Source organism: Hypanus sabinus, chromosome 13 (genome assembly GCF_030144855.1).
Source record: "Hypanus sabinus isolate sHypSab1 chromosome 13, sHypSab1.hap1, whole genome shotgun sequence".
Classification (NCBI taxonomy): domain Eukaryota; kingdom Metazoa; phylum Chordata; class Chondrichthyes; order Myliobatiformes; family Dasyatidae; genus Hypanus; species Hypanus sabinus.
This window is the reverse complement of record NC_082718.1, coordinates 38,057,628-39,211,060: the sequence shown is the minus strand read 5'-3', so window position 1 is coordinate 39,211,060 and position 1,153,433 is coordinate 38,057,628. Positions and strand designations below refer to the sequence as shown.

At 40.6% G+C, this 1,153,433-nt stretch overlaps 2 protein-coding genes and 1 long non-coding RNA gene across 7 annotated transcripts; 1 reads left to right on the top strand and 2 right to left on the bottom strand.

The window, feature by feature from the left end:
* The first annotated feature begins 299,274 nt into the window (after positions 1 to 299,274).
* On the top strand, positions 299,275 to 1,073,136 carry tafa5a (TAFA chemokine like family member 5a). Of its 5 annotated transcripts, XM_059987458.1 has the most exons (5): positions 491,128 to 492,463; positions 699,604 to 699,753; positions 925,472 to 925,599; positions 951,748 to 951,815; positions 1,070,446 to 1,073,136. In XM_059987458.1, exons 1-4 carry the CDS (start codon positions 492,316 to 492,318, stop codon positions 951,784 to 951,786), a joined length of 465 nt encoding a protein of 154 aa, XP_059843441.1. In that variant the 5' UTR covers positions 491,128 to 492,315; the 3' UTR covers positions 951,787 to 951,815; positions 1,070,446 to 1,073,136. The 5 variants fall into 5 exon arrangements, with proteins under 5 accessions (XP_059843443.1, XP_059843440.1, XP_059843441.1 ...); XM_059987460.1 differs by lacking the exons at positions 491,128 to 492,463; positions 951,748 to 951,815 and adding an exon at positions 299,275 to 300,581 and having other exon boundaries at positions 925,472 to 925,632; XM_059987457.1 differs by lacking the exons at positions 951,748 to 951,815; positions 1,070,446 to 1,073,136 and adding an exon at positions 1,055,878 to 1,055,964 and having other exon boundaries at positions 491,127 to 492,463.
* LOC132403478 (uncharacterized) lies at positions 356,277 to 359,431 on the bottom strand. Its single transcript, XM_059986880.1, has 2 exons — positions 359,169 to 359,431; positions 356,277 to 358,890 (listed from the first exon to the last, which is right to left on the bottom strand). The coding sequence occupies exon 2, from the start codon at positions 358,721 to 358,723 to the stop codon at positions 356,936 to 356,938; it is 1,788 nt and encodes a 595-aa protein (XP_059842863.1). The 5' UTR covers positions 358,724 to 358,890; positions 359,169 to 359,431; the 3' UTR covers positions 356,277 to 356,935.
* Positions 448,442 to 491,226, bottom strand: LOC132403780 (uncharacterized). Its single transcript, XR_009515342.1, has 4 exons — positions 491,091 to 491,226; positions 490,200 to 490,689; positions 471,691 to 471,898; positions 448,442 to 449,628 (listed from the first exon to the last, which is right to left on the bottom strand). It is a non-coding gene; the product is annotated as an uncharacterized LOC132403780 (long non-coding RNA).
* Positions 1,073,137 to 1,153,433: the final 80,297 nt, after the last annotated feature.

Below are 1,153,433 nucleotides of genomic sequence, written 5' to 3'. Positions count from 1 at the left end.
TTTCATATAGGGGGTAATTTCTAATTCCACGGGGGAAGGATTTGAGTCAGAACTGGATAATTCCCAGTTTGCTATATACAAATTTAATTTTCCTTTCACTTGGAAGAATTGAGTTGGATGTATTGGAGAGCTGATTTACACTGGGACTTCTACCGATGCAAAACTTCTCAGTTTTCAATGCATGTATTTCCCAACTGAGAAATGCAGGTTTTACTCACCTGGGAATCACAACAGTTTAACATTGGAAACATTGGAGAGAAGTTACAGCTCAAGAAGAAGGTAAGTTTCTCCTGAATGCAGTGCAGTTAAATTCACTGATTAATAGGGGCCTATTATAAATTGATTGGTGGCAGCTAAAACAAATGTCCACATATTTAGCCATCATCCTCCAAGGAAGTTTTCTGGAAGTTAGCTAGCAACCTGCCCTAAGGCAGACTCACGGCAATGTATAATTATGCCTGACCAAAACAAAGTGAGCACTCCTTGGAAATCTCAGAATCAGAATCAGGTTTAATTTCACTGATATACATCGTGAGATATATTGCTTTGTGCCAGCAGTACATTACCATATAAGTTCAAAGTAAATTTATTATCAAAGTACATATATGTCACCATACCCAAAATGGATATTCAATTTCTTGTGGGCATACTCAATAAATCCAATACTAACTATAACAGAATTAATGAAAGACCACAAGTGTGAAAAGACAATAAACTGTGAAAACACACAAAAGAAAAGAAATACTACTAATAATAATAAATAAGCAGTAATTATTGAGAACATGAGATAAAGAGTCATTGAATGTCAGTCCATAGGTTGTGGTAACATTTCGATGATGACGCAAATGAGTTATCCTCTTTTGTTTAGGAGCCTGGTGGTTGAGAGTTAATAGCTGTTCCTGAACCTGGTGGTGCAAGTCCTGAGGCTATAGTACCTTTTTCCTGATGGCAGCAGTGAGAAAATAGCATGACCTGGGTGGTAGGGATCCCTAGGTGGATGCTACTTTCCTGCGACTGCGTTTATATAAATTACAGTACAACTCAAGAACTATAAATTACAGTGAGGTATATGGATAGTTATGTCTAGGTATCATCAAAGAACAGGAGAGGAACATCTAGAAATGATCAATGTAGCTGATGCAACTGTTAGTGATCATTATCTGGAGGGTGAACAGAGCTGGATAGCATAATTATGGATTAACTAACCAGTCTTCAGGAAGTATTCCTGCCGTTGTCTGTAAGGAGCTTGTATGTTCTCCCTGCGACCACGTGGGTTTCCTCTGGGTGGTCTGGTTTCCTCCCACAGTCCAAACTGGTTGGTGGGTTAATTGGTCATTGTAAGCTGAGTAGGCTAGGATTAATTCAGGGGTTGCTGGGGGGGGGGGGTCTCAAAGGGCCAAAAGGGCCTATTGAATGCTGTATCTCAATAAATAATAAATATATAACTAAATTAAATAAGTAGTGCAGAAAAAGAGCAAAAATAAAACATTGATTAGGAGTGAAGATGAGTGATGATCACGGGAGGTAACTTATCTTCCCAATCAATTCTTCTAGACAAATGCAAAGGTCTTTTCTGAATTCTCCATTTACATTAGCACTTCATTGGAGAATATATTTTTGTATAGTGCTTGTTACTCTCATTTGGAACTGGATTGTGATGTGCGTAATGCCAGGAGTTTTCATCTATGCTTCGAAATGGAGAGAACTTGTTCGGTCTTAAATTGTGCTGTCATTTGAAATGAGACTATATGATGAGGAGGTATCCAGAAATGCAATTAGCAAGGTGATTAGAAGAAAGTTGAAGAGACTATATTTCTACTTCAATAATCAATCTGCTGCAGTCAATATAGCTGCCAACTTAAAATTAGCTTTTTAAAAATTTATTGAGAAAACTAAATCAGGCCCTTCCTGCCCTTTGAGTCACTCTGCCCAGCAAACCCCCAATTAAATTGTAGCCTAATCACAGGACAATTTACAATGAGCAACTAACGTACCAGTCTGTTTGCCTTTGGAGGAAAACGGAGCACGCAGAGGAACCCAGGTGTAAACTCCTTACAGACAGCAACAGGAATTGAACCTGGGTCGCCTGTACCGTAAAGCGTACTGACCACCGTGCTGTTTCCTGTCAAATGTAATCACGGTAACAAACAGAAGCTAAACTTGACAAAATCTGCCCTGCTTCTCGGTGCCTACAAGACCCAGCTACACCAATTAGATCAGAAGATTATTAGTACCTTCAGCAAAAGAACTTTAGCTTTTCCCTCATCAGCTTCCATCAGTACACCAAGTTGATCTTGCCTCAAATTATCCCTTAATTGCTGGCAATTGAAGCTGAAAAATCAGTAAAACCATACATTTGCAACCAACATCTTTTCAAATTTACACCAGCTTCTCAGCACCCTTGGGAGGTCATTGATGGCATACGCTCCACTGGGAGCTAAGGCCCAAGAAAGTGAGTCAAAGCACCCTTATTGCTGATGATGTCTAGTTATCTGAATGTCCTGCTAAAAGGCACCTTATGTTAAAAAGGTGATGCCAAGATACCCATTCTAACTATTCTTGATGTTACATTGCAACACACACAGAATGCTGGAGGAACTCAGCGGGTCGGGCAGCTTCCGTGGAAATGAGTAAGCAGTCAATGTTTCAGACCAAGTCAGGACGAGTAAAAAAAGATGAGAAGTCAGAGCAAGAAGGTGGGGGGGAGGGAAGGAAGAAGTACAAGGTGGAAGTTGATAGGTGAAACTGGGAGGGGAGGGGGAGCTGGGAAGTTGATTAGTTAAAAGATAAATGACTAGGAAAGCGGGTGTCTAATAGGATGTTACATTAGTTGGTTTAAAATAAGCTTATTATGTATTTAATTTGGTAACATACAGTTTTTTGCATGGCAGTTAATAGAATCAGAAGAAATGCTTTTATAATATATTAAGGCACGTATCCATGAACATTTTTAGGAGAAATCATCGGTGATTGTATGATACATCCTTGAGTCCTTTTTTAGCACCACAAATGTAACCATTGTTACTCAGTTAAAAAATTAGGCTGTCAGTTGTAAATAATGACAATAATTTATGCTCAGCACATAATCTAATTTTCAGATCCTTTGCCAGAATTATTATTGTTTTGCATTACCTTGTAGTACTGAATAGAACATGTCATGGTTGCAAATAACTTTGAATATGCTGTGAAAATTAAGCATGTCGTGCAACTATCAAAACATTTGGCAGGCATAAACTACCTAAGTTGTGCATTAAATGGCACAAACGATTCATTAACCGGATAATTTTGTATTAAGCAATAAAAATGGCAAAATCGTATGAAATCAAAAACCACTGATGCTGGTAATCTGAATAAACATTCTGAGTAGGTCAGCAGCATCTCAGCAAAGAGAAACAAGAAGTTTCAGTTTGAAGACCCCTCATTAGAGCTGTTCATTTTGCGCTGACTGTCAAAAACTTTTTTTTTCTGGTTAACTGTCACATCTCAACAGATTACTTTACAAAATTTAAAATTTATCGCATAAAATTTCAATGGAGGAAAAAGCTCGTGCCTCACACTAAATCAGCCACACTCTGCAGTTTTGGGAGAGAGGAGCACTCACAAAATGCTGCAGGTCAGGCAGAATCCAGAGAGAAAGGGGAGGGAATTACCGGAACCCTAATACATGTATAGAAACTAGATTTCTGTGCCTTGTTGGTGCCAACCACAACAATTACCTGTACTGCTCTCAATAGAAATCAATTATTCTTGTTGCGTTAGTGTCTCTTTTGAGATTCAAGCCAGAACAGAACTCCCTGGACGTTACGTTAGTTGAATCAGATTCAGAATCAGGTTTAATATTACCCATACATGTTCTGAAATGTGTTAATTTTGTGGCAGTAGTATAATGCAATACATGAAAATAGAAAAGAAAAAAAACTGTGAATTACATTAAGTAAATACATATATTTAAAATAGTTTAATAAGTCATGCAAAAATAGAAATAAAAATGTAGTGAGGTTCATGGTTCAATGTCCTTTCGGAAATTGGGTGGCAGAGGGGAAGATGCCATTCCTGAATCGTAGAGTGTGTGCCTTCAGGTTTCTGCACCTCCTTCCTGATGGTAGCAATGAGAAGAGGGCTTGCCCTGGTTGATAGAGGTCCTTTATGACGATGCCGCCTTTTTGAGGCGTCACTCCTTAAAGATAAATGGGATTATATCCTGAAAAATTTCTGAATTTTAATGCAGACTGTGGCACATGTATGTAGACAACAGATCACCAGTTAATTATGTGTCCATTGAAGTATTGAATTCTCTTATTAAGAACATAAGTAAACATCTCGCTAATCACTTGCCATATCAAATATTCATATGATAATTTTTTTGGACTCTGAGTGGCTGTAAAGTTGACATCAAGCCCAATGTGTTCTGTTCAGTGACATGTTCCTCCTTCCTTGGAACAAAATTTTCCTCACCAATAAACTATCTCAAAATTGTACTGAATATTGAAAAGAGCATATTTACCAAATGCATATGTTCTGTGAGCATTGAATTTACATGCGATCTAAAAAAGTGCTTAGTACAGGAGAAGTATACATATTGTGGTTTCAGAATAGAATGACAACAGCTCCAGAAATGCCACACTGTAGATTTCACAATGTAATTAATGCTATGTGTAATCAATTAATGTCTGTGGGTTATGGTCTCTTATGAAATTCAGAGCAACACACACTAAATACTGGATGAACTCAGCATCTATGGAAAAGAGTAAACAGTCAATGTTTTAGGCCAAGACACTTCTTCAGGTCTGAGAAGGAAGGGGAAGATGCTAGAATAAAAAAATTGGGGGAAAGGGAAGGAGGCTAATTAGAAGGTGATAGGCAAAGCCATGTGGCAGGGAAAGGTAAAAGATAGAGAAGAAAAAAATCTGATAGGAGAGGAGAGTGGATGATAGGTAAGCAAGCGTTTTTGTATAGCACTTTTCAAACACAAGGCAGTTCAAAGTGCTTTATACAGAGCAAGATATAAAAATCAAACATCAAATTCCAGACAATATATAAGAAAATTTAATCTCACAAAAATAGATATGATAAATAGAAGTTATAGTGCAGGAGGTTCTAATTAAAAGCTATGGCGAAAAGAAAAGCTTTAAGCCTTGATTTAAAGTTGGGGCAGACTTCAGATCCTCTGGAAGGGTATTCCAGATAGCAGCTAAAGGCTGCATCACCATGTTTAGTTTAGTACCTGGGGGCGGTAAGCAGACTGCCCCAGATGACCCGAGAGCTTGGGAAGGTTCACAATGCAGCAAGAGATCAGAGATGTATTTTGACCCGAGACTATTCAGTGCTTTATAAACCAGCAGTAATATTTTATAGTCAATCCTCTGATGGACAGGAGATCAGTGTAGTGATCTGAGAACTGGAGTGATGTATTCTACTTTCTTGGTCTTAGCGAGGACTCTAGCAGCAGTGTTCTGAATGAGCTGCAGATGTCTGAGGGACCTTTTACAGTGACTTGTAAAAATGCCATTGCAGTAGTCAAGCCTACTGAAAATAAATCTATGGACGAGTTTCTCTGGAGCTTATTGAGATATAAGCCCTTTAACTCTCACGATATTTTTATGACTTTGTAATTGTCCTAATGTGGCAATTTAAATTTAAATTGGAGTTCATCACAACACCAAGGTTTCTGGATCAGTTTGTGGTCTGTAACAACAGGGACTCTAAGTGAGTACTGACTTTTAATCATTGTCTTTTGGCACCAAAAACAATTATTTCAGTTTTCTCTTTGTTTAACTGGAGGAAATTTTGCCTCATCCAATCAGTGATTTGTTCAATACATTTTTTGTTTAGATGATAGTATGGGACCATAGTCACTTGATGACACTGATATATAAATTTGAGTGTCAGCTGCATAATTAGGTTAAGATGTTTTGTTGCTAGATGTTTTGAGCTAGAGGGAGCATGTATATTGTTAAACAGAAGAGGCCCTAATATGGACCCTTGAGGCACTCCACCTGTCACTGTGTTCAATCAGATATACAGCTACCAATCGATACAAAATAGTGCCTGTCCTGTAAGTATGATTTAAACCATTTTAGGACTGTACTGGAAATTTCCACCCAGTTTTCCAGTCTGTCTAGTAATATGTGTGGTCAACTGTGTCTACTAAGCAGCACTAAGATCCAGTAACACCAAAAGGGAAATTTAATCATCATCGTGGTATAAGCCAATGTAATTTAAAACTTCGACCAGAGCAGTCTCAGTGCTCTAGTGTTGTCGAGATCCAGACTACAAAACATCCTTCAGTTGTTGAGTGCCAAAAAGCTGTTAAATTGCTGATGAACAACCTTTTCAACGGTTTTACTAAAACATAATTAGTTTGATATAGGCCTGAAGTTATTAATTACTAAGGCATCTAGGTTGTTCTTTTCTAAAAGAGGCTCAATAACTGCAGTTTTCAGGGCTTTTGGGAAGCAGCCTGATAGAAGAGAAGTGTTGACTATTTGCAGAATGTCTAGCGCCATGCAATTAAAAACATTTTTAAAAAACGTTGTAGGTAATATGTCAAGGGAACAAAAGGAGGCTTTCAGGTGTAGCTCAATTTCTTCTAAAGTTTTATAGTCAAAAAGTTTGAATTGTGTCATTTTAACTGTTAGTTCTAAGTGCATGAAAGGATGCCACTGACTTCTGACCTGGCACAGAGACATTGACAGCATGTCTAATCTGAATTTTATCAGTAAAAAAGAACGCAAGGTCATTACATGACTTTGTAGATGGAAGTTCAGGCGCTACTGATGCAGGAGGCTGTGTAAGCCTATCTACTGTAACAAATAAGGCACGTGCATTATTGCTGTTTTTGTTTATAATATCAGAGAAGAACTGCCTTGCATGTCTCAAACTCTAAATTATAGATGTTGTAATGGACCTGGAGTTTTGTTTTCAATCACCTGCGTTCAGCTTTTCAACACGCTCTTTTTTGGAGTTTAACCAGCGAGGTGTTTCTCCATTTTTCCTCCAATTTCCTCCAGTTTCTCCAATTCTCATTCTCCTTCCCAGAAACTTTTATTTTTTTACTTTTGTAGGGGCGATTGCATCACTGACATCTGTAATTTAAGAGTTGAGATGGTCCAGAAGGTCATTGACAGAGGCCGGAGAGAAGGCAGGTGTGGGAGAAAAGACCTGTGTGAATGATGGCTTGGTGTTTACAGTGATATACTGTTTTGTGATTACCTCAGTTTGAGTGCTAGTGAATAGCGACATAATCATTTTAATGAAAACACAGAAGTGATCATTAAGAGCAACATCGGCTACCACAAACTCAGAAATATTAAGACTTTTGGAAAAGTCTAGGTCAAGGGTGTGCCCCTTTCTGTGTGTGAGCCCTGTCACATGCTGTGTCAGTCCATGGATGTCTATGATACAGAGGCTATTTTGCCTCACTTTTATAGACTCTGTGTCTGCCTCCCAAGTAAATACAGGTCAGATTTCCCCCATCTCTGATACTGAACAGCTCCACTGTCCTTGAGGTTATCAGCATGAATATTAAAATCACCAGCAATGACAACCCAGTCAAAGTCAATGTAAATAATAGACAGTAGTTTAGCGAATTCATCAAAAAAGGCTGCACAATATTTTGGTGGCCAGTATATAGTTAAAAATAAAGCACGGCTGGAGGACTTCAGCTGAAAAGCAAGATATTCAAAAGGAGAAAGGGAAGGAGGAGGGGACCCAGGGGAAGTAATAGGCAGGTGAGAAGAAGTGAAAGGTCAGTGTGGGGATAGAGGAAGGGAAGGGGAATTTGTTCAGCAGAAGGAGAAATTGATATTCATGCCAAAGGTTGGAGAGTAGCAGATAGAACAGAAGGTGTTGCTCCTCTACCCTGAGGCTTGCCTCATCCTGGCACAAGAGGAGGCCATGAATTGATACATCAGAATGGGAATGGGAATAGGAATTCAGTCTGGCACAGAATTCCCTCAACACTACAAGGATGAGTGGGAACATGCCCTGAAAAAAAGCAAATGAATTTTAATGCAGGCACTGGAACACGTACTGCACGTGGACAACTAACTAACATGTTACTACAGAGAGATCAGTGGCAGGAGGACCTCATCCCAAATTCCTACGTGTGATTTAGCGTGGGTCAGTTTGGAAGGTGAGCTGCATTTGTTCAAATTCTGTTTCATTAATCTTTACTGAATGGTGTGTCCATCTGTGAGAGACAATTAATTTTCACTAAATGCCAGATTCTATTGGGAGATTGGAACTTTTGTAAATTCTATTTCTCCTCCCTTGTAAGAGAGGTGCTGATAATGCTTTCAATTTGATTTGTCACCATAATGGGCACTTCCTTGCTGCGGAGGGCAATGAACACCACTTGAGAATCCCGAGGTGTTCAGGGAGGACAAGGCATTTCAATCCCGGATGGGAGATAATTGAGTCACACTCTCCATAACCCAGCTAGAGAGAGTGTGGTACTAGATCTCCAATTAGGGAATGAGTCAGGGCAGGGTGACAAAGGTTTGTGCAGGGGAACACCACAACTAATCATCGTAGTGCCATTAGTTTCATGATAAATATGGAGAAGGACAGGTCTGGTCCTTTGGTTCAGATTCTAAATTGGAGAAAGATCAATTTTCGTTCTATCAGAAAGGATTTGGCAAGTGTGGATTGAGACAGATTGTTTTCTGGCAAAGGTGTACTTGGTAAGTGGGAGGCCTTCAAAAGTGAAATTTCGAGAGGACAGAGCTTGTATGTTCCTATCAGAATAAAAGGCAAGGATAACAAATTTAGGGAACCTTGGTTTTTGAGTGATATCAAGGCCCTGGTTAACAAGAAGAAGAAGGTGCGTAGGCAGAAATGAAAGACTTGAGTATAAGAATTGCAAGTGAATACTTAAGAAGGAATTCATGAGGGTGAAAAGAATGCATGAGGTTGTTCCAGCAGACAAGGTCAAGGAGAATTGTAAGGGCTTCTACAGCTATATTAAGAATAATAGGATAGCAAAGAACAAAATCGGTCCTCTTGAAGTTCAGAATGGTCAGCTATGCATTGGGCCAAAACAGATTGGGTGATCTTAAATAGATTTTTTTGCATTGATTTTTACTTGGGAGACAGAGACCAAGTCTATGAAAGTGAGGGAAAATAGTAGTAATGTCATGGACCATGTACAGATTACAGAGGAAGAGATATCTACTCTCTAGAGGCAAATTAGTGTTGATAAATCTCTAGGACCTGCAAAGGTATTCCCTCAGACAATGTGGGAAGCTAGTGCAGAAACTGAAGGGATCCTAGCAGAGATATTTAAAACATCTTTAGCACTGGGTCAGGTGCTGGAGGATTGGATGATAGCTAATGTTGATCCATGGTTTAAGAAAGGCTCCAAGAATAAACTGCAAAATTATGTGCTATTGAACCTGACATCAGCAGTGGGAAAGTTATTGGAAGGTATTCTAAGGGACTGGATATATAAGTATTTGGATAAGCAGGGACTGATTAGGGATAGTCAACAGGGCTTTGTGCATGGTAGGTCATCTCTAACCAATCTTATGGGGGTTTTTTGAGGAAGTTACCAGGAAAGTTGATGAAAGCAAGGTTTTGGATGTTATCTACATGGACTTTAGCAAGGTCTTTGACAAGGTCCTGCATGCAAGGCCGTTCAAGAATGTTCAGTCGTAACGCATTCCGGATATGGTAGTAAATTGGATTAGATATTGGCTTTGCAGAAGAAGCCAGAAAGTGGTAATAAATGGTTTCCTCTCTTACTGGAGGCCTGTGGCTAGTGGTGTGCCACAGAGATCAGTGCTAGGTCTGTTGTTGTTTGTCATCTGTATCAACAGTCTGGATGGTAATGTAGTAAACTGAATCAGCAAATTTGCAGATGACACCAAGTTTGTGGGCATAGGGGACAGCGAGGAAGGTTATCAATTTTTGCAGCTGGATCTGGACCTGCTGGAACAATGGGCTGACATATGGCAGATGGAATTTAATGCAGGCAAGTGTGAGGTATTACACTTTGGAAGGACAAACCAGGGTAGGACTTACATGGTGAACAGTAGGGCATTGAGGAGTCCAATAGAACCTAGGGATTTGGGAACACAGATCCATAATCCTTTGAAAGTGGTATTGTAGATAGATAGGGCCGTAAAGTGAACTTTTGATGCATTGGCCTTCATAAATCAAAGTAATAATGGATGCTGCCTTTCCTTAAAGGTGTCTTGGATACTACAGAGGCTAGTACGCAAGATGGAGATGACTAATTTTGCAACATCCTGTCACTACTTACAATCCTGTGCAGTAACCCACAATACCAGACAGTGACACAGCCTGTCAGAATACTCTCCACGGTATACCTGCAGAAGTTTTCAAATGTTTTAGGGGACAAATCAAATCTCGTCAAACTCCTAATGAAATATAGCTGCTGGTTTTGCCTTCTTTATAGTTGCATTGATAAGTTGAGGCCAGGTTAGATCCTCAGAGATACTGACATACAGGAACTTGCAATTGTTCATTCTCTCCACTTTTGATCCCTCAGTGAGGATTGGTCTTCCCCTTTCTGAAGTCCGCAATCTGCTCTTGGGTATTACTGACATTGAGTTCAATGTTGTTGCTGTGACACCACTCAACTAGCTGGTATATCTTGCTCCTGTACTCCCTCTTGTTTCCAGTGAGTTTATTGTATGAACACAGATTAAGGAGCTGAACAATACTGTCATCCTAGTTTAGAAGAATGAAACCTAAAAATGGGTAAGCAAAGCTGAAGAGCTGATCTTTTCCCCAGTTGTCGAGTCTCAAAGTATGGAGTCAGCCATTCAGAAATTCAGGATAGAGTTGGGAAGATACTTCTTTACCAAGGATAATGAATCTTTAGAATTCTCTGTGGATAGCTAGTGTATATTCAAGAAGCAGACAAACAATTTTATAGTTATTTGGAGATTCAAAGGATATTAGTCCAGTCAAATCAAGTCACTTTTTATTGTCATTTTGACCATAACTGCTGGTACAGTACACAGTAAAAATGAGACAACATTTTTCAAGACCATGGTGCTACATGAAACAGTACAAAAACTACATTAAACTATGTAAAAACAACACAGAAAAAAAACTACACTAGACTACAGACCTACCCAGGACTGCATAAAGTGCACAAAACATTGCAGGCATTACAATAAATAATAAACAAGACAACAGGCACAGTAGAGGGCAGTAAATTGGTGTCAATCCAGGCTCTGGGTATTGAAGAGTCTAATAGCTTGGGGGAAGAAACTGTTACATAGTCTGGTCATACAGCCCGAATGCTATGGTGACTTTTCCCAGATGGCAGGATGGAGAAGAGTTTGTATGAGGGGTATGTGGGGTCCTTCATAATGCTGTTTGCTTTGCGGATACAGCGTGTAGTGTAAATGTCTGTAATGGCAGGAAGAAAGACCCCGATAATCTTCTCTGCTGATCTCACTGTCCGCTGCAGGGTCCTGCGATCCGAGACGGTGCAATTTCCGAACCAGATTCAAAGTGCTGCTGAGGTAAAAGATCAGATATTTCAGTGCATCCCAGAATTTGCTTTATCCTAAAGAAGAGAAGAACTAACTGAAACAATAACTCCTAGATTTCCGCATCAAAATGGATTGATACTAGGACAATACATTCAAAATGCACAGCCTTGCTCATTTAAGAAGCTGCTTATTTCTACTCCTTCGCATCTCCTGTACAATGCGTACTGTTTTTAAATCACTTCTTGTTGATTAGATCATTAGAAGCACTTAAGGTGGAGACAGTAAAATATTTGAAAAATCATGGAATTGAGTCCCAAGGGGGACTGGTGGAGAGAAATTGCAGCCAGCTTTGATCAGCTACAAATCTATTGAAAATCAAGATAGGCTTTAGGAACAAGCTAGCCTCATCATTTTCTTGTGATGTAAATACCTCATCTTCATTGATACCATGTACCTCCAGACATGTCAGCTTGTAGAACTCCTTTGGTTCTCACTTCACCTTTCTCAGAATGAATTAGGAACTAGCATCAGGAAGCAAAGGCCTCTGATTGACTTTTGAAGTAGACATTAAGTGAAGGGCAAAATGCATAAAGGGAGACGATTTCTATTCCTTTTAAAAGCAAGATCAAGTGCAGTAATTGAAGAGAGGAGATATTGCCAAAGTGAAATAACCTCAGTTTGTGTTAGGGGGAAGAATTAAAAGGTAAAAAAAAATCACAAAATAAAGAATTAGCATGATGAATGCTGAGAATGACAATGCATGATCATCACTATCATGTGTTGAGCCATATGACATAGACGATCAAAATCTTTGACCTTGATTGTTCTCTCTAAATATTTCTACAGAAGTGGTTTGTCATCGTCTTTTTCTGGGCAGTGTCTTTACAAGATCAATACTCTTCAGAGGCTGACTGCCTGGTTACATAAGTGGTTACATAACCAGGACAGAGATGTACACCAGCTGTTTGTATGACCATCCACCACCTGTTTCCATGGCTTCACGTGACCTGGATCTTGAGGGGGGGGGGAGTGCTTAGCAAGTGCTACACTTTGCCCAAGGGTGACCTCCAGGCTGGCAGAAGGAAGGAGTGCCTTACAACTCCTTTGGTACAGTTTTATCCCCACCCAGCCACACATACAAGATAGTTTGGTTACAATCTACAGCCATCAGATTAAATGGATCTGGTTCAAAGGGTGCATTTCTGAGTCATGGAATGGTGTCCCACATGCTGGGAACACACTGCAAATCACAGTAATTCTGGGATTTCCAAATGCTCCTTCACAGCATGTGAGCTACTACGCTGTGCATGAGGACTTTGCAAATTTATCCCTAGTTTGGTGCAATTTTCCTCTTTCATTTAAATAATTGGAACAAATTGCATCTCAGAGCACCTCACAGTTATCCATAATGAAATACAGATAGATTCTGAACTAGCAGCTGCTAAAAAAAAAATCTCCTCAGCCCCATCTGTTGCAGGAATGCTTAGCTTTCTACTCCATTAGTCAATAACAAGCACATTCTATGCAGACACCCTGATAACCTTCATTCTCCCCCCAGTAACCTTCCAATGAGTGAAAGAACTTAAGGGTGAAAAGTGAAGGTTAGCAGATTGTGTACACTGCAGGTTGCCAGAATGTAATTGTGCTATATGAGCTTGGAAAATTGTTAATATGTAAGCATCCTTAGCTTCCAGCTAGATATCCAAAAAATATAATTACATGGCAAATTGCAGGTCAACGCAATCTCAACCGATATTCCACCACAGCAACAAAAAATGCATAAGGTAATTATCCTTTGCAAATTGAGTATTATTGATTTAAGAAATATTGCACTTATATTTATTGAGGGCAATCATTGTCAAATAGAATTGTTCATTGAAATTTCAAAACAAAGCTCTTACTGAATCCCTGTCCAGGTCAATTACTTTGATTACTTCTTTGTCCATTGCTAATCTATTTGTTGTAACTACTTAAAGCTCAATTCACAGGGCACCTCTTGAAAATGGATAACTGCTCAGAGCAAAAAACCTTGTCTGTCTGAATCATCTACTGTCTGACTCACCTTTATTCTGAATCAAATTTAATCAAGCAAAAGCTCAATAAATAAACAATTGAGCAAACTTGAGTATATACCTACTTGGTCAAGTTCAATTGTCATCTGCTGTTTTCCAATTTATTCCATTCATTTAATCAACGCACCACAGGAAACTTTGTGCTGGATTATATATTTAGACCATAAGACAAATGAGTAGAATTAGGCCATTTGGCCTATCAAGCCTGCTCTGCCATTCTATTATGGCTGATTTATTATCCCTCTCATCCCCATTCTCCCGCCTTCTTCTGGTAACCTTTGACGCCCTTATTAATCAAGAACCTCTCAACCTCTGCTTTAAGTATATCTATTTACTTGGCATCCACAGCCAACTATGTCAATGAATTCCACAGATTAACCATACTCTGGCTAAAGAAATTCCTCCTCAGTTCTGTTCTAAAGCTGAAGTTCCCAACCTTTTTTATGCCATGGACCAATACCATTAAGCAAGGGGTCTGTGGACTCCAGGTTGGGAACCCCTGTTATAAAGGGTCATCCTTGTATTCTGAGGCTGTGTCCCAGAATTCCACACTATAGGAACCATGCTTTCTGTATCCACATTACCTACGCCTTTCAATATTCCATAGGTTTCATTAAGATTCCTACCCCACCCCCATTCTTCTAAACTCCAGGCTCTGAGCTAGCAAATACCCCTTTTTCAACTTTTGTTTATTTGTGATTTAATTACCATTTCCTTATTCATAACTACAATACCTTTTAAGGATAAACCCACTTTGTATGCATCCATCACAGATGAAAATAAGTTTAGGGTAGATAACTAGATTGATAGCTAGATAAATAGAAGTATTTGAATCTCTTTCACATGTTCATAGGTTTTTGAAGAGGAGCATATTCTTTCAATAGATCTGAGACTTCCTGTAACACGGCTGATCTTGCAATCTCAAATTCCCAGCATGGAAGTAGTCTTGAAATGAGTATCAACGCAAATATGTCATGCTACACAATCTTCTTCAATTGTCCACCAAGAGCGCAATAACATTAAATAACTCATTACCACCTTGCTAGATTTTAGTTAAAAAAATATTTCCATTCTTTTCACTGCAATAGACGTCTAACCCTTCTTTCAGGATTACTGGTGACCTAAGGAGGCATAGTACCATAGTGGTTAGCATGGGCAACCCAGGCTCAATTCCCACTGCATCCTGTAAGGAGTCTGCCCATTCTGCCTGCAACCTCGTGGGGTTTCTCTCAGAGTCCAAAGATGTAGCAGTTGTTAGGTTATTTGGTCATTATCAATTGTCCCGTGATTAGGCTCAGATTAAATCAGGGGATTGCTGGACAGCACAGCTCAAAATGCTGGAAGGGCCTACTCTGTGCTGTATCTAAATAAATAAGCAAACAACAACTAGCAGTTCATATAGCTTGAGTTCCAAATCAAAATTTTGAGTGTTAAAAAGAATAGAGAAACCATTCAACCATTTTGTTTAAATCTACATCTATAGCTATCAGTAAACAGATCTGGTGTGAAAAGGGTGTAATTCTGAGTTGATGTCTCACATGCTTTGAGCAACTACTGAAATTATTCATTTCAATTTTTCAAACACACACTCCCCAGCTGCTATGATGCACAAAAGGATTCTGTGCATCTATTTTCAGATGTTTCTCAAATTCTTCTCTCTATAATAAATAGAGCTCTAAGTACTCTTTCTTTAAAATCCAAATGTCTGAGCCTTAGAAACAAGCTTTTTGCGTCCTTTCCATGGTGGAGAGCATCGGTCCTGATGTGGAACATTTGTTTAACTTCTGCAGCAATCAAGCCACATTGATGTGAAACTTGTTTGAAATCAATGACCAACCAATCTATGTCATACAGTAGATTTAATTAGCTTAATTAGTGTGGAGTAATGCACAAAAAATGCTGGAGGGTCTCGGCAGGTCAGGTGGCATTTATTTATTTATTTATTTATTGAGATACAGTGAGTGACATATTGTTGGCCCTTCGAGCCACACCACTCAACAACCCCTGATTTAATCCGAGCCTAATCGCTGGACAATTTTTACAATGATCAATTAACCTGTTAACTGGTGTGTCTTGGGACTGTGGGATGAAACCAGAGCATCCGGAGGAAACCCACGCCATCACAGGGTACAAACTCCTTGCAGGCAACGGTGAGAATTGAACCTGGGTCACGGGTACTATAAAGTGTTGTGCTGTTTTATGGAGAGGAATAAAGAGTTGTTGTTTCAGACTGAATCCAGATGAAGGGACTTGGCTGAAAACACTCCTTAATGCCGTCTCTAGATGTTGCCTGATCTGCTGACGTCCGCCAACATTTTTGTGTTTGTTACTTGGATATGCAGATTCTAATGTGTTTACTAATTTGTTTGGCACAAATTAGTCAACTGAACGTTCTGTTGCAGTGCTTCTTTATTTTATGTTCGAACCAAAACATTAACTGTTATACAAATCACAGCACAGAAATAGGCCTTACTTCTTCCAGTGTCTGTACTGCATGATAACCAGTTAAACTAATACCATCTGCCCCTGGACATGGAGAACATCTCTTCAATCTCCAGCTGTTACAATTGGATGCTGCTGAGTCTTTCACAGATTCTACCTGACCTATAGAGTATTTGTAATATCTTCTGTTTTATTTCAGACATCCGGCATCTGCAACTTCTTTTTCGGATTTCCACAGTCTGACCACAACACATCTCGCCTGGTTATTGCGTGCAAAAATGATCAGGAGTTGTTGTTGATTATGCCACTACGTGTGTCCAGGTGCCATTGAAACCGAGGAGAGGAACATCTGGCAATGATCAAGCTCTTGTCAGTACCTGGTACAACTGTTAGGGATTATTATTAGGAGGGAGATTGAACTTTGGCTGAGTGGTGTCATAACAACAACCTCTCACTCAGTGTCAGCAAGACCAAGGAACTGATTATAGACTTTGGGAGAGGGAAACCAAAGGTCCATGAGCCAGTCCTCATCAGAGGAGGAGAGGGTTAGAAACTTTAAATTCCTGGATGTAACTACTTTAGAGGACCTACCCTGGAACAAGCACGTAAGTGTAATTATGAAGAAAGCATGACAGTGTTTCTACTTACTCAGGATTAAGTGGAAATTCAGCATTACATCCAAAATTTTGACGAACTTCTATGGAAGTGTAGCGCAGAGTGTAATGACTGGCTGCATCATGGCCTGGTATGGAAACACCAAAAGCTTTGAACGGAACATCCTACAGAAGCTAATGAATTTGGCCAAGCACATCATGAGCAAAGCACTTCCAACCATTGGGCACATCTACATGAAATGCTGTCATAGAAAAGGAGCATCCATCATTAGGGATCCCCACCCCTCTGGTCCTGCTCTCTTCTCACTGCTCCCATCAGGTGGAAGGTACAAGAGCCTCAGGACTGACACCACCAGGTTCAAGAACAGATTCTACCCAACTAGCAGGCTTTTGAATAAAAAGGGATAACTACACTCACTTGCCCCATCATTGAAATGTCCCTCCGACATATCACTTCAACAACCCGATTTTCATTATCTCATGTTCTTGTTATTTATTGATATTTATTTATATTTGCATTTGCACAGTGTGTTGTCTTCTGCACTCTGGTTGATCTTTCATTGATCCTTTTATAGTCACTGTTCTATAGATTTGATGAGTATGCCTACAGGAAAATGCATCTCAGGGCTGCAAATGGAGACATATATGTACTTTGCTAATAAATTTACTTTGAACTTTTATTTAGAAAGTGAACAGAGTTGGATAACATAATATGGATTAACTAAGATGAGTCTTCACCAACCAGTTTTCAGGAAATATTCCCATCGCTATCCATAAGGAGTTTGTATATTCTCCCCATGTCCATGTGGGTTTCCTCCAGTTGCTCCAGTTTCCTCTGACAATCCAAAGATGTACCGGTTGGCAGGTTAATTGGTCATTGTAAATTGTGCTGTGATTAGCTAGGGTTAAATTAAGGGTTGCTTGGTGGCGCAGTTTGAAGGGCTGGAAGGACCCATTCCACGCTGTATCTCAATAAATCTTTTAAAAACCTGTATGCAAATTAATGTCTGACTGATGCTCTGTGGCTAGTAAAACCTATCATTGGGTGCGGGACATTTCTCATTCAGTCCCATTGAAACTACACAGGGAGGACAATAGACGAATCTTCCTCCTATAAGTTTACTGTTAAAGGGGTAACCTTCCATTTAATGCACAGTTCAGGACAGACCTGTTTGGTCACTCACTTTCTGGTTAGCTGTATATTCAAGGAGCGATCCTTCAACACTGAAACTTTGGGTGCTTGTGGTTTGTACTCAGTTGCTTTTGGAACAGGCACCTGTATTGAATATTCAAAGGGGTTCTGCTAACTGGGACGTGCTGCCATTGACAAGGTGGAGATACGTCTCTACCAAATTTGATGTAAAGCACTCCTTCCCTCCGCTCGCCTGCAGGTCACCCTTGGGTGAGGTGTAACACCTGCTTAGCCCCCTGATCAGGCTCACTTGAAGCCATGGGAGCAGTTGGTGGATATTACAAGTCCTGGCTATGCAACTGTTGTCACCAGGCAGACAATCTCTGAAGAGTAATGGCTGGGGTCACCTGTTTTGCTTCTTTGTAATTTATTTTTTTATTGAAGTTCATCAAACAAACATGTCCGTAAGATGTATTTCAGACATTGTACATATATACCATATAATCATATATATCTCAAAACCTCCACAAAGTATTCTTTTCAACCGTTCTTGAGGTATATATCCAAAATATATGGTCTTACTCTCCAAGGGTATTTCACATTTAAAGATGTCTTGTAGGGCATTGTGTATCCCCCTCCAATAGTTTTTGATAACAGGGCAGTCCCAAAAAATATGATAATGATTTGCATTTTGATTTCCACAATTTCTCCAGCAAACAGGGAGGTTACCATCATAATGGGATTTCTGAGAGGGTGTAATAAAATATCTTATCAAGTTTTTCCATCCAAACTCCCTCCATTTCTGTGAATTGGTACACTTCCATTGATATCTCTATATTGTTGTCCCTTCTTCCTCAGATATAATTATCCCTCCTTCCTTCTCCCATTTTGTTTTAATGTATGAAATCGAATGTGTTTTAAGATTTGACAACCCCTTATACATGCTTGAAATGATTCTACTACCATTATCTGAATTATATGCTTTTCTAAAGAGCTCTATCAAGCATGTATTTGGCTTGGTTACATTTTTAAGTGTCTTATTAACATATTGTCGCATCTGTAAATACCGATAAAATTTTGTTTTTCTAATAAGTGCTTCTCTTTAAGCATTTCAAAACTGAACAGTGTTCCTTCTTTCATTATGTTGCAAAGAACTGTTATTCCTTTAGCTGTCCAGTCCTTAAATCTAGCGTCCAATTTATTTGGTGTAAAATCCGAGTCACATGCACACCATTTAAGAATTGCAATATCTCCCTCTAGATTATATTCTTTTATAGTAGTTTTCCATATTTTAGGAGTCCATTTCACCCATGGGTTATCAATAGTATTTATGTACCTTTGCAAGTTGTTATCAGCCAAAATTGCTTGTATGGGGATGGGAAGTACCCGCTCCTCAATGTTTTTCTATTGAGCATCATATGATGGGTTGCACCAACATATCACAGCTCTCAACTGTGCTGCAAAATAATAATCTCTAAGAGAAGGCAAGCCCCATCCCCCCTTTTCCTTTGCTAATTGCAAAGTCTTGAGACGAACTCTAGGCCTTTTACCCTGCCAAATATACCTTGATAGCATCATGTTCCATTCATTGAATTGATTTTGATTAATCTCTATTGGTAGGGTCTGAAAGAGATATAACAGTCTGGCAGTATATTCATTTTAATAGACTCAATTCTTGAACTGAGACTGAAAAAAGGAATCAGGCTCCATCTTGCCATATCTTCCTTAATTATTTTATATAAAGGCTGATAATTACATTCTGATAATTTTGCCAAATCTTTTGGCATAATGATGCCCAAATATTTGAAAGACTCTGTGTGCCATGCCCAGGGGTATTGACTTTCAATTTCTCTTGGTGAGCTATAGTGATATGAAAGTAATTGGGTTTTACCTATGTTGATCTTGTATCCTGATAATTGACTATATTGTTCAAAGGATTGCATCAATTTAGGTAAAGAGTATGTTCCCTAGATACATCAAAATGTCATCCGCATAACAAGCCAGTTTATGCTTTGTCCCTTTAATAGTAATTCCCCCGTTATCTTCATTTTGTCTGATGTATTATGCTAACGGTTCCAGATATAACACAAAGAGTAGTTGTGACCATGCACAACCCTGTCTCGTGCCCCTTTCTAGGGTAAGACTACTTGATAAATATCCATTGATTTTGATCTTAGCAGTAGGATTGTCATATAGCGTCTGTATAGTTTTAATAATTGTGTCTTGGAAACCAAATCTATGTAAAACTCTGTAAATTCCAATTAACCGAATCAAATGCTTTTTCTGCGTCCACACTTATCACTATTGCTTCGATTTTATTTTTTTGTATATGATCCATAATGTGAAGTGTCCTTCATATATTGTCTTGAATCCGGCATTGTCGTATAAAACCTGTCTGATCATTACGTATCAGTATGGTTAGAAACTACTCTAATCGTTTGGTCATGATGGAGGTAAATAACCTATAATCTACATTAAGAACGGATATTGGTCTAAATGACCCGCATTCCATTTTATCCTTGCCTTCTTTCGGTATAGCTGAGATTATCGCTTCCTTCCAACTGGGTGGCATTTGTGACTTTTTTAGAACCCAGTTCAGTGTGGGGAGTAAAACAGGAATTAACTCATTTTTAAATTCTTTGTACCACTCTGCCATATACCCATCTGATCCTGGTGACTTGCTTAATTTAAGCCTACTAATTGCAGTTTTTAATTCAACTTCAGTTATGTCAGCAGTCATCATTCTATTTTGTTCTTCGCTTACAGTGGGTAACTCAAGAGAATTCAAGAAGGTGTCCATTTAGGTTATGCTTTCCCCCTGGAACTTTGGAATATAGCGTTTTGTAAAACACTTCAAAAGCTTCTTGACTTTCACTTAGCTTATTTTTTATCATTTTCGTTCTTGGATCCTTAATTCTATGAATTGTATTTTCTGCTATTTTTTTTTTCAGTTTCCATGCCAGTATTTTCATAGATTTCGATCCACTTTCATAATGTCTCTGTTTCAGAAACATTAAGTTTTTCCTGATTTCTTGCATAGCCAAATTATTTATTTCATTCCTAATTCTTTTAATGTCCCCTGATGTATCCTGTGCCAAATTCAATTTGTGTTTTTTCTCTAGTTCCTTCAGCCTATTTTGTACTTCCTCTAATGTTTTATTCCTTTTTTTTTCTTATATGAAGAAATCGCTATAATTTTCCCTCTTAAGACCGCCTTCAGTGTATCCCATAAAATGGGAGGTGAAAAATCTCCATTATCATTAAATTCTAAGTAGAGACCAATTTCTTTTTTAATTTGTTCCTTAAAGTACAGATCATTGAATAGACTTGCATTTAGTTTCCAAATAGTATTCTTTGGTTGTAGGTCAAAATCAACAGATGAATATATAGGTGCATGGTGACTTACATCTATTGTCCCAATTCCACAGGTGTTTATTTTGTCTTTGTCTTTTCCAAATGTTATGAAATAGTCTATTCTTGTATATACAGAATGTGGAGCAGAATAATGAGTGTAATCCCTTCTGTCAGGAAAAAGGTCTCTCCATATGTCAATTAAACCAACATCCTCAAAAAGTGTATTAACTTTCTTATGTAAAGATTTTGTTTCATAGGTTTTTCTATTGGAAGAGTCTAAGTTTGGTCGCAACTGTAAGCTTAAGTCTCCCCCACATATCAGGAGACCTTCTGTTTCCATTACCATAATATCAGTAATTTTCTGAAAGAAACCAATATCACTTCCCAGGGGTGCATATATATTCAATAGAGTAACTGAATTTCCATCTATATTCCCCCTTACCAGAATATATCTGCCTTCTTTATCTCCCATTTTGAATATTTTTTTTAAAATGTAGCTTACTTGAGATAAGAATAGCAACTCCTCTCCTATGTCCTGATTTATATGAGGAGAAAAACAGATTAGTGAAGCCCATTCTCTTTAGTTTTTTATGCTCATTATCACTTAAATAAGTTTCCTGTAAATATACTACATGGTCTTGTTCTTTTTTCATTTTGGATAAAATTCTCTTATGTTTGATTGGATTTAATAGTCCATTTACATTAAAAGAAATGAATTTTACCTTGTCCTTAGCCATCTGTATTTATCTATCAATGTATCACTGAAATTAGAATAAAACTTAATCGATCTACTCCTAAGAACCAAGAAACTCGAATAATAACAAAAATGGCAACGAGCGTGTGATTCTCAGGCTGAGGTCTCTAGTAAATGACCCTGCGTTGAGCTAGAGGAAATGTCTAGCTGTGGGGGATAATCCCTCCTATTTGTGAGTTGAGGGTCCCCATTGCAGTATTCATAAAAGTCAGTGAACAAATCCATTACACAGAAAAGATTTCCCTGTCTACTCCTCCTACATATATACCTGTGTGTGTGTGTATATATATATATATATACACACACACACACACACACACACACAAACACACATATATATATATATATGTATATATTTTCATTTTGGTGGGGAAAAAGGAGTAAGTGAGTGAATAAAGAATAACAACTAAGTAATATAAAATCCACATTATATTAAGTATTTCTCGAGATAGCTATATCACGGTGTACTTTTGCTTCTGTTTAGCTTCTCAACATTTTTAAAGTTAGCCAAACCTTATGGCTCTTCTGAAGGGGGCGAGGACTGTCTTTGGGAAACTCCCGGTCTCTTCCTGATATGTTTCTCTCGGCCTCCTCCCGTCTCCTGCCTTCTCGTTTCTCGCACTACTTCCCAAGCTGAGCGGGATAATTCCTCAGCCAGGCTTTCTTTTGTTTTGGTCATGCTTATGGGCAACCCTCTGGCCTTCATGTCTGTAGTCGCCTCTTCCACTGTCTGAGTACAACTGCGTCCCGTTTTCATAAAACACTCGAAGTTTAGCAGGGTACTGAGTTTGAAATCTAACCTTATTTTGCTTTAATACTTGCTTTACTTCGGAGTATTCTTTGCATTTCTGGAGGACCGTGGGGGGGGGGGGGTGGAGGGTAATCTTGGTCGAAATATATTAATTTATCCTCTAAAAACACTCTCTTCTTAACCAAGGCCCTTCGTAGAATCTCCGCCTTGGTGCTCTACCAAAGGAATTTAATTATAATTGAGCGTGGCTTTCTATCCTGGGTAGGGTTTGGGACTAACGTGCGGTGCGTTCTCTCGATTTCCAGCTCCATAGCCGGAGGAAGATCCGGAGCGTCCCGCAGTAACTTTCCAACAAACTCCGTCATAGATGGGCCCTCCACTCCTTCGGGAACGTTGTAGATTCTGATATTTTCCCACCATGATCTTCCCTCTAGGTCAAGCGGTTTTCCTTCTTGATGATGTATGATTTTTATTGTCTTGCTCAGTATCCATTCCACGTTTTGAATGCGATCTTCCACCTTCTCAAAGCGAGTCTCTGCCACCGCTATTTTTTGATTAACGCTAGTGAGCTCTGCCTTAATATCACGGAGCTGCTGCTTTATATCTTTCTGGACCTCCATTATTTTTTTCAGGATTTCGAAGACATTTGCCACTTCGACTGAACGAGGCCCAGTGGCCGCCTCGCTAGCACGCGGTCAGGTTGGAGAGCCACTCGGTGCACTGCTCTCGGACACAGGGTCCACAGTGTCACTTCTTTTATTTCCGTTCTTTTTCCCCATTCTTGTCCCTCTTCTCAGTTCAAATATTTTTCGAAAAATACTATATTTGATGGGTTAATGGGGCTTAATACACATTTTTCCGGAGGAGCTAATAATTTAAGCTGCCATTCTCGACGATGAAGTCACCGAGAAACCCCGGGTCACCTGTTTTGTAAAGACACTGCCTGGAGGAAGGCAATGGCAAACTACTACTGTAGAGAAGCTTGCCAAGGACAATCACAGTTCTAGAAAGACCATGATCACCCATGTCATACAACTTTGCACATAATGAATGGACAAACCATTGTAAGTATGTAATTCTGTAATTTACCTGACTATATTCAAAATGTTAAATTTAAGTTTCTGACAATAGGAATGGAATCGTATATTGTTATCTTTGTACTGAAGACGTATAAAATGTCATGTCAGGAGGTGAGATTCTGTTCGCTCTTTCTGTGCTCCCTCTCCTTTGGAGGTTTCGTGTGTGAATAAAGACTTCTTTATTTCCCAGTTACAGCTTGTGCTGGCTCAGTTTTAATCCGTCACAACACAAAAGAGAAGCGATGGGAGGGGTAAGTCCTACCATCTGCTGCAAGAGAATTTGTGTATTCCACACAGAAGAAAACCAGCACGTCTGTTGGTAGATAATGGTCAGCTCAGGGCTGACATTTGGCTCCACCATCTGCAGAACTAAACATGCAGTGGAAAGGTAAGTATAGTGTCTTGTAAATTATTCAGCCCCCAACCCCTTGTTCACATAAATGAGAGTATTACAACCAAGGATTTTGATTAATTTAACCAAGGCTTTTCTTTTGGAGAACCACATACTCCTTCTTTGCAGCAGAGCCTAAAGCAAGAGAAACTAAAATTTCAAACCTGAAATATCAATATTTCAGAAGTATTCATTCCCATTTGCTCAGTACTTAGTTAAACCAATTCTCACAGCTATTACAGCCACAAGTTTTTTTTTTGTTAAGTCTTTATTAGCTTTGCATAATGTATTGGAGCAAGGTTTGCCCATTCCTCTTCACAAAATATTTCAAGTTGTGCCTGATTATCTGGGGAGTGGCACTGGACAGCAGTCTTGTGGTATTGCCAGAGATGTTCAATGGACTCTGACTGGGCCTCTCAAGGACATCAACTTTCTTCATTTGAAGCCACTCCATGGTTGCTCTGGTGGTATATTTTGAGTCATTGTCTTGTTGAAAGTTAAACTTACTCCCCAGTTTAAGCTTTCTGGTTGTGGTGAACTACATATACCTGTCTGGACATGCCCCCTGCTGACTGCTCCTGTGGCTCCTCCCACAGACCCCGGTATAAAGGCGATTGAGGCCTGAGCCCGGCCTCTCAGTCTCCAGGATGTAGTACGGTGGTCACTCACTGCTGGTTCCTTCTTCCAGTCAATAAAAGCCGATATCTCGCCTTTACGTCTCAGAGTGAGTTATTGATGGTGCATCACTGGTAGAGCAGGTTTTTATGTAGAATTTCTCTGTATTTAACAGCATTCATCTTCCCATCAATCCTGACCAGATTTCCAGACCCTACTGCTAAAAAGCATCTCCATAGCATGATGCTACCTTCACCGTACTTTACTATAGGGGAAGTGTTGCTGGCAGTATTAGACTTACACCTCCCATACATCTTAGTGTTGAGGCCATAAAGTTTCACTTTAGTCTCATCTGACCACAAGACCTTCTTGCAGGTCTTTACAGTATCTTCTATGTGACACTTTGCAAAGTCATTTTGGGCAGGGATGTGCTTTTTTTTTATCCAGGGATTGTTCCTTGCCACTCTTCCATTAATATCATTTCTGTGCAAGGACTCAGAGATTGAGGAGCCATGAACTCCATCTCCAGTTGCAGCCACTGACTTCTACAGCTCACTCAGAGTAACTGTTGGTATCACAGTAGACATCCTTGTAAGTGTCATTCGTTTCTGGTGACAACGTTTGGAGTGGCGGCCTAATCCAGGCAGTATGGCTGTGGTTTCATGAAGAACTGCATTGAGTTTTGAGATCTGCTTAGTGCCTGTGAGATGGTATTTTACCCTTCCCCAGATCTGTGTTACTCTACTTCTCTCACATGGCTTGAATGCTCTTTTGTCTTAATTTTTGTTTGGTCTGTTGAAAATCTACCATACTGTTGGATCTTATAGAGCAATGGGGCATTTATTCTTATGAATACATTGAAATTAAGAGATCCCCCATATTTCTACATCAACAAATTGTGTGAGTTGGTAAAGTAATAAATCATATTGCAGCTGAGAAAAGTTAGCATAGTAATTACAAAGGGGATGAATACTTTTTCAGACTCAGAATTCTGCTTTTTTTAATTTTTAATAAATTGTTGACAGGTTTTTGAATTGTTCTCTTGCCTGAACATGACTCATGATGTTTTGTAGATAAGTTAAAAATATCTTACTTAAATATGTTTTAAATTTAGAAAATGAGTCAGTAAAATGTGAAATTAGTTGTTGGGGCTAAATACTTTTTCAAGGCACTGTAAATGCTGAATATGTTGGTCTTTGAATAAGAACTAGATATGTCTGTGGATAGCTTTAAGAACAGTTTTGTTGGGGAGTAGGGAAGAAGGGTTCCCGAATTAGTCAGAGAGTGCTTTTAAAGAGTCCTTACAGAACTGGTGGTTAGTGTAACTCCAGTTCTCTGTGAGTCAAATCTTCTTGACTAGCTGAAGGAATGAATGAATTAGTTAGTTTATTTATCGAGTTATTCATTAATTAATTCATCTGTTTATTTATTTATTGAGATACTATACGGAACAGAGCCTTCTGTCCCTTCTAAGCTGCACCACCCAGCAATCCCCTAATTTAACTCTGGTCTAATCACAGGACAATTTACGATGGCCAATTAACCTGGCACCCAGTACGTCTTTGGACAGTGGGAGGAAACCAGGACACCTGGAGGAAACCCACGTGGTCACAGGGAGAACGTTAAACTCCCCACAGGCAGGAATTGATTCCGGTTTGCTGGTATTGTAAAGTGTTGTTCTAAACACTACACTGCCGTGCTGCCTATCAACCGTGAATCAAACACCCTGGTCAGGATATCCCATTCCTGCCCCTCATTTAAATAACATAACAGTAAGTTACCTGCAAATAGATTTCTATGGCTAAATCTTAACTCAAAAATCAATAGAGTGAATAATTCTGGTATCAATACCTAGCAATTATCCGATAGGGTAGTAGCCTCAGACAACATTATTTTTTTTTACAAATTATCTTCATCTCTCTTCCATAAATATGGTTTTGTATCCAAGTATTTTGATCTCCCTAATTATTAATTACAATTTTGTTTACTAAATTCAAAAGGAATGTGAAGACATTAGCCATAATTAAACTTGTGACTATGGAATCCTGTTCTATGGTCTATTATTTGGAAACAAAGTTTGCTGCAAGACCTTTATTTGGCTTGCACATTCATTACAATATGGTGAGTTATCATTACATTATACTCAATTTAGCAAAATAATGATTTTACATTAGAATTGCAGTCAAAGATATGCATGTGAATAATGTCAGCAGTGTAAAGGTGAAGAAAGCAATTACTTCTAACAACAGTGACAGAGTGATTCATATGTTTGTTCCTGGATTGATTGCTACAGATCAGAGGAATCTAAGCTGCCCTCCACATAAACTCTCTGCCCTCCAATAAAGCAACCTGTTCCACATTTCTTGGTGGTCTTTATCTTTAAATTACCAGTTTCGATCTACCTCACTTACTTTCAAGACTTGTGTAATAATTTACAAAATCCGTTTGTGTCCATGAACTGAATCACTGGTAAGACACTGACATACAGTAAATGGTCTTTATTCATCACAATAAGCAGGCATTCTCCTGGAGAGCCTCTCAGTCGAGTCTTCCAAACTCTAAGGGCGTCAAATGTTTACATTGGCTAGGTTGAGTAGTTCTCTGATCTTGGCAATTTACTTGTAAACATTTTATCACCATACAAGGAGACATCATCACTGTGCTGTTAATTGTGGTGTCCTCCCAATGCTTGGTTTATATATTTATCAATCAGTTGCTTTGTCGTCAATACAGAAACTCAGTTGGGATGCAGGGAGGAAATATTGTTGCTATTGGTTGCGTGACAAATTTTGTATATTGTAGTCTGGGATTTTGCCCTCATTGGCTCCTAATTAGGATCAAAGTCTACATCTCTGTTTACAGAATAGTTCATGGAAATCCAGGTTTCTAGGAATTCTCTAGCGTGCCACATGTTTGCTTGCGCCATGACTTTCACTGATGCCCGGTAAAATTGGTGCCCTTCTCAACCTTCATTGGTAGAGACTAAGGAGAGTTGGAGTTGGTCATGCCACTTTACAGCCAGTTGATGTTCACCGATCCTTGTGCATAGTTTTCTCTCAGCTTGGCCGACATAATGTTTGCTGCAATCTCCACATCCTATTTATGAGCCTATGTGGGGAAAATTGCAGACCACAATGCCTGAAGTTTACCGTGCAACCGATGAGTGATGACACTTCCTCCCCACATCATAATTGGGTTTCCATAATGACAACCATTCACTTGATTGATCAGGATATAAAGGCTAAGCATTTGGATGACACACCACGATTAACAGAGCTCTGATGATGCCTCCTTGCAGAGTGATGAAATGTTTTCAAGTAAATTGCCAAGATCAGAGAACAACCCAACCATCAAACACTGTACTACTCATTTTCCAAATCATTTCCAAATGTTTATACTCTTAAGAACAAAGAAAATGCAGATGAATCAATACAATTTCAATAGCTATAATTACATTGTTTACTTCAATATTTTGCATCTGAAAATGCTTCCATTGATTTACGTTTCCTCAGTGAGAGAGACCTTCGAGCATTCAGACAGTTTTGCCAGGACAGATAATTCACAGGAATGGTCTAAAAACTTACCAAAACGAATAGTGAGGGCTGGGCCTCTAAGTACACAAATATCTGAGCAGTGATAGAACAAGTAAGTCTATGACCTTGTTTGATGTGCTATCTGGTATTGAAAATATTTCTGCTGCTTCTTTTGAATTCTATCACAGTTGTGCAAAATATCAGCCAGTGTTGCCTGGTTTGATATTCGGTAGTTATAGCAATATGTTTGGCTGCTGCATGAGTGAGTATCTCAGCATGGTTACAATTGGAATCTCCTGAGTAGACAGCCCCAATTGTGGGTTAGTCATCTGCGTTCTGTAACCAGCTCTGTATGTTTATAAATCTGCCCTTTTAATGTCAAAACTGATTACTGCTTGCAATTTACTTTATGAACTGAAGAATGTTTTTTGTACATATATTCACATAACGTCATAACTCCAGAATCCCTACCTTATAAAAAGTTCAGGGTTTCCCAGTTTTACGAGGGGTGATTGATAGGTTCATGGCCTAAGGTAAAAGGGGATGAGTTATTAACTTCAAACTTTCTGCAAGACCCTCTCAAGAGTTGACCTGCACGTGTATGTAACGAGAGCATCTTGGACCTCCAGGTGGTCCACAGCAGGGGTGATTGATAAATTTGTGGCCTAAGGTGGAAAGAGATGAGTTATACAGCTCTCGTTACATGCACGTGCAATTCAACTCTTTGAGTGAAGATGCAGAAAATTTGAAGTTAATAACTCATCTGCTTCTACCTTAGGACAGAAACTTATCAATCACCCCTGCTGTGGACCACTTCTGGAGGTCCAAGACGCCGACTTCTACAAGGAAGGGATCCGCATGCTCCACGACCACTGGACTAAGTGTGTAAATGTAGGAAAAATAAATGTGCTAGCTTTTCTAAAATTGACTTCGTCTACCTTAGGCCATGAACTTATCAATCACCTCTCGTAAGTCCTTAGCAGTCAAAGATTGAAAAATAGATCAAAAGGTATTAAAATGATCTACATCTGGAACAGGGCAGTAATAACATAATTTCTCCTGGGCTTTTCCCTAGGCAGGGGAAAATTCATGGAAGACCTCTAAGTCATGTTGAACCTATTTTAGTTCCATTCTTGGCAGAACTTTGGCCATGAAGTGGAGAAACCTGGTGACATAGCAGATGAGACCTTTGGGTTCCCAACCTGGGGTCCATGGACCCCTTGGCTAATGGTAAGTGCCCATGGCATAAAAAAAGGTTAGGAATCCCTTGGAAGATTTAATGAAGTTTTGTTGTTGACCTCTTAGTGTTGTCACTTACAAAACTAACTAATAGAGGTGAGCTATCAACAGAAATTTTTTATTGCAGGCATTAAAATCTCAGGTAGTGAGAATAAAAGTATCTAAAGCCATACCACAAGCAAAATTAGTTCCTAAAGACAGACTTACACCTTTACATTAATGTTAAGAAGTAATATAATTTCTCTGAAGACTGATTATGTTTCAATAAAGTGGCATGTTATTGTTATTGCCTGAAACAAACCACCCCTGGACCCCACTAACCTCCTGAGCCAGAATACACAACCAGACATATACTCAAGGGGCAATGTCTGTCAGATGACCAGAGTGCTTTGATCATTGGCTAGTCCATTGTTAAAGATTACTCCTCCATCTTTATGTTTTGTGCTGATCTGGCTTATAGATTGCAGAAAAATAATCAGAATCAGAATCAGGGCCAATATCACCAGTATATGTTGTGAAAATTGTCATTATGCAGCAGCAGTACATTACAATACATAATTATAAAAAACTGTAAATTACAGCAAATATATATATATATATATGTGTTACATTAAATAAGTAGTGCAAAAAGGGAAGAACAAATGTAGTAAGTCTCCATGGGTTCTTTGTCCATTCAGAAATCTGCTGGCAGAGGGGAAAAAGCAGTTTCTGAATCATTGAGTGTTTGCCTTCAGGGTCCTGTACCTCCTCCCTGATGGTAGCAATGACTAGAGGGCATATCCTGGGTGATGGAGGTCATTAGTGATGGATACCGACTTTTTGAGGCGTTGCTCCTTGAAGATGCAGGGGAGGCTACTGTTCATGATAGAGTTGACATAGTTCACAACTTTCTGCAGATTATTTTGATCCTGCGTAGTGCCCCCCCCCCACCCATACCAGTTGGAAAGCTCTCCACTGTAGAAATTGCAAGCGTCTTTGGTGACATTCCAAATCTCTTCAAACTCCTAAGGAGATATAGCTACTGTTGTGCCTTCTTTGTAATTGCATCAATATGTTGGGCCCAGAACAGATCTTCAGAGATGTTGACATCCTAGAACTTGAAATTTCTCACCCTTTCCACTCCTGATCCCTTGATAAGGTCTGTCTTAAGCTTTCTGAAGTCGTCAATCAATTCTTCAGTCTTACTGATGTTGAGTGCAAAAATATTGTTGCTGTGACACCACTCAGCAAAAATGAAAAATGAAAATGTAGAATGAAAAAGAATGACAAATCATTAATATAGATATAAGTTACAAGTTCTTCACTTGTCAAATGGTGGTCATCTTTGGGCATTATTTCCTGACTGCCTGAATGAACACCTAGGTTTCTGATTTGTATTCCTGTTTGACGGGGTTGTTTGTTAACAACACAATCAAAGGAGATTTTCCTCTGCTTCTTGGTGATTCTTAAAACATAATATTTGAACGATGCTTTTGATGTATTCACTGAATTCTTTATATTGTTTAAGCAGAAAATGAGGTATTTTCTACCCAGAACAGGACAAACTAATAGATTGATTGTGAGTCCTGATGAAGAGTCTTGGCCTGAAACATTGACTGTCTATTCCTCTCCATAGATTGCCTTGGTAAGTTCCTCCAGCATTTTGTATGTTTAGCACAAAATGTTTGCACTTCTTGGGTCAAGGAAAGTTTGCAGATGCTGGAATCTAGAGCAAAGAATAAATAGCTGGAAGAACTTGGGGTCATAACCCAAAATGTTGTCCACCCCTCTACTTCCACAGATGCTGCTAGACCTGCTGAATTCCCAAAAGCTACTTGTATTTTGTTTATTATAAATGAAGTGAAAAGAGCTCTCAAAATGAACTATCATGAAAATATTTTGTGTCGTTTACCTTGAAATAAAAATGCAAATGTGTAAAATGTAAAAATCTCTGCTTATTTTGCAATTAGCTCAAAGCCCTAATATTGTGAATAAAATGCAAGAAGTATAAGTAGAGTTGACCTTTCTTTCATAAGCGATCATGTCTAATTTTCTATTTGAACTACATCATGCTAAATTCCTTGGTTTCTAAAAATCTATTAATCTAATCTCAAAAATGAAAATGTAGATTGACTATTCCTAGCTGATAAGGGAAGAGAATTCAGAAGATTCTCAAGTGCAGGTGAGAAGAAATGTCTGTTTGTCTCATTACTTGTATTAAATTCTGATATGTTGGTTTTGGACACTAACCTATCAATGGATGGTGGGGTGGAGATATGTCTCTACCAAAGAACGTATAAGGCATTACTTCCCTCCGCTAGATTGCAGGTCACCCTTGGGCAAGGTGCACCATCTGCTAAGCCCCACCCCTCCCTGTGCCCCCAATTAGGGTCACATGAAGCCATGGGAGCAGGAGGTGGATTGTCGCATGAGCAGCTGGTGCATATGGCAAGTCCTAAGATGGTGCATTAGGTCTATGTCACCTATCTTATAAAGGCACCGTCCAGAAAAAGGCAATGGAAAACCGCTTATGTAGAAAAAATTTTTACTAACAGTCATAGTCATGGAAAGACCATGTCTGTCTACATCATACAACATGGCACATAACAAACAAACCTATCAAACCCTTGAAGAAACTTATTGTAATGTATGGATCTATTTCTTTTAGAGCCATGATGTCACCACTCCCCCCCCCCCCCAGCACTACGTATTGATCTGCTGTCTGAGCATATGCATTGTTCTCTCTCTCTCTCTCTCTCACTGCAATGTGAATACACCAGTTACATATGTGCGCTTTTATTTAATATACACGTAGTTGAGCACAGACACACCAGTTTGGCAATGAGTACGAACCTGAGAGTCATAAAATATCATGAACCGCAGTTATGTCACGATTATGGGATGAAACAGTGAGAGTTAAACAGTATAGAGAAGGCCGTCACAGATGCTAACAAAGGGGCATATGAGTAAATGCCAACATTGTACACAGTGAAAGACGCGCTGAATTTAAAGTGAAAATAATGTGGTGATGGCTTCAGTCAGGAAAGTGCTAATAGTGCTAATAAAGGCTGGGGGTCGTATATCGAGAGGGTTGAACTACATTGTAATGTGAACAACATGGAGGGACAAAAGAAAGCCTCTACATTTCTTAGCTTAATGGACCCAAGAACATACAGTCTGTTACGCAGCCTAGTAACCCCTGAAAAACCAGCAAGCAAGGTGTTTGATGAAATTGTTATAATTTTCCAAAAACTCTTGAGACCTAATCCATTGGTAATAGCTGAGAGATCTAGATTTTACAAAAGGAACCAGTCAAAAAATGAAAGCCTTCTGAATATATTGCAGAACAGTGCCAACTTTCCCAGTACTGTGACATTAGAGATGGACTTTCTGATGCATTTAGGGATAGGCTTGCATGTGGCATGCATAGTCAAAGCACTCCAAGGAGGGTTTTATCCGAAAGAGACCTAACCTTACAACGGGTATTGACCATTGCAATATCATTAGAGACTGCATCAAAGGATGCAGCAGAAGTACAGGAAAGGTTAGAAAGTGAAATGTACAAAAAGTCCCTGATTGGTGCAAAAAGCCAAAAGTGTTATTGATCTGGAAAATACTCCCATGATGCAAATGACTGTTGTTTCAAAGAAAAATTGTGCAGAATGTGTCCCAGACAAGGAGGCATAGAGAGAATGTGCAAGGCGGACAAAAAGCACAACCAAGTGAAAAGTCTCAAACACAAAACTAAGCAAGTGCTTAAAGTTACCAAGTGTAAAACGGAACCAGACAACATAGAGTCTGACAAAAGTGAATTGTCATGCCTAGAACTGTACAGTCTAACTGAAGCAGATCACAAAATCATCTGGATCACAATAGATGTGTCCAGTGTAAAACTGAAAATGGAGCTGAATACAGGGTCAGCTTCATTTGTACTTACAGAGGCTGACTACAACAGACTGTTTTCTAAGATACCATTAGAGAAGACCTCAGTAATGCTAAAGACTTACAAGTCTCCCAAAGGCAAACTGAAGGTAAGGGTGCTGTATGGAGGACAAATGCAGCAGTCAGAGCTTTATGAAAAGTGGAACGCCAGCACTCTTCAGATGCGAATGGTTGCAAAAAATCCATCTAGACTGGCACTCAATCAAAGCAGCCAGTGTGGCATCAACAGACAATTGCAGCCAAATGGTAGCACTAACCAGAGGCTGTCACATCTGCTTAATGCTAATGAGAAGGTGTTCGAGAAGGGAATAAATAAACAGATCCAAGACTTGGCCAAAATCTGTTCAGGATGTCAAGAGGTTCAAAATGGCCCCACAGACACCATTACACCCATTGGAGTGGCTGTCTTCAGCATGACAAGAGTACAGATTGAATTTCCTGGGCCATTCATGAACTCTGTTTCTGATTTTTGTGGCTGCTCGTTCGAAGTGGCCAGAGGTTACATCAATGAAGTTAACCACCTCAGCAAAGACTGTCTCCACTCTGAGGACCATCTTTGCCAGAAATCGCTTACCTGAAAAATTGTGAGTGACAATGGATCACGATACATGTCAGAAGTGTTCAGACTATGCATGAAGAGAAATAGCATCAAACATTTCAGGTCAGCTCCTCAACATCCAGCAATGAATGAGTTAGCTGAACGGTTTATCCAAATCTTCAAGAAGTCCATCAAAACAATGGACAAGGATGATATTACTATACAGCACAAGGTGGACAACTTCCTTTTTGTGTATTGAAACTTGTTCATGTGACGACAATTCAAATATCTGCAATGCCGTTCATGAACAGGAATCTAAGATCTTGCATAGAGCTCCTGAAATCAGATCTACGAAGGGAAGCACAGAATATATTCGGTCAGTTGCCACGTGAAACAGCAAGGAGTTTTAAGATTGGACAGGAAGTCCTAGCAGATGATTACTGAGAAAAATGTTAGAGATCAGACATGGAGACGTCATGTGGACCAGATACTGGATGCTCAACTGGACCACACCTCAGTCAACTACATCCAACAAGGCAGGCACATTACAGCATTACAGTTAGCAGACTTACCTCTCCGTGATAATGTCACTGAAAGCAATGCAATACCAGAAACTGAGAACGTTTTCTTAGACAAGACACCTACCAAACCCATTGCCACTCCACAGGTCCAGAGGCGCTATCCTGAAAGAAACAGAGCGCCCCCCAAAAGACAACCTTTGGAACGGTGAAGTTAGTTATGGACTGCTATTGTGAAAGCATATTCATTTGGAATATGCGTTTATGAAAGGGAGATTAAATGTTTTGTACATTTACAGTTTTATGTTGCAATAATCCAAAGGAAGAGGAACTGCAAGATTTATTTATTTTAGAGCAATGACCCATCCCCTTAGCACTATGTATTGATCTGTTGTCTGTGCAGTGTTGGCATGTGGCCTAGTAGATAAGGCATCGGACTAGTAATCTGAAGGTCACTGGTTCGAGCCTCAGCTGAGGCAGTGTGTTGTGTCCTTGAGCAAGGCACTTAACAACACATTGCAACGATACTGGTGCCAAGTGCCCTTCCCTTGGACAACATCGGTGGCGTGGAGAGGGGTAAGCTTGCAGGTTGGGCAGCTGCCGATCTCCCATACAACCCTGCCCAGGCCTGTGCCCTGGACACTCCAGGCGCAGATCCATGGTCTCTCAAGACTGACGGATGCCTATAAAGTTGTCTGTGCATGTGCTGTGCATGTACTCTCTCTCTCTCACTCTCTCTCTCTCTCTCACTCTCTCACGGCAATGCGAATACACCAGTTACGTGTGTGTGCTTTTATTTAATATATGTATAGTTGTATACAGACACAACATTTATGTTTCATTGAAATAACCTTTCCACTCTACTGAACTTTGGCCCCATTTTCATTTACGTCAGAAACTCAGTGCATAAATAAATTTAGGGAATATTCATTCAATACTTTCTAAGCCAAGTATGTTCTCCCATAGTAAAGAGACCTGAACTGTTGTCAATATTCCAGATATACCAATACCCTTTGTATTTGAATGACTTGTAAAGGCCTCAATCTTCTGCTTAAAATCTGAAACTTTTACCAACTTCACTAGATGGCAAGTATGGATCCCTTAAAGTGCAACTTTCCCCTTAGCTACATGATAGCTGGCCCTGGAAAGTCATTTATCTTTTGATCAAAGACAGTGGTTTGTGTACTGCTCAAGGAAAACTTGAGTGGAACCAAAATGGACTGTCTCTTGTATGAATGTTTTATGGTTTATTTACTTCCTCACAGGAAATGGAAATGTTGATGATTGAACATGAATTGAGAAAGAGAATTTTAAAATTGAGCTCTTGTTGGACTTTTTGAGGGAGGTGCATAATATAAGTTGTTGAGCAAATCAGGATCAGGTTTAATATCACTGGCATGTGTTGTGAAATTGGTTAACTTTACGGCAGCACTACAATGCAATACACGATAATAGAGAGAAAAAGAAAATTGTGAATTACAGTAATTATTAAAAATAGCTAAATTAAATATGTAGTGCAAAAAAATAGGATATTAAAAGAAGTAGTGAAGTAGTGTTCATGGATTTAATGTCCATTCAGAAATCAGATGGAGGAGCGGAAGAAGCTGTTCCTGAATTGTTGAGTGTGCACCTTCAGGCTCTGGTGTCTCCTCTCTGATGGTAGCAATGAGAAGATCATAAGACATAGGAGCAGAATTAGGCCATTTGACCCATTGAATCTACTCCACCATTCAATCATTAGTGATTTTTCATTTCTCCTCCTCATCCCCACTCCCTGGCCTTCTCCCCTTAATATTCAATGTCATGTCCAATCAAGAACCTCTCAAACTCTGCTTAAATATACACAATGACCTGGCCTCCACAGCTGTCTGTGGTAATAAGAGGGCATGTCTCGTGTGGTGGAGTTCCTTATTGATGGACACCACCTTTCTAGGCACCGTTTCTTGAAAATGACCTGGATACTATGGAGAGAATGGATACACATTGTTTTTTTAGTTAAGCAAAATTGTGTAGAAGGACTACAAGTGGCCAACTAATTCTCAAAAGCATGTAGCATGTTCCACCTCTCCTCAAATTTAGGTTTCAAAGTAACACCATTGGTCACATGTCCAATACTTATCATTGGTTCCCCAGAAAATAGCTCTTCATGGTACATGAAATAATAGCAGCTTTATGAACTGTTTCTGGATCATAGATGACAATTTACAGACATTAACCTTATTGCTTCAGAAAAACTAACTGCACATTCTGTATGCTTACCATTTGTGAGTGGAGCATATCAAGATTTTGATAGTTACATTTCCAATAAGGGATCAGTAGACAGTCTGCCTCCTTTATAATAGTGTGGTGGGAGTCTGGTATAAATAACTGCTATAACCATTGTTTTCTCTGTATTTAAGTCACCTCACAGGCTGTGGTTATGTATAGTGAAAGATACTAGCACAAACAAACGGCAGAATAACTGGCCCTGCACCTGGTGTGCCTGCATCAGAAGGGTGTCGGAGGAGTTGGTGCACAAAGGTGTTGTGTGCAGGCTAACAGCAAGTGGCCATCTTTTGCGCTTCTATTGCGATTGCAAGACCCTGTTGGACATTGCTAATGTGGAATGCAGCAAGTTTGATTCTCTGATTTATAACGGACAGCAGGGGAGGTGTGTGGCCCAGGTCGTGGTGAACATTAGGCCTCAAGCTGCAGTGTTGCCTGTTTACTGCCGCTCAGGAGAGAGGTGTCAGAGGCGGTGTGCTCTACTGGAGGCAGTGAGGTGTGGCTTGATGGGCCAAATGCCTAATTCTGCTCCCATGCCTTATGGTCTTATAGTTGGTTCTTCACTCTCAGACCCAGTTCCCAAGGCTTAATTCGGCCTGTACGTGACAATCTGCAATCATCCAGCACCTTCGAGATTTCAGTTCTCTCCTTGAAAACACCAGGCGGTTCAAAAGCTCTTCACGTAATTAACACAATTGCAATGAAAAAAAAATAGTTGCTTACTGCCATTTAATACTTGTCCTGCTAAAACTTTTTTTTTAAATTGAGCCCTCTGAGTTATTTGACTTTGCCATTGTGAATTCCAAACAGAATAACCATGGTAGTGTAATGGTTAGCATAATGCTATACAGAGCCAGTGACCCAGGTTCAATTCCCACTGTTGCCAGGAAAGAGTTTGATTGTTCTCCCAATGACGTGTGGGTTTCTACCAGGTGCTCCTGTTTCGTCTCTCTGTCCAAAGGTATACCAGCTCAATAGGTTCAATAGGTACATTTAACGTCAGAGAAATGTATACAATATACATCCTGCAATTCTTTTTCTTTGCAAACATCCACAAAACAGAGGATTGCCCCAAAGAATGATTGTCAAAGTTAGAATCCCAAAGCATCCCCCAACACCCCCACACACAAGCAGCTACAAAGCAATGAACCCTACCCCACCACCAGCAAATGGCATCAGCACCCCCCACCAAGCACTCAAGTGTGCAGCAAGTCATTAATAAAGGCAGTACCCCAAAGACTACTCATTCACCCGGTAATTTGAAATACCACAGGCTCTCTCTGTCCCTCATAATGGAAAAAGAGATGCTGTAGCGGTGTGCTACAAGCAGCGCTAAAATTATGACACGGAGTCGGTAACTGCAGTCGAAGGAAAAACTTTATTCGAAATCTTCAGCCTCACTTTTAAGCCTCCCTCAACCTGCCCCCCATGGCGCAGAGGCTCCAAAGCTCTGTGCTCGCAAACCCCCCTAGGCTATCTAATTGTGAGTCGGTTCGGATGTGCCAGGAAATGGGTCACCACATAACCCCCCCCAAGAACCGGCGATACACCCCCCAATGTCCACAGTCTGGGCCAGAACCTGCTTGGGAGGTCGGCCTCTGCGCCGAGGTGCCGGAAACTCGGCCGGTTGCGCCAGGTCCACATGGGCTGGTTTGAGGCGGTCCACCGTGAAAACCTCCTCTTTCCCCCCAACGTCCAGCACGAACGTGGACCCGTTGTTCCGGAGCACCATAAACGGCCCCTCGTATGGCCGCTGCAGCGGTGGCCGATGCCCGCCCCTTCGTACAAACACAAACTTACAGTTCTGTAGGTCTTTGGGTACGCAGGTCGGGTGCCGCCCGTGCTGTGAAGTGGGTATGGGGGCCAGGTTACCGAGCTTCTCGCGTAGTCTGCCCAGGACTGCTGCGGGTTCTTCCTCTTGCCCCCTTGGGGCTGGTAGGAACTCCCCGGGGACGACCAGGGGCACGCCATATACCAACTTGGCCGACGAGGCGTGCAGGTCGTCCTTGGGCGCTGTGCGGATGCTGAGTAGGACCCAGGGAAGCTCGTCCGCCCAGTTGGCTCCTCGCAGGCGGGCCATGAGGGCCGACTTCAGGTGACGGTGGAAACACTCCACTAGCCCATTCGACTGTGGGTGGTAGGCAGTTGTGTGGTGCAGCTGAGTCCCCAAAAGGCTGGCCATAGCTGACCACAGGCTGGAGGTGAACTGGGCACCTCTGTTGGAGGTAATGTGGGCTGGTACACCAAAGCGAGATATCCAGGTGGCGATCAGGGCTCGGGCGCAAGATTCAGAGGTGGTGTCGGTGAGCGGGACCGCCTCTGGCCATCTTGTGAACCGGTCCACAATAGTCAGGAGGTGCCGCGCTCCGCGCGACACTGGCGGGGGGCCCACAATATCCACATGAATGTGGTCGAAACGCTGGTGGGCGGGATGGAACTGCTGCAGTGGGGCTTTGGTGTGCCGTTGCACCTTGGCCGTCTGGCAGTGCATGCATGTTTTGGCCCATTCACTGACCTGTTTGGGGAGTCCGTGCTAAACGAACCTGCTGGAAACCATCCGGACAGTTGTCCGGATGGAGGGATGCGCCAAGTTATGAATGGAGTCGAAAACGCGGCACTGCCAGGCTGTCGGGACGACTGGACGGGGCTGGCCGGTGGCGACGTCACAGAGTAGGGTCCTCTCACCTGGGCCTACGGGGAGGTCCTGGAGCTGCAAACCGGAGACTGCGGTTCTGTAACTCGGAATCTCCTCATCCGCCTACTGCACCTCTGCCAGTGCCTCAAAGTCTACCCCTTGGGAAAGGGCATGAACGGTAGGGCGAGAGAACGCATCCGCCACAACATTGTCCTTACCCGAGACGTGCCGGACATCCGTCGTGTATTCAGAGATGTAGGACAGGTGGCGTTGCTGGTGGGACGACCAGGGGTCGGACGCTTTCATAAACGCAAAGGTAAGCGGTTTGTGGTCCGTGAACGCGGTGAAGGGCCGACCTTCTAGGAAGTACCTGAAATGCCGGATTGCCAGGTAGAGCGCCAACAGTTCCCGGTCGAAAGCACTGTATTTGAGCTCAGGTGGCTGCAGGTGTTTGCTGAAAAACGCCAGGGGTTGCCAGCGACCTGCGATGAGTTGCTCCAGCACCCCACCGACTGCCGTGTTAGATGCGTCCACTGTGAGGGCGGTAGGGGCGTCCATTCTGGGATGTACTAGCATTGCGGCATTCGCCAAAGCTTCCTTCGTTTGAACGAAAGCGGCAGCGGACTCCTCGTCCCAGGTAATGTCCTTGCTCGGACCCGACATCAGGGCGAACAGGGGGCGCATGATCCGGGCAGCTGAAGGGAGGAAGCGACGGTAGAAATTGACCATACCTATGAATTCCTGAAGGCCTTTGATCGTGGTGGGTCGGGGAAAGAGGCGGACCGCATCTACCTTAGCGGGCAGAGGGGTTGCCCCGTCTTTAGTAATCCTGTGGCCCAGGAAGTCAATGGTTTCGAGTCCGAACTGGCATTTGGCGGGGTTGATTGTCAGACCGTACTCACTCAGTCGGGCGCAGAGTTGACGGAGGTGGGACAGATGCTCCTGATGACTGCTGCTGGCTATGAGGATGTCATCCAAATAGATGAACGCGAAGTCCAGGTCCCGTCCCACCGCGTCCATTAACCACTGGAACGTCTGTGCGGCATTCTTCAGGCCGAACGGCATGCGGAGGAACTTGAAAAGGCCAAATGGGGTGATGAGAGCCGTTTTGGGGATGTCGTCAGGATGCATCGGGATTTGATGGTACCCTCGGACGAGGTCTACCTTGGAGAAGATCCGTGCGCCGTGCAGGTTTGCTGCAAAGTCCTGAATGTGCGGCACAGGGTAGCTGTCCGGTGTGGTAGCCTCGTTCAGCCTGCGGTAGTCGCTGCACGGTCTCCAGCCCCCTGTCGCTTTGGGCACCATGTGCAGGGGGGAGGCCCATGGGGACCGCCGGATGATCCCCAATTCCTCCATCCTCTGGAACTCCTCCTTCGCCAGTCGGAGCTTGTCCGGGGGAAGCCGCCGAGCGCGGGTGTGGAGGGGTGGTCCCTGGGTCGGGATGTGGTGCTGTACGCCGTGCCTGGGCATGGCCGCTGTGAACTGCGGTGCCAGAACCGATGGGAAATCCGCCAGGACCCTGGTGAAGTCGTTGTCGGACAGTGTGATGGAGCCGAGGTGAGGGGCTGGCAACTGGGCTGCACCCAGGGAGAACGTCTGAAAGGTCTCGGCGTGTACCAGTCTCTTTCTGGGCAGGTCGACCAGTAGGCTGTGAGCCCGCAAAAAATCCGCACCCAGAAGCGGTTGGGCTACGGCGGCCAGTGTGAAGTTCCACGTGAACTGGCTGGAGCCGAACTGTAGCTGTACCTGACGGGTGCCATAGGTCCTTACTGTGCTGCCATTCACGGCCCTCAGGGGGGGACCCGGTGCCCTGCTGCGGATGTCGTAACTCGTCGGAGGTAAAACGCTGATCTCAACCCCAGTATCGACCAAAAACCGGCGTCCCGACCTTCTATCCCACACATACAGGAGGCTATCCCGATGGCCAGCCACCGTAGCCATCAGCGGCGGCTGGCCCTGGCGTTTCCCGGGAACTTGCAGGGCGGGCGACAACGGCTGGCTTCTGCGCCCCACCGCTGGTGGTAGAAGCACCAGTGTTTATTGGGCCGGGGGTTGGCGGGCTCTGCGGCCGGGCCTGGACTGGTTTGCTGCCGGGAGCGTGGCTGGGAGATCTGTGCGATGGACGCCCCGCTCACCTTTTTGGCGTTCCACAGCAAGTTCGCCCGGGCTGCCACCTTCCGGGGGTCACTGAAATCCGCGTCGGACAGCAGCAGGCGTATGTCCTCGGGCAGCTGCTCCAGGAATGCCTGCTCAAACATGAGGCAGGGTGTGTGTCCGGCGGCTAGAGACAACATCTCATTCATTAAAGCCGATGGAGGTCTGTCGCCCAAGCCATCCAGGTGCAGTAAACGGGCAGCCCGCTTGCGCCGTGAGAGTCCGAAAGTCCTGAGGAGCAGGGCTTTGAATTCTGTGTACTTGCCGTCTGCCAGGTGCGACTGTACGAACTCCGCGACCTGGGCAGCTGTGTCCTGGTCGAGGGAGCTCACCACGTAGTAGTAGCGGGTGTCTTCTGAGGTGATCTGGCGAACGTGGAATTGGGCTTCGGCTTGCTGGAACCATAGGTTCGGGCGCTGTGTCCAGAAACCCGGCAGTTTCAACGAAACCGCATGAACAGTCGGTCATTTCTGGTCCAAAAATCGTTTGGACTGTCGGGGTCACCAATTGTAGCGGTGTGCTACACGCAGCGCTAAAATTATGACACGGAGTCGGTAACTGCAGTCGAAGGAAAAACTTTATTCGAAATCTTCAGCCTCACTTTTAAGCCTCCCTCAACCTGCCCCCCATGGCGCAGAGGCTCCAAAGCTCTGTGCTCGCAAACCCCCGTAGGCTATCTAATTGTGAGTCGGTTCGGATGTGCCAGGAAATGGGTCGCCACAGTGCCCCCGTTTCACAACGAGAGAGGAGGCATAACATAACTCACTTTTGAAAGTCTGTTGCATTGCTTTTTACAAGCTCTGTGCCCAAAGGACTCGGGTTGCTGGGCGCATAGCCGGCTGCCAGCTCACTGCTTTTGATCTTCCGTCTCCCACGATACATGAGGCGGTGGCACCGGCCTTGAATCCACCCTCCTCCAGAGCCACGAAAATCCAGCACCCTGAAGGCCCGCTAGTCTTCTAGGCCGCATCCTTTCCATATCGTTGGTGGTTAATTGGTTATTGTAAATTGTCTCGTGATTAGGCTAGGTTTAAGTCGGAGGATGGCTGGGCAGTGGGGCTCAAAGGGCTAGAAGGGCCTTTTCTGTACTGTACCTCAATTGATTGAATACTTGATTGATTGATTTTATAGTTTACTGCCAATACCACAAATGGGCAGTGCTGGCCACCATTCTGCGTAAGCCTCTTTCAGTGTCTGTCACGTTCTCCTTCGGGTGTAACGAAACGCCGAATTTAACGTCCGGATAAACCACAGTTAATAAGAACCAGATCGCAGTAAGATTAACCATTTACTGTTCACTCTTCACATTAACATATGGTGAAAACTGTTGATAAAACAATACAAGATTGATACAGTATTTGTTCCTTCCTTAATATCACATTTCAAGTGTAAATACTTGCAAAGGTGACTATAACTACATTACACTAAGGTGCAGTATACAGGGAGAGTTTACCTGCTCCATTGACTACTTTAAATACACTTCCATGCAAACTATCCGCGACTCTTTAACTAACAAAAGCATAAACATTATCTACCGTCGTTACCTGTAACAGGATCAGCATTAACATCTTAGTTCAATATATCGATTATCTATTAACTTACAGCGTTGCTCTCACTGTGATTTCTCATGCCTGCAAAACTGCTTGTGCTCAGGTGAGCCTCGTGGAAAGCCCCCACCCTCGCGCTAATTTCAAACCGGTGTTTTCCCACAAGACGCGGCGAAACCGGATGTGACGTCATCGCATGCCGATATATTTTACATGCAATGAATACACTTTAAACACTTCTAATTCTAACTAGAAAATACTATTGAATGAATTACTAAGCGAAAATATTATAAACTAAATAACTGTCGTAAAGACAGCACAGTGTCCTTTGCCTCCTAAGCAGGGTGTATAAAAACCACCGTATCACAAGGTTTGCCACCTTTCAACTCAAACATACCACCCAGCTTTGTTTTTAGACTCCTTTGTCACTGCTTGGTTTAATTGTTCGAATGCTTTGTTAATTAGTCCATCCTCCAACCTTCTTACTTTCATCCCCATTCCCTATCCCAAAGTATTTTTTGAACCTCTACCAACAGTTTCCAACCTGGGGTCCATGGATCTCTTAATTAATGGTAGGGGTCCATGGCATAAAAAGGTTGGGAGTCCCTGCTCTAGTGTTACAGCCAATACACTATTTTAAATTTATCTCAAGAGTTCATGCTACTCAATTACACCCATTTGACCAGTTAACCTGCTAACCCATAGTATATTAGGAATGTGGGAGGAAACTGGAGCTCTTGGAGGAAATCCATGCTGTGACAGGGAGATTATATAAACTCCTTACAGACGGTGGCAGGAATTGAACCCGAGTTGCTGAATCTGTAATTGTGTCATGATAACCTCTACACTGTCATGCCACCCCAAATCTGCCACTCATGTTGAACACCTCTGTTCTCGGGCTCTGAACTCACATTTCATTTTCTCTTCTCATGTTGAGCATTGGCTTATTTGTATTCAGCTTTCTATACTGTATGCTTTGGAATATCTTCTTGAACTCTCTGCACTTTCTCCTTAAATAGCTTTAAGCAAGTTTTTGTCAACATTCTGCCTAATATATGCTTTTGGCTCAACACTCAGATTGTTCTGAATGCGCTGCAGATCAGGCTGTGCCCGTATTTGCTTTGCCAGTGCTTTATAAATGCATGTTTGTGTATATCACTTCTCTGCATGTTTTCCCATTCTATATTAGCCCTCAGATCGTTAACATGGGAATATCTCTTTGCTACTCAGGATATTGATGGGGGTAAGCCATTAGAAACTCCGGCAGTGAACAATTATAAAGTCTATTGAACTCCAGGTCAGATGTGGTATCAACAAAAATAATGGGAAATGTTGATGTATGATCACAGCTTTCAGAGGCTGGTGTTACAGACACTCAATCAATAAAGTTGCACAGCACAGCAATTTATATAAAGGTACGGCTTATGATAATGACTTTTCATCTGTATTAGCCCTCTAGCATCTGACCACAAACTATAGTCCACACACAGGGTCACAGGTAGGAGCCAGAACAACTTTTCTCAGATAACATTGCTTTTGTCTTCCTTACCACTGACTCAATCTGCAAGTTAATCTATAGGGAATCCTGCACAAAGACTACAAAGTCCCTTTGCACCTCTGACTTTTGAATTTTTGCCCTATTTAGAAAATACCAGGTTTCTCATACATGCAGAAGAGAATTTTTGACAATGAGTTTTCTTGATGGGTGGGGTGGGGGGAGGTGAAGCCAGCATGTCATCCCGCACATCAGATTCAGAATATATAACCAATGGAAATAAATGCAGAAAGACTGGCTCAGAGTTTCTGTTAGATGTTGCTTGCATGTTGTCCTAAATCACCAGACTAGTATGACACTGGAAAATAAATTTAGCACATGTTTAACACTAGGCACATCATCTTAATCTTCTGCAATAGCTTAAAAAAATTCCTGATGTAAGTTAGTCCCATTCACAAGGTGGACTACTGCACACCAGTGGAATCGTTATGTAAAAATTATTTTCAGTTTTAATTAAATCAGACCAATAGAATACAATTATATTGGAAGTGCACTCACACCCTGATTAAAACAAAGACAATTATTTTTCTGTACATTCACATAAGATCATAATACATAAGAGCAGGCATTGAGCTTACTTTGTCATTCCATCATGGCTGATTCATTATCCCTCTTATCCCCATTCTTCAGCAATCTTCCTGTCACCTTTGATGTCCTGACTAACCAAGAACCTATCAACCTCTGCTTCAAATATACTCAATGATGTGACTGTGGTGACCCACTTCCCAGCGCACTCGAACCGGCTCACAAAGTGGCACACGCCGGCATTGAGGCCGGTCCCAAAAAGGGGTGCCAAGCCTTCTTCACCAGCAAGGGGAAAAGCCCGTGCCTGGGACGGGACTGTGAATATGTATTCCCGCCCGGGGAGGGCGGGAACAGGAAGGCTTTAAAGCGAGGCCGCGAAGTTTGAATAAACCGCTTTTGCAACTGCAGCTCACCGACTACGTGTCGTTATTTCAGCGCTGCATGTAGCACACCGCTACATGGCCTCCACAGCCATCTGTGGCACTAAATTCCACAAATTCACCACCCTTTGGCAAAGGAAATTCCTTCTTACCTTTGTTCTAAATGGACATCCCTCTACTCTGAGGCTGTGCCCTCTGGTCTAAGACTCCCTCACTAGAGGAAACATCCTGTACACCAGTGGTTCCCAACCTTCTCTATGCCCCACACCCCTAGGAAATGTTTGATTAATGTTCGCACCTCCTACAAAAGTAATGTCACATTTGAAGATGAAGAAGTCTAATTTCTAATTTTTGAATCACATACAATACTGCGGGTGAACAAACTGAATTTAAAAAAAAATAAGCTTTTAAATCAATGCATAAAATGCAAATAAAAATTAAGCAATTAGATTCTAATTTATTCAGAAAAAATTGTAAACAGTAAAATCAATCCCAATTGTGAACATAAAATTCAATGACTTCTTTGTTCCTGCTTCTCATTCATGATTTTGTCAAAATGTGGAACTTTCTTGCTGACTGTGATCCGCAGGTCTACATGTGGATTCAGGCGATTCCTAAGTTTTGTCTTGATTGACAAAAGAGAACTGAATCCAGATTCACACAAGTATGTTGTTGCAAATGGAATGAGGACACGAAGTGCTTTTCCACCAAGCCTTGGGAACATATCCAGTGCTGCACACCAAAACTCCTCCAAAGTCTTGCTTTCAAATTACACTTCAAGAGCTCGATTTGTCCGCAAATCAATAAGATCTTCTTTCAGCTCTTCATCATCAGACATTTTCTCCAAATCGTAGGAATATGGATTCATGATCCATTCTTCTGAAATCTTCAGGTCTCCAGCAGCAAAATATCCATCAAATGATTCTGACAGCATTTCCAAATGAGCCACAATTTCTTCATGTACACGGGAGTTATGGATCCAGCATCGTCAACCATCTCTTCTAGTGAAGGAAAATTTGAGAGACTGCCTCTTTCCATCCTTCGATGCCAAAGACGTAACCTTTTTTTGAAGGCATTCAATTTTTCACAAGCCTTCAATATGTTTATCCCTTTTCCTTGAAGAGAAACACTTAGGTCATTCATATGAATGAAAATGTTAGCTACATAAGCCAGCATTTGGGTGAATTCCTGTGATTCCATTGCCCCAACCAGATCACGTTCACGCTCCTCCAGAAAATCTTTGATTTCTTCCCGCAGTTCAAAGAAGCGGGTTAAAGCTCGTCCTCGTGACAACCAACGGAATTCTGTGTGGAAAAGCAAAACTGAATGCTCACTTCCCAGATCCTCACAAAATGATTTGAAGATGCGATGGTTCAAAGCACGCCTCCTGATCCTGTTGATGATCTTCACACGTATCAAGGACTTTCTTCAAATTTGGAGGCAATGCTTTTGATGTCAAAGCATGCTGATGAAGAAAACAATGGGTAATTTGCAAGTCTGGAATGTTCTTTTTCATCAATGCAGAAAAGCCAGATTTATTTCCAAGCATTGCAGGTGCCCCGTCAGTGCACACTGAACCAATGACTTTGATGTCTAAATCATGTTTGGCAAAGAAGTCTTTCACCAGCTGCATCACATCCTTTGCAGTTGTGTTTGTTTTCAGATCTTTACATAACAGGAAATCTTCCTTCACAGCACCATCATTGACATATCTCACTAATGTGATGAGTTGACTACAACTGGAGACATCAGTTGACTCATCCAACTGAATAGAGATTTTAACAGGACTAGCACTGACATCTGAGATGACTTGGTTCAAAATATCTTCACTCAAATCACTGATTTGGTCGTGAATGACATTATTATATATAGGCACCGTTCAAATTTTTTTCTTGTTTCTTTGCCCAGGATAATTGTTGCCATTTCCAGTGCACATGGCTTGATGAGATCTTCCACAATTGCATGGGGCTTCTTGGATTTGGCCACTTTATATGCCACTTGGTATGAAGCAAGAACTAGTGGTTTTTCAACAGATACAAAACCTAATTTTGGAAGAGCTCCTTGTGAATCAAAATGAGCTCTTTTGACATTCAAAGATCCAACAACATGTCCTTCAACATCAGCTCCACCATGCTTGTTCTTGAAGTGCTCTTGAAGCTCAGATGGCTTCAGATTTGAGTTGGAAAACACAACGCTACAAAGAATGCACTGGGGTTTATGCAAGCCATTATTTCCTGTTGTGCAAGTGAAACCAAAGCAAACATAGTCATCATTCCATTTCCTTATTTTGACATGATGAATGGTTAAGGGTAAAGAGAAAAATATGAGCTAATATGAGAAAAACTATCTGACTAAGTCAGGGATGACCATTTTACTCAACCAGACATGCCTATAGAAAAGTATCGTGAGAAATATGCTTTTGAATATTATAATATTATCTGCGGTTATGCCAAGATAAATCGTCAGGTGGAAATGCTACAGGGATGCAACACGACTTATTAGGCTACTCTCTACTGAATTTACACACCTATTTCCGATGATTACTGGAGATATGAACTCCCATCACATGATTCAAAGTCCTCAGTTCTAACCATGATACCTCCTCAACTAACACAATTCAAAATTATCAACGATTCAAGAAAAAAACCTTTTAAGAGAAAAAACCTTTGAAATTCAAAAACTTCTTCAATGCATTGAGGCAATTATGAATGAGTGACTATAGCTGCTTTTTATCAAAATGCCGCTTTTTAAAATTTTATAATTGAATAATTTAATCTGCCGGTTTGGTTTTAACGCGAAGTTGTTACTCGATGGTTGACTTGGGATGTATGAAGATTTTGGCATTATGAGATGATTTTTAACTCTGAGATGTTACCTTCTAGCTAACATTGATGAGACTCCTCAACTCTGAGGTGCAACTCTCAGGTAACACTGATGAGAATCCTCAATGCTGACTCGGGCAGCGGGAGACTGGATTGAGTTTATGTCTCTCTGCACTAGGGCAGCGGGAGACTGGAGTGTGCTTGGGACAAACATTACTAAAGGCACACTGGCAGCTGGCAGAGTGACGATTCGTGACTCGTCACTCAAGGACACAAGCCACTCTTTGTCGCACCCCCTGAAATTCTATCTCGCACCCCCTGGGGGTGCGGGCACCCCAGGTTGGGAACCCCTGCTCTACACATTCATTCTATCCAGGCCCTTTAATATTTAATAGGGTTCAATGAGACACTCTCATTCTTCTAAACAGTAGTATAGGTTGAGAGCCTACAAATGCTCCTTATATCTTAACTCTTTCATTCCCAAATCATTCTCGTGAACCTCCTCTGGACCATCTCCAATGCCAGCATATCTTTTTGCAAAAACATTGCAATGGTCTTCTGACTCAATCTGTAAGTTAATGTTTAGGGAATCCTGCACAAGGACTCCAAAGTCCCTTTGCATCTCTGATTTCTGAATTTTCTCCCCGTTTAGAAAATAGTATTTGCTTTTATTCCTTCTACTAACGCGCATGACCCTACACTTCCTTGCACTATATTCCATCTGCTACTTTTCCCATTCTCCCAATCTGTTCAAGTCGTTCTGCAGATTCCCTGCTTCCTCAACACTACCTGCCCCTTCACTTACTTTGCATTATCTGCAGACGTGGTCACAAAGCCATCAATTCCCCCTACTGCCTATAAGGAGTTTGTGTGTTCTCCTTGTGACAGGGTGGGATTCCTCCAGGTGCTGCTGTTTCCTCAAACAGTCCATATTGGTTGGTAGATTAATTTGTCATTGTAAATTGTCCTGTGATTAGGCTAGCATTAAATCTGGGGATTGCTGGGTGGTGTTCCTTGATAGACTTCAAGGGCATATTCCGCACAGTATCCCAAGAAAAATAATTCCATCATCCAAATCATTGGTATATAATGTGAAAAGAAGCAGTCTCAACACTGATCCCTGTGGAACACCACCAAACACCAGCAGCTGTCCTTATTCTGTCCTTTGCTTCCTGCCAGTCAACCAATCTTCTATCCATGCCAATATCTTTCCTATAATACCATGGGCTCTTTCTTATCTTGTTAAGCAGCCTCATGTGTGGCATCTTGTAAAAGACCTTCCGAAAATCGAAGTAAACAACATCCACTGACTCTTCTTTGTCTACCCTGCCTGTTACTTCCTCAAATAATTCCAACAAAATTGCCAGATAAGATATCTCTTTAAGGAAACCATGCTGAATTTGGCCTAATTTATCATGTGCGTTCACTGAAACTCCATCCTTAGTAATGGACTCCAATATTTTGCCAACCACTGAAGTCAAAGTAACTGGCCTATAATTCCTTTCTTCTGGCTTGCTGCCTTCCTAAAGACAGGAATGGTATTTGCAATTTTCCAATCCTTCAGAACCATTCAAGAATCTAGTGGTTCTTGAAAGGTCATTAGTAATGCTACTACAATCTCTTCAGCTCCCTCACTCAGAACCCTGGGGCGTAGTCCGCTTGAATCAGCTGACTTATTTATCTTCAGACCTCTCAGCTTCTCAAGCAGCTTCCCCTTAGTAATAACAACTACATTCATTTCTGCTCCCTGACACTCTCATATTTCTGACATGCTACTGACATTTACTACAGTGAAGACTGATACAAAATACTTAAGTTTTCTGCTACTTCTTTGTCCCCCATTAATACCTGTCTAGCATTATTTTCTAGTGGTCCGATACCCACTCTAATGCGACCCCCCCACCTCACCTCACCATCTAGGATATGCTAGCTGCTACCATCAGGAAGAAGGTACAGGAGCCGATGTTGGGCAAGTCCAGAACAAAGGATCACAGTTTAAGGATAAAGGGGAAGCCTTTTAGGATCGAGATGAGGAAAAACTTCTTCACACGGAGAGTGGTGAATCTGTGGAATTCTCTGCCACAGGAAACAGTTGAGGCCGGTTCATTGGCTATACTTAAGAGGAAGTTAGATATGGCCCTTGTGGCGAAAGGGATCGGGGGTATGGAGAGAAAGCAGGTACAGGGTTCTGAGTTGGATGATCAGCCATGATCATACTGAATGGCGGTGCAGGCTCGAAGGGCCGAATGGCCTACTCCTGCACCTATTTTCTACGTTTCTATGTTTTTTTCTATGAGCCTCATCACCACCACCACCAGGTACAGGGACAGTTATTAATACTCAACAATTAGTCTCTTGAGCCAAAAAGGGTACTGTAACTTCACTTAGGTTTGCTTGCCCTATCATCGAAATGCTCCCACAACCTATGGACTCACTTTCAAGGACTCTTCATCTCATGTTCTCAATATTTATTGCTTATTGATTTATGTTTGTCTCTTTTGCATTTACACAATTTGTTGTCTTTTGCACATCAGTACTTTGCCCAAGCTGGTGCAGTCTTTCATTGATTCTTTTATGGTTACTATTCTATTATGTATTTATTGAGTATGCCTGCAAATAAATGAATCTCAGGGTTGTATATGGTGATATATAGGTACTTAGTTAATGAATTTACTTTGAACTTTGAGTAGCCCTGCATTTTCTCACTATTTGTTACAAAATCACTCTGAACCACAATGTCCTGTGATAGAGGAGGTGAATGTTTTGGTTGATGCAATGGGTACCAATCAAGCAGGTTGCTTTATCCTAATGATGTTGAACCTCTTGTGTGTGTTTTAGAGCTACGTTCATCTGAACAAGTGGAAAATATCCCACCTCAAAGATTAAAAATTGTAGCGCAGAAATAAAAATTGAAAATGGTGAAATTATCCAGCAGATCAGGTAACAGCTGTGAGGAAATTTGAAATTCATGTAAATTTATTATCAAAGTGCATATTTGTCACCGTATGCAACCATGAGATCTTCTTGCTTGCAGGCATACACAGTAAATCCAAGTAACACAATAGAATCAATGAATATTGAGAACATGAGATGAGAAGTCCTTGAAAGAGAGTCGATAATTTGTGGAAACAGTTCAGTAATAGAGCGAGTGAAGTTACGTGAAGTTATCACTTCTGGTTCAAGGGCCTGATGGATGAGGGGTAACGACTGTTCCTTAACCTACTGAAGTGGGTCCTGAGACTCCTGCATCTTCTTTCTGGTGGCAGCAGTGAGAAGAGAGGATGGCCTGGGTGGTGGGGGACCTTGATTGTGGACGCTGCTTTCCTGCGACAGCAATCCATGCAGACGTACTCGATGGTAGGAAGGGCTTTACCCATGATGGACAGGACCGTATACATCACTTTTTATAGGACTTCCCATTCAACGATATTGGTGTTTCCATATCAGGCCATGATATAATCAGTCAATATACTCTCTGCCAGACATCTCTAGAAGTTTTTTCAAAGTTTTAGATGTCATGCCGAATCTTAGCAAACTTCTGAGGATGTAGAGACACTGCTGTGTTTTCTTCATAATTGCAATTATGTCCTAGGCCCAAGACAGGTTCTCTGAAATGATAACACCAAGGAATTTAAAGATGCTGATCCTCTACTCCTCTGATTCCTGATGAAGATTGGCTCATAGTTCTCCAGTTTCAACCTCCTGAGATCATAATCCGCTCCTTGTTCTTGCTGTCATTGAGTGAGAAGTTGTTGTTGAAAAGAACAGAGTTATATTTTATGATCTTTTATCAGAGACTACTTAAAATACTTACTGCATTTATTTTTCCCTTGGTGCTACCTAGCCTCTGTGTATTTCCAACACTTTCTATTTGTAGGTCAAGCATTCAATTGTATTCTTTCCCCTCCAACCCTTTATCTTTCCCACCCATCTGGCTTCATCTATCACCCTCTAGCCACCTTCATTCCCCCCCCCCTTCTTTTTATTCTGGAATCTACCCCCTTACTTTTCAATCCTAAAGAAGGGTCTCAGCCCAAAACATTGAGCATTTATTCATTTCTGTAGATGCTGCCTGACCTGCTGACTTCCTCCAGAATTTTGTATGTGTTGCTCTGGATTTCTAGTATCTGCAGAGTTTCCAGTGTTTATGATTTGACACTCTTGATATGCTTTGCTGAGAATGGAAGGGCTTTGGTGAGTCTGAAGGGGATTGTCATTGCAGATACACAGTTTCTGAAATAAAATTGGATCCACTGGACCAATGAAATTCCCATTTATTAGTAACCGCAAGTTGAGTTGATAGTGAGCAACCCGAGAATGAAATGCCACTGAATATCAAGGATATCATGGAGTATTTTGCATCAGTCTTCTCTGTGGAAGACACTAACAGTGTGCCAGCTGTTGTAGTGTGTGAAGGAAGAGGAGTGGGTGCAGTTACTATTGCAAGGGAGAAGATGCTCAAAAAGATGAAATAGCTAAGTGTACATACGACACCTGGACCAGATGAATTGCACCCTAGGGTTTTGTAAAAGGTAGTGTTAGAGATTGTGGAGGCATTTGCAATGATCTTTCAAAAATCATTGGACGCTGGCATAGTGCTAGAAGACTGGAAAATTGCAAATGTTACTCCGCTCTTTAAGAAAGGATGAAGGCAGTAGAAAGGAAATTATAGACCAGTTAGCCTGACCTCAGTGGTAGGGAAGATGTTGGAGTCAATTTTTAAGGATGATATTATGGAGTATTTGAAGACCACAGGACAAGAAAGGACAAAGTCCACATGGCTTTCTCAAGGAAAAATCCTGCCTGATGGGACTGTTGGAATTTTTTGAGGAGATTACAAGTAGTATAGATAAAGGTGATGTAGTCGATGTTGTATATTTGGGCTTTCAGAAGGTCTTTGACAAGGTGCCACACATGAGGCTACTTACCAAGTTAAGAGCCCATGGCATTACAGGAAAGTTACTGGCATGGTTAGAGCATTGGTTGATTGGTAGGAGGCACTGAGTGAGATAAAAGGATCCTTGTCTGGTTGGCTGCTAGTGACTAGTGGTGTTTTGTAGGGGTCAGTGTTGGGTTCTCTTCTTCATATGCTGTATATAAATGATTTAGCTGATGGAATAGATGGCTTTGTTGCTAAGTTTGCAGATGATACAAAGATTGGTGGAGGGGCAGGTAGAGTTGAGGAAACAGGTAGGATGCAGAATGACTTATACAGTAAACACAAAATACACTGCAGATGCTGTGGTCAAATCAACACATACAATCAAACAGCGTGTTTGTACATGTAGGAATTATACAGGTTAGGAGAATGGGCGAGAAAGTGGCAAATGAAATACAATGTCGGAAAATGCATGGTCATGCACTTTAATAGTAGAAATAACTGTGCAGACTATTTTCTAACTGTGCAGAAAATCCAAAAATCTGAGATGCAAAGGGACTTGGGAGTCCTTGTGGAGAACACCCTAAAGGTTAACTTGCAGGTTGAGTTGGTAGAGAGGAAGGCAAATGCAATGTTCAAGAGGTCTTGAATACAAGAGCAGGGATATGCTGCTGAGTTTTTATAAGGCACTGATGAGGCCTCACTTTGAGTATTGTGATCAGTTTTGGCTCCTCATCTCAAAAAAGATGTGCTGGCATTGGAGAGGGTCCAGAGGAGGTTCACAAGGGTGACTCCAAGGATGAAAGAGTTATCATAAAAGGAACATTTCATAGCTCTGGGTTTGTACTTGCTGGAATTTATAAGGATGGGATCTCATTGAAACCTTTTGAATGTTGAAAGGCCTAGACAGAGTAGATGTGGAAAGGATGTTTCCCATGGTGGGGGAGTCTAGGACAAAAGGGCACAGCCTCGGGTTAGAGTGGTGTCCATTTAAAACAGAGATGCGGAGAAATTTCTTTAGCCAGAGGGTGGTGAATTTGTGGAATTGTTGCCACATGCAGCTCTGAAAGCCAGATTGTAGAGTGTATTTAAGGCAAAGATTGATAGGTTCTTGATTGGACACAGCATCAAAGGTTACGGGGAGAAGGCCAGGGAAAGGGGTTTAGGAGGGGATAAAGGGATCAGCCATGATTGAATGGTGGAGTAGACTCGATGGGCCAAATGGCTTAATTCTGATCCTGTGTCTTATGGTCTTATAGTTGTTTGTATGATCATTAATTGAAAAGTTTCTGTAGTGTTGCTGACATCACTTACAACTTTTCAGTCCATTCCTGTATCCTGTCCACATCTTCCTCCTGTGAACTGGGAGTGCTTTATTGCAGCAAAGGGAATACAACATTGTGAACTCAACAGAGTATTCCCACATTTACCCTCCAGATACAGTAAAACAGGAGTTCCCAACCATCATATGCCATGGACCCTTAACATTAACTGAGGAGCCTGTGGCTCCCAGGCTGGGAACCATTGCAGTAAAAGGTCATTGATGAGGTAGCTAAGGATTTCTGGTCCTAGAGCAATGATATAAAGATATCCTGCACCAATATCTGGGAGCTGGGATGATTGACCTCCAATGTACACAACTAATTTCATTACAGCATCATCATGGCTCTGGCCAATAGAATATTTTCCATCTGATTTTCATGTATTTTATTTTTGCTTTCAAAGTATTTGCAATTACATTCATAGAGTTACACTAGGTGGCATGGCAGTGTAATGGTTAGCACAATGCTTTACAGTACAAACAACTCAGGTTCAGTTCTTGGGTTTCCTATGGGCGCCCTGATTTCCTCCTGCAGTCCAAAGATGTACTGGTTGCTAGCTTAATTCATCATTGTAAGTTGTTCCATGATTGGGCCAGGATTAAATTGGGGGTTGCTGGGCAATGTGGCTGAATGGGGCAGGAGGGCCAATTCCATGCTGTATCTCAATACAGTAAATAAGTAAGTAAATAAAACATACTATTGATGTAAGATTTTAAAAATTGCATTCTAAAATACAGCTAGTTTTTTATTGGTTCATAGAAGATGTTACTGTTCAAGGCAATGCCCTTGAGTGGAACTTGAACAAAAATAATCATTTTGGGTGGCTAGCACAATATTAATGGCCATTGGTGGCTGGAAACATTTGACTGGTATTTCCAATTTCCCTTTGTGTTGTTCCCAAAAAAAGCATGTTTCTGTTTCATTGCCACTTTGTAATTATCTTCATAAGATTCCCTTAATGTCTTCAGTGACCAATTGTTTTTCTCATTTCTCTCTGACTTTCTTTAAATTTATTCACCTCTTCTTAGGTGTTCATCATATGAGACTGACTGTTTTACAGGTTTTGTTCCAAGTGCAAAATGGAAAAGTAGAACTGATTTGCGTTTTGCCTTTGGTTGGATTCTGTCCGTTGATTTCTAGCGATTTCCATCGATCTGCGTGGATATTTTACAGTGGTTCACATTTAGTTCCTGTTTTAGTTGCTCAGAAACCTTGGCTTAATAGAAGTCGGTCCATTGAGCCAAGCACAACTTTTTGCTCCAACCTCACACAGCACCATTGAAGTGTGATACCACTGAGAGATATGATAGTGCTAACATCTGCCGGATATATTTCAACAGATTGTGAAAGATGTTTTTTTTCTGTGTTATCTCTGTTCCAACCAATTACCACCCAACCATTATGAAGTTGTTTCCCAAATCTTATGTCCTAGTAACTTGTATCTCCGTCGTTTTGTATAGCTTGGAAATACCTAATACTCCCACAGTGCAGAAATAACTGCAGGCAAAATCCTAAAATAAATTATAACTGAGGTGCATTTCATAACATCTTCACAAGCTTGGTTAAAAACCTACACCACACTCTTCGAATATCCCTTTGGTTTTGCCCTCTCTTTGGTACTTGACTGATGATGCCATAGTCTCTGCACACCACACCACCCTGTCACACTTGAAAAATTGTGCCTTATACAACAGGATGCTGTTTATCTGTTTAATATGATCATCCTTCAGAAGTTGGTGGGTAAATTGTCCTAATTGGATCTCAATGCCTCTCTGTAACTAGGTCTTTGACTTTGTGACAGAAAGGCCATGGTCAGTCCTTGTTGGCAGATACATCTCTTGTTCCATCATGCTGGACAGCAATGTTTCCCAGGGCTATGTGCTCATCCGCTGCTAACAGATGCTAACACTGCTAGATCCAGTTCAAAACAAACCATCAAGTTCACCAACGATACAACGACAGTTGGCCTCTTCAACAATAGCAACAAGACGGTGTACAGGGAGGAATTAGAGTGACTGGTAGAATGATGTGAGCACAATAAGTTGAGTCTCAATGTGGGTAAGGCCAAAGGAGATGATTGTGGAATGTGTAGGTTGACCAATCCTCACTACACATAAACATCTCCTCTGTGGAGAGAGTTAGGAGCACCAGATTTCTGGGAGATGATCTCACAAGGTCCCTCAACACCATCTCTTTTCATTGGAGGAAGGTAAGGCAAATGAGGCTCCACCCCCCCCCCCCCCCCCACCATTCTTAGCAATTTTTACAGGAGCACCATCAAGTATGTCCTGACCAGCTGCATCGATGTCTGGTTTGGGAATTGCTAGATTTCTGATCACAAGTTACACAGGTCATTTAGCATTGTCAATGATTCCTCCCATCCATCCAGCAATCTCTTTAACCCTCCGCCATCAGGCAGGAGGTACCGTAGCATTAGACCAAGAAAATTTAAGATGGGAAACAGCTTCTTCCACCAGGCTACGTCACTCCCTGCCATGACTCAGGCCTGATGCCAGAAGTCTTGGTGGTTCCGATGCCTGAGGCAGAAGTGTCTTGCATATGTCTGCTGGCTGTCTGGATCGCTTCAGTAAAGTGGAGGTCATCCCCAGAATCGAATTTGTGGGATCCTGCTGTAGAACTCTGCAGGTGGGATGATCCAGAATGCCTTGAACTTTCCTTTTGTATACCGCAGAGTATATCAGGACTGTTGCATTTCTTTTATCCGCTGGTAAAATCATGACAACTGGGTTTCTTCATAGTACCTGGAGGGCCAGTCGCTTTCCTTTTGTAAGCAAAACAGCAAAACAGCAAAACAGCTCTTTTGAGAGCGTGCAGACCTCCATCCTTAACTCCTCCGTGTGGTAGCTTTTGGACTGCTTGGTCTATTCTGCCAACGTAGTCCTCATAAGGGGACCGGAGTGAAGTTTATCCCCTTGGCAAGGGCCGATCTAGTTACCCATTTTGATTGATAACAATCCTTCTGGGTCCAGTAGGGTGCTGGCTGCACTTTGTATGGATACCTTGTTGTGTTTCCTGACCCGCCTTGTGGTGTTCCTTCGTAAATCTAGTTCGCCTTGGGCAGTTGTGGACCTGCCAATGTACTCCCAATCTCTAGGAGAGAAGGTGACAGTCCCAGTTGAAGAGACAGTTATCTGTTTGTGTTGATGTTCAGAACGGATCTAATGTAACAGATACCCTCCCTAATCAACACTTGGCTAGTTCACCATAGAAACCATTTAGCTCCTGGAGGAACAACAATGGAACGCAACCTCACAAACTTAGGGATGATATCCTTGGCCGGGCATCTCAGAAGGAAAGCTAAAGAACAAAGAAACCTTGCATTCCCTTTACACAATGATTCGAAGCAATGAATATTGTGGTGAACCTCCTCCCCATAAAAATAAGTGAAAAAGGTCTAGTGCTTTCCCGGCGAATATGATGTATAAACTTTTCTCAGGCTTTCAGAAGAATGGCTGCGTCTTGTTCCTGGGCATACTAATACAATGGAAACCGGATGGTAGCCTTGCACATGGCGTCTATTGGAAGCCCACTCACATGGACTTTTACCTCAACAGTTACAGCCACCATCAAGCCAAAAACTATTTCAGACCCAGTAGAGTCTCCCCGAGAAAATAAAACGTTTTTGCATGATGTTCCTACAGAATGGTGACAAGGTGAGGGAAATCAATCAGGCCCTTAAAAGGCCAATGGGGAAAGCAGGAACCTAACAATGAGGAGGAACTCATCGCTACCGCCTGTCTTTCCTGTATTTCCACAGCTTCTGGAAATATCGCCAGGATTCGGAAGAAATACCAGATTAATACCCGTAAGGAAGCTTAAATCACAGCTTATGCAGATTACAGATGACCTGGGACTCAGGTCGGCTGGCGTTTACAGGATTCCCTGTAAATGCAGAGCAGTGTATATCAGCCAGATGGGATGCAAGGTGGAAACCTGCATCAAGGATCACAGGAGGTGTATCTATTTGAGTTACCCGGAGAAATTGGTGGTAGCAGAACATTGCATTCACAACAGCCATAAGATTCTGGAAGAGATTATTTGTCATATACACTGGGAAAGCACTAGATCCTTTTGGCACTTGATTGCTCACATTTTCCCTATTAATCATAACTAAAGGACCTCCTGCTTCTTTTTCTCTTCTCACTCCAAGACTCTCACCATGGGAACCCATCAACATTGAGATGACACATATGATACAAAAAATGAGGGAAAAAACAGCTATTGCAAGACTTAAGGGGAGCAATTTCACCACCAGTGGGAGGATTATGTAAATTTCTGACCTATATCCAATAGATGGAATGAATTTCATTTACATGTTTTTTTCTGGACATTTTTTAAGTTTTGAAAAGAAATATAAGCAAGATTTTATTTGTAATACAAAATATGTTTTCCAAAATTGTTATATAAGACAATAAGACTGCCTATTTTTGTGGCTAATTTTGTTAAGAGAGGATGCACAGATTGTGGGTGACCTTGCCATTGAGAGCTTTATACTTAACATTAAATGAGAATGGCTGAGGGAATGCTACATTCTGAGTAATGAAACTGATTTCCATCTGTAACAGAGAGGATAAACCTATAAATAACTGATGAACCATTCTTAATATTTTCTATAAAAACAGTCCAGGTTAATGGATTTCTTCTGCTGTTGGTGAATCTTTCTACATTTTACCATGGTTATTTCAGTGGCAAGTCATGCTATCAAACCATATGAAAGTGGTATTTTTTCCCTCCCCTTCTCCTCTTCCTCTATTCCCCACTCTGGCTTTTTACCTCTTTTCACCTGCCTATCACTTCCCCCTGGATAACCTCCTCTTTCCCTTTCTCCTATGGTCTACTGTCTTCTCCTATTAGATTCCTTCTTCCCTTGTCACCTGGTGTGGACATGGCGCAAGTGCTGAGTGAGAGACACTGAAGCAGGTCGATAGTTCACAGACTTTAATGCGAACAGTGTTAAAGGGAAAGGAAAACAATAAACACTAGGCCAAACAGGGCCGTTATCTAAAACTCTCAAATGGAAAGCAAAGCCTACACTGTGGCTGAAAAGAACAACTAAGAATAAAATGAATACCACTAGTCTTCAGAGTCAGTTGACTCGACAGTCCAATTTCTCAGGCAAGGTGGAATGCAAACAGGCAGTGAAGTTTTGCTGTGTCCAAGTCTCAACAAGCACTATGACGACAAGTATGGAGTTAAGTACCATCACAATGAAATAATAATTAGCTGACATGTGCAAATTCACAGGCGCAATTGCTGTATCTATTGCACTGCTGAATCCATGGATGTGACATCTCTAGCCTTTTACCTTCACCACACACCTATCATCTTTCAGCTAGCCTCCTCCTCCTACGCCCATCATTTATTCTGGTGTCTTCCCCTTTCTTTTTCAGTCCTGATGAAGGGTCTCGGCCCAAAACATCGACTGTTTATTCATTGCTATGGATGCTGCCTGGTCTGCTGAGCTCCTCCAGCATTTTGTATGTGTCGCTTTGGATTTCCAGCATTTGCAGACTTTCTTGTGTTTATGAAATTGATATCATTGCATCAATATCAAAAATGATGATGAGAAAAATTGCTTAGAGAAGGGTATGATAGATTCCCTGGAGCAGAATGTTCACCAGTCTCAGCAGAGTCAATGCAAGGAAGACTGAAGGTTTATACTAATTTACTGTCTGTTTAGGGCAGTAATAAAGCTCCTCCATCTTTGTCTGTATGAAGGATTATTCTTTGCTGTTTCTATAACAATTTTTTTTGACCAGTCAGGGATGTTAGCCTTGAGCTGAACACCAAACCTGAAGGGCTGATGGATCACTCTTATTGTCGCCTCTACCTCTGGAGTTTTTGGCATGGGTGCCCCTACTAAGAGCCAAAACACAAGGACCTGACTCCAACCAACATAGCTCTCTGGGTCATTGAGGCACACAAGCCTCCAAACCCAATGACGAGGTTGTGGGCTTCTTAGACGACTGAAGATTTATGAATCTGAATCAGAATTTTTATAAATGACCTGGATGAGGAAGTGGAGGAATGGGTTAGTCAATTTGCTGATGACACAAAGGTTGGAGGTGTTGTGGATAGTGTGGAGGGCTGTCAGAGGTTACAGCAGGACATTGATAGGATGCAAAACTGGGCTGAAATGTGGCAGATGGAGTTCAACCCAGATAAGTGTGAAGTGGTTCATTTTGGTAGGTCAAATATGATGGCAGAATGTAGTATAAATGGTAAGACTCTTGGCAGTGTGGAGGATCAGAGGGATCTTGGAGTTCGAGTCCATTGGACACTCAAAGCTGTTGCACAGGTTGACTCTGTGGTTAAGAAAACATACGGTGCATTGGCCTTCATCAATCATGGGATTGAGCTTTGAAGCTGACAGATAATGTTGCATCTGTAGAAGACTCTGGTCAGACCCCACTTGGAGTATTGTGCTCAGTTCTGGTCGCCTCACCACAGGAAGAACATGGAAATGGTAGAAAGGGTGCAGAGGAGATTTACAAAGATGTGGCCTGGATTGGGGATCATGCCTTATGGGAATAGGTTGAGTGAACTCGGCCTTTTCTCCTTGGAGTGATGGAGGATGAAAGGTGACCTGATAGAGGTGTGTAGCCCCCTGGGCTTATTACACCAATAAGAAACCTCCTTACAGATGTATAAGATGATGAGGGGCATTGATCGTGTGGATAGTCAGAGGCTTTTTCCCAGGGATGAAATGGTTAGCACAAGAGGGCACAGGTTTAAGGTGCTTAGAAATAGGTACAGAGGAGATGTCAGGGGTAAGTTTTCTGGTGAGTGCGTGGGATGGGCTGCAGGCAACGGTGGTGGAGGCAGATATGATAGGATCTTTTAAGAGACTACTGAATAGGTACATGGAGCTCAGAAGAATTGGGGGCTATGGGTAACCCTAAGTAATTTCTAAGGAAAGGACATGTCCAGCACAGCTTTGTGGGCCAAAGGGCCTGTATTGTGCTGTTGGTTTTCTGTGTTTCTATGTAGAATCAGAATCATAATCAGATTTATTATCACTGGCATGTGTTGTGAAATTTGTTAACTTAGCAGTAGCAGTTCAATGCAATACATAATATAGAAGAAGAAGAAGAAGAAGAAGAAGAAAAATAAAATAATAATAATAATAAATATGTAAATCAATGCAGTATAAGTATATTGAATAGATTAAAAATCATGCAAAAAACAGAAATAATATACATTAAAATAGTGAGATAGTGTTCGGGGGTTCAACGTCCATTTAGGAATCAGATGGCAGAGGAGAAGAAGCTGTTCCTGAATCACTGAGTGTGTGCCTTCAGGCTTCTGTACCTCTTACCTGATGGTAACAGTGAGAAAAGGGCATGCCCTAGGTGCTGGAAGTCCTTAATAATGGACGCTACCTTTCTGAGACACCACTCCTTGAAGATGTCCTGGGTACTTTGTAGGCTAGTACCCAAGATGGAGCTGACTAAATTTACAATCCTCTGCAGCTTCTTTCGTCCTGTGCAGTAGCCCCATCCCAAAACCAGTGATGCAGTCCATCAGAATGCTTTCCACAGTATATGTATCGAAGTTTTTGAGTGCATTTGTTGACATTCAAATCTCTTGAAACTCCTAATGAAGTATAGCTGCTGTCTTGCCTTCTTTAGAACTGCATCGATATGTTGGGACCAGGTTAGGTCCTTAGAGATCTTGAAGCTGTTCACTCTCTCCACTTCTGTTGTGTTGTTGATGTGACATCACTCCACTAGTTGGCATATCTCGCTCCTGTATGCCCTCTCGTCTCCATCTCAGTGCAACATCATCATCAAATTTATACCTGGTATTTGAGCTATGCCTAGCCACACAGTCATGGGTATAGAGAGAGTAGAGCAGTGGACTAAGCACACACCCCTGAGGTGCACCAATGTTGATCGTCAGCGAGGAGGAGATGTTATCGCCAATCTGCACATCTTGTGCTCTTCTGGTTAGGAAGTTGAGGATACAATTGAAGAGGGAGGTACAGAGGCCCAGGTTCTGTAACTTTCCAATCAGGATTGTGGGAATGATGGCATTAAATACTGAGCTATAGTCGATGAACAGCATCCTGACATAGCTGGTCTAAAGCCATGTGAAGAGCCATTGAGATTGTGTCTGCTGTTGACCTGTTGTGGCAATAGGCAAATTGCAATGGTTCCAGGTTCCTGATGAGGCAGGAATTCAGTCTAGTCAGGACCAGCCTCTCAAAACATTTCATCACTGTAGATGTGAGTGCTACCAGGCGATAGTCATTAAGGAAGCTCACGTTATTCTTCTTAGGCACTGGTATAATTCTTGCTTTGTTGAAGCAAGTAGGAATTTCTGCCTGTAGCAATGAGAGGTTGAAAATGTCCTTAAATACTCCCAGCAGTTGGTTGGCACAGGTTTTCAGAGCCTAACCAGGTATTCCATCGGGACCTTCCACCTTGCGAGGGTTCACCCTCTTTAAAGAGAGTCTAACATTGGCCTCTGACACAAAAATCACAGGGTCACTGGGTGCAGCAGGGATCTTCACAACTGTAGTTATATCCTCCTTTCAAAGTAGGCATTGAGTTCATCGGGTACTGAAGCAACATTGTCATTCATGCTATTGAGTTTCGCTTTGTAGGAAGTAATCCCTGCCAGACTTGTCAGACATCTGATGTCACCCAACCACTTTTGAAATTGTCTCTTTGCCCTTGAAATAGCCCTCCACAAATCATACCTGGTTTTCTGATACAGACCTGGGTCGACAGACTTGAATACCACAGATCTAGCCTTCAGCAGGCAACATACCACCTGGTTCATCCACGGCTTTTGGTTTGGGAATATACAGCAAGTCTTTGTTGGCACACAATCATCCACTCAGGTTTTAATGATGTTGTTAACAACCACAGCATACTCATCCAGATTTGAAGATGAATCCCTGAATACAGTCCAGGCCACCAATTCAAAGCAGTCCTGTAGGCACTCCTGTGCTTCCCTTGTCCATACCTTCTTGGTCCTCACTGCTGGTGCTGCAGTCTTCAGTCTCTGCCTATACTCAGGGAGTAGAAGTACAGCCAAATGATCAGACTTTCCGAAGTGAGGGTGTGGAATTGCACAGCGGGCATTCTTGATGGTGGTGTAGCAATGGTCCAGTGTGTTGTTTCCTCTGGTACTGCAAGTGACCATCACACACCCCTTTCAGATTGGCCTGGGTAAAATCCCCCAAAACGATGGTGAAGACGTTAGGGTGTGCTGATTTGTGCATGTTGATCCAATTGTTCAGATCATCAATGCCTGATTGACATTGGCCTGAGGTGGAATGTATACCACTACCAAAATGATACTGAAAATCTCAACAATGGATAAAGAGTTCATTGAAGCATCTCTGGTTGCTCTGGTGGAGATGGAGATTCACAGTATAAATGAAGATTTGTACTCAATGGCCAGTGCTGCCCTGTTAATCAGGAAGCATTGACCACACGTTTGAAAATTATGTGAACTAATTCAAGGAGGTTGTAAAACCAATCTGATTGCATGCATCAATACACACAAAATGCTGGAGAAACTCAGCAGGTTAGGCAGGATCTGTGGAAAAGAGTAAATAGTCAACGTTTTGGGCTGAGATTGTTCGTCAGGACTGAGAAAGAAAGGGGAAGATGCCAGAATAAAAAGGTGGGAGGAGTGGAAAGATGTGAGCTGGAAGGTGATAGGTGAAGCCAGGTGGGTGGGAAAGGTCAAGAGCTGGAGAAGTAAGAATCTGATAGGAGAAGATAGTGGACAATTGGAGAAAGGGAAGGAGGAGGGGACCCGGGGGAAGTAATAGGCAGGTGAGAAGAAGTGAAAGGTCAGTGTGGAGAGTAGATGAAGGGAGGGGGAATTTGTTCAGCAGAAGGAGAAATTGATATTCATGCCATCAGGTTGAAGGGTAACCAGGTGGAATACAAAGTGTTTCTCCTCCACCCTGAGGGTCGCATCATCTTGGCACAAGAGGAGGCCATGGGATGGCACATCAGAATGAGAATGGGAATTGGAATTAAAATGTTTGGCCACCAGAATGTCCTACTTGTGGAGGATGGTGTGGAGGTGCTTGACAAAGTGGTCCGCCAATTTACGATGGGTCTCACCAATGTAGAGGACTGCACACATGTTCTTACTGTACTATAGGTCCTGTTCTGAAGAGGATCAATTACAATCAAAAAATCAACAAAAGATTAACTTGAGTGATTCTGTAAACAGAATTGTGACTCCCATCCTGACAAGTTGATCAGTCAGTATAGGGTTAACACACAGTGTAGGCTATTTGCAGGATATAGGTCTGAATAGCAAGAACCAGCCATACTGTTTAAAGAGCTCATCAATTACAGATTGATTGGCTGGGAAATGAATTGGGGGAAAGCTTATTGGGGTCACGGGGCTACATGTTGTAACTGTGTCGAAGGAGGAGATTTTTTCCCCTTTGCTGAAGTGAAGCCATCTTTTACTTTGGCCAAATGAACCTATTAATAATGGTCCCTTTCAGGACTCAAGCACAGCCAGGGTTTTGAAGAAAGAGGATGAGAAAGAGACTTTTATTGATAGAGTTTATGCCCGTGGCAGTAATTCTTGGAGCAATGCAAAGAATGTAGAAGGCAGAGGTTATAAATAATCAGTTTTGCAGTCAGAACTCCAGCCATGCATCTGTGTCTAGAACCTTCCACCTATGAAAATGAAGCCAGTGTTACTGTGAACTGCTAGCCTTTGGATCCTTTTGGGTATACATCTATTGAAATTTGTGACTATTGATTTTGTTGCGTGAATTCATTTTAGCAGCCACTTTGAAAGCATTTCATTTAATATTGTCAAGACTATTCAACATATGGTTCAGTAACTTTGGGACATCATACAGTTTAGACACTAATACGTTTCACTCTAATCACAACTGCAGTCCCACATTCTGTGTGCCTGGCTGCCAAAACAGCTGAGTCATAAGGCAAAAAGGAAGGTAAAGTGGTTGAGGGAAAATGTGAATAGTTTGGAGACTGAAAAGTTAAATGCGGAAATAAGGTTTGGTATTTGTTCCCTTGTGAAATTAATTTTTCAGTTGTCAGAATGCTCAATGCAGAATGCTGCTGTCACATTCTGTTATCAAACACTTGATTACATCTTATCTGCTTTTTTATGGTACAGAAACTTCTCATACAAACATTTTAATCTCTTTTTGAAATACCTCCTGTCTGACCAGCCCTTTTTCTCCCCATAGATTGATTTTTCTTTAGCTCTGTACCTTTACATTTCTAATGTAAAGCCTTCAGTCTGAGGTGCTGATGCACCATCAATAACTCTCGGAGACGGGAGGCGAATGATAGGGTTTTATTAGCTGCAAGAGACCATGATTAGCAGCAAGAGACCACCACACAACATTCTGGAGACTGAGGGAGGAACAGTGCCTCCAATCGCCTTTATACAGGGGTCTGTGGGAGGACCCACAGGAGCAGTCAGCAGAGGGGCGAGTCCAGACAGGTATATATAGTTCACCACAGGTGCTAACTTTTATTTCTCTCTCTACCGATGCTGAATATTCCCATAACATTAGCTTTTACTCTGGGTTTCTGTCACTTGCCTGATGTTTCCTCATCTTGTGGAAAAGCAAGTGGACAGATTGGTTACTTAGAGCATCGGGTTCTAAAGTCTCAGTCCACAAAGCCGAAGGCGGATGAGGGAATTCATCGTACCTGATGAAAGACATCACCTGCAGGTTGTGTATGTGAGCCTCATGTATACAAAAAATTGGTGCTGGATTGTGCACCAGCCTTTCGGGAAAGCTGAGTTTTAGGAAAGGGCCTTCTGAAGGGAGGAGTATTTCAGGATTTGTTTTTAGTTTAATTGGTTCCCATGTATCCTTAGAGACTTGCCCTCTGCCTGAATGAACCTCACAGTGTGTCGTTTTTGGGTTGGCTCAGCTGTAGGTTGCTGGTAAAATATAGAGCGACGTTTTGGGTGGGGGCGTGGTCGACAGCCCGCCCCTGCATTTCTAATGACTAGTGCTGTTTATTGTTCTTGTGTTAAAATACTTTTGTGAGATTATGGCGGAAAGTTCCATTTCATTTATTGTTACATTTTAGTTTGGGTTATACAGTTATTTCCTTGTGTATTTGTGGGCCACCCTAACTGTAAGTGGGGTGTGTGAAGGTCACCTCCCCATCTGTGTGAGACTAGGAAGCTTCACTTTCTGGGTCATGGTGCCTGGTCTATTTTGTGTCTATCACAGTAAAACTGTTGTTGCGTTAAAGAGCTTCCTCGTCTGTCATTATGGATCAAATGCTTGCCACAGTAGACTGTAGGTTTAGATTAGGACAGGCTGGTCTCTCAGTCCAGTTCAGTGCTTTAACCAGGTAAGGATGATTTGCTTAATATTACCACATATGTCCTCTGTTTCTCAGAAATATTTGGGAATTCTGTCCTCAAACTAATTAATAGCCTGCTGAGATTGTTATGATGATAACTTGGCCATGATAGGCCAGGTTGGAGCTGGTAAAAAATAATAGTACTTGAACTAGGTTTAGGATTTTAGCTTCATAACTAATACTTTGCTGGAGTAGACCATTCAGATTCAGATTCAGTTTATTGTCATTTAGAAACCACAAATGCAATGCAGTTAAAAAATGAGACAACATTCCCCCAGAATGATATCACAAAAGCATATGACAAAACAGACTACACCAGAAAATCCACATAACGTTTGGCAATCCCCAATCCAGAGTCCGGAGAGGCTGCTGCGTATTAATATTGCACTACCGTCTTAGCGCGTTTCCTGGAAAGGAGCTCCAAACCCACCAGACAAACAAGACCAAAAACTAAAGCTACAAGACCTGCACAAAACCACATTGTTACAACAGTGCAAACAATAGCATAATTGATAAAAAAAAACAGACTATGGGCACAGTAAAAGTAGTCCAAAGATGTTAAAGGACTGTAAGTTCAAAAGAAATCACCACACAGTTTCCACAAGTCCCCAGGGTCCCGACAGACTCGCCATCCCACACCGGCTGCAGAAGGGAATACCCCCACTATGGACTTCCACGGTGCCGCCCGACTCAGCCTCGCAGACGCAGCACACACTGAAAGCGACCTGACTGCAGCGGACTCTGAGTCTGTCGAACCTCCGAGCCGACGACCATCCCCGCCGGCACAGCTTCTCTGAGCACCATCCTCTGCCGAGCATATTAAGACTACCCCACCAATGGCCATCGGCAACGCGACCCCGAGGACTGGGGGCCTGTTCTTCCCAGCAGAGTCCCGTACCTCACAGCAGCAGCAGCAACAAAGAAGGTCTTCCTGGAGATTTCCCGATGTTCCCCCATGCTCCTATGTCCGTTTTCAATCGATTATGATTGGGCACGGCACCCCACTTCACAAATAATAGATAATCACCTCCGGAGTGGCCGCTGCAGTGATGGAGTGAGTGAAGTTATTCCCTCTGGTTCAAGAGCCTGATGATTGAGGGATAATAATTGTTCCTGAACTCGATGGTGTGAGTTCCAAGGCTCCTGTATATTCCTCCCGATGACAGCATGGAGAAATAAGTATGAGTTAGGTGTTGGAGGTCTATGAAGGATGCTGCTTTCCTATGACAATGCTCTGTAATAAATGTACTCAATGGCAGGGAGGGCTTGACTCGTGATAGACTGGGCTGTATCCAGTACGCTTTGTTGGATATTGGTGTTTCCATACCAGACTGTGATGCAGCCAGAAAATATCTCATGTATATAGAAGTTTGTCTAAGTTTTGGATGTCATGCTGAATCTTTCTAAGTTTCTAATGAAACTTCTAATGATATGTGAGAAAGCAATAGTAGTGAAGATTCAAGGTCAATGGAGATTTATAATAACAATCCAATGCAGACATACAGGAGTTGTTTGAAAAATGTCCACCAAGTTACAGTTTCACTTCTTTCCCATTTAAAAACTGTGCATTCCTCTGACAGTCAAAAATGCAAAAACATGTATTGAGACTCAAAATATTTCCCGCTGAATACTGCACTTTGACGTTGATAACACAGGCAGCTGCAGCAGACTTTTGCACGTTGGTTCTTTTTTAATTGTTAAAGGTGTCCAAGGAAAAAAATCTGTTTAAATATGCACACGACAGGTATGTTACCATTGCTTAAAATTGCCTCAGATATCTTCAGGCCTGAGCAGACTGCTTTGTTTATTCTGGGAATGATGTGTTCCTGGACTGCTGATCAGGTCTTGACCAAAATCCAAGAATGTATTAAATTCTCACTTTGCCAGCTGGGGAATTTTAAATCAGTTCAGAATACAAAGCCAATAACAGTGATTCATATGTGACAAAGGCATGCCCAGTTCAGTTCCTCTGCAGTGTAGCTCTCAGTAACGTTTCAGAATTTCTACCAAGATTGGGAAAGTGCTCCACAAAGTAGTGAACAACATGCCATGCTTTCAGAGTTGTGTCTTTCAGTCAACATCCCAGGCTTCTGCATTGCTGTTTTGATCTCACTGTCAGGATATATTCTTTAGTGATAGCAGTTTGGTCTAAGCAGTTGGGGCATGGCCCTGGGAATGTTGAACATTAATACTGAAACGAGTGGCTTCAACTTCTTTATGGGGGAGGAAGCCTCTTACTGATTACTACTGAACTTTCTCTTTCACCTGATGAATTGGAACTCCTCGCTGGTCAATACCATTTGGATAAGATACTGCAGGCAACGACAGCGTAGACCACAGTCTGTGGAATCTTCACTGTCTATCGCCTACAATGGCTCAGTGATTCCATCATTGACCAAGCCAGCAGAGCAATAAAGAACTAGGCTGACAGCATGAGCCGAGGTAGGTGTTAAATGATAAGAAAAAATGGACTTTTCCTTCTCCAGTTCACTCATTGTAGATGGATCTGTGCAAGCAGTATTGGGAATGGCGATCACTGTGTGGGCCTTAACAAGGCAACTCCAGTCTTCACGCAGAGTCTATTCTCTGTGGCATTGTTGCCGCGTTCAATGCATTTTTCAGAGTGCACCTGGCCTCTAACTTACTGACAAAGCAGTCAAGGGTTTTCTGTCTTCTTGAACATTTAAATCAATTATTTTTTTAAATCATGAGATTTATTAAACATGTTTTAAAGTGAATAATATCAATTTTAATCAAAACCCTTGAAAACAATTATGATTATTACAAATTTAAATTTAAAAAATATTTTTCCCTTAGCTCTAAAATCAAAATCCAAATGAACAGACTTGCATATCCTCTGATGGTGCAGAATTCCGGCGTAAGTGCTGTGGAATTTTGGGAAACTCCCATCCTCGTGTTGGATTCCAGTGCCAGAGTGCAGACTGAAGTTCAGAGTTTTTGCATGTTCTAGGAGTCCTGAACTTCAAGCGCTGATGAAGATAAACTGTACCATGGAGAACTCAATGGTTATGGAGAACGAACAACTCAGAAAATGGATTTGATTGCACTTTAGTTTGATCTTAATAACTGGTAGCGGAGGCTCAAAGGGATGTACATATCTCTGGTCATGTTCCTACTAATTGTGTCCTTCAGCTCTGAAAGACTAGCAACTAGAAACTGCAAGCTAAATCCACCATTCATGCCATAATGTCACTGACTGAGCAGATTCCTGGATATTCTTTTATGAATGAGTGTTCCTTTCCACACCTTGCGGCTTACTTGGTGTCAACCTTGCGGTTTCTTTAGCACTTTTGTCTCTTTTTTTTATGAGGCCGAGTTGCTAGCTTGATGCTCAACCCAGCAGGGATGAAAAGCATGCAAGGAGCTGGCCAGATTTGAACCCGGACCTCTCCGGTGCAGGTGTCACAACACCACCGGCCGCAGGACATGTTGTTTTAGTGGAAGCATTAATCCATTTGAACAGAGAAGCTCAAAAGGGAGGGGCACGTTAAAGCTGTGAAGCACAGGTATATCTTTATCCTCTCATCCTAAATTTATGCCTCACTCATTTCAGACTTCCCTTCCCTGAGGAAATGAGTGTGACTGTCCACTTTATCTATGCCTCTCATAATTTACAACCTTCTAGCCACTGGCCCCCACTGCGAGAAGCAATCTTCAACTTTCTCTCTCTACTCCCTACCTCTGAGTCAATCTTGAATCCACTTATTCTCTGAATTCCATGGGATCTAACTGTTGAGTATTTAATATTTCAGTAATGTTTGAGAGATCTTGCATATTTATTGTTTGATTAAGCATTCTTGCTCATTTAAATAATTAATTACAGGTTATATGCAAAAACGTGTTCATCACGCTACCACTTGATATGTGTGCGCCTCGCTTGAAGTAAAGATGAAGCAACACCTGCATTTTGGACTCTCATCTGCATTTGGATTAGTTTAATGTTTAGAAGTTACAAAACATAAGACCAACCTTCCAGACCAGGTTCCCATGCACAGCCTTTTCAAAGGCCTTGCTAAAGTCCAAACAGAAGGCATCCACAGCCCTACACTCATCTAAATGTTTTGTTATTTTTTTTTAAAAACTCTAAAAAGTGTCAAGCATGACTTCCCATACACAAAGCCATGATGATTCTCATCATGCTCTGCCTATATGGTAGATCCTGTCCCTCGGAATTCTCATCAGTAACTTCCTCACTACTCATGACAGGTTAACCAACTGTAATAATCTGGCTTGTCCTTTGCATCTCTTTTTTAAACTATGAAGCTCCATTAGTCGCTTTAAAATGGGGAATTTCACCAGTGCATATCTCTGCAAGGGCCTCTGCAATTTTCTCTCTACCCTCCCACAAAATCTGAGGATGCACCCATTCAGGCCCTGGAGAACCGTCCACTGTAATGCACTCTAAGGCTCCTTCTTGGTAATATGAATGTCCTCCTAAACATCTCCACTTATTTCCTCCAATTCTTGAGCAACTGTGATTTTCTCCTCAGTAAGCACAGAGGAGAATTATTAATTATAAAACCCACCCACATCCTACGGTTGATGTCTGGGTCCTACTCTCTCCCTAGCCACCCTTTTACTCTTAATATAGCAATAGACTGTCCTGGGATTTTCCTTAATCTTACTTGCTGGATCCATCTCATACTCCCTCTTTGCCCTCCTGATATCCCTGTAAAGTTCTCTCTAACTGCCACTTCAGTTACTTGCATCTACGCTTCTGAGTAGAGTTCTCTCTATATATGATTCAGGAAATGTTTCTGGACATATTTCACACACGTAACCCTGTCCAAATTCTTAAACACTCCAGGCAATCAGATCAATACTAGACAAATTAATATCTCCCAATAATACAACCCTGTATGCTTACAACTATGTACAACTTCTCTGTACATTTGCTCCTCCAGTTCCCACTGGCTATTGTGGGGTCTATAATGCAGTCCCACTAGAGCAGGGGTTCCCAACCTTTTTTTATGCCATTGATCCCTACCATTAACCGAGGGGTCCATGGGTCTCAGGTTGCAAACCCCTGCTCTAGAGTGGAAATCCCTTCTTATTCCTAAGCTCTGCCCATATGACCTCACTGGACCATCTCCCAAGAATGTCATTTCTAAACACCGCTGTTATATCTACCCTATCAAAAAGGCTCCTTGTCGTAGGGCTTGGATGCTTGTGGGATGCAGTGACACAGAGAACCATGTTGGCTGGAGTCAGGGCCTTGAGCTACAACTCTTGGTTGGGTCACCTATAACAAACAGGTCAAAGGCTGGAGGGCAGAATAAGAGTGGTCCACCGGTCCTCCAGGTTTGGCAGTTCAGCTCAGGGCTAACAACTGTGACTGGTCAAAAAAAAAATCGTTACAGAAACAACAATAAGGAATCCTTTATCTGTGTGCAACGATATTCCCGAGTCTTCGCCCAGGTCTTGCATGACCAACATTAGTGAAAGCTGAGAGGAAGTACTGTGTGGCACATGGCCAAGTGGTTAAGGTGCTGGACTAGCGATCTGAAGGCTGTGATTTCAAGCCCCAGCCAAAGCAGTGCATTGTGACCTTGAGCAAGGAACTTAACCACACATTGCTCCAGTCCACCGAGCTAAAAATGGGTACCGGCAAAATGCTGGATGTTAACCTCACAATAGACTGGCGTTCTATCCTGAGGGGGGAGTCTCATACTCTCAGTCGCTTCATGCCACAGAAACCGGCATATGCACTGGCCTAATGAGCCTATAAGGCTCGGGACAGACTTTAACTTTTAAGAGGAAGTACTGGCATGATGATTGAAGGGGACCCCTGACAAAGACCAAAATTTGTTTTGACAGAGATGGAGGACCTTCATTCTTGTCCAAAATGCCAGCAGTGTAACAGGCAGTGTCTAACAAAAAGGCTACAGCCCCTCTTAGAAGACAGATCAAGAGTTGGAAAATTTCTATGTCCTGTCTGTCAAATAATCCATGAGTAGAGAAATAAGTTTTCAATTCTAAAAAGAAAACAGCTTTTTTTTATTAACGTGATGGTATTACAGCTCAGGGCATCGGTGTTCGGGGTTCAATCCTGCCTTCCTCTGTTATCAGTTTGTATATTCTCCCAGTGACTCATGTGGGTTTCCTCCAAGTGCTGTAGTTTCCTCCTACAGTCCAAAGGTGTCACATTTAGTAGGTTAGTTGCTTATTGTAAATTGTCCTACGATTAGGCTGGGGTTGAATGGGTGCCTTGCTGGGAATTGTGGCTCATTTGGTCAGAAGAGCCCGTTCTGCATAGTATCGCTAAACAAATAAATAAAATTTGGATTGCAAAGTTAAGAATGAAGCTAGAATGGATTAAAATGGACTTTTGAACATTGTGATGTAAGACAAGACCACATCAGCAAAAAATAATGAAATAGATAAAGCCATTAATTACAGATGTGTTTACAGCAGTGACCATGGGAATTGATTTTAATGTTTAATATCTCTCTTATTTACCAGGCATTGTGGTTGATAATGCAATGTTTGCTGTTTGCTGTACAAATTACTGTAGCACTTAGACGGAAGGGAAACAGCTGTTTGGGTTTAAACATAATGAATATGTTCAGTCAAACTCCTGTAAGAAAGAGAAACAACTGAACAAAAAGATACTAATTGTTATTATTTTGTGTGTTGAAGAAAGTAGCCTGTGGAGAGATGTTTGTGTTTTTGAGGAGCTAACATACATTGCTTTTTTAATTGGCGAATTTAAAAATACATTTTTACTCCTCCAATGTTTTCATTGTTGCTTGCTCTTCCAAGTGCTCTGCTTGTTTCCTTCACAAATTCCCATGTGAATTCTTCACATCTTTGCAGTCAGTGGTGTCAACAACCAGCAACATGCCCCCTCCCCAATCCTCTCCTTATTTTTCCTTCTCCATCCTTTTTAGCCTCTCGCCTTCCATAAACCCCATCACTGGCGCTGCAATCTGGTGTCTAGCAAGGGCCTAATGACTCTGACATTTACGTTCCACATCTCCCCTAACACCCAATGCTCCTCATCATCGCCCAACTTCATTAGCTTCACCCATCTGTCCCTGCAAAGAGCTGCACTCCAGGATACCCAAAAGCACCATCTTGAAACCTTCCCTTCATCTGCCACCTGTCATCACATCAACGTCTTTGGCAAGTTGCTAAATGGTTGCTTTGCCTCTGCTGTTGACGGCCTTTCACAACCCCGTCATGAATGACCCTGAGCAGTAACCACCTTGGCAGCTTCAAATATCTAGACTGCATGCTTGAGTGCATTTGGCATAAGACCAGTCCTCTCTCCATCATCAGTTGTTTCTACATTCGGCTGTCTTCTTAATAGGGTCAGCCACAGATTAATTAGTTAAACCCTTGCTTCTGGATAAAAATTACTGTGGGATCAATCTCCACTGCAGAGATTTGTTCCTTAAAGTTTAATAGGTCAGTGCGATAGTGAGGGGTGTACAGACGCAGATAAATTTGACTGCACTTATAGGGGCACTTCAAGCATGCTATACACATACTGTATATATGCATTGCCAAAAGTCAGTGTTGTCAATAATTATTGCCCTCTCCCCCTGTTCCACCTCCATTGGAATGCTGTGCTGAGTTCAAACATGGTGAATTACTCCCAGCCAGATGACTTTGCAAAGTCCCCCTCACAACCAAATATCTAAATTGAAGAGTTGTGCCATAGGCTAGCTACACTCACAGAGTAATACCAATGGCCTGAATCAAAGAACAGTCCCTCGTGGTACAACACCACAGAGTCCTGAAAGGTGGCAAAACAGATAGGTGGGATGGTGAAAAAAAATGTACAGGTTGCATGCGTTCACCAGCCATTGCATAGAATGTCAGATTACAACATCAGTAAGGCCACACCTGGAGTAATGTCTAGATTTGTTCGCTATACCATAGTAAGGATATGATTGGACTGTTGTGGGTGCAGAGGAGATCAGGTCATGAAACCATAAGACATAGGGGTAGAATTAGGCCATTCGGTCTATTGAGTGCCCCTGCCATTGAATCATGGCTAATCATTTTCCCTCTCAACCCCATTCTCATGCCTTCTCCTTGTAACCTTTAAAGTCCTCACTAATCAACCTCCACTATAAAATATACCAAATGACTTGACCTTGCAATGAATTCCACAGATTCACCACCATCTGGCTAAAGAAGTTCTCTTTCATCTTTGTTCTAAAGGAACATACTAGCATTCTAATGCTGTGCCCTCCAGTCCTAAACTCTCCCACTATTGGAGAAATCCACTCCACATCCACTCTATCTCAGCCTTCCAATATTCTGTACGTTTCAAGGAGACTCCCCCCATTCCTCTAACCTCCAGCAAGTAAACTCAAATGCACCTCATACATTAATCTTTGCATTGTTGGGATCATTCTTGTAAACTTTATTTGGACCCTCTCCAATACTAGCACATACTTCCTGAGACATGCTACCAAAAATTGTTCAAGATACTCCAAATGTGGTCTGACCAATGACTTATAAAGCTTTAACATTACATCTTTGTTTTTATATTGTAGTCTTATTGAAATGAATGCTAACATTGCATTTACCTTCCTTATGACCGACTCAACCTACAAGTGGAACTTTATGGAATTATGCTCTAAGACACTCAAGTCCCTTTGTATCTCCTAATTTCAGAATTTTCTCCGCATTTAGAAAATAACCTATGGGCTTTATTCCTTCTCACAAAGAGCATGACCCTACATTTCCCTACACTGTATACCATCTGCCACTTCTTTGTCCTTTCTCTTAATCTGACCATGTCCTTCTGCAGCCTCCCTGCTTCTGCAATAATACCTGCACCAATCTTTGCACATATCTGCAAGTTTGGCCACAAAGCCATTGATATTGTCATCTAGACAATTTGTCAGGATGGTGTCTGGATTAGAGAACTTAATTTATTAGAAGAGATGGCATAGGATGCTTGATTTCCCTAGAGCAGAGGAGGTGGATGAGAGGCATGAGGAGGGGGAGAAATGTGGTTAAAAAGTCCCATGGCATGCATGCCTAAAACAAGAACACACTGGTATATGGTGAGAGATTAGAGGTTTAAAGGAGACCTGAAGTGATTTCTTTTCACTAAGATGATGACTGTACTGGAGTCTGGAATACCCAGAATAAGAAGATAGCAGAGGCAGATACTCACACATATGTACCTAGATATGCACTCGAATTGGAAAGGCTACGGATCTAATGTGGGTAAATGGGACTGGAACAGTAGCAGGGTGGAGATAAGTCTCTATCAAAGGAGGTTTATGGTCCTCCTTCCCTCAGCTAGCCTGCAGGTTGCCCATGGGCAAGGTGTAGCACCTGCTTAGCCCCCCGATTAGGGTCACGTGATGCCATGGGAGCAGGTGGTGGATGGTCGCATGAGCACTTTATATGTATCTCAAGTCCTGGTTAAGTGATCACTGATGCCAGGCCAACAATCTCTGAATAGTATTGATAATGGCTGGAGTAACCCATATTGTAAAGACACTGCCTAGAAGAATGTAATGACAAACCTCTTCTGTAGAAAAATCTGCTAAGAACAATCAAAGTTATGAGACCGTGATCACCTACAACATGATATGGCAATTAATAATGATGACAACAGACAACTTAGACATGATGGGTTTTGAAGGTCTTGTTTCTGCACTGTCTGACTGTATGATTCTATTGAACACTGGCTGGGAGATTTCAATGCCCTGTACCAAGAGTTGCTTGTTAACCACATCGCTGTCTGAGCTTTTCCAGTTCTGAAGGGGTGAGCTACCAGATCTCGTCTGTGGTGGGTAGTGAAGAACCAATTTAAGGGATAAACATACCTGACTTTATACTTGCTAATCTCTTTGTGGCGGATAAAAAGAGAAATTGAAATAATAATTGGGGGACTGCTTTGTCGAGCACCTCTGCATCATCTGCCACAAATGGGACTTCCCTGTGGGCAAACATTTCAATTCCAATTCCCAGTTCCGTTCCAACATGTCTGTCCATGGCCTCCTCTTGTGCCAAAAAGAGGCCACTCTCAGGGTGGAAGAGCAACTGGAATTACAAAGGCCACCAGAATAGATAATGGAGTGGTTGTGAAGAAAGATGTTGTTAAGCCTACATACAAGCTCAACAATCGAAAGGATGACCATGGTGGGACTATTATTCTGAGCTCTGTATACTTAAACGCAAGGAGTATTGTCAGAACAGTCTTTGAGCTTTGGGCATGGATCAGCACATGATTGTAGGCATTAGTGAGACTTGGTTGCAGGAGGGGCGGGACTGGTAGCTCAATGTTCTGGGGTTTTGTTGTTTTAGATGTGATAGGGCAGGAGGGATTCAAGTGAGAGAGATGGTGTTACTAGTCAGGGAATATGTCAAAGCAGTGCTCAGTCAGAATGGATGAGAGAGCTTATCTAATGAGACTTAATGGGTAGAACAGATGAAAGGTATGACCACATTAATGGAATTATATTTAGACCACCTAACAGTCTGTGGGATTTGGTGGAAAAAATTTTGTAGAGAGATCACCGACTGTTGCAAGAAATACAAAGTCGAGATAGTAGGTGTTTTTAACTTTCCACATATTAACTGGGACTCTCATAGTGTAAAAGGCTGGATGGGAAACAATTTATCAAACATGTTCAGGAAAGTTTCCTTAATCAGTATATAGAAATCCCAGCTAGAACGAGTGCAATACTAGATCTCCAATTAGGGAATGATGCAGTGCAGGTGATAGAAGCTTTTGTAGGGGAACACTTTGCACCTTGTGATCATAATGCCATTATTAGTTTCAGATGAATTATGGAAACGGATGGTTATGGTCCTCGGGTTGAGATTCTAAATTGGAGAAAGACCAATTTTCATGGTATCAGAAAGGATCTAGCAAGTATGGATTGGGACAGGTTTTCTGACAAAGATGTAGTTTGTAAGTGAGAGACCTTCAAAAGTGAAATTTGGAGAGCACAGAGTATGTTACTGTCAGAATAAAAGGCAAGGATAACAGATTTATGGAAATTTGATTTTTGAGAGATATTGAGACCCTGGATAAGAAGAAGAAGGAGGTGCATGGCAGATATAGGCAGAAATGAAATTTATGATTAGTGGTGACCTGCAGGGATTGGTGCTGCTCTATTGCTGTTTATTGCTGTTTTATTGCTGTTTGCTATACCAATGATCTGAATGATAATGTTGTAAACTGGTTCAGCAAATTTGCAATGCCACAAAAATTGGGGTATAGTCGATAGTAAGGAAGACTATCGATGTTTGCAGTTGGATCTGGGCCAACTGAAAAAAATGGGCTGAAAATGGCAGATGGAATTTAATGCTGACATGTCTGAGGTGTAGCACATGGGAAGGACAAACAGGCAGGTCTTACACAGTGAGGGGTAGGGCACTGAGGATTGTGGTAGGACAGAGGGATCTGGGAATACAGAACTATAACTCCTTGAAAGCAGCATTACAGGCAAATAAGGTTGTAAAGAAGGTTTTTGGCACATTGGCCTCATAAATCAATGTATTGGGTACGGGAGTTGGGATGTTTTGCTGAAGTTATATAAGATGGTGGTGAGGCCTAATTTGGAGTATTGAGTCCAGTTTTGGTCACCTTCCTACAGGAAAAATATAAAAAGATTGAAAGTGTACAGAGCAAATTTACGAGGGTGTTGCCAGGACTGAAGAGCTGAGTTATAAGGAAATATTGAATAGGTAGCAACTTACTTCCCTATAACATAGAAGATTGATGGAAGATTTGATATGGGTATATGAAATTATGAGGCATATAAATAGGGTAACTGGCTTTTTCCACTGAGGTTAGGTGAGACTACAACTGGAGGTCACGGCTAAAGGGTGAAAAGTGAAATATTTAAGGGGAACATGAGAGGGAATTTCATCACTTAGAGAATGGTGAGAATCTAGAATGATCTGCCAGCACAAGTGATGGATGTAGGATCGATTTCAACATTTAAGAGAAATTTGGATAGGAACATGGATGAGAGGGGTATGGAGGGCTATGGTCCCAGTGCAGGTCGATGGCACAGAATGGGTTGGCTGAGGGCCATATTTCTGTACCGCAGTGTTCTGTAACTTTATGAGAAATTATGAGACCATATTTTGTATGGTTTATAAATGAGTTGTGCCAGGGAATACTGGGAGATGTTCACAAGATTTGTAAATGTTTTGTGTAGTGAACTCAGAACAGAGTATTTCCTTCATGCTTAATCACTGTTACTGATCAATAAAGTTATTGGCACTGTGCATTTTCTGTTTATAAAAGCCTGGTAGAAACTATACTTCAAATTCTAGTCAGTTTTATTAAACAACTCACTCCTTTAGCAACACACAATTGTTACACACAGTACATGAAATAGAACAATTGGTGGTCTAAAAGCAGATGGCAAGTTTGATGAAAGGAGTAAACTTTGAGCAACTATGTAGGAAATCATGGTGTTATGATTCTTTATTGCATTTTCTTTGCCAAAATTTGTCAATTTTTTGTTGTCTGTAGCTGTGTAAATGATTTCATCTTCTGAAAATGGATCTGAAAATATTCTCCTTCTTCCAAACATGGATAAATCAGGTTCGTATTTCGTACTGATTGCTTCATTCATTTTTAACTGCTTGCCTTACTTGGTTTGACATTTCTCTGATTTTACCATCTTGGAAACAAACAAGTTCCACGCACTGGGAGCCATTTCTTCCAAACGCTATGTTGCAGCGCACATTGTGAACTAAATGTAGGAGGATTTATTTTGCTTCATTTCTCGTGAAAGTGTAAATGCATTCACAAGTCTGCTGCTTTTTTACCTGCTTTTTTATGTACAATCTGCCTTTCTTGTATTTACCACCAGCCAATGTATATCAAGTCATCAGCAAATTCAATACTTCAAATTCAATTTAATTGTCATTCAACCATCCACATGTATACAGCTAAACGAAACAGTGTTCCTCTGGAGCTAAGGTGCAAAACGCTGTATAGTACTGTGCAAAAGCCTTAGTTATATATATATTTATAGCTAGGATTGCTGTTGTTCCTTTTCACGTCTCGGGAGGCATTTTTGCCATTTGCATAGCATTTGACTGCTTTTTATGAGGCTGAGTTGCAAGCTCGATGCTCAACCCAGCACAGATGAAAAGCATGCAAGGAACCAGCTAGATTCGAACTCGGAACCACTGGCCTTGAAGTCCGGTGCTGATGTCACTACATCACCAGCTGGCAATATAGCTAGGGTCCCTAAGACTCCTGAACAGTACTGTAGTCATTTTATGTAGTGCACTGAACTGCTGTAAAAAAAATAAACAAATTTCATGGTAAATGTGAGTGATGAGAAACCTGATTCTGATTTGGGTCGATATTGTGAAATGAGAGTGGGAAGGGGGCAGGAAGTGGGCAATCATGGTTGGGAAAAGGGGAAGAGAGAGGGGAGAGAGGGGAGAGAGTGGGAAGCACCAGAAAGACATTCTGTGAAGATCAATAATTCAACTGTTTGGAATTAAGTGACTTTGCCCGGTGTCTCAAGTCAGAATGTGTCTGCACCTGCAGCACCAGCCCACCACCCCCCACCAGCACTCATTCTCTGCCATCAGTCCCACACTCCTCCCAAAATGCTCCTCCCTCACCATTCCCAACAACCTTTGCTCCTGCCAGATTTACAAACTTGCTCTCCGCTCCATGTTAACAAAAACAGTAGTGTGCCTACAATCACATACAGCAGATAGCACATATAATTACAATAACACATACAGTCACAAAAAATGTCAGTACAGTTCCCTGTGTGGCATGAGGATTGATAGTGCATGGGATGTTGTCCTGGGGCCACATTTCTGTAAGAACAAGTATGCGGCATCTCGAGCTGATTCAGCAGGTGAAAGCAGATCATCATATCTCATATTGGGTCAGCACAAGAAATCCAGCTGGTCTTCGAGGAAGCAAACACTGGAGTACAGCACCGAAGGGAGAGGCATGGATTCCAGCACAACTGCCACACCTCTGTTCTCTCCTGCATGGCCTAGAGAGCCTCCTCCTCTGGGTGGCTGTACAGGTGACACCACAACGAAGTCTGGTCTGCACAATAAGTCAAGCCATACTGTTCTCCCACCATTAATCTTGCCAAAGAGCCAGTGAACCAAACTTGCAGTATTTTATATAACCAATATCCAAAAGTGTCTTGCAATTATACAGTTGGATAGATTTTTACATATTAAGGGTTATGGGGCAGGTAGATGCAGCTGAGTTTACGGATGGATCAGCCATGATCTTATTGAATGGCGGGGCAGGTTCAATGAGCCGGATGGCCTACTCCTGCTCCTATTTCTTATGTTCTTATATTCTTATATGCAATCACATCTAAGACACACATTTGCACCATATTTTGGACCTGGACAGGCCACTGTGACCAAATGCTTTACCAACTTACTTGAAGCAGAGAATTACACCACAGTTAAAATTTCACTGGAATATATCTTTTTCCAAACCTTTGTAGTTCTAGAAAGGAAGCACGATGCCTTTTAGATCAGCTGATTCCAGTGTGGACAAATCCTTTTCCTTTTAAGTACCAGGTACTTTCTATTGGATTGTTGTAGTCTTCATGAGCTTCTGGTGGCTCGTCATTAAAATTCTTCTCCAAATTCTCATAACTATCTTGTCTGTCCTCAGTCTTCTCTACATCTAGGGTGAAGCTAAATGTAAACTAGAGGAACAGCACATTATCTTCTGCCCGGGTAGGCTACACCCAGTGGCATGAGCACTGGATTCACCAATTTTGCATAACTGCTCCCCTCTTCTTCTTTGCCCTCTCTTCCTGATCTGCTTAATTCCTTCTACACCCATGCGATCATCCTATTTCTTTGCCCTTCCTTCCCCTCCACCATCCACATAATTTACAAATTAACCATAAGTAGTGGTTACAACCCAGTCCATCACAGGTAATACTCTCCCAACCATTGAGCACATGTACATGAAATGTTGTCGCAGGAAATCAGCATCCATCATTAGGGACCCCCACCACCCAGGACATGCTCTTTTATCACTGCTGCCGTCAGAAAAAAGAAGTCTTGGGACTCACACCATCAAGTTTAGGAACAGTTTCCACCCCTCAACCATCAGGGGATAGAGGGCCTGATAGTTGAGGGGTGATAACCATTCCTGTACCTGGTGGTGTGGGTTTCTGATGGCAGTAGTGAGAAGAGAGCATGGCCTGGAAGGTGTTGATCCTTGATAATGGATGCTGCTTTCCTGCAACAGTGCTCCGTGTAAAGATGGGTACTTAATGGGTCCACTTGGTATGGACTAACAATTAAGGTGATTATCTAGATAATTCTTAACTACTTTGAGAGTCGCTACCTGCCCACTTTTTTGGGGTTGTGCAGTGCATTGCAGATCTTAGCTTCTCTTTGAGTGAAGGAGTTCTTCAGATCTCCTCCAAACATTTTTCCCCTTAACTTAAACCAAGAAATGTTCATCTCTTCTGGTCTTGTAGCTGCACTATTTATATGTTGTTTGTGTGCTCCGCGACATTTACTCCGCTAAGTGCTGAAGTGAGGCTGAGGCTGTGGGCCTGCTCTGGCTCCTATGGGCTTCTTGTTTATGGATCTGCTTTCATTCTGAATGCTGTTTGCTTGTTCTTATTGTTTGCATGATTTATGTTTCCCTCTCTGCACATTTGGGGCTTGTTGGATATTTTTAATGGGTTCCTTTGGGTTTCTTGCTTTGTGGTTGCCTGTCAGGAGATGAATTGCAAAGCTATTAATGCAGAGATAATTTGATAATAAATGTACTTTGCACTTTCAATTTCACTTGCCCTATTATTGAAATGCTCCCACAACCAATGGACTCACTTTCAAGGACTCTTTATCTCATGTTCTCGATATTCATTATTTATTTATTTAAATTATTATTTCTTCTTTATGCATTTACACAGTTTGTTGTCTTCTGTGCTCTAGTCGGATGCCAGTTGGGCAGTTTTCCATTGATTCTGTTGTGGTTACTATTCAATAAACTTATTGAAGAAAACAAAACACAAAGTTGTATATGGTGACATACGTGTACTTTGATAATGAAAATTACTTTGAACTATTGTGTTCCTGGCCAGTTTTTGATGATAATGTTGTGGAAGATCATATATTGGTGGATTGACTCTCACTTGTTATTGCCTAGAACTACTGTGTGCAGTTGTCCTGACTAGTTTTCGCATCTTGCAGGATTACAGTGTAAACTCCCTCATCTTCAAATGGAAGTTCATAGGATGAAGAGGAAAATGTTTTCCCCTAAATATTAACAATAAAATCCTTTTTATGAATAAAAATACTTGGCAGAATACGTTTGGGGTGTCAGTAGAAATAACATTCAATGGAACAATTTCTATTGAGATACAATGATTGGTATATCAGTTTCAAAGGAGTGTTTTCTCTTCCATTTGTGGAAGGACACTGTTTTTAAGCCCCTTCCTTGTGACTTATGTAACATATTGAATTGAATTGAATTGACTTTTTCACTTACATCCTTCACATATGTGAAAAGTAAAAATCTTTACGTCATGTCTCCATCTGAATGCGCACTGTACAATTTATAGTAATTTGTAATAAATAGTATGCAAAACAGAACAGTCAATATAGCATTGAAGTACAATTGTATCAGCGTGAATTAATCTGTCTGATGGCCCAGTGGAAGAAGCTGTCACAGAGCCTGTTGGTCCTGGCTTTTATGCTGCGGCACCATTTCCCAGATGGTAGCAGCTGGAACAGTTCATGGTTGGGGTGACTCAGGTCCCAAATGATCCTTCAAGGCCTTTTTACAATATTTAAAAGAGCAGATTTAATGCCATCCAAGCAATTGATCTAAAAATCTGTGTGTAGTTTTTACACCTTAAAAGATTTGATTTTGGGCATGCTGAATTGGAATACATTGCCTATACATGAGTCTAGAAGCCAGTGGGTTCAGAGGAGTTTTACATCAATTGGTTTTATTATTTTAATTCATATCCAGGAGAAAGGTCTCAGTGTGTTGAGGTAAGTCCATATGACATTGGAGCAGAATCATGTCTCCGCCATTTCATCATGCTGATCCATTTCTCTCTAATTCCCATTCTCCTACTTTCTCTCCATAACCCTTCATGGTGTGACTTATCAAGAATTTATCAACCTCCGCCTTAAATACACTCAATATTCTAGCCTCCAGAGGAGCCTGTGGCGACAAATTTCTCAGATTCACCATACTCTGACTAAAGAATTTCCTCCTCATCTCCATTCTAAATGGAAGTCCCCCTATTCTGAGGTTTTACCCTCTGGTCCTAGGCTCCTCTCCACATCCTCTCGATTGATGCCTTTCAACATTTGATAGGTTTCAATGAGATCCCCCTTCATTCTTCTAAATTCCAGTGAGTACCAGCTCAGAGCCACCAAACTCTCCTCATATGACAAGCTCATCAATCCCAGAACCATTTTCATAAATCTCCTTTGAAACCTCTCCAACATCAAAGCATTCTTTCTTCAACAAGGAGGGGAAAACTCCTCACAATATTGCAAGTGAGGTCTCACCAGAGCCTTATCAACCCTCAGCATTACATTCCTGTTTTTATATTCTAGTTCTCTCGAAATGAATGCTAACATTGTAATTGCCTTCCTCATCGCTGACTCAACCAGCAAGTTAACCTTTAGGGAATCCTGCATGAGGACTCCTTTACACATGCATTTTTGAGTTTTTTTTCCTGTTTTAGAATATTGTCTATGATTTTATTCCTTCTACCAAAATACACACCCATACACTTCCCGAAATATTATGTATAAATGGATGTGTTGTCCATTTATACAAAATAACGAGAGTGTAAAAATAAATTGCTGCAAAAATTGCTGTATTTCTTGAATCACGGATGCAGCAGTTTTATGCTTATTTAAAGGATTTTATTCTTGGATCTTAGCTATGGCTCTGTTCATCACACGTTCACCCATGATTTAAACACTGTACATCTAAATGCTCCTTTCAGAGAGTTGATCACAAAAATCTAGACTGACACATCAATATGTTATTGAAAGAATGCTGCTTAGTCAGAGCTGACATCTTTCTGATGAACTATTCGACTGAAGTCGTGCTTGCTCTATCACGTGAATGCACTGCTTTAAAGACAATTGGAATTGCACTGTAGGCATCTTAGCCAACAGTTACATTATAGCCAATATCATTAAAACTAAATGTAATGCCCTGGTTCACGTCTTTACTGTTACGCTGTAAGTAATTCATTTAGCAGTTCTGTAAGGGCAGACTGTTTTGCTTTCAGCCTATTTGGGTTATTGCTGAAGATAAGGGATGATGAAGAATGTGTGCCATCCAGTTAGGATGGTGGAACTGGGGGGAGGATTTTTTTGGGTGAGGGACACTGAGGTTGTTCTTGGGTCTTTTGTTCGGCAGGAGATGAAGAGGGAAGATGCTGGCGAGAACCCGTTGTAGGATCCGACCAGGTGGGAGACCCATTTGTTCGAGATGGATTGTGAGCAACATTCGGCAGGTGGTGTGTGCTTTTGCGCCGACTGAGGGCCCAGTGCGTGAGTGACAGAGAAGTTCAAGATGAGCTCCAACTTGTGCACATTTGACTGTTTAATTATAATGGGTTTCTTTTCTTTCTTTTCTTTACTAACCCTTTAGTTAAATAAGCTTTTTAAATATAACTCCTTTAGTTGTATGCAGTGTGCTGTCTGTTATTTCTTGGCACTGAGTTGCAACAGGGTACCAAACTACACAGCATCCACACAGACCGGGGATTGGGGTGGGAGAGCCCTCTCAATCTCACAGGTCTGGAGTGTGTCTTCCCTAGATTTGCATAGCCAAGGGAACCAGCAGGGTTTCATTTATATGCAGAGTCATAGAGTCATACAGATGAACAGCACAGAACAGAGCTTTCATCCTATCTAGTCCTTGATAAAGCATTTAAACTGCCTACTCCCATCAACCTAACCCTCCCATCCCATGTACCTATCCAAGCATTGCTTAAGCATTGAAATCGAGCTCACTTGCATCATTTGTGCTGGTAGCTCAGTCCATTACCCTCTCGAGTGAAGTTTCCCCTCATGTTCTCCTTAAACATTTCACCTTTCCCCCTTAGCCCATGATCTCTGGTTGTATTCCCACCCAACCTCAGTGGAAAAAGCCAGCTTTTATTTACCCTATCTATACCCCCCATCATTTTGTATACCTCTATCAAATCTCTCAACTTTCTATGTTATAAGGAATAAAGCCCTCATCTAATCAATCTTTCCTTATAAATCAGGTCCTCCAGACCTAGCAGCATTCTTGTAAATTTTCTCTGTACTCATTCAATCTTATTCACATTTTTCCTGTAGGTAGGTGACCAAAGGTACACACAATACTCCAAATGAATTCTCACCAACACCATACACAATTTCAACATAAAATCCCTTCTCCTGTTCTCAATACTTTGATTTATGACCATTTTAAATTTTCTTTTCTGAATACAAATTAATACAAGAGAGAAGAGCTTTATTTTACTTGATGAGCCAACTGAAAAAAGTACCTTATTGGCTATAAAATTGCTTCCATGTGCTTTAAGATTGTGAAAGGCACTGCAGAATTGAAAGCTTATCTTAAGTGGGAAGTGAAAGAAGTGGGAACTCCAAATGCTATTATGCTAAATATCCTTAAATAGAATCTTGGCCTCAGAGCAAAAGTAAAAAAAAGGCTCATTATTAAAAAATGAAATCTCTTGTTTCTTAACTTTTGCAATTATTCTCACTTTCACTAAGAAATGACATTGTCATATTCAAGTGTTCTGGAAGATATTTTGTCTTTACTTTGGTTTACTTAATGAGCATCTTTCATTTTTTGGGTAATTGAAATTTATCTTCAAAAATTCAAATTCAAAATGTATTTTGTTATCAAAGTATGTATGCAGTATACAACCCCGAGATTTGTCCTCCCACAGCCAGATACCAAACAACGAAACACCATGGAACCTGTTCAAAGAAAACCTCAAGCTCCCAACGCGCGCAAAAAAAAGAAGAAATCACACAAGCAGCAAAATGCAAACAAAGGAAACACACAGAATATAAGCAACACACACAAAATGTTGGAAGCCAGGCAGGAATGATGGAAGAGTAAACAGTCAACTTTTTGAGCCGACACCCTTCATTGGACTTCCAGCATCTGAAGAATTTCTTGAGATGCTGAGATAGAATATAAATCGGCAAACCACAGAGTCCTTGAAACAATCTGGGAATTTTCAGTTTAGTTCAGTTAATTTCAATTTAGTGTTGTGTCGTTTGTTGACTGCAGGCCACAGAGTCTGACCACCCCAATCCAAATCACACAAGATAGCAATAAAAGAGGAGAAACTTGAAACACCAATAACATGAACTACAGAGTCCAATCCACAAATGACAACGATTAGACCCAAAACTCCACTACCATCCTCCGGCAGCAGCAAGTGTTTATAAATTTAGTTAAGTGTGCTGTAATGTTCAAATGCTGATGTGGAAGTGTATCAGCTTCTGTCTGAACGGTGACTTGGATCCACGCCAATTCACCTACTAAAGCAACAGGTCAACAGGTCTGTCTCATTGGCTCTTCACACAACTCCAAAACATCTGGACAGCAAGGATACATACATCAGGATGCTCTTTATCGATTACAGCTCAGCATTTAACACCATCATCCCCTCAAAACAAATCAGTAAACTCCAAGACCTGGGTCTCAATACCTCCTTGTGAAATTGGATTCTGGATATTCTCACTTGTAGACCCCAGTCAGTTCAGATTAGCAAAAACAACTGCACAATCTTCATCAGCAGAGGAGCACCACAGGGGTGTGTGCTTACCTCCCTGTGCTACTTGCTTTACACTAACAACTGTGTGATTGAGTACAGCTCCAACACCATATCCAAGTTTGCTGATGACACCACTGCTATAGGCTGTATCAAAGGGGATGATGAATCAGCATACAGGAGGGAGATTGAAAATCTGGCTGAGTGATGAAATAACAACAACTTTTCACTCAATATCAATAAGACCAAGGACCAAATTGTGAGCTTCAGGCAAGGGAAACTAGGGGTCCATGAGAGGAACCCTAGTTTCATCAGAGGATCAGAAGTTGTGGAAGATTTTAAAGGAGTTCGGAAATCCCGAACGATTGGGAAAGTTAATGTCGACGGTGAAACAGATTCGACCTTTGTCTAATCGTCACACGAGGAATTAGTCAAGAGTATCCATGATACCCTGTTCTGCCAGAAGAGTAGAGGGTTGGATACAAAGTTTCATCAAAGAAAGGTCAGTGCCTTTAAGCTGTTTTATTTCCTTTGATCGAAAATCCTCTAGAGAATAACATACTTCAGCTGGGATCAGCAGTAACTCCACGAGAGAGGATTTAAATCATTTCAATAAGACTCTCCTCTAACGGACTGTGTAAATCATTTTGGACTTTCGTATTACTGCTTCTAAGAACTGTTTTCGCATTCTCGCTTTAAGAACTGTTCGAGCTGCCGTATCGCAGCTGACTAGATCTTCTGACTGGAGCTGATCTTCACTAGATCAGAAGTTGAAAGGGGCAGGATAGCACCTCTTCTTCCTCAGGGGTCTGCAGAGGTTTGGCATGTCATTGAAAACCTTAGCAAACTTCCATAGATGTGTGGCGGAAAGTTTACTGACCAGCTGCATTACAGCCTCGTATGGGAACACCAATGTCTCTGAGTGGAAAATCCTAGAAAAGCAGCATGCATTATCAAAGAGCCTCACCACCCAGGCCATGCTCTTTTTCACTGCCGCCATCAGGTAGAAGGTCCAAGTCCCTCAGGACTTGCACCACCAGGTTCAAGAGCAGTTACTACCCCCAAGTACTCAGGGTCATAAACTAAAGGGGATAACTACACTCACTTAAGGACTCTGTTATATAGTTACTTATTGCTATTTATTTATATCTGCATTTGCACAATTTGTTTGCAGTTTATTGCTCCTGATGTCTACCATTTACAGTTACTGTTCTATAGATTTGCCCACAGAAAACAATCTCAGGGTTGTACGCGGTGACATGTATGTACTCAAATAATAAATTTTACTTTTGTTACAAATCAGCAACAATGAATATATAATTGAGGCAGGTTTTTATAACAAATAAAATATTTATTAAACACTGTAAAAAACCCAAAAGTAAACAAATGACTAATGTAACCGGAAGTCAGCTGCGATGCGGCAGCTCGAACGGTTCTTAAAGCGAGAATGTAAAAACAGTTCTTAGAAGTAGTAATGTGAAAGTCCAAAATGATTTACACAGTCCGTTTAAGGAGAGTCTTCTTGAAATGATTTAAATCCTTTTTCGTGGAGTTACTGCTGATCCCAGCCGAAGTATGTTATTCTCTGGAGGATTTACAATTGAAGGAAATAAAACGGCTTAAAGGCACTGACCTTTCTTTGACGAAACTTTGTATCCAACCCTCTATTCTTCTGGCAGAACAGGGTATCATGGATACTCTTGACTAATTCCTCACGTGACGATTAGACAAAGGTCAAATCTGTTTCACAGTCGACATTAGCTTTCCCAATCGTTCGGGATTTCCGAACTCCTTTAAAATCTTCACTCTCCACTGACTAAATTGGCAGTATTATAGCGAAACTGCCGGCAATAACCTTTGAGACTTAAAACAGAAAGTAAAACTCCACTTTTAAACAAAACTGCGTCATAATATCGGAATACGCAGCAGCATGGAGTCAGTGGCGAATTCAGCCATGAACTGCCCACATCACAGGGTAGGGTTCTCCTTTTATACCCGGTTGAAAAAAACTATCACATGACATCTCACTGGCAGGAAAATGACATCACTCCACCATCGCAAGACCATTACCTCATCTCCAGCATAGCTTCAATTACATCATGGTCACGTGACAGGTACAAGATACCCACGGGTACATAACATTTTGAACGTTGAATGTTGAACTCTGTAGTACTAAGTTAAACAGGGTTATTCCCGAATATGGTTGCACTGAAGCTATATAAATAATTGATTAGTTTTGAAAATTATAAACCATTTTATTTTTCGGTAAATTTCCAACTTAATTTCTGAATACAGTGCATAATACTCAACAGTGCATGATGGATAGTAAAACTTAAAAAAAAATCCGTTAACTTTTCATTTGCCACAAAGAGAGAAGAGACAGATCTCAAGGGATATGCCTCATCTGTCACCAGCTACATCTATATGTGTGTAGATGACTTTGGTACCTCAAGAGCGGTCATTCACAGCCCAAACAGAATCTCTGGCAGAACACCTATCAGATAATAATCCCTGGCATATGTGGCTGGGCATTAAGGGTATTATTGACTACCTAAGGAAAAACAATGTTGACTGAGCCAGTGACACTCCCCTCCCTGACACTCTAAACAACTTTTATGCATGCTTTGAGGTATGCAACACCAGCCTCAAAAGCTACCTCAACCCCACCCCCCCCACCCCCCCAGCTGAGCGGCCACTGTCTGTAACAGCAGCAGACGTGAGAAGCACTCTGCGAAGAGTCAACCCTGTAATGCAGACAGGCCGGACAACATTCCAGAACTGTGCACACCAGCTCACTGACATCTTTACGGACATATTCAACACTTCACTCATCCAGGCTGCTGTCTGCATATGTGTCCAATCAACCATAATCATCCCTGTACCAAAAAGTGCTACACCTTCAGAACTAAATGACTACTGTCCAGAGGTACTGACGTCAATCATCATAAAGTGATTTGAACATCTATTAATGGCACATCTCAAGAACTCTATTCCTGCCACACTGGACTCTAACCAATGTACTTACAGATGTCATAGCATCTGTCATGCACCTGGCCCTGACGTACCTAGAAAACAAGGACACTTACGTCAGAATGCTTTTTCTGGATCTCATTTCGGCACTCAACACAATTATCCCGCAGACCTTGGTGAAGAAACTTCTGCTCCTCGATTTAAGTGCACTATTGTGCAACTGGGTGTTGGACTTTCTAACGAACAGACTTCAGATAGTCAGGATTCACACTTGGTCCACTCTTTCCATCATCCTCAACATGGGTGCCCTTCAGGGCTGTGTGCTGAGCCCAATGCAGTACACTCTGCTCACACGTGACTGCATTGCCAAGCACCTGAGTAACCACATGGTCAAGTTTGCCAAAGACACAACACAATAATTATCACCCACAATGATGAGATGGCCTACAGAGAGGAGGTGGAAGAGCTGGTGCCAGATAAATACCCTCTTCCTCAATGTCAACAAGACAAAGGAGTTGGTCGTTGACTTCAGGAGAATTCGCACCACTCTTTACATTGACGGCACAGCAGTGGAAGCTGCAAGCACTTGCAAACTCCTGGGAGTGAACATCTTGAACAGCCTCTCTTGGTCCTGACACATGTTCTCCACAATCAAGAAAGCTCACCAACACCTCTATGTTTTGAGGAGCCTGAAGAGAGCTGGACTTTGCACATCTATACTCACGTCATTCTACAGATACGCAATCGAGACCATCCTGACAAGCAGCATCACTGCACGGTGCGGAAACTGCACTGTGGTGGGCAGGAAAGCTCTGCAATGGTTAGTCAAGACAGGTCAATGCATCGCTGGAACCAGCCTGCCCTTCATCAGGGACATATATACAGTCAGGTGCCGGATAAGGGCCACTACCATCATGACGGATCCCATTTCCCTGCTTTTGTGCTCCTTATCCCACTCCCATCAGAGAGGAGGCTACATAGCATCCATACCAGACTCAAAAACAATTACTTTCCCTAAGCAGTAAGGCAGATCAACAATAAAGACTGTATGAAATACAATGCAAATAACCTAAGTTGTTACTCATTGGTTACTTGCAACATTTTTACTGACGTTACAGGAATGATGTGGCATTTTCAACCATTTTTCACACTGGTTTACTTGCAAATTCATAACTTGTAGAACTGCAGATACGTGATAGCATAATCTTCGGTGATATACAGAGCAAACCAAGGCGGCACGTCACATACATCAGGGAGGTCTTGACATCCTTGCTGTTCCTGCTTGTTTTGTGTGTACCTATAATCGTTCCATCATGTGTAAGCTGTTGGCAGCACGACGACTGCCAACACATTTTAATGTCAAGCCTTAATCACCAACCACAGGACAGAAGAATCAGACTGTTATAGGGATTAAAATAGACTGCAGACTGTGCCATGGCTGTATATTGGAATTCTTTAATAAATGCAAATATAACATTCCTTAACAGAATATATTCTGCTTTGATGGTTTAAGTCCAGTTCAAGCATATCTGAATATTTAAGTTATATTCAACAGCAAAGCAAGTATTTATCTAGTTAAGCTTTCGGGATTATTGAGAACCTTATTAATGCAGTTCATTGCCAATGATTAGACAATATATTGAAACTTTTGGCAACATTTTCTTTCTCTGCGACTCCTGTTAAAAACTAGCAAAATATCTTCCATTGTTGTCTTATTCCCCATGATGTGTTATTGTTCCAACATAGGATGATTGCAGCCTTTGTATGCATCTTTGCAACTTGTTGGGTTGGAAGTGCTCAGCACTTCAAATGATTAATTTTGATGAAAAATATTAATTTCAGTTTGCCAAGTCTCAGTAATACATTTTGCATCCTTAGCCAATCATTCACATCGGAGCAGTTCAAAGTTAAACGTCCAAAATTCAAAGTAAATTTATTAGCAATATATATGTCCCTGAGATTCATTTCTTGCAGGCATCTCCAAGAAAAAAAAAATCAAATACAATAGAATTAATGAAAAAACTATACATAAACAAAGACTGAGAAACAAACAATGTGCAAAATAAGACAAACTCTGCAAATAAAAACAAATACTGGAACATGAGCTGCAAGGAGTCCGTAGCTTGTAGAATCCGTCCAGATTAGTGGTGATTGAAGTTTCCTGGCCAGTTTAGGAACCTGGTGGTTGAAAGGTAATAACTATTCCTGAACCAGGTGGTGAAGGACCAAAGGATGGAGAAACTACTACCATCGGGCAGTAACTCCTGCCTGATAGTAGCAGTGAGAATAGGGTTTGGCCTGGGTGGTGGGCATCCTTGATGATGTTATGCTACTTTTTTGACAGCACTCCAAGTAAATATATTCAATCATGGGGAGAGCTTAGTCTGTGATGGACTGGATTCTGTCCACAACTTACTGTATCCTTTTCCTTTCCTGGGCTTTGCTATTTCCACACATCTGTGATGTGACCAGTTAGGATACTCTTCACTATGCATCTGTAAAATTTTTTAAAGGATTTTGGATGACATGCCAAATCTATGCAAACTTCTACAGTAAGTGTGCCTTCTTTGTGCCAACACTTAAGTGCTGGTCCCAAATTAGTTACAAGAGTTTGTCAAAGCAGCAGTTTAAATGAGAATGTTCTGAAATAAAATACTATGCTCATAGTAAAATGTCCCATTACAGCCTTGAAACAATGGACAGTAAGGAAGACAATCAGAGCTTGCAGCAGGATCTGGAACAGGCTTAAAAATGGGCTGGAAATGGCAACTGGAGTTTAAGGTAGACATGTGTGAGGTGCTGCACTTTGCTAGGACTAACCAGGGTAGATCTTACACAGTAAATGATAGGGCACTAAGGAGTGCTGTAGATCAAAGGGATCTGGAAATGCTGGTCCTTACTTAATTGAAAATGGTGTCACAAGTAGATAGGGTCATAAAGAAAGCTTTTGGTACATTGGCCTTTCTATGACTCTATGACCCTAAATACATTTCAATTAATGGTGTCAAATAAGGATAAATATGAATTAGTTTTGCAACTAGTTTTATGTGGTGACTGCATTTCTCAGATAGCTTTTAAATAAGGATGTGAGTCAACTAAAGTATAAATGATGTTGTGAATAATACCATTTTATAAGGTGTATCAAAAAAGGTTATGTGTTTGTATCTTTTAACTGAATTATAACAACTTGGGTGGCAGTGTGGAGATATGTTTCTACCAAAGGAGGTGTAAGGCACTCCTTTTCCTCTGCTAGCTTGCAGGTATTTATCTAGTTAAACTTTTTGGATTATTGAGAACCTTATTAATGCAATTCACTGCCAACGATGAGACGTTACCTTGAAACTTCTGGCAATTTTTTCCTTCTCTGCTACCCCTGTTAAAAATTAGCAAAATTTCTTCCAATTTGTCTTATTCCCCATGATGTTTTATTGTTCAAAGACAGGAAGAATTGCTATAGCATATGTGTTCATCTTTGCAGCTAGTTGGATTGGAAGTGCTTAACAATTCAACTCATTAGTTTGGATAAAAAATACTGATAATAATAATAATATCAGTTCAGTAAATCTCAGTAATATATTTTGCATCCTCAGCCAATTATTTACATCAGCCCAGATCAAAGTTAGAAGTCCAAAATTCAAAGTAAATTTATTATCAAAATTCATATATGTTACCATATACTGCCTTGTGATTCATTTCTTGCAGGCATTTACAAGAGAAAAAGAAATACAATAGAACTAATGAAAAACTATACATAAACAAAGTCAAAGAAACAAACATCGTGCAAAATAAAACCAAGTGTAAATAAAAGTGAATACTGGAACATGAGTTGCAAAGATTCCTTGAAACTGATTCTGATCAGTCCAGAGTAGTGATAATTGAAGTTATCCAGGCTACTTTAGAAACCTGATGGTTGTAGGGTAATAACTTGGGCAAGTTGTAGCATCTCTTTAGTCCCCTCCCCCCAGTCAGGGTCATGTGAAGCCATGGGAGTAGTTGATGGATGATCGTATGAGCAGCTAGTTCATATCACAAGAATTGGTTATGCGACCTCTGATGCTAAGCAGACAATCTCTGAAGAGGTTGATAATGGCTGGGGTCACCCATCTTGTAATGACACTGCCCAGAAGAAGGGAATGGTAAGCCATTCCATTTGCCGAACACAATCACGGTCATGGGACCATGATCATCTACATCATATGACATGGCACATAGTGATGATGATAATAGTTTACAACTGCATTTTGAAACATACTGCTGTGCCCCTATTTGTATTTCTGGGAACTGATTTGATTTCTCCAGAGCTTTGTTTGTCCCACATAATGACATCCAGCTTCATTTTGCTTTGGGGAGTAGATTTGTTCATCCAAACTTTATGTCTATGGTACTATAGTGACTACATATTGAGACAGCTGCTTTAGAGGTAATTTAGCTGTTCATCTGTCTGTGACATCTGTTTTTCTGGAAGCTTTGGTGGACATCTGCCAAGGACAGCTGTTCCTGGCATGCCAAAAATGCCTTCCTCAATAACCTTGTGTGTTTGTAAATATATTTCAGGTCTGTAAAATGTCAGCAAATTTGCATTCTATCTTTGGAAGGTAAGCTGCAAATTTTTGTGCCTTTGTGTCTATTGAGTTATCCTAATCCAATGCATAATTAAAACAGAAATAATCTTAAATTAATTGGGAATCATAATATTTAACAACCTGTTATGTTGGTGTAGTTAGCATTGAGGTAGCTCTCCTCTATTGTGATTAATTTTTTGTATCCTTTGCAAATGTGGTTTAACTTTTCCAATTAACATTCACTTCTGCCATGAAAATCAAAGTCCTACATCAATAAATCTCCTCCAAGCTTTGTCCAGCATTAATAGCCCTAATTTTACCTGATAATTTGAATTTTTATGCTGGAACTCCCTTGTCACACCACCTTTTCTATTTCAATTTTCTTTGAAACTTATGATTTTAATTATTTGTTTGAGGAATATGCAAAATGCTGGAGAAACTCAGCATCTGTGGAGAGGAATGAACAGTCGATGTTTTGGGCTAAGACAGTCTTGATGATGACTCTCAGCCTGACTATTCATTTCTGTCCATGGATGCTGCTTGACCTACTGAGTTTCTCCAGAATTTTCTGTTTTTTTTTCCCTCTGGTTTTCCAGCATCTGCAGAATCTGCTTTTGAATAACTATTTGTTTGAGTCTCATTTGCCTTGATACCTATTTTGGTCTGATGGTTGGTTGTTTATCAAATCTGATGAAGCCAGGAAACCTGTGTGGGAGGATTTTTGGTATAGCACCAGGGCAGTTCCACTCTCAACCTCAGAAATCCAAGTCCAGTGGTATGGACAAGCATCACAACTGGGGTCTTCCTTGGTTTCAGTAGATGACCATGACGTCTTCTGTACCTCAATGTGCCCTTCATTCTCCATGGAGTGTTGAAGTACCACCTTCCTGGCTGACAGATCTCACTGTAGATCTCATCTGCCCGGTCTACCGGAGCTGACTTCAGATGTCAGGACAGACATACCACCAGGGCGTGAGGCCACTGTCTACCCTCACCTGGTTTAGCCTGCCTATCGGAGCGGTGTACCGGGATTTGGCCACAGGTGAGACCTGAGTGTCTGCTGGGGGCCAAGGGTTAGTGAGTTATCCCAGAATGAACATGACAAGTCCCTTTACCAGAAGTACTATCCTTCCCTGGATACCTCATACACTCCCTTGTTTGATAGTGCCTTATGAAACAAATTGGCTTGTTTGTTGCATTAAGATGCTATTTATTAAAAGGAAATTTTCTGAAACACTTATATCTACAATTATGGACATTATCTATATGTAGAAATATAAATATGGAAAATAGCAGACTGTTACAGTATCCAACCTGTACTTTTTCTGATCAAGGGAGATTCAGTGGCAACTTTCTGTACAGAGTTGTATAAAATCGATACTTTACAGAAAGATAGATCTCAATCAAATGGGGCAGCATGGTGACATGATGGTTAGTACAATGATTTACAGCACAAGCGACCCAGGTTCAATTCCTGCTGTTGCCTGTAAGTAGTTTGTAGGTTCTCCCTGTGATTGTATGAGTTTCTTCTCACAGTCCAAAGATGTACCGAAAGGTGGGTTAATTGGTCATTGTAAATTGTCCTGTGATTAGGCTAGGGCTAAAGCAGGGGATTGCTGGGCAGTGAGGCTCGAAGGGCCTATTCCATGCTGTATCTTAATAAACAAACAAACAAATAAATAAATAATCATGTTGGAGTCAGCACAGGATATCAACACCTTTCCTTGAAAGTAAAATAGACCTTTGATGCACCTGTATCAAATGTATCCATGACATGAATTCATTAAACTGGATCCTGCTAGAAAGACGGAATGATACAGAAGTAAATGTGTAGTCAAAAAAAAGGTTTCAACAAGCGAGTCTTCAATTCTATGATACTTAAAAACTGACAGAAATATAGTGGAGCTTCAATATTTGATTGACAGATGACAGATTGACAGCAAAGCAAAGATTTAAGTGACTGGAGAATGCATGAGGCAAAACAATGCTTCTCAAAATGTCAGTACAGTTGGAATTACTCTCAATCTATTTCACTGGTATTCATTGCCAGTGTTTGCAGTTTTCTTTGATATGTACCTATAATAGAACCATAGAACCATAGAACATTACAACACAGTACAGGCCCTTCAGCCCTCCATGTTGTGCAGACCTATATAATCCTTAAAAAAAGTACTAAACCCACACTACCCCATAACCCTCCATTTTTCTTTCATCCATGTGCCTGTCCAAGAGGCTCTTAATGTTTTAGCCTCCACTGCCACCCCTGGCAAGTCATCCAGGCACTCACAACCCTCTGTGTAAAAAACTTACCCCTAATATCTCCCCTAAACTTCCCTCCCTTAATTTTGTACATATGCCATCTGGTGTTTGCTATTGGTGCCCTGGGAAACAGGTACTGCCTATCCACCCTATCTATGCCTCTTATAATCTTGTAGATCTCTATCAAGTCCCTTCTCATTCTTCTACGCTCCAAAGAGAAAAGTCCCAGTTCTGCTAAGCTTGCTTCATATGACTTGTTCTCCAAACCAGGCAACATTTGTAGAGTTGCAACATGACCTCTCTACTCTTGAACTCATCCCCCGTTAATGAAGGCTAGCATCCCATAGGCTTTCTTAACTACCCTATCAACCTGTGCAGTGGCTTGAGGGATATATGGATTTGAACCCCAAGGTCCCTCTGTTCATCCGCACTCTTAGGTAACTAACCATTAATCCTGTACTCAGTGTTCTGGTTTGTCCTTCCAAAATGCATCACCTCACACTTGTCCAGATTGAACTCCATTTGCCATTTTTCTGCCCAACTCTGCAGCCTGTCTGTATCCTCTTGTAACCTTCAACAACCTACAGCGCCATTCACAACTTCTCCAATCATCGTGTCATCCGCAAACTTACTCACCCATCCTTCCCCCTCTACATCCAGGTCATTTATAAAAATCACAAATAGCAGGGGTCCCAGGACAGATCCCTGCAGCACTCCACTAGTCACCAACCTCCAGCAGAATACTTTCCTTCCACAACTACCCTCTGCTTTCTTCCTTTGAGCCAATTGTTTTTATCCAAACAGCCAAGGTTCCACTTATCCCATGCCTCAGGACTTTCTGGATGAGTCTCTCATGAGGGACCTTGTCAAATGCTTTGCTAAAGTTCATGTAGTATATAATTTGCATCTAGCAATCTCTGTCTGTAGTTTAAGGTATAGTTTGTTTCAAAGGGCGTCTATGTGAGGAATTTGTACTTGATCAATATTTTTGAGATTTCCATCCATTGATTTTTTTTTCCATCTGTCCCACTCAATAATGATTTCCAAAGACTGAGCTGGTCATTGCACATCAGAATAAAGGCAATTCTAAGTCCAGTCAGACAATAAATTTGGAAGGACATATACAGATAATGACATTAATAAGATGTGATACACTGTCAAACATCATGCAGTACCATTAGTTGCTCCTTAAATTTCAAACAACAGCAGTGCTAACTTGAATGGAACTTAACAATATAATGTTTGCCACTTTCTGACATTACTGATGATTTGGATTCTTGTTACAGATCTGAAGTATTTAGCACAAAGTTTTCTGCTCATTTATATCAATATAATTCTTTTGTTCCTGCATTGTCTCAATTCTCAGAAGGGATGTAGATTCCATCTTGTCTTTACAAAGAAATAATAGAAACACAAGGGTGAACTGTATTGCATTGAATCATAGAACGGAGAAAGAGGCCAGTTGTTCTATTGTATTTATCTCTATGAGATTTATTCAATTAGTCCAACTCCTTTGCTCATCCCACTTAGTTTCTGCAAATGTTCCCTTGTCAAGCATATCTCTAATTCCCTGTTGGAAGTTACTCTTTGAAATAGCTTACTACCACCCTTTCACACAGTACATTCCAGGCCTTAACAGTTCCCTGAGCAAAATACAATTCATCATTCATTCCTGCCTTCTTGTCTATTATTCTCAATCTCTATTCCTTGGTTTATTGACTCCTCTGTTGATAGAAGTAATTTCTGTTTACTCTTCAAAAACTCTTTATAATGTTAGACATCTATACATACCTACTCTGCTACAAAAACAAGCATAAGTATTGCATCCCTATCATTCTAGTAAATCTCTCCTGATATCATTCACTAACCCAGAATGGGACATAGTATTCCAGATGCATGGTGGGGTGGAGATATGCTCTGACAAAAGAAACGTAAGGAGCTCCTTCCTTCTGCTGTCCTGCAGGTCAACCTTGGGCAAGCCAAATCACCTGCTTAGTCCCCCCACTCAAGATCAGGTGAAGCCATAGGAGCAGGAGATGGACGGTGGTGTGAGTAGACGGTGCATATCACAAGTCCTGGTTATGCCATCACTGACGTCTGGCAGATAATCTCTGAAGAGTATTGATAATGGCTGAGGTCACCTGTCTTGTAAGACGCTGCCAAGAAGAAGGCAATGGCAAACCATTTCTGTAGAAAAAATCGCCAAGGATAATAATGATTGCCCACGTCATAGGTTACGGCACATAATGATGAAGATGACTCCAAATGAGGCTTAACTTTACAAAGCTTTTATGCACCCCCTTCTTTTTATTAATGAAAATGAAGATGCATCATACATTTAGTGTCTACTTCATTAGATGCCTCCCATACCTAATAAAGTGGCCACTGAGGGTATGTCTGTGGTTTTCTGCTACTGTAGCCAAGTCACTTCAAGGTTCAATGTGTTGTGTATTCAGAGGTGCTCTTCTCACACCACTTTTGTAACATATTGTTCTTTGAGGTACTGTCACCTTCCTGTCAGCTTGAACCAGTCCAGTCATTTTCCTGTGACCTCTCTCATTAATAAGGCATTTTTTTTACCACAGAACTGCTGCTTGCTGGATAGTTTTTTTTTGCACCAGTCTCTGAAAACTCTACAGACCATCATGTGTGAAAATCCCAGGAGATCAGCAGTTTCTGAGATACTCAAACCACCCCTTCTGGCACTAATAATTACTTCATGATCAAAGTCACTTAGATCAGATTTCTTCCCCATTCTAATATTTGGTCTGAACAACAACTGAATATTTTGACCATGTTTGCATGCTTTTACGCATTAAGTTGCTGCCACATGATTGACTGATTAGAGATCTGCATTAATGATCAGGAACACAGGTACATCTAATAAAGTGGCTACTGGGTGTATTTCCCATGTCGTCTGAAAACCAACAATTGTTTATAAAGGCATTTACAGCAGTAAAAAAAAATCTTAAATCTTAGCTAATGGATAGGAAGCTGAAAATATTTATTTTTCTGAGGGGGAAGAACTAAATAATTCAATCCAATCTCTGGTATTTCAAATATGATAGGTTCTTCTGTATCAAAGATATAACATGTTCAACACCTTTCTACCAAGCGAGTTTATTTAGGAATTAAAATAATGCAACTTGATCTTATTTTGTTTCAAAGTGAGCATAGCTTTCAGTTGTACCATGTTGGCTGTTCTATGCTGAGTTTTAACCCTGTGAAGGATTACCATATGTACTATGGTGTGGAGGATGTTCTTTACTTCTTCTGCACTGTGAGGGAGATTGACTGTTATGGTGTGCCAGTGTGTTGTGTGACTCGTCTGTGCTACCTGACAGTACAGAGAGCACAGCAGATACTACAAGGTGCGCGTTGTTATGGTTACAATTGGAGGTTACAGCTACTGTATGTAGGAATCCAATTGTGTAGCAGTTGAAATTCTTCTTTGAACTGCCATTTACACTTCAGAATGTGGTTTTGTACTTGTTTCTCATTATCAGCGGATTATGCCATTTCCATATTTTCCCAAAACATTAATGGCCATCATCCTACTTCATTTTTTGATTTTTGTTTCAACAATGTCCCTGTAATCTCACACATAGGAAATTTAGTAAATAGCCTCTTACGCCAATAATCAACATATGTCCTGAATGTTTATTCTCCTAAGGTATCCGGAAAAAACAAATCTACTAAATTATCCAAATTCTGCAGAAGCCATACTGCACGCAAAAGAGAGAACCTTATTCTGATGCATGCTCTGAGGCTCAGGGTGCCATGACTGATACTAATGCCAGTGCTGTGCTACTCCATCCTATTTTAAATTACAGTGTCCACCATATCAGGTACACTTGAGAAAAGGTGCAGCAGTTACAGCTGCAAAATTGGGCTTGAAACTTCAGTGAGCAGAACCTTGTCTAGATGCTATTGGAAGGATCATTTTCATTTGAACTTGGGAACTCAGAGGCATATAATATAGAGATGAATTCGTTTTATTTACTTATTGAGATACAGCATGGAATAGGCCCTTCCTGGTCCTTCAAGCTGTGCCATGCAGTGATTTCCCAATTCAATCCCAGCCTAATCATGGGACAAGATCTATTTGCCTGCAATTAAGCGATAAAATTGTAAATATGGATTGTACAAAGTTGGCTAGCATTCCCTCAGTTAAGAGATGGTCCAGTTGACGAGGTTCAACAAAGTCAATACAGAGAAGCTATTTGCTCTGCTGGAGAAATGCAGAACAAATTTCAAAATTAAGGGCAGGTCTGTACAGGAACCTGTCTGGAAGAACATTGCTGCACTGAGGTTTAAAGGAATTTGTAATTTATTTCTCAAAGCTTTTTCAAGCTAAAAATGATGGGTCATTGCTTGGGAAGGAAATCGAGAGAAATTATTGCAAAAGTACATAATTAATGTACAAATCTGATATAATCTGTGTGAAAGTCAGAGTGATCTACTGAAGTCTCTTGTATGATGATTTGATGATTATCAATTAAAAACATTCGATTAATGATGTTATGTACAGTGTTGTGAGTGGGTTGTGATCTTAATGTTTTGGTCACTCTGGAGGTAATCCCTCTCCTGATAAATAGATTAAGATGTCTTTCAGCACCCACTTACTCTGCCACATCTGCCTTTCTAAGAAGTTTTCAAAGGAGATGCAAAGAGGCGCTCCATCCCTCTGCTAGCCTGCAGGACTTGACATTGCCTTCTTCTGGGCAGTGTCTTTACAGGACGGGTGACCCCGGGCATTGTCAATGCTCTTCAGAGATTCTCTGCTTGGTGTCACCAGGACTTGAGATATGCACCGGGTGCTCGTGAGACCATCCACCACCTCCTCCCATGGATTTAGGTAACCCTGATCGAGGGACTGAGCAGGTGCTTCACCTTGCCCAAGAGTGATCTGCAGGCTAGCGGAGGGAAGGAGAGGCTTACACCACCTTTGGTAGAGACACGTCTCCAGCCCACCATCCTGAGATAATCTATTGACATGTTTTTGTTCATTTCTCTAATGCTGAGGTTGTATGTTTTATTAGCTCTTTATGCAAGTTTTACTTAAAGCTGTTAACATAAAATATGGCATCTATATAGGACCCGGGCCAGACCCCACTTGGAGTACTGTGCTCAGTTCTGGTCACCTCACTACAGGAAGGATGTGGAAGCCATAGAAAGGGTGCAGAGGAGACTTACAAGGATGTTGCCTGGATTGGGGTGCATGCATTATGAGAATAGGTTGAGTGAACTCTGCCTTTTCTCCTTGGAGCGACGGAGAATGAGAGGTGACCTGATAGAGGTGTATAAGATAATGAGAGACATTGATTGTGTGGATAGTCAGAGGCTTTTCCCCAGGGCTGAAATGGCTAGCATGAGAAGGTATTGTTTTAAGGTGCTTGGAAGTAGGTACAGAGGAGATGTCAGGGGTAAGTTTTTTACACAGAGTGGTGAGTGCTAGGAATGCTGGTGACAGTGGTGGAGGTGGAAACAATAGGGTCTTTTAAGAGACTCCTGGATGGCTACATGGAGCTTAGAGAAATAGAGGGCTATGGCTAAAGCCTAGGTAGTTCTAAGGTAGGAACATGCTCGGCACAGCCACGTGGGCCAAAGGGCTTGTATTGTGCTGTAGGTTTTCTATGTTTCTATGTTAGGAAAGGTGTAAAGTTATTCTACTTACAGCTGGAGGAGAGTGTGAGCTAGGGCATTTGTAGGTTCAGAAGTGGGAGCTGGGAGGTGGAAACACAGAACCACAGATACAATCCCTCTGTCCTTATTCCCATTAGTTATTACGCATACCAAGAGTGACTGCAAATTAATTTACATTTATAAAGCACTTCCTTTTTAAGCTCTCTTCAATAAATGGTTAAGTTTGAGTGCCCGCACATAACCCTGGAGTGAAAAATGTAATTTCGGAATGGTAGAATTCTGAGATGGAGTTGGAAATAGCTGTGTGTTATATTTCTGTCTATATGACAATGTACAATCAATCCATCCTTCCTCAGTCGATCCATCATTGATAGTTCAATGCAATTCTAATCTGCGCATCTTCTGAGCACCAACACTCTGCACATATCCCTTTAGTAAGAAAGGGATATAGAACTGATTTGCAGCTGATTTGTAATCAATTTCTTAATGTGTTTAGCAATATTGAACCTCCTAGCGTTATTGCATTGATAGAAGGAATGAAGGCAGTTTCCGTTTCCTTCCCATAGTCCATAGCTATAATTGATACAAGGGCAGACAAAGTGGAATTACTGATCTGTTTTTATTTATTTATTTATCTACCTATCTACCCATTTATTTATTTATTTATTTATCTATTTATTTATTTATTTATTTATTTATTTATTTATTTATTTATTTATTTATTAATTTTTAGGAAATTACAAAGAATAAATGTGATGATAAATAGTGAGAAAAATAATATTAACCCTCCTCCCTCCCCTTAACCCTTATCTAAAGAAAGAAAAAAAAGAGAAAGATTGCCTGGATATCGGAGGATCCCCACATGCTCCATGGAGTTCAAAATAATTTTAATATTTATTTTTACTTTCCCCAATTACTTTATAATTTTATCTTCAAAGGTCCTATGTATTTAATCCTATCTTTTGTAGGTATGGGAGCCAAATTTTCAAAAATATTTCATATTCCTTTCTTAGATTGTATGTAATTTTTTCAAGTGAAATACAACTATATATTTCATTATTCCAATGATCCATAGCTAAATATAAATCAGATTTCCAAGTAACTGCGATAACTTTTTTGGCTATTGCCAATGCAGTTTTTATAAATCTTTTCTGATACTTATTCAATTTAAGTTTTGGTATTGTCCCTTCAATGTCTCCTAATAAAAATAATACTGGACTATGTGGGAGTTGTACTCCAGTAATTTGTTCCAATAATAGTCTTAGATTTATCCAAAATGGTTGAATTTTAAAACAAGACCAAGTAGAGTGTAAAAAAGTACCAATTTCTTGATTACATCGAAAACATTGGTCAGACATATTTGAATTTAATCTATTTATTTTCTGTGGTGTTATATATAATTGATTGTAAAAATTATATTGTATTAATCTAAGTCAAACATTTATTGTATTTCTCATACTATCAGAACATAATCTTGACCAGTTTTTTCCATCAATTTTAACATTCAAATCAAATTCCCATTTTTGTCTTGATTTATGAATTCCTGATTTAATTGTCTGTTTTTGAATCAAATTCTACATACAAGATGTAATTTTTAAAATTTTTCCTTTTCGAATTAATATTTCTATTTCACTAGATTTTGGCATCAACATTGTTTGACCCAGCTTTTCTCGTAAATAAGCCTTTAATTGAAAATAACAGAAAAGAGTGTTATTTGATATTTTATATTTATTTTTTAATTGATCAAATGACATCAATATACCTCCTTCAAAACAATCACCTATATATTTAATCCCCTTTTGGAACCAATTATGTAAAAGTTTATTATCCATTGTAAAAGGAATAAGCCTATTTTGAATTAAAGTTCTTTTTGCTAATAAAGATTTCTTTATCTCATCGTCCATATTTACCTTATTCCATAAACCAATCAAGTGTCTTAATATAGGAGATTTTTTTTTTCCATATCCATTTAAATTCCCATTTATATATAAAATCTTCTGGTATATCTTCTCCTATCTTATCTAATTCTATTCTAATCCATGCCGGTTTTTCTTCATCAAAAAAAGACGCAATAAATCTAAGTTGATTTGCTTTATAATAATTCTTAAAATTTGGAAGTTGTAACCCTCCTAAATCAAATTTACATGTCAATTTTTCCAGTGATATTCTTGACATCTTTCCTTTCCAAAGAAATTTCCTTACATATTTATTCAGTTCTTGAATAAAACTTCTGAGGTAATTGTATTGGTAAAGTTTGAAATAAATATTGCAATCTAGGAAATATATTCATTTTTAGAGCATTAACTCTACCTATTAATGTTATTGGTAACATCATCCATTTATCAAGATCCTCTTTTTTTTTTTAATAATGGCAAATAATTTTGTTTATATAAATTTTTTACATCATTATCAACTCTTATACCTAAATATTTTATCCCGTTTATTGACCATCGAAATTGAGTTACTAATCGACATTGATTATAATTTCCTTTGGTAAGGGGTAAAATTTCACTTTTATCCCAATTTACTTTATACCCTGATACTTTCCCATATTCTTCCAATCTAAAAGATAATCTTTGCAAAGATTACAATGGGTTTGTTAAATAAATCAAAATATCATCAGCAAATAAATTAATCTCATATTCTTTTTGATTAACTCTAAAGCCCCCAATGTCTGAATCTGTTCTAATTAATTCAGCTAATTGTTCTATTGCCAATACAAATAATGGTGATAATGGGCAGCCTTGTGTAGTTGACCTCGTTAAGCAAAATGGTGTTGAAATCTGACCATTTGTAACTACTTTAACTTGAGGATTAGTATTTAAGGTTTTAATCCATTGTATAAAAGATTTTCCTAACTCATATTTTTCCAATACCTTAAATAAAAAATCCCATTCCAATCTATCAAATGCTTTTTCTGCATCCAAAGCAACTGCCACACTCATTTCCTCTCTTTTTTGTGCCAAATGAATTATATTAAGTAACTGGGTTATATTATCCATTGATTGTCTGTTTTTAATAAAACCTGTTTGATCCATATGTATTAATTTTGGTAAATACTTAGATATTCAATTAGATAAAATTTTTGCTATTATTTTATAGTCTGTATTCAACAAAGAAATAGGCCTATATGATGTTCGTTTTAAAGGATCTCAATCTTTTTTTGGCAATACAGTTATAATTGCTGTTAAAAAAGATTGTGGGAGTTTATCCATTCTTTCCACTTGGTATATTAATTCCATAAAAGGAGGAATTAATAAATCTTTAAATTTTTTTATAAAATTCAGGAGGAAAACCATCTTCTCCTGGGGATTTATTACTCTGAAGTGATCCTAAAGCTTCTTCAACCTCTTTTAATGTAAAGGGCATATCTAATCCTTTCTGTTCTTCCAAATTTAATTTTGGAAGGGTTATTTGTGATAAAAATGTATCTATCTCAGCAATCTTATTTCGTGATTCTGATTGATATAGTTCAGTATAAATTTTTTTTAAAGTTTCATTAATTTCTAAAGGTTTATAAGTAACATTATTTACATTTGTTCTAATTGCATTTATTGTTTTAGAAGCCTGTTCTATTTTCAACTGCCAAGCAAGAATTTTATGTGACCTTTCACCTAATTCGTAATATTTCTGTTTAGTTCTCATAATTACTTTTACTGTACGATATGTCTGGAGTGTATTATATTGTAGTTTTTTATTAACAAGTTGTCTTCGTTTTTCTTCTGTTATATATCTTTGAGATTCTTTTTCTAACTTTATGATATCTTTTTCCAATTGATCTATTTCTGCCATGTATTCCTTCTTAATTTTAGATGTATAACTTATAATCTGACCCCTTAAATATGCTTTTATTGCTTCCCATAATACAATTTTATCCTCAACTGAATGTAAATTTGTATCCAAAAAAATTGAATCTGTTTTTTTCATAAAATCACAAAAATCTTGACGTTTTAATAAAATTGAATTAAATCTCCATCTATAAATCAATTCCTCCTTATCCATCATTATCATTGTCATTGTCAAGGGGGAATGATCTGACAGTATTCTTGCTTTATATTCCACATTTTTCACTCTATCTTGAACATTTTTTGATAATAAAAAAAATCAATCCTTGAGTAAGTTTTATGTCTATTTGAATAAAATGAATAATCTCTTTCTCTTGGATTAATTTTCCTCCATACATCAATCAGGTTTAAATCTTTCATTAATGATAAAGTTACTTTTATTACTTTTGATTTTGTAGCAATTTTAGTTGACCTACCCAAAACTAGATCTAAACAAAAATTAAAATCTCCACCTATTAATATTTTATCATGTGCATCAGCCAAGTTCAAAAAAACTTCTTGTATGAATTTTGCATCATTTTCATTTGGTGCATAAATGTTCATAAAACGAAAAACCTTCTTTCTTCGTTATCCAGGAAAATTATCAATTTTGCTGGATAGCTCAATAAAAATTTATAGCCCTTTTCCCATAAAGATTTTTTCACTGGATTAAATTCCTTCCGCCTCTTCAAAAGATCGTAACTTATGCCTGGATAAAAAAAACCTCTTTTCCCTCCTATTATCAATGGCCCCCGCCGAATTGCTGATCTTTCATGTTTCTAATCTTCCCTTGGTGTACCACTGTGTCAAACACATTTTTTATATTTTTAATCTTTAAATTATTCATCAAAATTAGTGTAACGAGAGACCTAGGCATCGATGGTTAGGGCCCAGCTGCTGAAGTATCCAAGGCCAGAGTGGAAATACGATACTGAAATGATAACAGGGTACTAAACTGAACTGGTAGATGAGAATCCAAGTAGAGGTGACGATTGAGCTCCAAACCTCAGTTCAGGTGCTCTTTAAATATCAAAGTCCTGGTGCCTAAACATGGCTGCCAATTAGCTGGGCAGGCCTGAATCTTTAAAGGGACCATCCCAGCTATCCATATTCTGGAGAGTTAGAGCATCTAAGCCCCAGAAGCTGGTTGGGCGTGTGCCATTACAATTAGTGCCTGAATCCTGTTGCATGAGTTACAAAAGAAATTTAAATGGTAATTAATTTCAAGCCAATGATTTATCTCTGGTCTGATTTGATAATTACAAGAGAACTCCATTAGTCTTTAGGCACATCCTAAGGTGTAAAATTGCACAGAACAGTACAGCACAGGAAAACGAAGTCTGTGTTGAACATGATGACAAATTAAACTGAATCTCTTCTGCCTGTACATGATCCATGTCCCACTCATTCCTGTCTACTCTTAAACAGCACTGTCATATCTACTGGCACCATTATTACCCTGGCAGCCTGTTCTGAGCGCCTACCCTCTCTATATAAATAAAAGCTTGCTTGGTACATCTCATTTCAACTTTCCCATTTTCGCTTTAAATGTATATCCTTTATTTTCAAAGTTCAAGTTCGAAACCTCAAGTAAATTTGTTATCAAAGTGGAAAAAATTTGGAAAATGTGTAGCTCGGGTTATTGATGGTTGGGTTGACTTATTCTCCGACCTTGGCAATCCATTTGCAAATGTTTCATCACCATACGAGCACACTAATGATGTCTCCTCATATGGTGACGAAATCTTTATTATCAAAGCACATAGAGTATATGTCACCAAATACAACACTGAGATTCTCGTGGGCATATTGAATAAATCCAATAACAGTAACAGAATCAGTGAAAGATTATACCAAGAGAATGAACATCCAGTGTGCAAAAGTCAACAAACTGTGCAAATGCAAAAGAAAAGAAAAAAAGGAATAATAATATTATTAATAATAATAACAATAATGAAATCATACCTTACTATAAATACAAGCCTGACCAGTTTTTCAGTTAGAATACCACAAATTAAATTATGACCAATCTGTTATACAGATATATATAATAATAACTACCCAGATATAATAATACAGGACAAACAAGCAAGAATAACTTATTTAATAGATATAACCATTCCAAACACGCACAACTTACAGAAATAAATGTGAAAAACTCCAGAAATATGCTGAATTCAAAGAGGAAATGGAAAGACTTTTGAACATGAACAGGGTATATATTGTCCTAATAGCAACATCTACAATCGTCTTCATCCTGAAGTCCTTACACAACCAGGGCTGCACAACAATACTTATGTAAATCTTCAGAAAGCCACAATACAAAACACCACTGGAATAGTCCAAAAGTTCTCAGCAATTGAGAAATGTGCATGCTTGGCTGTGCCCGTACCTCAGGTTTCAGCAGTTTGAGCTGAAAAAAATAATAACAATAATGATTGAGTATTGAAATGAGGAAACTGAGTAATGAAATGAAAACTCTGAAATAGCAGAAAAGATTAAGACACAGAATAGAAACCTTCAGAGCAGAAATAGCCCACCTATTGAAGTATAAAATGGATATCCTGAGCAAGAAAGTTAAGAGAAAACCTAAGGAAATATAAGGTCCATATAAGGTCCAACGTATGATCAGCCTAACAAAAGCACTGTAGAGTTTATAGATGCACTAAAATTAAAACTTCAAGCATATAGAGCCAGACTAAACAGATACATGAAATGCACCAGATGAAGAAACCAGAATTATCAGTTCAGGAACAATGAAAAAGGTTTTTAGTTTCAAAAAAGAATTTAGTTTCAATTCAGGACATTGAATCTAAATTCAACACTTCAAGCTGTCACCAACCCTGGCACGGAATTACCATTAAACACAGAGATAATGAACTTATGGTCTAATATCTAATCAAACAGGGTGACACACAATCAAGAAGCAATCTGGATTAAGGAGGACACACACACACACACACACACACACCTGAAGTTACAATGGATATGCTAAAAATGGATATAAAAAACTACCCGCAACTTGAAAATACTGGCAGTGATAATATTCATAAATATTGATATAAAATACCTGCCTTGATCCATATCTATTAATACTTATCAACAATATTCTTAAAAATCCTGAAACAGTGCCTGAATGTTTGACAGAAGGTAAAACATATCTCTTACCTAAAGGAGAAAACAAAAAATGACTCATCAAAATATCGTCCTGTTACCTGTTTGCAAACTATATGTAAAATTGTAACATCACGTGTCGCGCAACTGATCACCAATCACTTAAATAACTGCAATATACTTACAAAAGAGCAGAAAGGATGCTGTAAAGGTATGAAAGGATGTAAAGAAAAACTGAGGATAGATTCTGCAATTCAAAACCAAGCCCGGTGGAAAAGCAGAAATCTTTCATTTTGTTATATTGACTACCAAAAAGCATTTGATTCTATCCTACACTCATGGTTAGTGGAAGTTCTTAATAAATATAAACTATATCAAGTACTTGTGAAATTCCTACAACATCTGATGAAGCATTGCATAATATATTCACCCTATCTATTAAAAACCAAAAAAAGAAACAAAAACAGTTATCACCGAGGCATTTTCCAGGTTAACACTCTAAACCCACTATGATTCTGTCTAGCTTTAAACCCACTCTTGAATTTACTGAAATGGATGAAAATAGGGTAGCAAATCAGAAACAATGAAATTAATTTTACTTTGACTCATCTTCTGTACATGGGCGATTTGAAATTAAACACTCCTTCATCAGTAAAGATGAAGCAATTAATTCAAATAGCAGAACTATTTTCTAAAGGTATAAACATGAACTTTAACAAGATAAGTGCAGAACATTAAACATAAAGAAAGGTGCAATGGAGCTAGTAGAATTCAGAACAGGGTAGCCGGATACAATACAATTGATGGATGATTATGAAACATGTAAGTATTTGGGATATCAACAAGCAAAGACAATAGAACATGCTGTGATAAAGGGAAAACTTCCATCAGAATTTATTTCAAGGCCTAAGAAAATCTGCCACATAGAGCTCAATAGTGAAAATATACAAAGGCAATAACAACTTTTGATATACCTATATTAACATATTCCTTCAGCATAATATCTTGATCTGAAACTGATCTGGAAAATTTACAAAGTAAAATAAAAACTAAACTGATAAATTTTTGAAAACACTATGTAAACTGGAATACACTAGATTAGCACTGCCAAGGAGAAAGAGGCATAAAAATTTACACAGCAGTCAGATAAAATTTCTAAGGATATATTTTCATTAACAAAAACAGAATTCAGCAGTCCAGGTGGGCATATGCAATTTTGAATAGAAGTACACACCACTACACTTAAATGAAAATACAACCCAGAAAAACGAAGAAATTATCACTACAGAAGTAAAGGTTAACCAATGAAAGAGCATGACCCTCCATGGAAGACATCCTCACGATCTGAGCAGACTAGGTGTCGACAGAAAAGTATTGAAAGCCTGACTCAGAGTTGGAAACTTCTTCCCAGAACCAGAAGTGTTCCTTATGGCAATACAGGACCAGATGGTTAATACAAAAAAAAATCAAAAATACCTAATAAAAGACTATCAAGTTCTAGACAATAAATTCAGAAAATGAGAAGAGAAACCAGAAATAATTCAATACATTAGAGGATCCTGTAGCAGTTTAACTCAATCTGATTACTTAAGCAGATACAATCAAGTGGCAAACATCATTCACCAAAATCTTGCTTTAAACCTCATAAAGGACACTATTCCTTACTATAAATACAAGCCTAATACAGTTATAGGGTTAAAATCCTACAAATTATATTATGACCAATCCACTATTATAGATAGGACAATCCATAATAGCCACAAGGATATAATAATACAGGTTAAACAAGCAAGAACAACTTATTCAATAGATATAACCATTCCAAACACACATAACATATAGAAATCAGTAAGTGAAAAACACAAGAAATATGCTAAAGTAAAAGAGAAAATTGAAAGAATGTGGAACATGAACATTGTCCCAATAATAACAGCTACAACTGTTTTCATCCTGAAGTCACCACACAATAGCATTAAACAATTAGGGCTACACAACAATACTCACAAAAATCTTCAGAAAGCTACAATACCCTGTACTAAACACCACTAGAATAATCTGAAAGTGCCTAGCAATTGAGAAATGAGTGTGCTTGGCTATGCCTCTACCTCAGGTTTTATCAGCTTGAGCTGAAAAAAATGATAAGGATAAATAATGATAAATTAGCTAGCAATAAATATTGAGAATATTAGATGAAGAATTCTGGAAAGTGAGTCCATAGGTTGTGGGAACAGTTCATTGATGGGCCAGTTAAGTTCCCTCCCTCTGGTTCAAAAGTTTGATGGTTGAGGGGTAATAACTGCTCCTGAACCTGGGGGTGTGCGTCTTGAGGCTCCTAAGTTTTGCTTACCATCTAATACATGAATGTGCTACATATTCTTTCAACAGCATTGTTTAGAATGGTTAGGTTGTTCACTATGTTAGTTAACTACATGGTTCAAGGTGGGGACTGTGTTTATTTCTGTACCTGGAAGATCTGTAACTATCCAAGGAAGGACAGTAGGACAGAGCTGACAGGGTGTGTTTCTGGTAGTGGCAGATGTACTGAGTGAGAAATATTTCAAGTCTGCCTTCTTACGAAGAGTGAAGATTATAGATTAGAGTGGCTGGTCCTATCTCTGGATAAACAGAGATAGTACAGTCCTGACCTAGTTTAACAATCTTATCACTGAGCTCTGCTGCATGTGAAAACATACGGTTGATAATTAATACTTTGGGATGTCCCAATCAGGAAGAACAGTGATATAAAGGAGATTGAATACAAAGTAATATATTGTACAGCTGAACTGAGGGAGGCCAATGCTCAGTAACTAAAACAGTACATTAAATATTTGCTTCAACTTTTATAATAATGGTAATGAGGCAAGTAAAACATTTACATTAGTTGTATTGTTCCAGTTGTGTTAACTTCATTGGAGAAATGGATTAGTAATTAAGGACCACCTTGTTTCATACAATTCAATATTGTAATTATTTCTGTCATTTTAGTTTCCCAAGTTTCTGCAAAGGTGTTAGATTCCACTATTTGATTTTGTCCACTCTTTGATTTGTTAGATATTCTTTAACATTAATGCTGGTTACTTACATGCCCATTACACCACTGGCATTTAGGGCAGCAGTGAAGGTCCTCTATCTCTGTTTGTCCATACCATTGCACACAGATAAAGAAGGATTCTTCATTGCTGTTTCTGTAACAATTTTTTTTTACCAGTCAGAATTGTTAGTCCTGAGCTGAACCCCCGAACGGAGGTCTGGTGGACCACTCAGTCTGGCCTCTACCCTTTGACCTGTTTCGCATAAGTAACCCTGCCAAGATCTAAATCATAAACCCCAACAGAGCTCTCCACAAGCCTTCAATCCAATGACAAGATTGTGGTCCTCTGGGAGGATTAGTTCTGGCTGTTATGTATTTAATATTTCAATGATATTTGAATAATTTTGTAATTATTTTGTTGATTAAGTATTCTTGTTCATTTAAAATAATTCATTATGGATTTTATGTTAAATACATTAATAGCATACGTCATCATGATACGCGATAGGTGCGCATCTTAAAGTAAAGATGAATTTACACCTGCATTTTCGGATTCCTGTGTCTTCCTTTGAATTAATTTAATGTCATGAAAGAACAAAGCATAGCATAGGTTCCTCTTTGTTCCTTTTAGATTCCAATGGTAATTTGACTCTTTTTTTTCTTCAGCTTGCTTGCATTTTATTATAGCTAAAGTTTTGCTGTAACACCAGTCTGTAGTTTATGGAAATGCAAGTGCTGAATATTTTCAGCTTCTGATCAGTGTTGACACCTAACAAGAAGTGGCAGTTCTTCAGGAATCACATGTCTCCTGTGGGAATATGAAAGTCTGCCATGTTGCCGATGATACACATTCGCAGGCCCGAGCACAAGATCATATGGATTGAGTGAATCGAGTTTGATATTCTGATCTCAACCGAATACTGAATGTGGAAAGGGATGTTTAGATCTGAAAGGAAGTCTGAATACATGTGAACATTCTTGTTTTGAAAATCATTGGCTTTGTTTATTGAAGTATTTTTAATGCGTGTTGATAGTAAAATCAGCAATAGAAATTATTTCCCAGCAGTAAAGGTAATGTCATTAAAATGATGCCACCTGGTGGGCTTACTTTGGCAATACAATCAGTAAGAGAAATCCATTGAATACAATTTGTAAACAGCAATATTATGCAAACATACATTAACATGTTAATTATTTAAGCAATTCATTGCAGAGGTTATATGATTATCATTATTGTTATCATAGTATTTTAATGGCAAATGCTAAAACCACAGACAAAGTTGTACACTAGGGATGCCTGGCCTACCATCAACAAGATGTGCTCAGAGAAGATGTGGCCTTATTTAATATTAAGCTTGTATCTTTTTTGAAGTTCCTTATCTAAAGTTGACCACAGTACTCCAGACATGTTCCAGTCAAGGCTTTTCAAATTGAAATGCATCTTTCTCCCTTTTTATGCATAACAAGATGACCAAAAGGGAGACTGGTATGGGGTGTTCAATACATGACCAGAGAGGTTATGACTGAATTGTACAGTACATAGCTTAGACCACAGGTTGTGCACTGCACATAGTTACAAGAACAAGTTAATTGAACTGAGGATGGTACAGGAGAAATGTAAGATGACAAAACTTCAGTAAAGAGGACAGATTAGATGAGCTGCCGCTTGTTTATTTTTTTGACAAATGAGGCTGAAGAAGAATTAATTTTCTATAAAATTAAGAGGAGTCTGGAAAAAGTTTAAAAAAAAGGACTTATCAGCAGGTGGATCAAAAACCAATGCTCATATATTGAAAGTAACTAGCAAAATAGTTAATAGGATAGTGAGGAAAAAGATTTTTATCCAGGGATGGTGGCAGGCTCAAACTTAATGCTTCTAGCATTAAGTTTCAAAATATGAGCATTGATTTTTGATCCAGCTGCAAACATAAGTGTATTATATTCACAGAGGACTAGACTGAGAGCAGAAACCTATGCAGCACACTCCAAGATATTGTGTTCTGTGCTAAAATTTGTTATCCAAAGTGTTCAAGTTCTCCAGTTCCTTATTATTCATCACTGGCTCATCTGCATCCAGAATTGAAAGGACCTCTTTCCCTCAATATATCTTGTAAGGTGTTTACTTTGAGGACTGATTTTGAATCCCAGGAGTAATGCCATTGAGTTAAGCATGTTTCAGGAAAAAAAATCTTTCCCGAGCCTTCACATGGTGGAGTTAGAGATAATGATGGATTTTCAGATCCAGCACTTAACTAGTGGCATTACAGCTATCCAGCCTTAATCAAGGGTTGTTGATCAGAGAAAGGAAAATAAGCTCTTTTATACTGCAGTTAACCAATCACTATGATAAATTATACTTTGAAAACACACCATAGGATATTAATGTATCATTTCTTAATAGGCTCACTTGAAATTCCTTCCTACTTAAGAGATGAGTAGACTTATTAAAAATAAACAGATAAAAAGTAGGATTAAGTCAAAAAATGTGCTGAACAAAATCCAGTTTAGAACATAGAATAGTTATCATTATGTGCTGTGTCATATGATGTGAGTGATAATGACCTTATCGATAAACATATTAGTTCTTGGCAAATTTTGCTACAGGTGTGGTTTGCCATTGTTTTCTTCTGGCCAGTGTCTTTACAAGAAGGGTGGCCCCATGCATTATCAATACTCTTCAGAGATTGTCAGTGGCTGCATAGCAAGGATTGTAAATTTGCCAGCTGCTCATACGACCATTACACCACCTGCTCCAATGGCTTCACGTGATCCTGATCGGGAGACTAAGCAGGTGTTACACTCTGCCCAAGGATGCCCTGCAGGCTAGCGGAGGGAAGGAGCATCTTACACTTCCATTGGTAGAGACGTATCTCCATCCAGCCACCCCATGGAACAGTACTACATAGTAACAGGCCCTTCAGCTCACAAGCAAGCTTTTTCCATTGATGCTGGAAATCCAAGCAACACACACAAAATGCTGGAGGAACTCAGAGGGCCAGGAAAAAGAGCAAACAGTTGATGTTCTGAGCGGAGACCCTTCATCAGGACTGAGGTTGGATGGGACTACAACAAGAGGTTATGGGTTCAATTCCTGCTGCTGTTTGTGCTTTCTCCCTGTGACTGTATCAGTTTCCTCTGGTTGCTCAGGTTTCCTCCCTCAGTTCAAAGACCTACCGGTTGGTAGCTTATTTGGTGATTGTAAATTGTCTAGTGTCGTTCGGATTAATTTGGGGAATAGCTGGGCGGCGTGGCTCGAAGGGCTAGAAATACCTATTCTGCGTGATATCTCAATAAATAAATAAAAGTGCTTAGTGTTGTATTAACTCAGCAGTGTTATGTGTTATTTGTAACTTGAAAGGCATAATACTCAGTATAGTGCAAAATTCTTAGGCACCCTAGCTATATAACTGGAGCCCAAGACTTTTGCATAGTACTGTACAAGCCCAATGTGGTTTGCTGGTTGATGTATTTCACTGTTACGAATGTCATTCCCACAGGAATTATCTTCCCTCCAGTATAAGTTCTTGGCTGAATATCTGCAGTCTTCAGTTCAGTATCTTTGAAATGCTGTTCAAACTCTTTTTGTGGAATGACTGAAACTGCCGAGCCAGTGCCCAATTCTATTTTAATTAATTTGTCGTTGGTGTAAGCCTTTTTGCTTGTCTCTTGTTAGTTTTCAGCTTGTTCATTTTTTCAGCAGAGCAACAGTGCAATACATAAAATTACTACAGCAATTACTGTGCAAAACTCTTAGGCACCCTAGCTACTCTATGTGCATTTGTATTTGTAGCTTAAGATTACTTACAGTATATGTTGTGAATCGATCTTGCTGTGTAGAACAAAAAGTGACTGAGTCTCTGAATGATGCTCAGGTGATTATCGGCTGAAATTTCATCTGAAGCTGCAGAAATATTGTGCAAACCTTCATTGTTTTACACAATAATAATGCTTGCTTATTTTGGCTGGAAAATAAAGCAACTCGAAGCATCAGCTTTCTAGGATTTCTTCTGCAACACATACAAATGATAGAGGATCTCAGCAAGTCAGGCAGCATCTTTGGAAAAGAGTAAACAGTCAACATTTTGGTCAAGACCTTTCATCATGACCCAACAGTCCTGACAAAGGTTTTCAGCTGAAAACATCAACTGTTTTCTCTTTTCCAGAGTTGCTGCCTGACCTGCTGAGTTTCTCCAGCATTTTGTGCGTGTTGCATTGGATTTCCAGCATCTGCAGAATCACTTGTGTATGCAAATGAATAAACAGTTGACATTTCAGGCTGAGACCCTACTTCCGGATTCCTGCTGTTACATCCTGCTGGTTGGGTTCTGTCTTATAGGTGCAAAGCTAAGCTATTTCATAAGTGTGTTGTTATGGATTACAAGGTAATCTCAGTCAGCTTGCTTACCACCTCTTAAATACAGCATTTTAATGCATTCCTGAATGCACTTAATTTTATACATTAAGAAGAACAGGTAAGGAAGACAATAGTTTGTAAATGGAAGGGATTACATTGCATAACTGTTCTTGCATCTGTAGTACATGGAGTTTCATTTATTAATTGAACATCCAAAGAAAAAGTAGAAAATTGAGTAAGTTGACTCCATATTGTGAATATGAAAGTAACATTCTAATCAACTTTGCAGGAGAGTAATGATCTCTTAGAACAAGTCAACAAAAGCCCATTAAGCTCATTTTCTTAAAACAAACCAGACATCCTAGCCATATCACCTTCAAAAAAGTGTCTGTATCAGCCTCTAGGTCTCTATGCTGCTGCACCCCTTTCACAATGAGGTAGGCTATCTTACATAAGCTCTTCTTGACCTTTCTTCGAAACCACATCAAGTTACATTTCTCCTCATCAATTCCCATTCACTAGCAAAGTGCAAATGGACGTTCGTATTATATTCAGAGTTTTTGTTTATGGTTACATGAAATTTACACTGATACTTCAGAAATATTAGAAGAAAATCTCCTTCAGAGATGTCAGAACCAATAATTGTGAATTTATTTCAAACAATATTTCCTTGTAGTATTAAATACTTTGTAGTCTCATTATGTCATACTCTTATATACAAAGTTAGTTTAAATCACAAAATCATTTCTTGTGTTGGTTAGATATTCTTCAGATTAGTGCAATCCAATCAATTATATTTCATAACTTCTACAATTTCTTTCAGTTGTGGTCATGATATTGTTACTCTCCCCCAACTAACATTGACAATGATTTAAATCGTGACAACAGTTGGCAAATGGAAGAGGTACTTTTAGTATAGCTGTATTATTAATTAAACTTCATTTCCAGTTCAATATTATTGATTATCTTTTCTGTCCTCTGAGCATTTTATCATCTGTTGCAGGTTAGTTTTAATTTACACCTCTCTTGGTGTGACTTATAGTATTGGCACGGATAATTACGTTGCTGCTCACTCAATTCATATTTGGTTACTGAGAGAACCTGTGAAACTGGTTGCTAATGCAAGGAGGCTCTGTTTTTTTCTGGAGGCTCTGGAGAAGCAAAAGTGAATGGGATATAACTGCCAAAAAAGGGAGTAACAAAACCATGTCTGCTCAAAGGGGGACTGTTCTATTCTACTGCGGCACTAAACCAGCTCCCGCAGGTTCTTTTCTGAAGAGGTGTGAAAAGAAACTATTTGGGCCAGGAAAATTAGGTCTGTCAGTGTGGCAATAGTATCTTGCTTAAAAATTCTCAGCAGCAATGAACTTTAACTCTACCTGGACTGTCAACAAAGCAGTACATGATTGAGAACTCATTAATCTTTCTCATTCTCCAATTATTTGTGTGTGTATGTGTCTGTGGATGCATTGCACTGGAATTGGTATATTGGTGAATTTGGTAAAAATGCACAGAAATCTTCACTCACATGAGTGGTAGATTTTGATAATTCAATCATTTTAATGGAGTGCAAATATCATTTCTCAGAATTCATTGAGACTCACAAAAGTTTCCAAAGTCCTGTGCTGTCATATTTAAGAATAATTATTTATTTATATACAGCCTTGGGATACAATGCAGAGTAGGCCGTTTTGTCCCTTTGAGCCGCATGGCCCAACAACCTCTGATTTAACCCTAGCCTAATAATCACAAGACAATTTACAACGACCAATTAACCCACTAACTGGTACATCTTTGGACTGTGGAAGGGGACCAGAGCATGCAGAGGAAACACATGTGGTCACAGGACGAATATAGAAACTCAGCGGCGGAAATTGAACCAGGTCACTGGTACTGTAAAGTGTTGAGCCAACAACAATGCCACAACAGCAGACATTCATCCCAATCACTGGGTTTGATGTATTGCCTCAAATGCAATAAAATGCCTCAAGGTTAATTGGTTTGGCACAATATTGTCAGCCATAGAGCCCGTTTCTTGCTGAATGTTATTAAGGTACATCACTTATGTAATCAGACAAATTTCAACAGTGATCAGTGAAAGAAGACAGTAGTGTATGACCAAACTGTAACAACAGAGAGATGGATAGTACAGGTCCACAATCCCTTATCCGAAATTCTGAAATCCAAAAAGCTCCAAAAACCAAAGCTTTTTTCGCCAACAGCTGACATCACTCAGGTGTGACGTGGCAGCACTAGCAGAGGCCGCCAGACGTCAGTTATGGTTCAGCTTTCGTACTGGTTACAAGTGCATTTGCTGTTCACTGATATTTTTTGTTCACTGTTGACTTTGTGTTTAATTTCACTGTGAAAATTTTAAAAAGAGCTGTAGATACCCCTATGAGTAACAACAAGAAAAAGAGAAAGAAGCATCTATCATTATCAATAACGCAAAAAGTGGAGTTATTGCAGAAGCCTGATCGTGGTGTGTCTGTGTAGTGTCTTACTGAAGAATATGGTGTCAAAACTACCACTGTATATGATTTAAAGAAACAGAAAGACAAGTTACTGAAGTTTTATAGTGACAGTGGCGTTCTACATTTATTCCAATAAATTATTTACCATGTGTTTGATTCAGTTCATTTGACACTGTATATTTTTAAGTTTTATTGAATGTTTTTGTTGGAAATAAAAAAAAAATCTTGTCATTATTCCCTCAACAATACAGTTTAATAACTATATACATAGCATTTACATTGTATTAGATATTATAAGTAATCTAGAGATGATTTAAAGTATACGGGAGGATATACGTAGGTCTGGAGCTCTATCGGGTCCTAAAGTCCACCCGCACTGAGACAGGTTAAATAAGGGACTTGAGCATACGTGTCTTCTTTGTATCCACAGGGAGTCCTGGAACCAATAAGGAGGGATTCTGAAATCCGAAAAATTCTGAATTCCGAAATGAAACTGGCCCCAAGGACTTCGGATAAGGGATTGTGGATCTGTAGAAAACACAAGTGAAGAGTAATGGTTCGAATTAACTCAGACTCAGACTAACAATAAACAAGATGACACAAACAGAACCCAAAGGCAAAATCACAAACAGTAGTATTAGAAATGGAACTCAATCATGAGTACTGAGTGCTCATTACAGGTCCTTTAAGTACAGACTTTCCATGAAGGAACGTGGCAGGCAATAATTGGAAGTCTGATTCTAAAAGGACAGCAGCAGCTCACCATACTCTGCTGAAAAGGAGTGCCAAAACTTGGATACCTGCCACTGTTTAGTCAGTACCATGTCACAACTGTTTGCTCAGATAGGTACATTTCTAATCAATGTCTCAAATGACGAGTGAGAACAAATTGGAGTTGAGGATGCAGATGAACGAAAGCCATTGCCATGTGTGTTGGACTGAGGGAACTCTACTATCCAAAAGGGGCCTGCCCTGGAGGAACACAGAGATCTTGATGTGTCCTGAGGCAATACAATGGGATAGAGACAGGCAGGGACAGGAAGTGCCTTGAGAATGAATTATAATTGAAGTACTGAGTTGATTGACAAATATGGAGGGGTTAGTGAAAGGAAGGAAATAACCAGACAGGATGTTCTGTGATTCGGGGTACAGATAATAGAACTTTGGATTTCATGTTTATGGTTTTTCTCGGGTAGGAGGTCACATCCCCCAAAACAATCAAATTGGAACACAGCCGAAAAACATTATCTATTTCATCATTTTAACTTGCAAGATTTCCAATTTTGTGCTCTGTTTTTGTGTGTTTTATATGTCTGTTTGATGTATGATTGTAAAATGCTGGCTGGGGATCTGCGGGTAGGTTTACTGGAATCTCTTTGAGTTTGAAATTCATCAGCAGATGGTTTGAGGCAGGAGTGAAGATGGATGGTGTTATACAGGTGGGATGGTGATGGTCATTATGTTGGAGAGGATGCTCAATTCAATCAAACAATACAATAAAGTTGTGAGCTGGAATCAGTTCACATTCTTTGGGACTATTATCTAACAGCAATCCCAAAATTTTCTTTAAACTGTTCTGACAAGGGGTCATTAGCCTGAAGATTAGCTCTGTTTCTCTTCTCATAGATGCTGCCTGACCTACTGAGTATTATAATCATGTTCCAAAGGTTCAAAGTACATTTATAATCAATTTATAGATACAGAATACAACTCAGAATTTTGTCCTCCCTAGGGCACCAAAGGAACACTATGAAACCTGTTCAAGAAAACACCAAACACTCAACCCATGAAAAAAGGGCAAAACGTGCAAATGGCAAAAACAATAGCAAACAATGCGGAATATGAAAGGTCAAACCAGTCGTATTCAGATTAGTAGAGGTCAACACCTCACTGCTAGCCACTGCAGGCGGCAAGGTCATTCTTCACTGAAGCACCCCAGTCCAGATCGATTACCCCGATCAAACTGCTCAAAAATAGTAAAAATAATTGTGTATCCTAGGGAAAAATACACACACAGGTCAACAAATACTTCTTGGGTCATTAATTCCTTTATCTGTTTTAGATGTTTTAATACAGAAAGAGGGTATCAAAATAAAAACTGCAAAATTAATTTAAAAAGACACAGTTCCTGCTGTTACAATCTCAGTTTATTTTTGATCCACACTCTTATTACATATGCAGTATGAAAATAAATAAAACAAAATATACAAAAACAATAAGGGTAGGGACAATTCTAAAAAAAACAATTCAAATATTAGAATCCCACCAACCCTGTACCTTATACACAACATCAAAAATATGAATAAATACATTTCATCTTAACTAAAAGGTATTCTCACTTTGGCACACACATGCTTAACTTCCAAATACATACAGGCTAGACTCTGAAACAAATTATCCTCACTCATGCTACGGAAACAGGGATTAACACATTCACATTACTCTGTTACATTTACATGTGTTGGCGTGTGGCCAAGTGATTAAGGTGTTTGTCTAGTGATCTGAAGGTCACTAGCTCAAACCTTGGCTGAGGCTGCGTGTGTGTCCTTGAGCAAGGCACTTAACCACACATTGCTCTGCAGTGCCAAGCTGTGTGGGTTCTAATGCCCTTCCCTTGGACAACATCGGTGGTGTGGAGAGGGGAGACTTGCAGCATTGGCAACTGCCGGTCTTCCGTGCAACCTTGTCCAGGCGTGTACCCTGGAAACTTTCCAAGGTGCAAATCCATGGTCTATTGATGCAAACGGAGGCCTACACTGCACATTTACATTTTATCATGAAACAATAAAGAAATACAAAAATAAACATTTACAATATATTGCCTTGAAGTTTAAGTTACTAAAAAGACCAACCTACTAGGCCAGTAAGGAACCACACTATCCAACGCCGACAACTTACTTGCGACAATCTAAAGCATCCACGTGTAAAACGTCAAATTACCGATATTCTAGATTTACAAACAAGTGTAAATGAATTTACATGGATATGTTATTCACCTTTCCTCACCATACAATTAGCAGTCAACATCAATTCCAGAACCTTGCAACTCTTATTTCTACTCCACATGTGCATAATGATATCACCATTTTCTCTTAAAGACACAGCAGCTAGTTTAGCATTACCAGGGTGAAGACATAAGTGCACTTTAACAATAAAAACTGATATTTAACTGTCACCTGGTTACAAGACAGACTACATGCAATATGAACTCAAAGTCCTCCAAAATGAATCCACAACTTCGCTGATCAGTCCTGAAAACATGGATCCCAAAGATCCTGTACTTTCCTTCAACAGCAGCTAGCGAGAGGGAAAATAATTCCAGTCAAGTGCAGGAAGACGCCACTGAACACCCGCCTGTCCTCCTCTCTTGTCCTTGTCAACTCCAACTTTATTTGATGCCTCAGTTGGAGAGAAGGAATAGAGTCAATCATGGGCTTGCACCCCATCTCCAGGCTAGCAGCCCTCCAAGCCGTATATCCACCCCAAACTTCAACAAAGTCCTTCAGAGACAGGAAAGCACCAGGTCGCTCAATCTGTGTTTATTTTAGATTTCCAGCATCGGCTGTTTTTTCCTTTGATTTTCAAGTCTTTTGTATTAATACCAGAGTAGTTTCTGTTTCTTCCAGACTGATGAATGTTTACAAACACAGGAGATCAAAATCAGATGAGCTCTTAATCACTCTTTACCAGCTGATTTTTGGGGGCTGAATTAATCTGTTGCAAGTTCAGACTCAACGGACAGGCAGATTAAACTGTCAGAATATCTCCACTGTTAGATTCTTCATTGAATAGACCAGTAATTGTTGGCAGCAGCAAGGTACAGGCCTGGACTGTTGTTAAGAAAAGCACAGAAAATATCCAATATCATTGAAGGCATCAAGTTTATGTCAGGTGTAAATGAAACAATCCAGCTGAAAGCCAACTTCCAGCTCCCCAGGTTATTAAAGTTCAAGTTACAAAGTAAACTTATTATTGTAGTACATATACAGTAGGTCACCATATACAACCCTGGGATTCCTTTTCTTGCGGGCATTCACCATGAGTGCAAGAAGCACAATAGAATCAGTGAGAGACCACATCCAACAAGACAGACACCAACAAATGTACAGAAGAAAAAAAAGCAAACTGCAAATACAAAAACTAAAGAGAAAAAAACAAAATAATGTGGCTAAGCACAGCTCCTTCACCATATACAAATTTGCTGATGACACCACTGTTGTGGGCAGCACCAAAGGTGGTGACAAATCAGCATGAAGATTGAAAATTTGGCTGAGTGGTATCAACAACTTCTCAATGTCAACAAGAGCAAGGAATTAATTTTAGACTTCAGGAGAGGGAAACCAGAGGTCTATGAGCCAGTTCTCATCAGAGGATCAGAGGTGGAGAGGGTTAGCAAATTTAAATTCCTGGTTGTTACTATTTCAGAGAACCTGTCCTGGACCCAGCACCTAAATGCAATTGCAAAGAAAGCACAGCAGTGTCTTTACATCCTTAGGAGTCTGTGGAGATTTGGTATGACATCAAAAACTGACAAACTTCTAGAGATGTGTGGTGGAGAGTGTAATGACTGGCTGTATCACAGCCTGGTATGAACACAGCTATGCCTTTGAATAGAAAATCCTACAAATAGAACCAAGTACATCACAGGTAAAGCCTTCCCAACCATTGAGCATATCTGCATGAAAGATTGTCATAGGAAAGCAGCATCCATCATCAGAGATCCTCACCACCCAGGCTGTGCTTTTCTCACTGCTGCCATCAAAGAAGGTACAAGAACCTTAGGATCCACACCTCACATTCAAGAACAGTTACTACCGTACAACCATCAGGCTCTTAAACAATGGAGATAACTACACTCACTTGCCCATCCATTGAGATACTCACTCTTTAAGGACTCTTTATCTTGATATTTCATGTTATTTATTGCTATTTATTTATATTTACATTTGCACAGTTTTTTTGTCTTCTGCACTCTGGTTGATCTTTTATTAATTCTGTTACAGTTGCATTTCTATAGATTTGCTGAGTATGCCTTCAGGAATATATATCTGTATTCTGATAATAAAATCAACTTTAAAATTTTAACTTAAATAAATAAGTAAGCAATAAATATCGAGAACATGAGGTGAAGAGTCCTTGAACGTGATTCCAGTTCAGTAGGAACAGTTCAATGATGGGGCAAGTGAAATTGTCCCCTTTGGTTCAAGAGCCTGATTTTTGATAAAGTGCACATTTTAATACTATTTACATACATGAAGGGTATTTTCCTCTATTACCTTTGCAGGGAGCACTGAGTTCTAAATCTCTTCCATCTACAGGATGAAGATGAAATCCTTATTGCACTTCTAATTTTACTAATAATTTCAATGATACAATTGAAGATACTTAACTGATCCATTAATTAAAATAACTTTCCTAATGTATTCTCTTGCATCTCAAGTCTTTCACTCAATTAATATGAATGGAATTTGCTTTTCCTGCCAGAGGTTTAGCAGTAGGTTCCTGCTGCAAGTTCTGGTGAATTTCCAATAGCTTATGTTCCACCACTGCACATGTTGCAATAGATTTAGGGAACTACAAACAAGGACAAGTGCAGAAAGAACATTTACATGAGAATACTGTACTTTGTGACAATTAAAATGAGAACTTTTAACTTAAATAAATAAATAAATAAGCAATAAATATCGAGAACATGAGGTGACGAGTCCTTGAATGTGATTCCAGTTCAGTAGGAACAGTTCAATGTTCAACAGTTTAACTTCAAAAGAAGTTCTATACAGATAACTTGCATTTTCCTGCAAGATCTACAGTAATCCACTGCATGACCATGAGATTAGCTTTAGACTATATTAGCATCACAAGACACAGAGCAAAATTTGGTCATTCAGACCATTGAGACTGCTCCACCATTTTTTCGTAACTGATTTATTCCCCCCCCCCAACCCCATTCTCCTGCCTTCTCCCCATAACCTTTGATGTCCTTACTAATCAGCTTCCACTTCAGTTATACCCAATAACTTGGCCTCCATAGACATCTGTGGAAATAAATTCCAGAGATTTGCCACCTCACCTCTGCTCTAAAGGGACATCCTTCTATTCTGAGTTTGTGCCCTCTGGACCTAGACTCTCCCACTATTGGAAATGGCCTTTCAGTGTCCACTCTATCCAAGTCTTTAAATATTCAGGAGGCTTCAGTGAGATTTCCCCCTTCATTCTAAACACCGTTGAATACAGGCCCAGAGTACGCTTCATATATTAACCCTTTCGTCATTCTCATAAACTGGATCCTCACCAAAGACCTCATCCTTTTTTAGCAATGGAACCCAAAACTGCTCAAAGTACTCCAAATAAAATCTGACCAAAGACCTGTAAAGCATCAGCATTGCATTCTTGCTTGTACATTCTAGTCCTCTTGAAATGAATGCTAACATAGCATTTGGCTTCTTTGCTACCCACTCAATCTGCAAGTTAACCTCAAGGCAATTCTGCATTAGGACTCTCACATCCCTCTGATCCTCCAATTTTTGAATTTGGTCCGCATTTATAAAATAGTCCATGCCTTTATTCCTTCCACCAAAGTGCATGACCATACACTTCCTTACCTGTATTCTATCTGCCACTTCTTTGCCCATTTTCCTAATCTGTCCAAGTCGTTCTGCAGATTCCCTGCTGTATTCCCTTCAGCAATACCTGCTCCTCCACCTATCTATATATCACCAGCACACTTTGCCACAAAATCATCAATTCCATCATCCAGATCATTAATATATAATGTGCAAAATAGCAGACCCTGCACCGACCTCTGGGAAACATTAATAGTCACTGGCAGCCAACCAGAAAAGTCCTCCCTCATTCCCACTTTTTGACTTTAGCCATTCTGCCAGTAATTTATATCCATGCAAGAATCTTTTCTGTAATAGCATGGGTTCTGATCTTGTCTAGTAGTCTCACATGCGGCACCTCAACAAAGGACTGAAAATCCAGGTTCACAATATCCACTGACTCTCCTTTGTCTATCCTGCCTGCTACTTACTAGTAACAGGGATGTCTATTATCTACCTGCAACTTCAGTGATTAGCTTGTATTCTTACTTTTATTTGTATTTCCATGGATTTCACAAAGAAAACTATATGAGTTAGAGTCATAGAGTCAAAGAAAAGTACAGCTCAGAAACAGCCTTTCAGGACATGTAGTCCATGCTGAACTATTCTGTCTGCCTACTCCCGTTGACCAGCACTGGGAATAGAGTCATAGGAAAGTATAGCACAGAAACAGACCCTTTGAGCAATCTGGTCCACATCAAAGTATTAAACCTGTAGGGTTTCAAACCGTACCCATTATATTCACAATAATTTTCCCATCAATTCCTTGTATTTCTGCAACATTCTTGCCATATTGGACCCCAAGAAAGGGAGTTTGTGGTGTGCCTCCGAGATGGATTCTTAGAACAGCTGGTACTGAAGCCTACCAGGGAGAAGGCAATTCTAGATTTAGTGTTGTGCAATGAACCGGAGTTGATCAGGGACCTGGAGGTAAAGGAACCTTTAGGAGGTAGTGACCATAATATGATATGTTTTAACCTACAATTTGAGAAGGAGAAGGGAAAATCAGATGTGTCAGTATTACGGTTGAACAAAGGGAACTATGGAGCTGTGAGGGGGGAGCTGGCCAAAGTTCAATGGAACAATACCCTAGCAGGGAAGACAGTGGAACAAAAATGGCAGGTATTTCTGGGAATAATGCAGAAGGTGCACGATTGGTTCATTCCAAAGAGGAAGAAAGATCCTAAGGGGAGTAAAAGGCTGCCGTGGCTGACAAGAGAAGTAAAGGGCAGTATAAAAAAAAGAGAAGAAGTATAACATAGCAAAAATGAGCGGGAAACCGGAGGACTGGGAAGCTTTTAAAGAGCAACAGAAGATAACAAAAAAAGCCAATACGCTAAGGAAAAATGAGGTACGAAGGTAAACTAGCCAAGAATATAAAGGAGGATAGTAAAAGCTTCTTTAGGTATGTGAATAGCAAAAAAATAGTTAAGACCAAAATTGGACCATTGAAGACAGAAACGAGTGAATTTATTATGGGAAACAAGGAAATGGCAGATGAGTTGAACAAATACATTGGATCTGTCTTTACCAGGGAAGACACAAACAATCTCCCAGATGTAATAGTGGTTAAAGGAACTAGGGTAAAGGATGAACTGAAGGAAATTTATATTAGGCAAGAAACAGTGTTGGATAGACTGTTGAGTCTGAAGGCTATTAAATCCCCGAAACCTGATGGTCTGCATCCCAGGGTACTTAAAGAGGTGGCTCTAGAAATCGTGGACACATTGGTAAACATTTTCTAAGGTTCCATAGATTCAGGAACAGTTCCTGTTGACTGGAGGGTGGCTAATGTTGTCCCACTTTTCAAGAAAGGAGGGAGAGAGAAAACAGGGAATTATAGACTGGTTAGCCTGACATCAGTGGTGGGAAAGATGCTGGAGTCAATTATAAAAGAGGAAATTACGACACATTTGGATAGCAGTAGAAGGATCAGTCTGAGTCAGCATGGATTTATAAAGGGAAAATCCCGCTTGACTAATTTTCTGGAGTTTTTTGAGGATGTAACTATGAAAATGGACAAGGGAGAGCCAGTGGCTGTAGAGTACCTGGACTTCCAGAAAGCTTTTGATGAAGTCCCACATAGGAGATTAGTGGGCAAAATTAGGGCACATGGTGTTGGAGGCAGAGTACTGACATGGATTGAAAATTGGCTGGCTGACAGGAAACAAAGAGTCGTGATTAACGGGTCCCTTTCGGAATGGCAGGCTGTGACCAGTGGGGTACTGCAAGGTTTGGTGCGGGACCGCAGCTGTTTACAATATACATTAATGATTTAGATGAAGGGATTAAAAGTAACATTAGCAAATTTGTTGATGACACAAAGCTGGGTGGCAGTGTGAAATGTCAGGAAGATGTTATGAGAATGCAGGGTGACTTGGACAGGTTGGGTGAGTGGGAAAATGTATGGCAGATGCAGTTTAATGTGGATAAGTGTGAGATTATCCACTTTGGTGGCAAGAACAGGAAGGCAGATTACTATCTAAATGGAGTCAAGTTAGGAAAAGGGGAAGTACGAGATCTGAGTGTTCTTGTACATCAGTCAATGGAAGCAAGCATGCAGGTGCAGCAGGCAGTGAAGAAAGCTAATGGCATGCTGGCTTTTATAACAAGAGGAATTGAGTATAGGAATAAAGAGGTCCTTCTGCAGCTGTACAGGGCCCTGGTGAGACCCCACCTGGAGTATTGTGTGCAGTGTTGGTCTCCAAATTTGAGGAAGGACATTCTTGCTATTGAGGGAGTGCAGCGTAGGTTCACAAGGTTAATTCCCAGAATGGCGGGACTGTCATATGTTGAAAGATTGGAGCGACTGGCCTTGTATACACTGGAATTTCGCAGGTTGAGAGGGGATCTGATTGAGACATTTAAGATTATTAAGGGATTGGACACACTGGAGGCAGGAAGCATGTTCCTGCTGATGGGTGAGTCAAAAACTAGAGGCCACAGTTTAAAAATAAGGGGTAGGCCATTTAGAACTGAGATGCGGAAAAACTTTTTCACCCAGAGAGTGGTGGAGATGTGAAATGCTCTGCCCCAGAAGGCAGTGGAGGCCAAGTCTCTGGATGCATTCAAGAGAGAGTTAGATAGAGTTCAAAGATAGCGGGGTCAAGGGATATGGGGAGAGGGCAGGAACAGGGTACTGATTGTGTATGATCAGCCATGATCACAGTGAATGGTGGTGCTGGCTAGAAGGGCCAAATGGCCTACTCCTGCACCTATTGTCTATTGTCTATTTCATCACTGTTAATATATCTGTGGTTCAATATTCCTGTCCTTTGACTTCTGCTTGAAATTCAAGTTTTGCTTGTGCCCAATTTTCCCAATTTCTAATTTTTCTTTTTACATCTTCTCCTCCATCATGACCTATGGCATTTCTATCTTTGGATTATCAAATTGTAAATTCCTATGATTATTAAATAGTCCTTTTTCTGACTGTGATAGTAGTGCAGCCTGTCCTGTTTGAACAAGGGAAATTACTTTTTTTTAAATAAATAGACCAATGTGATTTTATAAACTGGGTTTGGCTGTTGTATTATTCAGAGAAGTTTTGTTTGTATTTGTAGGGGATATGAAGTCCAGATTTAGCTTTTAATTTTGCATGGGAGCAAATTATCCCTGTGGAAATTTGGATAGTGCATCATCCTGAAGAGTGAGTGCTCCAATCCATGTACTTCTTGGTCTAGACAAACCAAACTTTGTTTATTACTGTTTTCCAATGTAGGCCACTACAGTTGTGGTTAGCTCATGCCAGTAACCATCATAGCATCCCATCCATTTCATATCTAACGACATTTTCTAACCTTGAATGAGTCTTCAGTTCAGAGTTCCCTGCTTGGGGTGCACAGATCTCTTGCTTAATGACATTGGTCCAAGGCATTAAAAAGGTTGGGAACCCCTGTTTTAGATTAACCATATGCTTCACTAAAGATAAATGACTGAAATGCTGACCACATATGTCTGTTCCCATTAACAAACATTCTGCAGTGATGTGATCTGTCTCTCGCATGGTCTACATCAATCAGAACAATGAGATTAAACAGACTATGATTACCTGTGTACAGATACTGTACTCTGTAACCTGCAATATGTCAATCTCTGTGTCAACTGCAATGGTTGCACTATTGTGCAGATTTCCTTTCTCTGATTACTTAAGAGAGGTTTATTCTCTTTGTACGGTGGCAGGGTGGAGATATGTATCTACTAAAGAAGGTGTAAGGTGCTCCTTCCCTGCACTAGCCTGCAGTTGATCTTTGAGGAAGGTGTAGCACCTGCTTAGCCATGTGAAACCTCGACAGAAGGTGGTGGATGGTCACATGAGCAGCTGGTGCATGTCACAGATCCTAGTTATGTGACCACTGACGCTGGGATTATAACTCTGAAGAGCATTGGTAATGGCTGGGGTCACCCATCTTGTAAAGACACTGCTCAGAAAAAGAAAATGACAAACCACTTTTTAAAATTTTTTTAATTGAATTTTCAAACGGTTACAGAAGGAAGGAAACAATCAACCCTTCCCCCCTCCCCTTAACTCCTCCCCCTTAGCATATCCCTGTAAAAAGAGAAAAAAAAAGAAAGAAAGAAAGAAAGAAAGAAAGAAAGAATGTCTGGATATTGGAAGATCCCCACATGCTCCATGGAGTTCATAATAGCTTTAGTATATATATTTATTTCTTTCCCCAAATAAACAATAATTTTATCTTTGGAGTACCTATATATTTAATCCTATCTTTTGTAAATAAGGGCGCCAAACTTTCAGAAATATTTTGTATTTATTTCTTAAATTATAAGTAATTTTTTCAAACAGAATGCAGCTAAAAGCTATATCTATTTTTATTTTCTTAATGTATTTTAAAATTCTTTTTCTTTTCACCAGTCCATTAAGCCCATTAACATTAAAATTTAAAAAATTCAGTAAATTAGTCATTATTTTTAACAGGGTTACTCCAGTCTACAGTAATACCTAACTTCTCAACTTTCGTAGTACCTTGGGGAATCTTTTTAAAATTCTCCATGTTGCTATGTGTCTCCCCACTGATTGTCCAGGCAAAGAAAGAAAGATTAAAGAAAAATAGATTATAAAGAAAAAAAATAACAAAATATCCCCCTACTAATGTTGTGAATAAAGAAAAAACACATTACCCCCCTCCGTTGTACGGGTCATGGCAATCACCATGATTACACATGTGAATCCCGTAGCAATCGATCCAAAGTTCCCCCAGCTCCCCCGTAACATAAAAAAAGTATATATAAGAGAAGAAAAAATATCACTACTCTCGATTAATATTTCTCAAGTTTTTACCTTTCTCCCCCATATCATATAATTAAGAATATATTTAAATATTCTTCTGTCCTTAAACATCCATCAATTCCATTCACTGTCCCTGTCCTCATCTTTAATCCGTTTCACTTTTAAATCTTTGGCTGTGGTTAGCGAATATTTGGGAGTTCTTGTGCAAATTCTTCTGCATATCGATAATCAGTAAAAGATCTTCTTTTTCCGTCATCCAAAAAAATTATCAAGGTTGCCGGGTGGCGCAATATAAATTTATAACCCTTTTACCATAAAACTTTTTTCGCTGGGTTAAATTCTTTCTTTCTCTTCAAAGGGTCATAACTTATATCAGGACAGAAAAGAACTGTTTTCCCTTCGATCATCAATGGCCTGCTTCTCTTTCTGGCACGTTGGGCAGCCGCCTTCAGGATCTTTTCTTTATCTTGATATCTTAAGCATTTTATCAAGATTGATCGTGGGTTTTGATCAACTTGAGGTCTTGATCTTAAGGCTCTGTGAGTCCTTTTAATTTCAATTAACTGGGCTCCTTCTACCATTTCCAAAATTTCCGGAATCCACTTTTGAAAAAAAATTATTGGATCCTCTCCCTCTATACCTTCTTTAGGTCCAACAATCTTAATATTATTTTGTCTGTTAAAATTTTCAAGTACATCCACTTTTTCCAACAACCGTTTTCTTTCTGATGTCCAGGCAGAAATATTATCTTCCATTTTATTCACTCTATCAATGGTGTCTCCCATTGTTTCTTCCAAGTTTTTAATTTTCTTGTCCATTTTGTCCTGTCGTTTCATCATTTTATCAAACATAATCTTCATATTTTAATATATTTTTATTACTTTTAATGCTTTAAATTCATGCATTATTTGCACCAAAGTTTTTTTTTATGTCTCCAATATCACCTCTAACCTTTTCCCATTGCTCTTCTTTGTTTGTCCCTTCATCTTTGTCTGATTTATCCAAAGAATCTGATTCCACTTCATATTCCCTTTCACTTTCAGTTCTGATCATAGCTGGGATTTGTAGTTTGGGTTGCTCGAGTTTGTGCATGCCCTTTGCTTCACGCATGCGCAATTCCTGTTGCTCTTTTTTTTTGGAAACGGTTGATGTTGCCGCAGTTTCTTGTTCTGTATCTTCTGAGATAAAATGCACTTGAGCCCGAGGCTCTTTCACAGCTGCCGGCCTTGATTCTTTTCCAACTTGTGTTGTCTTCAAAGTAGTAGTTTTCTTCTGCTTCTGTTTAGGAGACATATCTTAAGACAATCCTGAGTAGTTTATAAGTAATTTCTAAAAAGTATTTACTAACTTTTCTTCACTTAAACATTATTTTACTTTTTTTTTTACGGGACAGCTGGATTTCCTCGTCTCGATCCTACGTCATCACGTGACGTCCCCCCAACAAACCACTTCTGTAGAAAAATTTGCCAAGAACAATCATGGTAATGGAAAGACAATGATCACCCATGCCATATGACATGGCCCATAACAAACAAATTCTCTTTGTGCTACTATGTGGTTCAAGATTGCACTATTCTGTGGTATTAGTTATCTTTACATAATGCAAGTTTGTGTCCTTCTTTCTGATGAACTTTCTTCTGTAGCTTGTTTAAAAGAATAGCTCTGTATAGGTGCCACAGTAGGGTGTGGTAAGTGCAATGCTATCATAGCTGGGGGCATTGAGGAGTACGGAGCGCAATTCCAGCACACTTTTGTAAGGATTCTCTGTATATCCATTTGCTGTCATTTGATGTCGTCCTTGTTCCTGGGCCAAAGTTGTGACTCCATACTATCATTACGATTATGGCTGGCAAAGGATGGAATTACCAGACATACTTAGCCTTTGCCCTGTTCATCACAGTTGTATTCCTAAACACACAAAAAGAGAGCTTCTGCTGAATAGATTCCATTGGATCCTACATTTTTGGATCATACATGAATTTTCCTCCCCATGACTAGCCCCAAAATTCTACATGTATGAACAATCTTTGCAATCATGAAACCACTCCCAGTTTATTTTTGCTGTGCTAAAACTGTAATTCTCTATTATCTTTAGTGGCTACAAATTGAGGCATTCATCTATCTTCTGAACTACCTCTACAAAGAAGATCCTGTTGCCTTGAGAAAATCTACAAAGTTGCTGAGTGCGTGATAAAGTCTTGAGCCAATTTCCAAAAATAATACCTTTTTCTTCCTTTCCTTTATTGCAACAATTAATGCCTGCATACTTTTGTGCAGTTTTACAGCTCATGAATATTATTGACCTTGAGGAACAATTCCATGTTTTCATTTAGAATGATTCATATCTCGTCAACATTACCTCTAATTCTTTTTACAGCTGTGCGGACCAACCATTGTTCTGAGCAGAATATTTTTACACTGCCTGAAAATTATGTTGTATTTTTTTTGTAATATGCGTATCAAACCAACACAGACTACAACTCACAACACAAGTAAACAATGTCATTCAGTCAAAACAACTGTCAGACACAATGGCAAAAATAAAATGTTTTGACTAGATGGTGTTGGCGTGCAGTGGGCCAGTGGTTTATTAACAATGTTCTACTGACTTCCATTCTGTGTTTATTGTTACATTTTGTAACAGTGCTATAACTTGAAACATTGATAATGTAAATACATTGATGCTCTAAAATGTTTCAAAGTAAAGGCTGTGGTACATTCATTATTTAGAAAATTAATGGGTTATATTCATTAACACATTATTAATTACAGTGTATTTCACAACTATATTAACAGATTGTGAAATTATATAAGCATAATTTAAAAATTATATTAACATTATATAAAAAGAAATTCCGGCTCTGCAGCAGCAAAGGCTATATACGCGGGAGCATTTCAGTCACTGTGTGGCCATACACCCGCATAGCTTAGAGGGAATAATGCTTGTTCAGTTTGCCTACTTGTGTTAAAGGTGTCATTATTTACCTACTAACTCTGTGTAAAAGTACTCAACCCCCACTTGCGTTTGCACCTTTACTCTCATTTTGTTGCACTATTGGCAGATTCAATTTGTCTTGCTACTTTTAACCTTGCCTCAAAACTCTTCTTGTCGAGTCTGATAACAACTACTACAGCTTCACAATCAAACATAACTGCCTGGGGCTGCAGAAGAAGGTTTTCGAACTGAGTGTCGACCGTCCACTTCCACCCACAGATGCTACTTGACCTGCTGGATTCTCCAGCATCTTGCTTGTTGCCTGGAGCTTCTTCTGACTTTCTTTGATCTGACCCACATTTGTGCAGTATGCACTTACCAAACTTTAAAACAGCATGGTCAATGTTCAGCCCATTTACTGTGGATTTTTACCGTTTTTGTGCTTGCAGTTTCTGAACTTTCACAAAATTCACTGGGCTGGGGAAACTTCTTTGAAGGCATCATAATGGTTTATCCTCCCAATTTCATTTCTCATGCCACTGCCAGATCAGTAAAGCCTATTGTATCTCCTGAAGGAACATAATATAGTTTTCTAGACACCACATTGAGTTATAACCATTTAACCATATATATCAATTACAGCATGGAAACAGGCCATCTCAGCCTTTTCTAGTCCACGCTGAATGCTTACTCTCACCTAGTCCCACCTACCTGCACTCAGCCCATAATCCTCCATTCCTTTCCTGTCCATATACCTATCCAATTTTTCTTTTAAATGACAAAATCGAACCTGCCTCTACCACTTCTACTGGAAGCTTGTTCCACACAGCTACCACTCTTTGAGTAAAGAAGTTCCTCCTCATGTTACCCCTAAACTTTTGCCCCTTAACTCTCAACTCATGTCCTCTTGTTTGAATGTCACCTATCCTCAAAGGAAGAAGCCTATCCACGCCAACTCTAAATATCCCCCTCATAATTTTAAATACCTCCATCAAGTCCCCCCTCAACCTTCAATGCTCCAAAGAATAAAGACCTAACTTGTTCAACCTTGCTCTGTAATTTAGGTGCTGAAACCCAGGTAACATTCTAGTAAATCTCCTCTGTACTTTCTCTATTTTGTTGACATCTTTCCTATAATTCAGTGACCAGAACTGTACACACTACTCCAAATTTGGCCTCACCAATGCCTTGTACAATTTTAACATTACATCCTAACTCAGGCATGGGCAAACTACGGCCCTGGGGCCATATGCGGCCCATTAAGCTTTTTAATCCGGCCCGCGGAACTTGATGAAATTATATTAATAAACCTTGTTAACGTTTTTTCCCCGCAATTCTGGCGTTTTCCCAATAGATGACGCACTCTATATAATTGACCTTTGATGAGGTGCAGCGTATTACTCCACATTTGCGCTTTACTCTTTGTTCGGCTCGAACTATTTGTGTGAACAGGCGTTCAACGTCATGAACATCAACAAAGCCAGCCACAGATCCAAGTTAACTGACCAACACCTCAGATCCATCCTGAGAATCGCCACAACAAAACTAAATCCGGACTTTGATGCGCTGGCTAAAAAGGGAGACCAACAACACTGTTCCCACTGAAATTAAAAATAAGTTTCTTCGTTGTGTTATGTAAAAAATGCATTTGAAAATATTTTTTTCAATAAGCCTTACATGTTACATGCCATTTCTGTTAAGTGATGGACATGAGTAGTGCGCAGGTGCACGTACTTTCTCAAAATAAAAAATGCGCTCCAGATCAAATAACGCGCTCCGCATACTGGCGCGCTGTCACTGTTCTCTCCTTGTGCTGGTCGTTGTTGAGTTTTGGCACAGGGGACAATTGAATAAGAAGGAGCAGGACAAGTAGACCTGCATCTCCTACCGTTTTTGAAATAAAGACAGTCAGGAGGAGAGTGATGATGATAATATCTTGAAGGATAACAGAACTTTCAGTGCTTTAAAATAATAACTGTTACTATTAAAAAAAGCTGTATTTTATTCATTTAATTTTCAGTGTTTTAAAAGTCATTTCAATCAATAGCTAAATACCATGGGACTTCAAAGACAGATATTTTGTTGTAATGCATTTGTTCATTTTCAATTGAAATTAAAGCACATGTTTTCTACATATCCCATGATATTTTATTTTCTCTTATGAGGTGTATTACCAAAACACTCCATCAATCTGCTCCTGATCCGGCCCCCCGGTCAAATTTTAGAACCCTTTGTGGCCCTCAAGTCAAAAAGTTTGCCCACCCCTGTCCTAACTCCTATACTCAATGCTCTGATTTATAAAGGCCAGCAAAGCAAAAGCTTTCTTCACCACCCTATCCACATGAGATTCCACCTTCGGGGAACTATGCACCATTATTCCTAGAGCATTCTATTCTACTGTGTTCCTCAATGCCCTAATATTTATCATGTATGTCCTATTTTGATATTCCTAGCAAAATGTAGCACCTCACATTTATCAGCATTAAACTCCATCTGCCATCTTTCAGCCCACTCTTCTAAACCACTCGTCTAAATCTCTCTGCAAGCTTTGAAAACCTACTTCATTATCCACAATGCCACCTATCTTAGTATCATCTGCATACTTACTAATCCAATTTACCACCCCATCATCCAGATCATTAATGTATATGACAAACAACATTGGACCCAGTACAGATCCCTGAGGCACACCACTAGTCTCCGGCCTCCTGGCATCTCCCATTCAGCCACTGTTGAATCCATTTTACTACTTCAATATTAATACCTAACAATTGAACCTTCCTGACTAACCTTCCATGTGGAACCTTGTCAAAGGCCTTACTGAAGTCCATATAGACAACATCCACTGCTTTACCCTTGTCAATTTTCCTGGTATCCTCTTCAAAAAAATTCAAAAAGATTTGTTAAACATGACCTTCCACGCATAAATCCATGTTGACTGTTCCTAATCAGACCCTGTCTATCCAGATAATTATATATACCATCTCTAAGAATACTTTTCATTAATTTACCCACCACTGTCGTCAAACTTACACGCCGATAATTGCTGGGTTTACTCTTAGAACCCTTTTTAAACAATGGAACCACATGAGCAATATGCCAGTCCTCCAGCATCATCCCTGTTTCTCATGACATTTGAAATATTGCTGAGTTCAACAGCTTTCAGTAGTCAGTGTTCTTGGTTTTATACTTCAAATGTCAACATTCACAATATTGTTAATCTATGTTAATAATTTTGTTATTAACTGACCTTTTTTTCTTTATTTTTCCTCTGTTTTACCCTGTCTAATTTTGCACTATTATTCCAGTGAGAAGAGTCACAACCCATTATCAAACAAGTGTAGTATGAGTGTGATAAAGTTCAAAGTTCAAAAGTAAATTGATCATCAAAGTACATCTATGTCACCATATACAACCCAGAGATTCATGTTCTTGGAGGGATACTCAGTAAATCCAAGAACCATAATAGAATCAATGAAAAACCACACCCAACAGGACAGACAAACAATCAATGTGCAAAAGACAACAAACTATACAAATGCAAAAGAAAAAGAAGAAATAATAATAATAACAACAACAAGTAAGCAATAGATCAAGAAGGTTGGATGAAGAGTCCTTGAAAGTGAGTCCATAGGTTGTGGGAATAGTTTAGTAATGGGGCAAGTGAAATTGATTGAAGTTATCCCCGCTGGTTCAAGAGCCTGATGGTTGAGTGTTAATAACTGTTTCTGAACCTGATTGTGTGCATCCTGAGGTTTCTTCCTGATGGCAGCAATGCAAAGAAAGCATGACCTGAGTGGCGGGGGTCCTTGATGATGAGTGATGTTTTCCTGTGACAGTGGTCCGTGTAGATGTGCTCATTGGTGGGAATGATAAACTCAAACTACTGCCCTGGTGCTCTTAAGCAAGGGGCAGCAGGATTCTGATCTTCACAATAAGGGAGCTGAGCAGCTGTATTTACTAATCAGTGTCATTGCTAATTGGTTTCCATCACTTTGCTGATGATTGAAAGTAAATTGATTAGATGGTAGTTAGCTGGATTTAATTTACCCTGCCTTTTATCAACAGGACAGGTCTAGAGAATCTTCCACACTGTTACATAGATTTCAGTATTGTAATTGTTTGACTCTCACTGTGAGAAGATTCAAGCCTTGTTGGTTAAAGTTAGAAGCCAGACTGAGGAGGGAGCCCTTGTCTTCCAAGGTAAGTTCAATAAACTGTGGTAGGAATAAAGTGAAATTTGCTGACCATGAACACCTCTGTTGCTGTCTGCCAAGGAGAATGAAAATAATTTCCAGTTCCTCTTGTAAAGCCTTCATTTTCTCCATTGTCTTCAGTGAGTTGAATGTTGGGATGTTAAGCTGATATCAGTTGCTTCTCTGCATGAAGGCATCAGATGCAAATTTATTATGGGGAAACTATGACTGAACAAGGTCCTGCAATTTGCAGTTAAAATCATATGGAATTCAGATGACATTGTACATTCTCCATTAGAATCAGTATTTGTGCAATGGATGAATATGGAGTGGGGAGAGGTAACACAGGGGAGCACTCCTTGGCTTTGCTTGCTATCTGTTTATTATCACAGATAAAAGATGAAATATTTAGGCAAACCTGAGGGGGAGCTTGTTCACTGAAATGGGCTTTTGAAGATCAACACCTCAGAATTAGCACAAAAGTCATGGTCAGAGAGTCTCAGAGCACCTCAGCACTGAAACTGGACCTTCAGCCCACCCACACTGTGCTTTCCTGGTCTTCTCCCTAGTCCCTTGTATTCCTTGGCATATCAATGTCCGTTTCCAGTCCCAGACCAACATTAAGGCCCTGGTTCAAAAAGTTCAGAGGTTCAAAAGTAAATTTATTATCAATGTGTATTTGTGTGTATATATCCTAATACAGCCCTGAGATTCATTTTCTTATGGGCATACTCAATAAACCTGTAGAATAATAACCATAATAGAATCAATGAAAGACTGCCCAACTTGGGCATTTAACCAGAATGCAGAAGACAACAAACTGTCTAAATACAAAAAGAAAGAAATAATAATAAATAAGCAATAAATATTGAGAACATGAGATGAAGAGTTCTTGAAGGTGTGTCTATAGGTTGCTGGAACATTTCAATGATGGTGCAAGTGAAGTTATCCCCAATGGATCAAGAGTGTGATGGTTGAGAGGTAACAACTGTTCCTGAACCTGGTGGTGTGAGTGCTGAAGCTGTTGTACCTTCTTCCTGATGACAGTTGCAAGAAGAGAGCTACCTTTCGGGATGAGGGTCCTTGATGATGGATGTTGCTTTTCTGTGATAGTGCTTTATGTAAATGTGCTCAGTGTTGGGAAGAATTAACCCACGATGGACTGGGTCGTATCCCCTGCAGGATATTCTGTTCACGGGCATTGGAGTTCCCATACTAGGCTCTGATGCAAAAGTTAAGTATACATAGCAAACCATATTGTTGACCGACACTGAATTCCCAATACTGCCAATTCCTTTCCCTGGCTCTGTTAGTACCAGGCAGATAAAAGAAAATATTCCAGGATGAACTGAAGCACAGTCATATCAGCTTCATAGGAGCTCTGACTTAAGATTACTGAAAGTGAAAATTAAGCTTTGAGGATGATGTAGGAAACCATGAAGTCATGCATTTAAAGCACGTGGAAGCCCTGTGGAAGTGATTTAAAGAAAAAAAAAAGACAACCTCACAAGTTACCTAGCAGCCCAGCCATTCAGCTGCCTCTTGCCCCAACTATGTAAGTCATAAAGTCAAAGAAATGCAAAGCACAAACACAGGCCCTTTGGCCAGTCTTAAGAAGAAGAAAGTCCTTAACTCCGAGTGGAGTCATCAGGACGCTGTCGTGATGGCAATTTTTTTTTTTAGCAGGCTTTCTTGTTTTTACAAAACTGAGTTGCTAGCTCGACGCTCAACCCAGCACGGATGGAAAGTGTGCAAGGGAGCCGGCTGGATTTGAACTCGGGAACCTTCAATCCAAAGTCCAGCGCTGATGCCACTACGCCACCAGCTGGCCAGTCTAGTTCATGCTAAACTAACCAAGCTGCTTACTCCCTTTGACCTGCACCAGGACTATAGCCTTCTGTATGACTACCATCCATGTACCGATCCAAACTTCGCTTCAACAGTGAAACCGAGTTCACATGTGCCACTTGCACTGGCATTTCGCTCCACACTTTCACAACCTTCCAAAAATCAGATGGAATTCAGATGATATTGCACATCTCCTGGTCTTCTGCCTAGTCCAGTCTACACTGAAGGGAATTTCCTTCATTTTCCTTTAAACTCTTTACCCATGCCCTCCAGTTGTAGTCTCACCCAATCTCAGTGGAAAAAGCCTGCTTGCATTTACCCTGTCTATATCCCTCTTAATTTTGCATACTTCGATCAAATTTCCCCATAATCTTCTATTTTCCAAGGAATAAAGTCCTAATCTATTCAATCCTTCCCTATAATTAGGTTCTCCAGACCCAGCAACATCCTTGCAAATTCTCTCTACTCTGTCAACCTTATTTATGTCTTTTCTGTAAACAAATGTCCAACTGTACACAAATTAGGCCTCACCAAAATTCATTGGTTAAGACCAAGCCTGACTGGTCCTACCAAAATGCCACACATCACACTTGTCTACATTAAAATCCTTCTGCCATTTTTCAGCCCATTTTGTCAGCTGGTCCAGATACGGCTGCAAGCCATGATAGTCTTTCTCTCTGTCCACTGTCTTGGTGTCATGAAGTGTTTGGATTTCCCACACTGGTCTCTTTATCCATCTCTGAATCCCCAAAAAACTGGAGAGAAAGCAAGTCATCCTCTGCATCAAGGGACTATACAAGACCCAGAAGATTCTTGTAATGCAACCAAGGTTAACATTCCTATAAGGTAACAAGGTGTCAGGTGAAAGACAGATACCTCTGCATAAGTGGACTCTGGCAGGTCAGATTAAGCTATTAAAATTCCAGTGCAATTGGTAACTTGGATTCAAATTATTTTCAAAATTATGTATGTGATTAATTTGCTTATCTCGTCACAAGTTCATTGATAGAATACTGAAGTAAGTTCTGGTGAGGAGAATCCAATTAGGCAGGGTTTTAGCATCCTTTTGGTTTGCATTTTTCAAGATTTTCCTTCCTATATTTATTGATGTAGCTTGATTAGAAAAGGTAGAAATGCATTGCTGTCATAAACTAAACATTTTAATTGATGTTTTGTCATTACCTCTGAGTAACTGAATCGGAAATAACAGAAAACATATTTGAAAGATCTATGCACAGCTATTTGCTAATTTAATTGAATGTTCTTGCCAAACATTAGCAACTTCTAGTTATTTTTTAAATACCATCTTTAGTTACCTTGCCTTCAACAGAGCTTAATTTTAAGCTAGGAAACACCCAAATGGGAAGCTTTGGAAGCCATGACCGACTTTGCAGATGGATTCAGTGTCTGGCTCAGTGCTTTTTAAAGTGATGCAAAAACTCAGAAATTCAATTTATGCTGAACTTAATACATTTTTGAAATTATTCACAACACACAGCGTTTTGGCTGAATTCAGGTACTAAAAAATATCCCCACCTGAAGATAGTGCAGCTAAATCCAAAACAAATCTCTCTATCATTTATTTCCCATTTTTACATTCCTATTTTGAAATAGGATATATCATATAATTCCATTTGTCTTTCCAGTTAACATAGAAAATTAAAGTATATGGGCTGTATCACATTGTTATGGAATGGTCCCTGATTTGGTTATAAAGAATCTAATATTTGTAAGTGGGTATATAATCTATGTTTTTTGAGTGAATGTTTCTTTACTCACTATTTTGAATGATTTTACTCACTATTTTGAAGTTTGCTTGCTATTTTTGGGTATTTTGCATCTTGGTCCCGGAGGAATGCTGTCTCGTTCAGCTGTATTTGTGCTGAATGATAATTAAACTTGATTTGACTTGAGTTGATTTGGATACACAGTTTGAAGGAATCAAGGAGTGAGTGTAGAAGGTTGTTTCTCAGGCCGGAGGCCCCTGTTGAATGGTATGCCTCAGAGGCAGGTACAGTACTATTCCTGCTGTTATTTCATAATTATATCACTGCTTTGGATAAAAATGTACAAGGCATGGTTAGTAAGCTGGGAGATCACACTAAAATAGGTGGTGTTGAAGATGATAGTTATAGTTACCAAGAATTACAGTGCAAATTTTAAGAATTGTAATGACCAGCTTGGTAAGTTACCCAAGAAATGACAAATAGAGTTAAATTCAGATAATAAAAACATACAAAATAAGGGTAGGCTACCTGGCTCATTGGGCCTGCTCTACCAATTGATATAGTCATGGCTGATCTGGCTGTGGACTCAGATCCTCATACCTTCCTTTTCCCCATAACTCTTAATTCCCCTGCTGTCAAAACTGTGTTTTAAATATATTTGACAAGGGAGCCTCTACTGCTTCCTGGGCAGTGAGCTTCACAGATTCTCCAGGAAAAGCAGTTTCTCCTCATCTACATCTAAATTTATGTACTGCGTATGTTAATCAAAATGGCTTTGTTTGTTAAAAGTAAAACTCATTGTTATGCTAACTGGTGAGAGAGTGTTGTTTTGCAGAGCATTGTCGAAGCTTCTAGCAGTCTGTTTAGGTTTAGAATTGCTGATAACGGGCATTGTATTCATTTGTTAACTAGTGGGGTTGGATGTCAATTTTTTCTTGTGGGTCAGGGAGCTGGGATTTCGCAGTCTTTTCGGGAGTGGGGAAGAAGACACCGAAGAAGGTGGACGTGTGCCACACTGCTCGGTCGATCACTTTGGGTGGTCCTAGGTGTGAGGTCGTGGAGGTTGGAGAGCAATGGGTGGTCGAACAGTTCGATGGTTGAGCTCCCACGATGTACACTAAATTGACTGAACTCTGAAGTTTTGGTGCCTTTTACTTTATTTTCTTTTCCTTCATATATACTGTATTGTTAGTAATCATTTAGTTCTAGTAAAATCTTTGAAGTATGTTCTATAACTGTATCTGGTGTGAGCTTGATATTGTGTGTGCGCCACTGCATTAACTTGTTTTCCATAGCACCTGCGTATACGGGAAGGCGGGGTTGGCAAGTGGCTGGAATTTTTCCCCTAGACATATACCAGCCTGTCGCATAAGCATTGCACTTACTTCCCTCAATCTAGAGATTATGTCTCCTCATTCTTGTTTTACCAGTAGAAGCAATTTTTCTCACACTATCTTATCATAAGTGTATATGTTTCTATAAAACCTGTTCTTCTGAATTGCAGCAAGTATAGTCCAAAACAACTCCATCTCTCCTCTTCAGCAAACCCCCCTCATCTGTGGAATCAACCTGGTGAAGCCCCTCTGCACCATTTCAAAAGCCAGTACATCTTTCCTTCAGTAAAGAGACCACAACTACATGCAACATTCAGGTGCAGTCTCATCAGTAACCTATACAATTGCAGCATAACCTCCCCGCTCTTAAATTCGATCTCTCTTGCAATGAAGGCAAAAGTTCCCCTTGCCCTCTTTATAAGCTGTAGTACCTGCAAACCAACCTTTCTTTGATTAATGCACAGGCACTTTCAAGTCCCTCTGAACAGCTACAGGTTGTAATCTTTCAGTATATAGAAAATAATAAGATTCCTTCTTGTCTGGCCCTTTATCATTCCACCCCACCTGGCTTTACATATCACCTATTAGCTATACTACTTCTCCTCCCCCAGCCTTTTTATTCTGGCATCTTCCCCCTTCCTTTCCAGTCCTGAAGATAGATCTCAGCCTGAAATATTGACTGTTCATTAATTTCCATAGATGCTGCCTGACCTACTGAGCTCCTCCAACATTCTGTGTGTGCTGATATTGTAAATAATAAACTGATCTTTTCTGTATTTCCTTCCAAAGCGACAATCTTACATTTACCAAAATTGTAGCCCATCAGCCAGATACTTGCACACTCATTCAAATGTCAGTTCAATGTCTTACACTCTGGGGAGAGAAATCAGGGTTGGACATTCACAGTGAGCTGTAGAACCGAGTAATTGAGAGTCCAAGTAATGGTCTTCGGTTTCCTGAAAGTGGCATCACAGATGAGGTGGTGGAGAAAGATTTTGTCATGTCAACCTTCGCCAGTCAGATGTTGAGCACAGAAGTTGCGATGTTATGTTGCAATTGGTGAGATTATATTTCGAATACTGTGATGAGAAAAATCTGCAGATGCTGAAAGTCGAAGCAACACACCAAATGCTGGAGGAACTCAGCAGACCAGGCAGCATCTATGGAAATGAGTAAACAGTTGATGTTTCAGGCTGAGACCCTTCATCGGGACTGGAAAAAAAAGATGAGGTTAAGTCAAGAAGTTGGGAGAGGGGAGGAAGAAGTACAAGGTGGTAGGTGATAGGTGAGACCAACAGAGGGGGAAGGGTGACGTAAAGGGCTGGGAAGTTGATTGGTGAAAGAGATACAGGGCAGGTGAAGGAAGAATCTGATAGGAGAGGACAGAAGACAATGGGAGAAAGGGAAGGGAGAGGAGAACCAGAGGGATGTAATGGGCAGATAAGATAAGGTGAGAGAGGGAAATGGAAATGGCGAAATGTGGGGGCCAATTACCAAAAGATTGCAAAATCAATGTCAAAGGTGCTCCTCCAGCCTGAGTGTGACCTCATTGCAGCAGTCGAGGAGGCCATGGACTGACATGTTGGAATGAAAATACGAAGTAGAATTGAAACGTGTGGCCGCCAAGAGATCCCACTTTTCTTGGCGGATGGTGCTTGGCGAAGTGATCTCCGAATCTATGTCGGGTCTCACTGATATACAGGAGCATCGGATACAGTAGATGACCCCAACAGACTCACAGGTAAAGTGTTGCCTCAGCTGGAAGGACTGTTTGAGACTCTGAATGGTAGTGATGGAGGAAGTGTAGGGGTAGGTATGGCACTTGTTCCACTTGCAAGGATAAGTACCAGGAGGGTGATCAGTGGGGAAGGACGAATGGACAAGGGAGTAAGTCGGGATCAATCCGTCTGGGAAGTGGAAAGTGGGGTAGAGAGAAAGTAGTGCATGGTGGTGGAATCCTATTGGAGATGGTGGGAAGTTATGGAGAATTATGTGCTGGATGCAGAGGCTACTGCAGTGGTCGGGAAGACAAGAGGAACCCTACCCCTGGTGAGGTGGCAGTAGAGTGGAGTGAGGGCAGACATATGCGAAATGGAAGAGACACGGTTGAGAGTTGTGTAGATGGTGGAGGAAGGAAAGCCCCTTTCTTTGAAGAAGGAGGACCTCTCATTATATATGGAATAAAAAGCCTCATCCTGGGAGCAGATTTGATGAAGATGGAGAAACTGAGAAGGGGATGGCACTTTCACAAGTGACAGGGTGGGAAGAAGTAGCTGACCAGGTAGCAGTGTGAATCGGTGGGTTTGGAATACTGTATTCGGTTTTGGTCTTTTTGTTATAAGCAGCATGTCATTGAACTGGAAAGAGTGCATTAAAGTTTTGTGGGAATTTTGTCAGGACTTGAAGGACTGACATATAGAGAGGTTAATTCAATGGAGTGTCGGTGAATTAGGAAGTTAAATGTTTATCATCGGCATCATTACCCCAGCCATTATCAATATTCTTCAGGGATTGTCTGCCTGGTTTCAGTAGTTGCATAACCAGGACTTGTGATGTGCACCATCTGCTCATACAACTATCCACCACTTGTCCTCATGGCTTCACCTGACCCTAATTGGGAGAGCTGAACAGGTGTTACACCTTGTGTGAGGGTGATCTGCAAGTTACCAGTGGGAAGGTTTGACCTACACCTCCTTTGGTAGAGACATATCTCCACCCCACTTCCCATAAAGGTATATAGTGGCATATAATATCATGAGAGGTATGGATAGGGGAAATGTCTGGTCATTTTCTCAGTGTTGGGAAATCAGGAACTAGAGGTCATAAATTTAATATGAGAGGGAAGAGATTTGATAGGAACTGGAGGGGCAACTTTTGCACCCAGAGGGTTATACATATATTGAATGAGCTGCCAGAGGAAACTCTGGTACCTGAACAATATTTAAAGAGCACTAGGACAGAAAGGTTCAGAAGGATATGGACCTAACACAGGTGAATAGGACTAACCAAAATGGCCATCTAGTCGGCATGAACAGAAGAGCTTTTTTCCATGTTTTATGACTGTTATGTACCGTGGGTATCTTATGACTGTCACATGACCATGATGTAATTGAGGAGCTGCTGGGCATAATATAATGGTTTTGTCATGGTGGAGTGATGTAATTTTCCCGCCAGTGAGAGGTCATGTGATGGCTTATTTCAACAGGGTACAAAAAGAGAACCCTCCCTGTGACATAGGTCAGTTCATGGCTTAAGTCGTCAGTGACTCCGTTCTGTAGTGTATTTGATTTTATGACGCAGTTTCGTTTTAAAAGAGTAGTTTTAATTTCTACTGTAAGAATTGTTGTGCCGGCAGTTTTGAAAGTCACTGCCAGTTAAAGTCCAGTTGGAGAGTGAAGATTTATCGAAGTTCGGGAAGCTGAAGGATCGAGGGAAGTTGATGTTGTCGGCGGTAAAACAGGTTCGACCTTATTTAATCTTCATACAAGGAGGTAGTAACCTGTATCTGAGTTAGCTCCTGCTAAAAGAGCAGAAAGAGTTGGATGCAGAGTTTCACCAAGTGAAACTTAAAGTCAGTGACTTTAAGCCGTTTTATTTCCTTCATCATAAATCCTTTGGGTAAGGCATATTTCAGCTGGGATCAGCAGTAATGTCATGAAAGAGAATTTATTACTTCAAGGAAAGTCTCTCCTAACTGACTGTAAATTATTTTTGACTTTTTGGAGTACTACTTGGGGGAAAAAAACTGAGTTTGCATTATTGCTTTAAGAACTGTTCGAGCTGCCGCACAGCAGCCCACTTCTGGTTAAGTTAGTCGTTTGTTTACTTTTGGGTTTTTTATTTTAGCAGTGTTTAATAAATGTTAGTTATTTTTTATTTAAAAAAAACCTGTCTCAATTATATATTAATTGTCGCTGGATCATAACATATGGTTCTAGGTTAAGAATCTAGGCCAGGAGTTTCCAACCTTTTTTATACCATGGACCCCCACCATTAACCAAGGGGTTCATGGACCCCAGTTGAGAATCTCTATTCAGGTGCATAACTGAATATAATTAAGTCTCACCAAGAAAGGTTGATGTAAAAAAAAAACCCCGAGCTATGATTAAGCTCACTATTTTTCAAGAGTTTAATAACTTAATTTGCCAGTTTGATTGTGTGTTCCAGGCTTTCTTTTTGCACAACTTAACAGTAGATATCACATCTGAAAATAGAGGGCTTCAAGAGGGGGAGCAATATCTTATGTAAGTTATATGAAACATATAGGGAGCATCATTGTTTTTTTTTATACACATCAATACCAAAGTCACGGAAGTTATTAATGCTGCTTGGGATAGTGGAACATTTTAAGGAAAAAGAGAGGAACATCAGCTGAGGCATCAAGTTCTGAAGGAACTTGAGACATCAGTAACAGCAGATCTGGAGAACTGCTCACTGGATGCTGAGCCAACCACATGCAAACAAAAACTATAGAAGAACTGCAGAAACAAGAAGCACTCCCCTAGGCTGCCTGATGTAGGTTTCTGCAGATTTTGCAACAGGACATGCTGTCGGGAAACTGAGTGGGGTGTTGCGGGTTGAAGATAGAATTGGAGCATAAGTGAAATGGTCTGGTCAGAGCAGAGAGAGGAATTTGCCTTGAGTAAGCTGTGCTGATGCTGTAGATCTCTTTTAGTGGTTGTTGCACCATGTGCATGCACAATCGCTTCCTGCTGATCCAGGCAGGATATATCATTTCTGCGAAGGGATGAAGGTGATCAAAGTCAAGTTTATTGTCCTCTGCTCAAGTACATGTGTAATGAGACACTTATAGCAGCATGCACAAGGAAAATATAAATTATATCTAAATTACAGTGCTGTACAAAAATCTTGGGCACATATAGTTAAGGGGCTTAGGACTTTTGCACAGTACTGTAGTAATTTTATGTATTGCTACCACGGAAAAAAGCAAATTTCATGACATACATGAGTGATGATAAACCCGATTCTGATATGGGTCTCTATAGTGGACTGAGCGGGGAATCATGGTTGGGAAAACGGGTTGAAGCAGGATGCACCAGAGAGTTATTCTCTAATCAATAAATGAATTATTTGGGATATACAGACCCTCTTGGTGTATCAGGACTGGGTGTGTCTGCACCCATGCCCTCCTCCTGCCCCTGGCCATCCTCTGCTACCTGTCCCATGCCTCTCACATGGCACTGCACCCTTTTCATTCACAACATCCTTTGCTCACATCAGTATTACAAACTTATTCTCTACTCTATAGACAGAATATACAATTACACAATTTTTACAAGAAGGAACATAATTAGTACAAAAATAAATCAATGTTGGTGCAAAGTTATCAAAATGGTCATAGTGTTGCTAAACATTAATAATTAGGTTTTGACCAGTTGGTTGAATAATTGAACGATGATTGGAAGTAGCTGTTTGTGAACCTGATGGTGATTTCAGGTTTCTCTACCTCCTGCCCAATGAGCTACAAAAATATAGCATGATCTAGAAAATGGATGTTATCTCCTTGAGACAGTACCTCCTGTATATACCACCAAGAGGGGGAAGAGTGTGTCTATGATGCATCAGGCGGAGTCCATTGCATCTAGGCAGATTGTCAACCCCTTGAGGTATTGCCTTGTGAAAGAGTTGAGAAGAACTGAGAGTATAGAGGAACAAGGGCAGCAAATGCCAGCTGGAATGTAGGCATTTTCAGGTGACAATCTTGAGAATAGAGAATCAATTTGAAAGGTGCATTTATTGTGGTAATAGGCAATGTTCAGGCCATGTGCTGGATTTATCTACCAAATGTTGATCACACAGCAGTCACCATTGATCACCAAAGCCTCCATGACTGAGGGTGATGATGCTGGGAAGTCCACACTCAGTCTTGTTTGGTCTTCGGAGAAATTAATGAATGGAAATGAACTCAAAATCTTTACGTTACTTAATGCCCATTACATGGCTGACAATTTGGGGCAGTGATGAAGATCCTTCATCTCTAGTGGTGTTCAGGACTGACTTCATGTCAGTAGCTGCCTCTCAGTTTTCACTAATGTCAGTCATGCAAGTCTTGGGTGGAGACCCAGGAATACCATTGCACTCAGATGTAGAAGATGCTTTGTTTTACTAGTCAGAGTTGTGAACCCTGAGGAGAACTCCTGAACCAAGTGGACCAGTGGACCACTCTTAGTCTGGCCTCTACACTTTGACCTGTTTGGCTTTGGTGACCCTACCAAGAGCCAATGCATAAAATTCTGACTCCAGCTGGCATATTTCTCTGGGTCATTGAGGCTAGCAAGCCTACAAACTATAACCAGGTTGTGGTCATCTTGGAAGATGAAATCATTAGCTTATGAAAATGGTCTGCAATTTGAATAGCAGATAATGAAATTTCAGTGAAAGTATGGACTATATATGTGAGGAAGGAGTGGTAGGAAGATTGCTTCTTTCTATTTGAATGTGCAAGTGAATAGCATTGTTTTATTACGTATAAAAGGCAAAGGAAGAATTGAGCATTTATGGATTTAGAAAGGCATTACCTTGAAAACGTACTCTGGAGAATGAGAGGGTGAATATTGAAACTAATTTCTGCTTTGCACCCATTCCAGACATGATGCATATGGAATTGCCCAATGCAACCACAACGTTTGTTTCGGTGTGACCCTCAGGATACTCTCAAAGTCCCTGGGGACCAGTTTTTTTTTCCATACTTGATCTCACTTCCTCCTCCAAGCAGGCATTAGCAAAATGAGATGAGGCAGCAGGCAGATAGTCTCTACTATCTAAGCTGCTGCCACAATCAGTTATAGAGTTGTTCCAGTAATATTCAACTCAGCAAATGCAGGGGCTTTCCAAAAGAAGAAGCAGCCTCAGTCAATGAGACATATCGATGCTTAAGCAGGATTCAACAATTGCATTGGCATTAGAGGAGGGTTTGCCAATTCCAGAATAATAAAGTTGTCAGATGGAGAAAAGTTCAATGGTTAAAAATCCCTGTCCTCCTTCCAATGTCCCACCCAGCCCCAAAACAATTTGTGCTTCAACTTAATCCAGCCTTTTAAAAGCATACAAACGGCTTACATTAGAGTGAGGTGAGGTGGGATTAATCTTGAAATTGATTCAAAATGCAGCTTATCTACCTTTATTGTTTTCTTTCTCAATAATAGTTTGTGTTTTTATTTTAAAATTTGGAATTTATGCCTTTTATTTTGGGCAATTTGAATTATTCCTGTGGGTGACTTAATTTAGACATTTTCATTGTATGGTTTGCTGAAATGCTACCTTCTGTTTTTTCTAGTGCAGTAGTTTCATGTTTGCAATACCCTAATGGAAAAAAAGACATCTCATTTTCTTCCTGTTCCACCTGAAATTTAGGTCAGCAGGAGGACAAAATGGTGAAAACTTTATTGTCTGCTTCAATGAAGCTTGTGATCAAAGAGGTAAAAATTTGAACCTTTCAACAAGTGCATGAATTATGTGACAGCTTTTGAGCCATGATGCATTGAATGGGGTGCACTCAGCTCAGTATTTATTGCAGGATAGCTTATCACTGGAGTGATTAGCTGCTACCAATTAACTGTCAGGCTGTATGAACAGTTGAAATACTGTAGTGAAATATTGGGAAGAAGTGCTGTTTCAACTCTGTGCTGAAGAATGCAAGAAAATATTCTGATCTCATTACTTGTGACAACAAGGAACCAAAGTCATGTTAACTTGGGTCATCACTGTCTGGTATGGTGGGTTGGAGGTGGGGGCTACTGCACAGGATTGAAGTAAGCTGCAGAGAATTGTAAAAGTAGTCAGCTCCATCATGGACACAGGCATCCATAGTATCTAAGACATCTTCAAGGAGCGATGCCTCAGAAAGGCAGCATCCAGCATTAAGGACCCCCATCACCCAGTACCAGCCCTTTTCTCACTGTTACCGTCCGGAAGGACTTGTAATAAATGTAACTCTGCTGATGCCTCTTTAATTCATATGTTTTGGTTTTGCCCTAAAATTGAAAAGTTTTGGCGGGAAGTATTCCATACCCTCTCACAACTTTTTAGGGTCCAGTTTGACCCAAATCCCCTTACTGTCTTGTTTGGTATTATTGCAGATGAAGATATAACTTTAAATACTTCTAACCTACAGGTTTTAGTTTTTACCTCTCTTTTAGCAAGGAGAGCAATCTTGCTTAAATGGAAGGAGTCTACCCCTCCTACACATCTTCAATGATATTATGTCTTATTTAAATTTAGAAAAGATCCGCTGCTCAGTCTTAAATTTGAAACAATCTTTTTATGATATCTGGGGACCTTTCCTAAATTACTTGTCCAATTTATAAAGTTTAACAGTGCACAGACTTATGTATATTTTTTATCTTCTCTACTTAAGTGAATATGTTTTCTTCTAATTTATCCATTATCATCCATCAGCTTTTTTCTTTGGTAGTTGGTAGGGGGTTGATTTTCTTTATATAAATTTTTTTTATGATGTATGACTTATCTTTAAATTTTTGATTACAGAGTGGTATACGTTTGCGTTATGCTATAACATTTTGATCAATTTTGTCACAATATAAATGTACACAAGTTATGTTGAGATGTATCTATGTGTTGCACTCTGTAAACCTTTTTTCTTCTGAATAAAAATATTTTTTTTAAAAAAAAGAAAGGAGGTACAGAAGCTTGAAGGCACACACTTATTGATTCAGGGACAGCTTCTTCCCCTCCGCCATCCAACTTCTGAATGGATATTGAACCCGTGAACACTACCTTACTACTTTTTATTACAATTTTTTGCCTACTTAACTATTTAAAATACTTACTGTAATTCAGTTTTTTCTCTATTACATATTGCATTGTACTGCTGCCGCAAAGTTAAATTTCACAATATATGCCAGTGATATTAAACCTGATTCTGATTCTGAAATGCAAAACTACATAGTTACTGTCCTGAAAATCAAAAGTTTGGAGGTATGAAAATCTGGAATAAAAACAAAAAATGCTGAAAATACTCAGCAGGTCAGGCAATCTCTGTGGAAGGAGAAACAACACAAGGGGTCAGTTTATTATTAACGTGCATATATCTCACCATATACAGAACTGTCCAAAAGTCTTAGATGCACATATATATAGATAGTTCAGGTGCCTAAGACTTTTGCACAGTACTCTATTTGTCAATATGGAGCAGACAGTGAGTTTGTAAAGCTGGCAGGTGCAAAGGATGTTGGGATGGCATGGGTGGAGTTCTGCAGGAGGGGTGTGAGATAGGTGGCAGAGAAGGAGTGCCAGGGGCAGAATATGACACACCAAAGCCCAAGACACCAGGTAAGGCCGTTTGATTTGCAATATGAATTGTTTTGTTTCAATGCAGATGTCCTTTCTGTCTGCAGTTTTCCAGGGTCAGCCCCAGAAACCAGCTCAATGTTTTTTCATCAGTACATTTAAGAAAATAAAATTCATCTATTAAATGAACACCCTATCATGTCGAAAAGCTGGATGTTTGGTTGGAAGTTGATGCGGTAGTGTAGCAACTAGCACATCATGTTACAGCTCTACTTGGAAGATGTGGTTCGATTCCTGGCGCTGTCTGTCGGAATTTTGTACTTCCTCTCTGTGACCATGGGGCTCCACCCACATTCTGAAGTCCTACAGTTAGTTAGTGAGTTGTGAGCATGCTCTGTTGGCTTGGAAGCATTTTCAGGCTGCCCAGCACAATCTCAAAGTTTGATTTGATGTAAACGATGCATTTCACTGTACATTTTGATGGATGTGACAAATAATTGGGCAAATCATAGCAGATTGATCCTTCATGCAATTTGCTGGTTTTTGTTGACAGGTTATGAAATATCCTTATTTCCATGTTCAAGGGCTCAAACTACCATTTGAACTAATCATCAGGTATAACTGAGGATCAACAAAGTAATTTGCCATTGACGTTCTGTATTCTTGCACTTCTCTGAGCAAGACACAGTGCATTGAGTACCATTCTTTATTTTTCAATTAATTATCGAAGTACCTATATGCCACCATATGCAATACTGTGCAGAAGTCTTAGGCACACATGTATAGTGAGGGAGACTTTTACACAGTACTGTATTTGTCCATGTGGAGCAGAGAACAAGTTTGTAATCTGACAGGAGCGAAGGGTGTTGTGAATGGTGAGGGTGGAGTGCCATTGGAAGGGTGTAGGACAGGTGGTAGAGAAGGAGTGCCGGGGGGGGGGGGTGGTATTGACTCACCCAATCCTGAGACACCAAGCCAAGTTATTTGATTCCAAACAATTAGTTTATTGCTCATTACAGAATGCCTCTCTGATGCTTCCTGCTCCATCCCCTTTCCCTTCCCCTTTTCCCAACCATGATACCCCTCTCCCTGCCCCCTTCCCACTCTCAATCCACAACAGAGACACATATCAAAATCAGATTTATCATCACTCACATATCCATGAAATTTGGGTTTGTTTTTTTTTTGCGGCAGCAGTACAATGCAATACATAAAATTAGCACAGTAGTGTGCAAAAGTCTTAATCCCCCTGTGTGTGTATGTATATACACATACACTTAAGACTTCTGCACAGTAATGTATTACCTTGAAATTCATTTTCTTGTAGGTTTTCAGAATAGATACAAAGATATACAATCTTTGAAAGCTGCACACAAGAAGAGGTGGACAGACAACCAATGTTTGAAAGAAGACAAATTGTGCAAAAAACAAATAAAACCCAAAAATAATAAATAATATTGAGAACATAAATTGTCAAGTCCTTGAAAGTGAGTGAATAGGCTCTGGAATCAGTTCAATATTGAAGTGAGACAAGTTATCCATGCTGGTTCAGAAGCCTGATGGTTGAAGAGTAATTACGTACCTGGACATGATGGTGTGGGACCTAATACTCCTGTACCCCTTCTCGACAGCAGCAGTGAGAAGAGAGCACAGCCTGGATGGTGTGGCTCCTAGATCATGAATGATGCAGCGCTCCTTGTCGTAGATGTGATCCATGGTGGGGAGGGCTTCTCCTGTGATGGACTTGCCTCCATTCATGGGAATTGGTGTTTCCATACCAGCCTACGATGCAACCAGTCATGATACTCTCCAATTTGCATGTATAGAAGTTTGTTGAGATTTTAGATGACATACCAGACCTGTGCAAACTTCTAAGAAAGTAAAGGTGTTGCCATGCCTTCTTGTAATGGCACTAACATGCTGGTCCCAGGACAGATTGTCTGAAATGATAACAACAATGAATTTAAAGTTGCTGACCCACTCCTGATGAGGAATGACTCCTGGACCTCCAATTTCCTCCTCCTCTGGTCAATAACCAACTCTTTGGTTTTGCTGACATTAAGTGAGAGTCAATTCTATACAGAATTCAATTTAAATACACACTGTTACCAAAGCAAGACATAAATTACTTCATTCTTAGTTTAAGTAGAAAACTTTTTTTTCTTTTTACTTCATACTATGATATTATTAGAAGGGAAAAGAGAGATTTGTAATTACTCCAAGCACATTTCTTAAGTGCAAGATGTGATTATTTGTTGGAAAACAGCCAAAGTTAAAAATAATATTATTGCACTTTGGAATGGCGATAAGTAAATATTACAGCAATAAAGGCAAAAAGGACAAATCTGATGATTTGCAGTTGCAACCAGAGTAGAAATATCCTTGTAGCTATTGGAACCAAGTCAATGCACTGACCTGATGTCTTGAGTGCCTCATAGACTGGTTAAAATAAAGACATCAGAAAATTGGGCACAGTACTGTAAGATGCATCCCATGTAGTTGTATACATGCTGAAATTTTGAAAAGTGGTCTTGTGTTTTTAAGAAAAATGGCAGTGACAATGGAAAACTGGGTGCCCTGGTCTCTTGGGGGAAGGCAAAATTAAGGAAAACTCGAAGGCAGTGCTCTGGTTTGATTGTGGAGCAGCTATTTCTGCCGATGAATATGCTTTCCCAAGACAGCAACCTGGGAGATGTTACTACTGTAACCTGGTGTAACACTGATGAAGCCAGTTGTGTAAATGTTGAGGACTGAGAGATCCTACAAGTCATAGACTATACTGTGCAGACCAGGAGTTCCCAGCCTGTGATCCATGGATCCCTTGATTAATTGGATAACTGAGGCATAAAAAAGGTTGAAACTCAGGTTTAAACCCTGAGTTGATGTCTCTGTTCTGACTGCAGCAGGAGGTAACACTTGGCAAGTAGAAAAACTAAAGAAAACAATAATAGAAACATAGAAAACATACAGCACAATAGCACACCTTCTAATGGAATGGACATTAGCACAGACTTTATGGACTAAGATATCCTACAGCTTGATGTCACAGGATCCCATGATTTGAAGGCTGTTCCCAAGGATACAGTACTCTGCAGAAGACTTAGGCATATATGTATAGCTAGGGTGCCTAAGACTTCTGCGTAGTGCTGTAGAGATTTTAAGCATTGCACAGTACTGCAGCCACAAAAAACATATGTGAGTGATGATAAACCTGATTCTGATATGGGTCTTTATTGTGCACTGACAATGGGAAAGGGGCAGGGAGAGAGGAATTATGGTTAGGAAAAGGGGAAGCGAAAGAAGCATCAGAGAGTCAGCCTGTAATAATCAATAAACCAATTATTTGGAATCAAATTGCTTTGCCTGGTGTCTTAAGGCTGGGTGTGTCTGCACCCGTGCCACTCCCCACCATTGGCAATCCTCTGCCACCTGTCCCACACCCCTCCCGTGGTGCTCCACCCTCACTATTCCCAACATCTTATGCTCCTGCCAGATTTACAGACTCGCTTTCCATTCCACATTGACAAATACAGTACTGTGCAAACGTCTTGGGCATCCTAGGGATATATATGTGCCAGAAAGACCATCAATTCTGATTCTCCAGCTGAAGGAATAATCCAAAATAGGGTGATGTCATTTAGTGTACACCATGATCCAGGAATATGTACTGTGGGATGTTTTTAACTGAAGTATGTATTCAAAATTGGACCCTTGGGAAAGACTGCCCGATAAAAACATTATTCCTCTTCTATCATACTAGTGGATGTACTCTGTGATTTTGTGTTACTTTAAAAATCTGTTGGTACTCTTTATGGTCTGTTAACCAGAAAAAAGGTATTAATTGGAAATAAATTTGGTGTAATATGCACCTTTGCATGTTATTTGAATATATATGCATTTTTGTGCACATAATTTTGTTGAAGAAAGATTTAAAATGGTGCATTGCTGTCCTTTGTGTAATGAAGGTAAAGGGTTGATAAAATAGAGATTGGCTCTATCTGCATCTTCATCTGGTTCCTACAACTGACCTCTCTGTCTCACCTTCCCACTGCTTTCTCCATCCTGATGCAGGGTCTTGAACAGCAACATCGACCATCCCTTTCCATCTATAGAAGATGCTTGATCTGCTGAGATCTTCCACTAGTTTGTTTCTTTTTTTTTCCCTGCAGATTCCAGCATCTATGGTCTCTTGTGTTTCTGTCTATAGAGATGTTGGAAATTCTGACGCACATTCACTTCAGTGCAGATAATTTTCAGCCCTTGCTTATGAAAGAAACTACCTATTTCTTCCTTGAAGTTTACATTTTCCCTAGCCCGTATTTTGTTGTGTCCCTTCAAATTCGATCCTCATTTGAATGGTCAGATATGATACTGGTCAGCTAAGTTCAATATGACAAAATGACAATTTTCTTGCCTATCTTGTTAGGTGGAGTTGCATAATTAATCTTTCAAATTACTGACCAAATATCAAGAAACTACCTCCTGGGCAACAGAGCAACTTTTTAAATAATAGTTCTGTCAAGGTCAGATAGAGAAGACTAACTCAATCTGAATCAGATTCAGGCTGAATATCATTGGCTATGTTGTGAAATTTGTTCTTATGCAGCAGCAGTACTTTACAATACTGTACATAATTTAAAAAACTGAATTAAAGTATACATATAAATTTAAATTCAATATGTAGTATGAAAAGGAAAGAAAGTGAGCTAGTGCTGATGGGTTCAATGTCCATTTAGAAATCTGATGGCAGAGAGGAAGAAGCTGTTCCGGAATAATTGAGTGTGTTCCTTCAGGCTCCCGTACCGCTCCCCCGATAGTAGCAATGAGAACAAGGCATATCCTGGGTGATGGGGGTCTTTAATGCCAGATGCCGCCTTTTTGATACATCGCTCCTTGAAGATGTCCTGGGTGCTGGGGAGTCTAGGGCCCATGATGGAGTTGACTAAGCAGCTGCCAAAAATCTGAATGAAGTTGTTGAGCTTGGACATTAACTGCAAGGTTGCTTATTCTTTCAATGTATAATGGACCAAATAGTGACAACCAAGTAGTGCCCCACAAGGCTGTGTACTCAACCCCCTGATGTACTCACTGTACACCCATGATTGTGTAGCCAAGTTTCCATTGAACTCAATATATAAGTTTGCTGATGACACCACAATTGTAGGCCGTATCTCGGATAATGATGAGTTTAAGTACAGAGAGGAAGTTAAGAACCTGGTGGCATGGTGCAAAGACAATAACCTATCCCTCAACGTCAGCAAGACGAAGGAATTGGTTGTTGACTTCAGAAGGAGTAGCGGACCACTCTACCCCATATACATCGGTGGTGCGCAGGTGGAACAGGTCAAAAGCTTTAAGTTCCTCAGCGTCAATATCACAAATGACCTGACTTGGTCTAACCAAGCAGAGTCCACTGCCAAGAAGGCCCACCAGCGCCTTTACTTCCTGAGAAAGCTGAAGAAATTTGGCCTGTCCCCTAAAACCCTCACTAATTTTTATAGGTGCACCGTAGAAAGCATTCTTCTAGGGTGCATCACAACCTGGTATGGAAGTTGTCCTGTCCAAGACCGTAAGAAGCTGCAGAAGATCGTGAACATAGCCCAGCACATCACATAAACCAATCTTCCATCCTTGGACTCACTTTACACCACACGCTGTTGGAGCAGTGCTGCCAGGATAATCAAGGACACGATCCACCCAGCCAGCACACTTTTTGTCCTTCTTCCTTCCAGTAGAAGGTCCAGGAGCTTGAAGATCCGTACGGCCAGATTTGTGAACAGCTTCTTTCCAACTGTGATAAGACTGCTGAATGGATCCTGACCCGGATCTGGGCCGTACCTTCCAAATATCCAGACCTGTCTCTTGGTTTTTTTGCACTACCTTACTTTCCCTTTTCTATTTATGATTTATAATTTAAGTTTTTATTATATTTACTATCGATTTGTACTCTAGGGAGCGCAAAGTGAAGAATCAAATGTCGCTGTGATGATTGTACGCTCTAGTATCAATTGTTTGGCAGCAAAAAAGAAGTTCATGAAATTAGACACACTGCTTGTAGTGATTGCAAAATCTGAAACATCCTCCTTACTAACCTAACAACTCTCTTGGACCACCCCAACTGCAATAATATGCTGCTTCTTGTGCATGGTGGATAGTTAAGTCAAGTCACTTTTATTGTCATTTCGGCCATAACTGCTGGTACAGTACACAGTAAAAATGAGACAATATTTTTCAGGACCATGGTGTTACATGACACAGTTCAAAAACTAGACTGAACTACGTTTTTAAAAAAACAGAGAAAGCTACACTAGACTACAGACCTACACAGGACTGCATAAAGTGCACAAAACAGTGCAGGCATTACAATAAATAATAAACAGGATAATAGGTCAAGGTGTCAGTCCAGGCTTTGGGTATTGAGGAGTATGATAGCTTGGGGGAAGAAACTGTTACATAGTCTGGTCGTGAGAGCCTGAATGCTTTGGAGCCTTTTCCCAGACGACAGGAGGGAGAAGAGATTGTATGAAGGATGCATGGGGTCCTTCATAATGCTGTTTCTTTTGCAGATGCAGCGTGTAGTGTAAATGTCCATGATGAGGGGGGGGGGGAAGAGAGACCCTGATGACCTTCTCAGCTGACCTCACTATCTGCTGCAGGGTCTTGCGATCTGAGATGGTGCAATTTCCAAACCAGGCAGTGATGCAGCTGCTCAGGATGCTCTCAATACAACCCCTGTAGAATGTGATGAGGATGGGGGGTGGGAAGTGGACTTTCCTCAGCCTTTGCAGAAAGTAGAGATGCTGCTGGGCTTTCTTTGCTATGGAGCTGGTGTTGAGGGACCAAGTGATATTCTCCATCAAGTGAACACCAAGAAACTTGGTGTCTATACACAGTGCAATTGGGAGATCTAGCAATGTGCTATTGTTTATTGCAAGGGGAAATGAAGTTAATCAGCAGTTTAATAAATGGCACCAGTAACAAACTGCCTAGAGTGAATGAGTCATATAATTAGTGCTTCCACTGCCTTTAAAAAAAATTATTGAGTTTTCAAATGATTACAGAAAGAAAGAAAAAATTATCAATCCTTTGCCCCTCCCCTTAACCCCTCCCCCCTAACATATCCCTATAGAAAGAAAGAGAAGAAGAAAGAAAGAAAGAATGCCTGGATATCGGAAGATCCCCACATGCTCCATGGAGTTCATAATAGCTTTAGTATATATATTTATTTCTTTCCCCAAATAACCAATAATTTTATCTTCGGAGCACCTATATATTTAATCCTGACTTTTGTAAATAAGGGTGCCAAATTTGCAGAAATGTTTCATATTTATCTTTTAAATTATAAGTATTTTTTTCAAGTGGAAAACAACTGAAAATTTCGTTCTTCCAATGATCTATACGTAAGTATGAATCTGATTTCCAAGTAACTGCAATAGCCTTTCTGGCTACTGCCAATGCAATTTTTATGAATTCTTTCTGATATTTATTCAATTTGGGCTTCGGTTTTATCCCTTCAATATCACCTGATAAAAATAATATTGGGTTATGTGGAAGTTGTCTTCCAATAATTTGTTCCAGTAAAACTCTTAAATTTGTCCAAAAAGGTTGAATTTTAGAACAAGATCAAGTAGAATGTAAAGAAAAAGTACCAATTTCTTGATTATATCGGAAACACTGAACAGATAAATTTGGGTTCAATTATTTATTTTTTGTGGTGTAATATGTAATTGATGTAAAAAGTTATATTGCACTAATTTTAACCGGACATTTGTTGTATTTGTCATACTGTCAAGACATAGTCTTGACCAACTTGTTTCTTCAATTTTAATATTCAAGTCAGTTTCCCATTTTTGTCTTGACTTATGAATTCCTTGTTTAATTGCCTGTTTTTGAATCAAACTATATATACAAGAAATAATTTTTTAAATTTTTCCTTTTTGAATTAAAGTTTCTATTTCATTAGGTTTCGGCAATAACATTGTTTGACCCAATTTATCTTTTAAATAAGCCCTTAATTGGAAATAACAAAAAAGAGTGTTTGATATTTTGTATTTATTCTTTAATTGATCAAATGACATTAATATACCTCCTTCAAAACAATCTCCTATATATCTAATTCCTTTTTGAAACCAGTTGTATAAAAATTGATTATCCATTGTAAAAGGAATGTTTATTTTGAATTAAAGATCTCTTTGCTAATAAAGATTTCCTTATCTCATCATCAATATTTATTTTATTCCATAGATCAATCAAATGTTTTAATATAGGAGATTCTTTCTTTTCCCGTATCCATTTAGATTCCCATTTATATATAAAATCTTCTGGTGTATTTTCTCCTATTTTATCTAGTTCTATTCTGCCGACTTATCTTTATCAAAAAAAGATGCAATAAATCTAAGTTGATTTGCTTTATAATAATTCTTAAAGTTTGGAAGTTGTAACCCTCCTAGATCAAATTTCCATGTCAATTTTTCCAACGATATTCTTGACATCTTACCTTTCTAAAGGAACTTCCTCACATATTTAACTCTTTTTTAAAAAAAAAAACAACTTCTGGGGTAGTTGTATTGGTAGTGTTTGGAATAAGTTTTGTAATCTATGGAATATATTCATTTTACAGCATTTACTCTGCCTACTAATGTTATTGATAATATCATCAATTTATCAAGATCTTGAATTTTTTTCAATAATGGTAAATAATTTAATTTATATAGGTTCTTTATAACATTATCAACTCTTATACCTAAATATTTTATACCATTTATCAGCCATCTAAATTGAGTTATTAATCGACATTGACTATAATTTCCTTTAGTAAGAGGTAGAATTTTACTTTTATCCCAATTTATTTTGTAGCCTGATATTTTCCCATATTCTTCCAATCTAGAAGATAATTTACGTAGCGAATACAAAGGGTTTGTTAAATAAAGCAGAACATCGTCAGCAAATAAATTAATCTAGTATTCCTCCTGGTTAACTTTTAAACCCTTAATATCTGTGTCCGTTCTAATTAATTCAGCTAATGGTTCTATCGCCAACACAAATAAAGCAGGTGATAATGGACAACCTTGCCTAGTTGACCTTGTTAACTGAAATGGTGTTGAAATTTGACCATTTGTCACTACTTTAGCTTTGGGATTAGTATTTAAGGTTTTAATCCATTTTATAAAGGATACTCTTAATCCATATTTTTCCAATACCTTAAATAAAAAATCCAATTCCAATCTATCAAGTGCTTTTACTGCATCTAAAGCAACTGCCACACTCATTTCCTCCCTCTTTTGTGCCAAATGAATTATGCTAAGTAACTGGGTTACATTATCTGCCGATTGTCTATTTTTGATAAATCCTGTTTGATCCATATGTATTAATTTTGGTAGGTATTTAGATAATCTACTAGATAAAATTTTTGCTATTTTATAGTCAGTGTTTAACAAAGAAATAGGTCTATATAATGTTGGCTTTATAAGATCTCTATCTTTTTTTGGCAATACTATTAAAATAGCTGTCGAAAAAGATTCTGGAAGTTTATGCGTTCTTTCTGCTTGATGAATTAACTCCATAAAAGGAAGAATTAGTAAATCTTTAAACTTTTTGTAAAATTCAGGCGGAAAACCATCTTCTCCTGGGGATTTATTACTCTGAAGTGATTCTAGAGCTTCTTCGACCTCTTTTAATGTAAAAGGCATATCTAATCTCTTCTGTTCTTCTGAATTCAATTTTGGAAGAGTTATTTGTGATATAAGCCTTTCTATCTTGACATTATCATTTTGTGATTCTGATTGATACAGTTTGGAATAAAAATTCTTAAGTTTCATTAATTTGTAAAGGTTTATAAGTAAATTTGTTTACATTTGTTCTAATTGCTTTTATCGTTTTGGAAGTCTGGTCTGTTTGCAACTGCCAAGCAAGAACCTTATGTGATCTTTCACCTAGTTCGTAATATCTCTGTTTAGTTCTCATAATTGCTTTTTCTGTTCGATATGTCTGAAGTATATTATATTGTAACTTCTTGTTAACAAGTTGTCTTCGTTTTTCTTTTGTCATATATCTGAGATTCTTTTTCTAATTTCGTAATTTCTTTTTCCAATTGATCTATTTCTATCATATATTCCTTCTTAATTTTAGAAGTGTAACATTATCTGGCCTCTCAAATATGCCTTCATTGCTTCCCATAATATAAATTTATCATCAACTGAATGTGAATTTGTACCTTTAAAAAAAAAACAATCTGCTTTTTCATAAAATCATAAAAATCTTGACTTAAATCTCCATCTATAAATCGATTCCTCTTTATCTATCATTTTCATTGTCATTATCAAGGGATTCCACTGCCTTCTTGATACATATTGGCACGTTTATTTTCTGAGCAATTGTAAAACATGCTGAGAAAAAAAATCCCTCACCCTCTCCTTCTATTTCCCACTCTGGCCTCTTACCTCACCTCACCTGCCTATCACCACCCCTGGTGCCCCTCCTCCTCCCCTTTCTCCCAGAGTTCACAATCTTCTATCAGATTCCTTCTCCAATTGTTTACCTTCCCTACCCACCTGGCTTCACCTATCACCTTCTTGCTACTCCACTTTCCCCTCCCCCCCACCTTTTTGGTCTGGTGTCTTCTCCCTTTCTTTCCAGTCCTGAAGAAGGTTCTGGGCCTGAAACGTCATTTCTATGGATGTTGTCTGACCTGCTGAGCTCCTCTAGTGCTTCGTGTGTGTTCCTTTTGGATTTCTAGCATCTGCAGATTTCCTCTGTTTATTTAAAAAAAACCTGAGCTAGAACAAACAGATGCTGCAAAGGTACTGCAAATTCCTTGTGTACAAAATTATAACTATACTTTTGGGTCTGCTGTCTCAAATCTCGAATTTTCTGGAGTTCAATCCAAGATGCCTGGTGAAACGTTTTAGCAAGGAATGAGTATGTAAGGTTGACTTCAACCTAGACTTGGGTGTCCTTGCAGCACAATGCAATTTATAGACCTCAGTCTTCACTATAGATCAGGCATTGACCTTCTGTTTCTCTACCTAATGGTTTTATCGTGATACTTTAAAGGTGTTTGGAAGTAGAATGCTCTGCTTATATTCCTTTGCAATTTGGCATTTGGAAAGAGCTACCTTGACCTTGATCAGAAGTAGTGGGCAATATTTCTTAAGGCTGTGCATATTGTGAGCAGCTCTTGATATATTCTGCAGCAGTCTGATTTCACACATCCTTCACCTAAAAAGTCCTATAAATTATCTTAGAAAAATATTTACACCATCAGCGCAATGAGGAGGGTCAGCTATGATGTTCAAGTGGGAAGTTTGGAGATGACAACCAATGACTGATCATAGAATTAGATTCTGTGTGGTCTAATCCATCATCAAAAATCTTCCCTTTGACAACAGTTCACAAAAGAGCTTGGCATTAAATCTCTAGAGAGCTAAGAAGAGAGTGAATAAATGTGTAACCCTGTCCTAAGCTACTGTTAGAAATATCTCCCTTGAAAGAGTTTTTTAATCCTATTATTGAGAGAATTGTTCAATCTGTGACTCCCTGTGCTTGATCTTCCCCCTACCTAGTCTTCTCTGTAGTCTGATTTCTGCAGACTGAAGCACAATCAAGTAAAGCCCTCAGATTATAACAAAAACTGAGAGTACAAATGTATTAACTAGTTGATTATCTGGGAAAGACTTTGGTTAATCTGGATAGCTTCAGTTGCTAAGAAATATTTCTTAAAGACCACCTAGATTTAATAATAAATACATTTCATGTTCAGAAATAATATTAATAAATAATATTCTGCAGATACAAATTCAAAATAAAGATTCAGTAGGACAAGCAACATTTTCGGAGTTTCAAATGAGTATCCCCTGATCAGAACAGAAAAAAATACTAACAATGTCACCTTTTTTGGAATAAAATTGGATGGATTCAAAATAAAATTGATAAAGAGTTTTAATTTGCCCCAACAAAATCTTTCCAATAGATAGTTAGCCCTATTAATTAAATCATTATTTCCAAGTAATATTTTGCATTGCTTCCATCTTTTTATCTCTTCAGAGGAAGCAATAAGTAAGTTCTTGATTTTTTTTTTGAGCTAGAGCAGTGGCAGGAAGATGCAGCTTTACAATTTTTATTTATTTACTGGTCATACAACTAGAGCTGGCAGAATTTCAGATGGTGTCAAGAGGGCTTACAGGAACAAGATATATCAGCTAGTGGAGTGGTGTTGCAGCAACAACCTTACACTCAATGTCAGTTAGACCAAAGAACCGATTGTGGACTTCAGAAAGAGTAAGGCAAGGGAACATACACCGGGCCTCACAGAAGGATCAGAAGTGGGAAGAGTGAGCAATTTCAAGTTCCTGGGTGTCAATATCTCTGAGGAACAGCTTCTTCCCCTCTGCCATCTGATTTCTGGATGGACATTGAACCCATGAACAATACCTCACTACTTTATTTCTATTTTTGCACTAATTTAATTGAACTATTTAATACAAATATACTTAACTGTAATTCATGTTTTGTTCTATTATTATGTATTACATTGTAGCACTGCTGGAAAGGCAAAACATATCATAACATATATATATATAATATCCAGTGATATTAAACCTGATTCTGATACTTTGGAATATGACCCTCTGATGGTCAATGTTAACTTGTGTTGGCTTGTTTGGGTAATTATTTTATTTTCCTTTTTAGCAGGTTTGGCACAACATTATGGGCTGAAGGGCTACTGCACAGGATCAAAGTAAATTGTAAAGGGTTGTAAGCTTAGTGGGCACTAGCCTCCGTATTAGCCAGAACATTTTCATGGAGCGATGGTTCAAAAAGTTGGCATCCATCATTAAGGACCCCCATCATCCAGGTCATGCCTTGTTCTCATTGCTACCATCAAGAAGGAGGTACAGAAGCCTGAAGGCACATACTCAATGATATTGGAACTGTTCCTTCCCCTCTGCCATCCGATTTCTGAATGGACACTGAAACCATGAACACTACCTCACTACTTTTTATCTCCAATTTTGCACTACTTGTTTAATTTAACTATTTACTAAATATATACTTACTGTAATTCATGGTTTCTTTTCTCTATTATTATATATTACATTGTACTGCTGCCACAAAGTCAACAAATTTCATGGTACCAAACCCAATTCTGATATATTGTCACTGGGGAAAAAAATAGTTCTTTGTTTTTCATTTTTTCATTTTTTTTATTCCATTGCTGTTAAAAACAGTAATTTACTCATTGGGAGCTGGTTCCACATTCAATGGTTGGCTTCAATGAACTCACCAATTAAGTCATTATTTGTATGGGAATCTTGGCATTCAGTGACTGGAACTGTTGCTGCCAAGCTCAATTCTATCCATGCCCATAATCCACTCTTCTAATTGCAATCATAATACCACAATCAAATTAGATCCCTCTCTAATCTTCCCCTCCTCAATCAAAAGGTTATTGTCTAATTGAATTGCCCCAATGGTGCAGGAGCTTATAAGGTCACACTCTGAGATTATCCCACCACATATGTCTCATAGATACAGAATTTCAATCTGAGGTATAAAAATGATTCTGAAAATGTCTCTTGCTCATCTTTGTTTGCCATTGGTTGCATGTGTACTTGATATTTTCTTTCCTTATAAGTACATTCATAAAAATTATTATACATTCATTTAGTGAAATAAATACAAAGATTTGAGTCATAAATATTTATGAGTTAATGCCATGATACCCTGAATATAAATTTTGAAGTGTGAAGTCATAATTGGCCTAAAAGTATTATGCTACCTGCCGCACCAAAACTCAAATCAGCAGTCCATGTGAATTCTAATTTCTTGCTACTGAATATCTAGCATTAAATTGGTTTAGAATTTTGAGCTAATGATGTGCCTGTCACGCACACAGAGTATGTAAGGCCTCTTCGTTTCTTCTGCATGCAAAGGGAATTATCATTAAGGAGGAAGTGAGTTAAAATGCCCAATGCTTCACCAGCACCAGACTACCCAACATCAAGGATGTATACACAGACAGGTGCCAGAAGAAGACCAGCAATATAATGAACAATATCACCCATCCCGATCGTCAGGCAGGAGACCACATAGCATCCATGCCAGGACCAGCAGACTCAAAAACAGTTACAGTGCCTATAAAAAAAAATATCTACCCCCCCCCCCCATAGTTTTCATGTTTTATTGTTTGCAACATTAAATCACAGTGATTCAATTTGGCTTGTTTTTTGATACACATCAATAGAAAAAGATTCTTTCATGTCAAAGTGAAAACAGATCTCTGCAAAGTGATCTAAATTATTTACAAACATAAAACACAAAGTAATTGATTGCATAAGTATTCACCCCTTTACTATGACACACCAAATCACTGACACAACCAGATGGTTTTAGAAATCACATAGTTAGAGATCTGTTTTTTTGGAGACGTGTGTGCAGACAAGGTGCTTCAATCGATTGTAGTAAAAATACACATGTATCTGGGAGGTCCAACTGCTGGTGTAACAGTATCCTGGCATAAACTACATCATGAAGACAAAAGAACACTGCAAGCAACTCCACAAAAAGGTGATTGAAAAGCACACGTCAGGAGATGGATACAAGAACATTTCCAAATCACTGAATATCCCTTGGGGTAGAGTTAACTCAATCATCATGTAATGGAAAGAATATGGCACTGCTGTAAGTCTGCCTAGAGCAGGCCGTCCTCAAAAACTAAGCCACTGTGCAAGAAGGGGATGAGTAATGTAGGTCTCCAAGAGACCTATGATAACTCTGGAGTACTTACAAGCTTCAGTGGCTAAGATAGGAGAGATGGCGCATACAACAACTGTTGATCGGGAGCTTCACCGTTCGCAGCTTTATAGGAGAGTGGCAAAAAGAGAACCATTGTTGGACAAAACTCACATGAAATCTCAGGATGTGCATGGGTGACTCTGAAGTCAGCTGGAAAAAGCTTGAATGGTCTGATGAAACCACAATTGAGCTTTTTAGCCATCGACTAAACACTATGTTTGGCATAAGCCGAACACTGCACATCATCAAAAACTCACCATCCCTATGTGAGGCATGGTGGTGGCTCTATCTTGTTGAGGGGATGCTTCACTGCAGTAGACCCTGGAAAGCTTGTGAAGCTGGAGGCTAAAATGAAAGCAGCAAAATATAGGGAAATCCTGGAGGAAAACTGGATGCAGTCTGCAAGAGAACTGTGACTTGGGAGAAGATTTGTTTTCCATTAAGACAATGACCCCAAGCATAAAGTCAAAGTTATACAGGACTGGCTTAAAAACAACAAATGTCCTGGAGTGGCCAATTGAGAATTTGTGGCTGGACTTGAAAAGGGCTGTTCACTCAAGATTCCCATGTAATCTGACAGAGCTTGAGCAGTTTTGTCAAGAAGAATAGGGAAAAATTGTAGTGTTCAGATGTGTAAAACTGATAGAGACCTATCCACACAGACACAAGGCTGCAGTTGCAGCCAAAGTTACATATACTAAATACTGACTTGAAGGCGATATGTAATCATGCAATCAATTATTTTATTTTTAATCATCGTCATTCATTTCGATCACCTTGTAGAGATCTTTTTCATTTTGACATGAAAGTTTTTTTTCTATTGATCAGTGTCAAAAAAAGCTAAATTAACTCCATTGTGATTCAATGTTGTAAAACAATAAAACATGAAAACTTCCAAGGGGGGAGGTTTGAATATTTTATAGGTACTGTGAATGTTTTCATGTTGTCCTTATATTTTTAATATCATTAAGATTTCAAAGAACCTTTATGTTTTATTCATATTATTTTTGAAAATGTAATACATTTTTAACAATGTTATTTGACTTAATTTTGATAGATTGTGGTTTGGTCTATCAAGAGTATTCAGAAGCATTGAAAAAGCTTGACAGCTTTGATAGGCACTAAAGTTGGGAGGGAGTAGCTTTACTGTTTCCTACAACCATCAGGCTCCTGAACCCGTGTGGATAGTTTCATTTCCACTGTTCTGAATACTTCTGCGACCTACAGTCTCGCTTTCGAGATCTCTTTACAACTTATGCTCTTAGTATTATTTTGTTTGCAGAGTTTGTCTTTTTGCACATTGTGCTTGTCAGTCTTTGCTTTTGTATAGCTTTTCATAAAATTATATTGTACTTATTTTTATTCTCATGTAAGTGTCTGCAAGAAAATGAAATTCAAGACAGTAACATATACATGCTTTGATAATACAAATTTGCTTTAATCTTGGTTCCATGGTAGCACCTGTCCTAGTCTATTTGCCTGACTTAGTTATGATTCACATCCACAGACTCTTGTTTAGCAAATGTTTTTCCCCAGATATCTGAGAGGTAAGTGTGGCTAAATTAGGGATTCATGCAATTATGGCTGGCTCTAATCTGAAGCTGCTATGCCTGATCGATTGTGAAGTAAAGGGTCATAAAATGAAAGCTAGTACTTTGTTTCTTTTTGCTCTGTAGCATAGTTGCATGATTCTCCTACAAAAGCTGCACCCATACCTGGCAATCATGGTTCAATAATGGAAGCACAACATAGTCATGATATTGCAAATGCTAAATATAAATAGAAAATGGTAGGAAGGCTCAGCTAGTTCTGCAGTATTTGCAGAGACAGGCACTGAGCTAATGTTTTAAATCTGTGACCTTTTGTCAGAGTGGAGAATTATATCTGATTATAAGCAAACAAGAGTGGGTGGGAAAGGAGGAAACAAAAAGGAAAGCTGGCAGCTGGGTGGGAAGGAGGAATGATTAGATGAGTTATTATGATGCGAGATTGGATGATCTGGGTTTGTTTTCCTTGGAATGCAGGAAGCTATGTGGGAACATGATTAATGTATATACAGTACTGTGCAAAAGTCTTTAGGCACACATATATAACTAGGATGCCAAAGGCTTTTGCACAGTTCTGTATTTGTCAACATGGAGTGGAAAGCAAGTTTGTAAATCTGGCGGGCGCAAAGGATGTTGGGAACGGTGAGGGTGGAGCACTGTGGGAAGGGTGTGAGACAGTTCACAGAGAAGGTGTGTCAGGGGCAGGGGAGGGGGTGGTGCTGGTGCAGACACACCCAGCCCTGAGACACCAAGTAAGGTCGTTTGATTTCAAACTATTGGTTTATTGATCATTAGAAAATGTTTCTCTGGTTCATGCCTCTTCCACCTCTCCTCCTTCCCCTTTTCCCAACCATGATTCCCCTCTCCTTGCACCCTTCCCACTCTCAGTCCACAACAGAGACCCATATCAGAATCAGGTTTATCATCACTCACATATGTCACATTTCACATATGAAATCTTTTTTTTGTGGCAACAGTACAGCGCAATACTTAAGATTACTACAGTACTGAGCAAAAGTCTTACGCATGCTAGCTATATATATCTGCCTAAGACTTGTGCACAGTACTGTAAAATAATGAAGGGCGTAGATGGAGTGGTCAGGACAAAACATTTCTTAGCAGCAGGGATATACCGAAACTGGGAGGTAAGGGCTTAGGATAGGGCATAAGAGGTTTAGGGTAAGGTATGAGAGAATTCATTGAGATATCAGAAAGAAACATTTTACCCAGAAAGTACGTGTAACCTGGGATACGGTGCTTCTAGGTGTAGTAGAGACAAGGCAAGTCAATTTTATTATTACCATATGCATAAGTATGGTAAGGCACAGGTACATTGAAAAACTTGTTTACAACGGCATTGTAGACAAAAAGGTTTAGCCAATATGCAGAAGATTAAGTATATGTCAATTAAATGGGACAGTGAGATTCAAGAAGACTGCAAGCAGGGCATTAGTGCAAACTAAAGCATATCTGGACATAAATCCATGGTAATTCAAGAAGTAGTCCATTGTATTCTGTTATTCATTTGACTTTGGTATGATATGCTGTTTAGACTGTATACAGGAAATACAGGGCATTGGGATCAGAGGTGAGAGCTGATTTCACTCGCTCTCGTGCAATGTTCATTGCTCTCTCCATTGCACTAAGTCCATGAGGATTGCCCCCGGCTGTTGTGCTCAGTGCCCGCTAATATGAGGGACTGATAGCAAGGCTTGGGCCTACTCTGGGCTGCTCCAGTGTTCGGATCTAAGTATTCTTTTAGGTTCAGAATGTTGCTGTTGGCATCATTCATGTTTTTTCCTCCTTTCTCTGCATATTGCATGTTGGTCTTTTTTTAATTGGATTATTTCAGATTTCTTGCTTTGTGGTTGCCTGTAAGCAGACAAATCTCAAAGTTGTATAATTTATACATACTTGGATAATAAATGTACCTTGAATATATGGCCATTGGCCAGCTGCTGGTAAGTAGAATTGATGCTCAGCATGCTGGTCCAGAGGGTTCTCTTTGATGGTTATGACTCCATAAAAACAGGTCCAGGGAAGGTCATCATTTCCCCTGTCCTAGCTGATAAAAGAAATCCCAGGAGTGACTTCAATCCGAAACAGTTGTGTCAGGCAGCTTGTAATGTTTGTAAGATTGGTGATGTGTTCTTTTTCTGGTCACTTTTTTTGTTGTTACTTCTTTTGGGCAATTTTTAATTGTTTTTTTAACAGAGATGAACTGTACTGAAATAAGCCTTTTGATTTTGCGTTTTTATTCTGTGTTTTCACTTTTTTTTGTTGCTGTTTGCATGATTTTTTTATGCCCGTGGGGGGGAAGGGGGGGGGGGATCAGCAGATGTTTGATATCTTTCTTTGAATGGGTTGGTCCATGGTTCTTTGTCTCATGACTGTGCAAAGATGAATCTCAGGATTGTATACTGTTTTACATACTTTGTTAACAAATAGACTTTCAATCTTTGAAGCAAAAGATACACATATCCGAGGTTCCCAACCTGAAGTCCATGGACTTCTTGGTTAATGGTATTGGTCCATTGCATTAAAAAGGTTGGGAACCCCTGGTCTTTTGTTATAGGGCTGGACACCACTGTTCACCTTGGATTCTTGAAAACTTCAACAGCACCCTGGGCCGTAGGAGGTGCTGAACTTGCTATTTATGTGCTGTGGGATGCATAAATGAAAATATAGGCTCAAGCATGCATTAGATCTGAGGGACTGGGTGCAAGAGAAGGCCAATGATTAACTGGCCCATTGAGAGCTGCAAGAGTTAGGTTCAGTGCAGTCAGCCACTACAACTGGAGCTAGAACAAGCAATGGATGGGGTGGTGACAAGCTGGAGTTTACAGCTTGTGGAGGGGTTGGGGGAGCAATCATAAAACTTGCAGGTAGAATCTTACACCGGTGTTGTTGGGACTTGACAACCAGAGTTCCAGGGAGGGGTTGAATAGGTTAGGACTTTATTCACCGGAATGTAGAAGAATGAGGGCAGATCTTGTATGAGGGATATAGAGGGGTGAAAGCAGACAGGCATTTTACCCTGAGACTGGGTGAGTCTAGAAGTAGACGTCATAAGTTTTGAGTGAGAAGTGAAATTTTTAAGGAGAATCTGAGAGGAAACAACATCACTCATGAATAAGCTGGCAGTGGAAGTTTTATATGTGGGTATAATTGCTAGCTTTAAGAGGAGTTTGTATTGCTACAGACATGAAGGATGTGTGGAGGGCTGTGGTCCAGGTCAGGTAAATAGGATTAGGCAAGAAAAAAAGGCCAGCATAGAATAGATTGGCAGAAGAGCCTGTTTCTGTGCTGTATTACTCCATGAGAAGAAAAGTTCTGCCAGATGAATCTCACGATCGCCTGGGATTTTCACACACTACAGTCTCTATAGTTTACAGAGAACAGTGCAAATGAAAACATCCAGTGAGTGAAAATTCTGTGGGAGAAAACACCTTGTTAATGAAAGTGGTTGGAGGAGATTTGCCAGACAGGAAGGTGGCTGGAACTCAAATAATCATGCATTTCAACGGTAGTGTGCAAAAGAGCACACCAAAACATTGAACCTTAAAGTGGCTTGGCTACAGCAGCAAAGACCACAAAATACACTCTATGGCCGCTTTTTTGAGTACCGGTGATTCTGTTCAGCAGCTGATATTGAAAGTTAAGAGGTGGTAATGATACTACAGATTATACAGGAACCTTGGAATTGGCTTGTTTTACTAAGACAGTGAGAAGTATAGACAGGGTCCATGGAAGGGATGCTGGTTTCTGTGATGTACTGAGCTGCGCTCAATATTCTCTACAGTTTTATTGCAATCTCATGTAGAGCAGTTGCTATACCAAGCTATGATACATCCAATAGCGAAGTAAAAAAAATCACCTATTGAGCTCTATGTGCGAATCATAAGACATATTTATTTAAGAACAGAAAGTACTGGAAACACTGAGCAGGTCTGGCGGTAATCAAGGAGAGAGAAACAGTTGACTTTTATTTGCCGGACTGCTAAAGAAGCAACTGAATATACTTGAGGTCTGCCTCCATGAGCTGCGTGGCCTCGGCTGTAGTGAGGACTGGGCCTCAAGCTGTGGTGTCACCTGTTTACAGAGTGGCGTCAGAGTTGGTGCACTCCATCGGAAGCAGTGTAGTGCCATGTCCAAGCTGGAGTGGCTCCTGCCCCTTGGTGTTCGCTTGGCAGAAGACAAACCATATTGTGTCTGATTGCAGGTTTCTGCAACATTCATGGACTCAGGGACCTGGATTATATATGTTTGTGTGATTATATTTACTGATATCTTGTATATGCTCTATGTACTTTGTACTGTGTGTGACTGTTGGTGCTGTGTTTCGTATCTTGGCCCTGGAATAACACTGTCTAGTTTGGCTGTATTCATGTACGGTTGAATGACAATTAAACTGGAACTTGAACTTGAGACCAGGAAGCAAATTATGCAGGCTGATTACTCTTTCTGATTGTGTAACACTGGGCCAAAGGACAATTTAAACAATGATCATGATACCTTTCAATATTACCAGGAGATGCCATGTGCTATGAATCCAATTGCATGCTGCACATTTTAATAGCATGCTTGCTCATGAAGCCCAGTCCTTATACAATGAAATAAAGCTTAACTGTTGCTGGAGATAGAAGGAACTGCAGATCGAAGAAACTGAAGATGCGAGTGGTGATTGATAAGTTTGTGGCCTAAGGTAGAAGGAGATGAGTTATACAGCTCTCGTTACATGCACATTCAGTTCAACTCTTTGAGTGATTATGCAGAAAGTTTGAAGTTCGTAACTCAAGGGGATGATTGATAAGTTTGTGGCCTAAGGTAGAAGGAGATGAGTTATACAGCTCTCGTTACAAGCACATGCAGTTCAACTCTTTGATTATGCAGAAAGTTTGAAGTTAATAACTGATCTCCGTCTACCTTAGGCCACAAACCTATCAATCACCCCTGATGAGTTATTAGATTCAAACTTTCTGCATAATCACTCAAAAGAGTTGAACTGAATGTGCATGTAATGAGAGCTGTATAACTCATCTCCTTCTACCTTAGGCCACAAACTTATCAATCACCCCTGCTGTGGACACTTTCTGGAGGTCCAAGATCTGTATGCTCCACGACCACTGGACTAAGTGTGTAAATGTAGGAGGGGACTATGTTGAAAAATAAATGTGCTAGGATTTCTAAAATTGACTCCTTCGATCTTAGGCCATGAACTTATCAATCACCTGTCGTACATATAAACTGCTGAAGAAACTTAGGATGTCAGGCAGCATCTGTAGTTGTGAATCAACATGATGTTTCCAGTTGAAACCCTTTGTTTGAACTAGTTGAAAGGTCTCAATACAAAACATTGACCATCCATTTTGTTCAACGGATGCTTCCTGAGTTCCTCCAGAATATTGTTTTTACTGGTACTTTCACCTTCATATCCTTCATCTGCCCTTCCTTCCACTGCTTCCGTCTGCCCTGCCCACCTCCATCACTTGATTCCATGTTCCACGGTCCTCTCCTATCATATTCCACCATCTTCAGCTATTTGTCCCTTCCATCTATCACCACGCAGTTTCTGACATTATCCTGCTCTCCTCTTCCCTCGCAGTCTATTATGGCTTTTCAGATAGATCCAGCTATCACCTGCTAGATCTCGTTACCCCTTGCACCTTTTCATGTTAGCTGTCTCCTCTCTATCTTTCAGACTCGATGAAGACTCTTGATTCCCTGAATGGATCTTGCTTCATCTGCTGAGTTACTCCAGCATCTTAAGACTCCACATGCTGCTTTAAACAAGCTTCTTGCCATTCAATCCAACAGTCTCCACAGTTCTGTGGATGTTCATAGACTGGGCAATCGTGTGCCTGGGCAATGCAACCCCAAACTCAACCTTTAATCTTGCCATCCCCCAATGCTTCAATATGTGTGTGGGGCTTATTATATGGTAACTGGCATTTTGGACCTTGTATGATCCATTTTCACTATCTGAGAGTCTTGAATGAGCTTGCACAGATCTCATGCACAGAGTGTTTTTAATACTCCTTTTATGCATCAGAGAATTTTCACTGCTACCACAGTCCCTACACCTCGTCGTTGACTACCATTCAGGGCCCTAAACAGTCCTTCCAGATGAGGCAAAACTTCACCTGTGAGTCTATTATAACCATATAACCATATAAAAATTAAAGCACGGCAACAGGCCATCTTGGCCCTTCTAGTCCATGCCAAATGCTTACTCTCACCTAATCCCACCTACCTGCACTCAGCCCATAACCCTCCATTCCTTTCCTGCCCATAAACCTATCCATTTTTTTTAAATGATAAAATCAAACCTGCCCCTACCACTTCTACTGGAAGCTTGTTCCACACAGCTACCACTCTCTGAGTAAAGAAATTCCCCCTCGTGTTACCCCTAAACTTTTGCCCCTTAACTCTCAACTCATGTCCTTTTGTTTGAATCTCCCCTACTCTCAATGGAAAAAGCCTATCCACGCCAACTCTATCTATCCCCGTCATAATTTTAAATACCTCTATCAAGTCCCCCCTCAACCTTCGACACTCCAAAGAATAAAGACCTAACTTGTTCAACTATTCTCTGTAACTTAGGTGCTGAAACCCAGGTAACATTCTAGTAAATCCCCTCTCTACTCTCTCTATCTTGTTGACATCTTTCCTATAATTCGGTGACCAGAACTGTGCATAATACTCCAAATTTGGCCTCACCAATGCCATGTACAATTTTAACATTACATCCCAACTCCTATACTCAATGCTCTGATTTATAAAGGCCAGCATACCAAAAGCTTTCTTCACCACCCTATCCACATGAGATTCCACCTTCAGGGAACTATGCACCATTATTCCTAGATCATTCTGTTCTATTGCATTCCTCAATGCCCTACCATTTACCATGTATGTTCTATTTTGATTATTCCTACCAAAATGTAGCACCTCACAGTTATCAGCATTAAACTCCATCTTTCAGCCACTCTTCTAACTGGCCTAAATCTCTCTGCAAGCTTTGAAAACCTACTTCAATATCCAAAACGCCACCTTAGTATCTTAGTATCATCTGCATACTTACTAAACCAATTTACCACCCCATCATCCAGATCATTAATGTATATGACAAGCAACATATGGACCCAGTACAGATCCCTGAGGCACACCACTAGTCACCGGCCTCCAACCTGACAAACAGTTATCCACCACTACTCTCTGGCATCTCCCATCCAGCCACTGTTGAATCCATTTTACTACTTCAATATTAATACCTAACAATTGAACCTTCCTAACTAACCTTCCGTGTGGAACCTTGTCAAAGGCCTTACTGAAGTCCATATAGACAACATCCACTGCTTTACCCTTGTCAACTTTCCTAGTAACCTCTTCAAAAAATTCAATAAGATTATTTAAACATGACCTTCCACACACTATTGGGGTCATATACTGTGTTCGATGCTCCCAGTGTGGCCTCCTGTATATCAGTGAGACCCGAAGTAGATTGGGAGACTGCATTGCCCAGCACCTATGCTCCATCTGCCAGAAAAAGCAGGATCTCCCAGTGACCCCATTCTAATTCCTCTTCCCACTTCCATTCGACTATGTCCATCCATGGCCTCTTCCACTGTCGCAATGAGGCCATATTTATGCTGGAGGAACAACACCTTATGGGCACTTCAAACCTGATTGCATGAACATCGATTTCTCAAACTTCTGTTAATGCCCCTACACCCCCCCTTCACTATTTCCCATCCCCTTTTTCCTCTCACACCTTATCTCCTTGCCTGCCCATTGCCTCCCTCTGGCGCTCTTCCCCCCCCCCCCTTTTCTTTCTTCCATGGCCTTCTGTCTCTTTCATCAATCAACTTCTCAGCTCTTTACTTCGTCCCTCCCACTCCAGGTTTCACCTATCAGCTCATACAACAAGCTGGAGGAACTCAGCAGATCGGGCAGCATCCGTGGAAATGAGCAGTCAACGTTTCAGGCCGAGACTCTTTGTCAGGACTGATGAGGGGAGGGTCTTGGCCCAAAATGTTGACAGCTCATTTCCACGGATGCTGCCCAGCCTGCTGAGTTCCTCCAGCTTGTTATACGTGTTGCTTTGACCACAGCAACTTTGTGTACTTTGTGTTCACCTATCAGCTTGTGTTTCTCTCTCATCTCCTTTCACATCTACTCCTCAGCACTTTTTCTCAAGTCCTGCCCAAGGGTTTCAGGCCAAAACGTTGACTGTACTCTTTTTCTAGATGCTGCCTGGCCTGCTGAGTTCCTCCAGCATTTTGTGTGTGTTGCTCAGATTTACAGATCTGCAGATTTTCTCTTGTTTGTCACTGTGAGTAGATTGGCTTCTTTCTTTGTGTCTTCAAAGAAGTGCTCCTATTCAAAGCATGCAGAATTTTTAATTTGATGGAGTGGAAGTTGAGATCTGATTATCCTAGACTGGGAGTTCCCAACCTGGGGCCAACAGACCTCTTCGTAACACACACAGAATGCTGGAGGGACACAGCAAGCCAGGCAGCACCTATGGGGGGAAAAAAAGTAGAGTCGAGGTTTCGGGCCGAGACCCTTTGGCAGACCAATTAGTTAATGGCACAGGTCCATTGCATAAAAAATGTTGTGATCTCCTGCCTTAGATGGAGTTTCACAGAGCAGTGATCTTTGTTCAGAGAGTATCATCTAGCACCAAGGGGAAAATAAATTTCTTCATGGATCTTTGAAAATAGCTACCATGGAGGACAACGGATTTGAGCCTCTGAGCATAATTGAGTCTGAAACTGATAGATTTTCAAAGAATATTGCATTAGAGAGGATTCAAAGGAGATTCACAAAAATGATTCTGGGATTGAAAGTGTTTCATGGATCTGGGCCTCTGTTCACTAGGAATGAGGGATGACCTGATAGAAACCTATCGAATGTTGAGAGAGTGGATGTGGAGAAGACATTTTCTATGATAGAGGGGTCAAAGACCAAAGGACAGCTTCTGAATAGAGCGGCGCCCTTTTAGAACAGAGATGAGGAAAAATGTCTTTATCCTGAGAGTGGTGAATGTGTGGAATTCATTGCTGCAGGCAGCTGTGGAGGCCAAGTCATTAAGCATATTTAAGGCAGAAGTTAATAGATTCTTGATTAGTCAGGGCATGAAGGAATAAGGAGGGAAGGCAGGAGATTGGGGCTGAATGGGAAAGTTGATCAGCCATGATGAAATGACGGAGAAAACTTGATGGGCCAAATGGCCTAATTCTGCTCAAATATCTTATGGTCTTCTAATCTTCAAAGAATGAGAAGTGGTCCTATTCAAAGCATGCATAATTATTTAAGTTGATCAAGTGGAAGTTGAAATCAGATTACCTTAGACTAGTTAATGGTAGGGGTTCATGGCATATAAAAGGTTGGGAATTCCTGCCTTAGATAAAGTGTCAAGAATGAGCGATCATTGCCTCAAAGTGCCATCTAGCACCAAAGTGAAAAGAAATTTCTTCATGGGCCCTTAAAAATGGCTATCAAAGAGGAATGTGATCTGAAGCAACTAAACATAATTGAGGCTGAAACTTCTAGATTTTCAGAAAATATTGCAATTTGGGGGACATGTGGTATTGAGCAGCAAAAGTTGAGGTAGACAATCATCTTTCATCCTATTAAGGAGAGGATGATACTTAATATTAGTTCCATTGTCTGTTGCCTGTATTAATGTGAATAACCAGCAATTTGAGCCAGTGACACATGGGCACACCCACCTCTTCAGTTAAAGCACAGGCTCAAAGCCCAGTAATTGCAAGAACAGGAACACATTTATTATGCTGAATTCTGTCATCTGTCTTATAAAATGTGACATTGACACGCAAGATTACAGAGTGCTATTTCATTACAGCGCCTAAGCTGTCGATGCTTCAAAATGCCCTTGTTCTGTGGTTTATCAGTAAACAGCAGAAAGTAAGAATGCAAAGCCTCAATCAGTTGAAAGTAGGAGCTGTCTTTCATTGATTCTATTATGGTTATTATTCTATTATGGATTTATTAAGTATGCAGGAAAATGAATCTCTGTTTAAAATGGTGCTTCTGAAGGCATACAACAGCTTACTAGTAGTTTGAGAGCAAAGAAATTAGATTAAGAGCATTATTAATAACACTTAAAAAAAAAATTGTGGAAAACTATCTCTGCAAACAATGAAGAGGTGAGCAAAGCCAAAGGGAACTCAGGAAATGTCCCCTGATGGTGTGCTGCAAAATTGACACACCTGGAGCTGGAGCCATGCTGGTTGGAGTGAGCAATTCGGAGAGGAGGAGATGAGGCAGAGGAGTTCCAATGCCCATCCAACTAACTCAGGTACACGCGTGGATTGCTTTATGTACCGAGTTGATTTTTGGAGAGGTTGAGAATGATTTCTTCGCACAGGGAAATCTAAGTCTAAAGCAAATTGTTAGATGACGCAATCCACTGGTCCAGGTAGCAGGTTGGATCACTCTGGGTGCTGAGCTGATTTGGAGAGGTCAAGAACAGCTTCTTCAGCAGCAAAATCTAGGCCCAGAGTGATTCACTGTGGAGGAGTCCAGGTCCTAATATGAGGTACGATCCACTGTTCAGATAATTTAAACACTGGCTCAGATAGACGGGGGCTCCTCTCTCTGCAATGTTAAGGCTGTGAGACTGTCCTGGGCTGCTATGCTTCACGTCTGCGAACTTTGCAGCAATTTGCTCTGCTAATATGATGAACTGAATATTGAGGCTTTGGGCCTACTCCGGGCTGCTTTGGGGATTTGGATCTAAGGATTCAATTTTGTGTAAAATGCTGTTATTTTTGCTCACTTCTATTATTTGCATGATTTCTGTTTTTTTTTCTTTCTCTGTACACATTGGAGTTTGGTTTTTACTTTTTTTAATTGTCTTTATTCAGGTTTCTTGCTTTGTGGCTGTCTGTAAGTAAACAAATCTCAAGATTGTAAAATTTATACATTCTTTGAGAATAAATGTACTTTGAATCATTGTATTTGTTGACATATATGTACTTTGATAATAAAATTACTTTGAAGATGGTAGAAGAAATCCAGAGGACTTAAATAAACAGAAACTATTCCAATTACCTCAGCTAGGCTTTCATTCAAAAACAAGGAGGTTGTAACACAAAAAGGAGATTTACAAGGATGTTGCCTGGATTGGAGGGCATGCCTTATGAGAATAGGTTGAGTGAACTCGGCCTTTTCTCCTTGGAGCAATGGAGGATGAGAGGTGACCTGATAAAGGTGAATAAGATGATGAGAGGTATTGATCGTGTGGATAGTCAGAGGCTTTTCTCAGGGCTGAAATGGTTGCCATAAGAGGACACAGGTTTAAGGTGCTGGGGAGCAGGTACAGAGGAGATGTCAGGGGTAAGTTTTTTACTCAGAGAGTGGTGAGTGCGTGGAATGGGCTGCCGGCAATTGTGGTGGAGGCAGATTCAATGGGGTCTTTTAAGAGACTTTTAGATAGGTACATGGAGCTTAGTAAAATAGAGGGCTATAGGTAAGCCTAGTAATTTCTAAGGTAGGGACATGTTCAGCACTACTTTGTGGGCTGAGGGGCCTGTATTGTGCTATAGGTTTTCTATGTTTCTAAAGAAAGATTTAGTCAATGAAAATTCCATTGAAATACTCCAGTTACACCTTGGTGAACTCTGCATAACTTATTCGATCACCTCAAGAAATTGAAAACTACAGTAAAGTCTCCAAGGAGATAGCCTACTGTGAAACTTCCTTCTAACCTTACAGGCAATTGAGTGAAAACACTGCGAGTATCCATTTATCAAAAATTATTTATCCCTAGCTGATTGCACTTGAATATTATTTTTCACCTTTCTGGGTGCAGGATGATTTGTCTTTGTCGTTTGCAGATAAATCACTTTTCTTCAGACTGTTAGCCCAAAACAGGTTAAAGATTACAATCATTAATAGTTGGACACTTCTGCATCTGATACTTCTCAGCTCAGAAAGCCACATTTTGATGATTGACTAACATATTTTGAATAATCATTAGATTAATCCATAGCACACCTCATTAAAAACATCTGCAAACTACTTTTAATCACCTTGATGAAACAGTTGCTTTTTAATCAGTTTCCTTTCCCCCAGAGCCCTGATTCAATTATCCATACCTGAATTAAACTGCTTATTGGTAACACACTCCAAGAATTGGTTTAATGAAAACCACTTCATACAATGAGTAAGAATAACTGATCCTAACTTGAGAAGTTCTTCTTGCAGTTAGGACAGCTGGTTAAAATTGCCATTGTGATTCATTCAGAATCAGATTCAGGTTTTATATCACCACCATATGTTGTGAAATTTGTTAACTTTACGCCATCTGACAATGAAATTCATGATCAATAAATATAGAGAAAAAACTGTATTGCATTAAGTATATATAGGTCTATTAAATAGTTTAGTTAAAATAAGTAGTGCAAAAAAAAAGAAATTAAAAAAAGTAGTGAGGTAATGCTCATAAGTTCAATGTCTATTTAAAAATTGGATGGCAGGAGGAAGAAGCTGTTCCTGAAATACTGAGAATGCACCTTCAGGCTTCTGTACCTCCATCCCGGGCAACAATGAGAATAGTGCATGTTTTTGGTTGTGGATGCCACCTTCCTAAGGCACCACACCTTGAAGATATCTTGGGTACTTTGATCGAGCTGACGAAGATGCATAATTTCACTATGTTAAATAATATGCCTGTTTCAATATTGTAGATCAAGCTTTCATACGGGCTCATGAAAATATAATTGAACCCTGATGGAATGCACTAGTGTCAACAGAAGTGTCATATGAGATGAGCCATGTTAATATTTTGGATACAGAATTGGGAAATGGAAACTAACAAAGATATTTGTATGACTGATCAAAACCTGAAGAAGAATTAAAGCCTCTGGTTAGTGCTACCATTTGGGCTGCAGTTGCGTATTAATGCCACACTGAGAGCTTTGGATTTTTCTCAACTATTCTCACCTAAAGCCCTCCACTTTTCAATACATAAAGCTGCGATTGCTGTGCTTGGCCTCCATACGTCACGTTTACCTTCAGAATGCCTTTGGGAGACACTTTTTCACTTGTCTTTAGCATCATAGAGGTCTTTTCTAATAGTATCTTAGAACACCATCTATTGTAGTCAGCATCTAAAATTATAGAAAAAGCTGTCCCTGTATCCAGCTCCATTTTCGGTTTGACACCAGACACATCTTTTGTGATCTACTTCAGTAATAATATGCAATTTTAGGCACGGCATGTCAACTTTGTCTGACTCTGTGTTGTCTGTTTTGCACTTTATGCTTTTGCTTAGTTTTGTGTTTGAAATTCTTCACTTGGAAGGTTTTTCTCTTCAGTTGAGCTTTCTGTCTGACTTGCACCCTCTTTCTATGTGACCTTGTCTGTGACACTTTCTGCACCCTTTTTCTTTGAACGGTCATTTGTATCATGAGAAGATTTGTCACATCAATAACATCTCTGGCTTCTTGCACCATTCAGTGACATTTTGTGCATTTCATATTCTAACCTTTTCTGTAGCTCTGTTGCATTCCTTGCTGCAGTCTGTAATGATATCGCAATGGTCAGTGCCCATTCTAAGAGGTTAGGTCTCTTCTGGATAGTAGCCTCTTTTGAGTGTTTTGACTTTGCACACCCCATACAAGTCTGCCCCTTAATGCATCAGAAAGTCTATCTCTAAAGTCACAGTACTAGGAAAGTTTTTGCAGTTCTGCAGTGCATTCAGAAAGGCTTTCAGCGTTTGACTGGTTCCTCTTGTAAAATCAAAATCTCTCAGCTATAACCAGCGGTTTAGGGCTCAAATGATTTTGTAAAATTGTAACAATTTTGTTGAACGTCTTGCTTGCTAGCTTTTCAGGAGTTACTAGGTTGCATGGGGACTATACATCCTTGCACCTTTTAAACTAAGAAGTGTAGGAGTTTTCTTTCATTCCTCCACATTGTTCGCATTACGATACAGCTCAACCCTTTCGATCTATGACTCCTGGCCTTCATTAGTGTTATCAAATTCATCAACTTTCCTAACTGAAGCCATCACCATGTTGCTTCCTCTTTAAATTTGATGCGTCTTTCACTGTTACTATTGCCGATATCACGCTTTTGTTAGCATCCGTGATGACCTTCTCGTGCTGCTTAACTCTTGCTGTAAGTGTCAACACAGTTCATGATATTCTCTGATATTCAGGTTCGTATTCATCACCAATTTGTTGTGTCTGTGCATCAATTAAATAAAAGCACGCACACGGTAGATGGCTTTAACTGGTGTATTATCATTGTAGTGAGAGACAGAATAAAGTGCATGCGCAGACTACAGTACATGTGCAGCCAACAGATCAATGCATAGTGCTGGAGAGGGCATCAGTGCGCTAAAAGAAATAGATCCATACATTACAGAATCCATTGAAAGAAAGACATCAACCCACCCCCCCCCCCATGCACAAGTTAAATACTGTCACGCAGACGGCAACAAAAAATGAGCAATAAACACTGAAAGAAAACATTAAATCAAAGGAGTCCTTGTTCAGTTCAGCTCAGTTTGTTATCCGCAGGACACCTCAATCAAAATCACCCAAAATAGCAATTAACAAAAGGAGTGACTGGAACCACATCATAATGTGAAGTACAGAGCACAATCCACAAACCATGTTGATTAAACTTCATCCAAGATCCAGAACTCTAGCACCATTCTCCAAAAGCATTGAGGGAGAGAGACAGGCCATTCAAACTTAGGGACCTTCCTTTAGGAGCAGCAAGTGTGTGAGAGAGAGAGAGAGAGAAAGAGACCATCACATGCAGACATCTTCCTCCGGCAGTGGTGAGCAAGACGTTGCACTCCCACTCGCCTCGATGTTTTAAATCTTAATCGGCAGGATCAGTGGAAAATGGAGTCAATCGTCAAGGACATTGGGGTTCTTGACCACGAGCCTGCATGAAACTTCACAGAACCCTCCTGGAGGCAGCAAACCGTTAGATCACACAATCATCCTGAAAACACATTACCAAAATGTAGATCATGGGCTATAACAGTAGCAAAACCATACTTGAGAAAAAAAGGGGACATAAAAGACGGCAAAGTAACATCTCAGCAAGGGAATTAAAAGATAAGAAAACTTGGAGTCAAGAAGTTACTATTAGCACTGAAGATGCTGGATTTCATTAAAATCAAACAGGTTCAGCAATATCCAGGGAATCACTTGGTCCTGCCAATATGTCACTCCAAACTCGAGTAATGTGATTGACCCATCATTTCAGTCTTGGTGGTGGGGAAATTATTGGAAATAGCTTTGAGGAACTGTATAATCAGCATTTTAAAAGGCACAGGTTAATCTCGGATAATCAGTCAACAGACAGTTCAGCCTCAGTTAAATATATATTTTTTGTAAAGTAATCAAAAGTTGATGTGGGTAGCACATTCTTTGTTGCCTGCATATTTTTTTCGCAAGACCCACTTGGAATGTTGACCACAGAAGTAAAACCTTATGGGATTAAAAGAAAGTAACATGGGGTTCCGGTGACATCATCATCGAGAATGGCAGCTTAAGTCACCAGCTCCTCCGGAAAAACACGTGTTAAGCCCCGTTATCCCAACAAATATAATAATTTTCAAAAAATATTTGAACTGAAAAGAGGGGCAAGAATGGGGAAACGAACGGAAATAAAAAAAAGCGACACTGTGGAGCCTGCGTCCGAGAGGAGTGCAGTGAGCAGCTCTCTGACCCAACCGCGTGCTAGCGAGACGGATGCTGGGCCTTGTTCAGGCGAAGCAGCGAATATCTTCGAAATCCTGAAAGAAATAATTGCGGTCCAGAAAGAAATAAAGCATCAGCTCCGTGATATTAAGTCAGAGCTCACCAGCGTCAATCAAAAAATAGCGGTGGCAGAGACTCTAATTCAGAAGGTGGAAGATCGCGTTCAAAACGTGGAATGGACACTGAGTAAGACAATAAAAATATTACATCACCAAGAAGGTAAACTGCTTGACCTGGAGGGAAGATCATGGTGGTGAAATTATCAGAATCTACAAAGTCCCAAAGGAGCAGAGGGCTCGTCCATGACGGAGTTTGTTGGAAAGTTACTGCAGGACGTGCTGGATATTCCCTTGGCTATGAAGCTGGAAGTTGAAAGAGCCCACTGCATGTTCGTTCCAAAACCTACCCAGGATAGAAAGCCACACTCAATAATAATTAAATTCCTTCGGGACAGCACCAAGGCGGAGATTCTACAAAGGGCCTGGGGTCAGAAGAAAGTGTTTTTCAATGGTAAATTAATATATTTCAACCAAGATTACCCCACCGTTGTCCTGCAGAAATGCAAAGAATACTCTGAAGTAAAGCGAGTACTAAAGCAAAAAAAGATTAAATTTCAAACTCCGTACCCTGCTAAACTTCAAATGTTTTATGACAATGGGATACGGTTGTACCAGACAGTGGAAGAGGTGACTACAGACATGAAGGCCAGAGGGTTGCCTGTCAGCATGACCAAAATGAAGGAAAGCCTGACTGAGGAATTACCCCGCTCCGCTTGGGAAATAGTGCGAAAATCGAGGAAGCTGACAGAAATATATATCAGGAAGAGACCGAGAGTTTCCTAAAGACAGTTGTCACCCCCTTCAGAAGAGCCATAAGGTTTGGCTAATTTTAAAAATGTTGAGAAGCTAAACGGAATTAAAAGTAGACGGTGATATACCTATCTCAAGAAATACTTATTATAATGCGGATTTTATATTACTTAGTTGTTATCCTTTATTCTCTCACTTACTCCCTTTCCCCACTAAAATGAAAAAAAAAGTGTGTGTGTGTGTCCGTGTGTGTGTCCTCTAGCTCAATGCAGGGTCATTTACTAGAGACCTCAGCCTTGGAATCACATGTTCATTGCCATTTTTGTTATTATTCGAGTTTCTTGGTTCTTATTTGTTCAGGAAGTAGATCGATTAAGTTTTGTTCTAATTTCAATGATACATTGACAGATAAATACAGATGGTTAAGGACAAGGTAAAATTCCTTTCTTTTAATGTCAATGGGCTATTAAATCCAATCAAATGTAAGAGAATTTTATCCAATTTGGAACAATTTGATTCATACTGGGAAAAATGGTTTACTACATAATGCCTCATAGGCCTGATTTTATTCTCACAAATCAATGAATCTGTTGTAAAAAAAAGTCACTCCCTACTTGTACGTAGTTCTTTCCTTTTGCTTGTTTTTACTTTCCACTCTCCACCAACCCAGAAAGCCAACAACCTTCGTCAAAGCAGGGGACCAAGCCCAGCCTTAGCCCAGATCACCAACAGGCTTGCACGCCACAATATCAGACTGGCAACTGAGTTGATCTTGGCAAGCAATTAGTTCCCTGACTTCATGGCATCATCACCCCTGAGGCCTGACGTGGTCATTCTGTCAGAAGCCTCGATGCAAGTGGTCATCGCAGAACCATCAGTGCCTTAAGAAGACTAGTCTGAGGAGGCAGTTGAGTGTAAGAAAGCTAAATGCCAGGAGCTCGTATGGCAGTGCCAGAGACGGGGTGCTGGGCACAATTGAGGTGGGGTGTAGAGGTTTCACTGGCTGCTCACTTTGCAGAACGTACTGTTTCCTTGGTGTTATGGGGACTGCAAAGAAAAGAGCCATCAGGACCATCACAGAGGCTGCTGAGTGAGCCTTCAGATGCCTATGGATCAAGAAATGTGACCCATGGACCAATGCTGTGAGCAAGCCAGGGCCTGATCAACCCTGGCTGAGTTGCCTGGGCGAGGGTATCCGATGTTGTAAGACACAAAACACCTGATAACACCAGGTTACATCACTGATGATGTGTCCCAGTGCATCCTAGAATGTATTCATGGCAGGCAATGGGAACATTAGTGATCAGAGATTTTGTATCTATGGTTTAGGCTAAAATCCAGGGGGTCTTGTCTGAATGTGTGGGTGATTAGGAAGAAGACTGCAGGAATATGTACCACTCATTTTTATGATCCAGTACGTTCTAAAATGACCGACAAGCCAAGAAGTGTTAGTCAAGTCAAAAGTAAGATGAAAGGTAAGATATATTGACAGGATTGCGTGTAAATTGCTGACCTTCATGGAAAGAATGCATGCATCTTGAAGCACTTTTGGTGATATATTGGCTGTGGATCTAAGAACCTGTCTAATGCCAACAGGAAATTAGAACAAATGAGGAAATATTTTGAGGAAAGAACTCACCCTCCAGAAAAGAACAAAAAATTTGACAAGATGATACAGTTGCTTATAGAACCATGCTGTAGCTGTCAGAGATGGTGGAAGGTAATCCTTTTAATGTGGAGCTTATTTGGTTTGAAGGCATAAGTAGGTCCAAAGTACTTTGTGTGCAAATACTGGAAAAAGATTGAATAGATTCGGGAATCTGCCTGGGCAAAAGGAAATTCCAAATAAGGCTTTTCACTTCACATTTAACTTTCCAAACAGTTCCCTCAGACAGGGCTCCTCTCCTTTTTCAAGTTAAGTAAACATGTTTAATACCAGAGGGAATGCATTGAAGCTGAGAGGGGGTAGGTACAGAGGGTTAAGTTTTTTACTTAGAGTGGCGGACTGCCTGGTATGGTGGTGGAGGCAAATACATTAGAGGCTTTTAACAAACATTTAGATAGGCTCTTGAAGGTGAGGAAGATGGAGGAATATGGATATCATGTAGGTAGAAGGGATTAGTTTTTGGGATTTCTGAATTGGTTATTTCTCTGTGTTACACTGTTTTACATTCTATGTCTAAAATGTGGCTGCCCATCTCTTAAACTGCATGATGCACCACTGGACTAAGCTAACTGGCCTAGTTGTCTACCTCTTAAGAAAGAGTGTCAAGCTGTAGAAAACCAGAATTACATAGAAATATGTGCGTCGAAGAACAGTTTGGAAGTTTGGAACACAGATGTCTAATTGGGAGGTGAATCTGCTGTTCCATGTGCTACTGGAATACTATTAGAGGCGATTCAGTATTGCAGGATCTTCCAGAATTAGGTGATAAGCCCTTAAATTTAATTTCATCTATAATGTATTATTTGTGTGTCTAAAATAATTCTAGGAATGCAACATGTTTCTGCTGAAACCTTTAAACCGAAGGGGATGATTTAATGAAATTATTTGACACAATTTATTGCCTAGTAACGGAAATCCTTTTGTGATTTCACAGAAATCCAAAGTTGTCATGATACTTAAATGGAGAATGCCACTAACATGCTCCGCAAAACCCTGCAGGCTCAATCAGAACAATAACATCATGTATTATTTTGAGCAAGTTAAGAAAATTCAACAAGAGTACAGTGCTATGGAAAAATCTTAGGCACATATATATCTAAAATGCCTAGGACTTCTGCACAGTACTGTATTTGTCAATGTGGAGCAGAGAGCGAGTTTGTAAATCTGGTGGGAGCAAAGGATGTTGGAAATGGTGAGGGTGGAGTGCTGTGGGACAGGTAGTAGAGAAGGAGTGCTGTGGCCAGGGTTGGTGCAGGTGTAAATGCTCACAGCCCTGAGACATCAGGCAAGGTCATTTGATTTCAAACAATTGGTTTTTTTGATCATTACAGATGTGATTCCAAGCAATTGGTTCATTGATTGTTACAGAATGTCTCTCTGGTGGTTCCCACTTCCTCCCCTCTACCTTCCCCTTTTCCCAACCATGATCCCCCTCTCCCTGCCCCTTTCCCACTCTCAGTCCACAATAGAGACCTGTATCAGAATCAGGTTTGTCATCACTCATAGATGTCACTAAACTTGCTTAAATGGCAATAGTACAGTGCAGTACATAAAATTACTACAATACTGTGCAAAAGTCTTAGGCAGCCTAGCTATATATGTGTATATATATAGAACAACTATATATAACACTATGCATCATGTTAATCTTGCCACACAAAGTGAAACATGTACACACCAAACCAAAATAGAATGACCAATTAGCAAAACTAATCCATACCTTCTAAAGCAGCTATGTCTTATTTAGATGTTTGAAACATGAAATCAGTACTTTATTAAAATTCACAAGAGATGCAAGTCTTCTACCTGGTAGTTTTATATAGTTACCTGCAATTATATTAATACTTCATCTTGCTCCCAGGTGTTTAATTCATCATTTTTCAAATGCTGCCTCTGAATTCTTCAGGATTTTGCCTTGCGATAGCTATGTATTGGCTAATGACAAGCCTAGCAGATGAATACCTCTTTACTCCAATTGTTACATTAAGGTTTAGTTCACTGGGATTTTAATTTACTTAACAGAATCAGGTATAATGATATACAATAATTTGTTCAACCTATTAAGCAGTTTCTACACAATAACAGAGGACAGCATGTGGTGCATCAAATTAAAATATGCAACACCATATGGGGCATGAACCTGCATTGCCCCTTTGGGAGCAGATGTACCTATAATATTGCAATAATGTGTTGGGCTCTAACTATTTTTAATTAATAATTGCAGATATTCATAAGTGCTGTTGGTGAATGGTTCAGTGCACACACTGCAGCAGGCCTATTGCCTCACGAGAGCAGTGCTGGCTGTAAGATCTTCTGTGGGCCTCGAAACAATCCATTTTACTGTAGCAGCTCTCACATGGGGAAGGTTAATGATGCTCACAGATAACAAGTTTTACTAAACTGGCCCATTCCCCAAGGTACTCTGGAAGTTTTCTAAAGATACAGAACCTTCAGAAGCAAATTAGAAAAATGGCATGAAGTGTTTAGGCACAAAGGTCTCTGAGGCATGTAAAAGCCAATATACAAAATCTCATTTATACTAAATCTGTATTAGTTATTGACTTTGTCACATACTGTGGCTTTAATCAGAGAACAAATGGGTAAGGAGGCAGTAAATGTGTTCTTAAATGAATACATCAGATATTTTTAATACTAATTCATTATTTATTAGCTTTCAAACAAAAGCAGAGAATGCTAAAGATACTAAATTAGTAAAAGTGATATACGTTTTCTGAGTATTTTATGCGATGCATGCACACAAAAGGTTTAGACATAAATGTAGACATAGACATGGAACAGTACAACACAGGAACAGACCACTCAGCCCACAACGTAGAGCTGAACGAATCAATAACACCCACACACTATTCCTCCTAACTACACAACGTCCATTTCCCTCCAGCTTCCTTCCATCCATGTGCCTATCCAATCGTCTTGTAAAATGCTCTAATGTGTTTGCCTCTACCACCATACCAGGCATCCACCTCTCTCTGGGTAAAAACATACCCCTCACATCCCCTTTGAACCTACCCCCTCTCACTTTCAATGCATGCCCACTGGTATTAGACATTTCAATCCTCCAAAACAGATACTCTCTGTGCGCTCTGTCTATGCCTCTCATAGTGTTGTAAACCTCAGTCAGATCTCCCCTCAGACTCTGGTGCTCCACTGAAAACAGCCCTTGCTTACCCAGCCTCTCTTGCCATTTTTTTGTCCATATCTGCAACTGATCTATATTTGCCAGTCCTCTACACTATCCACAACTCTGCCAATCATGGTATCATCCGCAGACTTACTAACACACCCATCTACGTTTTCATCCAGGTCATTTATATACAAACAGCAGAGGCCCCAGCACAGATCCCTGTGGAACACCACTAATTACACACCTCCAGCTTGAATAAGTCCCATTAACCACTACCCTCTGTCTTCTACATGCAAGCCTGTTTTGAATCCAAACAGCTTTAAACCTTTTTTCCTAACCTTGTATAAAAATAATGACAAGTTAATGGTATTCAGAGGATCATTAATCACTGTTGAATTATAAAGGAACAGAACCATATATTATCCCAAATTATAATTTATCACAAATAAACATATGTTGATCTATTCTGCCTGCAGTCAAATTATTTTTGTTATGATTCCCAGTGTTGAAATAAAATAAACAAAACACATTGTGTCACCTCAGAGATGTGAATGTGGCAATTTTAGCTTATTGTCATTGGTAGTCCCAGGCAGGAATTACAGAAAACCATCTTCCTTCTTCAAAAATTGCTTGCCTGGTTAAACTTAGACTGTTAAAAGTGAATTTTTGGGATTTTTAATAAAAAAAATCTTTATTGGAGGGAAATTGTTATGACTACACTAAGCAAGTCACTATATTGATGAGGGGAAATGAACCTACCAATAGAGGTTGGTTCTGAAAGGAAACCCTGGCTATCAGTAGTTAAAGATGATCTCTAGATACCAGTGTATCTGACCTCCCCCCACCGCAGTCCTCCCCTTTGAGCCGGGTGGAGGACTAGTGATATGTTGAGGAGAGGTCAAGTTGTAAAGTGCACCAAGTCCCTTAAGTTTACACCCAGAAGATCTGAGTTATTGCCAGTAAAGCCGTTAAATTGAAGTAATTGAACTCAAGGAAATTAATTGTATATTTAATGAAAGTGTTTTAACAATTCATGTTTTATGAAATTATTTAAATCTAATAAATGGTTTGTAAATGGGTCAATTCAAGTGTATTGTCATTTAACTATATACACGTATACCATCCAATGAGATGTTTCTCCAGACCAGGGTGTAAAACACAGTAATACACATTACACACATATAACACACAATAACTTAGGAATGTAAGAATAAAATTTACAGATGAATTGGGCATAAATAAAGTGCATAAATTAAATATTGTAGGGTAGAGTACAAATTATCCATTGACACTTTGAACGCTATGTGGCAGGTGGCTCAGAAGCCTAATGGCCTGAGGGAAGAAGCTGTTTTCCATCCTGACCGTTCTTGTCTTTATGCATCAGAGCGTAGAGTCTGCATCTGTCACTTGTTCTGTGTACGTGCAACACATGGGTGTGAAGGAACTCAGTGGGTTATGCAGCAACAATGGATGGAAATGGACAGTTGATGGTTTGGGTCATGAAGGGGCAGTTTGACCTTTTAAATCATTCCGGCATCCTGTGTGTTGCTCCAGATTCCAGCATCTGCAGGTGTGTGTGTGTGTTTTGCAGGATTCCATGAATTATGAAGATATAAATTGCTTACACATGGCCATTCTGGCTCCTTTCAGCAAGATTTGTTCTTGGTCCTCAATAAAGTTGGTCTGTGGGCTGAAGAAACCATTAATAAAGTAAGTCAAGTGAAACAGCCTCGGCTTGGTAAAGGTTAGAGTTAGGATAATAGCATCCAAGGTATTTCCTACCATTTCTGGAAAACATTTCAAGTTCCAGAAGATTTAAACTGACGTTTAAAAAGAAATATCTTCAATCTGTATCCTTGCTGTCTCTTCCCTCTGGCTTAGTCAATGGACTGATAGAAGAAAAGTACATTGCAAGCAATACTGGTCTATTTTACAAGGGACAGTTAGCATTCAAAACTGACTAGGTAGAGCAGATTTGATAGGCCCAATTGTCCTTTGTTGCCCTATTCATATATTTATATAACCTAAAGCTAATGGAAATTGTGATAATTGAACCAAATTGTACCCAAAATGTCATCTTATATTCAGTGGTTTTTGGTGAAATTTTCTAAAGATTTAGTATGATTTTTTTTCCACAAAATCGCCTCCAAGCACCAAAAGACCTGTATGCACAAGTGAACATATAAGCCCACAACTTGCTGCTAATTCTTTGCCAGCTTTTTCTGACTTTACTCTGACATTGGGCTTCTTACATTGCTCACTAAAGTAATATCCAACTCATACGTTTCTGAATAAACTCTTCTCAGCCTTCCAGTACACAGCTGGAAGCCCAAGAAGAGTTTATTCATCATATATGCCAGGAGAGCACTAGATCCTTCTTGCATTCATCCAAAAAACAGTTAATAGTTGAAAGCTGTCAAAGGAATATACAGTGTTTCCATTTGTATATGGAGGGAAGGCTAGGTGGAGCCAAATGAATATTACACAATTTATATTTTTAATCAAATTTTAAAGTATTTCAAATGTCTTTTGTATTTTAATTAGTTAAATTACTACTTCATTGATTGCTGATTGGTTGTGAAATTCTGAAACAATTATTGCCAGCTTTTCCAATTGGCTGAGCCAAGGAGTGTGACGTAACCAGCTGCCAACAAATTTCCAGACATTTTCATGGATGAAGCCTGTTTCAGCTTTGGTGAGTGTGGAGCACAGGCAACTTGCCATTACCAGGAAAGTCTAGTCCATTGAATTTTTAAACTAACTCTTACTTACATTGGATGTTACCTGAAAATCCTTTTCATTCCATGGTTTCAGATGCAGCATGTATAAAATGTCTTTTCAGAATATCTTAATTAGTTCACTTTTAATAATTGCATTTCAAAAATATTAATGTGTTAGCTAGAAGCTTTCATTGCCTATATCTTCGTTTGCTCCATATGGTAAAAGCAGTCATTCACTCTTTCATTTTTGGTAAAAATGCAGCACAAACAGTATTGACCGTTGCATTTATGCATTGATTTCTTAAATGTTTTTTTTCAGCATTCTGGATAAGATATGGCAGACATGACTATCCTTCCTATTGATTCCTTGCTTACTCATCAGTCATCTGTACCTCCTACCTTTCTAACCAGCAGTAACAAAAAAAGCCAACATTTGAAAATCTGGGAAATCTGTGATATCTTTTTGCAGACTACATATTACTTTCTTAATAACACATTTTCAAGTAAAATTTCTGGTAATTTTAAGTAAATTTCAAGTAAAATCACCACAAACAATGGGGGGGGGGGGTGAGGAACAAATGAGGGTTAGGAACAACCCAATGTCTGGATGACTCAGGCAGGTTCTGATTGCTGCTCCAGGACATTTACTCAGCTCTTCACTGAACTGAGGCTGTGGCCTGCTCTGGCTGGCTTCGAGCCTGCAGACACACTGTTGTTTTGAATGCTATTTGCCTACATTTATTGTTCACATGATTTTTTTTCCTCTCTGCAGTCTTTTTTTATGGGTTCTTCTGGGTTTCTTTGTTTCATGAGGAGACAAATCTCAAGGTTATATAATGTACACATACTTTGATAATGAACTCTGAACTTTAGCAATCTATCAAGATCCAAAGGATTTCAAACAAATGTTAACTTCAGGAGTAATTCACTTTTTCATTACCCCAATACAACTCAGTTTTCCTTGCCTACAGCATATATATTGAATTCAAAACCAGACTATTTATCCCAACAAGTTCATGTTTTACTTTACCCTCTGCCTGTTCTTTATCTGACTCTATCAGCATAACCCTTATCTATCCTCTCAAAAATGGCTCTACGCTATTCACTTCAATTTATCACAGGGACCCTATTCCTTGGAACGTAGAAGACTGAGAGGAGATTTGATAGAGGCGTACAAAATTTTGTGGGGTATAGATAGGGTAAAGGCAAGCAGGCTTTTTTGCTGAGGTTGGGTGGGACTGCAATTGGATGTCAAGGGTTAAAGGTGAAAGATGAAAAGTTTAAGAGGAAATTAGGTGGAACTTCTTCACTCAGAGGGTCATGAGAGTGCGGAATGACATGTCAGTGCAAGTGGTGCATGTGAGTTCAATTTCAAAGTTGAAGAGAAGTTTGGATAGATACGTGGATAGGAGGTGCCTGGAGGCTTATGGTCTGGATAATGGCAGTAGACAGTTTAAATGGTTCAGCATGGGCTAGCTGGGCTGAAGGGCCTACTTCTATGCTGTACATTTCTATGACTCTAAGACCTCAAATTTCTCCCCAATGCTATTGTGAATCCCTGTAGAAATCTCAGTTTCCAACACCGAGCCAGCCCTAGCGTATTTAGCTCAGCACCTGAGCTGCCAACTGCCTCAAATGCTACACAAGTGACTGGTGGCATGAACTTACATCAACCTCCCAGCTGTTAGACCAGGAGATTTGCTCATTACACCTTTGACAATTCTGACAGTACAAATAAAGCTGATCTGTTAACTTGAATGGGAGAACTTATATGCCAAGAATAATAATAAGCAGTCTTTCTATATTCTCCATTTATGTTAACTTTTATGTTTTTAAGTGCCTATTTGTGTTTATGTATTTTAATACATTAAGTGTAAAAATGAATTGAATTGTTTAAAACGTATGTATATTCACCTAACCAGATTCTTAAATGCTATTAAAATGCTTCTGGGCACCATCAAGAAAGAGACTCATGTGAGCAGCTCCAATAGAAATCATCAAATATTCCTGTTTACCCACTCAACAATTCAGGAATTCGAGGAATTCCTTACGCCAGAAAATGGTGACTCTGTGGAATTCATTGCTACAGGCAGCTGAAGGAGGCCAAGTCATTTGGGTATATTTAAAGCAAAATTTGATAGATTCTTGGTTAGTCAGGACATGAAGGGTTATGGGGAGAAGGCGGGAAATTGGAGCTGAGAGGGAAAATGGATAAGTCATGATGAAATGGCAGAGCAGACTCGATGAGTCAAATGGCCCAATTCTGCTCCTATATCTTATGGTCTTATGTAACAGATTCTTCCCCTCTGCCATCAGATTTTTAAATGCACATTGCACCTATGAACACAGAGTTTCCTCTTTGAAATTTATGGCGGGGTGGGAATAGGTCTCCATCAAAGGAGGTGTAAGGCCCTCCTTCCCTTTGATAGCCTGCAGGACACCCTTGGGCTAGGTGTAGCACCAGCTTAGGCCCCTGATCAGGGTCACGTGAAGTCATGTGACGTGTGAGCAGCTGGTTATGGTTATCACAAGTCCTGGTTATGCGTCCACTGATGCCAGGCAGACAATCTCTGAAGAGTATCGATAACGGTTGGGGTCACCCATCTTGTAAAGACACTGCGCTGAAGAAGGCAATGACAAACCACTTCTGTGGAAGTATCTGCCAGGAACATTCATGGTCATGGAAAGACCATGATTACACATGTCATATGACACTGCCCATAATGAACAAATGAGTACTAATTCGTTTTTCTGTTTCCAAAAAATTCTAAATGAATGCAAATATTGTCAGAAATCAACATTTATTCTCTTTAATAATTTTCTGTCAGAAAGTTTCTTTCAGGAAAAAAGAACAAATATTTGGAAATATGCTCCCAATCTAATTCCTGGATTTGAAGCCCTGAATTTGCATTATTGCAAAGTGTAAATATATATTGCATCCAATCCAGTATTTTGAGATTATTAAAAGACATTGTCAGTGACAAGACAGAGGCACATTGAGTGACCCCCTAATGCATCTGACTCCATATTCCAAAACATATCCATTTGCATGGAGATAAGACTTTTCCATGTCAGTGCCCACGGACACAGTGGCTTGTACAGGGCAAACCAAAGGTGCTATTATTCTTTTTTAACCATGTTTCGTATGATCACAAGAACCTTCCCAAACATTAAGAACTTAAAGTACTGCAGCCGTACCCTGTCACCGAGCTGCTAGCTGGCAGGGAAACTGAAAGAGTTGGACGTGGTGTGGATTGTGCTGTTGGTATGTTAGGGAAGTGATGGAGGGTATGCAGACTAACAGTGAGTGATTATCTCAGGCAATTTTCCTGTGATCACAAGACCTGTTGGATGTTGTTAATGTGGAAAACTGCTAAAATGATTCATTGGCGGGCAGTGGGCACATGACAGACATGGCCTCAGTCATAGCAAGGACAGCCGCCCAGGTGTCAGAATTGGTGCATTCCACTGGAGGTGGTGTGATGTGGTATGAAGCTGGAGTACCCAGTGTCCCCTGGTGTTCACTTGGCAGAGACAAGCTGTGCTCAACTGCAGACTGCTGCAACATTCATGGAGTCAAGGACTTGGGCTATATTTTGTTTTGTGTTTGACTGTATTTTACTGCTATCTTCCATGTGCTAGATATCCTATATGTGCTTGCTATCTTATATGTGCTATATGTTCCTTGTGCTGTGTATAACTGTTTAGCACCTTAGCCCCGATGTAATACTGTTTCATCTGTCCATATTCATAGGTATTCATGCATAATTTATTATCATTAACCTTGAATTTGAACTGGATAATTCATCAGTATGTCTTTAGCAACATTTACCTCATGTTTGGGCTCCTCTTGATCCCTGCCACCATTTCAGTCACTGAAAATCAAAACTTTAAACACTATTTTCAGTTAAGATTAAGTCAAATCCACATACTACCCAAGTATTGTTCTCCAGCAATATAACTAAAAGGATTTTTGTTGATACGCCCTCCTGACACTAAATTTGAAGATCCAATTTATCTAGTTGTCAGATAAAGGAATCTAAGAGAAGACAAGATCACCTCCTATGCACAGAGTAAAGGAGGCACAATAGTGTAGTGGTTAGCACAATGCTTTACAGTACAGACGACACTGCTGCCTGTACAGGGTTTGTACGTTCTCCCCTTCGTGGCTTTCCTTTGGGTGGTCCGGTTTCCTCCCACATTCCAAAGATGCACCAGATGGTGGTTAACTGGTCATTGTAATTCTTCCGTGATTAGCCTGGGGTTAGATTGGGGGGCTTGAAGGGCTGGAAGAGCCTATTCCGCACGGCATCGCGTAAATAAATAAGTCAAATATGCAGTACTTAACCCTTCATTTTACCTTGTACGTCAATATGAATGCAATAACTAAAAGTATAACTAAATGATCCTAACAAAAGAAAGAAATGAATAAATCTGTATTTGATGTCACATCTGCCTGAATAAAGAGGTTCACAATTTTCTTTCAGACGATTTCCCACAATGGTGACAGCAGGAATGTTTATTTGCACAATGTGATGGATTCAATAAGTAGCATTTTGAAACCCAGGGCTAAGAGATTTGTCATCTAAATGGGAAGCTTTTGCCTGCGGCAGAACCCAGTTTGAACTGGTAAAAAATCCATTCTGGCTAAATTTGCTGCTGAGGATATATTACTTTAACAGCAGGCAGAGATAAAGAAGTGTTACATTGCTCCCTTACACTTTATAAATCGCCACAAAATGGCATGGCTCATATTCTGAGTTCCTTTCTTTCAACAAAATGTCAAGCAACATCTGCTACTAAGTACCAAAAGGAAACTATATCCTACTTATAACCTTCAGTCTATGTACACAGGAGAATATGATGAGTAAATCCACTATAAATGTTACAAAATTTAATAAACTGCGAACACTTGATCTGTAATTTTCTCTTCCAAATAAATGTCACTTTGTAAAACGATGTGCATCGAGAAACTTTTAATTCACATTTGCATATGTGTTATCATAGTTCCAAAATGTATTTCAGATCTTACCAGTTTTATTCATTACAATGTAAATTGGTTTTGGGAATCAGCTGCTAACTGCTTTTGACATACTTCATTTAGAGTCTATAAATGCAATTAATAGGGCTTTATTCACAAGGAAGTTAATTGACTGTAGCAAATCTGGATACCTTATCATTGTTTAGATACTTCCAAAACTTGCTCAGTAATGAATTGTTACAATAACTAGGTAGGTTTTACAGACCCTATTATTCAGAATTTGGTCTCCTGCACTCAAAGTACTAAATCAACTAATTAAGCAGCATTAGATTGTCATGCAAAATGGACAATGAACACCTTCCTGTTGTATTAACACAGTTAGCTTTCAGCACATAACATTAAGTCCCTGTACTCGGAACCTTTCATGCAAATTGTTTTCAAATTACTCAAAATTGTTATGTGTAATGGCTACCAATTCAATACACATTGGAAATTTTTAACGCATCTTGTCAGATTTTTAATTTGGTCAACTTATTTATTTATTGAGATACAGCATGGAGTAGGCCCTTCTGGTCCTTTGAACCACGCTGCTCAACAATCCCCAATTTAACCCTAGCCTAATCACGGGACAATTTACAATTGCCATTTAACCTACCAACTGGTATGACTTTGGATTGTGGGAGGTAACCAAAGCACCTGGGGGAAACCCATGCAGTCATGGAGAGAATGTACAAACTCCTTACAGGCAGCAGCGGGAATTGAACCCTGGTCGCTAGTACTGTAATTTCTAGAATTTAACTCTGAATATGTTCCTTTAGATGCACACTGGGGCAAGGAATTATGTTATCCATCAGGAATTACAGCTTTATGCATCATGAAGAATATCTGGTTAGATGGCGTGTTTGGGTGCTGCAGCTTCTATGGGGCCAACAGCTAAACGTATTATTGTCCTCTTTTATTTTTTTTTAATGAACTCAAGACCTTCTTGGACATTTAGTACTTAAAGTATTGTAGGTCTACCCCATCAGTGAGTTGCTTGTTAGTGGAGGAACTGAAACAGATGGGTTTGGTGGGTATCGTGTTGCTGCCCGCTACAGAGCGGCGGCAGATTGGGTGTGCAAAGGAGGTGTGCAGTCCAACAGCGAATAATCATCTTAGTCTCTTTTCTTATGATCAGAAGATCCTGTTGGGCATTGTTAATGTGGAAGGCTGCAAGTCCAATTCATTGGTTTTTTAGCGAATGGTGGCAGTGGATAGTGGGGGAGCTATGCAGCCTTGCTCGTAGTGAAAAATTGGCCTTAAGCCGCATTGTCACCTGGTTGCATCTGCCCAGGAGAGTGGTGTCAGAGCTGTTGCACTCCACCAGTGCCAGAGGCCATGTAGCATGGCGTAAATGCTGGAGTCAGTGTTCAGTCAGCAGAAGACAAGCTGTATTGTGTTCAACAGCAAACTGTTGCAACATTGAAGGATTCTGGGACTTGGACTATATTTTACTGCTGTCTTTCTTGTTCTGGATACCTTGTGCTGTGAATGACTGTTGGTAATGTGTTGGCCCTGGAGTAACACTGATGCGTTTGGATGTACTGATGAATATGGTTGAATGACAATTAAACTTGAACTTAAATGAATGAAAATTTAGCAGAAGCAATTGATAAAACATCAAAGAGCGGATGTGCTTGATGAACTGGTCCATGCTTCTACCTAGTTACTCTAATTATGTGAGGGAGTCATTTTTTTCATTGTCAATGGACTGGGTATTAGATACATCTTAACTTAAAAATATCCACACTGAAAACCCACCATTTTTGTTGCATATTCAATAGACTAAATGAGTGCACGTCTGTGTGGTGAGCAATCACCAAGATCATATCTATTATTCACACTGAATCAGATACTAACCAATTCAATCACTTGTATTTCATATTCCTGAGTGTTAGTATCCCTGAGTATCTGTCCTGGATCCAACACATCGAAGCAGTTACAAAGAAGACATGGCAGCAGCTATATTTCATTCAGAGTCTGAGGAGATTTGGTATTTCACTGTGATACTCCTGAATTTCTACAGATATACCATGGAGAGCATTCTAACTGGCTGCATCGCCGTATAGTATGGGGTGGGGCATGCCGCACAAGATTGAAATAAGCTGCAGAGAGTTGTAATTTACTCAGCTCCACTAGCCTCCGTAGTATCCAGGACATCTTCAAGGAGCGATGCCTCAAAAAGTTGGCATCCGTCATTAAGGACACTCTCCCCATGCCCTGTTCTTATTGCGCCCATCAGAAAGGAGGTACAGAAGCCTGAAGGCACACACTCAATTATTCAGGATCAGCTTCTTCCCCTCTGCCATCCAAGTTCTGAGTGGATATTGAATCCATGAACACTACTTCACTACTTCTATTTATTTTTATTTTTGCATTACTTATTTAACTATTTACTATCTAAGACCATATGGCCATAAGATTTAGGAGAAGAATTAGGCCATTTGACCCATCAAGTCTGCTCTGCCATTATGGCTGATCCATTTTCCCCCTCAGCCCCAATTTCCTGCCTTCCTCCCATATCCCTTACTGCCCGAACTAATCAAGAACCTATCAGCCTCTGCGTTAAGTATACCCAGTGACTTTGCCTCCACAGCTGCCTGTGGCAATGGATTCCAAAGATTTGCCACTCTCTGGTGAAAGAAATTCCTTCTCATCTCTGATCTAAAAGGATGCCCCTTTATTCTGAGGCTGTGTCCTCTGATATTTGACTCCTCCATCATAGGAAACATCCTCTCCACATCCACTCTATCAAGGCCTTCCAATATTCAATAGATTTCAATGAGGTCATCTCCCATTCTTCTGAATTCTAGTGAATACAGGTCCACAACAATCAAGTGCTCCTCATATAACAAGCAGTAAGGAGGAATATTGTGTTCTCTTATGGCATTGCTCAATTTTTAAAACATTAAAAAACTGTATCAAACTTTCCGACTTACTTCCCTTTTGACTTTCTGGGGGACGGATGGCTGAGAAGGTTTGCTAGCGGTTTGGGTTGGGGGGGGGGTTGTGGCATGACATGGGTGCAGATGCATCCAGTCCTGGAACACCAGGCAAGGTCATTTGATTCCAAACAATTGGTTTATTGATCATTACAGAATGTCATTCTGGTGCTTCCTACTCCCTCTCCCCTCCCTTCCCCTTTCTCCCCAACCATGATTCCCCTCTTCCTGTCTCCTTCCCACTCTCAGTCCACAATAGAGACCCATATCAGAATCAGGTTTATCATTACTCACATGTGTCATCGAATTTCTTTTTTTGTGTGGCAGCAGTACAGTACAATACATAAAATTACTACAGTACTTTGTAAAAGTCTTAGACACCCTAGATATACAGTACTGTGCAAAAGTCTTAGGCATACATATTATGTGTTCAAAGAGACCTTGAGGGTTTGTGGTGCATGAATCTCTTGAACTTTCTCCTAGTGATTACATTTGTGCACATCAGTCTTGAAGAAGGGTCATGGCCTGAAACGTCAACTATCTATGATTTTCCATGGACGCTGCCTGACCTGCTGCGATCCTCCAGCATTTTGTATGCTTTCCCCTCCTGCTGCTTCTTGTTGCTTGTTGGCTCAGCAGCCTATGTTGCTGACATTCTCAGCAAAGTGGTCCAGTTTTAATCCAGACCTCAACAGCATTAATGGGCCTCAGTGGAACTGAATTTCAGAAGCAGACTTACAGTATGCTGTCTTGAGTACACGTACGTGTTCTGCACAAGTAACCAAAGCGTATTTCTACCCCCTGCTTGTCTGACATTTTGTTGAGGTCTAGTTCAGTATTACTGGCATCATATCAGCATGGTGCAAGGATTGTCATCAGGAGCTACACAAGTATCACATGCCTCAGTACCCTTACCCAATGACAGATGGCTTGATATGTAGCACAAATGCGCACATGCAAAAAATTCAAAACAAAGCAGTATCTGAGTCACCCAGCAAGCATCTCTGTTATGGAAAAGAGTGAAAACAGGTTATGAATAACCTTGTGTTGTTTTTGTAAACTTTTGTATGTTAAGTTCTTCTCAGTCAAAAAAATGTGCTAATCAGTTAAAGCTGTGGATTCAATTGCACCTTTGATGTTTTTGCATTGTTTGTTGTGGTTTTGCATTATAATTGCTATCAAATTGCTATTAGAAGCATGCTTCAAAACAAAGAAGGGTAAGACAATAAAGAGCCAGATGTCTTGAGCATTGTTAAGCATTTTATAACATTGAGCTTGATGAGTAAAAACTTTTGATATGGCAAGTGAAGGAATTGGTTTGATGATTTTTTTTTCATTTATCAAATGCATTTCTGTCATTTTCCATTCTACCTGCTTATAGCAAGTAGCAAGCAGAACAAGAGCATGAGGAGGGTGAGGCAGAAGTAAGTAATCTTTTATTTCATTATTATTCAGTCCATCATCCAATGCATCACTTAACAGAAGCACTTTGCTTGTTCACAGGGACATTCCAACCTGTTTGACCTCCTAGTTCTCAATCATAGTCTTTTACCTCCAACTGCCTTCAGTTCACGGGAGATCGGTGTGTTCCGCTCTACCCCATGTCACAGTAAAAGCCTTAGGTTTTGAATGTTCTCTACCTCTTCTACTGTGCTAACACAACAATTCCTTACCTAAAATCAGACAAGGACCTCAACAGAAATGAGGCTAAGATGCAGCATCAGCAGGAAGCCACGGTGAACCGCAATATTATCCTGTAATTTCTCAGGCCAGCCAATCACGGCGACCATTGCTTCAGGGGTGCACTAGTTCTCATGCAAAGGTTAAACAAATTTGTGGAAAGAACTTTGCTCAACCATGAAGGGCATCATTATTGAACTCATTTTTTTCATCACAGTATGATGATACATGCACTTCGACACTGAATAGCCATCAAAACAAAGATCACAGTTTCTTTTGCTCTTCTCAGTCAGCTGTTCTGAGGCTGACCATCAGTGTCATCTTGACTGAATTTATGATTACACAATTCAAACCCAGGAACTTAGATCATCCATTTCTCCTCATAGATGCTCCTGAATTGGTGAATTCCTTGAGCCATTTGTGAGTTGCTGGAGCATTGAATTGTTGGCGTACTTGTGTCTTCCACTGAAGCTGAAATTAAGTTGCTGCTACTTCATGAGGTAGCATCAACCATACTCCTGTCTGAACCAAATTGCTGAGGCATAATCCTGTCATTGGTTGGGTAAGTTGTGCAATGAACTAGTTCTATTCATATGTATCCCTTCCATCATTATGTATGGGCTTTTTTTCCCCATCTGCATCTATTTCTGGTGTTCTGGGAGATTAATTTTTGGCCTCTTACTGTTGTTCATCTATGTATAATCACTTGGCAGCATCCAAAGACAGCATTGGGTTCTGTTTGTACCTGAAGCAACTGCCTTTATCTCACCACCACTCCCCTGACCCCTTGACAAACCGTTTTCTCTAAATCTGTCCTTACTTCAGCTCAACTGTTGTCAAAATTCTTATTTATTGTTTTGTTTCTTCTGGACTTAACCATCAAACCCACTCCTAGCCAGCCTTGTTCTTTTTTTGTTGTTATTATGTTTGGCTACATTACAACTCAACTTTAGGAATATTGAACTTCCCAATTACAGGATGCCACATATCACCCTTAATATCAGCAAGATGAAAGAAATGGTTGTCAAAGTTCAAAGTAAATTATCCAAGTACATATATCTTACCATATGCAACCCCAAAATTCATTTTCTTGTGGGCATGCTCATCAAATCTATAGAAATGTAACTATTTACAGAATCAACAAAAGTCTGTCCAACTGGAGTGTTCAACCAGAGCTCAGAAGACAACAAACTGTGCAAATGTAAATATAGGTAAATAGCAATAAATTTTGAGAACATGAGATAAAGAATCCTTGGATGTGAGTCCATTGATAGTGGGAACATTGCAATGATGGGACAAGTTAAGTTGAGTGAAGTTATCCCCTTTGTTCAACAGCCTAATGATTGAGAGATAGTAACTGTTCCTGAACCTGGTGGTCTGAGTCCTGAGACTCCTGTACCTTCTTCCTGAAGGCAACAGTGAGAAGAGAGCATGACCTGGATGGTGGGAGATCCCTAATGAATGCTGCATTCCTACAGCAGCATTTCATGTGGATGTGCTCAGTGGTTGGAAGGACTTTACCCATGATGTATTGGACAGAATCCATTACTTTTTATACGATTTTCTGTTTAAGAGCATTGGTGTTTCCTTACCAGGCTGTACTGCAGCCAGTCAATATACTCTCCACAACACATCTATAAAGGTTTGTTAAAGTTTTAGATGTCATGTCAAATCTCCGCAAACTCCTAAAGATATACAGATACTGCTGTACTTTCTTCATAATTGCACTTATGTGCTGGGCTCTGCACAGGTCCTCTGAAATGGTAACTCCTAGGAATTTAAATTTCCTCTGATCCTCTGATGAAGACTGGCTCATGGACCTATGGTCTCCTTCTCCTGAAGTCTATAATGAGTTCCTTGGTCTTTCTGCCATTGAGTGAGAGTCTGATGTTATGACAGATCCTGATGTCCAGATCTTTGCCATCCAGATATTCTTGGGTTGAGTGAAGAGCCAATAAGATGACTTCTGCTATCGACTTGTTATTCCAGTAGGCAAATTAGAGTGGATCTAAGTTTTTTCTCAGGCAGGAGTTGATATTTTTTATCACCAATCTCTCAAAACACTACATCACTGTGGATGTAGTTGCAACTGGTCAATAAGTCACTGATCCAGGTCACCCTGCTCTTCATAGGCACTGGTATAATTGAAGCCTGCTTGAAACAGCTGGATATCATACACTGTCAAAGTGAGAGGTTGAAGATCTCAGTGAATGCATGCCCATTTGCTCAGCACAGGTCTTTAATAAGTGGCCAGATTGATTACCCAAGTTAGTGCGGTCTTTCATTGACTCTATTATGGTTATTATTCTATTATGGATTTTTGAGTACAGCTGCAAGAAAATAAATCTCATGGTTGTATATGGTGATGTATGTGTATTTTGATAATAAATCTACTTTGAACCTTGAACTATAAAGGTTCCAGCTAAATGCAAGCTGTTGCTGTTGATGGTAAATTGCATAGTGCTCTTCACAGTAGTTGAAAATAGGGCTATTAACATGCAAGGTAACATTAGAATTAACAGATCTCTCTTGAGGCTGCATTGCTTGCAAATGTATGATAAGTTATTCAAACAACTAGTATAAGCAGTGATATTACTTCTGATGCCTTTTTCAATGCTACAATGTAAACAGGTTTATCTGGAAATATTGATACAGACAAAGTGATTGTATTCAATTGTTCAGGATTTAAGGGATGAAAAAAAAACTGATCATTGAGGTTGAATTCCCACAGGGCCTTTAAAACAAAAGATTAATATAAAAACTGAATGGACTGTTTCTTCCCTTAGGACATCCATGAAAATTGGTTCTTTCTCTTTGGATTTTTAAGTCATTGAAAGATGATTAGAATATGACTGGTATAAACTGAATACATTAACAAATCAAAACATGAGCAGAGAAGAACAAAGTAAAGAAATATATGAATATTTTGTACTGTGCAGAGGTTTTAGGCAGAGATATATAGCTAGGGTGCCTAAGACTTTTGCACAGTATTGTAGTAATTATATGCTTTACACTGTACTGCTGGCTCAAAAATCAAATTTCATGAAATATGTGAGTGATGATAAACCTGATTTTGATATGCATCTCTATTGTGGACTGAGAGTGGGAAAGTGACAGGGAGAGGGGAATCATGGCTGGGAAAAAGGGAAGGGAAAGGAGAAGCAGGAAGCACCAGAGAGACATTCTGCAATGATCAGTAAACCAATTGGTTGGAACCAATTTGTTCCTGTTGTCTCAGGGCTTGAGGTGTCTGCACCCACACCACCCCCACGCACACCCACTGTTCCACATTGACAAAATCAGAAATTTGCAAATGTCTTAGGCATCCCCACTATATATATGTGCCTAAGCCCATTGCACAGTACTGTAAATGCTAGAAATCAAAGTAGTACAGGAAATATTGAGAATATGACAAATATATGCTAACTCTCAAATGAGAATTACATTTAAGCAGTTAAGCAGGATTTTCCATTGGAGCATGAAACAGCTGTTTTTCTTTACAGCTGGAACTTGTTGTAGTTGTTGATTTTCTATTTTTGGTAGCCCACATGGACTTAGTTATTTTAATTGATGCCCAACTGCAGGAGCTTGCAATGCCCTAGGTTTTGGTAGTGTGTCTGGATTAATAAAAAGAACTTTGATAAAGTTTGTCAAATGTTTGTGGAGGATAGTGATGTCAAAAAAAATTTGGAGTTGAATAAAGTAGGGGTAGCAGTGCAGGTACCAGGGCGTATTCTGGAGTTAAGGTATATAGTACATATTAATTTGAACAGCAGACATTCTTCAAATTTGAATGCGGATTGCAGATTGAATTTAAAATGCAGCTCAGAACAATGAATTTCCTGGAGCTGCAGTTTGGGGTCAGTTGAAATCAAATAAACACTTCCCTTAGACCTCAGATACCTGCATATGTATGAATGCAGCCAAGAGTCAGTGGGGCTTAACATTCATTTTGGGTGTCTAGAGTGTGGGTTTGAAGATGGAGGTGTTTGAAAACTATCTGTAATTCAAAGGAAGCACTGTAGATACATCGTACATATAGAATTGTCCTGCTGTTGCTTTTTATCTGCAGCACATAAAGATGTCCATGTAATAATGGGCCCAAGCAGGCCTCTTCTTCCTGTTGCTCATTCTTGCTGAATAAAACCTCTCTATGTCCATTAGCTTCAGTGTCTGTCCAGTGACTTTGTTCACAGTAACAACACAGGTGAGAGAAGCAAGGTCAGGAGAAGAGGATGTTTGAGGGGAATGCTCCACATGGAAATAATTTGAGTCAGATATTAGCATATGACTTTTTCCCGTAATAGGACAACAAATTTAGCTCAATCTGCTATCTCTTACAACATTGCTGGAGTTTAATGAACTAAGGATTTTTAGCTTGCAGCCCATCCAGACAGTCTTAATCTACCCCAAGTTATTTTGAATCAAGTGGGAAGAATTCCATCTCCCCGGGAACAGCTTCAGGGCATACTAATTTATAGGTTAGTTACTCAATCAACCACAGTTTGTTCAGATTGCTTCAGGCCTGCTTAAGCTCATTACTATTTTGAAGTCAATGTTACTGTTGTGTGTGCAGGTGCTTGCTTGCAGCACAGTCACAGAACATCATATGAGCAGCATTCAGAAGAAAAACATAAATTAAATATGCTATACCCAACTTTTACATGAAAGCACAATTTGAGTAAAAACAATGTCAAATTTGATGATTTTCCTTAAGTTTCTTTGCTTTGACTTAAAAGCAAAATAAAAGTCAAGGACAGGAGCAAGTTTGAGAAACTTTAGGAACTTTTTTGCCATGTTCATATTAAATGAAATCTAGAAACAGGAGCTATGTTGAGCCCAAGAGTAAGCAATGTTCTGGAATAAACTGATCATCATATTTGATTCAGTGATAGACTATTACAGTGATATTATTTTAATTGTGGAAGGTACTATGTCACCCAAAAATGAAATTGACATTGCATTTGATCCTTTATATGAAGAATATAGGTGGCAGGGTGGAGGTCCATCTCTAACAAAGGAGGTTTAAGGCACTCCTTCTCACCACAAGCCTGTACGTCACTGATGTGCAAAGGGTAGCACCTGCTCAACCCCCTGATCAGGGTCAGGTGAAGCCATGGGAGCAGGTGGTGGATGGTCGTGTGAGCAGCTTTTGCATATCACGAGTCCTGGTTATGCGACCACTGACACCGGGCAGACAATCTCTGAAGAGTATTGATAATGGTTTGGGGTCACCCATATTGTAAAGAAACTGCACAGATGGAAGTAACGGCAAACCACTTCTGTAGAAAAATTTGCCAAGAACAATCATGATCATGAGACCATGATTGACATTGTCAAATGACACAGCACATAATGGTGACGAGGATGTGAAGAATGCTACTGACAAGGTGTTGCTCGTGAGACAATTCTAGACAGTAGAATTGGTATGTGAAGGTTTCCCACCAGCATTGTGCTTGGATGTTTAGACTGATTCTGAGTGTGGTGTACCTGCAGCTGGTGTTGCATGCACTACTGTTATAAATATATGCATTTGTTTTAAGCACCACCAATCCTTGTTTTGCTGTGTAGGTAGATACAGTGTGTGAGTGATACATTGCTGGAGCTCTAGGAGAGACAGACATTGGAGAAAGTCATTTTTTACATTAGGATTCAAATTCATGTTCACATTTCCTTGTCATTCAACCATACAATGATTACCCATGAATACAGCCAAATAAAACAGAATTGTCCTGGGGCCAAGGTGCAAAACACAGCACAAAAGTCGCACAGCATAAGGCATGTTTAAGATAGCAGTAAAATACAGTCACACAAAACAAATGATCCAAGTTCCTGAGTCCATGAATGTTGCAGCATTCTTCGGTTAAACATAACAGAGCTATTTTCTGCTGAGCAAACACTGACAGGGCAAAACTAACTCCAGCATGGACACCGTACCATACCACCTCCAGCACTTCAGTGAAACTCCCATCTCTGACACCACCTTCTTTTTCACTGCAACTGCCAATAAGGCCCATACATCAGATAGAGATGAACCTTAACTGATTATAACTAAGGAAAACAGTAGGACATAGCACAAAGTTTTGCCAACTTGTCCCATGTTCTTTTGGAGGACCTGAAAACATTGTAATCTAGATGTATGTGGGCAATATCTCACAACATGAAAGTTGCCTCACAGGTAGATAGGGTAGTTAAGAAAGCTTATGGGGTGTTAGCTTTCATAAGTTGACGGATAGAGTTTAAGAGTCGTGAGGTAATGATGCAGCTCTACAAAACTCTGGTTAGGCCACACTTGGAGTATTCTGTCCAGTTCTGGTCGCCTCACTACAGGAAGGATGTGGAAGCATTGGAAAGGGTACCAAGGAGATTTATCAGGATGCTGTCTGGTTTAGAGAGTATGCATTATGATCAAAGATTAAGGGAGCTAGGGCTTTAATCATTGGAGAGAATGAAGATGAGAGGAGACATAATAGAGGTATACAAGATATTAAGAGGAATAGATAGAGTGGACAGCCAGCGCCTCCTCCCCAGGGCACCACTGCTCAATACAAGAGGATATGGCTTTAAGGTAAGGGGTGGGAAGTTCAAGGGGATATTAGAGGAAGGTTTTTCACTCAGAGAGTGGTTGGTGCGTGAAATGCACTGCCTGAGTCAGTGGTGGAGGCAGATAGGCTAGTGAAATTTAAGAGACTGCTAGACAGGTATATGGAGGAATTTAAGGTGGGGGGTTATATGGGAGGCAGGGTTTAGGAGCTGGCACAATATTGTGGGCTGAAGGGCCTGTACTGTGCTGTACTATTCTATGTTCTATAAAATGCTGGAGGAACTCAGCAGATCAGGCAACATCTATGGAAATGAATAAACAGTCAATATTTTGGACAAAGACCCTTCATCAGAACTAGAAAAGAAAGGGGGAGAAGCCAGAATGAGAATGTGGGGGAAGGGGAAGGACTACAAGTAAGAAAGTGATAGGTGAAAATAGATGGGTGGGGGAGAGTGTTTGAAGTAAGAAGCTGAGAGGTGATAGATGGCAAAGTTAAAGGGCTGGAGAACAAGGAATCTGATAGAAGAAGCGAGTGGACATGGGAGAAAAGGAAGGAAGAGGGGCACTGGAGAAAGGGCATAGGCAGGGGAGAAGAGAAGAAGTAGGCCAAAGTGGGGAATTGAAGAAAAGGGAATGGACAGGGGAAAAATTACTTGAAGTTGGAGAAATCGATGTTCATGCTAACAGACTCAAGGCTATGCAGATGGAATATGGACTGTTGCTCTTCCGACCTAAGAGAGGCGTTGCCCTAGATTTCCAGTATCTGCAGGATCTTTTGTGTTTCTAATGGGCAATATCTCAGTTGGGATTTCTTAATGACACACACCAAGTGCTGGAGGAACTCAGCAGGTGAGGCAGCATCTATGCAAAGGAATAATATTTTGGGCTGAGATAAGCGCTATTGCCTCAGACTATTATCTTATGGTGGTGTTCAAAAGGCTAGAGGATCCATGCTTAATCCCACCAGAGTAGTGGGGTTTGCTATTTGGGAAATTTCAGACTGGTTTCTCAGAAGCTGTAAAACCTCATAGGTTTCTGCCACAGCTTTTACACTTGAAAGAAAAGATTTTTCTGATCAGCATAATTGTCAGCTTATTTATTTATCTGTCTATCTATCTATCTATTGATTTATTGAGATACAGCATCTAATAGTCCCTTCTGGCCCTTTGAGTTATGCTGCTGAGCAAACGCCAATTAACTCTAGCCTAACAACAGGACAATTTTCAATTAACCTACCAACCAGATTGTGAGTGGAAACCAGAGCACCTGGGTAAACACACACAGTCACAGGGAGACTTATAGGAAGTGGTGGGAATTGAACCCAGGATGCTGGTACTGTAAAGCATTGTGCTAACCAATATACCACCATGCCACCCCACGTCTGGGCACAATTTCTTGCTGATTGTTTTTTAGGGAGGGCTCGTGGTAATTAAGTTCATTTTCTTGGATTTCCAGGAGATATTCTATAAGAGGCTGGGTCCAGTGTGTCAAAATAAATACCAGCTATTTCTGGAGGAACAGCCTGGTGGCCCACGAACTCTGTAACAAAACCAGACATCCAGAGTTCCAGGACTAATGATCCACAGAAAGATATTCAAATCAAAACACAAGCAGCTTAGGAATTCAGCTAATTAATTAAATAAATCTAGATTGAAAAGCGCATGTTACTTATTTACTGTCTGTTACAGCACTGGCCTTTGAGGCAGCAATGAGGGTCCTCCATCTCTGTCTGTCCTTGGCCATCTTCTCTATTGTGCCCCAGGTGTGGTTCAGAGCCCTCATTTCTGCCTCTGTGGTACAGCGCCCAAGTTATTTTTGGTCTGCCTTTTCTCCATCCTTCAGTGGTCCAATGAAGTGCTGTCTTGATGATGAAGTTGGCCTTGCTTCTCATCACACACCCAATCCATCCACAGCTTTTCCTCATGATGATTGTGGCCACGTCCTCTTGATGTCACTGAAGGAGTAGGATGTGGATGGAGATCTTTCCTGGATGGGAAATACGGAGGATTTTCTGGAGGCCCATGGTGTGGAATGATGATAACTTGCAAGGTTACTCTCTGTCATGCAACTTTATAAAACTCACAAGGTGCAGTATGTTGCAACTTTAGAAAACTCTGGAGTGTTGCATGCAGTCCGGGTCACTCCACTATAGGAAGGATGTTGAGGCTTTACAGAGGATGCAGGAGGGGTTTACCAGGATACTGCCTGATTTAGAAGGCAGGTCCTATCATGAGATGCTGGCCAGAATTGGGTTGTTTTCTTTGGAGCGGCGGAGACCGAGGGGGAGATCTGATAGAGGTTTATAAGATGAGAGGCATAGATAAAGTAGACAGGGAGCATCTTCTTCCCAGGACAGAAATATCTAATACCAGAGGGCATACATTGAAAGTGAGAACAGGTAGGTTCAAAGGGAATGTGAGGGATATCTACTCACTCAGTGAGTGATGGGTAGCTGGAATATGCTGCCCACTATGGAGGTAGTGGTATATACATCGGAGGTTTTTAAGAGATGCTTAGTTAGGCAAATGAATGTGAGGAAGATGGAAGGATATAGACATGGTGTAAGTAGGAGGAATTAGTTTTTGGGGTGTTTTTGATTTACTTTTTAGCTGGTTCAGCACAACATTGTGGGCCGAAGGGCCTGTGCCTGTGCTGTACTGGTCTGTGTTCTACGTTCTCTGCACCTGCATTTTGACCTGTACAAGAGAGGGGGGGAGGGGGGAGGGTTAATATTATTTTTCTTACTATTTCATCATCACATTTACTCTTTGTAATTTGTAAAATTTAATAAATAAATAATATTAGGAAAACGAGAGTGGACAGAACACAGCTCTGGTACAGCTTCATTTTGGTGTGGACACTGTACTTGGTTGATGCTAAGTAAAAGAAAAACACATTACTTCACTACTGCCCTCCCTTTCCAAGAAATAAAGCGAGGCTGACCTCTGTTTGACTCCATATCCAGTGAAATGAAGTTAGCTGTAAGAGGCCATCAACAAAATGATTCACTTGTTTCAAATTGTGATGAAAAGCATTAAATCTCATGATAAAAATGGATGAACCAAGCACAAGCACTTGTTGTGAGAGGATTTAACTGAACTGATTAAAATGATATAAATTGATATAGGGAAGATGCTTCCAGTGGTGAGGAAATAGAGCACGAGCGCGATCTTAAAATCAGAGCAAGGCAATTTAAAAGTGGAAATTGAAACACTATTTATTCAGAAGATGGTTGGAAACTGAAATTCTCTCCTCCATCTGTTCAATGAATCAGAATATTCAGGACTGAGGATTTTGGATATTTAGTTGGGAAGGAACAGTTTTGAGAGGCTTAATAAAGAATATTCTTTCATTCATTCTGCAGTTGCTCATCCACTTGGACAATTCTGAACTGCAGTCCTAATTGGCGAAACTAACCCGTTAATAATATCCAGCAGCCAGCAGTCATTCTGAAGCAGGCAAATAACCATTAACGGGGAACAAATGGTCCAACCTTGTCATTGGCACAGTCCTGAAACATGTTGCTACATAGGTTTGTGCAGAATGAATAGTTTCCATTGGGCAAAAGTAGCAAACTTATGAAGCATGATTTGACAGGAGGAAATCCAGATGTTTCCAAAAAATTCATTAGCTTATGCCACTAACAGAAAGAAATGAACAATGCCTGTATCTAAATGAAGACAAATGGCCTGTGCACCTTGTTTACTGAAACCACAGCACTGGATGTACCATCGATGAGACTCAGTGACACATGGGTAGAACGGTAGTGTAGTGGTTAGCACGCTGTTTTACAGTACCAGTGCCCTAGGTTCAAATCCTGCTGCTGCCCATAAGGAGTTTATATGTTCTCCTGTTGCTCCGGTTCCTCCATAGCCCAAATACCTACCGGTTGGTAGGTTGATAGGTCATTATAAATTGTCCCATGTTTAGGCTAGGATTAAATCAGCGGATTGCTGGGCAGGGTTGGAAAGGCCTATTCCATGCTGTGTCACAATAAGTAAGTAAGTAAATATTTCTGTGCTTTCTTTGTCATCTAGCAAATATACGTGGGATGGGGAGCTGTGGGAATTCAGTCATACGGTAGACCTTTTACACTGTGTCCATTCTGCAGAATTTGCACAACAAATAAAGCTGCTGATGCTGGAAATACTCAGCAGCTCAGGTAACACTTGCATAGAGTGGGGAAAAAAAGCAGAATTTGTGTTTTAGATGAAAAGTCATCAAAATAAAACTCCAATTCTGTTTCCCTCTCCACAGGTGCTGCTTCACCTGCTGAGTATTTTCAACTTGATTTGTCCCAGCTAATTTGACACCGGTAAGTTTTCTACTGCTAACTGGATGACAGTGATGTAAAATTATAAATTAATGATGCGGCAGAGATGGAGGAATTGCGAGAAGGCAATGGCATTTTTACAAGTAACGGTGGGAAGAGGTATAGCTCGTGTAGCTGTGAGCATCCCCTTCTCCAAGTTCCATCCCCATCTCCGGTGCATCTGCTCTCAGGATGATGCTTTTAGAAACATAGAAAACCTACAGCTGGATACAGGCCCTTCAGCCCACAAAGCTGTGCCAAACATGTACTTAAATTGTAAATTACCTAGGGTTACCCATAGCCCTCTATTTTTACGAAGCTCAACGTACCTATTCAGGATTCTCTTAAAGACCCTATTGTATCTGCCTCCACCACAGTCACCAGCAGCCCATTCTATGCATTCACCACTCTTTGCATAAAAAAAACTTACCCCTGACATCCCCTCTGTTCCTATTTCCAAGAACCTTAAAATGGTGCCCTCTCGTGTTAGCCATTTCAGCCCTGGGAAAAAGCCTCTGACTATCCACATGATCAATGCCTCTCATCATCTAATACACCTCTATCAGGTCACCTCTCATCCTCTGTCGCTCCAAGGAGAAAAGGCCAAGTTCACTCAACCATTCCAGAATGAATGAGATGGCCTCCTTTTACAAAGCAAGAGGCTTCCCTTCCTCTACCACCAACACTGCTCTCAGCCGCAATTCATCCACTTCCTGCCCATCTGCCCACCAGCTCACCAGCGATAGGGTTCTTCTTGTCCTCATCTACCACCCCACCAGCCTCCACGTCAAGTGCATAATTCTCCGTAACTTCTGTCATCCCCAACAGGATCGCAGCACCAAGAACATCTTTCTCGCCCCCTAACTTTCTACCTTCCAGAGGGATCACTGCCTGTTCAACTCCCTTGTCCATTTATCCCTCCCCACTGATCTCCCTCCTGGAACTTATCCTTACCAGCAGAACAAGTGCCACACCTGCCCCTACTCCTGCTCCCTCACTACCATTCAGGACCCCAGATAGTCCTTGCAGGTGAGTCCGTTGGAGACATCTACTGTGTCTAGTGCTCCCGGTGCGGCCTTCTCTATATCGGTGTGACCTGACGTAGATTGGGAGACTGCTTCATGGAGCATCTATGCTCTGTCCACCAGCAAAAGCGGGATCTCCCAGTGGCCACTCATTTTAATTCTACTTCTCTTTCCCACTCTGACATGTCAGTCCATGGCCTCCTCTGTGGCTGCATTGAGCCCACACTCAAGTTGGAGGAGCAACACCTTCTATTCTGTCTGGAAGGCCTGCATCCTGATGCCACGAATATTGATTTCTCAAATTTCTGGTAATCTCCACCATACCCCACCCCCCACCTCACCATTTCCCTCTCTCACCCATCACATCCCACTGGTGCTCCTCTCTCTTCCTTTTCTCCCATGGCCTTCTGTCCTTACAATTCAGATTCCTCCATCTCCAGCCCTTTATCTCCTTCACCATTCGACTTCCCAGCTCTTTACTTCACTTCCTGGTTTCTCGTAGTTTCACCTCTCACCTACAAATTATATTTCTTCCTTCCACCTTCTTACTCTGACCTCATCCTTTTTCTTCAGTCCAGATGAAGGGTCTCAGCCCAAATTGTCAACCGTTTACTCTTTTCCATAGATGCTGCCTGGCCTGCTGAGTCCTTCAGCATTTGGTGTGTGTTGCTTGGATTTCCAGCAGATTGTTTGTGAAGGTACAAGAGCCTTGGGACTTGCACCACCGAGTTCAGGAACAGTTACAACCACCAGGCTCTTGTCCCAAAGGGGATAACTTCACTCAACTTTACTTGCCCCATCAGTGAAATTTCCCCACAAGCTATGGATTCACTTTCAAGGGTTTTTCATCTTATGACTTTGATATTTATAGCTTATTTATTTATATTATTGTTCCTTCTTTTGCATTTGCACAGTTTGTCGTTTTCTGCATTTTGGTTGAACTCCCTAGTCAGGCAGTCATTGACTGATTCTTTTATAGTTACTATTCTATAGATTTGTTGAGTATACCAACAAGAAAATGAATCTCAGGGTTGTACATGGTGACATATATGTACTTAGATCATAAAATTTACTTTGAAATTTGAAATACAAATTTTGAAAGGTAGATTAACTGTGTCGGGTTAAATGAGGAGGAAAAGTCCTTCAAATTCTTAACTGCATGCTAAGAGGAGGGTTTGAAAGGGTTACGGCAGGTTGGAACTACAGTAGTCCAGTTGATGTATCAGCCAGCATTAGAAGGCAGTTTGAGACGTAAGAGAAATGCTATTGGAACACTGACCCTGTATTGGAGGGAAAATAGTGTGACTCTTAATTCCCACAAAGAGGAGTCATCTTTACAATGGTCAATTGGTCCACGTGCATTGATTCATATAAGGTGAAGTTTGTGCATGACAATACCAAATGTGTTTTAATAATGCAAAGGATGTGACCACTGAATTCAAAGTTCAAATGTTCAAAATACATTTATTATCAAGATATGTATACGTTATACAAACTTGAAATTTATTTCTTTAAATGGATATCAGAAAATTAATGGTTTTTGTTGGGAACAAGATCTGAGTCAGCAGCTTCAGTTTCTTCCAACCACTCACCAACCTACCTATTTAACAGTAGCCTAATCACATGACAATTTACAATGGTCAATTAACTTACCAAACGGTATGTTTTTGGAGGAAACCTATGTGGTTCCCAAGCAGAATGTACCTACTCCTTACTGACGGCACTGGAAATGAACTCTGAAATATGGATCACCCTGAGCTGTAATTGTATCATGTGAACTGCTACATAACTGTGCCAGCCTGTACATCAGATTGAACACAGGCATGGTTTAATATTACAGAAATACTTAAATTCAGAAGAAGCATAAATGAACGATGCAGAAATAATCAATAAAGGAGTGGAATAACATAATTGTCTTAGTTATTCCTGGACTGGAGACAACATTCTGACCTCAAAAAGCAATTGACGCTTCTTTTGCAGAGTTGGTTAAAAATAAAAAGTAGGGGAGCATTTTAATCCCATTACTTTAAAGATAACCAAGGACTAAAAGATTGAAATAGGGATTACAAGGTAGATGGAGGGACAGACAGCATTGAGTAAGCATGGAATCTGTGGAAGGGCCTGGACAGATTAGGAGAATAAGCAAAGAAGTGACAATAGAACATAGCGGAGGGAAGTGTATGGCCTTGCTCTTTGTTAGAAGGAATAAAGGTGTAGACGATATTCTGATCAGAGAGTAAACTCAGGAAGTTGAGACTCAAATGGACTCATGAGTCCTGGTGCAAGATACCTTAGTGGTTAACTTTGCAGGTTGAATTGGTTGTAAAGAAGGCAAATACAATGTTAATATTCATTTTAAAAGGACTAGCGTATAAAAATAAGGATGTATTGCTGAGGCTGTATAAGGCATTGGCCAGGTCAAATTTGGAGTATTAGGAGCAGTTTTAGGCCCCATGTCTAAGTAAGTACATGTTGTCATTGGAGCGTGTAGAAGGAGATTTACAAGTATGATCCTGGGAATGAAAGGGTTAACTTATGAGAAGTATTTGATGACTCTGTGCCTATATTCTCTGGAGTTTAGAAGAATGAGGAAGGATCTCATTGAAACCTAAAAAATATTGAAAGGCCTGAAGAGAGTGGACATGGAGTGGATGTTTTTGATAGAGGGGGAGTTTAGGTTCAAAAGATACAGCGTCAGAATAGAGGGATACTCCAAAAGAACTAAGATGAGGAGGAAATTCTTTACCCAGAGGATGGTGAATCTGTGGAATTTATTGCCACAGACAGCTGTGGAGGCCAAGTCATTGGGCATATTTAAAGAAGAGGTTGGTAGGTTCTTGATTAGTAGTGTGTCAAAGGTTATGGAGAGAAGGCATGAGAATGGTGTTGAAAGGGAATAAAAAGCAGCTATTATCAAATGGCAGGGCAGAATCAATGGGCCAAATAGCCCGATTCTGCTCCTATGTCATATGATCTGATGTTCTTATTCAAAAGTGAGTTTAGTCCATTAATGGTTATATTGTGATATTGAATAGCTTCCCATTAAATTGCAGTTTTGGAGAATTTCCTAATGGGACTTGCTAAGAAAGGTTGATTTGCAAATTGATTGATGAGACAATTCAGTCCAAATTTTGAGTAATTATGTCAAGGAGCAACCTCAAAGGAAGTAACAGAGTTAATTTCCAAAGTGTTTCATCCATGCCAAATGGTCAGTGGTAGATGGGATTACTAAGATAAGGTACATACCTGTGGCTCTGACAATGCATTAGAAACAAAAAAAAAGCACAATACGTTCCTGACTTGCATTTGGGAGATGTAATGATGATCACTTGGAACAACAATATACATTCAAAACGGCCAGTTGTTACAAGTATAAGTTCAAAGGTTCAAGATTCATTTATTATCAGAGTATGTATGCAGTATACAACTCTTGAGATTTGTCTTCTCCAGATAGCCACAAAACAATGAAAACCATGGAAGTCATTCAAAGAAAAACGTCAATCCCCACCCACACACAAAAGAGCAAACCTCCCAACCCTCCTTCCATGCACAAAAAACTAACTGATCTCTCCACACAGAAAACACCAACAAGATTATCAAACTCCAAACCCCCAACCCCATCCCTCACTCACAGAAAACTTCAAAACCCTAAAGTCAGCAACAAGAAGAATGGGTACAGAGACAGAATGTTATAAAAACATAGAACTGAAAGAGACCAATCTGAACTACAGGCATATAGAACAGCTTGCAAGATAAAGACTAAATATGATCCTTTGGTTTCATCTTCAGTTAACGCTGATGGTGTAGAAGTTGATAACAGTAAAGAATCTGATACATAAATTTCCAAAAGGTGGGATAGTTGGAAATATAAGGGTGAATGAAGGATGTCACCCATTGTTATACTATAGTAATATAATTACTCTATTACTTCCAGCCTTTTTTATGCCAACGAGCCTTACCATTAACCAAAGGGTCTATAGACCCCAGGCTGGTAATACTTAGACTAACCTTGATGGATAACAATTAATTTTGAATTTGGAGAAATCTTGTTCAGCTCAGGGATAGCAAAGTTATGTCAGATGTCAAGACATTTACAAATCCCCGTATGGTGATCTTAAGAGTAAAAAGAATTATATTTGCATTAAATCAGGTGTAAAAATGTGTATGAAGAAAATAATAATATAAGAAATGAGAACAGGAGTAGGCCATCTGGCTTGTTAAATTCATTGGTGATGTCTTTGCAGTGAATTAATCCAGGGTCCAGCTCATAAGTGCCTTTACAAAGTAAACATGGCAGAGCTTCTACTTTTTGAGAAGTTTGTGAAGATTTTGCACATCATCGAAAACTGTGACAAACACCTATAGATGTGTGGTGGAGAGTATATTGACTGGTTGCTCCATCACCTGACATAGAAGCTCCAATGTCCTTGAAATACCAAAGATGATGGCTACAGCTCAGTCCATCATGGTTAAAGTCCTTTCCACCATTCGGCACAGCTACACAGAACGTTGTCACGGGAAAATATCAAGCATGCTCACCGTCCATCTTCTCACTGCTGTCATCAGGAAGAACGTATGGGAGTTTCAGGCCTCACACCAACAGGTTCAGGAACAATTATTATGTCTCGATCATCAGGCTCCTGAACCAGAGGGGATAATTTCACTCACCTTCACTCACTCCAATACAGAAATGTTACCACAACCGATGGAATCACTGTCAAGGACTCCTCATTTCAGGTTCTCGATATTTATTGCTCATTTATATATTATTATTTTTATTTATTTTTGTGTTTGCACAGTTTGTTCTCCTTTGCATATTGGTTGTTTGTCCATCCGGTTGGGTGTGGCCTGTCATTGATTCTATTGTGTTTCTTGTACTTACCGTGAATGCCTGTAAGAAAATCAATCTCAGGGTTGTATGTGGTGAACCATTTGTACTTTGATAATAAATTTGCACAGTACTGTATTTGCAACATGGAACAGAGAGCGAGTTTGTAAATCCGGTGGGAAGAAAGGTTGTTGGGAATGGTGAGGTTGGAGCACCACAGGAATGGTGTGGGACAGGTGGTAGAGAAGGAGTGCCAGGGGCAGGGGGTGGTGCAGATGAGGATACACCCAGCCCTGAGACACCAGGCAAGGTGCCTGCTCCCTTCCTCTTTCCCATTCATGATTCCCCTCTCCCTGCCCCCTTTTCACTCTTAGTCCACAATGAAGGTTCATATCAGAGTCAGGTTTATCATCACTCACATATGTCATGAAGTTTTTTTTTGGCTGCAGTACAGTGCAATGCATAAAGTTACTACAGTACTGTGCAAAAGTCTTAAGCACCCTATCTAAATATATGTGCCAAAGACTTTGCACAGTACTGTACTTCGATCTTTTTGAACTTTGAGCCTGCTCCGCCATTCAGTAAGATCATATATTGTATATACTGATAATTTAGTGCTGTGCTGAAGGCTCAAGTTGATTAGGAATTGGATAAAAAGAAAAATAAAAACAATGCATTGGCGTAGGTGATTCAAAGTGTTTGGTTATGCTGTTTGTAAAACAAAGAAAGAAATAAAACCATACGGTTCCAATGCAATTGTAAGATCATATTCAACCAAACTGAAGATGAAGAGCAATGTCCACTGCCAGCATCACAAGACCTTGTGCAGAGCTTGCTAGAGGGAAGGTGTGTACAGACTGGATCTGAGTTTGGAACATGTGCATCTTAGCCGTGAATGGGCATTGTTACCAGGATTTAGCTGTCACTCTGCACAGGGGACCACAGTCTCGTATTGTGTGTTGTTGTCTCCAAAATCTCCATGCCACCATGAACAAAATTTTACAAAGTATTGACTACTGCTTGTATAATGAGAGCAATGTTTAGACAGCTACACATAATGAAGAATTGACTCTTCAAATTCTACAGCACTGTGCAAAAGTCTTAGGTTCATGTATATAGATAGGGTGCCGAAGACTTTTATACAGCACTACAGTAACTTATTACTTATTACACTGTACTGTACTGTAATAAGTAACTTATTACACTGTAACTTAATAAGTAACTGTACCGTAATAAGTAACTTATTACACTGTACTGCTCCTGCAAAAACGAAACACATTTCATGGAATATGTGAGTGATGATAAACCTGATTCTGATATGGATGTTTATTGTGGACTGAGGTTGGGAAATAGGTAGGGAGAGGGAAATTCTGGTTGGGAAAAGGGGAAAGGAGACGGGGAGGGAACGTTAAGCATAGGGAGACATTCTGTAATGATCAATAAATCAATTATTTGACTCAAGGACCACAACAGTAGAATTCGACCATTTGGCCCATCGAGTTTGCTCTGCCATTGCATCATGCTGTCCAAGCACATCTTTTCCACCACATGTCCCACAGCCCAGCCATGGTGCTCCACCCTTGCCAGTCCGATGTCCTTTGCTCCCGTCAGATTTACAAACTTGCTCTCCACTCCACGTTGATAAATACAGTATGGTGCAAAAGCCTTAGGCACTGCAGCTATATATATATGCGCCAAAGGCTTTTGAACAATACTGTAACATAACTGCTGAAGCATTTACATGAGAAATATATTCAAATTAAATTTGCCTTATGCAAATTTTTCTGCATCCAAGAGTGGATGTACATATTCTGCAGTAAATGAGAAAGACCAAACCTCTATTGGGTTTTAAAGCCTGAGGAAAAAAAATCTGAATTGAGATAATTCCTGGGAAGCGGCTTGAGCTGTGTTGCCAAATCTGATTTTCAGCACTATTTGATTAATGATTGATAAAGGATGTACAGCAGAAGAGCAACACTTGCCTATGATACGTACTTGTGAGCAACAGCCCACATGTAGGTCCTCTTAAACTGAGGCTGGTGTGTGATATCTTCATCTAAAGGCAGTGGGGCATAACCATCACATAATGACTGCAAGACCTTAGCAATGTTGATGAGCAGAGGGAACTTAGAGTCCAAGTTCATTGCTCCCTGAAAGTGGCTACACAGGTTGATTGGGTGGTTAAGAAGGCTTATGGTATGGTTGCTTTATAAGTTGAGGCATTGAGTTCAAAAGTCCAGAAGTTATGTTTCATTTTTAAAAATACTTCAGTTAGGCCACATCTGGAGTATTGTGTACAGTTCTGGTTGCCCCATTATAGGAAAGATGCTGAGGCTTTGGAGAGAGTGCACAGGAGGTCGACCAGGATTCTGCGTGGATTAGAGGGCACATGCTATAATGAGAGGTTGGACAAGCTGGTGCGGCCTCTTGTATATCAGTGAGACCCAACATAGTTTGGAAGACCGCTTAGCCGAGCCCCTACACTCCATCCGCCAGTAAAAGTGGGATTTTCCAGTGGCCACCTGTTTTAATTCCACGTCCCATTCAGGTATTTCCATCCATGGCCTCCTCTACTGTCACGATGAGACCAGCCTCATGTTGGAGAAACAACACCTTATACTCCGTCTGGGTAGACTCCAACTTGATGGCATGAATATTGATTTCTCAAACTTCTGTTAATGCCCCCCCCCTTCTTAATTTCCCAACCCCTTTTCACTCTCTCACCTTATCTCCTTGCCTGTACATCACCTCCCTCTGGTGCTCCTCTCCCTTTCTCTTTCTAACATGGCTTTCTGTCCGCTCCTATTAGATTCCCCCTTCTCCAGCCTTGTATCTCTTCCACCAATCAACTTCCCAGCTCTTTATTTATCCCTCTCCTTCCCTATTTCACCAGTCATCTTTTGTTTCTTCCCCCCCTCCCCCCACCTTCTAACTCTGACTCCTCAACTCTTTTTTTCTCTCCAGTCTTACAGAAGGGTCTTAGCCTGAAACACTGACTATACTCTTTTCCATAGATGCTGCCTGGCCTGCTGAGTTCCTCCAGCATTGTGTGTGTGTTGCTTGGATGTCCAGCATCTGCAGATTTTCTCCTGTTTGTGATTGGACAAACTTGGGTTGTTTACTCTCGAGCTGCAGAGGCTGAGGGGGAGAACAGATGGAGATTATGAGAGGCATAGATACTATAGACATAGAGTATCTTCCTCTCAGGATTGAAATGTCAGATATCAGAGGGTATGCATTGAAGGTAAGAAAGGGTTATTCCAAAGAAAACGTGAGGGGCAAGTTTTTTACACAGAGAGTGGCAGCAGAGGCAGATACTTTAGAGAATTTTAAGATGCATCTAAATAGGCACATGAATGTAAGGAAAATGGAAGGATGTGGACATCATGTAGGCAGAGGGAATTAGAATTATTCTGATTGGTTTGGCACAACACTGGGAGCAGAATGTCAAGTTCCTGTGCTGTATCTAACAGATGATTGATAGGATTAATCTACTCACCTCCTCCATTCAGGGCCCCAAACAGTTCTTCCTGATGAGAAAATGCTTCACTTGCGAATCTGGTGGGGTCGAACGTTGTGTTTGGTGTTCCTCTACATTAGTGAGACCCATCATAAATTGGGGGACCAGTTTGTTGAGCACATCCACTCCAACTGCAGAAAGCAGGACCACCCTACGCCCAGACATTTCAATTCCCATTCCGACATATTGGTCCATGGACTACTCTTGTGCTGTGATACGGTCACCTTCCAGGTGCAGGAACAACAACTTATGTTTCTTTTGGGTAGCCTCCAACCTGATGACATGAATATTGATTTCTTCTTCTGATTAAAAGAAGTTTGGCTTCTTACTTCTTCTCACCTACCTATTATCTCCCCCTGGACACCCCCCTTCCTTTTTTCCTATGGTGCACTCTTCTTCCTATCAGATGTCTTCCTCTCCAGCCCTTTATCTTTCCCACCCTCTTGGCTTCACCTCTCACCTTCCAGCTCCCCTCCTTCCCCTCCACCCACCTTTTCAGTCTGGCGTCATCCCCCTCCTTTTTCAGCCCTGAAGCATGATCTTGGCCCAAAATGTTGACAGTTCATTCATTTCCATAGATGCTGCCTGACTTGCTGAGTTCCTCCAGTATTTTGTGTGTGTTGCTTAGAATTAATTTATTGTTTTTGCATCACTTCTTCTGATAAAAATGTCAGCGTTATGCCTAAATAAAGATGAAGCTCTCTTACTGGTGTCAAAATATGTCACCGATTCTTACTTGGAAAGTGGTTTACGTCGGCAAAAGGTCATAAACTACTCACTGGCGAAGCTGGGTTCAAAGTTGGCAGCATCATGAATTCAAAAATAGTCTGTCAATTCAAGTCAAGCTTATTGTCATTTAACTATGTACATGCATACTGTTAAATGAGACAACGTTTCTCCAAACCAGGGTGTTAAGCATGGGAGTGTGCATAAAGACAATAACTTATGAAAGTAAGGATAAAATCTACAAAAAAATTACACACGAATAAAATACACAAATTACATATTGTAAGGTACAGAACAGATTAACCAGTGACACTTTGAAAATGATGGGGCAGGAAATTGAAAAGCATAATGGCTGGAGGGAAGAAACTTTCTCATCCTCACCAATCTTGTTTTTCTGCATCGTAGTCTCCTGCCTGATGGTAGAAAGTCAACGAGGATGCTGCAGAGATGGGTGGGATCTGTGATAATACTAAGGGCCCGGTGTATGCAGCACTCCTGATAAATGTCCCCGATGGATGGCAGGGAGACCCCTATGATCCCCTCAGCCATTCTTGCAGTTCTTTGTTGGGATTTCTGGTCTGATGTTCGGCTGCTCCCATATCACATGGAGAGGCAATTTGTCTGGATGCTCTCAATGGTGCTCTTTTAAAATTCAGTTAAGGTTGGTTGGGAGGGGGGAACTTCACTTGCCTCAGTCTCCTTAGGAAGTGAAGATGCTGCTGTGCCTTCTTGTCTCGTGTTTACAAAATATAAGACAAGGCCTTGAATCAGAATGCAATGATGATTACATTGTCTAGCCAACCTCATCACGAGCTCAACATGGAAGAGATATGCCAATTATGATTTTCCTGTAATAATAAAATTTCCAAACAAACAAGATCCATTTGCAGAACATTTACACAAGAAAGTCTGCAGTTGCAGGAAATCAAAAGCAGCACACACAAAATTCTGGAGGAACTCAGCAAGTCAGGCTGCATCCATGGAAATGAATAAACTGTTGATGTTTTAGGCTGAGACCCTTCTTCAGGACTAAAAAGGAAGGGGGAAGACACCAGAATAAAAATGTGGGTGGAGGGGAAGGAAGCTAGCTTGTAAGTGATAGGTGAAGCCACGTGGGTGGAAAAGAAGGAATCTGATAGGAGATGAGAGTGGACAATAGGGGAAAGGGACAGAAGGGATAGTGATAGGCAAGTAAGAAGAGGTAAAAGGTCAGAATGGGGTTCAGAGAAAAGGGGGTGGAATTTTTTTTACCAGAAGGAGAAATCGATATTCATACCTTCAGGTTGGCAGCTACCCAGATAGAATATAAGGTATTGTTCCTCCACCCTGATGGTAATCGCATCTTGTCACAAGAGGATGCCATGGACTGACATATCGGAATGGGAATAGGAATCGGAATTAAGATGTTTGGCCACTGGAAAGTTCATTTACAGGAAGTATTTATAAAAAGTTGGTTGGAGTCTAAAAGTTGTACAGATAAAATCTTACTTTCAACAAAACAATTTAGCAATCACAGGTGACTAAAACGCAGCACGCATATAGTAACCCCTGCAATCCTAGACATATGTAAAGGGGGTTTCTTTTTTTTTCTTTGTTACTGTTGGGAAAGGGTTTCCTTTTGTTAACTAGCAGGAATGCTAATTTACTGATAACGAGAATGGTATTCCTTTGTAAACCAAATGGGGATTAATGTTCTTTCTTCTGAGTCTGTAAGCTTTTGTTGACGGGCTTTTGGGCAGATCGGCACGAGGGGGTCGAGAGAGAGGATGCAATGCTCTAAGCTGGACGAGGATCGGACCCCAAAGGGGGGTCCGAGGCCGGGAGATTCTCCGAGGAGGTGGGGGGGGGGGATGAAGCTAGATGTGCTTGTTTGACCACTCGGAGGGTCCTGAGCTGCGAGTCGAGGAGTTCGGAGGGGATCGAATGGTGGCCAAAAGACTTCAGTAATTGAGCTCCAACGGTTGTGCACGAAGTGGTTTGGACTTTGATAAGTTTGGCGCCTTTTCTTTAATTTTCTCTTCATATATACTGTATCGTTATTAATCACTTAGTTATAGTAACCTTTATAAATTGTACTCATTTAATCGCATATGGTGTGCTGTCTGTTTTTGGGCGAGGCGGGGACATCACACAGCATCCACACCAGCTGATTACCCAGTTTGGCGGGGCCGAAGGCTGCTCCCCCTAGACAAGAACGAGCTGAGCGAGCCTGAGGCGACCCAGGGAGTTACACATAATTATCAGCAGAGCTAAATATGAAGAACAAAAATAGTGGTGAAGAAGGCAACTGGTGATGAACAAATCAGATTTGGATCATGATCTATAGTAACTGACTGGTCAATACACTATCTGCATATATTAGATCAGTACCTGTGGAAATATCATTGCAAAAGAGGACATGGCCAAAGATACCTTTTTAATAAGAGCATTTACACTCTGTGGCCACTCTACTACGTACAGGAGACACCTAATAAAGTGATAACTGAGTATATATCTCTCTATGCTTGTGGTCTTCTGCTGCTGTAGCCCATCCACTTCAAGGTTTGACATGTTGTGCATTCAGTGGCCAAGATGGCGTCTTGTACGGCAGCCGTGTTGCAAACTCCATACCAGCTTTACAGTGTACTGCTAATTTCTGCAATTTCCTTTGCATTTCTTGTTCAAGAAGTTGATAGTCACGTCAGATGTGATCGACGGACTCTTCCGAATATCGGGAAGATAGCATTTATTCACAACATGCTGCCTACACCGTCGCTACCTCGGAAGTAACATGGGAGGTGAGTGAGAAGGACTGGTGTCCCGGTGAGGCTGAGATGCTGTGCTAATCGGCCTCCACTCCCTGGCATACTCATACATTCAGTCCTTGGACAATAAGCTGTGCAAACTGAGAGCCAAAATCTCCTGTCAGTGGGAAACAAAGGAGTGTAATGTTTTGTGCTTCGTGGACATTTGGTTGATAGAGGAGATACCAGATGATGCCATCGAGCACTCTAGGTTCTCCCTGTTCCAAGCGGACAGGTCTAAAAATCTCTCTGGGAAGAGTAAAGGAGGCGGGATATACTTAATAGCCAATAATGCTTGGTGTGACCCCTGGAACGTGCATGCCCTCAAATCCTTTTGTTCCCTGGATCTGGAGTACCTGGTGCTGCTGTGTAGACCTTTCTGGCTGCCTAGAGGGTTCCCGGCTGTTACTATCACAGCTGTGTATATTCCGCTGCAGGCTGATACTGATCCGGATCTCAGGGAACTGTACGAGACCATCAGCACACCTGGAGGACGCTTTCATCGTTGCCAGAGACTTCAACTGAGCATCGCTGACTAAAGTCTCTCCGAAGTTTAGTCAACACATCCAGGTGAGCAACATACGGGGAGATAACATACTCAACCGCTGCCACTCTCCCTTCCGCAATGCTTACAAAGCGCTCATCTGACCACTTGTCCATCCAGCTTCTGCCCATGTACAGGCAGAAGCTGAAACAAGAAGCGGCCATAGTTAAAACCATCCACTGTTGGTCCAACCAGTCAGTCTCCATACTACAGGACTGCTTTGTTGATGTCAACTGGAATGTCTTTTCTGATGAGGATGTCTCTGAATTCATGGAGGTGGTCACAAGTTTCATCCGGAAGTGCATTGAGGACATTGTCCCCCAAAAATCAATCAGGGTCCATCTGAACCAGAAACCCTGGCTCAACAGTTCCGTGTGCACTGCACCCACCGCATGAGACAGAGTTATTACTGCCAGTAACCTCCAGGAACTCAGGAAAAGCAACTACGATCTACGCAAAGTCATCAAGGCAGCGAAATGGCAATACAAGGACAAGATCCAGACACAACTTCCCACCAACAATACACCCAGCTTATGGCAAGGTCTGCACACCATCGCAGACTTCGAAGCTGAATGTAGTGGTGCTGCCAACATATCTGCCTCTCTCCCAGATGAGCTAAATGTTTTTTAAGCTTGGTTCGATGTCGCCAACACTAAGCCCCCGAGGAGAGCCACCAACGCGATCTGCACATTGGTCATCTCGGAAGCTGAAGTACGCAGGTTTTTACCAACGAGTGAAGAGTCGCAAGGCTGCAGGACTGGATGGCATCCCAGGGTGGGTAGTCAAAGTGTGTGAGGAACTACTGGCTGGTGTGTTTGCAGACATTTTTAATCTCTCCCTCTCCCAGTGCAGAGTGCCCCCCAGCTTCAAAACATTCACCACTGTCCCTGTACCTAAAAAGACCAAGGTAATGTATCTGAGTGACTGGCATCATGTCGCACTCACCTCAATAATAAGCAAATACTTTGAGAGGCTGGTCAAGGACTAAATCCGCAGCATACTATCCCCCACACTGAACACCCTACAATTAGCTAACACAACCAATTGACAGATGACACAATAGCCACAGCTCTACACACCATCCATACACACCAGGAGAAGAGGGATGTTTATGTGAGAATGCTATTCTTGGACTACAGTTCAGCATTCAACACCATAATCCCCTCAAAGCTTGACAAGAAACTGAGAGATCTTGGCCTTCACCCTGCCCTGTGCAGCTGGATCCTGGACTTCCTGTCAGATCACTGGCAGGTGGTAAGAGTGGACTCCTTCACCTTTGCCCCTCTGACCCTCAACACAGGAGCCCCTCAGGTCTGTGTCCTAAACCCCCTTCTTTAATCTCTATACCCATGACTGTGTTGCCACCCACAGCTCCAATCTGCTAATTAAATTTGCTGTTGAAATACATTGATTGGCCTAATCTCAAATATTAATGAGGCACCCTACAGAGAAAAAGTCCTCACCCTGACACAGTGGTCTCAAATAAATAGCCTCTCCATCAATGTTGCAAAAACAAAGGAGCTGGTTGTGGACTACATGAGGAATGGAGATAGGCTCACCCCTATGGACGTCAATGGATCCAGGGTTGAGAGGCTGAACAGCTTCAAGTTCCTCAGTATACACATTACTGAGGACCTCACTTGGTCTGTACGTACCAGCCGTGTGGTGAGAAAAGCACAACAGCGCCTCTTTCACCTCAGACAGTTGAAATAGTTTGGCATGAATTCCCAAATCCTGAGGACTTTGGACAGGGGCACATTTGAGAGCATCCTGACTGGCTGCATCACTACCTGGTATGGGAACTGTACTTTCTTCAACCGCAGGACTCAGAAGAGAATGGTGCGGACAGCCCAGCGCATCTGTGGATGTGAACTTCCCACTATTCATGACATTTACAGTGACAAGTGTGTAAAAAGGGCCCAAGGGATCGCTAGGGACGCAACTCACCCCAACCGCAAAATGTTCCAGCTGTTACCATCTGGGAAACGGTATCGCAGCATTAAAGCCAGGACCAGCAGGCTCTGGGACAGCTTCTTCCGCCAGACAATCAGACTGATTAATTCACGCTGACATGATTGTATTTCTAAGCTGTATTGATTGTTCTGCTGTCTATTTTACTGTACATACTATTACAAATTACTATAATTTGCACATTACACATTCAGATGGAGACGCAACGTAAAGATTTTTACTCCTCACACATGTGAAGGATGTAAGTAATAAAGTCAATTCAAATTCATATTGTACACCACTGTTGTAATATGTGGTTATTTAAGTTACTGTCACTTTCCTGTCCGATTGAACCAGTCTGGCCATTCTACTCCGATATCTCTCATTAATTGCTTTTGTTCACAGAAGTGCCTCTCACCTGGATGTTTCTTAGCTTTTGCACCATTCTCTGTGAACTCTAGAAACTTCTGTGTGGAAATCCCAGGAGATCAGCAACCTCTGAGATGCTCTAGCCACCACATGTGGCACCAAACGCTCAATCTGCAGTTAAGGTCACCTAGATCATATTTCTTCTCCATTTTGATGTTTGGTCTAAACCTCTTGGCTATTGAGTTGCTGCTACATGATTGTCTGATTAGATATTGGCATTAATGAGAAAGTGTATCTAATAAATGGGTCAGGGAGCTATGCTGGCTGGATTAAGGGCTTCAGCTTTGGCTCTTGGTAAGTTCACCTATGCCAAACAGGTCAGACTAAGAGTGATCCACCAAACCTCTGGGATTGGGGGTTCAGATCTGGGCTGGTCAAACCAGACTGTTACAGAAACGCAATGCAGAATGCTTTCACACCTGTGTGCGACTGTATGCCTGAGCCTCTACTCAGAACCTCCATGATTGACAGTAGTGAAGATCGAGCTACTGACACAATGAAGGAAGCCCTGAACACCGCCCAGAGATGGAGGCCCTTCACTGCCCACTACCTAATCGCCCAGTGGCGTAACGAGCAGTAGGTAGGTAGTTACCGAACAACATGGCATTCAGCGTAGATTTCTGTGAAAAGCCTGCAGGTCGTTACAAATGATCATTCCTAGTAATCAAAAATTAAGCACGTTAGCAGAGATCAGCTACATTAAAAAAAACATGCATGTCAGGTCAACTGGAAGCAAATTGGTGAAATACTGAACAACTCTTATAAAGACTCAGCAGACACATTTACCTATAGCTGGTTTTTATCTTGCACTCAAACCCACAATTAATTCTTGTTCCAGAATGATGGCAGATCACTTTAAAATGTTGACAGTGTCATTTATAACTACATAAAGTGAGGCGACTGTAATTTAAGGCAGGCCCACTTTCATTATAATTCCCTTGAGAAATGTAGTTAAATGCTTCCTTGAAGCATGGCCGTCTCACTGTACTGTTAGGTAGGAAGTTTAATCCTGGATTTTAAGCTGCAGTTTGTGAAGCAGCAGTTTGTGAAGCAGCTGCATCATATTCAAAGTCAAAGGGACATGTGAACTCAATGGTTTCATCCACATGCAAAGTTCAATGTTCAGAATAAAGTTAATATAAAAGTACTTGTATGTCACCCTTGCAGGCATTCTCGGTAAATCCAATAACCATAACAAAATCAAAGAAAGAACACACCCAACAGAGTGGACAAATAACAAATGTGCAAAAGACAACAAACTGTGTACACACAATAAAAGGAATAAATATCAATGAGCAATAAATATTGGGAACATGAGATGAAGAGTCTTTGAAAGTGAGTCTATAGGTTGTGGGAACAGTTCAGTAATGGGGCAAGTGAAGCTGAGTGAAGCTATCCCTTCTGCTTCAGGAACCTGATAGTTGAGGTTCCTGCATCCTGAACTTGGTGGTGAGCCCTGAAGCTCCTATACCCTCTTCCTGAAGGGACCAGTGAGAACAGAGCATGACCTGGGTGGCGGGGGGTCCCTGATGATGGACGCTGGTTTCCTGTGACAGATGTGCTCAATGGTAGGGTGGGTTTTACTCGCGGTGGACTGGGCAGTATCCACTACTTTTTGTAAGATTTTCTATTTAAGGGTGGTTCCATGCCAGGCTATAAAGCAATTCCTAAGATTATCATTCTGCACGGCTAACATACTGTTGAGGAAACTTCTGAGTTGCTGCTGCAGTGCATCTTGACGCTCTCACACATTACAGACATGCGGCATGGAGTTGACATTTGATAAAGTAAATGGAGTTATAATTAAGCAGGCTGCTTTGTACTGAATGGCATTGAACTGTTTGAGTGTTATAGGAGCCATACCTATCCACGCAGTTGGCAAAATCTTCATCATACTATTGGCTTGATGTTGCTGCAAAAAATTTGGGTAGATCACCATGTAAACCTTGGCTTTTGATCTTCCCCTAGCAGCAACAATTAAGTTTAAGTTCCTTTGTCAATATTGACTACTATCCATTTTTACAAACTCTCACCCAAGAGTGTTGATGATGGAAATGTCATCGGACATTAAGAATGAACTTTAGAAGTGGCAATTTCTGGAAAAATTATCTCTTGCAGTTCATGTTGTCCAAATTGTGCTGAGAAGTTAATTTAAACTATTTCATTACTTGAGCACTGTAATTATCTGTGAACATCTCCTTTTCTGATTTTACAATGCAGGGAAGGTTGTTAATGAAGTGGCTGAAACTGATTGGATTTTGGAGGAGCTATTGAGTACTATTCTGAGACTGAGATGATTAGCCTTCAAGAAAAAAACAGTCTTGCTTTGCACTGGATGTGACTCTGACCAGAGAAGTGGTTTCTCATTATCTTTAATTTTACTGGCTTTTTTGATACCACATTTGGTCACATGCTCCCTTAATATCAAGCTCAATCACTTTTGCCACACTTCTAGAATTCTACTCCTTAATCCATGTTTAGATCAAGGTATGGTCTGCTTTTCACTACTGGATGTGGTCGGACTGCAGAGATTGGATCTGATCTGTTGATATTGAGATCAGGCTTTTTCGTGCTGCTTTTTCTTTGTTTTGAAATGACTTAATTAAAATACATGAACTGATGTAAAATAATATAAAAATAGCAATTCATCTATTCTGTAACCACCCACAGACTCCATCAGGGAGTGACTAGATATTTGTAGTTCCATTTTGAATCTCTGGCTATTAAGAAGAAGGTCTGGGTCACTGGTTCTTGGTAATTTGGGCATGTGAACATGTTAAACCCATTGGTTCTCTGTAGTTCCTGGTTCCACATTGATAATTATTTTTATTGGTGACCTAATAAATTTTCATTTCAAATGCTGAAGCCAGGCCAGGTGTCAACAGTATCATTGAATACATTTACATGGAGACTACCACAAGAAGGCAACATCCATCATCAAGGACCATCACTGTCTCGGCCATGCCCTCATCTCACTACTACCATTAGGCAGGAAGTACACTAGCTGTAGATCCCACACCAACAGATTCAGAAACAGTTATTACCCTACAACCATCAGGCTCCAGAAGTAGCATGCATAACTTCGCTCACCCCAACTTTGAAAGGATTTCACAAACTGCAGACTCACTTTCAAGAACTTCCAGAACTTGTGTTCTCGGTATTTTTTTTTTAAAATTTGCCTAGTTTGTCTTCTTTTGCACATTGGTTGTTTGCCAGGAACTCAGCAGGTCCTCTTGGCCTAAAATATCAACTATTCATTCTTCTCCATGATGCCACCTGACCTGTTGAGTTCCTCCAGCATTTTGTGCACATCGCTTTGGATTTCCAGCATCCACAGATTTTCTCATGGTTGTTAGTCTTTGTTTATGTCTAGTTTTTCATAGATTCTATTGTATTCCATTTTTCCTGTAAATGCCTGCATGGAAATTTATCTCAAGTAGTGTATGATAACATATACAGTTGATAATAAATTTCCTTTCAACTTTGAACAGTTTTTTTATCACGATTATTTTGGTAAAAGAAATCAAATGTTTGCATTGTTTAGCCTGGCAGTGACATCATCATCGATTCCAACAACAAAAACAACTCGGCTTCCAAGTTCTCCTCAAGCACAAAGTAGGCAATTTTAATAATCAAGCCTTCTGCACAGAAACACGGTTATAAACTGGGCAAGACAGGATAAAGAAGAAACAATGAGGACACAAGAAACTGTGGATGCTAGAGGAACTCTGCAGGCAGGTGGTATTTGTGGAAGGAAATGGATGCTCGGTGTTTGAGGTTGAGACCACAGATGAAAGGTCTTCACCTGAAATGTTGACTGACCAGTTCCCTCTACTGCTTTGACCCACTGAGTCCCTCCTGCATCTTGTATGCTGTTATTAAAAGAACAAGCTGTATTGCCCTGGATGTGGCTCGTTGCCTGGACGCCACCCAGATTCCTGTTTATGCACCCAATGTTATCTCTTCAAGGCAAGAAGGATTGCAACAAGCTGACTCTCTGTAGCTGACAGGCTACTGGAGAGATGGAGTGAGCTTCAAATGGTGGGTAGGCATCAGCTACCCTATCCTATGACCGGCCTGCTGAACACTGTGGCAGACCTTGACAGCTTATTGCTTCTAATAGGCTTTTTAATGCTTTTAAGTGCTTCAGGTACAATCAAGGAGTCGGGCTGATTTAAATAAAGATATTAAACATAGAACTAATAACAAAAACATTAAATACTCATTATAATAAGAAATATTATCATTAAGTTAAGTGAGTAAAGCTTAGTCTTAGTACTGCACTTAGCTTAGTCCAAAGGATTACCATTCGAGGGCTGGACTTGCAGTGAATCCAAGTCTCTCCTCATACTGTCTCTATCTATCCACTGAAGTCAATGGTAGCTCCAGAGATGCAAGGGGCAATAAAATAAATCAAAATACGTCTTCCAAATCTCTACATATATCTAGATTTCCAGAGACCTAAATGTCTGATAGAGCACACGGTTGAATTCAGACCATGTCAATTTCAAGTTCCTGGGAGTCACTGTCTCTGAGGATCTATCCTGCACCCAATATATCGATGCTGCTACGAAGGAAGCACAACAGCAGCTATATATCCTTAGGAGTTTGAGATTTGGTGCATCACCTGAAGACACTCGCAACTTTCTAAAGATGTACCAGGGAGAGGATTCTAACTGGCTGCATCACTGTTTGGTATTGGGGTGGGGTGGCTACTGTACAGGATCAAAATAAGCTGCAGAGAGTATCAACTTAGTCAGCTCCATCATGAGAACTAGCCCTCACGGTATTCAAGACAGCTTCAAGGGGCAATGCCTCAGAAAGGCGGTATCCATCATTAAGGACACCCATCACCCAGATCATGCCTTGTTCTCATTGCTCCGATGAGATCGGGTGTTTTTAGGCTAGTATGGCTGTAGGCGTACTCATTGCTAACAGCAGGAAGGAGGTACAAGAGGCAAACACTACTTACTTAATTTGACTGTTTAATATATATACTTATTATAATTCATATTTTTCTCTATTATTATGTACTGCAATGTACTGCTGCCCCAAAGACATCAAATTTCATGACATATGCCCGTGATGGTTAAACCTGATTCTGATGTTCTGCTGACAGATTTTCTGAATGTGATTTTATTATGGTTCTTATGAAAGTAGTGTGAATGTTTCAGGATTGTAAGCCAGTCACTAAATCCAATCTTAAATCCAAGATTTCAGTAAGGGATTATTATTATTGTCTTAACTATTTGGGAAATATCCAAAGAGAAGATGATCATAATGTTAAAGAAAACAGAAAAAATTGCAGTTTTTAGCACCCTTTTAACTTCAGGACATTCCAAGAGCTAAATGTCCAATTAATTATTTTCTAAAATGGAATTGGGGTTGAAATGTGGCTGTCAATTTGTTGATGACTAGGTAATGAAATCCACTGTTGGTAGTATACAGAAACACTACCCACTGCACATTGTAAGCAGCTGCTCAACTTTGATTCTTTTGACGATTCCCAAATAAATTCATTACTATAAACATCTGCTTAAGGAAAGCTGATGAAGGAATTTTTTTGTAGGATAAACATAGGCCAAGAGAGAGTTCTCCTGCATTTTGAATCAATGCCTTGGAATCTTTTACATTCATCCCTTAGAGGACAAACTCCAAGAGGACCAGAACCTTGCTGCAGTTTGGAGGCTTGCATGCCTCAATGACCCAGAATGCTATGTTGGCTGGAGTCAGAGCTTTATGCTTTTGGTAGGGTCACTCAAGCCAAGCAGGTCAAAGGGTAGAGGCCAGACTAAGAGTGGTCCACTGGTCCTCCAGGTTCGGGAGTTCAGCTCAGGGCTAACAATCTTGACTGTTCAAAAGCAAAATTGTTATGGAAACGGCAATGAAGAATCCTTTTGTATCTGTGTGCGATGATATATGGCCAAGAACGGAGAGAGATGGAGGGCCTTTGTTGGTGCCCTAAACATCAGCGGCATAACAAGCAGTAACGTAGAGGACAAAATTATTTTAATATATGATCTATTAAAAATTGTAAAAGACCAAAGATACCATCCAAAATATCAACCTATGTTTAGTAATTAAATGTCTGAGTAGATTTTGCAACAAAAAATTTCTGATGCAGAGGAAAGAATTCCATTATCTAGCTCTGAGTATATGTATTTATGTGTGAAATATGTTTATATATGTTGATCTGACAGATTAAGTTAAAGCAAATCTTGACAACGAATCTAATTCTTAATACTGCATTGCCTCAAATATAACTGACAGAGACTATAGAACAAGAATTTTTTTCAAAGAATCATCACAGAATATCAGTATATGTCATGACATTACAGGAAAACTGACACATACCTTAAATCGTGCTGAATGGACAATAGTAACTGCATGTGCCACTTTCACAAAGAAAAAATACTGTTGGAGTTAATAACACAGAGGGGTTACTAACAAACATTAAACAAAGGATGATTACCTGCTTCAGTGTGGAGACAGCAAAGAAGTAACCCTGCTGAGGGAGGTGTGCACCATCTGGTGGGTTCCAAATTCAGGCTACCTTTGTCTAATTTGACAGCAGCCAACATGAACAGCCCAGTGCTCTGACAGTGAACAACATTTTCCATATCATTACGTTCATAAATGCACCTTCTGCTCTCTTTGCAGAAGGGCGGTGTAGGAATCACTGGAGCAGGGTAATATACCAGCGTTGTCACTTACCCCGAGAGCATAGATTTCTGCTTTGCCAAGTCCATCTTTTGCCTTACACATGTAATATATCAAGTGGACTGATGGTGATCAAATGTCATAAAGGGTGATAGATTATAGAGGAAGTGGGAAGTTTTAGTGAGCAGTTGTGAACTTTCAAACCGGAGTCCCTGGGACTCCCCCTTGCTTTAAGATGTCACATCATATGGGCTATATATCAAAGGCATTTGACTCCATTCAGTAGGTGAAGGGAATGATGAATGACAGCGATCTTGCAAGGAGTCTTCCAATAACAGGATCATCTGAATTTTAAAAATTTCAAAAATTCCTGTGTTATTTTAAAAATTGATATCATTTGATGGGGAATCGGGGTAAACAGCAGATAAGAAAAATGAGTTTTCCCTCCCATCCCAGATCCAGGATGTCAGGTGTTCCAAAGTGTTAGGTGCTCGTATCACCCTATCCCACTGCTCAAAATCCAGCCTGGCAGCTGCTGGAAGTACAATAGCTGCCCTTTGCTTCCTGAGGTCCAGACATTAAAGTAATTTTAAGCAATTTACCTCCTCTTCTTTCAATTTAGTATAATGTATTCTTACTCATTCACTTGGACCCTTAACTCCTAATTAGAGATAGGGCATCAACAACCTCCCGTCTCCATTGTCCTCTGAGATCGATAGTATGGTTGAAGTTCATCATGAGAGTAGGAATGGAATGAGGTGGAGGATAAATGCATGGCTGAGGGATTGGAGCAGGGGGCAGGGATTCAAGTTTCTGGATCATTGGGACCTCTTTTGGGGCAGGTGTGACCTGTACAAAAAGGACGGGTTATACTTTAATCCTAGGGGGACCAATATCCTGGCGGGAAGGTTTAATACGGCTATTAGGGAGGGTTTAATTTAATTTAGCAGGGGGATGGGAACCAGAATTAATGAGAGGAGGAGAGGGAAAACAGAAATAGATCTAAGGTAGTGAGCAGTAAGGATGTCAGGAAGGACAGGCAGGTGATGCAGCCATTGGGATGAGTTGCAGTGCAATCGTGCAAAACGTACCAAATATTAGACTTAAGGTGTTATACTTAAATGCATGCAGCATTAGGAATAATGTGGATGATCTTGTTGTACAGTTACAGATTGGCAGGTACAATATTGTGGCCATCACTGAGACATGGCTAAAGGATGCATGTCTCTGGGAGCTGAACGTCCAAGGATACACGGAGTATCAGAAAGATAGGCAGGTAGGTAGAGGGGGAAGCATGGCTTTAATGGTAAGAAATGATATTAAATCATTAGAAAGAGTTGACATAGGATCAGAAGGTACAGAATCTTTATGGGTTGAGCTAAGAAATCGCAGGGGTAAAAGGACCCTGATGGCAGTTATCTACAGGCTTCCAAATAGCTGCAGTGATGTGGACTACAAATTACAACAGGAAATAGAAAAGACTTGCCAGAAAGGCAGTGTTATGATAATGGTAGGGGATTTTAACATGTGAGTGGATTGGGAAAATCAGGTCAGCACTGGATCTCAAGAGAGAGAGAATTTGTAGAATGTCTATGAGATGGCTTTTTAGAACAGCTTGTTGTTGAGCCCACTAGGGGATCGGCTGTACTGGATTGGGTGTTGTGTAATGAACCAGAGGTGATTAGAGAGATGGAAGTGAAGGAACCCTTAGGAGACAGTGATCACAACATGATTGAGTTCGCTGTGAAATTTGAGAAAGAGAAGCCGAAATCTGATGTGTCAGTATTTCAGTGGAATAAAGGAAATTACAGTGGCATGAGAGAGGAACTGGCCAAGGTTGACTGGAAAGGGACACTAGCGGGAAGGACAGTAGCAGAGCAGCAGTGGCTGGAGTTTATGCAAGAAGTGAGGAAGGTGCAAGACAGATATATTCCAAAGAAGAAGACAATTTTGAATGGAAAAAGGATGCAACTGTGGCTGACAAGAGAAGTCAAAGCCAAAGTAAAAGCAAAACAGAGGGCATACAAGGAAGCAAGAATTAATGGGACGACAGAGGATTGGGAAGTTTTTAAAAGCTTACAAAAGGAAACTAAGAAGGTCATTAAGAGGGAAAAGATGAACTATGAAAGGAAGCTAGCAAATAATATGAAAAATAATATAAAAACTTTTTCAAGTATATAAAGAGTAAAGGACAGGTGAGAGTAGATATAGGACCAATAGAAAATGGTGCTGGAGAAATTGTAATGGGAGATAAGGAGATGGCGGAGACACTGAACAAGTATTTTGCATCAGTCTTCACTGAGGAAGACATCAGCAATATACCGGACATTCAAGTGTGTCAGGGAAGAGAAATATGCGCAGTCACAATTACGACAGAGAAAGTACTCAGGAAGCTGAATAGTCTAAGGGTAGATAAATCTCCTGGACCAGATGGAATGCATCCTCGTGTTCTGAAGGAAGTAGCAGTGGAGACTGCGGAGGCATTAGCAATGATCTTTCAAAAGTCGATAGATTCTGGCCTGGTTCCGGAGGACTGGAAGATTGCAAATGTCACTCTGTTATTTAAGAAGCAAAAAGGAAATTATAGACCTGTTAGCTTGACATCAGTGGTTGGGAAGTTGTTGGAGTCAATTGTCAAGGATGAGGTTACGGAGTACCTGGAGGCATATGACTAGATAGGCAGAACTCAGCATGGTTTCCTTAAAGGAGAATCCTGCATGACAAACCTAGTGCAAATTTGAGGAAATTACAAGTAGGCTGGACAAGGGGTATACAGTGGATGTTGTGTATTTGGATTTTCAGAAGGCTTTTGACAAGGTGCCACACATGAAGCTGCTAAACAAGATAAGAGCCCATGGAATTATGGGAAAGTTACATACGTGGATACAGCATTGGTTGATTGGCAAGAAACAGAGAGTGGGAATAAAGGGATCCCATTCTGGTTGGCTGCCGGTTACCAGTGGTGTTCCACAGGGTGCGTGTTGGGGCCACTTCTTTTTACATTGTATATCAACAATTTGGATTATGGAATAGATGGCTTAGTGGCTAAGTTTGCTGATGATGCAAAGATAGGTGGAGGGGCCGGTAGTGCTGAGAAAACAGAGAGTCTGCAGAGAGACTTGGATACATTGGGGGAATGGGCAAAGAAGTGGCAAATGAATTACAATGTGGGAAAGTGTACGGTCATGCACTTCGGTAGAAGAAATAAATGGGAAGACTATTATTTAGATAGGGAGAGAATTCAAAGTTCTGAGATGCAGCGGGACTTGGGAGTCCTCATGCAGGATACCCTTAAGGTTAACCTCCAGGTTGAGTTGGTGGTGAAGAAGGCGAATGCAACGTTGGCATTCATTTCTAGAGGAACAGAGTATAGGAGCAGGGATGTGATGTTGAAGCTCTATAAGACACTGGTAAGACCTCACTTGGAATACAGTGTGCAGTTTTGGGCTCCTTATTTAAGAAAGGATGTGCTGACATTGGGGAGGGTTCAGAGAAGATTCACTAGAATGATTCCAGGAATGAGAGGGTTAACATATGAGGAACGTTTGACCGCTCTTGGACTGTACTCCTTGGAGTTTAGAAGAATGAGAGGGGACCTCATAGAAACATTTCGAATGTTGAAAGGCATGGACAGAGTGGATACGGCAAAGTTGTTTCCCATGGTGGGAGAGTCTAGTACGAGAGGATATAACTTGAGGATTGCAGGGCGTCCATTCAGAACAGAGATGCAAAAAAAAATTTTTAGCCAGAGTATGGTGAATCTGTGGAATTTGTTGCCACGGGTGGCAGTGGAGGCCAGGTTATTGGGTGTACTTAAGGCAGAGATTGATAGGTATCTGAGTAGTCAGGGCATCAAAGGTTATAATGAGAAGGTGGGGGAATGGGACTAAAGGGGAGATTGGATCAGCTCATGATGAAATGGTGGAGCAGACTCGATGGGCTGAATGGCCGACTTCTGCTCCTTTGTCTTATGATCTAACACTTCTGCAATCCATTTTATCCACTGGACAGGGGATTGGCCTATACAGCTTCATCGGAGTTCTGTTGGCCAGCCTTACCTGTTTCCACCTCTCACCACAGGAACGTAGAGTTGGACTTTGAGGGGCAAGTATAATGTATTCACTGGTCCGAAAATGGCCTCCTGTACTCCATGGAAACCACTTGCGGCTCTTGTGACCATTTTGAGAAGCACAATGTCTGTTCACAGGCTTCTATTAGCCTGTGGTTTTAATTCTTCATTCTACTCTGAATTTTGTGCACCATTTCAGTAAAGCTTCATGTGAATTGAGGTATGGTACCATTTCTGCTTAGACATATTGAATTGAGTAGTTTCACATGATAGTTCTACTGTTCCAATTCAACCACCTTTGAATCCATCAATTTTCTTTCCAACAACTTTCATCCCAATTTTTCACACTTTCTGTTATTTATAATTTATTGTCTGCCACTTCATCACAGAATTTCTTTTGATTCTTTCTTCCCACCTCCATTCTTTCAGTCTTAAAGTCATAATCTGAGATGTTAGCTCAGTTTCTCTGTATAGATCTTCTGAATATTTGCAGTATGCTCTGTTTCACTTCACAGTTCCAGAATGTTTGCATGTGGTGGTCTCTCAAGGGAAGGTCCTTGCATTCGAGTGATCTCCCCCCCCCCCCCCCCGTGCGCTCACTCTCTCTTTCTCTCCCTCCCTCTCCCTCTCCCTCCCTCTCCCTCTCCCTCTCTCTCCCTCTCTGCCTCTTTCCCTCCCTCCCTCTGGGGAAGACAAATTTCAAGGTTGTACACTACTTTGATAAATAAGTGTACTTAGAACCTTGAATTTTGATTCCAGCTCCTTCCTTTCATCATAATTTTGAAAGTAGGATATTCAAGCCTAGAAATCTAATATAGCATTACTATTACTTTTGTCATTTTCTTGCATACGGATTTCAACATTTAGAAGATCTGCTCCATATCTCAACTTTGAGGTCTTTACTCTGTAGACAGTGTTATCTTCAGCACCACTTTGTATGCAAGAGCAACTTCCAGAAGACCAATTTCACTTTGCCTGATGACCTCTTATCCTGTAAGAAGAGGCCGATGGTGAGAAATAAGTTAATGCAGATAATAGAAGAGAGCTGCAGGCAAGAGAGTCTAGGTATTTTGTTTCAATGGCAGATATGCAGCATTTAATAAAATGTCAACCATGATAGTGTTTTTGTCCTCTATGTAAGTCAACTGCCCTCCAAGGGGACCACAACCTTGCTGTGGTTTGGAGGCTTGTGTGCTTCAATGACCCACAGAGCTATGCCGGCTGGAGTCAGGGTTGGTTCTTGGTAGGGTCACCCATGTCATACAGGTCGATGGGCAGAAGCCTGACTCTAAGTGGTCCACCGGCCCTCCAGGTTTAGGAGTTCAACTCAGGGCTAATGACTCTGGCTGGTAAAACAACATTGTTACGGAAATAGCAATGAAGAATCCTCCTATATGTGAGTATGATGGCATTCCTGAGGCTCCACCTGTGACTCGCATGAGTGACAGTGCTGAAAATCGAGAGGAAGCTACTGACACGATGAAGGAAGCCCTGAACACCACCAGAGATGGAGGTCTTTTACTGTCGTCCCAAACACCAGCAGCATCACGGGCAGTAACAATAGGTCATCTGCCCTGTTGGTAGGTAGGAATCTGGATCCTTCATTCCTACCACTTGCAGAAAGCAGACTTTGATAAAACTCCTGCTTAGTCGTATTTGTGTTATTGTAGTTGGTTCTGTTTTTCCAGTTGAAATAATCAACATTGATCCAGATGCACAACTGCTTGTTCGCATATTTAATTGCACAATCAAACTACATCTTCACATCGTCCATTAGCAAATTATGTACGAGCATGAAGGAAAATAAGTCACAGGATACCAGTTACTTTGAAAGACACTGGTGATGAAAATCCAGTGAGATCGATCAAATCACATTTATGCAGTTCAATGGGCAGGAGCAGCAGCATATTAAACTCAAAATAATAAAAAGGGAATTGTTTTCAAATGTCACAAAATACTAAATAAACAATCTGCAAATAAAGGAATATGCAATAAGTTCAATTAATGACTCGAAGTTCAAAGTAAATTTAATATCAAGGTGCATAAATGTCACCATATACAACCCTGGGATTCATTTTCTTGCAGCCATATTCAATAAATCCATAATACAATAACATCCATAATAGAGGCAATGAAAGATCATGCCAACTCGGACATTCAACCAACGTTCAAAAAGCAACAACCTGTACAAATACAAGAAGCAAGAAATAATAACGATAAATAAATAAGCAATAAATATCGAGAGCATGAGGTGAAGGGCCTTTGATAGTGATTCCATTGCTTGTGGGAGTATTTCAATAATGGGGCAAGTGAACTTGGAGTTCAAGAGCCTGATGGTTGCGAGGGTTGGCAACTCCACTTGAACCTGATGTGAATCCTGAGGCTCCTCTACCTTCTTAATTCCTTCTGGATAATGATTGGCTTATGATATGTCTTCTTTTCTTTGTAATGTTGAATTAAAGAGGTGATGGGCTAATCCTTCCATTCTAATAGACATCAAAATGGGAAAATGTTTGATGTGGACTTGTAATGTCTTCAATTAATGTTGTAAGGCTCTTAGGACCTGGCAACATCTGTTTCATGTCTAGTCTCATACAAAGGAATAGACGTTATAACTTGGAACATAACAATCTGGAATATGTATGGGACAAAGTGAAAGTTCATTGCCTGGCAGAGCATTTTCAGAGGGACAGAAATTATTGGTGTTGTTATCTTCATAACAAAATACCATAAGTGAAACAAAACAGAAAGTGCCCAGAATATTAAATTGGTCGGTTGGTTTCCTCATAATGATTCCCAATCATGGATAATTGATGGAATTCCACAAATTACTGTACTGTGCAAAAGTTTTAGGTACATACAGTGTATGTACATATATAGCTAGAGTGCCTAAGACTTTTGCATAGTACTGTAGACCAAATAAATACACTGGTATTATTTACCCTGAAACAATCAATAAGCACATACCAATTTGCAGCTTTCCAATGAAATTTCTTTGCTTAGGAATGTACCTCCTCTGGGAATCATGCAGAATATGGCTCCACTAAAGTAGTGAGTGTCTGTCATGGTAACATGCTTGCCTTCTGATGTCCTGTTTGCTGGTAACTGAATTCTGCCATACTTACAGAACTTGCTTCATCACAAACACGAGAAAATCTGCAGATGCTGGAAATCTGAGCAAGACACGCAAAATGCTGGAGGAACTCAGCAGGCCAGGCAGCATCTGTGGGAAAAAAGCAGTTGATGTTTCGGGCTGAAACCCTTTGGCAGGACTCGAGAAAAAAAGCTGAGGAGTAGGTTTGAAAGGTGAGAGGACAGGAGAGAGAAACACTGGGTGATGGGTGAAACTTGGAAGGGGAGGGATGAAGGAAAATGCTAGGAAGTTGTTTGGTGAATGAGACAGAAGGCCTTAGAAGAAAGAAAAAAAGGGGGAGGAACACCAGAGGGAGGTGATGGATGGACAACGAGATAACATGAGAGAGGGACAAGGGGATGGGAAGTGGTGAGAAGTGAGGGGGGTGGGGAAGGCATTACTGGAAGTTTGAGAAATCAATGTTTATGCCATCAGGTTGGAAGCTACCCAAACGGAATATAAGGTGTTGTTCCTCCAACCTGAGTGTGGCCTCATTGTGACAGCAGAGGAGGTCATGGACAGACATATCGGAATTGGAATGGGAAATGAAATTAAAATGGGTGGCCAATGGGAGAACCCACTTTCTCTAGCGGACAGAGCGTAGGTGCTCAGCGAACCGGTCTCCCAATTGACGGCGGATCTCACCGATATACAGGAGGCCACACCAGAAGCACCGAATACAATATTTGACTGCAACAGACTCACAGTTAAAGTGTCGCCTCACCTGGAAGGACTGTTTGGAGCCCTGAATGGGAGTGAGGGAGGAGGGGTAGGGGCAGGTGTTGTACTTGTTCCGCTTGCAAGAATAAGTGCCAGGAGGGAGATCAGCGTGGAGGGATGAGTGGACAAGGGAGTTGCTTAGGAAGCGATCCCTGTGGAAAGCGGAAAGTAGGGGGGAGGGAATGATGTGTTTGCAGGTGGCAGGTTTCAAAGGATTATATGCTGGATGCGGAGACTGGTGGGGTGGTAGGTGAGGACAAGAGGAACCCTATCCCTTCCTCTACCATCAACGCTAGAGTGGTGGGAGGATGGCGTAAGAGTAGATGTGCGTGTAATGGAAGAGATGTGGTTGAGGATGGCGTTGATGGTGGAGGAAGGGATAGGGTTCCTCTTGTTCCCAACTACCATGCCACTCTACACTTCCTCCCTCACTACCATTCAAGACCACTTCCAAATCTACTCCTCAGCTTTTTTCATCCAGTCCTGCTGAAGGATTTCAGCCCGAAATGTCGACTGTACTTTTTTCCATAGATGGTGCCTGGCCTGCTGAGTTCCTTCAGCACTTTGTGTGTGAACTTGCTTAATATTCTATTCCTCACACTTTCAAAATTGAGACACATAGCTTTGCTCAGATCTTTGAGTGCATTTCTCTCTTTTCCACTTTATTCAGTATTAAGCTTCTTTAAATTTATGGTGTGTGAGTGTTAACTGGTTCATCCCTGCCAAGTTCTCTATTAAAGAATCTTCATTTCTTGGTTAGAGCTTCCAATTTGTAATTGGTATTGAATAAGATGTTATTCATCTGCTTTTGGTTGGAAAAGACAAAGAATAAGGAAAATACAGTACTGTGCAAAAGTCTGAGGCATATATTTATATAGAGAGTGTGCCCAAGACTTTTGCATAGTACTGTACTTGTCAGCAAGAAACAGAGAGTGAGTTTGTAAAGCTGGCAGGCACAAAGGATATCGGTAACGGCGAGAGTGAAGCTCCGCAGGAGGGTTGTGAGACAGGTGGCAGAGAAGGAGTGCCAGGGCCAGGGATAGTGTGGGTGCAAACGCACCCAGCCCTGAGACAACAGGTAAGGTCATTTGATTCCAAACAACTGGTTTATTGATCATTACAGAATGTCTCCCTGGTGCTTCCCACTCCCTCCCCTCTCCATTCCCCTTTTCCCAACCATGATTTCCCTCTCCTTGCCTCCTTCCCATTTTCAGTCCACAATAGAGACCTGTATCAGAATCCGGTTTATCATCAGTCATGAAATTTGTTTTTTTTTTGTGATAGCATTACAGTGCAGTACATAAAATTACTGCAGTATTGTGCAAAGGTCTTAGGCATTCTAGCTATATGTATGTTTCTAAGACTTTTGCACAGTATTGTACTTTCTACATGATTCAATTTATTCTTGCATTTACACCTCATATTGCAGATGGTAACCAGTTCTGAGTAATAAAAATTAAGCAAATATATTATATGGCATAAAATACTTTCTGAGAATTTACTTATGCTTTATTCTTTCTCTGGTGTGAGCAGCATGATCAGGAAAAGCATTTTGTAATTGCTTTAAAAAACATAATTGCCTTTTGTCTAAATGAGCCATTTCAGGCACTTGGTCAACACATTGTTGTGGGTCGAGAGCACAATGAATAGCAGACTGGATAGGGACAGAGGATTTTCTTCACTGACACTAACTAGTGAACCAGATGGGCCTTTACAACAATCCTGCAATTCATGGTCATTACTGATATTAGCTTTTTAATTCCAGGTTTATTTAAGTAATTGAATGTAAATTCTCCAGCTGCTGAGCTGGGATTTGAACAAATGTCTGTAGAACATTGCTCCAGCCCTCGGATTACTCATCATCAGCCCAATCGCTGTTTGTCCATGCAACACTCTGAAAAAATATTGATTCTTAAATTCTATAAGTGCCCCCTGACTGATGCTCTGTCAGTTTGTACCTCTCGGATCCAACTGAACCGCACTGCCATCAAGTAAAGTAGTGGTCAGCACCACACTATGCAGTGCAGGCAGCCTGGGTTCAATTCCTGCCACTGCCTGTAAGTTTGCATGTTTCCTGACACAGTCCAAAGACATAGCTGCTGGTAGTTTAGTTGGTCATTGTAAATTGTCCCTTAGCAAATTATGTATGAGCATTAAGGAAAATAAATCACAAGATGGTTAGGCTAGGATTAAATCGGCGCTCACACGAATCTTCCACGAAGCCTATCGGCAGCGTCAACAAAGCTCTACCAAGAGGGATTTCTCGCAGGTCGGCGGTGGTTATTTAAAAAGGGAGTTCGACAGCATTTGTCCATTGTCCATTCAGCAGAGCTCTACAAACTAAATAAAAGCACAGAAAGGATAAGTGGAGCAGCCATTGTCAGGAGTAGGCCAGTGGTGAGTAGAAGTGACAGGCTTTGGCTCAAACCAGGTATCGGCTCGAAAGAGGCATTAGCTCTGTGTAAAGCGTCTGTTAAAGTCTTCTTTTTTGTTTTTTTCTCCCCTCTCTTACTCTCCCACTTAAATGGCTGTGGTGTGCTTCTCGTGCTGGATGTTGGAGAACTGGGAGACCCAGAGTCTCCTGTAGAACTACATCTGCGTGAGGTGCATCCGCCTCCTTGAAGACCGTGTTAGGGATCTGGAGCAGCAACTGGATGACCTTCAGCTTGTATGGGAGAGTGAGGATATAATTGATCAAAGTTACAGGGAAGTAATCACTCCAAAGTTGCAGGAGGCGAGTAGCTGGGTGACTGTCAGGAGAGATGGAACTAGGCAATTAGAGCAGAGCACCCCTGTGGCCATTCCCCTCAAAAACAAGTATACCGCTTTGGATACTTTTGTTGGGGATGACCTCCCAGGAGAATGCCACAGCGACCGGATTACAGGCACTGAGCATGTGTTCATGGTGAAGAAGGGAAAGAGAGAGAAGGGAGCAGTAATGATAGGGGTCTCGATAGTGAGGGGAACAGACAGGAGATTCTGTGGACATGAACGGGACACCTGGATGGTACGTTGCCTCCCAGGTGCCAGGGTCAGGGATGTCTCAGATCGCATCCACAGCATTTTGGAGAGGGAGAGGGAGCAGCCAGATGTCTTGGTACATATTGGTACCAATGACATAGGAAGGAATAGCAATGAGGTCCTGAAAAGAGCATTTAGAGAGCTAGGTAGAAAGCTGAAAAGCAGGACTTCCCGGGTAGTAATTTCTGGATTACTGTCTGCGCCATGCACTAGTGAGAGTAGAAACATGATGACTCGGCAGATAACTGTGTGGATGAGAAGCTGCTGCAGGGGGCAGGGCTTCAGGTTTTTGAATAATAGGGATCACTTCTGGGAGGTTTTTGAATAACAGGGATAATTTCTGGGAGAGGTATGACCTGTTCAAAAGTGACGGGTTGCACTGGAACTCAAGGGGGTCCAGCAATCTCATGGGCAGGTTTGTCAGAGCTGTTGGGGAGGGTTTAAAATAACTTGGCTGGAGGTGGGAACCAGAGTGAAAGGACGGATGGTAAAACGGTAAAGACAGCGTGCAGTCAGATTGTCAGGAAGGGCAGACAGTCGACGGGACATAGCTGTAGCCACCAGGCTGAGTATCAAATCATTAGGGATGCAGAGTCAGAAAGGATAGCAAATACGGTACTCAAGGTGTTGTATCTAAATGCACATAGTATAAGAAATAAGGTAGATGATCTTGTTGCAATATTACAGATTGCCAGTTATTATGTTGTGGCCGTCACTGAATCATGACTGAAGGATGGTTGTAATTGGGAGCTGAATGTCCAAGGTTACATGTTATATCAGAGGGATAGGAAGGTAGGCAGAGGGAGGTGTGGCTCTACTGGTAAAGAATGGCATCAAATCAGTAGAAAGATATGACATAGGATAGGAAAATGTTGAATCCTTGTGGGTTGAGTTAAGAAACTCCAAAGGTAAAAGGACGTTGATGGCAGTTATATACAGGCCTCCCAACAGTGGCTCAGAGGTAGACCACAGGTAACATCGGGATATGAAAAAGGTGTGTCAAAACGGCAAAGTTATGGTAGTCACGGGAGATTTTAACATGCTGATCAATTGGAAAAATCAGGTTGGTAATGGATCTCAAGAAAGTGAGTTTGTTGAATGCCTAAGAGATGGCTTTTTACAGCAGTTTGTCATTGAGCCGACTAGGGGATCAGCTATACTGTACTAGATTGAGTGTTAAGTAATGAACCAGAGATGATTAGGGAGCTGAAGGTAAAAGAACCCTTAGGAGCCAATGATCCAATATGATTGTATTCAACTTGAAATTTGATAGCGAGAAAGTAAAATCTGATGTAGCAGTATTTCAATGGAGTAAGGGAAATTACAGTGGTATGAGAGAGGAGTTGGCCAAAGTAAATTAGAAGGGGCTGCTGGCAGGGATATCAGCAGATCAGCAATGACGTGCATTCCTGGGAAAATGAAGAAGGTGTAAGACATATGTATTCCAAACATGAAGAAATAATCAAATGGTAAAATAGTACAAACATGGATGACAAGGGAAGTCAATGTTATTGTAAAAGCAAAAGAAAGGGCATACAACAAAGCAAAAATTCACGGGAAGATAGAGGATTGGAAAGTTTTTAAAAACCTACAGAAAGCAACTAAAAAAATCACTAGAAGAGAAAAGCTGAAATTCATATGAAAGCAAGCGAGCAAATAATATCACAGTGGATAGTAAAAGTGTTTTCAAGTTTGTTAAAGATAAAAGCAAAATGACAGTGGATATATGACCGCTAGAAAATGAGGCAGGAGAAATAATAATGGGAACAAGGAGATGGCTAATGAACTAAATGGGTATTTTGCGTCAGTCTTCACTGTGGAAGACTGTGTAGCAATATGCCTGATAATGTAGTGAGTGAAGGAAAAGAAGTGGGTGCAGTTACTGTTACAAGTGAGAAGGTGGTTAAAAAGCTGAAAGATCTAAAGATACTTAAGTCACCCGGACCTACCTGCACCCTAGGGTTCTGAAAGAGGTAGTGTTAGAGATTGTGGTGGTATTAGAAATGATCTTTCAAACATCATTGGACTCTGGCATGGTCCCAGAGGACTGAAAAATTGTAAATTTCACTTCACTCTTTAAGAAAGGAGAAAGACAGCAGAAAGGAAATTATAGACCAGTTAGCCTGACCTCAGTGGTTAGAGTCAATTGTTAATGATGAGGTGATGGAGTACCTGGTATTAGGCTTTATTCCAGGCAAATCATTTTCAAGAAGTTGCCATTTGCTTTGCCACCAAATGAAACAGCCAATTCACATCCATAGGTTGTAAACTGATTCTGAAACCTGTAGACTCTACAACTAATGTTCTCAGTTTGTTTGTTTGCCTGCTTATTTATTATTTGCTGAGTTTGTCCCTTTTTCACAATGGTTGTTTTCTGTCTTTGTGTGTAGTTTTTATTGATTTTATTGTATTTCTTTGTTCTACTATGAATGCCTGCAAGAAAATGAATCTCAAGGTAGTCATCCTAATCTTTATGTACCGTGTCATATGACATAGATGATCATCATCTCAGGACCATAATTGTTCCTGGCAAAATTTCTACAGAAGTGGTTTGCAATGCCAACTTCTGGGCAATGTCTTTATTGGACGGGTGACCCCAGCCATTATCAATCAAGTTTATAAGTTTAGAAAGGCCAGACATTCAGAGGACATGCTACAAAAGAACAGGGCACTGATGTCTCCTCAGATGGTGATGGAATGTTTACAAATGGATTGCTGAGATTGGAGAACAACTCAACCCCGACTTTAATAAGTTTGCTATTCACTATTCTTTTGGTCCTTGAATATTGGCATTTTATAAATGGGGGGAGGTCACCTTTTAGGTGATAGCACATTTAGGAAGGAATTTCTAAAATGAACAAAGTTTCTCAGCAGCTTATATGGCTGCGCCTTTTTTTTTGAAATAGTTAACACCACGGGGAAAATATAGGCCAATGTCACAATGATGTGATAAATTAGCCAGCAGAACAGTCATACAGTCACATATCACATTATTAGTCCCACAGTTGCTCAATCATGCATTCTCTTAGCCACACATTTACAAATTCCAGTCAGTCACACATTATTTATCTAGTACAGTACTATGCAAAAGTCTTAGGCACCCAAGCGATAGATACAGTATTTAGCCATGCAACTCTCAATCAGCCTGGTGTACTACAAAGTTGTGTGCTTAGTCCCCTCCTCTACTCAATTTCACTAGACTTCACTTCCTCCATCATTGAAATGTTCTCAAATCCAATGGGTTCACTTTCAAGGACTCTTCATCTGGTGTTCCTAACATTTATTTATTATTATTTCTTTCTCTTTGTATTTGCACAGTGTGTTGTCTTCTACACTCTGGTTGAATGCCTTAGTTGGGCAGTTTTTCACTGATCCTGTTGTGGTTATGATTCTATAGATTCTATAGATTTATTGATAATAAATTTACTTTGAATTTTCAACATTGAAATGTGTGTAAGTAGTTAACCAACCTCATAACAGGCAACACAAAAGCTTCCATAGATGTACTGTGGAGAGCATTCTGACAGGCTGCATCACCATCTGGTATGGGAGGTTCTACTGCACAGGATCGAAGTAAGCTGCAAAGAGTTATAAAATTAGTCATCTCCATCATGGGTGCTAGCCTCCACAGTATCCAAGACATCTTTAAGGAGAGGTGCCTCAGAAAATAGGCTTCTATCATCAAGGACCCCCACCACCGAGGACATGCCCTCTTTTCAACGCTTCACATCAGGAAGGAGGTACAGAAGCCTGAAGGCACATGCTCTATGATTCAGGAACAACTGCTGCCCGTCTGCCATCCCATTTCTGAATGGACATTGAACCCATGAACACTACCTCACTACTTACTTTTAAATTTCGGTTTTGCACTGATGATGGCTGGCTCTTCGCTTGCAAAGATCAGGAGGCAAGAAGAGTTCACAGGAACGATGGCAGGATTGTTGGTGACAGTAGAGGCCAATTCTGGATCTGCAGACTCTGGAGCAGTAGGGACACAGTAGAAGCTGGGATGCTAGTATCTTCCCTGTGCCTCCTCTTCTCTTCATCAGTAGCTCTTCTGGATTCCTCAAAGTTCTTGGCTGCTCTGTGGATCAGCATATCAGCGTTCTCCAGCAGTTTCTGCCACAAGCCAGCTGCTGTGACCCTTTGACCTTGACATTTGCCTGAGAGAGCTGCCTTTTAAGTTGGTCTCTTGCCCTGAGAGAGTTCTTTGTAGAGTACTGCTTTTGTAACCAGGAGTTGTCCATGTGAGACACGTGGCCTGGCCAGTGGAGCTGCTTCAGCAGCGAAGTGGTTTCAATGCTTGGAAGTTGAGGCTTCTCCCGAACCTTGTTGTTGGTGACACAATCCTGCCAGCTGATACCCAAGATGGAGCAGAGACAGCACTGATGGAAGTTCTCGAGTAATCGGATTTACTTGCAGTACAAGATCTAGGCTTTGGAACCATATAGCACTGATGTAACATTGGCAGCCCTGTTCACCTGGATTTTTGTGGACAGACACAGCTGGTGGTTCTTCCACAGATGTTTCTGGAGGAGCCCAAAGGCACTGCTGGCTCTGGCAATTTGATTGTCAATGTCCCTTACTACCACAGCATCGTTGAAGATGATGCTGCCCAGGTAGGAGAACAGCTCAACTGTGGGGAGGGAGAGATCGTAAATGATCATCCAAGGTGGGTTGTAAACACTATGAGGGGACCTCTGATGGAGGGTCATTGTTTTCTTCAGACTGACCATTAACCTGACAGCCCTTGCAGCCTTAGCGAACTGAGTGACTGCAGCCTGTAGTGTGTCCTCTGTGAGTGTGAGAAGAGCATAGTAATCTGCATATAATAGCTCAAGAATGGGCTCTTGCATGGGTTTTGTTTGGGTGAGTGTTAGAGCTGGAGATATTTCTGTTGGTGTGCAACTGAGTGTAGATACTCTCCGATGTGGTCTCTTTCGCTTCCCGTAGCAACATGTTGAAATAGATGGCAAAAAGCCTTGGTGCCAAAACACAGCCTTGTTTCACACTGGTACCAATGGGGAGGGGGTTAGACAGGTCACCGTTGTTTTTAACCTGACTGGTTTGGCTTTCGTGGAGCAGCTGCAGAATGGTGAGGAATTCTGGGGGACAGCCAAGCTTCGAGTCTTCCAGAGACCCTGGCGGCTGACTGTATCGAAGGCCCTTGGTTGGGTCATTGAACATCGCGTTAGGTCCAACATTCTGTTCACGACACTCCACCCAAGATGAAGATCATGTCAGAAGTGCCTCTGTTTGCTCCTAATCCGCACTGACTTTCTGTGAGGTTGCCTTTGGCAATGGTTCTGTCCGAGAGAATCCTGGCGAGGACAGTCCCGGCGGTGGACAGCAGGGGAGCTCTTCTGTAGTTTGAGCAGTCCGATTTCACACTTTGTTCTTGTACAGGGAGTCAATTACAGTTTTGTGCAGGTTACATGGACTGAACGTCCTCCCAACAGAGTGTGAACAGGTTTGTGAGTTCATTCAGGAGAATATCTCCACTCATTTTGTACACTTTCACTGGGATCCCTTCAATGTCTGGGGCTTTATGGCATTTCAGCTTGGAAATGGTGGCTTTGACCTCGTCTATCGTTGGTGGGCCATCAAGCTTAAGCCTGACCTTGTGCTGGGGGATCATTTCAATGGATGCTTCTTGCAATTTATGATTATCCCTGAAAAGGCTCTTGTAGTCCTCTGTCCATCACCTCGTCAGCAGGCTGGAGTCATTGGAAGAGTGTAGAGGGGCTTGAAACTGATGATTTGGACCATACACCAGGTGCAGCAATTTGTAGAATGCTTGAGTATTGCCAGCATCTGCAGAGTGCTGTGCTCATTCCACTAGGGCAGTTCACCAGTCGTTTTGTATCTGTCTCAGTTGGCTTGGTGGGTGCCGCATGCAGCTCTGTATTCTGCCTTGACCGCTTGGTCTTCAGACCTAGACAACACCAATGGATGGAAGGAGCGTTTCTTCTGCAGCATGTTTCAGGTTTCAACATCATTTTCATCAAGCCAGTCCTCATTTCTTCTTGAGGAGTACCCAACTACCTCAACGGCAGCAACTTGGATGGCAATCTTCAGGTGCTCCCCTTTCTTTCCTGTGTCTGTGCTTGGGGTGTCTTTGTTGTCCAGTTCCTCCCTTAGCTTGATCAGAAATACATCTTGGAGGCCAAAGAGCTTATTCACCTAGAGTCTCTTCAACTCTGGTCCCTGTGCACTACTTATCTTAATTTAACTATTTAATATACATATATATATTTACTGCAATTCAGTTTTTTCTGTATTTATCATGTATTGCATTGTAGTGCTGTCATAAAGTTAACCAATTTCACAACATATGCTGGCGATATTAAATCCGATTCAGATTCTGACAGTCTTCACGGATTTAATTACATTGCATGCATTTCTTACCAAATGAATAGCGTCTGGAAATTTGGAACGGCAGCCCTGTCAAAATATTAAAGGAAATTGATAAAAGCAATAACAAAGGTGATGGAAAAAGTGTAAAACATTTGTTATTCTCCATTTTTAGAAACTAATGCTTCCTAAGTTATTTCATTTCAGTTATGGATTTAGCTCTGCAATGTAAAAGAGCCACAAGGCATTCAGACGCATGATATAATTCAGCTATTTAAAAACTGTTGGCTAGATCTCCCTTGAAATGTTGTCCTTAGGTATTCTGGTCAGCAAAACAGGGTTCAACTGCATAACAGCAACAATAATATGTATTTATTGCTCCATAAAGGTTTAGCAACATTTTCCAACTAATTCCTGGAGACTTTACGCTTTTGTAAATAACAACATATCATAATTTTACAGCAATATCCAGGTGAATATGAAAAGACTAAAATCCACCCATGACCCCCATTTGTTAATAAGAGCTTAAGCAATCCCTTTAACATTGGATCATTCATTTGATATATGACCTTGCAGAAAAACAGCAATATCTCACAGATCTGAGTGATGACAGATTGTAAAAAGTCATCCATAACTGACAGAGGTTGTTCGTGCCGCTGAAAGATTGAGAGAGGGGACTGAGATAAAAAAGAAACTGATTCGCTGCAGGCATTAATCGCTGAAGATTCTTATTGGATGGATTTCCTTTTGCAAATGGAGCATCCTAAATCCCATTAGAATTACAAATATTCCCATTAGAATATTTGGCTTCTGAACTCACCCAGCAAAATACATATGCAGTTCGGAGCTGCATTGTATCCTGCAGCAAGGCAAATTGAAAACAAACTTGTCTTACTGCAGTTAGAAAGACCGATCGTCAGTGGTACACTCTCATTCTGTCTGAAATGACAAAATAAAATAATTCAATGTCAAAGAAGTCCCCTTTTCCTTTTCTCTCCATTTACCTGATTGGTTTCATCTTCTTACTCCTGTCATTACTTTTTTTAATTCTTTAGGTATATCCTGCTTTTCCTACATTTTCTTGCCTACCATTTTCTTGTTCTCTCTCGCGATAATTTCTAATATAAAAGATTATATGTGTCTTCATTTCCCTCCACTCTCTTACTGGTATTCTCTCACTTATTAATTTATTTTTTGATTGTTTTAACTTTTTTTATTTGCTTCCAGTCTCTGTCCTTTACTGTCTCCAAGCCCTCCTGATGTGTGGGTACCGATCCTCTCCACCAATCAGACATTTCTGTGTTACTTGATGTAAATGTTTGCTTAACAACAGCTGTTGCTGTGTCTACTGAGGTGACTAGAATTAGGAATTGCATTCATTCTTCACACTTGTTTATTTTGTAATGGGCTTTCCATAAATACCTCTGGAGTTATGTTCTGTTTTTTCCTCAGAATAAATAGTTACCTGGATCTATAAGTATTTTGTGCATAAAATTAAAAGAATGTGGTGTAATTGAAGCTATATTAACACAAATTTATACTTGCGACACTCCTTGTCTGATTCTGTTATAGAATTGGATCTAGTCTGCATTGTTTTGATAAGTGAAAAGTTGATTTTAACTCTTCCCAGCTAGAAGAGATCTCCTCTGGTCAAGGACTACATCCACAGCATGCTACCCACCCACACTGGACCTCCTATAATTCACCTACCTACACAACTGACCGACAGATGACGCAGTAGCCACTGCTCTACACACTGACCTTAGACATCTGGAGAACAGGGATACTTATGTGAGAATGCTATTCTTGGACTACAGTTCAGCATTCAACAGCATAAATTCCTCCAGGCTCAACAAGAAGCTCAGAGACCTCGGCTTTCACCCTGCCTTGTGCAGCTGGATCCTGGTCTTCCTGTCAGATCACCGGCAGGTGGCTCCCTCACCTCTGTCCCTCTGACCCTCAGCACAGGTGCTCCTCAGGGCTGTGTCCTGAGCCCCATTCTTTACTGTCTGTATACTCATGACTGTGTTGCTATCCACACCTCCAATCTGCTAATTAAATTTGCTGTTGACACTACATTGATTGGCCTTACTCAAATAATAATGAGGATGCCTATAGAGAAGAAGTTATCACTCTTACACAGTAATGTAAAAAAACAACCTCTCCCACAATGTTGAAGAAACAAAGGAGCTGGTTGTGGACTTCAGGAGGAATGGAGATAGGCTAACCCCTATTGACATTAATGGATCTGGGACTGAGATGGTGAACAGCTTTAAGTTCCTCGACATATACATCACCAAGGATCTCACGTGGTCTGTACATACAGGCTGGGTGGTGAAGAAAGCTCAGCAGCACCTCTTTCACCTCAGACGGTTGAAGGAGTTTGGTATGGCCCCAAATCCTAAGCACTTTCTACAGGGGCACAATTGAGAGCATCCTGACCGGCTGTATCACTGTCTGGTATGGAAACTGTACTTCCTTCAATTGCAGGACTCTGCAGAGAGTGGTGCAGACAACCCAGTGCATCTGTAGTTGTGAACTTCCCACTATTCAAGACATTTACAAAGACAGGTGTGTAAAAAGGGTCCGAAGGATCATTGGGGACCCGAGTCACCCCAACCCCAAACTGTTCCAGCTGCTACCATCTGGGAAATGGTACCGCAGCATAAAAGCCAGGATCAATAGGCAGATTCTCTCACCAGGCCATCAGACTGATTAACTCACGCTGATACAATTCTATTTCTATGTTATATTAACTGTCCTGTTGTAAATACTGTTTATTACATATTACTATAATCTGCACTTTGCACATTTAGACGGAGATGTAACGTAAAGATTTTTACCCCCATGTATGTTAAGGATGTAAGTAATAAAGTCAATTCAATTCAATTCAATTCAAAAATCCCATCCATGCGCTCTGTCTGTACATCTCACTGTCTCAGGCAAAACAGCCAGTATAATCAATGACCCCATTAGCCCAGACATTCTCCCTTCCCCACTCTCCCATTAAGGAGGTGGCTCTAGAAATCGTGGACTCATTGGTAATCATTTTCCAATGTCCTATGGATTCAGGATCAGTTCCTGAAGGTTGGAGGGTAGCTAATGTTATCCCACTTTTTAAGAAAGGAGGGAGAGAGAAAACAGGGAATTATAGGCCAGTTAGCCTGACATCAGTAGTGGGGAAAATGCTGGAGTCAATCATAAAAGATGAAATAGCAGCACATTTAGATAGCAGTAACAGGATCGGTCCGAGTCGGCATGGATTTACGAAGGGAAAATCATGCTTGACTAATCTTCTGGAATTTTTTGAGGATGTAACTATGAAAATGGACAAGGGAGAACCAGTGGATGTAGTGTACCTTGACTTTCCGAAAGCCTTTGATAAAGTCCCACATAGGAGATTAGTGGACAAAATTAGAGTGCATGGTATTGGGGGTAGGGTACTGACACGGATAGAAAATTGGTTGGCAGACAGGAAACAAAGAGTAGGGATTAACAGGCCCCTTTCAGAATGGCAGGCAGTGACTAGTCGGGTACCGCAAGTCTCGGTGCTGAGACCACAGCTATTTACAATATACATTAATGATTTAGATGAAGGGATTAAAAGTAACATTAGCAAATTTGCAGATGACACAAAGCTGGGTGGCAGTGTGAAATATGAGGAGGATGTTAGGTGAATGTCGAGTGACTTGGGTGAGTGGACAGATGCATGGCAGAGGCAGTTTAATGTGGATAAATGTGAGGTTATCCACTTTGGTACTTTGGTGGCAAGAACAGGAAGGCAGATTACTATCTGAATGATGTCAAGTTAGGAAAAGGGGAAGTACAATGAGATCTAGGTGTCCTTGTTCATCAGTCGCTGAAAGTAAGCATGCAGGTACAGCAGGCAGTGAAGAAAGCTAATGGCATGTTGGCCTTCATAACAAGGGGAGTTGAGTATAGGAGCAAAGAGGTCCTTCTGCAGTTGTACAGGGCCTTGGTGAGACCACACCTGGAGTATTGTGTGCAGTTTTGGTCCCCAAATTTGAGGAAGGACATTCTTGCTAATGAGGGAGTGTAGCATAGGTTCATGATGTTAATTCTTGGGATGGCGGGACTGTCATATGTTGAAAGATTGGAGCAACTGGGCTTGTATATACTGGAATTTAGAAGGATGAGGGGGATCTGATTGAAATATATAAGATTATTAAGGGATTGGACACGCTAGAGGCAGGAAATATGTTCCCAATGTTGGGGGAGTCCAGAACCAGAGGCCACAGTTTAATAATAAGGGGTAGGCCATTTAGAACTTTTTCACCCAGAGAGTTGTGGATCTGTGGAATGCTCTGCCTCAGAAGGCAGTGGAGGCCAATTCTCGGGATGCTTTCAGGAAAGATTTGGATAAAGATAGCGGAATCAAGGGATATGGGGAGAAGGCAGGAGCAGGGTACTGATTGTGGATGATCAGCCATGATCATAGTGAATGGCGGTGCTGGCTCAAAGGGCCAAATGGCCTACTCCTGCACCTATTGTCTATTGTCAGACAGAAGATACAAAAGCCTGGAAGTACCTAGCACCAAGATCAAGGACAGCTTTTATCCCACTGTTATCAGACTCTTGAATGGAATTCTTGTATGATAAGATGTGTCCTTGAATTCACAATCTGCCTTGTTATGATCTGGCACTTTATTATTTACCTGCACTGATTTTTTTAGTAGCCTTTATACTTCATTCTGCTTTGTTAGTGTTTTACCGGTTCCTTAAGGTTGTTATAGCTGGGGTGGTGGTGGAGATAAACTCCTGCTCTCCATTAAATGCTCCCAATGGTGTACATCTCAAGTCACCTCTGACAACCAAATCTAGCTTTTGGCTTTCATGTGTGACTTAGCTACTACTAAGCCTGGTGGAACCATTTCTACTGATAGGAGAAGGGGAAAAGGTGGGTTTTGGTGCCTTTAAACAAGATGGGGCTCATCAACTGTGGCTGGCAGCTCACCTGTGTAAAGGAAAACTCTGATCTCAAACTTCTGCTGCCTTGATGCTATACCCACCCATGAGGAAGGCTTCAAGCGTAAACTCTGAGGAAAAGTCTGGAGCTGGAGTCCCTAAGTCAGTTCTACATTGAGGTCTAGGCTGACTGGCAACTTCTGTGACAAAACTCATGACAATCTGTATCAGTCTCTGCTGTTCCTTTGGACTCAACAGCTGTGTGGAGAGGGGGAACCTGCTGCATGGAGAACAGTTTGCTCTCCATATTGTACTGTGCTAGCTTGTGTATCATGTAGTGTAGACAGTAGGGGTGCAACATTGATGGTTGACTCCAACTGATGGAGGGCCTCCTTAATCGTTCTACCTTTCTCTTGCTCAATGCACTGAGTAACTACTTGATCTGTGTGAACAGTATGCAAGACAAGCTTTTCACTGTATCTTTGCACATGTGACAAGAATAAACCAGTTCCAATGCCAATAAAACAATCCATGAATTTATCCAACCTAATCCTACTGTTTTATAGCTTCAGCTGATTTTCTGGATAGAGTACCACAACCTGAAGCAATGGAGCCATCTTCTGATTGCTGATGCCATTGAGTGGCTCAGTTTTTTAAACAGAGGCCTACAGAGGAAGCCAAGTGGATTCACTTCCAAGCCAATCAAACCTCACTAAAAACATCCAAAAAGGCATCTTTCATAAATATTCCAAAAAGTAGGTTTCAGCATTATCCAGCCTCACTTTTTCAACTAACAGGCTTTCCCGTTCCTTTCAATGTCTCTTTAGCATCTCTTTTCAAGTCACTGGCACCTTCCTCTATCAGAAGTCTTGCTCTTACCTGGAATGGCTTCTCATCGGATCTGTGCAAGGGACAAGTTAAAAATTTTACTGCCCCAACCTGCACAATCTTCAGATGAATAGGCATCCGTTAGTCTTGTGAGACCATGGATTTGTGCCTTGGAAGGTTTCCAGGGCGCAGGCCTGGGCAGGGTTGTATGGGGGACCGGCAGTTGCCCAAGCTGCATGCCATTCTGAAGATAATTCTTCCTCACCACCAGTTTAAATTGATTCCTGGAGTGACGGCAGGTCTTTAAACTCATGATCGAATATTGTCTTCACTAAGCATTTACACAGTGGGAAATATTAACGTTTTTACTTATTAACTGAGGGCATTAAAACCACACCCAGCAAAGAAGAGTTAGTCCCGTGCAGAGAGTGAATAGGAACTGATAGACATCTGCTTATCACTGGATACATGAGAAATCTCAGGCCAGTTCCTCTGAAGAATATAAAGCAAAATGATGCAACAAGAGAAAATTGAAGTAAAATCAAGTTGAAATTCTGAGAATCAAATAATACAGAGGAAGGTAGGGTCAGTATTTCGAGTGAATGGCTACTTGTTTGAAGATTATGGCTGAGAAAATCTATCTGGATATTAGCAGTGGGAAGGGTAGGCTGAATCAATGGATAATTGACTGAGCTCCCCTCTCCATAGCCACGGAGAGTGTTTCTTTTTCATTCCACCTAAAGCTGAAGTATCTTTAAAAATTAACTTACACAATTAACTAAAGAGGAGAAGAAAGGATTCAAAGGGGGGAAAGGGGCCACAGTGGTTGACAAAGGAAGTCAGAGATTGCATAGCATTAAAAAAAAGGAAGTATGACAGAGCTAAGGTGAGTGGGAGGACAATGATTGGGAAATTTTTAAGGAACAACAGAACTTAACTAAAAAGGCAATACGGGGAGAAAAAATGAGGTACGAATGCAAGCTAGCCAGGAATATAAAGGAGGATAGCAAAAGCTTTTTTAGGTATGTGAAGAGAAAGAAGGTAGTTAAGAACAATGTTGGGCCCTTGAAGAATGAATTGGGTGAAATTGTTATGGGAAACAGAGAAATGGCAGAAGAATTTAATATAAGTACTTTAGATCTGTCTTCACTAAGGAAGACACAAGCAATCTCCCAGATGTATGGATGGCCCAAGGACATAGGGTAACAGAGGAAATGAAACAGATTGACATTCGGAAGGAAACGGTGATGAGTGGACTGATGGGACTGAAGGCTGACAAATCCCCAGGTCCAGATGGTTTGCATTCTAGAGTACTAAAAGAGGTGGCCCTGGAAATTGCAGATGCATTGGTAATCATTTTCCAATGTTCCTTAGATTCAGGATCAGTTCCTGAGGATTGGAGAATGGCTAATGTTATCCCACTTTTTAAGAAAGGAGGGAGGGAGAAAACGGAGAACTATTGACCTGTCAGCCTAACATCAGTAGTGGGGAAGATGCTAGAGTCCATTATTAAAGATGAAATAGTGGCATATCTAGATAGCAGTGATAGGATTGGGCCGAGCCAGCATGGATTTACCAAGGGTAAATCATGCTTGACTAATCTATTGGAGTTTTTCGAGGATGTAACCAGGAAGTTAGACAAGGGAGATCCAGTGGATGTAGTGTACCTCGATTTTCAGAAGGTATTTGATAAGGTCCCACATAGGAGATTGGTGGGTAAAATCAAAGCTCAGGGCATTGGGGGGAAGACATTGACATGGATAGAAAACTGGTTGGCAGATAGAAAGCAAAGGGTAGAGGTGAATGGGTGTTTCTCGGAATGGCAGGTGCTGACCAGTGGGGTGCCACAGGGATCGGTATTGGGACCACAGCTGTTTACAATTTACGTCAACGATTTAGATGAAAGCATTGAGAATAACATCAGCAAGTTTGCTGATGATACTAAGCTGGGTGGCAGTGTGACATGTGATGAGGATGTTAGGAGAATTCAGGGTGACTTGGATAGGCTGGGTGAGTGGGCAGATACTTGGCAAATGATGCTTAATGTGAATAAGTGTGAGGTTATCCACCTTGGGAGTAAGAACAGGAAGGCAGATTATTATCTGAACGGTGTAGAGTTAGGTAAGGGAGAAATACAAAGAGATCTAGGAGTCCTTGTTCATCAGTCACTGAAGGTGAATGAGCAAGTGCAGCAGGCAGTGAAGAAGGCTAATGGAATGTTGGCCTTTATTACAAAGGGAATTGAGTATAAGAGCAAGGAAATCCTCTTGCATTTGTACAGAGCCTTGGTGAGACCACACCTGGAGTATTGTGTACAGTTTTGGTCTCCAGGGTTAAGGAAGGACATCCTGGCTGTAGAGGAAGTGCAGCGTAGATTCACAAGGTTAATTCCTGGGATGTCCAGACTGTCTTACGCAGAGAGGTTAGAGAGACTGGGCTTGTACACGCTGGAATTAAGGAGATTGAGAGGGGATCTGATTGCAACATATAAGATTATTAAGGGATTGTACAAGATAGAGGCAGGAAATATGTTCCAGATGCTGGGAGAGTCCAGTACCAGAGGGCATGGTTTGAGAATAGGGGTTAGGTCATTTAGGACAGAGTTAAGGAAAAACTACTTCTCCCAGAGAGTTGTGGAGGTGTGGAATGCACTGCCTCGGAAGGTAGTGGAGGCCAATTCTCTGTATACTTTCAAGAAGGAGCTAGATAGGTATCTTATGGATAGGGGAATCAAGGGATATGGGGACAGGACAGGAACCGGGTATTGATAGTAGATGATCAGCCATGATCTCAAAATGGCGGTGCAGACTCGAAGGGCCGAATGGTCTGCTTCTGCACCTATTGTCTATTGTCTATTGTAACTAATGAAAAGAATTCCAGTGCATGCCATTAGCCATAATGCGGTCTGTACTGAGTCCAAGGTAGGCAAGTCCCGTCTCCTCTGGAAATAGTATTCTGTATTCAGAATTAGGAATCTGATCAAAAGAGGATTTTGTTTAGGCATGGCTTGGAGGGTTTCTGTTGATAGATATCTCCAACAATTTCACTGATGTGACTGTGGTTGTTCTGATGGAGTGGATGGAAGTTCAGTGAAGGGCAATGACTCAGACACTGAAGAATACAGCCGGGAATGTTGATACCAGTTTCAATACACCCAGACATCAGTGCAGTGAAGGTAGAAGTTTAATTACCTGATCCATGCAGCAAAAGTGGCCAAAATATGATTCAATCTTTTCTTCTCTGGATGAGGCCATGCTATACAATTGTTTGCTTTGAATAACATCTCAACAATCCAGTATTTCATTCACCTACTCTGCATAATATTTCTACTGCAATAAAAACTGTGTCGACCCTTCCAACTTATTCAAGTCGCACAAAATTCTCCTCTGCAAGTCAGACAAAAACACTTCTGAAGCAACTAAAATGCCTTCAAATTTCTCACACCTTTTCAGACGAAGTTGGCTGAAAACAATCTAAATACGAGCACATCCAGGAGCAGGGTCAAATTTTTAGGGTATGGTTCACAGTACAGCACTGACCTCTGAGATGGAAGGTAATGTTTCAACTCCCAGTTCAGATACCTGAATACCTGTGGAGAAGACAGAAGATGAAACTCTGGTGGAGTATTGAAATGTAGGTTGTACAGCACCTTGCCTGTACATTGTGCAGCACCTTGCCTGTACATTATATTCACCCCACGATCACACTTGCATTTAGTGACTGTGCTTCTCTTAGTATCTTCACAAAGCAGAGTTTACCATTAGAGGCAATGAATATTACAATCAGGGAAAATTACCATCCATCCCTCAGAACCCCTTCTGCACTAATGGCCCTTCTTATAGCTCAAGCTGTCATAGAGTTTTTCTATAGCTTCCAAATGCCCCTGATAACGCTGATGTTGAAGTTGTATGAGACATCAGTAAGACCAAATTTGGAGTATTGTGTTCTTTTCTAGTCAGCAACCAGCAAGAGAGAATATTTACAAAAGGGGTGCTGGGATTTGAGGACCTGAATTATATGAGAGGTTGAATAGATTAAGATTTTATTCTTTGAAGCACTGGAGAATGAGTGGAGATTTGGTACTGAAATACAAAATGGTGGGGGGTATCATCATCATCTTCATTATGTGCCATGTTATATGGTCTATGACCGTGATTGATCTTGGCAAACTTTTCTAGAGAAGTGGGTTACCATTGCCTTCTTCTGGGCAGTGTCTTTACAAGATGGGTGCCCAGCCTTTATTAATACTCTTCAGAGATTGTCTGCTTGGTATCACTGGTTGCATAAACAAGACTTATGATATGCACCAACTGCCCATACAATCATCCAGCATTTGCTGCTATGCCTTCATATGACCCTGATTGGGGTGGTGAGAGGGGGTGCTAAGCAGGTGCTACATCTTGCTCGATGGTGACCTGCAGTCTAGCAGAGGGAATGAGTCCCTTACACCTCCATTGGCAGAGCTATATCCCCACCTCTCCACCCAAATAAGGGTTATAGATAGGGTTTTTCCACTGAAGTTGGGTAACACCAGAACTAGAGTTCATAGGTTAAGGGTGAAATGTGAAATATTTAAGAGGAACCTGAGGGGAAGTTCTTCACTCAGATGGTGGTGTGAGTGTGGAACAGCCTTGAAGCCTAAGTGGTGATCACAGGTCTGATTTCAACACTTAACAGAAGTTTGGATAAGTACAAGGATGAGAGAGGTATGGAGGGCTGTGGCCTAGGTGTGGAATGGGATTAGGCAGCATAGCAGCTCCAGCAATGAACTGGATATGCCAAAGTGCCTATCTCTGTGATGTATTGTCCTTTGACTCTATGACCCACAATATGAAACTTCTTAAAAACTTGTATAACTGAAAGATTAAATATTTAAAAAATATATATTTTCTCTTAAAAGTAGACTGGGTTTCCGAATAACCTGAAATAATTTTAGCCTGAGAAAATTTAAGCTACTTGCATTCACTAAGGAGATTAAGGCAAGTGAGGCTCCCCATCTATCTAGCTTCTTCTTTGACCTTCTCCCATCAGGCAGGAGACCTCAGTGCATAAACACTAGAACACACAAGTTTGGAAAGAGTTTCTTCCCTCAGGTTATTAGGCTCCTTAACTCCTTGCTGCATCACATTCCAAGTGTCACCTGTTAATTTGATCTGTACCCTATAGTACATCATTTATGCACTATACTTTATTTATGAGAAATTCATTGGTAGATTTTATTCTTACTTCCCTAGTTGTTGTCTGTTATATGTATGTTATGTGTGTTACTGTGCTTTGCACCGTGGTCCAGAGAGATGTTGTCTTGTTTGACAGTATACATGTATATAGTTAAATGAAAATAAACTTGACATGGGACTTGTAACTAAATCATTAAAACGTAAAAAGATTCACCATGTTTGGAAGATGCAGTCCCTTGTGAATCTTCTCCTTCTCTTCCTGTGACCATTATTTGACAAGATACTGGAATATAGTGACTGAAATAGGTTTGGCTGGTGGCGCAATGAGATCAGTGCTGGGCTCGAGAACAAAGGTTCTCGACTTCGATCCAGTGATAGACCGCCCCCGAGTGTGCTCTCCATCCGTGCTGGGTTGATGTTGAGCTTGCAACTCAACCTCATAAAAAAAAACACTGCCACCTCCAGTTAAAATTCCCACGTGGAATATTGTGGAGGATGAAATACCCAAACCCAAACTCAAATACTTAATGAGTAATCCACAAACTTAAGTTACTGCTCTATTATTTCACTCTAGCATATAGGGAATTTAAATTCAATTGTAGTAACCAGAATTAAAAAGGTATGGATCAATCATAACTAAGAAACAACTGGATTTTTATAGCAACTCATATGTTCATTACGCGCTATGCTGTATGATCTGGGCAATCATGGTCTTGGCAAATGTTTCTACAGACTGTCTTCACGAGACAGGTGACCCCAGCCATTATCAATACTCTTTAGAGACTGTCTGCCTGGTGTCAGCTCTCCAATCAGTAACCAGGTTGTCATTTATCTACATTTCTGGTTATCTGAACTCTAAATTTAACTACCTCTAGTGTAAAGAGTTGGCTTACCAATTTCCAGTTTACTTCTTTTTGAAATGCTCTTAATTTTTACCCTCTTTGTTATTCTATAAACAAGCATTGCAAATAATCATGTATGATTTACTTGACTAGTATATCCTTCAAAATTCTGAAGACATATATCACTCAATTTTTCACCAAATTGGCTCCAGTTTAAGAAATAGATAAACTCAAGCTTTTCTTCACCCAGGAATCCTGGAAAAGATCTAATGAACCTGCACTGGGCATTTTCCAGTGCTGTAAGCTGTTAATTATGCACATTGATCTTTGTAAGCTGTCCCAATGAATTTTGTACAAGTTCAACAAGAAATTTGGTTTCTCAGTTATGTACTCATTCATCTGGATGTGTCACCACGGATACTGTTTGGTGTTTTATTTACACCTCACCCCTTCTATTTATATTGTGAACTTGGTTCAACATGGCTACAAAACAATCTCCTGAGTTCTGGTTACAATTATGTTAGTTAAAATGTATTCTCTTTGCATTTTCTGCTTTCCAATAACAATGAACTGCAGCTGCCACCTTCCTATCTTTCTTACTTACTCCGTTATGCCGCTGTCATTTAGGGCAGCAATGGAGTTCCTCCAGATCTGCAATGTTCAGGGCTTCCTTCATTACACCAGTAGTTTCCTCTTGGTTTTCACTGCTGTCAGTCATGGAAGTCCTGGGTGGAGAGTCAGGAATACCGTTGCACTCCAGATTCTTCATTGCTGCTTCTGTACCAATTTTGTTTTACCAGTCAGGGTTGTTAGCCCTGAGCTGAACCCCCAAACGTGGATCATTCTTATTCTGGCCTCTATCCTTTGACCAGTTTGTCATGGGTGACCCTGCCAAGAGCAAAGCATAAAACCCTAACTCCAGCCAGCATAGCTCCCCCGGTCACTGACACACGCAAGCCTTCAAACCATGGCAAGGTTGTGGTCCTCTTAAAGGATCTATCTTTCCAGACTTTCTATAATCTCACTTCTCACATTGTCTCCTTGTTTTTAATTATCTACTATTTAATGCCATTTTCTTCAAGGACAGACCAATTATGCCTACAGTAAGTAATAGCTATCTGACAGAGGCTTCTGTAGTTCATCTACACATCCTTCAAGTCTGAGAAATGTGCTTCTATTGTTCCCTTCCTTTTCCTGACCTTTTCACCATTTCATCACTCCTTACAGTTTTTTTTTACCTTATTTATCTTTTATGGTACCTTGCCCAATGTTTTTGAAAACCCATACAGAAGACCTGTGTGCTTTTTTCAATTAATTCAATAACGTTGATCAAACTACACCTATGCTTTGAAATAAAATGTGGTGAAACTGAACTTGCACTTCTCCAGGTGCTTTGTATTTTCGCTTTGTCCTCAAATCTCTAATACTATATCCTTAACCGGAGAAGGGTTAATCAGTTAACTCTAGATTTCTCTCTCCTTTTTTTACAGATGGTATCACATTTGCTATCTCCTTGCCCTCTAATTCATACTCATTTCTTCATTTGATCTTTATTCTCAATTGACTACTGTGCTTCTGTTAAATGAAGACAGATGTCTTCTGGAATATCTAGTGCTGGGTTCTTCCATTTGGAACTAAATTACTTCAGAGTCATCCATAAAACAGGAAGTGTGGAAAATCATAAACAGAAGTTTTGCAGAGGCTGGAAATCCAGAGCAACACCCACAAAATACTGGACACATTTAGCAGGTCAGGCAGCATCTACGGAAATGAATAAGCAGTTGACTTTTCTTCAGGACTTCTTTACTTTTCTTCAGGACTAGAAAGAAAGGAGGAAGATGCCAGAATAAAAAGGTGGGGCAAGAAGAAAGAACACTAGCTGGAAGGTGATAGATGAGGCCAGGTGGGTGGGAAAGGTAAAGAGCTGGAGAAGAAATCTGATGGGAAAGGAGAGTAACCTTCAATGTGATTGCAAGAATATTGATTCCTCTTTTGATCAATTGCTTTCCCCTACCCCTCCCATCTTCTTTTCCCCAACTCTGGCCTCTTACTTCTTCTCATCTGCCTTTCACCTCCTCCGGGTCCACTCTCCATGGTAAAGACTATCAAGCAGCAAAGCTTGATTTCCTTGTTAAACTTCAGAAAGATGAAGATTTTTCATTCCATTTTGCTGCAAGAGCCTCAGCTACACCACTGAGTACCTAATCCCACAATGTCTTCCCTTTCCAGAAACTGATCCAATTGTCTTTTAAGTCTATTCATTCTATCCATTTCAATAGTCTTCTGTAATAACTATTCTAGAAATCAACTCATTTCAGAATACTGAATTATTCTTTTCATTCCTGACATCCTACATGCTGCATTTCTCTAACTACCAAGTCCTTCCATGTGTTGGATCAAACTTGTTAACTCAGTGTTAAAAGAGATATCCAGAAACCTCATTGGTTGGACCAAATGGAGTCTTTATGATACCCCTGATTATGAGCCATGGTTGAGAAATATTGTAGAAAACACTGCAAAACACTTGTAGCACCTGCCAGAATTTCTGATACATAATTTCAGTAAGTGAGACTAAACTGGTTAAGCTGTTATAAAGCCTGATATCAACATAAATGGCTGAAAGTGCAAGTCAGGAAACATCTGTGTAGAGATCACTCTCTACATAGCTCCCTCGTCACTCTCCACTGATCATGCTCTTGGCATGCAAGAGTGATGTTCTACACCTGCCCCTAAAGCTTCTCCCTCACCACCATTAAGAGCCCCAGACAGTCCTTCCAGTTGAGGTGACACTTCACCCACTGGTCTGTTGGGATGTGATGTAGTTTGGGGGAATCATTCCGTCAATTACCTTCACTCTGTTCGTTGCAAAGGCAGGATCTCCTGATGGCCACACATATCAATTCATTTCCCATTTCCATTACAACATGTCAGTCCATGGCTTCTCTACTGCCATGATGAGGCCACTCTCTGGTTGGGGGAGCAACATTTCATTTTCTCTCTGGGTAGTTTCTAAAGTTATGGCACAAACATCAATATTTTAAACTTCCACTAATTTCTCCATTTCTCTTCTTCCATTCCCCATTCTGGTATCTTTCTCACCCCTACTCTTTTCCTTACTTGCCCCTCTCCCCCACTCTGGTTCCTCATCTCCTTCCATTTCATCCACGGTCCATTGTCTTCTCCCATCAAGTTCCTTCTTCTTCATCCCTATGTCTCTTCCACCACTCACATCCCAGCATCTTAATTTATCCTCCCTCCTCCATCTACCCACTTTCTCCCTCACGTGGCTGCTTGTCACATGCCAGCTTTTACTCTGTCCTGTCCCCCCACCTTCTTGTTGAAGTCTCCATCCATTACTTTTAGTTCAGATGAAGAATCTTGACACAATTCATAAAATGCTTATTCCCCTCCATAAAGCAACTAACTTTCTGAGTTCAACCAGCATTTTGTGTGTATTGCTCATGATTTCCAACATCTGCAAAATCTCTCCTGTTTGTGTGTACTAATGTAGGGAGAAAATGATTTAATGGTTCAAGTCCATAGATCTGATTAATCATGGTCTCCCCACTCAACATAAAACAAGTGCAAGGTAAATTTATTATCAAAGTACATATATGTCATATAGTATGTATAAGATTCATTTTCTTGTGGGCATTCTGAATAAATCTATAGCGTGATAACCATAACAGAATCAATGATGGACTGTTCAACTTTGGCATTCAATCAGAGTGCAGAAGATAGTAAACTGTGCAAATACAAAAAGAAAGAATAATAATAATAAATAAATAAGCTATATATATATATATGAAGAGAGAGAGAGAGAGAGAACATGATGAAAGTGAGTCCATTAGCTGTGGGAACATCTCCATGGTGGGAACAAGTGAAGTTGAGTATGGTTATCCCCTTTGCCTGATGGATGGCTGAAGAGTAATAGCTGATCCTGAACCTGGTCATGTGAGTCCTGAGACTCCTGTACTTTCTTCCTGGTGGCAGCAGTGAGAAGAGGGCATGTCCTAGATGAGTATGTTGCAGTTTTTACCGACTCATTAAAACCTGTGTTGATGAGTGTGTGCCTACAAAGATTTACTGTATATTCTCAAACCAAAAGCTGTAGATGAACCAGGAGGTACATCGTCTGCTGAAGGCTAGATTTGTGGCATACAAGTCTGGCAAACCAGGCCTGTACCAGAAAACTAGGTAAGATTTGTGGAGGGCTATTTCAAGGGTGAAGAGACAATTTTGAATGAGGTTGGAGGAGACATCGGATGTATGACAACTCTGGCAGAGTTTGCAAGACACTACTTCCTACAAAGCAAAACCCAATTGCATGAATGGCAGTGATGTTTCACTACCAGATGAACTCAATGCCTTCTAGGCCAGCTATGAAAGGGAGAATACAACTACAGCTGTGAAGATCTCTGCAGCACCTGATGACCCTGTAACCTCTGTCTCAAAGGCCAATGTTAGGCTGTCTTTAAAGAGAGTGAACACTCACAAGGAAGAAGATCTCGATGGAAAAAATGTGCCAAACATCTGGCGGGAGCATTCAAGGACATTTTCTACCTCTCACTGCTATGGGTGGAAGTTCCCACTTGCTTCAAAAAGGCAACAATTATACCTGTGCCTAAGAAGAATATTGTGAGCTGCCTTAATGACTATCGCCCAGTAGCACTCACATCTACAGTGATGAAATGTTTTGAGAGGATCGTCATAACTAGACTGAACTCCTGCCTCAGCATGGACCTGGACCAATTGCAATTTGCCTATTGCCACAATAGGTCAACGGCAGACTCAATCTCAATGACTCTTCACATGGCTTTAGACCACCTGGAGAACACAAACACCTGTGTCAGGATGCTGCTCATCGACTATAGCTCAGCATTTAATGCCATCATTCCCACAATCCTGATTGGGAAGCTAGAGAAGCTGGGCCTCTGTATCTCCCTCTGCAATTGGATCCTTGACTTCCTAACCGGAAGACTACAATCTGGGCAGATTGGTGATAACATCTCCTCTTCGCTGACGATCAACACTGGTGCACCTCAGGGGTGTGTGTTTAGTCTTTTGCTCTACTCTCTCTATACCCATAACTGTGATGTTAGGCATCACTCAAATACCATCTATAAATTTGCTGATGACACAATCATTGTTGGTAGAATCTCAGATGGTGATGATAGGGAGTACAGGAGTGAGATATACCAACTAGTAGAGTGGTGTCACAGCAACAACCTTGCACTCAATGTCAGTAAGATGAAAGAGCTGATTGTGGACTTCCAGAAAGGTAAGACAAAGGAACACATACCAATTCTTATAAGGGGATCAGAAGTGCAGAGAATAGGCTGTTTCAAGTTCCTGGGTGTCAAGATTTCCAAAGTCCTAACCTGGTCCCAACATATCAATGCAGTTATAAAAAAGGCAAAACAGCGACTGTTCTTCAATAGGAGTTTAAAGAGATTTGGTATATCAACAAATATACTCATAAACTTCTATAGCTGTACCGTGGAGAGCATTCTGACAGACTGCATCACTGTCTGGTATGGGGAGGGGAGTGGTACTACTGCACAGGACCGAAAGAAGCTACAGTGGGGTTATAAATTTAGTTGGCTCTATCTTGGGTACCAGCCTACCCAGGATATCTTCAAGCAGTGGTGTCTCAGAAAGGCAGCGTCCATTATTAAGAACCTCCAGCTCCCAGGGCATGTCCTTTTCTCACTGTTACCATCAGGCAGGAGGTACAGAAGCCTGAAGGCACAGACTTAGAGCTTCAGGAACAGCTTCTTCCCCTCTACCATCTAATTCCTAAATGGATATTGAACCCTTGAACACAACCTCACTTTTTAAATATAAATTATTTCCATTTTTTGCATAATTTTTAATCTAGTCAATATACTTATACTGTAATTGATTTACTATTTTTTTCTATATTATGTATTGCATTGATCTACTGCTAAGATAACAAATTTCACGACACATACCGGTGTTAACAAACCTGATTCTGATTCTGCATGGTGGTGATCTCTGATGATGGATGCTGCTTTCCTGCAACAGAGTTTCATGTAGATGTTAGAAAGGGCTTCTCATGTAGGACTGGGCTGCAGCCACTACTTTACAGGAAGAATGCTGAGGGTCAGAAAGTAACATCTACGTGCTTTAACTAAACAAAAGAGACTCAGTCACAGGGTTTTGTACAGTCCCTGTGCAACTGTAAATCCTTATTCTTCCTTTTCCTTCTGCTCCTATTTGGTAGATCCCGCTGGAGTTAGGTAGAGGCACATTCTTGGCCAGTCTCTGAAGGCTATCACCTCTTCCAGTACAGGGGACAATGCCACAGCAAGGTGGTGTGCAGGATGGGGTGTGATCAGTGAAACATGCTAGTATCCAGATTCTGCATGAACAGATTCAAGGTACTGTATGTATGGACTTGTTTACACTGCTCTTTCTATGCATGAAAGTACGTGTAGTACAATTCGTGTGCTTGGTGACATCACCATGCTGCCTGGAAGGTTTTCATTTTCTCCACCATCCTAGTCGCTGTACTTCAAAGATGTATCAGCGTGCTGTACTTTTGCTGCTGATGTTCTAGTAATTTGAGGAGTACAGGCCCTCCTTACAGCTGAATGAGGTGTAGGAGGGCCTGTGCCTGTTGTCACAGAACCTGCACAACCACTCCTGGTACCAGCATCTATTTGGGCATGTTTTTGAATGACTTGGCATAAAGTCAGTTCTCGGGTTCCATTGAAGCATAGGCTTGCGATGTGACTCTTGGTAATTCAGAAAGATGAGGTGAAATGCATGTGGCTACTGTGTATTTCCCTGTGCTAAGAGTAACATGTTGTTTATTGTAATAGAAAACAGCTTTGTAAATCAAAGCCATGGACCTCTGAGAGTTACTGGTGTTGCTGTGAAAATTTGTAAATTAATTGTTTCATAAATTAAGGGAACACTGTACATCATATTTCTAGCATTTACAGTTTCCAGTTGGCTTTAATATCACTCAGCCAGATTTGTGTTGTTCCCTTTTGTGCCTTGTGGCACATCTGGTGGCATTTTTTGCCATTTTCATAGCATCGGACTGTTTTTTTTTATGAGACTAAGTTGCTAGCTCTACACTCAAACCAGCAGGATGGAAAGTGTGCAAGGAGCCAAATTTTATTTATTTTTCAATTAACTAATTCCCTCTTAAAATTTGACCAAAAAAGTTCAAAAGATACTTTGCTGATTACCCATTTATTTATGGTAAAAGGGAGGGATGATAATGCTTTTTCTTCTAAGGCTTTCAGAAATAAAATCAGCAAATAAAATGTTAATAACATCACCAAACAAAGCATTTTAATGGAAGTTCATCACCTGCCATTGGGATCAAATATCACATATAGTAGTGGCAGTTTGCTGCCTTCAGCATGCATATTTCTGTCATTGGCCTCTATGGTGTGAACTTCTGAGTAAGGAAAGAATTTCTGACATCTTATCCTCTAATGCTAGGAAATTACATCTTCCCCCTTATCTTCCTATATCTCAAGTTCCATTACTTGGTAATGCACGTTCTTAATGATGTATGAAGTGTTGCTTGTGCAACTTGTTGTTGAATCTTGAATTTTCTGCCATACTGGAAAATTAGTTGATCAAGCTTCTTTCAGCAATGAAAAGTATATTCAGAAGTGTTTCATAGTTATGAAAAGCACAAACTCTGCATGATTTCCTCTTGACCTGTGTCTATTCATACAAAAAACTTTGAAGGCGGAGAAATGCATGCTGACTAAAAAGTTAAAAGAAAAAATATCCATCATTTAAATGTTAGTTATGCTTTGTAACCCCAAGACATAAAACAAAACTGAAAGGAAAACAATGGAGTCAGGAATGCGAGTCTAACTTCAGTTTTTACTTTAGGCGATGTGTGCACATATGACATGGTGGCATAATGACGTATGCCATTTACACACTTTTATGTGCAACCCACAATGCATTATGAAATTAACAAATTTTGCTTAATCTAACAATATATTTTTCCAATATTATTCAAATATTGCTGACATATTAAAACACAACACTCCTCCGTTTAGTTGTAAACTTCCACTCGATATAGAATGCAGTTCAACTTATATACAGAGAATACTATATGATCTATATGATACAACTACTATATAGGAATCCACAGCAGAGCAAATTTTTAATTGTCCCATCCAGATCTAAGGATTTAATTGATGTGGAGGCTTTCTTACTCTTGTGGGATAACATCTTTCCTGGCAAGGTGGATCACTTTGTTTGGCTGTGATAACAATCTCAGGTTCAGGGATTTCCCCCATTGTGGTTGCAGGAGTTGATCCTGGGACTGCAGCAAGTGCTTTCCTCAGCTCTGGCCACCTTTCTTCTCTAACAACTGACTCTGCTCTCCTCAGCTGATAAATGTGTTGTGTATATATGATATTAGATGCCCTCTCCACTGTGTAGGACAGTGGTCCATTTGGGTCCTTAACTTTTCCGAGTGCCCACCTTTGATGACCTCTGTAATCCCTCACCAGGACTGTTTGTCCAGAAGTGAAATATCAAACCTCCTTGTTTGAGGGACCCTCAGTTTGTCTCAGAATAGGTATGTCCTGCATACCTCTTCTGAGATTGGATTTGAGGAGATCCAAGCATGAACACAAGTGATAACCCAGCAATGCTAGTGAGTTTTTGGTTGTGGAGTGTGCTGCATTGCAAGGAGGAAATTGGCAGACTGCTAATTCAGTATCAGTGTAGTGTGTTCTACTGACATTGCTCACAGTGCATTGTTTAGACTCTGGATAAATCTTTCTGCCCAGCTATTTGTAATTGGGTGGTACAGTACAGATGAAATAAGTCTTATTTCATCCATTTTCAAAAATGCAACACTTTGCAAAAATGCAACACTTTGCAACACTTCAACGGTCAGTGAGGCTATAGTGACTATTGGGAATACTTCTGGCAGCTGCGTAGCTGCAGCCACGACTACCAAGAAATTCATGCCGATAAATGGTGCGGTAAAGTCTACATGAATTGGCAATAAAGGCTATTCCAAAGGATGCAGACGCACTGCTCTTGGCATCTTCTAGACATGTTGGCATCCTGAACAATGCATGACAAGCTGCTCAATCTACTGGTCTATCCCAGGCCACCAGACAAAACTTCAAGCCAATGCTTTCATTTTGATATATTTCACTGTAATGAATGTCTTTCCCACAGGAGTTGTCTTTTTCTATTGTAAGTTTTCAGCTGAGTATCTGCAGTATTCAGTTCAGTATCTTTGAAATGCCATTCAAACTGATTTCGTGGAATGACTAAAACAGCCTAGTCAGTGTCTAATTCTACTTTAATTAATTTGCTGTTCACTTCTAGTGTAAACCATATTACTAGTCTATTGTTAATTTTTATACTGTAAATCTTAAGGCTACACAGTCCTATGTCACTTTCGTTATTATCAGATTTTTCATCAGCAGCATGCAGATCAGTGATCTTTTTGAAACAGCAACTTGACTTTCTATCTTTTTCTCTTTCTTGAGCAGTACATTATTTTTGTCGGCCTGACATTCGCTTTGCATGTGTTCTATTTTGGATCATTTTATGCAAGCTTTGCCATTAAATCTGCATTGTTGTGATGCATCTGAACCCCTGCTACAACAGTCACACTATTTGTTTGGTCAGGCTGGTTACTGTTTTTATGTTGTAATTTTGTTCACACTTATTTTCATTCCTGACTGCAATTCAATTGCATCTCTCTCTGCTGTAAATGTAAATGTGCTTGTGAGGAGCCATTTTTTGAATGCTTTCTTGTAAGATTCCACAAACTAAACAATCTCTCAGTGCATTATTAAGCTCTTAACTGAACTGATAATGCTCAGGCATCTCTTCAATTCAGCCACATATCCTGAAATGGACATCCCTTTTTTTTCATTCCACTTATAACACCTAAAGCATTCTGTAATCAACAATGGTTATGGTTCTAAATGTTCCTGGTTTACTTTCATGATGTCAGCAAAGCTCACTTCAGCTGGTTTGGTAGAAGCAGTCAAATTTTTAAGCAAACTGCATGCCTTTGAACCCAATGTACTCAGCAAAACTAGTACTCACTTCTCTTTGGCTATTTCATTTGCTTCAATATACTGCTCAAGTACCTCAGTATACATGAGCCATGAATCTGTTGTGCAATCGAACGTGTCTATCTTTCTGATGTAACCAACGATTTCCACTCTTTTTTAAAAATGATTATTATTACTTGGTACTCCCTGTTTATGAACCCACAAATTCTTCTGTTTCCTGCTTTGTTTAACTCAACAGTCTTGGTCCCTTCCCATAGAAGCACGTTATGTGCTGTTTTTTTAATATGACCATATCTCAGTGCACTTTTTTAAAACTCCAGCATCTCACTGCCCTTCAACTGTAGGTAGTCGTCTGATGTTCATTTTAAAAATACCTCATATCCACTGTTATATTTTGTAACTCCAAAACATAAAAACTAACTGAAAGAAAAACAAGAGAGTGAGAAATGCGAGTCCAACTTCAATTCTACTTTAACCGAAGCATAATTACATATGCTATTTACATAGTTTTACATATCACATGCAAAGCATTATGTAAACAACAAATAATGCTTAATCAAACTGTATATTTATAATATTACTCAAATATTACTGAAATATTAAATACAAAACTGTTCCTTTCTGTTCTTTATGATGTAATTGATTTGCCTCATTCCTGGGCCCAAGCTCTTGTCCTTCTGGATATTTGTTACAAAGCCATCCAGACTATTCATGAACATAATACCATATTTATTTGGCCTCAGCTTTGAATACTATAGGAAACTATTTGAGACAAGTGGGCAACTCCACACACATATTGAAGATAGTTCAGTGAATCTGTGTGGTGGCAGATCGCTTGGCTGTATCACCTACAGTTAGAGCTTTATACAGGATAGGAATAGGCCCTTATGCCCTTCTGGTCCATGCTGACAAAAACACCCCAATCAAGCTCATCCTATTTCCCAGTATTTTGTTGAGAACCTAAATCTTTCAAGTCCATCTATCTGGCCACTGTCTTTCAAAAGTTATTATTGGACCTGCCTCAACTACTTCCTCCGGTACCTCTTTCCACATAGATATTCTAATGCCCTCGCTGTGTGGATATACAAAGCCATGCAGTGACTTAAACACCTTCTCAAAATTCATCTGAAACAGAAGCTTCCCTCAATGTTTCAATGAGATCTTACTTGTGAAACTGTGGAAAGTTAAGTTAAATACACATCCAATTCAATACACAATTGTCACATTCCTGAATATATTAATACTGTCAATTATTCTCACACATGCAACACTCCATAACTCTGTCATAACTCATGGGACAATACTATCACAATAGCCATAAATGCTAAACACAATATTTCCTTCAAAATATATCTACTAAATATTTACTGATATTAACAAACTTTAAGATTCACAGATACTACCATTTCAAGGGCAAATAAAGGGAGGATAGAGACTGATGTCTTTCCACTGTGTGCTTCAAACAAAAACAAAACACATTTGTTACAGGAAGTGATGTTTATACAAAATTAACTGCATCTCTAGAGGCCAGAACAGTTATCACTCTTTCTGTAATAATATTACCGTCAAGTTTTTCCTAAATCGTTCCCCTCTAACTTTTAATTTCTAGTTCTTGTTACCCAATTCTAGAAAAAAGACTGATTGAATTCCCCCATCATGGCGCCTCATGATTTTATACACCTCTATAAGAATCACCTCTCAATCTCCCACGTGCTAAGAAATGAAGATCTAGCCTGTTCAATTTCTCCCTGTAACTCAGTTCCTCTTGGCTTGTCAGCACAATTGTAAATCTTGCTGTATTCATTCCAGTTTGATAACATCTTTCCTGCTGCAGGATAACCAAAACCAAGACAATGCTCCAAGTGCAGCCTCACAAATATCTTAGAATATAGAAAAGAACACAGAAAACCTACAGCACAATACAGCTCCTTCGGCCCACAAAGTTGTGCCGAACATTTCACTACCTTAGAAATTACTAGGCTTACCTATAGCTCTCTATTTTACTAAGTCACCTCACTCCAGGAAGGATGTGGAAGCAATAGAAGGAATGCAGAGGAGATTTACAAGGATGTTGCTTGGATTGGGGGAGCATGCCTTATGAGAATAGGTTGAGCGAACTCGGCCTTTTCTCCTTGGAGCGACAGAAGATGAGAGGTGATCTGATAGAAGTGTATAAGATGATGAGAGGCATCGATCGTGAGGATAGTCAGAGGCTTTTTGCCAGGGCTGAAATGGTTACCACAAGAGGACACAGGTTGAAGGTGTTGGGGAGTAGGTACAGAGGAGATATCAGGGGTAAGTTTTTTACTCAGAGAATGGTGAGTGCATGCAATGGGCTGCCAGCAACGGTGGTGGAGGTGGATACGATAGGGTCTTTTAAGAGACTTTTGGATAGGTACATGGAGCTTAGAAAAATAGGGGGCTATAGGTAAGCCTAGTAATTTCTAAGTTGGGGTCATGATCGGCACAACTTTGTGGGCTGAAGGGCCTATATTGTGCTGTAGGTTTTCTATGTTTCTAAGACCAGGGAACCTCAGCAGAGCCCTGAAGAGGAGGCTTGGGAGTGCTTGAGACGGGGAGGATTCACAGGACCCCAAAGCTTGCAACTCGAAAAGCTTGGAATGGAAACTGGAGATGCTCAAAATGTAAACCAGAGAAGCTCGGAGCATACATGTGGAACACAGACTTGGGACTCTTGGAATATAGACTAGTGAAACTTGGAACGTACACGGGGACACTCAGAACATCGACTTGGAATGTGCACTGAGAATAGAAGGCACCCTCACCTCCAGCTCCAATGTCAAAAGGCCGCTGTTCAGCCTCCTACTTGGCAAGGTCTTTTTTCCACAATGTGCGCTGGTAATATTGGAGTCCAAGTGTGGAGGAAAGTTAGACTGCGATGAAGAGGTGGCAACAAGAGTTTATTCATAATAATTCCAAAACAAAATCAGTAGTTCAGCTGAGCAACACCTTGAGAAGTAACATTCTCAAAACCCCGCAATTAGCCTTAATTGGGCATCCGCTTAAATAATACAAGTAACACAGATTCCCTGAGTCTCTCAAAATAAACTTAACAAACTACAACAGAAGGCAGCAGGAGACCATATTACAAGGAGCAAATTGCTCAAGAAAAACACAAGGAACTCTAAACAATTAACAACAATTAACTAATTCAGGTGTTCTAAAAACCTTAGAGTACGTACACAACGCTGGAAGAACGCAGCAGGTCAGGCAGCATCCTGATGACGGGTCTCGGCCTGAAACGTTGGCTACTCTTTTCTCACGGATGCTGCCTGACCTGCTGAGTTCTTCCAGCGTTGTGCACGTATTGTTTGATCCACAGCATCAGCAGTTGTATTTTTGTGTTCTAAAAACCTTGGAGCCCAATGCTCTCTGGTGCCCCACACAGGCCTGAAGAACTCATTACAGGAGCCAATTTACCACAACTTGCATGTCTTGGGATAAGTGGGAGGAAAGCAGTGCACTTGCAGAAAGAATATCAAAATCCATAGAGACAGTACAAGAGGTTAAAATCAAACTCAGGCCAGTTGTGTCAGGGACATTACTGCCCTTATTATATGAAGTGAACTAAGTTAGCGAGAGACAGGCTTCTATGTTGCCGGGGTTCTCAAGATTAGGCCAAAATGGATCGATTATTCAGCACTTCAGGTTGAATGTAATTGTACATCCTTTTTGTTAGAAGTTATCTAGTGGGTTCTTCCACTACTGAGGAAGAAGATGTCCTTGGGGCTTCTTCATTCAGATAGCTATTTAGTTATCCATTCACGTAGCTGCTTTGGTCTGACTTTTGTGTTGATCCTTCAAGTTTGCTCGGCCATTTTGCAAAACCAAGGCTGATATGACAGTAACATGAACCTGCAATTCCCACCTACGGATGTCAACCTGCTTAAACTTAGATGATCAAGTGTCTACACGAGGAAATCTGCAGATGCTTGAAATTCAAGCAACACACACAAAACATTGGTGGAACACAGCTGGCCAGGCAGCATCTATAGGAAGAAGCACTGTTGACGTTTTGGGCCGAGACCCTTCGTCAGGACTGATGAAGGGTCTCGGCCTGAAACATCGACAGTGTTTCTCCCTATAGGTGCTGCCTGGTCTGCTGTGTTCCACCAGCATTTTGAGTGTTATCAAGTGTCTGTCCACCTCTGCATTAAAATCATGAAAGATCCTGCTTCCACTGCGCTCTGAGGAAGTGAACTATAAAAACTCGCAAACTTCTGACCATTACAAAGAAATGGAGTTTAAAAGGCTAATTGGTCACATGGGTATAATTAGGCCTGAATGGCATGTTACTATGCTGTATGATCTAAAAGATCATTCCTTATCTCGGTTGTAAATGGGCTAGTCTTACTTTTAATCTGTCATCCCCAGTTTTAGATTCCCCCATGGAAAGAAACATCTTCTCCGCATCCACTCTGTGCCAGAATCACTCAGGATCTTACATATTTCAATCAGGTCCCCTCACAACACTAAACTCCAGTGAATGTACAGTATGTTTGGCCTTTCCAATTTTTATTTCAAAGAACATTACACCCTTTCCAGGCATTGGTCCAGTGAACTTTCTCTGAACTGACTCAAATGCATTAACACTTTCCTTAAAAAAGATTAATATTGCACATGATACTATCTCAACAAAACCCTTTGTAATAAAAAGGTGACTTCTTTAGTTTTGTATTGAATTCCTCTAAAAATAAGCGTTAACATTCCTTTAGCTTTCTCAATTATTTACTCCAGTAGCTTTTTGCAAATCCAGCACCCAGTTTCTAGATCTCTGTGTATCTAAGATCTCCACAGTCAATCATCACTTAAATATCTTGCTTTTATTTCATTTTTCCTATCCAAGTAAACAATTTATATTGTCTCACATTATATTCTTTGCCATCTCTTTGCTTTCTTAACTGTTCAAAATATAATCCAAGATTGATGGAAATACTCAGCAGGTCAGGCAGCATCTATAGAGAGTGAAAGACAGAGTTAATTTTTGAGGCTGATGATTTTTCATTTGAACAAGTTACTACAGAGACAAACTGGACAGGGTGGTTATCTGAAATTGTTAAATTCAATGTTTGAAAGCTGAGAAGTGGCATGTACCAAGATGTAGGGTGAGATGTTGTTCCTTGAGCTTACATTGGGCTCCACCGGAATAGTCAGCATAAGACGTAAACTCAACAAATATTGAAACAGGACTTTGACAAGTGCTTTTTGCTGTTCAATCTCTGCCAGTAAAGCCATTTGCAAACCGTGGAAATTAAACAAACAAAAATGTGGATTTTCCTAGTTGCTTTATTAAAACTACAATATATGCACAATTAATCCATTATGCACCGAAAAGGGAAACTATAAATATAGTAACATGAAAATTATGCTTTGCTGATAAATCCACAAATCAATGTTATATGTTGGAGCATAGTTTTAACAACAGGATACTTAACTGTAAACTTAATAATGAAAATTTGAATTTATTCTTGATTGCTAGCCATGGGTGGTAGCAGAAAGGTTAGCACAAGCTTTACCATACAGGAGATCCTGATTCAATTCACACTGCTGCCTGTAAGGAGTTTGTACATTATTTCCGTGACTGTGTGGGTTTCCTCCAGGTTCTCCAGTTTCCTCCTACAGTCCAAAGAAGTACCAGTTGTTAGGCTAATTGGTCATTGAAAATTGTCCCATGATTAGGCTGGGATTACTTCAGGGGTTTGCTGGGCAGCACAGCTCGAAGGGTATCCCATATTGCATCTCAATAAATAAATAAATTCCTAAAGTTGACATCTACAGCCTCAACTGAACTGACTAAGAAATGTTCTCTATTGCTGCCATTAAATCATACATACTGACCAAGGAAATAGAGTGAAAGATTTGGTCATCGTATTTATTGACACTGCAATCCATCCAGATGGATGAAAATGCTACTGGGTTTTTAGAGAATAGGTTGAAAACAGTAGAAGAGCAGTTGCAAGACTAATCATCCTTTTACAATGAGCATTAGATTGAAACAAGTGATAAAAGGTCAAATATTGAAGGCATATTAATGTCATTGTCATGTCTTGGTTTAAGGAGCTTTCAGTCCAAAGATGTTGGCGCTTCTCCTTAACATAAGTGAAATGGAAATTAGTCAGACAGGTTTCCTCAGTTACAATATAGAGACTAGTGCACTGAGATTGCACATCATTACACATTGGTAAATCATTTTTACTGCCTGCTTAAAACCAATTTATTCTTCCAGGTGTATTTTTGTTTTAATTATCAGCACAAATATATAAATAGTGAAGGCGGTTAAGTCAATTGAACGGATTAAATTCAGAAGAAATCAGAAAGAATAGATTTCATTTTGAGGATCGTTAAAACTCAATGAAAGGAGCTGTGGACTAACAAAGGAACACAGTGAGAGTAAATGACATCACATAATTAATCACACAGCTCACGAACATCACTTTTATGCCTCAATGGCAGCTCTGAAGGTTCAGGCAGCTGCAGCCTTGCAAAAGTTGCATTATATGACAACTGCCAAGATTTGTTCTCTTGGATTCCTGGAGGAGGCCAAATTCTGGTGGAAACCTTTCTCCCAGGATCAAATAGAACTGTGGAAAGTGTAGTGATTGACAAAATTTATACAAGACCATAAGACATGGAAGCCCAATTAGGCAATTTGGCCCATCATGGCTGATTCTTTTCCCTCTGATCCCTGTTCTTCTACCTGATCACCATAACCATTCACACCCTGACTAATCAAGAACCTATCAACCTCCACCTTAAATGATTCCCATAACCTGGCCTCAGTAAAGTATACACCTTCCTCTTGGTTGCTTTGCAGCACTTTGTAAGGATGCTTTGGACATGTACAACAGCTTTCAATTTGATGAGACAGACTCTAAACTGGAAACTCTGATGACAAAATTTGAGGAGTATTTTGTCACAAGTAAAATCATCACGTTTGAAAGATATAAATTCTTCTCCTGTGAAATAGAAGCAATGTGTTAGCTTTGACCAATACTTAGCTCACACATCAAGTAAGTCCTGTGAGTTTGGAGATTTGAGGGACTCACTGTCATGGTCCGGTCCATGAAGTCTGCATTCTTGGTCACGGTCCAGTCCATGGATTCCTGAATCTGGGTCGTCCCTTGTTGTCCCTTGTTTCAGTTGGGTTTAATCATAGGCAACTGATGCTGGTCTTGGGGCTGGGAATATAAGTGGCCCTGGGGTCAAGTGTGGGTGCTGGTTTGTCTTGTCAGTATTCCCTTGGAGCAACCCACCGGTGGAAGGCTAGAGCAGCCCTTCATGATCTCTAGGCCTGGTTGGAGGACCACCGCTTCATGGAGCCTTGTTGTCTCTAGTCGGAACAGTCATCGGGGTTTGGATTCGGCCGTTTCCGGGGCCAGCTGAGTGGCCGTCTGCCAATCTGACCTAGATATTGATTCGGCTGTTTCCGTAGCCAGCCAAGGTTGCTGGCCACCCCAAGACGCAGAGCCACTCCAGATTGAGCTCCCTTCCTGTCCTCGCCTCCGTGGGGTAAATCAGACTGTGCCTAGCTGTTACCCTGTGGTTGGATCTGTCCTTTCCCATCCTCACCTCCATTGGGTAAGTCAGGCTGTTTTTGCTGTTACCCTGAGGCTGGTCTGTTCCCTTCCCCTCCCCATCTGAATCCCTGAAAGTTTCCTTGCCGGTTTACCTCGGCAGTCATCCCGGTCCCGCATCCTGGTTAGCATCCCAGCCCCATGTCCTAGGAAGGGCTGGACAGCCCTGCGAAAGCATCCCAGCCTGGCAACCTTGGAAGGGGCCCGGCCCTGCAAAAGCATCCCGGCCCTGCGTCCTAGGAAGGGGCCTGGCCCTGTGTTCCAAGAAGGAGTACCTCATCGTGCCCAGGAAAGCTTCGAAGAATCCAAGCCTCGTCCAGTCCTGTAGCCATGTCATGTTTTCACCTAGTTCTAGAATCCGAGCCCAAGTCAAGACCAAAGTTCTGAATCCTTGCCCAGTCTCTGGCTCGGAGTCCATACCCTAGCCTCAAAGAACCCTAGCCTCGTCATGTCCTCGCTTAGTTCCGGGATCCAAGCACAAGTCAAGACCCAGGTTCTGGGTCCTTATCCAGTCTCTGACTCGGCGTCCAAGTCCAAGCTCCTAGTTCACAGTTCCTTGTCTTGGTCCTGCTTTTCTAGCCCTAGTCTGTGTCCAGTCCCATCCCTAACTTTAGTCCAGTCCATTTCCCAGTACTTCACTGTTTGTGTCTTGCATTTGGGTCCATTCCCAATGGCCCCTGTATGACACTCATCAGTTAAAGACAGTATACTCTGCGGAATCACAAGTAATGAACTCAGAGAAAGATTGCTCCAAGATTGCACTAGGAAAGTCTGTGAATATGTGTAGGGCAGTGGAGACCACAAGAACACAAGCTAAAGAGCTGCACAGGGTAGAAACGAAGCAGTGGGGCAGAGCACAAGATGTTTCCAAAACCAACAGCTCAGCAAAGAGGTAAGCTCAAAAAGAAGCTGCAACAAATGTAGAGGTAGGCACATCCCAAAGAAGTGTAGGAAGAGGAATCACTTTGCTAAGTGCTGCAAAGCTACCAAGAGAAAGGTACATACATTGCTGAGGAGATGGAGGAAGTCTTTGTAGATTCTCTGCAGACTGCTGGGGCTGGTAAAACAAAATGGATCATTCCACTGACTATGAACGAGACAGTAATTCCATTGACACTGGAGCCCAGGTAAATCTGTGAATTAAGACAGAATCAGATGGAACTTGTGCAAAGACTCGCTGATCACATGGATGTAGTCCAGGGCTCCATTATGAGGTATGTGTAGTGGATTATGATCACAAAGCAAGAACAAGAATGGAGACAAACACGATGGAATCTTGGCAGAAAGATGTGAAAGAATTGAACACAGAGATCAAAGCTCTCGAATGAACATTGGCATTAAGGTAGCAAGTGAAAGCAAAACATCTGTGGAAACAAATAGCAGTCCAAAAGGGATTATTAAGCCACCCCAAAGATGGACTGAGAGGAGATAAGTGAATAAGGGACTGTATTTGCTCACTACAATTGAAGTTAATGTAAATATCTTTGTTGGAAGGCATTATTGTTCCTTGTAGGTTTATGACATACTATTGTGTTTATTTCCTTTAAACAGGGAAGAAGTGTTACATAATAAAGAACTTCTGTTCCCAGTGTGCAATGCAGATGGTTCACCTGGAACTGGAAGCAACATCGGTGAATGGGATTTACAGAGGCTCTTGCTAGGCTATGGAGTCCTGAGTAAAATGTTGTCTACTGAAGCCATTCTGTAAATCCATAAATAAAATAGTTCTAGCATTTTTACCTGTACAAGTTTGTCTTTGTTAAAGAACAAGTATAACAGGTAGCATAGTGGCTAGCACAATGCTTTGCAGTACCAGTGACCTGGGTTCTATTCCTGCCACTGCCTGTAAGGAGCTTGGAAATTCACCTTGTGGCCGTATGGGTTTCCTCCGGGTGCTCCAGTTTCCTCCCACAGTTCAAAGACCCACCAGTTGGTAGGTTAATTAGTCATTGTCAATTGTCCCGTGATTAGGCTAGGGGTAAATCAGGTGTAGTGGGGTGCAGTGGCTTGAAGGCCTGGAATAGCCTACTCCATGCTGCATCCCCAATTAAAAAAAGTAAACAAATAGATAAATGTTGGGGGGGCGCAGATGAGATTCACCAGGATAATGATGAAAGAGATGCAGACCAGAGATTCAGCAGAAAGTTGCCTGGGAGAGAGTTATGAGAACAGAGTGCAGAAGTTAGGTTTGTTTCCCTGGAGCAGGAGGTGATTAAGAAGGTATATGATTGAGATATATAAAATTATGAGGGTTGTACTTCAGTAAACTGCTCCCCACATCAATGTCAGAGAACACTAGAGAGCACAGATACTGACTGAAGAGTAAGAGGTTTAGAGTGGACCAAAGAGGAGTGAATATCTGGAACACTCATACTGAGAGAGTTGTGGAAGCAGAATCATTGACAGTATTTAAGAAATGTCAAAAAGAGCACTGAATCACTTAGACACCACAGTAGGATCATGGTTAGTATGATGCTATTACTTCTCGGGGCTTTGTGGAGTTCAGAATTCAATTCTGGTGCCATTCTATAAAGAGTTCCTACACCTCCTCCCTGTGGAATGGGTGGGCTTTACCTAGGGCCTCCAGTTTCCTCCCACAGACCAAAGACGTACTGGGTGGATTAATTGGTCATTGTAAATTGTCCTGTGAGTCATCACCATCATTATTATGTGCCATATCGTATGACATAGATGATCATGGTCTCATGATTCTTATTGTTCTTAGCAAATTTTTCTACAGAAGTGATTTGCCATTGCCTTCTTCTGGGCAGTGTCTTTACAAGTCAGGTACACACAAGAGTATCATCAATACTCTTCAGAGATTGTCTGACTGGAGTCAGAGGTTGCATAACCAGGACTTGTGATATGCACCAGCTGTTCATGTGACCATCCACCACCTGCTCCCATGGCTTCACATGACCCTGTTCGAGGGGCTAAGCAGGAGCTACACCTTGCCCAAGAGTGACCTGCAAGCTAGCGGTGGGAAGGAGTGCCTTACACCTCCTTTGGCAGGGACATATCTCCACGTGCCACCAAATGTCCCATGATTAGGTCTGAGTTTTGTTGGGTTGTCGGGGTTTGCTCGAGTGGCCTGGCTCGAAGGGCAGTAAGGGCCTATTCCACGCTGTATCACTAAACAAGTACATTAATAAATAAATAGGTAGATAGATAGACAAATAAATATACAAATAAATAAACAGGTAAATGAATGAATAAGTGAATAAATAGATAAATAAATAAATAAACAAACAGACGTCTGAGGATTAAGTTTTAGGCAATAGGATTAAAATGGATGTGTTGGCATTGACGTGTTGAGTTGAATGGCCTATTTTCTTGCTGTTTGATTCCAATTCTAACCTCCTTTTTACTTAAAAGATTGGTTGCCCATATGATTCCTCACTTCTTCAAAATCTTTTCTACCTATACATGACCTCTATATTTTAGATCTCTCTATCAGTCACAGCACCAGAATATACCATGTTTCTCATCGAGCCCATTGCCATTGCTTGTCAGTAAACAGCTTGTCGATTACCTGAAATAGGTTAACCAATTCCTTAATATTTAAAGTATATTAATCATTAAAATATATCCCATTTTTCAAAATTCAAAAGAGCACAGAATATATATTAAACGTATATCTTGATGTGGGGAAAGAGAAATGTTCCCTATACTTGTGGTATTTTTCCATTGGCCACATTAAAGTTCATACACATAATGGTTTTCTATTAGTTATATTTATGAACTGAATTTTCTATTTCATCTCATAGAACTGTTTTTCAGACTGAAGACAGTTCTATAAGATCTCTCCTCATCTTGCACCATTTTGTGGGCATTCCATCTAATGCATTTTAAATAAATAAATATTTAATAATTTGAGTCATTTGTCACCTTAAGTGCTGTCGTCTTGACTTTAAGCCAGGCGATTGTGGGTTCAGTTCCCATTCCAAGGGCAAGAGGTCAAAAAACATTGTTGGAGGTTCCATCTTTTTGATGAACTAGTAAATTAATCTGCCTTCTTCTCTCTTGCAAGAAAATAAATTATTGCTTGAACTCTTCTGATGCCTGAAAAGGACTTCCATTACCCAGGTCATGCATTGTTCTTATTGGTACCATTTGGAAGGCGGTAGAGAAGCCTGAAGGTACAATTCAACATTTCAGAAACAGCTTCTTCCCCTCTGCCATCCGATTTCTGAATGGACATTGATCCCATGAGCATCCCTTTGTTATTTCTATTTTTGGATTTATTTAGTTTACTGTAATTCAGAGTTTTTTTTTCTCTGTCATTATGTATCGCATTGTACAGCTGCTGCAAAGACAACAAATTTCATGACATATGCCAGTGATATTAAACCTGGTTCTGATAAAAAATAGGGAAGCAGCCAAAAGCAGCTGCATAGCTGCTGACCAAAATTTAGTGATGTAGCAATGTGACATGATTAAAAAGTAGATTATCATTCCCCCTTCTTTTGTGGGATTTGTGTACAAATTGATTGTTCTCTTCCCTTTATTGCTAGATTGCCTCGTGCTTCAAAGTATGTCACTTAACTGTATAAATATTGGGAAGTTTTGAAATAGTTGAATACATGAAAATAAGTGCTTCTTTCACCATTCCCCAATTTTATAATTTCCTCAAAACTTTTTTAGCAAGAATCCACACGCACAAGAAGTGTTGGAAACTGCTGTCTTTGTGCTCTTTCTTTAGTTGCTTTGTACTTGTCTGCCTAGAAAGTTCTCTATGGCAGCAAGCTCAGCTCCTTTCCCCTTCCTTTACAGTCGCGATGAAGGGTCCCATCCTGAAACATCGACTGTTTTCATTTTCATAGATGCTGCCTGATCTTTTGAGTTCCTCCAGCATTTTGTGTGTGTTGCTTCAGACTTCCAGCATCTGCAGACATTCTCATGTTTATTATTCACCAAGAAAGTTGATCTTTTTTCTAGAAAATATGCTGTAGTTCATTAATAGCTCTATTTTTCTTTTTCTGGACTCTTATATAATAATGCAGCCTACTTGCAACCTTACCATCTAAAGTTAAAACATTGTCATAATAGATACCAGTATGAGTACAGTCTATTTTAAATTTCCATGCAAAGGAGCACATGCAATACACTGTCCTACATATGGCAAATCCTGGGACATCTAAAAAGGAGAAATCACTCTTTCAGAGAGGCAGTTAAGTTCCACTGATAGTGCTGACTCGTTTTGCCTTAAACCTAGTTACAATGTCAATTTTCAACAGAGATGATGACTGTGCATATGGACTGCAGCTTAATATGCTTGCTCGTTCCTTTTATCTATATTGCTATTTTGTTGTTCTAGAAGTGACTGTGACTGCTTTTGCAGGTAAATGCTTAGTCCAGCAATCAGATGCACTTAATTGCATTAAAAACCTGTTGAATTCAAAAGGAAATTGCCTCCTGAAGGTTAACATTTGCTTTATCAATGTAGCTTGAAAATTAAGTTTCCGGATAGTGCATTTAACATTCAATGCCATCACTCATCCTAAACAGAGCCTGTTTATATACATTATTTATTTTTATGATAAATGTTTTAGATCACTGTTTAATAGCATTGACAATTGATATACACTTACAGTACTGTTCAAGAGTCCTAGGCACATATACAGTATATAGCTAGAGTGTCTAAGATTTTTATACAGTACTGTATTTGTCAATGTGGAACGGAGAGCAAGTTTGTAAACTTGATGGGAGCAAAGGATGTTGGGAATGAAGAGGGTAGAGTGCCATGGTTGGAGTGTGGGACAGGTAGCAGAGAAGGAGTTCCAACAGCAGACACACCCAACCTTGCGACACCAGGAAAGGTTATTTGATGCCAAACAATTGGTTAATTGATCATTACACGCTGTCTCTCTGGTTTTTCCTGCTCCCTCCCCTCCCTCTTCCTCTATTCCCAACCATGATTCCCCTCTCCCTGCCCCCACCCCATTCAGCACACATTAGAGACCCATATCAGAATCAGGTTTATCATCACTCACATATGCCATGAGATCTGTTCTTTTGTACAATGCAATATGTCAAATTACTACAGTACTGTGCAGAAGTCTTAGTCACCTGAGCTACATATACGAGCCTAAAACTGTTACACACAGTAGTGTAAACTATTGATTCATTATATAGGCAATGATGTATTCATTGTTTTTTGTTTATCATCAGTTCATTTAGTTGAAGGTGTTTTTGAGGCACAAAGATGAACTAATTTTCTACTCAACACAATTTCCAAAACTTCATCAGTTAGTACTCTGAAATCCACTCACTTCCCTAATTGTTATAAGACCATATGACTTAGGAGCAGAATTAGGCTGTATGTCTCATTGAGTCTGCTCTGCCATTTTATCACGCCAGATTAATTTTTCCTCCCAACCCCCTTCTCCTGCTTTCTCCCTGTAATCTTTGAAGCCCGTCAACTAATCAAGATCCTAACAGCTACCATTTTAAATATACTTAATGACTTAGCCTCCACATTCTTCTATGGCAGTGAATTCCACAGATTCACCACATGCTGGCTAAAAAAAAATCCTCCTCATCTCTGTTCTAAAGGTACATCCTTGTGTTCTGAGATTGTGCCTTCTGGTCCTAGACTCTCCAACTCTTAGTACCATCCACTCCATGTCCCACTCTATCTAGGCCAGTGGTCCCCAGTCTAAGGTCCATGGACCCCTCACTTAATGGCATTGGTCCTTGGCATGCGAAAGGTTAGGTACCCCTGATATATGTAGGCCTTTCAATATTTGATATTAAGATTCCCCCTCATTCTTCTAAATTCCAGCGAGTGCCATCAAATGCTCTTCTGGACCCTCTCCAATGCAAGCACATACTTGCTTTGATATTTGTACCCAAACTGTTCTCAGTACTCCAAATGAGGTCTGACCGATGCCTTATAAAGCCTTAGCATATTAACCATTAGGGAATCTTGCATCTCTGATTTCTGAACTCAGTTTAAAAATAGCCTACACCTTTCTTCCTTCTAACAAGGTGCAAGCCCATACATCTCCATATGCTGTATTCTATCTACTTCTTTGCCCAGTCCCCTAATCTGTCCAGTCCATCTGCAGTCATCTTGCTTTCTCTGCTCCTCTACCTATATTTGTATTATCTGCAAAGCTGGCCACAAATGCATCAATTCCATCATCCAGATCATTAATCTATACTGTGGATTGTAGCAGACCTAATACCAACACCTGCAGAACACTACTAGTCACTGGCAGCCAACCAGAAAAGGCCTCTTGTACAGTGTTTTGGCACTTCTATTAAATACAGATGGAAATTCAAAAGTTCTAATACAAAAAAATGTTACTGTGGTTTTGAAAGTGCTGATACAATTTCACAATAGCACTTACTTACTGCCCATTATGCCACTGGTGTTTAGGTCTTCAATCTCTGGCAGTGTTCAGGGCTTCCTTCATCATGTCAATAGCTTCCTCTCGGTTTTCACTACAGTCAGTCATACAAATCCCTGGTGGTCTGTCACGAATTCTGTTGCACTCAGGTGTAGAGGGACTCTTCATTGCTGTTTCTGTAACAGTCAGGGTTGTTAGCCCTGAGCTGAACCTCAGAACCTGGAGGACCGGAGGACCACTCTTAGTCTGGCCTCTACCCTTTGACTTGTTTGGCATGGGTGACGCTACCAAGGACCAAAGCATAAAGCCTTGACTCCAGCTATGATAGCTCTCCAGATCTTTGAGGCACACAAGCCTTCAAACCTATCAACAAGGTTGTGGTTTTCTTTAAGGATATTAGCACTGATAGAATATATTTAGATCCTTCTTGTGATTTAAGGTGCTAAGTAGTCATGGATATAAATATTCAAATCTGGATCCATAGTGAGCCAATAAAGATAAATGATTTATTAAGCTGGAGCTACTCAACATTTTTCACCTCATTCGTACTGCTGAAATTTTTAAGGTACCAGTCAAAGTCATACAATTGAAATTAGAGCATTCATGGCAGTCTGATGTAAGTTTAATTACAAAATCCTTCTCTCTTACTGAATTTTATTTAATGCTTATGGTGTAAACAGAATACTTAATGAAATTAAATTGAGAAGTCATTACCCTGTAAGGTACTGTGTCAAGTGAAGCTACCCCAAAGCACTCTTTGCATATAATTGTCAATATTTATACTACAGAAGGTAATATTCATTTAGTGTATAAAACAAATGGTGGAAATGCTCAGCATGTCTCAAAATTCAAAGTAAAATTTATTATCTGAGTACATAAATGTCACCACATACAACCCTGAGATTCTTTTCTTTTTCTGCGGCATAGTGAGCAAATCTACAGAAAGGCAGCTGTAAATAGGATCTGTAAACTGTATACACCAGAAACTGTGGACAAACTGTGAAAATGGAGATAATAAATAAATAACAATAAATAATGAAAATGAAATAAGGTAAAAGGGTCCTTAAATGAGTGTATTTTTCCTCTTTTATTCAAAAGCCTGATGGTAGAGGAGTAGTAATTGTTCTTGACCTGGTGGTGCAAGTCCTGAGGCATCTGTACCTTCTACCTGATGGCAGCGGTGAGAAAAGAACATGCCCTGGGCGATGAGGATATTTGATGATGAATACTACTTTTCTATGGCAATGTTTCATGAAGATGTATTCAATGTTTGGGAGGGTTTTACCTGTGATGTACTGTCATTACTCTAATATGGAAATAAAGAGTTCATCAAAACTTTATCATCTGTTTCTACTAATTAGTTTACCAATTCTTTTTGAGAAATAATAGACAACACAAAAACGGATTTCCTAGACATTCATGAGCTTTCTGATAAGGGCTTTGAAGGTTTGCCAAGTACTGGGGAATTCTTACCAAGGACAAAATGCCCCAGAGATAGATTTACAACAGCAGTCCCATGCTCAAGGATGGAATGGACACTCATCTACAATCAAGCTGGATTAAAATTGTCACTGGTCTTCTTGTAGGCTGTATATTTTCTGGTCTTGGTTTGGATAACTTGATTGTGGAAAGAAAATTGTCAGTAAGATATTATTATGTTTTGCACAGAGTGGCATGTGCTGCATTTAACCACCTTATGTAAAATGACAATCAAATTATTAATCTTATTTTTAATTTGAAACATTGTTTCTGTCTACATCAAACTGCACAAAAGAAATTATAATGCTGCCATAAAATTATATTGAAACCAAAAATGGTATTGAGTATAAAATATTCAAAGTTCAATATATTTTTTAATATTCTGCGCTTCTTATCATATCTTGATCATCTGTTCAAAATCACTTCTGCCTCAGTACCCTGTACTGCAATTTACCTCCCTGTAGGCATTAAATGATTGGATGAAGCAGCATCTGAAAGAATGACGAGTTTGTCAGAGACATGGGAAAAGGCTCCATGTTGTTAAAAAACAGAATGCAAAGATGCAGCCTCAAGGGAAACCACATCACTGGCATCTTATTAATAATAAGCTTACCCATTGAATCAACTCCTGGCGGATTCTCATCTGCATAAAAATAGGCAAACTTACTCTTATTTTTGGACTTAAATTCAGGCATTTGCTGAAGGGAAGAGGAGAATCATAATCCACTGTTTACAGAGCATTTTTATTAAAGTTATCTTCTTGATTTGTGTACATTAATTTGTTGTCATCAGTGTTGGTAAATTTTAATAAATATAGAACAAATAAATATACTTACAATTGTGAAATGAAATGCAAGATAATCTTTCTTGTGCTAAATGTTGAAGCATGCTTTCAGCTTAACTGATGATCTGTCATTTTGTAATTTGCAAATTTCATCTTGGCTCTGATATCATTTTCCTAGAAATACAAACAACGTGAATGCCCTTTAAGTTCTAAATACTATGAATTCCATAAATAAAATAATAACAAAATTAAGAACATAAGTTTGTAATAAAATACTGGTCCTTAATTCTAACACTGTAATTATTATTTGAACTATTGAAATGTAAAAGATATCACCAGTATGTTTAATCATAATGTTAGAATTGTTCAAGAATAGTAAGCAATTCCAAACCCTTACTTTGCTCCCACCAAAAACTCTGTACCTTGTCCAATACGTTTCTACCTGACTGAATGAGATGATTTGCAGCCTTAATTGTTGTGTGTGACCTTGACCTGAGTTTCAAATCTGTAACCTAAACCTTATCAGCACTTACTTTTATTACTTCCCACTGGTCTGTTTCAAGGACTCTGCAGTTTGATGTTTAATATTCTGAGTCTTATTTACTAATTTTTTGCCATTTGCACAATTTGTTCCTTTTTTGTGTGTGTTGGTTGTTTGTTTGAACACATACTTTGCTTCATGGCTGACTGCAGGAAGACAAATCTCAGGGTTGTACATTGCATACATACTTTAATAATAAATGTACTTTCAGTCTTTGGATTTCTTAATCTTTATGCATTGCAACACTGAAAGGCACTGTAAGCTCCAATGTCTTTGATACTCTAAATCTAACTTGAACTAACATTAATCCATTCAGAGGCATCCTACCTGTACTTTATCCTCCACTAAGTTTCAACCCTTTCCTTTAGTTGTCAAATAGCTCTTACTCCCAGTCATTCTCTGCAGATCAATTCATGATGCTGCTAATTTTGACCCCTGCAATAATTTTCAATCCCACACCTCATCCTCAATCCTTTTATACAGTTTTAAAATACTGAGCAGCATAGGAACCCATTTGCTTCATCATGTAAGCTCCAATGTTTTTGTAAAACAAAATATTTTCTCCCATTTTAAGCACATTCCCCTTATGCCTACAAAGTATCCTTCTCACACATATCTAATCCCTGGAAAAAGCTAGTGCTGTAGCTGCTTCCATTACCCTTTCAGTGATTCCAAATCCTGGTCGTGTTTTGTAAAAAAAAATGCTTCCTGTATTAACCACATTAAATCTGTTCCTTTTGATCACTGGAATTGATCTCTTTTAACATAATCTACCCAAACCCTTCTTGACTTTAAATTTCTCAGGCAATTGTTCTTCGAACCTTTCCAACTCTAATGGGAATTACCATAGCTTGTCTAGTTTATCCCTGAGAGCTCAATCCCTCGACTGTGAAAGCCTTCTGGTAAATAATCTCTCTGAAGCTGTCAAGTCTTCTTAAAATGCAGTGCATGGAAATGGACATTTTACTTTAGCAGGAACCAGTCAAATAGTTTTAGTATTTTTGTCTTAGTGCTCAGGCCCTCCGATCAAGAATTAGAATCATTTGGAGCTGTACAACATGAGACAGGACCTCTCAAAGGCAGCAATGGCCCTAGAAATGCACAATAATAAATAAATTCCATTGAATACTTCCATTCAATCCCAAAAAACAGCTATTGATCAAAATTCTGATTGTCTTAATCTTATTATTGTCTAACGCCATGTTGTTGTCTAATTGACCTTGTATTGTTTGAAGAACAAGTTGTAACATTTGCTATCAGCCATCTGAACACCACCCTTGTGTCTAAGAAGAGGAACATTGTGACTGGGATCGCTGTAGTTTTTACACTCACTTACTGTATTTCTCAAGCTTGGATACAGCCCACCTGAGTTAGGTAATTTATCACTACATATTAATAACTCTCAACTTCCCCTTTATAGATTTTATCTCAGCTAGAATCCCTATACATTCTGTTTGTTATAACTTAATGGAGTCTTTTACTTGTTAGACAGTAATGCAAGCTACTCATTTAGAACTTCAGTCAAGTCTTCTCTGTTTCTCTCTTTTTCTCCATCTCTCTATTCTCTCTCTCTCCTGCCCCTCTCCCCCTCTCTCTCTCCTCCTTCTCTCTCCTTCTCTCTGTTAATATAACATTTTAATGCAAACAGACTTCGCTATTCTTTGTTACACTCAATATGATTACAGAAGGCTTTTGGATTCCTTTTTAGATTAGCTGACAATCTATTCTTCCAGAATTTATTTAACACTCTTATTTTCTTTATGGCTTCATTTCTATATTTTATAGGTTCTCTGCGATATGATGTCTGTCCTTCCTCCCCCTCTTTGCCTTTTCATTTAATGTGTCATAGGTAGGAATTATTTCAAGGTTGTATTTGTAGAAATGTATCTGGCCTATACCCAAGTCATTTTTTCAATATAATCCATTGTATTTACTTATGTGCTGAAGAAGAGTCTCGGCCCAAACATCGACTCTTTATTCTTTTCCATAGGTGCTGCCTGAGCTGCAGTATTTTGTGTGTTGCTGCAGAATAGGCCCTTCCAGCCCTTCAGGCTGCGGTGCCCAACAACCCCCGACAACCTTGATTTATCCCTAAAGTAATGACAAGACAAGTTACAATGAACACTGTCTTGGGACTGTGGGAGAAAACCAGAACATCCAGAGAAAACACACACATTCCATGGGGAGGATATACAGAGACTCCTTACGGAGAACACCAGGAATGAACTCTGATGCCTCGAGCTTTAATAACCATTGCGCTACCATGGCGCCCAAGAAACTGGAGCACTCAGAGGAATCCCAGGTGGAAAACTTACATGCTCCTCACAGAAACCAGCAGGAATCGAACCCCTATCTGTGACCATTGGCATTGTAAGGCAACCATTGGGCTACCATACCATCCATATATACTCTTATATCTGTCAAATTTAGCTCTAATATACTTTGGCCAGTTCCCTCCTCAAGGTGTTGAAATTACCCCTTCTCCAATTATCGCTGTTGCTTCTCGCTCTTCTCCAAAACTTGTTTTAACCTTGTTCCTCAATGATCAATATTTGCAAGATGCTTCCCCCGCTTTGACATTTCTCACTTCATTTTTAGCAATGCAAAGGCATCTGACAATTCCTTCTTCCTCTTGGAGGAAGCTTTCTTGTTCAGGAAAGCTCTCTTTCATAAAGTTCGCAGCCCCTCACTGCCCTTTACAAATACTGCTTCATTTAACATTGGAGCAATTAGTTAAGTGGCATGGGCCTGACTTAACAGTGGCAGGCATCCAAGTGTCAGTGCTCCAGTCCCCCAGAGTATGCTTAGCTGCTGCTGTCCCTTTAAGACACAGACTGCCAGTTACTACCTGCCACATTCCTCCATGGAAAGTCTGTATTTAAAGGCCTTATGCTGAGCACTCAGTGCTCAACTGTAGGAGTTCCATCTCTAGTATTACTGTCTGTGACTTTTCCTTTGGCCTTCATTTGTATTGAGAGTCTGAGTCTATTCTAGACCTTAATATGCACTTTGGTTCACCACCATCCACAGCTCTCTCATTACAGAAAAGTCCAGCAGGACTTCCATTCCACCACCAGTTAAGCCTCCAGCAGTAATTTCTTCTTTATAAAGCTCCTGATTTAAAAAAAAAACCTCAGTTTTAACTCTGCTTTCAGAAACTTCTTCAAAACTTTATTCCTAACCATCATTTTATGACACTTTTTCTACTGGGCAGACATTGGCTTACATGGTATTCATTACATTGATATTGATATATAAGTGAAGCTTATTTTGACAATTATGGTCAAAAGTCAATGATCACCCATGACATGTCACAGCACATAATGATGATGACTGTACATCAAATACTTAATTTGCAAAACTTATTATAGGTTGATCGGGCTGGTGAAATTGTTATTATTCATTCACTGGCTTTAGAAGTCATTGGCAATACTGGCATTTACTCTCTATTGCTTACTGTGTCCTGAATTGCAGAGGCAGTTAAGAGTCCAATCACAAACAGAGAAAATCTGCAGATGCCGGAAATCCAAGAAATACACACAAAGTACAGGAGGAACTCAGCAGGTCAGGCAACATCTATAGAAAAGAGTACAGTCGAAGTTTCATCGGGACTGGAGAAAAAACGATGAGGAACCAGAGTAAGAAAGTGGGGGAGGGGCAGTTAAGTGTCTCCAATGTTATTGGCTGTGAGTAACTAGACTGGGTTAGAATGACAGATTTCCTTTCCTGATGGACATCAGTAAATCATATGGATTTTTACGACAATTTCATATTTTCAGGGTCCCCATTACTGAGATTTGTTCAAATTTCTAAATTATTAAACAATTTTAATTTACAATTGCCAAAGTGATATTCAAATCTCTAATTGAAGAGCCTGGACTCTGGCTGCCGATCTACTAATTTAGCAACTACACTGAAGTACAGATTGTACTGCATTGTAAGACATTTACAGAAATGGTTTTAGAAATGCTTGTGCATTTAACATGATCGCATTTTGTGTTTTCATATTGCGAGGATGGTCAGAATCTGGTAACATATTCTGTTTGCTCTAAGCCTATGAAGAGTGGAAGTGAATATCTCACTTCTGAAAAATGTCATGAATTTTCTCTTCACTTATTTCAGGAATCTTTTCTCCTGTTTAGAGTTGATCTGCGCTATTAAGATTTCCCTGCTGACATATGCTCTAAATGAAAGGTGACAATTGGCTGGGAGTGAGTTAACTCACTGTTCAATTATATTTTTCTCTCTCTTCTTAATGAAGAAAAAGTGCATTGCCACTGTTCATTTGTGTTACCTCATCACCAATCCATCTACAGTCAGTACTGCTTGGGAAATTGGCAGCAAGATGCTAACCTGCCACATTAGTGAATGCTTCCATGATCACTTTATGTGCTTACGGTCCACGGTCATCAGTGAAATATTGATCCTTTCAAAGCATTATTTCTCTCTGCTGGCTGATTTAAGATACAAACAGATATGTGTCCACATCCCATCTGAACATCTTTTAATCAGTTCTAGCTGAACCATGTGCTACATTATTTCATGTGTATGAAAGAGCAATTCTACGGACTGTGAAATTACCTGTCATCCTGATTATATACATTCTCATCTATAACCTGCGGGCTGATCCAATGAAAGACAGCAAGGTAATTTAAGTGATCAGTATTTTTACCCAAGCAAATCACTTAGCCAGGGATTCCTGCAATCTGCTGTAGAGAAAAGCTACAGGTTGGGTACAATTTTTGAGCACAACCTACTTCAGGCAACTACACAATTCCTCATGATGACATGTTGCCAGAGCAACATGCATAAACATCAGTCCCTTGGAGCTTCTAACCTTTATTGGCTCTATTAGGCAGTGAAGATGGTGATCAGCCAATCATCTGGTGACTCCCCAGTAACCCATAGACAAGGCAGTGATCAGGTCAGGGACACTGAATATCTCACTTCCTCCATTTTCAGAGACAGACCTCTGTATATATTGCCTGTAACATGGAGTGCCCAGAGTACTGGCATTTTTGATGAAAGGTGTATTTTTATTGTAATGGTTGCTTTGGTTCTTATCCATTTGAAATTGGATGAACCTGACGCGACCGGAATGAAGAATTGAGAATGTAGCTGATGATGGTTCTGTCTCCTGCAATCCAAACTGAAACTACAGTACTTTAAAGCATTTTAAGAGCGACAGGAAAGAGTTGTGAATTTAGTCAGCACCATCATGGGCATCTTCAAGGAGCGATGCCTCAAAAATGCGGCATCCAGCATTAATGACCCCCATCTCCCAGGACGTGGCATCTTCTCATTGCCACCATCAGGATGGAAGTATGGAATTCTGAAGCCACGCGCTCAACGATTCAAGAACAGCTTCTTGCCCTCTGCCATCTGATTTCTGAATGGACATTAAATCCACGAACAGTACCTGACTACTTTTATTTACATATACACTTACCGTAATTCACGGCTTTTTCTTTCCGTTATTACAAATTGCATTGTACCGCTGCCGCAGAGACAACACATTTCACCATGTATGCCAGTAATATTAAACCTGATTTTCCTTGCTGTAGATGACATTAACCTGCCCTCATAGAAAGTTTCTCAGCCGGTGCATGGCCAGCAATAGTGCAAATGGCATCATGGGACTCCATTATCACAGGAGACCACCTGGTACGGAATATTTGAAGAAAACATTATTTTTATTCCGCAAAAAGAGCCTAATCTGTAGCAAAGTGACAGGTGAGTATTTACAACAGGACAAATACCCGGAATCACGGTGGCCTACCGGGAAAACGTTTGTCAAATCAGTCTCAGGCTCTGCAGCCTGGCATAGGTCTGAAGCGTCATTGTCAGAATGCTGTGACCCGCGCAGTGATACGTCCAGTATCTCATTTAATCCACTGTATTAAGACACAAAACTTTATATTTTGAATCACTTCATACCTTGTGTTGCTCGTGTATGCCCCGTTATACAACGATTAGGCGCAAAATATTCCATTTATAAAGTTATGGTTCTGCTACTGAGGCATGATTTTGGGATCTCAGCGATGTTCCCACTTGCAAGTTATGAGCCCGCCTAACGACGCTCGGAGCGGAGTACGATCTTTACTCTGAAACGCTGACCCCGGTTCTTTTGCCACAGATGCTGCCTATCCCGCTGACGGGTTTCCAGCGTCTCTCTTGTTTTATTTCGAACAGAGCAGATTTAATGTTCAGTGAGTAATAAACGGGCGTTAAATTGCTAGGAAATTAAATGGGTTAGGATGATCTTTTCCAGGCTTACCCGCGGCGAATTTTGTGGGCGTGCTCGGACACGGGAATGTTATTCCTCGCTTTAAGAGGCAGCTGCGTCAGATGCTGCGAGAGGCTTGAATTCTACGCTCCAGTCCGGAACAGCGTTACTGGCGGGAGCCTTTCTGAAACACCTTGCAAACTTTGGATCAACGCCGTCCCTCGGGGCCGCTCGAAACAAACCGAAGCTGACTGAAAACGCTCTGTCGCCGACCACGTCTGGGGAGCTGGAGCTGTATCTCGACGGGGAGCTGTTAACAGGGGGCTCTCAACGTCAGCTGGTGGACGGATGTGATATTGTAACACGGCCTCTTGAAGTGTGTGTGTGTTTGTGTGTGTGTCGCCATCCACGGGCACCAGGCTCTCTCCGGAGCACACCTGGAGTCACTGTGTTGTTCTACGGCCAGGCTCTGTCTGATTTCATTCTCTTTAAATGGGTGTTACAAGTCATTGTCATCACGAAGCTCGTCTCCGGCCCCCAGCGTGTTGGGATGTTTTATAAGGTTAGGATCTGTAACGAGAGTCCCATACCTAGATACCCCTGAGCTGCAAGCGACCAAACCCGGGGCTTTAGTCAATGATAAATATTTTATATCTTCAAGGAGTTTGAATAAGTGTAAATAAAGTGGCTCGGGAAATCATTATATTGTTATTATTCATAATAAGCTGCCGAGAAACCTAACACGGAGGTCCGGCCCTGACTGCGGTCGGCTGCCGAAGGAGCGGGTGGAACTTCTGCATTGTGCGTAGGCAATGGACGGCGGAAGGCGACAGCGATGCTGAGCGGAGATCCCACAGGAGGGTCATGTCCCTGCTAGGGTTTACACGAGGAGGAAGGGTCTCTTTGGACAGGTGAATTGGTTTGTGAAGCGAAACAGACAGAACCCCCTTCCATGGCTCCACCAAACACCCGTAAGGATGCCAATACTTGGCCAAGCATGCCCTCAACTTTCTGGGCGGTGATCATCCTGGCTAGCCTCCTGATCGCATACTGCAGTGAGTATAGGTTTTCTTTTCATTTCTTTGCTACGGCCAATTAATCGACTAATAGCCTTGTATTAAATATCAATTCCTTGCATGTCCTTGAGCAACTCGGTGGTCAGATGTTGCTGAAATATGAAGATGTGTGTGTGCGCGCACGTTGTCTATTGATCGGTCCCGCTCCAGAGGAGCTCTGAGACCATGCTGAAAGAAGGCGAGAGCTGGGGCACTGATGTGTTTGTTACCTTGGTGTGGTCAGGTTGACAATTTGCTCAACTCGGACCAATCTATCAAGGCCCGAGTTCAAATTTCACCCGGACTCTTCCGCGTTTTGTTGAAATCGTATTGGCAAGTTGCGCTCAGTTATCGGGGCTGAGAATAACGGTAACCTCCTTCAAGGCCGATATACTGTCAGGGCTGCGTGACCAATTTCACCGCCTGTGGCCAAGAGCCGAGACCGTGTCACTACCCAGGAAGCTGATCTGATGCCCGCTGTCCATTTTACAGAAAACGATGATTATTCCCAAAGAAATGTTGGCACAGGAATGCTGAACTCTTGCCCGATTTTCCGAACGCCGTTTATGGGTTAAATCTGGACATGATCAGTTTGCGTTTAGTGTCGAAGTGACGTGGTAATTTTGAAGTAAAGTGCTCAGTTCGTTGGAGTGCAAATATCTAAATAAATCTAACTTTTCTGTAGTGCTGCGCTAGTGACATTATCGAACTGTCGCACCAGGGGCACGCAAGCATGAAAACGGAAAATTATATGCTGTTAATCTTCAGCTCAGTCGATATAATCTCGGCGAGATTCCATCTGTCCAAGTGTCTGGTGTGACCACCTTCGCGCTGTTTCTTTCTTCACCGACGCTGCTTGACTCGATGAGTGTTCCCGGCCTAGATTTTGGCTCAGCCGTTCAGCATCTGCAGTATTTTGCTTTTGAGGAAGTAAAGCCGCCGCATTTGGTTCAGTAAAATAGATTCATAGAGTTGTTGCAAACTACAGCACAGAAACAGGCCCTTTGGCCCATCTAGTCCGTGCCGAACCATGTAAAGTGCCTAGTCCCATTGACGGGCACCCTGACCATAGCCCTCCATACTCCCTACCATCGATGGCACACTGGGAAGTAATTGCATCTGGTCTGAGATTAAACCTGTTTTATTTTGTGCCTTGAGACCGCCAACGTTTTGTTTCAGCCCAGTTCTTTCTGTGGTGGCCACTGTTAACCCTTAAGATTACGCCAATGAATTGGCGCTTCTGTCCCCGACTTCATGCACGCTTCGCTTCTGGGAATGGAAGCGGCCAAGCTATGCAGAGAATCGCTTCATCTTCTTCCACAAATCTTATTAGTGTGTTTGCGTGTCCGTTTGTTATAAATCGGGACCGCGGAGCTTGACACAGTGACACAGATACAAATGATAAAATTACATCGTCTCACGCAAACATTTGAAAATGAAATCTCCCTATATGTAAACCAAACAGTACTTTATCAAATCCCATCAGAATAGAAGATATACGTATCCAGATGTTAAATTTAGTAATTATTTTATTTCATGGAATCGGCTCTTCAATATTGATGTTCGTAGTTAACTTTTCTAAACTAACGGGCTCAAAGCACATAGGCAGCTGAACTTTAAACTTCAGATTAAGATCCGCCACAGAAGCAGTCTATTTAAGCGATAAACCGGCCGCTGGCAAGTTGGCTTGAGGTCATTACAGCCGGCTGGAAATTAAATGATCCAAAAGAGATCGAGTGTGCGGTTAGTTTGACGCCGGGCTCGATGGCTGGAATGTAGTCGTGGAGCACGGAGAAATTGTACAGTACCCCGCATTTGCTCTCCAGTGCGGCGTGTCGCTTCGGATTTCACCGTCAAGGAGCAAGACGGGATAATATAAATCTGGAAATAAGAGTACAGAGCAGGTGTCGCTTTCGAGATATACTTGGATAAAACCTTCCCAAATTAAAACAAAAAACACACACACAACAGGAATATTTGGCATGGTTAACCATTTGAGAAGGCAAGGGTAATTGGTGCAGAGACAGCTACAGAGACAGGACTTAATTATCTACTGCCGTGATCAAATTCATATTGTTACAAACCAATATAATCAATTTAATTAAAACAAGAAAGCAGTGGACCGTCGGGTCGCAGGGTTTCCCAAACTTTGTTTTATATCAGCTATGCATCCCGACCATAGGTCCGGAACACCTGGAAGAAATGAGCTGATGTCCCGCAGGAGAGTCTCGGCTCGAAGCGCCGCTGAGCTCCTCCAGCATTTTGTGTGTGTTCTTCGGATTTCCAGCATCTGCAGACTTTCTCGTGTTTATCATATTCCGGTCGAGCATTTCAGATGGGTTCTTATATAAGCAGGCGGCGGGAACGGGGTGGTGATGAGGGGATGCAGATGGGTGAAGAGCCTGGTAAAATGCTCGGCTTACGTGCCTTGCAATTCTGTGTTCATTTGGCGCTGGCAGTTTGCGTAGAATAGAGAGTGTGAACGGTGAAGAAAATTAGCATAAGTTAAAGTTTTATCTGTGTTATAGAATGGGGTTGGGAGCTTAGCAGAAATCTAAAGTAACCCCTTAACTACTTTCATCCCAATTCTTTGTAGAATTACGGCGATTTGGTGAACTTCCTTACAGGAAGCTGAAACCTCTATAAAATGAAGGATCCATTGGTGCCTTCCGCTGGTTGGATTTAAAAGTGCACTTTTCTCAGTTGCTATAGTGACACAATGCAGACTTAAACGATAGGATTCAGCTGCCTGAGTTCAGCTCAGCTTTAAAAGAGCCAAGGTTATTTTCGTGTGAACAATATGGAGTATATAAAAAATATTTTTGACTATAAAATATCTTCATCTTTCCTGTGTGAATAATGGACGTCCTTAAAACTAGTAAGGTTCAAAGATACCTCCTGTGCATTTAATCATACGGCCCAGCCATCATGGGTAAAGCCCCCTCACCGGTGAGCACATCTACACGGAGCATTGTCGCAGGAAAGCAGCATCCATCGTTAGGGAACCTCACCACCCAGGTCATGCTCTCTTCCCGCTGCTGTCATCAGGAAGAAGGTACAGCAGCCTCAGGACTCACAGCACCAGGTTCAGGAACACTTATTACCCCTCAACCATCAGGCTCTTGAACCAAAGTGGATAACTTCACTTGCCCCATCACTGAAATGTTCCCGCAACTTGTGAACTCACTTTCAAAGACTCTTCATGTCATCTCTGTTTCTTTCTTTGCACAGTTTGTTGTCTTTTGCATGGTGGTTGATGCCCAGTTGGTGTGGTCTTTCATTGGTTCTGTTATGGATTAATTGAGAATGCCCACAAGAAAAAGAATTTCAGGGTTGTACATAGTGACATGTATATATATATATATTTGATATTAAATTTACTTTGAAATTTAGTAAGGCTATTTAAGATATTTCATATATTAACAAGCAAACATCAACTGAACAGCACCTAAACAAACCACAAGGAACGTGTGCTTCTGCACAGATAAATCTAGGTCAGCATATAAATTGTAACAATAAGTAAGAAGGTTGGTCGGCTGTATTTTTGTTTACGTTTGCTAGATTCATTTGCTTATAGGCATTTGAAGTGCATGCACAAAATGCTGGAGGAACTTAGCAAGTCAGGCAGCGTCCATGGAGGGGAAAAAAACAGTTGATGTTTTGGGTGGAGATCCTTTATCAGGACTGGAAAGGAAGGGGGCAGAAGCCAGAGTAAGAAGATGAGGAGCTGGTAGGTTGTAGCACTGAGACTAGGTGAAGGTGGGTGGAAGGGAAGGAGGAGGGGCACCAGAGGGAGGAGATGGGCAGATGACGAGAGGAGAAGAAGTGATCAGGGAACCAGTTCCTGCCTCTGGTGATCCCTTCCTTCCCTTTCTTCCATAATTCACTGTCCTTTCTTATCAGGTTCCTTCTTCTTCAGCTCTTCACTCCTTCCACCTATCGTATCTCTATCTCCACTGTGCCACCCACCTTCCCCCTCACCAGGTCCAACCTATCATTTGCCAACTTGTACTCCTTCCTCTCCCCCATCTTCTTATTCTGGCTTCTTCCCCCTTCCTTTTCAGTCCCACTGAAGGGTCTCAGTCCAAAATGTTGACAATTTATTCCCCTCCATAGATGTTGTCTGACTTGCTGAGTTCCTCCAGCATTGTGCATGTAATTCCAAATTCCCAGGATTTCTTGTGTTTAGACATTTGAAGTTGCTAAGTTAGTTGTGATTTTTACAGGTAAACGAAAAATGTAGATAAATAAGATAATGGGTTATCCAGAATTAATATATTATTTTGGAATATGATACTTTCTACCAAACCGGAAGAATCTTTAATGTGAAATGTAGTAATGATGAATAACTATTCTTTGTTTAAAAAAACTCTTCTTTGCTTCATTTGCTCTGAAGTAACAGCATTTCTGTGCTTTGAAACAACCCCTATTTCTGTCAAAGTTATGCAGGGTATCTGACAGCTATTGTGACACAGGTTACTATTGGTAATAAAACTGTAATACCTGAATATAACTAACAAAACAAATCCTAGTTATGCCAACAGCTGCAAGATTGATATTTGAATGATGGTAAATTCAATCTCACAATTTATGACATCAGCCAAGTTGTTTATCCCCTCATGCAATCAGTTTAATCTGCCCTAGCAACAAACACACTGTGTGTTTACATGCATTGGCTGTGTCAGTGCATTTTCTGCTTCAGAGCACCTTGCTGCATTAACCACCCACATAACCAGCTAGTCGATAGAAGGACTTGTTTTACAGTGATACTACTAGCCCATATATAAAAACGTTGATGTGCTACTGATGCAGTATTTCAGAGACGTGTGCTTTTATCTCAACTGAATATCTCTTTCTGGTTGTTAACATCACAATGATGTAAATCAAGGCCTTTAAAATTACTATTTGATGCAATTACCCCTTAAAGAATCATATGCATCTTTTTGGAATAATTACTTCATAAATTGCGCATGCTATAACTACTAACATTTTGCCAAATGCCAATGAAAAATATGAAATGACTGCAGACTAAAAGCTATATTTTATCCAAGAAGTACAATGCGCCTGCTGAGCCCACACTTCAGCATGGCTTAACAGTACAGTTTTATTTCTTCTTTGTATGTCTGCCAGCTGAGTGCATTTCTTAGAGAGTGACACACCTGATAAGATTGAATGTGATTTTTGCCATTGCTGGGGAGCAGGTTAGTGAACAAGTTCTCAAGGGAACAAAAATTATTTAAACTATTTGTTTGGTTCGTACATTTCCAACTATACATTTTTGAGAATACATCAAAAACGTGAATTAAAATTGCATACCCATTAGAGTGAAGATGTTAGCATTGGAGAATGAGGTGCATTCTTTTCCAAGCCCATAGATTAGTGCCCCATGGTTTACAACTAGCAGGTGGAACCCACAGTCCATTTCACCGCACGAGGCTTCTCTTCGGGCCTCAGCAGAGCGTCCCCACTTATCACACAATCGCCCTTCAGATCTATTATGAGTTCACTTGGAAGTTCGGAACAGTTTTGGGATCATGTATTCAATGAGTAGTTTCAATCTGCAGTACTTGTTCTTCATAATGAGGAGACTTTCATTTTAGCAAGTGGAACCCTTATACCATTGTATCTAGGTGCCAGAGACACAACAGAATCAGAATCAGGTTTAATATTATTGGCATATATCATGAAATCTGTTAACTTTGCAACAGCAGTACAATGCAATACATGATAATATAGAGAAATAATACTGAGAATTACAGTAAATATGTCTACTATAACTAAATATATATATATATATATATATATATATAAAACTTAAATATGTAGTACAAAAATATAGAAATAAAAGGTGGTAGGGTAGTGTTCATAGGTTCAATGTCAATTCAGAAATCGGATGGCAGAGGGGAGGAACCTGTTCCTGAATCACTGAATGTGTGCCTTTAGGTTGTGTACCTCCTTCCTGATGGTAACAATGAGAAGGGGTCATATCCTGGGTGGTGGGGGTCCTTAATGATGGATACTGCCTTTTTGAGGCACCATTCCTTGGAGATGTTCTGGATACTACAGAGGCTAGTGCCAATGATGGAGCTGACTAATTTTTACAATTCTCTGCAGCTTACTTTGATCCTGTGCAGTAGCCCCCACCTCCACATACCAGACAGCAGTACAGCCAGTTAGGATCTTCTCCATGGTACTTCTGTAGAAATTTGGGAGTGTTTTAGGTGAGATACTAAATCTCCACAAACTCCTAATGAAATATAGCTGCTGTCTTATTTATAGTTGCATCTATATGATAGATCCAGGTTAGGTCCTCAGAGATTTTGACACCCAGAAACTTGAAATCACTCACTTTCTCCACTTCTGATTCCTCAGTGAGAACAGGTGTGTGTTCCCTCATCTTATCATTTCTTAAGTCAACAATCAGCTCTTTAGTTTTACTGACATTGAGTGCAAGGTTGTTGCTGCAACACCACTCAGCTGACTGTTATATCTCGCTCCTGTCTATCTGAGATTTTGCCAATGATAGTTGTGACATCAGCAAATCTATAAATGGCATTTGAGTTGTGCCTTGCCACACAGTCATGGGTGGAGAGAAGGCAGAGCAGTGGGCTAAGTGCATAATCCTTGTGGTGCGGAGATTTGATTGTCAGCAATGTGGAGATGTTATTTCCAATCTGCACCGATGGTGGTCTTCCCGTTAGGAAGTCTAAGGGTCCAGTTGCAGAGGGAGGTACAGAGGTCTAGGTTCTGGACCTTTTCAATCAGAATTTTAGGAATGATGGTGTTAAACACTGAGATTTTAATTACTATTTATCCTGGGCATCTTTCCATACATCAAAATGTTTGACAAACAAACAGAATCTAAGTTGACTATTAAATCAATGATAGATTTGAAATTTCAGAAAATGTGGACTCCTTCATTACTCACTGTAATTGAAAGATAGTAAGGTTGGCATTTAGAAAGGATTTGATTAAATGGTAAAAGACTTTACTCATCTGAATCCTGATGATGTTCTAAAATATTACTGCAGTGATCATACATATGAATGGTTATCACCTTCTAGCTATGCAGTTAAGATTTCATCCTATCATTGTACAGATCACAAGGTAGGAAAGAGAAAACACTCTTAGTATACAGTATATCATTCTATGCAGGAAATTGAACAGTGTACATTTATTTTTCTGGGCTGTTGACAAAAGATTAGAATGAACCCTGAGCATAGATGCACAGTAAGGCATCAAACAATGTATCATGAAATGGTACTGTTCTGGTTTGCAGCCAGAATATGTCTTACAGAAGGTTTCCAACAGAGAGTTCCCATTTTCAATTGTCATCAGATATCAGACAAGAACTGCATTTGTAATGAAAGGATAACACAGCTCCTCAAGGCTACCATTAGATCTTATCAACTAATTTAAGGTCTGCATTTACAGCCATTTGAAGCAGTGATTTTCACTGTAGGAACAACTTAGAAACAGTAAAATGTTTATGTACACATTAAGTTGGGAGGAAAAATAAAACATGAATACAAAAACCAGAAACTCATCATGAAGAGCAGTAATTCCTTGAATTTATGGAACTAACATGCTGAACATAAAGCATAATGTTAAAAAGACACTGCTTTCCATAGTTTGCTGAAAGGTACCCCACTAGCATATTTTATTAATAACATCTAGAATATTTATGTTGGAATTCATTAAATATTGTAGCATTATTTCTGTTCTACCAACATTTGAAACAATACTAATGCTGCAGTTTTTTACACATTTTTTGCAGTGTGACATGATTTACGTCTATGTTTTTCAATGACCCTCATACTATTCGATCTGTTTATTCATCCTGTGCCTCTTCATGTGATTCCTTTTGTTTAATTTGTTTATGGTCAAACATGCATGAACGGACCACTGAAAATGTTTGATTGGCTGTGTGAAAGCAGATGGTGAGAAATGTAGATATGGTCAACATGTTCCCAACAATTAGATAAATTTGGTCATTGGTAATGGTTTCAATAAGTAATTTGCATTTGGTGATACTCCTTCTGGCTGGTATCTTAATAACAAACATTTCGTATTAATAATTCAACAATTCATGGACAGTTCCAATCTCATTTCTTGCATTCTGAACCACAATGGATTTAGCTGCTGCTCAGAAAAAAACTTTGCAAAACGGATCAAATGATGATGGTGTGGTTCTGTTGCAGAATTGTAATCGAGATTCTATAGGATTAATAAATCGGAGATGTGAGTTCATAGCTCACAATAACAGCTACCACACTACACCTCAACCACCAGGCTCTTGAACAAAGGAGGTAACTACACTCATTTGCCCATCCTTTGAGATGTTCCCACAACCAATGATCTCACTTTAGGGCTCTTCACTTTGTTATCTCATGTTCCCAATATTTATTACTGTTTATTTATATTTGTATTTGCACAGTTTGTTGTTTTCTGCATCCTAGTTGATTTGTCATTGATCCTTTTATAGCAACTATTCTATAGATTTGCTCAGTATGCTCACAGGAAAATAAATCTCAAGGTTGTATATGGTGACATTTATGTACTTTGATAATAAATTTTATTTTGAACTTTATATAATTTCAATTTAGATTGATCATCTAGAATCTGTGAAACCAAAAATTACCAACTGGTCTTAATAAAATGACAATGACTGCTTGTCCAACCATTTCACTAATGCCCTTAAAAACAGGCAATCGGCATCCTTTCCTGGCCTGACCCAGGATATATGACACGTAACTTCAGACTCAGCACATGTAGCTGACACTTAAAAGTTAACTGAAGTGAGGTACCACATCATTCGTTGTACCAATAATATTACCCTCAAATTGAGAAGGAGTCTACATAGAAGGACCACCTGACCTTGACCTAGGCTCAAAATTCAGATGCATCAAATTCTCTCCTAGTCCAAATGATGATGCAAAGTCCTCGTAAACATACAGAAGCTGGTGCCTAAATTGGGAGAGCTATCGTATAGACTAGTGAACAAACAGCCTGACTGCTTCATTGCAATCCCCAAAGATGATGCACACGTGACTGTTAAACAAGGTAACAGCCCCTGATAATACAGGAAATCTACTCGCATACACAGACAATTGGCTGACTGGCAAGAGGCAAAGAGTGGGAACAATGTGGGCCTTTTCACATTGGCAGCAGGTGACTAGTTATGTCTTGCAGGGGTTGATGTTGGATCCATACCTTCCACGTTATACGTTAATGATCTGGATGATGGAATTGATGTCTTTGTGGTCAAGTTTGCAGATGATACAGAGACCAGCAGTGTTGAGGAAACAGTTGTCTCCAGAAGCACTGGACTCATTAGAAGAAAGGGAGATGATAGTTGAGTGGCAGAGCAGTCTGGTTGGGCCAAATGGCTAAATTCTGCTCCTATTAATTATGGCCTTATAGTCTTATGGTCAAATATCCCTGTCTCATCAGCAGAACAGATCTACCAACAGTTAAATACAGACATTGAAACCTCTTCCTCATTGCCACCTACCTCCACTATCAGTTGAATAGCACTTGGAAGACAAACTGAGAACAGCAAGAACAGAGAATGTATCCTGGGCAGGGACCTGATTGTCCATCACCAAAATTAGTATGATTATAGACTGAGCTAGCTGAGTCAAGAAAGACAGTACTGCCAGATTGTTGGTGGGAGGTTGAGAGCAAACCAGCACGTGGTTTAAATCTACCTGTTGATGATGGATCTATTCAAGTCATCATTAATAGAAGTGACCATTGCACAGATCTTATGGAGACAATTTCTCATCTTCATACTAGAGACACCCTCTATCATTTATACTGCACAATAGACATGCCTAGTGGGATGGACTATGATAATATAGAGGAAGCTCGAAGCTGGCCATCCAGCAGCTGCTGAGAATCATCTGCAATCAAAGGAATGTGCACCACCAAATCTGTAAACCTATGGCCCACCGCATCCGTCAATGAATCAAGACAGGGCTCCAGTCATGCCCAACAACAAAGACATCTTCCAATCAACATAGGTAAGGTCAAACTCCTGCAGTTAAACCACTTCTAGTCAAGAATGATGTTGGATAATTAAGCAACCAATATGAAGAGGGTGATCTAAAAACATCCTCATTCTTAACAACAGTTAATATGAAAAAAGGCTAAAAAATGCCGAATAGATGATATAAATCTGCTTCTTTCCCCACCACTACAAGAGTCAATCTTTAGGAATTCTAATGCACACATTATGATACCAAAGGAAGTCAGAGAGATTTAGATACATCGAGGCAATGGGACAAGACAACATCTAAACTGTAGTACTGAAGGCCTGCACCTCAGAATTAGCTCGACCTATATCCAAGGTGTTCCAGTCAATCTGCAAGATTGGCTGCTACCCAACAATGTGAAGAATTACATAGGCGTGTCCTATTCACAAGTAGAAGAAATCAGATCTGACAGATCTGATTTAGACCAATTACTGCCCCATTGGTCTACTCGGAATCATCAGCTCTTGCAGTGCTGGAAGCTATTGTCAACACAGCTGTCAAGTAGTATTTACTCACCAATAATATGCTTGCACGTGTCCTGTCTTTGACTTCTCTAGGACTCCTCAGCTCCACACTTGACTACAGTCCTCTTCCAAACATTGATCAAAGCGACATACTCCAGAGGTAAGATGTAAGTGACCGCTCTTGGCATCAAGGCAGAATTTGAGCAAATAGAGTTACTAAGATTGAAACTGTGTCAATGGATATTATAGAGAAAACAATCTGGTGGCACAATGGAGGATTCTGCTGATGGCTCTCAGCCCAAAATGTTGACTGTACTCTTTTCCATAGATGCTGCCTGGCCTGCTGAGTTCCTCCAGCATTTCGTGTGTGTTACTTGGATTTCAAGCATCTGCAGGTTTTCTCTTGTCTGCACAATGGAAGATAGTTGTGGTCATCAGAAGTCAAACATCCCAATTCGATAACATCATTGTTGCAGTTCCTCAGTGTAGTGTCCTAGGCCGTCAGCTGCTTCAAAAATAACTTTAATTCCATGATGCAGTCAAGTAGGGCTGTTTGCCAATTGCTCAATGTTTAATACCATTCATGGCTCCTTAGTCAATGAAGGAGCCCGTTTCTTCTCACAGAAAGAGTTTCAACATTTTAATTCGGCCTGATAAAAGGCAAGTAACATTCATACTGCCAAGCAATGCAGCCGTTCAGGAAGACACATCACCACCACCTTATTAAGTGTAGTGGATTCTGCTTTTGCCAGTGATGGCCAGGTCCCAAAAATGAGCTTAACAAAAATGTTCTGTTAATGCGAAGGTATGATTGATGCAAGATAGCTCTGGTGAGACACGGTGACATTTTGTAGGGAGCAAATAAAATTACAAACTATGCTATTCAGAACAGCTTTTCTGGACTACAGTCATTGCAATCTGTAGCCTATAATTGCCCTTTGTGAGTTGTGCCAATTTGTACGACCTGGCATTTTTGTGGTATCGAGAAGAATTCGGCGAACTGGACTCTCAAGAATGCAGGTATAATCATAGCGGCCATTGCTGGAGCAAATTTTGGACCAGGTCGAAGTGGTGGGACACAGGCCCAAGAGTAAAAAATGAACCAATTTAAGCATTGAGCCAAATTAAAAAGAGGCTGAGGCATAAGAACAAACAGATGTTTAGCTCACTGCTCTGTGAGGATTTACTTACCTCAGTGCTGAACTGACTCTGTAGCTGCAGCCTGCAGCACTAAACTGGCCCCATAGCTTTTGTGGACTTTGTATTTCATGGTCTGTGTGTTATTTGTTTACTTTTTCTTATCGTTTGGACAATTTGTTCTTTTTTGAGATCTTACTCCTCCATTGCACTGTGGCTGCAAAATATACCACTTACGAAAGGCAGCGGAGTTAGTTGAACCAGCTTTTCATTTCAAGTGCCTGAATGTCTTCACCAAGAAAAGCAGAACCAGCAGATGCAAGGGAACAGCATATTCTGCATATTCCCAACTGGAGTGACACATTATCCTGACGTGGGAATCAATCACTGGTCTTTTATCAGAATCAGGTCTAAATCCTAGACTCCTCAAGAAGGGAAAAAAGCAGATCACCACCACCTGTCAAGTCTGATTAGAGGTTGACAATAAATTCTGGCCTTGAGAGCAATACAGCTATCCCAACTTAATTTTTAAAAAAGTCATGAACTATTAATTTGCAGAAAAGCTCTACAATGTCCCTTTTTGCATGAAATAATACAGCTTGGTAATAATGTTGAAAAATTATACCATACTTAGATTGTTAAGAAGATTCAATGTGAAGTGGTCACCACAAAAAGTATCTTCTCTGCCAGCTGCAGCTTGATGTTTGTAAGCTTTAGGGTTACCGCAAAGGAGACTTTCATATCTTGAATATATTTTGAATAAAAATAAATGTAGATTCTTATAACCTAACAAATGAATGATGTTGCCCTGGTAGAACTATAAATTCTTGGCAGAAAGCAGATAGATACCTCTTGGGATTTGAGGCGAGTGCTGAATATTTTTGAACTGTATCATTACTTGCCAGAAAGTCAATAGGGAATTGAACTAGTTTGGCAGCATTTAGTCAGAGCACTTGGCATAAGCAACAAATGATTTCTCGAGGGGTTTTACTTGGACTGATCATCAGCATTGATAAGCAGTGTGTATTATGGTTTAACACTTGCATTTCCAGGAAAACAATGATCTCTAGACATCTTCGTCATATCTCTACTTCCTCTTACTTTGTGTATTTGTTAGCGGTGTCATCGTTAATTGCTCTTATACGTTAATTTGTTTCTCTGCTTCTTTTCTCTGACTTGAGGCTCAAATGCTCCCCCATCCATCACCTGACTGAATTTGTCCATATATTGAATAGTGTCTTATTTGAGTCCACTAATTCCAAATAAGGCTGTGGTTTAGAGAAGCTGTATGGAACCTGGTTATGTTGCCTTTTCTATACAATTCTTTGCTTCATTCACTGAAGGGTGTCCAACTTTGGTTCAGGAATGCCAGATTGTTGTGATCTGGAAAATATTAACAGCACTGATTTCATTTTTGTACTTCTGGTTCTTTTCTCGTCTCCTCTTATTACTTCAACTCAACATTTTACAGCCTCTGAAATTAATATTGAAGTCAGCAATTACATATAATAATTCTGCTGTTCTATTTTATAATTCCGGCAGATTATTCCATGAAAGGTTATCACCTTATTAGTGAAATGCTTGCATTCATTTTGTCCCTTACTGTTTTCTCTCATCTCCTCACCTCTGAACTTGTTTCTAGATACCATATGGTAGGTGCTGTATTTCAATAAAATTTGAGTAATCTTGTATGTATCTTATTTGATTAAGCATTCTTGTTCATTTACATAATTAATTAAGTGTTATATGTAAAAATACGTCATTATGCTACCACATGATTTGTGCACTCCTTGCTTTAAGTTCAGACCTACATTCCCAGACTCCTGTGTCTTCTTTTGAATTAATTTAATGCTTTAAAGTTACAAAACATAACAGCGGCATCTATTCCAGTGGCTGGGCATTATTGGGTAACAGCAAATCTATTTATCACATTGCTGTAAGGTTTTATGCTTAACTATCATCTCCTCACTATTTTGGCAAAATACTCTGTATTTATTGGGAACATTTTCTGCAGTTCTGTCATAAGTTCATCTTCTTCTGTCGTTTACTCTGTTTACTGCAAAAATTAAGTTTCTTTGCTGTACAATTTTAGCTGTATATATATTCCTTTGAAATTTTGTTGTAGATATTGATAATTGGGGAGCAACTTGTTTGTAGATCGAGTTCACCCTAAATTGGAGGCAATTTTTCCTGGGAGAGTTCCAACTGGTAGCTGAGGTTTGACATGTGTAAACATTTCATAATGTTCAATCACTGAAGAAAAATTAATTTATTTTAATTAAAATATGATATGTTTTTAAATGCTCAGCAGAGTAGTCGGCGTCTGTGAAAAGGGAAACAGAATTAATGTTTGGGGTCAAAGATCCTTCATCAGAGTTCTGGACATTTTCTCTCATTCACTTTCCACTGAAGTTGCTTGTCCTGAGGAATATTTCCAGAATTCACTGTTTTTATTTCAGACTTCCAGCATCTGCAGTTTTTGATTTTCCAAATGCCATTAATCAATTTACTAAGTTTAAAGTTCAAAGTCAATTTTATTATCAAAGTACATATATGTTACCATATACAACCCTGAGATTCATTTTCTTATGGGCACACTCAATAAATCTACAGAATAGTAACAATAATGGGATGAATGACAGATCACCCAACCAAGGTGATCAACCAAAGTGCAGAAGACAACAACTATGCAAATACAAATATAAATAAATAGCGAAGAATAATGAGAACATGAGATGAGAGTCCTTGAAAGTGAGTCCATTGGTTGTAGGAACATTTCACTGATGAGGCAAGTGAAGTTGAGTGAACTTAATCCTATGTTAAAGAGCCTGATGGTTGAGGCGCGGTAACTGTGCTTGAACCTGGCAGTGCAAAATTAATGAAACAGTAAATAATAAGCTTCACTCACGAATCTGTCAGGGTCATTTATTGCACTGGTGCTCCTGGTCTGGCTGAGTCTACACTGGAAAGAACAGATATAGGTTGGGGACCACTCTACTGAGCATCTTCATACTGCAGCAGAAGGCAAGGTCTCCTGGTAGTCACCTATTTCAATTTGGCTTCCCATTACCCCACTGACATGGCTGTCCATGGCCTCCTCTACTGCCACAATGAGGTCAAACTGAGGTTAGAGGAGCAACACCTCTTATTCCTGATGGTATGAACATAGATTTCTCTAGCCTCGCCCCCTCTGATCCACCTCCTGTACCTTTTTCTCTGTTTTTCCCATTCTCAAAACCCTCTCACTCCTGCTCTTCTTCTCTGGCTTTATGACCTACCTAACCAATGGTTAGATTCCCTATATCCCTCCCTTTATTTCACTGTTCTCTCCAATGATTGCTTCCTCTTCTTCTGTCCCATACCTCTTCCACCTATCAGATTCCTTCTTCTTTAGCCCTTTACCTCTTTCACTATCCCCTCCCAGCTTCTCATGGCTTCCCTCCTCCCCCACCCACCCACCTTCATCACAGCTGTCACCTGCCAGCTTGTACTTCACCCCCTCCCGCCACCTTCTTAATCTGGCTTCTACACCCTTCATTTCCAGTCCTGATGGAGGGTCTCAGCCCAGGTTGTTGTTTTATTTTCCCCATTGATGCTGCATCCTGAGTTCCTCCTGCATTCTGTGTGTGCTGCTGAAGTATTCATATACCATGTGATTTTAAAATAAATTGATGTATGTTCAGTTTGTTCTTTTGGTAAGTGTATTTTTATTGAAAGTCAATGTCAATTTGTAGCCATTTCTCAACAACGTTCCCTGTGTTCTCTTTAGCTGAAGAGCAGCTCATGGGCGAGAAACATTTTCTGATATACTACTTATGTGGAGGGACTTGCTTTCAATTCCTTTAGTCCAGGGGTTCCCAACCTGGGGTCCATGGACCCCTTGCGTAATGGTATAGGTCCAAGGCATAAAATGAGTTGGGAACCCCTGCTGGTATGTGCAATGCATGAGAGCAGATGCAGCACAATTTGTTGCATTTTGCATGAAAGTCATGGAAATCCTTTAGGAGTTCCTTTTGCTTAGAGTTCAAAGTTCAAAGTAAATTTTATTATCAATGTACATATATGTCACCATATGTAGCCCTGAGATTCATTTTTCCATTGGGCACACTCAGCAAATCAGTAGAATATTAACAATAACAGGATCAATGAAAGATCAACCAAAGTGCAGAAGACAACAAACAGTGCAAATGCAAATATAAATAAATAATGAGAACATGAATTAAATAGACCTTAAAGTGAGATAATTGGTTATAGGAATATTTAAATGATAGAGCCAAGTGAGTTTTTATTCAAGTGAGCTTTTATTCAAGAGCCTGATGGTTGAGGAGTAGTAACTGTTCTTGAACTTGGTGGTGAGAGTTCTGAGGCTCTTGTACCTTCTACCTGGTGGCCACACGAGAAGAGAGCATGAGCTGGGTGGTGAGGATCACTGATGTTGGATGCTGCTTACCTGCGACAGCATTTCATGTAGATGTTCTTCATAAGTGGTATTCTACACTGTTTTGATAATTGACATCGGCATGATGTTTTGTGATTGGTTATGCATGTTTCAAGGTGGCTTGAAACTGACTTTAAATCTAGTCTGAAGAAAAATAGTTTCCATAACTAAGATTCCCCACAGGTTGATGTTGTCTCCTGTTGCTTTTCGAAACTGTCAGAAATTTATGTGCATTAATATGTTCCTCTCCAGTGTAAACAACCAAGGAAAATGTTGATGTATTATTGCAATAATTTACCAACAGGCTGCTCTTTATTTCATGTGTAAACATCTTTCACAAACATAATACTTTCATTTCCTGTAGTTAAAAAAATGCTGGTGATATGTATAATATCTAAGTATGGATAACTGGAAGAGGCAGTGGCAAACTAATTGACAGTATGAAAATGAGATACAGAGGTATTCAGCTGGAGAAAAAAGATAAATTAATGCAAGAATGAAAAACATTTGAAATAAACTTAGCAGATCATTTCTTACTTAGGTTTGGTACATTATATTTTAACAAATAACTTTAGTACCATGAATTGTAAATTAAAACACTGAAACGAAATCAAAGCTGACAGGGTAATTTTTCATATAACTGCTGAGGCTATTTACATTCAGAGCCACTACATATTATTGATATATAATGTAAGTGAAAAAATGATATTGAGCTTAATTAAATTTCAATTTCATTATGCATTCATAGGTTTGGAGTCATCATCTAAGTAGTTTTGTGGCTGACTTTCTGAATCTTTGACTAACATATTTCCCTGTCACTTTTGAACGTAAAAGTAAACATTACATTTTGCAAAAAATAAAACTGAGTTATGGTGGATAGGATATACATGGATTGAGACATAAGATTTTTGACCTGATTGAAATAAATCCTAATTCCCACTACTGGTGTGTTGTAGAACTATTGATTAGGAGCAAAGGATCCGGTGACAAAACTCACTAGGGTTATCAGGCACACTCTAAACCTTTTTTGTGCCATGGACTCTGTAGTGACCTCGAACAAAGTCACTGAAGAGACTTTGAAGCTTGTGGATATAGAAGTCTTTATTCAGCAAAACAAGCAGCAGACATCATACCTGAGGCACTCGTGGAAGAAGATGCCTAACTGGCCCAATATTAAATGATATTTTTATATGCTAACAATCAAAGATAACTGCAGTTCTATAGTTATAATGTATCTACAGTGCTTCCTTTGAATCATATATATGTTATCAAAATCATGTTATATGGTTATATTATGGACAGGAAAGGAATGGAGGTTTATGGGCTGAGTGCGGGCCAGTGGGACTAGATGAGAGTAAGCGTTTGGTACGGACTAGAAGGGCCGAGATGGCCTGTTTCCGTGCTGTAATTGTTATATGGTTATATATAATTTTCAAACATTTCCATTTTCACACCCACACTCCAGACACCCAAAATTAATGTTAAATCCCATTCACTCTGGGCAGCATTCGTGCATATGTAGGCATGTGAGGTCAAGTGAAGTGTTTCTTTCTTTACAATCAACCCTAATTACCATTGTTCAGAGCTGCATTTTAAATTCAATCAACAATCTATGTTAATGTCTGAGGATGGGCTGCTATTGAAATCAATATTTGCTCTCTACCACAACTCCAGAATATATCCTAACAGACCCCTGCCATTAACTGAGGGGTCTGTGGACTCCAGGTTTGGAACCACTGCTCTAAACTGGGATTTTGCAATCAGTGACTGGTACATAACCTGGGTGCCAGAAGCAACACATGGTTGGAACCTTGTACATTAGTGTTATGTTCAGTACTTGTGTGGGAGTGGAAATGATTGGTTCTGCTAAAGAGAAGAGAGGGAGAAATCAATAATAAGAGCGGGAAGAAGTGAAGACAAATTAAAGGAGTTGGTGGAGATGGCCCCTGGCAAATTGGTGAATGGGGAAATCTAAAGGAGAGCAAGAGGCGGTAGTGCCATCTTGAAATGGGGAGGGAAATGATTGTGATTTTTCTCTATAAGTTCAATAATGCTTATCGTACTCTGGAATTCAAGGTACAGTTTCTGTAATATAGTCTGAGTTACGATTGCCTCAAAATTCTTTTGCACAAACAAACAAAATCAGGTGCAAGTGAAAATCACTGATGTTGGAATAAGTTGTGTTGCACACACATTTTAGCACAGCACCCCACCACAGTAACACACACAAAATGCTGGAGGAACTCAGCAGGTCAGGCAGCATCACTGAAACGGAATGAGCAGCCAATGTTTCGGGCCAAGATCCTTGTTCAGAACCACCACACCACAGTGACTACTACGGTTGCTATCTCGGAACTATGGGCTTTGGTGAGATGGGGAACTGATGAAAGGTCCAATGGAAGAGTGTAGAAGCTGATGGAAACCACTAAGATCTATGGATATGACAACTGTAGGGAGTCTCTGCATTAAAATGAATTCTCAAGTCAAAGATTCAAACAGTGTGATGCATCAAAGGGAGATATGGATGCCTGGACACCTTGTACCATTTAGTTTGAGAGGGACTGCATCAGTCAGTTGGCCATAGATTTTGCGACCGAGCTGTCTAGGTACGCAAGCCTGGGCAATACTATATGTAGAGACTGATACAGTTTGATACCGGCAGCATCACAAGAGTTGCCAGCCAGCATTCGACTCAAAGTAGGGACTCCACCTCTGGAACGTTCCCTCAGGGTTTACTCCCGAAGCCTTCCCCATGAGTGGGTATAGCCGCAAGGCAGCCAAGGTTTGGGCTCAGAGTTTTCCTTCTCCTAGATGAGCTGGCAACCATGGCTGACAAGCCCCATCTGCTCAAAGTAACTGGTTTTAGGACACCTGTAACCTGCCTTCACCTGTCAATAGAAATAGTTCCACTGGGCTTTGTAGCTAAGCCACACATGAAGGTCAGGGGCTGGACTTAGTTGTCCAAGGCCACGCTGTTGGGAGCATTTAATAGGTAATGTGAGCTTGTCCTCATAACCAATCCTGACTATAATAACCTTAAGGAACCAACCATTTTGAATACAGACTGCAGAACTCATAAGGCCATGTATGGAGGGCTACACAGGTGTGGATCTAGAAGTCAATGCTTATTGGAGCATTAGCCCATGCACCTGTCCACTCAGATAAGTGTGTTGTTGCTGTATAGATTAGACCCAAATTCCTCATACTAATTCAATAGTATGCCCTTCGTTTTCCTAGCCCTTTGGTTATCACAGGGACCATAACAACCAGACATTGGAATGCTTCAATAAAATTAAACACATGAGTGAATTTCATGTGTGATTTGGAGAATCTACTGGCATGAACTGAGCATAACAGAGAGAACCTGATTAAAAGGCTCATTTGGGTTTGGGTGACACAGAGTCAATGCTGATCCTCAAGAGTTGGATGTGGAAGAGAAATAGCCTAATTGGGAATCAAACTCAGGTCACTGGGTTTAAAGTCCAGCACTCTACAACTGAAGATTGTGAGTGAAGCCAATTGCAGGAACCAACTTGCAAACAGGAGTTGATGTGCAAATTCAAAAGCAAGTTTACTTTATTTTAGCCAAAACAGACATGGGCAAAATATAAGCAAACAATCCAACCCAAAAATGCAATAATCCAAACACAAATTCAGTAATGCAATATCTTGATGCACAAAGAAGATCCAAAAATGTCAGACAATAAGCAGAGATACAAAAACACAGACCCACTCAGAAAAGACACACAAACATATACCAGAGGCTCATGCGACTTACAAAATCACACATTTCTAAGACAGAGCAAAGTAAAGTACAGGATGCAGGGTTTAAATACACAGACATTAAATGGGAACATATGCAGTCAATGATCAATAACAAGAAAGTCCAATCAGTTCTGAAAAAAACTCCAAGGGAACTATGTCTGCCCCGGCTTGGCAACCCCAGAATAGATCAGAGTCCTAGCAAGATGGCATTGTGACTGTGATATATTACTGAGCTGGCCAGTAAAAATACACAATTAATATACAGTGAGGTGGATGCAGAGATTATTCAGTTAGATATAGACAGGCTAGTAAATAAATGAGGATGTCATATGCGATGTAATGTGGAAAATATAAGGTTACCCATTTCAATAGGAAAACTGGAAATGTGTATTTGTTAAATGCTGGGAGTTAAAAAGTTGTTGCTGCTCTGAAATATCAGGATGTCCCTGAACATGAACCATTGGATGAAAACATGCAGGTTCTGCAACTAATTAGAAAGTTTCGACTTTATTGCAAAAAAAATTGAGTATAAGACCAAAGATTTTGCATTAAGACACCGTTCATGAAATTACACCTGATTTATTGTGCACAGGTCAGGTTTCCCTGCTGAAGGAAGAACATACTTACAAAAGGGGGGAGTACCACCAAAGTCCACACAAGTGACTTCTCGATGATGCTTTTCCTATGAGGAGGAATTAAGCTATGTGCTTCCAAGAGTGAATCATGACATCATTAAAACATGGAAAATTCTGCTGAGGCACGATGGAGCAGATGCAGGTGTAACGATCACAAGCCATCATGTTACTGATTGAAAGTGCAAAGTAATGGATCTGATTGGCCTGCTCCTTTAGTGTCTTATGTTCTTACAGAATTGTGCAAAAGTCTTAGGCACATATACAGTACATACTGTAGTTAGGGTACCTAAGACATTTTGCACAGTACTGTGGTCATTTTATGTATTGCTCTATGTTGTTGAGACAAAAAGCACATTTCATAATAGATGTAAGTTATGATAAATCTGATTCTAATATGGGTCTCCATTGCAGATTGAGAATGGGAACAGGGCAGGGAGTGGGGTATCATGCTTGGGAAGAGGGGATGGAATGGAAAGTACCAGAGAGACATTCTGTAATGATCTGTAAAACCAATTGTTTGGAATCAAATTACCTTGCCTGGTGTCTCATGGCCGGGTGCGTCTGCATCAGGGCCACCGCCTATCCGCTGGTGGCATTCCTTCCTTGCCACCTGTCCCAAATCCCTTCCACAGCATTTCATCTTCACCATTCTCAACATCCTTTGCTCCCATCAGATTTACAAACTCACTCTCCATTCCACATTGACAAATACAGTACTGTGCAAAAGTCTGAGATACCCTAGTTGTGTATATATGTGCCTGCTTTTGCACAGTACTGTACATATTGAGGGTCTCTGCACTCAGCAGCATTTTTGACTCTTGACTTTTTGGCAAAAAGGATTATTGATCTATCACTATAGTTCCAATGTTACACTCTTCAAATTTGATAAAGTTTGTAATTTGATGTTGAGCTTATCTGGTTTCCAAAGCAACAATGTTTGTCTACCCATGGAACCACCAGGTTTCATGAACCCATTCCCCTTGAAACCATCCTATTTAAAGAACGAGCATTCAAATTGCTTATTTTGACCTCAATTCTGACTTCCTGTGACCTCATATACAGCCTCATTCATCTGGTTTAACTGCATTGCACATGGAGGTCAATGCCACAGTCACCCTCAGCTTCAAATCTCCAGAACATTCCAGGCTACTTTTGTTGGTCTCAATCACATGTCACTGCTACGGAAGGGTGAACACCCTGAAGTGCCACAGTGAAGGAGAGAAAGCTTCATGAGCTGTCTCTTCAGTCTACGGGAGCAAGCAAGGTATGTACGCATGAGTTTGTGGAGTTTGAAGGTATCCCCAAAGTTCAGGCATTGATAAGCACACGTACTGTATAGTTGTATTCTTTGAGAGGAATTGTGTGATAAGCTCCTGCAAAGACTGCCTAGCGATGTCTACTGAAATTTAATATTACCCCCTTGCATAAAGAGCATGCCTTCTGTTGGTAGTGTTCCCCAACAGTAATTTCCCATGACCCCTCCATCTTATCTGGCTTTGCAGCATCTATTTGCTCAGTAGCACCACTTCCCTGTGCCTGGAAGAATGTTGTTCACGTTTTAGTATGTACCTGCATTACCTGCTGTACCTCGTGCCAAGCTTTTGGTAGAACCCTCAGATCCATGTGTACTCCGACATTTTATAATTTCACTCCATTTACATAACAATTTGCTTTTTAATTCTTAATTGCAAATACTTACATCAAATTCTATTTATCAGCTCATTTCCCATACACTTAGCCTACTTACACTATACCTCTTTGCAATCTCTTCATGTCTTCCTCCAAACTTGCTAACCTGCCTGTCTTTGCATCATCAACAAATTTGCTCACAGTACGATCAGTCATGTCAATGATTTCAAGTCAATCAGTCCTAACATTGATGTCTCTGGCAGCCTATTAGTCATTGACTGCCAATCCAAAAATGAGGCATTTATCCAGACTCTATTTTTGTTCATTGGCCATTCCCCTACCTATGCCAAAACACTATACTCAAACTCATTTATTTTTGTGTAGTAACATTTCATGCAACAATATCTTCTTAAAATCTGAATATACTATATCTGCAGGTTTCCATGTATTTATCATGTTTGTTACATTCTCAAGGAACTTTGATAAATGTATTAAAACTATTGCCTTTCATAAAACCATGTTGAATTATTTCTAAAAGCCCTACTTTTCCTTTTGTAACAATGGATTCTAGCAATTTTCTGAGGATAGGTTTTAGGCTAAATTCCATGTTTTCTGTCTTCTTCCTACCTTGAATACTGGTGTTGCATTTGCAGTTTTACAGACCTATGATCTTTCCAGAATCCAGAGAACTTTGGTATACTATAACCAATGTGTCGACTACTTATGCTGCCAATTCATTTAAGACTCTAGATTACAGGCCAACGGATCCAGGAGCAGGATGTCATCAGTATTTAATTCTATTATTTTTCTTCTTTTTTTTATTGATTGCTTTAAGATCCTTCCTTACAATACACCCTTAATTATCCTTTGCTATTGGGATGCTTTTAGTGATTTCTCCTGTGAAGACTGATGGAAGTTAACTGTGAATTCAATCGGTGTGAGAAGAAAGGGCCACATACAGATCCTATCATTTGTTGTCTCCACTTCCCACTTCCCAGCCTTTGCCGCTAACTCTACAGGGTAATGTAATTGGTGGAAATGTACATAATTCACAGCCACTGACATTGAGTTGGGGTTCAATTTAAGATGCTGTTCTGATCTGCTTGACTTAATTACATGAAGTACTTTTACTACCCTTTGGGTCCAGTGTTTGGAGTACAATAAATTTTGCTACAGTTTTTCTTAAATATAAAATGCCTCAGCCATTTTTATTTGCAAAAATCTACAACTCTGTCCTGCCCGTTCCAGCTTAGCTCCATCTGCCCATCATCCCCTCCCTTACCCAGATTCACTTATCGCTTGCCAGTTTCTGCCTCACCCCTCACTTTCGCCTCTTTAAAATGGCTACCTTTTTTTTACGCTCTCAGTTCTGATACTCAAAATGTCGACTGTCCATTTGCATCCACAGCTGTTGCATGATCTGCTGATTTTTTCCAGCAACTTGTATGTTTTTGTTCTAGATTCTGGCAACTACAGTTGAATGTGTCTGCACATGCAGAAACCTATCTCTTCCTGGAGACAATGTATGATGGACAGCTCTTGGTAAAAGCATTCTGTACATATGTATATTTCTACACACACACACAAACATTGCCATGTCATACTGCTGTTGTTATGTTGAGCGTGCAAACTTTTCTGTCTCTTCCCCCCCCCCACCCCCCAGTATACTCCTAATGGGTCCTAAAGGGTTGGGCTTTATCAAAGGTTCAAAGGTTGATTTTATTATCAAAGTATGAATGCAGAATACAAATCTGAAATTTGTCTTCTCCAGATAGCCATAGAATACAGCTTGCTTAAACAAGCAAAATCTAGTGTCTAAAATGTTCTGCAAATTTTTGTCTTTGGTCCTTTACACCAACAGTCTGTTCTACACAGTTCAATTAATAACCCCCAAGAGAACCATATTGTTTAAATATTAAACATTTGGAAAGTGTATTGAAAGTGCTTTATGGTGCCTTTTCTGTCAAACATGGTGGAACATTCAATTTATTTCATAATGGGGATATGTAAATCATCTGTATATATTGTTTGTATACTGTATTTTAGATAAATCTGTTTATTTTGTAATGTGATTGTAACTACATTCTGCATCATATTCTGCATCATATGTAGTCATATGTTAACGCTGCAGGCAATTAATGATGTATGTGTTAGTGCTTATAAAGGGGCAGATCACTCTTAGTAGGTGCAAGAGAGAGAGAGATGGAGCTGCCAGGAGTTCACACTAGACATAGATTGTAGCTATAATTTTGTTTTCTGGTAGATATCTTTTTCCAAATATTGGCGGTTTTCTTTTTACTATTTTCACTAATTTTAGTAAGTTTGACTTTTGACACACCTAATAAACACCCTTGCACTTTAGTGCTAAGCAACTCCAGCTGCCTTCAGTTAAAACCCCACATATTGTACCAAATGGTTAAGCATAATTTCTCCTACAAACCAAAAGATACAAAATTCAGTCTGCTTTATGTAAATGTCTTGCTCTGCTACTTTCAGTATGCTAATTTACATATTTTGCCAAGTTTGTATCCCTCCTATTTTCACTGATGATATTATTAACATAGAATGTTCTCTCTATGTTGTTACCATATTTTGCTCTTTCTAGAAGCCATGCTGCTAAATTTGAGAAGAGCTTCCCTCTACCTCATAGTTTTACTCCTACCTCTCAATATGTGTTTTGACTGTTAGCTATTATGTTTTCATATGCAGTGATGTATCTTCATTTACCATGCCTCCTTCCTTTATTGAAGAAATTCTTTTTATGCGGTTTGCTTAAACCAGCACAATCTAGTATTTAAAATGTTCTGCAAATTTTTTCTTCAGTGCTCTCTACAACAGTTCTGCACAGTTCAATTAATAACCCTCAAGAGATCCATATTGTTTAAATATTAAACATTTGGAAAGTGTATTGAATCTTGATGACAGGTATGAATGATTGATTGATCTTTTAGGCCAATTAACTCGTGACATGCAAAATAATGAAAATTAAGATTCATGTGACCATGATTCGATAATATCAAAGCTTGCAGTGGAAAATCAGGAATTCTGAGATCTGAGTAAGGCGTCCAGTGCTTCCAGTCTCCTATTGGCACTCGCATCATGCAAGGCTCCATGATCCGATCTTTCAAAGCTAGACCTACTGGGTTGTAGATTGTGATCAGAAGAGAAGCATATAATCTCCAATAAGACAGCAATGGGATTAAACAAGCAGACTGAAAATTTCTGGTTTAGTAAGGCACCCCTGCCAACTGTCAGACTATAACAGCTCTGAACATCTCAGATTTCCTGATGGAGTGCAGCTGCAAGCACTCCGAGGACAGGAGCTGAGAGCAGGTCATATCTGACCCCTCAGCTTAGTGTATGAACACAAGCCATGGAGATGCAGTTCAATGCAAAAGTGAAGTGCAGATAAATCTTTGAGTTATTCTATATTCTTTCAGTGTTACTTTGTTATATGTTAGAGTTTTCAATACATATTTTAGCAGGTTAAAAAGCTAATTTTTTAAGTGTTTTAGACTATAAAGACTATAAACTACAGGAGCAGAGTCAGGCCATTTGGCCCATTGAGTTTACTTTGCCTTTCATCTTGACTTCCCGACTTTCCCTCTCAACCACATTCCTCTGTCTTCTCCAAGTAACCTTTTCCAGCCTAACGAATCAAGAACCTATCATCCTCCATCTTAAAAGCACCTGTGAGCTGGCCTCTGCTGCCATTTGTGGCAGTGAATTCCACAGATTCATCACCCTCTGGGTGAAGAAGATCTTCCTCATCTCTGTTCTAAATGGATGTCCCTCTATTTTGAGGCAGTGCCCTCTGGTCCTAGGCTCCCCCACCATAGGAAACATCCTCTTCTCTGAACTTCCTCTGAACCCTCCAAATTTTATCAAAGTTATTTAAGGAGTTTGCAAACCTTTAACAGTATCAAGCTGACCACTCTTTTGTCTCAGACTTCTGAATATTTTCGGAGAAACACGGTTGCCCAAGGTGGCCAGGCTCGGCCAGGAATGAGCCATTAAAGGTTGTCAGGGAATTCCAAGTCAAGGCCTTGATGCCCACTGAGGCTAAGTTTATCCAGTCCTCCACATTTTGAAAATGCAGCTCTGGAAATGTGTTCACCAAGCCTAAATGATCCATTGTGAACTCCCCACATCCAGAATAGTCAGAACTAATAAAATAACATATAGAAACATAGAAAATAGGTGCAGGAGTAGGCCATTCAGCCCTTCGAGCCTGCACCACCATTCAGTATGATCATGGCTGATCATCCAACTCAGAACCCTGTACCTGCTTTCTCTCCATACCCCCGATACCTTTAGCCACAAGGGCCATATCTAACTTCCTATTAAATATAGCCAATGAACCGGCCTCAACTGCTTCCTGTGGCAGAGAATTCCACAGATTCACCACTCTCTGTGGGAAGAAGTTTTCCCTCATCTCGGTCCTAAAAGGCTTCTCCTTTATCCTTAAACTGTGACCCCTCGTTCTGGACTTCCCCAACATCTGAAACAATCTTCCAACTTCTAGCCTGTCCAATCCCTTTAGAATTTTATACGTTTCAATAAGATCCCCCCTCAATCTTCTAAATTCCAGTGAGTATAAGCCTAGTCGATCCAGTCTTTCTTCATATGAAAGTCCTGCCATCCCAGGAATCAATCTGGTGAACCTTCTCTGTACTCCCTCTATGGCAAGAATGTCTTTCCTCAGATTAGGGGACCAAAACTGCACACAATATTCTAGGTGCGGTCTCACCAAGGCCTTGTACAACTGCAGTAGAACCTCCCTGCTCCTATACTCAAATCCTTTTGCTATGAATGCCAACATACCATTTGCCTTTTTCACCACCTACTGTACCTGCATGCCCACCTTCAATGACTGGTGTACAATGACACCCAGATCTCGTTGCATCTCCCCTTTTCCTAATCGGCCACTGTTCAGATAATAATCTGTTTTCCTGTTCTTGCAACCGAAGTGGATAACCTCACATTTATTCACATTAAATTGCATCTGCCATGAATTTGCCCACTCACCTAACCTATCCAAGTCACCCTGCATCCTCTTAGCATCCTCCTCACAGCTAGCACCGCCGCCCAGCTTTGTGTCATCCGCAAACTTGGAGATGCTGCATTTAATTCCTTCGTCTAAATCATTAATATATATTGTAAACAACTGGGGTCCCAGCACTGAGCCTTGCGGTACCCCACTAGTCACTGCCTGCCATTCTGAAAAGGTCCCGTTTACTCCCACTCTTTGCTTCCTGTCTACCAACCAATCCTCTATCCACATCAATACCATACCCCCAATACCGTGTGCTTTAAGTTTGCACACTAATCTCCTGTGTGGGACCTTGTCAAAAGCCTTTTGAAAATCTAAATATACCACATCCACTGGCTCTCCCCTATCCACTCTACTAGTTACATCTTCAAAAAATTCTATAAGATTCGTCAGACATGATTTTCCTTTCACAAATCCATGCTGACTTTGTCCGATGATTTCACCTCTTTCCAAATGTGCTGTTATCACAACTTTGATAACTGACTCTAGCATTTTCCCCACCACCGATGTCAGACTAACCGGTCTATAATTCCCCGGTTTCTCTCTCCCTCCTTTTTTAAAAAGTGGGGTTACATTAGCCACCCTCCAATCCTCAGGAACTAATCCAGAATCTAAGGAGTTTTGAAAAATTATCACTAATGCATCCACTATTTCTTGGGCTACTTCCTGAAGCACTCTGGGATGCAGACCATCTGGCCCTGGGGAATTATCTGCCTTTAATCCCTTCAATTTACCTAACACCACTTCTCTACTAACATGTATTTCCCTCAGTTCCTCCATCTCACTAGACCCTCGGTCCTCTACTATTTCCGGAAGATTATTTATGACCTCCTTAGTGAAGACAGAACCAAAGTAGTTATTCAATTGGTCTGCCATGTCTTTGTTCCCTATGATCAATTCACCTGTTTCTGACTGTAAGGGACCTACATTTGTCTTGACCAATCTTTTTCTTTTCACGTATCTGTAAAAGCTTTTACAGTCAGTTTTTATGTTCCCTGCCAGCTTTCTCTCATAATCTTTTTTCCCTTTCCTAATTAAGCCCTTTGTCCTCCTCTGCTGCACTCTGAATTTCTCCCAGTCCTCAGGTGTGCCGCTCTTTTTTGCTAATTTATATGTTTCTTCTTTGGACTTGATACTATCCCTAATTTCCCTTGTCGGCCACGGTGCACTATATGGAGCCAATCTCAAGGTGCAAGTTAAATAAAGAAAGTAATTGCATTCGGCATAACTCAATACTGGAGTTACTTTTTTGAATTTTATGCTAATCCATATAAAGTTTAAAAATGACAATGTTTCTTCCTGGTGTTTATTTTTCAGCAAATTATATATGGTAATCTGAAAAAAAAACATGCTCAGCAACAGCTTCAAGAAAGCTGACATTTACTTCCCCAGATCCCTAGAAACCGAAAATGCAATCATTGTCTTTGATGTGAAAAAGCACAGCATAAGCTTTGGGGTAATCTTGTGTTTTCAAAAAAGTTCAAAGTAAGTTTATGATTAATGTAAATATGCAGCCCTGAAATTCATTTTCATGTGGGCATACTCCATAAATATATAGAATAATAACCATAACAGAATCAATGAAAGACCACCCAGCCTGGGCATTCAACCAGAGTGCAGAACACAAGAAACTGTCCAAGTACAAAAAGAAGGAAATAGTAATAAAAATAAATAAGCAATACATATCAGGATTATGAGATGAAGTGTCATTGAAAGTGAGTCTATCGGTTCTGGGAACATTTCAATGATGGGGCAAGTGCAGTAGAGTGGTTTTGATTCAAGAGCCTGATGATTTCTGGTTGCAAGTAATTTATGGTGCTTGAGGCAAGGCAGAACTTATTAGCCATCCCAAGCCGTCATTAGAAGGTATTGAGCATTCATGGGCAACTGAGAAGGAAGTACAAGATTTGACCAGCTCTGGTTGGTCTTTGGTTTGTAAGGGACATTAGGAGTGATTGAGTTCCTCTTTCTTTTCCACCTTTCTCTTTCAAATTACTGCAGGCTCTATAGTTTGAGATGTGTTTGTTGCATTTGAAGTCATGGTGAACTGACAATGTTAATGTCACCCAATTTCAAGGTAAAGTGTTCAGTTTCTCTCTTTTGGTAAATGTTGTGACTGCGAACTAAGTCACTGGAGAGACACTGAAGCTGGTGGATTTAGAAGTTGTTATTCAGCAAAGCAAGCAGCCATTGTACTCAAGACACTCTTGGAAGAAGAGGCCTCCTGACTTAATACTATATCACATTTTATATGTTAAAGAATAAAGATAACAACAGGGCAATTTCTATAGTTACTAATCATTCATAATACTTCCATTGAATTGTGCATAATTTCAAATATCCAGATCTTCACATACCACATCCAAAATCACCTCTGTCTGAGCTGCATTCATGGATATGCAGAAATCTCAGGTGAACGGGTGTTTCCTGATTTGCAATCATCACAGTCTGTGGGCCCGGGAAAACCATTGTTCTAAGCTGCACTTTAATTTCTATCTACAGTCCACAATCAGATTCCAAAACTGGTTGCTGTTGAAATTAGCATCTGCTCTATTCCATATCTCCAGAATGTGCCTTCTCAACAGTAACGTTGGCTTCCATGCACTCGTGTAACTGAGTTTTCATCACACCTAAGAATGGATATGGTCCAGGCCTTCCTGCTTGAAGGCCAGTGCTGTTTTGTTTCCTAAGTAACTGCAAGTGAATCTGTATGCGGTCAGTTCCCTTTCTTTGATTCAGTGTAATAGCTCTACTACCTTTGCTGTTGAAACAGTGTTATGGGTCACTCTGATGCTGTTTGTTAAAGGCACCTAAAGAATAAAACCTTAAAATGCAGGGATGCATTGAACAATGCACTCTGCAATAGTGAATTGGCAATGTTAATGTCACTCATTAGCAATGATGTCAGGTCTCACTGTGAAACATTGCACTTTCAGTTCCAGCACATACTTCACTATTGCATTGTAAGTTTTCACAATAACCCACATTTCACTTTGTAGGTATATACTCTACTGACATCTGGCGTGTACAGCAAATAATGAGAAGACCTAATAGAATGTTGGCTTTTATTATCAGGGATTTCACTTGTATTGCTTGAGATATGGAGTATCAAAGTAGGGGAGAGTGTTGGTGAGACTGCATCTGGAGTAATACAACCATTCTATTTGCCATTTAATATATATAGGCTAATGTATATTTAGTGCCCACTTGTTAGGCTCCTATCAAAGTGGCCACTGCATGTACGTTCATGGTCTTGGTATTGCTCATCCATTTCAAGAGAAGACCTTCCGCACACCACTGTTGTAACATGTGGTTATATGGGTTACTGTCACTTTCTTGAACAGGTTTGGCCATTCTCCTCTGATCTCCCTGATTATCAGAATAGAGTCACTTACAGAACTGTCACTCACTTAATGTTTTGCTCACCATTCTCTGTAAACTCTAGAGCAAGGAGGGTTCCCACACTTTTTGTGCCATGCACACCTACCTTTAATCAAGGGGTCTGTGGACCCCAGGTTAGGAACCCCCTGCTCTAGAGACTGTGGTGCATGAAAACCCCAGGGGATCAGCAGATTCTGAGATACTTAAACCACACTGTCTGGCACCAATAATCATTCCACAGATGAAGTCACTAAAATCACTTTTGTTCCCCATTCTGATGTTTGGTCTGAACAACAACTGAACCTCTTAACCACGTCTCCATGTTTATATGTATTGAGTTGCTACCATATGTCTGGCTGATTAGATGTTTGCATTAACCAACAGGTGTGCAGGTGGAGCTAAAAACAGTGGCCACTGAGAAAATGAGAAATGTCCTTGTTGAAACATAAGGTTCTGAAGGAAGGACAGACTGAGAAGATAATTTCCTCCTTGGGGTATCTAGACCTTGGTTACGGTTTCAATATAAAGGGCTGCCCATTTTAGACAGAGGTGAAGAGTAATTTCTTCACTTTGGAAATAGTCATTTTACATCCGATAGTGGGGAAGGTGGAGTAAGCAAAAATATCTGAGATGGAGATTTATGTTACTCTGAATTACAAGGGAGTCATTGTGTATCAGGATAGAGTGGGTGTGATGATTGGAAACTGCTGAGAAAAAAAATCCATCATAAGCACTTCCCCTGAAGTTTATAGAAGTCTCTCAAAGTACCTTGAATGCCACAGCTTCTAAGCAGTGGAAGTGACTCTTTGGATGGCCTTTGATCTGCTTAACGTTCTCAAGTGGAGCACCCCACAAGCTCAGCACAGCCAGCCTTCTTGGAAAAATGATTGACAAGGTAAACACAAAAGAAGCCTTCCAACCCACCTCCCCATCTTCTCCGTTCTACCTTTCAACTACGATTGGCTCTATTAGTTACCTCAGAGACATGAATGAAAAACTGTAGTGATGTAATATTTTGGGGAGGTAGTTTGGTGGAAAAGTCTGTGGTATCTAAATGGGTCAGCAAAAAGAAAAGCTAAACTCTGTTCTCTCTGCTCATCCACAACCTTTGATCATGAACTCAGCTTCCTCATTCTTGTCAATATCCACCTTCTGGCCCTCCAGTTATACAATAATTTTTGCTTTCAACTTAATGTACACTCGTTCCTTTCCTTTTTCAATTGAGTGTACATCTATCCTTCAATTACTGAGTTGACACGTCCATTGCTCATTTGTCACCCAGAAAGGGGTATATTGCTTGGGGATATATGACTAAGTCTTCTGAATTTTTTCTCATTGGGTCATCAGATACAAAGTTTGATGCCAAGTCAGTCAGCACGTTCCCTGGGTAAGTGCTTTGGTTTGCTGAATCAAGGTGGAGATGTTCTGAAATGGCAGTCGCTCACCTAGAGCTAAGGTAATCTGAGCAGGTTAACCAGTGCAAACATCTGTTTGCTTTATGTGGGAGGCAATGTAATATTTAAATTGATGACAAGATAGGACCCTGATTCTGATAGCAAAATAAGATCATAGCAGGGATTTTCAGTACACAAGGGTGGAACTGGCAATGCTGATTTATTTATTTATTGATTTGTTGGGACAGGCCCTTCTGGGCCTTCAAGCCGCACTGCCCAGCCACCCTTGATTTAATCTTAACCGCGGGATAATTTACATTGACACAGGACAACCTCCCAACCAGTGTGGGAGAAAGCTGGAATGCCCCGAGGAACCCAGCATTCGGTGAAGAGAACCTACAAACACCTTATGGTCGGCGGCGGGAATTGAACTGGTGTCGCTAACAGTTTTGCTAACCACTATGTCCATATAATTGTCTCAGTATAGAGTCTACTCCAAGTGGCTGTAAGAATTGGGTATAATTTATGTTGAATTTATGTTTCCCTTGTGAATGCTGCTTTGATGATGTTTTGCACCTGTGATGCTGCTGCAAATAAGCTTTGCTTTGCACCTCTGCATATATGTGCAAATTTGTTTGATTTGTGCCTTGTCTTATGACATGGGCGACCATGTCTTTCCATGACCTTGATTTCTCTTGGCAATTTTTTCCACAGAAGTGGTATGCCATTGCCTTTTTCTAGGCAGTGTCTTCACAAGATAAGTGATCCCAGTCATTATCAATATTCTTCAGAGATTGTCTGACTGGTGTCAGTGGTCGCATAACCAGGACTTGTGGTATGCACCAGCTGCTCATACGACCATCCAGCACCTGCTCCTATGGCTTCATGTGACCCTGATCAGGGGTCTAAGCAAGTGCTACAGCTTGCCCAAGGGTGACCTACAGGCTAATGGAGGGTAATAGCACCTTATGCCTCCTTTGGTAGAGACGTATCTCCACTCTGCCACCCCACATGTACTAGAGCATGCGGTAATAAACCTGAATGTTGACCAAACACCAACTGCTCACTGTTTGCCTAAAGTTAAAATTTATTGCCGCTTTCAGATTTAGTGATTAAGACCATGAGACTGTAAGATGTAGATGTAGAATTAGGCCATTTGGCCCATTGAGTCTGCTTCTCCATCTCATCATGTCTGATCCATTTTCCCTCTCAGCCCCAATCTCCTGCCTTCTCCACATATCTCTTCATGCCCTGATTAAGCCAGTGGGAATGAATTTACCATTCTTTGGCTGAAGAAATTCCTGCTCATCTCCATTTTAAAATGATGCCACTCTATTCTGAGGCTGTGTCCTCTGATCTTGGACTCTCCCACCACAGGAAACATCCTCTCCACATCCCCTCTATTGAGGCCTTCCAAAATTCAATTGGTTTCAATGAGGTCACCCCTCATTCTTCTGAATTTCAGTGTGTAGAGGCCCAGAACCACCAAATGCTCCTCATGCGATGAACCTTCCATAAGTTAAAGATGAACGAATCCATCAAAGCATTTGGACGGAATTCTATTATCTAAAGAACAGTTAGAAAAAGAGAGTAGTGTCATGTAAATTAGATGAGGGAACAGCATAAATACTTTGATGCATACATTGTTAAAGGGAAGCTAGAAATAGACACGATGGAGAAAGATCTAGAAGGACTGTGATGATAGAGTAAAGTTAAATACATTGAAATGATTCTTGTGTGGATTTGAACCAGTTGACCCAAATAGTCTGTGTATTTGTAAACAAAATGGGAGAAAGATGCACAGTGTATGACAAATTTACTCCACTGGCATTGAGATATTGATGAGTGAACACTAAATGGTGCTTACTGTGACACTCTTACAGCTTAGGGCGTACCAGAGTTCCGAGCTCATTTCTGACACCAGCTGTAAAGTGGCTGTTCGTCCTCCCCATGGAATGAATGGGCTTTTCCCGGGTGCTGTGGTTTCCTCCCACAGTACAAAGATGTACCGGGCAGGTTAACTGGTCATTGTAAGTTGACCCATGATGAGGATAAGGTTAATCGGGTTTGTCAGGAGTTGCTGGGGCGGCATGATTCAAAGGGCTGGAAGGCCTTCACCATGTATCACTATATAAATAAATAAAATCACTGGTGGGCTGGCCAAAAGGGTAGTGGTTTCTGAGGAAGCAGGATGGAAATTCATTCTCTTCTTTCTATCGTTTAATAGGATGCCCTCAGATGTTCTTTCGCAGTGTGAAATTTGTACATTACAATTGTACCCGGCACTATTCCCAGTGTGAGTAGCTACGTTTTAGAGAAATGACTTACTCGAATATCAAGTTCTAGTTCATGACTTGTGATGTCTTCAGAATACAACACATACATATCTAAAAAACGTAATTTGTTTACAAGGCAGTGCATTTATCAGTACATGTGGAATTTTTAAGACTTGCTGCTAACTCAGTGTCAGTGACACTGTTGCATTATTGAGAAGCAGGCACACAATGTGACTCTGGTACAATCAATTTACAGTATAAGCACATATAAATACAGAGAGACCATTGTGTTCCATGTTTCAAGATGTATTACAGAGGCCTTCAGCAGTCAGGGTTGCCCATGGATATTATGTCCTGGCTGTCTAGACTCGCAAGCCTGGGCAGTACGACATGGAGAGCAAGCTGCTGCCCATGTAGCCAGCCCCCCCCCCCTCCATTCATCTGATGAACCCAAAGGAATGGTAGAGTCTGATACAGTTTGGTACCAGCAGTGTTGCATGAGTTGCCAGTCAGCGTTGAACTGCCTTAGGGACTCCAGCTCAAGATCTTACCTCGAGGTTTATTCCTGAAGCATTCCCCATGAGTGGGTATAGCCACAAGACGGTAGAGATTTGAGATCAGAGTTGTCTTTCTCCTGGATGGACTACCAACCAATGACGACGAGCCCCATGTGCCCAGAGCAACTGGTGTTAAGGTGTCAGTGACTTGCCTTTGTCCCTTCTTCTGTCAGTAGAAATGGTTCTGCCAGGCTTAGTAGCTGAGCTTCATGTAAATGCCAGGAGCTGGGCTTGAGACTATTTGAGATGCACACCACACTGGGAGCAGTTAATAGGTAGTGGGAGCTTGTCCCTATTATCATCCCTGGCTATAACAACCTTAATGAATTACAGAATGCAAAGATAAATATGAAGAAGTAAGTGTAAATTAGAAAGGAAGAAAATAATTTTCATTTGGGGAAAAAGCTATTGTGCAGTAACAAGTTTTAAAATAAACTCCTGATATTAGAAATTCCAATGAAGTAGGGTCACATATATTTTTAAAATGTAATAAGTAATTTAACAGATCAGAATATATCCTTAGTTTAGTTTTCCACTTTTTATGCTTCGATTTGAAAGGGGATTCATTCACAAGTTACTGTTAAATAATAATCTAAAAACTTGATGCAAAGGCAAATCTCAGACAGAATTCTGCAAGTTTCATCTTGTCATTGGTAATGAAAGCCGCAGGCAAACACCAGTAACATTTTTGCACCCTAGACAGTAGGTGGTGACAGTTTGCATGAACTCAACTCTTCTGGTTTGCTGCGGTGAGGTTTCTCAGAGACTGGTGGTTCAGTCACAGCATCACTGCTAGTCTGTGATGCATGGGAATTTCACGTTTTTGTAGTTGTGCTGTTGTAGAAATTCCAATTTCTGAAGTGGTGAAGAGTTTTTCACAAACCTTTGTGGGGACTGGGGTGTGCCTATAAAGGACTGTGAGAACGGCTGAGAGGATCATAGTTCCCTACCATCAATCGGGGGCATTTATCAGGAGCACTGTACACAGGGCCATTAGTATTATCAAGGATCCCACCCATCCATCCAGCATCCTCTTTGACTTTCCACCATCAGGCAGGTGACTCTGATGCATAAAGACAAGAATGGTCAGCATGGGAAACAACTTTTGTCCCTGAGGTCATTAGCCTTCTGTGCTCCTTACCATGTTGCATTCGAAATGTCACCGGATAATCTGCACTGTACCCTATCATGTTTAATTTGTGCTCTTTAGTTTGTTTGTCTATGCGTTACTTCATTTGTAAATTAATTCTTTCTTTCCTAAGTTGTTGTGTGTTATATGTGAGTTAATTGTACCACCGTGTTTTACACCCAGGTCCAGAGAAACATCTTGTTTGGCAGTACACATGCATATAGTTAAATGACAATAAACTTGACTTGATTTGACTAATTTGCAGAATGTGACATTCGACTGCTGGATGAGATGCGAATAACCCAATGCCCAACATCTGATTTAACTGATTTCAAACAGTGCACAAGTGCTCCAGTAAGCCGTAACTAGAGGGCTAGTGATGGAAAAGCTGGCTTGCCCCATATTCTTAAACCCATGGCTGTGCTGCTAGCTCATGTGAACATATTCCCAATATTTGAGGTCTCTTGCATTGAACCCTATTCGCTCTGACACACTGAATTTTAGTCTTAGAGCGTGTAAATTTCCACCCACATTGATCATCAAACATCAGTTTGCTCTATTCATACACAAATCTTATTAATGTTCTTTTCTCCCTACATTCCAAAAAACTCCTTTCAGATTCTAACACTGTTTGAGCAAATTACAATAGCCATTTAATGGGTAAAACCCTCCCAACCATTGAGCACAATTACACAAACAGATTTTGCAGAAAAGCAGCATCCATCATTAGGGACACCCACCACCCAGGTTATGATCTCTTCTAGCTTCTGTCATCAGGAAGAAGGCACAGGAGCTTCAGGACTCACACCACCAGGTTCAGGAACAGCTACTACTCCTCATACATCAGACTCTTAAACCAAATGGGATAACTTCACTTGCCCAATCATTGAAATGTTCCCATTACAAATGGACTCTTTCAAGGACTCTTCATCTCATGGATTTGATATTTATTACTTACTTATTATTATTGTTTCTCCATTTTGTATTTGCATTTGTTGTCTTCTGCACTCTGGTTGAATGTCCTAGTTGGGTCATCTTTCACTGATTCTGTTACGGTTATTATTCTGTAGATTTATTGTGAATAACCACAAGAAAGTGAATATTAGGATTGAATATAGTGACATGTATGTACTTTGATAATAAAATTTACTTTGAATTTTAATAAATAAATATTGAGAACTGGTCAACCCACATGGCTTAGTAATGTGGTAGGAAACTAGGGAGCCTGGAGGAAACCCATAGAGTCACAGGGAAAACAGATATGTTCTCCACACAGACAGGACAGCATTGAATCTGGGATGTTGCCTCTACAAGGTAGCAGCACAACTTGTTGAGCAATTGCTTTACCTCAGCCTGTAATTTTCAGGCCCTGAACTTTAATAACTTCGTATGAGGTGAGAATAATATTAAATTACCACATTGTTGGGTTCTGGCTGGATTCAATTTAAATAGAAGAAATGTTATCTCAACTGAAAGATTATAATACCTGCTAATGATAAAAGATAAATGCTTATTCCATCATGATTCTTTTCTTCATTAGTGTAATACAAAACATGGTACATTAATTTATGTGGGTGGATGGTCAATTAGAAGAGAAGATGTATTATTTCTATGAAAGTATTAATTAAATAATCTTCTTTATTAATTTTGCTGACTGCAAAATCCAAATGTGGAGTTTATTTTAAAATTATCAAAAGCGTAATTGTTCCTTTAAATTCATCCATCATAGATGGAGATGCCTCTCTACTAAAGGAGGTGTAAGGTGCTCCTTCCCTCCACTAGCCAGCGGGTTACCCTCGGGCAAGGTGTAGGGCCTGCTTAGCTTCACTTCCCCCCCTCCACCCAGTTCAGAGTCACGAGAAGCCATGGAAGCACGTAGTGGATGGTTGTATGAGCAGCTGTAGCATGTCACAAGTCCTAGTTTTGCAACCGCCAGGCAGACAAACTCTGAAGAATATTAATAATGGCTGGTGTCACCGTCTTGTAAAGATGCTTGGCAGGAAAATTTGCCAAGAAATATTGTGATCATGGAAAGACTGTGGCGCATAATAAACAAACTCATTGTTTGTCCATGCCATGAATTGTACAGACAGGTGGGGTTAACTTTTACCACATAAACTGTGAGTCCATTACAAGGTTTAAGGTTTTGATTTTAGAGCGTTAATTTCCATGCATGCTGGAATACTGGAAATGGGGTGGTTGGTGGTGGTGTTCTTTACTGAGATGGAATCACAAGGTATGGATGGAAGGTGATACACATTTCACAGATACTGGTCTATGGCCATTTCACAGATACTATCTGTGGTCTATAGTCTCTGGCCTAAGCTGTATGGTCTGTAGTCTAACGTCTCTGGACAAATCTCTTTGGTCTGTGGTCTACTGTCTCTGATCTAGGAAGAAGAGTATCATGTAGCAGAGGTATTCAGGTATAAGGCTCATTCTCCAATATGCTCCAGTGAATGAGTCTGAAGTTTGGAAGCAATGGAGGTTGAACTATTTCCCATTTGTCTTGGAGATTAGTTTCACTTTAGTAGTAAGTTTGTTGAAGGTAAACTGAAACACTGCATTGAGAAACATTGAGATGAATGTTGGAGCCAAACCTTGCTTGACTGTAGTTTCTGTAAATGCAGGATCTGTTTATTAGATCTGAAGTGTGCATGCTTTGCAGTGATTTGGCCTGCTAATATGAGGAACTGAGCCTGAGGCCTTGGGCCTACTCCAGATGCTCCAGGGATTCAAATCCACTGACTCAATTTGGTTTGGAATGCTGTTGCTTTCTTCTATTGTTTGCATGATTTGCATTTTTTCCTTTTTCTCTGTGCATTGGGTGTTGCTCTTTCTTTTTCGAATTGGTTTATTTTGGGTTTCACAGCCTGTAAACAGACAAATCACAGCTTATGTAATTTATTTGTAGCTTGATAATAAAAGAACTCTGAATCCTTTGAATCATGTAGCAGCCACAGAAGAGACCTCTGCATCCAATGCAGGTGTGTGGAGGGCACAGGTGGTGATTTTGAGCTGGAAGATTGATGCTAAATTTCCATTCCATAGTCCTATGAGAAAGCCAAAACGTTCAACAGAGCAGCATTCCCTCAGCAGTGCACTGGAGCCTAATATTTGACTGTGATCCTCTGCAATAGGACTTGTATTCACAACATTCTGAATCAAAAACAAGTGTTACCATCTGAATTAGCCAAATTATGCTAGAGTTAGTTTGCTTAACATTTTCGTTATTCTGTTTGCAGTTTTATTTAGTCATGTGGTGCTTCATCCCCGAGGCTGTTTTAAAATACATATCACATTTTTGAAGAATGCCATTAATTCACTGCAGTTCCTGCATAACTCATACTAGCCTTCCACAATTCCTATTGGTTGATCCTGGACCTGATTCTGGCACATACTTACTCAGTGGATTGGATGTGGGCTGCTTTGAAACTGCTTTTTCTATTTCCCACAGCTCCTTGGCTCTCTCATATTCTCCACTTCCATTTCCTGCTCATCACTTTTGCTTAGAGGCCCACCTTTCCTGACAGCTGCACTTCTAAACTGCTTCAATTCCAAGTAGAGCTGATAATTGATCAAAGCTTGATCATGCTACAACACTTCCACTTACCCCAAACTGCTTAAACTCCTTTGCATTTCCAGTGCCTAGCAATAATCCTTGCTCTCTCTGAGTAAAAATTCAAAAGAGACCTAATCCTCTCCTCAGCTTTGCTGTAATCTGAAATTTTGCATTATTATTCTAGATATCCGATATTGGGTGAAACATCATCTTAGTATATGTTTTCCACATTATATTCTGTCTGCTGTATCGTGACCCATTCACTTAACCTATGGGTGTCTCCTTGGAGTCATTTGAATCCTCTTCATAATTCCCTTTCCCACCAGCTTGAAGTGTCCTCTGTAAGAAAATAACACATTTATCTTCTGGAATGAAGACGTTCCTCCTTGTTAGATGACCTACCTTATGATCATGTCCCCTAGCTTTAGTTTCTCTAGCTCAAGAAGAGGGGTTAGCATCCACCTTGCCCAAATTCTACACTTCAGTAAGATCTCCTTTAAGTGGCTGGACAATGTGAGAGGTGCGTTGGAGATACATCTCTACCAAAGGAGGTGCAAGGTGTTGCTAGTGTTTAGGCCATCCTTCGGCAAGGTGTAGCACCTGATTAGACCCCGATTAGGGTGACGTGAAGCCATGGGAGCAGGAGACGGATAGTCATGTGAGCAGCTGGTGTCATGGTCCCTTCTGGCGATCACCCACCTGGCTATTTTCTTCAGGAATTGGGCCTCAATCACCTTGTTTAGTTTCCAATCATTCTCAGGTCCCACTAACTACAAACACCTGCTTTCCATCAGTAAATGCAGTATAAAAACCCGTGACCACAACAAGGAGCTGCCAGTTCATTGGTTGACTCGTATATGAGTGACCTTGTTTCATGGTTCTTCGGGCTATCAGTTTGAAGTCTAGTAACGTTCCTGAATTCTCTACTAAAGCCAAGACCCCAGGTAAAGACTCCCTTGGCACCAATTCCACACTCACTACAACCATAATGCCTCCTGACTTGGCCTCCGAGCCTGTGTTCAGCACTTGGGTTCGTTTCACCCCATGTCCTTGTGACAGCAGGTGCATATCACAAGTCCGGGTTATGTGACCTCTGACACCAGGCAGACAATCTCTGAAGAGTATTGATAATGACTGGGGTCACCTGTCCTGTAAAGACACTGCCCAGAAGAACCACTTCTGTAGAAAAATCTGCCAAGAACAATCCTGGATGATGGGAGCATGCTCGCCCACATTATTCAACACGGCACATTATGATGATGATGACTCCTTTAAATCTTCTAAATCCCTGAGTAGGGCTTATTTCTTTCAATTGCTCCTAGTATTGCGATCCCCTTATCACAGCAGTTACTGGAGAAAATGAGTGGAGTAAAACAGTTGTACTGCCTCACTAACTTTCCCACATATACATTGGACTATATGTGTCTCTCTAAACCCCTGCATGATTGCAGCCAGTATTCATTACCCTTGCACTCCACCTCCCTCATAATAAGGGCCTAATGTAATTTATAGTCATGCAGCCAAACTGTTTACCATTTGGAAAACAAAGTCAGTGGTTTTAATAGAAAATGTTGACGCAAAAGTATGACAAAATATGATGACAACAAGCAGGATTTCAGTTGGCAGGAAATACCAGAGATAGAAAAGTAATAGTTGTTGGAAAACCAATGAAAACTAACTAGCTATAGTGAAAAGTCCCAGCTTAATACTTCTTCTTTTCCCATTACGCCCTAACATTTTGGGCAGCAATGAAGGTCCTTCATCTCTGGCACCATTCATGGTTTCCTTCATTGTGCCAGTAGCTTCCTATCAGTTTTCACTACTGTCAGCCATGTAAGTCCCAGGTGGAGACTCAGGAATACCATCACACTCAGATATGGAAGGATTATTCATTGCTCTATCCATAACAGTCTTGTTTGACCAATCAGGGTTGTTAGCCCCGAGATGAACCCCCGAATCTGAAGTACCAGTGGACCACTCTTAATCTGGCTCTTAATCCTTTAACTTGTTTGGCATGTGAGACCCCACTGACAGCCAAAGCATAAAGCTGTGACTCCAGCCAGTATAGCTCTCTGGGTCATTAAGACACACACTTCTTCAAGGTTGTGGTCCTCTTGGAGGCAGTTTTATACAGGGACAAAGAAAATTATCTGTTTCAACCGGCTAAGGCTCTCCTGTTCCCCACTTATGCTGAGCATGGCTGTAAGTTTGGCTGTGCTTAAACTGTTTGCAGTGGTGTAATTTGATGGATATGTTATCCCAGAAAAGGGTTTCAAACTGGTAACCTTAGTGAAGTACATCAATAAGATCACAGGATGGAGTTTGTGTTTCAATTTGCACAGCTGGTTTTCTCGCACCACCCTAATCCCACTCTCCTCCAAGCGTAGAAAGTGCCTGCGTCTGACAAACTAGCAAAGGAAATGCTGAGATGAAGCATCATGGAGAAGACTAGGATTCAATTCTTCCTAAAGAAGCCACAAAGCAAAGGTAGTAAAACAGTTTGCCAATAACAAATGATGTGGAAGGACAGTGTGGCAAAAAGGAAGACTATCAACATAGTGGGCAAAGTAGAGAATATAGAAAGAAGTACAAAAATTCAAAATGTTCAAAGTTTGATTTAGTATCAGATATATACAGTACACAACCTGAAATTTATACTCTTCATAGACGTCTACCTCACACATCAGACTTCATAGGCACATTAAGAAAATGCCTCTATAGAAAGTTTGCTTATCAATTCTGTAATTTTTTAATGAATATTTGCCATTCAAATCCTTAGCCTTTATGTAAATTAGTCAGGATAAAATGAGGTTTCTTATCCTATCACAGTGATTGCCAGTCTCTGAAACAGAGCCCTCAATTTGGTCCCTGCCGAACACTCAGCTCTCACCCGTGACTCCAAGTAACTATTTACATGCGACTGCGGCCACACCCTGGTACACTGCTTTAGCAGGCAGGCTGCACCAGGCGAGGGTGGCCGGTGAGGTAGGGACATGCCTGTCCCAGCATGCAAACTCAGCTCCAATGGACTGGGCAGATGTCATCCACAGTGAGATCCATCAGCCAGGAAGGCAGTATGGCCACACTCTGTGGAGAGCGAAAGGCATGACAAGGGCATAATAGACATCCGCTGCAGCTAAGGGAGACCCCAGCACGTGACGCTTGTCTGTTAATATTGACCGGACTTCTGAGGTTGAGAGAGTGGAAGTGCTCCAACATGAAAACTCTCTTGTCCAGGGTTCCTGTCATCTGTGGACGTGATGGACAGCCACCATGTTTACAGCATATCACGATGACCTTTCTTCAATTGATTTCAATTTTGTTTTATTTCATAGTATCACAATTTTCTGCCAGTGTCTCCAGCCTGTGTGCGGGTTAGGAAATTCATTCCAGTACCATATATAACAGGGTTACTAAGCACAGACACTCAGACAGATTATTCACTAACCCAGATGCTTACTTTGTTTTTGAATATAGCTGTAAACATAAATAAGTGGCTTTTCAGTGGCAGAGGGTGAGGTCACAGATATTGCATCCAGGTTATTTAACTCTGCAAATTGTTGATGCCAGGATCGATACAAGCTGCAGAAAGATGTAAACTCAGTCGGCTCTATCATGGGCACTAGGCTCCCCGGCATCCAGGACATCCAGAAGCAGCAATGCCTCAAAAAGGTGGCATCAGTCATTAAGGATCCCCAACTCCCAGGGCATGCCATGTTCTCCTTGCTCCCTTCAGGACGGAGGTACAAGAGCTTAAAGGCATACTCAGTGATTCAAGAACAGCTTCTTCCCTTCTGTCATCAAATTTCTGAGTGGACATTGAACCCATGTATACTATTTCACTACTTTTTGCACGACTTAATAAACATATATACTATAACATATATATACTTAATAAAAACTTCCACTGTAATCCTGTAAGCATGTCTACAGTATAGTTTATTTCTAGGTTTATAATATAGACCTACAGAAATCTAATGACAGAGGGGAGGAAGCTGTTCCTGAATCATTGAGTGTGTGCCTTCAGGCTCCTGTAGCTCCTTCCTAAAGGTAACTTTGAGAAGAGAGCACGTCCTGGGTGATGGTGGTCCTTAATGATGGACGCTGCTTTTTTAAGACATCGCTCCATGAAGATGACCTGGATGCTAGACTCTATGTGGAATTTCAGCTCTGAATAAATAAATAGAATGGGTACATTGTGTTTAGTAGGGAGTTTGAACTAAAACCCATTTGATAAACCAATAACTATACTTGCTGAGATTGAAAACTGGTGTGTTTTGCAGCACACTCATTAATTTTGATCACACTAAGCCCCTGTCCCATGATTTATTTTTGTTTGCCCTGCCACACCCCAACCCTCCTTTCTGGGTCAGTTTGTTTTTCTTATTCACTCACTGCTCTCAATTACCTTGTCCAGAATGTGTATTCAGACCCACAATTTAAACTGAAGTTGCTTCATCTCTGCAGCTGGAATTGATGTCTGTCCGTCAGAACTAAACACAATTTCGTCCAAAGCATTTCCCAGATCAATACATAAGCCAAAAGGTAGCTTACTTGGGCCCTTTGTAAAACTTTGACTTCAAGGTCTCATTTACCCATCAGCAAAGGCACAAACAGCTGAATGAACTCAGTAGACCAGGCAGCATCCGTGGAGGGAAAAAGGGATAGTTGATGTTTTGGCCTGGGATCCTGAATGAGGAAGGACTTGTCCCAAAATATCGACCACCTCTTTGCCTCCACAGATACTGTCCGACCTACTGAGTGCTTCCATCAGATTGTTTTTTTCCCACTCCAATCTCTTGCCTCTGATTTATTTAATCCTTGTTTGTGCTGATGAAAATGAAAGTAGATCAGTGGAGCTTCATATGTCATGTGCAGTCACCAAAAATGTAAATTTATATCTCCCTAATAATGACCCTGGCCCACATAAATCCTTCTCCTTATTTTTCTAAATTTTTTTCTCCTCATCCATCTTTCAAGCTGTGCCACATGTTCAGTTCGTACATTACTCTTATCTGGATATTGCACTAGATATTACATGAGCTGCAGTGTGACAAAGCAAAGAGAGCAACTGTCTCACAGCTCACGTGACCGTGTCCATTCCTGACCTCCAGTGCTCAATACGTCTGGACATTCACCCTTTTCAAAGCAATGCTTTCACTGCCATGTACTGTCTTATACATAGCTAGGGTGCCTAAGACTCATGTACAGTACTGTATTTATCGAAGTGGAGCAGAGATTGAGTTTGTAAAACTGGCAGGAACAAAGGATGTTGAGAATGGTGAGGGTGGAGAGCCACGGGAGGGGTGTATGACAGGTGTCGTAGAACATGTGTAGGAGCAATGGCATGACTGCAGACACACCCAGCCCTGAGACACCAGGCAAGGTCATTTGATTCCAAGCAATTAGTTTACTGATCATTACAGAATGTCTCTCTGGTGCTTCCCACTTCCTCCTCTCTCCCATCCCCTTTTATCAACCGTCATCCCCCCTCTCTCTGCCCCATTCCCGCATTCAGTCCACAACAGACACTCATATCGGAATCCCATTTATCATCTCTCACTGTCATGAAATATGTTTTTTTTATGGTAGCTGTGGTAACTTCTACTTTACAAAGGACCACTCAACAATTTTATTGCCAAAAGAACATCTTTATCTGGGACGGCAAATGATGTTTACAATACAGAGGCTTTCAGGTACCTAGTGTGGCATGGGTGATGGAACTATATACAACGCACACCGGAAGTAAAACCCCATCAATCCAGGAACCTGCCTCTTTTTACCAACAGCTTCCCGATTAGTATTAACTTACTTTTAATAATACTCACATTACAACAGTAGCAGTACAGTGTAATACATAAAATTACTACAGTACTGTGCAAAAGTCTTAGGAGCCCAGTTTAAAAAAGATCAACACCCAATCAGCAGAGAGAGAGGTAAGTAAAACACAAATTGTGCAACCGATAAAAGCTAGCAACAGCATCAGAACCAGTAGACCTGAAGCCTCATGCAGCCGGAGAAGGCCCACAGCATCTGCCTCAGATCATCGCACAGCGGGGCAAATCCACGTGAAGCTCAGTGATACAGAGCCTGGAGTACCTGGACCAGTCTCACAGCTTCAGCATCACGGGGAGAAGAGTAAGCATCGCAGAAGAGAGGGCTGCATCAGCCCTATCTTCGCCTCCTGTCCCAATGTATATGTGCCTAAGAATTTTGCACAGTTCTATAGGTAAAATCTGGGGAGAATTGAGGGGATGTAAGGCGAATAAATTGAGATTGGAGTAAAATGGTGCTTGATGTTTGTCATGCATGGTTGGCTGAAGGGCATACTCCAAGCTGTCGTACTCGATGATCCCTTCTAATACCCTTCCTGAACTCCTTTAGTCTATTCCATTTAGCTCTAAATCTTTTCTTGCTTCATTCCATCCCGTTGATGTATTTTCCTACCAGAATCAGGTTTAATCAGAATCAAGTTTAATAACATTGGCATGTATCGTGAAATTTGTTGTTTTGCGGCAACAATACAATGCAATATATTGAAAAAAGATTTTAAACTGTAAATTACAGTACTATACAGTATAGGCATTAAACAGTTAAATTAAATAAGTAGTACAAAAAAACTAGTGAGGTAGTGCTCATATATGGCAGAGGAGTAGAAGCTGTTCCTGAATTGTTGAATGTGTGCCTTCAGGTTCCCGTTCCCCCTTCCTAATGGTAGCCTTGAGAAGAGGGCATGTCCTGGATAATGAGGGTCTTTAATGATGGATGCTGCCTTTTTGAGGCATCACTTCTTGAAGGTGTCCTAAATCTTGGGGAGGCTAGTGCCCATGATGGATCTGACTGAGGTCACAACTTCCTGCAGCTTATATCGATTGTGTGCAGTAGCACCCACTCCCCTACCCCACCGTACCAGACAGTTAGAATGCTCTCCATGGTATATCTTTAGAAATTTGCGAGTGTCTTTGATGACCTACCAACTCCCCTCAAACTCCTAATGACATACAGCCACTGTTGTGCCTTCTTTGTAGCTGTGTCATATCCTGGGCCCAGGATAGATCCTCAGAGACGTTGACACCCAGGAACTTGAAATTGCTCACCCTTTCCTCTACTAATCCCTCAATGAAGGCTGGTGTGTGTGCCTCCACCTTACCCTTTCTGAAGCCCACAACCAATTCTCTGTTCTTACTGATATTGAGTGCAATGTTGTTGCTGCAACACCACACAGCCAGCTGATCAATCTCGCTGCTGTTCCCCTTCACAACACCATCTGAAATTCTGCCAACAAAATAAATCTTTTACTCCCTACTATTTATCTCTGCCCCCTTTTCCCTCTGACATTCTGTTGTTGTATTTGTACTTTATCTCACCCTGGGGTACAATTGGTAAAACGCCTCACTTTGAACCCTTTTTCTCTTGTTCATTTGTGGTCTGAACTGCCCTTTTACTTCTATACCTCTTCCTACATTCATTTTAACACCCTCTTTTAAGTAACTTCTGAAGTTTCATTATAAAAATTGCCTTATAAATGTGAGTTATTGTTTTTGTAGTCTCTGAGGAATTAGGTTTGAATGGTTTTACATCTTATCCCTCTGTGAATTATTGCTAGAATCTCCTTACATCCATGTTCAAAGGTAGGACGAATCCTAGAGGTTGTCTTTCATAACATTTTAATCAGTAATGATGTTACAATTTGAGAGCAAGGATTGTGGGTTGCTATGCATGACAATAGCATCAATAACGTCTCTAAAATAGAATATAAGATGGGAAAACCGATTTAGGAATGGGAAAAATTGATCATTGTTGCTGTTTTCTCACATAATATAGTCTTTTTAAAGATTCAATTTCAAAGTACCCTTATTATCAAAGTATGTATGCAGTACACAACCCTGAGATTTGTCTTCTCTCAGACAGCTATGGAACAAAGAAATCCATGAAGTCCAATCAAAGAAAAACACCAAACCCCTCTACATGCAAAAGAAGAACAAATCGTGCAAATGGAAAAAATCTAATACAGGATATAAAACATAAAACACAAATTCAATTAATTGCACAAACAGCAAAATGAAGGACAAAAAACATAGTATGAAACGTCAAGCACAAAGTTAACTAAACAGTCCAGGAATGTCCAGCTTGAACTCAGCTTTGTCCAATCAAGAGCTGTGCTGTTCGCTGACCGCAGGTCCCGGGGCCAGTCGGCCCCAATCAGCATCACACAAAACAGCAACAGAAAGCACATTTGGTGACCTGATCCCTCAGATCTTAAGGAAGTCATTTATACAAACAATATGAAGACCGGTATGTTTATTGATCAATCTATCCCTGATGAGGTAGGATTTTGGCCAAATCTTTGCAAGTTTTGTTTTCGGGTGTGTGAATTCTGGCAAAGCTAGATTGGAATCATTAGTGTTTGGACATCAATGTGGTAAAGGTACTCCACAGTGCTGTCAAACAAAGAGCTTCAGGGGTTTCCAGTTTCAGTTTGCAAACACAGAGCAACTAAAGTGTATTTTCCAGGTTGAGATGGTGCTTCATTTAGTTGGTGGAGAGGTGCATGGAAGGGTGGGGGCGGAGGATGCTTACAGATGATGATTAGCTTATGCACCTGCTATTGTCACCTTTTGCCCTGCATGTGCTAAAGCTATGGACTTTACACCTGCCCCTCCTCTGGCTTGTACATGCTGAGGAGCTCTGCTTTCCAGCTTCTGTATCTATTACTGAAATTGGAAACAGAGAGACTAAATGCTGAAATAACAGAAAGAAAGCCTTTTACATTAATCCTCTTTCAAAGATAAAATGATAAAATGCCATCTTAGTTATAATATCTACAGTTCACATCTACAGTCTGTGTGGGTTATTCAAAAACGTATGGTGACTCCCTGCTCCGTACAGATGAGCATGATGATTGTTATCAAGTAGGAGGAATTTCACTGAGCAATTGTCAACTTCCATTTGGAAGTTTCATGTACCTTGTTAGCAGAAGCATTACTCTGCAGTGCTCTGCTGGTGCTGGGATATGTGTGTTTTGTGTCCTGAAGTTGTGAATTGCAGTGCACCGTAACTGATACATTGTAAACTCAGATGACAATTGTGGAAAACTGCCACACTTCCATGTCCAAATTAGATGTTTTAGGATGTAGGAGTTCAGATTGATCGTCCAACTTTGCTGGCAGACAATCATGTTTGAAGCACAGATGGGAAGCGTAGCTATATTTAGCTGATATACATGTTCCAGTGTTGACAGCTGACAAGCAGAATTTGTGCACCATCTTTCAGGTTTGTTAAAAATTCCAATTCTTTTTCCCAGGGCTTATTTTTAATTGGTTTCCTTGCTTGATTCTGTGTGTTTTGAACAAACATGCTGAAGGTATAGATAAAAATATTTCAAGCATTGCAATTCTTTTCTTCACTCTAGATCTGAAGAGATGGAGCATCCCTGTTTGGTGTGTCAGCAATGTCCCTTAAAATTCTGGCTGTAGCTGTCCGACATGGTGAGAAGGATTAAGAAAAATCCAAAGGCATCCTTTTACAAGTACTAAAACAAGAGGGTAGCAAGGGAGAGAGAGCAACCATCAAGAACAAGTGATGAAATTTAGGACTAGAGACAGAGGCTGCAGGCAAAGTACTAAATGACTATGTCACATTGGTTTTCAACAGTGAAGGATAGAGAGATCAAGATAGGCTACACTAATAATCCAGGCCTTTCAGCGGTCAAGATAGAGGTGATATTAGGTCTATTGAAGAAATTTAAAGTGGAAAAGTACCCATGGTTTGATGGGATCTATTCCAGATTATTGAATGAGCAGAGAGGGGATTGCTGGAGCCTTGACAAAAATCTTTATTTCCTCTCTGGCTACAGGTGAAGTACCAAAGGACTGCACGTGAACCTATGTTGTTCCTTTGCTTAAGAAAAAGAAAACAATAATCTCGGAAATTATAGGTTGTTGAGCCTCACATCAGTGATAGGGAAGCTATTGGAGAGAATTCTGAGGGATAGGATTTATTCAAGTTTGGAAATGTATGGATTTATTAAGTCGTGTCAAGTTTATTGTGATTTAACTACATACTTGTACTGTATGTCATCAAATGAGATAACATTTCTCCAAATCGGGGAGTAAATCACAGTAGTACACATAACACACTATAACTTAATAAAATAAGAATTAAATCTACAAGTGTATTACACATAGATAAACAAAATAAAGTGCCAAAATTAAATATTGTAGGGTACAGTACAAATTATTCGGTGACACTTCAAATGCAATGCGGCAGGGAGTTCAGAAGCCTGATGGCCTGAGGGAAGAAGTTGTTTCCCACCTTGACTGTTCTTGTCTTTATGCTTTGTGTGAGACAGGTAATGTCTTACAAAGCTGTTTGACTGTTTTGAGGAGGTGATGATGATGATGATGATTGATGAAGGCAGGCCAGAGGATGGCGCCTACGTTCATTTTTAATAAGCCGTGTGACAAGGTACCTTATGGTAGGCTGATCCAGAGGATTACAATGCTTGAGATTCATTGTGACTTGGTAGATTTGGATCCAAAATTGGCTTAGCCGTAGCAGACAGAGAGGAGGGTGAAAGTGTGTTATTCTGACTGGAAGTATGTGATTAGTAGTGTTCAGTAGGGATCAGTGTTGGGATCTTTGTTGTTTGTGATTTATATATAAATGGCGTAAATGAAAATGTAGATGAAATGATAAGTAACTATCTGGATGACAGTGAAATTGGGGAGGTTGTGGATCATGAAGAAGATCGTCAAAGGTTATAGCAGCAAATTGATCAGTTGCAGATCTGCACAGAGAAATGGTAAGATTTTAATCTTGGCAAGTGAAAGGTGTTATACTTTGGGAGGTCAATTGTGAGGAGAATGGCAGTAACTGAATGTACAGTATGTTGTAGTACCATAAACAGAGGGATGTACAGAGGGATCTTGTGGCCTAAGTCCATAGCTCCAAGAAGCAGTAACACAAGTAGATAGGGTGGTAAAGGGGGCAAATGACATGCCTGTCTATATAAGTTGAGGCATTGAAACTGAGAGTCAGGAAGTCATGTTGCAGTTGTGTAAAACTTTGGTTAGACTGCATTTGGAGTATTTTCATGCAGACCTGATCACCCCATTACAGGAAACACATGGAGGCTTTAGAGAGTATGCAGAAGAGGTTCACTAGAGGGTGAGAGTTATAAGAAGAAGTTGGAGAACTTCGGATCGCTATCTGTAGAGACATTTATAAGATTATGAGATGCATAGGTAAGGTAAATAGTCACAGTCTTTCTCCCAAGATAGACATGTCAAGTACTAGAGGGCATAGCTTTATGGTGAGAGGGGAAAGTTAACAGATTTTGCTTGTTAAGTATTTTTACATAGAAAGCAGCAGGTGCCTAGAACGCTCTACTAGGGCCGGTGGTGAACACTGTTCCCTCTAACCTGCACAGTACGGCCACGCAGTAATGGAATGCTCCTGCACACATAGCCTTTTATGCCACACAGTTGGAATAAGGACGGATGAGAAAAAATTTACGAGGCCTGAATGATTTTCTTTGTTGCACTCTATTTCATTATATCCTTTAATTAATAAATAAAATGAAAAGTATGTGATTTTTTCTGTTTTCATTCTAAATATTCATAGTATGCATATTTGAAAAAAATGACTTCAAGTGCTGCACAGTTTTCAGGCCATGTAAAAATTTCCTGGTCAGAGCAATGGTTGGTCCACACAGCTGTAAAGTAAACTAGAGGGAATGTTGAAGGTGAAAGCAAACGTGATAGTGGAGTTTAAGAAGCACTTAGATCAGCCCATAAACATGCCAGGAATGGAGGGATATGGATCACACAGAGGCAGATGTGATTTGTTTAATTTGGCATCACGGTCAGCTCAGATGTTGTGGGGCTTAGGGGGTTGTTCTTGTACTGCACTATGTTCAAATACATTGCAAGGTATGACAACTGTAAGTGATTCCACATGGTTCTAACAATTACCCCCAATCACAAAATGGCACTGTTGCTCTAAACTTGTGCCTGTTCGGGCATATTCTGGAGTTATGGAAATGTAGCAAATATTAACTTCAACAGCAACCAGTCTTCAGACCGGAACGTGGGCTGTAGATTGAGTTTAAAATGCACCCAGAACAACGGTGTTCTTGGAGCTGCAGAATGAGGATTGCAAACAATGAAACACTCCATTTGACCGCGGATGCCTGTATATGCATGAATGCAGCTCAGTCAGTAGGGATTAACATTCATTTTGGGTGTATGGAGTGCTCGTGTGAAGATGGAGGTGTTTGAAAATTATATGTAATTCAAAGGAGACACTGTAGATACATTTTAATTATAGAATTGTCCTGCTATTGTTTTTGATCTTTGGTATATAAAAATGTCATGTAATATTGGGTCAGGCAGGCCTCTACTTCCGAGAGTGTCTTTAGTGTGATGGCTGCTTGTGTACTGAATATAGACTTCTATTTCACCAGCTTCAGTGTCTCGCAGTGACATTTTTCCCATCACAACAGTGCATAATTGATCTTTTCTCTTTTGCACATGGAGTCCATGGGACACGTACTGAGAGAAGAGAAGCTCGAACATCTTGCAGTAACAGGAAAATCTGATGGAAGAAAAAGTCGTGGTCAAGAGTGCATGACGTTCATGAGTTACATCAAGGGATGGAGAGGCAAAAGTTTTGAAGAGCTTATTAGAACTTCTCAGACTGAAGACAGATGGAAGACCATGATCGCCCATGTCATACGACACAGCACATAATAATGATGATGACATGGAGTCAGGTGATATAAACTGTATCAAAATTCATCAGTGGGTCACTTGGACAATAGAAGAAAATGTTCTAGCATCTTGTACTGTTCTTATAGTTCTACAGATTATAGAGACACAAATGACATGATCTTCATCACGTGAACTCCAGAAGAAATGTGAGAGCAGTATCCTTGGGCATAGTTGACCTACAAAAAGTTTTTGAGCTCGTCAAGCATGAGGAACTATGGAGCATTCTTCTCATATTTAATTGCCAACAGCAGTTCTTTTTCCCAGTTCATGTTCTCTTCATCTTGGAATGCCAGCTCCACAACAAAAGTAATCTCAGTGCAGCCTGGCTTTAGCAAGCCAGCATAGTTGATCCATAGCTTTTTTTTAAGTTTTGCTCCCTGGAATGCTTCACCTCACTCCAAACAAGCCTTGTTTACAGGTGATCACATCTGTAGGACAAATGGGAAACTACTCAATCTAGATCACTTCCACCTTAGAACCAAGGTCAATTCAATTCAATGATGAGACCCTAAAAAACGAGGACCATTTCTGATGTTTTGGGAGTCACAGAGCAGTGAAGGCAGACATCGATGGAGGATTTTTACCACAGCCTCTTATATGTGGCTAAATGTGGAAAAGGAGGTTTTTAAGATCAAAGCTCACAGCCTTCTGTGCGGTAGTTGTCGGCTTCCTTCAGCATGCCCTCAAAACATTGAAGAGGTATGAACAAGACTATTTCTGTAAGATCCCATAATCCTTAAACAAATTTCCTAACTCAATTATCTCCAGCAAGAATTCACTAATTATACGCACTTGGCTCCGAAGGACAAGTCATATTGTTTGCATGCCCAGCATCAGACACTCAGAACAAATGCTCTGTTCTGAAATCCATTATAGCAAGAGATAGTTGGATGTGCAGAGAAGGCTGACACTAAGAAACTCAAGTACGTGCAACAAGAACTCACAAAAGCACAACTTCAGTGGCAGAAGGAATGCAATACCTCCTAAAGTACCCATCCACCTGCCTTTTCAAATACCTTCTGCTCCTTTAGTCTTTCTCCTAAATGCACAGAAGAAAACTATGCAAGTATAACCATTGAAGTGGCAATCAATCACTTGAATCATCTTTATACTTCAGGAGTATAAAACCTTAATGTTTTTTTTGAGAGTGATTCTCCTATGAGTTCTTGTCCTGACTGTGCTGAATAAAGACCTGTTACATCTACACCACCAGTTGCAATGTGGCTCATTTATAGTCAGATATAAAGGCATACTTTGCTTAGAGATAAATTAATAAATAGAATGCAGGGCAAAATTATAAGAAGGGCTACAGCAAACAGAGCCTCCATTAATGAAGTGGCACATTTGCCCACAGCACTGCATTCGGTAGCCTTGCGCACAGTTCCTTTAACATTTTGAGTGTGGATCACAACTGTTAAGGAAGAAAGGTACATGTCTACCTAGACTGCATTTTTGGGTGTGGACAAGGAGTTCTCTAGAATTACATGTTTACAAGGGGAGCACTCTAAATTGATAAAACTACTTCTAAACATTTAAACATCTTTGTTGAGAATCCAGACACATGAAACAGATTTCTTTTAAGACTTGTAGTGAGAGATGGCTCTCCGGATACACAAACTCTCCAAATATTAAATATAAAAAAGTCTGCAGATGCTGGAAATCCAAAGCAATGCACACAAATGCCGGAGGAACTCAGCAGATAAGGTGGCATCTATGGGAATGAATGAACAATCAATGATTCGGGCCAAGACCCTTCTTCAAGACTGGAAAGGAAGAGAGGAAGATGCCAGAATAAAAAAAGTGGGGGAAGGGGAAGGACAACAGCTAGAAGGTGCAAGGTGGAGCCAGGTAGGTGAAATAGGTAAAGGGCTAGAGAGGAAGGAGTATGATAGGAGAGTGGAACACAGGAGAAAGGGAAGAAGAAGAGAACCCAGGGGAGGTGCCCAAATATTGATTCACTGTATGTCTATGAACATGTGTTAACTGGGAAGATAAACACTTAATTTCTTTTCAGATCTCGTCCTAGGGATCCCAATTCTGTCAGATTTACATAACCATTTTTTCTGTTTTCCTGTGTGATTCAGAGTGGTGTACATTCAGAATGCCCCACACCTAATGGCTGGTGTCAATGCATTTATTGTATTAATGATTGTTAGATTATTTAACAAGGTCCTTTTTAAAGAGAATAGATTGTTTTGTCAGTATCCAAGGTAAAGATTTGAAGTGACTTCCCATTGTGAGCAACAGCCTGCTCTCTTCTCAGACAATGGTGTTTGTTCACGCAGCTGTTTCTGTCATTTTGAACCAATTTCTGATTGTAGTTACATTTGAGCAGTTTCACAACTTGATCTTGTTCGTATTACCTACTATTAACCCCCGAACCCATGATTAAATTTACTGAACAATTCCTAACTATTATCCCTGTCGAAGAAGAAGCAATTAGTTAATCACTATTAATGTGACTTTGGCATAAAATTGATAGTTTTCAAATGAGTGGCTCTTACGTTCCTGTAATACAAGTTTTCTGCAACATAAGAATTCCACCATAACCAGCACATAGTTAATAACACTGAGTACATGGAATGAATTCATTCTCAAGCGGTGATTCAGGTTTCAGTCCAGTTCCATTCAACTCAGCATAAAAATCTCAGCTAACCCTCTGGTGGCAGTATTGAGGGATGCTGCAGCTCCTCAGTCCCAAGTGCATTTATCTCTACCACCAACCCTAGCACCAAAAAAAAAGACGGCAATTGAGTTTGATTTTTATTCCAAAATCCACACCGGTTTATTTGTTTCAGTTAGGAAAAACAACTTAAAACATATAGCTGACCTAGTTATCTTTATTTCTAAACTATTATAAACATTTAATTGTTAATGTTCTCTTAACTCACCCAGCTATAAAACCAGTGAAGGAGAATATATGTGGTTGTGGCATTCTAACTGAATACCAAAGACTTACTTTTAAAAAAATCTTGATTGACTATTACCTTGCCTGTCAATTTAAAGATAATGCAGTGCCCCTTTAATTAAATTCAGCATGTTAGTGTATCTCTATCCTGCAATAGATGCAGAGGTGTGCAGCAGCTCATCATGAGAGCTAGTTAAATGATAATAGCACATCATCTCCAACTGTGAAGCTCGACCTCATTTGATTGTTATTCTCGCATTAAATGAATTGCGTAAAAGCAAATTGGCAAGTGCAGTGAGATCAGCAGAAGAAAAGTATCATTTAACTGTGCAGTTTGTTTCTGCCTTGATCATTTTGTTTTGATAAAAGAAAATGCCAAGATAAGGCCACACTCAGGTTGGAGGAACAACATGTTATATTCCGTCTGTCTAGACTCTGACCTAATGGTATGAACATCAATTTCTTGAGCTTCCAGTAATTGTCCCTGTCACGTTCTCCTTCGGGTGTAACGAAACGCCGAATTTAACGTCCGGATAAACCACAGCCAATGCAAACCAGATCGCAGTAAGATTAACCATTTACTGTTCACTCTTCACATTAACATATGGTGAAAACTGTTGATAAAACAATACAAGATTGATACAGTATTTGTTCCTTCCTTAATATCACATTTCAAGTGTAAATACTTGCAAAGGTGACTATAACTACATTACACTAAGGTGCAGTATACAGGGAGAGTTTACCTGCTCCATTGACTACTTTAAATACACTTCCATGCAAACTATCCGCGACTCTTTAACTAACGAAAGCATAAACATTATCTACCGTCGTTACCTCTAACAGGATCAGCATTAATATCTTAGTTCAATATATTGATTATCTATTAACTTACAGCGTTGCTCTCACTGTGATTTCTCATGCCTGCAAAACTGCTTGTGCTCAGGTGAGCCTCGTGGAAAGCCCCCACCCTCGCGCTAATTTCAAACCGGTATTTTCCCACAAGACGCGGCGAAACCGGATGTGACGTCATCGCATGCCGATATATTTTACATGCAATGAATACACTTTAAACACTTCTAATTCTAACTAGAAAATACTATTGAATGAATTACTAAGCGAAAATATTATAAACTAAATAACTGTCGTAAAGACAGCACACTCCCCGCTTGACCTTCGTAAGGTCACAATGAGCAGAGTACGAAACTTAGTCTCTTAATCAGTCATTGGGTAGAAGTAGAATAACTTCTGTAACCGGCCCTTGGTAAATTTTCACATCGCCTTGGTCGGTAGTCTTCAATTCGATCTTCCTGACATGTCCATCCCCGCTAGGGAATGTAGCAGTGATTCTGGCCGTTGGCCAGCTGTTGCGAGCGACTTGCTTGTCCCTGAGCAGGACTAAGTCTTCAACTTGAAGATTCCTTCGGGGTTCTGTCCACTTTTGTCTCTGTTGCAACAAAGGTAGATATTTTTGTCTCCAGCGAGGCCAGAACTGATTTGCCAGAGCCTGGACTTGTCTCCATTGCTTTGTGTACAAATCCTTGTCTGAGAAGTCTCCTGGTGGAGGAGGTGCTCCTGCCTTCTGCGTAAGGAGCGTTGATGGCGAAAGTATAAAGGGGTTTTCTGGGTCAGAAGACACAGGTAGGAATGATTGTGCGTTTATAATGGCTGTGACCTCTGCCATTAGGGTGCACAGTACCTCGTGGGCCAATCGGGTGCGTTGCTGTATCTCAGGTTTCCTTTTCCAGGTTTTCCGTAAGGACGTGAACCGTTTGACTGCCTGCTCTTTGTTATCTGGTGAGCGCTGGCATGGTTCTCTGATAGGCAATGGGGCAACCCCATTATTTGCTTCATCTCTGAAGACCTTGGTGTCTTTGGTTTTTAAAGAAATGGTATCTTGAGCTGATTGTGCAAGTTTGATGTCATACTTCGTTAGAGCGAAGACTGACTGGCCCAGCGACTCGTCGCTTGCCTCGCGCTTGTTAACGCCTTGTTGTGCTTCTTTAGGGTACACCTCAGTGAGGCAGATCTCGGAACAAGAACGGCTTGACTGAGTTTGACCGCAAACTTCTGTACAGTTCGAGCTGACAATTGTTGTCCTGGAGTGAACCTCTCCCTCCCCGCCGTCCTGTTGTGGGGGTGAAGGAGCGTTGTCGGTTCTTTCATTCTTGACTTCATCACGGAGCCGTGAGGGTAAATTTCCTTCCTCGTATGGATGTGATGCAATCGTGACTCTCTGAGGTTCCTCGTAGCTGGGGAAGTCATCGAATACGTATGGAGAGGGGAGACGAGCCTGCCTGTCTATTTGAGATTGTACATAGTCGCTTGTGCGTTCCAGTCTGGTCCTTTCTAAAGTAGATCTTGCTGCGGTCAGATCACGCGACCCTTCAGCTTCTTCTATGTACTTTGCTTCCGCCATGGCAGCAGCTTCTTCTCTTTCTAGCTGCAGCACTTGCAACTCTGTCGATATTTTTGCCATTTCCAACTGGATTTCGGCTTCTCGGGCGGCCCTTTCTTTCTGGATTTCGGCTTCTCTGGCGGCCCTTTCTTTCTGGATTTCGGCTTCTCTGGCAGCCTCTTCTCTTTGTCTGGCGGCCCTTTCTTTCTGGATTTCGGCTTCTCTGGCGGCCCTTTCTTTCTGGATTTCGGCTTCTCTGGCAGCCTCTTCTCTTTGTCTGGCGGCCCTTTCTTTCTGGATTTCGGCTTCTCTGGCAGCCTCTTCTTTCTGGATTTCGGCTTCTCTGGTGGCCAGTTTCATTTTCAAAACTGCTTCTTGTCTGGCGTAATGCAGTCGCACCTTGGCGGCTTCTGCCTTGGCTCTTGCCTGTGCGGACTTACTTGATGTCGTTCTACTGCCCTTGTCGCTGGGCGCCATCGACTTGATCCCGGATCGAGCTGACATTGCAGCACTTGGAACACCTGATAACGCCCGGGTGGGCTTACTTGATGTCGGTTTACTGCCCTTGTCGCTGGGCGGCGTCGACTTGATGCTGGATTGAGCTGACATTGCAGCACTTGAAACACCTGATAATGCCGCTTTTTCACTGTCACGTTCTCCTTCGGGTGTAACGAAACGCCGAATTTAACGTCCGGATAAACCACAGCCAATGCAAACCAGATCGCAGTAAGATTAACCATTTACTGTTCACTCTTCACATTAACATATGGTGAAAACTGTTGATAAAACAATACAAGATTGATACAGTATTTGTTCCTTCCTTAATATCACATTTCAAGTGTAAATACTTGCAAAGGTGACTATAACTACATTACACTAAGGTGCAGTATACAGGGAGAGTTTACCTGCTCCATTGACTACTTTAAATACACTTCCATGCAAACTATCCGCGACTCTTTAACTAACGAAAGCATAAACATTATCTACCGTCATTACCTCTAACAGGATCAGCATTAATATCTTAGTTCAATATATCGATTATCTATTAACTTACAGCGTTGCTCTCACTGTGATTTCTCATGCCTGCAAAACTGCTTGTGCTCAGGTGAGCCTCGTGGAAAGCCCCCACCCTCGCGCTAATTTCAAACCGGTATTTTCCCACAAGACGCGGCGAAACCGGATGTGACGTCATCGCATGCCGATATATTTTACATGCAATGAATACACTTTAAACACTTCTAATTCTAACTAGAAAATACTATTGAATGAATTACTAAGCGAAAATATTATAAACTAAATAACTGTCGTAAAGACAGCACAGTCCCCCTCCTTTCCTTCACCATTCCGCATTCGTGTTTCCTTTTCACACCTTCACTTCTTCCCTGACCATCACCTCCCTGTGGTGCTCCCTCCCCTTCCTCTTCTTCCATGGTCTTCTGTCCTCTCTTATCAGATTCCCCCTTCTCCAGCTCCTTATCTCTTCCAACAATCAACTTCCCATCTCTTTTTCTTTTTCAATCTTTTTATTGATTTTCACATATACACAAAAAAAATAACATAGTAATAAGTAAATTATAAATACAATAGACTTGAAATCACATTGATAATAAGATAATAATATCCTACTAAACATCAACAAAAGAAAATACCTTAATCAAGTCCACATGATTATATGAAAAAAAAACAAATAACCATTAAAAAAGAAAAAAAAAATTAAAAAAATATGTGAGAAAAAAATATATTAAAAAAAATAAAACACTAAACTAAACTAACATAGGCAATAATAACAGTTTACAAGTATAAGATAGTGTCAAAGAACTCCGGAACTCCATACCTGAACATGAATAAGCAGAAAGGTCTGGAAAAGGCCAAATTAATTCATATGAAAATGTCGAATAAACGGTCTCCAAGTTTCTTCAAATTTAATTGATGAGTCAAAAATAGTGCTTCTAATTTTTTCCAAACTCAGATAAGAAATAGTTTGAGAAAGCCATTGAAATGTAGTAGGAGGATTTACTTCTTTCCAATTTTGTAGTATAAACTTCCCATCTCTTTACTTCACTTCCTCCCTCACTCACTCACTTATCACCTGCTACTTTGTATTTCTTCCTCCCCTCTTAACCTTCTTAATCTGACTTCTTCTCCACTGTAGGAAACATCCTCTCCACATCCACTCTATCTTGGCTTGTCATTGCTCAATAGATTTCCATGAGGACCCCCTCCCCCCATTCTTCTAAATCTTTGATGAAATTCACCACAGTCTTCAATGGGTCTACAACAGTCTTTGACAGATTGAATGAAAGGTGTATTTGAAGCTCAAACCTCAGTCTTGGCAGAAAATTGGGAGAGGTGGAGCCTGCAGATTCCGAATGGTCCACCTCACTGATTTCAAAATTGAAAAATCAAGTCCTGAGAGATTGCCTGTGGGAAAGATTTCAATAGTCCATGTAAATTTTTTCCACTCATCTAAAGTTCCTGTTAGTCTGCTAAAGTGTGGAGAGTGTGTTCTGCTGAGTACTCAGATAACATCAAAAGAAATGCAAAGTGTATGTGTTGCTGAAAGCCATTAATGCCTGAGGGCAAAGGAACATCTCAAAACACAGTCTGTCTCTATGGTTAACATAGAGGAGTTATTTATATTTTTCAACATTAGGTTCTTCACTTGTCTTCATTCTAGTACTCTACTTTTCACCATTGCAGTGGTAGCCATCAGTTACAGAGGCTATCAGAGGTCAAGAAGTGTGCAATATCACGTTATAGTTACAGTGATCTATTAATCATTCCTAGAATTAAGTATAAGCAGTGCATTAAGAGCAAGCATATGTGCTGAGGAAAAGGCAACTGGAAGATTACAGTTATTGCATCTAAAATTTTCTGTTTGTTATGTGATCTTTGTTCTAATTTCAACTGTATGAATCTGAAAATTCAAACTGTACTTATTAATGGTCTGTTCCAGACTACTCCCTGGAACTGTCTTGCGCAAGTTTCCCTGTGCTGCACAATGCTGGGGGTGGCACAGTAGCATAGTGGTTAGCACAATGCCTTACAGTACCAGTGACCTGGGTTCAATTCCCGCCGCTATGCGTAAGAGTTTGACATTCTCTCCATGACTGCGTGGGTTTCCTCCCACAGTCCAAAGATGTACCGGTTTGTAGGTTAATTGTTTATTGTAAATTGTCCCGTGATTAGGATGGGGTTAAATTGGGGGTTTGCTGAGTGCAGTGGCTTGAAAGACTAGAATGGCCTATTCTGAGCTCTATCTCAATTAATAAAAATAAATGAATGAATGCTTCCTGTGAAAATAAAAGCTGGACAAAAATTAAAGGGCACGTACAGATAGATCATTAGTGTATGGTTTTATTTTTGCTACTCCTTTGCATTTCATTTGCAAAGTGACCTGGAAGTACACAATTCTATGTACATATCTGGAATTCATGACTGCGATTTTCATTTGCATTGGTGAAGCTTATTCCTGAAAGACCAGGCTTCTGCTACTACTGGGACAAATCTGAGTCTGTCAAGAGCCCACTGGGAAATGACTCAGAGTTTTTTGTTATTTTTTTGCCCTACAGTTTTCCAGACACTCACAATTCATCATGATCAAGTTTAAATGATATTTGGACCCAGCATTTCCCAATCACCTCGATCTGTGGTTAATGCAAACCAATGCATTGACCTCCACCCTATACCATCACCTATGTCCTGCTTCGATCAAACCCTAATAAACTCCAAATCCCCTTTCAATACGCCACCATCTTTACTACCCACAGCCTTTCCAGAGGACCAGGCCTGATTGTAAGTCCACCTGCTCTCTTCTGCATGGCCTGACATTGTGTAAAATGTAGAGGAAAGGCCTTGGTCCTCATATACTGTTGCATTTCCAAGTGATTCTCTCACAAACTATCAGTTATGAGCCCACAGTATGAAGGTTATTTAAATCTCCTTTGCAGGCTCTGATCAAGTTCGAGGCCAATGTGTGTTACCTACGACGAAGAAACTTTAATTTTGATTAATAACCGAAGCTCATAATCAAACTAATAAATTACTTTACTCCAGCAGAGAGATCTGGAGAAATTATTGAACCTAATATACTTAGCTTTGATACATATGTTTAGCAACTGCTGGACTAATCAAGCTGCCTTGCTTCCATGGATGTCCCTTAGACAGAGCAGGACAAGTGAGGTGGATTCCTGCCCCTCTCCTTAGAAGCTCTCATAACTTTTTGTCAACTCATTACCACCAAAATCCATGAATACTTTTTATGCATGTCTGAATTTTCTCAAAAACACTAATCCAGTAATGGGTTAAAGTATAAAGATAAATTAAAATAATGAAAATAAATTCCTTTGTACTTTCCTTTTCAATCAAGGTCGTGACCTTCTTTAAACCAATGATGTCATAGAACATGTCACAGAGCCACAGAAATAGGCCCTTCGGCACATGTTGAACCATTTAAACTGCCTACTCCCACTGACCTGCACCAGGATCATTGTCCTCTGTACCACTACCATCCATGTACCTATCCAAATTTCTCTTAAAAATTGAAATGAGCTTGCATTCATCACTTGTGCTGTCATCTCATTCTATACTCTCACGAGTGAAGACATGCTGAGTGAAGAAGTTTACCCTTATTTTCTCTTAAACATTTCACCTTTCACCCTTAACCGATGACCTCTAGTTGTTGTGTCACCCGACCTTAGTGGACAAAGCCTGCTTGTATTTACCCTATTTATACACCGTCATAAGATAGATAGATAGATACTTTATTGAACAGAAAAGAAATTGCAGTGTCACAATAGCATTACAAGTGCACAGATATACAAATATTAGAAGAGAAATGAGTAAGAATATATTTTTTAAAAAGTTACCTTAAAAATAAGGTGTACAAGATTAACAAGTCAAATACGACAAGATTTCCAAGTTCATACTGATAAGCTGGTAGTGCACGAATTACCATAATTTTATACGGTAATGGGTGCACATTCACACCATCCAGGTAAGTGATGGTAGTATTGCACAGGGTGTCCATGCTAGCAGGGTGAGGTAAACAGAGTTAAACAGAGCTTAACTAGAGGTTAATAACAGTCTATCAGGAGGGGGTTATCACTTCCCCAGCTACAGGTTGACTCATTACAGAGCCTGATGGCAAAGGGTAACCATGGCTTCATATAGCGCTCTTTAGAACATTATATTTGTCTTGGCCTAATACTGAAAGTGCTCCTCTGTTCAGCCAAGGAGGCATGCAGAGGGAGAGAAACATTGTCCAGAATTGTCAGGATTTTCCGGAGTGTCCTTTGCTTTACCAGCAGTCAGTGTAGCATTTGTGCATGTTGAAAGTATTCAGCGTAGGCAGATCCTGGCTTTGATCCTGACACAGAATTTAACTCAGCACAACTCAGAGAAACAACCTACAAACTTGATGTCAAATAAAATTGACATATTAAATGCAGTATCACATCATTCAGAAATCTTTCTCACAACGTGATGACTATATCTGAATTATAATTTTATCCCCATTAGGGAAATTCTGGCAATTTAAGGCTGCAGATCAAACATATCCCAAGTAATAATTCTGACTGAAAATTCCTACTCATCTCCTTTGTTCTACCACAGCCTCTTGCGTGTCCGGTTTGATTCTTATAACACATCCAGCCTTTCTAATCAGTTTGTTCAGCCTGTTGACATTACCCATGCTGATGCCATTGTCCCAGCACACCACTGCATAGAAGATTGTACTGGTGACAACAGATGATAGAATATGTGAAGGAGCGGCCTGCATAGTCCAAGGGACCTCAGTCTCCTCAGGAAGTAGAGGTGATTCTGGCCCTTCTTGAACAGCCTCTGTGTTGGTGCTCCACTCAAGTCTGTCATCCAGGTGCACCCCCAGATACTTGTAGGTCCTCACCTCACCCTGTGGGGCCCTTGTGCTACTTATAGCTGTGTCTGACAGACTGTTCTGAAGCCACACAAGCTGTAGTCTGTAAGTCTGATAATTTTGTATACCTCCAAATCATATGTGACAACCATCTCTGGTAGAAGGCTGATGAAGCGTATCTGCGCCCTCAGCTCAGGGGGTTTTGCCCAACTCTAAACCCAATGCTGAATCTTCAATGGAGCAGGAGGTCATATGTGTTGTTATCTCACCTCCAGCTTGTTTTGGCCTTGCAATGTCTAGCAGAAAAGCCAGGCTATAAACTATAAACTATAGAGCGAAAGTGATTCCCTATGAAACCCCTAACGAGAGGTAAGCATAATTCAGTCCATTAGTTTCTAATATTCTTGTTATAAACAAAGTCAGGCCACAGAACTTTGTCTCAGTTCCTAACATATCCTCCTTTCAGTGACTACAATGTGGTAGTAAGTCACTTTGTTTTTCATGTCTCGTTGATGAGCATTAATTAAGGCATTATTAATGATCTCGGTATAAGAATGAGGAATTAAACAGGTCCAGTTTGAAGTTCACACATCGCTGCAATTTTAATGTGACTCCAAACCTAAAGGATTAAGTAGGCAAAGGTGACTCTTATGGATGTAGAAATAAATCGTTGCTGACTGTAATAAAAGAAAGATGGATTCTTGTTCGCTTTGCGACATTTTATGAAGAAAGCCAGTTTTCTTTGTAATGTAGCTACAGCTTTGATGTAGGGGACCAATTCTCTGGTGCGAATCTTGACACTTACGCACAGCCCACCAACCCTCGAAGGAAAGGTTAGGCGATAATTGAGACCAAAAAGTAGAAATTGGAATTGATTTGAAATTTTTTGACATCCAACTCCAATTAAAGTCCAATCATGCAGATTTCTAGTAAACTGATTCAATTGATTTCTTTCTTTTAACTATTTTGCGCAGGAGCCTATTACAGCATAATTGCATTGAATCAGATGTGCTGAATCAAGTGAGAACTGCTGTGATTATTAAAAATTTTGAATGATAAAGTGAAGCATGGCAATATCTTCCAATTTTGGGCTTTGCAATGCTTATATGAAATTGAGCCCAGGAAAATACCCCAAGCTTCACTTCCTTAACTCCCAGCTGATGTGTACAACACTACTTTACTCAAGAATAAAATAGTGAATATTGTAATCATTTATCAGTCATGTACTTGCTTATTTTGCAGAGCTGCTTCATATACTATTATTCTTGTTGATTATTAAGGGATCTGAGCATCACTGACAACCAGCTCTTATTGACTTTGAGAAAGTCCTTTTGGAGTAACTGCAGTCCTGGAGATGTTGTTGGGTAGTAGGTTCTGCACCAGTATCAGTGCCCCTCAGCAACTAAGTAAGTCAAATAGAAACCCTTGTGCTGTGGGTGACTATATAGTTGTTGCATTATATACACATATATAGTAATTTTATGCATTGATCTGTACTGCTGTCTCAAAAAAGTAACAAATTTCATGTTGTATCTGAATAATGATCAACCTGATACCGGTCCCTATTGTGGACTGAGAGTGGGAAGGGGGTATGGAGAGGGGAGTCATGATTAGAAAAAGAGAGAGGGGGGAGAGCAGGAAGCACCAAAGAGACGTTCTTTAATGGCCAATAAACTAAATGTTTGGAATCAAATGATCTTGCCTGGTGTCTCAGGGCTGGGTGTATCTGCACTCATGCCACCCCCCCCCCCCCCGCACCGATCCTGGCACTTCTTCTCTGTCACTTGTCACACACACCTCCCGGGGTGCTCCACCCTTGTCATTCCAAATATCCTTTGCTCCACCAGATTTACAAACTCGCTCTATGCCCCACATTGTCTAATACCGTACTGTTCAAAAGTCTTTGGCACCTTAACTAAATATGTATACCCCTAAGACATTTGCACAGTACTATAGAGATTGAGATACAGATAACTACAGATAACTAGATAACAGATAACTACATAATTGAGTCGAGATGCATTCTATATTGAATTGGAGTTTATAGCTAAGCGAGGAAGAGTATTAAGTATTTAATATTTCAGAAATATATGAGTAGTGTTATAAATACACTGTATAATTTAGCATTCCTTCTTTATTTACATACTTCATTACGGGTTATATGTAAAGGTATGTGAATGGCATACATCATTGTGTCACCATGTCATATGCAAGCACCTCAATAAAGTAAAATAAAGTAGACATCTTTATCACGCCAGGCAGCATATATAGGGAGAAGCGCTGTCAACGTTTCGGGCCGAGTCCTGACGAAGGGTCTCGGCCCAAAACATCGACAGTGCTTCTCCCTATAGATGCTGCCTGGCCTGCTGTGTTCCACCAGCATTTTGTGTGTGTTGCTTGAATTTCCAGCATCTGCAGATTTCCTCGTGTTTGACACCTTTATCCCCAGCTCCTGTGTTTGTCTTTTGAATAGTTTCTGGAGATACAGAACATAACACTTTGGTTTTAATTTAGGGGAGTTTTGTTATGAATGAACCCAGTTATAGTAGAAGTTGTTGTTTCTCAAGTTAGTTATATGCCTTTCCTCTTTGCAAGCTGTTACTGACATCACAGAGAGGACATCTGATTACTGGGACATGTGTCAAGGTGGAAAGTGGATTGAAATCAAGAGTGCAGAGCTGGGCAGCAAATAATTAGTATGATTACATATCAATTTGGGTGAAAAAGGAAAATTATTGTAGAAGGAAAGGAAACGTATTGTAGATTAAGAGCGAGGGAGGAAAAAACAAAGAAATTAATGCAAAACATTCTACCTCTATCTAAAAATATGGCAAATCAGTATTTTAACCTGTATAGGTTGCATGTGTGATCATCCACAGGTGAAATTACACCCAGTGTAAAATTGGTCCAAGTACTTTTAATGCATCTCACTTCAACACATGCCATTTTAATAACCTGATATCTAATCAAGCCCAGTGAAGGCATCAGATGTGAGATTATTAAAATGTCATGTGTTAAAGTGAAATGCACAAAACAAGTGCCTGGGCTAATTAAACACAGGGTGCAACTCTCTCCTGCCAACAGCCATGGGTAGACTCAATGCCAACTCTCTGAAGGACAAAGGCACACGCTAGATCTGTTCCAGAGGATTCAGATGGAAACTTTGGTTAGCCTTCAGATAAAGATGTATTATTACAATTGTACCACACTGTGTACAATTATGGCCCAATCTTCAAGAAAGGATTACAAGCATTGGAGGCAACCCAAAGGAGATTCATCTGGATAATTCCTAAAATAAGAGGGTTGTCTTATCATGAACTGCTGAAGTAGTTGGATATTCTCTTTCGAGTTCAGAAGAATGAGGAATAACCTTAGCAAAAACTGAAAAATCCTGGATGTTGACTGAATAGATGCTGAGATGTTTCTACTAATGGGAGTGGCTTGAATGAGGGGACACAATTACAAGAGGAGAAGAATAGCATTTAAAACTGAAGTACTGAGGAACTTCTTCCTGCAGAGGCTCATGAATCTCTAGAATTCCTTACCTCAGTAGGTTGTGGAGTCTAGGTCATTTGAGATCTTTAAAGAGGAGGAACACAAATATGTGAATAATTGTGGAATTGAGGGTTTTGGCATGGAAGAGGCAGAACTTCAATGAATGTGTGAATGATGTGTTGGGCTTGTATTCTAAAATGCTAAGGATATGCATGAGGTACCAGCTGATGCTCTGGTAGAGTTGCCTGAAAACATGTACAGTATAACACATCAAGGAGCAGTAGGCAATTCAACACTCAGCTTGCCCTGAGTGTACCCTTTTTCAACATGAAAGTGAAGGGCAGCTCCATTTCAACACTACTGATTCAGCTTTCAAGCATCCTCTGATTGCTGGTATCTCAGATCTCTTCCAGTAGGAGGAAGCCATTCAGTGCCCAGAAAGTCATGAGGCATGGGATAAGTGGAACCTTGGCTGTTTGGATAAAAAATTGGCTTAAAGGAAGAAAGCAGAAGGTAGTTGTGGAAAGAAAGTATTCTGCCTGGAGGTCGGTGACTAGTGGAGTGCTGCAGGGATCTGTCCTGGGACCCCTGCTATTTGTGATTTTTATAAATGACCTGGATGTAGAGGCAGAAGAATGGGTGAGTAAGTTTGCAGATGACACGAAGATTGGAGGAGTTGTGGATGGAGCTGTAGGTTGTTGAAGGTTCCAAGAGGATATAGACAGGCTGCAGAGTTGGACAGAAAAATGGCAGATAAAGTTCAATCCGGACAAGTGTGAGGTGATGCATTTTGGAAGGACAAACCAGAACACTGAGTACAGGGTTAATGGTCAGATACTTAAGAGTGTGGATGAACAGAGGGACCTTGGGGTTCAAATCCATATATCCCTCAAGGTCACTGCACAGGTTGATAGGGTAGTTAAGAAGGCCTATGGGATGCTAGGCTTCATTAACAGGGGGATTGAGTTCAAAAGTAGAGAGGTCATGTTGCAACTCTACAAATCTCTGGTGAGACCGCACTTAGAGTATTGTGTTCATTTCTGGTCACCTCATTATAGGAAGGATGTGGAAGCTATGGAGAGAGTGCAGAGGAGATTTACCAGGATGTTGCCTGGTTTGGAGAACAAGTCATATGAAACAAGGTTAGCAGAGCTAGGACTTTTCGCTTTGGTGTGTAGAAGAATGAGAGGGGACTTGATAGAGGTCTACAAGATTATAAAAGGCATAGATAGGGTAGATAGTCAGTACCTGTTTCCCAGAGCACCAGTAGCAAACACCAGAGGGCATAGGTACAAAATTAAGTGAGGGAAGTTTAGGGGAGACATCAGGGGTAAGTTTTTTACACAGAGAGTTGTGAGTGCCTGGAATGACTTGCCAGGGATGGTGGTGGAGGCTGAAACATTAGGGGTATTTAAGAGCCTCTTGGACAGGCACATGGATGAAAGAAAAATGGAGGGTTATGAGGTAGTGTGGGTTTAGTACTTTTTTTAAGGATTATATGGGTCAGCACAACATGGAGGGCTGAAGGGCCTGTACTGTGCTGTAGTGTGTTCTATGGTTCTATGGTTCTATTGCAGTAGAAACTCTGAAATTTGCTATGGTGGCACAGTGTGCTGATATGCAGGCTAAAACTGCTTCCATTGTGGATTTCCAAGAGTTTGAAAGTTAAGCATAAGTTTTCCATGTCTGATAGAAATATGATGTCAGCTGGATCGTCATAAGCTTGTTACTCAAGTTGTGCTGAGTTAAATTCTGTGTCAGAATCAAAGCCAGGATCTGCCTACACTGAATACATTCAACATTCAAGACTGCTGCACCAACTGCTGCATTATTCAATCTACCAGATGCAAAATTGTGCAAAATTTGCTCCACACAAAAATTCAAAGCAAATTAGCACCAGCTGTACTGAAAGCCAGTACCTTTGGATCCTTCAATTCCTGTCTCTTCAGAATAAATTGGAATGTTTTAACCCTACAAAATTTACCAAACCTTTTGTCAAATATCAACTGTTTGACAGACATGCTGAATGCAGATTCAATTCTTTCTGAAATCTTTCTTACAACTTGATTACTGTATCTGAATTATAATTTTATCCCCCATTAGGGGAAACTCTGGCCATTTAAGGTTGCAGATTAAACATATCCCAAGTAACAACTCTGCCTAAAAATTCCTACTCATCTCCTTTGCCAGACAACATTCTTTAAGACATTTAATAAAGGGTAGGCAAAGATGACAGAGTTGGCAAAGACTGCTGATTTCTTTCAAACCTCAGAACCTCTTTTTTGGTTTTGTAACTCCCAGTGGTTTCCTGCAACCTCACTAATTAGTCTGGATCAGTCTGTAACTAGATAGTTGTTTCCAAGGGAGAAGCTCGATTTACGGTGTCAAGTAGGATCTTTAATGAGATGTGGTGAGGTGTCAGGAAATATTAACATATTAGACACTGACTTTTGAAGTTCAAGTTTATTGTTTTTCAACCATACAGATATATACCGCCATACGAGACAACATTCCTCTGGACCAAGGTGCACAACACAGTTCATATAACTCACACGCAACACTTAAAGTAATACTACCACAAATAACCTCCAAAAGGACCACAACCTTGTCATAGGATTTGGAGGTGTGCGTGCCTCATTGACCCCGGAGCACTATATGGGCTGGAGCGGCACCTGGAGCTTTGATTCTTGATAGGGTCACCCATGCCAAACAGGCCAAAGGGTAAAGGCCAAACTGAGAGTGGTCCCCTGGTCCTCTGGGTTTGGGTTTCAGCGCAGGGCTAACAATCCTGATTGGTCAAAAAATATAATGATATAAGCGGCAATGAAGATGGAGGAACCTTGTTGCTGCTCTACGTGACAGTGGCATTTTGAGCAGTAAGTTAGTAAGTACCACTGATAAATTAATAAATAATAAGTTATATATATATATATATACATATGACACAAGTTAAAAAGTGAACGGTATAATGCTTCATATGTATTGAGATGTGGGTGGTGGCAGGGAGTTCAGTAGTCTTATAGCTGGGGGAGGAAGCTGTTTCCCATCCTAACAGTTCTTGTCCTAATGATATGGTACCTCCTGCCTGATAGTTGGTGGTCAAAGAGATTATTGGATTGATGGGAGGGATCGCTGACAATGCTAAGAGGCTTGTGTATGCAGCACTCCTGACCTCAATAATCATCTCAGCAGTCCTCGTAATCCTCCGTAGGGAATTGTGGTCAGGTGGCTTGCATTTCCTGTATTAGCTGGTGATGCATCTGGTCAGGACACTCTCAGTGTACTCCTGTAAAAACTGGTTAAAATGCAGGCGGGGCGAGAGGCTCACTCAACTCAATCTCGTCAGGAAATGGAGACAATGCTGTGCTTGCTTGACCAAAGAGGTGGTGTTGAGGGACCAGGTGAAATTGTCCATTATGCGCACTCACAAAAGCTTGGTGCTCTTGGCTCTCTTCACAGAGGAGCCATGTATGTGTAGGGAGCAGTGGTCAGCCTGCAGTTTCTTAAAGTCAGCAGTCTTATCTTTGATCTTGTCCAGACCATTCTATCAGCTACTTCCCTGTACGCCGACTCATCTTTGTCTTTGACGTGGACACTGCTGTTGCGTCATCAGTGAACTTGATGATTTGGTTTAAACTGGATCTAACATCAGCAAAGTGAACCACAGCAGCCTGAGAACAAAACCCTGAGGAATGCCCGTGCTCAGTGCGATTGAGCTAGAGATGCTTCTGCCAATGTAGACTGACTGTGACTTTTGGCCTTTCTGTCAAGAAGTCCAGGATCCCATCACAGAGGGAGATGCCGAGACCCAATGAGGACAGCTTACCCACCATTTTCTGAGGTATGATCATATTGAACACTGAGCTGAAGTCGATATACAGCGTCCTGGTATATGAGGCACTGTCTTCCAGCTGGGACAGGACATAGAAGAATGCAGAGACTATGGCATCATTGGTGGACCAATTTGAGCAACAAGCAAACTGGAAAGGGTCCAATTTCGGAGGATGATGAAATTTAATGTGATGCATAACCAGCCACTCAAAGCAGCTCGCTGCTGTTGGGGTCAGTCCCACTGGACAGTAGTTGTTGAGGCAGGTTACTGTTGCCCTCTTAGGGACCTGGAAGGTCGTGGCCAACCTGAAGCCTGAGGGGACAGTGGTCTGTTCCAAAGAGATGTTGAAGATTTCTGTTGGAACCTCAGTTAACAGGTCTTCACAGTCCCTCGGCACATGGCCAGGTATGTTATCAGGCCTCACAACGTTATGGTGCGTGGGTTGTATTTTTTTATTTAGAGACACAGCACACAATAGCCCTCCTGACCCTTCATGCCATGCTGCCCCAGCAACCCCAATTTAGAACTACCCTAAATATGGGACAGTTTACAATGTCCAAGTACATCTTTGGACGGTGGGAGGAAACCGGTGCACTGGGGAGAGCCCACGCATTCCACAGGGAGGACATATAGAGAATCCTTACAGAACGGTGCCGGAATTGAACTCTGACATCCCCAGCTGTAACAACGTCACACTGAACACCACACTACCATGGGCTAGAGTCTTCCTCACACCAGTTGTGCCAGCTCCTCGGGAGTGGGGTGGGTGGGGAGGGGCCTTGCTGACCCGCACATTGTTCTGTGCATCAAACAGAGCGTAAAAGACTTTCAGTCTATCAGGAAGAGAAGCATCACTGTCATCGACAGGCAGCGTGGTCTCGTAATCCGCCTGCCACATGTGCCTTGTATCTATGGTGTGACAAAAATGACTGAATATTCTCTGTGAATAATCCTGACTTGCCTTCCCAATGCTGCAGGAAAGCGCAACTCTTGCTTACTTGGAGAGATGTCTTATACCCCGATTTGAAGGCAGCATCCTGATCTCTCAGCCGGGCTTAGATCTCTGCTGTCGACTATGGTTTTGGATTTGTCGTAACAGAGATTTGTTTAATAACGGACACATCTTCAGTCTGCTTCTTTATGTAGCCAGTCATAGATCTCGCATATTAATCAGTTAATGTGATGTTGACACGCCACCTGCCTGAACATATTCTAGTCTGTGTTTATAAAACAGCCCTGTTAAGACTGATCTATACTTGTGCGTACGGGCTACGCCGCAGCCTATGCTGTAACCCTGATTTTCACCTCTGCATCGCTCTACACCGTAGCGAGCATGCGTTGGTGTGCGCCAGAGCGCTAGTTGGTGGTGGAGTTTCTATGCCACTGTGTCGAGTTTCTTCCTGAGAGACATGGACGAGGAAATGCATTTCAAACATTTTTGCATGTCGGCAGGTAGATTTGACTATTTGGTTCATCTATACAGCCTACAGACATAGTGGAGAAGAAGCAACTGGAAATGCGTAGGAGAAAATGCGATGCTACCAAGTGGACCAATCACAGTTGTTGCGGTCTGCATCGCCGCAGCGCGAGTAACTTTTCTGGAGAGGTGCACGTCGCCCTACGGTGTAGGGTACATTATGCGTTTCCTATGGCGTCGATGCGACGCACAAGTATAAATCAGCCTTAACACTGAGGCTGCTCTTTTTGACCAAGTCTTTACTTCCCTTTCAACTGGTTTGACAGATTTAATCAGTAGGCGGTATGCAGGAAGTAGCATAACAGCTAAGTGTCAGAGAATCCAATGTGGTGACCAAGAGCAGCTTTGTACACACCAGAGATGTTAGTTAAACCGGGTATAATGTGTTCTCACCTCTGGTAGTGAAGTCAACATGCTGATAGAATTTAGGCTCAAAGGTTCAAAGAATAGTTTTATTGCCAAAGTATGGATGCACAATACAACTCTGATATTTGTCCTCCCCAGATAGCCATGAAATACAGAAGAAAAAAATCACAGGTGTTGTTGAAAGAAAAGACATCAATCCCTTCCCACATGAAAAGGAAAAAGAAAGAAAACTCGTAAACCCCAAAACCCCCAACCCCTCCCTTGCACAAAAGCTAACAATTTGCCCACACGGAAAATGGTAACTGGAATGCCAAACCCCAAACCCCTTCCTCACAAAAAAAACTGCAACAAGAACAGGATGGTTTTTACATTGGCATGGTTGAAGGACACATACAAAATGCTGGAGGAACTCAGCAGATCAGGCTGTGTTTAAGGAAATGAATAGTCAGCGTTTTGGACCTTCTTCAGGACTGAGAAGGAAGGGGGAAAATGCTGGCATAAAAAGGTGGAGGGGGCATGGGAATGGACTAGTCAGACAGGGATAGGTGAAGCCAGGTGAGTGGGAAAGGTCAAGAGCTGGAAAAGAAGGAATCGGCTAGGAGAGGAATAGGAGAAAGGGAAGAAGGAGAGGATGCAGGGGGAAATAATAGGCAAGTGAGAAGAGGTGAAAGGTTAGAATGGGGAATAGAAGAAGGAGAGAGGGGGGAATTACTTTACTGGAGGAAGAAATCAATAACCATGCCTCTGGAACCAGCTCAGTTCCTTCAGCATTTTGTGTGTTTTGCTTTGGATTTCTAGCATCTGCAGACTTGCTCTTGCTTGGTGTGGCTGAAGCCAATAGCAATAGAGAAACCATCGGGGTGCGTGGTTTGTGAATCACTAATGGCGCCGTAAAGCTTTTGCAGTGCTTTCCCAGTATTAGCAGAGGGGCCAAGGTCTAAAGCCACATTCACAATAGCATTAACTCCTTCGGTCAGTGGAAAGGCCTATACTTCACCATTAACAACTCCACCTGAGACAAGCAGTGCATTGCCACAAACAAAGCATTCACACATGTTCTCATTAATATATATATACCTTGACCATGGGTCTTGTTTGGCCCGAAAAACCCAGCCTAGCTGGATTGCTGCTTCTTGATGACATAGAAATTAAGCGTTTCAAACATCCGCGGCACTGAAAACCTGGATGAGAAATATTGATAATGACTGAAGGGGCAAACAGTTGAAATTTCTCAAATTTCACATTTCGTTTTACACAATCTGAATATTAATGGGCAAATTAACTTGATTTGTGAATTTAAATACCTTCTTATGGGCAAAGAGCTCCCATAGGCTATAGATCTGTGAATAAGGTAAGGGTAAGGAGAAGAAGTAATCAGTGATAAAGATAATTGAATTTGGGGCCCACTCAATAGCCCTCACAAGAAATGTTGCCACAGGCAGAAGGAAACAGAAGTTCATCTTGTGTTACAGTACTTGCTTCATGTATAATGGACGGAGCTGGTGACAGAAACTTTCCTTGCCGTAGGACAGAAATGTTATGGCCATATGTAATGATAGTAATAGCCAAGAATTGACTAGATAAATCTTCCTGTGCATTACATATTTCTGGCAACCTATAGCCTTACAGAAGATGGAAGAGCAATATGATGAGATTTTTTTTTATCATTATCCTGTGGGATGCGATATGGCTGCATTTCATCTGATTATCAGATCACTAGAAATGTACGGTCCTTTTAGTGTAATCATTCTAGCAGTATAGAAATGATGGAATAAAAAATAGATTGGAATAAATATGTTAAGCTTAAGTATGAAAAATTCACTGTCGGGGCAAAAAAACATAAATTGAAAAATCGCCAGTGCATGTCTTCTTGCAGATAAACTACGCAGATTATTTTTTAAAATCCGAGTCTTAACCTGGAAACCATCTTCAGCTATCCACAGGCCCTGAGACATTTGGATCATGTCCATCCCTGGTACGAAAAGCCAAGAAGATATCACTTTAATTAGTTTTTTTTCCTAGATAGTTGGATGAACATCCACTGAGCTGCATATATTGAACCGTTGCACATAGGAGTCTTGGTGTGTGTGTATCCTTTCCTGTAGATATTATCACATTAAGTTACAGCATAAAGTTGTAAATTGCGAGTGTCAGTTTGTCTGAGAAATGAAATCCGGAGAGCAAGCCAGGCATCTGTTGATCACATCATTGTGACTCCCACTGTCATTATTCAAACGGCTGAACTTCGAATGTCAATTTAAATTGAATGTGACCCCAAGATGCCCTTGTGTCAACTTTCAAAACAAAAAAAAATGCAGTGCACCATCCAACACATGCTTGCTTCAGCCATGGCAATCTACCACTACTAAAAGCAATCAAAATGATTTACTCCCGTATTTAAATAAGATAACATTCTCTCTCTGGTGGCTGGATCTCGTTATCCGCTACAGTGTGCATGGCTTTTTCAAGAATGCACTATTACTAATATGCAGTGATATAGGTTGTGATCTACAGAAATGCACATTGATATGTTGATATTGAATTAGTTGGCCTAAAGAAATTAATTTAAATCTCATTTAAATGTTGCCCTCTTCAGAATTTTTCATTGCAAAGTGCTCTTAATTTGTAACTGAAATGTCTGAGTTGCTATCAAAAAATGATTCATTGCCTTACATAAATAGAAAGTGTTCAAGTGCATCTTTGGTAACTGTCCAGAGTGCAATGCTACAGGAAATCATTCTATAATATTCCAGCTCATTCCATTCCATCTACTTATACATCTTAATGTGCATGACAGTATGAGTTTTATATACATGGAAAACACGTATTCAGTGCTATTTTATTAGCTACTGGATATATTTTAATGTGAAACTGAACGTGGTCAGCAGCTTACAATTGCAGTGGAGATTACATGGAGTCTCAGGGGCTAACTGTCATTTGAATCTATCTGTCACACTTGGGATGACTTTTGTCAGTTCTTGGCTGTGCTGCTGGGTAGAGAGCTTCATGCAGAGATAACATTACATCTCAGTGGAAAGGGAGCCCATTAGAACACATCCTTGAACACATTTCCTATTGACAAAATTCAAAGGTAAAAAAAAAGAGCAGAGCTTCAACTTGCTCTGGGCAGAATGTTTGCTATTTTCCTCTTGAAGGAAATATCTTTTGTCATGTTATAAGAACAGTTTTAATTTTCAAAATAAAGTTAGGTTTAGTACTAAGTTATTACCCACGAAATTAAAGAAAATAAAGGTGTTCTCTGATACCGGATGAATATAAACTCAATAAATGTGGCAACTGGAATTAGACCTCAGACTTAATCAGAATAATTGGGCCAAGACTCTTCTCATAGCTTTAAAGGCAGCTTCTCAATGAAGCTACCTCCAAAGGACCACAAACTCATTGTAGGGATTGGAGGCTTGCACGCCTCATTGACCCAGAGAGCAACGTTGGCTGGAGTCAGGGTCTTGTGCTTTGGCTCTTGGTAGGGTCTCCTATGTCAAACGGGTCAAAGGGTAGAGGCCAGACTAAGAGTGAATCCTGGTCTTCCAGGATTGGGGGTTCAGCTCAGGGCTAACAACCCTGACTGGTCAAAAAAATTATTACGGAAATAGCAATGAAGAATCCTTCTATATCTGTGTGCATTGGTATGGACAGACAGAGATGGAGGGCTTTCATTGCTGCCCTAAATGCCAGTGGTGTAATGGGCAGTAAGTTCTCAATGAAGCTTGATTCGGTTTCATCTGCTTGTGCTGAAAAGACCCATAAGGGGTATGGGGGAGAAGTCCACACTACCTCCGAGATAGTTTCAATCGTACATTCTAAGCACCTTATATACTGTAGTAACACACAGAAAATGGTGGAGGAACCTAGCAGGTCAGGCAGCATCTTTGGAAATGAATAAACATTTGATGTTTCCAGCCAAGACCCTTCTTCAGGACTGAGAAGGAAAGGGGAAGATGCCAGAATAAAAAAGGTGGGGGGGGGGGACAGAGGATAGCTAGACAGGTAAAGCCAGGTGGGTGGGAAAGGTCAAAGGTTGGAGAAGAAGGAATCTGATAGTATAGGAGAGTGAACCATGAGAGAAATGGAAGGAGGAGAGGACCCAAGGTGAGAAGAGGATAATGGTCAGAGTATAGAATGCAGGAAAAGAAGAAGGAAAAGAGTTTTCACCGGAAGTAGGAATTGATATTCATGCCATCAGGTTGGAGGCTGCCCAGACAGAATATAAGATGTTGTCCCCCCCACCCCCACCCTCTTGTCCCAAGAGGAGGCCATGGCCGACATATCAGAATAGGAATAGGAATTAAAATGTTTGGCCCCACCTGAAGTAATGCTTGTGGTGGATGGACCAGTGGTCTTGATGAAGCTATCCGGCCCCCCGATTTACGATGGGACTCACCAATGTAGAGGAGGCCACATTGGGAGCACTGGACACAGTAGATGACCCCAGCAGCTTTGCAAATGGAAGGACTGTTTTGAGGTGAGGGAGGAAGTGTATGGGCAGGTATAGAACTTAGGTCACTTCCAGGGATATGTTCCAGGAGGGAGATTAGTGGGGAGGGTTGAATAGACAAGGGAATACCTTATATATAGTACACTATATTGACTTGAATAGGGCTTATATTTTCAAATGTCAAAACATGAAAGAAGAACATTTTCATTTGCTATTTGCTATTTATATCCTCTCTGTCTCCAAACTCCTAGATTATCATACTTGCTTTCGTCTTGTCCTCTTATTATTTACTCATACGGATGTAGGCAGAAATTGCCTGTTATTTCAGAGGAAGCAGAAATGTCGGGGGGGGGGGGGGGGAATGTGGGTTGCTAGAGATTCCAGCCTGCCCGCTCCACGTACATAAATTTTCAAGAAGGAAACTATTAAGCAGCTTTATCATTGAGTTAACTTTATACTAATGTCCATGCACAGCTAGCCTTGCCTTTGAACATATTGAAATAGTTGCACCAATTTATTTCCCAGCTGTTAAAATGATTTGAAATTATATGTAGCCAGCAAATTTCCTAAAATACAAATTTAAATGCTTCGTATCAGCTGAGTTCAATTTTCAGCAGGAGAGCAATGTATAAATTTTCAGTAAGGGTTAAATTGATCCACGTCAACAAATATGATTCTTGAGTGCACGTTAAAATTTTCAACATTTACAGACAACTTTTCCTATTTTAAAGTTGTATATTTACGTATTCAGTGCTTAACAGAAATAATTATTCAATGAATCTGAAATTTTTATGCAACTTTTATTCCAAGAAACATATTTAGGAGTTAATTGTTTTCTATTAGGGTTCACTCTAGAGCTTGGATATGGAACAAATACTAATTTCACCAGCTACCAATCTTCAGATTTGAATGTGGATTGCAGATTGGATTTAAAACACAGCTCAGAACAATTAGACTTCAGATGCCTGAGTATGCATGAATGCGGACAGTAGTCAGTGGAGATTTCATTTTCTGTGTCTGGAGAGTGGGTGCAAAGAAAGAAGTGTGTGGAAAATTATATGTAATTCAAAGGAAGCACTCTAGATACATTGCAACTATAGAATTGCCCTACTGTTAACTTTGATCTTTAGCATATAAAAGTGTCATGTAAATTGGTTCAAGAGTGTCTGCTGCTCAAATTTGTTGAATAAAACACATCGACTAACTTCAGTGTCTGTTCAGTGACTTCGTTTAGATCACAGCAATACCTTCCATTGCATCTACTCATTTCTGCAGATGATTCACGTGCGGTATTTGGAAGTTTGACCCGTTCAGTGGCATTGACTTGCTTCATTTCCCTTCAAGAAGCTTTCTGGTAGGTTCTTTTCCAATGTCTGGAAGGATCAGATTGTGTTATAAAGACCAGTTGGACAACAAATCCTGACCCTGCTGGAGTTTGGATCAGTGGGAAGGAATTTGATTGGAACATAAGATACTGAGGGATATTATGTACATGAAGACACTGATCTGGTGGGAAACTGTTGAATTGGGGTTTAAAAAATTGCCATCCATTTAAGACTGACTTGAGGCAATATTTTTGCACTCAGAGAGTAATTAACTTTGAGTGAGGAACTTGACAGTGGAAGGAGAGTCTGAATAGGAGTGGCCCGGTTGTGTAGTGGTTAGCTCAATGCTTTACAATACAGGTAACCCAGGTTCAATTCCTGCTTCTGCTTGTAAGAAGTTTGTACGTTCTCCCTCTGACTGCATGAGTTTCCTCTGGGAGCTCCAGTTTCCTCCCATAGTTCAAAGATTACCAGGCGGTAAGTTAATTGGTCACTGTAAATTGTCCCATGATTAGGCTAGGGTATAATCGGGGGTTGCTGGGTAGCGGGGCTAGAAGGGCTGGAAGGACCTATTGTGTGCTGTGTTTCAATAGATAAAAATTAAATACAGTTGGCCCTCCTCATTCGCAGGATCCGCATGCGTAGATTCAACCAACCACGGATCGGGAAAACCCAGAAGCTGAGCATTGTTCGCCTCGCATCTCATTCGTCCACTACTTGTGTTGTGAGCGAGAGGAAGGAGTTTAAGGCTAGTAAGGGATGGCTGGCTAGCTATGTAAAGTGCTACAGCCTCAGGAACTTTAAGATCATGGGAGAATCGGGATCAGCTGATGCTGAGGTGACATCAGCGTTCCCAGAAGAGCTACAATGGTTGTGTCTGTATTGAGCATGCACAGACTTCTTTTCTTGTCATTATTCCCTAAACAATACAGTATAACAACTATTTCCATAGCATTTACATTGTCTGTGTGTGTGTGTGTGTGTGTGTGTGTGTGTGTGTGTGTGTGTGTGTGTCTGTGTGCGTGCGTGTGTATGTGTGTGTGTGTGTGTGTGTGTGTGTGTGTGTGTGTGTGTGTGTGCGTGTGTGTGTCTGTGTGTATGTGTGTGCGCACGCGCCCTTAACCCTTGACACAGTCGTCGGGGCGCTGTCATGACAAGCTTTTGTACCAATCTTTTTGGTGTGCTCATCATACGGCCTGTCTTGGGCATCTGAAACCTGGCAGAGCCCAACCCTCTCCAGGTTATTTACATTGTATTAGGTATTATAGGTAATCTAGAGATGACTTAAAGTATATGGGAGGATGTACGTAGGTTATATGCAAATACTACGCCATTTTATATAAGGGACTTGAGCATCCATGTTTTTTGGTATTCGCGGGGGGTCCTGGAACCAATTCCCCATGAATAAGGAGAGCTGACTGCAGAAGGAATACATTTTTAAGATAGGGTAGATTCATAATGAGCAGGGGTTTGAAAGGTTACCAGGGAACTGGAAATTTGGGTTTGAGGTTACAGACAGATCAACCATAACCCTGTTGAATGGCAAAGAAGGCCAGAGAGGCTGGTGATTCCAACTCATGATAGGAATCCACCAAATCATTGCACTATACTTGCCAGCAATTGCAATTACTCATTTTTTGTGCTTCTCCTTTCTGAATGAGATCACATTGACTACCAATACAGAAAAAATACCACTTGCACGTTTCCTTCCAAGCTGCACACGATCCTGATCTGAAAATATGTCACCTTTCTGATATTGTAAGTGGGTCAAAGTCACGGAACGTGATACCTAGTGCATTCTGTGAGTACTTTTAGCAGAATTACTGTGTGCTGCTACATTCTGAAAGGCCAAGTGCCAGTAACACCCAGATACCATCATCACTATTATGTGTCCTATTGTATGATGTGGGTGATCGTGTTCTTTCCATGACCATGATTGCACTTGACCAATTTTTTTACAGAAGTGGTTTGCCATTGCCTTCTTCTGGACAGGGTCCTTACAAGAAACATGGTTGCAGGAAGGGTGTGATTGGCCACTAAATATTCCTGGATTTAGTTGCTTCAGGTGTGATAGAGTAGGAGGGGCCAGAGGAGGAGGTGTTGCATTGCTTGTCCGAGAAAATCTTATGGCGGTGCTTTGGAAGGATAGATTAGAGAGCTCCTCTAGGGAGGCTATCTGGGTGGAATTGAGGAATGGGAAGGGTGTAGTAACACTAATAGGAGTATTTTATAGGCCACTTAAGGGGAGCGTGAGTTGGAAGAGCAAATGTGTAAGGAGATAGCAGATATTTGTAGTAAACACAAGGTGGTGATTGTGGGAGATTTTAGTTTTCCACACGTAGATTGGGAAGCTCATTCTGTAAAAGGGCTGGATGGTTTAGAGTTTGTGAAATGTGTGCAGGATAGTTTTTTGCAACAATACATAGAAGTACCGACTAGAGATGGGGCAGTGTTGGATGTCCTGTTAGGGAATGCGATAGGTCAGATGACAGATGTATGTGTTGGGGAGCACTTCGGGTCCAGTGATCACAATAGCATTAGCTTCAATATAATTATGGAGAAGGACAGGACTGGACCTAGAGTTGAGATTTTTGATTGGAGAAAGGCTAACTTTGAGGAGATGCGAAGGGATTTAGAGAGAGTGGATTGAGTCAAGTTGTTTTATGGGAAGGATGTAATAGAGAAATGGAGGTCATTTAAGGGTGAAATTATGAGGGTACAGAATCTTTATGTTCCTGTTAGGGTGAAAGGAAAGGTTAAAGGTTTGAAAGCACCATGGTTTTCAAGGGATATTAGAAACTTGGTTCAGAAAAAGAGGGATGTCTACAATAGATATAGGCAGCATGGAGTAAAGGAATTGCTCGAGCAGTATAAAGAATGTAAAAGGAATCTTAAGAAAGAGATTAGAAAAGCTAAAAGAAGATACGAGGTTGGTTTGGCAAATAAGGTGAAAGTAAATCCGAAAGGTTTCTACAGTTATATTAAAAGCAAGAGGATAGTGAGGGATAAAATTGGTCCCTTAGAGAATCAGGGTGGCCAGCTATGTGTGGAGCCAAGGGAGATGGGAGAGATTTTGAATGATTTCTTCTCTTCGGTATTCACTAAGGAGAAGGATATTAAATTGTGTAAGGTGTGGGAAACAAGTAAGGAAGTTATGGAACCTATGACAATTAAAGAGGTGGAAGTACTGGCGCTTTTAAGAAATTTAAAAGTGGATAAATCTCTGTGTCCTGACAGGATATTCCCCAGGACCTTGAGAGAAGTTTGTGTAGAGATGGCAGGAGCTCTGACAGAGATCTTTCGGATGTCATTAGAAATGGGGATTGTGCCGGAGGATTGGCGTATTGCTCATGTGGTTCCATTATTTAAAAAGGGTTCTAGATGTAAGCCTAGCAATTATAGACCTGTCAGTTTGACATCAGTGGTGGGTAAATTAATGGAAAGTATTCTTAGTGATAGTATTTATAATTATCTGGATAGAGAGGATCTGATTAGGAGAAGCCAGCATGGATTTGTGCATGGAAGGTCATGTTTGACAAACCTTATTGAATTTTTTGAAGAAGTTATGAGGAATGTTGACGAGGGTAAGGCAGTGGATGTAGTCTATATGGACTTCAGCAAGGCCTTTGACAAAGTTCCACATGGAAGGTTAGTTAAGAAGGTTCAGTCATTAGGTATTAGTGCTGGAGTAATAAAATGGATTCAGCAGTGGCTAGATGGGAGATGCCAGAGAGTAGTGGTGGATAACTGTTTATCGGGATGGAGGCCAGTGACTAGCGGGGTGCCTCAGGGATCTGTTTTGGGCCCAATGTCATTTGTAATATACATAAATGATCTGGATGATGGGTTGGTAAATTGGATTAGTAAGTATGCTGATTATACTAAGGTAGGAGGTGTTGTGGATAATGAGGTGGGTTTTTAAAGCTTGCAGGGAGATTTATGCCAGTTAGAAGAATGGGCTGAATGTTGGCAGATGGAGTTTAATGCTGAGAAGTGTGAAGTTCTACACTTTGGCAGGAATAATCCAAATAGAACATACAGGGTAAATGGTAGGGTATTGAGGAATGCAGTGGAACAGAGAGATCTAGGAATAACACTGCGGAGTTCCCTGAAGGTGGAGCCTCATGTAGATAGGGTGGTGAAGAAGGCTTTTGGAAGGCTGGCCTTTATAAATCAGAGCATTGAGTACAGAAGTTGGGATGTAATGTTAAAATTGTACAAGGCATTGGTAAGGCCAAATTTGGAATATTGTGTACAGTTCTGGTCACCGAATTATAGGAAAGATATCAATAAATGAGAGTGCAGAGACGATTTACTAGGATGTTACCTGGGTTTCAGCACTTAAGTTACAGAGAAAGGTTGAACAAGTTAGGTCTCTATTCATTGGAGCGTAGAAGGTTGAGGGGGGATTTGATCGAGGTATTTAAAATTTTGAGAGGGATAGATAGAGTTGACGTGAATAGGCTGTTTCCATTGAGAGTAGGGGAGATTCAAACGAGAGGACATGAGTTGAGAGTTAGGGGGCAGAAGTTTAAGGGAAACATGAGGGGGTATTTCTTTACTCAGACAGTGATAGCTGTGTGGAATGAGCTTCCTGTAGAAGTAGTAGAGGCCAGTTCAGTTGTGTCATTTAAGGTAAAATTGGATAGGTATATGGACAGGAAAGGAGTGGAGGGTTATGGGCTGAGTGCGGGTAGGTGGGACTAGGTGAGATTAAGAGCTCGGCACGGACTAGGAGGGCTGAGATGGCCTGTTTCCGTGCTGTGATTGTTATATGGTTATATGGTTAAGACAGGTGACCCCAGCTGTTATCAATACTCTTCGGAGATTGTCTGATGTCAGTGGTCATATAACCAGGATTTGTGATAGGCACCATCTGCTCATATGACCAGCCACCAAATACTCCCATGACATCATGTGATCCAGATTGGGGGGCAAAGTAAGGGCTACACCTTGCTTACGGGTGACCTATAGGCTAGCGGAGGAAAGGAGTGCCTTACACCTATCTTCACCCCGCCACCAGATGCGAAGAAATTCAAGGAAAAATACATTCTCAACCATAAGTTAACCAATTGCATTTTATGCCAAATAATGACAAATTCATTCATGACTTTGAAATGGAAAATCTTGAAAGCCGAGGCAAACAATTACTTAGTGCTTGAAAATCAAGGAGCTGTTCAATTAGTGCCAAAGGCCTTACGTTTTGGGAGGGGGAGGGGTGGGGGATGTGCCATGGGTCATTCGGGACCATTATAATGGTGACACACAGAAATACAGTAACCACGAAGATTTATTTATGTCAACTATGTATTTACTGGTATCCCAAAAAAAAGGGTAAACTCAAAAGAGTAGCTTCATGAGCAAAATGCTCTGTGAAGACAGGGAGACTGGAAGATTCATTCAGCTTGGTTATAATTAAGGCACGCATATTTATATTTTGCAGATAAAGAAATGTATTACAAGAAACCATGATCCATTTATGATGAAATGAATATTTATTCCAGGACAATGTGGACACCATTGGGGCGACATGGGAGCATAATGGTTAGCACTATGCTTTACAGTACAACTAATTCATGTAGTTGCCTGTAAGGAATTTGTACTTTCTCCCCTGTGAGTGGGTTTCCACTGGGTGCACCGCATTCCTCTCCGTCCAAAGGCATATTGGTTGATAGGTTAATTGGTCATTATAAATTGCCCGGGGATTAGGCTAGGATTAAATTGGGGGTTTGCTGAGCAGTGTAGCTCAAAGTGCTGGATGGGCCTACAATATGATTTAACTCAACAAATAAAAAAAAACAATATACCAAAGTACTATAATTTTTCCCTAATTGAATATTTTAATTTCCATTATTAGGATGGTGGTGAATATTAGTAGCATGGGTTGAGGCATTTGATGTTTCAGTGTTTGCTGAGCTTGGCAATTAGCTTGCAGACATTTCTACCCCAGTCAAGGTGACATCCTCAGTACGCAGCTGTTGGTGTTTCTCTCTGCGAGTGCTCGCATTTATGTAGGCCCTCGTATACTTTCCTTGGTCTTGATTGGCTACCCCTTCAGTTGACCTTTGAATTCTATTGGTTTATGTTTCCTTAGCTCTTAAGTGTTTTTATATGCTGTCTATTTTAATATGTTTGTTTATGGAGTTATCAGAAGATAATATTAATTTAATATTAATATCTGAAGATCTAAAGACTTCTTTGAAATGGTGGGCGTAGCAGAGAAACACGAAAGACTATTTTAAGAAATCCTATTGAAGTTACAATGTTTAGCACATCTTTAAAGGCGTACTAATGATTTGACTTCATGGAGCGAATAAGAAATGCCACTGATTTCATTGTAGCAAGTGTTAGACTTTCCCTGCGGGGAATCAATAGTTTGGGAAGCTTCCGTTTCCACCATGCACTTTACTGATGTACTCTTAGGGGAATGTTCAATCCATCATCTTACATTGTGTAGTTGGCAAAGGATCTGATCCATACTAGTTGTTTTTTCTGTATAAATCACTCTCCTCCAACCTGCCATGTCAGTGTGCTAAAACCACAAAATAATTACATATATATATATATATATATAAATGTCAGCTTTTTAGGGGAGCATTAGTGTTTGTTCTTTGTTTTAAAATGATAGAATCATTGAAATTTAACCAAAGAAGGGATGTCTGTGGGCCCATTATGCCCATGCCAGACAGGTGGTGGTTGAGGAGCACTGTAACTACAAAGCAAAATCAAATGTAGCTGAGCCTCTGGGAAACTTAGGCTTTGTTGAAGGAAGCTTATTATGGAATGGAGAGATGAGAGGTGTTTTGGCATTTCTCTGAAGACACTGGCATCCTTGCATTGTTAATGGTGTGGTTGTAGCTTTTCTGTCATTGGCATCTTACTGCTGCAGTAGTAGTAAATAGCTGACAATTTCCTTTCACGGCTGACATGGGAACTGAGGCATTAGTGGCTGCTCAATGGTGGTACGTTCATCTTCTGGTCATAATGTTATTGGTTATAATCCAATGCAAAATCAGACTGATTCTCCCAATGATGGAATATTGCAGCGAAGAGATACCCTCTTTGGGTCAGATATTGAACAATACACCCTTTGTGCTACTATTTCAAAGAAGATAAAGGAGTTCATTTTGGTAAACAGGTCAGTTGATGAAAATAAATTTATCTGGCCATTATTTTTCTCCCTGTATATGTAAACCTGTTGTGTGTAAATAGTGTGTAATGTCAAGGAGCAATGACTTAAAAAGGTGGCATCCATCATTAAGGACCCCCATCATCCAAGATGTGCCTTGCTCACATTGCTGCCAACAGAGAGGAGGTAGGGAAGCCTTAAGTCACACACTCGATTCAGGAACAGCTTATTTCTGTCTGCCATCTGATTTCTGAATGGACATTGAGCCCATGAACACCACCTCACATCTTTTTTTACATTTCTTATTTAATTTAACTTTTATACATATACTTCTTACAGTAATTCACAGTTTTTATTATAATGTATTGCAATGTACTGCTGCCACAGAATAACAAATTTCATGACATTTGTCAGTGATATTAAACCTGATTTTGATTCACTTTCTCTCCTTTGCAGGGATGGCCTTCATTTACTCTAAAGATCTCTTTTTGTGAGATGTCCTCACATTTGAAGGAAGTTCTACAGATACATTTTATTTTGCAGTCACGATGCTGTGATTCAAACCCTGACTGAGTACAATTCCATGTGTTTTGTTGCATGCGCAGAATACGTTTAGGAAAGGAATAGACTTTGATGCAGGAATTTAATAATAAACTGCCCACGCTGAAATAATAGTTACCTAGCTTTTGAGAAAGATAGATGTTTTTTCTCTGTGTGGTAGGATTGCCTCAAAGTCATGAGGAAGTATTTTGCTGCTGAAAATGAGATTCTTCCTGGTGGAGTTTGTATTTTTTTCCTCAACCTGATTTTGATGTAGATAGTTTGTTATTGTTAACAAAGGCTGTGCTGTCTTTGAAATGGACTATGTGGATGAGAATTTGTTGTAAAGTAAAAAATCCTTTTGCTAACATGCATTCTGTTGTTTTCAGTTTTTAACATTTTCTATTAACCCTTTCGACTCCGGAAGTTTCTGGTAATTTTTCATACCCCCATAATGCTACCTAATAATCTATCACACCCTGTTACTCTGCAGGGTAATCCTTCACAAGCCCATTGCCCTGTCCAGTGTCCCTTCATATTTTCATGTTGTCTGATCACCAATGTTCCCTCTAATTTGTAACGACTAGTGTGCGCAAAAATCTTGTGCTGTGCAATTTTTTACCCAGTGACAAGAACATGTGCACACTGAATCTTTAAGTGGAAGTAAACCTGAAGCTATTCTAAGGATAATAACGCCATGTTGTTGGACTAAGTGTGGGATATCCTCTTTTAGTCACGCTGCGACCCCATTGACTTTGCCCAACATCACTGATGCTCCACCAGATATGAAATTTACCATTTAATGGAGGTCGAGTTTGTACTTTTCATAAACTCTTTGATCACCATAATGACGGAGGAAGCATCAGATGCCATCAGCTGAACTACTCCACTAAAGGTAGTTCTATACTGAGTACAGCTTTTAGATCTGAATCTGAAATACAGAATGAGACATTAGTTGACAGATAATTCTGTGGATTCATTCAATGTTAACTTGTGAAAATCTGCTGATGCTATTTCTTCAAACATGTTGATAACGTCAAGTAATTCAAAGGCATAATTTTTGCTTCTCCAGCTGTTTGGGATTTGACCCATTTTCCATATGTTCATCAATGTGCTGAACTGAACGTATAGAAATATTCATTTTAACAGCTAGCAAAACACTGTCTATAAGAACTTTGATCTTCTCTGGGTGTGGTTGTTTTTGCTCTTGCTCATGTGCACTCTCACAAAACATACATTGCAGGCCTGTAGCGGGTAATGAAGGATTTTCTTACTGGAGCTTTTGCTCCGATAATTTTTTCAATAAAAACAGTATAAGTAAGCCAGTTCTAAATTCTGCAGATAAATCATTGCAAGCTGCACGTTGTCAACACTGTCCACATCAGAAACTGGAAATGGAAATGTGATTGTGTATGACCTGAATTATTTGGTAGAATATGCTGAAATTTGAGATATGACTTTAATATGTTGAAATATACTTAACAAATGTAAAGGTTAAAGGTCTTACTGCAAATGTTGCAGGGTATTTCATGTAATGGGTTTTCTGTCGAAGCAGTGCGTTCTCCTGGCAGGTTTTGGGTAACAATCAAAAATAAGGGATGCTTAGGAATGTGTGTGTCATCCAGTCAGGAGGGTGGAACTAGAAGGTTCTAGAGATGGCTTGGGGAGCTGCTTTTGTGACTGATACCAGTGTGGGTCAAGGTCCTTTTCAACAGGAAATGGAGAAAGAAGGAGCTCAAGAGAACTGGCCCAGGAGTTGGTGCAGTGAGTATATCAAAAACAATGGCTTCTGGAATATTTTAGTTCCAATGTGCACATGAAACTGTTTAATTATAAGTGACCTTTTCAGTTTTTTTCTTTTCTTTAATAACCCTGTGGTTAAGTTAGCATCCATAAATATACTTTCTTCATAATTGTACATAGTGTAGAACATAGAACATAGAATAGTACAGCATATTACAGGCCCTTTGGCCCACAATGTTGTGCCAACCCTCAAACCCTGCCTCCCATATAACCCCCTATGATCTGTTATTTCTTGCGACAGGCATCTGCAGGGAGCGGTAAATTACTCAGCATTCACACAAACCAGGGCTTGGGTAGACGAGACATACCAGCCTCACAGTTTTGGTGGGAACCAAGTTGTATCTACCATAGGCGTACAGTAGCCTGAAAAAAGGTGGTTTTCTCACTGCTGTTAGCAAGGGGCTAACAAGACACACATCCAGTGATGCCCAGTAAAACTAGTTTCACATGTCATCGAGCTGAGGGGGACGACCTTTTGTGGACAGTTTAAATTCCTTTGAATTGAATTGACTTTATTACTTACATCTTTTGTATACATGAGGAATAAAAATCTTTATGTTACTTCTCTGTCTAAATGTGTAATGTGCAATTTATAGCAATTTATAATAAATAGCACATACAACAGGATAGTCAACATAACAGAGAAATACAGTTGTGTCAGCACGAGTTAAGCAGTCTGATGCCCTGGTAGAAGAAGCTGTCCTGACTTTTATGCTGTGGTACCATTTCCCGGATGGTAGCAGCTGGAACAGTTTGTGGTTGGGGTGACTCAGGTACCCAATGATCCTTTGGTTCCTTTTCACACACCTGTGCCAGTCCATCCTATATAGTAACTACTCACATTTCCATCTGTTTCCTTTCAGTCCCTGTAGAGTGTGTAGTTCCAGAGCTTAATGATTCTCCTCAGAGTGGAAAAATGAATGCTCCTTTTCGCATAGTGATGGTGGACTAGAAGTTCGACAAGCTAACCTGTAAAATTCGGATTGAACCAGACTGAAACTGTGAATTGTTGTTTCGCTGCACTTTTGTATAGTAATTGAAATAGTTACAAGCAGAGTAGCTCTGAAAAAAATTGAAATAATACTGCAAAGGAAATGTGAACTGTAGTGTATCAGTAGCATTACCATTTGTATTGAGCTCCAGATTTAGCACAGCCTCTCTGCAGAACACAAAAGCTAAACAATAAAATAGCATAATGGAGGTGAAAAGTGTAACATTGTGCTTCCTTTCATTAAAGATGTTGTCTCTTATCTTGCAGCTACAATGAGGTGGAATCTACAGAATATATTTAGCTGGGCTGATTACTTGCAAATTAATAATACCTGCCACTGTGTGTAAGGAGTTCGTATGTTTTCCCCGATGTAGAATTCCTCTGGGTTCCTTTTCCAAAGACTTACAGGTTAGGGTTAGTAAGTGGTGGACATGCCTTGTTGGTATCAGAAGTATGACAATGCTTGTGGACTGCCCCCATCACATCCTTGGACTATGTAGATCATTGACACAAATGATGCATTTCATTATATTTCAATGTGCATGTGAGAAGTAAAGCTAATTTTTTTTTTAAGTCTTCAACGGGCTGCATTGCAACCCCTAAACACATTTGGTCTATCAAGAAAAACATTTCATAAAATCTGAAATAATGTCCCAATCTATCCAAAAACCATCCACTAGGTTGTAACCAAGGTACATAAGAATGTAAGAAATAGGAGCAGGAGTAGGCCACCTGGCCCATCGAGCCTGCTCTGTATTCAGTAAGATGATGGCTGATCTGGCCATGGACTCACCTCCACCTACCTGCCTGTTCCCCATAACCCTTAATACCCCTACTATGCAAAAATCTATCCAACCTTGTCTTAAAAATATTTACTGAGGTAACCTCTACTGCATCATTGGGCAGAGAATTCCACAGATTCACCACTCTCAGAGAAAAGCAGTTCCTCCTCATCTCCGTCCGAAATCTATTCCCCAAATCTTGAGGCTATGTCCCCGAGTTCTCGTCTCATCTACCAGTGGAAACATTTTCTTGCCTCTATCTTATTTATCCCTTTTATAACTTTATATGTTTCTATAAGATCTCCTCTCATTCTTCTGAATTCTAGCGAGTTCAGTTCCAGGGGATTCAATCTCTCCTCATAGTCTAGCCCACTCATCTCTGGAATTAACCTGATGAACCTTCCCTGCATTGCCTCCAAGGCCAGTATATCCTTCCTCAAGTAAGGAGACCAGAACTGCACGCAGTACTCCAGATATGGCCTCACCAGTACCCTGTACAGTTGCAGCACAACCTCCCTGCTCTTAAATTCAATCCCTCTAGTAATGAAGGCCAACATTCCATTTGGCTTCTTGATACCCTGCTGCACCTGAAAACCAACCTTTTGTGATTCATGCACAATCGCTCCCAAGTCCCTGTGCACAGTAGCACGCTGCAATTTTTTTTACCATATAAATAATAATCTGATCAAATACAATTTTGTTATTCAGAGATGAACCACGATAACAGGCCCTTCTAGCCCAATGAGCCTGCACTGTGCAGTTACATCCATTTGACCAATTAACCTATTAAACCTCATGTCGTTTGATTGTGGGAGGACACCCACGCGGTCACATGGGGAACGTTCAAGCTTCTTACAGACAGCAATGAAACTGAACACAGGTGTCACTGGCACTGTAGCAACATTACACAAACTGCTTCACTAACAACTAATGATAATTAAGGTCCCTCTGTGTTAGAAATAGTTACTTGAATTAAATGATGCCTGCAGTGCTCAGAAATATGAACCTTTGAGGAAATCTACAGGGAGAATGGTTCAACAAAAACATGAAATACTGAGGAATTGTCTTGAAGGAGAGATGTTCTCCTGCAGAACACCTTGGAGCAATATTTATTGCCCAGTAAAATGTAAATTAAATACGTGATGCCAGTAAATGAAGGTCATAACCAGGTAGTGAAATTCCCTTCCTGGTTGAATCTCCAGACCTGAGGCAAGATTCCAGGCCCATAGCCAATGCTACTGGACAGAGGGTAAGAACACCATCTGGGGACTAGGTTTGACATTGGAAGCACCAGGGGACTACAAATCCAGACTAAGAACAAGGCCAAGTATTGAGATTCCAAGCTCCAGAGCAAAGAGTGAGGTTTGGATAAGGGGCTTATCATCTGGCAAAAGAAATTGACTTCCAGCAAGGGCCGTCTCTCCCAGCTGGAGAAGAGGCTGACAAGCGGGGTAGGGATCCATTGGTCCAGAGATTTCTAGAAATACCCACCAGCCAGTAGCCTTGCATAAACTAAATAATTCCTTCATCAAGTTTACCTTTTTATAGCACCCTTAATATAGCCAAACTTTTTGAAAGTCCTACACAGGTGTTTAATCAAACAGTAATCAGGGTAGGTGATCAAAATCTTCGTTGGCAGATGTTAACAATCTGATTTAATGTCACCGTCATATGTCATGAAATTTATTGTCTTTGTGGCAGTAGTACAAAGCAATATATAACAATAGACGAAAAAAAAACTTTGGATTGCATTGTGTGTGTGTATATACACACACACACACACACACACACACACACACATATATATGTTAAATTATCTAGTGCAACTAAAAAGTAGTGAGGTATGTATGTGGATTCCTTGTCCTTTCAAAAATCAGACAGCAGAGCAGAAGAAACTGTTCTGAATCGTTGGGTGTGTGGTGTGTGCCTTCAGGCTCCTGTACCTTCTTCCTGATGGTGGCAATGAGAACAAGGCATACCCTGGGTGATGTGGGTCCTTAATGATGGATGCCACCTTTTTGAGGTATCACTCCTTGAAGCTGCCCTGGACACGATGCCGAAGTACCAAAGTACTGAGTGATCAGTCCAGCTCTCACAGTCGCTTTCCCAACATGTTTCAGGAGACTGACATTTAGTGCTGAGTGACTTCATATTCTATCAGATTTTGTTTAACCATCAAGAACTAGAATGCAAGTAACTCAATTTATTCCAAGCAGAAATCTCATCAATCAAAACTGAATTCAAATGCTGGTCTCAGACAAGAAAGGACACCGTTCAAGCTGGCTGTCCATCTTGCTCCACTTTGCAAAATTACTATTTACTACCGTTCAACTCTTTGAAAATAATCTCTGGACTGCAATTGTCTCCACTAATTTTCCTTAATTTCTTTTAGATTTTGATTTATAGTTCAATCATCTGTCTTTTCAGGGGTTGCTTTTTTAACATCTTTCTCACTATCACAGAATTGGTTGGCAAACTAATTTTAACTGCACTAAATATAACTCTAAATTCTTTATGGTGTGGAACATCTTCCACTGTCAGCAGTTACTACAACCTGGAACAGAAACTGATCTTTAAGTACAGTTGGCTCCAACTATTGTCTATCTGTTTTTTTCCCAATGGGATCAATGCTGAAATAAAAATTTCATCACCTTCCTAAACAGATGAATCTATTTGTAAGCATACTGTAATTTAATAGCCAGTAGATCTTTATTTACATTTGAGACCTCTTTTAACTCTACAGAGTAAGCTCCTGTAATGTAATTTGAGCCCTCTCACCATTTTTTTGAATAGTTAGTGTGTTGGCTTATTTGTTCTCAGGTTTCTACAGATGCCCCTTATTCATAATCCTCCTCACTACATTTGCTGGCATATCTACTGCCCTCTCAAAAGAAAGATAGCTGTAGGTGATGGAGGTCAGTTGTCTCTGTCCCAAGGCTTCTTCAGGACAGTGTCCTAGTTCTAGCCATCTTCAATTATTTCATCAGTGACTTAACTTCTATCTTGTGTTTGTGCCATGTTTAATTGGGTCATCAGGGACCCCCACCGCCCAGGTCATGCTCTCTTCTTACTTCTGCCATTAGGAAGAAGGTACAAGAGTCCAGGACTCACACCACCAGGTTCAAGAAGAGTTATAAGACCATAAGATATAGGAGAAGTAGGCCATTCAGCCCATCAAGTTTGCTCCACCATTCAATCATGGGCTGATTCAATTCTTCCAGTCATCCCCACTCCCCTGCCTTCTCCCCATATTCTTTGATGCCCTGGCTAATCAAGAACCTATCTATCTCTGCCTTAAATGCATCCAATGACTTGGCCTCCACAGCCGCTTGTGGCAACAAATTCCATAGATATACCACCCTCTGACTAAAGTAATTTCTCCGCATCTCTGTTCTAAATGGACGTCCTTCAATCCTGAAGTCATGCCCTTTTGTCCTAGGCTCTACCATGGGAAATAACTTTTCCATATCTAATCTGTTCAGGCCTTTTAACATTCAGAAGGTTTCTTTGAGATCCCCCCTCATTCTCCTGAACTCCAGGGAATACAGCCCAAGAGCTGCCAGATGTTACTCATATGGTAACCCTCTCATTCCTGGAATCATTCTTGTGAATCTTCTCTGAACCCTCTCCAATATCAGTTGATAAAATAAGGAGCTCAAAACTGCACACAATACTCCAAGTGTGGTCTCACGACTGCCTTATAGAGCCTCAAATTACATCCCTGCTCTTATATTCTATGCCTCTAGAAATGAATGCCAACATTGTATTTGCTTTCTTCACCACCAACTCAACTTAGAGGTTAAACTTCAGGGTATCATGCACAAGGACTCCCAATTCCCTTTGCATCTTTTCATTTTGAATTCTCTCCCATCTGAATAAGTCTGCCTGTTTATTTCTTCCACAAAAGTGCATGGCCATACGCTTTCCAACATTGTATTTCATTTGCCACTTATTTGCCCATTCCCCTAAACTATCTAAGTCTCTCTGCAGGCAATCTGTTTCCTCAACACTACCTGCTCCTCCGCCTATCTTTGTATCATTGGCAAATTTAGCCACAAATCCATTAATCCCACAGTCCAAATCATTGACAAACATCATAAAAATCAGTGGTCCCAACACCGACCCCTGTAGAACTCCACTGGTAACTGACAGCCAGCCAGAATAGGATCCATTTATTCCCACTCTCTGTTTTCTACCGATCAGCCAATGCTCTACCCATGCCAGTAATTTCCATGTAATTCCATGGGCTCTTATCTTGCTAAGCAGCCTCATGTGTGGCACCTTGTTAAAGGCCTTCTGAAAATCCAAGTACACCACATCTACTGCATCTTCTTTGTCTACCCTGCTTGTAATTTCCTCAAAAATTGCAGCAGGTTTTCCTTTCAGGAAACCATGCTGGCTTTGGCCTATTATGTCATGTGCCTCCAGGTACACTGTAATCTCATCCCGAACAATTGATTCCAAAAACTTTCCAACCACTGATGTCAGGCTAACAGGTCTATAGTTTCCTTTCTACTGCCTCCTAACCTTCTTAAATAGGAGAGTAACATTTGCAATTTTCCAGTAATGTGATACAATGTCAGAATCTACTGATTCTTGAAAGATCATTGTTAATGCCTCCACAATCTCTCCAGCTACTTCCTTCAGAACCTCAGGGTGCATTCAATCAGGTCCTGGAGATTTATCCACCCTCAGACCATTAAGCTTCCTGAGCATCTTCTCAGTCATAATTTTCACTGCACAAACCTCACTTCCCTGACACTCTTGAATGTCTGGTATACTGCAGAAGTCTTCTAAAGACTGATGCAAAAATACGCACTCAGTTCCTCTGCCATCTTTGCATCTCTCATTTCAATATCTCCAGTGTCATTTTCTATTGGTCCTATATCTACACTCAACTCTCTTTTACTCTTTATATACATAAAAAAGCTATTATTATCTTCTTTGATATTAGTCACCAGTTTCCTTTCATAATTCATCTTTTCCTTCCTAATGACCTTCTTAGTTTCCTTCTGCTAGTTTTTAAAATCTTCCCAATCCTCTATCTTCCCACTAGCTTTGGCTTCCTTGAATGCACTCTCTTTTGCTTTTACTTTGGCTTTGACTTCACTTGTCAGCCACGGTAGTGTCCTTCCTTTCAAAAATTTCTTCTTATTTGGAATGTATCTGTCTTGCACTTCCCTCATTTTTTGCAGAAACCCCAGCCATTGCTGCTCTACTGTCCTTCCTGCTAGTGTCCCTTTCCAGTCAACCTTGGCCAGTTCATCTGTCATGCCATTGTAATTTCCTTTATTCCACTGAATTACTGACACATTGGAATTTAGTTTCTCCTTCTCAAATTTCAAAGTGAACTCAATCATATTGTGATCTTTGTTCCCCAAGGGTTCTTTAACTTTAAGCTCTTTCATCACTTCCAGATCATTACACAACACCCAATTCAGCACAGCCAATCCCCTAGTGGGCTCAACAACAAGCTGTTCTAAAAAGTCATTCCTTAGACATTCTACAAATTCTGGCCTGGTTTTCCCAACCCACTTTCATGTTAAAATCCCCAACAATTATCATGACACACCTTTTCCATCTCCTGCTGTAATTTGTAATCCATATCCCGGCTGCTGTTTGGAGGCCTGTATACAACTGCCATTAGGGCCTTTTACCCTTGCCATTTATTAACTCAACCCATAGAGACTCTACACCTTCCAATTCTATGTCATCCCTTTCTAATGATTTAATATTATTTATTATACAGAGGGCCACACCACCCCCTCTGCCTACTAACCTGTCTTTCTGATACACTGTATATCCTTGGATGTTCAGCTCCCAATGGTAGCCGTCCTTCAGTCAAGTTTCGGCGATGGCCACAATGTCATACTTGTCAATCTGTAGCTGAATTTCAAGATCGTCCATTATATTTCTTATGCTGTGTGCTTTCAAATATAACACTTTCAGTCCGGTATTTGTTGCGTTCTGCTTTAACTGCACCACACCTCTATTGCCCTGTAACTCTTCCCACTGGCTATGATTGTGCCTCATCTCCTGCCTGTCCTTTCTATCATCTCTGTTGCATGCTATCTTTGATTTATTTCTGTTTTCCCCTTCTTCAACCCTATCACTCCAGTTTCCATTCCCCTGCCAAATTAGTTTAAACCCTCCCCAACAGCTCTATTAAACCAGCCTGCTAGGATATTGGACCCGTTTGGGGGGTTCAGGTGTAACCCATCCTTTTTGTACAGGTCATACCCCCCCCCCCCCCCCCAGAAGAGGCCTCAGTGATCCAGGAACCTGAAGCCCTGCACCAGTCTTTCAGCCACGCATTAATATGCCTGATAGTGCTATTCTTGCACTCATTAGCACATGGCACAGGCAGCAATCCTGAGATGACTACCATGGAGGTCCTGCTTTTCAGCTTCCTACCCAACTCTCTGAATTCTCTCTTCAGGACCTTGTCCCTTTTTCTACCTATGTCATTGGTACCAACGTGTATCAAGACTTCTGGCTGTTCAGCCTCTCCCTTCAGAATATTCTGCACCCAGTTTGAGACATCCGTACCCTGGCACCTGGAAGGCAACACACCATGTGGGTATCTCTATCAGGCTGACAGAAACTCCTGTCTGTTCCCCTCACTAAGGTATACCACATTCCTCATCTTCTTCCCCCCCTTCTGGACCATGGAACCAGGCTCAGTGTCAGAGACCTGATCGCCATGGTCGTCCTCTGTCAGGTCACCCCCTCAACAGCATCCAAATCAAGATAACGATTGTTGAGAGGGACGGCCACAGGGGTGCTCTCTACTATCTGAGCTCTTCCCACCCCTTCCCTGACAGTCACCCACTTATCTAACTCCTGCAACCTGGGGATGACTGACTCCTTGTAGCTCCTATCTATCTCCTGCTCCCTTTTCCTAATAAGCTGTAGGTCATCAAGCCACAGTCTCTCAGGAGCTGCATCTCGGTGCACCTGGTGCAGATGAGGCCATCTGGGAGACTGGGAGATTCCCAGGATTCCCAAATCTGACCCCCAGGACAAAGTACTAACCCTACAGACATTCTGTCTAGTCCTCCAAAAAAAAACGCAAGGAAAAACCGAAGTCCACTTACCCACTTACCTCGCTGAGTCCCGAATGAGCCAAAGCCCTACCACTCCGTTGATGACTGCTCCACTAGGCAGTGTCTCCCATTTATGCCTGAACCTTTCCTGCTCTCCAATTCACAATTGGTGTGCTGGTGAAAGCTGAGTTCCAACGAAGCTTTCCCCTTTTAAACTTTGCCCCCGGACCTGTGCACCACCTCCTCTCTCGGAGCTCTCCATCTCCCAGTGGGTGAGCTGAGTTACCACCCCTCTACCATCAGGCTCCTGAACAAATGGAGTTAATGTCACTCAACTTCACTTGATCCATCATTAAAGTGTTCCCACAGCCTGCGGACTCTCTTTCAAGGACTCTTCATCTGAATGTTCCTGAGGTTATATTGCTTCTTTCTTTCAGTATGCATTTGCACAGTTTGTTTTCTTTTACACTCTGGATGAATGCCCTAGTTGGGAAACCTTTCATTGATTCTGTTATAGTAACTATTCTATAGATTTGTTGAGTGTGCCCAGAGGAAAATGAATCTTACAGTTGCATATGGTGATATGTATGCATGTTGATAATAAACTTTACTTTGAACTTTTTGGACTTTGAATTCCATTTGAAACTCCTCAGCAAGTGATACTGCCCATGAACACTTGCAGAAAGAGTGAGACAATATTTGGATGTTGGCTGATGAACATGCCAGACAATAGCCACCTCCAGGAAAAGTGTTGAACGAATTATCCTTGATCTGGAATGGTATTACTATTGCTGAGACACTTGGCCAGAAATTCAGCCAGAGCTGTCACAAATACCATGGCTGTGAGTGAAGATGAAAGGCAGGGTAATCTTTGCTGACTTGCCTTCTGACATCCAAAAGAGTCTCTGTGATCTAAAAAGTAAGAAGTGTGATGGAACATTCACCAATTGAGTAGATGAGTGCAGCACTAACACTAGAAGCAATTCACCTTCCAGGACAAAGTACACTTTATTGACATATCCTGAACCGGGGTTCCCAACCTGACGTTCACGGACCCCTCAGTTAATGGTAATGATCCAATGCATGAAAAGGTTGGGAACCCCTGCCTTAAACATTCATTAACCTCACTACTGGCACTCATTGGCTGCTGCCTGTCCCATCCACAAAATGCACTGCTCTTACCCACCCAGGCTAATCAGGCAGCACCTCTTGAGCTCTCAATCTCTGCCCCCAGAAGGGCAAGGACCTCAGGAACAAGTACACTCACACAGCTCTCCTGCCACATTCATACTCCACAGAACACTTTGAGATGTATTTGCACTCTGACTAGAACATGTTTCAGATTTATTCACACTCTCATTAAGCCATATTTGTACATAGCAGAGGCCCTTGAGAACCCTTCACAATTTCACTGGGACTCCTGAAGACCTGCTTTCACATTTACTGCAGCTCCTTGAGATCAGTTCACTATCTTAATGGAGCACATTGTCTGTAAATCATACTCTGGAAGTCTCTTGTGATGCGATTATTTTCCTTCCCATGTTTACAACATAAAACCACTGTGCCAACTAAAAATTGCAATCACAGAAAATCTATGAAGAACATGCAAACATTCAGTGCATGATGACTGCACTAACAAGAAAGAAGGTGGCATCAGGGTAGCGTAACGGTTAGTACAATACTTTACAGTACCAGTGACACGGGTTCAATTCCTGCCATGCCACTGCTTATCAGGAGTTTGTATGTCCTTCCTGTGACCACATGAGTTTCCTTCAGGTGCTCCAGTTTCCTCCCACTGTCCAAAAACATACCATTTGGTAGGTTGGTCATTGTTAATTGTCCCGTGATTAAGCCAGGGTTAAATCGGGACTTGCTGGGTGGCAAGGGCTAGAAGGGCATATTCCACGCTCTATCTTTAAGTAAAATTAATAACTAAAAAGCCAGCCAGTCCAAGCCCACTTTTCAGCACCAGGTGGGAAGCCTGTGGGACCTGTTTTCATCAGAACTGGAAAGGAAGAGGGAATGACAAAAGGAAGAAGGTGAGGGAAGAGGAAGGAGTGCAACCTGCAAAGTTATTATGGCTTCTACCTCATTCCTTTCCAGTCCTAATGAAGGTTCTCTTCCCTTAACGTTGACTGTTCATTCCTCTCCACAGATGCGGACTGACCTGCTAAGTTCCTCCAGTATTTTGTGCACTCAGATCTTGATAATACATTTGTAAATTTTCTCTACGTCCTCTTCAGGAACATTCAAACATAAATTGAAAACAGAAGTAGGCTCTTTGCTACCTCAAGCTTATTCTGCTATTTAGTCAAGTCAAGTCACTTTTTATTGTCATTTCGACCATAAACTGCTGGTACAGTACACAGTAAAAACGAAACAACATTCCTCCAGGACCATGGTGCTACATGAAACAACACAAGACTACACTAGACTATGTAAGACAACTCAAGGCTGCACTAGACTATGTAAAACAACACAAAAACTACACTAGACTACAGACCTACACAGAACTACATAAAGTGCACAAAACAGTGCAGGGAAGTACAATAACTAATTAATAAATAAGACAATAGGCATAGTAGAGGACAATTTTCAATATAATAATAAATGATGTAGATGTCAGTCTAGTATTGAAGAGTCTGATGGCTTGGGGGAAGAAACTGTTGCACAGTCTGGTCGTGAGAGCCCGAATGCTTCGGTATCTTTTGCCAGATGGCAGGAGGGAGAAGAGGTAATGACAAGGTATAAGAGTTTTCCTGCCTGCTCCCAGTAACCTCTCAGTTCTTTGCTTATTACAAATTTATCTAAATCTGCTTTTAAAATATTAAAAGGTGCTATGACCACTTGTCCAGCAGGAAGTTACAAAAATTCACAACCCTGAAATTAAAAATATAAATTACACCGGACAACTATGATTTTGCTCCCTAAATACATTTGGGCTGCTGATCATGAAAGTCACCATGACATTTCCATATCGTGCACCATTTTTTTCAAAAATGCCTACATTTGTTATTTCAGTTCATAACTCAAGTTAGAATAACTGATGCCAAAATTTAGGAAGGCATTTTTGTTGGTCCACATATCAAGCAGGTCAAGAATGAAAAGCAACTCGAAGAACTTCTAGTGGGACTGGAGAAAATCGCATGGAAGACATTCAAGAATGTTGGTGAAAAATTTCTTGGCAACTACAGAGCACCAAACTACGTGCAGCTGGTTGCCAACATGTTTTGAACATACAAAACCTTGAAGTGAAACATGTCACTGAAGATTCACTTTTTGCATTCCCATTTAAAGTTCTTCCTTGCAAATCTTGGTGCTGTCAGTGACGAGCATGGTGAACAGTTTCACCAGGACATTGGGATCATGGGGAAATGGTATCAGGGCAACTGGAATCCATCAATGCTGCATCAATGTTATTGTTGCACAGTTAATCTAGAAGACTCAGACACAATTGAAAATCATCAAGAAAACATTTTCAGCTTAGTTGAACTATTGCAACGTGTCAGCACTGTTATGCAATTAAAAGTATTATAGTCAATAAAAGGTAATTTCTTTTTTGTCCAAATTCCTACATGATACAAGTAGTCTGAAATTATATTTGTGCTCAGCTTCAAGCAGTCTATTATAAACAAAAAAAAAGTTCTGAGGAAGCAAACCTTCCAAAAAATTTGTTATCCAATGTTTTCTGGCTTTACAGAGACCCTCTGTTCTAGAAGAAACATCGCCTCCACATCTATCCTTTCAAGACGTTTCAAGATCTTGCTTGTTTCAATCAATCTGCCTCCAAAATCTAAAGCTAAGTTCCAGCTGTTTGTTTTCTGAAGCTAAATTTAAATAGTGTCAAAGCTGTCTACTTAGATTAATAGGATAATCACAGTTTATTGATGTAATTCATGAGATCCCATTAATCACAATGATTGACAGATAGAAAAGCATTGTCAGATCTCAGAGCACTCTAATACAGAAATGACCTTTCCCACTTCAAATGTTTCTAACCTTAATAATGAAACTGGTTGTATGAGAATGCCTGTTAACATACACTCAACCAAACTGCTATGCCTCCCCCCCTACACCCTCCCCATAGCCACAGGCACAGATATGAACTGTTAAATAGGCAAAGAGGATTCTAATGGGTCAGTAGATTCTGAGGTTTGTTTGCTATCATTAACTGTATTGTAGATGCAGAAGGTAAAACAGATTCAGAATCAGAATCTGTCCTCTGGTGGTTCTTTTAAAAGGTACTTAATACATTCCTGTATTGACTCCATTTGTACATCTGCTTTCTACAATTGACATTGCTTACGGGTCAGTGAGTATGACTGTTTAATGCGTATGTTCAAGATGAATAAAAACATTTTAAAGTGGTGTTTGCAATTTGGTAAGTAGCGCTGTCATCCAAACTATGATTTACACACAGAGGGAGATGAATGCTTACATGGTAACATCAGTCTCCAGCAGCCTTTTAGCTTGTGTGACACAAGGTTTTTATCAGTTTACAGTACATCTCGGCAGTATGGAGACATCGCATTCCTAGAAAACTGCCATGTTGTGATTCTTTTATGGAACTAAAATCAGGTTTAATAACCCTGGCATATGTCGTGACATTTGGCGTTTTATAACACAACCCTTGACAAAAAATGACCAAATCTGTTGTTAAAAAATAGAATTCTGTATTTATTTAGTCTTTTTTGTCACTTATATTCTATAAAAGTGAATTTTCATTCTGTATCTCAAAGTTTATGGGAATGATTTATGAATTCCAAAAGAGCAAATATCCATTACTCAAGCTGCCGCAATGTGGGACATGCTGTCCAATGAAGCTTCCCTGGTTTTATTTACTGGGATGCAGTACAGAATAGGCCCTATCAGCCCTTTGAGCTGTCCAGCTTTGGGCTGTGGGAGGAAACCAGAGCACCCAAAGGAAACCCATGCAGCCACGAGGAGAATGTACAAACTCCTTACTGGCAGCAACGGGAGTTGAACCCAGGTCTCCTGCACTGTAAGGTGTTGTGCTAATTGGCTAGATTTCACTTGTCTAGCTGGCTCACACATACTCCAAGTGCCTGGTGTGCAAACTGCCAGCACTTAGGAAACCCAGTACAAGAACCAGATACCACACAAAGATTTACACCTGAAATGACAAAGGTCCTGCCCGTCTTATCACCTCAGTAGGAATTAAAGTCCAAGTCGGGTGCACAAACCTGGGGTGAACTCACAGAGAACATTGAATTAATGAACTTGACCTACTGATCTATCAAAGCTCCTCTCTCAAACACCTGTACATGTGCCTGGATTGGGAGCACAATCTTCCAAATAACAATTTGACCTAGACACGCTCTTAAGGTCTTCCCTCTCAGACAACATCCCAGACATAACTGTCACCATCCTTGGGTAAGAATAGTCTCACTGGGGGTCAGACCAGTGCTGTATACTATTATATGCAGATGAGAAGGAGGAGAAGTGATTGATCCCCAACATTGTTTCTGGACTCCTGGTTATCTTATGGTAACACATTGGACATTGATAAGGAAATAGCTCTTAAATGGGATAGAATCTGAACATGTAAGGTTACGAAGTGCCGTCGGTATCTAGCAACAGCAGAATTCCTTTGCAATCTGTTACTTTGTCATGATTGAGTCAGGGCACCAGCCAGAATTTAATGAGCAATGAAATGGGGACACCGAGAGCAACTCAGTAGGTAGTCGCAAATGAATTCCAAATGCAGTGAAGCTATGACGTCGAGAACCATTGGAGTGGGACCAGACCCTCACTGGACTTTGAATCATATGAAAGCAGAATGCCATTGTAGTGGGGACTGTGTACTTTTTTTTCCATGTGTGACCAGGAACAATGGACTGGAATGAGGCCTCTGCTGGAAACATTCCAGTTGCTAAAGTTTAAGGATATTAACAGCAAATATTGTCGGGTGGAGCAACATAAACTCATCTCACGGAGGTTGTATAGGAGTGCTGGTTGGTAGGGTTGGACTGAATGATAAACATTTGTGGAGAACCAGCTCTTAAATTTCTTCACATTGCAACACCACCTGGTAAACTTCTGGCTCTGTGTGCTGGTGATGACAGCACATGAAGGCATCCAAAACAATATCCTGAAATTATAAAGACTTTCCTCTCCTATATTTACAGTAATATGCAAAACTCTTAGACATATATATATATAAAGAGAGAGAGAGAGAGAGAGAGAGAGAGAGAGAGAGAGAGAGAGAGAGATACACACATACATAGCTACAGTGCCTAAGACTTTTGCACGATACTCTACTCCCCTCTCCCTTCCCCTTTTCCCAACCATGATTTCACTCTCCCTGCTCCCTTCCCACTCTCAGTCCAGAACAGAGACCCATATCAGAATCAGGTTTACCTTCACTTCCATACGTCAAGAAATTTGTGGCAGCAGTACAGTGCAATACATAAAATGACTACAGTACTGTGCAAATATCTCAGGCACCCTGACTATCTATATGTACCTAAGGCTTTTGCACAGTACTGTATAATGACACAGGAGGCCATTCAGCCTGTCTGGCTCATGATGGCCTCCAAGGCATCAATACTATTAGGCCCATTGCTCATCTCTTATTGCCCCATACTCCTGCAGCTTATTTTCTCGCACACATGCTCATCAATTCACCTTTAATTCTTGTTGCCATTAGCCAACAGTAAGAGGTAACCTGCAGTGGCCAGTTATCCCATTGGCATGTGTCTGTGATGTAGGGGGAAACTCGAGCACCCAGTGGAGATCTACATGGTCACAGAGAGAAAGTGCAAATCCCCAGGCATAGACAGACTTGAGGCCAGGTGGAACCTTGGCCCTTAGAGCTACAAAACAGTAGCACTATCTGCAGCAGTTCACTTGCAAGACCGATGGGATCTATGGTGCAATCTCAAGAACCCCAACTTCTATGATATGGCAAAGTCAAGGCTGATCAATTTCAACTTCCTGGGTGTCAATACCTCTGAGGATCTATCCGGGAGCTAACATATTCATGCAGTTACAAAGAAGGCATGACAGTGGCTATATTTTGTTGTAAGTTTAAGGAGATTTGGTATGTCACCAAATACATTTGTAAATTTGTATGAAGGGTGGATGGGTGGGGAGAGGGTGGGCTTTGGGGCTTCAATGTTCCTATCACTCATTCTCTGGGTTTTTGGTTTCTTGGATGTCTCTGAAGAGTACTAATTTTAGGTTGTACACTGTATATATTCTTTGATATTAAATGAGCCTCTGAATCTTTGAAATTTATACAGATGTAACATGGAGAATATTTCAACTGGCTGCATCACCATCTAGTATGGGGGCATTTTCTTTCTTTTCCCTCTGCAAAAATGCCATTCAAATGATGACAAAATTACCTTTTGCCAACAAAAATCAGGCTGGTATGAAGGTTGTTGACCTAAAATGTTGACTGTGTATTTCCTTCCACAAGTGCTGCCTGACCTGCTGAGCTCCTCTAGCAATGTGTTCTTTATTCACTCAAGATTCCAGCAAGCGCATTCTCCGCATCAATTGGGGTAAGCTGGAACTCAAGCTTCCAACAACTCTGCCAACCTATTATTTTACTTTGAGAAAAGATGCCTTTTCAGATTTACTTACTGTGTAATTTTAAGTTAAATTCAGTTTTGGCTTTAATGGTAAACACTTCTAAAAGGAATACAAACATAATCATCCTGAGAGTGAATGTGCAGGGTTGCATTGCCTTGTTATTCTCAACTCAGTTGCTAGATGGCAACCTACTATTGAAAGAACCCCAGAAACAAAACGCATCTGGATGAAATGGGAAAAAATGCCTTAGTTAACACATTGCTAGAACTCCATTTACGCTATTCCTAGTATTATATTCTCGAAAGTCTGATCTATTTGACTCTTTTAAAAAAAATTCTGAATGATATGAAGTCCAGGCCTTGTGTTGATAATCTTGAACCAAACATCAGAACAAAAATTAGCAACATATAAATGTCATAATTATTTGGACATAAAGCTGCTAATTTTGGGATAAAATGTGTGATGACTTCTTATTTGTTTATGCTGTGGTTGAAATTTATAGTTAAATCATTTTAGGCTGCATCTCATGGTGATGCTGAAGCTAACCAGAATGGATGTGATCGAAATATTTTCAACAGTGATCAGATTTCACTGTTTGGGATTGATTTAATGATCAGAATTTATACATTTGCTGTATTTTTCATAAAGTTATCTAGCTTTTATTAGGAGAAGACACCGCAGCTTTTACTGGTCCTTTAATAGTTGTTTTTATAACAAAATAGCTTTATTTGGTGTATGATAGAATGTTTGCCATGAACCATAAAGTCCTCTAGCTGCTTCTGTGGTCAATAAATATCCTAATCATTATAATGCATGAAGTCGCACATTAATATGTTAGCTAATACATCGGTATCCATCTTGCAGGCTAAAACCAGCTGGTGTGCCTTTTATTTTAATCCAGCAATACGATTTGATGCCATTTGACCCAAAAGATCAGTGCTTCACTTCAGTATTTTTTGTAAGGGAGATAGGTATTGTTAGAGGTGAGCAGGATAGAACAGAAAAAGGCAGACATGAAACCCAGTACGAGGGCACAAACATGAAATTGTTTTAAATCACTGACAGCATGTGATTTCTGGAAGTAAAAATGTCAACTAAAACAAGAGGGAAATCAAAATCCCTCTTGGAGAATTTGAAAACAAGAACTGAATTTTGCAACTATTATTCCCAGGTTTGGAATAATTTACTCCTGTAGTCAAATAGAGCTGCAGGTCCCACCTAACTGACTGTTGAAATCCTTATTTTAGAAATAATACAGGTCTTGATAAATTGCATTCTGCCCAAAGGAGGAATTGTCATCTGCTGCACATTAAGAAGATAAAAAGAAATGACTTGACACAAGCACAAATTATGGTTAAGGACTATGGAATGAATTTTATATCAGAAACAGAGTATTAGAAGAGCCTTGCTGGTGCCTCAATTTGAATTAGTATGCTGATGGGACAACTGGAGCAGTAGCATAGACTTGCTGCGTTGCTATGTGCAGTACGCTTAAGCACACTGTAACTTGCCAAGTCACACAATCAGAATCTCAATTGAAATATGAAAAGCAAGAGGATTTATTTTCTCTTGTCACTAATACCAATAATAAATTTGACGCTAGAACACTCTTCTGTTCATATGCATTTGCAGAAATTTCAGAAGTGTTTGATTCCTTTAAATTCATAAAGAATTCTTTGAGCAAAGCTTTCAACGGACCTCACTCTGTACATTTGATCTGCTTGCAGCTTGAGAGAGATACTGTGAGCTCTTGGAATTCCCATGTTAGCATAGACATCTTCGCTTTCTTTTTGATGTTGTAAACTTTTCATGCTGATTTTGTGGTAATCCAATGAGATTTTTGAATAATAGAAATATTAAAAGGAGCAATATAACTCGGGAGATATCACCAATTTCACAGTGCTTGCACTCAGAGTGGGCAAAGACCATAATGGTAAAAAAGCCTTTCAACTTTCAACTTCATACCAATTTCAGTATAAAGGCAAACTGAAAACTGAACTTTCATCTGTTCCCAGTCAGTTAAGCTACTTAAACGCACAATGGTATATTTCAGCAATAGAAAGAACATTGGCTCTTTGAACATGCAATGTTAAAATTATAACTGCAAATTCAGAATTAGTGAATGGATCTTTGCTTTTGCATGAAAGCACACAAGCGAGAACCTCATATCAAGTGAGGTTTACTGTCATTTAACTATGTACATTTATACCGTGAAACAAGACAACGTTCCTCCGAACCAGAGTGAAAAGCACTACAGTACACAAAACACTCATAACCCACAATAATTTATGAAAGTAAGGATGAAATCTACAGATGGATTACACATAAACAAACTAATGTGCATAAATCAAATATTGTAAGGTACAGGGCAGATAAAGCAGTGACACTTTGAAAGCAATGCAGCAGGGAGTTCAGAAGCCTAATGACCTGAGGGAAGGAACTGTTTCCCATCCTGACCGTTCTTGTTTCTATGCATCGTAGTCTCCTGCATGATGATGAAGGTCAAAGCGTTTCTGGATGGATGGGTGAGATCTTTAATAATACTAAGGGCCCTTTCCCCAACAACAAGAACAATACAAAATCAACACTGGCTTATTTCTCAATAAACTGTTTTGCTTCAAACCAATAATCTTACTTTGCACAAATTCAGGGCATAGCATACTTGTATGGTTTGTTCTTTCCAGAGTCGGGATATGGACTGACACTGAAACAAAAAGACAGGAGACATCATGGGTGAGACAGTCTCATTTGTCTCTTTTCAAAGAGAGCTCAAGTCTTGGACAACAATATTACGCTCCACCAACAGAGCCCTGCTGCAAGCATCGAAACAACTTTGCTTTGACATGACATTTACAGTATAAAGTAGTATTGATGCCAAACCAATAATATGTACAAGTGTAATCTCCAGTCCTTAACCTATATATCAGCTTGTCAGCATTTAACAAGAAATATCAATATATTCTGTACTGGGGTAGAGGGTTGTCAGTTTCAACCAGTCAGGATTGGTTGATGGTTGATCTGAACACTAATAGAAGCAATTAATCAAATGTTTACTTGCCCCACTCGCAAACAGTTTTAACCAGATGTGCTTTCAAAAGAGCTGATGGCGTCTGAGATTTTCAGTCATTTATTGTTCGACTCTAGGAATATTACCTCTTGAGATTTAAGCTGACATAGTTTCATTATAAATTATATTTGGGCTGTTTCTGTACATTCCTATAACAGTGACTTGCTGAATTACCAAGATTTAACCATAAAACAGAAATAGTCTAATAATACATATTTCTTAAATTTGCACTGCAATTCTCATTTAGGGTTTTAGTGGTGAAATGTTCACACTGGACACAGGCAGACCGTGGATGATTTGTGATGTTTGTTGTCTTCGGTAGCTTGGATAGTCAATTGTAATTGCAAGCTTCCTGTAATAGTCCCTTTATTACATATTAGTTCATTATTTATGAGGCCACATTCAGGTTAGAAGAGCAGAAACTTCTATTCGGTTTAGGTAGCATCCAACTTGACAACAAGAACATAGATTATTACAACTTCCGATAATTCTTCTCCCCCTCCCCCTTCCCACTTCTTCATTTCCCCACTCTTACCTCTTCTCTTCAACGTCCTATCACCTCCTCTGGTGCCCTTCCTCCTTTCCTTTCTCCCGTAGTCCATTCCCCTCTGCTATCAGGCTCCTCTTTCTCCATTCCTTTCTCTTTTCCACCTATCCCCTCTCAGCTTCTTACTTCATCCCCCTCCCCCACCCACCTGGATTCACCTATTACCTTCTCGCTTGTATTCTTTCCCTTCCCTCCACCTTCTTATTCTGGCACCTTCCCCATTCCTTTCCAGTCCTGATGAAGGATCTCGACCTGAAACATTGATCGTTTAGTCATTTCCATGAATGGTGCCTGACCTGCTGAGTTTCTCCAAGGAGAGGAGACTTGTTCAAGCTGACAAGAAGACGATGGTATCTCCTCAGGAGGCTGAAGAAATCCAGCATGTCTCCATTGACTCTTAACCAATTTTTATTGATGCACCATAGAAAGCATTCTGTCTGGATGTATAAGAGCTGCTGTGTATGTGACTACAAATAACTGCACAGAGTTATGGACACAGATGAGCGCATCACAGGAACCAGCCTCCACTCTTTCCACTCTGTTTGCACTTCTCGCTGCCTTGGTACAGCAGCCAGCATCATCAAAAAACCCACCCACCTTGGACTGTTCTGTTCTGTCCTCTACCGCCAAAGCTCAGTATACAAAGTAAATTTATTATCAAAGTACATATCTGTCACCAGATACTACCCTGAGATTCATTTTCTTGTGTGTATTCACAGTAAGCACGAAGAAACACAATCAAATCGATGAAGAGGTGCACAGAACAAGATAGATAAGCAACCAATGTGTGGAAGACAACAAACTGTGCAAATACAAAAAGAAAAATAAGCAAATAAATAAATAAATAAATAATAAATATCAAGAACATGAGATGAAGAGTCATTGAAAATGCATCCATAGGTTGTGGAAACAGTTCAGGTAGTTGAGTGAAGTTGTCCCCTCTGGTTCCAGAGCCTGATGGTTGAGAGGTGGTGAACCTGGGCCTGGTGGCATGGGTTAAGAGGCTTCTGCATCTCCTTTCCTGATGGCAGCAATGAGAAGAAAGCAGAGCCTGGATGGTGTGGGTCCTTGACGATGGATGCTGCGATAGTGTCTGTGTAGGTGTGCTTAATGGCTCAAGGACAGCTTCTGTTTCACTTGTTACCAGACTCGTGAATGGACCTCTGGTACAATAAGATGGGCTCTTGACCTCACAATATTCATTGTGTGATCTTGCGCATAAGTGCTTACCTGCACTGCATGTTTTTTGTAGCATTTACACACTTTATTCTGCATTGTTTACCTTAGTCTAGCTCAATGCACTGTGTAATGATTTGATCTGTATATACAGTATACAAGACAATATTTTCACTGCATCTTAATATATGTGACAATTAATAAAATTATACCAATATGTATATCAGAGACCAAATCAATAAAGACTACAAATTCACACTGCTGTGTTTTTTGTGACATGAAGTTACAAATAACACAGGAATATTCTAAAAATACATAATTCTTGAAGGGGTTCTGGCAGGTTAGATCCAAGCACCTGCTCTTTTTTTCTGAGGCTTTGGTGTTTGAGTCTTTGAAATGCAGTTTGCATTAACTTTTATTTCTACTACAAGAGCATAAATATTTTTCAAGAGCATTGAGAGTGAAAATGTGTCACAGACTACTGCTGGTAGTAACAGCAGATAAGTAATGAACACACTGGTCTGACATTAATGAAGACCATTAAGCCACTTATTTCAAATGTTAAAAATAGCATAAAGAGGAATGCTGTTATCACCAACAGTAATTACAAGCCCTATGTTAGAAAACATTTGAAATGCGCAGGCTGATCGTTTTCTAAGAGAGAGGAAAAAGCAGGTTAATATTTGGCTGTGAATCCCACAGATTGTTTTGCAATGATATTGACTTGTCCTTGTCTCTTCAGAAGCTACTTAAACATCCAAGTTATTCATTTAAAATAGTTAAATCAGCATGCTCTCAATTCATGTAATCCCGCGCCTGACTGAGCTTCCGTGGGGTCAGGGACAGAGACAGATGTAGTGGTGAGTCACTCCAGCTTTATGCATAAAGAGAGCTTTGCTGCTTCAGATTATTGAAAATGCATGGTGTAAAATATTTTATTTTTTGCAGATTAGCATGGAGCACCTTGTGTTAGATTACTGAGAGAAATGTATTTTAAGTATCTGTAATCCAAGGTGAATTTGAATTGAAAGGAAAAAAAATTACAGGCAGCTCCAAACTGGCTAGGATTATCAAAAATAACATCATTGGTTATGTCCCCAGCTGACTGCTTCCTTCAACACTTGCACTGGTCTGGAAATTCCAAATCTGCTACATGTCTGGGTAACGACTGACTTTCCTTTGATATTATGTGTGCTGCAATGTTCAGGGTGTATAGTCACAGGTTAAATTAGAAGTACAGTGAGTTCAATCAGTCCTTGGGCAGTTAAAAGAATGACAAGATGAAGGTGGAGGTTTGACAGATTAGTTAAACACTTGCAAATGGGAAACTTTGCCGTGGGTTTTTGCTTAAACTGTAGAGAGCTGGGAATTGCCGTGGTTGGACAGGTGAGAAAGCTGTCCTTGAGACAGAGGATAGTAATGATTATGAAATAGGTGTTGCCAACCCCTAGCGGTCATATGGATTGCCTCTGTCACAATACATATGTATACTAAGGAAAGGCAAGATTCAGCAGGGTTAGTGCACACCAGGACATGGCTTATGCATCAAGAGGGTCAGTAGAAGTGACCTGCCCACCCAACTAGATTTTTTTTATTGAGATACAGTATAAAATAGGCCCTTCTGACCCTTTGAGGCTAGCTGCCCAGCAAACCATGTGTTAACCCTAGCCTAATCATGGGACAATTTACAATGACCGAATAACCTACCAACTGGTACATCTTTGGACTATGGGACGATACTGGAGCACCAGGAGGAAACCCAGTCACAAGGAGAATGTACAAGCTCCTTACAGACAGTGGTGGGAATTGAACCTGGGTCACTGGTACTATAAAGAGTTGTGCTACCACTATGGCACATTCTGTCTCCTTCCCTGCAACCTACAGGCAGTCTCCTCAATACCCAATCTATCTGTGATCACATCAACCCACAGTGTTTCCTCATCTCTTCATTCTGAGATCTCTCCTTGGGGGAAGTATCACCACTGGGATCTTCCCACCCTGCATGTTAATCATCTCCATTTTTAAAACCATAGCTTTAGCCCTCCATGTTGATTTATCCCCCTAGAAGAAAACATAAATCTAACCTAATGCTATGCAGAAAATGACTCATGATAAAAACTATGGTTAACTCCTTGCATTTCCTTCAAAGGTATTTATGTGTTTTCTGAATTTTTCAGATCTTAGAATTAGCTCATGTCTCCTAGAAGTTCCAAAGAATATTGGGGCATTGGGTCATATTTTTAAATTTCCACCCAGCTTTGAAGTTTTCGAATTTGACATTAAGTGTACATTACAGTGGAAATGAAAATCATATAATTCTACATTGAAAATCTACCTCCATATCTCAGAACATCTCAATCTGGTGCTTTTATATAATTAATTTGCATTAATTTGTGTCAGATATTTGAAGCAATCTGTCAGTTTGTTCCAATTTCATATATTGGTATATTTAGTAAATACAACATTAGTATTAAGATCCATAAAATTTACAGAACTGTGTAAAAGTCCAAGGTGTGTGTGTGTATATATATATAGCTAGCTTGCATAAGACTTTTACACAGTACCATAGTACTTTTATGTATTGCACAGAACTGGTGCTAGAAAAAAAACATATTTCATAATATATATAAGTAATGATAAAATTGATATCTCTATGGGTCTCTGTTGTGGACTGGGAATGGGAAAGGGGCAGGGAGAGGGCATATTGTGGTTGGGTGGGAATGGGAAGTACCAGAAAGACATTCTATAATGACCAATAAAGGTTCAAAGGTTCACCTATTATCAAAGTATACAACTCTAAAATTCTTCTCCAGATAGCCACGAAACTAAAATGAAACGAGTGGCAGCATGATCATAAACCCCCAAATCCCCCACCCCCACACACATAAGAACAAAAAGGATCGGATGAAAAACACAGAATAAATCCGAATAAAAAAGTCTATAGTCCAAGTCCATACTCAAAACACAGAACACTTGAGTAATATTTTCCAAGCACCTCAGCAGGCCTTTCCCTCTCCGGCAGCTGAGCGATCGTACCAGCAATCAAAAATCAGGCAGCTTGTCCTCACCTTCCACATTTGCCTCAATGTTTCAATTTCTCTAATCAGCAAACAATGGAAGCTTTAATTGGCAGAATGGGGTCAAACATGGACTCGTGCCATAAGGTTTGCTCATGCTGTCTCTGTCTCCCGGAGTCCTCTTGGTGACTGCAGAGGACTGAAACACTCTCCAAACCACAAATCATAGGCTCCAGCTGTTCCAGCATCGCATTCAAGACTAAAAAGAAATGTAAAAAACATTAAAGAAGTGAAATATATTGGTTCATGATCTATCTAGATGTTCACCTAAGGACCATTGTATGCAGGCGTCATCTTGATTAGACGATAAACAATAATCCAATTGTTTGGAATCAAATGACCTTACCCGGTGTCTCAAGGCTGGGTGTGTCCGTACCCGGGCCACTCCCACCCATGGTGTTCCATCCTCACCATTCCCAATATTTTTGCTCCTGCCACTCATTGCTTCAAGTTAACAAATACAATATTGTGCCAAAGTCTTAGGCACTCGAGCTATATATATTGGAAATATGCCCAAGACTTTTGAACTGTACTGTATTTGTAAACGTGGAGTAGAGAGCAAGGTTATATATTGTCTTTACTGTGATTTCCTATACTCTGTCGAAAAAGTTAGTTCCTTATCATTTTAATTTTCCATCCTACTTCCATTCTGACCTTCATTTTAAATCTTCTACACTGCAAGTAAGCTTGAGGAACAACATCCTGTTACAATTCCAGAAAAACATATTTGTCTATTATTTCAAAGGCAACACAAGTGAATCTGCTGATGCTGGAAATAAATAAAAAGCACAAAATGCTGGCAGAACTCAGCAGGCCAGACAGCATCTATGGGAGGAGGTAATAACAACGTTTTGGGCTGAAACCCTTCATCAGGAGTGAAGTAACATGGGATGGTCGAGGGGGGGATAAGAAGTGGGGGCAGGGATGAAATAGAGAGCTGGGAAGTGATAGGCTGGAGGGAAATGGGCTAGGGGAAGGTGGAGAATTATGGGAAATAAAAGAGAAAGAAAAATAGGGCTGGGAGGAGAGATTATAGTGAGGGGGGGAAAAGAGAGAGAAAGAGAACCAGACTAAAATAATAGATAGGGATGGGGGTAAGAGTGGGGGGCAGGGGTATCAATGGAGGTCAGTGAGTTGGATGTTCATGCTGGCAGGAAGGAGGCTACCTAGGCGGGAGATAAGGTATTGCTCCATCAACCTGCGTGTGGCCTCATCTTGACGGTAGAGGAGGCCATGGACAGACATATCAGAGTGGGAGTGGTCTGTGGAATTGAAGTGTGTGGCCACAGGGAGATCCCGCCACTGCTGGAGGACCGAGCGCCAGTGTTCAGCGAAACGGTCTCCCAGTCTGCGGCGGGTCTCCCCAATGTATAAATGGCCACATCGGGAGCACCGGATACAGTATATCACCCCAGTTGTCTCGCAGGTGAATTGGTGCCTCACCTGAAAGGACTGTCTGGGGCCTGGGATGGTGGTGAGGGAAGAAGTGTGGGGGCAGGTGTAGCACTTCTTCCGTTTGCAGGGGTGAGTGCCCGGAGGGAGGTCCATGGGGAGGGATGGGGGGGGATGAATGGACAAGGGAGTCGCGTAGGGAGCGATCCCTGCGGAAAGACGAGCGTGGGGGGGAGGGGAAGATGTGGTTGGTGGTGGGATCACGTAGGAGGTGGCGAAAGTTACGGAGGATTATACGTTGGATCTGTAGGCTGGTAGGGTGATAGCTGAGGAGCAGGGGGACTCTATCCCTGGTGGGCTGGCAGGGGGATGGGGTGAGGGCAGAGGTGCGTGAAATACGGGAGACGCGACGGAGGGCAGAGTTGATAGTAGACGAAGGGAAGCCCCTTTCTTTAAAAAAGGAAGACATCTCCTTTGTCCTAGAATGAAAGGCCTCATCCTGAGAGCAGATGCAGTGGAGATGGAGGAATTGAGAGAAAGGGATAGCAAGGGATATGATCATCATCTCATATACTTGATACTAATTGCTTATTTATTTATTATTCTTATTTCTTTTTTTTTGTGTATTTGCAGTTTGTTGTATTTTGCACACTGGTTGAAAGTCCTGTTAGTGTCTTCCATTGATTCTATTATGGTTATTATTCTATTATGGATTTATTGAGTATGCGCACAAGAAATTGAATCTCAGGGTTGTATATGGTGACATATATGTACTTTGATAATAAAATTTACTTTTAAGCTTGAACTGGCGGTGCAATGAAGGCGAATAAGAGCTAAGTTCAGCTTAGAGGCATTTTTTCTGATGACTTCTAGAAATAATTATTGATTGGTTTACTGTTTCCCTGAAAACAATTGATTAGGCACGGGTTGTCTGAGTTCTTTTTAGAGGGAGATTATTTTCCAGAGCAGACATTTAGAGACCAAAGTTGTCCATTGACACCATTGCTTTAGGTGCCATCTCAGAGAGGGAAATGAGTGCTTGCTGAGTTCAGGAAGATTCTGCAAGAACTGAATGATAAGTCTTGCACTCTGATCACCATCACAGCTGTGGAGAGAGAAACCAGTTCTTCCTGCATTCTGAGACAGTAAGGAAACATGAACTCCTTTGTACTCTGCTTTTTATGGAGTTGTGCACAAGAGGATTCAGTTACCATGGCATTTATGTGATTGCCTATGTCGGATACCAAATCATCTTAACTTAGGGAATGCATTGGTCTACTTTTCATTCCTAAATGTTAGCATTGAACAATGTCTTGGGAGCTGCTTCTAATCAACTAATATTACTTTAATCGAATTGGAGTTTCTTCTAATCTTCTGCAATATTTGCAGTGACCGATGGAAAGAATTTGTATACAAAAGCTTTTTCCCATCTTAGTTGGGAATTGTACAATATGCCTGAATAAGCAGAGCTGCAGTTTTGTGGCATTCTCAAGCACTTTCTGTTAAATGCACACATGTTATACAGACTGCATCTGTATTTCACTGGGCACATTTTTACAATTAAGCCCCACAAGTTAAAATATTTTCATTTGAGCACCAGCTGACCACGCTTTTTCCTGCAATTACAGTACTGTGCAAAAGTCTTAGGCACATGTATATAGCTATGGTGCCTAAGCCTTTTGCACAGTACTGTATTTGTCAACGTGGAACGGAGAGCGAGTTTGTAAATCTGGTGGGAGCAAAGGATGTTGAGAATGTAGAGGGTAGAGTGCTATGCTGTGGTGGGAGGGGGTGATGAACACGTGACAGAGAGGAGTGCCAAGGGTGGGGGGGTGGTACAGCTATGAGACACCAGGAAAGGTCAATTGATTACAAAACAATTGGTTCATTGATGATTACAGAATGTCTCAATTATAGTTCCCACTCCCTCTGCTCCGCCTTCCCCTTTTCCCAACCATGATTTCCCTCTGCCTGCCCCCTTCCCACTCTCAGTCCACATAGAGACCTGTATCAGAATCATGACTCGCATACGTCATGATATCTTTTTGCAGCAGCAGCGCAGTGCAATATGTAGAATTACTACAGTACTGTGCAAAAGTCTTACATACATAGACATATATGTCTAAGACTTTTGCACAGCACTGTATAGCAATGATATACTGTATGAAATTAAATTATAGTCTTAAAATCAGCCCTGAGAATCTGCTTGTGTTAGTATATATACAGTTATTTTTTGTAAAGTGACATAATATGTTTGTTTTTTTCTTGTCAGCAATTGTCAATACAAAGAACATTTATCAATATAAAACCGGAAAATGCAGGAAGCGCTCAGCATTTCAGGCCACATCTGTGGGACAAAAAAGAGAGCTAACATATCACATAGCTGGCTCTATGTCCACCTGCCGTTTTGTATAGTGAATTATTGAGCTACCATTACTGTCCATCCTTAAGATATCATGATTAAGTAATAAGACCATAAGACTATAAAACATAGGAATAGAATTAGGCCATTGAGCCCATGGAGTCTACTCTGCCATTCAATCATAGCTGATATACTATCCCTCTCAACTCCGATCTCCAGCCTTCTCCCCATAACCTTTGATGCCCTGATAACCAATCAACCTTCAGTATGACTATAGAGTAATACAGCACAAAAACAGGCCTTTCTGTCCAACGTGTCCATTTTCAACATGGTGCCCAAGCTAGTCCCATTTGCCTGTATCTCTCTAAACATTTCCTCTGTCTATTTATCAAAATGTCTCAAAGGTTGTTATTGTATCTGTCTTAACCATTTTCTCAGGCACCAATATGCACTGCCTTCTCTGTGAAGAAGTTGCCCCTCAGGCGACTTTAAATCTTTCATCTCTCACCTTGAACTTGTCCCCTCCAGTTTTAATCTTCCCTTTTTTGAGGAGACAGACTATGTGCTGGTGACAATATCACCCTCACACATTTATCTTTGTCCTCACTTCATCAGTGGTATTTGCTGCACTGCTTTCATGAAAATAGATACAATTTAGTGCTGTAAAAACTACCTACCAAACTTGTTAAATAATTTAGAGACGCAAGAGGTCGTGCAGATGTTGGAAATCTTGAGCAACACATGAACAATGCTGCAGGAATTCAGCAAGTCAAGAAGCATCTATGGAGGGAAATGAACAGTTGATGTTTCGGGTCCATCATCAGGACTGGAAAGGAAAGGGGTAGAACTTTTCAGTCTTGATAAAGGGTCTTGGTGCAAAATGTGGACTGTTCATTTCCCTCCATAGATGCTGCCAGACTTGCTCCACAATTTAAGTGTATTGTTGAGTAAGTCCCTCCCTTCTACATCCAATTTTGCCTCCTTCCCTTCTGAAACCACTTTAAGTTCCATGATCCTGTCAAGCTTGTTCCTCAGAACATTATTAAAACCCTTGAAAGGGCTATCTTCCTGGTGCACTGTGATGGAACCAGTTTGGCTCCACATGAACTAGTTCCAGAGTCTAAAGCAGGATTTCCCATCTTGGGTCTAAGGACCCCTTGCTTAGTGGTATCGGTCCATGGCATAAAAATGTTGGGAGCCCTTGTTCTAAAGTTATCTCTCCTGCAACATTTGTTCTGTACTCTCCAGTGTTCTTCCCAACATTGATGGCTGATGTTTGTTTTAAATTTCCTCCCAGATTCCCAGTAACCAACCTACAGCACTTTATTCTGACTTTTGCATTACCACTGTTTCTGAAGTGGAGAACTACTAGTTTACGCAGAAGGAAGGATGGCACTTTACCCTCCTCTCATTCAGTGATGGCCTTGACCCTATCGTGAGGGAAGCAGCATACCACCCCCAATTCATACCTGTGGCTACAGAATCAGCCATCTTCCTCCCCTCGTTATTGAATCCTCCAACCCTGATGATCTCCCAACCTTCCTCCACCCCTTAGCACAGCTGAACCATCCACGGTGTTATGAACCCAACTTTGGCACACCTTTGAGAAACGTATGCCTTCTCTAGGTTTTAAAGCTGAATACCAGTAAGAGAATGTAATGTGCATGGGGAATACTTGCCTAACCTTCCTTATCTGTCTGATAATCATCTATTCTCTTTATACGTGTGCATGGATCCTCGAGGAAGACCACAATCTTGTTGGGTTTTGGAGGACTGCATGCCTCAATGACTCAGAGAGCTATATTGGCTAGAGTCAGGGACTTGTGCTTTGGTTCTTGGTAGGGTCACCCATGCCAAACAGGTCAAAGTGTGGAGGCCAGACTAAGAGAGGTCCACTGGTCCTCCTGGTTCGGGGGTTCAGCTCAGGGCTTGTCAAAAAAAGTTGTTATGGAAACAGCAATGAAGAATCCTTGCGTATCTGTGTGTGATGGTATGGACTGATAAGGATAGAAAACCTTCATTGCTGCCCTAAACGCCAGCGGCGTAAGGGACAGTAAGAAGTGTGCATGGGAGACTAGTCCTTGAAATCTAGCTACATAACTCTCAACCTCCCAGATGACCGGAAGGCAGGCAGCTGGTGCTCATGTTCCGAGACCTGTAACTCAGTCCTTCAGCTGATGCCATAGCTTGCGTTCGCGTCTGCTTGGAATGCACGAAGAACCGTGCCACTGCTAGGGTCTTGCATCAGTAGATGCCTTATCTACTACTTGGTCCATTGTGCCTTATCAAATCTTTGCAAAATGCCCAAATGACTTGCGAGACAATGAATTACTTTCAGGGGTAGCCAAAGTTGTACAGCAAGATACAGCGTCCAATTCATGAGCAGCAAGAAAGTAAATCACCAGCTGATCTTTCCAAACACGCTGCTTGCAACCTGCTCCCTTCTGATGGAAAATTATTTGCCTAATGTAGTTAAAATACCATTTACATGGAAATTACATACCACACATGAGTGGACACACGAAAAATAACTCGGCTGGAGTAAATTTGTGTGTACTTTTCTTACAGCACCATGGACAGAGCATGACTTTTAGCCCACTGGGAATGTAGTCTGAGTAAGAGGATAATGGGCATTTCTCCATAACTGACAAGGCACTGAGAGGCCCAAGGGAAGAAGTTGAAATGACAGATTAGAGATACTTAGTAAATGCTCTGCAGGTCACTCTTAACACTTGAGTGGCTTTATTGCAGTCCTGAGTCTGGGTCAGATCCAGCCCTATGCGTCCCATTCTTTTCTCTGCTGATATTCTCTTTTGTTCTGTTAGTTAGAGTCAGACAGTCATAGAAAAGTACAGTACAGAAACAGGCCTTTCAGCCTATCTAGTCCATGCTGAACTATTTAAACTGGCTAGTCCCACCGATCTGCGCTGCAATAGCCCCCCATACCCCTATAGTCCATGTACTTATCCAAATGCCTCTTCAATTTTGAAATCGAGCTTGCATGCACCACTTGTTCTAGCAGCTCATTCCATGCTCTTATGATCCTCTGAGTGAAGAAGTTTTCCCACATGTTCCCTTTAAACTTCTCACCTTTCACCCTTAACCCATGACCCCTCTAGTTGTATTCCCACCCAGCCTCAGTGGAAAAAGCCTGCTTGCATTTATCCTATCTATGCCCCTTATAATTTTGTACACCTCTATCAAATCTACTCTCAATCTTCTATGTTACAAGGAATAAAGTTCTAATCTATTCCATCTTCCTGAATAACTCAGATCTTCCAGACCTGGCAACATCCTTGTAAATTTTCATGGTACTCTTTCAACCTTATTTACATCCTTCCTGTAGGTAGGTGACTAAAACTTCACACAATACTCCAAATTTGTCCTCACCAATGTCTTATACAACTTCTCTGAGAGGAGGACCCTCACAAAAGCTACAATGAATCTAAGGGAAAGATACCCCCAGGGGTGCCCGGGGGTGGGGGGGAAGAATGAGCACCCCAGTCAGATGGACACAATGGCAACAGACCCAGGCAATGAACAAATGACTATGAGCAAACAGTGTGCATGTGGCAAAATCTGCAAGAACGATCGCGGCTTGAAGATCCACCGAGCGAGGATGAAGTGTCTGGCGGGAGCAGAAGCAGCACAAAGTGCAGGTGTCCAACCCGGTGAGACAAAGGAGGTGCCAGGCCCGGAGTCATTCTATAGTGCCCGGAACCTCCAAGTGTTGCAAACCGATCCCTCTAACAGCAAGTCTAACAGGAGGTGGATCAAAAGGTCTGCAGCTAACATGACGTCACTGTGGAAACAGTTTGACGAAGATGTCAAACAAATTCTGGAGGCAACAGTGAAGGGAGATGTTGATAGGAAGCTTATGGGATTTGCAGCCCGTTCCTTAGCCGGAGCCTTCAGCAATTTGGGCATTGAGGGAGAGAGGAAGAGGAGAGCCATCCGCAGTACCAACAATGCGGCAGAGGGGACCTCAAGATGGCTGTGGCTCAAGAGAGGGGAGCCATAGATTCATATGTAGCTAGCCATCTGGACACAAGCTGGGGTCTGATCAGCCCCGGCTGGGTCACCTGGAGGAGGGTGTATGATGTTGAAAGACCTGAAACACTCGATAATTCCAGGAACATCACTGATGATGTGTCCAGAAGCATCAGTAGATGTAAGCACACAGCAACATAACATCCCACCTCCTGTACTCAATACTTTGATTTATGAAGACCAACGTGCCAAAAGCTTTCTTTGTGACCCTATTGACCTGTAACGCCACTTTCAATGAATTATGGACCTGTATTCCCAGATTCCTTAGCTCTACGGCACTTCTCAGTGTCCTATCTCCTGTTAACACCTGGACCTATTCATATCTGAGCAAAGCTGCTCAAGCAACTCTCATGTTTCTCCTGTTTACACAACTACTAATCTAGAGTACAAACTCTTTAACAGCACTCACGCCAAGCATCCAGCCTCTGAGTTATTGCTTGCAGCAGAATCAGAATCTGAATCAGGTTTATTATCATGGCACGTGTCGGCAAATTTGCTAACTTAGCAGCAGCAGTACAATGCAATGTAGAATATAAAAGAAGAAAAGAAAACAATAGTAATAAATAAATAAATAAATCAATTATAGTATACATATATTGAATAGATTAAAAATTGTGCAAAAACAAAATAATATATGTTAAAGAAAGTGAGGTAGTGTTCATGGGTTCAATGTCCATTTAGGATTCGAATGGCAAAGGGGAAGAAGCTGTTCCTGAATTGCTGAGTGTGTGCATTCAGGCTTCTGTACCTCCTACCTGATGGTAACAGTGAGAAAAGGGCATGCCCTGGGTGCTGGGGGTCCTTAATAATGGACACTGCCTTTCTGAGACAACACTCCTTGAAGATGTCCTGGGTACTTAGTAGGCAAGTACCCAAGATGGAACTGACTAAATTTACAGCCCTCTGCAGCTTCTTTCAGTCCTGTGCAGTAGCGCCCCCCACCCCCCTCCCTACCAGACAGTGATGCAGCCTGTCAGAATGCTCTCTGTGGTACACCTAAAGAGGTTTTTGAGTATTTTTGTTGACATACCAAATCTCTTCAAACTCCTAATGAAGTATAGTTGTTGTCTTGCCTTCTTTTTAGCTGCATCGATATGTTGGGACCAGGTTAGTTCCTCAGAGATCTTGACACCCACGAACTTAAAATTGCTCACACTCTCCACTAATGATCGCTCTATGAGTTCCTTCGTCTTACCCTTCCTGAAGTCCACAATCAGTTCTTTTGTCTTACTGATGTTGAGTGCAAGGTGCCATTTAATGCTTTAATTACTGATGTCTACCCAACATAATACTTTTTCTTCCCATCCTAGTTCCAGGTGCCACATTCATGGTTGATCTTACGCACATTGCCAAAACAGAAGAATACTATTTTTTTTTTGCATCATGATTGATTTGAAGGTGTTTTCCCTATAATTTGCTCATTTGCCCTCTCATCCCTCTTGATATTGACTTGAGTTATGTGGAATGGAGTGTATTTGTATACAAAAGTTTAATTATTCACCTATTAAAATATTGCTTTTGAACTAAATCATGTGTTTCTGGACATTGAATCCTGCAGACAGGTATCAAATTTTATGCAGACTTCTATTAAATGTCATGCCCAAGTGCCTCTTAAGAGTTCTTCTCTCCCTGTCTTGTATGTCTGTCCCTATCTTGTGAGTCTGTCTGTCTCTCTCGAATTTCTGCCTTTGTCTTGGTGTCTGCCTCTCTTGCATGTCTCTGAGCTTTCATCTTTTTGCATCAGATGCTGCCCTCCTCAGTCAGAATAGCTAAAAAGAATAAAGGAACCCTGGAGCTGCAGAAAAATTCTAACAGCTTCTGGCAAATTCCCTCTTAATTATAACTTACCACACAGTCCTGATGGACCAGTATGCAAAATAAAAAGAGTAACATGCATAGTTTTATTTCAAATAAATGTTTTAAATATCATGCAGACAGTAACATTGATAAAATATAAATAATTCTATAAATTAAAATTAATTTTAAGATTTTGTAAAAACAAATAATAATATGAAAGCAAAGCAAAGCTAAATTTAAAAATTTGAATAAAGAATGAACTTAAAATTCTTCAAAAGTGACTTTATTTGAGACGAACTAAAATTTACAAAATACAAGCTGATTGTTTTACGAATTCCAGTTCTGCCATAGAAACTGACAGTTGATGCAATTAGTCATCCGTATAAATTGTCAGCCTTTTTATGAGAGTTGATTCACAATGTTCCATACCTATTTTCATAATTACATAATGACATAACCCTATTGTGACTTGAATCAGATATTTATCACATTTGTGCATGTTCTTTTCAATCTTGCTAAAGGTGAACCAAGCAAATATTTACTAGGACTGGGCCAGATGCCAATCATTATTCAGCTTTAATGAACACCTCATGAATATAAAGAGTACCAGTTCCAATCGAAAGCTACTCACTCTTCTCATTTCATTTTGCTTCTCTCACAGTAAAAGGAAACAATGAGTTCATCATGTTATACAAGGCAGAACACAACTAAGGTTGAAAAGGCTAAAAGAGAAAACAAAATAAATTAGTAAGTATTGATTAAGAGATGCAAACTTGAAGTCTCAAGATCACAGAAGTGAGGAAATATTGAGTGGAAAAGAATGAGGTGAGAGCAGGAGATTCCACACTGAATCTTGATTTCAATTTGTGAAAATATAGCATATAGTAAATCGATTACTGTTAGCTAATTTTATTTATTTATTGGGGTACAGCATAGAATAGGTCCTTCTGGTCCCTCGAGCCACATTGCACAACCATCCCCTGATTTAACCCTAGCCTAATTATGAGACACTTTACAATGACCAATTAACCTACCAACCGTATGTCTTTGTACTGTGAGAAGAAATCGGAGCATCCGGTGGAAACCCATGTGGTCAAGGAGAGATCATACAAACCCCTTACAGGCAGCCGTGGGATTTGAACCTGGTTGTCTGTACTGTGATGCGTCATGCTAACCACTATGCTGCCTTGCCAACCCAATGACCATGTTATCGATTGATCACACGACTAATTACCCTCTGGAAAGTTAGTCTGTGTCTAGTGAAGATGATTGTAGATATGTTAGGCATTTTGTTTTGTTTTAATATTTTCGGTCTGTGTTCCAAATTATTTTCCAGTATCTTAGTACTGTGAGACAAAAGCATTGTGGATCTGAAGCATAAACAGAACAAGATACAAAAGTTCAGCAATGCTCTGAATTTTTGATAGAAGACAGAAAATCAAGAGGAAAAAATCTGTTGAGTGAAGGAGAAAGAGAGAGAACAGCTGGGTTTAAATGAGCACACAATCCACTATCACGCAAATCTTGCTTAAATCCAGGCTTTATTGAAAATCATGATTTGTTCAGCGAGAAGGAAGATTAAAGAGGAAGGTAAGCTTTCTGGAGAGATGCTTTGGAGGAGAAGCAGAGATCTGAGAGTACCACAAGGTCAAAAGAGATGGGGAAATTGGGAAAGTCAAATAATAAAGAGAGACGAACTGCCTAATACTGACTGATTTAATGTTTAATTTATGGATACTGAAGCTATGATGATATCATGATTCAGCAATGATATTGGAAAAGGACTTTCAGTTCTATGTTCAATGGCTCAGTAGCTCAGTGGTTCTATCTAATATCAGAGAATGTATAGACTATACAACCTGAAATTCTTACTCTCTGCCGACATCCTTGAAACAGAAAACCCCAAAGAATGAATGACAGGGGAAAAAGTGAGAACCCCAAAGCCCCCTATAACCTTCCCATGCACAAGCAGTAACACTTCTTCTCCCTCCCTGTAGTTATTGTAGCATAAAGCATCACAATTCCCAACATCCACTGTGGAAGCAGCAGCAAAGCCTCCAAAGAGAGACCATGGCTTACAGTCCATCAAAAACTAGCCGTTCAATCAAGGAGGCCTGAAGGAAACTGACAAATCTACAAGTACATCAGGTAAAAAGGTAACTGATATGAAGAATGAAATGAACTTAGCAGGCAAAAGGTCTCCAGGTCTAGAGGTGGGTAACAACATCAATAATGGGAAAAAACAATGTCATAAACATAGTGGAGGTCATAGAGTGCTTTCAATCATTATTTAGTTCTTAACATTAATAGCAGTTACCGAACCTTAGTCCTCATGTAGATTACTCAGCAAACAAGCTTCCAAGCAGAATTATAAATGAATCACAATTAAACAGTTTAAGGGACAAAGGTTTTTTCTGCCACACACTTTGCTGAAGAATATTGCGGAGGAGTATTATCAGCAGCCATAGATGCATTCTCTCTGGCTTGCTCGTTCATTATGTGCCATGTCATATGCTGTAGGTGATCATGGTCTTTCTGTAACCATGACTGTTCTTGGCAAATTTTTCTACAGAAGTGGTTTGCCATTGCTTTCTTCTGACCAGTGTTATCGATATTCTGCCTGACATCAGTGATTGCATAACCAGGACTTGTGATATGCACCAGCTGCTCATACGACCATCCACCACCTGCTCCCATGGCTTCTTGTGACCTTGATCGGGCGGTGGGGGGCTAAGCAGGGGGTACATCTTTCCCAAGGGTGTCCTGCAGATTAGTGAACAGAAGAAATAACTTACACCTTCTTTGGAAGAGACACATCTCCACCCCAACACCCTTTGTGGCAAACTATCCAAAACAAAGAGATGTTTTCATTTATGTTGCTCCAAGTCAACAAACTGATATTCAGATAGATCTGGGTTTGAGTAACAAGGGTTCCACCAATAGTTATCTAACATTATAGAGTGATATATGTTAACCAATTTAAAAATTTGATTCCAAGTTTCCTCAGAAATTAAAGTCTGTAAATCTTGTTCCAAAAGGTTTTTAATTTTATCTAAAGGAACACTTCTCATTCCCAGCAGCATATTATATATAGATCCATTATAAAAAATTTCAAATTAAAAATTGGTTAACGCTTCATCGTTATGTGCCGGCCACTCTCTCCTACAATTTAAAGTGGTCCATAGGGCCCATATGACCAAGGATAAATTGTCTCGTTTTTATTTAGATATATCTCTGTATTGTGATAAATGTAATAATGGAGAAGCTTCGCTCATTCATATGGTTTGGACATGTCAGATTCTTGGAAAATATTGGAAAGAAGTATTTCAAACTTTCTCAATACTTTTCAAAGTAAACTTTAAGCCTAATCCTTTGACCGCTTTATTTGTTATTGTTGGAGGAAAGGATATTATTTTGGAGTTATCTGACTTGCACATCTTGGCTTCTATTTCTCTTATGGCCAGAAGGACGCCCTTGCTTAAATGGAAAGATGTGGCCCCTCCTATTTACGCCCAATGGTTACGTGATGTGATGTCATGTTTAAATTTAGAGAAGATTCGATATTCAATCTTTGAATCTAGTCAAAACTTTCCAACATTGTGGGGACCTTTTATGAATTATTTTCAAAACCTTTGATTTGCTGTTAAAGCACAGATGATGACTAATAATTTTTTTTTCCTTTTCTCTTCACTAATCAGGTTTGGTCTTGGTAGTGGGTTAGATTTTTTTAGATAATAAAATTACTATATTTCAATGTTACAAATTAATTAATCTGTATGAATATAGGGTAAGGAGTCTTTATATGCAATTTAGTATAATGTATTGATATATTTTTTATTGTACTCTGTATTCTTATATGTAAATTATACAAATATTGGAAAGATATATATATATATATATAATTTGCTTTAGGATAATGGAATGGTATGATAGGTATCTGACATCATCCTAATAATTATATTTCAAATATATTTCACAGGTTGTAAAGGATTTTGTAGATTAACTTGAGAAATAACAGATATATTACAAGTAGAAGTATTTCTCTATTCTCTATTTTCTACTCTGACCTTTTACCTCTTCTCACCTGTCTATAATCTCCTTCCTTTCTCCTGTGCACAACTCTACTTTATCACATTCTTCCTGTCCAGCCTTTGACCTTTCCCACCCACTGGCTTCACCAATCACCTTCCAACCCGCCCTCTTCTCCTCACCTCACCTTTTTATTCTGAGGTCTTCCCTCTCCTGAAGGCTGTTTACAACATTGACTGTTTATTCATTTCCATAGCTGCTGCCTGACCTGCTAAGTTCCTCCAATATTTTGTGTGTGTTGCTTAGCCATGTTTTGCCTTTTCTTTATGAGGATATGGTTCATTCAGGATGAAAACAAGTACAGGTTGTAAGCAACATTCACATTAAAAAGGTAGATAATCAATAGGCACCAGAGAGTATGTTCTATCAATGGATAAGTATAATTCACAACATCAAATGTATCCTTGAAGATGTATTCTAAGTATCTGCAACCCTGCTGGTATGGGGAGGCTGAGGGTGGGGGAGAGTGCTACTGCACAGGATTGAAATAAGCTGTAAAGTGTTGTAAACTCAGTGTGCTCCATCATGGGAACCAGCATGCAGGACATCTTCAAGAAGCGATGCCTCAAAAAGGCAGTGCCCATCAGTAAGGAAGGAAGTTTAGAAGCCTGAAAGAACACACTCAGTGATTCAGGAACAGCTTCTTGCCCTCTGTCATCCAATTTCTGAATGGACATTGAACCCACGAACACTACCTCACTGCTTTTTTATTTCTATTTTTGAAATACTTACTTAATTTAACTATTTAACAGCTATACTTACAATAATTCAGTTTTTTCTCTTTTTTTGTATTGCAATGTACTGCTACTGCAAAGTCAACAAATTCTATGATATATGCTGATGAATTTAAACCTGATTCTAATTCTGAATAATGAAATTTTGATGATCGAGATTTATTCCTTAAAGCAGATAAACACATTTTAGTTGAAGTGCCAAACAGGACGGGATTGTGATATGCATCAGGAATTATTTTGTCATGATAATTATCCATTCCAGTTATTGGTTGTCACAGATATGAGCTAAATCCTCAAAAAACTCTTCTTTATCTTTTTTGGTCCTAACATAACAATATCCTCATTACTGCAAGGTGGTTTAATCATTGATAATGAATAATAATGAGGCCTTTAAAATGCTAATTTCAGTTGTTTAATTGCAGTTTGAATGGCTTTAATTATCCATTCTTGCTCTTCTTTGAAGCCTCTACTCACTCTCTGTATAAATTCTTCTGGTGACTGCTCTGTCAGGAGCACAGCCATACACTCTTTCCCCATCCAGGGTTCTAGCAGAGATTTGACAATGTACCCCCCATGCCATCTCCTCGCCATAGTTTTAAATTAACCCCCAAGTTATTACAGCTAAATCAGCTATTTAGTTACTTTTTGAAGTATCCACTCCTGCTTATGGAACTAAATCCCCAAACTCATGGCTTTAAACTACCCAGTTAAATCATAGCAATGGGAGTTGCTTCAAGAAGGTGGCCTAGATACAGTACTGTGAAGAAGACTTTGCACACTTCTCTGGTACTGCTGCCACAGAACAAAAACAGACTTCCAAACATACGTGAGTGATGATAAACCTGATTCTAATATGGGTCTCTACTGTGGACTGAGAGATGAAAGGTGACAAGGAGAGGGGAATCATGGTTGAGAAAAGGGGAAGCAAGAGGGGAGAGAGCGGGAAGCACTAGAGAATCATTATGCAATGTTTAATAAAGCAGTACTGTGCAAAAGTCATAAGCACATATACTGTGTTTACTGTAGCTAGTAGACTTTTGCACCATACTCTACTTGTCAACGTAGAGTGGAGAGTGAGTTTGTAAATCTCGTTGAGAGCAAAGGGTGTTGGGAATGGCGAGTGTGGAGCACCATGGGAGGGGTGTGGGACAGGTGGCAGAGAAGGAGTGCCAGGTGCAGAGGTTGCAATGGGTCCAGACACACCCAGCCCTGAGACACCAGACAAGATCATTTGATTGCAAACAATTGGTTTCCGGATCGTTATAGAATGTCTCTCTGGTGCTTCCCTCTCCCTTCCCTTTTTCCCAACCATGATTCCCCTCTCCCTGCCCCCTTCCCACTCTCAGTCTACAATAGAGACCCATATCAGAATCAGGTTTATCATCACACATATGGCATGAAATAGGATATACATATATAGGCCTAAGACTTTTTGCCCAGTACTGTACATCCCATAAATAATGGTGTTACTGGGAAATTCTAACTAATTAAGAAATAGTTCACTAGGAAAGTTTCACAAGTTTTGCTAAAGATTAATTTAAATAGCATCACATTACTTGCAGCTGAGTGTTATGATATATGCGATGATTCCCTAGTCAGTAAAAACTGATGGCTAACGATGAAGCAGTTATTCTGTTGTCAGTATTTGCATTCCCAGAAGGTAATTCATCTCAGAAACAATCACTGTTAATTTATTACCGCACATCAGACCAATCATTGCCATTAGCAAACCTTGTCCCCACAATCCTCTGCCCATTTACTTAAGTCATGCAGTTTTACTTCAGACGTGACCTCTTTAACATTTACATTGACAGTGGTGATCAAAAATTTCAACAAATCTTATTAATTCAAACAAAATTTTTGAGATTTCCAAACTATACTTCAGAATCAGAATCATGTGTAATATTCTAATATGCCGTAATATCAGGTGTAATATGTCGTGAAATTTCTTGACTATGTGGCAGAAGTACAATACAATATGTAATAATAGGAAAAAACTGTAAATAGTTAAATACATAGTTGAAAAATAAAAATTAAAAAAAAGTAGTGAGGTTGTATTCATGGGTTCAATGTCCATTCAGAAATTGGATGGCAGAGAGCAGGAAGCTGTTACTGTATCGGTGACTGCGTGCCTTCTGAAATTTTGAAACTAGACTTATTGGTAAATACCGAATTCTTTTTGAAAAGATTCTCTGATACTGTGATCTGTGTGCGGTATTCATCCATGTTTCTTTTTGTGTGTAAATTGAATGGACTGAGAATGTACATACTCTCTGAGGATGTGGAAGATAACTGTGAAGAACTCCTCAAAGGAAAGCTCCTTCCTCTTGTATGTACCCACAGTTTGCAGCATTTAACTCTAAACAAAACTGAGTTGGTTCCATTCTCAGTAACTAGGCTCAGTACTGAGTCTAGGCCCTAGACACGATGGCAAGAGCACAAGAGTCATGAGTTGAGGGACTAATTACGTGATTTCTCTGGCTCCAAGCTTAATGCCATCTGTAGCTATTGCTTCCAATTCACCCAGTGGTGTTGCCAAACTCAATAGAAAACATAAGTGGTTTGCTTATTTTATTGGAATTATAAACTTTTAACACTTTAAATAGTGCAATGGTTTTACTGTCTTTATCAACCACTTATCAAAGCATATTTAAATGAGTTGACAACATGACCTGTAAAAATACTGCTAGGGGATCTGGAGGAGGGTCTAACTGATGCTCACAGGCCACTCCAAGAAGCAGAGCAGACGTGGTAAACTTGCAATTGGGATTGTGATATTGGGGTGTGGGATGAAGTGCAGGTCGGATCAAATTCAATCCAACTTAAATAGTTTTAAATGGTTTCTTCAATAAAGAAAAATTAAAACAGAAATTGTTGCTGTTCTCGTTTTTTACAGAAGTATACCTTAATTCTCATTTTATCTTTTCCACTCTGGTTAAATTTAATGAGTTAAAATGTATCAATTTTAATAAACATGACTTTGAATCTGGGAGTACAAAGAGGTGACACTGGTGGTGTGAGAGCTGAGGAGGAGTCCAACTGAACACTCCCTATCGAGGAGGGAGGTATGAAGTCCAGAACGAGGGGGTCGCAGTTTAAGGATAAAGGGGAAGCCTTTCAGGACCGAGATGAGGAAAAACTTCTTCACACAGAGAGTGGTGAATCTGTGGAATTCTCTGCCACAGGAAACAATTGAGACTGGTTCATTGGCTATATTTAAGAGGAAGTTAGATATGGCCCTTGTGGCTAAAGGGATCAGGGGGTATGGAGAGAAAGCAGGTACAGGGTTCTGAGTTGGATGATCAGCCATGATCATACGGAATAGCAGTGCAGGCTCGAAGGGCTGAATGGCCTACTCCTGCACCTATTTTCTATGTTTCTCTGATACAGGAGAGGAGGAGGATAGCACCTCTTCTTAAGTGATCAACAGTCTAATGACATCTGCACAGGAGCAAGATCGGGGTGGAACCAAGCTGCAGTAGTTCAAGACAGCAGCCCACTACCATGGTCCCAAGGCCTATAAGGGATCAGCAATAAATGTGTGCTTTGTCACTTTTAGAAGTGTGGGTATGACTAAAGAAAGAAATGGCTGGTGTCGCTTAGCACTTTAGTCCGAGGTTACCTATTCGTGCATCAAAAATCAAACTAACAAAAATTAGTGAAAATAGTGAAAAGAAAAATACCAAAAGGTACAAAAAGATATCTTCAAGAAAACACAACAATAGCTCTATACTTATTCTTGACTAGCATGAACTCCTGGCAGTCCATCCCCCATACTGAAGGGTGACGAATTCCTTTTAATAGGCACTAAGGCATATCATCATTAGTTACCAACAAAGTTAACTTAAGACTACCCATGAATTAGAAAATGATGCACCCCACAATGTTGTTGCAATCATATTACAAAGTAAACATGAGTATCTGCCTTGAGCACAATATACTTACTTCCTGTTATGCCACTGGCATTTAGGGCAGCAATGAAGGTCCTCCATCTCTGTCTGAATAGAAGGATTCTTCATTGCTGTTTCCATAACATCTGCTTTTGACCAGTCAGGGTTGTTAGCCCTAAACTGAACACCTGATCCTGAAGGTTCACTCTTAATCTGGCCTCTATCCTTTGACCTGTTTGGTGTGGTGATCCTACCAAGAGCCAAAACCTAAGACCCTGACTCCAGCCAACATATCTCTCCGGGTCACTGAGGAACGCAAGCCTTCAAACCCTTTGGACAAGATTGTGGTCCTCACGGATGTAAATGCAGTGAACAAACAACATACAGTATACACACCCCCATTACTAAAGAAATAGAATATTCGCTGTGTGTGGCGGGAAAGGCACCATAAAGCCAACCCAGCACATTAGTATGGTTGAGGACCCAGCGGGCGCCATGTGACTGCTGGAAAACAACAGCATGGAACAGCAGAACTCTTAACGCCATTACACACTTACAGTTAGGTACAATTAAAGAGAGAAATTTAACCAATCTTTGGTTTATGACTCTGAGTAAGGAGGGAAAGTAGTAAGTCAATTGTGTGAATATACTGAGGAAGAGATTGCAGTGCATACTCAGCGCAATGTCAGCAGAATGACAAGGCAGCAGGTGTGAGTGAATGCGCGTGTGTGTAAGGAGTGCATTTTCCGAGTCCCCATCCCAAAAAATTATGGAGCAGATTCTAAGAGCCACAGCAGGTGGAACCATGAAGCAGTTGTTAGTTGCTCTAGACAGGAATATAATACTTTGCTGCTGCATGTGTGGAATGGTTTAAAAATATAAAAGGGACGTATGCAGTAAAAAAGTCAATAGTTTGAAAAGGCAAGTTGAATCCCATGTTCCTGAAGGAGGGTAGATTTTTCATGACACATCTATCTAGTTGAACTTCTAACTTCAGTGGAAAATTGTTGAAGCTCATTTTATTAATTATCTGTGTTCCTTCACAATGTACCTAAAGGCAACATTTCCTTTGGGCAATTGTGCAAGCTGAGGAATGTGGGTTCATGTGTTGCTTTAGATCAGGGGATCAGTGGTATGCCATGGACCAATACCATCAAGCATGGGGTCCAGGTTGGGAACCGTGCTTTAGATTTTCTCAATTTTCTTGACTTCAGTGCTAGCTATTGTGCTCATCACCAAGACGGGGTTCACTCTCACTACCTTTTGTAATCTATACTTCTGACCTTTCAACCTTGCTTCTGTGTTTTTTTTGTAAAGTCATTAGCCTGGACAATATGTAGACACTCCAAGGAGGTGGTGGACATTTTCATGAGTGGTTTGGTTGATCAGTTCTGTGACAGTTGCCAGTTCTTGATTAGAACTTTGGGTAAGCATTGATTGATGAATTGGTTGGTTCTATGTACATTGCTATATTGTCATACGAATTGTTCCTGGCTTTTTATTGCTATTTTGTGCAATTTTGATCAGGGCAGATTGGCTCTGCAGCCTGCAGTCAATGACAACACAGCACTAGATTGAAGTCAGCTGAGCTGAAATTGAACATTCCTGGACTGTTTCTTTGACATTGTGGTTTGATGTTTTTTATTCTGTGTTTTTCATTCATTTGCTTTTTTCTTTTTTAGTGCATTAGGGGCTGGACGTTTTTCTTGTTACTGGGTTCCATGATCTTTAGTTCGTGACGGTCTGTGGGTAGACAAATCTCAGGGATGTATACTGCATACATACTTCAATAATAAATGTACTTTGAATCTTTGAATGTGCCAGTTGGGAAAATAAAATAGAAATTGTCATATCACAAGTTCATTGGTTCTGATTTTAATTCGCAGTGAGAACTGCTTAGGTCCAGGCCAAGGCAGATAAGAAACGAGCTCATGTTATTTGATCATCAAGGGTCTTTCCAGTCACCACGGGATGTCAGCTACTCAATGGGCTGGAGACGGATTTTGCATGGTGGTAGGATCTCAAAGAACTGTGCCACTTTAATGTTAGGAGGATGTCTGGGAAATAGTGACAAGGGTGCACAAAGTGGGGGAGACCAAAGATTTCATTGTAGAATCTCCACCTAGAAACAATATCAAAAAATATAACCAGCTTTCCTTTCCGAAGGACAGTCAGCGGTTAAGACTGGCAGAGGTGCATAAGAAGGAACGGCCTTACATGCATATCTCAGGTTTTAGACAAGACCTAATTAAACTATCACATGCATATGTAAAGAAAGGAAGACCTCTGCAGGTATCCCTCTGGTTGCTCAAAGCAACGTAGAATTACAGCCTCTGGGAACACAGGAAAGCTGTTTTAATCTTCTCATCTGTCTCGTTTCTACCTGGCAGCCTGGTTTAATACACATCCTAATCAATATGTCAGCTGAAAGTTAGTTCACTGTATGTTTTATAAAATTTAGATCGATAAAAGGACAAATGCATAGCAAGCACCTTACACTAATATTTTGAGCTTTTCCAGATACTTCAAAGCATTTTTCTTGGCTGCACACACTAAGTGCTCCAGGAACTCAGCAGGTCAGGCAGCATCTATGGAAATGAATAAAGAGTCGACGTTTCGGGCTGAGACCCTTCAGAACTGGAAAGGAAGGGGGAAGATAAAAAGAAGTGAGGAGGCTAAAATAGGCTGTGAATAATATCCACTCAGACCCAGTTAGCTGCTTTGACGCGAGGAACTTCAGTCTCAAGTCGCTCTGGTGCTTCCAGGTTGAAGGCTGTCGACACAGAATGCGAGCAGGATTAGGTTCTGTTTTAATTTTGTTTTTGCCCTAACATGTTCCCATGGCAAAAGGAAAGGCAGCCAGCTCTCCTTGTCTGTGCTCACAAATGAAGAACGATCATTTGGGCAACTTACTGACAAGCTGCCAGCAACTGTGGGAATGAGACTTCAGTCAGGCATAAGTCTCTGCCTTGAGCAGGTGAGGAAAGGAGAGAAAATTTGACAGAGAAGCACTGACTGTTGTGCATTGGAAGCCAAGTTCAGAGGCTCCTGGCTTAAATACTTTGCCTTTTTGCCCCTGGGCTCTTGCCAATCACAAAGCTGGAATCAGGTACAAACAACAGAAGTCACCAGCATGGGAACACAAATCATGCATGTCTTAGAACTGACTGCTGCTGCCAACACTTTCAGAATGGATGGCTTGGAAAAAAAATCATTTTAACAGATTGTCTTCTTTTGCTCGGACCTGCACAATAGAAATAACAGAACATGTTTGTAACAACTGAGTGGTTCTGTAACTTTGATGATTAAACTATAGTTGTGTATATTATTTGTCTAAAAATTATTGACAGACACTTAAAACTCTTGCACTTTCACTTACAGTCTTGTCATTATTGGGATTAAAAATAAATCTAAAAGTAATTGCAAACATCTGTTTTTTAAGCTGTGCTCATCTAATGTCCCAAATTTCAAAAGATCAGAGGAAAATTCTATTGCTTGTGAAGAGATTTGACTATGTGTAATGGACTCATGTCATCTTTATAAATCTTTGTTGGTAGCATAGTGGTTAGCACAATGCTTTACAGTAAAACTAGGCTAAAGTTAAATCAGATGATTGCTGTCAGCCCAGACTCAAAGGGCCAGAATGGTCTATCCACACTCTTTCTCAATAAATAAAAACATGAAGATACACTATAATCTTTGTGGCCTGTTCTTCATTCATCATCTGATGACAGAATTCTGATCTCCAATATGAAGTATACACTCCTAATAAAAATCTGGACTTCGTTTCTTGCTTGTTCGAATAATGACTAATGGGAGAATTTTATCTGTTCTACCAAGTAACAGCTAAAATAATCTAAATGACCTCAAGCTTTTCCTTTCTATGTGTCTACTCCATCATGCAAAACAGTTTGACAACTGCTTGAAGAAAGCTGGGTCCTTTCTCTAAGTACTCAATTCAGGTTTTGATAACATTGCTGTGGCCTTACTCAAATATCAACCCTACAAGTTCAAGGGAAACTCCATGTGCTTTCCCAGGACTGGAAAAATCTAACAGAAAATGAGAGCACAAGAGGAGGCCATAGACCAACATGTTGGAATGGGAAATGGAATTTTAAAAATTGGCCACCAAGAAGTTCTGCTTGTGGAATCTAATAGTGTTGGAATTCAGTTGAAATTTTAAATATTTAATTGAAAGGAATCACTTAATTGCTTGGGGGTGGGTTTATGCAGTATATATGGGGTAATTTTATCATCTGAAAATCATATTATATTAAAAATGTTATAATTTAGATATGAGGACCAGCATTGTGCTTCATGAGGGAGCTGTGGTGTTTGCTTGAGAATAATCTGTGAACAACTTCACCATGCTGTCCATAAACAAGGCCATCACTGTTCAGAACTTCAATGCCTCAAGCTTATTGCAAACAGCACAGGGGACCTCAGTACATCACTATCAAATGTGCACAGATGCATTGTGAAGTCACTCAGGTACTCACTTCGACCTCCTAAGGCTGCCAGCAAAAGGAAGTTTCACTGTAGATGACTCTTGAGGGCTGAGCATTGTTTAAGACACCGATTACGGTCGTTCAATTCTGGCTCCTGCGCAGGGCGAAGGGATGTAGCCTTTGGTGGTCAGTGGCTATTAACACAGGATTATTCATGCCGGTTCCTTTCTCCCTGGCACATGTTCCAAGTTCAAAGTTGAAAGCACAGTTTACTTTCAGAGTGCAGACGTGTCACCAAATACAACACTGAGATTCTCTTTCCTGCAGACATACTCAGCAAATCTATAGTACAGTAACTGTAAACAGGATCAATGAAAAATAAACTGTGCAAATGCAATTTCAATAAATAGCAATAAATAACATTAGCATGAAATAACAAGATAAAGAATCCTTAAAGTGAGACTATTCGTGGTGGGAACACCAGAAATAGAATGAGTGTAGTTATCCTCTTTTATTCAAGAGCCTGATGATTGATGGGGAGTAACTGTTCTTGAACCTGGTAGTGTGAGTCCTGAAGCACCTGTACCTTCTCCCTGATGGCAACAGTGAGAAAGGAGCATGGCCTGGATTGTGAGGATCTTTGATGATGGATGCTGCTTTCCTATGACAATGTTTCATATACTGTAGATGTGCTCAATGGTTGGGAGGGCTTTACCCATGATGTACTGGGTCGAGTCCACTACCTTTTGTAGGATTTTCCACTCCAAACCATTGATGCTCCTTTGAGCAAAATACCCTATGAAAGGTAGTGGATTTGACCCAGTTCATTATGAGTAAAGCCCTCCCAACCACTGAGCTGTTATAAAACTTGCACCTTCAAAATAGGAATCCTTTTACAAAATTCCATTCAAAGTGTCTTCCCTGTAATCTGAGCTTCCATCAGACCAAATGATACAGCATTAATTACCTTGCAGATGGGACTTCCTGATAACATTGGGCAGGCAATTGGTGGTCAACAGGTGGATGAAACCCTGGAGCCAGTGTTAATCCATCCTGGGAGAGTACCATAGCATCGTAAACATGGCTAAAGGTGGACCAGTAACAGGCTGGGGTCGCAGGTTGGAAACTTTAAAGTATGGACAGCAGGAATTTTGGACAGAGATCGAGTCATTTCAGGGCTGTAAAAGAGAATTCCTGAGAGTGTAAGATATAACAAGTTTTAACAAGCAGTTGAACATCAGTTATAGTTGAGCAGTTTCTACTGTCTTTGTACTTTGCTTCATTACCTTTATTGATTTGGGCAAATTCCTCTGAGTTACTTTTTAGACACTTCAGTACAATGGCATGACTGTGTCTGGGTGAGAAAAGGCAGTCTAGCTGGACTACTTTATCAGCACAGTGACCATCTGGTTTTATCTGTTCGTCACTTGCAGAGAAGCATTCGGAGTGGAGATAACTGTCTGGTTTGTCAAAGCATTAGAGCTAGAGAGAGAGAGAGCTCAGACAGTGAGGCCTTACAACTCAGTTTTGTGTACTCTTCCATGGTTGGTCATAACGAAGATACACGGAGAGTTCCCAGCCTATATCGAGTTTACCTCAAATCACTTGCTTACGGATGAAACTGTTCCATGCTCTTGTTACATTTGATACTTCTGGGGTGGCGCGGTAGCATAATGTGTAACACTATACTCAGTACCAGTGACCCAGGTTCAGTTCCCAGCACTGCCTGGAAGGAGTTTGTACGCTCTCTCTGTGACTGTGTGAGTTTCATCCAGGTGCTTCCTTTTCCTCCCATAGTCCAAAGACGTACTGGTTTGTTTGTGAATTGATCACTGTAAGTTACCCCATGATTAGACTAGGATTAAATCAGGGGATTGCTTAGTGACAAGGCTCGAAAAATCAGAGGAACATATTGTGCACTGTATCTCAATAAATAAATAAACACTTAATTATTATAATACACTTCTGCCATGCCTTCCTCATGCTCCCTAAAGATGTAGTCATTCAATTCCTCTGCTAATTAAATATCCTGGAACTTTTAACAAAAGTAAACTGATAATGATGACCTTGAACCTTCTGGATGAGTGATGAAACAGATGGGTTATCCTCATGTCTTTTAAGGATGGAGAACTTCTGACCTTCTCCTATCTGGCCCAAAGCAATATGGGTGACTGTACTGCAATCTGAAATGTCCGAGCAAGCTCATTTACATCACATCATTGATGATTCAGACTGCATCTGCCAATTACTTACTTAAGCCCATCATCAATCTGGGGCATAGGTTGCCAACAGCAGCTCAACAGAATCCTCTGTCCTGAGCCACTTTCGAGTTGTCCTCCGGTGTAGCCCATCTTCTTGATGTATCCTTCCTGTCCCAGGGATGTGATCTTTGCAGCTTCTGCTAACGCTTCTGTCGCTCTGGGTTTTTACGGGATGGGGTTGTTAGCCCCATAACTAACCTTCCTCCTTTCACAGCTGGGCTTGGGACTGTCCATGGTGAAGTCTGCATCTGGCAATTAGGAAGGGCAAATGAGTGTCAGGTTTGGCAACAATACTTGCACGCTTTAAGTTCACAAACAAGTGCAGTCAGCTGATGACCAAGAGCAAGATAGCAGTTTATATCACTCTGCACTCCTGCTGTCAATCGATGGGAGCTTTTGCACGTACGTGGACCAGCAGATCGTGAGTTTGAATGTGTACCAAACCGTATTGTGCATGGGAGAGGGGACCGGGTGGTGACGTTAAAGCAGAAACAGGAAATTGCTGCCTGTTGGTCAGGTGACTCTGCTATTTTGGAAAATGTGACATCACACTGACATTCACCACTGGTATCTTGACACTGTTGTTATTCAGTGGGGAAAAAAAAACAGATAAAATGCTGAATGATGCATCAGTCACCTGTTTAATACATATGTATAAAGTACAATGATTGATGCCTCGAAATGGAGGTGGAGCTTAACGGAAGAGGTGACCTTGTGTGCTTCTGGCTATGCTGTTGTTCTGTTTCCATATCCTTACACCACACGTTGAAATGGACTCTTTGCCCCACCCCACCCAGTCCACACTAAATACCCAGGACCTATTTTCACTGATTCGCTGGACCATGTTCTCTTATTTTGAATTCTGCTTCTATTCTCACAAATTCCCCCCAGATTCTACCACTCACCTGCACACTTGGAGCAAGTTATGGTGCGCGATTGAGCCAGCAACCTGAACATTTTTGTGATGTGGAAGGATGCTGAAGGACTGTGGGATTCATTGCCGCAGGCAGCTGTAGAGGCCGTTCTGAGGTATATGGGGAGCAGGCAGGAGAATGGAGCTGAGAGGGAAAATGGTGGAGCAGACCTGATGGGCCAATGGCCTAATTCTGCTTCTGTATCTTATGATCTTATAAAAACCATGTGCAAGTAAACCCTACTCGATATCAGGATTGAAAAGGGTTCTCTAGAGTTCTAAGGAAATATCCCTGCTCAATATGTCACTATGCTGATCAGTAGTCACATAGCTGGCATCTTTTTGTCCTGAAATCCACAGAAAGATTCTCATTCCACGTCGGCATGCTGAGGTTTCTGGATAGGGGTTCCCAACTTTTTTTAATGTCATGGACCACTACCATTAACCGAGGGGTCCATGGACCCCAGGTTGGGAATCCCTTTTTCCAGATACGAGAATCTATCGGCCTCCACCTTAAATATACCCAGTCACTTGGCCTCCAGAGCCCACCTGTGGCAAAGGATTCCACAGATACACCACCCTCTGGCTAAAGAAATTCTTCCTCATCTCCATTCTAACTGGATGTCCCTCTATCCAAGTCTTTGTCCTCTGGTCTTAGACTCCCCCACCATAGGAAACATCCTCTCCAAATCTACTCTGTTAATGCCTTTCAACATTCAATGGGTTTCAATGAGATTCCACCCCCCCTCCCCCCCCGCGCTCCATTTTTCTGAATTCTAATGAGTACCAGCCAAGAGCCATCAAACGCTCCTCATATGATAAGCCTTTCAATCCTGGAATCATTTTCATGAACTCACTTTGAACCCTCTCCAACGTAAGCACATCGTTTCATGGATAAGGGGCGCAGTACCTGCCATTTAGTTGATGGCTTAATGGCAGGTGTGAGAAACTCTGGCTCTTATCTCCTTGATGTGCCTCTGTTCAGCTCATGCCACTTCAAACATAAAGTTCAATATTTTGGGGTATTTTCAAAACTGATCCTACTGGTTAAATTTAACTTGACCTGCTAACTGACTTTCAAAAGCTCAGCTAGCACCTGGATGCCTCATTGCTTAGAACTCTGAGAAATTGCTACCACAAGAGCCTTTTTTTTTAAATGCGTTCCTTTTTTTTTAAGCCGCTCAGTTGAAATTGCTTTAATGTTTCAATTACAGAGAGCTTTTCAGGGATTAGCAGACAACAAATACCAGCCGATTTTAGATTCTACTTAAAAATAACCTGCTGTTATGACAAGCAAACTACATGTGAACAAAGTAACAATTTGCATAAAATCAACAAAGAATAACAAGAAACTAGCATCAAGAATATACTGTGCGACTGGCTCCACGAGGCTTCCCTCAGGTTGAGCAGGCAGGCAAAGGCAGCAACCTGCAAAGCTCGACAGTAAGTGAAGGGAAAATTATGCAACTGTTGGATTAAAATTCATAGTTTTGATTAATTGGTGGTGTCAAGGACACCTTAGACTGTCTAAATGGCACGCCGAACGATTACTCCCAGTGCGAGGGTCCAGGCCATCCGGTTTAATATATCACTTTGCTACCTTCTAGTCACCTTTATAGTTCTGACATTTTGGTCCACAACCTCCTCTTGTACCAAGATGAGGCCACCCTCAGGATGGAGATGCAACAACTCATATTCCATCTGGATACCCTACAAACTGATGGCATGAGTATCAATTTCTACTTCTGGTGAACAAATTCCACCCTCACCCCCACATTCCCCACTCAGTTCTTCTCACCTGGCTATTATTTCCCCTGGGTTCCCATCTCCTTCTTGTTCTTCTGTTGTCCAGTCTCCCCTCCTATCAGATTCTTACTTCTCCAGCCCCTGACTTTACCCTCCCACCTGGCTTCACCTAATTCCTTCCAGCTAGCCTCTTGCCCCTCTCCTCATCTTTTTATTCTGGCATTTTACTCCCTTTCTTCACAGTCCTGAAGAAGGGTCTTGACATAAAACGTTGACTGCTTATTCGTTTCCATAGCTGCTGCCTGACTTGCTGAGATCCTCCAACAGTTTGCATTTGTATCTTCAGAGACCTGCCAACCAGCCACCATGACTAAGAAATGATCCCTACTGAGAGAACAATCGGGGGAAAATTATTTTTAAAGAAACTGCTCATTTGGCTTTAATTAAATCAATATACAGTCGCCACAAAATATATTATGTTAATTTAATTAAAACGTGAACTAACCAAATTACTGATATAAAATTGTGGAGATAGGTAACATTAAATTCAATCAGAATGCTGCTATTTTGTGTCGCAAATTGCATTCTCCAGTATCCATCCCATTACTGCCACAAGCACTTTCAAATAGGATTGTAAAGGTTATGTAGCACATACAAAGCAGTGTAGTTCGAGTCTATAACACAATGAGAGTCACAGATATTGCTGTAAGAGCATAGATCATTACGCTTCGTAATGCCTTCAAGACCAGGAGAGACTTGCTTATCTTCTTCAGCATGTGCATGGCTGAAGCATGAGGTGGGTGGAGAAAATTTGACTGATACCAACACGGCACTGTATCCTTCTTTAAGCCAGATATTTGGGGGATTTGGAGTAAACAGGAAGGACTTTGTTTTCTTGGCCGAGGGACAGAGCTTTGAAAGAACTCAGTGATTCAGGAATATCTCCTTACCCTCCGCCATCAGATTTCTCAACGGACGCTGAGCCCATGAATACAACCTCACTACTTTTTTTTCTTTTTTTGTTTTTTTTTTGTAATTTATTTTTTTATTGAAGTTCATCATCAAACATTTCCATAAGATGTATTTCAGACATTGTGCACCACTTATTTAATTTAGCCTCTCCCCCCTCCTCTATTCCACACTCTGACCTTTTATTTCTTCTCACCTCCCTCTGGGTCCCCTCCTCCATTTCTTTCTCATACTGTCCACTCTCCTCTCCTGTCAGATCCCTTTCTCTCTGGCCTTTCAGCTTTCCCACCCACCCAGCTTCACTTGTTACCTTCCAGCTAGCCTTCTCCCCTCCCCACCTTTTTATTCTGGCATCTCTCCCCTTCCTTTCCAGTCCTCAAGAAGGGTCTCAGCCTGAAACATCAACTAACTATTCATTTCCATAGATGCTGCTTGTCCAGCTGAGTTCCTCCAGCATTTTGTGTGTGTTGCTTTCAATTTAACCTTTTCAATATGTGTATAATTTATGTAATTTACAATTTTTATTATTTTGCATTGCAATATACTGCTGCTGTGTAACAATGAAATTTCATGACGTGTCAGTAATATTAAACGTGGTTCTGATTTTGCTTAGTAGAGGGTAACTAGAGAGATGAGAAATAGAGGTGGGGATTTTGAATTCAGTATCCGAAAGGTTATCAGAGGCAGATACACTCATCACGTTTAAGTAGTATTCAGACTCTGAAAATAATAGCAGAAAATGCAGGTTAGATAGCATCTGGTTCAGGTTAAAAATCTAATATCAGAATTGGGAAACTGAGAAAACAAGGGCAGAGAGATTCAGATTTAGATTCATTCATTACGTGTACATTGAAGCACACAGAGAAGCGACTCGTATGCTTTAACAACCAGCATACTCAAGGTTGGTGGCAGCCTGCAAGTATTGCTACATGTTCTGGAGCCAGTAAAGCATGCCTCCAATGTTCCACAGAACAAAACAGGCAGCAACAACAGAACAAGACAAAACAGCGCAACACACCCCTTTCTCATCCCTCCCACCTACCCACCCACTCACACACGCACATACAGAGGCATGCAAACCCAAAATGGACTTTCTCTGGGCCTCTAGTCCGTGGCTCTGTATTCTTCACAGACATCAGGCCTCCAGCTTTGGATTCCGACCCAGGACTCGCTGATCACAGAGTTAACCTTTGGGATTCAACTTCCAGACTAGCTTGGAACTCTAAATCTGGTGACATGAGCCCTCTAGGCTCTTTCGGGCCTCTTTTCAGTCTTCGATCTTCGAACTCACCATGCTTTGGTCTTAGGTCTTCAGCTTTGCCCTTTGGACTTTGGCAGGTTTGACCTACAGACAATAATTTCTGGATTCGCATGGATCCTTTGAACTCTGTTGATGTGTGGGGTTGGGGGGATCATTACTGGACCTTGTATTCCTATACATACTGGCCTCCAATGCACAATTGGACCTGAGATTATTGCTCTTCTCAACAGCTGCTAAGATGACCTCTGGCATTGCTGGCGTTTGACCATGGAATGCTTCAACCTGAACTTGAAGGCCTGCCCAGATTCTTTATTTTTTATTGCCCTGGCCTTTGACCCCCCCCCCCCACCACCCCTGTTGCTAAACCTTAACCTGGCCCCTAACTCCCCCACGCTGCCCCAGAATAATCCCTGTGAACCTAAAAATACAAGTCTGAGACAAGACATTGACAGACTATGCAGCTTGGTTCCATCTTGACTAGATAGGATGGATCGGATCAGAGGAATATCCTTGATAGGATGAGGCCAAGATGATCCCAATGTGGTTAATAGATTAATGAGGACAGTTAGAAGGAGAGAAATCCTGAGGGGTGCAATTGCACTGATAAAAAATAAGCTGCTCTTTCTCAAGATTTCAGTGAGTTTAAGGAAGCCACAATGCGACGTCAGTATGGAAGGGGGGAAGGAGAATTTTAGTGACGGATGACTGGAAAACCAAGGCTCAATCTCATAGGCTGAGACAGGTTGTCTAACCTGCCTGTGCCTTTATATCTGAAATTTAAAATTTTCAAGTGCTTGGATACGCACTTGAAAAGTCATGGCGTTCAGGGCCATAGACCATGTACAGGATATCAAGCTAGATAAAGTACTTGGATCTGAACCAGCACAGTAGATTCCATGATTAGTATTGGAAGTCCTTAATGGCTCCTCATAAATGATGCCTCAGAGGCTCACAGTGTGCTGGCCATTGTGAGAGTAGCAATCAGAATCATGGGGAGTGCTGTCTCAAAGACCACTGGAACACATGGTTACCTAATCTTCCACCTCACATCCCATTTTTCCTAACAATGAGCATTTTTTTAATACACATTAAATGATGATGATCATCATTATATGCCATATGGTATGATGTGGGTGATCATGGTCTATTCATGACCATGAACATTCCTGACAAATTTACATTAGTGGTGTGCCACTGCCTTTTTCTGGACAGTACCCTTACAAGGCAGGTGACCCCAGCCTTTACCCTCTGCTTCAGAGATTGTCTACCTGGCGTCAGCAGTCGCATAGCCAGCACTTGTGAAATGCACCAGCTGCTCATGTGACCGTCCACCACCTGCTTCCGTGGTTTCATGTGACCCTGATCGAGAGGAGGGGGAGCAAAGCAGATGCTACACCTTGCCTAAGGTGACCGGCAGGCTAGCACAGGGAAGGAGCACCTTACACCTCTTTAGCAGAGAGTATCTCCACCATGCCGCCCATTAAATGATACAAGAAGGTAATTGGCTAATGAAGAATTTCCATTCAAATTTGTTAAAATAAATTAATATACAATAACCTATTTTTGAGAAATAAATTAGATAAATAAAATAAATGCAGCTTACATGGATTTTCTGCAGACTTTTCATCAGAAAAGTGAGAAGAAAGTTGGTCGATAAGCAGTAAATACCCAATGAGGCAAATTTATGCAATGCACATTGGGAATACATTGAAAATTATGTTGCTCCTATATTAATGTAGAAACAATATTTTAATAATTTAAATTATAATTTTAAAGTAAGATTATGAGAGGCATACATAAGAGTAGTTAAGGAATATCTGTTTCCCAGCATTGAAACGTTTAATACAAGGCATTCAATGAAGGTGAGAGGGGATTTTAAAGAGGATGTGAGGGGTATTTTGTTTTACCTAGAGAGTGGTGGATGCCTGGAATGCACTGCCTGGTATGGTGGTAGAGGCAAATACATTAGAGGCTTTTAACAAACATTTAGATGGGCACATGAATATGAGGAAGATGGAGGGATATGGATGTTGTGTAGTTAGGAGGAATTAATGTTTGAGTGTTTTTGATTTGCTTTTACGCTGGTTCAGCACAACGTTGTGGGCTGAAGGGCCTGTTGCTCTGCTGTACTATGTTCTAAATCAACACATACAAAATGCTGGAGGAATTCCGCAAAACAGCACCTGTGGATATAAATAAACAGTTATCGTTTTGGGCCAAGACCCTTCTTCAGGACTGAAAAGGAAGGAGGAAGATGCCAGAATAAAAAAAGATGGAAGTGGAGGGGAAGGAAGCTAGTTAGAAGATGATAGGTGAAGCTATGTGGGTTGAAAAGGTAAAAAGCCACAGAGGAAGGAATCTGATTGGAAAGAAGAGTGGATCATAGGAGGAAAGGACCTAGGGGGAGTTGATAGGCCAGTGAGGAGAGGTAATAGGCCAGAGTGGGAATTAGAAGAAGTAGGGAGGGGAAAGGAATTTTTCTTTTACCAGAAGGAGAAATCGACGTTCATGCCATCAGGTTGGAGGCTCCCCAGAAGAAATATAAGGTGTTGCTCCTCCACTCTGAGGGTGGCCTCATCTTGGCACAATATTTATATTTGCAAGCATTCGCTGTATTTTCTTATTCTGCAGAAGGAGTTTAGCAAACGGTGAGAAAATTATGGAAAAATAGCACAATCAATGCTTTGTAGTTAGGTGCACGATGATATTTGTCGGAAGGAAAAGCAAGGGATAGGAAAAGATGTTGGCTTTTAAAAAAAGTTGAGAGATCAGGGACTCAAATATAGAATTTTCTGATTGTGTGGTTGTTTGGTAATGAGAAGGGATTTGAAAAATTGTGGTTATTTTCACAAGAACAGTGGCAGCTCAAAGGAAATTTAATAGGGGTTTTAAAACTATGAAGAATTTTGAGAAAGTAATTCAAAACAGGGCTATTTCCTCGGTTGGGGATTTACTAATGAGACATCAGGAGTTCAGAATTGTTGCTCAAAGAACAAAGACTGAGACAGGGATGATATTATTTTATGTAACTGTTGTCTGTTGCATGGAAAACCTTGTCTCAGAGATGTATTGATCAATTGTATCACGAAGGAAGCTTAGATTAAGATTTGACAGGGTAAACTTAAGTTTTTGGCATTTAGGGGAAGATGCAACGTAGTGAGTTTAAATTGTTTCAGTAAAAACCTGACAAGTGAACTACATTACTTATTTGTTAGACATTGTGTAGGTATAAAGATTGGAAACTTAAGAGAATAAATTATTGGTTAATGATCTGTTTATTTGTAGTTTTTCAGCTACTGTATAATATAACAAATTGCATTGTACAATTTATGACCTAGAATCTTATTAAGCATTCTCTACAAGGCACAAGTAGTACAATTAACAGACTAAGCTATATACTGTATCTGCAGTGGTTGTCCATCCTGTCTGCTGATGACAAGAAAACTGAGTTTTTAAAGTTGTTTGCAAACAGCTTCTTCGAGCCCCAGGTGAGATCAGAGCGTCTGGTGGGGACCAGAGATGAGTGAGCAGCCCCAGAATGGACAGGACTTCACCAGAGATGCCAGCCCCTACACTCCAATGTACATGTAGATCAGTAATAGATGTGTAAATTGTATTAAGTTGAGTTTGAAATTTAAATTAATCTTTAATATATTCTACATGTAGTGTGTAATTTACTCCTGATGGGGAACAAGTGTGCTGAGAACCCACAGGACAAAAGCACAATCAGATTTCTAATCTGCTATTAGTGTGTTGTCGGCATATTTTGATAAGCTCATTTTGCATACTTTAATGAGTCTTCCTCACTATAAAGCCTAAACATCAAGAAAACAAGATGCCGATGATCAATCTGAAAATTATTTGATATGAAATGAGGTGAAGCTTGTACACTTTGAGAGGATCCCCTTAGCTGGTTAGATCCGCTTAACTGTTTAACTATGCTATTAGCTAGAGAACAGATCTTCGGACTTTAGATGCAATTGTTTTACAAAAAGGCACTGGAGGAATTAGATTACATGAAAGATATCAAGAATTCTTGTGCTACCCAGCAAAATAGTTTCTTCTGAATCAAGTTGTTTAACTTTGTAAAATATTACTACTACTGTGGTTAGGTTCATTATTGATAACAAAATCATGATGCTTATTTTGAGAAGGTCCATCATGTTTTGGGTGGCGGGGAGGGGTACCAAAGGGGGAATAAGGCACCTCTTTCCTTCGCTAGCCTGCAGGTCATCCTTGTGTAAGGTATAGCACTTGCTTAACCACCTCCGATCAGGGTCACATGAAGCCATGTGAGCAGGTGGTGGATGGTCATATGAGCAGCTGGTGAATACCACAAATCCTGGTTATTTGAGCACTGATGCCAGGCAGACAATCTCTGAGGATTATTGATAATGGCTGGGGGGGGGGGGGGTCACCTGTTTTGTAAAGACTCTGCCCAGAAGAAGGTAATGGCAAGCCACGTCTGTAGAAAAGTATGCCAAAAACAATCATAAGATCATAAGATATAGGAGCAGAAGTAGGCCATTTGGCCCATCGAGTCTGCTCTGCTATTCAATCGTGGGCAGATCCAATTCTTCCAGTCATCCCCACTCCCCTGCCTTCACCCCATACCCCTTGATGCCCTGGCTAATCAAGAACTTAGTCATGGAAAGACCATGATTGCCCCTGTCATACGACATGGCATGTAATGAATGAACAGACATCATGTTCATTTGTTTTCAAATATTTAGATCAGTACCTTGTGAAATTTCAGTCTTTTAAACAAGGAGCAAACTGATAGAGGAATACAGACATTTAGGCAGCATCCATGGAAGCAAAGGTTTTGTTGTTGTTTTAAGGCTATCCCTTTCCAGGGGTTCCCAATCTGGGGTCCACGGACCCCTTGCTTAATGGTGAAGGTCCATGGCGTAAAAAAGGTTGGTCACCCCTGCTCTGCTTCCACAGGTGCTGCCCAATCCATTGGGTTCTTCCAGCTATTTGGATTATGTCCCATATTCCGGCATCTATAGGCCGTTTGCATGTTGCACTTAACTCTTTTTAATCTGATGCTTTCTTTGGAAACATTGAAATCTTATTAAGTGTTGTAATAATGTTAAGTTTACGCATAAATCTAAATTGATGGATCCGTCCTGCTTGTTCCACTCAGTGTTTGTCAAAGACCACACGTCCTGCTGTCAGTTAATAATTATATAAGGAGGAGGACTGGAATATTATCATCATAATTAAAATGATTTAGAGGAGTCTCAGTCACTTGAAATCTAACAATCAAACTGTATGAAAACCATATCCCGAGATCAGAGGAAACAAATTCTAGCTTTTCCAAAGACCCATTTCCTCTTTATATACTGTAGTTATTTGCAATGAGGTCACCTCAGCAATAAATCTGCTTTTTGCCTTACCAACAGCAGATCTAGTCCTCTAGTCAGCCATAGTCAAAGAGCACAATAATCCTGACATTTGCTTTATTGTAGCAAATTCAAATCAAACTGCTAAGGGCTCACAACAGAGCAAAAGCTAGAAGTACATGTCAGAAAGCATCTGGGAAAAAATTATAGCAGCTAGACTAATACCTGTTTCTTTCCTCAGACCAATTGATCTGCTGAAAATTTCCAACGTCTTCTGCCTTTAATCAATTTCCAAAATCGGTAACATTGCTTATTTAACAAACAAGTATATACACTTTCAGATTAAGCTGCTCTGGGATGGATTTTCATTCTCTCTCACATTATTTCCTAATAATTAGAAGTAACGGTTTGAGTAAAGAGAGCAGAACTTCATCAGATTATTCAAGATCACTTACTAGAAAAATATACATTAGAAAGCATTTTTTTTAAAGTTATCAGTTGCAAAAATAGTATGACAGGGAGGAGGATATTCGTTCAACATACAGGTACCATTGGATTAAGAACTACCCAGTCTACTTGCGTTTTCTAACACTGAATCCAAAGTTCTGAAGATCAAGGTACTTTACAAATCAGAAGCAGAATCAGAATCAGACTTTAATCGCCAAGTACCTGTGCACATACAAAGAATTTACTTCCGGCAGATGTTGTCTCTCTGCTCACAACAATAATAATGATAAATATAAATGAAAATATAGATTATACATACAAGTAGTGCAATCCAAGTAATAGTTAGCCAACAGTTAACCAGCAGTTAACTGTTCAGCAAAGTGACCGCAGTAGGGAAAAAACTTCTCCAGTGCCTATTAGTCTTAGTCTGGAGGGATCTGAAGCGCCTACCAGACGGAAGCAGTTCAAACAGTCCATGCGCAGGATGGGAGGAGTCCTTTATGATGTTCCCCGCCCTCTTCTTCAACCTGGAAGAGTACAGGTCCACAATAGAGGGCAGGGAGGCTCCAATGATGCGCTCGGCAGTCCTCATTGTGCGCTGTAGTCTGGTTCTATCCTGCTTGGTGGCGGCTCCAAACCACACAGTGATATCAGGAACATTTCTAATTCTAGAGCCCTTTCTCGTGCACCTCCTGCGCTCAAGGTGGAAGAAAATTCCACATTTCAGCTTTAACCCTTCCATCAATGACATTATATCTGTGTCCACTGGTGTTTCAAATATTCAAAGTATATTTATTATCTGGGAATGTATGCAGTATGCCAACCTGAGATTCATCTTCTGCTCAGCCAGCCACAGGACAGAGAAGCACCATGAAACCCATTCAAAGAAACCATCACACCACAGAGTCATTGAAACAGTCTAGGAATGTTCAATTCTGTTCAATTTAGAACTGTGTCATTTGTTGACTGCAGAGCCAGTCCGCTCCAATCAAAATTGCACTGGCACAGGCACCTTCCTCTGGCAGCAGAGAGTGGGAGCGAGAGAGGGACTGGTCAAGCACAGGCAGACAGTGCTGAACACCTGGTCACTTTTCGCATTCTCATCCTCGTTAATTTCAATCTTGCTCGATGCTTTAGTCGGTGAGATCGACAAGAAATGGAATGAATGTGGGCTCACACCCCATCTCCAGGCTTCTTGGCTTCCAGGCCGCACACTCCAGCCGTAACCTCACTGAACTCCCTTGGAGACAGAAAGTGATCAGTCTGAAAACACACCATCAAAATGTAAATCACAGGGTCCAATAGTAGCAGAATGTTCTACATCAAGAAATATATAATTTTTCATACTTCTTTACAACACAGAAGGGGGCCATTCACTCATCAGAATCAGAATCAGGTTTATTATCACCGGCATGTGACATGAAATTTGTTAACTTAGCAGCAGCAGTTCAATGCAATACATAATCTGGCAGAGAGAAAAAAAATGATAAATAAAATAAAATATAATAATAGATAAACAAGTAAATTATATATATTGAATAGATTATTTAAAAATGTGCAAAAACAGAAATGCTGTATATTAAAAAAGTGAGGTAGTGTCCAAAGCTACAAAGTCCATTCAGGGTGGCAGAGGGGAAGAAGTTGTTTCTGAATCGCTGAGTGTGTGCCTTCAGGCTTCTGTATCTCCTGCCTGATGGTAACAGTGAGAAAAGGGCATGCCCTGGGTGCTAGAGGCCTTTAATAATGGACGCTGCCTTTCTGAGACACCACTCCCTAAAGATGCCGTGGGTACTTTGTCGGTTAGTACCCAAGATGGAACTGACAAGATTTACAACCTTTTTACAACCTTCTGCAGCTCTTTTCGGCCCATGCAGTAGCCCCCCCCCCATACCAGAGAGAGATGCAGCCTGTCAGAATGCTCACCAGAGTACATCTATAGAAGTTCAACTCATTGAATCTATGATGGCATTCAGAGTGTTTCCATCAGCGCCATTACCCTCTTACTTCCTTTCAACCTCTTTCACGTGGCCATGAGTTCCACCCTGGTTCACTGGACACCCAATTAAATGACTGGTGCCTTATCAAAACTAGTTCACCAACTAACCAGTTTACCTTTGGCATGCCGAAGAAAATTGATTCACTGTGTTCAGAGGGTGAGCATAGAAACTCTGTGCATCGAAACTGGAACTGTGAAGTGACAACACCACTTGTTCTTTCACTTTGATGCTCTCCTCATTATTTATCCACATAATGTTATGTACTCTGGTTAGGTCTCCTCTTCCATAGACAAGAATCTACCTTCACGAATCTTTACTGCTGGCTGGAATTTTCCAATCTTGTTGAGGTTATTGGAAGCAATTGGAAAGAGTGGGATCATAGAATCTAGTGGTCCCAAGGCAGCAAGTTGTATAAAGGGTAAGCCAGGCAGAATCATTAGTTTATGTGAGAAAACAAAGATCCAATGTATATTTATTATCAAATAATGCATACATTATACAGCCTTGAGATTTGTCTGCTTCAGCCACAAAGCAAGAAAGCTGAAAGAACCTTATTTATAAGAAATAAAGACCAACCCCCATTGCACAGAGAAAGAGAATAAAACACAAATCATGCAAGGAACAGCATTTCAAACCAAATTGAGTTCTTAGCTCCAAATCCCCACAGCACTCCAGAATAGGCCCAAGCCTCAGTCTCAGTTCATCATGCTAGCAAGGCAAATTGCTGCGAAGCTCGCAGACACGAAACGCAGAGGCCGGGGGGCAGTCTCTCAGCCTCAGTGCCACGGGGAGAGAACTGAACGTCACGGGAGGTCAAGCGAAATTGGCCTGACTCTTGTCTCCGATCCTAGCACCCTGTCTTTAGAGTCTACTTGGACTGTCAGTTAAATTGTCCAATCAGCAGATCATTCCTTCTGTGTTTAACACAGAAGAAAACCTGGATTTACCTCAAAGATGCTGCACTAACCTTATATCTTTTGATCTGTTATAGCTAAAATTTCACCCATCCCTTTTGTGGAATACTTGCAACTTTTAGTGAACTTCAAAAATACATCACCCTCTGATTGAAGAAATTTCTCCTGAATGGCCAACTTATTTTGAGACTGATTTGTTCTTTACTTCCCAGCCAAAGGATACACCAATTTGTCAAGTGCCCAATCAAGTCTTTGAAGAATTTTATTCATTTCAACAAGTAGAGCTTTTTTACATCAAATAATTAGCCCTTAATAGCAACACAATGATTACATAGTGACTTCACAGTTTTCTGAGAATTAGCTTTTTTTGGAATGATTATCAAATACCATTTTGTGATTTGACAAATAGCTACTCTCTAATATTCTGCAAAGTTGGAAATACTATAATTACTAAATTTAAATTGTGCTTTTAACCTTGTAAAATTGGAGTAACCGTATGGAATAATGTTATCTGAAATATAAATCTTCTCTTTGCTCAAAACATGCTTCATATACTAGAAATCTAATTCTAATTTATTATTATTTTCAGTTCAGTAATTTACATTTGAACTTTAGAAAGGTTTAGTCATGGTATTATAATCAGCAAATCTTGGGATTGATCCTTAGATGCTGGCAAAATCCTGAGGGCAAAACCAAAGGTCAAAGTGCGGAATACATTGGGTCCAGAGGTAGAAGCTTGAAGGTCGAGGCCTGAATGAGTCACGAGGGCCCAGGTTACCGAGGTTGGTGTCCATGTGAGTCTCGAGGTCAAGGGCCAAAAAACAAGCCTGTGATTGGCAAAACCTTGGGTGAAGTCTGAACTTGAAGACCCGACATTGAGAGTTTGAGGTCAAGGCCCGGAGGCTTGGAGGTGGCCTGTACCGGGATTGGAGTCCTGCCTGTGTGTGAGGGTGAGTGGGAGGCTGAATGGGGGAGTGAGGAAGTGGTTTGCTTTGCATTTATTATGTTGTTTTGTTGTTGGTGTTACTGTGGCTTGTGTTGTTCTGCTGAACATTGTGGGTACGTTGTGTTGGCGCTGAAAAACCTGGGGACCCCTGCACATCCTTGGATGTGTTGGTTGTTAACATAACTAACAGATTTCACTGTTTTCATGTAGATGTGATAAATAAAAATGAATTTGAAGAATATTTATTCAAATAAATTAGGAGAGGCTTGTTTTAATTGTCTGGCAAGCCCAGACTCCTCCAGGACAAGTCCTTCTAATAGTCTGTTTGTTCATTCATTATGTGTTGTGGTGTATGACATGGCCAATCATTGTCCATCCATGACCAAAATTGTTCTTGGCAAATTTTTCTACATAAGTGGTTTGCAATTGCCTTCTTGTGGCAGTGTCTTTATAAGATGGGTAACCCCAGCCAATGTCAATATTCTTCAGAGATTGTCTACCAGGACAATAACCAGGACTTGTGATATGCACCAGCTGCTCGTACAACCATCCACCACCAGATCCCACTGCTTCACGTGACCCTGATCAGGGGCTGTGCACGTGCTACACCTTTTGTAAGGGTGACCTGCAGGTTAGCGGAGGAAAGAGGCATCTTGCACCTCCTTTGGTAGAAATGTATCTCCACCCCGTCACGCATCCTTTTAAAAGTACTGGGAAAATTTTGGTGGCAGAAGAAGTGGTATTTACCAAATTGTAATCCAGTAGCATTGATATTCTAAAAATAAGTCCCTGTTTCAAAACAACATTTGCGTGTACATTGGTACTTTCTAAGCAAAGTTAATTTGAACGGTTTCTGTTTTTTATAATGAATCCTCTGTTTCTTGCCAGAGTAATTGAAAAAAAAGAAAGAAACTCTAAGAGCAAAAAAAATTATTCAAATCAAAACCAATCAATTGCCGCCAACCTGTGACCCCAGATGGAGTCGTCACACTTACATGACGCACCCATGGCCCCAGTGATTGCTCCAAGGGGTCAAATTCCCTATTTCAATCCTTTATTAGCAAATAGAAAACGTACAATTAAGCATTATTGAATGTCTCAGCGGTCAGCAAAGATGTGACCTCCACTGGTCCTGAGCTACAAACCGCCATGAAACAAGCAAGAACACGTAACTTACTCCCTTCGCTTTTACCACACCCCCACTAATGTAACTAGTTACCAAAATAAATGGACAACACAGAATACAAAGCAAATAGCAAGCAGATACAGAGTGCATTGATTACACTGAATGAATGATCAGTTACACGATATTTTGAAGTTTCAGTTGAAATGCCTCTCTGTTCTGCCTATTAATGAGTAGCTCAGTCATTGTCACTCAGTCGTCCCATAGAGCTGAGCACTTGGGCCATCATCTAGCACTAGCTTGTCTTATTATGCAGCTAAGTAATGATAGTGTGTCAAACCAAACTCAGGTTTAATTGGACATAATACTGCTGCTTGAATAGCAATGAGATGATGGTCTTTTTGTTAGGGATGGCTTAATAAAGTTACCTTTCTTGTCAGCAGCGTAAACATACTGCTCTTGTTCTGTAATAATACAACAGCAACACTCTGAATTGGTGGAAGGAATCATTGTGTAGACTGTCTTCCTTACCTACTATGACATATATTGGCCCATCAAGGCCATGCCAGTTTCCGATAGAGCAAAGTTCAAAGTTCAAAGTTAATTTATTATACAACCTTGAGATTTATGTCCTTACAGGCAGCCACAAAACAAGGAAACCCAAAAGAACCCATCAACAATACCTGAGAAACACCAAATGTGCAGAGAGAGAGAGAGAGAGAGAGAGAGAGAGGGAGAGTAAAGAACAAATGGTACAAACAATAAATGTAAGCAACACACACAAAATGCTGGTGGAACACAGCAGGCCAGGCAGCATCTGTAGGAAGAAGCACTGTTGACGTTTCGAGCCGAGACCCTTCATCAGGACTAACTGAAAAGAAAGAAAGCAAGAGATTTGAAAGTAGGAGTGGGAGGGGAAAATGTGAAATGATAGGAGAAGACCAGAGGGGGTGGGGTGAGGCTCAGAGCTGGAAAGGTGATTGGCGAAAGTGATACAGGGCTGGAGAAGGGAAAGGATCATGGGACAGGAGGCCTAGGGAGAAAGAAAGGGGGAGGGGAGCACCAGAGGGAGATGGAGAATGGGCAGAGTGATGGGCAAAAAGAGAGAAAATAAAGGAGGAAGGGGGAAAAAACTAAATACATCAGGGATGGGGTAAGAAGGGGAGGAGGGGTATTAATGGAAGTTAGAGAAGTCAATGTTCATGCCAACAGGTTGGAGGCTACCCAGCCGGTATATAAGTTGTTGTTCCTCCAACCTGAGTGTGGCTTCATCTTGACAGTAGAGGAGACCATGGATAGACATATCAGAATGGGAATGGGACGTGGAATTAAAATGTGTGGCCACTGGGAGATCCTGCTTTCTCTGGCAGACAGAGCATAGGTGTTCAGCGAAATGGTCTCCCAATTTGTGTCGGGTCTCACCAATATATAAAGGGCCACACCAAGAGCACTGGACGCAGTATACCACACTAGCCGACTCACAGGTGAAGTGTCGCCTCACCTGGAAGGACTGTCTGGGGCCCTAAATAGTGGTGAGGGGGGAATTGTGAGGGCAGTTGTAGCACTTGTTCTGCTTACAAGGGTAAGTGCCAGGAGGGAGATCAGTGGGAAGGGATGAGGGGATGAATGGACAAGGGAGTTGCGTAGGGAGCGATCCCTGTGGAAAGCAGAAAGGGGGGGAGGGAAAGATGTGCTTGGTAGTGGGATCCCGTAGGAGGTGGCGGAAGTTATGGAGAATTACAGGTTGGTGGGGTGGTAGGTGAGGACAAGGGGAACCCTATCCCGAGTGGGGTGGCGGGTGGATGGGATGAGGGCAGATGTGCGGGAAATGGGAGAGATGCGTTTGAGAGCAGAGTTGATAGTGGAAGAAGGGAAGCCCCTTTGTTTAAAAAAGGAAGACATCTCCTTCGTCCTGGAATGAAAAGCCTCATCCTGAGAACAGATGCGGTGGAGAAGGAGGAATTGTGAGAAGGGGATATCATTTTTGCAAGAGACAGGGTGGGAAGAGGAATAGTCCAGGTAGCTGTGAGAGTCTGTAGGCTTATAGTAGTGATGCACCATCAATAGCTCTCAGAGACGGGAGACAAACGACAGGCTTTTATTAGCTGCAGGAAACAACCACACAACATCCTGGAGACTGAGGGGGGAGCGTTGCCTCCAACCATCTTTATACAGAGGTCTGTGAGAGGAGCCACAGGAGCAGTCAGCAGAGGGGTGTGTTCACACAGGTAATATGTAGTTCACCGCAAGTAGAAATCAGTAAAGCAAGCAAATAGCGTTTAGAATAACGGTGAGTCGTCAGGCACAAAGCCCGGAGTAGCTGGAGCAGGCCCAGCCTCAGATTCAGGCAGCACACAGTGGTGTAAATGTCACTGGGCCCACAGACACAAAGCCTGGAGCAGGCCCACAGCCTCAGCCTCAGACTGAGGGCAGCTCACAGTGGGGTAAACATCACTGGGCCCATAGACACAAAGTCTGGAGCAGGCCCACGGCCTCAGTTCAGCACACAGTGGTGTAAATGTCACTGAGCTCACAGACATGAAGCCTGGAGCAGGCCCACAGCCTCAGCCTCAGTGCAGCGAAGAGTGGAGTAAACGTTGCCGAGCAGTGAGCAAATCTGATCCTGCCCTCACCTCTGGACCCAACACCCTGCCTTTTCAATGCATCTGGCCCAGAGCATAACTCTTCCTAACATCACATTGTGCCTTGTTCTAAGACCCAGTGTCTGCTGCTTCGATACGCTCTGGGCCTGAATCCCACCGCCACATTCCGGCCCCCATCTGGCTCGTTTCTGCCCCACCCCAACTATTACTTACCTGTTTCCTTTTCCGTTACATGCCAGTACTTTATAACTTACCTATACCAAGCAGTATTTTTTAACCACTTACAGTACTACATTTGTCAATGTGGAGTGGAGAGCTAGTTTATAAATCTAGCGGGAGCAAAATATGTTGGGAATGGCAAGAGAGGAGTGTCGCTGGGGGTGGAGGTGGATGGGACTGCTGGTAGAGAAGGAGTGCTGGGGCGGGGGAGGGAAGGGGTGACACAGATGCAGACACACCCAGCCCAGAGACACAGGCAAAGTTATTTGACTCCAAACAATTGATTTATTGATCATTACAGAACATCTCTCTGGTGCTTCCCACTCCCTCCCCTTTCCCATCCCCTTTTTCCCAACCATGATTTCCATCTCCCTGCCCCCTTCACACACTCAGTCCAGAATAGAGACCCATATCAGAATCAGATATATCATCACTCACATTTGTCATGAAATTTGTTTTTTTTTGCGGTAGCAGTACAGTAGAATCCTAAAAGTACTGCACTACTGTGCAAATATCTTAAGCAATTAGCTATATATACGTGCCTAAGACTTTTGTTTTTCCACATTACTGTACATTTACTAAGTGATAATTTGCTGTTGCCACAATGACAGACTACAGGAAATCTGAACATCATTGGAAACCTCACAATTACAAAGCGAAGATGTAAATTACACACAGATAGTTTAAGATTGAGCCTAACCCTTGCAGCTGTGGATATTTTTGTCTACTAGTACATATTCACAAACTTTACTTCAGTATGAATTCCATTCAAGATCCTCATTTTTTTTCCCCTTGTTTATTAACTATGCCTTTCTGTTTCTCCAAGTTACTATAGCTCTGCCTAGGAGCACTATTTACCTTTTCTTGGGCAAAAATATCATGCTTCAGTGGACCATTACTATCAAGTAAAATGTTTTAAACTAATGACCAAATAACCATACACGATATCAAAGTCCCACCCCCTTCCTCTATTCCCCACTCAAACATTTTATCTATTCTCACCTGGCTCCCCTCCTCCTTCCCTTTCACCTACAGTCCACTCTCCTCTCCTATCAGATTCCTTCTTCTCCAGCTCCTGACCTTTCCCACCAACCTGCCTTCACCTAACAGCTAGCCTCTTTTCAATTCTTCCACCTTTTCATTCTGTCATTTTCCCCCTTCCTTTCTGGTCCTGAAGAAGAGCCTTGGCCTGCAATTCAACTGTTTATTCATTTCCACTGACTGGCTGAGTTCCTCTGGGAGGGGGTGTGGGGTGGTGGTGGTGGTGGTGGTGGTGGTGGTGGTGGTGGTGGTGTGTGTGTGTGTGTGTGTGTGTGTGTGTGTGTGTGTGTGTGTGTGTGTGTGTGTGTGTGTGTGTGTGTGTGTGTGTGTGTGTGTGTGTTGCTTTGGCTTTCCGGCATTTACAGAACATCTCGTGTTTACACAACATCATAATCATGTTGTCTTTTGTTTTCTTTGTGAGCCTCTAAGTTTGATAATTGTCCATTGACTGCTTCTTTCCACAAAGATGTTTTGATCCGTTGAGTATTTACAGCATTTTCTATTTTGCTTATGTTTTTGAACTTGTCCAATTCTTTTGCATAACATGTATCTGCATTTTTATGTCTCTTGCTGCTTACGCAACTCTTTATGATGCTGATCTGTTGTCCACTTCCAGTGGGAATATCTTAATTTTTTTGAGCTGCATGTGACAAGTCAATTCACAAAAATCTCTATCCAATTATTCACTTTATCCACACTACGCTATGCATGTCAGACATTTCCTTTAACATATTTGCTTCCCACGTTCATTCCTGTCTAACAAGATTCAAGATCAAGATACAAAATTCAAGTTTATTTATCACGTGTACATCGGAACATAGGCAATCATGGCCATTGACAGGGCACGTAATGATGATGCTGATGATATCAAAGCATGCTGTGAATATCCCATTTCCTTTAATGAGTGGTGTGCTGGGGCAGCCTGCAAGCGTCACCACGCATTCTGGTACCAACGTAACATGCCCACCGTGTTTGGCAGAACAACGCCAAGCACAACAAGCAACAAAACAACAACAGCAAATGAAGCCCCCGTTCCCTCCTCCCACCCACACACATACACAGTCCACCATCTCCAAGGCGATCTGAGTTCTTCAGCCTCTTTAACAAAGTGCACGTTCTCATGAATCTTTGTGTTAGGGAATCCATTATTTTTTGAGTTGTATCATAGTGACTGATAAATATCTTCCCTTTTCCTCATTAATGTAATGCTCCTTGGCGATATTATTATTTAAAGGTCCTATTATTATGGCCAGCTTCCAGTCCATTCGTTCTATCTCCCTACCTGCTTTACTGATGTGTCCACAGCCTCTGCTCTTTTCAAAATCTTTGACAACATCTGGTGCTGGATAAGCCACAATTTTACCAGCTTAACGCCTGGATGATTGAACGAATTGATTTCAGACTCTATTACAAATTTGCCTTCAGGTGCTGAGTTGGGTTAAGTTAGATTTCATGTTGCGTTGGTAATCTATTTGCCCCGAAATGAAATTGAAACATAACTTTCTCAAGCTTTCACCTCTATAACATGATCCATCTTGACCTCCACCTCACATTATCTTGCTGATTCTTTATTCATGCATTTCGGATTTGATGTTTGCAATTTTCTTCTACCTCATCTTCTATCTTTCACTCTCTACCAAACACGTACCAACCAGAGCAACTCATTCATTCCATATTACAAATCCCAACTCATTCATTCATTCTCCTGTGTGAATGACTCAGTTGTTTTTTGTTATGGTTTGTAACTATAAAACATTAGACTAATTCAAAGAAAGATACAGGACTCTGAGAGTGTGTCTAACTTAGAGCTTACTTTAAATGAGGTGCATGCGTATCACATGGTAGCGTGATGATATATGCAATCTATGTATTTATACATATAAACCATAATGACTTATTAAAATGAACAAGAATGTTTCGTCTAATGACATATTGATGAGATTACTCTATTACCAAAATACTAAATACACAAGTTTTCTATTCCTCATTTCCTCAATTTTAATATTTTCTACTTTATGCTGAAATCCCTACCTTTGAACACTCCTATACCTGAAAAATGCATGAACCTTGAACTTCAGTCCTACCCTTGCTCTCTTTTGACTTTCAATTGGTGCTGATATCCTTGGTCACTTCAGCCTCATGCTCTGGCACTGTATTTGGCAAGCAGTCTTATTATTTCAGATGTACCATGGTGCAGTGGAAAACTTTGTTTTGCATGCCATCTATACAGATCACTTCATTACAACAGTACATTGAGGTACTGCAAGGAAAAGCAGTAAGAGACACCAGAATAAAGTGTTCCAGTTACAGAGAAAATACAGTACAAGTAGACAATAAAGAGCAAGGACATAAACAGGTAGATGGAGAGTTGCTCTATAGTTTTATCGTACTTATCATATGAGGGGACTGTTCGATAGTCTGTTAACTGGATGGTACAAGCTGTCCTTGTGCCTGGTGGGATGTGCTTTCACCTTTTGTATCTCCTGCCCATTGGGAGAGAGAATATCCAGGATAGGTGTAGACTTTCATTGTGCTGGCTGTTTTACTGAGGCAATGAGAAGTGTGGCTTCTCCACCTCTTTCAAATCTCTCTTTAGTATTCTTCTCCTTTTCCAAGCTTTGGTCATCCTCTAGAACAACGTTCTAGAAATAGTTAACTTTAAATTTTATGTGTGGGGATGGAGGAAGCGGGTAAGAGCACAGGAAATTGAAGGAGGACTGATAAATTGGCCTGTTTAGCTCAGTGTGAATCTCATCCGAGTCTGCTAAAATGCTATATAAGCATGTTATTGGTAGTGTAGTGGTCAGCACAACACTTCACAGTACAGGCAACCGGGGTTCAATTCCCACTACTGCCTCTAAGGAGTTTGCACATTCTCTCTGTGACTGCATAGGTTTCTTATGGGTGTGCCGGCACTCTAAATCTGTACTGGTTGGTAGATCAATTGCTCATTGTAAATTGTCCAGTGATTAAGCTAGGGTTGAGTTGGGGGTTGGCAAGGCTCAATGCACCGAAAGAGCTTATTCTGTGCTGCATCTAATAAATAAATAAATAAATAAATATTTGTTTAGAGCCCCTGTTAATATCACAGAGAACTGAAATAAGTGATATGAACAAGTTAAGCATTGTATTAGCTGACATGATCAGCAGTATCTGCTATCTCTAGATTAATATTATTTACAAATATTATCAATTAATGGAATGGGTAGAACACCTGACATATCAATCAACCCACTTTAAAAAATTGAATTGCTGCCTCTAGAATTTTGTTTCACCCAAAACGATGTGGTTAGGCATTAAATTGGAACAGATGCCATAAGGTGTAGAAATTCCTGGGATTTATCATGGAAAGTCACATTGCACCGAATCTCATAGGTGTTGATGAAAAAAAAAATTGAAAAAAAGATATTCACAGCAGTATGTTAGGTGTAGCTTCCCTGAAGTTAGATTCACATTGAATTATTCATAGGACATGAGTGTTTTAATAAGATTTTGGATGAGTTTTGTGCACCAACTTTATAGAAAAGTCCAGACTATAATTATAACTGTTCACGAATACTTTAAAGGGATTTCACTATTATTGAACGGTACAGTATGCAGCATGGAGTCAATAACAGCTGAGAATAGCAGAGAGGATAATTCAATAAAATAATATTAACCTTGTAAGAATTAGTGGTGTCAGAAGAAGTACTGAAGGCTCCTTATTCAAAGAGACTATTATGTGACCACAGGTTTTCTTCACTGTGGACTGTCACCTTAAGAGATGCTTGGATGAGACAGGACTAGGATGTCAGGATAACAGGCTGCGACGGACCGCTGAGACCTTGAGTAAGAAAGGAGAGAGGGAGGGAGAGATTGAGAGAGAGAGAGAGAGAGAGAGAGAGAGAGAGAGAGAGGAGATTTTGGACTGTCAGTGCCTCCAACACTTCTTGTAAATGGGTAAAGTCTGTTACTTTCCCATGCCCAAAAGATTGGGTTGATCAATGGCACACCGTGCATTGGATGTGTGACTGTCACTTCGTATGATCCATATGTGAATTCTGTTTAAGTATTCTGTGGCAACCACTTTGGTTAACCCTTACCTGGATTCGGGTGTGCTGTGGTAACCACTTGTGATAAAGTGACTGTCACTGTGATATTTCTAAGTGGATTTCCGAACAACTCGATGGATAAGATCTTCAGTGACTGTTATTTTGTTTACCCAGTGTGGAATCTGTGGAATTCTTCGTAATCGCCTTCTCTCTACATTTTAACGTGGATTTACAACTCTCTCACATCATTTATTCTGTGGATTTCTGAACCTTTCTACTTTGCTGTCTGAATCTTAAGACTTAAATAATTGTTCCTACGCTTGACTGTTTGGAAGCCACACACACACATATATATGCATAACACTGTTGACTTATGTTTATTTCATTTGATATTCTATATTTTGAGTAGATACTAATAAAGATAGTGGTTTTTAACATTGAAACCAGACTCCATTTGTAGTCTACTGTTGCTGGTATGTAACAAGACAGAGAAGAATATTTCTTTTATCCATTCAATACTTCGTCCGAGTGAAAACAGATGCCTAACACTACAGTTTCACTATACACAATCTTCGGCTACAGATTCCTGAATTTCTTATGCTAACGTTCCTACCTTTTAAACACTTTTTGTATCATCTTCACAAAGGCCTTCAATGTTAGAACTCTCTACTGTTGATGTCTGGAAAGCCATAATGTAATTGTGTAGACTATCTGTCAAGACATTTAAAAATACTGAGGATCAGTGACTTTCTGTCCTATGCCTTGTTTTAACATTATTTTGTAAGCATTTTCTGCAGAAGAATAAAGTGCACAGATCAGATTGTCTTACATCTTATGATTCTCTTGTCACCCTTTTAAAGATCTATTCTTTTCTCATCACTGCCTTGATTAGCAATGCTATTATTGTGATTTTACTATCAAGTCAATATCAATAAATAAATGAACTGTTATGGAGTATTGACTAAAAGAGCCACTTTAAATATAGACGTGAAAATACCTATCCTTCCATATTAGCTTAATTCAAGATCTTTGGATTTCAAATTGATTTGAGGTTTAATTTTGCCTTGCAACATAACTTCACTATGTTAATGTACATTTATATAATGTCACAGCTAAGGTGTGGTTGCTTCACTATTGAATTCCCAATGTCACCCAGAGCATCTTTGTATCTACCCTACGGAGGTAATATAATTTTCATGTGAGGAAGTGAGGAAGAATTCCCACAGAACAATCATGCAGATTCAAGTAAAGGACAACTGAATAACCTTTGTGGCTACAATTAGCTTGTCATTTATTAACTTCTTGTTCTTTGTCTCCACTGGCACCTCTTTTTGATTGACAAATGATCATGAGGAAATCATTAGCATGAATCTGCTCTCTATGACAAAGCATTCTGGACAACCCATGCATTGTGCTGCTGTGCAATTTCTGCCTGAATTGTTATATTCATTCAACTCCAGCGTTATGTGACCATTTTCAACAAAAAGGATATGGTTGCATCTCTGTTAACTGGAGTGGCTGTTCACATTAATAGGTTCAAGTTGTTTAATAATTCTTAAGGTGTTTGCATGTTCACCCCGTGACTGCGTGGGTTATTTCCAGGTGATCTGGTTCCTCCCACAGTCCAAAGACGTACTGTTTGGAAGGTTGATTGGTCATTGTAAATTGTCCCATGATTAGGCTAGGATTAAATTGGTGGATTGCTGAGTGGAGAGGCTCAAAGGGCCAGTAGGACCTATTCCACACTGTATCTCAATAAAAATATAAATTTAAAAAATCAGAGAAAGTAAACAGTACAAAACCTGAAACTCTTACTCCTCACAGACATCCATAAAACATTAAAACACCCAAAGAATGAATGACAGAAACATCAGAACCCCAAAGCCCCCATACACAAGCAGCAGCAAAACATCACCCTTAGCCCCCCACCATGCAAGCAATAGTAAAAGCCCCCAAAGAGGTTTTGATCTAGAGTCCATCAAAAACTACAGTCCATAACCCAACACTTTAATATATCAGACTCTCTAATAGTGTAACAGAATCAGATTATATATTTCATATATGTGGTGTATAGATAGGAAAGCATGATATCTGCAACAATAGCTGTGGGAAGTGAAATGGTTTTGTTTGTTGGTAGTCAAAGCATATTGCAGCTTTGATAGTGGCAAACCAACTGCTAGATTGGTGCCATATATCAACTAAAATATTAGCAATATATTTGTTAAGGAAGATGAAGTGTCCCACATGGAGCAGGGCCTTGTTCCTGCTGAGGTGACCCTGAGCTAGCACAGCAGAGCTGGCGGCTGGAAGACTCACTCAATTAGCTCCTTGGCTAATCATTGTTAAACTCCCAAACATTTTCTGCTCTGTTGTGCTTTATATACATCCCAGACAGTTTAGATTCGCATTCATTTGGTTGTAAATGAGGCTGTATGATATTTGATGAAAGAGCGAAGATTTGGTCATGGACTAATGAACAGATAGTTCTGGGCATTTGTATTCAAAATTCAAAGTCACTTTATTATCAAAGTGTATATATATCACTGTCTTCATTTTCTTCCAGGAATTTACAGGAAAAAATCAATGACATTTTATGAAAAAAAACCTTACATAAACAGACAGATACTGACAAATGTGTAAAAGGAAATAACCTGTGCAAATAAAAATAAAACCGTGAACATGAGTTGTAAAGAGTCCTTCAAAGTGAGCCTATAGGTTGTAGTATCAGTTCAATTTCTTAACCAGTCATCTGAAAATGTGCGCAAAAAATTCTGTCTACAAAATATTTATAAGACCAATGTTGGTACCATGTTTAAATATGGCTCTCTGTAAAGCCTAGAAATATTCTTGAAAATAACATGCTGAGGAAAATCAAACAGTACTTCAAGAAAATATGTATCCCGTCAATTTTCTTTTCTGGAATACTTTTAAGCATACAATACTTTTCAACTGGTTTGTTTGTTTGTCATGTGCCATGTTTTATGACGTGGGCAATCATGATCTTTGGTTGTTGTTGTCAAATTTTTCTACAGAGGTGTTTTGGCATTGTCTTCTTCTGGGCAGTGTCTTTACAAGATGGGTGACACCAGCCATTATCAATACTGTTCAGAGATTGTCTGCCTAGTGTGAGTGATCACATAACCAGGACTTGTAATAAGCACCAGCTGCTCATATGACCATCCACCACCTGCTCCTATGGCTTCATATAACTCTGATCTGCACTTTGTGCTACACCTTGCTTAAGGGTGACCTGCAGACTAGTGGAAGGAAGGAGTATCTTACACCTCCTTTGGTAGAGACCAAGCTCCACCCCACCACCCTAATCTCAAATAGTAACATCGGAAAATTAAGGGTTACATTTCTAAAAGATGTTTCACAACTTCAGAAATTCCCAAAAAGTTACAGAGCACATCAAGCACAATTTTAAGGTAAAGAACATTTGCAAAGTAGGAAAGCAATGCACACAAACTGCTGGAGAAACTCAGCAGCTGAGGCAACATCTGTATATCTCATGTTTGTAAAATAGGAAGTACAGTATGGTACCCAATATACACGTTGAAAATTAGGTCAATAGCAATGTGAAAAGAATCAGGAATTCAGAAGTTTTTTAAATGTTGTTCTGTGTATGATGAATATAGTTTTTTTTATTGAATAGGATGGTAGGTACAACTTTTATTTTATATTTAATCCAAAACATACCATCTCCAACAATGCATCACTTCCTTACGATTCTGCTAGATGGTCGGGGATTTCTTTGCTCAAATCACTGGAACTGAGGTTGAACTCTGCAACTTCCCATTCGCTGCTGGTTTTACTAATTTAATCCCAACAGATATATTCCCCTTAGCTGATGGGGAATATAAGATATAAGATATAGGGGCAGGAATTGGCTATTTGCCCATTGAATCTGCTCTGCCATTTCATCATGACTGATCCATTTCCCTCAAGCCCCAATCTTCCGTCTTCTCCTCATATCCCTTCATGCCCTGACTAATCACGAATCTATCAACCTCCGACTTAAATACTCAGTTACTTGGCCTCCATGGGTAACTGGGGTACATATACAGTTACATCATTGGGTACATATACAGTTATATCATTGGGTACATATACAGTTATATCATTGCAATAAAGTAACTGTCACTCATGCTTGTTACCTTTTTCCTTACCAGTGAACATTGTGACCCAGAATATAAAAGGCGTTTTCCTTACTGGCCCATGAAAACCATTCTCAGCATGGTTGGACAATCCCAAGGGATAATCCAATGACTCAAGACATCTCTGGACTTGAATTAAATCATAGGAATCCCAGGTCCTGAGTTATTAAACGACATGCAATGTTACCACATAGAGCATCTGTAGGGGACATCACTTACTTATCTCAATTAGATAGTGGTGAATTACACATACGTACAGCTAGGGTGCATAAGACTTTCACACAGTACAAGAGTAATGTTATGTACTGCTGGCTGCCACAAAAAAAAACAAATTTCATGACATATGTGAGTGATGATAAACGTGATTCTGATATGGGTCTCTATTGTAGATTGAGAGTGGGAAAGGGACAGGGAGAGGGGAATCATGGTTGGATAAAGGAGAAAGGAGAGGGAAGTATGTGGGAAACACCAGAGAGTCATTCTGGAATGATCAATAAACCAGTTGCTTGGAATCAGATGACCACGTGTGGTGTCTCAGGGCTGGGTGTGTCTGCACCTGCACCACCCCCTGCTCTGAATACCCCTTCACTGCCACTTGTCCCACACTCCTCCTGCACCATGCCCAACATCCTTTGCTCCCACTAGATTTACAAACTTGCTCTCAGCTCCACCATGATTAATACAATACTGTGCAAAAGTCTTAGGCACCTTAGCTATATATGTGTGCCTAAGACTTCTGCACTGTGCTGTATATTTACTTAAGCAATGCTAATACCAGGATGTTAAAATTATCTTGGTAATTGCTTACTCTCTCAGCGTTATCTCTGTCAATAAACGAGAATGATGAAACTACTTTTAATTAGGCTCTTGTAGAGACATATTTCTGTGGCAGAACTACCTGGAGGTTTGCTTGTCAGTGTAAGATGTATCTGTAAAGAAATGAGCCTTTATTGTAATCTGAGCCTGTAAGAAAACTAAATGGAGAAGGTAGCCTCCTTTGCTGGGTTGACATGCTTCAATGGTGATGCCTTGCTATATTCATGCTGCTTAGCAACACCATACTTGAAGCTATATTTAAAAAGATTCAAATACAAAGTGAAACATCATTCATGCTCTCACAGTGTGCATACTCTAAGGGTCATTTCTATCAGTGACGCAGAAAATTTATGCGTGGTCTTTAAACAAAAAAAGTTTTGAATTGGGTACATAATCCCTCTATGAATATGAAACGATATTGAAAATGAACAATAGGAAAGTTTTTGTCTATGCATATCTTTTTTAATTGATGTAGTAAGTTAATGGTCGGGAATCAGAAATGCCTCGATTTACTTTCGGTGTTTGCTCAGTGGGAGATAGGTTCTATTGTGTTCAACTGTAGATTGATGGGACAGGCTTTGGTTTCTTTTATGCATTATTGTGATACCATTTGTGCTTGCTACCTTGTGTGTGCTTTGTGCTGTGTGTGACTGTTGGTAGTGTGTTTTGCATCTTGGTCCCAGAGTAACACTGTTTCATTTGGCTGTATTCATGTATGGTTGAATGAAAATTAAACTTGAAATGAATTGAACAGAAACTTGATATTGGATTTCCAGATAGTATCATTATAGCCAATCTTCTTTTAAAGGTCAGCAGTTTTATTTTCAGACCGAACATAAATGTTTCAGCGTTTAGTTACCTATCAAATAATTAGTGCTGTGTTTTATAGGAATTTGAGACAATGCAGATCATGTAGAGGTTCTCACTTAAACCCATACCTTTTTGGAAGATTTGATTGCATTTCCTGCCTCTTGTATTTTGCTACAGTACATTGTCAGCCATGTAAAGAATTATTCACTCTTAAAAATCCACATTTACCTTTTAGCTTCAATCCCTTCACATTCTGAGTTTTCTTCACATATTTCTCAATTGCTTGACTTCGATTTATTGCTTTCTTCCATTACTTGTCACCTTTAATGTCATTTTCACAAGATAACAAGATTTGGATGAAACCATTTAGTTCTTGCACTGTGTGGAGTACCAGCCCTGATAGCCTTCCTAATATGTGACAGATTGAGTATAGTTTCTGAAATGTGTCTTCTAACCCAAGCAGATTATCGTCATTATACGCCATATTGTATGACATGTTCTTGGCAATTTTTTCTACAGAAGTGGTTTGCCATTGCCCTCTTCTGTGCAGTGGCTTTACAAGATGAGTGACCACAGCTATTATCAATACTCTTCAGAGATTGCCCCCTGCTTGGTGTCAGCAGTCGCACAACCAGCACTTGTGATATGCACCAGCTGCTTATACGACCGTCCACCACCTGCTCCCATGGCTTCATGTGACCCTGATCAGTGAGGGCGGGGGGTCTAAGCAGGTGCTACACCTTGCCCAAGGGTGACCTACAGGCTAGCAGAAGGAAGAAGTTCCTTACATCTCCTTTGGCAGAGACATAACTCTACCCTGCTATCCAAGGTCAAGCAGAATAATTCTGATTAACAGCTCATTCTTACCTCTATGTAGAGTGTGTGTATGTATATATATTTTGATTGTTGAAAAGCCTAGACAGAGTAGATGTGGAAAGGATGTTTCCCATGGTGGGGAAGTCAAGGACCTAAGGGCACAGCCTCAGGATAGAAGGCCGTGCATTTAAAACAGAGATGCGGAGAAATTTCTTTAGCCTGAGAGTGGTAAATTTGTGGAATTTATTACTACAGGAAGTTGTGGAGGCCAGGTTGTTCAGTGTATTTAAGGCAGATGTTGATCAGTTTTTGATTGGACATGACATCAAAGGTTATGAAGAGAAGAGCAGGGAGTGGGGCTGAGGAGGGGACAAAAGGATCAGCCATGATTGAATGGCAAAACGGACTCAATGGGCAAAATGACCTAATTCTGCTCCAATGTCTTATGGTCTATATACATATATAAGTGTATAGCTTCTTGACAATTGTACTAACTCTGCTCTTCAAACATTAGAACTTTGGTTATTTAATCATGATACCCAAGTATATAGCATGATACTGATTAACAGGCTATTCCTGTATTACAGGAGGACTGTGTCCATAGTGGATGGCCATATTGCCATTTTCCTTAACACAAAGCCATGCCATCTGTGCATGTGTCAAGAAATGTGAGTTGAAAAAAAAGTGTTATCTACAAATGTTGTATTTATATTTTTATCACAATGATTCAGGAACAGCTTCTTCCCCTTTACCATCAGACTTCTGAATGGACATTGAACACATGAACACTACCTGACTACTTTTTTCTCTTTTTGCACTACATATTTAATTTAACTTTATATATATATATATATATATTACTGAAATTTACAATAGTAATGTTTATTATGTATTAAAATGTACTGTTGCTGCATAACAACAAATTTCATGATATATTCTAGTGATATTAAACCTGAATCTGATTCTGACTTAAATTCCACGAGTGTGAATTTTATTCTGCATCTCAAACATCAAGGTAGTGACTTGTGAATGATGTAAGATCACATTTCAATTCAAATTCAAAAATTCAATTCAAAGCACATTTATTATTACAGTATGTATACAGTATACAACCCTGAGATTCGTCTTCCCCACAGACAGCCACAAAACAATGAAAACCATGAAACCCGTTCAAAGAAAAAACATCAACTCCCTTCCCCACCATGCAAACCCCCCCCCCCAAAATCATACAAATGGCAAAAAGAGAGCAAAATCTCAATCAGAGTATAAACATGAAATCGAAAAGAGTCCTGCCATATTCAGTTCATCTCTGTTCTATCAATCTAGCACTGCGAGGTTCCTTATCTGCAGCCCACCCTGATCAAAATTGTCCAAAATAGCAACAAAAATAAGAATAACCAGAAACCGTAAGTTGAACCGCAACTACCGTGGGGATTGCTATGTAATACATGTCTGTCTATCACCAGTTTCCAGAAGTTGGCTGGAGGTAAGTAGAGTTGTTCATTAACTTTGATAATCCTGAATCACAAACCACTAAGATCAATGAATGTGGTACCAGTAGATGAAGTATAACACTCACTGACTAAAGTGCCATGTCCTCTTTTGCTTTCTGTGCCTCTTTGAATGCTCATGGAAGGATAACGCACTCAAATTCAGAACTATTTTCTGAAGATCTGCATATAAATTTTCTTCATCATTGATTGACCTGACTGATTTGGTACATAGTATATATAAATAAAAAGTGTTATGCCACTGCATGACATGCTTGATCACTTCTTTTATTGCGATGCATAGTCTGATTAGAACCTCAAATAAAGCAAACATACTTTCTAGAGCAGGGAAACTCATGGTTAATGGTGGGAGGCATCCATGGGATGAAATAGATTGGCAACTCCTGTTCTGCTGTGTTTAACCACACATACTGCATGTTACCACACTGCAGACTAGGAGCAGTCTGCCATCTTTGGAACTGGTAAAGAGCCACAAACCTGGAACCAGAAAGTAAAGATCAGGCGAGCTGTTTCGTGTTTACATCGATGCATTGAAGAATCTACACTGACATTGCAATTTTGGCACCTTACTGGACTGAATTCCTATGGGCTTCAGCAGATGAGGAAATCCATCTTACATTATTAGATACATAAGATTTATCATTTTAACAAAACGGAACTTCAATAGAGAAGGCATTCAGAAATGTCTGCATAGCATATGCATTAATGCTCTATATAAGAAAAATGGCAATGACAACGTCAGGAACTTTAAAACTAAGCCTGAGTCAAATGAATGAGTCTAGTATGAAACACAAGATTGATGGTAAAAAGCTGATCATCCAACACAGCATTTATTTGATCATTTGTTTGGGGGTCTTGACATCACTGGCAAGTAGTGTAGCTGTTGCCCCAATTAGCAAAAATTTTTTGGAAATAGTTTAAAAGGTATAAAAAGACAAACTACCATTTAACTAAGTAACAAATTATTCATTTAAATGAAATACATAATAAATTATAATTCTACCAAAACTACTACTGTACTATAAAAATGTGTATTCGTTCCTAATAGTTATCAATGGAGGAATTCATTCAATGTACCCTGATGTATTGTTTTGATTGACTGTAAATAAACAAAATTGATGCAGCCACCTTTTCCAGATAGTGTACTGCCTTCAAACAGTGCTTTTGATGGTTGTATCCTCCAAATCTTCATTTTCATTGTAACATTCAAAGCGATTGTTGATACCTTCAAATTCTTCATAGATCCTAACTTATTGAAGCAGTGAAATCATTTCATTTTCACTTCCGGCTATCTCTGGCATTTCCAACCCCAAATGCTTGAAACTGCAGTGAGTAAAACGGTTCTGAGTTGTCTTACTGCTTGTTAATCACTAACTATAAGTGACAAAAATAGCTGCTTTTTGACCATAAGCTGGCAAGTGACGCCGTTTGAGATCTATTCACTCTATTCTCATTCATTCAGTGTCAAGATGTGCACGTGACTGATGCTAGTTAGAAAATGTTCAGCAATAGTCTCCAGCCCCAATTAAGTGACATAGTGTCCCAAATAAATGAAAGGAATCCTGGCTATCCTGTTCCTGAAGAGTTGTCCCAAATAACTGGCTGCCCTGATTAACCGAAGGCGCAGTTAACTGGACTCCACTGTATTTTCAAGCCATGGCAGTGGACATTCTGCAGTTGGGTTTGGAGGTAATGTTGGAGTAGCCAAGGGAATGGATATGGCACACTTTGTAGATGCTACACATGGACCAGTGGTGTATAGAATAAATGTTCAGGAAATGGATGGAGTACCAATCAAATACCTCAAATTGGAACAGTGAACATGATGAGCACTGCTTAAACAGCATTATTGCCGTCAGTGAGAATAATGAAAACCAAAAAAATCTTTAGAGTTAAAGAGAAAGTTTATCATTAGCAAATGATTGGCATCTATGGGGAGGGGAAATGTACATCAAGTGGTTCAGCATTGTGCCATGAGCAATAACTACACTAGGTTTTAAAATGTATTCCGGTGAGACTTTGAAAACCAGTTACATGTGATGTGCTGTGTATTTTATCCTTAAAAGTTGGAAACAGAAGCTACTTAACATGGTTGATGCCTCCAAAATAAGACCAAATCTATTAACAACTGATGAGTTCAGAGAACTTGCAGTCAAATTGGAAGAGCATATTAAATATGAACATTTTGTTAGCACTTTTAGCTAAGCTTCTAGAACAATACTTAAAGAGACATACTTGCACTAAGGAGCACAGAATCCATTGGAAGCCCAGGTGGCTACCATTAGTGCTAAAGGGTCAGACAGAGGAGAAGTTGAACACATTTCAATAGCATCATACTTACAGCCCGTTTCTTTGTTGACATTTAGATCAGCAATGAAGGCCCTCCTTCTCTATCTGTCCTTGGCCATCTTCACTATTGTACCTCAGGTGTGGTTCCAGATCTTCACTTCTGCCTCTACGCTACAGTGCCAAGTTGTCTTTGATCTCCTGTGTTTCCTCTGCCCTTCAGCGTCCAGAGAAGTGCTGTCGTGATGATGGCGTTGTCCATACTGTCGCACACAGATATAAAAGGATTCTTTATTGCTGTTTCCATACAACGTTTTTTGACCAGTCATGGTTGTTAGCCATGAGCTGAACCCCTGAACCTAGATGACTGATGGACCACTCATAGTCTGATCTCTACCATTTTACCTGTTTGGCATGGGTGACCCTACCAAGAGCCAAAGCACAAGGTGCTCACTCCAGCCAACGCAGCTCTCTGGGTCATTGAGGTACATAAGCTTCCAAACACTAGGACAAGCTTGTGTTCCCCTTGAAAATTGGCATCATATGTTGGCCAAAATTTCCAAATACTTGAGAAATCCATGAGCATACTTAGCTCGAAAAAGACTGAATGAGTCTGTCCAAAACGAAATGCTTTATTTGGATGGGAGCAGTTGGCCTTTCTGATACACCATTGCAGTCCTCCTGGGGCCCACCATCCCCTTGGTTAATAGTGGGGGACCATGGCATAAAAAATCTTGGGAAAACCTGCACTACACCCAAGCTGAATCTTGCAAATGATGCCTGTTCAAAATCAGAGTTGTATAACTGAGGTTGTCGAATAACAATATCCAACTAACTATGAGGCAGAAAATGGAAGTACTTCTTTCAGAACGTGAAGGCATTAGTTCATAGAAGTTTGTCTACAGAATTGAGGGAAATAAACCATCAAATGCATATTTTCCATGACTGCAGATAAGACCCACTAAAAGGATTCCTCTGTAGGTTAAAGTTATATGAGGCCACTGTGGGAAAAGTGTAGATATGCTCACCATTCAAAATGGATTCAGGTAAAGCACAATGGATCTTCTGAATGCACTATAGAAGAACTCAGATTCAGTTACAGACTATTGGTTAATGGTCCATGACTTCAGAGGTTTCAATTTGAACATTTTATGAATTGAAATCGGATCAAGCATCACTTTTGCTTGTCATTCGGGCTCAAAAAAGAACTGAAAGGAAAGTTCATGGAGTGGACAAGGTATTAAAGAAGCAAAATTTGAAAAAGAGGTCTGGCCTTGCTACGGAACACTCACTTGTGTATTTTTTTTCTTTGTGGTGTCAATCAATGTCATGATCTGAGGCAGGATACACTCCTGTGTAAATGCTGATGCTCAGAAGAATTGGGATAAGTGTGGTTCAGCTAAATCTGAAAGGGAAGGTGAAAGAAAAATAGTTGAAGCAAGGGCAAGCATCCTATTTCTAAATGGTTGAGATTCAGATGACAAAATGGAATACTGAAGGAACGGTGGAGACATATGTTCCAATTAAAAGTCTCACAAGGGAAGGTGACTGATTCAGGAAGTTTTATGTAGACAACTTAGTCTTATTTGAAGAAACACAAGAGCTTACTGAGAAAGATTGTGGGTGTAAATTTACTCCTGAAGTAAGTCCTCGAGTTATTGTGGAAGAGTTGATGTGGAACATAGTTGAAAGAGGTGACATTACTAACAGCACAGGAAATTATAAAGATCAAAGATAATTTGGAAACCAATCAATGAGTTAGATATGTTAATATTGTAAAACTAGATCAATTTTTTGACGTAGGAAAAGAATGTAGTACATTTCAATAAGTGTGACTTGATTACATGATGTATCTTTGTGTGCCAGTGTTAGATAGGAACCCTCAATAAATGAGACATCTTCTGGAGCATATTATTCTGCTTACTTTGCATTTAACTCCATGAGAATGCATAAGACTGTGTGCATTATACTAAGTTCATGAGGAAGCATTCTTTTGTGTTACACGTCTCATGGTTATAATTACAAAGGGACCATGACTCCTATTCTAGGGAGTAATGGTTTAAGAAACAGGATGTTTATAAATTCTTTGCATTCATCCCTCATTTCTCACCAGGCAAGCATGAAGCAGGCACTAGAATTTTAGAAGTGTGGTTCATTTACAAACAAACATATCAGAATAGACACCACCTATGAACCCCTAAGAGCCAATGTAATGTAAGCCAGTAGAATTCAAGGGCCTACTTGAAGGGGTAGCCAATCAACACCGAAGCAAATGAAGGGGGCCTATTTAAAACTGAGCACTCCTAGAGAAAATCACCAATGACTGCACACTGAAGATGTCATCTTGATTGGTGATGAAACGTCTGCAAGCTATTGTCACTGCCAAGCTCGGCAAACTCCACAAAGTCAAGCATTTCAACCAGAGCAACCAATATTCACCACCATACTAAACAGCTGCACTGTATTTCATGTTCAAGAATTACAGAGTCATGACATGGAAACGGACTCATCAATCCATTAGGTCAATGGAGACTATCAAGCATCCATTTACATCATTTCTACACTAATCCCACTTTGTTCTCCCCATATTCCCAGCAACTTCTCCAGAAATTTATCACCCATCTACTGAGCAGGATATTTTCAGTGGCTGATTAACCTCATCATTGTTATGTGCTGTGTCAAATGATGTCAGTGGTTATGGTCTCATCACCAGGATTGTTCTTGGCATTTTTTTCTATGGAAGTGGTTTTCCATTGCCTTTTTCTGGGCAGTGTCTTTACAAGATGGGTGACCCAGCCATTATAAATACTCTTCCGAAAATGTCTGCCTGGCATCAGGGGTTGCATATATATGACATGAGATATGCACCAGCTGCTTGTATGACCGTTTACCAGCTGTGCCCGTAGTTTCATATGACCCTGTGCCCAAGGGTGACCTGCAGGCCAGCAGAGGGATGGAGTGCCTTGCACCTCCTTAGATAGAGACATATCTCCTCCCTGCCTTCCAAATGGTTCAGCACAGACCAGGTGGGCTGAAGGGCCTGTTTCTGTGCTGTACTTTTCCATTACTCTATCACTTTAATTAACTTATCTTTAGCAAATGGAAGGAAACAAGGACCATTCTGCAGATAATACAGGGAGAACATGCAAACACCACATAGACAGCACCAGAATCAGGACTGAACGAACACCACTGCAGGTGTGAGGAAGTAACTCTAATAGCAGCATCATCTGCTAGGATCTGAATGGCTCATTTAATCATTGCAACTCTAACTCCTCTGTAAGTGTCTTGTTATGTACTTATCATAGTCAATAATTCTTTCCATCCAATCAGTCACGACCGCATTGCTCAGCCGCCTGTTTCTGATAAATCATGTCTTCTCATATATCATACAAGTAGCAATGAAAACAGCAAATATTCCAAGGTCTGGTAATTGATTTCCCACACCCACTACCTCCTCTGAGAAAGTATTGAAATGCACTGAAATCGCCTTAGTTCATTATAGTGCCAAGTAAGAAGGCATTGACTGGAAAAGGGGTTTAATGCAAGCACTGAATTAGGATATCACAAGGCTTATGATGTAAATGTGATAGCCTTTGATCATATATTGTGCAAGCAGGGTTTTGTATCCTAAACTTATTGTCTAATAAATACAATACACCTAAAACAATCAAAAACTTCTACAGGTGTACTGTCGGGAGCATTCTGGTCAGCAGCATTGCCCTTTGGAATGGGAGGGCTACTGCACAGGGTCAAAGTAAGCTGCAGAGAGTTGTAAAATTAGCCAGCACCATCATGGGTACTAGCCTCTACAGTATCCAAGACATCTTCAAGGAGTGACGCTTGAGGAAGGACCCCCATCACCCAGCACGTGCCCTGTTCTCACTGTTACCATCAGGAAGGAGGCAGAGAAGCCTGAAGGCACACACTCAGTGATTCAGGAGTCACTTTTTTCCCCTCTGCCATCCGATTTCTCTGAATGGACACTGAATCCATGAACACCACCTCACTACATCTTTTATTTATTTCTGTTTTTGCACTGTTTGTTTTAACTTAACTATTTAATACAGACACACAGCCACAGACACACACACACACACACACACACACACACACACACACACACACATACTTACAGTAATTCAGAGTTTTCTACATATATCATGTTTTTAATTGTACTGCTGCCGCGAAGGTACCAACTTTCACGACATATGCTGGTGATATTCAACCTGATTCTGATATTGAGTTCAAGTGAAAATTGGATAGAAATACATCTACCAAGTGCTGAGTCATAGGGTGACAGAACACAATAGTACGGAAGCAGGCAATTTGGGCAATCTAGTCCACACTGAACTATTAATGTGCCTAGTCCCATCAACCAATACCTGGCCCATAATCCTCCATGCCCTTCCCTTCAATGTACTTATCCAAATTTCTCTTCAATGGTGAGATCAAACCCACTTTCACCACTTACACTGATAGCTCGTTCCACACGCTCACCATGCTCTGAGTGAAGAAGTTCTCCTTAAATATTTTACTTACTTACTGCCTGCTATGCTTTTGGTGTTTAGGGCATCTATGGAAAAAAGTACAGTCAACGTTTCGGGCTGAAACCTGCCCGAAGCATCGACTGCACATTTTCCCATAGATGCTGACTGGCCTGCTGAGTTCCTCCAGCATTTTGTGTGTGTTGTTTAAGAACTTAAACAGCTACTTTTCAAAATCGCTAGTTCAAGTTATATATTCACATTTCCATTTAATTAGACTTAAATAGACAAGAAATGCAAAGCACAAAATATTAATAATGAAATATGCCACAAAATAATGTTAAGTATTTTTCTTTCCTTTTACATTTGTTTGCTCTGGTCCTTCCCCACTTTCTCAAATTCAACAGGAAATAACTAACAGGATAACTTTATTGAATGCTCTGGTAACTTAGGGAAAGGAAGAATATGTTAAGACTTTATTGCCTGGAACATAGGAAGAGGGAGGGAGATTTGATACATAATATAAGTATAGATAGGTAAACACAAGCAGACTTCTTTCACTGAGATTGTGAGAGGTCATAGGTGAAGGGTGAAAGGTGAAATATTTAATGAGAACCTTGATGGGGAACTTCTTCACTCAGAGGGTGGTGAGAGTGTGGTACGAGCTGCCAACATAAATGATGGATGCAGGTTTGGTTTCTACTTTTAGGAGAAGTTTGGATAAGTGCATGGATGAGAATATATGTAGAGCTATGATCCAGATGCAGGTCGATGGGACTAGATAGAATAAACAACTTGGCATGGACTAAATGGGCTGAAGGGCATGTTTCTGTGCTATAGTGTTCTAATATCCCGAAGTTTTTTACAGCCATTGAAGTACTATTATAATGTAAGAAGACTTTAGGCAATTTGTGCAAAGCAAGTTCCCATAACTAATGAGATGATAATCTGGTAAAGGGTATCTAGATGTCAGCTGAGTGGTAGACATTGATGGTCAGGGGAGAATTCACATGCTCTTCTTCTATCAGCACCACAGCAATTTCCATTTTTACCTGAGCCAACAGTTTAATCTCATCTGTAAGATTTTGTTGAAGCCCCTAGTTCAACAAGTCTAGAGGTTGGAAGTGTGTGTGTGTGTGCGGAAGGAGCTAGTTTTGCTGTACCTGCTTGTTGTCTGCTGTCTGTGTGTCATTCTGCTGAACATTGTCAGCACGTTATGTTTGCACCGGGATGTGTGGCGACACTTGAGGGCTCTCCCCAGGTTGTGTTGCTTGTTAACACAAACAAGGCATTTTACTGTATCTTTTGATGTGATTAATCAATAAGTAATTCTTGTAGTTTTGATGTGAGACTTGAACCCAGAACCTTCTGACACAGAATTAAACAAGCTACTGGATAAGCTACAATTGACATATTGAAGTACATATATTGTCATGAATCTGGGAAGGAAAACAAAAACAAAAAAGAATAGAAATTGTATTGATCTTTGGAGGACTGAAGTCTTATTTTGTATGTTGTCTAGCTTGTAACAGAATGTAGAATTTTCTGTTTTCGCCAGGATAGAACATAAATCAAAATATGTCCAAAGACTCTGGTGTGTTTTTTTCTCATACTGTAATCGTAAGTGGGATTGTTCCGCAGAATATTACTCAGAATGATAATTGTCCTGTGCCGCCAAGAACAGTAAATTAAACCAAGGGCTTATTTAGTACCCTAGATCTTCACTCTTCCTATGCACTGAGCAATATTGATAGTGTTGTTAGTGTCAAAAATTATCTCGATAAACCATTAGCTAGTTGTATTTTTTCAAACATGATTGTACTAATATTAAATTTGGAATTAATTTGCAGTGTATTTAATATTTCTGTAATAGTTGAGTGATCTTGTAAATATATTGTTTGCTTAAGCATTCTTGTTTGTTTCAACAATTCATTACAGGGTTATATGTAAAAATAAGTGTATTGCATATATCATTGCACCACCATGTGGGTGGGTGCCTCACTTGAAGTTACAAAACGTAACAAATTCCAATATTAACACAATCATACTTGGAAAGATGTATGGTAAAAATAAATATCTTTCTTATTTATATTTAAAAGTTGCTTTCGCTACAAAATACCACCAACAACTTTCATTTACACAGTCATGTTACTTACTGCCCATTGCGGTGCTGGTGTTTAAGGCAGCATTGAAGGTCCTTCATCTCCGCAAACACCAGGCCTCAAACTGCAGATTGTCTGCAGCTAACTAGTGCCTAAGACTTTTGCACAGTACTATCGTAATTGTATGTATTGTACTGTAGTGCACAGGGAGAGGGGAGGGAACGTGAAGCAAAGATCACTAAACCAATTGTTTGGAATCAAACGACCTTGCTTGATGTCTTAGGGCTGATAGTGTCTGTACCCATAGCACTCTGGCACTTCTCTGCGACCTGTCCCACACTCCTCTTGCTGTGCTCTGTACTCACCATTCCCAACATCCTTTGCTCCTGCCAGATTTACAAACTCACTCTCTGCTCCATGTTGACAAATGCATTTACTGTGCAAAGGTTTTGGGCATCCTAGCTATGTATATTGTATGTGCCTAAGACTTTTGCACAGTACTGCTGTACACATATTATTGTCTTTGAGGATGTACTGCAGATGAACCAGAGATCCACTCTGTTCTGAAGTCCAGGTCTCTAACATTTAAATCAGCTGACCGTGACCTTTACAAAAATCAAGACTACCTCTATAAAGCTAACAGAATTGTTTAGAGACAATACTAGTCCAAAATCGAGTCCCAGTCAGCCATCAGGTGCGCCATGGCTGACATACTATAAAAGGTCAGGCATTGCCAACACATCCCTTTTTGATAAGCCTAAAGCATTCAGTGTTTGGCAACACACACAAAACACTGGAGGAATCCAGGAACACCGCAGGTCAGGCAGGTTATGGAATTTAATAGATTGTCGATGTTTCGGACCGAGACCCTTCAGAACTGAGAAGGAAGGGGGAATTCACCAGAATAAAAATGCGGGGGGACGGGGACGGAAAAGGCTAGCTAGAAGATGATAACTGAAGTGAAGTGGGTGTGAAATGTCAAGGGCTGGAGAAGAAGAAATCTGATAGGAGATGAGAGTGGACCATAGGAGGAAGGGAAGAGAAGGTGCCACACATGAGGCTGCTTACCAAGTTAAGTGCCCATGGTTACTAACATGGTTACAGCATGACTTTCTTGCCAAGTTTGCAGATGATATGAAGATTGGTGGAGGGGCAGGTAGTATTGAGGAAACAGGTGGGATGCAAAAAGACTTAGACAGAATAGGAGAATGGGCAAGAAAGTGACAAATGAAATACAATGTTGGAAAATGCATGGTCATGCACTTTGGTAATAAAAAATGTGCCGACTATTTCCTAAACAGGGAGAAAATCCAAAAATCTGAGAAGGGAGTCCTTGTGCAGAACATCCTAAAGGTTAACTTGCAGGTTGAGCCGGTGGTGAGGAAGGCAAACACCATGTTAGTATTCATTTCAAGAGATCTAGAACAAGAGAAAGCAGGTGATGCTGAGGCTTTATAAGGCACTGGTGGGGCCTCACCTTGAGTGTTGTGAACAGTTTTGGGTTCCTCATCTTAGAAAAGATGTGCTGGCATTGGAAAGGGCCCAGAAGAGGTTCACAAGGATGATTCTGGGAATTAAAGTGTTATCATACGAGGAACGCTTGATGGCTCTGGGCCTGTACTTGCTAGAATTCAGAAGGATGAGGGGGGATGTCATTGAAAGCTTTCAAATGTTGAAAGGCCTAAACAGAGTAGATGTGGAAAGGATGTTTCCCATGGTGAGAGAGTCTAGGACAAGAGGGTACAGCCTCAAGGTAGAGGGGCACCCTTTCAAAACAGAGATGCGGAGAAATTTCTTTAGCCAAAGGGTGGTGAATTTGTGGAATTTCTTGCCACATGCAGCTGTGGAGGCCATGTTGTTGGGTCTATTTAAGGCAGAGATTGATAGGTTCTTCATTGGACATAGCATCAAAGGTTATGGGGAGAAGGCTGGGAACTGGAGTTGTGGAGGAGGGAAAAAAAGGATCAACCATGATTGAATAGCGGAATAGACTCAACGGGCCAGATGGCCTAATTCTGCACCTATATCTTACTGTCTTATGGAGAGGGGTACCCAAGGGACTGTAATGGGCAGGTGAGAAGAGGTAAAAGGTCAGAGTGGGAAATAAAGGGAGTGCGGGCAATAAATTTGTATACTGGAAGAATAAATTTAATTTCATGCTATCAAGATGGAGGCTACCCAGGCTGAATATAAGGTGTTGCTCCTCCACCCTGTGGGTGGCCTCATCTTGGCACAAGAGGAGGCCATGCACAGACACATCAGAATGGGAATGGTAATTGGAATTAAATATATTTGATCACCATGAAATCCTGCTTGTGGCTGATGGTGTGGAGGTCCCCCAATTAATGACGGATCTCACCAATGTAGATGAGGCCATGTTGGGAGCACTGGACACAATAGATGATCTGCTGGTGAAATATTGCCTCATCTGGAAGGACTGTTTGAGCCATTGAACGGTGGAGGTGAGGCGCGAGGTCTATTGGTAGGTGTAGCACTTAGGCCCCTCGCAGGGATAAGTTTTAAGAGGGAGATTAGTGGGCAGGGATGAATGGACCAGGGAATTGAGGAGGGTGTGATCCTTGTGGAAAGTGGAGGAGGGGGGAAAATAAAGATAAGTTTAGTGGTAGGATCCGTTTGGAGATGGCGGAGGTTGTGGAGGATAATGTATTGGACGCAGAGGCTGATGGGGTGGTAGGTGAAGCATTCTAGGGATGTTTTGTACAGAAGGGAATGGGTTCATCACCACCCACCATGATTGTCTCTAGTACATCTACATCTACAATCATCATCACCGATGTAAGATCAGTCTTCCAGAGGGTGTACCTATGAAAAGCATTGGGCACAGAGGGTGTCTCTGGCTGTGTCCTTAGATCCTGCTGCAGATTAACTGCCAGCATTCTTTGCAGGTGTTTTTAACCTCTACATCTACAGGCAGTGGTTCCCTTCTGCTTTAAGAAGATCACTATCATCCTGGTACCAAAAAAAAAGTGGGATAACCTGCCTTAATGACTACTATTGAGTGACTCGAACATCCACCATCGGGAAGTGCTTTGAGAGGCTGGTCATGACAGGCATCAACTCCAGCTTTTCAGTCAAGCTCAACCCACTGAAATTCACTTATTGCTGTAACAGGTCTATGGCGGATGTCATCTCCCCGGCCCTACCTTCATCTCTGGAATATCTGGACAGTAAAGGCACCTATGTCAGTTGTACTACTTCTCCAACCAAACCCATCCTGAACTCAGACACCAGGCTTCAATTGCTCCGTCTGCAATTGGATACTTGACTTCCTGACCAACAGACTGCAATTGGTAAGCAAGCAGCAATACCATCGCCATAATTATTATCAACACTGGGGCTCCACAAGGCTGTGTCCTCAGCCCCCTGCTCTATGCCTGTACACTCATGATTGCGAGGCCAGATTCTGCTCCAATCCTATCCACAAGCTGGCCGATGATACCAGCGTAGCAGAGCGCATTTCAAATAATGATGAGTTGGAGTCCAGGAAGGAGAGAGGTAGTTTAGTGCCATATTGTAATAACAACAAACTTTTCCTTAATTTCATCAAAGGAGTTGGATCATTGAATTCAGAAAGAGGAGTCATGTACATGCTCCAGTCTATGTCATTGCTGATGAGATTCAGAGGGCTGAGAGCTTCAGGTTCCTAGGTATGAACATTGCCAACAGCCTGTCCAACCACGTTGATGTCACTGCCAAGAAAATTCAGCAACACCTCTACTTCTTCAGGAGGCTAAAGGAGTTTAGCAAGTCCCTATCGACCTTTAAGCATTTTTATGCTAACCATAGAAAGCATTCTGTTTGGATGCATAACAGTTTGGCATGGCAATTACTCTGCACAAGACTGTAGAAAACAGCAGAGAGTTATGGACACATCATAGGTACCAATCTTCCTCCATGGACTCTGTCTGTACTACTTTCTGCCCGAGTAAATCAAAGTCCCCACCGACCTTGGACATTCTTATCATGCAGATGTTACAAAAGCCTGAAAGCACATACCACCAGGCTGAAAGACAGCTTCTATCCCATTGTTATCAGACTCTTGGACAGACCTCGTGCTTTCCCATTGCCTCCTCATAATGCTTCTGTTTCTTTTGTTAATAACCTTAAAATAATGCTTCATGCTTCATTAGATCTGGAGTATAATGTTATGGAAATAATTGTTTCATATGAATAAAACTGAAGCCATGTACTGTATTAAATTGAGATTTAATTTCAAATTATCAATCCATAATTTAATAATTATACAATAAAATGGACTCTTGACTTCACGGTCTACCTCATTATAATCGTGCACTTTATCATTTAACTGTACTTCACTTTTTTGGTTGCTTTTACACTTTATTCTGCATTGTTATCATTTTGCCTTATTCTTCCTCAATAATGATTTGATCTCTATGAACAGCATGCAAGACAAGCAGACTTGTTACCGAGATATTTCACAGTATCTTGGAATGTGTGTGCCCAAAATAAAAAAAAAATGCTACAATATGCAACACACACAGAATCCTGGCAGCATCCATGGAAATAAATAAGCTGTCAACGTTTTGGGCTGAGACCCTTCTTCGCGACTGTTCTAATATTATAAGTTTCAAAATAATCAGCTGTTCACTTTGGTTTGGAGCAAAGCAGTGAGATTTTCTCATGATTAGATTTGCTGCATTTCCTATGCTCTTCCTCATAACCATACAGTTACATTCTTCTAAAGATCATTTCCTAAATAATTGGAAGCAAGATATATTAACACTGTTGATATGTTACGGGCAACGGTAACTGTGTTCCTCTTGTGCAATGTATAGGGAGATGAAGGGAAGATCTTTTATCAAAGATCTCCAATCACCTGCATATGTATTTGACTGAGGTTACTGTCTAGATTTTATTGTAAATACCTGTAGGGGAAGAACTCAAATTGACTAAGAGTATAGGTGGAATTTGGTTGTCGCATTTCAATACTACAGACAGTAGTGGTATGGGGCATAGAGCTCTTGTTGTTAATTCAGACGTTTTATTTTGGCTCCACTATTGGCTTCCAGTTTGTCACTGGCCTGAACTAAAGGTTTTCTTTCCAGTGACCATCAGTTAAACTGTGCTGACATAAATGTGATCCCCATTTATTCTCTCAGTACAAAGCTAAACTGCTCTAAAGATGTTTGGCATAAGTGAAGCTCCACAAAATTGGAAGGTTAGGGCAAGTGGGATGTTGAAATTTTAGAAACCCGAAGCCAATCCCACCCAATCTCAGTCTCAGTTTTAATGGAAATACAAAGGGATAATGGACGGCCAACATGCCTCACATATTTTGATAAGGGTGTGTGCCTCATTGTATCTGCCTTCTGGTTCCAACCTATAAAATTTGGTCTCCTGTGCCTCAGGAAATGTGGTAATTGGACAGAAATGATAACTGTCCATGGAAGAAGACCCTTCCAGCCATGTTTGGGGCTAGAAGGTGCAGGTGTATTTCTGTTCTGTTTCCATCATCCTCTCACTTCATCACTGGAACCTACCCACACAATCAAACATCCACCACACAGACACACCCAAGATCTGTCTCTCTCATGATGTAAATTATCCTAGTAAGGGGTTAATTCCTTATGTACAGTACTGAGCAAAAGTCTATATATAGATAGAGAGCTAGGGTGCCTAAGACTTTTGCACAGTACTGTATTTGTCAATGTGGACTGTGGGATGGTGTGGGACAGTCGGGGGGGGGGAAGGAGTGCTAGGGGCGGGGGAGTCATGGTACAGTCACACCTCACCCAGCCCTTCCCCTTTCCCCAACCCTGCTGCATGCTTCCCGCCACTCCCTTCCCACTCTCAGTCCACAATAGAGACCCATATCAGAATCAGATTCATCATCACTCACATATGAGTGCTGTACTTCTCTATGACTCTAATTCAGGTGGAGAACAGACAACAGGTACTGTGGCCATTTGTAGAAACTCAGTAATATACAGTACTGTGCAAAAACATTAGGCACATATCTATAGCTAGGGTGCCTAAGACTTTTGCACAGTGCTTATTTGTCAATATGGAGCAGAGAGAGAGTTTGCAAATCTAGCGGGACCATAAGATGCTGGAAATGGTGGAGGTGAAGTACCAGAGGAGGGGTGTGAGACATGTGGCAGAAAAGAAGTGACAGAGGCAGAGAGTGGCATGGGTGCAATCACACCCAGCCCTGAGATACCAGGCAAAGTCATTTTACTCCAAACAATTGGTTTATTGATCATTACAGAGTGTGTCTCTGGTGCTTCCCACTCCCTCACTTCTCCATTCCCCTTTTCCAAAACATGATTCCCCTCTCCCTGCTCCCTTCCCACTCTCAGCCCACAATTGAGACCCATATTAGAATCAGGTTTATCATTGCTCACATATGCCATGAAATTTGTTTTTGTCTTTGCGGCCCCAGTACATTGCAATGCATAAAATTACTACAGTACTATGCAGAAGTCTTTGGCACCCTAGCTATATATCTGTGCCTAAGACTTTTGCTTAGTACTGCAACCATAGTGCTGTGCAATCCTACGTGGCAGCTTCTGGCCATTTTAAATGATGGTGAGCTGACAGTCCCTATCAGCAACTCTATAACAACAGCAGGAAATGCACCTTCTCTGTTGCTATGGCTTTTTTAGCAGTATTTCCTGTGTGAGATTTCCACCCGTCAGGAATCATAGAAATCTGAAAATATATAGAAGCCATCCAGCCCGTGATACCTTTATCATATTTCCTCTTGTTTTAGTCCTAAATGTTCCACATTCTCAAGGATCCATGCACTCACCTTTACAATTACATCTCCAGACAGAGTGTTCCTTGATTTTGAGAACCTGATTGGTGGGAAAAAAAATCTCCTTTCCGTTTTTCTACTAGATATTTTGCCAATGCTTTTAGATCTATGACCTCTAGTTATTGACCCACTCAATGAAGGGAATATTTTTTGTATTGTAACCTTTCATTGCTCAGAGAACCTTAACATCTTTAGTTCCAAGGAGGACTGTTATAATGTTTACAACCTAACCTCTCTTTGGAGGTAATATCCCTCATATACGGTAAATCTCCTGTATATTGTTTTAAGTTCCTAGATTAGCTTGCTGGAATCGAAAACATTCATAAAAATGGTGAATCAAGATCAGCCACATGGTAGTTGGTTTCAAGTGAAATCCTTATTCTTCACAAATGACTTTGAAGCAAAATGGGCTTCAAAAACATCCTTTAAAAAGACAAAGAAGGCTTGTCGTTTCCTTTATGATATAGTATTATTAATAACCTGGGTTTTTCTTCAAGAGTGGAATTTGCAAGTAATTGCAATTCTATGAACACCATTTTCTGCTACAACACTGACCTCAAGGTATGCTAATTTAGCTCACTCGCAAAAAGGGAATTCCAGAAGATAACCTGAAAGGAATACATTAATTGAACACAACTCCATCACTGTATTTAAACAGAACAGTGTGTTCTAATAGCAAGAGTAGGCAACAGATTAGCTAGATAATTTTACAAGATTTTATTTGGAATGTAAAAATTCAACCTCAGTTTCATCATCCCAAATAACATGTTTGAGCTAATAAGACTGTCAAACCAGTGTTACAGAGTCATAGAAAAGTACACCACAGAATAGCCCCTTCAGCTCATGCAGTTGTAGCCTACTCCCATCAACTTGCACCAGGAATATAGCCTTCCAAACCTCTACCATCCATGTACCTATCCAAACTTCTCTTAAACGCTGGCAGCTCATTCCACATGTTCACAACCTTCTGAGTGAGAACGTTTCCCCTCATGTTCCTCCGAAACGTTTCACCCTTAACCCTTAACCCATGACCTCTAGTTATAGTCCTACTAAACCTCAGTTGAAAAAGCCTGCTTGCATTTACCCTATCTCCACCCCTTATAATTTTGTATACCTCTACCATATCTCCTCTCAATCTTCTATGTTCCAAGGAATAAAGTCCTAACCTATTCAGTCTTTCCTTATAACTGAGGTCTTCGAGACTTGCAACATCCTGATAATTTTTTCCTTTACTCTTTCAATCTTATTTACGTCTTTCTTGTAGGTACGTGACCAAAACTGAGCACAATATTCCAAATTAGGCCTTACCAATATCTTATACAATTTCAACATAACATCTCATCTCTTGTACTCAGTACTTTGATTTATGAAGACCAATGTGCCAAAAGCTTTCTTTACAACCCTATCACCCTGTGACACTTCTTCTAAAGAACTATGTAGCTATATTCCCAGCTTCCCTTTTTTTGTATTGCATTCCTCAGGCTTAAGGAGTCCATTGTCTTCTGAGTCCAAACCCTTATATTCAAATGATAAAACACCAACATGTGATGAATAAAATATTCACTGTTGCCCTCAGTGAAATGAATGTAACCCAGTGGCCCAGGAAGGTCAAGTTAGATTCACTTTCTTATGATGCTTACTTAGGAGATCTTTCAATATAAAATTAAAAAGAAAGACTGAAGTTCGGTCAGAAAGCTTTTAACGTTGGTGATACATATTCCCAGTAGACAATACTGGAGGGCTATATTCAATGATAAATTGGTAGTTTGGGAGACAGAGGCAGGGAATGCCATCTTAATAAAAAAGTTTATCAATAGTGTGGTTAATATGCTTAGTCGCTAAGTTATTTTTGTCAAATTTTCATAAATGTGTTTTGTTTACAAAACCCTCTTCATTTCTTTCTGTAAAATCCTTGCATGATTATTAGAGAAGGAAAATGAAGATTAAATTGTTTGCTGTATGTCTTAGTCATGTTTAAACATGACTCCTGACAAGGATTGATTTACCCTGCTGGCATCCATCATTATCAAAGCTCTTGTTAATGTGGAGCTTGGAGTTATTTTTGCTTTGCATGTCAGATGATGAACTTTACAGGAAGAAGGCAACAAAATCAATTAATTTTATATTGTTGTAATCAATTAATTATATGTTCTTGAATCTAAAATAAAACTACTTTACTGCAATGTATTTCCTTAGATTTATCTTCTATCCAAGTTTGGAATAAAAACTTGTTGGATCTTCAATCTTATGAAAAATTGAAAATCCCTTGAGCTAACGACATCACTTTGACTGATTTGGATCCCATTATTGAAGAATTGGGAGATCGCTGGTATCACTATAGAGAATGCAAGTGCTATGCATCTAAACTGACTACATTGAATAATGGTTCAACTTTTAATTGGATTACTTCATACCAATGCAATTTGTTGAAAATTTGAAATTCGGGTGATTTACTTAGCTTAATGAGTTATGTTTTCTTCATCTAAATTGTTCTGGATTTTAAGCAGATGAAGAGGCAATCTGGACTGCTTTAATAGTATTTAATGACAAAGTGGTGCTTATCTGCATAGAAAGAAAAAGAAGAGGAAATATACTGACTGATGTACATGACATGATCTGTTAAATTAGATTTGTTTGGTTACAAGAGTTACAAAGACATACTAATAGAAAGCAAATAAAGTATTAACAGGGTTGCAAGGTCTGATCAGAATAATTATGGAAAAAGGTCAAACTCAAAAATATTTTCATCATTATTGTCTTTATTGGTTTACCTTTAAACTCTTGTATTCTTTAGCTCTTGGATATTTTAAATCTCAGTTTTAAAGTTTTACTTCTTTAGAAGCTTGTGAAGATTTAGCATGAACCTAAAACCTTGACAAACTTCTATAAGATGTGTTGTGGAGAGTATAGTGAGAGTATTGACTCAGTCTGGCATGGAAACACCAATGCCCTTGAATCGAATATCCCACAAAAAGTAGTGGCCCATCCATCATGGTAAAGGTCTCCTCTCCATTGAGCACATCTCCAAGGACTGCTGTCACAGGAAAGCAGCATCCATCATCAGCAACACCCACCACCCAAGCCATGCTCTCTTCTGCTATCAGGATGAAGGTACAAGAACCTCAGAACACACACCACCAAGATCAGGAATAAACATTGTCCCTCTATCATTAGGCTCTTGAACCAGAGGGGATAACTTAACTTGTGCCATCAATGAACTGTTCCCATAACTTATGGACTCACTTTCATGGACTCTTTATCTCATGTTCTCTATATTTATTGCTTATTTATTTATTATTCTTTTTATTTTTATATTTCCGCAGTTTGTTGTCTTTTGCACATTGTTTCTTTGTCCATCCTGTTAGGTGTGGTATTTTTATTGTGTTTCTTGGACTTACTGTGTATGCCAGCAAGAAAACAAATCTCAGGGCTGTATGTGATGGTATAATATACTTAGATAATACATTTACTTTGAACTTTAAACATTGAAGGAAGTGTGCAATCTAATTTTTAGTTACTATCTTTTCAAAGTATATATTTTCAAATTGTTTTCAATTGTATATGTGAAGGACAGCATGATAGCATATACAGTGGCATAGTGGTTAGCACAACACATTACATGACAGGTGGTCTGGGATTCAACTCCAAACGCTACCTGTAAAGAATTCATCTGTTCTCCCTATAACCGCGTGGGTTTTCTCCGGGTGCTCTGGTCTCCTCCCACAGTCCAAAGATGTACCGATTGGTCATTGTAAATTGTCCTGTGATTAGGTGAGGGTTCAACTGGGAGATTGCTGGGTGGTGTGGCTTGATGGGTTGGAAGGGCCTATTCTCCACTGTATCTCAATAAATCAATAAATAACTGAATATTGTCCAACATTTTATATATTGGGGTAGATAACAAATTAAGTTAACTTATAGTGCAAACAGTTGCTGCAGATGATCACGCTCAGACGTGAGGAGAGTAACTGAAGATGTCATTCTTTTATATTATAAAACTGTAAATAACTTCAGAGTGATGTTGATTTATTGGTACATTACACTACTATGTATCTTGCCAGGACTAGTAATATACTAAGTTAAAGTTAGAACCATACACGAGGACCTGCAATGTTGTCATAGACTTGAAGGCTTGCATGCCTCAATGACCCGGAGAGCTATGTTGGCTGGAATCTGGGTTTTATGTTTTGGCTCTTGCTAGAGTCACCCATGCCAATCAGGTCAAAAGTTAGAGGCCAGATTAAGAGTGGGTCTCCGGTCCTCCAGATTCAGGGTTTCTGTCAGAGCTAACAACCCTGACAGCTCAAAAATAATTGTTACGGAAACAGTAATGAAGAATTCTGCTATATCTGGGTGTGATGCTATGGACAGACAGAGATGGAGGACCTTTATCGGTTCCCTAAATGCCAGTGACATAATGGGCAGAAGTAAAGTTAGAACATTAAAATTGTCTTAGTTAATAATGTTCAGAAGTGCCAAGTATGGGTCAGGGTGACATTATTTTGCATCAGTTTTAGAAATGGTCTTGTGGAATGCTGAAGCGAGTTAAAATATTAGAGTGTGTGGTTTTGTGGACTTAAATAGAACAAATCAGTTTTAAAATTGTAAATAATAGCCTTACTCCAGATGCAGCTTTCCAGAAATGAGTGGGTTCATTATCACTCCATATACAGACAGTCTGGACCCAGAGTGCTGTACTGTTGAAGTGAGTCTTTAAAATGAGATATTAGTGTGTTGTCACCAGGCCAAAATGTTAAACTCCACCCATCAATACTCCACCACTTTCTCTACAACTAATAGGAGAGGGTAATAAATCTGGCCTTGCCAATGAAGCTCACATCCTGATAATTATTTATTTGAAGAAAGATCCAAACTGTCTGTTTGTTTCTATTAAAAGTTTCTATTGCACTTCTTGTCAATAATTTTCCCTCAACTAGTATCACAGAAACTGATTGATTACCTATCAAACAACCTCCCTGGTGTTTATGCACTTTCCATCCATTACAGAGGTGATGTTACCTCAAAGGTTGATAAGTGTGAAATATGTTGGGATGCCTTGAAGTTATGAGAGGAGACATAAAGTTGCGCTTAATATTATTAAGTTTGCTTAGGTCTTTAACTTCTATTAAAAATACACAAGCTCCCTGAAACAGTCTAGTATTTCTATTGCACTAACCAGTCAGTTGACAGGCCGTAGTGTGCGAGGCTGCCCGTGTGATGTTACGGGCGGGATATGTGGCGGGCAGCGCCCAACTCCAGATGTAACCGCACCACTGCCAGAAATGCCCCAAAGCACCTTGCCCACTTGACTGAGAAATGGAAGATTCTGCAGAGGTGAGAGCAAGAAATAATTCCCAGCGGGTATTTTGTCCTTCTTGCTGATGGTTATAATGAATATTGCAGACAGCAATAGAATGCGGGTTGATTAAAGCGTTTGACAGTCAGCTCTCTGTCTTCAGTTGCCGCACATAGTGCGCTGGAATGTTCATTCGAGCTGTCACACCGCATGCAATTTGATCTCTTGGTTTATTGATTTGATAGTCTGAAGGTTCTACTGCAATATACATCATCTGTTTTTCCCATCTGTAAAGGTACTTAAGCCTAAAACGGGTGTTAATATTTTACACTTCTTTCTTTAGTTGAACTTGATATGGAATGCTGTAATTCTGAAATTTGAGAAAATAATTTAATTATTTTTGAATAAAATCTTTCACTTGAAATAAAAAAAAACATGTTTGTTTGTCACCGGGCAAAGCTTTGAATACCACTCATCTAAATGGTGATTTCCAAGTTTATGTACATTGAACCCTACTAAGTGACTTGCAAAGTACCACATTCACCTACAGTAAATCATGGCACTATAACGTATCAAATGCCTTATCCGGCATTTAAAACGATAAACATTTAATCACACGGGGGGTTGCGTTGGGCGTTTTGCAGACTATAACTGTTAGCCTGTGTATCGCAAGCATATCACATATTGGGAACGGGGTGAATTATAGCAAGGGAGCACTCGACGCAATTTAACTCATTGGTACCCGCGTTGATAACGAATTATGTAACTCACATGCACTCAGTTTCTGCTTCTTCGATGTCTGCCGCCGGTTTAAAACCTTTTTTAATTTGCTGGATGATATGATGTAACCCTTGGCGATTCGGACTGCTGCTGCCCTGCTGTATACAATGACCGTGTTGCTGCCAGCGAGTGGGTCCTTTCGCTTAACGTGGTTATTGATCACAACGAAACTCGGCTGGCACGCTGTGGCAGACTGGGAGAGCGGCGGGGGTTAGATGCTCCACAATCCACTGCTAATTTCAGATGTATTCCGTCTGACGTCAGGAGAGGATTTGCCCGAACGTGTTTTTCCCCCCTCCCCAATCCCGCGAACCTGACAACCGGATCAGGATGCTGGCTTGAAATATAAAGAGTGCCGAGTTGGGAAAATAGGAATCTCCCCGGGCCGGGGGTTAGTGGGGAAGAGGAGCGGCAGCGGCAGGCTCACCGTGAAATTGCCCCGGCAGCTCGCAGTGGAGAAGTCTCCGGGATGACTACATCTTACTAATAAACCGAGATCGCCCCCCCCCCACAAAAAAAAGAGTATTTAAGAGCCAGCTGTTGAAGAAAGGGGAGGGCGAACCGAGATTTCGCTGAGCCTGTACCGGGGGGACGGGGGAGGGGGGGGACAACAAGCTCCAGGAAAGTGACGGCGGGGGATTCAGAGAGGAGCCTGAGCCTGATCCGGAGCCAGGGAACGGGGCGGCTGCCGAAGCTTCCCCGGTGTGTTGGGCCGGCTGCGTGCGTGTGGAGTTGCTTTAAAGCGTCGCCGGCGGACAGAAGCAAAAGTCCGGCCGGCAGATCTCCTCCCCCCTCCAGATCATGAGCTGTCCGCTCTGCCCCGAGAGTGGAGGAGAGCCGCGGCGAAGCGCCAGGTTGTCAGCAGCGGCGTGCGGGGACACCTCCCGGTGAAGTGAAGGCAAGTGAGTGTCCCCGCCAATACCCCCCTCACCTCGCCCAACAAGCTACAGCTGTTTTCATTGCCGGGAGAGGTCTGGCTGGGGGGTGGGGGGGAAGAACGGGAGAGAGGTTTCAGCCGTCCCACCCGGAGTGAGTTTACCCTCGGAGGGTCGAGTGCGGAGATCGGGTGCAGCGAGGAGCCGGAGAGAGGAACGCCGCTTCATCCCCACTGCATGGATCGAGCAGAGCCGGGCGGCGCGCACCCCTCGCCCCTTTGAAGGATTGCACCGTTTCTGGGCCGGAGGAGGAGAGCAGGGGGAAGGCACGGGCACTCTACATGCTCCCTTCTAGCGAAAAGTACCGCTTGCTGCCAGCCACTCAACCGCCTCGCACCATGCAGCTCCTGAAAGCAGTGTGGGCTTTGGCCGGAGCCGCTGTCTGCTGCGTGCTGCTGTTCGTTATCCATTCACACTTCCTAAAAGAAGGTAAACACTTTCAGCTACTTATCCTGCACCCTCCCTCCCTCCCTTCTCGCTTCCGAGTTTTATTTGCGCCTTTTGGTTACACAATGTAAACAATCTCGGAGATGCGGCGAAACAGTGAGATAGTTGTTCCGTCATTTGGATATACAATCTACCATTATAAGCAAAATCAGAGTCAAATCTTCTCAATTATCTCCTGATACTGTCAGATTGCAGTCCGTTCCATTCACAGAACTGTCTTTTATTTCCCGAGTGTTGCAATAGACGGGTTGGCTTGGATTTTTACTACTTAAAGCTCGAGAGCTGTATTAACTTGAGTTAACCTGAATGTGGAGAGGTGGTGAGAAGGGAAGGAGCGAGAAGGGGAAGGATTCACGTTCTTCCTCCTCGGGATTCGCGGCGGAGCAGGGTAGCAGTGTGAGATTCGGCGGAGGGCGCTGTAACTCCGCACTTATTGCCGGCTGTCCGCTTTCTCTGCCGTCTGGTTACTGAGGGGGTTCTCTCCGCCGTTACTTCCACCTGGCAGTCAGCTTAATTTTCCTCCCACCCCTCATCAGAAATTTCCGGGCGACGAAGTGCGGAGATTGCTTTACATCAGATTTACGTGAATAATAAAGTTAGCCTTGCGGAATAGAAAAGCGATTTTTCAGCCCGGGCTGTCGTTTGCTGAAATGTTAGTCAGCGCTTACGCAACACCAAGTGCACTTGTGTAGGAATTGCATTCTTCTGAATCACAGTCCAGACCTTTTTTAATAAATAAAAAAGACTGATCTGAGTAAAACTCCCTCTCATAAAATAGAGTAAAGTCACACACAAGCATTGTTATTAAATCTGAGCGAGCATTCGGTTAGCTAATTGTTTTAGCGGTTTGCACTTAAAACTTTTTTTAAAAGTTTCATCGCTTACTGTCAAGCATAATATCTCTTCGGATGCTAGCAGCCTTTTTTGACTCCGATAGAACATTTGTCAGGTCACGTTGATTGTAGAGTAGTAAAGTAGTTTCATCTAAATTCGTGGTTTGTTTAATTGGTATGCTAATCTGGATTTGAAACGTCTATTTCACAGGCATAGGAAATTAGTCTTGTCCTTTCTCTCTTTTTTTGCGGATGCAAGAACACTAACTCTGGATCTTTACTGGTATTCGCTGTTAATCCAGAGCTGGAGTAAGATGCAGGTCGCATTTGATAATACTGGAGCGATGCAGAGAATTAATGGTAAAATACTTTTTGACATTTTACCGGTTACAGTCCGTGGCTGGCATTTACCTATAACAAACCCCAGGACAGGACAAAAGATCTTGTAACCGAATCAGTGGCAATGAATGAATGAATTGCCCTTGAACACACTAGGAGAATTAGTAACTTGTATTCCAAGTTACGTTAAATAAAACATTTTAAAAAGTGTGACGGGCGCGTTCAATCCTGTTGCTTTGGCTACAGCATATTTATGTAACATAACGGCGCAGTGAAGCTGACACTGATTGGTCAGAACTTAACTACAATTTTATTTACAAACTGAGTTCAGATGTTTAAAAAACTATCAAAATGTTTAGCTTATCGATGATATTTCAGTATTACTAATAGTTACGGGGGAGTTGATTTATTTTGTCGTTGTTTAAGTCGTTTATAATAAAATCTTGTTGATTTCTCTTGCTGGTTTGTACATCCACATCGTGACACATTTTAGAACCCATCAGTTAAGTAGTTCCTCCTCGTAAATGACTGAGCATTGATGTAACTAACTTTCAGCGTAAACACATGTCGTATCCATCGGCAAAGTGGCAACTCATTAGAATCTACTTGCATCAAGTTTTGATTCCGAATGATTGAACTGTTGCTAGTTTCATTCTAAAGCTTCATTAGTAGAAGGGTTCTTCCAAAATCCCAAGCTTTATAAAATACCACATTGTGTTCTTTTGTTAATATCTGATTCACAAGTTTATACCCTATTATTACAAGTTTCATTCATTATTTTAATTAGGTGTACTTTAAGTAAATTAATTTGCTTCTTAATGCTTCAGGCAATCCAATTCTTAACTGATCTTATACTATTTATTAGCCCATGCTTCCCTTAATTAAATAGTGAGCATCTTTGATTTCCCGCCTCAATTAAGATGCCCCATTATATCTAAGAAAATCTGTATCTCAACTTCATTAACTTGGGATATTCTGCTCTTGCCGAGTACTTTAAAATACATTTTTGGTAATCTTATCTTTTTTTTCTAGAAACATATGCTCAGACATGTAAGGAATCTTGGTTAAAATGTACTAGATCTTGATTTATTTTAGTGACTGAATCTGAACCAGTATTATATGATAGATAATACTTGTGGTCATCTATAGTCAAGTATAACTATATACTGTATATAGTCAACTATATATCTATAGTCAAAATATAGAATTTCTTCAGAAGATGTTCAGTTCAATGCAACTTAAGTATTTTTCTAAATAGGATTATTGTTAAATCTCTTCACTTGAGTAGGAAATTGTGTTGCAAACCTTTGTGAACCAGCACTTGTTTCTCAAACATGAGATTACCTGGAATGAAAAGCATTATTCAACAAAGAGCTGCTAATCTATCATGTTTAGTTTTAAACATGTACATTTTCCTTCAGAACAGAAAACTTTAATCTCAATTTGAATTATGAGAAAGATAGCAACTTGAAATGTAATCTAACCCATTGAAATAGAAAACTAAGTGAGTTCCTCTTTTTGGAGATTTGTACAATTCTGTCTCAGCATCACTTATCTATTACAGAATAAATAGAATCAAGTATTTCCCAGAAAAATCCACCTCTCGAAGCTGCAGCCATGATTAGTGGTCTTCTATAATAAATCAATGCATTTTACATAAATAAGCTAGTTTCAGAATCGGTTTCATTATAACAGGACATTTAGAGGATATTGTTTGTCCACTCTTCCTATTGAAAATATTTGTTGTAAAATAGTGGCAATTTGACTCTTTGATTTTATTTGTACACTACATTACATCCTAGAGTGTTCCTTTATAAACTATAGATTTGTCAAATATAAAAATAAACCACAGCCAAAATAGGATACTCAAGTAGATAAATTTGAATACATTGGTAAATGTGGGAAAAGTAGAAGAGAATTTTGTAGTGCGGAGTTTGGATAAGTAACTGTAAGACTATTAGTATGGTGTATGAAACACTACATCGAAAGATGGGCGTTGTATATTTGGAGGATAGTTGACACTGGGAGGATCATAGACATGATGTTTAAATATGAGACTGAAATTTATAATTGGAAAATTGATTAAACCCGATGGGGTTAAAGCGATGGTGGCGACTGGAAAAAGACTGACTGAAAATCAGAAATTAGAAAATTGATTTGTGAATTACGTGGTTGTGCTCCTCATGAGTTAATGTAAATGAGTGAGGCTTGGATTTAAAATGCATACAAGCAAAACTCAAATGTGGTAAGATTTATGGACCTTTGGAGAATAGTCAAATAACATAGAAACAACATAATGATGAAATTTAACGTGGAAAAGAGATGTGTAATGCAGGAGCTGGCGTGAATCCATTGCTCCCATTTTAGGAGTGATGAAGGAAGAGAAATTAGGTACCTGAATCTGTCAAGGCAGCAAGGCCAATTAGAAGGCCAGTTAAAAGTAATGGAGCAGTCTCCTTCATTAATAGAATAAAAAATAAAAAATGATTTTTTTTGCAATATTTTAAAAATTACGAGTGTACTGCCTGGAATTAGAATGTTACAATAGTGGTTGTTATTCTGAAAGGATATGTCAAAAATACAAGTTCACGTTTCTGTAATATATTTAAATATGCCTGTTGAATGTATTCTCGTTACTCTAAATCCATGATTGCGATCGCTTCATTCCATATATTGTCACAAATCTGCTCATGTTATTAAAGGTGCAGGCAGTGATTGGCTTGAGTGTTCAGGGAGAATATGGGCTAAGAACAATATAAAGATGAAAAAAAAACAGTGTAATTAAAATTGTGTCTAACGCAATATAGTAAAAACATGTGCAGTGCTTCAATAATATCCAGCAATGAGCTTCAGTGATATCAAATTGGCACCTTCTGGCTATTGTTCCGTAGCAACATCCAGGCTGCCAGAGAACACTGCCTGGAGTTCTAGTTTGAGGAGAAAACTGAAACAGTGTGAATTTTTTTTAAAAGAACATTGTTTTAAGGGAAATTAAATCATACTGATTCTTTTAATTACTTGTAGTTGAACGATTGGTGTGAGCGAAGACCATATAACAAAACTAAATTCATTCAATTATTTGAATAATTTCACTAAACAACAGTTGAACTACTGATTCTCAACACATTAGCTGTGACCTAGGAGCAAGTCATGGATAGGGTAGATCTGGTGGTGCAAAGGCTGAATCTGAGGTTTGCAATCAGGCCTGCAGACCACTCTACAGATTTTCTTTTGTTTGTGACTTGACAGTCTCACTTGGTTTGTTAACAATTTGGAATCAGAATTGGAATTAAGTTTAATATCGCTGGCATATGTCATGGAAGTTGTTGTTATGTGGCAATACTGAATTGCAGAACATAAAAAAAACCTGTAAATTGCAGTAAAAATACTATTATGTTTAAGTTGTGTGAAAAGAGGAGAAAAATAGTGATGTAGTGTTCATCGGTTCAATGTCCGTTCAGAAATCTGATGGCAGAGGGGAAGAAGCTATTCCTGAATGATTGAGTGTGTGCCGTCAGGCTCCTGTACCTCCTTGCTGATATTACCACCGAGAAGAGGGCATGTCCTGAGTGATGTGAGTCCTTAGTGATGGATGCCGCCTTTTCGAGGCATTGCTCCTTGAAGATATCCTGGTTGCTGGGGAGGCTTGTGCCAATAATGGACCTGACTGGGTTTACAGCTTCCTGCAGCTTATTTCGATCCTGTGCAGTGGCCCCACCCCATCTCATACCAGATGGTGATGCAGCCAGTTAGAAAGCTCTCTGCAGTACATCTGTAGGAATTTGCGAGTGCAGTTTAATTTAGTTTCAGAATTTTAATGACTTAAGCACGAGAAATTCTGCAGATGCTGGAAATCCAAAGCAACACATACAAAATGCTGAAGGAACTCAGCAGGTCAGGCAGCATCTATGGAAATAGATAGATAGATACTTTATTCATCCCCAAGGGGAAATTCAACATTTTCTCCAGTGTCCCATACACTTATTATAGCAAAACTAATTACATACAGTATTTAACTCAGTAAAATGAATAGATAGTCAATGTTTCGGGCTGGGACTCTTCTTCAGGACTGAGAATAAGAATAAGAAAGAATAAGAAAGTGGTGGGGGAGGGGAATATGACTTATTGCTTAAGGCACAAAGACAGTAGATTTGAATCATTAAGCATGCATTGATGAATGACTGATTAGTAATGTTGCCCTAACTTCCTGTGGGTTATGTTTATGTCAAGGCAAGTAACACCACAAGCTTGGTGTGATTGCTTTGGGTAACACAACAAAGAAAGAGCTCGAAACTCAAACTGTTGTCTGAATGAAAATTTTAAATTTTGTTTGGAGCAAATCTGTGTTAAAGGTATCCTTTTTATACAAAGTGGCTAGGATTTCTCTAACAATAAGAAGCAAGGAGAATAAAAATTCAAATTAAAAATGGAAAAAGAAGTGAAACTTCTTTGAGTTCTTATCATAAATGGATGTCTGTTTTCTCCATTCAAGCCTTTCTACTTCTCCTCTCATGTTTTCTTGATGTCGTCACCAGATCACTGTACTGTATCAAATGGTCAAACTGTGCACAATAGTGGAACAATCTACCTTTGTTATATAGTTGAGTGGGAAGGAGCTACTAAAATATCCTTCTTTATTTCAGCTTTTATACTTGAAGACCAAGTAGGATGCATGCAGTGCAAGTTTTCTACGTTCTGGGTTCTCTTATATAAAGAAAGTTGCAGAGCAGGTCTTTGCATAATAGCTAATCCTCAGACCTAATTCCCGATCACATTTCTGTGCTCATAAAAAGGGCTTTCATCTGTGATTTGCGGATGTTAGTGATTGGTAACTTCACACTTCTGCTTGCCATATCCTATCAGAGCAATCAGAAAAACTCATCATTGAAGCCTTGCTTTCAGAAGGGCAGTCTTAAAGATGCAATCATATTGTTTCAGTATTTAAACTGTGGTTATCTTTACAAGGTGGACTGTAGATTTCAGTATTTTTGTTCAACTTCATCTAAAGTGAGGGAAAGCTGGAGATTAAAGGCAAATATTAAGCATTTCTCCACATGAAGAACATGTGTTATTTGAGCATATTTTGAATTTTAATTAGAATAATACATTTTACATATTAATTTTTGGAATTGTACTACATTTTTTGTTTGCACCATGATGACTAATTTTCAAAGAAATGATTGCTACTTGTTTAGACCAAGTACTTGTTTGTGCTGCAGTAAGAATAGTATTGTGCGCCTTTATAACAAACACAAAAAAAAATTAAAGAAAGCACTGGGATAAATATTGAAACGGTTGACCTTTCCACAGGAACTACTGGATCGACATGCACTTCTGACTGCATTCAAGCTCAGAATTAGCCTTTTGAAAAGAATTGCAAAATAAGTATTAAAACATGTCCTCTAGCAGTGTGTCCAAAGAAGTGTAAGCTCTTAATTTTTGGCTTCTAGCAGAATTATTTTCCCACTTCCCAAGTTATTACTGCAGCATCTGAATGAATGCTCTCTAATGACGATTCTTACTGAAAAGGGATTGCTTTTCGCTACAGAGGTTATTTTTGCTCATTTGAATCTCAGTACATTTTTATTCAACAATGAATTATACCCAACTAATTGGAAATTCCCATTTTGCAGTCCCATATTTAATTTGTACAAATTATTCCCCACTCTAGGCTTGAAGATTCCTGGTTACCAACCTGGCACTCCAACAGTACTTTGCAACAGCATCAAATTAGGCAAATTGTCAGTTTGCATGTCACATCAAGTTAATGGCTTTATTTTCTTCTCTAATTTTTAGTGGATTTTGATATTGCAATTCTGCCTGACTCAGTGAGCATTTTCTATTCTGCCTCGAACGAAGGGAAATCCATTCTCTTTAACAAGGCTGAGTTTCCTGCCTGAAGTGATCCTTCCTGCTGAGCTGAAAATCTAATTCCGTCAGGTTTGAAAGGGAATCAGTTCTAAAACTTGAGCTGCGAGTTAGCTGGGTGATGTCTTTGTCTCTTGCACACCATTAGTTATAATGGGGAATTTGCTTTGATTGTTCTGCAAGTTCATAACAAATGCAAATTTGCAGTGCCTGGCCAAACTCAAGCTATTGCCAGAAATTCTCTGGTACTGCCATCTGCATTGATTCTGGTGCTAATTAAGTTACCAGCTTAATTAATGCTGAAAGTTTAAAAAAATAAAGATGTTCAGTGGTATTTTCCTTGCTTAGCTTCTCAATTTAAAGGTGCATCTGTTCATTTGCTATATGCCACGTTATGTGCCATAGACAGTCATGGTCTTTCCTTGACCATGAATGTTCTCGGCAAATTTTTCTATAGAAGTGGTTTACCATTACTTTCTTCTGGGCAGTGTCGTTACAAAACGGGTGACCCCAGCCATGATCAATACTCTTCAGAGATTGTCTGCCTGGCATCAGTAGTTGCATAACCAGAGATTGTGATATGAACCAGCTGCTCAGACGACCATCCACCACCTGCGTCAGTACTTGTTTAGAATGTTACTCATTGTTATGTGAGTGCAAAGTCAAGAGGTTTCAAAAAGCAATAACTCAATTGTTGAACTTTTTGCGATTGGATCCTGTACTGTGTTTCCAGGTAAAGTCTTTGGGCCAAGTGTAGATATTAGTTCTAATGCGGCAAGAAACCCAGTATTACACTTGTTGTGAATTTGAAGCTGCGCCTACCTCTCTATATCTCAGGTTCAGCACTTCTCATTATTAAGTTTTATATTCTTTTACGAAGCGTGTCAATTATTGTATGTGAGTCTTGTTGGATGGGCCTTCCGGCTGTTTGAATTTGATTTCAATCGGCTGTTTAACACAGTAGGGTAGTAGTTAGCACATCACTGTATGGTCCCAGTGACCTGGGTTCAATTCCCGCCACTGCCTGCAAGGAGTTTGTATGTTCTTCCTGTGACTGTGTCTGTTTCCTCCAGGTGCTCCAGTTTCCTCCCACAGTCAAAGACGTACTGGTTGGTAAATCAATTGGTCATGGTAAATTGTCATGTGATTAGGCTAGGGTTAAATCAGGGGGTTGCTGGGTGGCACATCTCAAAGGGCAGAAAGGGCCTATTCCACGCTCTATCTCAAGAGGGGTCAAGTTTCCTTTGCCTTATGGGTAGATATAAAATGCTCCATGTTTCAATGAAGAGTGGAAGATTCCTTGCCAAGTATTTATCTCATAATCACTGTACAGATAATCTTGTCATTACAGCATTTTCAATTTTTTGGGAGCTTGCTGTGCAATTTGTTCACCAAGGTGTATTCCATGTTACAATAGTGTTTATATTTTAATTCTCTGTCAAGAGCTTTGGGATGTATTGAGGTTGTTAAAGGTGCCATTTACATTGATTTGTAGTAATTGCCACTGTTATTGATAAAAATCCAAGGGCAATATCATTTTCCCATAATCTGGAATTAAATTTTGTTAGACTGCTTGCATCTCTTCAGGGGAGTTGGCTCCACCCACCTGGAATTTGTCAGGAAGAACAATAATACCTTACTTAATGGTATTAGTTCGGGTAGATGGAGCTCGTCAGCCTGGGAAGGCAGTCCATCTAAGAGAGGGAAAACTCTGATTTCAAACCTCCGCTGCCTTGCGGCCGTACCCACTCATGGGGAAGGCTTCAGGAGTAAACCCTGAGGACAAATCCGGAGCTGGAGTCCCTAAGGCAGTCCGACGTTGCCTTCAACCTCGTTCTGGCAACTCCTGCGATGCCACTGGTACCAAGCTGTATCAGCCCTTGCCCTTCCCTTGGACAACATCGGTGACATGGAGAGGGGAGACTTGCTGCTTGGGCAACTGCCGGTCTTCCATACAACCTTGCCCAGGCCTGCACCCTGGAAACCATTCCAGGCGCAGATCCACGGTTTCGCGAGACTAACGGATGCCACTAGTGGTATAACTCCATGGCATTAAAAGTTTGGGAACCCCACTTTGCTAGAATATATGCATTAAGAAAGAAGAAGTATTAGAAACACTGGGGATTTATGCACCTTAATGTGTGTTAAACCCTGACTGGATCTATCAGCTTGCATAAGGATGCAAGAGAGTTGTTTTCTGGGGCTCTGACGTTTATGATTCCATCTTCATTAGCCATGGGTGATATCTAACTTTATCCCCTTGTTCAGAAAGGGCTATCTAGACAAGTTGGGACACCACAGGTGAGTGAGTGTTGAATCACTGGCAGAGAACTATAGGAAAAGATTCAGAAGGATAAGAGTTATGTTCACTTGGAACGGCAAGGTCTGATTAGAAGGTGTGAGCATGATTCTGTGCAGGGGAAATCATGTCTCAAAAATCTACAATTTTGAATGAGTTAAGTACAAACATATAAGAATCGAAGGTAGAGTATGTGCGTGGTTTATGTGGACTTCATTAAAGCTTTGACAAGGTCCTGTATAGTCAGTTGGTCCAAAAATGTAAGGCGCAAGGGATTTTGATTGTGTTCAGAAATTGGATCCAAAATTGGCTTATTGAAAGAAAGCAGGGGATAGTAGTGAATGGATATCTTTCTGACAGAATACCTGTAACAAGTGGTGTACTGCCAATATCAGCGTTGGAACCTTTGCTGTTTGTCATGTATATAAATAACCTGGGTGAGAAAGTAGGTGCTCTGATTAGTGAGTCTGCAGACATAATATTGCAGAGTCACAGATGGAGAAGAATGTAGTCTGAGGATAGAACAGGATATAGATCAGCAGAAAATTGGATCAAGCAGTGAAGGATGGAATTTAAGCCAGAAAATTGTGAGGTATTGCACTTAGTAATCAAGTTTTGATTGGGGATAGGACAAGCAGCCAAAATCTAGCTGGAATCTTTGTGTTGATATACAGAAATACCTTGGAGTTTGATTCCTTAATTTGTTGTAAACAGTGACACAGTTGATTCTTCTTCATCATTATTGTGTGCATTGTCGTATGACATGGGCGATCATGGTCTTTCCATGACTATGATTGTCTTGGCAAAATTTTCTACAGCGATGGTTTGCCATTGCTGCCTTTTGGGCAGTGTCTTTACAAGATGGGTGATCCCAGCCATTACAATACCCTTCAGAGATTGTCTGCCTGGTGTCAATGGTCACATAACCAGGACTTACGATATGCACCAGCTGCTCTCATGGCTGCACGTGATCCTGATTGGTGGGGAGGGGGGCTAAGCAGGTGCTACACCTTGCCCAAAGGTGACCTGCAGGCTGGCGGAGGGAAGGAGCTCCTTTGGTAGAGACATATCCCTACACCGCCACTGCACAGTTGATTAGGCTTGTAGAAAAAGCATTTGGTATTCTCCCTTCATAGGCTGAGACATTGAGTATAACAGCTGGGACCTCACATTGCAGTTCTCCACACACTGCTTAGTATTCACTTGGAGTCTTGTGTACAGTTCTAGTTGCCACAATGCAGGAAGGGTCTGGTAGCAATAGAGATGGCTGAAGAGATTTATCAGGAAGTTGTATGGAATGAAGGATTATAGTTTAAGGATTGATTATAAAGATTTAATTTACTCTGATTAGATTGAAGGTGGCTGACTGACCTTATAAATGTTTAAAAGGGATGGGTGGGTGAAGGATAGATGGTCAGAGACACCATGATCATGGTATTTGGGCATCTTGATCAGGTTAGGTTGTTTGATTCCATGTTGACCAAAGTGATAACCCAACCCTGCCCTAGTCACTATGAAAGGGTGTCCAGGCACTGTGGATTAAAGCATATTATAGTTGATTTACATTGGGCATGTAGGTTATGTAGTTTTGCTCATTTCTCTATAGTTTTGGTAGATGGGTGATTTTTGGATCCATTTGCTCATAAAATGTTTGATTTCTGCAAAATTGGAGGTTTCATATTTTTGTGTGCCATTTATTTTTCTGCTTTTTTTAATAAAGCCATTATTCCATTGAAAATACGTGGATTTCTGTCTCCTTTAAACCATTGATCTAATGAAGGTCATAGAACTACATCAAGGTTTATTCTGCCATTGTTGCTGTTAGTGAATTTTGAGCCCTTTGTTGAGCTGTTGATCCTGCTGTTTCGAGAAGCAGTGGTAGAAATAATAATTGAAAAGTAATGATCTATTTCTATAAAATGCAATCCATGTATCAATAATCTAATATTGGGGAGTAAGGCGTTAGGGCATCAGGTTGGGCCGATTTCCGGCTGATTATTGTTACAAATGTATGTCTGACGTAAAAGCTTAAACTTATCAAAATCAGGCACTCCTATGAGCCTACTGAGTTGCTATTTTTTATGTAAATTGACTGATACTTTTTGTATGATATTAAGGCCGCATGGCACTAGAGTAGAAACCACCTGTGTTTAAAACTGTTTTCTTCTCAAAATATACCATCAGTTAGCCATAAATGAAGTTTTCTCTAATTTATAAACACTTTCGGTACATGAACATATGGGATATAGTATATAGAGATACTTTATATTCTATATATATTCAGTCATATGGAGTATATAGATTAGCAGATATGATCACTGCCTTATTTAAAGAAGTATCAACTTCTGTAGATGCTGGAAATCTAGAGCAACGCACTTAAAGTGATGGAGGAAGTTGGCAGGTCAGGCAACTTCTATGGAAATAACTAAGCAGATGATGTTTAGGGCTGAGACCTTCTTCAGGACTGGAAAGGAAGGGGGAACTCGCCAGAACATAAAGCTGGGTGGAAGGAAAGGTCTAGGTAAAAGGTCATAGGTGGGTAGAAAAGGTAAAGGACTGGAGAGGAAGGAATCTGATCGAAGAGATAGTAGGGGTATGGAGGGCTATGGAGCCAGTGCAGGTCAATGGCAATAGGCAGTTTATATGGTTTGGCATAGACTAGATGGGCCAAAGGGCCTGTTTCTGTGCTATACTTCTCTGAGAGTGGGTGATAGAAGAAAGGGAAGAAGGTGGGGCACGATGAGGGATGATAGGTGAATGAGAAGATGTAAGAGGCCAGATTGGGGAATTCATGACAGATGTGAGTGATGATAAACCTGATTCTGGTATGGGTCTCTATTGTGGACTGAGAGTGGGAAGGGAGCATGGAGTGGGGAATCATGTTTGGGAAAAGGGGAAGGGAGAAGGCAGGGAGTAGTAAGCACCAGAGACACACTCTGTAATGATCAATAAACCGATTGTTTGGAGTAAAATGACTTAGCCTGGTATCTCAGGGCTGGGTCTGCCTTTTTGCCTCTGTCACTTCTTTTCTGCCACTTGTCTCACACCCCTCCTCTGGCGCTCCAACCTTCACCATTTCCAGCATCCTTTACTCCTACCAGATTTGCAAACTCTCTCTCTGCCCTACATTGACAAATAAGTACTGTGCTAAAGTCTTAGGCACCCTAGCTATATATATGTGCCTAATACTTTTGCACAGTACTGTTTATTACTGAGTTTCCATAAATGGCTATAGTGCCTATTGTCTGTTCTCCACCTGAATTAGAGTCATAGAGCAATACAGAAACTGGCCCTTTGACCCATCTGTCCATGCATTACTTACTGCTTTCAGACAAAATCCACTGAATGTAAGAATTGTTTGGGGATATTAACTATGCAAAAATAGTATTAACAGATAATTCTGAATAATTGATCCTTTCTTTTCACAGAGGTGGGGGTATTATCTAGGGAATTATATGCAATAAAATATTAATTACTGGATATAGTAGCCTACTACAATCAACAGAATATTTTGGATTTGACTGGTTATTATCCAACCGTGTCCTGAATTTAAGGGCCACTTTGGGCCTGTGCTCTTTGGTGTTGAGAAGAATGAGTTGGGGGGTGGCGGGGGGGGGGGGGGGGGATGAAATTGCATTGAAACCTGTCGAATATTGAAAGGCCTAGACAGAGTGGATGTAGGGAGAACGTTTCCTACCGTGGGTTGTCTAGGACAGTGGGCACAGGCTCAAAATACTCTAAAACAGATGAGGAGGAATGTTTTAAGCTAGAAGCCTGTGAATCTGTGGAATTCATTGTTACAGATAGTTGTGGAGGCCAAGTCATTGAGTATACTTGAAGCCGAGTTTGGTAGGTTCTTGATTAGTAGTATGTGCATCAAATGCAATGGGGAGAAGACATGAGAATGGGGTTGATAGGGATAATAAATCAGTTATGATTGAATGGTGGAACAGACTCAATGGGCCAAATGGCCTAATTTGCTCTTGTATCTTAGGATCCTGTGGACTCTTTAGTCCATTAGTTATAGCAAATTGATTTTCTTGGGCATTTTTCAGATAATAATGTTTTTTTATCTAGAGGATTTCCATGAAGATGGTGATTAAGTGTGGTGATAGGGGAAGAATATCTGTAAGGTTTGGGAGTTGTCATGGATGGGGAGGAGTGAGAGATTTCAGGGAGAGCCTGTACATGTTATTGAAGAAGGTGGTGATGGGGGGGGGGGGTGGTGGGTGGGTTGTTGAACGTGTGGTGGATTGTGCCGAATTTAGATGGAAATGTGTTGGGCTGCTGGATTTACTTTATGTGGTCTGAATTTTTAGATTTTAACCTGTGTCAACCAAAACAGCTTTAAACATTAAAGCTGACTTTATTTGAATTAGTCTGTGCCAGTAGTGTAGTGGTATCTGCACCAGGGCTTTGAAGCAAAAGGACTTGGGTTCAAATCCAGCCGGCTCCTCTGCTCGGTTTTCATCCATGCTGGTTTGAGCATTGAGCTAGCAACTCAGCCTGATGAAACAGTGAAGTTGCCACCTGATGCACCAAACAAGGCGCAGGGAGGAACATGTAATTGCATTAATTAATGTATTTTAGACAATTTTATAATGCTTTTAATGAGGGAGTTGTGAGTTCTGAGGCAGTGATGCTAAAAGGCATGATGAGTCAGTGGACATCAGGTGAAGGCATAATCAAGCTCCACTGTAAAACCTTCAACAAGCGTTCAACAGCGCGCTTCGATTCACCCATGAGGAATGCTGACTCTGAGAGGGTGACAACCACTCATTAACTTTACTCCAAGCATGGAATCAGTACCTTCAACCAAGGAAGTGGGAGAAACATTGGAAGAAAATTGTGTTTTAGAAAAACCCTGTGACTAGTTATGGGAGGGTAATAGCTGTGCAGGAGTAAATTTTCTTGAAAGGCTCTAATTACATTGTGGATTTCAGTCAGTCACTTTGGAAGAGTTGATAGGGTTTCTATGCAATAAACTGTGGTAGCAGTTTTTTTTCTTCATTTACTCTTGAAAATACACACAATTTCTATTTTTATTTTAAAGAACTTTTTACTAAGATCCCTCTCACTGTCAAGGCATTTGTGTATGATGATGAACCACTGTACTGTCAGCACATCAAACTTGCATCTTTCCGATTCTGACCTCCACAACTTGCTGATACTTGGAGAAAAATGACAAATAACCCATTTGCGGGTTAGAGCCTAAAGAAAGTCGTCATGGTGACTGATGGAGTGGCTTCAAAGAGTGCTGCAGAGAAACCTTTTAGAATGAGGTCAGTAATTTGTATGTATTGTTGATAAGCAGATGCAAAAGTTGCCACACATCGTATCCGCGTCATTGAATCTTCTCACTGTGTAAATCTGTAAGTAATAGGAGGAACTGCAAAAAATAACTGCACAGTTCTTATTTATGTTTTTGAAGTGTGTTAACCGGAATGTGTTTTTAAACATATTGATGCAACTACAAAGAAGGCATGACATTGGCTGTGCTTCATTAGGAGTTTGAGGAGATTTGCTATGTCATCGAAGACGCTTGCAAATTTCTACAGAAACTGACTGCATCACCGTCTAATGGGCGGGGGTGGGGTGGGGTAGGTCTACAGCACAGGATCGAAATAAGCTGCGGACAATTGCAAACTTAGTCAGTTCCATCATGGGCACTAGCCTCTGTAGTATCTAGGATACCTTTCAAGGAGCGGTGCCTCTTAAAGGCAGCATCCATCATTAAGGACCCCCACCACCCAGGGCATGCCAGTTTCTCATTGCTACTACCAGAAAGGAGACATGAAACAATACAGGAACAGCTTCTTCCCCTCTCCCATCAGATTTCTGAACGGACATTGAACCCATGAACACTAGCTCACTACTCTTTTTGCATTATTTATTTAATTTAACTATTTAATTATAAGCATATTTACTGGATTCACATTTTTTCTATTATTATGTATGGCATTGCACACTGCTGCCGCAAAGAACAAATTTCTTGAAATATGTTGGTGATATTAAGTCTGATTCTGAAGTGCCAATTTAAAAAAAGAAACAAATATTTTTGAATAATTGTCAGGGGTATCTCAAGAGGAAGATTTGAATCCTTTGTTCTTATGGTTTGTGAACCTCAAGAGAAAGGGATGTGATGGGTCTCGCAAGTAGAGTTGCAGAGAATCTATAGTTATATTGAAATTAAAAGGCTGGCTTGGGAAAGACTAGTTCCCCTTAGAAATGAGCAGGGCTGCCTATGTCTCGAGCCACAGGGGATGGATGGGATTTTAATGAATATTTCTCCTTTGTGTTTACTTGATGAGAAAATCAGAATTGTTCAGTAGATGATGGAAATGTCTGGAGAACTTTCATATAACCAGGGAGATGGTATATATTTGTTTTATTTATTTAGCTTTACAGCTTGGAGTAGGCCCTGAGCTGCCCCTGCATCACCCGGCAACCCCAATGTAACCCTAACCTAATCACAGGACTGTTTACAATAACCAGTTACTCGAAGCACTATGTCTTTGGGCTGTGAGAGGAACTGGAGCGTGTGGGGAAAAACTCACATCTTCCAATGGGAGGATGTACTGAGAATCCTTACAGAGGATGCTGGAATTGAACTCAGACACCCCAAGTTCTAATAGCGTCGCTACACTACTGACACCTGTCTATACTATGTGGCTCTGACACTATGGTTCCATAACCATAAATTTGCCCATTCATTCAAGAATTATGGGTTGTAGACCAATTAGAATTTGCTGTTTAGTACTAAACCTGGGAGACTTTTCTCTGGAATGAGGGAAGATGAGAGGTGACTTGCACAAAATAAGAGGCATAGATAGATTGGATAGCCCGAGACTTTTTCCCAGAGTGGAGATGACTGACTTAAGGGGTGTAACTTCTAAGGTGGTTCGAGGAAAGGATAGCGGGTTTGCCAGTACCATGTGCATTACACAGAGAGGGGTTAGTACATGGAATACCCTGTTGCATGTGGTAGAGCAATATACGTTAAGGACATTTAAGTGACCCTTATTAACCTTTAAGTAACTCACATTTGTCTATATCTATCACGATGCTGTGCAGGATATGACCTTCTGGCTGTTCAAGCTGCACCACACAGCGATCCCCCGATTTTATTCCTAGCCAAATCGCAGGATAGTTTACAAAGACCAATTAACCTACCAGCTGGTATGTCTTTGGACTGTATGAGGAAACCAGAGCACCAGGAGGAAACCTATGCATGTATGAACTCTTCACAGGCAGTAGTGGGGAACATACCTGGGTCATGGATGAAGGAAAATGGAGGGCAATGTAGGAGAGAAGGATTAGGTCAGGGTTCTGAAACTTTTTTTATATCATGTACCAACATCATTAAGCAAGGGGTCTGTGGACCACTGGTTGGGAACCCCTGGGTTACATTCTCTTAGAGCAGGTTAAAGGTGGGCACATCATCATATCATCATGGGCTGAATGGTTCGTACTGTGACGTATTGCACTGTGTTCATTATCTAGGAAATTTATGTGAACATCTGGGTTCCTTAACTGAGAAAGACAGCACTAAATTTCAGGAGGGCAAGGATAAACTGACAAAATGGTCAGATGAGTAGCGCTACTCTCTCTACACCCACGACTGTGGCTAGGCACAGTTCAAATGCCATCTATAAATTTGTGTATGATAGAACCATTGTTGGCAGAATATCAGATGGTGACATGAGTGGGTACAGGAGCGAGATATAGCAGCTAGTTGAGTGGTGTTGCAGCAACAACCTTGTTGTTGCAATAACCTCAATGTCAGTAAGACCAAAGAACTGATTGTGGACTTCAGACAGAGTAAGATGAGGGAACACACACCAGTCCTCACAGAGGGATCAGAAGTGAAGGGAGTGAGTAATTTCAAGTTCCCGAGTGTTGATACATCTGAGGATCTAACCTGGTCCCAGCATGTTGATACAGCTATAAAGAAAGCAAGACAGCAGATATATTTCATTAGGGGTTTGAGGGGATTTGGTATGTCCCCTAAACCACTCAAATTTCTACTGGTGTACCATATAGAGCATTCTGATTAGCTGCATTGCTAACTTGGGGGGGTGTTTGCTACTGCACAGGATTGAAGTAAGCTGCCGAGAGTTGTTAAATTAGTCTGTTCTATCATGGGTAGAAGCCTCTGTAGTATCCAAGCTACCTTCAGGGAGCAGCGCCTCAGAAAGGGAACGCCCATTATTGAAGACCCCCACCACCCAGGACATGCCCTCTTCTCTATATTACCATCAGTAAGAAGGTACAAAAGCCTGAAGGCACACATCCGATTCGTGAACAGCTTTTCCCCCTCCGCCGTCTGATTTCTGAATGGGCACTGAATCCATGAACACTATCTCAATACCTTTTATTTCTGTTTTTTTAACTACTTATTTAATTTAAATATTTAATATACATGTCTATACTATAATTTACAGTTTTTTAATATCTTACAGTATATATTGCATTGTACTGTTGCTGCAAATTAAACAAATTTCACGACATATACCTGTGCTATTAAACCTGATTTTGATTAAATTTAATATGAAGCGTGTGAGCTGAATCAATTTGGCACAGTGCTAAAGGGAATTCAGAAACATAAGGAGTTTTGAATGGCATATGGAATATTAGGAGAGTGGTGGCTGAAGCAAATAGGAATCTGAAATTCATAGAAATATTCAGTTCAAAAACAAGAAATTTATTTCGAATCTGTGTTTAGTTAAAAAAAAAGATTGGACAGGCTGTAATTGGAGTATTGGGTCAGTTAACTTTAGAAAGAATATAAAAGCCCTAGAGAGGGTGCAGTAAAGATTTACCAGAATTAATCCATGGTTGAAACCTTTCCATTATAAGGTTGGATTAGAGATGCTAGAAAATGTTTTCCTCGGGGCAAAAAAAAAACTTGAAAGGAGAGCAGGAGATCATGACTGGTTTAGAAAGCAATAGAAACTGTTCCCATTGGCACATGGTTGAAGGAGCAGGGATACAGATAAAAAAAAAGTTTTTAGGCATAAAATGTGAAAGAAGGAAACAGTTGTAATGATCTGGAATGCAATGGCAGTGAAGGTCAATTGAGACTTCCAAGGGGGAACCGGAAAGGTAATTGAGAGAGAAAAATTTTCAGGGCTGAGGTGTGCGACCAAATATACTGCTTTGATTGAGTTGAACTGAGGGTGGCACAGTAGCATAGTGGTTAGCACGATGCTTTACAGTACAGTACAGGTGATACAGGTTCTATTCCAGCCACAGCCTTTAAGGAGTTTGTACATTCTCCCCATAACTTTGTGGGTTTCCTCCGGGTGATCTGGTTTTGTCCCATGGTCCAAAGACGTACTGTACTGGTTGGTAGGTTAATTGGTCATTGTAAATTGTCCTGTGTTAGGCTAGTTGGGTAGTGTGGCTTGAAGGGCCTATTCTGTGCTGTATCTCAATAAAATCAATAAAATGAAATATTTCCCTTCTCTGCTACAGTAATCTGTGATTCTATTCTGTAGTCCTGTGCCTGAGCAAAATTAAGACTTATTGTAGCTATTTGGGCTTCCAAAGGATTGGAAAGACATGTGGCACGAGGTGAAGAACCATTCAGCAGAACAGCAGAAGGGTCACACTGCTAACATTTCTGAAGCTGACAATTGTTTTAAGTTGTACCAGTGTACACTGAGCATTAGTCTGTGCTTGTAATGATAGAGGAGGCAGTCACTTGGAATCATGCTGGTTCCTGGGGTATGAATACTGTTGGGATCACTCCTCTGAATCTTATTTCCCTGTATGTCAGCAGCTGATTCTGTCTGTGTCTCTCTGTCTCTCATTTTGCCACTTAACTTATGTGTAGCAACTTGGAGAAACCTGGAGCACGTCCACATGGTCACTGCGAGAGTTGGGAGGTGAGAAGCAGCAGTATACGTTTTTTGTTAAATCCAAAATGTTACAATGTTTGCTGAAAATGTTAAGCTTCCACACGAGCAAAACATTAACAAAACATTGCTGAATGGAGCTAGGCAGAATTGGCGCATTGCTGTAACCAACTACACGTTCAATTAATCATATTTCCAAAACTCTTGTCACCATGTAGCAATTCAGTAGACATGCAAGACTATTGAAGATTACTTCCCATTTGTTTGGTTACTCATGGACAGATGCTTTTCTGCTTTATTTGGTGTCATCAACAAACTTGGATGTATGATGCTTGGTTCCCTCTTCCAAGTTCTTAATGTATATCGTGAACAGTTGCAGGCCTCTGCACACTCGGCTCACCACTGACCACTAACTGGAAAAACTCTTACATACCTTGAATCCTTCTGTTGGTTACTTAGTCCAATATCCATTCTACTGCATTAATTCCAACTCCATGCATCCTTGTGTGGCACTTTATCAAATGTATTCTGAAAATCCAACTATATAGCGTCAACTTGCTCCCCTCTGCGTGCAAAACTCTTGTATATAATATCCAGAATGCTTAAGAATTTTTCACTTGTATTTTTCAACAGGGAGCAGACAACGAGTTTGTAAGTATGGTGGGAGCAAAAGAAGGTGGGAATGGTGAGGTTGGAGCACAGTGGGAGGGTTGTGGGATGGGTGGCAGAGAAGGAGTGTCAGTGCTGGGGATGGTTAGCATGGCTGCAGACATACCCAGCTCTAAGGACATTTAATTACTAACAATTAATTTATTGGTGATTACAGAATCTCTCTCTGGTGCTTTCTGCTCCCTCCCCTCCCCCTTCCCCTTATCCCAATCATGATTCCACTCTCCCTGCCCCTTTCCACTCGGTCCACAGCGAGACCCATATCAGTATCAGGTTTATTATCACTCACATATGTCATGAAATTTTGTTGTTTATTTTGTGTGGCGGCAGTAAAATGCAATACATAAAATTGCTCTAGTACTGTTACTCCAGTACCGCATTCAAGGTTTAAAACGCAGAGCTTTGAACGTTTTTTCTGAGTTTTACTATCCACATTAGGGGTGCAAATCAGAGCTACTTTTTAATCAGGACAGTGATCAAGATTTTAAAGACAGAGCTTTGTGGTAGTTTCTCTAAGTTGAGGAATGACCAATCAGCTAGAGGGATTCATTAGAAAGGTCCAATAAAAATAATACAAGTGCAAGTGAAGCGACCATTCTTTTGGAGTGTGCCAGTCTTTACAGTGACTTTGGCTCATCAGGCTTGGGTGAGATAAGCTGTCTTGAAAGTTACACTTTCTCTGTTCTTATTTGTTCATTCCTCATATTTTAGTGCATTGTAGTTCAGTGCGAATGGCTCCAGGGGCAGTGCTTTGTACTGTATGTGAGATGTGGGAAGTCTGGGCAATCTTAGTCTCCTGGATAAACACGTCTGCACCAGGTGCACTGAGTTGCTGCTCCTGAGAGAATGTATTAAGGAACGGGAGCTGCAGCTCAATGATCTTCGACTGGAATGGGAGAATGAGGAGGTGATAAATAAGAGTTATGGGCAGGTAGTTACCCCTAGGTTGCAGGAGACGGGTAACTGGGTGACGGTCAGGAGAAGGTAGGGAAGCACAGCTAGTGCAGAGTACACCTGTGGCCATTCACCTCAATAATAAGTATACAACTTCAGATACTGTTGAGGGGGACAACCTGCTGGGGGGAGTAGCTGGGTTTCTGGCACTGAGTCCGTTCCAATGCCTCAAAAGAGCAGAGAGATGAAGAGGGCTGCAGTGTGGATAGGAACAGGAACAGAGATGAGGTTCTGTGGGTGCGGTAGAGACACCTGGATGGTATGTTGCCACCCTGGTGTTAGGATCAGGAATGTCTCTGATTGTGGTCATGGCATTCTCAAGGGATGAGGGTGAGCATTGGCACCAATGACGTCGGTAGACAAGGTGTGGAAGTCCTAAACAGAAATTTAGGGAGCTGGGTGAAAAGTTGAGAAACAGGATCTCTGGATTGCTGCCTGTGCCATGTGCCAGTGAGGGTAAGAAATGGATGATTTGGCAGGTGAATATGTGGCTAATGAACTGCGGCAGGGGTTCTAATTTGTGAATCATTGTGATCCCTTCTGGGGAAGGTATAATCTGTGTAAAAGGGGTGGGTTACACCTGAATTTGAGGGGTTCAATATCCTTGTAGGCAGTTTGATTAGAGTTGTTTGGGTGGGTTTCAACTAAGTAGCAGGGGGATGGGAACTGAAGTGATGGTGCTGAAGATGAGGTTGTCTTGCGCCCTTAACTCCTGGTGGAGATGTCGGGGTGCCGTCGTGACAAGCTTTGCACCAGTCTGTTCCATCTGTCACGGTTGTGTGCCAGAGCCTGGGTCACTGCAAATGTTTTCCCTATCCTTTCTTTAATGTTGTCTTAATGGTGTTTTCCATTCTTTAATAAGAATGAAAGATGAGGTAATTGGTTTTAAAAGCAAAGGCAATGTATAGTGAGACTCCTAGCAGGGAGAGGCTGATGATCAGTATGACGTAGGCATCACTGTATCATAGCTGAAAGATTATAGCTAGGAGCTTAATGTCCAAGGATACAGATTGTATCAAAAGGATTGGCAGAAAGGCAGAGGGGGTGGGAAGGCTCTGCTGGTCACACCAGACAGCCAGCCACTCTAGTGTTGTTTGGTTGATGTTGAGCAGTTAAATCAGGTGAGAGTGGGCAGTTGCGCAGAACATGCTCAATGTTCTGCACCCTTTCGCCACACTCACAGGATTCGCTGGTCTTTAAACCCCACTTCACCATATTGTCTCCCATCCTACAAATTCCCGCTTTCGCTCTGTTGAGAGTGCACCACTTCCGTCTGTCAAGCAGTGCCCCCGGGGTCTGGCAACGTTTCTGTGGGTCTTGCACTGTATTGTTTGGTGGGGTTCTGGCTTCTGTTGCCAGAGGTCAATTCTGTATGTTTGGGGGTGGGGGGTGGGGGATGTCCGGTGTGGTAGTTGCTCCACTGTAGCAAAGCTTTTCCTCAATTTTAGGCAGTTGGAAGCTGGCACATGATGGTGTAGTGGGTGCTGTGGATCCGACTTCGGTTTACCATTTTCAATTTTTGTTGTAGTGTGCCTAAAAAATGAAAAACGAAATTACCTCTTAGAAAGAGATGACTTTGGTTGGAGAGCTAAGGAACTGCAAGGGTAAAAATACCCTGATGGGATTTATATACAGACCCCCAAGTTACAAGTTACAATGGGAGATGGAAGATGCATGCCAATGGGCAATGTTACAATAGTCATGGGGTATTTCAATATGCAGGTAGACTGGTAAAAACAGGTGGGTGCTGGAATCCAGGAGGGGGAATTTCTAGAATGCCTTCGAGATGGTATTTTAGAGCAGCTCGTGGTTGAGCCCACTAGGCATGCATCTTCCATCAAGAAGGTAAAGATGGAATACGAAAGTAAGCTAGCCAATAATATTAAAGAGGGTGACAAAAGTTTCTTCGGATACATAAGGTATAAATGAGAGGTGAGAGTGGCTATCAGACCTCTGGAAAACAATACTGGAGAGGTAGTAATGAGGAACAAGGAAATGGCGGATGAACCTAATAAATATCTTGCATCAGTCTTCACTGTGGAAGACTCTAGCAAGGTCTGAAGGTAGTAAAGTCACCTGGACCAGATACTGTACACAACAGGGTTCCAAAAGAGATGGCAGAAGAGACTGTGGAGGCATGAATAATGATCTTTCAAGAATCACTAGATTCTGGAATGGTTCCTGAAGACTGGAAAACGGCAAATGTCAGCCCGCTCTTCAAGAAGGGGTAACCAGAAGAAAGGAAATTATAGACCAGTAAGTCTGATCTCAGTGGTTGGGAAGATGTTGAACTGGATTCTTAAGAGTGTGGTTTCGGGGTACTTGTCTGTAGTCAGCATGGTTTCCTCAACAGAAAATCTTGCCCGACAAATCTGTTGGAATTCTTTGAAAGAAAAAGAAGCAGGATAGACAATGGACAATTGGTTGATATTGTGGACTTGTTTTCAGAAGTCCTTTAACAAGGTGCCACATGAGGATGCTGAACAAGCTATGATCCCATGGTATTACAGGAAAGACTCCACCATGGATAAAGCAGTGGCTGAAGGGCAGGAGACAAAGAGTGGGAATAAAGAGGAGCCTTTTCTGGTTGTCTGCTAGTGACTAGTGGTGTTCCACAGGGGTCTGTGTTGGGACCAAATCTTTTTATGTAATGTCAGCGATTTGGATGATGGAATTGATGGCTCTGTTATGAAGTTTGCAGATGATACAAACATAATTGGTCAGATAGTTTTGAGGAAGTAGGGAGGCCACAGATGGACAGACACAATCAGAGAGTGGACATAGAAGTGGTAGATGAAAGACAGTGTCGACAAGGTTATGCGCTTTGGCAGAGTAAATGAAAGGGTTGACTATTTCTAAAAGGAGAGAAAATAGAAAAATCTGAGGTGTAAAGGTATTTAGGAGCCATGCAGGATTCTGTAGAGGTTAATATGTAGGTTGAGTCCATGGTAAGAAAGGCAAATATGATGTTAGCCTTCATTTCAAGAGGACTAGAATATAAAAGCAAGTCAGTAATGTTGAGACTTTATAAAGGATCGGTGAAACTTCACTTGGAGTATTGTGAGCAGGTTTGGATCCCTTATCTTAGAAAGGATGTGATGAAACTGGACAGTATATATAATATACTACATATATGATATGTGCCTAAGATGTCTGCTCAGTATTGTAAATGAACTCCAGTAAGTTTATCAAATAGGCTGTGCGCTTCCTGAATCCATGCTGTGATTGCCTAGTGGAACCATTTCTAACCATATATCTGGCTATTTCTCAATGATAGCTTCAAGCCTTTTCCTAACTACAGAAGTTAAGCTAAAAAGCCTATCTGCCTTTTGCCTGCATTATTTTAAACAGTGGTGTGACATTTACTGGCTTCTAATCCACTGGGCCCTGCCCAGAATCTAGAAAATGTTGGCAAATTATCACAAGCGTCTCTACTGTAACTTCTGCCATTTAATTCTGTACCCTGGGATGCATCCCATCAGAACTAGGGGAGATACAGTATCTACCTTTTGTCCCACTAGTTTGTTCAACTTTACATTTTTAATGATAGGAGTACACAATTCCAAATTATTAAACTGCTGTTTACATTGATTATTAAATCTGTTTTACTGTAACAAGTGTTCAGATGCCATGGATAATTATTACATATAACTGATCTTCTATAAGGTTGTTATGATGTAATGGAAATGCTTTAATTTGTCTGCCTTGAATGCATGAAGTTAATCGTGTGGTTCTTTTAAATCCATATTCCTGTTAATTTTCTAACATCTTAAATTACTGAAGGTCTTGATGTCCTTTTTCAGAATTCTGGACTTATCAACGAGAATGCCTTCTCACCTTTTTAAATTTCAAACATGCTGAACCATTGGTAACTGAATTATCTGATCTTGTAGAGTTGCTAACTGGGTTTGTGGATTGTAGCTTGTTCATTGTTGAACAGAGGCAAGGTAAAATTCTCATTGCAATCTTAGAACTAATAAAATCTAATTACTATCTTTTCTTTCAGTTAGTCCTGATGAAGGGTCTCAGCCCGAAATGTTGGCAGTGCTTCTTCCTATAGATGCTGCCTAGCCTGCTGTGTTCTACCAGCATTTTGTGTGCGTTGCTGTCATTATGTTATATTACATTTAACCATTTCCTGCATGCTTCTGTATACTTGGATTCAAGTTGGCTGGCAAGCAGTTAAACTTCCACATTTAGACTGATGTAAAGAGGAATCTGTTTTGCTCTTAACACAGTAATGACAGTGTAGCCATTGCTCTGTATACGAACTACTGGTTTCAAGTTTGCTGGTTTGAATACAATACTGGAATTGAAGGACATGATTTCAACTGTATAACTGAATTAGTTACAAGATTAACTTGAGAAGAATTTGTCATTTTGATTTTTTTTTGTGAGGAGATTGTACTTCTGTTCTTCAAGAAGATTTGTTCTGCAAAACTGGATCATCTAAATATGACATGGGATATATGTTTAGTCTGATTTGAAGTGCTTTGAAATCTTGTTTGATGGAATTTGCCTTTAAAGAAATACACTTTAATTCTTGTTCTTTTGAAGATCAACAGCAGGATTTCATAGTTGCTTGAATAAGCTTGTCAGCAAAGCAGAAATTTGTACATTTAGCATGTGATCCTTTTGCGAAAACTCGGAAGTTCCCCAGCTTTAAAATGTCTATCTCAGTGGGGCAGTTATTTTGTTGAATGTATTAATGAAGGATTTGTCTTGTATATTTGCTATGTTGCTGGCAATATAATGTAGCTGTTTTCATGAAAGGAGACTGTAGTAATTGCAGAGACATCTCCCTGCTGTCAGCCATGGGGAAAATCATTGCTGGGATTCTCCTCAGTCAGCTTCTCCCAGAAGCCAAATAGCTATTTCCCACTTGTAGTGTGGATTCTATCCAATTTGAGATTGTAAATGTGATTGTCAGAAAGTGCAAACTTGAGGAGAAATGCATGGAGCATATTTTCCAGCTTCATTGAGGCCCATTGGCTTCCACGGTCTGGAGGGACTGTCAAGCAATCTTCACATTTGGCTACTTGCAGTAATTGGTTTCCATTTTGAGCTTGCTTCAAGAGAGTTTTCAAGCCCTGATTTTAACAAATGGGTCTACACAGCTAATCCCAGTGAAAATGGGGACTTATGAATTGCATGATTGTTCTGATATGCTTTTCCAATCAGAATATCCAGGATTATCAAGACATTTTTGATTTGAAAGATTGTATTACTGCAATGCTCTTCCTGACCTCCTCCTAACATGGGAGTGTGACTAACTTAAGAACTAAATGAAAATTGTCTAAGCTGCTGCAATTACGCACCTGAACCATACTCACTCAAGCCTCAGTGGATTCGCACTGTGTGGATGGTGCTCCTGTCTGTGTGGACTTGTAGCCGAGTCAATGGTTGATGTCATAACTTCTAAAGCTGGAGTGGCATTGAGTAGGTTAGGAATTTATTCCTTGGAACATAGAAGACTGAGAGGAGATTTAAGAGGATTACAAAATTATGAATGGTATAGTTAGGGTAAATGCAAGCAGGCTTTTTCCACTGAGGTTGGGTGGGACTACAGCTAGATAGGTCATTGGTTAAGGGTGAAACATGACAGGAAACTTCTTCATTCAGTGGATTGTGAGAGTGTGGAATGAGCTGGCAGCTCAAATAGTGCAAGCAAGCTCAATTTCAACACTTAAGAGAAGTTTTGATAGGAACGTTGACCATAGGGGTGTGGAGGGCTATGGTCCTGGTGCAATTCGATGGGAATAGGCAGTTTGAATGCACTAGATGGGCCAAAGGACTTGTTTCTGGGCTGCATTTTGCTCTGACTATGACATAGTTCACTGTATGTTTCGATGTACAAGAGACAAGTAAAGCTAATCTTAACTCTTAAAATCTTATCATTGATTAAGGTGGCAAATAACTGGGGTCCATGTTTCAATCCCTGCAGTAACCCACTAAAGTGATCTCTTTTTTCCTACTCTCGACTCCAAGTGCTCTATCCTCACTGATAAACCTCCTGTGTGGGCCCTTAATGAAATTGTTCCAAGTATACTAGATTTACGGTTTCTTCCTTATATATCCCATGAGTCACTTCCTCAGAAAATGCCAGCAGATCAAGTCACGTTTTTCTTTTTTCATAATTTCATGGCGACTCTGCTTAATCCTGTTAATTTTTTTCCCACCAGCATTATTCCCACCAGGTTAATATCCTGGTGTTTGTTCTCTTTTTCTAAAAGTGGAGTCATTAGTGGGAAATCACCTCATGTGATTTATCTTTACCAGCATAATTCCTTACACTGCTGGCGTTTGGGGCAGCAATGAAGGTTCGCAATCTTTCCTTCTGGAGAAGGATTCTTCATTGCTGTTTCTATTACAATCGTTTCTTTGATCAGTCGGAGTTGTCAGCCCTGAGCTGAACCTCTGAACTGAAAGGCGGTGGATGACAGGAGATTTGAGATAAATGGATCAGCCATGATGAAATGGCAGTGCAGATGCAATGGGCCAAATGGCCAAATTCTGCTCCTATCTCTTTTGGTCTTAGATTCTGCTTTTAGGTTAATTAATTATTTGTTTAGAAATATATTGTGGAGCAATCCCTTCTGGCCTAATGAGTCACAATACTCAGAAACTCATTTATTTAACCCTTGTCTCATCAGCGGACAACTTACAATGATCAATTAACCTACTAATGGGTATGTCTTTGGACTCTGAGAGGAAACTAGAGCACTTGGAGGAAATCAATGGAGTTCATGGGGAGAACATACAAGGTTCTTACAGAGGGCACTGGAAACAAATTCTGAATTGTGGAATGGCATGAGCTGCAGTAGTGTGGTGTCCAAATATTGGGCTCACTGGGTTAGGAAGTGTCTGATTTGTGGAATCCTAACTTCTGCAGACTACAATCAGTAAGGATGGGCAGCAAGATATCCACCATGATAATTCTAAACATTGGCGCTCCATAAAGTTGTGTCCTCAGCCCCCTACTCAATTACCCCTAACTTATGACTGCATGGCCAGATTCTGCTTCAATTCCCAACTGCATCTGCAGATGATACCATTGTAGAGGGCCAGATCTTAAATAAAAATGAGTTCGGAGTACTGGAAGGAGATGGAGAGCTTAGTGAAATATTGTCATGACAACCACCTTTCCCTCAATGGCAATAAAAGAGCTGGTCATTTACATCAGAAAGGGGTGGTGGAGTCCATGTGCTCCTGTTTACATCTACAGTTTGTGAGCTTCGAGTCCTAGTTGAGAATGTCAACAATAACCTGTCCAACCATGCTAATATCATGGCCAAGAGTGCTTACTAATTCCACTGCTTATGCAGGAGGCTCAAGGAGTTTGACGCGTCCCCGTGGACCCTTACCAATTTTAATTGATACACTTTAGAAGGCATTCTGTTTAGGTGCATAACGATTTGTATCGTAACTGCTCTGCACATAACTGTGAGAAACTGTGTAGAGTTGTGGACACGGCTCAGCACATCATGGGAACTAGTCATCCTTCTGTCTTGGAACATGTGACAATAATAAACTCATACTATTTTTAAAAGTATTTGTCAAGGTAATATTAAAATAATGAAGTATTACATATTCAGACAGCTAGATACAGTACTGAGTCTATTCTATTAGTTTAATTATGGGTGTTAAGGTGATTTTTCAAAGAAGTTGATATTGGTAACTATAGAAAATGGATATTTCTAATTTCAGGAGAAATCAGCTTATAGTTCTCAGGAACAAAGCCCTCTCACTGACTGTTTTGAGTAAGGAAAGCATGAATTGGTGAAAGATGTTTCAGTCATTGGTGGCTGGTCCATTGTTGAAATAGATAGAAATTCCAGCAGAAATGTTAAAAATGTGTTAAAGCAGATGTTCCGAACTTGGGGTCCATGGACCACTTGTTTAATGGTATTGGTCCATAGCATAAAAAGTTTGGGAACCTCTGTGTTAAAGGATACAGAACATGCACACTCAGTGGCTGATTTATTAGGTACCTCCTGTATCTGATAGTGGCCACTGAGTCTATGTTCATGGTCTTCTGCTGCTGTTGCCCATCCACTTCAGGATTTGGCATGTTGAGCTCTCCTGCATACCACTGTCGTAAGGCATGGTTATCTAAGTTACCGTTTCCTTTCTGTCAGCTTGAACCAGTCTGGCCATTCTCCTCTGACTTCTCTCATTAACAAGGCCCACAGAACTGATGCTCGCTTGATGTATTTTGTTTCTTGCACCATTTTCTCTGTAAACTCTAGAGACTGGTAAGTGTGAAAATCCCAGGAGATCAGCAGTTTCTGAGATGCTCAAAGTACTTAATCTGGCACCAGCAATCATTCCACGGTAAAAGTAATTTCTTTCCCATTCTGATTTCGGTCTGTGCAACAACTGAACCTCTTGACCATGTCAGCATGCTTTTATGCATTGAGTTGCTGCCACAGGATTGGCTGATTAAATATTAGCTTTAACGAGCTGGTGTACCTAATAAAATGGCCATTGAACACATTTTAGCTGTGATTGTATATATAGCTGTAGAGTTGAGCGTAATTTTGTGTTGTTTTTTTTTCTGGCTGGTTTCAAAACAGATCTACTTAACGTTGAAGATGGGTGGGAAAAAACTGTCAGTGTAGATTGGGTACTTCATTTGATGTGGTGGTTATTTTAAAAAAAGGTTGCAATTCTAGTCAGTCAAGGAGCCAAGATTTATTTTGAGGGCACTTAAAATTTACAGTGATTGAAGAGAAATTCTGTTAAGGTAATGATTAAATAGCAGGAATAGCAGCTGTTGACATGATATGCTATTGTATAAGTGATTTGAGTCTGTTTTCTTAGTAATGACTGGCTTGTTTCAGAAGATAATTTCTGGTCATGTGGTAGCCTCAACTGAGTTCATGGAGATTGAGAGAAATGCACATAATGTATGCAATAAGTAGAGAGTGAGCAGACGCAGTTAATTTGCATTATGTTCAGGCTTTTCCAGATTAAGAGCTGTAAAAAAATGCCTTGCAGTTTTAAGGCTGGAACAGCTCAATCTGGAGATGGGGCATACTTAATTTCTCCTTCACCAGACTCTCCAGTCTCCTGTCCAATAGCTGTTTGCATTGGTCCATAGCACCTGCGCAAAGGACACTGCATTTTATTCATTGTTTTGGAAGTCAGGATTAAACACAATTTTCACTTGGCATCAACTTATGTGAGGTCTTGTATTGCAAAATTTTCATCTATGTAATTATTACCACTATCTTTATTTATAGAGCACATTTCTTACTGATGATGTAGTTCTAAATGCTTTATAATGGGATAAAAGTACACACATGAACATAAAAATAAACATGAAAATAAAAGACCAAAAGATGGTATTGAAGGCAAGTTTAAATAAAGAGGTTTTCAAGGATTCAGAGTACGTTCATTATCAATGTATGTACACAGTTCTGAGATTCACCTTCTCCACAGACAACCACGAAACAAAGAACCATGGAACCAAAGAAAAAATAAGTCAACCTCTCCTGCCCCATGTGCAAAAAAGACAAATCACGCAAATGGCAACAAAAAAAAAATGAGTGAATACACAAGATATAAAAGGCATAATACAGTTCAGCTCAGTGTTCACTATCTTCAGGCTGCCCTGATCCAAAATGATCCAAACTTGCAATAAAAAAAGGAATTACTAGAAAAAAAATTAGAAATAGGTGTTTAAAATTATCAACCAATTGTGCACCCCTTTGTAGTTTTGAGTATTGAATTCCACAGTTTAGGAGCATCATTCAAAATAGCTGACCTACCAGTTATCGTTCGAGGGAGAAAATTTAAACTTAAAGCAACTGGCAGAAGAAGACTTGAGACCTAACACAGGATTATAAAACGAAAATTATGACAAACGAAAATTAGTCAAAGGAAATGGCTAGAAAGTGGTTAAAGCCAGATGGGAAGACCAACTAACAACGGAGAGCCTTTGTTTCCCCATTTAACATATTGGTCTCCATGAGAATAATCCTTATTGAGCTACGGAAGATTGATTTGAAGAAATCAGTTGATGTGAACTGCTTCCAATTTTGTGAAAAATGGTTAAAACACTGATACTGTAATACCTAAAATCTTAAATATTAGGTGTCTGACAAGATTTTTATTTTAAATATTTAATAATCAAGTGAAATATTGCATTTACACTGTGAACATGTTAATTAGTTTGTTTTAATATTTCTCTCAAATGCGAAGAGCACCATCCTTGACCATGGGAGTTAATCTAACAAGGGCTGGCATTTCACATGATCACTGAAGGTGTATTGTGGAAAAAAGATTAAAGCAATCATCAATGAACGTGAGGGCAAATTTTACATTTCTAAACCCAAGGTCTTGGTCCAAGCTGGTTATACTTGTGTAATCTTGACTACTGGCAAGTTGGTGTGTTGTCATAGTTGTCTTAATGCAGGCTATCTTTGTACTCATAAAACTGTTTCGACAGCTGGTGAAGACAACCTGGTGCCACCAATTGGCTGTTAAAATTGTTACTTTCCCCAAACTTGCATAACCAGCTTATTAAAATAATATTGGAACTAATATTTTAAAAGTTAAAATTAAATACACTTACAATATTAAATCCAGTTAAGTTAATTTTAATTTGGAATAAAAAGACTGTACTCATCTTTTTCTTCCAAGAGGACCCTAAACTTGCCATATAGTTTGGAAGGTTGTGTGCCTCAATGACCCGGAGAGCTGTGTTGGCTGGTGTCAGGGCCTTGAGTTTTAGCTCTTGGTAGGGTCACCCATGTCAAACAGGTCAAAGGGTAGAGATCAGGCTAAGGGTAGTCCTCTGCTCCTCCAGTCCTCCAGATTCAGAGATTCAGGTCAAGGCTAACAACACTGATCGGTCAAAAAAAAATTCTTACGAAGACAGCACAGACAAGAAATCTTTCATTGCTGCCCTAAACACTAGCAGTATAATGGGGAATAAGTAAGTAAGTACTTGTCTTTTTCCCAGCAGACACTCTCTCCTAATAATTTTATTGCCTCTGTACTGGGCCTGACTTAGTTCCATGCAGGCTTCCCAGGTTTAAAGTTTGGATTTCAAGATGTCCTTTTGGCTTCTTTGCAGAGGCCACCTGAATAGCAAGGAGCAGCAAGCAGAATGGAGATACTGCCAACAGCTTGAGTTACCTCGCCAAAAGCTAAGCTAGTCCTGAACTTCAGAACTGAGAAAGTCTAGCAAGTCCCAGTAACAGTAATGGTGTTGGGTCAGGAGATAATGCCAATACTTGAAGCTAAACATCACATCTTAATAGGCTAAGCTCAAAGTACATTTATTTATCAAAGTATGTATGCAGCATACAATCCTGAAATTTGTCTTCCTCACAGACAGCCACAAAAAGAAACTTGGAACCAACCTGCTCAAAGAAAAACATCAAACTGCCCCCACACGCAAACAAATTGCGCCAATGGCAACGAGAAATGGAGTTTAAACACAGAATATAAAACATAAAATCAAAAGGCAGATTTTAGTTCAGTTCAGTGTTCATTATTTGCATGCCACCCTAATTCAAAAAATTGCTCAAAAGCAGGAAAAGAAGTGACCAGACCAATACAGATCATAAACCTGAAATTAGACTAAGTTGAAAGCAGTGGGGGAGGGGGAACATAAACTTGAAGCTGTGCTAAATCAATGGGATTTCGTTAAAATCCCATTGCCAGCTTATGTCAACAAATATGCTATTTGATGATATACTGCTGAATCTTATTTGTATCATGTTTATTAAAGAAAGAACTTGAATTTTAATAGTGGCTTTCATGACCTATGGATATCCTGAAATGCTTTGTAGCTGGTGAACAGTTATTGGGTGTGATCACAACTGCTGTGTTGTTCTACAGGGCAGCAATTTGAAACTTAGCACGCTGCATGGAGGCTGGAGACCGGGCTGTGTGTGTGAGTGATGCTGGTGGGAGGGAGGAAAGGGGCTGGCTTTGTTGCCGTTGCTCTGCTGAACATTGTGGGGATGCTCTGTTGGTGTCAGAATGGATGGCAACACTTGTGGGCTGCCCTCAGCACACCCTTGGGTTGTCTTGGTTGTTAATCCCAACAACAGATATGGCTGCATGCTTTGATGTTCATTTGATAAATCTGAACCTGACAAGAAGTTGGAAACAAACCTTTTATATTAAATAAATCAGTGTTGTGAAGGTGTGCTACTGTGTTAGTTCAGTTGAGTCTCATTCTCACTTTCACAGTTTGTTTGCACTGTAACACTTGACAGACTGATTCTGCTTAGACTAGGAAAGATAGAAATTTGTAAGTTAGCTTATGATTGTCACATGCACTGAGGTGCAGTGTAAACTTTGTTTTGCATGCCATCCATACAGATAATTTCATCTCATCATGCCTTGAGGTAGTACAGACCCTAGTGAGGTAGTGAGACCCTAAAAGAAGGCTACATTTGCTGTGAAGTACAGGCAGACAATAAGGTGCATGGTCATGAGGTTAGTGAGGTCAAGAGTCCATCTTGTGTATAGTGTAGGCCTCCATTAGTCTCGAGAGACCATGGATTTGCACCTTGGAAAGTTTCCAGGGCGCAAGCCTGGGCAAGGTTTTTTTTTAATGCAAGAACGGCAGTTGCCCAAGTTGTGAGTCTCCCCTCTCCACGCCATCAATGTTGTCCAAGGGAAGGGCATTAGGACCCACACAGCTTGGCACCGGTGTCGTTGCAGAACAATGTGTGTGTGAGTGCCTTGCTCAAGGACACACACGCAAGCCTCAGCCAAGGCTCAAACTAGCGACCTTCAGATCACTAGATGAACGGCTTAACCACCTGGCCATGTGCCAACACAGTCCATCTTGTACGGAACCAAACAGTAGTCTTACAACAGCAGGATCGATATGTCCTTGAGCCTGGTGGTACGTGCTTGCAAGCTTTTGTATCTTCTGCCTGATGGGAGGGGTGAGAAGAGGGAATGCCTGGGTGGGGGTAGTTGTTTAGATTATTCTGGCTGCCTTACTGAGGCAATGAGCAACTTAGACAGTCTGAGGCTAGTTTCTGTGATGCACTTACTTAAGTCCATTACCTTTACTGGGCATAGGCTGCCGACAGTAGTTCACTGGAGTCCTCTGTTCCTGGCCAGTCTCTCAAGGTGTCCCCAGATGTAGCGGATGAGAGATCCTTCCTGTCCCAGGGATGAGGTCAATGGAGCTTCTGTTGGTGTTTCTGTAGCACTTTCAGTGATGTGTGGACCGTATCCACAACTCTCAGCAGATTCCTGCTATCTCAGGCAGAGCAATTGCCACACCAAGCTGTGATGCATTAGGAAAGGAAGTTTTCTGTGGTGGATCAGTTTAAAAACTGGTGAGGGCCAAAGGGGACATATGTCAATTTTATTTTTCTCCTAAGGAAGGAGAGACATTGGTGAGCTTTCTTGGCTGTGGCATCTATGTGGTTAGACATCTATGTGCTGTTGACGATGTTCACGCCTGGGAACTTGAAGCTTGAGAGCAGGGGTTCCCAACCTGGGGTCCACAGACCCCCTTGTTTAATAGTGGGGGTCCAAGACATTAAAAACCCTTGGCCTAGACCCTCTTGATCTAACAGAAAACTGAAACTGTAGATACCAGTGTCTGTGATATAAGCAGAAAATAATGGAACAGTGACCAGGACAGGCAACACCTGGGAAAGTGGAAACTAAGTTCATCTTTCAGATCAGTAACCTTTTAGATATGGGAGCAGAATTAGGCCTTTTTGCCCTCCAAGCCTACTCCGCCATTTCATCATGGCTGATCCATTTTTCCTCTCTGCTCCAATCTCCTGGCTTCTCCCCATATCCCTTCATGCCCTGACGAATCAAGGGGATTTTTTAATTTCAGATTTGGAAGATTCTCGGAGGTGATAAAACATCAATGTTACTCCTGAATGTTATCTTTTAAGGAGGTGAAGATTGTGGTTTTGGAAGGGAATGCTGAAGAAACCTTGTGTACGTATCCTGCATGCACAGTGAATGGGAACTCATTTGGATATGATTATATTGGTTTGTTTGGCATTTGCAAATTGAACTTGTAGATCTAGACCTCAGGGTAATGACAACAGATAGGATGATGAAACACAGTGACTACTTACCAGTGGCAAACAAAACAAATAAATTCCTTTTTTCTAGTCAACAATCACTGTAAACAGTTGCCTTTTTTTTGGAGTTGGAGGCAATTTAATGCTACACCCAATTTGAGGCCTGGTAGAGTTGAGGCTAGCAGAGGTGGGGTTGGGTCGAGGTGGAGTCCAGTCCCATTCTCGAGAGTGAGGAAAGACCTGAGGCTCGATCGATTTTTAAGTATCGGGCCGAATTGGAAAGGTTGAGTCTAGGCTGAATTGTGACAGCAGGGTTCAGGCCCCGAAGCGTTTTGAAGCAATAGAACCCAGTGCTTTGATGATTTAATATGGGCCAGATTGAAAAGGTCAGGGTTTTGCAGACAGGACAGTTCAGCACACTGCTCCATGGAATTAGTTTGCCTCTCTGCTAAACTGAGGCTGTGGCTTCGTGTCTGTGGACGGACTGTCCTTGTGGATCACAGTTTGGAGTGCTGTTTGCTTACTTTTATTGTTTGCACAATTTGTGGGTTTTTTCTCAGCACATTGGGTGATGGAAGATGTTTTTTTAAAATGGGTTCTTTTGGATTTCTTTGTTTTGTGGCTGCCTGGGCTGTACAATTCATATATACTTTGGTAATAAATATACTTCGAGCTTTGATTTGATAGTTAGAAAATTTTCATTAATTTAACAAACAAACATGCAATTGTAGCAAATTAAATGACAAAATTGATTTGTCAGTGAGTTAAATTAGAACGGGAAGATAAATGCTAACCAAAGCATGGTGCATCATTAGAGTTTTTCACTGTAACACTTTATCCCATACTTGAGGATAGCATGTGATTAAAAGCTTCACATCAAATTCTATAAATGTGTACTCAGGGCTTGATTCTTAAAAGCTGATACTGCACATTAGCCAGGGTTCAGACATATCTGCGAATATCGGGTTAACAAATCAAATAACACTTAACAAATCCACGCTAATTGTACAAATCCTTCCATTCCAAAGCAGGTCTTTTTAAAATTCTATATAAGAACTTACAGCAGCTTCAACAACAGTGGAAGCTTTGTGTCACAGTTAAAATATTGTCAGTGCTTATATGATTTTTTTAAAAAAAAGAGTAATTGAATGTACAATAGTTCCTCCTGTCGTTCAGCAGTTCTATCAGTTATACATATCTTATCTGTAGGTTTTCTTTAAAGTTGGAGACTTCTTCCCCTGACTTTTTTTTCCCCCTGTTAATCCTCTTTCAGGTCAAAAATCTCTAGTGTATGGGATGTAGAGAGAACTTCTGCTCCAACTGTATAATTGTCACCCTTAATTGGCTGCCAGAAGGCGCACTCAAGATTTGGACCAGTAGAATCTATATGACATTTGCAGTTATTCGTTCCTCAGGGGGCACAGCTGATACAAGTGCAGTTGAAGTCAGTAATTTTGGTGAAGGAAGAGATTACTCTATGACATTACTAATAGATTACCCTTGAATCCCAGTCTAATAAATGTCACTCAGTTGCAAAGAAATAAATCATTTCTCCACGCTTTTGCTTCCTCCTTTGTTCTACTTGGTTATGATCACTTCCCACTCTGCCTCCCCTTATACACTTCTTTGATGCCCTCTCTTGTTAAGGCAGTGGACAAGCATCCATCAATATCATTCTATTCCTGGCCAGGAATTGTAGGAAAATAGTTGGGAGTAACTTTTTTTGCTAACTTTTTGTTCCATTGATAATGATTATAAAATATTGACTACTGGGTTCATTTGTAATAGACGTCAGGAACAGCTGTCATTACTTTTGATGACTGTTGTCTTTAGTACTATTGATTTGTTTTGAGGTGTTTTTGTATATTTTTTCCTAATGTGTCATATTCTGCAAAAAGTTTTAGATATACAGAGATAGAGTTGTTTATAGATAGCTAGACTTTTGCACAGTACTGTAGTAATTTTATGTACTGCTGCAAAAAAAAATCAAATTTTATGACACATGTGAGTGATGATAAACCTGATTCTGATATGGGTCTCTACTGTGGACTGCAAGTGGGAAGGGTACAGGGAGAGGGGAATCATGGTTGGGAAAGGGGGAATGGTGAGGGGAGGGAATGGGATGTACCAGAGAGACGTTCTTGTAATAATCAATATACCAATTGTTTGAAATCAAATGATCTTGCCTGGAGTCTTGAGGCTGGATGTGTTTGCACCTGTACCACCCACTGCCCCTGGCACTCCTTCTCTGCCACCTGTCCCAAACCCCTCCCGTAGCACTCCACCCTCACCGTTCCCAACATCCTTTGCTCCTGTCAGATTTAAAAAACTTGCTCTCCGCTCCACATTGACAAATATTGTACTGTGCCAAATGCTCAGGCATCTGAGCTGTATATATGTGCCCAAGACCTTTGCACAGTATTGTATATACCTTTTGTCTTTTCCACCTATCATCTCCCAGCTTCTTACTTCATCACCCTTCCCCCACCCACCTGGCTTCACCTATCACCTTCTAACTTGTGCTACTTCCCCTCTCTCCACCTTATTCTGGCATCTTCTCCCTTCCGTTCCAGTCTGATGAAGTGTCTCGGCCTGAAACATTGGCTATTTATTCATTTCTATAGATGCTGCCGGAGATCCTCCAGCACTTTGTGTGTGTCCTCCTTATCAGTGTCTTTGTGCACAAAGTATATCAGAGCAAAATTAAAACAATGCATAATACCCATCGCCCCACAAGTAGTTAATCCTATTTTGATGCTTTACGTCCACTTCTGAAATATCAGACCCCTTAATATCCTCTGATCCTTCACTTTTCAACCTTGTGTGACTGGTCTCTTTTACTGAAAATAGATTCCACTAGCTGCTGTTGAGGGATTTGGCAGTCATGCAATTTTGTTGTTGTTGCTATTGTGTATGATCTTTTGGGTGATATTATTTGAAATTACAATCATTTAATTATACTATGATAAACATTGCCTCTGTGTGCCTTCACAAAAGGTCCTTATGGTCTTTAGTTTAAAGAAAAATCAATACTACTTTAAAAAAATACAAGTACACAAACGCAGCAGTGTCCTATGAAGCTATCTGATATAGCCTATTTATTTCACGGATCAGAGCAAATCCATGCACGCCAGTTCAATTTTAATACAGAAATGACAGAAATTCTATTATACTCAAGCAGCTGTTCCCTCAAAGTCAGCAAAACAAAAGGGCTTGGTCATTGAATTCAGGACAGGGTTGGTGCATGTGCGTACACCCCTGTGTAACTCAGGGGTGCTCTGGTTGAGAGGGTTGAGAGTTCCTAGGTCCTAAGAGTGAACATCACCATTGACCTGTCCTGGTCTAACCACAAGGATGCCCTTACAAAGAAAGCTTTCTCGTGCTTCCACTTCTGTCAGGTCACTAAAGATATTTGGTATATTTCTATTGAACCTTGCCTTTGTAATTTAAACACCATAAAAAAGCATTCTATCTGGATGCATGATTGCTTAAAAAAGGGAACTATTCCATTTGTGATCATAGTAAGCCCCGGAGAGTTGTGGACGTAGCTCAAAAAATCATGGAAACTGGTTTCCCCTCTATGGACTGTATCTCTACTTTCTCCTGTCTCTGTAAAGCAGCCACCATGATCAAATGGTTAATGTAATATTTAAATATCTTTGGCTATTACTTCACTCAGGCTATAATTTTTCTGCTATATTGAACTGGTAACTTAGATCTGGTGGTTAAAAGTAACTTTGTGCAGTACTAAATCCCATTGAATTTATAATGCTGGATTCTGCGGTGTGGAGTTTATGATGATATGTGTGAACTTGCAGGATACCACAGGGTTGTATTCTAAATGTAATATTCAAGGCAAGCATATTCTTAAGCAATTATTGCTAACTCTTGTACTGTCATTAGGAAGAAGATAAAGGACTTGCACCACCAGGTTCAGGAACAGTTATTACCCCTCAACCAACAGGCTCTTGAACCAAAGGGGATAACTTCACTCAACTTCACTTGCCTCATCATTGAAATGTTCCCACAGCAAATGCTTTCAAGGACTCTTCATCTCATGCTCTTAATATTTATTGCTTATTTATTATTATTATTTCCTCTTTTTGCAGTTTGTTGACTTCTGCACACTGAACACCCTAGTTAGGTGGTCTTTCATTGATTATGTTATACTTATTCTATATATTAGTTGAGTATGCCCACAAGAAAATGGATCTCAGGGTTGTATATGGTGACATATGTACTTTCAAATTAATTTACTTTCCACTATGGATTTTTAATTAATGACTTTCTGACCAGTTATCATTGTTAACAAAATTTGCTAAATCTGAGGCTGGTAAATTTGAACATAACCAACTTTGATGTTGCCTTTTTTTGTCTTTGGTTGGATTCATCTTATGTCCAAAACATTCATCAGTATTTGCTTTTGAACAAGACAATACATACATTTATCAAATCATAGAAAAGTGACCACCTAAGAGACTATTTAGCCCATCATGGTGTAATTTGAGGGTTTCTCTCTCTACCACCTTTTCTTCAGGCCCCATGTTGCAGGCTGTACCATCCTCTGAAGCGATAAAACTCTCATTGTCCCACTCTTACCACTATCAATGATAAGACCATAGAGATAGAAGCTGAATTAGGCCATTCAGTCCATCAAGGCTGCTTCGCCTTTACATCATGGCTGATCCCAGATCCCATTCAACTTCATAAACCTGCCCTCTCACTATAACCTTTGATGCCCCGACCGGTCAGGAATCCATCAACATCCACTTTAAATATTCCCATGGACTTGGCCTCCACTGCATTCTGTGTAAGGCATTCCACAGATTCACCACTCTTTAGCTAAAAATTTCCACCTTATTTCTGTTCTAAAAGGACACCCCTCAATATTGAGACTGTTCCCTCTAGTTCTGTAGGTTTCAATGAGATCCCCACCCCTGCATTCTTCTAAATTCCAGTGAGTACAGTCCCAAAGCTGCCTGACACTCCCTATTCCCAGAATAATCCTTGTGCACCTCCTTTGGACCCTCTCCAATGACAATATGTTCTTCTGAGATAAGGGGCCCTAAACTGTTGACAATACTCCAGGTGCGGCCCGACTAATGTCTTAAAGAGCTTTAGAATTATCTCATTGTTTTATATTCTATTCCCCTTGAAATAAATGCCAACACTGCATTTGCCACCTTTACACTAGACTCAACCTGTGAATCAACCTTCTGGGAGTCTTGCACGAGGACCCCCAAGTTTGGATTTTTTTCCCCTATTTAGATAATAGTCTGCACTATTGTTCCTTTTACTAAAATGCATTATCATACATTTCCCAGCACTGTATTCCATCTGCCACTTTTGTGCCCATTCTTCCAATTTGTCTAAGTCTTATTGCAATCGCATTGCTCCCTCAGCATGATTTCCCCTCCACCTATCTTCATATCATCTGCAAACTTTGCCGCAAAACCATCAATTCCATTATTCAAATCATTGACAAATAATGTGAAAAGTAGCAGTCCCAATACTGGACCCTGAGGAATACCACTAGTCACCGACAGCCAAGCAGAAAAGGCCCAATTTATTCCCACTTGCTGCCCCCTGCCTGTCAGCCATTTCTCTGTCCATGCTGGTATATTTCCTGTAACACCATAGGACTTCATCTTGTTAGGCACCTTATCATATGCCTTCTGAAAATCAAAGTAAGTTATACCCACTGCCTCTCCTTTGTCCGCCCTACTTGTTACTTCCTTAAAGAATTCCAATAGATTTGTCAGGCATGATTTGCCTTTACAGAAACCATGCTGACATTGACTTATTTTATCATTAGTCTCCAAGTGCCCAAAACCTCACCCTTAGTAATGGATTCCAACACTTTCCCAACCATTGAGGTAAGGATAACTGTCCTATAATTTCTCCTCTTTTGCCTTCCTCCCTTCTTAAAGAGTGGAGTGACATTTGCAATCTTCCAGCCCTCCAGGACCATGCCAGAATCAAGGGATTCTTGAAAGATCATGAGCAATGCATCTGTTATCTCTTCAGCAATCTCTTTCAGGACTTGGGGATGTAGTGTATCTGGTCCAGGTGACTTATCCACCTTAAGACCTTTCAGCTAGCCTAGTATTTTTCCCATTCTGCACTCACTCCTGCACCCTGACACTCATGAATTTCTGGCATACAGCTCGTGTCTTCCACAATGAAGACAGAAGCAAAGTACCCGTTAAGTTCATCTGCCATTTCTTTGTTCCCCATTGCTATCTCAAGAGCATCATTTTCCAGTGGTCCAATATTAACTTTCACCTCCCTTTTTTTTCTTTATATAACTGAAATACTTCCAATATTCTACTTTATACTATCAGCTAGATTGCCCTCATATTTCATCTCTTTCATTCTTGTAACTTTTTTACTTGCCTTTTGTTGGATTTTAAAAACTTTCCAATCATCCAACTTCCCACTCACTTTTGCTACCCTTTCCTTGGCTTTTAAGCAGTCCTTCGGTTCCCTTGTCAACCACGTTTTCTGTAATTGTGCCACAAGTTCATCCACCTTATTCTAAATGCTACGCTCTTTTGAACAGAGCACATTCAGTCCTGTGTTCTTCCCCCTTATGAATTTTGTGTCTGTGGTACAACTTAATTCCTTGTTTTGTCTACATTTGTACCTAATCATTGGCTTGGCCTTCTTTGCATTCATATTATATATTACATCATCTACTTGTAAACCTGCTGGCTTATCCTCAGCTCTATCATACTGGTTCCCATCCCCCTGCCATGTTGGTTTAAACCACTCTCATCACGATATTGGCCCCCCCTCAGATTCAAGTGCAAGCTGTCTTTTGTACAGGTCACACCTGCCCCAGAAAAGGTTATATTAAATATGTTCCTTCATAATTTGATATATGTCAACTAAACTTCTCATTGGGCTGTTTCTTTATAACTGAAGAGACCAATTTCATGCAAACTTCCTTGGCGCTAGAACTTTCTACTCCTGACAATTGCTTAACTTGTTATTAATGTATGTACATTATTGCCACCACAATGAAACATTCATAGTCTTTTGTGTAATTAAAAAAAATGGTTTTGAATGTTTCCATATTGACCATCTGGATTAGACATGATCATTGATTTGCTGATAGAATGATATTAGTGGTTGTATTCCACTTGACAGCTTTCTGCCATCTTCTAGCCCACACCCAGTATACTAGATTGGTTAACTTCAACAGTAACAGGAAAAGGGAATAAAAACATGGACCAAAGATACTGTCTAAAACAAAGAATTCTCTTTAGACCTGCCAGCAATGCTGTTTGGTTTTCTCCAACATTAAACAGATTCCAAATAGGATATATTTAAATATAGGAGCAGTGTGTCCTTTGCCCTTGAATACCAAAATCAAATAATAGGTTATAAGCATGAGGGTTTTGGCCTGAAATATCAGCTGTTCATTTCCCTTCACAGATGCTACCTGACCTGTAAAGACCATGCAGGATATTTTGTGTATAACTCCAGTAAAAATTCAACGGTGATATCTTTTAAAGGCATCCAACACTGAAATGGACCTTTGTCCCACAAACTCCATGCTGACTATCAAGCACTGACTAAAAATCAGATTAGTGATATTCTCCCTTGTATTCCATTAAAACCCCCTCACCCCCTCACCTGATTATACCATTTAGCCACTTATTAGAAGCAACTTATAGTGCCAACACATTTTAGGATGTGAGAGGGAGACAGGAGGACACAATGGTCACAGTTCAAAGATCAAGATACATTTATTATCAAAGTATGTATACAGGTAGTCTCCAAGTTACGAACGTCTGACTTACGGACAACTCGTACTTACGAGCTGAGGAAGGAGAATGCTGTCCGCCATTTTAAGTCAGATCGCGACGCCATTCACCATTTTAAGTCATTGCCATTGACACAGTGTTGAGTGTGTAACTTTGTATTTCACTTAAATTTTTCTTAGCAAGATTCACCCTGACCCCACCACCCCCCATTCTGGTTGGCTGGTGGCACAGTGAAATTAGTGCCCGGCTGGAGACAGACCACTCCCGCCCGAGCGCTGGGTTGATGTTGATCCAGTGACTCCCATACCATCCGTACTGGGTTGATGTCGAGCTCGAAACTCGACCTCGTAAAAAAAAACCCACGGAATATTGTGGAGGATCAAATACCCAAACCCAGCACAGTTCCCGCTTGTCCCATTTAATCCACGTCAGTGCGGTGGTCCTTTGGACTCGGGGAATTCAGTGCAGTGGTCCTTAGGACCCAGTGGACCTCGGGAGCCGGGGAAGGTCAGGACCCGCTGCCCACAGTGTTTCTGTTCCGTTGACGCAAAGCGATCACGGTTGAAAATAAAATGGAAATAATAAAGCGTTTGGAAAGAGGTGAAATGCCATTGGTCATTGGAAAAGCATTAGGCTACAGTTGGTCAACAATCGGAACAATTTTAAAGGATAAAAGATGAAGGAAAATAATGGAGCATGTGAAAGGCCCTGCCCCGATGAAAGCTACAATTATTACTAAGCAATGCAGTGGTGTAATTATTGGAATACATACGTTTCTTAAGTGTTTTATGTGCATAGAAATTTAAAATATATACTATATACTAAGACAAACATTTGACTGATGCTAAATAATACTGGATGTACTTGTTCCGACTTACATATAATCCGACTTAAAGACGGACTCAGGAACGGAACTCGTCCGTTACCCGGGGTCTGCCTGTACATTATACAACCTTAAGAATTGTCTCCTTGCAGGAGGCCACAAAACAAGAAAACCAAAGTGAACCCATTTAAAAAAAATGAGAAATAAAAAAACAAAATGGTGTAAAGAAGTCAGTAAGTAGCATATAGAGTGAAAGTGAGTCATCAAGCACAAAGCCCAGAGCAACAGGCCCAGCCTCAGCCTCAGTTCAACACCTTGCTGATTAAACAGAGAACTCACAAGCACCGTGCAACCAGCGCAGGAGTTCAGCATAGCAACCAGGTCACAGGAGCATCTCTGCTCCAGAAGGGCCACATGGCGACCTCACAGATCTTAAACAATTTACTAAAATACTCCAGCAATGCATAGGAATAATTTTATTTTAGAAAGGTTAATGCCTCTATTAAAAATAATAATGTCATGACAAGTTAAAATACTTTTTGTATTTATTTTTATCTATATGAACATATGAACCAAATTCAGCAGTGTCAATGGTGTGTGTGTGTGTGTGTGTGTGAGAGAGAGAGAGAGAGAGAGAGACACACACACACACAATACCTAGTAATCACTAGTGAATGAATTACTCCTTAGATCAAATTGTGATGAATAATCTATAAAGAGGAGTTGGGTAGTCTGGCATCCTTTAGTGTACTCCATCAGAAAGCTTGAGATTGTCAGTGTGAGTTCTTAATTATTTTCTAGAATTTGGCAAGACCTGCATTTATTGCCTATCAGTAACTGCCCTTGAGGACATAGTGGTGAGTCTGTGATGGATAGTCACTCTCCAGGGTTGGGAGATCTTTGCTAAGCTTGGCCTTTCACACAGCAAGCAAAACTGTTGAAGGTCCAATATGTTTATTCTTAATTTTTATCTAGTATTAGCCATTTTCTTGAAAAACATGACATCTTTAAGGAGGGATGCTTCAAAAAGGCGACACCTATCATTAAGGTCCCCCATCACCCGGGACATGCCTTGTTCTCTTTGCTACCATCAGGAAGGAGGTACAGGAGCCTGAAGGCACAAATAGTGATTCAGAAACAGCTTTTTCTCCTCTGTCATCTAATCTCTGAATGGACATTGAACCCACAAACACTACCTCACTACTCTTTTTATTTTTATATTTGTGCAACTTGTTTCATTTAACTTTTTTTTACAGTACATATAATAAAGTATATAACAAATATATTTTAATTCATGTTACTTTTCATTTATTATCTATTGCAATGTACTGCTGCCATGTAACAGCAGATTTCACAACATATGCCAGTGATATTAAGCCTGGTTCTGATTCTGAAACAATACTGTCCAGGCTTAGAAAGCCTTTTGTTGGCATAACTGAGACTGCAACCCAATTAGTAGAAACAATATTGTCTTGTAAACCCAAACCCCCTGCCATCTGAGCATTACATACAAGCATTACATGCATCTGAGTTTGGTAAAAATAATAAATTATATTAGAAAGCAGAAAAGATGGGGATGTGTGAAAGAGATGAAAACACAGAGTCCACTCAGCCTGTAGCTCTTCCCAGAACCACTTTTTGCTGTAGATGGCATATTCATCTGCAACTTATTGGTGTGGTTTTCTTGTTCTGTAATCCTTTGTCGAATTCTCATCTCTGCTGGTGTTATTTCTCAAATTAAATATGTCCCATTTAAAACCTCTGTCTAACTATTTTGCTCTTTTTGCATTATACATACACATACCAATTAATTGGGATCCCGCTGCCTCAATTAGCCAAAGTGTCATGCAAATAGTTAAAAAGGTATTTTAAAAAAGATGTATAAACTACCATTTAACTGAGCAAAAAAATTACGCATTTAAATGAAAGAAAACTGAACATATTAGAATACTATCAATGCTACTACAGTATTAAAATTTGTGTATTAGTACCTAATAGTTGTTGATGGAGGAATTCATCCAGTATATGCTGCTGTGTTTTTTTGATTGACTGTAAATGCATAAAATTAGCACATTTATCCAGTGTAGATAACAGAATGTCTTCATACAATCCTTCCAATTGATTGAATCATGCAAATCTTAATTTTCATTGTAATATTCAAGATTATTGTTGATAACTGCAAATTCTTTGTAGTTCCTAACTTGTAGGAGCGGTGAAATCATTTTATTTTCATTCCCAGCTGCTTTTGGAATATCCAAGTCTGAATGTTTGAAAACGCAATGAGCAAAACAGTTCTGAGCTGTCTTGCTGTTCATTTTTCGCCAACCAGCTGTGACAAAAATCACTGCTTTTTGAATCCAAACACACAACTGAAGCGATTTAACAACTGCTCACTCTAAGAATGGAGTAATGTCCAATGGGCACACAAGTGCACCTGGTAGATACCAGTTAGAAACTGTTTGGCAACCATCTCATGACCCAATTATAGGAGGGGGATCCCAGCTGTTTTTTTGATTTCTTTTTGTTCTTTAACAGCTGCCGGAAGAAATAATGGCCCAATTAACTGGAATATAGTAATTTGTAATAATTTTTATTTATTTCACTGTACTGCTGCCACAAAACAATAAATTTTATGACATATATCAGTGATAATAAACCTCATTCTGATTTTGGACTGTGTTTAATCTGCTTTATTAACTGGAAGTATCCCTGCCTTGGTTGGGAGGGGGTATTCATTGCTCAAAATGGTGATCATTGACAGTTAAATTCCTCCTGGAAAAAGACTTGTTAAAGTAAGTTAACAATATAATATAAGTGAGAAAGTATAACCTTCCAAAAATGAGGGCGCCTGTGAGATCCAAGGTCTTGGCTTTAAGTTTAGGATTCAAGAATGGGTACATGCAATGTTATCACATACCATCTTCTGCAACCACAGCAGTTACTACTTTGAAAGTATTCCCACAATACTAATGATAAATGTTTCCAGGACTGTAGGCTCAGTTACAGTTAAAAGTGTGTTTCCAAGTTAGTGTGGTGTGTGACTTGTAGTGAAACCTTCATGTGATGCTGTTCCTATGTCTGTCAGCAGTGTTTTTTGTTTTATTGCAAATAAATTAGGGGTTGCAGTTTAGTGGCCTAGATAAGTAACTTTCATGCATTTTGTAGACAGTACACTTTGTAACATGATGCACTGATAATGATCGTCTTCATTATGTGTTGTGTCATATTGCATGGGTGGTCATGGTCTCTATGACCATGATTGTTCTTGGCAAATTTTTTCCACAGATGTGGTTTGCCATTGCCTTTTTCTGGGTAGTGTCTTTTCAAGTCTGGTGATCCCAGCCATTATCAATACTCTTCAGTATTGATACGTCAATACTGGTGTCAGTGGTCGCATAACTAGGACTTGTGATACTCACCAGCTGTTCATTCATTCATCCACTATGCTCCCATGTCTTCATGTGACCCTGATTGGGTGGGGGGGGGGTCTAAGAAAGTGCTACACCTTGCCCACGGGTAACCTGCAGGCTAGCGGAAGAAAGGAGTGTCTTTTTTTAAAAAAAAATTATTGAATTTTCAAATAGGTTACAGAAAAGAAAATGTCAACCCTTCCCCCTCCCCCCAAACATATCCCTATAGAAAAAAAAGAGAAGAAAAAAGAAAGAAAGAAAGAATGCCTGGATATCAGAAGATCCCCACATGCTCCATGGAGTTCATAATAGTTTTAATATGTATAATTAATTCTTTCCCCAGATAACCAATAATTTTATTTTCGGAACACCTATGTATTTAATCCTATCTTTTGTAAATAAGGGTGCCAAATTTTCAGAAATATTTCATATTTATCTCTTAAATAATAAGTAATTTTTTCAAGTGGAATGTGGCTAAAAATTTCATTCTTCCAATGATCTATACTTAAGTATGAATCTGATTTACAAGTAAAAATAATGTTGGATTATGTGGAAGTTGTATTCCAATAATTTGTTCCAGTAAAACTCTTAAATCTGTCCAAAAGGTTGAATTTTAAAAGAAGACCAAGTAGAGTGTAAAAAAAGTATCAATTTCTTGATTACATCGAAAACATTGATCAGATAAATTTGAGTTTAATCTATTTATTTTTTGTGGTGTAATATATATTTGATGTAAAAAGTTATATTGTACTAATCTTAGTGGAACATTTATTGTATTTGTCATAATCTTGACCAACTTGTTTCATCAATTTTAATATTCAAATCAGTTTCCCATTTTTGTCTTTACTTATGAATTTGTTGTTTAATTGCCTGTTTTTGAATCAAATTATACATACCAGAAATAATTTTTTTCAATTTTTCCTTTATGAATTAAAGTTTCTATTTCATTAGGTTTTGGCAATAACATTGTTTGACCCAGTTTATCTCTTAAATAAGCCCTTAATTGGAAATAACAGAAAAGAGTGTTGTTTGATATTTTATATTTATTCTATAATTGGTCAAATTACATTAATATACCACATTCAAAACAGTCTCCTATATATCTAATCCCTTTGTGAAACCAGTTATATAAAAGTTGATTATCCATTGTAAAAGGGATAAGTTTATTTTGAACTAAAGGTCTCTTTGCTAATAAAGATTTCTTTATCTCATCATCAACATTTATCTTATTCCATAAATCAATCAAATGTTTTAGTATAGAAGATTATTTCTTTTCCTGTATCCATTTAGATTCCCATTTATATATAAAATCTTCTGGTATATTTTCTCCTATTTTATCTAATTCTATTCTAATCCATGCCGTTTTATCTTCATCAAAAAAAGATGCAATAAATCTAAGTTGATCTGCTTTGCAATAATTCTTAAAATTTGGTCATTGTAACCCTCCTATGTCAAATTTCCATGTCAATTTTTCCAACAATATTCTTGACATCTTACCTTTCCAAAGGAATTTCCTCACACATTTATTTAACTCTTGAAAAGACTTCTGCAGTAATTATATTAGTAGTGTTTGGAATAAATATTGTAATCTAGGGAATATATTCATTTTTACAGTATTGACTCTACCTATTAATGTTATTGGTAACATCATCCATTTATCAAGATCTTGTTTTTTTTTTAATAATGGCAAATAATTTAGTTTATATAAATTCTTTATATCATTATCAACTCTTATACCTAAATACTTTATACCATTTATCGGCCATCTAAATTGAGTTATTAATCGACATTGATTATAATCTCCTTTAGTAAGGGGTAAAATTTCACTTTTATCTCAATTTATTTTGTACCCTGATACTTTCTCATATTCTTCCAATCTAGAAGATAATTTATGCAACAAATGCAATGGGTTAGTTAGATAAATCAGAACATCATCTGCAAATAAGTTAATCTTATATTCCTCCTGATTAACGTTGAAACCCGTAATATCTGAGTCAGTTATAATTAATTCAGCTAATAGTTCTATTACCAACACAAATAAAGGAGGTGATAATGGACAACCTTATCTAGTTGACCTTGTTAACTGAAATGATGTTGAAATTTGGCCCATTTGTCACCAGTTTAGCTTTGGGGTTAGTATTTAAGGTTTTAATCCATTTTATAAAAGATACTCCTAATCCATATTTTTCCAATACCTTAAATAAAAAAATCCCATTCCAATCTATCAAATGCTTTTTCTGCATCCAAAGCAACTGCCACACTCATTCCTTCCCTCTTTTGTGCCAAATGAATTATGCTAAGTAACTGAGTTACATTATCTGCCGATTGTCTATTTTTAATAAATCTTGTTTGTTCCATGTGTATTAATTTTGGTAATTATTTAGATAAACTATTAGATAAAATCTTTGCTATTTTATAGTCTGTGTTCAACAAAGAAATTGGTCTATATGATGTTGACTTTAAAAGATCTCTGTCTTTTTTTGGCAATACTATTAAAATAGCTGTCAAAAAAGATTCTGGAAGTTCATGCGTTCTTTCCGCTTGGTGTATTAGCTCCATAAAAGGAGGAATTAATAAATCTTTAAACTTTTTGTAAAATTCAGACGGAACACCATCTTCTCCTGGAGATTTATTACTCCGAAGTGATCCTAGAGCTTCTTCAACCTCTCTTAATGTAAAAGGCATATCTAATCCCTTCTGTTCTTCCGAATTCAATTTTGGGAGCGTTATTTGTGATAAAACCTTTCTATCTCAACAATATCATTTTGTGATTCTGATTGATACAGTTCAGAATAAAATTTTTTAAAAGTTTCATTGATTTCTAAATGTTTATAAGTAATTTTATTTACACTTGTTCTAATTGCATTTATCGTTTTGGAAGCCTGGTCAGTTTTTAACTGCCCAGCAAGAATCTTGTGTAATCTTTCACCTAATTCATAATATCTCTGTTTAGTTCTCATAATTGCTTTTTCTGTTCAGTATGTCTGAAGTGTATTATATTGTAGCTTCTTATTAACAAGTTGTCTTTGTTTTTCTTCTGTCATATACCTTTGAGATTCTTTTTCTAATTTTGTAATCTCTTTTTCCAATTGATCTATTTCTATCATATATTCCTTCTTAATTTTAGAAGTATAACTTATTATCTGGCCTCTCAAATATGCCTTCATTGCTTCCCATAATATAAATTAATCATCAACTGAATGTGTGTTTGTATCTTAAAAAAAACTAATCTGTTTTTCATAAAATCACAAAAATCTTGACGTTTTAATAATATTGAATTAAATCTCCATCTGTAAATCGATTCCTCCTTATCCATCATTATCAAGGAGGAATGATTTGACAATATTTTGTATGTATATATATATACATATATAATATATAGTAGGAAAAAATCTATCCTTGAATAAGTTTTATGTCTATTTGAATAAAATGAATAATCTCTTTCTCTTGGGTTAATTCTTCTCCATATATCAATCAAATTTAAATCTTTCATCAATGATAAAGTTAATTTTGCTACTTTTGGTTTTGTAACAACCTTTGTTGACCTATCTAAAACTGGGTCTAGACAAAAGTTAAAGTCTCCACCTATTAATATTTTATCGTGTGCGTCAGCCAAATTCAAAAAAGCCTCTTGTATAAATTTTACATTGTTTTCATTTGGTGCATAAATATTCATAAGAGTCCATAGTTCTGAAAAGATTTGACAATGTATAATTACATATCTTCCCGCAGAATCAATTAATGCATTTTGTATTTTAATTGGTAAAGTTTTGTTGACCAAAATTGCAACTCCCCTCGCTTTTGAATTAGATGAAGCTGCTATAACATTTCCGACCCAGTCTCTCTTTAATTTCTGATGTTCTATCTCTGTTAAATGTGTTCCTTGTATAAAAGCTATATGTATTTTCATTTTCTTAATGTATGTTAAAATTCTTTTTCTTTTCACTGGTCCATTAAGCCCATTAACATTAAAACTTAAAAAATTCAGTAAATTAGTCATTATTTTTAACAGGGTTACTCCAGTCTATAATAATACATATTATTTCAACTCTCATAGTACCTTGGGGAATTATTTAAAATTTCTCCATGTTGCTATGTGTCTCCCCTCTGATCATCCAGGCAAAGAAAGAAAGATACAAGAAAAATAGATTATAAAGAACCCCCCCCCCCGCTAATGTTGTGAATGAAAAAAAAAACACAACTTTACCCCCCTCCATTGTGCGGGTCATGGCAAATGCCATGATTACACATGTGAATCCTGTAGCGATTGATCCGAAGTTCCCCCAGCTCCTCTGTAACACTGTAACATAAAAAAGTATATATAAGAGAAGAAAAAATAATATTACTACTCTCGATTAATATTTCTCACATTTTTTCCTTTCTCCCCCTACATCATATAATTAAAAGTATATTTAAATATTCTTCTGTCCTTACTGTCTATCAATTCACTTCACTGTCCCTGTTTTCAGCTTTAATCTGTTTCACTTTTAAATCTTTACTGTGTCTAGCGAATATTTGGGAGTTCTTGTGCAAACTCCTCTGCATCCCGATGATCAGTAAAAAATCTACTTTTTCCGTCATCCAAAAAAATTATCAGTGTTGTTGGCTGGCGTAATATAAATTTATAACCCTTTTCCCATAAAACTTTTTTCGCTGGATTAAATTCCTTCCTTCTCTTCAAAAGGTCATAACCTATATCAGGATAGAAAAGAACTGCTTTCCCTCCTATCATCAATGGCTCACTTCTCTTTCTGGCACGTTGGGCAGCCGCCTTCAGGATCTTTTCTTTATCTTGATATCTTAAGCATTTTATCAAGAGTACTCATGGGTTTTGATCAGGTTGAGGTTTTGGTCTTAAGGCTCTGTGGACCCTTTCAATTTCAATCAACTGGGTTCCCTCTTCCATTTCCAAATTTTCCAGGATCCATTTTTGAAAAAATTGAATTGTATCCTCTCCCTCTATCCCTTCTTTAAGACCAACAAATTTTATATTATTTTGTCTACTAAAATTTTCAAGCACGTCTATTTTTTCCAACAGTCATTTTACTTCTGATGTCCAGGCAGGAATATTATCTTCCATTTTATTCACTCTATCAGTAGTGTTTCCCATTATTTCTTCCAGCTTTTTAACTTTCTTGTCCATTTTCTCCTGTTTTTTCAACATTTTATGAAACATGGTCTTCATATTTTTAATATCTTCTTTTATTATTTTTAATGTTTTTAATTCTTTTAATTCATGCATTATTTGGACCAAAGCTTCTCTTATGTCTGCAGAATATCTTCCACCTCCAACCTCTTCCTGTTGTTCTTCTTTTACCTCCTCATCTTCATCTGTATGTTCCACAGAATCCAAATCCACCTCGGGTTCATTTTCACTTCCACTTCCAATCGTAGCTGGGATTTGTAGTTCAAATTGCTCATGTTTGTGCATGCCCTTTCATTCACGCAAGTGCAGTTCCTGTTGTTTCTTCTTGGAGACTGTTGATGTTGCCGCCGATTCCTGTTCTGCATCGCTGGAGGTGAGATGCACTTGAGTCCGAGGCTTCTTCATGGCAGCTGGCCCAGCTTGTACTGTCTTCAAAGAAGTAGTTTTCTTCTTTGTCTGTTTAGGAGGCATATCTAAGGAAAATTCTGAGTAGTTTAGATGTAATTTTTAGAAAATATTTACTAACATTTCTTCACTTAAACATTAATTTATTAGTTTTTTACGGGAGAGCTGGACTTCCATGTCTCGATCCTACGTCATCACGTGACATCCCCCAAGGAAGGAGTGTCTTATATCTCCTTTGATAGAGACCTGTCTCCACCCCACCATGAAAACAGATGGCATCGATATCTAGCTTAGGGAATGGTGCACAAGTGAAATGGGTACTGCCTTTTCCTGAAGGGTGTTGATCTCCTTGAATCTCGCTGATGGAAGCAAACCAGAAGTATAACGTTGTGCTCCTGTCTGCTGCCTTGGAGATAATGGGGAACTTTTAACATTTCAGAAGGGGACACTCAGCCTTTGATCAGAAACTTCCAAGCACTTTTCTTTCTTGAGCCTGATTTTGTGATGAATTCTCATTACATTGATGGGGAAAAGGTCAATGGAGATGCCTTCTTCTTGTACCTGTTGTGTATATATTCATGTAAATTAACTATTAATGATGTAATCCCAATAATTATGTATCAAAATCTGTTATTTTTAATATGTTGATATTAATAAAAAAATTGAAAAAGAAAGAAAGGAGATGCCTTCTATAGTGTTGTTCCTGGTTACTATCAATGACATTGATAATATGATTGTTAACTGCTGCTCATTCAAATCAGGTTAAACTCATTAAGCAACAAGAATTAGAAACTTGTGAAAACTGAAGCATTTTGTTTTCATTGTGAAGGCTGCTTCAGATAATGTTATTGACTGTTGAATGATAAATGGATACAATCCTGCAATTATTAGGTCTAAGCCAGAATGATCAAATGCCGATTTATCCCTTTTCTCCAAACCCCACTTCCTTCTCTCAGAACATTGAACTCATTACAGTAGAGTAACAAAAGTCAAAATGGGAGGATAATGTGCAGCTTAGTTAGATCTACCTGCTTTGCACTCAAATACTTTTCTGCAAATAAGCTTGTCGATTAAATGCATATCATGAATGGTGGTTGTCCTTCACGTCCAATGATGTCAAGAGAGTTTTAAGGTGGAAAAGCCATTGCACTGGGCCTCAAAAGCCTGGGTTTGGCGCTACAAACAAGCGGCAAAAACTGGGGTCTTCCATGGTTGCTGTCAATAACCATGATGTCTTCTGTGCCTTGTTATGCCATTTGCACACCATGGAGTGTAGCAGTAACACCTTCCTGACCATCAGATGTCTCTGTAGATCTCATCTGCGCAGACCACTGGAGCTGACTTTGCATGCTAGGACAGGCATGTCCCTAACTCATCGGAGTATGATGCCACTGGTTACCCTCTCCTGGTTTAGCCGAAGCAGCAAAGGGTGTGGCCACTGTCACATGCAAGTAGCTACTTGGAGCTACAATTGAGAGCTGAATAAAATCATGTAACACTTACATTTGTTTGTTGTTTCAACCATACTGTATTGTAATAATTTTATGTACTGCTGGTGCAAAAAAAAAGTTTTCATGACACATGTGAGTAATGATAAACCTGAGTCTGACATGGGTCTCTATTGTGGACTGGGAGTGGGAAGGGGGTAGGGAGAATGGTATCATGGTAGGGAAAAGGGGAAGGGGGGAGTGGGAAGCATCAGGGAGACTTTCTGTAATGACAAATACAAATGCCTTGTGTCTCAGGGCTGGGAGTGCCTTCACCTGCTCCTCCTACCTCCTCGCCATGGGAACTCCACTACCACCTGTCCCACAATCCTCTCATGGCCCTCCATCCTTGCCATTCTCAACACTCTTTGATCCTGTCAGGTTTACAGACTCACTCTCCGCACCATGTAGCTAGATACAGTACTATGTAAACATCTTCAGATCCCTAGATATATATGTCTACCTAAGATTATGGCGCAGTGCTGTAAAGGCAATGAATTTTATGATGGAGAAATTAAAGTATGTAATTTTTACTGTCACAGAAACATTATTTAAAGGTTTTAACATTAGCTGTTTTTTATTGAAAAAGAGAGGGGGTGGAATAAAAAATGGGCATGGAGCAGACTTGAAGGGCTGAATGGCCTACTTCTGTTCCTATATCTTATGGTCTATGGATTGTTGCAGTATTAATTTGAAAAATGACCACAGTTGGGAAAGAAGGATCATTGTGTGAGTTGCAATCAGAACAAAGATGATTGAGAGTGTACTGTAGTCTCGGTTTCTGGAGGAGATAGAAGAGCATTGTTTTCTGCAAATTTCTATGTAGTGGAAGGTTTTAATGATCTTAAAGTTACCTGAAATATAGATAAAATGAAGTGTATATAGAGTAGGGATTCCCAACCTGCAGTCCATTGACCCCATGATTAATGGTAGGGATCCATGGCATAAAAACAGCTGGGAACCCCTGATGTAGAGTCTGTATAATTTTGAAATTTCTAAACTTCTTAACTAGAATAAAGTAAACCCCACAAATGTAGTGGGGGTGTAACTTGATACTTGGACAGAATATAAGCGGAGTTGCATTGATGGCGCAGCGATCATAATTAAATGGTTCTTGAAAGAGATAGATAAAATAGAAGTAAATATTCTAAGTTGGGGTAAAGTTAGTTTTGAGATGGCGAAGTTATCTTGAAATGGACTGAGAGCCAAATTAGTCTCAACACATCAGCATCATATATGAAGATAAGTATTTGAGTGATTATAACTCCATATAGAAAGGATGGGATTGCCAAATTTAGAGATCCTTGGATGATGAGTTGCATAGAAGGTGGGGAAAAGTGGTGGTGGGGGGGGAGGGTTGGATAAGAAGCTGGGTCAGACATTTGAGAGTTAATTCTGTTTGGGACGTATAAGAATGAAATTAAAAGCATAATTTTGAAGGCAAAGAGGATATTATGGGGAATCCCAAGTAATGAACATTCTAAAATGTCTTAAGTACAGAAGAGCAAGTAGATAACTAATGAAAGAGTTGAGACATAGCTCACAGCACAGGTCCTCAGAATCCATGCCAACATCAAGCATCTATTTACATTAATGTCATTTTATTCTACTGATGCTGCCATCAACTGCCCTAGATTCTGCCACTTGCCTACCCACTAGAGAAAAATTACAAGGACCATTTAATCTAGTCATCTACACATCTTTGGGATGTGAGAGGCATCAAAAAGAGCCCTGTGCAGTCACAGTGAGAACGTCCTTGCACCACCCATTTAAGCCCAGTCTGCTGGAACTTTGAGACAGCATTTCTGTGAGTTGAACCACTGTGTAACCCCAAGCTTAATGGGCAACAAGAGGCAAACTGCATGTATGAAGGTAGATATTATGTTTTGTAACTTCAAAAACAGTTCTCTAATTCAAGGGAAGACACAGGAGTCCAAAATGTGAGTTGAGCTTCATGTTTACATTTTTACTTTAAGTGAGGCACGCACATATCACGTGGTAGCGTTAGGACATAAGCTATTAATGTATTTTTACATATAATCCATAATTATTTAAACAAATAAAGAATGCTTAATCAACAACGTATTTACAATATTACTCAGATGTTAAATACGCAACAGTAGAGAATGCAGTTAAGGTCCTTTCTGTAAGTATATTGTGGCTGCCTTCACGATAGGGGAGATGATAATAATGTTTCAGTTACAACAAATGTTTGTTAAATATTAAATGGGATATAAAAGTATTAAGAGGTTTAACATCTTTGAAAATAAATCAGTTACATGCCACTGAAAGAAACAATGTAGGAAATTGTGGAGGTTTTGATAATGTTTAAATCTTCTCTGTGGGAGTGGTGCCAATGGATTGGAGGACTATCAAAATTGTACATTTGTTTAAATTAATAGAGAGTGAGAGAAAGAGGAATAAATCAAGTAATTCCTAATCAGTTTAACTTCAGTAATGGGCAAAAGATTGGAATCCATTCCAGGAAAAAGTGTGAATCTTCATCTGCCAATAATAATAGGAAAGTTGAGTTTAATTGTATTTGTTGTGGAATTTATTTAGTTATTTATTGAGATACAGCGTTTGAATAGGTCCTTCCAGCCCTTCCTGCCAGATTGCTCAGCAACCCTTGATTCAACCCTAACCTAATCACAGGACATTTTACAAAGATCAATTAACCTACAAACCAGTACATCGTTGGATTGTGGGTGGAAACTCAAGAACCCAATAGAGATTTCATCCAGTGGCTTTCAGCACCTAGTCTTGGTCACAGCCAGAGCACTCCCTGAAAGAGTTGTGAAGAGGCTAAGTGTAATGATCTCCTGGTGCTATCAGGTCAAGGTAGCACCAGCGAACAACATGACCAATGCTGACACCTTTCAGACAGTTCACGAAAACTACTTCTTTCAAATATGACTCTACTACTTAGCTGGATGTGATTGGAACCTGTGATTTACATTTTGATGGTGCATTTTAGGGCTGATTGAGCATTCTGGCAATCTGCTGTCTCCGAGCGAGTTCAGTGAGATTTTGAGCGGAGTGTGCAACCTGGTGGCCAAGAAGCCTGGAGACAGGGTGTGAATCTATGATCCACTCCAATTCTCGCTGATCTCACTGATTAAAGATTGAGCAAGATTGAGATGAAGGGGGATGAGAGCAGAAGGGAAGTGGATGTTCTGTGCCATCTACCGGCATTTGACCAATCTCCCCCTCCCTCTCGCTCACTGCTGCCAGAGGAAGTTACTGAAGACTTTGGTCTTGGTTAAGATTTGATTGACGTGGTTTGTTGATTGGTCTTATTTCTTTTGAGGATTCTGTCGTCCATGTTATGACGTGATTCTGGTCACTCCTTTTTTAAATTGCTCTTTTGTGCGATTTTGATTGCGGCGCATTGGCCCTGGGGCCTGCAGTCAACGAATGACACAGCACTAAATTAATCTGAATTGAACTAAACTGAACATTCCTAGACTGTTTCAAGGATTCTGCAGTTTCATGTTTAATATTCTGTGTGTTATTCACTCATTTCTTTTTGCCATATGTACAATTTGCTCTTTTGTTTTGTGTGTTGGGTGCCTGATGTTTTCTTTGAACGGGTTCCATGGTGTTTCTTTGTTTCAAGGCAAACTTCAGTAAGACAAACCTCAGAGTTGCATACTGCAAACATACTTGGATAATAAATGTACTTTGAATAACGCTGGTTCAGTAACACTTTTAAACTCAGCAGCTGTAGGCCCATAAGTGGAGCACTCATTGAATGGCTCATGCTCCATACATCAAACATCTTTTTCAGATGTTTCTTGTGGATCACTTCCAGCTCCGTAGCTTTCTGATACATAACTTGCCCGGATATTGTATTATAGGGAAACATTTCAAGTTGCGTATGACACCAAATATGGAGGTGAGGAAAACAATAAGAGAGATGGTGATGGACAGAGATGGCAAGCGACAGAGACTCATGGAGTGGACAGCTGGTGGTATTTAATACACAGCAGTGTGTGTGTGTTATACTTCGTCAGAAAAAAATAAAGAACGGTATGATAGGTAAAAACGGGTTGGTTATAAAGAAGTAAGAGCATAAGTGCACTAATCTTGAAAATGATAGCTATGGTCCTGGTGCAAATCGATGGGAGTAGGAAGTTTAAATGGTTCGGCATGGACTTGATTGGCCGAAGGTCCTGTTTCTATGCTGTACTTTTCTATGACTCTATGAAGGGAAGGAAAGCAACTTGAATCCTGGGCTTTAGGAAGCGGTGACAGGTAGTGCCACTGCTTACAGAAACAGGGACTTGAGTTCAATCCTTCCGTCAGGTGGATTTCGCACCTTCATCTCTTCGCATGGGGCTCCCCAGGGTGTTCTCGTTTCCTCCCAGCTATCAAGGAGATATCTTTCTTTCTTACTTATTTGGGCCCTTAGCTTCTAAGTGGAGCATAGACCATTGATGACCTTCTGTCTCCATCATCCTCTGAAGTCAGTGTTATAGTTGGAGTTCAATCCCCCTCTGCAATCCATTACATCCACTATATGTGGGATCGAGCTAAACAGCTTCAGCAGAACCCTGTTGTCCACTTCCACTTCTCATGATGGGGACGTAGGGATGGATGCTGAGAGGCAAAGAGTTGCCCATTGGTAGAATTATTGACAAATGAAAATTATTTTGAGGGGAAGTGGGTATTCAGGATGGGGGTAGTTATTAAGCAGGCAAATAGTGTATGGTTTCATAGGAGCAGATGATTGATGGGATTTCTGTCAGACCTGGCATTGACTCACTGGGCCAAATAGCTGCCTCCTATATCATATGGAAGTACTAAATGAAATAAATAGAGGTGTGAGGCTATGAATGCCTGACAACTGCTTTGCAATCTCTATACCTCATTAGTTGGGCTGCTACTTGGCACAGATTCAAACTGATGCACAAAAGAATTTGACAGTATGTCAGATAAAGCTTTCTGATGCAATGTATGCTTATAATCTGGAACTCTTCTCTGTAAATGTGGTAGAAACAGAACCAGTTGGGACTTCAAAAAAGAAATTGGATGGGAAAATAACTTTCATATCATTAGGGAAAGGAGAAAATAGGCTGGCATGGATTCATTGGTTTGAATCATTTTCTCTTATACTCTTAAAAATTCTCTGAGATTATTCTCTGTAACTCTCTGATAGTCTCCCAAAATTTTGTTTTCTGGCTTGAGGATGGATATCTCGTTCCTTTATTGCCTCATAAGTGTAAGATTAATGAGAAGATCATTTGGCTGAATAACCTTTAGTTGAATGACAAGTCGTTTGGTTCCCATCGTTAGTTTCAAACATCTGGTACTGATTCTACCAGTTGGTGACCCTGAATCTGCAGGCACACATCAACCTGATCTGATGAAGCCAAACAGTAACAATTACATATAAATGTTACTTGTACCTGTGGAACATTGCCACAGATTCCTCCCCTCAATATTGCTGAAATATAGAGCAGCGTGTGTGTGTGTGTATGTGTGTGTTCTTTGTAATTGTGATTTTGATTATCTGCAGCCTGTTTGTGTAATTTGTTCTTTTTTTTGCACTTTGGGGGTCTGATGTTTTTCTTTGAATGGGGTTTTTGTTTCATGGCTGTCTGTGGGAAGACGAATCTCAGGGTTGTATTCCACCAACAGATTTTGGTAATAAAAGTACTTGAATCATTTTATTTTTATTAACTTGTTCATCACAGCTGCTGCTTTTGAAGATCTTCACACTTCTATATCAAATTTCCAACATACGGGTTGCTTCTCTCTTTGTTGGAATACCATGGCAAACACTAAGCTTCCGCTCTGCAGATCAGTCCATTGATCAACATGCCAATTTCCATTCTTCAGATTGGTCCTTTGTTCCAACAATATCAGTGCAGCTCCTGTCCACTGTAAACCACTATGTCCTCTCCTTTATCTGTTTACTTCCAGTGCCATCTAAAGGGCGTTTATACGTTCTCTCCGTGGCCACGTGGGTTTCCTCCCACATCCAAAGACATACCAGTAGAACAAAAAAGTTCAAAAATACATTTATTATCAAAGTATGCACACATTGTACAACCTTGAGATTCAGCAACAAGCAACCCAAAAGAACCCATTAAAAAAAGATCGCCAAATACCCAATGTGCAGAGAGAGAACCAAAAAAAAAACAAATCGTGCAAACAATAAAGATAAGCAAATAGCATTTAGAATGAAAAGTGAGAGCTCAGAAGCTAAGCCTGGAGCAGCCAAAACAGGCCCACGGCCTCAGCTTCAGTTCAGCATGTAGCGGAGTAAATGTCATGAATCCTGGAGTAGGGACATGGCCATAGCCTCAGTACAGAGAACAACGGAGTAAACATTACGGAGCAGTGAGCAGAACTGGCCCAATCCTGGCCTCTGCTCCTGACCCTGTCTTTCCAATCCATCTAGGTTAGTTGGTCATTGTAAATTTTCCTGTGATTAGGCTAATGTTAAATAGGTGTATAGCTGGTTGGTGTGACTTGTTGAGCGAGAAGGACCTGTTCCACACTGTATCTCTAAATAAAATCCACTCTACCCCATCTATATTGTAGTCTTTAGCCAATTTGCACCAAACTGTTTACCTACCATGCCTCTATATGTTTGAACTCTTCCTCATATTTGCAATCTTGATGCATTCCTATTGCATATCTACTGTTGTGTACCTACGCACAGCTGCCACTAAAGCATCTTGAGGTATGTTGCTACATCAGAATTACCCTGTAAAGATGTGATTACTGAAATTCTTCTCCTATTGTAATAAAGTTTTGAGTCTATGTTACTGCCCAAGAATAGTCCTCCTATAATTACAACATGAGAACCTAGCATTTTGTGTACGTTACCTCTTATAATTATTTTCTGATGACCCAAGTGCTTTCTCTCCCTGAGTCGTCTCTCCTTTAGCAGCAAGGGCAAGATGTCTATTTCATCACTTTGATTCCTATTGTACTGTATTAGCCTGACTATTTCTAAAGGTGGATACTTTATTTCAAAAGATTCTGATAGGAGTATAGCTTTAAGTGACATTTGTAGCGCAGAATTATCAAATTACTCTGGGGTGTCGATTGTCACTTCTCACCTTGTTACCAGAAGGAATATTTTGATTATAGAGGTGTCTGTATTTCACATACACTTGAAAAAATGAAGTGTTAAAAAAAAGTCAACATTGACAAGCAAATCTGTCTTGTACAATTTATCTTACTAATATTTTTCCCAGTTATAAAGAATGTCTAGCACCAGTATACATCTCACGGAATATTTTTTTAAATCAAAGCTCTACCTAAACTTGTTAAGTTGGCAGAGAAGTAGTATAAATCAGAATATATTAGTGTCATTAAAATGAATCAAGAAACATGATATCATAATGGACATTTTAAAATCACTTTTCCCAAAGAATTATGATGACATATTGTGGAATGCAATATGGCACTTAAGTGTGACAAAATCCTTAATATAAATGACACATGGTGCTTTCAGTTTCTTTTGTTCCCAATATGTTGTTTAGATGTTGAAATTCTGTAATATATTAACTGTCTTGCATCACCCTATGCTTCCTGCCAACAGAAATAGTCTTTGCATTGTTATTCCACAATTTCCTTTCACTCTTTCCCATTACTTTTCTATGTCTGCAATTATTAGAAAATCTACCAGAGTAAACTTGTTCTATATGAAATATAGTCCTTTGGACAGGAGTGATGTTGATGGCCTGTTTCACATCTCTCATCTCGTCAACTACGCTGCAGAGGGATTTCTGTGGTCTAGGCATTTCTTTTTTCCATAGCTGCCTTTAATTATTAAGTATCAATTAAAGACAATAAGATTTATTTGTTGTGTGGCATTATATAGGATTAGAGATATGTTATGCTGTGTAACTTCAAAACCAATTCAAAGGAGGACATGGGAGTTCAGGGATGTGGGTCTAACTTCAAGTTTACTTTAAGTGAGGCATGCATATATGATGTGATAGTGTGATGATGTATGCAATTCAAATACTTATGCATATAACATAATCAATTAAATGAACAAGAATGCTTAATCTATATATATATACACACACAAACATATATATATATATAATATTCACAATTACTCAAATATTATTGAAAAGTTAGATACACAACAGGACCCTTTCACTATAATCATTGATGAGGATATTGCACAGCAATATTACTGCGTTGGATGAACAATTCTTCCCCTCTGAGGTTCCTGTTTAACTTTAGTGCCATGCATATGGCATTAGATTATCAATCCATGCCCTAAACTATAATTTGGAGTAGTGTGGTACTGTTATTCTGAATTCGTGACCGCTTCCTTCTAGAGTCATGGCTCTACTTCACTCCAGTAAGCGTTTCGAGCTCAAATCCAAGTATAAGATATGAAACTGAATCCAGCATCGTGTGGGGTTAGTGAGCTGCTGCTAGGAAACTGACCATGGATTCAAATGGCTCATTAACCACCTCCATGGAAGGAAACTTGCACTAGTCTGCATCGTGATTGATGCTTAACAGCTTCTGAAGCACCCTGGAAAGCTGTCCAGTTATGCTTACAATCAATGGGCACTTTAATGAGATGGTACATCACTATCTGAGAAAGGTATAAACAACTTTGCTGGTATTTAGAGCAGTAACATATTATATACTGTAAGATGTTAAAATTTTCTTTGGGATAGCCCATTGTTTGGACAGTTTAAATGCTGGGCTGGCTGGATTGAAAAGGTAGGTGTTGGGACTGAAGGCAGGGTTCGAGCCAGTTCTGCTCACTGCTCTGTAATATTTACTCCACTCTCTGCAGCGCTGAGGTTGAGATTGTGGCCTGCTCCAGCTGCTCCGGGCATCGTATCTGCAAGCTCAGTTTTCTTTCTCTCTCTCTCTCTCTCTCTCTCTCTCTCTCTCTCTCTCTCTCTCTCTCTCTCTCTCGTGTTTGTTAGTCTTCCTTTAAAATTAATTCCGTCGGGTTTCTTGTTTTGTGGATACTGGTAAGGAGATGGATCTCAAGGTTGTATAATTTATACTTCGATAATAAATGCACTTTGAACTTTGAAGTTTTGCAAGACTCAAGGTTCAAAACAGGAGTGATGAAAAGACATTAATGAGAAACTAGGAAGGGCTCATAAACACAATAAACTTTCAAGAACTTGTCAATAAAAGGGAAAAGGCAAGCCAGTGCAGTCAGTTGAATGATAATTTTTCTTTCCTTCCCATCTACAAATGAAAAATCTACTGTCCAAAATAAAGACTGATGAATTTAAACTTGTCTTCCAAAGATGATAAATGTTGAATTAGTCAAGTGATGCTAAATTGATGGAGTAATCAGCTTGAAACACCACATAAATGTTTGCTTAATTATGAAAGGCTAAGCTCAGTCAAAAATGGAAGGTTCTTGATTCTTGCTTTCAATGTTATTGACTATAATTAATGGGACAAAATCCAGAAAATAATAGAGCATTCTGCATTGCATTAAGTTTGGATGGAGACAAAGTTGAGTTGCCTCAGTCTATTTGGTATTTTCATTATATGAAAATATCTTTGAGAGATCACTCATGTAAGGTTGCAAAAGAAATCATACTGAATAGAATAATATATAAACTTATCAGGCTTGGTGGGAAATAGGCTTGGAACATTGATGTAAATTGCATAAACAATTTAATGCATATTCTTATCAACATTCAAAGTTCAAAATAAGTTTTATTATCAAAGTTCATACTGTATATGTCAGCATATACAACCCTGAGATTCATTTTCCTACAGGCATACTCAGCAAATCTAGAGAATAGTAACTATAACAGGATCAATGAAAGATCAACTAGAGTGGATATAGAAATATAAATAAATAGCAATGAATAATGAGAGTATGAGATAACAAATAAAGAGTCCTTAAATTGAGATCATTGGTTGTAGGAGCATCTGAATGGATGGACAGGTGAGTGTGGTTGGCCCCGTTGTTCAAGAACCTGATGGTTGTGTGGTAGTAACTGTTCTTGAACCTGGTGGTGTGAGTCCTGAGGCTTTTGTACCTTCTACCTGATGGCAGCAGTGAGAAGTGAGCATGGCCTGGGTGGTGGGGACCTCTGATGATGGATGCTGCTTTCCTATGACGGCATTTCATGTAGATGGTTGGAAGGGCTTTACCTGTGATGTACTAGGGTGAATCCATTACCTTTTGTTGGATCTTCCATTCAAAGGCAATGGTTTTGAAACAATATGCATTCTTCTTCATGATAAATTTCAGAAGATTGATGCTCCCTTTGCCCAGAGAATGCAGTAAAAAATAATGGCAAGAAATATAATGCAAGGCTACGATTAAAAATGATTTTAAGTGCAGTGTCTTTACTAATTGCAGGCATTTGTTATTTTGGGCAGATGGCATATTATCAGTGGAAGTTATTAAGCCAGGTGTAGAAGAAAAGTCAATGAAAAATCTATAATTTCAGTTCATGTAATGATGTAGACAAAAGTTTTAAATTTGTTAATATTTTCATATTTCACTGGCATGTGGGTTTGTATTTTAAACATGAGATTCCAAAAGATGGGATGATGGAATGATGAGGGAAGAAGATATGAATCCTTCTGTGGTCTGCAACTCAAATGGAGCTATCATTGGAGCTCCATTGAAATGGAGCTATCCTTGGTCCTGAATGGTGGCTTCGATTGAACCATTTTCCATTCGTATATATGAATTCTACTCTGTCCAGGAACTTGGTGAGATGCAGCATGTGCGTGCAGGTTTTCATAACAAAAATGGCAGAGGCATTTTAAGTTTAATGGGAAGCAGTGACAACTCACTTTTTTGTCAACTAAACACAGAGCATAAAGCATGGTTAAAAAAAACTTCACATCATTACATCATCGTGTCAGACCAGCCTCTTAATTTGGACCCCAACTCAATGTCAGTCGCTGTGAATTATGCATATGTTTACATTACCCTACAATGGGAGAAAGGTTTGTTGGGGGATAAGGGAAGTCTTGGAACAATAATGTCGGCTTCCAACTTTAGTGATTTATGGACCATTTTTTATTAAGCTCATGGATCATGCACTATCAGGCAGCATTTGTAAGATGGCAACAAACTTTTACAGATAGTCAACTTAGAGAAGGATCTAGCACAAGTCTCAGCTGATGTCAAAACAAGTCATGTATTGTGACTGATGCTGATCCCTGAGTTTTTCTTTTCAAGTTGACACAATGTGAGAATAAAGTTTGTTGTGCCTGCAGATAAAACCATACGACATGGCCATTCATCCCATTGAGATTCTCAGCCATTCCATCATGGCTGATTTATTTTTCCTCTCAACCTTATTCTTCTGCCTGATTAACAGAATCCACGATAAACTCTTCAGACACTTGAAAGACTCAGCAAATTATTTTTTCCTCTAGCAGATAATCAGAGAGATCTCTCTATCATTAGCACAGAGACATCTGTGTTCTTTTTCAGAGAAGGTCCCAATTTTTACCTCTTTGAGAGGACCAGGATGTCCATCTATTCCCATATGTGGTTGCTGAGATTGGTGATGTTTGTGCCACCAAGTTTTAGGACTTCTGCAGAGATACAACCTGTTCCCAAAACAATGTTTTCAGCAGCAATACAGCCTTTTTAACTTGTTTCAAAGATAGGTTTATGGAATTTGGTACAAAAAAATTCCCTCCTCCTCCCCTCATCCTCTGTTCCCTACTCTGACTTTTACCTCTTTTCACCTGCCTATCATTTCCCCCTGGGTCCCCACCTTTTATTCTGGTGTCTTTTGCACTTCCTTCTCAGTCCTGAAGAAGGGTCTTGGCCCCAAAAAATGACTGTTTATTCATTTCCATAGATGCTGCCTGACCTGCTGAGTTCCTTCAACATTTTGTGTGTGTTGCTTTGGATTTCCAGCATCCGCAGACTTTATCTTATTCAAGGGATGAGAAAGATAAAACACCGGATTTAATGGAGCAAACGTTTAACTAACCATAACAAACCAAAGCCTATACTCATCTCTAAATGTGTCTGACTTGGGTTTGGGTTGATTGTGATTTAAAGCCTAGAAATGATATGTAATTTTCTAATAACGTTAAGGTCAAACAGTTGTGAGGACACAGTTTCAAAACTGGTCAATTTAGCTGTTATTTATCCTTTAAAGTAAATAGTTTTCCAGAGTTGATCTAACTTAACACTGACTTGTATTTGGGCAAAAATATTTGGAACATTTTACACCTGCTGTTCTGCTCTTCCACTAACGATTCTTGCAGGTAAAAATAAGAAATAAGCTGTTATCGTATACAATGGCTCAGTTTTTAAAAAATGTATTTATTTATTGAGATTCAGTGTGGAATAGGCCTTTCTGGCCTTTTGAGTTGAGCTGCCCAGCTGCTCCCAATTTAACCCTAGCCTGACAATTTACAATAGCCAATTAATCTACAAATCAGTATGTCTTTGGTCTGTGGAAGGAAACCCACACGGTCATGGGGAGACGTACAAACCCCTTACAAGCAGTGGTGGGAATTCTGCTTTTTCCTTTGCTGATGTTTTCTTTGAATGAGTTCATTGGTTTTCTATGTTTCATCACTGTCTGTGGGAAAAATGAATCAGGGTAGTATACTGCATACATACTTCGATAATGAATGTACTTTGAACTTTGTACATTGAACATTTGAACTTTAATTATATTGTTTTAGTATCTCCTCATTGACAACTTTTTAATATGTCAGAGGATGGATTTTAAAAATTACTTTAAGGAGTGAAATTCTAGATTTGTGCCATTAGATTATGTTTTGCAGTAGCCAGTGAACATGATGACAGCTTTCAAAAAACAATTTCCTTCACTCATCTCATAAGGAAAAATGCAAATTGTTTTACAGTCTCTGTGCACGAGCTACCTTTTCTGCATTTTCATTCCAATAATGTTTAATTGCATAAACTGATCATATTTGCAGCTGCTAATCAAAGTTTGGTTTTGCTTGGTATTTTGTCTTTACAAAACTCGCTTGATTCCTGTCATGTATTTTAATATTTCATTAATATTTGAGTAGTATATAACAAACATGAGAAAGTCTGCAGATTTTGGAAATCCAAAGCAACACTCACAAAATGCTGGAGGAACTCAGCAGGTCAGGCAGCATTTTTGAAAAAGAATAAACAGTCGACGTTTCAGGCTGAAAGACCATTTTGGAAGAGTCCTGAAGAAGGCTCTCAGCCCGAAACATCGACTGTTTATTCTTTTCCTTAGATTCTGCCTTTCCTGTTGAGTTCCTCCAGTATTCTGTGTGCATTTATCTTGTACAGTATATATTTTGGCTGAGTAAGCATTCCTGTTTGTTTAAAAAATTCATTACAGGTTAAATGTATAAAGACGTGAATTGCATACGTCATCACGCTGCCACGTGTAAACGTGCACATCTTGCTTAAAGTAAAACACAGACTCACATTTTGGACTCCAGTGTCTTTGTTTTGAACTAGTTTAATGTTTTGAAGTTATAAAACATTACAATTCCCACTTGTCTGTTCTGCCCTAGTGCCTCCTTTGTATTGCAGGCCAGTCTGACATTTTCCTGTTATATACAGGAAACTGTGCTCTTGAAGTGGACAAAGCTGAAGATGTCAGGACAGCAAAAAGCATTTCCCCTCCTATAAATGCTGGCTGACTAGTCCAGCAAGTGAACCTGGAAAGGATGTGAATTAGTAGTAGTAGTTTGGGATTATGCTGTGCACTACCAAGTGCTTAACTATCAGCTGTCTTCTGAGAGTGCATGAAAACGGCCAGCGTTCTAGTTATTTATGTTGGCAACATTTTTGGTGTTAATTACTCGTCAGATTTAATGAGACACAGTCTCGACATATTGATTTGCAACAACTTGAGCATTCTCCTGCTTTTAGAAAAGAAAACAACTGGCAAAGTGTGGCATGTTCTTCCTCCTTTTAAAGTGTAGTGTAATTAAGTCATTGCAAGTCTTTGCACTGCATTGCAAAATAACATTTGGCTGGAATTTGATGTCATAAAATTAAGAGGCTAAGGGCATTTGCTTTTACTTATGCATGACTGGCACTGCAGTGACGAGCAGATGTGTTCCTCTCAGGACAGCACCTCACTGTCTCCGTTCAGAAATACATTCATGCCATGCTGTATTTGCAACTGTTTACTTGTGGATACAAATTAAAACATCACAAACTCAAGCCAAACTTTTTCAATTTGTAAGTATCTTTGAATTAATGATTGTAATTACAACCAATAAATCCTCTTGGCATTTAACATCATCCAGTCATTGTTAAACTTTAAATCACGTCAGCAGGTTTTAATTGCTGAAGGAGAAAACTTGGGGGGTGGGGGGGAAGCAAACTTGTCCCCTTGGATGCTGCAGTCAAGAATAGAGCGATGTAAGTAGTTATTCACATTAGTAATATTTCCATTGTTGAAGTAGTAAACTGATACTTTAAAATTGTAAAGTATTGTAACACTGAGGAGTGTTTACAGGCTTGTTCAGTCTATCACTTCTGCAGTCTGAAGGTCTCACATGCTTCAAAAAGGCATCTTTATGTTGGTGCTCATAAAGATCATGATCTGCCTCAATGATTACCATTCAGTAGCACTCCTCTCTTTCTCTTATGCTCATCACCCCTAATGGGGCATAGACCACCAACAGCAGCTCGCCAGAGTCCTTTGTCCTGGGCCAGTCTATCAAGTTGTTCCCAGGTGCAGCCCATCTTTAAAGATCCTTTCCCTCCCAGGGATGAGGTCCTTGGACCTCCTGTTGCTGTTTCCATAGCACTGGGTTTTTATGGGATAGGGTTGCAATCCCCGTGCCCAGTCTTCTTCGTTTGCAGCTGGGCTTGGGACTGTCCATGGTGGAGTTCCAGTAGTACTTAAAGCAACTTTAAAGAAGTGCTTTGAGTAGTTGGTTATGGCAGGAATCATCTCTTGCATCATGCCCTGAATCCACTCTAATTTGCTGGCCAACACAACAGACCAACAGTGGATGCAATTTCTCTGGATCATGAGGACAACAGGAATTTGTATGTCAGGCTGCTGTTCATTAACTTCAGCTTTGTCTTCAGCACAACCATCCCACCCAAACTCAAGCTTTATGCTGCATGGCATAATCATCTTCCTCATTGGCAACTGTTAAGTAGTGAGAATTGGTAATAACACCTCCCCGATGAACATAGGTACACCTGAAGGCTGCAAGCTTAGCCCAGCACTCTACTCTCTATGTGCCTGACTGACTAAACAGCTACAGTGCCATTTTTAAATTCATTGAAGACACAGTGTTGTTGGATAAATGGTAGATAGAGATGAGTTTGCTTACCAGAGAGTGGTAGGGCACTTGGATGAGTGGTGCCACAACAAACTTTCAGTCATCATCTGCAAATCGGATGAGTTGACTGTTGACTTCAGGAAAGGAAGAAGAATGACCATGCACCAGTCTACACTGGGGGATCAGTGGTGGAGAGAGTCAGCAGCTTTAAATTCTTGGGTATTAGCATATCCCGTAGCCTCTCTTGCTGTCAGTACATTGATGCAATCATAAGGAATGCATGTCAGCATCTTTACATAAGAGTTCGGCTTGTCATCCAACACGTCTACTAATGCACTGTTGAAAGATCCTGGCAAGTTTCTCCTGGTTTGGATGGTAATCTGAATACTGCAGAGAGTAGTGGTTGCAGCCCTATATATTACAGACACATCCTCCCCCTCCATCAACAGTATCTACAGAGCTGCTGCATCAAGAACACAACATTCGTCACCAGATCTCCATCGTCACAGTTCTCCATCATCACAGATCTCCATCATCAGGGCCATGCCATCGTGTTGCAGCTGTGATTGGGTGGGATGCACAGAAGCCTGAAATTCCACACCAGCTAGTTTAAGAACAGCTAGTTCTACTTCCTTTCAACCACTTGGTTCTTGAACCAACCATCAAACCCTTAATCATCACAACAGTTTAACAACATTATGATCACTCTGATCACTTTGTTCTAATATGGTCTTTCTTTTTTATTGCTCTAATTCAATTTTTTCTTGTAAAAGTTGTGAATGATGCTTTTATGATGCAGTATGCCTGTAATGCTCTGCAATTATGCTTTTCATTGGGCCTGTGCATACATATATCCAACAATAAACTCAGCTCAGTTAAACTCGATTCAACAATAGTATCAAAGTAGCATTGGTGTATAAACGTGCTAGAGGTTTCCAACCTTTTTTATGCCATGGCCAATGCCATTAAGCAAGGTGTCTCTGGACCCCAGATTGGGAACCCCTGAGGTGTGCATTTATCTAAAATAATTCCCACAATAATATTTCAAAAGTGGACTTTTTAAATGAAAATTATGCTGCTACTTGATGGAGCTGCATTAGATTAAACCCTTAACTGCATTGATTTAGGAACATGTTGAATGTGGTGATGCAGTAAGTAGATTGTTGTTTCATTAATTTATGTTGCTCATTTATGTAACCGATCGCCTCTGTCAATGGATATTGTTTTACCTATATTGCATTTTCTCTCCAAGATGTGTGATTAATTCAAATGGCCTGCATTTTTTCACATTGTTGCTTGTAGTTGTAGCAAGCTGTCCTCCTTTAGATTGTTGTAAGGTGCTATCTTATCACCAGCGCACAAGAATTTGTGTTTCACTTTGACTGATCAACATGTTATCCCACATCTTCTACTGTTGCTAAGAATTGATTCCTTTGTTCGTTTCAAGCAAAATCAGAGAAGAAAAGGACTTTGGTTTCTTCAGATTCAAAGACTTGAAGTACATCTATTATCAAAGTATGCATGCAGTATACAACTCAGATTCTTCTTCCTGTAGGCAGTCAGAAAACAAAGAAAACCATAGAACCTGTTCAAAGAAAAACATCAAAACAACAATGCACAAAAAAGGAACAAGTCACGCAAAAGGCATAAAACAAGTGAAAAACATGGAACATTAAACATCAAACCATAGAGTCATTGAAACAGTCTAGGAGTCTTCAGTTCAGCATTGTGTCATTGGTTGACTGCAGGCCACGGAGCCAGTCTGCCTCGATCAAAATCACACAAAGTAGCAAAAAAAAGTAACCAGGAACACACCATAGCATGAACTACAGGGTCCAACCCACAAACTGTATTAACTAATCTGTGTCTAAGACCCAAGACTCTAGCAACATCCTATAGCAGCAGTGAACGAGAGAGAGAGAGAGCGAGTGAAGTGGGTTGAATACAGTCACCTAATCTGGAAAGGTAGCCTTAAACCTGAAATTACAAAATCTTACGGCCAGTGAATTCTTGTTATGTGGGGTGGTCTGGGAGATAATCTCTGGAGGTTTCCAATTAATCCAGTTGGATTGAAAAATTTAACTGCTTTGCAAAAAAAAAACCTTAATTTCTTTAGAGATCTCTGAATGGTATTACTTTCAATAATTAAGTCCAACCTTTCCCCTTGGTTCAGAGCAATTATAAAGGAAACATTTTCTTTTTTGAGTTGCTGATAAAAGGAGTGTCCCTGGCAAGCCACATGTTGACCACTGATGCACTAACCACATTCATAGTGACTTCCTACACCAATTCAGGTGGTGTCACTGGGAGCACTGCATCCAGTTTTAGGGACTTTATTTAAGGAAGGATGGGTCACATCGAACAAGGTTCATTGCATGATTTCCTAGGGTAAACTGCTGACTTGTGAAAAAAGGTTGAGCAGGCTGGGTCTAGGCTCACTGGAGTTTAGAAGATTTGAGTGGTGATGTTTTTAATATATATATGATTTTGAGGCATTAACAAGTTGGATACTGTGCTAATGTTTCTCTTAGGTGGAAATTGAGAACCAGTAACCATGGTTTCAGAATAAGGAGCTTGCATTCAAGTTCAAAGTTCAAAATAAATTTATTATCAAAGTATATGCTGTGTATGTCACAATATACCACCCTGAAATTCATTTTCTTGCAAGCATTCACTGCAAATGCAAGAACCACAATATAATCAATGGAAGACCCCCTGACCCCCCCACCCCCACAGGATAGAGAAGAATCTATGTGGAAAGGACAAGGTGTGCAAAAAAGGAAAAAATAAATAATAAAAAATATAAGCAATAGATGTTGAGGACACGTGATGAAAAATCCTAGAAATTGAGCCTATAGTTAAGGAAAGTAAATTTATTGTCAAAGTACACATGCCACTGTATACAACCTTGAGATTCATTTTCCTGTGGACATTCTCAATAAGCCTATAGGTAATTATAACAGGATCAGTGAAAGATCAACCAGAGTGCAGAAGACAACAAAATGTACAAATGCAAATCTAACTAAATAGCAATAAATGATGAGTACATGAGATAATGAGGTACAATCCTTAAAGTGAGATCATTGGCTGTGGGAACATTTCAATGATGGGGAAAGTAAGGACAGTTATCCCCCTATTATTCAAGAGACTGATGGTTGAAAGGTAGTAAATTTTCTTGAACTTGGTGGTACAAGTCCTGAAATTCCTGTAGCTTCAATCTGATGGCAGCATGAGAAGAGAGCAAGGCTTGGGTGGTGAGGGTCCTTGAAGAGGGTCCAGTTTTCCTGAGACAGTGCTCTGTGGTAGGGAGGGCTTTACCCATGATGGACTGAGCTGTATCCACTACTTCCTGTAGATATTTCCATTCAAGGGTATTGGTGTTAGAGATGTGGAAAGGGTAGAAATGAGAAGAAATTCTTAGAGGGTTGAGAACCCATGGAATTTTCTACCCCAGAGGGTACAATGGTTAGGACACCGAATATGCTTAAGAATGAGTTTAAATCTTTTCTCTCTTCCTCTTGATCACCAAATTAGACCCATGGACCAACGCAGTTAGGACACAAACCAAAGCTTGATCAACCCTGATTGGGCAGTCTGGGCAAGAGAGTCTGACATTGAAAGACCCAAAACATTGATGACACTAGGTTACATCAATGATGATGGGTTCCAGAACATTCTAGGGTCAGCTATGTTAGCTGGAAATATCAGGCTTGCCACATGGGGACATGGAGACTGGACCCAAATGCAGGACACAGGCACTGAAGTACTAGGGGCATGACAGGAACAACTAAAGGATAGAACAAGTTGGGGAGACCATGGCATGCAAAGGTGATCCTGGGGTTCAGAGTTCATGGCAAAGGCAGGACCCTGGCTAGGCTAAAGGATGGGTCTATGGGACAAGGAATGCTGGGAGGATAGTCCCCTGGGCAGGGCCCAGCCTCCCAGGCAGGAACACAGGGGCCTGGGCAGGTCACAGGGCACAACCCATCAGAAGAGAGGGGTAGGAACGGGTCAGAGACCCCACCAGGCAACAGCAGTCCAGTCTGCTCACCCAACAGAGGCAAGGGATCAGAAGGGAGCTCAGTCCAGGGTGACTACAAGAACAGACTTACAGAACTAGATGATTAACAGTGAGTACTCCAAGCCAGGGTCAGAACAGCTGGTAGAAAATAACCAGAACAACCCCCAACTAGACTCAGTCCCAGAGCCCCTTATATACACCTGCCAGCCGATAGGCATCAGGTGCGCCCCCTTAAACTAAGTTGATCCTATTTGGACTTAAGGGTGAAAGGAAGACCGGCTACAAGACCCAGAGTCCGCGGATCGGATCAAGACCCGGAATGCGGGCTCCGGACCGGACCATAACAAGGCTAGGCAATATCTGTGGACATTACTGAGTATTTTCTGGTTATCATTTATATTTTATGTTTGTCTTTGTTTGCAGAGAACTATCTCTTACCTAGTCTTTGTATGTCAATGAACTTCCTCATCTCTGGGACAACTGTTTAGTTTGTTGTCTGAACTCTCTTAGTCCTTGAGAGGATTTGTAAAGTGAGGTGCACTGACTTACTCACCATATCTCAACTGGGGCCTAAACTGTGAACATTGAAGAGCTTTAGTCTGCTGGAACTGAAGACCTGTGCCACAGCACAGAGTGTCTCATGCTGGCTAGATAATAATGAGCTTTTGTTTTGTAGTGCGTTCAAGTTGCATTTTCCCCCTACTTTTTGTTTGACTATAAAGAATAGATTAAATGCACTCTCTTCCACTCCACACTGACATAAAATAGTTCTGAATTTTATCTTTGTCGTAGCATACTGTTGTGTTTCAATGGTAGGCAGCTGAATTTCACTGTCAATCAGTCTTATTAATCCATTCATTTTATTCATAAGGAAGCAGTCTTCAGACTTGCTGGATATGTTAGCATTGTGTAATAGATTCTGAATGTAGCCATGCACGGCTCATTGTAATTCATCCAGGTGTGTATCAGCAGCACAAAAAATAGACTTCAGGTGACCACTTAAAGCATTTCACAATATGAAGTTTTCAAAGCTCCTTGGTTTTATTGATCATTAAATAGAAGCTGTTTTACTTTTCTTTTTGTTTACTGGATGCACTGATATTCACACCTGGAATTTCTGCTGCTTCAATTAGTTTGACCTTGAATTTTGTTTTGATATCCTTGTAGTTGCATTGTGCAGAATGTAAATGTTGATGGAAATCATTCAGGAAAATGTGTTGTTAGGCAGTTGATGGTTGGGTTGAGTTCTTTTCCGATGCTGGCAATAAGTCTCTCCCCATGAAGCTTCAGTTGTTGTTGAGTTTCTCTCTCCTCTTTGTGGTGCACCAGCAGTGACCTTCCCATTTCTTTAGCATTTTCTGTTTTTTAACAAGGCTGACTTGCTAGCTCGTCATTCAACCCAGCATGTACAGAAAGCGTGCAAGGATCCGACCGGATTCGAACCCAGGACCACTCACCTCGTCCAGTGCAGATGCCACCGCACCACCAGCTATGAAGATCGAGCGGGGTACAAATTCAACTGGGCATCTCTGAAAGTCCTGGAGGAAGCAAACATGCGGCATGCAAGAGAGTGCCTAGCAGTGGCTTTCTGCGCACAATTCTGTAAACAGACATGTAAACCTGCATCCTATTTATGAGTCAATGCAGGCAAAATTCCAGACCACAACGCATGAAGTTTGCCAAGCAACCAATTGGTAATGAGATTTTCTTCCTACTTCACAATTGAATTTCAGTAAGGACGACCAATCAGCTGATTGATAAGTATATAAAGACAAAACATTCAGAGGACACACCACAAGCGAAAAGTGCACTGACACTATCTCCTCATATGGTGACACAATGTTTGCAAGTAAATAACCAAGATCGGAGATCAACTCAACTCAAATGTAAATGTTGATACTTGGGATAATAGAATCATATACCAAGGTAGCAGGCCTATCAGCCCACGCTGTTACTGTATGCTGACCACAAGTGCCCTTCTGTATTATCCCATTTGTGACTACTTGGTCCAAATCCTTCAATGTCCTGAAGATTGAAGTGCTTGTCTAGATCTGAAGACCTGCCTCCATTTCGTGCTCTGGCAGTGAGCTTCAGATTATGATGTCCTCTGCATGTGAAGATTCTTCCTCAGCTTCCTTCTAAGCCTCTTGACATTTACCCTACATTTAGGCTTAAGAACCTCCACTGGGGCATGCACTGTACAGCAGCCACCAAAAAAAATTCATATCTTTTATGGGTGATGTTAAAGCTGATTCTGATATGGTTCTTAGTTGTGGACAGAGAGTGGGAAGGGGGCAGGGAGAGGGAAATCATGGTTGGGAAGGGAGAGAGGAGGGATCGGGAAGGTCCAGAGAGATGGCTTGTAATGATCAATAAACCAAGTGTTTGGAGTCAAATTACCTTATGTGGTGTCTCAGGGCTGGGTGTGTCCGCACCTGTGCCAGCCACTGCCCCGGCATTCTTTTGCCACTTGTTCCACGTGCCTCCCATGGTGTTCCACTTTCACCATTCCCAAAATCCTTTGCTCCCGCTAGATTTACAAAGTTGTTTTCCCTTCTACATTGACGAATACAGTATTTTGCAGAAGTCTTAGGCACCCTAGCTATATATACTGTATAGATGCCTAAGACTCTTGCACAGTACTGTACATTTTACTGTACAGTCACAAAAAATATCCCAAGTCTCTTAGTGTCATGGCCTGTCGACTGCTGGTGCAGCTGTCCTCAACAAACTAGTGCAGCCGCAGACGAACGCAATCCAACTCATCTTCCACCAAGCAAACTCTGGAGAGCAGCACTGACAGGAATGGCCAGCCCTGACTCCAGCTCTCTCCTGCAGTGGCTCCTGCAACTGCTCTCCGGGCAGTTACAACAGTAGAACCTGCAGCATGAGGGCCCGAGGTCACGCAGCTCCCCCGCTATCGGTCTCACCAATGAAGCAGTGAATCAAACTTGTGGTATTCTACACTTCAGCCCAACTGGGTTTTGCGGTCAGAAGAACAGTGTTCAAGACATTCATTTGCACCATTAGTTGGACTGCGCACCACCTCGGTCCACAGCCCCTGATGCCTTCCATGTTGGGTGTCTGAACAGGTTCCATGGGGACTTCTTTGTTTCATGGCTGCCTGTGGGAAGACAAATTGTGTTCTGTATGCATACTTTGAAAATGAATGTACTTTGACTTCGAATCATTGCACCTTTTGTAATCAAATGACTTGTATGGATTGCATGCAAAGCAAAATTTTTCACTGTACCTCAATACACGTGACAAAAATCAACCAATTCCCCAAACTGCTATTTCACCCAACCAGCAACGGTACTATGCAGATGGCATGACATTTTGTAGTGAGAATATTCCTCATGTTTTTTTTTCTACACTACCCGAGTTTTGGTTTGGCTGATCAAAGTGATCTCTTGTGGGCATAGAAAATTTTCAAATTTGACATTGCTTGCAATGTTTAATTTGCTTTTTATTTATGTCTTGGCCAGGAATACCCATCATTTTTTGTCATAATGTTTGGTAGAAGATGGCGCCGGTGAACAACGCTACCAAGGGTGACAACCTCCAGATTGTTTACAAAGCTACTTCTTTACATATTTTTCTTTTAACTGTAGTTTTGCTACTTTTGGAGCCTGTGATCTACTTTTTGGTGTTGTGTTTTCAGGCCAAATGAGTGATTTGGCACTTTACTGTCTCTGTGAGTCTGTGGGTGAAGCGTGTGGCCTTGAGGCCAAAAAGCATGGAGGTGCAGGGTGGGGGGCATGAACCCATGATCAACTCCATTTTCACTCATCTTGCCGATTCAATTCCCAGGAAGATTGAAATCAGCAAGGCTAGTACAGAAGGTGAGTGAGTGTTCAGCATCGTCCAGCAGCCTCTGGTGCCCGGGAGAACGGTGTCTGTATGTGACAATCTCTCTCTCTCTCCCTCTCACTCGCTGCCCCCAAAGGAAGGTCCCTGCATTTGAATGGTCTGTCTGTCTCTCACTCGATTCCATCGGAGGACGGTGCCAGATTTCCTGAGCAAGGTTTAATCAATACATTTAGTGGATTGGACTCTATAATTCACATTATGATGTGCTTCTGATTTCTGATTGCTTCATTTTTGTTGCTATTTTGGGAGATTTTGAATTGTTTTGAATTGGGCAAGCTTACAGATAATGAACACTGAGCTGAACTGAAGTATATCGTGTGTGTGTGTGTGTGTGTGTGTGTGTGTGTGTGTGTGTGTGTGTGTGTGTGTGTGTGTGTGTTGTGCAGGGGGGCATGTTTTGATGTTTTGCTTTGAATGGATTGTTTTGTTTTTCTTTGTTTCATAGCTGCCTATGGGGAGGCAGATGAACTTCAGGGCTGTAGACTGCATACATTGATAATAAATGTACTTTGAATCTTTGAATCTAGCTACTTTCCAGGTGGAAAGGGTCCTTTGTGATAAGTCAGCAGGGATTCTGATTCATGAATAAAGTGCTTGAAGCTTAACCTTGTAAACACTTATATTTACCAAGGGGAAAATATAGTCCAGGTAGGGGCATTATATTTCAATATGGCATAAAGCTTCAGGATCCTGAAACACCTTTTGTTAATTTCCATTGTGCAATTTTCAATGGCTGGTGGAGTAGAGACGTCAGCACCAAACGTCAAGGTGAGTGGTCCCAGGTTCGGATCCGGCCTGCTCCTTACATGCTTTCCATCCTTACTAGCTTGAGCATCGATCTAGCAACTTGGCCTAGTAAAAAACAGACAAAATGCTAAAGAAGCAGCAAGGTTGTCATCCGATGTGCCGCACAGTGCGGAGAGGAATAACAAATCATACAATTTTCATTGTTGTACTTTACAGACTCCAACGATTTGATTTCTGAGGCTGAAATGCAGGACATTCAGTAGAATTGGCAAAATGCTAAATTTAACCAAAGAGATTGGAACAACTTTTTGAAATGTAATTATTATTGTGTAAATTATGCTTTGGCAAATTAATTCCATTTCAACTTTGGATTGAATTATAAATGAATAATTCAATAAGCAGTTTTTGGTGATTTGCCAAATGGCTATTTATATTTATATCTACATTTTACTCCATTTGAATATAACATTCTTTCACAAAATAATATTGCATTTATGACAACCTTTTTATTATTATTGAGATACAGCATGAAATAGGCATTTCCAGCCCTTCGAGCCATGCCACCCAGCAACCCCCAATTTAATCCTGGCCTAATTATGTGGCAGTTTACAATGACCAATTAACCTACTTGTCTTTAGCATCCTTGTGGAACTGGATTATCACATGAGGGTGGAATTGAAATTAAGTTATTTTTGATAAAGAGTCAAAATTTTATTCAAGTCATTAAAACAAGGTTTGCAGAAATATCTTGCTGGCTTGTAATGGACAATTTTGCTCTGTCATTTATTGATGGTTCTGTAGATTGGCCTCTTTCCTTAGATTTGATCACTGTTCTTTGGCATGTTGTACAAGATGTTAGTGGCAAGTGGAGGAGCTAACAAGGGATCTGCTGCTGTATATGCAATGAGCTGACTACATCTCAAGGTTGGACCAGATTGCAGGGAGAGCTATTGGATTGTGAATCCCAGGAGTGGTTCAGCTTTATTTGAATTGTAGGATCAGATGGCAAGGGGATGCACTGGGACACATCATCAGTGATGTAACCTTGGTTTATTGGAAGCTTCAACATCAGATACTCTCACCCTGATGACCCAGTCAAGGTTCATCAGGATCTGGTTTGTGTCCCAGCAACATTGGTTCATGGTCACACTTCTTGGTCCATAGCCACCTGGAGGCTTGCTCAGCAGCCTCTGTGATGGTCCTGAGGGCTCTTTTCTTCGCAGCCTCATAATGTCAAGGAGAGAGTAGGTTCTGCACAACGAGCATCCAGCAGAACCTATACACCCTATCTCTTTAGGCTCACGTTGTGCCCTCCACCTCTGTCTCGGACACTGTTCTTTCTGCTCCTGGTATTTGGCTTTCTTATTTTCAAACACTCTGATCTTCCCAAGGAACTGTCAGTTCTACCATAACCACCTGCTTCGAGATTTAGCTTGGTGTGCTGGTTTAAGTTTCATAGTTTCTTCACACCATAATCAATGGTCTAACTAGCTACCTTTGTCTGAAAATCTTCTTTCCTCTGCCTCATTCCTTACAAACTGCTGTGTTAAGTTCATATGATGTAGGACTCCAATTAGGCCATTGAGTCCAGCATCAGGCTGCTCCACCAGTTAACAATGGCTGATTTGTTTTCCCCTCAACCCCATAAACCTTTGACATATTTACTAATCAAGAACCTGTCAACCTTTGCTTTAAGTATACCCAAAGACTTGGCCTTCACAGCTGTCTGTGGCAAGGAGTTCCACAAATTCCCCGCCCTCTGGCTAAAGAAATTCATCCTTATCTCTGTTCTAAAATTGAGACTTAAAGACTGCACTGTTTGGCTGGTGTATTCATTTCATTGTTGCCTCAGGTGCAGTTTGCCATTAGGAGCTTGGCTCCCAGGGCGTTATTGTGGAGGGGCTGTCCTTGTTTAAGCAGCCAATGCTTTGTAATAACGAGATGAGCAGTCAGTGATACCCTTCCTCATATAGATTGAAAAATCCAACAGTCTTCTAGTATTTGTCTATGTCTAGTACATAAAGAGGATATCTAAGAGTGTGTGGGCCCCTGAAGGAAAGGTGGGAGTTAGTAATGGGAAGCTAGGAAAGGTTAGATGTTTTACACTGATATTTTGCCACTTACCATAAAGCCTAATGCACTGCAAGTATGTAAAGGGTAACAGATGGACTAATTTTGAAAAAGGAGTGAAGAACATCGTTATTGTGAAAGATTAATAAAGAGTCTAAAAGCCAACAAGTAGCTGGAATCAGAATACTTGCATCCAAGGTTTATAATGCAATTGGAGTTGAGGTGGCACAACCATTGATTCTGCAGTGTTCCTGTGTGCTCACAGTCATGTTATTTATATTATTTTTATTTATTAAGCATGGAATAGTCAACTTTGCTCCTTTGAGTTGCACCGTCCAGCAACTTCCTGATTTAATCCTAGCCTAATCACAGGACAATTTACAGTGACCAGTGAACCTACCCACCACTTTGGACTGTGGGAGGTAACCAGAGCACCCGGAAGAAACTCGTGGTCATGAAGAGAATGTACAATCTCCTTGGAGGCAGCGTCGGGAATTGAACCTGAATCCCTTGTACTGTAAAGCATTGTGCTAACCGCTATGCTACCGTGCCGCCCATGTGACGTATTCAGAAAATATATGATAATATTAAAGTTAATGAATAAAATTTAAGACTGGAAAAAATACATGCGCATTTAATTAAAAGCATATAAACAAAATTAATTAAATCCACTAAAATAATTTTGCTTATCTTCCCGCTGGCAGTGAACTTCACCATTCCTGTTAATGAGGCTGCTTGACATGCCAGTCTAAACTGGCACCGGATCAGCTGGCAGATTTCCCAACCCGAGAGCTGGGAAATCTGCTGAAGCTGGTTCAAGTGTGCCAGGGCTGGCACTCTGTTGAGCAGGGGTTGTGCCACAGCTTGGTAATCACGTTAATGCTAACAGAAGATCTGCCCCACTAAGACTGAGGCTGCCAGGTTCATGATTATCAGCAGTGACCAGCCCACATTCCGGAAAAGGCTGAAGTGCTCAGCATGCTGTCTTGTGTCAGTGCAGCTGGAAAAGGTCTTTTTCTTGCACCTTACTCCACCTATCCCACTCTTAATCCTTATGTGGGGAAAGGCGTTATCTCCAACAATGTATGCCTGATGGACTAGTGGTTACAGTAAAACAATGGTGTGGTTACTCCTTCAGGCGGTGAAAATAGAAACCTAGAGTCACGACGTAATTGTCAAGAAATTCTTCTGTCAAAGAAAATACTAATTCATGAGGGTATTGCCTACAGCACCTTAGTTACTTGGCTGGATTCTACAGGAAATACAGTTAGAGCCACATCAATCTCTGCGTAATTCACTGCACCATGCAAATGTGCTTGTGACTTCTGGTATTCCACATATACATTAGTGAAAGCAATACTCCCGAAAGTGCTGACAGCTGTTCATCCATCCTATTCTGCCTGGGCTTTGACATTGAACTTTTCATTGGAGCCCGGTATGGGAGAGCAATGCCCCTGAGGAGAAGAATAAGGTTGCATGCAGGGTTCTTTTAGATTGCTTGTTTTAGTTGTACTTGCTGGAGTTGTACAATGCCAAAATGAGCCCCACTGATCATCTTGCCCACCTGCACTAATCTCATTTGCCAGTATTAGGTCTGCACCTTTCTGTGCCTTACCCAGTCAGTTCATCTCAGCGCCTTGTGGCATATTGGGCGGCAATTGCCATTTCTTTAGCATTTGTCTTTTTTTAACAAGGCTGAGTTACTAACTCACACTCAGACCAGCACGGATGGAAAGCACACAAGGAGCTGGCCAGATTTTAGGGCCACTCGCCTTGAAGTCTGGTGTGGATTCCATTACCAGCTGGTACTTGTGCATTCTAATGCCTGTCCAGAAGTCTCTTAAATATAGCATCTTAGCACCTACTCTTGTAATGAGTTCCAGATATCATCTACTGTCTGTATATAAAAGAAAAATTCCCCTCAAATTTTGCTTAGAACACCTTCCTCTCACCTTAAACTGATGTCTTGCTTTCGATGCTCCTCCCATGTGGAAAAGCTTCAGGCTATCTATCTGAAAGATGCATCTCACAATTTGTATGGATTCATCAGCCCACCCCTCAGGCTCCTTTGCTCCAGATTATCCAATCTCCCCCTTGTGATATGTGTGTGAACTATTACTAAGTCCAACACTTCTGCATTTATGAGGATTGAACAAGTCTGCTCACCTTCATACTCTTGAACTCTACTTTATCGGAAATGCACACCTAGATTTAACTTTAGAAAATTGACTTGAAATATAATCAATGCTCTATATACACCTTTATATTACCTCCTGTAACACCTTTGAATCTGTGATTTGCACTCTGTCATAATGCAAAACATTAACTCACTGTGAACTGTGTAATTCATCCAAAGACAGGATTACTCTCAGAAAATTTATTTGTAAATAATTTAAACAAAGGTGTACAGAAACATTGCTTGTATTATAAGATCACAGCTGATCCTTCAAGACTTCTTTCCCACCTAATCCCTGCATCCCATGGTGTCCAAAAATTCATTAATTTTGTCTATGTACCTACTGAGCAGCTGAGTATTCATAGCTTTCTGTTACCTTCCAAATGGAAGAATTTCTTCTCATCTGGGCCCCAAATGGCCAACCCTTTTAAGTCCCAAACAAAGACTCCCATTTCAAGGCTGCCTACCCCATTCTAGCTGTAATTCACCATGTCAAGTCTTCTCAGAATATTCTGTTTGAGAAAGGATACCTCTCAGTCTTCGGAAGTTCGAAGTACATTTATTACCAAAGTATAAATGCTGTATATAACCTTGAGATTTGTCCTCCTGCAGGCAGCCATAAAACAAAGAAACATAATAGAACCCACTTAAAAAAACACACTGCCTGAAACGTCGACTGGACTGTATTCCATAGATGCTCCCTGGCCTGCTGAGTTCCTCCAGCATTTTTGTTTGTGTTTCACAAAAACCAAAGGTCTTTAATCAAAGGTCATAGTCCATTTTCTTTCCATCCATTCACTGACAACAGATCCAGTACCTTGCATTATTTAATGTTATTTGCCTTGTTAAAAATGCCAACAAACTGTTTATTTCATAAGCTGCAAGTAGTGTGTTGTTTGGTGTGAGTTTCCAAATCCAGAGAGAGGGTGGCTCTTAGGGCATTTTGCATCTTTGTATGTTCCCTTGTATCAACTACCCTTGATGCGATGCATCTTGTTGACAGTCCACAGTACAGCTGCATTCTTTGCCACTGGTATGGTTTTTATTGTTGCATTTGGCTGCTTGAGCAGCCATTTAATCTCTGAGGCCGGCGTGGAGCAACCTTCAGGAGGGTAAATGCACAGAAAGCATTCGGCCCGAATAGGGTACCTGGCAGAGCACTAAAGATCTGTTCTGATCAACTGGCTGGAGTGTTCATTGAGACCTTTTACCTCTCGCTTTGGCATCTGAGGTACCCACCTGCTTCAAGTAGGTGTCAATTATAACAGTGCCTAAAGAAGAAAGTGGTAACCTGCCTCGATGACTATCGTCCAGTAGCATTTACATCCACTGTGATGAAGTACTTTGAGAGGTTGGTGATGAAACATATTAAATCCTGCCTGAGATGCAACTTGGAACTGTTCCAATTTGCCTCCATCACAACAGGTCCACAGCAGATGCCATTTCATTGGCTCTATACTCTACCCTGGAACATCTGGACAGTAAAGATTCATACATCGGGATGTCCTTTATCAACTGCAGCTCAGCATTCAATATATCATCCTCTCAAAACTCATCAATAAGCTCCAAGTCCTTGGCCTCAATACCTAATTGAGCATTTGGATCCTTGGTTTCCTCACTTGCAGACTTGGATTGGCAACATCACCTCCATTATCTCCATCAGCACAGGTGCACCCCAAGGCTGTGTGCTTAGCCCCCTGTTCTACTCATTTTACACTTATGACTGAGTGGCTAAGCACAGCTCCAATGCTTATTTAAGTTTGCTGATGACACCATTATCGTAGGCCAAATTAAAGATGGTGACGAATCATCGGATAGGAGTGTGACTGAAAAATGTGGCTGAGTGGTGTCAGAACAGCAACTTCCCCCTCGATATCAGCAAGATCAAGGAGCTGATTATTAACTTTAGGAGGATGGAACCAGAATTTATGAGCCAATCCTCCGCAGGGGATAGAGGTGGAGAGAGTCATCAACTTTAATTTCTTGGTGTTGTAGCGATGTGCTACACACAGAGCTAGAGACAACACGCAGTCAGTAAGTTGTTTCGAGACTAGTTTATTCAAACTTCGCGGCGCTGGCATTTAATCCCTCGTGCCCACCCTCTCTGGGCGGAAATGATGTCAGAGGTGCATTACCAAAGTCTCCCCCTGCGCGCTGGCTATTTGTGAGCTGGTTCGCCTGCGCAGGAAGTGGGTCGCCACATAACCCCTCCCCCCAGAACCGGTGATACAGCCCCCAATGCCCACAGTCCGGATTAGCCTCTGTTTGGGGGGTCTGCCTCTGCGCCGCGGTGCCTGAACCTCGACCGGCTGCGCCAAGTTCACATGGGCTAGTTTAAGTTGGTGCACTGTGAAAACCTCCTCTTTCCCCCCAATGTCCAGAACGTACATGGACTCGTTGTTGATCACCCTGAACGCCCCCTCGTACAGCCGCTGTAGCGGTGCCTGGTGTCCGCCCCTTCGTACAAACACAAACTTACAGTTCTGCAGGTCTTTGACCATGTTGGGCCGGCCAAAGTGGCGGATTGTGTCTACCTTGGCGGGCAGAGGTGTTGCCCCGCCTTTGGTAATCCTGTGGCCCAGGAAGTCAATGGTATCAAGACCGAACTGGCATTTGGCTGGGTTGATTGTGAGGCCGAAATCGCTCAGGTGGGAGTAGAGCCGGCGGAGGTGGGACAGATACTCCTGGCGACTACTGCTGGCTATAAGGATGTCATCCAAATAGATGAACGCAAAGTCCAGGTCGCGTCCTACCGCATCCATTAGCCGCTGGAACGTCTGTGCGGCATTCTTCAGGCAGAGCAGCATTCGGAGGAACTCGAACAGGCTGAATGGGGTGATGAGTGCTGTTTTGGGGATGTCTTCAGGGTGCACCGGGATTTGATGGTATCCCTGGACGAGGTCTACTTTGGAAAATATTCTTGCCCCATGTAGGTTTGCTGCAAAGTCCTGTATGTGCGGCACGGGGTAGTGGTCTGGAGTTGTAGCCTCGTTCAGTCTGCGGTATTCGCCACATGGTCTGCCTTGGGCACCATGTGCAGGGGGGAGGCCCAGGGGCTGTCAGACCTCCATACGATCCCCAATTCCTCCATTCTCTTGAACTCCTTCGCCAGGCGGAGCTTTTCCGGGGTGACCCTTGGTGCATGGGCATGGAGGGGTGGTCCCTGGATCGGAATGTGGTGCTGTACCCCATGTCTGGGCATGGCTGCCGTGAACTGCGGTGCCAGAATCAATGGAAAGTCCACCAGGATTCTGATGAATTCGTTGTCCAACAGCGCGATGGAGTCCAGGTGTGGGGCCGGCAACTCACCCAGGGAGAACGTCTGGAAAGTCTCGGCATGCACCAGTCTTTTCCCTTGCAAGTCGACCAGCAGGCTGTGAGCTCGCAAGAAGTCCGCCCCCAGGAGTGGTTGGGCCACCGCGGCCAGTTTGAAGTCCCATGTGAACCAGCTGGTGCCGAACTGCAGCTGCACTGTGCGGGTGCCATAGGTCCATATCGTGCTGCTGTTTGCAGCCCTCAGTGTTGGTCCTGGCTTCCTGTTGCGAGTGTCGTACCCTGTCAGGGGCAAGACGCTGATCTCCGCTCTGGTGCAGACCAAGAAGTGGCGTCCCGACTGTTTGTCCCAGACGTACAAGAGGCTGTCGTGGTGGCCAGTCACCATAGTCATTAGCGGCTGCTGGCCCTTGCAGGGTGGGCGACAACAGCGGGCTTCTGTGCCCCACTGCTGGTGGTAGAAACACTACTGTTCACTGTCTTCCTCACTCCTACCTCTGTATTGTGTGCGCCCCACTGCCGGGCCTGGTCTGGTCTGCTGTTGGGCATGTGGCCTGGTAACCTGACCGATGGACGCCACACTCTTCCTCTTGGCTTTCCACAGCACGTTTGCCCGGGTCGCCACCTTCCGGATGTCGCTGAAATCTGCGTCGGCCAGCAGCAGATGTATGTTCTCGGGCAGCTGCTCTAGGAACGCCTGCTCAAACATGAGTCAGGGCTTGTGTCTGTCAGCCAAGACCAGCATCTCGTTCATTAATGCTGATGGCAGCCTGTCTCCCAAACTGTCCAGGTGAAGCAGGCGGGCACCCCGCTCACGCCGCGAGAGGCCAAAGGTCCCAATGAGCAGCGCTTTGAATGCTTCATATTTGCCTTCTTCCGGGGGCGACGGTATGAAATCCGTAACCTGGGCGGCCGTCTCCTGGTCAAGTTGCGCTCACCACGTGGTAATAACGCAGGGAATCAGAGGATATCTGCTGAATCTGGAACTGGGCTTCTGCTTGGCTAAACCACACGCGTGGTCGCAGCGTCCAGAAAGTCGGCAGTTTTAGCGAAACTGCATGAACAGATGAAGAGTCGGTCATCTTTGGTCCAAATCCCGTTTGGACCGTTGGGGTCACCAATGTAGCGATGTGCTACATACAGAGCTAGAGACGACACACAGTCAGTAAGTTGTTTCGAGACTAGTTTATTGAAACTTCGCAGTGCTAGCATTTAATCCCTAGCGCCCACCCTCTCCGGGTGGAAATGATGTCAGAGGTGCATTACCAAAGTGTTCCCCCGCGTGCTGGCTATTTGTGAGCCGGTTCGCCGGCGCAGAAAGTGGGTCGCCACAGTGTTATCATTTTGGAGGACCTGTCCTGGACCCAGCACATGAGTGCAATCATGAAGAAAGAACAACAAATCTTCTACTTCCTTAGGAGTTTGCAATGATTCAGCATGTCATCTAAAACTTCGAGAAACTTCTACAGATGAGTGGTGGAGAGTATATTGACTGGCTGCATCACAGCCTGGTATGGAAACACCAATGCCCTTGAATGGAAAATCCTACAAAAAATAGTGTTTGTGGCCGAGTTCATCATGGGTAAAGCCCTCCCCTTCAGTGACCACAGGAAAACAACATCCTTCATCACGCACCCCCACCACTCAAGTCATGCTCTCTTCTCACTACAGCCATCAGGAAGAAGATTCAGGAGCCTCAAGATGCACACCATCAGGTTCAGGAACAGATATTACCCCTCACCCATTAGATTCTTGTACCAAGGGGGATATCTTCCCTCAACTTCACTTGCCCATCACTGAACTGTTCTCACAACCTATGGATTCACTTTCATGGACTGTTCATCTCATGTTTTTGGTATTTGTTGTTTATCTATTATTATTTTTACTTTCTGTTTGTATTTGCCCAGTTGTTACCTTTTTCACACTGGTTGTCCACCCCATTAAGTGCGGTCTTTCATTGAGTCTATTATAGTTTTTTGAATCTATTGAGTATGCCTGCAAGAAAATGAATCTCAGGGTTGTATATAGTGACATATATGTAATTTGTTAATAAATTTACTTTGAGATTGTGGATCCAATGAGCACCTTCAGTTGAGGCTGGGTGGACGGTTGCTTTGCCCCTACAACAGAAGCGTTGAGGAAAAGAGGTCATGATAGGAGCACAGGTTTGACTGTCATAGCTGCTGCCGCATCTGAGTTTTGGGCTCATTTTATACACGTGTCGTGAGCAGATGCAACCTTCCTCAAAAGTATAAAGGCGGACTGGCTTTTCTGAATCGAGGCTTGTGTTTTAATGTGCTGCAGCAGCATGTGAATTGTGGTCATTGATTAAACAAGGGCCATAAGACACGGTATTTGTGCCATGTTCATTGGGTGGTGGTCTAAGCTTCTTTCCTATTGGAAGTGCCTCACTCACTACCTGCGATGGAACTCTTGAACATGAATTGTTTTTGACAGGGATCAGGTAATTATACTGTGCAGCAATAAGAAAGTCTTCTTGGTTCATTCCCAGTTTGGATCTCAAAATTAGTTCTTCAGTTTCGGAGTCAGAATCAGGTTTAATATCACTGGCACATGTCATGAAATTTGTTAACTTAGAAGCAGCAGTTCAATATGACACCTGATAATGCAGAAAAAAAGTAAATCAATTACCGTAAGTGTATATATAATAGGCATGTTATGTAGCTAAATTAAAAATAGTGCAAAATCAGAAATAATTTTTTAAAAAGTGAGGTAGTGTTCATGGGTTCAATGTCCATTTAGAAATCAGATGGCAGAGGGGAAGAAGCTGTTCCTGCATCACTAAGTGTGTGCCGTCAGGCTTCTGTACTCATTCTTAATGGTAACAATGAGCAGAAGGTTATGTCCTGGGTGACGGATGTCCTCAATAATGGACACTGCCTTTCTGAGGCACTGCTCCTTGAAGATATCTTGGATAAAACGGAGGCTGTCCTTAGCTGAGTACCAACTACATTTGTCTGATACCTCTTCGTTTCCAGTATTATGAACCATCTTCACTGTGTCGTTGATAAGCAGTCATCTCAGAGCAGAATGTAGGTGCCAGATGGCTGCATATTTTACGCTGCTGATGTCAATGTGCCAAAAAATCCAGCGAAAATAATTTTCTATAGTCTCTAGGCATCTTTCAGTTTAGCAAAATTACAAATTAGCACCCGTTTCAGATGCTGAATGAAAGAAAATAGTTGCAAATTACAGTCGTCACATGTGTGAGTGTGAGAAAAATGGTGGTAATTTGTAATAGAATACCAGATAATTTCTAATAGCATTATTCAAAGTTTTAAAAAAATCACATTTCAACAATATCATGCTTCCTGTAACTATTGCTGCTTTTCTACAACTTTCCAGTTATTTACTTTTCAAACGCAGTGTCTTGCCTTCCTTATTTTTCTCTTGCCCTCCTTTTTCCTGTGACTCATACCTTGCCTTGTACCAGCTCCCTGAAGGGCTCCCCCCTCTCTGTGTCTATACCTCCTGGCACTCTTACTTTTCTCAACTTGTGCCAATTACTTTGCCTGTGCCCAGATGGCAGCCTGTGTGGCACGAGTGGGAATTGGCTACCAGAGCAACTACAGAAGGTCAGTCACAGATATGTGAGATATAAATAGGCTTGGATGATTTCTATTTTTAATTTTAATAACGCCAACAGAAAATAAAATGGCTATTCTTGGACATTTTAACGTTTTATAATTATATTTCAAAAATCAGCCTCTTCTTGTGACCCCACAGTCGTGGGAGGTAGGCCAGGAAGTTCATTGAAGCCAAAGACAGCAAGATCTTTTGCCACAACATGATCTGGCATGACAATCCACGCAAGCTTCCTGCTTTTAAGAGGGAGCTTGGTGAAGGATATCCATTTGTTTCCCTTAGCTTCCAAAATAAAAGGCTCACTTGCCATCTTTGCTCACATTAATGAATTCTGATAATTTCAGTTTGAATCTATTACCCTTGATGAAATATACTTAATATTTCTCAGTTTTTGACAAGACCCCTAAAGATGCCAGGCCTCATTATAAAGCTGGTTTGGGAGGGTACTGCAGTTCAGACCAACCTGGGAAGCCAGGCTGAGCATCAGAACAACTTGCTGACAGAAGTGAAATGTCACTGGAGTCATAGGAGTGAGAGAAGACAAAGTCACCTGTTGATTTTCAACTCCTTGTCTCGGATCTTCCACAGTAATGGTCGTCAAGTGCATTTAGATGATTCACAGCAGAAACAGCAAGATAAAGGTGACCTAAGGGAATTTGGATGTAAGATTTCCATACAATTTTCGTGAGTGAAGTATTTTTAGTGGCTGTACAATTTTGATATGTCTTCATTGTGATTCTTTTTGGAGTGGATAATCATAGAAAACAAGTTGAGATATACACAATTAAATATCCACTGTATATTCACAGAGAATATTTATTCAATTGCAACATGGGCAACAACTCTACGCATTTTTCTTTCATCGGCTTTAAGATGCAAGTCCACAAAACTCTACTCACCTGACCCATATCATGCTGCTAAAGTTGATTGCTACTTAACAATACTGTCAAAGACAGGAACAAGCTAATCCTAATTTTAACTTGAACATTTGAGCAGGTAACAAGGGCACTTGTCCAAAGCCTGTAGGGTACTTTTAACATTTCCATGTTTTGATTATGTCATTGGAACCTAACTCCAATTTTAATTTGGTAGCCTGAGGGCAAAAGTGATGTAAATTTCAAGGGAGGAAATCTGAAGGAAGTGAGATTCCAGTTGAATGCATTTTTATTGCCAATTCTAAAAAATGTATGAATCTCGAAGAAAATTTCAGACCAGATTTCATTTGACTTTCATTTCATCATCTCTACATTACTTACTGAAAATAAAAAGTTTTTGTATGAATAAAGCATGGAAATTTTTAGTAATTTGCTCATGAATAATGGCTTATTCAAGTTCTGATTATTTCCTCCAAAAAATCACAATTAAGAGATATCAAAATTGTACAGACACTAAAAATATCTTACTCATGAAAATTGTATGGAGTTCTTGCATCTATATCTGATTCGGTCACCTTTGTGTTGCTGTCACTGCAGTGGGTCATCTAATTGCACTCAACGACCATTGCTGTGGAGGAGTGGAAAATCATCCGGTGACTGAATTTTTACCTTTGATTTATGACTAAAAGTGAAATAAACCCATGTTCCTTGATCTCCCAAGAGGCTGGTTGTCAGCAGTACTGTTTTCCTCAACAAGTAAGAGGCCAAGGAGCTTTTAAACTGGCGGTAATGTATAAGCAGTTTAAGAATCATATAAACATGAGAAATCCTGCATAAACCGGAAATCCAAAACAACACACATACAGAAAATGCTGGAGGAGTTCGGCAGGTCAGGCAGCATCAATGAGTATGAATGAACGGTCAACATCTTGGGCCAAGACCTTTCTTCAGGACTGGAAAGGAAGGAGAAAAACACCAGAATAAAAAGGTGGGAGGAGAGGAAGGAGGCTAGCTAGAAGGTGATGAGTGAGGTCAGGTAGGTGGGAAAAGTAAAAGGCTGGAGTAGAAGAAAATTTAAGATGGAGGAAGTATGGTGGAAGCTGGATCCTCTGATTTTAGAGTAATGGCTTTGGGCATGCTAATAAGGTCAATTTTCTGCTTTGTTCAGGATCCCTGGTAAATAGTGCACATACTTTCAAAGTTCAATGTTCACAGTAAATTTATTATCAAGGTACATATATATCAACCCTGAGATTCACTTCCTTGTGGGCATACTCAATTATTCCATAGAATAATAATCATAACAAATGAAAGACAGCACCAATTTGGGTGTTCACCCAGTGTGCAAAAGACAACAAAATGAGCAAATACAAAATGAAAAACATAATGATTAAAAAAAAAAGCAATAAATGTTGATAACATGAGTTGAAGAGTCCATGAAAGTGAGTCCATTGTCACCGGGTTGGGATATGGCCCAAGTTCGGAGCAACAGGCTCTGAAACAGATAGATAGTTCACAGATTTTAATGCAAACAGAGTTAGAAGGAAAAGAAAACAATAAACCTAGGCCAAACAGGGCCATTAACTAAAACTCTCAAATGGAAAATGAAGCCTACACTGTGGCTGACAGGAATAACTAAATATTAAACAAATACTACTCGCCTTTGGAGTCAGTTGATTCAACAGTCCAGTTTTTCTCAGGCAAGGCGGAATGCAAGCAGGCAGCGAAATGTTGCTGTATTCAAGTCTCGATAAGCACCACGATGGAAAGAATAGAGTTAAATACTATCGCAATGAAATAATTAGCTGACACGCGCATATTCATGAGTGCAATTGTCATGTCTGCTTCGCTGCCGAATCCGTGGTTGTGACATCCATAGATTGTGGGAACATTTCAATGATGGGGCAAATGAAGTTGCGTGAAGTTATCCCCTTTGTTTCAAGAGCCTGATGGTTGAAGGGCTGTTCCTGAACCTGGTGGCTGTTAGAATACAATAGAAAATACTATTGTGAATGCAATTGTTTTCTGCAAATATTTGAATAAGGTAGGAAGCTGTCGTCTGGAAGACATGATAGCAACAATATTTCATTACAAGTTTGAAGAGATTTGGTGTGTCCCCAAAGGCACTGGCAAATTTCTACAGATGTACCTCGGAGAGCATTCTAACTGGCTGCATTATTGTCTGGGTGGGGTGTTGGGGAGCTACTGGACAGGATCAAAGTAAACAGCAGAGAGTTATAAACTCAGTCAGCTCCATCTTGGGCACGAGCCTCGTCAGCATCCAGGACATCTTCAAGGATCGATGCCTCAAAAAAGGCGGCATCCATCATTTAGGACCCTCATCACCCAGGTCATACCTTGTTCTCATTGCTACTGTCGGGTACAGGAGCCTGAAGGAACACCCTCAGTAATTCAGGAACCGCTTCTTCCCCTCTGCCATCGGATTTCTGAATGGCCATAAAATCCATGAACATTGCTTTTTATTTTTACTTTTGCATTACTTATTTAACTACTTAATATATTTATACTGTACTTGCTGTAATTTTTCACTATTAGTTTGTATTGCATTGTACCGCAAGACAACAAATGTTTACGACATCTGCCAAAGATATTAAACAAATTTGCTTCTGAAAGGGATTTTGTCTTAGAAGAGGGTCCAATTAAGATCTCAGGCATTTTCAAAATGTATTTTGTTTAACTAGTTTCCTTTCCTGGTCACTGTTGCTGGCAGGTCAATTATGAACAGTAGGTAATTTGAACTCAGTAATTTGTTTCTCTCTCTCCTGATTGCTGCCTTCTGCCACAACACTTGGCATGGTGAGAGCATATAAAAGGGCCAGGAAGAGGTCCAATCAGGTCAAATTAGCTATCCCACTGGCACTTGTAGTCTGATTCCTGTTTCTACTTTCTAGTACATACCTCCTCAGCAGAAACATGGGCTTGAAAGTTGTCTCTCTTTTTTTTTATTTTATAATTTATGTAGTTAATACAAATGATTTTTTTTCCCATTTCCCTTGCTGCTTTACAACTTCAATATTTATTTCTGTTTTTCTTAAGTTGCTGATGTCATTTACTCCCCTGAGTAAATGTCAAAATACAAGAAAATCTGCAGATGCTGGAAATCCTAAGCAACACACACACAAAATGCTGGAGGAACTCAGCAGGTCAGGCAGTGTCTATAGAAACGAATAAATAGTCAATGTTTCAGGCCGAGATCCTTCTTCAGGATTGGAAAGGAAGGGGGAAGGTGACAGTAATCCTTTATGTAGGGGTAGGGGAAGTAGGTTAGCCAGACAGTGATAGGTGAAGACAGATTGGTAGGAAAAATAAAGGGCTGGAGCAGAAGGAATCTGATTGGTCCACTCTCTTATCCTTAGGAGGAAGGGAACCCAGGGGTAGGTGATAGGCAGGTGAGAAAAGGTAAGAGGCAAGAGTGGAGAAGAAAGAAAGAGGGGAGGGGAAGGGAAACTTTTAATCAGAAGGAGAAATTGATTTCTAAATTGATACCTGGATGGAATATATGCTGTTGTTCCTCCACACTGAGGGTGGCCTGATTGTGACACAATAGGAAGCCATGGACTGACATAGCGGAATTGGAATCGGAATCAGAATTACAATGTTTGGCCACGTGGAAGTTCCCCTTTTGGTAGATGGAGTATTGTCTCTTTATAATTTCAGTATGGGTTCTTTTAAGTCAAGGGTTACCAACCTATGATCCACAGACACTTCGAGTAATGGTAGAGGTCCATGTCACAAAAAGGTTGGGAATCCCAGTTTTATGTACTTCTCTGCCTTTTTTTTTCTTTTTATTTGTTCTTTTCTCTTTCCATCTCAGTATTTACAACTTGCTGAATTTCCCCTTCTTCCATCCTTTCTGTCAAATTCTGTAAACGTCTGTTTTTACCAGTCTCATACAACATTTATTCTTGTGTTCCTGTCTACACTGTTGGGGTATTGAGATTCATTTTCTTGCAGGTATTCACAAAAAAATAAACAAGTAGCCTCATTCGTAATGATTTCTGTAGTTTCTTTGTGCAGAACTTGCTCTATTATCTTTAATAGGAATTCATCAGAAATTCTCACTTACAGTACACTTGCTTGTCAATGATAAATGTTTATACAATTCATTTCTTCTCTATGCAAAACATTTTTATGGTTATTGTGTGAAGATTAAATGAATACGTAATGTAACGTAAAGCCAAATGAGATGCAGGAAAATACTTTCAGTGTCAGTATTCGTCATTTTCTTCATTGCTGGATTCAGAAAATGTTATTTTTTTCTGTATTTTAACTATCATTCTCAGATTAATACATCATTAATAAAGAAAAAAGAAACTTGCATTGTTTTGCATATTATAACTTCAAAACTAATCAGTACAGGTCAAGTGTAATCTTTGTTTGACCTTCTTTCAATATGCATGGAACAGATTGAGCAGGAATAGGTAACTTAGGCCATAGAGTCAGCAGCATCAGTCATTTAGATTGTGAATATATTGTCTGTTCCATACAAATTCTCATTGTCTAATAACATTCCCTATTCTGGTCTTTTACCTCCTCTCGCCTGTCCTTTCTCCTTTGGTCCACTCTCCTTTCCTATCAGATTCCTTCTTCTCCAGCCCTTGATCTTCCCCACCCACCTAGCTTCAACTATTGCCTTGTAGCTATTCTCATTCCCCTCCCACCCACCTTTTTATTCTGGTGTCTCTCCCCTTCTTTGTCAGTTTTGATGAAGGGCCTCGACCCAAAATGTTGACTGGTTATTCATTTCCATAGATGCTGCCTGACCTGCTGAGTTCATCCAGCATTTTGTGTTTGTTGCTTTGGATTTCCAGCATCTGCAGATTTTCTTGTATTTAGTATTTTACAGTCAGTGCCTGGCCCGAAATGTTAACTGATTTATCTTCCTGTAGATGCCACTTGGCTGCCTGAGTTCTTCCAGCTTTTCTCTGTTTAATGTTAAATGGCAGTCGGGCAGATAAGTGTCTGAAAGATGTATTTGTGATAGCAAGAACAGAGAACAAACTGTCAATGAAGTATGAACATGCATGAAGGATTTATTTTATATTATTTGTAATAGTAGCTCAGTTTCAGTGCCATTATTCCCAGCAATTAACTTTCAACCTTGTGTCTCATTTACAAGGGTAATTAAATGTGAGTAGTATTCCTGATCCTCGTCAGGGCTGCCATGTAATACCTTAACTCAACATGCATTCCTACCAGCTCATTTTAGGAATCAGACAGTTATATCTTGGAGCCACAGCATTCATTCCATCTCATCTTGGACAAGCTGAGAAGGGAGAGGATGAATGAACTACAGTACTGTGCAAAAGTTTGTGTGTGTATATAAATGAGTTTAGGGTGCCTAAGACTTTTGTACAGTACTGCATTTCAACATGGAGTGGAAAGTGTGTTTGTAAATCTGGCAGGAGCAAATGATGTTGGGAATGGTGAGGGTGGAACACAACAGGAGGGTTGTGGCAAAGAAGGAGTGCCAGGGCCAGGGAGTGCCAACACACCCAGCCCTGAGATGCCAAGCAAGGTCATTTGATTCTAAGCAATTGGTTTATTGATCATTACAAAAGGTCTCTCTGGTGTTTCCAGCTCCCTCCTCTCTCCTTTGCTCTTTTCCCAACCACGACAACCCTCTCCCTGCCCCCTTCCCACTCTCGGTCCACAAGAGTCCCATATCAGAATCAGAATCATCACTCGCATGTGTCATGAAATTTGGTTCTCTTTGTGGCAGCAGTACAGTGCAATACATAAAATTACTGCAGTACTCTGCAAAAGTGTTAGGCACCCTATCTATATAGATGTACTTAAGTATTTTGCACTGTACTATATATATGTTACTGTGGGTAGAATAAACTACATAGATGTATTTGCTAGTAGGCTGTACAATCGAGGAACAATAATACAATAATGTGAGTAACTAATAATTAAAATACCTATTATTGAATTAGATAATTTTCACCTGTCTGCAGAACAGTTTGGACCGTTGTGAAATGGAATTAGACCCAATGCTGTCCAATCTTACCCCATGCTGTCCAATCTTTGTTGACCTTAGAAGCATTATTGAGTGTGTTACCAGCAAAGTTGTCCATCAGCAGTTCAGCCCAATCTGAAGTTCCAGATCTTTAAATTGATTTCATGGAGTTTCTGTATTGTACATAATTGTTTTTCAAATGGAAAGCAGAAGTAACAGCCATGCCTATCCAATAACTTTCAGATCCCAAACATTTTACAGCCAAGTAAATAACTTTAAGTACAAATTGTAATGTGGGAAACATCACTAATGCTTTGTTCATGACAAACATCTACAAGAGGTCACATAATACTGATCAGACAATCTGAGTGTATCAATAATATTATTGAATGGCGAATTGCAATGCTATTCAGTCAATGATTCCCTAGGGAAGTGGTGGTTAAGTCTGTGCATGGTTCACCTCATACCAGAGTTATATAGTTGGACTTTCCATTACAGAATGGTCTGGGCCTGGATGGTAAAGTCCTTGATCTCCCGTGGTGCTGTGGACTCGCTGTCGAATGTAGTTTGTTCAGGAAATCTATTCAACAAACAAACTGAATATGATTTACACCTAGCCCCTCAGTTTTATGTAAGTCATGGCTGGAACCTACATTGCTGTGGTAAAGTTTCAGGTTTATATATATAAATGTTTCAGGTATATATATATATATATATATATATATATATATATACACATATAAACTAGGGTGCCTGAGACTTTTGCACTGTACTATAATAATTTTCTGTATCTGCACTGTATCACTGCTGCTGCTGCAAAAAATAATTGCATGATATATGTGAGTGATGATAAACCTGATTCTGATATAGGTCTCTGTTGTGGACTGAGAATGAGAAGGGGGCTTGGAGAAGGGAAATCATGGTTTGGAAGCGGGGAAGGAGTGGGAAGCACCAGAGAGACATTGTGTAATGATTAACAAACTAATTGTTTGGAATCAAATTAACTTGCCTGGAGTCACAGGGCTGGGTGTGGCTGCACCTGCGCCAATCCCACCCCAGCACTCCGTATCTGCCAATCCCACAATCTCCCCCCCCCCCCCAACTCCTGTGGTGCTCTACTCTTGCCATTCCCAACATCCATTGCTCTTGGCTGATTTATAACCTGGCTTGCCATTCCATGTTGACAAATACAGTACTGTGCAAAAGTCTTGGGTACCCTGCCTGTATATGTGCCTAAGACTTTTGCACAGTACGGTTATACAACAGCATTCCCTTAAATTAAGTCACCAACCTTCACCAATAAGTAACCTAAAATGTAATCATTAAGTTACATAAATTGTGTAAGTTTTTGATAAGATGATGTATTTGTTAAAATAGTTTTCAATTGTTTGTAGATATTTTTGTTATTGGAGATGGTGGATAATCTTTTCATTAGTGAGGTCTTTGGCTCTGCTGTCTGTGGGCAAAAGGGCACTCTGCATTGCAACTAAAAACAAGCAATTCTGCTTCCATCCATTTCAATATGTGTCAGACTCTGCAGTGAGCTGCTTTGCGTTGAAAGCTGTGAATAGTAATTTTTGGGATCTGACAGCTTTGATTGGACGTCTCTGGCAAGCTCCCCTAAAATCTGTGGCCCCCCACCACCGGGAAAGGTTTCAAGTGAATGATAATTCTTATTCCTGTCTAACCTCACCTCTCCAGTCACATATCATACTGAATTGGAAATATATATTTTTTTTCTTCATTGGAACTCCCTGCACAATGGATTTCTTGGAATGGTTCATGAAATAATTCAGAAGATATGTAGATTGGGAGGGTGATGATTGGGTTGAGTTGTTCTCCGATCTTGGCAATTTATTTGCAAACATTTCATCAACATACAAAGACATCATCAGTGTGCTGTTGATTGTTGTGTCCTTTGAATGCTTGGTCTTTATATACTTTTTAATTGGTCAGCGTTTCGGAAACTCATTTGTGATGAGGGGAGGAAATTTCATCACTGATTGGCAATGTGGCAAACTTTGTGCATTATAGTCAGGAATTTTGCCCACATCGTCTCATAAATAGGATGAAGGTCTATGTGCATGTTTACAAAATTGTTTGCTGAAAACCATGCTCTTGCACGTTCGCTTGTGCCATGACTTTCACTGATGCCAAGTCAAACTTGATTCCCTCTCGATCTCCATGGGTAGAGACTATGGAGAGTTGGTCATGTTGCTTTACAGCCCGTTTATGTTCATGGATCTTAGTGGATAGTTTTCTCTCAGTTTGGCTGACCGAATAGTCCACCAGAGTCTGATGAGGGCAATAAAGGGGCAACAAATTCTAGCTTTGCCACTGATTTCCAGTTCTTGAAAAAATGAATAACAACTTGATGAGTGTCTAAGTTTCTGTATCTGGCTTTAAATCTTCTTGGGTGGAATCAGGGTGCTTTTAATTTTAAATGTGTGGCTTTTACACACATGAGGTCCTCCGTTGGTTGGGATTGACCATGGATGGTGTGTCCCAGCTGTCTTTGTGATACACAGGCCAGGGCAGTACAATATGGAGAGCAAGCTGTTACCCATGTAGCATGCTAGCCCTCCCACACAGCTGATGAATCCAACGCACCTGCAGAGTCCGATACAGTTTGGCAGCAGTGGTGTCACAAGTGTTGCCTGTCAGTGTTGAACTCAGTGCTGGACTGCCTTAGGGACTCCAGCTCTGGATTCTTCTCAGGGCTTACCTCCAGAGTCTCTCCCATGACTGCGTATAGCTGCAAGGCAGCAGAGGTTTGAAATCAGAATCTTCCTTCTTTTAGATGGGCTGTCAGACACGGCTGATGAGCCCTCCTGTGTCCAAAGAAACTAGTTTTAAGACGCCAGTAGCCTGCCATTGCCCCTTCTCCTGTCAATAGAAATGTTTCTGCCAGGCTTAGTGGCTAAACCAGATGTGAAGACCAGGAGCTGAACCTGGTGGTCAGAGGCTATTTGAAACGCACACCATTGGGAGCATTTACTAGATAGTGGGAGTTTATCCCCACAACCTCCCATGGCTATGACAACCTTAAGGAACCTTTTATATTTATATTTGAGTAATTAGTTTAATTATATGTGTGTTTCCGTGAGCGTTCTTACTCAGTGCAAACAACATTAGATACTGTAGCTTATAGAAAGACAAAGACTTCACTTCGTAAGTTGCGAAAATTGTCGGCATTAAACCAACTGAGTAATCTGAATTCTTGAAATGTCTCAAGTCTTTGTATTAAAATAATTTCACGCCGTGGCATAAAATTGTGAGTGCTTTGTAAATATTCACACTTTAATCAGTTTTATTTCAACAGAATGTAGCTAACAGCAAGATAAGAGGTTTATAAAGTTCTGCCTGCACCGTATGTATACCAAAGGCAACTTCCTTTTCAGTCTTCATTAACGATCTGAAACAAAGTCAATTATGTTGCTTTTGAGTAAGATTTAACATCAGCTCATCTGTAAGTGCTACCAAAATATGAATCACATGTAATTGCCTGTATTTTACAGAATCAATTGTATATACTTTATGGAGCTTGCAAATTTCTACAGATGTACAGTGGAGAGCATTCTAACTGGCTGAATCACTGTCAGGTATGGGGTGGGGGGGGGGCTTATTGGGTACTGCACAAGATCAAAGTAAGCTGCAGGGAGTTGTTAAATTAGCCAGCTTCATCATGGGCACTAGCTTCTGTAGTGTCCAAGATATCTTCCAGGAGCGTAGCCTTAGGAAAGCAGCGTCCATCATTAAAGACTTCTACCACTCAGGACATTCTCGTTGTTACCATCAGGAAGGAGGTACAGAAGCCTGAAGGCAGATGCTCAACAATTCAGGAACAGCTTCTTCCCCTGTAATTCGATTTCTGAATGGATGTGGAACCCATGAACACGACTATCTCACTACATTTTAATTTCTTTTTTATTTGCACTACTTATTTTAACCTAACTGTTTAATATGTACAGTATATATACTTAGTGTAATTCAATTTTCTTTTTTTTCTCTGTGTTATCATGTACTGCATTGTACTGCTACTGCAAAGTTAACAAATTTCAGGACTTATGTTGGTGATATTAAACCTGATTCAGATTCTATTTTGCAGTGCACAACATGGTATCTAAAGAGGGCAATAACTTTCCCTGCTAGCAACATGATGAAGTAGTTTTCTACTTAATTCTGGATTTGAAAACTTTGAATAGTTTTTGTTAATTCATTTCTAAAATTGCTGTGAAAGGTAGCTGATATTCCTAGTGAAAGACGAACAATGACAACAGATTTCATCTCAGGCACATATCCCAGTCTGTAACACAAATATCTTCACAAAACAGCAGCTGGAATGGGTAATTACAAGACAAAAAAATGGTGTAACTTTTGAATGGGATCATTGAAAAATCAATTGTAACAAAATGCTCAGTCATCACCTATAGGGTGTGAATGGCTATTGTTAATTAGTGTTCAGTTCAATTGTAATTAATCGTGGGAACCATCTTCTGTGATGTTATTTCATCCTTGGCCTCCTATTCAGATTTTTCTGCCGAGATGCAGGAGGATGAATGATGCACCTGATATCACTTCCCATAAATGAACCGGCTTGGCAGCAGGCTTACAGATTTTCTCACCATCTGGGTCCATCCCTCTCCAAGCAAGGTTATGCTGGCTTCCTAGCAATACAGGACAGAAACCTATTTGTTCTTTGTGTCCTTCTAAAATATTTCTTTATAAAAATGCTGTTATCATCATAACAAAGGGAACACATTCCACTCTAAACTGCATTGTATATTTCAAGGAGGAGCTAAGTTCAGAATCAAGTTTAATATCACCAGCATATGTTATGAAATTTGTTGACTTTGTGGCAGCAGTACAATGCAATACATAATAACTGAGAAAAAATACAGTGTTACAGTAAATAATTATAATAAATAGTTAAATAAGTGTATTGCAAAATAAATAGGAAATGACTAAGTAGTGTTCATAGGTTCAGTGTTCATTCAGAGACCAATGGCAGGGGCAAAGAAGCCACTCCTGTATTGTTAAGTGTTAAAGTTGCTTCAGGATGAACTCCACACAGTCCCCCAAAATTCAGTGTGTCAAAGCCAGAACCGCAAACAGATGCTGGAAATTCAAACAACACACACAAAATGCTGGTAGAACACAGCAGGCCAGGCAGCATCTATAGGGAGAAGCGCTGTCGACGTTTCGGGCTGAGACCCTTCGTCAGGACACCAGAACCTCAAACGTTGCTAAGCAATATGACACTGTTTTGTTTAGAAAGGCTGGCTTGTCAAGGTATAATTAGTCTCCACTTTCTTTGTAATAATTAACTGACTGTGGCCTTGGGAGAAAATTCATCATTTCACACCCACCTCCATTTTGCACCACACAAAGGTATTAGAGCAGGGGTTCCCAACCTGGGGTCCGTGGACCCGTTGTGTAATGGTATCTGTGCACGGCATAAAAATGGTTTGGTATCCCTATGTTAGAGAGCCACGGGCACAACTACACAGAAGCAGGCTCTTTGGCCCATTTAGTCCATGCTGGTCTTCTGTCTAGTTGCATCTAACCCTCCATATTTCACCTCCATCTTTCTATCTAAATTTTTAAATATTACAATCGAATCCATAGTTACTATTTCCACTGGCAGCTTGTTCCACACTCACACCACCATCTGAGTGCAGAAGTTCCCCTCAGATTTTCCTTAAATATTTCACCTTTGACCTAAACCTATGACCTCTAGCTCCAGTCTCATCCAACCAGAGGGGAAGTGCCCACATGCATTCATCCTAACTATAACCTTAATAATTTAGTACATCTCTGTTTATGGGGAGAAGGCAGGAGAATGAAGTTGAGAGGGAAAGGGATCTGCCGTGATGAAATGGCAGAATAGACTCGATGGGCCAAATGGCCTAATTCTGCTCCAATGTCGTATGGTCTTATGGTCTATCTCTCTTCATGTTACTGGACTCCTAACCTATTTAAGCTGCCTCTATAACTCGGGTTCTCGAGCCCCGGCAACATCCTTGAAAATTTCCTTGGCCCTTTTTCTTGATATATTTACAGTGGTTATGGTTAGGACAAGACAAAGTATCTCCTGAACTACTGGAACTGTGTGGTAACTTTTATTAGAGTTTGGTGAAAATGTTATAATTTCTGAATTTTTGGAATGCTCAGAAAAGGAAACTTAAAAATGCAAGTATATTCACTCTTGTTATTTTTAATGGATATTCCTAAGATATGCTCAAGTTGGAGGAAGATCCATTAAGGATGTGTTCAGACTCTTAGTACTTTCCTGGGTTTATAAAATAATATGCTGTTATCAATGAATTCTTTTCAATGAACTCTCATTATTAAATATAGAAATATTCTTCTGTTATCATTGCAATGCTGGTTGAAGGAATCTCCCAAAATGTCTTATAAATTATATTGAAGCATTGGTTTCTTAACATAAAACAATGATCTAAACACAAGGGGCTTTTGTCATGTAGTACCTATGCCTGCAGTTGAATGACCCATTTGTATGATGGTATTATTTTAGAAAAGTACCCTGCTTCAGAGGTCTGAGTTGCCAGCAGATATTTAGAATTCCTTGGAAGCCCGGGAGGAGTGAGTTGCACCACGTGCTATATGAAATACTTTGCTGTTCTGCCCCATGGCTTCTTGGACAGCAAACCAGTAACTCATTCAAGAATGCACTGACACCTCTAATGACTGGAACAGCCGTCATTGTACACCACATCTGCCATTTGAAGTGATATATATTTGAGCTTCTTGCAATGAACTCATAGGAACCTAAACTGAGTAGGTTGAGTTATACATCTTCCTTCTTTCCTTCTTTCTTCTCCCTCCTTCATTCCCATCCTCCCTCCCTCCTGGAGTAGACCCTTTTGGCCCTTAGAGTCAAGCTGCCAGCAATCCCCCAGTTTAATCCTAGCCTAATCACAGGACAGTTTACATTGACCAATTCACCTACCAACTGGCGTCTTCGGACTGTGAGAGGAAGTCGGAACACCCAGAGGAAACTCACGTGGTCACAGGGAGAACATACAAACTCCTTACAGGCAGTGCCGGAAATTGAACCCCGGTCACTGGTACTGTAAAGGGTTGTGCTAACCATTACCTTATCATGCCGCCCCATTCTCATCCTTTCCATCCAAATATAATATTTTCCCCTCTTCTTGTGCAGGGTATAGAATAGGCAGGAGAATGTGAAGCATTTGTGAAGAGCAATGCAAGTTGCATTAGAAGTATATGCCTTGTGGTCAGCTTGAAACAACAACCTTCACTGTTAACCTCAAAGAAACTATACAAAGAGTTAGTGGTCTCTAGAGTAAGAGTATCTCTTATAGTTTTAGGAATAAATTGAAGAGGATCACTGTCGTCTAATTGTTCCAATACAGTTGACCTACCTTAGCAACCAGGCACATTAAAGTATTGTCATAGCACCATGTTAAGAAGCACAATATGAAAGTTTGATTCAACTTTGTGAATGTTATCAATATGAATATATGCCATTTCAACTGTACCCTTAATTATAAAACTGAGCCATATTCTGGAATATTCAGTTCAAGTTGTCATACAGCAGGGTTTGATTGTTTGAGCGGTAATTAGGATGTATCAAGGCATTATACTTGGTCACTCAAGGTCTTTAAGTTGTTAATGCTTTCAGTAATGGTTTCTTGAACTTACAGTAATCTCCTTCAACATTCTCCATTCCCAATTCCCTTTTTCACCTTATCCCTTTAGCTGCCCATCACCTCCCACTGGTGCTCGTCCCCCTTCCCTTCCTTCCATGGTCCCCCTTATCAAATCCTCCCTTCTCCAGCTCTTTATCTCTTTCACAAATTGAATTCCCTGCTCTGAATTTCACCTCTCCGCTCTCTTGATTTCACCTATCACCTACTACCTTGTACTTCGTCCTCCTGCGCCCCCCCCCCTTTTTAATCTGACTAAAACATCAACTGTTTACTTTTTCCCATAGATGCTGTTTGGCCTGTTGAGTTCCTTCAGCATTTTTTGTGCTATTACTTTGATATCCAGCATCTGCAGATTTTCTCTTGTTTGTAATATTTTTCAGTGTTTGTTTCTTGCTATGGTTCCAGATGATAAACAGTTTGTCGACACATTGGTTGAACTGATTCCCTTGTTTGTAGTGGAAATAGCTGCAGCTGCTTCAGTCTGCAATGGTGTGCTAAATCAGTAAGTTCGGTGTTTCTGAACCACACTACTCAAATGGGAGAATCTGAAAGGTGATGTCAGTTTTTTGATCCAAAGGTAGAAAACACCAATAGTTTTGCTCTCATTGCATGCTGCAAAATGCTGCAGAAGTAACTTCTCATTATCTTGGGGAGCTTACTCACAGTATGTCCTTAAAGTTCGTAACATTTTTGAAGAAACATCTTCTATTAAAAGAGATCTATATTTCTGGTTGCCGTGCAACGTGAATTGAAGAAGACACACTGAAGGACATTTGCATTGAATTAAGGACCTGAAAGATGGAAGGTAGCTAATACAAAGCACAAGGGTAGAGTCATAGAAAAGTACAGTGTGGAAACTGGCCCTTCGACCCATCTTGTCCATACCAAACCATTTAAACTCTACTCCCAACAACTTGCATGGGGTCCATAGTCCTCCAAACCCATAACATCAATGTACCTGTCCAAACTTCTATTAAATGTTGAAAGCAAGCTCACAAGCATCATTTGAACTGACAGCTCATTTCACCCTCTCATGACCCTCTGAAGATGTTCCTGCTTATGTTCCCCTTAAAGATTTCACCTTTCACTTTTAACCCATGTCCTCTAGTTGTAGTCCACCCAACCTTAGTGGAAAAAGCCTGCTTGCATTTACCCTATCTATACCCCTCATAATTTAGTGTACCTCTGTCAAATCTCCCTTTAATCTTCTATGTTCCAAGGATTAAAGTCCTAATCTATACAATCTTATAACTTGGGTAATTCAGTCCTGGCAACATCCTTATAAATTTTCTCTGTACTCTTTCAACATTACTTACATCTTTTCTGTAGGTAGGTGACCAAAACTGCACTCTATACTCCAAATTAGGCTTCAACAAAGTCTTATACCACTTCAACATAGCATCTTTTCTGCAGTACTCAGTGCATTGATTGATGAAGACCAATGTGCCAAAAGCTTTCTTCATGATCCTAACCGTATGTTATGCCACTTCCAGTGAATTATGGGCCTCTATTCCCAGATTCCTTTGCTCCACTGCACTCCTACTTCCTGATAACCCTAGACCTGTTCTTATCATACCAAAGCTGCTCAATCTACTATCATGTTTCCTCTCTCTACACAACTACCAATCTAGAATACAAACTCTGTATCAGCACTCACTCCACTCCCAATGAATCACGGAGCTGTATTCCCAGATCCCTTTGTTCTACAGCATTCCTCAGTGCCCTACCGTTTGCTGTATAAGACCTACTCTGCTTGGTACTACCAAAGTGCAACACCTCACACTTGTCTGCACTAAATTCCATCTGCCGTTTGTCAGCCTATTTTTCAAGCTGATCCGGATCCCGCTGCAAACTCTGATAGTTTTCCTCGCTTTGTGCCTTGGATCGCTGCATTTATAATCTTAAAGAGAGTATAATTTGAGTCTAGATAAAAGCTATGACCTCATGCCCTTAATGCCATAACCTGATTGTAGGATTGTTGAGTATGAACAATCCTGAGGAAATTTCTGGCCAATTATAAGCTTGAAAAAGAAACATGGATTGCATTTTGTATCAGAAGGATAAAGATGGAGAATGCAAAAGGGACATGATGAAGAAAGATATTCTGGTTCACTGGAAAACTGGATAAATATCTGACAAGTATTTACAGATTCCCACCCCCCTCCCAGACTACAGCAAGGTTCCCTTCCTAAGAATTATGTGTAACTCAATCAAATTTAAATTAGGGAATGTGGTCACGAACAGAGATCTCACATGGCAACAGATGCCTATAGATCTGTGTTGTCACATAGAAATAGGTAAGACCATAAGAAATGGAGCTGAATCAGGCCATTTGGCCCTTCGAACCTGCTCTGCTTTCCATCATGTCTTATTTATTATCTCTCTCCATCCCTATTCCCTTGCCTTCTCCTTGTAAACTTTGATAGTCTGACTAATCAAGGAATTGTCAACCTCCACTTTAAATATAATAAGGTAATCAGTCCACTCATTTTAAACCATCTTTTACCATTCCGAATAATAAAGCTGCCATTAACAAATTTAGCCCAAAGCTATCTTGTGCTGATAATATTTTGCAGACAAGGTTTTAAATGTGATTTACAGTTTTCAATCGGACATTGCTGCTGGCCTGAATGGTATGTCTCCAGATAGGATTGGAAAAATGGACATCAAAGTGTTAATTGGAATGATTTCTTCTTGTGTTTGATGTGGCAAATTTCCAGATAATGTCATGAACAACTGCCTGCAGCCCCACAGCAGCCAACAAAACATTCCCGCCAGTCTCCCAAATGTTCTTTCGACGTACAGCTGTACAGGAGTCAGGTGTTCGTGTGCTGGTAAGGGCCAATAATGGTGAATAGAATGGTATATTGTTCCCTAGCTTTTTGAAATTAGGAACTGTTGGGTACAGTTTAATAGGTATTTATATTTCCATAGTTAATCTTAGATGGTCATGAAATGGGATGGCTGAGTCTGTCTTCCTGAACTGAACTGAAAGAAACAATACATACACAAGAAGATATTATTGAAAGCACAGGACCTAAAAGTTTATATTAGAGTAAAAATGTAAATGTATTCACTAAATTCTGTTCATTAAAGCTTTTTTTGCTCATAATTTGAATAGTATTGTCTTGTAGGTGGAGCGGCTGTTGTTGGAGCAGGGCAGTGTTAGGTAGGCCCAACTTTGCCTCAACAGGCTTGGGAGAGAATAGGCTTTGACAAGCACAGAAAGACGGTCTAAGTATGTTTCTAGTAAATTTTCTTTTCTGTCGGTACATAGCTAGTGTGATGTGAATAGGTCCAGAGTTAGTGATATGTTCCTTGGGCGAGATATGGGAATTTAGGAAGACCTCAGTCTCCAGGAAAACTACATCTGTGCAAATTGCACCGAGCCACTGTTCCCTAGAGGCCACGTTTGGGGACGGGAGCTGCAGCTGGATGGCCTTCGGTTCACATGGGAAAATGAAAGGTGGTAGATAGGAGCTACATAGAGGCAGGTATCTGGGTGACTGTCAGGAGAGGAAAAGGAAGTAGTAAGCTGGGGTATCGGCTCCCAGGTGCCAGAGTCAGGGACATCATGGATCGAGTCTACAACGTTGCTAAGTGGAAAGGAGAGCAGCCAGAGACTTTGGTTTACATCAGTACCAATTAACATAGTTAGGAAGAGTGACAAGGTTCTGCAAAGTGAGTTTAGGGAGTTAGGCGCTGAGTTAAAGGACAAGACCTCCAGAGTTGTGATCTCAGGATTGCCACCTAAGCCATGAGCTAGTGAGGCCAGAAATAGGGAGATCATACAGTTTAAAACATGGCTAAGGAATTGGTGCAGGAGGGAGGGCTTTTGATTTTTGGATCATTGGGCTCTATTCCAATGAAGTTGGGACCTGTACAGAAGGAACAATTTGCTCCTGAACTGGATTTGCATGGGGATGGGAACAAGAGCACCAAAACAGAATGGTGGTATGATTGTGGAGCGAAACTGGCAAGTGTGGACTAGAACAGGTCCCTTACTGGCAAGGTACACTTTTTAAGTGGGAGGCCTTCAAAAGTGAAATTTTGAGAGTATGTAGTTTGTATTTCCTGTCAGAATAAAAGGCAGGGATAACAGATTTATGGAAACTTAGTTTGTAAGAGATATTGTGACCCTTGTTACAAAAAAGAAGAAGGTGCATAGAAGGTATAGGCAGTCAGGAACAAATGAAATACTTGAGGAGTATAAGAAAGGCAAGAATGCTTATGAAGGAAATCAGGAGATCTAAAAGAAGACATGAGGTTTGATTAGCAGACATGGTGAAAGAGAATCCTAAGGGCTTCTATAGATATACTAAAAGCAAAAGGATTGCAAGGGACAAAATTAGTCCTCTGGAAGATCAGAGTGATTAATCGATGTGTGGAGCCAAAAGGTAAGGGGGGGGGGGGTTTGAATCTTAGATGGATTTTTTGCATCTCTATTTACTCAGGAGACAGACACAGTCTATGGACATGAAGCAATGCAGCAACAAGGTCATGGGGCAGATGCAGATTACAGAAGAGAAGGTGGTTGCTGTTTTAAGGGTAATTTATCCTTGTGCAGAAATTGCAGGGGTACTAGCAGAAATATTTAAGACATCCTTTGCTTTGGGTGACGTGCCAGAGGACTGGAGGATAGCTAATGTTGTTCCATTGTTTAAGAAAGGCTCTAAGAATAAGCCAGGAAACTATAGGTTGGTGAGCCCTACATCAGTAGTGGGAAAGGTATTGAAAGGTATTCTAAGGAAACGATACATGATTATTTGGATAGACAGGGATAATCAAGTATAGTCAACATTGCTTTGTACATAGTAAGTCATGTCTAACCAATCTTATAGAGTTTTCCAAAGAATTTACCAGGATCGTTGATGCAATGATTTTGTTGTTGTCTACATGGACTTTAGCAAGATCTTTGACAAGGTTCTGCATGGGAGTTTGGTCTAGATGATTCACTTGCTTGCATTCAGATTGAGGTAGTAAATTGGAATAGATATTAGTTTTGCAGAAGAAGCCAGAGGGTGGTAGTAGAGGGTTGCCTCTCTGACTAAAGGCCTGTGCCTGGTGATGTGCTGCAGGGATTGGTTTAGGGTCCGTTGTTGTTTGTCATCTATATCAACAATCTCATTGATGATGTGGTAAACTGGATCAGCAAATTTGCAAATGTCGCCAAAATTGTGTGTGCAGTGGGGAATGGGTAAGACTATAAAAGCTTGCTGTGGGATCTGGCAAAACAGGCTGAAAAATGCAGACAAGTGTGAAATTTTGCACCTTGGGAGGATCAACCAGGTTACATTGTACATGGTAAGATGCAGAGCACTGAGGACTGCGGTAAAACAGAGGGACCTGGGAATACAGATCCATAATTCCTTGAAAATAGTATCACAGCTAGATAGGGTCATATGATAAATTTTACACTTTTGCCTTCATAAATCAATATATTCAGTATAGGAGTTGGGAGGTTTATGTTGAAATTGTATAAAATGTTGGTGAAGCCTAATTTGGAGTATTGTGTGCAGTTTTGATCACCTACCTACAGGAAAGATGCAAGTAAGATTGAAGAAATGCAGATAAAATTTCTTCTTGTTTTCTTTTCAAATCTTTTTATCATTATTATTATTATTATTATTCAAAAATAGCACAAGTACATCGAAGTAACAACACTTACATTGCCTCAAAAAAGAAATTATCTTAAAGACTGAAAATTTTTGTTAATGAAAAAAAACCCAACTAAGCAGGAAAGGTGAGGAAAAAAACGAAACCCCTTGGAGGTACAACCCCGGAGCCATGCGTCATACAAAAAGCTTCTAAAAATAAACATCAAACCGCCAACAAGAAAGAAAGATGTATCAAAAAAAAATTTACATTTAGGCCATGGAGGAAACCTATCAGTTAACTAAAATGATAACAACGAGCAAATGAGCCCCATTTCTTCTCAAAATCAAATAAAGGTTCAAATGTTCGACTTCTAATTTTCTCTAAGCTAAGACACTGCATCACTTGAGAGAACCATTGTGACAAAATAGGAGCTGATATATCCTTGCACTTCAACAAGATGGCCCTCCTAGCTATCAATGTAACAAATACAATAACATGTTGGTCAGACACAGAAATACCACGGATATTTTGAGGAACTATTCCAAAAAGCACAGTCATTTTATTAGGTTGTAAGTTGATTCTGAGGGCTTTAGAAATTGTCATAAAGACTGACTTCCAAAACTGTTTTAATATAGAACATGACCAGAACGTATGTGTCAGTGTAGCTATCTCAGTTTTACATCTATCACAATACTTTTCAACATTGGGAAATATTTTAGAAAGTCTCTCCTTTGTCAAATGGTAATGATATACAATTTTAAAATGCAGATAAGATTTACAAGAATGTTGCTGGGACTTTAGGACCTGAGTTATATGGAAAGGTTCAATAGGTAGGACTTTATTCCCTACAATGTAGAAGACTGATGGGAGGTTTGATATACAAAAGTATGAGGGATGTAGATAGCGTAAGTACAAGCAGGCTTTGCAACATCCACTGAGGTTGTGTGAGAATACAACTAGAGGTCATGGGTTAAGGGTGAAAAGTGAAATGTTTAAGGGGAGCATGAGGGGGAACTTCTTCACTCAGAGAGAAGTGAGAGTGTGGAATGTGCTGCCAGCATGTGGTGAATGCAGGTTTGATTTCAACATTTAAAAGAAATTTGGATTGTTACATAGATGGGAGGGATACGAAGTTCTATGGTCTGCATGCAGATTGATGGAACTAGGCACATTAATAGTTTGGCACTGACTAGATGGGCTGAAGGGCTTGTTTCTTTTCTGTAGTATTTTATAACTTTATTAATTTAAATAAAATGATGCAGGAGGTATAAATCCTGTTTTGAAGGTGACCCCTTACAGAGACACTAGCAATCTAAGCAGTTCTCTGCAGAGAAATTTCTCCAAGCTTAATTTTAATCTTTTATTCTTGTAGAGTTCATGGGGAGTTAACATATAGATTGTTTTTTAAAAGAAAGTACCATCAATTCCAGTGCCCATCAACAATTCAGTCCTAGAACCATATATGCATACAATAAGGGAATATTATTTGGCCAACTGGATTCAAGCCAATCATCAAACACCCAATCCACACTAATCTGATTTTATTCTACACAAATCCAGATTCTTCCACTCACCTACACACCAAGACAACTTGCAGTAGTAACTTAACTGGGAACTCACATGTATGAGGGAACCAGAGCACCCAGGAAAGTCATACAAACTACGCTCTGATAGCACCCAAGGTTGACACTGAGCCTGAGTTCAAAGCTCAAAGTAAATTTTATTATCAAAGTACATATAAGGCACCACATACAAACCCGAGATTCATTTTCCTGTGGGCATACTCAGCAAATCTATAGAATAGTAACTATAACAGGATCAATGAAAGATCAACTAGATTGTAAAAGACAACAAACTGTGCAAATATAAATAAATAGTAATAAACAACAAAAACATGAGATAATGAGATAAAGAGTCCTTAAAGTGAGGTCATTGGTTGTAGAAACATTTGAATGATGGGGCAAGTGGGTGTAGATATGCCCTTCTATTCAAAAGCCTGATAGTTGAGGGGTAGTAACTATTCTTGATCCTAGTGGTGCTCTTGTGCCTTCTACCTGATGGCAGCAGTGAGAAGAGAGCATAGCCTAGGTGGTGGGGATCTCCGACGATGGGTGCTGCTTGCCTACGTCAGCGTTTTATGTAGGTGTGCTGAATGGTTGGGAGGGCTTTACTCATGATGTACTGGGCTGAGTTCACTACCTTTTGTCAGATTTTCCATTCAAAGTTGCTGGAGCTGTGATGCAATGATTCTGCCATTAGAACTTGTGATCCCATCAACCAGCTAGCTGAGTTGAAGAGTCCACCAATCAATACTGGATGGACCAAATGAGTTTTCTCTGTATGTTAACAACCTTTTATTCTGCCCGGATAGCTTCTGACTGGATGGAGCACAAAAATGTCTTCTTTGGAATCCCCTATTAAGTATTGAAAGCTGTGAACAGCTCGGCCAATATTCCTTCAGTGTTTTGTCTTGAGCAATCTGAAGATTTTGCTGACAAGGTGAGGCTTCTTTGTGAAATCTCAACCAAAGAAATAAAAATATAGTAGGCATCTAGCGGTCTTTGACAATTTAGCAGTTAGCTACAAATAGATGGGGTTGCATTATTCTGAATGCCTCTACAGTTTCCAGCAATGATCATTCTAGTATACATTTGGGGGGGATTTTCTTCCCAAATCTGAAGGATGTTGGGTGGCACTGTAACGTAATGATTAGCACAACTCTTCACTGTACAGGTGACACGGGTTCAATTCCAGCTGCTGCCTGTAAGAACTATTTTCTCCATGACCACGTGGATTTGCTCCAGTTGCCTTCCACGGTCCAAAGACTTACTGATTGGTAGGTTAATTGGCCATTGTAAATTGTCCCATGATTAGGCTCGGGTGAAAATCACAGCGTTGTCTGGGTGGCATGGCTTGAAGGTCCGGAAAGGCCTATTCTACACTGTATCTCAGAGAAATAAATAAGTTATTCCTTTGCAGATCTCCAGTGATTGGAAACTGCTGCCAGAGGCTGTGGTGGAACCTGATGCAATTGCTACACTTTCATGTTAGAATTATGTTGAATTGGTCATCTCAACTGAGTTTTGTATCCTAGTTCAAACGGGTAAAATAACATAGCCACAACAAATCTGTTTTTATTTTGCACTGAAAGATTAAAAAATCATAAAAAGGGGCATTTTGACAGACACTCAAAAAGCAAGGCATAGAAGCATGCCGTTGTTTTGAAAGCTAGTAAGTTTAGTATAGATGGGCAATTGGACTGGCGTGGGCTTGCTGGGCCAGAGGGCTTGTTCCTGTGCTGTACACCTCTGACTATGACTCCATGCGACCCACCAGAGATAGGTGAATTGCTGCAATTGAGATGAACCTGGGGTTTGGATAACTCACAGGTGGGCAGACGTACCAACATGTAGGGTACAACAAATGGCTAAATCTGGAGAACAAGAGCAATGTTGGCAACTCTTGATGAATCTGTCATCTGGTTTGCCTTATGCTGTTGGGACGTATGCAGATATGTAGCCACAGGGCTCGTGGTAGTACAGGAAGAGATTAGTGATAAAAAAGCAAATAATAAAAAAAATTGGCAGAGCTTCTTTATATTTATACCCTGCAGTTATGATATAAACAGGATGTATGAATTTGTCACCTGTTTGCGTAGAATTCTGCTGTCAGTGTGACTAATGTGACTGAAATGTTCATTGCTCATTAAATGTAGACAAACAAAAGGATTGTCACAAAACATAGGGAGTACAAGGTGCACTGGGAAACATCCATCAGTGTAGTAAGGAGAAGGGGTGTCCAGGCACATGATGGAGTGTCACGACTGTGCCAGTGAAACAGATACTGCCTGAGAAAGAGGCCTGAAAGCTGTACAGAGAGTTTGAAGTGCTGGTGTTGCCATGGCATTTGGGCCTGCCTTTCTGTCTCTGAGAAAAAGAGACAAGGATTGTTTTGCGAATGCAGCAGTTTGACCCATTAGACCTATTTAATGGGGGGAAAAAGTGAGGAGATCCTTGACGTGTCTCAAAGCAGACTATATTGAGCAGTAATGTGACAACACTGAAGCTGTCACATAAATAACAATGACCTGTGTCTGCATCTTGTAAACTGACAGCTTCAACACAAGAGCCTGTATTGCCTGTACTCTGAGGCATGCCACTGAACTAATGTAATGTGTTTGCAGACCAGAATATTAACATTTTGGACAACTGTTGTATTTATTTTTATTCCGTACAACATCTGTACTAGTCTCCAAATATTTGTGCATTAATACTAACATCTTGGTGACACCAATGACGTGTAAAATCTGGTTAGGGCTAACATTAAAAAAAGTATTTTCAACCATTCCTTTCACCTTCAGAGGAGATTCATGAGAATGATCCTGGGAGTGAAAGGGTTAATGTGTGAGTAACTTTTGTTGTGTCTAGGCCTGTATTTACTGGAGTTTAGAAAAAAGAAGGTAGGGGTGGTGGGGGGATTCTCAATGAAATCTATCATATATTGAAAAGCCTTGATAGAATGGATGTGGAGAGGATGTTTCCTGCGGTGGGGGAGTCTGTGAACAGAGATGAAGAGGAATACTTTAGCCAGAGGGTGGTGGATCTGAGGAATTCATTGCCTCATATGGTTCTGGAGGCCAAATCTTTGGATATATTTGAAGAGGAGTTGGTTCTTGATTAGGCAGGACGTCAAAGCTTGCAGGGAGAAGGCAGGAGATTGAGATTGAGAGGGATCAGAAAGCAGCCATAATGGATGGTGGAGCAGACACTGGGCCAAATGGCTTAATTCTCCTATATCAGAATCAGAATCAGACTTTAATCGCCAAGTACCTGTGCACATACAAGGAATTTACTTCCGGCAGATGTTGTCTCTCTGCTCATAACAATAATAATGATAAATATAAATGAAAATACAGATTGTACATACAGGTAGTGCAATTCAAGTAATAGTTAGCCGACAGTTAACCGGCAGTTAACTGTTCAGCAAAGTGACCGCAGTAGGGAAAAAACTTCTCCAGTGCCTATTAGTCTTAGTCTGGAGGGATCTGAAGTGCCTACCAGACGGAAGCAGTTCAAACAGTCCGTGCGCAGGATGGAAGGAGTCCTTTATGATGTTCCCCGCCCTCTTCTTCAAGCTGGAAGAGTACAGGTCCACAATAGAGGGCAGGGAGGCTCCAATGATGCGCTCGGCAGTCCTCACTGTGCGCTGTAGTCTGGTTCTATCCTGCTTGGTGGTGGCTCCAAACCACACAGTGATGGAGGTGCACAGGACAGACTCAATGACTGCAGTGTAGAACTGCAGCACCAATTCCTGAGGCAGACCATATTTCCTCAAGAGCCACAGGAAGTACATCCGCTGCTGGGCCTTCTTCAGGATGGAGCTGATGTTCTGCTCCCACTTCAGATCCTGAGAGATGGTGGTTCCCAGGAACCTGAAGTTCTCCACGGTGGACACAGAGCTGCTGAGGACTGTGAGGGGGGACATAACGGGGGGATGTCTCCTGAAATCCACTATCATCACCTTTGTCTTGAGCGTGTTCAGCTCCAGTTTGTTCCGACTGCACCAGAGCGCCAGTTGGTCCACCTGCTGTCGATATGCAGACTCATCACTGTTCTGGATGAGTCCGATGACGGTGGTATCGTCTGCAAACTTCAAAGGCTTCACATAGGGGTTGGAGGAGGTGCAGTCATTGGTGTAGAGGGAGAACAGCAGTGGAGAGAGGACACACCCCTGGGGGGCGCCAGTGTTGGTGATTCGAGTATCCAAGGTGACCTGTTCCATCCTTACCTGCTGACTTCTGTTGGTCAGGAAGCTGTAAATCCAATCTCAGAGGTCAGGTGGCACAGTGAGGTGAGACAATTTGGAGCAGAGGGTATAAGGGACAATATCTTAATTTTATGAGAATAGAATCAGCTCCCTGGCACTGATAGTCATAGAGAAGTACAGCACAGAAACAGGCCCTTTGGCCCATCTAGTCCATACCAAAACCATTTAAACTGCCAGGTTGTGACAGGTTGGGAAAGAAAATTGCACAGTTGAAGCTGGATCTGGTAAAATGGAATGATAAAATATTTCTTCAGCCAAACCCAACTTGGGAGAATTTGACATAAAAGCACTGAAAATATGAAATTAAATCAGCAAATACAAAAAGTGCTTAGCCAGACAGCATGTGTGGCGAGAGAAAATGTGTGAACATTTCTGGTCAATGATCTTTCAGGTTTAGAGTAGAGGGGAAGGAGAGAATGGAAGACTAGGTCTGTGATGGGCCAGAATACAGAGTAGATATAAATGAGAGATGGCTGCATGTTTAAAGACATGCTGTGTTAGTTAATAGGTTATTCCTGTGCCACTCAGTTAGCCAACCCCTCGTGGGAGGAGTTCACACGTTGTACAAGCAGTGTTTTCAATTGAATATCCTGTGTCTTGGTGTGCTCTGCACTATCCCTAAATATTGAACACAACAAGATGGTGATTAAAGGGCAAAGAAAATAAATATTTTATTAAGGACTTTAATAAAAGTGTGAATGGAAAGTTTAGCATTATTAACTTAAATTGTTAATATCAATGTTGAGTGCAGAAAATAGTAATGTATGTAGGTGAAGAATAAGCTGCACTTTCCTGACCTATCAGTAAACTCCATTTGTGAAATTTCTAGGAGTCCATTGATCACAGCTGAAGTTCCTTCTCCTCATTATTATCCAAAAATGTGACTCCCATTCATTTAAGGACATGAATACTTGCTTAGAACTGATAAGTAAGAACAATTTGTTGGATGCGATGCAAACCAAAACAGATTTGTTGGGGTAATATTAGTTTTCCAGCTTGCACTAGGACAAACAGAACTCAATATGGATGACCAACACAGCATAAATCTAACACGGAAGATTGAAGTAAAATAATTTCAAAACTACTGTGACATTACATGACAGTAAATATACTGCAGAGCACAAAACCACATTGTTGATATCTTCCAACGATTGTGTACACTCACTGTCTGCCTGATAAAGGAATTAGTCGCGCTGTCAACAAACATTGCTTTGGGGTATAGACCAGATTTCATCCCCAGCATGCTAGATTTTATACCTTGCTGTCTGGCAGACATGACTAAACTAAGGATCAACAGGGTCTAAACTGTGCACACCCACATTCATTGTAGTTTCTTTGGAGCAGCACATTCTTGGTTGCCAAGCACTCCTCAGGGCCTAAGACTTTCACTTCTGGACATGCCTCCTTTTGCATACTCAGGCAGAAGGGACTTCGAATAGCAATGTTTACAGTCAATGGGAGAAAACGGTGAAGGGCTATTTGCTTCAATTCCATGAATGTACTTTTTAACTGTGTTTTGTTCCTGTTTATGGGAATATTTGTTTGTTTCTTTTTTTTAACCGTTCTCACATCATTTAGCAAATTTGGTTTGCTGAATAGAATTTAAACATTAAATGAAGCTTGACAAGAAGCATGTAAAACAATTTTTAGTAGATGTCATATTTTTGTCAAACCTTGATTGAATACACTTAAGTGAGGCGCCACCAGGCAATTTTGCTGTGTTAAATACTTTAAATTGTTTATGAATCCATTTATCAAGTGAGCCTATTTAAATCTTCCTATCACCTTAATCAATAGGGTAATTTCTGCTCCCCCCCACCCCGTAAGAGGAATATTGGGGCTTAGCACATGCAGCAATTAACAAGCAATTTCTGCCACTAGCCTTTAGATTACAGTACAATATGCATTGAAGATTAAATTTAAAATGCAGATCAGACAGACCAGGAAACAGGCATTTAATTGATTGTCTACATATGATAAATCAAATCAATATCCCATTGCATTGATACAACAAACAGCAAATAAACACTTATTTTTGGTGTGTTGGTGGGAAGATCCAGGGATTTTAAATTGTTATATGTAGATTTCAAGAGGGCATTCTAAATGATTTATCTGAATTGTCCTAAATTTCCTTTCATCATTAGCACATAAAATGTTGTGTAGTGTTGGCCCAGGTAGACCTTTATCAACTGAAAGGGTCTCCATATGATGTCTGTTGTATCATGTTTTGTCGAATACAGAGGCTACTTCATAATTACCAGTACTTTTCTCTGGTGACTTCATTCACACAACATTAACACCCCCCCACCCCAACCTATTTCTGAGTGTCACAAACTATGGCTCCTAATGAAGTAAATAGGCTTTCAAGTGCACAGACAGGTCGTTGATTTTCTGTTGCTGGGATTGATGCACCATCAATAACTCACTCTGAGACGTAAAGGTGAAATATTGGCTTTTATTGACTGGAAGAAGGAACAAGCAGTGAGTGACCACCATACTACATCCTGGAGACTGAGAGGCCGGGCTCAGGCCTCAGTCGCCTTTATACAGGGGTCTGTGGGAGAAGCCACAGGAGCAGTCAGCAGGGGGCATGCCAGACAGGTATATGTAGTTCACCACAGGGATCAAATCTCCCCTTGTAATATTAATGTTCAAAACAATTCTACTGACAGTTTTAGTTTTTTGTGGCATTTGAAGCTTCAAGAAGTTTAATTTGCCACGCATTTCATCCTTGTCACCATAGAACCTCAGAACTTGCATCACCAGGTTCAGGAACGATTACTACCTCTCAAACATCAGGCTCTTGGAAAAAAAAGGTGATAACAACAGTCGTTCAATTTCTACTGTTCCCACAACAGATGGTCTCACTTTAAGGATTCTTTATCTTGTTATTTCATGCTCTTGTTATTTATTGCTATTTATTTATATTTGCATTAGCACAGTGTGTTGTTCATTGATCATGTTTACCATTACTGTTCTATAAATTTGCTATTTGTCCCACAGATAAAAGAATCTCAGGGTTGTACATGGTGACATGTATGTACTCTGATAATAAATTTTACTTTGAGCTTTGAACTTTGATACTGCTGTATGTTTTTCTTTGCACCCATGCCTACATGTTCTTGTGTATGTGAGAATGAACTCAACTTTGACTATGTGCACAGCTTATAGAGATGTTGTTGCTTTGTTTTCTGTCTCTGAAATTCATTCCATTAACTTTAGTTCACTTCATGCTGTGGCTGTTACCTGAAAACAAACCAAAACTGCTCAGAGACTAAGCACAGCATGTTGACACTGTTTGACGCGCTATCCGCTATAATGAAGTTCGAAGTCAAAAAAAGTACACTCGATCCTTTATTAAGAAGCTGGCAAAGATGAACAATAAGCAAAACTAATGAAATTAAAACTAGCGATATAATGAAATAAGTGGTCCAAGCACATCAGAAATCAGAATCAGAACCAGATTTAATATCACTGGCATATGTTGTGAGATTTGTTGCCTCTGTGGTGGCAGTACAATGCAATACAGATAGGAAAAATACTGAATTACAGTAAATATACATATATGTAATAGTTAAATTAAATACATAGTGCAAAAATAAACATAAAGAAGTAGTGAGGTAGTGTTTCTGGGTTCAATGTCTATTCAGGAATTGGATGGCAGAGGGGAAGAAGCTGTTCCTGAATTTTTGAGTGTGTGCTTTCAGGTTCCTGTACCTCCTTCCTGATGGTAGCAATGAGAACAAGGCATGACTTGGATGATGGGGGTCCTTAATGATGGATGCCGCCCTTCTGAGGCATTGCTCCTTGAAGACATCCTGGATGCTAGAATGCTTGTGCCCATGATGGGGCTGACTATCTTTACAACTCTCTACTGCTTATGTAGATCATGTGCATTAGCCCACTGTCCTTCCAAAACAGACGCTAATGCTGCCAATAGAACGTTTAAGAATATTTAAGTGTTCTTAAGTGGTCAACAAAACAATATCACTTGAGCTGCTGCTTTGGTTCTACCTGGACCAAAATGAACTTCTACCACACCCCTACCCACGTCACAAATTACCTGTAATACACGCGTAACACGATACACAATACTGGCAAACAGAAACTAGATATGTGGCTCCTGCAAGTGCAATTAACCAGAAGTGAATTTTGAGGTGGATGTATTTACAACATATCCATTCTGTATGGGAGGAAAAGTACATGCCAAACAAAAGTGTTGAACTTGCATGAGTCATTCTAGCATCTTAACTATTAGTAAAATGGATTGAAATCACATCTCAAAAAGGATGCATTTTTTTACAATTGAGATGGGGGTGGAGAGAAAAAATTGTTAATTTCTTTGGGACAATTCTTGACTTAAGAGTTTCCAAAGGGGCAAGTCAAGAATTCACAAATAACTACGAATTTAGAGCAACACAGACAAAATGTTGGAGGAACTGGACAAGTCAGGTAGCATGGAGAGGAATAAATAGTCAATGTTTCTGTCCGAGGCCCTTCAACAGGACTGGAAAAGAACGAGGAAATTGGGGGAAAGGAAAGAAGGACAAGCTGTCAGGAGATCAGTGAAACCAGGTACAGGGGAAGGTGAGTGGTTGCGGGAATGGAGCTCTGAGAGGTGATAAGTGAAAAAAGAGGCTGAAGAAGAAGGAATCTGATAGGAGGGGACAGTGGACCATGAAAGAAAGGGAAGGAAGAGGGGCGTCAGAGAGAGGTGAAGGGTAAGTGAGAAGAAGAAAAGTGAGAAGGAACCAAAGTGGGGATGGAAGAAGAGAGAAGAGGAAGGGGAAGAAATATTAAGAAGTTAGAGAAATTGGTGTTCATGCCATCAGGTTGGAGGCTATCTAGGCAAAATGTAAAATGTTGCTCCACCAACCTGCATGTGGCCTTATCAGAGGAGGCCTTAGATTGACCTGTCAAAATGGGAAGTCAAATTGAAGTAGGTAGCTGCTGGGAAATCCCACCTTTTGTTGCAGACAGAACGAGTCAAATTTAGTGGTAATGTTCCACCCCCTCCCGCCCCCCCATGCCAGTGGTTATCAACTGTTTGATCTGTTCTTAAAAGATATGCTGTTTTACGCAAAGCTCCTCATTGGCAAGAAAAATACATTTTGGGTTTTCATTTTAATCTTAGAAATCATCTCTCATTTTCTATTGTATTGAAGAAAAGCATTACAATTCAAAAGGCATTATATGATTACAGATTGTTGTATCAAATATGGTGGATTTATGAGAAATCTAGCTCAATCTTAAAACTTAGCCTGTAGACATTCCTTCACTAAGAAAAGCTCGGAAACCTTGTTTCTTTCCCTCTAATATCACGTTACCTTTTCTGTCAATGTATGACCACATGTCAAGACTACATGTATGACGGGAGTTATTTCAACTTGTCATGATTTGTAATTGCACAGACTGACCCCTGGATGGTGGTATAAGCCAAAATTTTAAGCGGTCAATTCCAGCCCTGGAGCCATTTTTTTTTGTCCAAACGTATCTTTATCCAAAGTCTGGTGTTTTCCTCTATATTTAGAAATCTGTATATCATCTAATAATTTGCTAAGTGCACCATTCCTGTAGTTTTCGGCCTCTACTCCCATAGGTTCCTCTGACTCCTGCACTTTCAGTCCAGCACCAAGATGAGTCCAGAGCTCTGATCCAGTATGACCATTTCTGCAGTTGTCCTCTTGTTCTTAATCAGGACTCATTGCCTCAGTGGTCAGTTGTTAGGTACATCTATTGTGACATTCTGCCTGTTGTTTTATAATGGAAGATGAGCGCCTTTCAATTTATCCCTTCTGACTTCGGCAAGCTCTTTGTTTGCTGTGTCTTCTCCCTTTCTCAAGCAACAAGATATATAGGTATCGTGAGAAATTTGCACTCAATCTAATTTTGGTGTTTTTGCAAGTTCAACTGTAACCAGATGAAGCATTTTAATAAGAGTCCAATATACCACAAATGGATGAGATTAATGGAGTACAAAGTTAGTATTCTTGATGCTGGTAATAGCATTTGGATATTTTAATGTGAATTGTAGAGAGATTTAGTGTCAACCCAATTCTTGGGAATATGTACTGGGGTATTGCTCCCCAGTACATATCAGAGCACCAAACAATCCACTTCTCAGCTTCATATCTGTCTTCCTTCCAACACTCTATAGTCCTGCATTTCCTCCAGTCCTTTTCTTGGTATTGGTTTTGGTCTTTCTCATCTGTTCTTGCTTTTTTCCTGTAGCTCTGCTTTCTTCCTTGCCTCCAATCTTTAACCATTTCCAAACTTCCCCAGCTTCCCACTTGTCCTACATCATCCCACCTGTACCTTGTTGTCTTGAGCAATGACAATAGTGTCTATACTATTATTCTCCTCCTAACTCTGTCCTTAGCTGTCCTAATGCTCCAGCCCTCCTACATCACCTAAAGATTTGTATAAATGACTTTTGCCATGGATGAATATGGTAATATATAAGCAGAATGTCCTTGTAGATCTCCTACTACCCAAGTTGAATTCTGAGCCATGCTGAGGCAATACATCTATCACAAAGGACCACCACAGTGTTACACCAGCAGATGGTAGGTTTCATGTCTTTTCCAAATTTGAAATATGGACTGTGAATTTCCAGCATCGTTCCAATACTCAGAAGAATTATCTTTTTTAGATTAGCAGCTTATTATTCTCGTCATATCTATATTTCCTTCCTCTGTCACTCCCTTTTAATATTCCTTTGGAACTTTGATCCTAAGCAAGCTACTTGAAGTGCCACAAATTATGACCTAAGAGATTCGTGTTAAAAATAACAATGCCCATTTTTTTTAGTGTTACAAAGTGCATCTCAATTATCTGATAAATTCACTCGAGTTGATGCTTCAAAATAATATTTCCCTTCAGCCTTCCCCCTCTGCCCATGCATCACTGTCACAAGTAGAACTACATGTGTGCACTGAATCCAACTAACTATCACTATCAACTGATCAGTATATTAACACATGCACACTGCTAATGTTTTCCTTCTCGGTTTATGTTAAAATAATGTTATATGAGCAACCCAATCTACTTTCTGGGTTAATTTTGAGAGGGGTTAAAATGTTTTGGTTGCTGGAGTAGGTTTCGGAGGCAGGTCGATGACGTGTTTCACAATACAAGCTACAGTAGGCTACATTATGTTTGTCTAATAAAATTATTGCATGTAGAATTTGATGGTTATTTTCCAAAATAATGCTTGTGGAATGAGAGGGAAAAGAGTTTAAGATATCCCGTTCAGGTTTTTTTGAGTCTATTGTTATACTCACCAGTGTTCAATGAAATTCTTTGGTTACACGAAGCTCACAGAGTGAACAGCATACCTGGTAATAATAATTACAACAAAATATGGCCATAGTTATAATAAATATATTCTTTACTTGATTTTCCCAACAGCTTCTCGCAGGTTCTCCCAGTCAATCGTATATTTGGCACAACTTACAGAAGCCAAAAAATTTCAACTCAGGTATCTCTGGGACATGAGAAAAAAGCAGAGCACCTAGAGAAACCTGGTGAAATACTGGGGACAAAGTAGAAATTCCACCTAGGCAGCACCCAAGGGCATTATTGGACTCGGGTCTTTGGAGCTGCTGCATCACCACTACTCAGGCAGGGGAGCACTTGGAAGAGATAAGGCTGCAGGAGCAAATTGGCTGAGGTTTTTCTTATGTCTGCAGACATAGAGTGCATCCTCTATTTTGTTAGCATATTGGTTTGGTAAAGATAGACCTACCCCAAATTGCAACCAATCAGCCTAATTCTCCATGTAAAATCGCTCTGCTTAAATGATGCCAGAAAGATATTGAAAAGAGATTTAAGATCTCAGAATAGGTTTTGTTGTTGCTGTCATTCCTTTCGCACCTTGTGGTGAGTCTGGTGGCATTTCTGCTGTTTTGTTGTATTTGACTTTTTTTTCATGAAGCTGAGTTGCTAGCTCGACGCTCAACCCAGCACGGATGGAAAGCATGCGAGGAACCGGCTGGATTCTTTGCCTCGGAGTCTGGCGCTAATGTCACTACACCACTGGTCAGCTTGAGAATAGGTTTCATGGGCTCCATTTGCACTGACATTGTAGTTGCTGCTGTTTACACAGGATATCCAAATCACAGTTCTGCTCCACTGGGATTTGATCGACGTCTTGGGCCAGACCGTTTTGGAACCTGCACTTTGCATATTTTAAACAGGTTTGTTGGTTATATTGTTGTAAATGACCAAAAAGGAGGTTGTAAATTACTAGTTAGTAATTGTGCGGGCTGGAATGTGGTAGCATTGTAGTTGAGTTACTGGAGTAGCAGCGGAAGTCCTGTACTATCATTCCAGAAATGGAAGTTTAAATCCTATCTTGGTACCTCAGACATTTAAATTAAAGGAGTTTAACATATCAATATATCAAGCTGGCCACTGTTACAGTAACCACAAAACTATTGGATTATCATAGAAAACCATCAGGTTCACTAATATCTTTTAGGAATATAAATCCCCCATCCTTGGCCAGTCTGGCTTAGATCTCACTCCAGATCATTCCAATTGGTTCACCTTCAACTGCCTTCTCAGCTCAGTTCAAGTTCAAGTTTCATTATCATTCAACCATATATCAATACCCATGAATACAGACAAATGAAACAACTCCAGGGTCAAGATGTGCAACAAAGTACAAACAGTCACACACACAGCACAAGGCACATAAGAGATAGTGAGCACATGCAAGATATCAGTAAAATACATTCACACAGATCAAAACTAGTACAAGACCTGAAACCAGGAATGGTGCAGAAATCTGCAAACACAATATGGCTTGTCTTCTGCCAAGCAAACACTGGGGGGGGGGGGCAGCACCGACTCCAGCATGGACACCGCACCGTGGAGTGCACTGACTCTGCCTCCTCCTGGGCGGCTGTAAGCAGGCAACACCGCGGCTTGAGGCCTAGTCCTTGGGGTAACTGAGGCCACGCAGCACCTCCCCCCCCCCCCACCATCTGCTCCTGCCATTCGCCAATATATCAGTGAATCGGACTGGCAGCATTCCACATTAGCAAAGTCCAACAGGATCTTGCGATCACAAGAAAAGTGACTAAGATGATCACCCACTGTTAGACTGCGCACCATCTTCGCGCACTGACTCCTCCGATGCTTCCCTGACGCAGGCAGCAGCATGATCCACAAAAAATCCAGCTCCTTCAGTTTCTTCACCAATGAGCTGATGGGGTAGCCCTGCACTTGTTAAGTTCTTAGTATCTAGCAGGGTCTTGCAATTATATAAAGAAATAAAATAGCACCTTAGGTTAGCCACATAGAAGCCACTGTGATTAAATGTGCCACCACTTTTCCAGAAAAGATTGGAAATTAAAGCTGCTGTTGTCAGTCACATCCAGATCCTGTGAATTCTTATATTTAAAAACAGTTACACTGGGAAATTGAAGTTTTTAGATTACTCCCTTGCAATCATAATCCTGGTCTTTCCCAGTCCTGTTTCCCACATCTACCTGGAACTGCTCTGCATTTAACAAGGCAACAAATGAAATCAGACTTTTAGATGGCTTGATCCTGTTCACTCTGTATGGTTGGTTGACAAGTATCCTAACTAATCGGTGCAATCGACCTGGTCCGTGGTACTTTTTGTTGCCACCGCCACATGGAACTGCTGAGATTCAAAACCACAGGTGGAAGTGGCCTTTTGTTTTGGTTTAGCTCAATGTACATGATTATTATTTCTAACTTCTCTGTGAAGTTCTGTGGAGTGCTTTAAGGAAGCTTTAAGGATCTAATTGATTTTCAAAGAGGAACAATTACAGTTCAGTGCTAATTTAATGAGAAAAATTAAGTTTGCTATTGCACAAGAAGTAACAGGCTCTTGTATGGCACCTAATTAGGAAATGTAATCTCGCTCTGAATGTGACTTCTGATGTGTCAATTATTATTGCTGAAATTATTTTTGTAAAAGAATAACGAATGACCATGTGACATGGGTCCGCAGATCTAATGGCATCGAAATCAAAGCATGTGGAACAAAACATAAACTTACTTCAGATTTGGCAACGTATTCTGATGGCTGACAACTTGTAATCAATTTGCTTGAGCTGCAACCTCATATTGATGAAAACACATATAGTTCTGAGCAGCCGCGTGCTGCTTCCTCAGAAATATTTTGTGATTGTGATAGACCTCTTGAAGCTGAACACAAATATAATTTCAGACTAGTTATATCATGTAGGAATTTAGAAAACCAAGTTTGCTTTTATTGAATATAATGTATTTAATTGCTTAATGGTGCTGATGCTTTGCAATAGTTCAACTAAGCCAAAAATGTTTTGTTGATGATTTTCATTTGTACTCAGTGTCTGAGGCTTCTCACTTAATTGCCTAACAATAATCAGCCAGAATTGATGGATTCTAGTTGCCCTGATACCGTTTCTCTGTGACTGCAATGTCCTAGTGAAACCTATCTCCATGTTTGCTATTGACAGCACCAAGATTTGCAGGGAAGAAGTCTAAATGGGAATGCAGAAAATTAAATTTTAGTGACATGTTACAATTCATGGTTTTGTACATTTGAAGGATGTTGTCAGCCAGATGCACATAGTTTGGTGCTTTGTAGTTGCCTGGAAAATTTTCAGCTACAGCCTTGAGTGCCTTCCATGCTATTTTCTCCAGTCCCACTAGAAGTTCTTTGAATTGCCTGTTATTGGTGACCTGTTTGATTTGTGGACCAGCAAAAATGCCTTCCTTAATTTTGGCATCAGTTATTCTGACTTGAATTATGAATTGAAATAACAAATATAAGTAATTTCTAAAGAATGGTGTGTGATAGGGAAATTTCATGGTGATTTTCATGATTACCAGCCCAAATTCCATAAAGTACACCCAAATTTGTTCAGGAAGCAAAGTCTTTGTTATCCAGTATAATCTCACCTACATGAAGAAACAATCCTTAAGAATTAGGGTACCTGGATTCGACAATTTAGGAATAGTTATGGCACCACTGTAGTTAAGGTGATCTCAGAAGTTTAAAAAGACATTATGTTGATTGAATTTATAAGTGGTTGATATATCATCCTCTTCTTCGGTATCGAGAGAAGGTGATGTGACTGGATATTGCTTTGAAGTGATTGGTAAGGTCCATAAGGGCACCATTGCATTTTTCACAGATGGGTGGAAGATGCTGACATTGATGGACTGATGAGAAGGTGCCCTCAATCTGTCCTCAATCCTCAATCTCAATACCAATTTAATTGCTCATGTTCCACTTCTGTCGGTCGGACTTTCACAAAGTGTAGTGAGGAGTTAGCAACTTTTTCAAGGAGGCTTTAGTATGCTCTATTACCTTTCCTGCTGTTCTCTTGTAATGTGTAATGATCTAATCCTTATGAACAGTATGCAAGGCAAGCTTTTCATTGTATCTCAATACATATGACCATCATAAATCAGTTCCAATTCCATGACAGAGCTTGGGCTACAGCAGGGGTTCCCAACCTCTTTTATGCCAGGCAGCCTTACCATTAACCAAAGGGTCCTTGGATCTCAGGTTGGGAATCCTTGGACTAGAGTATCGGTTTCAGGAGCTTAGCATTGGATACATGAATGACCTGGCTTGTCTGAATGTAGTTAGGACCTCAGTGGTCTGGATGTTGAGCTGGGAGAGGATGTTGTTGCTGGTTTGTTTATCTTTGCAGCGAGCTTGGAAGACTTTATGGAGACAACATTGGGGGTACCTGAAGTGCCAAATGTAGGTTTCAGAACAAAATGAGAACTGACTAAGATCACTGCTACATACCATCATGAATTTTGTGATAGACCTGAAGTCTTGTTGTTGATGGCTAATTTCATCATTAAGACATGGGAAGTGGCCATGTTTTTCCTCAACGTGACTGATGATGGTAATGTTGTGTAATTGTATAAGCACATATGAATGCTTAACTTACAGCTCTGTGGGAAAGTCTTAGGTACATATATATAGCTTAAGTGCCTTAGACTTTTGTAAAGTACTGTATTTATCAATGTGAAGCAGAGAGATAGGTTGTAAATCTGATGGGAGCAAAGGATGTTGGAATGGCGATATTGGAGTACTATAGTAGGGGTGTGGGGCACGTGGCAGAGAAGGAGTGTCAGGGGCAGGAGTTGGTGTGGTTCCAGACACAGCCAGCACTGAGACACCAGGCAAGGTAATTTGATTCCAAACAATTGGTGTACGGACCATTTTAGAATGTCTCTCTGGAGCTTCCTTCTCCCCCCCCCCCCCACCTTTTCCCAACCATGATTCTCTCCCTACTACCGTCTTCCCATTCACAGTCCACAAATGGCCCATGACAGGATCAGGTTTATCTACACTCATATATGTCATGAAATTTGTGGGGTTTTTTTATGGCAGCAGTACAGTGTACATAAAATTACTATAGTACTGTAGAAAAGTCTTAGGGACCCTAGCTATATATATGTGCCTAAGACTTTTGAACAGTATTGTATTATATGAACTTGTTTGTACAACTATTTGATGGTTTCATTTATAATGGGTGTTGATAGAATTAATAAGTGTAAGGATACTTTCAAAAACTGCATGAGTAACCTTGGCACATTGTTGTTCTGGTGGATAATGTGCCTTCAGTGAAGAATGTTCAGTTGAAAGCTCTACCTCGATTTTTTGCTAATGCAAGCAACAGTGCAAATGGGCTCTGTGCATTAGTGTGATCAACACCACCAATAAATAAAGAAAAATGAGCAGTAATTCACCATCACAAATGTCACAAAGGATGTCATTTATGATTTTAAGATTGGTTTTCAATGTGCAGATGTTCTGGGAAGCTGGTTTGATTCAACCCGATAATTGTGGGAAAGATAGAGAAAGGAAGGCAACATATTGTGGCGCTTTAGTTAGAAAGCTGAATATATATACACACATATATGTGTTAAGTTGGAGCACATTTGTGTGTCTTTTGAGGTTGCAGCCATTATACAACTTTAAACTTATTCGAGCTTTGGAGCATTGTGGGGCACAAGGAAGTAGGACAATGGATGCTCTCCAAGGAAAACAAGAAGTCTCTCGTTCAGTGTACCAAAGGACTATGCTTATTACTGTGGAGCTTATCATGATTATAGACATGCCTGCTCTTTATGTTCACCTACTCATTTGTGTTCATTCTTTACTTTAGTTTGTTTTTCCACAATGTGTTGATATTTTAAGAGTAGCTGATATACTGATATTGATAACTATAGATACGGAGTAACATGCAGTTCAAGTAACATGGCATTCTTGAGGAAGTTTGATAGCTTATCAGAAAAGGAGAAAAAGAAGGAGAGAGAAAGACCAACAGGCAAAGAAAATGAATTGTAAATGAAGGTGTCGATGTATATTGGCATCAGAATTTTCGTTGGAGCAAGATCCAGTGAGCACAATTTCTGAGAACAATGAGTTTGGATGGATTTGGGATTGTTCAAATGAAACTATGATTCTGTGAGAAAATATTAATAAGATTGGAGGCAGAGAAGAAGGAAGCTTGTCAGAGAAAGTATAAGAGATTAACAACATAATAAAGTAATGACAAAATACGGAAAAAGTGAGTGAGTGGGAAGCTTGGAAATGTTAGGAGCTTAGGACTGTAAGAGAAGGAATGAGTAATGGACAGTCCTGAGAGAATAATGCAATAATGAAATCAGACTTGGATCACACATTCGTTTATTATTAAACGTCATGCAGATTACAACTTACATTGCTCATGGTAAATGCTATGCTGCAGCACCTTCTATGTGTAAAAATTCCTTAGGCTATATTCTGCCACACTATATTTCCAGAAATGGTGTGAACCAAATATTAAGTTTTGAGTGGTGTAATTTTCAGCACTGCCAGCATTTATTGCCCATCCTTAATTACCATGAAGATGAAGATTAGGCACCGCTTTGAACTGTTGCATTCATGGTGAAAGCACTCTTACTGAGGTGTTGCGAAGGGAGTTGCAGAATTTAGTCACTGAAGGACTAGCAATAGGTTTTCAGAGAGTATGAGGACAACCTACATATGATGACTTTCCCATACACCTGCTTTCTTTGGTGGAGCAGAGGCATTTTGACTTGGCTGTGTATCTGCAGTTCATTTTGTAGACGGTAGACTCTGCATTTACTTTGTGAGGCCGAAGGTGGGCCAATTAAGCCGTGGTAATAAGCTTTTTAAGATTGTTGGTGCTAGAGCCATCTTGGCAAATAAAGACTATTCTCTCGTCCTTCTGATTTGGGCCTGGTTGATGGTGCCCAAATCAGGAGCACTATCCAGATTTGGGCTCTATTCTTGGGGTGTTGAGTGCATCGACATATTGTATTCCTATTATCACCGACTGACTTCCTTGACCAACACACACTCAATGTTGGAGGAACTCAGTAGGTCATGCAGTATCAACGGAGAGGAATAAAGAGCCAACGTTTCTGGCCGAGACCCTTCTTCAGGACTGAGAAGGAAGGGGGCAGATACTGGAATAAAAAGACAGGGGGAGGGAAGGAGGATGGTTAGAAGGTGAAGTCAGGTGAGTGGAAAAGGTCAAGGCCTGGAGAGGAAGGAATCTGATAGGGGAGGAGAGTGGACCATAGGAGAAAGGGAAGGAGGAGGTGACCTGGGGGAAGTAATAGGCAGGTGTGTAGAGATAGAAGGTCAGAGTGGGGAATAAAGAACTTTCTTGATGTTGCCTCTTCTAGTAAGCAGCCATGAGAGAGCAATTTACTTTTAATTAGTGGTTCCTACTGACACGTGCAACCTACAGGTCAGCAACTCTTCTTGAAGAGTCTGAGAATTGGAAGTGTTACATTTGGAATTAATTATCAAGCTCCACTTTTGTGACAGAAACTTTTATTTTTGCTTTCTGTGTGTTAAAATGATTTTTGTAAGAGTTTAAGTAACATTCACTTGTAATAAAGACTTTAAATGTTTCAGTAATTGCAGTTTTTGTTAATTGCAGAAACATTAGTTTTACTTTACTAAATCAAAGATCGTTTTGATTAAATTGTGAAGGAGTTTGAAGTTGAGCATATCAGGACCATTGAGTCTTATTCTTCTATAAATGTTAGATTTGTTGCTCCCATTGTTACACAATTAAACTGCAAATTAAAATAAGGTCTAATAATTTTATATTTACTTCTGATTTATTTTAAAATTGAGCTGTTTTATATTTTACAATCTTAATTATACAGTTTTTAAACTGGCATGCAAATGATGCCAAAGTACGCACATTTACCAGATTATCTTTTTAAATCATCAAAGAGCTATAATTTTAATCAGGGAATGAAATGTGAGCAGGGAGTATAGCTTTCTTGAATTTGGAACTGACATAATATTGGCTTAGGATATACTTCACTATTTTTAATTTGTGCATATTTTTATTAAAACCTTCTCTGAAAAGATATTTTAAAATATTTTTCATGTTATTTCATGGTATTTCAGGCATTTCAGTGTTTTGAATACTTTTTACAGACACCAACACAGTCTCATTGCCACTCAGGTTTATTAAAGACATCTACTAATTGTTCTTAAACTATGTGATACACAAATTCAAGGAAGTCTGCAGATGCTGGAAATCCAAAGTAATACACACAAGATACTGGAGGAACTCGGCAGGCCAGGCAATATCGATGAAAAAGAGTAAACAGTTGATATTAGGGGCCGAGTCCTTTCCTCAGAGCTGAGGACCAAGGGGGAAGATGCCAGAATAAAAAGGTGAGGGGATGGGAAGGAGGCGAGCTGGAAGGTGATAGGTGAAGCCAGGTGGGTAGGGAAGGTCAAAGGCTGGAGAAGAAGGAATCTGATAGGACAGGGAAATGGACCATAGGAGAAAGAGAAGGAGAAGGGGACCCAGGGGAAAGTAAGAGGCAGATGAGTAGAAGTGAAAGGTTGGAGTGGGGAATAGAGATATGTAATATTATATTGGACCACATAGTTACTGAAGATTCAATTAACTCACATAGATACATTTTAGAATCTAAACAACAATATTTATTTCTTTTTTGTGAGATTTGTGTATTGTAGTCTGCAAACATGTGTAGTGAATCGGATGGAAATTCAAACATTGTTGGCCCGAGATAATTTAATTTTAATGCAAAAGGTTAAATTTGTCTCCTAATATTTCAAGAATTCAAGAAGTAACATCACAAAATAGAACACGGTATGGTGTTTTGATGAGCTACAACTGTTTTGAATGAAGAATAAATGATGGTGGCAAACATCAGTATTATGACCTAAACTAGATGGAGAAGTTATTTGTGGAAAGTAGATGAAGCTATTTCTGGTCTACTGCAACAGTTGTCTCTGCGCTATGTAGAATATGTAGAGTTTCACCATCCAATACTTCACTTTGCTTATTATTTCCCCAACTTAAAGATGAAAGATTAGTTTTATTTGTCACATGTGTATCAAAACAACAATGAGTGTGTTATTTGCATCAACGACCGACCGACACTATCTGAGGGTGTGCTGTGGGCAGCCCGCAAGTGTCACCACGCTTCCAATGCCAGCATAGCATGCCCACAACTGACTAACCCTTACTAGCTCATTAACAGCTTTGGAATGTGGGAGGAAACCGGAGCACATGGAAGAAACCCACGTGGTCATGGGGAGAATGTACAAACTCCTTACAGACAGCGGTGGGAATTGAACGCTGATCTCCGGCACTGCAAAGCGTTAAGTTTGCCACTATACTACTGTGCCACCCTTTCAGTTTTCATAGAGTTTCCTTGTAGACATCAGTGAGTCAGATTAATTCTGAACTTTAGGCACATGTTTGAAAGACTTACAGCACCCTGCAGAAAAATAAACTGTACTGAGACTGCATATTGAGAAATTCATATCTCAGTGTTTGTTGGGCATCTCTACCTGGACTCCTTGTGCCTCCCTTTGAATTAGCTTAATGTTCTGAAGTTACAGTATCAACAGTGAGTATCTGCAGTGCATATGGTTGACACTGGCAATGACCTGGCCAAGAACGTGACTTTCTATGGATTACTCTGTACATGTGTATTTTCTTATTTAGGACCACGTGCTCTTAAATTGTGTGATGGTGTGGAAATACATCTCCACCTAAGGAGGTATAAGTGACTTATTCCCTCTGCTGGCCTACAGGCCACCCTTAGGCAAGGTGTAGCACCTGCTTAGCCCCCCGATCAGTGGCAGGTGAAGCCATGGGCACAGGTGGCAGATGGTATTAAGAGCAGCTGGTACATATCTCATCCTAGTTGATGCCAAACAGGCAGTCTCTGAAGAGTATTGATAATGGCTAGCATAACCCGTCTTATAAACACACTACCCAGAAGAAGGCAATGGCAAAGCACATCTCTAGAAAAATTTGCCTGGAATAATCATGGTAATGGAAAGACCATGATTGCTCATGTCACACAACATGGCATATAGTGATGATGATAGAGGGTAGTCCTGACCAGGAATAATGGCTGCACCCTTAATATGATAACTTCAGAGTTAGGTAAAGTCATTAGATAACCATTTCACCCTCCAAAACAAAGACTGTATGGAGGACATCCAACTAGATCACTTGATCGCTATAAAATGTAGATTCTAAAATCCAGTTAGGATACTGCAGGTTGTGTATAATCTGGTGACTGTTTTAAATGTCAGGGGTGGATTCTCTTTTGGAGTCTATCTGCAATGAAAAAGTGGGAAATGCAGAAGATCCCTACTGGACTTTTCCTCTGCTGCTTATCAAGTTTTGTTGGTGGGACCTAGGAGGAAGAAATTCAAAGTCCAATTCCTTTGTTTTTAATGTCTGGATTTTATTAAAGAAGAGGAAATAAATGATATTGATGTAGGCTCATTTGGTGAGGACGTTATGAAATGTTGCTGGTTTCTGGTTGCCCCCGTTTATTGCTTTTTTGTGTGATATTGATTGGGGTTGACTGGCTCAGTGGCCTGTAGTCAATGACAGTGCTAGATTGAACTGAACTTAACTGAAATTGCCTGGACTGTTTTGATGACTATGTGGTTTGGTGTGTTATTTGCCTTGTTTTTTGCCATTTGTGTGATTTTATTTGCACGTTGGAGTTTGATGTATTTCTTGTAATGGTTTCCATGATTTTGTTTTGTTTTGTGGCTCCCTGTGGGAAGATGAATCTAAGGTTTGGATACTGCATACATAATCTAATGGGAAAAGTACTTTGAATCTTTGACCTTGTACAATTTGAGCCTTTCCTATTGTATAATTTCTGCTGCCTCACTTCTAATATAAACATTGTGGAGATGATGGTCCTGGCAAATTTTGTATACAGCAACTGTGACATCATAGCTAATAAGTGATTAATAGGAAGTTTATCAACACTGACACTAATCGCTTATGTGTGTTGATGATTTGTAAACAATTCCTTGAGAGGAGTTCAAATTAATTTTGCATTACTTTTCACTAAGTGGTGAAAAATTTGGGGACAAAAATCGAATGGATGATAAACCAGCTATCACGGCCACGAGTTCACTTACATAATTAGCTCAAAACTAAAAAGGTTTGTATAGAGCAGGTGGTTTCAGTGGCTTCATGGAGAAACATGCTGGGAGAAATACAAGTACATTCTCACAGTAGATTTTAATCCTGATGTAGTCTATTAAAATGTTCCGCTTGATAGCAATGAAAACTATTATTCTGAAATGAAGTTGTTGGTTTAACATAGAAGCCTGAAATGGGAAGTCCTTACAAGCACCCATTTTCTAAACAAACACTAGATTCAATAAAAGGAATGCTGAACATCGAAGCACAAGAGCAGAATTTCTGAATGTGCCGAATGCCTGCCACCAGTTTAAGTTAGTCAATGAAGGCCTGCGTATTTTCTGAATTGCCTGAGCTCAGACATAGGCTGATTCTGGCAGAACACCATAGTGCTTGTGTGTATGAATCAGGGTCTATTCAGAGAGGCAGATAATAATTTAAAACCTCAGCGATGTTGTTTATTCCTTTTCATTTCGAATCTGCTTGTGGACCAGAAAAAAAAAGTCCAAAAATGTTGGCACAGTGGCTGTAATTTTATTTGACTTGAAATGAACGCTGACAAGTGTAGTAACCTCAAGTTCTATAACCTGTAGTTTTAACGTCTAAAGTCTTTGGAATTATAATCATTTGAATACTTTTCTCCAGTGTGTTTTTCTTGAGTAGGAGGCATTTTTGAAAGTGTAAAACACAGGCTGTCTGTTGCTGAAGCCAGTATTAAAATGAAAGATTTTTTCACGGTGAAATAGATCAACAAATGCTTTCCCTTATCTTCTTTCCATTCCAATTTATTTTGATTAAGTGCTTGTTATCTCCTCTTCATTTTAAACTATGATTTCTCTCTACTCTGCAAAATGGATGTCGAGATGTGAGAATGACTGACATCAATATTTTCCTGTACGTGTGAACATTTGTACACATCCAGCCTTTACCAGCAGTTTTCTGAATGCATTGAAGTATTGCAGAAAAAAAGGATGTCACTGTTTACTGTGCAGCAATGCCAAAGTGAAGCCCTGATGAATGAGATGGAGATTAGAGGCAATAGCTGAGGGTGTATTCAACCACTGCGGTCGTTCAGTTTGCTTTCTGCATTTTGATGAGGCACCATGAATAGTCTCATGTACTTTTATTCGAATATATCTAATGCTGCACTGATTACTGCTTGTACTCGGACAGGGGCTTGGACCAAATCAAACGCTTGCTTAGCAACGGAAGAAGCTCCTTGTCCATTATTGAGCTCACTTAGACTTTGTAATTGAAAATTTTGATCACAAAATTTGAAATTTGATACTTTGTCTTGTTTGCTAATATCACAACCATATAAGATGAGCTATTTATCATTCATTTGTTTATAGTAAATATGAATTTGATCTTCAGAGGTCAACATCCTCCTGGAATCCTGGAATATGATCCATTACTTAGAATTCTTTTAAGTGAATAGTTTGAAATAGAAAAAGATATTGCTCATTTGTGGTTGGATATTATAATAGTATTATAACTCGATAAAGGAAAATAAAATATTCTGATTATTTTAGAGTCAATGTTTTATATTGTGACCCAAGAGGAAACCTGAAGTGATAATATAGTAGTTCATGTGAACATTTGATTTGATATTACTGTGCAAATGATCCGCAAGTAAATCAAAAACTAACCAAAGTATGGAACTGGAATGAATGCACTTCATTTTAGCTGGTTTAAACTTACCTCCCCTAAATGAATCAATTCCCTTTCTGTATATCTTCCATTTGTAACCCATCAGATAATTTAGCACTGTTCTGTCCTTGGCAGTGTTCTGTACTTGGGCACTATTGATAGCCAAATTTGAGACTACTTGGTGAATTTTTCACAGCCTGAGAGGGTCCTTGTTGTAACATTCAACTGAAGCATACAAGAGCTTTTAAGTAGTTCTTGACTCTCATTGGTGCCACTCTTCAAATGCAATAGTTTAACAAAAAAAGTTAGTAACTATTATCACTGATTCCTAACATTCAGGAGGAGCGATCTGGAAGCACTTTTGGGCAGGAACAGTCAATTCTAATATCTGATTCCCAACCGGAAATCTTAATGTGTTCGCCCATGGTTTTTCTCCCACTGGGAGCCAGGCATGGTGCCTTGGTCTTGTTACTAATCAGTACCAGTCTTTCCATCCTGATACTTAAAGATCTGAAAATAGATCCAGAAAAAAACAAATATAATTTTGAGCATTAACATCTGAATCTGTTGTGAACACGCAGAAGGCCAAGTATAATGCTGGTTTAGTAACACTTTTAAACTCAGCAGCTGTAGACCCATAGGTGGAAAACTCATTGAATGGCTCATGCTCCATACATCAAACCTGGTTCAGATGGAAAGATGATGAAAAATGGTGTTTCTTAGAGATCACTGCCTGCTCCATAGCTTTCTAAGACATAACTCGCCTGGATATATTATAGAAAACATGCCAAATTGTGTATGACACCCAACATGGTGGTGAGGTAAACAATGAGAGAGATGGTGATGGACAGAGATGGCAAGCGACAGAGACTCATGGGCAGCTGGTGGTATTTAATACACAGCAGTGTGAGAGTTATACTTTAGCTGAACATAAAGGGAGGTAAGAAAGGTAAAACCAGGGTGGTTTTAAAGAAGTAAGAGTGTAAGTGCACAAATCTTAGAAGTGATGCCTATGGTCAAAGGGAGTAGGCAGTTTAAATGGTTCAGTACAGACGAGATGGTCTGAAGGCCTGGTTCTGTGCTGTACTTTTCTATGAATCAAGAGAATTTTACTGCTCTATCAAAAATGATGAATATATGTGAGAATTTATTTTGAAGAGCAAGAAGCAATAGGCGAATTGCAGTTACGGCTAATCTTTGGTTTGATAGAATTGTGGTGAGCTGTTTATGCATCAGTGGATTTTGAACTCCTGACCCTGAGTTCTGCACTGAAGACATGCTGGAGATTAGATGTGGGGGCACCTGACCTACTCTGTCCCAGATACCCTGAGTCCTGGAGCAACTCTCATGCCATGAGCTGAGGGGCCAGATGCACTTCATATTTAGACCCTGGGGTTTGCATCAGCTGTAGCCATGGTTTCAAGTACTACTCCATTTATTTGAATAAGATCACCAATCTTCATTTTAAGAAATGTAGCTTTATTCTACTTAAACCCAAAAAATGTAAATGCAGTATTTTAACAAATATTAATATTTTATGTGGCTTTATGTGAACTTATTACTTTTAAGATTTATTAATTGATAAGGTATAGATCAGTTGTAATTAGGGGTGAGCAATAAATGTTGTCATTCAGAATCGGGTTTAATATCACTAGCATATGTTGTGAAATGTATTGCTTTGTGGCAGAAATACATTACAATACATAATAATAAAAGCTATAGATTACAGTAGGTATATTTAAAAATAATTAGTGCATAAAGCAAGGCAAAAAGTACAAGAGGTTGTGTTCAGTGGTTCATTGAGCATTCAGTAATCCGATGGCAGAGGGGAAGAAGCTGTTCCTGAAACATCGAGTGTGCGTCTTCATGTTCCTTTACCTTCTCCTTGATGGTAGCAATGAGAAGAGGGCATGTCCTGGGTGATAGGAGTCCATAACAATGGATGCCGCCTTCTGGAGACATCACCTTCCGGTGTCCTCGATGCTGGGGAGACTGGTGCCCATATTGGAACCGGCTGAGTTTACCAGTTTTTGCAGCTTCTTCCGAACCTGTGCAGAGTTCCCCTCCATACCAGACAACATCAGTGTTGCATCAACACGGAAAACGCACTGGAGGAACTCAGCAGGTCGGGCAGCATCCGTGGAAACAAGCAGTCAATGTTTTGGGCTGAGACCCTTCGTCAGGCCAGTCAGAGTGAACAATGTCATGATAATGCGGCTGTTTCTTGAGGATGAACAATGGGATAACTCTGGGAAGACATGACAGAGCAGGTGATGGGGTGAAATGATGGTACATCAGAAGCAAGAGCACTGGCTGTGCATCTAATATTGGAAATGCATCTCCGGAGAAGTGTGAAGCACCCTGGGAAGTGACTGGACAAATTTCTCAGAAATAGCCATTCAGTTTGTTGTCAAGAGAGAAATACTTTTCATTTTCAATAGAAGAACAAGCAGTAAGGGGATTTGGGTCAAATTGGACCCTAAAAAGTTGTGAGAAGGTATGAAATACTTCCCGCCAAAACTTTTCAATTTTTGGGCAAAACCAGAACATATGAATTAAAGAGGCATCAGCAGAGTTGCATTTATTACTGAGTGGAGAAAAATTCGCGTAAAAACTGGACAACTTCTGTTTAGAAATGTAAGCACTATGAACCACTTTAAATTGTAGAAAAGAATGATGAGCACAGAAAAATGATTTATTAACACGTTTAAGAATTTTATTCCATCTATCATCAGAAATCTGACAATTTAGGTCATCCTCCCAAGCTTTTTTTATTTTATCTAAAAAGTCTTGTCTAGAATCAATCAACAAGTTATAGATACCAGTAACAGAACCATTAACAAAAGGTTTTAAATGTAAAAGATCATCTAGTAAATTTTTATCAGGAGCTATAGGAAAAGTAGTTAAATGGAAACATAGAAAATCTCTAATTTGAAGCTATCCGTAAAAATGTGTTTTTGGGAGTGCAAATTTATTTGACAATTGGTCAAATGAAGCAAGAGATCCTGAGATAAACAGGTCCTAAAAACACTTAATACCTAGTTCATCCCAATCTTTAAAGACTTTATCAGTCATGGAAGGGATAAAAAAAAATTAAGGAGAATGGGAGATGATAATGCAAAATTCGCTAAAACAAAAAAAATTCCTGAATTGAGCCCAAATCCTTAAAGGTTGCTTTAACAATTATGTTATCTGTTATTTTATTGGTTGAAAAAGAAGAGTATGATCCAATAGAGAGACAATAGAGGAATATTTTACAGAATTAACTTCTAAGGAGACCCATGATAATGAGGCTTTTTATCTCCAACACTGAAACTTCTTTACCTTTGGTTCTTTCTTTAATTTCCCAGTTTAGTTCTTTTTCAGGATATAAGCTGAACCTACATAAAAGTGAGCTATTTCCTTTAAATGACCTAATGTCATCAAATGCCAAATTCCCATTCCAAGTTGTTACAAGTCAATTTACATATCTAGGTGTAACAATTACTAAAAACTTCAAGAATTTATTTAAAGAAAACTTAAATCCCTTATTGAACTATGTGAAAAAGATGCTTTCTAAAGGATCCCCTCTTTCTTTATCCCTAATCGGCTGAATTAATTCGATTAAAATGAAGATTCTTCCTAAATTTTTATATATTTTTCAGGCCTTACCTATTTTTATTCCTAAGACCTACTTTGATTCTTTGGATTCAATTTTAACATCTTATAATTGGAATAATAAACAAGCTTGTTTAAGTAAAGTTTACCTACAAAGAAATAAATAGATGGGTGGACTAGCCCTATCCAATTTTAGGTTTTACTATTGGGCTGCCAATATAAGGAATATTACTTTCTGGTCCTGTTATATTTATCGTAAAGATTGCCCATCATGGGTCTTCTCAGAACAACAAGCGTTACACAATCAAAACTGGCTCCATTTAATTCTTTACTAGTTTTTGATAAAATAAAACTTAAGTGCTGCCAATAACCATTCTGTGCAGAGATTAACAGATCTCTCTCTGTCAGCAGATGTTGCCCGATTTTCTGGTTGGTGCAGCATTTTCTGTTTTTACTTCCCAGCATTCTCCATTTCTGTCTTTGTATCTATTGCTAATAGCTGCTTAAAGCAGGATTCCTAATCTTTTTTATGCCATGAACCTCTACAATTAGCCAAGGGGTCTGTAAACCCCAGGTTGGGAACCCCTGGTTTAAATTAATGTAATCTATATTCTTAACATATTCCAAGAGTATGATTCTTTACATAGTAAATTTCCAAGGGAAGTTTGAATTATAATTGGAATATTTACTGCTTTCTTTACATTGTGGATAATAAATTTTAAAACTGCTCCTGTCTAGCTCTTTGGGCGCACATATATAAATCCCTCAGTACCTGTGGTATATGTTTCTTTCTGCATCTCATTTAATAAACACATTTTTTGGGTTAAACTCAACTAGAGCCTCATAAAAGACCAAAGCATCACAAGAGTGAAAATTTAGTATGCCCCAGGGCAGCCGTGGTTTTCTGATGGTATTGGGTTTATTGACCACAAAATTCTAAACATAAATGAAGATCTTAAGACATATCTGATATAGATAGCCATAGATATCCTCCCTAAAGGAAGATCACTTCCCTGTTTATCCTCCACGGTACACTTGGCTGACAATACAGACTATATGAGTAGTATATCCCCCCCACTCCCCACCATCTGAACCAAGGAAGAAATACTTACTGCTAGCAAAGTAGTTTAAACGCATTTCATTTATCTTTATTGCTACAGTTTAAATTAAATCAAATTTGTAAACTACATTTGAAACTCCCAGTGGTTTTCTATATTATAAAATATTTCCAAATTATGACTGATTTCTGAAACACAAAGGATTTCCAAAACACAGGTATATTTCCTAGAAGTTGAAAAGGCATACCAATCAATTGCAAATGAATGAGTTGTCCTTTGCAGAAATCAAAGGCAGAAGAATAGATTCTAGTTCACTCTATCCTTCTGTCATTCTTCTTATCATCCATTGACCATTCCTAACAAGCCTGACTGCTCTCTTACATTGATTACTTTCTTTTACCACTTGGATGACTTCATACATATGTGATTTTTTTTTCCCAGATATGTTTACCACTCAGATGGTGTAAAAGCTTCTGGGCACAGGTGTCCCGGACACCCAAAATTAATGCTGTCAATGCTAACTCTTTGAATATACAAATCTTCCATCTGTTGATATTTGTGTCAATTTGATGTGTTAAATGATACTCGCCAGTGTTGTCTAGATTGATGCAGGCAAATTAACATAACCCATTGTTTTGCACTGTATCTCTTGAGCAGCCAGCCCTGTGCTATGGTTCAACAACTTGTGCTCTGTAGACGGTGCAGTTTGTTTGCAAAACTGTCTTTTTAACTTCAGACTGATTATTGCTTGCAAGTTACAAAAAATATTAGTTGGAAGTTTATATAAAAGCAACTCTTTGATCTTGAGAAGGCTCAGTTGCTGTATACAAAGCTGAGCTTGACAAAAAGTTTCCCTGGCCCTGAACAGTGAATATCCATCACAGTTCATCAGCATATTAGTTATGATTATGTTTTCAGAAAACAAGCCTGGAAAATATAGTTTGGAAAAATTAAAACTAAATAAACAGATTTAAGTGTGTAGTTGGTTTAGATGACTACCAAATAAATATATGAACCACCAGGGCCACAATTCTTGAAAAGAATCTACTATTCTATAAATTATGTCATAAATATTCTAGCTATTGCTGTGTAATGAAGCTTAGAAATTCTTCTCTGGCCTCATTTCCCCTAGTGCTTACTTGGCAGGTCTTCAAAGAGATTGAAGAAGGTCATGCAAGAGCCAGAGACCCAGTTTGGATCACATCTGGCTGCATCAAGACAAACTACTAAGTATGCTTAGACTGACTTTGGATGTGGTTAACACTACTGTATCTGACAAAGTATTGAAGATTTGACCCAAACTTCCAAGTACAAATCCATACTCTTTCTTGGTGTGGTGATCAAAAGTGAACTTTGAACTTTCCTACTTGAAAATTGAAAGAAGGGCATGCTTTCCAAGGGACTGAGAATTTATTCACCAGTTTACTGCCTGCAGATTGAAAATGATAATTATTACAATTACTCCCATTATTTTTATCTCCAGCCAGTCCAATCTTAAACCCCAACATCACTTTGAAACCTACAAATTATTGTTGACAAAGTTAGCAGCCAAATCGTAAACACATAACGCATTGCCCTGTATTTTGTAAGTCAAGTCAAATTGAGTCCACTTATTTTAATAAAGTTTTAGCTAGGTAAAGTTCAAGGTTAATGCCTCCCTTGAAGTATTGAACAAAAGAATACCACAAGAATGTGTTCACAAAAGTTAAGCTACAGTATACTCTGCTGCTTTGACTCCCATTTTCTGTCTTTTCATTCTGAATCACAATGAAGTGGAAGGCAGTTCCATAATGTCCGATTGAACATCAGCACCACTTATAGCATCTAGGCACAAGTTATGATTTTGCCCCAGCAACTCTTTTATAACTTGCATGTTAATTTCTAAGTTTAACCAAACTAAATTAATGACAAGACATGCAAACTGAAAATATTTTAGGTTGTAAGAATAAATAATTGCCACATAATACTGATACTGATACTAAAATTACTAATACCAAGCTAATTGAAATAGTGAGGAGCAGATTAATGAGTAGAAAGTGAGCGTAAGCCATATAGACAGTTCATAAATAAGGAAGTGTCTTGTTTGCTTCTGCTATTTAAACCTAGTGCCAAGTGCCTTTCAAAAGAGGTACCATATTCTAAGGATAGAAGTGATAATTTTCAGCAAACTGATTTTTTAAAAGCAGGGAGTTGAATTTATATTAAATGCTTCCAGGCTTCTAAGTTTCAATATATTTACTACATGCATATACAGTAGTAAATAATTCAACATGAAAATGGCCAGGTATCCTACCTTCATTTTCTTTATTGTTGGATAATGGTTGGGTGGAGCACTAAGAAAAAAATTCCTGCAGTTCTTTGAAACAGTACCTTGGGAGTTTTTAAACTTGACTTGAAAACTGATTGGTCACCTCAGTTCAATGTTTTTTCCAGAAAGCCAACTCACCAGTCTGCATTTTTATTTTACTTTACTTATTTATTTATAGAGATACAGTGTGTGGAACAGGCCTTTCAATCCCTTCGACGCGTGCCATCCAGAGACGCCCAGTTTAACCCTTGCCTAATCATGGGACAATTTACCTACCAATTAACCTACTAACTAGTATATCCTTGGACTGTAGGAAGAAGCAATAACACCTGAAGGAAACCCTTGTGGTCACAGGGAGAGGATACAAACCTACTTATAGACAGTGGCAGGAAATGAGCAGGGCTTGTGCTAACCACTATGCTACCATGTCCTAAAGTTTTCTCAGATTACTTGAACCCTTCATCTGTTGACTCAGAGGAGAAAAGGATGTGATGGAGATTTTTTTTTCTTCATTAGCCATGAGTGAAGTACCAGGGGGTACCTAATGATGTTCGTTATTCAGGAAAGGAATAGGAGAAAGTCCGGAGACTATAGCTAGTGGGCATTTATGAATGGTTGGGAAATTATCGAGAAAAATAGTAAGGCTCAGGATCTACAGTATGTTCAGTTGGAAAGGCAAAAACTAATTACAATGAGTCATCATGGTCTTGCATGGGGGAAATACTACTCACGAATCTGAGTGTTTTGAAAATTGATGAAAGCAAAGAGAGTAGATGTATTTTACATGGATTTATCAAGACTTTTGAAAAAATCCTATAATCCTGTACAGTAGGCTGGATTAGAAGTGTTGTTTATTTAATATTTAAGTAACGTGTGAGTCATCTTATATATATGTGTGTATTGATTAAACATTCTTGTTTATTTAAATAATTCATTATGGTTTATATGTGTAAATACATGAATACATCATCACGCTACGACTTGACTCGTGCATACCTTGCTGAAGTAAACTTGAAGTTAGACCCACATTCCATGACTCTCACGTCTTCCTTTGAATTAGTTTCATGTTTTGAAGTTACAAAACATAACAAGAAGGTTAGGACATATAGCATCCAAGAGTGTTGGCAATCTGGATCCAAAAGTGATTTAGTGATAAGACGTGAAGGGTAGTGGTTAAGGGATGTTTTTCTGAATAAAAATTTGTAACCAGTAGTGGGATTAATGTTTATTCTTAAGCATTTAAATATCTTGGACGAGAATGTTGGTGGAGTGGTTTGTTAAGTTTGCAACAGTACAGAAATTGGCAGAGTAATAGATATCGAAGAAGGTTGTGAAAGGATACAGAGAGACATAGGTCAGCTGAAAAGTTGGGTTGAGTACTGGGTGCATGACCGAGTGGTTAAGGCATTGGTCCTTGTTGTGTTCTTGAGCAAGGCACTTAACCACACATTGCTCTGTGACGACACCGGTGCTAAGCGGTATGGGTCCTAATGTCCTTCCCTTGGACAACATCGGTGGCATGGAGAGGGGAGACTTGCAGCATGGGCAACTGCCAGTCTCCCATATAACCCTGCCCAGGCCTGTGCCCTGGAAACTTCCCAAGGCGCAAATCCATGATGTCTCAAGACTAATGGATGCCTATTTGTATTTGGGAGATGGAATTTAATTCAGACAAATATAACCATATAACCATATAACATATAACAATCACAGCACGGAAACAGGCCATCTCGGCCCTCCTAGTCCGTGCCGAACTCTTAATTTCACCTAGTCCCACCGAACTGCACTCAGTCCATAACCCTCCACTCCTTTCCTGTCCATATACCTATTCAATTTTACCTTAAATGACATAACTGAACTGGCCTCTACTACTTCTACAGGAAGCTCATTCCACACAGCTATCACTCTCTGAGTAAAGAAATACCCCCTCGTGTTTCCCTTAAACTTCTGCCCCCTAACTCTCAAATCATGTTCTCTAGTTTGAATCTCCCCTACTCTCAATGGAAGCAGCCTATTCACGTCAACTCTATCTATCTCTCTCAAAATTTTAAATACCTCGATCAAATCCCCCCTCAACCTTCTACGCTCCAATGAATAGAGACCTAACTTGTTCAACCTTTCTCTGTAACTTAAATGCTGAAACCCAGGTAACATCCTAGTAAATCGTCTCTGCACTCTCTCTAATTTATTGATATCTTTCCTGTAATTCGGTGACCAGAACTGTACACAATATTCCAAATTTGGCCTTACCAATGCCTTGTACAATTTTAACATTACATCCCAACTTCTGTACTCAATGCTTTGATTTATAAAGGCCAGCGTTCCAAAAGCCTTCTTCACCACCCTATCTACATAAGACTCCACCTTCAGGGAACTATGCACTGTTATTCCTAGATCTCTCTGTTCCACCGCATTCCTCAATGCCCTACCATTTACCTTGTATGTTCTATTTGGATTATTCCTGCCAAAACGTAGAACCTCACACTTCTCAGCATTAAACTCCATCTGCCAACGTTCAGCCCATTCTTCTAACTGGCATAAATCTCCCTGCAAGCTTTGAAAACCCACCTCATTATTCACAACACCTCCTACCTTAGTATCATCAGCATACTTACTAATCCAATTTACCACCCCATCATCCAGATCATTTATGTATATTACAAACAACATTGGGCCCAAAACAGACCCCTGAGGCACCCCGCTAAATGCTAAATACAAATGCGAAGTAATGTATTTTGGGACATCAAGGGTTTGAGAATAGAAGAATCTTGGGGTGTCATAGAGCCCTGAAATTGCTGGCATAAGTATATACAGCAGTGAAGAAGGCATTCAGTATGCTTACGTTACCCAGGCACTGACTATAAGAATTGCATGATCACATTGGTCCATCAGTCAAATCATATTTGTATTATTGTGTACACTCTGGTTGCCATACCACAGGAAGAATGTAGTAGCATTAGAAAGAGTACATTGGAGATTCAATGTAATGTTGCCTGGAATGGAAGGCTTTACTTTAAAGTATGTGTTCCCAACCTTTTTATGCCATGGAGCCTTACCATTAACTGAGTGGTCCGTGGACCCCAGATTGGGAAACACTGCTTTAAAGAATAAATTGCACAGACCATGTTTTTTGTCCGTGAAATGAGGGAGGCTGAGTGTGACCTGATTGAGATTTATAATATCATGGGGTGTATAGATATAATAAATAGCCAGAGTCTTTTACCTAGTGTGGGGGATAAAACTGAGGGCACAGGCTTACGATGAGAAGGGAGAAGTTCAAAGGAGATCTGAGGGGCATGTTTTTCACATAGGAGGAATGGCTATAAGGAGCGAGCTGTAAGAAGGAGAGGCAATACTGTTACAATGTTTGAAAGGCACTTGAACAGGTACGATACAGTGCAAAATTCTTAGATATATATATATAGCTAGGGTGCACAGTACTGTACTTGGATAGGAAAGCTATAGAGCAAAGGTGCCCTATCTGGGGTCTACAGACCCCCTGGCTAATGGTAGGGATCCATGGCATAAAGATGTTGGGAACCCCTATGGTAGAGGGGTACAGTTCTAGTGTGGACATATTAGATTAGTATAGATGGACATTGAAGTCAACATGGATTGTTGGGCGGAAGGACTTATTTCTGTGTCATACAGTGCAATGATCCTCTCTTTGAATTCTATATGCCCCTGACTATTGCTTATTTTCACTTATTTAAAAAATCATATGTATCCTGTGGTGGTAACAATGACAAGATTGTCATCTTGCCCTTAACTGCATTGTGAAAGTTAGTAATTTATGAAGCCTAGAGATGTGCAGTTGAATGCAGTAAATAGTTGCTCAGTGGGGTACACCAGTTTAATCGAGAGTGTGGCAAGCTTAAAGTATTTGCAGAATAATCTTGCTGTGAGAATATAAAAAGTTATACTATATTGAGTGAATTTCTTTAAATGACAAACTAAGCCTTAAATACCACCGTCATGTCCTCAGTCATTGGAATACAAAATTTGTATTCTGTATTTTCTCTCCTTCTTTAAATGTTTCAAATTTCCATGCCTTTCATTGCAAAATCTAATAAAAAGATTGCTGTTTTATATTTCCTTATTGTTGCAGTATTTCCAGTTTCCGTTTTCCAGTTTTTAACCTCGAAAATATTTGAAAAACCAGCTTAAAAAAAAAACTGTTTCTTTTTCCTGGCTTGCTGCCTGTGGAAAATTTTTGTCATGATTTGTTGCTCTTCTTACATGAAAAACACCCCTACTGTTAGGAGACAGGTAGAGTAGAATCAGAATCCGAATTAGGTTTAATATCACTGGCATATGTTATGAAATATGTTGTCCGCGGCAGCAATACATTGCAAAACACAACAATAAAAAACCCAAAACAGCATATAAATTGCATTAAGAATGATTTGGCCCATCGAGTCTGCTCTGCCATTTTATCATGGCTGATCCATTTTCCCTCTCAGCCCAATCTCCTGCCTTCCACCATATCCCTCTATGCCCTGGCCAATCAAGAATCTATCAACCTCTGCCTTAAATCTATACAATGATTTGGCCCCCACAGCTGCCTGTGGCTGCAAATTCCATAGATTCACCACTCTCTGGCTCAGAATGTGGTTTATTATCACCAGCATGTGTTGTGATATTTGTTAACTTAGCAGCAGCAGTTCAAAGCAATATAATATCGAAGAAAAATAAATAATATGTATATTGAATAGATTTTAAGTCATGTAAAAACAGAAACAATGTATATTTAAAAAGTGAGGCAGTGCTCATAAGTTCAATGTCCACTTAGGATTTGGACGGCAGAGTGTAAGAAATTTCTCTTCAGAAATTCCTCCTCATCTGTTCTAAAAGGATGCCCCCTATTCTGAGGCTGTGTCCTCTGGTCTTAGTTTCTCCCACTTCAGGAAACATCCTCTCCACATCCACTCTATTAAGGCCTTTCACCATTCTACAGGTTGCAAATAGGTCACCCCTCAGTCTTCTGAACTCTACTGAATACAGTACCAGAGCCATCAAATTAATTTTTTTTCTATATAGAATAAAATAAGTTGTGCAAAAAGAGAGAGAAAATAGAAAATATTAAGATAGGGCTCATGAAGATGTCCTGGATGCTGGGGAAGCTAGTTCCCATATTGGAGCTGGCTGAGCGTTCAACTTTCTGCAGCTTTTTCCGATCTTTTGCCGGGACCCTCCATATCAGGTGGTGATGTGACCAGCTGCAATTCTCTCCATCTGTAGAAATTTGTGACAATTTAAGCACTGGGCCAGATTGAAAAGGTCAGGGTGTTGGGGCCAGTTCAGCTTGCTGCTTTGCAAGGTTTACTCATCTCTGCACTGAACTGGTGCTGTGGCCTGCAACTAACGGGCTCCTGAATAAGCTGCAGTGGCTGCGGACTCACTTCTTTGAACTTCAGTGGTTTGCTTGCTTCTGTTGTCTGCACTATTTGTTTTTTTCTGCAGCACATTGGGCAGTTGATGATCTTTATTTTAAATGAGATCTATTGGGTTTCTTTGTTTAGTGGCTGCCTGTAAGGAGACAAGTCTCAAAGTTGTATATAGTATACATACTTTGAAAATAAGTTTACTTTCACTTGCTTGCCTTGAGTAGTTGTTCAGCTTATGTTAACTGACGAATGAGGGTCAAAAATGAATAATTTTTAAAAATTAAGACTATTTCTTTTTTAAAAACTTTTTTATTGTATTTCAAGTAGTTACAAAATAAAAGTAGAAGAAAAAGATGTATATTACCCATCCCCCCTCCCCTTAACCCCTCCCCCCCTAGCATCCCTATAGAAAAAAAAAGAGAAAGAATGAAAGAAAAAAAAGAAAGAATGAATGCCTGGATATTGGAAGATCCCACATGCTCCACGGAGTTCGTAATAACTTTAGTATATATATTTATTTCTTTCCCCAAATAACCAAATATTTCATCTTCGGAGCCTAACCCTAATGTGAATAAGGGTGCCAAATTTTCAAAAATGTTTCATATTTATCTCTTAAATTATAAAAATTAAGACTATTTCTGAACTTTTGTTTTTCCCCTCAAGTTTTTCTGCTTAGATACCATTTTTTGTCATGTATAGCTAATTTCCTTAATAGCACAGTTCACTGCCAACCTGGATTTCTCAAATAGAACTGCTCATTCTGACAGATTTTCATGTTTTTATGATTTCAAAAAGGACAGTTCTTGGATCTAAACTGCTCTAGAACTGCTTAGTAAGCATACTCTTCCAGGGCATGGGCACAGTGTTTCAGTGCCTACTCTCAGCTCCAGTGACTAATTTCAATGCTAATTTTTGGTTTTATCCAAAGGTTCAAAGGTTCAAAGTTTCACTTATTATCAAAGAATACAACTTGAAATTCTTCTCTGGGTAGCCACAAACCCCAGAGAGGAAAGAAAGGTTACACGATCATCAACCCCCAAAATCTCCTTTCCCTGCACAAAAAACGAACAAAAATGGAATAGGGACATCAACCCCCAAATCCCTCCTCCCACACAAAGAACTGAACAAAATGAAACAGGCACATCAATCCTCAAATCTCTCTCTCTCTGCACAATAAAAATGAAAAAAAAACGAACAGGCATGCCAACTCCCAAATCCTTCCTGCCGCACAGAAAAGCTAACAAAACGGAATAGGCTTATCGACCCCCCCCCCCCAAATCCCTCCTCCTGCAGAAAAAAAATGAAAATGGAACAGGCACATTGACCCCCAAATGCCCCTCTCTGCACAAAAAAATGAACTGACTCTTTTGTGTTTAAATGTTCTCGATTTCCTCCAGGTGCGCTCTTTTCCTCTCGCGTGACAAAAAAGCATTTGAGTTGGTTCATTAATTGGCAACAAACTTCACGACATATCTCAGTGATAATAAACCTGATTCTGATTTTGACTGTTTGTGAATGAGTAGTGGGATGTGGGGAGTGTATAATTGGATTAATGTGGTAATGGCTACTTGATGGTTGACATGGAGTTGGTAACCAAACGCAAGCAAGAGAAAATCTGCAGATGCTGGAAATCCGTATCACACGCACAAAATGCTGGTGGGACTCAGCAGGCCGGGCAGCATCTATGGAAAAGAGTTAACAGTTGATGATTTGGGCTGAGACCCTTCAGTTCTTCTTGAAGGGTCTCGGCCTGAAACGTTGATTATTTACTCTTTTCCATAGGTGCTGCCTAGCCTGCTGAGTTCCTCTAGCATTTTGTGTGTATTGCTTGGTAACCAAAGGGTTTGCTTTTTTGCTCTATCACTCTATTGCTATACAAAGAGAACAACTTGTCCTATTCTTCTTCATAACAGAATTAGTGTGTGCAGGAGCAGCATTTTTAAGGGTGTCTATAGTAGCCTCACAAAGAATTGTACTCGTATTGATAGAGGATATTCTATTATTTATTTAGTGATAGTGTGCAACCGGTCCTTCTGTCCACTGAGTTGTGCCACCCAGCAACCCATTGATTTAACTCTAGCCTAACCGCAGGAAAATTTCATCATCATAATTATGTACCATGTCTTTATGACGTGGGCGATCATGGTCTTATCCACGAACTTGATTGTTCTTGGCGAATTTCTTCTCCAGAAAAGGTTTGCAGTTGCCTTCTTCTGGGCAGTGTCTTTACAAGATGGGTGACCCCAGCCATTATCAATACTCTTGAGAGATTGTCTGCTTGGTGTCAGTGGTGGCATAACCAGGACTTGTGATATGCACCAGCTACCATCTCATACGACCATCTACTGCCTGCTCCCATGGTTTCACTTGACCCTCATTGGGGGGTGGGGGGGAAGGTGGGTGGAGCTATGCAGCTTGCCCGAGGGTGATCTTCAGGCTGGTGGAGGCAAGGAGCAGCTAACGCCTCCTTTGGTAGGGTCGTATCTTCACCAATTGCAACGACCAATTAACCTGCTTACAGTCCTCACACTCTGGCAAGAAACCCATGTGCAAGACTTTACTCAATGTTTCATTGGTACCATGTGAAAGAAGTTACTTAGGTGTTCAACAAATAACCTGGCTTGTTTGGCAAAGATGGCAGTAGCAGAACTAGCTGGGAACCGTTCTTCACGTGGATTTTGTCAGCAAAGAAACAGATGTAAAATTGTCCCACCTGCTGCACAGCCGGTAACAATATGGTTAGGTGTAGTTTCAATCATCGAGGCTTTCCGGGTACACTTCAAAGCTGGGATCTGCTGCAGATTGGACTGCAACTACTAAGCAATCAATCCGGCCAATACCATCTCACATCAATAAACAGGAATAGGAGTTAAAACAGAAGTTCACTTAGGTCAGACAGCATCTGTAGAAAGTGAAATTCAGCAATACTTTATGTCCTCGACAAAGGCTGGGCCTCGTGAGGTGCCAGCTTCAGGAAGAATGGCTGACGAATGGAGCTGGAAGGCTGTGTCAGCAGTATGCTCTTCACGACACGTTTCAGGTATCAGTTGAAAAAACTGCCTTTTTCAATTTTCATCCAACTACTTGACAGCTTTAAATGTGGGCTGTCAGAAACAGAACAGATATACAATCCTAATCCAGCCTAAGGATCTCTTGGACAGTAGCAAAGCCTATGTCAGACTGCTGTTTATTAACTATAGCTCAGCACTCAACACAATCATACCCCAAAACCTGGGCCTTGTACTTCACTCTGCAACTGGATCATTGTTTTCCTCATCAGGAGATCACAGTCAGTGCAAATTGGAAACAACATTTCCTCCTTGCTGACGATCAACACCAGCACACATCAAGAATCTATGCTTAGCCCACTGCTCTACTCTGTCTCTTCACTCACCGTTGTGTTCAAATGCTACCTATAAACCTGCTGGCAGCACATCTATTGGTGGCATAATTTCAGATGGTGATGAGGAGACATACAAGAGCAAGATAGGTCATCCAGGTGTGTTGTGTTGCAGTAACAACCTTATAATGAACATCACTAACACCAAGAAACTGATTGTGGACTTCAGGAAGTGAAAGTGGAGGGTACACTCACCAGTCCTCACTGAGGGATCAGAAGTGGAAAGGGTGATCAGTTTCAAGCTCCTGCATGTCAGCATCTCTGAGGATCTATCCTGGGCCCGACATATTGATGCAATTACAGGGAAGGCATGACAGTGTCTGTATTTCATTAGGAGTTTGAAGAGACTTGGTATGTCACTAAAGACACTCACAAGTTTCTACAGATGTACTGTGGACTGCATTGTAACAGGTTGTATCACTGTGTGGTAAGTAGGGGCCACTGCACAGGATTGGAAAAGGCTACAAAAAATTCATTGTTAACTCAGCCAGCTCCACCATGGGCACGAGCACCCCCCAGCATTGAGGACTCCTTCAAAAAGTGATGCCTCTAAAAGGCAGCATTAAGGACCCCCATCACCCAGGACATGCCCCCTTTTCATTGCTACCATCAAGGAGCAGGTGCAGGAGCCAGAAGACACACACTCAACGTTTCAGGAATGGCTTCTTACCCTCTGCCATCAGATTTCTGAATGGACAATGATCCACTACCTCAGTATTTTTTCTTCTCTTTTTGCAGTACTTATTTAATTTGATTTTTTGTATATACTTATTTTAATTTATAGCTTTTATTATTATGCATTGTAATGTACTGCTGTCACATTTCACCTCACAATTTTCACTACATATCCCAGTGATAGTACTCCTGATTCTGATTCAATCTGTGTGATCAGCTGGGATGTCTGTTTATCCACTGAATCAGCCTTCAGAATACCGGGGTAAAATAGATAGTCCCTGAAGCTTTTAGAAGGCCTGACCTTCAGAAGTCATTTGTTTTCCAACAACATTGGCTCTAAAGCAGAAAGTAGGTGCTGGTCAAAATCAGAAGCTTTCAAAAGCTTTTTGTATTTCACTTGAAATGTGGTGCAATTGTAACTGGTGAAATTGACAGAAATGATGCAAGTAGCAGACAGGAAGGAGAAAGGAGTTGAAGTACTATTTGCTCAGAGCAGCAGGGAAGATGGAATTAAAAATAAGTATTTGGTAAATTTGCATCTTATAAATTCTATTAGTTGAAAAGAGACTTTACCTTAGAAGCAGACTCGGAGCTGCAGGACTACTACAGGTCTGGCAGTCAGAATGAATTACTCCAGTCAGCCAGTATTGTTACATTAAGGTTAGAATCTAATGTGGTCACTCTGTGCTGAGATTCTACCTATTCCTAGCTTGTGAAGGACGGTCCCAGTCAGTTAGACATTGCCCCACACTACTTATCCCTTGTGGAAAATACCTTCTTGGTCAGCACGGAGTGTACTGCAGGCACTGTGGGACAAAGACCTGTGGATCCTGTGGGATGGTTCTCAGAGCAGACTGACCAAATCATCCTGCCGAACACCTCCTCACCAGAACTCACCAACAAGCACAGATACGTCACTTGGCTGGCTTTGAAAAGGATTCTCCCTGTCAGATCCTGTCTGACTCTCCACAGATTCTACTCTCAGGATAGTAATGTGCAGGACAAGACATTTGCCCACTTCTCTTTGTAGATTGCGCATTCATGAAGAAGTTCTGGAGAAGGATGCAATGTACTGTGTCATAGTTCATCAGCAGCAGCTGCATAGCAGAGAACTGTTTGATCTATGGGCAATTTGCAGGAATGCATACTGATGCAAACATCAATTGCCTCTGGGATATCATCAGTTCAATGAAATATGCGCATTCGTATGCCTAAAACTTGATCTTCCAGTGGAATGAGTTGTGAGTAATGGTCTCCTGCTCCCCAGCACATTCCAGGTTGCAGGATTACTGAAGGATGCATGGAAGCTTAGTGCAGCCAATGTAAGGCTTTGTGGGAACAGATCATATTAAAGAGTCCTTCTAACCATTGGGGGGAGGTGCTAAGTCTGGAGTAGAGGCCTCTCAAACACTTGACATTTGTAACATCCAGGAAACCACATAAGTTCCGGTGACACTGTGGACACAAAATGTGCAAATGGTACTAACTCCAATATGTAAGACTAGTTGAAAGAAAAAGACGGGAGACAAGGATAAATGTGTACTCTTTGTTTTCACTTTTAGTGAGGTGTGCACTTATAATGTGGTGGCGTAATGATGGTTGCCGTTCATGTACAATACTTTTACACATGACCTGCAATGAATTATGTAAGCAAGCCAAGAATGCTTAATCCAACAATATATTTAGAACATTACTCAAATATTACTGATATATTAAATACACAACAGTACAGTATTTAACAAGGTTCCACACAGTAAGCTTATTCAGAAAGTCAGAAGGCATGGGATCCAGGGAGGTTTGGCCAGGTGGATTCAGAATGTAAAAGCTTTTATAGTTACTGTTACGTACCCCGTAACTGGGTAACTTACCAGCAAAGATAGAGAGGTCAGTTGAAGTCTGATGGTACTATTTTTAACAGTATTTATTGATAAAAATACACAAAAATAATATCAATGCAAACATACAGATAATATACATTGTCAATACTAAATCTAAAAGTGCGGATATAATAATAATCAATAAGAAATAAGCTCTATTGTTGTCTAGGGGATAATGTATTGTCCGATGGAAATATAAAAGTCACTCAAGTTCATTCAGGCTGCAACCTTTGGTTGGAGTCAAGAGAGAGAGATTTTTGGAACGCCAGAGTTTCCTTTTTTATGATGTCGATCCTTCGAAATGTCGTTGGTGTCCTTTTTCTTTTAGCTAAGCTGTTCTTCCGTGGTTAGTCCCGCCAATCCCAGGCAACGGGAAAGGATGCATGCAGGCCCCACCGCCTGTCGCAATTAAACGCTGTCACGGGATTTCTAGCGTTTCTCCTGGTGCGTCTAAAGGGTTTGTTCCCCAGACCTTCTTTTATCCTTACTCACGGGATCTCAGATGTCAATCAGGTTGGGATGATGCAATCCCTCAACCAGCCCACCTTGGTCATTCCCTGAGGGCTTCAAATAAATAGTACAGTACTCAATACACAATTCCGTCTCCAAGAGACAATGGCCGTTTCCCGTGGCTTTGTATCGTTGAGGGGCTAGGACATTCCAAACCCCTTGTGGATCCTGCGTGTCTCTCTCTCATTTCCTGGGTCCCTGACCTGAATTAATAGCGATCTTGTGACTCTCAAAAAGGAGGGAGCTACTTTGTACCCTTCGGCCCCTCAGAGTTGGGACACAGTCGTAACAATATGTGAAAAGAAAAAGATTGGTCAAGACAAATGTAAGTCCTTTACAGACAGAAACAGGTGAATTGATCATAGGGAACAAAGACATGGCAGACCAATTGAATAACTACTTTGGTTCTGTCTTCACTAAGGAGGACATCAATAATCTTCCGGAAATAGTAAGGGACCGAGGATCTAGTGAGATGGAGGAACTGAGGGAAATACACGTTAGTAGGGAAGTGGTGTTGGGTAAATTGAAGGGATTAAAGGCAGATAAATCCCCAGGGCTAGATGGTCTACATCCCAGAGTGCTTAAGGAAGTAGCCCAAGAAATAGTGGATGCATTAGTGATAATTTTTCAAAGCTCCTTAGATTCTGGATTAGTTCCTGAGGATTGGAGGGTGGCTAATGTAACCCCACTTTTTAAAAAAGGAGGGAGAGAGAAACCGGGGAATTATAAACCGGTTAGTCTGACATCGGTGGTGGGGAAAATGCTAGAGTCGGTTATCAAAGATGTGATAACAGCACATTTGGAAAGAGGTGAAATCATCGGACAAAGTCAGCATAGATTTGTGAAAGGAACATCATGTCTGACAAATCTTATAGAATTTTTTGAAGATGTAACTAGTAGAGTGGATAGGGGAGAGCCAGTGGATGTGGTATATTTAGATTTTCAAAAAGCTTTTGACAAGGTCCCACACAGGAGATTAGTGTGCAAACTTAAAGCTCACGGTATTGGGGATATGGTATTGATGTGGATAGAGAATTGGTTGGCAGACAGGAAGCAAAGAGTGGGAGTAAACTTTTCAGAATGGCAGGCAGTGACTAGTGGGGTACCACAAGGCTCAGTGCTGGGACCCCATTTGTTTACAATATATATTAATGATTTAGATGAAGGAATTAAATGCAGCATCTCCAAGTTTGCAGATGACACAAAGCTGGGCGGCGGTGTTAGCTGTGAGGACGATGCTAAGAGGATGCAGGGTGACTTGGATAGGTTAGGTGAGTGGGCAAATTCATGGCAGATGCAATTTAATGTGGATAAATGTGAGGTTATCCACTTTGGTTGCAAGAACAGGGAAACAGATTATTATCTGAACAGCGGCCGATTAGGAAAAGGGGAGATGCAACGAGACCTGGGTGTCATTGTACACCAGTTATTGAAGGTGGGCATGCAGGCACAGCAGGCGGTGAAAAAGGCAAATGATATGCTGGTATTCATAGCAAAAGGATTTGAGTACAGGAGCAAGGAGGTTCTACTGCAGTTGTACAAGGCCTTGTTGAGACCGCACCTAGAATATTGTGTGCAGTTTTGGTCCCCTAATCTGAGGAAAGACATTCTTACCATAGAGGGAGTACAGAGAAGGTTCACCAGATTGATTCCTGGGACGACAGGATTTTCATATGAAGAAAGACTGGATCAACTAGGCTTATACTCACTGGAATTTAGAAGATTGAGGGGGGATCTTATTGAAACGTATAAAATTCTAAAGGGATTGGACAGGCTAGGTGCAGGGAGATTGTTTCCGATGTTGGGGAAGTCCAGAATGAGCGGTCACAGTTTACGGATAAAGGGGAAGCTTTATAGGACCGAGATGAGGAAAAACTTCTTTACACAGAGTGGTGAATCTGTGGAATTCTCTGCCACAGGAAACAGCTGAGGCTGGTTCATTGGTTATATTTAAGAGGAAGTTAGATATGGCCCTTGCGGCTAAAGGGATCGGGGGTATGCAGAGAAAGCAGGTACAGGGTTCCGAGTTGGATGATCAGCCATGATCATACTAAATGGCAGTGCAGGCTCGAAGGGCCATACGGCCTACTCCTGCACCTATTTTCTATGTTTATATGTTTTTTAGAATTGGCGTGCCTGCAGAAAGCAGAGGGTCATGGTGGAGAGAGTACATTCGGATTGGAGAGTTGTGACTAGTGGTGTCCCACAAGGATCGGTTCTGGGACCTCTACTTTTCGTGATTGTTATTAACGACCAGGATATGGGGATAGAAGGGTGGATTGGCAAGTTTGCAGACAACACAAAGGTTGGTGGTGTTGTGGATAGTGTAGATAGATTACAGAGAGACATTGAAAGGATGCAGAAGTGGGCTGAGAAGTGGCAGATGGATTTGAACCCAGAGAAGTGTGAGGTGGTACATTTTGAAAGGACAAACTCCAAGGCAGAGTACAAAGTAAATGGCAGGATACTTGGTAGTATGGAGGAGCAGAGGGATCTGGGGGTCCATGTCCACAGATCTCTGAAAGTTGCCTCACAGGAAGATAGGGTAGTTAAGAAAGCTTATGGGGTGTTAGCTTTCATAAGTTGAGGGATAGAGTTTAAGAGTCGCGAGGTAATGATGCAGCTCTATAAAACTCTGGTTAGGCCACACTTGAAGTATTTTGTCCAGTTCTGGTCGCCTCACTATAGGAAGGATGTGGAAGCACTGGAAAGGGTACAGAGGAGCTTTACCAGGATGCTGCCTGGTTTAGAGAGTATGGATTATGATCAGAGATTAAGGGAGATAGGGCTTTACTCTTTGGAGAGAAGAAGAATGAGAGAAGACATGATAGTGGTGTACAAGATATTAAGAGGAATAGACAGAGTGGACAGCCAGTGCCTCTTCCCCAGGGCTCCACTGCTCAGTACAAGAGGACATGGCTTTAAGGTAAGGGGAGGGAAGTTCAAGGGGGATATTAGAGGAAGGTTTATCACTCAGAGAGTGGTTGGTGCGTGGAATGCACTGCCTGCGTCAGTGGTGGAGCCAGATACACTAGTTAAATTTAAGAGACTACTATACAGGTATATGGAGGAATTTAAGGTGGGGGTTGTTTTATGGGAGGCAGGTTTTAAAGGTCGGCACAACATTGTGGGCCGAAGGGCTTGTACTGCGCTGTATTGTTCGATGTTCTATGTATCAAACTGATAACAGCAAGTATATAGGAGGACTGACATTAGAAATGTAAATAGAAACATGCACTGTGGTGTTGAATTTGGATGTTTGTTTGTTTATTTATTGTATTACAGCCTGTTTTGGTCCTCCAAGCCACACTGTCCAGCAATCCTCCAATTTAATCCTAGCCTAATCATGAGACGATTTGCAATGACCAATTGACCTACCAACCAGCATGTCTTTGAACTGTGGGAGGAAACTAGTGCACCCAGAGGAAACCCATGGGGTCATGGGGATATATATATTTTTAATGAATAAAATTTGTTTATGAAATATATTAAAATAATCAGGGCAGGGACTATGGTCAGACTATTTTTTTTTGTCAGCCAGAGATTTATATGTCAGGACAGGTGATGTGGTGTTTCATCAGGAGTTTTATTTCATCGGTTCATTAGTAGATTGATTACCAGAACAGTTATGATTATACACAAGGTTTAGCATACAGTCAGGTGGGTAGAGACAAGGGGAAGGATATCCTCATGTCAGCTGTTACATTAGGATTGCTTTAATATCTTAACCTTGGATATTACTGAATAAGGAATTCTGATTTGTTGTTACGTACAGGAAAAAATCCCTAGACGGGATTTGCGCACGGTTGGCGGTAAATCACAATACTGTCTCATAAATGTGGAGGGCAAGGGGAGACTCCATCCAGTCCTACACTTGGGAGAAAGGTTGTTGTGAAATGTGCTCTGTTACTGCCAGCAGAACATGTAAGTGAACGTGTTTCACTGGTTCACTGAGGGAAGGGAGCAGCAGGGAGCATGCTTAGCAAGTTTCATCGATTACAGCCCAGCAAAGTGATGATTATCCATTGTAAATCATCTGTCATTTTTACTGTGCTGTCAGTTAACAACATTAAAACCATAATGGAGTGCTTCAAAAATTTAATTAGTCTGTAATGTATCTTAAAGCACTAATCACTAGCTGGTTGCTTTACTCCCTTATGATCTCTTATGTGTAGAGGGCATCCACATGCATGAAAAATCCATCTGCCCATACTTTGAGTGTTGTCATCTACAGCAAGTTTTCAGAGAAGTGTAAACACTATGGGAAACAGAGAGTAGTAAATGGTTTGGACTAGGAGTCTTGAACTGTTTATGTATAGCATTGTGCAAAAATTTTAGGCACATATATATAGCTAGGCTGCCTAAGCAGTTCTAGTCACAACGTACTGCTGTCACAAAGCAACAAATCTCATGACATATGCCAGTGATATTAAAACTCATTCTGATTGTGATAGAGTCCTAACTGTAACAAGTTCAAACTTGTGTTTGGATGTAGAACTGTCATCCAAATGTTCAGATTCACCTTGGCTCAGAGCGTGAGATTATCATTCAGCAAGCTCCTCTCATGGACAAATCCCAAACACATCAAAATCACAACTGCTGTGTTCAGAATAGCCTGATGCTAGACATTCTATGTTAGTTGTCTCCCCTTGTTTGATACTTATCACAGGAACATAATTTAGTGAAATAAATACACATGTATAGTCAAGAGAAAAGTAAATTGGTCCAAACTGATGTTAGAGTGCTGAAAAATAAGGAGTTTTTTTTTAAGTCTTGCAAGATGACTCATTAAGTTGAAAAGTATTCTTTAGTTGTCTATTACAAAGGAACATTTATTTGTGCTATTTTAAACTGTAATTCTGTCAAGCTGCCTCAACACCCAAAGTATGAAGGTTTTGGGGGAAAAAAAAACACTTGGGAATACATGTGAAGAGCAGAAATTGGGTTTAAGAATATCAGTTGCTACCTGTATGTACCTCCAGATCACTGTCCCCTCTAAGCTGCATAGCTGCGCAATAACTGAAATGCTGCTGCGTGCATAGCCTTTGTTGCTGTGCATCTGCAATTCAATTCATTCAATGTGCATGTAATTACTTGGATAATAGATTTCCTGACGATGAGTTAAGAGAATGGCAAGCTTTTGACCCTGTTGCTCTTGCAAATACATCCAGTTTTGATTTGGAAAAGGGAATATTGTATGACCAACAAAAAAAAATACTCAGCTATCATTCCAAGCTACAAACAAAGTGTCACCTCAAAATATCACAGCAATACTGTGATTTCAAATTTGTCATTTCTGAGAAAGTTAAGCCTGGTTCAATTAAGACGTTTACTGATATGTTGAACTATGTGCTTAGATAGGAAACATTTGGAGAATGGTCAATTCTTGTTGATATTCATGGAATATTTTCAGGATTCTAGTACTGACTGTGATTATGGATTCAAGCAAATGTAAATCCAGAAACAGACTAGAGGCACAACATTTTGGATGAACTAATGAGGATTAAGATGTATCTTTCATCTGGATGTGAAATTTAATTGGATAGCGTATTTAGACAATGGATTTGTAATAAAGGCATGAGAAAAGGTCTGCAAAATGTGAAAGATTCTCTTTTTATTTAATTATTTAAAAAAATATTAATTGAGATACAGGGCAGATAAGGCCCTTCTGGCTCTGTGAGCCACATCACCCACTACTCTCCCGATTTATCTCTAACCTGTTCAATTTACAATGACTTATTAACCTACTAAGTGTATGACGAGAAAAACCAGATCACCCAGAGGAAACGCTCATGGTCACGATGAGAATGTAACATACTGCTTACAGGCAGCAGTGGGAATTGAACCTGGTTGCCTGTACTGTAAAGCATTGTGCTAACCGCTTCTCTACCTTGCCCTTCAATTAATAAATAAGATCAAAAGTATTTTCCAATTTTCATTCTCACTATTCATATTATGCATATTATATAGAAAAAAAAACACATCTAAAGTGCCGGGCAGCTTCCAGGCTGTATATATGTTTCCTGCTCAGAGCAATGGTTGGTCTGAGCAGCTCTAAAGAGGCGATGTTCGAGACATCCATTTCATTAAAGCTGAAGCAACTCTCTCTTGATGTGAATACAAACAGAGGCAGAAACTCTGAGATCTCTATTGCATCAGTAGTTAAAGACCTATTTCTATCCTATAATATCTCCTTGTATAAAGAGATATTGGGCTGCATGGATCAGATCAAGTATGTATTGGGCGTGGGCTATGACTAATTTAGACGTTTGAAACCACTCAGCCTGCAAAACTATCTGCAGTTAACTCAAAGTCGTCCACATGTTTTCTTTAATAAATTTTGGGCAGAGCTAATCTTAAACAGGGCAGACTAATATCCTTCAAAGTGTTTCATCATAGCTGCTTAAGTCAGTGCCTAGCAATTGAATTCTTCAAAACATCTGCCACTATTTTTCTCAAAGTCACTGCCAATTTTTCTGTGGTGCCTGCGGCTTTCCCAGTGGATTTATCTATCCTGAAGCACCTACTTACTGCTGTTCCTTAAGTTAAAACTTGGTGGGGCTTAACATACCCATAGTCTTAATGCAACTGTATAACAGGCTGCTCTATGGTCTTTCCATCTCCTAGAAAACATTGCATCCACTGGAATGGAAATTCAGTTTTATTTTGTCCCCTTTTATTGCTCATGTCTGCACTTGGTATCTAAAATTACAATTGGCAGCATTAGCGGGCAGACACTTGGTTTCGATGTGACTTTTGGCATCAGTTCCTTTTAATATTATGTTGTTAACTGGGTTAATGCCTCTGCTAAATTAGCAGGGAAATGTTATAGGAGCACAAAACTTGTCTATTAATGTGGATCAGCAAGGCAGATTTCAAAATTTCAAAATCTGAACTATTTTGAACAAAATTGAACACCCATTGTAGAAACTGTAGCAATTGATCTTTTAATTCATCTCCTAAAAATCAAAGTAAATTCAAGCCTCAGAAAAATGTTAAGCATGAACTTTTCCTTGTATTCTATCTGGTTACCCTCCAAACAGGTGGCATGAATCGAGATGTCTCCTTCTGGTGAACAAATTCGCCTCACCCCACCATTCCTCACTCTGAATTTTCACTACTTCTCACCTGCCTATTACTTCTCCCTGGGTCCCCTACTCCCTCAATTTCTCCCTTTCTCCTCTCCAATCAGATTCTTTCTTCTCCAGCCCTTGACCTTCCCCACCCACCTGAATTCACCTATCACCTCCTGGCTAACCTCATTCCCCTGCCCCCCAACTTTTTATTCCGCCATTGTCCCCCTTCCTTCTTGGTCCTGAAGAAGGGTCTTGGTCTGAAGTGTTTACTCTTTTCCGTAGATGTTACCTGACCTGCTGAGTTCCTCCAGGGTTCCGTATGTGTCGCTTTTTTTTGCTTGCCTGTTTAGAGGAAAATTTAACGGAAAAATTACACCAAGCAGGCAAATGGCTCAATTGCTTAAACAGGGTTGCTGTAATGATATGACTCGGTTGACCAATCCATATGGAACTGTTTTAAATAAAGAAGACAAAAACGTGATTACACAGTGCAGAAGTCTCTTCATTCTGTGGTTTGTGCTACAGTACAAGTTTATGTGGTCAGACATTAATGCATTTAGTCTGGACTTTGTATTAAAAATGCTTGGTTGGTTGCAAACTGGTAATTGGTAGGCCTGGCTGACTGAGACAATTTGCCACCTCACCTGATGTTTTCCTTTACATTAATTTACATAGAGCTGCTAGTACTTTTTGCCCATTTGGAAGATAATGCAAATTGGTAGATTATAAACTGCAGTTGAATTCAACTGTGATATACAGAATTAGTTATAGATTACAAAAATAAAAGTTTCATATAGAGAATGTTGAAGTATTACTAGAATATATGTTTCTTAGAAAGTATCAGCCAAATATTTATTCTTCAGTACAGTGCTCTGTCCATATTTAACAAGAATTACTTTCATGATCTACTTTGCATCTTCTTCATTGTGTTTCGGTGTCCAAATAAAGCTAATTATATTGTTAAGATTTATTCCATATAATTCTTATACTACTCAGTTGAACATCTTGCACTCTACAAGAATTGTAATGTGTATAGCAGTATTTTAGATATATCTTATGTAATATTTTTGAATAATTTTACAATAAATGCTCATTTGTTCCTCATGAAATCTTTTAAATATTAGATTCCAGACATTGGTTAAACCACTCTAACTCTGTGAGTTTATAACAGTACCACATTTTATGCACTTTTTTCATCTATGAATAATTTTTCTTTCATAAAATGTTTTTTTTGGGAGAGGAAAAGTTACCCAGTATTTGATATGGAAATAATGTTTTTCCAATTAATATTCTGAGGCATTCTTGGACACTTACATCAAAATGTACAGTGATCCTTCACTTTCAGTAAATTATCTTTAAAGTTATGGGGTACTTCATGTTAAGGCTTAGATTTCAACAATAAAAATTTTGAATTTATACAGAATTAAAAACAAAATGCCAGAAATACTCGGCAGATCAGGCAGCATCTTTGGGAGAAGTGAATCGTGGAAAAATAGAGAAGTTTTGAAATCTTAAGGAAAGTAACAACTTCACAACAAATGCAACAGATTAGTGGATAAACATCACACACACACTCAGCAGGTCAGGCAGCATCTATAGAAATGGATAGATAGTCTACCTTTCAGTCCGAGATCATTTCTCAGGACCTTGGTAGACCACCAGTCCCAGTCCTGGGGTAGGGTGTCGGCCCAAAATGTCAACAATCTATTAATTTTTGTAAATGCTGCCTGACCTGCTGAGTTCCTCCAGCATTTTATTAATTAATTTATTTATTTATTGTCATAAAACATGGAATAGGTCTTTCCGGTCTTCAAGGCCACAGTGCCCAACAATCCCCTGATGTAATTGTTGCCTAAAGGCTGTGTGTACGGGCTACACTGAAGCCTACACCATAACCCTGATTTTCACTTCTGCGTCGCTCTACGCTGTAGCGAGCGTGCGTTGGTGTGCGCCAAAACGCTAGTTGGCGGTGGGGTGTCTATGCCACTGTTTTGAGTTTCTTCGTGAGGGACATGGACGAGGAAATGCATTACAAACATTTTCGCATGTTGGCAGGTAGATTTGACTGTTTGGTTCATCTATTTCGCATTGGTGTACAGACATGGTGGAGAAGAAGCAACCGGAAATGGGTAGGAGGAAATGCTTGCTACCAAGCGGACCAATCACAGTTGTTGCAGTCTGCATTGCCGCAACACATGAGTAACTTTTCTTTTCTGGAGAGGTGCATGTCGCCCTACGGCGTAGGGTGCAGCGTAGGTATGGCGTAGATGTGACACACAAGTATAAATCAGCCTTAAGCACCGGACAATTTACAATGATCAATGAACGTACCAACTGGTATGCCTTTAGACTGTGGAAGGAAACAGGAGCACCCAGAGGAAACCCAGGAAGTAACGGGGAGAAGGTACAAACTTCTTCCAGGCAGTGGCGGGATTTGAACCCAGGTCACCTGCACTTTTAGCAGTAGTGCATAGTGCTAACCATTATGGTACCATACCACCCCACAGCATTTTGTGTGTGTTGTTTTGGATTTTCATCATCCGCAGATTTTCTCGTGCATAGAATTTGATGGATAAGTTCTTTACCATCTTCTTAAGTGCAATTGAAGATTGGTGGTAAACATTGGTCTTACCAAAGACCGGTGTGTTGTGACAAGTAAATTAAAAGTTGGCAGTTGGAAGCATGGCAGTGACTGGTGGATATGAGCATTGTGCAAAATATTAATCTGTTCAGATGTTTCTGTAGTTTAAAATTAATTTGAACATATAAAATGACAAGGATTTGACTACATTTGAAGCAAAGCCACAGAGGTACTTAAAATTATAATTGAAATATACATACTGGGATACATTTGATAAAAATATTACTGGTTCATTTTTTTAGTTGAATGCACTCTTGTGGGTAATTTAAGGCTTACCTTATAAGTTAGAAATATTAATCTAGCAATGGATCGTTATTGAGAAACACATATGAATAAGACTTTAATCCTGGTTTAACATGAAATGCGAACGACATTAGATCATGAGAAAATGGGAGGTGGAAGCCAGTTTGGCCCCTCAAGCCTACTCCACCATTTGATCATGACCTATCTAACCCAGCTTTTATCTCCTCTTCTGTGTCTATTTCCCATAGCTTTCAATCCGCTGATATTTCAGAAACGTATGTATTTCTTTAAATTTTGCAATATCACACTTCCACAACATTCTGCCACAGAGAACTGCAGAAATGCAACACCTTCTGCAAGAAGTTCCTGTGAATATCAGTCTCTGAGGGTCTATCCTGGGCCCAGCATATCAATGCAGCTACAAAGAAGGCACAGCAGTGGTTATAATTCATTAGGAGTTTGTGGAGATTAGATATGTCACTAAACTCACTCACAAAATTCTGCAGATATACCATGGAAAGAGAGAGAGAGTGTGTGTGTGTGTGTGTGTGTGTGTGTGTGTGTGTACCACACAGGATCGAGAAAACATACAGGAAGTTTTGAACTCAGCCAGCTAAACTTCCCAGCATCCAGGACATTTTCTGGGAGCAATGCCTCAAAAAGGCGACATCCATCACTAAAGACTCCCTTCACTCAGAATGTGCCCTCTTCTCATTGCTACCATCAGGGCAGAGGTACAGAAGCCTGAAGTCACATACTCAGTGATTTGGGAACAGCTTCTTCCCCCCCTGCCATCCAATTTCTGAATGACATTGAACCCATGAACTTTTTTTTTCACTTTTTGAGCTATTTATTTAATTTAATTTTTAAAATATACATATACTTCCTGTAATTTAGTTTTTAAATATGTATTGCTGCCACAGGAAAAAAAATCTTGACATATACTGGTGATATTCATCCTGATTCTGATAAATAATTCTCCCTTTCATGTGGTATGTCTCCAGCCACCCCCCACCCACTGATATTCTCCAGTAAGTGGAAACATCTGATATCCTAAGGATTTTTGTATGTATGAGTGAAATTGCCTCTCATTCTCCGAAACTCCAAAGACTTTAGATTTAGTTTCTTCATCTGCTTGTGATAGCCCAGTCCTCTCATCCTAGAAATTAGCATAGTGGATCTGTTTGTAGAGCTTTTTGCCAAGTCTGGAGGACAAGTTGCAAATGTTTCATCACCAGTTGAGGTGATGCCATTTGTACACAATTCTACATTGTTTCTGATGTATGCTTACATTTATATTGATCTGATTCATTGTTCTGAAAACTAAGGATACGGGCTAGCAGAGATCACTCAGCTACCTGGTTGGCCAGGACTCAGCGGACACTACCAGCCAGTGCAACAGCCAACCAATCAGAACAGCAGGTCGGACCAATATAAAGGAGAACACTGGGCAGAAACAACACTGACGTCACTTCGACTGGTGATGAAATGTTTTCACCCGAACCTCCAGGCTCGGCGAGCAACCTTACACCATGCAGCCAACCCAAGCTACCAATCTGCTCTTTCATTTCATAGTGGATCTGTTTCAGATTGACCCTAGTGCCTATATATTCTTTCTTAATTATGAGAACCAAGGCTGTGTACTCAGGCATGCCTTCGCCAGTAACCTTTTGAATTGTAACAATACTCCCCTGTTTTTAAACTCCAACGTTACATTTGTGATAAAAGCAAATATGACATTTGGCTTTCTAACTTACTGTCCGCTAATACTGTGCAATGTGTATACAAGAACATCTTGATCACTTTTGTGTCATATTCACCTGCAGTCCTTCTTCATTTAGATAATAATTCATCATTAGATTCCTCTTATCACAGTGTGTAACTTTTATACTTTAGACCAATGTGCGTTTAATTTTGCTGGTGGGAGGAGGGAGGATCGTTGCTCACTGCCACTTAAGTGCGAGAGGGGGGAGCTGGGGGGGGGGACTTCAGGCTCTCACGTTTAACTGTCATTCATTCTTTGGGTCACTTCTCTGTTTTTGTGAATGTTTTGCGAAGAAAAAGCATTTCAGGATGTATATTGTATATATTTTGCTGGCATTAAACTTGACCTTTGAACCTAGACTTAATTTGCCAAGGTTTTGCCAACTCAGTCTCCCTATCCAGATTCCATTGTACAATCCAAATATCCTCTTTACAACATGTTCTCCCAAATACTTTCAACTCATAAGGAAACTTTGACCCTCAACACTTTGCCTCTCCTCCAGGATGTTAATATAAATCATAAATAACTGAGGAGCAAGTACTGATCCACGGGGCTCTCCACTTCGTATATCCTTCCCGTCTGAAGAAGACACAAAGATTCCAGGCCTGTGGGCAGTGTGGTGACCAATACTCATTGTACTGCCCCAGTAACATGAACTCTTCTAACATGCATCATCAGTAGCCACGTGGTACCTTATCAAATGTCTTTTCTGTCAGAGTGAATATATTTTTGTTAATGTCAACCTTGTTAGAGAAGTGTCAAATAAATCTTGTTTAACAGAGCAAGAATTTTGGAAATGTTAATTGTGATATATTAACTTTACTGCATTCTTCAAGTACAATAAAATTTCTAAGCATAATTTTAATTTAATATCCACAGCAAAGTAGTCCTGAGAATTTTTGTTCTAATATTGTTAACGTTCCCCATAGTCATCCTGGCACTAGTTTCATTTTATAATTAATTTGCAGTGATGTCCATGGCAACAATTCTGAGGAAAGTAATCTGTGTTAGATTTCCATGGATGTGATCGATTTCCCAAATCTGGTTAGAGTGTTTCTTTCCTTTTGCAGTATAAAATAAGTGCATGTGTGTGTTTTATGTTAATACATTGTTAATATCCTCTGCCAGTTCCATGATGGGACGCCTGCTCAGGTGACCTTAGGAGGACAAGAGTCCGAGCCCTTCCTTGTACACACAGGAGTGAGGCAGGGGTGTGTGCTAGCACTAGTGCTCTTTAACATCTTCCTCTTGTGTGTTACCAAGCTTCTCCACAACAATATGCCAACGAGGATAGCAGCGGTGTGGCAGTGGGCATCAAATTAGATGGCAACCTCTTTAACATCAGGAGGCTCCACACAACCACCAAACTCCAAAGAGAACGGGTCCTGGAGCCGCAGTATGCAGACGACTGTGTTCTTGTGGCCCACACTCCGGAGGATCTTCAGACTGTCCTTGCTGTGATGGTGAGAGCGTACAGCAGGATGGGGCTGACTGTCAAAACCATCAAGATAAGAGCATTAAACAGGCATCAGCTGCCTTTGGGAGACTTTGGCGTAGAACCTTTCAGAACAGAAGCCTTCATCCCTCCATACAGGTCGCCGTATACCAAGCGGTCTGCGTCACCACCCTCCTTTATGGCTGTGAAGCTTGGGTAACCTACAGCCATTACATCGAGTCCTTGGAGCGCTTCCACGTAAGCTGCCTTCAGCGCATCCTGGGAATTACCTGGCGTGAGCGGGTGCCTCAAACTGAAATACTTGTAAAGACCAACTGCAGAAGTATTGAGGCCATAATCACCCAGTGTCAGTTGCAGTGGCTGGGGCACGTGATAAGGATGCCCCCATGTCGGCTACCCCACAGAGTGTTATACGTCCAGCTACATCATGGTCGACACTCAGCTGAGGGCCAAAGAAGTGCTATAAGGATCAGATGAAGAGTGCTTTAAGGAAGTGCAAGATCAGACCTGAGGACCTGGAGGATGTTGCTGCTGACCGTAACACTTGGCGACAGCTGTGTAGGGATGGGGTTCGTATTCTGGAGATGGAAAGAACAACCAGAAGACAGCAGAAGAGAGCCAGGAGAAATGCAGCAATGGTTGCCATCACTACCATCACCAATATACATGTCCTACCTGCAATAGAATTTGTGGGTCCAGGATAGGACTGTATAGTCATCAAAGATCTCACCGTTAAAAGAGTGGATGTCATCACTGGATTCCGATGGACAACGGAAAATGAAAATGTGTGTTTTATGATGCACTGACTCAATGGATTGCCTCAGTGAAAACATCCAGCTGTCCTCTCAGGCTGGCTTTCATTGTTGGTGAAGCACAACCAACAGGCTTCTCAAATGCTGTGATCATCCGGGCAGGTGGAGCATATGTCATTGCACTTTTCACTTGTGCCCTGTAGCTGATGGAAAGGTGCGGGATATCAGGAGATGGAATACCCAACCTCTGCCCTGTTTTGTAATCATGATCTTCATGTAATTGGTCCATTTGAGTCTCTAGTCAATGGCAAACCACAGATCATTAATGATGGGGATCTGGCAATGGCAACGTTGTTGAATGAGTGATAAGATACAATGTTTGTGTGATCATTTAACACATATCATTGCTGTTTCACACGTATACCTGCGTTGCCACCAGGTGTGCTGTCTGTAGCCTCCATCCAAATATTCTACTCTCTACCTTAAACCAAGATTGATCAGTTTGGTTGGTACTAATGATAGAGTGAGAGATATCATATACTGGACTATGAATTTAGAGATATGAGAGTCCATGTCCCTGCTGTTGCTTGTGATATCAGTGACTCATGGATGCCCAGTTTCTCAGCTGCCAGGCCTGTTCTGAATCTATCCTGTTTAGCATGTTTATCTGACGTTTGCAAAGATTCCCAGTCACCTTGAACCAGCAAAAGGAAATGTAAATTAATATTTTCGATAGAAATATTTTAATAATTTGAAAATTCACATGCTCGCACATGTTTAAAACAGCAAATTATATCAACTTAATTAGAACTTGTAAAAATTTCACTTAATTGTCTTGCCATTTTTTAAAATTCATTTTAAAGGGAATAGTGTACTTGCCTCAGGTTAAATCAAACACAGACTGAGCAAACAGATACTGCAGCCTGAAACCCAGGCATACAGCCCTGGAACAACGTCCTGGTCCCAGTTGTACTGGGTGGAAGCTGATGAACATCCTGTGCTCAAAGATAGTCCAGTTATGTTTATTCAAGTAGGTTTCATTATGAATATTCCACACTATTTTAAAATGACTACTGATAAAACTTTGCAGGAACACATAATGAATTGTGTTTGGTTGGGAAGTGCACTTTGTTCTTTTAAATCTTAACATATTTTGATCTGAAAGTCCCTGGGAGATTCAGAGATAGTATAATTGTGGATGTCATGACTGAACTGTGCCAACATAGGAGATTGAGAGGAGATTTGATGTGGTATAGAAAATTATGAGGGGTATCTTACTGCCCATTATGCCGCTGCTATTAAAGGCAGATTCCTAATTGCTGTTTCCATAACAATCTTTTTTGACGAGTCAGGGTTGTTAGTCCTGAGCTGAACCCCCAATCTGAAGGACCGGTGGACCACACTTTATCTGACCTTTACCCTTTTACCTGTTCAGCATGGGTGACCCAACCAAGAGCCAAAGCGCAAGGCCCTGACTCTAGCCAATATAGCTCTCTGGGTCATTGAGGTATGCAAGCATCCAAACCCTCCGACAAGGTTGTGGTCCTCTTGGAGGTGAGGGGTTGTGGTGAACTACATGTACCTGTCTGGACACGCCCCCTGCTGACTGCTCCCATGGCTCCTCCCACAGACCCCAAGTATAAAGGCGATTGAGGCCTGAGCCCGGCCCTCAGTCTCCAGGATGTAGTATGGTGGTCAACTACTGCTTGTTCTTTCTTCCAGTCAATAAAAGCAGATATCTTGCCTTCACGTCTCAGAGAGAGTTATTGATGGTGCTTCAGGGGTATAGATTGCAAGCAGGGTTTTTTCACTGACATTGGATGGCACTACAACTAGATGTTATGGGTTAAGGATCAATCTCATTGTTTCTTGGTTTACCTCCAGGACCACTGGTCCAAGACCATTTAAACCAATGAGACAAGTTCAGGGGGAAGGGATAGATCGGGTAAAAGGGAGGCTGGTGCATACAGTTGAAGCCCCTCAGGAAAATCTGGGCCCATGTTTCTCCTTACCTAGAGAGATTAGCAATGCAAAGTCTGAGCTAGGAATGTGAATTAAAATTGTCAACTTGATGGCATATCAAGGAACGAAACAGGTTAAACAGAAAAGGGAAAATCTATTGACATGAAGGAAGAAAACAAGCTGTAGACTCCAAAATTAAAACCTTAAGGAATAAAGCTCTTACTTTGTAATGATTAATCTTAAGAATTAGAGAGGTAATTGAACAGTAGTTAACATAATCAATACCATGAAGAAAATATTTTGACTTGGAAGTTTCTTAGCAAATGGGCATAAAAACATAAGTTTAGGACAGGACTGAGCTTTTTGGCATTACACCTATACTGCCATTCAAAGAGGTGATGGATGACCCAGATATTAGTAGTATTCTTGCTTGCCCTTTTATCTTGTTCCCTTTTTAATTATCAAGAACCTAACTACTTCCATCTTAGAAATATTTAAAGACTGCTTTTTGGAAAAGAAACACAAAATTACAGAGATTCAGAACTCTGAAAGAACAAATGCATCCCACCAATTTTAAATTGGTATCCCTAATATTTAGAAAGTGCCCTTTCTCAAAAGGAAATAAAATGTATTTGCACTTTGCTCTCTGCATCTTGTAGATCATGCCGAATGGTTCCATCTCTATTGCCTTATGTTGGGTGTTGGACCAGTGTAATAGCACAATGGCTGTTGTATCAAACCCTGTGATTTTTTTGTAAAATGGTATTACTACTTGACCACCTAAATGTAAGTTCTTCCCATCTCATTAATCAGCCATGAGCTAGACTGTCATGTGTACACAGTTGGCTGCATCTACAATCTCCGGCAAAATGCCACCCCATTCTCAAATACGTAAACCAAATATACATTTCTACCAAAGGAGGTGCAAGGAGCTCCTTCCTTCCACTAGCCTGCAGGTCACCCTTGGGCAAGGTGTAACACCAGCTTATTCCCCTCAATCAGGGTTAGGTGAAGCCGTGGGAGCAGCTGGGGCTATCACAAGTCCTGGTTATGCGACCACTGATGCCAAGCAGATAATCTCTGGAGAGAATTGGTAATGGCTGGGATCACCTGTCTTGTAAAGGTATGGCCCAGAAGAAGGCAATGGTGAATCATTTATGTAGAAAAATTTGCCAAGAACAGTCACGGTCAAGACCACAATTGTCCATCTCACATAACACGGCACATAATGATGATGACAATGATTTTTGTGCACAGTAACAAATTTGTTTTAATATTTTTTTGGTTGTGGGGTTCATTTTCCAAGATTTCAGGATACATTCTAAATCACATAATGCTGTTTACAGCAGCTGACTTGTCAACTCATCCTAGAAAAACAAAAGAAGAACTTGCAGATTCTGAAAATTTGGATCAAAAATAATGTGTTGGAAATGCTCAGTAGGTTAGGCAACACCCTATGGGAAGAGAATAGAGTTAATGCTGCAGGTTGAAGAACCCTTGTCAGACATGGTTTGAAAAAGTTTTGATCTGTTTTTGCCATGGTTTATTACTCCCTATGCTGCTTGAAGTGCCAGAGGTGCTAAACCTTATGTCCTTGTGAAGTCTAATGACTGTGTAAAAGTAGTTTTTGTTTATTCCTGCGAGAAAGCAGCCAGTTAAAATCTCCTTCCTTACATGCAGAAAAAACAGCTTCGGTACAGCAGTCACTGCCTTCAGGAATTCTTAAGCGTTCATTTTAAAATTCAATTGGCCGCACAAAGTATTCTGGGCATTTGGTCAACTCACAGAAAATCAATTGTCATGTACATCTTTGAACTCACAGAGGTTCGGAGTAAAATGTGAGAAAAGTCACACAAATCTCACGGAACTTTATAAGAAAGAACCATTGGACTGAAATCAAGAAGTTGCTGATGGAGTGGCCCGGTGCTGTAAGCTTTGGAAAGCATTAGAAAAAGAAACAGGGTTCGTCCTTGTGGCCTGTTGAGCCTGCTCTGCCGTCCAACGAGACCATAGGTGATCCAACCGTGGACACAGCAATACCCACCTGCTTTTACCTGATAACTTTCAATTCCCCTGCTATGTAAAAATCTATCCAACTGTTTCTTAAATATATTTAATGAGGTAAACTCTACTTCTTCTCTGGACAGAGAATTTCACAGATTGACTGTTCTCCTCATCTCCATCCTAAATGTATTCCTCACGAATCTTGAGATTAGATTCACTAGTTTTAGTCTCACTTCCCAGTTGTTATCTATTTCCCAGTGTTATCTGTTTTTTTCATGTTATGTTTTTGTAAGATCCCCTCTCATTCGATTTAATAGGCTAAATCTCACATCTCAGGAATCAACATCTGTGTCACCTCCAATGCCAGTATATTTCTCCTCAAATAAGCAGTACTGCAGGACCAGCCTCATCAGTTCCCTGTGTAGTTGCAGCATAACCTCCCTGCTCCTAAATCCAATCCCTCAACCAGCATTCCATTTGCCTTCCTGATAACCTATTGCACCTGCCTTGTCTGCCTTTTCAGTATCAGAACTTTTCAGCAGGAAGAACATGGCGCTTAAAGAGGAATCTGGTGTGGTGGAAAACCACAGATCTGGGACACTTTATTGGTTGCAAATTTTGGGCCAGTATCTCTGTTGAAATAATGGGCTGAAGCGAGCAGGGTTTGACTCCCAAGAGTATCTCTGGCATTCACAAACACTTAGAACTACTATAAATTAAACACACACTTAAAAGTTTTAAAAGTGAAAGTATATTAGAAAATTATATGAAAATGCTTTAAAAATTTTAAGGTCTGATTATTTTGGTATTCTCCAGAGCAGCTACAGTTGGGTAACCAGGTAGTCCATTCTAGAATGCATTTAATGGTCCAGCATAGTGGAGTCGCGTATAGGTCAGACTGAGTAAGGTTGGCATCTTTCCTCCACTGAAGGACAATAGAAAACCAAATGGATTTTAATGACAATCTGCTAACTTTCATGGCCATTATTACCAATGGTCATATTCACCAATAATTATTAATGATTACCAATAATTTTATGTGAATTTAAGATCTACAGTTGTTGTTACAGGATTATGAGTAATAAGTTAGTTGCGACATCATCAATGAACATTTAAAATCAATTAATTGTATTTAAGTCAATATAATAAAAGCAAAAGTAAAAATAAAACAGAAGTTTGTGGAAGCACTTATCAGGTCAATATGCTGCGGTGTATCGAATTTTGTAAAATACTGGGTGAAAATCTGAACAGCTCCAAGTGACACTGAGTTCTCAGCACGTAAAGTGCCTGTACAGGTTAAACACTTGTAGGTTTGTTAAATGTTTGCTGATGGCTACAGAATTCTTTCCTGGCCTCCGAGACACCACTGGCATGAGGATAACTGTTGATGAACATGAGTTGTTTGAATGAAGTAAATTATGCTGAGAAAGTGGGATGGCAACAAATGATCAAAGTGATTGCCTGTCTTTGTGTGTCTCTCTACACTTGTAAAACTCCCTATTTATTGGGGTACCTTTTGAGCAGTTCTTGAGACTTCACCCAGACTGAAGGAATTGCAATCCAGACCCAGGGTAGTTTTGCAAATCGGAATTCCAGATTACCTTGACAACAGCAGCAATCATGTGGAGACTAAGAATCGTGAGCCCTGAAATCGTTGTGGAAATCTTTGTAAATTATGACATAGGATTTAGTGTGGTTTATTTGTGTTTTCTGTTTTTTAAGATATTAAATTAGGCTTAAGTTACTTCGTTGTGCTGGTACCCTTATAACCACATTTCCTGGACATTCGAATTGCTTGGGTGTGATGAACCCAGCCCATTACAATTTATCAGGTCAAGCAGCAGCTGTAGGAAGAGAAGAGTTTCTGTTTTGTGTCCAGGATCTTCACCAGAACTCGCCTGAAATTACCTGAGACTTACCTCTCTTCCTGCTGGTGTTTCTTCTCATTGAGATCTGGGACAGATTTAACAAGTAGATTTTTCAGTGGAAGAGCTGAGGAGCTGAGACTGGGCTCCATAAGAAAGCCAATCTTGAGCAAATGGCAAATTACTAGTGGTGATCTTTTAGTAAGTTGGTAATTTCACATTTGTGAGGATTTCCTGAACTTTCTGACTGTTAGTAGGATCCTCTTTTGAGTCAGTATGGGTGGAAGTCAGGAACAGAAAGGGAGCAGTTACTCTACTGGGGGTATTCTATGGGCCCCCTGGTAGCAGCAGAGATACCGAGGAGCAGATTGGGAGGCAGATTTTGGAAAGGTGCAAAAATAACAGGATTGTTATCATGGGTGACTTTAACTTCCCTAATATTGATTGGCACTTGATTAGTTCCAAGGGTTTAGACGGAGCAGAGTTTGTTAAGTGTGTCCAGGATGGATTCCTGTCACAGTATGTTGACAGACTGACTAGGGGGAATGCCATACTAGATCTAGTATTAGGTAACGAACGGGGTCAGGTCACAGATCTGTCAGTGGCTGAGCATCGGGGGGACAGTGATCACCGCTCCCTGACCTTTAGCATTATCATGGAAAAGGATAGAATCAGAGAGGACAGGAAAATTTTTAATTGAGGAAGGGCAAATTATGAGGCTATAAGGCTAGAACTTGCGGGTGTGAATTGGGATGATGTTTTTGCAGGGAAATGTACTATGGACATGTGCTCAATGTTTAACGATCTCTTGCAGGATGTTAGGGATAAATTTGTCCTGGTGAGGAAGATGAAAAACGATAGGGTGAAGGAACCATGGGTGACAAGCGAAGTGGAAAATCTAGTCAGGTGAAAGAAGGCAGCATACACGAGGTTTAGGAAGCAAGGATCAGATGGGTCTATTGAGGAATATAGGGTAGCAAGAAATGAGCTTAAGAAGGGGCTGAGAAGAGCAAGAAGGGGGCATGAGAAGGCCTTGGCTATTAAGGTAAAGGAAAACCCCAAGGCATTCTTCAATTATGTGAAGAACAAAAGGATGACAGGAGTGAAGGTAGGACCGATTAGAGATAAAAGTGGGAAGATGGGCCTGGAGGCTGTGGAAGTGAGTGAGGTCCTCAATGAATACTTCTCTTCGGTATTCACCACTGAGAGGGAACTTGATGACAGTGAGGACAATATGAGTGAGGTTGATATTCTGGAGCATGTTGATATTAAGGGAGAGGAGGTGTTGGAATTGTTAAAATACATTAGGACAGATGACGGAATATTCCCCAGGCTGCTCCATGAGGCAAGGGAAGAGATCGCTGAACCTCTGGCTAGGATCTTTATGTCCTCGTTGTCCACGGGAATGGTACCGGTGGATTGGAGGGAGACGAATGTTGTCTCCTTGTTCAAAAAGGTAGTAGGGATAGTCCAGGTAATTATAGACCAGAGACCCTTACGTCTGTGGTGGGAAAGCTGTTGGAAAAGTTTCTTAGAGATAGGATCTATGGGCATTTAGAGAATCATGGTCTGATCAGGGACAGTCAGCATGGCTTTGTGAAGGGCAGATCATGCCTAACAAGTCTGATAGAGTTCTTTGAGGAGGTGACCACGTATATAGATGAGGGTATTGCAGTGGATGTAATCTACATGGATTTTAGTAAGACATTTGACAAGGTTCCACATGGTAGGCTTATTCAGAAAGTCAGAAGGCAAGGGATCCAGGGAAGTTTGGCCAGGTGGATTAAGAATTGGCTTGCCTGCAGAAGGCAGAGGGTCATGGTGGAGGGAGTACATTCAGATTGAAGGGTTGTGACTAGTGGTGTCCCACAAGGATCTGTTCGGGGACCTCTGCTTTTTGTGATTTTTATTAACGACCTGAATGTGGGGGTAGAAGGGTGGTTGGCAAGTTTGCAGACGACACAAAGGTTGGTGGTGTTGTAGATAGTGTAGGGGATTGTCAGAGATTGCAGAGAGACATTGATAGGATGCAGAAGTGGGCTGAGAAGTGACAGATGGAGTTCAACACAAAGAAGTGTGAGGTGGTACACTTTGGAAGGACAAACTCCAAGGCAGAGTATAAAGTAAATGGCAGGATACCTGGTAGTATGGAGGAGCAGAGGGATCTGGGGGTACATGTCCACAGATCCCTGAAAGTTGCCTCACATGTAAATAGGGTAGTTAAGAAAGCTTATGGGGTGTTAGCTTTCATAAGTCGAGGGATAGATTTTAAGAGTTGCGATGTAATGATGCAGCTCTATAAAACTCTAGTTAGGCCAGACTTAGAGTACTGTGTCTAGTTCTGGTCACCTCAGTATAGGAAGGATGTGGAAGCATTGGAAAGGTAATAGAGGAGATTTACCGGGATGCTGCCTGGTTTAGAGAGTATGCATTATGATCAGAGATTAAGGGAGATAGGGCTTTACTCTTTGGAGAGAAGGAGGTTGAGTGGAGACATGATAGAGGTGTACAAGATATTAAGAAGAATAGACAGAGTGGACAGCCAGCGCTTCCTCCCCAGGGCACCACTGCTCAGTACAAGAGGACACGGCTTTAAGGTAAGGGAAGGGAAGTTCAAGGGGTATATTAGAGGAAGGGTTTTTCACTCAGAGAGTGGTTGGTGCGTGGAATGCACTACCTGAGTCAGTGGTGGAGGCAGATACACTAGTGAAGTTTAAGAGACTATTAGACAGGTATATGGAGGAAATTATGGTGGGGGGTTAAATGTGAAGCAGGGTTTTAAGGTCAGCACAACATTGTGGGCCGAAGGGCCTGTAATGTGCTGTACTGTTCTATGCTCTATGTTCTATGTTACATGGGTGATTTCCAGCGATCCCATGGGAATTGAAAATACGACCTTGAAGGACCAACTTTATCCATCTGATGCAAGCTGAAAAACAATAAAGATCATTGGTATCTTCAGAAGGTGAGAAATATTGAACTTGCTAATTACGTAAATTTGTGGAAGGGCTCAAGCAATCATAGTAATGGAAGAGTTTGACCTTCTAATATTGAAAGATGCAGTGATTGCATTAAGAGCTGAGAAAGGGTAGAATTTCTGATGTTTGTTCAGTTGAGTTTTCTTAGTTAGAAGTTTTCTCACTCAATGAAGGATGAGGTATTGGTGGATTTAATCCTGGTGAATGCAATGGCTTGAGGGACTATCATTTGGGAAGGTCTTAGGAATAGTGATATGTTACCTGTAGATAAAGATCCCGATTGAAACAGAAAGTTTAATTGGAAAAAGACTGAATGAAGAATATTTTGGCTTGGGCCAATTCAAATTCTGGTCAGTGAATGTAATGAAGCAGTCAGTGTGTGTTCTGCCTTAAGTATATTCTAGCTGCATTTCCACAAGCATAGAGAGGTAGAAGGCAGCCGATGTTTGTGCTCCCTGGATTTTAAAAGGAGGCAAAGTAGAAAGCATGTACAAGATTTTTCTGGTGTGGTCGTGTAATGGCTGACTACACCACCACACATTGATTCAGAGATGCAAATTTGATTTCCATTTAAGTAAAAGAATTATAAAGAAGATGGTCTTAGTAACAGTATTGAGGAAATTATGGGATTGTTGTTAAAAGCTCACCCAGTTCACTTCTGCCCTTCAGGTAAGTAAATCTGCCATTTTTGCCCTTTATGTGACTTCAGAGCCACCTTGCGATCTTCTCTTAACAGCCTGCATCGCTCATGGACATTGAGATTGTCAGAGGTGCCTACGAGCTGGTAAATAATTAAAACAAGAGACAGAGTATAAGAGCATGGAAGTGGTTGTGGATGAGTGATCATGATGGAATAGGTGGTTGACAGGTGTCAGCCTGATCAAACAATGGCTGAATATGAAAGAACTGATAAGACAATGAAGGACACAAGTCAGTCAGATTGTGTGAAATTAATTGCCTCTTAAATACAGTGAATACAAAGTTATTTATTTGGGCACATTGATTGTTAGTTGAGGAACAATTGAAAATGTGGAACTCTGTTCGTGCAGGCACATACTTGGCTGTAGAACTGTACTTCTACTACTGTAGAAGTAGTAGTTGGCACTGGTACTTACCAGGGAGGGAGACTGCCATGCCAGAAGATAGCTGAGATAATGTGACAGGCACAAGAAAGACTGTTTAGTGAACATTGCCTTGTCTGTGTAACTCTGAATGGTTTAGCGAGGATAAAGAAGAGAAACTGTCCTTAGCTGTTGAAGGACATATATGAAGAGGACACAGCTGTAAGAGTAAATGGGAAAAGAATCACATTTTGATTTGAGGAGTTTGGGTAAGGAATGCATTACCTGATAGGGTACTTGCTTACTGCCCATTAGGCTGCTGGCATTTAAGGCAGCAATAAAGGTCCCCAATCTCTGTTTGTGTAGAAGGATTCTGCATTGTTGTTTATATAACAATATTTTTTTACCAGTCAGTGTGCTTAGCCCTGAGCTGAACTCCCAGACATGGAGGATTGGTGGACAAATCATAGATTGACCCCTACCCATTGACCTGTGTGGCATGGATGACCCTACCAAGAGACAAAGCACAAGGCTCTGGCTCCATGACAAGGTTGTGGTCCTCTTGGAGATCCCTGGCAGGGTAATTAATTCACATTCTGGGAATGAGGTCAATCTGTATGTTATTCAGGAGAGTCAAGTCATCAAATGATCTCCTTTTCCTGCAGTACTGTCCTATTGTCCGGACAAAGTTGCTCCATTAATTAACATGTGAATAATAGAAAAACATAAGCATGTTTATGTGTTAGCTACCAAGCAGCAATAAATCAAAGCAACTGGACTTCCTGTGTTGACTAGAAGACGTTTTGCCACTCATCTGAGAGGCTTCTTCTGTTCTGATCCACGGTGGGTAGTGTTTTGGTTTATAAACTCTGAGAGTTGTTTAAAGGTATAGCCATCATATGAGGGTCGTTTAGAGTCATGGAGGTAATGAATGGGTCATTAGTCTTATCTTTACACAAGAGAGGGAGTGAACTGTTGTGAAGATGTTCCGACTACATTTTTAGTAGCTGATAGGTGAGAACCGGCGTAGAGATGTTCGGACTACATTTTTAGTAGCTGATAGGTGATGTCATATCCCACCTCCTCTGTTCAGAAATGGGTTTTCCAGTTTAACAATGATGGCTTCTTTAATCCCTCTTTCAAACCACCTGTGCTCCCTGTCCAAAATGTGCACATTGTTAACATGAAAGGAGTGTCCCTTGTCCTTTAAGGTCGACGTACAGCTGAGTCTTGACCCAAGGCGTCAGCCCTCCTATGATGGGCCATCCTCCAGGGAATTGGTTTGTCTCACCGACATACAGATCTTGAAGTTCTCATTACATTGGATAACATAGCTCTGTTTATGTTTGGGTGTAGGATCCTTGGGAGAAAATAGTCATCCCAAATGTAGCTGGAGTTTCAGAGAAACTCTGAAGGATTTTCAACAAACACCAAAACTCTGTGTTTTTCGCATCTACAAACACACCCAGACAGAAATACATCCACCTCAACGATCCTGGATGACTTCATATTTATATGTTAAAGTATTAAATGCTGATGTTCATTTTTTGGTACAGGTGCCAAAATTATTTAATTATATCTAGTAAATGGCCAGTCGGTGGTGTGGTGGCATCCATAACGGATTTCAAGGCAAATAGTACCAGGTTTGCATCCCGTTGGTTCCTTGCCCACCATTTTTTTTGCATAGTAGGGGAATTAAAGGTTATGGGGAAAAGGCAGGTAGGTGGAGATGAATCTGTGGACAGACTAGCCATGATCTTATTGAATGGCGGAGCAGGCTCAGTGGGCAGATGTCCTACTCCTGCTCCTATTTCTTAAGTCCCATCTGTGCTGGGTTAAGTATCAAGCTAGCATCTTGATTTCGTAAAAACAGACAATTGTTAAAGCAATGGCGAGGTTGCCACCCAATCCACCATAAGTCATGGAGAGGAGCAGCAAACAAGTTAGTAAACCTTGTGAAATCTGCAAGATAATATTTAAAAAGAACAACATACCATAAATCAATATCAGTAAAAACATACCATGGTGAATTAATCTGGATTTATATCTATTTTATAAATGTTTTTTTTCCAAGATCAGTACATTCTATTTTACAGGAAGATTTATTTCATTTAATTATAACCAAAGTGAGTTTTATAGTCTCTGTTAAACTAAAGCATTGATTTATACCCAATTTATTACAGCAATCTTCAAATAAGCAAATATTTTCATTCAAGACATAGATTTTGAAGATAAACATATTTCCAATTGGCTGTTAGTTGCTTTGAAACCATGCTACATGTTTTTCAAATTCAAATTATTAATTTATTAATTAATGGCCTGGCCTCATAACATTTATGAATGTTATTTGGTTTACTGAACATTAATTTTGGATGGGTGAATTATATTGGTCTTGATTGAGTAAATTCAAGCTTTACCAATATTTCCATTCCTTGTCTTTCCAAGTGGTGCCACCGTAGTGCTGTGGTTCGTGTGACGCTACTCTAGCTCAAGGAGTTCAAATCCAGTGCCGTCTGTAAGGAGTTGGAATGTTTTACCTGTAATTGTGTGGGTTTCGTTCAAAGAAGTACCGGTTGGTAGTTGATCGGTCGGTCATTGTTCATTGTCCTCTGATTAGGCTAGGATTAAATAGGTGGGTTGCCAGGCGGCTTAGCTGATTGGGCTGGAAGGGCCTGTTTCACGCTGTATCCTTAAACAAATAAAATAAATAAATAAATAATCTGGACAGTATCACAAGCATACGGTGATATATTGGGCTGCTGAATTTATGTTGAATGCAAAGATGATCTTTAGTATATGGGTTGTTGTACATCCTGTAATTCCAATGTATTGGGATACTATTGGTGTCCTTTCCTTTGAGATCTTGAATACTTCTATAGTTTCTAAAATGAAGATTCTATATATTGCTATGGAAACATTTGTTCCACTTACTGAGGATATGTGTACAGTTGTCATGGGCCTTGATTTAGATTAAGACCAACGATCAGAAGAAATTAGAAAAATAGGGTGGGAGGGAGAAGTCTCATTGAAATCAATCAAACGTTGAAAGTCGTAGATAGAGTGGATGTGAACAGGATGTTTCCTATGTGAGGGAGTCTAGGACCAGAGGGCACAGTCTCAGAGTAGAGGTGCAACCATTTTGAATGAAAATCAGGAGGAATTTCTTTAGCCAGAGGATGGTGATCTGGAGAGTTCATTGCCACAGGAAGCTGTGGAGGCCAGGTCATTGGGTATATTTAAGAAAGAGACTGGTAGGTTCTTAATTAGTCAGAGTGTGAAATGTTATGAGGAGAAGACAAGAAATGGTGGGTGAGAAGGAAATGGACCAGCCACAATAAAATGTCAAACCAGACTCAGTGGGCTGAATAGCCTAATTCTGCTCCTATGCCTTAGGGACTAGGAATTGCAACCAAGGTTGTGTGAGCGAGTTGGGAAATTGAAAAAAAAATGACTGAAAAGTACTTGTATTGATAGTCTTTTTTTAAAATGGGTTCTTTTGAGTTTCTTTATTTTGTGGCTGCCTGTAAGAAGACAAATTTCAAGGTTGTATAATGCATACAATCTTGGTTAATAAATGTCCTTTGAAATATGAACTTTATGCAACTTCAAGTTATCCCTTATGTTTCACAGCCAATTAAATAATTTAGAAATATGCTAATTTGCTTGATGTGTGAAAGACAGTAAATCTGAATATGTCGAATTCCCCCCTCCCCACCTTACAAATGATGATGTAGAGATGAACAAGTTAAAGATTGAAAATTATTGGTATCATCTGAGCCTGTTCTAGTTACCCTGGAGCCTGGTACTTGTTAATCAGTATTGGCTTCCATTAGCATTAAATTTTTAAGTTCTAACCTCCATGACCTTGTCCCCGCTTTTCTATAAACTGCTTCCGTAAAACTATCTTCAAATTGTTTCACTTAGGCCTTTTGTATATTCACTCCTTATGTCGTTATATATAAAATACTAAATGAATATGCTGGAAATACTCGCCAGTTCAGGCTAAATCTGTGGGAAGTGAAATAGAGTATTCTTTGACCAGCAGCATTGCATCCAGTTCTCTCCCCATTGATGCAGCCTGACACACTGAGTATTTCCAGCACTTTTTTAAAATTTTAGGTCCCAGTATTTGCAGTTCCTTCTTTTATTTTCCCCTTCTTCATCTGGTATGGGTGGGGGGGGGGTGGGTGGGGGCTACTGCACAGGATTAAAGTAAGTTGTAGAAAGCGGTAAAATTAGCCAGCTCCATCATGGCCACAAGCCTCCGTGGTATCCATGACAACTTCAAGTAGCTGTGTCTCAGGAAGGTGGCATCCATCAATAAGGACCCCACCACCTAGGACATGCCCTCTTCTCATTGTTACTGTTAGGAACGTGGTATAGAACTCAAGAAAATCTGCAGATGCTGGAAATCCAGGCACCACACACAACATGCTGGAGGAACTCAGCAGGTTAGGTAGCAACAATGGAAAAGGATAAACAGCCGATCTTTTGGGCTGAGACCCTTCATATGAAGGGACTTGGCCTGAAACACTGATAGGAGTTACTGAAGCCTGAATGCACCTACTTAGCGACTCAGGAACTGCTTCTTTCCCTCTGCCATCTGTTTTCTGAATAGACATTGAAACCATGAACACTACCTCACTAATTTTTAATTTGTATTTTTGCACAGCTTCTCTAATTTAACTATTTGATATACATATATACTTTCTGTAATTCATAGTTTTTCCCCTATATCATCACGCATTGCATTGTGCTGCCTGTTTGTCTTCCCAAGCATAAAATGTACTAGATGATATTTCTGCTAATACACCTATATTAAAGGTTCTGCACAAATCCAAATTGTACTTGGCTGATAAGTACAGAGGAGAGTGTAGTGGGAAGTTTTTTTTTTGCTGCTGGAAGCCTTGGCATAATATCTCACCTGAAAGAGTGTTCTGGCAAAGCTGTGCTACAGTCAAGCCTAATCCTCTTGAGGCTGTTGCATTCTCTGAGTAGTCTACCACTTCTTGGAATCAAGATAAAATAGCCCTTATCCTTTTGGGGATTAGAAAAAAAAACACAGTAAAATGCAGGACTCTATGAAATGGAAAGCAGCATCCATCACTGGAGATCCCCACCACCCAGCCTATGCTCTCTTCTCGCTGCTGCCATGAGGTAGAAGGTGCAAGAGCCTCAGGATTTGCATCAGCAAGTTCAAGAAGTTATTACCCCTCAACCATCAGTCTCTTAAATAAAAGGGGATAACTGCACCCAATAGCCCCATCATTGTAATGTTCCTACAACCAATGATCTGTCTCATTTTAAGGACTCTTTATTTCATTATTTCATGCTCTCATTATATTTATTTATTTATATTTGCGTTTGCACAGTTTGTTGCCTTCAGCACACTGGTTGATCTTTCATGATTCTGTTACAGTTACTATTCTATAGATTTATTGAGTATGCTCACAAGAAAATGAATCTCAGGGTGGCATACAGTGACATATATATACTTTGATAATAAAATTTACTTTGAGCTTGAAAAGTTTTTTAAAGTTTATGGATGTGGTTGTTGCTGATGTCATTTGTATCGTTTCAATAACTCAACCCAATTGCTTAATGATTTAGTGTTAAATATGTGCCAATTGTCTTCTCTTCCAATGAGAACTTCAGAGAAATTTTAGGAAGTGAGTGCATGACAGCGTTTGAGGTCAGTGTCAAGTCGCAACTGGCTTAAAATAAGCGGTACCTGCAAAGACCTAATAACTCCCCGATGTAGATTTCATCTTTCTGACTGTAAATTTAATTGTGGCATCTCCTACAAAGGATGCTATCAAATTGCTGATGCAGCTAATCTTCAAAGTATAGTTACTATCAAAGAATTTATGCAACCTTGAGATTAGTTTCCCTACAGGTAGCCTCAAAGCAAGAAACCCAAAAGAACCCAATTAAAGAAAATGTAAGACCAACACCCAATACACAAGAGAAAGGAAATAAGAAGTAAAGCATGCAAACAATTGAAGCGAACAGCAAAATTCCAAATGGAATTGAGTACTCAGATCCAAACCCTGGAGTAGCTTGGAGCAGGCCGAAAGCCTCGCTTACCAGTTCATCAGATTAGTGGGCACGGACCATTGTAGCCGGGGCAGCCACCATGGAGAGAGTAGTGACCATCGTGGAAAAAAAACAAATTAAAGCATCAACAGATAGTAAAGTAAGAATTACAAGCAGGTTTTGATCATTTTATTTTTAAATTATGAGAAGTATGCTTAAAACATTTAAAATAAAACTTTAAAAATTGGTAGAAAATTTTTCATGGATAAAACAAGCTGGACCTTACAGAAGAATGAAAATGATTTTTAAGAACATGAGATAATGAATTTGAGCACCACACAAACTTAGTCATGACTAACTGAATGAAACTTTGACAGATTTATTCATTCATTTGTTTATTTATTGATTAATTGATTGAGACACAGCATAGCATAGGCCCTTCTGGCCCTTTGAGCCACGCTGCCCAGCAACCCTAGCTGAATCACAGAACAGTTTACAATGACCAATTAACCTACCAAATGGTGCGTCTTCGGACTGTAAGAGGAAACTGGAGTGCCCGCAGGAAACTTGCGTGGTCACGGGGAGAATGTACAAACTCCTTGCAGGCAGTGGTGGGTATTGAACCTATGTCATTGGTGCTGTAAAGCATTGTGCCACCATGCCCCCTATGGTGTCATCTTTGAATACTTCAGCAGCTGGTCCTGCAAAATAGTAGATGCCTTCCAATTACAGCTTTCCCTTTTTTGGTGCGTTCGAATAGATGTGTTTGCGTTAGCATTCAGATGAGGAGGAATTTTAAGAAAAATATATCAGATTTCTTTTCAGTCTGATTGCTGTGTAAAATCCCAATTTACATGGCCCCAAATAACAACTGGCATGTCATTGCCACTAGGAAGCATGGGAAGTTTTAAAGGTGTGGTTTCTATGGCAGCCAAAGCATCTGCAGAAAAGACTGCTATAAATATGTGAAATTATGAGATAATTTCTTATGTAATAGAACATAGAATAGTACAGCACATTACAGGCCCTTCGGCCCACAATGTTGTGTTGACCTTCAAACCCTGCATCCCATATAACGCCCCACCTTGAATTCCCCCATATACCTGTCTAGTAGTCTTTTAACCTTCACTAGTGTATCTGGCTCCACCACTGACTCAGGCCGTGCATTCCACGCACCAACCACTCTCTGAGTGATAAACCTTCCTCTAATATCCCCCTTGAACTTCCCTTCCCTTACCTTAAAGCCATGTCCTCTTGTACTGAGCAGTGGTGCCCTGGGGAAGAGCCGCTGGCTGTCCACTCTGTCTATTCCTCTTAATATCTTGTACACCACTATCATGTCTCCTCTCATCCTTCTTCTCTCCAAAGAGTAAAGCCCGAGCTCCCTTAATCTCTGATCATAATCCATACTCTCTAAACCAGGCAGCATCCTGGTAAATCTCCTCTGTACCCTTTCCAATGCTTCCACATCCTTCCTATAGTGAGGTGACCAGAACTGGACACAGTACTCTAAGTGTGGCCTAACTAGAGTTTTATAGAGCTGCATCATTACATCGCGACTCTTAAAATCTATCCCTCGACTTATGAAAGCTAACACCCCATAAGCTTTCTTAACTACCCTATCTACCTGTGAGGCAACTTTCAGGGATCTGTAGACATGTACCCCCAGATCCCTCTGCTCCTCCATACTACCAAGTATCCTGCCATTTACTTTGTATTCTGCCTTGGAGTTTGTCCTTCCAAAGTGTACCAGCTCACACTTCTGTGGGTTGAACTCCATCTGTCACTTCTCAGCCCACTTCTGCATCCTATTAATGTCTCTCTGCAATCTTCAACAATCCTCTACACTATCTACAACACCACCAACCTTTGTGTCATCTGCAAACTTGCCAACCCACCTTTCTACTCCCACATCCAGGTCGTTAATAAAAATCACAAAAAGTAGAGGTCCCAGAACAGATCTTTGTGGGACACTGCTAGTCACAACCCTCCAATCTGAATGTACTCCCTCCACCATGACCCTCTGCCTTCTGCAGACAAGCCAATTCTGAATCCACCTGGCCAAACTTCCCTGGATCCCATGCCTTCTGACTTTCTGAATAAGCCTACCATGTGCAACCTTGACAAATGCCTTACTAAAATCCATGTAGGTAATGATTAAAATCCATGATGGTAATGCATCTACTGCATTACCATCATCTATATGCCTGGTCACCTCCTCAAAGAACTCTATCAGACTTGTTAGGCACGATCTGCCCTTCACAAAGCCATGCTTTCTGTCCCTGATCAGACCATGATTCTCTAAATGCCCATAGATCCTATCTCTAAGAATCTTTTCCAACAGCTTTCCCACCACAGACGTAAGGGTCTCTGGTCTATAATTACCTGGACTATCCCTACTACCGTTTTTGAACAAGAGGACAACATTCGTCTCCCTCCAGTCCTCTGGTACCATTCCCGTGGACAATGAGGACATAAAGATCATAGTCAGAGATTCAGCAATCTCTTCCCTCGCCTCGTGGAGTAGCCTGGGGAATATTCCGTCACGCCCCGGGGACTTATCCGTCCTAATGTATTTTAACAACTCCAACACCTCCTCTCCCTTAATATCAACATGCTCCAGAATATCAACCTCACTCATATTGTCCTCACCGTCATCAAGTTCCCTCTCAGTGGTGAATACCGAAGAGAAGTATTCATTGAGGACCTCACTCACTTCCACAGCCTCCAGGCACATCTTCCCACTTTTATCTCTAATCGGTCCTATCTTCACTTCTGTCATCCTTTTGTTCTTCACATAATTGAAGAATGCCTTGGGGTTTTCCTTTATCCTACTTGCTAAGGCCTTCTCTTGCCCCCTTCTTGCTCTTCTCAGCCCCTTCTTAAGCTCATTTCTTGCTACCCTATATTCCCATAGACCCATCTGATCCTTGCTTCCTAAACCTCGCTGCCTTCTTCCACCTGACTGGATTTTCCACTTCACTTGTCACCCATGGTTCCTTCACCCTACCATTCTTTATCTTCCTCACCGGGACAAATTTATCCCTAACATCCTGCAAGAGATCCTTAAACATCGATCACATGTCCATAGTACATTTCCCTACAAAAACATCATCCCAATTCACACCCGCAAGTTTTAGCCTTATAGCCTCATAATTTGCCCTTCTGCAATTAAAAATTTTCCTGTCCTCTCTGATTCTATCCTTTTCCATGATAATGCTAAAGGTCAGGGAGCGGTGATCACTGTCCCCTAGATGCTCACCTGCAGACAGATCTGTGACCTGACCTGGTTTGTTACCTAATACTAGATCTAGTATGGCATTCCCCCTAGTCGACCTGTCAACATACTGTGACAGGAATCCATCCTGGACACACTTAACAAACTCTGCCCCATCTAAACCCTTGGAACTAATCAAGTGCCAATCAATATTGGGGAAGTTAAAGTCACCCATGATAACAATCCTGTTATTTTTGCACCTTTCTAAAATCTGCCTCCCAATCTGCTCCTCGGTACCTCTGCAGCTACCAGGGGGCCCATAGAATACCCCCAGTAGAGTAACTGCTCCCTTCCTGTTCCTGACTTCCACCCGTACTGACTCAAAAGAGTCATTACCCACCCTTTCTGCAGCTGTAATCGTATCCCTGACCAGTAATGCCACCCCTCCTCCCCTTCCCCCCCTCTCTATCCCTTTTAAAGCACTGAAATCCAGGAATATTGAAAATCCATTCCTGCCCTGGTGCCAGTCAAGTCTCTGTAATGGCCACTACATCATAATTCCATGTATGTATCCAAGCTCTCAGTTCATCACCTTTGTTCCTGATGCTTCTTGCATTGAAGTACACACACTTTAACCCTTCTACCTTACTTGCTTTACACCCTTTATTCTGCTTCTGTTTCCTCAAAGCCTCTCTATTTATTGGATCTGGCTTTACTCCATGCTCTTCTTTCACTGCTCTATCGCTCTGGGTCCCATCCCCCTTGCAACTTAGTTTAAACCCTCCCGAACCATGCTAGCAAACCTGCCAGCAAGGATATTGCTCCCCCTCGAGTTCAGGTGCAACCCATCTAATCTGTACAGGTCCCACCTTCCCCAGAAAAGATCCCAATGGTCCAAAAATCTAAAACCCTGCCCCCTGCACCAACTCCTCAGTAACACGTTCAACTGCCATCTCCTCCAATTCTTACCATCACTATCACATAGCACTGGCAGCAATCCTGAAAATGCCACCTGTGAGGTCCTGTTCTTCAGCCTTCTGCCTTGTTCTCGAAACTCACACTTCAGGACCTCGTCCCTCTTCCTGCCTATGTCGTTGGTACCAACATGTATCACGACTTCTGGTTGCTTTCCCTCTCGTACCAGGATGTCATGCACCCGGTCAGATACATCCCGGACCCTGGCAACAAACCATATGGGTTTCTTTCTCATGTCCACAAAATCTCCTGTCTGCTCCCCTGACTATAGTCTCCAATGATGACAGCTCTCCTCGTCTCCGTCCCATCCTTCTGCACCACAGGGTCAGACTCAGTGCCCGAGGCCCTGCCACCGTGGCTCACACCTTGTTGGTCGGCCTAACCAACAGCATCCAGGATGATAAACTTATTATTCAGGGGAATGGCAACAGGGGTGCTTTGCACTACCTGTCTACTCTCCTTCACTTCCCCCCTCGGACTGTCACCCAACAACCTGCTTCCGGCAGCCTAGCTGTGACTACCTCCCCAAATTAAAAGGAGGCTATTCATTCCAGTGAGTCTATGGCAGCTCCTCAAGCATGTCCATCGGTTCCTCACTCATTTCCCCATACTCTATTCTATTTCACACGCTAGGACAACTGCACTACTCCAAAGACAACAATATGAGGTTATTCTTACCCTTGGCCATTAGGCTCTATAAAGAGTCAACCTATATCTGGGGAAGTGATGAGCCTGTCCTGTTAGTCTGTTTGAGGTAACTTATTTTTTTAATTCCTTCTTACTTCTCTTTTAATATTTGTATATCTGTAATACTGTAATATCTTCATTACAACTGCAATTGTAAGTTTTAGACCCTGAATAAGAATATTCTTGACCTCATGATTGCTGAACTCTGTAACAATGACACTGTAATTTCCTTTGCGATCAATAAAGTAACTGTCTGTTGCACTCTGGTTGGTCTACCACCTTTGGATTAACATACAGCATCCAATTAACATGACAGACAATATTTTTGGGATGTGGGAGAAATACTACAGGGCAAAGGGAGAACATGGAAAAGACACACAATACTCAGTCATGAGCAAGCCAGCTTGCTGGAGCTATGCATCAGCAGTATCAGCTGCTGTACCTCAGTGCCACAGGACAGCAGACAGGCTCTCATCCTCCAATGCTCCCCTACCTTACCCACACACCTGACACCATCATCAGTGTGGATTGAACTCTGTGCCACAAATAACCCCAAACCATTGCAAGGTTCATCACCGTGCAGGGATACGAGTGCACTTTCAGTACCGTGAGAGCCAGCGGTGGTGCGTGAAGTGTGTGTCTGCCCGCAGGGCAAGGAAAACCCAGGCAGGCAGAAACAGAGAGAACATATCAATGTCCCAGTGCGATCTTTTTAATTCATGTTTGCTCTTTGTTTCTTCGGGAGTTACAATCAGGGAATGAATTATGGATTATTGATCTAATTTCGGTCAAGGGGCCACAAGCAGGTGCTCCACACACCGATGAGATCAACACGAGCTGAAGGTAAATTACATCCTCGAGAGTCTGGTTCACCTTCCTGATGGGCAGGCCCTCCACTAGAAAAGTGGCATTTTATTTTGAAATGCCTTTCAAATCATAGAAACACAAGCACAAATAGGTCAAGTGTATAAGTTCAGCTGTCACTTACAACAGCTGGAGGATCTCAACAATTAAATCTGTGCAGTTCGACAGATTCACTAAGCTGCTCTCAGTTTCACTGAGTAATGATTGAGAATACTGAAAATTCCATCTTCATTACAACTGCAATATCCAGACCATTAAGTTTTAGACCCTGAATAAGAATATTCTTGACTTCATGATTGCTGAACTCTGTAAGTCAATTATGCAATTCATGAGGAAGAGGTCAGTAAAAAGCAATGCATGAGAATACCAGGATACAGTTTATAATGTCATGTTTCAGGCTGGAATGCATTTTATTATTTTGTTCCTTTTCTCTTTCATGCCTTATTTGTAATGGCTGCACTTGACTGCTTAGAGTGGTCTAAAAGCAAAGCAGGCCTGAAATACTTAATCCATTTTGATGCAATAGTATTTGCGGTTCCTCACCAGTTTATTACTTTTTAAAATTTAAAGATGTTTTACTACTCAGCTTATAGAATCAGGAGTACAATTCAATTTTTTAAACCGTAGATTTGTGCAAATTGTTTACCATTATCACTACAGATACACAGTTCCCAATTCAAATAACATATTATTTGCAGGATTTGATATTGATATTCCTTATCAAATGGATAAGCGGCTCAGCCTCAGTTAGTACTACCACAAGTTGCAGATTTACATTTTCCTCATTAAGTCCAGGTGAAGGAATGCCTTTGGCTGAGCTGAGATCCAAGGATGTAAAACAGTTTGCAGTGACCAAGTTGTTAGCAGTGCCCTACAGATGTAATCACATTATTATATCACTAACTGCTTCACAGTTTCTTATGAAGGATTATTGCAGGTATGTTCTTAAGAATAATAGCAAAGTAAAACAGGGGGAGGCCATTCATCTCCTTGCACCTTCTCCGTAAAGCAATAAGATTACGGCAGAAGTTTGGCCCCCTCTACCACCTTCCTGTACTAATCCTATATCCCTTGATTCCTTTAATATCCAAAAATCAACCATCTATGCCTTGAAAATATCAAATGACTAATTCTCTACAGCCCTTTAAGGCAAATTACACAGATTCTCTTCTCTGGGTGAAGGAACTTTTTGTCATCTCAGTTCAAACTGCTGAGTCCTTACTTTTAACACTGTGACCCTTGGTCGAGACTGTTGTGTATTTAATATTTCAGTAATATTACAATACTATTTCAGTTCAGAACACTGTTGCAGAACACTATTTGCTTGCATTTATTGTTTGCATGACTTGTTTTTACTCTTTGCATATTGGGTTTTTGACAGTCCTTTTTTTTAATTGGTTATTTTGGGCTTGTTTGATTTGTGGCTGCCTGTAGGGAGACAAATCTCAAGGCTGCATAATGTATACATACTTTGATAATAAATGTACTTTGAAATTTGAACTTTTAAATAGGCTGTTGATTAAGCATTCTTTTTCATTTAGATAATTCAACCCAAGTTATGTATATAAGTACATGAGTTGCATATATTATCAAGCGACCATGTGATACATGTGCACTTTGCTTAAAGTAAACACAACGTTAGACTCACACTTCAGACTCCCTTGTCCTTCATTGAATTAGTTTAATGATTTGAAGTTACAAAGTATAGCAGGCAAGGGGAAATAACATTCATTTTCTCAAACCTGATTTATGGCAAAGTGAATAATTATTTCAAATTTAATTAGTCTAAACATGAGAGTGTAGATCCAGTCCTCTTAATCACTCCCAACAACCACACTTCTGAATCAATCAGTGAATTGTCATTGCAGTCCTAATACTCTTTATACCACACATATCCTTCCAGTGGGATATGAGGACCATACATAAAATATTCCCATTGCACTCTCACCAGGGCACTATATACTTGTATAAGGTACCTTTACTCTTTGCTTAAATCCTTTTGCAATAAAACCAAGGTTCTGTTTCCTTGTTGTTCCTGCATGCTAACTCTCTGTGATTGGAGCACATCAGGGCCTGTAGATACTTCTGAACACTAATATTTGTGCTAAATTATAATTACTCTTGATTTTGCATTATTTCTGCCAAAATGGGTGACTTTTGAAACTTTTCCTCAGACTAGAGGTTCCCAACCTAGGGTCCACGGCCACCTTGTTTAATGGTATTGGTCCATGGTATGAGAAAGGTTGGAAAATCCTGCCCAGGTGTACTCCATTTGTCAAATTCATACTCAGAGCTCATTTTTGTAACATGAACAACGCTTCTGGAAAGACACTGAAGTCAGTCGATGTAGAAATATATTATTCAACAAAAATGTGTAACAGGCATCATATTGAGACCCTTTCAGAGGAAGAGGCCTGTTCCATCCACTATTACATGACATTTTATATGCTAACTATTGAAGGACAATTCTGCATTTACAATTTACCTACAATGCTTCCTTTGAATTACATATAAATTTCATACCTCTTTCTTTGTACCCACACCCCAAATGCCCAAAATGAATATTAATCAGCAGTCCAGTTTTTCAATTAACTGCTGCCCACAGCTTCAGGAAACTATTGTCCAGGGCTGCATTTTAAGTTTAGTGTATAATCCATGTTTCAGTCTAAATATTGGTTGCTGAAGTTAATGTTTGCTACAGACATTTTCTCTGAGTGCTCCCCTTTCCTTCCACAGTTCAAAGACGTACCAGTTAGTAGGTCAATTGGTCATTGTAAATTGTCCCATGATAGGCTAAGGTTAAATTGGGGGATTGCTGGGCTGTGCAGCACAAAGGGACGGAAGGGCCTATTCCGTGCTGTATCGCAACAGATAAATAAATACAAATCTGACTATATTTATAAGCAGTCAGTAGCAGTTCATGTCCTATCCACCACCACTCCATTCACTTTGCAAATGTGCATTAGCAGAAATTAATAATCATTTTTTATTTCATTGTTATTTGACCGGTTTCACAGTCATATTTTTAGCTATTTTGTCTGCCAGCATTACAGCATTGACCTTGTAGTTGAGAAAATTTTCATTGCCCAGAAACTGATGTGCAATGACCTGTGAAAACAAAAGGTGCAAAATCAAAGTTAGTCATCTTGGTATTTCAGTTACCCAATGCCCTTTTTATTATAGCAGATTACCACTTCATTGGTATATTGTATTTCAATGCAGTAAATGTTGTGTGTACCTATGAATGTGATGTGAAAATGAGCCAGACAGTATAATAAATGTACAGGATCTTATTATCTCTATCACTGAGATCTAGGTTTGAATTCTGGCTCAAGACCTGATGTAAGCTTCTGCCTGCAATAACTTTTAAATTAATAGACTTTGGAAAGCCAACAACTTGGTCCACAATTGTTCTGAGCCCATAGCATCAACTGACCTCAAAAGCTACACTCACTGGAACTCCCCCCTACTTCATCTGTTCCCCACTGTGATTTTTTTACTTCTTCTCACCTGCCTATCACTTACCCCAGATCCCCTCCTCCTTCCCTTTTTCCTATGGTCCACTCTCCTCTCCTATCAGAATACTTTTACTCCAGCCCTTGACCTTTCCCACCCACCTGGTTTCACCTATTACCTTCCAGCTAGCCTCGTTCCCATTCCCCCGTGTTCTTCTTCCAGCATCTTCCCCCTTTCCTCCTCAGTCCTGAAGAAGGGTCTCAGCCCTAAACATCGACTGTTCATTTCCAGAGATGCTGCCTGACCTCCTGAGTTCCTCCTGCAATTTGGGTGTGTTGCTTAGGATTTCCAGCATCCGCAGACTTTTTCGGGTTTGCAATTGGAACTCGGTTTGCTGAAAGGCCAAGAGATACAATAAATGGAAAAGGCACACTGGAGCAGCAGGTTACTGAGATAGATTGGCAGGGTAATGCAGCAGAGTTTTGAGGTTGTATCTGGCCTATGTCATAGGTCACTTAGAAACGTTTGGTGCAAAGTGGGGGTAAAATATTGTCTCTTTGTACTGTTTAATTTCACAATGACTGTTTGTTTTCAACATTTGGCTTCAATGTTCATGTTGTTCCAAGATTGAAGGTTAAGGCTTCTCTGGTACTGAGGGAATGATGAACTATCCTGACTTTAATTTTTAAATAAGACAAAATATGTAAATCTTGTATACTCTTTTAGATGTATTTTAAATGCAACCAATTAATTAATATGAGATATTTTGAGTCAACATTTTCCCTGAATCAATGCAACAACTCTTGAAAAAAGATTAACTAGTTATGTCAATGTTTTAAGGATGAGTTTATAGGTACCCATGGACTTCTCTACTTGCAAATTAACCAGTCATCTCAAAGTTCCAAGTAAACTTATTATCAGAGTACTCATAAATGTAACCATATAGAAACTTGAGGTTTGTTTTCTTGCGGGAATTCTCAGTAAATCCAAGAAACGGATTAGAAGCAATGAAAGATTGCACCCAACCGGATGGAGAAAGGACCAATGTACAAACAACAACAAACTGTGCAAATACAAAACAAAAAAAAAGAATAAATAAGCAATACATATTGAGAACATGAGATGAAAATTTCTTGAAAGTGAGTCTATAGATTGTGGGAACAGTTCAGTATTTAGCTGAGTGGAGTTATCCTCACTGTTTCAAAAGCCTGATGGTCGAGAGGTAATAACTGTTCCTGAGCCTGCTAGTGTTGGTTATTAGGTTCCTAAACCTCATTCCTGATAGCAGCAGTGAGAAGAGAACATGGGTGATAGGGGTCTTTGATGATGGATGTTGCTTTACTCCACTTAGATCTGTTCAGTGGTGAGGAGGGCTGTATAGTGGAATACAGCATAGAATCAGGCTTTTTGGTCCAGCTCGTTCAACCATGTTGCCCAGCATGCTAGTTCTGTCTGCCTACTCTTATCCCACGTCCCCCTGAGTGTCTCCTCTCTTACCAGGATGCCTTTTAAAAGTTGCTAATGTATCAGGTTAACGAACAGCAGAGTGCTGGTTTGAACTGAACTGAATATGGCTAGATTGTTGTAGTGATATGTTGTTTGGTAACACATATTTGGTTGTTTGGTAACACATAACACATATTCTGTGTTACGTGCTCTTTTTTGCCAGTAGAGTGATTTCTTTTTCTATTATTGCACGCTGAGGGTCTCATGATTTTCTTTGAACTGGTTCCATGGATTTACTTCTCTCTTTGTTTCGTGGCTGTCAATGGGAAGACAAATCTCAGTGTTGTCCTCGCATACATAATTTGATTTTAAATGTACTTTGACCTTGAATTAACTTCAGCCACTATTTATGGCAGCTTGATCCAAATATGTATCACTGTGCCAGAAGCTGCCCCAATGTCCCTGTTAAATCTCTTGCCTCAATCTTAAACCTATCCTTTTGTTCAATTGCAGACAATTTTCTAGTAGATCTTTTCTGCATTCATTCTTGTTTAGTAACAATTCTCCTTCAAGAAAATAACCAAAACTATGCGCAATACCCCAAGTAACTCTGTCATTGCTTGAATTTTTATGAATTTTTACAATTTCTATGAGCCTCATTGGTTTGAATCACTTTTCAATTATTGATAGAACTTACAGGAGTATATACGGGTTAAGTACCCCCTTATCTGAAATGCTTGAGGCTAAAAGTGTTTTGGATTTTGCTTTTTGTTTGGGAGTTTTGGTCGCCATCATTTCCGACTCTGAATTCGTGTGCTGCCACTAAGCAGTCTTTGTCTTACACTTGTTTAATTAAGTGAATGTAATTTGTTGTTTTAAACATGTGCGAGCATGTGAATTTTCAAGTCATTAGAACGTTCCCATCGAAAATAATAATTTACTTTTTCTTTAGTTGGTTCCAGGTGACTTGGAGTCTTTGCAAATGTCAGATAAACATGCGAAACAGGATAGATTCAAAACAGGTCTGGCAGCTGAGAAACTGGGCATCCATGAATCACTGATATCACAAGCAACAGCAGGGACATGGACTCTCATATCTCTAAATTCATAGTCCAGTATATGATATCTCTCACTCTATCATTAGTACCAACCAAACTGATCAATCTTGGTTTAAGGTAGAGAGTAGAATATTTGGATGGAGGCTACAGACAGCACACCTGGCAGCAACGCAGGTGTACGTGTGAAACAGAAATGATATGTGTTAAATGATCACACAAACATTGTATCTTATCACTCATTCAACAACGTTGCCATTGCCAGATCCCCATCATTAATGATCTGTGGTTTGCCATTGACTAGAGACTCAAATGGACCAACTACATGAAGATCATGATTACAAAACAGGGCAGAGGTTGGGTATTCCATCTCCTGATATCCCGCGCCTTTCCATCAGCTACAGGGCACAAGTGAAAAGTGCAATGGCATATGCTCCACCTGCCCGGATGATCACAGCATTTGAGAAGCCTGTTGGTTGTGCTTCACCAACAATGAAAGCCAGCCTGAGAGGACAGCTGGATGTTTTCACACACACACACACACACACACACACACACACACACACACACACACACACACACACACTCACTATTTTCTACTGCAAAAGGAAAGAAACACTCTAACCAGGTTTGTGAAATTGATCACATCCATGGAAAACTAGTACAGATTACTTTCCTCAGAATTGTTGCCATAGATATTGCTGGAAATTAATTATAAACTGAAACTAGTGCCAGAATGACTATGGGGAATGTTATCAATATGAGAACAAAAATTCTCATGAGTACTTTGCTGTGGATATTAAATTAAAATTATGCTTAGAAATGTTATTGTACTTGAAGAATGCAGTAAAGTTAATATAATATATCACAATTAACACTTCCAAAATTCTTGCTCTGTTAAACAAGATTCATTTGACACTTCTTGAACAAGGTTGACATTAACAAAAATATATTCACTCTGACAGAAAAGACATTTGATAAGGTACCACGTGGCTACTGATGATGCACGTTAGAAGAGTTCATGTTACTGGGGCAGTACAATGAGTATTGGTCACCACACTGCCCAATGGGCCTGGAATCTTTGGGTCTTCTTCAGACGGGAAGGATATGCGAAGTGGAGAGCCCCGTGGATCAGTACTAGCTCCTCAGTTATTTACGATTTATATTAATGTCCTGGAGGAGAGGCAAAGTGATGAGGGTCAAAGTTACCTTATGAGTTGAAAGTATTTGGGAGAACATGTTGTAAAGAGGATACTTGGATTGTACAATGGAATCTGGTTAGGGAGACTGAGTTGGCAAAACATTGGCAAACTAAGTCTAATATACAAAAGTACGATGTTACACACTGTGAAAAGAGGAACCTAATGATGAATTATTATCTAAATGAAGAAGGACTGCAGGTGAATATGATACAAAAGAGATCTAGATGTTCTTGTCTGCACATATTACATAGTATTAGCAGAAAGGAGATTAGGAAACCTAATGTCATATTTGCTTTAATCCCAAATGTATTTAAGTTGAGAAACATGGCGATATATAATGAGACAGCTTGAGATTGCCATAATTTCTGACTCTCAATTTATGTGCTACTGGTAAGCTGTATTGGTATTACACCTTGGTCTCACACATATATACTTAACAGTAAAAATGATGACATATCATTAATATAATGAAAACATAATGCGTCCAGGGAGACAAAAACAGCACAGCAGCATTGGGAGAATACCTGAATCAGCTGTTGAACAACAACAGACTCTCAGTCTCCACCTATGATCACGTGTGTTTATTAAAAAGGTTACAGTACACTCTATTGGTATTTTGCTTTTAAAAGGTTTTATGTAAGGAATAAAACCAATCAGCATTGTATGCTTGTTCTGGTGCTAGATTTTTGTGAGCAGCAGACACTTTAAAACGAAAATGCTGTTCCTTCTCTTAAATTTCTGCAACCAGCCTGCAGAAAATTCACAAAATCCTTATATTTTCAATTCATTGTGATAGATCTTTGCTTGTTTTATAATCGGCATATGTAGGCGATCTATGTTCACACCAACAGTGACAGTACAGGTTCAAGATCTTCATTGTTCGATTTATGCATCTTTTTTCTATTTTTCATTAACTTCCGTTCATTACATATGTGAGATTACTCATCGGAATTGTCTGTGTCTGTGGTGCGTAGAGACCTGCACGTTGCCTGGGAACCTTCCCAGCATCAGTTGTGGTGTCATCTCAGTGCGCATAAAAAAAGTTGGATTTCACAGGTTTTCGGATTTTGGAATTTCTGATATAAGGTTCTCAACCTGTAATAGAATATCTTCACCATTTTCAGTGTAAGCCGTGTTATTCCATTCCTGTTACCTCAGCATGATGTTGGTTTTCCAATCTGTAGCTTACTCCATGAAATTGTCTTTAAAGGGATTTTACACTGGTTCCAGTTCCACAGTGTGCAATGGCAGGATGGCCTTAACTTGAGCATTTATGGTTTCATTAAAATTCAGCAGCGCCCTCAGCACGTGTGGATCTTATAGACCATAAGATATAAAAGGAGAATTAGGCCATTTGGCCCATCAAGTCTGCCTCACCATTTTCTGCTCAGCCCCAACCTCCTGCCTTCTCCCCATATCCCTTCATGCTCTGCCTGATCAAGAATCTATCAACATCAGCCTTAAATACACCCATTGACTTGGCCTCCAAAGCCACCTGTGGCAACAAATTCCACAGATTCTCCACTCTCTCGCAAAAGAAGTCCCTCCTCATCTCTATTCTAAGTGGACGTCCCTGTAGATCTTAAAGACTATCATTTTGAAGCTGTGGAGACGAGTGAGCTTTGGGCAGACCAGAGGATGTGGTGCTCTGAGTTGATGGTCGACCTGTGTAGTTGATATTTGTTCCTGGGAGCAGCTTGCAAAGCACCAAGCCTTGGCTGCTTAGTTGTTTGAGATGAATCATGACAAAAAGTTTTCTTGATTATCTTCTGAAATGCACAATTTCAGGAGTAGATATTTACAGTATTCAAAGTTCATTTATTATTAAAGTATATATATATCATGCAACTTTGAGGTTTGTCTCCTAACAGACAGTCACAAAACAAAAAAAAATTAAGAAAAAAGCCATCAAATATCTAATGTGCCAAAAAAAAATCATGCAAACAATAAAAATAAGCAAACAGTGTCCAAAACCGAAGTCCATAAAGAGACTCCGTCCCTAGTTCAACGCAGAGCTGAGTAAACTTTGCAATGTAGGGAGCTGAGCTGGCCCGCCCCTCGCCTCAGTTACCAGCCTCCTGACCTTTTCAGTCTGGCTCAGTGCTTTAGTCACCCAAGCATTGGGTTCTGTCACTTCAATACGCTCTTGGGCCTGGACCCAGCCGCCTCTTTGGCTGTTGGTGGAGGATCTGACAGGAAACGTCTTCCCTATCACCATCCAACTCAGCTCAAGGGATTTGTTTAAATGTTCTGATGAAGCACTTCAAGTTGGTCCTCGGGGAGATATTTGTGCATTTCAAGCCTTCTCCTTTTTGCAGATACTATTGGTAGCACACTCACTTTGCAGCCAGAAGGTTTTGAATTCATTCCAATCTCATGCCATTTCATGTATTTGTAATTGAGCCTGACGCTTCAATATCATACTAGGGGTCTCATAGATGCTGTTCTTCAGCTCAGACAGTATCACTGACAATATAATGACCATATCTGTTTCAATAGTTCATTTACGGATTGCAGGCCAATATTTGATAGATTTAGAGAATAAAGCAGAATAGGAATTTGTCTGTCTGCACCAGTTGCAGCTCTGTCAAATAGAACTAAATTAGTGCCTCTCCCCTGCAGTTGTCCTACAATCTTGTTAAAATTTCATTCCTTATTCTTGAAGCCTGCTTTCGCTACCTACCCTTGGCATGAAACAAGAAATTCAAACTGATCATTTAAAGCGATTCTCCTGCTTGGATACTCAGCAATGACTGCATATCAGAAGGTTATATTGTAGTTCTGAGTGTCCCTGAGAAAGGTGATATGGTGTTAATTCATGATGTCTCTTGCGCGGTGGTGTGGAGTTACATCTCTACCAAAGGAGGTGTAAGACGCTCCATCCCTCCACTAAACTGCAGGTCATCCTTGGGCAAGGTGTAGCACCTTCTTAGCCCCCCCCCCACCTCCCCTACCGCTTGATCAGGGTCACGTGAACCCATGGGACCCGGTGGTGGCTGGTTGTATGAGCAGCTTGTGCATATCTCAAGTCCTGGTTATGCGACCACTGATGTCAGGCATACGATCTCTGAAAGGTTTTGATAATGGCTGGGGTGACCCATCTTGTAAAGACACCACCCAGATGAAGGCAATGGCAAACCACTTCTTCAAAAACATTTGCCAAGAACAATCATGATCAAAATCCATGATTGCCTACAGCACAACACAGCACATAATGACGTTGATGATGATCTTTATATCTCAATTTGCTAAATTTGTAAAATATTCAGTTTGAGCTTTCTGACTGCACTTGGATGTGCAGTACAAGTAATAATAGTAATGATAACATAGTGCCTGCAGAGAGCTGGGCAGTAGCTCCAGCAGTTCCATGCAGTGATGTTGATATATTGCATTTAAAATGATACCATCACTTTTCTCCCTAAAGATGCTACAACCTTTGTGTCACATTCTATGTGGAATCCTGCAGATTTTGTAATTAGAGGCTAATGCTTTTTTGTTTAAGTGAAAATGAGTATTTTTCCTTTCCTAGTGTTGAATTCAATCCGTAAATAAATTATAATGGGCAAGTTAAATTTTCAGTCTACTTTCTGCCTAGTTGCACTTCATACACTTGAGTTAATCACTTAATTAATGGGTTAGTGTGAATGTTCCAGATTTTATGAAATGTTAAAGTGACTCAAAAAATTTTAATGAATTAATTCAGGCCACAATTTGGAGTGAGAATAATAATGATACTCTGGGCTCTTTGCAATAAAGGAAAACAGCAGCAACTTCTGGCTTAGTCAAAGTCTTAGTTAAAGAAGTGTTATTGCTAATTTACTCCCTACTAGCTGCCCTATTATAATCTTAAGCTCAGTTCACAAAACTTACAGAGCTATGGTATTCCCAGACCATTCCTACCTATTTTGAAAGTAAAGTCCTTGAAAACCTAGCACTTTGTTTTATAGTTTAATAGCTTATTAAACAGTAATTATTGCATAATAATCTTTCAGGCTGGCCCCAATTATATTAAGTATGCATTATTGTTCCCTTGGGTTAATATTTCAAATGTCTATACTTTTGGAAGAGTTGCAAATGGATTTAAAGAAGAAACTGAAATTTTGCAAGAGTTTGTTCATGGCACTGAAGCTACTCAAGTGTTGTGGACGGACTCTATAATACTTCAGCTTCAACTTTAAAGATTGGAGTCTCCATTATGGAGCTCTTCTGTTTCAGCTTTGCTGTCTGTGAGAACTTTTATTGTGGTTGTTAATTATGCATTGTGCTGGATGACAGGAGCACTGGTGGACAACCAGAGCAAGAAGAATACTAACATCATCTAACCTTGAAAGAGCGAACACTCATATCAGTTTTCTAGATTTTTGTGGGAAGATTTCCTCATAATCATGAAACTTTGCATGGCTGCTGACCTCAAAATCCATGCCTTTTTTTTAAAGAGGGTTGCAAGTTTGCCAAAAACTGATCTGCAATTCAGACTAAATCTCCCACTAATCTCCCTCCTGGCACTTTTCCCTGCAAACCGCCAAAGAGCTACAACTGCCCATTCACCTCCTCCCTCACCTCCATAAGGCCTCAAGCGGTCCTTGCAGGTGAGGCAACACTTCACTCGTGAATCTGCTGGGGACTTCCTCCTCTACGTTGATGAGATCCATCATAAACTGTAGGTTAAGCCAAAAGCAGAACTAGGAAGTTTAAGCAACACACACAAGATGCTGCAGGAACTCAGCAAGTCAAGCAACATCTATGGAAAAGAGTATATTTGACGTTTTGGGCTGAGATCCTTCTGCAGATTTTCTTTAGTTTGTGACTAAGTAGATTAAAACCTTTTTAATTAAGTTTTATTGGGGGTCACAATGCTGCTGGCTGTTTAGTCAGATTTGTGCTCCTTCTTCCTGCCCTGAATTCTCAGGTTGAGTGTGGGAGAGCACATCCCTTGTAATTGCTGGCCTGCAGTTCCACCCAGGACACTTTGGGCTGTCTGCCACAGGGTGCCACATTAATAAGAGGGAGAAGCAGTTGTTACTTGGACATATACATGATCTTGCCATGGCCCTGACTGAACAATATCAAAACTGTTTGAGCAAAATGGAGAAAGAAAGCTGCATATTTTAGGAAAATTTCAATACACTGGGCAGACAGGAAGAATGACAAGGAATTCAACATGGGGATGTAGGATACTATACATTTAGTGAAAGCAATAGGGCAAAGGTCAGTCTCATATACTGATAGAAACCATGTAAGAAGACTCAGGTTATTTGTGGTTATCAGTGAAGAGATGGAATATAAGAGCAAATAATTCATTCCAAGATATGAATTATAATGTAAGACTACATGATGTTACACAGCTGAATCTAAATGAAAACTCAACAGTATCCAAGTACAGTAAAACTTCGATAATCCTCTAATTGGTCAGAAATCTCAATAATTCAGCAGTTGATTCACCAGGTTCTCCTTTTAAACTCATCGGTTCCCCATTCCCACTCTCTCTTCCATCACGAGCTCCCCAGTTCCCCCTCCACTTCCCATTTTGCTCCCTTTATCCTTAGCTGATACACTGGAAAACTTTTTGCAATAATACAGCTGAACATCTTTTTAAAAAGGAAGTTAATTAGAAGCTCGTTAAGGCTATTAATAAAAAAACATTTAATAATCTGAAAGATCTGCCTGTCCTGATTCACTGATATTTCAAAGATGGGGAATTATTGGGGTTTTAATATGCACTCAGTGGCCACTGTATTAGGTACACTTGTACACTACTTGTTAATGCAAATACAGTGTACATAATCAGCCAATCACGTGGCAGCAATACAATATGTAAAAGCATGCAGATATGGTCAAAAGATTCAGTAGTTGTTCAGACCAAACATCAGAATGGGGAAGAAATGTGATCAAGCTGACTTTGACCGTGGAATGGTTATTGGTGCCAGGCTGGATGGTTTGAGTATCTCAGAAACTGCCGATCTCCTGGCATTTTCATACAGTCTCTAAATACATAGAACGGAGTGAAAAAAAAACAAAAGCATTCAGTGAGTGGCAGCTCTGTGGGCAAAAAAATGGCTTGTTAATGAGAGAAGTCAGAGGACAATAGCCTGACTGGTTCAAACTGACAGCAAAATGACAGTAACTCTAATAACCATGTGTTATAACAGTGGAATAATTCATGTAGATAGGTGGGCTGCAAGTGGAACTGAACAATCTATAAAAAGAATGAAAGAACGACATTATGAAATAACTTGCTAGTGCACAGGATTCATTTCAAGAAATGAGAGTGCTAATGGCAATTTCATTCACTCATTATGTGCCATGTAGTATGACGTGGGTGATCATGGCCTGTCCATGACCATGATTGTTATTGGCAAATTTTTCTATAGAAGTGGTTTGCCATTGCCTTCTCCTGAGTGTCGTTACAAGATGGGTGTCCTCAGCCATCATCAATACTCTTCAGAGATTGCCTGGCATCAGAAATCACATAGTCAGGACCTGTGATGTGCACCAGCTGCTCATACGGGCATTCACCACCTTCTCCCATGGCTTCACGTGACCCTGATCAATGGGCTTAGCAGGTGCTACACATTGCCAAAGTGTGACCTGCAGGCTAGTAGTGCTTAGGCTAGAGACCATAGACCACAGAACATAAAGCTTAGGCTAGAGACCATAGACCACAGAACGTAAAGCTTAGGCTAGAGATCATAGACCACAGAACGTAAAGCTTAGGCTAGAGACCATAGACCACAGAACGTAAAGCTTAGGCTAGAGACCATAGACCACAGGACGTAAAGCTTAGGCTAGAGACCATAGACCACAGGACGTAAAGCTTAGGCTAGAGACCATAGACCACAGAACGTAAAGCTTAGGCTAGAGATCATAGACCACAGAACGTAAAGCTTAGGCTAGAGACCATAGACCACAGGACGTAAAGCTTAGGCTAGAGATCATAGACCACAGAACGTAAAGCTTAGGCTAGAGACCATAGACCACAGGACGTAAAGCTTAGGCTAGAGACCATAGACCACAGGACGTAAAGCTTAGGCTAGAGACCATAGACCACAGAACGTAAAGCTTAGGCTAGAGACCATAGACCACAGGACGTAAAGCTTAGGCTAGAGACCATAGACCACAGGACGTGAAGCTTAGGCTAGAGGCCATAGACCACAGAACGTAAAGCCTAGGCTAGAGACCATAGACCACAGGACGTAAAACACAGCTTAGGCCTAATCTCTACACCATCTTTGAACACTAGAATACTACAGCACAGTACAGACCCTTCAGCCCTCGATGTTGTGCTGACCCATATATTCTGTAAAAAAAAGTACTAAACTCACACTACCCTATAACCCTCTATTTTTCTTTCTTCCACGTGCCTGTCCAAGAGGCTTTTAAATACTCCTAATGTTTTAGCCTCCACCACCATCTATGGCAAGTCATTCCATGCAGCCACAACCTTCTGTGTAAAAAACTTACCCCTGATGTCTCCCCTAAACTTCCCTCCCTTAACTTTGTACATGTGCCCTCTGATGATTGTTATTTGTACCCAGGGAAACAGGTGCTGGCTACCCACCCTATCTCATAATCTTGTAGACCTCTGTCAAGTTCCGTCTTATCCTTCTATGCTCCAAAGAGAAAAGTCCTTGCCTCATATGACTTCTTCTCCAAACCAGGCAACATCCTGGTAAATCTCCTCTGCACCCTCTCCGTAGCTTCCACATCCTTCCTATAATGAGGTGACCAGAACTAAACACAATATTCTAAGCGTGGTCTCACCAGAGATTTGTAGGGTTACAACATGACCTCTCTACTCTTGAACTCATCCCCCTGTTAATGAAGCCTACCATCCAATAGGCTTTCTTAACTTCCCTATCAATCTGTGCAGCGGCTTGAGTGATGTATGGATTTGAACCCCAAGGTCCCTCTGTTCATCCACACTCTTATGTAACCAACCATTAACCCTGTACTCAGCCTTCTGATTTGTCCTTCCAAAATGTGTCACCTCACACTTATCCAGATTGAACTCCATCTGCTACTTTTCTGCCCAACTCTGCATCCTGTTTATATCCTCTTGTAACCTTTGACAACCTACAGCTCCATCCACAACTCCTCCAATCATCGTGTCATCTGCAAACTTACTCACCCTTCCTTTGGCCTCTTCATCCAGGTCATTTATAAAAAGTAGAAAGAGCAGGAGTCCCAGGACAGATCCTTGCGGCTCTCCACTAGTCACCGACCTCCAGGCAGAATATTTTCCTTCCACTACTACCCTTTGCTTTCTTCCTGTAAGCCAATTTTTATCCAAGCAGCCAAGGTTCCACTGATCCTATGCCTCATGGCTTTCTGGATGAGTCTCTGGTAGAGATATAGCTTCATCCAGCCTCCCAGTTTGCATTAGCAATGCAAAATGGGGTTATTGGAGAATATATTGTATAAGGCAAGATACATCTCTGATAGTTCTGCTGTGCCACAAGCCAAGTACAAAAAACCTGACCTTTCCTTTGCTGTGCCTGTAATCTAGATTCTGGGACTCTTGATCCCTCCATTGCTCTGCTTTGCTGTGCTAACAGTTGGTCACGAATGAATAAAACACACATTGGACATGGGGAGGTGTTACCACTAGCCGATATATCTGGGACAAAGCAAAAAGAAATTTGGGAGTGAAACGAGAAATCAACTGACTACTTTTGGAGGCATTAGCAATTCTTCGATCTTTGACAGAAATGTTCACATCTTCTCTGGCCATTGTCACACTGCCAGATGACTGAAGGTCAGCAGGCAGAGTACCTTTTATTCAAGGACAGGAGGGATCAGCAAGATAATTAGGGGGGTTAATTTAAAAAACTGTGAGATTAATGTCAGTGGCAAGGATTAATCAATGGGCGCTTGGTTTTGGTCAGGGGAGATCCTATCTATCCAATTTAATTTTGTTACCACTGTGAAAATTCAATGTATTGATATAAGCAGTGGGGTGGTATAGTCTTTATGGACTTCAATAAGGTCTTTGACAAGGTGCGAATAGTTCAAGAGGCTAAAGGCTGAACTGATGGAGGTATACAAATTTGAGGAGCATAGTTAGGGTATCATTTGATGAAGCTTTTCCTTTCCTAGATGCTTTAGCCAGTGAGAGTTAGTTTGAGGTAAGGGGGCGGGGAGTTTAGAGGAGATTTGTGGAAGAATTTTCCACCCAGTGGGTGGTTGAAACCTAGAACATGGCAGGAACTCTCTAAACTTTCGAAAAGTATTTAAATATGCACTTGAAATCAGAATGTGGTTTAATATCACTATATAATGAAACTTGCTGTTATGCAGCAGCAGTACAATGCACTGCATAATAATAGAAAAAAGTGGATTTCAGTAAGTATATATGTTAAATAGTTGAATTAAATAAATAATGTAAAAATAGAAATTAAAACCTAGTGAGGTAGTGTTTCTGGGTTCAATGTCCATTCGGAGATCAGATGGCAGAGGGGAAGAAACTGTCCCTGAGTTATTGAGTGTGTGCTTGCTGATGGTAACAATGAATAACCTGGGTGATGGGGGTCCTGAATGATGGATGCCGCCTTTTTGAGGCATCATTCCTTGAAGATGTCCTGGATACTATGAAGGCTAGTGCTCATGATGAAGCTGACTGAGCTTACAATTCTCTGCAGCTTATTTTGATCCTGTGCAGTAGACTCCCATACCAGACAGTGATACAGCCAGTTAAAATACACGGCCCAGAAAAATGGGCTAAATGCTGTTTACTGTGAATAGTGTAGAAATTTACCTGATAGACAGCAGGAAAACAATAGATCAATGGATCTCTTTTGTGTTCTTTGCTTTATTGGCCTGGGGGGGTCCCATACTAGGATCCATGGTCCCCTCGGTTAATGATAAGGGTCTATGGCATAAAAAAGGTTGAGAATCCTTGAGGAGTAGAATTAGCTACTAAAGAGTGTATAGATACCTTTTAACTAAATATGGTTTTGATGGACTATCTAGACACAAATAGCACCATGAAAAAAAGGAGAGAACATGGGAATACAGTATTGAATTACTTATTTAATTTATTTGAGACAGTGTGGAATTGGCCTTTTGAGCCATATCACCCAGAAATCCTCTGATTTAATCCTAGCCAAAGCACAGGATAATTTACAATGAGCAATTAGCCTATCAACCAGCAGTTCTTTGGACATTGGGAGGAAACTGGAGCACCTGGAGGAAATCCATCTGGTCACAGGGAGAGCATACCACCTCCTTACAGGCAGCGGTGGGAATTGAGTTCAGGTCGTTGGTACTGTAAAGTGTTGTTCTAACCGCTAGGTTACTGTGCCACTCCGTTAGTATTGTTTTGTAATTAGTATTTTGTATTGAGGAAGACAATTAGCTGACAACTTATTGCATGGTTGAGCAAGCTTGAAAGGCTAAGAAGTCACTTCTTTCTGTGATTGCTTACCTCTATGTTTTATCTATGTGCAGATTATTTAAATAATTTTCAAGCTTTGTTTTGCCTATGTATTTATCTAACCAATTTAATAGTGTTCAGAGTATGTGATTCTGTTGCTTGTTGTTCTGTTGCTATGCACACAATAATACCAGGTGTGTGTATTTTTTTTTCCCTCGCAGGTCAACTTGCTGCAGGCACTTGTGAGATAGTCACCCTGGACAAAGATAGCAGTCAACCACGAAGGACTATAGCCAGACAAACTGCTAGGTGTGCATGTAAAAAGGGGCAGATTGCCGGCACAACAAGAGCAAAACCAGCCTGTGTGGATGGTAAGCAATTGAAGCTTATATATTATTAATATTATTGTTTTTTTTTACCTCAGCTCAAGTTAGTAAAACCTGAGGTATGGGCAGAGCCAAGCCACACTCATTTCTCAATTGCTTGGAACTTTTGGACTCTTGAAGTGGTGTTTAGTAGAGTGACTTTCTGGGGACTTACATAAGTATTGCTGTGTAGGCCTCATTGGTTAATGCTATTGTGCAGTGATACCAGTGTAGATCTTACAATTGGGATTACATATACTCTTTTCATGTTCCATAGTCTTTCAATTTCCTCTTTTAATTCAGCATATTTCTGGTGTTTTTCACTTACTGATTTCTGTAAGTTATGTGTGTGTTTGGAATGGTTCTATCTCTTTAGTAATATGTTCTTGCTTGTTTATCTTGTAGTAGTATATCCGTTGTTATTATTATTATTATTATTGCTTCTTTGGTCTATATAAAGAAAAAATGTTTGCAAAATGACACTTCTATTATTTTCTACTGTATTTAATAGAAATTGATATTTGTTTGGATGAGGAAAAGAAAATGCAGAGTGAGCCTATTTGTTTCAACTTGAGAAGACATAAGATGGGAACCCAGAGCATAATGTTGTTTTGTGGAAGACATGTTATTGTCAATGACAAATAGAAAACTAGATCTTCTGCAGCTAAAACCACTTCAAGTTGTTGTTTGTCATGATTTGAAGGTCATAATATACACTGTATTCCGTAAACAGTTAATTAGAGTTGTCTAAAAAGAGTGCTTGTGTTCTTTATCAGTTAAAAAACAAGACAACTAATTCTATTTGGATTTCTTTATCAATAACAAGCTATTTTTCTCTTTCTGAAAATGGTTGCTCTTACTTTTCTAAAAGCAGACTAGTATAAAACTACTTTTATTTTGAGTACCAGATACAAAATCCATTGGAAAACGTTCAGGCAAACTTTAAAATAGGAACAATGTTATGCTAAGGCATGACACTGATATTGTTCAGCAGGGTGTACACAAGTTTCATTCAGTTTTATAGCATTCTATCTGTATTTCTGGAGGTAGTCTGTGAGGTGAGGTCCAAGGCCAGTGATGTAACCTGAAACTTTTCCACAATACTGTACCTAGTCACTTTTTCCATTAATGGGCTGAGATGTCCTGAGACAAAATGGCAGGACTGGTACATCAGGCTACTTTTATTTAAAAGGGTTTGAGAAGAATCAAAGTTGTTGAACATAGAAATAGCCCAATCTTTCACTCAGAACTGTGAATGTGGCTATGCAGTTAAACATATTCTTTTGTCAATATTAATATGCCTTTCCATTTTAAGTGGCACTTTTGGCAGACTATTCCTTAATGCAAAAAACACTTTCCAATTTTTTAATCTCTTTTGTCATTAACCTTAACCATACATTTTGTACTTTACAGTTGACTCACTATAAAAGAACAGATTTTGGCTTTTAATATATGGAGACTTAACCCAATTTTGAACTCATTGTGTAGATATTCTATTTCTTCTGCTCTTTTGCACAGTTTCATAATGTCATTAGAACAAGGAATTGCTTTTGTATGAGCTAGCATTGATGCAGGCTCTGGATTTGCAAGAATCTATGTATTCTTTAGTTCACTGTCTCTTCTCCAATCACTACAGAATCTGATATCTCTGGATCCCCTCTCCTTACAACGACATCCAGCACCAGGTTCCAAATGCTCTGACCATACTGGCAAGGGAATGGGTGATGAGGGGCACCTGCAGGCAAAGGAGGTCATAATTTATCAATGTAATGTTCATAGAACAAACTATCTGGAGGGTAGATCAAAAGTGATAAATGCTAATAGTGCCGGTTTAGCATTGTTGATCAAGCATTAATTTCTACTTCACACTTTTGTCTACAAGCTGAATTTTGGTAATTGCCTGTGGTAATTTGGTAATTACCATTAGTTGCTGGTTATTAGCGGTCAAGACTTAGTGATTTTTCTCTGCTGGGATTTGGTCTGTCTTGGTTGGTTAAGATGGGCTCTGAATCATCTGCTGATGCATACATTGATTCCTGTAGCCAGTTGTTGTTTGCTCATGGAGGATCTTGTTGGTCAACTGCTGTTTGCATTTGGTGGATTTTGTTGGTCGGCTACGTGCTGCTTGACAGCTCTATGGCCTTGTATGTATGGACAGTCATTGAGGAACACAGTGAGCATATTTAAATAAATATGCTCACTGTGGGACATATTGCAGTAGTAAATGCATCATACATTATATCTGTCCATGCTTTGAAATAACACAAAATACTGGAGGTATCTATGGTGGCAAAAATATTAAAACATTTTTCCACAGTAGCTCTTTCTAGAGAGTAAAATCTGTATTATCTACATTACAGTACTTTGAAAATTACTTTGATATTCTCAGTTACAAATCCAAAAAGAAGATGTATTTTTTTCAGTATCATAATTTCTGAATTAAGCTTTTAACACACAGAGGTTGAATGTGTGGTGTTTCATAAAAACAATTCAAAGTATTGCATTGAAGATCTATGATGACTGGTCCAAGCCTTTCATTACTTTTCATGCAGCTTTGATGCCCAGAATAAATTTTATTCTTTTTTTCTTTGGAAATGTTGCTTCCTTTTGTTCCTTAGAAGTTTAACAGGCATTTAATTCTTTTCAAGCTGTAGCCATAAATTGGCTTCATTGTGACATTGTATTCCATTTAATGACGCATGTTGATACTGGCTTTGAAAAGGACAGCATAGCATCAATGACATTGTTATTGGAAGCTGTTTTGTTTGGTTTCTTGTGGATTTGCTGTTGAAAAAATACAGATGTATTTTGGATTTTAGCAAAAAGAGAAAACTCATCTGTTTCTTGATGTAGTCAGGAGGGTCCAGAGGAATCAGAGATGGTGGAAAGAAGCCTGATTCATGAGGAACCCAATTTATTTTCATAATCTTGAAGAGCATTTAAAATATTGAACATATTTTTTGGTTTCCCCATTTGATGGCTGATAGTTTCTATAAAGCAGATAACACTGGACAACACATTTTTTTCAAAAGTGTTGCTTCCTCAGAATTTTTTTTTTTGTTTAGGATAGAGCATTTGAAGCTGAACACAAATATAATTTTAGACTACTTGTATTATGTAGAAATTTGGAGAAACAAGAAAGTAGCTTTTATTGAATATAATACGTTTAATTGCATAATGGTGCTGGCACATTACTATAGTTCAACTAAGCTAAAAATGTTTTGTTGATGATTTTCATTTGTACTCCATGTCTGAGGTTTCTCACTTAAGTGTCCAACAATAATCAGCCTGCATTGATGGATTCCAATTGCCCTGACACTGTTACTCTATGACTGCACCGTCCTGGTGAAACCTTTCACCCTGCTTGTCACTGACTGTGTCAGGGTTTGCAGGGAAGAAGTCTAAATGGGAATGCAGATAATGAATCTTTAATTGCACTTCATGGTTTTGTATGCTTGAAGAATGTTGTCAACCAGCTGCACTTGGTTTGGTGTTCTGTAGTTGCCAAGGAAATTTTCAGCACCACCTTGTGTGCCTTCCATGTGATTTTCTCCAGTCCCTCTAGAAGTTCTTTAAGTGCTTGCCATTAATGATCTGTTTGCTTTTTGGACCAACAAAAATGCCTTCCTTAATTTTAGCATCAGTTATTCTGAATTGAATTATGAAACAGAATAACAAATATTGGAGATTTTTTTAAAGGGTGTGCAGTAGGTAAATTTCATGATGATTTTCATTATTGGCAGCCCAAAATCCATAAGATACACACAGAAGTATTCAGGATGCCAAATCTTTGTTGCCCAGTGCAATCTGTAATGAACACTTTGGTTATGAAGCCATTGAAATAAATTAAAACTTTCTGTCTTAATAACAATTTACATAAACTCTTGAGGCTTCCACTTCACATTAGTGGACATTTCTTTTACCCTTTTCAGTACAATTATAGAGCACTGTCTGATTACCCAACACAAGGTGGATAAATCAAGTGTGTATTTTAGTCTGCCTTTGATCACTGAAACTTCTACAATAATTAAACATTTTCAAACCTCTTAAATATCTCAGTGTATTGCATATCCATTATCAATCTTCTTCCTTTAATTGCTTCTTGTTTTTTCTTCTTTTCCAAAACATAGTTTTACTGCTTTATTAGTTCTTCTGAGCCAGGGGTTTCCAACCTTTTTATGCCATGGACCTTTACCATTAATTGAGGGGTATGTGGATCCCAGGTTGGGAACGCCTGTTCTAAACAATCATGCACGTTGGCAAGTAATTCTATAGTAGAGTATAAGCCCATTCTGGAAATTGCCCAAGTTTTGTTTGTGTGTGAACATTGGCAGCCATAGCTGCTAACTATGATGGGCATTGCAGTCAAGCTTCATCCTATCATGGACTGACAAAGATCCATCAGTGTTTTCCATCATACATCACGAGATGTAGTGGTGGAAGAAACTGGCTGAATTTATACTTATTAAGCCAGGAAGTATTGAAATCAATTATAACAGCAAAGCTGATGTTTCAGCTAATCCTGTACAAGGTAGCATTTCAAAGGATTCAAGGATTCGAAGTATTTTCATTATCAATGTATGTATGTAGTATATAACTCTGAGATTTGTCTTCGCACAAACAGCCACAAAGCAAAGATCAATGGAACCCATTCAAAGAAAAGAAACATCAACCTCTTCTCCCACCTACACGCAAAAAAAAAACCCAAAAAAGGAACATTTGGGGGTGCTAACATATTCAGGATCATTTTGATATCTTCCAGTGAACAACTTGTCCACCCAAAACACAGTAGATTTAAAACAGAAAAATACAACTGCAGATGCTGTGGATCATAGAATACGTACACAAAGCTGGAAGAACTCAGCAGGTCAGGCAGCATCCGTGAAAAGAGTAGCCAACATTTAGGGCCGAGACTCTTCATCAGACCCCTCATTCCTGATGAAGGGTCTCGGCCTGAAACGTTGGCTACTCTTTTCTCACGGATGCTGCCTGACCTGCTGAGTTCTTCCAGCGTTGTGTACATACACAGTAGATTTAACTTGGTGCTTATCCATCACCTTCTGAATGCTATATGGACAGCAACATTATTATAAGTGACAAACACGAGGGAATCTGCAGATGCTGGAAATCCAAAGCAACACACACAAATTGCTGGAGGAACTCAGTGGGTCAGGCAGCATCTATGGAAATGAATAAACAGTTGACGTTTTGGGCTGGGTCTCCACATCAGGACACTTCCTTTGGCAGCTGAAAGCATGAATCTGCCAGAGGATAAAGTATCGGAGAGTTCCATTGCAGGCAGAAGGGAGGAATTCCAGAATAGTGACAGCGACGGGACAGGGCAACCAGGTATCTCTGCATGGCAGAAAGGATGCCACGTAGAATGTGGGGGAAAGGCAGTCAACTGATTGTGAGTACCTGAGTCTTTGGTGGGTACAAACCGAGAAGCCTGAAAACCTTGAAACCTGAAGCCTGAACCAAGAAACCTGGAAGCCACGTGGCACAGGATGGCAGTGAAGACAAGTTCCCAGGAAGGGTACATGGCTGTGGTTGCAGGCTTGGGTGAGCACATGTTTGAAGAGTTGGAGGGCAGCAGAGGGCACAGAGGGGGAGCAGTGAGAAATGGTTTCACTAAACTCCCTTCGAAGGGAAGATTTAAATTTCTTCAGGGTAGGCGTCCCTCATCAAGTCCTGAGGAAGGGTCTTGGCCTGAAATGTTGACTGTTTACTCTTTTCCATAGCTGCTGCTTGACCTGCTAAGTTCCTCCAGCATTTTATGTGAGTTATGATGTGTTCTGTTCGACTACCCTTTAAATGCAGAAGTATAAAGAACTACAAAATTTTTCCCAAGCTTTTTATGCCATGGGCCCTGACCATTTACTGTGGACCCCAAGGTGGGAACCCTGAGCAGGTTTGATTTTAACCTGCTCAGCAGTTTCTGCTGTTTTGTTCTTATTTTAGATTTCCAGCCTCTGTGCACATATAGCTTTTCAAAGTTCTTTCTCTTGGACATTTATGTTTAGATCAGATTCCAATCATTTTTTAAAGACCAAAGAACTTCTGAGTGAAAAACTTTTGTGCTTCAGAAAGACTCATTCAATAGTTTGGAAGTCTTCAGCAGGGGCAGTTATCATGAGACTGATATCCCTATTGTATGTTTGAGCATAGTCAACTCATTCATCAGCTTCCCTGTTATAGATAACACAAGAAGCAAAGCTTCAAGTGGCCTGATTGCCCGGTGATTTCACCTTCAAGAATAGAAGCTGACAGTCCAGAGATTTAATAGTGTGAGTAATGGCTGACCTGAAGTTAATGCCTTGACTTTTTGCTTTGGGCTGTAGTAGATTTCTTTGCAATCATAAAAAGTACTGATAACTAATGCATTGCAATTTGATAGTTTGCTCTGATAAAAGGACCTTACATTGGTTTAACATTGCTGGTTTTTGATGATATGAAAATCAAATATTATTCCCAATGAAGAGACAAAATCTAGAACTTACATTTTAGCACATCACTATCATATCTAGTTTGCAAAAATAAAATCCAATGGCTAATGAATTCTTTATGTTGGGTGAATGTTCTTCTATGTACAATGTCAGGCAGAACTCAACATCAGGAACCACTAACTTCTCAAAGTGGAGCCAGCTCAGGTTGCGTTCCAAAAAGCAGCCTATCCTGAATAGCTCCATTTTTTATTCTGACTAATGTCTTTGTTGCATATTGAACGATACCATCTCAATTTCAAAAGCCATGTTGCATTGGCTGCACACAGTGGCACTTACATTATTGATGAGAAATTGAACGGTCATCATCTATGACTTGCTGCACTTAGCTGCGGATATCTGAAGGTAAGTATCCTCTCAGATGTAGGCACTCAGCATGTGGCAAACTGGGGTTGAGATATAGCGTGAAGTTATGCTCACTCCTACTGATAGCCAACAGTTATTTGAAAGAAAATTGCCATGAAATGTAACAAATTCTAAGGAGCAGTGAAACTCAAGAACTAAATCACTGTTTTTGGCTGCTTGAAGTGCCAGTGCAACTAATAATCCAGACCAGGAGTTCCCAACCTGAATTATGCCATGGAACAATATGATAAAGCAAAGATCCCATGAAGCCCAAGTTGGGAGCCCCTGACCTAGACTGATCTCACCATTTTACCACAATATTTATGTTGTATTTGTCATTATAAAAAAGCAACACAGTATAGACTTGGCTTTCTCAATAGACCCTACCTTACACTGACTATCAGGCAAATTTCATAAAGGTTTTCCTTTTTTCTCTATCAGTTCACCATCTAAATGCTGAAGTTGTTAAGTAACAAGTCAGCAAATATCTTAGTCGTAAGTTCTCAATATTTTCACTTTCAAAGATTCAAAGGATCAAAGTATGTGTGCAGTATACAAACCTGAGATTTGATTTCCCACAGATAACCACAAAACAAAGAAAACCATAAGATCGGTTCAAAGAAAAACATCAAACCCTCAGCGGACAAAAAGAAAGGACAAGTCATGCAAACAGCAACAAAAACGAGAAACACCGAATACAAAACGCCATACTGAAGAGTCATCAAAAGAGTCCAGCCATATTCAATTCAGCTTAGTTCAGTTCAACCTTGCACTGTATGGTTTGTTATTTGCAGGCTGCAGAGAGAGTCTGCACCGATTAAAATAGCAACCGAAAAGGAGAGAGCAGAAATCCTTGGAGGCAGTTCAGGGAGGTTTCTTGAGGATGAGGCAAGGATAAATGGAGGAGCATCATATCAGGTGAAATTGAACACATTGAGTTTGTGCTCACTGGAGTTTATAACAATATCCCTATTGTATGCTTGAACATACAGTACTGTGCAAAAGTCCTAGACAAATATACTGTATATAGCTAGGGTGCCTACATTTGCACGGTACTGTAGTAATCTTATGTATTACACTGCACTGCTGCCACAAATAAAAGCAAATTTCATGATATATGTGAGTGATGATAAACCTGATTCTGATGTGGGTCTCTATTGTGAACTGAGAGTGGGAAGGGGCAGGGAGAGGGGAATCATGGTTGGGAAAGGGGGAAAGGTGTGGGGGTGGGGTAAGTATGAAGTACCAGAGAGACATTCTGTAATGATCAATAAAGCAATTGTTTGGAATCAAGTTACCTTGACAGGTTACTCAGAGCTGAGTGTGTCTGCACCTGCACCACCCCCCCCTCGCTAACTGTCTCACACCCCTCCTGTGGCACACCACTCTCACCATTCCCAGAATACTTTGTTCCCATCAAATTTACAAATTCACTCTCTGCTCCACATCGACAAATACAGTACTGTGCAAAAGTCTCAGTAACCCTAGCTCTATATATATATATATATATAGAAAATTTTTGCACAGTACTGTATAAGGCTTAACAGATTAAGTGCTATGAGGATGTTTCCTCTCATAGGAGAGTTTATGAACAGAAGGCACAAAATCAGAAGAAGGGGATGCCCATTTAACTTGGTGATCAAAATGTTACAAGTGTTTGGAATTCCTTGTCTGAGATAACTGTGGTAGTGGAATCCTTGAATATATTCAAAGCTGAAGCAGATTTTTAATCAGTAACGAATATTAAGGAGAGGGTGACTGAAGAATATCTGAGTAAAGTTGGATCGGCCCTATCCTATCAAATGATGGGAAATTCTCTAAAGGCTGCTCCTGTTCCATTTGCCTTTTAATGCTGTAATAGCCCAGTAACTCTCACAAGTGGGATTCGAGTGCTTTCATACTTGTCATAAGGTTAAATAAACCTGTCATAATTAGCATACAGTTTAATATATTATCAAAATAAATACTGCTCCCCACAATTCATGAATTATGGTACAAAAGGGTAAATCATAGAGAATTTATATTCTAATTTATCACTGCAGTAACATGGGATAATTTCATTCAATTTAAAGGAATTGATTGGGAGATGTAGGCATTTAATTTGAGATTCACTATGTCTGGCTGCACCATAAAAATATTCTTCAACATTTAACTGAATATTATTGTGTACTAATATTGTTTCTTTTGTTCTTTCATGTATTTTGTTCAAAATGATAATTATTTTTCCCTGTTCATAATTGAACACAAAACAGATGTAGAAAGAACTCCTTCCCAATTACAACTTCTCTGCCAGTCACTAGGAAGTCACAGCAAATTTGTTAGATGGTTTTGTGCCATGTCATATGATGTGGCGATGATGGTCTTGACCATGATTGTCTTTCGCAAATTTCTCTAGAGAAGTCGTTTGCCATTGGCTTCTTCTGGGCAGTGTGTTTACAAGACAGGTGACCCCAGCCGTTATCGATAGCCTTCAGAGATAGTCTGCCTAGTGTCAGTCATTGCATAACCAGGACTTGTGATGTGCAGCAGCTTCTCATACAACCATCCACCGCCTGCCCCCATGGCTTCACGTGACCCTGATCGGGGGGCTAAGCAGGTGTTACACCTTGTCCAAGGGTGACTTGCAGGCTAATGGAGGGAAGGAACACCATACACCTCCTTCGGTAGAGATATATCTCCACCCCGTCATGCAGTAAATTATCTAACCTGAAACCAGAAGACAGAGTATTCACTTTTGTCTGAGCATACGCCAAGTCTATCATGAGTACTCTGCTCCATTAAACATATCTACACAGAGCACTATTGCAGTGATACAGTATCCATACCCAAGCCATGCTCCCTTATCACTGCTGCCATTAGGAAGAATGTACAGAACCATTAGGACTCACATCACCATGTTCAGGAATGGTTATTACCCCTCTACCATCAGGTTCTTCACTCAACTTCACTGTTCCCACAACCAATGGACTCACTTCTAAGGATTCTTCATCTCATGTTCTCAATATTTATTTATTATTATTATTATTATTGTTCTTTAGTATTTGCACAGTTTGTTGTTTTCTGCACATTTCTTGTTTGTCCATCCTGTTGGGTACAGTTTTTCATTGATTCTATTGTGTTTCTCGGATGTACTTGGCCTGCAAGAAAATGAATCTCAGTGTTTTATATGCTGACATATACAGTATATAATTTGATAGTAAATTTGCTTCAAACTTCTATCAGCATTGGCACCGTAGCATAGTAGTTAGCACAATTGTTTTATAGTGCCAGCGATTCGGTGCTTGATTCTTGTTGCTGTCGGTAAGGACTTTTTCCCCCTGTGTCTATGAGTGCTCTACTTTCCTCCCACATTCCAAAGGCATACTGTTAGAGTTAGTAAGTTGTAGGCATGCAAAGGTGATACTGGAAGTGCAGTAACACTCATGGGCTGCCTCCAGCTCTATGTTGCTTGTTGGCGCAAAATAACACATTTTACTGTTTTTTTTTGATGTTTTGATGTACATGTGACAAGTAACGCTAAGCTACAATCTGACACTGTATGGGAGACTTACGCCCGCGCGCCCTGCTGCTGTTGGACTGCTCTACTGCGGTCACTGCCTGATTTAGTTGAATGTCACTGAGATATCCTGATGCCAGAAGTTGACCCCACAACCCTTGCCGCCAAAATAAGAATATAGATTACCTCACCCAGACACCGACAAAGGTCTTTTTCATGGTTGCTGACTGTAACTTCATCAATGTTTGCTCTAAAAGAGACAAAATAAGTTGCAAATAATGCCGTACCTTTTTCACAATTTGCTCTCTGTGTTCTGCTATTCTGTGCATGACCCATAGTATCATTGTTATATATATGCAGGTCAGACTTGCATCAGTAACGTATGATATTGACATCCTTGTGGCATTTTTGCGCAATCCAATATTCTGACATGCGCACAGTGAGCAACGTTGCTATGAAATTCAGTCTGCCAGCATGTAATCATATGAATTTCCAGGCCATATTGTTTTGAAATTAACGCCATTGCATTTTGACAACCAATTACTTTCGCATGATAATATTAAAAAAAGCCCCAAGCCAAAGATTTTAATGCTAGGAACAAAACTAACTGAGACACACTTTAGTACTATTATGCTTCAAGTTGTCAGAGCAACAGAAGAAACCATTAAGGTAATTAATTTACTTGTAGTGGATGTTTTTAGTAAGTTTTAATCACTAAGATTTGTAGCTGTAATCCTCAGGCCGAGAGTTACCTGACATTTAAATCATTTAGACAGTTAAAAATCTTGATTGGCTGGTCTAAATATATTAATTAGTACATTGACCAGCTTCCAGCACACATTAATGTCCAGCACTCATTAACATAATATATTGTAAAATACATAATTTCTTCAGGTATAATTTTGAATATTAATAGGATACATATTCTTGGAAGTATGAAATAACAAGTAAGTGAGAGTGAGGAGTGTGTTCTCTGACCCCCCTCCCCATTTAACAAGGCCTACTAGCAAAGGTTTGTGTAGCTGATCAAATCAGATTAGGTCCTAGTCAGATGGAACCATGATCTACAAATTTAACAAATGGACCTTAATACTAATGCCTCTGACAACCGGGGGTACAACTGTATCACATTATTGTTGGAATATTATTAATTGACCAGTAAACAATTGATTATATTTTTGGTGAAAAGCCAATGTTGTGTTGATTCAAGAGCAGCTTCTTCCGCTCTGCCATCAGATTTCTGAATGGGCTTTGAACCCACACTATTTCAAACTATTAGTGGAAAGCCAAAGCCTGCGAGCAAGTATCTGTGTAACTTTATTACTACCTCGTAATTCTGATTGCTTCTTATTTATATACATAGATGCACTTACTGTAATTCACAGTTTTTATTATGTATTGCATTGTACTATGCCTACATAAACAACAAATTCCATGACATAGACCAGTGATATTAAACCTGATTCTGATTCTGATAAATAGCAGAAAGAAGACATACCACAGTTATAGTTATTTGTTGCTGACTAGCACATCCGTAATTTCTTCAAGGACAAGTAGAAACCCTACATAGTTTTATAAAAACTATTTCTGATAAGGTTACTCAATCCATTTGCAAGAAATCTCAGAACGTTTTCATTGCTTCCATTGCATCTGAGGTAGGTAACCAAGGGAGGATGTATGGAAAGAGAAAATTGTAACATTTCAGTTTGATGACTCTTCAACTGGATTGGAAACGTTGACTTCAGTTTCTTTAGTAATGTGGGGCCTGCTTTCCAATGAGGCAGAAGCACCACATGGGGATCCCATGTAATATTAGTATATGGTGGCAGACAATTCTAGTTGTATGTTCTGCTTGGTGTATATCATAGATGGTGCACGCGAACTCATGCAAATGACACTTTGTTGTGAACATGAAGGAATTTATACCTTTTTCAATCATCTCCTGAACTGATAAATTTGCATTGTGTGAAAATTAGGGGTCCCAAGAGAAGGCTGCAGCCCAACTCATAATGCCAGCTGTCTTTTTTTGTTTTGCAACAGTAGTTTCTCATTTTGAACAACTTCTTACACAACCCCGTCACACCTTGGCAACGAGTAAAATTGAGAAAGCATCTTTTATTATTTTTATTGCTTCTTATAAGCAAGCAAAATCTGAAAAGGTGGGAACTGTGCTGTTTATAATTTATTTATTGAGATTCTGTGCAGAACAGGCCCTTCTGGCACTTGAACTGAGCTGCACAGCACTCTGATTTAACCCTCGCCTAACCACAGGACAATTTACAATGACCAATTAACCTAACAACCATCCTTGGACTGTGGGAGGAAAACAAAGCACTTAGAGGAAACCCACATGGTCACAGGGAGAATGTACAAACTCTACAGACTGTGACGGGGATTGTTAGAATTATTACAATGCTCCTTGATATAAACTCTAGTAACAGGATATTTTATGTGCTGCTACTACTTTTGAACATCAATGGTCAAGTAATGGCTTCTTTGTATTAACTGCAGGGTGGGGTCATTTAACTACTTGCCATCTTAATTTTAAGCACCCAGCTCAGTCTGGTAATGCCAAAGACTAGGAAGGCCATAACAATATACTATATTCAGTGACCATTGATACATGGATATCAAATCAATAAGATCCAAGTTACCCTAAAATTTCTCATCCAACAGTGATTTTATGCTGTAGGGTGGGACAGTGCTGTAGTGGTTAGCACAACGCTTTACAGTACTAGCAACCCAGGTTTATTTCATGCCATCGTGTGTAATGAGTCTGTACGTTCTCCATGTGACTGCGTCGTTTTCCTCTGGGTGCTCCGGTTTACTCCCACAGTCCAAAGACATACAGGATGGTAGGATAATTGGTCATTGTAAATTGTCCCATGATTAGGCTAGGATTAATTTGGGGGATTTCTAGGTGGCATGGCTCAAACTGCAGAAAGGGTTTATTCTGCGTTGTATCTCAGCAAACTAGTAAGTAAATTCATAAATGCAGAAAGCATATTATAACTTCAGTGCAATTCATTTAAAAGTTTCAAAATACATTTATTAACAAAGCATGTATAAATTATACAATCTTGAGATTTGTTTGCGTATTAGCAGCCCCAAAGCAAAAACCCAATTGAAATAAAATGACGACCAACACCTGTTGTGCAGAGAATGGGAAAAAATACAGAAATCATACAAATAATAGAAGCGAGCAACAACATTCTGAACCAAAAATGAGTCGTTAGATCTGAAACCCTGAGCAGCCTGGAGTAGGCCCAAAGCCTCAGTCTCAGTTCATCATATTAGCAGGCACAGAGCACAGCTGGCGGGGCAGTCTTCATAGCCTCAGTGCCATGGAGAGAAGAGTGAACAGCACAAGAGAGAGAGGGAAATCAGTTCTTTCCTCCAATCCCAACACACTGTCTTCCCAGTCACTTTGGGCTGGGTTTAAATTGTCCAAACAACATATCGTACCTTGCCCTGGGATCCAGGCACTGCTGCAGTGAATGGCTTAAGGGCTAGACCATGCTACTCAGAGACTCACTTATGGGCCCGGATTTCGCCACCCAGAGTGATTCACTGGGTGGCGTAGTTTCAGCCCAAAGCCTTTCACTATGGTGGTGCACAAAATCCATGTATCGTTAAAGGTGTGATATCATCTTGGTGAGTTAACAGTTACAGTTAATCTATCTTTTCACCAAAGTAACTGTTGGGAAATGCATCTTAATAAATGAACAATGGTCTTCTCTACATGACTGTACAACGCAATCCAACTGTCCCTTTCCAAAAAGGGAGAGCCCTTGAACTAGTTTACAACCTATTAGTGTTTTCTTAAAGATACAACCCTACCCAAAATAATTGCCAAGTTATTGGCCTTTTATTTAATTGGTAAACTTTGGCAATTCCTTGTAGAATTGCTGCCATTTCTCAATGTACAGTGCACGTCTTTATGTTTTAGGAATCCTGTATGAATGCTATGTTCTGAGTTTTGTGTTCATTATAGATTATTGGTAAATCATAGAATTAGTGTTTGCATTTTTTGGCTTTTTTAAATACTGAACAAAATTGATGAAGTAATCTGCCTAAAGTGACATTATGGGGATACAAACAAAATAACAGAGATCATGTTAATAATCATTATCATAATCAATATTATGGACATAACCTTGGACCAAAACCAACCTTTTATTGGTTTCAGAATATTAGCTAATAATATCATTGTTAATACAGAATATTGATATTACTAGCAAGACCAATTGTTAGTACACGTCCCAATTGTCCTTGAGAATATTTGATGCCATGTGCCATTTTTTTTATATTACCAAGGAAGCATAATTGAGGAAATTTAACCAGAAAGCCTTTTTCATTTATAAATTCAAACATGTGATGAGGATGTTAGGAGAATTCAGGGTGACTTGGATAGGCTGGGTGAGTGGACACATACTTGGCAGATGACGTTTAATGTGAATAAGTGTGAGGTTATCCACTTTGGGAGTAAGAACAGGAAGGCAGATTATTATTTGAACAGTGTAGAGTTAGGTAAGAGAGTAATACAAAGAGATCTAGGAGTCCTTGTTCATCAGTCACTGAAGGTGAATGAGCAAGTGCAGCAGGCAGTGAAGAAGGCTAATGGAATGTTGGCCTTTATTACAAAGGGAATTGAGTACAAGTGCAAGGAAATCCTTTTGCATTTGTACAGGGCCCTGGTGAGACCACACCTGGAGTATTGTGTACAGTTTTGGTCTCCAGGGTTAAGGAAGGACATCCTGGCTGTAGAGGAAGTGCAGTGTAGATTCACAAGGTTAATTCCTGGGATGTCCAGACTGTCTTACGCAGAGAGGTTAGAGAGACTGGGCTTGTACACTCTGGAATTAAAGAGATTGAGAGGGGATCTGATTGCAACATATAAGATTATTAAGGGATTGGACAAGATAAAGGCAGGAAATATGTTCCAGATGCTGGGAGAGTCCAGTACCAGAGGGCATGGTTTGAGAATAAGGGGTAGGTCATTTAGGACAGAGTTAAGGAAAAACTTCTCCCAGAGAGTTGTGGGGGTCTGGGATGCACTGCCTCGGAAGGCAGTGGAGGCCAATTCTCTGGATGCTTTCAAGAAGGAGCTAGATAGGTATCTTATGGATAGGGGAATCAAGGGATATGGGGACAAGGCAGGATCCGGGTATTGATAGTAAATGATTGGCCATGATCTCAAAATGGCAGTGCAGGTCCGAAGGGCCGAATGGTCTACTTCTGCTCCTATTGTCTATTGTCTATTCTAATACAATGAAAGTATATTCAGGGATCCAGTTGCACAAAAAAATTATGCTACGTTCAGGACTGTTAGTTGCATACCCCTTCATTTCACTTTATATGTCAATGATTTGGATGACGGAATTGATGGATTTGTGGGCAAATTTGCAGACAATATAAAGATATGTGGAGGTGCAGCCAACCTGATTTTCACAACCCACCTGCAGATTGAAATCTATTGCCCTTTTGACATGTATTTTCTATTTTCCATTGAAATATGTATCCCACATCCTGCCTACTGGATATACTGTAACTCACGTCAGGGCCTTTTCACCCTTGCAGTTTCTTAACTCCACCCATAAGATTTCTACATACTTTGATCCTATGTCACCTCCTGCTATGGATGTGATTTCATTTTTTTACCCACTCTGCCTACCTGCCTGTCCTTTTAATACAAGGTGTGGCTTTGGATGTTAAGCTCATAACTATTGTAACGTTCTCCTTCGCGTGTAACGAACGCCGAATTTAACGTCGAGATAAACCACAGTTAATAAGAACCAGATCGCAGTAAGATTAACCATTTACTGTTCACTCTTCACATTAACATATGGTGAAAACTGTTGATAAAACAATACAAGATTGATACAGTATTTGTTCCTTCCTTAATATCACATTTCAAGTGTAAATACTTGCAAAGGTGACTATAACTACATTACACTAAGGTGCAGTATACAGGGAGAGTTTACCTGCTCCATTGACTACTTTAAATACACTTCCATGCAAACTATCCGCGACTCTTTAACTAATGAAAGCATAAACATTATCTACCGTCGTTACTTCTAACAGGATCGGCATTAACATCTTAGTTCAATATATCGATTATCTATTAACTTACAGCGTTGCTCTCACTGTGATTTCTCATGCCTGCAAAACAACTTCTGCTCGGGTCTGCCTCGTGGTGAGCCCCCACCCTCGCGCTAATTTCAAACCGGTATTTTCCCACAAGACGCGGCGAAACCGGATGTGACGTCATCGCATGCCGATATATTTTACATGCAATGAATATACTTTAAACACTTCTAATTCTAACTAGAAAACACTATCGAATGAATTACTAAGCGGAAATATTATAAACTAAATAACTGTCGTAAAGACAGCACAACTATGATCTTCTTTCAGCTATGATTCAGTGACACTCACAACATCATACTTATCAAACTCTAACTGCGCTACAAGATAATCTGCCTTATTCTGCCTAATTCACGCATTCAAATGTAACATCTTCAGTCCCGTTTTCATCATCCTTTTTGATTTTGCCCCCACGTTACACTGTAACTCATCCCATTGACTGCAATTTTGCCCTGTCATCTGTCTGTGCGGACAGTCTCACTGCACACTGCTTCTAGCTGTATACCATTTTCCCCATCCTTAACCATATCGCTGTGCCAAATTAGTTTAAATGCTCCCCAACAGCTAACAAACCTGTGCTCAGGTTCAGTTGTACTGGTCAAACTTTCCACAGAAGGAATTCCAGTGATACAAACATCTAAAGCCCTGGCCCTAGCACCAATTTGTCAGACACAAATCACCCTATTCTTACCCTCACTGGTGTGTGGCAGAGTCAGCAATCCAGAGATTACTGCCTGCTTTTCAGCTTTTTACCTAACTCCCTAAATCCTGTCTTCAGGACCTTCTCCCTTTTCCTACCTATGTCATTGGTGCTAATATGTAGCAAGACTTCTGGCTGTTCACCTTCCTGCTTTACGATGCTGTGGGCCTGATCCTAGATGTCCCCGACCCTGGCACCTGGGAGGCAAAACTCCATTCAAGTGTCTCTTTCACTTCCACAGAATCTCATGCCTACTCCTCTAACTACTGCAGTCCTCTTCTTCCCATTCCCTTCTGAGTCACAGTGCCAGACTCGGTCACTGTAGCTCACTGCTGGTATTTTTCTGAAACACAAGGCAGGGGATCTCTTGGTAAATCAACACATAAGGTCACAGAAATACAGGGAGTAAAAAAAGTCATTGTGACTTAAAAAATTCCTCCAAATTGTTATTGAACAATGGCATTACACGACCCTAAGCATAGTTTTGATATAAGTTTCAAGCAAGTTTTGGATTTTAAAAGAATAATATTTCTGCTGAAGGGTCTTGGCCCGAAACATTGACTGTACTCTTTTCCATACATACTGCTTGGCCTGCTGAGTTCCTCCAGCATGTTGTGTGTGTTGCTTGGATTTCCAGCATCTGAAGATTTTCTATTGTTTGTAATTTATAGGAAGATATGTTATTACTTTATAGATACAAAATGTTCGTCTACTGGAAACAGTATTTCCTACTGTAAGAGCTCTGCCAGATATGTGCCTCTAGAAGACGCAAAATACTAATTTGTTTTAAATGCAGCAGCTAGTTGCTTTCATTATGAAATTACAAGAAGTATAATTTGCCACATAAATTTGCATAATAGTCAAAGTTCTGTTGATAATTGTGATTAAGTACTATTATGATGCAAGCCCAGTTTTCTTTAAGGATATTTGATAGCTTCATCATCTTTGCCAGTCACAAATTAGCATTACAATATGCAGCAAAATTAGTCTTAGATACTCAAAACTCTTTCATTGCCCAATTGTAGAAATGATGAGGCATTTCGTCTGATTGAATTGCTTTATAAAATGATAACGTGTCAGGCAGTCATTACAGAACAGGACATCATTCAGCCCCTCAACTCCGTGCCAACTCTTGCTTGAGACAATCCGGTCAGCATGTTTCCTCAATGTTCCTTCTATTGCATTTCAATTTATTTCCCATGTTGAAATACAGAGTTCCTCTGAAATTATTGATCCACTCTACTTTCTCTTAATTCAATGGCAGCACATTTCAAGTGTTCCCAACATATTGATGCAGCAACAAAGAAGGCATGACAGTGGATAGATTTCATTAGGAGTTTGAGAAGATTTGGTATGGCATCAAAAAGACTTGAAGATTTCTACAGATGCACTGTGGAGAACATTCTACATTCTAACTGGCTGCATCACTGTTTTATATGGGGGGAGTGGGGTCTACTGTGCAGGATTGAAGTAAGCTGCAGAGAGTTATAAGTTTAGTGAGCTTCATCTTAGGCACTAGCCTCCAGAATATCCAGGAGATCTTCAAGGAACGATACCTCAAATAATTGACGTCCATCATTAAGGGCCTCCATCAGCCAGGTTATTCTTTGTCCTCATTGCTACAATCAGGAGGAAGGAGACAATTCAGTTTTTTTCCTCTCTATTATTATGTATTGCATTGTACTGCCACAAAGTCAAATGAATCTCACGACATATGCCGGTGATAATAAATCTGATTCTGATTCTGACTCTGATTGATTTACCCTGTCACGCCATTCTTCATTATTTCCCCCTAGCCCCCCCCAGTACTTGTGCCATCAGCTCACAGCAAAACCCTGTTTTTGCTCCCTATGCCAAAGCTTGCCCTCCTCCATCAAATCTCCCCTCAACTTCTTATCCTCCATGGAGAACAACACCAGATTTCTCACCATGTCCTTGTTGCTAAAATCCTCATCCCTGGTGTAATATCCAGTAATTCCCTCATGATTTGTTGATTGATGAGTTTACCATATCCTTTGAGCATCAGACATCTATGATCTGTTAGAAGCAGGCCATGCCTCATGATTCTAAATGAACTGTTTGAGGAAGTGCCACAGCAAATTGATGAAGGTAGAGCAGTGGTGGTTGTGTATGTAGATTTTAGTAAGGTGGTCATTGAGGTTTCCCGTTCAGAACGTCAGGAGACGTGAGATCCAGAGAATCTTAATTGTATGGATTTGGAATTGGCTTGCCCACAGAAGGCTGAGTGTGGTAAAAAATGGAGTGTACTTTGCCTGGAGGTCAGTGGCCAGTGATGTTCTGCAGGATTCTGTTCTGGGACCTCTGGTCTTATTGATTATTATAGGTAACTTGGATGATGACGTGGGTTAGTAAATTTGCAGATGACATGAAGGGTGGTTTTGTTGTGGATTGTGTAGAAGGTTGTTGTAGATTATAATGACACATTTATGGGATGCAGACCTGGGCTAAGAAATCGCAGATGGATGTCAATCTGGAAAAATGCAAAGTGATACATTTCGAGAGGTTGAGCTTGAAGGAAGAGTACAGGACTAAATGTAGGATTTTTAGCCATGTGGGGAACAAAGGGATAGACAATAGACAACAGACAGTAGGTGTAGGAGTAGGCCATTTGGCCCTTCTAGCCAGCACTACCATTCACTGTGATCATGGCTGTTCATACACAATCAGTGTCCCATTCCTGCCCTCTCCCCATATCCCTTGACCCCGCTATCTATAAGAGCTCTATCTAACTCTCTCTTGAATGCATCCAGAGACTTGGCCTCCACTGCCTTCTGGGGCAGAGCATTCCACATATCCACCACTCTCTGGGTGAAAAAGTTTTTCCGCATCTCTGTTCTAAATGGCCTACCCCTTATTCTTAAACTGTGGCCTCTAGTTCTGGACTCACCCATCAGCGGGAACATGCTTCCTGCCTCCAGTGTGTCCAATCCCTTAATAATCTTATATGTTTCAATCAGATCCCTTCTCATCCTTCTGAATTCCAGTGTATACAAGTCCAGTCGCTCCAATCTTTCAACATATGACAGTCCCGCCATTCCGGGAATTAACCTTGTGAACCTACACCTCAATAGCAAGAATGTCCTTCCTCAAATTTGGAGACCAAAACTGCACACAATACTGCAGGTGGGGTCTCACCAGGGCCCTGTACAGCTGTAGAAGGACCTCTTTACTCCTATACTAATTCCTCTTGTTACAAAAGCCAGCATGCCATTAGCTTTCTTCACTGTCTGCTGTACCTGCATGCTTACTTTCATTGACTGATGTACAAGAACACCTAGATCTCGTTGTACTTCCCCTTTTCCTAACTTGACTCCATTTAGATAGTAATCTGCCTTCCTGTTCTTGCCACCAAAGTGGATAACCTCACGTTTATCCACATTAAACTGCATCTGCCATACATTTTCCCACTCACCCAACCTGTCCAAGTCACCCTGCATTCTCATAACATCTTTCTGACATTTCACATTGCCACCCAGCTTTGTGTCATCAGCAAATTTGCTAATGTTACTTTTAATCCCTTCATCTAAATCATTAATGTATATTGTAAACAGCTGCGGCCCCTGCACCGAACCTTGCGGTACCCCACTGGTCACAGCCTGCCATTCTGAAAGGGACCCGTTAATCGCTACTCTTTGTTTCCTGTCAGCCAGCCAATTTTCAATCCATGTCAGTACTCTGCCCCCAACACCATGTGCCCTAATTTTGCCCACTAATCTCCTACGTGGGACTTTATCAAAAGCTTTCTGGAAGTCCAGGTACACTACATCCACTGGCTCTCCCTTGTCCATTTTCATAGTTACAACCTCAAAAAACTGGATCTTAGAGTCATCATCCATAGATCCTTCAAATTTCTTGCACAAGTTGTTAGAGTGTTTAAGAAGGCATATGGTGTGTAGGCTTTCATAATTCAGGGAACTGAGTTCAAGAGCCGTGAGAGAATGTTGCAGCTCTATAAAATTCTGGTTAGTCAACACTTGGGGTATTGTGTTCATTTCTTGTTGCCTTATTACAAGAAGGATGTTGAAATATTAGAGAGGATGTAGAGAAGATTTACCTGGATGCTGTTCAAAAGCTAGGACTTTTCTTTTTGGAACAAAGGAGGATGAGAGGTGACTCAATAGAGGTATACAAGATGATAAGTGGCGCAAATAGAGGGAAGAGCAGTGCCTTTCTCCCTGGGCAAAAAGGGCATCATTTTCAGATGATAGATAGTGGAGGGGGGGGGGGGTTGTCAGAGGTCAATTTTTTAATACAGAGAGTGGTATTGTTTATTGAGGCACAACACAGAATAAACCTTCCCACCCCTTTGATCGGCACCACCCCGCAACAGCTGATTTAATCCTAGTCTAATTACCGGATGATTTTACAATGGCCAGTTAAGACCATAAGACCATAACGTATTGGAACAGAATTAGGCCATTTGGCCCATCCATCTGCTTCGCCATTTCGTCATGGCTGATCCAATTTTCTCTCAGCCGCAATCTCCTAACTTCTCCCCATAACCTGACCAATCAAGAATCTGTCAACTTCTTCCATAAATATACGTTAAGATTTGGTTTCCATAGCTACCCGTGGCAATGAATTCCACAGATTAACCTACCAACCAGTATGTCTTTGGACTGTAGGAGGAAACTATGTGTGGTCATGAGAAGAATGTACAAGGTCCTTACAGACATCAGTGGCTGACGCATGGAGGACTCTGCCTGGGGTTGTGGTAGAGGCAGATATGTTAGGTTCATTTAAGAGACTCATAGATAAGCATATGGATGAACATAAAAGGAAGCACTATGTGGGAGGCAATGGTATTAAATTGTGGGCTGAATGGTCTGTGCTGTGCGGTAGTGGTTTAAAAACTTCCTAAGTGACTAAGTCAGAGTTTTTAATGCAAACTGTATAAATTCATGCCATTGCCTCTTTTACAATAAAACTCTGTAGTAACTTGTTGTGAACGACTTTATTTAGTGTATTTTATGGTGCTGAATCATTTATTTATTTGATTGTTCAATTTAATCTCGAGAAGTTGGAGACAATTGTATCACAGAACTTCCAAATTGACTAAGCCAGTGATTTTAAAGCAGACTGCATTAATTCATTCTCTTGCCTTTTGACAATAAATCTTTGCACCAAAATTGCTAAAGGAGAAATGCTTTCTTTATGTTATGTTGCATAAAGGACAAAGTGCGGCAGTGGAATGAAATATGCAGAGCATTGGAAAAAAATTCATACACTAAGTCACTGATAATTGCTTCTAACCCAGGAAACTCTTACATTGGAGAAAGCATGGCCAAAACTTCAAATTGATATGAATCCATTTGGTGCACTACAGTACCAATGGTTGCTAACATGGTAATTTTCTTCAATCCTATATGATCATCAAGCTAACACAGGTAACATCAATACATTAAACAGTCAGTTTTACACAATGCACAAATAAAGGAAAATAAGAATTGGGAGGTCTCTAAAACTGACAAATAAATAGTCTTGATGCAGTAGACAGAGAGTCACAGACAAATGGTCTTAAATTTGGGACAAATTCTGAAATATCTGCTCTATGCCCAGCTCCAGCTTGCTGTTAACAATTTAAGTCTGGAATGTACTTCCTGCATACTGGATATGTTAACCAATGTATAATATAGAAGCAACAACAATATAATTCTGTGGCTTCAGAACTAATTGAAAGAAAAACACGGAGCCGGGGATACTTTGTGTACGTTTAGTTTTTACTTTAGTGAGGCGCTCAACTATGATGTGATAATGTAATAATGTATGCCATTCACTAATTTTTACATATAACCAGTCATGAATTATGTAAGCAAAGAATGCTTAATCAAACAATGTATTTGCAATATTACACAAATATTTCTGAAATATTAAATATGCAACCCTCCTCCCTGGTGAGCTATAAACTCTAACTAAATATAGAATGCATCTCAACTTGTGTGTGTGCATGTATGTATATAGTATACTATACAATACAACTACTACCATATAGACATCAACAGCATAGTAATTTTAAATTGTCCCATTCAGGCCTAAATATTTAATCGCTGTGGAGGTTTTCTTCCTCTTGTTGAATAACATCTTTTCTGATGGGGGGGTGGTCACTTTTCTAGGCAGGTGAGACAGGGCTGTGAAACAATCTCAGATTCCGGGGCCTCCTCCATGGTGGTTGTAAGAGTTGACTCTGAGACAGCAAGAAATCATTCTGACAACTCTGGACACAATTTGACTGCTCTCCTCAACTGATTGAGGTGTGTCTCCAGGTGATATCAGACACATTCATCACTGTGTAGGAGAGTGATCCAGAACTGTAATTAATCTTTCCAAGTACCCTCTTTTGGTGTCCTCTGTTGTCCCTCGCCAGGACTGCTTGTTCAAGGAGCCCTCAATTTGATTTAGTTCTTTGTCCTGCATGCTCCTTCTGAAATTGGGTTGGAGGAGATCCAAGTGTGAATACAAGGGACAATACAGAAACAGCATAGCTGTTACGCTTTTGGTTATGGAATGTGCTACATTGCAACATGCAAGAAGGAAATTAGCGAGCTTCTGATTCAGTGTCAGTGTAGTGTCTTCTGCTATTATTCATCACAGCGCGTTCTTTAGACTCTGGACTAACCATTTCTAGCTGGGTGGTATGGTGGCAATGGAATATGTCTTATTCAATTCATTGACAGGAATGACTGAAACTGTTCTGCAACAAACTGTGGTCCATAGTCACTGACTAAGTGTTTTGTAGCACCGGTGCTTTAGAAGATGCTTCTCAACACATAACAGTATGCAAGGCTGTAGAGAAGGCTATTGGGTACACTTCTAACCTCTTCGTAGCTGCATCCACTACTACCCTGAAATTCATTTCCCTGAATTGTTTGGTAGAATTCATGTGACTCCTTTGCCAGAGCAATGCAGGCCATTCCCAGGGAAGGAGAGGCACAACTCTTGGCATCTTTTGGATGAGTTGGCATTTCAAACAGTTGCCCGATCTGCTGATCTATCCCAGGCCGTCAGACAAAGCTATGAGCCAACACTCTCATCTTGAGCACACTTAGATGACTGGCATGTAGTTCATCTAACACTTTAGCTGTCAGTTTGGATGGTAGTGCAACTCTCAATCCCCACATAATCCCTCCCCCCCCCCCCAAGAAACAAAGCCCGTCTCTGCCTTCATGCTGCTGCTGTTAGTGGAACACCTTTCTGTGAATTGAAAATGGACACCAGTGATTGATAATCAGTAATGAGGGTAAACCCTCTCCTGTATAAATACTAATTGAAATGTTTTAAACCCCAAACCGGACTGAAATGTTTCCCTCCAGAAAGGTTTGCAAAGATAATCTCTATACTGGGTAGAGTGTATGGGTCTCCTTTCAGTACTGGATCACTGGTGACATTAAAATCACCATTGATCATGACTGAGCTGTCCTTCCTAGTTACTGGGACCACTGACGTTGCCCATGAACTCCATTCATCCTTGGAAGGAATTCCTTCAGCCTCCATGTGCTCTAGTTCACTGGGGGCTTTATCATGGATGGTATAAGAAACCGGATGGGCTTTGTAAAACTTTGTTCAGGCATTTTAATTTAACACTATTTTACACTTGCTATGTTTGAGCTTTCCAGTGCCATGCTTGACAACAGCATCAAGTACATTTCTTAATTCACTTTCAGCTGAGTCTTTTGCAGGGGATGTGGCATGCGAATAGTGGGTGGATCACTAATCACATTGTAATTTCCTCTGCCAATCACACCCCCCCCCCCAAAACGCTGGCCCTCCTTTGTTTTTTTTTAGCACACACAAGCCTTTGTCCTGACGAAGGGTCTCGGCTTCTCCTTATGGATGCTGCCTGGACTGCTGCATTCCACCAGCATTTTGTGTGTGTTGTTTGAGCCCAATGTGGCTTGTTGGTTGTGGTGTTTCACCATTACGGGTTCTCATTCCCACTGGAATTTTCTTTTCACCAGTAGTTGGATAGCTGCAGGTTTCACTTTAGTATCTTTGAAATGCCATTCACTCATTTTGTGTAATGACTGAAATAACCAAGCTCATGTCTAATTACATTTTAATTAATTTGTCGTTTACTTCTGGTGTAAGCCATATTGCTACTTTCATGCTAGTTTTTTTACAATATAAATCTTAAGGCTACTCAGCCCTGTGTCACTCTGATCATTATCAGCTTTTTCATCAAAACATGCAGTTTTGTGCTCATTCTGAAATTGTAACTTGACTTTTTATCTTTTCCTCTTTCCTGTGCAGTCCTTTTAATTTTGTCTGCCTGACACACTCTTAGTATAAGTCCGGCTTTGCTGCATTTTCTGAAAGTTTCACCTTTAAACTTGCATTGGTCTGGAGTATGTGAGCCCCTGCCACAATGGAAACACAATTTGTTCGGCCAGGCAAGTAGCTGTTTAGATATTGTAATTTTGTTCATGCTCACTTTCATTCCTGGTTGTAACTCACTTGTGTCTCTATCTGCAATTTCTATTTCAGCTGCCCTTTTAAATATAAATTCTGTTTTAGTTAGGAGCTGTTTTTGAACGCTATCTTGCAAGATTCTACAAATGAATCAACTTACCAGTGCTTTATAAGCCCATCCATGAACTGATAATGCTCCATAATTCTTCAATGTAGGCACATAAATTGAAATGAACTCCCCTTTTTTCTGATTCTGATTATGAAGCCTAAAACATTCTGCAATCAGCAATGGTTTCAGTTCTCAATTTTCCTGCATTATTTTCAGCAAAGCTCATTTCAGCTGGTTTGATTGGAGCTTTCAAACTTATAAGCCAATTCTATACTTTTCTACCAATTACACTCAAGAAAATTGCCATTCACTTTTTATTGGCTATTTTATTTGCTTTAAGTACTTCTCAATTCTTTCAGTATACATATTCCAGTTATCTGTTGTGCATCTAGCTTTCATAAGTTGCCAGCCATTTCTGTTTTTATAGGTTATTATAGTTACCACCTGCTAATCTCTGTTTATGTAACTGTGAGTTTCAACAATTTTTTGACTTTTTTGTAACTCAACTGTCTCACTGGGCTTCCGAAGAAAAAAACTTCTCTATTCATGTATAGAGCAAACACGAGGAAATCTGCAGATGCTGGAAATTCAAACAACAACACACATGAAATGCTGGTAGAACACAGCAGGCTAGGCAGCATCTAGGCAGCTAGACAGCATCGACGTTTCGGGCCGAGACCCTTCGTCAGGACTATGAAGTCTATGTCCTGACGAAGGGTCTCGGCCCGAAACATTGACAGCGCTTCTCCCTATAGATGCTGCCTAGCCTGCTGTGTTCTACCAGCATTTCATGTGTCTATTCATGTATACGCAGTTTACTTTAGTGAGGTGTGAATGTATGACATGGTGACATCATGACGTATACCATTCATGTGCTTTTTCATAATAACACGTAATGAATTATGTAACCAAACAAAAAATTCCCAGCAGCATTGAGAGTAGGGAGTTGAGAAAATGCAACAAATTTTGCAAGCTGCTTTCTATTTCTTTGCCTCTCTTTGTTATCATTTTCCTACATTCCCTGTCCTATAGGACACTCTTTCAGGACTATGAAATTCCCAATCATCAGTTTCAAGATTCACCCCTCACACTTTCAGGCTGTGTAACCTCAGCTAAATATATCAGCATACATCACAAAGTAAACCTTTGTGAGGAAAAAAATGATTGTGTTACCATTCAAAATGCTCTAAATTAATTAAAATTGGTTTGTCTATGACTCCATGGGGATATTTTGACTTTGGGCAATCATGTTTAAACAAGAGACAGTGAATTGGCATTCTGTTTTAAATCAACTTATGTTTTGCATTGTGAACAACTGATGGATTAATTTTATCCTTGTCCCCAATTAACTAAAAACAGAGCAGATGTTGTAATCATCTCTATCTCTATCTCCCTCGTTCTTCTCCTTGAAGTGAAAAAGAAACCCTCCAGAGTGTTTTCTTGCCAGACCTTTTCCAAAGTCATGGTCCATCTCATTTGAAATCCCTTAAAATGGGAAAAAAACAGTAATTACTAACATGCACTTTAAATTGTTGTACTGAGCAGAGTGCATTGAGACCAAAGGAAATGAATGGGATCGAGTGCTGTGGATCTTTACAAATCCACCTTGAGCTTTTCGGAGAATGAGATTTGCAAATATAAACAGAACAAAATAAAAAAGTGCCAGAAGACACAAAAGGCAATTTTATAAATCTATGACACAGTCAGACCTCAGCTTTTGTTTTGTTGTCAGGAGTCTGACACATAGTAAATTGAAATCAATAGGAAACAGTCCTAGCCCATTGAAAATCAATGGATATTTCTAAAAGTGTGGTAATATATACAATGCTTTCTTCTCCGGTACAATAAGACTCAAATCTTCGACAAGCATTATCACCTCTAATTTGTGCCTGGACTACACACACACACACACACACACACACACACACACACACACACACACACACACACACACACACACACACACACACACACACACACACACACACACACACGCACACACAATACTTGCTCTAATTACACGCAATGCCACAGGGCAATTCAACAGGAAAATGTCAAATGCTTTGCACCATGGCACTGGAACTCCTCAAATTCCATCAGTGCTTTCTTATCATCAGTGTGAGCTCCTGCTTATCATTAACGTTGGACCCTGGCATTTTCTTATGTAATATGAATGGTGAATTGCATTGAGCACCAGCGACTTGAATCATCTCTTAATTTCTGGCCTGCTGAGTATTTCCAGCATTTTCTGTCTCTATGGCACCTCAGCCTATTTTTGGATTTGAAATCGAAATAAGCCTGAAAAACTACATTCAGGTGGATAAGGTGTCATGGAATTTGTGCCCTCAAACAATGAAAAAAAAAATCAATAAATCTGGCTGTAACATCCATAACAAGCATTTAATAATCCTGAAAAAAGTAACGAGGCACTTAAATGTCATTTCACTTCCTACTGTTTCACATCCAGGGCCTTGATATCGTTACTGCAGCAGCTGGCAATCTAAAAGGCCGTAGTTCAGGTCTGATTGGCTGCATCTCTTCAGTGGAAATTTTCCTACAATTGGCCATAATTAGCGGTCTCACTCTGAGAGTTCATGAAGGTGTTTGAAATAGAAATGTCACTTGAGTGGTGTTCATTTGTGGTTGGGTTTTACATTCAATTGTTTGAATGCAGCTGCAGAGAACTTAAGAGCTTCTAACCTTTACTGAAGCCCAAAGAGGAAGTATTCATTGCAGACACTGGAGGCAAAAATCTAGATTTATAATCTCTATTAATAGCATTTGACAATTAATGAATACAAACAAATTATCTTTTTCAATGTCCTGTTAATGCCAGAACAAAATTGACCAAATGTCATGAAATAGATAAATATTCAGGGACAATTATTTAATTCTGCATTTACAGTCAAGGATGACTATAAACTTCTGCATAGGTTCTCAGCATGAAGTGCAGCCACTATATTTTTAACTGACCCAGTTATCTTTTCCACTGCTTTTTGCTTTTATATTTTTATATTTCAATATATATTGAAAAGATAATGGTTTGGACATTTCTCAGCGACAGGAACACTGCATTAATGCATCAATGTGTGGGGAGGACAGCAGTATTTTGTGAGCCCCCCTACAATTAATTCCTTGAGGGGAGGAAGTCCAGGACTGAAAGGTGTAGTAAAAAAAGCAGACTATGCATGCCTTGTGCACAGAAACACTACTACAGAACTAGAAGAGAAAATCAGGTTGTTGCTGGATTATGGGGCTAGGGTCGGCTGGAGTTGGCTTGGTCAATTTAGCAGTTGAAAATTGTCACAGGGTTAGGCAACGTCAAGTTCTGGAATATGGAGTGTTGGGAAATGGAGAACCATTGTAAGGAAGTGATGGGGAGAGGGATGGGTGCACATTCTGAGATAGCTGTCAACTCACCAGTGAAAGTTCAAGCTTATTTTCATTCCACCATACACACGTATACAGCTAAATGGAACATCATTCCTCTGCAGCCTCGATGCAAAACACAGTACATATATTCACACAAGACACTTATAATTCTGATCCAGCATGTACAGTCACTAAATAATGTTAGCTTTTAGCACTATTCCCTGAAAGGCTGCTAATTTCAGATACATTCTCTGAATATGCAGATGGGTTCCTAACACTTTCTAAAGCACATAAACCACATCAGCCATCTTTAAAAGCCATTGTTCTGAATGTCTAAATACCTCGGTGATACCCAATTTCAAAGTTCAAAGAGTTCAGAGTAAGTGTATTATCCAAGAACATGTATATCACCATATACAACCCTGAGATTTGTTTTCTTCTGAACATATTCAGTAAATCCATGAAATGAAAGACTCCACCAACAGGACAGCCAATGTGTAAAAGACATCAAACTGTGGAAAGACAAAAGAAAAAAATTAATAAGTAAATAAGCAGTAAATTTTGAGAAATGAGATGAGTCCTTGAAGATGCATCCATAGTTGTGGGAACAATTCAGTGAAGGGGCGAGTGAAGTTGAGTGAATTTATCCCCGCTGGTTCAAGAACCTAATGTTTGAGGGGTAATTTCCATTTCTGAACCTAGTGGTGTGAGTCTTGAGGCTCCTGTACCTTCCTCCTGATGGCAGCAGTGAGAAGAGAGCATGTTCTGGATGGTGGGGGTCCTTGATTTTGCTTTCCTGTCCTGAAGCAGAGCTTCCTTAGCACATTGAAAATAAGTGCAATTCCATTTCTGGTGAGTAAGTATCAATGTGTGAGAGGGAGAGAGAGATGGGGTAAAGAAAGAGAAGGGGAAGAATGTCTGCTAGAGAGAAAGAAACTGAGAAATTGTAACTCACAGAGAGAGAGAGACTGTGTGAGAGAGGTGGTATGAGTGATTGCATAGCCATTTGTATGTCTATATTAACGTAGCAATTTCTACCCTTCAAGAAAGACAGGAGAAGGTGATAAGAAGCCCACGTGATCTCCTGAGAACAATACACCTCATATAGGAACTCATCTTTTATACCTGGCATGTCAACATAAGCCGTGCATGTATAAGGCCTGTATTTAACCCAGTTAATTCCCAAGAACATGTTATCTTGACAGGTTTCCTATAAACTATTAACACAGGGAAGGAAATGTACAATGTAGAAAGTGCGCTTGGACCTTTAAACTCATTTTTTCTGCAAAATTGAAATGTGAACTGTTCAGTCATGTGCACTGTTCAGCTCATTACTTTTTGTGATGAAATGTTCAGAAAAGTTTTCTCTCCCTCCTTCAGAGGTGAAACATGAAAATTTCTGTTCCAGGCATTAAACCTTGTATTTTATAATTAAAATTCAACACCAGGACAATCACTTTGCAGTTGTTTATTCACAGGCCCTTATGTTTTCAGCATGTTTTTTCAAATAATGGTAAATCAATTTACACACACACACCCTTTACATGGACACATTTTCTTATAGATGCACAGTGGAGAGCATCCTAACTGTTTGCATCACAGCCTTGTATGGAAATACTCATGCCCAGGAATGAGAAAAGCAGCAGAGAGTGGTTGATACAGCACAGCCCATTACAGTCAAAGCTCTCCTCACTGTAAACAGTTACCTGTGCTGCAACTAAATGCTGGAGGAACTCAAGCAGTTCAGGCAGCATCTATGGAAAAGAGTAAACAGCTGACATTTTGTCCCGAAACCCTTCTCGGTCCGAAACGTTGACTGTTTACTGTTTTCCATTGAGCTCCTCCAGCATTTTGTGTGTGTTGCTCTGCATTTCCAGCATCTGCAGATTTTTTTCTTGTTAGTGGTTTAAAGTGTTTACAGTGTATAGTGCAGTGACTGAGGTAATAGATAGAGAGGGGTGGGGAGCCTAACTTGAATTGTTGATCAGATTAACTGCCTGGGAGAAGAAGTATTGTAAGATGGCATCAAGTTCTAATTTTAATAGCCCAATTGCACTTTCCAGAAGGGAACTTTTGGAAAAGGGAGTTTGCTGGGTAGGTAGTTTTCACAATGTTTTTTCTTGTGCATTTCTTTGTCCTGGACACATACAAGTCCTGCAGTGTTGGTAACCTGCAGCCATTGACCTTTTCTACTGACCTGACAGTTTTCGTATACTGTGAGAGGATGCTGTACCAAAGCAGGCAGTAATGGCTAATGTAAGTCTTTCATTTGAATATTGATTAATTGTCGTTCTTTATCTGTTTTTACAGTTTTTTTACTAAATTATGTTAATAATTATTTTCTTTTCTCTGTAAATGCCTGCAAGAGATTGAATCTCATGCATATGTTATGATAAAACAATTACTTTGAACTTCGAACTCTCAAACACCCTGGCCAGCTAGACTTTTCTCAGTTCATTGAGTTTATCATGCATCAGGTGTCACCCCACCTTTTCTGTTGTATTACTGTATCTCTGCATTATTCCTGCTGGATATTCCTTTATCTATAATGAGAGCACCCACTATGGCTGACATTATTCCTCCGAACAGGAAGGGTTGGGTGAGGGATACATTATCAACGAAGGAAGCACCAGCAAAGTAACAAGCTGCTTTATACATGGCAGTTAAAGAAATGCTGTGATGTAGATGACTCTGATGGCTTCTGCACCAACCAGACATGCCTCGCACTCACCCTCACAGTCATACTCAGTGTCTGTCCTGGTCTCTTGAATGGCATCTTTGAATTTCATTTTAAGATTACTTTTGGTTAAAGCTGTCTCTCTTTGTGTCATGTATTTAATATTTGAGCAATGTGGTAAATATATTGTTTGATTTAGCATTCTTTGTTTAAATAATTCATTACAGGCTATACGTATGAAGTATGTGAATAGTATATGTCGTCACCACGTCATAAGTCCATACATTGCTAAAAGTAAAAACGAAACGTACACGAGTTATTTCCTGGGCCCCCATGTTCTTCTTTTGATTAGTTTGAGAGTTACAAGTCAGAATACACTTTATATTTCTTAGGGTCACAGAGAGATGGGGCTTGAATTTGAGCCCTTAAACCCACCAAGTCTGTCGATCATCAGCAACCTTTTTACATGAATCCTACATTAATACCATATTTTCTTCTGCTCATATTCTATATAACCATATATCTCAACAACTCTAATTCACTAGCAGTTTAATATATGAACAAAATTTAATAACTTTTAATTGTTTAAAAATATTTCCATATTTAAATCCAAATTGGATTTAACTATCTCTGAATACTTGGGACTTTGGGATTCTTGCAAGATGCCTTTGACAGTAGTAAGTTAATGGAGGTAAGCAGGGCACTGCCGCAGTGAGGCCTCGGTTTCTACCACCTGAGATCTGGTTGCCATGCACAAGGAGTGTAGCGAGAAGGGCTTCCGCAATGGCTACAACTACCACAGCGGAGGAAAGCAGCCATGGGTTAGATCAAAGACAATCCAGCTCCAGGCCTGAGTAGAGCAGCCTTATGGCACCAGCTGTCCCAAGAAACTTGCCGAGAAACCAACAGAGATGCAAACCTTAAAGATCAAGGAAAAGCAAATAATTTTTAACCAAGTTCTGTTTAAGTACCACAGCATTTTTAGTTTGTAAGAAAGAACTGTAGCCAATGCTGGTATACCTGTAGTGATTGAGGCAACTCACAATTCTGCATGATACTGTTACGTGAAATGCCATAGTGGTAGCTGGAGTCACATTAAAGGAGGAGTATGTTTGGATGGATTTGGAGAGGTTTATAGATAATAGGTCAATGAAGAGACTCAGAGTTTAGTAGTTAGCTGAGAGGAAGATGTAGGACTCACTTCTGTTGTTTAAAGTTTAACTGTGGATCAGTAAAATATACTGGAAGTAGTTTTTTCAGTGTTGGCTTATTGCCAATATAGATATTTTCCGATGGATGGTGAAAATGTGGCTGACATCTTTTGCCCTGCAATTAAACATTGAGAGAACAATATCAAATGTGATCAAGTGCTTTAAGCACTTGATATATCACAGGAAGTATAATACTGGATAATTACTTTGCACAACTGTGGTGGAGCTGTGTGTTACAGAAAGAAGGAATTCAAACATAGTCATCAGGAGTGCAAGCATTCATATATGAATCCTGAAGAAGAAAACAAACAAATTATGTTCCTGCTCCAAGGTGTCTGATTTACATTGCTTAGGATAGGTACGTAATTTAAAAACAGTACCTCTTGTAACATGCATTCTTTTTAACACAGTGGTACCCATCCTGGGGTCCATAAACCCCCCCCCCCTTGATTAATGGTAATTGGTCCAAGGCATAAATGTGTTGAGAACCTGCCTTTATACAAATTACAGAATGTACCAAGATTTCTGCAGAGAATGATCTCAGCAGTTGCCAAACCAAGCAGATTGTCACGTTGCTAATAATCACAATTATTTTTTATCCATTCACTCAACAATGTATTCAATGTTACAAGTTTAAAGTAAGAACAGACCTTAAGCAGCTGTAATATGTGGACTATTGCAGCATTACACTTCCAACAGTTTTCTGTTCTAGGTTTCTCCTTCCAGTAAAAACATGTTTTTCTCCCCCTCCCTTCTTCTGCTATTTTACCTCTTCCTACTTGCCTATCATCTCCCCTGGTGCCCCTCCTCCTACCCTTTCTTGCATGGTCCACTCTCATCTCCTATCAGGTTTCTTAAATTTGTTTTCAAGAGCCTACCTCGTCTCACCCTTCCCAATCGCTATAACCTCCATAACTTTCAATGCTCTTGTCCCTTCCTGGCTTTAATTATTCCATTATATAGTGATACAGCATGGAAACAGGCTCTTCAGCCCAATTCATCCATGCTGATCAATCTGCCTAACTAAGCTGCCTTTGGCCCATTTGCCTCTGTACCTTTCCTGACCATGTAACTGTCCAAATGCCAAAGGTTCAGCTGCCCGAGGTCGTCGTCATTATGTGGTGTGACGTATGATATGACCAATCATTGACTTCCATCTGAATGACTGAGATTGTTCTTGGCAAAGTTTCTAAAGAATTGGTTTGCCAATGCCTTCTTCTAGGCAGTGTCTTTACGAGACAGGTGACCCCAGCCATTATCAATGCTTATCAGAGATTGTCTGCCTGACATCAGTGGTCGCATAACCAGCACTTGTGACATGCACCATCTGCTTTTACGACCATCCACCTCCTGCTCCCATGGCTTCATGTAACTGGTCAGGGGACTAAGCAGTTACTATACCTTGCCCAAGGGTGACCTGCAGACTAGCGGAAGGAAGGAGCACCTTACACCTCCTTTGGTAAAGACGTATCTCCACCCCACCACCCCAGAGGTCAAAGCTCTAAAATTCCACATCAGTCCATGGCTTCCTCTACTCTCACAATGAGGGCATATTCAGGTTGGAGGAGCAACACCCTATAGGTACCCTCCAACTTGATGGCTTGAACATTGATTCTTAATTGATTCTGATAATGCCCCCCACTTCACCTTTCCCCATTCCCATTTCCCTCTCAACTTATTTCTTACCAGCCTATCACCTCCCTCTCTTTTTCCTCCTCTTTTTCTTTCTTCCAAGGCCTCCTGTCCTCTTTGATTGGATTCTCCCTTCTCTGGGCCTGTATCTCTTTCACCAATCAACTTCCCAGCTCTTTACTTCACCCATCCTCCTCCCGGTTTCACCTTTCACCTCATGTTTCTTCCTCCTCTCCCACTACCTTCTTACTCCGATTCCTCATCTTTTTTTTTCAGTCCTGATGAAGTGTCTTGGCCCGAAACATTGACTATACACTTTTGCCTTAGATGCTGCCTGGCCTTCTGAATTCCTCCAGCATTTTGTGTGTGTTCCCTAAAAATTCCCTGGCTCTTTGCCTCACTCTGTTATGTTAAACGTACTCTTTAATCCTGATTTCTTCACAGCTTCAACCTACATTAGTTAATGCTCAACACAATATTGTGAAGCTTTTTAGGAAATTTAGAATGTTAATGCTGCTAGGCATTTCTTGTTTTCTTAATAGGATTTCCAAATTAAATTGAATGACGATTTGACATAGTGCAATGTTTGTATGTTGGAGCATATTCAACATCTAGCGTGTTTACACCACTGCCTTTGATCACCTGATGTTAAAAGCACTCAGTATTTTCTGTTACAATTTTAAAATCTTGTATTTTAAGACAATAATTTCACCCTGGACTTGTCCTGACTATGAAATCCACGCTGCTGGGGAGGAATGTGATACAATTGATACCTGCTAGAAGTTTCAGCCACCACAAAATAGTGCCTAAATTGAACTTCATTAGGTTTCAATTCATTGTTTTGCAACAAGAACAAAATCTGATATTTAAAACAGAACGGAAAGTAGTTATCGAGTCGGACAGCATCAATGGAGTGAGAGTGAGGGATAGAGTGAGGGGGGAGAGGGAGAGAGGGAGGGAGAGAGAGAGTGTGTGTGTGTGTCAGGGGATCTCAACATGGGATGGACAGACCCCTTGCTCAATGGTATTGGTCCATGGTACAAAAAAAGGTTGGCAGCCCGTGGTTTAGCTTATCAGAACATTTTTTTTGGAGTAAATATCCCAAAGTGTATCACGGGAACATTTTCAAACAAATATAAATACTATCATAAGGAGATTCTTTGGGATGTGTCCAAAAGATTGATCAGTCAAGTATGCTTCAAAGCAGTAGCTGAAAGGAACAAATAAAGGGACAGGAGGTGGTGAGACTTCTGATGTATCTGGTGCTTCAGCACCTGAAAACACGGGTATCAATGAGGCCTTCCATTGATCAGGGTTCAAACATGGATGTGGTGTCCCAGCTGTATAACTGATACACACGCCCAGGCAATATGATATGGAGAATAAGCTGTTACCCATGCAGCAGGCACTCTCTCCACGGAGCTGATGAATCCAAAGGAACAGCAGAAACCAATACAGCTTGTCACCAGTGGCATCGCGGGAGTTGCCAGTCAGCATGGAGCTCAACATAGGGACTCCCTTAGGGACAACAGCTCTGGATTTTTCCTTGGGGTTTACACCCGGAGCCTTCCGTATGAGTAGGTGTAGCTGCAAGGCAGTGGAGGTTTGAGATCAGTGTGTCCCTTCTCCCAGGTGAGTTGCCACCCATGGCTGAAAAGCCCTGTCTGCCCAAGAGACATGAATGACGGAGTAATAAAATTCAACAGGAGATCAGAATTTTTAAAAGTTTGGAGCTCTGAATGAGTGTTCTGGCTGTAGAACGTTGGAAAGTGTAAGTATTATGTTCTGTAACTTCAAAACATTAAACTAATTCAAAGGAAGGCGCAGGGGGCCGAAATGCAAGTCTAACTTTGAATTTACCTTAAGTAAGGTGCACACATATCACGTGATAGCGTGATGATGTATGTAATTCACATATTTGTACATTTAACTTCTAATGAATTATTTAAAGGACAAGAATGCTTAATCAACCCATATATACAAGATTACTCAAATATTACTGAAATATCAAAGATACAACAGAAGGTTTGATAAGAACAAGAAGGAATTTCAAAATGAAGTTAAGAATATTAAATGTGAAGAATTGCTGAGCCAGAAATCAATGCAGGATGGCAGCTGCTGAGGTAATGGGTGAATGAGATTGTTGCAAACTGTAATGCAGAGCAGAACATTGCAGGCTGACAGAGGCTGAGCTGAAAGAAGCAGGTTTGAAGTGCTATGTAGTGGTCAAGTCTGAAGGCATGGATGAGGGTATTAGCTGCAGACTAGTTGATGTGAAAATAGATGGCCTTGCTGAGATTATCAGTAATCTATTCCAGGGTTTATAGAGCTATCCTGTTCAGTTTCAGACAGGTAGCAATGATAGAGACAGATTCAACGGGATAATGCAATTTTTGATGATGAGCATAGACAACAGCTAAGATTTTCCTAATGTTAATTGGATATTGAACAAGTTTTCTGGCAATGTAGAGACCTGAATGATGGCAAGATGATATGGGTAAGATTGGTGGTACTGTGTTTTCAGATCATGTTGCTGAGGGCCAGGTTTGGAAGAGATTTAGGAGGTCTAGGATGGGGAATGTTGAAAGTGACAATGTAAGGATAGGTAGAAATGAACTGTAAGTGATTTTTGAATAAATGAAAATAAAAGTAAGAATGCATGGTCCAAGCTTGCTCTGATTGAGGAGAGAATTGCAAGGGGTTGGTATGGTGAACCAAACAAAGGCAGCAGATAGGATAAGGAGAGACAGGTCACCATTACGACAATCATCTTTACTTACTTGGGTCACATTTGATATTGTGTCAGGAACCAGACTGGAGAGTCTGAAATCAGAAATCTTGAGAAAGATGGTTATGGATTTTGGGAGACTATCCAACATTTGTACAGGGGTTTTGAAAAAGATCAGGAAGATAAGATGAATGTAAGAATGGAAAATGAAGGATTGAATTCTGAGGACAGTGTTGATGGTTTGAAGAGAGTGACTGTAAAGAAAGAGAAAGAAAACTATTATTAGCTGATTTACTGGGAGGCTTTGTCAGGTTGGGAGATTATGTGAAAAACTATTCAATGGAAATAGGGTTGAAGAAACAGAAAATGTATCTAGTAGACAAGATGGGCTTCGAGAGGGGATCAAGTAGGAAAAGATAATTAATAGTCAGGTGGGATGCCGGGATCAAGGGAAATCTTAGGTGTATATTCCAGTGGACTGGGAGAAGAAAAGGCAGGGCAACTAAATTTAATTGTATCAATCTTAGTAGCAAATAAACTGATGGAGTGGTGATTGCTGGAAAAATAGTGGAGGGTTCAGGCTTGCAACAGAGAAGAGCAGTCTGGAGGAATAATCAAACAAATATGTTGAATAAAAAAAATTATTACTCCTAATACCATAAAGGAATTGGTTTGACATTGCTTAGTAGCCTATGTCTTATGGTCTTCTGATCTAAATAACTAGGGTTTATATACATATATATGAGAGAAATCAAGTTGTGGCAATTGAAAATGTTAAAGAGAGCATTTTGCAGTGAAAATGTATTGCCAATGTGTTTGTTATTGAAATGTGGAGATCTTCAGAGATTTAGATTGTGGTGCAGTTATCTACTAGAATCTCCTGAACTGCAATTTTTATAGTTTATACCCCAGCTGAGACTTTGATGTCCATACATTCTAATTACATTTAAAATTTGAATGGAATGTTAGTTGTTGTTTCATCAACCCTTGCTGTGATGGGTGAAAGTAGTAAAAGCCAAATATTCAGTGTGTCATTAAGGGATTACATTGAGATGCTTCCAATGGTTTATAACACCATCAGAGAGAAGAGAGAACTGCAGTGATTGTAGACATGAGCAAGTCAGCCGACGCTGGAAATCCAAAGCCACGCACAAAATGCTGGAGGAATTCAGCAGGTCAGGCAGCATCTATGGAAATGAATAAACAGTTGGTGTTTTGACCAAAACCCTTTTTCAGGACTGAAATGGAAGTGGGGGAAGATGTCAGATTAAAAAATGTGGGATGAGGAGAAGGAGGCTAGCAAGAAGGTGATCGGTGAAGCCAGGTGGATGGGACAGGTAAAGGCTGAGAAGCCCACCCATCCACTTTCTTATTCTGGCATATTTCCCCTTCCTTTCCAATCCCTGGAGAAGGGTCTCGTTCCAGAACGTTGACAGTTTATTCAGTAAATGCTGAGTTCATCCAGCATTTTGTATGTTTATATTTCAATGTTTATATTTCCATCATTTTGTTTCTTTAATAGATTCAAGCAAGCCACCCTTTATACTCTTAAAAAATAATTATTTTCCTATAAAACAGAACACTTCACAAGTCTGATTGTAATTTCATGCTTTCTGGTCTTTTCATCACTTCATTGCCAATAATGGATCGGGTTGATAGTGATTTCTGTTGAATACAAAAGAATAGGAAATTTTTAAAAACATTTATAAACACCCCCTGCTTTGGTCGATAATCAATCTGGCTTAGAAATGTTGAGAACTGGATTTCAAATCACCTGGTGTAAAATGCCACACATGAAAGGGTGCCAGCAATTTGAGAGTTGCTCCAGATTTCCAGCATCTGTAGTCTTTCTGGTGCAGCATGCCAAACACTTTGCATTTAATGAGAATAAGTATGGATATAATTTCATGTATTGTACATTCTTAATGAATGATATTTTTAACTTAGAAAATACTTAATTCATAATTTGAAGTAGGAGTGGATGATGGGATCCAATAAGAAAGCACCCAAGATAGGTAACACACATGAAATGCTGGAGAAACTCATCAGGTCAGACTGCAGCTATGAAAATGAATAAACAGTCAACGTTTTGGGCTGAGACCCTTCTTCAGGACTGGAGAGAAAAGGGGAAGATGTCAGAATAAAAAGGATAGAGGAGAGGGAGGATAGCTAGAAGGTGATAGGTGAAACCAGGTGGGTGGGGCAAATAAAGGGCTAGAGAGGAAGGAGAGCAGAGCAGGAGGGAATCCATGAAGTGGTAGGCAGGTGAGAAGAGGTAGGAGCCCAGAGTGGTGAATTGAAGCAGAGGGGAGGGGGAGCAAGAAGGATTTTTTTTACTGGAAGGTGAAATCGAGATACACACCATCAGACTGGAGGCTCCCTAGATGGTATATGAGGTATTGATTCTCCACTCATAGGGGGGGGCCTCATCTTGGCACAAAAGGGGGCCATGGTCTGACATGTCAGAACAGGAATGGGAATCCGAATTAAAATGTTTGGCCACCATTTGGCGGATGGAACTGAAGTGCTACTCCAAATTACTACAGGTCTCACCAATGCAGAGGATGTTGCAGCAGGAGCACTGGACACAATAGATGACCCCAGCAGATTCACAGGAGAAGCCTCACCTGGAAAGATTGTTTGGGGCCCTGAGCGGAGGTGAGGGAGGAGGTGAATGGGCTATCTAAAATCAATGTGAAGTAACCCTTTATCATCGTAATTATAACTGGAATACATGTTCTCCCCAGCTTCCAAATACCCAACGTATGTACTGCCCTGTCCTGGGCCCAACATGTAAATACAATCATAAGGAAAATTCTTTTATGTCTTTCCTTCCTTAGGAGGTTAAGGAGATTTAACATGTCACTGTACATGAACAAACTTCGACAGATGTACTATTGAACGTAGCTTAATTGTTTGCATCCTGGTCAGGGATGTAAGAAGCTGCAAGGAGTGGTGGGCTCTGCCTGAACCATCAGAGGGACATTCCTCCCCACCAAAGGTAGTATCTACAGGAGCTGCTTCCTCAAGAAGGCAATATTACATTATCAAAGGTTGCCACCATCTGGGCCATGCCATCTTTTAGTGGCTGCCATCAGCCTGAAGTCCAGAAGCCTAAAGTCTCACCTGATCAAGTTCAATATCCGTTACTTACCTTCAACTGTTTGGTTCCTGAACCAAATGGAAAATCTCTAATCGTAGTAGTTTAGCAATTATATGGCCACTTTGATCACTTTCTCTAAAGTGGATTTTTTGTTCTAATTGTATTTGTTTTTTGTTGTAAAAATGTGCGTACAATTTATGTTTAATTCATGTTTTTCTTATGAATGTGGTGCATCTGATGCTCTGTGCCTGCGATGCTGCTGCCAGTAAGTTTGTCATTGCACCTGGGCACACATGGGCATGCATCTGATATTGACTTTGAATGGGTATTGGGGAGACTGGCAGGGTCCACTCACTGACTGCTGTTGGGTTGCAAGCATCTTCTGCTGTGTGGGAAATGGGATCACGAAGACAGTTGCAGCTTGGGAACTTTTCAGGTTACAAACAGTTCACAGAAACAGAAACCCCCCCCCCCCCCCGCCCCATAACCTGAGAAGAGTCTGTAACTGTATGTACATATCAGGAAGCAGCATTTTAAGATATTCAACAGCTCAAGCTGGTCACAACAGTATTAAAGGTACCAGCATAAACCAGAAGTGTTGAGGGGTGGGTACTTAATTTTTAAATGAGCAAATTAGAGCAATGTTACAAAGTTGTAGACATCCTGAGCCTTCCAACTCCATCACCCTTTCCTCTGCTCCAAATCATTAGATGACACAGTTAGTAAGAGATATTGTTTCTGGGTATCCTCCTGTGAAATCTCTACCTAAACTCTGTTTGTGTGTGTGATGTCTAGAGAAGTTCACACAACACCTTTCAAGACAGCTTCCAGCATGGTAAAATAACCAGTCAATTATTTCTCATGAGATTGGAATGACAGGCAATTGCAAGGCATTTCAATGGATATCTATAAACAAAGATGCTGCTGATGCGACAGTCAACATACAATGTACATTGTTAGGCTGGATAGTTTCCAGTCAATTTCACACCTCACATTAGCTTCCTGTGCTTTTCTTTCATCTGTATTGTTGCATCTCTGTTTATTTTCTGATCCTCAGGGTTCTTCTGTGAATCTGGAATGATGAGCAATCTTAATTCCTAGATTTTGGTTTATTTTAGAGTACAAACGAACATACATGTACCAAGCAAACTAAACAAAATGCTGAGAATTATGCTAATTGGTGTAAGAGAAAGGAATAAGAATGGCCAAGTGGGGACATCTGAAAATCCATCACTTTTATAGACAAGATAAAGAAATTCCTTAGATAGGATTGAACTAGCTCATAGGCTACATAATTATATCAATTACATCGCTTATGCATAGCCAATGAAAAATGAGAAAGGTGATAAACTGTAAGTTTAACTGCTATCCTGCTTTCTACCAGTGAGTGTGAAAAATACATGTGCTTGTTTAAAAGTACAAGTTTTATAAAAAGTATTATAAAAAAAACAGTGGTTTCCAACAATACTAACCTTTTGCAAGGCCATAGCAGTTTATTCCTGAGGCCCAATCCTTGGGCTGTATTGATGGCTTATTGATAGTTTGCTGTTGTCATAGGCCTTTGATTGCCTTTAAAAAAAACTGCTGATGATTGTAGACATTGAAAATTATTCAATCATACCAAAGTCATTTGCAAAAATTATTTTACAGAATTTAAAATGTGTACACCTTAAATGCATTTTAATAAATGTAAAATATTTAATGAATATTGAATCAGTAAAACACTAATGATACTCTGTGTGATTGTTAGGAAGTTTTAGTGCTTTTGCACCTGATTTACCAGGTCCTGATTTACCAGAGCCCGCAGAGAAAGAGAGAGGAAAACACAGAACAAATCATGCAAACAATTCAAGCGAGCAACAAGAACATATTTCCGAACCTAATTGTGTCCTTACATCCAAATCCCTGGAGCAGCCCAGCATAGGCCCAAAAGCCTCAGTATTCAATTCATCATACTAGCGAGGCAAATCACTGCAAAGTTCACAAGTGCAAAGCATTGCAGCCAGAGGCATTCTCACAGCCTTAGCGTGGCGGAGCGAGGGGCCCCCAGACTATCTTGGTTGCTGTTTAAATTGTCCGAACCTCTCACTACGACCCAGCCCCACTGCGGCGAATTGCTCCGACCCTAGACCTCGCTGCTGGAGAAGTGGTTGATGACCTCTCCAAATCGGCTCGGTGCCCAGAGCGATCCAAATGATCACTGTATTGGAGTATTCATGGACATCCAGTAACCTCTCTTATTCTGACCCTACCAAAGTCCCAAGCACATTCGAGTTTCACTGTTCTTGGTGAAAGAAGGTAAAGGTGCTTGCTGCATTTTCAGTCCAGTTCAGTGATCACATTTATACGATTGGGGTAGCACTTCACAATAAAAAACTGGAAAGGGTAGATACGAAGTGCCTATTGTTAATTACATCTGACCCCTGTTTCTGGGCTCAGTGCTGAGCTCAATTGTGCAATGGGAATCCAGTTGCCTTGCAGCAAAGTGTAGTTAAGTTATGAGCATGTTGACCCACACATCACTTCTGGCTGCTAACTATGGTTCATTACAACAACAAGGCACTTTTATTTACAGCTCTGTTCAAAGATCTAAGGTACTGTATAAAGTGACTAAGTCTTTTGCACAGTGTTGTAATAATTTTATGCATTGCATTGATCTGCTGCCATAAAAGAAAACAAACTTCATGACATATGTGAGTGATGATAAACCTGATTCTGGTATGGGTCACTACTGTGGACTGAGAGTGGGAAGGGGGCAGGGAGAAGGGAATCATGTCTGGAAAAGGGGAAGGGAGAGGACAGGGACTGGGAAGCACCACCGGGACACTCTGTAATGATCAATATGCCAATTGTTCAGAATCAAATGACTTTGCCTGGTGTGTGAGAGCTGCCTGTGTCTGCACCCGTGCCACCCCACTGCCTCTGGCTGGCACTCCTCTGCCACCTGTCCCACACCCTTGCCATTCCCAACATCCTTTGCTTCTGCCAGCTTTGCAAACTTGCTGCCTGCTCCACATTGACAAATACTGTACTGTGCAAATGTCTAAGACACCCTTGCTACTGTATACATGTATCCGCTAAAGAGTTTTGAACAGTGCTGTATTGTTTATTTAATTCTCTAGATGCATGATTCTCTTAATACATTGATTCTGTGAGTCTTAGAAAGATGACTGGAAAGACTCTATTTTGCTATGCTTTGTTAAGGTAAATTTTGCTTGGTTGTGCTGATTCTTAACCGACAGTCTGGCAAAGTGGGCCGGTCAGCTATAATGTGCATTTTAGTGCATTCCAGATTTCCATGTGTAACCCCTGTGTAACATCCATCTTATCACATATGACTAGTCGCTGCACTCTTTGAGAAAATCAAATTATACAGTACTACACTAAATGTTAGTAACCCATCCGAAAATTCTAGTTATTGGGAGGAATGAATAGATACCACACACTTCTGGAGATCAATTTTGTTCTATAAGAAAGAAAACAACATGTACAAAATATTTATATGAGCAAGAACAGTTCAAAATTCCAACATTCTGTTTAGGTTCCAAATCTCAGATATCCAGCCAAAACAAATTCCTTTTTAATTAGCATCAGTGAGATTCCTTTATTACCCTAATCTCTCTAACTAATTAGATCTAGTGTTATTCCTTATTTAAAAGTTTACAGACTAAACTTTCCTTTTTATTTTCCCTAGTTAGTTAGAAAACCAAATATAATTCTGGACCCACCAGAGATCAGCTCCCAGTGCATCTCACTTTCCACCCTGCCCTCTCATTCACCACCAGTTTGAATAGTTTGCCAGCCTTTATTCAAAAGGTAAATGCAGCTACGTGGTTTGGCTTTTCTCCACACTTTCTATGAATGTCCTTATTTCCAATTAACTTATCAGATGGGGATGGCTTTAAATAAACTTATCAGGAGATCACCAACAAGGTCTGTGGTGGATGTCAGGATTTGCCCTTGCAGTCTACTCACTGCTCATGGATTAGCCTGCCTCACTGGTAGTGAGACTTCCTGGATCTCGAGAGCTGTGTTTGGCTGCATAAATCAGCCATGATCCATCCAGTGGCTTTTTAGTTTGCTGAGTGCCTGTTTTGGCCAAATAGAGGAGGCTAATGTTGCTGAGTTGTTCGGAATAATTTAGTTGAGAAGCTTAAGAAGTTAGGGCCAAAGTTCTAGCAATTGTAAGTAGGTATGGTAGTTAAGGTAGTGGAATGCTATCCCTGTAAGATATAGGATTGTGGAGTATCTACATCTGTAAGAAGTGCACCCAACTTCAGCTCCTGACAGATAAGTTCAAGTAAATGGACCTAGAGCTGGATATACTCAGGACCATCTGGGAGGCTGAAAACCTCAATGTTGAGATTTGTACTGTGGTGGACACACACAGAGTGCAGCCTTCAGACAGTAGATGGGGGACCACCAGGAGAAGTATGGAGAGGAAGTGGTGCAAGGTTCCCCTGTGACCATTCCCCTCAGTAACAATTGCTGGGGGCGAGGTGGGTATGACCTATCATGGCATAGCAGCAGCAGGCAGTCCAGCGGCACTGTGGTCGTCTCTGAATTTCAGCAGGGAAGGGTAAAGTCAGGCAGGGCAGTAGCGATAGGAGAATCGATAGTTAGAGGACAGACAGGAGACTCTGTGGCTGTGAAGAAGTTGCCTAGATGGTGTGTTGTCTCACAGGTGCTAGGGTCCAGGGTACCTCAGAGGATCCTGCACAAGATTCTCAAGAGGGAGTGTGAGCAGCCAGAGGTTGTGGGGCACATTGGCTCCAATAACATGGGTAGAAATGGGGATGGGGTCCTACACAGTGTATTGAAGTGGCTGAAGAGCAGGACTTCCAAGGTAATAATCTCCAGATTACTCCCAGTCCCACATGCCAGTGAGGGCAGGAGTGGTGGCATCATCTCGTGAGACCATGGATCTGTGCCTGGAATGGTTTCCAGGGCACAAGCCTGGGCAAGGTTGAATGGAAGACCAGCAGTTGCCCATGCAGCAAGTCTCCCCTCTCCACGACACCGATGTTGTCCAAGGGAAGGGCAACGGCCGATACAGTTTGGCACCAGTGTCGTCGCAGGAGTTGCCAAAGTGAAGTTGAAGTCAATGTCGGACTGCCTTAGGGACTCCAGCTCTGGATTTGTCCTCAGGATTTACTCCCGAAGCCTTTCCCATGAGTGGGTACGGCCGCAAGGCAGCGGAGGTTTGAAATCTGAGTTTCCCTCTCTTAGATGGACTGCCTTCCCAGGCTGATGAGATCCATCTATCTGAAATGGAGAGGAGTTGGATGACAATACAGTTGAATGAGTGGCTGGTGATCTGGTGCAGGGGATAGGGTTTCATATTTCTGGATCATTCGGATCTCTTCTGAGGAAGGTATGACCTTACACTGGAACCTGAGGGTGACCAGCGTCCTTGCGGGCATGATTGCTAGAGCCGTTGGTGAGGATTTAAACTAATTTGGCAGGGATATGGGAACGAGGGCTGACAAATGGGCCATTGATAATCAGCTAGATGCAGTGTGTAGTGATGCTGAGGAAGGACAGGCAGATGATAGGGCAAAATTGCAGTCAGTGAGATGAGTTGAAGTGTAGCATGGGGGCAAAATCAAAAAAGGTGATGAATGCAAAATTGAAGGTATTATATTTGAATGCATGTAGTATATTGAGTAAGGTAGAATATCTTGTACCACTGTTAGGGGATTGGCATATATTGTGTCTTGGGCATCACTGAGTCATGGCCGAAAGAAGATCATAGTTGGGAACTTGACATACAAGGATACACATTGTATCGAAAGGACAGGCGAGTAGGCAGAGGGTTTGGAGGGGCTCTGTTGTTAAAATATTAAATCAAATGTGACATTGGATAGGAAGATGTAGAATGCTTATAGGTAGAGTTAAGGAACTGCAAAGGTGAAAAGGCACTGATGGGAATTATTTTCAAGCCTCTGAACAGTTGCCAGGATGTGGGATACAAGTTACAATGGGAGATAGAAAAGGCTTGTGAAAAGGGCAATGTTATGATAGTGAAGGAGCATTTCAATATGCAAGTAGATTGGGAAAATCAGGTTGGTCCTGGATCCCAAGAGAGGGAATTTATAGAATGACTATGAAATGCTTTTTAGAGCATCTTGTGGTTGAGCCCATTACGGGAAAGGCAATTCTGGAATGGGTGTGGTGTCACCCAGATTTGATTAGGGAGCTTAAGGTAAAGTAACTCTTAGGAGGCAGTGATCATAATATAGTAGAATTCACCCTGTGGTTTGAGAGGGAGAAGATAAAGTGAAATGCATTGGTATTACAGTGGAGTAAAGGGAATTACAGATGCATGAGAGAGGAACTGGCCAAAGTTGGTCTGAAAGGGACACAGTCAGGGATGATGGCAGAATTGCAATGGGTGTAATTTCTGGGGGCAATTCCTGGATGTCACGCCAAATCGCGCACCCCCCCCCCCCCCATGGAGCGCACTGGCTCTGATGCCTCACTCCTGGCAGCTATAAACAGACAACACCGCGGCTAGAAGCCCTGAGTTCAATAATGCCACAGAAGTCTGCAGTTGGCCTCAGTACAGCTTGTCTTCTGATAAGCAAGAACTGGGAGGGAGTAGAACAGCAAATCAAAAGTAAAAGAAAAGACTTGATGAATGACAGGTACAGGTTTAATAACATATTGCTGAGTGTGCAAAAGAATGAAACAGGTGGAATGTGAGATAGTCACCGTGGCGGTAATAATACTGTTATTGTAGTGTATGAAATGAAAATTGCTAAGCTTAAATCCATAGCTAAATTAGCACAAATATGGAACAGCACTGCATCTGGACTACACTAGGGATGGCCAAAGATACAAACATTTTATGGTTAGATAAGGATATACTTTGGTACCTTGAAAATGAAAATGGCAGTGTTTGCAAGAAATATGTTTGTAACTTATGTTTATTTTATGCAATAACATGCTCCATTGGCACTGGATTAATCCTAGAAAATTGACTTCGAGTCAATGGATCAGAAACGACCTGCATAAGGCAGATCACAAAATTGGCTTGTAAATCTGGAATGATAATTATAAGTTATGGGATTTAATGTCATGGATCATACCCTCTGATCTAACATATCCAAACTGAAAACCAGGGATTATTTAGATACATATGACATTTAATCCCACTTTACTCCTTGCTCCATAAGACATTATGTGCTGGGAATCCAGGCTAAGACCAAAATCAGGAATCAAAATATTATTTACTTATTGAGATACAGCACGGAGTTGACCCTTACAGCTCTTTGAGCCAGACTGCCCAGAAATTCCCTGATTTAACCCTAGCCTAATCATGGGACAATTTATAATGACCAATTAACCTAACAACCAGTACATCTTTGGACCATGGGGAAAAAAGAGAACACCCTGAGGAAACAGACATGATCACGGGAAGAATGTGCTAACTCCTTCAGGCAGTGGTGGGAATTGAACTCGGGTCACCAGTATTGTAAAGCAACACTATGCTACTGTGCTGGCCCAGTTATTGTCTGGGTAAGTACAAAGGACAAGTACTTGTTGGCAGGAAAATGTTGAAGTGTAGGGTAAGGAATGGGGACATCCCAGGAGCGAGGTGAGGGAACCATTTCCCAACCAGAGAAAAGCAGCAGAGTTTTTGTTTTGCATTGGAAATTCACTCACACATCTTCTAATTGGGGTTCTTTGTTTTATGGCTGCCGTTAAGGCGATGACTGTCATGGTTATATAAAGTATACATACTTAGAAAATAAATGTACTTTGAACTTTTGAACTCTGAACCTCAATTTTTCTGTGCATTTCCAACTGGCTGGATGTTATGAAGAGTTTTCCAGGAAAACAGTGCAATTTTAAGTGCCAAGCCACACTGTTTGTTCTCATTGAGATTTAGGACAATTTGTAACCTCAAATATAAACTTGTGTATAGGGACTGCTTTACTCATGGAAGTCTGAAAATAAAGTCACTCTTGACTTCAGGATCGTTGCAAGCAACTGATCTTTGTTCTTTTTTTCTGCTCATTGCTGTGTGAGACAGGGCACCTGAGCTGCATACTTAAGTCAAGGGAACTTAGTTCGATTTTCTTTAACCTCACAGAAGCAGGCACAGTGTGTGTAAAGGCTGGCTTCTCCAAGGTGTAGAAACCTCCTGAGCAATGTCCTGCTGGGAACACCTGAGGCATAGAACTGATGGCACTATTCTTTATCAGCTAATCCATGCCTTTCTTTCTCTTGTGAACACTTCCAACCATTCCACACATCCCCCCTGCCCCTGCACTAGACTGTAGAATACAAATTTTCAGTAGTAGTGTTTGCCAGCAGTTGGTGGAGTGTCGCTAGTACTGTGATATGTCCCTTCAAGACAGTGGTTTCCAAACTTTTTTTATGACATCGAGCCTTATTGTTAATCGAAGGACTTGTGGACCCCAAAAGAGATGGGTCCAAAACTCAAGTTTTCTGTGCAAAATGCTGAAAACCTGCAATGCATCAAGAAGGATGCCAAATTAAAACCACAAGTATTAGATTCAGCATGGCATTTAATAGGAACACTTGACAACATTGTTCCCTGAACCTTGTAATTGAAGTTTTACCTCTTTGCATAGCTTTCAAAACCAGGTCTCTGGTGACCCATGTTGCCTTACTTCTTTTTTTACTGCCAAAGAGAATCTGCACTTGGTGGGTGGCAAGATTGGATCTCTTTATGTATGACTGGGCAAGATCATGTTCAATCTGATTTGCAGTCTCTGCTCACTCTCTGCATTATACCTGTGGTTTTTGCAAAGTGCAAGTGGAGAGCAGGCCTCAAGGTGTTACGTCCTGTGGCCCTAGGTCCTGCCCGATGGCCTTTAACAGCTTGCATTGTCAATGCTCATAGGAAAATATAAATACAAATGAAATGAGTTAAATTTAAAAAATTAAAATAGCAAAGGTTATGGGAGAACAAAATTAATAATATAAATATACAATGAAGTAACAACTGTACAAAATACTGTTTTCTTTCTAAGCTGAAGTCATTGACCTTTTTTGAACAAATCGATTGTTTTGTTTTGCTTGTGGTAAGATGTGGGGCTAGATGTGAAGCGCATTTGCTCCCTGATGTTATGCAATGCCTTTGGACTTGCGGTGAGATCAGACCCTCCCTCATTTTACCTCAAGCACATTTTGTGCTTTGGCAATAAACTTTGGAGGCAAGGGAGGGCCTCCAAAGTCCCAGTGTGTCCAGGCTTGGACACTGTAATTAGCCAGTTGTTCTGCATGGAGCCATTTGCTGGACAAACATAGTTGAGAGGCAAGGGCATAATTTAAGGTGAATGTAGGACAGTGTGGGGGGATGTCATAGGGTGGTATTTTATGTAGGGAGTGGTGGATGTGTGGAACATGGTGTGGTGGGGGCTCTCTGAGAGGCACATGGATGAAAGAAAAATGAAGAGCTAAGCAGCAGAGAAACATTAGATTGATCTTGGAGTAGGTTAAAGGGTCAGCAAAATATTGTGGACCAAAGGGCTTGTACTGCTCTTTGTTCTATGTTAAGTGTTACCATGCAATGTGTTGCAATAAGCAGATAGAGGAAAACAATATTTCCAATTCTGGACACACGTTATGGGATTCATTTTGCAGTTTTAGTGCTTCTATCAAACTCTACGATCAATAAAACAACCAGTTTTATGGAAAGCAAGATATCCAATTTGATGTTGGCTACAAAGATCCCAAGTCTGAGAGAAATACACTTTGAAAATATACCTAAAGAATATTGAAAGGAGTGCTGAAATGGCCATCCTGAATCAGATCTGTCATAAATCAACTACTACATGGTGATACTACCAGCATACAGTGCATGAATATTAAATCCAAATCAGTATATACCAAAGTTGGGTTGATAATAAGGAAGCTCTTTAGCATTTAAGCGGGGCCTCTGCAGAGGGTGAACAATTAGGATGCAGAAAACTATGGAATGCAATATTGGGAAATTGGTAGATTTTCAAAGTGATTTTAAAATAATAAATGGCACTTCTTGATTATTGTACTTGGGCACCCTAAATATCTTCTCTTAGAGTATAATAACTGAAAGTGGGCTTGGTTCATACCCTCACCATCTATAATCATTTCTGATGCAGTGCTGGCTGGTTCCTCATCATTCATCAAAAATATGCTGCTCAAATTCCAACTGGCACTAACTTCTGTTCTCCTGGTTACCTTATGCTTTAATCAATGAATCTAAGTATATTTATTATCAAAGTATGTATGCCATATGCAACCCTGAGATTCATCTTCCCAAAGATAGCTACGAAATAAAGAAAACCATAGAACACATTCAAAGAAGTAAATACAAAACCCTCGCAATTTGCAAAAAAAAACATCATGGAAATGGCAAGAAAGAGTGAAAAAACACAAAGTACAAAACACAACATCAAAAGAGTCCAGGCATATTCAGTTCCAGCCCAGTCCAGTTCAATTCAGTGCTGTGTCGCTTGCTATCTGCAGACTGTCCCGGTCAAAATCGTCCAAATAAGCAACAAAAAAAAAAAGAGCAAACAGAAACTAGGAACACATCACATTGTCTCCCGATATGACAGTGCCTCAGTTTTAAAATGATTGTCCTTGCCTTTGCGTTTCCCTGCAGCTCCATGTGCCCCTGGATCCCACGGCTTTCTCCAGTACTGCAGACCTTTTGAGATCTTTGTTCTCCTCTGAATTTTGGTCTTTTGAACAGATTTTAATTTTCTTCTCCCTGACTCTGGTGACCGTAACTTCGGCTGGCCAATCTCGAAGCACTGGACTTCTCACTTTTCAGCTTCTTTTACCCAAAATATTGACCCTTTACTAGCTTATATTCAGTTGCTACCACCTTGAGCAAGTCTTTCATTTATAAATTCCAGCATGACACTTAGGGATTGTTCAACCTTAATGCAAGTTGTTGTCGATATAGAGCCACATGATTCATGAATTTGCTATCAGTTCTTATTTTTTAATCAGACATACAAAATAATACGTTTGAAACGAAAACCACTCATCCAATAAATGTTCCCAAATCTGCAATATCATGAATTAAACTCATTCGGGATGCTTGTCCAAAGATATTTATTTTCCAAAAACCATTGCCAAAGTTAGTGGTTAAAAGCATCCAAGATCAGTAGGTCCTAGCCATGCTCTGGATGCATCAGTGTCTATAATAATTGGTTTATTGTAGTTGCTGGGTTCCAAACATTCAATTTGTTTTGATCCTCTGTTTAATGTACCATTTACTGCTCTATTTGGGGATATAATGGATTTAGCTACTAAATGACTTTGCCTGACTGAGACAGCATATTATTTAAAATTTGCCTTGAATCTGAAACATTAAAGTTCAAAAGTTCAAAGTGAATTTTATTATTGTATGTATATGTCACCACTTACAACCCTGAGATTCATTTTTACGCAGGCATAATCAACAAATCTATAGAATAGTAACTGTAACAGAATCAACGAAAGATCGACCAGAATGCAGAAGACAGCAAACTGTGCAAATGTAACATAAATATGTGGCAATAAATAACAGGAACATGAAATAACAAGATAAGGAGTCCTTAAAGTGAGATCATTGGTTGTGCTTGTTATGCCTTCTACCTGATGACAGCAGGTAGAAGGGTTGGAAGGGTTTTACCAGTGATGTACTGGACTGAATCCATTATCTTTTGCACTATTTTCCATTCAAAGTCATTGGTATTTCCATACCAGGCAGTGATGTGGCCAACCAATACACTCTCCACTACACTTCTATAGAAGTTTGTCAAAAGTTTTTGAAAAGTTGTAAAACAGATGTATTTTACATGAACCCTCCAGTGCAGGACAATAGCAGATTCTACTTGTGCATGGTTCGACTTTGTTCAGTAACATCATTATTGTATATCTTGCTTGTATTTTTCTCCCCAAACCTACTTTAAATTGGTAGCACAATTCAGTGAAATGCATTGTTCATGGTAAGCACTGTGCAATAATATTACAATCAATCTTCAACAATGAAGATAGATATTCTAGTTGTGACATGCTGATAATATTGATTATTACTGCAATCCTATTACTGTGATTCTCTGTTCATTTTGTGAAGTAATTTATCAAATATTTATCAGATTTTAACCATCTGACTTCTGCAGAGCCAGTCTGCTGAACAACACAAGAAAGCTCAGTGATTGTTCAATAATTCAATGATTCCATTTAATATCTGAGAATGTACACAAAGTACAACCTGAGATTCTTACTCAATGCAGACATCCATGAAACAGAAGAAAACTCCAAGAACGAATGACAGAAAAGCATTTGAACCCCAAAGTACCCCTTCCCCCTACCCCCCCTCCCCACTTGTTCCAGCTGGAAGCCTCAGCATCCACCGCCCACCAAGTAAACAAAGGCAAAGCCCCCAAAGAGAGACCATGATCTGCAGGCCAACAAAAACCACTGCTCACCCAACAGTTCAACAAGGCACAGGCTCTCTCGCTCTCACTAACAAGGGAGAGATTGATGTCACTCCTTCCACAGCAAGAGGGGAGCTCGCTGTTATGATGTTACAGTGTGAAATGACACATATTCAAGCTTGCCTGACTCAAGAACCAGCAGACTCTCCCTCCTACCGCCATAGAGAAAGAAAGAGAGAGAGAGCATGCAATCGTTCGAGTGCCGAAGCCTCTGACAGATGCACCCACTGTCTCAGTGTTCCGATCTCCTGTGAGGTTTCAGTTGGCAACACTGGTAAATGATTGGGTGCACAGAGCCACCTGAGGATGCACCCAGTAGGTGTTCATCTATGGAAGTATTTATAAACAGTGAACTTGCTGTCATTCTCTTTGTAATTGTCATGGACTGAATAAGTAAAAGGGGACTTCTGTGAAATGTTGACATTGCTGTAGATCTATGGACATTGAACAATTTGATCATTCATGATCATAATTTTTTTTACTAACTTTTGATTTCAACTATGTTCAATGATCTGAATTTAGATATCCCAGGTGCCAATGTGGTTACTTACTTACTTACTGCCTGTTAAGCCACTGGCAATTAGGACATCAATGAATGTCCTCCATCTCAGTCTGTCCATACAGTCACACACAGATAGAGAAGGATTTTTTCATTGCTGGTTTGTTTTACCAGTCAGGGTTATTAGCCCTGAGCTGAATCCCTAAACCTGGAGGACTGGTGGATCACTCTTAGTCTGGCCTCTACACTTTGAACTGTTTGGCATGGGAGACCCTATCAAGAGCCAAACACCAAAGCCCTCCAAACCTTCTGACAAGGTGTGGTCCACTTTGAGGTGCCATTGTGGTACTTGAACTTGAGATCATGTCACTTAACATTAGTACCTCACTAATGAGCTACAATAGCCCCAAGTCTGCCTTACTTGTTGCTGAAGTTCTGGTCTCTATGGTTCTAAATAACCATATAACAATTACAGTTTGGAAACAGGCCACCTTGGCCCTTCTAGTCCATGCCAAACGTTTACTCTCACCTAGTCCCACCGACCTGCACTCAGCCCATAACCCTCCGTTCCTTTCCTGTCCATATACCTATCCAGTTTTTTTTTAAATGACAATATCAAACCTGCCTCTACCACTTCTTCTGGAAGCTCGTTCCACACAGCTACCACTCTCTGAGTAAAGAAGTTCTCCCTCGTGTTACCCCTAAACTTTTGCCCCCAACTCTCAACTCATGTTCTCTTGTTTGAATCTCCCCTACTCTCAATGGAAAAAGCCTATCCACATCAACTCTATCTATCCCCTTCATATTTTAAATGCCTCTATCAAGTCCCCCTTCAACCTTCTACGCTCCAAAGAATAAAGACCTAACTTGCTCAACCTTTCTCTGTAACTTAGGTGCTGAAACCCAGGTAACATTCTAGTAAATCTCCTCTGTACTCTCTTTATTTTGTTGACATCTTTCCAATATCTTGGTGACCAGAACTGTACACAATACTCCAAATTTGGCCTCACCAATGCCTTGTACAATTTTAACATTACATCCCAACTCCTATACTCAATGCTCTGATTTATAAAGGCCAGCATACCAAAAGCTTTCTTCACCACCCTATCCACATGCGATTCCACCTTCAAGGAACTATGCACCATTATTCCTAGATCACTCTGTTCTACTGCATTCCTCAATGTCCCACCATCTACCATGTATGTCCTATTTTGATTAGTCCTACCAAAATGTAGCACCTCATATACAATGATAATTTACCATAACATTTCAGTGAGTCCAGTCTTGATCCACCATCTCCAGTTTCATCAATTTTGCACTGATAATTGTATTCTGGTGTGGTGGTGTGGAGATATGTCTCTACCAAAGGAGGTGTAAGGTGCTCCTTCCCTCCATTAGCCTGCAAGTCACCCTAGGGCAAGGTGTAGTATCTGCTTAGCCCTCCAATAACATGAAGCCATGGGAGCTGGTGATGGATGGTCGTATGAGCAGCTGGTGCATATAACAAGTACTGGTTATGCAACCACTGACAACAAGCAGACAATCTATGAAGATTATTGATAATGACTGGGGTCCCAGAAGAAGGCAATGTCAAACCACTTCTGTGGAAAACTTTGCCAAGAACAATCATGGTCAACACCATGATAACCTATGACATATGACATATCACTTGATTATAATGATGAATGGTATTCAATAATAACTTTATTGTACCCACAATAACATTGTTGAAGATTAAAAGTACATGTAATATCAAAGAAATTATAAATTATTCAACCTTGAGATTTGTCTGCTTTCAGGCAACAGCAAAGCAAGAATCCCAAAAGAACCCAATTAAAAAGAAATAAAGACCAACCCACAATGTGCAGAGAAGAGAAGAAAATACAAATAATGTAAACAACAGAAGCAAGTGACAACAGCATTCAGAACCAAATTGAGTCCATAGATGCAAATCCCCAGAGCAGCTGGAGTAGGCCCAAAGTCTCTGTATTCAGTTTATCATGTTAGTGGGGCAAAACACCACAAAGTCTGCAGACAAGAAGCACAGCAACTGGGGACAGGCTCACAGCCTGGGTGTTGTAGAGAGAAGAGCCCCCAGTCTATCTGGGCTGGCATTTAAATTGTCTGAACAGCAGATCGTACATCGCATTAGGACCCAGTGTCCGCTGTGGTGAATCACTCCAGGCTGAGATCGCGCCACCTTGTGATTCGTTCCAGGCCTTGGTTTCACTGCTGAAGAAGCTGTTCTCAGCCTCTTCAAATCATTGCAGTGCTTAGAGCAAACCCAACTTCACACCCAGGTTGGTTAGGTGGGCACCTAAATTTTCTTGCCTTGGCTTCTCCTCTCAGAATCATTCACTCCAACCAGCATGGCTCCAACTCCAAGTGTGTTGATTTTGCAGTGCACCAGCAGGGCATATCTCTCGAATTCTGCTTGCCTTTGCTCGCCTCGTCATTATTTGCGGTTATAGTTCACCACAATTTGCTTCTAAAAAAGTGTTATTAGTAATGTTTTTGAATTATAGGATAGAATGACTTTTTCAAGAGTTTAAAATGGATCTGCAGGTTTCCATAGCCATCAGGAGATATTACTAATGCAGGACAACTCAGGTAATTTCATTTCCCTATACTGAGCTACAATTAGAGGAGACCACTCAGAGAATGGGTTGTAAATACCATAGTCCCAGTTCTCCTGGGTTATCATCACAGAAAGTGCTATAGTGGGAGTGAACCTTGAAAATGCAAAAACTACTCATCTGGTCAAGAAATTCAGTGAAAAGTGAAATACTGTTAAGCTTGAGCTTCATTTTTTTGGCCAGAGCCTGATATATGATGTATATTATTATTGATATATTGATACAGGTGGCCCATTTTTCGAACATTCGCTTTAGGACAGCTCGCTGTTACGAAAGGCCTACATTAGTATCTGATTTTGCTAACCAAAGAGGATTTTTGCTTTTACCATAAAAGACACTCGCTTTGTATGTGTGTTTACCCCAAGAAAGACTACCATGACCGTGAAGCCTTGTGTGGGCAGTTGTGTGCACATGCGTGTACGTGCCAATATTTTTCTCCAAATCGATTTCACCTCACTGTCTTCTTGATTTTGATAAGTGAAACCACACCGTATATACAATGTTTCTACTTTATATAGACTGTAAATTTATCATATCATTCCTGCTTTTACTATATGTTCGTGTTATTTGGTATGATTTGGTAGGTTATTTTTTTGGGTCTAGGAACACTCAAAAATTTTTCCCATATAAATTAATGGTCATTGCTTCTTTGCTTTATGACATTTCGGCTTACAAACGGTTTCACAGGAACGCTCTACCTTCAGATAGCGAGGGAAACCTGTATATGTTAAACCATGAACTATGAACTATCCACAAATACACCCTGACCTGCTGAAAATCTTAACAATTCCTGTTAATGTTTATAAAGTCAAGAATTATTCTCTTTCAGGAGTTTTGGGTTGCTGAATTTACCTTTCCATTTTTCTCCATGTACACGAGGGCACTTTAGCATAGTAGTTAGTACAGCGTGATCCAGTTTCAGTTCCCAGTGCTGCCTGTGAGGAGATTAGACGCTCCCCCTATGACTGCATGGGTTTCCTCCACGTACCCTGGTTTCCTCCCACAGTCCAGGGATGCAGCGGTCGGTAAGTTAATTGGTCATTGTAAGTTATTCTGTGATTAGGCTAGGATTAAATCCAGAGATTGCTGTGCGGCATGGCTCGAAGGGTTGCACTGCGCTGTAAAGGGGTGATGCAGGTCAACAATCACCACGTTACCCAGTGCTTCTGTAAAGAGATGATAATTTAAGACCTGTATTTTCACGGCCCCTCTCTATTCGCTCTAATTAAACCAGCATAATCTGCAAAGGCCCAATATTTATCTATCTTTCATTTTGGTAATGTATTCACTTAGCAACAGTGTTCTGCTGTACCTAATTATGGACGGGTACCATATGAGTGTTTGCTCCAAACTAATTCACTGCTGTACACCGTGGTTTGTGTTATTTGATTAGCCACAGAAAATAATGTGTACTTTCTGGTTTAATTTGTGATGACTAAAAACTTTATCATTGGCACAATGATGGAATAATAGACCATGGAAGTATTAGCAGACAACCTCTTCAGATGTGCAGTCCTCTCCTTCTGCGTTTTCCTTCTGTCTGGGAGTCACTTGTGCGGCTTACATTTTCCTGTTGTGCACCGCAGGGTTAACGATCAGTGGAAAGATGCCGAGATAATGGCCAGTGCAGGGTCACTGCTCTGCTCTCTGTATTTGTGCCTAACAGGTCGGTATAAATGGCAATTAAGGATCCTTCCTGGGAAGATCTGTGCAGATCACTGTTTGAAATTTGTGGAATGGTGATTGACAATGGCTGAGTGAAGTCCAGTGTGAGTCCAGGCTGACCTGTGCAGTCATGTTGGCCGGTGACCACCGGAGCTGCTGACAGTAAGCCCAGGGCTGGTTTATTTGAATTGCAGCATAGACTGTTGGCCACTCTGCTGAGGGACGGTGATCCTGTTTACCCAATGGCCTTGGGGTGGTATTTTGTGGGAGATGGGGTGAAGATGAATGCATTATTGCATCTTCAGCCCATAAATCCCAACAAGCAGAGTGGCCTCTTGTGATCCAAGAAACATTTTCTAACACCAGAAAGCACACACAAAATGTGAGACACCTCTTAGGACTGAAAAAGAAAGGCGACAACACCAGAATAAAAAGATGGTGGGGAGGGGAAGGAGGCTGGTTAGAAGGTGATAGGTGAAGCCAGGTGGGTTGGATAGGTAAAGGGCTGGAGAGGAAGGGATCTCTTAGAAGTGGAGTGTGGACCGCAGGAGAAAGAAAAGTAGGAAAGGACCCAGGAGGAGGTGACAGGCAGGTAGGTAGAGCTAAGAGGCCTGAGTGGGAAATAGATAAAGAGGGGAGGGTGAGGGATTTTTTTTACTGGAGAAGTTACTGGGGTAGGAGAAATTGATGTTCATGCCATCATGTTGGAGGCTACCTAGAAAGAATATAAATTGTTGATCGCTCCATATGGAGCTTGGCCATCCTTGTGGCCCAAGGACCAACGTGTTGGAATGGGAATGGGAATTAAGATGTTTGTCCACAGTGAAATTTCCCTTTTGGCAGATGGAGCACAGGTGCTTGAATTACTTTTTTACAGAACTGTGAATCTTCAGATCTCTTTTATTCCCCCAAAAGGTGTTGGAAGCAGACTCTTTGAATATTTTTATGTAGTATTAAACAGATTCTTAATCTTCTTCATCTTGGGCTATCAGATTTCTAAACGGTCCATGACCCAGAAAGACTTTCTTGCAATTATTTTTTTCAGTATTTATATATTTTTGCAACTTATAGTAATTTTTTATGTCTGCTACGAATAAGACAACAAATTTCACAACATGTGTCAATGGTAATAAACTTGATTCTGATTCTAAGAACCAAGAGGATGGAAGGTTAAAATTTGAACTTATGTTACATACAGTTCATCTGTTCACCTGTTACAAGTATTGTGTAGTCCAGGGGTTCCCAACCTGGGGTCCCTGGATGCTTTGCTTTAATGGTATTGATTCTGATAATAATTCATTCATTAGTTTGAATATTAGGAGTTACAAGTATTTCAAACAATTACGTAGTACTGATGAAATAAATTTCATTATATTTTCTCACTTGTATTCTAGGGAACAATTTGGAAGCAGAATTGGTTTTAGTTATTGAGAATCAGAATCAGTTTTAATATCATGAAATTTGTAGTTACGTAGCAGCAGTACATTGTAATAGCAATAAAAAACTAAATTTCGGTAAGTATATGGGATATACTTCTTACCTATTGGCTGAAAAATATAACAGCATTACATACACAGTTGGGAGCTCAAATGAACCAGCTGCTTGAAACATGATCTCGCCCTGACCAGCTAACTCAAGGAAGGGCAGTATTCATAATGAAGGATCCTCACAAAGAGCAACACCATCATCCTACTGGCCTGTAACTGCTGTCCACAAAATGGAATCTCCTATCAGGCATCATAGCTGCCAAGCTGAAGGAACATGTGTGTAAATTCCTGAGCCTTGTTCAGAGGGGGACTGATAATGGAACCAGAGGCAAAGCAGTTAAATGAAACTCCAAAACCAGGCAAACCAACCTAAGCATAGCCTGGATCGACTACCAGAAAGCATATGATTCAATGCCCCACACATGGATCCTTGAATGCCTGTCACTGTACACGGTCAACAAGACACTAAGGACCTTCATCAAGAACTCATTGGGCTGTTAGAGGACAATGCTAGACGTTAACTCAAAGCCAATAGCACAAGTGACTATACCAGGTGATGCACGATCCCCAATGCTGTTCTGTATGGACTTGAACCCCCTCAGCCAGTTCATCTCAAAGAGTGAATATGGGGACGGAATCAAGAGTGGAGTGACCATCGGCCACCTGGATGACATCAAGCTGTATGCCAGAAATGAAAGAGACATTGACTCACTAATCCACCTAACAAGGGTATACAGCAGAGACATTGGTTGTCATTTGGACTGGAAAAGCACAGCTGGATGGTAGTGAAAAGAGGCAGTTCAACAAGGAGTTGAGCTGCCTGATGGCCTCATACCAGATGCACAGGACAACTGCAAATACCTGGGGATCCTGCAGGTGCATGGAAGCCACGATGAGGACACTAGGGATGCTGCAACATCCAAGTACCTCCAGAGAGTGAGACAGGTCCTAAAAAGCCAGCTGAATGGGAAGAACAAGATCAGAGCCATCAAGACATTTGACCTGCCACTCATCAGGTACCCAGCCGCAATAATGTGTTGGCCAAGGAATGAATTGGAAGCCGCCAACATCAAAACTTGGAAGCTACTAACAATACTTGGAGGATTCCATCCAAAGTCCAACATCAAGCAACTGTACACTTGCTGGAACAAAGGAGGACAGGAACTTGGAAGTGTCAGGGCCTCAGTCCTGGAAGAAATGAGAAACATCCATGAGTATATCAGAAAGATGGCCCATAAGGATGATCTGCTAGGAGAATACCTCAGACAGCAGGAAGGGGATATAGAAATGGAAATGGGTGGTGCAGAGCCAGAGGACTAAAGATCATGGCAGGACGTCACTACACGGGATATACCATAGCCAGATATCAGTGGTGATTGACAAAAGAATGTGCTTGCAATGGATGGAAATGGCAGGGCTGAATGAATACACAGAGGCACTGCTCATGGCTGCACAAGAACAGACATTGAGCACGAGCAATAGACACAGGGGTCTATCCACCAAGCAAGGCCCAAGATGCAAATTGTGTGAGGAATCTACTGAAACTATCCAGCACATAGTAGTAGGGTGCAAGATGCAGGCAGGGACAGCATACGCTGAATGGCACATCCAAGTTGCAGGAATTCGGTACAGGAATATCTGTGCTGAGTATGGATTGGACACTCCAAAGTCCAAATGGGAAACACCCGAGAAGGTAATGGAGAGTGACAGAGCTAAGATCCTGAAGAATTTCCAAATACAGACTGATAATCTGATACTGGCCAACCAACCAGACATAGAAATACTGGGCAAGGTATTGAAGAAAGCAATAGTAATAGATGTGGCAATCCTGAATAATGGTAACATCAAGAAGAAAGAAATAAGAAGCTGGAGAAATACCAGGGCTTGAAAGAACAGATAGAAATTATGTAAAAGGTTAAAGCCAGAGTAATCCCAGTCGTGATAGGAGCTCTTGAGACTGTAACAGCTGGACTGGGATAGGGGCTCCAACAATCCTTGGAATAACATCTGAGATCTTGAAAGAGGAAGGATACTACACCGAACGCTCAAACTTCCAGGTCTCTTGTAGAGGACCCGAGTTTGAGGGAAAAATACGCATACTCACCACCCAAAAAAGAGTGAGAAAAAAATTAGTGTGTGGTTCTATATGTATGTGTGTATATGTACAGTGCCTGTAAAAAGTATTCATTCCCCTTGTTTTAGTGTTTTACAACAATGAATCACAGTGAATTTAATTTTGCTTTTTTTTGACACTGCTCAACAGAAAAAGTCTTGTTTGTCTCAAAGTGAAAACAGATGTCTGCAAAGTAGTCTAAATTAATTACAAATATAAAACACAAAATAATTGATTGCATAAGTATTCACTCCCTTTAATAAGACACAACAAATCATCACTGGTGCAGGCAACTGGTTTTAGAAGTCACATAATTAGTTAAATAGAGATCACCTGCGTGCAGTCATGGTGTTTCAATTGGTTGCAGTAAAAATACACCTGTACATGGAAGGTCCAACTGCTGGTGAATGGCGCTGGAATTGAACTCCAAATACCAGAATTGCCTGAGCTGTAGTAGCATTGTACTAATCACTATGCTACCATGGTGCCTGATATATTGGAAATGCTTTCAGTGCATTGCCATTCAGCTAATTCCAAAAGCGGCAATTTGCATAGCCAACTTTGTCCACTTATAAGCACTTGAAATATCTTGGGGTGATTTTTGGGTAGACAAATAAGTAGAGAAGTGAGAAACATGCTTGAAAAGCAGTTTTCTCTGGGTGGCTGTCTTGTCCCAGTTTATTGGAAGTCTCTCAGTATGTTGGTCATGTTTTTTTTCATTCATGGCTAAATTTGTTCATTTTCTACCACGCTTATCTCGTCTCTTCCTCAAAGATTTTCTTTTGTATTTCAGCTATCATGCTGACCTGATCAACCTTTCTTAGACAAGGCATAAATGCATGACTGGATTTTTCCTTTTCTAAGTTATTAGCTGTGAATTAATAGAAATCAAAAGCGGGATGTGCACCAGTCTGTACTTCTGAGATATCCCTACATCATTCAATGCAAACAGCAGGATGGATGTCCACTCCATGAAGTCTGAACGTCAGTATATTTAAACTCAAAGATAGTGGAGTTATCTTCTAAATGTGCTAACAATTGGCAATCTACTCTGCGCATACCATATGAGAGATGAATCTGAATATTTGAATTCTAAAATCAGAAATGCAGCACTCCGGAAATCATTGCATTAATTTTCCTAATTCTTGTCTACAAATCAGGTTTAATATCAGGGACATATGTCAGGAGATTTGTTGACTTTGTGACAGCAGTGAAATGCAGTACGTAATAATAGAAAAACTGTGAATTGCCATTTTATTTTTATAATAGTTAAATAAGTAGTGAGCTAGTGTTCATGGGTTCAAGGTCCATTCAGAAATCAAATAGCAGAGTGGAAGAAGCTGTGCCTGAAGCATTGAGCATTCTGCCTCCTTCCCGATGGTAGCAATGAGAACAAGACATGACCTGTGTTGTGTCTGTGCACAACTACACATCAATTAAAGAAAAGCATGCATGTGGGAGATGGGTTCAACTGGTTTATTCACATTGCAGTGAGAGAGAGAACAGTGCGCATGCATAGGCAGCAGTGTATGTACAGACAACAGGTCGATACATAGTGCTGAGGGGGAGGGATCATGGGTCTAAAAGAAATAGATTCATACATTATACTTCCTCCCCCTTTAGATTAATGTGACATAAAATGGCATCTGTACAAAACATTCAGCTTCCTTTTTATAAATCCATATTCCAAATAAACATGATTTCGCAATAACAGTCCATCATTAACTTCACAGTTCTAAAGATTCAGTCTATTGGGGGGCACTCTGTTTCTTTCAGAATAGCTCCTCTGGACCTGTGGAGTGGCCTCAGGTTTGGTAGGGGTTTCGTTTAAGACAAAGTTCTCGGTTCTGGTGTCACGGTGCTGTCAGGGACATCATCACTAGGAGGTAAGTCCGGTGACTGTAATGTGTCTGTCTCTTGGATGTAGTCGGTTCAGGTGTGTTCTTCGGTTGAGCATTCAGTATCTCCACATTATGTCTCCATGTACGATCTCCAACATCCACTGCATACAGCAGTTGTTTAGTTCTTGCAGCTATCCTGCTGGGTGTCCACTTGTCTTCTCGATAATCACACACTAGGGCTTCCTGTCCAATCACTTGGCTGAACTATTTATTCTGCACCTCCCTTCATAGATCTGGTTTCAGGAGCTCTATGCAAGATTTCAGATTCCTGGTTTATGAACAGCATTGCAGGTGTTTGATTTGTCGTTGCATGAACAGAGTTCCGATAGACAAAAATAAAAGTTCTGCGCTGTAGAGGAATGTCCTCCATGTCTATTGCTTTAATGGACTTCTGGAATGTAGGATAATTCTTTCAGCTAACCCATTCGATGCTGGCTAGTGAGGAGCTTACTTGAAATGTCTGATGCCATTTATTTTCATGAACAGTTGGAATTCTTCTGACATGTATTGTGGTCTGTTGTCACTCACAATTTGTTCTGGTAAGTTATTTCTGATGGAGATAGTCCTCAGAACAGAGACAGTCTTTGCTGCATGGTTGGCTTCACTGGTATAACCTCCAACCACTTCAAATGAGTATCCACATCAATCAGAAACATGGTGTCCATGAATGGCCCAGCAAAGTCAATGTGTACTCTTTACCATGGTGAAGATGACCACTCCCATGGGTGTAACAGTGCCTATCGGGGTGCATTTTGAACTTCTTAGCATCCTGAATAAGTCTTGGCCAAGTCTTCAATCTCTTTATCTATTCCTTTCTCAAACACCTTCTGATTAGCATTAAGCAGTTGTGATAGGCTCTGGTTAGTTCTGCCATTTCAGCTGCAGTTGCCTGTTGATGCCACACTGAGAGCTTTGATTGAATGCCAGTCTAGTTGGATTTTTCTCAACTATTCATGTCTGAAAAGTGCTAGCCCTCCACTTTTCAGCTCGAATGGTTGTGTTTGGTCTCCATATATCACATTTTCTTTCAGTTTGCCTTTGGGAGACACTTTATTGCCCGTGTAAGTCTTTTCCATCACTGACATCTTCTCTAACGGTACCTTAGAAAGCAGTCTGTTGTAGTCAGTCTGTGGAATTATGGACAAAGCTGACCCTGTATCCAGCTCTATTTTTAGTTTTACACTGGACAATTCTTTTTGGATTCAGATGATTTTGTGATCTGCTTCAGTTATACTGTGCAGTTCTAGGCATGACAATTCACCTTTGTCAGACTCTAAGTTGTCTGATTCTGTTTTACATTCAGTAACTTTATGCATTTGCTTAGTTTTGTGTTTGAGACTTTTCATTCAGTTGTGCTTTTTGTCTGTCTTGCGCATTCTTTCAGTGTGACCTTGTCTATGACACATACTGGACAATTCTTCTTTGAACCAACAGTCATTTATATCATGGGAGAATTTGCCACATTAATAACATTTTTGGCTTTTTGTACCATTCAGGAACATTTTATGCATTTCACATTCTAACCTCTTTTTCTGTAGTTCTGCTGCATCCTTTGCTCCAGTCTCTAACAATATTGCAATGGTCAGTGCCCATTCTAAAGTTAGGTCTCTTTCAGATGGTAGCCTCCTTGGTGTGCTTTGACTATGCATTCCACATACAAGCCTGTGCCTTTAGCAAAGTTATAACTATTTTGTTGAACATCTTGCTGGATTTCCAGGCTGTACGTACTTGGGCCCATTAAGCTATGAAGTGCAGGGGCTTTCTTTTGCTCCTCCACGTTGTTTGTGAAACAATACAGATTAACCCTCTCAGTATAGGACTTCTTTAGCACTATCAATTATGTCAACTTTCTTTGTTGCTCATGTGTCCTTTGGCTTTCTCGTGTTGTTTAACTCTTGCAGTTTCATCCCATAACTGTTGGTGCAGATTGTGATATTTTCTGACATTCAGCTTCCTACTTGTTGCTAATTTGTTGCGTCTATGCACAACTACATATCAAATAAATATAAACACCACACAGGAGATGGTTTTAACTGGTGTATTGACATTGCAGTGAGGGAGAGAACAAGGTGCATTCGTAGACAACAACACATGTGCAGACAACAGATCAATACCCAGTGCTGGGGGGTGGGGTTTATTGCTGTAAAATATATAGATTAATACATTACAACCAGGGTGATGGGGGTCCTTAATGATGGACACTTCCTTCTTCAGGCATCGCTCCTTGAAGATGTCCTGGATATTACAAAGGCTATTACCTATGATGAAGCTTGGCTAAAGTGTGCAACTCTCTGCAGCTTTCTTCGATCCTGTGCAGTAGCGACCCTTCTCCCTCCAATTAGTCAACGATGCAGCCAGTTAGAATGCTCTTCATGGTTTAACTGTAGAAATTTGCGAGCATTTTAGGTGACATATGAAGTCTCCTAAAACTCCTAATGAACTACAGTCACTGTTGCACCTTCTTTGTAATTGAATTAATAGGTTATATCCTCAGTGATATTGATGCGCAGGAACTTGAAATCACTCACTCTCTCAACTTCTGCTCCCTCAATGACGACTGGTGTGTGTTCCTTTGTCTTGCCCTTTCTGAAGTCCACAATCAGTTCTTTGGTCAAAATGATGTTGAGTGCAAGGTTGTTGCTGTGACACCACTCAACTACCTGCTATATTTCTCTCCCATGCGCCCCCTCATCAGATCTCTTCAGTCATTAACTGTTCCCCTAATGCCGGCACAAAGTAATAGTGTTGATATTTTTTTTCTCTCTGGGACCTATGATCCAGGATGATTGGATGTTGCTCATCCAACATCAGGAGGCTTGTGCTGTGTACAAACTGCAATGTAATTTCTGCTCGGAGTCACGTCAGTTGCCTCTATGTTATTTTATGATCTTTATACCCTCCAATGTGCACTTACAGGTTTACACGATAAGATACCCTTTGCTTGTGTTGATTGCAGCGCCTGGGACCTAAATTCAATCAGTAATAACAATGTTATATTGAATTAATATGTTTGATAAATCTCAATTGCTCAGTAATAATTAATCTGACATTTTCTGTTCTTTAGGAGACACTAATTAGACAATTTATTTATGCAATTTTAGCTGTCTGATTCATTGTTGGCCTTTGAGACTCCCACACAATTGCAGTGTGACTTGTAATCTATAAAATGTAATCTTGAGCTTTGTTGACATTTGGTAATTGTCCATAATCAAATCATTCTTATATTTGTTTTAACATTCGTTTTAATTTCAGTGAGTCTTCTGAATGGAAGTGGAGAAGTTTAAGGCTTATTTTCTTACTTCATGATGCAAATGGTTGTCTGAGAGGATGATGGAGACACATTAAACTGGATTCCAAAAAAAAAATACTTTCACAAAGAGAAACAGCTACAGAGGCAATTTGTGGAGGAGGAGTGAGGGATTGATAGGGGGAGGGATGGCTAATTGGATAACTGTACCAAAGAGCCAACTAGCAGAGACACATTGAGCCAAATATCCTTCTCTGTGGGTGCAAAGTTGCAATTACAATATATAGAATGTTGGATCTTTGTTTAATTTCTGATCCTTATTATGGTTCTTCCAGGAATCAGAATGACAAGTCGTAATTCTGATATTTCAGTTTATTTTAGAGTGCAAACATATGAGTACTAAGCAAACTAAATAAAAAGCTGAGAAACAACGCTAACAGGTCTAAGACAAAGGAATAAACAACGATGCTTCTGAAAAATCTATCACTTTTATAGATAAGGAGACAAATTCTTTAGATAGGAATTAATTAGTTAATAGGTTATACCCTTTATAAGACTAAACAGGATTGGGAAAGAGAGCTTAGTTTTAGTATTTCTAGTGAGAATTGGGATAGAATTCTTCAATTAGTTAATACATCATCGTTATGTGTCAAACATTCACTAATACAATTTAAGGTTGTACATAGGGCCCATATGTCCAAGGATAAATTAGCTCATTTTTACTCTCATATAAGTCCTATTTGTGATAGATGTCATTCTGAAATTGCATCTTTAACTCACATGTTTTGGTCGTGTTCATTTTTGGAGAAATATTGGAAAGATATTTTTGATATTATATCTGCGGTTTTGAATATTGATTTACAACCTCATCCTATTACCGCAATTTTTGGTTTACCAATGTTAGATTCACAGCATTTATCTTCTTCAGCCCGTCGAATGATTGCATTTCTAACTTTGATGGCTAGAAGATCTATATTGTTGAATTGGAAAGAAATTGATCCTCCCACTGTATTTAATTGGTTCTCTCAAACTATGTTATGTTTAAATTTAGAAAAAATTAGAAGTGGTACTTTTGAGACTTCTATTAAATTTGAAAAGTTATGGAGACCATTTATTCAACATTTTCATATGATGTAATATGACCCTTTGCCAAGTACATTTGATTTCCCAGCTTTTAGCTTATGTATTTTGAGAGGACCGGAAGTGACGGCATTGATGAATACTTATTTTTGTGAGATATTATAAACAGCCCACTATTTTTTTTCCTTCTCTTTTGTTTGTTTTTTTTCTTTTATATTACTTATTAGCTATAGTTATTAGATTAGATTAGTTAGTTCTGCATTATATAATTTTTTTTTTGTTTTTTTTTCTTTCTTTTTTCTGTTTTTTTAATATTATACATTATGAAATATTTAGATTTACTATGTCCATACATATATCTTATGGCTTATGTCTTGGTAAACTCATTTATATTGTAACTATTATGTATGTTTTTTTTTCATATGTAATGGAATGTGTATGTTGGTAATTTCTTTATCAATATATCATCTGTATTCTGTCCATATTATTAATATTAATAAAAAGATTGAGAAAGAAAAGAATAGGTTATGTAATACTCGTTTGCACTAGTAGCATGATCTCGGGGATGATGACCCCCTATGCGGCCAAACTTTAGAACTCCCGTTTGGGTGGAATTTGCGTGTAGTGTCCCCTGTGTAAAATCAGTACCCTGAAATAACCAGCAATACACAATTGCGGTTAAACGATTAAGATTTTATACTTGACTATGGGGTTAGTAGAGCAACAAAATATAAAATAAAAAGGCACCAGTAATCTCATTAAACCGCCCAGTGCACAAATCGTTGGAGCTCATGGATTTTCCCTCCACTGATCCTCCTTAGATCGTCACCGACCTCTGGGCCCTGAGCCCAAGGCCTAGAGAGTCTGGCAACCCACCGTCTCGTCAAGCCACGTCTTCTCTTTTCATCCTCCTCGCGCCTTCTTCCTGGAGCCCCCACAAACTATCAGCTTTCACACATTCAGAAAGAATAATATCTCTTCCATTGGTTTAACAACTGAATTCCAAAGCCTCGTTAATCAGTCATAACCCAAACATGTTGCTACAGAGAAACCACTACCTCAGCGGTTAACATTACAGAAGAAGCCATTTTATCCGCATTTAACAGTTAACATAAAAGAGAAGCCCTTCAGTTACACAATTGAAACAACTGCATCACATGGGTAATGCACTACTTAGCCAATGAAAAATGAGGAAGGGGATAAACTGTTAGTTTAGTTTCTATACCACTTTCTGCTAGTGAGTGTGAAAAACACGTAAATACCACCGGTCTCGACATACCCAGGCACAATCTCTGAAGAAGTTGGCAGAGTTTGTCATTGAAACGTCAATTGTAATCGATACCTGTACCCAGCTAGAAGCCCAAGAAGAGTTTATTTGTAATACATGAGTTTGCTAAAAAGTACAAATCTTATAAAAAGAATGATTTTTTAAAAGTGGTTTCTCACAATAATTGAAAAATGTGCCAGCAAGCTAATAATTGTACAAACTGTGATCTGTATCCCAATGGTGATGTCATTGTATCAATGATTGGTGTACCTGTGATTGATGTACCAATCACGGGATTGTTTGTGACCAGTTTATCGGCGACAGGATTGTCTGTGATCAGTTTTCTAGTGATGAGATTTGCTAGTGCTAGAATTACAAGCAGCCAGTGTGCCAAAGATAGATTTGCTCTTGATCAGTATTCCAATTGAAGGCAATGTTAACAAGTGATGGAGCATAAGTTGTGTGTTACCTGATGGTCATGCTTACTGTGGGATCTGTATACTCTGTGTATTCCACCTACTCCACATCAATATACAAATCAAATGAGTGAGTTCTGCCAACACGAGCCCAACTCGACCTTCTCTACCTATCAACGAACTATTAGTAATTTCATTAGTGGACTTTATTTTATAAGTGTATGTAAATAATAATCTTATTTTGTAAGTTAAATAAAGCCAGCAGTTTAATCTATTTACCGTATTGAAGCTATTAATATTTGAATTTTCTTAGTTCACTCCCCCACACTTCCTTTTATTGCTCAAGTTAAAACAAATCAATACTTCCATCTCATCTCCAAAATAAACCTAAAAGTTATAGTATCTCTTGAAAGTGGCTATAAATTAAGAAGCTGTTTGAATTTTCATGTAGTTTTCCAAAAGAAGCTCCCGTTAATTATCTAGCTTAGTTATTTTATTATCCTGCCATTGTGGAAGTGTATACATAGTCAAAACTCTTGCCAACACTGAAGAATATTTCTGATTCTCTGCCAGGTGGCATTGCTACCCGTACAGAATCCTGACTCCTCTTTCCTAGCTCATAGTTCTCATTATATGTTGCATCCAATGTACTTCTGACAACACACATAAAATGCAGGAGGAACTCAGCATTTCAGGCAGCATCTATGGAGGTGAAAGAACAGGGGACATCTTAGTCTGAAACATCAAGCATTTACTATTTTCCATAGATGCTGCCTGACCTGCTGAGTTCCTCCACCATTTTGTGTGTGTTGCTTTGGATTTCCAGCGTCTGCAGACTTTCTCGTGTTTCTGACAATGCAGTTCGTGAGCCAGATACATTTTACAAGTGTAATGTATCTTTACATTTATTGTTGTTTGAGTGTGTTTGTAATCTCAGCCAGAAGATTCATCTGGTGTACCTGCTTTGCGATGACGTAACAGTTTCACACACAAGCAGCAACATTTTTTGGACTAGATTGTTTAAGTATGCTGTCTGAGATAACCCATTGATTTTGTGTGCAAATCCACTTTATTTGTGCTGTGTTTTGGTGGCATGGATGTATCTTCTGAAAAATCCTTGCATCTGGGATAGGGTAGGTGAAGAGAGCCAAATTTAATATTTTATCTAGGTGAGGATAATTTGCTTGGAATTACTGCTTAGTATTACTTGATCAATAGACATTGCATAAGTAGTTTTTTGAAATGTATTTTATTTATTTTAGCCGTCTAGCAATCCGAGTCCAATGAACAATTATCCGAACAACCAGTATGAGTTTGTACCACGGGACGAAATTGGAGCACCCGTGGTCACAGGCAGAACACATAAACTCCTCACGAGCAGTGACAGGAATTGAGTCCAGGTTGCCTGTACTGTAAAGCGTTGTGCTAACTGCTACACGACCATGCTGCTAAATAGTTTGCAGTTTATTTTTCTACGTTTGCCTGTGGTTGGGTCAATTTCATTCAATATATGGAGGATTCTGGTTAATTGGAACACATTGGGACCAGTACATTTTGGCCCATTTAAGCAGCTGTCCCAATTAGCTGAAGTTTCATGGAGATAGTTAAAAAGGCAAAAAAAAAGACAAACTAGCATTTAACTGAGCAACAAATCAGGCATTTAAATGAAATACAGAACAAATTAGAGCAGTATCAATATTAGTACAGTATTATAAAACTGTATTAATTCCTAATATTTATTGACAAAGGAATTCATCCAGTGTATGATGACATGTTCTCTTGATTAACTGTAGATGATTAAAATCAGTGCAGTTTAGATATAGGATTGCTTTCAGACAATGGTTTCAATGATTGCATCCTCCGAATCTTCATTTTCATTGTAATATTAAAGCTGATTGTCGATACTTCCAAATTCTTCATAGTTCCTAGCTTGTTGGAGGAGTGAAACCATTTTATTTTTCACTTCTGGCCATTTCTGGCATCTCCAAGCCTGAATGTTTGAAACTACAGTGAGTAAAATGGTTCTGAATTGTCTTGCTGCTTATTTTCCACCAACTATCAATGAAATATATCACTGTTTTTTGTACACAAGTACTTGCAACTGATGTTATTTTAGACATGTTCACTCAAAGCACAGTGTAATGTCGAACGGCCATGTCAGTGCAATCATCTGATATAGGTTAGAAATTTTACAGCAACAATCTCCTGTCCCAATTAAGTGACATGCTGTTCCAAATAAACAAAGGGAATCCCGGCTATTTTTGCAAACAGTTTCAGTTCTTCCCAATTAGCTGGAGTCCACTGTGTGAAGAAATTGCTATTTTCAATATGGATTAAAGTGTGTTAAGGAAACACAGTTCGTTACACCAACATGACAAGGAATTTTTCTTTGAACATACAGCTCTATGCAAAAGTCTGAGGTACATACAGTGCATGTTTAGCTAAGGTGTCTAAAACTTACACAATAATGTTGCAATTTTATGTACTGCAGTGTACTGCTGCTATAAAAAAAACTAATTTTATGACATGTGAGTGATGATAAACCTGATTCTGATATGGGTCTCTATTGTGGACTGAGAGTGGGACAAGGGCAGGGAAGGACAATCATGTTTGAGAAAGGGGAAGGGAGAGGGAAGTACCAGAGAAATATTCTGTAAAGATCAACAAACCAATTGGTTGGAATCAAATGACCTTGACTGCTGTATCAGGGCTGGGTGTGTCTGCACCCGCACCACCCCCTCCCCACTCCCAAGCACTCCTTTTGTGTCACCTGACCAACACCCCTCCCATGGTGCCCCACCCTCAACATTCCCAACATCCTTTGCTCCTGCCAGATTTACAAACTTGCTCTCTGCTCCACATTGACAATACAGTACAGTGCAAAAGTCTTAGGTACCCTAACGATATATATGTGCCAAAGACTTTTGCACAGTACTGCACCTCTAGGAAACTGTATGTAGTTGAAGGTCACAGATTCAAATTGTAGGGTCCATACTGAAATACCATATTATCTTTAATTCAAACTGTTGAGAATTATGTTACCAGGGTTCTCATCCTTCCGTACATTCATGATACTGCTGAAATCGTGACTTGGCGACTTGGTAACTTATGTAGTGAGCACTTGGCAGATGCATATGCATTTTTCAGACCTCAACTTAAATGCTCTATGCACAGTAGCTAATTAATTATTGCATCAAAACCGAGACTGATAACTGACTTCAGCAGAGATAGAAAGTCAAAGGATGATTAAGAGGCACTAGCAAATGCGTGCTGAACATTGTTTCTGGCTGGAAAGTCAAATTATTACTGTGGAAAGATTCTGGGGGAGAACAATATAAAAAATGTGACAATACTTTGACAATAGGCTGTCATTGGGCTCTTGATGTAATAACTATGAGCTGTGACTATCCAAAACCTGCATCATCCTTACAATAAGACACCAGTGTTAGTTCATCTTGTGTTCAAATGATGTGACTCCAAATTTCTTATCATTAACCTAAGCTTAAACAGAACAGTAATAACCTAGTTGATGAAATTTACTCTCCATAAAAGTGTAAATATTTTTCATAAATATTGTATCTGAAGCTAACGTACCCTTGTATGCTAATTTGCCAATCTTTAGAGCCACAAAATAATATATTTTACATTGGAATTAACTCACTAACATAATGCTGGACATCAATTTTTTTTAAAGTGTTGCTACCTCAGAATTTTTAGTTTGTTTATGATAGACTGCTTGAAGCAGAACACAAATTCAGACTACATGTTTCACGTAAGAATTTGGAGAAAAAAATTTCTTTTATTGAATGTAAAGTGCTTAGTGGTACTAATGCTTTTCAATAGTTCAACTGAGCTAAAGAAGTTTTATTGACGATTTCCATTTGTACTCAGCGTCTGACGATTCTTGCTTCAATTTACAACAATAATTAGCCAGCACTGATGGATTCCCATTATCCTGATGCCATTTTTCAATGACAGTAATGTCCTGTTAAAACCTTTCCCTGTGCTTGTCAATGACAGTGCCAAGATTTGCAAGGAAGAAATCTAAATGGGAATGTAGGCAATGAATCTTTAGAGATATGTTGCACTTCAAGTTTGGTGCTTTGTAGTTGCCAAGAAAATTTTTCTTCAACCTTGGACGCCTTCCATGCGATTTGCTCCGGTCCAACTAGAAGTTCTTCGAATTAACACACAAACAATGCTGGAAGAAATCAGCAGTCCAGGCAGCATCTGTGGAAAAGATTAATTGGTCAACTTTTCGGGCTGAGACCATCTCTTTTTTTATGGATGCTACCTGGTCTGCTCTGTTCCTCCAGCATTTTATGTGTGTTGCTCGGATTACCAGCAGCTGGAGATTTTTCTCATTTACGTCCTTCAAATTGCCTGTCATTACTGATGGAATGGAATGAAGCTTTGGAAACCAGTCTTACTATTTCAACCCTTCCAATGCAAGTGTCAGCTGCACAGTTAGCCTGTCATGAGCTATGCTGGCAATGCTGAGCTCCAGAGGAACATTAAATACGGTACAACTGTCATGTCACTTTGTGCTGGAACCTTGCTGCCGGGGCAGGTTTATGGAAATGCAATTTAATTCATCTTGTAACACTGTGATAGACTCAGCTAACTGCAACTTTCTCAATATAGTGAATGATTTTGTGTCAGCACAACTTGCTGTGGGATTACAAGTGGCAGTACTGGTGGATAATCTACTACGGCCCATTGTAAAATGTGATATTTTACAACGTGCAATGAAAAAGAAAGATTTTCCAAGCAGAAAATGAACTGCTGGAGGAAGTTAACAAGTTTGGTAGCATCAGTAGAGAGAAATAGGCCATCAAAACTTGACTCTTTTCACTTTTCTATGAATATTGAAACTTATTAAATAATAACCAACTTTAACTTCAATAATTATGATTATTGTTGCTTGAGTACAAAGTGACAAAATCAAGATTTCCTGCTGTGATACATTAAGTAAGAAGTGGGAATATAAATGAAAAGTTCATTGTGAATTGAGAAGCATATTGAGGTAAATCCTCAATGTACTTTATCATCAATTAGCAAATGTAAATCAAAACAGAAATTACTAGAAGAACTTAAAGCTCAAAGTACATTGTGTCACCATATACAACCCTGAGGTTTATTTTCCTGTGGGCATATAACAGGATCAATGAAAGATCAACCAGAGTGCAGAAAACAACAAGTGTGCAAATGCAAATAGCAATAAATAACAAGAACATGAGACAAGAAGATAAAGAATCCTTGAAAGTGAGATCATTCATTGAGGGGGGGGGGCATTTTAATGATGGGGCAAGTGGAGTTATTCCCTTTTATTCAAGAACCTGGTGGCTTCTGGGGCAGTAACTGTTCTTGAACCTGGTGGTGTAAATCCTGAGGCTCTTGTGCCTTCTACCTGATGGCAGCAGCGAGAAAAGAGCATGGCCTGGGTGGTGAGGATCTCTGAAGATGAATGCTGTGTTCCTATGACTGTGTTCAATGTAGGTGTGCTCAATGGTTGGCCGAGCTTTATCCGAGATAAGTTGTGCTGAATCAACTATTTTGTTAGGGTTGTCCGTTCAAAGACATTGGTGTTTCCATACCAGGTCATGATGTAGCCAGTCAATAATCTCTCCACGACTCATCAATAGAAGTTTGTCTGAGTTTTAGATCTCATGCCAAATCTCCACAAACTCCTGAGGAAGAAGAGGTGCTGCTGTTCTATCTTCACAATTACACTTACGTGCTGGGTGCAGGATAGGTTTTCTGAAATAAGAGCATATTGGAATTTTAAGTTTCTAAAACTCTTCACCTCTGATCCTCCAATGAAGTCTGGCTCATGGACCTGTGGTTTCCCCATCCTAATCAGTTCCTTGGTGTTGCTGGCATTGAGTGGAGTATGTTGTTAAGACACCACTCAGTCAAATTTTCAATCTCCCTCCTATATGCTGCTTCATCACCGCCTTCGATTTGACCCATGACAGTGGTGTCATCAGCAGGTCAAACAGCACCCAGAGTAGAGAAACAGCTGACTTTTCCAAGTCAAGGACCTTTAGAAAATCTACAACAGTGAGTAAACAAACTTATTTTAAGTAGTGCCAAAGAAATAGTAAGTTAATGTTCAAGGGTTCAAAGTCCGTTCAGAAATCAGATGGCAGAGGGGAAGAAGCTATTCTTGAAATGGTAAGTGTGTGCCTTCAGGCTCCTGTACATCCTTCTTGATGGACATGACCCAGGTGATGTGGGTCCTTAAAGAAGACACCGTCTTTTTGAGGCATCGCTCCTTGAAGATGTCCTGGATACTATGGAGACTAGTGCCCATGATGGAGCTGACTGAATTTATAACATTATGCAGCTTATTTCAACTCATTTTAGAGAGTTTGAGTTGGAGGTAAAAGACAGTAGTAATTGTAAGGTAAAACAAATAGACACTGCAAGATACGAATAACTCTGCAGAGAAAAGGGTAGAAATGAGCGGCTACCTGAGATTGTTAACAACAAAGATAAGTTTGAAGAGTTTTAACCTACCCAGGAAGAAAACACGGTGTTGAATTTTTATTTTACACTGGCTGTCATTGAAGCGATGTCAGAGCTCAGAGATAAAGATGTCAAAGTGGGATTGGGCTGGAGAATTATCTAACAAGTTACTCCTTTGATTTGGAAAGAGAGTGGAGACATTCAATATAGAAACAAGTTTATTTAGGTACAGGGGAGTGGTGCAAAGTAGGAGTGAAGGTCTCTCAGGTCACTCTGGTGTGTGGGATTAGGCATCCATGGTGAAAATGGCATTGTGAGTATGACGATGGAAATTGTCAGAGCGGTGGAGAGCAATAGGAAGCCACTGGCAGAGAGGATAAATAAAATCAGGAGACAAGCTCCATTGGATAATGGTAGGCTGAAAAATAAAGGGACACACACAAAATGCTGGAGGAACTCGGCAGGTCAAGCAATATCTATGGAAATGAATAAACAGTTGACATTTTGGGTGAAGACCCCTCATCAGGACTGAAAAGGAAGCGGGTGAGACACTAGAATAAAAAGATGGGGGGAGGGAAAGGTGGACAACTGGAAGGTGATCAGTGAAGCCAGATGGATGGGAAAGATAAAGGACTGAGACGGAGGAGTCTGACAGGAGAGGAAGCGGGCCATAGGAGAGAGGGAGGAAAGAGGCTGAAATGATAAACAGGTGAGAAGAGGGTAAAATGCCAGAGTGGGGGAATAGAGGAAGAGAGGATGAGGAGGAAATATTGTTATTTTACTTTACTGGAAGAGAGAAAGCTATATTTGAGCCATCAGCTTGGAGGCTACCCAGACAGAATATAACGTGTCGCTCCTCCAATCTGAAGGTGGCCTCATCTTGGCATAAGAGGAGGCCATGGACCGACAAGAATGGGAATCAGAATTAAGGGTGTGCCAGGGCAGTTCTGATTGTGGGTCATGTGAAGGACATAGAAGGAAGGTTGGAAACTATGGAGGTCTGTGACTGTTAAAAATTCCTGCTGATGTTCTGTGTTGGGCTGATGGTCAAATAGGAGGTATAAGGATGAGTCTGAGAACTGACACTGGCCTTGCTTCAGGTCAAGGTTAGTTTACCAAACCACAACGGCATTGCTCCTGAAATTCAAGTTTGAGGATAATGTTGAGGTTCATTTATTTATTAGATATAGTGTGGAACAGGTCCTTAATTCCCTTTAAGATGTGCTTCCTAGCAACCCCCTGATTTAATCTGTCGAATCAGGTGAGAATTTACAATGGCAAATTAACCTACCAACTGGTACATCTTTGGACTGTAGGAGGAAACTCAGCAGCTGGAGGAAACACTCACAGTCGTCGGGAGTATGCACAAATTCCTTACTGGCAGCGGTGGGAATTGAACCTGGGGTGCTGGTACTGTAAAGCAATGTGCTAACCACTACACTAAGGTGCCACCCCTAAGGGTAGACCCTGGTGAACAGTGTGCTGCAAGTTAGAAGGGTATAGGTCAGAATGAGTTCGAGCTGTGAAAACTTGAGGCTGTAAATATTGGACTGAATTGTTAGAAAATTAGAAACTGACATTCATAGCTCCTCAAAATTATTTGCTGCACAGTACAGAGCTGTTCACATTTCTCTAGATGCAGGCAGTTTCTGTATCTAAAGCACCAAGTAAATCTTGCTCCGTTGTGATTTGTATAACTTGGATAAACCTTCAGGCCAAATACAGAATAGAACTTATTCAAGAATGGATTTCTCCCACTGTGTCAGCACAAAATCGCCTAAGTCTGCTGTCGCTGTTTTCATGATTGAGTGACCTGCGTGATAAACAAAGGTTCAAAGTGCATTTATTCTCAAAGAATGTATGCAGTATACAACCCTGAGACTTGTCTACCCGTAGACAGCCATGAAACGAAGGAACTCCCACTAAACACGTTCAAGGAAACACCAAATACCCAATGCACAAAAAGAAAGAACAAATTGGACAAAGCCACACCAGGGCTCCATGAAGAACTTCCTTTTAATCAGAGTGCGATTGATATTTTGAAGGCAGAATTTCGCGGAAGGTTGTCCAAGTTGAGGAGCGGCCGATCAGCAAGAAGGATTCATTGGAAGGGGCCAATTGAAATATTACAGTTGCCAGCGGAGTGACCATTCTTCCGAGTGTGCCACTGTTTAGAGTGGCTTTGGCTCGTCATCATTAGGTAAGATCAGGCCTGGGAGAGGTACATTGTTTTGTAAGTTATTCTCATTCTGTCCTTATTTGTTTATTCCTCATCAGTTAGGGCATAGTAGATCAGTGAGAAGGGTCCCAGGGGCAGTGTTTTGTACTCTGTGTGGGATGTAGGAAGTCTGGGGTATCTTAGTCTCCTGGATGAACACATCTGCACCAGGTTCACTGAGCTGCAGCTGCTGAGAGAACATATTAAAGAACCGGAGCTGCCGCTCGATGATCTTTGTCTCATATAGGAGAATGAGGAGGTGATAGCCGGGAGCTACAGGGAGGTAATGTGGTGAACTACATATACGTGTCTGGACACACCCCTCTGCTGACTGCTCCTGTGGCTCCTCCCACAGACCCCTGTATAAAGGCGGTTGGAGACACTGCTCCTCCCTCAGTCTCCAGGATGTTGTGTGGTGGTCTCTTCCTACTAATCGTACTCTCTTGCCCCTAATAAAAGCTTATCATTGCCTCCCATCTCCTGCTTCCAATCGTACCTGGAAGGGATTTGCGAGACTGAGCTTGATTTCGCGCACAGAGTCCTCCTCTCCAGGATCAGTCCGCGAGTGTACTCCTTCATCAGAGACCTGCCGACCTACCAAGGGGCACTGGACGCCCGCAAAAGACAGTACCTGCGGCCGGTGAACACCGTCTACGCAAGACATCGCTTAGCAACGCAGCAGCAGCGGGCCGGAGAGTCAAGCGCTGAGTGTGTCCGGGCCCTACAGACACTCGTGTGGGCCTGCGACTGCAGGGGACTGATGGCGGAACAGCATGCGGAGCTCCTGGTATGAGACACCTTCGTTACAGGGATCAGGTCAGTGTACGTGCGCCAGCGGCTGCTAGAAAACGCCGATCTTACCTTACCGTCAGCTATCGAGCTGGCCAACACGCTGGAGGCTGCTCTGCACAATGCTGACGCTGTCCAGCCGCGCGATCTCCCACTGGTCCCGTGGATGCTGCAGACCCCGCCACCCACCGGCGAATCAACCTCAGCTGCTGCCAGTCGCGAGTCCGTGAACTCCCCACAACCCTCTGGCGAATTGACCATGGCTCCTGCCAGTTGCAAGTCCACGCAGTGTTACTGCTGCAGACATGAAAAACACCCCCGAAATCGCTGCCCGGCCTGAAAAGCTACCAGCTCCAGCTGTGGAAAGAAGGGCCACTTCGCCAAGGCCTGTAAGTCTAAACCACAAGCAGGGTCGAGCAGCGCCACGTGCGAGGCATGGGGGTCGCCATCTTGATCGCCGCCATCTTGCCTGCCCGCCTCATTGGTGCCAGCTCGCCCCGCCTTCGACCCATGGGTGCTTACCGGGCACCAAGACAGCGTTTCAACTCTGGCCTCCGTAACCCTCGACCAAAGCGCCCCACACCAGCTTGCAAGGTCAATGATAGACATCCTGGTGGAGGGGCACAGGGCTAGCTGCCTGTTTGACATGGGCAGCACTGAGAGTTTTATTCACTCGGACACGGTGCAACGCTGCAGACTCGTGACACGGCTGGTAAGCCAGAGGGTCACCATGGCTTCTGGATCGCATTCCACAGACATCCGGGGGGATTGTGTAGTGACATTGGTGGTGCAGGGCACAGAATATCGGGACTTTGCACTACTGGTCATGCCTCAACTGTATGCACCTGTGCTATTGGGGCTGGACTTCCAGAGCCACCTGAAAAGTGTGACAATGGAGTATGATGGGCCCCTCCCACCAATCACTGTCAGGAATCCTCAGTTTTGTGGGACCTCGCCATATACCCCGCTACTGACCACACACACACACTGACCCACACATCCCACCCAGCACCGTTCCAACAGCCACGCTACTGACACCACTTGCAGCCTCTCCACCCTCAAGATCCCTTCCCCACTGCAGTTCACCAACCTGACCAAAGACTATAAACCTGTGGCAACTAAAAGCAGGAGGTACAGCGTGGGGGACAGGGCCTTCATTAAGTTGGAGGTGCAGCGGCTGCTCAGGGAGATCATTGAGCCAAGCACAAGTCCTTGGAGGGTCCAGGTGGTCGTTGTTCGGACAGGGCAGAAAAATAGGATGGTGATGGACTATAGTCAAACCATCAATAGGTTCACACAGCTTGACGCTTACCCCCACCCCGCATCGCGGATATGGTCAACCAGATAGCTCAGTACAAGGTGTACTCGACAATAGATCTGAAATCCGCTTATCACCAGCTCCCCATCCGCCCAGAGGACCGCCCCTACACCGCCTTCGAGGCGGGCGGTGTCACGAATGGTGTCTCTGTCTTCCAGAGGGAAATGGACCAGTGCCAACTGAAGGCCACGTTCCCGTATCTGGATAACATCACCATCTGCAGTCACAACAGGCAGGATCACGACACTAACCTCCAATGATTTTTCCAAGCATCCAAAGCTCTTAACCTCACCTATAACAGGGACAAGTGTGTGTTCAGAACCACCCGACATGCTATCCTTGAGTATGTTGTGGAGAATGGGGTCATTGGCCCTGACCCCGACCGTATGCGCCCCCTGTTGGAACTTCCCCTTCCCACCACCCTCAGAGCCCTCAAACGGTGCCTGGGCTTCTTTTCCTATTACGCCCAATGGGTCCCTCACTACGCAGACAAGGTCCGCCCCCGGTCAAGTCCACCGCATTTCCACTCTCAGCCGAGACCCGCGCGGCCTTCAGCCGCACTAAAGGGGACATTGCCAAAGCAATGATGCATTCAGTGGATGAGACCATTCCCTTTCAAGTAGAGAGTGATGTCTCTGACTTCACGTTGGCTGCTACCCTCAATCAGGCAGGCAGGCCAGTAGCATTCTTCTCTTGTACCCTTCAAGGCCCTGAAATTCAGCACTCCGCGGTGGAGAAAGAAGCCCAGGGCATAGTGGAGGCTATTAGGCACTGGAGGCACTATCTCGCCGGCAAAAGGTTCACCTTGCTGACCGACCAGCGCTCAGTTGCGTTCATGTTTAGCAACCAACAGCGGGGCAAAATCAAAAATGATAACATTTTGCGGTGGAGAATGGAACTCTCCACCTACAACTATGATATCCTGTACCGGCCTGGAAGGCTCAATGAGCCCCCTGACGCCCTATCCCGGGGAGCATGTGCCAGCATGCAGCTCGACCGGCTATACACCCTCCATGCAGATCTTTGTCACCCGGGGGTCACCCAATTTTACCATTTCGTGAAAGCCTGGAACCTGCCTTACTCCCTTGAGGACATCAGGACGATGACCAGGGTCTGCCAAGTCTGCGCTGAGTGCAAACCGCACTTCTACCGTCCTGAAAAGGCACAACTTATCAAGGCCACCCACCCCTTTGAGTGACTGAGTGTCGACTTTAAGGGCCCCCTTCCCTCCACCGACTGCAATGTCTACTTTCTCAACATTATCGACGAGTACTCGCGGTTCCCCTTTGCCATCCCCTGCCCCGATACCACTGCCACGTCCGTCATAAAAGCCCTGCACCAGCTCTTCACTCTGTTCAGATATCCCTGCTATATCCACAGTGATAGAGGGTCCTCCTTTATGAGTGATGAGCTGCGCCAGTACCTGCTGGCTAGGGGTATTGTTACTAGTAGGACCACGAGCTATAATCCTCGGGGAAATGGACAGGTGGAGAGGGAGAATGCCACGGTGTGGAAGGCCACACAAGGGCTAAGAGGGCTAAGTCAAAGGGATTGCCAGTCTCTCACTGGCAGGAGGTCCTCCCCGAGGCATTATGCACGTCCACCAATGCCACCCCTCATGAGTGACTCTTTTCTTTTCCCAGGAAGTCTGCCACTGGGACCACCCTACCAGCTTGGCTGACATCCCCAGGGCCAGTGCTGCTCCGGAAACATGCGAGGAGCAATAAATACTCCCTGATGGTCGAGAGGGTTCACTACTTCATGCTAACCCCCAGTATGCCTACATGGTCTTACCTGATGGGCATGATGACACGGTCTCCGTCCATGACCTGGCGCCCGCAGGAGCACCAGACCACTACCCCGAACACTCCACGGTGACTATGAACCCCGTACCCACAGAGGTGTATACCCACAAGACGCTGCACACACCAAGCCCTACACAGACTCCTCATGACACTCCTATACCGAGTGCCTCGCACACACATGAGGGGTTACTGACGCCTAATGGGCTGACACCTCAAGTCAGGCTGGAGCCAGCACAACCACTGTCACCGGTGCTACGTAAATCGCAGCAACAGATTCGACCGCCCGATAGACTTAAGTTGTAAATATACTTGTAAGAAACTTTGCCCCGTGGGGACTCTCTTTTAAAACAAAGGGGGGGTGAATGTGGTGAACTACATATACCTGTCTGGACACACCCCTCTGCTGACTGCTCCTGTGGCTCCTCCCACAGACCCCTGTATAAAGGCGATTGGAGGCACTGCTCTTCCCCCCCCCCCCTCAGTCTCCAGGATGTTGTGTGGTGGTCTCTTACTACTAATTGTGGTCTCTTGCAGCTGATAAAAGCCTATCATTGCCTCCTGTCTCCGAGAGTTATAGATGGTGCATCAGGTATTTACCCCTACGTTGCAGGAGACAGGTAACTGGATGACTGGTCAAGAGAAGAAAGGGAAATGCACAGCTGGTGCAGAGTACCCTTGTGCATAAGATGATGAGAGGCATTGATGGTGTACATAGTAGGAGGCCTTTTCCCAGTGCTGAAATGGCTAACACGAGAGGGCACAGTTTTAAGGTGCTTAGAAGTAGGTACAGAGCGGTACATCAGCGGTAAGATTTTACCCAGAGAGTGGTGAGTGCGTGGAATGGGCTGCCGGCGACTGTGGTGGAAGCGGATATGATAGGGTCTTTTAAGAGACTCCTGGATAGGTACATGGAGCTTAGGAAAATAAAGGGCTATGGGTAACCATAGGTAATTTCTAAAGTAAGGACATGTTCGGCACAGCTTTGTGGGCCAAAGGGCTTGTATTGTGCTGTAAGTTTTCTATGTTTCTACGTTTCTACCCTGTGGCAATTCTCTTCAATAATGAGTGTACAACTTTAGATTCTATTGAGAGGTCGGCCTAACAGGGGAACCACAGTGACTGGGTCTCTGGCACTGAGTCTGGTGCTGTGGCTCAGAAAGGCAGAGAAGTGAAGAAGACTACAGTGTTGACAGGAAATTCCTTAGTTAGTGGAACAGAGACGAGGTTGAGTGGGCGTGATAGAGATGTCCAGATGGTATGTTGCCTCCCTGGTGCCAGGATCAGGGATATCTTGGATCAGGTCCATGGCATTCTCAAAGGCGAGGGTGAGCAGCCAGAAGACTTGGTGCACATTGGCACCAATGACAGAGGTAGACAGAGTGAGGAGGTCCTTAAGAGCAATCTTAGGGAACTATGTAAAAAGCTGAGAAACAGGACCTCTAGCATATCAATCTCTGGATTGCTGCCTGTGCCACATGCCAGTAAGGGTAAGAATAGGATGATTTGGCAGGTGAGTGCCTAGCTGAGCAACTGGTGTAGGGGGCAGGGGTTCAGATTTATGGATCTTTGGGATCTTTTCTTGGGAAGATATGATCTGTACAGAGGGGCGGGTTACACCTGAACCCAAGGGGGTCCAATATCCTTTCAGGCAGGTTGGCTAGAGTTGCCTGGGTGGGGTTCAACTAATTTGGCAGGGAGATGGGAACCAGAGTGATAGTGCTGAAAATGAGGTAGTTGGTTTACAAACAGAGGCGATATGTAGTGAGACTCTCAGCAAGGAGAGGCCGATTATAGGTCAAAATTGCATTCAACAGGATGAGTTATATTTAAATGCACGCAGTATATGGAATAAGGTTGATGAACTTGTAGCACAGTTACAGATTGGCATGTATGATGTTGTAGCATCGCTGAATCATGGCTGAAAGAAAATTTTAGCTGGGAATTTAACATCCATCGATACACATTGTATCAAAAGGACAGGCAGGAAGGCAGAGGGCATGGCATTTCTCTATTGGTAAAAAATGAAGTCAAATCATTAGGAAGAGTTGACTTGGGTCAGAAGGTGTTAATCACTGTGGTTAGAGTGAGGGGACTGCAAGGGTAAAAAAACACTGATGGGAGTTGTATGCAGACTGCCAAAGAGTAGTGAGGAGTGGAGTACAATTGTAATGGGATAATGAAATTGCATGCCAATAAAACAATGCTACAGTAGTCATTGGGGATTTCAATATGCAGGTAGATTGGGAAAATCAGGTTGATGCTGAATTCCAAGTAAAGGAGGTTCCAGAATGCCTATGAGATGGCTTTTTAGGGCACCTCATAGTTGAACTCACTAGATCAGCTGTTTTGGATTGGGTGTTGTGCAATGAACCAGAATTGATTGGAGAGCTTAAGGTAAAAAAAAAATCCTTAGAGGAAAGTGATTGGAATATGATTGAATTCATTCTGAATTTTGAGAAGGAGAAGCTAAAGTCAGATATATCAGTATTACAGTGGAGTAAAGGGAATTACAGAAACATGAGAGGAGATGGCCAGAATTGATTGGAATAGCACATTGGCAAGGATCATGGAAGAGAAGCAATGGCTGGAATTTCTGGAAACAATTTAGAAGGCACAGGATATACACATCCCAAAGAGGAAGAAGCACTCTAAAGGCAAAATGACCCAACTGTGGCTAACAAGAGAAGTCAAAGCCAACATAAAAGCCAAAGAGAGGCCATATTATAGAGCAAAATTAGTGTGAAGTTAGAGGATTAGGAAACTTTCAAATACCAACAGAAGGCAACTAAGGGTAAAGATGGAATATGAAAGTAAGCAAGCCAATAATATTAAAGAGGAAACCTAAGGTTTCTTCAGACACATAAAGTTTAAAAAAGAGTCAAGAGTACTACTGCAAAACTGTGTTAGAGAGGTAGTGATGCGGGGGGGGGGGGGATGCAAGGAAATGGCAAATAAAACTGCATAACTATTTTGCATCAGTATTCACTGTGGAAGATGCTAGCAGTTTGGTGGTAGTTCCACGTGTCAGGGGTCATGAAGTTTGTAAAGTTACCATTACTAGGGAGAAGATTCTTGAGAAACTGAAAGATCTGAAGGTAGATAAGTCACCTGGACCAGATGGTTTACACCCCAGGATTCGGAAAGAGATGGCTGAAGTGATTGTGGAGGCATTAGTTATGACCTTTCAAGAACCACTAGGTTCCAGAATAGTTCCAAAAGACTTGAAAATGTCACTGTACTCTTCAAGAAGGAAGAGAGGCGGAAGAAAGGAAATTTTAGGCCAGTGAGTCTGATTTCAGAGGTTGGGAAAATGTTAGAGTCGTTTGTAGAGGATGTGGTTTCAGGGTACTTGGAAGTACATGATAAAATAGGCCATAGTCAGTATGGTCTCCTCAGGGAAAATCTTGCTTGACAAATCTGTTGGAATTTTTAAAAGAAATTACAAGCAGGATAGACAAGAGAATCGGTTGTTGTTGTGTACTTAGATCTTCAGAAGGCCTTTGACAAGGTGCGACACATAAGGCTGCTTAAGAAGCTAGGAGCCCATAGTATTAACAGGAAAGATTCTAGCTTGGATAAAGGAGCAGCTGACAGGCAGGACACAAAGAGTGGGAATAAAGAGAGCCTTTTCAGTTCGCTGCCAGTGACTAGTGGTGTTCCTCAGGGTCTGTGTTGGGACCAATTCTTTTTATTTTATATGTTAATGATTTGCAGATGATACAAAGGCAGGTGGAGGGGCAGGTAGTGTTGAGGAAGTAGAGAGGTTACAGAAAGACTTTGACAGATTAGGAGATTGGGCAGAGAAATGACAGGTGGAATACAGTGTCAGGATATGTGTGGTCATGCAGTTTGGTAGAAGAAATGAAAGGGTTGACTATTTTATAAATGGAGGGAAAATGCAAAAAACTGTGGTACAAAGGGACTTAAGAGTCCTTGTGCAAGAATCCCTAAAGGTTAATTTGCTAGTCACAACCGTGGTGAGGAAGAAAAAAGCAATATTAGCATTCATTTGAAGAGGGCAAGAATATAAAAGCAAGGATGTAATGTTGAAATTTTATAAAGCACTCGTGGGGCATCACTTGAAGTATCATGAGTAGTTTTGGGCATTTTGTCTTCGAAAAGATGTGCTGAACCTGCAGATGGTTCAAAGGAGGTTCACAAAAATGATTCTGTGTTTGAATGACGTCATATGAAGAGTGTTTGACGGCCCTGGGTCTGTAGTCACGAGAACTCGGAAGAATAACGGGTGACCTCATTGAACCCTGTTGAATCACCTTGCGTTTCTCCCTGCCCTCCCTCCACCCTTTAAATCTACTCCTCATCAACTGTACTATTTTACATAGATGTTGTCTGACCCACTGAGTGCCTCCAGCATTTTGTGTGCGTCGCTTGGATTTCCAGCATCTGCAGATTTTCTCTTGTCTGTGAATGGTGAAGGGCCTTGATAGAGTAGATGTAGAGTGGATGCTTCCTATGGCGGGAGAGTCTAAGACCAGAGGACACAGCCTCAGAATAGAGAGGCGGCCTTTCAGAACGGAGATGAAGAGGAATTTCTTTAGCCAGAGAATGGTGAATCTATGGAATTTGTTGTCACAGGCAGCTGTGGAGGCCAAGTCTGTATCTACAGAATATTTAAGGCAGGGGTTGATAGATTCTTGATTGGTCAAGCATGAAGGGATATGGGGAGAAGGCAGGAGAATGGGGCTAAGAGAAACATTTGATCATCCTGATGCACCATCAATAACTCACTCTGAGACGTAAGGCGAGATATCGGCTTTTATTGACTGGAAGAAGGAACCAGCGGTGAGTGACCACCATACTACATCCTGGAGACTGAGAGGCTGGGCTCAGGCCTTGATCACCTTTATACCGGGGTCTGTGGGAGGAGCCACAGGAGCATTCAGCAGGGGGCGTGTCCAGACAGGTATATGTAGTTCACCACACATCCATGATAAAATGGCAGCGCAGACTCGATGGGCCAAATGGCCTAATTCTGCTCCTATATCTTATGGTGTTGTGTTCTAAGTGGAAAGCAAGCAAGCGAATGACATGTATGATATTAAGCCTCAGAGCACAGAGTCCTTGAAATAGTCTAGGAAAGTTCAGTTTAGTTCAGTTCAATTTGGCGCTGTGTCAGTCATTGACTGCAGGCCACAGAGCTGGTCTGCCCAATGAAAATGAAGCAAAACAGCACTAAAATAATGAGTAACCAAAAACACATATAACACGAACTACAGAGTCCTCTAAAAACAAATCCAATCTGCAAATCGTGCTGATCAGTAGTAGAAACAGCGTCTCTTGTGCTTATTAGCTGGACAATTGCATTTTTGGCGTTCAAATGAGAGTAGAAACAATAATTGAAGAAATGTGAAAATAAGATATGAAGCAGATATACTGTAGGTATAAGGGGATTAACTGTATTGGCACGCATGTCCAGCCACTTGTTTCAGAGGCACTTGGGTGATGTTTAACGAGAGAGCAAGTTAAGTAAACCACAATGGGCCACTCTCATAATATTTTGGCAAAAAGTTAAACAGCAATGTCCCATTAAACTAAACTTAATTTAATACTGTATGAAAAAATACTAAATATACATCAACATCTCAGAAATATAACAATCAACTAGGAATGTGTGTGTATTTAGGAGAAACCGCACCAGAATATTCAGTACTGTTCTTAAAATAGAATTTTATTTTTTAAGTTGACTATTGACCCTTTTCTCACAGCGATTCTGTATGCAAAAAACACAAAATATCGTTCTGAAGTGAAGAGATGACTATGGCCTTCTAATCCTGCACCTTTTTTTTCCCTGTAGCTGTGCATTATAGCTAATCCGCAGTTATCTTATTCACGTAAGGACCAAAAAAGGCAACAAAATGATTTCATGTGCCAATTTCATTAAGTTTATTATTAATAAAAATAAACTGCTACTTTCCAGATCCTTCTTGCAGCATCATCTCAATAATAAGCATTTTCCCCTTCCATTTCACAGCCTTCTTACCCATGATGCATAGCTCAAGAAATATACCTTGTGCATTGAGTCGAAGAATGGTCTCTTAATTTATCCACCTGATCATCTTGTCATTTTTGAAAGATTCTTTTTCTCTGTACTGTCAACTAGGCAAATGGTGTACATTTTGGAGGTTGTTGCACTTTAAATTTAACAACAACTCCCAACAAATATTGTATATACCGGCAGCTAGTAGAGTAGTGCCAGAGACAGGGATGGAGGGCACAATGTGAGCTTATAGAAGTGGGGTGTAGATGTTTTGCTGGCTGCCTGTTCTGCTGAGCATTGGCTGCAAAGATTCAGGGCCATCACAGAGGCCCCGTTTGGCTCTGGATCAAGAGGTGTGACCTGTGGACCAATGATCCTGGGGCCTGATCACCCCTGGCTGGGTCACCTGATGACCAGCTTATATCACTGTTGATGTGTCCCAGCACATCCTAGAATGCATCTCCGCGTCAGCCAATGCTTGTGTTAGAAGCTTTAATTTAGTATCATGCAATTACATTTGTAACAAATGCGATGTGATTACATGTTGATCTGAAAATGAGATACCCTGAACATGATGTGGAACTATTCCAAATAGAACAGTCAATCTATTAGGTTGTAAATTAATTTTCAAAGCTTTAGAGATTGTAGTAAATAAAGATTTCCAGAATGATTTTAATGCAGAACATGACCAGAACATATGTGACAAAGTAGCTACTTCAGTTTTACATCTATCCCAATAGTTATCTATACTAGAAAATATTTTAGATGGTCTCTCCCTTGTTAAGTAATAATGGTGTACAATTTTAAATTGAATTAAACAACGGTTGGCACATACAGAAGAAGAATTTATGTTTTTCAAAACTCGCAGCCAATCTTCATTAACAAAGGTCATATTAAGTTCCCTCTCCCAAACTTGTTTAATCTTTAGTGATAGGTTCTCTTTTTGTAACAAAAATAAATTATAAATTCTACTAATGGAACCTTTCACTAAGGGATTCAATTTCAAGATGGTATCCAACAAATCAGATTCTTGTAAATATGGAAACTTAGGTAAATATTGTTGTAAAAAATGTCTAACCTGAAAATATTTCAAAAAATGCGTATGTGTGAGAGAATATTTGTTAATTAACTCCTCAAAAGTCATCAATCGACCATCACAAAATAAATCTGTAAAAGAATGAATTCCTTTATTTTTCCATAGAAGAAAAATGGGCTCAGTTGTTGAAGGTTTAGATGAGAAGTTTCGATATAAAAAACTAGATGACTTAAATTGTTTAAATTTCTTTTTTTAATTACGAAACTGAACAAACTAAGTTTGTTACCCTACTGGCAAGAAAGGCTATCTTATTAAAATGGAAAGATATTTCTTCCCCTACATTAATTGAATGGTTTTCTCAAGTGATGTTATGTCTTAGTTTGGAAAAAATTAGTAGAATTTTTGATCCTCGATTTGATTTTGAGAGAAGATGGAGTTCTTTTGCCAAATATTATAATTTAATTTGAATTAAGTTATACGGTATCCTTCCAATGTTATTGTTTTTATAAATATGAAATGTCAGTTGATGACTTCTTTTAATATATATTTAGATGATGGTCAAATGTATTGCTCCGGGGGGTTGATTCCTAATGGGTGTTTTTTTCCTAGTTAGATGGGTGGGGTGGGTTTCCCTTCTTTTTCCTATATATAATTTTTTTTTCATTTTTATATTTTAAGATCAGTTTTTTTCTTCAGCTTTAATTGTATACATATTAAACTGTTGAAGTTTTGTATCATTTTATAGCTGTTGAAGATTATCTATCAATAAAAAGATTCTAAAAATGAATGAAAATGCAATTACATTTGATGTATCTGCTCTGTTTGCCTCTCCATTGGACAACCATACCCATCCATTACCAGAATACTTCAGTGTTGCTGGCAGCTGATTCTCCATTGAGATTGTGGAATGCCCAGACCATATCATCAGGGAGCCCTGTCACCCAGGACATGCTCTCTTACCACTGTGCCATTAGGAAAAAGGAACAGAAGCCTCAGAAATGCACCACCAGGGTCAGAAAGAGCTATTACCCCTCAACCATCAGTCTCTTGAGCAAAAAGGATAATTGCACTCAACTTCAATTGTCCCAGCATTGAAATGTTTCAAAACCTTATGGCCTCACTTTCAAGGACAGTTCATTTCACGTTCTCAATATTTTTAATTTATTTATTCATATTATTGTTCCTTATTTATATATTTGCATAGTTGTTGTCTTCTGCACTCTGGTTAAATGCCCTAGTTGGGTGATCTTCCACTGGATTTGGTTATAGTTACTATTCTATGGATTTGTTGAGTATGCCCACAACAAAATGAATCTCAGGGTTGTATATGGTGATATGTATGCACTTTGATAATAACATTTACTTTGAACTTTGAATGCATTTAATTTGTTATTAGTGGATGCAGTGACAGGGTGTCTATAGGAGAGCTGAGATGAGAAGGAGAAATGTTTGGAAGCTATAAAATTTTCTATAAAAAAAAAGATTAGCATGCAAAGTATACTTTAAAGCTGCTAAATGAAAAAAAAACCTTGAAGCTGAAGCTGGAAAAAGAATTTCACAAACATTGTCCTCAACGTCTTACAGTCTAAAATAAGCAAATAAGAAAACATCCAGGAACAGTTTTATGCATTGATTCATTAAGTTATGGCTTTTTGTTTCAGTAAGCCATCCTGCCATTTATGCCACGAACCTCTAACATTAACTGAAGGGTCCATAGACCTCAGGTTGTAAATCTCTGCTCTGGTGGATCTGATCATGTCATCCATGTTAGTCATCAATTTTTTAGCTTAGGATAGGGCACCGATAAAATGTCCATGTAGAAATAAAAAACAGGCCAGCATAAATATTATTTGTTAATTATCTTTGAAATAGGTTGCAACATTTTGAGTAAGAGAAGTACAAAGTATCATGCCAGCTCAGTTCTGCTGTAGTGTTTATTTAAAGAAAAACAATTTTTAGCCACAGTTTGGCTTTAGGGTTAAAACTCATTTGATGACTTTGATCAGGTAACAATTTTAGAATATCCCCCAGGCTGCTTTGTTACTTAAGCAACACATGCAAAATGCTGGAGGAACTCAGCAGGCCAGGCAGCGTCTATGGAAAAAAAAAGTACAGTTAATGCTTTGAGCCAAAATCCTTCGGCAGGACTGGAGAGATGCTGGTCACTTGGGCATGGACCATTCTTGTTTTAACTAATGCCTTCTACCCACATAATTTCATAGCTCCAGGTGGCATGGTAGCATAGTGGTTAGCACGGTGCTTTACAAACGACCTAGAATCAATTCCTGCTGCTCTCTATAAGGAGTTTGTACATTCTATCCATGACCACATGGGTTTTCTCCAGGTGCTCTGCTTTCCTCCCACAGTCCAAAGATGTACTGGTTTGTTGGTTAATTGGTTATTGTAAGTTGTCTCATGATTAGGCTAAGATTGCTGGGTGGTGAAGCTCGAAGGAAAGGATAGGCCTATCCTGGACTGTATCTCAAAAAATACTGTAATCTCTTCCATTATTTTACCTTTACGAATGTTGAAAACTTGTCTAGCATAACCTCCTTGTTCCTGTATTCTGTTCAACAGCTAATAAAGGAAAGAATCTCATAAACCATTTTCACCACTTTTCTTGACCTGTCTTGATACCTTGTGTCATTCCCTTCAAAGACTGTGTCCCTCCACTCAACAGCCTTGCTTTTACTGTTTATCTTCTTGTCTGCTGGTAGCTCCCCAAGCATACTGTATTTTCTTGTTCTTTCCCAGATTAAATTCCATTTGCCATTTTCCTACCCAGTGATGATGGGGGGATGAAAAAGTACTTTCAGAGCGTGGGAGAGGTTCTAACACACTTTTGAAGAACATTTCCCACGGAAGGCACATTGATTTGGCGGGGGGGGCACATATTTTCATATTACAGCGTACAAGGCAACAAGAGAGCTCAACAGGATAGACCTTGAAAAGCTATTTCCTCATGCAGAGTATAGAACTAGCAGGCAGGTCAAGGGGTCAGCCATTAGGGACAGTGTTCCAAAGGAGAGAACAAAGTCATCAGGGAGGTGAAGCTGATCCTTTAGAACCAAAGTGCATAGAAATTTCTTCATGTAGAATAGTATCTATAGGAGCCATGCATCTGTTTCTTATTTACATTGTTTTCTGTGTTGCGAGTTTATTATGGTAACTAGTCACATGAGCGGGGGTGTGGTAAAAGTGAGGCGAATAAGTTACGCATTCCTGTTCTGTTTTCGACAGTTTGCATCTGGGGATCACTAGATGTTATATCTTTTGTTGACTGCTTAACTTGGCTTAATTGCATTTGAAATCCCCTAAATCTGCTTAACTTTGCTTAAGTATGTTTAATATCGCTAGATTTAGCTATTTAACTTTCATCACTTCAAGACTGTGCGTTTTGTGTGTTGTTAATAAAGGATCGAATACATTTCTTTGACATTTTGGACTGCTGTTATTGGTTTGATCAGGGGTCACCTGATATGAGGTAACTGCCCGTGTCGCCTCTAGCAGTGGCATTGTTTGTCCATATTGCCACTGCAGTACCAATTGGAATTATAAAGAAATTCTGAACTCGGCAATGCAAAACCAGCAAATACTGGAATAACTATTCCTCCAAGGATAGTTGCACTCTATCTATTACCGAAGCAAAGCTGCAGCTAGCACTGAGAGTAATATTTATAGCGAGAATTCTCATTCAATTATTTATCATATAGTTTATGAAAATTTGCTGCTGGCCAGAAAGCACATCTGCCAAATTGTTCTTGCGTGTAAGAACGTAGCTTATGGATAAATCGACTTTCTATTCTAACTTTACAAAATTACTGAGCTAATTGCTTCCCTTTTCTCTGCTTATTTCCATTCTGCGAAGATCTGGCTTCTTGCCCCCTTTCCTTCCCTGTCCTGAGGGAGGGTGTGGGCTCAAGATGTTGACAGTTTAGTCCCCTCCATATGCTTCCTGGCTTGCTGAGATCGTGAGTGTTGCTCCAGATTTCCAGCATCTGCAGAATCTCTTGCATTGAGAAAAAAAAAGTTGCCATTTCAACATTCAAAGCAAGATAAACAGATTGTAATTTTTGTAGAAAAATTATGAATGTAGGCAAATAAAGAATGAAACAGCATGTTCACTCTTCCTGCTGACAGCTTTGAATGCAGATGTGGTCATTACAGTAGAATCTGTTGTGTATTTAATATTTCAGTTATATTTGAGTAATCTTGTACGTGTGTGTATGGATATATTGATTCAGCATTCTACTTTAAATAATTTGTGTACAAATAAAATATGTACAAATATGTAAATTGCCTACGTCATTATGCTATCATGTTATATGTGTGTGCCTCGATTAAAGTAAACTTGAAGTTACAAGACATAACAGAATTGATCTGCTTTCTTATGTGTGTTCCTTGTGACACAAAACAAATCCCCTGATTTTTACATTAAAAAGCAGCATGCAAGCAATTTAAGCCTGAGATTTTAACTAGATACATTTTTTGTTTTTGCTCATTTACACTTGGTACATCTGTATGCAAATGCATTGACTTGTAAATTGCTTTTCTGTTACTCAGTCAAAATTTGTTGCAGTATCAGCCAGTATATTAGGTTGTGGTTGAGTGATTGCAGGGACTGTGTTAGGAGAAGCTGCCTTCTCTCTCACAATAAAAGGTAGCAAGGTTTATTTCAGCCACCTGTGTGTGGAAGCCGTCTTTGAGTTAATAACACAAGCCATTTTCTATAAGTTTTTTTGAAGGATTTCTTGAGATAGCTTAGACGGGATATTTCTCTGGCCATGTCAACGCTGACAGATATTTATGCTTGTGCATTCTGCTGAGCAGCTATGGCTATAACATTTTTAGTGGCTCCCCAAATAAAAATACATAACTTTTAGCCTTCCTGCTTCACTTAGATTGAAGAAGATTATTTGTATGAGGCTAAATGGATTGTTGAAAGGGGCTAGAAATCCTCATTCCACAAATTGCTGATGGATACATTTTGCACAAAGGTGTTATCACTAAAATGCGAATAAAAATCTTCATATTTCATTTTATGTGCCATTTTCTCCAAGTTTCCTTCAGGCACAGACAAATGACAATGTTCTTCCTGCAGATATTTTTAATTCATCCACTGAGAAATTGAAGTGTTTGTTATTAAATAATTAGTTTGGGGCAGCACAGTAGCATAGTGGTTATAGCACAACGCCTTACAGTACCAGCAACCTGGGTTCAGTTCCCACTGCTGCCTGTAAGGAGTTGGTGCATTCTTTCTGTGATAACATGGGTTTCCTCTGAGGGCTCTGGTCTCCTGCCACAGTCCAAAGACATACTGGTCGGTAGGTTAATTGGTCATTGTAAATTGTCCGGTGATTAGGCTAGGGTTAAAATCAGGGAATTGCTAGACGGTGTGGCTTGAAAGGCCAGAATGGCTTTTTCCACACTGTCTCAATAATTAACTAGTTAATCAATCAATAGATAAATAAATAGATAGCTACGTAAATAAATAGATAGATGGCTAAAAAATATAGAGCTTATATTGTATGTCAGCAGGTCTACGATATAGATCTTGCCTTTTATGCCATCACTTGCAGGATATTTTACTTGCTGGTTTTCATCAGATTTTTGCTTTAGAATTCATATCAGCATTTCTGAATATAATGATAACAGATTACATAATAATTTCTCATTTATAGCATTTAGTTGTCAGACTGCAATCACAATAAATTATTATGAATATTTCCATTGCTATCTGGATTTGTGCTGTGAAAGCTAAGCATATATAAATGCATATTATTTTGGTTCCCATAACAAATACTGACAGCTAAATGATACAAGACTTTAATTACTAAATAAATAATTGTAAGCTTAAGGGATATATTGTACACTCAGTATATTAATAAATGACATTCCGCCTCAGAATCCCACAGACGTTTTTCCTTAGTTGTATTATGTTGGTCTTTCAGTGTTGTATCAAGAGACATGAAGCTAACTTTCACATGGATGCTGGTAACGTTCCTCCCACCATTGCACTGTATTTTTTCAATGCTTCAGTTGTTAGACTTGTCGAAGCTAGAGTGTTGGCATCAGCTTAAATTTTCTATAGCTCCAGAAAACTGTCCTGGCTTTTGAACTTTGTTCTGCAAACTCCAGCATTCTACCGGTCCACAACACATAGAACTTGAAAACTGGGAGCAAAACTGGGCACTTTGGCCCAGGGAACCTGTTCCTTCATTCATCAAGATCAGAGTCATAGAAAACTATAGCACAGAAACAGGCCATTTGTCCCATCTAGTCCATGTCTGCTATCTCAATCACATTTTCCTTCATTATCTCCAAATTCTTTGGTTCCATTAATATTCAGAAATACAGTATATTGATCTCTGTTCTTAAATGAACAATGATGGAGCCTCCACTACTGTCCCAGTGGGGAGTTCCAAAGATTTATCACACAGTGCATAAGAATCAATTCAACTCATTTAAGTCCAAAACAGCTTATGCCAGGGGTTCCCAATCTGGGATCCATGGACCCCTTGGTTAATAGTAGAGGTCCATGGCATTAAAAAAAGGTTAGGGACCCCTGGCCTAGGCTGTATTCTGAGAAGATGATTGCCTCTTCTAATCTCCTTAGCTAGGGGTAAAAACATTCTCCATGTATCTTCCTACCCTTAGCCTATGAAGCCCTATAAGAATTTTGCATAGTTTATTGCAATCTCCTCTCATTCTAAAACATTCTGGCAAATGGTCATCTCACTTCATCCAGTAAACCTACTTTCAGGAAAACCAGTCCATTAAATTCTTGCCACACTAATGGGAAATGTATATTGTTTATTATTCAGGTAAGGACACCAAAGCTGTGCACAGAATTCATTCTCAAGGCTCAGTCTCACCAAAGTTCAGTGTAATTGCAGTATGACATCTTTATTCCAGTACTTAAATCCTCTTGAATGAGGGCCAATATACCATTTGTCTTTCCAATTGCTTGTTGCACCTGTGTGTTGGCCTTCATTGATTTGTTTACAAGAACATCTAGCTCCCTATAAATTGCAATACTACCCAACCTCTCACTATTTTTCTCACTTTTTAAATTTTTTTTTCAGCAAAGTGGATACTTTCAAGTGTTTTCCGCATTAACTTGCATCTTGCATGTCCATATCCATTCACCCAACCTGCATAAAACCACGAGGCTTATTTACATTCTACTCCTGTCTCTCAGTCCCATCCACTTTTATTATTACGATTATTATTAATCTGTTACAGCATGGAATAAGCTCTACTGACCTTTCGAGCCATGCTCCCTAGCAATCCCCTGATTTAACCCTATCCTACTCCAGGGACAAGTTACAATGACCAATTAACCTACCACTTGGTACATCTTTGGAGTGTGGGAGGAAGCTGGAGCACCTGGAGGAAACTCATGCAGTCATGGGGGGAGAACAGACAAACTCTGTACCAACAGTGGCAGGAATTGAACCCAGGTCGCTAGTACTGTAAAGTGTTGTGCTAACTACTGCGCTACCGCCCTGCCCCAATAATTGTATCATAAGCAAACTTTTAATTGTATTAGGAGGCACAGGTCCCACACCTCCAGGTTCAGGAACAGTTATCATTTGTCAACCATCAGGCTCTTGAACAACAGGGATAACTTCACTCAGCCCATATCTGAACTGATTCCACAAGCTATGGAGTCATTTTCAAAGACTCTGCACCCATATTCTTGATATTTATTATTTATTTATTATCATTCTTTTTTTGTATTTGCACAACTGCTATTTTGCATATTGGTTGTTTGTCCAGCTTTGTTGGGTGCAGTTCTTAATTGATTCTCTTGTGTTTCTTTGTATTTACTGTGAACATCTGCAAGAAAATGGATCTCACGATGTATATCGTGGCATATGTGTTGTGACTGTGAAAGAAGTCACCATGAAACACTGAAGCTACTGGATATAGAAGTCTTTATTCAGCTAAGCAAGCAGGCATCACACTGCAGACAATCTGAGAAGAGGCCTCCTGGCCCAATATTACATCACATTTTTATATGCTAAAGATCAAAGATAACAGCAGGACAATTTTAGAGTCTTCCTATAAAGCTTCCTTTGAATTACATATAATTTTCAAACACCATGATCTTGACACCAACATTTCAGACACCCAAAATAAATGTTAACATCCATTGACTCTGGGCTACATTCATGCATATGCAGCTATCTCAGGTCAAATGGAGTGTTGGTTTGCAATTGACCCCAGTCTGAAACTCCAAGAATATCATTGTTCTGGGCTGCATTTTAAACACAATCTACAATCCATGTTTAGATCTGAAAGCTGGTTGCTGTTGAAATTAATATTTGCTACATACCATAACTCCAGAATCCATCCTAACAATGTGTACTTTGATAATAAATGAACTTAGAACTTTAAAAATACTATTATATTTAGAAAAGGATTGATGAAACTTTGTCATATTGGCTAAATAATTGATATATGTTGTGAAGCTAAGTTCAAGCACCAATCTCTGATACATCACTAACAACAGCCTGTCAAGGTGAAAATGATATGTTTATTCACACTGTTTGCTTTCAGTCCGATAGTCAACTTAATGCATGGCTGTACATTAGCCACAATTTCATCTGTCCCGTCCTTGATAAACCTTCTATGTAGGTTGCTATTTAAAGCTTTCAGATGGCCATCCGTAGATTAGCCCTGGCTAGCTCCAGTTACTTCAATGGAACCTCCTCCAAGGTGCATTGCCTACAGCTACTCTATCTGGCCTAATTTGTTTTTTTCTCCCTCAATAACTATGATCTCCATTTAAAATTGAGACTACACCTTCTGCCAAGATTTTTCTTTACGTTTGTCCTAATAGTTGCTAACAAAACTACCTTGCTTACTTTTTCTTTTGTTCTGATGATTCCAAATGATTATGCTCCAACATTCTTACCTCTCACTCTAATTCATCATGGAACCATGACTCTTTAATAGACCATGCCTGTTATTTCTATTTGTGCCATCATTTCATTGACCTTGTTACCAATGCACTGTTCATTTGGACAGAGAGCAGTTGATTTTCTGTTTCTCTTTGCTAGTTCTCCCTATTTTATTGAATCTGCATTTGCATTCTTCTTGCCGATCTATCCTGTCCCTTTCTCTCATACTGTGATTATTGTTTCTCTTACCACCATCCCACACAAAGTTTTGTTCTTTCTCTTTAACTTCTCTAAATTCCCCACCTTTATAACCTTTCCTCACCCCACAACTATATTCTTCACATAAATTATAACCAACACTTGATCTATTTTCTAAAGATGGGGAAGCGGACAAAATAAATATTAACAGTACCTTTTATGTCCTAAGGGTTTCCAAACAATGAAAAAACGGAAGTGTGTGATTTATTTATTTTGGGATATAGTGTGAAATAGGCACTTACTGCCCTTCAAGCTGCACTGCCCAGCAACTTTTGATTTAACCCTAGCCTAACCATGGGAATATTTACAATGACCAGTTAACCTATTAACTAGCAGATTTTTGGTCTGTGGGAGGAAATGGAAGCACCTAGAGAAACAAATTTCTTACACAGGACACCAGGAATGAACTCCAAGCCCCAACATCCTGAACTATAATAACGTCACCCTAACCTCATTGCTACCTCATTGTGGTGGTCATTGTTTTAATGCAGACAACACAGCAGCCAGTTTGCTCAGAGATGTACAAGCTACAATATGATGATGTGTGGATAATCTGCTGTTAGAAACAAAGGAAGCAGGATTAAGAGTGGGCCATTTTAACTTTCAAACTGATGCTGGCTGATCCTTATCTTAATAGTATATTCTTGCTCTCTCCCTTAACACCTTTGGTCCTTTGGTATCTGGAATCTTATCTGTTTCCCCTTAATTTCAAAGAGTCCAGATGCTGGGACTCAACCTGACCCACTAAGTTCTTCTTACATCATGTTTTTTGTTCTAGGTTCTAGCACCTGCATTATGTTTTGTCTTTGTGCTCCTTCACCAGGCTAAACTGGAGTTTCTCCTCTAGTTTCTTGCCTGAGACTCAAAGTTCAAAGCACATCTATTATCAAAGTATGTACTGTATACTATATACAACCTTGAGATTAGTCTCCTTTCAGGCAGCCACAAAACAAAAGAAATCCAATTGAACCCATTTAAAAGAAAGGACCATCAAAAGCCCAATACGCAGATTAAAAAAAAAACAAGTTGTGAAAGCAATAAAAGTAAGCAAATAACATTCAGAACTGAAGTTCACAAGTGGATCCACAGCCACGTAGCCAGTCCATCACAGCAGCTGATTCAGGAGCCCACTAGTTGCAGGCCACAGCCTCAGTTCAGCACAGAGACGAGTCAACCTCGTGTAGCAGTCAGTTGAGCCAGCCCATCCCTCGCCTCTGGCCCTGACACCCTGAACTTTTCAATATGGCGCAGCACTGAAATCATCCAAACCTTGGGTCACTCCTCACTCTTAGAAGCAGGTCCTACCACCGCGATTTGGCCCGTACCCGACTTTTTAAATTCAGCCTCACAATCAGATTTGATCATATAAACTTTGAATGCAAAGATGTCTATTGTCTGAGCTACATACTTAAAAGCAAAGACTTCAGCTAATTCAGAATGCAGATGGTTGGCAAGGATAGGACCTAGGTTTTTCGTGATTTTATGAATGAGCTAAGTTGTAGTAACTATTTTGTGACCTGTGCAATAGCTAACTCAAATTCAACATTTGGTGAATTACATCGAGTTTATGTCACAAGACCTCAATAGCACAGCCTTTATTGGGGTTTTATGAGCAAAATCAGTCAAATCTGAAAAAGGAATTAATTTCCATGAGCCCGCCTGGAAGATTTGTGTGCCACAGGAAACTATTTTATTGCCTGGCTTCTTGTTGATCTCCTCAGTTGTATCTGTGATTGATTAACTACATACATATTGCAACATAAATTTCCAGTTTTAATAGAAATACATACAGGAGGCATATTAACTCAGCTGTAGGTGTCAGAGTGTAGTTGATTAGGGTTAAGAGATCAATAAAACTGAGATCCTAATCCAGTTCATGCTGGCTCCTCTCCATAATCCAAAAGACAGTTTAATCGGTTATGGCATCTCAATTGAAAACTATTCTTCATTCTTTGTGTGGTTGCAAGATACAAAGTTTTACTGAGGAGAAGCGAATACATTGTGCAAGTGGGCCAGTGTTTTTTTTACAGTGTAAATTTCAGGCTTTGGATCACAGAGACTTCAGCGAGCAGAGATGGAAACTATAGGAAGATTTTTTTTCATTTAATTTTTCTTTCTTTCTTATTGCACATTTAGAGCAGTGGGGATGCCAAGCAGGATAGTGGAATGCTCCTCTTGTGGGATGTGGGAGGGCAGGGAGACCTTCAGTGTCCCTGATGTCTACACCTACAAGAAGTGCATCCACCTGCAGCTTCTTACACACTGTGTTAAGCGAGAAACTGGATGAACTCCAGCTCATTCAGGAAGCCAAGGAGGTTGATTGACTGGCAATAAAGGGAGGTAGTTACATTCAAGGTGCAGGACACAGATAGCGGGTGACTGTCAGGAGCGGGTAAGTGGATAGGTAACCCCTGTGGCTGTTTCCCTTACACCATGCATACCATTGGGAAGGATGACCTAACTGAGGAAAGCCACTGTGCTCCTGTCTCTGGCACTGTCTGGATCAGAAAGGAAGAGGGAAGAAAAGGTGATTTATAGTGACAGGAAATTCATAGGTTAGGGGAATGCTATGTTGCCTTCCAGGTGCCAGGTTCAGGGACATTTCAGTTCAAATCCGCAGCTGCCTTAAGTGGGAGAGGGAGCAGACTGAAGCTGTGGCCCATGTCGGTACTGAGGACATGGGTAGGAAGGTCCTGTAAAGAAACTTCAGTATGTTAAGAGCTAACAGGATCTCCAGGGTTGTTATCTCAGGACTGCTACCCATGTTATTCGCTAGTGAGACCAGAAATAAGAAAACCATACAGTTGAACATGTAGCTAAGGAGATGGTACTGGAGGGAGGCTGGATCACTGGGTCCTTTTCCAGGGAGAGTGGGACCTGTACAGAAGAGGTAGCTTTCACCTGAACTGGAAGGAGACTAATACCATTGCAGGAAGATTTGCTAGAGCTCCCTAGGGGTTGTGGGGGTGGAAAGGCAAATAAACTAGAGTTCCAAGGAGTTGGGGACCAGTGTGCCAGACCAGAGAGTGGAGTAGTTGTGGGGAAAGATATTCTTAAGCCAACATATAAGATCAAGAATCGAAAGATTGAGCATGGTGAGACTAATGTTCTGCGCTAAGTGTATTTCAATACAACGAGTATGGTAGGATGAGCTTAGGGCATGGATCAACACATGGAATTAAGACATTGTATCCACTGGAGACACTTGGTGGCAGGAGGGGGCAGGACTGGCAGCTCAGTGTTCCAGGATTCTGCTGTTTTAGATGTGATAGAGCAGGAGGAAACTTAAGGTGGAGGGGTGCATCACTAGTTAAAGAACATGTCACAGCAGTGCTCATACAGGACAGAGAGGAGAGTTCATCTACAGAGGCTAAATGGGTGGAACTAAGGAATAAGAAACAGATAACTACTTTATTGTGATTATAATACAGACCGCCCAATAGTTCATGAAATTTAGAGAAGCAGGATTGTAGAGAGTTTGCAGTCCGTTGCAAGAAACATAAGGTTGTGATAGTAGATATTTTAACTTCTAACGGATGACTGGGACTCCCATACTGTAAAAGGGTTGGATAGGATAGAGATTGTCAGATGTGTTCAGGAAGGTTTTCTTAATCAGTACAAAGAAGTCCCAACTTGAGAGTGTGTGAAACTAGATCTTCTATTAGGGAATGAGACAGGCTAGGTGACAGAAGTTTGTGTAGGGGAACACTTTGCATCTAGTGATCATAATTCCATTTGTTTCAAAGTAAATATGGAAAAGGGTAGATCCGGTCCTCAGGCTGAGATTCCAAAGTGGAGAAAGGCCAATTTTGATGGTATCAGAAAGAATATGGCTAGTGTAAATTGGGTCCTGCTGTTTTCTGGTAAGGGTGTACTTCGTAATTTATACTTTGAGAGTACAGAGTTTGTATTTTCTTGTCAGATTAAAAGGCAAGAATAACAAACTTAGGGAACCTTGGTTATTGAGAGATATTGAAGCCTTGTTCAGAACAAGAAGGAGTTACATAGCAGGTAAAGGCAGAAAGAAAAAGCACTTTTTTTGCAGTTTGTGTTGAAGGTCTGGAGTTGCTGACGTTTAAATGTTTTTCGCTGTGGCCATCAACAGGTGATGTCAAGAATCTGGTGCGGCTTAACTTGGAGTATTGTGAGCAGTTTTGGGCCGCTTATTTAAGAAGGGATATGCTGACACTGGAGAGGGTTCAAAGGAGATTTACAAAAATAATTCCGGGATTGAAAAGCTCGGAATATAAGGAGCATTTGATGGCTCTTGGCCTCTACCCACTGGAGTTCAGAAGAATGAAGGGTGACCTCATTGAATCTTACTGAATGATGAAAAGCCTCAACAGAGCAGGTCTGGAGACAATGTTTCCTATGGTGGAGGAGTCTAATACCAGAGGGCACAGCCGCAGAATAGAGGGGTACTTTTAGAACTGAGATGAGAAGGAATTCCTTTAGCCAGAGAGTAGTGAATCTGTAGAATTTGTTGCCACAGGCAGCTGTGGAGGCCAAGTCACTGGATATATTTAAGGCAGAGTTGATAGATTCCTGATTAGTGACAGCATCAAGGGATATGGGGAAAAGGCAGGAGGATGGGGCTGAGAGGGAAATAGATTAGCCTTGATGGTATGGTGCATTAGGCTTGATGGGCCAAATGGCCTAATTCTGCTCCTATATCTTAAACTAAAAAGGCCATCAAATTCATAAAGACCATATTAGCTCCTTCCTGGAAGTTGTAGCATTGTCAAGAAAACAAAGCAATTATTTAATTAATGTCCTTTGTGGAAGGTAATCTGTTTCCCTTTCCTGAGCTGAATATACCTGGACTCTTTTGACATCTTTGTGATTTGCTGTTTAGTATTCTGTCTTTTTTGCTCTTTATTTGCCGTTTGTGTGATTTGTTTTTTTGCGCATTGGTGGTTTGATGTTTTTCTTTAAACAGGTTCCATGGTTTTCTTTGTTTCATAGTATATGTGGGAGGATGAATGTCAGGGTTGTGTACTAGACACATTCTTTGATAATAAATGTACTCCAAGTCTTTGATCGCGAATGTATGCAACTCCAAAACCAAGGAATCCCAAAGGGAATTAATATTTGAAATGGCCTAGCAAAACATTAATTCCACTGTTAACCAGGAGAAATTTAGGAGAACCTTCATTCTGAAATGTGTGGTGATCATAGGAGTCATCTTATCACCTTTACAGAGGTAGTTATGGATGGAATTGCACATTGGCCTTGTCAGCAAAGATCAACTCACAATATGGCAAAAAAAAAATCCGTACAAGAAACCTTCAGTTTTATGATTTTCATAAGTTTATGGTCTGTGGAGCAAGGTTAGCAGTTTGAAAGTAGTTAAATATTGAAGGAGAAGTGAATTTCCATTTTTTTTGCATTTTGTCCAAGCATTTTACTGTATTGTAGATCTCAGCAGGAAACAACCTTGATACTTCTAGTAATCAGGGAAAAGGTGTAGAAGCTTGCGACACACATCATTAACCACTGCTTCCCTCAACCTTCAGAGTCACATAGCCGATTAAAGTGAGCAGAATGTGTTCAGCCTACTTTGTTGCTACAAAGAACAGTTTTTATACAAGAAATCTGTTACAGGAGCTACAGCACACTTTTGGAATTAGTTCTGCTTTGAAGGGCGCCTGTGAGTGAAATTGCATTTTGTTAAAGTTACTGCAAATTGATACAAAATAAAGGTTGTTTTTGATGAGTACATTAATCAAACATGGATTATATAGCCACATTCTTCACAGTTTGTGTATTTGATAAACACAGGGAATTCATCAGATGCTGGAAATCCAAAGCAACACACATGCACAAAATAATGGAGGAACTCAGCAGGTCAGGCAGCATCCATGGAAATGAGCAAACGATCAATGCTTTTGGCTGAGACCCTTCTTCAGGTCTGAAAAGGACAGGGGAAGATGCCAGAATAAAAAAAAGTAGGGGGAGTGGAAGGAGGATACTGAGAAGGTGATAGGTGAATCCAGGTAGGTAGGAAAGATAAGGAAGTGGAGAGGAAAGAATCTGATAGAAGAGGACTGTGGACCATAGGAGAAATGAAGGGAGAAGGGGCCACCAGGAAGAGGTGATAGGTAGGTGAGAAGAGGTAATAGGTCAATGTGGGGTCAGAATATAAAGCGTTGCTCCTCCACCCTGAGGGTGGCCTCACCATGGTGCAAGAACAAGCTATGGACCGACATGTCAGAACGGGAATGGGAAACGGAATTAAAATGTTTGGCCACTGGAAAGTTCTGCTTTTGGTGGACAGAGCGGAGGTGTGTTTTTGTTTCACTGATTTTTCCAAATAATACGTTAACGTTACCATTACAATTGAACTTCTTTGAATCTTCACCTGCACTTGCTGTTTAAAATCATGAATGCACATTTAAAATGCTAAAGCACAAGGAAAATAATTCTGGTGGATAAATCTAAAATATAATTAGAAATTTGTAGTTCTATCTGAAAGAAAACCTCAAATTAACAGTGTACATGTGGTTATCAACAAAGCAATCTGGATGAAAACTGATTCCATTTTATATGCTGTTGGTCTAATTTCAAGAACACCATTTTGTATTTCATTGAGCTGAGGTTCTTCATGATGATGCTAGGTTGCTATTTATGAACTTAGCTCTATAGCCTTGAAAGACAAAGACAACAGATTCAGGACATCCACTACTCCTTGATCTCTTTCCCAGCATTACTTCCTCAATATTGGTGCTAACATGCTGGAACTCTCCAGCAAGATGATAATACCTGGAAATATCCAGGAGAACAGATAGCCTCTGTGGAGAGAAACAGATTTACCATTTCAGGTTGATGGCTTTTCATTACAGTATGCAAGATTCAAGATTCAAAAACTTTATTGTCATTCTAACCGTACATCTGCTCTGCAGGGCAGAATGAGACAGCGTTTCCCAGGAGCAGTGCAATCATAACATAACAACGCAACACTAAATAATAAACATAACAATTAATAGTAAAATGCAACAGCCACATGTCAGTTAAAAACAAGTTGTAAGTGTCCAGTGCAAGTTATAAGTGTCCAAAGCAGAGTCAAGTAGAGCAGTTATTCAGCTATTTCAATTTTAAGGGAACAAACATGTTTAGGTTGGAGAAAAGGAGAAAGGCCAAGAGATTATAGGAACTGATTATAGACTTCGGGAGAAGGAAACCAGAGGTCCATAAGCCAGTCCTGATCAGATGATCAGAGATGGAGAGTACTTTAAGTACTTGGATGGTATTATTTCAGAGGACCTGCCCTGGGCGCAGCAAGTAAGTATAATTACAAAGAAAACATGGCAGTGCCTCTACTCTTTTCAGAGTTTGCAGAGATTCGGCACGATATCTAAAACACTGAGAAATTACTATAGATGTGTCATAGAGAATGTTTTTTTACTGGCTGTATCACAGCCTGGTATGGAAACACCAATGCCTTTCAACAGAAAATTCTACCCAGTCCATCATGGGTAAAGGCTTCCTAACCATTGAGCACATCTACATGAAACACTGTTGCAGGAAAGCAGCATCCATTATCAGGGACCCCCCATCACCCTGGACATGCCCTCTTCTCACAGCTGCCATAAAGAAGAAGGTACATGAGCCTCAGGACTTGCACCACCAGGTTTAGGAAGAGTTTCTACTCCTCAACCATCAGGCTCTTGAACATGGGGGATGACTTTACTCGCCCCATTATTCAAATGTTCCTACAATCTGTGGATACACTTTCAAGAACCCTTCATCTTATGTTCTCAATATTTATTGCTTAATTATTTATTTTTGCTTTTGCACCGTTTGTTGCCTTCTGCACACTGGTTGAATGCCCCAGTTGGACGGTCTTTCATGGATCCTGTTATAGTTACTATTCTATAGATTTGTTGAGTATCCGCACAAGAAAATGAATTTCAGGGTTGAATATGGTGACATGTATGTAACTTGATAACAAAATTTACTTTGAACTTTGAGAACAAAAGGAATAATACTGTGATCCAGATAGTGGTGTGTTGTTAGGTGAAAGAGGCTGATGAAGGCTTGTCTCGTGCTGCCGATTGGTCTGGAGGAGATACGAAGAGATGGTTTAACAAGGACAGAGAAAACTAAAAGGCAGATAGGAATGGTCAATGAATATTGGCCTTGTTAATACAACCCATATCTGCCCAATATAACAACCAATAAGGTTTAACCACATTATCCCTATCTGAATTTTAAATGACTTTGGTGTAATTTGTTTTTGTAAAATAAGCAAAGTAACTTTAAATTTAATTTACCTAAATAAAGTCCAGGCATGCTTTAGAAGAGCTGAAGGCTATTATTATATCAACTTGTTTTGTACATTTTTTTTAGAAAACAGGCGTGCTGCAGTACTTACTGCCAGTTGTAAGTTCAAAAGAGCTAGAGCTCACTGGAGACTTTGTGACCTACAGTCAAAGATGTCTGGTCAAGTTGGCAGCTGTCTCATATATTCTACTGTGAAGAAACTTGTAAAATAACATGCGAGACAATTATTATGTAGCCAAATGCTGTACCTCTTCCTTGAATTGGTTCCTTTTAATCTATCGAGTGGAGACGAATATTAATATCCTAATCACAAGCACTCGAGTTCACTATATCAACTGAGTTGCAAAAATTCCTCAAAGGTTTATTAATGTTCATCATAACTCAGAAACAATGATACATTTTTCAATGAGTAACAACATCAAAGAGCTGATATATTGCTTGATGAAATCGATAGAGCTGTTAGTTGTATTATCCCAAAAGAGAGGGTTATGTAGTAAGCAGAAGGTATGGCTCACACAGCATGTGCCCAGGTTCTATATCTTTGCAATCCAGCTATTAAAGGTCAGGCTGCTGAGGCTGGAGGTGAGGGATGGGCTACTTCAGCTTGTTGCTCCTCAATGTTTACTCGACTCTGTACTAAACTGAGGCTGTGGCTTCGTCTCTGTGGACGGACTCTCTTTCGTGGACTTCACTCCTGAATGCTATTTGCTTGCTTTTATCGTTTGCATAATTGGTTTTGTTCTGTACAATGGATATTTGACATGGGTTCCTTTGGGTTTCTTTCTTTAGTGGCTGCTTGTAAGACGAATCTCTAGGTTGTATAATGTTTACATGCTTTGATAATAATGTATTTTGAACTTTGACATTTAAATGCACACCCAGCACAACGGATAATTTGTTTTAGTCAAGGTCAGAGCAATGTTCAACGAAGGGCTTCTAAAAATTGCATTGGATGGGAGCTGGCTTCCCGTTGATGCTCCCAATGGTTCAGCAAACCACCAGCTGTTATGGTTTGCCATTTTTAGAAATCAGAATAAACCTGGTGGATCAAAATGCCATCATTTTTCAATCCGTTGCACACTTGCTGTGGCATTTATTAGAGAAAGTGATTTGCTAAGAACTTTTTCTTAATTATAATTTTTGTTACTTGCCAAGGTTACTATAATTTAACTTTAAATTACTGCTGCTGATTACCTGTGCTTCTATCCATTAAAGAAATTTCCACATTTTTTGTTACAGCAGCTATGGGGCCTGGGGGTCTGGTGGTGAAGGAACTTTGCATAAAATATACAAGTACATTTCTGAATTGGTCTCAAAAAATGAGGGAGTGAACTTTGAGAAATAAGAAGTCCTTTTGGGCACTTGACTGTTTGAAATCAGGAGCATGCATGGAGTTTTTTGAAAAAACACATTGCTGCCGTAATCAACATAATTAGTGGATTTACATTAATTGGGATGCTTCAGGACCAGTATATTTTCACCCAATTAAGCGGCCGCCTTGATTAGCTAAAGTTTCGTGGAAGTAGTTAAAAAGGTATAAAAAGACAAACTACTATTTAATTGAGTAACACGCATAAAGTTCTGGAGGAGCTTAGTAGGTCATGCAGCATCTATGGAAAAGAGTACAGTGGATTTTTTGAGCTGAAACCTATCATCAGGACTGGAAGAAAACTATACTCTTTTCCATAGATGCTGCCTGGCCTGTTGAGTTCCTTCAGCATTTTGTGTGTGTTGCTTGGATTTCCAGCATCTGCAGATTTTCTCTTGTTTGTGATTTAATTGAGTAACAAATTATGTATTTAAATGAAATACAGAATAAAATAGAACAGTACCAATGCTACTTCAGTACTATAAAGCTGTGTATTAGTTCCTAATATTTGTTGATGGAGGAATTCATCTGCCATCTTCTTTTGATTGACTGTAATTGAACAGAATCAGCACAGGCACCTAGTGCAGATAATGGACTGCCTTCAGTGCTTTCAACAATTCATCCGCCAAGTCTTCATCTTACTTGTAACATTCAAGATGATTCTTGATACCTTCAATTTTCTATAGTTTCTAACTTGCTGAAGTAGTGAAATAGTTTTGTATTCACTTACGGCCATTTCTGCTACCTCAAAGCCTGAATGCTTGAAACCACAGTGAGCAAAACCATTCTGAATTGTCTTACTGTTTATTACTCGTGAACTATCAGTGAAAAATTTGCTGCTTTTTGAACATAAACGTGCCAGTGATGCTCTTTAAAGACTTTTCGCTTGGAATAGTGTCAAACAGCCACACAATGTACACGTGACTGATGCCGGTTAGAAAATGTTTGGCCGCAGTCTCCTGTCTCATTTAAAGTTCAAAATACATTTATTATCGAAGTATGCATATGGCATACAAGCTTGAGATTAGCCTTCTTGCAGACAGCCACAAGATCCTCACACAAGACCATCAGAACAAATCACCCAGCTAAAAGCAAACAAATAGCAAACAAAACATCACACTACAGCGTCCCCAAAAGTGAGTCTACGGCCAGGAGCCGCCAAGGTGAGTAAAAGTAAGTTGCATGGTGTCCCAAATAAATGAAGGGAATCCTGGTTACTTTCTTCTTGATTTGTTTTTGTTTTTTGAGAGTTGCCCCAAATTAGCTGCTGCCCCGATTATCTGATGGCCCAATTAACTGGAATCAACTGCATCTTTCTTTTTCGGTTGTCGCACTCATAAGTGTGGTTACTGAAAGAATGCTACATGGCACAGCAATGGAGAACCAGAAAGGGTTTGTGAACTTGTATGTATTTTCTGTGTCATTACGTGTATGGTTGACATAATAGTAGCAATTATCATTTTGCATTTGCTTTTGTTTTCCATAAAAAAGACAAATTATATGTGGGAGCCGAGGAAACGGAGCTGAACCAACTGATGATATGCTCCCAATTTACTCAGCTGATATAGGTTACATAATGAGAATATTATCACTTGAAAACAAAGAAGGCATTTAAAATTTTTTAGCTGTTATTGGGCATAAAATTGAATAATACAGATTCTTGAATAAAATAGAAACAAAAATATGCTTTCTGAAATTTAGATTTTGTAGCGTAAAGAAGTTTAAATTTGCGTCATTGAATATAATTGATGAAATAGTCCTGTTTTCGCGCTCATTGTCACTTGCTTTTGGAAGACATACTGTGACCCTGACCCAATCTTAACCCAACTCCACCCCCAATGAAATACTTGAATCTAAGACATTTAAAAGTACTAGATAGATAGATTTATTTAACTAATACAATTAAAAATATAATTATTAAGTCTTAAAGCGCTAGAAAATAAATCAAACAGCAAAAATAAACAAGCTATTTAATTTAACAGTTATTCTGTCATGTGGTGAGAAACTGATACACCAGGTTATGCCATTGCTTACACCAGCCAGTCCTGGTCTGAAGCCTCAGCAGGCCAGCACAATGGAAGCTGGACTCAGAAACAAGCACCTGTTCATCTCCAATGTCCACATTTCAGTACACAGGAGCAGGAGCTGAAGAGTGAGCAGGAGGTAGATGGCAATTCCCAAAAGCACCAATGAACACGCGGTAGGCCAACAGAAGTTTTGTCCTGGGCTTGCTCCAAACCCAAAATATCGCCTTTAATAGACAGTTCCTGCACAACTGGCTGCAGATTTAACAGAGAAATTGGTGACTGTAGTTGTGTTGTGAACCATGCTGTTCGAGGAATGGAAATGCAGTTATCAGAGCTTTGATCACGCAGGGCAGAATTTGGAGGGTTGGGTCTGTGATCAATATGGCAAAGAAATGGGAGCACTTAGCTGTTTAATGCTTCAGGAGAAGAGTTTAGTGGCTGAGAATGACTGGTGTGAACGGGGTGTTGTGATTGGAGCTGGGTCACATGACAGGGGAGCCGAAGGAAAGGTATGGTGTGTGGGGACTTGATGATAAGTGGAGAACATAGTGGACTATGAACCAGCAGGTCGACTATGTGGCCTCTGGTCCTGGACTGTTGAAACCATCTGCAGGTCTGCTCATCCTGTCAGAATGGCTGCCAGGTGAACAGGCCGTACACATGGAAAAGAATTTTAGCTAAGGGTGCTCCAAAGGTGCTTTCAATGCCAGTGGCACCACCGCACAGGTCCAAGGATTCTCAAGCGTCCAGACAGTGTGTACGTGGAGGGCTTGAGGCAATCTCTCATCAGGCAGAAAATACAAATGCCGGAAAGCAAGTACCAGCCTTCCATCCTGTTCTAAGACAATCAAACCATCCTCAGGTACATTGATGGATTGATGACCTCATTATGGCCTTATGCCTGCCTGTCTGCCTGTATGTCCTCTGTAACAATACCACTTTATTCTGCATTCTGTTATTACTTTCCCTTGTAATGCCTCAGAACACTGATGAAATGAAATCATCTGTATGGATGGCATGCAGACCCACCTTTTCACTTTAACTCAGTACATGTGACAATAATTAAACCAATTCAATTCAATTTACTTTTTTAATAAAATTAAATCTTGCTGTACACAAAGACGTAGTGCTACCTGATACAAATTCTAAACCAAAACATCGTAAATGTGTCTATCGACTAATATTCTTTATAAGGTTTCTTCATGTTCCATGATCCTGTATGAAATATATCATTGTGGACCCCATCCTTCTGGATCCTATCCAGTTTCAGTTCATTTCCTTGTGTTTACTGATCCATTATATGAAGTGCCAACTTGAATCATTTCACTCCTGATATGTCTGCACTATATATGAAGTCTGTTTAGCAGTTTCTTGCCTGAGGTCCTTCCGTCTTCCTAAATGCTGCTTCTTTCAGCATTGCTATTTTGATGTTGATCCACCTGTCATTCTCTCTTGTTTAAAGTCATCCTTTCTTGAACTCACTTTAATGTTTAATCAGAAATTAAGTTTTGGATTATGACAATAGAATTTATTTTATTTTGCCTGAATCTAAGTGGAACATAACTTCTGCAACATAGTGAGGATAGAAATAAAGTGACACCTAATTTATAGTCAGGAGCAAAACAACAGCATTTACCAGTGACCTGAAATGAAGGAAGAGTTTCCTTTCTTAATGCTGTCTGTGCTGTTGGACATCAGTTTAAGGGATTTCTAGTATTCAGTGCCATAATAACATCAAACCAGGCAGCCAAGTTGAATGGTTAAGTTCACTCAACTTCACTTGCCCCATCACTGAAATATTCCCATAATTTATGGACTCACTTCAAAGGACTCTTCATCTCATGTTCTCAATATTTATTGCTTATGTATTTTTTATTATTATTATTATTATTATTATTATTATTATTATTATTATTATTATTATTATTATTATTATTATTATTATTATTTTCTTTATTTTTGTGTTTACGCAGTTTGTTGTCCACCTTGTTGGTGTAATCTTCATTGACTTCATGATGGTTATTGAATTTATTCAATATACCCGCAAGGAAATTAATCTCAGAGTTATATATGGTATCATATATGTACTTCAATAATAAATTTACTTTGAACTTTGAACATTAAATAAATCTTTCACTTCATAATCAGGAAGCATTATTTTTAAATCAACCCTTAGATTTGATACTACTAACTAAAATATAATTACCCTTAAAATATTAATGTTTACCAAAGCATAGTCAGGCAATTACAAATCAAATAGCAAAAGAATTATTTTTTGTCAATGAGTTTGCTGAGCAGTAATTATGAATTAAACAGATAACTCATGCATCCAGTACTATTTTACAGGATTTTTTAATGTAGATTTTTGCATTTAAGAATCAAAAGCTCACATCAGTTCAACTGTTTTTGTTCTTCACTCTGTTGGAGAAATTTGCAACTGATGGAAGAGGGTTGAATCATTCAAATTTAAGTTCAAGATCAAGTTAAGTTCATTGTCATTTAACTGTACACATGTATACCACCAAATGCAACAAGGTTCCTCTGGACCAAAGTGAACAACACTGTACATAAAACTCAAACACATTACATAAAGTAATATTACCACAAATAAATTAACAAATAATAAGGTGCATATACAACACAAGGTGAAAAAGTAAGCAGTATAATGCTATTGGTGTGTCATATGTGATGAGACCCTTGTGGTAGTAGTGAGTTCAGTAGCATTATGGCCTGGGTGAAGATGCTATTTTCCAGGTGAACAGTTCTTGTCATAATGATGTGAGATTTCCTGCCTGATGGTGAAGGGTTAAAGAGATTGCTGGACAGATGGAAAGGATCGTTAACAATGTAAAGATCCTGCATATGCTGCACTACTAATAAATATATGAGATATCTCTGAAAATTCAAAAATATGAAGTGCAAAAGGTCTTGGGAGCTCTCATACAGGATTCCCTAAAGCTTAGCTTGCAAGTTGGATTGATACTGAGGAAGGCAAATGCAATGTTAGAATCCATTTTGAGAGGACTAGCATATAAAAGTACGGATGTAATTTTGAGCATTTATAATGCACTGATGAATCCTCACTTGGAGTATTGTGAACAGTTTTGGACCCGTTCTCTAAGAAAGGATGTGCTGACATTGGAAAGGATTCAAAAGAAATTCACAATAATGATTCCGGGAATAAAAGGCTCATCATATGAGGAGTGTTTCATGGCACTGGGCGTGTACTGACTGGAATTCTGAAGAATGAGGGATGATCTCATTGAAACCTATAGAATACTGAAAGGCCGAGATGGGCCTTTAGAATACTGAAAGGCTGTGGAGAGGATATTTCATATGTTGGGGGAGTCCAGGACCAGAGGGATGTTCATTGAGAACAGTGATGAGGAGGAATTTCTTTAGCCAGAGAGTGGTGAATCTGTGGGATTTGTTGCATCATTGGATATATGAGAGGTGATTGATAAGTTTGTGGCCCGAGGTAGAAGGAGATGAGTTATTAACTTCAAACTTTCTGCATTATCACTCAAAGAGTTGAACTGCACGTGCATGTAACAAGAGCATCTTGGACCTCCAGGTGGTCCACAGCAGGGGTGATTGATAAGTTTGTGGCCTAAAGTGGGAGATGAGTTATATAGCTCTCATTACATGCACATGCGGTTCAACATTTTGAGTGAAAATGCAGAAAGTTTGAAGTTGTTAACATCTCCTTCTACCTTAGGCCACAAACTTATCAATCACCCCATGCTGTGGACCACTTCTGGAGGTCCAAGACAACAACTTCTACAAAGAAGGGATCCGTATGCTCCGCAACTGCTGGACTAAGTGTGTAAATGTAGAAAAAATAAATGTGCTAGGTTTTCTAAAATTGACCCCTTCTACATTAGGCCACAAACTTAACAATCACCCCTTGTATTTAAGGCAGAGGTTAATAGATTCTTGACTAGCCAGGCTATTAAGGGATATGGGGAGAAGGCAGGAAATTGGGGCTGAGAGGGAAGTGGATCAGCCACGATGAAATGATGAAGTAAAGTCGATGGGTCAAATGGCCTAATTCTGTTCCTATATCTATGGTCTTATGGTCTTATCTGTAATGAGTGGAAGAGAGACTCTGATACAAGGGTGGATCTCTCTGGGTGCCGAACCAATTTTGAGAGGTCAAGAATGGCTTCTTCATCAGCAAACTCTTGGTCTGAAGTGAATTGATGGGTGGCGTTTTACTAGGCTTGGAGTGACTCACTGCAGAGGAACCCTGGTCCTAGTGCAAGTATGATCCGCTGTTCAAACAGTTTGGATGGTAGACTGGGGGCTCTTCTCTCTGTAACGTGCTGCTGTGCTTCTTGTCTGCGAACTTTATGGCGATTTGGCCTGCCAGTATGATGGACTGGGTACCAAGGTTTTGGGTTTACTCCGGGGAATTGGATCTAAGAACTCAATGGCTCGGGATGCTGTGGTTGTTGCTTGCTTCTAATGTTTGCTTGATTTGTTTTTTTCTCTTTCTCTGTGTGCATTGGGGGCTGGGCTTAATTTTTTAGAATTGTGTTCTTTGGGTTTCTTGCTTTGTGATTGCCTGAGAGCAAACAAGTTTCAAAATTGTATAATTTATACATTCTTTGATAATAAATGTACTTTGAATCTTGAATCTTTGAATGGTCCTCTAGGCAGTTCTCACAATCCTCTGTAAGGATTTGCGGCCAGATGCCTTGTAATTCCCATACCAGACGGTGATGCAGCTGGTCAGGACCCCTTGATGGTGGTCCTGTAAAAATTGGTTAAAACGTGGGGCTGGGGCGGAAGGAGTGAGGCTCACAAGCTTCAAACTCCTCGAGAAGTGGAGACACTGCTGTGCTTTCTTGACCAAAAGGGTGGTGCTGCAGGACCAGGTGAGATCGTCCTGAGAACACATCTTCAGCATCCCCTTATGTAATCTTTGGTAATTTTATTGCTATTAGAAGGTACTGAATAAATATAGGAAAATAAATAATCAGAGATAAGTAATGCATATTTCAGGCTACTGAGAGTTTAAAGAGCCATAGTAATACAGGCTGTTCAAACACCCATTTACACTAATACTATAAAAATCTTAATTTTATTTCTCAATTATTTCATCTTCTCCACCCAGATTCTTCCATCTACTAAATTTTGATGGCTGATTAACGATTTTATATTTAATGTTCTCAGTGCTGAGCACCCTTCACTATTTGTGCAACTTTATCCTTTATTGAGGTCTGTAGCCATCGACACAACGCTGAACTGACTGACTCGGTGGCTGTGGACATAACCGTCGGCTCTGTGTACCCCAGTGGCTCATGACTGTGGATTCACTTCTGGTGACACTACGGTTTGATGTGAAGGTCTCATGTAGTCCTGACAGAAGGCCTTGGCCCGAAACGCCAACTGTACTCTTTTCCATAGATGCTAGCCCCTGCCAAATCTCTTGTTTTGTGGGGATTTTCTTTAAATGAATTCTTCGTTATGTGGCTGTCTGCAAGATGACGAACCTCAAGGTTGTCTACGTTATACACACTTTGATCATTAATGAACTTTTAAACCTTGAAGTAGATTGGCAGATGATAGAAGAAAAGTTTTTAATTGCTGGAAGATGTCAGGAACTGGTCACTTCGATGGGAAAACATGCTGGAGAGTTGGAAGATGTAAGGAAGTGTAACCATACACAATAGATGGAAGGATAGTGACAGTGTGGAGGAACAAAAGGACTTTGGCATTTATGTTCATAGATCCATTTAGATAGCAGGACAAGTGAAAAGATTGCTGAAAGGGAAAAAAAAGATATTTTCCTCTTTTAACTGAAGCAAAATGTATGAGAGTAGACAGATTATTGCCAAATACTTATAGCAGCTTGTTAGTACAATTCTAATCATATAATTCACTCTATAGCAGTAAAGAATGCCAAAGAATTTTAAAAGACTGTTGCCAGGACTGAGAAAAAAATGTCTATGACGAAAGTTAGCTTATGCTGTGATTGTTTTCTTTAGAACCAAGGAGGCGGAAGGAAGACTTAATTGAGGTGTATAAGCTTAATGAGAGACTAAGGTAGAGTAAACAAGAAGGATCTGATTCCCTAATAGAAGGTATTGTAACAATGGAAAGCATACAAATGAGATCCACCAGCTACATCCAGAGGTGAGAGGGCTGTCCTATGAGAGAGGCAAAAAGGTTTGGGCCTGTAGTCCTTAGGAGTTTTCTATTTTATTTTATAAATTATTACATTATTAAATCACCCAGGACATGTCCTGTTCTCATTGCTACCATCAGGGAAAAGGTACAGGAGCCTGAAGACAAACATTCAATGTTTCAGGAACAGCTTCTTCCCCATGCCATCAGAATTCTGAATGGACATTGAACCCATGAACGCTATCACACTACTTATTTAATTTAACTTTTTATTATATGCCTATTGTAAGTCAGTTTTTATTATTGTACTGATGCCGCATATCTGCAAATTTCACCACATGTGCCAGTGATGTTAACTCTGACTCTGACTCTGATCTTGCAATGCCACCCAGTACATCACATTGACTTCCTTTTCTCCACTCATTGCTAATACCATGGTGTTCATAAGTTGCAACATTTTCAGAGCTGTGAAGGACAGTGCAATTTTGGAGAGTCCAGTTGGTTTCTGCTGTAAATTCTAGTCGTTTAATCCTTTATGCTTATAAATCATTATTTAAATATACTGCTGACTGCAATGGAAATGAGAAAATAAAAAAAAACAATAGATGCCTGAAATATTTTTTGAAAAAATGTATGAAAGCCTAGCAGGTCAGGCAGTGTCTGTGGAGAAAGTTAAATAACTTTGTCAATGAAAACATGGATATTTTCCTTATTGCCATACTGATTATGGACTGAATCCATAAGCAATATCCTTAAAGATAAAATGTAAATGGTATTGATAAAAGAAAAATGAAAAGTAGCTAAATACCAAATTAACATGACCATTCAGATCTAACTTGGCTCATTAAACGAGTGGTTCTACACCCAAACACTACATGTTCTTCAGCATGTCTCCTGAAGTGGATTATTGAAGCTGAAGGAGTCATTAAGTTATTGAGGAGGAAACCAGGGGTCCATCAGCCAGTTCTCATCATGGAGAGGGGCAGGCATTTAAATTCCTTGGTGTTATGATTTCAGATGATTTGTCCTGGTCCCAGCACATAAGTGCAATTATGAAAAAGGCACAGCAATGCCTCTACTTCCTTAGAGGTTTGCAAAGGTTTGATATGGCATCTAAAACATTGACAAACTTCTATAGATATGTGGTAGAGCATTTATTGACTGGTTGCATCACAGCCTGGTATGGAAATGCCAATGCCTTTGTTATGTTTGTTCTTAATAAAGACAAGCAGTTTGGGTAAAACTAACACATATTTATTTACAGGACCATTTAATAATAGTTCCAGCACCACATGAGTGAGTGCGACCTGTTCACCAATGTCACTTCCAGTTCTGGGTGAACCACACGCATTGCCCACTGGGAACTGTAATGTACAATCCTATAATAAGTAGTGAATACGGACCAGTGCATCTCAGGTAAAGCCTTCCCCATCATTGAGCACATCCACACACAGATTGCTTTTGCGGAAATGCAGCACCCATCATCAAGGAGCCCCACTGTCCAAGCCATGCTCTCTTCTCACTGCTGCCATCAGGAAAAAGATAAAGGAGCCTCAGGATATACACCACCAGGTTCAGGGACAATTATTACCCTTTAACTATCAGGCTCTGAAACCTGTGGAGATGATTTCACTCAACTTCACTCGCCCCCATCACTGAACTGTTCCCACAACTTATGGACTCGCTTTCAAATACTCTTCATCTCATGTTCTTGATATTTATTGCCTATCATTAATTTTTTTGTGTGCTTACACATTTTTTTGTCCTTTGGTTGTTTGTCAGTCCTGTTGGGTGTGGTTACTCACTGATTCTATTATGTTTCCTGGATTTTCTGAGTATACCTGCAAGAAAATGAATCTCAGGATTGTATATGGTGACATGTATATACTTTGATGATAAAATTACTTTGAACTTTGATGACATCCTACAGCATCAAAGGGTTCTGCTTCTTCAGGACCTCCTGATGTCAGGCATCGGGCCCATCTTTTGCCAGGCAACAAGGCCAGGAATCCAGAGTATATGACTGCACAGGTTGGTTCCTTTGGGCTCAATCTCAAACTGATGTCTTCCCCAAAACTCAACCCATATGTATTGAATTATTCAAATGGGTTGGGCAAGGTGGAGCAAAGATGTGTTAATTAAAACAATAGGAAAATAGAGTCTGTAAAAATGAAGAGGAAAAGATTTGCAGGACCTGGAGCTGTGGGGAGACAATGGTGTTGCAATGAGACTTTTGATATATGTGACTTTCAATATAAGAGTAAACATCAACATAGGTTACATGTGAGTGAAACAAACCATGTTTCTGGTGAGCTGTTCTCTGAGTTGAATTCACTTATTTCTCTGAAAGCATTTTCTCAATTATTTTGCCATGATGAAAAGAGATAACTGGTCTATAAAGCTTGCCCTCCTTACAAAGAACAGTTTATTACAGTGTTAGTTTAGTTTGTAAAAGGAGCCCCATAGGTGTTCTTAATGTTTTAAATTCCCTTCTGCAACAAGAATAAAGCAGTTTAATATGTAACCTTCTGATATATAAATGTTTGATAAAAGATTAAGCTGGAAAAACTAATAAGCATGAATAGAGAATAGTCTAAATACAGTGGATTTTGGTTATAATTGGGCCATCAGTTAACCAGGACAATTGCTTATTTGAAGCAACCCTTAAATAACAAAAACAAATGCAAAAACATTCAGGATTCCTTCAGCTTTTATGGGAATCAATGCCCCTTAACTGGGACAGGAAACTGTTGCTGAACAAGTTCAAGATTCATTTATTATCAAAGATACAACCTTGGAATTTGCCTTGCTCACAGGGAGCCATGAAGCAAGAAACCTGAAGGAACCCAATTAAAGAAAAAGAGGAACAATAATAACAATAAAAGCCCAACCCTCTTGAGCAAGAGAAAGAAATACAAATCATGCAACAATTGATGCAAAAAACAAGGTTCTAACATCAGTCTCATGTACTTAGGTGCCTATTAGACACTACACCGAGCTTAGAGCAAGTGTTTTTAAATACCATCATTTGCATGCATTTGTGTTCAGAAAGCAGTGACCTTAGTTGGCAAGAAATAAGCAGTAAGACAATTCAGAACTGTTTTGCTCACTGCTGTTTCAAGCGTTCAGGCTTGGTGAGGTCAGAAGCAGGCAGGAGTGAAAATGAAGCAATTCCACTACTTCATTCTATAATGAAGTTGAAGGTATCTACAATCATCCTGAATGTTACATCAAAATGAAGAAAATTAGCATTGTGGCACAGCAGTGTGATGTTTATTTAAGAAATAAATAGCTTTTGTGTCATGACTATGCCAATCTGCAAATCAGATGTAATTTTTCTAGCATGAGCTATTCCTCTTCCTTTGTCTTCAGTATGTAATACTTAAACATCGCTTCATTCAAACTTTACGGTATTTTAGGACCTATTTAACCGTTGGGAAATATCAGAATCATTATCATTGAAATAAGTCATGAGATTTGTTGGTTTGTGACAGTGTTACAGTACAGGTGTAACCAATTACAATAAGCTACAATAAAAATAATAAGCTGTGTGAAAGAGTGTGTGCAAGGTAGTTTCCATGGGTTTATGGGCCTTTCAGAAATCTGATGGCTAAGGGCAAGAAGCTGTTCTTCAAACATTGCGTGTGAGTCTTCAGGCTCCTGTGACTCCTCCCTAATGATGTAATGAAGAGGCCATGTCCCAGATGGTGAGGGTACTTAATGATGAATGCCACCTTCTTGAGGCACGGCATTTTGAAGATGTCCTCAGTTGTGGGGAGTTGTGCCCACGATGAAACTAGCTGAGTCCGCTACCCCTCTGAAACCTCTTACAATCCTGTGTAGTGTGCCTTCATAGCAGGCAGTGATGCAACCAGTTCGAATGCTTTTCACAATACCCCTGTGGAAATTTGTTGGTATTTGGTGATATACCAAATCTCCTCAAACTCATAATGAAGTGTAATAACTGGCATGCCTTTATCAAGATGTTATCAGTACTCCAACCCCCACCCGGAGCTGTGTGCTGTACACGCTGCTCACACACGGCCACACTCCCAGGTAATCACATTGCCAGGTTTGCTGATGACACCACGGCGGTGGGCCTTGTCACCAGCAATGATGAGACAGCCTGCAGAGAGGAAGTGAAAAAGCTCAAGGCCTAGTGGCAAGCAAATAACCTCTTCCTCAACATCAACAAGACCAAGGAACTGGTTATCCACTTCAGGAAAACTTGTGCCACTCATACCATGTCATCATCCTGGACCACATCCTACAAAATCAGAAAAGCTCACCACTGCGTCGACATTTTGAGGAGGCTAAACAGTGTTGGCATATGAACACGTCCATATTCATGTCCTTCTACAGGTGCGCGGTAGAGGAGATCCGAACAAGCTGTACCACTGTTTAATACTGAAGCTGCACTGTGGCAGACAGGAACACTGCCCAACACACCAGCCTTCCACCATCAAGGACATACTGTATATAGAGAAAGGTGCCAGAAAAGGCCCGGTAACATCATGAAGGATCCCATCCACTCTGTTCATAGACTGTTTGTCCCTCTCCCATTAGGGAGGGGCTACCTAGCATTCAGGTCAAGACCTCCACCCTGTAACCTAACCCCACCACATCCCCAGTCACCACTACTTTATTATTCCCTGACAGCCACCTTACAAACACTCTTGTACCTAGCGTGACAACCAATATATGTATATAAGCTATCTTATGTATTTATATTGATTGTGTTTTTTTAATTTTATTGTGTTCTTTATCTTACTGAGTTACTTTTTTGTGTTGCATCAGATCAAGAGTAATAATTATTTTGTTCTACACTTGCATTCTGGAAATAACTTTAAAAAATCTTGAATCTTGAATATTGAAATTGCCTCATAGATGAATTAATGTTTCTCTGATGAGAAAAGCAGGCTTGGAGCTGGACGTAGCGAAGTTCTTCGTGTTCACAGGAGCAAATTTTCTAATGAAGCTTGCTGCGTTAATTTACTTGATCTGGAATTTCGCACTTAAAACGATTTTCCAGCTGTGTGGAGCACATGAAACATATTTGCTCCTATTCTCTCATCAGCTTTTGGAAGGTAATGCTGCGTCATCTCCTTGAAGTAATGGTGCAAATAACCTATATGGTTTCATTCGTTCATTATGTGCCATGTCATATGACATGGGTGACCATGATCTTTCCATGACCGTGATTGTTAATGGCAAATTTTTCTGCAGAAATGGTTTACCATTGCCTTATCTTGCGCAGTGTCCTTACAATACAGGTGATCTGAGCCATTGTCAATACTGTTCAGAGATTGTCTGCCAGGCGTCAGTGGTCGCATAACCAGGGCTTGTGATATGCACCAGATGCTCATACGACCATTCACCACCTGTTCTCATGGCTTCACCTAATCCTGATGGTGGGGGGGCGGGGGCTAACTAGATGCTACACATTGCCCAAGGGTGACCTGCAGCTTAGTGGAGGTAAGGTGCACCTTACACCTCCTTTGGCAGAGATGTATCTCTACCCCACCACCCTCTGTATTGTTTAGATGTGTTATTACAGGATTTTCACCCAGTGACAATGAAGACCCAGGTATATATGGCTAATTCAATATGTGACCTTTTGTAGGGAACTCTGGGGAAATGCTAATGCTACCATCACCTACTGCTCTTGCTTGGGGTTGAGGAAACCCTTGGTTTGCAAGTTGCTACCAAGGAAGAAGCGGTGATTACTGCAACACATCCTGTATTTAGAGCATCAGTGAGAGAAGTGAAAGTCTTAACGTAGCGGATATGAAATATTATGCTCATTGCGATTTTTGTCAGTGTTTCAATCCATCCATGGAGGCAAGATTTTAGGGAATTGAGAGATGGAGCTCTTTCCACCAAAATACCAGATTTACCAGGAATTTGCTTACATATTAGATCTTCTGAAATAATTTTTTATCTTGTTCAGCCACATTCATTGACTAAAAAAAGTCTCGATATTAGTTGCCATGGAAACACACAGCTATGATAATCTGCATTAGAGCAAAAGCATACTTCATGCATTAGCTGACAGTTGCCCAGAGAGATGTGATCTGAGCATTGCAATATATATTTTTTCTGCTAAATTTAATCAAACCATTTCAAAGTTTCCTTCCAGTTTCATCTTTGGAGCTGAAAATAATTTGTTTGAAGATTGTGTATATTCACAGTTTATATTGCTCAAAAGTTTGGTACAGACTGTGTTATTGATGTTTATAGAATCATATCACACTTAATCTAGGAGTTGTGATAAAGCAGTAATCAACTGCGCTGTAATCACGTGAGTTATAAACCTGAATTAAGATTGTCATTTAATTTATCAGGGAATTAGTATTTGTGATGAAACATAATACTTATTGTCAGTGATCAGTTCCATTAGTTACAATCTTTGGAGCCCATCAGAAGATTAATTAGATCTAAAGTAAATCCTCTTCAACTCATCATTAATAGGGTTAAAAGTCTTTTTTAATTCATTATGGCAGTGTTATGAAGATGAATAGCATGAAATGGTTTGTCTTTTTATTAATGTTTATCATTTTGATTTAAATAATAGGTAATTTAATATCAACACTCAGTAGCCACTTTATTAGGTACACCTATGCATCTTCATGCAAATATTTAATCAGCCAATCATGTGACAGCGACTCAATGTGTGAAACCATGCAGACATGGTCAAGAGGTCAGTTGTTATTCAGGTCAATCATCAGAAGAGGGAAGAAATGTGATCTAAGTGACTTTGACTATGTTGGTGTCAGATGGGGTGGTTAGAGTATCTCAGAAACTGCAGATCTCCTGGGATTTTCATGCACAATAGTCCCCAAAATTTACAGAGAATGGTACGAAACCACCAAAATGAAAATCCAGTGAGTGTCAGTTCTGTGGGTGATAACACCTTGTTGATGAGACAAGTCAGAGGAGAATGGTCAGACTGGTTGAAGCTGCTAGGTAAGTGACAGTAACTTTAATAACCACTTGTTACAGCAGTGGTGTTCAGAAGAGCATCTCTGAATATGCAACACATTGAACCTTAATGTGGATAGGGTACAGCAGCAGAAGATGACAAATGTACACTCAGTGCCTACTTAATTAGGTACAAGTGTTTCCTCATAAAGTGGTCATTAAGTATATGAACGTTAACTATCAGAATGGCATACCAAACCTTGGAAAAGCCTAAAACTGACCACATGTGTTTTGTTACAGAGGTGAATGGCCCTTGTTGTGCTTTTTGTCATCACATTGTTGAAACTGCAGGCAGCTTCACTAAACTGATCAACATACTGTGGTAGTGATGACAGTCATTCTTTGTAAATGAATTTGGCAAACAGCCCAACAAATGTACTTTGGTTGTGATACTGCTTGGAGTTAGTCAAAGTCTGTATAACAAAACTGAGATTGTGAAACACCACATTTGCAAGATCACAATAATTCAGACCATAAGATATTGTAGCAGAATTAAACCATTCAGCCCATTGAGTCTGCTCCGTCATTCCATCATGGCTGATTTATTATCCCTCTCATCCCCATTCTCCTGCCCTCTCCCTGTAACCTTGGACCTATCAACCTCTGCTTTAAATATACCCAATGAATTGGCTTCTACAGCCACCTGTGTTAATGAGTTCCACAGATTTACCTCCATGAGCTAAAGAGATCTCTCATCGCTGCTCTAAAGGGACGTATTTGTATTCTGAGGCTGTCTCCCCGTCACTAGGACTCTCCCACTATTGGAAACATCCTCTCCACATCTAATTCAATTGGACACTTATTTGTAAGAATCATTAGTGCAGAGAAGATTAAATTGAAGTTTTACAGTAGCCTGTATGGTAACTGTGGGGGAACACTAAACTTACCTTCAATTCATCAGATTCCCTTTGATACACCCTTTAAGTCTTGAGTATGCCCACAAAAAATAATTACGGTGTTGCATATGGTGACATATATATACTTTGATAATAAATTTACTTGGAACTTCGAACTTTAATTCGTCAAAGACAATTTCTATAATTTCTAGTTGTGCCACGCAACTTTGCTTACTTTGCAGTTATAATCTCATGGATTATATTTACATATGTGAGTGATGTGGGCTGAGAGCGGAAAGGGGTAGGAACACGGGATCATGTTTGGGAATCAGGGAGGGGAGAGGGGAGAGAGCTGGCAGCACCAGAGGGACATATTATAGTGATCAATTGACAAATTGTTTGGAATCAAATTATTTTGCCTGAGTGTGTCTGCACCCTTGCTAGACCCACCCCTGGCACTCCTTCGCTGCCACCTGTCCTACACCCCTCCCGTGGTGCTCCACCCTCACCATTCCCAACATTCTTTGCTCCATTCAGATTTACAAACTCGCTCTCCGCTTCATGTTGACAAATAGAGTGCTGTGCAAAAGTCTTAGGCACCCTAGCTATACAAATGTGCCTAAGACTTTTGCACAGTACTGCAATTTAAGATGCAAAAAATGCTATGGAAAGGTTGAAAGGCACAAAGAGAATGCAAGACTCTCTTTACGATTCGTATTTATAGAAATGCAGAGAACTGGTTGAAGGACATGGTTTTCCAACTCTATAAATCTAGTCTCCTGTTCCACCTCCCATTCTGCAGCACACTTTTTACTGTCAATGGTGAGAGAGATTGTGGAATGTGCTTTAATGTAGTGCCCGAGGTACAAATCTATTTGATATTTTGTGCATGCTGTTAAAGTATTTTACAGTACAACAGAGGAGTGCAATGATTGTTTCTACCCTTACGAGTCTATAATATCCCACTAACGAAATAGGAAAAAAATCACCAAACAACAACTAACAAAAGTTAGCAAAAATAACAAAATAACAAAAGCTAGCAGCCATGATACCCAATACATTTTAAGGAGTTCCAAAGTAATAATACTCTGTTCATCTGAAACTTGTCAAGAAAGTGGGGCAGTAAGATATTGTAGTGGTTAGCACAACACTTTACAGTACAGGTAACCCAGGTTCAATTCCTGCTGTTGCCCGTAGTAGTTTAAATGTTCTCCCTGTGACCACACAGGTTTCCTCTGGGCGTTTCCATTTGCTCATACAGCCTAAGGACATACTGGTTAGTAGGTTAATTGGTCAGTGTAAATTGTCCTGTGATTAGGCTAGGATTAAATTGTGGGATTGCTGGGTGGTGTGCACAAAGGGCCGCAAGCGCCTATTTCGCACAGTATCATGATAAATAAATAAATAAAATGATACTCCAGTGCGGTCATGTTTTGTACAACTACAACATGACGATTTGACTCATTGTATTTAATGCCTTGGTCGATGCAGGCAAGCCCATCAGATGCCTTTTCATTACCCCTTCCACCTACGTCACCCCTTTCAAGGAACTATGGACTTGCCCCAAGCTCTCTCTGCACATCAATACTCCCAAAGACCCTGCTGTTTATTTTAATAGCGTTATGGAAAACAGACAGCTTTGGGTCAACTCATCCATGCTGACCAAGATTTCCATCTGAATAAATCCCATTTGCTTACTATTGGCCCTCATATCTCTCTACACCAGGGGTTCCCAGCCTGGTGTCTAAAGGTGGCATAAAAAGGTTGGGAACCTCTGCCCTAAACCCTTCGTATTCATGTAGCTGTCCTGGTATCTTTTAAACATGATTACAGTATCTGTCTCAACTGCATCCTCTAGCAGCTTGTTCCATAGATGCACCACCCTCTACATGAAGAAGGTGCTGCTCAAATCCCTTTTAAATATTTCACCCCTTACCTTAAACCTATATCTTCTCATTTTTAGTTCCCTCTTTTCTTGAAAAACAGACAGTGCACTCACTCTATCTGTGCCCCTCATGATTACGTACACCTCTATAATGTCACCCCTCAGTGTCCTCTGCTGCATTGAATAAGGTCATAGCTTGTGCTATAACTTCGGCCATTGATGATTCCTGTCAAGGTTCATGTAAATCATTGCAACACCCTTTCCAGCTTTATGATATCTTACTGATTCAGATTCAGATTTAGATTCAGTTTATTGTCATTTAGAAACCACAAATGCAATGCCGTTAAAAAATGAGACAACATTCCTCCAGAATGATATCACAAAAGCATATGACAAAACAGACTACACTAGAAAATCCACATAACGTTTGGCAATCCCCAATCCAGAGTCCAGAGAGGCTGCTGCATAGTAATATTGCACTACCATCTTAGCACATTCCCCAGAAAGGAGCTCCAAACCCACCAGACAAACAAGACCAAAAACTAAAGCTACAAGACCTGCACAAAACCACATAGTTACAACAGTGCAAACAATAGCATAATTGATTAAAAAAAACAGACTATGGGCACAGTAAAAATAGTCCAAAGATGTTAAAGGACTATAAGTTCAAAAGAAATCACCACACAGTTTCCACAAGTCCCCAGGGTCCCGACAGACTCGTCATTCCAGGTTGGCGGCAAAAGGGAATACCCCCGCTATGGACTTCCATGGCGCCGCCCGACTCAGCCTTGCAGACGCAGCACACACCAACAGCGACCTGACCACAGTGGACTCTGAGTCTGTCGAACCTCCGAGCCAACGACCATCCCCTCTGGCACAGCTTCTCTGAGCACCATCCTCTGCCGAGCATATTAAGACGGCCCCGCCAATGGCCATCGGCAACGCGACCCCGAGGACAGGGGGCCTGTTCTTCCCAGCAGAGTCCCGGACCTCACAGCAGCAGCAGCAGCAGCAACGAAGAAGGTCTTCCTGGAGATTTCCCGATGTTCCTCCGTGCTCCCATGTCCATTTTCAATTGATTATGATTGCGCACGGCACCCCACTTCACAAATAACAGATAATCAGTTCTGGAGTGGCCGCTGCAAGCTGCGTCGCAATGCCATCTTGGGGGAGAAAAAACCTATAACAGCGTAACCAAAACTGTGCATTATACTTGAGGAGCAGCTGTAATACAACAAGCCAACTCCTATACTCAGTGCCCTGACTGATGAAGGGTAACTTGGCAAATGCCCTCCCTGCCTGTGTTGTCACTTTCTGCAACAGTACCCAGGGCCCAACAATTCACCATCAAAATCCTCAGTTGATTGGTATGGCCTAAGCCAGGGTCTGGACCCATGCAATTTGCCTATCACCACAATACATCAAGATCAGGTTTAATATCCCTGGCAGAAGTCATGAAATTTGGTGTTATGCGGCAGAACTACAATGCAATACATGTTAATAAGCCTGTAAGTTACAGTAAGAAGTAAATATTTTTTAAAAAGTTAAATTAATTAAGTAGTGCAAAAAGAAACATAAAGGAATGAGGAGGTGTTCATGTGTTCAATGTCTGCTCAGAAATCTGATGGCAGAGGGGAAGAAGCTGTTCCTGAATTGTTGAGCGTCTCTCCACAGTGGACACAATCTCACTGATGCTCCTCTCGGCTGGATCACCTGAACAATAGCAATACCTACGTTTGACTGCTGGTTATTGATTACAGCACAGTGTTCAACACTGTCATACCCTCAGTATTAATAAGCACGCTCCAAAACCTGGTCCTCTGTACCTCTGTCTGAAACTGGAACCTTGACTTACTCATCCTCTTAACGTCACTAAGATCAAGAAATTGATTGTGGAATTAAAGAAGGGCAAATCAAGGAAACACAAACCAGTCCTCACTGAACGATCAGCAGTAGAAAAGGTGAGCAGTTTCCAGTTCCTGTGTGTCAACATCTCTGAAGATCTATCCTAGGCCAAACATATTGATGCAATTACAAAATTGCATCAGTGGATATTTTTCATTAGGAGTTTGAGGAGACTTGATACGTCACTAAAGGCTCTCGCAAATTTCTACAGACATACCAGGGAGAGCATTCTGACTAGTTGCATGGCCATCTGATATGGAGGGGCCACTGCACATGCTCAGAAACTCAGCCAGCTCCTTCAGGCATCGAGGACATCTTCAAAAGGCAGTGCCTCAAAAATGTAGCATCAATCATTTAGGAACCCCGTCACCCAGGTCATGTCCTTTTTTTATTGCTGCACTCAGCGAGGAGGCACTGGAGTCTGAAGACATACACTAAACATTTTAGGAACAGCTTCTTCCACTCTATCATCAGATTTCTCAGTGGACAATGAACCCATGATCGTTACCTCATGGTTATTTTCTTTGGTCTTTTTTTGCACTACTTAATTAATTTATTTTTATTATATATTTCTTATTGTAATTTATCATTTTTTTAACTATGTATTGCAATGTGCTACTGCTGCAAAACAATGAATTTCATGACATATGTCAGTGATATTAAACCTGATTCTGATTCAGATTCAAAATGCAATGCCACGCACTTATCTGCATTGAACATCATTTTTTCTTTTTAATTCACCTGGCTAATCAAAATCCCCATTTAGATAACCTCCTTCGCTATCTATATTACCAACTATTTTAGTATATTTGCAACCTTACTAACCATGTCTTGTATTTTTCCCATTCAAATCATTTAATCAAACGATTATCAACGATGGATCTGGCACTGATCTTTCTCCTTAGACCACCTCCTTTAATATCTCTGATTCCACAGTTTTCATGCTATTGGCATACTTTCTGTTCACAGCATCTACCTGCTCATCCAAGCATTTATATATGTCTCAGCACATATCCTGTGGTACATACTTCTTATTAAGTATTTCCTGTCAGGAAAAAAAAACATCCACTGCTACCTTCTGCCTCTTATCACCAAGCTAATTTGGGATTCAGTTTGCCAATATGGCTTGGAACCTCTGTGCCTTGACCCTTTGAACTAGCCATTCCAAAATCCATGTAAGCCAAATCTACTGCTTTGCCTTCTTCAAATTTCAAGTTGTTTAGATGTTGCCCCAACTGCTAAATCTTTCCGACACTATCTGTGTTTATTTCATAGCTTACAAGTTCTACAGACCACTTGTCCACAATGTCGTGGGGACCTTTTATTAACCTACTCTAAAATCAAGCTTGCCCATCCCTCCCACATAACCCTTTATTCCTCTTTCATCCATGTGCCTATCTAAAAGTCTCTTATATTTCCTTGGCTTATCTGTCTCTACCACCACTCTGGAAGTACATTCCATAAACCCACCACTCTCTGTGTCTTTTAAAAACAAAACTACCTCTGGCACCTCCCCCTATACTTTCCTCCAATCATATTCAAAGTATTTTCCCATTTCTGCTTTGGGAAAATGCCTCTGGTTGTCCATTTGATCTATGCCTCTTATCATGTTGTACAGCTCAATCAAGTCATCTCTCATCCTTAATATTAAAAAGAAAATCCTTCACTCAACCTTTCCTCATAATGCATTCTCTCCAATCTAGGCAGCATCCTCTCTGTCCTCTCTTGAACGTCCACATCCTTCCTATAATGAGACGATTAGTATTGAACACAATACTCCAAGTGTGGTCGACCTAGAGTTTTGTTGAGCTAAAACATTTCCTCATGGCTCTTGAACTAAATCCCCTGACTAATGACTTCACAGGCCTTAGTAATCATCCTATCAACTTGCTGGGCAACTTTGAGGGATCTATGGATGTGGACCCCCAAGATACCTTTGTTCCTCTGCACTGTTAAGAACCCTGCCATTAATCCTGTCTTCAAGTTTAGTCCTTCCAGATTGAAATCTATCAGGCACTACTCATCCCATCTCTGCCTCCTATCAATGTCCCATTGTACCCTACAACAGCGTTCCTCACTATCCACAAAAACATAGCACCAAATGGTAAACAATTATTTTTTCTGATCTACCAACTTGAGTTGGAAAATCAGCAGAGGCATTTTATTTTGTAGCATTTTTAAGAACGCATTCAATTGTTATCAAGGGCTTGATTCATACTTGAAATCATGGAAGCAATAGAAACAGGAACCTCCATTGGATAAAAACACAAAATGCTGGCAGAACTCAGCAGGCCAGACAGCATCTATGGGAGGAGGTAGGGACGTCGTTTCGGCCTGAAACATCGTCACTACCTCATCCCATAGACGTTGTCTGGCCTGCTGAGTTCTGCCAGCATTTTGTGTTTTTATTTATTTCCAGCATCTGCAGATTCACTCATTGCCTCCATTGGATACATGGTTTGATGTTTCTCTCTACCGCCCGAGATAATCTTTGAAAATTAGATTTGGGTAGAGTTACCCAGGCTATAATACCTTGTATCATGAAGAAGATGTGTTCAGGAAATAATTATACAAAATGTAATTATTCAACGGTTCAAAGTACATTTATAATCAAAGTATGTATGCAGTATACAACCCTGAAATTCATTTTCCACACAGATGTCTTTCCTACGAAACAAAAAAGAACTATGGAACCAACCTGATCAAAGAAAAATATCAAAAATCAAAACACTCTCTCAATGTGCAAAAAAAATCGTGCAAGCTACAGAAAAAGAACAAGCGATTATACACAATATAAAACAAAAAAAAAATCAAAAGGCGTATTTCAGTACAGTTCAGCTCAGTGTTCATTACATGCAGCCATCCCGATTCAAAAATTGCTCAAAAGTAGGAATAAGAGTGAGTGACCATAACTAGAATTAGAACTAGAACACATCAAAAAACTTAATTAGAGACCAAATCTACAATCTGCATGAATTAAATCTTGCTCTGGCACCATCTGGGGAGAAAGAGATCATTCAACTGCAAGGGTCTTCCCCCGGAGCATCGAGCAAGAGACCACCAAACACAGAGACCTTCTCCGGCCGCCGGGAGTGACAGACACTGACTGGTTACTGTAATTTTAGAATTTTATAATTATAATTTTATAAAGGCATATCACTATTTAGTAACAAGTTCTGGCTGAATGAATGATTTGTAACAAAACAAAAAAAGTAATGAGGCTCCAAGATGGACATCTCCACAACAGATTTGCTTTACATTAAGCTTTGTGGTATGAGGTATTACTGTTCTGAGATTTATTCATCTTAACACATTTTCCCTTCATTACATTTCATTGTTTTCATGCTGAGGTTCCAATATCAATTCGAATAATAAACTTCTGTCCTGTGAAACCATTGATTCCATTCAGCTCACCTCAGCCTTAAATGAATGTCTGTTTTATTTTACCTATAGTATTGGTTGCATAGTGTTTTTCTTTGTACCTCACCGTTTGTAGTTAGTTACTGCCTGTTACTTCGCTGGCATTTAGGGCAGCAGTGAAGGTCCTCCATCTCTGTCCTTGGTCATCTTCTCTGTTGTGCCCAGGTGTGGTTCAGGGTCCTCATTTCTGCCTCTATGGTATGGTGACATGTTGCCTTTGGTCTCCTCTGGCCTTCTGAGGTCCAATGAAGTGCTGTCTTGATGATGGAGTTGTCCTCTCTTCTCATCATGTGCCCAATCTATCTCCAGTGTTTCCTAATGACGACAGTGGCCATATCCTCTTGGTGACAATGAAGGAGCAGGGCATAGTTGGAGATATTTCTTCACAAGAAAATACAGAGGATCTTCTGGCGTCTCAAGGTGCGGAATGACAACTGCTTGTCAAGTTTGTTCTCTGTCATGCGCCAGCTTTCTGACCCGTATAAGTGTGTGGACAGAACACAGCTATGGTGCATCTTCACCTTGATGTGGATGCTGTACTTGGTTGATCTCCATATGTTGCTCATATGCTATTTAATAATGTCCTGAAGAAGAGTTTAGACCCCAAACATCGACTGTTTATTCACTTCCATAGACGCTGCCTGACCTGCTGAGTTCCTCCAATATTTTGTGTGCTGTTTTGCTCTAGATTTCCAGCATCTGCAGATTCTCTCGTGTCTATTTAATAGTCAGTGCAGACAATGGTTTGGATTATTTATCTTGGAGATCATTCCTTTTCTGTTATCTTTGCAGCTAGTTGATAGTTGGATGACATCAACTGTGAAAAGACAGCCAGAATTGCAGAGAGCACATCTAAAGAAAATCATCAAAGAGTAACGAACTTCATATTTAAAGATAACTTGTCTCCACTGATGTTGTCAGTTCTCATCTTGGGTTAGATTCTGCTTTCTCAAAGAAGCTTTCGTAGGAATGACAGCACTTATTGATTAGAATACAGATCATCAACTATTCAATGACCTTCTCGATGTTTTGAAGTAGCTATCAGTTATTTATGCAAAAGGAAAAATATAACTAGAGGAGCACAAAATGTGCACTTTCTTTTCAATATTCTGCTTGGATGAGGTGTAAAGTACTTAGCTGAAGACATTGATATTGATATGTATAATGATATGCCTTAGATCCACGTTGGAATCTCTTCTGTTTCCCATTAAGGGAGATGTGTAAAAAGACACAAGGGTGGAGCTTACTGATGAAGGCAAATTAGAAGGGTGTCAGAAACTATGAGAGGAATATGTGAGATCAGAGGAAGTTGTAAGCAGGTTAGCTGATTGCGCAAAGAGGTGGCAGGTGGAGTTCAAGTAAGGCCATTGAAGGGGCAACACTGTGCAACAGCGCTAGGTGTTGATGTCACACAGCTCCAACTACCCAGGTTTAATTCTGACCTTTGGTGTTGTCAAATGGTTTAAATGATTCAATTTAATATCAGAGAATGTAACCAGTATACAACCTGAAATTCTTGCTCTTCACAGACATCCACAAATCAAGAAACCACATAGAATGAATGATAGAAACATCAGAATGCCGAAGCTAAGCCAATCACACAAACAGCAGCAGAAGCTTTGACCATCCCCCACACCCTTCCTCCTTGCAACCAAAAGCAAAAGCCCACCCTCAAAGAGACTTTGATCCAGAGCCCATCAGAAACTACAGTACAGTATCTCAGAGGCTCTCTCTCATCATCGAGGGTGAGAGAGGTCACTCCTGAGAAAACCAATAACTTGCTGTTCCAATGTTACAGTCTTCCGTGCCATTTCTCCAAACTCCTGATTCGAAGACTAGGCTCCCACTCAACATCAAAAAAGAGAGAGAGAGGGATCGCTCGAGTACAGGGGCCTTCTTCCAACAGCAGTGCACACCGGCTGCCATCTGTGTAGACTTTTCACACCCTCCCTGTGAGCATATGTATTTTTTCTCCCTAGTTTCCAGTGTGCTGGCTGGTTGGTTTGTTAATTAGTTACTGTAGGTGACAGGCGAATCAAGGAATGTTGATTATGCATGTAAAGGAGATTAGTTTACAGGGGAAAAGGTTAGGCTGTTGGAACTCTCTTGAGGCTCATAAGAAAATCCGTGAAATAATATACTGAATAGAAAGGTTTGTGAAGGGGATGTAATCTACTTGTTTGTAGGGTTGATTGCCAAGCCTGAAGGTTTGGTCGCAGATGTTTCATCAACAGTCGAGGTGACATCGTCAGCATGCAATTGAGTGTTGTTTCTGGATAGTTTTTGTTGCTTTCCTTTTCACACCTTGTAGTGCCTCAGGTGGCATTTTACAGTTTCTGTATCATTTGACTTTTTTAACAGTCAGAAGTGTGCAAAGGGCCAGCTGTATTAGAACTTGGGATGTTTCACCTCGAAGTCCAGTGCTGATGCCACTACACCACTGGCAGGCTTTTTCTGTGAAGGGCTCACGTTTATATTGGTCTGACTCGTTATTCTGATTGGTTGGCTCAATTGTGCACAGATGATGTCACCTCGACTGGTGGTGAAACGTTAGCGACCTGATCTCCAGGCTCGGCGAACAGCCCTACAAGCAAGCAGTCAAGCCAAGCTACCAATCCTCTCCTTCATTTCAAATATAATCTGCATTAAGTCCAAAAATGTAAACTGTATTCTGGATTGTTTACAAAGGATATTGAAAGGAAAGATTTATGTTACTTAAAGCAAAATTGAGAACTGATTCTAACGTCACATCCCCAAGAGCTCTGTGAAAATGTCTTGGGAATACTTAAAACCTATTTCCAAATACTTCATAACTCGCTTCCATTTTAACTGTGCATTTTTTTGTTTGGTGAAGATGCTCAGCAGGAACAAGTTGCACAGGGGAGGATATATCCAGCGCACAAGGCCTACTGGCTGTGAGTCACCTTTGTTGATTCCTCTGACAAGCACTGGGTCATTTGGCCTTGTCTCTTCAGGCAGATTGCTCAACATGTTTGCTTCTTGGAGGCTGCACATAACAACGGGCTGTCAAAGTCGCCATCCTTGGCTCCTTCCAAGCTGTTATCGAGATGTCTCCCAGTCAGTAGTGCGTGTGACAGCAGGGTCCCCAAAGCTCTCTTTATTAATTCCCACCAATACATCATATTTCCAATTGATGCCGTGGTCAGGGGATTCACAGATTTGACATAATGACTAGTTTCCCTTGTATGCAGTGACTGCACAAATTCGGTCAGTTGTGTCCCAGAAGACCAGCCAGCAATTTTAGTAAATAAGAGCAGCCATCACTCAATGTCCAGCTAGTCTTCAATCACTAGAACAGGACAGAATAATTTTGACACAATTTTATTAAGTGACATACAGCCATCTTCCCATGTGACACAAAAGCCTTCTCTGTAATCCCACTTGGCTGAAGAGCAGACGGAGCTTTAAGTCCTTCAGAATCGTATTCCAAGCAGATGCTTGGTGAAAAATTGTGGAAAATCGTTCAGCCCAAATACACTATGGCTGAACTAAGCTGAAGCAGTTTCTTATGATGGAAGAATATTGCTAATCGATGAAAAGGTCTGTATTTTCCTTGTGAAACACTGCTGCCCCTCCTGCATTTAAAGGTACTTTCTAAAATCTTCCTTTCTAGCTCTTTTTGTCTGATTATCATCCCTAGCTCTTATTACTATTTGTAATTGCCATTGGTTCTATCACAGAATCCTCCTCCTAGGATTAAGCATTTTATCTCCCAGAAGCTTCTGACTAATCCAAATTCTCCACTAAAGTCAATTTTGTGAATCCTATTTAAAATTGCTTTGAAAGTTTGCTGCATGAATGTTGTAATGAAGAGAAAATTGAGGCCCTTTTCACAATCCACTTGATTCTTTTCTCCAATTATAAGCAGTTTTCAGATTCAATCATTTAGAGCAGAGTAAGTGACTGGCAGACAGGTGACAATATTGGACAACTTGACCTGCAAGTAATCAGATTTGAAAGTAAAATGCCTGATGCTGAGAGCAGCCATTTTATTTCAGATGCCAGTAGAATATCTTCAAGCTGTTAACTCTGTCTAATCCAGTTCCAGTTATTTGTTTTATTTATTATTACGAATCACAGAAGAAAATCTCTTAATTTGTGCTGCAGTTCAGGAAAAGCACTAAGACATGCCTGCGATACAACAATCATGATGTTGTGGCGACCCACTTCCTAGCACACTCAAACCGGCTCACAATTAGCCAGCGTGCTGGCACAAAGGCCAGGTCCGCAACAAAGGGAGAAAAGCCTACGGGGGTTTGTGAATACGTGTCTCTTGGAGCATCCGCGCCCGGGGAGGGCGGGATGAGGGAGGCTTTAAAGCAAGGCTGTGAAGTTCGAATAAAATTATCTTTGACTGCAGTTTACCGACTCCGTGTCGTTATTTTAGCGCTGCTTGTAGCACACCGCTACAATTGGTGACGCCGACGGTCCAAACGATTTTGGACCGGAGATGACGGACGCTGCATCTGTTCATGCAGTTTCATTGAAACTGCCAAGCTTCTGGACACAGCGACCTCACCTCTGGTTCCAGCAAGCAGAAGCCCAATTCCACGTTCGGCAGATAACCTCAGAGGACACCCGTTACTACTATGTGGTGAGCTCCTTCGACCAGGACGCAGCGGCCCAGGTTGCGGAGTTCTTACAGTCTCCCCCGGCGGACGGCAAGTACACGGGATTCAAAGCCCTGCTCCTAAGGACTTTCGGACTCTCACGGCGCAAGCGAGCTGCCCGTTTACTGCACCTGGATGGCTTGGGAGACAGACCTCCATCGGCTTTAATGAATGAGATGTTGTCTCTGGCCGACGGACACACACCTTGCCTCATGTTTGAGCAGGCATTCCTGGAGCAGCTGCCCGAGGACATACGCCTGCTGCTGTCCGACGCGGATTTCAGCGACCCCCGGAAGGTGGCAGCCCAGGCGGACTTGCTGTGGAGCACCAAGCAGGTGAGTGGGGCGTCCATCGCACAGATCACCCGGCCACGCTCCCAGCAGCAAACCAGTCCAGGCCCGGCCGCAGAGCCCGCTAACCCCAGAGGCAGGGGTGGGGAGCCCAATGAACAATGGTGTTTCTACCACCAGCGGTGGGGCGCAAAAGCCCGCCGTTGTTGCCCGCCCTGCAAGTTCCCAGGAAACGCCAGGGCCAGCCGCCGCTGATGGCTACGGCGGCTGGCCTTCGGGATAGCCTCCTGCATGTGTGGGACCAGCGGTCGGGACGCCGTTTTTTGGTTGACACCGGTGCCGAGATCAGCATCTTACCTCCGACGAGTTACGACACCCGCAACGGGGTACCGGGTCCCCCCCTGAGGGCCGTGAACGGCAGCACAGTAAGGACCTATGGCACCCGTCAGGTGCAGCTACAGTTCGACTCCAGCCAGTTCACGTGGGACTTCACACTGGCCGCCGTAGCCCAACTGCTTCTGGGTGCGGATTTTTTGTAGTCTCTCAACCTACTGGTCGACCTGCCCAGGAAGAGACTGGTCCACGCCGAGACCTTTCAGACGTTCTCCCTGGGTGCAGCCCAGTTGCCAGCCCCTCACCTCGACTCCATCACGCTGTCCAACAACGACTTCACCAGGGTCCTGGCGGATTTCCCATCGGTTCTGGCACCTCAGTTCACGGCAGCCATGCCCTGACACAGCTTACAGCACCACATCCCGACCCAGGGACCACCCCTCCATGCCCGTGCTCGGCCGTTTCCCCCGGACAAGCTCCGACTGGTGAAGGAGGAGTTCAAGAGGATGGAGGAATTGGGGATCATCTGGCGGTCCAACAGCCCATGGGCCTCCCCCCTGCACATGATGCCCAAAGCAACAGGGGGCTGGAGACCATGCGGCGACTACCACAGGCTGAACGAGGCTACCACACCGGACCGCTACTCTGTGCCGCAAATTCAGGACTTTGCAGCAAACCTGCACGGCACACGGATCTTCTCCAAGGTAGACCACATCCGAGGATACCATCAAATCCCGATGCGTCCCGATGACGTCCCCAAAACGGCTCTCATCACCCCGTTCGGCCTTTTCGAGTTCCTCCGCATGCTGTTCGGCCTAAAAAATGCTGCACAGACGTTCCAGCAGTTAATGGACATGGTGGGATGCGACCTGGACTTCGCATTCATCTATTTGGACGACATCCTCATAGCTAGCAGCAGTCGTCAGGAGCATCTGTCCCACCTCTGTCAACTCTATGCCCGGCCGAGTGACTAAGGTCTAACAATCAACCCGGCCAAATGCCAATTCGGTCTCGACACCATTGACTTCCTGGGCCACAGGATTACTAAAGACGGGACAACCCCTCTGCCCGCTAAGGTAGATGCGGTCCGCCATTTCCCCCAACCCACCACGATCAAAGGCCTTCAGGAATTCGTAGGTATGGTCAATTTCTACCACCGCTTCCTCCCTTCAGCTGCCCGGATCATGCGCCCCCTGTTCGCCCTGCTGTCCAGTCCAGGCAAGGACATTACCTGGGACGAGGAGTCTGCCGTCGCTTTCATTCAAACGAAGGAAGCCTTGGCGAATGCCATGATGCTAGTGCACCCCAGAATGGACGTCCATACCACCCTCACAGTGGACGCATCTAACACAGCAGTCAGTGGGGTGCTGGAACAGCTCATTGCGGGTCGCTGGCAACCCCTGGCGTTTTTCAGCAAACAACTGCGGCCACCCGAGCTCAAATACAATGCTTTCGACCGGGAACTGTTGGCGCTCTACCTGGCAATCCGGCATTTCAGGTACTTCTTAGAAGGTAGGCCCTTCACCGCGTTCATGGACCACAAACCGCTTACCTTTACTTTCACGAAGGTGTCCGATCCCTGGTCGTCCCGCCAGCAGCGCCATCTGTCCTACATCTCTGAATACACGACGGAGGTCCGGCACGTCTCAGGTCAGGACAATGTCGTGGCAGATGCGCTCTCTCGCCCTAACATTCATGCCCTTCCCAAGGGGTAGACTTTGAGGTGCTGGCAGAGGCACAGCAGGCAGATGAGGAGATCCCGAGTTACAGAACCGCAGTCTCTGGTTTGCAGCTCCAGGACCTCCCCTTAGGCCCAGGTGAGAGGACCCTACTCTGTGACGTCGCCACCGGCCAGCCCCATCCCGTCATCCCGGCACCTTGGCGGTGACGTGTTTTCGACTCCATTCATAACTTGGTGCATCCCTCCATCCGGACAACTGTCCGTCTGGTCTCCAGCAGGTTTGTTTGGCATGGACTCCGCAAGCAGGTCAGTGAATGGGCCAAAACATGCATGCACTGCCAAACAGCCAAGATGCAGTGGCACACCAAAGCTCTGCCGCAGCAGTTCCACCCCACCCACCGGCGTTTCGACCACATTCATGTGGATATCGTGGGCCCCCTGCCAGTGTCACGAGGAGCGCGGCACCTCCTCACTATTGTGGACCGGTTCACAAGATGTCCAGAGGTGGTCCCGCTCACCGACACCACCTCCGAATCTTGTGCCCGAGCACTGATTGCCACCTGGGTATCTCGCTTTGGTGTACCGGCCCACATGACCTCCGACAGAGGCGCCCAGTTCACCTCCAGCCTGTGGTCAGCTATGGCCAGCCTTTTGGGGACACGGCTGCACCACACCATTGCCTACCACCCACAGTCGAACGGACTAATGGAGCGTTTCCACCGTCATCTAAAGTCAGCTCTCATGGCCCGCCTGCGAGGAGCTAACTGGGCGGACAAGCTTCCCTGGGTCCTACTCGGCATCCGCACGGCACCCTAAGACGATCTGCATGCCTTGTCAGCTGAGTTGGTGTACGGCGCACCCCTGGTCGTCCCCGGGGAGTTCATACCAACCCCAAGGGGGCAAGAGGAAGAACCCACAGCAGTCCTGGGCAGACTATGCGAGAGGCTCGGTAACCTGGCCCCCATACCAATTCGCATCATGGGCCGAACCCGATCTGCACACCCAAAGGCCTGCAGGACTGTAAGTTCGTGTTTGTACGAAGGGGCGGGCATCGGCCACCGCTGCAACGGTCCTACGAGGGGCCGTTTACAGTGCTCCGGAACAACAGGTCCACGTTAGTGCTGGATGTTGGGGGGAGAGAGGAGGTTTTCACAGTGCTCTGGCTCAAACTGGCCCACGTGGACTTGGCGCAACCGGTCGAGTTCCCGGCACCGCGGCGCAGAGGCCGACCTCCCAAACAGGGTCCGGCCCAGACTTTGGACATTGGGGGGGGTGGCGACTCACTTCCTAGCACATTTGAACCGGCTCACAAATAGCCAGCGTGCTGGTACAAAGGCCAGGTCCGCAACAAAGGGAGAAAAGCCTGCGGGGGTTGGTGAGTACGTGTCTCTTGGAGCATCCACGCCCGGGGGTGGGGGGGCGGGATGAGGGAGGCTTTAAAGCAAGGCTATGAAGTTCGAACGAAATTATCTTTGACTGCAGTTCACCGACTCCGTGTCGTTATTTTAGCGCTGTGTGTAGCACACCACTACAATGTGAGCCATATGCACAATGTGCTGAACCCACTCTGGTTCTCTGTTTGTCTAGTTTGTGCATGCCCTTATCGTAAGCAAGGAAGAGACTGTAATGTTGACATGGATAGGCTTTTTCCATTGAGAGTAGGGGAGATTCAAACAAGAGGACATGAGTTGAAAGTTAGGGGGCAAAAGTTTAAGGGTAACACGAGGGGGAATGTCTTTACTTGGAGAGTGGTAGCTGTGTGGAATGAGCTTCCAGTAGAAGTGGTAGAGACAGGTTCGGTATTGTCATTTAAAGTAAAATTGGATAGGTATATGGACAGGAAAGGAATGGAGGATTATGGGCTGAGTGCGGGTCAGTGGGACTAGGAGAGAGTAAGCGTTTGGCACGGACTAGAAGGGCCGAGATGCCCTGTTTCTGTGCTGTAATTGTTATATGGTTATATGGGAAACAGATCAATGAGTAGTCCAGGGTTACACAAGGATTATACAATCAGCAGGTGAGGCATCTGTGAATGGAAATAAGTAGTCAACGTTTCGGGCCGTGGCCCTTCTTCGGGACTAGCTCTGGATTTCCAGCATCTGCAGTAACCTCTTGCATCCGTGAATCATGATGTGATCTCCTCTGGCAATTCAGACACATTATTACTGCTAGAAAGGTGATGACCTGCCACACTTGTGACTGGATCATGATTGTTTAGGTCAGGGGGAATTATGGTTAGTTCACTGTTGTAATTAAGTTTTTTTTTTACAAATGGCAGGAATAAACAACATTTTTTTACAGTTTGGATTGTAATTTCGATTAACTCTGAATTCACTCAGAGTTTAATATTATTCATAATTTTACTATCTCATTAGTTAGTGACAGCTCCCAAAAGGCAGCTGACTTCCAATTTCTATATCATTTCTATTAATAAAAATTACTTTATAAATATGAACCAACACTTCATGTTTATAATTGCTATCCCTTCTGTTGGAAGTTATTGAAGAATAGCTAATCGAAAAATACTATATTTTTGAAGAGCTTTTAGTGGTGAAGTTTGTAGAATCTTGTAGGCAGCTGACACACTGGATAAGTGACTGATAACTTATTACCAGGGCAGGCAATTTCTTCTTACCATGAAACCAATCAGACAGAATAAGTGAGGCCTTCGTTTCCTAAAGAGCACAGTGACTTCAACTGCACAAATGTGTCAATCAAGGCATGGTTTTGAGCAATATTCCCATTTTCCATGTACCATTTTGTATAAATGCTGTCTCTATGACACCCTCTTAAAGATGATAGAATGAACAGATTAATTTGGTGGTGCATGGCTAAGGACATCTTTGTAAGGTGACATTTATATGGTGCATATTTAATTCTGTCGTGAGATGCCTACTGGGCTTGCATCCCCTACAATCCAGGATGCTAAGACTTATCATCAGTGCTACTTCCTGTCTCCATCACCATCACCCCTTCCAAATGACTGGGTTTCCTGCTCTGTTTGTCAACTTTGTGCATGCCTTTACCGTGAACAGGGAAGCAGGGAAAAGTGTTTGAGTGTAATGTTTAATGTTAGATGGATGAGTAGCCAAGGGTTGCTATGTGGAGGAAGTGACTGCTTAAGCATTGGGCTGAATCTGATTAGTAGCTGAAGCAATGCAGAGTAGTAAAGGTCATAGACTGGAATACCTGCAGGCAACATTCCCTCTATTTTTATTACAGCTGTGCAGACCAGCCATTGCTCTGAGCAGGAAATTTTTGCATGGCCTGAAAACTGAGTGGCACTTTGAATGGTTTTTTTATGTAATGTGCATACTGTTAATATTTAGGATGAAAATTGAAAAATGACATGCTTTTGATTTCATTTATTAATTGAAGGGTATAATGAAACACAGTACAGCAAAGAATATCTTTCACATTTCGTAAACTTCTTCTAGCTGCGTCCAATCCCAACTGTGCAGCAACAAAGGCTACGTGCGCGGGAACATTTCCGTTACTGTGCAGCCATGCATGCGCAGCTTACAAGAAACAGTGCCTGCGTGGTAAGTGGAGTGAGATGGATGTGCTAGAGTAAATTTGAGAGGGCAGATTGAAGGGTTGGAGCTAAAACATGCATACACTTGGTGAACGCGTAACTGAATTTAACTTGTTTTTCTCTGGTTAGATCACATCACCAGCTTTGGCACTATTGGGTACTTGCCTCCCCAGCATCCAGGGCGTCCTCAAGGAGTGATACCTCAAAAAGGTGACATCTATCATTAGGGACGCCCATCACCCAGGACATGCCTACTTCTCATTGCTACCATCAGGGCGGAGATGCAGAAGCCTGAAGCCACACACTCAACAATTCAGGAACAGTTTCTTTCTCTCTGCCATCAGATGTCTGAATGGATATTGAACTCATGAACAGTACCCCACTACTTCACTTCCTCTTTTTGCACTACTTACTTGTATTGACCATAACTTACAGCTTCTGTTATGTATTGTAACGTACTGCTGCTGCATAACAACGAATTTCACGACCATAACCCTGGTTCTGATTTGGTTCCATAATTGCATTCTTTCTTTAGTCTGGATTTCTCCAATCATTTTGTTTGTAATTCTCCTTCACATGCTAAGATTGCAATTGACTCATCCATGCTGTTTTCATCATTTTCATTAATTGGCTGTGTTTGAAGCCAGGAACACAATTGATGGACTTTCTTCTGGGCTTCCTGCATTCCCCCCCCCCCCCATCTCGCTCTCTAAACCCAGTGCACTGACAATTCAAAATTCACCATATAATCACTTGTGTTATTAACTCAACCAAAAATAATATCAGCAATAATTTATGGAGGATTAAAGCCAAGGCTAAAAATATTCCTCAGATTCTTTTAAGTAAAGAACACACAGATTCCCCCCCCCCCGCATGATGTTATGTGCTGAGAACGCACATGACTTAAGCATAAAATTATGAATAGTATTGAATACCTTAATGCTCAAGGAAACCTGTTTGTGGCTTCACTTCATACAGTTTTGACTTTTTAACTTAGTTTTAATCTGTTTGCTCCTCATTTTCTTTGTACCGCTCATCATTTTGGCATATGGCTGTGAGTGGTGCAATTCCTTCAAACTTCCTTACATCCAGCATTCACCGCACACAGCAGATAAGCAGCAGTGTATAGGGAATTTCCCTCAATTGTACAGAACCATGGCAAGCATAGGCTGGATTGGAGACTTCCCAAATAATTTAACAAAAAATGGGCACAGTCTTGCTGTTTTGCCAGTAATTTCAGGGCATAGCTGCTTGAACCGCTGTGAATCCAGAGTTTGAGGTCTGGATATACATATCAAATGGCATAGTTCATTGGATCTGTCACCTTGCTCTCTCCCTAGACTCTGGCGGGGGTGGACTCAACTTTGCTGGATTCCCCAAATCTTCGCTGTGGAATTGCCACTTGGAGAGAGTAGAACTGCCTTCTTACAGCTCCATTGACCTGAGTTGAGTCTGATCTTCAATGGTCCCTCAATGGAGTTTGCATGTTCTTCCCCTGACTGCATGGGTTTGCTTCCACATCTCAAAGTCGTGCAGGCTGATTGAGGGATTAATTGGCCATTGTAGATAATTCCTAGTGTGTAGGTGAGGAGTACAATCTGCAGGGAGCTGATGAGAAAGAATAAAAGTGGGATTTGTGCTTGATAGTCAAAAGGATTTGATCAGAATTTGAATCAGGTTTAATATCACCAGCATATGTCATGAAATTTGTTGTCTTTGCAGCAACAATACAATGCAATACATAACAATAGAGATACAAAAATAGGGAATTACAGTATATATATGTATATAAAATGGTTAAATTAAATAAGTAGTTCAAAAATTAAAAAAATAAAATGTATAGAAGTAGTGTTCATGGGATCAATGTCCATTCAGAAATCGAATGGCAGAGGATAAAAAGCTATTCCGGAATGATTGAGTGTGTTCCTTCAGGCTTCTGTACCTCCTTCCTGATGCTAGCAAGGAGAACAGGGCAAGTCCTGGCTGATGTGCGTCCTTAACGATGAATGCTGCTTTGAAGATCGTTTTTTGAAGATGTTCTGGATGCTGGGGAGGCTAGGGCCTATGATGGAGCTGACTAAGTTTACAAGTCTCTGGTGAATGGCTAGAATCCACGCGGACTGCTTTGCCCTATGAATTTCTAATGAGACACAGGGTCTGCGATGGCAATAGGGTTTTTGGACTGTAGATTAAAAGGCAGAGGAGAAAGCAAGTTTTAATTGATTTGATTTCATTTTAAATTATTAAATTATTTAATGTTTTAATTAATTTTATAATGCAAATTTTATTTTGTTTTAATAGTTTTTAACTGTCTCATAATATCAGAGACAGTTACAGATATTGCTTACAACATTCATATTTGGTAGTGCCCTGAAAACATCACCATGTTCTGACAGGAAAATATAGGGTTCAGGCTCCTGTACCAGAGTGCTTCTGGCTGGATTTTTTGAATTGGATTCAAGAATGTGGAGGAACATCACAATAAACCCTTAACAAATGGCTCCTGCCAATGCAGCTACCTGTCCTGGGAATGTCAGCAGCAATTCCAAGCAGTGAGTTATCTTCATGAGGAATTTGTTGGGAATTAACGCCCACCGTGCAAGGCCTACCCTGGTTTGTCCTCCCAAACTGAAACTCCTCGCACTTGTTTGCATTAAATTCCATCTGCCATTTTTCAGCCCACTTATCCAGCTGGTCCAGATTCCACTGCAAGCATTGATAGCCTTCCTCGCTGTCCACCACACCCCTAGTCTTGGTGTCATCCATACATTTGCTGATCCAATTTACTACATTATCATCCAGTTCATTGACATAGATGACAAAAAGACCCTGCACGAATCCCTGCAGCACACCACTAGACACTGCCCTCCAGTCAGAGAGGCAACCATCTACTACCACTCTCTGGCTTCTCCCACAAAGTCAAAGCCTAATTCATTTTATTATTTCATCCAGAACGGCAAATGACTGAACCTTCTTGACCAACCTCCCATGTGGAACCTTGTCAAAGGCTTTGCTAAAGTTCATGTAGACAACATTCACTGCCTAGACTTCATCAGTTTTCCTGTTAACTTCCTCAAAAAACTTTGTAAGATTGGTTGGACCTGACTTAACATGCACAAAACCATGTTGAATCGTCCTAATTGGTCCTTCTCTATCCAAATATGTAAATATGCGGTCACTGAGAACACTTTCCAATAGCTTACCAATACTGTTGACAGGCTCATCGCCTGTAATTTCCCAGTTTATGCTTTATGCCTTTCTTAAACAACGTAACAATATTTGCTATCCTCCAATCCTCCAGCATATCAACTGTGGCTGAGGATGTTTTAAATATCTCTGGCAGGGCTCATGCAATTTCTACACTAGCTGCCTACAAGATTTGAAGGAATGCTACATTAGGTCCTGGGGATTTATCCACCCCAATTTGCCTTAAGACAGCAAACATCTCTTCCTTTGTAATCTATGTACAGTCCATTATCTCACTGCTGCTTTGCCTTACTTCAATGGACTGTGTATCTCTCTTCCAAGTGAAGCCACCTGATTCCTTTGCTGTGTAAGTCTAGGGAGTACACACTCTGGTCTCACCAAACCCGTGAGATTGAGATGGCTCTCCCACCCCAAACCCCGGTCTGTGAGGATGCTGTGTCATTTGCTACCCTGTTACAACGCAGTGCCAAGAAGTAAAGACAGCACACTGCATATGATTAAAGGTATTATATTTATGAATCTTACTTAACGTAAGGGGTAGTAAAGAGAAGAAAGAAAAACAAATGAAAAGGGCCCATTATAATTAAACAGTCAAATGAGTACAAGTTGCTCATCTTGAACTTCTGTGTCATTCAAGCGCTGTGCCTTTGGTCTGTGTGAAAGCACACAGCGCCTACCGAACGTCGCTCACAATCCATCTTGAATGGGTCTCCACCAAGTCGTGTGACGGGTTCTCCTCAGTGTCTTCTCTCTTTATCTCCCGCTGAACAAAAGGATCCAGCTCACACTGGTGTCCGGTCCGGGCCACAACACTAAAACACACTCCCCTTTTTGGATGGCTCACATTCCAAAGCACTCATAATCTCCAACAAGAACCCAAACACTTTTTTTACGTTAGCAGTGAAACCTTTCCCAGGGTGTTGCACAAGCAAATACAGATGCAAAAAAAAAATTTACTACTTCTCCTATCTCTTTCAGCTCCATGCATAATGACCACTCTGATCTTTAAGAGGAGCAATTTTGTCCCTTGCTATCCTTTTGCTCTTAATGTATCTCTAGAAGCCCTTAGGATTCTCCTTCATCTTTTCTGCAACCTCCTGTCTTCGTTAAGCCGTCCTGATTTCCTTCCTAACTGTTACCTTGCATTTTATGCTCCCCAGCTACTTAATTTGTTCCTTCCTGCCTTTACTTGCTATGCATATTCTTCTTAACTAGGACCTCAATATCTCTTGTAAACCCAGGTTATCCCATAAAAGCTAAGTCTGTTAGCCTTGCCTTTTATTCTGATAGGAAAATACAAACTCTGGACTTCCAAAATTTCACATTTAAAGGCCTCCCACTTTCTAAGTACACCTTTGTCGGAAAACAATCTGTCCCAATCTACACTTGCCAGATCCTTTCTGATAGAACCAAAATTGGCCTTTTTCCAATTTAGAATCTCAATCCGAGGACCAAACCTATCATTCTCCATAATTAACTTCAAACTAATGATACTGTAATCACTAGATCCAAAGTATTTCCCTACATACACTTCAGTCATCTGCGGTGTTTCAATCCCTAATGGGAGATCCAGTATCACACTCTCTCTAGTTGGGACTTCTATGTACTGATTAAAAAAAATTTCCTGAACACATTTAACAAGCTCTAGCCCATCCAGCCCTTTTACAGTATGGAAGTCCCAGTCAACTAGTGGAAGGTTAAAATCACCTACTATCACAGACTTATATTTCTTGCAACAGTCTGTGATCTCTCTAAAAATTTGCTCCTCTAAATCTCTGTGACTATTGGATGGTCTATAATATGATCCCATTTACAAGGTCATCCCATTTTTTATTCCTCAGTTCAATCAATCTAGCCTCAGTAGATCAGCTCTTTTGTCTGTCCTGGTTGAGCACTGCCATGACATTTTCCCTGACTAGAAATATCACCTCTCTCCTTCTAATCACTCCCATTCTACCATGTCTAACACAACAGAACCCTGGAACAATGAGTTACCAATCCTGCCCTCCTGCAGCCAAGTCACTCCAGTGCCAACATGTTATAATTTCAAGTGATGATCCAGGCTCTAAGCTCATCCACCTTTCTTACAGTACTTAATGCACTGAAATATATGCAACATATATTTCCCACCATGCCCAACGTTTCCATTCCTGTTTTTGTGTGCAGGCTTAACAACATCTTTTTTCACAACCATTCCCCTCTCTGTTCTGGCTAGGTTGTGTTGTTATATTACTGAGTTTACCAGTGGCCTTTCTTTTATAATTACAGTAGAAACTTTCCAGTTTAAATTTGACAGGATGAAAATATAATTTCAATTAGCATTCTTTCTCACCACTGGTATCTCATTTATTAGGGAGCATTTTATCACTAGGATGGGAGAGACAGATAAAAATAATCAGACCTTGGCTTGAAGCTGTAATATCTTTTCCAACATGGGACTGTACAGTAGAGCAATGGAACTCAACAGTGTGGAAGGTACATAAGCAGAATGGCCCACTCTCATATTTCCATAGACATACAAGGAAGCATTTGAGTCACAGCAGTTCAATCAATTCCTTTCCCAAAGGACGTTTTGGTTTGTCCTTTGATAAGAGAAGCAATATTCATTTGGATTTAAAGAATTTTAAAGAATATTTTCTTTAATCCTTCAGGAAGAGGATTAAAAACCACTAGTGCCATATTTTAAAAGAAGAGTGCATCTTAATGTCTGCAGTCTTTCTAATGGATAATACAAGAACCCTCAGAAGATCACAGATCAAAATTGGCATAAACTTCAAAGTTCACAGTAAATTTATTATCAAAGTAAGTATATGCTGCTGTATACTATCTGGAGTTTCATTTTCTTGAAGATATTTATAGGGAAAAAAGAAATACAATAGAAGTTACAAAAAGCTACACATAAACAGACAAAGACTGACAACCCCCAATTCGCAGAAGTAGAGAAGCTGTGCAAATAAAAATAATACAAAGAACATGAGTTGTAAGTAGTTCTTGAAATTGATTCATAGAATCAATTCAGAGCAGTGGTGTATGAAGTTATCCACAGTGGTTCAGGAGCCTGATGGTTGTCGGATAATAACTGTTTCTGAACCTGGTGGTGTGGGCTCTAATGCTAATGGTGCCTCTTATTTGATGGTAGTAACAGAAAGAGGCATGACCTGGATGGTGGGGATTTTTGATGATAGATTCTGCTTTCTAAAGACAGCACTCTGCGTAAATATACTCAACAGTTGGGAGGGCTTCACCTCTGATGAGCTAGGCTGTAATCACCACTTACTGTAGAATTTTCTGTTCCTGGACTTTGTTGTTTCCCTATGAGGCAATCATGCAACCAGTTCAGATACTCTCTACTGTGCATCAATAGAAGTTTGTCAAAAGTTTTGGTGACTTGCCAAATCTATGCAAACTTTTGAAAAAGGAAAGGCACTGTCATGGCTTCTTTGTGATGAAACTTGTGCACTGGTCCTTTGAGAGATTCTCTGATATAATGATTCCAAGGAAATTAAAGCTTTAGACCTTCTCCACCTCTGTTTTCCCAATGAGGACAGGTTTAAGGACATTCAGCTTCTTCCTCCTGCAGTCAATAAAGCATTCTTTGGTTTTGCTGACATCGAGTGAGAGGTTCTCATTGTGGTACCACTCAACCAGATTTTTACTCCACCTCACCAATGCCAGTTCATCGCCATTTTTGATTCAGCTATCAACAATGGTGTTGTCAGCAAACTTACATACAGCTTTGGATCTGTACCTAGTTCCCTGCTTGATGAATTTGACTATGTGGCTAAACACACAGACCTGTGGTACACCTGTGCTAATGGTGATTTGTTGCCAATCTGTACTCTCTGGGGTCTGCCAGTGAGGAAATCAAGGATCAGATCTTTGAACTTAGTGATGAGCTTCGAGGGAATGATGGTGTTGAATGCTGACTTGTAATCGATGAAGAGCATTCTGTTGTATGCTTCCTCATAGTCCAGGTGTTCTAAAGCTGAGTGAAGAACCAATTAAATGGCATTTGCTGTTGACCTGGTGTGATTGGAACAGATCAAGTCGCTTCTCAGGCAGGAGTTGATATGCTTCATGAACAAGCTCCCAAAGCACTTCATCACTGTGGATCTGACTGCTACTGGATGACCATCATGGAGGCAGGGTACCATGGTGTGATCGAAGCTTCCTTGAAGCAAGTGAGCACCTCAGATTTGCTGAAGCAAGAGGCTGAAGATATCCATAGATACTCCAGACAGTTGATATGCACAGCTCTTCAGCACTCAGCTAGGTAAGGCATCTGGGCCAGATGCCTTCTGTGGGTTTACCTTCCTGAAGGATGCTGTCATGTTGGCCTCAGAGACCGAAATCACAAGGTCACGGTGGCTGCAAGGATTCATGAAGGTGCTTTAATGTTCTGTTGTGCAAAGTAAGCATAAAATTTGTGGAGCTCATCTGGAAGCGAAACCTTGTCATTAGTATTGCTTAATTTTGCTTTGTAGAAGGCAATGTCACCAAGCCCTGCCACAGTTGTTCAGCATCCTTCTGTGATTCAGGTTTAGTCTGGAGTTGCAACTTCAAATTTTAAAGAACATTTATTATCAAAATATGCATACAATATACAACCTTGAGATTCATCTCCTTACAAGCAGCCCCAAAACGAAGAAACCCAAACTCTCTGCAGCTTACTTCGATCCTGTGCAGAAGCCCACTCCAGTCCCTACCTGCTATATTGTGCGCAGTTCTGGTCACCTAACTATAGGAAGGATATCAGTAAGATTGAATGATGTGCAGAGAAGATTTACTAGGATGTTGCCGGATCTTCAGGAATTGAGTAATAGGGAAAGATTGAACAGGTTAGGACGTTATTCCTTGGAGCAGAGAAGAATGAGGGGGATTTGATAGAGGTTTACAAAATTATGAGGGGTATAGACAGAGTAAGTGTGAGTAAACTCTTTCCACTTAGATTAAGAGAGATAAATACGAGAGGACATGGATTTAGGGTGAAAGGGGAAAGGTTTAGAGGGAACATTAGGGGGAACATCTTCACTCAGAGAGTGGTGGGAGTGTGGAACGAGCTGCAATCTGACGTGATAAATGCAGGCTTACTCTTAAGTTTTAAGAATAAATTGGATAGATACATGGATGGGAGAGGTCTGGAGGGTTATGGACTGGGTGCAGGTTGATGGGACAGTGGAATAAAGTTTCGGCACAGACCAGAAGGTCCAAATGGCCTGTTTTCTGTGTTGTAGTGTTCTATGGTTCTAAAAGAACCAATATAAAACTGAAGACCACCAAAAACCCAATGTGCTGAGAGATATAATAAAACAAATCCTGCAAACTATTATAAAAAGCAAATAACATTTAGAACGAAAGCGAGTCCTCAGACACAAAGGCCTGGGCAGTCGGAACAGACCTCAACTTAAATATCACAGAGGCCGCAGCCACGAAGCCCGGAGCAGGCCACAGCCCCAGCTTCAGTGCAGCGTAGAGGCAGCTTGCATGTGAGAGATGGCTTTTCAAAGGTCATACCTTGCACTGCCCCAGACCGAAAGTTTTAAACACCGCCGATCTAACCCTCAGCAGATTGAGATTCTCTTGGCTCATAAAGGGTTTCTGGTTGAGAAAGACTCCGAATAATTTTTTGGAAATAAGTCTGTCAACGTGTTTCTTTATAAATTCAGTGACATGCGTGGCATATTCATCCTGCTCCACTGACGAGTCCTTGGACATGGTCCAATCCACTGATTCAAAGTAGTCTCTAGCCGCTGCTCTGCTTCCAGTGACCACCTCTTTGTTTTTCCAAGCTGATAAGAATTTTATTCTTCAATGTCAAGTCTACTTCTCAGTTCCAGATTAGATTGAAGTAACTTTAGATTCTGGATGGAGGAAGTATGAACGTTATACAAAGGGCCACTTACATGGCTCATGTTGATCAAATAACATCATTATCACAATAGCATTGTTCTGAGCATCTATATAAACTAATTCCATCCATTGCACAATCTTTCAATAAGGCACCCAGTTTGGACCTACATGCAAATATACTGAATTTTATCTCTCTTAACTCAGTGGAACCAACTTTATGATTGTTTTCAGCTGTAAGTTACCATTGAGATTCTATTTCAGCGTCAATCTGCTTTCTTTTCTGACGAGCCCAGATATTTTAAATATCCAGATGCTGCAGTGGCAGAGAAGTGGAAGCTGAATAGAATGCCTTTGGTGGTACTTTTTTAATCTGTCCCATGAAGAAAAAAAAATTACTTTGCATCTGTGTGTTTTTAAATTGTTTTCTTAATCTAACCAGTGGAGCATTCAAGCTCAATTTCAGTGTTTCAGAGAGCTTTGGTCTGGGTGCAAGTCAAAGGGACTAGGCAGTTCAAATGGTTTGGCATGGACTAGATGGGCCAAAGGCCCTGTTTATGTGCTGTACTTTATGTCAGTAAATTCCACTTTAACATTAAAAGGCAGTACTGATAAGGTGCTGGGACTGTTTCTTTTTATCCAAAATAGGCTGATGTGATGAAAGATTTTGAAATCTGACAAATATTGCACCTTTGAAAACATTGCAGCATTCAAATTAAGTGGATCACTCCACTCTTTAAGAAAGGAGGAAGGCAGCAGAAAGGAATTATAGACCAGTTAGCCTGACCTCTGTGGCTGGAAAGACGTCGGAGTCAATTGTAAAGGATGAAGTGATGGAGACAGCACAAAGTCAGCATGGTTTCCTTCAGGGGAAATCATACCTGATGAATCTGTTGGAATTCTTTGAGGAGATTACACGTAGGATAGATAAAAGGGATTCAGTGGATGTTGTATATTTGGACTTTCAGAAGGCCTTTGACAAGGTGCCACACTTGAGGCTGCTTACCAGGTTAAGAGCCCATGGTATTACAAGAAAATTATTGGCATGGTTAAAGTACAGTATTGGCTGATTGGTAGGAGGCAGCGAGTGGGAATAAAAAGATCCTTTTCTGGTTGGCTGCCAGTGACTGGAGGTGTTCTGCTGGGGTTACTGTTGGGGCCGCTTCCTTTTATGCTGTATATCAATGATTTAGATGATGGAATAGATGGCTTTGTTGCCAGGTTGGCAGATGAGATGAAGGTTGATGGTGGGGCAGGTAGTGTTGAGGAAACAGGTAGGCTGCAGAATGAATTAAACAGATTAGGAGAATGGGCAAAAGAGCGGCAAAAGAAGTGCAATGTTGGAAAATGCATGGCCATGCACTTTAGTAGTAGAAACAAATGTGCAGAATATTTTCCAACTGGGAGAAAATCCAAAAATCTGAGATGCAGAAGGACTTGGGAGTCCTTGTGCAGAACACCCTAAAGGTTAACTTGCAGGCTGAGTCAGTGGTGAGGAAGGCAACTGCAATGTTAGTATTTATTTCAAGAGGTCTAAATACAAGAACAAGGATGTTGAGGCTTTATAAGGCACTGATGAGGCCTCACCTTCAGTATTGTGAGCAGCTTTGTGCTCCTGATCTAAGAAAAGATGTGCTGGCATTGGAGAGGGTTCAGAGGAAGTTCACAAGGATAATTCAGGGAAATAAATAATTGTCATATGAGGAACGTTAGATAGACTGTACTCACTGGAATTTAGAAGGATGAGGGGGAATCTCAGTGAAACCTTTTGAATGTTGAAAGGCCTAGACAGAGTAGATGTGGAAAGGATATTTCTCTAGGACAAGAGGGCACAGCCTCCAGATAGAGGTGCGTCCATTTAAAACAGAGATGTTCAGAAATTTCTTTTCCCAGAGGATTTGGCAATTTATTACCACTGGGAGCTGTGGAGACCAGCTCAAAGGGTTTACTTAAGGCAGAGCTTAATAGGTTCTTGGTTGAACATGGTATCAAAGGTTATGGGGAGTGAGGCTGAGGAGGGGTAAAAAGGATCTGCCATGTCGGAGCAGAGTAAGTGCGTTAAATGGCCTAATTCTGCTCCTATGTTTCATGGTTTCATGGTATCAATTTATAAAGACGTATTTTTTGTTTTGGCATTTGGTTAACTTGCTTAGGTAGGACATTTACATTGCTTCACAAAATTACAATATTTATCATTTATGTTAGAGGTATCTTAAAGTATTAAACACATTACATATGGAACAGTCTATCAGCAAGAAGAATCTGAGAACTGATTCATTTTTTTATTGTGCTCAACTTGAAAATGGGGAAGTGTAGTTAAACTTTCCTAAAGCAATCAGTTTTTTTATGTATGTATTTAACATTTGGGGATGCTTGTCCATTGACAAAAAGTTACTTTGCTTAAAGTGTTAGAATATAATCTGCACTGTGCAAAATTCTTAGGCACATATATATAACTAGAGCGCCTTTACTTTTGCACAGTACTGTAGTAATTTTATGCATTGCACTGTACTGCTGCCACAAAAAAATCAAGTTTCTTAAGATGTAAGTGGTGATAGACCTAATTCTGATATGGGTCTCTATTATGTACTGAGAGTGGGAAGGGGGCGGGAGAGGGGAATCATGGTTGGGAAATTGGGAAGGGAGAGGAGAGGGAGCGGGAAGCACCAGACAGACATTCTGTAATGATCAATAAACCAATTGTTTGGAATTAAATGTCCTTGCCTGGTGTCTTAGGGCTGGGTTTGTCTGCACCCCGTCCTGGTTCAGCTGGTTGCTCAATGAACTGTAGCAGGTATGAAAAAAGGAGCATTTTGTACATTACTTTGGAGTATTTGAGATGTTTAAAATAAGGACTTCAAAGTTCAAAGTAAATTTATTATCAAAATACATGTGTGTCACCAAATACAACCCTGAGATTCATTTTCTTACAGGCATACTCACTTATGGTACTTACAGAACATGAAGTTCAAGTTCAAGTCTATTGTCATCTGACTGTACATATAAGCAACCAGACAAAACAAAGTTCCTTCAGACCATGGTGCGCTGACAACACATATCTCACACATATCACACATAAAACAAAATAATTCCACAAATTGTTTAATAAAATATAATTCAAAATTCATGCACAGATAGCCAGAAGAATAAGCAGCTGGCTATCCTAGTGTGAGACCTCGGTTATTTCAAGGCTAACAGCCCGAGGGAAGAAGCTGCTACCCATTCTGGGGCCTTAGACCTGATGCTCCTGTGCCTCTCTCCTGGCAGTAGTGCGTCAAAGAGATTATGGGATGGGCGGTAGGGGATGCCCCGGACCCTTCGTATACAACACTTCTAGTAAATTTCCAAATAGGTGTGAGGGACACACCAGTGATCCTCTCGGCAGCTGTAGTGTCTTGCCGTTCAATGTCTTGCTGCTTCTGTACCACACAATGGTGCGGCCAGTCAAGGCACTCTTAAAAGTGTTCCCGTAGAAAGTTGTTAGAATGGGGGCATGGAGACATGCAAACCTCAATCTTCTCAGAAAGCGCAGACGCTTCTGTGCCTTCTTACCAAATGAGGTGTTGTTGTGGATAAAGGCTAGATCGTCTGCTATGTGCAACCAAAGGAACTTTGTGCTCTTCACCATCTCCACTGACAGCCACAATAGACAGTGGTCAGCCTGCACCTTCCTAAAGTCCACAATCATCTCTTTTGTCTTGTCTACATTGAGACTCAGATTACACACACAAAATGTTGGTGAAACACAGCAGGCCAGGCAGCATCTATAGGGAGAAGCACTGTCGACGATTTGGGCCGAAACCCTTCGTCAGGACTAAGGACGTCAGTGTCCTGACGAAAGGTCTCGGCCTGAAATGTTGACAGTGCTTCTCCCTATAGATGCTGCCTGGCCTGCTGCGTTCCACCAGCATTTTGTGTGTGTTGCTTGAATTTCCAGCATCTGCAGATTTCCTCGTGTTTGCTCTTGAGACTCAGGTTGTTGTTCTCACACCATTAGACAAGCCTCTCTATTGCCTGTTTGTATGCTGAATCGTCATTGTTGCTGATGAGGACGATGGCTATTGAACCATCAGCGAACTTGATGATGCAGTTTGAGCTGGATCTGGCAGTGCAGCTGTGAGTCACTTGGACAGTCATGTTTCCCGTTTGTGAGTTTGTAATAAGTGTCCAATTGCATGTGGTATTATCTCATTCTTAGCTTTAGCTATACAGTAGATTTCATTAAGTGAAATTATATGCTTTATAGTGTTTAGCCTGACAAGAATACACAACTCTATTAATGAACAAATATTAAAAATATTCACATGAAACACAATGGTCTTGTATTTTTGCTCTGTGATTGAATAATTAATTGCACATTAGGCTGCATCACTCTTTGTGGATTTGCCCTGGAATCCCTGTTTAAATTAGTTTAAAAGGTGAGTGGGACCAATTACTAAAACCTCCCGTGTTTCTAATGAAATCAGATTTTTAATAGAAACTGCGCGATCATGCAATTCCTCACTATTCACTCATTCAAAGATCTTTGAAAATGAAAGTAATAAAGAATGGAGCTTTGCCTTGAGAGACAAAATGTACAACTATGATGGTATTTGGTTTGTTCTCCACATAGTTCTGAACTCAAACAAAGATCTTAAGCCCTACTGATACAGGTAGATGTGGGTACTCTTGTGGAAATCACAGTTGGTAATGCATAGGCTGCAGCGGTTGTACTCAAGTGAGACCTTTGAAATGAGAATGCCGGAGACATCTCTGCTTACTACAGACAAGGTAGTGTATACTCAAGTCAAGCAAGTGTGGCCTCGGCAGTGGACTTTTTCAGAAAATTCTTCCCAAAATGTAGCATCTCTGTGCACATAGGGGGTGCCAGAAACAGGCGAGGTAACAGAGGGATGTGAAACATACCCAATAACTAAAGCTCTTAGTTGTTGAAGTCTTTACCAAATTCAAGATATCATCGGCTGTCCGCTAGAAGTTTTGATTGAATTTAACACCTAGATTGTGAATGATGATTGATCTTGCGAGTAAGAAGGACAAACATATACAATTTTCAATGATCAATATGCCTAAATAATAAGTGAGTTCTGTATGAAACTAGTAGTTTTCTGTTCAGATTTCAGAACAGGGTGGGTTACTGGGTCCCATACTGTTCTCCTTGTGCACAAGTAAAATAAAAATAAATGCTTAGGTCATCAGATTGCATGTGTTCTAGCCCAGTTATTTTAGTTATTTTTGTTATTTTATTTTAGAACATAGAAAACCTACAGCACAATACAAGCCCTTCGGCCCACAAAGTTGAATCAAACATGTGCCTACCTTAGAAATTACTAGGCTTACCCATAGCTCTCTATTTTTCTAAGCTCCTTGTACCTATCCAAAAGTTTCTTAAAAGACCCTATCGTATCCGCCTCCACCACCGTTGCCAGCAGACCATTCCATGCACTCACCACCCTCTGCGTAAAAAACTTATCCCTGACACCTCCTCTGTACCTACTCCCCAGCACCTCAAACCTGTGTCCTCTTGTGGCAGCCATTTCAGCCCTGGGAAAAGCCTCTGACTATCCACACAATCAATGCCTCTCGTCATCTTACACACCTCTTTCAGGTCACCTCTCATCCTCCATTGCTCCAAGGAGAAAAGGCCGAGTTCGCTCAACCTGTTTTCATAAGGCATGCTCCCCAACCCAGGCAACATCCTTGTAAATCTCCTCTTCACCCTTTCTATGGTTTCCACATTGTTCTTGTAGTGAGGCGACCAGAACTGAACACAATACTCCAAGTGGGGTCCGACCAGGGTCCTATATGTCTGCAACATTATCCCTCGGCTCCTAAATTCAATACCACTATTGATGAAGGCCAATAAACCGTATGCCTTCTTAACCACCTGCACAGCTGCTTTGAGCGTCCTATGGACCCGGACCCCAAGATCCCTCTGATCCTCCACACTACGAAGAGTCTTACCATTAATACTATATTCTGCTATCATATTTAACCTACTAAAATGAACCAGTTCACACTTATCTGGGTTGAACTCCATCTGCCACTTCTGAGCCCAATTTTGCATCCTATCAATGTCCCGCTGTAACTTCTGACAGCCCTCCACACTATCCACAACACCCCCAACCTTTGTGTCATCAGTAAACTTACTAACCCATCCCTCCACTTCCTCATCCAGATCATTTATAAAAATCACTAAGAGTAAGGGTCCCAGAACAGATCCCTGAGGCACACCACTGGTCACTAACCTCCATGCAGAATATGACTCATCTACAACCATTCTTTGCCTTCTGTGGGCAAGCCAGAGGCAAAGTCCCCTTGGATCCCATGCCTCATTACTTTCTCAATAAGCCTTGCATGGGGTACCTTATCAAATACCTTGCTGAAATCCATATACACTACATCTACTGTTCTTCCTTCCTTAAAAAATTCAATCAGGCTTGTAAGGCTTGATCTGCCCTTGACAAAGCCATGTTGACTATTCCTATTCATATCAGACCTCTCCAAATGTTCATAAATCTTGCCTCTCAGCTCCTTCTCCATCAACTTACCAACCATTTGTTCTTTGTAACAACGGTTACTTCAACACCCTCACTAAAGGGAGGTTAAACTGCAGCCATCTACTCATCAAAGGCAAGATCACTTCCCTGTTTGAGCAATGGGTGCCTCCTCCCAACCAAGGAGGGGATACCTTGATTGCATGAAATATTTTAAACAAAGTTCACTATTTTTTAGTGATACAAACTGAGGAAGGCAGAAAAAAGGAAACTATAAGCCAGTCAGCCTGACCTCAGTATTTGGTAAGGTAGCAGAGCCTATTATTAAGGATGAGGTTTCAGGGGACTTGAAGGCACATAACAAATTAGGCCAAAGTCAGCATGGTTTCATTAAGGGGTAATCTTGCCTGGCAAATCTTTTGGAATTCTTAGAGGATATAACAGGCAGGATAGACATCTGTGGATGTTGTTTATTTGGACTTTCAGAAGGCCTTTGACAAGGTGTTGTACAAGAGCCTGCTTAACAAGGTTAAGAACCCGCGGTATTACAGCAAAAAGGTCCTAGTGTGGATAGAGGATTAGCTGACTGTCATGAGGCAAAGAGTGGGAATAAAAGGGACCTTGTCAGGTTGGCTACCAGTGACTAGTGCTGTGCCGCAAGTGGCATTTCATGTTACATGAAATGGTTTGGATGAAGAAACTGATGACTTTGTAGCCACGTTTGCAGATGATATGAAGATAGGTTGAGAGGCAGATAGAGCTGAGGAAGAACTAGGACTGACTGGAAGAATGGACAAGGAAGGGGCAAATGGAAAATAGTACGGAGAATTGCATGGTCATGCACTTTAGTAGAAGGAATAAAGGTGTGGACTGTTTTCTAAACAGGGAGAAATTTCTAAAATTGGATGTGCAAAGAGGCTTGAGGTCATTCTGCAGGATTCCCTAAAGATTAACTTGCAGGTTGAGTCAGTGGCAAATGTGATGTTAGCATTCATTTTGTGAGGGCAAGAATATAAGAGCAAGGACATGACACTGAAGCTTTCTAAGGCATTAGTCAGATGCACTTGAATTATGGTGAGCAGTTTTGGACCCCTTAAATAAGAAAATGTGCGCTGTCTTCGGAAAACACTCAGATGAGATTCTCTAAGGTGATCCTAGGAATGATCGACTCAATGTATGAGGGGCATTTGATGGCTCTGCACCTGTATTCGCTGGAATTTAGAAGAATGAGGGTGTACCTCTTTGAAACCTTTTGAATATTGAAAGATCAAGATAGCGTGAATGTGGTGAAGATGTTTCACATAGTGGGTGAGTTTAGGACCAGAGGGCATGGCTTCAGGAGGGATAATAAATCAGTTGTGATGCAATGGCAGAGCAGGCTCGATAGGCAACACTTCACCTAAGAATTCGCTGGCATCATCTGTTGTGTTGCTCCTAATGAGGCCTCCTCTAAGTTGATGAGACCATCATAAATTGGGGGACAGCTTCGTTGAGCACCTCCACTCCATTAACCAAATGTGGAACTTACACATAGCCAAATATTTTAATTCCCATTCCGACATGTCATCCATGGCCTCCTCTTGTGCCAGGATGAGGCCACGTTCAGGGTGGAGGAGCAACACCTTACATTCAGTCTGGGCATTCTCCAATGTGATCGCGTGAATATAGATTTTTCCTACCAGGAAAAAAATTTCCCTCCTCCTCCTCCCCTCTTCTTCTTTTCCCCATTCTGGCCTCTTACCTCTTTTCCCCTGGATACCATCCTCCTTCCCTTTCTCCTATGGTCCATTCTCCTCTCCTATTAGATTCTTTCCTCTCCAGCCCTTTAACTTTCCCACCATCTGTTTCACCTATTGGCTTCTAGCTATCCTTCTTCCCTTCCCCCACCTTTTCATTCTGGCATTTTCACCCTCCCTTCCAGCCCTGAAGAATAGTCTTGGCCTGAAAAGTCATCTATTTATTCATTTCCATAGATGCTGCCTGACCTATAGTTTTCCTCCAGCATTTTCTGTCTGTTGTTTTGGATTTTCAGCATCTGCAGAATCCCTTGTGTTTAAGAATATTGGTTGGGAGTTTATCTTACTCAATAGCAACTCTTTTGAGCTCTGAAAAAAATCAACTGCTATATTAGAGGGCTCAGCTTGGCAAAATACCCCCTCTGGTCCCTGGATAGTGAATACCCATTACACAAGATCTTGTCATATTATGTGAAAGCGGGTTGATTTGGCTCACAATTGGCAATTTCTCTTGTTATACAGCTGACTGGGAATTCCCATGCAAGACAAGTAGCATTGCAACTTCATTAATGTGTCAATAAAAAGCAGAATGCCAGAAAAAAATCACACTGACAGTACTGTGCAAAAGTCTTAGGTGCCCTAGATTTTTTATATGGTTTCAGATGATATGGCCTCCACACAGCCCTGATCTCAACATCATCGAGGCTGCCTGGGATAACTAGGAGACACAGAGGTACGCAAGACAGCCAAAGTCTTCTGAAAAGCTGTGGAAAGTTTCCAAGATGCTTGGAACAATTTACCAGCCGAATTTCATATAAAACTGCACGACAGTGTACCTAAGGGAAAAGATGCAATTTTAAAGGCAAAGCACGATCATACCTGATTTGATCAAATACTGATTTGATTTAGTTTTTTTTTAATCTTTACTGCTCTTTATAGTAATTTTTTTGATATTTAGAGACTTTTAATTTCATTATTTTTGAAAGCATCTTCACTTACAGATTTATTTTACACGTGCCTAAGATTTTTGCACAATAATGTATTTAAAAAGTTGAGTAGTGTTTAATTGAAGTTCTGCAGGTTGGGAAGTTGTGGTGATTTTTCAACCTTTCATCAGCAGCAGTGCTTTGGCTGCATTGCTACCCACTCCAATGCCAGCAGATGATAAAAGAATAGAAGGACTTTCTTTTAGAACAGAGATGAGGATGAATTTCTTTAGTGAGAGAATGGTGAATCTGTGGAATTCATTGCCACAGGCAGCTGTGGAGTCCAAGTCATTGTGTATACTTAAGGTAGAGGTTGATAGATTCTTGATTAGTCAGGGCATGAAGCGATATGGGGAGAAGGCAGGAGATCAGGACTGAGGTGAAAATGGATCAGCTATGATGATATGGCCTAATTCTGCTCCTCTATCTTAAGGTCTTGTGAATATACAATTGTGTTGAGAATTATTTGTGCCCAACCAGTGTTTTGTAAATGTTCTTTCAAACAGAGAGTCATTTTATAATTTAACAGCTTCAGTCAAACTTGATGTGGTTGCAGCCTTTCACCTCAGTAGTCGAGTTCTTGCCAGTTAAGTCATATCTGGCTGTTTTGCACTAGTCTGTTACAAATGAATGCACATAATGCATAAGCTTCTAAGTTAGAAGTTATTTATATTCTCACTAATATTTGGTCTAAAAAACACCAGGAAGTCATCTTCGTGATGCACTTAATTATGAAGGGACATAATAGATATTGTAACAGGGCCCAGCATGTATGTGCAATTGCGAAGGAAGCACAACAACACCTCTATTTTCTAAAGAAGTTCAGCTTGACTTCTAAAACTAGGACCAACTGCTATAGGTGTGTGGTGGGAAAGTGTATCACAGCTGGGAATGGAGACCCTGTTGCCCTTGAAAGGATAGCAGTGGATTCGGCCTATTACGTCATGAGAAAAGCTCTCCCAACCAATGAGCACGTTTACATGAAGTGCTGTTGTAGGAGGACAGTGTCCATAATCAAGGAACTCCACCACCCTGATCATGCTCTCTTCTCACTGCTGCCATCTGATAGAAGGCACAAGAGTCTCAGGACTCATACCACCAGTTTCAAGAACATTTGTTACCCCTCAACCATCAGGCTCTTGAGTACAAGGGGATTAACTTCACTCATCTTCACTTGCCCCATCATTGAAATGTTCCCACAACCATTAGAATCACTTTCAAGAACTCTTCATCTCATGTTCTCATTATTTTTTGCTATGTATTTACATTAACATTTGCATAATTTGTTGTCTTCTGCACTAAAGTTGAACGTCCTAATTAGGTGGTCTTTCGCAGATTCTGTTATAGTTACTATTCCTTAGATATGTTGAGTGTGACCACATGAAAATTAAACTCAGGGCCATTAGTGGTAACGTATATGTACTTTGATCATGAAATTTACATTGAATGTTGAACTTTCCCAGGATAAGTCTAGAATTAGAGTTGCTGTGTTTAAAGTGGAAGTATGGAGGAAATGATTTTGAGGGGACATGAGCTTTTGGAATTTGCCACACCACAGAGGCTTCAGACATTCAGTTTATTCAGGGCTAAATTACATTTTTAATCTTAGGAGGATCAAAGGCGTCCAGAAGCAAAGTGGGCTTGAAATGCTGACATCGGATCTAGTCAGGATTTTATTGAAAGGCAAATCTTGCTTGAAAGGCTTGCTGTTCTGTTCCTTCCTATCTAAACAGTCAGGATAAATTACTATTCCCAGAAGTAGTTGTCAACTGTTGCTTCAGTTATTCCAGGAATTTTGGCATCTCTGTTCTACTCAGAAATGCATTACATTGGTTATGTATTGAAATTGCTCAAACAGAAAACATAAAAGGAAATTCCCTGTAGGTGCTGGAAGTCTGAAATAAAAAGCATAAAATTCTAAAAATGCTCAGCAGTTCAGGCAGCATCATTGATGAGCGAAATAGCATTAATAAGAATACAAGAAAATGTGAGCAGGAAGAGACCATTGACCCCATAAGCTTGTTCTGTCATTCAGTCTGCTCGTGCAGATAGACCCCAGGACTCAACTTCTCACTTATGTCAGCTCCCCAAAGTCCAAAATTCCCTTTAAATATCTCCAGTGATCCTGCATCTATAAATGTCTTTGACAGAGAATTCCAGAGATTTACTACCCGCACTGAGAAGTGCTAATGACCACCCGCTTATCTTGTAACTATGGCTCCTCATTTGACACTCCCCACCTATTGAAAATATTTTGTCATCTACACTGTCATGACCTCAAAGGTATGCTCAGAAGATCACTCCTCATTCATCTGAGATTTTTCTAGGCAAAGATTGTCATTATAAGGTAGCACAGGGGTTAGCACAACGTCTTACAGTATTTGCCACCTGGGTTCAATTCCTGCCACTGTATGTAAGAAGTTTGTACATTCTCCCCATGACCGTGTGGGTTTTCTCTGGGTGCTGCACAGTGCAAAGATGCGCCTTTCAGTAGGTTAATTGGCCATTGCAAATTGTACGGTGATTAGGTTGCTAGGCAACACAGCTTGAAGGGCCAGAGGGCCTCATCCGCGTTGTATCCAAATAAATAAATAAAGTCAATCCCTTTAGCCCAGGAAGTAGCCAAGTGAATTCCATACAGTTTTGTGCGTATCTATTTTAAATGCCACTTTCCACGGTACAATATCTTCTCATTCTTATTCTTAAAATCTCTGGAATCTGGGGGTTAGTCTGTGTGTCATTTCACTGGTTTCAACACTTCTGCGTTGATGAATAACAATCAACATTATGTGCAAGATGATTGGACTAACCCAGACACTGCACGATTTTGAAAGGCATCCTCCACATGTAGTCAATCACTTGGAGTTCAGTACTCACTGGCTTTATTGATTGTTGCTGTGTAATAATTGGACACATTAAACAACAAGTCTGCTAATGTCCTCAGTTCGCTTTGTATCACACTGGGATATTAAATACTAATTAAGGTGTTATTTCAAAGAAGATAATAACATTTATTCCGTCTGTGGCTCATTCAATTCTTTATTGATTTTTCTAGCTGTCTTGTCTGAGTAAAATATTTTGCCACATTTCCTCTCTCTTTTAACCCAAAAACAGAATCATAGAAAAGTACAGCATAAAAACAAGCCCTTTGGTCCATCTAGTCTGTGTGAAGTTAAAAGTTGAACCATTTTAACTTCCTACTCCCATCAACCTGAACTGGGACCATAGCCCTCCATACTCCTATCCAAACTTACATTAAACATTGAAATTGAGCTCGCATGCACCACTTGTGTTGGCAGCTCATTCTACACTCTCATGACCCTCTAGAGTGAAGAAGTTTCCTCTCATGTTCCCCTTAAACTTTTCACTTTTCACCCTTAACCAATGTCCACTGGTCGTAATCCCACCCAACCTCTGTGGAAAAAGCCTGCTTGCATTTACCCTCATAATCTTTTATACCTCTATAAATCTCCATTCTATGTTACAAAGAATAAAGTCCTATATATGTAGGGTAAAATAGAAGATGCATCTGTGCTTCTTTCCAATGGTAGCAATGAGAAAAGGGCATGACCTAAGTGATGGGGATCCTTAATGATGGATGCTGCCATTTTGAGGCATTGTTCCTTGAAGATGTCCTGGTTACTATGGAGGCTAGTACTCATGATGGACCTAAGTTTACAACTCTCTGTAGCTTACTTTGTCCTGTGCAGTAGTCCACCCCATCCCTTCATATCAGATGGTAATATAGCCTGTTAGAATGCTCTCCATGGTACATCTGTAGAAATCTTCCAGTGGTTTTGTAGGCATGCCAAATCTTCTCAAACTCCTAATGAAATATAGCCGCTGTTGTGCCTTTTTTGCGGCTGCTTCGGTATGTTGTGTTCAGGTTAGATCCTCAGAGATATTGACATCCAGGAACTTGAAATTGCTCACTCTGGTTGTTTCCCACCTGCAACTTTTTGAGTGTGATGGTGTAAAATAATACTCATCAAGGGCTGTACTGCTGAAACAATTGTGACACAGCTGGAAGAAAAACTGAACTTTTTCAGCAGAACTTCTTTGCAAATAAGAGAAAAAAAAACTTGATAAATCTTGTATTTCACAAAGTCTCCATGGATACAGAGAGAGGAAATGGCTATAATCTTGTGTAAAGTGAAACATTGACTTCCTCGTCACAACTGATGAGATTTCAAGGGCATTGATTCATTCACTGATGAAATGGAGGCTATGCATGGAGGGCTATTACAAATGTCAAGATGTTGAAGGTGCAGCTTTTAATTGGTTCCTAAGGCACATCTTGAAGAAAGCGTAATTTACCATCATCTTTGCTCAGGTTGTAGATTTATGGTAATTTCTTCAATGGCGTCTGGTCTGTAGCTGAGTTGCTTTGTGTTGTTGAAGCAGAAAACAGTGATACTGATTAAAAAGGAAGGCTGTTTGCTCAACCTCCAATAAGCACAAAATACCTTTGTAGACTTCCTAGTCATTAAAATACACGGGAAGGATTGTTGTCAGGATATATTTTTACATCACCCACAGACACAAGATTTAACCTTCCCTCAAGATATTTCATCACTAATTCTAGTGCTGACCTATCACTATCTGACTGTTTGCCTAATGTTATCTTGGATTGTGCTGTTCAGTGTTGGCAAGTACAAAACAAAATAAGAATTTTCTTAGTTCCCTTTACTCTGGCACTGGAGACCTCATCGTCCTAGCTGTCTGCGCAGTGTGGATCGGGTCGCCTTTGATCTTAATTGTCGTCCCAATGTTAGCTCATTCACATGGTAGATTTTAATGGTTATATTGTGAAATTTACAAATATCATCTACTTAAACAACTCCATTCATTATTTTGTGCATTCATTGTGTTGGTTTAGTGAATCCTTATCTGTCTTGTCTCCACCGTGCATTTACCTAAACTACATCATCATTTCAATGATTCCTGTTATATAATTTCCAATAGACCAGGGGGTTCCTAACCTGAGGTCCACGGACCCCTTGCTTAATGGTATTGATCCATGGCGTAAAAAAGGTTGGGAAACTCTGCATTAGACTCTTTCTCTTCAAATACTTAATGAACCATTTTTATTTTCCAAATTGATCCGTAGTCCCCCTTCCTCTGTTCTCGCTGCTACCATCAGATGATGATGCAGGAATCCTTGCTGCATAGCTCCAGGTTTGGGAGTAGTTGTTGCCCTGTTGTCGTGAGGCTTCTGGACCAACTTCACTCACATCAGTAAGTAGGCTTTATTCACTTCAGAGCAGAACAGACTCTGGAGCTGTGGCCTGCAGCCATTGGGCTCCTGAACCGGCTTCACTCGCCTCAGCTTTGAACTGACTTTGAGGCTGACGATTAACTGTGTATTTCTTGTGTATTATTTGTTATTGTTTCCATGATTTGTTCTTTTATTGCTCATAGGTTGTTCATCAGTCTTCGTTATGTGTGTGTTTTTGTGATTCCTATTGTATTTCTCCGATTTCTGGTTGCCTATAAGAAAATGAATCTCAAGATTGCATATGGTTTACATATATAATTATAATAAATGTACAGTACATTGAACTTGGAATAGTCTTATTCCTCCTAAGCCAGATGTTGTAGTACCTCTTCTACTTCTGCCATTTTGGCTCATTACTTTGATATCTTTTCCTTCGATGCTTTAGAAAGTAAAATCTTTAAATGTGGAACAATATCCCTAAACAACCCCACAATGATGTTTTCCTCACTTTCAATAAAACAATGTTATTAAGATGCCTCCTCTCCTCTTCCCTGCTTCCTGTTTTTTTCTCTCTCTCTCTCTCATTTCCTCCTGTTGCATGCCTACTGCATAAGGTTTGGAAATGGTGGTAAAAACCTTATAGAAAGAAACCCTTCAATTAGTCCCGTTAATTCAGGACCAAAGCAAATCACGACTTCTCTCAACACTCTTACAGAAATAGAAAGAGAAGTCAAAACCTCAGCTGCTCTCTCCCACTGGGTGTCATGAACGCAAACAGCACTGTGGATTGGGCAGATGTTATTCAGGTGCTCTGTCAGATACACAGTAACATGTTAGGGCCTGATTTTAAAAAACATATGATACAGAAAATTATAATGACAGGAAACATGGGAACATGAAGATTGTAAATGGCATAAAGGACAGAAATGTTTTGAAAGTTCAAGATTGTCAAGTACAAAAACCAGACAGAAGAAGACAGAAGCCTCGAGCTCACTTTGGAAAACAAAATAACCCTGACTAGTGTCTTTGATAAATCTGCTGACAGGTTCTCACTGTCAGGGTATGTGTCTGACTGAGATGCTGTGTATTTGTGGATCTGTACTTCTGGTTATGTCCGCTCTTGCAGTTATTGATTACAAAGATATTTTTGAATTATCATAGGCACTTTCATTGGCAGGCTATAACTTCTGATTTATTTTCTGAAAATCATTAAGGACAGTGAAGGTGTCTCAGTATTACTGGAATATCATCAATATAAATTCTTTCAGAATCTTTTCAAAATCTAATGCTAAATCAGGGGTTTCCAACCTTTTTAATGCCTTGGACCCTTACCATTAACAGATGGGTCTACAGACTCCAGTTTGGGAACCTCTATTCTAAATAATTGTTCTACAATATAGTTCTTTCTTGCAGTAACTGCTTTGATCGATATTAGTATTAGGTTTGGAATACTTAATTTTCAAGCAGTCAATGTTTCTGTAAGTACATCCCATTTTACATATGAGGTAGTGGTCCAGTTCACAAGAATAAAGTCATTGCCTTCTAGGTGCCCCCAACCTCTCTACCAGTCAAAAGTATTTTGCTGCTTCATTAATAGGTCTCTAGTCAACTCCCTTTCTGACTTCCCACTAAAATATGCAGAGACGTAGGTGGTTTTCAATCTGTACTTCTAAAATGACTAATGCTGTAACATTTGTAACAACAATATGTTTTCTTTGTCATTCATAATCTGTTACTTTCACAAACAGATATGGGGTGCTGCTGTAGTGTGGTTAGCACAACACTAACAGTACAGGCAGTCTGGGTTCAATTCCCACCACTGCCTGAAAGGAGTCTGTACATTCTCCCCATTGACCACGTGGGCTTCCTTCAGGTGCTCCAGCTTCCTCCAGTTGGTCGACTAACTGGCCTTTGTAAATTGGTCTGTGATTAGGCTATGTTTAAATTGAGGGATTTGCTGGGCAATGTGGCTCTAAGAGCCATAACGGTCTATTCTGCACTGTATCTCAATAAATAAATAAACTAATATTGATTATTTTCTTGATGTTTAGACTTGCACATGTAACCAATCTCCAACAAGAGTATAAATACTATCCTGGACACTACTTTAGGGAATGGGAATGTAAGGTCACATTAAAAGTTGTTTAATTTATTTCTACTATAATGTCTATTGTTAGCCATAAAAATATTAGTGATAAGTTCAGTAGTTTACCTCACAGATATGTGTGCCAGGTGATAAATGGAGTGTGCCAGGTGGAATAATGGAGGTTTTCTCATATGATTGAAAGTCTATGATATGTTCTGTACCACAGAGATTCATACTGAGGCCCTTAATATAGTACTGTGCAAAAGTCCTAGACATTTGCACAGTACTGTACCTGCCAAAGTTGAGCAGAGAGCAAATTTGTAAATCTGGCAGGAGCAAAAGATGTTGGTGATGGTGACGGTGGCCCCTGCAGGTGCAGTGTTGGATAGGTTGCAGAGGAGTGCCAGGGGCAAGGGGTAGCAAGGGTGCATTCACTCTCAGCACTGAGACAGCAGGCAAGGTCATTCTCATGATGTGCCCAATCTATCTCCAGTGTCTCCTCATGTTGATTGCGGCTATGTCATCTTGATGGCACTGATGCTTTTTTGCTGATGGGTGGGGGGGTGTTCATTGCTCTACTGCTTATGCGTCGGTGTGGGGTGCTGAGGTGGGCTTTGTGGTTCTAATATGTAACTGTCATTCATTCTTTGGAGCACTCCTCTGTTTTCGTGGATGGTTGCGAAGAAGAAGAATTTCAGCATGTTGATTGTATACATTTCTCTGACATTAAATGTACCTTTGAAACCTTTGAAGGAGTAGGGTGTGGTTGAAGATTTTTCTTGGCCATAAAATAAAGAGGATCTTCCGGAGGCTCATGGTGTGCAATGATGACAGCTGGGCAAGAGTGTTCTCTGTCATGTGCCAGCATTCTGACCCATACAAGAGTGTAGCTAGAACACAGCTCTGGTACAGCTTCACCTTGGTTAGCATAAAACCTTTTTCTTTTGATAAAGGCAAATAGATATAACTTTGTCTTCAGAGGCCCAAACCATAGATGCAATCACAAGGAATGTGTGTCAGTGTCTTAACTTTCTTAGGAGATGGAGGAGGTTTGGTCTGTTACCCAATACTCTAATGTCTCCAGATGTACTGTTGACTGCATTATTGACAGGTACAGCAATTCAAATGTGCAGGAACACACAAAGGAGGGGAGCACTTTCTTACTCTGACTCCTCATCTTTTCTTCCAGTCCAGCTGAAGGGCCTTGGCCTAAAAAGTTGACTCCACTGTTTTCCATAGATGCTGCCTGGCCTGCTGAGTTCCTCAAGCATTTTGTGTGTGTTTCTTGGATTTCTGCAGATTTTCTCTTGTGATTGGGGAATTATACTTTATCTTTTTAAAACATAGGTGAGGCTACATCTGAAGTATTATGTGTAATTTTAGTCACCACAGTATAGAAAGGACATGATTCATTTGGTGAGGAGACAGAGGAGGTATTGTTTGGAATGAAGTGTCTCAATTATGAGGACCGATTGGATCGGCTGGTTTTATCTTCTTTGGGATGGAGAAGACTTTGGAATGGAACTGATAGATGTACAAGATTATTTGGAGCATGAATAGGATGGACAGCAGTAAACTTCTCCTTAAAACAGAAAGGCCGTTAACCAGACTGCACCAGTTCAAAAGTAAGGAATATAGATTTAAAGTAGTTATAAAGAACATTTGTGTGGTCAGAGTTTGGACTTCACTGCTAGAGAAGATGGTAGAGACAGAGACTATCATATTACTTGAATTGCCAAGATGTAGAAGGCTATAGGCCATTTGCTGGTCGGAGGGATTTATACAGAGAGGTACCAGGTGGTCAGCACAAGTAGGGTGAGTTGCTGAGTTGCATTTAACAAAGAAATGACTCAATAAATAAAACAGTAAAAATGTGCATATATCAATTGAAACATTTTTTCAACACCACATACAAAATCACAATATCTTTGTTCAAAACATTTTTCATAACCTTTTGATTACCCATTCCTTCCAGTTATAAATTTGATGCCAACTTTGATATTTTTTCATTTTTTTTCCAGTGCGTTTAGAGCTGCCACTAGCGATGAAGTGCTGAGAAAACCTTTCCTACTGTGAAGTCTTCTTTGACAAGCACTTAAACAGTTGTCTGTGTGCAGAAGACTAATTCTCTCTAGGTTGTCTAAAATCAGCATTTGTATATCAAACTATTACAACGATACCTGTGCAGAATCCATCTCCGTTCAGCTCAAAAGCGTATCATTGCAAACAATAACTGTAACATAAATGTCTTAATAGCCACTGGAAGTATATATATATATATTTTTGGTCTTCAGTTCATGGTTATTGTTATTAATAATTATTCTCCAAATAAGAGAGGATCACAGATCTTTCATTCTGTAAATTCTCAAGCAATTTCCTCCTGCCACTTCCATCAGATGCACTTCAGCCAGCTGCTTTGCTCTACAGTTCAGCTTCCAGTTTTTATGCTTAATTCCTATCAGAAGATGTAGGAACCATGTGTGATTTTTTTTTTGTCTGTATCATAATTTGTGCTGTGCGTTTATTATGTGTCACGTGGGTCGGGGAACGGTAGAAGCAAATGAGTATAGTTAAGTATTCATGCTTTGTCCTAGTTAGTTAGTTAGTTAGTTAGAGGCAGCCGGGGACAGGGATGATATTTTGTCTTGACTGCTTGAATACACTAATTTGAATGCTACTTACTCTTATTCCGCTCTATCACTAATTTGGTTTCCCTAACTTCTCATAGCGCTATATGATCTTTCATCTCTGCTGGTTTTGTAATAAAGGATCAAACGTACTTTTTTCAACTTGGGATTGTTATTTGAAAGCACATCATAGAGTGTCAACTCCCATGCTCAATCTCTCAGTGTTGTGGTACCCATACAGAAAGAATGCATGAGCTGTCTCAGCAGTCCTACTTTTGGTGTTTGTGAAGAAACACACTTGGGTTCTGCCACTTTTGGTGGATATTATTTTGCACAGCCGTGCTGACAGAAAGTCACATTGTAAGAAAACTTCATCTTTTACTCCACAAGTCCAATACTTTTTTCTTTCTGAAATCAAGATTCTTTAGTTGTGACACTTTCCCACTTTCTAAGTATGCTCACAAGACAACAACATTGCTATGAACTGACTTCAGAAGTGAACAGGATTCATCATCATTGTTATGTGCTATGCTGATGACAGTGCAGACGGGTATAATGTTTATATATTTTTCTAAACAAAGGATGATACCAGAAGATTGTGCAAATGTGGAAAATAGTTTGAAAATTTTGAATCTGATTTTTACTGTATGCTGCCAGTTTTTAAGGGTGTACCAACAAAATGTTAAATTACAGAGCATTGGGGAAAGGCTGAGTCGAAAGAGAATGTGGAAATTTGGTGTTGCTGGCTGAAGTTGTTAAGGTAACATCCTTTCCAAGTACTTACTTTTAGACAGAAAAAGAAATATAGGAACAAGATGATAAGCTGCAATAGAACCCTGGAGACAGAGAAAGATGAAGGTGTTTACCAGAAATGGTTAAATGTTCAGAGGGCTGCAGTGTGCCCAGGCAGCAGATGAGTTTATTTTGGACACTTTTAGGATAATTTAAGAGGCCAAAGACAGAGAGATCAGACTAGTCCGAAAAACAGAATTCCAACCTGCCCATGTTTGATTGCAGTGAGAGTTGCTGAGAGCAGAAGAGTGGCTGTGGAGGAAACACAGTCGAGAGTGGAGGGGGACTTCATAGTTACAGAAAAAGGAAGAGGCGTTGTTGCCTGGGATGGAGCATTTTAGCAACGAGAGACTGGATATACTGGATTTATTTTCCTTGGAAACAGGTGCCCTTTGGTAGGATAGAGCAGACCAATATGTACACCATAATGAGGAGAGTAGAGTTGATTGTGAGAAGTATAGCAAAGGTGTTTATATTTGAAGGACATAAAGTTTAACATATGGGCTGGGTGAAGCACAGGGAACTTGAAGATTTGGCTTGCCCAGAGGATGGTGAAATCTGAAAACTCTGTTTGAAGGGTGATAATGTTTGTAATGCAAAGATGTTAGCGTTGAAAAGAGGAAAGTATATAAAATACACCAAAAAATACAACTCCTCAAAGTTCAAAGTAAATTTTATTATCACCATAAACAACTGTGAGGTTCATTTTCTTGTAGGTATACTCAACAAGTCTATAGAATAACTATAACAGAATCAATGAAAGACCACCCAGCTTGGGTCTGCACCCAAAGTGCAGAAGACAATAAGCTGAGCAAAAACAGAAAGAAGGAAACAATGCTAATTTACAAATAAGCAATAAGTACCAAGAACATGAGATGAAGAGTCATTGAAAGGAACATTTCAGCGATGGGACAAGTGAAGTTGTCCCCTTTAGTTCAAGAGCCTGATGGTGGAGGGGTAATAATTGTTCCTGAACCTGGTGGTGTGAGTCCTGAGGCTCCTGTGGTTGAGAATTCTGTAGCGAGAGTTTTCGCTCCCACAGCTTCGTTGATGACTCAGAGGGAGTAAGAGGATAATGTGTTATTGTCAACTTGCTCATACTATACCTGTTCACTGTCAGTACTGCCGTGAACAAGTTCCTGTGGAAATTTTCCTCGCACTGTTATTATTTTGCTTAGCAGCTTAATGGCAGCCTTCATTATTGCTGTGCTCTAGGTTATTACTCCTGAGACTTTACAGAACACATTTTCCAACGACAGTTAAGTGCATAATAGGGTAATAAACAGCACCAGAAAAGTACTGAAAGTGTATATCAGTGAAGTCAATCAAAAAATAGTCTTCCTCTACAATGAATCACAAATGTAAGGTGCTACATTTGTGAAGGAAAAACAGGATAATTCTCTTGTTTCACTCATTAAGCAGCATCTGTTAAAGGTGTGACTCTTCACCTCTCTCTCATTTGTCTTATTCACCAACTACAAAAGATTAGCCAAAATAACTTATTTCATTTATTTAAGAACTTTCTGTAAAGGTGACACATCATCATAGAATCAAAGAATTGTACAAGTCAGAAGTAAGCCCTCCAGCCCACAATACAGACCTTTCTGCCTGTCTGCACAAATCTTAATAATGCATATTCAAGTGCCAGTCGAAATGTCCCTTAAAAGTAGAAATTGTATCTGATATTTTTCCATTTTCTTTCAGAATCAGGATCAGAATCAGGTTTATTATCACCGGCATGTGTCATGAAATTTGTTAACTTAGCAGCCGCAGTAGAATGCATTACATAATGTAGAAAAGAACAAAATAAAAATAATAATAATAATAATAATAATAATAATAATAATAATAATAATAATAATAATAATAATAATAATAATAATAATAATAAATAGATAAATCTTTTACAGTGTACCTATATTGAATAAATTAAAAATTGTGCAGAAAACAGAAATAATATATTTTTAAAAGTAACTTAGTGTTCAAGGTTTCAATGTCCATTTAGGAATTGGATGGCAGAGGGGAAGAAGCTGTTCCTGAATCACTGAGTGTGTGCCTTCAGGCTTCTGTACCTCCTACTTGATGGTAACAGTGAGAATAGGGCATGCCCGGGGTGCTGGAGGTCCTTAATAATGGACGTTGCCTTTCTGAGACACCGCTTCCTAAAGATGTCCTGGGTACTTATAAAACAGTGATGCAGAATGTCAGAATGCTCTTCACAGTACATCTATAGAAGTTTTTGAGTGATTTTTGTTGACATACCAAATTTCGTCAAACTCCTAATGAAGTATATCCACTGTCTTGCCTTCTTTAGAACAGCATCAATATGTTGGGACCAGGTTAGATCCTCAAAAATCTTGACTCCCAGGAACTTGAAACTGCTCACTGTCTCCACTTCTGATTCCTCTTTGTCTTACCCTTCCTGAAGTCCACAACCAGCCCCTTCCTCTTACTGATGTTGAGTGCCAAATTGTTGCTGCGACACCATTCCACTAATTGGCATATCTCGCTCCTGTACGCCTTCTCGTCACCATCTGAGAATGGCCTTTCATTGATTCTGTGGTGTTTCTTGTGTTTACTGTGATTATCTGCAAGAAAATGAATCTCAGGGTTGTATATGGTGGCATATACTGTATGTACTTCAATAATAAATTTACTTTGAACTTTGATTCTACCACCCCTCCTGGCAATGAGTTCCAAATTTCAACTTTCTCAATAAAACCCCTTCAAAACTCCTTCCACTCACCTTAAACCTGTGCCCTCTTGTTCTTGATACTGCTACCATTGGAAATGGATTATTCATCGCAGCTATGGTATGCACCTTACAAAGTTATATACCCTTAAAAGGACACCCATAATAGTCTTCCTGCTGAACCTCCTCTGCACTCTCTCCTGCACCACCACATCTTCCTTTTGTGTGATGACTACAACTGCACTCAGTGTGAGTTAACCAGTATTTTGTAAAGTTGTAACTTAACATCCCAGCTTTTGTATTCTCTGTCCTAACATATGAAAATAAGTATGCCATTTGCGTTCTTCACCTGTTAATCTCAAACGTCATCTGTAAATCTCCAGTGACACAGCTATTGTTGGCAGAATTTCCAATGGTGAAGAGGTGTCATGGTCTGGATCAGTTCCCTTTTAAATTTAGTTAGGTTGGGTTATAATCCGGACCATTGACTCTTTGTTCCCTTCTAATTCCGTTTCACGTGTCCCTTGAGCTTGGCAATTAAGGTGATCCACTCTCAACCCAAACCGGCAGCTTATAAGCACCTTGCTTTAGCCGTTCGGGGCGAGAGTGCTAAGAAGCCTTAGCAAGTCGTCATCGCTACCACAAGCCAGAATTATCCAGCCCGCATCAGAGTACCAGCAATTCGTTTTCCTTCGCCAGAGTGGGTCCAGGCAAGGTCAACCTGCCAGGGGTGAGTTGAAGGCGGAGTACTGACTCGACGTTCATGCCCGTTGTCCGTGTCTACCCCTCGAAGATTCCCGGCTCGGTGCCTCAGTGGAAGGCAGAGTCATGGCTCGATGCTCATTCCCAGTGTCCGTGTCTACCCCTCGAAGAAGAGTCCCAGCTCGGTGCATGAGTTGAATGGGGAGTTCTGGCTCGATGCTCATGCCCATTGTCTGTGTCTACTCCTCAAAGAAGAGTCCCAGCTCAGTGCCTGAGTGGAAGGCGGAGTCCTGGCTCGATGTTGATGCCCAGTGTCCACGTCTGTCCCCTTGAAGAAGAGTTTCGGGTCGATGCCTGATCTGAAGGAGGAGTCCTGGCTCAAGGTTCCTTGTCCTGTGTTTTGGTGTCCACGTTTCTGGCTGCAGCAATCCATGGTGTCCACGTTTCTGGCTGCGGCGATCCATGGTGTCCACGTTTCTGGCTGCAGCAATCCATGGTGTCCACGTTTCTGGCTGCAGCGATCCATGGTGTCCACGTTTTTGGTGACGGTGAATCAAGGTCCTAGTCTCCAAGTCCAAGGGCCGTGTTCCCAATGTCCAAGTCCAAGGGCCACGGCTGTCCGTGTTCCCAATGTCCAAGTCCAAGGTCCGCGGCTGTCCATGTTCCCTCTGTCCAAGTCATGGCCACAGCAATCCCAGTTCCCTGTTTCCAAGTCCCAGGTCTGTGGCGATCCAAGTCCCTAGTCCCCTAGGCCGAGGTTCGTGTTCCTCTTTGTCCTCCTTGATTTCCCGATTTTCTGTGTAGTGAGTAATAAACGCTATTTTATTGTACCTAAGAAAGAAGTGTTTGTGTCCTGCGTGTGGGTCCTGTCCCAGCACCCTCGTCCCCTCCTCGTGACAAGAGGAGGCATACAGGAGTGAGGTAGATCAACTACAACATTGCACTCAACCTCAGTAAGACCAAGAAATTGATTGTGGACTTCAGGAAAGGGAAGTTCAGGGCGCGTACACTAGTCTTCACCGAGGGATCAGCAGTGGGAAGGTTGAGCAGTTTCAATTTCCTGGGTGTCAACATCTCTGAGAACCCATCCTGGACCCAACATAATGACACAATTACAAAGAAAGCATGGCGGAGGCTATGTTTCATTATGAGTTTCAGGAAACTTGGTATGTCACCAAGGACTAACAAGCTTCTAGAGATGTACTGTGGAGAGCATTCTAACTGGTTGCCTCTCTGTCTGTTATGGAGGGGCCACTGCACTGGACTGGATAAAGGCTGCAGAATGTTGCAAACTCAGCCAGCCTCATCATGTGCACTAGCCTCCCCAGCGTAGAGGACTTCTTCAACAAATGATGCATCAGAAAGGCTGCATCCATCATTAAGGACCTCCTACACAGGATGTGCCATTTTCTCATTGCTTCCATTAAAAATGAGGTACAGGAGCCTAAAGACAGACAGTGAATGTTTTAGGAACTTCTTCACCTCCACCATCAGATCCCTGAATAGAAAATGAAACCTCTTACACGACCTCACTATTTTTTTTCTTTTTGCACAAATTATTTAATATATTTTGTTATTGTAATTTAGAATTTATAAAATTATTATTATATATTGCGCAGTGTTGCTACTGCAAAACACAAATTTCACGACATATGCCAATGATATTAAACCTGATTCTGATTCAGCTCTTGCAGTTTTAAACCTTCAAATGCAGCAGCATTGGTTTTAGTCACGTGTGATGTAGCAGATTTTTTTTTAATTTATTGACATACAGTGCAGAATAGTGCCTTCTAGCCTTTTCAGTGTGCTACCCAGCAAGCCCTGATTTAATTCTAGCTTTATCATGGGACAATTTACAATGATGAATCAACCTACCAACCAATATGTCTTTGGACTGTAGGAGGAAACTGGAGCACATGGAGGAAACCCATTTGGTCACAGGGAGAATGTTCAAACCTCATAGTGACAGCAGAGGGAATTGAACCTGGGTCACTGGCACTATTAATTGTTGCGCTAATCACTATGCTACCATCATGTTCTCACTTGTAAAACAAATACTGAATTTGTTTAATCACTTTAAAGCATTCATGATTTTCTTCAAACAATGCTCTTACCTCTTAATGTGTATAGTAGAAATCAGAATGGGGAAACAGGCAATTCTGATCTTTGCACTAAGTTTGATATTAATTATAGAAGCAAATATTAAACTAACTATTAAAAAAAGAAAATGAAAGTTTGATAGAAAGACCCAAAGCAATCAGTTTTTTTAAAATTTGCATAATAATAGTTGACAATATTTAATTACTACAGATCTACATAAAAGTCTGTAAAGTTAGTGCCCAAGCCTTTTGTACAGTATTGTAGTAATTTTATGTATTGCACTGTACTGCTGACACACGAGAAAAATCAAATTTCATGACACATGTGATTGATGCTAAACCTGATTCTGATATGGGCCTCTATTGTGGACTGAGAGTGTGAAGGGAGCAGGGAGAGGGGAGTCATGGTTGGGAAAACGGGAATGGAGAGAGGAGGGAGCAGGAAGCACCAGAGAGACATTCTGTAATGATCAGTAAACCAACTGTTTGGAATCAATTAACTTTGCCTAGTGTCACAGGGCTCTGTGTCTGCACCCATGCCACCCCTTACTGGTATTCATTCTCTGCCACCTGAACCACAGCCCTCATCCGTGCTCCACCTACATCATTCCCAACATCCTTTGCTCCCGCCAGATTTTCAAACTTGCTCTCTGCTCCAAGTTGACAAATACAGTACTGTGCAAAAGTCATAAGCATCCTAGCTCTATATATATATATATATCTATATGTATGTTTTGAAGACTTTTGCACAGTGCTATAGCTTCTCATGCCTGAAAACTACAGCATCAGTGCATGCAGAAAATGTATAAAGACACTTACAATGAAGAACAAATATTTCTGTAATTGCAGGGATTCCAGGGATTTAGCTTCAAAATTTCCAATACTCCTTCCACCTTGTTCAGGACCACTCTTCCATGCAGTTCCCCCGCTCATCCAAGTACTGTTGCCCATAGTTCGGAGCTGAAAGATTAATGATCTTTAAAAAACAGTTTTAATACATTAATGTGCTTTTAAAAGGCAAATTTGCTGAAATGGTATCATATGTTGCTTTTGGTCTTCCTAATGAATTACAAATTACATTGTGATTAAATTAACATAACATCACTAAATCACATCACTAAAAATTAATGGGTCCAAAGAAAATAAGGGGACAGAAGCTAGACAAATACATGGACCCAATAAGCCTATATCCTAGAATTATAAAGGCATGGAGAACAGGAATCATGATGTTTGCACAGACCATCAAGCACCCATGTACACTAATATACATCCCATCTACTCCTCCCAATCACTCCCTCCTTCCTGACTTTCCTGACAGCCACCTACAGTGGGGACAATTTATAGTAGCCAATTGAAATACTAACTGGCATGTCCTTAGCAACCTCCGAGAGGACCACAACCTTATCATAGGATTTGGATGCTCGCATGCCTCAAAGATCTGTTGAGCTATGTTGGCTGGAGTCAGGGCCTTCGTGTTTTGACTGTTGGTAGGTTTGCACATGCCAAATAAGTCAAATGGTAGAGCCCTGACTAAGAGTGTTTCACCAGTTATGTAGGTTCAGGGGTTCAGAATAGGGCTGACAAACCTGATTGATCAAAAAAAATTGTTTCTGAAACAGCAATGAAGAATCCTTCTATATCTGTGTGTGATGGCATTGGCCAAGGACAGACAAAGATGGAAAACCTTTATTGCTGCCCTATATGCCAGCGGTATAACAGGCAGAAAGCATGTCTTTAGCATGTAGGAAGAAACTGGAACATCTGTGAAAATGGCAAAAATGTGCAAACTCTGATGCTAAATGTCAGTCCTGGGATATATCATGATGAATGTGGTAAAGGGCACTCAAAGACCCTTAAGTTAAAAAGAGCCCTTAAGTTCACTGTCTATTTCTGACACCCCCATCCTCTTACTCGAGCTCTCTGCTTCCATCTCTGGAGATAAACTGTCAACTGACATCTTGTGGTGACCCACTTTCTGCACAGTCGAACCAGCTCACAAATAGCCAGTGCGCAGGGGGAGACTTTGGTAATACATCTCTGACGTGATTTCCGCCCAGAGAGAGTGGGCACTAGGGATTAAATGCCAGCGCCGCGAAGTTTGAAGAAACTAGTCTCCAAACGACTTACCGACTGCGCGTCATCATTTCAGCGCTGTGTGTAGTACTTCGCTACATTGGTGACCTAACGGTCCAAACGGGATTTGGACCAAAGATGACTGACTATTCATCTGTTCACGCAGTTTCGCTAAAACTGCCGACTTTCTGGATGCTGCGACCACGCGTGTGGTTTAGCCAAGCAGAAGCCCAGTTCCAGATTCGGCAGATATCCTGATTCCACGCGTTTCTACCTCGTGGTGAGCGCCCTTGACCAGGAGACGGCCGCCCAGGTTACGGATTTCATACAGTCGCCCCCGGAAGAAGGCAAATATGAAGCATTCAAAGCGCTGCTCATTGGGACCTTTGGCCTCTCACGGTGTGAGCGGGGTGCCCGCCTGCTTCACCTGGACGGTTTGGGAGGCAGACTGCCGTCAGCATTGATGAACGAGATGCTGGCCCTGGCTGACGGACACAAGCCCTGCCTCATGTTTGAGCAAGCGTTCCTAGAGCAACTGCCCGATGACATACATCTGCTGCTGGCCGACGCAGATTTCAGCGACCCCCGGAAGCTGGTGGCCTGGGCAGACGTGCTGTGGAAAGCCAAGAAGGAGAGCGTGGCGTCCGTCGGTCAGATTACCAGGCCACGTGCCCAACAGCAGACCAGACCAGGCCCGGCGGGGGGGCGCACACAACACAGAGGCAGGAGTGAGGAGGACAGTGAACAGTGGTGTTTCTACCACCAGCGGTGGGGCACAAAAGCCCGGCGTTGTCGCCCGCCCTGCAAGGGCCAGGGCCAGCTGCTGCTAATGGCTATGGCAGCTGGCCACCAGGACAGCCTCTTGTAAGTCTAGGACAAACAGTCGGGACGCCGCTTCTTGGTCGACACTGGAGCGGAGATCAGTGTCTTGCCCCCGACGGGGTAGGACACCCGCAGCAGGAAGCCTGGACCCACCCTGAGGGCCACAAACGGCAGCATGATACGGACCTACGGCACCCACACAGTGCAGCTGCAGTTTGGCGCCATTCGATTGACGTGGGACTTCACACTGGCCACGGTGGCCCTACCACTCCTGGAGGCTGATTCCCTGCTGATACCCAAGGTTATTTTGACTATACCTCTTCTCACCCAGTCCCATGTAAAAATGCTGTTCCCTTTTTTCAGCTCCTTCATCTCCATAACATCTATTCCCAGCATGTGGCTTTCCTTTCCAGTACACCAGAGATGTCCTCCTTTTTCAAGGAATGTGATTTCCCTTCCTCCACCATTGATACTGCCTTCACCTGCATCTCCGCCATTTCCCAAACGTCGGCAATTGTACCGTCTTCCCGCCGCCTTTACAGTGATAGAGTTTCTCTTGTCCTAAAGTACCATCCCATGAGCCTCCACTTCTAACACATCAACTTCTGCCATAGCCAAAGGGATCCTATCACCAAACACATCCTTACCTCCATCCTCCTTTCCACTTTCCACATGGATCACTCCCTCTGTGATTCCTTTATCCGTTTGTCCCTTCCCACTAATTTCCCTCCAGGCACTTACCCCTGCAAGCAGCCAAAGTGCTGCACCTGCCCATTCACCTCCATTCAGGGCCCCAAACAGTGAGGCATTGCTTCACCTGTGAATCTGCTGTGGTTGTCTATTGTTCCCGGTGCTCCCTATGCGGCCTCCTCTACATTGGTTAGATCTGTCGTAAGTTGGCAGACAGTTTCATCAAGCACCTCCACTCTATCCACCAAAAGCAGGACTTCCCGGTGGCCAAGCATTTTAAATCCGATTCCCATTCCCGTTCCAACATATTGGTTCATGGCCCCCTCCTGTGCCAAAATGAGGCCGCCTTCAGGTTGGAGGAACAACACCTTATATTCTGCCTAGGTCGCCTCCAACCTGATGGCATGAATAACAATTTCTCCTTCCCATATAAAAAACTTTTCACCCCGCCCTCTTTTCTTCTGTTTCTCACTCGGACCTCTTAGTTGTTCTCACCTGCCTATCCTGAGTCCCTCCTCCTTCCCCTTCTCCTGTGGTCTACTCTCCTCTCCTGACAGACTCATTCTTCTCCAGCCCTTTACCTTTCCCACACACCTGGCCTCACCTATCACTTACTAGCTAGCCTCCTTCCCTACCCCCCATCTTTTTATTCTGGCGTCTTCCTCCTTCCTCTCCAGTCCTGAAGAAAGGTCTTGGCCTGAAATATCAACTCTGTATTCATTTACAAAGATATGCTTATTCATTTTTTATGAAGGGAAAATATGTATATCAAATTTGTAACAGCATTTTGAAGCTATAATGAATAGAGCAGATAAGGAGGGAAAAAACAGATGCCAAGTATTTAGATTTTCAAAAGACTTTTCATGACATGCCACACAAAATGTTACCACCTTACTTACTTACATGCCCATTACACCGCTGGCATTTGGGGCAACAGTGAAGGTCCTCCATCTCAGGTGCTGTTTGGAGTTTCCTTTTCACTGTCACTACTGTCAGTTCATGCAAGTCTCAGGTGGAAACTCAGGAATACCATCTCACTCAGATGTAGAAGGATTCTTCATTGCTGTTTCTCTAACAATTTTGTTTTACCAATCAGGGTCGTTGGCCCTAAGCTGAACTCCTGATCCTGGAGAACGAGTGGACCACTCTTAGTCTGGCCACTACCCATTGGCCTATTTGGCCTGGGTGACCCTACCAAAGCATAAGGCCTTGACTCCAACCAGCATAATTCTCCGGGTCATTGAGGCATGCAAGCCCCAAACCCCCTTCAAGGTTGTAGTCCTCTTGGTGGGTTACCACTTTAAATTAGGTAAGTTAGATGGGGAGAGAGGGAGTGGAGGTATAGGTGTGACATATTAATAAGGATAGAAGAAAGGATAAAGGAGAGAATAAGGAATATAAAATTGAATGAATGAATGAAACTGACTGAATGAAATTAATTTATTTCGGTCAGTACAAACATAACAAAAAGTATAATTTACAACGATGATTTCATAGGACAAAATTACAACAAAAAACATAGATATTTTTTAAAACAGACCAAAAGGGTGTAGGCTGAAGGTACAGCTTATTACGCCTACCCTCTTACTTATACAACATATTTGGCATCAATCATCACATCAAAAACAAAAAAAATCATAATCTTTTAACACAAAATCCAATTCCAAATATCATTTATTTACATTACTCCCATTCATTTTAACTAATGTATTTTATATTTGTTCATTGAATTTTTAAATATTTCCTAAACTTGTTAAGTGTAGTGCATGTTTTTAAATTCTTACTACAACTGTTCCATTGATTCACCCCTTTGACTGAAATACAATGATTTTTTACATTTGTTCTTATCCTTTGTTTTTGAAATATTCATGTTCCTCTTAAATTCATGTAGATTATGATTAACAGAGTATAACATACACCAGTCTGTATCATGATAACAAGTTTTATAATCTCTGTTCATCTAAGATATGTAAACAGCTGTTTGGAATAGGTAAGTAAATTTCAGGTGTAATTTGAGAGGAGGAATGCAAAGTATTGCATTTTGTTAGAGAAAAATGGGTAAGAAACTATGTAAGTTGAAGAACACAATTCACAAATGTGTACAAGAGAAGGGAATTCTGGGCTATATGTGCACAGATTGCTGGGAGTGGTAGGGCAGATTGGGAATGTGAAAAGACATGGAATATTGGATTTTATTACTAGATCACAGATCATCAGAATCAGGTTTATTATCACCGCCGTGTGTCGTGAAATTTGTTAACTTAGCAGCAGCAGTTCAATTCAATACATAATACAGAAAGGAAAAAATAATAATGATAAATAAATAAATAATTACAATATATGTATATTAAATAGATTAAGAATCATGCAAAAAAACAGAAATAATATATATTTCAAAAGTGAGGTAGTGTTCAACGGTTCAACATCCATTTAGAAATTGAATGGCAGAGGGGAAGAACCAGGAAGTCATGTTGAACACTTAGAAATCATTGACTTGGTCACAGCATGTATGTAGTATCCTAAGATTGAGAATTTTAGTAATGGGGTTGTCTGAGGACATTGCAGTTGTTCCTGATTCAGAACAAATTGTGAGGGGTTGTGTTAGAGATATTTAAAAAAGGGCTTTAGTTCACCAATGTAGAAGGAAACTGTTCATATTGGTGGACAATTCAAGGCCTAGAGGACATAGGTTGAGAGGCACTGGCTACTGAACTGCAGCTGGAATGAGGCAATCTTTCAATGCAGTGTGTGGGTAGGCTGTAAATGCACCACCAGCATGGCCAATTGCAATGTTCAAAAGAGAATTGGATAATATGTACAAGGACAGGGCATCACAGTCATGCAACAGTTAGCACAACGCGATTACAGCTTGGAGTTTCGGAGCTCAGAGTTCAATTCGGACACCATCTGTAAGGAGTCTCTGTATGTCCTCCGTAGGGAATGCATGGATTTTCCCAGGATGCTCCAGTTTCCTCCAACAGTCCAAAGACGTACTGGGTAGGTTTATTGGTCATGGTAAATTGTCCTGTGATTAGGTTGCAGTCAGTCATTGTTGTTGAGGGTTGTTGAGGTAGCACAGCTAGAAGGGCTGAAAGAGTCTACTCCATGTTGACTTGCTAAATAAGTAAATATATTTCTGTGAAAGCAGTGGTGTGGGGGAGGGCGGACAGTGAAGAGGACTAGTTATATTGTTATAGGTAATGTCAGTGCATACTCAGGAGGCCAAGTGTCATCTTTCCAGGTTGTAATTTTTCTGTAATTCTGCCTTTGAGGATTATAATGTAATGATTTCAAAGGAGACGATGCTATTGGGCTGAAGGTTAAAAAGTTTTAGAAAGTGCTGATTATTGAAAGGCTATGGGAAGAGACGCTGGAGAATATTTTAGTGAGGAAGCTGGTGAAGAGGATGCAATGGGAGTGTGGGGAGCATGATAGTGCTCCAGTGGAATGGGGATAGAAGATAATTTTACGTGAAGATTTTGGGATGGAGGTGCTCACAGAAACAACAGGTGCTAGAGGGGTAACAGAGAAAAAAAATAAACTTTTGGAGGTGACTCTTGGTGTTGTGATTGTCAACAAAGTCATCAGGGAGGCACTGACGCTGATGATTTAGAAGTCCTTACTCAGCACGACAAGCGGGCATCATTCTGGAGACACTCTTGGGAGAGGTTCCCTGACCCAACATCACATCACATTTTTATATACTAAAGACTAAAGGTAACAGCACAACAATTCTATAGTTACAATGCATTAATAATACTTCATTTCAGTTACATAATACTTCCTTTGAGTTTCAAACACCTAGATCTTCACTCCTACACTCAAGACAACCTACGGTAAATTGAATGTTAATCACCGCTGTCTCTAAACTGGATCATGCAAATACAGGCATCTCAGGTTAATGGAGTGTTTCCTGGTTTACAATCAACCCCAATTAGCAGTTCCGGGAAGACCATTGTACATTCTCCCTGTGACCGCATGGGTTTCCTCCCACAGACCAAAGATGTACCAGCTGGTAAATTAATTGGTCATTGTAAATTGTCCTGCGATTAGGCGGGGATTAATGGGATGTCACAGAAAGAACGTTCAAACTCTTTACAGGCAGGGTGGGAATTAAACGTGGGGCTATGTTGGGCTAACCACACTACACTACCTTGCTGCCTGGAGTAGGAGAGAATAAAGTGTGGTCCTTGTCACAATTCTCTATTGGCATTTAGAAAACCCCTCACTTGTTTATTTGTATGCCCCATTATTGATCATTTTCCTCTTATGTCACCAGCCTGTTTGTCTGTTTGTTGGCTCCTGCTCTTTTATAGATCTTCCCTTTTGTTAATTCCACCTTCCCCCCTTTCCACCCACCTTTCTATCTGGAACCTTTTCCAGTTCTGATGAAGATGTATCATCAGTTTAAGTCACTCGCTGTTTCTCGCTCAGCAGATGACCTGCTGAGTATTTCCAGCATTTTCTGCTTTTAGTACCTATTACAGTTAGCTTGAGTGCTGATTAACAGGAAGGTATACTGAAAATCTTGCATTGGCAGCTGAACTAGTTTGCCACCCAATTTCTTTTAAGCCCCATATAGAGATTTCACTTCCTTTCTGGATTCTCTGAATTGAATTTATAACTTAATGATATCATATGATGACTTAGTGAACTGCTTTGACAATCGCCTGGAGTCTGTTCTGGTTTTTCAGTTAATTGCCTGAGATTTAATAGTGGGTCACCTGAAAAATGTCCATCTTCAACAGCAGAAGTCATACGGAGAAGCTGATTATGAAACAGCGCATAATATGTACTTGTCTTTTCACTTATTGTTACCCATTTATTACTTTTTTTTACTGAAGTGGGTTGCCAAGTTGGGGCCAACAGGTTATCACAATCAGATGGATTGGCTCAAAATACTAGAGTGCAATATCTCATTAGTGCCTTGTAAAGCATCTCATTTATTTTATCACCATCTTGCACAGACTTGTAATTCAGCAGGTTTTTAGAAGTTTACTAGTTGTCGGTGTAATTAATTTTAAATCTGTCATTCCCCTGATCTCTTGATATCAGCTCATCAGGTAAAGGGATTTGATTGATCCAGTTCTTGAATGCTGAAAGCTTACCTTTCCTGTGGTTCCTACCCTTATTCTGTCCTTGCTCCTGCAATTCATGTTTGTACATTTAGATAAGGCACTGGAGAGTCATCTGGCTATTTATATTGCTGATAGTTAACATGGAAACACTGGACAAAGCAGATATTTTGCCCTATGTGAGGCTTGTTGAGTGCTGTCATGACATTTATCTGTATGATTTCAGATTCGGAGAATTTTACAGCACAGGGGAAGGTCATAATATTCACACCAACCAAACAAAAGAGCAATTTAGGCTAATCCCATTTCCCAGCTCTCAGTCGGCAGGCTTGTGAATTACTAGATTTCAAGTACTCATGTAAGGGTTTAATGAGTTTTATATAGTTGTAGTCCTGACCTTCATGCTGTTCTATTCTGAGTCTCAGCAGTAAAGATGATTATCCTATATGCCCTCCTAACCACTTATCCAGCTGTTCTGCTATCATGAGAAATATGTGGCCATCTACTCCAAGTTATGTCTTTTCCCCAAAACATAACTGTCCCTTGACATTTATTGTGAATTCCTTTGTCTCATTAGCTCTCTCCAAGTATGTTATCTCAGGGTCCTCTGGATTGAATTCCCTGATATAACCAGTCCGATAATATCTATATACAGTTTAGGATTTCCTACCGCACACTGAGCCAAGCTACCAATCTGTGATTTCATCTGCAATTACCTTAATCTTTGTTCCTATATTTGTGCTCCAGCCATAAGACTATGAGACATAAGAGCAGCATTAGGCCATTTGGCCCATCAAGTCTGCTCCACCACTCCATCATGACTGATTTTATTAAACCTCTCAACCCCCTTCTCCTCATAACCTCTGACACCCTGATTAATCAAGAACCTATCAACTTTGGTTTAGTATATACTCAATTATGTGGCCTCCACAGTCATCCATGCCGATGCATTCCATATATTCACCATCCTCTGGCTAAAAAAAAAATCATGCTTATCTATGTTCTGAATGGGTGCCCCTGTATTCCAGGAGTTTCCAAGCTGGGGTCCATGACATAAAAAAAAGGTTGGGAACCCCTGCTCTATTCTGTCTGTGCTCTCTGGTCCTGGGCCCATCCACATGAAGCGTTCTTCACATCCACTGTAACCAGGGCTTTCAATATTTGAGAGGTTTGAATGAGATTCCCCTTCATTCCTCTGAATTCCATGGAATATAGGCCCAGTGCTATTGATATATATCATGGAAATTAAGCAGTCTAACACAAAACCCTGTAGAACTGGAGCACGTACACACATTTTCTCACTAAAATTATGTAGAACAAATAGGATTTTACTATCTTGAACAGTCTACCACAGAAATTATGCCAAGCATTTGCTAAAATAGAGCAGACCATGTCTACTCTTTTTACCTCTAATGGATTCAGTGATGTTACCACATCCTGACTCTTTTCAATAATTTTACATATTGATTCTGGAACATGGATAGGGCACACATCAGGAATATCTTCAATATCATTAACATCTTTAGTCTATTTTTGGGTATTTTGTGCTATGATCAGGATGTTGCTGTGAAGTTTTCCGAATCTCTTACCAAACTCATGAGGAAATCATTGAAATCGTATATTTCTGCTGTCTCCCCAATATTTCTCACTTCCTTGACAGTGACCTGTCAAGAAACCTCTGCACAATAACTTTGCTGTGCAAGCTGAATCCTTTTTCTTGTGGTTTGTGCTTTGACGTTTCTACTGTCCACCGGCATCCCTTCCAGATTCAGCTGATACACGTCCTGAGTAAAAAATATTTCCACAGGAAGAAACCACATCATGGAGTATGGCATTGTTGTATAGCTCAAAGGAAATGCTGCATCAATACATCACATTGACCTTCCAAACTCATTTATTTAATGGACTCCAAGGTTTCTTCAGCATGTGCACAGATCTTTCAGCTTCTCAGTTTGTGACTCAAAGGTAAGAAGAAATAAAGGATGATAAATTCCTTTGACCTTCACAAATTCTTCGAAGTGAAAACACCAAAACTGCAAATTATTATCTGTCTGGTATTATACAGCCTGGTGTGTAAACATCAATGTCCTTGAAAGGAAACCCTACACAAGGTAGTGGATTTGGTCCAGTCCATCACAGTTAAGCCTTCCCAATCATTGCGCAGAGCTGCATGAAAGCTGTTGTAGGAAAACAGCATCCATCATCAGGGATCTCCACCACTTAGGTCATGCTCCCTTCTTGCTGCTGCAAAGGGGATAACTTCACTCAAATTCACTTGCTTCATAATTGAAACATTTGCACAATCAATCACTTTCAAGGACTCTCATCTCATGTTCTCATTAATTATTGCTATTTATTTATATTTGTAATTGCACAGTTGTCTTCTGCACTCTGGTTGAACACCCCTCGTTGGGTGGTCTTTTATTGATTCTGTTATATTTACTATTCCATAGATTTGTTGAGTGGGCCTGCAAGGCAATGAACCTTGGGGTTGTATAAGGTGACAGTTATGTACTTTGATAATAAAGTTTACTTTGACCATTAAAATGTTGTCATGAAGACAATATATTATGCCGATAATGGAACTAAGATCTATTGTGTATTCTGTAATGGTGCATGAATCCACATGTTTTGCCTGATTCCATTTCAAATGGCTATTAAACCATGCCAACTTTTTCTCTGATGGCTTTTCACTAATATTGATGTGAATATGGTGACATGGGTTCATGGACCACGTCTATGCTTGGAATCGTGCTCAGGTGATTGTTTTCTGTTGTACTAGATACAGCACTGTGCAAAAGTCCTGGGCACATACTGTATATATAGCTGGGGTGCCTAAGACTTTTGCACAGTACTTGGGTAATTCTATGTGTTGAACCTTACTGCTGTCACAAAAAAAAACTGTGGGAGGAAATTGGAGAAACTGGAGGAAACACACGCGCACATGAGAATAACGTGCAAACTTTCTTACAGACAATACTGGAATTGAACTCTGAACTCTTTCACCCTGAGCTGTAATAGCATAGTGCTAACTGCTGCGCTACCATGCCGCCACTACTACTGTGACTTTTCTCAATAAAAGAATAGATCATACCATTTACTGTAATATTTTTATCACGCTTTTGTGCTCTGTAAGGCAGATCCAATGTTATAGGAATCAGAAGTGGAAAGAGTAAACAATATCAAATTCCTGGGTGTCAATATCTCTAAGGATCTTACCTGGACCCAAAATATTGATGAAGGCACAATAGCAGCTATATTTCATGAGGAGTTTAAGGAGATTTTGTATGTCACCGAAAACACTCACAAATTTCTACAGATGTACTGTATTATAGCTGGCCGCATCACCATCTGGTTTGGGGGGTGGGGCTACTGTACAGGATCAAAGTAAGCTGCAGAGAGTTGTAAACTTAGTCATGGGCAGTAGCCTCTGTAGTATCCAGCATACCTTCACAAAGCAATGCCTCTAAAACGGCGGCATCCATCATTAAGGACCCCCAGCACCCAGGTCATACCTTATTCTCATTGCTACAAATCAGGAAGGAGCTACAGGAGCCGGAAGGCACACACTCAATGATTCAGGAGCAGCTTACTCCCCTCTGCCATCTGATTTCTGAATGGATGGATATTGAATCCATGAGCACTACCTCCCTACTTTTTTATTTATATTTTTGAACGATATTGTATTTTATACATACAGATTATTTCAAAGGTTCAAAGGTCCAATTTAATGTCAGAGGAATACATACAATATACATCCTCAAATGCTTTTTCTTCACATTTTATTGCATCATACTATTGCCACAAAGACAACAAATTCACAACATATCCTGGTGATATTAACCCTGAATATGAAGACATCTCTTTCACAAGAATCACATCCTAATACCACCTGAGCAAAGAGGAATGAAATTATGATTTGTCTCCAGATTAGGCTTTTAGAGAGTACTGTTGAATTTACAATTTATTAAAATTTCAATTTATGTTGTTGATTCAAATTATATTTTGATGGGACTGTAATGAAATGAAATTGAACTGGTAAATATAAGGATGCATCTCTTCCTTTTGTCTCCTACTTTGAGCAGGGTTCACTGATGTCTTAAAAGGCAGATTATGATGCTGGCTAATTAACAAATAAATCACGAATGTATTTGCGTGAGGCAACAGATTTTTTTCACACTTGCGACGTGTTAATTAACTAATTTGTTTCCCTTGTTTCCTACTTATTAGGGGTTTTAAAAGGATTTTAAAAATTTCTATTGGTGTGTATCTATTTCACGCTTCACTGCTTATTAGTGTTAATGGGACCAGAACTTCTGTAACAAGGACTGTGATCCACAACTGAGAACCTGCAGAGCAGATTGTGATGAGCAGATGAATCATGACACTGTTACAGGTCATTTCTGATTGTGCTAATACTGGTAAGGATGTTGAAAGGAAAGTGAGATTAAATTTAATTTGACACCCTTGAGCCTTTCTTCACTCTGCTTTAATTCCTCTTGTCACAAAAATGACTAAGGATGGTGATTTTCCTTTGTTCTGGAAACCACCCATTCCTACAAAGCTGAGTCAATTCTGTCAAACCTTCTCCAGTTGTAAGAATGCATGTTTACGTTTGTATCTCTCAAAGTGATTTTTGGTATTAGCGCATGTAGCAAATAACTTTAACTGACTTCAGCAACAAGCCTTCAGATTCGAATAGGAATTGTGGATTAAGTCTGAAATGCAGCTCTGAACAACGGGTTCCTAAGAATCATGAACCAAGTTAATTAGAAGAGCAGACAGTGGCCCATCAGGTCTGCTCCACCATTGTGTGTATTTGGCTGTCTGTAATAATGTATAAGTGCGAAAAGGGAGAGGTGATGGTGGGAAGGTCCAGGCATTTGCGAGGGTTATATGTAGTTCAAAGGAAGCATTGTAAATATGGAATTGTCCTTTGATATAAAATATTGTGTAGTGTTGGACCAGGCAGACTTTTTCCTTTGAAAGGGGTCACAATCTGATGCCTGCTATATCTCATTTTGACAAGTAAAGAGACTGCTTCATAACTACCAGTACTTTGCTTCGGTGACTTCATTCATACACATTCCTAAATTGTCCAAAATTTGTAGAACTTGCCTAAAAATTAGGTCATGCGATTATGTTGCAGCTCCATTTGATCTAAATCTGCATGCCTTTATGTGTAAGTCACTGCAGCAACATGATACTTCTGCGGTCTGTTCAGTGAACTCAGTGCTCAACACCTGACTGACAGATGCCAATGGTTTTGAGTGAGAAACACTGCAACTTTATTATCATTTCTCACAATATGAATGTCACTGGAAAGATCTGTATCACTTCCAGAAGACAATGCAAACAATGCGACTAAAGGCAACATCCTCCAGACTGTTCAAAAAACTACTTTTTTCAATTCTCCTTCTTTCCAATGTGGTTTTGCTACTATTGGAGCCTGTCATCTCCAATTTGATGGTATATTTTCAGGCTGATTGAGCAGTCTGGCACTTTACTGTCTCCAGGGGTGTCCTCAGATGTTGTCAGCCTCAAGGCTAAAAAGCCTGGAGATGGGACGTGAGCCTAATATCAACTCCGTTTCTCACCGATTGAAGTGCTAAGGAAGAGTGAAAACATTGAGGTGGGTGCAGAGGGTGAGAGAGTGTTCAGAACCCTCTGCCAGCCTCTTGCTCACTGTTGGCAGAGGAAGGTGGTTGCGCATGGTGATCTCTTTGTGTTCCTCTCACTCGCTGCTCCAAAAGGAATATCTTTGCATTCAAACGGTCTCCCCCCCTCTCTCCGTTGATGCTGTCAGAGAATGGTGGCAGAGTCCTGGCTGTTTGGCAAGGTTCAATCAATGCAGATTGTGGTTTGGACTCTGTAGTTCATGTTATGATGTGTTTCTGGTCACTTCTGTTTTTGAGGCTATTTCGGGTGACTTTGAATGGGGACAGCCTACAGATAATGAACACTGAGCTAAACTGAGTATGCCTGGACTCTTTTGATTTTATATTTCATATTCTGTCTCTTTAGCACTTTCTTTTGTTGCTGTTTGCATGAATTGCTATTTTTTTTGCACTTACCCCAAGTGCAAAAAAAAGCTTAAAGCTTATTTTGAATGAGTTCCATGGTTTTATTTGTTTTGTGGCTATCTATGGGGAAGGCAACCCTTAGGGTTGTATACTGTACACATACTTTGAAAATGAATGTATTTTAAACCTTAATCTTCCCTTCATGGGGGGTTGATAGTGAGACACCATTTTAAACCATAGCTGTCCTTTTGGTGAAGGTACGCTGCAGTGATGTTTGGGAGGAAGATTTGGGATTAGACCCAGCATTGGCAAAGGAAAAATGAAATATTTTCAAGTTTTTAAATGGTCATGCTTCTTGAAACCTGCTGTCTCAGTTTCTATAATAAGACTCTGCAGATAATTGCTATGCATTTTCAAAATGGTTCACACTGCAACCATGGTGGTGTGTAGTGGTGGGGATGAATGGTTACCAATCCAGTGGGCTACTTTGTCCTGCAAGGTCCTGAGGATCCTGAATTTTTGATCGTGTTCCTGATCTGCCCTGAAGATTGTGGGAAGGTCAGAGGTTGTCATGTGGTGAGTCACTTGCTGCAGGATGCTTGACTTCTGACCTGCATCTTCAGAAGTGGCAATAGTGTAGTCCAGTTCAGCAGTGGTTACTGGCGAGACAATACTGAGTATCAAGCATAGGTGATGAGACTTCTGCTCATAGAATCAAATCATAGAAAAATACAGCACAGAAAGAGAACCTTTGGTCCATCTGGGCCCTGATGAAATCATTGGACGCTGACATGCTGGCAGAGGACTGGAAAATTGCAAATGTCACTCCACTCTTTAAGAAAGGAGGAAGGCAGCAGAAGAGGAATTATAGACCAGTTAGCCTGACCTCAGTGGTTGGGAAGATGTTGGAGTCAATTGTTAAGGATGAGGTGATGGAGTACTTGGTCGCACAGGACAAGATAGTACAAAGTCAGCATAGTTTCCTTCAGGGAAAATCCTGCCTGACAAACCTGTTAGAATTCTTTGAGGAGATTACAAGTAAGATAGGTAAAGGGGATGCAGTGAATGTTGTATACTTGGACTTTCAGAAGGCCTTTGACAAGGTTTCACATACGAGGCTGCTTACCAAGTTAAGAGCCCATAGTAGTACAGGATATTTACTAACATGGTTAGAACAGTAGTTGATTGGTAGGAGGCAGTGAATGGGAATAAAAGGATCCTTTTCTGGTTGGCTGACAGTGATGTTCTGCAGGGGCTGGTGTTGGGTCCACTTCTTTTTATATGTATATAAATGATTTAGATGATGGAATAGATGGCTTTGTTGCCAAGTTTGCAGATGATATGAAGATTGGTGGAGGGGTAGGTAGTGTTGAGGAAACAGGTAGGCTGAAGAAAGACTTAGGAGAATGGACAAGAGAGTGGCAAATGAAATACAATGTTGGAAAATGCATGGTCATGCACTTTGATCGTAGTAATAGGTGTGCAGAATATTTTCTAAATGGGGAAAAAAATCCAGAAATCTGAGATGTAGAGGATCTTGGGAGTCCTTATGCAGAACACCCTGAAGGTTAAAAAAAACAGATGTAAGAGAAGTAAAAAATAAATTTTCGTAAGCTATCTAGAAGAAGAGGGAGCATTGTACATTGGCACCATCTTGACCAGAAGTTTCCCTTCATGGTCCCTTTAAGCTTTTCACCTTTCTCCCATAACCCATGACCTTGTTGTATCCCACACAACCTCTGTGGAAACAGCCTGCTTGCATTTACCCTATCTATACCCCTCACAATTTTGTATACCTTCATCAAATCTCCTCTCAATCTTCTACGTTCTAAGGAATAAAGTGATGGAGATAATCTTTGCTTGGTACATGTTTGACATGAATGTTACTTTTCATTTAACCGCCCAGTTCTGAAAGATGTCCAGGTCTAGCTTCATGCTTCACTTGCTGAGGAGCTGGGTCTGTAATTGAACAGCCCCACTTCTGACGAAGTGAACGCCATTGAGAAGCAGCTGGGGATTATTGGGCCAAGTACACTGCCCAGCAGGACCTCTGCAGCAATGACTTGGGGCAGGGATGATTGATCTCCAACAACCACATCCATCCTTTTTGTAAAATGTGACTACAATCTTTTAATGTCCATTTTCTTTGCTTTTACCAAGTCTCCTTCATGCTACATCAACTTGATATTAAGTTTTATCTCTACAGCAGTTCAGTCTATGATGACGTCTGGAAATGAGTCACCTGGCGAAATCCAGACTCTCAGAGATGACCAAATCATTGATATGTCTCATATTAATGTCACTTTCAAGGACCCCTTCCATCACTTCCCTGACAAAGTCGGTACCATTTTTCCATGGGGTGCATAAACAGGACAATCAATGCTGTAAGGAAAGGGAATAGATTTCTGTATCCAAGGCATGGTTAGAATCAGCAGGATGCATCGGTTCTTTCCCGCTAAACCTTTGGGACCGGAAGTGTTCCCGTTGGATTCACTAGGAGAGTGTTGCTAGTGATCTTACACTAAGAGAAAGAGAGGAGTTGTTATCTTATCATCAAAATTAGAGCTTTGTATGTCTTTGTGTACAAGTGTTGCAACTGTTTCAATATATCTTCCGAACCAATCCAGTGAAGTTGTGGAATTTCCTTCTGCACTGCAGCATTCTGAGAATTTATTTCCTGCTATTCCCTCCCTTCTGTTCATTGTCCCCTCCTGCATCCCTCAGAACAATGGAAACAGTTTACCTGAGGCGGCAGATTATGAAGGCCCACGATTGTAACATGGAGAGCACATTCCCTGCCCTGCCCTCCTCCTGCTGTAAGGACTAGAATGTTGACGTCAATTGCTTATTAAATGGCTGTGAAATACTCAGTGGTGTGTCACTGATCAATGAGTACTAACAAGGTCAAGGTAGTGTTGTAATCTTAGATCGCGCATTGACACTTTTTGTAAGTGAATGATATGTCCAATTTACACAGGTGTCATAAAATGCAGTTTCACAAAACAGTAATGTTTGATGTATTTTCACAAGGGATCCAATTTCTGGACAAATGTGGTTAATTTGCTGATTGCAAACAACAGTTCTCCATGGAGAAATTAGTTCAGAGGAGGTAGGTCCATCTGAAGCTTTTGTGAAGCTGATTTAATTGAGAAAGACATAAAAACCTACTCAGAATGAACAAGTAAGATCGATTTCCCTTAATAGTGAAGACAACAGCCAGGAATCAGAATCAGGATTATTGTCACTGACATTAGTCATGAAATTTGTTGAGTTTTGGCAGCAGTACAGTGCAGGTATAACAAATCCGTATTAGTTGCAATTGGCTCTTGCTGAGTCTACAGCTGCCTGAAACTCCTTCCATAACAATGGTGGTATGCAGAGGATTATCACATTAGATGCGATGTGGATTTAAATTCTTTCCACAAAATGATTAAGGGTTTAAGGAAAATATTTTTCCTCAAGCTGCAATGTAAGCATAGAACTGCTTCTTTGAAGGCGGGAAGTCTAGTCACATTTAATTAGTACAGATGTGAATGTGAAAAGTTTTAAACTAGAGGCCATGCACCAAACACTGGGAGGTGCTATTAACCTAAATGAGATTTTGTTTGGCCATCGTGCAAACAATGGTCGGAATGGCCTTCTTGTCTGTAAATTTCTGTGACACTAGAAAAGATTGGACAACTGGTTCTGTATTCTTCTCAATTGAACTGGTCGATAGGGAAATTTAGAAGAGAACATAGAAGGAAAAGGCAAGAGATGGCAGCTGAGAGGAAGAATGGATCAACCATGATGGAATGGTGAGCAGACTTGATGGGCCAAATGGCATAATCCTGCTCCTATATCTTAAGGTCTTATTATGGTCTATTAAATAGAACAACACAAGAACAGGCCTTTTAGTGCACAGTGCTGTGCAAAACTAACTAAATTAGCAATCAAATCCCCAACTAAATTAATCCCCTCTGCCTACACAATGTCAATGGCCTTCCAGTTCCTATACATACCTCATAAGAGTCTCATACATACATAAGAACCTCAGTCATCTCTATCATATATGCCCATATCACGCCCCAGACAGCACATTCAAGACACCCACTACTCTCAATGTTTTTTGAAAATAACTTGCCTGCACATTTGCTTTCAACTTACCCACTCTCACCTTAAAAGCATGGATGCTCTGCTCACACACCATTGCATGGACAAACACCCAAGTAATCACATTATCAAGTTCGCCAATGACACCACAGTCATGGGACTCATCACCAAGAACGATGAGAAAGCCTAAAGGGAGGTGGTGGAGGTGGAAGAACTTGAGGCCTGATGCCAGGTAATAATCTCTTCCTCAATGTCAACAAGACAAAGGAGATGGTTATCAAATTCAGGAGAACTCACACCAATCACACCCCTTCATATATTGGTGGCACAGCAGTGGAAACTGTGAGCAGTTTCAAGCGCCTAGGAATGTACACTTCAAGCAACCTTTCATGGTCCCAGAATGCGTCCTACTCAATCAGAAAAGCTCACCAACGCCTCGACTTTCTGAAGAGAGCTGGATTGTACACATCTGTACTCACGTCATTCTACAGGTGCGCAGTAGAGAGCATCCTAACAAGCTACATCTCTGTATAGCATGGAAATTTCACTGAGTTGGACAGGACAGTTCTACAATAGATAGTCAAAACTGCCCAATGCATCACCATCACCAACCTGCCCACCATCAAGGACATATATAGAGAAAGGCACCAGAAAAGGACCAGTACCATCATGAAGGATCCCACCATCATGAAGGATCTCATGGACTGTTTGTCCCACTGTCATCTGGGAGTAGGCTATGTTGCATCCTTGGCGGGACCACCAGACTCAAAAACAGTTACTTGCCCTAAGCAATAAGGCTATTCAACATCTGTACCCAATAACACCCCCCCCCCCCCACAACCACCATGACTTTATCATTTCCTGTCAGGCATGATATATACAAATATCATTTTATGGACATACAGTGCCTCGAAAAACTATCCAGCTCTCAACCCTTTGTTCACATAAATGAGTATTACAACCAGGATTTTGGTCAATTTAACGGGATTTTTATTTGTGATTCACATGCTCCTTTCTTCACAGTAGAGCCCAAAAAATGGGAAATTGTAAAGCATGAAAAACTAAAAATTAAAAAACTGAAATGTCAGCAGTTCAAAGTATTCCTCACCCTTTTGCTCTGTACTTCGTTGAACCACCTCTTGCAGCTATTATAGTCAGTAGACTCTTAGGATACTTGTTTCTTGGCCTTGCACAATGCGATGGAGCAATATTTGCCCATTTCTCCTTGCAAAATTGGTCAAGCTGTGCTAGATTAGTTGGGGAATGGAGGTGGACTGTGATCTTGTTGATTTTCCAGATATGTTCAGTCAGGTTATGGTTAGAACTCTGACTGGGCCAAGTTAATTTTCTTCATTTGAGGCCATTCAGTAGTTGCTCTGGCAGTGAGTGTGTTGAGTCATTGTCCTGCTGAAAGATGAACTTCCTCCTCAGTTTATGCTTTCTGGCAGAAGCTAGCAGGTTTTTTTTTTGTCCAGGATCTCTCTGTATTTAACAGCATTCATCTTCCCATCAGTCCTGTCCAGATTTCCAGTCCCTGCTGCTTAATAGCATACTCATAGCATGATGCTAATTCGACTGTGTTTTACAGTAGGGAATCACAAGCAAGAGAAAATCTGCAGATGCTGGAAGTTAAAGTAATACACACAAGATGCTGGAGGAACTCAGCAGGCCAGTCAGTATCGATGGAAAAGAGTAAACGGCTGACGTTTTGGGCCGAGATCCTTCATCATCTCTACAGTATGGTGCCCTGATGAAGGGTCTCACCGCAAAACATTGACTGTTTACTCTTTTCCCTAGATCCTGCCTGGCCTGGTGAGTTCTCCTGGAAGCTTAAATTCAGCAACAGCAAGGAGGATTACCTTAAATTTGTATTTGTACAATTATCTGATAATACATCAGGTTGGTTAATGTACTGTCCCACAAATAGCAAATAATGATCACTTTCATTGAGCACCACAAAAAGCAGGCTCCCCGGGTGACCACCCATTTCAATTCCACTTCCCATTCCCATTCCGACAGTCCATGGCCTCCTCTACTGCCATGATAAAGCCAAACTCAAGTTGGAGGAGCAATACCTTATATTCCATTTGGGTAGCCTCCGACCTGATTGCATAAACAATGATTTTTCAAACTTTGGGTAATTGTCCCCTCCCCATCTCCTTCACCATTCCCCATCCCTGTTTCCCTCTTTCACCTTATCTCCTTAACTGCCCATCACCTCCCTCTGGTGCTCCTCCCTCTTCCCTTTCTTCCATGGTCTTCAATCCTCTCCTGTCTGATTGCCCTTCTCCAGTGCTTTATCTCTTTCACCAACTTCTCAGCTTTTTACTTCACCTTCTCCCCCTCTCCCAGTTTCACCTTTCACCTTCTACCCTCTTCTTCCTCCCCTCCCCCTCCTCCTTACTCGGACTCCTTTCCTTTGTCACCGGTCCTGATGAAGGGCTCAGACCAAAACATCAACCGTTTATTGACTTCTCTGATGCTGCTGGGCCTGCTGAGTTACTCCAGCATGCTGGGTTTCCAGCAACGACAGATTTTCTCTTGCGAATGTTGATCGATCCTATCCGATCACCACCTCCACTGCCATCGCTATTTCAGTTTCCCTGCATTTATGCTTTCAGCTTGGAGAGCTTCAGCACTGGAAGGAAAGGAGCCTGTGTGCATCAATTTTCCTCGGCAGCTCCTGCTTGTCAAAGCAAATTAATGTTGATAAAAGTGCAGCTGAAGTAACTGGGGAAGTCTCTGGATGAGCAAATAAGTACAAAAGTTGAAGTTAAAAAGTTGTTTGCTTTTTGATTACCTACATGAATCAAGATATATGCTACAATTGAGAAATTCGAGCCATGTATGTGAACAGCAGTGTGTATCTAGTACTGCACAGACCACTTTTCAGTATCATTGTAATGTGTGGCAGCTGTTCTGTGAATTGTGCACCATCTATCATTACGGCTACATCAAGTCATTTTAATGGGAAAAACAAAGGAGCTGGCATACAATTAAACTGCCATTGTCAAGTTGACACAAAGTGGGAAGAAAGTGCAATAGCTTGAATGGCAGATCCCATTAATTGATTTTTTTTTTACTGAGATACAGCACAGATAGGCCCTTCCAGCACTAAGAGCCAAAAAGTCCACTAAACCTTCGAGTTAATCCTAGCCTGATCATGAGACAATTTACAATGACCAATTAACTTATCAATGGGTATGTTTTGGACTGTGGGAGGAAACTGGTGCCCCCAGAGGAAATCCATGTGGCAATAGATACTCCTTCCAGTTAGTGGTGGGAATTGAACCCAGATCACCTGTACTGTAAAGCGTTGTACTAACCACTATGCTGCCATGCCTCCCCAGGTGTATAGGTTTCTGTTCATTAACTAATGCAAACAAATGAGCAAAACCACGTGTGACTTCTGAGGAGATTCAGCACAACATCTAAAGCATTGACCGACTTCTACAGATGAGTAGTGGAGAGTGGATTGGCTGGTTGCAGGTTCGAGAAAAGTTACTACCCCTTAACCACCAGGCTCTTGGATAAAAGGGGACAACTACATTCACTTCCCCTATCATTAAAATGTTCCTACAAGCAATGATAGCACTTTAAGGAGTCTTTATCTAATGTTCTCATTATTTGTTGTTATTTATTTATATTTGCATTTGCACACTTTGTTGTCTACTGCACGCTGGTTGATCTTTCATTGATCCTGTTATAGTTACTATACTATAGATTTGCTGAGTATGCCCACAAGAAAATGAATTTCAGGGTTAAATATGGTGACATATATGTACTTTGATAATAAAATTTACTTTGAATTTTGAACACACACAAAATTACTGTTCTGAGGCACATTTTACTGTGATCAACATGGATGTAGAGCTCAGGGTATAACAGCTGTCCACTGGCTGCATGTCAAACTGATTCGCATGGAATCATGGTTTGCACATCGCTTTACAGCATCTGCTATAAAAGTGAGGTTCAATTTCCACTGCTGTCTGTAAGGAGTTTATACGTTCTTCCGAAGAGCAGGTGGGTTTCCTCTAGTTGTTCTGGTTTCCTCCCACTTTCGAAAGATGTACGGTTAGGGTTAGTCAGTTGTGAGCATGCTATGGTTGCAGCACCTATGGGCTGTCCAACACCATCCCTACTGATATGATTTGCTGAAAGTAACATATTTCACTGTACATGTGACAAATAAAACTAAACATTATATAACTACTGATCAAATCCATAAGGCTGCAGTAAGAGTTCCTTCTCATAATGGGAAGATCCACTTATAAGAACAGCACCCTAACTTCTACAAAAATACCTATTTTCATTAAGAAAAAGCCTTAAGCACAACATAATGGGTGAAAAGTTTCAAGTCAGTCAAGAAGAGGCAAGTCAAAAAACCAGTGATTCCATCGGAGACAAAAAGCGGGATCTTCCGCTTCCATCCATTTCAGTTCTACTTCTCATTCCCATTTTGATGTGTCAGTCCATGGCCTGCCCTGATGCCACAAGAGGCCACACTCAGGTTGGAGGAACAACACCTTATATTCTCTCTGGGTAGCTTCCAACCTGATGGCATGAACATCAATTTCTCAAAATTCTGGTAATTGCACCCCCCTGCCCCCTTTGCCATTTCCCATTTCTGCGTCCCTCTCTCACCTCATCTCCTTACCTGCCCATCACCTCCCTCTGGTGCTCTTCCTCCTCCCATTCTTCCATGGTCTTCTGTCTTCTCCTATCAGATTCCCCCTTCTCCAGCTCTTTATCTCTTTCACCAATCAGCTTCCCATCGCTTTACTTCTCTTTCTCCCCCTATCCCAGTTTCACCTATCACCTACCACCTTGTAATTCTTCCTCCCCTCCCCCCACCTTCTTATCTGACTTTTCCTCTTCCTTTCCTGTCCCAATGAAGGGTCATGGTCTGAAATGTCAACTGTTTATTTATTTCCATAGATCATGTTTATGATACCAAGATAAGTTTTTGAAAGGCTGATAATTGGGACAGGTTACAATGGCTGAGATAAATAGGAAGGCTACTGAGAAAGAATGGGAATGAATGGGATAGTGACTTAACTTGAAATGATATTGTCAATTTTTCACATTGCCTTCTGCTAATCAAATAATATTGCAACTCTTCCCATAGCCATCTATAGAACCTTCACCTGTGGAAACAAGGCAGAACAATATCTTGAACCATGCATGGGCCCTTCGGCTTATTTTCAAGATGGTGCTGGTGACATATCTTGCGGGCTGCACATAAAACTTATTAGATATACAGAACTTCTTCTGAACTACTATCGCTGCAAACTGCAGCTTGTATTTTTAAGTTACATACTTTAAAACTGCCCTAATGAGCTAGCAATTTTATGATATCCTGAAAGACGACAAATTCAACTCTCAGAAATGCAGGTATGGCATCTTTATACAGATAAAGTTACATTTTCGTGGCTGGAAGAGAGGTAGGGGTTGGAGGACATCAAACCAGACTAAGAATTGGGGAAATTCCTCTGCCTAGTATCTTGTTAGTAGTTGTACCGTTGCTGGAGAACGAGACTGAGGACATAAGGGAAAGACTGCTGATTCGGAGGAAAATGAGGGACTTGCTGCATTCAGTGTTTCACAGAGGCATGGCTAACTTTAGACACGCCAGATGAGTTGGTAAGACTCAAGGGCTTCTCCACCTACTGGACGGACTAGGCAGCTGATGGGAAGAGGGCAAAGGTGGGGCCTGAGTCTCATGATGAAATCTTCATGGTGCTCAGATATAGTATTCTTGTCACATTTTTGTTCCCCAACCTAGAAAGCTGATTTAACCCTAGCCTAATCACAAAATAATTTACAATGACAAACTAATCTACTAACTAACCAGTACATCTTTGGATTGTGGGAGTAAACCAGAGCACCTGGAGAAAATTCACGAATTCCACAGGAGGACATACAGACACCTTAATGGATGATGCCGGTATTGAACTTCAAACTCCGATGGTCTGAGCTATAATAGCACTAACTGCTAGCTACCATGGCTGAATGTGTTATCCTCAATTCAGCAAGTCAATTGAGTAACATTGCCTGAGGTGAATCATGTTATCATTGGATAGGAAGTGTGGAGATCAGTATCTCGAAAATATTTAGCTCCATCAAAGTAACACTGTCTGATTACAATAGAAGTAAAATGAATGAGTTGTGGCTGTCAAAATGTAATAAATGTGAAGCTTGAATAATTTCTTGTGGATTGCAGCTGGTTTGATACATAACATTTCTGACAAACCAGCACCGATTCATTTAATTTTCTTCCAGATTTCTGTGATACTGCACCAAAATATTGTATGAATTATATTTATTGCAATCATTCTGTATCTAGAAAGTTAGCTCCTACAGTTTAATGTTCCTGGATTATTGTTGACATTTTGCACTTTAACTCTATGATGGTCTAATGGAATCATCTCCCCCAATGTAACCAACTGCCAGTGGCACTGTGCTGATCTACCATTTAATAGTAAATAATGTTAAGGATGAAAAATTGAAAATTTTGAAAATAACCAGTGTTCCTTTCTGCACTTGTTAATGCTGTTTACTACCCATCAGTTAGAATGATAGGTTATTAAGTTGGAATATGGATTCAAGATGATTTCATGGATATTGAGAGAATGAAAGCAACATCTGCCAGAATATAACTCTGTAAATGATTTTCCTTCATAGCTCAATACAGGTCCAATTTATGATATGTTTCTTTTACCAAAGCACCATGCTTTAAGTTGTAAACTTTTTCTGATGAAGAGCCATTGACTTAAAACATTGACTCTGTTTCACAGAGGCTTCCTGGCAAGTTGAATATTTCCAGGGTTTTTTGTCAGTTTCAGGTTTGAAGGACATGCAGTACATTTCAAGGCTCTTGAACCAAATGGAATAACTTAATTCAACTTCACTTTCCCAATCACTGACATGTTCTCACAAGCTATGGACTCATTTTTAAGGACTCTTCACCTCATATTCTTGATATTTATTGTTTATTTATTTATTATTAGTACTTCTTTCCTTTTGTATTTACAGTGTGTTGTCTTTTGCGCACTGCTTGAATGTCCAAGTTGTTATGAATTTTCATTGATTCTATTATAGTTATAATTCTATTATGGATTTATTGAGTATGCCCACAAGGAAATGAACTTCAGGGTTGTATACAGTGACATATGTGAACCTTGGTTTTGAATATCAGTAGTAGAAATGTCTGTCAGACGTTTTCAGAGTAGTAAGATACCAGTTGCTGAAAAGCTTGGCCTTGAATTGAATTGAATTGACTTTATTTCTTACATCCTTCACATATGTGAGGAGTAAATATCTTTATGTTATGTCTCCACCTGATTGTGCAATGTGCAAATTATAGTAATTTGTAATAAATAGTATGTACAGTAAGATATACAACAGTACAGTCAAAATAACTTACACATACAATTGCATCAGCGTGAATTAATCAGTCTGATGGCCTGGTGGAAGAAGTTGTCCCAGATCCTGTTGGTCCTTGCTTTAATGCTGTGCTACGATTTCCCAGATGGCAGCAGCTGGAACAGTTTGTAGTTGGGGTGACTCGGGACCCCAGTGATCCTTCAGGCAGTTTTAATGCATCCATCGCTGTAAATGTCACGAATAGTGGGAAGTTCACATCCACAGATGTGCTGGGCTGTCTGCACCACTCTCTGCGGAGTCCTGCGATTGAGGGAAATATAGTTCCCATACCAGGCATTGATAGAGCCAGTCGGGATGATCTCAAATGTGCCCCTGTAGGAAGCCCTTGGGATTTGTGGACTCATGCCAAACTTCTTCAGTAGTCTGAGGTGAAAAAGGCATTGTTGTGCTTTTTTCACCACGCAGCAAATATGTAAAGAACAAGTGCGTTCCTTGGTGGTGTGTATACCAAGGAACTTGAAGCTGTCCACCCTCTCAGACCGGGATCCATTGTTGTCAGTAGGGGTGAGCCTAACTCTGTTCCTCCTGTAGTCCACAACCAGCTCCTTTGTTTTTGCAACATTGAGGTAGAGGTTGTTTCCTTAACACCACTGTGTCAGGGTAACGGCTTCTTCCCTGTAGGCTGCCTCATTATTATTTGAGCTAAGGCCGATCAATGTAGTATCATCTGCAAATTTAATTAGCAGATTGGAGCTGTGGATGGCAACACAGTCATGAGTGTACAGAGAGTAAAGGAGGGGGCTTAGTACACAGCCCCAGGGGGCTCCTGTGTGCAGGGTCGGAGAGGCAGAGGTGAGGGAGCCCACTCTTACCACCTGCTGGCAATCTGATGGGAAGACCAGGATCCAGCTGTACAAAGCAGGGTGAAGGCTGAAGTCTCTGAGCTTCATGTCAAGCCTGGACGGAATTATGGTGTTGAACGTTGAACTGTAGTCCAAGAACAGCATTCTCACATCCTCCTATCCAGATGTGTAAGGGCAGTGTGTAGAGCTGGCGTTATTGTGTCATCCGCCGAACAATTGTGTCGGTAGGCAAATTGTAGGGTCCAAATGAACACATGTCGATGAGCCTGGTCTTCAAGGACTCTGTTACATGAAGACTGCTGCCAGCAGAGCCATTCTTATGTTGTTCATGTTGAAGTCAGGACTCGCTCACTAGTTCATTATGTGCTGTGTCATATGATATGGCTGATAGTGGTCTTTCCATGACCATGCTTGTTCTTGGCAAATTTTTCTACAGAAGTGGTTTGCCATTGCCTTCTTCTGCTTAGTATCTTTGCAAAACGGGTGCTCCCAGCCATTATTGCTGATCTCCAGAGATTGTCTGCCTGGCATCAGAGATCTCATAATCCGGGCTTATGATGTGTACCAGTTGTTCATACGACCATCCACCACATGACCCCATGGCTTCACGTGGCCTTGATCAGGGGAGCTAAGGAGGTGCCACAAATTACCCAAGTGTGACCTACAGGCTAGTAGAGGGTAAGAGTGCCTTACACCTCCTTTGGTGGAGATGTATCTCCATCTTGCCACCAGAGATCAGGGTAATGACAGATATTCTTTCTCACTAGGGTGGGTTGTCCTGCTCATTGTGCTATTTTGGTATTTAATCACCAATTATCACATTTCAACCACGTGCTTTTCCATGATGCAAATCTATATTAACTTAATATCAATATCTGACAATAAAACATCAGAAATTATTCAAGTATCAGGAGATTCATTTCTTTATTTGTTTTTCAATTCCAGTCTTTCTAAATCTTCTTTTCTCTTAAGCATCTAATTTCATCTAGTTTCATCTCTTCTGGTGTCACTAGTTTCATAACCAGATTGCAGATTTAGTTTATGATTTGTATTAATCCCAGATATTTGGATTACTTGCCGTTACATATTCAGCTGGCATCTTGTGCAACTTAGTACAGGGGTTATATATTTTTAAGAAATGTAAATCTTTGAGGCAGAGTCCACCTGAACTGTGTTACAACAAATCATGGTCCAAGATTGGGTTATTCTACGGTTTCAATACTGTGAGAAAACATTAACTATATTCACTGTAAAAGTAAAACCTATCTTAACAGTACAAGCCAGACATCTGCATTGTTTCCATATTTAGAATATAGAACAGTATAGCACAGGAAAGGTTTGTCGGCCAACATTTTGTGCTTAACTAATTACATTAGTAATTAAATGCCCATCTAATCTGTTCTGCCTACACAATGTCAATATTATTCCACTCCTTGCATATTTATGTGCCATCATAAGGCTTCTGGAACAATTCTATTGCATTTTCCCTCAACAACATGCCAACATTGTAGGCACCCATTACTCTTCCAAATAATTGCCCTGCACATTTCCTTTGAATGTAACCCTTCTCACATTCCCTCTGCTTTTAGATCAGGGATTCCTGGGCTGGGGTCCAAGGACACCTTGGTTAATGGTGTTGGTCCATGGCATAAAAAAGTTGGGAACCCCTGTAGATGATTCAACCTTGGGAGAATGATAACTGTCCGTCTCCTCTGTCTGTGCCTCAGTTTTACAAATCTCTTTCAGATCTCTGCTCAATCTCTGTTGCTCTAGGGATAACAACCATTCCACATGCCTTCTTTGCCACCGTCTCAACCTCTGTGGCCACTTTCAGGGAGCAATGGACCCAAGATCCTTCTATTCATCATGGTTTAGGGTCTTGCCATTAACAGTGAACTGCATCTTTACATTTGATCTCCCAAAGTGCAGCACTTTGTATCTGGCCAGTTTAAACTCCATCTGCCATTCCCCACCATGTCTTCAACTGAACTATAATCCTGCAAATCCTTTGCCAGTCTAGACCATTCATAACACCGTCAGTCCCATCAACCACTACTCCCTATCTTCTAAGGGCAAGACAGTCTCTTTCTTGTGGTATTTTTTATATATCCATGTTTAAAAAAACAGTTTTTATATTACTTTCTCCTGTATTGATGAGAGCAGAAATATTCTAAACTGCAAAAGGTAGTCCCTGTTTTCCATAAATGCCAGTTCCCTGCGGAGCTAGATGCGATGCAGTTTTGGCTCTCTGGAGCACAGATTTGATAACAAAGAACCAATCAGCACAGAATTGTGAGACCATTTGACATAATTTTATCGGTACCAGCACTTTGAAAGAACGGCTCTGTAGCTTAACTCCCCTGGTCTTCACCCACTGCCTTTCTGTTTACACATTAAATACAAAAGAACTTAATTTCAGAAGTTATGGTCAGATCTGCTTCCATCATCTCTGGAGTCTGAAGCTTTCCAGATTGTCATAACTCAATGTATACAACCAAATTCTCTTCATTTCCACCCACTCCCCTTGCCTTTTGCATTTTGCCAAATATCTTAAATCTGTACCTTCCGGCTAGTGTTCTTCGTACCCATGGAAACAAGTTATCAGCCGTCTATTTATATAAAACCTCCTCATAATTTTGAGAATTGCTATCAAATCTCCATTTAAGGTTAACTGCATGGAAGGGAAAAAAAAAATCCAGCTTCTGTTTTCTTTAAGTTTGTCGCCCCAATATCATTTTATGAAATTGCTTCAGCACTTTGAGACCCTGATGCCCTGTAAATGTGGTGGTCACAGTTAAAAAAAATGGATTGGGTTTCACATCGTGGAACTTGCTCACCACTTTAGCACCACAACTGCCCCTATGTTTCATGGTCTCACAGTCTCCCATAACTTTGTAGCTCCACGAATATCTCACGAGCAGAGCTAACTTGTTAATTAGGATTGACAACTTCATTCAAATTAATGGCAACATCATGTATGCCAGGTTGTGCTGGTGTGAAGCTGAGAGACAAGGAATAAAGAGTATCCATTGCTTCAGTTCAGTGAGATATGGAATACACCTGGATTTAGAGAGGACTTCTGACCAACCAGCCAATGGGTTTCAAAGAAATTGGTAGCACAATTGGTCCAATTATTGTGTATATCTGGATTAAGGTTTACCAAGTGTTAATGTTATGATGGAGTGGTAAGACAAGCTATCCATGTCACTGTCACGAGCATTGCTTCAAGTTTGCAAACACAAGCATCATTTCCAAAACTGATATCATAAATTAATGAAGAACGCCTGTTGCGGAAAAAATATGTTGTTGAGAATTAACTGTTGCAAAGGGCAGGATGGAAAATTTCTCAAAAATTTCTACAGATGTACCATGGAGAGGATTCTAACTGGCTGCATCACTGTCTGGTATTGGGCTGGGGGTGGGGGGGGTGGTACTACTTCACAGGAGCGAAGTAAGCTGCGGAGAGTTGTAAACTTTGTCAGCACCTTCCTGGGCACTAACCTCCATAGCACCCAGGACATCTTAAAGGAGCGATGCCTTCAAAAGTCGGCATCCATTATTAAGAAACCAGGTCATGCCTTGTTCTCATCAGGAAGGAAGAATAGAAGCCTGAAGGTACACACTCAATGATTCAGGGACAGCTTCTTCCCCTCTGCCATCCAATTTTGGAATAGCCATTGAACCCATAAGCACTACCTCACTACTTACTATAATTTTATATTATTTTGCATTATTTATTTAATTTAACAACTTTAAACTATTTGTATATACTTACTGTAATTACCTGATCTTTTTCTCTATTATTTTGTTTTGCGTTGTACTGCTGCGGCAAACCCAACAGATCTCACGACAAATGCCGGTCATATTAAACCTGATACTGATTCTGATTTGGCTAAATACTGAGGTTACAAACCCATGTCCACAGATACTACATCAAACAATCAGTAGAAGCCACACAAACAAGCATCTAAAAATTTGGCATTCTGCTCTTTTACGCGCAAAGCATTTTTGCAGACTTGTGTTTTCCTCAAAACATCACTGGGCCTATGTAGTTGAATTGATATTATTTTAGCCTTCCTATATTGACCCAGTTTCAGAATGAGTACCAAGCTACTTGATATTGATTGCATCTCTCATCATATATTTTTTTTCTTGCTTCCTACATGACAGGAGGACAGCGGCCCTTGTTCAGCAGGGGTTTCTGTCCCTGGGAGATGTTACATATCAAATAATCTCTCAGGCCATCAGGAATAAACCCAGAGCAATGGATCTTTCTTTTTTATGATGTGAAATGGGAAATGTTTACAGCAAGCATTCCCTTTCTGCTCTTTCTCAATAGTCTCACAGTTGAATTTATCGATTGAAGACAGAGTGAAATCTCTACTCTCAGCTTCTGATTTTCTCATATTTCTTTCACGTCAGGGTAGACTTCCACATTAGTATGAGATTGTTCAAATTGATGGACGCCTTCCTAAGATTGCCCAAGTAGCTCTTGATTGTTGTTGATATTATAAATTTCTATTTCTAGCTGTACAACTAACCGTGGCCCAGCAGGACTCTCATTCAGATTTGCCTTATTATGATTATGTTCCTGGACCAATAATCCAGAGAAACGTGGTTCAAGTCTCATTATGACAAATTTAGAAAATTAAATACATTTTAAAATAACAATGCCAATAATGCCAGTGTATGTGAACGTGAAGCTTCTGTTCTTCAAAATCCTGCTGGGGCACTAATATCTCTGAGGCTAATTTTCTACCTTATCTCTTCCATTTATATCTGTTATATATTGATGCATTTGCCTTCTACTTGTCTTCTGACTTTGTTCAGCCAAGCATGTAAAAGTGTCAGAATCACAGCAGAGGATACAACAGAGTCTTATGATTGAAGAAGGGTTTGATACATCATGAACTAGGATTGAATTGGCGTCACTTTTTGTTTGTGGAATCCATTTGATCTTACATGAAACAAGATAATACACTCAGTGGCCACTTTATTAGGAACACATGTGCATCTCATTAATGCAAATATCTAATCAGCCTATCATGTGGCAGCAACTCAGTGCATAAAAACATGCAGACATGGTCAAGAGGTTCAGTTGTTGTTCAGACTGAATATTAGTATGGGAGAAAAAATTGGTCTAAGTGTGTTGAAGAATTTCCTCTGATTCACCATAAAAGATTTTCTCTGTTAGGGAACAGAAATAAAGACATAGACCTCAGTATATGATTAACTCTGATGAAGGGTCTCAGCCCGAAATGTCGACAGAGCTTCTCCTTATAGATGCTGCCTGGCCTGCTGTGTTCCACCAGCATTTTGTGTGTGTTGTTGTTTGAATTTCCAGCATCTGCAGATTTCCTCGTGTTTACGATTAACTCTTCGTTCCATGATCACGGGAAGCCATTGTCTTAAGACACTCACAATGTTAGGTTACATCTTGTACAATACATGTTCCCGTGTGATGCACAAAATCAGAGATACATGTCTACTGTTAGTTTGTCTATTTGCTACTTACCAGACAATCTCAGAAAAAGGTTAACAATATGTCTGGCTATTGTCAGCTTGCACAAGCAAGGAAAGGTTCTGCCTCTTATCCTGTCACCCTCATGACCCAGGGCTTGAGCAATACATAACAGTCCCTAATGGTGTAAGTAAACCAAAAAATAAATCTAGTGAGTGGCAGTTCTGCGGGCAAAAGTGCTTTGTTAATAACGGAGGTCAGAAGAGAATGGGCAGGTTAGTTCAAACTGACAGGAAGACAATAGTAACTCATATAAGCACACATTACAACAGAAGAGCATCTCTGAATGCACAGCATTGAACCCTGAAGTCAATGGGCAACAGCAGTAGATGACCATGAACATACAATCAGTAGCCACTTAATTAGATACAAGAGATACCTAATAATGTGGCCACCCACTGTAGACCCAGAGTCTTATCTTAATTAGATTAATGTTCTGTTAACACTAGTTCTGTTTCTAGGGAAATAACAGCCATGCAATGAAGACCTTTTGGGTCACCTGAGTCTCTGATAGAGGGTTACCAAACCCTCCTGTCATTGTTTATTAAAGCAGTCAAGGACGAGTCAGAAACCAGATGGGTTTGGTAATGTTTCAAGAAACAAAACACTGCAGGTGTCCATCAGTATAAATGAAGGGTTGATTATTCCCTCCAAAATCATGAAGGGGGAACAATATACACAATTAGAAGGATTTAAATTACTTTTATAGGTGGCGGGGTGAAGATACATCTCTACCAAAGGAGTGGTAGGGCACTCCTTCCCTCCACTAGCCTGCAGGTCGCCCTTGGATCAGGGAACAGGTGGTAGATGTCACAAGTCCTGGCTAGGCGACCCCTGACATCGGACAAGCAGTCTCTGAAGCGTCTTGATAATGGCTGGGGTCACCTGTCTTGTAAAGACACTGCCCAGATTGCACATTCCACATATGTGGGTGGCCTGGTAGCATAGTGGTTAGCACAATGCTTTACATTACAGGCAGCCCAGGTTCAATTCCCCCCCCCCCCCATTGCTTGTGGGGAGTTTATACGCTCTCCCCATGACCACATGGGTTTTCACCAGGTACTCCGGTTTCCTCCTACAGTCTGAAGACAAACCAGTAAGTAGGTTAATTGGTCATTGTAAATTGTCCTGTGATTAGGCTAGGATTAAATTGGGATAGCTGGGTGGCTCGGCTCAAAGGCTCACACTATATCTCAATAAAACAATAAATAAATAAAAATAAACCACTTCTGTAGAAAAAAATTGCCAAAGACAATCATTGTGATGGAAAGACCAAGATTGTCCATGTCAGACGACATAATACATAATGAACGAATATTACTTTTGGATATATTGTATCTTATTTAGTTAAAACATCAAAGTACATAATGGGATGCAAATTTGAAAATGCTGTGAGAAAAGGTTTATCAAAGGAAAGAGAGACCAAGCCTCCCGCACATGAACTGATTCACCGGGAACCAGAAATTGGTGCTGTGAAATTGTGCAAGCCAACCAGTGGGAAACTGTTGCCACAACTTTTAAACAGATCAATCAACAGTTGACACAGTGGAATCAGCTTTTGACTGGCAAATAAGCCAACCCCCCCCCCCCCCACCCCTCAGCATGATAGGGGTGAGCATGGCTACCTTTCTGAACAGTCATTATCTGCACTCATCTAACATTATTCCTTAACAAGACTCCAATGGTAACCTCCTGTCTGGAGCACATGGCTGTAGTGTTGTGGGCATCCATCAGTTAAAGAATATGACTCCTCTTCCTCACTGACCAGTCCTGGTCCCGCTCTCAGAACATGCAAATAACCTTCTTCCGCACAATACTCAATACAGGAGTCACTACGGTTGAAGTGTCACTCAGCAGAGGTTTCAATAATACATCTTATACTGTGCATGTCTTCCTGTAAGGCCTGGACTCAGATGTCAGTGCTGAGACAATGTGCCAACCATTATGAAATACTGCAACAGCACATACTCCAGAGAGACAATCACAGTTGCGTTCCAAGTTGCGCACTGGAATACTGTAATCTTATTGGTCCTTTTTAAAACAGTGTTAGCATGCTATATAACACTGTTTTAACACATGTAAAAGGCAAGAATGCACTTTCTGGGGTTGATACATTCATGACACATTTCTGCACAAGGCACGCGGTTTGTGCTCATTATCTAAGCTATCACACCAGCACATTACTGAGATAGCACTGAATTTTGAATGATGTCATCTTCTGTATGGGACATTAAACCAAGGTTCCATCTGTTCATTCAGGTGGATGTTAAATATCGCATAACTATCAACTGACAGAAAAAGTATGAAGGGAAGAATTCTCACAACTACCATATGCACTAAAATATACAAGAATTAATTCAGACATTTCATAATATACCATGCCTTATATAAATCACACAGATTCCATCTGTCTTTGCTGAAAACTGCAGCAAACAATGCAGATGAACCACCGTTCTTCAGTAAGTTAACATTCATTTCAAGAGCACTGGAATATAAAAGCAAGGCTGTCATGCTGAGGATTATTAAGGCCCTGATCAGGCCATATTTGGAATATTTGTGAGCAGTTTTGGGCCCCATATCTAGGAAAGTGTGTACTAGCATCAGAGAGGGTCCAGAGGAGGTTTACGAGAATTATCCCAGTAAGGAAAGGGTTAATGTATAAGGGGTGTTTGTTGCCTCTGGCCTGTACTTGTTGGAGTTAAGAAAAAGAGGAGGATTCACTGAAACCTACAAAATATTGAAAGGCTAAGATGCCAGTGGGCATGGAGAGGGTGTTTCCAATTGCGGGAGAATCTAGGACCAGAGGGCACAGCCTCAGAATAGAAGGGCATCCCTTTAGAACAGAGTTGAGGAGGAATTTCTTTAGCCAGACGATAGTGAATCTGTGGAATTCATTGCCACACATGGGTTGCGGAGGTCAAGTTATTGGGTATATGCAAAGTGAAGGTCGATAGGTACTTAGTAAGGGCGTCAAAGACAACGGGGAGAAGTCAGGAGAATGAAGTAAAGAGGGAAAGTAGATAAGCCATGATAAAATGATGGAGTCGACTCAATGGGCCAAATGGATAAATTCTGCTCCTATGCTTTAAGGTCATAAATTCAAAGTTATTTAAGAACATAAAAGCAGGTGTAAACCTTGTGCATCTTCCAACCTGCTTAACCATTCAGCACTATTGGAACTGAGCATCATCCTCAATTCTGCTTTTTGTTCCTCTCTTGCTTAGAAATATTCCTTCTTGCTTCAGAATATTTTTTTTCAAGGAGATGCAGAAGAAATTTTGTTCATTCAGTCCCTACCACTGTGAAACGTGATGCTGCCCACTTATGTCATGGTTCCGGTTGGCCATTCCCCTTTAACACTTCTTTCCCCCAATTATGCCCCAATTTCAATCAATTGCTGCTAGTTACCCAATTACCGTGCATCTGGCTTTCATCAGAGACTGGAAAGTAAATATGATGGTGACTCTATCACAGGTTGCCAGTTCATTGGTCAATTCTCATGTGATACTCCGTTCCGATTAGAACTGGTAGTTCTAAGTTTCGCTCTAGTTTCTAGAGAATCCCTGTGAATCCCATCTCCTTGTCAAGATTCCGCTGGTTTCCTGCTCTATGTTCAGATCTATACCAGCCTCCTCAACTGAGTCAATGTGCTAGTGTCCTGCACTTGGGTTCTCCTCCATTGCCCCCGTGTAACAACTTGATCCACTTAGGAAAAAAATTGCTTGGCTGCTTCCTGTTGCGAGTCTTCAGGTGTGACTCGCAACGGGAAGATTGAGAGGAGATTTGATAGAGGGATACAAAATTATGAGGGTAACCACAAGCAAGCTTTTCCCACTGAGATTGGGTGGGACTACAGCCAGAGATCATGGGGTAAGGGTGAAAGGGGAAAGTTTAAGGGGAGCATGAGGGAAAACTTTTTCACTCAAAGGGTCACATGAGCTGCCAGCACAAGTGGTACATGTGAGTTTGATTTCAACAATTCAGAGAAATTTGAATAGGTATATGGATAGTAGGGGTATGGAGGGCTATGGTCCCAGTACAGGTTGATGGGAGTAGGCAGTTTAAAAGGTTCAGCATGGATTAAATAGGCTGAAGTTTCTGTGCTGGACTTTTCTATGACTCTATCATTTGCAGTGCGTGTTTTTGTAAAAGGAAGGGAAAACCATTGTTGCACCTTATCTGTACCCAACTACATGAAGAACATGAGGAAGATCTGCAATACTCTAAGATCTGAAGTGAAGAAAATGACTTTGCAAATGTGAAAAATATCACATAATGTCATTTCAAAAGGTAAAGTAGGCCGGATCTCTTTCTGCCCTGGGAGAAACTGTGGAGGGAGTGATGATCCAAAGTATATAATGTACAGAGAAATGTGCAGATTAGAATTCTGAGCCATGGGTATATCTGCACAATATACACTTCAGGCAAAAGCACAGACTTGCTTCCACCATCTCCAGCCATGGCTGCATTTCAGTTTAGGTGGCAGCCCTCATTGTGAACAATTGGTTCAAGGCTCTTTGGGCAATTTTGAATGGGGCTTAGCTTATGTCGATGCGCACGAAAGTCCTGGTTAGACGAAGCACAGCGTACCACTGGAAATAGTCTTCCGTGCAGAGTCTAGGTGGTTGGCGGTCACAATACCTAGTAATAAAAAAATTAAATTACAGTAAGATGTATATATGTATTTAAAAAGTTAAATGTGTAATACAAAAAGAGAAATGAAAGTAGTGAGGTTCTCTTTGTGGGTTTAATGTCCATTCAGAAATCTGATGGCAGTGGGGAAGAAGCAAATTCTGTATTGTTGAGTGTGTGCCTTCAATCTCCTGTACCTCCTCCCCGATCCTAGGAACATTCAATAAGTGGAGATGATGTGGTTGGGGATCGCAAGAGAATTAGAGAAAAGATCTTGCATTGCAAAAGAATTATATTAGAGCACTCAATAGGAATTGTCAGCCTCTATGGCAGAGATCTAGCCAGGTTAGGATGGAGGAGCAGGCATTCACCTACCATTGATTCAGTCACAAACATTGGATTTGCAGTCAGTCTGTGCTTCACTGCACAGCTGTCGTGTGCGTGGATGACAGTGTAATAAATTCAAGAAGGATTTTATGTGCACATAATGTTACCAATTGTTAATAAAAATTGATTGCAGGAAGAGCTGCAGCTCCAATGCCCTAGCTTTGATGCTGGCTTCTGGTGTAGTCCTTAATGATGGTTTTCCCCCAAATGATCCAATTTATTCCACAACCCAAAAGTTGGCTGGGAATTAGGTTAATTGTTTGTTGGCGTTGGAGAGGATTCAAAGGATAGTCGCGGAAATGAATCTGAGATTGAAAGACTTGTCATATGACCAGTGTATGATGCCTCTGGGCATCTACTCACTGTTCAGAAGAATAAGGGGTGACCTCATTGAAACCTATCGAATGTCAAAAGGCCTAAATAGTGTGCACGTGGAGAGGATGTTTCCTGTGGTGGGAAAGTCTAAGATCAGAGGACACAGCCCCAGAATAGAGGGGTGTCTTCTAGAATGGAGATGAGGAGGAATTCCTTTAGCCAGAGATTGTGAATTTGTGGAATTTGTTGCCACAGGTGGCTGTGAAGGTCAAGTCATTGGGTATATTTAAGGAAGAGGTTGATAGATTCTTGATTAGTAGGGGCTGATAAAATGGCGATGCAGACTCGAAGGGCTAAGTGACCTAATTCTGTTCCTATATCTTATGGTGTTATATTAGAATTATCAGTGGGACTCCTAAAAGGAGTCGTCAGTTGTATCATGTTTATCGTCACTTAACTCTATATATTTAACTCTAGCTGTATACCATCAAATGAGATAGTGTTTCATTTGACCAGGGTGTAAGCAATATAGTATAGATAACACACATATAACACACAATAGCTTATGAAAGTAAGGACAAAATCTAAAGATGAATTACACATAAATAAACAAAGTAAAGTGCATAATGGCCTGAGGAAGAATTTGTTTCCCATCCTGACCATTCTTGTTTTTATGCATCAGAGTCTCCTTCCTGATGGAGAAAAGTCAAAGAGGATGCTGCATGGATGTGTGGGATCCTTGATAATACTAAGGGCCCTGTGTATGCAGCACTCCTGATAAAAGTCCCAAATGGATGGCAAGGCATCCCCTATGATCCTCACAGTCCTTTGTAGGGATTTACAGGCAAATGCTCAGCTGCTCCCATACCAGGTGGACGTGCAGCTTGTCAGGATGTTGTCAATGATGCTCCTGTAAAATTCAATCAAGTTGGTGGGGCAGGGAGCAGAGTCTCGTTTGCTTCAATCTCTTTAGGGACTGGAGGCCCTGCCCCACCTTCTTGTTCAGAGAGGTGATATTAAGGAATATATGAAATTAAGACTCCAGTATTCCCAACATAAAATGTATTTCTATATTCCTGGTCCAGTTCTCTGAACTTCAATTCATCCTTATTCTCATTGTGCAGTGGAACAACTAGAAGAGCTGTTGCCTAGCAACACAAGAGTTGCAGGTTCAATCCTCACCTCAGGTACTGTTCATGTGAGTTTTCTCTGGATCCTCAGGTTTCTTCACACTTCCCCAAGAATTATTAAAATTTTTATTATTGATTGAGGTACACTGCAGAATAGACCCTTACAGCCTTCGAGCCACACAGCCCAGCAATCCTCCCATTTAACCCAAGCGTAATCACGCAACATTTACAATGACCTATTAACCTTCCAAACATTTTTAAGCACATATAGAGGGGAGGAAGTTATTTATTTATTTATTGAGATACTTGCTTGCTTTTATTGTTTGCAGGATTTGTTTTTTCTCTCTCTGCACATTGAGAGTTTGATGATCTTTTTGTAATGTGTTCTTTCGGGTTTCGTTGTTTTGTGGCTGCTTGTAAGGTGGTGAATCTCAAGATTATTTAATGCATACAAAACTTGATAATAAATGTACTTCAAACTTTTGAACTTCGAGATACAGTGTGGAATAGACTCCTCTGGTGTCTTGAGCCATGCTGCCCAACGATTTCCCTAAATCCCTGCCAAATTGTGGGACAACTTACCATGACCAATCAACCTACTAACAGGTACGTCTTTGGACTGTGGGAAGAAACCCATGCAGTTATTGGGAGAATCTACAAACTCCTAATGCACAGCAGCAGGAGTTAAACCCAGGTCACATTTACTGTAAAGCATTGTGCTAACCACTATGCTACCAGGCCTCCCACATAAGTAGAATGTAGTTTGGAAGATTAATTGTAGACACAAGGGATACAGCGGATGCTGGAAATCTTGAGCAATACACACAACATGCTGGAAGAACTCAGCAGGTTGCTGGAGGAGCCAGCTGAACTCCTCCAGCACATTGTGTGCATTGGAAAATTAATTGTCCAAGTAAACTGTCTTTACTGTGTACAAGAGTGAAAGTATCTGGTGTGTTGATGAGAAGATGGAGGGAATAAAACATGGGATCACTGTAAGGTTAGTATAAACGGCTAGATGAATGGGCTGCCAGTGACGGTGGTGGAGGCGAATACGTTAGGGTCTTTTAAGAGATTTCTGGAAAGATACATGGAGCTTAGAAAAATAGAGGGCTATGCGTAACCCTAAGTAATTTCTAAGGTAAGGACATGTTCGGCACAGCTTTGTGGGCCGAAGGGCCTGTATTGTGCTGTAGGTTTTCTATGTTCTATGTTCTATGATGCTTGGCAGGGACTTGTTGGGTCAAACGACCTGTTTCACATGACCTCACTGAACTTATCCATATTGTCAACACTGCTGGTTGCTAGGAGCCTTGGTTGCATAGAAAATACTTGTTGAAGAGGAGGACTTGGCAAAAGAGCCATCTCATTTCGGCAAGCAACACATATTTTAAATGTTTGTTAGCTTTTCAACAATCCATGTGAATGATTAAGGGGGTTTGGCTTGTCAGTGCAACAATCTTCTCCAGATGTAGAAACATAAAAAACCTACAGCACAATACAGGTCCTTCGGCCACAATGCTGTACCAAACATGTACATACTTTAGAAATTGCCTAGGGTTACCCATAGCCTTCTATTTTTCTAAGCTCCATGTATCTATCCAGCAGTTTCTTAAAAGACCCTATTCATATCCACCTCCACCATTGCCGGCACCGTTTCATGTACTGTTGAAAGTGCCTGTCTGGCTGCATCATGGTCTGGTATGCAATTCAAATGCACAGGAATGTAAGAGACTGTGGAGAGTGGTAGACTTTGCCCAATACATCAAAGGCACAGAACATAGAACTCTGCTGCACAGCAACAGGCCATTCAGCCCACAATGTTGTGCCGAACCAGCTAAAATGAAAAACACCCGAACACCAGTCCCTCCCTCCTACACAATGTCCATATCCCTACGTCTTCCTTACGTTCAAGTGCCTATCCAAACATCTCTTAAAAGCCTCTAATGTATTTGCCTCTAACACCATACCAGGCAGCACATCTCAGGCATCTCTGAGTAAAAATCTTACCCCTCACCCCTTACCCCTGACCTCCCCTTGAGCCTACCCCCTCTCACCTTCAGTGCATTAGACATTTCAACTCTGGGAAACAGATACTCCCTAACTACTCGATCTGTGCCTCACATAACCTTTTAAACCTATGGGGGTCCAGAAATAAAAAGTTTATCCAGCGTCTCGTGATAGCACACAATATCTAAACCAGGCAGCAACCTGGTAAATCTCTCCTGCACCAAATGCTCTCCTTTCCATCAGTAGTTTCAAGAGAGAATGTCAGTCCAAAATTGACTTCCAGACCCGTCAGTTGTGACAGGGCTTTGATGCTATAAAGGATTACACAATGAGTCAGGCAGCGTCTCTGATGAGCATCTCGATTTCTATCCATGTTTTGAGCAGAAGGGGATTGGAATGTCACCACCCACTCCTACAGCATCCAATGCACCTGAATTCACAGTCACTGTTTCGAACATAAAATCAGTCATCTGGAGAGTGAACCCTCAGAAAATATCTGCCCTAGATGTTGTCCGTGCCCTTGCACTTAGATCCTGTGAAGATCAGCTGGTAGAGGTACTTGTAGACATTTTCAATCTCTCCCTGCTTCGATCTGAGGTTTCCATCTCCTTCAAGAGGACCAGAAACCAAAACCAAAACAAGGTAATGTGCTTAATGATTATCATTTCATAGCTTTGATGACAGGCATTATAAAGTGCCTTGAGAGGCTGGTCATGCAAAACATTAACTCCAGCCCTCCAGGTAACCTCAACCACTGCATTCCACCTACCACTGAACTAATGCAGATGTCATCTCCTTGGCCCCACATTCATTTTTCTTACAAAACCATAGAAGCTTATTTACATCACATATACCCTAGGTACAGACATTCAATATGCTTACTACCATCTATAAAACAGTCAATATCCCAGGGGCATCCACCACTCTCAGAGTTCCCCACTGTACCCATTGCAGCCACACACTCTCTCTCCAAGGACAGTCAGGCACAAATGTATCTTCAGAAAAGGGGCAGGCAACTGGCTTAGGCAGTGCCATCCACTTTCTACCACCTAGTGCCAGGCCCAGGAGCAAGCCCACCAGGAGGTCCTCCTCACGCCCCACGCCCTTCCAAACTGAGTGCCTGTCGATGAGCAGCAGGGTACTAAAGTGCAGCCAGAACCTCAGCATCTGCCCCTTGAGAAACTCAAAAAGCGGCTGCAACCTCTCACATTCCGTATACCTGCGGTATACTAACTCACCCCACCCTCAGAACGGACAAGTGGACGGGATGTCGCTCAAAAGCCTGCTGTACCATACTGCCTGATGCAACACCTTCCACCACAGGTCCCCAACGTACAGGGAAAACACGCCCGCATAAAGAAACTGAGGACGCCCTCCGCTGCCAGATGGTAACACGGTGAAGCGTTGTAGACATCCACATTAGACAATTGATTAGAGCTCTGCCTTAAACACTATAGTTCAAAGAAGCTCCAAAAATACCTCCTGAGCATGGGACTTAACATCGGCCTTTGCGACAGGACCCTTAACTTCCAGACAGCAGACCACAATCCTCCTGGAGGACCATTACCTTGTCATAGGGTTTGGAGGCTTGCGTGCCTCAGTCAGCTATGTTGGCTGGAAACAGGATTTTCTGCTTTGGCTCTTGGTAGGGTCACCCATGCCAAACAGATCAAAGGGCAAAGGGCAAACAAAGAGTGGTCCACCGGTCTTCCAGGTTCGGGTGTTTAGCTCAGGCCTAACAACCAAGACTGATTAAAAACAAATTGTTACAAGAACAGTAATCATGAATCCTTAAAGGGCCTTCATTGCTGCCCTAAATGCCAGTGGTGTAATGGGCTTTAAAAAAAAATCAGCAAGGATAGACAGCAGCACCCCTACCATGATTATCCTCCATATAAGTTCCTCTAAAGGATCCTTCCTCAGGCTCCCTATTCACTCATAATGATGTGAGTAGATTCTGCTCCAACACCCTCTACAAGTTTGCAGATAATAACACTGTAGTAGGCCAGATCTCAAATAATGATGAGTTGAGGTGCTGAAAGGAGTTAGAGGGCCTAGTGATATGACAACGACCTTTCCCTCAATGAAGCTTTGTAATGCATACGCTGGGTAGAAGGATTTTGATAAAACTGTGTCATTCAGAGCCTTTATAGCACTATTGGGATTAAAAACAAAAGACAGTACATCAGTGAAACAATATTTATCCTTGTATGCCAGGTAAAACAGTGGCTGCTCCAGACAAGCTATAACTGGACTAATTGCTGGTGAATCCATCAGAATCTGAATAATTTAATAAATGCTGGCTTGATATCTCACCTTTTATAACCTCTCCACCCACTGACCCTTTTATTATGATCTGGATATTATTAAGTATTGCCACAGGTATAGTACAATTCACAGCCAGGTACTTTGTGTGCCGTATTTGCAAACTAAAACTTTCAATTATGTCACAAGCTATGTGAATTATAACTCGACTAATTCCTTTGTTGGGAACAGTTAAAGTGAAAAGATCTATATTTACCTTCCTGTAAATTTACTTTGAGGGCATTATTTAATTTAAGACTCTAACATGCTAGAATCCAATTCTCTGACGTTTTCTGCATGAAAGCGGGTGGTCTGTGCAGAATAGGGAAAAGCAGCAGTTCCAAACAGTGAAGTCTTTCACAACCCACTGACTACAGAGACTTTAGGTGACTATGGCAGCACCTGATCCCATTAGTAAATATTAGGAAGGATTTTGTTTCTTCTAAAATGTGTCTAAGTTGCATTTCCACCTTCTGAGTGAAAGAACTATTGAAACAATTGCAATATTGAGTACAGGAGATTGGGTGTTATATTGAAGGTGTATAAGGCGTTGGTGAGGATTAATTTGGAATATTGTGTGCAGTTTTGGCTTCCTTCTTACAGGAAAGATGTAAATAAGGTTGAAAGAGTACTGAGAAAATATAGAAGAATGTTGCTGAGTCTGGAGGACCTGGGTTATAAGGATAGATTGAATAGGTTAGAACTTTATTCCTTGTAACGTAGAAGATTGAGAGGAAATTTGATGGAGCTATACACAATTATAAGGGTTATTGATAAGATAAATGCAAGCAGGCTTTTTCCACTGAGGTTGGGTGGGACTACAACCAGAGGTCATGGATTAAGGGTGAAAAGTTTAAGAGGAACATGAGGGGAAACTTCTTCACTCAGAAGGTTGTATGAGGCTGTCAGCACAAGTGGTACGTGTGAACTCAATTTCAACATTTAAGAGAAATTTGAATAGGTACATGGATGGTAGGGGTATGGAGGGCTATGGTCCCATGCAGGCCAGTGGGAGGTGGCAGTTTAAGTGGTTCAGCATGGACTAAATGGGCCAAAGGGCCTGTTTTGTGCTATACTTTTCTATGGCACTACGACCATTTTCAGATTTCAATGCCAGCAATAACTTCTCACAATATATTGATTCAAAAAACATTTGACTCAAAGTTCCCAGTTTAGTTTTTGCCAGGGCAATTTTCTTTTGCTGGTAAATATGCTCTGGTGAAATTCCATGGCGCTTCTTCCTTTTCTCATGTCTGGCACTGGCAATATAGGTAAACTGTCTACATCCCGCCTCTCACAATCTATCAGATTCTTCCCTCAGAAGAATGTGATGATGATGCTACACAAAATCCATTGGAGGAGAAATACTGATTGAATTCAACTACTGTCCAGCCTGAATTTTACTTTAAATGAAACAGGATGTTGACTTCCTCATCCTGTATGCTTGCCACACTGTTCAGATCCATTCTTATTTCAAAGCTGTTTCTCAGTGCCTCTGCTGCAATTGTTGATAGTTATCATTAATTAGTTGTATAAATGCAATGTAAGATGCACAGAGCACAAAATGCTTGTTTTGGTTATGCCTGTGGTCTTTTGCTTTTACCTGTAGCAAGATGGACTGTCTGAGTGTAAGTTGGGCAAGTTTTAACTGGTTCTAGCAGACTAGTGTAAGTTTGCTGTATGCCGAGCTTTGTAGTGTCGGATACAGGGCGTTCCTTAAAATCTTTCCAAATTTGAAAGGTGCCTCCAATTCTTTGAACTTTCCTCAATGTTGTTACAATCCAGGCAATCTTCCCAATGAATACCATACAATTTGGAATTGGAATTGGTTAATCATTGTCACTGACTGAGGTAGGGTGTAAAGATTGCCTTGCATACTGTCCATAATAGATCAATTCTACATTCTGATCCTAGAAGCAGATACCTCTTCCAGTCATAGAGTCACTGAAAAGTACAGCACAGAAACAGGCTCTTCATCCCACGTAGTCCATGCTGAGCTATTTAAATTGCCTAGCCCCATTGACCTGCACCTGGACAATAGCCATCTGTACCCCTACCATCCATATATCTATCCAAACCTCTTTCAAACTTTGACATTGAGCTCGCATGCATCACTCGCACTGGCAGCTCGTTCCACACTCTCACCATCCTGTAACTGAAGAACTTACCCCTCATCTTCCCCTTAAACTTTTCACCTTTTGCCCTTAACCAATGACTTCTAGTTGTAGTCCGACTCAACTTCGGTTGAAAAAGCCTGCTTGCATTTACCCTATCTATACTGCTCATAATTTTGTATACTTATGTCAAATCTCCCCTCACTCTTCTACATTCCAAGGAATAATGTCCTAGCTGGCTCGGTCTTTGCTTATAAAGTAGACTTGGGGATTTTTCCTAGTTGCTGTCACACATGGACTGACAAACTATAATAATGTCAGAAGCTGTGTGCCCCTGGACACTACCTGAGTCCTTATTGTTTGAAAGGCTGAACCCTCTCTTTTCCTGTTGCCAGTAGTCTGCCTAGCTCTTCATCACCACTGGACATTGGGTTCCATGTCCTCTTGTGCAGTCAGAAGCTCTGATCAATGATTCTAGACAGCAGGATATATCTTCTTTCTGCTGTTTTATCCAACTCGAGCTAACCCTCTCCAGTACAGTCCAAACTTACCAGCAGTGACTCAATGTTATTTGTCCTTTCCTTGGATATCCAGAAAGGATGTTGTACTATTGCAGCAGCCAGTGTGATGGAAGTCTCCAACAAAACGGAAGGCAAAGGTCTCTAAGCAGCACGCAGCACTGTGAATACTAGCGATATTTATAGAATTGTGCAAAAGTCTTAGGCTCATGCATATATATAGAGTGGCTAAGTCTTTTTCACAGTACAGTAGTAATTTCATGTATTGCACTGTACTGCTGCCACAAAATATTAACAAATTTCATGACATATATGAATGATGATAAACCTGATTCTGATATGGGTCTCTGTTGTTGACTGATAGTGGGAAGGGGGCAGGGAGAGGGGAATCATGGTTGGGAAAAGGGAAGGGAGATGGGAGGGAATGGGAAGCACCAGAGAGACATTTTGTAATGATCAATAAAGCATTTATTTGGAATCAAATAACCTTGCCTGGTGCCTCACACTATACCACAGCCCTCCCATGGCACTCCAACCTTGACATTCCCAACATCCTTTGTTCCCTCCAGATTTATAAACTCGCTCTCCACTTCACATTGACAAATACAGTACTGTGCAAACTCTTAGGCACATATATATATATATATATATATATATATATATATATATATACAGAGAAGACTGAGACTTGGATCCTGAGTTTTGTGAAGGGCCATCAGTTTCTGAATTTTTTTGGCACACTTTCTCCATTAGATTGTGGCCATTTACCTGTGATGATACCAATGGGCATGGTTTCTGGGAGATTAAACAGAAAGCACGAAGGCTTAATGACTCTTGTTAAGACAGCAATTAGTAAATACTGGTGCTCGGGAAACTTAGAAGCCCAACTGTCTGTTGCAAGCCACAGAGGCCCACTGGGCTCTTGATATTTGCTTCATCTATTGTTTACATCCTTAGACCAATGGCCGGGAAATTTTATGCGCAACGCCTAAGTCCTGTTGGACAGTAGAACCTTGCATCAAGGTGAACATTCCTCAAGAGGCATGCAGCAATTTCAAGGTTTCTAGGACAATGTATATTTTCTTTGAGCTTTGAGATTTCCATGACTGGAACTGTCTGTATACCTGAGGCATCTCAAAGCACAAAGCACAAATCATACCCATATCTCAGGCACTGGCAGCAAACAGTCAATTTTGTAAGTGTGGAAGTGTGGAGAGGGTTAAAAAGTTCAAAGTAATTTATTATCAAAGTACATTTATGTCACTACATATCACCCTGAGATGCATTTTCTTGTGGGAATTCACAGTAAATACAAAGAAATACAATATAGTCACTGAAAAACTGCACACAATAAAGATAGACATACAACCAATGTACAAAAGTCATTAAATTGCGCAAATACAGAAAAACCCTAAATAATAATAAATAAATAGTAAATATTGAGAACATGAGCTGTAAAGTCCTAGAAAGTGAACCAATAGGTTATAGAATCAGTTCAGTGTTGGGGTAAGTGAAGTTTTTTACTCTGATTCAAGAGCCTGATGGTTGAGGGGTAATACCTGTTCCTGAACCTGATGGTAGTGGACCTAAGGCTCCTTTACCTCCTTCCTGATGGCAGCAGTGAGAAAAATTTAAGAGAATTGTGGATAGATACATGGATGGTAGGGGTATGGTGGACTATGGTACAGGTGCAGTTCAATGGAATGGCACTGACTGGATGGGCCGAAAGGCCTGTTTGTATGCTGCACTTTTCTATGACTCTATGGGTGGTTTGAGGATTGGTGATGGAGAGAGAAAGAGAGAAGCCAGTGATACACATTGACCCCTCTCACATTCTAAGAAGGAAAATTGTAATATACCCAAAATTCCTATCCTTCAAGACTGGGAGTACTCTTGGTAGCGGTAAATAGATCGACAATGATTTTGAGTGAAAGAGCTTACCAGAGGCAGCACTTTCTTGAAGTATATTCCCCAGATGCCCATTTACTGAAGGAGACATAAGACTGTGAGACGATGCCTGAGCTGCACACAGTGTACTGATATATCTAAGCTGTGTATTGTACAATGAGATTGCTAAAGTACAGTATGCTTTATATGATGAGCTGCCTGAGCCATGCATTGTGTATTGAGATGTTTGCACTCTGTATTATATAAATTGCCTTAGCTCTCTATTATGTGTGGAGATGGCTGAGCTGTGTATTGATGTGTCTGCATAGTCATGGCTACCCTTATGAGGGCAGTGAATAATTGTTTTGCGATGTTTTGTGGGATTGGAAGTAACACTACGAGATTCTGGCCCCCTCCCAGTGTTCAGTCTCCACTAAGGGCTTCCTGCCCTCGGAGTCTAACAGAAGTGTGTTTTTGGCCATAATTTGTGCTGTGTGAATCTCCAGAGGCATGTGTAAGATGTTTGGAGCACTGCCAACTCTTTACATTCCATCAGGCTTCAGCCATTAATACAGAAAAAAATTATGCTTCCCTTTAACTGGGTTAAACCATTTAAAGGCTCCACCATAAGCTTTATTTCTTTTGCAGTAGACCCATTGGGATTGGGATTAATTTGTCATACTTACCTTGCATTGCAAACAGGGGTCATAGAATTTTAGTATAACGAAGGGAAGAGGAAACGGATTAGGATGGGGTTCTCACCCTGGGGTCTATGGACTACTCGGTTAATGGTAAGGGTTGAATGCCCCAACTGGGTGGTCTTTCATCAGTTCTGTTATGGTTATTATTCCATAGATTTATTGAGTATGCCCACAAGAAAATGAATCTCAGGGTTGTATATGGTGACATATATGGATTTTAATAATAAAATTGACTGAAACTTGAAAAGGGTTGGAAATCCCAGGTTAGGAGGATTTTGTTGAGCATCTGGCTGTATGCTCTCAAAAGCACAGATGACTCATTGCTAATCCATCCCACCACCACTGCCCCAACTCTCAGTGTGAAATACAACCCATTATTTCCTACTGTTAATAGTAGACAATCCACAAGGGAATTTTATACAAAGTCTGTGGTCATCACAATATTTATAGCTTCTAATGAGCCTGACTCCAAGAGTTTGGCACTAATTTTGCAGACTAGCTTGGCTTTTAATAATAATGGTTGGTGTGGTGAAATTAATACATGGTCTTCTGAGGTTGTAATTAAGGGATTTTGTTGAACCCACTCAGAATGACTCACTTTGTGTTTGCAAAGCTTTGATAGAGATTCCATGCTTCACCCTCTCAAAAACTATCTTGAACGAAATTTTAATGATGAACGTAAAGGATGTGAAAGGACTTCCCAGTGTGAGCACCTCCGCACCATCTGCCACAAGTGGGACTTCCCGGTGGCCAAATATTTTAATTTCCAATTCCCATTTCTGTTCCAACGTGTCAGTCCATGGTTTCCTCTTGTGCTAAGATGAGGCCACCCTCAGTTTAGAGGAGCAACACCTTATATTCTGTATAGGTAGCCTCCAACCTGATGGCATGAATACCGATTTCTCCGTCTGGAATACAAAATTCTACCCCCCTCCTCTATTCCCCACTCTGACCTTTTACTTCACCTGCTTATTACTTAATCCCCAGGTCCTATCCTCTTCCTTTCCTCCTATTGTCCACTCTCCTCATCGATCAGATTCCTTCTCCAGCCCTTATTTCCCACCCACCTGGCCTCACCTTCCAGCTTCCCCTCCCCCCCCACCTTTTTATTCTGGGATCTTCCCTCTTCCTTCTTATTCCTGAAGAAGGGTCTTGGTCAGAAATGTCAACTGTATTTATTTCCATAGATGCTGCCTGACCTGTTGAGTTCCCACCACATTCCATGTGTCGGTCTAAAAAAAATTCCTGAGGGTAACTTGCTCTGTAAAAGCAGATTTGTTCGTATACATTCAGCTCTAATCAGTTCATTTAGCCTGCCTTTCTTAAAATGGTCGAATATTGGAAGACTCATGGTTATTTTTCTTTAATTTTTCAGCAAGGATTGTAAAGACTAGACAGTGGTGTGAAATGCTTCCCTGTTTGGAAGGAGAAGGCTGCAATTTATTAATGAATAAATCAGGCTGGACCTGCACACAGCCAGGTGGGCGAATAAAGACAACTACGGTAAGACAGGGATCCGATCGACAGACTAACCAAGTACGTACTGAATATAATCAACCCCATGCTTAAAGCTGAAGTTGCATCAGACAAGGAAATGTTAATAATTACTTATATTATCAATATAATAATTACATTATCAATAACTCAAAATCCAACTTCCGTGGATACACAAACTGATTGTGGGACATTTTAAAGTATCCTAAGATATGATTGCCTTGAAAACTCAATTGGCTCAAATATATTGCTTTTTAATTACTGTAACTATTAATATGATTTATTATTTTTGTTATAATTGTGAAGATTAAAAATGATCTATTTTATCTTACCTCAAAAATGACCAATCTCCACATTATGGAAAAAATATGTTCTGGATTTTAAGTATTTGAATGCTTTGGATGACAATTGTAATATATGTTTTCATTGTAGTATTTAGTATTGGTTATAGTTACTTATGCAATACTGATGTTTATCAGTGCCAGTTGACAAGTGAATTTTGATCTGTATTTCAATTGGATGAATAGGTTAGGTGCTGATCCAGTTCACGTACATTGATGTTCCCTCTCACATTAGTGAATTCAATAGAAGACAGTGCACTCTGATTACTTTTAAGCAGCTCATTGCTGAGCTTGAGACAGTTAACATGCTCAGGAACGGCAGAGAATGATAAATAAGACTGCAGTTCTATTGTCTCTGCAATTACTATAGACTAAGAAAGTGTACTTGTTTCCAATTGCAATTGTATGCTTCAATATCTGTCGTGCGCTGGAGAATTTAGTGCATTGTAATGCAAATTTAAAAGTCCAGGTTGAGTACCCCTTATCTGAAAATTCAATATCAGAAAACCTCTGAAATCCAAATTTTCTTTGAGCGCTGATGTGTCAACTCAAATGCAAAATTCCATAAGGCACTGGGAAGTTTCCCAGGCGATGCGCAGGTCTTTGCACAGTACAGACAGTTCTGGAAAGTGACCTCATATATGTAATAATCCGAAGTTAATGAAACATAGAACAACACTGCATAAAGCTAAAATGAAGATCTTGATTATGTACTGAAAGAGTGAGTTCATCGGCATTGGAGTGAATATATTCCGCCTAACCTATACTGATCATGAAACAAGCAAAGAGCTATCACAATAAACTGAAAATTGAAGGTAATTGTGAACATTTAGCAGGCTGGCTGCAGAAATTTAAGAAAAGGCACAACATTACCCTTTTTAAGATTTGTTGTGATCACAGCAGATCAGTGTCTGATGATTATGAAGTGCAGAGAAATACATTGAGTTTTCCAAGATATTCGCTGATAAAAAAATAACATCCTGAAAAGTTGCATCAATACATGTGCTACGAGTAAGTGTAAGACAAAGGCGGCTTACCAATAGCTCATACTGTACATTCAGTCAGAAATGATAGTGATTCTAAGCTCATTATGCATGCCAAAGTCTGAGAAATTCTGAAATTTGTAACATTTTTGGTCCCAAGCATCTTGGATAAGGGGTAATCAACCTGTACCAAATATCAAGCATCCTTTAATTTGCACCTAGCATGTGTTAGAGGAAAATCAACAATGATAGAGCAACTCTGAAAAAGTGACAATTTGACCAAATAAAAGTCTGTGATGTTATTAAAGAGCCAGTGTGGGAGAATCCTGTATGCGACAATGATCTGTTTTTTTTTCAATGTGTTCTGATAACCAACATGGTTAGATAGCATTATTATAACTGTGATTCAACACCTTCCAGGAAATTTATTAAGATTCCTGCTGTTCTTCACCATCATGAAGAACCTATAATGTTTATGAAAACTGCACTGTGTAAGGCAAAAAATAGTTGATGGTTGGCACTGGAGTACAGGAATTACAGATTTTGTGTTCTTTGTCCTCTAGCTCCGTTATGACATAACATTTCTCTAGCCCATGTAAACCAGGTGAATGGAAATACTGTATATCCAATTCCACAAGAGACTATGGGAAAAATGACAGTCAGATTACATTTATTACACTTAAGTGCTCGTCTTGTTAAACTTTGCTGCATAAATCAGTTCCTTTGCCCTCAGGCTGGAGAGAGATGTTGCCAGTGTCATGCAAATGATAGTGTTCTTCATAGTCAAACAAGGGTGGTTGTCAAATCTATTGCATGGATATGGCCTGCCCCTTCAAAATAACTTGTTCTCACATTGATCTTTTGACTTCTAAAGAGTCCAGTGCTGGAGTTCCCTTGCCAGATCAACATAAGAATTAGTGGATCATAATTTTTGCAGTCATACTTTTTGACAGCAGCATTGACTTTTATGGTTGCAGTTTTTTTTAACACTGTTAAGGACTTGCACTTAGCACTCAAAATGAGATGTTGTCATGGAAATGCAGTGGACACTTTGTGTTCAGTGGGAATTCTATTTTGGGTATAGAAACTTTGTTTTTGAGATCAAAATAAAAACATAGTGAACTTTATCACTAGTGGAAAGTTAAAGTTGTTAAGTCTATTGCACAGCCACAGATAATTAAGAAAATCAACATCTTTTCAACAGTATATCTCCCAATTTTTTTCATTGCCCTAGCAATTCTATATATAATACACTCCATGTACCCAGAGTATACTAGAGACAAAGGATTGCTTGCTGGTTCCACATTTAAACAGCTCCAGGCATTAGCAATATCTTATGTTCTTCAGTGATGAACTCCCAAATGTCAACAGTAAATTGCCTGGCGGTGGCAGGAAAGGCTTAAGTTGACCGTACTGTTGAAATTTCTCAGGTATAATGTCAGCCAATCAGAAGGGGCAATGCAGCACTTTACCAGCTACCATTGATGAAACTCTCACACAAACAGAATGTCCACTACCATGAGATTCCATAAATCAGAATCAGTGTTAATATCGCTGGCGTATGTGGTGAAATCTTTTGTCTTTATGGTAGCAGTATAAAGCAATATATAATAATAGAGGCAAAAAAACTGTGAATTACAGTAAGTGTATATAGATTAAATAGTTAAATAAGTAGTGAAAAAAAATTGAAAAATGAAAAGTAGAGGTAGTGTTCATGGGTCCATTTGGAAATCGGATGGCAGAGAGGGAAAAAGCTGTTACTGATTCATTGAATGTGTTCCTTCAGGCTCTTGTACCTCTTTCCTAATGGTAGCAATGAAAAGAGGTTATGTCTTGGGTGATGGGGGTCCTTAATGATGGATGCAGCATTTTTGAGGCATTGAAGATGTCCTGGATACTATGGAGGCTAATGCCCATGATGGAGCTGACTGTGTTTAAAACTCTCTGCAGCTTATTTTGATCCTGTGCTGCAGCCCCACCCCATATACCAGATGGCAATGCAGCCAGTTAGAATGCTGTCTATGGTACATCATAGCAATATGTGAGTGTCTTTGGTGACATAACATATCCCTCAAGCTCCTAATGAAATACAGCTACTGTCATGTCTTCTTTGTAGCTGCATTGATAGTTTGGGTCCAGGAGGTGCACCAGTGTTAATGGTCAGTGAAGTGGGCATGTTATTTTTGATCCACACACACCGTGGTTTTGCAGTGAAGAAGCTGAGGATCCTGTTTCAGAAGGAGGTACAGAAGCCTACGTTTTGGAGCTTTTTGGTCCATGATTCAGATTCTGAAGTGTAATGTTAGAGTCAGTTAATCCTAAACGAATTCTCAAATCACACTGAATGGAGAAGCTGAAATGAGAGACTCTTTGAAGGATGTGATTCTCCAAGATGTGATTATAGGATGCGTAGGCAGACTCTCTTTTCCTTGGAGTGAAGGAACCTGAGGGGGAGATCTTGTGGCAGTTCATAAAATTATGAGAGGCAAAGATATGATAAATAGTCACAATCTTTTATCCCAGCATAAGGGAGTGGAAAACTAGCAGGCATAGGTTGAAGGTAAGAGGGAAGTTTTAAAGGGTATCCAAGAGGCAATTTTTTCCACACAAAGGTGGTCAATAAATGGAGCACACAGCCAGAGGTTTAAAAGTTATTTGTTCAGCTACGTGGATAGGTAAGGCTTAGAGCAGAGGTTGCCAGCCTTCTTTATGCCATGGAGCCCTACCATTAACTGAAGGGCTAGCGGACCATAGGTTGGAATCCCCTGGCCTGAGAGATGCAGGCCAAATGCTACAACTGGATTTAACATCGATATGTGTCCTGGCTGTTGCGCATTAGGCCAAGGAATGGAAACAGATCTGTTCACCTATGATTAATCTTACTGTTATCCACTCCAACTAAATGAAGGAGAGGTCACTTCTAATCAACCATTCTCCCATTATGAGAAGACTTCTGATGAGCAAGCAGCTCCTTCAAGCATAACTACAATTGCTGTGACCAGGTCATATCTGTCACTACTTTATCAATGAAGGTTCACAGCGTTGGAGGTTGACTTCAGCCCTTCCTCCCCATAATGCAATAAGAAAAAGGGATGAAGTTTGTTTCAAGGACTGCCTAATAACAACATCTTATCTCAGCAATGATTTCCAACAGCTGAATCTGTTTCCAACTTGATGGGTTGACAGGGATCTCTCTATTTTGCTTGCCGTAGCAATAGTTGCACAGGTGGCAACCATTATCTTAACCAGTGCCACACAAAAATAGTACCGGAAGGAATTGAGTGATACAACTGGAAATTACAATCTAAATAATAATAAATCTTTTTCAGGCTCAACAGTAAAATTCAAAATTCAAAGTAAATTATATGTCACTGTATACAACCCTAAGATTCATTGTTGTGGGCATACTCAATAAATCCGTAATAGAATAATAACAATCATAGAATCACTGAAAGACCACATTAATTGGGGCATTCAAGGTGCAAAAGACAACAAACTGTTCAAATACAAAAAGAAAGAAATAATAATAATAAATAACGAGAACATGAAATGAAGAGTCCTTGAAAGTGAGTCTATAGGCTGCGAGGACTTTTCTATGATGGGGCAAGTGAAGTTGAGTGAAGTTATCCCCTTTGGTTCAAGAGCCTGATGGTTGGGGGGTAGTAACTCTTCCTGAACCCAGTGTGAGTCCTGATGCTCCTGTCAATCTTTTTCTCGCCCTTTGCAATATAGAGCTCTACATGCGGCTGCACATGCACCATGATTTGTCTCCTATGTTAGAAATCTTAGATTTTGTATTTGTAGTTGTAGTTGTAACTACCAGCATCAAAGTTCGAAGTACATTTATTGTCAAAGTATGTATACATTATACAGCCACGTGATGCATCTCCATACAGCCAGCCAGGAAACACTGAAATTCAGAAGAACCCATTTAAAAAAAGACCATCAAACACCCAAGGTGCAGAGTGAAAACAGAAGCATGCAAACAATAAAAGCAAGCAAATAGCCATTCAGAACTGCAAGCCACAGAAGAGTCTGTGCACAGACCCTCAGTTCATCACAGAGCAGCAAAATGAACTGGCCTGTCCTTCGTGCCCCAACACCCTGACCTTTTCTATCTGACTTAGTGCTTAAATTGCCATACAAACGTTGCGTTCAGTCATTGTGATACACTCTGGGGACGAGACCAGGATTCATTGCTGTGCACAAGTGACAGCAGTATCAGGATGCTCACACACAGTTAGGTGAACTCTGCCAGTGATCCAGCATATGTATACAGGGTTCTCTTATTTGCCATATACACTTGCAGAGGGAAGATGAAACAACGTGAACAGGGTGGCATCATTTTCTCAATTACCGTTCAGATTGTCGATTGAACAGCAATGCAAAGGAAGAATTTGAACTGATAATTTTGTATAATTAATAATGAGCTTGAAACTCCTGGATTGTATTTTTAAATAATCATCATGCTTGGGGAAAACATATGAGCAGAATTAGGCCATTCAGCCCAACGAGTCTGCTCCACCATACCATCAGAGCTGATTTATTATTCTTCTCAACCCCATTCTCCTGACTTCTCCCTGTAAACTTTGATGCCCTGACTAATCAAGAACGTATCAAACTCTGCTTTAAATGTACTCAATGAACTGGCTTCTGAAGCTGCCTGTGGCAATGAATTCCACAGATTCACAACTATCTGGTTAAAGAAATTCCTCCTGATGTCTGATCTAAACGGATGTCCCTCTATTCTGAGGCTGTGCTCTGGTTCTAGACTGCCCCACTGTAGGAAACATCCTCTCCACATCCACACTATCCACACCTTTCAATATTCAATAGCTTTCAGCGTTATCCGCTGTGATACTTCTAAACTCCGGTGCGTACAGGCCCAGAGCCCTCAAATGCTCCTTATATGTTAACCCTTCCATTCCTGGGATCACTCCTGGGACATTCTATGGTCCCTTTCCAAAGCCAGCAAATCTTTCCTTAGATATAGGTCCAAAACCGATTATAATACTCCAGTGTGGTCTGGCCAATGCCTATAAAGCCTCAGCATTACATCCTTGCTCTTGTTTTCTAGTCCTCTTGAAATGACTGCTAACTAACATTGCATTTGCCTTTCACTGACTCAACCTGCAAGTTAACCTTTCGGAAATCCTACATAAGGACGACCAAGTCCCTTTGCACCTCTGAGTTTTAAACTTGCTCCCTGCTTAGAAAATAGCCTATGCTCTACTCCTTCTACCAAAGTGCATGACCATGCATTTCCGTACACTACATAGTATTCCATCTGCCATTCTGATCATTCTCCAAATTGGTCTAATTCTTTCTGCAGACTGTCTGCTTCCTCAACAGTTCTCAACAATTCCATCGTCCAAATCATTGACACAAAATCTGAGAAGTGGTCTCAGTACCAACCCCTGTAGAAAACCACTAGTTGCCGGCAGCCAACCAGAAAAAGCCTCCTTTTTTCCCAATCTTTGCCTCCAGCCAGTCAGCCAATCACAGAGTCATAGAAAAGTACAGAACAGAAGCCAGCCCTCCGGACTCTGTGGTGTGTGCTGAAACATTTAAACTGCCTACTCCCATCAACCTGCTCTGGGATGGAAGGAAATGCCCAGCCTTTTGGTGGCAGCAGACACACACTGGTGGTTGACTTTCAGTGGGGATGGACAAAGATGCCAGCATTGTTCACATTCAACAATTAAGAGGAAAAAGTATACCCACTGTAAAATACCATGATCATAAAATGTTTAGTTATGTGAAAACTTTGATCAGAATATTCCAAAACATGTATGATTTAATATAAGACAGTAAAATTTTTTGAATATTTCAATTTTTATTTTAACCATATGTGCATATTCCATTCTTTATTTGGCTCTTTGCTATTGTTCAAAATTTTATTAAAATTATTTATTGAGATACAGCACAGAGTAGGTCTTTCAAGCCCTTTGAGCCATACAATTCCCCCCTTATTTAACCTAATCACGGGACTAATTTACCGACCAACCGGTATATCTTTGGACTGTGGGAGGAAACCCATGTGGTCACAGGGAGAATGTAGAAACTCTTCACAGGCAGCAGGAGGAACTGAACCTGGGTCACCGTACTGTACAGCATTATGCTAACCACTATGCTACCATACCACTAAAACACCTGATTCCCATTCTGTGTGAATTCTTGGTGACTGATTTTTTTAGCTAGCAACGGTTCAATGTACAAAGTTAAAGTTCAAAATAACTTCGTTATTGAAGTACATATATGTCACCATTTTCTTGTGGTATATTCAATAGATCAAATAACCATAATAGAATCGATGAAGGACCACATCAAAAGGGTGGACAACCAGTGTGCAAAAGACAATAAACTGTGCAAATACAAAAAAAAATTAATACACAATAAATATTGAGAAAATGAGATGCAGAGTCCTTGAAAGTGAGTCTATAGGTTGTGGTAAGAGTTGAATGTTGTTATTCCTTCTGCTTCAAGAGCCTAATGGTTGAGGGGTAGTAGCTGTTCCTGAACCTGGTGGTGCAAATCCTGAGGCTCCCGTACCACCTTCCTGATGGCAGCAGTGAGAGGCAAGCACGACCTGGGTGGTGGGGATCCCTGATGATGGATGCTCTTTCCTGCGACAACACTCGTGTGGATGTACTCAATGGCAAGGAGGGCTTTACTTGTGATGGACTGGGAGAATCCGTTACTTTTTGAAGAATTTTCCATTTAAATACATGGCAGTAACAGGCATTGGAACAGGTGAATATATTCCCTCTAGATCTGCAAGTTGCTTCAATTTGGAACTTTGCTGCTGACCAACAATTCTGATCCTTAGATTCCATCAGGGTGTCCCACTTACTAAACTTTTAAGAAAAAATATTGTACAATTTTGAAGGCGGTTTTCTCTGCAGGAAGAAAGCCAACAAAATCATGGTTCCATGTTCAAACAAACTTGAGGTATTTGCTGCCATTTTAGCAGTAGCACAATGCTGAATGGGTGGCAGGGTGGAGATATGTCTCTACCAAAGGAGGTGTAAGATGGTCCTTCTCTCCACTAGTGTGCAGATCACCCTTGGGCAGGTGTAGCACCTGCTTAGCACCCCGATCAGGGTCAGATGAAGCCATGGGAGCAGGTGGTGGACGGTCATATGAGCAGCTGGTGCATATCACAAGTCCTGGTTATGCAATCATTGACACCAGGCAGACAGTCTCTGAGGAGCATTGATAGAGGCTGGAGTCACCTGTCTTGTAAAGACACTGCCCAGAAGAAAGCAATGGCAAACAATTTATGTAGTAAAATTTACAAAGAACAATCATGATCATGGAAAGACCATGGTCACCCATGTCAAACAACAAGGCACATAACGAAGAAGTTAAGATATTTTTGTCTCAACATTTGTAGCATCAGTCCATGACAATAGTCAATTGATTTTGAGTGAGAACTGAATCTGGACGATGGCTTGAAATATTCTTATTTCTCACTGCACCTTTGCTAAACACAGGTCCAGCTGAGACTGCTGAAGCAGAACCACAAATGTGCAGAAATCTACAAACAGCTGTACCCTTCTATGCACATCTATTCTGTGGTTCGTGGAGTCCTTATTAGTCTTCAGACCTGTTAAGCTGTAATTCGTATTTAAGTTAATTAGCTTGTCCAGGAGTCAAATGATGTACCTGTACTGTACATTACTGGAAGAGCCAAGGATGAAAGTGATGACATGTTTTCTCCAATGTGGGCACATAATTCAAGCCTCTTTGCTGCAAGGCATTGTGCCTGGTTCTTCATATATTTGTTTAAGAGACCGCTGGAGGAGTATTTTAAACAGATAATAATCCCCTCAAGGCTTCCCTTTCCCTTTGAGTAATGATGAAGTGTTTGTATTACGTTGGGGATCTGAGAATAGACAGTCTGATTTAACAGACAAGTCTGCAGGTTGAATCCTTCAATCAGCCCAGAATGCTCAATTCCCCAGCTGCGGAAGGTAAAGCTCATTATTACAATTCGATCGACTTGAATCAGTGACTTTCCCCTTTGCTGCTTTTAGAAATCAAAGTTCAAACCATCCAAGTGATACCTCATTCACAGTGCCTTCCACTTTAATGGTTCAGTATTTTGCACGTTCTTGTTTTATCCAACTGAGTTTGAACATACTGCTATCATTCATACTGCCTCTTCCTTGAATGCTATTATATTGATGAGCCATAATGCCCATGAATGGAAAATCCTACAAAAAAAAGTGGATATGACCCAGTCCGTGAAAGGCAAAGTCCTCCCAACCATTGAGCACATTTACATAAAACGTTGTCTCAGGAAAGCAGCATCAATTATCAGGGACCCCGACCACCTCATTGCTGCCTTCAGGAAGGTCATACAGAAGCCTCAGATTTACTAGTCCTCACCCATCAGGCTCTTCAATCAAAGGGGATAATTCACTCAACTGCCCCATCATTGAAATCAATGAACTCACCTTCAAGGACTCTTCATCTTATGTTCTCAATATTAATTGCTTATTTCTTTATTATTATTTCTTCTTTTTTGTATTTGCACAATTTGTCTTGTGCACTCTGGTTGAACTGCCTAGTTAGCAGTCGTTCATTGATTCTGTTATGGTTATTATTATTGAGTATACCCACAAGGAAACAGATTTCAGGGTTGTGTATGGTGACGTACTGTACATGTACTGTGATAATAAAATTTTCTTTGAACTTTAATTACCCAGAACTTGCAGCAGGTAGTGAGCTTGTAAGTTCAGCTCATCTCGACAGGATCCACTCCTATTGGCCCATAGCCACCTGGGTACAATGTGGCCAGACCGCGGGTAGTGACATTATTAATGCCTTCACATGAGTGTGCCAAATTAAGGCACATGGATGAAACAGCTGGAATAAATATTGTCAGCTGGCTAAGCAATGACTCAGACAGATATTCAATAACAATCAAAGTTGTCAAAAAATACAGAAATTAATTTAGAAGATCTCTAACACTTCAAAAACTTGTTTTAAGTAGTTATATAAACACAATTCAAAAAATGGTATTGGTTTTCAATCTAACTTGGTTTTGAGCAACCATCATTCTCCATTAGGATAAGTGAATTTCCTGATTCTGTACCAGGTCAGTTTTAGAATACACAATCCCCATAAGCAATTTCCTAACAAGTACTGAGTTCACCACCAGTGAAAAAAATAATATTTACTTTAAAGATGACAAATAATAATGCCATCAAAAAAGTGGTCAGTGCATGCCAGTAGCGTAATAGTTCTGTGTAATTTTAAGTCAATTTTATTTGCTTCTTCATGGATGATAAATTGGACATATGAAAAAAAGGCTTATTTTTGTAACAAATATTTTAAGTTTGCCTAAAAATTCTTAATTTTAAGAGCTATCTTTAAGGTTTGGAATTAGCAGAGAAAACTTTATAAGCTTGCACAGAACATCGCAAAAATTCTATTTTCTGATCTTTAGTGCAGACTGTTTCTAGGTAAATTACTTCCTTGAAACCAATACAAACTTACCAAAATCCAAGCCTCTATCTATTTTGCACACTTCTAAATATGCAATAAAGCAAATATAGGTATTTCCATTTCTCTTTTTTTACATATTTTGTTTCATGGCCCTCTTTGGCAGCGTAATTAATAGATGCCACAGTGTAATTATATGGTGGTAATTTTTTTTGGTGTGTCTATATTTTACTGATATATGTGCTTGCTGTCTTATATGTGCTGTATCCGCTTTGTGCTGGGTGGGACTGTTGGAGTCGTGCGTTGCGCTTTGGCCCCAGACTAACACTGTTTCATTTGCCTGTATTCATGGGTTGTCACGCATGGTTCAATGACAACTGAACGTGAACTTATCAAACAATGCATCACAATAAGTGACACATAATAAAGCACATCACAGAAGGTGAAGTGCTTCAGATGGAATCAGATTAAATGCAGGATTAAATGGAATTTGCAGATGCTTCTCATTGGGTAACAACAAATATTTATACAATGCTCTTACAGCTGGAAGCGGATTTTCAACTCGCCATTTACTTTTTTTGAAATTAAGTGACAAGTTGCCAAGCAGAAGAAAAATCTTTTGCTACATTTTAATTATATGGCTAAAATTAGTCACCCTTATTATCCGGGAATTAACAAACAAAAACATTCTCTTTGGCTAGAAATAAAAGAGGAAGGACCTTTTTAAATTTTCCTGACGCACGTGAATTTGCTGGTCATTTGAGAGGTTGATGAGAGCATGCTCACAGAACATTTTCAAACTAACCATATCTTGGACGAAGGAGTCACTTTGGTTTTGTCAAGCTCATTTTTCGATATTGCTGAAGCCATTGAGCTTTAACAACAGTGCAGCAGCTTTTATTGAATTCAGTTCCACTAAATGCCATGGCAGGATTTGAACTTGTGTCCTTTAGCTCACTGAAACTTATAAGGGAGCAGCCTAAGAAATGAAAATAGCCCTAAAAAACCCTAGTTTGAGATTTGTTTGAGGGCACATTGCTGTGGTGAAGTTCAAAGTAAGTCTGCTATCAAAGTACATATATGTCACCATATACAACCCAAAGATTCATTTTCTTTTGGGCATACTCAATAGAACAATACCCATAACAGAATCAATGAAAGACTGCACTAAATGGACCTACAACCAGTGTGCAAAAGACACCAAACTTCATAAATACAAAAAGAAATTAATTCTAATAAATATATTAGCACTAAATATCGAGAAAATGAGATGAAGAGTCCTTGAGAGTGAGTAATTTGGTTATGAGAACATTCCAATGATGGGGCACGTGAAGTTATCCCCTTTAGTTCAAAAACCTGATGGTTGAGAGGTAATAACTGTTCCTGAACCTGGTGGTGTGAGTCCTGAGCCTCCTGTACCTTCTTCCTGATAGCAGCACTGAGAAAAGACCATGGCCTGTGTGGTGGAAGTCCCTGATGATGGAAATTTATGTGTTACAGTAAGCTCCAAAAGTTAGGACATGATCAGCATGTCTATCCTCCTTTTACCATTGGCCTCTTCAAAGTGTCAACTTTTTGGATACGATCACCTTACACACACTTAAAATGTAGTTGGTAAGCTATATCCATTTGAGTAAATAAGGCCATTGATGTTGTCATATCATACTTGTTAACAAAAGCAAAAACCCAGCAGTCTAAAATAGATTAACCTCAGGTCTTTTCCAGGCCACCTCCAATTCGGTTCAAGTAACAATTCATTCAGATTTGCCAGACAGATGAGATGCATAAGCCGATCTTTTTACTGCTTCTGAAGATATTGGAATTAATTATTATGGCTTTTGAACAAATTCCCTGCAGATTATTACCAATACTTACTGAGAGTCAGTGTAAACTAGGTGCAGAGAGCATACAAGCTGTTCAGTTTCAAACTCTATAGCTCAAAATTAGGTTGCTATGTTTTTTGGAGATTAGCATTTTGAATGCTCTCTTTCCACCTGCAAGCTGATCATTGTAAGTTATTCACATGTTGGGACTGATGCTTACTTTTATTTCTCAGGTGCTTTCTGCAGTTTGCCACTCTTTCAGTTCACATCTACTTCAGCGTTGATCTTGTTGTTATTTTGTCAAGTTCCCATCATTCTTCCCACACCAAATGCTGAAGGAACTCAGCAGGTCACACGGCATCTGTGGAGAGGAATAAACAGTCAATGTTTTGGGCTGAGACCCCTTGTAACCTGTTGAATGCCTCCAGCTTTTAGTGTGTGGGCTCTGGATTCCTAGCAACTGCAGAATCCTTGATGTTAACCTTTCATTGTCCCACTGGCTTTAAAACAGTGGTTTCTAATCCTTTATCCCCATGGACTAATACCATTAAGCAAGGGGTCCATGGCCTCAGGTTGGGAATCCCCACTTTAGAAGAATTGCAAAAAGGCAGTTTCATGTTCTGTTCAGCCAGCAAGATTAATTTAACCTAAGAAAAAGGGCCAAGATCTTTGAATTCTCCAAAAGGGGCCTCTTTCTACACAGTACTAGACTTAAATATCATCTGACATCCACTAGCTATTTTATAAATATTCTCTATATTCTTGTGGTGAACTACATGTGCCTGTCTGGACACGCCCCCTGCTGACTGCTCCTGTGGCTCCTCCCACAGACCCCTGTATAAAGGCGATCAGAGCCTGGGCCCGGCCTCTCAGTCTCCAGGATGTAGTATGGTGGTCACTCACTGCTGGTTCCTTCTTCCAGTCAATAAAAGCCGATATCTCGCCTTTACGTCTCAGAGTGAGTTATTGATGGTGCATCAATTCTCCCTGCAACTCATTATTGCTCCCATCCCTCACTAAACCAGTTTGTCAAATGCTATCGCATTTTATCCTCCCTATGATACGCTTTGCAGATAACTTTATTCTGCCATTCACTGCAATTCTAGCCGCTTGGCTTTGCATCCACCAATTGCAGAGAGTGGTGTGGACAGCCTAGCGCATCTGTGGATGTGAACTTCCCATTATTCAGGACATTTACAAAGCATCAGGGTGCTGGAGCAGGGACCCAGTCGCAGACCAAGTACTGTGCACACTGTGATATTTCTTGAGTAGCAAATCCAGAGAGGCAACACAGTCAGCGTCAAAGTTCAGGCGGAGATCAAAAGTTCCAGAGAAATCTGAAAATCAGAATCGGGAAACAGGCAGAGTCAATATTCAGATGGACGGAGTTCAGATACGAGTGCTGAAAAGGCTCAGGAAAATTCACTGGCACAATCCGACAGCAGACAGGTGAAAACACAGGTCTGAAATACACTGAGCAATAAACAGAGAGTAATACAGGGGCCGGAGTAGAACAGGAGCTGGGACAGGAGCACATGGCAATACAACTCCACAGACTGACAGCTAGGGGGAAACACACAAAAAGACAGAGTTCCGCTGGAGGTACTGACAGACAGGAGTGTAAAAAGGGCCCAAAGGACTATTGGGGACCCGAGTCACCCCAACCACAAACTGTTCCAGTTGCTACCAAGTGGGAAGCGGTACTGCAGCAGGTCCAACAGGCTCTGGGACAGCTTCTTCCACCAGGCCATCAGACTGATTTATTCATGCTGATACAATTGTATTTCTATGTTATATTGACTGTCCTGCTGAACATACTATTTATTATAAATTACACTCAATTTATATTTAGACAGAGATTTTTACTCCTCATTTCTATGAAGGATGTATGTAATAAAGCCAATTCAATTCAATAGTTAAAAAGTTTACTCCTTGTTTTATTGCTTGATCGGAGCAGACTGGCTCAGCAGTCAATGAACGACACAGCCCTAACTGAACTGAACTAAATTGCTTCAATTATTCTGTAGTTGGAGATTTTATATTCTGTGTTTTTCACTCATTTTTTTTTGTATTTGCATGATTTGTTCTCTTTTTTTGCTCGTTGGGTATTTGATGGTTTCTTTGAACAGGTTCCATGGAGGTTCTTTGTTTCGTGGCTGTCTGTGGAAAGATGAATCTCAGTGTTGAGTACTGCATACATACTTTGATAACAAATGTACTTTGGATCTTTGAGATGTGATTTCATAAAGAGCCAGGGCACTGTTTTTATATAATCAGCTTGAGCCACTCACTGGCTCAGGGTTACCAGACACAGAGTTCCTGAAATGTTCATATTCTTTGCCTTGTTGATAGAAACAAAAGCAGATGTTATTGATACCGTAAAAGTTAAGATCAGATCTGCTCTTATGTCCGCTGTCAACACATAGCTCATTATCTCACAGTAAATTGGCAGCTGAGGCAATGTAATAATTAGGACAATGCAAAAACCAGAATGTGTCTTATATTCCAGTTGATACTTAGCAAGTTCCTGTTTATAGAACGTCTCTCAGATTCTCTATCAATGAACTGCTGATGTGAAAAATAAAGTATTCAAAAATCAAAAGTAAATTACAAACTCTTGTTCCATTTTTTTTTCAGCAAGTTGTCGGTATGAAGCTGAGCAGTAGCTTCACGGTATTACAGATACCTGTAGAAAATCAACATAAAAATTAATAAATGCACCCAACTGTTAGAATTAGGTTAATAATATGTGTATGAAAATGTATTAATTATTGTGTAACTTACTTTTTAATCACATGATTGTGATAGTTACTGTAACATATAAAATTGACACCCAGAAATTTGAAAGATATAATATCATTAATAAACTTGAAGTCATCATGGAAAAATGTAATTAATAACAAAACCTTTCATACTGGGAATCATTCTCGTGAACTTCCTCTGGACCTTCTCAAACACCAGCACATCTTTTCTTAGATAATGAGACTAAAGCTGCTCACAATACTCCCAAGTGTGGTCTGTCCAATACCCTAGAAAGCTTCAGCATATATCTTTGCTCTTATATTTTAGTTCTCTTGGAATGAATGCTAACATTATCAAGCAATAGTAAATCAAGGCAACAGGACTTGTTGTGTTATAGAAGACATTTCACCATTCATCTTAACTTTATATGAACTGTTGTGGACACACCAGGGTAGATATGTTAGGACTACATTGTAAGTATCTGATAGGTGGTGTCATACCCCACCACCTCTGTTCAGGGAAGGGTTTTCCAGTCTGACAAAGATGACTTCTTTAACCCCTCTTTCAAACCACCTGTCCTCTCTGTGTAAAATATGCACTTTGTTGTCATCAAAAGAGTACCTTGTCCTTCAGGTATACATATACAGCCAGGTATTGACCTGATGTGTTCTCCCTCCTGTGTTGGGCCATTCATTTGTAAAGTGGTTGTTTTGTCATGCCAGTATACAGTTCTGTGCAGTTCTCATTGCATTGGATAGCATATAGAAATATTGCTGTATTTATGTTTGGGTGTAGTATCCTTGGGGTGGGCAAGTTTCTGTCTGACTGTGTTTGTAAGTTTAAAAAACACAGGGATTTGGTTTTTGTTGAAAATTCTTCTGAGTTTCTCTGAAACTCCAACTACATATGGGATGACTGTGTTTTCCCATCTGCTTTGCTCCTTACCACTGTCTGTTGGGTTGATGTCCCTACTGGTTTTAGTTGCTGTCTCAAGGCCCAGTGAGGTAGCTGCAAGTGTTCAAGTCTCCTCTCGAATACTTTCTCTCCTTGTCTTTAGTTATAATGTTGATCAGCTCAACTCTACCCTGGTGTCTCCACAACAATTCACACCTCCTTTCATGCAAAGATAAGACTAATGACCCTCTCATTACCTCTATGACTGTGAATGGTTGGCAAAATGTCTTCTAGAAAACACAGCAAGTCTTGTTGCCTTGACTTGTTTGATATATTGACTATTGTTTGATATACAATGACCTGGATGTCTGAGAACCTTCACAGACAGAATGCTAGAATTTGCCTTCCTTATCACTGACCATTGGGAATCCTCCACAAGGACTCCAAAGTCCTACACCCATCCTACACCTAAGTACTACATCCATCATTTCTGAAGGGTAAAGGATGAACTGAAGGAAATTTATATTAGGCAAGAAACGGTGTTGGATAGACTGTTGAGTCTGAAGGCTGATAAGTCCCCGGGACCTGATGGTCTGCATCCCAGGGTACTTAAAGAAGTGGTTCTGGAAATCGTGGATGCTTTGGTAATCATTTTCCTAAGTTCTATAGATTCAGGAACAGTTCCTACTGATTGGAGGGTGGCTAATGTTGTTCCACTTTTCAAGAAAGGAGGGAGAGAGAAAATAGGGAATTATAGACCAGTTAGCCTGACGTCAATGGTAGTAAAGATGCTGGAGTCAATTATAAAAGAGGAAATTACGACAAATTTGGATAGCAGTAGAAGGATCAGTCTGAGTCAGCATGGATTCATGAAGGGAAAATCATGCTTGACTAATCTTCTGGAGTTTTTTGAGGATGTAGCTATGAAAATGGACAAGGGAGAGCCAGTGGATGTAGTGTACCTGGACTTGCAGAAAGCTTTTGATAAAGTCCAACATAGGAGATTAGTGGGCAAAATTAGGGCACATGGTATTGGAGGCAGAGTACTGACATGGATTGAAAATTGGCTGGCTGACAGGAAATAAAGAGTAGCGATTAACGGGTCCCTTTCAGAATGGCAGGCTGTGACCAGTGGGGTACCACAGGGTTCGGTGCTGGGACTGCAGCTGTTTACAATATACATTAATGATTTAGATGAAGGGATTAAAAGTAACATTAGCAAATTTTCTGATGACACAAAGCTGGGTGGTAGTGTGAAATGTCAGGAGGATGTTATGAGAATGCAGGGTGACTTGGACAGGTTGGGTGAGTGGGCAAATGTATGGCAGATGCAGATTAATGTGGATAAATGTGAGGTTATCCACTTTGGTGGCAAGAACAGGAAGGCAGATTACTATCTGAATGGAGTCAAGTTAGGAAAAGGGGAAGTACAACGAGATCTAGGTGTTCTTGTACATCAGTCAATGAAAGTAAGCATGCAGGTACAGCAGGCAGTGAAGAAAGCTAATGGCATGCTGGCCTTTATGACGAGTGGAATTGAGTATAGGAGTAAAGAGGTCCTTCTACAGCTGTACAGGGCCCTGGTGAGACCCCACCTGGAGTATTGTGTGCAGTTTTGGTCTCCAAATTTGAGGAAGGACATTCTTGCTATTGAGGGAGCACAGCGTAGGTTCACGAGGTTGATTCTGGGAATGGCGGGACTGCCATATGTTGAAAGATTGGAGCGACTGGGCTTGTATACACTGGAATTTAGAAGGGTGAGAGGGGATCTGATTGAAACATAAAAGATTATTAAGGGATTGGACACGCTGGAGGCAGGAAGCAAGTTCCCGCTGATGGGTGAGTCCAGAACTAGAGGCCACAGTTTAAGAATAAGGGGTAGGCCATTTAGAACTGAGATGCGGAAAAACTTTTTCACCCAGAGAGTGCTGGATATGTGGAATGCTCCGCCCCAAAAGGCAGTGGAGTCCAAGTCTCTGGATGCATTCAAGAGAGAGTTAGATAGAGCTCTTATAGATAGCGGGGTCAAGGAATATGAGGAGAGGGCAGGAACGGGATACTGATTGTGTATGATCAGCCATGATCACAGTGAATGGCGGTGCTGGCTAGAAGGGCCGAATGGCCTACTCCTGCACCTACTGTCTATTGTCTATTGTCCCTTTGCACCACAGATTTTGAATTTTCTCCCTGTTTAGAAAATAGTTCACACCTTTATTCCTTCTACCAAAGTGCATGACCATGCACTTACCTACACTATATTCCATCTTTGCTCATTCTCCCAACTTGTCTAAATCCTTCTGAAGACACCCTGCTTCCTCAGAACTCTCTGCCCCTCCACCTTTGTATCTTCCTCAAATCTGGCCATAAAACCATCAATTCCATCATTCAAATCATTGACGTTATAACATGAAAAGAAGCAGTCCCAATACTAACATCTTCAAAACAACACTGGTCACTGGCAGCAAACCTGGAAAGGCTCCCTTTATTCCCACTCTATGATCCTGCCAGTCAGCCAATCTTCTACCAATACTAGTATTTGTCCTGTAACACTGTGGGTTCTTATCTTTGTTAAATAGCCACATGTACCACAGCTCATCAAAGGCCTTCTGAAAATCTAAGGTTTTCATTAATCAGTGTCAAATTTTTCATTTGATTGAGAATTACATTGTTATAGCATCTTTAAAAGGCAGAACTCATAGAAAATAAAGAAGCTTAAGTGTAGTATTGATCATAATGGGAACAGAGGCCTAGTAAATATTGTTGAAACAAGCCACAAACGGAAAAGTCACAAACCTTAAAGAATATGCTTCATCTGTCATCGGATACACCAGTAAGTGTTGGTAACTTTTGAGTGGTCATCCCAGAGCCCAACCAGAAGCCCTGACTGAATGCAAAGGTGTGCTTTCTGGGATGGACTTCAGAACGTGCACCCCTCTTTACATCAGCAGCATGGCAGTGAAAACTGGAAGCAATTTCAAACTCCAAGGGGTTCACATCTAACTCAACTGCCCATGGTCCCGGAACGCATTCAACACAATCAGGAAAAGCTCACCACTGCCTCTTCTTTCTGAGAAGACTGAAGAGAGCTGGATTATGCACATCTAAATTCACATCATTCTACAGATGCACAGTAGAGAGCATCCTAAGATGCTACATCACAGCCTGTATGGAAATTGCATTGCAGGGGACAGGAGGGCCCTACAATGCGTAGTAAAAGCAGTAGTAGTCTACCTACTATCCATTTCCAGCAGTAGTCTACCTACTATCACGGACATACATACAGAAAGGGGCCAGAAGAAGGCTAGTAGCATCATGAAGGATCCCATCCACCCTACTCACGGACTGTTTGTCTCACTCCCATCAGGAAGGAGGCTATGTAGCATCCATGCCAGTACTATCAGACTCAAAACCTTTCCCAACCAGTAAGCCTAAGCAACAGCTCCACCCACTAACACATCCCTCCCCACTGCCATCATTACTTTATCATTTCTTGCCAGTCACCTCAAGTACAGACACTCTCTGCCTAGTGCCACTTTATAGACATAAAATCAATGCTATCTTATGTATTTGTAGTTTGTGTTTTTTAAATTATTATTGACTTCTTTATCTTATTGTGTTTTCTGCTGCACTGGATCCAGAGTAACAATTATTTAATTTTCCTTTATACTTCTATACAGTACTGGAAATGGCAGTAAATAATCTAAAATCTTGAATTTTTACATTGCTCCAGTTTTATCAGAAGTATTTGACCGACATATAGAGGAAAATTGGCCTTGCAATTTCAAATGAAGTACATATTTCAAACCTGAAACCCACACTGGGAATAAATTGCACCCCATGAGAGTAATAGGCAATGGATTCTGCACTGGAAAACTTCTTTGTTCTGCAAATGATAAATGGAATAATCTGTGAATAGTTCCTTGTTGTGAACATGAACTGTACATTACAACAAAGGTTAATGCAGCAACTCAGTGAATCAATCAGAATTTCATTCTTGCTTGGTTTGGTCTGGCCTGGATACACATGATGCTGATTTATTCGATTTGATTCAGCAAGGATCACGTTGTGAAACTCTTTCTTTGAATACGCTGCCTCATTGAAAGTTATTTAGAACATAAAAGCAAGGAGCAAGGATGTAATGTTGAGGCTTTATAAGACGCTGGCGAGGCCTCACTTGGAGTATTGTGAGCATTTCTGGGCCCCTTATTTAAGAAAGGATGCGCTGACATTGGAGAGGGTTCAGAGGAGGTTCACGAGAATGATCCCAGCAATGAAAGGCTTTTCGTATGAGCAGCGATTGATGGCTCTGGGCCTTTACTTGCTGGAATTTAGAATGAGTGGGGATCTCATTGAAACCTATTGAGAGTTGAAAGCCTAGATGGAGAGGATGTTTCCTATGGTGGGGAAGTTTTGGACCGTAGGGCACAGCCTCAGACAGAGGGACAACTATTTAGAATGGAGATGAGGAGGAGTTGCTTTTGTGGAATTTATTGCCTCAGGCAGCAGTGGAGGCTAGGTCACTGGGTGCATTTAAGGCAGAGGTTAGTAGGTTCTTGATTAGTCATGGTATGAAAGGTAATGGGGAGAAGGCAGGAGAATGGGGTTGAGAGGGAAATTATCAGCCATGATGAAATGGTGGAGCAAGCTTGATGGGCTGAATGGCCTAATCCTGCTTCTATGGTTTTATTGTAGAGACTCATGGTACAGAGGTAGGATGTCAGTGTGAATAGAAGAATGACTGACTAACAGGAAGCAAAGTATAGACTTAAAGTGCTTGCAAATTTCTGGTTTGTAAGTATGAGTCACGTGCCATTGGAGTTGGTGCTAAGTCTTCACTTTAAACAATTCATATAATTCATATTATTGGTTGTTGACACCAAAGTTATTCTTGCCAAGTTTGCTGATGTGATTTAGAAAGGTTGGAAGAGAAAACTGTTAAGAGGAAATGGGAGCAATAAATAAGATACAAGTAAGTCTAATTGAGTAGGCAATTGGAGCATAATGTGAAATTGTCCATTTTGGCAGGAAAAAAATAAAAATTAAGCATTTTATCTAGATGTTGACAGAATCTTGAGACACAGAGGGATCTTGGTGTTTAGGTGTATAATTCACAACAGTTAGTATGCAAATTCAGTAAGTGGTTTGAAATGAGTTTTACAAAATATGATTGTTTACTTGGAACTGAGCAAAAAATATAGTGGAAAGCTTTGCTTTGGTTACATCAAAAATTATTGAGACCACTTTTGAGGTATTGTATATAGCACAGTTCTAATTTCCTTATTTAGGGAAGGATGTTAGCATATTGGAATCAGTTCAAGAAGGCTTAGCAGATGAACTTCTGGAATGAGTAGAGGAAATTTTGGGTAGATTAGGCTTGTATCTGCTGTGTTGAGGTGGGGCTTGGATGAGACATCTACGATCTGAAAGAATTATAAGAAAATATTTTCTTTTGAACAATAATCTAGAACAGGGGTTCCCAACCTTTTTTATGCCATGGACCCCTACAATTAATAGAGGGGTCCTGTGGACTGCAGTTTTGGGAACCACTGATCTAGAAGTTACAGTCACTGTTTAAAAATCTGACTTTGCCCATTTAGGACTATGTGAACAATCCATCTTCTGATTAGACAACTGGTAGCTTGCCTTGTCTGGAAATCAATGTCATAGAAAGTAACTTATGGTTGAAATCAAGTAGCTACACATATGACTGGATGCAAAAACAAGTAAGTTTGGATGGCATTGTGATAATGTAACTTGTACAAAATTCTCAAAACTTTAATAAGTGATCTTTAAAAAAATACCATTACATTAATTAATTGCCTGTATGTTCACTAATCAATACTCATTCTTCATAGATTACCAAAGCTTTTCTTTAGTGTTTAGGTTTTAGAAATGATGACTTTCGTGAAGACTCTGTGTGTCCATTTCCAGGGGATCAAGTTTAAATCTGGCTTCTATCCAATCATTGCTGACGATTTATCAGTGCAGTATAAAGTCTGTTTTTATGAAATTAAAGAAATTTGCTTGCAGTGCAATACTTATTCTTTTCCTGATAAATATCAGGTAAATATAGGTTTACTATCTGTTAGGAGTTAAAGATAATCACTACCTGGTTATTTAAGAACTGTGCTCAAATCACGCAGATTGTGCTTCTCAATGCAGCAGTCCATTGCATTTCTGAAATAAGAAATGTTGATGCAAGAAATTGTGCTAACTCACATTGTCTAGTTAATTAAAACTGCTGGAAGCTCTCCTATGATTTGGGAGCACTGGATGCTGGTAATCCAGGGAACAATGTATTCAATCTAATTCAATAGGCACCGAGGCCACCTGGACAATTTCACAGGTGAAGACAAATTAGCTTCTTAATGCAGCCAGGCACAGTGTGCTGGAGACACTTTTTACTAATAGTGCAGTATGTCAAGTTCCGTTGTGCATAAGTAAACTCTATTAAGAAAGTCACATCCCTCGATAAGCTTCAGTCTTCAATAAATTCTTCTAGCTCCATTACTGTGCAGAATGTCAGGGTAATTACACCTTTTATTCAGATGCAGCTCCGTAACAGCTTTTCCTTTGCACTTGCTAATTTCCCACCCCAACTCATTTAGAAGTGAAATCACTGAGGTTTAGGAAGGTTAGCTACCAATTAGTCTGTACATGAATGTCCTTTTACAGTTTGTGCATTGAAGCAGGACAGAGAGAGAAAAAAACAATAGAGTTCAATGGGCCAGATGCATTCCCTATAAAATATTTATAACTTCCCTTCTCTCTGAATAATATTTTTACAATGCAAAGTATTACATTAGAAATAGCTGTGCTTCCAAGTTGATAGTATTCTTATTGTCGTATTCCCTAAACAAAACAGTGCATGGATGAGAAAGTGAATTCCTGCTGCTGTCTGTAAGGAGTTTGTACGTTCTCCCGACAACTGTGCAGGATTCCTCCAGGTGCTTCGGTTTCCTCCCACTGTCCAAAGACCTACCAGTTGGTAGGTTAATTGGTCAGTGTAATTTGTCCAGTGATTAGGCTAAGATTACATTGGGGTTGGTGGAATTGTTCCTACTGAGAGGAGAAGGAGCAGATGCGGGTTACTGGTGCCTTAAAACCAGTTGCCCTTGGCAAGTAGGGCTCTTCAGCTGCAGTTGGAAGCTCATCTAGGAGAAGGAAAACTCCGTCCTCAAACCTCCACTGCCTTGAAGGCTATACCCATTCATGGGGAAGGCTTTCGGGATAAACCCTGAGGAACATGTCTGGAGCTGAAGTCCCTAAGACAGACCTACACTGAGTTCAACGCTGACTGACAACTCGTGTGGTGCTACTGGTGCCAAACTGTATTGGTCTTTGCTGTTGCTTCGATGCATGGAGAAGGGGAGCTTGCTACATGAGCAACAGCTTGCTCTCCATATTGTACTGCTCTGGCTTATGTATCTAGGCAGCTAGGACACAGCATCCTACGGAGACCTGACATATTGGGTTGCTGGGTGGCATGCCTGGAAGGGCCTATTTTGTGCTGTATTTCAATAAGTAAGAAAATTTAAAAAAAGACTTAGACATTAACTATATGGAAGGATTGCTTATGAGAAACTCCATTCATTTATTTAATTTTAATTTACTAATGTAACATGTAGAGTCCTGTTGAAATACCTTGGAGTTTTATGTCTCTTGCCTCATGTTATACATGAGAAAGTTTGTTGACCACCTTTATGGAGATATTTTGAAGGATTGACAATCTGATACCACCAGCATACAGCCAGCCAGTGTAGCATTTTCTTGCTTGAGATATCCTCCACTGCATGAGCAAGCTAATTTGTTCATTAAGAAATTTTCAACAATGATATATTCTATTGCATTGTTAGATACAATATTTTTGTGAGCCAAAAACTCAGATTGTTACATCTGTGGGCTAAGCTGGTTACATTCTAAGTAGACAGAAGCTGCATTTAAAAGTTACCATGAACTCTGTTGAGTAAATCATTGAAATTAAATTTCAGCAAAGTATTTTTTAATCAAATTATATCTGTATATTTCTATTTGTTTAACTTCACAGGGATGATTTTTCACTGAATGTGGACTTTAGCTGGGCAAGGTCATTAAGTATCCAAATCCCTAGCTCCCCCTGTAAAGCTCGTAGTGAGCTTGTCTTTTAGGTACGTAACAGTATTGAAAGAGCTTCTATTATGCTGTTGGTGGGAGTTCCTCTGCTCTGATCCAGCAAAAACTGAATAATAGAATATGTTTCCAAGTACATGTTATTTGCTAGGAAAATCCTGGTGCTGTTTGTCCATGTTTCTAAATGGTTTTACAGGTTTATGCGTTGTCATTGAAACAAATTGTGATAAGTTGCTCAATGTTCAAAGTAAACTATACAACCCAGAGATTAATTTTCATGTGGGGATACTCAGTAAATCTATTCTACAATAACAACTATAATAGAATCAGTGGAAGACTGCAACAACTTGGGCACTTAACCAGTGTGCAAGACAACAAACTATGCAAATACAACAAGAATGAAAGAATAATGATAATAAATAAGCAATAAATATCGAGAACATGAAATAAAGAGTCATTAAAAGTAAGTCTATTGGTTGTGGAAACATTTCAATGATGAGACAAGTGAAGTTATGCCCATTAGTTCAAGAGCCTAATGGTTGAGGGCTAATAGCTGTTCCTGAACCTGATAGTGCAAGTCCTGGGGCATCTGTACCTTCTTCCTGGAGGCAGCAGTGAGACAAGAGCATATCCTCGGTGGTGGGGGCCCCTGATGATGGCTTTCCTGAAACAACGTTTTGTGTGGATGTACTCAGTGGTGGGTAGGGTTTACCTGTGAAGGACTGGGCCGGAGTGTCTCCTGCAAACATTCTGTACTACATCCAAATGGGCAAGTGAAAAAAACTGTATCTTTAAAGTGGTGCACATTGGCTTTCAAAAGAACAAGGTACTTTTGCCTGGATGCTATCAAAGCTTATGTGTGTTATTGGATTTGCACATGTATGGGAGCTGCAGTATACGCAGGGAAATCCAGTGAATCAGGGCCTGACCTCTGTCCAGAGGTTGCATGTTCTCAATGGTTTTCCTGCAGGTACTGTGGTTTCCACTTGAGGGCCAAACATGTAAGGGTTTGCAGGTAAATTGGCCACGATAAACTGCACATGGTGAATAAATGTGTAGTAAAATTTGGGAAGAGTTGATGAGAAAAATTTGTGGAATAAAATGGGATTAGGCTAGGATTACTGTAAGTAGTTGCTTGATGGTTAGTGGCTCAAAAGGCCAGATCCAGATTCTGTTCTGTAAGACTTCGGGATTCTACAAAAGAAGAGTGTATATTCCATTATTCCTGAGGATGGTGAGCCTCTTTCTTGAAAATACTTCTGACCTGCTTTTTAGCAATAGTGCTTATGTGATTGGGCCAGTTAAGATTCTGGTCATTGTTACCCCACCGGATGCTGATGGAACGAGATTTAAGAGTAATAATGCCTTTGAATCTGAAGGCTATGTGGTTAGATGTTCTCCTTTTTGAGACGTTCTTTGCTTGGCACATTTAGAATGGAATGTTACCTGGCAAGTTCAAACCCTGACTGAATATTGTCTGTCTTTCTGCATAATGGCAATAGATGGCTTCAATATCCAAGGAGCTGCAAATGGCATTGAGCACCTCTAGGCGAGACATCCTCAACTGTGGGCACTTCAAGATGTATGGGCCAGGACACTGCCTGAGGAACATCCTGGACCTGAACTGAATGGCTTCCACTATGGAATTAGCTTCCATTGCAAAAAGTATTATTCCAGCTGGTATAATACTTGACATTATGGGCTTTAATTTTTCTAGGATTCCTTGAAGTACTCTTGGTCAATCCTTGCCTTGATGCCAAGGCTGTAACTCTTGCTTCACCACTGGAATTCATTTCTTTTCTCTATGTTTAGACCAAGGCTGTGATGAGGTCAGGAGTGAAGTGGCCATAATGGAACCCAAGCTGTGCATTGGTGAATTGGTGAGTAAATATCACGTGTTATTGCCCTTGACATCCTCAATCATTTCTCAAATGTCTGAGAATAGATTGAGGGGTTGCTGTTGGGACTCCGGTCTATCCTGGGGTTGGCCAGCAGGGGCAAACGTGGTTCCCAAATGGATTTTTCAGAACTGATTGGACTCTCTTGTTATTGATCATTGACTGCACATGCTCCCAATTAACACTAGTGTATTTAAACCCTGCTTCCTGTACCTTACTTTGCTCAGTCTGAAAATGTGATCTTGTAAAATAGCAAGAGCCTCTGGTATTATTTTTTTAAGCATTGTTTTATGATGTCTGCTTACTGCCTGTCATTTCTGGATCTTATTTGTGCATCAAGATCTTGCATTACTGAACTTTTGTTTGGATTACTGCATTTTTGAGTTGGACTGATTGCCTGTTTTTTCTTTGCCCATCTTGGCTCAAAGAAGGTAAACCTTGCTTTTCAATCTGCACATCAGATCCCGTCTGCATTGTGGTTCCTGCAATCCTCACTGGTAGAGTACTGTGCCTTTAACCCAGTAAACTGATCGGGCCATTTCCCTTACAGTTGTACTTGGTCAGACTGGAGTTCTGTGGATTTTTCTGAGCAGGATATACCCAGACAATTCTTTATATTGCCACTTAGATGCCAATATTCTACCTGAGCTGGAATGGCAGAGGTAGAAGTGAGATAAATTTTTGAGCACAAATTCTTAGCAATAGACCCAGCATGTTGTAAATCCCTGCAAGTGTCACTGTAACCAGTGTTCTTAACAAGTCCTTGATAGGAGGATACAATGAATTCTGATGTGGTGGAGCCCTTGGGAGGAGGACAGGGTACCATCACTTGGTATTTCTGGATGAAGGTAGTTCCACATGTGTCAGCCCTTCTTTACTTTTCTACAGCCTTGCTAAGTTCTCCTATCATTGAGGATGGCGATGCCTATTAATTGGCCAATTATCTGTCATCATTTTCCACTGGATGTGGCAGCCTCACAGAACCTTGTTTGCGGAATTGCTAAATTCCATACTTTGTATACTGCTTAAATAGTTGAGTTCTGCACTTTCTAACTGTATGTGTGGTGCTCACAGCAGGCAGTTTCACACTCCTCATTGAACGAGGGATTCAACACCTGCCTTGATGCTAATACTAGAGTGGGGATTATCTCAGATCATCAGCTGGCAGATTATGGAGCAATACAGTTCTGCTTCATGGAAGTCCAATGTTTAATTGAGAAAATCCATTCAGAATTTGCCTCGGGTACCATGACTGTTTGTGCTACACAATATAATAGAGGTGAGTCGGGATAAATAAGCCTGAGATGCATTCTGCTACCCAACCTGAGTCTAACAGGATCTCACCATAATGTTAAAAGTAAAGGTTATTATAAACGTACATATAAGGCACCATATACTATCCTGAGATTAATTTACTTCTGGGCATTCACAGAAAATACAACTAAACACAATAAAATAAGAAACAACACACAAAACAAAGACTGACGAACAATGAATCTATCAAAGACAATGAATTATGTAAATACAATAAAATAGTAATTAATAAATAATACTGACAAAATGAGTTGTAGAGTCCTTGAAAGTGAGTCCATAGGTTGTGGAATCGTTTCAGTGTTGGGGCAACTGAAGTTATCTACTCCTGATTCAAGAGCCTGATGGTTGACGGGTAATAACTGCTCCTGAAACTGGTGGTGTGAGTCCTGAGGCTCTTGTATCTCCTTCCCGGTGACAGCAGGGAGAAGAGGGTGTTGCTTGGATGGTGGGGGCCCTTGGTGATGGATATTGCTTTCCTGTGACAGCATTCCTTGTAGATCTGCCCAGTCATGCAGAGGGTTTTCCCTGTGATGGATTGGGCTGTACCCACTACTTTTTGTAGAATCTTCCATTCAACGCTGACCATTGAAACAAACGTATTAGATTGTGTGCTTGGATTGGATTAGGCTGTGCTGACAGTTTCCAGACTGTTTCAATTCAGGATATGCCCTGGAGCCTTACCATTAGCCGAGGAGTCCATGGACCCCAGTTTGGGAGCTGTTGTAAATGAAGATGGCCCCCAGAGATTTCATCGTTTTGAAGCAAAGTAAATGAAGTACTGTCATTTATGCATACATACTTCATCCTGTAATAAAATAGTTGGAGAAGATTGGATGCTGGAAGTACAATCAGAACACAGATGCAGTGGAATGGCTTTATGGGTCAAGTCATCACCGGTCTTGAAGTGGCTGAGGAGTGACTCTGGGAAAAGTTGTCTCTGAATGAAGTAGGAGATCCAACTCAGATTCTAGACAACTAAGAGATGGAGAGCCAATGAGTTTGTTTTGAAAATAAGGAGAATAATAAAGAGCTGCTCGCATGCTGAATGTTTTATGTACTTGTAAAGGGCTAGGGTCAGAAAAACAAGAGGGTGCAAGTTTAAGGTGAGAGGATGGGTTTTAAAAGGGGTTCTGACGGAATTGGGTTTGTTTTTTTAAAGAGAGATAGTAGTTGTTATTTGGAATGTGCTGCCACAGGAGGTAGTGAATAATCAGACACAGTCACGATGATTAGGAGATGCTTAGACTGGCATTTGAATAGGCCAGGATGTGGACCTCATATGGAGAAATGGAATTAACACAAAAGGGTTGACAAGGATTTAGTTAGCCAAAGAACCCAATATTGTGTTGTATGACTCTTAGCGAGGTAGCTACTGGACTCCTGAAGTACTGGACCCAGTAGCTATGTGCTATAATATCCAGAATTTGCTAGCAAAGAAGGTCGTGGAAAATCAGACACTGTAGCTATGTTTAGGAGATATATAAATGGGTATCGGAATAAGCCAGGATGCGGACCTAATAGGAAAATAGGCAGGCACACACAACAGGCATGAAACAAATCCTCCTGATGCCTTCCCCATCATTTTGGGGGATTTTGATAAAGGCAGCTTGATAAAGTCACTAAATAATTATCAACAAATCACTTGTAGTACCAGAGGAGACAACACACTGAACCACTGTTACACTGAGATCATGAGTGCCTACCGTGCTATTCCATGCCCACACTTTGGAAAGTCTGATCACCTGGCTGTGTTTCTACTCCCCGAGTATAGGCAGAGACTGAAGTCTGCAGCACCAGTAGTGAGGACCAAGAAAGTAAGGACAAAGGAAACACAGGAGCGCTTACAGGACTGTTTTGAATTGGTGGACTGGACTGTATTCAGGGATTCATCTTAGAATCTGGATCAGCAGGCTGCAATTGTTACTGACATCAGTATAACCTGTGTGGCTGAGTGTGTGCTTATGGATTCTTACTGTGCATTCCCAAACTGAAATCCGTGCATGAACCAGGAGGTTTGTAGTCTGTCGGCTAAATCTGTGGCATTTAGGTCTGGTGACCTGGGTCTGCACAAGAAAACCAGGTATGACTTGTGGAGGGCTGTTTCAATAGCTAAGAAACCATTCCATGAGAGGTTAGAGGTGATGTTGGTGCACGTCAGCTCTGGCAGGGTTTATAGGATATTACATCCTACAAAGCAAAACCCAGCATCATGGATGACAGTGATGCTTCACTTCCAAATGAGCTCGACACCTTTTATGCTTGCTTTGAAAGGGAGAATAAAAACTATAGCTGTGACAATCCCTGCAGCATCTGGTGACCCTGTGATCTCTGTCTCAGAGGCCGATGTCAGGCTATCTTTCAGGATAGCCCTTGCAAAGCTACAGGCTCCGACTGAGTACCTGGTAAGGTTCTGAAAACCTGTACCAACTAACTGGCAGGGATATTCAAAGACATTTTCAATCTCTTATTGCTGCAGTTGGAAGTCCCCTCCTGCTTCAAAAGGGCAACAATTATACCAGTGCCCAAGAACAGCAGTGCAACTTACTTTAACAACTCTTGTCCAGTCGCACTGACGTCTAAGTGATGAAATTCTTTGAGAGGTTGGTCACGGCTAGGGTCAACTCCTATCTCAGTAAGATCCTGGACACTCTGCAGTTTGCCTGTCACCACAATAGGTCAACAGCAGACACAATCTCAAAAGCTCTCCACATAGTCTTGGATTACCTTGACAATTTCCCATGTCAGGATACTGTTTATTGACTACAGGCAGTCCCTGGGTTATGTACGAGTTCCGTTCCTGAGTCTGTCTTTAAGTTGGATTTGTATGTAAGTCAGAACAAATACATCTGGTATTATTTAGCATCAGTTAGCCAAACGTTTGTCTTAGTATATAGTATATATTTTACCTTTCTATGCATATAAAACACTTAAGAAACATATGTATTCCAATAATTAAACCATTGAGTTGCTTAGTAATAATTGCAGCTTTATCCAGGCAGGGCCTTTCACATGCTCCATTATTCTCACTTTATCCTTTAAAATTGTTCTGATTGTTGACCGACTGTAGCCTAACACCTTTCCAATGACCGATGGCGTTTTACCTCTTTCCAAACGCTTTATTATTTCCACTTTATTTTCAATTGTGATCCCTTCCCATCAACAGAACAGAAACACTGCAGGCGGCGGGTCCCGACCCCCGCTGGATCCCAAGATCCGCTGGGTCCTAAGGACCACGGCTCTGACTTCCCCGGGTTCGAAAGTCCACCGCGCTGAGACAGGTTAAATGGGACAAGTGGGGGCTGTGCTGGGTTTGGGTACTGTATTTGATCCTCCACAATATTCTGCGTGGGAATTTAAACTGGAAGTGGCTGTGTTTTTTTTACGAGGTCGAGTTGTGAGCTCAACATCAACCCAGCAAGGATGGTATGGGAGTCACTGAATCAACATCAACCAGGCACGGGAGTGGTCTGTCACTGGATCAAACTCGGGAACATCTGTTCTCGAGCCCAGTGCTGATCTCACTCCGCCACCAGCTGACCAGAACGGGGCGGGGGGGGGGGGGGTAGGGTCAGGGTGAATCGTGCTAAGAAAAATTTAAGCCAAATACAAAGTTACACAATGTCAACGGCAAAGATTTTAAATGGCGGATGGTGTTCTCTTTCCTCGGTTCGTAAGTACGAGTTGTCCGGAAGTCGAACGTTGTTAACTCGGAGACTACCTGTACAGCTCAGCATTTAATACCATCATTCCTGCAGTCCTGATCGAAAAGCTACAGATCCTTGCACTCTGCAACGGGATCCTTAACTTCCAAACAGGAAAACCACAGTCTGTGCAGTTTGGAAACAACATCTCAACCTCGCTGACAATCAGCTCTGGCACATGACAAAGATGTGTGCTTAGCCCACTGCTCTACTCTCTCTACACCCATGACTGGGGCTAGGCATAGCTCAAATCCCATCTATAAATTTGTTGATGACACAACCATTGTTGGTAGAATCTCAGATGGTGATGAGAGGGGTTACAAGAACAAGATATAGCAGCTAGTTGAGTGTTGTCATAGCAACATCCTTGCACTCAACATTAGTGTGAGCAAAGAGCTGGTTGGAGACTTCAGAAAGGGTAGAACAAGGCAATTCTCAGAGGGATCGGAACTGGAGAGAGTAAGCTATTTCAAGTTCCTGGACGTCAATTTCTCTGAGGACCTAACCTGGTCCCAACATATCAATGCAGCTATAAAGAAGGCATGACAGTGGCTATGTTTCATGAGGAGTTTGATGAGATTTGTTTTGGCACTGAAAACACTCAAACTTCTACAGATGTACCGTGGAGAGCATTCTGACTGGCTACATCACTGTCTGCTATGAAGGGTCTTACTGCACAGGATCAACAGAAACTACAGAAAAATTAGTCAAATCCATCTTGAGTACTAGCTTCTATAGTATCCAAGATGTCTTCAAAGAATGATACCTCAGGAAGGCAGCATCCATCATTAAGGAGCATCCCCCACACCCCCCAGCCTCACCTAGGAGATGCCCTCTTCTTGTTGCTTCCATCAGGAGGTACAGAAGCCTGAAGGCACACACTCAGTAATTCAGGATCAGGTTCTTCCCCTCCGCCATCTGATTTATGAATGGACTTTGAACCCTTGAACACTACTTTTTTACATTTATTTTTGGTTTTGTACTACTTACTTACTGTAATTTAGTATTTTTTCTATATTTTTCATGTGTTGCATTGTACTACTGCTGCAAGGTTAATACATTTCAAATTTCATGATGTGTTGGAGATAATAAACTTGATTCTGATTCTGACCGAAAGTCCACGCTGGAATTGGATTCTTGGCAATGCTTGAGCCAGGTATTGATAAAGCTATACCCAGCCAAGCACACATTTGAAAATTGTACTTATTTATTTAAATTTTACCTTCATCCACAAAGTAAGGGCGTAACAATCTTTGTGTTATGGCTCCATCAAGATGACCAGACGTGAATTTATTAGTCTAATGGCTTGTAAAAAGAAGTCGTCCTGTAGCCCATGGGTCCTGGCTTTAATGCTGCGGTAGTGTTTACCAGACAGAAGCAACTGAAACAGTTTGTGGCTGGGGTGACTGGTGACTCTGATGATCATCCAGGCCCTCTTTACATACCTGCTGCTGTAAATGCCCTCAGTGGAGGGAAGTTCATGTCCACAGATTCGCTGGGCTGTCTGTACCACCCCCGCACCCCCTGCCCAGCGATCAAGGATGGTGCAGTTCCCATACCAGGCGGTGGTACAGCCAGTCAGGATGCTCTCAATGGTGTCCCTACAGAAGGTCTTGAGGATTTGGAGGCTCATGCCAATCTTCTTCGGTTTCCTGAGGGGGAAGGTACGCTGTTTTTTTTTGCCACACATCCTGTGAGATCTTCAGTAACATATCTACCAAGGAGTTTGTAACCACTCATCCTTTCAGCTGCAGTCCTATTGATGTTGATAGGGGCAAGCCTATCTCCGTTCCTTCTGTTTATCCACGATCAGCTCTTTTGTTTTTTGGACATTGAGGGAGAGGTTGTTACCTTGGCACCATCTTACATCTCCTTTGTGAGCGAAATTGGAAAGTTAAACCACCTTAGGCTTTGTACTATGAATGGTGGGCCACTCAGGTGTGTAATAGAACGGGAGACCTAAGAGTGAAGTGCATACTTCATTGAAAGCGACACCACAGGTAGACAGGGTAGTTATCACACTGGCCTTCATCAGCCAGGTCCTTGAGAATAGGAGTTGTGGCCTTGTGTTACAGTTGTACATATTGAGCAGGGTGCACTTGGATACCATGTATGGTTTTGGCTCTATTGCAGAAACGACATGGTTAAACTAGAAAGTGAGTAAAAAAATATTTAGAAGCAGGTTGCCAGTATTAGAGGGTTTGAGTTATAGGGAAAAGGTTAGTCAGCTAGGTTTCTATTCCTTAGAACTTAGGAGAATGAGGTGTGGGGGAGAGGAGGGGCCTTGAAAAAGTGTTTAAAATTATGAGAGGCACAGGTAAGATGGGCAGTAACTGTCTTTACCTCAGGATAGGGGCGTCGAAATCTAGGGTATATAGGTTTACGGTGAAGGGAACGATTTAAAGTGATCTAAGGAACAACTTTTTCAGAGTGAGAACGAGCTGCCAGAGTTATTGATTGAGATAGAAATAGTAGTGTCATTTAGGAAGCACTTGGATAGGTACATGTTGGGATTTGAGTCATCGCCAAATTGGGAATAGTCAGGTGGTACCACGGCCAGCATGGCCTCGATGTGCCTGTATGCATGCTGTATTGTTCTGTTGCTCTATTGCTTTAAGTCTTCCAGAATAGGTTAGGTTTGAGTTGGCTGTAGTCATGCCTGGTTTCAGTTTGGTACCAGATTCAACCATCAATATTGTTGTATGTTGGGCAATTCTTCTCATTCACTCTCATTGACAAGTGTTAGTGTGGAGTGTATTCCACGGTCGACAGGTTGATGTAGAGACAGAGTCATACCGCACAGAAACGGGCACTTTGGCCCATTGTGCTTCCACTAGCCATTAATTGCCCATGTATCCTGAACCCAATTATCAGTATGTAGTCCTGTTCTTCGTTAGATCATAAGATATAGGAGCAGAGGCCATTTGGCTCATCGGATCTGCCCTCCATTTCATTATGGCTGATCTATTTCCTTCTTAGTCCCATCCACCTGCCTTCTCCCTATGACCCTTCATGCCCTGAAAAACCACAAACCTATCAACCTCTGCCTTAAGTATATGCAATATCTTGGCCCCTACAGCTGCCTATTCAAATTTGGTGCTCGGTTGGATGTCAGATGGTCTGACCTTTTTAAAATAATTTTTCTTTATAATTATTTTTAATAATCTATTTTTATCGCTTTTTGAAACTAAGCAGACCAGGCTATTTCATGAGAATTAATAGACAAACGTGTTGGTATAGGTAGCTGCTGTAAGTAAACAAGCATGATATCCTGCTTTAAAGGGCATTCACACAGTTGCTGAGTTTTTGGAAATGTTCATCAGTTTCACAGCCATCATTATTGACATAGGCATTCCATTTCAGATTCACTTAATTAGTTAACTGTGCGTAAATTCCTCTGTTGCTGAGGTAGGATTTGAACTCTTACTCCTGGGTTCTGAATTTAGCCAAATGACAGCTTTTTTTTCATGCAAGTTAAACTCGAACAGCTTCCATATAGGCAATTAGCCCAAAAATTTGCTTTGCTATTACTTGTGAAAGGCATGCCCTGTTTCCCTGTTGATCGTTTAACAGGAAGTGGTTGTAAATCTCAACACGTTGTGAATCTATGCCTCTTTTCCCTCACCTTCATTCCAACACTCCTTGAAATTAATGCCCAAGAACCTTCAATGTCTTTGGCATTCTTATTTTCCTCATGTTCCTGAATTGTCTCTTCAATAGCCTTCCTGCCCTCAAATTATCTCAACTCCCTCCTGAATATTTTGATGTTAAATCTGAATTACTCACTCCCTTCCTATTTGCACCATGACCAAATTAAGAAACATAGATTTTTTAATGTTTTGAGAGTGTAATCTTCAAAATAGATGATTTCAAAATGTAATTTGCTTCCCATTATGCCTGCTGGCATTTAGGGCATGAATGTAGATTATCCATCTGTCTGTCCTTGGCCATTCAGATGTAGAAGAATTCTCACTGCTGTTCCTGTAACAATTTTGTTTTGCCTGACAGGGTTGTTAGTCCCGAGCTGAATAACCAAACCTGGAGGACTGGGGAACCACTCTTGGTCTGGCCACTGCTCTTTCACCTGACTGGCATGGATGTCCATACAAGGAGCCAAAGCACAAAGCCCTGACTCCAGGCAACATAACTCTCTGGGTCAGTGAGGCACGCAAGCCTCCAAACCTTGAAAAGGTTGTGGTCCTCTTGGGGGTTCAAAATATAAACTACTACCACTACGTCGACTCAGGCCCAGGGGATGATGACGGACTCTCCACTCCTCCCTCTCCCTCATCGGTGTGTTCAGTTCATCTACATTAGCCGCATTAACATTATGTGTCAGGAAAAGGCCTTGCCTTGCTACTGGTACCACGTAGCCCATTACGACCTGTCTCGGGTCAAGTTGTAGGCGACTCAGCCGGCACACCCCCTGGTGCACTTCAATTAACCAGGGAGGAGAGTGTGTAGGCACCCAGCGGGACTAAAAACAAAACCCGTTAAAGGGTTTCACACCTTGTAAGGCATTAAGGCAAAATATAAATGGAGGTGGCAAAGCCTCAAGTTCCCAGTACTGATGCCTAGTTCTGCTCCTGCACAGGTAATGTACAGAGATGGATTTTTGAACCTGTATCTTGGATAAGTGCTTCAGGCAACTGGTAATATCAAGCTCTGCTTGATATCACAATTGCCCTTTATAATCGGACAAAGTGTGTTATAATCATAGTTGGTGAGGAAGAAAAGCAATTTATTCCCCAGATTGTGGGGTGCCAGAGAAGTTGAAGCCTCACAGCAGTGGAAATGTAGAGTGCCCCAAAGGGATCAAGAAGCAGGCTTTCTGCGCTTTAGCTCACATCAGGGTGATTGTGGAGTTTGATCACAGGGTCTTCATTATTTTACTGGAAACTATCCATGGCTGGTGGGCACTCCAGGGGACTGGGTCTGATATTGAGCTGAATGAGACAATTTGCATTACCTGTATTAACTCTAATTTAGGCAGGGATTTTGCCCAGCATCACCCATCGTTGCTCCACGCAAGACAGGTCATGAGTGGAAATAAGGATGTGAAATCACGCTCCAGCAAGTTGTACACTTTGCTCCAAGGATATTTTAAAATTGCAAGGCTAATACTGTTGCAGAAGTTGCCAGGGCTGTCGATCAAAGCTGTGAGAGACAGATGCTCTGAATAATAGCAAGAGTAGTCCAGCTGACAGTTGTCTCTGGTGCCAGCGTTGCACATGTCTACAATGTGGAATTCTGTTGACAGTGGAAATGTGAAAGCTGTCACCATCATAAAGTCACTCATTAACTATTCTGCGAGCACTTTAAAAATTCTTGTCAATTTTGGGAACAGTCCTGCACAATTCAAAACCAATGACAACATCTTGATTTTTTTTTACTTACATGCCAAGATGATTTCAAAGTAAAACTCTTTTCCTACAACTGTTTTCACTTCTCGGTTACCATTTTGTTGCCTTTTAGTATTTCTTACCTTGACGTTTCCCGCTATCTATAAAGCCATTCATATATTTTGTTAAATTAATGTAGGCTCCCTCAATTTTTTTAGCACCTTGTAATCAAAGTATCTGCGAGGGTGAAGAGTCATGTTTCATTACAAGGCTCTAGTTCAGGGGTTCCCAAACTCTTTTTTAATGCTGTGGACCCTTACCATCAGTGTTTTCCAACCTACGGGTCTATGGACCCCTTGCTTGATGGGATTAGTCCAAAGCATAAAGTTTGAGAACCCTGCTTACCATTAAGCTAGGGTTAAGACGACTCCTGCTCTAGTCAGTGAACTGTTGACAGATTAAGTCATTAGGTACAATCTAGATCTGTTTCACCTCTCAAAGAAGCAGCTGTATATTTACATAGATGAACATTTTTATGCATAGGGCTGGAAATTTGTGTTTGTGGTTGCATGTTTTACAGTTACAATATTTGCACCTTCAGTGAATGAACTAACAGGCAATGTACGAACATGGTAATTATCAATCACCAAACCTACTCAGTTAAATGGTTTGTGAAACTAGCCATATCTTTAATTGGGCTTGATTTCTTAGCCCCAGCCACAAGATTTGCTTTTAATTAAGTATTATAATTACTGTGTAAACAAAACCACAGAGGCACAACTTGTTACTTGCCGGCCATTGTGACACAAATGGGTGGAGGGTCAGCCAGAGATGAACATAAATTGCTTCTGTGAGTGAATTTAGTATTACTCCACAGGTATTTAAAATATCTGATTAAAAAAAGGCTGGTTTACTCCTCCTAGTACTCTACATTGCACAGGATATTTATTTATTTAGAAATGACTGTGCGGAACAGGTCCTTGTGGCCTAATGAGCAACACTGTCCAGCAGCCCACCTATTTAACCCCAGCCTAATCACAGGGCAATTTACAATGACTAATTAAACAAATAACCAGATGTCTATGGACCATGGGAGGAAACCAGAGCAGCCAGAGGTAACCCACATGGCCACAGGAAGAACATACAAATTCTTTTCAGATGTCACCAGAAATGACCTCCAAACTCCAGCAACCGAGCTATAATAGAGTTGCACTAATTGCTACCATGGCAACTTCAGGAGGCAGTGACAATGGTGTACAATAGGTGAAACTTGTTTTACAATTTATTTTCTCTCTATATTCCTTTGTGTTAAGGAAATTGAGGGGTACGATGGTGATACTGAACAATGTCATTCATCTGGGTCAGCCATATACTGGCAGAGTGAGTTCAAAGCACAATAAAACTATTCCTGCCTCCTTTACCTTATAGTCTTGTGTACTTGTGCTACCACTTTAGCATTTGGCGCAGCACATTGCTGTAGTGGTTAGCACAACGCTTTACAGTAGAGGCGACACGGGTTCAATTCTTGCCACTGCCTGTAAGGAGCTTGTACGTTCTCCTGTGACCATGTGGGTTTCCTCCAGGTTCCTCCCACAGTCCAATGACCTACCAATTGGTAGGTTAATTGGTTATTGTAAATTGTCGTGGGATTAGGCTGGGATTAAAATGGGGGATTGCTGAGCCAGAAGGGCCTGTTCTACACTGCATCTCAATAAGTAAATATGGCTTAGTTTCTGAGCTACTGCTTTGATCTTCCCACCTTTTGGCTTTCACTTCTCTTAATTGTTCTCCTCAAAGCACAAAGTAAGTTAATGTGTTCTCCATAAAGCAGTCACACCTTTGCTGATGGTCACTTATTAATCTTTTGGACTCAGAGGTGTGCAATGGGAAGTATCCAACATGCTAACTGCTAAAAGCAGTTGTTCACAGTTGTTAATTCTAGATAGAAGAAAGGATTGTAAAGGGATCTATTGCCTCTGCTGCAGTTAGAAAATAGCCAGGGGATACTCATGAATGAAGACAATAATGTTCAATAATAAAATGCTATCCTAAAATAAAGACAAGAAGCCTCTGTGAACACAGGAATTTGGCTATCCCTCTGCTCCGAGCAATTCATAAAAGTCCCACACCACTTAACACATTAGTTTATAAAGTTCACTTCTTTTAACACAAACTGGTAGGAGAATTAAGAATTCAGCAACTCTGCCCTCAAGACTGAGTTGTGGCTTGAATCACATGAAGACAATTGATGTAATGATGCCTTTGTGGGCTACATGATGGAATTATTCTGAATTTTATTGATTGCTAAACACAGTTGGATGCTTGCTGTTCCGAAACACTCTTTTAGATTTTTGACTTTGGCCTTTTGTTCAGAGACTGCCAGGCTGAGTGTGCATTTTCCAGTTGCTTTTGCAAAATTAATCTGCACAAACAAGGCCGAACAAAAGAAGTAGGCCTGAAGTAGAGGCTGCAGGAAAATTCCTAGTCCATAATTTTTCCCCCTATTGATTTCTGACTCTTAACTACACAAAATGGTCACTTTATTGGGTACAGTAGTAGAATCAGGTATGGTCCCCTGCTACTGTAACCTATCCACTTCAACGGCTGACATGTTTAGAGATTCTCTTCTGTACACCACTGTTGTATTGTGTGGTCAGTCGAATTACTGTTGCATTCCTGTCAGTTTGAACCAGTCTGTCCATTTTCCTTTGACCTCTCTCATTTACAAGGCATTTTCATTCACAGAACTACTGCTCACTGTTTTATCTTTTGCTCCATTCTCTGTAAACTCCAGAGCAGGGGTTCCCAACCCTTGTTATGCCATGGACCCCTACCATTAACTGAAGTGCCCCTGGACCCAGGTTGGGGAACCCTGCTGTAGAGGTGGTTGTGCGTGAAAATCCCAGGAGATCAGCAATTTTGAAGACTTACTATCACCCTGTCTGGCACCGACAATCATTCCATGATCAGTCACTTAGATCACATTTCTTCCCCATTCCGATGATTGGTCTGAACAGCAACTGAACCTCTTGATCACGTCTGCATGTTTTTATGCATTGTTTTGCTGTCATATGATTGGCTGATAAGATATATACATTAACAAGCAGGTGTACCTAATAATGATTTAAATGTAAATCCTGCTGATTAACCCAAAACCACCTGACAAAAACCCACAAGTAGAAATTTGATTTTGGTCTTAAGAGCTAAACTAGTACAGGAATCTTAGCTGCTGGTTCCAATGAAGTCGAACATCAGTGGGTATGATGTATGAGTGAATGCTAGCAACCAAAGTTGAATTGCTAACTCATTTACACAGTCATAATTATGTTTCTCACTTTCCTTTTGTATCAGAAACCTCACAGTTGCACAGTTTCAATCAGGATGTCTTTGTTATTTTCCTAATGGCCTAACTTTTATTTTCTTGCAATTAAGTGAGAACATCCTTTATACTGTTGGAAACTAAGGGTCAATTTCTCTTTTGAGGTTTATTTGTCTGCAATTCCTGCATTAAAAAAAAACTTTGGATTTCCCATTTAGCTGTCATTCTATACGTATTTTATTTCTATTTTATTGAGATAAGCACGGAATAGACCTTTCTGGCCCTTCAATACGCATTGCCTAATAATCCTTCGATTTATTCCTAGCCAGATCATGGGACAATTAACAATGATCAATTAACCTCCAAACCATTACGTCTTATGGCTGTGGGAGGAAATCTGAGCACCCAGAGGAAACCCATGTGGTGATGGGGAGAACATACCGATTCCTTTCAAGCAGTGCCAGGAATTGAATCTGGGTTGCTGGTACTATAAAGTGTTGTACTAACTACTGCACTACTATGCTGCTGACAAATGCTCGGCTACAGGTACCTGCCCACAATGTACTGGGTTCTGAATGCACTGTTTCTCAAAATAATATCATTTGTCCCAGCTTCTGCTGAATTGAGAAGCAACAGACACTGCTAGTCACCAAACTTCTGAATCATCTCTGCTTTCTTAAAGGTTCTCCAGTGTCAGTCGATCCCAAATTCACTTGAATTCTGCCATTCATGTCTTCCTAAGGTATAGTAGGTGACAAACACATCAGTTTTGCTGATGGATCCCAGAATTAACTCTGCTCATCTTCTGCAATCCCTTCACAAATTCATTGTTTCACCGCAGACTAGTTAGTAAAAATGCTCAGTCTGCTTTTACCAGACAACACACAGTTTCTGACTCTGACTGCAAGCCCTGTATATCCAGACTTGGGAAAATCTGTTTCGTCTTTGTACCAATTTCGCAAATGCAAGACCCATCTCAAACTTTGGCATAATTCATCCCCACTTACAAGATGAGCCTTTATCCTCTATCTCACTTTCTCCATGATTATCTCAACTCCTTCCAAATTGTTCCAATTCTTCATCCTTTGTTTACCCACTCTACCTTAGATTCTTCTGCCATATAGTGGGCACCCCAGGTATCCTAACCAAACAATTCTAATACCGCCTTGTGACCCATTGTTTGCTACACACTTGGCCTGCACTTCTGGAAGGGCAATCAGTGTCAATTTAGTAAAGAAGTATAAATCACACAAAGGTACAACAGTGAAAATACATAGCATTAAAAACAACAGAAAATATTACACTATTAAAATGTATCAGAAATATATAGGAGTGGATTAAAGAGTAAAATGTAAACACAAAGTAGGAAAAGGACTGTCAACAGTGGTAGAAAGTGAATTGTCTCATTAGTCTGATCAGCACCATGTGCTTATCACAACATATGGCAAGAACAAATCACACTCCAACCTTCACGCAGACTGCACATGTTTAGTTGTAAGTGGATGGAAAGTCAGCATTGGATAAGCAAAACATGCCTTGTGAGTGAATTCATTATTCTTCATTACAGACTTTAACCTACAGTAAAAGCAAGGATGTAATATTGAGACTTTATAATATTGTAAGGATGTAACATTGAGTGGATGTGGAGTGGGATGGGTGGGGGGGGGTGGGAATCAAGGACCAGAGGACATGGCCTCCAAATAGAGGGGCATCCTTTTAGAACTGAGATGAAGAGGATTTTTTTTTAGCCAGAGAGTGGTGAATCTGTGGAATTCATCGTCACGGGTAGCTGTGGAGGTCAAGTCATTTGGTATATTTAAAGCAATGGTTGGTAGATTCTTGATTAGTCAAGGCAGGAAGAAATGCAGGAAGAAGGCAGGTGATTGGGCCTGAAGGAAAATGGATCAGCCATACTAAAATGGTAGACCAGGCCCGATGGGCCAGATAGCCTAATCTGCTCCTATATCTTATGGTCTTATAAAACTGCAGCTGAGATCCTTCCAGAGGCAGGTCATTTCACTCCTTTCTCTACAGGGAATACTTTTGGTTAACAGGCCAATGATGTCCCGTTGGCCAACATTGAAAGTGAAGGCTATATCCTGAAGAAAGTATTACTGAAATTCTATATAATGGAGCATTTTGAATGCTTGATGCAACTGTTCATCTGCCACAGAAAAAGAAGAAAAATAACAAATGATGAAATCTGAAGTAAAACAAAACAGAAAATGCTGAAAATAATTAAATGTTTTGGGTCAGGATTCTTAACCTGTTCCCTGTGCCTGACTTACTGAATTAATCAGCAGCCTTGTACAATGGATAGTGAAGTGGCTGCTTGATCGGAAAAACAGTGGTATTGGACAACAATCTCCACTTACAACTCTTGCAAAACTCTTGTCATTTCAGCATCTGAAAAGAAGCTGCCTTTACATCCTTACTGCACTAAGATCCTGTATTATATGACAATAATTCAGGAATGCTAAACTTATCAGCAAAGACCGGCTATACTTTCTTACTACCTGTTATAGCGCTGGCATTTAGGGCAGCAATAAAGGCCCTCCATCTCAGCCGGTGTCAGGGCTTCCTTCATCGTGCCAATAGCTTCCACTCGGCTTTCACTAGTGTCAGCCACACGAGTCCTGAGTGGAGAATCGGAAATAGTGTCAAACTCAGATGTAAGAGCATTCCTCATTGCTGTTTCTGTAAAAATTTCGTTTTACCAGTCAGAGCTGAGCCCCTGAACCTCGAGGACCAGTGGACCACTCTTAGTCTGGCCTCTACCTTTTGACCTATTTGGCAAGGATGACCCTAACAAAAGCCAAAGCATAAAGCCCTGACTCTGACTAACATACCTGTCAGGGTCATTGAGGCACATAAGCCACCAAACCATGGCAAGTTGTGGTCCACTTGGCAGAACAGTGCTGTGCAAAATAGTTAGGCACATATATAAAGCTAGGTGCCTATGACTTTTGCACAGTACTGTAGTAATTTTATGTGTTGCACTGTACTGCTGCCACAAAAAGAACCTAATTTTATGATATAAGTGAGTGATGTTAAACCTGATACTGATATGGGTCTCTTTTTTGGTCTGAGAGTGGGAAGGAAGCAGAGAGAAGTGAATAATGGTTAGGAAAAGGCAAAGGGAAACGGAAGTGCCAGAGACATTCTGTAATGGTTAATAACCAACTGTTTGGAATCAAATGACCTAGTGTCTCAGAGCTGGGTGTGGCTGCACCTGCGCCATCCCAAGCCCCTGGGACTCCTTCCCTGCCATCTGTCCCACACCCCTCCCATGGTGTTCCACCCTCACTATTCCCAATGTTCTTTTGTCCTGACAAACTTCCAAACTTGCTCTCCAATCCATGTTGACAAGTACAGAGCTGTACAAAAGTCTTAGGCACCCTACCTATATACACGTGCCTAAGAGTTTTAGCACAGTACTGTATACATTATACCTTGTAGCCATATTCTCCTGAGTTTGTGAAAGGTTCATGTTTTTGCATTGGTGTTGGTGATTTAATTGTATTGGTTCATGTAATGAACACTTTTCAAGTGGTCACTCAGATTAATAGAAATTATCATTAGTAGCTTCGGCAGCTGGGAACGCCAAACAGGGCTTGTGTGTGTTCTGACACCCTTAAATGATGTAGGCAGGTAATGCATTATTAAACAGGGGAAAACACACAGCAGAATCATTTGTTACAATTTAATGCTCATGCTGCTGAACATTCCAGCTATAAGCAAATAATATTTTAGCAGGTCTGCATAATTTTGAGTGATGGGCACATAAACTCCACCTCTGTGCAAAAGGATTCAATTATTTATAAAATAACTGAGGTCGAGTTTGAGAAACATACACAGCTGCTATCTGCTGATAAGGTTATAAAGAATTAGATTTTTCTTTGCTTAGTAAGAAGTGTGTTCCTCTTTGAAATAAAGCACTATTCTAGTTTTTCCACAAGAGGTCAGCAACCAAAACTCCAAGGGCAGAAACAAGAAACTGCCTTGGTCTGATCACACAAAAAAAAACAATATAATGTTTCGACTTGGGAGTTGCTTTGAATTCACCGGTTGGGTCACTGGTGTTTGATATCTTCTAGGCTGCTTTGTTCTCTGGATTTTCACCTTCAGATGGTCCAAAAACATTTTACATCCCCATTTCTAGCATTTTCATCACAAATGAAGTCTTCAAAGAAAGTGGAAGCCAAATGGTCTTTGTCAGTATTCTGAAAATTCTGACTGAGGTCCAGTTTGAGCTTGTGTGTAATAAATATATCAAGGTGTTTCTGCGGGATTTGTAAAAGGACAAATGGGGCAACAGCTGCCTATCCAGATATCAATCAGAATCAGGTTTAATATCAACAATGTAAGTCGTGAAATTTATTGACTTTATGGCAACAGTAAAATGAAATACATAGTAATAGAAAAAAACATGAATTACAGTAAAAAATGAGTTTGTGTTCATGGGTTCAATGTTCATTCAGAAATTGGATGACAGAGGGTAAGAAGCTGTTCCTGAATCATTGAGAGTGCATTCAGGCTTCTAAACCTTCTTCTTGATGGTAACAATGAGAACAAGGCATGACCTGGGTGATGGGGGTCCTTAATAATGGATGCCACCTTTTTGAGATGTTGCTGATCATTCAGTCATTCAATACTGGAAAAAATTTGCTACACTTTATTGTACACCTTAGAGAAAAGTAGGATGGATGATGAGGAAGGTCTTAAGAACATCTAAAAGGATTTGAGGGAAGGGTATAGAGAAACAGGCTTAAGGAGGAAATTAGACAGCCTAGATTGCTTAGCTTACAGCTAAGAATGTTGAGGTAAGAGAAGATTTGGGATGCGGTATGATGTGAATTAGATATTCCACCACAATATTATCTTCATCCAGCTTTTTTATTCATGATTTAACAAATTCAACTGTGTATTTTCATTTGCTCATTAAGTTCTGCGTCGTACGATATAAGCTCATTGTATCTTGGCACAGCTCATTATGTTGTCTCAATTAGGAGGATCACACTGATTTGTTCAGAATTACAGTTCAAGCATGGATCTGATATTACATAGTTTCATCAACCAGCACCTGTGACACTATGGTCCAGTATCTGTTCTTGTTCACTTACTGTGAAACTGGATTACATACATACAGTAAATTAGAAAGGCAATCAAATGTCATTGTCATCATCATTATGTGCCATATCATATAACGTGGGCAATTATTGTCCTCTCCACGACCAGGATTGTTCTTGGCAAATGTTTCTACAGACATGGTTTGCCATTGCTGCCTTCCGTGCAGTGTCTTTACAAGACAGGCATCCCTAGCCATTATGAATACTCTTTCAAAGATTGTCTGCTTGGCGCCAGTGCTTGCATTACCAGGAATTCTTGAGTATTCTATACTTCATAAATGAAATGGAATGCATAAGTATTAGATTAATACTTCAGGATATAAAGTTATCTGCCTGATTTGCATTTTGGTTGTATGCCAGTAACACAAATATAATGAAATGATATTCTATTAATATATTTCCTGATGGCTTCACTTTTATAAAACCATTTCTTTGAATGCACAAAGCAATAGCACTCAGCTATCAGATCTCCTTAAAGATTGAGAAGAGGATTTTTAAAGATTTAGTCTTGTCAAAAAAGGAGAACCCTCCAAAAATCATCAGAGATCTCTCTCCTTCGCCGTCTCTCCCAAAGACCAGTCCCCTCAGGCTTTGGTGAATGAACAAGGTAACTCCTTGGAGGAAAGGTGCAAATAGTGAAGCTTGGCTGATTCTCTGCAAACTCTGCCATCTCTCTGAAGTTACAGCAGGAGCTGGCAGTGTACCCCAAAGTCACATGAGCACCATGGCTTTTCACTCATGCTGCTAGTTGTATGCTCAAAATGGTTTGCAACAGAGCAGTGAAGTTGTTGGTATGGTGATACAATTCCTTTTGTGTGGAGAAAGTTTAAGACTTGTTCGACCTTCAGCTTTATATGACAAATAGATGTGCTTTTTAATTCCTACAACTGCAGTTTCCTTGCAAAAAGTTTTTTAACATCTCTATATGCTCAAGCTGTATAATGTGATTGAACCATCTTCCCTGAGGTAGACTTATCCAGTCAAAGCCAGAGTATTTATGACAAGATGATGTTTAAAAGACTGTAAAGTATCTTAAAAATGGAAAAGATGATTTCAAGATGAATGCAACTGCAAAATGTGTAGTTTTAAAACATTAATTTTTAAACAGTTTTATGCCTTGCTCCCCATTACGCCACGAGCATTTAGGGCAGCAGTGAAGGCCCTCCAACTCTGTCTCCATCTACACAGAGGGAGAAGGATTCTTCATTGCTGTTTACTTAACAAATTTTTCCAACCTGTCAGGGTTCAGCTCATGACAAATAAACCTAAAAAGCTGGAGGGCTGCTGGATCACTCTTAGTTTGGCTCTTTGACCTGTTTGACATGGGTGACCCTACCAAGACTCAAAGCACAAAGCCCTGATTCCAACCAATGTAGCTCTCTGGATCACTGAGGATCGCAAGCCTCCAAAACACAAGATTACTGTCCTCTTGGAGGAGTTTTATACCTTATTTGTGACATTGTAAATAATTCCTGAACATTAGAGTTGAATTGGTCCTCTGTTGAACTTTATTATGCAGGGGGACGTCTCAAAGATGTCTCAAAGCAAACATTGAGGCTGAGTAAACGGTAGGTTTTTTAAGCCAGAGGTTGTCTACCTAATTTAATTTCAGGTAATATTTAAAAATATAAATTGAAAAATAATTCTAAATGGCACAGCGGAATTTGTCAGAATGGAGTAAGTGAGATTTTATGGACTGTGATGCTGCTGCTAATAACTACAGCTTGAGGAAATGCCTCATGGAAGTTATGAGCAACACCCCGTATTCCATCTAGGTCAGGGGCTCCCAACCTGAGGTGCATTGAACCCGCTTATTGGTATTGGTCATGGCATAAGAAAAGTTGGGAACCATTGATCTCGGTAGTCTCCAATCTAATGGCACAAAAATCGATTTCTCTCACTTCTGGTGTTCATTCCTCTCTGCTTCCCCCTTTCCTCAACTTTTGTTTTCTCTTAATTCTGATGGTCCTCTCAACTTTTCTCTTCCCTCCTTCTGGATACCCACATCTTTCTCCTTTTTCATACTTTACTTCCTCTTCTATCAGATTCCTCCTCCTTTGACCTTCTACCTATCACTTTCCAACTGCTCGCATCATCCCTCCTCCCCAACCGACCAACCTTCTCCCTTGCCTTGTCTCATCTATCACCTGCCTCCTCCCCACACTCAACCCTGATCTGGCATCTGCTCCCATCCTTTCCTGATAAATGGTCTCAGCCTGAAAGATAAACTGTTCAATGCCTTTCATCGAGAATATCTGACCTGCTGAGTTCATCCAGCATTTTATTCATATTGCTCAAGATTTCCAGCATGTGCAGAATCTCTTGTGTTTCTGAATTATTCCCATTGTCACAGAGAATGCTAAATGGAGACTTGTACAAGTATGATGGGATTTGATAATCAAATGTGGAAAAAGCACTTTCCTTTGAATGAACTTGTGTTACAAAGGCACTGCGCGAGAACTAGTCAAGTGGTGTGATTAAATGTTTCCATGGAGTCATTTCAGTAAAGGTACACACTGAGCAATTTAAAGTATTCGAGCAACGAACCGGGCCCACCGAAATGAAAACATGCGCACTCGAGAGCCCACGCCTAAAAGAGTCCTCCACGTGTAGGGGGCCCAATCGATTCACTGCGATCAAATGTCCGTAAGTACACTCGTCAGATTCTCTATCAATCTGATACAGTGCTCCTTGTTCACAGAAGGTTAACAATTTGAAATCCTATTGAAGTAAATGAAAGATTATGTAGAACTTATTGAATTATTTTTTGTACGTTGGAATACTCTGCTGCAGAAACTAGGTTGAGATAAAAATATTTATAATTTTGAGGAAAAAACAGCTGATAAACATTTGGGGCAAGTAATAATTTGGAGCTTTTGGGAGAAAGCAGATTTTTAAATTAATGTTAACATAGTGCTAGCAACAGTGGTTGAATGGCCCTTTGGTTTTGTGCTTTATTTATTATTTATTTCTTTATTGGGATATGGCATAGAAATATAGAAATGGCCCTTCAAGCAAAGGCCACCCAGCAACACCCCCCACCCCCAGTTTAACCCTGGGCAATTTACAATGATTTAACTTACCTACCGGTATGCCTCTGGACTGTGAGAGGAATCCAGAGCACCCGGAGGAAATCAACATGGCCTCAGGGAGAATGCACAGACTGCTTACAGGCAGTGGCCGGAATTGAACCCTGGTCACTCTGACTGTTAACTGTTGTGCTAACCACTACACTACCATGCCATTTTTCTGTTGTTTGTTTATTTATCTATGGGATTTAGTGCAAAAAAAATGAGCTGTTATGAGACACAATATGAGAAATGCACTGATTGCAACATTTTGAGAAATGGTATTGCCTCGTTTGACAAAAAAAATGCCAACTGCTTTACAATTGTGTTTGGCATTGTTTAAGAAGCTCTTTATTGGAAAGTACAAAATATTGCATCATCATAACAGTGCAGTGGTAGTCCTCCCCCCCCCCACCCCTGACCATTCTCTTTGTATACACAATTACAGGAAATAGTAGTATCTGTGACTTGAAACAAGCCATGCTTTCCTTGATTTACCATGTCACATCAATTTAGTGAACTGCTGATTATAGCTACTCCCATGCTATTTAGGTGAAATGTGATTAAGTTGCAAAATGGACAATGTCTTGATCACCACTGCTTCCCTGGCCAGTATACATTCAGTGGCCACTTTATTAGGTACACCTGTGCACCAGCTCATTAATGCAAATATCTAATCAAGAAATCATGTGGCAGCAACACAGTGAATAAAAGCATGCAGAGATGATCAAGAGATTCAGTTGGTGATAGTAACTATACGTTACAACAGAGGTGTGCAGAAGAGCATCTCTGAATGCAGAACACTTCAAACCTTGAAGAGGATGGGTTACAGCAGCAGAAAACCAGTTGTACAAAAGATAACTAGTAAAGTGACCTATGTATATATGTTTAAATAAATTATCATGAACATCAGAAACAGTGGTTGGGCAGAGACGGACAAATCTGTGCCCAAAGATCTGAATAAGTTAGAAATTAGTTTTGCATGGTAACAAAAACAATGGCATCAAGTAATGTTAGTTATTTAATTCCATTCACTGTACTGGAACTGAATATTGGTAATCTATATAGCAGATGAACAATGTCATGAGGTTCATATGGTGTAGCCTCCCAGGTTGATCCTCTCACCGTCAGTAAACCATTTACTATATTGATTGCATATATGATCATATATACGGCTCAGTGTGATGTTATAACAACGCCTTGTAAGATTGGAGTTCAATTCCCATCACTGGTTGTAGGGAATTTGTATATTCGTCCCATGACTCTGTAGGTTTCCTCTACATGCTCCAGTTTCCTCCCACATTCCAAAGAAGTACAGTTAGGGTTAGTGCATTGTGGGCATGTTATGTTGGTTCTGGAAGCATAGCAACATCTGTTGGCTGCTCAGCACAATTCTTACTAATGTGGGACAATTTACAATGACCAATTCACCTCCAACTGGTACACCTTTGGACTGTGGGGGGAAAGCAGAGCACGTGGAGGAAACCCTTGCGGTCTTGGGGAGTACGTACAAACTTCAACAGACAACAGCGGGAATTGAACCCCAGTAGCTGCTACTATAAAGTGTTGTTCTAACCACTGTATTACTGTGCCATCAAGTAGTTATTTTGCTTGGTTTTCTGAATTCTGTCTTAATTTTCTTCAAAAATGCAGGTGGCCCTTGGAGAAACATTTAGTTATTTGGCTGTTTGTGGTCATTTGAAATGTAATTTGGAGCAATTTGAATGTCAGATGAATGATCCTCCTATATTTTAGCTCAGATGGTTTTCTGACTTACTTTTCATTGCCATTTATTTTGGAAGGAGGTTGATCCACCACCTTTGATTTACTGCCCTTGCACCAAGTGAGTAAATTACTTATACTGGTACCAAGCATTTCCGAGTCAGTTGAATCAGAATGAAGTTTAATATCACTGGTGTATACTGTGAAATTTACTGGCTTTGCGGCAGCAGTACAATGCAATACATAATAACACAAAAAAATGAATTACAGTAAATATATATGAAATAGTTAAATAAGTAGGGCAAAATAACAATTTAAAAAAAAGGTAGTGAGGTAGTGTTCATGGGTTCAACGTCTATTCAGAAATCAGATGGCAGGGGGGAAGAAGCTGTTCCTGACTATATATATATATATATATTGCGTGTGTGTGTGTGTGTTCCTCTATCTCCTTCCTGATGGTAGTAATGAGAACAAGGCATGACCTGGGTGATGGGGGTCATTGATGATGGATGCTGTCTTTTGAGGCATGGCTCCTTGAAGATGTCCTGGATACTATAGAGGCTAGTGCCCACGTTGGAGCTGATTGAGTTTACAACTCTCTGCAACTTATTTCAATCCTGTACAGTAACATTGGGAAAGAATTGCCTACACTTGAAAGAAAGTATCAATTTCTGCAGGTGTATTGTTCTTTATTCTCTTTTTCAAACATCCTGTGGACTTTCTATATAGACTGGGGTGACATGTCCACTCAAATTTGGTTGGAATTTAATTTCATGTGGGATTCTCAATGCAGGGATGAAAGAAATGAAAAAAATCAGACAGCTGTTTAGATGTGGATTTGTTTCATTTCTAAAGGTGAAACTACAGTAGGATAATATCATACACACCTCATAAAAACATCCGATTTATAGATTTTCACATTACTTCAGTGTTTTCCAGTCCTGTGATAATGTTGATTTTTTCTTCACGGCATGGAAATGACGTTATTTCATACATTTGTAGGCTGACACAATGATAATTTTCTGGACACTTGAGGATGTTATTACCTTAGCAATCTTAACAGTTGCATTGATTCTCAATATTCCCTCAAGCGTTTGGCAGTCTTCATTATTTCAGAACATGATGTCACTGCACAGCGGACGCAATGTAGTGCTGGCTTCCTGCCAGACAAGTGACATGCATTGGTCTGCCGATAAGCTCATTGAAAGAAAGCATAGTCTTTGGAGGGGGAAGTTTTCTGAGTATAAAATGGAAGGAAGACTGTATGTCAGGCTGTTCACAGCAGGTGGGTTTCACATAGAGAGGACAAATAGATCTCATCTTTCATTTATTTTGAAGTATGTTCTTTTAGATTTATGGCCTTTTTTGAAAAATAACAGCGCTTAACTTTTCACAGTGGAGAGTATCCTAACTGGTTGGATCATGGCCTAATTTGGAAACAGCAATGCCCAGTAACAGGAATGATGATAGAAAGTGGTGGATACAGCCTAGTCCATCACAGGCAAAGCCCTTCCTACCACAGAGTACACTTCTGCATGGAGCGCTGCCATATGAAAGCAGCATCCATCATCAAAGAGCCCCCCATGTCCTCTTGTTACTACCCTCAGGAAGGAGGTACAGAAGCCTTAGGCCCCACACCATCACGGTCCTGAAACAGCATAGATAACTTTAATCAGCACAACTCTGAATTGATTCTATGACCTACAGACTCACTTTCAAGGTCTCTTTGCAACTCATGTTCTTAGTATTTTAATGTATGCTGTATTTTTGAAGTTTGTCATCTTTTGCATGTTGGCTGCTTGGTCTTTGTTTATGCATAGTCTTTTGTAAGTCTTGTGTATTTTTTTGTAACTTCTTGCAAGGAAATAAATCTCAAGATTATGTATGGTAACATATATACTTTGATAATTGATCTCAAGATTAATGTCATTTTTCACGCAAGTGTAAAGGAGAATACAGTAGTTTTTAGTCTGCACAAAAAAGATAAAGAACATAGTTTTTCAAAAACACAAATAAGATAGCTTTTGTACATTAATTGTATGTACGTAAAGTGATGCTAGGCACAGATGTCTCTACATAAGTTGACTGACTGAAATAATATAGTGGCAGTGGATGGGTGTGGTAGGGTGCATTGTGGGTGGAAGTGTTGACTGATCTTACTGCTTGGCTAAAGTATCTGTTTTCGTGGTCTTGTGTGTCTTGTGGTCCAAGTGTGGATGCTATGTAGCCTTCTTGATAGGAGTATGACAAACAGTTCATGAGCTTACTTGAACTTTGAAGTTTTGAAGATATTTTTCTAGAAAGCTGGCAGTGTGTTCAGATGCAGCAGCTATTCTAGGTGCGACCAAAGGTGAAACTGTTTGTCCTTCGTCTTTTTTGCTTTAGCAAAAGATACTCTTGGTTGTCAAGAGCAGCAAGTACTGTAGGTCTACCCCTTCAGCAAAGTTGCTCAGTGGTGATGAAGCTGGACTTATTGTGTAGCACGGTTGTGTTGTCACCTGGATTTGTTTTGTACCATTGTTGTGCTGAGGTGGTGTGTGGTGCAAAAAGGTGTGAGGGATTGTGTTGGATATTCTTTGTGTGATTGCAAGACCCAGTTGAACATTGGAATTGTGGAATATTGCAGGTTTGCTCCATTGTCAAAAATGGCAATGCTGGAGCTCTGTTGCCTCGGTTGTGTTGAGGACTAGGCTATCATAACTATGCGTTATGGGCTGTGTGCTGTTGGTGATGTGTTTCTGCATGTTGGCCCTGTTTCATTTGCCTGCATTCATGTATGTTGAACAATAATTGAACTGGATCTATCTTCCCTCTGTTCATTGATTTTGCTTTAACCCATTATAGATATTTGTTGGAACAAACTTATGGTGAAGGTTAAGGTGTGCGTGGGGTGATTGCAACTTTGAGCAGCTAACAGCTGTTCCTGTAGTTGGCTCCCTGCTGCAAACTCTAGTAGAGGGGAAAAAAGTCAATTTTCAATTGTATAGGAATGGAAAAATAAAAACCTGATTTTTTAAGAAATAGCATTTAGGCCACCACCTATATTTCACACTACCTCAGTAAGCAGCTAGCATAGTCAAAGGCCCTGTCCATTCTGGTCATTCTCTCATCTGTTCCCAATTAGGTAGATGTAAAAGGCTGAAAACAATAAGTTCAAGGAAAGCTCGTTTCCTTGCTGCTATAAAACTATTATATGGTTCCCCAGTACACAAAGATAGACTCAATCTGCCCTGTTGTGATATTGCACCTTATTGTCTACCTGCACAACACTTTCCCTATAGCTGTTCCACTTTATTCTGCATTCTGTTATTGTTTTACCTTGTACTACATCAGTGCATTGCAAAGGGAGGAGATTGATGAGCCTCTGGCCATGATCTTTGTATCATCCAAGGGGATGGGGGAGGTTCCGGAGGATTGGAGGGCTGCAGATGTTGTTCCCTTTTTCTAGAAAGAGATTAGAGATAGCCCAGGAAATTACAAACCAGCGAGTCTTAATTCAGTGGTTGGTAAGTTGATGGAGAAGATCCTCAGAGGCAGGATTTATGAACATTTGGAGAGGATTAATATGATTAGGAATAGTCAGCATGGCTTTGTCAAAGACAGGTTGTGCCTTACGAGCCTGATTGAATTTTTTGAGGATGTGACTAAACATTGATGAAGGCAGAGTAGTAGATGTCGTGTATATGGATTTCAGCAAGGCATTTGATAAGATACCCCAGAATTGGAATCAGGTTTATTATCACCGGCATGTGACGTGAGATCTGTTAACTTGGCAGGAGCAGCAGTTCAATACAATACATAATCAAGAAGAGAAAGAAAAAAAAACAATAATAAATAAAATGAAAACTAATAAATAAACAGGTCAATCAATTATTGAATAGATTTTTTAAAATGTGCAAAAACAGAAATACTGCGTATTAAAAAAAAGTCAGGTAGTGTCCAAAATTCAATGTCCATTTAGGAATCACATGGCAGAGGGGAAGAAGCTGTTCCTGAATCACTGAGTGTGTGCCTTCAGGCTTCTGTACCTCCTACCTGATGGTAACAGTGAGAAAAGGGCATGCTCTGGGTGCTGGAGGTCCTTAATAATGGATGCTGCCTCTCTGAAGATGTCCTGGGTAGTTTGTAGGCTAGTGCCCAAGATGCTGCTGGCTAAATTTCCATGCAAGGCTTATTGAGAAAGTAAGGAGGCATGGGATCCAAGGGGACCTTGCTTTGTGGATCCAGAATTGGCTTGTTCACAGAAGGCAAAGAGTGGTTGTAGATGGGTCATATTCTGCATGCAGGCCAGTGAGCAGTGGTGTGTGCATCAGTGATCTGTTCTGGGATCCCTCCTCTTAGTGATTTTTATAAAAGACCTAGATGAGGAGGTGGAGGGATGGGTTAGTAAATTTTCTGATGACACAAAGTTTGGGGGTGTTGTTGTGGATAGTGTGGAGGGCTGTCAGAGGTCAAAGTGGGACATCAATAAGTTGCAAAACTGGGCTGAGAAGTAGCATGTGGAATTCAACCCAGGTAAGTGTGAGATGATTCATTTTGGTAGGTTCCATTTGATGGCAGAATAAAGTACTATTGGTAAAACTCTTGGCAGTGTGGAGGATCAGAGGGATCTTGGGGTTTGGGTCCACAGGACACTCAAAGCTGCTGCACAGGTTGACTCTGTGGTTAAGAAGGCATATGGTGCATTGGCCTTCATCAATTGTGGGATTGAGTGTAGGAACCAAGAAGTAATGTTACAGCAATATAGGACCCTGGTCAGGCCCCATTTGGAGTAGAGTGCTCAGTTCTGGTCACCTCACTGCAGGAAGGATGTGGAAACCATAGAAAGGGTGCAGAAGAGATTTACAAAGATGTGGACTGGATTGGGGAGCATGCCTTATGAGAATAGCTTGAGTGAACTCAGCCTTTTCTCCTTGGAGTGACAGAGGATGAGAGGTGTCCTGATAGAGGTGTATATGATGACAAGAGGCATTGATCTTGTGGATAGTCGGAGGCTTAATCCAAGGGCTCAAATGGCTAGCATGAGAGGGCACAGCTTTAAGGTGCTTGGAAGTCAGCACAGAGCAGATATGGGGGATAAGTTTTTATGCAGAGAGTGGTGAGTGTGTGGAATGGGCTGCTGGCAATGATGGCGGAGGTGGATACAATTGGGTCTTTTAAGAGATTCTTGGATAGGTACATGAAGCTTAGAAAAATAGAGGGCTATGGGTAAACTTAGGTAATTTCTAAGTAAGTACATGTTTACTTAAGTACATCTAAGCACAGCATTAAATCCAAAAGAGTCGGGGTTGTAGCCAAGGGCGGATCCAGCCTTTTTGATGAGTTTATTAAGTATGAACAGTATGCTAGACAAGCTTTTCACAGTACCTCAGTACGTGGCAATAATATACCAATTCAAATTCCATTTCCAGTACATCTTTCTAATTTTACGATATCGCTATTAATTATTCCCACATGTATAGTGAGATGGGTAGTATAATGTATTTAAAGCAAACCCATGTCGGGCCATTAGCTAAGCAAATTAAACTTACTCAAAATAAAACAGTTATGTACTATGCAAATATCTTGGGCACATATATAGCTAGGGTGCCTAAGATTTTTCCTTAGTACTGTAGTAACTTTATGTATTGCACTGTACTGCCACAAAAAAAAAATCAAATTTCATGACATTTGTGAGTGATGGTAAACCTGATCCTGATATGGGTCTCTATTGTGGACTGAGAGTGGGAAGGGGGCAGGGAGAGGAGAATCACGGTTGGAAAAGTTGAAGGGGAGAGGGAAGGGAGCAGAAAACCCAAGATCAATAAACTAATTGTTTGGAATCAAATGACTTTGCCTCCTAGTGTCCCAGAGCTGGGTGCATTGGGACCTGAGTCATCGCTCTGTCCCGGCGCTATTTCTGTCACCCGTCCCACACCCCCTCCCACAGCAGTCAACCCTCGCCATTCCCAACATCCTTGTGCACAGGACTGTACATCCTACCAGTTATCTCAAAGTTTACTGTTATTTGCCTTGTATACAGTATGACCTTGTCATATCCTCATCAGTATAAAATAAATATTAAACCTTTGGATGTATGCTCCTTGTCTATGGTAATCATAAGGTAACTTTCTTAAGGGTGGACTGGGCAGTGCGGCAAACAGGCCTCAGTCTTTTGTTGATTCCTCTATTCTCTCCCTGATCACTGGCCATCGAAACAGGCCATTCTCCCCCTGTAGGAAAGCCTCAGTTGACTGTGAGTCTGAAAATGAGAATTTTTCTTATTGAAGTCTTGAGAAACAGGGTAACTATATCTAATCTGCATATCTCATCAAGCAATAAAAATGCTGTCATAGCAATATTACGTTTATGCCAGCTACAGTATCTCAAAATAGTTACTCATTTTATGAAGAGAAACATTTCATCCCAAAGGATCTGTTGCAGTCTTAAAATGTTATTGTTCAAATTTTAATGTTAGTATGAATTTGAAAATTGGCCCAGAACTGGATCTCGTGCTATTGAGTGTGATGACCCTTTCATGAACCGAATCCCATTGTGGCTACTAATTCTATTGATATTTATGAGGAGAACATTTAATGGAAAAATCAGAACAGACAAAAGCACTGCCTCCCAAAAATGCACCTTGCTTAGGTCTCACAAAAACAGCAATTATTTTGACAGAATCTGTATTCATAACAATGGGAAAAAATTACTACAACAGAATAGTACCTTAGAGCAACATTTCTGATTCCTTCAATGAAAATCAATTGATGTTGAAAACAAATAGATTCCCCGGAAACAAATGATGTATCGCTCAAAATATTGCTGCAGCAAGCCTCAACAAAATTCATTTTGATAAGCTGCTTTTCTGTGTGAGCTATATCAAACTCTCATAGGTTAATTTTATTAATCTAGACAAAGCATTTTTAATCCTGTTTAGATTAGCTATCTTTCACCGAAAGCAATCTGTGTAAGGAATCAAAATATTGCCATGAAAGATGAAGAGACACAGGTAAACAATTTGCCTCGTGATAAATTTGAATTCCACAGCGCTGCATTTACTAATTCTGAATAGTTAGACTTAACATCTGTGTACGTTAAGATCTATTTTGATGTGTAACAAAACTTCATTCAATTCTATTCCTCAGATAATTAAATTATAGTTTATGATTATTAAATAATGGTATTAACCAACATAATGTTTATTTTTGTACGTGTGTATACATGCAAGTATGCATAAGTGGACAGAAAAATTGCCTGCAGCAGTGTCATAAGGCCATAATATCATATAAATAGCATTCACAGGATAAACAATTTTTATAAGAAAGAGCACAATTACTGCAAATAAAAATGCATTTTAGTTTAAAGTGCTCATAGTGTTGATGGACTGTTGTGATTAGGGTTGTGCCAGTTAATTTAAGAACTTGACCCGAATAGTGAAGGCAGGTAATTGTTTTTGAACCTGCTGTTGTTAGACTTCAGGCTTCTGTCACACCAATCTGATGGTAGTTGTGAGAAGAATGCAAAGCCCAGATGGTGGGGATCTTTGAGGGTTATTACCTTCTTGAGGAAGTGCCTCCTTGGTGGGAGGGGGTGTATCTGTAATATATTAAGCTGCATCCATTACTTTCTGCAGCTTCTTACATTCCTGCACAATTGAATTGCCAAACCAGATTATGAGCAACCATTCATAATACTTTCATCAGCATATCTGTGGAAGTTTCAGTGTTTGTTGACGAGCCAAACTTCGTAAGAAAGTCAAGGTGCTGGTTCACCTGCCCACCACTGAGCACATCTGCATGAAACGCTTTCGCAGGAAAGTGGCATCCTTCATCAGGGTCCCCCACTCCTCCACTGTGATTTCATTGCATAATTTACCAGTGAGCAAGGCAACTGTGCCCTACGTGGAAGATTCAACCCTGAAGTAGAGTCTTAGCATCAACTGTTTATACATTTCCATAGATGCTGCCTGACCTGTTGAGTTCCTTCAGCATTGTGTGTGTGTTGCTCTGGATTTCCAGCATCTTCACAGTCTCTTGCTTTAATGGAATAGTCAAGCACCACAAATAACTACATTGAGTTTGCACATTAGTGGAGCATTTTTGACACCACTGACAGATGTGTCTCTTAACAGTGAGACCTAAGCCTTTGCCTTTTGTTCTCAGGGCTGACAAATCCACAATCTTTTATTCAATTCAGAAGCAAATTTTTATGCCAGCTGACTCTTTCCGCTTTTTTATATTGTTCACTGCAGAAAATTCCAGGTTAATTATGAATTATTGAGGGGGTTGGGGTATGGACCAGCATCCATTGTCTCCAGATCCCTGATGCTTCAGCATGTAATTCATACTGAATCCAGTGAAGAAATGAGGATAATCTACACTGTCAGAAGTGCTGCTGTTTGGATGTGGTGTTTAACCATGACTCTGACTTTTCTCCCAGCTGGCTATCATAGTTCCCAAGGTAGTAATTCGAAGATTGTCCCCATCATTCTGATTAATGCTTGTCTTTTTGTTTATATGACTGAAGCAAATTATCTCATGCTGTCATATTTCTGTTGGCAATGAATATACTTCAAATGATTTCATTGATTTTAAAGCATTTAGGTATCCCAAGGATGTAAAAACTTTCATATAGAAGTTTGGGGAACCACTTTGTCAAGCTCCTTCACTCCATCTTCCAAAACCGAAATACCCGTTGGCCAAACATTTTAATTCTGATCCCCATTCTGACATGTCAGTCCATGGCCTCTTATGGCATGAGCCCATCCTCAGAGTGGAGGAGTAACATTGTGTATTCTGTCTGGGTAGCTTCCAAACTAAGGGCACAAATATACAGGTAGATTTCTTCCCCCTCCCCCTCTTCTTCCATTCCTCACTCTAGCCTCTTACCTCTTCTCACCTTCCTTGGTGCCCCTTCTCCTGTGGCCCACTCTCCTCTCCTAACAGATTCCTTCCTCTCCAGCCTTGACCTTTCCAACCCACCTGGCTTGGCCTATCACCTTCTAGCTATCCTCCTTCCCCTCCCCCCCCCAACCTTTTCATTCTGGTGTCTTTCCCCTTCCATTCCAGACCTGAAGAAGGGTCTTTGCCTGAATCAACTGTCAGTTCATACCCATGAATGCTTCCTGACCTGCTGAGTTCCTCCTACATTTTGTGCACGTTGCTTTGGATTTCCAGGATCTGCAAAAATTCTTCTGTTTTACATAAATCACTCCTCATTTTCTTCCTTCTGATTTAAATTGCTCTGGTGATTTATGCTCAACAATCTCAGTTGTGCATATTTCAATAAGAAGGAAGAGAAACTCAAGGCTATTTACAAATCTGTGTGTGGCTTCCATTTGGCTTTGGTGTTCCCTGTAGTAGCATTATAAGAGACTGGCAAACTTGTAAATGGTCAAAATAGATGCCTGAATCAAGTCTCCCATAACCACAGCTTTCAACTCTGAACATGCTCCACGGTTCATTTAAAACATCATACATCCCTCTGCAAAATTAAGTGACAAGAAATTCTATGTTCAGTTTACTTTGCTATCCCTCGCTCGGTGATGGGCAGGATTCCCTCTGGAATTCTTTGATTATTCTGGAGCTTGTTGACAATGAGAGAGAAAAATTAAAAACTTTTTAATCGGGTTGATACAAAGCAGTTTTGCACCCTGCTGATATATCAGTTTTTTCTGCAAAACATTGGCATAATGTTGACTGCAATTCCCTCTACTATGAGAACAGAGAACAAAGAGTATAGAAGCGTACAGAACAGGAACGGAACCACAATGTGCCAAACTAATTACATTAGTAATCAAAAGCCCAACTAACCTAATTGTTTCTACCTACATAACACCCATGTCCTTCAATTTGCTGCACGTTCATGTGACTGACTAAGAGGCTTTTGAATGCCCTGGTCGTATTTGACTCTGCCATCACCCAAGCAGTGAATTCCAGGCACTCTCCACTCTGTGCGTGACAGGAGTGGGCATTTCCTTTGAACTCCCCCCACCCCCCCCCCCCCCACCGGCTTGAGTATATGCCTTCTGGTATTAGACATTTTAACCCTGGGTGGAAGATACCGCTGTCTACTCCATCTATGTGTCTCTCATGATCTTGCAAATCTTGGGGTGGCACAATATCTTAATGTTTTACAGTACCAGTGACCCTGGTTCAATTCCCACTGCTGCCTGTAAGGGGTTTGTACATTCTCAACGTGACCATGTGGGTTTCCTCTGGGTGTTCCTGTTTCCTCCAGTTGGTAGCTCAATTGGTCATTGTAAATTGTCCCATGATTAGATGAGGATTAAACTGGGAGATTGCTGGTTGGTGCAGCTCCATAGGCATATTCCGTGCTGAATCTCAGTAATATTTTAAATTTCCTTCCCAGCTCTCCAGGTTTACTGCCTCTTCAGATAAATCAATCCAAGTGTGTCCAACTCTATACTATAGCACATGTGTAATTCGAGCAGCATCCCAGTAAACCTCTTCTATATTTCGCCAAAGCCTCATCGTTCTTCCTATAATGGAGCATCGAGAAATTGGCAAACGAGAATTTTATAAAGCAGCAATATAACTTCCTGACTCTTCGTACTTCTCTATGTGCTTTTGTCCTAATGCAAGAAATGGCAGTGCCTATACTTCCTTAGAAATTTGTGAAGATTTAGCATGACATCGAAAACTTTAAAAAAAAAACCCAACTTCTATCAGGGTTTGATGGATAGTATATTGACTGATTATATCCTGGTCTGGTGTGGAAATAACAATGCCCTTGAATGGAAATTCCTGCAAAGTGTAGGGGATATGACCCAGTTCATCACCAGTAAAGCCCTCCCCACCACTGAGCACAGCTACATGGAGCGCTGTCACGGGGAAGCAGCATCCATCATCGAGGACCTCACCATCACAACCCAGGCCATGCTTTCTTTTCACTGCTGCTATCATAAAGACGGTACAGGAGCCTCAGGACCCACACTATTAGATTCAAACACACGTATATCGTTATGGTACCAATGACTATTGCACAGTACTGTATAGGCAAACGTGGAGAGGGAGTTGATAAAACTGGTGGGACCATCGGCTGCTCGGAATGGCGAGGGCACAGCAGCACAGAACGGGGTTGGGGCAGGTGGCAGAGAAGGAGTGCCAGCTTCAGGGTTTGGCACAAGTGCAGACACACCCGGCCCTGAGACGCCAGACAAGGTTATTTGATTCCAAACAATTAGTTTATTGATCATTACAGAAAGTCTCTCTGGTACTTCCTGCTCCCTCCCCTCTCCCTTCCCCTTTTCCCAATCATGATTTTCCTCTCCCGGCCTCCTTCCCACTCTCAGTTCACAATAGAGACCCGTATCATAATCAAGTTTCTCATCACTCACATGTGTCATGAAACTTGTTTGCTTTTTGCAGCAGCAGCTGTACGGTGCAATACATAAAATTACTGACTTTTACACCATACTGTATAAATCAGATATCGTTAGCATTATTTGTGCAGAGTTAAAATATTTTACTCGGGGTTATACATCCTGCTGTTGCACACATTGGAAGTTCAGGAAAGGCTTTCCAAAATATTGGATTTTAACTTCATGGATTCCATTAAGTGGATTGCACATGTAGCCGGGTTCCCAGGTCCACATGTGTTCCATGCAATGGTAAAACCCTGCTTCACAGATCAACACTTTGAAGACGGGGAACAAGGAGTGCTAAGCTAGCTAAGGGGAGGAGTCTTGGGTCCCATACTACCAGGTTCAGGAGTAATTATTACCCTTCCACCGTCAGGCTCCATCAGTATGGATAAATTCCCTCACCGCAACACTGACCTGATCACCGAACACAATCTATGGTCTCACTTTCAAGGACACTACAATTCTTTATTATTATCTTTTTTTTGTATTTGCACAGTTTGTGGTCTTTTGCACAATGGTTGCTTGACAGTGTTTGCGTGCTGATCTTCATTGATTCCATTGTATTGCTTTGTTTTACTGTGACTGCCGACAAGAAAATCAATCTCGGTAGTATTTGGTGACATGCTTGCTTTGATAATAAACTTACTTTGAACTTTTGAGTGAAGTTGTTGCATAAATTGGAGTTGCCACCATTGTCAGAAGATAGTAACTGGGGTTATAGAAAATAGTGCTTGATAGGATGATTAAGAGATTGTTGTTGAATCGGTGCTTGCAGACAGGTGAATATTTGAGGTACATCTTGAAGGATTAGACCAACTGCAGAGTGGAGACACAATTTGTCGGACATGAGGATGCCAATGGATTATGGATTCAGCTCTGCTTTCCTGCTTTGAGCTACTGAGGAACTTGGAAGTGTCTCTGTCTCTCAATCTTCTACAGACAGTGGGTTCAACGTAACAAGTTGTCACTCTTCAAACGGACCGAGAGAGCAGAAATCTTCAAGGATGCACTACTCAAAAACTGATACACAGCATCAGAGGCATCTTAAAGGATTTCAAACCACAGCATGTTACCATGCAGAGAATGAGTGCGTTTATAGGAAAAGGATGAATCATCAAACTGTATTAGTCAATAATAATTTGTTGTTGGAGAGAGATAATGACTCCCTCATAGTGCTTTGGTACAAGGATAAAGGACAGCAGAAAATGGGTGCAGAATATTTTGAAAGGGAAATTAGTGAGCTAAAGTTTCAGTTACATGGAGCATCAGTGATGCAGAAAGGGAAGGAATAGTGGCATTACAGTCCGATTTTCAGAATCTAAGAAGGAAGAGCTGGGATTTCATAGGTAGTTAACTCTGGATTGCTCAAAGTTCAAAGTACGTTTATCATCAGAGTAAGTGTGCATTATGCAACCTTGAGAGTCATCTCCTTACAGGCAGCTACAAAGCAAAGAAACTCAAAAGAACCTATTTTAAAAAAAGACTGTCAAACACCCAACGAGCAGAGGAAAAAATAACATTGTGCTAACAATGAAGTAAGCCAATAGCATTCAGAGCAGAAGTGTACCTACAGTCCATATAACAGATTATCAAGCAGACCAATAGGACTACCATAAGACCATAAGGTAGAGGAACAGAACCAGCCCATTTGACCCATCGAGTCTGCTCCCACATTTTATTATGGCTGGCCCATGTTTCCTCTCAGCACCAATCTCCTGACATCTCCCAAATAAAAATATCTCTTCATACCCTGACCAATCAAGAATCTATCAACCACTACCTTAAATATGCATAAGACTTGTCCTGCATAGCTACCTGTGGCAAAGAATTCCACAGGTATACCACTCACTGGCTAAAGAAATTCCTCATCATCTCCATTTTAAAACAACGTCCTTCTATTCTGAAGCTGTATGCTCTGGTCTTAGGCACTCCCACCATAGGAAACATCCTCTCCACATTCACTCTATCAAGGCTTTTCATCATTTGATAGGTTTCAATTAGGTCATTCCTCATTCTTCTGAATTCTAGTGAGTGCAGGCCCAGAGCCATCAAATCCTCTTTATATGACAAACAGTTCAATCCTGGAATAATTTTCATGAATCTCCTTTGTTCCTATCATGCAGATGAATGCCTGGCTGAGGGAGTGGTGCAGGGAGGAGGATATCAGATACTTGCAGGATTAAGGTGGATAAAAGCACATTGACCAGAAATATTAACTCCTCTCTCCACTGAAGTTCAAACCCAGCCAGGTCCCACCCTGGGCAGCAGCAGTATTTGCGCAGAAGAAAGGCCTGGCAATCTACTTCTGTATCTTGCCATGAAGACCTTATGGTCCATGAGGTCACAAAGAGTTGGACTGGATTTAATGACTGAACAACATCAAACATATGCAATACTGTGCAAAATCTTAGATATATAAGCTAGGGTGCCTAAAACCTTTGCGCAATACTGTAGTAAAGTCTGTATTTCATTGTTCTGCTGCCACAAAGAAAAATTAGGACATATGTGAGTGATGATTAACCTGATTCTGGTATGTGTCCCTATTGTGGACTGAGAGCAAGAACGGGTAGGGAGAGGGGGATCATGGTTGGGGGAAGGGGAAGAGAGAGGGGAGGGAACTGGAAGCACCAAAGAGACATCCAGTAATGAACAATAAACCAATTCCTTGGAATCAAATGACCTTGCCTGGTGTCATAAGGCTGGATGTGTCTACACCTGTACGACCCATGCCCTGACACTCCTTTTCCACTGGTCCTACAGCCTTCGTGCAGTGTCCCACCTCTCCATCCCCAACATCCTTCGCTCTTGTCAGATTTACAAACTCATTCCCTGCACCTTGTTAACAAATACAGTACTGTGCAAAAGCCTTTGGCATCCTAGCCTTTTTTAAAACTAATTTGATTTCTAACTAGCAAACACGAGGAAATCTGCAGATGCTGGAAATTCAGACAACTAATTTCTAACTAATAGCCAGAAACTTGTGCACAGAACTCTGTGGAAAAGGAGGCTGAAAGGAAACAGATACTGTGCATTCAGAATGTTGTATAGTTTGCCTAACACATCTGTGAAGATGGACCTTAACTTGGTTGTGACATCAGCGCTGGGGTTACAAACTCAAAACTGATGTGCTTTAAGTCAAGCTGGAATTGAAAAAAAAATTCTTGTTAAAGAAATATATAATAGATACACATCAGATGCAGTTAATGCCTTATGAGTTAAATCTTTCAAGAGGAACTGGATCAATACCTACTTAAGAATGGAGCAGAAGATTATAAGGAAAACTGTAGACAGATGCGAATGATAAAATACTCTTAATTCCAACCCCGCTGCAACCATGAAGATATCAACCATTGGATAACTGACTCAGATTGAAGCGTGTAGATAGCATTATGTTGGATTAATAACTTGGTGTTCTATTCAAGTTACTTTTGGGTGAGACAAATTTCACACATTAATAAATCACTTTTTAACACCCTACATTTAAATACCCTACATCTCCCGTCTGGGGTCCCGGTAAAGCCATAGACAACAGAAGTTTTACTTACTTCCTAGCTTGTGTCATACCTGTCAAGCATACAGAAGTAGCAAAATTTTATGAGGGTAAGCCTACCCCAATTTATTTTAATATTTTAGTGTTTCATCTTAATATCAGAGTGTATACAGTAAACAACCTGAAATTCTTACTCTTTGCAGACACCCACAAAACAGAGAAAATCCCCAATGAATGAATGACAGAAAAACGTTAGTACCCCATTCTCCCCCCTCGCATGCACAAGCAGCAGCAAAAGCATCAACACTCCCCACTCCCCTCACTCACTCAACCAAGCATCACCCCCCCCCCCCACCACTCACCCTGCAGGCAATAGCACAGCCCCCAAAGACCATGATTTAGAGTCCATCAAAAACTACTGTCCATCTCAACACTTCGGCATCTACGTCAGATAAATGCATCTCTCTTTCACTAACGAGAGAGAGAGAGAGAGAGAGAGAGATCGCTCCTGCCACAGGGAGAAGGGGAGGCCAACAGCTCGCTGATTGATGTACAGTATTTGATGTATTTCCACAGAATTTTGAATACCTTTAATTTCGGTACAGTGCCGGAAGTAGAATGCACCGGAAATTCTGAGGTGAGAATTAACAGAAGCGTTTTCGACAACAAGTATGCCAAAAGACTGAGTAGATCACTGAATTTATTGATGTTAATTCAGTTCTGCATATCAATGAATTTAGTGCTTCAGGCCATAATATTCAAAAACAGATGGCAGAAATATGTGAAAATTCTTAAAAAATATGAATCCTAATGCTCTTTCTGGAAGCTTGTTTGTGTTGATCTCATATACTTAGCGTGGCAAAAGCAGTTTCTCCCCAGGGGGCTGGAACTGGGGTTGGAATCATCACTTTGAGTTGCTTTCACAAAGGAAATGAACCGCTGGTGCACACCACAACAGGTGCTGCACAGAGTAATAAATAGATAGTTTCATCATTTGGCATTAAATGATAGCTTATGAGGAAAATTTTAAAGCTGTATTACCCTTTGAATAACAGTGCCAAAATTTTTATCTAGAATAAAAATCACTAACAAAAGAAAATACTTAAATATTAAAAAAAAAGATATGTGACTGACGACATGGGTCTCTATTGGGGAATGAGGGAGGGAAAGAGATGGGAAGAGGAGAATCATGGCAAGAAAAAGGGGAAGGAATGGGAAGCACCAGAGAGATGTACTGTAATAATCAATAAAGTAATTGTTTGGAATCTAATGACCTTGCCTAGTGTCTCAGGGCTGAGTGTGTCTGCACCTGTGCTACCTGGTCCCCAGCACTCTTTCACTGCTACCTGTCCCACACTCCTACCGCAGTACTCCACCCTCACCATTCCCAATATCCTTTGCTCCCTCCACATTTACAAACTTGATCTCTGCTCCATTTTAACAAATACAGTACTGTGCAATAGTCTGAGGCACCCTAGCTATACAAATGTGCCTAAGAGTTGTAGAGTGCTGTGCCTCATTTATTTCCAGGGATTGAATGTGTTTTATCTTTCATTTAGTGGTGTGTTTAGCTGGCAGTGTGTCCACTTATTGTCCAGTCTTAGTTGCATCTGAATACAGAAAGTAGCTGTGGTTCAACCTTATCAGTTGGTGTGGAGTCGCATATAAACTTCAAAGTAAATTTATTATCACAGTATGTATATGTATATAGTACCCTGAGAGTTGCTTTCTTGTAGGCATTCAAAGTTCAACAAAAAAAATACAATAGAATCAATGAAAAACTACACAAGACTGACAACCAATGTGAAACAGAAGACAAACTGTGCAGATACAAATAAATAATTAAAACTGAGGTCATAAGTTGTAGCGTCCTTTAAAGTGAGGCTATAGGTTGTGGAATCAGTTTATTGTTGAGGTGAGTGAAGTCATCCACTCTCATTCAGGAGCACGATGGTTAATAACTGCTCCTGTACTTGGTGGTGTGGTACCTAAGGCTCACGTAACCTTGATGGCAGCAGTGAGAAGCGTACATGGCCTGGATGGTGTGGGTCTTTGATTGACGCATGCTACTTTCTTGTGACAGTGCTCTGTGAAGATGAGCGTAACGATGGGGAGAACTTTTCCTTTGATGGTCTGTAGCCACCATTTTTTGTAAGCTTTTCCATTCTCTGAGGATCTAACCTGGTCCCAACATATTGATGTAGTTTTTAAGATGGCAAGACAGCGGCTATACTTTATTAGGAGTTTGAAGAGATTTGGCATGTCAACAAATAGACTCAAAAACTTATATAGTTGTAACATAGAGAGCATTCTGACAGGCTGCAACACTGCCTGGTATTGAGGGGCTACTGCACAGGACCGAAAGAAGCTGCAGAAGTTTGTAAATCTAGTCAGCTCCATCTTGGGCTCTAGCCCACAAAGTACCCAGGACATCTTTAGGGAGTGGTGTTTCAGAAAGGCAGTGCCCATTATTAAGAACCTCCAGAACCCAGGGCATGCCCTTTTCTCACTGTTACCATCACATAGGAGGTACAGAAGCCTGAAGGCACACACTCAGTGAATCAGGAACAGCTTCTTCCCCTCTGCCATCTGATTCCTAAATGGACTTTGAAGCTTTGTACACAACCTCACTTTTTTACTATACAGTATTTCTGTTTTTGTATTTATTTTAATTGTTTCAATATATGTAATTGATTTACTTGTTTGTTTATTATTATTATGATTTGTTAATTTTTTTCTTTCTGCTGGATTGAACTGCGTTGAACTGCTGTTGCTAACTTAACAAATTTCATATCACATGCCGGTGATAGTAAACCTAATTTTGATTCTGATTCTTGGGCAGTGGTGTTTCCATTCCAAGCTATGCTGTAACCAGTCAGGGTACTCCCCACTGTGCATTAGTTCAGTGGAAGTTTGTTAAAGTTTTAGTTGATATGCTGAATCTGCACAAGCTAATCAGAATCTAGAGGTACCGCCATATTTTGTTTCTAATAGAACTTGTATGCTGGCCCCAGGACAAATCATCTGAAATAATAATGCCAAGTAATTTTCAATTAATGTCTTCCTTATCTGGTCTATAGGCTATACTGAGAAAGGACCATAGATATTCTTTCATGAAAGGCAATTATGATCCATATGGGCATTTTGGCTCTGGGGACAGCTGGGTGTCATATCTTTTGTTGACTGCTTAATTATGCTTAGTTTCACCACTTCAGGATTGTATGTTTTGCTAGTTGCTAATAAAGGATTGATAATAATTCTTTAATTTTTGGATAATTATTGGATAGATCACACAGGGATAACAACCCATGCTTGGTCACCAGTGGTGGCATTGGTCTATTAGAATAGCTGCCAAGCATTTGCTCTGCCAATGTATGTGCTCTTGATCAAGAGTAAAGGGGAAATGAGGAGTGAAGAGACAAAGAAAGTAACTGGAACGCAAACAGAAAGTCATCAAGATTGATGCAACCATTGGTATGCACTGTTCAGTGCAGAGTTATTGAAGTGTATTAGACAGCTATGAGAGAGTGTGCCATTGAGGATATTAGCTTTGAAAAGCAACAAATCGACTCAGATGAACAAGACAAAAATGCAAGAGGAAATTAATGTTTATTTTCTCTTCAAAACACAACAGGAGATGATTATAAAATCCAAGGCTTCTGCAGTATGCCTTTAAGGCAATGACATAATCCTGATGATTATTCATTTCCTAAGGATTCTTTTTTGCTATTATCTCATCAACTAAATCCTGAGTGAAATTACTAATATTTCTACAGTGCTTGATTTACATAATCATTTATATTACCATATTCTTTGCTTATTTTATATTTTGATCATTAATAATCTGACCATTAAGGTTTGAAGTGGCTAAGAAATTGTTTGTTCATCATTGTTGACACAAGCATCCCTACGGTGGCAATACCAGGCATGATGTTTGGACAGTCTATGGGACGTTGCTGTTGATAAGCCAGTTGGTACAATATTCAAACACCAGCCATTGTTTTCTCGCTGAGAAGCAGTTGTTCAACAGAGATAAATGTGGTGATCATTTAACATGCATTGGCTGCCTTGAATCACTACTAAAACAGGTCTTTAAAAGAATAGTCAAGATCCCTGTCCAGAATGGATAGGAGATTTGGTTTCTGGCACAAAAGTATATTGAAGCAATCTTTTTAACATGCTTTTATTCCAGCGATTGAACAACTCAGTAAAACTAAAGTCAAACATGTGTCAAAATGATATTATTCTTTGTAGACTAAGCATAAAAATAGTATACATAGCCTTTAATTTGATTATCATAATTTAACCTTTTACCATCAGCCATGGTTATTACCTCATATTGCAAATGTTACGGGTTCATTGACCTGTGCCATGAAACTTGTTGTTTTGTGGCACCTCTACAATGCATGTTGGAGATTATTACCAGTTACAAACGAATAGTATCAAAAAGGGATAGTGAGGTAGTGTTACAAACATGAGAAAGTGTGCAGTTACTGGAAATCCAAGGCAAAACATTCAAAATGCTGGATGGACTCTGTGGGGATGAATTATCATTCACCATTTCAGGCTGAGCCCCTTCATCAGACCCTGATGAAGGGTCTTGGCCTGAAATTTCAACTGTTTAATCATTTCCACAGAAGCTGCCTGAACTGCAGAGTTAACTCCAGCATTTTGAGCCTTCTGGCCAGTTCATGGCTTCGTGAAATCTGATGACAGAAGGAAAGAAGTAGTTCATTGATACTGCCAGAGCTTTTGGGGAGGTAATACCCCATTTTGGTGACTGGACAATACAGTTGCTTAACAGGGTGAGGAAAACAGGTTCAATCCTGGCGTTGGGAGGTGTATGGTGTTTACACATTCTCCCTGGATCACAAGAAATTCCTCTGGGTGCTTCAGTTTCCACCAAGTGCCAGAGATGTGAGGATGGGTAGGGTACTAGGCCACTGTAAATTGCTTCTTGTCTGTAGGTGAATCTGGAGAGAGTTGATGGCTATGTGGTGAAAATAAAGTGCCATTAGAGTAAATGGATATTTGCTGATCAGCATGGACTCTTAGGCTAAAGGGTCTGATTACATCCTGTATATTTTGAATTCCAAAACTCAAAGTTGAAAGTATGTTTATTATCATAGTATGGATATACTATACAGCCTTGAGATTTGTCTCCTTACAGGCAGCTACAAAACAAAGAAACCTAAAAGAACCCATTTAAAAAAAGAAGAATGTCAAAAACCATTGTGCAGAGAGGGGAAAAGAAAACAAAATGTGCAAGCAATAAAAGTAAGCAAAAATAGTACTCAGAACCATAGACATGAAGCCCAGAACAGCTACAGCAGGCTACAGCTTCAACCTCAGGTCAGCACAGAGCCGAGTAAATGTCACTGAGCCGTCAGACACGGAGCCTGGAGCAGACCACAGCTTCGGCCCTCAGTTCAGTGCTGAGTTGAGTAAGTGTCACACAGACCTCAGACACGGAGCCTGGAGCAGACCACAGCTTCGGCCCTCAGTTCAGTCCTGAGTCGAGTAAGTGTCACACAGACCTCAGACACGGAGCCTGGAGCAGACCACAGCTTCAGCCCTCAGTTCAGTGCTGAGTCGAGTAAGTGTCACACAGACCTCAGACATGGAGCCTGGAGCAGACCACAGTTTCGGCCCTCAGTTCAGTGCTGAGTCGAGTAAGTGTCACACAGACCTCAGACCCAGGGCCTGGAGCAGCCCGAGCAGGTCACCCACAAGGATCAATGAGGTCACCAATATTTAATGCACAAATGGAAAATTTTAAAAATCTCTCCAGTATACTCGTATAATAGACCATGTAATAGAAGCATTTCAATGCCTTATCCAGAGAAATGAAGGATGTGTAACAGTCTATTGGCCTTAGCACAACCGTCTGGCTCAATAACTTATAAGTAATTTTGCTGCTTTACAACCTCAATGCAATACAGATTTGTTTTGTGAAAATACAGTATACTATGGATAAAAGTAGAATGAGAGTCCTTTAAGATCACATCAAATGTCGCACAGTATAGATAATATGCTTCTTCCTCATTGCAAAATATGATGCTAATGTAATCTAACATAATTTTGCTTCAATATCTTATCAAGAAATGTAGTTGCAAATCGCAATTTCAGTGACTGGACAATTTCCTTCTGAAATGAAGTCAAGCAATAGCTGAATAGTGGGTTATCTGAACACTTACTGCTTAATAAATAATGTATTGGCATCTGTGTGTCTTTCCAGCTTGAGGATGTGTTGATGGTTGAAAGATGAGACCAAAGGTTAAGCTCTTTATTTGTCCAGCTATCTTTGTTCGGCACAATGATGAGCATGTATTCCATAGTTGTTTAAGTGAATAAAAACAATGTTGTGACAGCATCGTCACTTCAATAAAGTTCAATAGTGTTGCACCACAAATCAAGATGTTTTCAAACAAACTGGTGCCATCACAAGGACAGATAGTACTTCAAGGGAGTGCACTTGGTGGAGACACTATAATGCCTTTATCAAAAAATTTTCATTTATTTGAATTTATTTGTAGAATTAAAATAAAACAAACATTTACTGGAGACACAAGTCACTGCAGATGCTGGGTTGTAGAGCTACACAAAACTTTCAGAGGGAATGCAGCACAGCATCGATAGGAAAACAGTTAATGTTTCAGGTTGAGATCCTTCATCTGGACTGTACATTTCTACAGTAAATAAATTAAATGAAAAAAATAGTATATTTCTTAAGTATTTTCTATGTTTATCGATGCCCATTGGTTTCCTGACTGAAGTTTAAATTGGTTTTGGGCAGCCAACTTTCAACTTGCTCTTTCATGTGACCAAAGTCTTCAACCTGAAAAGTTAACTGTTTCTTTGTTCACCATAGAGGACTGGAGGAAGGAGGTACAGAGGCCTGAAGGCACACACTCAATGATTTAGGAACAGCTTCTTGCCTTCAGAATGGATGCTGAACCCATGAACACTACTTCACTACTTTTTTTGCACTATTTATTTTATTTAATTAGTAAGTATATATGAGAGGTGATTGATAAGGTTGTGGCCTAAGGTAGAAGGAGTCAATCTTAGAAAACCTAACACAATTATTTTTCAACATAGTCCCCTCCTATATTTACACACTTAGTCCAGCGGTCGTGGAGCATATGGATCTTGGACCTCCAGAAAGTGTCCACAGCATGGGTGGTTGATAAGTTTGAGGCCTAAGGTAGAAGGAGATGAGTTATACAGCTCTCGTTACATGCACATGCACTCTTTGAATGGTTATGCAGTAAGTCTGAAGTTAATAACTCATCAGTTAACTTGTCGGGGATGACTGATAAGTTTGTGACCTAAGGTTGAAGGAGATGCGTTATTAACTTCCAACTTTCTGCATAATCACTCAAAAAGTTGAACTGCATGTGCATGTAACAATAGCTGTATAACTAATCTCCTTCTACCTTAGGCCACAAATTTATCAATCACCCATCTGTGGACACTTTCTGGAGGTGCAAGATCCATATGCTCCATGACCGCTGGACTAAGTGTGTAAATGTAGGAGGGGACTATGTTGAAAAATAAATGTGCTAGGATTTCTAAAATTGACTCCTTCTACCTTAGGCCATGAACTTATCAATCACCATCATATATATTATATTATTTATCATTGCGAATTGCAATGTATTTCTGCCACAAAATTATCAAAATTCACGGCATTTTCTGCTGGTATTAAACCTCATTCTGATTCATTGCTGCTTGTACTACTGACTGTTCCCAGCAAGTCCTGCTCTTATTTCAGACCTCCAGCATCTGTAGGTGGTTAATATTCAAGCCAAGTTTTTGTTTTGACTTGTTCTACCAGCCTTGTTGGCTTCCTGATAGTTTGACCATTCACAATGAAGAAGTCTCTTGATTGACATGGCAGCCTGATTGTTAATGGCGGTTCTGCTGGACTCTGGCAGCAAGTGAGAAAGTTGATCAAAGCTACCAATTCAACTGTCATGTTTTTTCAAGTATGGAACAGCCTTTGCAGCTGCTTTGTTATACTTGATGTTGTCTTACATTTGAGCACATTATTCATTTCGGACAAGTGCTAAAATTTCAAATGAGAGTCACTGAGTTCTTATGTTTGTTTTAAAGAATTGCATACATAAAAGGGCAATAGGTTAAATCATTGACAATAATACCAAAAAGTGAAGAGCCTTAATGTTTTCATCAGTTAGCTGACACTTTAATAGGTTTAATGCTATGTTTTACAATCTATCGGTAGTTCTATCAACCTAATTTCTTCACTGTAAAATATTTGTTGATATTTATTCTGCGGCTTTGATTTTTATTTATTTGTTGAGACACAAGTTGTAAATTTGGACCCTAATTCAGGTTTGTGATGTGTTCTAGTTCAGTCACTTTTTTTGTTGCCATTTGCGTGGGGAGAGGGGTGTTTGATGCTTTTCTTTCAACGGGTTGCTTCCACGTTTCTTCTTTGTTTCCTGTCTGTCCATGGGAAGACAAATCTCATGGCTGTATACTGCGTACATACTTTGATGATAAATGAAATATACTCTGAGATTAGACACAGAATAGGCCCTTCTGTCCCTTAGAACCATGCCATCCAGTAATCTGCAGAATTAACACTAGCTTAATCACAGGGCAATTCCCAATGACCAATTAACCTACCAACCGGTGCGTCTTTAGACTGTGGGAGGAAACCAGAGCACCCAGAGGAAACTGAACGGTTACAGGTAGAATGTGTAAAATCCTTACAGGAAGCGGTGGGAAGGAATTGTTAAGATTTGATTAATATGATCCATCTACATAATAAGGAAAAAAGCTGATTATTCAAGTTATTCCTCAATGTTTTCTGTGCAAAGATTTTTACCTGATGACTGAATTGCAATTTACAGGGCAACAAATTCACAGCACTAGAGGCTTTCAAGCTTACACAAACAGATACTTTGTAGTGAACAGCACTACATCAACAGGGATTGCATTAACTGCTATCAGAAACATTAAGGATTCAAAGAAATAAAGCAGAGACCTGAGACCATAGTTGCACCCATAATTATCCAATTGAAAAAGGAAGTTGAAAGAATGGAAGTCCAGTCTTCATTGCCAAAAATGTGTTCAGTGTTAAAATACAATACATGGATTGCATGTTGCAACTTGCTGTTTTACTTAGTTCCATAGAACATAACACCAAATATTGCCATGCATTTGTAGCAGAAATAATATTCCAATCTAACCCTAAGTTATTCATATTTTAAATGTTATTTGCATATAATAAATAGCACTTTGCTAACCAAGGTTAAAGCAGTATCACATTGAATTTCTATTCCTTTTTTTATTCCCACAGTTACTATATATATATATATATATATAAAAAATCTTCTGCCTCTTTGTTTTACATGCAGCCATCATAGTTAGTAATTATACATGGTTTGGTTTACTGCAATCGTGTGGTGAAGCATTAATGAATTTTCAAATGATTTTCATCTTTTTTACAAGCAAATCTTCAGCTAGGACTTAATAAAATAGCTATTAATCATCATCTCGACATGTGATAATGAACTGATGTGTGTGTTGGTGTTGCTTGGGAATCTGACCAAATCTGTGTGGTGGTGCAGCTCACAGAACATATTTAGAGGAAGGTCACTGCTTTATCAGGACACTCCTGAGAGAAAAAAGACTTTTCTGTCGATCACTGGCAAAACCACTGAGGCAGTGGGGTTAAATTCTCTGGCGTTAATATCTGTGTCGACATTTGGACATATTCAGTCGTAGCAGGGCATGAATCATCTACTACGTGCTCCAGAAATCTCACCTGATCTGAAAGTGAAGTACAAGTACACAGTTCAAAGTAAAATTATTATCAAAGTACATGCGTGTCACCATATACAACCCTGACATCCGTTTTCTTGTAGGCATTCACTGTAAGTCCAAGAAACACAACAGAATCAATGAAAGTCAACACCGAATAAGATGGTTATAATAAGATGGGCAAATAACTAATATGGAAGAGACAACAAGCTGTGTGAATACAAACTAAATAAACAAACAAACTAAATAAATAATATTGAGAATTTGAGCTGAAGAGTCTTTGAATGTGAGTCCATGCACTGTGGGAACAATTCAGTGATGGGGTGAGTGAAGAGAGCATGGCCTGGTGGTTCGTTTCCCTGATGATGGACGCTGCTTTCATGTGACAGCGCTCCATGTAGATGTGCTGAATGGGGATTGGGCTTTCCCTGTGATGGAATGGGCAGTATTTACTACTTTTTGTAGGATTTTCCATTCAAGGGTATTGGAGTGTCCCTTCCACGCCATGATACAAACAGTCAATCGCACATCTATTGAAGTTTGTCTTGCTGACATTGAGTAAGACGTTGTTGTTGTGACACCACTCAGCCAGATTTTCAGTCTCCCTCCTATATGCTGATTCATCACTACCTTTGATTTAGCCAGTGACAGTAGCGCCACCAGCAAACTTAAATATGACATTGGAGCTGTGCTTAGCCACGCAATCATAAAATATAAAGCAAGCAGAGCAGGGAGCTAAGCACACAGCTATTTGGTGCACCTGTGCTGAGGGACAATGTGTAGGCGATGGAGTAAACATTAACTTCCATCTCTGCATCCTATGGTGAACATGATTGATAAAAGACGTCTGAAGTGTTGTGCTATTAGTTTTTCTGCTACCCGAGCTTACGTGGTGAAGCTTAGGGTATGTTGGGTGCTATATTTCCACTAGGTTTACAAAGAAGACTTTTTTTACCGAATGGGTAACAATCAGCCTGGCACCATAAGATGTCTGTTGTGTTGAGTAACTGTGAGGTTCAGTGAAACTGAAGGTGAGTAACTGCCAGTTAATCATCTGTAATCTAAATGCTAAGATACTACAGGAGATCGTGATGTCAGTTTCAGTAACTCATATTTTCTGTCTATCAGAACTGCTAATTTTTTTGGAATTTTTTGTATTATGCCTTTCTGGGTATGTCCCACAATCTTACCATAGCAACATATTCCACAATGATGCTGACTGTCACACAGGGTTATCTGATTTCACGCCATCGGAGATATTCCCTTTATTCCTCCACCTTCTCTGCTACTGAAAGCTAACTTGTTTTTTTTCACTCTGTGTTTCTCACTTTGTGAAACAACTTGCTTCTTGCTGTGTGACCTGCTGAGTTTTCCCAGCACTTTCTGTATTTTTAGTTAAAATTTAAATTCTTCTAATGCAATGAATAATTCAGGTTCACAGTGTGTGATTTTCACTGGGGAACCCATTGACCAGCAATAGACATATTTTTCTGCAAAACCGGAGGAAGGGTGCCTCATTTGAGTAGCATGCAAGTGATCTACAGAAAAGAATAATTAACTGCTTCTGAACTTGCTGTGGTATTCGTACAAAAGACCGAGTTCGGTGTATCTACCAGTTTGACCAATTGAATGGTACTTTAAGTCATTTACTTTTGAGTCTGAGATTTTGGTAATTGGTCAATTAATGTTATATGTTCTAAGATACAGTGAAAAAGTTTTTGTTTACATGTAATCTGAACAGAATATTCTATAAGTAAGTCAGCTGATGGAGTGAAAAGGAAAGAGAATGCAGAATGTAGTGTTACAGTTGCAGGGAAAGGTTACTGCTGGCAGACATACAGTAATGTGCAACAGGCTTAGGCACATGTATATTGCTGCAGAGCCTAAAAGCTTTGCAAAGAGCTGTATTTGTCAATGTGGAGTGGAGGGTGAGTTTGTAAATCTGGCAGGAGCAACGGATGTTGGAAACTGTGAGGGTGGGAAAGGTGTGGGACAGATGGCAGAGAAGGAGTGCCAGGGGTGGGGGTGGTGTGGGTGCAGACACACCCAGCCCTGAGACACCCAGCAAGGTCATTTGATTCCAAGCAATTGTTTTATCAATCATTACAGAATGATATGGTGCTTCCTGCTCCCTGTCCTCTCCCTCCCCTTTTCCCATTCATGATTCCACTCTTCCAATCCCCTTCCCACTCTCAGTCCACAATGGAGACCAATATCAGAGTCAGGTTCACTCACGTATGTCATGAAATTAGTTTTTTTTTTGGTGGCAGCAGGTCAGTGCAATACATAAAGAAACTATAGTACTGTGCAAAACTAGGAACCCCAGCTATATATGAACATGAGAATGTCTTCAGATGCTGGAAACCCAAAGCAACATACACAAGCTGCTGGAGAAACTCAGCAAGTCAGGCAGCACCTATGGAAATGAATAAACAGTTGACATTTTAGGCCGAAGCATTTCTTCAGGACTGGAGGGCAAAAGGCAAGATGCCAGAATAAAAAAGGTTGGGAGAGGGGAAGGAGGACTAGCTAAAAGGTGATGGGTGGAAAGTTCAAGGGCTGAAGAAGGAATCTGATAGGGGTGGACCATAGGAGAAAGGGAAGGAGGGGTACCAGGGGAGATGATAGGCATGCAGAGGAGAGATAAAAGAGTGGGGAATAGATGAAGGGGGGAAGAGGGGAAAAAGCTTTTTATTGGAAAGAGAAACTGATACTCATGCCATCAGGTTGGAGGCTACTCAGGTGGAATATAAGATGTTGCTGCCACTTCACCTTTCACCTTCTAGCTAGCCACCTTCCCCTTACCTCCCACCACCTTGTTATTTTGGTGCTTTTCCCCCCTTCCACTTCAGTTCTGAAGAAGGGTATCAGCCTGAAATGTTGACTGTTTATTCATTTCCATAGGTGCTGCCTGATCTGTTGAGTTCCTCCAGCATTTTGTGTGTGTTGCTAACTATAGTTACAAGCCTAACTCTTTTTCACAATGCTGTAGAAAGTGTAAGGGCCATAACGATGTCAATTGAGAGATCTAGGAGATCACTTTATCATACAAGAGGACCGTTAAAGATTCTTGGAACAGAAGACTAGAAGATGTATTTAAGCCTGAATGGGTTGTCAGGATTTGCCTGATATGACTAAAATGAAAATAATGAAAATTATTTTGGGGGTAATTTTTTATTTGAAGCATTTTGATTTACTGATTCAAAAATAGATTTTTTTTCATACTTATACCAAAGAAAATCTAGACAATGCAGACAATTGCACAGATTTCATAATAACAGTAGCATAGTGGTTATCACAGTGCTTTGTAGTTCAGCGACCCATGGTTCAATTCCCACCGTTGTCTGTAGACTTTGTCCATCCTCTCTGTGACTGCATGGGTTTCCTCTTAGTGCTCCCTTTACTCCCACAGTCCAAAGATGTACCATTATTAGGTTAATTGATCATTGTAAATTATCCTGTGATTAGGCTCAGGTTTAATTATGGAATTGCTGGGTGGCATGACTTAAAGGGCCAGAAAGGCCTATTCTGTGCTGTAAATAAACTTTAATGTTGCAGTGTCAAAGTCATTTGTGAGGCTGCATTTGGAGTGCTGTGTACAGTTTTGTTCACCCTGGTATAGGAAAGTGTAACACTGAATCAGATTTGTATGTCTGGCAGGTGAGACAGAAAACATGGACAGTGAATAAGTATATAAATCTTTTATTTGCAAACAGTAAAGATTTGACCAATAACTTATGTTCCCCAAGATACACTGGTTGACATCCATTTGTTTCGAAGGACAATGGGTGATGATGATCATGATCACAAGCCTGGCTGGAAGGTAGGGAGATCCTGAGATGCCCAGTTATCAAGATCTCCCTCTCGGCCTCACGGGTGTAGCCTAAAGGAAAACTAATGGAACAGTAGATTTGGCACTGGCTTGGCTGTAGGAGCTGCCAGAAGGAAGATCAATGAAGTTCAGCCACCTTAGGGGCTCCACTCTGAATAGTCTGTCTGGAGTTACTCCCGTAGCCACCTTTCCTCCCGAGGCTGCTCACACGTTCAGCCCGAGTCTGAAAGGTGTTCAGGTTCCATGTGTTGCCAGCGATGAGGCTTGCTGTTGCAAAGGCTATGACTGGCAGGGAGAGACCTACTTATTTCGTTTTCCTTTTTGCGGGATTGCTAGCCAGCGGTAGGAGCTGAGAGTGAGAGCAACAAGCACTCTCCACTACACTACCCCACTAGACACTTCACAAAACCATTTTGACACTACAAACATACATACATTCTACAAACATACTTAGCTAAAAGCATACACAATGGTTATGTACACCACTTGCCTTAAAGGAAGAGTGGGTCAGCTGCTTCCACATGCTGTTATATACCTGAGATATCTGAAACTAGACACCAAACGACTAACCAATGCGAAAATCAGCTGCAGTTTCTAAACTAACAAATCATGACAGAGGTGATTTTCGACAGGAGAAGCCATGCCCCCCACATGACAGAAGGACATGTTTAAAGTGCTGAGAAGATCTACAAGATGTTGCCAGGACCAGAGGACCGGAATTAGAGGACGGGTCATGGTTAGCCAGGCTCGGTCTATTTTTCTTGTTGTGTAGGAGAATGAGGGGCAAACTTAGAAAAGTGTTTAATGTTATGAGAGAAATAAAAACACAAAATGCTGGCAGAACTCAGCAGGCCAGACAGCATCTGTGGGAGGAGGTAGTGACGATGTTTCGGGCCGAAACCCTTCATCAGGAGTGATGAGATAGTGTTCATGGGTTAATGGACTGTTCAGAAATCTGATGGCATGGGGAAGAAGCTGTTCCTAAAACATTAAGTGTGGGTCTTTAGAATCCTGTACATCCTCCCTGAAGTAAGATATGAAGAGGGCCCTTAAGTCTTAAATCTTCATCACTCCTAATGAAGGGTTTTGGCCCGAAACATCATCTCTACCTCCTCCCATAGATGCTGTCTGGCCTGCTGAGTTCTGCCAGCATTTTGTGTTTTTATTTATTTCCAGCATCTGCAGATTCACTCGTGGTGCCTTTAATGTTATGAGAGGCATGGATGAGGTGGATGGTAACAGCCTTTTCCTCAGAGTAGGGTAATTCAAAACTAGGAGGTAAAAGGTAAGAGAGGAAAGTGTTGAAAAGAGACCTGAAGGAAAACTTTCTTTCTCAGAGGTTTGGTGTGTGTGTGAGTTGCCAAAGGCTGTGGTTGAGGCAGGCATAATAGTGCCATTTAGGAAGCATTTGGATAGGTACATGGAGGGGCAGAACTGGAAGGTTATGAGCCAATTGCAGTAAATTGGGACTAGCTCTGTGAACAATATGGTTAACAGGGACTGGTTGGGCCAAAAGGCATTTATCCGTACTGTATTGCTCTTTAACTCTGTGACTGTATTACATCTGGAAGTGTTATGTGATGAGCTAATGGGTCATCTTTTGTTAGGAACAGCAAGGTGAAGCTGCCCAGTGAGCTATGCTGTATGTGTCTCCTACCCCTATTTCCAGTCAGGGCCCTCTTGTGCTCCCTCTCATCCTCTGGCCGGACAGACAATACAATTACTTACATTGTTACATGCTCATACACTCCAGTTTAAGAAAGTAACCACTTAGTTTTTAATTAACATTTTTAAAGAGCAAAACTAAAGCTTAGAGCACATACATGAGATAAAGTAGCAGTGGAGAAATCATAACACAGTAACAATTTTGTTTTAGATTTTTTAAACAGGTATGGAATATTAAATAGCTCCCTGCCAGAATGACAACCCACACGTATAAAATAAGATGTTTAAGGTCAATACGTTTATTAAGCTGTATGATGACATAGAACACCATTAAAAACTCATCAACTTCCTGAAACAAAGCCAACACATTTGGGCTTTGCCGTTAATTCTGATTGAAGAGTCTTCAAATGCATGAATTTCTCATCAGATCTCTGATTCCTGCAGATTATGCTGGGGTAGGTTGCAGAGCTTTGCGGGAGCTGAAACTTTCAGTCACTTTCACAGTGTGAATTACAGATCATGATTATTTACAAATTAACAAAACTGAGTGTTTCTGGAGCACTATTGAGGGCATCCTGATCAGCTGCATCCCCAACTGGTGCGGGAGCAGCAGAGCATCAGACTGGAAGTCCCTACAAAGGACTATGTGAATGGCCAAGACGATCATAGGGATCTCCCTACCATCCATCAGCAACGTTTAGTACGTAAGACCCTTAGTATTATTAAGGATGGCCTCTTGATGGCCTCCCTCACTTGTCCCTTTCCTGCACAGTCTCTCAGGCTTTGCGGATGGTCTGCTGTAGGCAGATTTACAGCTGTGCCATATCCTTTCCATTTCTTGATGTACTCCAAGGGATATTCAATGACTTGGATATTTTCTTGTATCTATCTCCTGACTTGTGCTTTTCAATAATCTTTTTCTGGAATTGCTTGGACTGTTCTTTTGTCTTCATGATGTAGTTTTTGCCAGGATATGGATACACCAGCATTTGGACCTTCCAGATTCAGGTGTATTTTTACCAGAGTCGACTGAAACACCCTGACTCAAACAGGTCTCCAAAAAAAAAACTCTATTTAACTAATTATTTGACTTCTAAAACCAACTGGCTGCACCAATGATGATTTGGTGTGTTGTATTAAAAGGGGGGGGGGTGAATACTTATGCAACCAATTATTTTGTGCTTAATATTTGTAATTAATTTAGATCACTTTGTCGAGATCTGTTTTCATTTTGACCCAAAAGAATCTTTCTCTGTTGATCAGTGTCAAAAAAGCCAAATTAAATCCACTGTGATTCAATGTTGTAAAACAATAAAACATGAAAATTTCTGGGGGGGGGGGGGTGGGTTGAATACTTTTTATAGGCACTGTATGGTGTCACATAAAATCTCAAAGAAATAGTGGAGGGTAACAAGTCTAGAGTGTATAAAGATCTAGAAGTTAAAATCAATGAAAAAGATATTTTGGGGAATTGAATAGATCCAAAGGCTAATAGGTAATCAAGACTTCATGACCCATAGCAAAGGCTTTGAAAGAAATGGTGGATACACCAGTTGTCATCTTCCAAAATTCCACAGATTTGAGAATAATTCCCAAAGATTGGAGGGTAGGAAATACAAGCCAACTATTTAAGAAAGGCAGAAATATGAATTCCAGGTATTACAGGAAAATTGACCTGATTTGGCAGGGATGATTTTAGATTTTATTACATGAATTGCTGAAAATTAATAAATGTTAGGAAGGCTGTTATTGCAAGAGGGTTAGAGTACAGGAGTATCAAAGTCCTACTGAAATTACTTAAGGCCTTGAAATATAGTGTGCAAAAATAAATAGATTAAATCCAAATTTATCTGATCAATGTTTTCGATGTAATCAAGAAATTGGTACTTTTTTACATTCTACTTGGTCTTATTTTAAAATTCAACCTTTTTAGACAAATTTAAGAGTTTTATTGCAACAAATTATTGGAATACAACTTCCACATAACCCAATATTATTTTTACTAGATGATATTGAAGGGATAAAACCGAAACCTAAATTGACCAAATATCAGAAAGAATTCATAAAAATTGCATTGGCAGTAGCCAAAAAGGCTATTGCAGTTACTTGGAAATCGGATTCATACTTAAGTATGGACTGTTGGAATAACAAAATTTTTAGCTGCATTCCACTTGAAAAAATTACTTATAATTTAAGAAATAACTATGACATATTTTTGAAAATTTGGCAACCTTACTTACAAAAGGTAGGATTAAATATATAGGTCCTTCAAAGATAAAGTTATTAGCCACCTGGGGAAAGAAATAAATACATATATTAAAGCTATTTTGATTTCCATGGAGCATGTGGGGATCTTCCGATATCCAGGCAGTCTTTCTTTCTTCTTTTTTCTTTCTTTTTTTTTCTTTTTTTAAGATAGGGATGTTAAGGGGGGGAGGGTTAAGGGGAGGGGGGAGTGCTGATATTATACTACATTATTCTATCATTCTATTCATTCTATGTAATTATCTTAAAAATTGAATAAAAAAAGTATATAAAAAATATAGTGTGCATGTCAGGTCAGCCTACCTCAAGGAGTGTATACAAGATGAAAAGGGAATACAATAAAGGTTCACTAATTTGATTCCTGGGCGTGGTTGTCCATTAAGGAGAGTTTAAGCAGATTGGATGTATCACCTCCCATTTTTATGAAATGAAAAGAGTATCTTATTGAAATTTACAAGCTTTGCATCGGGCATGACAGGGATGATGTTTCCCCTAGTTGTGATCTCTAGAAGTAGAAGTCACAAAATCAAGCTTAGAAATTAGATGAAATGAGAAGAATTCCATTACTCAAAGGTTGTTAATATTTAGAATTTTTCATCCAAGAGAGTTGCGGATGCTTAGTTTCCAGCATATTCAGGAGAGTGATGAATAGGTATTTTTAGATTAAGGAAATGTAGTTAGCCCAGGACAATGACATTGAGGTACTTGGCAAGCCATATTCATATTATGTGCCAGATTAGGAATGAGGAGCCAAGTGACCAACCACTCCTATTGCTTCTTTCGGTACGTCTCCATACCAGTAACCTTCAGAAGCTGTGCTGGGAACGTTACCTTATAGGCTACAGATGGCACACCAACACACAGAACAGAGCATGAACTGGTGTATCTAACCATTCCTTCCCTTTCCTTTGAACTTTGCACATAATTTATTCTGCTATTTAGTGAGTACCCATGTTTTTAGTTCAGAGTGTGTTTTTGCCTGAGGCAACGACAGCTGTTTTATATTTAATGCCCTACCTGCTTATAAGTTAATATTCTTTGATTCCCCCCCCCCAAGATTTAAAGACATAAAAAGGCACTTAAATTATAAATTTATACAAACAACAAGTTCGGCGTTAACAATCAGGAATCACAATTTATATCTGGTAGTAACTGTGTGGCAGGGCTACGAGATAGTTTGTAGCTTGCTTGTGTTGCTTGAAAGGTAATATCGTTTCTGATCCCTGCAGTCTTATTGGATTTTTGATGTAATCTAAAAAGAATGGTCGAGCTTTACAAAAGCTTTTAAAAATGTCTGAAAAAAAATCCTCTCGGAGATGCAGCTTTTTTTTTTGAAATTTCAATTCAAGTTGCAATAGAAGATGTTGATATTTGCAAGCAGTTCTGGTATTTGACATTTGGAGACTTCAGATTTTTTTATTTTTGGATCTTTGAATATTGAGGCTTATGATTTGGAAGGAAACAGTAGATGAAAAGAACACCTATGCACTGACTTCTGGATAAGGCCAACTATTTGCACTATACTTTCTATACTAAAGTAGAAAGGCAGCACAAATGGGCATCTTTCCTTGAAAGGCTGGTCCAAGTGGCTTTCACTGTTGCAGTAGAAGTAGCTATTCCCTATGCTTTTCATTCTGTCATATTTAGCAGGACATCAAAAACTTTGACAAACTTCTATAGATGCGTGGTGGAGAGCACATATATTGACTTGCAGCCTCACAGCCTGGTATGCAAATACCAATGCCCTTGAATGGAAATGTGGTGAATACAGCCCAGTCCATCACAGGTAAAGTGCTTCCCACCATTGAACGCATCTACAGGAAACGCTGTTACGGGAAAGCGGCATCTATCATCAGGGACCCCCTGCTGTCCAGGACGTGCTCTGTTCTCACTGCTGCCATCAGGAAGGAGGTAGAGGAGCCTCAGGATTCACACTACCAAGTTCAAAAACAGTTACTGCCCCTCAGCCATCAGGCTCTTGAACCAAAGGGATAACTTTACTTAACTTCACTTGTCCCATCATTGTCCCACAACCAATGGACTCACATTCAAGGACTCTTCATCTCATGTTCTTGATATTTATTGTGTATTTATTTAATTATTATTATTATGTCTTTCTTGTGTATTTTCATAGTTTGTCTTTTGCACACTGGTTGAATGCCCAAATTGGTGCGGTCTTTTGTTGATTCGGTTATGGTTATTATTCTATGGATTTATTAAATATCCCCACAAGAAAATGAATCTCAGGATAGTATATGGTGAATTACATGTACTTTAATAATAAATTTATTTATTTTGACTTTGTCTAATCATTCAGAGTCAAATATACTGCATTTGACAAATACATCTTTAGTTATTAGAATTAGCAAGAGAATTCTCAAAATATTTACCTCTCTTTAAAACAATGTTAATAAGTGGGTTTGCTCTATATGAATACATAGTCACCAAGGCTAGATTTTATGTGGTGAACCAAAGTACCATCATCTCACCTCAAAAAAGCTGTTGGAAATGAAGTGAAGTTGGAGTTTAAAATGGAAGTGATGGACTTACTGTTCTGACCCTGCTCTTTCTCCCTATTATCTGAGAAAATCTGTTGTGCATTCAAGGTGGCTTCTTAACACATCAAAGGACCTCTAGTTCAATCAGTATTTTGTGACTTCTCAGCATAGCTCAACACATCCTCCCATCCATGAGCTATGTTTATACTTCTCGCTACATTGGTAAAGCAACCAACATAATTACGGAAACCATCCCAGACATTCCCTCTTCTCTCCAATCCCAATGGGTAGAAGATACAGAAACATGAAAGTATGTAACACTAGGCTCTATCTCACTGTTATACTCTACGACTATTCAGTGATCCCCAGTAAAATAAGGTGGTCTCTTGATCTTGCAATCTACCTTCCTGTGACCTTGCGATTTATTGCTTGCTTGCACTGCATTTCTCTGCAACTATAACATCTTATTCTGCATTTTTATTGCTTTTCCCCTGTACTGCTACAATGCATTGACGTGATGAAATGATCTATCTGAATGGCAATTAAAATACAGTTTTTCACTGCACATCAATACACGTGACAATATATTTGCATACGTCGTAGGCACCCCAGCTACATATAAGACTTTTTCACAGTACTATAGTTATTCCACATATTGCACTGTACTGCTGCCGCAAAAAGAAACCAGTTTCTCAATGTGTGTGAGTGATGGTAAACCAGATTCTGATATGGTTCTCTATTGTGGAGTGAGAGTGGGAAGGGGACAGGGAGAGGGACATCATTGTTGGGAAAAGCGGAGGGGAGAGAGGAGGGAGCGGGAAGCAACAGAGAGGCATTCTGTAATGATCAACAAACCCATTGTTTGGAATCAGATGACCTTGCCTGCTGTCTCAGGACCGGGTGTGTCTGCACCTGCAGTTCCACCCGCCCCTGCACTCCTTCTCTGTCATCTGTACCACATCCCTCCCTCTGCACTCCACCCATTCCCAGCAATCTATAATCCCACCAGATTAATAAACTCATTCTGTGCTCCACCTTAACAAGTACAGTAACATGCAAAGGCTTTAGGCACCCTAGCTATATATATATGTGCCCAAGACAGTACTCTAAGTCTACCAGCACTATACTTTCTCTGTAACTGTAACACCACATTCTGTGCTACTTTCTTTTCACTGTCTCTATTTATTTATAGAATAATCTGCTCAATCAGCAACTGTATCCTGGTACGTACAACAATAATAAAGAAAATCCCAGTCTCAAAAGTACCTACAATAAGTACTCCATCATTTGCTAACTGTCTTCCTAAGCTCCTTCTGGGCTGCTTTATGACTTTTAAGAGCCCTGTCTTTTTTTTGCTTCCTAAATGTTAAATATGTTTCCTTCTTCCTCTTGATTAAAAGTTCTACTTTTCTCGTCAACCATAGTTCCTTCTCCCTACCATCCCTTCTCTGCCACAGTGGGACAAACCTATCCAGAGAAGTCCCTTCCAAATCAACATCATCATTCTGAGCAGTGTCATATGACAAAGACAATCATGGTCTCATGGCCATGATTATCCTTGCCAAACTTTTCTTTGGAAGTGGCTTGCCATTGCCTTCTTCTGGGCAGTGTCTTTACAGGACAGGTGACCCCAGTCATTATCAATACTCTTCAGAAATTGTCTGCCAGGTGCCAGTGGTCACATAACCAGGACTTGTGATTTGCACCCACTGCTCATGCAACCATCCACCACCTGTTCCAATGGCTTCATATGGCCCTGATTGGGGTTGCAGGGTGGGGGCTAAGTAGGGGTTGTATCTTGCCCAAGGGTGACTTGCGGAGAGAAGGAGCGCCTTACACCTCCTTTGGTAGAGACATGCTGTATCTCTACCCCGCCACCAAAAATTATGCATGAGCTACTTTAATATTCTATTCACTAAATTTATTTTGTTCTGACTTTATTTATTTTCAATTAGGTACTGTATCTTTTAAACATCTTTGATCATCAACAAAATTTTTAGAAAACTGATAAGAGCTTTTGACAGTCAATGATGTATCAAAGGCTTTTGGGGTCTTTCAGGGCTGAGGATTCAGTATCTAATGGTTAAAACTTATTTGCAATCCCCCACTTTTTCACCTATCCTCACTGGAGTAAACATTTGTACCGATGGAGAGGAAAGGGTCTGCAGGCTACAGTCAATGTTATTTTTGACCATAATAAACCATAAGATTTAGGAGCAGAAGTAGGCCATTTGGCCCATCAAGTCTGCTCTGCCATTCAAACACGGGCTGATCCATTTCAACCAGTAATCCCCACTCCCCTGCTTTCACCCCATACCCTTTGATGCCCTGGCTAATCAAGAACCTATCTATCTCTGCCTTAAATACACCCAATGACTTGGCCTCCACAGTAGCTAGTGGCAACAAATTCCACAGATTTACCACCCTCTGAATAAAATAATTTCTCTGCATCTCAGTTCTAAATGGACGTCTTTCAATCCTGAAGTAATGCCCTCTTGTTCTAGAATCCCCTACCATGGGAAATAACTTTACCATATCTCATCTGTTCAGGCCTTTTAACATTTGGAATGTTTCTATGAGATTCCCCTCTTTCTCCTGAACTCGAGGGAATACAGCCCAAGAGCTGCCAGATGTTACTCATATGGTAACTCTCTCATTCCATCATTCTCGTGAATCTTCTCTGAACTCTCTTGATGTCAGTATATCCTTTCTAAAATAAGGAGCCCAAAACTGCACACAGTACTCCAAGCGTGGCCTTATAGACCCTCAACTAGCTCGTATATTCTCTACCTCTAGAAATGAATTCCAACATTGCATTCGCCTTCTTCACAACTGACTGAACATGCAGGTTAACCTTTAGGGTATCTTGCACAAGGACTCCCAAGTCTCTTTGCATCTCTGCATTTTGAATTCGCTCTCCATCTAAATAATAGTCTGCCTGTTTATTTTTTCCACCAAAGAGCATGTCCATACACTTTCCAGCATTGTAATTCATTTGCCACTTCTTTGCCCATTCCCCTAAGCTATCTAAGTCTCTCTGCAGGCTGTCTGTTTCCTCAACACTACCCACTCCTCCACCTATCTTTGTACCATTGGCAAATTTAGGCACAAATCCCTTAATATCATAGTCCAAATCATTGACATACATCGTAAAGAGTAACAGTCCCAATAGTGACTCGTGTGGAACTCCACTGGTAACTGGAAGGCAGCCAGAATACGATCTCTTTATTCCCACTGGCTGTTTTCTGACGGCCAACCGATGCTCCACCCACACTAGTAAATTCCCTGTAATTCCATGGACTCTTAACTTGCTAAGCAGGCTCATGTGCAGCTCCTTGTTAAAGGCCTTCTGAAAATCCAAGTACAGCACATCCACTACACCACCTTTGTCTACCCTCCCTGTAAATTCCTCAAATAATTGCAGTAGGTTTGTTAGGCAGGATCTTCCTTTCAGGAAACCATGTTGGCTTTGGCCTGTCTTGTTATGTGCCTCCAGATATGCCGTAATCTCATCCCTAACAATCAATTCCAACAACTTCCCAACCACTGATGTCAGGCTAACAGATCTATAGTTTCCTTTCTGCTGCCTCCCACCCTTCTTAAATAGCAGAGTAACATTTGCAATTTTCCAGTCATCTGGTACAATGTCAGAATCCATCAATTCATGAAAGATTATTGTTAATGTCTCCACTATCTCTCCAGCTACTTCCTTCAGAACCCGAGGGTGCATTCCATCAGGTCCAGGAGATTTATCCACCCTCAGACTATTAAGCTTCCTGAGCACCTTCTCAGTCATAATTTTCACTGCACAAGCTTTATTTCCCTGACACTCTTAAATGTCCAGTATACTGGAGACGTCTTACACTGTGAAAACTGATACAAAATATGCATTCAGTTCCTCTGCCACCTCTGCATCTGTCATTACAATATTTCCAGCATCATTTTGTATTGGTCCCCTATCAACCCTCGACTCTCTTTTATCCTTTATATATTTAAAAAAGGTTTAATATCTTCTTTGATATTAATCTCCAGCTTCCTCTCATAATTCATCTTTTCCTTCTGAATGATCTTCTTAAATTTCCTTCTGCAAATTTTTAAAAGCTCCCAAATCCTCTAAATTCCCACTACCTCTGGCTTTCTTGCATGCCCTCTCTTTAGCTTTTACTTTGGCTCTGACTTCACTTGTTAGCCATGGTAGTGTCCTTCTTCTTTTTGAAAATGTCTTCTTATTTGGAATATACAGTCGGCCCTCCTTATCCACGGGTTCTGCATGCACGGATTCAACCAACCACAGATTGGGAAAACCCGGAAATCCTCTCTCCAGCACTTGTTGTTTGAGCATGTACAGACTTTTTTTCTTGTCATTATTCCCTAAACAATACAGTATAATAGCTATTTACATAGCATTTACATTGTATTAGGTATTATAAGTAATCTAGAGATGATTTAAAGTACCCGGGAGGATGTGCATAGGTTACCATGGATCGGGAATCGAGAAAAAACGGAAGTTCTCTAAATCGGAACAGGTACATCTGGTATTACTTAGAGTCAGTTAGTCAATTGTTTGTCTCAGTATATAGTATATATTTTACTTTTCTATGCATATAAAACACTTAAGAAACGTATGTACAGTCAGCCCTCCTTATCTGTGAATTCCGCTTCCATGAATTCAACCAACCGCAAATTGCGAAAACTCAGAAATGCTCTTCCAGCACTAGTTGTTCGAGCATTCGCAGACTTTTTTTTCTTGTCATTATTCCCCAAACAATAGAGTATAACAACCATTTTAAATAGCATTTACATTGTATTAGGTATTATAAGTAATCTAAAGATGATTTAAAGTATACGGGAGGATGTGCTTGTGTTATCGTGAATCTGGATTGAAAAAAATCGGAAGTTCTCTTACTAAGTAAGTCGGAACAGGTACATGCTGTATTATTTAATGTCAGTTAGTCAAACGTTTGTCTTAGTATATAGTATATATTTTACCTTTCTATGCATATAAAACACTTAAGAAAGTATGTTTCAGTGCTGGGCTTGGGAAGTTCCCGAGTTTGATCCAGTGACAGACCACTTTTGAGCACGCTCTCCACCATGCCGAATTGATGTGGAGGATCGAAAACCCAAAGCCCAATAATTAAACCACTGCGTTGCTTAGTAATAATTGGAGCTTTCGTCAGGGCAAAGCCTTTCTCACTTTATCCTTTAAAATTGTTCCAATCTGTGATTGACGTAGCCTAACCAATGACCGATAGCGTTTCACCTCTTTCTGATCACTTTATTCTTTCCACTTAATTTTCAATCATGATCATTTTCCAGAACAGGAACAGGTTGAATAAGCTTGAGCATCGGCAAATTTTGGTATCTGCGGGGGTTCCCGGAACCAATTCCCCACAGATAAGGAGGGTCGACTGTATTTGAATAATTAAACCACTGCATTGCTTAGTAATAATTGTAGCTTTCATCGGGGCAGGGCCTTCACATGCTCCATTACTCTCACTTTATCCTGACTGTAGCCTAATGCTTTTCCAATGACCAATGGCGTTTCACCTCTTTTTGATCGCTTTATTATTTCTACTTTATTTTCAATCGTGATCACTTTCCGGAACAGAAACACTGTGGGCAGCAGGTCCCGAGCTCCGCTGGGTCCTAAAGTCCACTACACTGAGACAGGTTAAATAAGCTCCGGAACTTCGCTGCATCCTAAAGTCCACCGACTTGAGCAGCCACATTTTGTCAAATCTGTGGGGGGATCCTAGAACCAATTCCCCCGCAGATAGGAGGGCCGACTGTATCTGTCTTGCACTTCCCTCATTTTTTGCAGAAACTCCAGCCATTGCTGCTCTGCTGTCCTTCCTGCAAATTTCCCTTTCCAGTCAATTTCGGCCAATTCCCCTCTCATGCCATGGCAATTTCCTTTATTCCACTGAAATACCGACACATTATATTTTATTTTTTCCATCTCAAATTTCAAAGTGAACTTGATCATTTTGTGATTACTGTTCCCTAACAGTTCCTTAACCTTAAGCTCTCTTATCACCTCCAGATTATTTTACAACACCCAATCCAGTGCAGCCAATCCCCTAGTGGGCTCAACAACAAGCTGTTCTAAATAATCATCCTTTAGACATTCTACAAATTCTCTCTCTTGAGGTCCAGTACTGGCTTGGTTTTCCCAATCCACTTTCATGTTAAAATCCCCCATGATTATCATGACATTGCCTTTCTGATATGCCTTTTCTATTCCTGCTATAATTTGTAATCCACATCCCGGCTGCTTTTTGGAGGCCTGTATACAACTGCCATTTTACCCTTGTCATTTCTTAACTCAGCTCATAGAGACTTTACACCTTGGCACAAGTATCTGTCTCAAATTTACCTGGGAGCCATTTTGGTTTCATAGGAAGATAACAAGGAGACTTAAGAGGAGAAGGAGAAGACAATAGGACCTCTCAAGCTTGATCCAGCTTTAAACATCATCGCTGATCCGATTTTGACCATGGCTCCACTCTCCTGATTGCTTCTTAAAACCCTTGCCTCCCATAAGTTCAAGCATCCAATTTTCTTACCCTTAATTATAATCTGCTTCAGCTTCTTAATGTAGAGAATTCCAAAGACTCAGAGCTGACTGTGAACTAAAATCGCTCATCTTAAATGGGCCTTGTTTTGAAATTGTTCCCCATTACTCCACTTCAAAATCTTCAATATTTCAGTAAAGTCACCTCTCCTTTTGAATTCAAATAACTTTTGGTCCAAGCTATTCAACTTTTCCCCTTAAGAGATTCTCTGCATTCCAGGAATCAAAATAATGAGCTCCTTCCTCTAGAAGTATGCCCATCCACCGTAAGGAGAACAAAATAATCCAGAGCAAGTTTTCTCTATTTTTTTATTCTTTCATTATCCTTAAAGACCAACCACACTGGCTATGCCTAATTGGCCAGGGGAAGCTGCAACCAATTTACTTCCCACTTTCAAGAACTTATTCTGTTGAGGACAGAATGAGAAACTTGCAGCTAAAGGCTAGATATTCTGTCAGAGCTGTTACTGAAAACATTAGCTCTGTGTAATGAAATTGTCTACTTGGGACAAACATCAGTTCTTGTGTGCTTGAGCAAGTGACAGTAGAGCCATGTAGTGAATTCCTTCTGGCATCACAATAAATTGATTTTCAGGTGAATGGCCCTCTGTGTCTATAGGTATTCACGGACCATTATGGGGGCAGCTTCTGCTTCTTCAAAACAAGAAGGGTAGTACTTGAATCAAAATGAAGTTAAATTACAAGTTAACAGAGCTGCGCAGCTAAGCAACATTACCCATTAGCAAGGAAACAATGTTGTATTAATAATTAATCATTTCCAATGCCTTGCACAGAATGGTACTTAACAATTTGTTTAAAGTACAGCACTTCAGCTGGCTGCTACTTCCTGTTATATCTCAATTTTGTTTTGCTTTTATTCTGCCTTAATTCACCATTTTGTTCCTTGTGTTCTATATGAACAGTTAGCCAGCAGCTATTCCCATGCAAGTAAATGTCAGAGGTACAGAGACCAAGTGTCAATCCAGGGCATGCTTAGGGACAAGTGCTGCCTCACCTGTCACTCCATTTCATCATTGGACTCAGCGTCGAATGCAATGGCAGTGCTCAATCGTGCTGGTGTTCCCCAGTAATACATTGAGAATTCATTTATTTGATGCCACACCATCCAGACTTTGCCTGGGTCTAGAGGCCTTACCAATTTCAACTGGAATTCTTGGCCTGAATGATCAGGTAAAAACGGGTGATATTTTATTAATATGACTGTGGTTGGCTTGAGTTGTTCTTCAATCTTGGCAGTCCATTTGGAAACATTTTGTCACCGTACGATGAAACATCATCAGTGAGCTATCAGTTGTGGTGTGTCCTCTGAATGCTTGGCCTTTACATACTTATCAATCAGCTGATTGGTTGTCATTATGGAAACGCAATCGTCATGCAGGGATTGGTCTCGTTGCTGATTGGTTGCCTGGTGAACTCTCTGCAATCTGGTCAAGAATTTTACTCGCATTTGCTTGTAAATAAGATCGAGGTCTACATGTCTGTTTACAGAATTGTAAGCGGAAAACCATGCTTCTAGGAACTCCCTTGCATGCTGCATGTTTGCCACGTGGACTTACATTCATGCAGAGTCGAATTTGTGCCTCTCTTGATCTTGTGTAGAGACTTGCCATGCCACTTTACAGCCAGTTGAAGTTCATGGATCCTTCTGGATATTTTTCTCCCAGTTTGGCCAACATGATATATGACTGTACTTTAGTTTTCTGGTTTCTTTTTTTTTTGGTTTGTCTATGTCTAATTAATGTTTCTTTAAATAATTTTCATTTGAATTAAATTTTAATAGTATTTTCAATGTTGCTGACTGTTGAAGACACCTAAAGATTGTAAAAGAGCATCATAGATTCCCTCTTGCCTCTTGTTCAGGCAGACATCCCACCTCTCCTGGAAGCTCTGGGAGTCTCCTGCATATTGATAGTGGCTCCCTGACACCCGCTAATTATATACAATATCCCGGAAATCAATTTTTTTTGAGAGAGAGAGGGAGAGGAAGAGCGAGCATCCTGATTGGTCTCTCTTCATGCTAAGTAGACCTATCAGTTTTCTCTGTGGGCGGGCTTTACAGTCAACCTCAAAAAGAATGACAGTGTTGCTCACTACACTGTTTGCAACTGTGACTTTTCTATTGCCCATGATGGGTTAAAATGTAAAAGACATGTTGAGGTGAGTTTAACAGGTGTCATTCGTTTATTAGCATAGCTAACATTATTTAAACTAACTGGCTAGCTGCTAAGGAGCTACTCTATTGATGTCCTATGTGATGAGGCCAAACTCCCTGCAGACTTGCTTAAAGTTGTAACAGAATTTAAAAAAAAAACGACTCTATGATAATATAAGTACATATTTTAATGTCACATTTTCTGCATATACCCAACTTGGTTTACAGATTAGACAAGATCACTAAACAAAGTATTACATATACCCTTGGAGGTCGACCGGGGGGGTGGGGGGGTTAGATAAAGAGTTGCAGGGCGCAGGGGTGCCACCTCCCTGAAAAGGTGGTGCTACCTCCCTGAAATTAGTTTTTGTGGGGTGGGATGTCTGCTCAGGTGATGTTCTTGGGGGAGTTCCAGTGAAAGGGCCTCAGCCACACTCCACCTGACATTGGACCCCATCGATACCACACCAGCTTCCTTTAAGAGATAGAGGTTCAGTGAGTGCAAGGTTGCTGAGGCCCCAGGCAACAGGTCAGACCTGAAAGTATTCAAAGGTTTCAAAGGTACATTTAATGTCATAGAAATGTATACAATATACATTCTGAAATGCTTTTTCTTTTGCAACCATCCATGAAAACAGAGAGCCACCGAAGAATGAATAACCGTTAAATGTTAGAACACCAAAGTCCCCCCAGCGCCCCTCCTGTGTATAAGCAGCAGCAAAGCAATGATCCCTCCTCCCCCCACCAGCAAAAAAAAACATTGCCGAGCACTCTAGCATACAGTAAAGGCACAGACTTGCTGTACCCCCAGGACTACTTGTTCGCCCGGTATTCGACATACCACAGGCTCTCTCTCTCTCCCTAATAAGGGAGAAAGAGATGTCTCCATTTCAAACCAAAGGGGGAGTCAACAAACAACTTGCTGGTTTATGATGTTAGAAGTCTGTTGTGTCACTTTTTCAGAGCTCTGTGCCCAAAGATCTCGGGTCTCTGGGCACACAGCCAGAGATCTTCCAACTCTCAGGACGCACTGATTTCCTGTCAGGACACCGACTTTTGATCCGTCCGTCTCCAGAGCCTTGAAATCTCAGACGTCAGAAGGCGAGTGAAGCTCTTAGGCTGCATCTTTGGCATGTCAAATAACGGCCAGTCCTGAAACCCCAAGAGTGTGTCCCATTCCCGCAAAGAACCAAAGTCAACATGTAACTCCAGGTCAGGGTCTTCAAAAGAGCCCTGAAAGGGAAAAATGGAGAGATTAAAGATGGAAATAGAGCTGTTTCTGAAGGTACATGCAAAGGAGTCGCTGTCTACCGCCATCATAGCTAAGTTTTGCCCTCTTTGGACCCAGAGTTTTGAAGTTGTCTATATTACAAGAAAGGAACTCACAGGAGTAAGTGCAGATTGCTAAGCCTAGACTTTGCACCACTTCAGTTTGCACGGCTGGTTTAAATCATCTCCGCAACGAGCAAATCTTTTGGGTTTGCTCACTGTTTGTCCTGAGCCACATAATGTCACTTGCATCCCTGGATTGGTGCTCCAGGTTTCAGCTGTGAACCTTAAGGTTGGGTGAAACCACAAATGGCCTTGGCTATCACATCTCTTCTGTGCTGGGTTAGTGAGGCAATCTGTTTGAAATCTGGTTTTTGTCCTCAGTTTTGTTCCTTGACGTTGATAGAGACATAGAAGAGTACAACACAATAACACACCCTTCAGCCCATCTAGTCCATGCCGAGCATGTTGATTGCAATGATCTGAATTGGCCTGGAGCTTTTTGTGTACTTACTTTGTACTTAGTAAATATCTCTAATATCCATTCAGAAAATAATTGTAGATGTCCTTTTTGAGCAATGGCAAAAGCTACACCACCGTGCTGTTGGGCAGCTTATTCCATGAGTTAGACCTTTTGCAGATGAAGGGACATGTCCCCAAATATATATATTTAAAAGATACATACTCAATATAGTTTGAAATAGTAATGCTGCTGAGGCCTCCGTCCGTCAGGATCAACTACAGACATTGCATCCTACCTGTATAGATACACAAGCTTGGGCAGTACGATATGGAGGGCAAGCTGTCACCCATGTAGCAACTCCCCCTCTCCATGCATCTGAGGAACCCAAAGAAGTGGCAAAGACCAATACAGTTTGGTACTGTGGTGAACTATGTGCCTGTCTGGACACGCCCCCTGCTGACTGCTCCTGTGGCTCCTCCCACAGGCCCCTGTCTAAAGGCGATCTGAGGCCTAGTGCTCGGCCTCAGTCTCCAGGACATAGTATGATGGTCACTCACTCCTGGTTCCTTCTTCCAGTCAATAAAAGCCAATATCTCGCCTTACGTCCCAGAGTGAGTTATTGATGGTGCATCAGGTACCAGAACAGTCACGGAAATTGCCAGTTAGCATTGAACTCCTTAGGGACCCCAGCTCCAGATTTTTCCCTCTAAAGCCTTCCCCATGAGTGGGTGTAGCCACAAGGCAGCGGAAGTTTGAGCAGAGTTTTCCTTCTCCTAGATGAGCTACCAACCATGGCTGATGAACCCCACCTGCCCGAGGCGACTGGTTTTAAGGCGCCAGTAACCTGCCTTTGCCCCTCTTCCTGTCAAGTGAAGGACTTGATTGTCAGAGGCTATTTGAGGTGCACACCATTGGCAGCTTGTCCCCGTTACCACCCACAGCTATAACAACCTTATGGAACCAAAATAGTAATATATATTTATTTATGATACATATCATATCATTCATGAATAACATCAAGAGTTGGACAGGCAAAAGTTTTGAGGAGCTTATTAGAACTTTTTAGGTTAAAAACAGATGGAAGACCATGATTGCCTACATCATACAACATGGCATATAATGATGATAGTGATCACTATTTCCAAATCAGTTTGCTTTTTACTCAGAAGGAATCGTGAAGATGGTCGAGTTTCCAGAACTCTGCTTTCTTTGTCCTTCCCGGCTGTGCAGCATGTTGGCTTGAGAAGTGCTGTTAGAATAGTCTTGCTTAATTACTGCAGGGCACACAGTAGAAACATGATATGCCAGTGACAGGAGGAGTGAATGCTTAATCTGTTAGATGGGATACTAAGCCAATGGACTGCTTTGTCCTAGTTGGTGCCAAACTACTTGAATATTTGAGTTGCCAGAATGTTCCGGGGTTAGAAGCTCAAGTTTTACTTGGGCTCAGCATCGTGCAGCAATTTACGCAGGCTACCCCCAATCCTACTGAAATAATGATCTTAATAAATATGAATTAAATAAGTTCTGTGTGTGCAAATTCAAAAATTGCTATAAATGACACGATTACTTTAAAATTAAGCACTCTGGCAGAGGAATGACTGCGGGATTGCTTCGAGTGGTGGACTGTGCCATGTTCACACATTCGTCAGAAGATCTGAACGAATATGCCACACTTGCCATGGACTTTATTAAAAACAGTTGTAGATGCGTGTGCCCCCATAAAATCATGCAGAAGCCCTGGATGAACCAAAAGATCTGCAGTCTGCTGAAGGCCAGATCAGTGGTGTTCAGGTCTGGTGACAGAGCAAAATACAAGAGGTGCAGCTACGATCCCCGGAAAGCCATCTTATGTACAAGGTGGCAATTCCAGACCAAACTTGAATCACTGAAGGATGCTCAAAAGCTGTGCATAGAGCATAGTTCTGGCTGCTTCAGCAGGACTTGAATGCTTTCACTTCCTACAGAGTGAAACCAAGCAACATACGTGACAACAATGTATCGTGCCTAGATTATCTTTTATGCCCGCTTTGACCATCAGAACATGAAGGCACGTTCACAAACTCCCACAACACCTGATCACCCTGTGATTTCAGTCTCTGAGGCTGGCATAAGAGCATTTTTCAGGAGGGAGAACCCGCAAATGCATCTGGCCCAGGAAGTGTTCCTGACAGTGTACTGAAGACCTGTGCTGACGAGCTGGCTGAAGTACTCACTGGTATCTTTAACCGCTTCCTCCAACAGTCTGAGGTGCCCACCTGCTTCAACCAAACTTCAAATATACTGGTGCCTCAGAAGAATATGGTAACTTGCCTCAATGACTATCATCTAGTAGCACTTCCATCGATTGTGATGAAGTGTTTTGAGAGGTCGGTGTTGAAACATCAACTGCTGCCTGAGAAGGTACTGAGATATACTCCAATTTGCCTGCTATCTTAATAGATCAACGGCAGATGCTGTTTTATTGGCTCTTCAATCAACTCTGGAACACTTTGACAGTGAATATGCATACATCAGGATGCTCTTCATTGACTACAGCTTGGCATTCAATACTATCAACCATTCAAAACTAATTAATAAGCTTCAAAATCTTGGCCTCAGTACCTCCTTGTGAAACTGGACACAAGTCAATTTGGATTAGCAGCAGCTTCTCTTCCACAGTTATCATCAACAAAGGTGCACTACAAGGTTGTGTGATGAGGTCTCAGGCTCTACTCACTTCGTGATGACTGGGAGGCTAAGAACAGTTCGGATGCCATATATGAGTTTGCTAATGATTCCATTATTGCTGGCCAAACCAAAGGAGTTGATGAATTAGCATCATGGAAGGAGATTGAAAATCCAGCTGAGTGGTACAACAACTTCTCAATCAATGTGGGTAAGACCATGGAGCTGATTATTGACTGCAGAAGGAGGAAACTGCACATCCATGAACCAGTCCTCATTTGGAGATCAAAGGTGGAGAGTGTCAGCAACTTTAAATTCTTCAGCAGTGCTATTTCAGAGTATCTGAAATTATTGCTATTATGACAGCACCTCTATTTTCTTCGAAGTTGGTGAAGATTCAGAATGAAATTTAAAACTTTGACAAACTTTATCAATGTATGTGTAGCGCAGTGTATATTCACTGATTACATCATGGCCTGGTATTGATACACCAATGCTCTTGATTGAAAAAGACTACAAAAAGTAGTGGATACAGCCCAGTCCATCACCATTGGTAAAGACCTCTGCACCAAGAAAGCAGCATCCATTATCGCTGACAACATCAACCAGACTATGCTTTCTTCTCAGTGCTGCCATCAGGAAGGAGGTACAGGACCCATACCACCAGGTCCAGGAGCAGTTATTATCCCTCAGCTCTTGAACCAGTGGGGATTACTCCACTCATCCCAACAATGAACAGTTCCCACAACTAATGGACTCACTTTCAAGGACTCTCATCTCATGTTATTGATATATAGTGTTTGTTTGTTTATTTATTTATTTTGTATTTGCAGTTTGTTGTCTTTATCACACTGGTTGTTTGTCTTATTATGTGCATTCCTCAATTGGGTTCAGTCACTCATAAAAATATAATGTATAGTTCTGTCTATTTCATTGTAAAAATGTTGTAAAGACTTGGAGAATGCCAGAATCCTTGTCAAACTTCTTACATATAAAGTTTGAAGTTATGCCCATCAAGAGTGTAAAATCAGACAGTTTTTCTTTACTCAAAAGGGAAATATTGATGTCAAATTTTAAAATGGGGGTAAGGTTTCAGTAGTGGATGCACAGGAGGAAAATTTCCATTTGTGTAGATTGTAAAAGCAAGAGGAGGAAGCAAATGAGTCACTACAAAATCAAACAGAGAAATCGGGAGAGACTGTGCAGAATCGACTTTGGCCACTGAAGGATCCATAATGCCTGAAGGAACCTCTGAAAGCCAATCTGAATATCTCGTCAATGCAACAAAATAGTTATTGATCAGAATATTTCAAGTAATTGATTAAAAGCTGTAGAACTCTAACAAAGCCTTGACTGCTGGAAAATTTCAAGCCAAGTCAAGTTAATTTTTTATACATCTTTAAGAATCGACCTCCCCATGAGGCAGATTTTAAACCAATTAGCATGACGTAAAATAGGTCCGTTTTGATGAAAATACAAAATAACCAGTCATTCTTAAACCAGGGACATTGGTTTGGGCTGATTTCTCCTGAAAGTTTTCATTTTTTCAACATGGCTAAGTTCAGGACCAGACGTGACAGTAATGTTCCCCATATCTGAGCTACCTTCACATTCAAGATGGAACAAGAGGATTAATCATTATTTTTAATTTCACAGTCAAGTAATGTAGAAGTTCCACAACCACAAGCAGTAGTGTGTAACATTCTAAGTGAATATTTTGGATTGAAACAAGATAATGCAGTGTAACTCCAATACTTTTCGCGTTCTGACATAATGTCATTAAGGATCTTGATACATTGACTGATAAAATCAGTGTTAGATTACAGTCCTGATGCTCTAATAATCCACTTGTTGTAAAAGTCTTCAATCTCTGAATGCTGTAATCATTAGTGGCTGCTCATTCAATTACATTAGCCCACTCCTGTGTTAACCACTACAGTTAGCACAATGCTTTACCGGAGACCCAGGTTCAATTCCCACTGCTGACTGTGAGGAGTTTGAATGTTTTCCCCATGACTGTGTGGGTTTCCTCCGGGTGCTCCAGTTTCTTCCCACAATCCAAAGATCTGCTGATTGGTAGGTTAATTGCTCATTGTAAATTGTCCTGTGATTAGGCTAGGATTGAAAATGGGGGTTGCTGGGTACTGCAGCTCAAAGGGCCTATTGCGGGCTGAAATTCACTTCCTGAGCATTCAGTCCTGATGAAGGATCTTGCCCCATAATGTTGACTGCTTATTCCCTCCATAGATGCTACCTTGCTGAGTTCCTCTAACATTTTGTGTGTGTTGTCTCTGCGTGTATATTAAGCATGATGAGTAAACACAATGAAGTTGTCTATTGGGAGAGTTATCATTGGGAAAATACCTGATCATTTGAAAATGAAAACCTAGAACAGTATAGTTTACAAAATCAATGCCGAAGTTGAGTTTAATATCATATGCTTAAGTACATGTATACACGGGTGCAATGAAAAAATTATTTGCAGCAACACCACAGGTACTTAGCATCAGATTAACAGCATTACTGGTGTTTCACTAGAAAAAAGAATCTGAATCAGATTTAGCACCAACAGCGTATGCCCTGAAATTTGTTGTGTTTGCAATAGTGGTATAATGCAATGTACAATAATAAAGTTGAATGTCAGTAATTATGTGTGCATGTGTGTGTGCATAAATATGTATTAAACAGTTCAAATAAGTAGTGCAAAAATAAGTTGAAGTGGTAAGGAAGTGTTCATGGGTCCATTCAGAAAATGGATGGCAGAGGAAAACAACCTGTTCCTGAGTCTTTGAGTGTGTGCTCTCTATATCTCCTAGCTGATGGTAGCAATGAGAAAAGGGCATGTCCTGTTATTGCAGGAATTCTTTCATCAATGACCCTTCCTCCAATAAATGATTAGAGCAGGAATTTTCCTGCTAATTATATTGTCCTCAGTTCCATTCGCAACTCCCCAGATAATGGTCCACTCAATATTAAAACATGGACAACCTTCAAGGTTGGGCTAGTAATATTCATGCCAAACAGCTGCCCAGCAGAAATCCATTTCCAACAGGAGTATAACCATCTTCTGATGACAATCAGCTGCTTTACTGTTGCTGAATTCACCAAAACATTGAATTATATCTACCATGAAGATGGTCGAAGCTGTCATATGCAAGATTACAAGAACAAATCAGAGGTTCAGTTGTGAGTGATTGTAAAGTTAATCTCTTGAAATTACTTTATACCATCAAGAAACAAGAATAAGCTCATGGATGAGTGCTTCTGGATCTAAAACAAAGCCTCCCATTTTATTGGCACACTAAGCATTCATTCCCTTTGCCATGACTCCAGTGTGCTATATCAGCAGACGACGTTGTTGTAAGCATTATTTCTTTCATTTCAAAGGGAGAAGATGGCATTAGTGAGCAATGCAACCAACGGCGATGTCCTTTAAACAGTTCACAAAGCTATTTCTTTTACTACTTCTTTCAAGTATCATTCTGCCACTATTGGAACCAGTAATTTACATTCTGATGGTGAGTTTTTGGGCCGATTAAATGATCTGGTACTTTGCTGTCTCCGAGGGATTTTGGTGAGGTTTTGAGTGGCATATGTGACCTGGAGACCAAGAATACTGGACAAGGGACCGCGAGCCAATGATCAACTCCAGTGATCAATGTCAATTAAAATGTTAAGCAAGGTTGAAATCAACAAGGATGAGAGTGGAGTGGTAACTGGTATTCAGCAACATCTGCCTGTTATTAACAGGTCTCTTTCTCTCTTGCTGGTCCCAGAGGAAGGTGCCTGCGTTTGATCGGTCTCTCACTCTCATTCACTGCTGCTGGAGGATGGTGCCAGAGTTTTGAGTCTAGGGCAATGTTCAATTTGCTCAGTTTGTGGATTGAACTCTGCATTTCATGTGATCATGCTTTTCCGGTTTCTGGTTACTACTTTTTTTTATTGCTACTTTGTGGAATTTTGATCAGAGTGGACTGGGTCTGCAGCACACAGTCAACAAATGACATAGCGCTAACTAGAACTGAGCTGAACTAGACTGTTTGAATGACTCTGTGGTTGGATGTTGTATATTCTGTTTTATCGCCTTTTTTGCCATTTGTGTAAATTGTTTTTTTTGTGCGGTGACTGTGTGTGATAAGATGAATCTCAGGGTTGTCTACTGCACACATACTTTGATAATAGATGTATTTTGAAACTTTGAAGTCAGATAATGGTAATACCATATCCCTAAGTTCTTCTCCTTGCCACATACCATTGTAATATTACTATTCTTACATCAACACCAGGTCAAAATCTCTACTAAGAATACTCAAGGCATAATATACCTGCACAAGACTTTCATGAAGGCAGTATAAACACCCCTCCCATGAACAAATATAGATCTGGAAAGCCACAGTAAAAAGGTGTAGCTTTGGGTAATGTCAGTTTATAACAGAGTTCTTTTGATTTGGGTGGCAGGGTGGAAATCCATCTCTACCAAAGGAGGTGTAAGGTGCCCCTTCCACCCACTAGCCTGCGGGTCATCCTTGAGCAAGGTGTAGTACTTGCTTAGAATGTCCCCCCACCCCCTTTGGATCAGGATCATGTGAAGCCATGGGAACAGGGGATGGGTGTTGTGATATGTACCAGCTGCTCATTCAAGTCTTGGTTATGCGACCACTGACGCCAGACAAGTAATCTTTGAAGAGTATTGATGATGATGAAGTCTTTTGATTATTACTCTGAGTTACCAAGTATCTGTCATCCAGTTTCACAGTAAGTGAACAAGAACAGATACTGGACCATGGTGTCACAGGTGCTGGTTGATGAAACTATGTAATATCAGATCCATGCTTGAACTGTAATTCTGAACAAATCAGTGTGATCCTCCTAAATGAGACAACATAATGAGCTGTGCCAAGATACAATCAGCTGTGTGAGTCAGTGGGAAAGTATACAATAGGCTTCCCAAGCTGCTGGATTTCAAGGCAAATCTAAACAATGGAGGCAGTGAACAAAAATTGCAAAATGGACAAAAGTTAATATTTTATTGTATCTGATTGGGCATACGGGGAGAGAATTAATGCATACCACAAAATATCTAATCAGATCATGGAGAATTCACTATGTACTAAGAGTGCAATACAATTATTCCAGAAGTGAAATGGTTGACCCTTACTTGGGTTCTCTATTTGAACAAAATGCAGACAGAATTATTTCATGCTTTTCTAATGGAGCCAACATTGTTAGTAGATAATTGCAGCTTCACAGATTTCAAAGAATTACTAGAGATGGGATGATTTGTGAAATGAAGAATGCAGGCTGAGGAAGCAGCTAATATTTGAGACAGAATTCATCATTCTTTATATACTGTGTTGTATGACATAGGCAATAATTTTTCTTGTCAATTTTTTTTTACAGAAGTGGTTTGCCATTGCCTTCTTCTGGGCAGTGTCTTTACAAGACGGGTGACCTCAGCCATTATCAATACTATTCAGAGATTCCCTGCCTGGCGTCAGTGGTCACAGACCAGGACTTGTGATAATATGACCATCCACCACCTGCTCCCATGGCCTCATGTTACCCTGATCGGGGGGGGGCTGCTCCTTGCCCAAGGGTGACCTGCAGGCTAACAGAGGGAAGGAATGCCTTACATCTCCTTTGCAGAGACATATCTCCATCCCGCCACCCAGAGACAAATTGATCCTTTTAAAGTCTGTTATAGACATGGCAAGATGTGAATTATCTAACAGAAGGAACTACTTGCAAGGTATAAAAGGGAGACGGGGAAAGTACAGCCAAGGAGCTTAGATATTTCAAGGATTACGGATGGTAATGTGGGCGGCTGAGAAAGAGATGGCTTAAGTGTGTTCATATTTTAGCATTGGCAGCAGAGATACTTAAGCAGAAACATAATGGAGATATTAAATATGAAGTTATAATAAAGCGAATGGAGGGAATTAACTTCCTCTAGCAAGTGGGATAACATTCATGTGCCAAAAGATTAAAATGATTTGCAAAGTGAGATAGTGAAGATATTTATTTTCCATATAAATTTTGGTTAAGATCCGAAAGGCACAACTAAGAGAGGGTTGAGAAATTAAATACTGATGGAACTTTAAAGAGGTTACTAAAGTCAGAGTCTATGATTAGATAAATTGGAGTGCAATAATTTGCAGTGTTTTAGAAAAGGGCCCTACTTTTTCTAAGTGAAGCATAAATAACTCGGAGAAATTTTGACGGGCTGAATGCCAAGTGACAGTTTCCTGTTGTAGGAGAATCTAAAACTAGGGATCACTCTTCAGGAATAAGGAATAGCTTTTTAAGACAGAGATGTGTTTTTTTGTGCGATGTGCTGAGCTGTAAGTTTCTTGCCACCTCGACAGAACAGTTGGCATACCAAGCCATTATACATCCAAACAGAATGCTTACTATGTTGCATCAATTAAATATCGATAGGAGTCAACAAGTAATGACAAACTCCTTTTTGGCTCCTGCGGAAATAGAGGTGTTAGTGAGCTTTCTTAGCCATGACATCAACATGGTTGGACCAAAAGAGGCTATTTTTGGTGATGTTCACTCCAAGGAACTGGAAGCTCTCAAAGTTTTCAACCTCAATAGCATTTCTGTAGACAGGAACATGTGTTCCTCCCCCACTTTCTGAATTCAATGACCAGTTCTTTTATTTTGCTGACATTGAGGGAATGTTTTTTTGTCTCAACACTATTGTGGTATCATCTGATAACCTGTAGATGGATTTAGAGCAGAATCTGGCCATGCAGTTATGAATGTACAGGGAGTAGAGTATGGGGCTGTGGCTGCAATCTTGAGGAGTTCCATTTTTTAGAAAAATTGTGGTGGACATGTTGCTAAATGCGCTGCAGGAATGCTTTGAGAGGATGGACTGAGATGTGTTATGTGAGCCACCCAAAGAGGACATTAACAAAATGACTGATTATATCTCAGACTATATCAAATTCTGTGAGATCGCCATCTTGCCAGTCAGGACTATACGCTGCTTCCCCAACAACAAGCTCTGGATCACCAGTAACCTGAAAGGATTTTTGAATATTAAGAATAAAGCCTTCAGGTCTGGAGATTGGCAAGTACTGAGGCGAGTACAGAGTACTAAAGTCAGAGTCTATGATTAGATAAATTACATAGATACATAGTACAATAGCTTCCTCCAAGAGGAAGCTGGAGTACGATCGCATAAAGGATGTGTGGTCGGACATGAAGCAGATCACTGGCTTCACATTTAAGGAAAGGAAGATCCAGGCTGCCTGGGTAGGGCTAACATATTGTATTTGTTTTTCAGCAGCTTCTCCTGCTGTTTCCTCCCCCACTTGCCCAAACCACACACTCTCCCTGCCCCTGAGGTCTTCTCCCTCCACCCTTCCCTCCCCTCTGGTGAGTGCTTGTGGTCCAAACCAGCCCAACTTTGGAGTATACTGCCTCCATGGAGATAACCACCCTCCCCTACCAGACTGTGACTGCAGGTCAGGTTAAGAGATAGCTGGAGAGATCGCATCAAGACAAGGCAGCTGGGCTGGACAGTATAAGCCCCAAAGTACTGAAGGCATTGGTGAGCCAGCTGTCTGGTATTTTACAACACTTTTACAATCTGAGTCTGAATCCAGAAAAGATACCGGTGCTATGGAAGACTTCTTGCTTGGTTTCTATATCCAAGAAGGTGATTCCATTGGAACTTAATGAATACAGGCCAATTGCCCTCATATCTCATGTGATGAAGGTACCAGAGAGGTTGGTCCTGACTTACCTTGGACCACAGGTGAGATCTTTATCGGACCCTCTACAGTTTGCCTACCGACCTCATGTGGGAGTGTATGATGTCATCATCTACCTGTTGCAGAGAGCTCACTCCCACCTGGATGTCACTAGTGGGATTGTGAGAATCACATTTCCAGATTTCACTAGTGCCTTCAATACAATCCAACCACTTCTTCTGAGCAAGAAGCTGCAAAGGATGGGCGTAGACAAATCCACTGTCTCCTGGATTACTGACTACCTGACAGATAGACCCCAGTTTGTACAACTGGGTAGTTCTCTGTCTGAGATGGTGATGAGTGACACTGGATCACCACAAGGCACTGTCCCGTCTCTGTTTCTGTTCACACTGTACACCTCAGAGTTTCAGTACAAATCTGAGTCTTGTCACTTGCAGAAGTTCTCTGATGACTCTGCGGTGGTTGAGTGTATCGGAGATGGACGGGAGTTGGAGTACAGAGGACTAGTGGACAAGTTTGTGGAGTGGTGCAGGAGGAATCACTTTCTCCTGAATGAGGCCAAAAACCAGGGAGATGGTGATTGATTTTAGGAGGAAGAGGACTGTAGTGAGCCCTGTTTTCATTCTGGGAGAAGTTGTTGTGGTGGTGGAGGAGTACAAATACTTGGGTCAAGGCTGTTTACAAGAAGGGGATGGGCAGACTCTACTTTCTAAGGAAGCTGAGATCCTTCAATGTGTGCAGCGGGATGTTGGAGATCTTTTACCAATCTGTTGTGGCGAGTTCAGTCTTCTGTTTGGCTTCATGTTGTGGGAGCAGCTTCAATGGTGGTGATGCAAAAAGAATAAATAAACTCATCAAAAAGGGCTGGATCCAACCTTGGCTACAACCCAGACTCTTTTGAGTTAGTGATGGAGAGAAGGTCACTAAACAAACTGTTATTCATTACGGACAATCGGGCACATCCTCTCCATGACCAACTGAATAAGCAGCAGAGCACTCTTTCCAACAGACTCATTTAGCAACGCAGTCACAAGGATCGTTACAGAAAATGATTCCTACCAAATACAATAAGCATACACAATAGATCATCTCTGTGCAACAGAATAACACACATCATAGTACAATAGTGTCTGTGTTATTATTTTGTGCATTATTATTGTACATTATTGCACATTGGTAAATTATTGTGTATCTTATTATTCTGTACTTTATTATTAGATAATATTTTAATAATTATATTTGTTATTATTTATTATTGTTATTATCATTGCTAAGCTGCAACAAAATATTTTCCCACATGGGATCAATAAATTACATTATTATTATTCTTATTATCAAAACCCAGTGGATGAAGGGCTCTGTTGTGTTTAGAAACAGAGATGAAGTTAACATCAGATCAACTGTTTGAATGGGTTTGCAACAATATCCTTACATTTGACATCACCAAAACCAAGGAATTGATTGTGGACTTCAGGAAGGGGAAATTGGAAGAACACACAGCAATTCTCATCGAGGGCTCAACTGTGAAACAAGTGACCAGTTTCAAGCTCTTTGGTGTCAATATCTCTGTAGATCTATCCTAGGCTCAACATATTGATACAATTATGAATAGGGAACACCAATGGCCATATTTCATTGGGAGTATGAGGAGATATGATATGTCACCAAAGACTGTAGCAACTTTCTACAGATGTACCATGGAAAGCAGTTTGACTGGTTGTGTCATGGTTTGGTATGGAGGCACCAATCCACAGAATTAGAAAAAGTTGCAGTGTTATAACCTCATACAGCTCAATGCATGGGCACTAGCCTCCCCAGCATTGAACACACCTTCAAAAGACCATACCTCAAGAAGGCGGGATCCTTTATGAGGGACCGTCTCCATCTAGTACATGCCCTATAAGAACATAAGACAGAGGAGCAGAATTAGGCCATTCAGCCCATAGAGTTTTCTCCACCATTCCATCATGGTTGATCCCGAATCCCACTCAACACCATATAGCTGCCTTCTCGCCATATCCTTTGATGCCCTGACCGATCAGGAAATGATCAACGCACTGACTTGGCCTCCACCGCAGTCTGTGGCAAAGCATTCCACAGATTTACCACTCCCTGGCTAAAAAAAAAATTGCTCCTTACTTCTGTTCTAAAGGGTCACCTCTCAATTTTGAGGTTATGCCCTCTGGTTCTGGATACCCCCACCATTGGAAACATCCTCTCCACATCCACCCTATCTAGTCCTTTTCAACACTGGGTAGATTTCAATGAGATCACCATACATTCCTCTAAATTCCAGTGGGTACAGGCCCGAAACTGCCAAACGTTCCTCATATGTTAACCCCTTTATTCCCAGAATCATCTTTCTGAACCTCCTCTGGACTCTCTCCAATGACAACATCTCCTTTCTAAGATATGGGGTCCAAAACTATTGACAACACTTAAAGTGCAGCCAAACTAGTGTCTTCTTCTCAATACTACCATCAAGGAGGAAGTACAGTGGTCTGTAGACACAGTCAACGTTTTAGGAATAATTGCTTCTCCTCTGCCATCAGACTTGTAAATGGTCCATGAACTGTTGAACACTATCTCACTATTTTGCTCTCTCTTTGTGCTTTTTTTTGTATATTTTTTTTGTGATTTATAGTAACTTTTAATTTTCACACTGTACTGCTGCCACAAAACAACACATTGTCAGTGATAGTAAACCTGATTCTGATTCTTAATGAATGGCAGAATCTGAATCTGAATCTATTTTAGGATTGAATTCAAAAAAATCATGACGATCTAGTCCTGATGAAGGGTCTCGGCCTGAAACATTGACAGTGCTTCTCCCTATAGATGCTGCCTGGCCTGCTGTGTTCCACCAGCATTTTGTGTGTGTTGTTTGAATTTCCAGCATCTGCAGATTTCCTCGTGTTTGACGATGAACTGAATGGTTTCCATGTGTGCTGCAGGAACTCATCGTTAATTGCTTTTGTTGATACACTATATAATTTAATATCGCTTCAGCAGAACTCAGTGTTGGTAATGGAATTCAGCCACTTTGTATGTTTAAGTTAATCCACTCAAGTGAGTCTGCATGATCTGGGCCAAAATTTTGCAATAACCATCATGAGAATTTTCTTTTTATCTGGGGTGCAGAGAGCCCTGAATTTTAAACATATTGTCCTGTCCAAGATTGCTTCCAAGTGTCACACTCATGTTTTAACAGAATGTTGTTTTCACTAAATCTTCCTGTATTATTTGCCCATTCCCGTAATTCATGAGCAGATCCACACTTCTCACCAGAAATTTCATGGCCATTTGGAAAAACTGTAATCCCTACCTTCCTTTGGCTGTGCTCCTTTAGAAAAGAGGGTGAATAGAGTTTCAGACTTAACCCACTGCCAGTTTCATGATGTACACCATGCCAATGCCCTGTTGAGGAGAAAATGGCAGGTGATTGAAAATAATCCTAACCTCTTTTTACGCATTTTTGCAGAACATGCATTAAATGGTTCTCCATATACTTTGCGAGGATTGAGAGTGAGGCTGTGGACTCATTTGGAGGGACTTTGAGGACACGTCGCATGTGTTCCAGGGTTCTGGTTACTCTTTTTTTCCGCTGTTTTTGAGCAATTTGGTTGAGGTGATCGATACAGATTGGATCAACTTCCTGCGGTGGGCTAGCAGTGCAGCACTGAACTGAACTAAACCAAATACTACTAGACTCCTAGTTTAACGTTTGATATTGTTTGTGTTCTTCACTCGCTTTTTGCCATTTCCACAACTTATCCTTTTTTAGTGCATTGGGTGTTTGATGAATTCTTGAACAGGTCCCATGGTGTTCCTTTGTTTCGAGGCTGCCTGTGGGAGGACGGATCTCAGAGATGTATTCTGTATACATACTTTGATAATAAATGAACTTTGAATCATTATACTTATTTGGAAAGATGCCCAAGGTTCCATTCATTGCAAAGTGGGAGAAAAACCTTGCATAACAGGTTCCTAATTAGAAGTTTCTGTAGGTGGCACAGTGAGGAGAGCTGCTGCTTTAGAGAATCTGGTTCCTCTGTTTTGTGACCGTGTAGTGGAATTTGTACGGTTTCACTATTACTGTTTTGGTTTTCTCTGAGTGCTCCTGTTTTTGGCTATATCCTAAAGGTGTGGAGGTGGTTGGAAATCGGCCAATCATGCAGGTAAATAATAGAGTCCTGTGTGGTGTGAAAAGAGGGTGGGGGTGGGATGCAGAGGGAAGACAGGAATGTGGGAAACATGAGATTAGTGCAGTGTTAATGTAAGTACAGTCGGCCCTCCTTATCCGCGGGGGATTTGTTCCGAGACACCCCCACGGATACCAAAAAACGCAGATGCTCAAGTCTCCTGTTTAACCTGTCTCAGTGTGGTGGACATTAGGATCCGGTGGTGCAGCTCTGAATTTGCAGTGTTTCAGTTCAGGAAAATAATCACGATCACGATTGAAAATAAGGTGGAAGTAATAAAGCGATCAGAAAGAGGTGAAACGCCGTCGGGTGTTGGAAAAGCTTTAGGCTACAGTCAGTCAACGATCGGAACAATTTTAATGGAGCAGGTGAAAGGCCCTGCCCCGATGAAAGCTACAATTATCACTAAGCAACGCAGTGGTTTAATTATTGAAATACCTATGTTTCTTAAGTGTTTTATATGCATAGAAAGGTAAAATATGTACTATATACTAAGAAAAACGTTTGACTGACTGAGGCTACATAATACCGGATGTACCTGTTCCGACTAAGGATGGCCGACTATAGTCATTATCTATTTAATGGGCTGACGAGTTTGCTTCCTTGCTGTATTTCCATTTCTTGATCTTTTGTCCAGGGAGACGATGGTGGAAGAGCGGAAGGTCAGAAAAAGCAGTTCTGCCCTGTTTTATTATTCTGCTTTGGCATTTGAATAATGCCTATTACCATGCAATGATAATTCTATGTGATTTATTTATAGTTAGTTTGTCAGCAAATTTTTTTTCAAATTACATGAAAATTTTTTTTGGGGGATAACTTGATTGCGAGCAGCAAATGACCTGTGTCTAATTGTTAAAATGTGCTTAATGCATCAAACTAATAATACGTGCAGTCTCGTAAGCAATCTGATAATATGCAACCCTTTTTGCCTTGTTAGTTAATAATACAGTAGGTCTGGAAACTGCTGGCAGAATATCATTGGACAAACTTAACAAGATATGAACCAAAGCTGTTGAGCCATTGGAAGGAAAATCAGCTCACCTGGTCATACAACTAGTATTTCTTTGGATGTGTCGACCCCCAATTCATAATCAGAACATGTTCCATGAGTTATGAGGACAACATTATTCACTATTTCTTTACATTATGTTGTGATGTTTTGCCTTTTGTTTATTTTTAGTTGCTTATGGAGTGCTGCTTGGCTGAAGATGTAGTTAATTTTTGTTTAGAACTAAAGTTGAAACATTTTGGGTATTGCTTCCCACAGCCTACCTGACACCTTACAGAGGGTAAGCGGAATCGTCTTGTGGAGCCAAAAAAGGACTGAAGCAATTGTCCTTAGTAGGCTGTAACAATATGATTTCTCTTATCAATTGCTTCTCAGGCTAAAGTTTGCTGGCCAGGCTTGGTGCTTTGCATTCTTGTAACCTCTGGAATTCTCAACCCCAGAAGGATGTGGAGGCTGTATCATGAAAGACATTCAAAGAAAAGCATAATTTTAAAAGCTTGATGAATCTTGGAACTGACAAGAGATGAGGCAAGTGATAGATCAGTCATGATTATGTATATTGAAAGGCATAGTAGGCTTGAGGGCTGAAAGGCCTTCCCCGGGTCCTATTTTCTTGTGTGTACTGTACCCAGGATCACAACTCAGGGCCTCCCCATACCTTGAGCACTGTTGTTGTGCAGAGGTGGTATGTGGACCAAAAACAGGTGTGCATGATTGTCCTGGATATTTTCCTTGTCATTACAAGAGCCTGCTGGAAATTGGTAATGTGAAATACTACAAGTTTGGTTCACTGGTTTATTGGAAAGACTGATGGTGATGGAACTGTGTTGCTTTGGTTATGGTGAGAACTGGGCCCTCCGGCTGCGAGTTCTCTTGTTGCAGCTGCCTCAAAAAGGAGATTGTGGGAGAGAGCAGAGGTGTCTGTGGAAGCACTGGGAGTCCGTGCTGAGTGGGTCTGACCCTCACATATTCACTTGGTGTTATCCTTCAGTATTCACTTGGTGCTGCTCTCCAGTGTTCACTCAGTTGAAGAACAAGCTGGAACAGGACAATTTAAAATATAAATGATGTCAAACAATTGAAACATTTAAGAACATCCAATAAAACTGAAATAGTAAAGAGAAGGTAAGTTTAACAGTTTCCCTGGCTTGCAACTGCGGCCATTCAATTCTTTTCAACATCAATCAACTCTCAGATGTTGTGTCAGGTCAAATGTGGTGAACTTCCACAGTGTGGTGATTAGGAACTTGTTTCCACACAGATCACAACCTGGAACAGTTCAGGCTTTCCACAGCCGCACCTGCTACAAAAGGTATCGGGAGTTATGGAACATTGATCAAAGACCTGTGAATATCTGAAATATTGACTTCCATGAAAAAATTTTCTCCAAATATTATGGATAGTTGTTTCAATCCCTCTTTGACTGCAGCTCTTTGAGTGGTAATTATACTGAGGAATCTGAGCAAGGTTGGTTTTGCTTAAATAATGTATGTACAGAAATTTGTTTAGAACCCTTCAGACACACTGTTGTTTGTCAGTGAGATAACTTCATAGATTTTTCAAATTTGCATTTCAAAAATGTAAGACATTTTCCTTGGCATGTTGCTGCTGTTGCTGGCATCTCTTGCTGCTCCAGGCAAAAGTTAATTGCAGTTTATATAGGAGCATAGAGTTATGCAACATAGAAACAAGCTCTTCAACACAACTCATCCATGCCAACCAAATGTCTATCCAAACTAGTCCCATTTGCCTGTGTTTAGACCATATCCCTCTCAACGTTTTCAATCCACTTAACTGTACAAATGTTGCCTTTGAAATGTCCACTGATATATTGGGGCGTGGCTTAATTGACTATTTGTCTTTTGCAAGAGGGGACTTGTTTGCGGTGGGTTTGTTCTTCGCCAAAATGGTACTTGAAAGTTCTAGTGTGAAGTGACTTTGACTTTAAGCGATCACCAGCAAACCAATAGTACTGGCAACTATCAACTGCAGAATTGAAATTGGCTTATTGTCACTTGTACAAAGATATAGAGAAAATCCTGTCTTGCATATTGTTCATCCAGATCATTACACAGTGCATTGAGGTAGAACAGGGTCAAACAATAACGATGCATACTAAAGTGTAACAGCCGCAGAAAATCTGCAGTGCAGGTAAACAAGAAAGTGCAAGAATATAATCAGGTAGATTGCAAGGTTGAGAATCATTTCATTTTACTAGGGAACCACTTAATTATATTCTAGACTGTGTCTTTCAAGAGATTAGGGGACAAACATCTAACTCCAGCCTGGCTATGGACAATGTTTCAATAAAGGAGAAAAGGTGAGAAACTATAATTTAATGAGTCACCAATTCTCAATTTAACTATAAGATTTAACTTGCAATGCAAGATTTGGTAGGTTGATAGGTTAATAATTCACTGTAAGTTGTCCCACAATTAGGCTAGTGTTAGTAAACACAAAGTACACTGCAGATGCTGTGGTCAAATAAACATATACAAACAAGCTGGATGAACTCAGCAATTTGGGCAGCATCCGTTGAAAGGAGCAGTCAACATTTCGGGCCGAGACCCTTCGTCAGGACTAAAGAAGGAGGGTGCAGGGGCCCTATAAAGAAGGTGGGGGAGGGTGGAATGTGCCAAGTGAAAAAACAATCAGAGGAAAGATCAAGGGGTGGGGGAGGGGAAGCAGGGAGGGGATAGGCAGGAGAGGGGAAGAAGGAATCTAAGGGGAAAGCACTATGGGTAGTAGAAGAAGGCAGAATCATGAGAGATGTGATAGGCAGCTAGAAGAGGAGACAGAGTGAAAGTGGGATTGGGGAAGGGAGAGGGAGGGAATTACCGGAAGTTGGAGAATTCGATGATCGTACCAAGGGGCTGGAAACTACCCAGAAGGTCTCCAGCCCCTTGGTATGCAACACCTCATATACCATCTTTGCTTTTCCCTTACATTCCTTCTTCACCTCTCCTGCCTATCCTCTCCTGCTTCCCCTCCCCCACCCCTTGATCTTTCCTCTGATTGGTTTTTCACTTGGCACATTCCACCCCCCCACCTTCTTTATAGGGCCTCTGCCCCCTCCTTCTTTAGTCCTGACGCAGGGTCTCGGCCCGAAATGTTGACTGCTCCTTTCAACGGATGCTGCCCGACCTGCTGTTCATCCAGCTTGTTTGTACGTGTTTATACAACCAATGTTATCTCAAGGCAGCAACAAGAGTTTACATATCAGGTTGTAGGCCCTTGCCTCTGTTTTGAAAATGAGTCTTTGACATTAAAATATTCACGTTGTTATTCATTCCACTAATGCTACCTGACCTGCTGAGTATTTCTCAGTGTTATGTGAGTGAGATAACATTGGCTGTCTGGACCACGCTACAAATGACTTACGAAATATACATTTTGTCCTTGGACCCCCATCTCAGTGGGAATCAAAGGGTGGCCCTTTGGTTATCTGATATCTGAACAGGATCCACAGTCAGGTAACATCACAAGGTCATGGATATTTAATAGAAACTGGAGTTACCAAAACCCTATTTTTTCATATTTCCACTGTTTATCACTTTAAAAATTTATTATCTTAAGATAGAATCAATTAGCTTCAGAAATGGTTTATTGGTTAAGTGTAGTATTTAGTCCACCCTTAGAGGCAGAAAAGTACATTTAATCCCAAACATAAGAAAATCTCCAGTGCTGGAAATCCAAAGCACAAAATGCTGGATGAAATCAACAGGTCAGGCAGCATTTATGGGGGAAAGTAAATAGTAGATGTGTCAGGCCAAGACCCTTCCTCAGGACTGAGAAGAAAGAAGGACATTCTTGAATAAAAAGATGGGGGGAGGAGAAAGAGGCTAGCTGGGAGTTGATAGGTGAAGCCAGGTGGATAGGAAATGTCACACCTTGGAGAAGAAAGAATCTAATAGGAGAGAAGTGTTTCTCTCCTCTCCTGTCAGACTCTTTCTTCTCCAACCCTTGGCCTGAAGGGGGATCTTGGCCCAAAACGTTAACTGTTTCATCTTTTCCATAGATGCTGCCTGGTTTGCTGAGATCCTCCAGCATTTTGTGTGTGAGTGAGGCCTTCGTTGGTCAGGGTTAACCATGGATATTGTGTCCTAGTTGTCTAGATACGCAAGCCTGGGTTGTGCGATATGCAGAGCAAGCTGCTCCCCATGTAGCAAGCTCCCCCTCCCCAATTCTCTGATGAACCCAAAGAAATGGCAGAGACCAATTCAGTTTGGTACCAGCAGCATTGTAGGAGTTGTCAGTCACCATTAAGTTCAAGGTAGGACTGCCTTAGGGACCCCAGCACTGGATTTTTCCCTCAGGGTTTTACTTCCGAAGCCCACCCCACGAGTGGGTACAGCTGAGATTTGGGATCAGAGTTTTCCTTCTCCCAGATGAGCTGTCAACTATGGCTGACGAGCCCCATCTACCCAAAGCAACTGGTTTTAAGGCACCAGTAATCTGCCTTTGCCCCTTCTCCTGTTGGTAGAAACAGTTCCACTGGGCTTAGTTTCTGAATACCAGGAACTGGATTTGGTTGTCAGAGGCTATTTGAGGTGCACGCCATTGGGAGCATTTAATAGGTAGTGGGAATTTGTCCCTATTACCACCCCTGGCTATAACAGCCTTGTGTGTGTTGCAGTACATTTAATCGCTTCTGTTGGAAAAGGGAATCATTTAAAGTACAGTGAGGTTCCTATGATACTCATGTTTGCACATTTAACAATTGAGAAATAAAGCCGTCAAGGTAATTGGTGTTTGAGTTTGCCTCAACAGTGCCTATCAATCCATCTTCAGAAGACAGAAGTAGTAGACAGGGTGTCATGTGTGAGATTGAAATATCCAGTCGATTTAATATACCACTTCATTGTTATAGTTTCAGGTCACATTATCATAAACCTTGATATTGGGCATTTACTGCAGGCTCCCGATTATAACAGGCACAAGATCCAATTATCTGAGGAACCAGTCATATGAACCTGGTAGAATAACTAGGGCAGACCTGAGATTTGAAACAGATGCTATTAAAACCCTTCAATTATCTTATAGTTTTGTAGTCATTCACAAGCCAGCTATTTGACTTGATTTTTAAAAAGGCGTTGTACGAGGATATGTTCATTTTTTTTGAGAGTAGAAGCGTCTGACAGACTACATCACATTTCTTGCCCAGCCTCATGTTAATGACACACTAATGGTTCTTAACAATGTTTCCACTGTCATGTTTTATATATATTTTATATACAGTATAATGTATAATACGTTGGTGGAAGAAAAGGATTGTCTGAATTGCTTTCATCATGTCAGTTCCACTCTAGGCAGCTAAGATAGAATTTCCTCTGTTATTTGGTACTAAATTCTATAGCTGATGTGTACAGGTGGGTGAGCACAGTATTGACTGTAAGCCTTAGCACAGAGCAGGACCACAACTGCCACTTCAATAGAAAACAGGGTCAATGACAATTTGATTAATTCTGACGATTTTGACTGAATTTAGGAAAAGTCAGAGAAAGGATGTGAGCCACGTCGGGTCAAGGGACTCAAACAAAGTCAAAGTGGGGTCAAAGCTTACTTTGCTCTTTAACTCTTTATGGTCACGCAAAAAATTGCAATGCAATGCAAAAAAAAAACAATGCAACAGTGCTGGACAATTCAAAAAAAATTCTTTATGAATTTAATTTCTGTGATTTGTTGAAATTGTTTTGTGATATTCACTGTTAGAAATTGTTTTAAGACCATAAGACATATTTGGATTTATCACATGTACATTGAAACATACAGTGAAATGTATTGTTAACAACCAACACACTCAAAATGTGCTAGGGGTAGCCATTAAGTGTCACCACAAATTTGGTTGCCTACCTAACATGTCCACCATGTTCAGCAGAACAACATAAGCAGCAGTAACAATAAAACAAAATAAGACAACAGTGAACCAAGCCCCTTTCTCACCCACCCATGCACCCTCTCAATCCTTGGCCCTGGACTCTCAGACTTACAGGCATCAGGCCTCTGACCTCCAGATGAACTGACCCAGGGGCTTTGGGCTTGCCGACTTCAGCCTTGGGCCATCAGACCTTCCGGACTCTATGCTGCAGACTTTGCCCTTCGGATTTTCCCTCCGCGTTACGACCCCAACACTTGCCTATCACAGCTTTGACCTTTTAGACCTTGAGTTCTGGACTCACTCCAACCATTGACCCTGGTGACCTGGAGGGGAAGTGAAGAATCACTGGTCCTCATGACTCCTGACATAAGGACCTCCAACCAACAGGGAACTTGCTGGCACATGGTAAATGGGACATGGAGGAATGTGAGGTCATTGTGGATAACCCTAATATGCTAGGGTATTTTGTGATAAAGATGTAATACTGGTCTCTTGAAGAACATTAAATTAGGTAAGGTAGGATATACCCTGGGTTGTTAAGTGAGGAAAGAGATGAGATTGTTGGGGCCTTCACCAATATCCTGGTGACCTCACTAGTTACTGGCAAATTCCTAAAGGACTGGTGACTAGTTAATATGGTTCCTCAGATTTTTATTTGCACAAAGTAATTGCATGGAACAAGCTGCTAGGAGTGGTAATTGAGACGGATACACAGGAGCATAATTAGGTCATGGTACATCGTCTGCTCTGCCATTCCATCATGGCTGATTTACTTTGCCCCTCAACCCCATTCTCCTGCCTTCTTCCCGTAACCTTTGCTGCCCTTACTAATCAAGAACGTATCAACAAACAAGAGAAAGTCTGCAGATGCTAGAAATCTGAGCAACACACACAGAAGGCTTGAGGAACACACCAGGCCCAGGCAGCATTGATGGAAACAAAAAAGCACAGTTGACTTTTCAGGCGGAAACCCTTTGCTTTAGCAATTCATCAACCATTGCTTTAAATATACCCAAAAATTTGCCCTCCGCAGCCGTCTGTGGCAATGAATTCCACAGATTCATCAGCCTCTGGCTAAAAAATTTCTTCCTCTTCTCTGTTCTAATTCTGAGGCTGTGCCCTCTGCTCCTAGTCTCTCCCATTACAGGAACCATCCTCTCCACCTCCACTGGTGTCCAGGTCTTTCAGTTTCCTCCCGGGAAATGAGATTTGCATGCTAGAAAGGATGATTGAATTGTCAACAATTCCATAGAAATTTTGCAAAATCATTTTGAACACATTGTGTTGGATATTTAGTTATCCAGTTATTTAGTTTTGCTCATTAACAGTCTGAGCAAGACCACCCATATCAAAGTAAGTATGACTTGAAAGAGTACCATGTACAAAATGACAAGAGATAAGTTTATTCTGAGACAGAGAAAAAAAATCACAGACCATAGCCCCTAATAATATCATGGAAGCTTTGAACTGCAGCAGTCTTAGATAGCAATTGCCATTATCAGAAACAATTGTTCCACTTGCTGACAGTCTGCTCATCTGATACCCATTTTTACTGGTTACTGTTACCCAATTTTTTTTTAAATGTACCTGCATTACATTGTGGTGGTTCAAATTTCCTGATAGTTAAAGAACTTAAGAGCCTTCACCATCCATCAGTCAGAGGTGTGGAGTTCCTTCCACTGTTAGTTCAAAGCAGCTGAGCTGAAAAATGATCTTTCAGTGACAGAAGTGCAATGGTTTGGACACTGTAAGTTTTTCATCTTTAACTGGAGATGCCTTAAAAGCATTTTAACATTAAAAATGTATTATTAGACAAATTGTTTCCATATTATTGGGCTTCCACTATGCAAGCTCTACAAACACTGACATATTGCCATATTGTTTGTTACCCACTTCAATTTCAATGGAAATGTAAATACACTCAGAGACTTCCTGAGTTGCAGTCTTCCATGAATTTGTTCATTAATGCATGGAGGAGCCAGGAACTTCACAGTGGTGTTCAACAATCCGCAACATATGCCTGGAAGCCACTTCCATAATGATCATTTACAGGATTATAAAGCAAGCTCTTGCTGTTGTTTCATCATCACTGATAGGGAGCTTGGCTCATGCTGGTCTGCTATTAGTCACCTAATACTCAGACCTCCCTCAGAAAAAGCCCCCACCACTGATCGATTTCTAGGTTGCTAATTTCCTTCCCGCCAAGCTGAAGAAGCTCTCCTGATACTATATGCTAACCTAATGCAACACCCCCCCTCCACACATCTATCCACACCAAAACTCCGCTACCTTCCACCTCAAGGTCATCATTGGCATCCTGACTATCTCAACATCTTGTGCAAATTATCTCCTCCTCAGCACCCAATCATTATCACCACAGATGTTTTATACCATCTGCACAAGGTTTGTTAAGTCATAACATGTCAAACCAACTGACTGATTAAAATACTTTTCCAGTGACCAATCAATTTCTAGGTCTGATGTTCCCAACCTTTTTATGCCATGGACCAATACCATTATGCATGGACTCCATGGACTGCCGGTTGGGAACCCCTGTTTTAAGCACACACTTTCTCAGTATATTATTTTGTGAATCTTCAATTCTTTCATTTCCTCACTCATAGCCACACATTTAGCTCTCTCAATATCTCTGCTGCTTTATTTCTTTCTTCGTTTAAGTCTGCATTTATGACTCACTTTCCCATTTTGCCTGGTTATCATTTAGACCTTGTGGCTTTGAATGCATGAAAGCAAGACATATATAAGACCAATTTTCTATATTGCTCTTGATTTGACTTGAACCTTCTCATTACTTACTGTGTGAGTCTTTTGTCATGGGACATTACAGTTCCCCCATAAATCTCTAAATTGAGAACATAGAGCGTAGATCAGTCAGCACAGAAACAGGCCCTTTGTGCTGAACATGATGCCAAATTCAACTAAATCTCTTTTGCCTGCACATGATCCACAGCCTTGCGACCCCTGCCTATTCCTGTTCCAATCAAATGGTCTGTTAAAGCCTTTATCATATCGGTTCCTATGTCCCCTATCTTAATTTACTTCTGATATTGGGAGGGGACGAGCCTCTGCATCGAGCAAAAGGATTTTCCTACCTTCACTATTGATGCTGCCCTCATCTGCATCTCCTCCATTTACCAGACATTCACCCTCACCCCATCTTCCCACTGCCTTAATAGAGATAGAGTTCCTCTTGCCCTCACCTGCCACTTCATGAGCCTCCACATCCAGCACATCATTCTCCGCAAATGCCACCACCTTCAACAGGAACCCCCCCCCCCCCCACCCCACCAAACGTATCTGTACCTACCCACTCACACTCTGTTTTCTGCAATGATTGCTCCCTCTGTGACTCGATTGTCTGGTTGTCCCTCTCCATTAAACACCCTCCAGGCACTTATCCTTGCAAGCAGCCGAATTGCCACACCTGCCCATTCACTTCCTGCCTCACCTCCATCCAGGGCCCAAAACAATCCTTTCAGGTGAGGCAACATTCCCCAGCAAATCTGGTGGTATCCTCAACTGCAATCAATGCGGCCTTCCCTCCATCACTCTCACCTGGCCTAGTTTGTGGTGACTGCTTCACTCTATCCACAAAAGGCAGGATTTTCCGTTGGCCAACCATTTTAATTCCAATCCCCATTCCCTTCCAACATGTCGGTCCATGGCTTCCTCTACTGCCATAATGTCACTCTCAGGGTGGAGGAGCAATGCCTCATAATCTGTCTGGGTAGCCTCCAACCTAAAGGCATGAACATCCATTCTCCTTTCCTATCAGATTACTTCTCTAGCCCTCTCCCTTTTCCATCTGCCATCTCCAAGCTTCTTACTTCATCTCCCCCCCGCCACACCTCCACCCACTTATCACCTTCCCACTTGTACTCTTTCCTGTCCCTTTCTCACTCTGTCTTCTCCTCCCTTTCTTTCCAGTCCAGTTTAAGTGAAGTTAAGGGTCTTGGCCTGAAACGTCAACTGTTCGTTTATTTCCATAAATGCTGCCTGACCAGCTGAGTTCCTCCAACATTTTGTGTCTTTTGCTCTGATGTGGGGTGTTGTTTCCTGAAATAAACTTTATCTGTAACCCATATAACTGATATTTTCTATTTCAAATTGGGAAAACAGAAAGCTGGAAGAAAGTGGTAAGTAGCCAGAAGCGGAGAAGAGGACTTTTAGGACTGGGACATGGTACATCAGTTTTATCCTACTGAACATTCCCATGCCAAGATGTGAATGGTTTCAAAGGAGCAATTGTTCAAAGTGAGGATACATCTAGTCTGGTTAATGTGTGTGATTGTGGGTGGAGAATGATTGAAGCTGAAACTCACAGGCCACATAAAGAGGGCTGGGGATAAAATGGCGCTTGTTCCTACGCAAATAATATTGTTAAGGCCAGGAAACTGAACTCCTTGTGAGAGTGCGAGAAATTTAGGGAAATTTCACTTAAGACCAGCTTAAAAAAAACAGTACTCACCAGGGCAACCTACTTTTAGCTCTGTTTACCACACTCTGCTATCGCAGACACCCTGTGCAATACTACCATCAATTCTTAATCTGGATAGTATGAGTGTGCACCCACTACTGTATATTACAGTAATTCTTGCACTACCATCTTATCAGTGTGAACTCAGAAATCTTGTAAACTTTGTGATCTTTGACTTGTAAATCTTGTACATTTTATTTTTAAGGTAACTTTTTCTATCCTTTCTTCTCTTCTAATATTTGTATTAGAAGTGTATTTGTGCACTTGTCATGCTACTGCGACACTATAATTTCCTTTGGGATCAATAAAGTATCTATCTGTCTATCTACTTCTGTGTCATGTGAAGGAAGCAGATGCAGGCTGTGCTAAGATAGAGGACCATGGTCATGGTCCATGAAGGCCTTGGATATCCATGGGAGAGGAGGTTAATAGCAGCCTGAGTAACTGTAGCTTGGCTTGATAGCGGCCGTGAGGAAGAGATATTGCAAAATTGGTGTTCACTGTTCAGCAAATATCATTAGCACCACCTTAACCAGTTGTTTTCAAAGTAAATTTATTATCAAAGTACATGTATGTCAACATATACAGCCCTGAGATTCATTTCTTGTGTGCATACCCAATAAATCCATTATGGAATAATAACCATCATAGAATCACCTACTTGGGTATTCAACCAAGGTGCAAAGGGCAGCAAACTGTGCAAACACAAAATAACTAAATAATAATAATAATGAATAAATAAGCAATAAATTTTGAGAAAATAAAAGATGAGGAGTCCTTGAGTCTGAGTCCGTGGGTTATGGGAACATTTCAATGACAGGGCAAGTGAAGTTAAGTTAAGTTACAGTTTTCCCTTTGGTTCAAGTGCCTGATCGTTGAGGGGTAGTAACTGTTCCAGAACTTGCTGCTATGAATCCTGAGGCTCCTGTACCACCCTCCTGATGGCAGGAGTGAAAACAGAGCGTGTCCTGGGTGATGGGGATCCCTAATGATGGATGTTGCTTTCCTGCGACACTGTACTATGTAGATGTGCTCAGTGGTGAGGAGGGCTTTACCCATGATGGAAGATTTTCTATTCAAGGGTATCAGTGTTTCCATGCCAGGCTGTGATGACACTTCTACAGAAGTTTGTCAAAGTTTCAGAAGTCGTGCCAAATCTCCGCAAACTCCTAAGGAAGCAGAGGTGTTTTTTTAACGCCAATGGCTACATAGTCATGTCATTTAAGGGAAAATACTGCCTTCATCAGCAGTAATGGATTTAATCATTAGATGTGTTCTTTCTTCCGCACTGTTTGCAAGTGAAATCCCCAATTGGGATAACACAGGTGCCAAATTAACAATGTTCTCTCCAACCTTCCCTGATTTTAATTCTGCAGTAATTCCCCAATCTGATGGGGGCAATTTCAAGCTCACACATGTAGATCCTTTCCATTTCCTCAGCCAGCTGTTGGGGCTTCTCTGTCCCTGCTCTCTCCCACAAACCCCTGCTGCTCCAAATCTAGTAAAGCACAAGAGGATCTGCAGCAGCATTAATTAAGAAGCAAAATACCAGGAATGTCGAAAGATCAGCATTTAAGCAGGGCATGCTCATCAAATCAGCTGGTATCGTTTCAGTCTTCAGACCTGAATTGCTAACACCCTTACTGACTTTTTGCAGCTATTGCTCATTGGAAGTAACACTCTGAATCCACTGTCCTGCTATTTGGGCAACTTTTCTCTTTTTAAGTTCCTCAGGTTCGTGTTTTCTTTGAACATATTTCAGCTGCTATCAGTGCACCGTTTCAATTTCTATGTATTCCTTGTAGGTTTATTGCTTGCCACAGGGGCTATTTTTCATTAGGAGTTTGAGAAGATTCGGTATGTCTCCAAAACACAAATTTCTGCAGATGTACCATATGTACCATGGAGAGCATTGAGAGCATTCTAACTGGCTGCATCACTATCTGATTTGCGGGGTGGGCAGCAGGCTTCTGCACAGGATGAAAGTAAGAGAGTTCTCATCTCTATCGTGAGCTGTAGCCTCCATAGTATCCAGAACATCTTCAAGGAAAGGTGCCTCAAAAAGGTGGCATCCATCATTCAGGAACACAATAACCCAGAGCATGTCCTCTTCTCATTCCTGTTCAGGAACAGCTTCTTGGTACATATTGGTACTAATGACATAGGAAGAAAAAGCAAAGAGGTCCTGAAGAGAGAATTTAGAGAGCTACGCAGAAAGCTGAGAAGCAGGACCTCCAGGCTAGTAATTTCTGGATTGTTGCCTGTGCATCAGTCAGGGTAGAATCAGGTTGATTTGGCAGATAAATGCATGGCTAAGAAGCTGGTGCAGGGGGCAGGGCTTCAGGTTCTTGGACCATGGGGATCTCTTATGGGGAAGGTATGACCTGTACATTGGTATGGTTGCATCTGAACCCAAGGGGGACCAATATTCTCGTGAGCAGTTTCATTAGAGCTGTTGGGAGGGTTTTAACTAATTTGGCAGGGGTGTGGGAACTGGATAGGATGGATGGTAATAAAGCAAAGATAGCACGCAGTCAGACCGTCATGGCCGGCGGGCTGACTGATAGGACAAAATGGCAGGGTGAGTATCAGAGCATTAAGGATGCAGAATCAAACAGGATAGCAAATGCAGTACTCAATGTTTTATATCTGAATGCATGGAGTATAAGAAATAAGGTGGAGGACCTTGTTGCACTTTTACAGATCATGAGGTATGATGCTGTGGCCATCATTGAATCGTGCTGAAGGATGGTTGTAGTTGGGAGCTGAATGACAAGGTGTCACACATAAGGCTGCTTACCAAGTTAAGAGCCCATGGTATTACAGGAAAGTTACAGGCGTGGTTAGAGCATTGATTGGCAGGAAGTAGCGAGTGGGAATTAAAGGATCCTTTTCTGGTTGGCTATCAGTAACTAATGGTGTTTCACGGGAGTCGGTGTTTGGACTGCATCTTTTTATGTTATATATCAATGATATAGCTAATGGAATAGGTGGTTTTGTTTGCCAGGTTTGCAGATGATATGGAGATTGGTGGAGGGACAAGTAGTGCCGAGGAAACAGGAAGGCTGCAGAAGGACTTAGATAGATTAGGAGAATGTGCAAAAAAGTGGCAAATGTAATACAATGTTGGAAAATGCATGGTCACGCACTTTGGTAGTAGAAATAAATGTGCGGACTATTTTCTAAACGGGTAGAAAATCCAAAAATCTGAGATGCAAAGGGACTTGGGAGTCCTTATGCAGAACACGCTAAAGTTAACTTGCAGATTGACCAGCGGTGAGGAAGGCAAATGCAATGTTAGTATTCATTTCAAGAGTTCCAGAATGTGCAGTGATGTGATGCTGAGGCTTTATAAGGTACTGGTGAGGACTCGCCTTGAAATTTGAGAACAGTTTTGGGCTCCTGATCTAAAAAAAGGTGTGCTGGCATTGGAGAGAGTTCATTAGAGGTTTACAAGGATGATTCTGGGAATGAAAGGGTTATCATATGAGGAACGTTAGAAGGATGTGGGGGAATCTCATTGAAACCTTTCTAATGTTAAAGACCTAGACAGAGTAGATGTGGAAAGGATGCTTCCATGGGAGTGGGAGTTTAGGACAAGAAGAGAGCAGAGCAGTGTCCATTTGAAAGAGAGATGCAGAGAAATTTCTGTAGCCAGAGGGCGGTGAATTTGTGGAGTTTGATGCTACAGGCAGCTGTGGAGGCCAGATCATTGGGTGCATTTAAGGAAGAAACTGATTGACTACAGCATCAAATGTTACAGGAAGAAGGCCGAGAAGTGGAGCTGAGATAAGAAAAAAGTAAAAGGATCAGCCATGATCCTTGGCCACAGTGGGCTAAATGGCCTAATTCTGCTTCTATGTCTTATAGTCTTATGAAATTCCCAGTTTTTTCTACATAATTATGTATTGTACTGCTGCCACAAAGTCAACAAATTTCACAACACATACTGGTGATACTGAACCTGATTCTGATTCTGTCTTGCAAACAGTTTATGAAACTATTTATTTTATTAATTTTCCTTTTCAAGTATAATTCTACTAAGCTCTGTGTAATTGGAGCTCTGTTTGATGGTATGTTTTTCCGGCCTATTGTGTAATCTGTCTCCTTGCTGTCTCCGAGGGAGCTCAGTAAGATTTGGAGTGGATTGTGCAGCCTGGAAGCCTGGAGACCATGATCGACTCCTTTGCTTCTCCCCATTTGAGGTGTTGAGCAAGACTGAAGTCGACGAAGTTGAGAACAGAGGACGGGTGGATGTTCGGCACCATCTGCTGTGCTTGACTGGTCTTCCCCTCCCTCTTGCGAGGACCTGTCCAAGGAAAGTGCAGGAGCCTTGGGTTCCATGATGTAGGGATTGATCAGTGAAGCCATAGACTTGTCTTGGAGGACTTTGATGTCCATGGTGCATGTGTTTCTGGATTCTGGTTATGGTTCTTTTTGCTGTTTCTGAGCTGTTCATTCAGAGTGATTGAAGCAGACTGGGGTGTTTCACCGAAGAATGGCGCATCTAGCAGCATGGTGCTGAACTGAACTTAATTGAACTAACCTGAATACTACTAGATGCCCGATTTGATGTTTGATGTTCTATGTGTTGCTTGCTCACTTTTTGCTGTTTGCATAATTTGTTCCTTTTTGTGCGAATTGGGTGTCTAATGTTTTCTTGAATGGCTTCTATGGTGTTTCTTTGTTTTGTAGTTGCCTGTAGGAAGATGAATCTCAGAGTTGTATTCTGTATACATTCTTTAATAATAAATATACTTTGTATCTTTGAACTGTGGTTTAAATAACTTAGAAAAGTAATAAAAGTAGGAATCTGTGTTACATCAACAGTTGAGCGTTTGATACAATCATAACAAAATTATTCAGTCCAGCATTATAAGAGTTCCATTAACTTAACAATTTAATTAGCTAATTAATTACCCTGTCAAAATTGCACACAGTTACCAGATTACATAAGTATCATCTTTTAATATCATAATTTCTAACAATTTCTTGCCTAAGATATTTGGTGCTTCACTCTGTCAGGGCTTTAAACTTGGCAATGAAGTGAATCTTCTTGCTGACATTCATTAAATGGGTATAAGTGTTACAAATAATCGGGAGGATTCTCTCTGGTGATTGCCCTTTTATACCCAGACTTTTGTTTCCTTTTAGTGGCAATTTATTTCCTTCAGTTACCAGAAAAGGTATATTCTCAAGTTACTTTCAATAATAGTTTTGGCTGTAATTTATGAAAAGTGTTTTCAGAAATTCATGTCTTTGGAGCCGTTGTGTGTTAAGTGGGATGGTGAGTAGAGTGTATTGTGCTTGCTGTTCTGTATAATTCTTTCATCAGCTTCCAAAGGAAATACATTGATCAAAATCTTTGCTCGCTGATCTTAGACCAATGGCATCCATAACTATTTGCCTCCACTTCCCGCAAAAATTAGACACTATGACAAAAACTGTCAAACTATCTAATCAAATGAAAATCAAGAAAAAAAGTTGCTGCTGATGCTAAAAATAATACACACACTTTGTGGACCTTGTGATAATTGCCCCTCCCCACCATCATTCTTTGTTCCCCATTTCTATTTCCCTCTCTCACCTTATCTCCTTACCTGTCCGTCACCTCCCTCTGGTGTTCCTCTCTCTGCCCTTTCTTCCATGGCCTTCCGTCCTCTCCTGTCAGTTTCCCCCTTTCTCCAACCCTGTATCTCTTTTTCCAATCAACTTCCCAGCTCATTACTTCACCCCTCTCCCCCACCTGGTTTCACCTATCACCTTACGCTTCTTCCTCTCCCCTCCCCCACCTTCTTACACTGTCTCCTCATCTTGTTTTCCAGTCCTGATGCAGGATCTTGGCCTGAAATGTCAACTGTTTACTCTTTTTCATAAATGCTGCCTGGCCTGCTGAGTTCCTCCAGCATTTTGTGTGTATTACTTTGACTTGCAGCATCTTACAGATTTTCTCTTGTTTGTGACACACACACAAAATTCTGGAGGAGCCCCACAGACAGTATTTATGGTGAGGAATAAAGAGTTGATGTTTCAGGCCAAGACCATTCATCAGGGCTGGGAACGGAAGGTGGATGAAACCAGGATAAGAAGGTGAGGAAAGGGAAGGAGTACAAATTGGAATGTGATAAGTGAAGCCAAGTGAGGTGAAGGTAGGTGGATGGGGAAGGGTTTGTGATGAAGTGAGAAGCTGGGAGGTGATAGGTAGAAAAGGTAAAGGGTAGAAGAAGAAGGAATCTGATAGGAGAGGACAGTGGACCATGAGAGAAAAGTGAGGAGGATGGACACCAGAAGAAGGTGATAGGCAGCTGTGGAGAAGAGAAGAGTTGAGGAGGAGCTGGAATGTGGAATGGAAATGGAGAGTGGGATTAAAATGGTTGGCCACTGGGAAATCCTGCCCGCTACAGACAGAGCAATGGTGCTTGACAATACAGTCCCCGATTTACATTGGGTCTTACAAACATATTGCAGGCAGCAGCAGGAACACCAGATACAGTAGATGACCCCAAAAGACTTCCTCACCTGGAAGGACTGTTTGGGACATTGAATGGTGGTGAGGGAGGAGGTGTATGGACAGGTTTAGCAGGTATAAGTACCAGGAGGGAGATCAGTGTGGAAGGATGAGTGGACAAGAGTATCATGGTAGAGAGCAATCCTTGCGGAAGGAGATGAGAGAGATAGGAGAAAGTAATTATCTCTGCTGAGGTGAGACCAGGTTGCCATAGGGATCTATTGTAGAGGTCTCCAAGTGGATGGGTTAGTGGGGGCCATTAAAGAGAAAGAATGTTAATAAAATCTATGTGAATGTGATGAGGCCAATTGCAAAGGGAAAACATAAAAAGTGGATCATAAAATCTTGCATGATGCAGGGGTGTTGGATATGGCCAGTGGTAGAAACTTTGGACCAATAACATGACTGAATGACTTACCCAGTGTAATGGGCATCATGAAACAAAGCCCAAAAGCTGAAGTGTGTCCAGACAGATGAAGAGATGCTCTTCCTCAGACTTCAGGCCTCAGAAGGCCAAACGCAGTCAAGCAGTGTGCTGTTGAGTCTTTCCAGAATAAATTCCATTCAGTGTTGAAATGGACAACTTTAGGAACCCACTTTCTTTGCTCCTATTAATTCATCAGTGGGATGAGTTATCCCTACAGCAACTCTGGCCTCACTCCATCAGAGATATCCCTTCACTTCATCTATCCCACCCCACTCTCTTTGCAAAATAAAATTAATGGGTTTTCTCTCTTCCCCAATTCTGATGAAGATCTCTCATCTAAAACATTAACTCAATTTCTCTATCTACCGGTGTTAGCTGACCTGCTGAGCATTTCCAGCAGTGTTTTTTTTTTATTATTAGAGCTGGAACAAACTGCTAGGTAAAATTTGAGACCGTGGATCTGCCAAATAATCTGACCTCAGCTCATTATATCAGTTGGCACCTTCTCAAAGTTGATTGTGATAGCAGGTCTGAGTGAGCTAAAGTGAAACCCCCATATCTGTTTCAAGCATAAGTATATACATATCTATGTAATGAGTATATGTGTACTTCAAAGTTCAAAATAAATGTTATTATCAAAATACATATATGTCACCATACACAACCGAGATTCATATTCTTATTGGCATACTCAGCAGGTCTATTGATTAGTAACCATAACAGGATCAATGAAAGATCAGAGTGCAGAAGAGAACAAACAAGTGAAAAAAAAGCAAATACAAATAAATAACAAAAAATGAGAATGTGGGATAATGAAATAGAGTCCTTATAGCGAGATCATTTGTTTGGGAACATTTCAATAGATGGGCAAATGAGGGTAGTTATCTGCTTTTGTTCAAGAGCCTGAAGGTTGTGGGGTAACTGGTGCAAGTCCTATGGCTCCTGTACCTTCTACCTGATGACAGCTGCAAGAAAAGAGTTTGGCCTAAGTGGTGGGAATCTCTGATGATGGATGCTGCTTTCCTCCGGCACTGTTTCATGTAGATGTGCTCAGCGGTTGGGATGACTTTACCCATGATATACTGGGCCAAATCCATCACCTTTTGTAGGATTTTCCATTCAAAGACACCAGTGTTTCCATACCAAGCTGTGATGCAGCCAGTCATATACTTTCCGTTACTTATTTATAACAGTTTGCCAAAGTTTTAACTGTCATGCCAAATTGCCGCAGATTCCTAAGGAAGTAGAGGCGTTAGCACTCGTGTCAAAACAGGTGTCGTGTATTTGTACAGCATGGTAACAGGCTCTTCAGCCCACCTTGGCCAATTTCCCTCTAAACCTCTCCTACCCATGTACTTGTCTGGAAAGTCATGTAAATGCTGCTGGTGTGCCTGTCTCAACCAACATTTCAGGCAGTCCATTCCAAATACGTACCATCAGAAATTCGGTTGGGAATTTTTGGCAATTCCCAAACTTTTGCTTGAAGAAGCTGTCCCTGATGTCCCTTTGAAATTTCTCAGCTCTGTTCTTAAATTCATGCCTCTTTGAATTTAGCAACCTCCTCCCCCGCCCCTGAAAAAGACAATGTGCTTTAACGCTGTCTGTGACCTCATGATCTTACACACCTGTATCAAGTCAGCCCTCAATCTCCTATGTTCCAGGGAATAAAGTTGTGGTCTGCACAATCTTTCCTTGTAACTCAGGCCCCAAAGTTCTGGCAAAATCCTGGTAAATCTTTTCAGCTCTCTTTCTAGTTTAGTAACATCTTTCCTATAATAGGGTGATTGAAGCAGTAAACAATAATCCAAGTGCAGCCTTACTAACGTGTTACACAAATGCATTATGCGAGGGATGATTGATAAGTTTGTGGCCTAAGGCAGAAGGAGTCAATTTTAGAAAACCTAGCACATTTATTTATCAACATAGTCCCCTCCTACACTTACACACTTAGTCCAGTGGTCGTGGAGCATGCGGATCCTTCTTTGTAGAGGTGGTCCACAGCAGGGGTGATTGATAAGATCGTGGCCTAAGGTAGAAGGAGATGAGTTATACAGCTCTTGTTAACATGCACGTGCAGTTCAACTCTTTGAGTGAAAATGCAAAAAGTTTGAAGTTAATAACATCTCCTTCTACCTTAGGACAGAAACTTATCAATCACCCCCGCTGTGGACCACTTCTAGAGATCCAAGACGCCGACTTCTACAATGAAGGGATCTGTATGCTCCACGACTTCTGGACTAAGTGTGTAAATGTAGGAAAAATAAATGTGCTAGGTTTTCTAATATTAACTCTTTCTACCTTAGGACACAAACTTATCAAACACCCCTCGTATCTTCCAAACTCCAACTCAGTGCTGTGATTGATGAAAGCCAATATACCAACGTCTTCTTCGCCACCCTATCTACCTGTGATGGCACTTTCAGTGAACTATGCACTTACACTCCTTGCTCACTCTGGTCCATAATTCTCCCCAGGGTCCTTCCATTCACTGTAGAAATCCTACCCTGGCTTGATCTCCAATCTGCAATATTTCACGTTTATCTGTAATGAAATCCATTTGCCAGTCATCAGCCCACATATCCTGCAGATCTTGTTGTAATTTGTCATAACCTTCTATGCAATCTACAACGCCACCTACTTTGGTATCATCCACAAACTAATAAACCGTTAATATAAATTATAAACAATAAAGGTCCCAGCACTGACCCCCGTGGTGCAGCACTAGACAAGGGCTCCATTTAGAGAAAAAAACCTTGACCATCTTCCTACTGCTGAATCAATTATGAATCCAAGCCAGTTGATCTCCTGTGATCTAACCTTCTGGTTTAGCCTGCCATGAGTGACCTTGTCAATGGGCCTTGTTAGAGTCCTAATAGATAACGTCCATTGTCATAAACACAATAAATTCTGCAGATGCTGGAAATATGGACCGCACACAAAATGCTGGAGGAACTTGGCAGGTCAGGCAGCATCAATGGAAATGAATAAGCAGTTGACATTTTGGGCCAAGACTCTCCTTCAGAATTGACAAGGAAGGGGGAAGATGCCAAAATAAAAAGGTGAGGGGAGGGGAAGAAGGATAGCTAGAAGATGATAGGAGAGGAGCTATTTGGGTGGGAAAGGTGAAGGGCTGGAGAAGAAGGGATCTGATGCGAGAGGAGGGAGGACAGTGGGAGAAAGGGAAAAAAGAAATGCGCCGGGGGAAAAGTGATAAGCAGGTGAGCAGAGGGAAGAGGCTAGAATGAGGGAGAGCAGGGAATAGAAGAAGAGGGAATAGTGGGGGGGGGGAGTTTTTTTTTCACTGGAAGGAGAAATCATTGTTTATACCATCAGGTTGGAGGCTACCCAGATGAAATAGAAGGTGTTGCTCCTTCACCCTGAGAGTGGCCTCATTGTAGCACAAGAGGAGGCCATGAACTGACATGTCAAAATGAGAATAGGTGTTAATATAATTATCCAGCAGGAAATTCATCTTTTGGGATTGGAGTAGAGGCAGGAGGAGGCAGGGCAGTGCCCTATCATCACCCACTCTCTTGGTTACTCTCTTGGTTTTGTTTTAGAAAATCCTGTGTTAAGGTAGTGCCACCATAATTTCAGGATGTTCCAAATCATTTCCCAGCCTTTTAACAGTTTTGAAATGTAGTCACTATGGTGATGTTAGAAAATTACATACAGCAAAGCACCAGAAACAGAGATCGAGTACTATAATAACGGTAGCAGTGATTTATTTCTCAGGAAGAAAAAGATGACTAGCATAAGGAGCAAGCTTGCGTAGCTTGTCAAAATGGTCTCATGGGATCTTTTCTATACACTTGAGATCCCAGGTGGAGCCTCCATTTAATGTCTTGCCCCATAAACAGCAGCCTACTGTTCCAGTTTTGTTTATAGGAACAGCATGATCCAATTATGTAGAAAAAAACATCTGTAGACTATGACCTGGAACTCATCCAAGCTCTCCACTGACACCACAGTTTTCCTCTGGGTCTTCCATGTATGTTTGATTGATGGGACCCCCAGAATGTCCAACGATGTTAATCTTCTTGGATACTCACCAATGTCACCTACTCATGCTGCAGAAAATGACTGCTACAGAACATTTGAAGTCTCACACACAAAATGCTGGAGGAACCCAGCAGGTCAGGCAGCATCTATGGAATTTAACCAGCACTCAATATTTTGGGCCAAGGCTATTCTTCAGGACCAGAAAGGAAGGGGGATGCTGCCAGAACAGAAAGGTTGGGGTAGGGGAAGGAGGGTAGCTAGAAGTTAATAGCTGAAGCCAGGTGGTTGGGAAAAGTAAAGGGCTGGAGAGGAAGGAATCTGATGGGAGAGCAGGGTGGACTGAAGGAGAAAGGGAGGGAAGTGGGTAGCCAGGAGATGGTGATAGGCAGATGGGAAGAATTAAGAGGCTAGAGTGAAGAATAGAAGAAGAGGGGAGTGAAAGGGTTTTCTTTTACAGAAAGGAGAAATTGATATTCATGCCGTCAGGTTGGAGACTACCCAAGTGGAAAATAAGGTGTTGGCCCTCCACCCTGAGGATGGCCATGAACCAACATGTCGACAGAACGGGAATGGGAAGCAGAATTAAAATGTTTGGCCACCGGGAAGTTTGGATTTCGCGGATGGGGCAGAGGTGGTCGATGAAGCGGCTCCCCAATTTATGACAGGTTTTACAAGTGAAAAGGAGGACCAAACACAATAGTCGACCCCAGCAGATTCACAGCTAAAGTGTTGCTTCACCTGGAAGGACTATTTGGGGCCCTGACTGGGCTGGTGTAGCGCTCTGGTCAATTGCAGGGATTAACGCCGGGAGGGAGATTAGTGGGGAGGATGAAAGGACAAGGGAATCTCGTCTGCCTCCTTGTAGCTTGATGAGAACTGTCAAGAAGATCCCAACAAAGGATAACTCTGCTTTCCAAGAGTCCTTGGAATTTGCCTTTTGAATTCATTGGTCACACAAAATCACAGTGTTCTACTCGTTTCAAGAGAAATAATGCAGAATTTCTTTCTGCTGATATCAAATGGTTCACCGCGATGAGTACTTAACGAAGAAAAGTTTTCAGCTAATACCAGTTTAATATTGCCATGGCTAACAATTGGTGAACTCAGAAATAGCTATGTAATAAATAGTGGTGACCGTCCCTGTGTGGAATTGACTAATGGTTCTGTCATTGCTGTATCACGGTGCCTGTCATCAAAGCAAGCTCATTTGCTTTCCAGGTTCATTACATTTCAAATGTACTACTGCCTTAGATTCTGTTAAGGTCAAGCATAAACTCTTTGTTAGGCAAGGTAAGAAACCATTGCAAAAACAGCATATAATTTATCATCATATAAAGTATATTGTACAGTAAAATGTACAATTCTGAATATTACTTTACTTCTGAAGGCTGACAATTTTTTTATACTTTAAATCCTTATCCAGAAAAAAATTGCACATTTTATGTAAAGTTAAGAACAAAATAATAGTCTTGCCAAATCTGGAGGACCTGAGTTATAAGGAAAGGTTAAATAGTTTAGAACTTTATTCCTTGGGACATAGAAAGTTCAGAGATTTGATAGAGGTATACAAGATTATGAGGGGTATATGTAGGATAAATGCAAGCAGGCTTTATCCACTGAGGCTGGGTGGGACTACAACAGGAGCACCGGGGTTAAAAGTGAAAAGTAAAAAGTTTAAGGGGAACATGGGGGGAAACTTCTTCAGTCAGAGGGTGGTGAAAGTGTGGTACGAGCTGCCAGTACAACTGGTGTATGAAAGCTGTTTAAGAGAAGTTCGGATAGGTACATGGATGGTAGAGGTACGGCGGGCTATGGTCCCAGTGTAGGTCTATGGGAGGAGGGAGCTTAAATGGTTTAGCATAGACTAGATGGGCTAAGGGGCCTGTTACTATGCAGTACTTTTCTTCTGTACTGACTATGACTCTACCTTTCTGCTTTGAGGTTCAGCTTTGATCCCAGGCTGTGGAAGCAGACTGCCTCAGAGCAATGGTTACTATTGAGCAACACACCCACAAAATGCTGGAGAAGCTCAGCAAGTCAGGCGGTATCTATAAACATTCGATGTCTTGGGCCAAGACCCTCTATCATGCTGCCTCACTTGCTAGGATCCACCAGTATTTTGTGCGTGTTGCTCACGGTTTCCAGCATCCGCAAAGTCTTGTCTTAGTGGTTATTATTGCACTCAAATCCAGCAGTGCTCGGCTGGACACTTGACAAAGCCTTGCAAGTCCAGCCCTCCACTGACCATCCACCTAGTTGCATGTAATTTCATGTCCAGTATTTCAGTCCCTAAGCACTGAGTTAGCCTTGCTGTGGATTCCTAAGTGCAGTGAATTTCACTCAGGTAACTAAGGTCATTTCACCTGTAGCCCTTGCACTAATGTCATCAATCCTAGTTATTTCAACTTGAGCTTAAAAACTAGGGAATTTATAAATGTGCTTGTTTAAATCCTTTTTGACTATTTCAAACTGAAAGATTTATTCTTCATTAATATTTTATCACAGATTGGCATCAATTTAATGTATTGATAGCTATTTTCATTTTGAACTATAAGCACCAACTTTTCTCTGATTTATGTTTATTTGGTGGTAAAACTAAATATTCAGTATTTATGTAATTAAGGAATAACATTCCTTGGTCAGACAACATCTCCCAGCTTTCATTGCTGTTCCTCACCATCCACCTGATGAGTTGGTCTCATATTTGGGCATGATCCTCAAACTTGCCTTAGATCCCACACTACCAGGTTCACAAACGGTTATTATCCTTCAGCCATTAGGCTCCTGATCCAGCATGGATAATTTAAGTCACTTCAACACTGAAATGATTCCACATCCTACAGCTTCACTTTCTAGGGTTCCACAACACATGTTTTCAGTATTATTACTAATTATCTATCTATCTATCTATCTATCTATCTATTTAATTTATTCATTTATTCTCAGCTCAAGCTGGTAAAGCCTGAGGTATGAGTGTAGTCAAGCACACTCATTTCTCACTTGCTAGATCTTTCAGACTACTCTAGTGGTGTTTAGTATTGTGGCTTTCTGGGGATCTACATAGGACTGTGTAGCCATAATTGTTTAATGTTATTGCATAGTGACTTTGGGATGATACCAGTTGTAGATATTACTATTGGAACAATGTATACCCGTTTCAAGTTCCATAGTCTTTCAACTTCCGGTTTTAACTTTGCATATTTTTGGTGTTCTTCATTTATTGATTTCTGCATGTTATATGTGTTTGGAATTTCTATATCTATCGAAAGAGTTTTTCTTGCTTGTTTGTCATGTAATATCATAGCTGAGTGGTTATTATGTATTGGTTTATTGGTAATAACAGATCAGTTGTAATATAATTTGTAGAACTCTGACTCTAAAGTTGGATGAGACTTGTATTTGTTGTAAAGTATGGTGTCTTTGTATTTTAAAGCAAGATTTTGCCGAATGACGTTTGCCACTTGTAAGTAATCAGATTGAGTTAAACTGCTGCAGGATCCTGTAATGTGTTGGATTGCTTCTGGTTTCTCATGACATTTCCTGCATTTACCATCTTGAATTTTTTGGTCTTTTACTATGTATTTTTGATTTTTTTTTGTTAACTACCTGGTCCTGTATTGCCACAAGGAACCCTTCTGTTTCTGGGAAGAGGTCTCCAACTCTGAACCAGGCTTTCAACACTTTCTTAATGACATTTAGTCTGCTCCGATCATGTGGATGTCTTCAATGGAGGGTCATGCTCTTCCATGGTGAACTTTTGCATCTGTAGTGATAATTCCTTCATTTTTCTGGGTTATGTTTTAAGTTTATTGGTGTATACTTCTTAGCAGAATTGCATATGTTCATGCGGAGTGCTGATATCTGTTTTCATTCATAAAAATATATCCTTAAAGGTTTCATCTGACTGTTGTGTAAATCTTTTATGTCTGTTAGTCCTCTTCGTCCTTCTGTCCCTGAGTAGTGTTAATCTAAGTGCATCGAAGTGTACATAGTGTTTTCTGAAATTTGTCACATCAGTTCTTATTTTCTTGTAAATTTTCCAGGTCAGTTATTATTATTATTACTGCCAGTTTTTTTTTTCTACTCACACACTTTGTCTTTTGCATATTGCTGTTTGTCAGTCTCAGGGTTTAGTTTTTCATTGAGTCTATTGTATTTGTTTGTTCTACTGTGAATGCCTGTGAGAAAATGAATCTCGGGATAGTATATGGTGACACATAATAAATTTACTTTGAACTTTGAAATAATAAATTTATTATCATAGCAAAGTGTTGCCTGGAATTTGACGGCACTTTAACAAAAGCATTAATCTCACTACATGTAAATAATTTAAACTGATCTTCCACTTTCATTATTTTTGGATGAAGATTCAAATAACTTGCTTCTACAACTCAGGGTAAAACAATGCTGTAGGTATTTATTGCAAAGCAAACAAGAGCTTTATGAGACTAAAGTCAAAATTCAGTTTTAAGCGTATTTGCATATTAGGTCACGTTTGCTTGGGGCCTTAGCTCAAGCCATTAATAACCTCCCCTCTCCATTGTCCAAGGTCGATCGTATTGTTAGAGTTCATCAGTGTTTCTGTAATCCATTGTGTCCACTGTATGGGGGATTGGCCTACACAGCCTCACCCTGGCTGACCTTACCCATTTCCATCTCTCATGATTTTTGGACTTCCAGGGTCCATTTTCTTATCAGTTTGATATATTTATACTTACACCAGCAGAAAGGATTTTGTTGCTGTATTGTTGTTGTGCCATGCTTTCTTCTGAAGGTATGAATCTCCTTTTTGCATTTGTGGTTTGAGGTGCTGAACAGCATGCGAGGTACAGAAAGCTTTTTCAGCGAGTAAGGGTGCATCTCCCCAGAATTTGTCTTCTCTGCTGAGTTTTACAGTACTCTCCTGATCCAGGTCAGATCAGCATTATTGCCTTTGCAACTGCTGGATTATTAAAATATGTAATAGTATTTTAATAAATGGAAGCAAACAAACTCCCTGATATGGCAAATGAAATGCTCATTATTTCCTTCACTGACTGCACACTCTCCTGTGATACTGGTGGCCCCTTGCTGAATCTCTTATTTACAATTTGCATTTGTTCTGTACAATGCACTGCAGCAGACCCCAGTATTATAATGTACAGAGGAAATTTTCAGGCTTGCTTCATGTTTTGCTAGTAGAATTACACTGAAACTTCAAAATATTACACATTTGCATTTATTTTGTATACCAGTCCTTCCACCAGCAGCTGTACTTAGAAGTTTAAAATAATTTATTATCAAAGTACGTATACGTCACCATACACAACTCTGAGATTCAATTTCTTGTCGGCATTCACAGTAGAGCAAAGAGATGCAAAAGAATCAATGAAAAACAACACAGGAATAAAGACAAGCTGTGCAAATACAAAGAACTATAAATAATACTGGTTGTCTGTCAGGCCCAATAATGACAAGGCACCCGAGCGAGAGAGTTCTTAAAATGGAGAAGACTTTGCACTGGGGTAGTTCCACTCTCAACCTCAGAAGTCTGAGTCCTGTGGTACGAACCTGGTTGCAGTGGATGACCATGACGTCTTCTGTGCCTTGTCATGCCCTTCCACAGAGCATTGCAGTACCACCTTCCTGCCGTTGGATCTTACTGAAGATCTCACCCACCCAGTCCACCGGCTACCCTCACCTGGTTCATTTCCCACTGCTCCTGGGTGGTGTGGCTTGAAGGGACAAGAAGGCCTATCAAATGCTGTATCTAAATAGATAGTTAAAAGGCTAATACCTTCATCGGCAGATAATCTTAGTATTTATAATCTTAGTATAAACTTGCATTTTTAAATATATTTGTGCAATTATGTAAGCCGCAATGTTTGTTATCATCTTTGTGCTGATGAGGAAAATCATGAACAGACTTTCTGTAAGACAGTGTGTGGATCATTCACAGGTACCCCCAAGCTGGCTCCAGAACCAGTGTGAATAACTTTACAAATCAACATGGAACTGATACCACAATTTATGGGCTCACTTTCAGGGACTCAACAACTTGTGCCTCAGTGTTAATTATTTACTATATATTATTATTGGGGTGGATGAGGTATCCAGGGAGCAACTCTGGTGAAGGGGCTTGTTGTATCTATTCTGGGGCCGCTCACTTACTTCTGGTCCCCACTGGACACTCAGCTCTCACATGTCGCTCCAATAGCTGTTTGCATGCGACAGCGGCCACAGCCAGGTACAGCACTTCAACAGTCCATTTCAAGCCACACCACCCAGCAACCCCTGATTTAATCCTCACCAAATTATGCACAGACTTCCGTAGCACAATTTACAACGACCAATTAACCTATCAACCGGAATGTCTTTTTATTGTGGGGAAGAAACCGGAGCACCTGGAAGAAGTGCACACGGTCACAGGGGGAATGTACGAACTCCTTACAGACAACAGTGGGAAATGACCCGGGTTGGTGGGACTGTACAGCATTGTCCTAACCACGACACTCCCGCGCATCATGAAGGATGTTTTTCAGAAGCTGGGACTGCAGGTTCACTGTTCTAGCGCTGACATTGCTGCCAACTTCACTGTAACAAATATAAGATTTTCAGCTGCCAATATGATTGTTTCCGTCATTGTGTGTTACTGTCTGGCGGGGAATAAAAAGCACAGAAATAAACAGATGCCAAGAGTATAACCTTGTCCCTAATCTGCTTTATTTTACCAAATTAAGTAACTGCCTGCTTTATTCTTTAAGAATTGTTCAGTTTAAAGGAATTATTCCACTTAAAATTATTTTTTTTCCTTGTGTAGCTCAACATAATGCATGAATATATTTGAGGAAATGACTTGTCTGGCAGGACGTACTTGACACTGAGGAATGTACAGGGAATGAATTAATAACTTCCGGTGCTTTGGGAAACAATTCAATTAATTTGCCTTTGGGATGCACTGAGATTTGAGAGGGTTTATTGTACCTTGTCAAATTCCATTATTTGTATTAATTTATTTTAAGAAAAGTAAATGAAGTTTCACAAAATGCCACAAGGGGGCTCTACAAGCCAGACAAGTTTCACCTTCATCTTTCTCAATGCAGGAGGTCCAGGTAACCTTTGCTTCCTGTTCATTTGGTATAATTCAACCAACTGCAAATTATAAAAATGGCGTTAATATTAAGATTTTTGTTTGAAACAGAATAATTTCCAACCTAAGTTTGCAGATATTCCTACAAAACACGAGCAACGCACACAAAATGCTGAAGGAACTCTGTAGGTCAGGACTGGACTGAAAGGGGCCAGAAAACCAGAATACGAAGGTGGGGAGTGGGTGAGGAGAGGGAGGAGTACAAGCTGGCAGTTGATCAGAGAGACATGGTGAACGGAGAAGTTGGTGGATGGGGGGGGGGCAGCATTGGTGATGTAAAGAGCTGGGAGGTAACAGTTCAAAGAAGTTAAGTGCTGAAGAAGGAGCAGTCTAATAGGACCTATTAGGTTCCTCCTTTTACAGCCCTTTGGGACGTGAAATAGCAGGTGAGGGCGCAGGGAAGTGATGGGCTGATCGTGAGGGCGGTGGAGGAAAAGAGAAAAATCTCAGCACAAAAGATTGACTTTATTCCCTCCATAAATTCTGTCGGGCTTGCTGAATCCTCCAGCATTTTGTGTATATTGTGCAAGATTCTCAGCACCTGCAGAATATTTTGTGTTTCTACAAAACATAATACTCTGTGCAGAGAGACTGCGAGCAATCATTCCACTGTTCTTGATTTTCATGATTGAAATTCTCTGTTTATTAGGGTAAAACTTATAAAAACCTGATATAAATTATGTTGAAGAAGGTAAATATATGTGGCACCTTTCATGATTGCGTTTATTATGGTACCTTTTATGATCTTGGCGGGATACCAAAGCACTTTACTGACATCTATTTGCTTTTTGGAATGTAGTCACTGTTGTTGAAAGTTCAAAATTTCAAAAGTAAATTTATTATCAAAGTACTGTGCTAAATTCTTAGGCACATGCATTTGTGCATGCACGTACTGTGGCACTCCGGGAGGGGCATGGTCAACAGCCTGCCCCAGTATCTCTAATGACCAGAGCTATTAATTGTTCTTGTGTTAAAATGCTTTCGAGGGATTATGGTGGCTGAAGGAAGGAAGTAACATACCAGCTGCCCTGTCTCTTGCCTCACCAATCAATGCCACACCACTCCCCCCAGCGCCCAAGGCAGCAGCGTCAACCACCATGGGGAATTTTGGACTTTGTTTTGGATTCTTGGGTTGCCAAGGGCAGTTGGTCCCTCAGATGGCGGCATTATGGCGCAGTCGACAGCCCACCCCACCATTGCTAATGATCAGTACTATTTATTTAAAATGCTTTCGGGGATTATGGTGCGATGTTTGTTCAAGTTCATTTCTTGTTGCAGTTCAGCTCGAGTTGTACAGTTATTTGCATGTGTGTTTGTGGGTCACCCTGACTGTAACTGAGGTGTGTAATGATCAGCTCCCCCCACCTGTATGTGACTGAGGGGGTTCTCTCCCCATGTCAATGCACCCAGTCTGTTTTGTGCTTGTTGCAATTAAAACAGCTGTTGAGTTAAACAAGCTTTTCTCATCTGTTATCATGGACTGAATGCTCGCCACAGTACTAAATAAACCCAAGATTTTTGCACAGTACTGTAGTTTGATACTAAAACTTCTCAGAGATCACTTGTGGGAAGATGTGCAAGTGGCAGTGAAATCCATTTGAATTTTATTTTTTTTTATCGTGATATTTGGTTTGTTGATTGGTGGCTGCCGATAAGCAGACACATTTCAAGGTGTACAATTTATTTATTCTTTGATAATAAATATGCTTTGAATGTGTTTAGCATGAAGGAACTTTAAAATGAAACACTGAAAGGGTTAGCGTTTTGCCAATAAAAGGGTTATATTTTGCCAATATTCTGTAAAATCATTTTATTGCAAGGATACTCTAATACTGCAGTCACAAAGTATCTGTGAGGTCCGACTGATTCAACCACGGATTCTTCCAGATCCGAGACCAGGACGAGCAGGCCCTTTGCACCCAAGAACCCATCGTGTGGGGTGGGTCAATTCTAAGCAGTGAACAAGCTTCAGCCAGCATTCTACCGAGGCCCAGATCTCTGACCCACCCTGCTGGCCTTTGCCACCTCCTGTTTTCAAAGGTCTTCGAACCATTTTCAGGGTCAGAATTCAGTTTATTATCACTGAGATATGTCACGAACTCGGTTGGTTGGTGGCAGCAGTACAGTGCAGTCTGATGTTGCGGTGTTCACCGAGCTTGGCAATTAGCTTGGCGACACTTCATCACCAGTCGAGGTGACAACCTCAGTGCACGGCTGTTGGTGTTTCTCTCTGGAAGTGCTCGCATTTATATTGACCTCCATTCGCTTGCCTCAGTCCTAATTGGCTACCCGTTCAGTTGACCTTTGAATTATATTGCCTTGCGTTTCTTTGGCTCTAATGGATCCGTAGATGGCATCTATTTCAATATGCCGGTTTACGGAGTTATTAGAAGGGAACCACGTTTATAAAAATTCTCGTGTTTGCCTGCACCAGAACCTCCGTGGTGTCCTAGTTAAACTGATGTCTTTCTTGGTCTTTATGTACTGAGATCAGCGACAATCTGTGTTCCTGTAAATGAGTATAGAACTGTGCAATGTATGAAATATAAACTATAAGAAATATATATAAAAAATTATTAAGTAGTGCAAAGAGAGAGCAAAAGTAGTTGGATAGTGTCTTTAATAACCAGCGAATATAAAAGGTACTGAATTTAAAATTTAAATAATCAAAAATATAAAATATAAAACAGTTAAAGTAACCAAAGTTGATTTAAAAATAATTAAAAATACTAAAATAAAGTGGAACACCTCTGATCTCTGCTGTATTTTTGGAGGTTCTGATCCCATTCAGATCACTGAGGTTATCTTGCCTGCCCCTGTATCCCAGGGCGATGGGAGGAGCTAGGCAGTACCTCATCCAGCCTCTCTCATTAGCAAGCAAGCACTTGATTGCTAAGGTCAGCAGTGAACCTGCTGGTGGATCAGGAAGCTAGAAATGTCCCCCTGATCTCAGAGTTGTTTTGAACCTGAGAGTACAAAACATCTGGATGGAGAACTTCTGTCAGTTGGCAGTCTGCGATACCACTACTAGCTGCCAAATAAGCATAATTTGTATTACTGAGGATAGACCAAATGTTTGCATATTATAACTAGATTCCCAGCTGAGAGAATAAGCCACAGTATTTCTATCAGATAATTATATACTTTTTTCTGATAAGCAGACCTCGTAAACTGTATATAGTTCTGAATATGTGAAATACTGTTGATAGAAGATTAAACAGCATTTCTTTTTTCTCATCATTTTGCAATGATTTGATAAACTATATCCATTCTGATGGTGAGAACAGGGCAAGGTGGGGTGGAGAGTGGGGGTGGGGTGAGGTGTTGGCTTGCTTGTTAAATTTCTCTTATCTCCAAGGTGGAATATTCTTTTTTTATGTAAAACTACAAAAACACAGATGATCGTGGTGACTGGTTTAACACAGAAAACTCACACAGAGTTGGGAGCTGAAGAATCTAGACTGGAAGTTCCCAGCCTGTTAAATGTAGGGGACCTAGCATAAAAAAGCTTGGGGACCGTTGATCTAGAGCAGTAATTCAGAAATTTGAATCCCACATTGACATTTTGAGAATTTTAATTATTAAATATATAGATGCTTTTAAGATGAAACAATTGGTTATTAGGGGAAAGAAATAAATATACATATTAAAATTATTACGAACTCCATGGAGCATGTGGAGATCTTCCAACCACCAGGCATTCTTTCTTTCTTTCTTTCTTTCTTTTTTTTCTATGGGGCAGTTAGGGGGGAGGGGTTAAGGGGAGGGGGTATGGGTTATATACATTGTTTTTTCATACTTTGTAATCATTTAAAAATGCAATAAAAAAAAAGATTTTTCCAAAGGAGATCCCAGTAAAGTGGAAATTATTACCATGCTGGAAAACCCAAGAGATTATTTCAGATCTTTTAAAACGTTTGTGCCAGGCTAGTTTATATATATACATTTGCAACTCAGAAACACGCCTTTCAATTCTCCATGTCCATTTTATAGCCATATAACAATTACAGCACGGAAACAGGCCATCTCGGCCCTTCTAGTCCGTGCCAAACGCTTACTCTCACCTAATCCCACCTACCTGCACTCAGCCCATAACCCTCCATTCCTTTCTGTCCATATACCTATCCAATTTTTTTTAAATGACAATATCGAACCTGCCTCTACCACTTCTACTGGACGCTTGTTCCACACAACTACCACTCTCTGAATAAAGAAGTTCCCCCTCGTGTTACCCCTAAACTTTTGCCCCTTAACTCTCAATTCATGTCCCCTTGTTTGAATCTCTCCTACTCTCAACGGAAAAAGCCTATCCATGTCAATTCTATCTATCCCCCTCATAATTTTAAATACCTCTGTCAAGTCCCCCCTCAACCTTCTACGCTCCAGAGAATAAAGACCTAACTTGTTCAACCTTTTTCTGTAACTTAGGTGCTGAAACCCAGGTAACATTCTAGTAAATCTCCTCTGTACTCTCACTATTTTGTTGACATCTTTCCTATAATTCAGTGACTAGAACTGTACACAATACTCCAAATTTGGCCTTACCAATGCCATGTACTATTTTAACATTACATCCCAACTCCTAAACTCAATGCTCTGATTTATAAAGGCCAGCATACCAAAAGCTTTCTTCACCACCCTATCCACATGAGATTCCACCTTCAGGGAACTATGCACCATTATTCCTAGATCATTCTGTTCTACTGCATTCCTCAATGCCCTACCATTTACCATGTATGTCCTATTTGGATTAGTCCTACCAAAATGTAGCACCTTACACTTATCAGCATTAAACTTCATCTGCCATCGTTCAGCCCACTCTTCTAACTGGCCTAAATCTCTCTGCAAGCTTTGGAAACCTACTTCATTATCCACAATGCCACCTAACTTAGTATTATCTGCATACTTACTAATCCAATTTACCACCCTATCATCTGGATCATTAATGTATATGACAAACAACATTGGACCCAGTACAGATCCCTGAGGCATGCCTTTTAGCCTTCATCCCCATCTGCACTAATCCATTTGCCCACTTTAGGTCTGTATCCTTTTGTGCCTTTAAATACACTGGGCAACAATTTTTTTTTGGAAGTGTTGCTTCTCAGAATTGTATTTTGTGGTTGATTGAAGAAGAACACAAATATAATTTCAAACTACTTGTATTATGCAGGAATTTGGAGAAACAAAAACTTTAATTGAATTAGAATGTGTTTAATTGCATAATGATGCTGATGCTTTGCAATAGTTCAAGTAAGCTAAAAATGTTTGGTTGATTAATTTTGTTTGTACTTAGTATCTGAAGCTTCTTGCTTATGAGTCCAACAATAATTAGCCGACATTGGTGGATTCCAGTTGCCCTAATACTGTTTCTCCATGAGTGCAATGTCCTGGTAAAACCTTTCACTATGCTTACTAGTTGCAAGTGAAGTAACAGAAATTTGGTGATGAAACATTTGATCTTTCTGAACTTCTAACTAGTTCTAGACTTCCCATGAGATTGTGTGATTAATTAACATTGTATTTGGTGATTGTAAAACATAAAGTTTTCATCTTTGTTTCTATTGATTTGCAGGTCTCCTGACAAATGCATCAAGAAAGAATCCTTTTAGGAGCAGCTTAGAACTCTGAGTGACCTATTTACCCTAGCCATGTTCTTCTGCTGCAGACTGTCACCTGGTGTACGTTATTTCCTCAATTCTCTTTGACTGTGAGTCAAAGGACACAATCCCATCTATGACTTTAGAGCTGAAGTTTCACTCATTCTGAAGATGAACAGGTGCAGCACATAGATGACTGAGCCAATCTTGGATGGCAGCAACGTTGACCATGTTTGGAACTCGTTGTCCCTACATTTCAGCCGGAGTTGGACTTGCCTTTGTCCTATTGATGTTGCAACCCAGAGAGCCTGTTTTTACAGAAGACTGAACTATTTCTATCAGTCCTTAGCAGGTGGTGAATCTTAGCTTCAGGTGGGACATTAGAAGAGTTACAGAAGGCTCCTCAAACAAAGACACTGTGCTTTTATGCGTGTAACTCTCTCTCTCTCTCTCTGACGTCTATACATCTATTTCCTCATCGTTGTTCACAGAACAGTAGACCAAAGAACACACGGAGAATGCTGAAGTGGACACTATCTCATTGTGAATGAGCTTTACTGGTTTCCATTGTAGTGGGTTTCTGATGGATTTTGATTCAGTTTTTCTTTCCTAGAGCTGAAATAAATCATTACTGGCTAGGGTAAATTCTTTATTGGGAAAAAAAATAAAGGGAGTCCTGATGTAAGATGTCTAAGGATCTAATGGAGCATGGAGATAAAATAGTTTATTTCCTGTCACAAAAAAAGACACATATGAACATTTGCGCTGGGAGGATATCTTAGTCTCCTGTTTAGTTTGGCTGACTTATTTCTCATTCTTAAGACCTGTTGTATTTCAACCAGAAAGAAAGAACAAAAAAAAAGTGAACCCTCTGAAGCTCTTTATTTCCTTTCCCAGCACAATAGTAGCTACTGTCCAACAACATTCGCAATGAGCATGTCTGGCTACCTGCAGCCTGTGTCACATTTCAACCAACCATCCACCGCGAGAAATAAAAAAAAAACGATCACATTAGAGGAGAAAGTAACATTTCTTGAAAACAGGATCATTAAATGTATTTTGAGAAACCTAAAGTTATATATTTAACAGTTTTTATATGTTGTATCTTTGTAGAAAATCTTATTTAACAAATAATGTGGTCGTACTATGCCAGCCTTGAAAGCAGTCAAGAGTTGTGTTTTAACTTCTGGTATCTGTCAAAGAGATGATTGATGTATTTTTTCCTTTGGACCACTCTGGATCTGAAAACTGACCACAAAGAACTCTGTAGAAAAAAAAGTGCTGTTTATACATCAATACATTCAACCATTGCACTGTAGGAAGGCAGTTCATTTCTTTTATGTACTGGTATAATAGAGTGGAAAACATTGTAAACTTTGCTATCAGTACTGGTTTTCATTTCTCCCCCTTTTTCTCATGGTTGACTCTTACTAAATTGGATTTCTGAGCTATTCTAAAGTCATACAATACAAGCTCTGACTGGAGTTTTGTTGAAAAACATTGGGCAGGACTAATCATTATCCTGTTCCCACAGATCCACTGAAATAGCACTCTTTTTTGCTATTATACACAAAATGAGATCTTTCTGACCTAAAATGTGAGTTGCTAATTTACTAGAATAGGGCAGCCAAAGTCTAGGTCAGTTTTTAAACTGTAATTTCTTATTGCAGCCTATATCTGTGTTCTATAAGTTGAAAGCCGTTGTATTTGCCTCCAAAAGAATATTGAACTTCTTCAGCTGAAAAAGCAGACACTGAACTTGCTGGCTCACTTACATTGAAAACAGATGATTGTACAGTCCACTATGAAATTGCTTTTCTTTGAACTTCACATTAGTCTGAAGAGTAAGCAAGGCAAAAGACCAAAGCTTGAATCTGAAATTAATTTTTCCCCTACCTGTCAAGATATTAATGAGCAATGGAAAATTCAAATGTCATTTGGTAACATTTGGTTTTGATTTCAATCAATGTAGATCTGGTTTAAAATAATCAGTAAAGTATAGACTTACTTACCTACCTACTGCCCATTATGTCACTGGCATTTAGGGCAGCAATGAAGGTCCTCCATCTCTGGTGGCACTTGGGTCTTCCTTCATTGTGTCAGGAGCTCAGTTTTCACTCCTATCAGTCATGCAAGTCCCGGGTGGAGACTCAGGAATACCATCGCACTCAGATGTAGAACTCTTCTTGTTGTTTCCCTGAGAGTTTTGTTTTACCAATCAACGCTGTTAGCCTTGAGCTGAATCTCCGAATCTAGAGGTCTTGGTCTGGCCTCTAACCTTTGACCTGTTTGGCATGGGTGACCCTACCAAGAGCCAAAGCATAAAGCCCTGACTCTAGCCAACATAGCCCTCCAGGTCATCGAGGCATGCAAGCCTCCAAACCCTGTGACAAGGTTGTGGTCCTCTTGGAGGACAGTCTTACTTGCTGGAATGTTATTCAAGGGTTGTTCCTGAGCAAGTAAGAGTAAGTGTTGGCCTATTGTGTTAGTAATATTGAGATAAAATTGCTCACAAAACTTGAGGATCCGTCATGTTTCTAAGGTGGCAATAAATAAGGTTCAAACAGCAGTATTATTTGAAGCAAATGCAGTTTGAAATTGAATGATTTATTTCATGGAATTAAAAACCTTTAATCTAATCATATTCCACAGTAAATATGTACATGTTTTCTAAGACTAAACACGAACTTATATCATCCTTGTTAATTAAATGAAATCTGTTCTTTCACTCTGCATCATGGTCCACAGACTCTGTGAATGGTACCCATATTGTTTCATATTTCCCATAATGGAAGGTAAATTAGGGAAGTTTGGTTATGAAAGTGGGTAGCCGAGCATCAAGTCCACAAATCTGGCAAAAGTCTAGTGACCTATGTGGTGATCCAGTTGTGAGCCTTTTCCTCGTGTGCTTCTGATACCTACAAGAGGTTTCTCAAGGCTTTGGAAAGATACTACAATAGTTGTGTTCACAATTTTCAAAGCTCAAAAAGTTAAAAGTAAATTTTATTATCAAAGTACATGTATGTCACTGTGTACAACACTGTGGGCATACTCAGCAAATCTAGTAACTGTAACAGGATCAATGAAAGATCAACCAGAGTGCAGAAGACAACAAAGTGTGCAACAGCAAATTTAAATAAATAGCAATAAATAATGAGAACATGAGATGACAAGATAAAGAGTCCTTAAATTAAGATCATTGGTTATGGGAACATCAATGATGGGCAACCGAGTGTAGTTAGCGCCTTTGTTCAAGACCCTGATGCTTGTAGTCTAGGAACTGTTCTTGAACCTGGTGGTGAAAGTTCTGAGACTTTTGAACCTTACGGCCTGATGGCAGCAGCAGTAAAAGAGCATGGGCTGGATGGTGAGGATCTCTGATGATGAATGCTGCGTTCCTACAACAGCATTCTCCAAATTCATTCGAAGGATAAATGAAACAACAAAAACATTCTATTCTTAGTCAGCATCCCTCTCCTGAGGCCCTAATCACAGCCAGTCAGTTTTGTTAGACAGGCTTTATCAGTCACATGTTTGACACAAGATGCTCATAGTTCATATCCCATTCCACAAACGAAAAGATTCAAGAATGTGTTCATAAGACCATAAGATATGTGAGGAGAATTAGGCTATTTGGTCTATCTAGTCTGCTCCACCATTCCATCATGGAATTTATTATCCCTCTCAACACCATTCTTATGTTGTTTCCCCATAATCTTTGACTCACTTATTAATCAAGATATGATCAGACTCCACATTAAATATACCCAATGATGGCTTCTGCAGTCATCTATGGCAATGAATTCCACAGATTCACCACCCTCTGGCTTAAGAAATTCCTCCTCATCATTATTCTCAAGGGATGTCCTTCTAATCTGAGGTTGTGCCTTCTGGTCCTGGACTTCCCCAATATAGGAAGCATCCTCCCCATGTTCACTCCATCTAGGGCTTTCAATATTCAATGAGATCCCCCGTACCCCTATTCTTCTAAACTCTAGGAAGTACTGGCCCAAAGCCATCAAACACTCCTCATGTATTCAAAGTCTCCTTGGGGAGAAAAATAAGCAAAATTATCACTGACCAATTGTGTTCAAAGTAAAGAAGAAGTACTTGGGAAGACACTGAAAGCCTTGAGTCAATGGTTTGGGGACTTTGAAGTCCATTGTAAGTAGTAGGTGGAGTTTTTCACCTTCCTAATCTACTTGTCCTATCTGGTGACTCCTGGCTCAACTGTAGTCCCCACAATGGTCTCAGTACCTACAGAACTAGAGCAAGGACGTTTCATTGATTATCTTGGGGGACTATCAGTTAAAAATTTGAAGTAAGACAGAAATCTCACAAGAGAGAAGGACACTATGACCAATCTTGGGAATAGCTGTGATACATCTCTTTAACAAGAAGATAAGTCCTCTCATGTTTAAATCTTCAAGTGCAGCTCTGTAGGATTCAGAAATGTTGCTTTTTTGACACAATTTGCAAAGAAAAACTATGCCCAATATCCATATAAATTGCAATTTTAGTCTTAACGTTATTTAAAATACAGCCTTAATGCTAATATTGAAAAAATGTTACCTTGATTAAATTCAATTAATAAATATCATTAAACTTATATATGATATTAACTAAGGGAGGCTAAATTGGATAAAGTTTGGAATTTGCTTAAGGTGTAATTTTCTTCCAAACATGCCCTTCAAAATATGCAACACAAGTTAAAATATGTTATGCTCCTTGCAGACTTCAATTGTTAAAATTACAAGGTGTGCATGTTGCAAGCAATCCAAAAATGCCCTAAATGAGATGACCAAGTTTACTGGTTAGCCAGCCAGTGGTGTAGGGGCACCTGCAATGGACTTCAAGGCAAATAGTCCAGGGTTCAAATCCAACTGGTTCCCTGCAAGAGTTCCATCCATCGAGTGTTGAGCTAGCAACTCAGCCTCATAAACAAAGAGCCAAATGCTAAAGAAATGGCAAGGTTGCCACCTGATGTGCCACAAGGAAGAGAGGGGAACATCAAACTTACTGGTGAATCAAGTATTTCCTCAGGTTTCTTTTATCTGAAATGTTTCCATACTCTTCCAATGTTTGGGTCCATCTGCAGAGTAAATCTCATGAGAATACCCTTGGACTGTTCATTGTACAGAAGCTGGTCTACAGTCCATTTGATGAGTGGAACAGGTTGGATGGGCCGAATGACCCGAGTTTTGCTACTGCGTAGTATGGTCTTATGGCCAATTCACTCCATGTGAATCAGGTTTATTATTACCGGCATGTAATGTGAAATTTGTTAACTTAGCAGCAGCAGTTCAATGCAATACATGATCTAGCAGAGAGAGGGGAAAGAAATAAATAAAATAAAGCATAATAATAAATAAACAGGTAAAACAATTACGTATGTTGAATAGATTTAAAAGAATGTGCAAAAACAGAAATACTGTATATTAAAAAAAGAGTGAGTTAGTGTCCAAAGCTTCAATACCCATTTAGGAATTGGATGGCAGAGGGGAAGCAGCTGTTCCTGAATCACTGAGCGTGTGCCTTCAGGCTTTTGTATCTCCTGCCTGATGGTAAAAGTGAGAAAAGGGCATGCCCTGGGTGCTGAAGTTCTTAATAATGGACACTGCCTTTCGCAGACACCACTCCCTAAAGATGTCCTGGGTTCTTTGTAGGCTAGTACCCAAGATGGAGCTGACTAGATTTACAACCTTCTGCAGCTTCTTTCGATCCTGTGCAGTAGCTCCTCCATACCAGACAGTGATGCTCTCCACGGTGCAATAGATGTTTTTGAGTGTATTTGTTAACATGCCAAATCTCTTCAAATTCCTAATAAATCAAGAAATACCTGAGAGCAGTGGATTCAACAAAGGCTAAATGAGCCCGGACTCTATCCCAGCTATACAAGTTCCAGATATTGACCTACCACCAGCCATGGAGAACTAAAATAAAAACAGATATGCTGTGCTATTCTCATCTTTCAAAGCTTTATGTTTTTATTTCAGATTTACAGATTCAGTACATAATCGCTTTTGGAACATGGGAAATTAGTTAGGTATACCCTATCCACAAAATGAACATTTGAATTACTCTTCCATCACTTCACCTTCAAATCACTGGAAATGTAAGGGAGAATGTTATTGCCAGACTGGTCAAGTGAAATCTACTCTTCAACAGTCACCTCCTTGTCTGCTTCTTGTCAAAGTCACACAGCTCAGGTTTCCGTTATGGTCTTCACATGGTTAAGGTGGAATTCCAGCAATAATCTTTGAGAACCTGCTTTTGACACCATTGTACCATTTGGTCAAGTGGGACACTGAGGAGCTCTGGTACAACCAAAGTCAGAGGATATCAATGGTGAGGTATTCCACATGCTAGAGTTATACTCACCCAACACAAAATGGTTGTGGTTATTGGAAGTCAATCATCTCTCCCTGAGACATCGGAGCATTATCCTAAGTTCAGCTAACTTCAGCTGCTTCCCTAGACATGCACCATGATGTTCAGCAGTGACTGCATTATACTCAGTCCAATTCACACCTCTTCAGAAAATGAGGTTTACTATGAAGGAAGATCTGGACCACATTTAAACATGGGGCTGTTGATGAAAAGTGGCATGCAAAATGAACCCTCCTCTCCATAGATGCTGCCTGAACTGCTGAGTCCCTCCAGCTTTTTGTGTGTGTTGCTCTGAGTTTCCCGCATCTGGAGAAACTCTTGTGTATAAGAGTTGAACATTTAATAGTATTATTTTCATACTGTCCCTCATATCAGTGCTACTAAAGCCATCATCGGCCAGGTATTCAACCAACTGCATTAATACTGCAACTAACCAGGCAACACTTTTCAGTCTCTATAATTAAAGTCCAAGACTTACTGTATTTTGGAAAACAGTGGATTACATTTCACTGGTTGTCTTTTGAATCATCAGCAACATTGAATTACTGTGCGTAGTCCAGCCTGGTGAGAACTATCCTTATCATGCATGCTTTCTAATAGAATGCTTCAACTGTTGCACTGCTCCCTGCATTGCTGTGCACCAGCCATGCATTTCTCCTGAGTAGGTGTTAACATGCTCTGTTAGCAGAGCAATGCCAATGCAAAGGAACAGTCCTTGCCTTTGAGTAGATTGTGAGCTGTTGTATGGCAGGAGACAAGGGAGAAAGAAGAGGGTAGAGGGACCAGTTGACCTATGAACAACTCATCTCACTTAACTATATATATCCGAACTATACTTCCCAATTCTCAGACCCTACCTTCCCCACATTATCACTGGGTCCATTTTGCAATGAAACAAAAATCAAAGCCTCTTGGTCAGGGGTCTCCAACCTTTTTTATGCCATAGACCAATACCATTTAACAAGGTGTCCTTGGACCCTAGGTTAGGAACCCCTGCTCTAGCTGGTTCCTGTTTGTGTTTTAATGGGTTAGACATTGTGCATCATACATTGTAGCTGAAGGCTGAAGATGGTGAATGTGTTATTTGTATCAGTTGTTTGAATGTGAGACAGAAGATAAGGTATGAAGATAATTCTTTCTTCATTGTTTCTGCTACATTACTGGACACTACTTCAGCAACAAACCATTGCAATAATGGCCAACACTGTCTTCATTGAGGATAGGGCACATATCCTCATGGCCTCCAACAATACATTAACTTGTCCTCATGGATTTTTTAAAAATGATTTGGAATCACTCTGCTTTCAAGAGAGAGGCAAACATATTTAAGGTCAATGATGTATTAGCAAAATTGGGTAAATGGTAAGCTAAAGAAATTTTGATGAAAAGAAGGGAGAAGAGGTTAAATGATAAAAGGGACAAAAGTACAAAACCAAAGGAAGTGAAATTGAAGCAAATGAAGAAAAATATTTTTAGTGGAGGTGTAAATGAAATAGCAAAACCACCATCTGAAATTCTTAATTTCACTACACCGCAATGTGAATAGGAAGGTACAATTTACAAACTGACAGAAGTTTCATTGGAACTAGGGAGGAGATTGAGGTTAGAATGGGAATTGGTGAGAAAATTAAAATAACAATTGACTGGAAATCTTGAGTCATTCTTTAATGATGAACTGAGACATTCTGTTGTCCTTGTTTCCCTCCTCCATATTTGCAATTTCAAAGAGCTCAATACTGAAACTATTACTGTATAGATTAGATAGAAATGATACCTCAAAAATGCTGCCAAGTGAAATTGTTTTTATCTGTTCAGTGCATTTCTTTATGCTTCTGCTTTGAATTTTGAACATATTATTTCTCTGGCATTAGTGAGATGAATGACTAGCTAAGAAATTTCTTAAATCTAATAAACCGAAGCATCTCTACACATCCTGCCACCACATTAGCTTCCTACCTCTCCAGATGTAGCTCTGACAGATGATGAAATATAGCTGTTCAGGGAATCTTTTTCCATTTGTGAGTGCCAGTAGGTGATTTGACAATATCACAATCAGTCCTCTGCTTCTGCATATTCTACATCATTAACTTATATGGCAATAGCTGCTCTACCACGCTGATCTTTTCCACCCAGACTAATTGAGGTTGTATGGAGTTACTGATTCCACCTTATCAACATGCATTTAACGCAGAAGCAAAATAAAAGCCTATCTCAGCTGTTAAACTTTGGTGAATATCATGTTTTGAAAGAACATAAAAAATTAGGAAGAGGATTCAATTATCTGCCCCTTCTTTACCTTTTTACCATTCACGTGGATTAAGGTTGATCTTTACAACTTTGTGGCACTTTCCTGCCTGTGCCTGTATCTGATCATTCTATTTAATATCCACAATGCACTATATCAGCTGCAATTAATGCTATCCTCACCCGCATCTCCTCCATTTTCCAGACATCCACGGTCACCCCATCTTCCTACCCCATCTTACCAGTGACAGAGCTCCTTTTGACCTTATATATTTCCCCATGAACCTCCGCATCCAACACCTCATTCCCTGTAATCTCTTTCATCTCTAAAGGGATCCTACCACCAAACGCATCTTTACCTTCCCCCCTCTCTCCGCTTTGGGCAGGGATTGCTTCTTCCATAATTCCCTTGTCCTTCATCACTTCCCACTAATCTTCCTCCCGAAACTTATTCCTACAAGTGGCAAAGTGCTACAACTGTTCATTTACTTCCTCCCTCACTTCCATTCAGGACCCCAAACGGTCCTTCCAGGTGAGGCAGCACCTCACCTGTAGATCTGCTGGGGTTGTCTATTATGTCCTGTGCTCTCAATGTGGCCCACTCTACACTGGTGAGACCTGTCATAAACTGGGGGACCTCTTCATCAAGCATTTCCAGTCCAGCAAAATTTCCCAGTGGTAAACATTTTAATTCCAATTCCCATTCCCATCCCAACATGTCAATCCATAGCCTCCTCTTGTGCCATGATGAGGACACCCTCAGGGTCAAGGGACAATACCTTATAATCCATCTGGGTAGCATCAAAATTGATGGCATGAGTATCAATTTCTCCTTTTGTTAAAAAATATTCCCCAATTCTTCTACTCCCCACTCTGGCCTCTTACCTCTTCTCACCTACCTTTTTCCCTCCTTCTTCCCTTTCTGCTATGGTCCTCCCTCCTCTCCTGCCCTTTATCTTTCCCACCCATCTGGATTCATCTATCACCTTCTCACTATCCTCCTTCCCCTCCCCCAGCCCCCACCTTTTTATTCTGGTATCTTCCCCCCTTTCCAGTCCTAAAAAAAAGGTCTCAGCCCAAAACATTGACTGATTATTCATTTCCATGGATGCCACCTGACCTGCTGAGTTCCTCCGGCATTGTGGGTGTGTTACTTTAGTATATGAGCTCTGATTTGAAGGAGCTCCACTAAAGGATATAAAATGTTCAGACTTGAACAGCTCTCATTTTAAATACATATCAATGCACACAAAATGCTGGAGTTATTAAATAACTACAGTGGATTCCAGTTAAGAGGGACACATTGACACCAGTACATTTTGGTCCAATTAAGCGGCTGCCCCCGAATGCTAAATTTTCATGGAACTCATTAAAAAGGTATAAAAAAGGCAAATTACCATTTAACTGAGTAACAAGTTATGTATCTAAATGAAATACAGAACAAATTAGAACACTACCAATACTGTTACAGTACTATAAAACTGTATTAGTTCCTAATAATTATCAGCAGAGGAATTTATCCAGTGTACCCTGTTGTGATCTTCTGATTGACTATAAATGAACAAAATCAGAGTAGACACCTAGTGAAGATAATGAACTGTCTTCATACAATGCTTTTGACAACTGCATGCTTCAAATCTTCATTTCATTATAGCATTAATGATGATTGTCAATACCATCAAGTTCTTCATGGGTCCTAACTTGTTGATGCAGTGAAATCATTTCTTTTTCACTCCTGATCATTTCTGGCATCTCCAAACCCGAATGCTGGAAACCGCAGTGGGCAAAACAGTTCTAAATTGCCTTGCTGCTTATTTCTTGCCAGCTATCAGTGACAAAATTCACTGTTCTTTGAAAACAAACACATGCAACTACGTTATTTAGAAACTATTCACTGTAAGCATGGTATATTGTCTAACGGCCACACAAGTGCACATGACCGACACTGTTCGGCAACAGTCTGCTGTCCCAATAAGGAGGCGTAGTATCCCAAATAAATGAAGGTTTTCGTGGCTATTTTTCCCGGTTAGTTTTCCTTCTTTAAGAATTGTCCCATATAAGTGGCACTGCTGATTAAATGATGTCCCAATTAATCAGAATCCTCTGCATTTGTAAGATGAGGAAATTGATGGCTATGGGGAACTGGCACTGAAGAGGAGTTGAGGCCTGAAGCAGATCTGCTGCTATCATATTTGAGGGGTACTTCAAGTGAGCAGTCTTGAGGGGCCAGGTGGCCTTCTCATGCTCCTATTTTCATGTGTTCTTGAGAATTATTGGTAAGCTGCCGTCTTCAGTCATAGCTGATGCAAAGTGTGGTGGGTCGGGAATTGCTATAATTCAGTTGCAACAGATGTGAGTGTACAGCATATAGTGTGCAGCGGAGACTAGGTGACTCTCCACAGTGCACATATTGAACGAATATCCATGTGAGATCCAAGGAAGAACTTGGAGGTTAAAGAGTGGCTTTACCTTCCATCTTCTTATCCATCCAGCAGGTAGACTGAGGACTTGTCCAAGTGTTGCCACTTTCAGGGAATTATAGATATGAACTTCAAAGTCTGCACTGCACCATTTCCTGTACATATCCTAACCTTAATTTATCTTCCTAAAATATATTACCTCAAACACTTTGGGATATTCTCCCCCACTCCTGACGAGGTTAGTAGTAGGTGGCAAAGCACGCACTTACTTACTGCCTGTTTTGTCACTGAAGTTCAGGACAGCAATAAAGGTATTCCATCTATGGCAGTATTCAGGGCTTCCTTCACTGTGTCAGTAGCTTCCTCCCAGTTATCACTACTGTCAGCCATGTAAGCTGGAGACTCAGGAATACCACCGCATTCAGATGTAGGGTTCCTCATTGCTGTTTCCATAACAGTTTTGTTTTACCAGTCAGGGCTGTTAGCTGTCAGCTGAACCCCCGAACCTGGTGGACAACTCTTACCCTTTGACACCTATCCTTGGACCTGTTTGGCATGGGTGACCCCAACAAGAGCCAAAGCATGAAGCCCTGACTCCAGCCAACATGGCTGTCTGGGTTATTGAGGCATAAAAGCCTCCAAACCACGGCAAGGTTGTGGTCCTCTTGGATGATTGCAAAGCAGAGTGGGTGATAAACACAGGATGCCCATCCATCATTTCTCACAGCATTTAAGTAGGTGTAAAGTTTGGTCTGTCTCAAGGTGCTGATGATGGGAGATTCAGCAGATCAAGTTGCAGGAGGTTTCTGGTGAATATCAACAATTCAAAACAATGCTGAATGCGCACTTGCATTTTCAACAGAACAAGGAACATATTGATTTAGTAATAAGAAGCTTCTTATTGGTTACCAAGACCTCCCAATAGTTAAACATTTTAGTTCCAATTCCCATTCCCATTCCAACATGTTGTTCCAACGCCTCCTCTTGTGCCATGATGATATTACCCTCAAGGTGGAGGAGCAACTCCATCTGAGTAGCCTCCAAGCTGAAGGCATAAATACTGATTTCTCCTCCAGTAACTACATTTCCTCCCACACTTTCTCTATTCCCCAGTCTGACCTTTTACTTCTTCTCACCTGCCTCCTACTTCCCTTTGCATCCTCTCCCCCTTTGCTTTGTCCTATGGTCCATTCTTCTCTCCTATCAGATTCTTTGTTCTCCAGCTTTTCACCTTTCCCACCACCTGGCTTCAACTATCACTTTCTAGGTAGCCTCTTTTCCCTCCCCCCAACATTTTATTCTGGCATCTTCCCCATCCTTCTCGGCCTGAAACGTCAACTGTTTCCTCTTTTCCATAGATGCTACCTGACCTGCAGTGATCCCCCAGTATTTTGTGTGTTTTGCTTTGGATTTCCCCCACCTGCAGACTTTTTGATGTTTGAACTTAAATAATTGTTTGTGAGAACAACCGTCAAGAGGCAGATTATGGATCAACAAGATAATTTATTAATTAAAGATGAATGTCAATTTGAAAATGGACATTCTAAAAATCAAGTGATCGGAATGATGTTGTGCAGAGTGCTTCAAAAGTATTCAGAAGGTACTGTATGTCACTGGCTGATTAACTACTTTGAAAGCTCTAGCCATGTGATGTTAGCCAAATGGTAGAAAAGTGCAAAGTTCAAAGTACACTTGTTACTAAAGTATGTATACAGCATTCAGCCATGAGATACATCCACTTACAAGCAATCACAAAATAAGAAACCTGAAGGAACCCAATTTAAAAAAAGACCAACACCCAATGCGCAGAGACAGAACAAAAAAACAAATCTTGCCAAAAATAAAGTAAGCATCAGTATTCAGAATGAAATTGAGTTCATAAATCCAAAGCCTGGAGGAGCCAGGCCAGGCTCATAGCCTGAGTCCCAGTTAATCACACAGCAGGGCAAATCAGCACAAACCTCACAGACATGAAGCCCGGAGCAGTCAAAGCACAACACAGAACTAGCAGCCTGAGGTCTAGATTGTAACATCTACAAAGGAGAAAATAAATTTAAGCATCCAAGTTAATGTGGAAGTTAAACAAAGTAAAAACAGTTTCTGTACCAGATAAGATGAAATTAACAGATTGTTGCTAAAAGAAAAACCATCTGGTTCTCTAATGTTTGTCATGGTGGGAAATCTGTTGTCCTTATTTGGATTGGCCAATATGTAATTCCAGACAATCAGTGTAGTATATTCCTAACTGCCTTGTCGGGATTACAAACATGGCCATTGCTAGTGGCGTTCACATTTTGTGAATGAATGAAGAAACAAAAGATCATAATAAGGCACAAGGATTAAAATTACTGTGCAAAGTTAGGCAGCAGATATGTAGTACATAATCATAAGTAGTGGAGATTATAGTCACTCCTCTCCTATCAGACTCCTACCCCCCTCACTTGCTCTCTCTCTCTCTCTCTCTCGCCCATTATGCCCCTGGCATGTAGGTAGCAATGAAGGTCCTCCATCTCTGGTGGTGTTCAAGGCTTCATTCATCATGTCAGTAGCTACTCGTCACTATTAACCTTGATCTCTAAAGCAAGATTTTTGACTTTTTTCTTATTCTTCATGAAATCCTGTTCAAAGTTCAAAGTTCAAAATTCAAAGTACATTTATTATCAAAGTACACATACATTATACAACTTTGAGATATGTCTCCTAGCAGGCAGCACAAAACAAAGAAACTTAGAACCCATAAGAAAGAAGACCATCAAATACCCAATGTGCAGAGAAAAAGAAACACATTGTGCAAACAATAAAAGTAAGCAAATAACATTCAGAGTGAAAGCGAGTCCACAGACACAAAAACCAGAGCAGCAGCAGGCCTCATTGTCAGCCTCAGTTCAGAGCAGAGTAAATGTTGTAGAGGTCACAGACACAAAGCCGGAGAAGGCCTCATCCTCAGCCTCAGTTCAGTGCAGAGCAGAGTAAATGTTGTAGAGGTCACAGACACAAAGCCGGAGTAGGCCTCATCCTCAGCCTCAGTTTAGTGCAGAGCAGAGTAAATGTTGTAGAGGTCACAGACACAAAGCCGGAGTAGGCCTCATCCTCAGCCTCAGTTTAGTGCAGAGCAGAGTAAATGTTGTAGAGGTCACAGACACAAAGCCGGAGTAGGACTCATCCTCAGCTTCAGTTCAGAGCTGGGTAAATGTCGTGCAGCCCACAGACACAAAGCTGGAGCAGGCCACATCGTCAGCCTCAGTTCTGTGCAGAGATGAGTAAACGTCGTGCAGCCCACAGACATGAAGCTGAGGCAGCCAGAGCAGGCCTCAACGCAGCACAGAGTTGAGTAAGTGTAACAGAGCAGCAATGTTAGCAAAAAGCAGATGACTATCTTTTTTATTTTAAACCAGTTAATCGTCATCTGGTCACTCTTGTCAAGGCCAAACCTTTCAACATATAGTGAGACCATCATCAGAATATCTTTAATAGTATAATCCCAGACAATTGTACAATCATGCCTCTTTCAGAGTTCCTTCCAACCACTTAACTGCTCTTTTATAGGCTGTACAAAACATTTGTTAAAAAAAAACTAATGATCAACTATTATTGTGGGCATAAAATTGAAATGATTGGTACCATTCAAATGAAGCCACGAAGTAACCTATTAAACTTTGCTCAGGAACTTTGAGCATAGCAGTGGCTGAAGCTGAAGCCTCAGATAAGAATTTAATCCTTTGCCTATGCTTTTTGGCCTTGAAGAAGTTCATTTAAACAAGGATTGCTGATAATATAGCTATTGCACTGGTTGGAAGGAAGCATTAAACTCACTGGGCAATCACTCAGGAACTAAATGTACTGTTTGACCTGAGGTGCAGAATTTGTTGAACTACTATGGATTATTAACCAATATATTTCCTTTTTTTCCCTTTACATCCTTAGACTGGCCTTTTCTCCTGCCAAATCCTTTAATAAATTTATCAGAATTTGCTCTTTAAGCAAAAATGAATCTGGAATCATGAAAAAATTGGCCACAATCAGATTAGAGCTTTAATTAAAATGATTCTTCTTTATTTGATATTTTTGAAAGAAATACTGACAAGGGGAAGGACTGTTGAAAAAGTTATTTGTGAAGTTAGAGTTAAAATTCAAAGATTCAAAATACATTATCAAAGTATGTATGCAGTATTCAACCCAGAGATTCACCTTCCTCACAGACAGCCATGAAACAAAGAAAACCATGGAACCTGTTCAAAGGAAAACATCAAACCCAACCCCCAACGTGCAAACAAAAAATCAAATCATGCAGATGGCAACAAAACAACTTGGGTGAAAAACACAGAATATAAAACCCAAAAATGAAAGTGTCCAGGCATATACAGTTCAGCTCAGTATTCGTTATCAGCAGGCTACCTGATACAAAATCGCCCAAAATAGCAACAAGGAAGGAGTAATCAGAGACCAGAGACGCATCATAACGTGAACAGTGAAGTCCAATCCACAAACCACATTGATTAAACCTTGCCAAAGATCCAGGACTCCAGGACTACCCTACAAGCGTTGGGATCTTCCTTCCGGAGAAGCGACCGAAAACATGAGAGGGACCACCACAGGCAAACACCTTCCTCTGCAGTACCGAGCGAGAGGTTGGTAGGCGTCACTGAACGCTCACTCTCCTTGCGCACTTGCCTGAATGATTTCAATCTTCCTCGGTGCTTTGATCGGCAAGATCTATGAGAAATGGAGTCGATCATGGGCTTATGCCCCAGCTCCAGTCTTTTTGGCCTTGAGGTTTTAAAGAGCCTCTATTCCAATAAGAGGACAAAAAACAATATTTTACATTAAGACACATGAAACAATTCATAAAGATAATTGGTTCTTTTGGATTTTATCATCGTTCCATGATAGACCACTGTCAATAAATACACAACATTCCAAGTGATGACTTCTTGCTTGTTGTCCTTGAATCAAGTCTTTCAAACTTGACTACCTGCCCTCTGTTATGTTTTATCCCCTCAAAATATAAAACTAATTGAATGAGAATCAAGGGAGTCTGAGGGAATCATGTAAATTTCATTGTTTTTATAGTGAGGTGGCATATACTATATGATGTGTTGGCATGATGACGTATGCCATTCACCTATTTTTATATGAATAATGAATTATTTAAATAAATAAAGAATGCTGAGTCAAATGATATACTTACAATATTACTGAAATATTATTACACAAAACCCTCACTACTCAACTTGGAGGAAGTATACAGTGGCCTGGAACAGGAGTAAATGAGTCTATTCCTTCCAATTATGCAAAACTCTGGTGTCAACTCATGAGAACACAGTTAAGAACATACTACTCTCAGTAGCCACATTATTAGGTACTCCTATACTCCTACCTGTTAATGCAAATATCGAATCAGCCAATCATGTGGCAGGAACTTAATACATAAAAGCATGCAAATATGTTCAAGAGGTTCAGTTGCTGTTCAGACCAAATATCAGAATGGGGAAGAAATGCAATCTAAGTGACTTTGACCATGGAATGATTGTTAGTGATAGTGAGGGTGTTTTAAGTATCTCAGAAACAGCTGATCTCCTGCAAAGTCCCTACAGTTTCCAGAAAATGTTGCGAGACACACAAAAAAAAACCTCCAGTGAGTGGCACTTCTGTGGGTGAAAATGCCTTGTTAATAAGGGAGGTCAGAGGAGAATGGCCTGACTGGTTCAAGCTGACGGGAATGCAACAATAATTCAAATTACAATAGTGGTGTGCAGGAAACCAATGCATAACAATTGAACCTTGAAGTGGATAGGCTACAGCAGCAGAAGACCATGAACATACACTCAGTGTATACCATGGTAATGCATATTACTAAAGCTTTCACTGTAGCATATGTCCAGTTTAACCCACATGTATAGTCCTCTTTCTTCTTACTGTTGAGTAAAAAGCAAAAGATTCGCCAGTGTAATATCTTGTAAGTGGAGTATTACAGGGCAGCTGCCTCTCAGCAGGAGTTGTTAGCAACACCACAAATTATTTAGGTAATTAACTGAAGATAAAGATATCCTTCCCAAATACCACTGTAACAGTGGGAACACAGAACCTCATAAAGACATTTTGCAGCCTCCCAACTGTGCAACGAATGAACATTATTTCCCTTGAGATCAGTACTTCTCTCTGGTGGAGAGGGTTTATACATCTGGGTGACATCGATCTCTTCACACTGCTAGCTCCACACTCTATGACTGGGATGAATTAGAGAAGTGGTTCTGAAATCACTGAGGCATGTAAATAGCACAATCTTTGTGAAATATCATTCTCCCATGGAAACCTTCGAAATATCTTTGCAATCTAATATGTTCCCAATATGATGAATGTGTCATTCAAGTGGAATGTTTTGCATCCATTTGCATTTGCGAGGAATACAGTGTAAAAGAGTAAACTGTGGCTAAAACCCATTAAAAATAGAACATAGAACATAGAACAGTACAGCATTGGAACAGGCCATTCGGCCCACAATGTTGTGTCGAGCCAGCTAAAAAGCAAATCAAAAACACCCAAACATTAATCCCTCCTACCTACACCATGTCCATATCCCTCCACTTTCCTTCTTTCCACATGCCTATTTAAATGTCTCTTAAAAGCCTTTAATGCATTTGCCTGTATCGCCATATCAGACAGCGCATTCCAGTCATCCACCACTCTCTGAGTAAAAAACTTACCCTCACATCCCCCTCGAACTTACCCCTTCTCAGCTTCAATGTGTGCCCAGTTCCTTGAAGTATTAATGTCGGTCCATTAAGATTTTTCGTTATGATGGGCACAATGATTGAATGTTTTAACTCTAACGTTATGATCATCTTAAAGCTGCAGCTGCTGTCCCCCCGCAAAAAAACATTTAAAATTTCATTTGGGAGTTTGTGAGGATATTGTAATTTAGCCAGGAGCATGCAGTCCAATTCTTGATAGCACCATCATACTGTGATCCAACATTGTTTACCATCTAAATCTAATTAACAGGTGTACAGGATTGGGGAAGAAATCAATATGTAATACTGTTTTCTCAGCTGCTTTGCACAGCATCAGGAACACCTGAGCAAAAAGGTCAATACCACAGAACCTTTACATTTGCACTTTGTTATTTTTCCAGTGATAGAGACAAGGTCGATTGTGACAGAATACGCTACAAGACTTCAACGTAAATTTGGTAATTAATAGTTGGTTATTGAACAGTTCATTCTGACCTTTCATTCAGAATGCTAAGATAATCCCTTGGGTATCACATGACTGAGTGCAGCAGTGAACTTCAGTGTTCACAAGACACAGGCCGTATCTCCAGAAACAAACTAGCTTCTATTTTAGCAGGGGAAATGTAACGTTTTGTCATCCTCATTCCTTTAAACAAATGGTCATTAAAAATAATGCTTGGCATTGTACAACATGTACTTCACTGGTGTCACCTCTTTTACTAATATCAACTCTGTAATCCATTAAAACCTTGAATTTCCAAGTTTCCAATTACAAAAAAAAAGCCCTTAATGATGTTAAACGCACAGTCAGTATTTATTTATTTATTTATTTGTTTGTTTATCGATATACAGCACAAAATAGGCCCTTTGAGCTGTGCTACCCTGCAATCCCCCAATTTAATCCTAGTCTAGTCATTGAAGAATTTACAGTGACCAATTTACATAGAAGATAGAACAGTACAGTGCAGAAACGGGCCCTTTGGCCCACAATGTTGTGCTGAATCAGCTAAAAAGCAAATCAAAAAGCACCAAAACACTAATCTCTTCTACCTACACCATGTCCATATCTCTCCATCTTCCATGTGACTATTCAAACGTCACTTAAAAGCCTCTAATGTATTTGCCTCTATCACCATACCAGGCAGCACATTCCAGGCATCTACCATGCTTTGCGTAAAAAACCCATCCCTCGCATTCCCTTTGAACCTACCCCTCTCACCTTCAATGCATACCCTCTGGTATTAGACATTTCAACCCAGGAAAACAGATGCACTCTGTCCACTCTATCTATGCCCCTCTTTTCTGATCTCTAACCTACCAACTGGTAAGGCTTTGGACTGTGGGAGGAAGACCAGGGGGAAAGTGTACAAAGGCAGCGGTGGGAATTGAACCTGTGTCATGGGTACTGTAAAGCATTGTGCTAATCACTACGCTACTACGCCACACCAATGCGCTTTGATAATTACCTCAGAATTGCTACTTCAGTCTTGGGATTAGTAAGCAGTGTTGGCTTCTGACAAGTAACGAATGCTTCTTTAATAGCCTATGCTCGTGATACTTAGCACAAGTACAGATCAAGGGTGTCGGAGCCTTGTTTCTGTGCTGTGCCTTTATTGTGTTTGTTAAGGTATATAGTCACATTAGTGGGGGCATGGTAAAAGTGAAGTGAATAAATTATGTACTCATGCTTATTTCAGGGCAGTTGGTCGCTTGGAACTGTGGAGGTCATATCTTTGCTGACAACTGAGATTACACTCAATCATGCTTAATTGTATGTTTACTAATAGCTAATAAAGGGTCAAAATAGGGAATTGCTGCTTTGGAATGATCACTAGAGCTATGGGCATGTCACTCAAATATAACAACTCCGTGGGGTCTCAGGCTGGCAGCAATTATTTAGTCTGGTTTTGGTTCAGTTTTGCTGCTACAGTAGGATTGGACATTCCCAGCTCAGACACTTCTGGAAGCTGCCTTGCTGAATGATTGAAGCTTTCTCATTTCTAAAATAGCTGTTGCGAGTGAGAGCATATGAGCTTAACAGAATCTCTTCCTCTGTACGATAATTTACCCATAAAAATGCATGGCTGTTTGACACTCCAGTAATATCATGATTTTTTTTTTCAAACTCAACCCCATAGAGGTGTTTTGCAGTTTTCAGCAAAAGACATTTTGATTAACTTTGTCTCCTTATATACTTTCAGATTTAGGTTGGTTAAAGCTCAGAAGGAGGACACTTGGCACGTTGAGTCAGTGTTAGCTCCTGGAATTCCATTTGTATCTATTTCCCTGCTCTTTTCCCAGAACTCTCAAAATTACTTTCTGTAAAGTGCTGATGCAATTCCTTTCTGAAAGACTTGATTAACTCTGTTTCCAGTTCTCTTACAGCAGAATATTCCCGATCATAAAAAGACTTTGCATAAAGAAGTTTATATCCCTCACAATTCTTATTACCTTTTGCCTATAATGTGAAGTCTATGTACATTGTTCTTGAACCAACTTCCCATGAGAATTGTTTTTCTCTGTCTAAATCAGCCATCATTTTGTATATCAGGACTAAATCTTCTCCATATCTCTTCTTCAAGAACAATAACTGCTGCTTCTCCTGACTAACCTGAATGTCCATTAAAATCACCTATTTAAGCTTTGTTGGCTCCGTCGATGGTATTTCATCAACACACTTCTTGTTGTTGGTTAAAAAGTTTAATTTTATTTGACTTGCAAAACTATTTTATGCATTCTCCTTTCAGGGAGTCAGGCATAATTAGAAATTACAAATTATTTTCAGATGTCTTTTATCACTGAATCAACTAGATCAGTAGTGACTTATTTTTGATGTTACTGCTTCAGAAAGACTTTTGCCTGGCCATACTGTCCCTATAAAAGCAAACTGCAGGCAATTTCTACCACAGGAGAGGTTCTGCCCATAGGCACGAAAACTGTAATTTCTACGTAATTAGATACACTGCTAATAACTGACAACAGATCAGCCTGCAGCCCCTGAAACACTTCACACAATGACTGAGGCTTTATTTGTGAGAGAAAAGAAAAGGACTTGGATTTTGATGGCACCTGAGATCTTCTCCGTTGATTGTGGTCAACACAATCCCTTTTACAGGCACCAAAATCTGTAAACGATCTGTGAATATAATATGGATAATATGGAATATATAATTATAATATAATATGGAAGGAATATGGAAGGATAATTATAAATTAATCCAGAAGGAAGAGAAATATTTTTGGATGGGTCCTGTATTGTGTTGCAGGTTGAAGGGAAATGAAGTTCTGAAATATACTATCCAGAAATGACAGTAGATTTAGTTATAAGACTTCCTTCTAATCCAAGCCAGGTGGGTGGGAAATGCAAATGGCTGGAGAAGAAGGATTCTGATAGGAGAGGAGAGGAGAGTGGACTGTGGGAAAAAGGGTCGAAGGAGGGACACCGGGGGTTGCTAGGCAGGTGAGAAGAAATAAAAGACCAAGTGGGGATTGAAAAAAATAGGGAATGGGGTGTGAAATGGAAAAAAAGAAAAAAAATAAATTATCAGACTGAATTCAATGTTCTTGCCATTAAGTTGGATGCTACCTAGCAAGAGTATGAGGAACATTCCAAATATGAGGAATATGAGTAGACAGAATTGGCTATGGTGATGTGTGTTTTTATTCAGCCAGTGGAAGTCCTTTTAATTTACAGTATTCAATTCAATTTCAGGTTCAGTTGAGCATCCTGAACGGAGAACTAGGTTCAGATCAATTGGTGGAAAGTGATAATGATGAGGTATACTAATGGTAGCTGGACAAGATAAAGTTGACCAGTATCTCCACAGTGCATGATTACATTGTAAAACTGAGTCTAGGTGGGAAGATAATAGGAAAGCTGATAGTCTGGGGAATAAGGGAACAAACACAATGCTATCTAGCTGAGCTAGATCCAATTCTCAAGACCTTAAACAGGAACAACTTTAATGCAATCCAGTATTTTAAGCAGATGTATTGGTAGGTTAATTGGTCATTGTAAAATGCCCTTTGATTAGGCTAGGATTAAATCAGGGGAGCATGGCTCAAAAGGGCAGAAGGCCCTATTCCGTGCTGTATCTCAAAAATCAATAAATAAATAAGCAAATTCATGCACACACAAATAAATAGATAGATAGAGAGATAAACAAACAAACAAATAAATAAATAAATTGGAGAGAAGGTAGAAAGATGTGATGAGAGACTGGACAAAAAAGTTAGGTGAAAGATATAAATACAAGAGTTTCTGCAGATGATGGAAGTCCAGAGCAATACACACAAAATGCTGGAGGAACTCTACAGGTCAGGCAGCATCTATAGAAATGAATAAACAGTCAGCATGTCAGGCTAAGACCCTTTATCAGGATTGGAGAGGAAAGGGGAAGACGCCAGAATATCACTGTCTTTTTCATAATGAAGACATTTTGCTCTGCCAATGCTACATGGACAATTGGAAATAGCACAAACCCTCAAATGGATACATATTAATCATCTGTCATTGTTGCTGAGTCCAGAAGTGTAGAAGATTGAGGAGAGATTTGATAGAGATATACATAATTTATGAGGGTTAGGGTATAGCTTGGATAAATGCAAGCAGGCTTTTTCCACTGAGTTTCAATGAGACTACAATTAGAGGTCATGGGTCATGGGTTAAGAGAGAAAGGTAAAATGTTTAAGAAGAACATGAGGGGCATCTTCTTCATTGACAGTGTGGAACGAACTGCCAGTTCACGTGGAGAATGCGTGGTCAATTTCAACATTTATGAGAAGTTTGGGTAGTTACATGGATGGGAGGGGTATGGAGGAGTATGGTCCAGGTGCAGGTCAAGGAATGGACTAGATGGGCTGAAGGGCCTGTTTCTATGTTGCAATGAGTCTAACTGCTGGAACTCCCTGCCTAAGTGCAATGTGAGAGTATGTTAACAGAAAGACTGCTGTAGTTTCAGAATTGGCTCTCTACTATCTCCCTAAGGGTATTTTGGGATGGACAATAAATGCAGGCCTAGCCAAAGTAGTTAATGTCAATTAATAAAAGAAATCTGGGACCTGAATTAAACAAATGAACCAGGAGAGTATCTAACAATTCAGGTAGATTGAACCTATTGAGATTGAAGACTGATGAAATAAATAGTGTAAAGGCTAAAAAAAAAAGAAAGAATTTTGAATTAACAGATTCTATAGCTGATGAAGTGTAAAAATAATTAAAAAAGAAATGAGGTAACCCAGACCAGATTAAGAGAATGTGATGAAAGAGACAACTACACAACTTCCAAAGAAATACTTTGATATTAGTTTTTGAATCTGCAAACATAATTAAAACCTTAATGGAATGTGACTCCATGGTTGAGATAATTAATTTTCAATACCAGGGGGATTAACTGAGAGTAATTAAAAATTACAATCATTAAACATGCAACACAGCAAAGTACATCACTCTTTAGGCCCTTCAGCCCACAAAGTTATGTCAACTCTTCACCCTATTCTTACTCCAACCCTTCCCTCCCACGTAACATTCCATTTTTTTGGCTGCATCACGATCTGGTATGGGGGAGGTGGCTACAGCACAAGATCGAGGTAGGCTGCGGAGAGTTGTAAACTTGGCTCTATCATGGGCATTATCTGTCATAGTATCCAGGACATCTTCAAGGAGCTATGCCTCAAAAAGGTGGCATCCATCATTAAGGACCTCCATCACTCAGGTCATGCCTTGTTCTCATTGCTACCATCAGGAAGGGGGTACAGAAGCCTGAAGGCACATACTTAATGAATACTACCTCACTACATTTTAAATTTATATATATATATATATATATATATATATATATATATAAAACTGTAATTCACATTAAAAATATTACGTATTTCATTGTATTGCTGCCACAAAGTTAACAAATTTCAAAATGGATGCCGGTGATGTTAAACCTGATTCTGATTCTGATTTTTCTATCATCCATGTGACTTTCTAGAAGTCTCTTAATAGACCTGATTTATCTGCCTTTACCACCATCCCGGCAAGTGTGTTCCATGCACCCACCACTCTGTGTAAAATCCTATCTCTGATATCTTGCCTCTGCTTTCCTCCAATCACCTCAAGATTATGTCCTCTCAGTAAACAATTCCACACTGAGAAAAAGGCACTGGCTATCCACTCTGTCTATAACTCTTGTGATCTTATACACCTCTGCCAATTCACATTTCATCTTCATTTGCTTCAAAGAGAAAAGTCCTAGCTTGCTCAATGTTTCCTCTTAAGGCATTTACTCCAATCCAGGCAGTATTCTGGTGAAATTCCTCAGCACCCCCAATGAGGCAGATAGAGTTGAACACAATACTTCAAGTGTGACTAGCCAGAATGTTACAGAGCTGCTTCACAGTTCTTGAACTCAGTTCCCTGTCTACTGAAGGTCAGTACACCGTACACATGCTTAACTACACTATTAATTTCTCTGGCAACTTTGAGGGATCAGTGGACATGGACCTCAAGATCCCTCTTTTCTTCCACACTGTTAAGACTCCTGCCCTGTAATTTGCCTTCAAACTCAACCTTCCTAAATGCATCATTCCATACTTACCTGGATTGAATTCCATCTGCTACTTTCTCAGCCCACCTTGCATCTTATTAATGTACCATCGCAATCGATAACAACCTTCGACACTATCCACAACGCCACCAACCTTCGTATCATCAGCACTTTATTAAGGGATCATATTTGCACATCTGCACTTGGAATGACTTGATTTAATATTGTGACAATTTATATTCTTGTCCACATTGCAAGGACAGAAATTTCCCCTCACTCACTGGATTTGATGGAAGATCCAGATGATGAGATCAGTAAAACTAACAATGGAATAGCAAACCTTCGGCAGCAACTTTTTAATTTCTGATTTTACCCACATCCCCGGCAGGAGTTTCCGTAGAATTGGTACAGAAGGTAAAGCATGCACTTTTAACCTCATTTTATTCTCTCAGGAAGAGATGTGCTGATATTTATTACACTGGATAATGGAAGTTTATTTTACACTCGTTAGGTTTTTCTTTTGCAAACAGATCAAGTAATACAAACTAAAGTATGCAGCTATTTTAAAATAACAGTAGAGAAATGTCATAAAGCTGCCTTGTAATAATATCAGAGAACCAGTTGCAGGTAATGATTCTTTTGAATGATTGAAATCTAAAAGTGAAAATCAATAAACCTTTTAGCTTTGCAACTATGACTATCATCTAAGATTCAGCTGACAAGAGTGCTCAATTTCCCATTGCACACACAGCTGTGGAAATGGTTCAGGGGTAAACAGACCAACAAAACCTTCTTTTATAGTATGTTTAGTATAGAGCTGCGGAAGGTCTCTGTTTCCAATCATGATCTGTACCAAACAATCTAATAACACTAGCTATAGTGCTTCTGAACTAGATTAGAAGACATGTGCTGTAAAGGATTTGAAGTTTATTTGTTATCAAAGTATGTATACAGAATACAACCCTAAGATTTGTCCTCCCACAGACAACCACTAAACAAAGAAAACCCATGGAACTTGTTCAAGAAAACATCAAACACGAAGCGCACGGCAGACGATCAAATTATTACGAAGTATAAGAAGGCAATGGACAAGAATGGGTTGATTTCCCTGGAGCAACAGAGACTAAGGTGAGACTTAATCCAAGTTCATAAGATTAAGGGAGACAAGGATAGAGTACACAGCTGGCCTCTTTTTACCTGATGCTGGTGGCCATTCATTTAAGGTAAGAGAGGTTAAATTCAACGGAGATGCACAGGGCCAGATTTATTTTATGTAGAGCATGGTAGGTGCCTGAAATGAACTACCAGGGGTGGTAGTAGAGGCAAATGTGATAGAGGCATTTAAGAGATACTTAGATATGCACATGAAAGTGAAGAAACTAAAGGAATATAACCATCATGCAGGCAGAAGAGATTAGGTTAGTTAGCTGTTTAATTGCTAGTTTAGATATAGAAGAGATTCTGCAGATCCTGGAAGAATTCAGCAGATCAGATAACATCTGGGGAGGGAGATAAAGATTTGATGTTTTGGGCAGAGATCACCATAGACCGGAAAGGAAGGGGGCAGATGAGAGAACAAGAAGGTGGAAGAGAGGGAGGAATAAAAGTTGGCAAGTTATAGGTGAGGGGAGCGTAGGTGTATGGGGAAGGAAATGATGTGAGATTCTGGGAGGTGATAGTTAGAAGAGCTAAAGGGGTGAAGAAGGTGGAATCTAATAGGAGAGGACAATGAACCATGGAAAAATAGGAAGGAGGTGGGGAACCAGAGGGAGGTGAAGGGATGGTCTTGAGGACAGGGGAGAAGAGAAGGGTTGAAAGGGTAACCAGAATCTCCCATACCAACATGTCTGTCCATGATTGTACAGGGGGGGGGGGGGGGAGAGGGGGGGTGATTGATAAGTTTGTGGCCTAAGGTAGAAGGAGTCAATTTTAGAAAACCTAGCACATTTATTTTTCAACATAGCCCCCTCCTACACTTACACACTTAGTCCAGTGATCATGGAGCATACAGATCTTGGACATCCAGAAAGTGTCCACAGCAGGGGTGATTGATAAGTTCGTGGCCTAAGGTAGAAGGGGGATGAGGTATACAGCTCTCATTACCTGCACATGCAGTTCAACTCTTTGAGTGATTATGCAGAAAGTTTGAAGTTAATAAATTATCAGTTAATAACTCATCTGGGGTGATTGATATGTTCGTGGCCTAAGGTAGGAAAAAAGCCATTAAGAGAGAAAAGATGAAATATGAAGTTAAGCTAACCAATAATATAAAAAGGGATATAAAAAGTTTTCATAGGTATACTGTCTGAAGAGAAAAATAGAGTCAAGAGTCGATCAAACTGTTGGAAAATTACACTGGAGAGGAGGTAATGGGGGACAAAAAAATGGTGGAAATTAATGAGTATTTTTCATCAGTCTTCACGGTGGAAGACACTAGCAGAATGGTAGTAATGCAAGAGGGTCAGAGGGCAGGAGTGAGTGGCATTGCTCTTACTAAGGAGAAAGTGCTTGGAAAACTGAAAAGTCTAAAGTCCAGTCATCTGGAGCAGATGGACTTAACCAGATGGGTTAAGAAAGAGCTGAAGACATTATAGAGGCATTAGTAATGATCTTCTGGAATGAGATTCTGGAATTGTTATAGAGAAATGGAAAATTGCAAATGTTTAAGTGAAAATGAAAATTGAAAATTTTTAAGAAAGGAGGGAGGCAGTAGAAAGGACATTATAGGCCAGTTAGACTTCATTGGTTGGACAGATGTTGGAGATTGTTACTAAGGATGAGGTTTTGGGGTACTTGCAGGTACATGATAAAATAGGCCAAAGTCAGGATAGCTTCCTTAAGGAGAAATCTTGCTTGACAGATCTGTTGGAATTCTTTGAGGAAATATCAGGCAGGATAGAGAAAAGCGAGTCATTGCATGTTTTTTATTTGGATTTTCAGAAGGCCTTTGCAAGGTGGCATGCATGAGACTGCTTAACAAAATAAGAACCCATGGTATTACAGGAGAGATATTATCATAGATAGAAGATTGTCTGACTGGCAAAAGCTAAGAGTGGAACTGAAGGTTAATTTGTGAGTTGAGTTGGTGGTGAGGAAAGCAAATGTGATGTTAGTATTCATTTTGAGAGGGCTAGAATATAAAAGCAAGGCTGTAATGTTGAGGCTTTATAAGGCACTGGTGAGGCCTCATTTGGAGTAATGTGAGCAGTTTTGGGCCCCTTACCTGAGGAAGGATCTGCTGACATTGGAGAGGGTTCAAAGGAGATTCACAAAAATGATTCCAGGATTGAAAGGGTTGTTGTATGAGGTGCATTTGATGGCTCTGGGCATCTACTCACTGGAATTCAGAAGAATGAGCGGGGACCTCATTGAAAACTATCGAATGCTGAAAGGCTTTGAGAGAGTGGATGTGGAGAGGATGTTTCCTATGCTAGGGGAATGCAAGACTAGAGGATATAGCCTCAGAAGAGAGATGAGGAGGAATTTCTTTAGCCAGAGAATGGTGAATTTGTGGAATTTGTTGCCACAGGGAGATATGGAGGCCAAGTCATCAGGTGTACTTAAGGTAGAGATTGATAGATCTTTGGTGAGTTAGGGCATGAATAGATATTGGAGAAAGCAGCAGATTGCGGCTGAGAGGGAAAATATATTAGCCATGATAAATTGGTGGAGAAACTCATTGGACCAAATGGCTTAATACTGCTCCTATAACTTACAGTCTTATGGTCTTATAATATCAAAGTTGAGAGGTTAAATTGAATAACGCTGGATTCTTCTTTCTCTATTTTCTTAACTATAACTTTGTGATAAAGTGAATTTCTTCAGCTTGACCTGTTATATAACTTTGGACCTGAAAGTACAGGATAACTACAGCTTGTAGCTTCCTTAAATTTGTGAATTGTATTCTGAATTTAGCCTCTTTCAAAATACAGACAACACATTTGAGAGATAAATGCTAGGGGAATTGCAATACATAATTCAAAACTGGAGCTTTTAAGGCACCAAGCTTTGGAAAGCACAAAGGAGGAATGCTAAGCACTGCTTGTGTGGCCACTATCTTTTGTCCTTATGGATAATTGAAGCAAACTTGAATATTAAAACTATGTCTAAGGGAGCACTGGATACACAATGCTAGCTTCCTTAGTGACATGCTTGTTTTGATAAAGGTATTGGTGCTCAGATTGAAATTTGAAGTAGGTATTGGGATTCATTCATATGCAACTAGCTGTCTAATTCCTGTTTGAATAGTCTAGGGTTAGGCATTTCAGCTACAATATGTTTTACAGTTATGTTGACTTCAGCACTCCCAAGTTAAAATTGAGTTTTGCATTTTTAGTTTGCTCTTTTTCTTGGCTCGCAACAGTGCGGAAAAGACAACCATTCTGGATATGCTCATATCTATTAGGCACCTCATACATCATTAAGCAAGTGTTTGAAGCCTTGAAACAATATTCAAACATTACATGAATCAGTTCATGTCTGGAAGAATGCAATCTGATTATGTTTTCACTGGCAGGAAAGGCACAAACAAGGTAAAGAAGTTAAGAGGTATGGGGAAGGTAACTTAAAAGAGTGGGTGCTTATAAATTTCTTCTCTCAGAGAGTAGAAAATCTCTGGAATTCTCTGACAAAAAGGATGGTGGGTTGCAATCGTGTCAGAGGTCATTCATTGGTGAGGCAGTGCAAGATTTAAAAGGGGCTCCAGTGCATTTGGCTGTTTGGGGGGGGGGGGGGGGCTGCAATCAGTGAGAGAGGTTTTTCGTTGCTGATGCAGAATGAAGTTTCAAAACAGCTCTGGTGCTTTTGGGTCTTACTGGCAGACTGCAATCAGCATGGGGCCAATAAAAAGAGGTGTAAGCAGAACAGCCATTTCTGAGTGAGCCACTGTTGGAGTGGTCAGGCTTTGGCTCAACAGGCTTGGGCAAGTTCTTACTAAGAAAGTGTCTAGTACATTTTTGTTTGATAATATATAGCTAGTGTGCTGAGAATGGTTCTGGAGGTATGCTCCTTTTGTAAGATGTGGGAAGTCTGGAAGACCTCCAGTCTCTGTGATAACTACATTTTCCTGAAGTGCACCATTTTGCAGAGCCTGAGAAACTGTGTTCAGGAACTGGAGCTGCAACTTAGGAGCTCGTCTCCTAGTTTTCTTACATATTCAGCTCATGTGGGAAAACTAGGAGGTGATACACAGGAACTACAGGGAGATGGACAGCCTTAAGTTGCAGGAGGCTGGTACTTAGGCAACTGTCAGGAGAAGAAAATGGAATAGGCAGCCAGTGCAGAGATACTGTTGGAGGGGACGGCCTACTGGGAAAAGCTGCAGCAAACAGGACTCTGGCACTAAGTCTGGCTCTGCATCCGAGAGGAGAAAGCAGGAGAAGAGGAATCCGGTAGTGATAGGGAATTCCATAGTTATAGGAGCAGAAAGCAGATCTGTGGATGTGAAAGAGGCACCTGGAGGGTATGTTTCCTCCCAGGTGCCAGGATCAGGGATTTCACAGATCAAGTCCTCGGCATTCTGAAGGGCTAGGGTGAACAGCCAGAAAAGTGGTACATATTGGTACTAGTGGCATAGGTGGTGAAAGGGAGAAGATCCTGAAGAGAGAATATGAGGAGTTAAGCAAAAATCTGAAAAGCACGACTTCCATAACAGTAATCTCTGGATTGCCACCTGTGCCACATGGGGAAGGATAGGAAGATATTAGGGCAAAGTGGAATGAATTAAAGTGTAACAGGGGACAAAATCAAAAAGGATAATTAATACAGGCCTTTGTTATTATTGCCACATGCCAATAATAGGATGATTTAGCAAGTGAATGCATGGCTGAAGTATTTGTGCAGGGGGCAGGGTTTCAAATTTCTGGATCATTGGGATTTCTTCAAGGGAAGGTATGACCTGTACAAAAAGGGCATATTATGAGGTGGATGAATATCCTTGTGGGCATGTTTTCTGGAGCTACTGGGGGGGCTTGAAACTAATTTGGCAGGGGGATGGGAACTGGAGTGAAGGAGCTAAGGATAGGGCAGTTGGTATACAATTAAATGTGGTGTTTAGTGTGCAGTCAGATGATAGAGCAAAATTGTAGTCAGTGGGGTAAGTTAAAGTGTAATTTGGGCCAAATTCAAAAAGGGTGATGAAGATATTATATTTGAATATATGAAATAAGGTAAATGATATTGTAGCGCAGTTGGAGATTGACAGGTATGATGTTGTAGTCATATCCAAGACATGGCAGAAAGAAGATCATAGTTCGGAGCTTAATATTCAAGATACACATTGTATCTAAATGACAGGCAGGGAGGTAGAGGTGGCTCTGTTGGTAACAAAATATGAAATCAAAGCCTTAGAAAGAGGTGACATAGGATTGGAAGATGTAGAACCCTTGTAAGTGGAGCTAAGAAACTCCAAGGGATGCGAGTTATACACAGCCCTCCAAACAGGAGCTGGGATGTAAGCTACAGTACAAATTACAACGGGAGATAGAAAAGGTACGTCAGAAGGACAATTTTATGATAATCATGAGGGACTTCAATATGCATGTAGATTGGGAAAATGAGGTTGTTGCTGGTCCACAAGAGAGGGAATTTATAGAATACTGATGAAATGGCTTTCTAGGGCAGCTCGTGGTTGAGCCCACTAGAGGAATGGTAATTCTGGTTTGGGTGTTATGTAATGTACTATATTTGATTAAGAAGCTTAAGGTAAAGGAACATTTAGAGACAGTGACCATGATATGTTCGAATTGAGAAGGAGACGCTGAACTCAGATATATCTGTATTGAAGTGGAGTAAAGGGAATTACAGAGGCTTAAGAGAAGAGCTGGCCACAGTCGATTGGAGGGGAAATCTAGCAGGGATGGTAGCAGAACAACAATGGCTGGTGTTTATGGGAGAAGGTGCAAGTACATCCCAAAGATGAAGAAGTATTTTAAAGAAAGGATGAGGCAACCATGGCTGACAAGGGAAGTCTATAACAGCATAAAAGCAAAAGAAAGGGCATACAATATTGCAAAAATTAGTGAGAACATAGAGGATTAGGAAGCTTTTAAAAACCAATGGAAGGTAACTAAAAAGCCATAAAGAATGAAAAGATAAAATATAAAGGTAGGCTAGCCAATAACATAAAAGATGAAACAAAAAGTTTTTTCAGATGTATGAAGAGTAATGGGGGAACACAGAAATGACAGATGAACTTAATAAGTACAAACATTTATATTTTGCATCTGCCTTCACTGTGAAAGACATGAGTAGTATGCCAAAAAATGTACAAGTGTCATTGAAATGCAAGAGTATCATAGTTGATATTGAAATGCAAGGACGTCACAGCTGATATTAATGGAAGAGGCAGAGAACTGGAGGAGTGAAGTCTCCTGCTATTTTTATTCATTAGAAAGGGAAAGACTTTAAGATCTTAACCATATCCAGAGAAAGTTTGATTACTTGATATTCAGAAATTATCAACTGCTCAGAGAATCAACCCTTTCTGTTCATTATATTTACATAACAGACTTGCAACAATTTTTGGAAATGATAGAAAAAACAAACTAAGTGGCCAGGGTGTTGGAATTCCTGATATCCAGCCTTTCCAAACCAGCCCCTGAAGCTGGATTACCGTCTCAAATGGGGACGGGGCTAAATCACAAGATCAAAATAAGCTGCGGAAAGTTGTAAACTCAGTCAGCTCCATCATGGGCACCAGCCTCCCAGCATCCAGGATATCCTCAAGAAGCAGAGCCTTGAAAAGGCGGCATCCATCATTAAGGAACCCCATCACCTTGGACATGCCTTCTTCTTATTGCTGCCATCAGGAAGGAAGTCAGGAGCCTGAAGGCACACACCCAATTATTCAGGAATAGCTTCTTCCCTTCTGCCATCTGATTTCTAAATGAACATTGAACCTATGAACATTACTTCACTACTTTTTTCTCTTTTTACACTTACTTAATTCAACTTTTATTGTAATTTGCAAGTTTATTATTATGCATTGCATTGTACTGCATAACAGCAACTTCCACGACGTGTGCCAGTAATATTAAATTTGATTCTTATTCTGATATAAAACCTGATTCTGATACTGATTTTACTCAGCAAACTTCTTTGTAACTGGAATGGCTTCACTCCATGTTTCATCTAAACTGAAGCTATATTTAACCACAAATACAGAAGTCATTAGAAGTATTAAGTTGCAGTATCCATTTCCCATTTCTTGCATAAGTATTTCCATTACAGTAAATAAATAGAATGTTCACTCTCCATGCCTTCAAATATATGGTCATTTATCTACAATAATGGTGATTTTTGACCACTTATCCAGCTCATCAGCTGATCCATGTATTTCTGAAATAATTCAGGCAGCATCTTTCCTTGAAGAACACATTTTTAAATTATTTTGGTTAATTAATTGTTCAAACTACAATACATATGGGAAGCAATGAGAGAAACTACAATGTTTACAGCATCAAAAAATCCAAACTAGACAATGACTTGAATCGCTTCAGCTGTTCACCTTCGCCTCTGATGAACTTAAAAAACAGTTATTCAGTCATTTTCCAAGCTACTTCTTTGTTTCCTGGCCAATTTAGTAGAATATGGCTTAGGTATAATGTATGGATCATCATTCCTTCCCCGTTTCTTTTGAAATCAGGAAAATCAATTACCCAGTCAGGTAGAAATTTCCACTTTTGTCTCATTGTCCATTTGCCTCAGAAATAACACCAATCACAACAATTCTATCACTGAAATCATCACTTGTCAAAGCAATATTGTCTGATAATCTGACCAATGGGCTCCAGCTCATCCCATTTGTTTTTCTCACATGGGAAGTTGCGTTCGTATTCCATGCATCTTCTAGAGTCCTGAAACCAAGTAGGGCGGAGTTTTATTTTTAAATCTCATCACCGTTTCCAGTTTATTGATAATTGTGGACAAGCTTTGGAGCGAGGAAGAAGTTAGGCAACTTTGGAGGTAAACATTGCATCTAGAAATCAGTCTGCAAATTCAAATATACAGTATACCCTGAAAGTTCAGTTAGGTTTAGGCTGTGCAGAAACAAATAGTGAACAATAGTTCTCGAATGATAAAAGCTAAAATGGCTTATCTTTTGGGGGCTGATTCTCTCACCTTCTCCAGTCATCCTTGTTCAACAGTTCCCACCCTGGGGTCCTCTGACCCCTCAGTTAATGGTAGGGGACCATAACATAAAAAAGGTTGGGAAACCCTGCCCTAGAAGTACAAATTTTCAAAATATGCCTTCACAATGTTTATGGGATTTAAAGGCACCTTCATAATCTTATTACACAAAGTAATATTACATATTTTTCTGATTCTCCACTAGCTCTATATTGCATTTGGCTAAGCATCCTGCTTTAACAAGTATTAAAACTTTGCAGATTCTAGTAAGTATCCAGAAAATATGTAGGTGAAAACTGTCCAGTTAAAAAAACAACTTAGAACAGTACAGTAGAGGAAGAGGACTTTTGGTCCAGGACAGTGTGTTAAACTAATTAGAGATGAAATATCACAACTAACTAGTAACTTCAAATGCCTAAACACATAAGATTCTGCAGATGCTGGAAATCTTGAGCAACACTCTCAAAATGCTGAAGGAACTCAGCAGGTCAGGCAGCATCCAATGAGAGAAATAAATATCCAAAATTTCTGCTTGATACTGTTCATCAGGACTGGAAATGAAGGGGGCAGAAGCCAGACTAAGCAAACACAAGAAGCTGGGAAGTAACAGATGGAAGTGGGAAAAGGCTGAAGGAGGAGAAACCTAACAGGAGTGGACAGTGGACTATTGAATAAAGGAAAGGATGTAGGGAAACCAAAGGAAGGTGATGGGCAGGTCTTGAAGTTGGCAGAGAAGAGAAAAGGTAAGAAGGCAACCACAATGTGAATGGAAAAAGAGAGAAGAGGGAAGTGTTTGGAAACAGAGGGAAATAATGACCAGAAGTTAGAGAAATCAATATTCATGCCATTTGGTTGGAGGCTACCCAAATGAATGAGGTGGTGCACCTCCAGCCTGAGTTTGGCTTCATTGAGGTACTTTCATTTGCTTCTATGCTGTTTTTTTAATTTCCCTTGCCAGTCACATTTGCCGTATTCTCCCTTTAGAATGTATCTATCCTACATCATCTCAGTTGGTCCCAGAAACTCCAGCCATTGCTACTCTGTCATCATCCCTGCTATTGTCCCCCTCCAAGCAACTTTAGTTAGCTCCTCTCTCATGCCTGTGTAATTCCCTTTACTCCACTGTAATACTAATACATACAATTTTAGCTTCTCCTTCTGAATCTTCAGGTTGAATCGTATAATATGATCACAGCCTCCTAAGGGTTTATTTACCTTAAGCTCCCTAATCAAATCAGGGTCATTACAAAAGACCCAATCCAGAATTGTCATTCCACTACTGGGCTCAATCTCAATTTGATTTAAAAAGCTATTTCAAAGGCATTCTAAACATACCCTCTCTTGGGATCCAGCACCAACCTGATTTTCTCAATCTATTATACTTGCATATTGAAATCCCCCATCACTATTGTAACAATGCACTTATTATATGCCTTTTCTATCTCCCATTGTAACTTGTAACCCACATCCTGGCTACTATTCAAAGATCTATATATAACTTCTATTTACACTTGCAGTTTCTTAAATCTACTCACAATGATTCTAGATCTTCTAATCCTATGTCACCTCTTTCTAAGGATTTGATTTCATCTTTTGCCAACAAAACCCCCCCAACCCCCCCCCCCGCTTATTTGTCTGTCCTTCTACTACAATGTGTATCTTTGGATGTTGACCTCCCAACTATCATCTTCTTTCAGCCATGGTTCTGCGCTGCCCACAACACAACATCTGCCAATCCCTAACTGCGCTATAAGATCTTTACATTATTCCCTATACCGCGTGCATTCAAATATAACGCCTTCAGTCATGTATTCACTACCTACCCTTTTTGATATTGTCCCCCTGTTACACTTTAATTCATCCTACTTTGCTCTATCATCTGCCTACCCTTCCTCATGTGGCACAGGCAGCTATCCAAAGATTACTATCTTGAAGGCCTGCTTTTTAGCTATCTAACTCCTGATATTCTCTCTCAGGACCTCCTCCCGTTTCCTACCTATGTTATTGGTACCAATATGTACCATAATTACAGGCTGCTCACACTGCCCCCTTAGAATGCTGTGGTCCTGATCCGAGACATCCCCGACATGGTACCTGGCAGCAACAGACCATCAAGTGTATCATTCATGTCCATAGAAGCTGCTGTCTACTCTAACCATGGAATCCCCTGAAACTACTGCCCTTCTGTTCTGCCTGCTTCCTTTCTGAGCCAGATACAGACACTGTGCCAGAGGTCAGGTCACTGGGGTCTCCTGATATGTCATCCCCCCTTTAGCAGTATCCAAATTAATATTGAGGGGAACTGCCACAGGGGTGCCTATCTGCTTTCCCTCTCCTGACAGTCACCCTGTTACCTGTCTCCTGCAGCTTAGCAGTGACAACCTCCCTGTAGTTTGTATCTATCACCTCCTTGTTTTCGCTTATGAGCCGAAAGTCATCCAGCAGCAGCGCCAGTTCCTTTTCCCATTAATATTGGGAAAGGAAAATGAATGACCTTGTATAAGTGTCTTTAAAGTCACTGATTAGCTCTGGGTCCATTTAAAAAGTCACATATGGGACTTGTTTGATCATATAGGTTTAGAATCCAGGAGATCAGTATAATCCTTTGTGCAAACAAAGGCAGAACAACAGCCAGCATCAACAAAACAGCTTATACAGGGAAATAGTTGAATAGATCACCTTATCAATAGTTCATAGAGCAGACTGACAATAAAGTCAACATTTATTGCTCCAACATGCTCCACTGAAGGGTTGTATCATGAATTAATCACATAGCTATATTGGATTTGATTGTTTTAAAAAGGTCTCAGTATCATTGATCAAATACATGTTTATCAAAACAAAAAAAAAGTTCTCATTAAATGCAAGGTGTTATGGATTGGCATTGTCTTCTTTTCTGCTGCTAAATTTCTCATCCTGATGCTCAGATTGTGAGGTAAAAATATGAGTTTTGTTATAATTTCTTTCAGACTGATAAACAAAACAGTCCTTAAGATTGTTATAGCTGGGTTTGGTAGTCGGGATAAGCTCCTACTACCTATTAAATGCTCTCAATGGCATGAATCTCAAATAGCCTCTGACAATCAAGTCCAGCTCCTGGTCTTCATGTGGGGCTTAACTACTGAGCCTGGTGGAACTGTTTCTATGACAGAAGAAGGGGCAAAGGTGGGTTACTGGCATCTTAAAACCAATTGCTTTGGACAGACAGGGCTTGTCAGCTGTGGTTGGTGGCTCAACTAGCCAAGGAAAAATTCTGATTTCAGACTTCAGCTGAACTTGCGGTTATACCCACTCATGAGGAAAGTTTCAGGAGCAAACCAAGGCAGTCCTACATCAAGTTCAATGCTGCCTGGCAGCTCCTACGATGCCCTTGATGCCAAACTGTATTGGTCTCTGCCAATCTTTTGGATTCATCAGTTGCATGGAGAGAAAGAGGCTGCTGCATGGGTAGCATCTGCCCTGGCTTGCATAATAGCTTACATACACATGGACAGCTCGGACACAGCTTCTGTGGTTTACCCTGAACAACAGAGGGCATCTATGATAAAGAAAACTACAGGAACGGGCCATTCGGCCCACAATGTTATACTGAACCAGCTGAAATCCAATCAACAACACCTGTTCAAGCATTACTTAGAGGATGCGACAGATATTCCAGTGGTTCAGAATTATCACAAATAATTTCAAGTCAATTGGAACTATGTTACCAACTCAGAAAGTTGCAATCAATTGTACATAATCTGATTTAGCCATACACAGGATAATAAAATGATGGATACCGAATCCAGAATGATAAATATTAATATTAATTGTTAGTACAGGTCAATGAATTTAGATTGATATTCAATGGCCTGTTTAGTGTTATTGAAGTGGAATTTGCCAGCTGAATCTATGGATATATTTATTGAATTCTTCAATTCATGAGGATGCAGAATGTGATTTGTCTAAAAATTTTTTTGCTCACATTTAGGATGTTTTAGCTTCAAAGGAAATCTGACAAAACCTGGCTTATTTCCCAGCTCAAATTCCACAGAAGCCAGAGCCTAGACAAGAATTTCTGGACCTTAATAAACTTGGAATTTTACATTGAGATTTGTGTTGCATTTGTCTTTTTGATTTAAATTGGATTTTGGTGAGGAGCACTAGTTACACTCTTCTCCATAAGGAGAAATGTCCTCTTTTCATTCTTTCCAACAAATCTCTTCATTTTCATGCAGACCTAAGTTGCATCATGCTCACCTTGAAGACTGAGCCAACAGGTTAGTGCAAGGAAATCCGCAATACAGTGCCAGTTTGTCCAGATCTAACTTTCCACTCTGTGGCCGAAATACATTCAGTGGCCATTTTATTAGGTACAATTATACAGTTGCTTGTTAATGCAAATATTTAATCAGCCAATCATGTGGCAGCCACTCAATGCATAAAAACATGTAGATGTGGTCAAGAGGTTCAGTTATTGTTTTGACAAAACATTAGAATGGAGAAGAAATGTGATGTAAGTGATTTTTACCATGGAATGATTGTTGGTGCAAGACTAGGTGGTTTGAGTATCACAGAAACTGCTGATCTTCTGAGATTTGCATGCACAACGTTCTGTACAGTTTACAGGGAAGGGTGTGAGAAATCAAAATCACATCCATTGAGTAGCAGTTCTGTGGGCGAAAAAGCCTTGTTAATGAGAGGGGTTAGAGGAGATTGTCCAGACTGGTTCAAGCTGATAGGAAGAAGACAGTGACTCAAATAATCATGTGTTACAACAGTGGTGTGCAGAAGAGTATCTCTGAATGCGCAACACATTGAACCTTGAAATGAATGAACTACAATAGCAGAAGACTATAAACATACACTTAATGGCCAATTTATTAGGTACAGGAGGACCTTAATAAAGTGGCCACTAATTGTCGTCAATTGTAGTTCAAGAGCCTGATGATGCATGGGTAAAAACGGTTCCTGATCCCTGGTGGTGTGAGTTCTGAGACTCCCATACCTTCTTTCTGATGGCAGCAGTGAGAAGAGGACATGACCTGGGTGGTGGGGGTCCCTGATGATGGATGCTGTTTTTTCCAACAGCATTTCATGTAGATGTGCACAATAGTGGAGAGGGCTGCTTGTGATGGACTGGACTATATCCATTATATTTTGTAGGCTTTTATATTCAAGGCCATTGGTGTCTCCATACCAGGCTGAGATGCAGCCAGTCAATATACTCTCCACTACACAAGTGTAGAAGTTGTCAAAGTTTTAGATGTCATGCCGTATCTTCTCAAACTCCTAAGGAGATACAGGCACTTCCATGCTTTTTCACAATTGCACTTACGTGAAGGGCCCGGACAACTCCTCCGAAATAATAACACTGAGGAATTTAAAATTGCTGATCCTCTCCACCTCTGATCTATGGATAAGGTCTGGCTCATGGCCTCTGGTTTCCTTGACCTGAAGTCAATAATCAATTTGTTGGCGTTGCTGGCATTGAGTGAGAGGTTGTTGTTGTGACACAACTCAGCCAGATTTTCAATCTCTGTACTATATGCTGATTCATCATGACCTTAGGATTAGGCCTACGACAGTGGTGTCATCAGCAAACTTGAATATGAGATTGGAACTGTGCTTATCCACATAGTCATCAGTGTAAAGCAAGTAGGCCAGTGGGCTAAGCACACAGCCCTGTGGTGTGTGTGCTGGTGGAGATCATGGAGATGATGTTGTCAATCCAAACTGAATGGGGACTGCAAGTGAGGAAATCAAGGATCCAATTACATATGGAGGTATTGAGGCCAAGTTCTTGGAGCTTATTGATTTGTTTGGAGGGGCTGGTGGTATTGAATGATAAGCTGTAGTCATTAAAGTGCATCCTGATGTATGTTTCTTTGTTGTCTAGATGTTCCAGGGTTGAGTGAAGAGCTAATGAGATGGCATCTGCTGTGGACGTGTTGTGATGGTTGGCAAGTTGGAGCAGATCAAAGTCACTTCTCAGGCAGGAATTGATATGTTTCATCACTAACATCTCAAAACACTTCATCATTGTGGATGTGAGTACTACTGGATGATAGTCATTGAGCCAGATCACAATGTTCTTCTTAGGCACTGGTACAATTGAAGCCTGCTTGAAGCAGGTGGGTACTCCTGACTGCCAAAGTGAGAGGTTAAAGATCTCAGTAAATACTCCAGTCAGCGGTTCAGCACAGGACTTTAGTACTTGGCCAGGTACCTCACCAGATGCTTTTGTGAGTTCAGTCTCCTGAAGGCTATTTGCATGTCAGCCTTAGAGAATGAAATCACAGGATCATTGGGGGCTGTGAAAGTTCATGATGGTTCTCCATGTTTTCACAGTCAAAGTGAACATAGAAGGCATCAACTCATTGGGAAGTGTACGTCAGTTCTTTCAGTGATGTTTTTGATATTTAATATTATGCTTATGGAGCAGTAATTTTCAGGAGCAGTTTACCCATGGCTGTCTCAAGCTGAGAGGTGGTACATCCATTTTGAGTACTTACAGAAAACTGTAGGTACTACTGCTGGCACTTTCTCTCCTCTGCACTTTTCTTTAATTAGGTCCTTTGATGTCTTTAAGCAACACACAGCAGCCTGGAGGGTCTTAGCAAGTCGAGCAGTATCCATGCAGAGGGACAAGAGAAATTCAGCAGATGCTGGAAATCCAAAGCAACATAGACAAAATGTTGGAGGAACTCAGCAGGTCAGGGAGCATCTATGGAAATGAATGAAGAGTCTATGTTTTGGGCCGGGACCTTTCTTCAGGACTGAGAAGGAAGAGAGAAGATGCCAGAATAAAAAGGTAGGGGGAGGAGAGGGAGGCCAACTGGAAGGTGATAGGTGAAGCCAAGTGGATGGGACTGGTAACAGGCTGGAGAAGAAGAAAACTGATAGGAGAGGAAGAGTGGAGGATAGGAGAAAGGGGAAGGAGGATGGAATCCAGGGTGAGGTGATAGGCATATGAGAAGAGATAAGAGGGAAGAGTGGGAAGAAAAAGAAGAGGGGAATGCGAACAAATCTAATTTTTTTATTTTGGGCTGAGACCCTTCATCAGGACTGGAAAGGAACCTTTGACCCAGGTTTTGTATTTTTGCTACAATTTCACATGTTAAATTTTGTTTCCAAAGTACTCTTCCGAAGTATCTCAGAATATGTTGCTCTGCTAAAACAGTACATAACTGAAACCGTTGTTGTTCAGATGGGCAGCAAGTTTGTTGTTTGTTGTTTTATCTGGAAAATGTCAGCTGTACTTGAATAAATAACATCAGCCTTCAGCTGTCTGCTTCTCCTCCCAGGTCTTCATTTGTACAGATTACATTGAGTAAAAGCAATCAAGATCACCATTAATCTCAAAGAAAGAGTCAGGCTCTGCTAGGCCGAGAGACACTAATGGCTGTTGTATGAGAAGAAAATGATGCCCAGTCCTTAACGTGTATTGCTTATGGGGGAATGACATCAACTATTCAGTGGAGGCGGCACAGTAGCGTAGTGGTTAGTACAAGTGGTTAGTACTGTGGAGGCGACAGAAGTTCAATTCGCTCCCCTGCCTGTAAGGAGTTTGTGTTCTCCCAGTAAACATTTGTACTCCAGTTCCTCCGACGATCCAAAGATGTATTGCTTGATAGGTTACTATAAATTGTCCCATGATTAGGCTAGAATTAAATTAGGGTGAAGGGCTGGAAGGGCCTATTCCTCACAGTATTTTAATAAATAAATAGGTATGATGATAAACTCCATTGGATTAAATTTCTCAGCAATGGCTTTGCTGGAGTATCTCTCCTGGAAATTCAATCATTAGTAGTAGTAGTATTAGTGTGATCACTCGAGTTGAGTATGATGTTCTCGGGGGGGGGGGGGGGGGTTAATGGTGAGTCCTCAGGTGCTGAGAGGTCACTCTGGATTACCCTAATGGAGAACGCCTGTGCATGACTTTTTTTAACGTGGGGAGGCTGATGCATGGGCATGAGCCCCTGACAGATCAGGGTCAGGGTCCAGTGGCATGGAATGCAGGACCACTGGGGACTCTTCATTGCTGCAGACTTCTGCTGTGTTCACTGCCATTGTGATGTGTCATTAACTTCTGACATCTGCACCATTGATGTCTTTGTTGAATTGCTCTTTATCTGGAACCTCCACCATGGATGACCGTACCAGCAGTTAAGAACCAGATGGCTAAACTCCAGAAGTAATTACTCTTGGGACTTCAGCAACTCAAATACCTCTCCACCATGACAAGGTGACGATCCTTGGAGAATAGTAGTTGTAGTTGAATACCAGCTTGTGCATTTTTATTGTGCTATTGAATGGAATTGGATAAAGAAAGCTACTATCAACTAGTAGTCTGGTATGTCAAAACATTTCACCTTATAGATGCCCCAAATACCCCACTGCATTTTAACTATTGTCAACATACTCCATCATAATTGATAACTACTATTAACAGTGTGGCATTAACAAAACAGATAATGGATCCTAGATTTCCAGGTTTATTTCCAATCTTTTTTCAATGGTCAGTGGTTAATTGATCCAATTATTATCAGAGAATGTGTACAGTATACAACCTGAAATTCTTAATCCCCTCAGCCATCCACAAAACAGAAAAAAAAAACAAAGAATGAATGACAGGAACATCAGAAATCCAAAGCCCCCTCCCCTCATATGCACAAACAGCAGCAAAGGCATTGACCCTCCCACCATTTGCTCCAGCATGCATAGCAAAACCCCCAAAGAGACCTTGATGTAGAGTGTCCATCAGAAGCCCTCGATTAAATCCTAACTTAATCATGGGACAATTTACACTGACCAGTTAACTTTTGGGCACATGTCAGTTATATGCAGCATCAACCCACAGGGCTAAAGGGAAAATGTGCAGTTTAAGCTGAATGCTGCTCTGTTCCTCAGTGATGATGAGAGACTGGCATAATTTCAGACAGCATTGCCCAGAGTCTGGGGTCTTCAGGGCTGATGCTGCTTCTGAAACTGGCTTAGTTCATCCTGGGAACACTGAAAGGTCCTTTCAACTCTCAAGATGGAAAGGCCTTGTTTTAAGAAACAGCTGTAAACATTATTTACTGTAAACACATAAAAATAAACCTGGAAAGGTAAAGAAACCCAGTTTTCCAACACAGGATGTTTATGGAATGAATCATCACTGAAAGTCTTGGTTAATTTTTGTCTGGCAAAACACGGGAGCAATAATGCTCCTGTGCTCCTAATGCTAATTAGCCTTTTAACTGGGATGACTCCATGCATACTGGTCACTTACTTCTTACAGCAACCTGCTGCCAACTTGTGCGTGCCCCCTGTGCACGATGCTCTCTCTACAAGGAAGCCATTCATTAAATCTCATGCAATCGGAGAGGGCTGTCTTACAACTGTACATGGAGAGAAAAGAAAGTGACATAATCATCAGTGAAGTGTGAATAAGAGCATTATGTTAAGTTAAAAGAAAACTGGTCTATTTAACTAAAATTATGCGAAACATAGTTACTCTTCAACTCTATTGACAGTGCACAAGACTAGCCTTCTGAGGCTAGCAACCAGATGTTAGTGAAAGACATTATGGCTAGAGGTCCTCCTATATTAAAAAAGTTTAACGGAATGTTCATTCATTCATTATGTGCTGTGTCATAAGTTGTGAGTGATCATGGTCTTTCCATAACCATAAATAACTACAGCAAATTTTTCTTCTGGAATTGCATCCTTCTGGACTAAGACAACGGATTGGATAATCTTCACAAGAGATTCTGTAACACACAGTGCAACACACACACACACACACAAAAAGGTGAAATCAACATTTTTTAACCTACTCCTTTACAATCTAACCTTTCCCTTCCACACTGCTCTACAGTTTTCTTTTATTCATATGCCTTTTCAAGAGTCTCATAAATGTCCCTAATATATTTGCCTCTACCTTCATCCTCAGCAGTTCATTCTGTGCACATTCTGTGGAAAACATCTACACCTGCCATCCCTTTACATGTTCCTCCAATGGCCCCCTCCAAATGAGCCGTTGTTGCCACACAAAGGCATTGGCACACGATCTATATCATCTTATGCACCTCTATCAATTGATCTGTCATCCTCCTTCAATCCAAAAAAAGCTCTAACTTACCCAGCCTTTCCTCATAAGACATGTTCTCTAATCCAGCAATCATCTTGGTAAATCTCTGCACCAACTCTATGGATTCCACATCCTCCTGTAACAAGACAACCAGAACTGAACACAATACTCCATGTGCGTGTGGGCCAGAGTTTTATAAACAGCAACATTATTTTGCGGCTCTTGAACTGAATCCCTCAGCTAATGAAGGCCAACATACTATTTGCCTACACTATGTTTAGATTGGCAACAGCACCTCCGCCACAATCTCCATCAACACAAGTGCACCACAAGGCTGTGTGCTTAGTCCTCTGCTCTACTTCCTTTATACTTACAATTATGTAGCTAAGCACAGTTTCAAAGTCATATTCAAGTTTGCTGATGACACCACTGTCGTAACCTGAATTAAAGCTGGCGATGAATAAGCATATAGGAGGGAGATCGAAATTCTGGTTGAGTGGTGCCATAACAGCGACTTCCTAGAGTGGATTTTCTTTTTTATTTGTCTATTTAAAGTGAATAGTTATATATTTGTTGCTGCTTATGTGAGATTCCTTGGCTTTGTTAGCATATGTTCAGTGTTTTTGTTTTTGTTTGTGTTCAATAAAAATTAAAAAATAAAAAAAAGACAAAAAAAGACTTCAGGAGGAGGAAAGCAGAGTCCTGTGAGCCAGTCTTTATCAAAGGATCAGAAGTTGAGAGGGACAGCAGCCTTAAGTTCCTCAGTGTTATTATTTCAGAGAACCTGTCCTGGGACCAGCATATAAGTGCAATTAGGAAGAAAGCATGGCAGCACCTTTATTTCCTTAGGAGTTTGTGAAATTCAACATGACATCTGAAACTTTGTCAATATTCTATAGATGTCTATGGGGAATATATTGATAGGCTGTATCACAGTCTGGTATGGAAGCACAAATGCCCTTGAATGGAAATCCTACAAAACGTCATGGATACAGTCCAGTCCAACCTGGGTAAAACCATCCCCACCATTGAGCACATCTACACAAGGTGTTGTCACAGGAAAGCATCCTCCATCATCAGGGACCTCTCCCCAAGGACATGCTCTCTTCTCACTGCTGCTATCAGGAGGAAGGTATAAGAGCCTCAGGACTCACACCACCAGATCCAGGAACAGTTATTACCCCTCAACCATCAGGCTCTTGAACCGAAGGGGATAACTTCACTCAACTTCACTTGCCCCATCATTGAAATGTTCCAACAACCTATGGACTCACTTTCAAGAACTCTTCATCCCATGTTCTTGATATTTTTTGCTTATTTAGTTATTACTATCATTTCCTTCTTTTTGCATTTTCACTGTTTGTTGCCTTTTGCACATTGGTTGAACACCCAAGTTGGTGTGGTCTTTCATTGATTCTGTTATGGTTATTATTCTATTACGGATTCATTGAGTATGCCCACAAGAAAATGAATCTTAGGGTTGTATATTCTGACATATATAAACTTTGAAATTTGAACTTTGCCTTCTTAACCACCCTACCAACTTGGATAGCAACGTTGAGAGATGTATGGATGCATACATCAGAATGGTCTTTGTCGATTACAGCTCGGAATTTAACATCATCAACCCCTCAAAATTAATCAGTAAGCACAAAGACCTGGGCCTCAATACCCTGCTGTGCAATTGGATCCTGGATTTCCTGTCTTGCAGACCCCAGCCAGTTTGGATTGGCAAAAACATCTCCTCTACCTTCTCTATCAGCACAGGAACACAGCAAGGATGTGCACTTAGTCCACTGCTCTACACCTGTGACTATGTGCCTTAAGTACATCTCCAACACAATATGCAAGTTTGCTGATGACACCACTGTTACGGGTTGTATCAAAGGCGGTGATGAATCAGCATACAAGAGGGAGATTGAAAATTTGGCTGAGTGGTGTAATAATAACAACCTCTCACTCAGTGTCAACAAGACCAAAGAACTGATAGTAGACTTTGGCAGAGGGAAAGCAGAGGTCTATGACCCAGTAATCATTGGAGGATCAGAGGTGGAGAGGGTCAGTAAATTCCTGGGTGTCACAATCTGAGAGGATCTGTCCTAGACCCATCATATACTGTAAATATAACTGTGAACAAAGCACAGTCTGCCAAGATCCGGGATGTCCTCAAAAACCTTTGCAAACCTCCATAGATGTATGGTGGAAAGTGTGTTGACTGGCTTTATTGCAGCCTTGTATGTAAACACTAAAGCCTTTGAGTGGAAAATCCTACAAAGTGCAATGGATTTGGCCCAGAACATCACGAGTAAAACCATCCCAACCTTAGTGCACATCCACACAAAGCATTGTGGTAGAAAAGCAACATCCATTATCAAAGGTCCTTGCCAGCCAGACCATGCTCTTTTTTCTCTGCTGCCATCAGGTAGAAGGTACAGGTGCTTCAGGACTTGCAGCACCAGGTTCACGAACAGCCACTACCTCTTAACCATCAGGCTCTTGAACAAAAGGGGATATCTATGCTCATTTAATGACTTTTTTATCTTGTTATTTCATGCTCTCATTATGTATTGCAATTCGTTTATCAACTAGATTTTCACAGTTTGTTTACAGTTTATAGTTCCAAATGTTTACAGTTTACAGGTCCTGCTTATAGTTACTGTTCTATAGATCTGCTATATATACTTATATAAAAAGAATCTCAGGGTTGTATGTGGTGACATGTATGTACTCTGATAATAAATTTTATTTTGAACTTTGAGTTTTGATCTCAAGATCCCTCTGTTCCTCCACACTAGTAAGAATCCTGCCATGAACCTTGAACTCTCACTTCAAATTCACCATTCCTATGTGTACCACTTCACTTTTTTCAGAAAGAACTCCATCTGCCTCTTCTCAGCCCAGACCCAAATCCTATGAGGTGTGAATTCTCTGTGGTCACCCATTTCAATTCTACTTCCCATTCCTATTCTGACATGTCATAGTGGGGCCACTATTGGGATGGAGGCGTAACACCTCATATTCAGTCTGGGTGGCCTCCAGCCTTATGTCATAAGCACCAATTTCTCTGGCTTCCAATAATTTCTGTTTGCTCCTCCTTCTTTATTTTCCCAGTCCCCATTCTGGCTTCACTCCTACCCCTATTTTTCTCACCTGCCCATTACCTCCCTCTGTTGGCCATCCCCCTTCCTTTTCCCCCATGTTCCACTCTCCTCTCCCATCAGATTCCTTCTTCTTAAGACCTTTTCCTTTTCCACCTATCACCTCACAACTTCTTGTTTTATCTTCTTTTCCCCACCCACACACCTTTCCCCTTTCCTGGTGTCACGTACCACCTGCCTGCTTGTGTTCCTTCTCCATCCTCCACCTTGTTATTCTGGCTTCTTCTCCCTTCCTTTCCAGTCCTGGTGAAGGGTCTCAGTCTGAAATGTTAGCTCTTTATTCTCTCCTTAGGTGCTCACTGACCTGCTGAGTTCCTCCAATATCTTGTGCATGCTGTTCTGCATGCTATCAATATCCCACTGTAACCTACAACAAATTCCTACACTACCCATTACACTACACTATTGTCATCTGAAAACTTACTAACCCACCCTTCCATTTCCTTTTCCAAGTCATTTATAAAAATCAAAAATAGCAGGAGTGTCAGAACAGATCTCTGTGGAACACCACTAGTCACTGACTTCCTGGGAGAACACATTCCATCTTACACCATCCTCTGCCTTCAGTGGACTAACCAATTCAGCATCCATGCAGCCACGTTTCTCTAGATCCCTTTCCTTCTGACTTACTGAATGGATCTACAAAGGGCACCTTGTCAAAGGGCACCTTGTCAAAGGGCACCTTACTAAAATCCATTACTCCACATCAACTGCTCTACCTTCATCAACTTGTTTTGTCACTTTCTCGAAAAAGTCCATCAAGCAATGTTGACTATCCTTGATCCAGCTATGCTTCTCCAAATGTTTGTAAATCCTCTCTGGTAGTTTTCCCATTACTGAGGTAAAACTCATTTGCTCTATAATTCCCAGGGTTATCACTATTACCTTTCTTAAACAAAGGAATAACATTTCCCACCTTCCAATCTTCACTTTACAGTACAGGCTCAATTCCCGCTGCTGTCTGTAAGGAGTTTGTGTGTTCTCCCTGTGACCTTGTGGGTTTCCTTCCACAGTCCAAAAATGTACCAGATGGTAGGTTAATTGGTCATTGTAATTTGTTCCGTGATTCAGCGAGGATTACATTAAGGGATTGCTGGGTGACATGCCTCGAAGGTCTGGAAGGGCCTATTCAACACTGTATCCCAATAAAATAATAAACTATATTTGCCATCCTTCAATCTTCTGGTACTACTCCTGTCTCCAGTGATGTCACAAAGGTCATCATCAATGACACAGCAACCTTTTCCCTCACTTCTCATAAGTATCCTGGGGTATATTTCATCTTGCCCAGGAAATTTACCTATCCAAATGTTTTTCAAAAGTTCCAGCACATCATCTATCTTGACTTCTCAATCACTTTGAAAGTGATTGAATTGTCTCGTGCAACAGATAGATTAACACAGCAGTTTTCATTGTCTTTTGAAATAAATCACAAGCATCCAATCTTCTGAGGAAATGTTTCCATCTCAATGAGTGTCGCTTTAACGTCTTCAGTACAGAATTTGACAGATGTTCCGAAAAGCTCTAAAAAAATCTTGTGGAATTCCTCTAAACCAAACAATGGATTGAAACCAAACAAGAGGGAATCACTTTGCTTCAGAAGAGTGTGTCCCAGAACTGCTACTTCATAAGATCTATCTTCTCTTCTTTATGTCTTTTAACAATTTATTTCTCAGAGATTATTGCTTTGCAGAAAAGCTAGTGAGAAAGTTTAAGACCATAAGATATAGGAGCAGAATTAGGCCATTTGGTTCATCGCATCTGCTCCTCCATATCATATAGCTGATCCAATTTTCCTCTCAGCCCCAATCTTCTGCCTTTTCCCCATAACCTTTCATGCACTGACTAATCAAGAGTTTGTCAAACTCTGCCTTTAATATACCCAATGACTTGGTCTCCACAGCCACCTGTGACAATAAATTCGACAGACTCATCACCTTTTGGCTAAAGGAATTGCTCTTCATTTCTGTTCATCTCCCTATACTCCCTATTCTTATACCTCCTCTACATAGGAAGCATCCTCTCCACATCCACCCTTTTGAGGCCTTTCAGCTTTTGATAGATTTCATCAAACACTCCTCATATGATAAGCCTTTCAATCCTGGATTCCTTTTTGTGAACCTTCGCTAAACCCTCTCCAATATCAACACATTGTTTCTTAGAGAAGGGGCCCAAAACTTACCTTGATTTATGTCTATTTCTGTCTGCATTTGTCTAGGTGTAATGGAGAGTGTAACACTATTACAGCACCAGAGATCCGGGTTCATTTCTACAGCTGAGTGTATGGAGCTTGCACGTTCTCCTCCTAATTAGTTGGGTTTCCTCCAGGTGCTTTGGATTCCACATTCCAAAGATGTGGGGTGGGGTGTTAGTTGGTTAATTGGCTATTATTCATTCACTATGGTACAGGGTGTTTGACATGGGCGATCAAGGTCTTTCCATGACCATGTATGTTTTTGGCAGATACTTCTGCAGAAGTGGCTTGCCATTGTCTTCTTCTGGGCAGTATCTTTACAAGATGGGCGACCCCAGCCACTATCAACACACTTCAGAGATTGTCTGCCTGGTGTCAGTGGTCACATAATATGATAATATGACATGATATGTACCAGTTGCTCATACAACCATCTCCCACCTGCTCCCTGATTGGGGACTAAGCAGGTGAACCTTGCCCAAGGGCCACCTGCAGGCTAGCGGAGGGAAGGGGCACCTTACCCCTCCTTTGGCAGAGAAATATCTCCACCCTGCCACCCCAATTGGTCACGGGTGTAATTTGGTGCTGTGAGTTCATTGGGCTAGAAAGGCCTGTCGCTATGCTGTATCTCACAATAAATAAATACAAATAAACCTAATAAGATTGATTCTTTGTTCAATTTTCTTTCCATCTTTTATATTGTCAGGCATTTCTCTTCAGTCTTTGATTCTATATTTTTTATTGCCCATACAAAAATAGAATCTGGAGGAAGTATAAGTGTAGAGTAAAAAAAAACTTGGCAAACAGCCCCATCTGTTGGTGATGGTGGAATGTCTTTCCTATACTTGGAAGGAAAGCCCCACTCATTTTTGTAATGGTGTCATTCAAAATCTAATTCTCTCTCTACAGGATGCTGCCTGACTTGTTGAGTATTTCTCTCACTCTCTTATTTTTATTATCATGGTAGGTCAGGTGGGTACTGACACCCACTGTGTAAAGAAAAGAGGTTTTTATGAAAGAAATTAAAGACAAAGATTAAAGATGAAAAATCTGCTTTATTTGTCACATTTACGTTTAAACATTGAAACATACAGTGCAATGCAGCATTGTGTCAACAACCAACAGAGACTGAGGATGTGCTGAGGCAGCCTGCAAGTGGGGCAGTCCTGACAAGCTGCATCTCCATCTGGTATGGGAGCAGCAGACCGTTAGACCTGAGGTCCCTACAAAGGACTATGAGAATGGCCGACAGGATCATAGGGGCTGCTCTACCATCCATCAGGGATATTAGTCAGGAATGCTGCGTACACAGGCCCCATAGTATTATCAATGATCACACTCATCCATCCAGCATCCACTTTGACTTTCTTCCAGACTCCAGTGCATAAAAACACAAATAGTCAGAATGGGAAACAGTTTCTTCCCTCGGACCAAGCGGCTCCTGAACTCCTTGTCATATTGCATTTGTAGTTTCACTGGTTAATCTGTTCTGCACCTGACAAAATTTAATTTATGCACTTTGCTTTGTTTATTTATGCACAATTCATTTCCAGATTTTATTTTTATTTTCCTAAGTTATTGTGTGTTCTGCAGGTTACTGTGCTTTACACACTGGTCCGAAGAAACGTTGTCTCATTTGGCAGTGTACACATATATTGTTAAATAACAATAAATTTGACTTGAGTTGCAGTGTTACCATGCATTCAGCAGCTACACAGCATGTCCAAACTTTACTCTAACCCGTAGGACTTTAGAACAAGGGCGGAGATCAGAGCACCCAAAGGAATCCCAAGGGGAGAGTGCACAAAATGCCTTACAGACTGCAGCACAAATTGAACCCCCACTGCTGAAACTGTAAAGCATAACACTAACCACTATGCTCATGTACTGCCCTTGAAGTAGAACATACACAATACATTAACTAATGGTGGAGTAATGGATACATTTTGATATTGAAAAATGACATGGAAAATTACTTACTGCAACTTGCAGCAGGAATTAAATGTCACACTGACCCACCCAATCATACTGGAGTGACAAATGTAAGTCTACACGGGGATCAGAATCAGAGTCAGGTTTAATATCACCAACAAATGTCGTGAGATTTGTTGACTTTGCATCAGCCGTGCGTTGCAATGCTTGATAACAGAAAAAACATGAACTACAGTGAGAATATATATATAATAGTTGAATTAAATTAGTAGTGCAAAAATGGAAATTAAGAAGTAGTGAGGTAGATTTAACATAAACAAGGGAAAACTGCGGATGCTGGAAATCCAAGCAGCACAGACAAAATGCAGGAGAACTCAGCAGGCCAGGTAGCATCTATGGAAAAGAGTGAACAGTCAACGTTTTGGGCTGAGACGTTTCATCAGGACTGCTAGCTTAAAATGTCGACTGTTTATTCTTTTCCATAGACGCTGCCTGGTCTGTTGAGTTCCTCCAGCACTTTGTGTGTGTTTATGAAACAGTGTTCATAGCTTCAGTGCCCTTTCAGAAGTCACATGGCAGAGGGGAAGAAGCTATTCCTGAATCATTGAGTGTGTGCCTTCAGGCTCCTGTACCTCCTCCCTGATCGTAGCAATGAGAACAAGGCATGACCAGGGTAATGGGGGTCCTTAATGATGGATGCCACTTTCTGGAGGCATCACTCCTTGAAAATGTCCTGGATATATTAAGAAATAGAAACAAAAAAATTAAAAAACATACCATAGGTTTAAAATATGGATTTCACATTATTCAGACCATACTTTACAGTTTTATTTTAATAATCAATTTGATTAACTCTCTTTGTGAACTTAGCGTTCTGCTGAATAATGGCATGCCTTTCTTCTGTGGGAACTGATCCACATTAGTCATGCCAAAAAAATAAGATGCATCTCCAAACCTCCTGCACACTGCCCTCATGATGTTGCTTAGCCCGAATGCTATTTGAGCCCCTCCTGCTGAACCAACATGACATTTACATTTTCCACACCATCTGTTCAAAATGCGCTCTCTGAATTGAAATTGCCCGGTGTGTGCCAGATATTATTGACTTATGTGCAGAACCTTCCTCCTGACTCATATTCATGGACTGAAAACTGGCCCTGCAACATCACACATTAATTTTACCTTGGACCCCTGGATGTCATTGGAAAAGGAAATTTTATTTCCATCTGTGTAGGCTGCGCTCCAAAGCAATTCTCAATGGTGAAGGGAAAACGTTCTGACTCATTTGTCCACTGCATTCGTTACAATCAACATTTGGATTACTGAACTCTTCGGGATGTTGTTTAATCATTGATGGCACAATTTGTTCTTGTATAGTCAAAATGTTACTTAAAAAGTATTTATTTGGAAGAAATAAAGATAATACATATTCAAGCAGGAAAAGCTGGTGTACTTGAGCTTGATCAAACCAGCAGGCTAAGTACAGGACAGTTTTATTCCAGCTGAAGGTTAAACATTGTACAGAACATGACACCCACCTCGTGAAGCCTCTCAAAATACGGCAGTGCAGGAAACGAACTCAAATCGCCAAACCTTGCTCTTTCAAGGGAAAGGGTTTATTTGTCTCTGTCATTTGGCCTTCACGGCTCATTTAACATCTTAAACAAGTTGAATAAATTAAAGCCGCTCATTGGCCGCACAATTCCCATATTAACCACAGTTCTCCAATTAACAAGGGTGGTTTTGTTTGGGTCTTAGGCACGAGGGTTTTTAAGTGATTGAATGTATTTGGAATATGGTTCATCTTTAATCAAAGTAAATGTTTGTAAGTTCAAACAATAAAGCCAGAAAAATTAAGAGCATAATTTTATAACTAATAACTTCATAAAAATGAACTTATAACATTATTGCATATAGAAGTAATATTGTTAAGGAAATTGAGTGTTCACACTGTACCACTCTATGAATATTGAGATATTTTTCTGATCTAACTAATAAGTTGGAGTGATCTATGAATATTTATGTTCAGATGTGAGGAGCTGATAAAAAGGTTATAACTCTGTAGGTATTACAATTGTAACTGTAGGTTTACAGTAAGACCTCTCTCCCTCCAGTGAAACAACATACCATACAATATCAGACCACAACAAATTTAAAATTTTCTCATGGTAAATTAATCCAGAAAAGCACATAATTGAAATAGGATAGTAATGATTATACTTGAATAGTGTAGAGTTTGAACCTTAATCTGAATGTACACTGCCTAATACTCCAGCCAAAATATTTGGATTGCATAGTAGTAACGTCGAATATTTTTTTTCCGGTGGTGCTAGCTTTGCAAAAATTCTGATTCGCCAATCAAAGTGTCCCAGATGCACAAAAAGACATTGTTTTGCCTCTAATGAAGATTTAACTGCACTGAGCCAATCTGCTTGCAGCATTGCAAATGTGTGGTCCCTGTAAATCTGCTCAGAAATGTTACACTGAAACCTTAATGGACAATGAACCTCATTCAGCAGTGAATTTGGTTCTGTGTTTTTATATACCAGTAGCATGTATTAGTTGAATTCTTGTTACGAAGCCAAGGGGAAGCCTGAACTTATTGAGAAAAAAGGCAGATTGTTTGATGTGGCAACCTCTTTGTTGGGCAAAAGTTTAACATACTGCATATCGAATCACAGCAGCCTCCCCACCCCAAAATAGGATATCTCACCCTGGCCATTGTTGATAGGTGGAATTAGTTTCAGAATTCTAATGAGGCTCAGCAGCTGGGAGATGGACAGCTCATTTAAAGATTAAATGAGAAAAATTACCACTTTTGCCAGTTCCTTTGGAAACTCATTTAAATTCTGTCAGCTTCTATTAGGAACAAGGGCAGTGAATTTTGAAGGAAATATGCATGAATACATCACCAAGGAAAGCAATCTGAGGATGTATCTGCATCCTCATCGGGTTGCCTGGACATTTTGTGGCGCTGAGCTCGATGGAAAATGTGAGCAGTAATCTGTTTCCCACGAGAGCTGTAATATCAATGTGATAAAATTAAATTTAACTTTTGTGGCATCACTTTAGGAGATAATGTTGCCAAGACCTTGAGTCCAAGGTAAGCTGTTAAATGCTTCTCCGTGTGCCAAGGTTTTCAAAGCAAAAACATTGCACTGTTATTTGTGATGCAAATTTTAACGATGATCTCGTTTACCCCTTCGATTCGGTAACATAACTGAACTTTCGAAAGCTACTGCAAAAAAGTCACAGAAGTGTACAAATATACTTTTTCCTTACTCTCTTATAATGCAATTTTTGAAATAAACTGGGTCATCTGCCACTGCCTGAAATGTGGTAACCGCTGGATTATGTCACCTGGACCCTCAACATCACCTCCCTGAACAGGAATGCACAGCAGTGCCTCCTAAGGAGATTAAGGCAAGCAAGTCTCCCTCTTCTACCCGCCACCACCCCCCCCCCCATCTTAACTGCGTTTACAGAAGCACCATTGAGAGCGTCCTGACAAGTTGCATCTCCATCTGGTATGGGAGCAGCTGAGCATCGGACCAGGTCCCTACAAAGTACTGTGAGGAAAACGTTCGTTTTATCAGACCTTAGAACCTTCTTTCAGCTGACTGCAGTGTCTCCCACAAGCTTTCTGGCAAACTCTAGCTGAGGTTTCATTTGAGTTTTTTCAACCGTGGTTTTCTCTTTACCACTCTCCCATAAAGCTGTGACTGGTGAAGCTCCCGGGCAACAGTTGCATGTGCAGTCTGACCCACCTCAGCCACTGAAGCATGTAACTCCTACAGAGATGCCATAGGTCTCTTGATTGAGACCTCACTAGTCTCTTCCGCACTAGTCCCCTTATTGCACGGTCACTCAGTTTTTGAGGACAGCCTGCTCTAAGCAGATCTACAGCTGTGCCATATTCTTTCTCTTATTGACAATTGACTTAACTGTACTCTGAGGGATATTCAGTGACTTGGAAATGTTCTTGTATCCACCTCTTGATTTGTGTTTTTCAATAAACTTTTCACAGAGTTGCTTGGAGTGCACTTTTGGCTTCATAGTGTAATTTTTGCCAGGATACTGACTTAGCAGTTGGACCTACCAGATACAGGTGTATTTTTACTACAAGTAATTGAAACACCTTGACTGCACACAGGTCTCCAAAAACAGATCTCCATTTAGCTAATTATATGACTTCTACAACCAATTGGCTGTACCAGTGATGATTTGGTGTGTCATATTAAAGAGGAGGGGGTGATACTTACTCAATCAATTATTCTGTGTTTTAAATTTGTAGTTAATTAGATCACTTGGTAGAGATCAGTTTTTACTTGACATGAAAGTGTCTTTTTCTGTTGATCAGTGTCAAAAAAGCCCAATTAAATCCACTGTGGTTCAATTTTATAAAACAATAGAAAAGGTCTGCTGATATTGGAGAGGGTTCAGAGGAGCTTTACAGCAATCTTTCTGGGAATGAAAGGATTATCATGTGAGCAATGACTGATGGCTCTGGGCCTGTACTCGCTGGAATTCAGAAGAATGAGTGGGAATCTCAATGAAACCTATTAAATGTTAAAAAGGCCCAGATAGAGTGAATATGACAAAGATGTTTCCTTTGGTGGGGGAGTCTAAAACCAAAGGGTGCAGCCTCAGAGTAGAAGGACATCCTTTTAGAACCAAGATGAGGAGGAATTCCTTTAGCCAGGGGTAGGAAGTCTGTGGAATTTGTTGCTGCAGGTGGCTGTGGAGACTGGGCACATTCAAGGAAGAAGATGATGGTTCTTAATTAGTTGGGTCATGAAAGGTTACAGGGACAAAGCAGGAGAATAGGGTTAAGCGGGAAATGGATCAGCCATGATGAAATGGTGGAGCAAACTTGATGGACCAAATGACCTAATTCTGCTTCTATGTCTTAGGATCTTCCCCTACCTTCATTTTCTGGCTTATGTCCCCTTCCTTTCCAGCCCTGGTAAAGGGACTCATCACAAAGCATTGGTTGTTTATATTCTCCTTAACGAATTCTGCTTAACTTGCTGAATTCCCTCTGCATCTACTCTACTTCAATTATAGTCCATTGATGTTTTACTGAACAGATCCACACTGTCTGCAAGAATATCTCGACTATTCTTGCGGCTTATCTAATTAGTTCTCTGCCGATCCTTTTCTAGTGTTTGTTTCTACCTTGTTCCAAGGAAGTTTGCGAAAGAGTACTAAAAGTGTTACAGCCAATCATTAACATGAGAAAGTCTGTAGATGCTGGAATTCCAAAGCAACACACACCTAATGCTGGAGGAACCTTAAGTCAGGCAGCATCTATGGAAATGAATAAGCAGTCGATGTTTCGAGCTGAGACCCTGGCTGCATTCTGAGTCCAACTGTTAGTGTGTCCCAGAGCATCTAAGATGTATCACACTATCAACACCTTCCATTTTTACTCCCTGCACTGCACTGCTGCAAATTAATCGTTGTCCTATGTCAAACTATATCAAGTTATGATGAAAGGTCGTTGACTTGAAATATTCCCCTCTGTCTCTTTAAACATCTGATTCCTGATTCATTGTATGTTCAGCATTTTCTGAGTCCAGGGTCACAAGAATGAAAATCTGGTAACAACAGTTGATTTCCTTTTTGAATGACTTCATGAACTGGATGGATGTTTGCAATGACCTGGGTTGCAGGGTCACTAATACTGACAGCAGCTTTGTTTTCAAAATGCCACATTATTTCATTAACTAGAATTACATTTCCTTACTGTTGTCATGCAATTTGAATTTTTGGCTCTGCAGTATATCTCTTCAAGATCACCAGTGTAGTAACATAACTAGTGCACCAACATTCCCAGAAATCCATCGCCAGAATATTATTTCAGTAGAGCAGGAGTTCCCAACCTTTTTAATGCCACGTACCCCTGCCATAAAATGAGGGGTCCATGGACACCAGGTTGGGTACCCCTGCACTAGAGGCAGGTTCTCTGAGTGACTGAAATACATTCTAGCTACATTTAGAATTTATATAAGCATCCAACTACAACATTTGATGTTGGTACTTATAATTCTGTTGCACATTTCATAGCTCAGTTCAGAAGCCTCCGTAAGTCATGGATGCCACATCCTGGTTGTCTAGATATGTAAGCCTGGGCAGGGAAATATGGAGAGCAGGCAGATGCCTCCATAGCAGACTCCACCTCTCCAAGCACCTGACGAACACAAAGGAGCAGCAGAGACCGACACAGTTTGGCATCAGCAGCATCACATCAGTTGCCAGTCGGCATACAACCCAATGTAGGACTACCTTAGAGGCTCCAACTTCCGATTTTTTCCTCGCGGTTTACTCATGAAGCCTCCTGCATGAGTGGGTGTAATCGCAAGGCAGTGAAGGTTTGAGATCAGAGTTTTCCTTCTCCTAGATAAGCTGCCAACGATGGCTGACAGGATCTCTATCTGCAAAGCAAATTGTTTTGAGGCACCAGTAACCTGCCTTTGCCTTTTTTCCTGCAGTAGAGACAGTTCCACCGGGCTTAGTAGCCAAGCCACGTGTGAAGGCTAGGCTCTAGACTTGGTTGTCAGAGGCTGTTTGAGGTGCACACCACTGGGAGCACCTAATAGGCAGTGGGAGCTTATCCCCCTTACCACCACTGGCTATAACAACCATAAGGAACCATAACTCAGGTAAACTTGATGCAATTCAGTGTTTTCAATGTAATATTTGTATTTTTTAAAAGTATTTGTCAACAAGTGTTAAAATTGCTGCTACAAATGCAGCAGGTCATATTTTGCCGAGCAGGTCACTTGGTCGTCAAAACTGCCTGCTTGTGTTTGTTTAATTTCAATAATGCTATTAATTGCCATAATATCATGAAATTGCAATAATAATACCATATGGTCTTATGGTCCTATACTAATTATATAACTAGTTGCAAAGAAAAATTAGACATCTTGTAGCTTAAGCCATATATTCAATTATCACTTCCCAATAGGTGGCTTCCTCCTTCTCTTTCTCCTATGGTCAACTCTCCTTCCCTGTTCAATTCCTTCTTCTCCAGCCCTGTAGCTTTCCCACCCATCTGACTTCACCTATCATCATCGAGCTAGTCTCCTTCCCCTCCACCCAACTTTTTATTCTGGCATCTTCCCCTTTCCTTTCCTGTTCTGAAGAAGGATATTAGCCTGAAACATCAACCATTTATTGATTTCCATAGATGCTATCTGACCCGTTAAATTCCTCCAGACTTTTGTGTGCACTTCATTATCTAATTTGATTGATCCACCTACAATTAATAAAGCATTGTCTAAACAAAATTGGAGGAGTTAATTTTTGTGCAATATAAAGACTGGTAAAGGCAGTCAGAAACAAGAAAATGTGATAAAGCAAATAAATTTCTTTAATATTTAATTTTTTTAAATTTCCTGTGTTCTATTTGTTCTTCAACAAAGATAAACTTCCCTGGGTAAAAACACTATAAGTATTTTATTTACAGAATCCTACAGTCATAGATTCAACTTGACCACATTTTACTCAGGATCTCCGGCCCGCCAAACGCATGTCTGCCCGTCTTGTTCATCAACATTATTTCTGGTTCCAGGTGAACTGTCTGCTTTGCACTCTGGGAACTGAAGTTCTATATTATGTACACGCATAATAATACATTTTCCACCTTTAAAGAAAACACAAACACAATATTATGCCCTCATAAACTTGCAAGGCACAATAATGCTTTCCAATGAAGATATTTACATTAACTTCAATTGTAATGATCAAATACAGTCCCTTGTTCACTCGTCACTCTCAGTCAGTCTCTGTTGTGGTTTCATGATCCTTTTTGGTCTGCAGTTTATCTCGACAGATGTATTACTTTCACTTGCTTTGTTAATATTAATGTATTTTTGAAAACTCTGAACAACAAGCTTATTTTTGAGCCCCTTTGGCATATTGACATAGCGATGGGTTGGAGCTTGTGGTCGTAGATCCATACTGTTCCTTCTCAAAGGTGTTCCTCACTCTGATGGATGTGATAGGGATGTGGAGCAATTTCCTCTTGAACGTATCCTTGCATGGATCAAATGCCGGAATCATGATCTTGGATTTTCACTTGATCTCTTGGTCTCAGGACTGGTAGGCTTTTTGCAGTCTTGTCATGATACCGTTTCTGATTTTCTTTCCCTTCCTCCTTAGCCAATTTGACCTTGTTTGCTCCTTTAGGTACCAATAGGTGTTTGTGCACTGGAACATTAGTGTGCATATGTCGACCCATCAACATTTGGGCTTGTGAAAAGCCATTCCGCAGTGACGCACTTCTGTAAGTCATCAGACTTTTGTAGAAGTCCTTTCATCCAATTTGTGCCTTCCTCATGAGGCTATTCACTACCCTGACCAAGCTCTCTGCTAGGCCATTAGATTTTGGGTAATGTAGTCTTGAAGTTATAGGTTAAAGCCCCTAATTATTGGCCAAGGACTCAAATTCATAGACTGAAAATTGTGGACCGCTTGTCAGATACTACCTCATATAGAACTCCATGCCTGACAAGCTCAGCTTTTAGGAAGGCAACAACCGTTTTGATGGCCAGTGTTGCATCCTCTGGGTAATTGGATAAGTAGAGTTTACAATAACGTAACTCTTCCCATTACATTCAAAAAAGTCCACTCGAACCTTGAAGTTTGGCCAGTCTGGTATAGGGTGAGGTGTAAGTGGTTCTGCGTGCTGCTTTGTTCTGTGGGTAAGGCATATTTCACATGAAGCAGTGGTCTGGCTGATGTCTTGGTTCATTCTTGGCCAGCACATCACTTCATGAGCTCTTTGTTTACACCTATCCTCACCAAGATGCCTCTCATGTATCTTCTGGGGCATTCCCTTGCGAAGCGACAGGGGAATTTCAAAACCCTGCTCCCTTTGAAAACCATATATTCCTCTGCTAACTATTCAGCTCTTCAAGCTGAATACTCCTGAATAGACATTGGATAGTCAATCGTAGTTCCTGGCCATCCTTTCTGTATCGTCCCTTTGAGCACTTTCATTGTTTAATCTGTCCCTTCTGCTCTCTGAATCTTCTCTGTTCTATCGGGTGATGCTGGAATGGAGGTAACAATCATGTCAACATTGCACTTCTTTCTTGTTGACTGCTCGAGACAATGCATCAGCAGCAAGCATATATTTTCCCTGTGTGTAGGGAATCTTTATGTCATATTTCTGCAGCTTTATCAATATGTGTTGTATCCTCATGGGACAGTCATTCAATGGTTTGGACATAATTGAGGCCAATGGTTTATGGTCTGTCTCCACTTCAGAAGTTTGTCCATAGATATTGTGATGGAACCTTTCAAATGCATATGTGCTGGCAAAATGCTCTTTCTCTATCTGTACATAGTTGGCTTCTGCACTTGTTAAAGCCCTTGATGCATAGGCCACAGGTTGCCATGTGTTATCATGCTGCTGAAGTACTACTGCTCCAAGGCTGTACTGGGACACATCAGCCAAGATCCTAGTACACCTTTCTGGATCATAAAACTTCAGCACGGGCTTTTGATTTAGGATTCTTTTCAGCCTCTGGAAACACTCCTCTTGCTCCTCAGATCAAATTCATTCATTTTGCTGTACTAGAAGTGACGTTGACACACTAGACAGTCGAGGGATGAACTTAGCCAGCTAAGTCACATCCCAGGCAACACTTCACCACCTTTTTGTTTTGGGGCCTCTCCATGTTCTCAATAGTTGACATCTTTCTTGGGTCAGGCTTCAATCCCTCTTCCGATATGACAGCTCCTATGAAAATCAGTGCCTTAGCATCAAATAAGCATTTCTCTTTATTTCATTTCAAATTGCCGTTTGTGTCACATCTTGGACATATCGCAGTCATGCATAATGTTCTTCCTTGGTGGATCCCCAAATGATGATGTCTTCCATCATGGTCTTGGCACCAGGTGTGCCCTCAAACATCACGTGGATGGTTTTCTGGTAGACTTCTAGTGTGGACAGGACCCCATATGATAGCCAAAGAAAGTGAAATCTTCCCTCTGGTATGTTAAAAGGATACAGTCTTGAACATGCCTCATCGAGCTTCATCTGCCAAAACCCAGCCAACGCGCCCAGGTTGCTAAACCACTTGGCACCTGCAAACCGGGACATGATCTCTGTAATGTATGGATCAATTGTTTTTAGCACAATGACTCCCCTCAGTATTAATTATTGACTAATAACTTATGCATGTGCATTGTTTTGCTGCTGTCTCTGAAAAGTAAATATACATTAACTTCTTCTCCGAGTATGCGCCTTTATTTATTTGATATGTAGTTGTACAGACACATCAATCTCCTGCTGTGTTGGCAAACTAAAATGCTCTATCTTGGTGGCTTTATTGAGATCTCTTGGGTCTAGACATATCTGAAATGCTCCATTTTTGCACAATGACCAGTGAGCTCATCCAATTTGTCGATTCTTCCATTTTCTGTATGACACTTACCCATACCATGTGTGCTAGCTCTTAGTTCAGTTTATCTATGTGCTAATGCAACCTTCCTGCATACAGGAGCTACTGTCTCAACTACATGGATTTTGTGTACACCAGATAAGCATCCGAGCCCCTTAAAGGCATCCACATATTCTTCCATGAGCGAGTGTGGTCATCTTTGATCTGTGAAGCCACTACTAAAACCCTTTTCAACACTCTTTTTGAGCTCTTCACGTGCCTTTAGGTGCTCTCCCTTGTGCCCGAAGGTCGCAATAGAGCCTCCTTTTACTGGAATTTTCTCTCCAGTATAGCTTGTCACTTTTAGCTTCACTGGGTAAATCTTGCTCTTTACTTTGAGAGTTATGTAATCATCCATAGATAACAGATTTACCTGGGCTCTGGTGTCAAACTTGAATGGAATTACTGTCTTATTCACAGTCACTGGAACAATCCATTCTGTTTTACCAGCAACAGCAGTCTACAGAGAATTTACAAGAACTTCCTCCATTTCCTCAGTAACCATATGCACCTCTCCCTTGGTAGCTTTGCAGCACTTTGCAAAATGATTCTTCTTCCCACTATTTCAGTACTTTCCATTACAGGACACTTCTTTGGAACATGCCTCCCTCCACATTTGCTGTTTGAGTGTACTCCTTGGCTTCCTGTTGCTTTGGGAAACACTCAGTGCTCTATCCCTCTCTTTTCACTATTGTTTCTGCCCTGTGCAGCTCTTTAGCTTGTGCTTGTGTGGTTTCTGTTGCCCTACACACATTCACAGGGTTTTCTAGTGTTAATTAATTTTCTCAGACCAATCTTTCTCTAAAAACATTATTTGGAATTCCAGAAACTATTTTGAATCTGACAAGTGAGTCTCTCAAATCTCCAAACTCAGAGTCTTAGTTTGTGAGTACTCAGAGTACTCAGTTAAGTATTGGTAAAAACTACACCTTACTTCTGTTCACATGAGGAAGATTTTCTATCCCAAACGTGATGTTTTTACTTTGGATAAAATACTCCTCAAATTTTGTCATCAGAGTGTCCAATTTAAATTCTGCCTCATCAATGTGAAAGTTGTTGTAGATGTCCAAGGCATCTTCACCAATTACGTGTAGAAAGATAGAGGCTTTCACATTTTCCTCTGCCCCTTCAGCTCCGCTCACCATTAAATTAATATTGAATTTCTGCTTGAAGCGTTTCCAGTGATCAGGTAGATTGCTGGTAAACTGCATAAGTTATCCATTGCAAAACTTTCAGGCTTCATTCACCGGAATCTCTCGGTGAGTTTGGTTTACAAAGGCAGCCTCAGCACATAGCATCCTCTCTGGCTTGCAGCTTTTCTCTGTCGAAACCAACTTTTCTTTCTTAGTCACTCATAGTATTCAGTTTCGCTTCATATTCTGACACCATGTTATGTTTGTTCTTTAACAAAGACAAACTCACGTGGATAAAGACACAAAAATATTTTATTTTACTCCGGACCTCAAGCCCGCCAAGAGCGTGTCTGTCTGTCCCTTTCATCAGTGCCATCAAGTTCCGGGTGAAGCACCCGCGATGCACATTGGGAAGTGAAGTTCTTTATTATGTACACACATTGTAACACATCCAGCAACAATTTTTAAAAAAATGAAAAGATGAGAAATGCTCCTTGTATCTGAGGAGTTATTGACAGCAATTCTAAGTGTGTCATAATTTAAAGGAGTATTTGACAACTAATTCAGTTTTTACTAAATGAATGTAGGCTTTCAATAGCTGCAAGGCCTATTCCAAACTTCTGCAACAAATTAAGTTGCCATGTAACAAAACTTTGCATCTTCCGGTGTCTATTAATCGTCAGTCAGATAACAGACATAATTTTTGAAAAAAAAATTAGAAAACAGCAATTTGGAACACATAAATAAGAGAAAATCTGCAGATGCTGGAAATCTGAGCAACACACACAAAATACTGGAGGAACTCAGCCAGGCAGCATTTATGGGAAAGAGTATAGTTGACGTTTCAGGCTAAAACCCTTCGACAGGACTGAAAACACATATTTTTTTATTTACTTTCCTGAACGGAGTCCATAAATAATTCCAAGGTCTACTTCTGACAAAAAATTTCAAAACATCATTCATTCATTCATTCATTATGTGTTGTGTCATATGACATGGGCAATCATGGTCTTAACCATGATTGTTCTTGGCAATTTTTTCTGCAGAAGTGGTTTCCCACTGCCTTCTTCTGGGCAGTGTCTTTACAAGACAGGTGAGCCCAGTCATTATTAATACTCTTCAGAGATTGTCTGCCCGGCAACAATGGTTGCATAACCAGGACTTGTGATATGTACCAGCTGCTTATATGACCATCCATCACCTGCTCCCATGGCCTCATGTGACCCTGATCGGGGGGCTAATCAGGTGCTACACCCTGCCCAAGGGTGAGTTACACCTCTTTTGGTAGAGATGTACTGCACACTTAGATATATCATCCAATGCTAAACGATACATCCCGCACATTGTGACTTTTATAGGAATAATTTTATTGCAAATAATATTCTGTCCAGTTGTCATGATTCAGTGTAATGATTGTACCCTCCGGTTGTAATTCCTTCAATTTCCCTGTCAAGGCATGTGGGTACTTGTTCAATTTCCTGTTTTATTTCATCAGTAAAATAAATCAGCCTTATTACAGCAACTATCTGAATATTGTTAAGTTCTAAAATGCTTAAACCATAAAACAAGGTTACAACTTATGTGGCTTGTACACAGAAAGGCTTGGGAATTTGTGATTATTTTACATTTGATTGGATTTTACTAATGTTATAAGTATAGTTATTTATTCTGAGAGGATTATAGAATAGGATTGTGCTGCCATTCCTATTTATTCCAAATCACTGGCGAGAAAAACGATTACACATGTTGATGCATTTGTATTTCATGTCATGTATTTGGCAACATGGTTGAATTGTATATTGAATTATGTTATTATGGAAGATCAATTTGTTGAATATTTTCCATTATGAACTTGCGCCACAGGTAAATTTGTGCCTTGTTGCCTTTTATAAAAACTAAAAAGTGCTGACTGGAGATGATTACCCAAGGTACAGGAAACATCATCCAGACAATACATCATATTAAACCACCATTCCTGAAGTCATGATAGTGACAATGTGCTTGAAAATAATTTTTCATGTCATAGGCATCAAATTACACCCGAGAAGACAAAATACAAATTTAGGAAAAATATTACTTCAATTCATGCTGTAAACTCCAATTCATCAAATACTATTCATTCTCACAGTGGTCACTGGCAGAACGGATGAGTGGAAGAACAGCTGGCTCTGTCACAGTGAGCGCTGGTAGCGACCCAACCCAGGAGCAGAGGAATGGCAGACACCCCGTGAAGAAATGGAAAGAAGGGGTTAGATGTAGGATTATCATCAGAGGCACAACCAAGTGACACCAAAAGACAAAACATTCTCTGCAAACGTGAAAGCTCTGCTTCAATGCTAAATGATGACCCCTTTAAATAATCATAGGAAGTGGAAACCCATGCCAGTCACAGTGAAGTTGACAAGATTAATCCAAAAGTACCAGGGCTTAATGACTCTAGTTACGACAACAATTAATAAACACAGGTACCCTAGAACCTTGAAGCCTAGTGCTCTACAGTAAGCTGCAGAGCTCAGCGCAACTTATATTAATGGGAAATTGGAATGATGGAATAATGCACATATACTGATATTTAATATTTTAAGACTTTGTAATTGGCATGTTAGTTTGTGTTTAAACATCGGATATTAGGAACTGGAATTTATAGCTACCGGGAAATGAAATTTGGTATAAATATTGTTCTGAATTTTTTTGCAGCAGTACAATATTCTTTAGCAGTACAGATAAATCTCAAGGTTGTATAAAGCTTACATACTTTGACAATAAATGTACCTTAAACTTTGAACTAGATGTGTAAAGCCTGTGAAATCCAGTATGTTCATTAACAGCTATGGACTTGAAATCGGGGAGTTAATCTTATGACTTCCATTGTAGTTGCTTAATTCATTCATGATAATCTTGTAACTTGTAAGGTAGGGCTTGAAAGCAATGCATTGATTCTCAAGTCAGGAAAAAGATGGCGCCAGTGAACAGCGTTAACAAAGGTGACTTCCTTAAGGCGGGCCAATGTCATCAATCAGCCTCTCACTCGCTGCTGCCAGAGAAGGTGTCTGCATGTGGTGGTCTCTCCCTTTCTCTCGTTGCTATCAAGGGAAGGTTCTTGCGTTCGAGGGATCTCTCTCTCCCACAATGCTGTTGGTGGATGGTACTGAAGCAAGGTTTAATCAAAGTGGATTGAAGATCTGGACTCGAATTGAGGTTTATGACGTGCTCTGGTTTCCTATTCTAGTTCTGTTTGCTTCTTTTCATTATTACATTTGGAGTAATGCAGTGCCATGGGATGTGCTGGTAATGTGTTTGAAAGTGTACGGTTATGCACTTCGGTAGAAGTAATAAAAGGGTTGACCATTTTCTAAATGGAGGTTTATGACGTGCTCTGGTTTCCTATTCTAGTTCTGTTTGCTCCTTTTCATTATTACATTTGGAGTAATGCAGTGCCATGGGATGTGCTGGTAATGTGTTTGAAAGTGTACGGTTATGCACTTCGGTAGAAGTAATAAAAGGGTTGACCATTTTCTAAATGGAGAGAAAATACAGAAAACAGACACAAAGGTACTAGCACAGTGCTCACTGCCTGACTGGTAGTATGCCAGAAAAGGTGGGCGCTGCAGAGGACAAGGTTGGCAATATTTTACTTCAATTTTTTAATTGAAAGAATTTTTGTAGATATTAAATTGAGAACAATATAAGTGTTAAAATCCTGGAAATAATTCTCCATTTTTATTTTTTAAAAATAGCCAATGTCACCTGTCTTAAATGGCTAGTTTTAAATTAAAGTATGTAGATTGGGGCCCAATAATTATTTCAGGCAGTGACTGCAGTTTTATCTGTGCTGTATCAGGGAAATCAGCATCCATCATCAGGGACCTCCATGACCCTGGTATGCTATCTTCTTGCTGCTGCCATCAGGAAGCAGGTATGGGAGTCTCAGGTCTCACACCACCAGGTTCAGGAACAACTATTACCCCTCAACATCAGGCTCTTGAACCAAAGGTGATAACTTCACTCACCTCATCATTGAAACGTTCCCACAACCTATGATTTCACTTTCAAGGACTCTTCATCTCACGTTCTTGATATTTATTGTGTATTTATTTAATTATTATTATTTTTTTCTTTTGTATTTGCATAATTTGCTGACTTTTGCATATTAATTGTGTGTCTATCCTATTGGATGAAGTCTTTCATTGATTCTATAATGGTTCTTGGATTTCCTGAGTATCCTTGCAAGAAAACGAATTTCAGGTTTGTACTTTGATAATACATTTACTTTGAACTTTGATAGGCATGGTTTTTGGTAACTGTGACTTTCTTGTCAAGTGAAAGCAGTTTAAAGTAGATCTGGGGTTGGAGGATTCTAATGCAGATAAGTATTTCTATTTTAGTTTTATTAAGTATTCCTGCACAGAACTGTGACTTATATTATGGTTGTTATTCTATTATGAATTTATTGAGTATGCCTGTGAGAAAATGAATCTGTGTTGTATATGGTGACATATATGTATTTTGATAATAAATTTACTTTGAACTTTTAAACTTTAACCCAGACTCTTTAAACCCTCTTTCCATGGTTTAAATTGTTCTTTGTGACCCCGTTCCATTGATGTCAGCTGATGGCCTCTTTCTGCACAAAATTCTTCATCTGTTTACCATCCAATTGCTATTTTTTCCTTAATTTGCTGAATTGACCAATCAGAAACATGCCCAGGATTTCAATCTGCCTGGCCTCAGAGAATTCATTCTAGCTTGATGCTGTTCTTCCTTCACATAAATTGATAATGGTGCTTGATGCACCTGCATGCACATACTTGAAAAACACTTGCTTTTTCAGCACATTTTCTATATTTTTCCAAATTATTGTTTGTTTTCCATCTGATATCAGATTACAAATGCAAATTACTAATTTGAGCAAATGATTTTTGTGGGTGGGGTGACATGTAATGTGAACATGGGAGATTGTAGCTGATACCCTCACTGCCATGGCGACATCTACAAGCCAGCATTTTCCTGCTTGGGTAGTAACGTAAGACATTGCTTATCCATGTTAAGCATAGTCCTGAGACAGGTGTTGCAATACCCCTTGCATCACTGGAAAATCTGCTTATCATGATCTCTTCGGGCATTTATCGTTTGCCGAAGAACTCTGGGCTTCAGGTTTCTCAAGTCTCTGTATTTACTCATTGGCGTCTTAACAAAAATCATTAGGCCCTTGTGCTTTTTGTTTAATCTTGTCAAATTAATTGTAACTGGAATGGGTTTTCGAATTTTTATGATCATTTTATTTGGACCTCGATTAGTGCTGATCGAGGAGTCCTTGTATATAAAATGATTTGTATCATGGTACTGCTCAGTTGTGCTACTGATGCTCTGTTGCTATTCCTGTGTAGAACCTCCTGTTTTCCTCTCTACGTGGGTGTCTGCCATTCCTCTACACCTGGGTGGACTCATTGCCAGCGCTCACTGTGACAGACTCTACCATTTCTCCGTTCCTGGGTTCAGTCCTGCCAGCCATCACCGTGGATTACACCATTTCTCTTCTCTTGGGTTCAGTCCTGCAGGCAACGACCATGACCCTGCTGTACACAACGTTCCCGCGTAGACTCACATACAGGCACCAATTAGGATGCAGTTCCTGGACCCCATTAGCCCTAGAGTTCAGGCAAATGATAAATTTTAACATGTAGAATGCTATGAGTAATATTTAGCTGAGGAAAAGAAAATAAATTACAGGAAGACAAATCATCCTTTTGTTTACTTAGAAGTAGGGTTTAAGCATCATTAGCGATGCCAATGTTTATTGCTGATTCTATTTGCTCTTGAAAAGATGGGAGCAGGCACTCTCTTCCACCCCCTGCAGTTTGTGTGTAAATCTAATCAGTGATACCTTAGCTGACTGGATCAATTGAATCTAACTGCTCCAGATGAGCTGAAGTAGAGGAACAAGCCTGCTGGTACACTTTACAGAGGTCAGAAGGCCAGTGAGAAAACAGTTTATAGATATAAAATCCGGATCTGTGGTATTTCAACATGGTCTTAGTGGAAAACATTCAGACCATAGTTATTAACAAAAACAGACCTTTTCTTCTCCTGGTGTGGAAACACCAATGCTCTGAAATGGAAAATCCTACAAAAAGTAGTGTTATGTGACCCAGACCATCACGCAGGTAAAGAACAACCCACCATTGAGCACATCTACATAAAACATTTTTTGCAGGAAAGCAGGGACCCCATCACTCAGAACATGCTCACTTCATGCTACTGCCTTCAGGAGGAAGGTACAGGAGAATCAGGACTCACACCACCAGGTTCAGAAACCGTAATTACCCCCCAACTATCAGGCTTTTGAACCAAACAGCATAACTTCATTCAACTTCTCTTGTCCCATCATTGAAATGTTCCCACAACCTATGGACTCACTTTCAAGGACTATTCATCTCATATTCTTGATATTTATTGCTTTTATTTATTATTATTATTATTATTATTATTATTATTATTATTATTATTATTATTATTATTATTATTATTATTATTATTGTTGTTGTTGTTGTTGTTGTTATTGTTATTATTATTATTATTTCTTTCTCTTTGTATTTGCACAGTTTGTTGTCTTTTGCACACTGGTTGAACACCCTTTCAATGATTCTATTATTCGATTATGGATTTGTTGAGTCTGACCACAAGAACATGAATCTCAGGGTTGTAGATAGATAGACAGATACTTTATTGATTCCAAAGGAAATTGCAGTGTCATAGCAGCATTATAAATGTACAGATACAAAAATATTAGAAGAGAAGTAAGAAAGAATTTAAAAAAACAAGCTACCTCAAACAGCCTAACAGGAGCGGGTCATCACTTCCCTAGTTATAGGTTGACTCCTCATAGGGCTTAAAGGCTGAATGTAAGAATGACCTCATGTAGACCTCATATGACCTTTGAAGCAGCACAGTTGTCTTAGACTATTTCTAGAAGTGTTCCTCTGTTCAGCCAAGGTGGCATGCAGAGGGTGAGAAACATTATCCAGAAATGCCAGGATGTTCTATAGAACCCTTTGTTCTACCACATCCTCCAGTGTGCCCAGAAGACCTCAGTCTCCTCAGGAAGTAGACGAGTCTCTGGCCCTTCATGTACATAGCCTCTGTGTTGGTCTGTTGTCCAGGTGCACCCCCAGGTAATTGTGGGTCCTCACCACATCTAAATCCTCCCCATCAATAGTAACAGGGAGAAGTGCAGGCTTAGTCTTCTAAAGTCCATCACCATCTCCTTTGTCTTACTGATGTTGAGCTGCAGATGATTCAGCTTGCACCATTAACAATGTTCTTTACCAGTGTCCTGAATTCATCCTCCTGTCCTCCCTTTATACACCCAACAATTGCAGAGTCTGCAGAAAATTTCTGCAGATGACATGACTCAGTGTTGTACCTAAAGTCTGAGGTATTCAGGGTAAACAGGAAGGGAGCTAATATAGTCCCTTGTGGCGGCCCCAGTGCTGCTCATAGCCATGCCTACACACAACACTGAAGCTGCACAAACTGTAGTCTGTCACTCAAGTAGTCCATTATCCAGGATACAATGGAAGTGCCAACCTGTACTGAACAGAGCTTTCCCTCCAGCAGTGAGAACTGTTGGGTATTGAAGGCACTTGAGAAATCAGAAAATTTCATCCTCACAGTGCTGACCTGCTTACCCAAACGGGAGTAGGCTTTATTCAGCAGGTAGGTTGACGGCATCATTGAATCTAATGTACACCTGGTCAGCAAACTGCAGGGGATCGAGGTCTGATTGGACCAGGGGTCAGAGGTTAGCAAGCACCAGCCTCTCTTGGGTCTTCATGATGTGTGAGGTTAGGGCCACTGGTTGGTAGTTATTCAAGACTTTTGGTTGGCCTTTCTTGGGTACTGGGACCACGTATGATGTTTTCCACACAGTTGGGATCCTTTCCAGACTGGGACTCTGATTGAAAATGCGCTGGAGAACTCCACACGGCAGCTCAGAACACTCCTTCAGGGCTTGGGGTTCACACCATCCAGTCCCAATGATTTGCCATGTCTGAGTTTCCCCACAGCCCTTCTCACCGGCTCAGTAGGCGAGCACTTACGATGACTTAGATGATAAATTTACTTTGAACTTTGAATACCACTGTGACATCTAGACACATCTTCACTGTGTTACTAGTTTCAAGCATCAAAATCCCTGTCAGCATGTGAACTTGAAAGACTAAGATTTAAAATTTAAGATTAGCCTTATTTGTCACATGCACATCAGATCATTGAAACATACAGTGAAATGAATTGTTTACATCAATGGCCAACACGGTCTGAATATGTGCTAGAGGCAGCCCACACAGCATGTCCACAACTTTATTAACCCTTACTAATCCATATTGCTTTGGAATGCAAGAGGGACCCAGAGCACCTGGAGGAAACCCATGTGGACATGGGGAGACCATATAAACTCCCTTCAAACAGTAAGTGAATTAAAGTGACTGACCTATGCCACAGTGAAGCGATACACTACCGCACCACCTAATATCAGTCTTCAAACAACTACTGCACTAGAAGGACTCCATTTATCAACTGAATTGGAATCTCAACAATCTGTTCTTTAATGAAGGCTTGATTTATGGACAGTCAGCACTAACGGATGAACATTTGTGACATCGTCAGGATGGAGGTGAGAGATAGCAGGCTGGATGGGAGAGATCAGCAGGATGGATGGGAGAGATCAGCAGGATGGATGGGAGAGATCAGTAGGATGGAGGAGAGATTGGCAGGATGGATGGGAGAGATCGGTAGGATGCAGGTGGGAGATCGTCAGGATGGAGGTGGGACAGACTGGCAGGATGGAATGAGGAGATTGGTAGGATAGATGGAGGAGCTCGGCAGGATGGAGGAAATATCAGTAGAATGGATGGGAGAGCTCGGCAGGATGGAGGAGAGATCGGCAGGATGGAGGAAAGATCAGTAGAATGGATGGGAGAGCTCGGCAGGATGGAGGAGAGAGATCGGCAGGATGCAGGTGGGAGATTGTCAGGATGGAAGTGGGAGATCGTCAGGATGAATGGGAGAGACTGGCAGGATGGATGGGGATGAACTTGTTGGTTGCTGCGAGGCTGAAGGCATCTTCTGCTGGCTGGGGATGGGGCACTGGGGCATTTCCATGTGCATTCTATCTCTACCTCCGCAACCCAGTGAACACAATTAGAGGCTCGAATGAGCTGGGCAGAACTGGGAGCACTGAGCAGACTCACTGATTCAGTGAAGCCAGTTGGCAGCCACTCTCCCTGTGCCTTCTCGTTCTTCCTTCACAGCTGTTTCTGTGATTTTCTTCCACATGCTGTGATTGCTTTCCACTTATGAATACTTTGGATTACAGAACAAAACCCTGTCTAACTTTGGGACTGCCTGGAGTTGTAAAATAATTCATGCCTAAAAGGTTGGTTTTCTGACCTGTGCATGAAAAGATTTGAAGGGTATTTAGTAGCTCTTTTACAGTTAATCCAACCATGCGAAGAAAGATCCCCAGCATCTTCCTTTATAATGATACACCAATATTTATATCAAAAAGGTTAATATCTCAGACACTTTCTAGTGCTTCTGTACAAACACTATTTACCAAATTTAGTAGTTATTTTGTACTGTGGAGAAAATATAATTAGCCTGTCTTCAATAATGTTCAATAAAGGCTGTAGGTAACAGAAATGAAGTGAGTGCCAACTCAAAACATTGCAGACAATTTGGAAGTAGAGATGAAATAAAGCTCTTGATTAATATTTTCACCATTTCAAGCCAACAAATGCTTTTATAGCTTATTTACTGAAAATATTCCAGTCGATACGTCATTATTTTGTGAAACCATGCATAACACATTGTTTAGTACTTAGTTTGGCCATTAAAAGCACATTAAGTGTTTATTGTCCATAATCCATTTCTTAAGGCAATCGAGTTTTCTATGGTATAATATATTATCACATTGAAGGAAAAGTTGCCAGTGCCATGGTCCTGATATTTATTGCATTGAAGGTGAAGGAACTGAGGGAGATAGAGGTGAATATTGAATAGTGAAGTTCAAGGTAGCCATAAAATATGGGTAACCTTGAGATCCTGCACAATTTTACAGCCAGGTTCAATTTACTTTCTCCTCTCCAATGTTGGCAGGATGGCTGCTTGGCAGGTTGGAAGGTTTTCCGCGACAAGAAATAATGCAGAGAGATAAAAGTAGAATTGATGGTGAGTTGTTGTGTTCAGAGGCCAGGATGCAATGTTGAGACTTTATAAAGCACTGGTGAAGCCTTATTTGGAGTATTGTGAGCAGTTTTGGGCCCCTTACCTAAGAAAAAACATGCTTACATTGAAGAGGGTTCAAAGAAGGTTCACTAAAACAATTTCAAGATTAAAAGGCTTATCAGATGAGGAGCGTTGATGGCTTTGTGCCCGTATTCACTAGGATTCAAAAGAATAAGGGGGAATCTCATTGAAACCAATCGGATATTGAAAGACCTCGACATATCATGAGATTTGAGGGATGTAACCTGATTGGAATGGTCCATTTATAATAAAAAAAGAAAGAAAGAAAGAAAGGACCATTTCTGGATGGAAAGAATCTTCTTCTCATTGCTACCATCAGGGAGGAAGCACAGGAGCCTGAAAGCACACACTCAACGATTCAGGAACAGCTTCTTCCCTTCTGCCATCAGATTTCTGAATGGACAGTGAACCCATGAGCATTACCTCACTACTTTTTTTTTCTTTTTGCACTACCTATTTAACTTTCTAAATATATATACTTCTTACTGTAATTTACAGCTTTTATTATTATGTATTGCAATGCGTCGCTGTCTTAACACAGCAAATTTCATGAGATATGGCTGTGATTTTAAACTTGATTCTGATAATCATTTGGATCTTCATCCTACCTACCACTCTGTCAATCCATTCTATCAAAATGAGAACATTAAGGACCTGGAATCTGATTTTTTAAATTTTAACACAACCTTTGAAGCTCATTCAATCATTCACAGCCACTTAAGGAATCACCCTGTATGTCTGCTTTGTCAAGTCTCCTCCATCACAAGGAATTAGACAATTGTACAATAATGGCAAGAAATACCTGACTTAAAGTTCAGATAGCTGAACGGACCATGCCCAGTGATTCACTGCACATGGTTCTGACCTTGAGGATTTACTGTAGGATCTGCAATGTGGACTTTTGCTTTTCTAGTCTCAGTTACTGTTGAGTAACTGTTTAATCTTTGTCCTCTGGCAGTTGTAATGTCATCAACTACGTTCAGAATGCATTTGCATTAAAAAATTCTTCATGAGCTCGCAAATTTCTACGGATGTACTGTGAAGAACGTTCTAACTGGCTGCATCACTGGGGGTGCGGTGGCTACTGTGCAGAATCAAAATAGGCTGCAGAGGCTTGTAAACTTACTCAGCTCCATAGTATCCAGGGCACCTTCCAGGAGCAATGCCTTAAAAAGGTGGTATCCAACATTAAGGACCCCCTTCAGATTACAAGTTAGTTTCTAAAAGCATATTATATCTTAAAGACACCATATTTTAAAATATTAATGTTTGGGAATTGCAGTGTAATTATATTGAAGTTCTTTGATGAACAGTAATTTCCACCAAAAATTATATCAAAATTTAAGCTGAGGTTTCCATATCCTTGCTCATTTTGGAAAATCCAGTTTTCTATATGCTTTCTTTCTCTCTTGAACAAATATTTCTGTTCTGTAAAGGCCACGCATTATTGACATAGTCAGATACTTTGTAAATCTCTCAAATTATTCTTTAATTTAAATTTTCAAGAGCCAAGGAGATATCACACCTGAACTTTTCTTTTGTATCAATCCTTCACCCCATGTGTATATGGACATAAAGGATTAACACCTTTCAAAATTTTACCAATGCAAAATGTAATTTTCTGAGGCCATCCAGTTAATTTACAGTAACTCAATCTTCTGTTACAACAAGCTCACTACATGGTCATCTACCCACCCCATCCAGTTTCACAATTCATCTGATTCTACAATAACCTATTTCCTTCTCGGCATTACTTCTTGAAACAAAGCCTTTTGTATATTTATAATCACCCCCCACTTTTTTTTCCTCAGCTCTTAATAATCCATTTTTTTTTCTAGTCCATCATTAATTTTATTCATCTTATCGTTAAAAATCGTGCATGTGGAACTGTGTCTAATGCTAGCTAGAAATCTAAGTGCATTATACTCACAAAATCACATTTTAATTAATTTATATTTTAAAAGAACTTTAGTAGATTCATGAAGCAGAAAACTATTGCTTCTGAAGTCCCTTTGTGATCATTATGTTTTCTTGGATGAACATCAAAGTGAATTTTAAGATTAATTGTGAGGAAAATATTTTCCAATAATTAGGTTAATTTTTCTCCATGTTTCTTTTAGTCTACAAGCACTACTTTATATTTGGAAACTTCTGTGAAGATTAATCAGACATTTAATTAAAAGCTATTGAATTTTATTCATACAATTCCGTCAAATGAAAAAGAACCTTGTTCACATGAGATGTTCATTTTCTTACCCTTTCAAATTCAAGTTCACAATAAGAACAGGAGTTAAAAACCTCAAAGTCCGTTCATCAAGCTTGTAAGAAGTATTGTGAAGGGGAGCTTGTAGTAAAATAACCAACTTTTAAAGGGTTGTGGCTTTGCAAGGTGTGACAGAGAGCGCTCAGTAAACACACTCAGTATACAGGCACACACACACACAATGACACACACACACACACGCACACAAACATTGCCTTGTCATTCTGCTGTTGTGGCACTGTGTGCGCTCTTTAATGTCTTCCCCTTGGTATGTTGTACTAATGGGTCCAAAAGGATTGGCTTTAAGGTGCCTTTCCCACCACACATCATGGAATATTCCATTTATTTAGTAATGGTGATGTGTAAATGTGTATATATTGTTTGCAGACTGTATTTAAAGTAGATACTTCTATTTATTTTGTAATATGATTTTAACTACCTTGTGGAGTGCATCATATTCGGATTTGGATTTGTGTGTAGTTCTAAGTTAACTGAGGGAAATTAAGTTGGAAACTGTGTTTTTCTGGTAGCCATCTAAATATTAGCAGTTTCTTCTCGCTATTTTCAATAACTTTTGGTAAGTTTGAGTTCTGACACACCGAAAAACACCCTTGCACCCTTGCATGAATGTGCTAAGCAACTCCAGCCATCTTCTTTTCTTCGGTCATGACCCACGTATCCGTACACCAGGATAAGCTACGTCAAGTTATCTATAAAACTGGTTGAACACCCAAGTTGATGTGGTCTTTCAACTAACTCTAATGTGGTTATTATTCACTTATAGATTTATTGAGTATGGCTGGAAGAAACTGAATCTCAGGGTTGTTATATACGTATATGGTAACATATATGTGCTTTGATAATAAATTTACTTTGAACTTTGAAGTTTCTTTACACAGATTCTGTTGATTTTGTTTATCTTGACTTGAGAGATTATAAAGGTAATCACTAATAAACTTGTTTCTTCAGTCATTCTTGTTGCATTGTGGTGTGCTTGGTTGGAGCAGCCTCTCCAAGTGTAACGCATGGTGCAAATGTGTCTTAACCATTTCTCTTGTGATCAAAAGACCCTGCTGGACATTCGTAATATAAAATACTGCAAGTCAGGTTCATTGTTTCATTGGAAACACTGATGGTGAGGGAGCGCAGTGACCTTGGTTGTTGTGCAGACAAGGCCCTCATGTCACACCATCATCTGTTACAGCCATCCTGGGGAGGGAGCACCACAGGCAGTGCAGGAGACAACAGGGGTGCAGCAGGCCTGCTCGAATCCGTGATGGTTTGGGGTCTGTCCCCTTCAGGCCAATTCTCCAGTGCTGGCTCCCTGGAAGACAAGCTGACTTGCCTTCGTCTGTGGCTGACACAGCATGAGACAAGCTGATTTTGCCTTTCTCTGTAGCTGACCCAGCGCGAGATGAGTGTTACTTGTTCTTGCAGAATTTTGGATCCAGGGCAGCATTCAATGTACCATCAGTGTTCAGGCCATTGCGCTTAGGGACTTGAGCTAACATTATTTCAGTGAATCTATGTGCTGTGTGTGACTGTATGTTCCGTGCTTTGCACCTTGATCCTTGGGGAATGTTGCTTCATTCAGCTGAAAACATGCATATGATTGAATGACAATTGAACTTGAACTTGAACTTGAAATTCTGTTGTCTTTAAAGGAAACACAGAGACACATGATTATCAAGGGCAAAATTATTAAGGAAGTTAATTCATAACTTGCTTATGGCTGAATATATGCCCATTGGTGATCAAGTCCGTTCAAAGTCTAAGTAAATTTATTATCAGCACATGTATGTTGCCATATAATTCATTTTCCTGTAGGAATTTGCAGGGGAAAAGAAATACAATAGATTTTATGAAAAACTACACATGATCAGACTGTAGCCAATGTAACAAAGAAATTAAAGTGTGCAAATAAGTTCAAAGTTCAAAGTACATTTATTATCAAATTACGTATACACTAAGCAGCCTTGAGATTCGTCTCCTGACAGGCAGCCACGAAATAAAGAAACCCGAAAGAACCCAATGTGCAGAAATACAAAAAAAAAACAAGACCTGCAAGCAATAAAAGTAAGCAAATATTCAGAACAAAAGTGAATCCATGGATATGAAACCAGGAGCAGCTGGAGCAGGCCACAGCTCCAGGCTCAGCTCAGTGCAAAGTCAAATAAACATTGCAGAGCAGCGAGCAGAACCAGCCCAACCCTCACCTCTTGTCGCAACACCCTGCCTTTTCAATCCATCTGGCCCGGTGTTTAAATTCTCCAAACATTGTTTCGTTCCTTGCACTAGGACTCAGGCCATGTTGCATTGGCATGCTCTGGGCCTGGACCCTGCTTCCACGTCTCGGCTCGTACCGGACCTTTCCAAATAGAATGTTCTCAGTATTATTTTTCTAAACAAATAATCCTGAGAACATAAGTTGTAAAGAGTCCTTGAAAGTCAGTCTTCAGGTCAGAGAATCAGTTCAGAATAGTGATGGTTGAAATTACCCATACAGGTTCGGGAGGCTGATGGTTGTAGGGTAGTATCTGTACCTGAAACTTGTGGTGTGGGACCTCAGTCATTTGTACCTCTTGCCCAATGGTAGAAGGCAGAAGAGGGCAAGGTCTGGATGGTAGGGGTCTTATATGATGGATGCTGCTTTCTTGTAAAAATACTCGTTGATGGAGACGGCTTTACCTGTGATGGACTGGACTGAATACTTTTTGTATTCTTTTCTCTTCCCGGGCATTACTCCCCACCGTTCTCCATGAATGCTCCTCAGCTGGGTATCATGAAACTGTATATGTACAAGGCAATGTTTAGTTCTCATTGTGGCAATCACTGTTTAGTGAATGTTTTGGGTAGTGAATGGAATTCTGATCATTTGAGCGGGTTTATTCTGGGAGTCACTAAGTTTCTGGTGTAGCTGAAGTTGTGCTTATTTGCTATCTCCAAGGGTGGACTCGGGGAAGTGTGCCTTCGGGGGGGGGGGGGGGGATGGCCAGATAGGTGACCCAATTCCTGTCCGACTTTGCCTTGAAGCATCGTGGGAGACTGAAACATTGAGATATTAGGTGATGTGTGCCGCTGTTGGAAGAAGACCCTTGTACTTGACCTCTCCCTTTCTCTCTCTCTCTCTCGCAATGGAGGGTAACCACCTGTCCATCCTTGAGTTGGGGGGCTCAGAGAATCACCACGGAAGATTGTAACATTGGAACAGCGAGCTGCTGTCTCCTGTTCTTACTGCTGCAGGAGCGATCTCCCTCTCTCCCTCATTGATGAGAGAGAGTCTGCCTGAGATACTGAAGTGTTGGGTTATGGACTGCCATTTTTGATGGACTCCAGATCAAGGTCCCTTTGGGGGCTTTTGCTATTGCTTGCATGCTGAGGCGTGGTGACACTTATGCTGGTGCAAATGGGGGAAGGGGTAGAGGAAGGATCAATGTTTCTGCTGCTTGTGCAAAGGAGGAAGGGGCTTTGGGAGGGTACTGATATGACAATCATTCATTCTTTAGGGTTTCTTGTTACATGGCTTTCCCTGCAAAACGTAAGAATTTCAGACTGTGTACTGTATACATTGTCTGATATTAAAATTAACCATTTGAAGTGGACATTTCTCCATGATCTTGGCTTGTATCCTGCAGATAATGGTAAAACCTCAGGGACTTTGGAGGTGAGTCTCCACTGGCTGTGGAATATTTAGTCTCTGACCTGCTCATGGAGCCGCAGTATTTAAGTGCCCTGTGTGTTAAACTCCTGGTCACGGAAGGTTGGTTTACCTCTGCACAGGCATGGTCGGCACCAAAGGCTCAGTGGTCTTGTTGCTCTTTTCATGATGCCTTTTCCACTCTGTTTCACACTGTGTGCCTGAATTACAAAGGAACACTCAACTGTAGACCATGTTGTAACCAGAATGAGGATTCTTTTTTTGCAAACAGATTTTTGTTTCAGAAGGAGTGCATTACTTACCAGACAAGGAACAGTTTTGAAAGATACATTTAAAATGGTAAAATAACTTGAGGAATACATAACAGTCTGTTCCACTGACCGGTGAATCAATGACAGAAGTATAACAAATAAACTCTCTTAGGCTTCCAGCCAAGTACAAGCATCAATTTTAAGTGACAGTTCGATGACAAACTTTGCCATCTTCTTCAGATCCTTTTTTATTAACAGAAATATAACATTCAGAAAGGAAGAGGATGGAAGAATTGGGATACATACGATTATTGAAATGGTAACTGAAGCTGAGTTAATGGAGCATGTATGGGATTTAGATAAATATTTAGAAGACTCTAATGAATCTTCCCAGCCTGGGGTCCACAAACCTCTTGATTAATGGTATTGGTCCATGGCATAAAAAATTTGGAAATCCCTTCATTAGCAGAACAAAGAGGAAGAAATTACTATCCGTGTTGCTGATGCAATATAGTGATTATGTTGCATGCACTACAGGCATTCTTTTGTTTATTCCCGATCTCACATGCTCACCTCAATTTCCTTGTTTAACCATCTTGTCATGTGAGGTTACTTCTTTCAACTGTGAACAGGTGTATTAAAATCAGCTGAACCAGCTTTATGAAACATTGCTAGAACTTGCCAAGTATTGTTGGGTAGCACCATCTGTCACTATGACGGGAAAGACATCAAGGAAAGGCGGCCAGCATTATCTTTAAATTCATTTCAAATCATAAACTGCAGAATGCTAGATATAGATCATTGTTTCATTCCCTTTGAGGACTCTTCATCTCATGTTCATGATATTTATTCCTTATTTATTTATTATTATTATTTCTTCTTTTTGCATTTGCGCATTTGCACAGCTTGTTACCTTCTGCACTCTGGTTGAACACTCTGGTTGGGCAGTCTTTCACTGACTCTCTTACGGCTATTATTCTATAGAGTTATTGAGTATGCCCATAAGGAAATGAATCTCAGGGATGTATATAGTGACATATATGTACTTTGATAATAAATATACTTTAAAGTGTGGTGCATATTTCTGAGGTTATATTCCTCATCTTAAGAGGATTGATGTCGTTGATAGGCAAATATGAGAATCACTTGGAATATCAGCAGGAACATAGATTTTTTTTTGGTCTCGTATTATGCAGAAGCCAATCTGCATTCTTTTAGAATTCTCCTGAAATATAATCTGTTTATGTGCTAGAATGAACTACCTCCTAACTCTTGACCAAGTGTAATTCTAGCCGAGCTAAACATCGATCTGAGACCTCACAGGTAAGTCATTCCAGATCCCAGAACTTCTACTGAATTCATACACTCTACAAGTCCAATGAAATAAGTGATTTCCTATGCTATCATTTCAGGGATTCTGAGATTCATCCCAGAAGACCAGATATATGATAGTTTCTCACTCATTGTGGCATGCAATGGGAGACAAACAGTATACTCAGTACTTTGGAGTGAACCCCAATGTTAACAAGAACTAGTTTGGTATGTCCATGACTTTTTCCATGAGTTAAATGAATACCTCATGATTCTCCAGCCCTTCATAATACAAAAATTGCAGACCAAGGTTATTAGAATATAACAGAATTAAAATATATGCGGACTTTGAAAATCTAGAGTAGAAGCAGAAAATGTTGGAAAAGGATTTGCAGGTACAGAAAGAGAAGTAGATTCACTTGGCCTGATAAATGTTTACAGAATGTTCTCCTCTTTTCATCATTATATCATCCCTAAACCTGGAACCTACAGTTGAAGCCAATGTGCTCTTCAGATCTAACTTTGTAAAAACCCTCGATCAGTGTTCCAGAAGGAGACAATTGATCGTTTTGGGCACTTTCATAAATGGGAAAGGATTCAAACCTCTGAAAAGGTGCAATTTGTAAGGAAAGATTTACGGAAGCTAACATCAACATTGTTCTAACAAAATGCTTGGACAATGACTTTATCATACCAATGTATTCCTCTCTTTGAGAAGAACGCACAAGTCATCACAACAACAAAAACAATGAGACTGACACCTGTTTGATGATATTTTTGTACAAGTATGTGACACAAGGATACAAACATACCTGAGCCATGACAGGTAAGCATAAAAAAATCACTGCCTGATGCACTTGAAAAATTGTGTTCGGTTTAGGAAGGATGAAGAAGCTGTTTGTATGTGACAGCAGCCCCACCCCAGTACACCTCTTCGACAGATGGGCTAAACCGGTGGCCTCACACCCCGGTGAGACAGGGACATGCCTGTCTGAGCAGGTAAAGTCAGGTCCAGTGGAATGTGTGGATGAGAGCCACAGTGAGATCGAATGGCTAGGAAGGAGGTACTGCACCACTTTATGGAGAGCGAAGGGCATGAAAAGGCATAGAAGACGTCATGGTCATCCACTGCAACCAAAGAAAACCCCAGTTTGTGACAATTGTTCATACGGACAGACAGACAGACAGACTTTATTGATCCCGAGGGAAATTGGGTTTCGTTACAGTCACACCAACCAAGAATAGTGTAGAAATATAGCAATATAAAACAATAACTAATTAAATAATAATAAGTAAATTATGCCAACTGGAAATAAGTCTAGGACCAGCCTATTGGCTATGGGTGTCTGACACGCCAAGGGAGGAGTTGTAAACTCCACTGGACCCAGACTTCTGAGGTCAAGAGAGTGGAACTGCTGCAATGCTACGACTTTTCCCACTTTAAAAACTCTCCCACACAATTTTCCTGTCATCATCGGATATGATGGGCAACCATCCTGGAATCTTTAAAGAGCATGCGGAGGAGATTTACCAGGATGCTGCCTGGATTACAGAATAGCACATACAAAGTGCTGGAGGCACTCAACGAGTCAAGCGGCATCTATGAAAAGGAATAATTGTTGACATTTCAGATCAAGATCCTTCATTACGACTAGAGAGAGAGCATGCCTTTGAGGATAGGTTGAGAAATCTAGGGCTTTTCTCTTTAGAGTGAAGGGGGAAGAGAGGTGCCTTGATAAAGGTATACAAAATGTTAAGAGGGAAAGGTAGCCAGCTTCTTTTACCCAGGGTGGCTAATACAAGAGGGCAAACCTTTATGAGATTGTAGAAGAGTACAGGGGGGATGTCAGAGGTGTGGATCTTTCATAGAGAATGGTGTTTGTGTGGAATGTGCTTCTTGGGGTGATGGTAGAAGCAGATATATTAAGGACATTTAAAAGACTTTTAGATAGGCACAAGGGTGAAAGAAAGGTAGAGGGCTCTGGGATGGAAGGAAGCATTAAATGTATCCTGGAGTAGGTTAAAAGGTCGCCACAGCATTGTGGGCTGAATGGCTGTATTGTGCTGAACTGTTCGATGTTCAACTGCAGAGAGTGAAACAAATCTGATCCTCTCTATTTAATTGTCATCCAACCATTCACGAACCCCTATTACACAGCGTTACACTGGGGCCAAGGTGCAAAACACAATACCAACAATCACACACAGCCCAAAGCACTCATTGCACACACAAGATAAAAAGACACAAGATATTTCCTCAGTATTTTCATTCAATCGTCCCTACCCTCTTCTATTTTACAGATCATTATTTTGCTTCTGTCCTTTCTTTGGATCTTAAATCTTGTTTTAACTTTGACTTTTCTCAGTTCAGGTTTGAGGTCATCCATGTGAATTTTTTTTTCTCCATATTCACTTCCTGATTGGTTGAGTGTTTCCAGCATTTTCTGATCTATTTTAAACAAATGAGCCTCATTTATTTTATCCGTATTCCCTCTGGTAGAGTCAATATTTTTGGTCAAACCAACTGTCAAAATTAAAACATGTTTAAGGAGTATCCCCAAACAGTGGGACGTTTGTCTCGCTCCCATAAGGGGGGAGGCTACGTAGCATTCAAGTCAGAACCACCATGCCCAAAAACAATTGCTTTCACCATGCAATAAGACTGATACTCACCTCCACCTACTAACCCAAGCCTACACAATCCCCACCACCACTACTTTATCATTTCCTGTTAGAGTCACCTTATGTATAGACACTCCTGTGCTCAGTGTCGCCTTACAAGTGATTTATG

Coding starts and splice junctions, on each gene's coding strand:
- LOC132403478 (XM_059986880.1), bottom strand. CDS start 358,723: ATGTCAGCTCAATCCAGCATCAAGTCGACGCCGCCCAGCGACAAGGGC.
- tafa5a (XM_059987456.1), top strand. CDS start 492,316: ATGCTCCCTTCTAGCGAAAAGTACCGCTTGCTGCCAGCCACTCAACCG. Junction 492,464..699,603: donor TTCACACTTCCTAAAAGAAG/GTAAACACTTTC, acceptor TTTCCCTCGCAG/GTCAACTTGCTGCAGGCACT. Junction 699,754..925,471: donor AAAACCAGCCTGTGTGGATG/GTAAGCAATTGA, acceptor TTAATTTTTCAG/CAAGGATTGTAAAGACTAGA.